At 39.4% G+C, this 1,153,433-nt stretch overlaps 53 protein-coding genes and 4 long non-coding RNA genes across 106 annotated transcripts; 23 read left to right on the top strand and 34 right to left on the bottom strand.

Moving 5' to 3' along the window:
- Nucleotides 1-2,739: 2,739 nt before the first annotated feature.
- rbms1a (RNA binding motif, single stranded interacting protein 1a) lies at nucleotides 2,740-18,643 on the bottom strand. The gene is made up of 14 exons (XM_044352882.1): nucleotides 18,125-18,643; nucleotides 16,257-16,399; nucleotides 13,506-13,564; nucleotides 12,093-12,184; nucleotides 10,780-10,937; nucleotides 10,272-10,351; nucleotides 10,055-10,155; nucleotides 9,843-9,892; nucleotides 9,657-9,747; nucleotides 7,680-7,730; nucleotides 6,722-6,823; nucleotides 6,466-6,534; nucleotides 6,152-6,226; nucleotides 2,740-4,886 (listed from the first exon to the last, which is right to left on the bottom strand). Exons 1-13 carry the CDS (start codon nucleotides 18,173-18,175, stop codon nucleotides 6,158-6,160), a joined length of 1,116 nt encoding a protein of 371 aa, XP_044208817.1. The 5' UTR covers nucleotides 18,176-18,643; the 3' UTR covers nucleotides 2,740-4,886; nucleotides 6,152-6,157.
- Nucleotides 18,644-22,938: 4,295 nt separating this feature from the next.
- On the top strand, nucleotides 22,939-27,960 carry psmd14 (proteasome 26S subunit, non-ATPase 14). Of its 2 annotated transcripts, none has more exons than XM_044352894.1 (11): nucleotides 22,939-23,046; nucleotides 24,498-24,553; nucleotides 25,029-25,100; nucleotides 25,205-25,324; nucleotides 25,492-25,562; nucleotides 25,779-25,929; nucleotides 26,087-26,194; nucleotides 26,498-26,572; nucleotides 26,660-26,785; nucleotides 27,363-27,425; nucleotides 27,786-27,960. In XM_044352894.1, exons 2-11 carry the CDS (start codon nucleotides 24,506-24,508, stop codon nucleotides 27,882-27,884), a joined length of 933 nt encoding a protein of 310 aa, XP_044208829.1. In that variant the 5' UTR covers nucleotides 22,939-23,046; nucleotides 24,498-24,505; the 3' UTR covers nucleotides 27,885-27,960. The 2 variants fall into 2 exon arrangements, with proteins under 2 accessions (XP_044208829.1, XP_044208838.1); XM_044352903.1 differs by having other exon boundaries at nucleotides 22,947-23,046; nucleotides 24,495-24,553.
- Nucleotides 27,961-51,294: 23,334 nt separating this feature from the next.
- Nucleotides 51,295-73,218, top strand: fn1b (fibronectin 1b). Of its 4 annotated transcripts, none has more exons than XM_044352915.1 (46): nucleotides 51,295-51,620; nucleotides 51,897-52,022; nucleotides 52,348-52,485; nucleotides 52,760-52,891; nucleotides 53,329-53,466; nucleotides 53,554-53,700; nucleotides 53,816-54,010; nucleotides 54,204-54,386; nucleotides 54,729-54,905; nucleotides 55,596-55,751; nucleotides 55,917-56,045; nucleotides 56,137-56,280; nucleotides 57,454-57,575; nucleotides 58,334-58,502; nucleotides 58,590-58,766; nucleotides 58,935-59,063; nucleotides 59,163-59,252; nucleotides 59,368-59,562; nucleotides 60,880-61,158; nucleotides 61,273-61,536; nucleotides 61,632-61,726; nucleotides 62,323-62,491; nucleotides 62,731-62,817; nucleotides 63,018-63,209; nucleotides 64,260-64,538; nucleotides 64,811-65,002; nucleotides 65,206-65,295; nucleotides 65,582-65,848; nucleotides 66,017-66,133; nucleotides 66,236-66,397; nucleotides 66,496-66,651; nucleotides 66,784-66,900; nucleotides 67,277-67,546; nucleotides 67,640-67,827; nucleotides 67,908-67,995; nucleotides 68,102-68,281; nucleotides 68,407-68,496; nucleotides 68,985-69,173; nucleotides 69,360-69,449; nucleotides 69,855-70,279; nucleotides 70,395-70,533; nucleotides 71,368-71,529; nucleotides 71,624-71,749; nucleotides 71,847-71,953; nucleotides 72,074-72,169; nucleotides 72,351-73,218. In XM_044352915.1, exons 1-46 carry the CDS (start codon nucleotides 51,488-51,490, stop codon nucleotides 72,426-72,428), a joined length of 7,374 nt encoding a protein of 2,457 aa, XP_044208850.1. In that variant the 5' UTR covers nucleotides 51,295-51,487; the 3' UTR covers nucleotides 72,429-73,218. The 4 variants fall into 4 exon arrangements, with proteins under 4 accessions (XP_044208850.1, XP_044208859.1, XP_044208869.1 ...); XM_044352924.1 differs by having other exon boundaries at nucleotides 53,822-54,010; XM_044352934.1 differs by lacking the exon at nucleotides 64,260-64,538.
- Nucleotides 73,219-73,468: 250 nt separating this feature from the next.
- Nucleotides 73,469-81,229, bottom strand: atic (5-aminoimidazole-4-carboxamide ribonucleotide formyltransferase/IMP cyclohydrolase). The gene is made up of 15 exons (XM_044352953.1): nucleotides 81,057-81,229; nucleotides 80,725-80,851; nucleotides 80,485-80,628; nucleotides 78,390-78,478; nucleotides 78,024-78,175; nucleotides 76,479-76,635; nucleotides 75,920-76,045; nucleotides 75,706-75,813; nucleotides 75,527-75,612; nucleotides 75,327-75,416; nucleotides 75,122-75,247; nucleotides 74,888-74,980; nucleotides 74,601-74,783; nucleotides 74,077-74,232; nucleotides 73,469-73,845 (listed from the first exon to the last, which is right to left on the bottom strand). Exons 1-15 carry the CDS (start codon nucleotides 81,073-81,075, stop codon nucleotides 73,726-73,728), a joined length of 1,776 nt encoding a protein of 591 aa, XP_044208888.1. The 5' UTR covers nucleotides 81,076-81,229; the 3' UTR covers nucleotides 73,469-73,725.
- Nucleotides 81,230-87,196: 5,967 nt separating this feature from the next.
- On the bottom strand, nucleotides 87,197-96,959 carry mnx2b (motor neuron and pancreas homeobox 2b). Its single transcript, XM_044352957.1, has 3 exons — nucleotides 90,813-96,959; nucleotides 89,353-89,513; nucleotides 87,197-87,946 (listed from the first exon to the last, which is right to left on the bottom strand). Exons 1-3 carry the CDS (start codon nucleotides 91,243-91,245, stop codon nucleotides 87,533-87,535), a joined length of 1,008 nt encoding a protein of 335 aa, XP_044208892.1. The 5' UTR covers nucleotides 91,246-96,959; the 3' UTR covers nucleotides 87,197-87,532.
- Nucleotides 96,960-114,013: 17,054 nt separating this feature from the next.
- On the bottom strand, nucleotides 114,014-120,844 carry stk16 (serine/threonine kinase 16). 2 transcript variants are annotated; one of them, XM_044352966.1, is made up of 8 exons: nucleotides 120,774-120,844; nucleotides 119,470-119,594; nucleotides 118,738-118,957; nucleotides 118,518-118,651; nucleotides 118,047-118,134; nucleotides 117,054-117,182; nucleotides 116,785-116,906; nucleotides 114,014-116,315 (listed from the first exon to the last, which is right to left on the bottom strand). In XM_044352966.1, the coding sequence occupies exons 2-8, from the start codon at nucleotides 119,553-119,555 to the stop codon at nucleotides 116,177-116,179; spliced, it is 918 nt and encodes a 305-aa protein (XP_044208901.1). In that variant the 5' UTR covers nucleotides 119,556-119,594; nucleotides 120,774-120,844; the 3' UTR covers nucleotides 114,014-116,176. The 2 variants fall into 2 exon arrangements, with proteins under 2 accessions (XP_044208901.1, XP_044208897.1); XM_044352962.1 differs by lacking the exon at nucleotides 120,774-120,844 and adding an exon at nucleotides 119,932-120,024.
- LOC122983200 (PEST proteolytic signal-containing nuclear protein-like) lies at nucleotides 120,021-124,697 on the top strand. 3 transcript variants are annotated; one of them, XM_044352987.1, is made up of 6 exons: nucleotides 120,021-120,149; nucleotides 120,801-121,027; nucleotides 121,674-121,748; nucleotides 121,837-121,892; nucleotides 123,628-123,735; nucleotides 123,841-124,697. In XM_044352987.1, the coding sequence occupies exons 1-6, from the start codon at nucleotides 120,104-120,106 to the stop codon at nucleotides 123,911-123,913; spliced, it is 585 nt and encodes a 194-aa protein (XP_044208922.1). In that variant the 5' UTR covers nucleotides 120,021-120,103; the 3' UTR covers nucleotides 123,914-124,697. The 3 variants fall into 3 exon arrangements, with proteins under 3 accessions (XP_044208922.1, XP_044208928.1, XP_044208913.1); XM_044352978.1 differs by having other exon boundaries at nucleotides 120,056-120,149; nucleotides 120,798-121,027; XM_044352993.1 differs by having other exon boundaries at nucleotides 123,628-124,697.
- On the bottom strand, nucleotides 124,380-134,865 carry LOC122983166 (interleukin-18 receptor accessory protein-like). Of its 2 annotated transcripts, XM_044352958.1 has the most exons (12): nucleotides 134,392-134,865; nucleotides 134,085-134,262; nucleotides 132,319-132,469; nucleotides 132,074-132,239; nucleotides 130,041-130,112; nucleotides 128,761-128,890; nucleotides 128,429-128,577; nucleotides 127,843-127,980; nucleotides 127,382-127,492; nucleotides 127,147-127,287; nucleotides 126,651-126,766; nucleotides 124,380-125,487 (listed from the first exon to the last, which is right to left on the bottom strand). In XM_044352958.1, the coding sequence occupies exons 1-12, from the start codon at nucleotides 134,471-134,473 to the stop codon at nucleotides 125,248-125,250; spliced, it is 1,674 nt and encodes a 557-aa protein (XP_044208893.1). In that variant the 5' UTR covers nucleotides 134,474-134,865; the 3' UTR covers nucleotides 124,380-125,247. The 2 variants fall into 2 exon arrangements, with proteins under 2 accessions (XP_044208893.1, XP_044208896.1); XM_044352961.1 differs by lacking the exon at nucleotides 134,085-134,262 and having other exon boundaries at nucleotides 134,392-134,477.
- Nucleotides 134,866-138,332: 3,467 nt separating this feature from the next.
- Nucleotides 138,333-161,336, bottom strand: LOC122983218. Its single transcript, XM_044353005.1, has 22 exons — nucleotides 161,155-161,336; nucleotides 158,004-158,256; nucleotides 157,530-157,716; nucleotides 157,089-157,260; nucleotides 156,934-156,993; nucleotides 156,718-156,841; nucleotides 156,442-156,581; nucleotides 153,944-154,196; nucleotides 153,470-153,656; nucleotides 153,029-153,200; nucleotides 152,871-152,933; nucleotides 152,655-152,778; nucleotides 152,376-152,515; nucleotides 141,635-141,887; nucleotides 141,158-141,344; nucleotides 140,717-140,888; nucleotides 140,559-140,621; nucleotides 140,343-140,466; nucleotides 140,067-140,206; nucleotides 139,757-139,900; nucleotides 139,469-139,621; nucleotides 138,333-139,376 (listed from the first exon to the last, which is right to left on the bottom strand). The coding sequence occupies exons 1-22, from the start codon at nucleotides 161,210-161,212 to the stop codon at nucleotides 139,015-139,017; spliced, it is 3,531 nt and encodes a 1,176-aa protein (XP_044208940.1). The 5' UTR covers nucleotides 161,213-161,336; the 3' UTR covers nucleotides 138,333-139,014.
- Nucleotides 161,337-161,884: 548 nt separating this feature from the next.
- On the top strand, nucleotides 161,885-171,784 carry LOC122983227 (coiled-coil domain-containing protein 81-like). 2 transcript variants are annotated; one of them, XM_044353018.1, is made up of 16 exons: nucleotides 161,885-162,131; nucleotides 162,275-162,336; nucleotides 162,431-162,584; nucleotides 163,215-163,399; nucleotides 163,506-163,580; nucleotides 163,678-163,849; nucleotides 164,821-164,935; nucleotides 166,303-166,393; nucleotides 166,700-166,846; nucleotides 168,244-168,342; nucleotides 168,457-168,626; nucleotides 168,759-168,837; nucleotides 169,660-169,770; nucleotides 170,235-170,347; nucleotides 170,511-170,636; nucleotides 171,344-171,784. In XM_044353018.1, exons 1-16 carry the CDS (start codon nucleotides 161,900-161,902, stop codon nucleotides 171,480-171,482), a joined length of 2,070 nt encoding a protein of 689 aa, XP_044208953.1. In that variant the 5' UTR covers nucleotides 161,885-161,899; the 3' UTR covers nucleotides 171,483-171,784. The 2 variants fall into 2 exon arrangements, with proteins under 2 accessions (XP_044208953.1, XP_044208961.1); XM_044353026.1 differs by having other exon boundaries at nucleotides 170,238-170,347.
- A 22,725-nt stretch (nucleotides 171,785-194,509) lies between these two features.
- On the top strand, nucleotides 194,510-197,960 carry LOC122983264 (serine protease 23-like). Its single transcript, XM_044353037.1, has 2 exons — nucleotides 194,510-195,000; nucleotides 195,757-197,960. The coding sequence occupies exons 1-2, from the start codon at nucleotides 194,990-194,992 to the stop codon at nucleotides 196,949-196,951; spliced, it is 1,206 nt and encodes a 401-aa protein (XP_044208972.1). The 5' UTR covers nucleotides 194,510-194,989; the 3' UTR covers nucleotides 196,952-197,960.
- Nucleotides 197,961-198,033: 73 nt separating this feature from the next.
- On the bottom strand, nucleotides 198,034-225,137 carry tmem39a (transmembrane protein 39A). Of its 2 annotated transcripts, none has more exons than XM_044353036.1 (9): nucleotides 224,844-225,137; nucleotides 218,843-219,056; nucleotides 217,534-217,756; nucleotides 216,707-216,790; nucleotides 216,430-216,584; nucleotides 204,055-204,412; nucleotides 201,881-202,068; nucleotides 201,659-201,779; nucleotides 198,034-200,906 (listed from the first exon to the last, which is right to left on the bottom strand). In XM_044353036.1, the coding sequence occupies exons 2-9, from the start codon at nucleotides 218,953-218,955 to the stop codon at nucleotides 200,667-200,669; spliced, it is 1,482 nt and encodes a 493-aa protein (XP_044208971.1). In that variant the 5' UTR covers nucleotides 218,956-219,056; nucleotides 224,844-225,137; the 3' UTR covers nucleotides 198,034-200,666. The 2 variants fall into 2 exon arrangements, with proteins under 2 accessions (XP_044208971.1, XP_044208970.1); XM_044353035.1 differs by having other exon boundaries at nucleotides 224,826-225,137.
- An 853-nt stretch (nucleotides 225,138-225,990) lies between these two features.
- LOC122983280 (immunoglobulin-like domain-containing receptor 1) lies at nucleotides 225,991-234,150 on the bottom strand. Its single transcript, XM_044353038.1, has 10 exons — nucleotides 234,063-234,150; nucleotides 233,891-233,952; nucleotides 232,978-233,148; nucleotides 231,956-232,105; nucleotides 230,952-231,071; nucleotides 230,040-230,186; nucleotides 229,223-229,345; nucleotides 228,907-229,088; nucleotides 227,573-228,250; nucleotides 225,991-227,395 (listed from the first exon to the last, which is right to left on the bottom strand). Exons 2-10 carry the CDS (start codon nucleotides 233,934-233,936, stop codon nucleotides 227,357-227,359), a joined length of 1,656 nt encoding a protein of 551 aa, XP_044208973.1. The 5' UTR covers nucleotides 233,937-233,952; nucleotides 234,063-234,150; the 3' UTR covers nucleotides 225,991-227,356.
- Nucleotides 234,151-240,564: 6,414 nt separating this feature from the next.
- Nucleotides 240,565-260,418, bottom strand: LOC122983296 (immunoglobulin-like domain-containing receptor 2). 2 transcript variants are annotated; one of them, XM_044353040.1, is made up of 10 exons: nucleotides 260,228-260,418; nucleotides 255,931-256,317; nucleotides 252,289-252,408; nucleotides 247,908-247,964; nucleotides 245,543-245,689; nucleotides 245,256-245,423; nucleotides 244,638-244,766; nucleotides 243,923-244,271; nucleotides 243,048-243,786; nucleotides 240,565-241,391 (listed from the first exon to the last, which is right to left on the bottom strand). In XM_044353040.1, the coding sequence occupies exons 1-10, from the start codon at nucleotides 260,343-260,345 to the stop codon at nucleotides 241,356-241,358; spliced, it is 2,250 nt and encodes a 749-aa protein (XP_044208975.1). In that variant the 5' UTR covers nucleotides 260,346-260,418; the 3' UTR covers nucleotides 240,565-241,355. The 2 variants fall into 2 exon arrangements, with proteins under 2 accessions (XP_044208975.1, XP_044208974.1); XM_044353039.1 differs by having other exon boundaries at nucleotides 240,565-241,394.
- LOC122983339 lies at nucleotides 249,851-268,100 on the top strand. Its single transcript, XR_006403659.1, has 4 exons — nucleotides 249,851-249,972; nucleotides 257,823-257,827; nucleotides 266,375-266,381; nucleotides 268,089-268,100. It is a non-coding gene; the product is annotated as an uncharacterized LOC122983339 (long non-coding RNA).
- Nucleotides 263,363-269,400, bottom strand: LOC122983323 (cell surface A33 antigen-like). Its single transcript, XM_044353041.1, has 7 exons — nucleotides 269,190-269,400; nucleotides 268,151-268,320; nucleotides 267,826-268,039; nucleotides 267,069-267,233; nucleotides 266,170-266,286; nucleotides 265,906-266,032; nucleotides 263,363-265,392 (listed from the first exon to the last, which is right to left on the bottom strand). The coding sequence occupies exons 1-7, from the start codon at nucleotides 269,227-269,229 to the stop codon at nucleotides 264,891-264,893; spliced, it is 1,335 nt and encodes a 444-aa protein (XP_044208976.1). The 5' UTR covers nucleotides 269,230-269,400; the 3' UTR covers nucleotides 263,363-264,890.
- A 6,907-nt stretch (nucleotides 269,401-276,307) lies between these two features.
- On the top strand, nucleotides 276,308-286,872 carry grpr (gastrin-releasing peptide receptor). The gene is made up of 4 exons (XM_044361033.1): nucleotides 276,308-276,625; nucleotides 284,114-284,465; nucleotides 285,123-285,236; nucleotides 286,591-286,872. Exons 1-4 carry the CDS (start codon nucleotides 276,318-276,320, stop codon nucleotides 286,870-286,872), a joined length of 1,056 nt encoding a protein of 351 aa, XP_044216968.1. The 5' UTR covers nucleotides 276,308-276,317.
- Nucleotides 286,873-295,542: 8,670 nt separating this feature from the next.
- Nucleotides 295,543-306,120, bottom strand: vegfd (vascular endothelial growth factor D). The gene is made up of 8 exons (XM_044353045.1): nucleotides 305,060-306,120; nucleotides 301,456-301,669; nucleotides 301,230-301,350; nucleotides 299,750-299,819; nucleotides 299,478-299,605; nucleotides 299,259-299,374; nucleotides 297,821-297,986; nucleotides 295,543-297,379 (listed from the first exon to the last, which is right to left on the bottom strand). Exons 1-8 carry the CDS (start codon nucleotides 305,168-305,170, stop codon nucleotides 297,370-297,372), a joined length of 936 nt encoding a protein of 311 aa, XP_044208980.1. The 5' UTR covers nucleotides 305,171-306,120; the 3' UTR covers nucleotides 295,543-297,369.
- Nucleotides 306,121-306,398: 278 nt separating this feature from the next.
- Nucleotides 306,399-330,786, bottom strand: pir (pirin). Of its 3 annotated transcripts, none has more exons than XM_044353060.1 (10): nucleotides 330,630-330,786; nucleotides 328,932-329,038; nucleotides 328,711-328,803; nucleotides 324,763-324,843; nucleotides 320,606-320,812; nucleotides 318,443-318,527; nucleotides 316,184-316,228; nucleotides 308,025-308,107; nucleotides 307,207-307,273; nucleotides 306,399-307,087 (listed from the first exon to the last, which is right to left on the bottom strand). In XM_044353060.1, the coding sequence occupies exons 2-10, from the start codon at nucleotides 329,025-329,027 to the stop codon at nucleotides 306,969-306,971; spliced, it is 876 nt and encodes a 291-aa protein (XP_044208995.1). In that variant the 5' UTR covers nucleotides 329,028-329,038; nucleotides 330,630-330,786; the 3' UTR covers nucleotides 306,399-306,968. The 3 variants fall into 3 exon arrangements, with proteins under 3 accessions (XP_044208995.1, XP_044209003.1, XP_044209011.1); XM_044353068.1 differs by having other exon boundaries at nucleotides 328,932-329,073; nucleotides 330,630-330,776; XM_044353076.1 differs by lacking the exon at nucleotides 316,184-316,228 and having other exon boundaries at nucleotides 330,630-330,776.
- A 236-nt stretch (nucleotides 330,787-331,022) lies between these two features.
- zgc:113276 (uncharacterized protein LOC553748 homolog) lies at nucleotides 331,023-338,065 on the bottom strand. The gene is made up of 10 exons (XM_044353124.1): nucleotides 337,954-338,065; nucleotides 337,091-337,298; nucleotides 335,414-335,607; nucleotides 335,105-335,320; nucleotides 333,324-333,741; nucleotides 332,942-333,063; nucleotides 332,610-332,849; nucleotides 332,273-332,434; nucleotides 331,958-332,047; nucleotides 331,023-331,859 (listed from the first exon to the last, which is right to left on the bottom strand). Exons 2-10 carry the CDS (start codon nucleotides 337,296-337,298, stop codon nucleotides 331,695-331,697), a joined length of 1,815 nt encoding a protein of 604 aa, XP_044209059.1. The 5' UTR covers nucleotides 337,954-338,065; the 3' UTR covers nucleotides 331,023-331,694.
- A 4,744-nt stretch (nucleotides 338,066-342,809) lies between these two features.
- il1fma (interleukin-1 family member A) lies at nucleotides 342,810-349,655 on the top strand. The gene is made up of 7 exons (XM_044353131.1): nucleotides 342,810-342,902; nucleotides 343,044-343,162; nucleotides 345,213-345,306; nucleotides 346,418-346,799; nucleotides 347,241-347,366; nucleotides 347,614-347,747; nucleotides 348,436-349,655. The coding sequence occupies exons 1-7, from the start codon at nucleotides 342,891-342,893 to the stop codon at nucleotides 348,652-348,654; spliced, it is 1,086 nt and encodes a 361-aa protein (XP_044209066.1). The 5' UTR covers nucleotides 342,810-342,890; the 3' UTR covers nucleotides 348,655-349,655.
- A 33-nt stretch (nucleotides 349,656-349,688) lies between these two features.
- ace2 (angiotensin I converting enzyme 2) lies at nucleotides 349,689-361,475 on the bottom strand. The gene is made up of 18 exons (XM_044353113.1): nucleotides 361,255-361,475; nucleotides 360,979-361,137; nucleotides 360,112-360,205; nucleotides 359,026-359,169; nucleotides 358,742-358,857; nucleotides 358,502-358,607; nucleotides 357,651-357,748; nucleotides 357,278-357,450; nucleotides 356,377-356,603; nucleotides 355,114-355,258; nucleotides 354,441-354,539; nucleotides 353,406-353,528; nucleotides 353,011-353,189; nucleotides 352,462-352,520; nucleotides 352,221-352,318; nucleotides 352,016-352,132; nucleotides 350,811-351,005; nucleotides 349,689-350,698 (listed from the first exon to the last, which is right to left on the bottom strand). The coding sequence occupies exons 1-18, from the start codon at nucleotides 361,441-361,443 to the stop codon at nucleotides 350,596-350,598; spliced, it is 2,424 nt and encodes an 807-aa protein (XP_044209048.1). The 5' UTR covers nucleotides 361,444-361,475; the 3' UTR covers nucleotides 349,689-350,595.
- Nucleotides 361,476-365,780: 4,305 nt separating this feature from the next.
- Nucleotides 365,781-422,628, top strand: nhsb (Nance-Horan syndrome b (congenital cataracts and dental anomalies)). 3 transcript variants are annotated; one of them, XM_044353089.1, is made up of 12 exons: nucleotides 365,781-366,359; nucleotides 410,353-410,505; nucleotides 410,609-410,745; nucleotides 411,119-411,166; nucleotides 411,472-411,516; nucleotides 411,640-411,684; nucleotides 412,340-412,532; nucleotides 413,146-413,277; nucleotides 414,106-414,258; nucleotides 414,701-417,877; nucleotides 418,049-418,190; nucleotides 418,319-422,628. In XM_044353089.1, the coding sequence occupies exons 1-12, from the start codon at nucleotides 366,080-366,082 to the stop codon at nucleotides 418,950-418,952; spliced, it is 5,139 nt and encodes a 1,712-aa protein (XP_044209024.1). In that variant the 5' UTR covers nucleotides 365,781-366,079; the 3' UTR covers nucleotides 418,953-422,628. The 3 variants fall into 3 exon arrangements, with proteins under 3 accessions (XP_044209024.1, XP_044209032.1, XP_044209038.1); XM_044353097.1 differs by having other exon boundaries at nucleotides 418,067-418,190; XM_044353103.1 differs by lacking the exon at nucleotides 365,781-366,359 and adding an exon at nucleotides 402,319-402,495.
- A 3,961-nt stretch (nucleotides 422,629-426,589) lies between these two features.
- On the bottom strand, nucleotides 426,590-455,455 carry scml2 (Scm polycomb group protein like 2). 4 transcript variants are annotated; one of them, XM_044353145.1, is made up of 14 exons: nucleotides 454,553-455,455; nucleotides 449,119-449,205; nucleotides 448,844-448,912; nucleotides 448,288-448,358; nucleotides 447,619-447,853; nucleotides 447,195-447,283; nucleotides 446,282-446,525; nucleotides 433,061-433,380; nucleotides 432,594-432,723; nucleotides 432,219-432,425; nucleotides 430,781-430,954; nucleotides 429,947-430,162; nucleotides 429,195-429,346; nucleotides 426,590-428,109 (listed from the first exon to the last, which is right to left on the bottom strand). In XM_044353145.1, exons 2-14 carry the CDS (start codon nucleotides 449,138-449,140, stop codon nucleotides 427,984-427,986), a joined length of 2,055 nt encoding a protein of 684 aa, XP_044209080.1. In that variant the 5' UTR covers nucleotides 449,141-449,205; nucleotides 454,553-455,455; the 3' UTR covers nucleotides 426,590-427,983. The 4 variants fall into 4 exon arrangements, with proteins under 4 accessions (XP_044209080.1, XP_044209073.1, XP_044209087.1 ...); XM_044353138.1 differs by having other exon boundaries at nucleotides 429,195-429,349; nucleotides 454,553-455,454; XM_044353152.1 differs by lacking the exons at nucleotides 449,119-449,205; nucleotides 454,553-455,455 and having other exon boundaries at nucleotides 429,195-429,349; nucleotides 448,788-448,845.
- A 2,522-nt stretch (nucleotides 455,456-457,977) lies between these two features.
- cdkl5 (cyclin-dependent kinase-like 5) lies at nucleotides 457,978-505,532 on the top strand. 3 transcript variants are annotated; one of them, XM_044353163.1, is made up of 21 exons: nucleotides 457,978-458,386; nucleotides 460,888-461,255; nucleotides 467,163-467,197; nucleotides 479,786-479,831; nucleotides 479,924-480,060; nucleotides 480,503-480,623; nucleotides 481,884-481,943; nucleotides 482,888-482,978; nucleotides 486,167-486,269; nucleotides 487,776-487,862; nucleotides 488,310-488,390; nucleotides 488,554-488,729; nucleotides 490,874-491,700; nucleotides 492,691-493,031; nucleotides 493,907-494,008; nucleotides 494,365-494,470; nucleotides 496,006-496,132; nucleotides 497,705-497,810; nucleotides 498,994-499,155; nucleotides 500,811-501,077; nucleotides 502,196-505,532. In XM_044353163.1, exons 2-21 carry the CDS (start codon nucleotides 461,219-461,221, stop codon nucleotides 502,601-502,603), a joined length of 3,420 nt encoding a protein of 1,139 aa, XP_044209098.1. In that variant the 5' UTR covers nucleotides 457,978-458,386; nucleotides 460,888-461,218; the 3' UTR covers nucleotides 502,604-505,532. The 3 variants fall into 3 exon arrangements, with proteins under 3 accessions (XP_044209098.1, XP_044209105.1, XP_044209114.1); XM_044353170.1 differs by having other exon boundaries at nucleotides 498,994-499,116; XM_044353179.1 differs by lacking the exon at nucleotides 498,994-499,155.
- Nucleotides 505,533-505,581: 49 nt separating this feature from the next.
- rs1a (retinoschisin 1a) lies at nucleotides 505,582-515,752 on the bottom strand. Of its 2 annotated transcripts, XM_044353192.1 has the most exons (9): nucleotides 515,667-515,752; nucleotides 514,624-514,770; nucleotides 513,747-513,878; nucleotides 513,584-513,646; nucleotides 513,105-513,130; nucleotides 512,644-512,779; nucleotides 509,998-510,139; nucleotides 508,454-508,649; nucleotides 505,582-507,144 (listed from the first exon to the last, which is right to left on the bottom strand). In XM_044353192.1, the coding sequence occupies exons 3-9, from the start codon at nucleotides 513,754-513,756 to the stop codon at nucleotides 506,992-506,994; spliced, it is 726 nt and encodes a 241-aa protein (XP_044209127.1). In that variant the 5' UTR covers nucleotides 513,757-513,878; nucleotides 514,624-514,770; nucleotides 515,667-515,752; the 3' UTR covers nucleotides 505,582-506,991. The 2 variants fall into 2 exon arrangements, with proteins under 2 accessions (XP_044209127.1, XP_044209130.1); XM_044353195.1 differs by lacking the exon at nucleotides 515,667-515,752 and having other exon boundaries at nucleotides 514,624-515,026.
- Nucleotides 515,753-517,627: 1,875 nt separating this feature from the next.
- On the top strand, nucleotides 517,628-529,558 carry ppef1 (protein phosphatase, EF-hand calcium binding domain 1). Of its 5 annotated transcripts, XM_044353249.1 has the most exons (20): nucleotides 517,634-518,067; nucleotides 518,651-518,798; nucleotides 520,056-520,125; nucleotides 520,422-520,454; nucleotides 520,799-520,926; nucleotides 521,029-521,089; nucleotides 522,852-523,015; nucleotides 523,102-523,213; nucleotides 523,580-523,626; nucleotides 523,783-523,949; nucleotides 524,060-524,096; nucleotides 524,238-524,387; nucleotides 525,201-525,352; nucleotides 525,440-525,683; nucleotides 525,781-525,966; nucleotides 526,060-526,202; nucleotides 527,454-527,560; nucleotides 527,648-527,811; nucleotides 528,431-528,515; nucleotides 528,602-529,558. In XM_044353249.1, the coding sequence occupies exons 5-20, from the start codon at nucleotides 520,801-520,803 to the stop codon at nucleotides 528,826-528,828; spliced, it is 2,172 nt and encodes a 723-aa protein (XP_044209184.1). In that variant the 5' UTR covers nucleotides 517,634-518,067; nucleotides 518,651-518,798; nucleotides 520,056-520,125; nucleotides 520,422-520,454; nucleotides 520,799-520,800; the 3' UTR covers nucleotides 528,829-529,558. The 5 variants fall into 5 exon arrangements, with proteins under 5 accessions (XP_044209192.1, XP_044209165.1, XP_044209174.1 ...); XM_044353230.1 differs by lacking the exon at nucleotides 520,056-520,125 and having other exon boundaries at nucleotides 517,633-518,067; nucleotides 518,654-518,798; XM_044353226.1 differs by lacking the exon at nucleotides 520,056-520,125.
- Nucleotides 529,559-530,192: 634 nt separating this feature from the next.
- On the top strand, nucleotides 530,193-537,718 carry si:dkey-163f14.6 (protein HEG). Its single transcript, XM_044353217.1, has 10 exons — nucleotides 530,193-530,255; nucleotides 530,343-530,516; nucleotides 530,675-530,839; nucleotides 531,562-532,821; nucleotides 533,576-533,728; nucleotides 534,709-534,831; nucleotides 534,929-535,057; nucleotides 535,583-535,795; nucleotides 535,920-536,036; nucleotides 537,148-537,718. The coding sequence occupies exons 1-10, from the start codon at nucleotides 530,207-530,209 to the stop codon at nucleotides 537,300-537,302; spliced, it is 2,538 nt and encodes an 845-aa protein (XP_044209152.1). The 5' UTR covers nucleotides 530,193-530,206; the 3' UTR covers nucleotides 537,303-537,718.
- Nucleotides 537,719-538,554: 836 nt separating this feature from the next.
- Nucleotides 538,555-555,809, bottom strand: phka2 (phosphorylase kinase, alpha 2 (liver)). 5 transcript variants are annotated; one of them, XM_044353278.1, is made up of 32 exons: nucleotides 555,481-555,806; nucleotides 555,298-555,387; nucleotides 553,702-553,860; nucleotides 552,771-552,818; nucleotides 551,035-551,203; nucleotides 550,714-550,796; nucleotides 550,509-550,589; nucleotides 550,276-550,374; nucleotides 550,022-550,168; nucleotides 549,862-549,915; nucleotides 549,451-549,573; nucleotides 549,259-549,354; nucleotides 548,816-548,923; nucleotides 548,489-548,567; nucleotides 547,933-548,067; nucleotides 547,727-547,836; nucleotides 547,391-547,535; nucleotides 546,700-546,778; nucleotides 546,436-546,581; nucleotides 546,173-546,346; nucleotides 545,386-545,495; nucleotides 545,146-545,282; nucleotides 544,873-545,035; nucleotides 544,130-544,209; nucleotides 543,932-544,010; nucleotides 543,700-543,829; nucleotides 543,502-543,603; nucleotides 542,735-542,853; nucleotides 542,015-542,068; nucleotides 540,755-540,988; nucleotides 540,444-540,644; nucleotides 538,555-540,348 (listed from the first exon to the last, which is right to left on the bottom strand). In XM_044353278.1, exons 2-32 carry the CDS (start codon nucleotides 555,373-555,375, stop codon nucleotides 540,175-540,177), a joined length of 3,696 nt encoding a protein of 1,231 aa, XP_044209213.1. In that variant the 5' UTR covers nucleotides 555,376-555,387; nucleotides 555,481-555,806; the 3' UTR covers nucleotides 538,555-540,174. The 5 variants fall into 5 exon arrangements, with proteins under 5 accessions (XP_044209213.1, XP_044209205.1, XP_044209222.1 ...); XM_044353270.1 differs by having other exon boundaries at nucleotides 555,298-555,806; XM_044353287.1 differs by lacking the exon at nucleotides 542,015-542,068 and adding an exon at nucleotides 542,512-542,535 and having other exon boundaries at nucleotides 555,298-555,806.
- Nucleotides 555,810-558,394: 2,585 nt separating this feature from the next.
- LOC122983543 (AP-1 complex subunit sigma-2-like) lies at nucleotides 558,395-562,261 on the top strand. 2 transcript variants are annotated; one of them, XR_006403728.1, is made up of 6 exons: nucleotides 558,395-558,586; nucleotides 559,019-559,197; nucleotides 560,489-560,597; nucleotides 560,752-560,889; nucleotides 561,683-561,808; nucleotides 561,935-562,261. XR_006403728.1 is itself a non-coding variant. In XM_044353330.1 (5 exons), exons 2-5 carry the CDS (start codon nucleotides 559,019-559,021, stop codon nucleotides 561,728-561,730), a joined length of 474 nt encoding a protein of 157 aa, XP_044209265.1. In that variant the 5' UTR covers nucleotides 558,395-558,586; the 3' UTR covers nucleotides 561,731-562,261. The 2 variants fall into 2 exon arrangements, 1 of the variants encoding a protein (XP_044209265.1); XM_044353330.1 differs by having other exon boundaries at nucleotides 561,683-562,261.
- A 640-nt stretch (nucleotides 562,262-562,901) lies between these two features.
- Nucleotides 562,902-570,056, bottom strand: zrsr2 (zinc finger (CCCH type), RNA-binding motif and serine/arginine rich 2). The gene is made up of 11 exons (XM_044353317.1): nucleotides 569,757-570,056; nucleotides 569,109-569,188; nucleotides 568,923-569,007; nucleotides 568,680-568,788; nucleotides 567,643-567,729; nucleotides 567,122-567,160; nucleotides 565,727-565,857; nucleotides 565,378-565,591; nucleotides 565,202-565,257; nucleotides 564,992-565,101; nucleotides 562,902-564,836 (listed from the first exon to the last, which is right to left on the bottom strand). Exons 1-11 carry the CDS (start codon nucleotides 569,795-569,797, stop codon nucleotides 563,932-563,934), a joined length of 1,857 nt encoding a protein of 618 aa, XP_044209252.1. The 5' UTR covers nucleotides 569,798-570,056; the 3' UTR covers nucleotides 562,902-563,931.
- A 906-nt stretch (nucleotides 570,057-570,962) lies between these two features.
- Nucleotides 570,963-578,242, bottom strand: LOC122983548 (transmembrane 6 superfamily member 1-like). 2 transcript variants are annotated; one of them, XM_044353347.1, is made up of 10 exons: nucleotides 577,673-578,242; nucleotides 577,328-577,431; nucleotides 576,887-576,984; nucleotides 576,692-576,795; nucleotides 576,448-576,530; nucleotides 576,101-576,219; nucleotides 575,382-575,486; nucleotides 575,214-575,306; nucleotides 575,011-575,130; nucleotides 570,963-572,898 (listed from the first exon to the last, which is right to left on the bottom strand). In XM_044353347.1, the coding sequence occupies exons 1-10, from the start codon at nucleotides 577,762-577,764 to the stop codon at nucleotides 572,707-572,709; spliced, it is 1,110 nt and encodes a 369-aa protein (XP_044209282.1). In that variant the 5' UTR covers nucleotides 577,765-578,242; the 3' UTR covers nucleotides 570,963-572,706. The 2 variants fall into 2 exon arrangements, with proteins under 2 accessions (XP_044209282.1, XP_044209291.1); XM_044353356.1 differs by having other exon boundaries at nucleotides 576,692-576,791; nucleotides 577,673-577,785.
- A 1,116-nt stretch (nucleotides 578,243-579,358) lies between these two features.
- LOC122983558 (BTB/POZ domain-containing protein 1-like) lies at nucleotides 579,359-588,404 on the top strand. 2 transcript variants are annotated; one of them, XM_044353368.1, is made up of 8 exons: nucleotides 579,359-579,959; nucleotides 582,142-582,298; nucleotides 583,687-583,792; nucleotides 583,962-584,159; nucleotides 584,345-584,537; nucleotides 584,642-584,729; nucleotides 587,359-587,505; nucleotides 587,629-588,404. In XM_044353368.1, the coding sequence occupies exons 1-8, from the start codon at nucleotides 579,523-579,525 to the stop codon at nucleotides 587,785-587,787; spliced, it is 1,485 nt and encodes a 494-aa protein (XP_044209303.1). In that variant the 5' UTR covers nucleotides 579,359-579,522; the 3' UTR covers nucleotides 587,788-588,404. The 2 variants fall into 2 exon arrangements, with proteins under 2 accessions (XP_044209303.1, XP_044209312.1); XM_044353377.1 differs by having other exon boundaries at nucleotides 584,408-584,537.
- Nucleotides 588,405-599,980: 11,576 nt separating this feature from the next.
- LOC122983593 (RNA guanine-N7 methyltransferase activating subunit-like) lies at nucleotides 599,981-602,515 on the bottom strand. 2 transcript variants are annotated; one of them, XM_044353509.1, is made up of 3 exons: nucleotides 602,362-602,515; nucleotides 601,963-602,138; nucleotides 599,981-601,047 (listed from the first exon to the last, which is right to left on the bottom strand). In XM_044353509.1, exons 2-3 carry the CDS (start codon nucleotides 602,130-602,132, stop codon nucleotides 600,825-600,827), a joined length of 393 nt encoding a protein of 130 aa, XP_044209444.1. In that variant the 5' UTR covers nucleotides 602,133-602,138; nucleotides 602,362-602,515; the 3' UTR covers nucleotides 599,981-600,824. The 2 variants fall into 2 exon arrangements, with proteins under 2 accessions (XP_044209444.1, XP_044209433.1); XM_044353498.1 differs by having other exon boundaries at nucleotides 601,963-602,133; nucleotides 602,362-602,513.
- Nucleotides 602,516-602,638: 123 nt separating this feature from the next.
- On the top strand, nucleotides 602,639-635,151 carry homer2 (homer scaffold protein 2). Of its 3 annotated transcripts, XM_044353473.1 has the most exons (10): nucleotides 602,639-602,817; nucleotides 602,921-603,456; nucleotides 615,027-615,183; nucleotides 623,280-623,411; nucleotides 623,740-623,832; nucleotides 624,567-624,706; nucleotides 627,673-627,829; nucleotides 628,429-628,539; nucleotides 631,415-631,495; nucleotides 633,203-635,151. In XM_044353473.1, the coding sequence occupies exons 2-10, from the start codon at nucleotides 603,452-603,454 to the stop codon at nucleotides 633,389-633,391; spliced, it is 1,065 nt and encodes a 354-aa protein (XP_044209408.1). In that variant the 5' UTR covers nucleotides 602,639-602,817; nucleotides 602,921-603,451; the 3' UTR covers nucleotides 633,392-635,151. The 3 variants fall into 3 exon arrangements, with proteins under 3 accessions (XP_044209408.1, XP_044209416.1, XP_044209399.1); XM_044353481.1 differs by lacking the exon at nucleotides 602,921-603,456; XM_044353464.1 differs by lacking the exon at nucleotides 602,639-602,817 and having other exon boundaries at nucleotides 602,831-603,456.
- Nucleotides 635,152-638,880: 3,729 nt separating this feature from the next.
- LOC122983568 (WASP homolog-associated protein with actin, membranes and microtubules) lies at nucleotides 638,881-654,676 on the bottom strand. Its single transcript, XM_044353389.1, has 11 exons — nucleotides 653,887-654,676; nucleotides 651,580-651,753; nucleotides 650,061-650,211; nucleotides 649,585-649,754; nucleotides 647,799-648,006; nucleotides 645,957-646,141; nucleotides 645,190-645,276; nucleotides 644,969-645,064; nucleotides 642,028-642,439; nucleotides 641,214-641,356; nucleotides 638,881-639,891 (listed from the first exon to the last, which is right to left on the bottom strand). The coding sequence occupies exons 1-11, from the start codon at nucleotides 654,460-654,462 to the stop codon at nucleotides 639,733-639,735; spliced, it is 2,361 nt and encodes a 786-aa protein (XP_044209324.1). The 5' UTR covers nucleotides 654,463-654,676; the 3' UTR covers nucleotides 638,881-639,732.
- Nucleotides 654,243-664,405, top strand: LOC122983575 (fibronectin type III and SPRY domain-containing protein 2). 3 transcript variants are annotated; one of them, XM_044353424.1, is made up of 13 exons: nucleotides 654,243-654,322; nucleotides 655,855-656,129; nucleotides 656,578-656,673; nucleotides 657,013-657,246; nucleotides 657,471-657,493; nucleotides 657,744-657,868; nucleotides 658,435-658,599; nucleotides 658,763-658,897; nucleotides 659,041-659,185; nucleotides 660,517-660,650; nucleotides 661,093-661,225; nucleotides 661,356-661,532; nucleotides 662,919-664,405. In XM_044353424.1, the coding sequence occupies exons 2-13, from the start codon at nucleotides 655,866-655,868 to the stop codon at nucleotides 663,166-663,168; spliced, it is 1,881 nt and encodes a 626-aa protein (XP_044209359.1). In that variant the 5' UTR covers nucleotides 654,243-654,322; nucleotides 655,855-655,865; the 3' UTR covers nucleotides 663,169-664,405. The 3 variants fall into 3 exon arrangements, with proteins under 3 accessions (XP_044209359.1, XP_044209338.1, XP_044209348.1); XM_044353403.1 differs by lacking the exon at nucleotides 654,243-654,322 and adding an exon at nucleotides 655,492-655,592; XM_044353413.1 differs by lacking the exon at nucleotides 654,243-654,322 and adding an exon at nucleotides 655,512-655,648.
- LOC122983579 (KH homology domain-containing protein 4-like) lies at nucleotides 663,282-672,608 on the bottom strand. 2 transcript variants are annotated; one of them, XM_044353440.1, is made up of 14 exons: nucleotides 672,435-672,608; nucleotides 671,013-671,310; nucleotides 670,807-670,926; nucleotides 670,562-670,635; nucleotides 670,251-670,303; nucleotides 669,906-670,111; nucleotides 669,298-669,506; nucleotides 668,583-668,643; nucleotides 668,243-668,300; nucleotides 667,784-668,019; nucleotides 667,437-667,541; nucleotides 666,162-666,250; nucleotides 665,962-666,080; nucleotides 663,282-665,501 (listed from the first exon to the last, which is right to left on the bottom strand). In XM_044353440.1, exons 1-14 carry the CDS (start codon nucleotides 672,461-672,463, stop codon nucleotides 665,371-665,373), a joined length of 1,788 nt encoding a protein of 595 aa, XP_044209375.1. In that variant the 5' UTR covers nucleotides 672,464-672,608; the 3' UTR covers nucleotides 663,282-665,370. The 2 variants fall into 2 exon arrangements, with proteins under 2 accessions (XP_044209375.1, XP_044209386.1); XM_044353451.1 differs by lacking the exon at nucleotides 672,435-672,608 and adding an exon at nucleotides 672,275-672,343.
- Nucleotides 672,609-675,545: 2,937 nt separating this feature from the next.
- pde8a (phosphodiesterase 8A) lies at nucleotides 675,546-721,451 on the bottom strand. Its single transcript, XM_044353521.1, has 22 exons — nucleotides 720,003-721,451; nucleotides 698,423-698,479; nucleotides 694,670-694,860; nucleotides 693,045-693,101; nucleotides 692,786-692,840; nucleotides 692,405-692,493; nucleotides 692,086-692,164; nucleotides 691,531-691,671; nucleotides 690,667-690,755; nucleotides 690,480-690,531; nucleotides 690,342-690,384; nucleotides 688,807-688,884; nucleotides 688,506-688,576; nucleotides 686,112-686,276; nucleotides 682,661-682,709; nucleotides 682,363-682,498; nucleotides 682,059-682,257; nucleotides 680,745-680,962; nucleotides 679,768-679,900; nucleotides 678,625-678,789; nucleotides 678,351-678,480; nucleotides 675,546-677,665 (listed from the first exon to the last, which is right to left on the bottom strand). The coding sequence occupies exons 1-22, from the start codon at nucleotides 720,153-720,155 to the stop codon at nucleotides 677,559-677,561; spliced, it is 2,457 nt and encodes an 818-aa protein (XP_044209456.1). The 5' UTR covers nucleotides 720,156-721,451; the 3' UTR covers nucleotides 675,546-677,558.
- Nucleotides 721,452-721,543: 92 nt separating this feature from the next.
- Nucleotides 721,544-753,927, top strand: zgc:158482 (uncharacterized protein LOC100009650 homolog). 2 transcript variants are annotated; one of them, XM_044353546.1, is made up of 10 exons: nucleotides 721,544-721,663; nucleotides 744,189-744,398; nucleotides 744,499-744,657; nucleotides 746,981-747,105; nucleotides 749,812-750,006; nucleotides 750,373-750,463; nucleotides 750,713-750,911; nucleotides 751,998-752,095; nucleotides 752,233-752,363; nucleotides 752,592-753,927. In XM_044353546.1, exons 2-10 carry the CDS (start codon nucleotides 744,254-744,256, stop codon nucleotides 752,766-752,768), a joined length of 1,320 nt encoding a protein of 439 aa, XP_044209481.1. In that variant the 5' UTR covers nucleotides 721,544-721,663; nucleotides 744,189-744,253; the 3' UTR covers nucleotides 752,769-753,927. The 2 variants fall into 2 exon arrangements, with proteins under 2 accessions (XP_044209481.1, XP_044209471.1); XM_044353536.1 differs by lacking the exon at nucleotides 721,544-721,663 and adding an exon at nucleotides 742,088-742,660.
- On the bottom strand, nucleotides 732,495-736,963 carry gatm (glycine amidinotransferase (L-arginine:glycine amidinotransferase)). Its single transcript, XM_044353558.1, has 9 exons — nucleotides 736,808-736,963; nucleotides 735,733-735,951; nucleotides 735,426-735,621; nucleotides 735,052-735,242; nucleotides 734,688-734,825; nucleotides 734,261-734,425; nucleotides 734,065-734,128; nucleotides 733,856-733,972; nucleotides 732,495-733,723 (listed from the first exon to the last, which is right to left on the bottom strand). Exons 1-9 carry the CDS (start codon nucleotides 736,874-736,876, stop codon nucleotides 733,611-733,613), a joined length of 1,272 nt encoding a protein of 423 aa, XP_044209493.1. The 5' UTR covers nucleotides 736,877-736,963; the 3' UTR covers nucleotides 732,495-733,610.
- Nucleotides 738,220-742,524, bottom strand: LOC122983620. Its single transcript, XR_006403745.1, has 2 exons — nucleotides 742,253-742,524; nucleotides 738,220-738,411 (listed from the first exon to the last, which is right to left on the bottom strand). It is a non-coding gene; the product is annotated as an uncharacterized LOC122983620 (long non-coding RNA).
- Nucleotides 753,928-759,714: 5,787 nt separating the features above from the next.
- Nucleotides 759,715-764,392, top strand: LOC122983633 (very long-chain acyl-CoA synthetase-like). The gene is made up of 10 exons (XM_044353590.1): nucleotides 759,715-760,259; nucleotides 760,730-760,939; nucleotides 761,059-761,217; nucleotides 761,427-761,551; nucleotides 762,106-762,300; nucleotides 762,484-762,574; nucleotides 762,661-762,859; nucleotides 763,268-763,365; nucleotides 763,781-763,911; nucleotides 764,016-764,392. Exons 1-10 carry the CDS (start codon nucleotides 759,779-759,781, stop codon nucleotides 764,187-764,189), a joined length of 1,863 nt encoding a protein of 620 aa, XP_044209525.1. The 5' UTR covers nucleotides 759,715-759,778; the 3' UTR covers nucleotides 764,190-764,392.
- On the bottom strand, nucleotides 764,190-768,817 carry hdc (histidine decarboxylase). Its single transcript, XM_044353577.1, has 12 exons — nucleotides 768,722-768,817; nucleotides 768,432-768,604; nucleotides 768,206-768,319; nucleotides 767,793-767,915; nucleotides 767,556-767,693; nucleotides 767,330-767,473; nucleotides 766,601-766,667; nucleotides 766,325-766,487; nucleotides 766,091-766,181; nucleotides 765,901-765,999; nucleotides 765,694-765,795; nucleotides 764,190-765,365 (listed from the first exon to the last, which is right to left on the bottom strand). Exons 1-12 carry the CDS (start codon nucleotides 768,747-768,749, stop codon nucleotides 764,583-764,585), a joined length of 2,025 nt encoding a protein of 674 aa, XP_044209512.1. The 5' UTR covers nucleotides 768,750-768,817; the 3' UTR covers nucleotides 764,190-764,582.
- Nucleotides 768,818-775,905: 7,088 nt separating this feature from the next.
- Nucleotides 775,906-789,632, top strand: usp8 (ubiquitin specific peptidase 8). Of its 3 annotated transcripts, none has more exons than XM_044353601.1 (19): nucleotides 775,906-776,037; nucleotides 776,727-776,902; nucleotides 777,534-777,678; nucleotides 777,836-777,921; nucleotides 778,053-778,194; nucleotides 780,791-780,830; nucleotides 780,978-781,149; nucleotides 781,391-781,553; nucleotides 781,675-781,816; nucleotides 782,287-782,573; nucleotides 782,680-783,183; nucleotides 784,029-784,103; nucleotides 784,283-784,581; nucleotides 784,780-785,001; nucleotides 785,089-785,299; nucleotides 786,499-786,735; nucleotides 786,851-786,993; nucleotides 787,247-787,379; nucleotides 787,983-789,632. In XM_044353601.1, the coding sequence occupies exons 2-19, from the start codon at nucleotides 776,799-776,801 to the stop codon at nucleotides 788,139-788,141; spliced, it is 3,264 nt and encodes a 1,087-aa protein (XP_044209536.1). In that variant the 5' UTR covers nucleotides 775,906-776,037; nucleotides 776,727-776,798; the 3' UTR covers nucleotides 788,142-789,632. The 3 variants fall into 3 exon arrangements, with proteins under 3 accessions (XP_044209536.1, XP_044209553.1, XP_044209543.1); XM_044353618.1 differs by having other exon boundaries at nucleotides 780,981-781,149; XM_044353608.1 differs by lacking the exon at nucleotides 775,906-776,037 and adding an exon at nucleotides 776,194-776,637.
- On the bottom strand, nucleotides 789,241-794,974 carry LOC122983659. Its single transcript, XM_044353630.1, has 7 exons — nucleotides 793,448-794,974; nucleotides 792,478-792,684; nucleotides 792,202-792,397; nucleotides 791,883-792,107; nucleotides 791,651-791,793; nucleotides 790,864-790,999; nucleotides 789,241-790,066 (listed from the first exon to the last, which is right to left on the bottom strand). Exons 1-7 carry the CDS (start codon nucleotides 794,680-794,682, stop codon nucleotides 789,878-789,880), a joined length of 2,331 nt encoding a protein of 776 aa, XP_044209565.1. The 5' UTR covers nucleotides 794,683-794,974; the 3' UTR covers nucleotides 789,241-789,877.
- Nucleotides 794,975-803,495: 8,521 nt separating this feature from the next.
- mapk6 (mitogen-activated protein kinase 6) lies at nucleotides 803,496-819,561 on the bottom strand. The gene is made up of 8 exons (XM_044353643.1): nucleotides 819,339-819,561; nucleotides 813,714-814,601; nucleotides 813,290-813,607; nucleotides 807,410-807,554; nucleotides 806,816-806,980; nucleotides 806,470-806,665; nucleotides 806,180-806,297; nucleotides 803,496-805,968 (listed from the first exon to the last, which is right to left on the bottom strand). Exons 2-8 carry the CDS (start codon nucleotides 813,948-813,950, stop codon nucleotides 804,871-804,873), a joined length of 2,277 nt encoding a protein of 758 aa, XP_044209578.1. The 5' UTR covers nucleotides 813,951-814,601; nucleotides 819,339-819,561; the 3' UTR covers nucleotides 803,496-804,870.
- A 7,744-nt stretch (nucleotides 819,562-827,305) lies between these two features.
- LOC122983674 lies at nucleotides 827,306-835,442 on the top strand. Its single transcript, XR_006403752.1, has 3 exons — nucleotides 827,306-827,415; nucleotides 829,302-829,367; nucleotides 835,355-835,442. It is a non-coding gene; the product is annotated as an uncharacterized LOC122983674 (long non-coding RNA).
- Nucleotides 835,443-841,758: 6,316 nt separating this feature from the next.
- Nucleotides 841,759-850,806, bottom strand: leo1 (LEO1 homolog, Paf1/RNA polymerase II complex component). The gene is made up of 14 exons (XM_044353664.1): nucleotides 850,641-850,806; nucleotides 848,780-848,928; nucleotides 847,945-848,234; nucleotides 846,746-846,954; nucleotides 846,330-846,434; nucleotides 846,127-846,221; nucleotides 845,743-845,891; nucleotides 845,398-845,482; nucleotides 845,168-845,262; nucleotides 844,950-845,084; nucleotides 843,849-843,984; nucleotides 842,633-842,825; nucleotides 842,413-842,510; nucleotides 841,759-842,123 (listed from the first exon to the last, which is right to left on the bottom strand). Exons 1-14 carry the CDS (start codon nucleotides 850,696-850,698, stop codon nucleotides 841,989-841,991), a joined length of 1,932 nt encoding a protein of 643 aa, XP_044209599.1. The 5' UTR covers nucleotides 850,699-850,806; the 3' UTR covers nucleotides 841,759-841,988.
- Nucleotides 843,994-874,204, top strand: tmod2 (tropomodulin 2). Of its 4 annotated transcripts, none has more exons than XM_044353684.1 (11): nucleotides 843,994-844,016; nucleotides 861,220-861,440; nucleotides 864,424-864,580; nucleotides 869,582-869,704; nucleotides 870,004-870,078; nucleotides 870,168-870,298; nucleotides 870,394-870,501; nucleotides 870,613-870,756; nucleotides 871,190-871,334; nucleotides 871,496-871,527; nucleotides 871,909-874,204. In XM_044353684.1, exons 2-11 carry the CDS (start codon nucleotides 861,315-861,317, stop codon nucleotides 872,179-872,181), a joined length of 1,314 nt encoding a protein of 437 aa, XP_044209619.1. In that variant the 5' UTR covers nucleotides 843,994-844,016; nucleotides 861,220-861,314; the 3' UTR covers nucleotides 872,182-874,204. The 4 variants fall into 4 exon arrangements, with proteins under 4 accessions (XP_044209619.1, XP_044209611.1, XP_044209638.1 ...); XM_044353676.1 differs by lacking the exon at nucleotides 843,994-844,016 and adding an exon at nucleotides 855,307-855,433; XM_044353703.1 differs by lacking the exons at nucleotides 843,994-844,016; nucleotides 871,496-871,527 and adding an exon at nucleotides 855,307-855,433.
- A 9,063-nt stretch (nucleotides 874,205-883,267) lies between these two features.
- Nucleotides 883,268-889,774, top strand: lysmd2 (LysM, putative peptidoglycan-binding, domain containing 2). The gene is made up of 3 exons (XM_044353730.1): nucleotides 883,268-883,766; nucleotides 885,554-885,900; nucleotides 889,011-889,774. Exons 1-3 carry the CDS (start codon nucleotides 883,521-883,523, stop codon nucleotides 889,060-889,062), a joined length of 645 nt encoding a protein of 214 aa, XP_044209665.1. The 5' UTR covers nucleotides 883,268-883,520; the 3' UTR covers nucleotides 889,063-889,774.
- A 71-nt stretch (nucleotides 889,775-889,845) lies between these two features.
- Nucleotides 889,846-904,330, bottom strand: scg3 (secretogranin III). Its single transcript, XM_044353717.1, has 12 exons — nucleotides 903,832-904,330; nucleotides 902,921-902,973; nucleotides 902,709-902,751; nucleotides 902,289-902,513; nucleotides 900,303-900,445; nucleotides 899,841-899,996; nucleotides 899,544-899,766; nucleotides 899,070-899,186; nucleotides 895,717-895,800; nucleotides 895,158-895,268; nucleotides 893,102-893,191; nucleotides 889,846-890,733 (listed from the first exon to the last, which is right to left on the bottom strand). Exons 1-12 carry the CDS (start codon nucleotides 903,932-903,934, stop codon nucleotides 890,615-890,617), a joined length of 1,467 nt encoding a protein of 488 aa, XP_044209652.1. The 5' UTR covers nucleotides 903,935-904,330; the 3' UTR covers nucleotides 889,846-890,614.
- Nucleotides 904,331-911,952: 7,622 nt separating this feature from the next.
- Nucleotides 911,953-939,085, bottom strand: tnfaip8l3 (tumor necrosis factor, alpha-induced protein 8-like 3). The gene is made up of 3 exons (XM_044353758.1): nucleotides 938,848-939,085; nucleotides 936,545-936,679; nucleotides 911,953-913,104 (listed from the first exon to the last, which is right to left on the bottom strand). The coding sequence occupies exons 2-3, from the start codon at nucleotides 936,588-936,590 to the stop codon at nucleotides 912,542-912,544; spliced, it is 609 nt and encodes a 202-aa protein (XP_044209693.1). The 5' UTR covers nucleotides 936,591-936,679; nucleotides 938,848-939,085; the 3' UTR covers nucleotides 911,953-912,541.
- Nucleotides 939,086-945,423: 6,338 nt separating this feature from the next.
- Nucleotides 945,424-948,632, bottom strand: LOC122983714 (aromatase). Its single transcript, XM_044353744.1, has 9 exons — nucleotides 948,361-948,632; nucleotides 948,104-948,254; nucleotides 947,858-948,012; nucleotides 947,556-947,750; nucleotides 947,271-947,385; nucleotides 947,053-947,164; nucleotides 946,717-946,879; nucleotides 946,312-946,553; nucleotides 945,424-945,905 (listed from the first exon to the last, which is right to left on the bottom strand). The coding sequence occupies exons 1-9, from the start codon at nucleotides 948,554-948,556 to the stop codon at nucleotides 945,648-945,650; spliced, it is 1,587 nt and encodes a 528-aa protein (XP_044209679.1). The 5' UTR covers nucleotides 948,557-948,632; the 3' UTR covers nucleotides 945,424-945,647.
- A 4,090-nt stretch (nucleotides 948,633-952,722) lies between these two features.
- Nucleotides 952,723-959,474, top strand: gldn (gliomedin). The gene is made up of 10 exons (XM_044353833.1): nucleotides 952,723-953,540; nucleotides 954,408-954,459; nucleotides 954,545-954,562; nucleotides 954,704-954,802; nucleotides 955,381-955,482; nucleotides 955,633-955,749; nucleotides 956,572-956,655; nucleotides 956,750-956,875; nucleotides 957,023-957,173; nucleotides 957,255-959,474. The coding sequence occupies exons 1-10, from the start codon at nucleotides 952,995-952,997 to the stop codon at nucleotides 957,718-957,720; spliced, it is 1,761 nt and encodes a 586-aa protein (XP_044209768.1). The 5' UTR covers nucleotides 952,723-952,994; the 3' UTR covers nucleotides 957,721-959,474.
- dmxl2 (Dmx-like 2) lies at nucleotides 958,287-998,320 on the bottom strand. 6 transcript variants are annotated; one of them, XM_044353780.1, is made up of 56 exons: nucleotides 997,911-998,320; nucleotides 991,275-991,400; nucleotides 990,935-991,006; nucleotides 990,733-990,808; nucleotides 990,376-990,520; nucleotides 989,714-989,780; nucleotides 989,421-989,593; nucleotides 988,086-988,266; nucleotides 987,783-987,963; nucleotides 987,154-987,372; nucleotides 986,791-987,062; nucleotides 985,826-986,095; nucleotides 985,367-985,596; nucleotides 984,961-985,163; nucleotides 984,622-984,743; nucleotides 983,986-984,075; nucleotides 983,756-983,864; nucleotides 983,522-983,641; nucleotides 983,144-983,371; nucleotides 982,690-982,976; nucleotides 981,613-981,779; nucleotides 980,844-981,495; nucleotides 980,242-980,571; nucleotides 980,038-980,157; nucleotides 979,433-979,568; nucleotides 978,411-978,521; nucleotides 977,993-978,162; nucleotides 977,073-977,170; nucleotides 976,784-976,949; nucleotides 975,981-976,245; nucleotides 975,643-975,845; nucleotides 975,111-975,503; nucleotides 974,396-974,578; nucleotides 974,007-974,303; nucleotides 973,691-973,882; nucleotides 973,486-973,562; nucleotides 973,049-973,179; nucleotides 972,313-972,558; nucleotides 971,808-971,990; nucleotides 971,404-971,487; nucleotides 969,980-970,170; nucleotides 969,712-969,842; nucleotides 969,538-969,623; nucleotides 969,172-969,373; nucleotides 967,312-967,429; nucleotides 965,061-965,126; nucleotides 964,128-964,214; nucleotides 963,712-963,833; nucleotides 963,473-963,611; nucleotides 962,074-962,134; nucleotides 961,806-961,933; nucleotides 961,621-961,698; nucleotides 961,391-961,482; nucleotides 961,232-961,284; nucleotides 960,910-961,127; nucleotides 958,287-960,241 (listed from the first exon to the last, which is right to left on the bottom strand). In XM_044353780.1, exons 1-56 carry the CDS (start codon nucleotides 997,995-997,997, stop codon nucleotides 960,035-960,037), a joined length of 9,441 nt encoding a protein of 3,146 aa, XP_044209715.1. In that variant the 5' UTR covers nucleotides 997,998-998,320; the 3' UTR covers nucleotides 958,287-960,034. The 6 variants fall into 6 exon arrangements, with proteins under 6 accessions (XP_044209715.1, XP_044209707.1, XP_044209746.1 ...); XM_044353772.1 differs by having other exon boundaries at nucleotides 990,733-990,811; XM_044353811.1 differs by lacking the exon at nucleotides 971,808-971,990 and having other exon boundaries at nucleotides 990,733-990,811.
- Nucleotides 998,321-1,112,598: 114,278 nt separating this feature from the next.
- LOC122983752 lies at nucleotides 1,112,599-1,116,883 on the bottom strand. Its single transcript, XR_006403758.1, has 3 exons — nucleotides 1,115,246-1,116,883; nucleotides 1,114,991-1,115,061; nucleotides 1,112,599-1,113,225 (listed from the first exon to the last, which is right to left on the bottom strand). It is a non-coding gene; the product is annotated as an uncharacterized LOC122983752 (long non-coding RNA).
- Between the last annotated feature and the right edge of the window lie 36,550 nt (nucleotides 1,116,884-1,153,433).

Genomic DNA, 1,153,433 nt, shown 5'->3' on the forward strand with positions numbered 1-1,153,433 from the left:
AATCCTACAACTACTGCATGGCACTATCAGCAGAATATTTAATTCAAGTTTGCTTTGAGTCTCTTGTCCTTGAAGTTAAATCTTTCTGAAGGCTTTCTTATAAAGAAAACGTGGCTAAACTTTACACTAAATTGGAGATATATTAGTTGGTCGGTAGGATGTATTCACTTTGACACTTTATTAATAAGTCCCCCTATTTAGCATTTATAAACAGAATATAAACACTTAATAAATTGTTTATAACACACTACAATGAAGTAAATAGAAGATATAAGTGTTTATTTATGTATTTATAAACAACTCCTGTGGGCACCCATAAGTGGAGGCTGGTGTATAAACAGATAATGAATGACAATAAAGTATAAGACAGTTGTATTAATATAAAATATGTCCTTAAAGTGTCCTTATATCTGCCTGTAACTTCAATATAGTGCAACATAAACCATTTTTAAATGTTTATATACTCAGCTTTTTAGTCTCTTTACTCCTGCTGGAAACTGAGAGATTACAGAAATGTATCTAAACAACAAAGTTACGATCTACAGTCCAGGTCAAACCACAAGACCTTTTGCAGAGATTCAGTCGACTAGAAATGATGTAAACAATAAAGACGCTGATATGGGTGCAAGGCTTAGGCAGCTCGATGAAGGCAGAGTATGTGTCTGCACCCCAGAATTTTATACACAGCTTCATAAAACATAAAAAAAATGTTTCCATCCATTGTCATTCTTAGTCAGGCCAAGTTCACATCAGAACTTGTGTTATTCAGGTCAGATGTTGTATCTAGTCCAGCAGTGAAGTAACAAAACATGGCGCAGTCTTATAAAAGTAGAATGCAGTTTAGTACAGCATACAGTATAAATGTAAACTTTAAATGAAAGTTTACTATCTATTTGACCCTCTTGGTGTTCTTCCTTTTATCACATCATGAAACACTTTTGAAAGAATAGAATTAAGAGAAACCTGCAGTTTGTGTCTTTAGGAAGCATCCCACGTCTTGAATTGCTGACATGTATCACACTAAATGAATGATATCGGATCCTGAAGCAGGCCTCCCCTCTTGATGTCTGTGCCCTGTGTCTGACCTTGGGCTTTCTCAAGGGATCAGTGCCATGTGTCCCCTCAGCTGTGGAGAATTAAAGGAGAGACAGAGAGGAGAGGAGGACAGGAAAAAGAGAGAGAGAGAGAGAGACTCTACTTGGCATGTTCTTTATGATCAAAGGGTGGATACCCTTAGGCATTTGATTGACGTCTGTGTGTGCATTGGGTGCATGGGACATGCATGTATATTCCTGGAGTTGAAGTTGAGTGATGTGTGTTGGGGGAGGGCGACGACAGAGGGTGTGATGGCTAATCTTGCACCCCGGCAGTTTTGATCCCTTTGACTGGTAAGAGATGGGACATGGTGCCTTTATGTCTCTGAGATCAGCTGCGCTAAGTCTGAGATTAAGAAGGGAGATCCGGTATAAGAGTGAATCTACAAAGGCAGTGTGCCTGAAATAGTGCAGGAAAGAGCTGGAACATGAGCTCACACATGTTGCACTTGTTGCCCATCTGACATGTCATAAATTGCATACATAAAATCAGACATAGTCACAGAGGAAGATAACCAAGCTGGAAAATTAACTGTGGTCCCATATTTAAGTGACAGCTCACAGCGCCCTCTGCTGCCAGACAACACAAAGCTCAGAGGATTTTATACAGAAGATGTTTTTTAAGGTTTTTTCTTTTATGGTCTTTATTTTATGCAGAGAGCATTTCAGGTATTTCAGGGAAGATAAGCTGGTTCTGATTTGAGCTGCAAATTTGTAAAATGCGGTTTGTTCTTTTAAAGTCTTAAAGGGGCAATCCACTGATTTTTTTTCCATTTCACTGGAAAGTTTAACCACATTTTCTCTTTCAAGTTTACTAATCACACGAAGCAATACTCATTACATGAAATAGTGTTTTCTTTAGTTCTAGCAGGAACTTTCCAAAGTCTGAAAAAATAACTTTAAATGATGTAACCATAGTTATCTTCCCTCTGGACTGGAAACTTGTCAATTAAAATGGAAAACCTGCGTTATGGTTGTAAGGAAACATGCTATTGAGTAACATTACGGAAATTGTATCCAACACTTGTGGAGCTGGACCCAAACTAGGGAGTCAGGATATATCTTGGCCTCTGCTAAAGACCTGTGACCAAAAAATATCAAAAATCTTCAAAAAGACCAAAACCAACAATGAATGAATTGATCCTACTAACAAGTATTGCCTGTAGAGTCACACTGTTCCACGGGGTGACATTTTCCTTCATAACCATGAATACAACCACTGTTACTGTGAGTCCATCCCAGATACTGTACACCACCCTGCTGCTGCAAATGCTCACCAGAGCACCAACTGTGCATCAATCTGCGGCTAAAAATAGTCCCCAAAAATGCACTATTTACTATTGTTTGATTAACATTTGTTACAGTAACAGTGCCCAGCTGTTTCAGAAGAATTTAGCCTTTTAAAAAAAATGAAACATATTTGTGTCAGATTGAATGGGCTTGAGGCTGAGAGGAAGTCGGAAAGTAATGTGAGAGACAGATGAACACATTGACGGTTTTGATCCTTTTCATGGCGTTTGATGACAATAAGACAAATATAGAATAACACCAGAGTTAACTTCAAAACTTACCAGAACAAAAATGTGGAATAGCAAGAGTCAGAAACGAGATGATCAAGGCCAATTAAACAGACCAGAGTCTTATCTGAGAAAGAGAAGAGCCTTTTATTCATCACTGTTTCAAATGTTTTCAAAGGAGAGAGCAAGGAGAAGGTTGTTTGAGAATCAGTTGAAGGTGACAGGGGGAAGCAATGAGGATAACATGTACAAGATTTTTTTTTTTTTTTTTTTTTTTTTTTTTGCATTTTTACATTTTTTTCCAGCAATAAATGTTCAGAATGTGAAAGCACCTGCAGTATTTTCACATTGTGAACATTTACTGTGACAGTACTGTTGATCAGGTAAAGCACTGCGACCTTACAGCTTCGACCATTTTTCTTGTCTCAGAGTAGTTTAAAGTTCTTACATCATAAATCTTCAATGTAAGGAAGAAAAAAAGCAAAGCAAACAATAAAAAACTCACTTATTTTTCACTTTTGGCCCTGGATGTATATAATTTACAAATTTAGTTTTTAACCACCCAACCTTTGAATCACATACTGTCAGCCACGGCCCATCCATCAGGCATCTTCTATCCAATTCTAATTGCGGTTTTAAATTGAATACTTCTGTTTAAGTACTTCATATGTAATTGCTGCCTTTATTTTGCAGTAGGCAATATTTGAGAGATACTTTTTCACTCCAAATTGGCATGTGCAGTATTAAGCTGCTGTATAACCATCTGACCAAACACGTAGCTATATCCTAGTCTTATTTTTGGAGAGCTTTACAGTAGCAGTTTAACCCCAGGATAGTGACTTTTAGCCTTTTATTTAAAGGAAAAATAGAAAAGGTAAGGGACAGTGGTGTATCATCTAAGATCTGGCTAGAAAGGCAGAAAAAAAAATCACCAAATAAATGCATGTAGACTGCATTCATTTGTTCAAGCACGTTGTAAACCCAACTATTTTAAGGAGAAGCTAGTCGTTGTCTTACTTTGAATCTCTACAATGGAGCATCAAAACTAAACAACACTCATCATCTTGAGAGAAAAAAAAACAACAAACAAACACACTAGAACAGAAGCAATGACAAATAAAGATGAGGCAAAGCACAATGTTTCTTTGAAAATCAGGAAGAGAAATGCTGCATGTGGGAGACAAACGGTAGAAGTCCTATTTAGCCAGCTCCTGAGCGTGGCTTTTGTTCTGTTACGTCCACTCTGGTGCAAAGGGCTTTACCTGCAAACCCCACAACACCAGCAGACTCAGAACCATGAGGTAGATCACTGGTCAAACTGACCACAAGAGAAAAAAACAAAAAAAACAAAAAAACAACAACAACCCTCCTAAAAGATGCCCATTCTGTGAAAACTTGTAATTTCATAAAAGTACGGCTCTTGTTACATGTCATTTCTGGAGTTTAAAAAAGGAAACGGGGGAGGGGGTGGGGGGGAAGAATTGCCTTGCTCTGAGTTTGTCACCGTTCTTTTTTTCTCAGTATTGCAGTGGGACTCTCATTGTCTTTATTGCCACCAGAAGACTAGATAGCGAAACACTCCATGATTTCACACACACGTTTGATCAATCAGATAGAAATATGACACCTGATCAAGTTCAATGAAGAAATGTTGGAGAAATGTTTGATGTGACGTAAGGAAGGCACCTTTTCCAATAATAAATTCATTAATTCCTAATGAAATGGTCACCTGTATCAGCTGTCAAGTGCAGTTGAACACCAATTGATTTTGTAAGCTACTCTGTGACAGCTGTGGAAACCAAAAATGAAGCTTTTCTGAAACTTTAAACTTCAGTGCAAACAAGGTTTTGCAAGGGTTTTTCATATATCACAAATGAAGTAACTATAAAATCACAGAAACCTTGAAGGGGGGAAAATATCTCAATCTCATGCATTTTAATATCACATCATACTGGGGATGATGGGGAGTGGGGGGCATGGGGGGGGGGGTCTGGAAAGGGGTGGGAGGGTCCTCTGGCTTTTATTTGAGAATCCTTGAAAAAAGAGAAAAAGAAGAGCATGTTGTTTCTTATCAAAATAAATCTTGTTTTTTTTTTCTGTGATTAGCCAACTGCTTGAGTCCATTTACACTGTCCTCATTTTCCCACCACAAACATCGGGGCTGTGCAAAAAAGTTCATGTGTCTGGTCCAATCAAAGAAGGCCGTGACTGTTATCACTGTGATGTCATCAGCAACGCCGCACCTGCCTTCTGGCTCACAGAGTGGTAATCTAGCCTAAAGATAAAAACACAGCAAGCAGAAGCATTGATACAGAGAGCAACATTAGGGTTGTATTATCTCTGACCAACTCAGTGCAGTGCATTTTTTTTTAATGAAAGAGAGTCATATGGTCTTAATAACATTTAGATTATTAAAGTTTTTATTCCACTTCTTTAAGAAATCCCTGGTGTGTCTGATTAATGCACCCTTTATGAAGGTTTATTTAGTTATAACTTATTTCTGTTGCATTTGTGTGTTTCCTTCCATCGGTGTGAATGTGTACATGATGTGCGTCAGGTGTGTGTGTGTGTGTGTGTGCGTGCAAACAGGTGTGTGTCAGGAGAACAAGGAGGTGAGTGGTACCTCGCTGCCGGCTCCTGCAGGTGATTAGCTTTTCTTGGGTTGGCAGCTGGTTATATAAGCTTTAACCTTGTTTTCTTGGTTTTGGTTTCGTTGATTACCTTCCTAGTTAGATTTGTTTTTATTTGTTTTGTTGGCCTTTTCCTGCCCTGAAGTTATGTTTAAGCTCCAGAAGTTGTAAATAAATTCACCTTCATTACAGTCAGCGGTCTGTCTCTGCAGCTGCTTGGGACTTGAGGAATATGGGGCCTTTTTATGTTGTGTCTTGGCTACCCCTAGATGGGGTATTACACTAATTTATATGTATTAATGATTAAAAAATAATTCACTAATGTTTCATACATCAGTTATAATCCATCAATAAGAACAACTTTTGGGTTGCCAGGTTGTAAAAAAAAAAATTCTTTTGGCTGGTGTTTATCCTCCTCCAGCATGATGCATGTTTTGTCTTTGTAGCTTTAGTTCATCAACACCGCTCCAATGGATCATTTCACCACTAAACTGGAGAGCATCTGAACTGAAATCAATTTTTAAAAAACATAACAATATTTACTACAGCAGACCTGACAGAGTATTATAAAAAAAACCCTTTAATTTATACTAGCAGACTCGATGGGTTATTTAAGTAGAAAACCCATGAGCATTTATTTATATTTATAACAACATTATAACCATAATACAGCCAAAAGGATTTTCCATAATGTGGTAACCCCAAAATTGTTCTCATTAATGTCTCATAACTATATCTACAATCTATAAAGCCTTAATAAAGCAATTACTTACAATGTATAAACCCTTAATAACAGATGCCAGATTAGAAAGTGGTACCATGACTTCAATTACGAGTCAATAAAGTTGCTAAAACAAACAACCTGCCCTCATTTAAGTCAGCTGGCCTTCACTCAGAAACTGGAGCGTACCTGTGATTACTTGCTGAGTTGACTGTAAGGAGACGAGTTGTTGGAAGAATCCACTTGCTGCTGTGTGCCATTTTCCTGAAAAGCAAAACGTTATAATGACCACCATCACTTTGTTTGCACTGCAATAATTGATAGTTTTAGAGGATGAAACACACCAGAAGCAACTAAAGGTCCCAAGTTTTTTTGGTGCATTGTAATTAAAAAGAATTACTGTTTTTTTTTACTGTAAGATACATCACAGTTAAATGGACACCAGGTAGAAGCTCAGTGTTTTGGATGAAGAGTTGAATGAGATGATTCTACTATAAACTTACAGCTGCTGCCTGCATGGGAGGATACTGAGGCATGTAAGCTCCTTGGACACCAGGATTGGCGGCAATATACTGTGAAACAGGAAAAAAAACAAACAAAATTCTATAATCACATTGTCTGGCCTTTCCTTACATACATGTTGTGCTAAACATAATCATCACCCTACTACAAATAGCTGAAACTAGTATTCTATCATAATATTCTATATCATATGATTACTGCTGTGCGTGATGTAGGATATCCCAGAATTCAACTCACCGCTCCAGTGTTTCCCAATGACAGCTGGCCCATCTGCTGAGTAATCATGGCTGTGGGGTGCAATGACATGGAGGGATCCACAGAGGGAGACATCACAGGAGCCTGCAATATAAGGCAGCCGGGTTGTTTTTTTGTTGTTTTTTTTTTTTAAAACCACGAATCACATGATAGTTGTACAAATTTAATCAACTAATTCTGATACAACATGAATGTAACATGAAGGCTGCAACCACAGTGGCAAGCAGTTGTGAGTATAAATAGAGCTGTTGTTTAAAACCTTGTATACAAGACAGAACTGAAAGCTTATCTTGGAAAAAGTGTGGTTTTGATGTTTTGCTGCAGTAACTTTGTGATAATATGTTAATCTAGGGTGATATATAAAGTATTTTAAGCGCCTGTGTTACATTAAGTGATGAAAATAAGTAGAAAGTATAACATTGTCGGCTTTAGCCTGTTTTCAGATGCGGTATATTTCTTTTAAACATGACGCCTTTAGGGAATAGACCATTTCCTAGTAACAAGTGGGGGAAGGGGCAGATCAGCAGAGACACTTGTTCCACTGGAAACCATCTGTTGGAAGAGTCAAAGAGTCACAAGACTGTCTCTGCTTCAGGCATTTCCTGCTGGATCCAGAGAGAGGGAGGGAGGTAGGAGGGGGGGGGGTTGTGGTTGAATGTCTTTTTAGTTGTTCCATTTCTCTCTCACACACTCAAACACACATACACACTTGCAATATGTAAATACACCGAGGCACGTTTTTGCAGAACTCATCTCAGCTCCTTCTCCTACATTTGGGGAAGTTTTGGACGTTGTTAGTTTAACTGTGTCAGCAAAAGTAACACTCTGAGCTCAGGGCTTTAGCTGTAGCATTGCCACACGCCCATTTCCTGTACACAGAATAGGAGGTGGCATATAAGTATATGAGAGAAAAAAAAAGGCAGGGCTGTTGCTCTCTTACCGGGTGTTGCATGATATATGGTTGATGCGCCACCCAAGAATGACTCTGTACCTGATGAAAAGTCAGACAGGAAGGGAAAGGCAGACAGGAGACAGATGGAAAGAGAGAAAGAGTCATTTATTTACTTCAATTACACTTTTATGTTACAAACTAACTTCACATCTGCAATAAGCATTTTTTTTTTTACAAGGATGTTTTCAGTCTGGAGTGGATGTTGCAACAACATCCACTCATCCATCCTTCCATCATTTCATCTATCCGTTTTGAAGCCACTTATCCTGGTCAGAGACTCTGGTTAACCATGACAGCCGAAACATATTTAAAGCCCTCAGCATGTCAGATGGTATTTCTGTCTTTTTTAGCAGCACTTTAGAAGTTCTTCTTCTACATCTCAACGATATTCCAAGTGGGTCAATCATTCCCAACCCTTTTGCACAACCTGGGAGGTCGTCTCTCTATCTCCTGAGGTGCTGAATGGTTCTCCAGAACCTCCTTGATGCCGTCAAGAAAGTCAGTCTGGTAGCTTTTAACAAGCATGTTCCAGACTCAGGTTCTTGTTTATGTAACTATACTAGCTGTGGCCATTTTGGCTTGTTTCTCCACTGAGAGTCACACCTAAGCCAACCTGGCCTTCTTCAGCTTGACAGGTTCCCACACCACTGGTGCCCACCAGAGGGCTCTTGGGCTGCCAACCTTCTCAGCACAGTTCTTTTTAGCCACTGCCACAATCCTCAAGGCAAAGGTTGGGCGCAATGCTCATTGGGCAAGTTGCAGAGCTTGGGAAGATGAAAGTGTTGTGGACATTGGCAGCAGAGGCAATGTGTTGGGATGTGGGGGACAGGCTGGTGCAGTTACTTCTACATACAGCATTACCTCTGGAGCCAAACCTCCGTCAGAATCCAGGCAGTTGTGGTAAAAAAACTCACTCCCAGTGGATGAGAAGGCTATTTGGATGTGACTGCTAGACCCAGTCTGATTGCCTAAATTCAGACTATTACACCTTCTTGGAGACAAAGTGAGTCAGGTACTTGAGAGAAAGCATCACCTTCTAACTACATAATCTTACTTGGAGACTTCAGGGCTCATGCTGGCATTGAGTGAGGCACCTGAATGAGAATGGGCTCACCCATCTGATTGAAAAGCTTTATTAGATGTGAACACTATTTATGGATTGGCACAAAAAGCTCCTTATTCAAACACAGGGAAGCTCATAAGAGTTCATAGTGTTCAATTTCTCTTGGAAAATTGCACAAAGAGAACGGCTGAGTTATGACTTTGAACTTATTACCAACTCCCCACATGACGGGAATGTGCCAAACAGGCCTGGTAGACCCAAACATGTAGTGGGTTTATCTGGAGACCATCTGGCAGCAGACTCTGTTCAAAACCTCTATTGTGTGTTGCAACCCTGCTGAACAACAACCCTCAGATCAGAGTCATCCCTCATGGGCAAATTACTTTCAAGCCACGGATTTTGTCAGTGGTCGGAAGTGTTTTGGTGCACATAAACTGATGAATCAAAACTTGTGAATGAAATATTAAGCAACAGTGAGCAAGAGTGCAATTCAGAGAAAGGGTGACTCAGAGAAGATGGCTGTACTTTCTGTAAAAGGGATTTTTTTTTTACAACTACAACCCAATGAACCCATAAACTTACGCTCATATTGCTGATTGACCCAGTCCTTTAAACACTGAAAATTTCAAATTATCTCCCACTGCCACATGGAGCTGCCAATATCTGAGGTGGCCAAGGGCAGTTTCAACACTTATTCTTGCATCTATAGCACCTGTGCAACCCACACATGAGCAAAAATACACCCTAACGCACATATGCATGTACATTTCATAACCTCACACGCAACTTAAAGGGGAAGAGAGAGACAGTGAGTGAGAGAGAGAAAGAGATAGATCATTTAAATTCAGTTCTCGCGTTTGGGCATGTTTATAGCAGCACATTAAAGGGATCTTCCGCAGTACCTGGTAAGCAGAGACTGGAGACATGTAGGGAGACATTGCAGGCTGCACAGTCATTATCCTGTTGGTCACTGGATACGGAGAGGGATAATACCTGGACAACAGAGAGTATTTCAAAATACAGTTCAAGATTTATGAGGCTAGCAAAAATGTAAATGATGTCATGACCAGTTGTTATCTTTGGCCTACCCATTCTGTATAGCTGCTGAGGAGGGGTCATAGGTAAGAGTCATGGCACCCTACGGGGAGGAAATACATAATATGGAATCAAATATTTCGAACATACTGCTATTGAGCACCTACTTGGATAATAATTGAAAATATCGCTGAAAATCATCACTTCTCTCTCATATGAAAAAGAAAATAGTTTACATTATGTGAGATATTAAGTGGATACATACTAGTCTGAGATCCCCTGTCTGTCCATTGGGAAGAAATCCACTGTGAGCATGTTTCTTCCTTTGACTGTCTGCAAACTTACACAGCAAGGGCTGAGAAGGAGCTGGGGGCAAAGCAATAGGAATGGTTAGTAACCGACATATTAATGATTATTTTCATCACCGCCTCCGCAGTTTTTATTGGAAGGAAAGTGTATAGAAAGGTGAAATTCTTTCCTACCCAGAGCTCCAGAGGCAATCTTGATAAATTTCCCATTAAAGTGTGAGATCACTGCGTTACACTGCTCTGTTGTGTCCATCCTAACATGAGAGAGGATAAAACAATAAAACATGACTCATCAACAAGGCGCACAGAGAGACAATCTACAGCACAACTTCTAACTCAAAGTGGTATTGTTAGAGATATTGCAAATTGGAAGAACTCATAGACTCTTTGACTGTCAAGCTCACAGATGCAACTGTGAATGCAGTTTTGGTTGCCGTAAAACTGCTAAAAAAACTCTGCTTTCACTCAACATGTTTTAGTAAAGATGAACACATTTTTGTTCACCAATTACTCTGTTGCAACAGAGGCTACAATGTCATTTCTGAGAACCTGTTTGAGTTGTAATTTGGAGTTACTTTATAATACTTATATTAACAATCACAGATTCGGGATGCTTATTGTTTAAGTGTGATTCAGATGAGAATAAACGAGCGCTCCTTTTTGTCATTTCTCTGCGACTGACCTGGCGAAGCCCACGCCTCGGCTGTTGCCGCTGTAGTCTCGGAGGATCCGCGTAGAGACGACTTGTCCGAAAGGCTGCAGCATGTTTTCCAACTCTTTCTCATCCACAGACAGAGGCAAGTTGGAAATATACAGATTTGTGGGGTCTTGCTCCTGTTGCTGCTCAGATAAAAGAAGATGGAGAGGAAGAAGTCAATTGAATATGATGTGTGTTATTTTAATTTTCATATGTGGCATCTGAACTGAGAGAGAGGCACATCTGTAAATACAAACATCAGGCAAATATGCACTGAACAACAGATAAAGGCAGTATCTCTATTATTTCTCCTGACCAATGAAATGCCTGAAAACAACAAAAACTATTTTTCTCTGTTACAAAACTTGCTAGTCTTTGTGAACCAGAGTTTGAGACTCAGCTTAAGTATGGTTAAGGGTCATAGAAAGACATTTGATTAAACAAACATCAATAAGCTCTCTTGCACAAACACATGACCACACATACACACACACACACACACTGAAACACACTTCATCTGTATTGTGTAGCAGCTCAGCGCCTCTATGGCCTTCCCTAGAAACAGCAGGAGAGCATTGTAGCCTAGCTACCATAACACACAAACTGCACTCTGCCGTGTTTGTTCCAAACAGAGCTGCTACATGTGGGTCTCCAGAGAGCAACCCTGCATCAATGAACTCTAACCCATGAATTTAAGCACAGAAACACTGGCCGGGCCGAGAAAGGGAAGGACCTGAAACTGAAATGTTATGATCTAGAGAATTTCCGCTTCTGATTATGAAACAAATCACACATATGATGCATAGATATCCTGTCTGTCAGCTAAAAGTATTTTAGAAAGATGAAAAACTGGTATATTGTTTGGTATTCACAGAGAGAAGATAAAGGATGCTGCTTTCGTACTACAATGCAGATATGCAAACATCAGTATGCATTCATGGTAATCGTTAACACTCAGTGACATAGTGATAATACTGGTAAGAATCTGTACTATCTATACAGTATAAGATGATGTGTTACTGTGTGAGCTGGTGGTCCTGTGTGTAACGTGTCAGGCTGACTGACAGGTTATTTGGCAGAGCGAGACTTGACATCTGGTTTCTACAGTGAAAGTAAATGGGGTCACGGGAAGAACAGCTTGTCAGCTGAGGTCATGTGACCAGTCTAATGTCATCCTCTAACACACACTGGACATATGCACGCATTACAGAAGCACAACCTCATAGAGATGTTCACACACACACACGCACATGCACGCACACACACACGCACAAAACACATGCCTGCACCAAACTCACCTTGGCCATCTGGGCCTGAATGCCGCTGGTTTTCAGAGCATGTACTGCCTTTAAAGCAGCCGCTGGGCTGTCAAAGTCCACAAAGCCGTAACCTGTGGTTGGTAGAGCAGTATTTACATGAATGGCACTCAATGAGAAGCACAAACACCTATTGTACATTTTGTACCAACAGTATTATTCAGGGATGGCTACAGTAATATGTACTGATATTTATTGTTTATTACTGTAAACATATCAAGATATTTTTTTAAAATGATGAATCATGATACACAATTTAGTTGTTTTAATTCAAACTACAAAACAAACAAACTACAAATTCTAAAAGGAACAAACCAGTGTTTGCGTGTATAAACCCCTTATACTGTATGACAAAAATATGTATACTTGCTGCTTGTTCACTATTTTGGAAAGCATACAATCGTGTAGAGCTGCAACAATTATTCAATTTATCCGTTGGTTGCCAACTATTAAATTAAATTATGTTAATCGATTGATTGTTTGGAGTCATTCTTTAAAATGTCCAAATTCTCTGATTCCAGCCTCTCAAATGGTTTCTATGACAGTAAACCCAATATCTTTGAGTTGTGGACTGTTTGTTGGGACAAAAAAGAAGACATCCTGGGCTTTGAGAAACAGTGATGACATTTTTCACCACTTTAGAAATTTTGTGGACCAAACAAGTAATTGAATAATCGAGAAAACAATCCAACAGATTCATCGATAATGAAAATAATGGTTAGCTGAAGCCTTACAATTGTGTTTCTGTTTTTTGAATGTGTTCTTCCATCATCCAGTCAGTCACTGGTTTCCGTTCATTTCCATAAAACGAATGGTGAGAAAATCCACTTTGAGAGGCTCTAAATCTTCCTGAGTTAGGTTATCCGTCATAATCTGCTTTTGTTTTTGTCAAATTGAAATTATCATTGCATTGTGATGCACTACAGACTTTGCAAATGTTTCCATGCTTTCAGCTGCACTGCAGTACCACGCAACGGCATCACCGCTTTGACAAAATAAAAGCAGACACATTTACTGTTCATGGTCACTGTGATGGATTACCCAACTCCAACAAGTATCAAGTTGCTGCAAATAGATTTTCATATGCTATGGAAATGAATGGAAACCAGTAGCTGCCATTGAAGTTATGGAAAACACGTCCAAACATATAAAACAACATGGTATTCTTTGGAAAATCATTTGAACTCATATAAAGTGCACAAACAAATTGTGGCTAAAACATGGAAAAACACTGGTATGATACAACAACTATAACAGGTGATTCAGCATAGTTTAACTAACAACAGGATAATATGTTCCAGCTAAGTTGCAGCAGTTAAGCTATTGCTAAAATCTACTTTTTTATATTGTCAAGCCCAGATCGGTGACTGCTGGCGAGTGAATGACCTTACTGACCTTTACATTTGTTGGTGGTCTTGTCCAGGATTGCCTTTGCTGACTGAATCTTGCCATACCTGTGCACACAACAACATGTCACTTACTGTCAAAGATCGGTCTTTGAGAATTATGAATCAGCAGCTAAGACTTGTGAAAACGTCTCCTCATTGGCCTGGATTACTCTGTATGTGTTATTAATGCCAGTCAAATATGTATATATATATATATATATATCTCTTTGTAGGAGACATTTGTCGAGAGACTACCTTCACTTATGACAGATTAAAATGAACATACAGGCAGAAAAGATGAATTAATAGAAATAATAACCAACACTGATATTCATGGAGATAACTGGTGATTTTAGAGGCACATACTGTACATCACTACTCTTCCTACGTGTTTCCAAACACTATTAATCCAATTTCAATGTATCAGGCTTTGCTCGATCGCCGACTTTATGCTCAAGTTGAACTGTGTGGTACGAGCTGCGAGCTGCTATCTGAGCACACACACCATACAGACTAAATGCCTAGCTGACATCACCATTCAGACCTTGTTGCTATGAAAAGCGCTTTCATTTCTGCTTTGTGCTGGCAAACACCATTGGGAACATGAACAAAACACAAGCAAACAGGACACAAACAGCTGCTGCTGCCGCTGGTTACATGGGTGAATGCCTCCCTCCATATGCTTGTGATTCAGAGGGAAAGAGAGGAGACAAAACTCCACTAATTATGGCATCTACCACACTAACCACTCAGACTGTAGCCTATAGTATCAAGTATCGAACATGTTCACTGGGCTGCTTAACATGACTGATTTTTTTCTTTTTGGAAAACAATCATTTTTACAGTCTGCTTCACATACCTCAGTTGAGCTATGTCTTTTCCATGTGTGAGTCTGTTTATATGGTGGTTGGAGCATTTTATGAGTCAGTGTACACTATGGCTAAACCAATGTGTGTTTTTGAATGCCAATATTGACATTTTTGCACTGAAAATGCAAATTTCAATTTATTTTTTTTTATCTGTAATCTGTAGCCATTTAAATGCAAAATATTTCCCTTTATTCAGTTGCTTTTTTTCCCCAAAAGCCTCTTATTGTCAAGATGTAAACCCTTAAAGGAAGAGTTTTGGGAAATATGCTTATTCACTTTCTTGCCGAGAGTTAGATAAGAAGATCGATACCACCCTCATACATGAGAGAGGGGTGAAGAGACGAGGTATGGGCAGCGAGCCCAGTATTTTTATTTGTATCTGTATTTGTTGAGGCAGCAAAATAATTTGTATTTGTATTTCAATATAAGTGGAAATAGATGTAACAATCCTGTTTTTGTTTCTATTACACTTCTAATTATAGGATATTAAAGTGTTAAAATAAGTGTTCTTCAATAAACTACTTTGCAAAGGAAGATTCCCACACTGGGTCTCAAACTTCGGTCTCCCAAACCACAGACAACTGCGCTGACCACACAACCAAAGCTCAGCTCTGCCAGACCCACAGACCTGAAGCTACTTATACATTCTTGACACAGAGACAGACAGCAGAGCGGAGCAGAGGAGAGAGACGGGGATGGCAAAGGAAACGAGCCCTGAGCTGCATGCTGTTATTTGACATGTCTTTTTTTTTCTTCCTGAAAACAAATCATTTAAAAAATATTTGTATGAAATAAGTATTCATAAAAACCCATTACTTCTTCTTTTCTGAATACTGTATTCGGATTCGGCTCCACCCCTAGAAGAGACGCTGTGCTGCTGTCTGAAGAGTCGCTGACTGAGATTACTCTGAGCAGCGTGTATGGGAATAAATTACAGTATAATAGATTTGTGTATATTTCTTGCTGCATTACTCGCTGCTGCACAGCGCTGCTGTTGCACCATGCTGCTCTGTCTTGTCTGTCCATGCGTCGGCAGTGTCCTTTTTTCGCGCCACAGCGTTATCAGTTATGAATTTTTCACCACATGAGAAAATGGACATGTAACATGAGAGCGTGTGAAAAGTGTCAATTGCATGAGTCTCACGGTCAATGCGTGAGAGCTGGCAGCTCTGAAATTTCCTAAAAGCAAAACTATTTTTATTAAAGGACCACTGTGTAAGATTTAGTGGTATCTAACAGAACGGACTTGGCAGAAAAGGAATATAATATTCACAAGTATGTTTTAATTGGTGTATAGTCCCATGAAAATAATAATCGTGTTTTCGTTACCTTAGAATGAGCCATTTATATCTACATAGGGAGCAGGTCCCCTTCCATGGAGGCCACCATTTTGCACCGCCATGTTTCTACAGTAACCCAGAACGGACAAACTAAATACTGGCTCTAGAGAGGGCCTTTCGTGAACCACCGCCGTAGGTTCTCCTACACGCTTGGAAGGGGAAGGGGAGGGGAATACAGTTGGTTGTAATCTGCACCCTCACTGCTAGATGCCACTAAATCCTGCACACTCGTCCTTTAAAGCAATATTTACTTTACAAAACTGAATACAACCACTGAAAAATTAGGTTAACTTATATGTGCAACTAAAATTTCATAGGCAGTTTTACAGACTGAATTTGTTGTATTTATGTAATATGTTATGTACAATATGTATGTTTGTATGCATGTACAGTATGTACCTGTGGTCAAGGAGACACCTTCATTAAATCAGAGTGGAATGACATTGCTATGCGATATCTAAAGCCCGCTATTGGCCCTCAACAGCAAACAAGCGTATCAGTCACAAAAAATTGGTGTGCACACACATTAGCATACTCGTGTGTACTCACTGGTGACAGAGTTTGACCAGGTCCAGGTCTGTAGTAGCAGGGGGCAGGCCACGGATGTAGAGGTTGGTTTTGCTGAGCTGCTCCAGGCCTGTGCTGCTGCTGTTGCTGCTGCTGCTGGGACTGGACGGAGTCATGGGGTAGGACTGCACACAGGAAACCCACTGTTAGGAAGCGTATGGGAGCTAGATAATCTAATTTAAACCCAAGTCAACAGTGATCACAAGAGCATTTCATCTGCGCGAACTGAAAATGCAGAAACGCACAGAAAAGGGCACATTAAGATTTTGTTATTTCATGCTACATTAAAAATCAGTATTGTAATTGGATCTTTTCTCCATTGTGACCCCCCTAAGACAACATCAGGATCTTATAGTCAGAGGTAGGTTTGACCTTAAAGCTCCTGCCTGGATCCGTGTCCAGCAATATACCAGACAATATACCACAGACTATATTAAAATCATATATTCTTGAATGTGGGCCTTTGAGAATCACAATGTGATTTAATCTGTGTTCATGTCTTACATCCTGTTTATCACAAACCTACAGTTTTCTTCATACTCGCGAGCCAAACCACGCAGCACTGCCCTGCAAAGCATTTCCTTCCCCTTACTCATTCATTAAAATAGCTCCCAGCCACCCCAAACCCTCTCTAGATCAGATCAAAGACAAAGCATGGCAGAATCACACCATCTGTCCATAACCAAAGGACAATCCACTCCAAGAGCCAAAGAACATGGATACAACTATAGCCATGCCAAAAAAGAAACACTGAGATATTCTTACACAGTCATGTGATGGTTAAACGTTCATAGCAGCTATTTTTCTTTTTCAGATGCGGAATTGATCGCTGTGGCAGGAACATCTGTTAGGCCTGTTATGTCTTCAAGTAGAGGCCTTACATTTTTGTTGGTATGCAATTACCACACTAACTTTTTTTTTTTTTGAGACCATCAAGGGTTCACATAAGGCCTCCGAGACAGTGCGCCATAAGAGGGCAGCTCCAGTGGTACATTTCACAGAGGCATCATCACCTTATAGCTGACTAAATCAGTGTCACACCTACACTCTGAAAACTCAATGACTGCTTCCCTGCAGGATTTCATATGTGGCTGGTTTCATATTCCTGTGCTCAAAGTAATATACAGCACCTCCTGATGATTAAATATCAAAATTTAATCTAAAAAGGTGAATATTTTGGGTCTTATGGGATGCAGGCTCAAAACTGAAGCCACAATTCACTTCATCCGACACTGGGCTCACATTTCCATCATCAGAGGTTATAAAAACAGCCTCCTCTTGCCTCTGTGCCCGCTTCCTATTTCCATCTTCCATCTAAATCAAAAGATATGATGGTAAGCAAAGGGGGATCCGGCCTTCAATTACCTTTTTGTTCACCTGAGAGGTCAAAATGAAGGATGCACTCCAGCACACCGACTTACATTATTACACAGAGCTCTCTGGAGTCACCCAGAATGCATTAACCTATAAAATGGACTACAATAACCGTCGTGCATATTGACCAGAGTGGGTGAGTGACTGGGCAAACAAGGTTATATGGACATAATGATTAAACTCTCCGGTTGTAGAGCTATAGGTCAGCAGCTGGTTTCATCTCTCCATGTAGCCTATCAGAGAATCAGCTTCCCGTTTGACAAGTCGGCTGAAAGCAGTGGGTCTATTTTTTTAATCTAATTTAATTCATTTGGTATTAAACATGCATTATATCCTATTTGAAAGCCCAATGTCATATGTGGCTGCTATTATTCAGCCTATCTTAAAGAAAAGACTGTTTAATCAAATGCTGCCTCAAGTGAGAGCGAAAAGTAGCCAGAAAAAAAAAAAAACAATGTATGTGTATTTTGGCCTACCTGCTTACGATTGGCTGTCTTCAGCGGGTTGCCTGTGTTTGCAAAAATCATCCTGGAGGTTACAGATATTATTTTATTTCCTAATTAGATCCCCCACCAAAAAATAAAAAAATATCGCAACGCAGAGCCACTATAGAGACGGAACCCAAGCGGTGTATGAAGCCTATAAAATAAGCAGTCGGTTTAAAACATCCGCATACTGAACGGGCTGGTTATCAGTAATAAAGTCTGAAATGTAATGTCCTCGGTCCTGCATAGACTGACACATCTATACAGTTAGATGCAAACCAGGCGATGGACCAACCCTCCGGTCCGGTTCATTGATCTACGACGTCCTGGTGCAGACCGCTCGGCAGTCCCACCTACTACAGACCAAACCATCTCCGCCTCTGCAGGGTGTTTGACATCAAATGAACTGCGTGGCCGCCTCGCAAAAACTCACATAGGCCGTTTGTTTTTCGTGACAAAGGCTCGTGGGGACGCGTGTTGTCTGTGGCTCGATTTATAAATGCGTACAAAGTGTTTTGGGGTTTGATTTGCAGGCGCACAATCAGTCGGGCTGAACGCTCGCCGCCTTTCATGTTGTTGTCGTCCGCACATACCAAGCATTCTTCACCCCCACCTCCTCCAACCACACACACACACACACACACACACACTCTCACACACACACACACACACACACACACACACACACACACAAATAGAGTCGTATTTCCATCACTTCAGAGGACATTACATTGACTTACATTCATTTCCTGGAGACTTATCCTAACCTTAACTATAACCACCGCGTGCCTAACCCTAACCTTAAAATAACCCTAAATTAATCTTAACTTTAAACCGTATCTTCACCCTAAAATTAATGATTTGCATTAAGGGGACTTGCTTTTTGTCCCCATAAGGGAGGCGAGTCCCCACAACATGAGGAATACCTGGTACACACACACATGCACACACACACACACACACCCTCTTCCTCTTCCTACCCTTCCCCCCATCCAACACACTACATGTCAGAGAATCAGGATGCAATGAAATATACGCAGGGACTGGCCTGGGCTGGAGGTCACAATCTCCCTATAAACCCAACTATGTGAAAACCAGGATTAATAAACAAGAACAGAATATTTGGAAATAACATTAATCTTTACACGCATTAATCATTTTATTTTGTTAAATGCAGCCTGTGACCTCTATATGGCACCATATGTAGATCATGTGACATAAAGGTTTAATGGCAGAAACAAAATATTGACTCCTTCATAAACTTATAAATCAAGAGACTCATTCTTTTTTTTGCCACCTTTGAGTGCATTCACAGCATTCATATGATTAATCTGCTTATATGCAGTTTGTAAAAGTGTAAACTAAGCATTTTCACATATGGCGCACAAATAACTCACCGCCACTGATGTAGTTGGAGAAAAAAAAAAAAGAGGAACTGTAGATTTCTAGCTTCTGTTCATGGGCTCTCAACTGCTTAAAAGAATTTTTGAGATGCTGTGGTTTGTTATTGATGCTCTAAAATGTCGAGCACGCCTCTTCCAACACTTTTGATCTCTTGTGTTTAACCTCAAGCACCCTTAATGTTTGTCATACAGGGGCCTAAATAAAGCTTTTAATTGTTGCACTCAAAGTGAGGAAACAGCCTGCTTCATTATCAATATAATCAATCAAAAGTCATATGAAACCAGCTCTATTCTTTTCTTATGATTTATATTTTATTAGTATTTTTAACACAATACAGACAAAACCATGAATAACAAATATCAATAACCTCTTTACAAAAGACAAACAAAACAAAATAAAGGTATTCTCTTATTCTCACTCTGACAAAAAAAACACACAAACCTGTATGACGGGTAAAGAATAGACCAAACCCGCTCTATTCTTTACCCGTCGTACAGGTTTGAGTGTTTTTGTCAGAGGTCCCCAACATTTTTGGGGGACTTTGGGAGTTTTAGCGACTTGGAGTTTACACACCACAATTGCAGTTGATATTTGTAGGCTGATTACTGTATTTTTGTATGTTTGGACTTATATTTGACTACTTTTGGGCCAACAAAAAAACCCAAAATGGACAGACATCTGAAGTGGACAAATAGGTAGAGATGCAGCAGGGAAAGCTTCAGTTAAGACAACGCAAAGTACATTTATGGTCCCAGATATGTTGTCTGAGTACACATTTGCCTTTCACTTTTATCTAATTACACTCATTTTATATTCACATACAAAACACTTGAAAGCTCAAAGCGGTGCTTACCACCAGCAGCCGTCCCGCTGCAGGTCATGCTGGAGATTTATAAAGCGAAGCTAAATCCAAATCCCATCAGGGTGTAGGGAAGCTCTTAAAGCATCACATTTCTCTCCCTTATTTCCTCTGCTGCTGGGATTAAGGTTTCATGCTGGTGTCATGTTACAAGCTACTTCTGATGTTCCTTGAAAAGTCCGATCATTCCTATCCGAAGAATCAGCAGCAGTATAGATGATTTCCTGCGCTTGTTACCAAGTTGAGTACTTATTCTTTACTATGAAGTATGTTGCAAAATGGCCATTTAGTGACAGGTGAAGTTTTATACAGGGTTTATATGTAAATAAACTATATTTTACAAAATAAAGCACTCTATATAATACATTTGCATCGTCCTACTTAAACCTGCTCTGCTTCAAATGAGTGAAATATCCAATATGTCAATTGATCTGCAGCCTTTGGTTCATTTATCAATCAATCCATTGTTTGTTCGGGTGATTTATCAAAGAGCTGTTGGAGCAACAACATGAATAGGTTTTGAATTGAGTATCTGGAAAACTGTCAACCAATCACAAGCAGAGCTGAATTTCAATGAGATAACCCAGTCAGCAATAATGATTCAGCAAACAGTAAACTCTGTCTACTTAGAAGGAAAATTAATGGCTGTTTGTTTCTGGTATTGTCTTGAGTCTGATCAAGTTATTGCTTGCATCAGACCCTTTAATGGTGGATGTGAACCTGCTAAAATGTCATTATAGGACATTGTCCAATTGGGAAATGTTGACTTATGCCACTAAATTTAGAAACAACGTTCATTATATATATATGTATATTTACTTATGGGTGTCATTCAGTCTGTATCTCAAGGGTCATAGAAACTATCCTATCATAAGGAAGCACATCCTGGTAAGATTGCTGAGTTTATTGAACTGTGTTGAGGTAGCAGGAGGTCCAGCGGGTGTGGAGAAGGAGGGACTGAGGAATGTGGATGATTATCTGCTCCTTCCTCATCCACTGAGGAATTCTAAGGAATTTGAAAGTCCCGGGGCCGACCTCAGCTCACCAGCAGACCTGTCCAGGGAGGGCAGTTTAGCCAGCGACACTGCTGGGTGGACTGTATGAGTTGTTCTGCTGGATGGCAACTTGCTGGCTAGAATACATGAAACCAAACAGAGAAGCTTTTTCACAAGCCCCGCTGATGGTGTGGTTTGGCTCGGGGTTTGTGGCTCCTCGGGGAATACTGAAATGCTTGCAAGTTGAAATATGAGAAACCGCACAAACATCACAGCAGTTTTTATTCTTTTCACTTTTAGAAGAGAGACGCTGTATACTACTCTCAGTTTTGTCTTTTATCAGTGTGAGTCTGGCATAGTGGAAATAGAGTTGAGGGAGAACCTTTACACGCCAAGCTAAATAAATTGAAACTTAGAGCCAAATATCACAATTAAATGAAATGTTTCACCACCAGTTTCCAAATCTACCTTGACCTAAATATCAATAGAAAAGCACTTTATACATGGCACATGCTGTATATGATGTTGTTTTTATTCAATACATACACACTGTTTACAGTGGGTACAAACATTAAACCATTTATTACCATTTATAGACTCTAAAAATAAACAAATAAGCAACCATAAACCTAAAACATAAACATACAACTATGTGGACATAGGAAACTACATGTTATCTTTCCAAGGAAAAAAATATCAAGACAAAATGTTATCAGAAGACTAAAAAACACAAACTATTATTATTCTAAAAGTTGAAACCTTGGGTTAAATTTCAGTTACAAAGCAAGTTACATTTAACGTAAAAGTATTTTGACTTTGTAGAAGCATATTTTATTTTAAATAGCCTATTCTGCTGTTAAAATTCCAGATGTTACACAGCTCAAAAAACTTTTATGAAGTAGTTAAAGTCGTTATTCCTATAGATTTCAAATAGAATCAGGAAATTGTGAATTAGGAAATTGTTGAGGGGTTTTTTAGGGAGTTTTTCGTTATTCAAATCGAGGGTCTAAGGATAGAGGATGTTGTACTGCTGTACAGATTGTAAAGCCCCCTAAGGAAATTTGTGATTTATGATATTGGGCTATACAAATAAAATCGACTTGACTTGGCCTAGTATAATCTTACTGTAGATAAAATATAGCCTGCTATAGACTTTTTTCAATAGGGTAAAACATAAACTATATAGGCTACTGTATATGCTGCAGTGAGCAGATATATGCCTGTGACATATACATCTACATTGGTACAATAGCAGCCCATCAGGTGAATATCTACAAATGTATTATTATTATTATTATTGTTATTATTATTATTATTATTATTATTATTATTATTATTATTATTATTATTATTATTATTATTATTATTATTATTATTATTATTATTATTATTATTATTATTATTAGTTGTTATAGTAGTAATGGTAGTAGTAGTAGTTAGTGTATCAGCAGTAGTAGTGGTATTTGTGATTCTGACGCCCCCATGTGTCTCGATTTTAGAATTACCAACCGGGCGACGGTAAATGTCGTCATGAGTGCGACGGAAGTAGTTTTTTCTAAAAAGACAATTCTGGCTGATTCATTGCAGGCAGTCGGTCTGTTTCGACTATACACAGAAAAAAAACTCTCCGGAACACCCGAAAGGTTTGACAACAGGTAAATAAAATCAAAGCTTTACAAACAGCTAGTATCCTTCATAAAATACGGCGAGATGGAATCCGTGATAATTAATTTGTTGCTGCTTTTCTGGTACGAGATGATTGAGGCTAAGTTAGCATGATCAAGCTAACAGCATGCTAACGCCTTAAACAAAAAAACTATTTAGTTAATGAACCCAGCGATTTAATGTCACTTAATGTTAAATGTACCTGTCATTATAGCCAACAACACAACAAATGATCATCTGAAGCAAAGATCGATGTGAAGTTATCGGGATGTTTGCTGTGTTTACGTGACTAGGGGAAAAGTAGCTAACTGAAGCTAAATAGCTAACGTTAACTTCATTTTACTATTCGGGTGCTTAAATAGACTTATAACGTTAATGTTCTAAATTAAAATAATATCTGACACATAATTAACATAGCTAATGCTACATGTACTTTATTTCAACTTAGAAGTAGATCAGCATTTACCTAGATCCAGATTTTTACCATTATTGTTGTCATTATTATCGTTATTGTTATTATTATTTTAATGAACCTGTGTATATTTATTGAAAAATAGCTGGTACAGGATATAAATCCTCCACACCAGACTCTTACAACTCTAAACAAACCCTATAACAAAATAATACAATAAACGTAGTTCAAAATAACAATAATTCCACAATGAATCACAAATCAACATTATAATTATATAAAATATCCTTTTTTTGACCAGAATTTATCCAGTCTATTTTTTTAAAAGAGTTTACTGAAGGAGTCCGCACTGCATCCTCTGAAGCTGGTTCCATGTTTTTACTGCACAAAGTGTGAAGAAGTTCGTCCTCTTCTCAGAGGAACACTTTAGTGGGTATAATTTTAGAGTTCCCACTTATTAGAGTTCCAGCTTATTAGACCTCAATCATGTCTCCTGTATACTAGAATTGGTAATTGTAATTTTCTTAACCTCTTCGCATATGACATTTCTTTCAGACGTGGAATTTATTTAGTAGCCCTTCTCTGAACCACCCTCTCAAATTGGAAAAAGGCCAATACACCTGTTAGCTGTTGGCTGGAGAGATGAATTAAAGCAAATCCTCTACAAAAACATAATGTTTAAATCTAACATACCACTTAATGACATAGATATTTTTTTAATGTTTATCTTAAAGGAAATATTTTGACATCTATTGAGCTAAATGGCCTAGCAAATGTATATTTGTAAACCTTTAAGTTGACGTCTCAACAAATGAAATCCTCACTGGAGCTCCATTTAAAAAAAAAAAAAAAAAAAAAAGTAAAAACCTTGATTTACTAGGTTTTATACTGTATGCATTTTGAACTAGATTTGTTAATATCTGATCTTGAAAAGGACATATAAATAATTGTGTTTTTCTTATATCTGATTAATAGTCCTCTTAATTTTAAGGAAATGGTAATGACTTATTTTTGTATAATTGTCAACAGATCCTGAGATGGACCGACTGTTGAGGCTCGGAGGTGGAATGCCGGGGCTTGGTCAGGTAACAACAAGTTTAAATTGTCTATAGATGGTGAACATAAATAATGTTGTTGTTGTTTTTTTAATGGATATGGCCTTAATTTAAACAACCATTTCCAAATTTTTCTCTAAGAAATCATTATCCAAACCTTATGGTTTGGTGGTTCTACCTGAAAGTTTCTACCTGGTGGGATCCTTGATTGCAATATCAACATGTCCACTATTTCACACTTTATGTAAATAAGATCAGTTTCAACCTCCATAATTTTATTCTCAGATGTGAGTGCAGTTTCACATCTTGAGATACAAATCTGAAGTTGCATAAAGTCTAAATGTAAAATACCACATGAATAAAGGATACAAAGTTACAATACAACATACTTTCACATTATGTATATCAAAATACTAATCAGTATTTTGACTGCACTAATTGATCTGAGAAATGACAGTACTTTAAAGACCTGAACAGACAAATAAACTCTGCTTTGACTCCTCAGGGCCCCCCGACAGACGCACCTGCTGTGGACACAGCCGAGCAGGTTTACATCTCTTCCTTGGCACTGCTCAAGGTAACACACACACTCCAGTTGCAATATGAGTCTTTCAAAGTAATTTTTGTGTTTTTCAGTAATGTTTCTGGGACTTCTCACTCATGTATTTGCTCTTGTTTCAGATGTTGAAGCACGGGCGTGCTGGTGTACCGATGGAGGTCATGGGGCTGATGCTCGGAGAATTTGTTGATGACTACACAGTGCGAGTGATTGATGTGTTTGCCATGCCCCAGTCAGGAACAGTACGTACTCTTCAATATCAAGATTGTGCATCATGATGAATCTGCTACAGAAAATACCTAATTTTGATATGTAGTCAGATAATAAATGCCAGGTATCTCTGATGTTGATAGCTTTACAAGAAAGTGTGTGGTGCTAAATTTTGTCTCAACCATTTGTTGTTTCACAGGGTGTGAGTGTTGAAGCAGTGGACCCCGTGTTCCAGGCCAAGATGTTGGACATGCTGAAGCAGACTGGCAGGTAAAACTGTCTAAAAATCACAATATTTAAAATATTCCCTTGCTGAATGTTTACCTACACTGATAAATAAATGATCGGAGCATGATTTAGAAAATGTTTATTCTACTGCATTTCAAGTTAACCAATGACATAAGCATAAACTCAGGGATGAGTAGTTTAAAAAAAAAAAAAAAGACATAAACATGTTTGCTGTCCTCCACCAATGCTGCTGATCAGGCCTGAGATGGTGGTGGGCTGGTACCACAGTCACCCTGGTTTTGGCTGTTGGTTGTCTGGGGTGGACATCAACACACAGCAGAGCTTTGAGGCCCTGTCAGAGAGAGCCGTCGCTGTGGTGGTCGATCCCATTCAGAGTGTCAAAGGAAAGGTAAGGAAGTATGGCTGCTGCATGAAAAACCTTTTTAAATCAGTAACTTTCATTTTAAGTGCATTAAATGTGAATGTTTTATTAAATGTGAATTCCAGGTGAAGTAGAATTAAGTTTTCAGTAATCTGGTTTTATGTGCGGTCTCTGTCTTCTACAGGTTGTTATTGATGCCTTCAGATTGATCAACGCCAACATGATGGTTTTGGGTCATGAGCCAAGACAAACCACATCTAACCTGGGTCATCTGAACAAGCCCTCAATCCAGGTAACACATCATACATGGCACTTGTCATCTCCTTCAGTCTGAATTTGAAATATCCCCCATATTTGAACCACAAATGTGTGCAATATTTATTCATTTTAATGCAACTTAATTTTGTTTTCCCGCCAAAGATCCAAACATGATCACATCACAATAAATTACATCTTTCATTTGGCATGTCTATATGTATAATATGTATGTGTGGTATTACTTCACTCAATCAGACTTTATTTGTATAGCATTTTTCATACAAATACAATGTAACACAAAGTGCTTTACACTTCATGTACTTAACTCATTTTTCAGGCTCTGATTCATGGACTTAATAGGCACTACTACTCCATCACCATCAATTACAGGAAAAACGAGCTGGAGCAAAAGGTTTGAACCTTCCTTCTTTAGAAAATAATTTTTCTAATTATAGTTTTTTAATAGAACATGAGAACCATGACTGTCATTATTCTTTAGATGCTGTTGAACTTACATAAGAAGAGCTGGATGGAGGGCCTGACCCTGCAGGACTACAGTGAGCACTGCAAGCTCAATGAGACCATCGTCAAGGAAATGCTGGAGCTTGCTAAGAACTACAATAAGGTACACCTTCAGACCTCGTCCCTTTTTTTTTTTTTTTTCACCTCAGTGGAAAAATCATTTTATTGATTTTCTTTAAAAACCTGAAATTGCCTTAAAGCAATGACAAATTGAACAAAATTCTTGTGTGCATTACTTCATAATTACAGTTAAGATAAGTGAATTGGATTTAAATATGAATGTTAGCTGGAATAACCTTTTTATAATAAAGTATTTAAGTATTATTATCTTAGTATAGACTTTAAAAACGGTTAACACAGAGATGATGACACAGTTGTTGTCACCTAGAAAATCATTGACAGAAGATCAGTGAGCTACTTCCTGCTGTGTGGGTGTTGAGCACACCACCCTCGAGTTTGTTAATACTCGTTGACTCTCATCATACTAATGCTGGTGCTTGACAGGTGCGCACAAGCCTGCTGTATTCTTGGGGCTTTGCAATTTCTAAAAAGTGAATACAGAATTGGTCTGAACGATGCAAACTGCAAAAAGCGCTACACACGTATAAATATGCACAGAGCGTGGCGCTGTGAGGTGTGTTCCTCCGCAATACTGAGACGCTGTCGTGTTTCCACCTCAGGCTGTTGAAGAAGAGGACAAAATGACACCAGAGCAACTGGCAATCAAGAACGTTGGAAAACAGGTAACGAGTAAAATTTAAAGCTTCAGATAAAAAAATTTTGTGTCCTGATTTTTTTTTTATTTTTATAACAAAATGCTACATCAAGGTCAGTGTCTTTGACTGGTGTTGATTAAAGGTAAAGAAAGAGAATGCCAAGATTTGGAGAGACTGAGCAGATATGTTAATACAAGCAGAGAATTTATAGATCAGGTTACTTTGTCATTAAAGTTTCCTTTTTGCATGACTGACATTTGTTGAAACCAGTTGTCAAAACAGAATTTGTATTTCCTAAAAACATCTTTATCATGAATCACATCTCATTGCTGACATTTCCTTTTTTTTTTCTTCCCTTTTCCTTCTCTGTTCGTCTCTCTCTTGTAGGATCCCAAGAGGCACTTGGAGGAGCATGTAGATGTTTTAATGACATCCAACATTGTTCAGTGCCTAGCTGCCATGTTGGACACTGTAGTTTTCCAGTGATGGCCTTGTGTGTATAACTGTTAATATTGAAACCCCTGTTTTCTTTTATATAAAATAAATGTATGTATGAAATGAAGACATTGACTTGTGTCTGTTTGGAGTTGGACAGCATGGATGATGCCTTATTTTACTATCCAGTGGTGCATTTAAATTTGTTCCTGTTGGTACCAAAGTATTGTTTTTCTATATTTTTGTATTTCATTTCTTTTCTTTTGTCAATATTTCAGACTTATGTGTCATTAACATATCAGTTTTATTACAGAATTTATCCAGTGTCGTACTACAACAAACAAAGTCAGACTACCTTATTTTGTTTTTTCTTCTTCTTAGTTATGATAGAGTCAAAATCTAACGTATGGCAGTTTATTTAAAGGTGGAATACAAAACTGCATCAATGCAGTCTCATGGTATATTTATGTAATACCATTCCTAACCACTGGATGGTGCAAGAGTTGAAAGTTAAATGGACAAATGAAAGTTATGATCAAGATGGAATACATCAAATTGCTGTAAATATTTCCTGCTCAAACAAGGCTTGGCTGTTTCACTTGCAGTTGACGTCACTTTAAGATTTGAAAGCACATTTTTTCTGCCTAGTTATTGTTCCATAGTGCGAGAACCATAGTTTAAGAGACCTTTTGAGATTATTTGCCAGTATTGTGGGGTTTTCGTGATGCAACAGTTGACAAAGCATGCTGCAGTGGTAAATGGCACTAAATTGCGTGCCAAGATGTAGACAAACTTTCATGTCCTATTTATAGTGTATTGCAGAACTATTACTCTTTAAAACCACAATATATTTCCACAGAGCTGTCATCTGTCTCCTACGTCTGTGGTTACAAAAAATTAGGATCCCTTCCCCTTTTATTTGTCATAAATGCTAGCACAAAATCAATTCTGGGGAAGAAGATGACGATCTTTAAAAAAAAAAACAGCTAATCAGCAAAAGTGAACTTAATAAGCAAGAGACATTAATTTCACAAGTGAGCAGTGAGGACATGAAAGAGGAATTTTAAATCCTAAATATTTCCACTGAATCAAACAGTTGCACAGTATTCTGCTCTTTTTGTTTTTGCTCTCGAGGAGAGAGAACAACGGGATGGTGAAGAAGTAAACCCGACTCACTAAAGATAAACACATCTGTTCATCTTCTGAACAGAAGGTGACAAATCACCTGGATGATCATACTTGCATTCAGAAGGACACCTCTAATCTGATGCCAACAGCTGAGGAACACTGCAGATTTTCATAATAGCTTATCCAACCGAGTGTTTTCTTGTAGGTGTAGTCGTGTTCTCATGGTGGGAACCTGGCCTTACAGCCAACATCTCTCTTAGTTTATTACACTTTGCTGAAGGAAAAAAAAAGTCTCCATAATGGGTTCACAGGATTCCAGCCAGAGAAAGCTCGTATTGCAGTAACTTCAGTCAAAGCAGAGAACATGGAGCATATGGTGTTTCAACACCCTGTCCAGTATATACTAACAAGACAGAGAGTTATGACAGACTTGGCCCCCTGCCTTTAAAGACCCTAAGTGTCTTCATGTTACACCATTTTTGTTCCTGACTGAAATCTTTGCAACTCGCACAGGAGGAAATTGGCTTTTCTTTAATGTGCATGCTGACGGCTGTGAAATGAAACGCCTTCCCTCAGGTCATTTGGGAAATATGAAAGTGGGCCCACCGTGGTCCTCATGGGAAATTCAGAACCTTAAAGTGTGATAATTACGAGATAATGGCCGTATACTTTTGCTGACTGTGGAGTAAATACTGCACTGTACTGTTTCTGTTAATGTTTTTGCAATTCTTAATGCTTTAAAAATTGCATTGGGACATTTTTTTTTAAAATTGCAGATGCGAGCAAGGAATTTGGGAAGTTGTCAGTATTTTATATACAGTAGCTTAAATCTTTCTGTGAAATTATCATTGTAAACACATTGCTAATGATCCCTTGTCAAGTCCAGGAACTTTAGCTCCTTCTATAAGCTTCACATAAGATTTTTGTGAAGCAAGTGGTGGAAGAAGTATTCAGATCTTTCACTTACACAAGGAAGAGTTGCAATGCCACAATGTGAAATTAGTCAGTTCTGAATAAAAATCCTGCACAGAAAACTCATCATGCACAAAGGCCTAATTTTTGACTGATTGTTATTAATGATGCATTACTGTGTAAATAACATTTTAATGTTGTAGTTGGTTTAGGTGGAGCTGATTACAGCAGCAGTTATTACATTTTATAAACTGATCATGCTGCTTTCTATAAAATATTAAGCTGCAAAGACACTAGTTATAGCTGGGAAATGAATGTGGTAGAGCAAAAATTGCAATAATGAAGTAGAACTATTAAGTCGTAAGTACCGTAGAAAAGTAAATATTACTTTTCACCACTGTGTGAAGCCAAGTTTTAATTGTAAAACTAATAAAAAGGTTAGTATGAAGCAAAAATGTATGTAAAGCTAATGGAAGCTATAGTGGTTGTGCTTACAGTAGAAGCTACAGTGCTGATATCCATGCAGTGAAGTTAGATGAAAAAGCAACTTATAAATGTTGTGTGAAAATAGTGACTCTCAGTGATTGCATACAGGCTGTTTTAGAGCTTACTTCTAAAAACTAAAAAGTTCAGAGACATAGAAAGCTGTCTGCATGTGTTTGTGTGCTGGTGTGTCACATCCATTGTTTGCTTTAAAGTGCTGAATCATCATACAGTATTTTCATTCTTTCTTTTCAGACATGGCCTATCCTGTTGGAAATGCCAAGAGATGTCTCACAGAGATTACAGACTCGAATGAAACGAGTGTGCGAGTCCGCTTGTGTACTGCATAGAAACAGTAACAACACAATGTTATCTCACTGGGGCTGCGATAAGAGACTTCCCCTCAGAAAAAAACCCTCAGTGTGGCACATAAGTTTGAACCAGCTTTTTTGTGCTCGGGCTGTTTCTGAAAGCAGGATAAGATTAGTCTCAATATGGTGGTCAGCCACCTCTCTACCTGTCTTGATCTACCAGCCTCTCTCCTCCTCATTTGCATGGAAGCCCCAAAGGAGAACTAACTTATCTCCTGCTCTTTCTTAGCTCTCGTTTTCAAAGGGGTGTTTTGCTCCGTGCTCTCCCCTCGTGGCGAACCACTTCCAAACAGATGAGCTAAAAGAGGGAGGCTGTAAACAAGACAAGAGCTTTAATAAATGCTGGTGCTGCTTGGTGTGGCTTAAGAGGACAGATCACTCCCATGAGGCCACAGTCAAGTACACAACACCCTGCCCCGCCTCGGCAGACAGGAGCCAGAGGATGACAGAGTTAGGGCTCTGTAGGGATAAGTGCGTGCTCGCACAGATGAACAGTTAAGAGGGTTATAAAATTTGAACAGTCACATCATGAAAAATAAAGATAAGTTAGTTTTTGTTTGAGTGAACTGCTTAAAATTCTTTGTTGCTGAGTCAGATGTTGTGAAATGAGGCGAAGAGGCAGCCTGCTTTCAAATCCAAAATGATATGCTTGAGACCATAGATCAAGTTGGACTTGACCTTCAAAAAACAATCTCACCTTGACATTCATTTTTGTAGTTTTTCCAGGGCTTTTGATCTTATCACATGATCTTCATGAGCAGATGGAGGTTTTAAACCCATATAGACAAGACGTCCTTAAAGTGCTCTGGAAAAAAAATAAGAAATGTCGAACATCTATAACTTTTTGAAAACCAGGCCAATTCCATCTGCCAATGAATATCATGTGATGTGATTAAGAGCTCCACAACAGCTAATAAATGGACCTTGAGGTGAGATTGATTTGTGACCCTCTCTCTTTGTCCTAAACACTAATTTGTGAGGAGGGAGTGGGCTGTGTTTGTGAGAAAGTGTGAGTATGCTTGTTCATTGTTGCACATGTATGTGAATTTTTGCACGTGTTTATGGTGTACTCTGCACATCTGGAGACGCATCCCACTCAATGACCTACCCAGATCTGCTTTCACACACTCTCAGTGGAGCATTTTCTCCACCCCAACTATATTTCACCTTTCTTCACTGCCAATTAAAGGACCAGTGTGTAGGATTTAGTGGCATCTAGCGGAGAGGTTGCAGATTGCAACCAACTGAATATCCCTCCCCTCACCCTTCCCTTCCATGCATGTAGGAGAACTTATAGTGGCCGAGAAACTCGCAAAACTCATGAAAAACGCAAAAAACGTGAAATGCCCTCTCTAGAGCCAGTGTTTGGTTTGTCTGTTCTGGGCTACTGTAGAAACATGGCGGTGCAACATGGTGGACTCCGTGGAGGAGGACCCACTCCCTATGTAGATATAAATGGGTCATGCTAAGGTAACAAAAACAAAAACACAGTGATTCTTATTTTTATGGGATTATACACCAATGAAAACAATCTTATGAATATTATATTCCATTTCTGCCAATAGATTTCCCTAAAATTTACACACTACTTAACTAAAGCAATTACTAAATATGTTCGGCAAACACCTTTTCCATGACGAGAGGACGGCACTGACTTCATTAAATACTGTAACTATATTAACATGGAATATTGTTGACGAAAAAAGACAAGACTAAAATGTAGTTTAAAAATAAAAAATTTACCAAAATCTCCTATTTTGTCTATTTTCGCTGACAAAAAACAGGAGATGAAATATTATAGACTGTTTGGTTTTTTTGTTTTTTTCTAAATTACAATCCAAATATCCTGGTCATTGGATGGCATGTGCAGCAGTTTCATGTCGTGTGCTTCGCGCGCCATATCGGGACTACACCAGCATAATGAGGACAGTGAGGAGTACATCAACTATTTTACAGAAAACAAGTCAGCGTTAATAATGACAACAACAGGGCTTGAGAGAAAGAAACAACCTGATATTTGAGTCCATTTGTGTTCGATGAGGCTGAGAAAACCCCCCCGAATGCATTGCTTTATCAGAAGGGAAACAATTTGGCCATAAAATAGCTGGTAAGAATACCACAAACCTGAAGAGACACCAAGGCTCACCATAAAGAAACTGAGGTAGGTTAATGTCTTGGTGGTAATGTTACATTGTTTGTTATGTAGGCTATATCTTATAACCAAGCCAAACTCATTAAGCTAAGCTAGCAAATTGTTGTAAAGGAGCTGAGCGGCAAAGTTAACGTAAGGTTGAATATAGTCTCTGGTATAGAGATATCGTTAGATGGGCTAGCATCTCTTAACAACAGGACATTGCTAACATTAGATGGTTTTCATATACAGTATATTTTTCCAATTTACTGAGAAAAAGTAGATGCACAGCCAGCTTAGCTGGCTAACCTTTTGTTTAGAGCCATGTTATGCAGACTGTTTTCAGTGTATGTTTTTGTGAGTGGCTAAAGCTGCATTCTCAATCATTCAACTGGTGTTTTGCATCAGATAATGATAAGATAAAATCTTATGTCAAATAAGTTTGACTAAAATGACAAAAATGATTGGTTTTGGCTAGACTAGATTGATTGGAATGTTCAATATAATCTGATGGCTAAAAAAACTAAAATGTTAACAGTTTTGACTAAACTATACTAAAATAGTTACAGTTATCTTTGACTAAGTGAAGACTTAAATGCCCAGACTTTTAGTCAACTAAAACTTGTCTTAAAAAAACAGGATGAGATTGACTAAATATGATAAAAAATTAACATGAACATTTGACACATGACTAAGACTAAGACTAAATAAGAAAATACTGACAAAATTAATAATAGACAGAGCAAAGTTAATGTGGACCATTTGGGCATTTTAGCGTAATACAATCTGCTGGACAGCTGTGTTATATCAGCTCAGAGTCTGACTCCCTTCCTGTGTACCCTGCTCCATCAGTCAGAGTGCCCTTAACCTGCAAAGATGTTCACTTTCACAAGACATCTGCCAAGCCAAGAAATAAACAGATCTGTGCTCGTGTCTTAGTTCAGCTCAGGGCCGGAGGGCGGTTGGTACCTGCGGTGTTTTCTGGCAGTTGCTAATGTATACACCATGTGAAAAATGGTGCCTGCTACTGTAAGAGGGTGCATGGCATCTGTGGTTGAGATATGGGAAATGTGGACTGTATTTGCATTTAGCTCTGAATCAAACACAGTCAGACACAGACATCTTAGATCATAGTTTGAACAATCAGTAATCGTCTGCAGAGTTAGCCAGCTGCATACAACAAACCCAAATGAAAGCATAAATGAATGGCAAAGTATTCATACTGTGTCTTGGACTTTTCTGGACATTTCACCTCAGGAATACTTGTGGTATGACTGAATTTGCTCCTTAAAAGGGATGAATGAAGGAGAGTGGATTCATTGGAGCTGTGTTACCAGGCAAAGTATTTTATAGGGTAAGTTAGTCAGCAAATGAGGAACAATAAGAGAATGAAATGGAGGCTGTGGTGGTGATTGATATGACGGTTAAAAACACATCAAAGAGTAACATTTGTTTAGTTTGTATCTAGTTCTAAACTTGCAGCACAGAAGTTCTCCCCCATTGTTTCTTTCTCCACACATGCACGTTATGGGACCCTCTGATCTGTATTTAGTACACAAAACTGAAAATGAAAAAGTAACTGTGCAGAGAAAGTCTTTGGTCTCTGTTGTTGTGGCCTTGTAAGAGAGAATAACCTGCTCTGACCTCCACCCATAAGCACAGTAATGACTCATACATCTGATCTTTTATGTTCAGAGCTGGGTCCACCTCCATCCTGCTGAGGAAAGCCTTCTGTCAGACACATACTCACAAAGACAAACATAGTGCTGAGGTTTAAAGCAGCTGTAATCAATATTTTTATATTAACTATACTACCAACGGATCATATGACTATATGTATGTGAAAGGGGTCGCTCATAGCAATGAACCCACAGAGAACTGACTCTGCAGAGTGTTTTATAGCATCTTTTAGCTCATTGTTTTGGTTTTACAGCCACAACTGTAATGTCTCTGCTCACTGTCACAGCTCTCATAGTGTTGTTTTTGGCCACAGAAGGCATTAGTAATCTGCAGTATGCAACCTCCCCAAGCCAGTACAACAGCAGACAGACAATGTTAGCAACTATCCTGTGAACACCGTAGAGCTTTTAGCAGCCAAAGCCAGATATTTCCCTCAGGAGTTGGTGGAGACCAGTCCAGAAGTAGAGTGAATATTGGACTTAGATTTGAAAGGTGGCCAGAACATCAATTCCAAATGAATGCTGCTGTTGCTCTGTGTCTGCTGAATATGTAAACAGACGAGTGTTTGCCAACAAAGTCACCCTATCAGCATTCCATATCATCATATCACTGATAACATGTCAGTGTTGTAATCACAGCTTGTTTCTGCTGCCCCCAAGTGGCTGAAAAATCAGCTATTCAGGTTTAATGTGTAAGATTTAAGGGCTCTATTTGCAGGAATGGAATATAACACCCGCGAGTTCCCACTTGGCCCATAGACTTTACATTGTGATGGCGTCACTGATTTTTAAATCGCTTTTCTTGGCTCAAGGAAAGTTTTACAAATATAAAACCTCCATGGATCAAAAGTTCTTAATAGAAAGAGTCATAATTGATGTTGTTTGCGGTTCTAGGTGTCCTGTCAACAGTTTTACAGACGTCTCTTTTACAATAGTGGTCTATGGGAAAAATGCCTTTTGGGCTGCAGGGGGATTTTTCATTGCAATACCATGAGTGGCCACTGGGAAAAATTGGCTGCAAGGCTGAGTGGCGGTGCCCTATCCAGCTATTATTATACATCCATGATCTACATAGGGAGCGGGTCCTCTTCCATTGCTGCCATGTTGCACCGCCATATTTCTACAGTAGCCCAGAACGGACAAACCAAACACTGGTTCTAGAGAGGGCCTTTTTTCTTTTGTTTCGTGGCCACTGTAGGTTCTCCTACACATTTGGAAGGGGAGGGTGAGGGGAGGGGTATTCAGTTGGTTGCAATCCGCAGCCTCACCACTAGATGCTACTAAATCTTACACACTGGTCCTTTAACTAATAGTTCAATTAGCGGCTATATTATAACAACTATACCAATATTTCTTTATAATAACAATGCATAAAATGACGATGTGTAATGTCAGATACGTCACTCATACCTACAGAGAATTATCACCCGACTCTCCCCTCAGCTTTATGGAGCTTTGTGGTGACTTTTAGCTCATTAGCAATGTTTCCATTAGGACGTTTTTTTGAATTATGGCATTGCCATTAAGTTTTTATAATGCGATACTTCAAAATGGTCATAAAAATAGGTTAATGGAAACATGGCTATTGTTTAGCGGTCCGGCCTACAATTTTACTGTTTTGGTTCACTCTCACTGCTCTCATAGTGTCATTTTTCTGCAGCAGCAGTCAGCTGTTTTCAGAGGAAAAACTCTAAAAGCCCACTGTACTCTACCCGCTCAGCACCAAACGGCAAACAGACACAGTTAGCAACTAGCTTGTGAACATAGTGGAGCATTTAGCATCGAAAGAGCCAGATATTTGGATGTTAATAGAGACCAAAAACAGAGCTAATTGGACGTACATTCACCAGGTGGCCAGAAACAAAACACTAAATGAATCATAATGTTGCTCCGTAACTGCTGGATGTGTCAATAAGCAACTGCTTTCTAACAAGTTCGTCATATTATCTTAAAAGGTTATGATGTGAGATTCGTGTTCAGAGCTTGTTTCTGTCTTAATTGGAGGTATATTGACGACCCAATCCATACTTTTGTGCCATAGGAAAGGTATATTTACACATAATTAAAGAGTTATAGATGGAAAATCGTTATTTAGTGTTTAGTAAATAATCATAGCCTGTCTTTATCTGATGTTGCTGAGATTACTGACATCAATAAACCTTTAATAGCATCTGAAAACATTATCAGCTAAGATTTTATTGTTGTCTGTTGTGAGTGAGGGCTGTCAATCAATACGAGACTGATACTGATTTACTTTGTATTTGCTCTTCCTGTGCAATGCCTGGACAACCTTCTGCTGTAACACAATTTCCAAGTTGGGATCAATAGCAGGTTTAAATGTTTCTGTTTACAATTTTGGGGGTGGGATGAGTATTTTGTGTTTATTTTAGACCAAAACCTTGTACCTTTTAAGATTTGGATAAATAGGGGTTAGCCATGTACTAGTCAAGTTGGGTTAAGTCTTCAGAGATGTCATCAAAAGTGAAATACAGTAAATGTGAATGCATATGTGCCAAACATCTATAGGCACTACACTATATTGATTTCATGAGAATACAGATGTATGTTTTAAAGAGGCTTTCCAGCATCTTTACTAATTCCTAATTACTGGTATCCTAAGAAAACTGTTTACTTCTTCTTTTAAATGTGTTTTAGCTTTTGCATTTGTGTTCTGGTTTTATAGTCCTTAGTCAACCAGACAGGAATCAAATGAATAATTACGGTAAATTCTGAGTAGACTCCCAAAAAGCCAAATGCTGTCATCAATGATCCTGCAGACTCTCCCTGAGTCTATTACTAATGCATTCAAGACGACGGGCAAAAAAAAAAAAAAAAGTTAAAAATCTGTATGTTCACTTTTTGTGAACAGAATTTACTATCATGATGTAACTAAATGAGGATAAAGTAAGTAATTTGAAGTGAGCTGAACGTGATGCTCCACAGATGTTAGTCTGAGACAGCAGTGTGAATGGAGAACTTCTTGTGCTCTGTGCTATGTCAAACTGCTGATTCCTGGCAAAAGGAAACACTGACTAAGACTCCATTTGTTTTCAGGCATTTGCAAAGCGGCACGGGTTTTGCAGGGAAGGCCAGTGGCCGAAATCAAACCTGTAGCCACACAGGGAGTCTGCTGGCTAACCAGATCTTATAATTATGTGAAGTCATTTCCCCCATGTTTGCCCTCTTTGTCTATGTTATGTAATGAAGCCATATGCTTCCAATCCAAGAGGGAGAGTGAGCAAATAAGCACAAGAATTTGCCAGAACCTCTTATCGTCCAAGGCACAGATAAACATATCAGCGAATAGCTCACCCCCCCTAAGAGTGTTTGTAGTGGCTTTTTAAGATATTGGATAGACAAATGATGGAGGGGAAGGATATGATAACGAACAAGTACACAAAGGCCATCCGGGGCTGTCCAGAACATATAATTTAAGAACTAGTCATGATTTTTTCTTGATATCTTTATCATGAAACAAGACTTTTGGGAAACAGATGATTATGGAGAATAAATCAGCCAACTTTGTTCTCTCAGAGAGCTGTTTTTGCTCTTCTGTGTGTGTGTGTGTGTGTGTGTGTGTGTGTGTAACGATATGTCTGGTGTTGTGATGTTACTTGTTGCCCAGGACTACATTTCCACTTTTCTCTGTAATGTTACTCAGTGGTCTCAGATTGATGATGTCACTGTCCGCAGAATTTCCACCACAGCAGAGGGCCCGCAGAGATGAGGTGAGTGGGTGTGTGTGAGTTTGTGACGTGCAGCCAGACGGGCTGCGTTTGCACAGGGAAGAGGGCCACGTTGAACAGAACCACAAAAGAGAGGTGCTGTTTTCATAGGTCTGGTCTTCAGGGACTCACTGTCTGGGTCGGTGTTATTTAAGTCAATAATGAAGTCTGTAACACACTTCTGAACACACACACGAAAGCAAGCAGCTCTCTGTTTCATACTAAGATATTCTTTCTCTTAAAATGGCAGTAAGGAGATGTGAACAGTAGATAGTACAAGGAAATGGCAAAAATGACTTTTTAATTACTGTATGTATTAGGCCTACATGCATGAAATACAGTGTATAATTCCATAATTAAGTTGGAAATATTCACAGCTCTCAAGTTAACTTTGGGGAGGCCTAAACCTTTTGGAAAATGTTGATGGGTTCCAAACAGCCATACTGCTTCGCCTCTGCCTCTTTCCTGTGATGCAGACAGCTGGGAAACAGCACAGAGTGGATCTAACAAGTGTCAGTGCCGGAGAATTTATTATGCTGATATTTCTGCCAAATAATGATGTTGTGGAGTCTGAGTCACTGGCTGAGCTAACAAGTTCGATGGTGACTAAAGCAAGATGTCTGTGCAATTCGATACAACAATATGGAGGTGGTGGGCGGAGAAAAGAAATAGATAACAAAAAGCTGAACAACCTTGAAATTGCATCAATTATGCATGATAAAACATCAAACAGTTACTCATATGTGATGTTAGAATTCTTTTAGATTTATAAACTTCTTGCTCAGTTACCCTTCTTCTGGGTATTGTAGAGGACAATATGGATTATGTAAATGTAAAATAATCTGTATCACGATAGAATGAGTTTAGAAGCACTGTATCTGGAAAATAAACATGGTTTTGTCCCTCAAGCAATCATCATACCTTTCACATACCCCCAAATTAATCTGGTAGTAAAATCATTTGTTATTTTTTCTACACAACTGCAAATTCAGATGAAGTTTTTCAGTAATACTTCCTATATACATTTTCACAGAATTCCTTTAATTATTAGGCAATGTGAAACCTCCAGACTTCCCCTTTAGCTATGAGACACTCCCAACTGACTGAAACATCTCCACAACAAACATTAACTTTCACAATACCTCTCCATGCCATAGTCACATGGGCAACCGCTGCAGAAGTTATAAATAGATTGCACTGTATATGACACTTATGGAAGTTCTGTTTCTCAAGGTTTTTGAATCCACTTCTGTAATGTTTAGGTCAACTATAGTTCAACCTGATATACTGCATCTGTATAAATATCAGGAGAAAAGTTTGTTTTACATACAGGCAGGTGGTTAATCACTGATGCCTGTATGTGCATTTCAAACCTCCTGTTGGGCCACAGTTTCCAGTGGGTCATATGAAGAAGCTTACATCAGATTGCATAAATATCTATAATGTGCGAACATGTTAAGATGTTTCAAATATTCAACTTTAAATAAGTAACTAACTTGTGGTCTGTTGGTTGACATCTGCTGGATTCCCTCAGGGGAGAATGAGCTATGTAATTACAGATGGTTGGAAATGGAAATAGTGACAGCACACAAACATGCACAAACACACACATGCATGCACATACACCCCATGATGATGTCATGCTTGTTTCTTAGAAACTTCTATCATCAACTCTTTAATGGTCTTCAAAGCTGCAGAGCGAGACAGATTACTCTCAGTGGACAGTTTGTATTTTGTCTGACAAATAATTACAAAGTCGGCTAAAGTGGATGTCAGTCAGGGGTCAAATGTTGTTAAGATGGTCTGTCTGAGTTTTGGTGCATGTGCAGGTCCTGTGTGATTTTGGCTTTGTTGCCCTTTTGCTTTTTAACATTTCTTGTAAGCACGGCACAAACCGGAGATTTCAGTTACCGGTACAACTGAGTAATAACATAGTAAGTCATACACCTAACTTATTCTGGCTTCTTTGCAAGATCATTTTGTGTCCAAGAGTGTGAGGGTGTTTTTAATAGGCTTGTAGCTCTGCTTACAGAGAACAGGAAAAGCTTCGGGAAACTCCTTTCAGTTCATTCTTAATGTTTTCTCCATGCGCAAAAGTAATCTACTGGGAAATAATATAATAAGGTCTGTCAGTGTGCCCGTCCACTGACTGTATTCTCCCACAGTTCCGTTATAATTTTTTAAGCTGCATTGCCATACATGTGAGTCACAGCCAACCTTGAGTATTGTTAAAGCCATAGCCAAATGAGCCATGGAGATTTTTATTACAATACATTTGCTTTATTTGCCTGTGAAATCAAAGATGTACTACAGTAAACTGTTAACAGTCACATTCAAGTAGCAAACACACTGTGGGCTTAAAAGTATTGTGATTATAGTGTTTGGCTTTCTGTGGCACAGTCGGTAAAACATTCTGGCATTTCCCTCAGAAAACAGCGCTGTGGCAAATGGTCTGAGGACGGCTGCAGTCAGTCTCACATGGAGGCCAAATGGAGAGATGCATTCAGACTGAGACCAAAAAAGGTAGTGGAGAGGAGTGCGGGGGATGGTGAAACGGTAACAAAAAAAAAAAAAAGGATAATACAAGAGAAGGTGAAATGATCTCATCCACGTGAAATTATTCTTTGATGTTGCTGCTGTGATGTAACTGCCTCTACTTTCCCATTGCCTGAACACAATTTGGATCATTGTCTCAGCTTGAAACACCATACTGGTGGTTTTGGTTGTTTTAGCAAATTAACTATCATTATTATTCTTTGTTAATGTGGACCTTTTCTAAATCCCACTGTAATCTGTTTTTCCCCATTTAACTTCCAGGCAGCTAATAGGTTCAGTTCATTCCAGCGAAGTATGAAAATGTCTGATGTTTCAGTCCTTTTACTACACATTGATGAGGGCATCAGAATAATGTGACATCAACCCATGAAAGTTTAAAATGGGAATTTTAGTGGGAACTCTCCTCCACTCAGTAGAACTGAAACTAAACTAGACTATAAACAGTAAATCCAATTTTTCTTTGACTTTCTATTTCCCGAAATATGAAAATCAACTTGCAGAATGTTTTAGATATACATCAAGTCTGCATAAAAAAACACAGTCAAACAGTTACACATATTTTATATTACAAGTGGTGGATTCAAGTTAGAAAAAACATTTAGCAGATTTAAAGGTTATTTTGCTTAATTTGGCCAAATGGATGCATGTAAATGCTGAATGAATGAATGAATGAATGAATAGAGGACGCCCAAGGATTGTGCCTTGGTGAACTCCCAATTTCATGTTGTTCCACAAGTATTCATAATTGCCCAATAAGACAAAGTAGTTCCTATCCTGGAGAGAGGGACTCCCTCCTGCATTATCAGTGATTGTTGGGCACTCAACATTAATTATGAGGTGCAGAATTGTACAAATATGAACATATTTCCTAAGGATACAGGGCTGGTTGATGGGTGTGTGGTGTGTTGAGTTTCATGCCGCAGACCGGACTTGGTGACCATTTACAGACTGGCAATTACTGTTTACTTTTTTAGAAACTATCTACTGTGTAAATATTATAGAAAGAATTTATTTTTAAAACACTGGCATTGCAGAATTCCAACATTTCATTTACAGAATTCAACACTGTTGTTTGGCAACAGGGTTTTAATATCAGTGATTGTCTGTCTTTGTAGGAGACACTTTACAGCCCCAACATCAACACCAACCTACCAATGCTGAAGAAATGGCATTATACCCCTCCTGTTAGCCACTGGTAGAATCATTGTCTGAGTGTGAACTGTGACCCATACTTCACTCAGCAACTACAACAGACTCACTGCTCATCCATCCATTATATCCCCCCCCTCTGAATCAAGCCTTCCCGCCCCTGCAGTGCTCATACTAGCACGGCTGATATGGAGGACAGTGTATCATTTCTATTGGTGCTGTCAAAACAGAATCCTAACATGAAAATGCGAAATGAGAGCCAAGGCAGAACAAAATCTGCTGTGGTAAGGATTATGCTGAAGTACTTCTTAAATTCTTGTTTAAGTTACAAGATACTTGGGTGACCATATGCGACACACAAATGTGGAGCAGGCTGAGAACAAACAGCATACTTTGCAGACTGTGTTTGCTGAGGTGTCTGTGTATGGGAATGTGTATTTTTGTGCATGTGTATATTTGTGGAGAAGTCTGACTGTGTGTGTGTTGAGGGGGCTGTGGTGGTCTGTATATTGGGGCTCAAGTCATTAAAGCTCCTTTTTTTTTCAAACTAAGCAGACCTTTTCCAGTTCAGGAAGGAACCAGTTTTTTTTTCTTTAATTTCCACCAAGTCCCACCTTATAATGTTAAAAGAATCAGTCGGTCTTGTCATGTAATTCCCAAAACATGCTGACTTCACCTGGGGTTAGGCAGGTGTAGGCCCCCTCCTCCTCCATACCGCCCCAGGTAAGTTGACACGTTCATGTCGTCTAGACGGGAATGAGTGAGTAATGATGATGCTCACAGCAAGGTACACAGTTAATGGTATTTCCCCTCACTGGTTTGCAAAGTGTGTTTGCTCAATTGCAGGGAATATCTGCGGGTAATACTCTGTGAGAGGCAGAGAGGAATCGTATGTTTGTGGCATACAAAGCGGGTTTCAACAATTGACTGTTGCGTTGGCAGGGAAATAGTTTTGTCTCCAGGCCTTAAAAGTACACATTGGCAGAGAGAGAGAGGGGAAGGTGTAGACAATGAGAAAAACACATGGCAAAGAAAGGGCGAGACTCTGAATTCCATTTTTTCTCACTTGCAAGGGTCTCATAAACCTACATTTTGTTCCCCCTGTGGGGCCGACACTGCTAAAGTCTGCTTTACGTCGGTGAAGTCATCAGGAAGTGTTGGTAGGCAGGCAACAGTGCTGGAATGTACCCTGCTCTGATCCACTGTATGCTATGTGCAAGTCAGTCTACTGTGATCAAGAAAAACAACCTATTGTCTAATAAAACACATAGTGAAACAGATTATAATGGAAACTGCTTGCTCATTAAGGCTGAATGTTTTACATGTAAAATGCAGGAAAAAAAATCCCACAAGTAAAACAACCAGGACAAGCATCCAAGTTGGCATGCAGCATTTTGTGCACAAACAACTTTTATTGCAGAGTGGAATAATGTTTTTACTTATCAACAACAGCAACTTTGTGTTTTCCTGTATATGTTTCGTCTGATGGCTGGCCGGCGTATTTGAATCTACCTGTGTATTAGTCTGTTTCACTTTCCTGAAGGCCAGCAAGAGGTCTTGCCCACTCAAAGCCCCTCTTTGTCTCTTAGCTCCTTCCTCCCAGAGCTTTTGAGGACAACCTGCTCTGTGAGAGATGGCGAGGCAGGCAGGTTGTGGTCAGGGGTCTGCACATAAATGCACGTCGCAGACACACACCAACAGTGTGAGTAACAAGGCTGACCAAGGTCAGAACAGCGTGAACCTTTACCTCGCTGCCTTTGGGGCTTACTGTAAGTCCTTCGGAAATGTGCCGTCTGTGTGAATATCATCACCTTTCCACTGGTTGCCTAATTGGGAATGTTAATTACTCATCATTAATGTGATGAATTGTGGCCTCTGTTTTATAAGACAATGAGTCTTAGTTGGTGTGACAAGAGGAAAAAGCACAGACGTTTTCACATGGGTCCCAAATTCTGTGCAAGTCTGTGAAGCTCATTTTGCAATACAAACAAAGTGGCTATTTTTTCATTCTGGTGGGTAAACAAGATGCCAACTTGTTTCCTGTTCTTTTCCCATTGGTCTTATTAAAACCACGGGGACAGTCTGGGGAATTAACCCCACAGGAAAAGGACAGCTCCTCCTTACTGGGTGAATTCACTATGACCAAACTGTGGACAGTGTGTGTCAGGGCACATGTTAAATAAGCACACTAGTAGCACACAGAGTACACTTCCACCAAGACCACATTTCCTTTCTCTTTCTCTCCTTCTTCCTCTGTTGCACAAACACATTGACACACTGCAGAAATGGAAACACACATGTGTTACCCTGTTAGGGTCATGCTTATTTACATGTCATGGTGTGAAAGGTTTCCACGTCCCTGACTGAAGGAGAGGTGTCAGGAAAGGCTGCTGTCCTGGAGATGGCGACGCAGCTAATGTCAAGTTTGACTGGTGGAAGCATAAACTGTGACTGAACTGAAGGCAAACAGCTGTCTGCAGAGGTGGAGGGTGTGGGTCAGCATTCACAAAGCTTTGCAGTGGAAGTGCTGTACCTGGATCAGGATGGGCCCTAAAAGAAGTCTGGAGAATTGGAAGAGGTGGAGAGAACTTCCTCATATTCCACGAGCGAACAGAGTCTTTTAAAGCTAAGATTGCACATCCCGAAGTACCCGAACTGTAGACTTGAGATTTGAGGTCAAACTTAAAGTTGCTATAATCAGTATTTTTTATATTAACTATAGGTCACATTACTATTTGTATGTGAAAGAGGTCACTTGTAGTGACCAACCCACAGAAAATTATCACTGCGGTTTCTTTCAGCTTTACAGAGCGTTTCAGCATCTTGCTCGTTGCTCATTGTTTTTGTTTTTACAGGCCGCAACTTTACTGTTTTGGTTCAGTCTCACCACTCTCATCAAACTCATTTCCAGCAGCAGCAGGAAGCTGCTTTCAGCTAAAAAAAGCTCCGATAAAATCACTGTGTGCTGCCTGCCCAGCACCGAACAACAGACAGACAAAGTTAGTGGTTAGTTTAGCAGCATAAGAGACAGGAATTTCCCTCAAGAGTTAGTGGAGACCAAACCAGAGCCAAAAGGAGAGTAAATATTGGACTTACCTTCATCAGGTGGACAGATGACTCAAAATGAATGCTAATATTGCTTCTCATCTGCTGGATGTGTGAATAAGCTATTTGCTAACAAATCAACCAAATCTACTAAAAAATGGACAAGATGTTGGTGTTGAGTTCACCACTTTTTCCTGCTGACCCTAAGGGGTCAAAAAAATCAGTTAATGCAGCTTTAAGTCACAAAATTACAACTTGAGCTGAGACTTGAAAGTGAAAACATTCTTGTAACCACTCAAGTTCTCAAGATGGTTAAATCTCAGAACTAAGACTGTGAAGGGCAGACCCTGCACATCTGTACACCTTGAATTCTTGGGCCTTTGGATTGAAAGGAATTCGTCTCAACTGTGTTAAAAACACTATTAGAACACATCTTAGTAAAAATATACAAATGAGGTGGTATTAGCATTTTGAGACCTGGAGGACTTGCATCTTGACTTGCAATTTGCTTAAGAAGACTTGTGACCTGACTTGGACTTGCCCTCACAGAGCAGAGCCTTGACTTGAGACATGCTTTGCATATCACTGTAGATTAAAAAGATGATCAAAGGATGAAATGATCTGTAAAATATTTTGTGTGGTTCATTTGCTCCTCCTCTGGACTCCCGACACTAAAGGTACCTCATCTCAAGGGTGTGTGAGTGCCTTGCGTGACTCAACATATAGCTCAGTCGATGAAGCACCGCCATCAGTACCCATCACTTGTCAGGTCAAACCCTCGCTGTCACTCTCTAAATGGCCCAACCCAATCTGGTTTCCATGGCAACTCTGTATTGTAGCACTTTGTTGTGGAATCTTTGGAAAGTGCTTCGTCAGAGCGTTCGTCTGTGCATGGGCTGCTCGCTCTTAGCGACCTCTAGACTTTGTCGTCAGCAGACCAACGGATGCTCTTCACATCCTGTGCAGAAAATTCAGACTGATTCATACTTGAGCGATGACAGGGACTGGTGAGAATGCTGACAACCTCAAATTATGTTGCTCAACCATTTCAATATTCATCCAGTGGTTGTTCTGGAGTGTGAACTTCTGCATAGTGGTATGTTTTCCATGTCACAATTTAAGGCCTACGAATGTGCGATGCATTCTTGTCTTCATATTTGAACCGAAGACCTACAAACGTACCGCTACTTTTACTACTCCAGGTAGGGAGCTGGAGGACAGGAGCTGGAGGACAGCAGCAGAACAGCCAGACATGGGTGTGACAGACAGACGGTCATGGTCTCACTGCTGCTCATCATCAAACTTCTTCTATTTTAAACTCTCTCAACTTTCTTTCCACCTCTCTATCTCTTCACACATGCCCTAGTCCTCCACCCCCTCCCTCCATTATTCCATCCAGCTGTAGCCATCTGGCTCTAAATGTCCAAACTGCCCATCCACAGTTTGGTGAAGCCAGGACACATTAAAAATCAAGCACTCCCTCTGCATGCATGTGCTAAATCTTTATACACTTTACAAAAGCCTTTCATATTTGGAAGCTATGAGAGATCCCACACAAAACAACTGTGTTAGTCACTGAAGCACAAACACACGACTCATAAGGCAAAGTCCTGGCAGCAAACACACCTACACAGATTTTACTGATAATGTGGACCATACCAGTGGGTTTTTTGCATGTTTTCCTCTATTTGCTTAAAGGGGACAAATCATGCACATTTCCATGTCTATATTTTTATTCTGGGGCTCTACTGTGATATCTTTGCATGATTTACAGTTCAAAAAACTCCTTATTTGTCTTATACTTTATGCAGTCTCTCAGTTCAACCTCTGTCTGAAACAGGCTGTTTTAGCTCCTGTCTCTTTAAGCCCCCCTGATGACTCCACTCTGTTCTGATTGGCCAGCTTTTGGAAGTTGCTTCTTGGCAGACTTCCACCAGCTCCATAAGCTACGTAAACAAACAATAGTAGTTGGACTTCACTACTTTTTCCCGTTTCTTTAATCGAAATTTAAACTTCTCAAATACATCCATACATGTTTGAGCCTGAATCTGTTCTGAAACATGCGAGTGGAAAATACGAACAACCCATGGAACAGATGGCCATTTGTCGGCATGTGCGAACAATCTGACGTCACTTCAATGGTGAAGTAGAGGTAGCTTTACAAACAGAGCGTTGAGATGACGGTGGCTTGTTACAGATGTACACCTCAGGTTTTGGAACAATTTTTTAACATAGACATCCGACTTTCACAAAAAAAGCATGTTAATGTCCCCTTTAAAGGAATAGTTTGACAGTATCAGAAACAGAAATACGCTTATTCGCCTTCTTGTTAGACAAGAAGATTGATACCACTTTCATATCTGTCAATTCAACATAAGGCAGCAGCCGGTTAGCTTTACAAGAAATAGTCACACACATAACGACCCGTAAAACCACCAAGTGTCATTTTTACACTTCCCCATTAGTACAAACAACTGAAATATACAGTACGAGCCACTCAGAATTGCTGCCCCCAGCTCGCTGCCAGCTGGATATATCCATTCATTCCATTCAGATAAGCAAGGGCTTGTCATGGACCTGTCGGCAATTGTAGGCAGCTGCATCTGTAAAATGTTAACTTTGGAGGTTCTGGCAAATTTTGTCACCTTTGGACAGAGCCAAGCCAGCTGCTTCCCCTGTTCTAAGTCTTTACGCTAAGCTAAGGTAGCTTTACATTTACCATTCAGTCATGAGAGTAAGTGTGTTTCCAAAAATATTGAACAATTTCTTTGAAAATTACAGTTGATTTACATCACAGTTCACCGTCTGATGCATATGATGGTCTTTTTTCAGACTTTAAAATATGTTTTTTCTTCCTTCAAGGCTTCTACCATTTTGACTTATTATTGATGGTCAACCCGCAGAGAGATGTCAGTGAACATCATTTCTGCTTTTATTTCTGTCAAAGATGCATTGTTTCTCCATAATGCACTGCAACCTTTTCAAATAATCTGCGCTTACGAGTTTATCACTATGCAACTGTATTGCAACTTTGAAAATAATAAATACAGATACAGATAAGGTTTATTTCAGTAGATTATAAACTCCATGAAGTTACAGTGTTATACAGTATTGAAGTTACTGAAAAGTAAGGCACCACATTGTGCCTTAAAAAACTATCTGCAGTAATGGCAGTTCCAGGTCTCAGGGATTATCAGATCAGGTTGTCACTTCACTAAGCTCCCAATACAAATCATTCACAGTGAGGGTCAACAGAAATTCACAGTGAAAACCGCCAGAGTGCAGATAAATCTTTGTTGGAATATGGATGTTATGTATGGAAAACAGACAGAGAGGGAAAGCGATGAGGAGAATCACTTTGATATAAACCAGGCTGCCTTCCAGAGGCTTCGACAGAGACAGCTCATAAATCTGATAGTGAGACATAACAGCCCAGGAAAATAAGTCATACCCCAAATACACCACTCTTGTTGAAACTGAATGTCTCTTTGTTCACAAATATTTACATGCTCTTTTACATCAGTTCCTCCCCTATACCGCATAAGTACATATTTCAGGATAAGTGTGTTGTATAACATCAGTGAATATGGAAGTAACACTTTTTAAAGTTATACTTAAAATCCTGTGGCTTGAAACTGTTCTGTGTTTTGATCCTCCACAGCTTGGCGCTGTTTCACAAGTGGAAAATATGTGGAGGCTCTTTCCGGGAGAGATTGGTGACTCAGTTGCACTTTAAAAATAAGGACAGTGTGTTTGTTGTTTTTCCCTAAAGCCGTCTGCTTGCTGTTTCACTCTCCAGCCTTCTGGCACGACCTCTTGCACGAGCCCTGTGACAGGAATTATTAGACCATAGTCTCACTCATAGTAGCTGCTCTCCAGACCAGACCCATGAGTAAGTTTAATGGAAGCAGCAGCTTGTTGTATGCAGACAGGCTCCTGCACCACGACATGACCAAGCCAGCATGCCGTGGCCGGATTTATAAATTTTTTTTTTTCCATCTTTTGCACATTTTCTTGGTAGAGAAATTAACTTCCCAGAAATTAACTCCACACACTCTTGGGGGGAATGAAACCATGTTGTGTGACTATCAAACCAAAGTTTTTCTTTTTTTAATTTCAATAGTTTAGTTTAATTTCCAAAAAATACAGTATGTTGGTCTTAAAAGGTGTATAAAATATTCTACACAACACAAATCTTCCATTAAAAGTAAAGGTCCAGCCATTAAAGATGTATCTTGAATTTGAATTTTACCCCCTTTATTAGTGATACACCTTTAGTTGAAGTGAAGTACTGGAACAAATTGAGGTCAATTAAGCAGAAATTTAGAGGAATATTGTGAATATTGGGGTTCAAGTGGTTAATTTGGTGCCATAATGTGACAGTTTTTCATTACATAACATTGTAAATTCATTTCACGATGAAGAAATATTTAGCACTAAAAAAGCCTTTCAAAATATTATTGATTGCTTCCTCAAAAAGTTATTAATTCATGAGATTAGAAATAAGCAGAAGAGTGAGAGGAAGTATCTTTTTTTCACGATAGTGGACAGCTGTTTTTAAAGTGTGGCACTGTACTGTCCAACATAAAAACAGAATGTCATGTTTGCTGGAAAAAGGCATTCGGACTGTGATTTATAGATGTAGAAATATAGACTCTTTTTTTCTCTGTCTTGGACACTAAATCTGACAGATGAGAAATGAAGAAAGGGAAAAACACCATGATGGATGTACAGCAGGTGGTGGAGAAAGTTGCAGGGAAACTGTGTGTTTGAGTGTCTGTGTTTGCAGCGGGGGATGAGAAAGATGGATTAATATGAGATTAGCTGACGTGTAGGGATGATTACAGTGGGAATCTTTGCACAACGCCTTAAAGGCATTTGACTGTGTAAAGTACTAGTTAGTGTGGTGTAGACACTTATTTAAACAGTTTTTAGCTGTTTAACAGAGGAAGTGAAACAATGAGTCAACAGAAAGCGAAGAAAAATGATGATTGTGTCTGATTTCTCCATATGGACAGAAGTTCATTATGGTGAACTCCTTTCTGGACGCACAGCTGAGTGGAGTTACACTCTTCCTCATTTATCAACAAGCTGCTGTGTTCAGCACCTGGAAAGTTTTACTCATTTGGCATGCAGCGAAGTACAGGTACTGTAATAGAATCGTCATGAAGCATGAGTAAATTAAACAGCTGCCAGGGGCCCAAATGATTTGAAAACTCATTTTTTGTTCCTTTGTTTAGTTTTAAATCATCATTCACTGTAAAAATGTATAGTTATACTCCCTGATCTTGTTATAGTTCCCAATAATAGCACAAATATCAATCTTAGAGCTGGGGGGAAATATTGGTGTTTGGACGGCTGATTTTTCTTTTCAACTCTTCTCTAATCTTAGTTTTACCTCATCGGACCTCTTAAATGAAACAGTCTGAGAAGGGAAACTTCAACTAAACTGCTTACGACTTGTAGACATGCAGCCTGCGACGTGAGGTTGCAAAGAGATATTGCTTCATATTAAGATGTCACAAGCAAAAACCACTGACATAGACCACTAAAACACAACCCCATAATTTGAGGATTCTAACAAATTTTGGGGGTGCTTCATCACATTTTGAGAGTCTGAATTTATTCATTGTTTTTAAATGTACTATATTTCAATATTCTGTAAGAATGACACAGTATGAGTAGTTTAATTATCATAAAGTCTATTTAATTTAATTACTGTGGTCTGTCACTATGGTATTTTTTATGTTAAACCACCTATGAAAACTTGGTCCATCCACACAGGTGTTGTCACCCATATCGCACTTGATTAGACATCTTCTCAGGACAGTGTTGGCATGTACAGACTGTGCTTGATTGACACCTCCTTCACTTTTTGTTGCTGTTGTTGTACCTGTTAAAGAAGTACATGAAGTTTGGTGACGTTACGTAATTCCCAGCATAGCTCCACCCAGCGTCAACCTGAGTAGAAGTCCAATTAGACAGAATGATTGAAATTGTGCAGGGCCTTTAAATTCTACTTTTGCAGTGACATCTTCTAGGATTAGTATTGATTTATTATTACAGGTTTATATTTATTGTCCTCTCCCTGACCCTGATGAACAGATTTCTTTTGCGCATTCATCTTTATAACTTGAGGTTTTTCTCTTGTCTTGTGAGGTTCTTTCATTCCTTGAAAGTGAAGTGTCGAGTGTCAGCGTTGCTCACCGTCGGGCGGGTCATCCAAGCTCCAAGCCCTCCCCTTGAATAGGCTGCGGTGGTGTGTCCGGGTATAAAACCAGTGCGTTCCCCTCTCCTCAGTCTGGTGCACCAGCTGCAAGGCGGTAGACGGAACCGCCTGGAACAGCACCGAATAAGGGACAGAAACGAGATCTCTCCAAGCTGAACTCACTGCGCTCACTTCTTTTTGTACTTTTTTCTTTTGATTAACTATATCCATTTTCTACTTTACCTTGAAATTCTTCTTTTCCTCAAAATGACTGGTAGCCCACTTACAGGGTTGCTGGTTGCGCTGTGCGTCAGCAGCGCAGTCCACGGCTTGCCAAAGACCAAAAGACAAAGTGGCCAATATCAAGTGTATCCAGTGCTCAGGGACGCCGCTACTCCGGGTTCGTACAATGATTCCCATACATATTATTTAAGTATTAATTTAATATGATATGAATTTAATTGAACTTAACTTAATGCGTAAAAACTCAAAGATGACTTTGTCTCTGCGTTAGAACGTGTCTGTTGCATGTAGTGACTATACAAGAACTTTACCATACTTAATGTTTGTTTTTTTTTTAAAAAAATTGCAATAATTTCTATTCATTTTATCCTTACAATGCATTAATAACACACACTTACATAATAATAAAATATTCCTGTTATATGATTTCTAGTCGGCTGTGAGGAAAACGGTCGCTCATACAGACCGAACGAGCAGTGGGAGAAACCCTACCGTGGAAGTACACTGGTGTGCACCTGCAATGGAGCAGCAGGCATCAAATGCAAATCAAAGCCTGCAGGTCAGTGAGAGAGCAACCATACAGTTTATTCCAGAAATGTCTTAGCGGGTCACTTTTCACGTCTGGAGACGAGTGAAAACTGACTTTGGGTGGGGATAAGAGTTTCACGACTTCTTTAACAATGTGTCAAGTAAAGGTAAACAGAACCATGACAAAAACAGCAGACCTGAATCACTTAAAAAAAATAAAATAAAACAACAACTTGGAAACAGATCAAGATCACTTGTTCAGTCAGCAGTGCGCCTTTACGCACGGAGAGATCCCAGCAGGTTTACAGTTCAACAGCAGTCTCAAAGCTTTGGTGTTTTCTCTGTCTTTTTCTCAGTGGAGGAGTCGTGTTATGATAAGCACAATGACCGGACATACCGGGTCGGTGACACCTACGAGAGACCAAAGGACGGGATGATTTGGGACTGCACCTGTATCGGTTCTGGTCGTGGAAAGATCAGCTGTACCATTGCAAGTGAGTTACCTGAAAACTAAATAGCCTACTAAAGTTTATCAAGAATGCCATTTTCTTGACAAAAGAAATAAAGTTTGTCTTATTTTGCATTTTTCACCCTGCTTCTTTCATGCAGTAGAAACACATATAACTATTTCAGAATATTTTATTTAAGTGTTTAATTGAATTTGAATCATTGAATGTGAATTATGCATGATTGACACATTTCATAGTTTATATTAGGGAAATCTTTTTTAAACTAACTGGAAGAAAATCTACATTTTGTCATTGACAGATCGTTGCCATGAAGGTGGAAGGTCTTATAAAATCGGGGACACTTGGCAGAGGCCTCATGACACTGCTGACTACATGCTGGAGTGTGTTTGTCTTGGAAATGGCAAAGGAGAGTGGACCTGCAAACCTGTGGGTGAGTACCTTTTATTAAATAAATGTACCAATCTGCAGGGAGGACAAGATGTCAACACTTGACATATGAACTCTATGCAAAATATTATAACTTAAACATGCAAGCTTGAATATTCAGCTGCGGCCACACACACACACACACACACACACACACACACACACACATGCATAAACACATAAACTTACCGACAGGGTAAATTCTCAGTAGCATGACTGTGTTTGATATCATTGTAAATATTTGACAACAGTCCAGACAACCAAAGTAAGTGTGCAAAAGAGCATGTATCTCCTCTTTGCCCATCTTACGCCACATTTATTGATTTTCACTTGGTTTATGTGTTGTGGAAAGTTCCTGGTGATTTAGATGCTGGCTCCAAAAGGATCTTGTGATAAACTGCAGATGTAATAAATTAAGGCTCTGCTGTTTTTTCTTCCCAGCTGAGCGTTGCTACGAAAACAATGCAGCAACATCATACGTCGTGGGGGAGACCTGGGAGAAACCGTACCAAGGCTGGATGATGCTCGACTGTACCTGTCTGGGAGAGGGAAATGGACGCATCACATGCACCTCAAGGAGTAAGCAGAACACACACACACACACACACACACACACTTTTACATACTTTCACTGGCGGCTGATGTTTACTGTTGTTCTCCAACCAGACCGTTGCAACGACCAGGACACCAGGAGGTCCTACCGAATTGGAGACACGTGGACAAAGAGTGACACAAGTGGACACGCCCTGCAGTGCCTGTGCTTAGGAAATGGTCGTGGAGAGTGGAAGTGTGAGAGACACAACGCAGGTAGAGGTGAGCCTCAAACTCTTGCTCAAGTTCAGCTGTGATGAAAGTGTTCACTCAATGGTAAACTCAGATGTCAGCATGCACAGCCCGTCATTCTTTCAATCTGTTTGTTTGCATACAACCACAGGTACAGGCACTTCCGTGTTGACCACCGCCCATGCCCAGCCTCAGCCGCAGCCCGAGCCTCCCATCGAGGGAACCTGCCGCACAGACTCCGGAGCCACCTACTACGATGGACAGCGCTGGATCAGAAGCCAGGGCAGCAAGCAGATGCTCTGCACCTGTCTGGGCAACGGAGTCAGCTGTCAGGAGTGGGGTGAGTACAGGATGGGTGGAAAGAAAAGCGTTAGTCTCAGTGATAGAAAGAGGATGTAAATCTGTGGTCCATTATGCATCTAATCAGGTTTCCATGACATGATATAAGCTCAAATAACAATGATAAAGATCCACATTGCTTTGTTTCTCCTATAATTACCATTTCCTCACTCTCCCCTCTCCTGTCTGTGCAGAGGGCAGGAACCAGGTGTATGGTGGCAACTCCGATGGCAAGCCGTGTGAGTTCCCATTCGTCTTCAATGGGAAGACCTACTACTCCTGCACCTCAGACGGACGCACAGACGGGCAGCTCTGGTGCTCTACTTCCTCAGACTATGACAGAGAACAGCAGTACTCTTTCTGTACTGAAAGGAATGGTGAGACTTGGGGATGGTAATGTAAACTTGGACTTGACCAAGTTATTGGTCTTATGGATATATTAGGCCGGACTTGATCATTTCTGTTTTTATGTTATGTTAATGTTTTATGTTATGTTAATTTTACACTTAAGCCTTAATGTATCTCAAAGTCTCCCTTCTTTGATACATGGATACTTGATTGGTGTGATGTAATTTTTGAAAATATTTTAAGATAACAAATTATTGATGCAAATATTGCAAATCTTTCAGAAATCGCAGCCCCCAAACTCTAAAGAAGACATGACATGGTAGTGTGGTAAAATCAGAGATTAACAGTAGATGTTTCCTTCTCAATACCAGCCATTGTGGCGACACGAGGTGGCAACTCCAACGGTGCCCTGTGCCACTTCCCCTTCCTCTATAGTGGCCGCAACTACACTGACTGCACTGCTGACGGGCGCCGTGATGGCATGAGGTGGTGTGGTACCACCTACAACTACGACACAGAGCAGCGCTTTGGATTCTGCCCTATGGCTGGTGAGTGTGTGTGCTGCTATGTTTGTTCCACAACATGCTGTTATTTTGAAGCTTGTCGGTCAAATGTCAAGTATTGTCTTTTTCTTCTACAGAAAGTTTTGGCACAATAGATTTCAAAAGTCTCCAATTTACATGCACAATATATAATAATAATGATAAAGTTAATAATGTTAATGTTTTAAGCCCATTTAACTGCAGAACTACCAGCTAAAGTGGGATTATAGCATCTTTTAAATTGCTCTGAATGCATGTTTTGTTTACAGAAAAATTAGCCTCCGTGAACCTAGGTCATATTGCCAAAGTTAGACATTTTCAAATGCGACACTTTGGGCTTTACCATATATTGATGTCATTCTTTTGAAAGGGATGTAATTACTCTTAATGCTTTTTCTTTATCTCATCTTGTTCTCATTGATGCTAATGGCTGTGTGGTTTCATGGGTCACTTGCAGACGATAAGGGACTTAATAACTGGTGTGTGAAGGAGAGGGGGTTTATGGTCATGGGAGAGTGTTGAGTCTATCAAGGCCATTACACGGTCATGACACTGAGATGAACTGGACCAAAGAGAATTCCCTTTTACGACAGTCAGAGGCATGTCAGTGCACACATGCATGTCCGCTGGCACACAAAAACACACAGCGGAAAAGTACTTTTTGTTCCTATTTCTATGCTTGTCTTTCTTTCTTAGCCCATGAGGAGGTGTGCACCACCAACGATGGAATGATGCACCGTGTAGGCGACAAGTGGGACAAACGCCATGATGTCATGGGTCACATGATGGAGTGCACATGCCTCGGCAATGGACGTGGGGAGTGGAGCTGTATCGCTTACTCACAGCTGCGAGGTCAGGGAGCAACGTCCATTTGGATTTGATACAAAACTGTTCAAGTCTTTTGGAAGATGTCTTGAAATAGTCATAGCAGTATTGTAATCTGACATTGTATTGTAATCTGAAAGCATAAAAAGTGTATGTTGACTGTATGTTTCCCTCTCGCCTTTACATGTTCAGATCAGTGTATTGTTGATGGCTTGAACTATGAAGTGAACCAGGAATTCTCCAAGCGCCATGATGAGGGCTACATGATGAACTGCACCTGCTATGGACAGGGACGTGGACGCTGGAAGTGTGACGCTATCGGTGCGTTCATGGCTCCTCATCTCAGCTGTCAGGGAATTAGAACTTCCACCCCTTTGTCCCATCATCTCACCTGTTTTATTTCTTTCAACAGATCAGTGCCAGGAGCCACAAACAAGAACGTTCTATCAGATTGGAGAGACATGGGACAAAGCCATCCATGGCATCCAATACCGCTGTTATTGCTATGGCAACGGGATTGGAGAGATGAGATGCGAACCCCAGCGGTCCTCCCCAGGCACGAAATGTCCTTTATTCATCACAAATCAGTTTAAAACAATCCATGACTGGTGCACTGTTTGTACAATCCAAAAGTAAATCTGGACCAACATGGCTGGAGCTTTAAGTGTTTATAGACAAAACACTGAAAATGATGCAGTGAGCTAAGACTTGAAAAATCCTAACTGACTGTAAAAAGACACAATATCACATTTTGTATTGAATTTGCAATTTCTCAGTCCTTTCCTGCACAAAGGGAGATAGCAGTTTAGTACTAAATCTGTGTTTGCTATACTTTTTTCAACTCCACTACATTGCTTACCTCCTTCTTCTCACGTACTCTGAACCTCCCATCATCCGTCACTGAAATGAAAAGTTCACTTGGCAGGTTAGTAGAAGAAAGCGGGGGTTTGGGTTTTCTCGACTTTGAAGTCTAGCAAATGGAGACGTGCCGGCCAATCACATCACCCTGGTCTTCCTCTTGGTCTTTGTAGTTAGAGAGGTTTTTCCTCCCCCGCCTAGAGTTGAGTGTTTTTTGTGCTGACCCAGGATGCTGGGCTGGGCAGCCGGGGGAGGGGGGGGGGGTGGGGGGGGGGGGGGGGGGGGGGGGGGGGGGGGGGGAGAGGGGGGGGTATAGCATTATATACACTTCCTGCCTCTCACTATCACCAACATCTGCCACTGGTTACTGGCACTGGCTGGGTAAAAGTTGCTTAATGTGATACTTTGTACTGCGGTGCATTGTGTGTTCTGAATCAAACATTGACCTAAAAAGTTCCAGTTGCAACATTTATCTCATCATCATTTGCAGAGGTCAGTGTGTTTATATGACGCAGTGGACTTCTAGCCTCCACCTGTGAAAGACGGTACAGAGGGTAGATAAATTGTGGTGAATATAGTACTCCAGTGTTATCTCAGACTGAAAAATGTCAAGTGGGTGTTTGAGCTGGTTTAGCACCGTCTGGTGGTTTGGTTTTGTCTCAAAAAGAAGAATCTAGCAGAACAGCCTCAAAGTAGCCAACTCTCACCCACACTCTCTACAGGCAACACTGTTATGTAACTTTATGTCTTTGAGACTGTGTGTTTTTCTCTTTCTCTCATCAAGAGTCTTTTTCTCTTTGCTAATAGCAGATTTGTTCTTGTCTCTCCTACTCTCTCCCCATGTCTTAAACCTGCTGTTCTAACTCATCAGACGGCCACGGACCTATCCAGCTGATCATCACAGAGGCAGGAAAACAGCCAGACTCCCACCCCATACAGTGGAACCCCCCTTCATCTGTTCACATTACCCAGTACATCCTGAAATGGAGAATTGTGAGTCACTCTTTTGGTTCTTAACGCATGAGAAGGTCTTTGTTCCATCTAATTTTAAAAAGAGATTACAAATTGACTTTATAAATTCAAGTGAGCTCTAGTTTTTTTTTTTCCAAAAGGTGACTGGTAGCATTAGTAAAGTTGTGCAAACATCTGTGGGATTATTTGCTGTTTTCACTGAATGAGGTCAAGTGTTTTTGGTAAAGCTGACTGAAAGTTTGAAAGTTTGAGCATGGACAAACAAGGTGATTAGGGGGTCGCATTAACTCCCCCTTTACAGTCTGCATATACAAACACATGGATTTTAGATATTCCAAAGAAAATATTCCCCCTTCCTGTGTTTTTTTTTTTTCACACGTTTTTCTCTTTGAAGACCCCAAAGACTGACATGCTGGTTGGAATGTTTATGAAACTTAATTAAAGTCAAACCGATTTCCTCTTAATGGTGTTTGTATATTTTGGAGAGCAAAGTCACTCTCCCTCATCAGGTCCTCCTGCTGAGAGAATTTGTAGTTTTCCGACAGGGTGCAAAGCCAGTCTAAATACTAAAAGCAGGATGTGGCAGTAAAGTTAGTCAATCAGAGCTGGCGAGCAGTCCAGAAACGTACAGGCTACTATACAAAGTCTTAAATACTCTCGTAAATCCCTTCTAATCTGTTGATATTGTTGCTGAACTTTACCATATTTGTGCTGTCAGAAATGTATTATTCTAAAGATTTATGCCTGCAATCAAACTTTTATCTTTTCACCCCATATAGAAAAATACCCGCGCTCCCTGGAAGGAGGTGACCATCCCCGGCCACCTCAACTCCTACACCATCGGCGGGCTGCGTCCAGGTGTCACCTATGAGGGTCAGCTGATCAGCATCCTACGCTACGGACGCCGTGAGGTCACACGTTTCGATTTCACCACTACCCATGGTTCTTGTGAGTAGACTTGAGCAGTTTCCAAGCATTCTCTTAACACCACAAATCCAATATATTTATATAATTGATATCCTCTCATTTCTCAAGTGGAAACATCGGAGGGAGAGACGACCCCACCTCCTCCAGTGGTGGACACTTCTGAGTCGGTGACAGAAATCACCTCTAACAGCTTTGTTGTGTCCTGGACGTCAGCCTCGGCCACCATCTCCGGCTTCAGAGTGGAGTATGAGCTCAGTGAGGATGGGGCCAAGCCAAAGGTTTTGGGTAAGAGACTTTGACCATCCCTGAAGCCTCCATACTACCTTCCTTATGTCACATGCAAATAAGTAATTGGATTGATGTTCTGACTGATGTATTCCTGATTAAATTACACTCTGTTCCCCCAGTATTATACATAAAATTAACTGACTAACTTTCTGTCTGCTTTTACAGATGTTCCTCGCACAGCCACCTCTGTCACCCTCAGTGACCTCCTGCCAGGACGCAGATACAACGTCAACGTCTACGAGGTCCCAGATCAGGGAGAGCCAAACCTCATCCTGACCACCTCGCAGACAACAGGTAGGAGAATCCCTGTCCATTTCTTTGCGAAATGAACTGCAAAATAAACTGAAAGAAACAGCACAAAATAGGTGATTTCCATTCTCTTCCTTTCCCCAGCTCCTGACACCCCTGGACAGCATGCTGTCGATGACGTGGGAGAGTCATCAATCCGAATCAGCTGGTCCAGACCTCAGGCTCCTATTACTGGTAAGGAACTACCTTTTTGTCTTTGTATGTGTGTGTATATGTGATTTAAATTAGTAATTTGATTTAAAGATCCATTTTATTCTGGCTTGTGTAACTGTATGTTTGTTCCTGTCAGGCTACCGTGTCGTGTACACGCCATCAGTGGAAGGCAGCAGCACTGAGCTAACCCTGCCAGACTCCGAGACCTCAGTGACCCTGGTTGACCTTCGCCCTGGTCTGCTTTACAACATCAGCATCTATGCTGTGGAGGAGGAACAGGAGAGTGAGCCTATTTTTGTGCAGGTCACCACTGCTGGAAACCCTCAACCAGGTACACATTTTTAATACCCTATCTTTCAGTTAAGAAAGAATGAAATTAATGGAAATTGTCCACATAAAAGATAAACCCTCACATTGTATTAATCTTTTCCATTCCAGTAAATGGAAAACATGTAAATCTATCTTTTGTCAGTGAAAGCTGTGTGATTGACAGGGTGCAGATTAAGTTTATACTTGGAGCTAAGATTCCTTATAGGGCCAGGGAGGGTTTTCCCTTTTCAAAGCGTTTCCCAAAAAGGGTTTGGGAAAGACTGAGCTTGTCAAAACACCTCTGTGACAAAGTATGCTTTTACAGCTGTAGCTATAGCATCATTAAATTTATTTCCATTTTGGTTCATCTCAGTTAATCTTATCATGGCCCCTGAATGACCTTTCTTTAGTTAGTGGGTTTACGAACGGACACGTGTACAATGGAAGTTAAACACTTATGAGAGCAAGCATGCACATATAGCCGTCACCCACACAGACACACACACACACACACACACACTTCATAAATCCTCATTATATCTTTAATTGGATTTCCATTACTGACTCTTTCCTCCTTGTGCCTGGCATGGCTGCAAAATTTGTTTTATTATGCTCAAAAAAGCAAAACCAGATGCTGTAGAGAATGGCTCTGAATACTTTAAACTAGTCCAGCTTTTGTATTTCTCTTCTATTTTCTGTTATGTCTAGGCCATTATTGTTGAAATCTGTAAATATCACATCTTAGAAATTTTTAAAGCCTTTTATTATAATGATTTATTGAAAGTTACATAATTTTGGAAAGCTGCCACTGTAAAGATAAACAGATTTTTGGATTGTTTTATTGTACTTAGCTCTTTTAAGTTAGCCTTGTACTTAATCAACTAAGTTAAAGGTGACCTATGGAGTTTTCTTGTAAACAAAGTTATGCGTACATTCAGTATTTCTCACCAAAATGCACTGTGTGTATCCTGAAGGCCTACCTTTAAAAAGCACGTTATATGTGTCCTAAAAAATTTGCAAAGCCATTTTAATTTTTAAAAAAATCATGCATTGTTTATATCTATGATTGCTCGCTTGCAATCATAGATTGCTCTTTTCCCAGCCTTTGCAAACATATTGGTGCGTTTCTTGGTACATTACCGCCACCAAATGTTGAGCATGAAACCATTGGTAGGAATGTTTCACACCACCCGCATTCTTGTGCGCTTATATGTGGTTTGTAGGGATGTGCTCATAAAAACACTGCTCCGTAGTGCTACTACTGGTCAGAAACTCCCACAGGGTACCTTTAAGTCTGTCTATAGTCCTTGTTAATTATTCTACTACTTCCTGTTCACAGAGGAGGTCCAAGCACCCACAGATCTACAGTTCTACGAGGTTTCAGATGTGAAGATCACCATCACCTGGACTGGCCCACCCAGTGAGGTGACCGGTTACAGGGTGAACTTCTCCCCCGTTGGTTCTGATGGCACAGACACGAGGCCCCTGCAGCTGCCTATCTCACCCAACGCATACGCTGAATTAACCCACTTGCAGCCTGGCACACTGTACCGCTTCTACATCTATGCCATTAACGATGGAGTGGAGAGCAAGCCACTTGTGGGAGAGAAGTTAACCAGTAAGTATAACCATGTACAAAGGAGCCTGATTTAGACAAAAATGTGGAAACATCAAAATATAAAACATGAGAGATTCTCTGACTTACATGGATTGCGTTTTCTAACCCCTCCAGAACCTGATGCTCCCACCGATGTGCGTTTTACTGACGTTGGCTCTGACAGCGCAAAAATCACCTGGGAGGCTCCCCGTGCCATTGTATCTGGCTATCGTCTTTTCTTGAGCATCGAGGGCTCCAGCCCCATCGAGAAGAGGATCCCGGGCAGGGTCACCCAGTTCCCCCTGAGGAATTTGCGTCCAGACACCCAGTACACTGCCATCCTGCACTCTGAGCTGGACAATGAGCTCAGTGAGGGTGTCACTACATATTTCACCACAGGTCAGTGTTAAAAAAAACACATCATCAGAGTATAATAAATTATTGCAATGAATATAATTTTATAATTTTCTGTCCCTATTCTTTCCTCTCTCCAGCACCCGAGATTGGAAATGCTCCTCCTTTCAGCACTGAGGTCACTGATACCTCTATCATTGTCACCTGGATACCTGTCCGCAGGTTCAGCTACAAGGTAGAAACCTGCATCAGCCCACAACATAAATAAGAAGTCAGCTTATCATCAAGAGAAACAGCTGTTCATAATCAAACAAAATTAAAGCTGTTCTAATGGATCATTTAAAATGAACAATTGTTCAAATCACTATGTGTCATGTGAAAGAGGTCACTCATAGTGACAAATTTACAGAGCATTATCACCCAACTCTGCAGGTTCCTGCAACCTTGTTTCTAGCCGCAGTAGACTCACTGCTATACTGTCTGACAGTGTACAGTGTGTTAATCTCTAGACTAGACAAAGTTAGTGACTAGACTTAACAGCTAGATCTTTTCCTTAGGAGCTGTTGGAGAGCAAAGCAGAGCGAGATTGGACTTACATTTGTTGGATGTTAAGACATGTAACTCTAAATAAATACTGATGTAGTTTCAAATCTATTGGATCTGTAAATAGGTGACTATTTGCTAACATTTTTGCTAGTGTTTGCAGATTTTTGCGCTGCTCCCAAGTGGCCAAAAAAATCAATTAGTGCAGGCTTAATATCTTTGCTGTAGTGTATTTGAAAAGTATTTTCTGAGTTTCTGATCTCTGTATGTCTATCGCCTTCTTTCCAGCTGTCTGTGCTCCCCAGCCAGGAAGGCGAGTCTCCCAGAGAAGAGACCTCTGACTCTGGACGTGTTTTTGTGTCTGGTCTGATTCCTGGAACTGAGTACACCTACAGTGTCCAGCCCATTTTCAATGGACGCAACCGTGGAAAGCCCATCACCCGCAATGTTGTGACTTGTGCGTATCTGATTCACTTAAGAAAAAAAGAAAGGAAAGACAGTCATGATGATAACTGCTAAACAAAAGCTGCTATAAAGTAAAGAAGTTATATAACTGATCACCAGATTGATTTAGTATTGCCGTGGTCCCACATAGCTCAGTTCAAACCATTTGGCAAGAGTTTGTGTAAGTGGTTACTGTTGCGTCAAATCCATCTTCTCATGCTTGTGTCATGGTCTGCTTTCTTCTCCTTGCAGCTCTGGCTCCTCCCACTGACCTGAGAGTGGAATCCAGTCCCGACACAGGAGATCTCACTGTCCACTGGGTAGCCTCCAGAACACCAGGTAAATATTGACTGTGCTCCCTACGCACTGCCGGCCCATTGGATTACACCAAGTCTAGACCTTGGCCATTGAATTTTTTTTTTTTTCACCAGGACAAATGTCTCTTCCTGGTATTTCCTTTTCATTTCTCACAGTGACTCATAAATTACAAAAAAAACTCTTGTTATAATGTTTTATTTGCCATGTACCCTCCTCTGCAGGCATCACAGGCTACAGAGTGACAAGCACACCAACCAACGGCCAGCGAGGAAACTCCCTGGAAGAGTTTGTCAGGGCTGATCAAACCTCAGTCGTGCTAGAGAACCTAAATCTTGGGGTGGAGTACAATGTCAGTGTGTTCACTACCAAGGGCCATTTGGAAAGTGTGCCGGTGTCCACTATTATCACCCCAGGTAGGAGCCAGCAGGAAGGCAATCACACACGTTAATAGGAATCAAACTCACAACTACATTCTCATAAAAAGACCACTGACTGTCTGTATGTGAGAGAGAAAGAGAATGATAAATTTCCTAGGAAAAGATGTGTCAATATTTTCACCCCGTCATTGTTTTCGAGAGAAAGAAAAAAAAAAGGACACTGGAATGCCTCAAACACAGTCCTCTCTGAAAGCTGCATTAATTGATTTTTGGCCACTAGGGGGCAGAATAACTTCAAAACGAGCTAACAGACACACAACTCTGACCAAATTTTGTTGTTACTGCAACCAGGTTAGTGAAAATTGCCTATTTACACATTCAAGAGACACAGAACAACACTGCCATCACATTGCAGTTTTCACCTAACTAACATAAGTCCAATACTCACCCTTCTCTCAGCTCTGTTTTGGTGTTGTCCTGAGAAAAATATTTAGCTAGCTGTGCGACTTCACCAGCTACTTGCTGACTTCAACTATCAGCTGTTTGGTGCTGAGATTAAGCATGCAGTGGCTTTATTAGCTTGTTTTCTAAAAAGCTGCCTGATTTGGCTGGAAATGAATTTAATGAGAGCGGTAAGACTAAACCAAAACAGCAAATGTGCTATATAACCAAAACGATGATGCCTAGTACAGCCACTGATTTGGGGGCTCGCTCTCTGTTGATATGTTACTATTAGTGACTACTTTAATGCAGCTTTAATTATAGTAGCCTACTACTAACAGGGTGGCTAACCTACCATTTGCATGGAGATCATATCTATTAACTGGGAAAGTGGTTTAATATTTTTGGTGCATGTCCAGAACAGTAGTATTAATCACTGCTTGTTTTTACCTTTAAATATTAACTACATTGTCAATTTTTGACTTAAGTAATTTGTATTTTTTTCTCTCTAGCATGCCTACTGTTACACTAAGTGCTTTATTGGGAATGAAATTATTTTTTGACACAATTAATGTAATTATTATGGCTTTTGAGTCTTGTGTTTCTAATTTTGCTTGCGCTTTGCAACTGGCCTAACCCTTTCAGACATACCCCCACCAAGTCATATTGACTTTGTCGACATTACTGATACCACCATTGGCCTGCGCTGGATCCCTCTGAGCTATCCTACCATTACTGATTACCGGATAATGGTAGTGACATCAGGGGAAAGCTTGCCAATTTTTCAAGATACGGTGGAGGCATCTGCTGGTTATTACACGATTCGTGGTTTGGAGCCGGGTGTGGACTATGACATCAGTATCTTCACTGTTACAGAAGAGGGAGAAAGCAAGCCGACCACACACACAAAGCAAACACAAGCTGGTGATTTAATTCTTTCACTCCATCTGTGGGGAGGGCCGGGGTTTTGATCTAAGAGAATTTATGAGAACACATTAACCGCCCTTTTATTAACACACAATAAACTACAGTAAATTTTAGAAATTTATCACATCAGTATTAACTTTATGCCATTGTAAATCTGACTGTATTTAGTTAACCTTTTTGCAATCAATTAAGTAAGTATTTCAGCATTTTTTTAGGTTAGGTTGTTTTTTTCTGTGTTAGATGAACCTTTTAACTCCTCATTCCTCCAGCGATTCCCGCTCCCACCAACCTGCAGTTTAGGGGGGTGGGTCCTGACCACATCAGGGTGACATGGACAGTCCCCCATGTTGCCACACCAAGTGACATCTCTCGTTTTGTCATCCGCTACCACCCTGTGTCCACTGATGATGACATCAAGGAGGTTAATGTGGGTGGAGCCACCAACACCTTCCTCCTGCAGAGTAAGACGGCACAAAGACTGTGTTTAGATTAGCGAAGTGTTGGACAGAAAACTGATTTAGAAATCTAAGATCTGCGCTGAATAGCTGTAATACACATTTACAAACCAACAGTGCAAAACAAAACTACACCATGGAAAAATTATATTGTTTTGTCTCTGCACTATCCATTCTAACTCGATCTGTGCCCCTCCATTTTCATATAGACCTGCTTCCCAACACTGAGTACCGCATCAGTGTTGTGTGTGTGTACGGTGAACGAGAGAGTGAACCAGCCACAGGAACTCAGAGGACAAGTGAGTAGAGAGATGGTTCCAAAAGTTGTGTTCAATTCCATTTTCTTTTTTACTTTAAATGGTAAATAATGTTTCATCACAAAAACAATGTGACATTTGCAGTAATTTTTACATTTTCAAGCATATCAAAGCGGAAGAAATAAGCAATAAACATTACATAAACAATACATTATATCTAAACAATACATTTCACCAATTAGCATATTTAATTTAGCTACATGTGTGTGTGATTTTTTTGTTATTGCATGCAGTGTATCTTCATCTGTACCAATATCTTTCCCTCCAGCTCTGGATTCTCCTACTGGCTTGGACTTCTCTGAAATTCAGACCAACTCCTTCACCGTTCACTGGCTGGCTCCCACTGCCGTTATCACTGGCTACCGCATCCGCTATCAGAAGACAAGTGGCGGACAGGCCAAGGATGTGAGGCTGTCCCCAACCAGGACCCACTATACTTTGACTGGACTGGCACCAGAGACGGAGTACCTAGTCTCTGTGTACGCTTTCAACAACAACCAGGAGAGTCAGCCTCTGACTGGCACACAGGCCACCAGTGAGTTTCTGTACTGGTTTCTATCATCACGTCTTCTTTTTCCTTCCTCCTAGTGACATTTCTCAGCTGAATCTAGATCATAATTATGATCTCATTTGCTTTGAATATATTTTTTATTATAATGCATCTCTTTCCTCTCCTCTGCTCTCCTCTTCTAATCTTTTCCAGTCTCTGATGCTCCCACTGACCTGGAGGTAACATCATCCAGCCCTACCAGCATCACCATTCGCTGGGACGCTCCCTCTGTCGCAGTGAAGTACTACAAGATCACCTATGGAGGGGCAGGTCTGTACACAGTGTTGTCATTTATAATTCCCAATTCCCAAACAAATAAACCACCACCATATTCCGGGATTAACTCTTGGTCCTTTTTCTCTCTCTTTCTAGGTGGTGAGACTCCCAAAGAGTTCACAGTGCAAGCCCCTCAGACCACTGCCACTATCACTGGTCTGAAGCCTGGTACTGACTACACCATCACCGTCTATGCTGTTACTGGAAGAGGGGACAGTCCCGCCTCCAACACCCCTGTCTACATCACACACAAGACTGGTACGGCAATATGAAAAAAAAACATTCTTGAGACAAAATCTAAACTTTGAGAGGTTGAACACAAACTAAAGCTCACCATGTTTTGAACTCTCCTTTAGATATTGAGCCCCCAACCGACATGAAGGTGACCGATGTGAGTGACAACGCCATCACAGTGCGCTGGTCCCCTGCTCAGGGACCCATCAAAGGGTACAGAATCACCAGTGTCCCCAGGAATGGCCTGGGACCCTCCTACTCTGAGGTGGTGGCACCCGGTAAGACTGGCCGAGAAGAAAAGCTTTTCAGATTCAGGCTTCCATCTTTATTTTATATATAATTTTATATATTTCCAATATAGTATCCTCTGTTTTTGTTCTTACTTCTACCTTTTTGCTCTCCTGTTACAGATCAAAGAGAGATGACGTTCACAGGACTGATGCCCACTGTTGAGTATGTTGTCAGTGTCTACGCCCTGGGCACAGATGATCAACCCTCTTCTGCTGCGGTGGAGAATGTCGTTACCGGTTAGTTTGATTATACTCAGTAAAACCCGATCCAAGAAAGACTTGAGGATTGTTTTGGTACACAGTTACAAACTGCCAGCATTATTCAGTGTGTTTTCATACACTTAAGTACTTTCTTTTACATGCTATGCTTAAATAGTTTTAAGTTCAAGTGTGTTTGTAAAGCAGCTATTCATTATCAAATTCAAATTCTTAACTGTTCATGTTTGCTGTTGTTCATATCGACAAACTGGCTGCTAATGTAAAAGCTTTAATTATCAAAGTAAATGTTCTTAAATCTTAAGATCTATTGATAGCCTTAGAATTGGAAGTTGTTTAATTTAAAGCAGCTGCTCAGAGCTGAAAGGAATACACTCCTCTTCCTCTATTCCTGCAGCTATGGACGGTCCTAAGGACCTGGCCTTCTCTGACATTGACTCCACCTCCATGCGCATCACATGGGACAGTCCAGAAGGCTCTGTGACATCGTACCGTGTCCTGTACTCCAGCTCAGAGGAGGGCGAGAGGGAGCTGCATCCAGCACCCAGAAGCAACCAGGACAGTGTGGTGCTGAGAGGCCTTCGCCCCGGCACAGAGTACACCGTTAAAGTCATTGCTCTCCATGACCGCATACCCAGCAAGCCATTGGTGGGAACACAGGCCACAGGTAGGAACGCACTCATGACTTAATTGATATGTTACCTGATTTAAAGGTGCAGTATAATCAAAATCTAAATGTCTTTGTGTTTCTCCACCTCAGTAATCCCTGCTCCGACCAACCTGGCCATCTCAGAGGTCGGTCCCTCCTCCTTCACTGTGTCATGGAGAGCCCCCACTGCACGCCTGTCAGGATACCGTGTGGTTGTCAGGCCTAAGAACATCAATGCCCCCACCAAGGAGATGAACGTTGCTCCAGACACCACACGCGTCATTGTACCAGGGCTCATGGTAAACAGAATTCTTGTCTCTGTATTTTAATAAAATAATAAATTCTGAGTAAATATTGACTGTACGTCTGTGTATCTTAGGTGGCGACCACATACCATATTGAAGTCTATGCTCTAAAGAACTCTGTGACAAGCAGGCCGGTGGAGGGAGAGGCGACCACACTGGAAGGTAATTGGCTGCTCTATTAACAGACACACACGCTATATTTATTATTTATTTATTTATTATGCACAACTCTTTTTCTTATGTCTGTTTTCTTTTCTCCTCTATATAGATGTAAGTCCTCCGAGGCGTGTGCGCATCTCTGATGTGAAGGATACCTCTTTCACACTAACCTGGCGCAACAAGATAGAAACCATCACTGGTTTCCTCATTGATGCCACGCCACAAGGTGCCTCACGACCCACCATCACCAGGACCGTCCCAGGAGGCGTAAACACCTACACTCTCACAGGTACACCACACCCACTAAAAATGTGGAAATGATTTTCAGATGTGAGATTTGGAAGTCTGTGTGCCTTTGTAAGTGAATTCAGTGTCCCAGTTTGCTTCACCGTGTCTTTAATTTGTTTTTCTAAGGGCTGCAGCCCGGAACCTCATACATCGTTAACCTGTATACACTGAATGGCAACACAAGAAGTGCCCCCGTTACACTCACTCTTAAAACAGGTACTGTATGCAAAACTTAGTCTCTGCTATCTCTTATCATCTCTTATATGCACTCTGTAAATGTATTTTGGTTACATTTGGTTAATAATGTGCTGTAATCTGCAATATAATTGTATTTCCAGTGATTAATTATGTTTATTTGTATTTTTATGTCATTCTAATGCATTTCTTTGCCTTATGTAAAGTTGTTTTATACAAATAAGGCTGCCTTGTCACATAATGTATAAATAATGTGCATATAAGCAGTGTACAGAGACACTGACACAGAGAGAGGGAAAGATGGAAATAAATAATGCACATGTTTTAGATTTATGCAGCCACAGAAAATGCATCCATTTTCCAAATGTGGAAATAGAGCAGTTTAAAAACAAAATTCAAATGACAAATACAGCCGTAGCTTTGGACAAAAATTGCAACTGTGACCCCACAGTGCACACACAGACACAATAAATCAGATGATTTAATGTGATTTAATGTTCTCTCTGTAGCTGAACCAGTGGTCCAGGCTCCCACCAACCTCCAGTTCACATCTCTGACTCCCACCTCCATCTCCTTCACCTGGCAGCCTCCTGCCACACACATCACAGGATACTACATCACCTACGAGCAGTCAGGAGTAGCACCACGAGAGCTCACCCCACGCCCTCACGCTGGTCAAAACTACGCCACCATATCTGGTATGCAATTGGTCCATTACGGCTAAGAGTGCTGCTGCTGTAGATGTTGAAAAGGGAATATTTCTTACTTCTCTAAAAACCCAAAGCATCACTGAGGATCCACCAGTTGTATCATACTCTTACATGTCATCACAAGTCAGGTGCAACCTACCAATTCCACTATGTGATAATCATCCCTCTTTTCAGGCCTGAGACCAGCCACAGAGTACATCATCAAGATCATCGCCATTCAGAACGCACAGAGTAGCGGACCTCTGGTGGGCAAAATCAGGACTCGTGAGTATTTTATGAATCATCATTTACATGATGTAATAAAGTGCAGGAATTCACATGAGCAATGGGTAAACATAATCGAAAATGTCATGGTTGGAATGGCAGCTTTAATGTGCTCAGCTGTGTCAAACGTTTCGTTGCAACAGCTCTGAGGCCTTGAGATGAACTGTGCAGTCAGCATTAGGCTCCTAAAACAATAAAACCCCATTTTTATTTTGAATGCCTTCTGAAATGCCATTCAAAATATATGTGGTATGCTCGTAATACTGCATTGTGACACTTTGTCATGAAGTAGTACCCTAGCAATGCTGTGTCAGCTCCTGTTGGCTGATATATGTTATAACAGCTCTGCTTTAGCCCCCCCTTGTCTAACCTGCTTGCTTCCCTAACCCCATCTCTCCCGCCCAGAACCAGAATCCCTGCTTCCCCTGCCTCTGCCCCCACGCCATGGAAGCGGTGATGGCAGGCTGGATGTGCCTGATATCGACAACACAGTTCAGGTAGTGGGCAACAATGGCCAGGATGGGCATAGTGGTCAGAGCGGGCATGTGGAGTACACAGAGTACAACAACAATGGAGAAAGTGGCAACCCACAGTCACCCTATGGTCAGGTTCGTGAGCCCCTGGTCTTTGTGCCCCTCCCTGATGCAGAGGGCCGCAGGCTGCCCATTGTGAAGCTGAATGTACCCATTGGCGTCCCATTTCATAACGTGACAGGAGTGCCACAGGAGGTTCAAACTCAGACCACCCTTTCCTGGAAGCCATACAGTCAGAGCAGCGCCTACCTGGTCTCCTGCAGTCCAATCACACACACAAATGAGAAGATGTTCCAGGTAAAACAGGATGGTTTCCAGCCCATCATCATGTCTGAACTAAATTATTTATCAGTCATATTTAAAAGCATTGTTATTTTATGTGAACAAACCTCATCTCTCACTGCCTGTCCAGATACGCCTGCCAGGCACAGCCACCACCGCTACCCTGATTGGACTGACCCCTGGAGCAAACTATAATGTGCTTGTGGAGGCTCTGAAGGGGGCACTCAAACACAAGATTCTGGAGCAGATCATCACTGCCGGAAACACAAGTAAGCATCTTACAGCAGCTAAGAAGAAATGATACATGCACTGATGTATGTCAATCAAATTGCAAATATTTTTTGTATCCAGAGGTGTTTGTGGAGCTGTTTGACCAGCATCCAAAATTTGTTTTTATTTTTTTTCAGCTGTGAGCAGCTCCTCCATTTCCTTTGTGCATTGCATTGTGGGACAATAGTGTACACCAACACTATATTAAAAAAATCCGTTTTTTAAAAATATGCCTACTGAAAATCTTCCAGTGTAAACAAACTACATACTCTGCTTAGATTAAGAAGATTATATGAGTGTCTACAACTCATCCCTAGTTCAGTAGACATACTGCACCGCCCAAGGAGCCATTTTCTCGAAATTTCCCAAAAATGTTCCAAAATGTCTCACTGTTGAGGCCATTTAACATGATTGTTAACTATCACTGATGTCACTAGTTCTTACTTTCCCCCCCAGACCCTTTTCATAGCAGAGTACACACTACCTATTGTGTCAGCACTTGCTCATTAGCCTGCCTTAAATCAAACTATTACTAATTATTTTATTTGCTGCAGCTCGTGTCTGCCCTGCTGTGAAAACTCAGTGATAATGACACTTGGTTACTTGATACGTGGTTTAACAAATACTACCGCATTGTTAAACCACTGTTGAAGTTTGACTGTATCTTAGATATACTGATGAAAAATCATTAGCATTATAAATAATTAAACATTCTGGTCCAAGACAAGTTCATTCAAAATGTGGCAGCAGTTCCTCTGGCAGATCAATCATCAGCAAACTAGCAGCTTAGACTTTTTTTTTTTTCATGCTTTTCCTCGTCCATTTTCTTTCAGTCCCTGAGGGAGTGCCATCCGATAAGGACTCATGTTATGATGCCTTTACCTCAACCTACCATGATGTTGGTTCTGAGTGGGAGCGGATGTCTGATACAGGCTTCAAGCTGTGGTGCACATGCCTGGGCTTGGGCAGTGGCCACTTCAGATGTGACTCCTCTAGTAAGTTTTCTGGTTATTTACCGGGAATACATAAACCTAAATTTAAATGGAGTTTATATCACTTGATTTTTCTAACTATTATTTTGTCCATCAGAGTGGTGCCATGACAGCGGCAACAACTATCGCATTGGAGAGAAGTGGGACCGCCAGGCGGAGAATGGTCACTTGATGAGCTGCACTTGCTTGGGAAATGGCAAAGGAGAGTTCAAGTGTGAACCACGTAAGGCTTCTTAATACCCCGCGTGATACTCAATGATGGTCTCTGTAAGTGTGAAGGAGTTGCATATGAATGTTAATGTGTACGTATGCCCACGCAGATGACTCTGTGTGCTACGATGACGGTAAAACATACCAGGTGGGCAACCAGTGGCAGAAGGAGTACCTGGGTGCTATCTGCACCTGCACATGCTTTGGAGGACAGCAGGTAAGGCACATCTGCAGCTTTGGGTCTGTTGTTTAGAGTAAAATGCGGTGCTGATGATGACTTATGGTAACTTAAGTAAAATGAAGCATGTATAAGCGTGTTCATGTTTGATCTTGTCAGGGCTGGCGATGTGAGAACTGCCGCAGACCAGGTACTGATGTAGATGCCAGTCTGCTGCAGCCTGTTAGATATGGAGACAACACACTGCGCAAACTGGTGAGTGGAACTGGTATACATACAAATGTTAATTATTCAAACTTAATTTTGTATATTTACAATTTAATTAAACATCAATACACAAGTCAAATGACCCCACATGGGATCTCCAGCTCCAGGTTGGAAAAAAAAGATGTGAAGTGTGTTATTAAATTAAATGTTTCCACTACTCTTCTTCCAGAATATTCATTGCCCCATTGAGTGTCTGCGCCCCGACCTGCTGGCAGACGCACACGTCCCCCAAATTCCTCGGGAATAAAAGGATCGGCCATCTGACAATCTGCTTTGCTCCCTCACCGTCCAATCGCTGCACTGTCTCACCCTTTAGAAGCCATGCTGTCTGTGACTGAACTGAACTAATTGCCTTATCACTTTCTGACACACCTTCAGCTAAAGATTAGGTTAGGTTAAACTGCCCTGCTGCCTGATGAAAAATGATTTTTCTTTTTAATGTCTTTTCACTGTTGACTGTCAAGTCTCTTGGAAGATGAAGACTCGTGTTATCACGATATTCGCATTCCTAATTCTTTTCTGTGCAACATTCCTTATAGCTTTAAAAGAGTTACAATCCTTTCCACATACTTGTACGTGCGCCTCAATGGGTGATATTTTCGATCTTGTCACCATATAGGTTTACGTATTTGTCAAATTGGCATTTTGTTTTCCATTCAAACAAATTCAGAAACATTTCCTAATGAAAGAGCAGAAACTGTCAGAAAGTAAGCACTGCGTTAAAAGAATGTCAATGTAGTTTTAACATTTAACATAATGTTGTTTAAACTGTCCATGAAAATGTGCTTTTCTTTTCTGTAGCCCTTCTTCTGTTATGGGGAGGGGGGTCGCACTGTGTGTGATTGACACATTCTGAACTCTAATGTCTTTTTACTAATTTATCCCTTCAATCTCAATGTGTGAATGTGTGAGCTGAGATGTGAGAATTTGAACTGTTCTATTTTTGTACTTTGTTGTCTGTGCCAAAGTTGTTTCTACCTTTGACAAAAAAAAAAAGTCCCTTATTTTAATAAAGCTGGAGAGATCCTGAAACATTATCACTGTTATGTTTATTCATTCTTTTGGTAAACCTGAGGTTTAAGGATGTGCACTGGTTTTACAATATATACTGAAATGTTTGCAGAAGACTAAATAGTTAAGGTTAGTGGTCTCAAGAGTGCTGCAATAAGTGAAATTATGGAGATCTGTTAGAATCTGAAGGTGCTGATTGAACAAAATCTCTTAAACTCCATACTGTTTAAACAGTGTCACTATATTAATAAAAAAAAACTGGACACAATACTCATGAACTGTCACAGTAACAGTTTATTTCATACTGAAACATGACTGACCTATGATAAGCATTCACAGTTATCTCTATGTTGGGAGAGTCAGGAATGTATTAGTGTGTTACATAACAGCACATCTGTGAACTCTATGCTAGCATGAAATGAGGGTAGGGAATGTTTTGTATCAGAAAATGTTAGAAAAAAAAAGGTTTTGACTCTAATAATGCAAAACTGTGAGTTGAGTGTTACAGAACACCAGGGATAGTGTTGAGGTGCTCAGTGGTGGAAGAGCCGCAGGTTGGTGTGCACCAGAGTGATGCCCTGCTCGTTACAGGCGTTAATCACAACCTCGTCAGCAGCAGAGCCTGCAGGAGCTGCGATGTACTCAACACCGCTCTACAGACACACACACACACACACAGAGGGAAGAAACGTTAGTAAAGATAGCTGGAAAGCTTGTCAGTGCACTGCTATTTTCAAGGCCAATAGAGTTTCCAAACTACAGTACTAGCGACATTTCAGTATATGAAAACATTACAGCAAGTGCCTTCAGGCCATTCCCATGCAATGTCTTAAAGTGCATATAGTGTGAACCCCATGCTTGGTTGTAAGGCGTGTCATATTTACCCGTTTGGCTCGATCTATGTTATCTCTGAAGGGGAAGAAGGCGTCAGAGCTGACAGCCACTGCCTGCAGGGAGCTGATCCAGTTCTTCTTTTCAGTCTGAGACAGAGGCTCAGGAACCTCTTCATACATGGACTTCCACACTGCCAGGTCGGGGCCCTATCAACACAAAATATATGGATTTTTAAAATCATTTTCAAGGTCTTGACTCGTGAAGTTTAAGGAAGTGAATGGAAATGCACATTAATTCACATTTTCTGTTGTCAATTTTCTGGAAAATTTGGTTAGAATTTGTGCTATATTTGGATGGAAACATGGCTTGTGTGTATATATTTCCTGCAATTTGCAGCGTGCTTCTGTACATATTTAAATTTTCCAGAAAACACTGAAAAAGAGCAGAGGTGTATAGTGGATGAAAATACACTAAATGGCTATTCCTTGAAAAATGCCAATGAGAAAAAGTACAAACTTTGATATTTTTCATATGAATATCTTAAGTTTACTACTAAACTGCTGTTACCACTTACCTCTCCAATAGTATCGCTGACATACTGGTCGATGGCGTTTGCCATCTCCGCTCGCTTCACGCCGCTGCGGAACTTCATGGCCAGGACACGAGGGTGGTGTCTCAGCCACCAGTTATCAGCTTTGTCACCCGCCAGCCGTGTGCAGTGGATACGAGACTGCTGACCCGCACCAATCCCAATAACCTGTTAACCACACAACATTACATTTAAAAAGAAAAATTACTTATGGCTCAATCAGATTCCTCTCTCCTTCTCCTTTTTCTATCAGTTATCCCCCAAAATATTACCTGTCCGTCTTTAGCATAGCAGACAGAGTTGGACTGAGTGTACTTGACAGCGATGGTGGCCACCGTGAGGTCACGCACAGCTTCCTCAGACAGCTTGTGGACACAGAAAGAATCAAAAAAGGGTGGACACGTGTCATTTAGATAAGATTAGGTCAATAATAATTTAAAATGACAAAAGAGGATGACCCTGAACACATTTATACACCGTACGCCTTCATATAAACAGTGACTCACCGAGCCCTTGGACACAACGTTGCTGAAGAATTCCTTATTGATGAGACCTCCGTTCCTCTTTTGTTTGAGATACAGACCGAACAACACTCTCACCTCAATGTCATCAGGCTCATAGCCAGGGTCCATCTGGGGACAAAGACACACTCTGACTCTAATCATCTGTATTTGAATACAAAAATAACAACTGATGAAAAAAATCTCTCACCTGAAGCACGCAGTAGTTGCCATTTTTCTTTTTGGAGAGGATCTTAAGTGCCTCTTCTTCATAACCAGGAGCAATGATACCATCAGACACCTGAGAGCAATAAGTTAAATCTTGATTGAACAAACCATATTTTCAGCCAAAACACTCAGTTCTTCACATCAGTATTTAATCTTTAACAACACTGGGACTCATGATTTTACCTCTCTTGATATAATCTTGGCAGTGGGAACGTCACACACATCTGACACAGCGATGAAGTCTCCAAAAGAAGACATCCTGTCAGAACCTGGGAATGAATAAAAAGGTTAATACAAATAACATGTAAAGCTCAAGGTGTAAAATACTTCAGGTGATCTATCTGTTATTCATTGTTTCTGACCTCTTGCCCTGGCGTAGGCCGTGGCGAGCGGGGTGAGATCCTTCAGCATGTCGTGCACCATGCACACCTTGGCTTCCTCCTCAGTGAGAGGAACTCCAACTGCGGCTCCTTCAGAAAAAAGGTGCCAAGAGTCATTTTCAGATCAAAAAGGCACTTTATTCCAAGTCCACATTGATACTGTGAGAGTGTGTCAGTGTGTCTCCTTTCGTCTTACCGGCAGGGCTGACGTGTTTGAAGGAGGTGGCAGCAGCCATACCGAGAGTGCTCTTAAGCTCCCTGACCAGCTGCCAGGCGTTCAGAGCGTCACACAGGTTGATAAAGCCCGGGGAACCGTTGACCACTGGGAGGGGGCAGAAGCAAAAATACAAAATCCATGACGGATTAGGATGAATCATTTGAGTGTAGTTTTCAAAGCCCTTCTAAGGAAGTTACATCTTTCAAAAAAACATACATCATGTTACAAAATTAAATTCCCTCTCCCTAAAGTACTTGATTTACTATAAAAATAAAAACCTGTCTTAAACACTGACCATTATTATCTTCCTTTAATTATTTTATTATTACTATTATTTTATTTAAGGGTGTTAAGGCACTACCAGCCAAACCCTGGCAGTCTTACTGGTGATATAAACTTCTGTTGCACTCACTGGAAGTTAGTGTAGTTGTTACATAACAGGTTATTTTGCATTTAGCATTTAAATGCAAAATAAACTGTTATGTAACAAATCACTAAAACATTCAGTCAAGACAGTTGTGATGTACTGTGCGTCTACCTTTGAGAGGAAGAGCTGGACGCAGGGTGTAGAGTTGGGCGGGTGCCTGGTGGGGGTTCATGCCGTAACGCAGGGGCAGCTGGGAAACACCTCGGCTGTACTGTCCACGGAAGTAGTCCGATATCGCCTCGTCATACTGCGCTGTGTGTGTGAAAGCCTGAAGAGCAAAGCACATGAAATACATGAGAGAAAACGTCAACTTCTCATGTGTGCCGAAGCAAAAATGATCAGGTTCAAAGCCTTTATGACATATTACAACAATCAGGACTGCTACATTATATAATAATCCAAACTGCACGTATATGGAGGTATCATCAGTGAAGCAAATGAACATAATTTCTGAGTTTTACTGTATTCATTCACCTCAATGTGCAGTTCAGTCTGCATAAAAGGTGAAAGTTCACAGGTCCTCAAATGTTAAACTCAGTAACCTAAACACATATTTCAACACTTGTGATAAAAAGCCTAAACTGGACTTTGTCTTGCACTGACCCTCAGCTCTAAGTAAACAACAAAAACAGAACAAGTGAGCACAGCAGCAACATTTCCTTGGTGATCATCCTCATGACTTTACTTACACTGAGTGATGTGATCAGCCGCTTAATAAGAATAGTAAAAATATATTAACTGACTTGTGCCTCAGAAACCTCCTAGCCTCGTCTGTTTTGTAAGAATCTAACATGTGGTTAATATTATGAAACCATCATTTTAAGATTGAGATCTGCTCACACCTTAAAAAAAATAAAAGCCAACGGCATGATTCACCTCTTTCCCCAAACCGCCAGTCTTTGCTTCTGATTGAGATTAGACCGGTCTTAACAAGTCTGAACAGTGACAGCTGACAGTAACACACTAGCAATTCAAGTCTTTCCCATCTTAAAATAGCTTTGAAGATATATATTTTTTTTATTTTCAGCTTATGACTGAGCAAATCAGAAAAAAAAAAAAAAAAATCTCCCAGCCTCATTTTTCATATCTCATCTAACCTCTTATTCTTGCTGTACTTGAAGAAGGACATCAACAGGTTTCAGAGAGGTAACTGACCAATTAACGATTATTTCCATTATACAATTATATCTGATGATTATTTTCTTGATTAATCACTTGGTCTAAAATGTTAGAAAATGGAGAAAAACTATTAAGTTGAAAGTTGAAATATTAAAAAACAGCTTGTTTGGTCAGGCCAAGAGTCCAAAACCTAAAACACATTCAGTTTATTATCACACAAGAAAACAAGGGGAAATTCTCATTCAAGAAGCTTGAACCAGTATTAAAAAATAAAACATTCATTTTCATTCATGTCTATCAATCGATGAATCACCTTATTGTTTCAAATTATTTTTAAGCTGCTGCTGTTAAACCTATTTATGAGACTAAACAGAGTAATGAAAGGCCTGAAATTTCACAGTACTTCATGCAAAGTAGTGAGTAGTTTTTTTTTTTTAATACCAATCAGAAAAGTCTCCCTCAATCCTCTAATCTAGTCTGAATTCAATTCACATACTTGCAAATTAAAATGGTGAGGGGAAAACAAAGTTAATTTACTTTGAGCGCCAGAGTCCTGCGTGTTTCCATGGCCGTATCTTTGTCTGCTGAACTCTCCATCTCCTTGGCAACCAGCGGATAGTCAGCAGGGTCACACACAATGGTCACTCGAGCATGATTCTTGGCTGCTGCTCTCAGCAGAGTCACGCCACCTGGAGAGAAAGAAAAGACATGTTTTTTTTTTTTTTAAATGCTCATGCCAACAATCAAAGCATTTTTAATATTAGTGGGGTGAAGAATAACAACACATACAGAGTTTAATACCATGTGACACATTAATCTGTGGGAACCCTGCATTACAAGATTATTTTAATTAGTTATTAAGCATTAATGTCCTTTATACACGATCTCTGCTGCACAACGCACCGATATCGATCTGCTCCACAGCATCTTCCACTGTAACATTCGGGTTAGAGACGGTCTTCACAAACGGGTAGAGGTTGCACACCACCACCCTGGAAGAGAGCAAGCAGGGAGATAAACTTCATACTCTTCATCATCAGCATCATCCTCTGTTTGAAAACATACAACCATCATGCTCACACTCACAATCACACTTGCTCTCTTACTTATTGTTAATGCTGCTCTTTTTTTTCTCATATTTCGGGTTTATTACATTTTCCTTCTCATTCACTATTTATGTAAATTTCCACATTATGATATAGAAAGGCTGGTGTGCAGCACAGAGTTAGTGTCAGTCAACTTTATTAAAATATCTTTTTTGGACTGTTGTACATTAGTGCAACTATACTTTCATCTAAAAAAGTAACATCTGTAATTTGGACACAGCTCCAAACATCGGGGGACACTGAAGCTATTTGTTCAGAGCTGCAACTATGATGATGATTGATTAATCATTTTGAGTCATTTAAAAAAAAAACAAACAAACACTAAAATTTTCTTGTTTCAGTTTCTTAGATGAGAATATTTTAATCATCTCTGATAGTAAACTGAATATCTTTGGCTTATGGACTGTTGATCAAGACAAAACAAGACATTTGAGTTTGCAACTTGAGAAAATAACTGACAATGAAAATAATCATAAATTGCAGCCCTAGTTCACACAATGACCATTTGTATCAAGCAATACCAGTATGCAAAAAGTACTATGAACTTTTAGGCCCAACGTTTAAACAGCTCCACATCTTGAGAACAGAAGTAAAAAAAAAAAAAAGAGCTCCAGTAAATGAAAACGTGCCAAAGCACTTCCTGAAATTAAAGCTTTCACGCTGTATGTTCATGTTTATGACCTTTCCAGTGTAAATGTAAAATAGTGGAATGAACAACTTAGAGTTTGTTTCTTGCCTTAAAATAAGGTAAAATTGTAAATCTCTAATAAATTTGTCAAATTTATCACCATTTGCATTCATCTACTTTGAGCCTTTCAGGTGTAATAAACTACAGTCCAATAAATTTAGCTGCTAGGGCTGCAACTAACATTTATTTTCTCTATCAATCAATCTCTTGATTGTTTTATCAATCACAGAAATAATCGTTTGGTGAAAAATGCTCATCACAATTTCCCAGAAACCAAGGTTGCGTCCAACCCACACATTCAATTTATAGTGATATAAAACTGCAAAAAGTAGCAAATTTGAGAAGCTGTAACCAGCTGATATCTTCCTCTTTTATAAAATGACTTCAATAAATTTATAAAATGTCTGTTGATTCATTTTCTGATGATAGCTGATAATTAGTTGATTGTTCATTTTAGCACACGTTACATTGCTACAATTTGCCATATTTGTATTACAGACTTTGTTCCAACTGTCTTTTTTACTAAAGTAACGCAGTGAACAAGAATCTCCTGAACTGCAGACCTTGTTGTCACTGTGTAAATAAAGACTTTGATAAAAATGAGTCTCATACTTATTCTGCCATCCTTATCAGATGATCCATTCAACCTTCCTTCTCATCACATGTACACAAAAGTTGAAAAACAGTCCAAATATGTCAGAATCAATGAAACACAGAGACACTTTTATCAAATGAGCGAGTAAAGCAATCAGTGTCTAATCAATCACATTCTACCTATAAGATTTCAAATCGAGTGTGCAGCTCAATTCTCTAACGTCAGCATTGTAAAATCTGTGATCTAATCACACTCTTCTTGGACTTAAATAAGAGTCACAAGATGAGCTTGCAGGAGCAGCACTTTCCCAATTAACCAGGCTGCTAAAATCAACTACACGTGCTTCCTGATGCCACAGTGCAAGTCTATACTTTAAACCTTGTTAGATTGTGATCTGCATGACAGGACAGGTCATGCACGCTCTTTAAGTCGACTGGGCTTTGTAGTAATCCTTTTAAATTCATCTTTTCCCCTCATTTGTACCCATCGTTGTATTAACAATGCTGAAATAAACAGTTGATTAAGCTTTGTTTTTAAAAATTGTGAATTTCTGTGTGTTTAAATCCACTTGATTCCATCTTTTCCTGTTATTTGTTCTGCTTCTCTCACCTGACCAGACTGTAGCCCAGCTTCTCCATGTCTGCGGTGTCAGAGGGGGTTTTCCTGGCCAGGATGCCTCCATGGACAGCGGGATGCAGGGTCTTCACCCGGCCTCCCAGCATCTCTGGGTGTCCAGTCAGCTCAGACACATCCCTGACACCCAGCAGAGACACTGACAGGTTGGTGCAGGAAAACACACAAAACTGCACTATGTTTTACTTTAATAAGAGGGTCTACTTCAGCACCCACCTGACAGAGAGTCCAGCATCACGCAGGGCTTTGGCTGTACCACCTGAGGCGACCAGAGACAGCCCCACATCCACCAGCCTCTTGGCAAACCCGACCAGTCCAGTTTTGTCCGACACACTCAAAAGTGCTGCAAAGACAGATTCAGGAGAGACTTGGCAAACTTCTTCACTCGTTTTTACAGACACAAAAGAGAAGTTAAGCTATGTTTTAGCGAGATACAGCTAACCACGTTGGCTAATGTTAGCCAGCAAGCTAGCATCCTGCATGTCGCAGGATAAAAAAAAAACTTAATAATGATGACACGGAGTTAATTAAAGAAAATAAACTCTTACCAAGCTCTGAGCAGGCCATGTTCACAGTCACAGTGTCAGTCCGCGGTCTGTCTGGGTGTCAGGAAAGTTTCTGCTGAGTCCTCACTCAGTTTAACATGCAAACGCTGCAGAGCGAGATTGCGGAGGTAGACACAAATGTACAAGCTTTTCATGGCTTCATCATGTGCTTCAAAAGTAAAAAAAATGACCCGCCCAGCTGAGGCCGGCCCGCCCCTCAAAAACGAGCGCACCCGAGAAGGCCATGCGGCGCAGAAAAAGCGCATTTTTACCGTTACGAGAGGAAAGTATGGAGGAGGAGGAGAAGTTTTGATGATGGTGGTGGAGAGTATCGGTACAAAATATAAAGTTTAATTGGGTTGAGATCATTTTCATACTCATCAAACCATTCGTGCCCTATAGATGGGGGCATTGTCATCCTGGAAGAGACCACTCCTATCAGGATAGAAATGCTTTGCATGCTTTGCAGTGACCCTTCCCTCCAAGGAGACAAGTGGACCCAAACCATGCCAGCAAAATGTCCCTCAAAGCATAACAGAACCACCGGACCCCCTCACTGTAGGGGTCAAGCATTCAGGCCTGTATCATTCTCTTGCTGTACATCACACATGTACTCGCTCACTAGTTGAGAGTGTGGTGAAGGATGATTTATCTGACCATATCGCTTTTTCCCACATCTCTGTAGACCAGCTCCTATTGAAACACCAGCCAGTGGAGCCCCAACAATGAACCTTCTTTCAAAGTCACTTAGATCTTTTCCTCTTGATACATAATCAGGATCAACTGGGCCTGCTCAGCATTTTTTATACATGCCACACAGCATGACTGGATGTTAATTGTTTAATTGTACCATGCATTGCACCTGTGTGGAAGCATCCGCATTCATTATGTTTCTCAACTCGTTTAGGTTTTTCCTTTAATATGTCACCAGTCTGTATATACACACTGTTGGTATAGGCTATCTGCAATTAATTTATGACTTGTCAAATTTAAATTCAGGATATCATCAGTGATGATTTAATTTCATTAATTTAGCACATTTCAACATACCTTTTATTTAAAAAAAAAAAAATACTAGTAAGCTATTATGCTATCACTATACTGTAGATATTAAGTCTACTACTTAAAATTCACTTGTAGATTTAAATGAAATTGTGAGTTTCAATTTTTTTTTTTTTTTTTTTTTTTTTACCTATTTTGTCTTCTTTTTTTTGCCAAAAATTGAAAAAAGAAATAAATAAAGTGTGTCCTCCATACAGTGCAAGTCTAATTTTTCAGATTGTGCAGTGGTAAAAGAAGTAGACTACTGAGATATTTTACTTAGATAAGTAGAAGTAACATTACTACAATTAAAAATATATAGAAATAAACCATTACAAGTAAAAGCCCTGCAAATCTTATTGCATATGTATTGGCAGCAAAATGTACTTAAAGTATCAAAAGTAAAAGTACTCACAATGCAAACGGCCCAGTTTAATGTTACATGTATCATACATACAGTATAGACTATTATTGGAATATACTGATTCATTGACTAGTACATGTAAATAACATTTTAATGAGGTGAAGGTAAAGCTCATGTTGAAAATGTGTACTGATTGGTAGTCTAATATATAACAAACTGATCTTATGTGTCATGTATAAAATATTGATATTAAAAGAAGTAATTCTAACTGTAAAATAAATGTAGTGCAGTAAAAAGCACAGTATTTCCTTCTGAAATGTAGTAAAAGTTCAAAGCATGAAATGGAAATACTCAAGTAAAGGGCAAGTATCTCAAAACTGTAAATGAGCTGTAAGTAAGCTTACTGTACTTGTGTAAATGTATTTAGTTACATTCCACTACTGGTATTGTGGCAGTATATCTGAATAATAAAACTGTAATGCAGTATTTGAGAGGAAAAACAGTTAATGTGAGAATGACATATGTACAGCTATAACAAACAGCTTTTTTATTTACCTCTGCAAAGTCATGTAGGCTGTGTTTGAGGACATAAGATAAAATAAAATAAGATAAGATAGAAGATAGTCTTGTGCCAGAGATCATTCAAAAATGACAACATAAGAATAAAAACAACAGAGTAATAAATGTAAAGTGTATAAGGAGTAAATGTTAACACCAGTGTCTAATAGAATAACAATAAAAGTAAGATAAATTAAGTAAAATAGGTACACTAAAATAGAAAAGTAATATTGTGCAGGACATTGAAAAGTGTTGTTGATGATGTTAATATTATTGTTCTCACATACTGCTTAAAACTGCACAAATAGTGTTTGAGGATGCATGTGTGACAGTTCAGACTTACACTGTCATCATACACACACACACACACACACACACACACACACACACACACACACACACACACACACACACACTGCTGTATTAATTCACAAACATCCATGTATGTCTGTCTGTCTATTTGTGTCCATCTCTGCTGCAAACAAGCGTCATCTTTTATTTTGCCACAAGAGGGCAGAAGTGGACCTTGTTTTTTTGTTTTTTTGTTGTTTTTTTTTGCACGTCTGCTCAGTAAAAATGACTGATTCTTCTTCTCTACCAGGATATTTCTGGTGACTTTTGTGCAACACAACAGATAGATTCATATTTTCCCTTCACATATAATCAGCAGATTACAATTCGTGTCCACAGATGAGTCTGAAGGTTTGAGTCACTGCAAAATCTTCATTTTTGCTCTAAAGATGCTGAACTTTTTTCTTTTTTAAAATCATAATTCAGATTTTGAGGACACCTTTTACTATTGTTCTCTGAAAATCTCAGGCTCCCATTCACTACAGACAAAGCTGATTTCAAATAAATAAATAAATAAAAACCTCCCAGACTCCTGTGTTAGTATGTTGCTGATCAGCATTAACTGAAGGGTACACTGGGCCACAAACATCATGTGCACTGTAATTGCTAAAACACCTGTAACATACATTTCCTGCAACAATAAACGACGCCCATGATTACATTCCCGCCCCGGCCACGCCTTTTCAATAAACTTTATTGGCAAAAACGGTGCCTTTTTCATGCTTTAGAACAGCGTTTTGAGTCGGACAGATGTGAATTTATTGGGGCCCGTCACTCACTCCCCACTTGCCCATTAGTTAAGTGACAGGACAGGGTCCGGGGAAACCTGCAATACGTGTGATTACGTTAAAAGATCGGACAATCTGTTCATATTTACGTAATGAGCCCGACATTTCGCTGATTGATTAAACTACAGGGTGTAAATATTTTTAAGGGGTCGCTGATTTATAATCCAGCAAAGCAAAAAGAGGCCGATTTATTTGTCTAACTATGAAAATGGGGGGTTTCTGGTAACCACTCTGTGCTTGAGGGCCGAGCTGACATCTAAGGGGTGACTTGAGTGATTCAAAAGACAGTGAAACATTTTTTATAGAAAGACACAGGCTCACTATGCATTATTGGTTAAAAAAAAAAGAAAGAAAGATCCATAAGGCCGTCAGCACTTTAGTCGAGCTGGCTGTTGAGAAAACTGACAGCATTATCAGCAGCAGCTGTAATTTATGCAGGGATTTTTTAATCAACATGACTGGTGTATTCAGATTAAATTAGAGGAGAAACGGAATCAATGGCCTCCATATATTGCTCCACTGCCTTATCAATTAGCTGTGATTTTTGTACTGTGTCAGAAGGGCCTGTGTCATAAAACAGGCCAAATGGCATTTGTCATACAGCTGACAAGTCACACAACTAAATGAGCTCCTATTGATTCGCATGATTTTTCATCAGCCAAATTAAAAGCTGCAGTTTGATAGAGGTTCAGTCTGCATGCGTGTTGTGTATACTCTATTCGCCCCTATTAAATCAAGTCTGAAAAGTTCAATGAAAACTCCTTTGAAGTACTTTGAGTTAGGACATGCTGGTGGTGTTAATTTAGGGAATTGAGCAGGTTATGTGATGCTGCAGGTTTTGCAACTTCTGGTTAATTATCAGTAAGTGATTGTGAGCCATTGACCAGGTTCCTTAAAGCTGCATGTTTACCTCTACAGCTGCAAAGTATAACTCCCAAGCAATCTTTTGTTGTGTGAATTTTCCATCCCTCTGTTGCTCCTGAGATTTCTTCCCCTTTTCCCTTCTGTTGTAGGTTTGTAGGTGGGAGTACAAGTAAGGCAAAAATGTGATTTTGTATATTACTCTATTATTTCTTTGCATTAAGCTGCTGCTACATTATATTGATAGTATGGAAAAAATGTACACATAATGATAATTTACTTGATTAATTTTGCATTTTCTTGACCAACAGCAACTGCATTTCTTACATCCATGAATGTATGAGCATGATTTTACATATACATTTCATTTCATGCTAAATTCAAATGGCAGCACATAAATGTATTTGCACAAATCTTTGCATAACAGAGCAATAAATCCACTACACTTAATCTAATCCAGTAGAGGTCTCTCATAGATTAGAGATGATGTGTAAAGGAAAGTTTTTTTTGTATGTAATAATGTATTACTTTTGGTTTGATGGCCATTCAGCTGTAAGTGGGACAATATGACCCAATAAAGAAACCTAAATCCGCAGACATTCACAAAAAGCATGTGCAATAAGAATTTTTTTGATCTGCTCTTTCTCTCTCTGTGACTCAGTTAATTTCTCCTTCATATAAACTTGGTGACATTGTGAATAATTTTAGAGATGATTGATGATATTTCTTTAAAACATTTATGGCAAAAAGAACCCTGAGATTCTCATCAGTTTCTTCTTGTTTTTGAGCAACATGAAGCATCTTGAAAGTCTCTGCTAAAAGTCCCATCAGTGTTTAAAGTCACTTCCAATCATTATACAGCTCTGCTTTGTTGTTTTTTTTTTATTTTACAAGAAGAGCCAGTGTCTTTCCAGCCAGTTAAGAATGCATCTAATCACTATATAAATATGTGACTGTGGTCTGAGACACCATACGGCACGTCCTCCAATCTGCTCTTTAATCACAGCCTTTTACATGGGGGCCCAATAAAACGCCCCACCGCAGTTACACACACTCATCATGCTGTTGCTCAGTGGAAATTAAAATGGGCCTGTGTGACATCACCATCAGGCTTTGATTGCTTTACTTCCTCTTCATTAACTTAATTATTTGGCTATCAGTAAACCCCACCGAGTAATTAATATCTGAGAGCTCTTGTAATAAATTAAAACCGTGAACTGAGAATTACTTTGGATGAGCTCTTGCTTTGCTACCAGAGGAAGCACGGTGGCTCCGGAAGACGACGAAGGAGTTGAAGGAGATGTGAACACGGAAAAGGTTTATTTGTCTGAAATATGGAAATGGAAATAACAGAAATGTGGGCACATTTTCCTAAGAGTGAGACATATTCCTATGTTTACAACTCACAAAGTTGTCTTTACTTGTAATTTTTTTGATTTTTCTTTTCTTTTCTTTCTTTCATTTTAGTAGATTATAAAGCCATTGCAAGAAGAGCATAACAAACTTATTCAACGCCAAGTCAATTTAAGCTACAAATGAGTTAATATTTTTGATCTTGGGGCAGTTAGCATCTCGGCCACTTTTGTGTGATGTTCCCATGATAAGTTTTCAGTCTAATTATTCACGACATTCTCAAGAAAACACACAATTTCAATCAAGAACTTTGCTTCTTTTTTTTTCTCTGTTTTTATTTCACAGTTACACCACAAACAAGTTTCAGATAAATACATGTATGATTCATATTTGCAATCATTCAAATAAATTAAATTCATTTACATGTAAGCGACAAGAACAAATTCATTAACAACATCATCGAGAACAAAAACAATATGAGTCCAATATCACATCAATATTCACATAAAATGCACAAAAGTAAATGTAGTGTTTTGGGATCTTCTGCCCCAAAGACATCTGACGCAGCAGATGTTTCTAAGCTTGTCTTGTTTTTTTTCCCCCCTTGTTCAAGTTTTTTGTCTTCATGATGACCTGTACATTCTTACGCTGTCTGTATGCACTACAGTTCACTCGTCTCACTTCACATCCTTCATTCACGTAGTCGTGTGTGTTCACTGGGTGGAGCTCCGGCTGTCAGTAGACGGATCAAAGACAAAGAAGCTGACTGGCAGATTCTCAGGTAAACAGCTAAATCTGAAGAAGATATGAGCACCTTTTTTTCCCCCCCCCCGGGCATGCTATGAAATGTACAGTGCTTAGAGATGATTTTATTCACAGATAGTTTATACAGTATATTTGTGTCGTAATCATGTGTCTGTTTGGACACGGGAGGACAGACTTGCTCTTGTCTGGGAGAGCGTTTGGTAGCTGCGTGAATAATGAGTGATTCCAACAAAAAGTCCTGATTGGAATAGATAATCATTCACAGAGCAGATCAGACAAAAGATATTTTAGGTCTGGAAACTGTCTTCCCACATGACCACAAACTCAAACATGTCCAAGTGTCTCTGTCGTTAACACTCTGGAAATCAAACCAGAGTTTCCTCGGTGTAGAAGTCTTTTCACAGTCCTGCCCCAATCTTCCTGTCGCCTCCTCCCACTTGCACCCCGTCCAGCTCGTCATCAGAGAAAGGGCTGTGGGGATTGTAGCCAACGTCGGTGCCACGCTGCAAGAAGTCCGTGGATCGTGGCATACCGACGCCGTTACCCATAGCAACAGAAAAACCATGCTGGGCTTCCTCCTCTTCCTCCTCCTCCTCGTCCTCCTCTTCCTCCTCTTCACCGTCCTCCAAATCCAGATCTATCCCTCTGTCGTCCGGATTCACAGGTCGTCTGCTCTCATCGGATTTGTTGGTGGCCGTTTTGCCTCCGCTGCGTAGTCGCTCAGCTTCAGACTGGGTCGAGGCAGAGGCCTGCTCCTTCGCCTTCCGACTGCGCTTCCACTTCATCCTCCGATTTTGGAACCAGATCTTGACCTGGAAAGAGATGACAGAGCAAAGAAAATGATGGTCAGATTTAGGAATTATAGTCCAGAGTTTGTGTGAATAAATTAAAAACACATTTTTGTTATTATTGTACATCTGTAAAAATTAAAAATTAAAAAAAAAAAATCAATGTCTGAAGTAGGACCCCTCCTTTGTTGTTCATCCTCAGGTACCCTTTTTCCAGTTTTCTCAAAGCTATTCCCATTGTAAAAACCTTCTGAGACAAATCAATTATTCAGGACAATATAAATAAAATGAACTTGACTTGAATATATGCCGAGTCAAAAAGAATCTGTAGACCTTCAGATTCACTTTTCTTTTCCCGTTGACAGATAACTTGTTTTTTTTTTTTGAGTCAAATATGATTCAAGAGAAAATGCAGAATCTCTAACACAAGTCAAAAATCATTTATAATTAATAAAAAAATAATTATGCTAAAACATTTTTTCTAAAAAATTAAAAAATATGAATTATTTGGTTTGTGCAGTGGACTTGGAAGAAAATATAACTAATTGTAATTGTAACTCAGCAACACCACCAGAAAAATGAAGGAATTTGCAATTAAAATAGAAACAACAGCACAAATAGTGAAATGCAAAGTCACCAGTTCAGATACTTAAAACAGTCACAGGTGATTAATATCCCCACAATAATTAAACAATATAAAGTCGAGACATACAGTAATGTGTCTGCTGCACAACGTGCATCTCTACATGACTTGTTTGCCCTTTATTTCAAATAAGGTGACATTTTTAGTACGTTAGTCACTTTTTTGGGAACAATTAATGACTGTTTTCAAACAGAATGAATACACTATTATTTATGTAATATCTACATTGGCTAAGTGTCGTGTCAACACACACTACAAATGGATTGATCTATTCACGGCCATTTTTATGGTTTTTGGAGCTCTTATGTTGATTTAAGGTGAAATTTTGGTTGTTTTAAGGTTGAAATCTTTTACATGATTGAATTAGGATAGTTACTCATGATTTTATAACCACATCTTTGTTTAATTCTGACCTGATTTGTGGCATATTTTGTGTTTGTCTCATTGTTATCGGTCTCTATCATAGCCAGGACACAGCTGAATTAGGTTTTCCTGGTTAAATAATACAACACAATAAAATAAGATGAATAAATTACAATAAAAATGGCTGCAACTCCTTTTGGGAGTTATCCACAAAAGATCCCTACTCTTAGTGAAGTATAAGTCTGTTAAAATCCAATTATCCTGTACAAATACATTGTGTTGTTGTTGGATGGGTGTGCTGTAGGTGCAGTTTGTATTCACCTTGAGACTATATGAACAAGAATATTGTGTCCTCCTACATCGAAACTCTACACTGTGATGCGCCTCATTCTGTTGGCTTGTGAAGTGGACTGATCTCTCTCACCTGTGTTTCAGTCAGCATGAGTGAGGTGGCCACTTCAAAGCGTTTGGGTCTGGACAGGTACTTGTTGAGTTTGAATTGGTTCTCCAGCTCCAGGAGCTGCTGACTGGTGAAGGCGGTCCGGGGCCTCCGGCACTTCCCCAACAGACCAGACTGAGGGCCCGCTGGAGGAGACAGAGAAAAATGATCAGCCTGTGCATGTGTAGCTTCATAGATGACAATTACTTCCAGTTATTTTGTGAGAGATCCTATAATATTAAGTATAGTATCATGATTAATCTGGTTTCTTGCAGTGTTTCTGTATTACTTTAGAGAACATTCATGTCTTAAAGTCTGAAATATTTGGCTGCCTCGAGTCTTATTTATATAATACCAAGGACATAGGAAGTTCAATATAATTTTGTGGGTTGGGACACGCACACATATGCCCGCACTCACTGGCCATCATTAACAATAATAGCTTTACTCCAGTTTATTGTTGACGGGGGGGACACGGCAGAAGCTGGCGCAGAGGCCATAAAAACACAGGCATGCCATTAACTTAATGAAAATTCAATGAAGGCTTTTGGGATTTTATTGATGAACTACAGAACGTTTTAGGTGTTTGTTTATAGTTTCTTCGTCACACAAAGACAGTTTTCATCGGGTTGGCGTTTATAGAGAAATAAATGGGCTAAAATTAAAATATGACACAGATATAAGCAGTAAACCGAGGCCACAGGAAAATGTATGGCTGTATTAACACAGATCCTCAGCGTAGCCTTTCTTTGAGTAAAACAGCTCACCAAGACTCGGAAGGCTTGCTTTCAAAAATAGGTTGTAAATTATAATCATAATGGCTGTTAAATTAATGAATGCCTCTTCAATATAAATAACGAAATCCAAACGCCTAGTCTGTTTCTGTCGTTATCATCAACGAAACGAAACTTAAAATATTTGCTTCAATATTCAGATTTAAGCATAGAAAGACATATCATCTATAATTCAAATAGTAAATCAATGGTTTTGATTATTCTGAGAATGAAAAAGTAAACACACAAACAGACTTATAAATAATTAACATAGAATGATTAGTTTGACTAGTTATTTTATAATATTTGCAACATTATTCTAAACAAGAACAACAATTATTATTATCGAAACTGAACACAGGCCTCTAAATCGAGTTAAGTCAAAAATAAATTCGGTTTCATTTGACAATAAGTCATTGTGCACGATGAGTTTACAACACCTCAGCGGTAGAGTGTCTAAGAAGTCAGACGATCTGATGAAATCCCCTCCTGCCAATAAAAACTCATAACCTTTCTGTTCGTACAAGTGACACATGTTTGGGTCTGTCTTTGAAGAATTTAAAAAAGCTTTTACACGTGAAACAATTTAAACGTCAATTCTCTCAGTTCACTCGATCTTTGAGTTTTGGGATATTTTTGGCCCATAAAATGATCTTATTTGATCATACTTACAGCTGTAATCTGGAAGTCGTGGCATGATGATCCCAGCGCGGATCCAGTGCTCCAGGGGCAGAGATCCTGCCATGGCAGCCGCCTTCAGGTGCTCTGGGTAGGTCTGTGTTAGATGCGTGAAACCGTTGTATGTGAACGCGGGGTGCTGGGCACCCAAAGCTGATAATGGGTACATGGGTGCAGGATACATGGCGGGAATTGCCCCCTGTGGCAGTGAAGCGAGTCCTTGGTGCGGGAGATTTAGAATATTCGGTTTGGGGATTATTCCGGTCTGAAGTTGTGCGGCCCGCGGAGATGGGGTGTCCGCACGGCGGCAGGAGACCGGGCTGCCCGCGGGGCTGTCGCTGCTCAGACCAGGGGAGAGGTCTCGGCTGCCCCGGTTCGTCTCATCGGCGAGCAGGGCGTCGATTCTGAAGTTTTTCGATTTCTCCATGACCGCTTCACTCGGGCGGACTGCAGAGTCTTAAAGAAACAAACGTGCCAAGTTTGGCGGGTGCGCACCTGTGCCGTGCGTCAGCGCGCCTAGAGCGGAGCCTCTTCCACTCACAAACTCATGTTCTTCCTTGTGTTTTCTCAAAAGTTCGAGCTGGACGGGTCACCACACAAGTTATAGACCTACTACTCAAAAATAAGCATTAATACATTATCAGCTTGTATCTTAACGACTAATGATCTTAGAAAAAAACCTTTCTGACAGACTGAATTACTGACGTTTGCGTTCCTTAATCTATTTCCTTGCGACTATAGTTTACAGATGTTACCTAGCACATGTCACTTTGCAGGATTGCGTCTGTCCTGGTGTTTAATACCAACTTCACAAACTACAGAGGTATGTGTCTCACTCCATCAGCCGTCCTTCTCCACCCCTGCAGGCCGGTGTGAGCTGGGATTGGCTAGAAGCTGAGCCGCTCTGACGGGCCTCTAATCAGCTAATTACTCGCTCGTTTCTCACCCCAGAAAGCATTCTGAGTGAGGTAATGTCCAACCCTTGTCCCGCCTGCAAACACCTTCAACTGCATCAAAGCTCGGAGGTACATTAGAAGATTAGCCAATTGTATTTTCAGTATCTATCTTACTGCCAGCTCCTCGTACTCACCACAGATTGCATCTCCTTTGCCATAAACATAGAAATACATCGCTTTGATTGTGCAAATCAGTGGTGCGAACATCTTCCACACCTTAGCACGAAATACGGTTTTTCAGCAGTCTTAATGTTATTGGGTACCTTCATTTGCGTGATGTTAACCCCCCCCCCCACACACATACATACATTGTGTCCAGTATTTAAATCATTAATATTAATGGCTTGCTTCATTCTCATAAGGCCATACCGTTGCCATTAAAGTTTACGACTAAGAATTGCACACAAACCGTATAAAAGTGTAATGACTTGGCAGGAGAGGCTATAAGTTAATTGGCCTTCTGCTTAATGTGAACTAATGCCATTTTAAGACCTGAAAAAGCTAAGGTGCATCAGTCTGACTTATTCTTTTAAACCAGGTTACATGTATGTTAGACCACATGCAATACACGTGGTCTAACCTATTCATTGTAATTTCACTGACAAAAATCTTATTTATAAAGACTAGTAAAATAATAACACTGTAGCTTATATTAAAGTCTTAAACTGCAGTCTGAAGACAAAATCAATGTGTTAAAACGTGAATTAAGACAATGTCTGCCTCTTATGTGAAATTTTAAATCCAACAATATTACAATGAGAATCTGCATACTGATACAACGCAGACAAGGGTCTATATGATGCTCAACATTTATGAAATCTTGTGCAAAAGAAGATGCTGAATATTTAAATTCCCACACACAGTCTAAATACATTGAAAACCGTTTTCAGCCATTGAGCTCCAGATCTTTATGAAGGAAACCTTGTTTTGCTAAATAACTTTATTTATTTTTAGCGCTGACAGTCAGGGCTGAGCCAGAATTTCAGAGTTGAGTTACATCCCCAAACTGAAATTTAAGAGAGAAAGTTTCAATATTTTTTATACAGTTTTGACAAGATGCTCTGAATGCTGTTTGAGAGTCTTCTTCACACTGCCATGAATATATTGTAATTCTGATGGGGGACGACTGAATCTATTTATTTACTTACTCATTTGTTGGCCTAAACACAGTCAAATTTGACTACTTTACTGACTATTAAAAAATGGGATTCTGGAGGCCTGTATGCCCACCGTGTGTACGTTCATAGTTTTTGCTTTATCAAGGAGATGACCTCAATGTCCTCATGGGCCCTTACTATCTTCTTTTGCATAACTTTATTCTCCTGCCTGTCTATCAGTTGTGCATCAGACAATATTGACTATGATGATTGGATATAATCAAATAATCCCTCTAGAACTGAACATCACAAGTCTAATTTGGTCTTAAAGCCATTCATTCAAGGAGTTTTATCAGTTTATTCGTGGCTTCATCACTTCATTGGTGGTTAACGCCTTCAATAACATACGGTCAGTCTTGTTTTTGTCTTAGATGTCACAAAGTTACAGTCTAATCCAAACGGCAGCTCCGGCCTCCACCCAGGAACCTCTAAATCTCAGGAAATTGAAATCCATTCTGCAGATATGAATAAAACACTACTGCATGGAGGAATCTTTTCAAGGACCCCTGCTCATGATATGTTATGCGTGTGCGCGTGCGTATAGTTGACCTCCAGAAAATTGGAGCGGTCTTGCAGGTCCGCCCACTCCTCTCTCTCTCTCTCTTTCTCCTTCACCACAGCAGCTCTCTCACCCTCAGCTCTCTATCAGGCAGATTACCGCCTGTCTCTGGCGCTGATATAGAGGTAATTTGCTCCAGGGAAATCAGTGCTGCTTTCTGCCTGTTTCTCTCAACCTCTTCCCCCCGAAGCCTCGTTCCCTTGCTTTTATGATTTGAAAGTAATTTAAATAGGCAGGCCAGGGGTAAATCCGTCACCCAGGCCTGTTGACAGAGGCGCACAAATTAAATTGAATCAGTGCCTGAAACTGCGGCCCTGCTTCCAGTGTCAGCTGCCTGCGTCTGAGCAGCGCTTTGCACACTGTTTTCTCCTTGAAGGGATCAAATGGTGGGGTAAGATGTGTGTGCATATAAGCCTGCTGGTCCAATATTGGTGTTTTTAATAATAAAAACAAAAAAAGGCCCCAAAAATGCTATAAATTCTTTTGGAATATCTATTTTCAGATTAGTCCTGTCCTGAAAATGTGCATTTGCACACCTGATTTACAGGGTAGGGTTCAGCTTTAAATGATTTAAACTGATAAAAAGCAAGCAAGCAACTTGGTTAGTAAGTAATAAGCACATAAGTAAATAAATAAATGCTGATTTTAGGATGTTTTGTGAGATGTGGGCTCTCATGCCTGGATTAACCTGTTTGGGAGCTCCAGGGGAAAATTAGTTGTTGAACTTCACTGTTGTAAATTTTAAATGAATCAACTTTTCTGCAACAATTAATATGCAGTTAATCCAGGGATTCTGGTGTCCCTGTGAGTCTGGGTCAGTTGTCCTGTTGTACTTGCATCCTAAGATAAGCATATATCACACCTTCCTGAAGGTGCAGGACGTTTCCTATAGCATTTATACATGTCCTGTTGAGATTTATTGCAAACAAACAAAAGTTATGTTTACATTCAGTGTTACTCAATAAAACTCATTGTATGTATCATTGATGTCTAAAATGTCCTTCCGAGCCAAATTTATCAGCACATTAGTCTCTTGGTGTGTTACTGCTACCTATAGACCAGTGGAATAGTGTGAAACCATTGGCAGGAATGTTTTTTGCATCACCTGAGGGATTGTGCGCATGCATGTGCGTCCCTGTGCGCATATGCAAGAACAAACCAAACTTGCTCATAAAAACATTGAGCCACAACTCTAATATAGTGGTGAAAAACTCCACAGGGTACCTTTAACTTCAGAAGTCATTGCAACTTGCACTTCAAGTAACAGACAAATTGGTACATGTTTGACATTACAGAAACGTATAAACTGAGCATTTTTTTCTTTTGCATCTCAGCTATGAATAGCAGCAATAGTAATGTATTGATCCCCTTAGGGAAAGACCTTTCAGAAGTCAGGGTCAGCCACAGTGCAATGCAACTGGACTAGTAGTATTTACTCTGTTGCTGAGGGACACTTCAGCAGTGTAGATGATGCCTACATTTGAGTCACAAAACAACAGCAACAACAACTACCTCATAATCTGGGAGTAGTGGATGTAGTTCATCAGATGGATTATCTGATTGCAGGTGAAAACTCTTCTGAAAGGGCCTATTAATATTGAATCTGACATAAAACCTACCTACCCACTTCCTTCCCCTTCCTCTGTAACAGATGCCCTCTTGAACCCTTTGTAGAACTCTCAAAATGCAGCGCACACCCTTTACGTGGTGTGGGGACAATTGGTTCAAAGACGCTGCCGGCCCTTGATGTTGCACTACAAAGCCGCAGTTTATCGAGGAGTTATACGTCAGTAAACTTAGCGGCCAACAGGAGTTTACTGAAACATTAAAGAGCTTATCAGCAATTACAGGCATATTTTTCAATCATTACCACAGCTCTGAGACAGCTTGCTCTGTCCTAAAACTAATCCAGGTCTCTCGTGCTCTCTGTGTGCAAGTTGCTGGCCTAGTCAGCACATTATTGACTCCCACTGGGTGACTGGTCCTTGATCCTCATTTTTTTTAACCTATTGATAAGGCTCCATGCTGTTAACAGTAAGGTTAAACTGTACATAGGGCTGAAATAAGCAAGATTTCTAATAGCATGGATGATTTGAAAAGACCTGGTGTGTGTGTTTAGGTGCCCATTCCTATTTCTGCAATTCTTTCATGCTTGTTGTGACACATGTGGCCCTCAGGGACGTTGTCGACCTGCACCTGACTTTTCCCAGCAAGCCTGCAGTACAACTTCCCGACCATGGCTTTGATGAACGATCTGGGTACACAATGGGCTTTCTGTGAAGTGAAAATCAGCTCTCCATACTCCGAGTAATTAGACTAATTCCCACACCGTTAGAGGCAGATGATAAATCAGCTTGCTTTCTGCCAGACCTTGAGACCAAAATTAATGTTGTCTCATTAAGGAGATAAAAGGTAATTTATTAGAGTTTTAGTTCTCTTCTCAGTCTCTGTACCCTGTTCCCATCATTTATTAACCAATATTGAGCTTTGCCATATGACATCTAGCCCACTGGATGTGAATCTCTTTCTGTCTGCCTTTACCATTTTGGCCCCTTCCTGCTCTCTCTTTGCAAATAAAATATGTCTATTTTCCAGGAACCTAAAGAATGGCTAGGCAAATACAGGCCATTCTTTTCACAGAGTTAATGCCTATGATAGCAGTGTCCCCCACTGGGACAGAGGTTTTTCTCTTTTTTCCATTTTGCCAATATTGCGTGAAGGCAGCATTGTGCCAGAAAGGCATAACTTGAACAAATTCTTAACCCAAATTAGTCCAAATCTGCTCCCCCAAATACTAGCAAAAACCCTACACAGCCATATATGGCCTAGAGCCGGCTCACATTTGGTGCTCCAGTGCCACAACACAGGGTACAAGCCTGTGTACAAAAAAACTCTGGCAGAAGAGTTAACTAAAACTCCCAAGATGTATTTTGTCCAGAAACACCCAATCACTGAGCTCAAAATTCTTTGACGTGTCGTTAACAAAGCTAAAGATCACGGAGTTGAGAAAACAAATTTTACAATCTGCTGCTTAAACAACTTTACTTTTGGATTCTGGTTCAATTTTGGATTCATGTGGCAACTACAGTGCTGTGTTTCGTTCACAAATTCAAGTATGTTTGAATTTGCTGCTGCTGATTCGCAACTCTGACTGAATTCTTCTCCATAGCAACAAGGACCACGGCTCATGGGTATTGTGGTACTTAAAGTTGTCCGTGATTCCAAAATCACGGACAAAACAGGATTTCACAGAATCTAAGTTGCAACAATTAGAACTTGTTGGTCATAACATGAACCTGTGTGACTGCTGTTATCCAGGCTATTGTTTACCAAAGAAAATTTTGAAATGGGACTATATAATGGCAACAAACACTTCTCCCACTTCTCATCTCTATTAGCACTAAACACAAAGTACAGCTGAAGGTGATGGAAATGTCATTAGTTAGTCATAAACCAAAGTATAAAATTACAAAAAGTACAAAATACAAAATTTCATGGCAAACCCTCTCATGGTTGTTGAGACATTTCAGTATGGACCAAAGTGGTAGACTGACCGACCAACACTGCCATCAGTGAGAATGTCTAAAAATTAAACTGATTACCATCAATTTATATTTTAAAACAAATACTGTACCTGCGTTCCACAACAGCATACGTGCATGGAGGATTCTTTCCATTATAAGATGGAATCTAATAAATAATCAGATAGCAATGATCAGTCTACAAGATGCTTCAGATTAACAAAATGTCTCAAAAGTGTATTACATGATATGTGTGATTGTGACACTTTATACCTGACCTGACATTTAGGTTACTAAAGTAACAGTGATTTCCACCCTTGGTCAGATTACACAAAATACATTTAGCATGTCTGCAAACAAAACTGTGCTTAGTAAAATCAAACTATCCAGACATATTTGTGCATGTAAAGATATCTAAATAAACGCGTGGTGCTTGAATGAAAAGTGTTACTTTGCTTTGTTAATCTAATGACAGATAATCTGATCTGAATAGCTTCCATGCATTGTTCAAATGTGATCTTAGCTATTGATTAGCTAAGATCACAATTGAGCAATGCAGCTTAATAAGGTGGACACATTTGATAAACAACAATAGAGGCAGAACAAATAAAGCAGCACAAGTTCAGAGTCTGCTTCAGATCTAAATTGTTCTCTTTTGCGGCTCACCTGCTTATTTTTTCCTCACAGGAAACAAAAGCTTCCTTTCAACATAATCCAGCCCAGTGTGAGTTTTATGACCATTTAATGGGTCCTACCATCTAACAGCCCTGTGTTTTACTATCAGCCATACAAGGGCCCCATTGTGCAAAGACATGGGAAATAGGAGATAAATGCACCTTATCAGCCACAACAAGACATCATTACTTTCACTCTGCTATCTCACCGTCCCTCTCCACCACGCATTATCTGGCCACTTACTGTATGAGGATATTCAGAGCAATCAAGTGCTTTGAAAATCTCCGCCAGTTGACTGTTTGCTCTCCCTTTTTCCTCCCTGCAGATCAACTCAGTTTCAGTTCAATATGGTGTTTAAAATAAAATATCTGTCCACTGTGAGCCATACTTTCCCATCTAAAATGACATTTAAATCTTCATTTAATTGCTACTTTGGGGATGAGGCTTGTTATGATAGCATGTCTTCTACCATGCTTTCCGGAAATCGCCCACTGCCATTAGCATTCAGGTAATGTTCTCTTATTGCCCAATTTACCTGTTAACTCTAACCAAAGGTTACTGAGGGGAGAAGGACAGACAAACAGTGTAAGACAGAGCAAGCAAGTCACAGACTGCCTTTTTAGAATAGGCATAAAGAATAAAAAACTTCTGTCACTTGCGGAAAATGTTTAAACCTGCAGTACCTAAATTATTGGCCACTTTGAGACAGCAGAAACAAGCTGCCAACAGTTGCTAACAAATTTACACACCCGGCAGACACAAAGCAACATTTGGAGTTGTGTTTCTGGCCAATATTCTGTAAGTCCAATATTCACTGTCCTTGTAGCTCTTGTTTTGGTCTTAACCAACTCATGAGAAAAAAATGTTAAGCCTCTAAATGCTCCACGATGTTCACCAGCTTTTTGCTAACTTTGTCTGCTGACTATTTGGTGCTAGCGTACAGTGTGGCTGAAACCTACGCTGTGTCAGTGGTGAGAGTGAATCAAAACAGTCAAAGCTGCTGGACAGAAACCCCCAACAATGAATTGAATGAAACGATAAAGCTCCACAGAGCTGAGGGTAACTGCAGAGTGGGGTGATAATTCCCTGAGGGCTCATCACTATGAGTGACCCCTTTGGCATACAAGCAGTCATGTGATCCAGAGTTAATATAAAATATTGATTATAGCCACATTAAATAAATACCGATAAGTTTTAAGCAGCACTGCCTCATTCCAAACATTCAGTACAGTATACTTCAGCTGTTGTTTTCACATCAGTACAAACCAAACTTCAGCATCTTGCCTTGAAGTAAATTAGCCCGCAAATCAAAGAACAACGTGTCTTTTAGAGTTAATTATGTACACACAACACAGACAACTCCACATGCTTACAAAGACAGAGTAAGAGAAGTTTTTTCATTTCTTCCAATTAAATCTTAAGATCTTTCTGTTACTTCCAGTAATTGTTATGAGCAGTGCAAGATGGGCCATGCAGATTAAAAAACAAATTCAATCATGCATGAGGTTAATCTTTTAAGCAAATGAATCTCTTTCTGCGCTCTGAGTAGTGGCACCTCCCATCAGGTAATTTCTGTTAAGACGCAGTCAATATTCCAAAAAATTTATATGAATTGATCAGCCACTTGACTTTGTCAATAGACTAATGGAGCGCTGTTAAGATTTGTCAATCTATGACATTGTGGCAGATGTAAATCACAGCATTGTGGTGTATTTTAATGGCTCTCAATTGATCAAAATGTCGCCAGAGGTGTGACAAAGTGTGGTCAGTCCGACTCCTTCGGCAGCAGAGCTCTGATGAAGTGACAAAAGTCAAAATACCCTCACGTCAACATGAGAGTACCAACAGACAGATCTATACTCATTTTGGTCCACCATAGCAAATTTTGCTGATGAGAAGACGAGAAATACGGGTAACATTAGCTTCTTAGATCTGTATAAAGAGTTAGCTTTTTTTTTCACTTTCAGTAACTCTGCATGTCACATAACAGTGCACATAGAAAAAAATAAGTCTTTGCCTTTGTTTTAGCCTTAAATTTACAGTGTAGCAACAACACATTGTACTATTGACTTTGAGGGAGCAATGAAAGTTTTAGATTTGAGGTGGTTTAAATAAAATCGTCACTGCCTTATTCATTCATTCATCTTTCTTTCACTCTTTGTTCACTATATTTGTTCTATTTACGGCTACAAGGGTGGAGAGGTCAGGGGACTCATCCCTCTCTGTCAGTGTGCTAATTGGTTTGAATAAACTGCCCCTCCTCCTGATAAACTACATGTGCTCGGTCTTTAAGGTAGCCTAAATCATTTTTAGTCGGCCCGTCACAAATAACTAGAGAAGGGCAAATTCTTCATCTTGCTCGGATTAATAATGTGCTTAGAAAATGTCAAAAAATCTGTCAAAATTTGAAGCTAATTCATGCTCATTTAGTAAACAGGGATCCAGAGGTTTTATATGTGGTATTGTAATTTTAAAAAAATCACCATATTCATTTTGAGACATAAAGACAATTTTCATAATTAAACAAGACCTTTGTCACAACTGAAATCTGAGGTTCTTTTTTCTTTCTACACACAATTATTTTTGCCACTTTTTCTTTGTACGAACGAGTGTAACACTATGAATATCTACCAGGAGAGTTTGTGCGCCATTATCTCCATATTTAAACGATTATCACATCTCTCCGGCGGCCAGCTTTTCCCCCTGCCTTTGAGTGTGGCCTTTCCGAACAGGCACAGACACACGTTCAGACAACACAAAATACTTCTTATACCCTGGCCTTTATGGCTATGTTAATCTAAATCTGAGACCTTTGATGAGTCCCCTCTATGCTCCATACTTCATCCACTTACACTGAGGATGCCGTCTGTGATTTGACCAAGCCAATGGTTGAATAACATGCAGTATTTTATCCAACTTACACTACAGTGAAAATTCAGACCTTTTTGACCTTCACTGATCCTGAACTAGTCATACATGCCGCTTCTCATTTTGTCTTTTGCAAGTCAGCCATAAGGGAAACGAATCCCATAAAGTAGATTATGTTAGATGTATTCATGCCTCCTCTGACTGGTTTCCTTCAAGTTTTAGAACATATTTTAAACCTGCATTCATTATTTTTTGGCCATCTGAAGTCTGGGAGTGCAACAACAAGCCATAAACACAACGTTGACTTATTGTTACTTCATAATCATACCTCATCCGGCAGACACAAAGCAACATTAGCATTTATTTGGAGTTGTGTGTTGCCACCTGACAAACTTAAGTACAACATTCAATCTCTTTTTCAGATCAAACTTTTTTGTCCTCACAGCCGCATTACCCCAGGCTCCCTTGCCAAGTCCTAACTAACTTCAGTCTTTGATAGTGTGTGTTTTCCCCTTGTGGTTTTTATTGCATTCCTTTCGTGTGCTGTAAAGCTTTTGTTTAGAAAAGTACTATATAAATAAGGTGGTTACATAAATACTGACATCCTCTTTCAAACAAAAAGAAACTGGGTTCTGGTGTATGTATTCATCATACTGAGAAACCAATCACATTTACATTGCTAAATCTTGTGTTTATTGACATTTGGTTTTGTTCAAATATCCTTATGAGATTAGCGCTGTTTCTGATATTCTATTTATCCAAGAGTTGTTTGCTCTTGGTGCTCTGACGTGTTGAGTTTCAGGAAATGTTCCAGATGTGCCAAGCTGAGACTGGCTCAGAGTGAGCTAACTGAGGAATTAGCAATTCCATAATTGTCGGTTCTGTCAGAGGTTCTGACAAGCGGAGATGATGAAGCTGCCGCTAAGTGATTTGTCTCCTGCTCTGTCTTGTGGCCGACACAAAACTTCAGCCACTAATTAGAACATCCACTGTGTCCTGCTTTGCAGCTTACACAAAACTCTTCCTTTATTCTATTTACATGAAATATTTGTTTCTCTGGAAGGACCACATAGTAATTTAAGCACAAAAGGACAGCTACACCAGGGTTAGTGTTAGGAGTCAAGGACTGACAGTAGTATGATAAAGTGTCCCAGTCTACAGTCTCAGTGCTAAGGCAGTTTCTTCTTATTTAAAAGAATTGTTCAATATTTGGGGAAATATGTTTATTTGCTTCCTTTCCAAGAGTGACGAGAAGATCAATACCACTCTCATGATGTGATAAAAATAGAGCTTTTATCTACGTGATAAAAATAGAGCAGAGGCAGGGAGGTAATTAGTTTAGCTAAGCATAAATACTGGAATACTGGCTCTGTCCAGAGTTCAAAAATAACGAAACCTCCATGGGTTGCCTGTCAACCTCACTGTGACGACAGGACTGTGGGAAGTCACCAAGCTGTTGTTCGGCAAGAAATAGATAGAGCATGTAACACCCTGAAACAATTTGGGTTTTTTTTTACATTTCTGTTTGTATACAAAGTGTTTATTCATGAGTTTTAGAGGTGTGGGTAGATGTATTTTTGAACTTTGGAAAGAGATAGACTAGCTGTTTCCTCTTGATTATAGTCTTTTTGCTACGCTAGGCTAACTGCCTCCTGACTGCAGCTCCACACTTAACGCACAGACTCATCTAATTTTCAGCAAGAAAGCGAGTAAGGTATTACCCAAACTGTATACTATTCTTTTAAAGGAATTTCAGTGCATATACATTACCAGTTCTAACAGGTGTTTTGACCTTTTAATCAGTATATGCCCTCACCTGCAAGAGGTTCAATGATGATTAATATTCAGTGTGTGTCCCATTGCTATAAATCTGGAGTTAAAATATCTCTAAAAGTGGGGCCAAGATGCCATTCAGTATTGTTTAAAGTTAAGATTTGGGCAGATACTTGAATGTGGATACTGTTTGTTTCTCCTACAATTAAAATATCAATATGGATGTACCCACTAATGTTCTCAAAACTAACAGAATTTGCCTATAATGTCCTTCATTGTCCTCTTTGTTTTCTTGCACTGGCTCCCTCTCTTACACTCTCTTCTGCTTCCCCCTCCCAGAGGCTGTGCGCTTGCCCTGACAATGCAGCATTATGGAAATAAATTGTTCCATTAGGTGCATTGTGTTCTGTCATCAGGCCAACCACACTGGGTTATTAATGGACACGGCCTCAGCTTTGATTAAGACTGAAGATTTATGAAAAAACACGCACTACCGGCGTATCACCCAACATACTTTTCTTCATTGTCGTTCACACACAGATACACTCTCAGGAAGTGACCTTATGAATGTCACCAAACACAGACAAATACATGTTCATCAAATTTCTCTGTCGGACGTGCAGTAGACACACCACAAAATATCAGAACTCTGAGATGAAGTCTCTGAGACATTTTCAGATGTATTCAAGAATTCATACATGAACTTTACTTCTATTTAATACTGCTATATGTGTTTGTCTCTTTTACATCACTGTGGTCTTTGCAATGCTAAAGGTAGTCAGCCATCTAGAAGTAAAGCTGGATAAATGAATGGAGGGATGCCATCTACCAATCTTTCAGCAATACTGAATATCCCTAAGAGGAAGATGAGGATGTGAGTGGGAGTTTGCAGTTGTACAGAGCCAGGTACATCACCTTAAATCTTATGTAAGGACAGTTTCAAATTTATAAGCAGCCTTTTAACGCCATGGTGCCAAATGCGTCTGACTTAAACACTTATAGAGTATTCCTTTAGGTTTTCTTTTGATTGACAACTCACAAAAAGGACTTCTGCAAAACTTGATGCAGCTGTTGCTGTGTTTGCATCTGCGTACGGGTCAGTACCAGCTAAATATCTACAGCGCGCAGTGTGTGGGCTACATGCTATTTCAGTATTGTATCTGTATCTTTCAGGCCTTAGCCATACTCTCTCTACAACACAGGTGTGTGCATGTGTCTGTGCGTGTACAAGTGTGACTGATCCCATTTATCAGGCCAGTTAACCCTTGGCAGCAAGTAGTAATACAGAGCAAGGGACCAGAGGGGGATGCAGGCACTTGCTCTAATTAAATCCCCCCCTCCACCTACCCACCCACACCGACACAGACAGCAGCCCCTCCTTGGGCAGGAGAAACACTGACCTTCCAACCCAGCCCCCTCCCATCCCCACCCCCCCCCTCTACATATCCCACCTCAGCTCTCCAAACTGCAAAGTGACACATGGACATAGTTATCTGTTCTAATAGGAGTTTACACCACAAGCTTTAACAGCACTTACTCAGGCTAAAAACAAGGATTCATGCACTGTTTAGATCATAAATTAAAGATTTAAATTGTATTACTAATTTGACACATCAGCATCGAACAGTCTTAATGAAAGACATTTCATTTCACTTGCTTGTCACTGTTAATACATGAACAGAAATTAAGTTTACACATCAATTTAAGTCATTAAGGCCATATTCACTACTGTGAGATTAGAAATAAACCAAATGGGATTTTTCCCCTATATTTATAATCATCTGAAAATTCTGAACGTGTAACACTGAATAAGTGTTCATGGTTTTAGCCATTTCCATTTGTCAAAGACTTTGATATGTGACAAAATACCTTCAAACATTGAATTCAACATGACATTCGCATCAACCTCAGGTGTACTTTGTGTTTAATGCTAATTAGCACATTTTAGCATGCTAACACGCTAATCTAAGATGGTGAACATGGTAAAAAATATACCTGCTAAGCATCAGCACGTTATCATGGTCATAGTAAGCATGTTAGCATGCTAAATTACATCATCACAGGGCTGCTAGGACAGCTTTAGACTCTTTGTCTTCTTTACGTGTGTATGATAAGATTACAATGCCTCACAGTTCATGTCTACATACATCATAAACCACAACAAAGTCATGCCGACTGATAGTCTGATTCTTCCCTGTTTCACTTTGACAGATGAGCGAGCAGCAAACTGTGACCTCAAAGCAGAAAATGAATCCTTGAAATTCTTAGAGAAACAAGAACACTGCTTGTTGAAAATCCTCCTTCCTGCTCAGTCCTGGGTGGGCGGGACTAGCCTCAACCTAACAGGCCACATGTCAACTGATAAGAGGTCTGGATCAGGCCCAGTTATTGCTGTTTCTTTGTTCAACAGTGAATGAGTGCTTTGATTTGATTAAGATTTATTTGAGTACTGTTGTTTACTAATTATTGCTTTCATTTGTCTTTTAGCTGTTAAATCATCTGACAGTCAGTTATTTACGTGGAAATCCTTTCAACAGCGAACAGCTCTCATCTCTGGACTCATACTGCAACTAGTGTGTCAATGCAGAGGCTCTTTAAATAACCCAGCTACCACAAAGTCAACTTTCTACACTGCTGTTAACTCTGTAATACTCTCCCCACATTGATTGATCTGAGTTTTTTGTTGCTATAACTATATTTGCTTTCCCAGGGATGTTGAGCTAATTGACATATGATGATGATGCTTTTCCCCTTTCAACTATGTACGCCTTTACTGAAGTGTTGACCTTTTCTAATCCAGCCTGTTTTGACTGAGTGGCATATGATCTTAATGCTGACTCAAAATAAATGTGTCCTTCCTTCACTTGTGAAGTAATGACAGTGAATAAACTGGCATTAACGTGAATAAGTGTTTGCATCAGTATGAAGGCGTACAGCTGGCTTTTGTGTGGCATGCCAGGTTCAAAAGAGGGTTAAGAGCAGGGTAATCTGTCTAGCTGACAGCATCAAAGCGGCTGGCATCATTAATACAGTCCTGGGCTGAGTCACAGCGGCCCCATCCACTGTTTGTGAAGGTTACACATGCACTTGCATGTCCGCATGTAGGTACAAGTACCTTTATTTGTGTGTGCACAGAGACATATACAAATTCGCCTAACACTTGAATACCGAGTACAGCACTGCTAATAGAGTTTTGCTACATTCCCTCAGTTAAAGTGCAAGATGTTCTCTCTCAGTACATTTCACTGATGTTCAGCAATCACACAGATAATTAATTTGGCATATACTATAGTGCAACTAGCTGAATACCTTCCCCTTCCAAGCATGTAGGAGAAACTATGGTGACTGCGAAACTCACAAAAACACAAAAGGCCCTCTCTAGAGCCAGTGCTTGGTTTGACCATTCCGGGCTTCTGTAGTAACATGGTGATGCAACATGGCGGGCCCCGAGGAAGAGGACCCGCTCCCTATGTAGATATGAAGGGATCATTCTAAGGTAGCAAAAATACAATAATTCTTAGTTTCAGGTGACTATACACTAATGAAAACATAATTATGAATATTAAATTCCATTTCTGCCAATATATCCCCCTAAATCCTACACACTGGTCCTTTAATGCTCTGAGCCGACATAGAGGGTGCATTTGGACATTTGGTTTAGGGCAGCAACTAACAATTATTTTCATTGTTGATTAATCTTCCAACTATTTTCTTTACTAATCAATTAATTGCTTAGTATCATATTAGTGAATGAAGTGTCAAAAAGTGTGAAAAAATGTCTATCAGAATTTCTTTGAGCCCAAGGTGACATCTTAAAATTGCTTGTTTTATCTAATTCATTTAAAGACTCCCTACACTCAAAAATGTTCTTCTTCTTGCTTCTTTGATTGGACATTTTATTTTCACTGTGCAGAGTTTGACACTAGAAAGCTCTTTTCACATTCATTTCTTGAAGAAGGAAAGTTTGTCTGCGCTCACCTAAATCTGAGTTTAAGAAGTGTACCTACAATCATGATTTGTGACATCACAAATAGTGATAGGAGCCAATTGTGGTCCAGTATAAAGTTAGTCAAGTGTGATGTGGAAACTTGAAGCCCGCAGTGTTTACAGTGAAGTAGGAGACATCTTGTATCCAGCAGTTGAATATTTGCATATTCATAGATTCTGGATTTTTTTTTAATGAGGTAGAAGGAGTAGATGTCATTTTAAGAGTTTAATGAGGGAATTGTATTTTTTGTGTAAAAGCCCATATTTGACATAAATTACAATTCAAAGTAAAGTATTTGTATACGTCTCAAAACATGTCTGGAGGGGATCTTTAAATGAGATTTAAGTGAGGAAAAAGCAGCAAATTTTCATATTTTAAAAGCTGGAACCAGCAAATGTTTTGATTGAAATACGAGCTGAAAAAATGAATTGATTATCAAAATAGTTGCAGATTAATTTTCTGTCTGTCAATTTATTGACTTATAGTTTCAACTCTCATTTACTCTTGCTGGCATGGGACATCTTGCAGAGTAGCAAGTGTAGAGAAAACTGCTTTTGGAGAGCTGTCAGCACGGATGTTGAATCACTACCAGCTGATGATCAAACAGCAGCAGGTAAAGTGGTAAAAACTGTGGTATCAACAAGGTGTATTAGAAAAAAAGATGCAACTATAAGGCCCAAATTCTAAAAAATCTTTAGTCAACTTGCATCCACTCTCTGTCTGACTGTCGCTGTCTGCTGAACACACTCATATAACTCATCTACTTGGTCTTCGGGGTTTTTATGTTTAAAGGTAATCTGAGAGAGCAGTTTCAGAGAAAGCAAACACTCAAAAACTTGCACAATATTTACTCAACTAGAGCATATAAATTTATGAATATGGCTTTTTATATTTTTACATTATGCAAAAACAGACAAACTCAATTTATTTCTAAGGCTTTCAGAGCTCTTCAGAGAATCTTCTGGAGGCTCTGAATGTACAAAATGACAAACTTGTAACAGCTGACAGAAGGGATTCAGGTCCTTCGCTGGATTTGTATTCTATTTACATCAAATGAAAGAGATACCAGTGTGTGTGTCTGCATTCATGCATATAAAGGGTCACGTCAACATCTCATTTATGTAATGGCTCCACATTTATCGCATCCCTGACACGACTGACAGGTGGAAATGACATCACTAACATTTAAATCGCTGTCCTTCTCTCTGCAGAGTAACGCGTCCTAAGTGATGCATATTCCACCAACGAGCTATTTCTACACTCGTCTACTTCATCTTTACTCCACCTTCCTCAAACACACACACATGCTTTAATCTCACACTCCTGTTTTTCATTTTACTGTCCCCATAGTGTCACTGCGCTATCCAATTGGCATAATTGAGCCGGGTCAGATGATAAAGGGACCTATAACAATCAATGCAGGTGAAATAAAAAACAGCTCCCAGTTATTACTTTTGTCCTTTTCCAACGTCAATCAATGCCCCTCCCTAACACGCGCACACACACACACACACACACACATCAGATTAACAGACTGCTGCGTTTATTTGAAGAAAAAGGTTTAACATCTCAGACGGAGGAGTGAAGAGACACAGGTGAAGGCAGGAGAAGAAGAGGAGGAGACTCAGCAGTATCAGAGCTGAGATAGATGGGATGTGACAGGCTGCCACTCTTCTCAAAACCTTCTCATCAGCATGACACAGCTGTCACAGCCCTATTTCAGGAAAATTAAACAGCCTTACGGTAAACCGGGCTGCCTGAGGGGAGGAGGGGCTGGAAGAGCGACGAGTGTGTGTGCGTGTGTGTGAAAATGAATAAGCTTGTAGTATGCAGATGGGCTTTCTGCTTCTCTCCTCCCCCAATCTGTTCTCCTCCCTCAAGCACCATCCTCTCCTTTTGACATGGTAATGGCTCCAAATTGATGAAGACACTTCACTCATTCAGTGACAACTCTACTGGAAAGCGACATAAACACTTCCTCCATACCTCCTCATCCATCACTCATGAAGCCCCTCCTTTCTGCCTGCTTGGCGCTGGCTGGGCGGGAAGTTGTTTAATCAGCTAATTTGCTCTTCTTTGGCCACCATTTATGACCATGCCACCTCTGGATTATCTCGTCACCCGCTCCTCTTAATCAGCGCTGATGAACTGCTCATCAAACTATTAGCCTCCTTTTGCCTTTGCCATGCTTAGCAAAGGTTATAGGCCTGCACTTAAAACTAATCTGGTGGGTCACATTTCTCTCTTTAATGGACACACTAGTCGCTGTTTCAAAAGCATTTGGGATACGGTGGCCGAGAGACCTCGACACGCATCACATTCGGAAAACATCTTCATAACTTTAACGCATAGGCGGCAAATATATGAAACACCAGTGGCACATTCCCCATTCTTAATTCGTTTTTGTTTTATTTTTTGCAGTATTTTTTCGTCCATTCTGCTTACGTGATGAAGATGTTTTTTATATTTACTTGTGTTTTCTTAAAGGGGTCATAACATGCTTTTTGTGATATATTTGTGTATATGTGTGTATGTGTACATATATGTTTGTGTATATACTGTTACAATGTCAGATATCTATGTTAAACAAAGTCAAAGGTCCCATTGCAAAGTTACCTCTACTTGCCCCTCATGATGTCAGATTGTTCACACATGCCCACAAATGGCCGTCCATTACGTAGCCTTTGTTGCTAAGTTGTTGCTAAGGTTGTTCCATGGGTTGTTCACATGGTCCACTCACATTTCTGGATGAGATTTTAGCTCGAACATGTTCTAATGTATTTGAGAAGTTGAAATTTTGAGTAAAGAATGAGAAAAAGAAGTGAAATCCAACTATATTGTTTGTTTGTGTAGCTTCTGGAGGTGACAGTAGTTTGCCGAGGGGCAGCTTCTGGAAGCTAACGAATCAGAACAGAGTGGGCTCATTGGGAGGGGGGCCTTAAAGAGACAGAAGCTGAAACAGCCGGTTTCAGACAGAGGCTGAACTGAGGGGCTGTATAAAGGTCCACTATCAGAATCAGAATCATCCTTATTGGACAAGTATGCTTACACATACAAGGAATTTGACTCTGGTTTAGTGGCTCTCAATGTATTCACACACAACAATCTTTAGAAAGATAAACATAGAATGTCTATGAACAGGTGAAACCTTTTCTGTTGTAGTGAAACCGTTTCTGTTGTATTGAAACCGTTTCTATGTAAGTGAAACCGTTTCTGTTGTAGTGAAACCGTTCCTACGTAAATGAAACCATTTTTGTGAAGGTGAAACCGTTTTTCTGTAAGTGAAACTGTTTCTGTATAAGATAAATAAGGAGTCTTTTGAACTGTAAATCACACAAAGATATTCCTGTAGAGCCCCTGAATAAAAATATGTACTCGGCCTGGAAACGTGCACAATACATCCCCTTTAAACTGCAGTGTGTTTAGCTTTGCCAGCCACTGATGAGGCTTTTAAATGTAGGATTAAAACAAATCTATCATACACAGTATGTAAGTTAAACAACATAATGGACATAAATGATTTTTATGTTTATCATATTAAATTCTGATCTGGACGTAAGGGATGAAAAGACAAAAAACTGATTCCTATCCTTGCTTTTTAAAAAAAGTTATTTTAACTGGACCATTGATTTTGATGATAAAACAAGGTAAGATGGTGAACAACCCCCTTTGTTTTCCTTAATGTTGAAACTATGGTTTGAACCATGTATCACTATTTACTGCATCATTAAATATTAGAAAATAGCATATAGGTAGACATATCAGATGTGGTCCACTGTTACTAGACCTCTTGCTGACTAAACTATAGTATCAATTAAACCTACAGTTAAGCATTTTAACAATCAGACAGTGTGGACAGACTGCAAAGATAAGTAGAAAACAGACATTAACAGACATTTTAAGAGTTAAAAGCAGTAACAAAGGAATCTGTCTCAAAGTTCTGTTTCGTGTTATTTAGGTGTTCTAGACCTGTCCAGTGTCTCTTTCTCTCTTATGTGATGAAGATGTCCTAGCTGCCTGTTTAAGCCACTTTCTTGCTGCTTCAGCACAATCATGCAGCTATACTGTGGGTGAAAGAGTTGTGATGCCTTTAAAAGAATTCATAACATCCAACCTGTACTGACCTTATACGGCAAATAAAAACTATCGATCCTCCCTCCCTAACTCCCACTTTAAAAGACTTATTGTGGAGCTCCATTTCATCTAATCACTTGGCAAAAGAGTCCATGGTCTAAATAAAGAAAGAATAAATAAAAAACTCTCTAGGCCAACGTGTTGCTCTCACCTTTGCAGATGAAATTACCCGAAAAGCTGTTACAAATCAATATAATCAATGCAATCAGCTAACTGACACAGGCAATCTCCTGCCAGTAAGTAAAATACCCCCGGCGGAGATCTTTCAATCTCTAGTGCCATAATTGCCCCCAAGGGCGACGTTAGGGTGTAGCATTTTGTACACTTAATTAAATTAGTGAGCTCTGTGGACAGGGTGGGTTGCCGATCTCACAGAGAACGGATAGGTCTGGCCCTGTGCCAGTAATTAAGGCAATACCTTTCCTGATTACGCCAATCCCCCTTAATGAACTCATTATGCATTTTAACCCAAACGCTCCCATGAATTAATGAGCACAAAGAAAGCTCCTGGAAGAAAAGAAAGCCCCGATCACGAACACAAGTCATAACTCATCCACTCAACCGGGTAGACGTAACGTCCATATTTCTCCCTCTTTCAACTTCAGCCAAGGCTAATTTGGACTTGAGTGACAGGAAAAGTTCTGGGTCTGTACACATAAAGCTTTAAAGAAATAGGATCCCTCGTCTGGCGCGTAGCAACAGAAACTTTACTGGGCGTCTTTACGAGGTCTCACTAGAATCATATCTGAATTCACTGCATTAGGAAAACTTTTGTGTGGTCATGTTTCACAGATAGGACTGCATGTTCACACCCCACACGGGATGCAAACATATGTGTGATGATTTAAAGAGACCTAGGAACACTGCAAGGTGGGAGCAGCTATGCACTGACCCATAATGCTTTGCTAATTAAATAATTCACTAATTGATTCATCGCCAAATCAATAAAGCCTGCAGATGTTTTATGGTGTGAGAGCTAAAGTGTGTTTGTGTTTGAGGACTGGGGTTGGGTTATGGATGAAACGCACAAGCATGCGCGCGCACACACACTGACTGACTGAATGACAAGCAAAAGCACATGAAATTGGTGCTAAAATGTAGACGAGCATTGAGTTGACCTTGCGCTTGTATTGTATGACATCATTTCAGCCCCTCACAGGCAAATGATAGTGAATATAAAAAGCAGGGCAGAATGTGGGTGTGCGTGTGGACACATGTTGGACCCATAAACACAGCCTCTCGATCCTGAACCCAGTCCCAGGGGAGTCTGGGGTTTGTAGGTGGGCCTGAGGAAGAAATCAGCTGGAGTATCATTAATTCAAGTGTAATGAATCCTTAGGATGTTTGTGTATAAAAGGGCATATGCACTGTAAATATGTGTGATGTTACAATATGTAGACTTTATGACTGGTCATTTGTGCGTGTTTGTGCCTGGTCAGGTAGAAATTACCTTTGAAAGTAATTGGGACAGCAGTGAAGTGTGACATCTCAGTGATCTGAGTGGACGTGAGGGTTGTAAATCCAGCTACATGAGCAATTTGATATTTGTTTCCAAGCACATAAACACACAGATATAACCATTTCTGTAATATTGTTAGATCAAGGTTATACTAGCCTGCCATGAGACACTATTCATCTAAGGCTGGAGCAACTTAATTAAAAAATGTAGTATTTCTTATTTTATGTGAAACTAGGTACCAAAAACAAAAAACTAATTTGGCTTATTAAAAACTCTGAATGTTGGAGCCAAAAGATTTAGAAATGGCAAAACAAAATCTGTAAATAGATAAATGTCATTTTCTCTTACTGACTCATCACTACTTCAGAATGATTTATTAGTCAATATGTTAAAATACCTCTTTATTTTCAAGGGATGAGTGTCACCTTTGGTAGCACCCTTTGTTACACTACATTGCCAAAATTATGTGGACACCCCAGCATTTCACACATGAGATTGCTCAACACTGTATTACAAACATGGGAATTAATACACTGCTGCAACAGCCTCCGCTCTGCTGGGAGGCTTTCCATGAGATTTTGAGACCGGGCTGCAGGGATTTCCTCCCATTCAGCCCTTTGAACATCAGTGAGGTCAGGCACTGATGTTCGTGATAAGCCTGGCTCTCAGGAAACATTCTAATTCATCCCAAAGGTCTTGGATAGGACTGAGGTCAGAGCTCTGTGCAGAAAAGTCAAGTTCTTGTATATGAAACTGGGAAAGCCATTTCTTTATGGGCCTGGTTTTATGCATGGGGGCACTGTAAACTGGAGAGGGCCTTCCGAATTGCACCCCAAATTGTTGGAGGACTGGAAGCGTACTATTGCCTAAAATATCATTGTAAGCGGCGGCTGCATTACGACTTTCCTTAAGTGAAACTAATGAGTCTAGCCCCCCCCCCAAAAAAACTCCTCCTCCACCAAACTTTATAGTCACCACTATGCATTCAGGAAGGTAGCGTTCTCCTGGCATCTTTCAAACCAAGAGCCATCCATCAAACCGCCAGATAGTAAAGCATGATTCATCACTCCAACACGACAACATGTTTCTACAGCTTCAGCGTCCAATGGCAGTGTGTTTTACACCACTCCATTTGCAACTGCCATTGTGCATGGTGAACTTCATCTTGAGTATTCCTGCTCGGCCATGGAAATCCATTACATGAAGCTCCAGTCCAACAGCTCTGGTGTTGTTTCCCAATGTCAGAGTTCCAAGGCTGTTTGGTAGTTTGGTAGTCAATGTTGAAACAGGACAAATGATTTTTACGTGTCTCCGCTCTCAGCAGTCCTATAAGCATGTGTAGCATACTAGCTGAGCTGTTGTGGCTCCTAGATATTTTCATTCTGTGACCGAGGCAACTGTAGCGGACAGTGGTGAAATTAAACTGAGTACATTTATTCAAGTACCGTATTTAATTATAAATTTTGCTTCAGAGCCTATGCACATAGCCACCATACGTAAGGTGTAGCCCCTTAACGCAGAGGTGTAAATGAAGCTTTATACTAATTACATTACAGATTAAGATTTTGCTTATAAAACATAATTAGATGATAAAATATGATGCTCTGTTATAGATTACACTACCCAACGTACATGAAATAATTAAAACGAGCAACAGTAAAATGCTACTTACATATTAATGCATCAATAATATAATAGTATAACACTCAGGGGCCATTTATGAACACATTCACTTTTTATACTTTAAAAACATTTAGCCAATACTACTTTATAGTACTAGTATGTTCACTTAAGTGACATTTTCAGTGCAGGACTGGAGTATTAATATTAATATTACACTATTACAACCTTTCCTTAAGTAAAAGAAAGACAGAAATTTGATGAACTGACTTGTTAGAAAGATGGCATGTTATGACAGTGCCATGTTAAATTCACTGAGCTCTTCAGTACCACTCATTCAACTGCAAATGTTTGTCAATGGAAACTGCAGAGCTGTAAGCTTGATTTTATGCAGCTGAACCCACTAACTAGAAGCTGTGTCCAAATCATGAAGACTAGTTAGTAATTGCATTTGAGTATTGATTCAAATACTTTTCTTGACTGACGACCTTTAAATGCAGTTTTATTTCACAGACAATTGTATTAAAAACTGTGTACAGAGTGCTACATATTTTATATTTACTTATCCTTTTACTGTGCAGTGAATAAGGGATTTAACATACTTTAAACAGAATTTTCCATAATCAGATGACACACTCTTACTTACTGATATCTGTTAACTTCACCAATACTTAAAAAATGTCTTAGTTTACCAGCGTGACACCAGTATTTAATTTACAATGAACAAAAACACAAAACGTCATTTGACATATCCAAACGTTGCATTAAAATGATTATATACTTTAACTGTATGTCAATTACCATTTCAAGAATTTACTGCACAGGTTAACAGGGAATTGTTTTAGTTCTAATATGGTCCAATATCACAGCATTACAGAGTCACAAAAGCATTGTTCTTAACTTAAATGCCCAAAGTAGTATTTCATTTAACAATGGTTTTAAAAGGTACCATTTAGGTCTACTAGGAAAGACCACGTGACCCTTTGAGATGTGGGTAAACCCTGAGAGAACAAAAGTGTGTACCACATTCACACATGACAGGAAACCCAGGATTAAATACAAGCATGGCTGGAATGGAAAAATACTAGACCGTTTAAAAACAAAAATACAGTGAAAAGTGAAGTAAAAAGGTTAAACTGCAGTGGTAGATATGACGATGACTTTGACTTTCAGTTAATAAAAACATTTCTAAGTAATTCTAAGTAATTCCTTAAACTGATTAAAAGTTAATTTTATTATTGTTTAGGTGTAGCAGTAATACCTGACCCCTTTTCCATGAAGATTTTTCTTTTAGTGTAAGCGGATACTCTGCTGTGTTTTACAAAGAGCCCATTCACACATTATCAGCTGTACAAGACAGAACCATGATCACATTAATAAGTGGACTGTGATGGTGGAGCACCTCTGTGTGTTCAAAAGCAGCATTGCAGGAGAGAAGTGCACTGTCTCTCAACCTTTCCCCAGTAAAGACAAACAGCATGAGTGAAGGTGTGGAGAAAAGCTGAAGGCGACGCCGTACATTAATGATTACAGTACACATGTGTGGCCACAAGATGTTACACAGCCAAAACTCAGGAATCAAGAATAAAATAAAAAGGAAATGGATCATATTCCTTCTTGGTAGGGAATGATGTCTGATATGTATTGAACTCAGGTAGCTTTCAACCACCGGAAAGTTTGGCAAAGCTTTTGTGTTATCCCTTTTCTTGCAAAAAAAATGCAAACTACAACAATAAGACAATTCATTTTTTTAAAGGAATAGTTTGACATTTTGGGGAATTTGGCTTGTTTGCTCTCTTAAGAGATAGATGAGAAGATCGATACCACTCTCATGTTGGTAGGCTAAATATTAGTCCACAGCCAGCAGACAGTTAGCTTAGCTGAACATAAAGACTGGAAACAGAGAAACAGCTAGCCTGGCTCTGACCAAAGGTGACAAATTCACCTTCCAGCACCTCTAAAGTTCACTAATCACCATGTTTGTTTTAATCCGTACAAAAACTGCAGTGTAAAAACTACAATAATCTAATAAACCTGTTTACCATTTTTACACTTTGGTTTTTCTATGGATTTAACAAAGGTGATATAATGTGATAATTGGTGAGCTGTGAAGAGCTGGTAGGCAGATTTTGTTACCTTGGGACAAAGACAGATTAGCGGTTTCCGCATGTTTCCAGTCTTTGTTTAGCTAAGCTTACCAGCTGTTGGCTGTAGCTTTATAATCAGCTGACAGATATGAGAGTGGTTTCATCTATCATCTCACATAACCCTTGGCAAGAAAGCAAATAAGTATTTTGTGTCAAACTTTTCCTTTAAAATTGCAAGGTGAAGCCACTTTATTTTCAGAAGCAACATTTGACCCTTGCCAAAAGCATCATATTGCAGAGTGAAACTACTTTTAAGGCCATTTTTGATCATTTTGTAAGCCTACAAGTCAACTGTGATACATTGGCTACATCAGATTATCCAAACTAAAAGCTGAAATTGTTGCCAAGCTCCCCAAGCTGAATTAAAGTCTGTACCTACCTAAGTTGTTACACAAGAAGTCAATAAATAAAAGAAATATTTTCACGTTAAAAATAAGAGACTTTCATTTAAGTGTGCAAAGGTCTTGTTCCAAGACCTGACATCTTGTGTACCGTGCAAGATCAGACCATGTTGGTCTGGGTGTTGGGGCTGCGACTCTGCAGGTCCTGTACCTGGTCAAGAACCCAGTTGATGTTTGGTCTCTCCTGGGGATTTGACACCATTATGGAGCTCAGCAGCAACTGCAGACCTTCAGAGTAACTGGGCACAAGATGTACAAACAGCAAATTAGTCCAACTAAAGTTAGATCTGTATTTTGTCATACAGAACTTCATAAATGACTTTTAAACTTAACCACAACCAGACATTATTAACACCAATCACAAAATAATGGCTGAGAATCTAAAGCAACAAGAAGTGAGGTTTCCAGGACAGAGCTGAGTTCATACATAATAAAAATAACCAAAACTAAATAATATACCCAATGAAATGTTTTCACATTAAATTTATGTTTAAAATCAAGACAAATAAACTAAATTCAGTTACTTATAGATGTAAGAAGTTACAACTGCTTACGTCCACTGTAATCGGAACTGTAATTTTTTTTCCTTTCCCCAACAGAAAAACCAGTGGGAGTTTTTCCTTCCACTATACACACAGTAACAGAAACCAATACCTCAGAGGGAAACTTAATTCAAGTTACTCTGTGAATGTCTGAATGAAGACTGACCTGCAAGGCTGTGGGATGGACACAGGATTCTGGACAGCCAGGGCAACACTGTCCCCCTTCTGAAACACCAGGTCATAAGGCCCCTCCAACATCATCATACAGTAAAGCACACAGCCAAGTGACTAGAGGAGTATGGGCAGATAGCAAAAAAAAAAGAGAGAAAAAGAAGTGGTGAGTGAATAATCTGCATTTGAGGTTTCAGAATGCTACTGATGTCATTTAAGAAGACAATATACTAGCCAAAGGGGCTGAGGAATACAAGGCTTTACCCAGATGTCAGTGCGCTCGTCTACAATGCAGTGGCTCTCTACATTGAAGAGTTCTGGAGCCCTGTAGGAAATTGTGCATCGCTGGGCTGCCCAGTCCTGTATGGTCATGGCTTCTCTGGTGCCTCTAACCTGTAATTCAGTTACATCAAAATCATCATAGTGTAAGAATCGTTTGGAGGATGTAATGTTTAGAAGATAAGCCTTTACAGACAGCTGGAAAAAACCCCAAACCTACACACTTTCTGGAAATGTAAGTGATGCTTAAAAGTAGCTTAAAAGTATACTATGCAACAGACATTGTTGGAAGCATTTAAGAAACATGATGAGAAACTTTTTCCAGGGAACAAAAAAGCAAAGCAGATAATGAAGAAAACTGTGGGATTTATTTTGCTTTAGGACCAAGCCTGAGTATGTTCACTTGTTCTTCTGCTTGCTACATGCTCTGTTGTATTTCTGGCATTAAATAATTAAATTGTCATTAAAAATGTTATCTAGAGATAGAAATCTGGTTCTTCTTTCTAAAACAATGTGAAGTATGGTGATTTTTTTTTACTCTCAAAATATTATCTGCATAGGGACTTGAAAGTTTCCACGGAATGTTATGTTGTTGGTGGTTGGACATTACTCAATATTGGAAACTATTTCTTGTAGCTTACTTGGGTCTATTTGTCTTCATTTCAAGACCCCTTTCTTGCAACATAAGTTTCTGCCATAAAAGCAGACATATATTCAATTTCATACTAACAACTTATCAATATTAAAGCATAAATATTCAAAATAACTTTCACTAACCCTAACAGACAAAATAACAGAGGTGATGGTGACACTTTACTGTTTCCTCATACAGTAAAAACTGAACTTCACAAACCAAACAAACCAAAAAAGAACAGACTATGGGGATGTGACTGACCTCAGGTGTCAATCAATCGTATTTGGGCTTTGGTGTCTCAATAAAATCTAATCAGTAAAACCTTATAAACTCTGCGCCCTTACCTCAATCCTGGCTCTGTTCATAGAGCCCAGGTCCATCAGCACTGGCTTGTCATCCTCATCCAGAAGCACATTCGTAGGCTTCAGATCTCTGACAAATCATATGTGATTAGATGTTTGCAATTTTGTTCATATAAAAATGCTGCACACAAAATATTTAATGATGGTTTGGCAAATTGTGGTATTTCATGAAGTAGACTAACACTACAGTTCGTAACTGGAATTTCAGATTTGTAAAATGTTGTTGCTAATTTATGGTTTATATTTTAACTGAGGGATAAATAAAAGCTGTGTGTATTTCTGTATATTAAAGTAGTTCATACTTAGATTTTAGGTCCTTTTTAATGATTATGCTGCACTATTAGGCAACTTGTGTGCCAGTAAAGAATGTAGCCAAGCCAGCACAAGAGTCTTTAGGCTAGTCCTAAACATGTAAATGTTTGTTGTTAATGTGTGTATGTGGAGAGAGATTACCTGTGTGCATAGCCTTTCTCATGAATGGTCTTTAGTCCAGAGCAGATGCCACGCAAGATTTGTAAAATCTGTTTTTCAGGCATTGAGCTCCCTTTGTCTCTGAGCTTCTCCAGAACAGACCACAGACTGCCCTTCTGTTCACACGAACAAAACAACATTTCAGAATTAAACCATTTCCCTCAAGGTTATTCTCATCATACAAACTGCGGTGCCAACTTACTCTTATGTAAGGCAGAAGTAACCAGGCTTCACTCTTGCCCCCACGTTCAACAAAGGTGTGCGCTACCAGGCTCAAGATATTGGGGTGATTAAACATTTGATGCATCTCCACCTCTGTCTGAGCCTCCTGACGCCCTTCACGGTCATGGCACAGGATCCTCTTCAGGGCATAGAAGTGACCATCCTTTACCCCCTCTACCAGATCAACATAACTAAAACCACTAAAGAGAGGACACATAGAGATTAAGATTTAGGGAGAAGCAAATGGGACTTTAAAGGCTAGCACCGTTCAAATCATTGTTCTTGTCAATAAAATACCACACAAAGACCAAAACCAACAATGTATTAGTGCTTCTTCAATACTTTATGACTTCCCCAGCCTGTCTGTGGCTCTAAGTCCAATGCTCATTTGTTCCCACTGAATACGAAAATCTTTCAAAAACGGGCCATGTATATATACTTTCATTGTTTTCCAGTAGGCTAAATGAAACAGCTGAGCACTGTAGTTTTCAATAAATGTTTCTTATACAGGAGTAAATAGTGCATTTGTTGGGGACTATTTTCAACCGAGGTTGAGGCTAGAGGGTACTTAAAGCAGCAGGACAGAATATGATATTACCTACAATGCCTTTGTTCATTGTATTGAAAGAAAATGTCACCCAGTGACATTATTGGACAACAAAAATATAAAATATTACCAGACTCAACTTTAAAGGTCAAAACATTATCTTACCCCTCGTCTAATTTCTGGACAAAGTAGTATTTTTTGTTATCAATGGTGATGGAGCCACGGGAGCATATGCACAGGGTCTGTCCCATGTTGACTGGTACATTGTTCACCAACAAGCTTTTAAAGACCTGGGACAAATGGGTTATTTGAGAGACATCAGGAGAAGTACAGTGAGTAATGTTTGAATGTTATTTACAAGTTAAAATACTAATTATTGAAAGAAAATGGAGAGACATTGATCCATTACTGAAAAACATGTGTAACAAAGTGTCAGGCAACAAACGTTTACTGTTAATGTAACGTCACTAAAATCTAACGTAAGCATAGCAACTTTCAAGCTAACGTTACAACAGTCAAAATACACGATGTTAGGGTCTATTTTATCACTTAGTAATCGTAAACAGTAAAAGTAAAAACTGCTATGATCTTAACATAAGAAATCGATGCTAGACTGGATGTCGTTACCTGTTCTTCTCAGCTAGCTTTCTGTTTACCAAGTTAGCTTGCTGCTGTCATATTTCGCCATTTTTCTTCTTCTCTTGTAAACAGTGTGAACGGAAGTAGCTTTACGTGCTCGTTTGGAGCGCAGCGCTTGAAGAGAACTAGCGGCAGGAGCTGATACTACACTGAAGAAATTATGGCGGATAACGAGCATAACAGAAGGGGTTGCACCGACGACGGAGGTGATATTTGTGCTATTTTAACGACTAAAATGTGATTGAGAAAGAAGTTGTATTTAGCGTTAGTCTGATTTGCTGCTTATCTATTACAACTGGCTCCAGAGGATATGTTCGCAAAACGTTACTAAGCTAACTTAATGTTAGCTACGTATCGCTAGCTAATGCTAATGCGAAGTAACTAACACTTTACTTAACATTGTATTACCTATTTAGATATGGGAAAGGGGTTGTCTTTAACTAACGTTACTGGGCTAAAGTAACTGCTAAATTAGCAAGCTAATACAGCAAAGACTTGCTTGCAGCAGATAGTCTATTTGATAGCGTAGCTAGTTTGCAAGTAGCGTTAGTCAACGTTAACTTGAGCTAGTGACGTTAGCTTATGTCAACACCATATGAATGAGCAGCAATTAAACCGTGCGTACAGTGCTTTCAGCTTAACTTAAACACTAATATTTAGGGGGGTTCTGCACGCACAGTTCCTAGGTGGACTTCTAGGTCAGTAACGTTAAATGTTTGAGTGGAACTTGCGTTACATTTGGTTCATTGACGGCTAGAAACGTAGAAACACAGGTAACGTTAAAGGTGATAGCTTTATTATTCCTCAGTTCCCAGAAAACAGTTGTTCACCTTGGTGAGTTGTCTTGCCTCAAGCAGGGCCGCAGGAGGAGGGAGGCAGAGTGAAAACTAAGCCTGTCTCTTGTAGCACTGTGGGAGGAGGAACGACCGCAGTCAAACGCACATCCCAGCATCTCTCGTCTGAAGATGAGGATGAGTCCTCAGCAGACCCTCCAGCACCCTGCAAAGTTTCCAAAATAGGCTTTGGCATGAGCAGTCAGATGGGGAAGAAGGGCAACCCCATATCTATTAAGCTTGGAGCAACAGTGAGTGTGTAGTTAGCCATGCATATTAACTGCTTGAGCAGACTGTTTATGTTTTTAAAAAAGTATTGTATTTGATTTAATATTGGTGACTGTAACAAAGCTGGTGTTGAAACACAGATTGTTGCACCATTGACGCTACTAGAAGTGTAAATGGCGTAATACTCATGACACACTGCTCAGAGCGACCCAGAAAAGGATGTAGGCCAAAACCATTCACAGTATTTTCAGTGTTTGAGTGTTACCCTCATTGCAAGTGATTATTTTTTTAAGTCAGTTGATAGAATTAATTCTTTCGTCATTAATGAAGTAAAATGCCAAACATTTTCTGTTTAATTTTCTCAAATGTGAGGATTTGCAGCTTTTCCCACTATAATGCCTTTTTGTACATTGTGGGTTTTGATCATGCTAAAAAATCTATGTGAAATCGTCACTATGGGCTCCTGGAACATATTATGTTCATTTATATTCAAACAATATAAGTAAAATCATTGAAGAGAGGAACTAAAATGAAAATAGCTGTTAGTTGCATCCCTATAGTGCCTGTTTATAAACACACTAGTAAACAGAGTCAAAGAACTGTGATGCTGGCAGGTTTTGATGGTTTTATTTAAGTTTCCCTAAATCTTGTGTCCATAACCTGCCCTAGAAACCCAAAGAGCCTGTACCAGCACTTCCTCCAAAAAAGCCAGGGCTGGCGTCTGTCTTTAATGAGGATGATGATGTAAGTGCACACACACACACTGTCACGGTTGTACAAATGCATAAACAACAAATATACAGACTGACCGCAATGTTCTTTTGCTGCGCAGAGTGAACCTGAGGAAATGCCTCCAGAGGCAAAGATGAGGATGAAAAACATTGGCAGGTATATACATACATACACAATTTACTTTATAAATGTTTCCTCGCCTTCTAATTTTATCTGACCTTATCATATGACCTGTTTTTACAGTGCTACTTGAAAGTTTGTGAACTCTTTCGAATTTTCTCAATTTCTGCATAAATATGACCTAAAATGTGATCAGATTTCCATTCAAGCCCTAAAACTAGATAATGAGACATCAGTTAAACAAATGAGACAAAAACCTTACACTTGTTTGTTTATTTATTGAGGAAAATGATCCAATGTCATATGTATGTGTGGCGAAGTATGTGAACCTGTAGGATTATCAGTTTATTTGAAGGGGAAATTAGAGTCAGGTGTTTCAATCAATGGGATGACGATCAAGTGTGACTCTGGGAGGCTGTGCCTTATTTAGAGAAGAGAAATATGGGTCTTCACTATCAAAGTCTGAGCTTCACGACACAGGTTTGTGGAAGTGTGTCATGGCTCAAACAAAGGAGATTTCTGAGGACCTTAAAAGAAGAGTTGTTGATGCTTAGCAGGCTGGAAAGGGTTACAAAACCATTTCTAAAGAGCTTGGACTCCACCAGTCGACTGTCAGGCAGATCATATACAAATTGAAGACATCCAACACCATTGTTACCTTCCCCATGAGTGGTCGAACAACAAAAATCACACCAAGAGCAGTCGTGTAATACTCCCAGAGGCCACAAGGGACCCCAGGGTAACATCTAGGAAACCGAAGGTCTCTCTTGTAGTGGCTACAGTCAGTGTAGCCCACCATCACTGTAGAACATTGAACATCAGTGGTGTGCATGGCAGGGTTGCAAGGAAAAAAGCCACTTCTCTCCAAACAGAACATTGCTGCCGTCTATGGTTTGCTCAAGACCATGTGGATAAGCCAGAAGGTGATTGGAATAATGTTTTGTGGTTGTATGAGACTAAAGTTGAACCTTTTGGCTTGAATGAGAAGCATTATGTTTGGTGATGAGCAAACACTGCATTTCAGCATAAGAACCTTAACACATCTGTGAAACATGGTGGTGGTAGTATCATTGTTTGGGCTGCTTTGTTGCCTCTGAACCAGGACAACTTGCAATCATTGAAGGAGCTATTAGTTCTGAGTTGTATCAGCACATTCTATATGAAAATGTATCCATCTGTGAACTGAAACTAAACAAAAAGTAGGTCATGCAGTAAGACAACAACCCTAAACACATGAATCGATCTACCACAGAATGGTTAGAGCAGAAAAAGATAATGTTTTGCAATGGCCAAGTCAAAGCCCTGACCTAAATACTATAGCAATGCTGTGGAAGGACCTGAAGCGGCACTTGATGCAAAGAAGCCCACCAACATCCCCGAGTTGAGAATGTTCTATAAGGAGGAATGGGCTAAAATTCCTCCAAGCTTGATGCGCTGATAAACAGTTACTGGAAACGTTTGGTTGAAGTTATTGCTGCAAGAGGGGGTCACACCAGTAACTGAAAGCAAGGGTTCTCAAGCTTTTGCCTCCCACAAATATGTAAGATTGGATAATTTTCCTCAATAAATAAATGAAAAGGGTTTTTTTTTGTTTGTCTCATTTGTTTAATTGGGTTCACTATATCTAGTTTTAGGACTTGTGTAAATATCTGATTATGTTTTAGGTCATATTTATGCAGAAATACAGAAAATTCTAAAGGATTCACAAACTTTCAAACAGCACTTGAAATTTGTACTTGAGTTTGAAAAAAGTATTCTGACATCTTTTCAGGGAGACGCCAACATCTGCAGGACCTAATTCCTTCAACAAGGGCAAGCAGGGCTTCTCTGATCATCAAAAACTTTGGGAGAGGAAGCTGAAGGCCCAAGCAGACAAATTGTAAATTAATATCACAGTTTTTGTCACTAATGGATAATTTTGTATAGGTTAAACCATGCCAGAGATATCTATGAAGGCTCAAATGATTCCTCTCTGTACCCTTAGTTTTGACAACTTCCCAGCTTTGTGGACATGCAATGAAGAATACTTTAAGCCCTCTGTGATTCTCAGTGACTGAACTCATGTTTACATGTCTAACCACTACCGGCTGAGAGGTACCAGAGTGTCGAACCTCTGTGATGGGAGGTGCAGAGTTGGGTAATGGAGAGATGAGACGAATAAATTAGCCAGAATATTGTTTAAACTGTGTTTGCTACAGGTGGTTTCTGCTGGCTAATCAGAAAATCTTGCATCTTAGAGCTCCCACTTCCCTTTTTTTTGTCATGTTTGTTCTTATCTGAAGCTGGTTAGATGTGGCCATGGGCAAGCTTATCTAATTGTGTAAAAATGTACATAGAAGTGTGATAATATTTTATTTTTAAATTCTCAGATAAGTGTGATGTTATGTTAACTTGTGTGTGATGCTTTTTTTTGTTTCATTTAGTTTCTCAGCATCAGTATGAAACCCTTTGTTTTCACCAGCCGTGCCACCTTATAGACAGTCTTGGTTTGTTTTTATGTTTTTTTTTAGCGTTGTGTCAGTATTTCTGCATTTGCTTACGCAACACTGTATTTCTTTATGCTTCACTGAATCTTGCAAACTTAGAAATGTGGCTGTGTTTATGTTCACAACAGAAAGACTGATATGTTTTAGTGTGAAAACCAGAATCATACATGACATGGCCACCACCTCCACCTCTTTTTGGAAAATCCCTGTACTCAAAAATATACCTATTACCTAACTGTTGCACATGTTTCCCCAAATGAAATATATTAATATTCACTGCAATACCCTGTTTTATTAGACAGAACTCTGTTGAATACATATTTAATATCCAATCAAATAAACATTTTGGATGATATGTATTGTGTCAAATGTTTGCTCCTGACATGTTTCTTGTAACAGAATACATGAACTACACTTCACAATGTGATTTTCTTGCATTTAAACTGATAGACAAACAGCTATATGAAGGGTAAATTTTTCAAGTTTAACTGGAAATAACATTGCATCGTCTTTCCTACATTTTGTTGCTTATCAGTGCACTAGTCTACATGTTATTTTTTCTTTATTTCTTTGTTTTTGTCCAACAATGTACAGCTGAGAAGTCATTGATTATATTGCACTATTTAACACAGTGTATTGGGGACACATAGAAATTAAGAGTCAGACTACACACCGCTACTGGATTGTGAGAACGGCTCAAATGGTGACAATTTTTTTCCTACTTCTGAAAATGAAACATGATTGGGTATCCTTCCTGTCATGGAAATTTCCTTGATACATTTGTGCATTCATAACTTGCACATGGCTGCTAACAGTTTCAGTGAAGAGTGGGATAACACAAACCAAATCTATCAAAATACTGTGCATCATGTTAGTTAAAACATGTTGTTTTTGTAAGAGTCCAATCATTGGTTCTGCATGAGTGAAACCAGCTTTACTCTGTGATTGGGCATGGCCTTTTTCAGTGATCTCCAGAAGTTGCTGGTTGCACTTGCAGGCTTGCCTGAGGTCCAGTCCAGACTGGGTAGCACCTTCAAGGCCCTTTGGACCACTGAAGGCAGCGGCGGGTCTGGCTGGACGAGGGATTTTGAAGTTCTGTTGGTCCATATTAGCAGGAGTTTGAGGGCAGAGTTATGCAGCAAAGCCTGAAGATGTGGACCAAATATAAAATTATTAATGAATTGTGTTTTTTTAGTTAACAAAAGCAGGTTAAATGATTTCACATTTCAAACTGATTATGAAATATCATGAAAGAAAAATGTAACCACTTAAAAGTTGCACTGAATCACTAGTGATTTTGTATCTGGCATGCTTATGTTGAGAGATTTTCCTATCCTTCACACATCTAAGGTTTCAGTTTGAGTCAATAAAGTGATACATTTAAACCAATTTGGTTTGGTTTCTGATAATAAAATGGCTACAGGATATGTTTTAGTCATATTACCTCATTACTAAAAAAAGCTGAAAATAGACTGGATGTAGAAAAAAATAATCAGAAAAGTTTGAGTAATGTAAGTAATGTAAAGTATCAGTTTCAAAGTATATGCAACTGGAAGTTAATGGGCTAAACATGTAAATCCTCTAATGTTGTTTGTGTTACCAAGGAAGTTAAGTAATGACAGGTATGTCTACTTATCCGTTAACTTTTAAGGTATCCACAAAATGTCTAGTTTTTCAGTTGTGCATGCTAGGTCAGTTGGTCCAGAGTGAAATATCTCAACAACTATTTGAATGATTGCCATGACATTTTGTACACACATAGCCCCCTAAGAACAAATTCTTCTGACTTTGGTGATCCTGTGATTTTTCCTTCTAGCGCCACCATCAGGTTGACATTTGTGGTTCAGAGTGAAATACATCTGCAACTATTGGATGGATTGCCACGGAAATTTGCAACAGACAATAAAAGTCTATAGATAAATTCTAATGACTCAACATCTACTTGATGGATTGGCAGCAAATAAGGTACAGATAATCATGGTTCCCAGGGTATGAATTGTGAACATTTGCCCTGACTTTTCATCTTGCATCCAATACTTTTTACAATCATATACCTGCAAAACCTGACATTCCCATCAGCCTCCGCTGTACTTTGTGCTTAGTTCTAATTAGCAAATGCTGGCATGCAAACATGGTAAACTGAGATGGTAAACATTGTACCTGCTAAACATGAACATGCTAGCTTTATCATTAGTGAGCATACTAATGTGCTGATGTGAGCTTCTAGCTCAGAGCATTACCTTACACACCCAGAGGCATGGCTGTGTGTCTTTCACACTACACTACTTTCTGTGAAATGTAGGCCTACCTGAACTCCTGATTCCAGTACAAACACAGCATTGCTGTTGGAGAGGTAGTCATCTGACAGGAGACAAATGAGCATTTTGCTTCTCTGTATTGCGTGGACCACATCATTTGTATATGCTGCAATAAAAAAAGGAAACTATCAGAAATCTTTGCAGTCAACACACACACACACACACACGTTTGTCTTTATATCCTTGTGAGGACACTCATTGACATAATGCATTCCCTAGCCCCTTAGCCTAACCATCACAACTTAATGCCTAAACCTAACCTTTACCCCAAACTGAACCTAAACCCAATTCTAACCTTAACCTTAAAACCAAATCTTAACCCTCAAATTGCTCTTTGAAGTTGTGAGGACCGGCCAAAATGTCCTCACAACACAGAAATGTCCTCACAACGCTGGTTTTCAAATGAAAGAAAGACATACACACACACACGCATGCACGCACACGTGCACACACACATGCGCACATACAAAGAGCTAATCCTCTGACCTCCTCCAGGAAGCACATCCCTCTCCAGCAGACAGAGGCGATACCCCCACCGGTCCTCTAACACTTGGGGGAGTAGCACCTCTAGTGCCCTCTGGGTGTTCCCCTCCTCTGTGTTTAGCGGGTCCAGGCTGGACAGACATTCTGCCAATATAAGGTATAGTTAATTTTCTTTACTAGAGCAGTGACATGAAAATAAAATAGGTAAAGTTATAATACACTGAGCACATTGGCCCACCTTTCACATCACTGTCAGGTCTTGATGGGGAGGAAAGGGTCAAACCTCCCTCCACTTCTGCTGATGGAGGACTCAGCACATATGACAGAAACACATCAAACTCTTTCTCATCTGATTGGTTGTATTAGAGGGGAAAGACAATTTTGACATGAAAACATTATACATTTAAATCTGGGTTCTTAAATGTATTTTGTTTATGCAGTTGTTGAACTAGTGATAAGATTAGTTATGTTATTTGTCACTTTGGTTTTTGAGACTACTACAAGTACAATATTATTTGAAACCAATGCTTAAGTCATTGATACCCTTGTGAAAAAATTCTTCCTGTTGTGGTATAAATTTATCAAGAAATTAAACCACATCCTGTGAAGATGGCTGCAGCCAAGATGCTAGAGTCTCTGTGCCTGCAAGCAAGCTAACTTTGTGTGTTTCTGTGGCCATGTGTGGGTTTGCATTCTGACCTCCATCGAGTTTTCCGCGTTGAAAATGGGATTTGTAGATTACTTGTACTTCCAGCCATTTCACACGCAAAATGATTCCCAACCCAGCTACCAGCAGCAAAGATGCAATAGGATAGCCAACCAGTGATGGCCATTTTACTGAAATTCAGTCCAACATACACTCATTAGATTGTATTATGCCTTTAAAGCAGCAATAATTGATCTTTTGATTATTTTGGAGCAACAGACACAAGCTGTAAACACAAAACTAACAGTATCACCTTATGAAATTTATATGGCAAACTTGATAGCAAACAAATGCCTATTTACACATACTTTAAATTCTACTTTGGTCACTACAAACCCCTTTTAGCTGCTAAACACTCCACCATGTCCACCAGCAGCAGAGGCTTTGATTGCCTCACCTCCTACCTGTACTCCTGTGGTGTATTGTCAGATTTTACTGTAATATTATGCTATAATACATAATTCAATCTGGTATAATCATTTTAACTGTAATATAACAACATTATGACAAAGTACAGTATTTTAAGGCTACAGTTTGGATAAATCAAAGACGTGAAGGTAACAATAGAAATAAAGGTACCTTCAGTTTTGAGCTTGACAGTGGCACTTGTGGTGTTGACAGTATTCCTTGCGATACAGGTATATCTGTGGTTCAAGTGTAGTGGAGTCACCTCATTTATGATGGCTGTCTGTATGACCACATACTCTTCAAATGACACTCTGTTCTGTCTGAATCAGAGAAAAAAATGTCAGCTCCTCTGTATCCTAATGAAAACTTCAAGCAAACCAATCATCACGTTTACATCTCTGATTTTACAAAATCCTAACAAGCAAACACTCGCATTGCATAATGAAAGACAGTTATTTTCTGGAAAAAACAAACATTGACTGCAAGCGACTGTAGTGACTCACTGTTGGCTCTGCATGTGTAGTAGAGTCATATTCTCCATGCTGCCACTGTAATTCACGTACCACTGCACCTCCGGCAAAAACTTTATCTCAAAAGGAAAATATACCTCACATGTCAGATTGTGAGGCTGGCCTGGAATGAGTAAAAAACATGGCCATTAAAATCTAACCCATTATGTTTTTCATACCAGTTTGGAAGATGCACATACAAGCCATTCAAACAAGACCATCATTATCAGGGCTGTTTCAGGTATGCTGGTATAACCTGCAGCAATATGTTGAGCATTAGCACAGGTTCACAATTTTTCATTTGTGTCTTATAACAATAGTCAGGTCTCAAAATGAATATTGGAATATGTTTTTCTTGCCATAATCATTCCTCCTGTGCATACTGACCATTAGAAGATCCTTTCATGATGCACTTACAATGTAAGTGATGGGGGCCAAAACCTACAAGCCTTCATCTGTGCAAAAATGTAGTTAAAAGTTTATTTGAAACTAATATGAGGCCTCAGTCGTTACAGTCCCTTTAGTGCCAAAGTCCCTCTTTTTGTTACTATACTTCCACCGCAGCTCAACAGGGAAACACTGTCTGAGGAAACACAAAGCTTTAATATACTCTATACTCCATACTCAGAGCATCCAATATTTTTACTCTGACGCCATCTATTTATTTACTTATATACTGGTTCTTTCATCTACTGAAAATTCCTTATCTACAGTAGTTTTTTTGTCTTTTGTTTTACCTTATATCTCTATATTCTTTATCTTATTGTTACTGTGTATAATTACTTTTGCCTGCGGTATTGTCCCGAGCCTCATCTTAAGCATTTCATTGTTCCTGTGTTGTTCTGCACAAATAACGAATAATAAAGTTGAATTTTAAAAGTCAACATCTACAACCAGCCAACATTAGAATCATATGTCAGATAGTTTTGAAAGCTGCCCCAGAGCCAAATCGGTTCTGAATTAGTACATACAGTACTATAACTTAAATAACTTTGAATAGGCAAATGACTCTCCAATCACTTGTTAGTTATCAACAAGTGAGTGTCAGCAAACAACCAGAACTCATGAACACTGGAATGTCTGCTGTATGCAATGTTTTCTGGCTGATTACGGCTTTAATTTGACACCATGAATGCTAGACAGCACATTTTCCTTTGGGATAACTACTTGGAAGTCACGAGTAGGATTTTTTTCACTCATATGACTGATATGGATCTGAAAAAGCCGTTAACTCTGATAGCTGTATATATCAGTATACATTTGGATATACTTACCAAGCTGCACTACTTCTGTCATGTTGTCAGCAGGATGCGCAATCCTTGGAGAGTATGTTGCGTTCTCACGTGCTGATAGGACATGGGAAATAAAGTCACATATATTTTTCTTTATTATGTCTAGTTTACGGGGTGTCTGAAAAGACATGATGTATAAATCAGATCTGAACTGTGATTCGACTCTTGGCCTCACCAATATGTAAGTAAAACCATTTTAGATGATGAGAGGAATCAAGGGACTCAATTTGAAATGAAAAAAAGAATGGCTTTATGCTATTTGCAATTGATTAAAAGACTAACCCTGTTATGGACTTGTGACCTGTTCAACTTTAATGAAACAAAAATAAGACATATCTAACACGGTCTATTTAAGGGAATATAAATCCACACTAGATGCCACAATATACACACACATAGGCGCAGTGGAACAGTAACACCTTCTGACACTGGCCTCTCCAGGAAAATACCTAAAACAGCCGTTCATTCAGTGCAAACAGGAAACACTGTGACAGACATGTAATTTATTTTGTTTTTATGGTATGATGACTTGTTGGCTTATTCAATGGTTACCCTACAAGTTACTATTGTATAGAAATGCAGGATTTTCTTGTTTAAAAGTGGTTACCAATTTCAAAAAAATTTGCAATTGCAAGACCACTAAAGAAGAAGTACTCTTGCAATATTCTTTGATAGTTTTTGTTATTTGGCAATCTGCCAGAGCTCTTTAAAAATAGGATTTTCTATCATTTCATCATTCCATTATTTTACAGCAGTCCTTTGGTTTATGAGATATCTAGCTTGAAGGTATTATCAAAATTGATCTTGAACATGCGTTCTTGTATCAGAGCAATAATTGCAGTAACCACATGACTGCCAACCACCAACTGTGAACGAAGCCCGTTGGTTTTTGGGTTTGCAGCAAGATATGAACCAACGTTGTGTCTGAGTGTTCACAGGATCTGAAGATAAAAATTCTCACGGTGGGGAATGACAGTATGTTGTATACTACAATCGCATTTTGTTTCAACTGATTAAAAGGGTATATTTTCTTTAAGGTGTTTGGAATGGCAACATTTTACATGGAGGAAAGAAAGTGGAATGTAGGCATACCCTATTTTATCTATATCTTTACTGCAATCATTGCTCAAATCTACAAAAGTAACTTTGTCTTGAATTCCTGAGAAAATTATGTTTAAAATGTTTAAATACTGGTGAAAGAACAAATATATCTTCTTCTGACCCAGATCAAACCAATATGATCAATATACGGTATATATCTTTTTAAATTCACAATTTTGTTTAACAATGGTTGTTTTGACAAAGATTGCAGACATATTAATGTCTCTGAGTACTTTACAAGAAACGTGTGATAGACAATTTTAAAATCAGGTTAAGTGTAATTCCTGATCCTGAAGTAGTTAGTTTCTTGTATTTTATTTAATTTTATTGAGTGACTTGGGTCCTGTCATCTGTGAAATCATGGCAGAGGAAAATACAGGTTTTTATCAAAATTGAATAACAGGACAAACATCTTAGTTAAGTGTGTTATCATGCTAACATTTGCTAATTAGCACTCAACAACTAAGGCTGATAGGAATATCATTGTAATTTTGCAGGTATTTGGTCATAAACCAAAGTATTGAACAATTAAAAATTTGACCTAATGGTGGGGCTAAACAAAAAGTTCACCAAAGTTATTAAAATCATTCTGTGAGGAATCTGTCTATACAGAATTTCATGCCACTCATCCAATAGTTGTGGAAACTAACAGGATTCATCTTCTGATTACCATAAATGTTTGGTACAGACAAATGGACCAACAACGTGACCATTAGACTGACATTAGGAGCCCTAAAATGGATGGTGGTGCGAACACACTTTCTATTTTTGCCTATGGACTGTATAAGTTGTTATGGTATAAGTATGGAGAAAATACCACAAATCTTTTTCCATTATTTTCATATATCAGGACGCTAAGTCATGTATTATTAATTTCTTTAACCTCAACGAATACAAACACACACAGCACTTACGTATGCTTGTGACATTAACAGCCCTCCTGAAAGTCCACGTGACTCCTTGCTCAGTTATCAGTCTATCACAGAAATATACACCTGTGTCATGGTAACTGACTTTGGCGAAAATTAACTCGCCGTTCTTCATACTGCAGGGTCTACTCCTACACAGAGTGTTGTTACCCTGTAAGAAAACACAGTTGTGATTTCACTGTGATTTAGATCTTCTGAAATGGAAACTCTTGTTCATGTGTATACCTCACCTTGTACCAGCTGACGTCTGTGCTGTAACAGTTGAGACCTGGGCAGGGAATCTTGCCACCTTTACTCGCAACCAGCATTATACTGCTGTCCTCAGGCTCAGGGCATTGCAGACTGGTTTTCTCCAACACCTGCAGATGAAACTTGCTGCCACTGGACAGCAGAGACCTGCAAACTTAATAGAAGTCTATACACATCAAAAAAACTTTACAAATTGGCATTGTTTATACTAAAATAGGTTTTGAAGTTGTTCCACATTAATAATTTATTAAGGCTTTACAGAAAAATAGTTAATTATTTTCAGTTGTTTTTTCTTTTAGGTTTTTTGTTATTAGTTAGTTTGTGCTAATAACCATTTATTAATGAGCTTATTTAAGTAAAAATATGATAATTAAATTTAAACCTCAATATGCAATTGGTGAATTTCCAGTATTAACTTTTCATACAAAAATGTGCTCCAAAGCTCAGCTGAAGTTTAAATGACGTGTCTTCAACAATGTGAGGTAGTTAAATGAAGTGTGCATCTGCAGAAGTTATTCTCTTTTAGCACAAAATGACAGCCACTGTCTTCATGATGATCCTTGCAGAGGAATTATAACACAAAGAGGAAATTCTGGACCAAAAACATGGTAACTTTGGAAGATGCCCACTGTTTTGTTTATGGAATGCATTTTTGCATACATTAACAGTCAAAAGTTTAGACACACTTTCTCATTCAAGTGAATGGGAAGGTGTGTCCAAACTTTTAACTGGTTCTGTAACTGTTGATTTTGTCCCTTATTTCTTGTTAGGGAAGGGATCTCTTCATGCCCAGTATGTTGACATGTTCCGAAGGCAAGGGTTACGGTAATTTGATTAGAAACGGCTCCAAACACTAGCAACAGCTGTCACATTTTCAGTCTCAGGAGAGCAGTTCCTTGTAAGGCATTTGCTAGCTGCGCATTTGTTAGCATGTTGTGCTACATATCACAACCTCTTGACTTTGTGCTACATTGTAAGTTTCACTAAATACAAAATCAAGAGGTTGTGATATATAGCACAGCAAGCTAGCGAAGCACTGTTAAGCTTCATTTATAGCCCCACGCGAACACATGCACGGACAGCTATAGACACCACAGATGGGTAGTTGTTCTGTTTATACTGTCTAATGTTTATACGCGTTCCACACATTTGCAGTAGATCAGGATACAGATACAGGGAGACAACGTTGTGACCATGCGGACTGGGGTGGACAGGTCCGTCTGGACACAACAAATTGTAGGTACACGGATGTCCGCACAGAGCCTACACATACACCCTCTGATGATGAAATTTATGTCAGGTGGACCCTACGGACCCTCGCGGAAAGTATCATTTCAGTTTTACATGGAATTACTCTCCTTGGAGTGAAAATGTCAGAGCCAAGGACCATGTCACCTAGTGCAACAGTGTGGCTTATTGACGTGTTATTAACAGTTTTTGGACAACAATGGAGGTCTATGACACAGAGGAATATATCAGGCTTTGGATTGGATAATACTTGTAAGTAGGATCATTTCATTGTGGGTTTGGCTCCGCACATGAGATTTGTTGACAATAAGAAAAAAATAGAAAATCACCAGCTTTATCCTTAAATGAATATACCATATTATAAAGTGATACTGTTCTACCTCAACAAATTCTGCATTACTTTCTCCACTGCAACATTACAATATAAAATTTACAAATTTAATAAGAAGCATTAAATAGAGCAGAGGTAAAGACAAGGATAAGACACATCATTATTTACCCTGGATGGCATGTATAATTTCCAGAATGCTTTGCTTCAGTTAAGTACTGACTCCCACAGTCATAGGATACACCTTTATTTCCCTCTTCTTCAATCTTGGAGCACATCTTGCACGGCATCATAAAAATTTCCCCCTTCACCACTCTGTAGTGCTGATGTGTAATATTCTGCTGAAGACCTAGAGACAGTTGATGAGTTTTCTGTTTTATTTTAACTGAACAGTCCAAACAGATCTGAGACACCATTAATAATTACATACGTGCTTCCTTTCAAACACATACACACAGTTTGTTTTTAAATCAAATACCTCTTATTTTATGATTTCCAACGCAGCATCCCACCAAGACAGTAGGAATGATTAAAAAAAGCATAACGTATCCAGTTTGCATTCTGTGTCTCTAGATCTGTTAGAATGGCGCGTTCTTTTCAGTCATGATGCTGATGAAATACGTCTTCTTCACATTTCAACATTTCCTCTGATGCGTAAACAGGAGTGGAGTTCTTGGTATTTCCTCTGTGTTCTCCATTTACGTTACTCTTGTGTGGTTACGCTTGAGATGTGACTTTTTCACACATGTATGTATCAAACAGCACATAGCAGTGTACGGCTTCCTGTTTTGAAATATGATTTCACTGGAACCTGCCCAAATATTGCGTTCCGGTTAGTTGTTAGCCACTTCCTATGTTAGTGGCAAGAAGAGCATAGTTGTGTTACATTTATTGTATGTTTTACGTAAGAGGAAGGTAAGTGTAAAAGGAAACATTGACACTAAAGATAATAAAGATCAACACACATTTAGGTTGGGAACATTTGCAAGGCATGCTTTTTTATATAATAAAATTCAGATGATAGTAATGACAGTTTTAAGAGTAGATGTACTGTAGAGCCCGGAAACCCAGCTGCTTCTAGCTGTGGTATGTATAGGGCCTAACCTGCATGTGGTGGTTAAGACCCCCATTTCTGGGACACACCTTTACTTCCACCGACCTGGTTTCTAATCCCACCATACATTCTGGCCAACATCTGCCTTCCACTGTCTCCCCTCTGGTGTGTCTTCTCTTTTTCTACTGTCTAATCCAGTAATATTGTGGGATTATATTTGATATAATATATTAACTACTGCTGATATTTACTATACACAGTGCTATATACTGTGATTGGACTTTTAATTATTTAATTATTTGCCACATGATTTGATTGGAGGGATTATAATTGTCAGCCTTGTAACCATGACAACATCATGTGGGGGACCAGAATTTCATGTCATCACAACACATTTATTACAAAGTGTCTTGAATTGCTCATATAGACACATAAATTGAATATGGTATTTGGTGTTTTAGGCTATAAGGCGCAGACTGTGAACTGTGATACATTACCAGAAATGGCAATACAGTGTGGCCTGTGTTTAAAAGAGGACCTGTTCTTGAAAGCTGCCTTAATCAGGTTTTGGCTACAAGTTGGCAGAAAACCACCAAAACAAGCTGACTACTGTATATCGGCGGCTTGTTAAAGGCATAGCTCAGCCCTCCTCATCAATGTCACTGAACGACTTTTGAGTTACCTTGTAATACATTTTGAGTTAACTTTAACGGATAAAAAATCAATAAAATGTAGAAAATAACATTACATGTACCGCTTATTTTGTACCTTAAAAGAATCTTCATTTTTTAAAATTCAGGGGTTCACATCAAACATGGGGATAATTAATGGATAAACTAAGGTATTAAAATAAATTAAGGTATTATTATTATTATTGTTAATTGATAACTTTTGTGGTTCAAGTTTTTTTTTTTTTATCCTGACCTAAAAAAGTTAAGGCCTTTTAAGGTATAAATTAAGGAGTGGCTTTCATAAATTATGGCAAAGGAAACTCAGTGTGAGAGAAAAAGCCTGGATTAAGGATTTAAACATTTGTAAAAATACTGATTACATCAGTAAGACAGCAATTTTTCAGGGTCAGACCATATCTTGCTCTTCCCGATGCAAAGAAATTCATTCACACATTTTCTTGTCTACACTATTGCAATACTCTTAACTGGCTCACCAAAAAAGTCAGTGAACAGACTTGCTGCCAGTCTTAACCCTCCTGTTATGTTCCGGGTCAAATTGACCCGTTTTAAAGTTTGAAGATCTAGGAAAAATAGTTAAAAGTATTTTTTCAGTATGAAACTTCTTCTGCTTGCCTTAATTAGTGTAATCAACATATAATATGAAAATGGTTCATCTCACATATTTGCAACCACCCCCTGCATGTTTATATCACATAGATACTGTTCGGGTCAATTTGACCCAGCAGTCAAACTGGAGGTAAAAGGGTGTCAGAAATGTCAGACTATTTTTTCTTTGCAACTGTGAGACATATTTCATCCCAATCACTCACACACACATACACACACACACACACACACACACACACACACACACACACACGCACACACAGCACACACACACACACAGAGCACACGCACACACACACACACAGGTGCAGGTGTTATGATATTTGACGAGAACCATTTATGTTCTCGCGGGAAAACTCCACCCACATTCAGTGGACACTCAACAGGGGAGGGGCAAAACATATAAAAGATTCTCTGCATGGGAGTCCTACCAACATTACACTCTGTCAGGCAAACCTTTACCTTTCAGGTCATCATTGATCATGACAGTGAAATGGAGGAGGATGTATCTGAAGATGAAGACCATCTTGAGCTAAATTCTGATTCTAATGATTCTGATTTTGAACCAGATGAGGGAATTGCTATTCCTATTCCTCCAAGTAAGACATTCATGTCAAAAAATGGTGAAATACAGCTGACGATGTCCAGACAAGCATGACCTGTGTGAAATGTGCAAAATTCATTTGCACAAAGCAGTGTGGTGACATGTCACTCGTGTGCTGTGTAGATGTACACACACACACCTAGACAAACACACACACACACACACACATGTTCATATTGCGATTGCTTGTTTGTTGTATTGTTGTATTGCGATTTTGTTCATTTCTGGTTCACGAACAGTGCATGTATGTCAAACAAAATTTAAATGTTATGTTTCAATGTTATGTAAAACTATTGTGTTTCATATGTTGGTCTTTCAAAAGCAATAAAGTGGTGAAACATTTTAAAAAAAGTTTGAACATGCATTTTTTTTAATGAAAAATGAGTGAATTATCCTAACTGAACCATTACCTGTTAGAGGTAAGGAACACCATTGCACTAAATATTGATAGAATAGTTAGTAATAGAGTTAGTAATGAAATATTCACACTACTTGTTAGGATTTTTTTGTTTTTGGACATCTTTTGGATAATTTAACATGCACTGGGTCAAATTGACCCAGGAACACCATTGCTGTTCCTGACAAATGAACATAACAGGAGAGTTAACAAAAACAATTGATATTAGCATCTTCACTTTGCTTCCTGTCTCTTTTAGGATAGATTTGAAAACTATATTACTAGTTTCTATGGCTGTGAATAGTTTAGCACCTCCATATTTAGTCAGCTGTCTCTCCCTCTATAGCCTACTCCTAGCTGCTGCAGTAGGTCATCAAACACTACAGCACTAAATGTACCAACAGTTAAGACAAAGAAATATGGAGAGGCAGCATTTTCTTATTGTGCACCAAAAATGTGGGACAATCTGCCTCTAAATATCTGCCATGCAGCTTTTGTAAATCCTTCACCTTTTTAATGTTGGTTTTAAATAGTCTGTATCTCTGGTGCTTAAAGTTTATTATCTTTAAACATATTTTAAATTTAATTCCTATTATACCCTGCTTTATTGTATTTTAATGCTTGGTTTGCCACTGTCTAATGTTTTTTTTTGACAATTTGATGTAAAACACTTTAAGCTGTGTTGTATGTATGAAAGGTGCTCTACAAATAAAAAGTTATATCTATATATTATTATATATACTGTATATAAATGCTATAAAGTCACTAAAAACTGTCAACATGATGATGGTGCTATATTGAAAATGTCAGCGGAACACCAAAGTCAAGAGGATACAAAATATTGTATTTAATGTTGTGTAAAATGGGTATTATTCACATCAATTTTACTTACATAGCCCAGAACCACAAATCACATTTTAAAGTACATCTAATAAAACCAAATCAACAAGCTAAAATAAATTAAAAAGCTTTAGAGCTGCATAGCTGGGTCATAATTCTGAGTGGGTTTGTCATTATGAGCGACCCATTTCACGTACACATGACTCAATGATACTATACAAATAGATTACTGCAGGTGTAGATCATTTAAATACAGTTCATTTTGAAGTACAGTTCCAAGGTATTTTGCCAGATTGGCACACAGTATCACATTTTACAGTTAATGGAGGAAATGATGAGGACATTCAAAAACAAATTTGGGTAAAGAATGTTTCACACAAGAGGACCTACAGTACATACACACAGTGGTCCGACAGGACATGTATAACACAGTAATCCAGTGAAATATAAAACAACTTAAGTGAACAACAGCACCTCTTGTGTGTTGAAAATACTATACAGTTGGACAATTCTATGTCAGTATTAACAGTGTATAGGCTCATGTGACAACAATTATGTAACAAGCAGAAGTAATTTTACATTTTTACATTATATTAATTCATTTTAAATTACATGTCTTTACAGCTGTGTTAGCCGTCATACTAAAGGAGTTTTTTGACCTCAATAAATTTACAAGAATACAAGATATTAAATATGAAAATGAAGACACTGAAGATAAACGTTAAAAATGATTTAAGTTCAATATTCATTTTCTATAATAAATACAGAATAAAAGCGGTTGATGACCGTCTTTCAGTATGACACTAAAATCTATTTTTCTTATACAGTATGTTGTTGCAATATATGTTTATCAAGTCATATACTGAAAACACTGATAAGATGTGTTAACTCTGACATGGCTAAACATTTCACCGTGAGTTAACATCCTGGATTGTCTGAGGTAAAAGCTGTAGTTTTGGTGCATGCTGTGTGGCAGGAAGGTAGTAACGTAGTTGCTTCCAGAAGGAGGAGGAGGGTGTCATGGAGCTTGTGCCCTTCCAGGTGACACAGTGTCCAGCCTTGCCAAGATGTTGTAAGACTTCTGGTAATGATCCTGATCTTGATACTTCTTTTGCCTCAGTTTTGATGAAAACCAAACGTGACTGCCGCTCCACAAGAGCTTCATGGATGGCACTCAGCAGGCCAGAGTCTGGACCAAGATCTGGAGAAGTGGGGACCAAAACCACCGTCCGGCTCTGTTCTATGCAGTCTAACACTGCATCTGCTACAGCTGCAACAGACCAGTGTTCAGATTATACATTACTTCAATAAGATTTGTAGGTAGATGACCTTCAAAGTATGTCTTAGAAGTAATTACTGTACCTTTCCCTGGTAAGACGTCACGATCGAAGAGACAGAGGCTGTAGCCAAACTTCTCTTCCAAAACATTCTCCAGCCATTTTCTGTCATGTGCATCTAGTCCTGCATCTGTGTTGCTCTTATAACACATCAGAAAGGCATCATAGCTCTTTCCATCTAAGAAAACAACAACAAACAACAGTACTGGATACTTATACGGGTAGACACGACATGGTTGGCTGTTCAAAAACAAGCACAGACATGTATCTCTTAAACATGAGTTGTTAGTTAAGATGACACACATTCTCCCACCTGATGTGATGCTATGGCAGCCAAGAGTTTCTCGCAGGAAAAGAGTGATTTCAATTTTAAATTCCACATATATTACTACTGTTACAACCATCACTACCACAATGCCCACAATACTGACAGTCAAGGGAACGTAGGAAGGGCGTGCTGTGGGGACAGAAAGAAGACAGTCAGATGGATGATTGATCGATTCAAATCAAATTAATGGATTAGTCCATTGACAGAATTTTTTTTTTTTTTTATATTAATTGATAATGAAAACAATTGTTAGTTGCAGCCCAACTAAAAAAGTCCATCCATTCATTTTACATACTTTTTTTGGTCAAAAAGATGGTGACATAACTTGGTGATTGGGAGGCAGATTGCAGTTTACAGGTGTAATTTTTTGATAGATCCTCCTCTGACACTTTTTTGAAGACTAGAGTTGCTGTCATCTCTTGGTTTTCTTTGTCCCTGTAAAGGAAAGAAAAAGAGGCAAAAATTGAGGAGAATTAAGAAAGACAAGCTATTCTATGTATGTGTTGATAGTTTGTGGATATGTATAACATTTGAACTTCCAAACCTCGTCATAACTGTGCAAAGAGTTTACCGTGTTAAATTGTAGAATACTGATGAGCTATTATTGGTTTCCACAAATGAGTCCCCACTGAACCAGAACACATTATCCTGCTCTGAATAAAAATCAGCTATGCAGGGAATCACCACCATTGACCCTAGAAAAAGCAGTTTACAAGTTTCAAAAGCAGTAATTTATAAAGGTAAAGTGTGCATATGTTTGTGTCAAAACGACAAGACTGAAACTCACCCAAATCTACAAGACATACATCATTTTCATGAGGTGATTTGATCACTGCATGTTTCTGATCATCTGTGCAAACAAAAGGAAACCACTTTACATCTTTCTTTTTAAAAATATGAATTTCTACAAAGATAAGCATATCTAAATATAAGTGGTTTTCTTACTCTTTGGTTCGACTGTCAGCACCGTTGTAAAGCTCATGTTGTATATTTGATCAAGATACAGGTAGGACCTGGTGCAGGTGTAGACACCTTGGTCTTTCTCTTCCACGCTGGAGAAGCTGTAAACTCTCCCTTCATTAAAGTAGTAACCGTCTTCTGGCAATGACTCACCCTCCTACAAGATGGAAAATTAAGTTGAATTTTTAAACATGAGGTGAATGAAAACCAGTTTCAGCCTCAAGTGTTGAAAAATCACACCCAAATCCCTAAAAAACTATGATATTCTTTGCAGAAAAATAAAACTTAATGGAGTTTTGTAAACCCAATGGGTTAAAAATTGTTGTCAAAAGACCAAACAAAAAGTAACACCTGACCACACCTCTGCGGTTTCCTATTACACAATCAGATCTTGTTTATACTCAAAAATCTACAGTGTATAAGTACCTTGTGCCATATAATGTTGTTGCTGGTAATATTCGGGGTATTTTCAGCAGGGACATTGACAGCTGGGCAATCCAAACGGCAGGATTCCTGTGTGTAACAGGTCTTACTATACTGGATCCTCTCCTTGTATTCTTTGGACAGCGTTGTGTATACTGTCAGCCCGAACCAGCATTGGCTACTGGCATTCCTGTCATGTCATAAAAGAAGAAGAAGAGTTTTACTTTACATTTGAACCACAACCACTGACTATGCACGAGAAACAGAAACAGTTTTAAGAATCCACATTATTTTTTCATCAAACAAAAGCTGTTCATTTCTACTATACTGGGGAGAGTGGCACCAAATTGCAATAACGTCTGGATTTAGGAGCATATCTGGATGACTGGCAGACAGGATTACAAATGCACATACATAAGATGCCGCGTATTTACACTATTGTACAATGTCAAAGAGAATATAAAACAACAGCTCCTTTACCCCAGAGAGCATGAGTAATTCCCCTGATGGTTTACAGAAGCTCTGAGAATAACAAGGCTCCTCTCATGAACCAACACATCCATCTGTCTCTGCTCAGCTGATGACATGTTGGTCAAATCCATCTTCTGGGTGGTATAACTGGTCCAGGTCAGCTTGGCATCATTATGATTATACCTTCTGTTCTGACGGCACTGTAGCGCCACCATCTCACCTGCCTTGACATAGATCTCCTTGAGTTTCAGGGGATACACACCTGCGAATGAGCGTAACACATTTAGTTCATTTAGTGCATAATGTGGCTGTTTAATTTTGTAACCCTAATGTCCGTTCATGGATAACCTACTGCCGTCAACCAGTAAAAGAATTCCTTCAATTATTGATACAGAAGACACTTAATGTTTTACCATTTTCACCTTCTGCTGCTCATTCATCAATTCGGTTCAATTTAAAACACTTTATTTGTCCCCGAACGACAATTTACAGAGGCACGAGTAGTACAGTCAACAAGCAAAACAATATAGGAAAATTAAAAAATATATGTAAAAAGCAAACATAAGCTGTACACAGTATGATAATAATGATTGTATTGAATATGAATAATAATGATAGTATTGATGGGTAGCGCTATAATATATAGGTGTATAGTAATTCTCTGGGCATAAATGGCAGCATCAGTCCAAGCCATACGATATGCGACTCTCATGACAGCAAAGTGAGTTTCTTTTTAAATTTAAGTCAGCACTACATTAAAGGAGATGAAAAGAGCAGAAATGTAACAAGACATTTCACACTTAAGCATAGATAAGATAAGATAAGATAAGATAAGATGAAACTTTGATGATCACACGAAGGCAAATTTCGGCGTTACAGCAGCAAGCCACAAGAAAGATCAAAAGAACATCCACAACGTCAGCGCACAACATAAGAATGTCTATATAAATAATGTACACATAATGTAGTGTTTGCATCATGTGTAATATTTATGACAATTACAGCTGCTTTTCACGCTGTAGCATAGGCACAGCGGTCCTTGCTGTTATTATTTGAAAGACCACTACGGAAATTAGCAGGTAACTTTCAGTGTTTTTGTCCTGTTTTATGCTTCATTTTACGCATAATGCTGTATTAGGCTACATGTGATGGTTTGTTTTCAATTTTTTATGTTTTGAATTTCCATTTCTTTGTTGTTTTGTTCTTTTTTTTCTTTCCCTTTCCGCTTTTTTTTTTGTGAATATTTAGAGAAGTCCGATTTTATGACAAAATTCAATCAACGTAGAATTCCTACCCTTTTCGCACCGCACATAGAGCATCACTTTACCTGTTAGTGATGCAAGGAGGAAAAGCAGGAGGACCAGATGTACTTTCAGCGTCATGACAGCCTGCAGCACCGCAAAGACCCAGGAGACCCTCTGTAAAGGACGCGCTCTGACAAAGTGCTTGTCAAAGAAGAGAGTGGCGTGAGGATGGGAAGTGAAACTTATGACTTATGATGAGCGTCACGTTGTCAATGCAACGGAAACGCCTCCTGAATTTCCCACCAAGGAAATATATCTTACTCTCTTTGAGTCAACAAACATTGTTATTATTATTATTACTATTATTACTATTATTATTACTACTATTATTATTACTGTTATTATCATTATTATTATTATTATTATTAGTAGTAGTAGTAGTAGTAGTATTAGGCTATAATACCGTTTGGGAAAATCTAAATATTAATCATCAATCATCATCATTAAGCCTTAAGCTACTAGCGCCCCCAATGCTTGTTATTCATTTTCTTCGCATTTTCATCTTTTCCCTCCATGGTGAAAACTATAAAAATGAAAATAGAACTCACTAAAATTTCCTTTGTTGTTGTTTCGAGTCATCAGCCGTGAAAGATGCATTATTTAGACGCACCACCAAAATCGTTGCGTGCCCTTCACCCTATGAAATTGTCAGATGTGTTTATTGTGATCGGGGGTCCAGTTTTTAGACTTTAGACAGCATTTTTGCATTGTTTCCTTTGACGGTTATTTGAATGAAACCATGAGGACTTTAGGCTGAAAATCACTATTTGGTGGAACTCATAGACATCTGAAATGTAACAAGGCGCCCCAACTAGACTCTGCTTTTTTGTAAGAGGTTGCAAGCCAAAAAAGTCGGGAATTTATAAATTTTTAATCTGAAATGCGACTAGTAACTAAGGCTAGTGAAGTAAAAAGTACAATATTTCCCTCTGAAATATAGTGGGGTGGAGGTTTAAAATTGCAGAGAATGGGAATACGTACAAGTACCTATAAATTGTAAACAGTGCTTGAGTAAATGTACGTAGTTACTTTTCACCACTGCCAATATCTGGGTTTAAAGCAGGCCAGGCCTCTGGTTGAAGATGAGCACAACAAGGGTAAACAGGCATACTTATAAAGAAGATAAAAGGTAAAAATGAATAAAATCAGAGGAGGAGGAGGTTATGTGAACTGCCTCAAATAGGAACAAACTCACCAAAATGATTGGCCTCCCCACCCCCAAGTAGACATTGCTTCATTTCAACTTTGTAGAGTTGTACAGCGATATAGTATTAAATTTTTATTAAAGTTAATTTAAAGTTGAGGGAATCACAAGAGAGATAGAGGCTGAAATATCCTGACCTTCACTCCCTAAAGTGGCTCAAACTCCAAAAACACTGGGTCCTATATTTCCCATTGTTGGGCCGTGGCTACAAGTTTGGCTATCAGCAATAATGAATGATTATCAAAGATAATTGTTCATTATTAAAATCAATAAAATTATTAATAAGAATTAATAACGGGGCACCACCCTGGACTCAGGGAAAAAGATAGCCAATTCAGTCTCAAAGTGTACTAATCTATGAATTTGGGACTTTGATTAATAATTAATTTAATAACTATAAACAAAATCACCATATCAATAGCTGGTTCAGGTTGAAGGATTTGGAGTTCTTTACAGAGTAGAGGTTGGCAAAACTCATTCTTGTGCAACATTAAAACAGACAACAGGTATGTCCAAAAGCATTTATTTAACAAAAGGGTAAAAGCAACACACAATACTAATCTAGCTAAGTGTACCTATATACAAGTGTGTGTGTGTGTGTGTGTGTGTGTGTGTGTGTGTGTGTGTGTGTGTGTGTGTGTAGGGAAGACAATAGCAAGATGGCTGCAGTCACCTGGTGACTGAGCACATGGCATGCCGAAAATTTGGCTGATAAAGGGAACTGCAGAGATAAAAGGCCAGACCATGTGGTGTCTTGAACCACATGTGCTGCCTGAACTAAAGTTCGCCAAACTAGGTTTTAACCTCTTAACTGTGTGGTTCTCTATTCAAGGCCAAATGGTGTATGCTAAAGGTGCCAGGTTAAGATGAGGTTAGTTGCATGCAAGGCCTAGTTACTGGATGTAACATGTGTTAAGCATGCTAACATTAACCTAACGGTGTGGCTATGCAGTAACCTGACTATAAGCAACAAGGACATCACAACAACAGTTCAATGTATAACCTTAACCAAATCAATACACGTACAGTACATTGTTTGAGTTAAACATTCTTGCTTAGCCGTACTATGCTTCTCTGTGTTGCTAGGCTATGCCCAGTTGTTACCAGTCCATGAAGGAAGAGATGCTTTGTGGTGTCCTGCTTTGTAGCCGGTGAATCCGTGGGTGAGTCAGGCTGAGAAGGCTTTGGCTCTGAAGCTGAAAGATGCAGGCGTTGCTGGGGAGACAGCACTCCAGTCGTGCAGAGGGCCCAGGTCACTCCTTGGTGTAGAGTTAGCGGCAGGCTAACTCCATTTCTCGGCTCCTGTACTTGTTAAACTGGCCGGCAGACTTGTGTGTTAGCTGCTGGCACAAGGAAACTTAGTTTCTGAGTCTTAGGCAGGCTCTTGTGTCTTCTGCCGTAAAGAAAAAAGTGTGTGTCTGCTGTGAGCAGGCCACACAAGAGAGCAGAGAGCTGCTCCAGCAGCTGCTGGAGGTGTGAAAGACCAAGCAGCTGCACCTGCAGCTGAAGGAGAAAGAGGGCAAGGAGCTGCTCCTGCTGCAGCTCGTGGAGAAAAGAGAAAAATAAGAGAGGAATTGTGGTGTAGTTTCATTAGAAGTCATTGGTGTGCTTAAAGACAATATTAAGCTATGCAGATTGATTTTACAAGTTTATAAGCAATAAGGGCTAGTGGGATACAATTTGTATTGGTGTAGCTATAACCTCATGAACCATATTTAACCACACTGTACGTATAGAGGCACGATAGAAGAATCACAATCATATACTGGAGAAATTTGAGTGTGTTTGTATTACATGTCATGTTGCTTGGGTCTGCATTAAAGTCTTCACCTTTTAGAAAAAATACCCTCTGGAAGAGATCAAGAAATAAGGGTGTAAAATGACTAAGAATAACTAGAATAAAATAAGAGGCCAGAAGACAACTGGACAATAATGGTATAAAGTGATTCCCAATACTTATATATAAAAAATTGGACACAATCAGGAAGAATTATGTGGGCCGGGATATGCCCACAAACAGCTCAAAACATGGTCTGAAGAGTTTTTGCCAGCAACGAGTGACGAGGAAAAAAGTAACATAATAATTGGTCAAAAATTAGGGAGGCTGGATGATAAGGTGTGGCCTAAGCTGACCCAAGGACATAAAAACACTTTGTAAAAAGTGCTACTCGTTCCCCTTTTTTGCCGGCATTAAAGAACACTTTGCTGCTTGGACCTCTGACTCCCTTTTTATTAAGAGAGAGTTTTTTTTTGCTCTGATACATTTTTCTGCAACAATTCGACACAACAGAATCTCTAGTTTTGATAACCTGGATCCATGGGTGGAGCTTCACACTTTGGGTGCGAACCCCCAGGACTCAGGTTTCTTGGAGTCTTGAAACATGTGGTAAACTGTGGTCCACATGTAGTCCCAACACCATAAACTAACTGATCTTGTTATTGGACAGTCCCTATCTGTTAAATGCAGATGTATTTTCAACTCTTTAACTGTTGAGTCACAGGCTTTCTGTTATAGATAATACTATATATAGATAAATTATAGATTAATAACCCCTGATGACTTCAGTTACTTTACTACAGTTACTTTCAGAGACTTGACTAAGCTTCTCCAAAGCTACATGACATGACCTTTATGTATAAAAAAAACCTATGGAAATTTCCTTTACATTCTGATACTCAAACTCCATAACTGCAGTACTGTATGTACTGATTAAATGTGCAAGTAAGTGTCACATGTGCCATGTTCTTCTTTTATAAATACTAGTTTACTGCATTACCCAGAATGACACAAAGCCTTGTGAATGGGTCGATCTACAGGTTGGCCCACCTACAGCTACCCTCCCTGCATTAACTTTTTCCTGCCTATTGCTCACCACAGCAGGACAAACTACTCTGCCTAGTCTGGTGTGGTATTAATAGCTTGAATCAAGTGAGTACGGAGACTGATGCTCAACTTTCTCTTATCTGCATTTAGTCCAATAGTTTGACTAGACTAGACTGTTTTGAGCATGTATCTCAGGTTGAAGTTGTGACTGAATCTGTTGGTAAAAGTTAAAGTATCAATACAGCAATGTAAAAATACTCCATTACAAGTAAAAGTCTGGCATGAAAAATCCTACTTAAGTAAAAGTACATAAGTATTAGCAGTAAACTGTACTTCAAGTATTAGAGGTACTCATTTCGTCCCTCAAAACTGTTCCCAACCTAGGGGTCGGGCCCCTCCAAAGGGTCACCAGATAAATCTGAAGGGTTGCAAGATGATTAATTTTCATTTTCAGTTTTCAGACTGTTTCTCTCATCTTTGGTGAAATATTGGATCATTTGAACATTTATTGAAATTAAACCATGTAAGAAGTTTAGAGGGAAAAATCACTACTTGGTGGAGCTGTTATCAACTCATAGACATCTGAAATGTGACCCTGACTATACACTGCTTTTTGTAAGACACCAAAAGCCAAAATGGTTGGAAACCACTGGTTTCATCTTTAACAACTATGCTGTATTTTAAATGCCTGTTATATTATCAATTGTGTCAAATCTTCACTTGTAACTACAGCTGTAAAAATAAATGTAGTGGTGTAAAAAGTACAGTATTTCTTTCTGAAATGTCAGCTCAAACACACACACACACACACACACACGCACGCACGCACGCACGCACGCACGCACGCACACACACACACACACACACACACACACACACACACACACACACACATACATTTAACAGCTTTTATCATGGGTAGTTGTCTGAGGTAGAAGCTATAGGAGGTAATGATGTAGCTTTTTATGTATTTTTTACTTCTAACATTTTAAAAGAAAAAATAAAATAAAAGAAGCAACAAAATGAAAAATATATAAGCAATAAAACAAAACAAACAAAAATCATCAGCAAACATATTTATCCAAATTCAAGTAAACAATTTAAATAATCCCAGTAAACAATTTAAATAAGGCCTTCCAAACTTTTATGATTAATATGAAAACTCAACTATCCGTCACCAGTGAACATGTTACCCTTCTCAGTCAAATCAAACAAAGACAAAACATTCAAACAAAACAAGAACAAAACAATCTGTTTGGAAACAAACAAAAAAATTACAAATCCATCTCATATCCATTTAATATCTCAATATCAGTAAGAGTCCACATGTTTTCATTTCTTCACTACAGTTGTTCCATACATTAACTCCTTTGATTGTGATACAATGATATTTTGCATTTGTCCTTACTAAATGCTTTTGAACACACAAGTTCCTCTCAGGTCATGTTTACTTTCTCTCATTTGAAACAAAGAAGATTACGAGATTGTAACCCTTCTTTTATAAGCACAGGTGGAGCCCTCTATTGGACTCTATATGTAATAAACCACTAAAATTGCTGTGGTCAACACAAAGAAGCAAACAACTGAGGTAAAATGACAGGGCACACAATTCACTCACTGTTGTAGCTGAGGTCAGTGCAAGCAGCAGAGCTGTCTTGAATGACAGCGCCTTTAGACATCTCTAATTTTATCAACAAAGAAGGAAAGAAAGTTGCTGCAGTCCTTGTTTGACCAGACAGGCACATCCTTAGGTGCTGGAGTGACAATGTTGTTAATTGTATCAAATAGGACTTTTGGGTTGTGCTTACTGGTGGAGATAAGGTTGGAAAAATAAGAAGCCCTTGCATCTTTAATCAAGCTGTTTATCTCGGTTAATAGATCTTTAAAGTGGAGATGGTGAACATTGAGCTTAGTGGATTTCCACAGTCGCTCTGCCCTCCGACATCTGCGCCGGAGACAACGAATGGTGTCATTTAATCAGGGAGTTGAATTTATGGATGGAACAGGTTGCAATATGTAAGGAGCCACTTTGTTTGGGTACCCTGCCTGTTGGGACCAATCCTGTCTCCTTTGAAGAGCGATGCACGATCCCAGAACAGGTTAAAATTGTCAATAAAAAACAAGTTTTGAGCGCTACATGCAGAGTTGAGCCAGGTGTTCAGGCTAAGACTTTCCTTGGTAATGGAGGCTGGGAGTGAGGGCAGCAAGCAGAGGATTTTATCCATAATCACGGGTACTGTGGCACCAGGGAAACAGCGAGTAATAGCATTGATGAAACGGATGTCCCTGGTTATGGAGTCACCGATGATTAATGTGGTGGGAGGAATGAGAGGACGAGGAGGTGAAGTGTGAAAGCTACCTGGACTGGGCAGCGGGCACTCCGTCTGCGATGACAGCTGTTCAGGTGGGAGAGTCTGTGCAAGTGGGCAGGAGCGAGGAAGCTCAGCCCGAGGAGGCATCTCCCGAGCCATTATAGCTGAATTAGCAGCAGAAAACAGGTCCTTAAAACAGCGTAAAATTTGCGTCCAATGATTGGAAATCCGTATCTAGTTAAACGACAGGGTTAAAACGACCAGAAATGTTTCACGAGGGAGAGGGCAAAGACAAATCTGTCGCCAAAGCCTTCATGACAGGAGGGAACAGCTACTGCACACACTTAACAGTGGCGTGAAACAGCCCCATATCCACCTGATAATCCCACTGCACATGTCAAGGGGTCTAATCTACTTCCCTCGCACCAGCGTTAGAATCCCAACCACTTTGCTTTGTAGCAAGCAATGGTGTATCCTGCTCTCACTGCTTGGATGGTCTGCACTACCTGTCTAGAAAGTCCAGCCCACATTAGCCTGTCCCCCAAGGCTGGAGAGGTTGGCCCAGCGTGGGCAGCACGCCTATCGAGCCCGCCTCCTGGACAAAGCCCCTCACACTTGGGGGATGGACCAACATCTGGATCATCTCTGCATACCACAGGGCTGAGCGGTGGTCTGGGGCTATCAGTATGACCAACTGTCTCTGTTGTCTTACTCTCTCCAGCAGAGGGGGAATGAGATGAAGTGGAGGAAAGGAAAGCAGCCTCCTCAGCCATTGGTGCGTGTGCAAATATTTCCAACCCCTAGGGTGATGTCAGGGAGAACCACAGCGGGCAGTGGGTTTTGTTTCAACTGGCCAACAGGTCCACTTCTGCTCTCCTGAACCAGTTCCAAATCTGCTGCACCACCTCGGGGTGTAGTGGGACCCAGAATATGGAGGGCACTCAGAGACAGGAGTTGTTCTGAGGCCCATACCAACACGTGTCTCCCCTAAACCAGAGTCAGGAAGTGTTGGAGAACGAAGAGCACCGTTTGAAGTTTGAGGAGATTGGTGTGTCAGTTTTCCCTTGAAGGCCACACATCACCTATCACACTCCCCAGGCAGGTGCTCCCCCACCCCGTCAGGTATGCCCAGCAGTGTCCCTGTCAACAAATGCTGTGGGGACTCCCAATAATCCAGGTCCTCCTGCACTGATGGGGGAACGTTCACCATGCAGTGCTTGTGCCTCTTGGGATACAAGCACAGGCTGGTGAACCACCTTTGCAGGCGGTGCATGTGCAGGAGCCCCAGTGGATCCACTGTAAGGCCCGCCGCCATGAGCCCCAACACCTGCATGACAGTCAAAGCTGTCACCACTGCTCCCTGCTACAGTCAGAGAATAGCCTGCTGCAGGCTGTCTGACAGAATGGCCAGAGTTGAGCATGTCTCCTAGTCTTCTGTGAAGATGCCAGCAAAGTGCCCACCACACCCAAACTTGCAGCCAGCTGCATGCTCTGCTGGAAAATCTTGTTAAAATATTCCAGCAGCTCCCTGTCACACAGTACTGGTAGAAGCAGCTTCATGCTTGCTAACCAGCCAGCCGCCTGTTGAATCAGGTGGGCGGCGAGGGCTGCGTCGAGGGGGGAATGCCGGGGAAAGTAGCCTCCGTGCCGCCCTTCACCCTGAGAAATCCTGCCAAAACCTGCGACTGGGGCTTTTGTCTTAAAAGGGCTGCTGCTATGACGCCTCCACACACTTCCAGATGTCTGGGAGTCCAATAGAGGGCAGAGCCTGTATGAGATAAAACCCTTGGATACTGTTAGGCAGTTGTTGATTTTTTACTCTGCACATGAGTTGGACAGTTTTGAAGTCAACCAGATCTTTAAATTTAAGTGCTTTTAATTTAATAAAAAGTGGCTTTGTTTACAATTTACAGTTTTGTTTACAATTCTTATGGCTCTTTTTTGAAGGATGAAGATTGGATTAATGTTTGTTTTATATTTCCCCACACTTCCACACAGTAAGTATATATCAAATCAAATCAGGTTTATTTATAAAGCACATTTAAAAATAACCATAATTGACCAAAGTGCTGTACAATAAAAAAAACAAAAATAAAATAAAATAACATAACATTGTAAAAACAAAAAAGGAGTAGAGATAACATGACAATACTATCCCATAAGCATTCACAAATAAATAAATAAGTAATAGTGAAACATAAAGCTTTAAGGACACTCCAAAGCCTGAGAAAACATGTGGGTTTTAAGTTTAGCCTTCAAAGTGTCTACAGAGGGGGAACATTTAATATATGGGAGTATAAAGGAGCAGTACAAGGTGTATAATGAAGCTTGATTCAGAAGATCTTTGGCTTTATATAGTATTGAAATTGATTTGGCTTCCAACATCATTTATTGTCTATTATCACTCAAAAAATTTAATTTCAGACATGATTTCTACATCATTTATCATGAGTTTCTTATTTGAGTTATTTGAATGATTACCAAAGATTATACATTTTGTTTTACTTAAATTCAGTGTTAGTTTATTTGCATCAAACCAACTCTTCAGCTTTTTCAATTCCTTTTCCACTGTATCTAAAAGTGGTTCCAAATTGTCCCCACAACAAAGTAAATTTGTATCATCTGTAAATAGAATAGTTTTCAATATTTTGGACACTTCACATATATTGTTTATCTACAAAATAAACAACAATGGTCCCAACACTGAGCCCTTAGGAACCCAGTTACTTCAAGGAGGAGGAGGAGGGCGGTGTGGTGCTTCAGCCCTTCCAGGTGCAACGATAGCAACCAAGAGTGTCTCTCAGGAAAGGAGCTTTGTCACTTTTCAACTTCACACAAACAACTACTAACGTTACACCTATTGCCACAACAATGCCCACAATGACGAAAGCCAGTGAGATGGGGGAAAGATGGGCTGTAGAGACATGAAGGAGAAGTAACTAAAAATTACAATTCTATTAAAGTAACAGAAGAACTTTGATGTCACTTGAACGTGTGGAACTAGCTGAAAAAGTGCAACTAAATAGTTGAACTGGTTTGAGCTTCAAGGTAGTAAATTGAACATAACACTGCTGGAAACAATAGTAAAACCAAAACTCTTACATACTTTTTCGAGCTAGGGTGATGGTGACATAACTTGGTGATTGGGAGGCAGATTGCAGTTTACAGGTGTAATTTTTTGATAGATCCTCCTCTGACACTTTTTTGAAGACTAGAGTTGCTGTCATCTCTTGGTTTTCTTTGTCCCTGTAAAGGAAAGAAAAAGAGGCAAAAATTGAGGATGATTAAGAAAGACAAGCTATTCTATGTATGTGTTGATAGTTTGTGGATATGTATAACATTTGCACTTCCAAACCTCATCATAACAGCTGTGCAAAGAGTTTACCATGTGAAATTGTAGAATACTGATGAGCTATTATTGGTTTCCACAAATGAGTTCCCACTGAACCAGAACACATTATCCCACTCTGAATAAAAATCAGCTATGCAGGGAATCACCACCATTGACCCTAGAAAAAGCAGTTTACAAGTTTCAAAAGCAGTAATTTATAAAGGTTATGTGTGCATATGTTTGTGTCCAAATGACAAGACTGAAACTCACCCAAATCTACAAGACATACATCATTTTCATGAGGTGATTTGATCACTGCATGTTTCTGATCATCTATTCAAACAGAAAGAAAACACTTTACATATTTTTTTTTAAAAGTATGAATTTCTACAAAGATAAGCATATCTAAATAAAAGTGGTTTTCTTACTCTTTGGTTTGACTTTCAGCACCGTTGTAAAGCTCATGTTGTATATTTGATCAAGATACAGGTAGGACCTGGTGCAGGTGTAGACACCTTGGTCTTTCTCTTCCACGCTGGAGAAGCTGTAAACTCTCCCTTTATTAAAGTAGTAACCGTCTTCTGGCAATGACTCACCCTCCTACAAGATGGAAAATTAAGTTGAATTTTTAAACATGAGGTGAATGAAAACCAGTTTCAGCCTCAAGTGTTGAAAAATCACACCCAAATCCCTAAAAAACTATGATATTCTTTGCAGAAAAATAAAACTTAATGGAGTTTTGTAAACCCAATGGGTTAAAAAATGTTGTCAAAAGACCAAACAAGAAGTAACACCTGACCACACCTCTGCGGTTTCCTATTACACAATCAGATCTTGTTTATACTCAAAAATCTACAGTGTATAAATACCTTGTGCCATATAATGTTGTTGCTGGTAATACTCGGGGTATTTTCAGCAGGGACATTGACAGCTGGGCAATCCAAACGGCAGGATTCCTGTGTGTAACAGGTCTTACTATACTGGATCCTCTCCTTGTACTCTTTGGACAGCGTTGTGTATACTGTCAGCCTGAACCAGCATTGGCTACTGGCATTCCTGTCATGTCATAAAAGAAGAAGAGTTTTACTTTACATTTGAACCACAACCACTGACTATGCACGAGAAACAGAAACAGTTTTAAGAATCCACATTATTTTTTCATCAAACAAAAGCTGTTCATTTCTACTATACTGGGGAGAGTGGCACCAAATTGCAATAACGTCTGGATTTAGGAGCATATCTGGATGACTGGCAGACAGGATTACAAATGCACATACATAAGATGCCGCGTATTTACACTCTTGTACAATGTCAAAGAGAATATAAAACAACAGCTCCTTTACCCCAGAGAGCATGAGTAATTCCCCTGATGGTTTACAGAAGCTCTGAGAATAACAAGGCTCCTCTCATGAACCAACACATCCATCTGTCTCTGCTCAGCTGATGACATGTTGGTCAAATCCATCTTCTGGGTGGTATAACTGGTCCAGGTCAGCTTGGCATCATTATGATTATACCTTCTGTACTGACGGCACTGTAGCGCCACCATCTCACCTGCCTTGACATAGATCTCCTTGAGTTTCAGGGGATACACACCTGCGAATCAGAGTAACACATTTTAGTTCAATTTAGTGTTTAAAACAACAACATTAAAGGGTCTGTGGACAGAAAGAGTCAAATATCAAAAATATCATTGGCTGGTTAATCTCATTCTCCAAATATCTGTTAATGGACAACTTAATTGTCAACCGATTTGAGAATTCCCTATATTATGGATGCGTAAATTCCCAATTTCTTTGAAGTTTCTATGCACAATAAAAAAAAAAAGTTGTTGAGTGTGTCTAAGTGAATAGGATGATCTGAATGGTACTAAAAACCGCTTTAACCCTCCTATTGTGTTCGGGTCAATTTTGACCCGTTTTGAAGTTTAGATGTGTGACACATACTTTTATTTTTTTGTGATCAAAACAAGGCTTCATTACATCCTCTGCAATGGCCTACTGAATACAATAAAACACATTTTGATCATTTTTCTTTTTTTAAAATGCCTATAAAAACAAAAGTTACATCTGTTGTGTTATGGGCCAAATTTGTCGTAGTAGTACTTATGGGTTGCTTCTGCAGTGAAATACATAGTAAATGTTGCCAAACCATCATGAATAACAAAAATCACAACAAAACAAAAATGATAGTAATAAAATTAATAATAATAATAATAATGAAAAAATAACTTAATTAGTAATAATATTAAAATTATGCCCATCTACATCTTGCTGCACACCTGGCACAGCGTACACACACGCACACACACACACCAACAGACACACACACACACACTCTCTCTCTCACACGCACACACACACACACACACACACACACACACACACACACACTCACACACACACACACACACACACACACACTCTCTCACACACACACACACACACACACACACACACACATACACACACACACACACATACACACACACACACAAACACACACCATGCTGGAGATGACGCTGTTGTTTTTGGAAATTAAATTGACTTTTCTCCTTTTTTCAACAGATGTAACAATAATTGCTCATTTTAACATATAAGAAAATACAAACAAGTTATTTTGGGAATTATTTTATCATTCTTTTGGGAATGATTTTGTTCATCATTAGCTTCTCATCATCTTATAATATATTTGCCCGTTCTGTTCATCATAAGCAATAGAATAGATTAATTGTGCCTATTTTTAACTAAAAACAATTTGTACATTGTAAGTTAAATGTGGTCTGAGGTACATAAAATATCAAATTAAGAATAAATATATTATGGTTATGGATGAATAATATGTCACTTAGACTAGCATTTATTTATTTCTAATAAAATCAACATGAAGCCTAAAAGAAAATTCAGAATAAATCCAAAGTCCTGGGTGTTTAAATTTCTCAACTTTAATAAGTGGGGACCCATCAGTGAAATTAATAGCCAATTCAGCAGATGCATTATTAAGATTTTAACTAGTACTAAATAAAATACTACAGGACTTCTGCTTGTTTAATATGAGATTGTTATTTTAAAAAACATTTTTGAACAAAAGAAAATTCTGATTGCAGAGAGCTTTGAATTTTAGTTATACCAGAGTCAGGTGTGTATAACTGTGTCATCTGCATGCAACTGAACAGAACAATTAGAACAAATTTTTGGAAAATCATTAATAAAAACAGAGAAAAGTAAAGGTCCTAAAATAGATCCTTGAGGTACACCCTTTTCAACACTTAATTAATCTGATTGATTGTGATGAAAAGAAACACACTGATGACGGTTATGGGGGTAAGAATTAAACCAAAATAATGCCTGTTGAGAGATACCAATAGCTGCCTCCTACTCATGTATCTTGGAGGATTTTAGTCTTCCAAACCCAGAAAATAACAGAATGGTCACTAAAACAATCAGAAAGAATCCCTGACTTAATAATCCTATCTGGGTGAGAAATAAATATGAAATCTAGCAGAGATGATGATGTTTCAGCAACTCTTATAGGTTTAGTAATAAGTTGAGTTAAATTTATGCTATCAAATAAGATTTGATTAACGTTACACCTATTGCCACAACAATGCCCACAATGACGAAAGCCAGTGAGATGGGGGAAAGATGGGCTGTAGAGACATGAAGGAGAAGTAACTAAAAATTATAATTCTATTAAAGTAACAGAAGAACTTTGATGTCACTTGAACGTGTGGAACTAGCTGAAAAAGTGCAGCTAAATAGTTGAACTGGTTTGAGCTTCAAGGTAGTAAATTGAACATAACACTGCTGGAAACAATAGTAAAACCAAAACTCTTACATACTTTTTCGAGCTAGGGTGATGGTGACATAACTTGGTGATTGGGAGGCAGATTGCAGTTTACAGGTGTAATTTTTTGATAGATCCTCCTCTGACACTTTTTTGAAGACTAGAGTTGCTGTCATCTCTTGGTTTTCTTTGTCCCTGTAAAGGAAAGAAAGAGAGGCAAAAATTGAGGAGAATTAAGAAAGACAAGCTATTTTATGTGTGTGCTGATTGTTTGTGGCCATGTATAATATTTGCACTTCCGAACCTCGTCATAACTGTGCAAAGAGTTTACCGTGTTAAATTGTAGAATACTGATGAGCTATTATTGGTTTCCACAGATGAGTCCCCACTGAACCAGAACACATTATCCCACTCTGAATAAAAATCAGCTATGCAGGGAATCACCACCATTGACCCTAGAAAAAGCAGTTTACAAGTTTCAAAAGCAGTAATTTATAAAGGTAAAGTGTGCATATGTTTGTGTCAAAACGACAAGACTGAAACTCACCCAAATCTACAGGAGCAGGATTTTCATGAGGTGATTTGATCACTGCATGTTTCTGATCATCTGTGCAAACAAAAAGAAACCACTTTACATCTTTCTTTTTAAAAGTATGAATTTCTACAAAGATAAGCATATCTAAATAAAAGTGGTTTTCTTACTCTTTGGTTTGACTTTCAGCACCGTTGTAAAGCTCATGTTGTATATTTGATCAAGATACAGGTAGGACCTGGTGCAGGTGTAGACACCTTGGTCTTTCTCTTCCACACTGGAGAAGCTGTAAACTCTCCCTTTATTAAAGTAGTAACCGTCTTCTGGCAATGACTCACCCTCCTACAAGATGGAAAATTAAGTTGAATTTTTAAACATGAGGTGAATGAAAACCAGTTTCAGCCTCAAGTGTTGAAAAATCACACCCAAATCCCTAAAAAACTATGATATTCTTTGCAGAAAAATAAAACTTAATGGAGTTTTGTAAACCCAATGGGTTAAAAATTGTTGTCAAAAGACCAAACAAAAAGTAACACCTGACCACACCTCTGCAGTTTCCTATTACACAATCAGATCTTGTTTATACTCAAAAATCTACAGTGTATAAATACCTTGTGCCATATAATGTTGTTGCTGGTAATACTCGGGGTATTTTCAGCAGGGACATTGACAGCTGGGCAATCCAAACGGCAGGATTCCTGTGTGTAACAGGTCTTACTATACTGGATCCTCTCCTTGTATTCTTTGGACAGCGTTGTGTATACTGTCAGCCTGAACCAGCATTGGCTACTGGCATTCCTGTCATGTCATAAAAGAAGAAGAGTTTTACTTTACATTTGAACCACAACCACTGACTATGCACGAGAAACAGAAACAGTTTTAAGAATCCACATTATTTTTTCATCAAACAAAAGCTGTTCATTTCTACTATACTGGGGAGAGTGGCACCAAATTGCAATAACGTCTGGATTTAGGAGCATATCTGGATGACTGGCAGACAGGATTACAAATGCACATACATAAGATGCTGCGTATTTACACTCTTGTACAATGTCAAAGAGAATATAAAACAACAGCTCCTTTACCCCAGAGAGCATGAGTAATTCCCCTGATGGTTTACAGAAGCTCTGAGAATAACAAGGCTCCTCTCATGAACCAACACATCCATCTGTCTCTGCTCAGCTGATGACATGTTGGTCAAATCCATCTTCTGGGTGGTATAACTGGTCCAGGTCAGCTTGGCATCATTATGATTATACCTTCTGTACTGACGGCACTGTAGCGCCACCATCTCACCTGCCTTGACATAGATCTCCTTGAGTTTCAGGGGATACACACCTGCGAATCAGAGTAACACATTTTAGTTCAATTTAGTGTTTAAAACAACAACATTAAAGGGTCTGTGGACAGAAAGAGTCAAATATCAAAAATATCATTGGCTGGTTAATCTCATTCTCCAAATATCTGTTAATGGACAACTTAATTGTCAACCGATTTGAGAATTCCCTATATTATGGATGCGTAAATTCCCAATTTCTTTAAAGTTTCTATGCACAATAAAAAAAAAAGTTGTTGAGTGTGTCTAAGTGAATAGGATGATCTGAATGGTACTAAAAACCGCTTTAACCCTCCTATTGTGTTCGGGTCAATTTTGACCCGTTTTGAAGTTTAGATGTGTGACACATACTTTTATTTTTTTGTGATCAAAACAAGGCTTCATTACATCCTCTGCAATGGCCTACTGAATACAATAAAACACATTTTGATCATTTTTCTTTTTTTAAAATGCCTATAAAAACAAAAGTTACATCTGTTGTGTTATGGGCCAAATTTGTCCTAGTAGTAATTATGGGTTGCTTCTGCAGAGAAATACATAGTAAATGTTGCCAAACCATCATGAATAACAAAAATCACAACAAAACAAAAATGATAGTAATAAAATTAATAATAATAATAATAATGAAAAAATAACTTAATTAGTAATAATATTAAAATTATGCCCATCTACATCTTGCTGCACACCGAGAAAAGTAAAGGTCCTAAAATAGATCCTTGAGGTACACCTTTTTCAACACTTAATTAATCTGATTGATTGTGATGAAAAGAAACACACTGATGACGGTTATGGGGGTAAGAAGTAAACCAAAATTTTTTATCATTTGAAGAGGAACAATCAAACCAATTTCCATTAAAATCACCTAAAATAATCAATTTGGACGGCCAATTAAGAGAGCCAATTGTAGACACTATACATTTAGTGGATTCAGAGGGTGCAGATGGAGATGGAGGTCGTGGAGATTTCCAATAACCAAATGTTTATCTAAACAGAAAGATACTCAAAATACTCAGGGTCAATTTGAGGAATTACAAGTTGTGACCTCAATCTAGTAGTGACATATGTTATATATATGTTATATGTTACATATGTATGAACCCTCCCCCTCTACTGCCCCTATCTGTTCCAAACAAAACATAGTACTCAATTTGGATTTCGTTATCAGAAATACTATTGTTTTAACATTAGGTCTTTAGTGAGAAACCCAGGCTCTCAGAAGGTCAATTTTTGGGAGAAGGCTATTAATATTCAGATGGATAACTCATTTATGGTGTTAATGATATCATTTTAGTCACATCTTGAGGGATGTGAGTATTGTGACAAACTGTGAACACTTCCCTATTTCATTGTGGAAGTAGTGATGATGTTTTTCTCCATGCTATTTAGCATGTCTCATAATCAGGCGGATATTCCACAATGTATGATTGTTGATATTGAGTGATACTAGTTTAAATTTAGAGATTCATATTCTATAATAACATTGGTAACAGATTTAACATGTTATACTATCTTGGTATTGTCATATCATATTGATGCTCTTTTTGCATTGAGCACAAAGTCTCCATTGTCACAAGTGGTGAAATATGACTTACAATTATTCCAGCACTGTACTTAATAAGAACAATTTTGAGGCCATTTACTAGTATTTCTATTTTACGCAACTTTGTACTTCTACTTCATTAAAATTTCTATGAAGATTAAGATTTTACAAACAAAACATATGATCAGTCTATAAAATAAGGTGCCATATTACATATTCAACTACCCAACAGTAAATTAAGTTGTTACAGTTAGCTCCATTGCTGCTTACAAATTAATTAATCAGAAAGTATAATTTTGAATGCAGGACTTTTTACTTGAGATATTTTTGTGGTGTGGTCTACTGATGTTAAAGAGCTCAATACTTTTTCCATCAGTGAACTAAAGGAGAATCAATGGCAATCTGTTCTTAAAAATGCTTTAATGTCTGTTGTTTTATTATAGAGCCTTGAGTACAGAAGTATTAACGGGAAAATGTTTCAAAAGTACTCTGCAGAATAATGGCCACTATGAGATATTATTATTACAAGACTGAACTGTTGATACATCAGTGTGCAGGAAGCATTTTACTGTTTTTTTTTTGTTTTGTTTTTTTGTAAAATATGATTTTTTAAATTTATTTATTTATTTATTTATTTTTTACCTCAAATGGTTATTTAAATGAAACCATCTGAGAAGTTTGAGGAAATGCGTCTTTGATGGACTTGCTAATAACTCATAGACTAGTGCAATGCCCATTCAAAACGTGTCTGTTAGAGAACTGTGCCCATCCCCTAAACACCTCTCATGCAGATCAGTAGACGCTACAATTTACCGATGCTCCGTAAACGCCACAAATGCAGCCTTGAATGTACATACAAAGTTCTCACATGTGAGGAAACAGGAATAGAGCTTAACTCTAAACTTTTTCAATTCATTCTCCATGTTGGTTCTTATCACTATGGATGTAATTCCACTCGTTGACTCCACGGGCAGAAGAAGAAGCAAATCAACGTTGCTGTAAAAAATTGATCTCAAAAGCAAAAGTTATATCTGTCATATAAATGTAGGGGTGTCAATATAAAGAGGGAGTAAACCTTTGCCTCTGAAATAAAATATAGTTGAACTTAAAATGGAAATACTCAATTATAACTCAAAATTAAGTTCAGCACTGGAGTAAATCTTTGATACTATCCACCACTGCCTAGAAACTGTTAGTGTATTAAGGTAATAATTTGATAACACTTAATAACTATCCCCACTTTTTTCTGAATATTTAACGCCTCATAGCTACATTTTAAATATGTAGAGTACAGATTCACTTGTTATTCAACCTGCCTGATTGCCATTTACAATTACACAACTGTGTAATGTTCTCTTACCTGTTAATAACGCCAGGAGGGAAATCAGATGAGTCAGGTGTATCTTCATAATCATCATGGCAACACCTCAAATCAAATGTCAACACAGGACAAAGTCACTGCTCCAAAGCGAACTAAGCGCCAATTCGCCTGCGCCTTAAGTCATGTTCACCGAGAGCTGACTCATACTGAAACACTGTCTCCGTCCACAGCGTCTCCTCGTAATCTGTGTGAGTCACAGAGCAGGTTGGCACGGAATAATGCAGAAGTGAAAGTACACAAAGGAATAAAGATGACGGAGATAGAGAGATGAAGCGTGCCAGTGCTAAGTGGAACAGCATTGATTATGAATAATGACTGATACTAGCACATGGTAAGCCCTTTTGACTAGCAGACACTCGCGCAGGCAGACACAGAGTTTAATTATAATCCTAAATATAATTTCGGTTGAAGGAAGCTCCTGGAGGAGAATCTGAAGACTCTTTGCGCCATAACAAGATAATGTAGCTGCGGGTTATAATAAGGCTAGGATTGGGGATGTCAACAACAACAACAACAACAACAACAACAACAACAACAACAACAACAACAACAACAACATGATGAGATGATATGAATACCTATGTGCCCCATAGCTCGTAAATTTGAAAGCAACTTACCATGACTTATATCTATGGCTTTCAAATAATCTAGACTGATTGTTGTAGTTTCGTCGTCCGCAGTAGGTGATGCACTACGCAACTTTGAGCTCGCCTGGGTGCGCGTCATGCGGGGGTGCATCTCTAGGGGCAGCAGTGGCACTCAAGCGTGTGTTTTCTTATCTGGTGCAGCCAAGCAGCGGGTAGAAAGGATCCCACTCAAAAAAAACCCCAACAACAAACAAACCCTTATCCTGGCAGGAATTTCCGCTGGTTTCCCAGAAATGACCGATATATTTCAGCTGGTGTCAGAAGCAGGAAAAAGGACTTTACCTACACTCTGCCAGCTCTCGGAAAACGGTTGGATATATACAACTTTTTAAAAAAAAAATCATTGTGTCATTGTGGTGGACTGCTTATTCAGCTGGTGCATAGGTAGTTTATATACAGCCTTCATTGCACACGAGTCTCCATGTCTCCATAAACCAAAACTGTTTTTCCAGATATCGGCAGTATTTGGGCTAATGTGTCCGTGTACATTGAACGTCAGATGACTTTACAGAAGGTATCTATCTATCTATCTATCTATCTATCTATCTATCTATCTATCTATCTATCTATCTACCTACCTATCTATCTAATGATTTATTGATCCATAGGGGGTCCACCTGGCAGGACTGGGGACCTTCACCTTCTCTCAGCAGAAGTTGGACATAGGGAGCAAGTTCACAATGATCCAACGGCCCATCTTCCTCCTGGCTGGGAAACTTGCCCAATCTCTGGGGTTAAAGCAGCCCAGACCAGTGGCTGCAGGTGAGGATGAATATTGCCATAATAAATGAAACGATATGGATGTATGCAATATAATATAGCTAATATATATAAGGTTTTTAACTTTTTAAATATATGATATCCACAAATTTGTATTGCTGAAGCATAATATTGTCTTCAGATCAACTTTTGAAGACAATCACTTACACTGAAAGCACATTAAGATGGGGTCTCTTAATGGCCAGTATGAGCAGGATTACAGTGATTACAGCGGGAAAAAACCTGTTTTGAATGTCATATGCACATTGTTCTGTACAACTAACAAGGTGTTTTTGACAGTTTTACAGTACAACTTGAGCTTATTGTGTCTAACACTGGGTCAAAAAACATATTGTAGTTTGGGTAAATAACCAACAGTAATATAAAAAAAAACACTAACACTGGGTCAAAACATTAGTTAAACAATTACTGTAATGTGTTGGTACTATACTGACCCAAAATTTTCAACCAAGTGATTTTTGTGTGTGTGATATAGCAGGATATAGCAGGTTGGATCAGAAAGACTTTGGCTTCATGATTGTTTTTGACACTGTCACACCCTGACCTTCAACAAAAGAACAATAAGAAGAAGACCATTTGTTGCATGTGTGTCTGTGTATGTGTCCATGACAGCAACACACCTACCGGTAGTGCAACTGAACTTCACAGCTGTGTCACAAGAGACTCCTTTCAGTCGAGATGTAGTGGAGGGCTGCGTTAGAGAAACTCTCCTGCTCCTTGTCAGAGCTTTGGCCTCTGAGCAAATCGTCACTCTCCCCCTCCAGGGAATTGGAGTTTTGTCCTTTAAGAACAACAAGGTGGCTCATCTGTGCACATTTCTTATACTGCGATTCACATTGTGGAATGTGATATAATATATACTGCTTTTCCATTAAATCTAATCTCATCTAATGTATTTCAAAGGTGCGGATGAAGTTCAACAGAGATTTTATTAATGCCATGGATGGAAGTGGTAGGCTACATTTAGCCTTCAATAATGTGAGTACAGATGAACAAACAGTAAATGTTTGTGTGTTTGCGTCTTTGCAGTATATGCTGTATGTGTAATTATTCATGCGTATCATTGCCCCTCCAGAGACCGGGGAGCAGTGCCTCTTTAATGTCTGGTGGACTGTCCAGGCTGCAAAGGCCACAAACTGCCAACCATATCGCCCTGCCAACAGTCTGCTCTCCTCAGCCAGATAATAAAGCTGGTGACAAAGAAGGCTGGTGCCTGTCACCAGCTCCAGACCAGAGGAATGCACAAGGTGAAAGAGCTTTTTGCACAAGGCTGACAATTAAGGTTGGGGTTTAAAAGCATTTTAATGAATAATTAAGAATTTTGAATCAAATCCAAACCCTTTGAAATTCCCAATCAAATCTATTTATATTTTGTTACTGCTGTGTGGCATTCATTATCCCTTATATGTCTCATTCATGAACTTGTTGCGAGTGAGAAAGACTTAAGTTAATCACTGTGCTTTAGCTGGGATAGTTTGACATTTTGAGAAATATGTTTCTTTGATGCTGAAAACTTAACTTTAGCTTAGCAGAAAAACTGGAAGGAGGGGGAAACAGCTAGCCTGGCTCTGCTCTAAATCTTACACACTGGTCCTTTAAGCTTACTAATTATCAAGTTATATCTCATTTGTTTAATCTATGTGAAACACAAAGTGTAAAAACAATGACTTGTGGTTCTACTGGGAATTATGTGTCAGACTATTTTGACTGGAAGTAGTGACTTGCTGGACTCTCCACTTGCCTTACCTCACAGTGACTACAAGGCTGGAGGGGTTTTTTGTACGGGTAGGATTTTGTTATCATTGGACAGAGTCATGCCAGCTGTTGAGCCTCACACATAGCCTGCTAATGTAACTCTCAGCACAACAGTGAATAAGTCCATTTCCCAGAATGTTGAACTCTTCCTTTAAGCTGCGTTGTTGCACTTGCTTGATGGATTTGTTGCACAAACAGGTTAGAGGGGAAGCACTTGTTTTCAAATTAAATGAAATTACTCAAGCTTTTACTTTCAGTTTTGTGTACTAGACATAAATATTTTATGGCCTAGCTAAAAGATCAGATAAACTATTTGTTAGAGATGGCTTAGACCAAACTCTTAAAGAATGGGTATATAATGGAGTGTGATAGGATCAAAAATGATAGATTTGAAGCTTTCCTATGAAGAGAAAGATGTGTTTAGGAAGAGTTAACCCACTCAGAGTGTTGTGTGTCTCTACAGAAGTTTCCCAACAGCGGGAATCTAAATCCCATCAGACACTGCAGCCTGCCAAGATGAAAGCTGTCAACCTGTCTGAAGAACTGAATCCAAAACCCCCTATGGAGGCCACAGACAAGTACCACACACACAAAGACACAGACAGACAGGCACACACACTCTATGGAGTGGGTCAGTTTGCAGTGCACAGAGCTGTTGTTGCAGGTATATGAGTCAGTGAGAACTGAGAGCTCACTGGTGGTCCTATATTATTACTTCCCCGAGGCAGCTTCCAGCTCCATCAATGATGCACAACTACCTGTGGGACAGATTCCTCTTCTGTCATCAGTTCCCTGCAATGTCAGCATCCACACACACACACACACACACACACACACACACACACACACCTGTAATTAGGGTTAATTGTAAACCTGAAAATTTCCTCATGAAACAAGTTATTGAATCCAACATGGGAAATAGAGTGTTTAGATGACAGAAGATCTTCCCTGTAGTTTTAACAAATTTGGTCCCCTGAGTCTGTTATAATATCCTCAGATGCCATCTTTACACCCTCTGTGAACCCATATCCTCAGTGTGTGAGACACAAGCATGGGATACAGCCAGTCACTATTATTTTACCTTATTGTTTCATTTTGACTTCAGTTTCACTCATTGGACTGACAAACAGCATAACATAACATCCACACCCATCCGCCCCCACACATACCATGGAACCATGATTTGTAATTTTCCAAGGAATAGTTCTGTGTCAGACTATTCCATGACTGGAATTTGACTTGCACCTTTTTTCATCAGAAGGGTACCACATTCTACACTTCATTGTCATTGCCCTTCTAGTGATTTTTTTTTTCACTAGAAGGGCATCCATACAGAACCTCTAGCCTCATTACAACAGCATCATAAATCAAGTCCTTGATTAGGCACTGTATTATATCCTCTTCATTTAAAGGGCACATCATATTTTCTCGTTTTTGGGGGTTCTTTACAGGGCACTATCACATTTTCTTCCACTGAAAGGGCACCATGAGGACACTTCATTCCAGATTGTCACATATAGAGGCCCTCTATACGGCATTTCATCCTGATTTACCGATAACGAGACAGTCATTACAGAACATTTGTATGTTTTCTCCTTTGTATGGGCATCTTTAGAGGGCCTTTCATTATACTGTGGGGGCACCTTAGAGGGCACTTTTGCGGTATTTTTTTTGTCCTTGGGGCAACCCCAGCTAGGAATTTTACCAACTAGGAATTAGACATTTAAAAATCCAATCCAACAAAAAACAGGATTACTTTATTAGGGTGTAAGAGACTGAGATCCAATAGAGAAAGGATAGCTATACAGTTCAAATTCCTCATGCACAAGGAAAACAAATTGGTTAAATAAACCACTTAAAATAAAACCAACCCACCCTCACACATACTATAGAGTCATCATTTATATACAGTTTACAGTAGCAAATAATCTGTTTCCCTTCCCAGGCCCACCACCATCTCCCCACCAGAGGTCACTCCCAAACTTGAGGAACCACATGTGAATGCTGGCTGCTCTGGTCATGCCCGTGCTGGACAGGTGAGCGTGTTGGTGTGGAAATGGTGGTGGTTTTTTAAAAATCAGGGTGAACGTTCAAGATTGGGATTGGGAAGTTTGATTGAAATTAGATGTTATTTATAGGGAACTAGGTTTTGTTGGTATTATTCTTTGAGTATGAAATTGCCATGTGTGTACATCGCCTCTCACAAAATAAAAAAGCATTCTATACAATTGGTTTTATAATCAAAAGCCTGTGGGGAAAATATTAATATTTTTACATTAAAGATTCATCACAGTTTAAGGATTTTACCAGTAATGTCAATTTCTGTGTCCTTGACACTATAGGAGCTGTGCTACCTGTGTATGCAGCGGGCTCAAAGAAATGTTCCAGTGTACCTGAGGGAGCAGCAGCAGACAGAGGAGAAAGCTCAGGAGAGACTCTTACTGTTTAAAGAACTACAGAGAGACAAGCAGTTCATGGAGAAAGAACAGGTGTGTGTGTGTGTGTGTGTGTGTGTGTGGTGTGTGTGTGGGTGTGTGTGTGGTGGGGGTAGGAGGTGGGGGGGGGTATGCTTACGTGCATATATGCATGTATGCAAATGCTAAAAGTGAAAATGTTAGCATGCAGATGTAATTATAACCATGGTCACCAACTTAGTTTAGTATGAAAGCATGCAGCATGTGAAACATTTGCAGAGCTGCAACAATTAGTCGATTACTAAATTAGTCAACTGCAAGAAAATTAATCAGTATCTACTTTGATAATTGATTAATCATTTAGGTAATTTTTTAAGCAACAATGCACAAACATTTGATGGTTCCAGGTTCTTTATTGTGAAAACTTACATGATAGTAAATTGAAAATGTATGAGTTTTGGACTGTTTATTGAACAAAACAAGACATTTAATGACTCCACCTTGTGCTCTAGGATATTGTGGAGGACATTTATCACTCTTTTCCGAAGTTTCATAGATCAAACAAATAATCGGTCAGTTGAGAAAATAATCGACTTTGGTAATTAACGCAAAACAGTACAGCTGAGGAATGTCATTAGTTTTACTTATTTGGTAATAGCATTGGACAAATTTTGGTTGAATAATGGCACTAGATGAAAAGTTAAAGGGTTACATTACACTTCATCCTGAGGGGTCATGATAGTACCAAAATTCATGGCAATCACAACGATAGCTGTTGAGACATTTCACTCAAAACCACAAATGTCAACCTCATGGTGGCGCTACAGGAGAACATGCCCCAATAAATAAACATACGCTTTTGGATTTCATTTTGTCACTGTTTATATACTTAATAAATGTATATAAACATGCTGTCTGCTGTGTTTCACTGAAGGTGGTTTTTGAGTGTTCTGGGAAATTTTTTAGTGGCTTCTAGTTGCCGTCCAAAAATGGGATCAGAAAACAGCAGAACACCCACACTGGGGATGTAGAAAGTATCAGTTCCTTACAGCTAGAAACATAAGATGCAACTCAAACCCATTACAAACTTTTATGTCAAAGTAAAAGGAGCAATAAAAACAGTGGAGGAGTGAAGGGTGGTTACAGTGAGCTCAGAAAACAGTGTTATCCTCTTTCCAGCATTGGGAAACAAATGTGGGACATGTGGGATATTATAATTCAAAGTAAAACAGCTTTAAGTGCCTTGTTGGCTTATATTCCCAATATTATTTCATGGTTCATTAAAAGGGCCCCTGAAACAGATCACAATGTCCCTAAGGATTGATTATTGAGGAGCCAAAGATACTGCCCTCTGAAATTCTGAAATTCATTTATTACCCTAGTGACGATAACATGTCACGCTTTCAATGTCCTTTCTTTCTCTGGTCAATATCATTATGAAAGGGGTTTGTTTGTGTGTGTTCATCTGGCAGGCAAAGCTGCATGAGCACCGTGAGCACGCAAAGCAGGTCGCTGCATTCAATCTGCAAATGTCAGAGAAGAAAGAGAAGACTTACTGTCCTCTGTACCCTGTGAGTAGAACCTAAACATTAAAGATGTTAAATCAAATTTAACAGCACTTGGCATCTCTTTAGTGTAGCAGCGGCTCGTTAGATTCAGTTTCTCTTCCTGCTGCTTGTGTTTAGACGTCATTCATCTTCCCGGCTCGGCCTCTCACTCCTGCCAGGAGGATGAAACAGAATCGTTACATGAACGAGCTTCAGAGTCAGATAGAGAGTCAGCGGCAACACAAGGCTCAAGACCAGCAGAACTGTCTCCTCATGGAGCATCTAGACCAGGTCCAGCTGGTCCAAGAGTGAGTCTGTAGCAGCTTTACTGCTCAGGCATTTCAAATAGTCAATAAGTTTTAATAGCTAATGTGTCATCTGTTTCGTGTGTGTGTGTGTGTGTGTGTGTGTGTGTGTGTGTGTGTGTATGTGTGTTTTAGGATAGCTTTGCAGAAGGCTCAGCAGCTCCAGCAGAAACAGGAGAAAACGAAACATTACAAGAAGGCTCTGGACACTCAGGCAAGAAAAGCAATCATCACCAGTGATCATGTGGATATGATTAATTTCAGATTTATTGTACTTCTCACGAAAAATGTATTGTTTCAAAAGGAACATTTGTCAGGTTATAGATGTTTTTGAGTTTCTACATCTTTCTAACAATTGCAGTGCCAGTGCCAGGGATAATCACATCCCTCTCTGATGCTGCTGATTTCAGCAGAATCCCAACCTCTGTGTGTTGTGTTGTTCTGGTAGAGGAAGATCATAGGTCAAAGGAGGGCAGCAGAATAAGGCTAACACCTATCCTACCAGTCAATGGTACGAGTACCACCGGCTGCGCTGACAAGCCACTTGAAGACAGTTTTCACTTGTTTTTATCTCAAGCCCACTGAATATCCTGTATGGCTTATGAGCTCAGCCACAGAAAATATAAAGTTAAACTTCTGCTTTAAGAAGTCCATACCTTGTTAAGTATCCTGCATTCAGCATCAACTTTTCTCTTTTTTTCTTTTTCTTTCTTATTTTGTTAAGTGCAGAAGGCCTTCATCCATCCTTGTTTGGGTGCATGCACAGACTTTGTGTATGCCTCTACTTCAAAACACAAAATCATATAATTTATTTCAGGGTAGGACCTCTAACAAAACTTCCTCAGTATTTTTTAAGCTTTCAGAACTTTCATTTGGCTTTGGCCTCGTGGGCCAGAAAAGACACCGTCACTGGCCTGCATCTGGCCCACTGGGCCTATTATGCCCAGGTCTATGGTGACCTTAAAACTGAAATGTCTGTCTGTTTGATAGATGGCTGATGTTGCCATCATGACATTTAAACTTCTGTCCTTTACAGGTGGAGGATAAGAAGGTCACAGACCTTCCAGAGTTCCAGCCTGACAAGTCTGGGTTCAGCCGCTGTGAAACACCAGCCGCCAACGCTGAGAGCCGAGAAAGGGCACAAAAGGTCATCTCTGTTTCTTATTGCTGCCATCAGCTGGCCCTGAAACTCAGTTGAAATAACCAGTCATATTTGTTTCATTAGATTGTAAGTCTCTGCATTGTTGCAGTGTTTTGCAGTGATAGAAGAGACTCTGGTACAAATAAAAGTCTGCAAAAAAAGTATGCATTAAAAATTTTGCTTAAGTAAAAGTACAGATGTATTATCAGCAAAATGTACTTAAAGTACTGAATTATTCAATGATGTAGAATCATCCCTTGTTATATACTGTATATATATATATATATGTACATATTATATTATTGGATTACTATTATTGATGCATTAACATGTCAGAAGCAGTTTGATGTTGCAGGTGGTTGAGTTGGAACAAATTTTCAACTACTTTACTTTTAGCACTCACTGTATTTCTTGCATTTAAATTATTGCATAACATATTGAGGTGGATGTGATGTTTTTCTGTGAACCAGCAGCTCTTTCAGGTAAATTTCAGTGTTGCTACTCAGAGGAAGAAAGAAGAACTGCACAACCGCCAAGTCCAGCTGGAGAAAGAGAGGGAAATGCTCAAACACAACCAAATGGAGTAAGTGAAGAAGTTGGGGGCCAGGGAAGAGGAAATGAAAGAAATAACAAACTATGAGGAAGTGGAAAGAAAAGCCTTAGTCCAAAACATGTTTGTTTTTCTCTGTGGAAACAATAGTATTGTTTAGTAGTGTTTGTTTCTCTCTGGTATGTTTTATGTCCAGGTTAATATTGGACCGCATTAATCGCTTTGAGAAGAAGCGGAACATCAGTAAGTCACTGGAGAGCGAATGGAGTTTGAGTGCGACACTCAAACACCAACGAGAGGAAGAGGAGAGGCGCTTCCTAAGGTGTGTGATGTAGGATCATCACACATATTCACAACTTGGTGACAAGTTGTTTTATCATTCACACACTCTCTTAAAAGTTTGGCACTTAGTCTAAAAGTTGCTGCATCCTTCAAACAACTGACTTATACTTAAAGGTTCTATATGTAGGAATCAGAAATTCCTCCTCATTAGTGACATCTGTGGCCGTTAAATGAACTGCAGTGAACACCCTGGTGCTCGCACTCGCATGCTTATGGCATGCTCACGGCATGACACTATTGCAGGTGATGTCTTTTTCCACGCTTACACTTCTCATAATTACAAGATCTCTTGTGTTTTGCACCATGTTTCAGCAAAGCATCTCTCAGTCCCAGTCAGTCAGCGCCCCATACATTATATTATACATTATATTACTACTCATTCACTCATTGGCAACAAAAAATGATTAATACATGTAAATTGCTTCACAATTCTACATATAGAACCTTTAATGTTCCTAATTTCTGATTGAGTGACTTGAGACTAAACTTTCAAAGGCTATAACACACTGAACACATTATTTTGATTTTGAGTAAATGTTCTCCTGATTTTTGGTGTTCAAAGACTTAATTTTCCAAGAGTGCTGTAATTCAATTTCAAAATTTTATCCCTTGAAGATCATGTGGAACGACATGTTTCCTGTTCATTGACTCATTCTTCCATCCATTATTCTGTCTCCCTGTGGTCAGGTCTGCTGGTCAGCTCCTGGTAGATAAGCTAGCACAGTACAGGCGCTGCTGCCAGTGTAAGAGGAGGACCTCCAACTCTGGAGAGACCAACATCTGGAAAGACTCTCATTACCTCTCTGGTTCACAGTTCATGATCTGATGACCACTTCAACATTAATACCTCCAGGCCTTATCAAGACCTCGATTCTTGAAACTCATCGTGTGACATTCAATAAAGATTAAGTTTAAGTTAAGCTATGTGAAGCATATATGGATGTTATGGTTTGGAATAGGTTCTGTGTTAATGTGAGACTTCCTCTTGCTCTTTTTGGTTTCTTTTCAGTTCCTGTTAATTCTAATATTATTTTCTGCACATAATGGTTGTTTTTGTGTTTCTGTGTCACATGATTATGTGTTACAAAAGTCAGACATAATCAGTCAATAAATTATGTGCCTCTTTCAGTCACATGGCTATTTTACTCACACACAATCAAATACAGAGGTCACGTTGATGATCGCACTGGAGGGTTTCATGAATCACATAAACACAGGGCTGTTAGTCAAATCAGCTGACAGGTGTGACAATGAGGAGCTGCATCATTAAACAGGCATGACTATTAGTACTAGATGTTTGTGGGTGGAAAATACAAGTTAGGGTGTAAATGTTAGCTGATGTCAGCTCATTTTCAATCAATTCACATCTTATAAATTACTTTGAACATCCTGGCAGCCACCTATTAATACCCTAGCAACCACACTAAACGCCATAGCAGCCACCTACTCTGTAAAAAACAAGGCTGCTCTGTTGTAAAAAGGAGGTAATGCCAGTGATTATACAATATAAATGCAGTTTTACAAGCTTGTGTCAGTAAAAATACTTCACAAATACAATTTTATAGAAATACTAAAAAGTGAATATTACAAGTAAGTCCTTTAATATCACAAAAGTGACAAGTCTTTCTTTTAAATAATAATAATTAATTTTTACAAGACTGTGTTGGCAAGAAATACACCAAAATTAAATTTTACTGTTACATTCCATATTGACAAAAGTGGCAAGTCTTTCTTTAAAATAATGTGAAATGACAGTGATTCTACAGTTGTATTTTACAAGGTTGTGTATAGCAGCAATCTGTCAGTCTAAGTGCAGACAAACAAACAAATCTCTTCACCTCTGTGACACTCATTTAGTTTGGTTCAGCTGTGAATTATTGGAGACAAGTTGCTAAAAAGACTAAGAACTAAGCAGCTGAAATAGTAAGCATACAGGTAGAAGTTAATGCACTTAAGTTCCTTGTTAACATTGCTTACACTCAGTTAAAAGTCTGCCCTCTCTTTATTGAGTGCTATGGGTCATGGTGCCATATTAAGTTGAAAAACAAAATTTTTTTCATCAGTGCAGCACAGTGCCAAAGGGAGTAAAGAAACTATCTTTTGTGTCTGTTCTTGTCCTTGGACATTAAATACTTTGAAGGGCCACTGTCCCACAGCTGACCCTGATAAATGATGAGGGAATATGTTAATGCCACAATACATTCAGAGAAGTACATTACTTACAGAGAGAAGAAAAGCAAGAGGGCCCCAACAGGACCCCAAGCAGTTCTGTGAATATGAAGGGAGGAAGACAAAAACAGAACACAAATCATCATGATTCATATGGGTGTTGAATCTTAAGTTATTCTATGTTGAAAATTAAGTGGGGCAAAGAGAAGAGTGAGCAAAATATGACATGATAAGGATGAAAGAAAAATGGTGGCTCTCATATGGGAGGATGGGTTCATGCAATGGGGAGTTTATATAGATGATAAATGTTGTTTTGCAAGATCATGACTATATTCTTCTGGCTGAAGTCCCAGATCTCTGTGAAGCCAGAACTCCTTTAATGAGCCCATGGAGGCATTTTCAAGGTCTTTGTACTAAAACAGATGCACAATTAATTGCCCTACACACTCTGGCTGATTAATTTGCGAACTGACTGATAGATTGTGTGTATGGACAAAGAGATGTGTGTGTGTGTGTGTGTACTATCTAGTGGCACAGAAACATATCTGACACATATTTCAGGGAAGAAAAATGTGCTCCAGAAGAGAATCCACCCTGACACACGTGTCTAGAAACAATGACACACACACACGGTTTTGAAATAAATTTACTCAAAGAAAATCCCCCAAAATTGATACCACTGTCCACTGTGTAAAATCAAGTGACTCATTAGTCTCTGTGGTCCAAGTGTCTACGTATGACCCAGCCCTACCCTGGAAAGCCTTTTGGTGTTTTCCACTAACAGTTTTACAAGCCTTTATTGACCAATAACTGAGGGAGTGTATGAACAATGACGGACACTTAACTACTGTGTAAGTAGAAACACCTGTTAAAAGCCTTATTAATGAAGGCAACCTATCTGCAATCTTTCAATCACTTCTCTGAGTAGTTTAATTGCCATTTTTAGTCATTGTAGTGACATGGCTGTTTGTTCGTAGGTCCACCACTGTGGTTAAGACTGAAATATGTCAACAGCTATTAAATAAAGGGCTGTTAAATTTTGCACAGACATTAATGGTTCCCAGACGATTAATTGTAATGTCTTTAGTGATCCCTTCACTTTTCCTCTAGTGCCACCATGAGTTTGTCATTTGTGGTTTTGAGTGAAATTTCAACAAATATGAAACAGATTGGTTAGTCTTCTGAAAAACTAATGACTTCCACATTAGTCTCTGCTATACTCTGTGTTTCATGCTAATTAGCAAATGCTGGCATGCTAAGATGAACATGGTGAACATGTCTGCATAACATCAGCATGTTAACATGCTGACATTATTATTTAGCTCAATAAGTAAAGCCTGGCAGAGCCGCTAGCATGGCTGTAGACTCAAACCAAATCAGGCGGTGTGGTGAAAACGCCAGTCCTCTCATTCATTGAATGGGGGTAGTGCATTAAGGCTGCGGGCATTTTACCGTTACGTTCTAGAGCACAAAAACGTCCACACCCCCACACACCTCCTCTCAACCCTGCAGCGGTGCAACACCTGATTTGATCTAAATACGGCCTTAGTTTTGTTTCATTCTTAATTATAAGGCCTGCTCCACCATGTATCACATGTATTAAGACAACTGGATACTGTGTTCCACGATGCTCCATTCATTCCCATGAAAGTTGCTAACAGGGCACATATGCCAAAAAAGTTTTTTATTGGGCTTCCTCAAACCTTTTTGGGTTTAAAGCTCGCTATGTATCTGCTCAAAGATTGTGGGTCAAATGCTTGAGTCAAGTTTTCAAGCTGTGTCTACTAAAAGAATGTTGTCTCTGGCGACCCCTCCAATATTTTATTTGAAGAATATCAGCTTTTGCTATCAAAAAGAGGATTTAGAGTCCCACAGGCTCGACTGAACAGACTGTTAAACTGTTAAATCAGAGTTTGGGTTTTAGGCCTCAGTGTTCCTGGTGGACTAAGCACTAAATGTTAAAGGGAGTGACTAAACTGATGTACTGCAGGCACTTATTCCTAATGTCTGATGTGATATATGTTGTAGTATTTGTTTTGTTGGTTGCTAAATTGTTATTTATGTGAAACTGTGTGCGTCTTGGGATGCAAGACAAATTTAAGGAGAATATTCTGATAATAAAGTGAAATCAAATCAAATCAAAGTCTAAGATACCTGAACTCTTAGTTGAAATTGAATGAAACCACTTTATGCTCTTTTACTAAGTCTATTTCTAGCATGAGACTCCAAACCTGTCCGTGTGGCTGGTTGTAATGATGAATCCCTCCCCAATGATCTAAACTCCTTCTATGCAAGGTTTGAGAAAGACCACCAATCACAAATGGCAGACACCATCAGCAGCCTGACCCCAGGTGACTCCATCACTATCAAAGTCGCCCACTGTCTTAAATGAAAACAACACTCAAGATGTCCAATGTTTAAATAAAATCTTAAAATATATAAAATATTCAGTACTCAGTTGTTAAATTAAAGTGCAATATGAGGCATGATACCTTCCTCCTTTAAACATGGTAACAAATGAAAAAACAACCTGTGTCCACATCATCAAAACATAATGATAACTTACAAACATGAACACACGTCTTGTCCTGCAGCTTAGCTTGTTGAACAAGCAACCAAACAAACATTCATCAGGGAAAAGTGCACTGCTGATGTCAGTTAGAAGCTAGATAGCTGCTCAGATGCAGAACATTAAACAGCATGTAAACATACCTCCAGATGTCACTTCAGACCCATTAGATGCTGGTTTGGTCATCACTCTTCAAAATCTCTGTTAGCGTCACACTGTGTATCCATGACTCATACTAACAGTGGTTTGTTTATTTTGTCTCCAATGAGACATGAAGTGTTGCAGTTAATCTGTGGGTCACATGTGTGCTGAACTGCAGAGGTTGATCCGTAGGGATCACGGATCAACTACGTTCTGTTACACCACTAAAAATCATAGGCCACCCCCTAGGTCTCTGACCTCACTGTATGATCAGCAAACGCTCCAGAAAGCCCACTCCATCTTACAGGCCTACACAGAGCCTTTGAATGGCTGCCCTCTGGAGGAAGGCAACATTCATATATGAGGCTGTTTGCCTATTAAACTCTAGTCTGCTCCCGGCCCCCTCTTCCTCTCTCACCTGGGACTAATCCTCACCCCTTTTTGGTCTGCCACAGCACCCCTCCCACTTAAGACTCTTATATTATTTTTTTTATCTCTGCTACGTGGTGTACATCTCTTATGAATTGAACTGAAGCGTGGATTACTTGCTCTCTGGGTGGTTTCTTGGACTTGAATGTTAAAGTAAATACTGATATAGAACTTGGAATCAAGGTTTGGTGAGTTAACTACAACATTAGTTCCGTATGGACACGTCATTATTGCCTTTCATTGGGCTCACTGAGATGATGTCGTCTAAGCTGAGTCATTGGAGCACATCATGGTCATATAGGGGTGGAGGGCGCATGTGAGACAGCAGGAGACCAATCACAACATATGCTGTTTGTCATGCACATGATGACTGATAACCATATGGGTTATGTGAGGCTGAGAAAATTCGCACTGTAACAGAACAAATGTGTCCTCGTATATTCGGTTCAAATGTAAACGTGTTTCCTCCGGAAATATGTGAAAATTTATTTCCACATAACTTATTTACTCTGGAAAATATATGAAATGTGTGAAATTAAAAAAAAACTTGTGAAACATGAACACCCTCTTTTTTCCGTCTGTTTCTTCCTCTGTTCCTTCAGCCTTTCTTTTGTGTGTTTGTGTGCGCGTGATTGTGTTCCCAGACTCACAGGCTAGTTGATCTAATGGATATCCATCCTTGTTTTATTAGCGTGCAAGATTGTGGTTGGCTTTTTGACAGCGAGTGTCCAAGCTTCATTTCAGATCCAAATGTTCCCATCCAGACCACAAGACATCAGAATACAATCCTCATAAATAAAACACATCGTGAGAGCAGGCAGGCTGTGTCACTGAATGACAACCAACACATGATCAGTTGTTAACACTGAGAGAAACTAATGGGGAACAACACTGTGTGTATGTCCACTGTAAGAAAACCTGTTATGTATGGAATATGGTTAGAATTAAAATAAAATGAGAAGTACAAAAAGGTCCTTGTATATTCATGCAGTTCAGACACTGTTATCCTGAATACTTTGTCATTCTCTGGGCCAAGATGGTGGAAAATGTAAAAAGTGAGAAAATTCTGATACTTAAAAGCTGCACTAATCATTTTTTTGTATTAACAATTAGTGGATCAAATAACTGCACATAATGTAAAAAGTATTGCTGATAGTGACATAGTTTGGGTTCATTGCTCACATGCAGCAGCAGGCAATAAAAAGTTTTGATGAACCCTCTGTATCCTATATGCAAACGGACAAAGATATCAACTGGTTGGTAAATATGGAGCATACAGCAAGTAAAGACCCATTTAAAGGGCTAAAAGGTAAAAAAAGGCTAAAATTAACATTTGTCGGGTCACTACAACTCCAAATTAATGCTAATGTTGCTCTATATTTGCTTACAACTGGCAAATGTTTGCTAATACGTTCACTAGCATTATAAGGCTGTTATATATCAACGTGTGTATGATATTCAGCTTGTTGTGGAGTTCTGCCCCCAAGATGTGAAAATTGGTGCTGCTTTAAAGGAACATTTTCATCAGGTTGGTTAGTTAATGGCGCCCTTCACAATTTTGCTTTGTTTATTAAGAGTTACATAGCTTTGCTTTTGTCTTTTTAGAGCAACTGATGTTTACATTGACAGAGCAGCAATTTTGAATCATGGTTTAACAACCATAACAAAAAAAAACCAAGAATAAATGTGCAAGAAATTAATTAAAAAGTGTGTTTGTTTGAAAATACAACCTAGTAAGCTAAACAGCCAAAGGGTTATGGGTTAAGGGTTATGTTAGATCAAAACAACAGTCTGATCTTACATTTTTCCTTATCATACTTATAATATTAGGACTGATAAGTTCCACACTGCAAGAACCAATTTCTATGTCTTACATGGATAATCAATTGATGAGGATGCCTGGGACATGCAGCTTTAGCCTCAGTCTTTTTGCACATTGCAAAGTGCATTAAGTGCTGTTTTTCCCACTGAGAAAAATCTTAATGATTTTAAGATAACAGACTGATAGAGGTTTGGAAAAAAATATTTATCTTTAAAAGCAAGATCTGTCATTGATTAAAGTAATTGTCTGAGACCCGAAAGCTGTTTCCTGCAATGAAACTGGTGTTCAGGCCAGAACCCTGAAAAAGCCACGCCTGCTCCCTCAGCCCCTTAACAGCATGTCTTACATATAAACATGAGTGCGCACACAAACATACACACACACACACACACAGCCTGTTTCTCTCGCTTACAGTATACACACGTCCTGAGGGCATGTCATGTCACAGACTCTGCACGTCAAAAAATGTCATTTCCTGACAAAAATATACTTCTACTGTTACATTGAAGCCCCCTCCTATCCTGTTCCTCTTCCGATCATAAAATACATCCTCACAGTTTCACACATGAATAACCTCAACACACACACACACACACACACGTGCAGAAATGATTTATATTAATGCCTAAGGGCAGTGCATAGTTGTGATTTGGACATCCTGTTTTTACACACTTGGACAAAATTTCATACAGTCTTATGCTCCCCTCTCCTCATTTTCCTTCTCATCAATTCTAATCTCCATCTCTTCCTCTTTTATCCATCTTGGTTTTTCTCCGAGCAGCTATAAGATCAGCCTTGCTGTTTTCTTATCCCTCTGCTTCTGGCTCTTATCCTTCTCTTCACTCGGTTTACTTTTGACATTGATTAATTTCCTAATAAATGACTTTCTTTCCTTCGTCAACACTTCTCTACAGATTTATACCATCTTCTTTTCATCCATCCCTCTGTGTTTTCTCATCCCCAGTGTATTATCATTATCACGGGGTTTCTCTCAACCTCAATACTACACATATGTCTTCAGTTATATGCACTAAGACACAGATGCTGCACGGAGAACATCTTGGCACCAACACAGAGAGGTCAGCATGGATGTGCCAAAGCCTGTCTGTGTGTGTGTGTGTTGTGGTTTGTGGTATATTGGGATTAAATTGTTCAAAACAGCACGAGGTGTCATTGGAAACTCTTTCTGAAACTGACAGTTGTTTCACAGCACATAAACTGCTAAGGCAGTGAGCTGCAAATCACATCTCACATAATAAATTCCATATTAAGAAGATAAATTAGCTGCAAAGCCTCCCAAGCGGAGTCTGAGCTGCCTGCATAAAGCAAAAACTCTGTGCATCATGATGTATTTATTGCAACAAGTAGTTGACAGATTTTGTATTTCAATCTTTGCTGAACTCCAATTGGTCTCAGTTCTGTTGTACACATAAAGATGTGCATACCAGTCTGTTTTTTGCTAAGAATTCAGCCTTCTCTCATGCCTGTTTTTGGGCAAACTATGCTATCAGGGTCTTAGAGTACAGCCAGTGGACATGGGAAGAAGGAGAGAGGGAGAGAGAGTGATGGAGCAAAAGGGCAATAGTGAGGAGGAGAAAGAAAGAAAATATGACTTGACAATGAAGGATAATTGCTATATGCGACTTAAGCACAGTGTCTGCCTTTCTCAAAAATTAATTTCACACTTTTTTTTAAAAGATGATTTGTTTGGTGTTTTGCCTTTATTTGACAGTCAGTGGATTGAGACAGGAAATACAGGGAGAGAGCGATGGGGGGGGGGGGGGGTTATGACGTGCAACAAGGGTCCCACAGCTAGGAGTCAAGCCGTGGACATTGTGGTATGCGACTTAACCATTAGGCCACCAGGGTGCCCCATATTTCACATTTATTCTTACTTTTTGTCCTGGAATGAATTCATTTCAGTACTTTATGATGTCACAAGGGAGGTTTGGTTTACAGGCAACATTTTACAACGTGTAAATTTAAGACAGACTTTTTAAAAAAGGAGCCTGTTGAAATCAGTGACATAACATGTCTTTATGGAATATGGTCAAATAGTTACAATAAGGTTCACTAGCAAACACAGAAGGCACACACACGCAAGACCACATACATACACACAAAGGTTTGCGCAACTATCCTTGTTGGGACATTGTATTGACTTCCATTCAATGTGTACAGCCTAACCCTAACCTTAAACTAACCTCAATTCAACCTTTACCAGGACCTCAGAAATGATGTTTTGCCTCATTAGGACCTGGCTTGGGTCCCCATGAGGACTACTGGTCCGGACAAGGTCGACGTTCATACCAGGTCCCAAAGAGGTAACAGAAATGTGCGTGCACACACACACACACATACACACACACACACAAACACACATTACATGCAGGCCAGTCCCCATGTCATCACCTGTTAATCAAGTACAGTTCATTCTCTCTGTTCCCTCTGCACTTGCTCTGTGTCCTTTACTGTAATACTGAGACAAAGGGTGTTTTTTCATACTGTAGTATGAGGGAACAAGTTCCAGGGAGCTGCTGTTTCAGGCCGAGCCTGACAGCACAAAGTGAAAAGAGTTTTTTCGTGCAGCAGTTTGGCTGGCAGATGACACAGGGAGGAGACTCTGGAGGATTAAATGTGATCCAGCTGTAAGCAGATCATGGTAAAGGTAGCAGCATGACTGATTACACTGCTGCTCTGCCTGAGCACCAAGTTCAATATCAGTCAGAGTGTGTGTGTGGGTGTGTGTATGTCTGTGTTTGAATATGATTCTGTGCAAATCCTCGAGTCCAGCCCCTTATTGCCTGCTGTTAATGAGTGGAGTCTTGATAGATGTGAACAGCTGGGAATGGAGGGAAAGAAAAAGAGAGATGGAGACAATGTTGATATGCCAAAACCGAGAAGCAAGTGTGTGTGTGTGTGTGTGTGTGTGTTTGTCTGGGTATACCAATGCTTGCAAAAACTGATTCTTGACATCCAGCTGAAGGCACAAACTTGTGAGAACATTTTAAACGTCTGGGACATTTTTGCCATTTCTCACATCAAGTAAATCTAAGTTCAGGTGTATTAGTCAAGATATAAATTTGAAATTGTATTAGGTTACAATTAAAGCTGCACTAATCAATATTTTCATATCAACAGTGGATCAAATGGCTGTGTAATGTGAAAGGTGTCGTCCAGAGTGAGAAACTCACAGAATTATCACCCAACTCCATGGTATAGTAGGCCTATAGTATAGTATTTAGAATAGTTCATTGTTTTGGTACACACCCACTCTCGCTGCTGTTGGCAGTCCTGCTTCAAGTTGCAGCACACAGCTGTTTTCAGTGAAAAAGTTTAGATAACTCCACTCTACATTACCTGCCCAACGCCAAACAGCAGACAGACAAATTGCTGGTGAACATAGTAGAACATTTTGTAGCTAAAGAGCCAGATATTTCCCTCATAAGTTTTTGGATCACAAAGGGATGAGAATATTGGACTTAAGGTGGGGGTATGCTTGAAACTAACTGACTCATATGACATGTTGTCTAACCATGTTGGAGGGCAAAAATGTTCAGATCAGCCCCTCTCTATGATGGCTAGAAAACCTGCCAGCATACATGCAACAAATCAAACTGGGGTACACGCACACTGTTGCACAATCTTTTCAAAGTGTTGGCCTTGTTTGTACATAAGCAAAGTGACAGAAGTTGTTTAAAAAAATGAAAGAAGAGAGTTCAATTTGATGTTAAGTTTCGGAAAGTTACAGAAAAGTTACAGAAATTGTTGGATGTTATACCCCCAAAAGGTGCGGTTTGGTTGGACAATACTAGCGCTTACTCACCCATCAAATGGCCAGAGGTATAACTCCCAGTGAATGCTGCTGCTCCAGCATCTCTGCTGGATGTGTCCACCATATCAACTTAGTGAGGACATGTCTGTGTTGTGTTATAATTTGTTCTGCTGGCCAAAAAATAGATTTTTGCTACTTAAAGGTAAGAGTTTGGCAAGTAGCCGTTACAAGTCCACACAGAATAAGTGTGAATATACTATGTCCTCACAACTACAGCAAAGCCTGTGTGTGTGTGTGTGTGTGTGTGTGTGGTTTGTGGTTCTCAGCTCACGTCCAAGATAAGCACATAACATAACATAATTACTCACTGACCTGAAGTCAAGCCAAACTGGCTACAGGCCATTTCCTGCCACAGTCCCTGATCGAGGCTGTATGTGTATATATTCAATATTACAACACTTCAACCTTAGTTTGATAAATTACAGTAAAAAAAACCTGCAATCAGCCCTGTTTCAGAAACATTCCAGGCACAGATCCTTGGAGGAAATGTTGGATTACATTTGTGTCCTGAGAGACACAAACTTTAATATGTGCATCCATCTTAGTCAAAAACTGTCTGAAAATTTTACTTTTTAAGTGAATTATTTTGCCAATGGGATACCTATTTTTATTTTTACTGCAGTTAAACTACGTCTGACATTCTCAAGAGGTGTCAAGAACATGAAATAAAGCGGGATAAGAAAGGTCAGTTGAGAAAACATTCTCTCAAATCGGCTGATGTAGTTCATGATTAGATGAAACAAGTGAAATTACTCCACAAGTCAGTATATTTTTCCTATTTTTTCTGGAAAAAAATAGATTTTAAGAGGCAAAATTAAAAACCTTGTTGAGACACACTTTGGTATGTGGAAATATTTTACAGGTATTGCACACAATAGATGGAATAAACTACACAGGGCCCAAACAGGAAAATAGGAAATAGCTTGAACATAAAAATGTCCTGATACTGATACTGTATATAGCTACAGAAGAACACTGGAACAATATTCCCACTGTAATAAAAACACGGAAAACCCCTTTGTCAGAATGACGCAGAGGTCTCCCTCCTACTGTGAGCGCACCCCTTCCCACACGGAAGCTCTCATTAACTCGAAAAGCCCATACTTCCTGCTGGTTAAGGGGTTACTATGGCAACAGTTGTTTTGTGGGAGCAAGGGTTACTGGGTGCAGACAGGGGTCAAATGATGACTACAGAGAAATGCTTGTCTGCAGACTGTAGAGTAAGAAGTCTTCTTTCTGTAGCTCAGCTGTGTTACCTCATGCAAGCATCATGCTGCTCTACTGCTACATGAGCAATATAAAGACTTTTAATGTACCAGTAGCTGTAAAATGTTGCCGTTTTAGCTCATTCACACTGAAATTTTAATTTTTATCACTTATTTAGTATAAGTTAAGTTCTCCTTCCAAAGAGAAGTACTTCACCTGTAAAAAGACAAAAAAACAGGCAACACACAGCTGTGAGGTAAACAATGTTCATGACCACCAAGAAATTTTGGATAGTGAATATATATATATATATATATATATATATATATATATATATATATATATATATATACACTATATAGCCAGGTTTGCAGCTCTGTGAAGCTGTACTTAGTCACCATTGCTGTTTTAAGGACAACTGGATACCACACTCAAAGATGGCACCCCATTCATTCCTATGAAAGTTGCTCAGTGGTGCATGAAGCCAAAATATCAGCTTCCTGCTGTGAGGAAACTACCTGGATGTTCCTCACGCTGCCGCATTTTTGGGCCTATAGAGCATGTGCACTAGAGACTTCCACTGGCCAAGCCGGCTAGCTCCCGGTTGATTACCAGTTGACTGCTCTGACTACTGAGCTAAAACTTTACTCATCGCCTCATTGCAGACAGACCTCTACCTATTTATACACCCATAACACAGAGACAGCACACCGTGTAATGTGTTGGGAAGGACTTCAAAGGCGATTATTGCTTTGCACTTTTCATTTATTGCCTATTTTTTACAACCTAACTTTGTGGAAAGGAGAAGGGGAATATCGCATATGTCAGTAGCTCAACCTTATCTCTGGGGAACACCTCAAACTCTGGGAGTGATGTCCAAATAAGGAAATGTGCGTCATGTAGCAGGTGGATGTGACTCCCCTCATTGAAACCTGCTGATAGACGTAACAGCGGAGCAGAAGAGAGAGACTGAGATAGCGATGTAACTGACCTGTGTGCTGGTATTTGACATGGGTTTTTTTTTTCTTCCCAAAAACAAATTAAAAAAAAAAATGTTTGTATGAAACAAATATTCGTAAAAAACCCACTATTTGTGCTTTGCCGAATAACGTATTTGTATTCGGACACACTCCTATTTTCCATCAAATCACATGAATTGTAGATGTTCAAATTTCCATCTTTTATCAGCTCTTTAAAGACTACACCTCCAAATTCAGGCATGGAAACAGCAGTTGACAAAAATATTTCACACAGTAGTAATTCTGGAGCTTCAATGGACAACTGGGAAACTCCATCTGCTGAGGAATATCGTTGAAAGCTCTTGAACAGCTACTAAAGGGACCTTGTGGTGAGATTGTTTTCTAAACTACTGTTTCCAAGAACAAGTATTAAACTTCAATCTCAATAAAACCAGTTATTTTAGAGCAGTGTTGACAGAAAAATGTAAATTTTGACACTGCTTTGACGAGGGATAAAGGACCATTGAGAGGTAACTAACAAACGGCTACATTGCTGCTTAATGTTCCTTTATCTATTTTTCGACATAGTTTTACAGGTATATACCAGAGAAACAAAATTAAAATCTCAGAGAACAAAGTCTATTTCCATCACGTAATACATGTGAGCATAACAGGAAACCTTCTGCTGAACAACAGTTATTGTACCGTTGATGTTTTGGGTTTTCTGAGTCACACAAATAGTTTCATTAGGACCAACATGTAGTCTCCCTGCAGCTGTTGGTTGAACAGGGGACTTTCAAAGGTCATCTGTAATGCAGATGTTCATGTACACAATCTGCAGCCTGGTGTTTGTCTAAAACTTGGTCACCAATCTGCAAGTCTGAAGATGACTAAGGAGGAAGAGCTTTGATACACAAAAACAGTTTGCTTTAACAGTTTAATGTACACAACAGAAAATCTCCATGATGCTGCCCTCCTGCAAAACACAAGCTGTGTTTACATTATTTGTGATTCATACTGTGAATATGGCTATTACCATGTTCTGATTCATGAGACAAACATCTGAACCCTGCAGGGACACATAATTTCTAGAACAACTACAGCAATTCCTTCCTTCTCATACCAGATCACAGTAAACATATCATGAAAATAACATTATCTTTGGACAGATTGTTAACAGAAGCCTTCTAAAAACTGCGTCTGCTGCCAGCTGCCTGCTGGATGCTTGAAATATTTGAAATGCGAGAATTTAGGCTCATTAAACCGTTACTCTACTGTACTGTTCTTGTACTGGGTGAGACTGAGAGAAACTGCAGAATCCTTATTTCCCCATGACCAATTCAGGGAAATAATCATGTCAATGTCTTGATCTGTGAATTTTATTTACTACTAACAGAAAAACAGTGAACACACTGATTCTTTTCACTTATTTTTTAGCAACACTAGCAGCAAGGCAATGATCAATCTATCTACCTATTTGTTCCAGACTGAAGTAATATCTCAACTATTGGACTGTTTACCATTCATGGCCCCAGAGGATGAATCCTAATGTCTCTGGTGATCACCTGACTTTTACCCTAGCACCACCATGTGGTTGATATTTGTTGTTTTGAGTGAAATATCTCAACAACTGCTATTACTACTGGATGCAAAGCCCCTCAGGATGACTTGTAATAACTTTCATCATCCCATAATGTTTCATTAAGTGCCATCATCAAGCCAAATTTTTTATTTGTCCAATACTTTAGTTGACATTCCCATCATAAGACTGTAGTTTGTGTGTAGAGCTAATTCACAAATGTTAGTTAAACCAAGAAGGTGAGCATTATAAACATTAAAGCTGCCAAACATCAGCATGTTGGGATTCCCGTGCTGGCTGTTTGGGCGTTAATCGTGTGGCTCCTCTGGACTTCCAAATATTATTATATTACTGAATGTATCAAATTCTGATAGCGAAACAAATCATTTTGCGGGGGTTGTGTGATGCTCAAAACAATTTATCCACTGTTTTATAGCAACAACAGCAGGTCACGGTCAGTGGTGTACTGGCCATCAGGCATACTGGAACAAATCCCGGTGAGCCGACAGGCCATCAAAAAATACATCAAAACATATTTGTTTTACCAGCCCTCTCTGTGTGCCTGTCATTCGGGGTGTGCATGAGAGCGTGCTGCATGCCTGTGTCAGGCAATCACAGTCAAGCACCTCCCTTTACTCTCACTGCCAGGAGGGTGAGACAAAAATACCACACTCCAGCTTTATATCTTTTGGGGGGTAAACAAACACATTGCCGTCCCTTTTTTCTTCAGAGCACTGAACTGAAATTTGGTGACGCACACCTATATGAACCCAGATAAATGTAGAAGTATGAATTAAAAAGAACCCACACATATGAGAAAAAGCAATAGACATAAAAGAAGAAACAGGATTTCAGTGCTGGCTGATCCATCAGAGAAAAAGCAAGAGCTGAGCAGTTCCCAGCTCAACGACCTGGAAGTGACTCAAATCCAGACCCCCCATCATTAACATCGCCCACAATCCCACAGTGAGATAATTGGTTCTGGACGAGGGGAATGGAGATCATTTCGTCATCAAAAGTGTAGAGGGGTCTGATTGTGGTCTACTGGGCGTTTAGTGTGGTCAGAAGCAATCTTACTGGTATGCTGATAGACTCCATATTCAAGCTTGTGTTGTGTGGAAGAGATTAACCTCTGAGCTGTCAGATATGCAAAGACGTGGAGAAAGAAAGAGATCATATTCTCTATCAGAAGTGGAAGCACAACAGGTAAACTGCAGCTGAATAAAAGTCTTTGTGCTGGTGATGTTTTGGGTTATCTGAGTCACACAGAAAGGTTCAATGACACTAACATGCACTGTCTCTGCAGCTCTGGATGGAACATTGGTGAGACAATAACACAATGTCTCCTGTAGAGCAGATGCTTATCTTTCTCCTGACATTGTACCACATATTGAACCACTTGTTGCTCCCTAGAAAGTCCCCATGCGCACACACACACAGACACACACACACCTTGAATTGCTGTGGGGCAAGATATAATCTCAAGATGCGTCTGTGAGAAATTAGTCTCTCAATCACACATAATTGATACAGAATCAAAGGTGAATATATTTTGCTCTGAGAATGAGACAATCCCTGGATGATAGCCCTGAAAAATCCTTTGTAAAGACCTGTGAGGTTTAAAGATGGATTTGATTCAGAGGAATTCCTGATATCTGGGGTCTATCCATGCCTGATAGACTGTCACTTTCCTCAGTGTGTGGTTGCTCTCTCAGGGATGGGTGGATGCTCCCAGTGATTCCACTTGGATCAAGATGGGAGCAACCACAAGCAAATGAGGTACTTGTCTGAGTCACACTGTCCTTTGGCAGGCAATGCATTTGGATTATAAAAGCATGTTGATGGTATTTTATGAAAATTCATGTGAAGAGTATGATAATAAAGTCTTATGACTAGATTTTTTGCTGTGTTTTCATGAGAAGCATATTTGGTAACTATCAAGTTTGGTGCTGTTGTAACAACTGTCTTTAACTTTCAGATACAGTTCACTACAGTAAATATCTGGGGAAGAGAGTGAGATGCGAAGATTGATATCTATTTTATGTCTATGTGTTACATTTGGAGCTAGACACCGGATGTGTTTAGCCTAGTTTAGTATGAAGACTGGAGGCAGGAGAAAAGAACTGGCCTGGCTCTGTCCGAAGTTCAAAATTATGAATAATAGCCCCTCACTTTTTAACAAAATGTTTCTTCTTTGTTTAACTCATGAAAAGAAATGTGAAGATTACAACTTGTGGTTTCAGTAGGAGTTAAGTGCTGCAACAATTTCTTGACAAACAGTTCATCCATTCGTCCAGGACTTTTTCTCTGGTCATTCAGGTTTCCAGATGTGGTCAGTGAGCACTGGCTTTGGTTTTGGTCCCTGAGCAGACACAATGGAACCAAATCCGGCAACTGCACTGTGGTGAAGACTGTGATGTGCACATTTGTTCGCCAATAAATACTAACATCATGAAACTAAAGCCACAAATTGCTTACAAATGTTTCTATTTCTGTTTATATACTGATAATATCATTTTTAAAAAATGGGATAAATGTTCATTTGTGAGCTTTAGAGGTTTTGGTAGACAGTGTTGGACAGTCACACATTACTTTCTACCGCATCACAGAAATGTGATTACATTCATCAGGAGTAGTGTAAAGGATTACAATTTGAAATTTAGTAATTACATTACAGTTAATCCCAGAAGTGATCTGTTACTTCTACAGTTTATTAGTTGCTTTGTCAGTCATCTTTTGTCATCTTTCTTGTCAAGCTTTGAAGTTGTGTAATGGGATAAGTAATGTAACTTTTGTTGTTGCGTAACAAGTAAAGCACCAGGATTATTTCTTAAATGAATAATAATTAAGTGATTTCATTTCTCAAGTATCTTGCCCAACACTGAGACAGCAGGCTAGCTAAACTGGACAAACACACACCTATTACACGTATGGTATTAAAAATGTTCTGAAGTGACCAACAGAGAACCCATAAAGGCCTCCGTATGGTTAGTGTGTTGCTAACTTCACACAGAGGGAACTGATAGCTCACCAAAACAAACAAACAACACTTGAATCTGTCTCAAAAGATTGGATCTCTTTTATGATGTTGACGCCTTTATGGATCCTCATTTCATCTGTGCTCTGATGCTACCTGAACTGAAAGTGAACTAGATTTTTCTTGATGAATTGTACCTTTTTTAGGGTTTTTGTGTTGAATTATTGTTATTTTGGGCATCTCTGTAAATGGATCATTTTAATATGCTTCATGACCTTTTTTTTATAAATTGTTTAGCAAGTTGAGCCAATAAATTCAAGAGTCCAATTATGATGTGTTGATCTGAGGTAGAAATTGTGTGTTGAAAAAATTCTGTCACATTAAATTTAACCATACATACTTAAATAGGGCCTTCATACAGAATATTTTTAATGCATAAACTAGGGCCCTTCAACACAATGTTTCAGTTAGGATCAACATGTTAATAAGAGTTGACTCTTCACCTCTAAAATCAACGATACAGCGTCACCACTGTTACTTAGGCATTCTCCCCCTCGGACATTAATATTTTAGTTGGAATCATGTTTTCAATTTATATCAAACACCCTGTTGTCCAATAAATCAAGACTAGTATGAGGCAACCCAAGCATATTACACATTTAAAAATCATGACGTAGTACATAGAAAAACACAACTAAAGCCAGATTATGTATCAGTCACATCATTTTAAATTTATTTGTGCATCAGTGACTTCACAGGCCCACATCAGCCATGGTTCAATCAAAACCCAGTCAAAGCTGTCGACGAGAAATGCCACAAAAAACCTCAGTAAAGGGAGAAAATTGAAGAATTCAAAGAGAGCCAGAGTAAAGGGGAAAAAAAGCTATTACAAAAAAAAAGAAAATGAAATTGAACAAAAATTCTCATAATTTACTCTGCATCTATGTTGTAAGATCACGAGTCAAATTCAAATAAATAACACCCATGACCAGCATTCCTCTTACTCAAGGGAAAATACCAGAGCTTTGTGTAATGAGACTTAATGTTATGATTAAATTACCCTTTGATCCGATTACATACATTGGCCTTGTGAGTGAAAAATGACCTCAGAGGAGGTGAGAAGAGAGAAGAGGAGAGGAGAGAGGTGAATTTAAAAAATCATTACCATCTAAATGGACCTAATTAAGTTTAAAGGTACATCAAATGTCATGAAATTGTAAACAAACAAACTAACAACAGCATACTACAACTCCTCCTGGATGCAAGTGTTCTGACACATCTTTCACATGGATGTGAGTCATTTTCCAATGAATCAGAGTATCACATGCCAAGCCAGTAGGTTAGTCACGGTGCAAAACGTCTTCCCTGAAGGCAACAACTTTTTCGAATAACTCAGTCATTAAAAACATTCATCTGCAAAAAGGCACATGAGGGAGAGAAAGAAAACTGCTGAGACAGGAGAAAGACCTCAGAGTGTGTAGTTTGTATGCAATTTCCGATTGTGTTCCCTTTTTCTTTTGGCTTCCTAATTTGACCATTCGAACGTTATATGACGGTTAAAATAATGAGCACAAAAGAAAATCCTTCTCACACCTTAATAACCACCAATACCAGTCTCAAATCTTTGCATTAAGTATGACGCTACAGCGGGAAATTATTAGCCTAGCTTAGCATAAAGACTGGAGGGAAAGGGAAACAGTTAGCCTACCGTTTCTCATAATTTTTCTCATTATGTGAAAAACAACTCGTTATATCGAGATGCTTAGTCACGTTAAAACTAGAACATTGTCTTGTTATAGTGAGAAAAAATTCTGGTGACAATAAGAAATGTGTGTCTGATAAAAACAGCAGTGTTGTTGGTGCTGAAATGGATGCATGTGAATGTTTGAAAGAATTGATCAAGTCTTACTTTGAATGAAATTCTGCTCTAAGCACCCCAGATGGACACATGGAAGGATATTGTGCACTGTGTTGGAAAAGAACCAGGCCCATAGGATGTGCTTGTGACAATAAAAGCACCTATTATTACGAGAAATCTTAATTATTATAATGGGGAAAGTATTTCATAATAAGGAAATAAATGTTTTTGTTATAATAAGTAACTTTTTTTTTGTTAAAACAAGAAAGTTTTCTTGTTAAAATTAATGTTTTCTTATTATAATTAGATACTATTTTGTTATAACAAGAAAGTTTTCTTGTTAAAATATATGTAAGGAATATTTTTACTATGGGTGCCACCTGTGCCCAACTATGGCAGAACTGTGCCACTGTGGTTTCCCTCCTGAGAACACTGATAAGTTTATTTTTCAACTCAAATTTCCTGCTCAGTACACATCTTGGTCACATTTCTTTAATATCCACATCAGCTGGTAGATCATTATCATATTTTTCAAAACTACCAGAAAACATCAATATTGGTATCAGCCTCAAAAGTCCTGTCTCGGTTTTGCTCTAATAAACATTTCCACAAAGCCACAAAGAAGGTCTTCTTTCTTTATCACTCAAATGGCGAAAAATCCACCACAGACTGCAGCCTCAATAAAACATTATGTAACGCAGTCATAAGACTTAAAGGCCAAATCCATGATCAGGCAGGGCCCCATAAACTGTCACTACATGGTTGATTGCATAATGTGCACATTCCAGTGCACAAGTTTACATTGTTTACATTCAATATGTTCAGTTAACAATCTGCAATCAGATGATTGTTGGGGCGACAGGTTGCAACCAATTTAAGTATAAACTTGCTCTCCTGCTGTCATACAATTATCACTGTTTTTTATTGTGGGACTTCTGAAGGGTATTCTTGGTAAGAATTCACAAAATGACAAAAAGTAAACTAGACTTCATCAAAAAGTAACTTCTATAATGCACTGAGCATCAAGAGTGGAAATTTCCTTTTGCTGCAGCTGAGAAAGACAGTGTTTACCATCTCTTACATGAGGCTTTAAAAGTTATATATCAAATGTGCTTGCCAACTGTTGTGTTATCTTCCTTTTGGCTTTGCCTTGAACTTAAAACTTGGCCTATGCTCCCCAAAAGATTTCACAGCAAATAACTTCTCAAAAGACCTCTGTGATTATCTTGTTTTGCCAAACAGCTGTTTCGTGGCCACAAGGGACAAGTGAGCGAAGAGGTCCAGGATGGGAGAGATGATTCAAACAAGAACGGAGACACTGAGAGGCACACAGATGGGAAAACACAAGGAAGGAAAAGAGCAGACAGAGAGACAGACGGAGGGACATAGAAAGAGAGAGGACTCAAACATGCGAGGCTGTCCACACTTGTTTGATTGTGTCTGTGGCCAGAAGCGAGAGGAGGAGAGTGGGAGGAATAAAACAATTAACATGAACAGTACTCCAGGGAATGCAGGTTTCCTTGACAACAGCGGACATAGCCAAACAAATGGGCCCTTTCATAACAATTCAAAACAAACACAAATGTCTCCCCTATTAGCACCCAGGCATTGGTAGAAAGGGGCATCCCTTCCTGGTGCACTAGAGGGAAAAAAAGATGTAATTTATTCCAAATTCCTTTCTTATATTAAATTTGACCTTTGTGCTCCATATTTCATGTGTGCCAAAACATGCAGGCGACTTATCTGGATGAGAAAATATAATTATCAAAGAAATTAAACTGACCAATAGGAATGGTGAGAAAATATTTACAGAGAGTCTAGTTATGAAACCTCAGGTATACTCCTGGTTTACTGTAAAATTATCCAAACCTGCACTGACTGGCAAGCGGATCAGAGTTAACTGGACAAGAGGAGGATGAGACGCTGGCAGAACCTCCTGCCCCAAATACTGTTCCAGAGAGGTATGTGTGTGTGTGTGTTGTAAATTTCTGTTGTGGGATGGGTGGAGTTTTGTGTTATTCAAAGCAGTGTTTGATGAGCCAGTAGGTCCACCCTGTTTGCTGGCGAAGGTGCTGATATATAATCAGTTGCAGGAGACCTTGAATTGGATTCTTATATTTTTAAAGCAATAGCTCAACATTTTGGGGAATCATGCTTATTTGCTTTCTTGCCGAGAGTTAGATGAGAAGATCAATACCACTCTTATATCTGACCGTTGAACATGAAGCTACAGCTGGAAGCTGGTTAGCTTAGCTTAAGATAAATACTGGAAACAGCTAGCCTAGATCTGTCCAAAGGTACAAAACCCTATGTGCCTACCTGCATCTCCAAAGATCATCAATTAATATGTCATATCTTTATTATTTAATCCATGCTAAAACCAGAGTGTAAGATCAAAAGTGAGCAACAAGTTGCAGTTTTTATGGGGGTTATGTGTGGGACAATTTCTTGGCCGGGTGCAGTGACTTCCTGAAGTCTCTATGATTGCCTAGCAACCTCACGGTGACGACAAGAAATAATCATGTTAACATGTTAATAAGTGAGCTTTAGAGATGCTCTTTTTGTTACTTTTGGACAGAGCCAGGCTCGCTGTTCCTACTTGTTTACAGTCTTTATGCTAAGCTAAGCTTAGCTAACTTAAACAGCTATGGGCTGTAGCCTTAACAGGCAGGTTTCAATCCTCTCTAACTCTCCACCAGAGAGCCAATAAATACATTTCTCCAAATTTCAACAATTCAACAATTGCTTTAATTTTGAAGTAAAAAGAAAATTGTTTAAGCTGCACAGAAACTGTGCACGTGCTTCACATGAATGCAATAACACCATGTTTTTCATTACAAGTCCATCTATGAACACATTGCTGTAGGACAGGGAAGGCTGGAGGTTGGCTAACTGTTCAGCCATGCATGAGTCCCCTCTTACTACCCCCACCCTTCCCTGTCTTTCTTTCTCCCTCCCTGTCTTTCTGGTGGCATCTACCAACAGCTTGCACATTTTCAGCATGGGTGGTTCAAGTGGAAATCAAACTTCCAACACTGGCATGAGACCCACACTCTGCCCACTGAACTAATTCTTCACAACAGTCACGAAAGCAGTGAGGTCGCTTTTGAATGTAGCTGTCATATTTCAGAGAATAATCACAGCTGCATGACGTGAAATGTGAGGTTTTTGTTGTGAAATAAATAACTTTGTCCCAAGTGAACCGTCTTTGTGATTAATGCCAAGGGTCATGAGGGTGCATCAACCCAGTGCACTGACAGTGTGAAAGTGTGCTTGGGCAAAACATTGATGTATGGGTGCTACATAATTATTTAATGAGTAGGCTAGTGTGCGACAGAGGGAGAGACAAAAAGAAAGAAAGGAAAAGAAAGAGAAGGAGGGGGAATCTGGCCCAATCCAAAGAATGGATGTGGGTCAGTGTTTGTGTGACGAGTAGGTCAACGGTATGTGCAACGTCTCAATTTGTCTCTCAGACACAAGCAAAGATGTACACAACCACACACCCTTCCAGTTAATATTCCATCATCTCCACTGCCATCTCACATCCTGATCTTCTAACAGCCTGCGCGTATTTCCCAGAATGTCCAAATAAGTACACCAGACACACTGTAAATACTTGTAGAAACAGTCACATCAGCTTAAGACCACAATAAAATCATGACACAGGATGTGAGAGGTCACTGTGCAAATAAATGAATACCACCAAAAAGTCCCAGGAATAAAGGGATAAAATTATATATAATGTCATAATGGATAAGGCCACTTAATATTCACAACTGAATAGCAAGCATGACTTACAGTAAGAATGTTATTATAGTGAACAAACATTTTACTGATTGTTTTATCATTTTGAGTGAGTAAAAAACATTTGTTTTTTTAAGTAAAAGTAAGCACGCCCATGCATGTTCTCTGTATAATTTCAGAAATTATACATACTAAACAATCAATTAATATAGATTACTCGACAAAAGGTATAATTATGCATCCCTAATTAAACACTGGAGTGATCTGCAATACCCAAAGTGCATTGAAACTTGTCACAAAGTGGAAAGAAATCTTCAACAAATGTATAAAGTTTAACTGCAAAAGACAGACCCGCCTTTCATCTAATCATCATTACGCTTATTGAACCAAAGAGAAAGAGCCTCCTAAGAAGACATAACACAGTGGTTCTCAAACCTTTTCATGTCAAGGACCCCTAAACTGACACAAATTAGACCAGGGTCCTTCGTTTGATAAGATTTTTGCTTTTAGATGTTTTATTACAGAAGGTGTATGAAACCTGTGACCAAAATAGTCATACATTCTGTCCTTGTGTTACTTATGGATGGAGAGAAGATAAGTCATTCTCCTTTTTTCCGAGGACCCCCTGGAGACCACTCAAGGACCCCTGGGGTTCCACACTTTTAGACCCACTGACATAATGAACAGCAATAAGTTGGCAACCAGCAGCGGTGATGCGTCATATGACAGCGTTGGGGTCGGATATCTCAGTGTATCCTCGTAGGCAGATGTGACACTGTGCTCTCAGGCAGACAAACAGGAGACCACCTCCTCCAAGCAGCGCACCATGATTCAACTCCGCTGCTGTCGCCCCGGCTTTTGGACAAACTTTCACGGATTAAATAAAGCCGACAGTTTCTGAGAGAAGAGCTGTGAGGAAGACTGCTTTCTGTTAGTAGCAGGAGTCTTCACTTGTTACGTTACACTCTTATCGTAAGCTCTGCCTGATCTTTCTTAGGGGGTTTCCTCAGTGTTCAGCCACAAGCTCACCTGCAGAAGCCGAACCATGCGCTCCCGGTAAGTCACCGCAGTCGGCGGGTTTGCATGTGCGTAATGGAGGAGTTTGCGGTTACATGACGCAGTGAACTTGCGCAGAACTTGCATAGGACAAAGTTATGAAACGGAGTAAACAGTAACTGCTGATTTAACATTTCAGTGATGCAGTGGTAAACTAAAAACGATGGCTAGACGAGTATTGTAATTTATACCCTCTAAAATAAATATATGTTTACACGGGTAGCAGAATGCGGATTTTAACATTAGACTGTGAAGATTTACCTTATTGTTACATCCCTGCACCATTTTCCCATGAGTCTCCATGCCAGCATTGTAGTCTCATATGAGGAAGGTGTGAGTTTGTCTGTGTGAAACAAACTATGGCTTGATTTACCCTTTACCCATAAAAAAACCCACCCAGGCAACAAAATGTTATTCTACCACTCTTGCAGGCTTAAGCCAATCCCTCAGGCCACTTTAGGAATTTTCCATCAGATCCTAGTAAGGCCTGATCTTTGCCCTGTCTGCCGTATTTGCAGTATTAAAAAACAGTGGAAGTTTACAGCTGCCAAATTCCAGCATAGATAGAAATTCTTCAAAGTGAAATGTTCTGCCTCAACTCCCATTCCTGTAATTATAAATCCATGATGCGGGTTTAAGGAATGTGGATGTTTTTCATGCGGACCCCGAGTTATGTTAAACAGAACCATTTGTGCATAGAATCATGCTCCATCTTTTCAGTACAGTAGTTCACCTGATCTGTCTTCCTGTCCACAGGTTTGCCTCCATCCTTCCCCTCCTGTTTGTCCTCTGCCTTCCCTCTGTTTTCTCCTCCTTCTCATCACGCCCACAGTGGATTCTCCAGCATGTTCCTGTGGTCCTCCCACAGCACACGGAAAGTCGACCGGCCCCTCGCTTCCTGTCCCCGGCCCGCCTGGATGTCAACTCGCCCTGTGATCCAGAATGCCACAAGAGAGCCCCTCGCCCGAGCTACTGGGACCTGCGGGGTCTTCTGGCCTATGAGACACTCCACTCTGATGGTCAACTTACTGAGACCGCCATTGGGATCTATGGCTACAGCCCCAGTTCTAACACTAGTCCAGCATACTCCTTGGGGTCGTCTGGGAAGACTGAGCGGTCACACGTCAGACGAAAGCGACAGATCTTTGGTCATGATGGGCGTTTCAGCATTGCAGGGCAGAACTTCCTGCTTAAATATCCTTTCTCAGTGGCTGTAAAACTGTCCACTGGATGCTCTGGTACCTTGGTGGGGGACCGTCATGTTCTCACAGCTGCTCATTGTGTTCACGATGGTAAAAACTATGTGAAAGGAGCCCAGAGGCTTCGGGTTGGGTTTTTAAAACCCAAGCAACGAGAAACACAGTCGTCTACCCTTTTCCTTCCCTCCAACTTCTCCAATTATGTTGAAGGTGGCCCCGCTCCTTACGCCCCGCCAACCAATGACAAAATGAAGTTCCAGTGGATCAGAGCCAAGCGCACCCATGTTCCCAAAGGATGGATTAAAGGGAATGCCAATGACATTGGGATGGACTATGACTATGCTTTGCTTGAACTCAAGAAACCCCACAAACGCCGCCACATGAAGCTGGGTGTCAGCCCTCCGGCTCAGAGGCTGCCTGGTCATCGAGTCCATTTCTCAGGATTTGACAATGACCGTCCAGGCAAACTGGTGTATCGGTTCTGTCAGGCCGGTGAGGAGACATCAGACCTGCTGTACCAGCACTGTGACGCTCAGCCCGGTGCCAGCGGGTCAGGAGTCTACGCTCGGATGTGGGATGGGCGACGCCGGCGCTGGGAGCGGAAGGTGATAGGTGTGTTTTCTGGGCATCAGTGGGTGGAGCGACAAGGGGCGTCTCAGGAATTTAATGTAGCAGTAAGAATCACACCTCTCAAATACGCTCAGATCTGCTACTGGATAAAAGGCAACTTTGTGGACTGCCGAGAAGGGTGAGGAAAAAGGTGGAGAGTGAGCGTGACACAGGGGTGAAGCTAGGAAATCAAGGCCAGCCTCATACATCCTACTGGAATATTGAGGCTGCAAAAATCAACACTTTTCACCCTGCTACTTATGGCACTGACATGACATAACACAACATAAATGTCTAAATTTTGCGTGTCGCTCCCATTCACAGAAACCCAACAGAAGTAATGTAAATACAGACCTTACAGAAACAAATTCAGTAATGACACCATATTAGGTCAAATGTGTTCATTTATGCAGTTTTGCATCTTCACCTATACATTTCTAAAATATGCAATAAGCTGATAACATTCATGTTAACTGGGGAAACATTTAGGTCAAGTGGTTTTGCAGAACAGAGGCAGGTTTAACTGCTTCTTGGAACATAAAGTTATCTGGAAGTCCCTCAAATCCGGAACAAGGACAGATGTTTAAAGATCTCCTTGGAGCAAGCCCCAAGGAGCAGGACTGGGAGAACAGTTTCATGATGCTTCATAGCCTTTTCTATTGTGCTAATACTGAGGCTTGCACTGTTAAAACTCTTGAAGAACTTTTTTCTACTGAAAATGATGATTATTGTGGGTGAATGTACAAGTCAGCTACCAAAGGTGCCAATTGTTTCTGTCCAAACCATCATGTATCTCCTCTCAGTGGACACACTAGTTATCTATAATGTATTCTGTCAGCTAAGTTAAGACTGTTTTGACAAAATATTCCAACTGTTACACAGATTGGTGTTTAAGGACTGCAGATGAGTCTTGTCAAGGCTGCAGATTACTTCTTAAATGGAACACATTTTGTTGAATGTTTTACTTTGATGCTTAGCGCCCTCTGGTGGGAATGATCAAACATTGCAGGTGTCTGCGATGACCATTTATGCCAACATAGCTTAGGCCTCTATAAGCACTTTCTACCTTCTCCTCGATTAACTTTTGTGACATTGCATTATTTGTTTTTCAAAAGCTGAAGACAAATTTAATGAAATATATGCTTGAAATAAGCAACTGTGTCATTATATTTCTTCTCAGACTGCTCTTACATTATATTCTATGAACATAAATACACCCACTATCTTGGTTTAAACACCATGTTTTATTTCAGATGTCAAAAAGCATTTTCAGAAATGCTGTGGGGAAAATGAATACTGTAAAAAGCCGAAATATGAGGACCAGCTCCTATGTCTTCTCCAGCACTGACACATCCCACCACAGGTTCAACCAGGACACCACAACCGCATCCTGGGATATGGCACATAGAAAACAAATCCTGCAACTCAATATGACTTTTATAATAAATGGGACACAGATTGATATCATCGGCGTCAATTTTACTTTCATTCTGTCTTTCATGTAGGCTAGGGGAGGTTCGAGTACACTTCAGGGAAATGAGGTGAAAAAGAGTTGATGAATCTAAAATCTTCCTAAATTTAATTCCTCACTTCTGTTCTTTAGGGGTGATCTTGTAGGTTTCACCAAACCAACGAAAGCAGGCAGACTGAGTTATTTGAGCAAAGACATTCAAGTAACAACTGACACAGCAGCAGCAAACAATAAAATATTTCCTTCCCATATTAATGAGATTAGGGCAAGTTAAAAGTGATACCCATTGAAATTAATATTTCAGTGATGGTGCTCAACTGAAGGCCAGTGCTACCGATTACAAAAACATGTCAATTCAAGTCACTTGAAAAAAAATGTTGCTACATTCAAGTGGAAAATGACCAACTGTGAGCGAACAGAACATAAGCACCAAAGAGCTGATTTAAGGGCTGGGTTTGCAGACACATCTGAATAAGGATTACAAGAGTTCAAGATTCCTCACATTTCAGCCGAGGCACAGAGCAGCACCGGTGATCCAGATGTACACACTGGTTCATCACAGAAGTAGTTTCCTCCACCTCATCTACACTCCACCTGAAACTTGACTGAAGCATTCAGTGTAAAATTCTGAACAGCACAGGAGACATTGATTTTCAGATTTTCAAATTATATTTCACCTCCTGACAAAAAACCCCCCAAAACTCTTCTATTGAACATGTATTAATTTCTATCTGGGTGCTGGACCATTAATCGGGCCCTGCCACTAATCCTTAATATTGCCCAAAGTTATGCACTGACTGCAGATCAGATAGTGTAGGAGAGGAGGCACAATTCAGAGGAAACCACTAAGAGGATGCGCACCAAATGTGACTAAACAAAAAGGCAACAACATGCGAGGCAACCTGTTTGTAACACCATTCTGGTAATACCTGAACTGGTAATGAGGTGATACATACAGTTTTCCCCTCCACCTGTCTTCACCCTTTGATTTAGCATTCATCACCCATGAGAACAATAATATTAAACATCCTTTGCTGTCACATCCATATGAGGGCATGTTGAAAATAACATATTTGCAATGGGAGAAAGGTTAGGTCCTGGGACGTACCAACAGAAAACTTTATTAGCCACATTCGTTCTGTTATCTGCATCCAGTCCACAAAAAGATGAACCTGATGTGATATGGTCCTCAATTCCCATTATGGTTTAAGCATTCAGGAACCAAAAAGGCAATAAAATAAACACTGACTGGATGACCTTTAGGAACACAAATGAGTCTTACGCTATATCATGGCAAGAAGATTTCAGCATGTCAAAGTATGGTCAGACATCACAACAGCTACAGCAGCAGCCCTTCAAACATTACTTTTTATGTATCCACAGCTGGGGTGGGCAGGGTTGTATGACAAGGTAAAAACACCCAGAGTTGTTTTTTTTGACATTTTTGGGTGTGCTTTGAGTTTATGGATACCAACAGCATCTCTCTGCCTTCCAGCCAACCCCTTCTCACTTGTAAGTTTGTAAAGACTAATGCTGTAACTGTCAACAGAGTAACAAAGAGAATGAGGAAGAATACAGAATTCTCTGCAGAGGCAGGGGATGGGAGTACCTAAGGTGTTTTTCCTACAGACTGACCTCAAATCAGTTTAAAGGAGAGTTTTATTCAATTTTGTGTTGTGCTAACCAGTTGCTGGTTGTAGCTTTATATTTGATGGACAGATATGAGAGTGGTATCTATCTTATCTAACTCTACACCAAATGTGTGCAAAATGTGTTTTGCTTTAAAATCATTGATGAAAACAACATACTGAAGTTGTTAAGAGCAGTGGGAACTGTCTTGCTACAGAAATGCTGAAATGTTCAAATTGCCTTTCTACCTCAAACAGCTGAATCTTTTTCACTGGTTTGTGATTTGAGCTTCAAGAGACTCAGGACTGAAGTAGAACACAGGCCAATCAGGGTTCAGGATCTCAGACACAACTCCTTCCACTGAATCACTTTGTGTTTAACTGACTGTCAGAGGCCAAGTCTGCTCTGTGATTGGCCACATGCACTTATAATATCTTTGGTGAAAGTCACCTCCTGGCATTCCCTAACTTTCCTGTCGCCTAGCAACAACATAACACAACATGCTAATGCCGTCAGCGTGGTAATGCCCGGCGTAACTCGAAATAGTATACAAAATAAAAATATTCTTTTAAATAGGTATATATAAACATTGCATTAAAAATAGAACCGTATCAAAACACGATTATGAGTTCATAGTCTGTCTCTTAACCTCCAAGCGTGAGCGCTAAACAACCTGCTGGTCTTCCACTTTACCAGACCTCCACCCATCTCCCCTTCACATCCAGAGTTCATAGGTGAGGTCTCGTTGTGTAGAACCTTTACTGCGACTTAAGCCCCAAACTATTGGAGGACACGGGGTAGGAGTAGGCTTTGCCCAGCACAATGCGGTCTCGGAGCAGTTTAAAAAGGACATAGTAGTTGCAGAAGAGAATAAGGCCCAGAGAGAGAGTGTGGTTCCAGCGCTCAGAGCGCAGCAGAGAGTATAACTGGTACAGAACCACACTGGACTCGATCCAGATCAGCAGGTTCAGGATCCGCAATGGCTTGTGGAACAGGAACTGGAACACAAAAAGACAGGAAGAGAAGATCAGAAAAGTAGAAAGTATTACAGAGCATATAGAAAGTCAAAGATGAAAACATTTGATATACATGGAGTTGACAATAAAATACAATATAACATAATACAGGTTTATACAGATTTACATTCAGCCAGCCCCTGTCTTCAGGATGTGTGAAACATGGTGGATTCAAGCACAGGTTGTTATGAAGGAGCAGACAGAGAGGCAGAGCTGTGGCTTTGTGCTCTTCTTTAACACAGAAACCTTTATTTGATTTATTTTATTTTTTAGCTATCAGTGCAGTTTGCATATATTTTGTCTTGACTTCTGCCTTCAGTTTGTTTTCTTGATCCAGCACTTGTAAAAGTCTTTGGGATGTGCACACTCTAATCTCTGTCTGTCCTCTTCTGTAATTAAATCTCCGATTAAAGTCACTGATGCCATCAACACAGACATACTCACATGACGACCGACTGGTCAAATCATAAATTTCAACTTCAACTTGATGCTGCCTGTATTGAGTGAAACATGTGTCTGGTGATTATCAAACTATCCTCAGCCTGATGTTTGACTGGCAGTGCTGCTTGATCTCTGCTTTTTTTCCACTATAATATGCTGCAAGAACTTTATGGTTGTGTTGTTTGTGGTTTTGCTGTACTGGATTGTATCATAATATAAAAGGTGTCCAACTATTTTGTTCAACTCTAAATGAATTATTTACTGTCACTATGATATAATGTACAGATACTCACATAAAACCTTGCATGCGAAACATCAGAGGGCAGTGCGACATTATAGGGTCCAACTGCCTTATACAGACATCGACTGTGTCGTACCAACACCCCCTGAGGCCAAATGGTACTTTCTGACCACCTACAAAAAACATCGACACAACAGTTACACATAAAACCATTAAGAGAGTCATTTTTAAACCTCTGCATGTGTATATTGATGTGTGCACAAGGGCCACTCACACATGCTGTGGTGCGTTGCTGTATGACCCGTGCTCCAGTTTCTGCCAGCGGCCCAGGTGAGCTGCAGAGCGATGGAGCAGGTCACAGTAGCTGGGGGGCAGCAGCTGGCTCATCAGCATCACGAACGCATTGATCCACACCATGATCAGATGCTCACATGACCAGCGCATGTCATAGTACTGGGTACTCTGTGAAAATCAAGTGACAAGGAAAGTTAAATTTGCCTTAAAGGCCCTGAAAACCTATTTTCTCAATCGCTTCATACTGTGTGTGATGGAGTCCTGCATGAAAACACAATGTTTTTGCCAAAGTTGGAACAGTTTTTGTTATTTCGTATGAAACGTTTTCTGTAACTTTTGTTTTGTCTGTTCTCTTCTCACAAATGGGCGGCACACTGCTGGAAAAAGATGATGTCACGCATTTCTGTGCAACAATGAGGATATTAGCAACATTTAAATCAAATCTGATGACAGCTGTGGGGTTGTTTGCTTATGTTGCCGGGCTATTATCGAACTAATCAGACCAGATGAACCAGATTAGCGGACTTTTCAGTGTTCTCTAACTAAATAGTACCTAACAATGTTATTTCCCTAAATTTTACTTTGGTGGTTGCATATTTAGTCATGAGTATTTCACATTATGGAGAAATACTTAAACCAGCAATAACTTTGTTGAATAACATTTTTGGCCACTAGGGGGCAGCAAAAACATGCTGTGACCACAACACTGACATTATCACCCCGGGTACATTTCAAGTCTCTCAATTGCATCCACATTTCCCTCACTTGCTTCTTTTCCTTGCGTCTCTCCCACCGTGTATGCATGGAGAGACGCAAGGAAAGAGGAAATGTGTTTTCAGAGAAATGAGACGTAATTTCCTCTGAAGCGTCATGTGAAGTGATGTCCGTTTCTGATGACAGCGGCAGCTGATCACAGCTGGATCAGCTGTCAGTTGGCATTAACAGCTGTAGAGACTTTAGATGGAGTTTGCGTCTGCACACATGTGTGCTGTGCTAATACTAATAAAGGTGCACAGTTATCACTGCCAGAGCAGCTGTGTTTTCTCTCTGTAGCCTGTTACCTGCTTGACAAACATCTGCACATGAATAAAAACCTGTATTCTGTATTTATACTGTGTCCTGCTCAGTCATGACATGAACGATTTCTATCGGCAGGATGTGTTTATATTATTTATTCATTACTTGCATCTATATTTATTGATATTCTGATTGTGAATTCAGCATTTAATAACCCAGAATATGTTTACTTTTACTTTAATGTTATCCATAATAAAAGTTAATGGAGGAAATAACAGATCACAAAAAGAAAAATCTTTCTAATAAATTAAGAAAGCTGTTTATGGTTCTTTTGTTGTTGATCAGACCAACAATTAACAGATTTTTAATTAGATGGTGAATCAGAAAACAAATAAAATATAGGGAGTAATACACTTGAGTTTAATCTGTAATCTGTCTCCACTCAGTGATGTTATGTATCAGATCAGTCCGATCAGCTATGGCACACAATCAATAATTGATTTCCAATAAGGGGGCGTGTCAGCTGGTAAAAGACTTCCGTGAAGGATGCTCTCGTGTATCCTCGTTCACGGCTCCTAAGAGATCATCCTCGCTCCTCAGAGCAGAAATAAAAGCTTTGAGACAGCTTTCAAAATGGCGGACCAGAACGACTTCCGGTTCAAGCAAGGATCAAGGAAATATTAAATAAGAGACTTGAGATGTACCCACTGTTAAGTTGAATGGTAAAGTTTTTAGCGTCTCATCATCGAATACACCTAAATTTTAAGCCATGTTTTCAGGGGTGTTAAGGTGAACAAACAATGTCCTCTGAGTTAATGGTTTTCATGCCGCCCCATCTTGATCTGCACATCAACACTGAAATCACTAAGAAAAAATGCAAATAGAGCTGCAATGATTAGTCGATTAGTTGCCAAACTATTAAATCAATTGCCAACTATTCTGATAATTCCACCTTCTCAAATGTGAATATTTTCTGGTTTGGACTGTTGGTCAGGACAAAACAAAACATTTGGGGATGTCACCTGGGGCTTTGGGGAACATTTATAGACCAAAAGACTGATCAGTTAAAAATTTGTTAAATCAATAATGAAAATAATCATTGCAACCCTAAACGCAAATGGAGAGACCAATACCAACCTTTACGAAGCAGAGAGGCAAGAAGGCTACGTAGTAAGCACTGAACAGTGAGTTAAACAGCACTTCCTTGATGCGTCGATTGAAGTCGCTCTTCAGCTCCTCCACCTCCGCTCGTATCAGCTCTGGTGTGTGAGTGTGTGTGTGAGGTGGGCAGGTGTGGGTGGGCATGTGCGGGGCACTGGAAAACTGCTCTCTGAGATTCTCTCTTAACAGGAAGAGGAAGTCACGTGGTCGAAAGAACGGGGTCTCTGTTAGATCGGTCTGCTGGTGGTCGGCTGGGTAATCACAGTCAGCCGGTGCCGTTTGGCTCTTCCCCCCTTCCTGGTGGAAACAGCAGAGCGGGACGTACACGCCAAATCTAGGATGGAGGGAGGGTGGTGAGTGAGGAGAGAGCATCAAGAGTTTGAGTTTCAAATGATGGCAGGATGAAAATTAGTTGTATGATGTGAAAGCATCATGCGTATTTAAAATGGTGAGACAAATAAAGGGACTGTGGATACAGAACCACTTCCATAAGCACAAAAACGTGCTTACTATAACCACTTTCCAGCTACCTGCATCACTTATTTGAATATCAGGTTAATGTCTAGAGAGATGGTGTGGTGTGTGTGGTGGCCTAAAGGTACAATGCCTTGGTTTGGGTGTGGAGGCAATGCTTTGCATAAGATTCATTCCTTTCATTTCCTTTGTCAGCACATGCAAATAGTAGATACACAAAGAAATTAGACTAAAATACACATTTTATTCATTTTAGTGCCACAGCAGCTAAAAAGCATGTGAGTAAATCATCTACCTTTACTGATCATGTTTTGCTTGCTCCAGTTCTGCTTTAAATTCAACAAAGATGGCCTGGGTAAGGATTTCATCTGACAATTCTAATACTCAGAGTATTGTCTCAATGCGGTTATTGTGCATCAAAATATTGTTTTGCACACAGTGTAAGGTGACAAATTAAATGTAAAGCAGCCACCACTTTGGTTCACACCTTTAAAACCGACAATCCAATATTCACGCCCACTTCACACAGCGATTGGTTGTTAGTATGATTTTTATCTGACCCTATGTATTTTACTGATTTTGGATGTTGGACGTGTGACAGAAACATTCCCTAGTCTGTATGACACCTTGGGTAATATGGTATAGCCCTTCTGGGGGGTCTTTTAGATACAAACAATGGATCCATGGTTAAGTTTGGAACGGTTCCAGATGTGGGCATGTGATGACACATACTATGTTGTGAGATAGCTGTCAATCACTTGATGGATGGCTCCCAACGGAGGTAGTGCCCCTGGAAAACATGTTATTCATATGATAAGATACAGATGTGTAACCCTATATAAGCTGTGCATCGACAGTGGTACATGGCCCAGACCATCTTTGTATATGGAATGGACCCGATGGCCATCGTCTAATAAACGTCTACAAAATAAGAACTTCGACAGCTCTTCCTTTGAACGATATCATCACACATCCTTCCTTTCATTTGGCGTCACGAACAGCCGGTGACGAGATATCAGGTAAGCAGATGTTTGTGATATTTTGAATTTCACTGCTTACCTGACTGCTCACTGCGAAGTACCTGGTTTTTGGATGATGTGGTGTGATGTTGTTCTATTGGCTATGTGGGACTGAATCAAATTATTAATTAAATTGGTACGGTTATTGAAACCACTTCTCATAGTGATTGTTGATTGGTATTGAGCAACTGTTGTCAGGGGCACTTAACATATAATTTATCATTGGGGTCGGACTGTGTGTGCCTTACGAGCGCGCGCCTTGGTGTTCTGACGAAGAGAGGTCAGACACATAGAAAAAAAAAAGAGAAATCTCCGGAGTGGACACACAGTATAAGTCACACTGTCAGAGCGCTTTTCAAAAGAGAGAGAAAGGCGGGTCTGGGCAGGGGTGCAGACGAGAGGCTATAGAGCGCTCCGTCCCGACAGAGACACTGTTAGAGCACTTTGAGAGAGAAAGTGGGTCTGGACGAGTGTCACAGGCAAGGGCTGTCTAGCGCCTTGTGCTGTTTGTAAATAAATGTTATTGTGATTTTGATTATATAGCGGTTGAGTGCGTTCTGACATACAGTTGATCGTTATATCAGCCCGCACAAAAAAAAAAAAAAAAAAAAAAAGAAAAGAGAGTGGAAGAGACATAAGAAAGTTCTTGTTTCAGAGACGCTGCATGCTTTGGTGTATTATATACTAACAATATTTAATCATGGGGTCACAATCCAGTAAAATGAGTAAAGAGGAGATTGAGATAAAACACAAAACAGAACATGATCTACCAAGAAAGGAAAGGAAAGCAATGAAGAAATTGTTAAAGACGAACCCTCACCTTAAAGAAGTTAAAGCTAAAACAATAAATCAGATGACACCTAGAGAGTGGATGCAAACTAAAATAGGATTTTACTACATCGAACCATTCTTAACAGACATCTCCGAGTGGACAGATAATAAATTTCCCAGAGACGGTAGTTTTGACAAGAGTAAGTTAGACTTCATACGAGCATACATAATGGATAATACTGCCGTACCTAATCCGAGTTGGGACAAAGAATATATGATAAAGGTGTTCAAAGCATGGGAAATGATGAGTCGTCAATGGCCAGCAAATATGACAAAAAAGCTAATGAAAAAGAAGAAATTTAACCTTATAATGACACAAGATACAATGAATACGGAACAAGTGCAAGCGGAGAAAACACAAATGATCAAGACAACACCAGAGAATAAGTTATATCCTAATATAGATGACATTATATCTCCGCCCGAATATGAATCTGATAATGAAATTATGGAATGGATGATTTTATGTACAGAAAACAAAACTAAATCTTGCACGCCGAAAAAAGTCACTGCATCTTTGATATTTCCAGTGGAAAGTATATCCAATCAAATCAAGAGCTGGAGAAGACAGTGTACTTTTGAATGGATGCAAAACTGTAGGAAAATGTTTGATATGATATCGAATAAGTATCATGGGCACAGTGACAGAATTCGGGCGCAACAAATCAACTATCTGAAGGAAGCAATGTCCTGTGAATTTAAAAAATGTTTTGCCATACTGAAGAATGGGCAAGAGATAGAGATCAATGAAGTATCTAAATGCATGATTGATAGCTTCAAAAGAGTGTTGAAACGGTATGAGCGCGAACAGGGTTTCACATTAGATGTAGAGAGATTTAAAGACCCTAAATATACTAAAGCGGTAATTAACAGTATTACGGATAAAGATGCGGAAATTCTTCATGACCTTATAATGACATACATACAATATCAAGAGGAGCAAGAGAAACAATCAGCGGACGGAGAAACTTTGAATGTTGCGTTTCCACTAGTCACGTTTGATGATAGAGTTTTAGACAAACCTTTGACGCTGAGTGAAATATCACAAATCACACGGGATGCCCCTAAACCATTGATAAATCCCACAGCCTTTTTGAATTGGTGGACAACTGCTTTAATGCATAGCGCAATGTCAGGGAGAGATGTTCGTTACATATTGACAACTTTAATGCCAAATATTAGTGTAGATAAACTGATAGAAGCATGTGAAACATTAAGTTTTGATAATGATGGTCCTCTTGAACATGAAACTCGACTGGAGAAGAAATATCCATGGTTAGACAAAAGGCATAAAGAAGAACACATTAGAGAAATGGCTGATTTTCTTCAAAAGAATGCTGCGCAAGAGAGAGATATCACGCAAATTTTGAACTGCAAACGTAAATCTAATGAACCAATGTTTGAATATGCAGCGAGATTTCAAAAGTGCTGGAAAGAACAGGCCAAATTAGAAATAAAGGAGGACAAAGATCCCTTTTTCACTGCTATGTTTCTAAATGGACTAGATTCAAATTCTTCTTACACTCTAAAAATCGCCGCACCAGATGTTTATTCTTTAACTCCACAAGATTTGTTAAAGAAAATAAGGGAGTTAGACGCCATTGGATTGTTTGAAAAGAATAAGAATATGACACAGGCTTTGCAACTCAATCACGAAGAGCCAACATACAATTTAACAGGTTTCCAAAACACGAACAGAGGGAGAGAGATGAGAAGAGGCAGGGGCAGAGGAAATGGAGCTTGGGGTGAGGGGCAGAGTTGGGCCCCCACACAGAGAGGAGGTTACAGGCAGATGACAAGAAGGGGGAGAAACTTCAACAGGAATGGGATTGGACGTGGAGCAAGGCGAAATCCAGCTGATGTATGCCATTATTGTCAACAGATGGGACATTGGGCAAGAGATTGTGAACTAAAATGGCAGGAAGAATGTCAAAGACAAACATACACAGGAGCAAATTTTAACAATAATACACGCCCATACACACAGCCTCGAACACAGACACTGAACCAGCAGTCTGAGACAGCTGCTGCAGGAAATGTGATATGGAATGCATGACTCAGACAACAGAGGGACATGGATGATTTAAACTCACAGCATGTTAAAGTGATAATTAATACACCTCAATTACAGATTTCTAGTAAACCATCTGAGATACCACAGTTAACCTTGAGCATTGCAGGTAAAAGGATTCCTTTCTTAGTGGACACTGGAGCTACTATGTCGTGTTTGAGAAGAAAAGATTTGAAATGCCCAGTTAGTAAGGAAATCGTTAAGTCAATTGGCATTTCTGGAGTGACTCAAACTGAACCAATGTCTATACCATTGACAACTTGTGTGGATGAACATAAATTTCAACATTCCTTTATAGTGAGTAATACGACACCAATGTCACTATTAGGAAGAGACATTTTAAGCAAATTAAATGCGGTTATTTCATGCTCTCCAGATGGGTTGGAAATACACATTCCTGCAGATAGAGTGCATCAACTATTGTCTCATAACATTGGAACAGCTTATATAGCTACATCCACATTAACAGATGTTGATTTAATTTACAGGTTGTTTGCCATGGACGAAATCAAGAAATTAGCGGCATGTCAACAAGCAGCTGCAGCTAAAATATTACATATGAAACCAGTTGATCCTCCATTCTCAAATAAGATGATGAGTCAAAAGGAAATGGATGAAAATACACCATGTTTTTACATGTCTCCCAATGGTCTTGTATTATTATGGAAAACAACAACTAAAGAGATTCGATTCTTTGTATGTGCTGTACGCACAGACTTTACAGATATTGATCCATTAGTGAAATCATGTATTGAATACCTTGAAAGAGTACCAGATAATAAAGATCAAAACAAAGACTATGTCATATGGTCTTATAATGTGGAACCAACTCACTTCTTCATTAAACCGTTGCAGCATAATATGAAACCACTGATCGTGGAGAATGCAATGAGAGAAATTCAATTGAAAACGCCATCCATATTAGCGTCAGTTCCAACAGAACTATGGGCACTGCATGCTAATCATGTTGGATTATTAAATATACCACCATATCGAGCTAAAATTAATCCCAATAAATATCCGGTTTACGTTAAGCAATATCCACTTTCTAAAGAAAAGGAAGAAGGAATTAAACCGGTTATTGAAAGTTTATTGCAACAAGGAGTAATTGTTAAGAGAAGATCCCAAAATAATACGCCGATAAATCCAATCTTAAAGCAAGGAACAAATAAATATCGGTTCACACAAGACTTAAGAAAAGTTAATGAAGCCGTTTATCCCATTGCACCAGTAGTACCAGATGTTAATTCCATTTTAGCAGCACTGCCAGCAGACTCTAAATTTTACACAGTAGTAGATTTATGCTCAGCATATTTCTCCATCCCTGTACATCGGGATACACAAGATTTGTTTGCATTTACATTCAAAAATGAGCAGTATGTGTGGAGGCGCTTGCCAATGGGCTTTGTTGATTCAGCAACTGTATACGCCTCAGCGGTTAATATGCATCTGGCTCAATTGACCTTACCCGGACCATCTACGCTATGTGTTTATATTGACGATATCCTCATAGCATCACCAACTGAGTCTCACTGCCTCCAAGACTCTATTGCTCTCCTAAAGCATCTCGCCATGGGTGGACACAAAGCTTCTCTTACAAAGCTACAGTTTTGCCAGCCAGCGGTCAATTATCTGGGCTTTGTTTTAAGAGATGGATGCCGATATTTGTCTCCCGAACGAGTGAAGGCAATAAAAGACATCAAAAGACCAAAGACAAAGACTGAACTTTTATCCTTTCTGGGTCTGGTGAACTATTGTAGAGCATGGTTGGCTGATTATGCCACATATGACTCTGTATTGCGCAAGGCAACCATCAAGGATGCTCCGAACGACATCCAGTGGAATGAGGAAATGAAACAAGCCTTTCGTCACATCAAATACCTTCTCTGCACAGCTCCAGCATTGGGACTGCCGGATTACAAGCTAACTTTTCACCTCTATGTGGCAGAGAATGGTACTGTCGCATCCGCAGTGTTAGCACAGATGCATGGTGACAGGTCAAGACCCGTTGCATATTATTCCAAAACACTTCCATTAATCGTACAAGGCATGGTTCCTTGTTTACGAGCTGTTGCCGCTGCTGCCATCATGGTTGAGAAAGCACAAACGATAGTCTTAGGACATCCACTGGTATTACATACAACACATGTGGTAAACATTATTTTGCTCAACATAACAACACAACATATGACTAGCCAGAGACGTAGTAATTATGAGCACATTTTAACAGGGACTCAAAATCTTACTATTTCAACCACAACACATATTAACCCCGCACTACATTTAAAGGCATTACTACATGGGGAAGACAAAGAACACGAGGAAGTGGAACATGATTGTATGGAATTGATTAACTCCACCTCCAGTGTGAGAGCAGATTTGCAACAAACGCCTTTGGAAATTAATGACCTCATCTTATTTTGTGATGGATCATCAATGAGACCGGATGATAAAACCACATTATCAGGTTACGCAATTGTGGACAATCAAGATAAATGTATTGAAGCATATAGGCTACCTGTTTCATCAGCACAAGCGGCAGAGCTAATAGCCTTAACTAGAGCATGTACTCTAGCACAAAATAAGACTGCAACGATATACACGGATTCAAAATACGCGTTTTCGGTGGCGCATGATTTCAGTAAAATTTGGGAAAATAGAGGATTTATAACAACCTCAGGAAAACCAATTCAACATGCTACTTTAGTGAAAGATCTATTGGCAGCCATGATGTTACCAGAGCAACTTGCCATAGTAAAGTGTGCAGGCCATTCTAAAGGCGAATCAGAGGTGGCAAAAGGAAATAACTTAGCAGATAAATATGCTAGAGAGGCAGCTTTAAATGCAACCTTCCCACCATGGTTGAACACAGCTCTAACAGCAGTACAAACGACTAATCCACCTTATACTGTTAATGATTTAATTGAATTTCAAACACAAGCCTCAGAGGCGGAAAGAAAGTTGTGGCTAAAGAAGAACTGCCATAAAGATGTGGATAATTTGTGGAAATTTAAGGATAAAAGAGTAGCCTTACCTAAACTAGCATATGATCCTCTAATCGCGTACGTACATGGGATAACTCATGTAAATTACAAAGCAGTAACAGATTACATATCTAAATTGTTTTTCACGATAGGTTTGGAGAAGCATGTTAGAAGATATATCAAAAGATGCTTAATTTGTGCACGATGCAATCCACATAATAATCCACCAAGGCATGAACACTTGCCAAGACCGGAAGGACCTTTTCAGTCATTACAAATTGATTTTACGCATATGCCCAAATGTCGTGGCTATGCATATCTACTCGTGATTGTGGATCGATTTTCTAAATGGCCGGAGGCGTTCCCAACAAGAAAAGAAAATGCTCAAACTGTAGTCAAGTGTTTAATGGAACATGTTATTCCACGTTTTGGTATACCTGAGAGCATTGACTCGGATAATGGAACTCCATTCACGTCGAGAGTAACTAAATTACTGGCTAAAGCATTAGGAATCGAATGGAATTTTCATATTCCTTATCATCCACAAAGTTCAGCTCAAGTAGAGAGAACAAATAGAACGATTAAGGAAAAATTGATAAAAGTGCACCAATCCAGACAGCTAAATTGGATAGAGGCATTACCATTGACGCTCTTGTCTATAAGAGCAATGCCGAACAAAACTACTGGATTGTCGCCACATGAAGTGTTAATGGCACGACCTTTTCCTTTAGGAGTCAAGATGAACAAGAGAACACCAGTGGATTTGACACAACTACAGGAATTACAACAAAATTACGTTAAACATCTGTTTTCTTTCGTTTCTCAGTATTCTCAGCAGGTATTTGACGCTCTTCCTTTTCCAGCTGATACGCCTACACATAACTTCCAACCAGGTGACTACGTGCTGATTCGCAGTCTAAAGCCTACAGGAGGAGAACCACGCTACGGACCTCCAACTCAAGTGCTGATGGTGACAAGGACCGCCGTCAAGGTCAAAGGACAACCACAATGGATTCACGCATCCAGAGTGAGGGCGGCACCATCGACCGAAATGGAGGCGACAGATGCGAATACGGCAACGTCACAAGAGGCGGAGACGGCAACGTCGGAAACACAAGAAGGGGAGTGATGAGAGAGCGTGAACGAGGGAGAAACACGCATGACACATCTAACATTTTAAAGTTTACTAAAATAGCTAACCCCAGAGTTATTCTAAGCATTGTAGCATGCGGCATGATATTTACTTGGATAGTTGTACAATGTAATGTAGACGGAATTAATATGAATGATGGAAGTGATGAGAAAGACAAAAGCATGTGGAATAGAAAAGAAGAGAAAAGTGAATGGATGAAGAGGATGACTAAGCGCATGAGAAGAGCGAAGAGGTCAGAGATTGTGAAACCTAGACCGCACATGGAAGTAGGAATGATGGATCACGTACCAGTGACTGATTTGGAAATGCAATGTCTGTACTACCCACTAACAACTGATGCAATCAAACCTTACTACATTAATAAGGTCACATACATCACAATTGAACCACATAAGGTAGATGTACAAGTAGATTACCAATCGGTAGCAAATGAGACAATTGTAACTCGAATATTTGTATTGAGTGCACTGACGTCAAGACCGAGTGTAGACTTTTGTAATGATGTATGGGAGAATATGACACCGAAATTCTACGTGCACATAGATCAAGGCGCATATAAAGAATTTCACTCCATTGTGTTGAGGGCCGTTCAGAGAAAACCACCTCAAGTATGTGTAAATGCGATAACCGGTATCATACGATATGACCTTGGGTTTACTAAAGGATGCAGAAGTAATATATATATTCTCACCAGTTATCCTTTTCCAGCTCTGGATAATGTGATTTGGTCGTGTGGAGAGAATGTGTATACTTTCATACCTCCAAATTGGCAGGGAACTTGCGCACCATATTGGATTCCCAAAACAGCTAAATTTACATCAGAAACAGAAGATGAAAAAGAGAAAATAGGCAGTGAAGACACCCAAAAAATAGAATGGCCGAATACAACAGGGAGAGACCAAAAGGCGAATGAGGTGACTGAGGAGGACGATACACACACTTACAAGGAATTGAACATTAAACCAGGATCAGGCCATCCTTTTGAATCTAATTTGTGGTACCAATCAGTTAAGAGAAGAGTTAGAAGATTGACACAGAAATCTTGCTATGCATGTTCGTTACTCCCGTTGTCAACTAGAGATGTATTTGTTCTAGTAGCAAAACCTCTTAAAGGACCAGAAGGATTACCCGCGTTATGTACACTAGCATATATGTACGTAGTCCAAAACCACCCTAAGACAGGAACACACGTGTTGACAACTTCGTCTCCGAGACCAATAATTAGAACAAATAGAATGTATTTCGGTAAGATACTTAATCTAGTGATGAAAGAGAATAACATCATGTACAAAGTAACACAATATGCAATTTATTCCAACATCTCAATTAGTCAACCAAATGGACAGGATCTCGTGAGCATTCATGTGACTAAATTTCACGCACCAGGAGATCACCCATCTCTTGTGGGATGTACTAGTTTCTATGAGAAACACATTTGTGACGTGCCATACGATTTATCGGCGACACCGACGAAGTCATCAGCAATTGTTAATGACACTGACATTTTTGACCTATGTCTTGAAGGAAGACAAGAAAACGACACAGGAGGAGGTCAAAATATGGGATTTGTGCAGGTGGACAAATGTAGATACATCATTGATAAAGGGAACGATTATGCACAGTTGGCATTTATGGGTGTACCCGTGATGGAAGGATTTTATTGGTGCTGTGGAGAACATGTTTGGAACAGTCTTCCACCGCGATTCAAGGGAAGATGTGGAATTTGCATACTACATGACGTAACTTATGTAGTGGAGCCCGTAGAGTATATCAGAAATAACGTGACTTCGTCTAGAGCCAAAAGAGAAGCCAGAGAAGTAAAAGGATACATACATCTGAGGAACACTGATCCTCAGCGTTTGGCAGAACAATATTATGCATTGGATGATGGGTACCAGATTTACACTCATTCTCAAATGGTGTTCGCATCTATATTTTGGAACACTGAATTGCAGTACAATAATCATTATCTTATAGCATTGACACGACATGATTTAGCATTAATGGCTAATTCTACATCTTTAGCGCTTAAGTCTATCAGTAGTGAATTGGACTTGATTAAGCGATTTGCTAATGACAATCGTGTAGCATTGGACGCTTTAACCGCAGTCAACGGCGGCGTCTGCGCTATCGTTGGTGAAGGATGCTGCACATATTTGCCCTCGGATTCGGAAGGAAGTGGCAATTTGTCAATTGCGATTAAGAATTTGAGAGATATCCAGGAAAGCATTGTTGCAGTTAATAGGAATGCACGAATGGAAATGGGTTACAGAGGAAACAAGATATGGGAGAACATCGCAAGGTATTTTGGGGGAAATTCTGTTTTAGCTTGGCTGGTAGGATTATGTGCCCCTATCATGGGCATTGTGTTGATAGTAGCCATAATAATGGGTTGTTGTTTCCCAATTTTCCGTGCCTTAATCATGAAATCCGTTTCTTCTGTTTCTAAGACTATACTGGTCCAGAATCCAATCAGAAACACCTACATCTACGCTCCACCTGAGATGAATGAAGACGACGACTCAACGTCTGTTTCATCCGAATCGTCTGAAGATCCAATGAACAACGTGGACTAAGGACTAAGAGACATTTTGTAATAGTCAGAAATGTGGAGAAGATGGGGATAATGAGTTACATGGAAACTCTGTGTATGAAGAGACGCACATGGGAGCATTCTCATTTGCTTGCTAGTGATTTGGCGAAGTCTGGTTAAAGGGGGGTCGGAGAACCAATAGGGGCCTCGTCCCTGATGCCAGTGAAGAGTTGTAGCAAGGACACAATGGTAACCAGGTCACTATTAGAGGCAAGGGAGAGTGAAGCAGGTGTAGTCTAACATAACAGAGGATAATAAAGACTGATGTATTCTGCAAACAGCATGGTAACGTGAAGAGTTGAGGACAAGATGGAAGGGAAGATTTTACATGTACTATGTGTATTTTTTTAACATGTGTATGTAAGATGCTACATTTATGGTCATATATGTTGATTTTATAATATCCTTATGCAAAAAAAAAAGGAAAAGAAAAAAAAGGGGGAATTGTTAGTATGATTTTTATCTGACCCTATGTATTTTACTGATTTTGGATGTTGGACGTGTGACAGAAACATTCCCTAGTCTGTATGACACCTTGGGTAATATGGTATAGCCCTTCTGGGGGGTCTTTTAGATACAAACAATGGATCCATGGTTAAGTTTGGAACGGTTCCAGATGTGGGCATGTGATGACACATACTATGTTGTGAGATAGCTGTCAATCACTTGATGGATGGCTCCCAACGGAGGTAGTGCCCCTGGAAAACATGTTATTCATATGATAAGATACAGATGTGTAACCCTATATAAGCTGTGCATCGACAGTGGTACATGGCCCAGACCATCTTTGTATATGGAATGGACCCGATGGCCATCGTCTAATAAACGTCTACAAAATAAGAACTTCGACAGCTCTTCCTTTGAACGATATCATCACACATCCTTCCTTTCATTGGTAAAGTGTGTAGAGGTGAGAAAGGAAACAGAGTTTGAACTTTGGACTCTCTTCACATGCTACTTCACTTTTTTTGTGAGTACAACTAAGTGCAACACTATGAATGCCTTTGAGAGTCTGTGTGAAAGTGTCAGCTGTTATCCCCATTTGTTTGATTCATTGCAGCGTGACCCTCTCTCTTGACAGCAGGCATTTTCCACCATCTTCAACTTTAGCCATTCAGAACAGATAAAGAAGACTTTTGCCTGAAGATGTGGCCAGATGACAATTTGTATGAACTAGTTTGCTTTATTCCTTTAGAGCATGAAGGTGGGGGGTATGAAAGACTCACGGGTATCCCAGGAACAGGAGGTTGAGTACAGAGTGGTTCTTGCAGAGGTTGACCAACGTCCAGCAGAGCACCCAGCCACACATGGTGAGCAGGCTCAGTCTTGCTGCGATTAGAACCACATAGCGGACCAGCGATCTCCCGCTGCTCTGAGACACCTGGACGAGACAGAAGACAGAATAACTCACAGTTGGAATTGATTCTCATTGAGCTAAATGTGCTAAAAACTCTCAGGAAAAAAAAAAAATCCACTATATAACAAATGTTCCGGTCCGTTTACCTCTGAAACTATAGTCCAAACGAGCCTCCTGGCCAACATGACTGTGATAAAGATAGCCAGGTGGTAGTCCATTAGATGAAAGTTCTGCAGGGACACAGTAGATTAACCCACATTAAGAGGAGAAAAAGGGTATCATTAGTTTTCCATGAAGACATTTTAATATTTCAGCACGATATAAAGTGAGAACTGAACATGCCAAATAAAATATCTATCATGTTATGAACTCCAAATAGATAAATGAACATTTGTTTATGCATTGGCTGAATGAATGTCTCTGTTTTCAAATTTCAAGAGATCATCATAAAAACACCAAAAACCTGCACAACCTGTTACTTTTGCCAAAACATATTTCAGGGTAAGGTTTATCCTTTTTGGCATTTTACGTTTTCATTTTAAAAAATACCCAGATTTTAAAAATGGAGGTTGGATTTAACTCAGATTTATTTCACCTAATCTCAGGGCTGTTTGTGTTTCATGTTGCAAAAAAGGTGCTGTTTGATGCAGTTTACGGTAAAAAAAAAAAAAAAGGTGTTCACTTCCAGTAATAGAAAATAAGACAAAAATGAAAGTGAAAAGAGAAACAATCTATAAATTACTCATCAGTAACTCAAAGTGAAACAAACAAACAAATAAGAAACAATAAAGAGTTAAGCTATAGAGTTTTTATACTCCAGATACAATTTTTAGTAAAAAGACGAGCCCTGTTTTCTTATATCAAGTGTACAAATTTAGGGTTGGGAATCAGACTTTTAAAGTTAAGAAAGAAGAAGCGACGATTACCGAGTCTTCACAACAGATCTAGTGGTGTGTGTTAAGTGTGTTCTTACAAGCGAGGTAGAGGCAGCAGGGTGGCTGTATGGGTACCACCAGACCGTCCTGTAGATGTTTATGTACTGGACAAACAAGGCCACCAGCAAATAAAGAAAGAGCAGGAACTCAAACAGCAGGCTGCTGTCCAACGGCAGCTCAGGGATCCTTGAGTGACGGACCGGCTCCGGAGTAATGAGGGCCGAGAGAGGCGGGGCGGACAGACCCACTGAGTTACTGCTCCTGAAAGGCGACACACACACACAAAGATATATACAAACACTCAGACGCATAAACAATGTTTGTGTCTCATCACACCTATTGCAAGTGGTGTGGGACAAGTTATTAGTTAAATTACACTTTATTCATAGTTTAAATATTTTATATCATTTATACAGAACTCAAACCTGATTATAAGAGCGTGTAAAGCATAAGGGAGGAAAAACAACTTACAATTTACCAGTGAAATATCTATGTTGCTCATATCACTTGTATACTGCAAGCTCTAAGAAGATATCAAAGTATCATCATAATATTCTTGTTTGTATTTATTTGTTCAAGGTCTGCTGTCTTATGCAGTGTAAATATACATATAAACAGATATGAAATAATGCTGAACAAGTCTTTAGTTTGTGCCCATATTTGTAATCCATGTTATGTTTTTCATAAGAGGTGTTTTGCAAGGGGAGAGGTTAAAATAAAGGCTGCAACTTGAGATGATTTTCATTTTGTCTGACTCACAGTCCAAAACCTTAAGATATTTAGTTTGCAATGATATAACTGGAAAACAATAAATCCTCACACTTGACAAGTTTTGGCATTTTTGCTTGAAAAATGACTGAAACCATTAATCAATTGTCAAAAATATCGCTGATAAAATTTTCATTTGAAGGCCTTCAACAAGCTCTAGTTAGAATTACTAACCGTTAGTTTAACATCTAAGATAAGTTCAGACTAAGTTAAGGGAAAAAACTCCTACTGGCATGCATAATGCAAAGAAATGATGAGCGAAGGCTGACAATGCTGCAGCATGTTTTTGATGTGTGTCTCAACACTTTTTGAAATAATTTCCATCTGACTAGAGGACAAAGATTCTTACCGTCACATGATAGATAACATCTACAGTGTAAATAGGGGCAGGTCTACACACTGTGAAATTGTGGATTAGTAGGTAAAAACATTTCAAGTCAGGATGATGGGTAAAAAAATGTATTTATGATCAAATTAGCATATGTCATTAAGCTCTAATAGATAGCACTACATCTGTACAGTTTGTCCATGACACTTTGAGTAATAAAATCCAGTGTGTGTGTGTGTTTGTTTGTTTACCTGTTCCTGAGGCCTGTACCATTGCCGAGGTTGCCTCCTACCAGAGTCTGCAGGGACGGCAGAGCAGAGCGACTTAGCTGCTGTCTGCTGGGACCCCTGCGACCCCCTGGCATGGTCGCCAGTTACCGTGGCAACCACGGATGCTGCCCACCAACCAACAGCTGCTGGGACTCCTCCCTTTCTCCTCAATGAGCCACCATATACACCGAGGCCACTGCAAAGGAAACAAACAGACAAGACTGAGACTTAGAAAAAAAAAAAAAAAGAGAAGACGACTACAATTCAGGCTGAAACGAAAAAGCTAAAAAACAACAAACCTGAAGCCTAATCGACATCCACAAACCTACTGCCAAGCAACCTGGAGCTAAATTAAGCATAATTAGAGAACAGATCTGCCCTGAGGTATTTACTTTACACTGTGCATGTAATAAGTGAACAGAAGTGAAAGTAGTTAAGTAAGGATTATTAGAGCACTGCACTGCTGCCCCAGTTTTTCAATGAACCAGTTCTCAATTCTGTTTTGTTTTATTAATTGTACAAGCCGCAACACCTGTGAAATATCTTTACTAGGTCAAACTACTTTGGTGTAAAAATCAGCTTTTTTTCCCCCTCCAGCATGAGAATCTGCTGTGCTTCTGTAACAGAGGCTTACAGAAGCAGAAGGATTCAAAGCTTAATCAATACTCAGTTTAATACTGCTTTGATCATTCCTTATCAATCCCACTTCAGGTGAATGACATGTCATGTTACCGTGACACTAACCGTATCAGTGGTTCAATTCAACCCTTACAAAAGCTGCCAGGGGTTCCCCCAGGAAATTATTTAGCAAAGGTGGTGAGCCAACCATATCCTGGCATATCTCATGTGATTTGGTTAGTAGATGATAACCAAAGAACAACAAATACTGTCATGAAATATGAGTGACACTCTGCTTGTTTTTCCTGAATGTTAATGGGGTTTTTTTTCCCTTCATAAAATTGGATTAATTTGTGATGTTAGTGGAGGTAGTCGTTATGTCAAAAACACACTATAAATGTCTGGCCTTCTTTCCCACATTGTAAATCTGTGAGAGAACGTTTTATTGAGTGTTAGAAATTAGAAATGAAACAGTTAGTTGATTGACTATAAATTATTCTGATTATTGATTCATTGTTAACATCATTTCGGCAAAAATGTCAAATATTCTGTGGTTTCAGCTTCTCAATTGTGAGGATTTGCTGCTTGTTGATATGGCAGTAAATGATTGAATCGTGAATATTTTGTCTTTGTGGTTTTGGAGTTTTTGTCGGATAAGCAAAAGCAATTTGAAAACATCATCTTGGGCTATAGAAAAGTGTGATGGGCATTTTCTGACATTTTATAGTATAAAAGAAAATCAATAAAATATTTTATAATGAAAGAAAGTTTGTTGCAGCCCTAGAAAGATTAAACTGCTTTTGTTATCTGTCAATGTGTCATTCAGGGGAATATTAAAAAGGCAACAGGGATTAAGGGAATCAGTGCTGCAACTAACAGTTATTTTCATTATCAAATAATCTGTTGATTATTTTCTAAATTAATTGATTAGTTGTTTGGTCCATAAAATGTCAGAAAATGGTGAAAAATGTCAATCACTGTTTTCCAAAAGCCTAGGGAGACGTCTGCAGATGTCTTGTTTTGTCCTGAACAACAGTCAACAACCAAAAGATATTTAATTAACTGTCATAGAAGACTAAACAAACAGAAAATGTTTACTTCTGAGAAGCTTGAGTCAGAGAAATTTTTTTTTGCCCTGTGGGTTAATATTATTACTGACAACCAAGATTGAAGAAATGTTATCATTTTTACCATTAAAGCATAAAAAGACCCAACAGATCAGAATCTGAAAATAAAATCTCTTGAAGCTAACAGGTCATTAAACCACTGAGTGCTTACAAATGGACTGTAAAACAATGAGATTGTTGGGAGATTCTTAATCAGTTCACTGGAAGATAAAGTTGAGTTTTATATTATATATATATACACACTGTATTATTCACTCACACCCTGGCACTTAGAAAGCTATAATAGTAAAACACTGTGCAAGGTAGGAAGATAATCTAACAGCAATAATTCATTAAGCTCAGAAAGGTCACAATAAAATGAAAAAAAAAAAAACTTAATTGGATGTGTCAGTTTCTTTGTTTAGTCCTGACATTCTGCAGGGGAACGGATGTTATGAATATTATATCGATATTAGAAAGTTTGTTTATCAGTGGCTGCAGCGTTATCAGACTGTGTGGAAACCCTGATAAGTACACCTTTCAAAAGAAAATGAAAATCAACCAACCTGGCCTGGATACGGCTGCCATCAACACCCAGCAACAGCACAGAGCATGGCAAAATAGACGTTTAAAAAGGAATAGTTTGGCATTTTAGGAAATACCCTTATTCACTTTCTTGCCAAGAGTTGGATGATAAGATTGATGCCACTTTCAGCTGCCCATTCAATATGAAGCTACAGAAAGCAGCTGCTTAGCTTAGCATAAAGACTGGGAACAGAGGGAAACAACAAGCCTGGCTCTATCTGCAGATCTATTTCTTTGCCGGGTGCAGTGACTTCCTGGATCCTCCTCCTGGTTGCCTGGCAACCACACGGCAACGACAGGAAGTGGCTATGACCGGCCAATAAATAGTAAGATGCATAACCAACAAAACCACAAATTGTTGTTTGTACAATTCACTTTCTATACAGATCAAACAAATGAGATATAAAGTATTAATTAGTGAACTTTACAGCTGGTTGGCTGATTTTGTTACTGTTGGACACAACCAGGCGAGCTGTGTTCCCCTGTTTCCAGTCTTTATGGTAAAAATTTGGTTTTTTTATAGACTAAACAATTAAATAAGAAAATAGTTGTTAGATTATTCGACATTGCGGCCCTGGATGAAAGTTATAATGTGCAGGTTTTGTTGATACTGATTTAGAGAGTTGTTGATTCAAGTTTATGGTTATTCTGGAGGCTGCTGAACTGTATGCATTATACCCAGAGGTGTTTGTAATATTTAGTATAATCTCATTGATATAAATGGAAGATAGTTAAGTATTAGAAACACCTTTCATAGCATAATGCAAACAGAGCAGCAACGAGTGGTCGGTTAACTGATTATTCGATCAAAAGAAAATTAATTGGCAACTACTTTGATAATTGTTTAGGTAATTTTTTTAAAATAAAAATGCCAGAGATTTATTGGTTTCAGGTTCTTAAATATGAGAATTTGCTGCTTTTCTTGGTTTTAAATGATAGTAAATTGTATATGTACGTTTTTTGATCGTTTATTGGACAAAACAAGACACTTATTGGCACCAACTTGTGCTCTAAGATACTGTAGTAGCAACTGTAGTAGTAACACCTCTCCACAGCTTCAACAAAAGATTAAAACCTTTATGAGGGATAAACTGATGGCTATCCTATTAAACTAGGTGTCCTAATAAAAGGGTACATAAACTGACTCAAAATAATTAGCTACCCTCTGCTACATGATCAAAGAACCATCCCAAAGTCTTCCTGGTGGCAGCACTCTTGGCTACTGTCAAACCACTGCTCAACAATGTCCAAAGAGCCGTCACCAATCTGCCACCCAGAGTTTCAGGCCTGTTTATACGCAGCCTGTCTTTACGCTCATGTTGGGAGAAAATATCAAGACAATGACAAACTCGGTGTAACGTCTACATGAAGAGACTGACGATCAGTACGTCTTGACTCATTCATTCAACATCTTTGTGACATTTACATCAGTGTCTTCTCAACTTGTAGATTTTAAATATGAATGTATGAGTATTTATATAGTCAATATCTTCTGTTTAAGAGCCGTTTTCACAGCAGACATTTTACCAAGAAAAGCACAGGTGTACCTAAAAGCATTAACGATGGCTCTACTCCATTTTAGAAACAATGCTCTGACACACTTGACTGGAATGCAGCCATTAATTATGTTGTTATTGTTTACACCTGGGCTCCTCCTGCTGTGACATGTCAAATAATCCGATGCAATAATAACAAGTCAGCTCTCTTTATGCTTCACTCTCATAAGGTTTGGGCAGATACAACCTATTTCATACTCATAAAACAACTGAAAACTAATAGTCCAGATATGGAAAATGATAAATAATTTATTGCAAAGATGCTTTGTCCAAACACATCTGTTTTATTTACACTTACGTTATTTTATATCAATTAGGGCTGCAACTTGCAATTATTTATTAAAGATTAACCTGTCTATTATTTTCTCAATTAATTGATTGGTTGTTTGGTCTATAAAATGTCCAACAGTCCATATCCCAAAGATATTCGGTTTAAAAAAAAAACAGAAAATATTCATTTGAGATGCTGGAACCAGATGTTTTAACTTTTTTTCTGAAAAAAAAGAAAAATGACTCAAAGAGATGAATCAATTATCAAAATAGTTGCTGATGAATTTAATAGTTGGCATCTAATTTGTTAATCAACTAATCGCTGTAGCTCTAATATCAATGCACAGTGTAGTCCTGCAACACAACTGTTTGTCTGGGTTAATTAACTAGTTTTAGGCCTATTCAACAATTAATTATCAGATGCACGCAGCCCTATTTTTTGAGTTATTTAATTCATTTTATTTATCATTCATTCTTTATCATTTATTGATGTTAGATCAATTCAATCAAACTATTCTGTAGAAACTTTTAGGTAGAATTTGATATGATGACGAGTTGATGTGTTGCACAGTGAGACATTTTAAAAGCTGCATCACAAGCAGATCCGTGTTGCAGATGGCAGCATCAAAATTAATTTATTTGTAATAACATGGCAGCTCAACAACCTACAGTTGAATGTTTGAGCCTCACTGTGCAGAATGATGTATGTGCAGAGATTGACACTAGAAGGATGTTTTCACATTTATCTGCTGAAAGTGGAAAGTTTCTCTGTGCTCATTGAAAATCCGATTTTAAGAGGTGGGCCTATGAGCATGATTTTTGACATCAAAACTAGTTTGAAATATTAATATAATGAAATATATATTTGAATATTTATAGACTATGGAAGAGAGAAGGAATAGATGTCATTTTAAGGATTTAAACATGGTAGTTATACATCAGACACACATTATTGTTCCATGCAAAGTATTTTTATGTGTTGATAAATGTGTGGAAGTCCCATCTGAGCTGGTGTAGGTGTAACTGAACACCATAATATAGTGTATAATTTATCTTATCGCCATTGTTCAGTGGGTAAAAGAAAAAAGAAAAAGAAAAGAAAAAGAAAAGAAAAAAAGAGTTGTCCCGCCCCACTTCATCAGCCAGTGATAGGCTCCTGAAACGAAACAAAAAAACCAATACCCGATAACATTTAACCCTCTTTCTATATCAACATTTCCTTTTTGCAGATATGGTTTATGAAACATGATGGAGCCAGTGTGTGTAGTGTGTGGCTGCAATATTAAGGCTGAATGTTAAACACAGGAAACACGTTAACACACACGCACACAGCAAGGGAACAAAATTACAGTTGAGTCAAAAGAGAAAAACAGGAACTGAGCTCTAGAGAAATCAACTATACACGAGGGATTGCAGGATTTTGTAAACTTTGTGGAAGTGCAACACGTTTCGGGTTTTCTGCTCACCAGAAGTTATTTGGTTGTTGTTGTTTTTTTTTTTTTTTTTACAACAGCCACTAAAAAGCGGCAGAAAGGTTGTTTTAATTTGCAGCTGCGTTCAGCTAGTTGTGTGTTTGTTGGGCTGTATTACCTTTGGGGAACACTTTAAGAAGTGTCCTTTTTTTTTAGTTGCAGAGACTTGCTATGACATGCTAAACCTGCCTGTCTGAATCATGACATCACGCTAATCGCGGAAACTTCAACCTACACGTCAACAAATACGTTAAAATATAGAGGATGTGAGCTCGTAGCTAGCTAGTAGCTTGCAGGAAGAAACGAGGATTATTTAAACAATTTTAAAAAAGAGCTCTGTAAAGCCTTCGTTACTCACACAACATGGACAACATACGGGGGGGTGAACTGAGCGAGGATGCATCAGTCAGTTGTGTGTCTCCAGACAGCACCGAGCATTTCTCCGCCTTCCAGCTTCAATGTTCCCCGGTTGCATTAAATGTGCTGGCGAGCTAAGACGGCACCGACGATGCTGGAGGGTCGCTTTCACTCCGGCTGAAAACATTAAAAAATAATAATAATTTTTTTTTTTTTTAAACGGCTTTCAAAGTTAGCCCTGGGCTGGAGGAGCAACAGTGTAAATGCGTTGCACAGAGACCGACGTGGCAAACCCGCACCTCCTCTCTGTGTGACGTCATCAGCGCGCGCTGCACAGTCGCAGTTTGACAGAATAAAAAAAAAAAAACAGCTGCTGGTCTGGAGTCAGTGTGAGTGTTTTCTTTAAAGGATACGTTCACTATTTTTTCCAAGTGTGTCTTGAAATATCAAGTCAGGTGCCCATATGAGCAGTGGAAAAGGTTTTCCTCGCTGTAATCATTCCTCCTGTTCATACTGACCCCCTTCAAAATCTACAGTCATTTTGTGTAAAAATGCATTTAAAAGTTTATCTGGAGCTTGCATGAGGCTTCAACAGTCCGAGTTAGTCATATCAAGTGGATATCTGCCACATTTACAGTCTGTTTAGCATAAAATTCCCTCTTTGTGTTTCCTTAGTAAGTAGTAGTATAGTGTTTCCCTGTTGAGCTGTGGTGGAAGTAACAAAAAGAGGGACTGGCACTAAAAACACTGTACCATTGAAAGATATCTACATCATTTGACTAATTTGGATGGCTTCATATTAGCTTCACATAAACTTTTAAATACATTTCTGCACAGAAGGACTGTGGTAGCCTACACTGTAAGTGCATTATCTCCTTCAAGTCTTTGAAACTTGTTCAATATATTTTCTTAGTACATTTTTAGTAGTTCAGTTTGTTTAAATTGTTTATTCTGCAACTGAACTGTTTTGGTTTGGGAGAAACTGAATTTCATTTCAGTGTATGCAAACTGATAACCTCCCCACCCCATGAAATCATGTCAGTAATGTTACAGTCCCACTCCCCATCTTGATCTAAACATAAAGCTGCCAAATAGAATAAGCAAGCAAAAACAGAAAAGAGAAAAAAAATCAAAACTTTTTTTTTTTTTTTTAAATCCATCAAGTATTGTTTATTGTTGTTGGATAAACACATTCACAGCAGTAATATAAATAGTGAAATAGAATTCAGTTTTTTTAAATGAAAAAAATCATTGCTTTATTTTAACATGAGGTCATGGCTTGAAGCCTGTTAAATAATACAAACTTGTACTCTTTTGATAATGACTTGTTTTGGGAGGCTTTAAAACATTAAAAGTTCAAATGGGAATAACAACAGCATAAAGTTGCCATTTCAAAGTTTATTATCAAACACAAACTGAATGTACTGTACAATGTTTTTAAAAAAGAAGGAGAAAATACACAACCATGTCAAAACATGAATGGTAGAGAAGACTTAACTATAACTCCACATAGGAATAGGTAAAATGAGTTTCGGAAAATTACAATGATAAAAGCAAAAGGGATAAAAACAAATAAAAACAACAAATAAAAAAACTTGTGGGTTTTCTGCAATGTACACTGGAAAAGTGGCCTAAAGTTATTGACATTTCTTCAATTCCTAAAAGACAATGTCAACTTTATGTAAATGACTTATTTACACACCGTATTTACTGTTATATGCACGCATTGTGTGTAAATACTTTACAAATGTTTAAAAGTACTTTATCATTATCTGAACACAGAATAGTCGTTGCAATTGTACACAGACGTTCCTTCAAATAATAAGAAAAACAAACACAATATAGTTACTTCAAGACATCCAGGAGGTATTAAAAATAACTATTTACAAAAATGATGAAAAAATCCAAAAGCTAATTTCAGCATTCACAAGCATTTTTTCCATATTTTATGGGCTTAAATAGTTGCAGGCTAATGTAACAACAGTTGTAATTTGTTGGTTTTAGACTTAAAAGGTGCTACTGGCCCTGAGGGAGTCACTTCTTCTACACTAAGTGTTTATAGCTTTATCAAATACAGAACTCAACTGTTACTTCAAAAAGGAGGCTTCTACTTCAAATCTCACCCAGAATATTTCAATTTAAAAAAATAACCAGCAGAGGGCGGTATTATCACAAAAAAAGTAAAGAATATCTAAAAAAAAACAAAGCATTTATAAGCTACCACAGTAGTTTCCTTACTGACATCAAACATTTACTTCACCACCTGCACACTTTGAGAAGAGGGATGATTCCACATTTCTGAATCTTTCAATTTCACATTTCATGAATCCCTCTGTGCTGGGTAAGAGCCGGCTTTTCACTTAATCAAAGGGTAATAAAAGAGTTAGCGCCTGATTTATTTTTATACATAAAATGGTGGTATTTAAAAGTTTACCAGCAGTCAGACAACAAGGAAATTAACAGCTTCCGGTTCTAGTGAGGTGTGTTTGTTCTCTGAAACAGAGGTCACAGGGCGATTCACAGCTGGAGGGTTCAGATGACGACGCTGGTGCCACTGCGAGAACTCTTGTCCTGAGAGAGACACACTAACTTTAGATTCACTTTACTAGCAATCAGCATAACTTTAACCTTTTATTGATGACTCTGTGTGTGTGTGTGATGTGTGTGTGTATGTGTGCGTCTGTCTTGATGTAAGTGCGTTGGTGTAGTTGCAAGACTGTGTGTCAACTAAAGCAGGGAGTGTCTTACAGAGTAGCGTTCATTCCTCCTTGCACCCGGTTTATGTCCAGGCTCGTACTCTGTGTAGCTGGGAGGTTTGTCACCCCAACCTCCACCTCCTCTTCCCCCTCCTCCTCTCCGACTGCTGGCCTCATCATCGGAGCTCCAGGACCCTCTTCTCGATCGCCGTGATGCAGGTGGAGAGTAGTTCGCTCTGGACCTGTTGTCAAACAGATCGTCCCTGGAACGTGATCGGGGGCGATCAATGCCTCCTTGCACCATGCTGCCACTCGGCCTGTCCAGTAACTCCTGGCTGTGGCTCCTGGGAACACCTCTGGAGCGGGTGGGTGACGGGTAACGTCTACCTGCTGCTCCTCGCTCGTTACGACGGCCGAAGCCGCTGCGGCTGCTATCGCTGGAGCTCGGGGGGCGAGTCTTGGGCGCAGGGGGTGGGATTCTGCCCAGCTGTTGCTCTCTTAGTGGTGGAAGTGTGATGACACGGCGCTCTGTTGGGCCATCATCAAGGGCAGAGATCATGCTGGGAGGGCCGGGGGAAAACGGGACTGTGACGGGCATGTGCTGGGGAGGAGGTGGCATCTGCTGCATGTGCTGAGGAGGAGGTGGCATATGCTGCATGTGCTGGGGAGGAGGGGGCATCTGCTGCATGTGCTGGGGAGGAGGCGGCATCTGCTGCATGTGTGGCTGGGACTGATTGGAGGAAGAAAACAGAAGAGGAAACAGAGAAGTAAATATAAATGAGAACCACTTCTTGTCTGTTTCAGTGTGCTGCAGTTATACACAAGAAATGCTACACTATTTCCATTTTCCCAACAGGAAATAATACAACTAGTGCCCTGACAGTTGTCAATCTGGTTGGAGCATTTAGGAAAATTACAAAAAAAGCAAAATGTTTCTCAAAAGATTGGAGGCAGGCCACCTCACCTGAAACAAAAGTGACTTGTTGCATCAAAAAATAGTTTCAGCTATTTTTAAACTTCAAGTCAGGTGTGTATTGCATTGTGACTTGAAAAAATAGGGTTTCATCTTCTTCTGCCCGTGGCAATGATTTTTACCAATAAATCACAAATACCTTAAAATGCACCTTTACTTTTTTTTTGCAAGAACTTACTGTCTGGTAGCTTATGCACAAAAGTCTTTTCTTCTTGATTACAGAATTCAGAGTATTCAGGTCTGTAATTCATTTCACTCCAAATTAAACAGCTGGTAATTTGAACCATCCCCACCTAAAAGCCATTTTATTGATCTCCAAGTAGATACTTAAGTACTACAATTAAATATACTAGAATAGAAAAAGCAATACAGCTGGGAAAGACAAAATGAGGGAATACTGGGCGGTTACATACCTGTAGCAGAGGACTGGTCATGTCCATCCCCCTCACCTGGCTCTCCAGGTAGTCAAGCATCTGATTGGTGTTGGCAGGGGTGTGGTTGCCATGGACGCTGGGAGCGGGCATGCTGTATGCTGAGGACTGAGGAGGAGGGAGGGGCATAGGCTTCATAGGGATGCTCTTCCCTGACATAGATCCTGGAGGGAGAAAAACAATTTATCAAATAAAATGAAATCATAATGTTTCGGAGATTTGTAGATTTTGTTACTGGAGGTATTTATATACAATATGCTCATTAACTGACTTGCTTTCTGATATGTTGTGTGTGTACCTGAGTAAAGTAGTGGGTTCATCTGGGAGGAGGCGTGGCTCATTGGTCCATATACCGGCTGTCCTCCCATCCAGGGAGCCATGGCCCTCTGAGCATCCTTCATCATACGATGCTGCATCACCACTGAAAGATGAAGACAGTATATTCTGTAAAATATATACGGGAAGGTCTTCTCCAAGTATACAAACTCTTTCTCTACACTGACATACGTTAAAAGACTTAGATTTTAGTCCATGAACAACAAATGTTTACTTTACACCAAGAGTTTCAAACCACACACTGAGAATAGATTTTTTGGTAACATATGATACATCCTGTGTCCAGTAGTTATAGTTTTGAAGGAAACACATTTACGTATTGATAGATTCTGAATTTTTCAATGATAGAGAAGGAATAGATGAAATTTTTAATTGTAATTGAATGTTTTTGTGGAAAATCCATATCAGGCACAAATTAGTATTCAAAGCAGAGTACTTTTAGGTCATAAATCAACCCCGAAGACAATCTTTAACATCACAGTTGCATGCAGAAATAGTTTTGAAAAGTCCTTGTTTGTTTTTTCATGTTCTTGTAGGAAATCCTAACATCCAAAACTGGAGAGTCATGTCAGCTGTTGAACAGCAACTATTTCATATGACCAAATTCACATGATCTGTTTCATGACAACCATGTTATCGTTTATCTTCAGTAGAGTATCTCTGACAACAGAGCTTGTGATTTAATTTGCTTTTCAGAAGTCCACTGTCATGTTTTGGATGTCAGAGCTTCCTTAAACACACCAACAAGGAGAGTTTTCCAAACCATCCCTGCTCTCTACCTTTTTCAGGACAGCAGCACTTCTGTGGGCAGCAGGGGCAGCGGACATAGCAGCAGCATGCCTGAGGGCAGCACTGGCAGCAGCAGATACAGAACAGCATGATCAGAAGGAGAGCTCCAATGATGATGAACAACACTGTTAGCCAGTCTGAGAAAGGAGAGAGAGAGACATGCTTACAAATATTCCATTAAGTTATTTCTGTGTATTTTGATGCTAAACATACACTCCTCAATTTTGCCATACTACAGCCCCCAGACATCGATTTATAACAGTGGTTGTGAAACAAATTTGTGCACATTTTAGTTAAAAAAAAAAAAAAAACATTAGGAGTCGGCTGTGTGAGAATTGTGGACTTCAGGAGCAGATTTTGGAAATATATCAAAATCAGTGAGTGTACCTGTGACAGTAAACTAGCATGAAACATTAAGATTTATCATTTATTCACTTTGTATGTGTTTCTATTATTACTATATGCCTTTGTTACTGTGTTGATCCAAAATACTTCAGAAGATATTGTGTTGCCAGGAGATTTTTAGCTCATTCCTGGGAGACTCTTCAAAGGCATGGAGAAGACATCCTCTCTCTGAGTTTAATATTGGTGTTGAACTTTGACCCTTGCTAGAACTCAATCTTTCCTGGTGCATCCAGAGTTTGCTATAGGTTGACTGCTTTTGGATAAACATTCAGACGAATCCCAGAAGGTTTATTTGTTTCTGTGAATACTATAAAAAGCCTGCTGCACATTCTTCCTGACCTCTGTGTTAGAAAGTAATGCCTCCATATACTGTTACAATATATTAATCAACTACATCAGTGTTTTGTGTTTTATTTCATGAGTGTTTGCAGGCAATTTCCGAGACATACCCTGAACAGTGATTACTTTTTTTTTTTTTTTCCTTTTTTGTTTCTTACGGTAGACGATGAGTTTGATTTCTTTGTCAGAATCTCCACTGGTATCTCCAGGAGCATCGACATTACAGAAGTACACCCCGTTGTCCCACCACATCACATCATTGATCACCAAGTCTGCACCTGTACAAACACACACAAACACACAATTCCAGTTAAATGCCCTTGACTGGTTTGCCGTTGTGTTTATTAGATGCTTTCCTCTGAAAGAAAAGAAAAAAGTTATCTGCTGCTACATTTGAGGCACACTGATCCATGTTTTCTGCATCCTATTACAGCAAACACAAGAGCTAAATTCAGCTAAGTCAGGAGTGAATCATGTGCCTGTTTTCTTTATTACCTCACTTCAACCTTTTTAACATTTCACTTGAAAAATATTTCAAATCAGTTTTTTGGTATCCCAAATCTGTGTGGATAGGAATGTTTTATTTCTACTATGATGTAATTTGCAAATTCAAATCAATCAGACCTCACACTGGGACTGGGTCCGTCAGGATGTCTTTATCTATTAACTGCTGAGAGAATGGACCATGTTCTCTTTGCTCTAATGTAATAATTGTTATGAAGCAGGCCTGCAACTAAGGATTATTTTCATAAATCGATAAACCTGCAGGTTTTTGTGATTCAATTATTAATTCATTATTTGGTATAAGAAATGTCAGTAAATTGTGAAAAATGCCTGTCATCATTTCCAAGAGCCCAAAGTGACAACAAGAACATATATTCACTTCACTTTACAGTAATGCAGTACTAAGAAAACAACCACATATTCACAATTAAGAAGCTACAACCAGTATACTTTTTCACAATTTTGCTAAAATTAATTAAACAATTAAATTAAACAAGACTTTCAGCTTTGTTATGAAGTATTAATTGAAGCAAAACAAATTATAATGTGGATGATAAAGTGTTAAAATACTGTATTTCTTAAAACCACATTTAATCTCAAGACCTAACATGCTTTCATGCCACCACAGGGGGTCATATCAGTGTTTGTATGAACTCACTATTTTGGATGGTGATCCTGCGTTCGCGGTATTGTGTTCCCAGTATCGGCTCGCTGCTTCCTCTCTTCTGGATCACAGTGCGTACCGTTCGCTGGCGATCCGGACAATCATTCGCTGGATCCTGACCTAACTGTAGTGCAGACTGGTATGCTGCAGAACCATAGGCAAAGTTTTCATTAACACAATAAATTACAATCTTTCCTATGATTGGCACCCATAAACACCTTTTATACCTGTATGCTTGGGTAGGTATAATGATCAAAACATCTTTCTCATGAAGCATCACAAAAAGCTCTAGCTGTACAAGAGCTAGAGCTTTTTGACAACTTACTATCCTACAAGTGACTTACTTCCAAATCCAGAATATAATCATCCGATACCTGAGAAAAGTCTGATTTGTTGTATTGCTATAAATATATCTGAATGTTGTCCGTAAACAAAAACCAAACCAGCTTAAAAACCTTCATCATCCATGCAAACACATTTTGAGTTTAGCTTCAGCAAGTCCCTTCATCATATTTCAAGGATTTAAGGGTTTTATTTGTCACATAGACAAGCAACATGTGTAGAGAAATACAGTGTAGCGTACTCATCAAAGATGTGCTAAAAGAATTAAAAACAATAAATGAAAAAATTCAAAGATAAATAATATAAATATGTATAAAAATGAAGATGAACATGTGTCGCAATTGTAGGCAAACTATACGGTAAATTTGCACACACTCTTATCAAAAATATGCAGGACAATGTGTTAGAAAAGGCTCCACAGAGGTCAAAGGACAGAGTTCACCTTCCTGACAGCCTGAGGAAACAAGCTTTTTTTTTAAGGCAGGGTTGTGCTTTGCTACAGAGATGTTTGCCTGGACATAGACACTGGAATAGTCTACTGATTTAACAGATAACTTCTTGATATGAACTTTTTAAGAGGCTTACAATACAAAAATACACCAGCCTCTCCAAGAGTTATACCATCACTTATTCTCTGCATTATGTTCTCTTTTGGTGCACAGGTTGTGTCTTACCTGTGGAGTAGTACTCTAGCACAGGGTCTTTGCAGAAGGACTTGTACCTCCACGTGACCAGAACATCTTGGGGGTTTGCAGAGGTGGAATAGTCGCAGCGGAGGATTACTGAGGCAAACAGAGCTGTGCTGCGCTCCTGCTGAGGAACATTCACCTGAATACACACCGACACTGCGGAGGGACAGCAGACAGATGGTTACATATGGTATTTTGTGTATTCTTGCTAATGCCATTGGAAGAAATGAAGCTATGTCATGTGTCAATAAAGACGCAATTTAGAGAAACAGTAGCTTGTGTGTGGCCAAAAGTAAAGGAACAGGAGTGTGGTAATAATGAAACAAACTCTGTGTGTGTGTGTGTGTGTGTGTGTGTGTGTGTGTGTTGCTCAACCAAGGAGTTCATTTCAAAGTGGCAGAACCAGAAAAACTGGTGACACAGACAAAGGCGACACTGGTGACAGGAAATGGCTTACTGTGAAACTACCAACCAAACATTCAAAAGCTGGAATGAAACCTGTTGAGTTCATCAGTCCCTAAATGTGGAGAGGCCACAGTGACTCTTTGAAACAAGCTGGAAGACTAGAAAGAATCTAAAAGCAACACTAAACCACCACCATCCTGCAAGTAGGCAAGGAAAGGAAAATAATAAAATAAAGAAATGGCACGTCAAAACTAAACAAAGGCTCTTTGTTAGCTTCATCACGGCAGGCTTCAACTGTTAGAAGGCCTACTGTAGGACAAGTAATGGAGTAAGATATGCATCTATGTGTCAAATAAACAAGAACTGTCATGTGACCGATACCTCCGGTGCGCTCGTTTCAGTGGACATTTCGGAAAGCTTTAAACTCATAAACAGGTTAACACGTCTTCTTTTAAAACAAAACGAGGCCACTATGTAAATAAATTAAAGTTACCTTTCAGTAGCGACCACAGGAGGGTCGCGGCAGGTAGTCTCATCATGTCAGGACTGCTGCTGCTGTTACAAAAAAAACCAAAACTATTTGGCTCTGGATTTTTAAAAAAAGGTAAAATTCAAATGACAAAAAGAAAAAGAAGACGTTTAAAAATAAAAGGATGTATTCTGACCTGAGCCTAGACACAACTGTTCATTGTTTCGTCCTGGGCAGTATCTCTTTCTGCGGTGAGACTGCAGTCATCTCAGGCCACACCCCGAAACAGGTGAATTCATCTCATCTGTGACGTCACCAGGTAAACGGAAACCCCCAAACTGAGACTTATGACTGATGCAAAAAACAAACTCAGCATTATAAAAACAAACAAACAAAACAAAAATAAACAAATAAATAAAACATTCTTCTCGCTGTTCAAATTCAACACATCATGACGTGTAATTGACTTTATTGGCTTACAAATATTGTAAACATTTATACATGTTGTATTTAAAAATGGATTCATTTAGATAATATTTAGAGCAGAATAAATTGTGTCATCGGTGAGGCTTTATTTTACAGGTCCCTTCATTTTAAACTAATTTCTGAGTAATTTGCAGGTATTTGACAGTTAATTTTTAGCACATTTTACAGTAAGTGTGGTGCAATTTGGTACAAATTATAAGAAAAAAACTGAAAACAAGCATTAAATTGGTAAGTCATATTATATACAGTATATTATATTTAGGTTCATAATGTAGCCGTTAATTTGCAAAAATTCTTGATAAATCAGACTTTTGACAATTCTTTAACTGAAAGAAAATACTAGTATGTAGTTTTATATATCAGCACGCTATGATATTATCAACATATGAACCCAAATATAATGAGTGGGAACTTACCAACTACACTAATTTAACTCTTTCTTTGTTTTTTCTTATAATTTGTGTTGTAGAAATATTGAGCTTACTAATTCAGAAGCTTTGGAAATATGGATGCCTTGAGCGAAGAGATTTATTGACAAACACAAACCTGATAGATCAAGGAAACAACAGTTACAACAGTGTTCACACGTGGGAATGTGTCAGGTCTACAGGAGAGTTGTCTACATGCCTAGTTAAACCTCTCTAGATAAGGATTCCTGCATAGCAGACAGCTGTGGTCCAAGTCACAACACGCAGAACTCTTGCCCTACTTTAACACCCGCTCCCCCTGACAACAGCCTTGTGGAGACAGAGAGGTAGATTACAATTTGACTCAAGAAAGACAACTGTCTGCCTTTTCTCTGTCTGTTTAATTTTCATAATCCGATGTATGAAAATTCCTTCACAGTTTGTACCTAACTGCACCAGCCTGTAAATGTCCTATGAATGAACTGTTATATTACTACTCAGAAAGTTAGTATAAAATTAAAGGAGCTGTAAAATGTCCCTGTCATCCACAACATCATGGTTTTGCTCTTCCAATAATGAGCCCTAGATTCTGTTCCTTGGTAAATCTATTGTGTATTTTATTATATTTCTCAATAACAGACATTGTCTATAGTGTTTTTAAATAGATTTAATAAAATAATGGTTGAAGCAGGATGATTTCTGGATTATGGCAGCCTTCACTTTTAAATCTCCTACTTCATGTTTCTATCAGGCAAACAGCTCATATCTCCAAAATACTAAATTGGAACTCATAAATTTTTTTTTAGAGCTGGCTGGATTGCATTTAGTACCCAAAAGGGTATTAAACTGGTTTTATAAGTGCTGGATGTCACAAAATCTTCTTACCTGGCAGATAAACATGTTCTCATAGTTTATTATAAATTACAGAAACACATGTCCTCTCCATGACAATAGCAGGATGTGAACATGTTTCAAAACGTCACAATATACTGCAGTGACATCTTCAGGGTGCTCAAACTGAATCAGTCCAAGAAGAAGCAACAAAAACATGCTGAGTCACCTGCTGCAGACATAACAGGACGCCCTGAAGCTACGTGCAGTCTATGTGTGCACACATTAATTACATCTGTTTGACGAGTACATGAATCACACCTAAAGGTACTTAAGAAAAGTGATTTGAGACTTTTTTTTTAATGACGTTTGACCTGTTTCAACAGATTATTTTAAGTTTGATATTTAAGTAATATCTCAGGTTGACAGGGTTGGATGTAACTTTTGTTATAACCACATTTTACAAAGTAGTTTTTTTACAAATCTGTACAATTACTATAAATATTCTGTGTCTGCTTGTTCCAACATGTTGATTTCTGTCCTCCCTTTACTTATTTTGAATGCACATTTCAAACTAGAGAAAGCATTTTCTAAATGACTGTAATTTACATTTAGCAGACAACTAGATATCTGCATCCTTTTCCAAACATGTCAGTGTCCTCACATTTATTACGAGCATCCTTTAAAATTAGAATATCTTGGCAAGAATTTGTTCTGTGGGGAATAACAATTCATGGCCTCTCAATGTCAGTAGCTGGGAGTATTTAGAATATTTATCATCAGATGTCCTTTAAAATAGTCTGGGATGTGTTTGTGTCATCAGGCTGAAGGAAATAAGGCTCAGAAATTAAAAATTCAAAAACTTCACATTTAATATTTGAAATACATTGTTATACAAACATATTGTTATTCTTAGGAATTTACACCATTAATTTGGAAATTTTCACTATAACATGTAGTAGCTTCCTGCATTCATTCAATATTTATGTGATTCTGCAGTAGAGCCACTAGATGTCAGCCTAAACTAGTTTTTATCTGAGGTGGAGCCTCATTGTTGTGCATTTTGTGTTTAAGTTTGACTCTTAAATGCTCTGCAGTTCAACCTAAACAATTCAAGAGCTTATTCCATGAAAGACAGATGGTTCTTAATCACGTCCTCCTTCATAAATGTCTGGAACTAGATCTGCATATTGAATGGGAAAATTCTTTTGTATTGTGCTGAAGTACTTTCCGGGTGCTTCAAATTCCCAAGAATTGTTTCCCCTCTATGCACACCCACTCTGCACCTGCAGCTCTTCTGAGCTTTGTCTCTTGGAAACTCCTGCCAACATCCACTCTGTGTTTCCTATTTGTGCTGCGTTGTATCCTGTCCTTCTGCTGAGGCCCTAAAGCACAAACATGCACTCCATGTTCACTCTGAAATTTCTTTACTAGCACCATCCTTTATTCATAAAAATAAACGGTCAGCAAATAAACTGTGTTATTCATTTGTTACAAAATTCAACTAAAACACTAAATGCCAAAATCAAAAAAGCTTTTCTTTTTTGTTTTTTGGTTGTTGGTTTTTTTTTTGTATGTATGTATTTTATTTGTATTGCTTGTCCTTTCTATTGGTATACATATGTATGGTATGTTTATGTATACTTGAATTGGAAGTCAATTAAGTTAAAGAAACAAAACAAACACAAACAAAAAAATCACTCTGAGATGATGTTATTGTGATCGTGCTGCCTTAAACCTCTAATTACACACACTAAACTTATCAATATCATTTACATGGAGGGCAAGAGAATAAAAAAGCTAAATAAGCAAAAAGCTTATTTCCCAAAATGTCAAACAAGTGCTCAGAAAAAGTAGAAATTTGAACATCTACATTTCCATGACAACTTGAAAACTCGTCTGATATGATCAAAATCTCCTGAACTAAACGGACCTTGTGGTGAGATTGTTTTTGTCAATACTTCACTGGTTTCACACGTCCTTTTTTTTTTTCCTGTGGTGTATTGTGATGTCATATTTCCCTGCTGATGCCTCTGTAAAACTCAGGAGGGAGTTGCTCAACGGCATTCCTGGAATAGTCTGGAGCTGTGAGTGGTCACTGACTTGAACCTTCCCTCCCATCACAAACATACAGTACATTAACTCAGATACAAACACACACACACACACACACACACACACACACACAAACCCTCTTTCTCACATACAGATAGGAAAACAAGATCCACAAGAGTGAGTCACCTTCTCCCAGAAAATGTTTCAAAAATAACTCCTTATTGTCTAATCCTGTCCGCCCTGTAGTGGTGGAGGAAGTACTAAAATCATCAACCACAATGTAAAAATACGAATTTAAAAGTCCTGAATTCAAAATCTTTCTCAAGTACCAAAAGAAAAAATTGCTCGTTATGAACAAAAATGCCCCCTGAGAGTAATATATTATATTATAATATACATGGATTATTATCACTTGTGGATTAAAGTGTACGCAGCATTTTACTGTTGTGGAGCTAACATATAGTAACATATAGTAGTATTATACTGTATTATATAACAGTATTGTAGCTTTGTATAGCGTTGGGTAGTTTAATCTGTAACTTATATGTTTTGTATGTGAAATCTTTATCTTCATTAACTGGCGACTATAACCTGAAAATAAATGTTGTGGGGTAAAAAAAGTACAATATTTCCCTCTGAAATAAAGTAACACATAAGTATAAATAACATAAAGTAGACACACTCAAGGAAAGTGCAACTACTTCATAACTGTTGAATAAATGTACTCAGCAGGTGGTCAAAACAAACCATCGAAATATCCTAAAAATGAAGTATAATAAGCTCAAATAAAAGCTGGGTTTCATTATTTCTGCACAGTTTATTTGCTGAGGAGATGTAAAGATAAACACCATTGGTCTTAATGTTTGAGTTGTGCCACACCGCATCTTGCCAGTTTAATAAATAGATACTTAACAGACAGAAAGTGTTGTGACAAATTATATAAGCGGGGGACGAAACATGACGGACATGTGTGGTTGAGCAGGCAGAACTGATGTGTGAGTTTTGACACAGTTGTGTGGTGAAGACAGGCCGTCTGTGATTAAAACAATGAACAAAGACATGAGTCATCTCTCTCTCTCTCTCTCTCACACACACACACACACACACACACACATTTATCAGTACCAAAAAGCAGAACACACAATGGCACAAAAACAAACAAGCGCTAGACTTGTCTCAAGACCAACACTGTATGGCGTAATGTTCGTGTGTGTGTGTGTGTGTGTGTGTTAGATAACAGATGAAGGAGCTGGTTTAGCTGTTGACTCAGCAGTGATAAGAAAAGGCTGAATTATAGTAATCAAATCAAAGACACTTCATCTTATGTACACAGCCACACTGAAGTGCTTAGACAAACAAAATCATTTACAGATTACAACTAATATATCACACCTCACACATAAATAGGTCGAGTTTACATATATATATATATAAAAAAAAAAAGGCTTCATACTGCAGTACAAAAATCTTGAAAAGGCAAGCGGCATTTCAACAGCTTAAATGTTTACAAGAAAATTACAAAACTCCTTCAGGTTAAAATAGTTACTTTGTGTAAACTCTAACATGTTTTAATAGAAGATGCAGCTCCACATACATACAGAGTGGAGACAAAATAATGTTACTGCTTCGTTAATGAGGACTTTAACTTAGAAGTCACAGCTGAAAATGCTGCAGCAAATGTGGGTCATACTGGGTCAGAGAGCAGTCGCACAAGCTGTAAACACAACATTCACATGTTATACATACTATGAAGCTGATACAGTGAACATGTTAGCAAACAATTACCTATCTACACATACAGCAGATATACAGCTACATTAGCATTTATTTGGAGTTGTGTTGATCTGATGAATGTAAGAACTAGTTTCACTCTCAACAAATCTTGAGAGATATTTGGCTTTTTAACCACTAAATGCTTCGCTGTGTTCACCAGCTTGTTGCTAACCTCTGTCTTTGAAACATCTGTCTGCTATTTGGTGCTGGGCAGGTAGTGCACACTGGGTTAATCGCAGCTTTTCTGCTGCGGCTGGACACAACACTGATGTGAAAAACAGGTTCATCAATGCAGCAAAGTTGTGACCATAAAACCAAAACAATGATCCAAAAGATACTAAAACGCTTTGTACATTTCAGGGGAACTGTAGAGTTATGTGATAATTATCTGTGTCAATACGAGCTACCACCTTCACATACACTTAGTCATGTGATTCAGTTTTAATATAAAAATATTTATTAATGCAGCTTTAGAGGATAATACTGACAATTTTCTATATTTTTCCTATTGTCAACAAATCTCATGTACAGAGCCAAACAATGAACAATGAACTCATCCCACTTATAAGTACTGAGCATGTATCCAACACCCGATATATCATATTCATCTGTGCCATAGACCTCCGTCATTCTCCAAAATCTATTAAATACATCAGTGAGCCACACTGCTGCACTGGGTGACATGTTCCTTGGCCACAAAGACGGTACAGTAGTTTCTTTAGAAATGGCTCCAAACAGCAATCGTCTTTTCAGTATCCACAGAGTTGTTTCTTGTAAGGCAGACGCCACCGAGCATGTGCAGGAACGGAGTTCCATTTACAGAGCTTCATTAGCTGTGGTGTAATCTCTTGACTTTGTACTACATTGTACACTGTAAAGAACTTTCGTACGAAGTAAACAAAACTGCATTTCTGGGCATGCATAGTGGTGCCTACCTTTAAAGGAACTACTCTCCAGAGACTGAAAACGTGATCACTGTTTGTACTCTTTGGAGACGTTTAGACACACTACTGCAACCATACTCTTTGTGGCGTAGTTGCTCAGTGCAGTGGTGTGGCTCATTGATGTGTTTTTAATAGTTTTTGGACAACAACCAGGGTCTATGGCACAGAAGAATGTGATATATCGGGCTTTGGATACACACACAATACTAGTAAGTTTTATTGATTCATTGTTGGTTTGGCTCTGCACAAGAGATTTGTTGACAATAAGAAAACATAGAAAATCACCAACTTTATCCTTTAAGGGTTAGTGTCCTTTTCCGTGACATGTTTACATTATTTTGTCCACCCCCCTGTAGATACATATTTACTTTCTACTAGTCACTACTTCCAGCTTTAGTTAACATTTAATTCTCCTTGCAAAGCTTTCTGAATGAGGTGCTTTTAGTTTCTGATCATGGCAAACACTGAACGACAGTGTGCGTACTGTCATATGACTGAAACTGAGTCCTTCACAATAATGCTGTTGTCATATACCTTCTACTCCAACTGTGCCCTTTTAATGTAGTTGTCTCATCAAATGGAAATGAATACGCTCATTGTGCTGGAAGCGTAAAGCAACTCTCTCTGCTTTAGAGCCTTTTCTAAAGGGACTAGGGGAGACGAACAGCCTTCCTGCTTGGAGGGACAGTCCAGGTCATACACCCAGCCCACATTAGTTCACTGTTAGTCCAACTGAGATATATACAGGGCAGCCAGTGATGAGTAGTGATGACTTCATCGTTCAGCAACATCATCGACAGAAAACCCAGTAACAGTCTCGATGGTGAAAGTGTGCGTCATCCGTTTCTTCATTCATCGGTACTGATTCTAATGTTCTCAGTCAATTGTGCTTTGCATATTTTTTGTGATCTAAACTCAATCAGCTGACACGTAGTTCCTGTAGAGTTTCATGGTCTGCTCAAAACACTCTCAGTCTCTGTGGCTTTCAGTCCATCAGACGATGAGGGAGTCTCGGCTGAGAAGAGTGCTCTGCTGAGGATACAAAAGTGTAATTGATCAAAACAACAGCAGAGAGTTTACATGAAAATATGAATCTTTTTCAGTAGAGTGAGACAGTAAAGAGATTGTGGACATTAGCCAAACAGGGTTATTGTGATGAAGAAGAACCTGGGACAAACTGCATTTCAACTTTTTTTCAAATTATTTGAGGCCAGAAATCTAGTCTGATGAAGACAAGAAGCTTTTTATGTTGAAACCATTTTGGCCCAGGTTTGCAAGGGAGGAGACAACCAGTTATGATTGTTATAAAAGGTGATTGGATACAGAACAGAGTATTCTACCTAGTTTTCATTCTGGTAGCATCTGAACCTGACCTGTCAAAGGTACAACAACAACACTTAGGCCTATAAACCTTTTAAATTGTAAGTAAGAGTTTCTCAACCTTAAGACTGGGACACCATGTGGGGAAGATTGATATTCACAGTTCCAAATCCAATTTAGTCAATAACATCACTCTGTAAGTGCAGGAGTCATGTAAACTTTGAGGCCTAAATATGAGGTCATCGACCAGAAAAGGTTGAGAAACACTACTGAAAAGCAGAGGCAAACACACGCTTGTGCTCCAGTGGCCACAAATGTCAACCTCATGGTGGCACTAGAGGAGTCAGGGGATCATCATCTGAGAACTATGAATGTCTGTATGAATTTTTTTGCCAATCAATCCAGTAGATGCTGAGATATAAAAGAGAAAACTTTTGCTCGTGGCACTAGAGAAAAGGTCAAGGGATCACCAAAGTCATTAGGGAACATCATCTGGGAACCATGAATGTCTGTACAAAATTTCACGACAATCTGTCTAATAGTTGTAGAGATATTTAAGTCTGGATCAAAGTGGTGGAAAGATCGACCCATCATTGGCGCCCCCAGAGCCATGGCTGAAAAATATAGTTAATATAAATGTCACCTCTTTTTTTGCAGTGGTGAAAAATTATTCAGAAGTATCTTGCAGCACTCTTGGATTTTCCTTAAAGCACCTGAGGGAGCCATGATACAATGGCATGTACAGTGACTTTGGGAGTCACTGTACAAGAGACTAACAATGACTTTAAAATTTCAGATTTCCTCAATTTTGTTTGTTATTTGAGTGAGCAAATATCCCTCCTCCTAAATAGATATTATATAATATTTGCATTAGCTATAACATCTCTGTATATTTTGTGACATCTCCGATCAAACATATAGTAGATCTACTGTAAATGTTCAGTGATTAATAACACTGACTACACAGATTAAATAAACCCAACTAAATTCCTCATTTATAGCAAATCTTCAAATGTACTTACATCTTAAAGGAATAGTTTGTGTGAATTTTACTATTTTTTTTAATACAGAGTAGATGCTTTTCTTTGATCTCTGCATGCAGTGTGAAGGTATGTTAAATGAGGAAATCTCTGCTGGCTTCCTTCATGGATGTTTACACAATTAAGTAGAGACTCCCTCAAAAGCAGTTAAATACTTTGAAGTAAGCCTAGTGTTTTTCACCATTTTCACCAGTATAGAAAGTCAATTACACACTAAGGGCTTCAAATACTGCATAAGTAGGGCAGTGGTGCATAAGTTCTACTCACTGCTGCTGATCTGACAATTAGCATAATCAATAATTCAACAGCCTTAAAGGTAACTCACCACTTTCCGAGACTTGTCTCTGTTCTCCTCTCTGCGACTGGACAGGGGATGGGCGGGAGGTTGAGAAGGGCGAGGGCATGCTGGGAGCGGCCGTGGAGACGGCCTGTCAGTCCTGCTTCTCTCCGTATCTGAGTAAGGAGGCAGTGAATCTGCGTCAGGCCTGTTACTAGGCGAGCGGCTGCAGTGCCGACTAGATTCTCCGCTGCTCTTTTTTGAGCTGCCCTTTGATGGTGTGTCTGAATCTTCCTCACCCCGAGCCCCACTCTTCCCCTGCCCGACGACCCCTCGCAACTTAGCCTTACGCTCCAACAGGCTGTTCAGGAATGTGCCATCATAGTCCTTCTCTTGAGAAGAAGTCGAAGGCGGACTAACTCTGGGAGGAGGTGGAGCAGGACGATCTGTGTCCCAAGTGCCCCTCCTCTTTCTGGGGGAAGGAAGTGGGCTTATGTTAGGTCCGTTTTTCTTATTTCGTCTGGGATGATCTTCACGGTCACTGGTGTCTCCAAGCTCATCTTCGTCATTGTGATAATGCTGAGGTGGACAATCCCGGTAGGAAGGATATCGACTGAACTCCAGAAGCTCCATCTCATAGTCGTCCCGTTCTTCCTCCCTCTTCTCTACTCCTCTGGCTCCTCTCTGCTTGTAGGAGGCAGCAAACTCCTCCAGCTCATCCAGTGAGCCAGTCCGTCCCGCAGTGCGGTACGTCTTTCTTTGCAGATGTTCTGAACGAGGGTTCCACCTGCAGAAGACAACACAAGGCCAAGAGAGGACAGACAGGGAGATAGAGGAGGAGGGAGACAAGACTGTGAGTGCAGTGTAGGTTTGTATGGGTGTGATGAAACAGAATCTGTGTTTACATTGATGAGCATCTGTACCTGATGTGGTTGTCCTCCTCGTTGTGCTCCTTCTGTTGCCGATGATTACGACCGAGCCTACGTGAGTGAGAGGAGGATGGAGGATCATCGCTGTAACGGCGCGGAGGAAGGTGCTCATCCTGGCAACGGTGAGGCTCTGAGTCCGGGTCATCGCGATAGCGCTGGGGTGAAGACGGGTTGTCACGGTAACGCTGTGGCTCTGGGCTGCGGTTGTCACTGTAGCGCTGGGGTTCAGGCTGAGGGTCGTGGTCAGGGATGGCTGGAAGAGCTTTCTTTTGGAAGTTCCGGTACGTTTGGCGGAAGCCAGTTTCTCCCTCGTGGAGAGAGCTCAGCTCCGACAGGCTGCAGGCTGGATAGGTCAAAATGAATCAACGAATGAATGAATTGTTGCGTTATTAAAATATCAAACAAAAACGTTCACTTCGAAGAAACAATAGGATTTAAGAGAGAAAAATATCAAGTCTGAGCCAGAGCAAGAAAACATATTCTTTCAGGTAAGTAGGCATGCACACATGCTACTATGCACATACGAACTACAGGAAATTCAACGGGCAGAATGCTTGAATGCAGAGAGTCATGCCGAAAAAAGAAAAAAAGAGCCAAAAGACACAACCAGCAGCGTAAATAGTACAGCATGCAGCGTTTAAAGATTGCATCAGCATGGTGTGGAAGATTTTTAGAGAGTAAAGCCACAGGATGGGTTTATGACTCTTACACTGGTGGCTGGTGGACCTGGCAGGGTTGAAGTGAGCCAGTTGTTTCTCTACATACTGTAGCACCCTGAGAGAGTCCTGATCCTGGGATGAGGGCACGCGGTAGGGAACCCCTAGAGTATGCATCGGCACTGGAGATACACACTTGACCCATCAGCATGGAGAACTTCTGTTTGTTTGTTGTTTTTTTTTGTATGTGTGTGTGTTCATTGTGGTTTGGACTATACTGGTTTTATTGCATGTTTTCTATTTCACTGGTCTATTCTAATTGGGGTTTTTTTCTGGCCAAAATGGCAGAATAAAATTGTCACATGAGAACAGACACATCAATTTAAAACATTCACATATAGCAAAATAAAATCGGGAACTGAACGAAACAATTACATTATTCAAGAAACTTTTCTGAATTTCTGAATGCAGCGTTTGAATGCCTGATATGAAGGCAACATTTCTAAATGAAGTATAGATAAGTAAAAACCCAGGGAGTGCAATATCTAAAGGCAGTTTTTACAAGTTTAGAATAAACTCTGGGGATGATTTTAACAAGGTAAAAGATTAAAAAACATCAATATGGTCTTTCAATAATTATTTTATATTAGAGAATAAGAAAATGACTTCACCTGTTGTGAGTAGGCTGCCATCTGAGAGGGGTACAGAAGACATCTTGTCCACCAGTGAAGGGGGAGCGATGGGGACCATGGTCGGGACACCAGAGACAAAGTATGGAGGGTAGGCAGGTGTTTGAGGGGTGGAGGTGCCCGTCTTTATACCCTTACCTGCCTCATACACTACAAAAGCAACAATCCCATTTAGACTTTCCAGAGAAACATACATCCTTCAAACACTAAGTATTCTGACCACAAACATTTACACATCTGTGTGTGTGTGTGTGTGTGTTTATACTCACAGTGTCTGGGGCAGCAACATGTGTCGGGGCAGCACCAGCAGCTGACGTAGCAGCAGCAGGAGTGAGGACAACACTGACACCAACACACCCCAACAAACAGCAGGAATAAGACGCTGCCCAGCGCCACCGCCGCCACAAACACCCACTCTGGAAGAACACACAGCACAGAATCCTGCATATAAATATCACATATTAACGGAGGAACAGTCACTGCGTCGTCATGTTTGGCTTGATAATGGCTGTTCGCTTAAAGAGTACTCCGCCTGTGCCTGGCGCCTATGTTACTCACAATGCAACTTGATCATCGACAGTTCAGTTTGAGATTTTGGTGCGTTATGCTAGTGAGGGCCACTGTAGCCTCGAGCTCTAAGCCTCAAGCAGAGATGAGCAGTGGCCTCCAGCAGCCTGCTGACGTCACTTCTTTTTATCTCCACACGTACAGATTTTTTTCATTTTCAAACTTGTAGTCTTTAAATGACATCACATGAGGCAATCTATTAGACTTTGTGCACCTCCCTATGAAGCTACAAAAGGCTTTATGCAACGCTTTTTCACATACACAGTAGTACTTCCCAACACCTGTAAATAGTGTAAAACTGGTTGGAATTCCCCTTTAAATCTGCATTTGTATTTTAGCAGTATGTTTCCTGCTTTCCCATGACACCATGTTTACAGGTAGACTACAAGCCTCTTGCATACTGTGTACTATTTAAAACTTATTTTGAGAATGTGTCACATTTACATTGGGAAATCATTAAAGCATACTTAAAAAGGACACAATTCATACTAAAATTTATTGTATTGTATTTTTGAGAAAAAGTGACTTGTTGATAGACACAACTGTCCAGAAGTTGTTGAACAGAAACATAGTTTCAAAAACTTTGGAATAAAAGTCGTGGTAGTAAATGTTTAACTGACAGAAAGTTACCTCATTATAGTTTAGATAACAAATAAACAGTTGAAGAGCTGTGAACTTGTAGAATACAAGTGGTAAGTGAAAATATTTCTTTGATTGTCCTTTAATGTTTTATTACGTTATTTATTCTTGTCAATCTGTATGTCATCTCTCAAATTTCACCATTTGACAAGGGATAACCAAGCTAATAACCAAGATCACCCAAATAAAAGTGAATGTAAAGTGTTTTTCTCTAACAAATCAGAACAAATCTGAACCAGAATACGAGTTGGAATCAAAAACTGGATGATTTTACACATAGTGTTGAAGTATTGAGTGCTGAAGTTAAGGATACAGTCAGTACAGCAGATAAACCTCATGTATCTGTCTATGGAGACAAAGCAAAGGAAAGGGAAGGACAAGGCTGATAAGGATATCTTTAACAATGTAAAACCAAGGACGAAATAATCTCTCTGAACACACTCACACACACACACACATACACACCCTGAGACACACACACAGGAAGCCTGATTTTTCTACAGGAAGGAAAAGGACAGTTTGTGCTGCTCTGTGAGATACCGAAGATTTGGCTGTTATAACAAATTAGCTTGTAATGTGATATCATTTGCAACCATTACAACTCCTACACACACACACACACACCCTTACACACACATACACACACCCATACACACTGTGGGAGTAGATGTGAACAACCACAACATATACAAATACAACAGTAACACCAGAGATAAGTTTGCAGTAAGCATTCTGGCTGAATGAATCACATCGAGTCATTTAGGGAGCAACTTCCATACAATCCATCCATTCATTCATTTATCACTTACCACAAACTTTGTGATGATTAAATATGTATTACAGGAATTTGATGTGACATAAACACATCACCCGCCCTCTTAATAACTACATTCTTATAGGGTAGTGTCCAAATGATGTGGGATGACATGTTAACCGCATCCATAAATAACTATAATGACCATAATAGCTGTTTACCATCACAGCTCATCTTAGTGGCCTGCTCATTATCTGACAGGAGAGGATCAGTCTGTTGGGTTAAAAAAGGGCTCTGGACTCAGCTCTGTTAAAGCTTCATTATAGCTGAAACACAAAGCATTGTTTACTGATGTGAGATCAGAATAGACAGTAGAAGAGCCGTTAGTGTAGGAACCATTAAACATGGTGGAAAAAAAACATTTTGACCGCCTCTCTTTCTCAGATTGAATCTCGTGTGACAAATATTAGAGCCCTGTCCAGCTTTTCCCTTTCTTTTCTAAATTTCTTCTCTTTTTTTATTGTGTGTACAAAAATCCATCCCAGGCAACACCTCCCACCTCCCACCACCATGCAAATGGTTCCTACATCCATGGTTAGAGCAAGTGAGCGAGTAAGTGGGGTTAGTATGAGTGGAAGGAACCAGGTGAGGGGGAAGACACATTATGCCCCTACCTGGCATAATCTTCAAATCAAAGTCTGGCAGGAGATCTTCAGGCACACCTGAGAAACCTGGAGAGAGACAGAGCACAAGTGACAAGAGGAGAGGAGAGGAAATAGGGTTGATATAACTCGGAATGACTGATTCAAAGAAAGTGATGTGCTGCAGCAGCATGCATGAAGACAGGAAGAAAATAGCGACATAGATAGAAAGACGGAGCAAGAAAGAGAGACAGACAGATAGTGAGAGATGTTCAACAGCAGCATGCACCTTTCTGGTCAAGAACGTCTCCATATCAGAGCAGCTGATAAGCAGATTGATCGTCTGATATCTGATATTAAAAGCTGTGAAGTTATCTGTCTGGTAAGAAGACTGACTTGAACTTGAATGGCCTTTTTCCCAGCAGACACTTTGAGGTCTGAACTGAACTGAAGCAGTAAAATGGAATTCAGCCATCATTATTTTTACCTTTTACACTTTCCCTTCTATGATCTATCAAAACGTCCTCCGAGAAAAAGGCCTATTGTCAAGAAGATAACTTGAGCGCCACAGACAGGCAGGAGCTGTGAGTGATGTTACATGCAGAGCTGCAAAAATCACAGGTGGGAACATTCCTCGGGTCCAGAGCCAGCAGACAGACTGCAGAGAAACATTTTGTTCCTGAAGCTATTTGTCTGTCTTTGTCTCTCTTTGTTATCTGACCAATGAAGAGATCACTGACTCTTGGATGAGCACCATAAATCCATCACCTCTCTCTCTACTCCTCTCTCCTATTACAAATACTCCCACTTTGTGATTCACGATAAGTCACTGTAGACAGCTGAAGTCTTGAAGATAAAGTAATATCATGACGTTTGCACTCAACAACTACAGCTCCAGTGAGACTAATGGGATATGTTTGTCATGAACTGGTTCTTTCTATTCTAAATAATATTTTTACTTAGATTTTTACTGTTTCTGATTTACATTTATATCTTTCTTCATCATTTTTTTTAGAATTATTGTGACATTCTCGTGATATTCATGCAAAGACATAATCGAGACATTAATGACTGGAAGTCTGAATGAAAATTGTTTTCAATATAATTTTTAAAAAATATCCTGTACGCTGAAGCTGTCTTACCAGGGAAGCAACTTTATGAGCACTGTGGTGGTCCAGGTGTGGTGGAGACACGTGACTTTTATAGTTATTTGGAAATAAAACTGACATTAGAAACTGTATTTATTTTTTTCTTGCCACTGATGTGGCAGTATACATCCTGACATGAGACCCCTGCCCAAGCCCTTTTTATTTACAATTAGATGTTGTTGTTTAGTTTATTTAGTTATATTGGCTTTATATTTATATCATCATATATAGAATATAATTATTTAAGAAAATGTCTAAAAGCTTCATAATAAAAAAATACAAACAAATAAAAATGCTATTAAATATTTCTAAAAATAACAAAAGCTTACATACATTATTTAATCCTTACATTAAATAAATAATAATGACTGAATACTGACACATACTGTATTTATGTGTTTTAGGAACTAGAATAGACATGAAAAGTCCTTGAAAATCATCACCTCCTGTTATCCTCGGTATGTTACGTCTCTCTCCTTTTATTTTTTCTATCAGAACAGCTGTGAAGGACTCCACAGCAGGTCAGCAGGTGTCTGAATGAAACTCTAACATGATAGAGTGGAGCCAGTGTGTTAAGCTGGTGTGAGGTTTTTTTTTTGGGGGGGGGGGGGTGTGCTTATGTCCATGTGAGAATGTAAGTTGAAGCACAGTGGAAAGTAAAAAAGCCAGCAGGTGAAAAGTGACGTGAACAGATGTTGCTGTTTTACTGTTGATAGTGTGATCACTGAGGGCCGGGTATGAGAGAGGAGGACTAGAGAAACAGAGAGCAGGCTGGACTACGGTTTCTTGGCTTGTCCTCAGCTGACAGTGCACATACCTCTCTCAGTATCTTTCTGGAAGGCTAAATGTGTTCTTTGCTGGATTTGAAAACAGAGAGAAACCTATTAAGTCACCACATGAATTCAAAGCACTAGGTGCTGATATTTGTACATTTAAGACACTAAAATTTTGTTGTTGAAGGCGGCTCACTTTGCTGGAATTCCCACCAGCTCCTGAATTTGCCTGCAGGCTGGTGATTCTCCAAGATTTACTTTCAAATATGTTGGGTTTGATTGTTTTACCCTTTATGGTCATCTAGGCAGGTGGTGTTTGTACACTGCCACATGTACTACACCTATAGTAATAAATTATACTTGCACACACACACACACACACACACACACACATAAAGGACCAACCATAATATCTATTTTTAAGTTCCCTCATTTTCCAAATTTTAACATCTACTTATATAAATTATATTTTATTAGCACCAAATTAGTTAAGTCTATAGCCTGACAAATACAGGATTTTTGAAGACGATGCTGATATTGATATTTGAGATTTGTAAAACTTTGATAAAGATATATCAGCTGATATTCATTTTCTTTGTACAACCCATAGAATTTGTTTTCTTTTACAATTGCAACCAACAAATGTGTTGGGCAGGACATTTTACAGTTAAAAAATAAACTTGTCACTACTCTGATGATGGAAAAACTGTAGAATGGAGACTGTGTCCAAACATATCTTTGGCATTTCTATAATTCAATCGCAGTATCGGCTGACATATACACTAATACAATATCTCTGTAATGAGCTATTTATTATTATTTTATATTCTATTCATCTATGGTGTTTAGTTCATTCAACTTATTAATCCATTCATAAATGAAACAAATCACACGATGTCCCTTCATTCATTCATTCATTCATTCATTCATGAGTCACACCATGTGTTTGATAATCTGCTCTTTGTTCATTCATTGTTTATTCACCCATTTGTGTGTTCATTCATTCATAATCACCACTGTGGATTCAATGCAATGACACATCTTACAGTAAATACTTAAAAATGACGTTTGAATATCGGTCCACTGAAGTTGTCATCGTGTATGAAAGGGTTAAATATTGCGCTGGCGCCACAAAATGTTATCAGGGAATATTTTGCACATGGCAAATTACCTTATACACATTTAAACAATATGTCAAAAGTTCTGCATCATCAGCAAGTGGCTTCTCAGCTGTGAAAATGACAAAGAACACCAGAGGAAAGGAGATTTCTACCGTCTCTCTATCGGCCACTGAGCTCACAGTGGTCAACATCAGTCGAGTGTCTCACATGGTGTCACCCTCCATCTATTGTATCACTGTGCTCTGCTGTCCCTCCTCCATGTCATTAAATCTTCCCCGTCTTCTTTTCTGTGAAGCCATTTGCTCAAAAGACAAAGGAACCCCCGAACCATTCGCAACGGCCCCAACCGTTGTTATGGAAACACAACAAGTGCCTCACATGCCGTACACCGGCACCAGGAATATACAGCGTACTTGCACCACGGCAGATTTAGGGCCTCACATCGACTCATGCAGAAAAATCCTGCCATCTTTATTTACCTGTAGCGTAATCCCATCCTGTCATTGTCATATGAAACATATTCTCACGCCGAGACCGAACTCGACATTTCACAGCATCCAGAAAGCGCTCAAGTTTTTGGAAACTGTAAAATCCTTTTGTCCAGTACTTGCTGCGTGTGTATTTGTGTGTGTCTTTTTGTGCATACACATAAGTCTGCGAGTGCCAGCCAAACAAAAGTTCAGCCTCAGAGTGAATTAGAGCACCGAGCCACATAGCCTCTCAGACGTTGCTATAGAAACAATTGTAGCTGCATACAGACAAGTACACTGTCACTGTAAAGATACGACAAACAACAGATACTTTTACAACGTGGGACACACACACACACACACAGACACACACACACAGAGGCTTAAGTGGCATATTAGTCTGAATATCAAACACTCAAGCTATAATTATTCAAAACCTTGTGGTATATAAGTGTAATAACATACAGAAGGAGTGAATACAGTTGCTATAACTACAGATTAAGCCAGACTGCCCTCGTTATAAATCAGGTCATTAATGAGGCTGTATTGTTCTGTCGGGGATGAATAGGTCAGCTTATGAATGCCATGTTATGTAACAGCAGCCCGAATATAAATCCAATTTAAAGGATGTGCATTTTTGTGTTTACGATTAATTATATATACATAAAAGTTTGGTAAGACTTAACTTCAGTCTTGCAGTCAGTGCTCACGTAGAACATGAGAGAAAAAAAGTGTGTGTGGATGTTTATTAAAGTGATATTACAATGAGTAGTATGTCAGTCTAACATTGTACAAACTGGTCCAAGTGTGACTGAGTCCCTTTAACTCGATTTTAAAATTTCACCACTAAAATCCTTTACAATGGGCTAAACCTGGTGTTGGAAAAGTAAGTGTCAGCTTACCCAGAACCAGCAGCTCCACAGAGGCTTCATTCTGTCCCTCTAGATCATCAGCTATAACCACTTTACAGATGTAAACTCCGCTGTCTCCCCACTGGACTTCTCCGATGCGCAGGTCTGCCTCTGCATGAGAAAAATGGAAATGGTAAGAAATTGGGGGGGGGGGGGAAATATCATCTAACACCTCACTGTTTCAAGCTGCCGAAGAGGAAAAGAAAACAAAAAGAGATTCTTTTCTCTTTGAACATACATCTTCCAAATTGTGCAAATGACGCGTTTTTTGAGTTACAAGCCGCTTAAAACTGTTTCACATGCATAATATTTGCATGTCTGCATACTGTATCCATTTTTTTAAACTGATAAAAGATTGACAAAAATATGGCCACCCAAACATTAAACCCATATGTGATTGTTGAACATCATGGACATTAATATGCTCCTTTAACCTCATTAACTCCGCTAGAACACCAGCGTCCACTTGTTGACCTTCTCTCCCTTTCTTGCGGTTTTTGCCATGATGAGGAAGACCTCATGTTTACAAAAATATGGAGTCTCCAAATGTACTTTTTGGAAATACACCTAGACCTTTTCATGAAAAAAACACTGTATAATTGTCATACTGTGTGCTGTCTTCTTCAAATTTGAGGCAGGTTTACATCCCCATACTGTCCTCAAGCCTTATAGACAAAACCACAGGCAGTTATCTTTCATCATCTTGGGTTTTTACACCAGAAACTTTCAAATGTTTCCGTTCTGGCAAGACCTTTTTTTTTTTTTGCATACAGTCACTGTGGTTCAGGAGATACAATCATTTTAATTTGTGTATTTCATTTTTGGTGTTTTTGCTCCAAAACAGGGTCAAAGGTGAAGAGGTCAACAGCCTCCACTCTGCTGGAAAGGCTTTCCAGAAGACTTTAGAACCTGGTTGCAGGGATTTACTCCAATTCAGCCACTAGAGGATAAGTGACGTCGACCACTGATGTTAGGTGTTGGATGGTCAAGTTCTTCCACATCAAACTCACTAACACAATCAATGAAAAACTGCTTAACTACAGACGAAAAGTTCCTTTACATGGTGTATTTGTGATACTTCAGGATAATGCACACACAGCGTCCTTCTCCATTTGTCCTTTTTCAGGTTTTTTTCTAATTACGAAAGCAAGATTCCAACGAAACACCATTTCAAGTGCATGAACGGCCATGAAAACAATTTGAATTGAGTTTGGCTCGAGAATCGAACACACAAAACAATACTAGGCCGCTGACTCCATTGTAAGGGGGTCAGACATGTAAATACAGCACACAGGAAATGTGTTGAATAATTCACTTCCTTTTCCTGCTTGCCAAGGAAAGGGGAGGAGAGAAAAGACAGACCAGATTGCAGCAATGTTCAACAGTGAAACACCTCCATCATTCAGCATTTATTTTATTTTATAGTTTAATACTGCCTGGTTTATCATAAAATTAAAACCATTTCTTGTCTGTTTTCTTTGATTCATGTTATATACAGTATGTAGTGTATAACTGATGAAATTCCTCCACTCCACTCCAAAATCATACAAGTCATTTGGACAGCCGTAAGTGTGAACGAGTGTGTTGGTCTGTCTGTGTTAGCTGTGTGATTAACAGAACACCCCCTGCCCAGTGCATGCTGGGACAGACCCCAGCTTCCCTGTGACCCTGAATAGGATTACATGGGTATGGATGACTGGGCGTCTCTAGAGGCAACATTCACTTTTTTGTCCGATTACAACATCACTGCACTGACCTGTTTCAGGACAGTAGGCGGAGGGGAGCAGAAGAAGAAGAAGAAGAAGAAGAAGAAGAAGAAGACGAAAAAGCCAAAGAAAAACCTTTCACAAAGAAAAAAATACACAGTGGTGGGATGTGGACAGTTCTAGAGAGCGAAAATAAAAGCAGGACATTGAAGTACATCAGAGAGGAGGAGTGAGAGGTCAGGATGAATGAGATGACAGCGTGAAAACCACTTCTTTTGTCTGTGTTCCTGGCTGCTGAAGAGAAGGTTGATTCTTCACCCAGAGTTGGAGCGCCATAAATCTGTCTGCAAACAAGACTACTTCTCTGTCTCCAACGCACACACACACACACACACACACACACACACACGCATACATACACACTAATGTCCCTTAGATGAACCTCAAATCAATGTAATGGTGAGAAAGTAAGGAAATGCAGACTGCACGGAGACATGAGGATAGCATAATCATGAGTTCCTGTTGTAAATTGGTGCAATATTTTGCACCAATTTTGCATTCATGAGCACGACAGATGTCACTTCAAGCTAATAGTCTGATTCTTCTACATGTAGGAACCTTTTCATCAATGCTTAAAACATTCACAACCATTCATAACTTGAGGGAACTCGCTATTACAGCAAACAGATAACATGCAATAGATTTCTGTTATTTCTGATCACTGATCCATCTATTAATATTAATAACTGTATACCTTGATTTGAAAACACACAGTTAGGTTTTCTAAGCAGTCTTGTTTTGTTAATTTATTTAAATGAATCTGTTTTTGCTCTTACACACGCTAGATTATTTATATTTACTTCTAAATTCTCGTGCTCAGTTGTACGTTTGGCAAACGACAGTAACCTCCTCTGTCTCTCATCCTCCGTTACACGTGTGACTCAGATGCAGAATCTCTCCCACTTCACTTGTGTGCAGGGTGGGCAAACGCTCCAGTTTATGTCTTTCAGTTTATGTCAACACTTGCCAGGCTTGGCAGCAGAAGGAATAAGCACATTAGTTTGGATGAATTTGTTTAAAAAGAACCAGGGAAGCTGCTTTTTCTTTGATGAAAAGATGTCCCAAAACTTGAATCTTTTAAAAAAAAACTGAAAAAAAGAAAAAGCTTTTGACTGGGTTTCATAGTGCTGCTCTCCAGGTTTTTATTTAAATTATTTGGTAATTTTCTTGTGTTTCATGCATTTTATTCCAATATCGATGCTTCTGTAAAGCACAGTGTGATGGAATATATGAAATGTGTAATGCTTATAAAATTTAATTAAAATTAAATGAATGAATCAGAAAAAAAAGGAAGATTCATTGGCAATTATCACTATTTGACTATTTATAACTATTTGAGTCATTTTTTGCTGCCTTTCTCTGTTTTATATCATTGTAAACAGATTATTTTAGGTTTTTGACTGTTGGTCAGACAAAAAAAGACTTAAACTTCAGCTCTGGGAAACTGTGATGGGCTTTTTTTTTTGTTATTTTCTGACATTTTATAGACAAAAGAACGACTCAATTAACTGAGAAAATAATCTGCAGATTAATGGATAATAAAAACAATTGTTAGTTGCAGCACTAAATAGATTTATTGTTTAATACTATGATGAATCTGAGTATTGAGCTTGAACCCACACACCCTTGTGTCTAAAAGCGCTCACAAAGCCATAAACGGATCATGTCTGGCTGGCTGCTTCAGCCGTCACGTGTCCACAGTATTTGGCTTCAATAATTCTCCAGTTTCACTTGCCAACTGTGAGCAGGTGAAGTGAAATTCCATCTGAAGCTCCTGAGCTAAAACTCAGCTTCTAACAGTTCAGTGAAGTTGGCAGCTGTGTGTTTTGACATTTAAAAACAAGTCCAGATAAGTGTAAATCCTTACTGTTGATGATGGAAATGTCTCTGTTCTTGTAGTACTCTGACAGTGTGAACGAGGAGCCGGAGATGGAGGCCACGGTTCGAACCGTCCGACTATTGTCGGAGCAGTCGAGGTAACTCGCCGCCATCCCCGTCTCGTACCCTCCTCCAGCTCCTCCGGTCCCCCCCGTCAGCCCGCCTCCTCCCACGCCGCCGCCCAGGCTGTCGGGGAAGTTGAACGCATCCCGTGTGCGGTCGCGACAGTATGACTTGTAGACCCACTGCACCACGGGGACCTGGGTGGACACGCTGTTGTACTGACACGGCAGAACCACCGACTGGAACAGCACAGCGTACCTCTTCTCATCTCTGACGAACACGTTGACTCCCGAACAACGATGAGGGAGGACACCTGGGGGAGGATATGAAGATAATGAGGAGAGAGTGTGAACAAACAGGAAAGTTTAGTTAATGGTTACAGTGATTGTGTTTGAGAAGCTCAATCAGGAGACGCTGCAAGCTGTTTCTGCTTGAACGTACAAGGCACTGGTCTGCAACTGGTTTCAGTAACACCTGGGAAGGTGTAATGAAGGGGATTTAAGGATGACTTCAGCAGACAGCGACACACGATGACTCAGATGCTGAGTCGAGGTCTAAAAAAAAAAAACCCTGATCGTGTGTGCTTACTGTAAAAATATCTGACAAACCCTGTGTTTTTCCAAAAGAGGTTCAGCAAAGTAAAAAAATATTTCATATTTTCATTTGAACCGGAATGAAATGAATCATCGTGCAGTTTGACAAGATAAAAAAACAAAGCTGCGTCAAGGCTGTTTGAGCTGCTTCTGCTCACTAAAAGACTGACTGCGAGCTGAGTTGACCTGACGTTGTTTTGGAGTCTCTGAAGCCGCAGGACTCTGGGTCACATGATGACCGGGAGCTGGAGCTCTGCAGTTCAACAGCAACACTCCCTACAGAGGTGATCATGTGAAAAGAACACGCCCACACACACATACACACACACCCAGAAACATCTGTGTGTGCTGTTGTGTGTTTCCGAGGCTAGGCAGTGGGATGTGCGACTGAACTGGACCAGTGAACATGGATGAGGTGAAAGATGGAAGGAGGGGCTGCTTCACTTAATCCAGACCAGACCTGCTGAAAGAGCTCTGTTTTGTTTCTGGACTCTGAGCACGATGATATGTTTACTATGAGTTTTACTTTGAGGATTGTTTACAGATTTTCACATCTTTAAAAACTTTTTCTATTAAAAAAAACATCACAGACCTGGACATTAGCTAGCACTGACATGATATGTCAATTATTGATAATTGATTCATAATTCAAGTCATCTATCAAGCACAACTATACATTCATACATCCATACATTCGCTGGTCTCAGCCTCATAAATGCTTTCTGCTTTCATCTGCCTTGAGATGACTTCTGTGTGCCTTGAGATGACTTCTGTTGTGATATGGCGCTATATAAATAAAGATTGATTGATTGATCTGTTTGATATCACTTAAACTTGAATATTTTGGGGTTTTCAGATTGTTGGTCGGACAAAAAAATCCATTTCAAGAAGTCATCTATGGCTCTGAGAAATTTTGAAGGGCTTTTTTATCTTTTATTTTAGACTGCACAATTTATTATTTGTTAATATTATTTATTATATTGTATATTAGGGCTGCAACTAATGATTATTTTCATAATTGATTAATCTGTTGATGAAGAGGATGGTGAAAAATGTTGATCACTATTTCCCAGAGCCCAAGGTGACGTCCTCAGATGTCTTTTTTTGTCCACAGCTTAGATACACAAATGGATTAATCGACTACTCGTTGAAAATCTATTGTATATCATAATTTGATAATGAAAATGATCACGAGTTGCAGCCTTTTACAAACAGGGTTTGAAAGAAACTGTCAGGCCACATTACCACAAAAACACATACTTCTCTTTACAGGATAACAGGTAACCAACATGCTCTCATATACAAAGCAATGCCATTTAAAATCCCAGATCGTAATGACTAAACATCGTAAAAGTGTAGTTCTGAAGATGGAAGCACTTCAAAACACGACTGATTAAACTCCAGTCAGACTTTAAAGTGAGTAAAACAGACCAAGAGATGTTGTTTCACTAGCTTGTTTGCTGCCACTGCTGCTGCACTATAAGGTGAGTTACACTACACTGGAACGTATAATATATATGTATGTATGTATTAAATGTATGTGTTTACGTAGACCCACAGTTACAAAAGATAAAGAGATCAGTCCTTAAAAAGAAAAATACATTATTTGAAAAACGATCTACGGATTATACGGCTATTCAGTTACAACTTGCACAGTAGTTTTGTGCTTTAATATTTCTCACCAGTGTTGAATGCTTTTCTATGTATTAAAGGATTAATCTGAAGCCAATTTGGTTATGCAGGAAAAGTCTGAGGTTTGGCTGCAGTGGTGTGGATTTTGGAGAAAAGAAAGGCATAGTTTCAGAGGAATCAAGCGGACTAAAACATAAATTCCTCAGGCAGAACTTTACTCTGACTTCTGAGAACTGGAGCAACCTTCCCGGGATCACAGGCTGTGGGGCGATCCGGGCTTTATTAGTTTTCAAAGGAAGCCACCTCCAGAGGAGAAAATGAAAGCAGGAGGAGGAGGAGGAGGAGGAGGAGGAGGTGGAGGAGGGGAAAGATAGTTACTGTTGTAATATTGGATGGAGGAGCCTTGCTTTGGATGTTTGTAGTGGGTGTAGTATAAATGTTTTTCTGCTTTCATGTGAGGAGAATAATAACATAAAACATATTACAGATAGAAATCCGCAGATTTATAAGCTGGCAGTTGTGCGTGGAGACAGACGTGGTATCTGCCTCTAAGTAAGCAATTAAAAATGGTACAACTGAAAGACCCCTGTACTACTGTAATACACAGCTTACTGTAACTTCCATAGTATTTGTATCTCATATTTAACACATCTTACTAACATTATGCTTGATTATAGTAATAATTCATAAATTTAACTTTATATATAACTATACATTTTAAATACCGTATGTACTACATTATTTTGATCTGCACTATTGGTTTTGCACATTATTTATGCACACTAGGATATCATAATATATAAATATCCAATGAAGTTTGATTTTATCCATAACTAGTTCTTGTAGAATAGGTTTAGGTCTAGCAAATACATCTGTATAGTCCAGTAACTTGGCACTTGGAACATTGGGTGTAAGGATACGAGCTTTAGGTGTGAGTGAGTAAGTTTAGATGTAAATTAGATTGCGCGATTAATCGATTAGTTGATCAACAGAAAATGAATCAGGAACTATTTTTATAAACGACTAATCGTTTAGAGTCATTTTTAAGGAAAATTACTAAAATTCTCTTGTTCCAGCTTTTTAAATGTGGATATTTTCTGGTTTATTTAGTCTTCTGTGACAGTAAACTGCATATCTTTGGGTTGTGGACTCTTGGTCAGTACAAAAGGAGACATCTGAGGTTGTATCTTGGGCTTTAGGGAAAAATTAGTCGTCATTTTTCACCACTTTGTGACATTTTATAGACCAAACACTACACGATTAGAAAATAATGATAATAATCGTTAGTTGCAGCCCTAATGCAAATAAACAGTGATTTATAGTAAACTTCAATCACATGTTCACCACACAAGAACAATGATGATTTATACACTATTAATGAACTTCTTCATCACCCTTTTTTACACTTCTAGATCCAAATATTTTCCTAGTAACGTTTATCTACTGTGTGTTTCTCACTATTTGGAGTGATTTTGGGGGCTATTTTGTCTCTACAAACTAAATAAAGTGGTAAACTGTCATTTCACTAAGGAGACTAAATCTGTCTGAAGTTAGACCTCCTAATCCACAACAGCCCCCAAAGCTTCTGGTCGGATCATTCACACATGACTAAATGCAGAGAAACAGTCGACAGCAGCTCCGCTAACAAACCGGACAAAAACAGCCGTTAAACCGAGTTAACGTTACACTTTCATACGTTTCTGTGCTAATAGTTGCAGATTTCAGCTTCGGTAGTATAGAGAGGTCCTGGATCCACTAGTGGAGGAACCAGACACTTGCTAATAACATGTAATTAAAAGAGGGAAAAATGAATTTAACTAAATGTTAAACTTAATTTGTCCCATCAGGCTAAATCATTAACAAGCCAGTGCATGTTAGTGTATCTATAAAGCAGTAACTTTGGGCTAAATGTTACACAAAAAGTAACCCCGGAGTTTAACAACCTGTTAAGACTTCAGCAGAGTGGAGGTCTTTTTTTTTCTGTTTATCATTTCTTACCTGCCAGACAAACGATAAAAATCCACCACTTCGGCAACAAAAGCATTTTCCAAATACTGAAGGTGAGTTTCATAACAGTTTTCTCATGAAAGTTGTCTTCTTTTCTCTTTCGTTTCATCCCTGAGCGCCGCTTCAGACCGTTTTTAACGGGCGGATAACGGGACCACCGCGGCGCTCCTGCGGCGGGACTAGCATCAAGCTAGCAGCAAGCTAATTAGAAAATACAGCTCACCACTTCCGGCGGTGGCTTTCACAATAAAGGCCTTTAAGGAAAATGAACGTCTGTCATCACAGCTGGAATATATATATATATATATATATATATATATATATATATATATATATATATATATATATATATATATATATATATATATATATACATATTAATAAAATCCCACTAACACCATTTTCTAATTGCTGTTATCTCAAGATCACAAGATAATTATTTCATTACCTCGAGAAAATTAGCTTTGTAATCTCAAGATAACAAGATAATCGACCCGTAGTCATGAGAAAACAAAAGACCTTCCTACTGTTTGGACTATCGGGCTGAGAGCTCATATTTTCTTGGGCGTCTAACACTATGTATTCTTTATTTTCAAGCCATGCCCATATATGGATGTCTACTTGACAACAGAAGTGAGAATTCCTGAATGAGTCACCCATTTCATGTGAACAATAATTCAAAATCTCAAGATATTAAATAAATAAACATAACCATAAAGGACCAAAATGTAAGATTTAGTTGCATCTAGTGGTGAGGTTGCAGATTGCAACCAACAGAATACCCCTCCCGTTCCCCTTTCAAGCGTGTAAGAGAAACTATGGTAGCCGCAAGACTTGTGAAAAATATGAAAGGCCCTCTCTAGAACCAGTGTTTGGTTTGTCCATTCAAGGGCTGCTGTAGAAACATGGCGGTGCGACATGGCAGCCTCTGTATTACTCTCACAGGATTAAACACTAATGAAAACATACTTGAATATTATATTCCATTTCTGCCAAGTCTGTTCTGCTGGATGCCACTAAATTGCTCCTTTAACCACTCCCTGCATGGTGTCCTCCATTGGCTGCAGACACAACAAAACCACATACAATATTTAAATAAAATACTGAAATGTTGAAAATATTGAAACTCCCTTGAAATGCCAATAAGTTCTTTATCATGTGTTGTGAAAGAAAATGTGTTTGTACTGAATATTTCTTTACTAAATTTCAAAAAGGTTATTTAGTGGGAGTTTTGAACAATACTGCTATTACCCCTTAACTAATATTACATTTTGACCGCAGAACCTTTTTTGTTTAATGTTTTAAGCATTTTTGATATTAAAAAGGAGGCTATTTGAGTATTTTTTGACTATGGCACTTTCATTTCAGTAAAATCTGAATAAGTTAATCAATATTTGAAAAGAGTAACAATCATCCCCATCCCTACAAATGATAATACACATCATTATATGTTCTTGAGGACAGATTTTTTTTAAAAGCAATGTTATATTTTATTTTTGAAGCAGATGATCGTATATCCGGTACCGGTTGTCATTGTTGAACTTCACGCAGCAGGGTGGGAGGCGCCGAGACGCTCCTTCAGAGACAATGGATGGTGGCGGTGATGGAGGGAAGCGGGAGGTGAAGTCTCGACATGGTGAAAAAACTCTCAAACTGTTAAATAATAAATTACAATCAGTTTTGGACAGTAGTGGAAGAAGTATTCAGATCCTTTACTTAAGTAAAAGTAGAAATACTGTAGTCTAAAAATACTCCACTACAAGTAAAATTTCTGAATTCAAAATGTAAAGTAAAAGCACAGAAGTATTATCAGCGAAATGTACTCAAAGTATCAAAAGTAAAGGTGCTCACTATGCAGACTGGCTTCTTGTAGGTGTTATATTATTACAGTATATATCACTGTTTGTCTTTATCACTAACAAATACATGTAAGAGATTTCTAATGCTGTAGTTCATCAATGTGGAGCCAGTTTTAAATACTTTGGGTAGTTTACTAGTAATAGTACTGCATCATTTTAATAAGTGTCATAGGTTTTTTTAAAAAAAAAAAAAATTACACTTTTTTATTTATATAGCACCTTTCACACAAAATCCATAACAAATTTAAGAAAAAGAAAAAAATTGACAATTTAAACAATGGTATTAAAATATATTATTTTATGTAAAATCTTTATCTGAAAAGTAACTAAAGCTTGCAAATAAATGTAGTGGAGTAAAAAATACAACGTTTCCCTTTGAAATGAAGTGGAGTGGAATTATAAAGTAGTATAAAACGGAAATACTCAAGTAAAGTACAAGTACCTAAAATTTGTACTTAAGTACAGTACTTGAGTAAATGTACTTAGTTACTTTCCACCACTGGTTTTGGACTATGCAGTCATGTGAATCCCCCAAAGAGTAATTAATATTAATTATCAATATAGCCTATTACTTTTAAGAAGCTAATAGGCCTTTTAAGGATTTATAAGTTAATTTATAGCTTTATTAATGTGCTTTATAGATGACTTGTAATCCATTATTCAGAAAAGCTTTTCGCCACTATGATGTCTTCAATTTGCTTGTTTTGTCTGAGTAACAGTCCAAAACTTTCAGATATTCAGTTCAGTTCAAATATAACCAAGAAAAACAGAAAATCATCACATTTGAGAAGCTGGAACCAGAAAATGTTGAGCAACTTTTATTGAAAAATGATTATTCGATGATCAAAATAGTTTTCGATTTTCTGTTGATCAACTAATCGATTCATCTTTGCAGCTCTAAACAGCTTATTAACATTTATGACTTGATGGACTACTGTAGGAGCCCTTTATTAATGATTTATTAACATGTATAATTGCAGGTAAATTTTGCTGATTGTTTAAACTATTAAAACCTCATGCAGAGAAACCAACAACTATTAATGACTCCTAACATTTATAACTGCAAGTTTATTAGCATTAAAGCATTACAGCTAATAATCTCTTTCCAAAGGGTGCCTTACTAGAAAGTGGTACCTTATAGTCATAATTATTATTAGCATTATTATTTTATCCTCTTCTACATGTTGTCACCATTATCAAGTGATCATGTGAGAACTGAGTTGTTTGAGAGGTGTAGTGTTGCCCTCTAGTGTTCTAGATTCAGAGAAACTGTTTTATTCATTTTATTTCATCAGCCTTATTTTTTTACAGCATATTTCAAATGGAATTCAACTCATAATGTTTCACAATAACAGACAATTTAAAAAATGAAAAACTGATAACGCCATCATTTCTGAGATAAAATAATAGCATATATACAGTGCGACGTTTCATTGCATTTCAACAGAAATCTCTCCAAAAAATACACACACACAAAAAAAACACAATAAAAAACAACTTGAAAGGTGACATGGCAAGTTATATTTTTATAAAAGTTTAGGCATCTGAACAAAATATTGTTTTTCACTACAAAAAAAAAAAAGAAATCTGTGATGATATAAGTAATCCCAACAAAGAGAGAAAGTTCTAGTTTCTACAATATAGTGATGAAAAACCTGAAATTGAAAGCACTAAATAGAGAGGACAGCAAAGAATATACACACTTATTATACCAAATTAATTCTGTAAAGCATACAGAATGACACAAAACTGTAACCAACTTCTTTAGTTTGGAGGTAGCTTCCAAAAACAAAACCCAACAAAGGAAGCCATCTTATCTTAAATCAAGACAAAGAAAAGCAGACATGAGGCCTTGTATTCTGATGTAACAATACCAACATATCAGACATATCAAGTTTAAAAAATACCAGGTACTTTCTGGATTACACAGATCTCTTCCACACAGGCAGTATATGATTCGCTGGCTTTGTCTCATCGGGTTCGTGTCTCCTCTTTAGAATGTGACCAAACCTGACTGAGCTGCAGTAAAATTATATTCACACGCACTTCAAAGTCAAACATGGCCCTTATTCACAAAACGTAACATCCTGAAGGACATATCACTAAAAAAGGATCATGTACATCACAGAAAAGCATGTAACATTTTCATTAAAGTTATAGCATTACATTCAGTTTCACAAGATAAGAAAATTGAAAAAAAGAGGGACATTTTATGACTCAGAATACTATAACTGTACTATAACTATTGCTACAGTGTAAAAATTAAGCCTGGTTGTTATCAAAAGATTGGAAAGAAACAACAATTACAACGACCATCAAGGAAGTAAGTTGGTTCACTTGTTTCTGGGGGATTTGTTTGACCAGTTCCTAATATTTATTATATGAGTTTTGGTTCAAAACAAAGGTACAGAGCTTGCCCTGAGCCATGTTTATACTTGAACTGGAGGGACTGTAACTGTTAACCCCATCCACCCACTTCCTGTCTAGAGTGGATCAGATGAGCTTTGCGGGCGCCACTTTTGGGCTCCCTGCTCTTCCTCAACTGATCCTTTCACAAACAATTTGACCCTTAAAACTATTCCACCGCTCAAACAAAAATTGGAGGATTTTTCTTGCTTTGGTATCTGAGCCAATTATGTCACCACACACCACTATACTCACCATGGAGACAAAAAGGTTGACTGAGTTGATTGAGCCAATTACGTCACACCTTGAGCGTGCCTAATAGAGTGTGAGTAAAGTCCATGGAGACAAAAAACAAGATGGAAGACGGTGGTTGTTACAGGTTGGAGGACTTAGTCATCGTAGTCCCTCCTCGCTGGCTTATTGGCTGGCACAGGTGGTTTGTCATCATAGGGCTCATCATAGCGGTCGTCATCATCATAGCGACGGTCTCTGCGGCGGTCGTCGTCATAGCGGCGGTCATCATCATAGCGCTCATGGCGGTCACGGCGGTCGGAGTACTCGCTGCGGCGATCATTGTAATCGCTGCGACGATCGTCATAATCACTGCGGCGATCATTGTAGTCGCTGCGGCGATCGTCATAGTCGCTGCGGCGATCGTCATAGTCGCTGCGGCGATCATCGTAGTCTTTGCGGCGATCGTCATAGTCACTGCGGCGATCGTTGTAATCGCTGCGCCGATCGTCGTAGTCACGCTCACTCCGTTCCTCGTAGCGGTCACGGCGATCAACAGGGGCTTCGTCATGATCACTCTGTTTGTTCTCTTGTCCATCCGCATAGCGACTCTCACCATTTCCAGCTGGCTCTTTGTCACGGAACTCTTCTTCACGAACTCTGGAAAGCAAACACACAACAGTCAATTGTTTGGATGTGAGGGTTTTTTTTTCTTTGTTTTCATGTGTTTCTTTGGCAATATTCCCATATGGATTTCCATCACTGTTGCCTTGAAATCACCTCGACTGTGTTGTTGTGGTTGGATCTCCAAATATTTTGACGCAATTTTCACAAATTTGGCTAGAAATGTTATCAGGTGATGTTTGTCTAAAGCTGAGGGTTTTTTTTTACGAGCTAGTTTTTATTATCTGATGGACTGAGTTGTGATACTTTTACCATCTGCACTCCGTAGGAACTTACTTAGAAACGGCTCCGAAGATTAATGACAGTGATCATGTTTTCAGTCTCCAAAGAGTAATTCTATGTAAGGCAGATGCCACTATGCAGGCACGGGAATGCTTTACAGAGCTTTGCTAGCTTGTAACCTTAGTGTTTTTAATAGTTTTTGGACAACATTCATTCAATGTGTTTGTGATTATGTTTGCATGAGTCTTTAAGGGAGGAAAATGTTACCCCATGGCGTATTCCTCCTCTTTGTTCTTCTTCCGGCAGCAGCAGCAATAGATGATGATTATAAGTATGATCAAACCAGCAACAACGGCACCAATGATTCCTGCAGTGGCGCCAACGTTCATGGAAGCTGCAGGATTGAAGGAAGAAGAGTAAGGAGAGGAAGAAGAGAAGGATGCATGTTATAATGCATGGTTGTATATATGGGTTTACTGAGAAAGCTCCTAAACTGTTAATGAAAAGCCACCATAGGAAAGATTCTCTCACGTGGCATAACTGAGAGGGTAATGTTGCAGGTAGCAGAGCGGATCTTGTTTCTTGAAGTGCAGGTGTAGTATCCTGATGTATCTTTGCTGATATTGTATAGAGACAGGATGCCTCCCTCTGAAAGAGAAAGTCACATAACCACACATATACATCACTGCTGCCATGAATCTGTTCAATCTGTTAAGTTAATCATAGTTCCTGACAGTTTTATTGTAGATTTTAGAGACAAAATGTAAAAAAAGCTTCATATGTAATAGCGTATATGTCAGCCAATAAGTAACAAAAAAACACAGTAGAAACAGTTTGTCCCCCAAACAGCACTTTTTCAAATGTACAGTATTGCTCGGTTCATAAATTGGTCAAAATTCTTTATTGACGACATTTAAAAGATCCTAATCAAGAATGTTTGTTCATCTGAAGTGTTTATGTAAAAAATAAATGTAGCCTATGTTATTGCTTGAAATACTCAAATATCGACATAAGTATCAGCCTCAAAAATCTACTCTATCATCAGGTTCAACATTAAAGATACACACTGTGATTTAAAAAAATATATATTTTCAATCAATTCTGTGTTGGTTTAGAAACTCAGCTGTAAACTGTGTTAGCCTTCAAAACATCATCAGAGTGCAAAGTGTTGCTATTTGTGAGCGCTACACACAGAAGTAGTATTTGTGGTCTCTTTGAAAAAAATAAATATGCTAGTGAACTGTGGTTGCATGACAGCGATTAAGCACCCAACTTGTGCACAAAGTTCAGCAGAGTGTGACCTGATTATCACTCTGATCATGGTCATGAACGTTACTTTTCAAAGGTAAGCGCATCTTTATACACTGAGAGTTGACCTGCACATCTCCAGGATTGACAGTCCTGTGAGAAACGGTGTCACTGATACTTACTCTCGGTGGTTCTGGGGTCCTTAAGATGAGGCATCATCCTGACATCACGACTTTCCCACTTATAAGTGGGTGGTGGGGAGCCTTCCTCAGACACACAGGTCAGGTTGATGTTCTGGCCGTATTCTGCGTTACCCTGGATCTTACAGATGGGGGTAGATGGAGCCACTACAAACAAATATTAGAAATAAATTGCCTTAAAAATGATGACAAAATGTATCTAATGTCATCCAGTCATTTGTTTTGTTTTGAAAACTTGCAGACAAAAGTTTTTTTGCAAGACGACAACTTATTCAAAAACAAACATGAGTAATAAAATATGTTTAGGGCTAAAGTAGATAATAAAGGAGGAGAAAAAGAATGAACTTACACAGCATATATTCTAGTCAAGATGTTAATAAGTTGTTACATGATTCAGAATAAGTGCTGTAACATAAAGATGCCAATTGAACTGAGTAAAATAGGAAAGTTGGCAAAACTGTTAAAACAGGAAGTGTCTTTTTTAGTGATTTGAGGTACTGCCAAATGTCATGCATGTGGCAGTAGTTATGCTGACTGCACACATTGCAGTCAGCATAACCAGGCACAATAGCCCACAAAATAGAGAACTGGTACAGTAAATTCTAAACATTATACCGGCTGAGTTTTAACATCTCAAATAATTAGAATAGGACACCTTATGCACCAATGTACCACTCTTATCACCCACTTTTAAACACTAAGTAGCAGAATATTTCTTTGAAAACAAATGAAACATTACCTAGAACCACCAAACGTGTAGTGTCGGCTGGCTTGCCCTCATCGTCACCTGGGATCTGGACACGACACTCAAACTTCTTGTTGTCTGCTAGTGTGATGGAGGAGAGTTTCAGGTTGCCCTTTCCAGTAGCAATGTCCACGTCAGCGGACACTCGGCCTTCATATCGCTGTTTGATGTCGGTAGTCCCAGTTGAGTAGTAGCTGAGGATCAGGGTCTGTTAGAGGTTACATCAGAGGAACATTAAAAAGAGGAAGAAAACAAAGTTTCTTGTTGTTATTATTCAGAATACTGATGAATTAGGATTACGTTGATAGACAGATCTGACCTCTGGAACAACACTATCTTGCTTGTCCTGAACAGACCATGAGACGATGACCAGCTTGGGCTTGGCAAGTTTGGATTGAAACGTGCAGGGCAGTGTGATGTTGTCACCTCTGGCATACTCATACTCCGTCTTTGGGATGTCCACAGTGAGGGCACCAACCCCTGACACCACTGTCATAGGTTTCAAAACAGAGTCAATCAATATGGATTATTACTGTTGGACATAATACTTTTCAATTTACAAAAGCAGCAAATTTAGGCAGGTGAATTTATAACATTAATCTGCATTAAAGCCTTTATGTGTGTGAAATGTGTAAAATGTTGCAGTGATTCAGAACTTGAGATCTGCACAAATAACTCATTACCCCACCCTCTTACCCACATACACACAAAGCACAGAGAACACACATAGGTTTAAAGCTGAAACAAGTGACCAATTAATTAATTAATCATGGACAGAAAAGAAATTTGCAACAATTTAGTCTTCAATAATAGACTTTGGATTTTGTCGGAAAAAACAAGACATTTTAATTCACTAGAAACATGTGAAGGGTGTTTTTCACTATTTTCTGGCATTTTATAGGCCACAGGTTTTCTCAATTCACAGGAAATAATTGGTAGATTAATCGATTATGAAAGTAAAAACACTAACATGATTATGTTAGTGTTTAACTCATTATCACCCCTAATTTTAAAACGATTCTCAAGTTCTATTTAGAAACCACAACCAGGCCTTCGTTGCCTGTGTTAGGTCCAGAATATGGGAAAGGAAACAATACCCTACAAGTTGAGTTAAAAGCATTTTAAATATTGATTATGTGGATTTCGAGAGCTTCCATATTTTTAGTTTGTTTGCTTATATTATTAAAAGAAAAACTGCAACTCAAGAACAAACAAATAAGACAGATCACCGTCATAACCAGGCTACGGGCCTGTTCAGTTTTAGAATACCTAAAGGTGCGCAAACAGGTGTGGCACAGGTACAGCTCGGTAAGGAGCAAAGGAAAGAAGTAAATGTTATTTATTACAGGATTACTCACGGAAACACAGCAGGGTCCAAGTAGAAATCCTCCCTTCCATCGCCAAATCTTCTACTTTGTCGATCTAACCGATTTTAACTGATTCTTCTCCGTGTTCTTCCTCCTAAAATGAAACAGGGGACCGCAGAAGTCCGGTACTAATTTACATCGAAACCCGACAGTGTTCCCTGAGTGATGCGCCTGCTGGGTGCGCCCGCTCTCTTCAAGATGATTGACAGCGCTCTCCTCCAATCACCACCTGCTGTTCACGTAACATTCTTGTTCCGCCCACTTGACGTGTTTCTACTTGTCCTCTCATCCAGTACACCTGTAGGTTATCTGGCTCTGCAGAAATATTCCGTCCCTGAGTGAGACAAAGTTTTTTTTTCAGGATTGTTTTGACACAGGAGTTGACCAAAGATATAACCAAAGCTGTCACAATCGCACATTTTTCATCATGAGCACTGCAGCTTTTAGTGTGAACCAATAGTCCTATTACTAGAGAGACTTAGTCTATAGAATGAATTCTTTATTCTTTGTATTTTAACGAGTAGATTTATGTTGTGTGAGAGAGATAAAAAAGGAGGGCATTAAAGGAATGACAAACACTTCACAGTGGGTGGGCGGAGAAGTGAAAAACTGATGTGTGCTGTTTGAACATGAGAAGTGTTTTACCCTGTCAGACTGGTTTGACGAGGGTTTACCACCGAGAGGCACAAACACACACATAATTACACACACACACACACACACACACACACACACACACACACACACACACACACACACACACACACACACACAAGCACACACACACACACACACACACACTCAAGCCAACAAACAACGAAATAAAAAGAGATAGAGAAGGAAGGAGGATGAGTTAACGTGAGTGTAGGCTATTGTGAGTCTGCAGATGGACCCACTTTTAACATTGTGAACCTCAAGGTTTGTCTTTGGCTCTATCTTGAATCTATTTATCTATCTATCGTACTGTATTGCTGTGTTGTACTATAGCACCACACAGTGGATGTGATTACTACATACTGCTGCACACAGATGGAACCAGCTAACTGATATTAAATGCACGTCTCCTAACCCTTGCTCAACTTTCAAACAAATGAATGAATGAATAAACAGGAGGGCTTCTTGTGTTTAAAAAGACTTAGTGTTAGAAAACAAAAAACATGTCCTTTATACCTCGACCCTGAATAAAAAATCTTAAATGTGTGGAGTGAATCAGAGGTCTGGAGCCATGAAAATATCAGTCAGTGCTCTTTCTGACTAAGGTTAATTTGAAATTTGAAAGAAAAAAATTATAAGAAAGGATGTTAAGTGGTTTAGTTGGTAAGTGTCCATTCATATTTGGATTCATATGTAGTTGTTAATGTGCAAAAAGTCTTAATAAATCAGACTCTTGACAATTCTATAACTGACAGAAAATACTCATTGTATATACTTTACAATATATACTGTCATACTTTTCATTGTGTATTTCTGTGTGTCAAACTAGATTTTAGCATATTAGATTGTTTCTTAAAAGATCTGTGATGAGCGCATTTCTCCTGCACTACCAGTTTACATGACCCTCACGAGCAGTTACACACTTTTAGGAAACTGCTGGAAAAATGCCCTGAAAATTAGCAGGAGAGTAAGCGATCTGTAAAATAGTGTTGCCGAAATTGTTCATAGATGCTCACTCATTAAAGCATTTTTAAGAAACAACCATAATATATCGTTTGACGCACAGAACTACACATTGTAAAAAGTAGTCTGTGAAACAATTGTTATGAACCAAATTTACTATGATTTTTTGCAAATTAAGAACAACATATGAACCACTTATCCACATATTTTCCATTTTTTACTACAGATACTATAATGTTTTTCATGTTTTAAACTGTAAGATATGACAGAGTTAGCATTGCTGATCTGTTATCATGGTTCTCTGCCCGTTTCTTTCAGAAAACAAAATGCTCAGTCATCTGTTACAGGAATTAAAATGATGTTCCTGTTTGCAGAATGTAGAAGTAAATGATCATTTATGACACATGAATGCAGCAGGTGTAACTTTCAATAAGTTTCATTCTCTCTGGCCTCATGTCAAGCTGACATTTATGGCCTCAAGCTTTCTTCCTTAAGGTGTCATCAGTCATTGGTGACTGTGGAGCAAAGATGAAACACTGTGCCTTAAATGAAGATACAGTCAAGGTTGGGGGTTGTTATCCAATCACCCACCTTTTTATTTAGTCACTTGGAAGGTTTCCTGTGACTCTGGTAACACCTGCTGCCTCAACACACACGGTTAAATTCATGTAAATTCTGCAGCATTTCATTTAACTCGGTGCAAGTTCACATGAACTTCGATATGGCATTTTGCAACATACCACATATACCACACATAACAGGCAGGAAACTGCAACTAAAGACAAATGAGCTGTGTATTTCCGCTGTAAAATTAGGCAGTTATAGTGACTGAACGTAAGTGCCTCACAACATCTTTTGCTTGATATTTATGTGACATTTTGTGCTTCCACCTTTTCCTGGTGTAAATGATTAATTTCCTTTATTGTATTTTCACAAAACCAGAAGCCTTTTTAAAGGGTGAAAAATAATCATGAGTGTCTGTTTGCACACATTTTTGATTTTTCCACCCATGCACATGTGTATATATGTGTGTATGTATGTGAAAATGTACAGTTTGTGTTTTACTCAGACCACATTCTCCTCTCTCCTCCAGGTTTCTTTTCCTGCCCCTCATCCCCTCCTTCTCCTCTGCTTTACACTGTAACCAATCTCATCTCTTGTGCACTTGCCAGTCTTATCTTGCCTCCACATAATGACTCTGGACCCCACGGCACCTTTCATTTTCTATCTCATACAATTAAACCACGCAAAATTGCCTGGCACCTCTTGACAAACCACAGAGATAAACAGGGATTAAGAGATGTTCTTTCTCTGTGGCATATTACATCCGGCTGGATTACCGGTAATCATTGTTTCTGTGTTTGTATTTGTGATATCTTGTTGAAAAAAAACATTTCAGTGCATCACCTTCTTGAGTGCCTACTGATGGCCTTTTTCATCTCTGGTACCTGTGAAGTTCCATTATCCTGAGGCAGCCATGGGTCCGTCACTTTCGACAGGAACCCCCTGGGTGTGGATGTGGAGCCACCAGGAGATCAGGTTAATGCAACCAGTCAGTCTGTGAAAGAACCACGTCTCATAGCCCTCAGAGGAGCATAACATGACTCACACACTGGTTAATGCATCTGAACCACTTTGGGACTACCTGGGTCACAGTGGTACAGCCTGGCTCTGAGCTGAGCACAGATTCTCAGCATGCAATTTAAAAGTTCACTTTGCACTGGCCAATGGGAAAGGCTGTAATAGATGATTAAAACCATTAAACATGCCGTAATTCAAAACTTTTAGGGAATCTAAGTGATTATATTTAGAGGTTTAACTGTATTTATAGCCATGCTAGCAGTGTGGCTCTGTAGATGGCGATTCCCGTCAGTCCATCCACCACTTTGGCCCAGACTGAAATATCTAAACAACTGCTGGATGGATTGTACAGACATACATGGTCTCCAGAGGATAAATTATAATGGTGATTTCCTGACTTTTCACCTGGCACCACCATGAGGTCAAAATTACAATTTGTCCAAATACCTGCAAAACTATCCGCCTCAGCTGTATTTTTTTAGTGCTAATTGGCAAATGTTAGTATGCTAATATGCTAAATTAAATTGTTGCACATGGTAAACATTATACTTGTTAAACATCAGCACATTAGCATTGTTGGAGTGATATGGTGGTGCAGTGGTTAGCGCAGTTGCCTTGCAGCAAGAGTGTTCTGGGTTCAAACCTACCGGCAAGCTGGTGCCTTTCTGTGTGGAATTTGCAAGTTCTCCCCATGCCTGTATGGTTTCTCTCTGAGTGCCTCCGGCTTCATCCCACAGACAAGAAACATGCAGCGTAGGTTAATTGGTGACTCTAAATTGCCCATAGGTGTGAATGCAAATGGTTGTCTATCTCTATACTATATTTTAGCCCTGTGATTGACTGGCAACCTGTCCAGGGTGCACCCTGCCTCTTGCCTAACGTCAGCTGAGATTGGCTACCCCGCCTGTAGACTCTTCAATCTTGTTCCAAAATGAATTTTGGTGATAGCAGATCATACATTTGATTTGATTTTCTAAACCACTCATCATGTTCAGAGTTTCTGGGGGCTGCAGTCTATTTCAACACACATTGTACGAGAGGCAGGGTACACTGTTGACAAGTTGGCAGTCTATAATAACAATTCAGTTCGCTTCAAGTGAAAAAATCTTCATTTATTCCTATTATGTAGGCTTTGAATGTTTGTCTGTGATAGCCGGTTACTCAGTCATTGATTGTTGTGGAGCATTGGTAAGAAATCATATGGACCTGCCTTCAACTCTACAGATGAATCTTTACTCCAAACAAAATTATCTTGCACTTGGTACACTTGGGACTTGTGTCTGCCTGAGTGTGTGTGTGTGTGTGTGTGTGTGTGTGTGTGTGAGTGTGGTTCTAAATGGAAATGCACATAGAAACAAACCACTTACACTGCATCGTCTATAATGTATAAACTAGGTAAATTACTGTACGTAACATTTATATTCCCACTGATAACAAAATTACTGAAACATAATGATCTTTACAGCATACAGCATTTCACTACTGTGAAATACCAAAGCACTTAACCCGAAAGATGTACTATTACTAAATCATCTTACATGCAATCAACAATATATCAAATCCTGACTTCAAATTTGCATATCTCTTACACAGAATTAGCCCAAAACTCCTTTAAATATTAAAAACAACACTGGACTTAAAATTAGCTTCAGTCACACTTTACACAGGAACGAAATGCTTCCAAAGAACACTTGTGAACCCAAAAACATGTGAAAGAAAATCTCTGTCTCTCTCCAGGCTGCGCAGACAGTTGTGTGCTGCAACTGCACAGACAATTGGTTTTCTACCATGATTGGGATCTCTAGTCTCTGCCTATTCAGAACAATCTCTGTTATAGCAGTTGTTGAGGACATCTTCCAAATACACCACACATAAGGGGAAAAAGCACAAACAAGATAGTTAAAGGGCTATATGAACTTCTGGCTAGTTTGTCAGAAAATAAACAGACAAAACACAAAATATTAAGCATTAAATGAGCTATATATAAATATATAGCATAGGTACTTTAACCCATGTTTATATTGTATAAATAAGCTATACAAATGGATAGTAGAATGAAAGATGACTATTTTAAAAAGCAGGAGAAGTACAAGAGTGTCCTGATGGCAACTGTGAAAAGTGCTTTAATAGTACATTCATCAATTGTCATTGATTTGTTTGGTGTGAAACAAAGAAAAAGAAGTCAAATCTTTCTCGTTCACTCCAACAATAATTCAACAGATCTTTACAGCGCTGCTCATGCTGCCTCTGTCTTCCAGGGATATGCTGTGAATCCAGCGTATAAAAGAAAAGGTCAGAAGACTGAATAGCAGATTGCTATAAATGACGACCAACAGCTGCACTGGCTGAGAAGCAATAAAGTCTAAGAAGAAGGTCCTGTTCATGCTCAACAATCACCTCTGTGTTTACACCCAGAGTTAATTGATTTTCAGACACTGTTTGAATTTACTCTCTATGATATTATCTCTGTCACATCTTGTACAAGGTTTTTAGTTTTAGATACATTAAACTCATGACCCAGTTCTCTACCCTGCAGGAGAGACATTAATGCAGTTTGGGGGAGTCCTGGTGACCTACATGTTTTAGACACTGCTCATGTAATAGTAGCATCCCTTGTTCGAAACCATCAGGGGACCTGTTTTGCATGTTACCCCCTATCACCATTATTTCCTGTGAGCTTCAATGTCAATGTCCATTAGTGGCAAAAATACCCAGTTTTGATAAAAACATCTAATAGGGTACATAATGGCTTTTGCAGTAGTCAGTTAACAGGATGAAAGGTAATTGAGATAAGACAAATATGCTACCTGTGCATCTAGCTATGGTTTTATAAAAACAGCCCATGAAACCTATGTTCTGTCCCAGTTTTTAAAAAACTAACATTGTATTGTAATGTTGTATTTTATTTGAGTCATTTATGCTGTAAATCCATTTTTTTCTCCTTCAAAGCTGATTTTAACAAAAATATTTAACAGTAAACAATTTTCAGTCAATGATAGATAGATTTGACAATATTAAAAGTAAATACAAGGCTGTATCACTGTGTTAACACAAAATGTGTTTCCATTTTGATCCAACATCAGAAAGGAGAAGTGAGATGACAGATTTGGAAGCAAGACAAGACAGGTAAACAAAAAACAACAACAAAAAAAACAAAAACAAAACAAAACATGCAAAACAAAATAAACAATGTAGAGCTGCAAGGACTAGTCGATTAATCGAGTAGTCAATCTACAGAAAAATAATTGCTAACTATTTTTTACAATCATTGTGAGTAATTTTTAAAGAAAAAATAGTAACATTCTCTGGTTCCAGCTTCTTAAATGTGAATATTTTCTCGTTGCTTCAGTCCTCTATGACAGTGAACAGAATGTCTTTGTGTTGTGGATGTTGACATTTTAAGTTGCATCTTGGGCTTCTGGAGACATTTTTCACCATTTTATGATATTTTATAGACCAAACGACTAATCGATTAATCGAGGAAACAGATTAATAATGAGGCCCTAAACAAATACTTATGATTCAATTTTTAACATTACTTTTACCAAGAGCTTTGAACCCCTTTACAACATTCTCTCTTAAGTACAACTGCACAGACACACATATTGATTGATCTTTATTGGTGCATGTTGTGTGCCGTTGAGCGCACTGGGTAGCAGCCCCCATAGCGGACCCCCACGCTCAAACACTTGACATGAACACCACTCAAAAGCAGGACACAAAATTTTCACCACTGAGTTTTTACCTTTTCTCTGGAACCCCAAAGGACCTGCCCGTCTGTCTCTGAGTTTCAACTTTAATTAAAAAAAATATATATATATATTTATATATCTTGGGTTGGTTTGATCGGTGGGAGAGATGGAATATCTGTATCCAAATGCGTCGCGCAGCGTCACTGCTCTCCAAAGCTCGGCACGGACGATGTGGTACACCGGCGTGGCCATCGCTTCAGTTTACGGTGTAATCAGTGTGTTGGGGCTGATCGGCAACATCACCCTCATCAAGACGTTTAGCTCTGCCAAATCTATCCGCAATGTCCCGAATCTCTTCATGTCCAGTCTTGCGCTCGGAGATGTTTTACTGCTGGTGACCTGCGCTCCGGTGGACGCCAGCCGCTACCTGACAGAGGAGTGGCTGTTCGGGAGAGTGGGCTGTAAAGTCATCCCCTTCATTCAGCTTACCTCGGTCGGGGTGTCTGTGTTCACTCTCACAGCCCTCTCTGCTGACAGGTAGGATACGGTTTTGTTGTTATAATCTTTTTCTTTTTTTTTTTTTAACTGACCCTATAAGATGTATAACTTTAAAAATGGCTTTAATGGCAGCCAAATGATCCAAATGCCATGTTGCTTTTGTCGTTATAAAGAGTGGTACAGCTAGAACATATGTCCAAACTTGATGTTTATCATTACAGTGGAAAGCAAATATTTGTCCGTGTATTGATGAGGGGAGTATTACGCATGACAGAGCTGAGTGCTTCTGTTTTGAGGCTGTTGACGCGTAAAACCGATAAAGGTAATCAAATGCTACAGAATCGATTGTAAATTAATAGCTGTCAATTAAAGATTTCCAAGATTTCTTTGTCAAATGGCAAACCCCTTAGTAGGAACTTTGACAGTTCAGGTGGCGAAAAAGTCACATAAGCCACAAGCTTAATGCATAATATCAAAAACATTTAAAAGCCTTTCAGCGTAAATTTGAATGGTGTTGGAAAGTCAAGATGTGCTTCAATGATTCAAACAAGTTTGATGTTTATGCTATATATTTGAAGAAGATGCTTTAATATTAATATCAGAGCTTCCTTTTAAAACCAGAGAAAGAAAAAGCTGGATATCTCTAAATTCACAACAACCTTATGGGAAATATTATTTTAGTCACTTTCGTGTGTGTGATGTGTGCTTGCGAGCGTGCACGAATGAATGTCCAAGCGTGCATACTTTAATTCATCCTCTTATTATCTCTCATCGACTTCCCACGTCGTTATTTTTTCTCGCCCAAAGCGGCAGGAACCCCTTATTAACCTGTGTCACATAAGACTTTTCTACTGTTATAAATGAGCAACCTTGTGAGCACAAGAAACTGGATGAAAAGAATAATTTAAAAAAAACGGCACTTTGGCGAATTTTAATTGACTTCATGGTCCATATCTGTATAAATAATAATATTGTTTAACTCAACTTGATCATCCCTGACGTGTCAGTTTTAATTGAGACCATGGCCATGATGCACGTCCGTTTTGAGCTGAAAAAAAAAAACACATTCAAAGCTTGAATGTATGATAGGCATGTTATCATGCTGTATCATTTTCTTTTACAGCACTGGCTATTTTTCAATTAAGTTACATCTGAATAGAGACTGCATTTTTCTTCTTGTTAAGGTAAGTCAATTTTGCTTCAAGGTTGCATAACAACCTGCAAACTTTACGCAGATGTACATAGCTAGTTATCTGTAGTGTGAAAAACACATTTTTGCAACAAACTATCATCACCACTGACATAATTTGTGACTGGTTTACTAGGCAGACTATAATGCATAATGCAACTATCAAGTTGTATTATGGGAAATGTAGGACCCACTGTTTTTGGAACTTGAAGCATCTTAAAAGTCAGGACTCGGCTTCTTCTGCTTCAGTTTTAACCATTCTATATAAAATCTGTGCATTGTGAGTCCTCTATAGAAGCACATGAATAAAGGCATGTAAATCATTAAGTTTTACATACATGCATACATACAAATACATTCAATTTAATAAATATTCACTGTCAGGGCCCCAAGGCTATAGATGACACACTACTTGTAATGCTGGGCAGCTAAAAGTTATCTAACCTCATTTGTGACCTAAGCGATCTGTATATTAATGTGTGGTTTGGTCACATTGAATTTTCCACACAAACCTCAGGGGAAAAAATAAGAATATAACTTTTTGACCTGTTATCCAGCACAGATTGTATCTTAAAGGAAATGTTTTGTCATCTCACAGGTGTCTACTGTCTGCCTGGAATGGAAAAATGTTTGCCTGTCGTGAAACCAAAGTGTAAATCTAATATTTCCACAGACTGCACCCACCACCGCCCCGTCCTGCCATGGCCAGTAGAGATGGAAATCACAAATCACTTTGCTGATTTGAATCATCTTGTTCAGTTCAGTTCAAATGTACTTTGTTCACTTTTTTCCGTCACTGTTCAAAATGGCCAGACATTCAGCACTAATTCTGGCTGTCTTCAGTTCAGTAGCACGTTCAGATGTTGTTCAAGCTGTCACATTCAGTTCAGTACAGCACTATACAGGCACTGCACATATGTTTAATAGCTCAGCAGCCTATTATTTATGACAGAGTTATCCAATCATGATTGGTTCTGTTGCTTTTTGCAGTCATTTAACACTAGAACTGCCAGGGGTCGCAACAGGTAAAATTTACCTGCGCACCTGGCTACTACATTTCTGATAGGATACTAAAAAATGTACTCTGTCATTGTATTAAGGCATTGTCTTCACAAAGGAATGTCTAAAGTCACAACATGAGTTCTCTTGTTTTATAATCTTAGTCTCTCTAAGAACACTAATTGCTTTGCATGGCCATCAGTATGGCTTAGTCTAAAATGGACAATAATGAGCCATAATAATAAACAACCACGGCACTTAGGGTATTTAAAGGACCAGTGTGTAGGAGTTAGTGGCATCCAGCGGTGAGGTTGCATATTGCAACCAACTGAATACCCCTCCCTTTCCAAGCGTGTAGGAGAACCTACGGTGGCCTTGAAAGTCACAAAAAACATGGAAGGCCCTCTCTAGAGCCATTGTGTGGTTTGTCCGTGCTGGGCTACTGTAGAAACATGGTGATGCAACATGGCGGGCTCCGTGGAAGAGCACCCGCTCCCAATGTAGATATAAAGGACTCATTCTAAGGTAACAAAAACATAATGATTCTTATTTTCAGATGATTAGACACTAATTAAAACATACATGAATATTATATTCCATTTCTGCCAAATCTGTTCCACGAGATGCCACTAAATTTTACACACTGCACCTTTAATGTTGCAACAAAATCGACATGACAAAGTCAGGTGCAAAATTTCACCTAATCAATTATTAATGATGTGTGAATAAGAAAACACCACCAAGAAATTTGAGGTAACCAGTAAAGCTTTTTTTTTTTTAAATTTATAACATCACAACGCAAATATATATTTTTCTTTTGATGTTCCATTCAGGAAAACAGTGTAAGGCAACAGGCAAATTAGGCTAAATCGCTTATAAACAATTAATAGTAATTTTACTTTTTTTTTTTTTTTTTTTTACAATTTTAGCAGACATTCACCTTGACTGTGGATTTTTCACAGACAGCGTTCCTGCACTTCGGGCACTTGGTGAAGGTGTTTTTGCAGGTCATTCTCCTCTGATCTTTTTATTATCTAATTATGACTTGACGTAGTTGTCAGATAACGCACTCCCTACGAGTGAGTCATGAGTCATGACCTAACTGAAGCTGCAAGAATCTTGCGATTCTTCCTGGATTTCTCTCACAGTGGTGAATCTTCTCCTTTTCATGTATATTTGCAGCAAATCCAATAACTACACCTTACTCCTATGCTATTTATGGTGTCCGGGAATTTTGGGGTGCACACTCGTATAACGTACAGAATGCTGAGGTCACAAAAGGGATTAACTTTACCTAACAGCAGCTCTTTTTCTCCTTATGTGAATGAATATTTATCCATCATACAGCTATAGTTACAGATTGGAAGAGAACCACATGAAAAACAAAGTTAAACCTTTGAGTCACGTATTAGCCACTTGCCTACAAGCTTCTAGTTCTAAAAGCATGTTCAAAGAAAGAAACCCTATTAACGTCATAAGTTTGCCACAGTAGGCTATTTTTCTACTAAAGGTCATCACTGCTTACTTCACATTGGGAAATAATTGGAGTGGCGGTAGAGGAAATAAGCTCCAAGGCTTCGAGGTTTACCTTTATTTGGTTGGATAAGCTTTGTTGTGTATTACTGGTAATCAATAATTTTAATTGCATGTCTTCTGCAGCAGGAAGACGTTCAACATGTGGGTGAGAGTTGATGCATCCAAGGTGAAATGACTGCTGGGGAGGTGAGTGCTGATGTGTCCTAATTGTCTGCTGGAGACACATTTCACCAAACCCTTGTGTCTGTCAGTAAGCTCCAAACTTTTCCCACTCGTTTAATTCAGTGTCTTTAATTTGTCATTTGGCAGCATGCCAAGCAGCATCATTGAGGAAGAAGCATTCAGTACTGACAAAAATGAAAGACTCTTGTGGTATGCCTCAGACGAGAACTGAAGCCTGCTGCAGCTGGAAGAGGAGATTTGTTTTTCTGCAAATGATTTTGTATTTTACTTTGTATTTTTATTTTGTATTGCACATGTTTTAATTAATGATAATTAAATATATTTTATAGCGGAAATGTTCAAAGAAAAATGGGAATTTGAAATGAAGATTCTATTTTCAGATGAAATGAAGGGGGAAACATTTGAAACTGGACATAGACAAAAAGCTCAATGTGGAGAGAATTTGAATTTCATGCTGACATAATTAAATATAATAATTAATCTGATTGATGTTAGAGTGGGTGAGGCTTGGTAGGAGACTGTACTGTATATTTGGGGCTGCCCAAAACTCCAATTGAATATTTTGCCAATATGTATTGGAAACATATTCAAATAAAGATTGAGATGATTTTCACTTGGAAAGCAGTGATTTTTATTCTTGTTGCCCTACCTGTGAACAACAAAATGAAGACACAGCAAAAAATAACAACAAAAAAAACAAAAATAAATAAACAAACTGAAACTTGGCTACAATTTTTCATATATGTGGTTATCTTTCAGAGCCTCCATGAATTGCATCTTAGAAATGGGTCTATTGCTGTAATTTAATGGTTCAAGGCCAGATGTTTTTTAAGAGAGAATGAATTAATGAATGATAATGTTGCCCTGTAGCTGCTGGATGTGGAAACAAGCAACTGTCTGCTAACAAGTTCAACATATCAACTTAAAAGGTTATGATTGAAGTGTTGTGTTCTCAGCTTGTTTCTGCTGCCCGAAAGCAGCCAAAAAATCTGTTAATGCAGGTTTAACTAACTCATCCAGTCTACACCAAATTTGGCACAAAGCAGATCTGGAAAAATCCAAAAGAAATGTATACTTTTTTTGTTTTCTGACATGCCATACTATATTGATATCCCTGTAACTGATTGTCAGTTCTTGTAAGTGTGGCCTATTTGACTCTCATGATTCTTTAATGCATCAAAAACTGCAACCAAATTTTAGACAAGTTATTATGTATATTATATGTTATATATATTATATAAATAAGTTATTTTTTCAGAGGGATCCTGCTAATTCAATGGGACTTTTTATGTGACACCAGAGCAATGTTATATAAATTTAAATGACTGCCAGAATGGCTGTCGATAGGTATGTATTTTAATATAGAAATGGATCCACATTATATGTATTACTATGATAAATTGTAAAGCTTTATTGTTTTAGCACTCTATTCCTCTATTTAAAGTATTTATTTTTTAGTTATTATTAGTATTACTTTTACTCTTCACACCTTGTAATATGTGTGAAAAATGTGGGAATTTTTCTGGCTGACCTCACATGCACATAGTGTTTATCAATGAGGAAGAGCTGGACGTGACCCTGAGGTTTCTATGCCCTGAGCAGTGTTGCTAAGATACTGTGGCAATTCTGTTATTCTGTTATTATATGGGTATATAATTGCTATAATTGCCATAGGGGGTCCCCGTTACTTTATATTCAACAATCTGACATCATGCTGACGCTGGAGCCATGGTTAGTTGCCAGTTTCTTAGGCACACCTAGTTAAAACTAATGCAGTCTAATACAACAGCCCTGCAATAAACCCGACCATAATGTTTAGTTTATGCTGAAAAGGTCTCAGAGAGATGTTGATTCAACTTCATGGTCATTTTGGAGGCTTCAGTTTGTGGTGCTATTGAATATTATAGAGGTGTTTCTAATATTTTGCACACCACATTTATATCAATTAGGTAAATAACAGAAAAGCATCCCAGAATAACTCAGTAAATAAATCAGTCCAATTCAACAGCACCACAAACTACAGTCTCCGCAATGACTGTAAAGTTGAATCAATACCTCTGTAACAATTTTAACAAAAACTGGACATTACTGTATATCCATCATGTAGGATTCATTGCAGAGCTGTTGTATCCGACTGCATCACAGTTTTAGCAAGGAGTATTTAATAAACTATTAGCTGATGGTATGTCACTAAATAAATTCAAAAAGCTGTATTGAAAGTGTTCACATACTTTACTTAACATGCTTTACGTAAAAGCAGCAGTATTATGATGCAAAAAACTCCATTACTATTGAAAGTCCAGAGGTATTAATGTAATTTCGAATTGCACAATTTTAACATGTAAGGATTGTCTGGATAATAGGTGATCCTGGGGTTTTGTCTACTTCATATAACTGTTGAGTAGTTATTAATTTATGAGCAATATTTTGTGTGTAATATTTTAAGTAGAAATTTCTGAACTCTGTACTCGATATATGTCAGCTATATTTATGGGAGTAACAGCTACAATATTTCTCTCTGTTCAGAAATGTAGTGCGAACAGGATATTCTAATACACTGTTTTTCAGAGAAATACATGTGCATGTTGTGTGGTTCAGTTATCTGAATCTGGGCTGTTGGATTGCTCAGTGCCACAATGTTATCAGTTCAGTTATGTTTTTCAAGGACTTTAATCAAGCAAAGGACTTTATTTATTGTAAAATATCCTTGAATTGAATGGTGTTTTCAAAATAGCATTTTTCATGTATTTTCTAAGAACTACTTCTCTATAAACTACTGCCCTAGAAAGGTGAAAAAAGGAGAGGATTGAGAACTAGGAGGGTAAATAGAAATGAAATGACGATGAAATGTAATAGATTGTGGAGGTGAATTGGTCAAAGACATTTAAGTACTTGACTTCCAGCTTTTCTTTCACCACCTTTCATGCTCTAAAAATTGGCTCAGAAATCTCTGTTTTTATTAAATTACATGGCTGAACACAAAGCCAGATGTTTCGGCATAGACACCTTCTTCAGTGCGGAAAACCCATATTATACCGCAGATATTTCTGCCTACACAGTGTGACCAGTGCAGGTGGCACTGATGACACTCACTAGGGCTGACTCATCTCAATCAAAGCTCACTCTAAACAAAGACCAAACCAAACAAACAAAAACTACAATAGCCTACTTTAGAACAGCAAACGAATATAATGCAAAAAATACAAATACATAGTCATACATTTAAACACATACGTTAATTAAATCAAATCAGAAACTCCAACATTTGAATTGCAACCATCAAGCTGCAGGCCGTCATGCACAGTTCAAAATATCAGGGGGCTTTATGAAAGGTGTGAGAATCAGTTCTTCATTCATGCCATTGGGAATAAACTATTTAATCTATAAATCCACTTTGCCTCAAGTTTTAACAATGCATTGTTCATGTCACCTCCTGACTTCTTGGCTGTATGGTATCAACACCAATGCACTTAGGATCTTCATTCTGTGTGGTTTTTAACTGCATTATTACCAAATAGAAACACTAAAGTAAAACAGAGCATACTCCTGAAATTGAGTCTTTATTGAAACAATACAATAAGAACTTCCAATCTCTAAGGTATCTATCTCTAATCTATCAGGTACAGAGCTATCGTGAAGCCCCTGGACATCCAAACATCAAGCACCCCTACCAGCATTGTCTCGCGGGCAGCACTCATCTGGCTCTTCTCACTGGTCCTGGCAATCCCTGAGGCGGTATTCTCTGACCTCCACACCTTCAACATCACCTCCACTAATGAGAGCTTCATCACCTGCGCACCTTATCCCCATGCTGGGGAACTGCACCCCAAGATCCACTCCATGGCCTCCTTCCTCATTTTCTACATCATTCCCCTACTGGTCATATCAGTTTATTACACCTTCATCGCCCGCAGCTTGATGAGGAGCGCTTCCAACCTGCCTGTGGAGGGAAATGTGCATGCAAGACGACAGGCCAGTGTTTAAGTCCAGCTGAAATTAAATTGCATGTTTTTTTGTCTGCTACACTATACATAACCACTATGTGAATTACTTTCTTACCTTCATTTAGAAAAAACAAAAAACTAAAAGGTAGAAATTCATACTTATTGTTATCCATCTAGGTATTTGGAGAAGATGTTTCCATATAGCCAAGCAAATCATTTCACTCTAAACCATATTTGCAGTAACATCAGTGTTGTATCATAGGCAGAGCAGATAGTCACACTGAGCCCGATAGCATCCTGCTCCAGTCTTCTTCTTATCTAACTTACAAACATGGACACACGTCTTGTCCTGCACCTTAGCTTGTTAAACGATCCACCAAACAAACATTCACAGGGGAAATGTGCACTTGTAACTTGAGTTAGCAGGTGAAAAAGCTAATTAGCTGGTCAGCTGCAGAATATCAAACATGTAAACATACCTGAAAACATCACTTTGGTCCATTTAGATGTTGGTGTAGTCCTTACTCCTCAGTACCACTGCTAATAACACCCTGTCCGCCCATGACTGGTGGGCTACAGTGCAAGTTTGTTTACTTTGAGTTTTTTTTTTTTTATTAAATAATGATTAATCAATCATCCAACAGAGTTGCTCTTTGGTTTTGAAGTTTTTTTCTACAACCAACAGGTTGAATCAAGAAAGCGACTGGCCAAGACTGTGCTGGTGTTTGTTGGCCTCTTTGCAGTATGCTGGCTACCGAGTCACGCCATCTACTTATACCGCTCCTATCACTACTCCCAGGTAGACAGAAAGCACTTCTCTTTATTTTAGAGTACACTTGTTTCTATCTGTTTGTATACACTAGCTGTTTCACAAAGATACTATCTATATCTGTTTTTTTCACAAAAATGTTTCCATTAGAATCTGTAATCATATTTATACCTGAAGTGGGCAGGGCTTATAAAAATCAATTACTTTTTACTGCCATTTATACTCCTCATTTAGCTGTCCATCAAACATACAAAACATAACAATAACATATACAATATACAATAACACTTGTAGTATAATATTATAGCCATGTACCTAAATTAATTAGTCAGAAATCAGCTATGTAACTGTTAACTGTCAAATAAATAAATATAGTGGAGAGGAAAGTATGAGTCAGAACTGTGTCTGGCCATATATATATATATATATATATATATATATATATATATATATATATATATATATATATATATATATAGTTGATGCATCATCAGGGACAATGGACAGTCATACAGTCATTGACTGTCCCAGAGTTAGCTAGATAGCTAAATTTCATCAGCAGTCCCTGGGCAGGCAAATTAGTTACAGTATCAAATGTTACAATTTCTATAGGAGTATAGTAAATAAACATTATGTCATACAACACTAAAAGCACTATCCATTTAAAGTATTACATCACACAAAAAATAAGATAAAATACTCTCTGTTTACTATCAATGTGATTGTGGGTAATTTTCAAAAAATACTTGGCAGGTGATTGGCTGAACCATTTGTCTTATCATCGTCTACCATCGTTTCACCTTGCGAGGCAGCTGGCTTTGCAAGATCACGCAAGAATCCTCATAGGATGCTGATTGGTCCAAACCAATGGTGGTTCAGACACAAGTGCATAACTTGAAGCATAACAAGATGGATTCCCACATGATCTCATGATGTTGTGATCTTGTGAGTCAAACTGCCTTGTAAGATAATGAGTTTGCAAGGTAGACAAAATTAGCAAAGTTCAAAAGGTTGTACTTTGTCAATGTATGGCAGTGATGATTCCTTGTAGGCTATGACAGCATAGCATGATTTCTCTTCAAAATTGGAGGTTGTTTAGATAACGGGATGAGCCGCAGATGAATAAAAAGTTGGTCTGAAGTGTCTGACAAATAAATGCGAACACTTGACAAAAAATGGGCCATTATAGCTCAGTGAGCAAGATGAAAAGATGAAAGTCAGATGAAAGTTGGTATGAGGTGTCTGGAGGTGTTTTGTATCTGAATAGTGTATTCATATTTGTATACACACATCTCTATTCTGTATCTGCATCTCCATCTTATAATCTTGTAGAAAAAATTTTCTCAACCCTCTTTCTTCGTCCTCTGTCTCTCCCCTGCACTAGGTTGACACTTCGCTGGTTCACTTTGTGTGCAGCGTTGTAGCTCGTATCCTGGCCTTCACCAACTCATGCCTCAACCCATTTGCCCTTTATCTGCTGAGCAAGACCTTCCAGAAGCAGTTCAACCAGCAGCTGTGCTGCTGCTGCCGTATGATCCTCAAGCACTCCTCGCAGAGCCCGACACATTTCAACACACGTGTCACCTCTGTCCGCAGCACACATCACTCCATGGCAAGTCTGAGCATGATAAATGGCAGGCAGGGCTATCAGGAGGATTGTGTGTGAGGGAAGTGTGTGTGTGTGTGTCTGTGTGTGTGTGTGTGTGTGTGTGTGTGTGTGTGTATGTGTCTGTACCAGGTATTCCTCACTTTTTACTTTTTGTCCTTATGTGGACAAAAAGTAAGTCCCCTTAATGTAAATCATTAATTTTAGAGTGAAGACTTGGTTTAAGGTTAAGGTTAATGTAGGGTTATGTTAAGGTTATTGTTAGGCATGTGGTGGTTATGGTTAAGGTTAGGATAAGTCTTCAGGAAATTAATGTAAGTCAATATTATGTCCTCTGAAGTGATGGAAACACGACTGTGTGTGTGTGTGTGTGTGTGTGTGTGTGTGTGTCTGGACATACAATTATGCAAACAAAAGAATATAATCAAAATTATTTTACAAAATATTTTGATCATAAGAACATTACATAATTCATCAAAATATAAAAAAGATACATAGTAGTAGTACTGTAAAAGGCTACTCCAGCGATTAAATATTGCACTTCTATAAAGTTTGGGGACTTGAGAGACAGTGTTCCGAATCCAAGCACCAGAGGCCAGTATATCCCGACTATGACTATGAGTATAGGTCAAACTCAACAACACTGGATCCTACATTTTCCTGTCTCTCCCTAACAAATTACAATTTCATACATAAAACTAATTTTTTTCCCCAATTACATCTTGATGGGAAACACAAATGTTGCCTGGATTATGTTCACGGGCAATCTTTAATCCATCAAAGCAGGTGTTACATTTTTGCACCACGTGGAGGTCATGGTGGCAGTCAGGTGGAGGGTCAGTGTAAAAAGCTCAGTTCTTCAACAGTGCAGACTGGGATTTGCATCGTGAGACCCACATATGTTTAGATTTAGGCAACAACAGCATATATCATGGGACATATCATGGTTTTTGTGATTTTATGTCATTTATATGCTGTTAAGATGCCTTATGTTTATGTTAAACATAGTCAAAGGCCCAAAACTTGAGGTGAACATATGTAAAAATGCTCCCTTCAGGTCAAAAGCTCAGGCTTTAACCTGCTCTCGAGATGATGACAGATTTTTCGCACATGCCCACGAACATCCTTTCATTCCGTAACCTTTGTTGCTAAGGTTGTCCATTGGGTTGTTCGTGTTGGCCACTCGCATATTTTGGATCTGATTCAGGCTTGAATATGTGCGGATGCATTTGAGCGAATGAGAAAGAGAAGTGAAATCCTACTACTGCTGTTGTTTACCCTCCCGAACCGCTGAGGGACAGCTTCCAGAAGCTGTCCAATCAGAACAGAATGGGTTTAAGTGGGTTGAACTGAGGGGCTGCATAAAGGGCCAGTATAAGATAAACAGGGAGATTTTTGAATTGTAAATCATGCAAAGATATTCGAGTAGAAGTTAGAGAAAGATGGTTGTTTTGGTTAAATGTTAATAAACTGTCTGTAAACTGTAAATGTCTCGTGCTTCAAGTCACTGTGGAATTTTTTCCTATTAAACCAAACCCACAATCTTTCCCTAACCTTCACTGTCTGTGTGTGTGCCTGAACATAGCCATAGTTAGAGTAGATATTATGGACAAACAAATGAAATACATTTTCAGGTAATGTTTTGCAGTCTCTACTGAACCTATCTGCATATGCCAGATACGAAAATTAACAAACATTCTTCATTATGTTGCTAAAAATGTCATCCATGTGGCATTGTGTTTCTATTAAAAAGTATTTCCTGTTGCAAATCAGTGATATGTAAATGTAATTTCTAGGGAATGGGGTTGACCCTCGCCATAATGCAACACAATAAAATCTCTGACATACACCCCGTGCCTGTGTTTCAAACTGCACATCTCGCGTTTGTGTTGCAGGCTCTGAGCCCAAACTGAGATAACTGGAATCAGGGGTATTTATTTAGATGTGGCAAACCTCCTCCATGGCGACAGAGGACATTATTCAACTGTTTCCGCAGGCTGTAACTGAACTCCATGTGTAAAACTGGTGGAGTGTCCCTTGATGGGTTTCATCAAGCTTACAACTTCTGACAGAGGTACAGAGTTTGGCAGAAGTTGAGAGAGGAGAGGCATGAAAGGATTGCATTTTGCTTCTGTGAACAAAAATAATCTCTAATGAAGCTACGTGTACAATATATGCTGTATGTAAGTGAAAACATCAACGTCAGTCTTTACAAAAAGCAGAATAAGATCATCAAGATTATGACACCTTAAATGAAGTAAAATAAACTCCCCTAAATCATAAACATTGTACTTTGTTACGATTTTAGCACTAGATGAAAGTTTTTGTGTGATGTCGCCAAAAGACAAAAGTTCAATCATTGTGCTGGAGAGTGTGGTTTCTTTTTATATTAGTGTATTTTCAGCTTAATATTGATATATATTATTCTGCCTGCACCCTGTCACTGTGTATGTACAATATTTCTGGATGTCAGATACTGTGATAACTGTGAAGTTCAGAGATGTATTTAAATGTTGTTCTCTGGTTACAGAATGTTTATTGATCTGTGTATCAGTTGCACACAGTGTGAAAAATAAACAGTGAATGTAAATGTGTGCATTAGAAATCATATTTGTGATTTGGATTACACTAATAATGTGTGTTTATATTTTTGTAGTTGTGTGTGTGTTAACGCAATTTATATGTATTTACAGAAGGTTCAAACTGTTGGTGTTTAGCTTAAACATATTGCACCATGTATTTCTCTCACTGATCAAAAAAAAATAATGTAAAATCAATAAAATCAATAAAAATGGCAGACAGTTTAGTGTGCTCTATATCTCTTTCTACATCATTTTGAGGTTGTACTCCATAGTGAAGGTGGATACTCATAGTCGTCTTTGTACTTTGGTTATATTAAGAGTCTTAGTCCTGTTGACTGTGTATACAACACATAGTCCCTGCACCCCTGGTTTCACTGGGCATAATTATTCTGCACTGTCACATGCTACGTTTACAGTCACCGTATCACATCGTAATGTCCTAATTTGGTGTTTCACAGAGGGTGAGGATTATACCCAGGCTGTGATGAGTGGGTGTATAATTCAGTCTGGATAGTGTTTGTTTAATTATGGTGTGAGCACCATTCCAAATTTCTGTCCTGCATGGTCTCAACCATCTACTTAACATGTCATCTTTATAGTCGCGCTCATTCTGTGGGAAGTCTGGAATGTAAATATGGATTTGTCGTTATCGTTTTAATTTAAGGAATGAAAGGAGCACAAATTAAATGAACAGGGTTTAGTTGAGACTAATAAAAGCATATTAGCACATGTTTGAAATCCCTTTAAAAATGCCCCAAAGGAGAAAAAGGTCACTTCATGGCCTTTTTAAAAGTCCTGCATTTTGAGCTGAAATGATTAGTCAGTTAATTGATTAGTCGATTGACAAAAAAAATCAATCGCAGCTATTGTGATAATCGAAGTATCATTTTAGTCTTTACTAAGCAAAAATGCCAAACAGCTGGTTGCAGCTTCTCACATGTGAGTATTTGAAGCTTTTTTGTGTCATACATGATGGAAACTGAATTTCTTTGTATTTTAAAGTGTTAATCGGACAAAACAAGACATTAGAAGACGTCACCATGAGCTCTAAGAAATTATAACAGACGTTTTTCACAATTTTCTAACATTTTACAGCCTAACTTGTTTAGTTGAGAAAATAATCAGCAGATTAATCGATAATGAAAATAATTGTTAGTTGTAGCTCTAGTTGCGTTTTCATGCAGGACTTTTAAGGTTCAAGAGGGAATTTTTTTAGGAATTTAAAAGGAATCCAACAGAAATTCTAGATACATTTTGCAGGGACTCAAGATGAATCCAGCACAATTCTCCGCTTTATTCAGGAATTCAAGATTTTTTCTGCTTTTATAACTCCAGCATGATACTGTTCACTGAAGGAATTCTGCATTGCCACCTCTCATACTTTATTACAGCAGCAAATATGACATCAAGTTTAAATATGATGATGAATAATGCTAATGATTTTCGTAATCAGTTGGGTTCATTAATTGTTTAAAGATCCCCTCCAGACATGTTTAAAGACATTTAAAGGTACTCTGCTTTGAATAATTTCTGTCTGATATGGGTTTTACACAAAAGATTCAATTACCAAGTTAAAAATCCTTAAAATGGCACCTCCTCCATGTCCCTATATATATCTATAAATATTCAATATTTTTCATTTCAAAAGTTTAACTATTAGGCACAAGATGTCTCCTACTTCACTGAAATGTCAGATCTCAGTCTGTGTGCGCTGGAGGCTTCAAGTTTCCATATCACATATTATCACACAGCAGTAAAACAATAAATCTGTTATTTATGGCGTGTTTCAACATGTGAATGCATTTGTGACAACATACATGACCTCTCCTTCCTCTCTGTTAGTTTTGAAAAACTTGGTGAAGTAATAGATAGAGAGAGGGAAGTGTGTCTCAATGAGTCACGTGAAGTTTGAACTTTGAGTTTCAGCTTCATATCTCTATTGAAAGTTTTCTCTTGTCATATGAACAGGAAGTGAGACTACTCAGAACTCTCTCCATAAGAGGAAAGAAATGAAAAGCAGAAACACCTCCAGCTGTCCTAAAACTGTAATTCAGTCATCTTAAAGGTCAGTGTTGAGTGTAGGTGTTGTAACTGCTCACTGAGCAGTGTATTGATCCATATGTGGTTGGCACCCTTGTTCGCTTATGTGCTAACCAACCATGCATTTCAGAACTGTCAAAGAACATCAGTGGACTGAATGTCTTCATGTCACTTCATAGGAAACGTATCCCCTTCAGATTTAGAATCTGTGACATGGGAGCCTTCTTACATCTGATCTGTAATCGTCCTTCAGTAGAGCAAAGTGAGTCTTCTTTCAGACCTTTATGCCATGTTTCAGTTCTTTCAGTTTGCAGTGAGTTTTACCTTGAGACAAAGTCACACCATGATAGTAAGAATGATATATTAAAGTAAATGTTTTTAGATGTTTTTTTTCTGATTTTCTGTTATTTATATTCTTTTATAATGTCGAATATCTATACTAAACATGGTCACAGTTCCAAAACTTGAGGTGAACATATGTAGAACGTTTTGTTTGTGATTGTTTTTTCTACTTTACTGACAAGCTGACGTCAGCTTGTCACTCATGCCCATAAACAGCAGTACGTTCCATAGGCTTTGGTTAGGGATGCACAATATTATCGGCACGTCATCGGTATCAGCCGATAAAGGCTCTAAAATGAAATATCGGCATCGGCCATTTCTGCCGATTATGAGAGGCTGATTTGTTGCCTTCACCTCCACCACCTGACTGTGCTTCCCTCCACGGACTGTTTCACCCTGACGGTCCCGGTGCTTCCCACGCAGGCTCCACTTCACTTAAGATGCCCGTCAGACCCGCTTAGGTGCATTACCGCCACCAGAGATTAAATCCTACACATTAATCCTGTCTGTCTAATGAACTCAAAGAAAACTCTACTGCTCCACCCACTTGGCAGGTTCATTAAAGTTTTATGGCTGAGCCCCTGAACTCCAGTCTACCTAAATTCTTCCTTCATATATTGTCTTTCTTGATCATACTTAGTTCAATCTATGCTTGCATGCATAATAGTCTCCTCAGCCAGCTGGAAAAAAATATGTGCATATATCGGTATCGGCATTGGCAATTGACCACCGTGAGTTGGAAATATCGACATATCGGATATCGGCAAAAAATCAAATATCGTGTATCCCTAGCTTTGGTGCTAAGATTGTTGCTAAGGTTTCTCCATGTTTTGTGTGCGTCATATTTCAGATCAGATATCGGCTCAAACATGTACAGATGTATTTGAGAAGTTGAAATTTTGAGTAAAGAACAAGAAAAAGTTGTGAAATCATACTACTATAGTTTGTTGCATGGTTTGTTGATGTATATGTCTGATGAGAGGCAGCTTCCAAGAACTTCCGATCAGAGCAGAGTGGGTTTCTTGGGAGGGAGGCCAAAGGAAAGGGCTGTCTGATGGCAAGGTAAAGTGGTGAAAATATTCTAAATATAGCGTACACTTAAACTGATATTGATTTTTTTAGGTGGCTAAAAGTGAGCTGCTGGCCTCGTCACAGCAGTATATTGCTTAGCTTCTGTGCCGGTACTCTTGTCTGCTTCTCCAAACTGCGGGGGTGCTGATTCCTGAAGGAGGACAACCGCTTGTTCTTTAATTCTGTTAACTAATCTTTGATTCTTAAGGAAAATCAGAGACAGACTCCCTGGATTCCTAAGTTTGTAAGAGCAGACCCTCGGCCTGCAGAACTGACCTTTGTAAACCTCCAAGTGGGGGTTTGATCACCTCCTGGAAACGATTTTGATAAGTTGAATTATGACACGAACTAAAAGCATGAAATGACCCTAAAGGCCACTTGGACCGGAGGAAAACAACTCCCACCTTATAGATGGAAGACAGGCCCTTATCACCAAAGCCATAAACTAATCCACACTCCTGAGGACTTTGTGAAACCCCTTTCAAATCTGAGACAAACCTGAAATTCATGTAAATTAAATGTCTAATCATCATGTAACTTATATCATGTTATTTGTCATGTAAATACAAGAAGAACAGTATAACTTTCATAGGTGTATGACTACCTACTAAAGAGATAGAAGACTTAGATTGTATTATCCTTTTATACAGGTAACAATACTGCTCCTCTATTGACAAGAGTTAAATTCCCTTCTGTGAAGAGTTAATGAATGTTTAATAACCATGTATTTGTATTTTAAGTGTTTAACTTGTGATCCATTAACTTCATAAACAATCATATTTTAGTAGTTAAATTAGACAAGTAGTTTGGTTGAAAGAAGAAGAAGAAGGAGAAGGAGAAGGAGAAAGAGAAAGAGAAGAAGAAAAAGAAGAGGAAGAAGAAGAGGAAGAAGAAAAAGAAGAAGAAGAAGAAGAAGAAGAAGAAGAAGAAGAAGAAGAAGAAGAAGAAGAAGAAGAAGAAAAAGAAGAAGAAGAACGCTTGAAACTGCTCTCTGAGAGCAAGACTGCAACCCAGAAGTGAAGCCGGCCTGAAGACTCTTTCAGAGAAGCCTGAAACGTCTTGATTCTTTACCGGCATTCAACGCCTCTGCATCCACTGAGATGCGCCACAGCCCACAGCTGATACAGGCTTTTCCACTGCAACATCGTTGGTGATGCTGCGTCAAACAACCTGGACCTGCCAAGATGACGCCTCGACCACGACGACCTCAACAGTAAGGCATAACGTGGCTTTGTGATCAAGGGTTGATGTCGAGACTATGAGACTGATTCATTGATTAAACTGAACAAGGGTTAGTGCTCCCTCCTGGCACTAACAAATCCTAACCAAAAAGGAGGTGGTGCCCTAATGATGAGGTAATTCATTAATAAAGTATTAATACTCCTACACTCCCATACACTGACTATGGATAACTACCTCATACAAAAACACTCACACAAAAAAAATGAGAACTATCCCTTTAAAGAGACAGGAGCTAAAACAGCCTGTTTCTGATAGAAGTTGAACTCAGAGGCTGTGTAAAGGGTCAGTATGAGTTAGTGTGATTAATGCAAAGATATTCCAGTGGAGATTGTATCATCGTCATCATCATTGTCATCATCATCACCTCTCATTCTTCATTCTTTATTTGGATCCTCCTTCGTTTTGACAAAGTGGTCACTAGTCTTCTTGGGGTTCACACAACAGCAACAATAAAACGAATAGCAATTTAAAATCACATTGATCAAGAAAACAAGCCAAGCATAATTTAAAAAATAAGTGTGAGGCTTGGTAAATGTAAATATAATCATATTATTAGAGTCAATAGACCTTCCACAAATGATATTTCCTCATTACTACAGCATGTAGCTTTTCCTCAGTGCAAACAGTTTGTATTCTAAATATCATCTATATTTATTTATTTTTGTATTTTTTTGAAGTTGATGCTCAGTTGTTCTCAAATTAATGGAAATCATAGTCTCATACCTTTAGATTTATCTCTTAGTTTCATATTTTCAATATATGGCTGTGCTTATTTTTTCCCTTCATGAAAAATAAATGTTATCCAAACAAAACATAAATGGGAATTTTAATCTGTTATTGGGAAAATTATAAACACAGTGATGGATATTCTTCTCATAATTTCTTTTTAACAGTGTAAAAAAAAAAATAATTTTCAATGATGTAACAGTGAGAAAACGGGAGTACATGTTAGGAAACAGCAGTACACAAACAGTACAGCAAGGGGGAGACAAACCTCCTTGTAATTTCAGGCCTCTTTAGTAGTTTATATCATTATATAATCTGCAATGTAAAGTGTTAAAATAATAATTTAAATTTCATTTCATGAAATATATAGAAATTTATATTTTCATTTTGGTTCTATTACCACATGGACAAGGATCAGTCTCGGAGTTACAAGCTTAATCCAATGAGAGGACTAAAAAGGTGACAGCTTCTACTCGGTGTCTGCCTGTCATTTCCAACTGATACATTTTATTGTGACCTTGGTAACAGCCTGTATGGACCTGAAAGACAGAGTGGGGCTGTCATGAAAGAGGAGCAAGAGCACAGATGCTGCTTACTGTAATGTTGCTTTTAGACATCTTTGTTAATGTTATCCTGTCTCAGAGCTCTGAGAAATGATTACATTGACACATTAGGGTCTGGCCATTTTATGATGGGTGTGAAATCACTTGTGATGCAAACAAAATGATGAAGGACATATACTGTACCCTTTAATGTTTACATCTTATAGATCAGCAGCACTGCTGAGGTGGGATAAGGAACACCAGACTGGAAATCAATACATTCACCAAGCAACACCAGTAAAATAAACACATTTACAATGACGGTCCTGTTTTATGAGTCGTATTTACAGTCCACTCTGTCTTCTGCTGTTGCTGCTGCAGGTTTTCAAACACTATTAGAGAAGATGCAGCTTGCCCGGAGACTCAAATACTTTTCAAAACACACACAGGTGTAGACTTCGATCTCCTCTGCCACCATCTGGCTAAAAAAGCTTTCTCGGATACAGAAAGGATAGCAAGGCAGCAGAGACATTTCTTGTTTAGTGCCTATGAAAAATTATTACCCCACCCCTGGAAGTTTCCATGTTTTATTGTTTTACAACGGTGAATAAAAGTAGATTTAATGTAGCTTTTTATCCAAAAAATAATCTTTAATGTCAAAGCAAAAACATATCTCTAATTTATGACAATTATAATACACAAAATACTTGTTATTCACCCCTTGTAAGTCAGTATTTAATAGATGCACCTTTGGCAGCATTGAGTCAGTGAAGAAATGTCTTGTTCAGGTTTTGCATATACTGTATGGACGCTGCAGTTTTCTTCCAGTCTTCTTTGCAAAACTGTTCAAGCTCTGTCAGGCTGCACGAACAGCAAACAGTAAGCAGCCTTTTTCAGTTCCAGCCACATAATCTCCTGACTCTCGGTAAACCACTCCAGGACATGATCATTTATGTTGTTTTTAAACCATTCGTGTGTAGCTTTGACTTTAATCTTGGGCTCATTGTCTTGCTGGAAAACAAATCTTCTTCCAAGTGGAAGGTTTCTTGTAGACTGCATCAGGTTTTCCTGCACTTTGATGCATTCACCTCACCCTCCATGCTCACAGAGTTACTATCAATTGAAACCCATTGATTACTCACAGCTTATCTATATTTAACTAATTATGTGACTTTTTAAAACCAAATAGCTGCATCGGTGGTGATTTAGGTGTGTCTCATTAAGTGGGTGAATACTTACGCAAACGTGCATTTTGTGTATTTGTCATTCATTTCGATCACTTTGCAGAGATCTGTTTTCACTTTGACTTTAAAGGGCATTTTTCTGTTGATCAGAGTCACAAAAGGCACAAGGCTTTGATTAAAAGCTGTAAATTGATAAAACATGAAAACTTCCAAATAGGGTGGATATTTTTATAGACTCTGTTTGAAAATGAAATTTAAAAGAACAAGATCAGCGTTAATGTCCTACTGAAGTAACCAGACTTAACTTACTTGGCATTTCTCAGTTTACAACTTCTTTTTTCATGGCAGAATTTAGCAGCCTTTGTTGCCCTCAAATCATTCAACAAGCTTAAAACTTTTCTGTCTCAAGTTGTGTTTTGCAGCCTCTAAAGGCAAAGTTCTGTACTCAGTGATTTTGAATAACAAGAAGAAATGAAGATTAAAAACAGAGGAATACTGGTGAAAAGTCCGCCAGAGGATGAACAATAATCCATAAATTCATAACAAGTTCAAATTATAAAAAATAATCTTTTAATATAAACTACATGTTCAGTGCACAAAGAACAAATGTACAAATCATAAACTTTACACATTGATTGAAACATAAAGGAAAGCATGTTAAAAAAATTAATTAACATGGTCATGTGAGTTAATATCATCTTAATTAGTTAAAGTGATCGGCATAAATAGGATTGTAAATAAATTATGAGCCTTTTTTTTTCTCTGCCTCCAAACATCCTTGGCGAGCAGGTTGTCGTAATTTATTCCACCAGAGGACTTCTACTTGGGCTACTTGCATCTATGAATAAAAGAGGGATCAATTAAAAAATGTGCATGAATTTACACACAACAGACCTCATAAAGTCTTCTGTCTGGATGAAGTGGAACTCAGCAAGAGGAAATGATGGGAAACAATCACCTTGTTTATTCAGTTTGTCATGTCTGAGAGGCCACTTATGTTTCCAAAACCATTCGAGCATTTTCTGCTGATGGTTCGATAATGATAGGCACACAAATGAAAATAAACTAGCAATATTTAATGAGTGTGGTAAAGTAACCCTTTAATTATACTGGATTCTTTTATCCCCAGCAGATGTTTAATAATTCCTGATAAAAATTTTCCTCTCAGTATTTCCGTTTTTCTTACCACTTACAGTATATGATAATGATGAGGACATGTCTACAGTAAATACGGTCAGACAAGAGCATCATTATATCAAAGTCTCTCTCTGGCACCTACCTGCAGGAGGCTTGATCGAAATGTTGGTGCTTGTGGGCACAGATGGAAGAGTTGAGATGACAACGATGAATCGGCCTTGGCTGGCGAATCGGCTCAGGTCTCGGAAGACAGTCACAGCGCTCTACATCTATCTCACAGTCAGGCATCCATGAACCAAGTGGAAACTCTAAGCAAGAAGTAAAAATGATTATTCAACTCACAAAGACAGTATAAGTACAAGAAATTAATTTTCATCTTGTTAGCTGAATCTCCACTTCTATGAAAACAAATCTCTTAATTTTTTTACCTTAAAATCCCATTAATTTACCCATTAGTAATGATGGAATTAAGATATTTGTTAATGGGTTTTTAAGTTAAGTTAAGGTATTTTTAATGGGTTATTTGAACAGTTTAAGCAAAAGCCTTTTAAAATGGGACAAAAACCATGAAAACCACATCTTAATTTATATCTTAAAATGCCTTAATTTTCTGATAAAGGGGAAAATTCAGTAGTTGGTTCCATGAGTTTTGTTCCATTTTAAGGTTTTGTTGTTGTTTTTTTATCCTTAATTGTACTTAATCAGAAAATTAAGGGCTTTTCAAATTAATGGACAAATTAAAGGATTTCTGGCTACCATACTAAACATACGGCATGTTTTCAGGGGTAAATTAAGGAGTAATTAATGATATTTTAAGGGATTCATGTTCCATAGTGCATACTATAACCATACAACACTGGTCATACTTTGAAACTAGTGTTAAATACCTGATCTAGATATGGGGCTGGACTTTGGATCACAACATGGTTAGTGCTTTTTTAAAACAGACAAGACAGAAGACAGCCATGCTAGCAACTCTGTGAGACTGTACTTGGGCACAGTGATGCTTTGGGCTACATGCTAACATGCTGATGTTTAGTAGGTATAACTTTGTTTACCATTGTAGTTTAGTTAATTAGCACTAAACAGAAAGTATAACTGAGCCTGATGGGAATTCAGTTTTGCAGGTATTTTCTTGTAAAAGTATTGGACACAGTACATTTTTAAACTGATGGTGGCTCTAAATGAAACATCAGTGGATCACCAAAGTTATTTAAACTCATCCTGAGAAGGACACGAATGTCTGTACCAAATTTCATGCCAATCCATTCAATAGTTGTTGAGACATTTCACTCAAAATCAAAAATGTAAACCTCATGGTGGCTCACCAGAGTTATTAGGATACATCCTCTAGGAACCGAGAATGTCTCTACGAAGTTTTGAGCCAATCCCTTTAATAGTTGTTGAGATATTTCAGTCTGGATCAAAGTGTCATTATTTTGAATTCATATTTAAAGTACAATTGTTGAACATAAAATCTGAAAATATGATGTTTCGAGCACTTTTTTAAAAAAAAAACAAAACCAGGGCACACATCCAACAAGCCTTTCTATATACAGTATATATTTCCAAACACACACCTGGTCTGCTGGAGGGGTAAGGTATGCATCTGTCACTTGAACAATCCCAAATCAAGCCACTGGCACAAAGTCTCCTGGAGTCCTCTGCCTCTGACAGCTGTCCGATTGGAGAACAGCTGCGAAAAAACCAGATGGATTAGAACAGAAATTTAAAAAAAAAAAAAAAACATCTCACTAAATTCAGTTGGAAAATAAGACTGACGGAAATTTTGGACTCACCCACTGCTCCTGTGAGGTTGAGCATTACGTCGTATTATGGCAGGCTCCATGCATCTGCATTCAGTATGATTGGCTACTTTTATAAGCACAGGCTCTGGTACAAACTTGAATGGAATCACACTAAGGACCTGAAATGCACAGAATCACACACAGACACACGCACATCCGTGTAAGAGCTTTTGACTGCTGAAAACAAGTGCTGTTTGTACCGTGTAACATCCAATACTCAAAACTCAAAAGGATATCTGGTTGTCTGAGATTTAGTCACTCACAGTTTTATTGACAAATACAGTAGTTGTGTTTCTGCAGGTGACGCCCTCTTGATTGCAGCAGCCACTGCACCTGTCAGTAGGAAAACAAATTCACATCCGGGTAAAGTGACATGCGTGGCATAAAATATAGAAAATAAAGTGGGTTGTTGTAGTTTATTCTGAGGAGAGGTTGTAACTATGGGATTTTTCTATATTTAAAAGATCATGTTTGGTCAGAGGTTAAACTGAATCTACAGCATATGAATACTGATAAAAATAAATCATCCCAATAAATCAATGTACAATGTTCGCTTTCTTGCCAAAAGTTAGATGAGAAAATTGATACCACTCTCATGTCTGTATGATAAATATAAAGCTACAGCCAGCAGACGGTTACTGCACCCAGCCAAGATATATACCGTAGTCCAGCACATAACTCTCCATAAAACCACTACCTGTCATTTTTACACAGTTTTTGTACAGATTAAAAAAACTAGATAGAGCATGTAAATCAGTGAGCTTTAGAGGTGCTCGTAGGGAGAATTGTTCGCTTGACAGAGCAAAGCTAGCTGTTTGCCAGCCTTTATGCTAAGCTATAAGCTAACCAGCAGCTGGCAAAAGCTTCATATTTAGCATAAAGACATGAAAGTGGTATTGATTTTCTAATCTAACTCTTGGCAAGAAAGCAAATAAGAGCATCTCCCAAAGTGCAGAACTATACCTTTAACAATATGATTAATACATCATATGAAAATGGTTTTATAAATTGTTTTGAGCTGAAATAAAAAGAGATTTGCTGTATCATATTAAACACAATATGTTTTTGATGGGCTCTTGTTGTTTGCAGCAATGTTTCAATGCCACCAACAGCCGCTAGATGCTGGCTCCAAAACATCCCTGGCTTCAACTGAATTGAGTCATTATGGTCTCAATCGCTAAATTTGGGCCCTCTAATAAGTGTGCTGGTGGTCATTTTGGAAATTATTGCTCAATTAATGAGATTTGAAGACTTATAGTAGCTCTGATGTCTGCCATTGACAGCTGTGACTCACAGTTATACTGCTGTACACTATTGATTCACAGTTATACTACTGTTGTGATTTTTCAGTAGGTTTTGATTATGATACCTCCCCCGTGGGCACAATTTAGCTAAAGTAGCTAACATTAGCCTAAGTGTGCAAAGTGTTCCCAGTTCTGCATCTGGTTTCATGTTCAACTAGTCTCACATAGCCAGACCTATCTCCACACTTGATTTAAGCACTGTGTCAGCACTGGAGAAAGGTCTGGCTGAAGCCATTATCATGCTATGGGGGGGGGAAAAACACTAGCTTGTCTGTAGTTCTTTTTAACCATTCGAAGTTTGTTGTTGTTTCACAGGCATTTTGAAAACTGTAACACGCAGATAGCGGAAGAGGAGGAGAATTCTGACTGAAATAGTCTGCCAATGGCAGGCTTATACCCACAGTCTACATCCTGTGAGTCAGACTAATGTTCAACAAACCTGTGGACGGACACGCAGGGAGGCTTGAAGAACATTGAGGGGTCAGTGCCCAGTTCCTTGGCTACGTCAACACACGTTTCCCTGGGCATGCACTGAGTCCGCTGCCACTCTTCATCTATGGCTAAATGGGAGACAGACAATGTTCACAACCACATCAAAACACACACACACACACACACACACACGGACTTGAACACTTGAACACGTGCTGTATGTTTTATCCAACCTCTAAGTATCTCCAAGCTGTAGGATTCGGCAGCATAGCGTGTAGAGCGATGTGACCCTGCTGAAGGTGGAGATGATAGGGTCTCTGTCTGGCTCTCTGGCTGCTGAAGCCTCATACGACACTTCCACAACTTCCAGTCAGGAAAGTCCGCAAGCCTCAGCAGCTCATCAAGGCTGGAGGCTGACCGCACCTTCCTTTCCCACTGTTTAATTACCTGCAGGGATCACAGTGAGTCATACATATGAAAAACCTCCTCAATTAATTCATAGTTTCACTTGATGTAATTTTGAATGTCTTTTGGGTCCCTAAAAAAATACACATTTATTTAACTTTTTAAAATCTGACAGAGTTGTGCAACACCAATCACGCATCATGTGCAGCACATAAGGAGGAAAAACTTCACAAATGTTCTCTCTAATCTCAAGGATGCACGCACTGCAAGATTTGAAAATAATTGCACATCACACACTAAAGGATATTATTAAGACGATCGTGCCAGAGGGAGCAATGACCCCTTCATGTGATCTCACGTGATCTCATGGGGAAGCAGACATAAACAAAATGAAGACTGACATGGTGCAACAACTTTCTTTAGTGATACTATGCAGTAAGAAAAAAACTAAAGCAGAAGGCCAAATAAGTCTGGATGAAAAAATGGTTGGGGAGACGCTGTCAGCACACGTTGTCTTCTTCAGCGAGAACTGGAGGTAAGATTTTAACTGTCAGTTTTAATATCTCTCAACAGTAGTATGCTAGCTAATGTTAGCCTCAAGGGCTAGAAGATTTACCGTTGCTTGACAACACTGTCAGCTGCTCCGGGACTAACGTTAGCTTGTAGCACTAATGTTTAGCTAACTGGTTCAAAAGCAGAATTGTAGAATTGTTTTGGTATAATGAAAATAAACCATTGGTGCTATTGTGAAAAAAAACTGTCAACATGTTCCAACATAGAGGCAGGAAATGTAGCCATTTCAAAAATCCTCTCATTCACTCTCATCTCCTTGTAGACTTGTCTCTCTCATTGGCTATTGTGGTCCTGCTCGGAAAGCAGTGACCATCCAGTAATCATCCAGATTTTAGCTTCTAAATATCAAATATGTTTGAAATTATCAGGGCGGCCCCGATAAGTCTGCAAGCATTTCTTGAAGTTTAGGAGTGAAGTTTAACCCCTCACATTACCAGATATCTGATCTATCAGATCTGGGCTGGACATCGGTACCGATCAAGGTCCCAGAATAGATTTCTCTTCCAATTGTCAGGAGGAGTGAATCAGGGATAAATCTTCCCAAAACTCCTGTAGTTTGAGCCCGGTTTTAATCTCTGCCATCGCTGTTGGTTGGTGTGAAATGTATCCTGGGATACTTAGCTTTGGTGGCCTTTGGCCAGCGTGGGAATGTCATACCAGACACCAGATTTAAAAACTCTGTATACTGTGAAATAGAGAGAGATTTATCTGGTGGTCATAGGCTTAATCAGCACTGTGTGCTCATTTGGCAAGGGCTTGAATGTAATGGACATTCATTTATATGTACAAGTCCCACACTCCAGCTTTAAACATGTTAGAGACTATAATGTCTAACAGTCTGTCTATCACTTTGTTCCAGACTGTTCCAGACTATAACTATTGGATGGATTGCCATGCAGTTTGGTACATATACCCATGGGCCCCAGAGGATGAATCCTATTGATTTTGGTGATCTCTGACTTTTCCTCTAGCGCCAACATTAGGTTTGTGGTTCTGAGTGAATACCTTGGTAACTATGGTAACTATGATTTGTAGATACAATCTGTTGTAGATATTCAAGGGCCTTTTTTTGATACCTTGACTTAAATTCTAATGCCACCAGCAGGTTTTTGGATTAAGTTGAACTATCTTGACAACTATCGGATGGATTTCCAATTAATTCTGTTTGTACAGCCTCACAGAACTTCTAGACAGGCTGTAGACCGTTTCAAAAATTATCATGCAAAATCAAGTAAGTAAAACATAATAAAAAAACTGAACTGGGTACAATTAAATGCATTCATAGCTACATTACCACGCATCATTATCTACTAACATGTGTCTTACACTGACGCTGAATTGATACGACTTTCGCTTCAGTGTGGAGTTACTTGAAGCACTTGGCCTGATGTAACACCCATTAGTCAGAGTATGATTATCAACAGCTGCTCTGGTCTGCCCTTAAACCTCTCCGTCTCTAAACACTGCTCACTCTAAAGTCTCATGACGCTGCCACTAAAGAGTTTGGATTTATGTACTAGAAGGATGACATGCATATAATGCCTAAACCACCAGCATGCAGTATCAGATTGTCCTTGGCACCTCTCCCTAGAGTAGAAGAGCTGTGATTCAGGGGTGGGAGAAAACCATAAAAACACCTGTCATGCTACCACAAAGGGCAAAGTTCCCATGATGACATAACCCAGAACAAAATGGAAGCAGAGTAGATGATTTAAACACTAGATGTCTATGGTTTGTGCGGGATGAGTTATGAAATGCAGAGTCAAATGCTTAAGTTTAACTTTTTGTTTAACATGAAATGTAAGGTAATAATGTTTGTGTCCTGGTGAAATAAATCTTTTTTTTTTTTTTTTAACTGTTTTGCTTTTGTTTTAACTTGTTGAAAATTTTTTAGGGGGTTTAGGGGCAAGAGTGTGATTCATCTAAGTGGGACAGGGGTTAAAATTTAGGACTTCCAAGGCTCATTTTTGAGGCGGGAAAGCCAAAGCCTGACACCGGATGGACTACAATGGGGGTGTAGGCACAGCAGAGAGGACAATCATGGAATATTGCACTTGTCTACGCAATGTTTGCTTTATTTCTGCTGGACAACTGTAATTATCTGAGCCCTCTGATGTATTCAGTGTGTTACAGAACAGGGTGGGGCGGGCTGACTGACTGCTTCCACTTAAATCAGAGAAGCAACAACAGAAAATAAGGAGATTTCCCCTGAACAACTTCAACCAGGGGATAGACCCACTAATGAGAAACAGAGAGGGACAGAATCAAAGGGGAGGTAAAGACTAACAAAGTGAATGGGGAGAGAAAAATAGTGAAGATGAATGACAGTTAGATAAAGGCAATCGATTTAAGTAGCAGCGAGAAGAACAGGAGTGAAGTGGCTCAATAATCCCTCTGATGCACATACAATGTCAGTGTGCATTTTACTACCTGACATGCATTTCCTCTTTTACTCATTTACTTTTACAAGAAGTAAGCACACGCATGATTAATATTGATTATGGTTCCAAGGGACAGAACAGAGTTAGCACGTTCGTGTATGGCACTAGTAGCGACTGGTCAAGTGTGAGGTTTATGAGATAGTGAGGGAAAAGAGGGAAGAGGCTACACTTGCAAAGTGTGCACAAACACAAAATCACAAAAAAAAGAGTGAAATCAATTTAAGAGAAATGCAATGGACAGTTTTAGATAATAAATTTAAGTTATCCTTATTGCCAGGGGAAACAAAATCCATCTTTATAGATCAACTACAAAAAGTAATACATTTCAAGGGGTTTCTTGAGTTGCTGCCTTTATAAGTTTTTTTTTTTTTAAGACATAAGCTACACTTGAATGCATAAAGGTTCATGCCACACTTACCCTACTTCCTCCCATGTGCATGCTGTGGCCCACGTTTATCCAGTTCAGCTCCACCAACAGAGTCACCAAGCAGGAGATTCTGCACAGAGTCCGTTTTGTCTTCATCATCATCCCCTTGACTCTGCTTGCTGTCTCTGAGAAGCACTCAACAGTATGAAGTTGTCTTCCTTTTACTGCTGGAAGAAACCACTTAGAGCTGGCTGCCTCTCTGACTCAGTTTCCCAGACCAGCTGAGTCCTTCAGACCACACACACTCAATCCTCTCAGCGCAGGTATGTGCAACACTAACTCTTGATCTTCCAGCTGCGCAGGAGTGTGTGTGTGTGTGTGTGTGTCTGAGCCAGACGTAACCTGTCACAGCAACCCAGACACCCGTAGGCCAAATGGAGAGGGCTAAAGAGGCTTTAAAACATGCACCTCTTACTGCTGACGCTTTGATGCAGAACCTGAGGTGTCCGGTTAAGTAACGAGGCTACTAGGAGTTAGAAACTGAAAATTAGCTCAGAAAAAAAAAATTTAAGTAAAGATTCCTTTGAAGACTTCTTATCAGCACACTCGCTTTTGTCCAAATGGATTGAAGGCCTGTGAGATATTTCAGAGCCTTGAACTAGATGACCTGAAAAACCTTTTTCTTTTATATATTCCCACTTCCTGAAAAGCCTGCAGACTTTTGGCTTCCCCAGACACATAAACTGCTAATTTCAATGGTTACAATATCTGTATGTTAAACTTCCTCTCTGTCATTCCTCGGTTCTCCAGCTCTACTGCGATTTGTCCGTGTTAAAAGGCCCTGAGGTGCAAGAGAAGAGACAAATACTTCCCCTAAGATCTGGGATACTGCTGGGAAAGTTTCTATGAGAAGCTAGTGTGTCTGTCTTGGTGTGTGCCCTTAAGTCTCTCCCGCTGCTGCTGGTCCTCCTGCCTTTTTATTTGCTTGTGTGATCCCGTCTTCTCTTTTCTAATGTCTGCCTGTTTGTCTGTCAAGTGATCAAGTCCCCTGCCTGTTAAATCCCCTATCAATGTCTTTTCCTCTGGAGTTGCCAAACCGCACACAGCCAAAGAGCAGTAACATGTGTTTTAAATGTGATCCAGACCTCTGTAACGCGTGAGGGGGAAATAAGATGCCGGCACCACCCCTGTCCCACCGACACCCCACCCACTTGCCCATCCAGGCCCATTTGACTCTTAATGTAATCTGCTGTGAATATACATAATGGAGGAAATATGAGAACAATATTCATAATTTCTATGTAAATGAGAAATCCCAGCTTGGGCATCTTTTCTGCGAGCTGAGAAACAATGCTTGTAACAATTAAGAACAATTAAACAACACAAAAAAATTTTTAAAACAATGTTTTTATGACGTCTATGGAGGTTTTGGTTATAGAGGTTATCTAGCAGCTGGAAAACTGGTTACTTTTGTTTTACAGCAGCTGGATAAATTACGTGAATGTTTCTTTAACATCAAGACATTTGTAAAACCTTCATACTTACAGTATGTTAAATTATTTTCATAACAACAGTGTGCAACTTGTACAAAACATTGTTTCAGAATTTAATACCAGCTGAACTACAGTGTTATCTTGAACAGCAGAAGGAAAATGTCATAAACCTTAAATTTAACAAGGGGAGTGGAGAGCAGTTAGAAGCACATTTTCCCTAAAATCTATGTTTTACAAGGGAGAAGGGGTAAACTACAAACTCCACTCCCACATGAAGCTCTTCTACATGTAACATGTTAAAACAGAGGTTGGAGAAAACTTAATGACCTATAAGAATGTACAGCACGTATCCTGAAAAATAAATATGCACATTTTCACACATTGGACACGAAGGGAGTATCTCTAGAAATATGTCAAACAAGTAAGGCAAACATCTGTATCAGGGACAGGAGTGCAACATATAGTGTTCAGACAGAATCTCGGATCTTGGATCTCCAGTTAATCGCCCTTTCAAAGCCATTTCTGCCCGTCTGGTAATCTTTGATAGTCTGTCTGATCTCTTCCTCTGTGGTCATTACAAATGGACCTGAAGAACAGACACAACATAGACAAGTTTTACACTGTAGGTATTGATTATGTTCAGTTTGTTTCTTCCTTAACATTTCTTTTGTTCAGTGACTTGAGGGAATAACACGCATGACATACCGTGTTGTACTACGGGCTCTTTGATTGGTTCTCCAGCAATCAGCACAAAATGGGAAACTTCAAAGTCCTGAGGAGAAAATAAGAGGAAATGGTACTCAACTTTGTCTGCATGTGAAGAATTGGCTACAGACTTTCACTTGTGATGTCTAAATCACTGTTTAATTCACGTTTCTTCTGGTGAAATTTTTAATTTGTCCAATACTTTGATTCATGAACAAACAACTGCAAAACTAATGACATCCTCATTGGCCTCAACAGTGTTTAGTGCTAATCGGTCTCACATTGCTGCTAGCATGCCTGTAGACTTGTTGTCTTGTTTTATCTAAGCTCTGATTTGTTTCTTGTGAAATATTTTAACATTTTCTCATAATAATCTTTTATATTGAATAATCTGAGAAGCAAAAATCTCATGTCCACACTAAGACTATAACATGTGAGGACGGGTCACAAGTAGCTTCATTTTAAGGGGTAATGAGCCATAAAGGATGGGGAACACTGGTCTTAATCAGCGGTGTATCAAAACCAGGGGAAAAAAGTGGAGCAGAATACATTTATCTGATTAATTTGGGAAGAATAACCACACAAAAATGATTTGATGCTAGCAAGACAAGTAAGATTCAGGTTAGCAAGTTTTATTCAAATTGAAATATTAAATGTGAAGTACAGGATGGACAGACTTAACAGGGATGGAAATAAAACAGGTAATGCTCATCAAAAAAACACATTAGTCAAATTCAATATGATGAAAGACATCCAAACAGGGGCATGATAGAAACACTTTGGAAACCTCTGGTCTTCATACTGAGAACATCTCTCACCTTGTTTTCAACTTTGACACAGTCTCCATCTCCAAACACCACTGTGTGATGGGGCTCCACCTTCTGCTGCTCCTGATCTGGGCCTTGAAAACAAGAAAGTCCAATGTTTTGTCCTTAAACAATACTGGAACTCATGACCATTTTGAACATCGCCTGTGTCTCTGTGTGAGACGACAACATTTTGTTGTCTAAACTGAAATCTGAACCTACTTTGTTATGATTTTAATTGATCTGGGCCTCACTCAAATACATATGTGAGCCGCTGTGATCTCATGTGTAAGACATTTAGTCTGACATTAGATAAAACCAACCAATTCATTTCTCATGGTTCCTGTTAGTTTCAGAAATACACTAAAAACAGCTCAAACATACCAACTCATGTATAGCATAATCCATCATTTTAAATAATGTTCATTGGGTTTTATGTCCCTCAATGTGACTCAATCATGCAGCTAATTATTAGATTCAAACAAGAGTATTTTCACTTTTTTCCATTATGACAGCAAGAGTCAGTGCAATAATATCTACACATTCAAGTCTGGCAAAATGGGACTCCTTTGTAAGTCACTTAGGAAAGAAACAACACAATAAACATGCTATTTAAGATGATCCATTGGGTTTTTGGTCTGTGAGCTCTCTTTGTTGTACTTTGAAAACAAGAGGGAATCTATGACATCTGGGCAATAATAAAAAAAAAAGCATTGGTAGACTTAAAGCCGTGTTGGTCATTTGGAGCAATAGGGAGGGAAATGAGAAGAAACCTGAAACCTGGGTGAATTCACCCAGAAACCAAATCAAGTTTACTTGCTGTTTATGAGTTGGCACGTGCATCATTAGTAATAATTACATTTGTTTCACAAATAATTTCCACATGCCTGTCTATGTGTCATAGAAAACCCACTGTGAGTAAAATGGAAATATAGGCACCTGCATGTATCAGACATTTTGACCTGGTTTAGCGGTTTCTTTGAACCACTTACTGAAACTAAACACTGAGAAAGCCTGACACTTCCACTTGCGGTTGGACGCATTCAAAACCAGCTGGTCCTGATTTGGCCAGACGACATGCAGAGTTGGAGACTCAAGATTCAAATAACTTCTTTAATGTTAGCAGCCATTTTCATCCTCTCGTGTCATCAAAACATCTGGCAGTAATTACAACCAGTCTTAGAGATCCTGCAGAGTAATGATGGGGAGTAATCAAATCTTAATGAAATTCTACGAAAGAATATTAAAAGGGGGAATTCTGACTGAAAACAACAGGTTTCAACAAACCAACAAAACCTCTGAATATGAGTTCACTGTCTTAAAGGGTTTCTTCTCATGCAAGGGGAATTCCCTGATCACATGATGCTGTCAAATAAGCAGGAAATGCAGTATTTCACAGTATAATGTCAAACAGAAACATCGATACAACACCATACTGCTTTGTTATAACCTGTGAGTATGATTGATATGAAACCAAAATATGAGACGGTCATATTTTATTCAGAGTAGCACAATAAATGTAAAAAATATGATGTGATGATTTAATTTTTTTTCTCCTGTCTGGAGAGATCATAGTTTAGTGATGGTATGAATCGATCAAGATGTAAGGTGGAACACATGGGTGTTTTGGCTGACTGTAGAAGAGAAGTTGCAATTGGACTGAGATCACACACATTTATAGGAAGGGAAGTGAGGGAGCAATCAAATATACAGAAAAAAGTTCACAAATCCAACCAAAGAATATTGGTATTACCTTGGCTATTAGTGTCTTTTCTGTTAAATGATAGGTTCAAGAGTATCTCAACACAAACATACCCATAAATAGTAGATAGATAGATAGATAGATAGATAGATAGATAGATAGATAGATAGATAGATAGATAGACAGATAGACAGATAGATAGATAGACTGATTTTGTATCAAGATGGCAAGAGGAAAAGATCCAAGTGACTTTGAAAGAGGGTTCATTGTTGGGGCACAGATGGCAGAAGCTTCAGTCACAAAGACTGCTCAACTGGCTGGTGTTTCAGTGACGGTGACCAAAGTGACATCTGCTTTTAGATCTATGGGAAAGACATTGGTAAATAGGGTCGGACATTTTATAACCGTGATGCTTGTGCATTAGTGTGATATGTAATATAAACAGAAGAGCAACTCTTCCTCAGGTGACTGAGAATGTCAATGCAGGACGTGATCAGACTGTGTCAGCAAGAACAGCCTGTTGACAATTACATAGAGAGGGATATTATAGTAGAGTTGCAGTGCATAAACCCCTCATTACAAAAATGAATGCATATTTGAGAGTTCAATGGTACAAAATCATAGGCACTGGTAGAGATGTGGAAAAAGTGATATGGTTAGATGAGTCATCCTTCACCATATTCTCAACAAGTGGGCAAGTGCATGTGTGGCATACAGCAAGAGACTGGTACAGGCCTGAATGCTTGACCCCTACAGTGAGGGGATCTGGTGGCTCTGTTATGCTTTGGGGGGCATTTTTCTGGTATGGTTTGGGTCCACTTGTCGCCTTAGAGGGAAGGGTCACTGCAAATCAATACAAATCAATACAAAGTTGTTCTAAGTGATCACCTTTATCCTATGATGAAACATTTCTATCCTAATGGGAGTGGTCTCTTCCAGGATGACAGTGCCCCAATTTATGGGGCATGAGAGGTCACTGAATGGTTTGATGAATATGAAAATGATGTGAATCATATGCTATGAAGAATGGTGTTCCTCAGCCTTGGCATTGATTCTACAAGTCTCTGGAACACTTCCGGAGGGATGAACACCATTCTTCAAAAAGATATTCCCTCATCTGGCATTCTGATGATGGTAATGGAGAGCGCTGTCTTACACATCAGTCCAAAATCTCCCATAGGTGTTCAATTGGGTCGAGATCTGGTGACCGTAAAGGCCACAGCATGTGATTCACATAATTTTTATACTCATCAAACCATTCAGTGACCCCTTGTGCCCTGTGAATTAGGGCATTGTCATCCTGGAAGAGACCACTCCCATCAGGACATAAATGTTTCATCATAGGATAAAGGTGATCACTCAGAACAACTTTGTATTGATTTGCAGTGACTCTTCCCTCTAAGGGGATAAGTGGACCCAAACCATACCAGCAAAATGCCCCCCAAAGCATAACTAGCATTCAGGCCTGTACCGGTTTTTCCTTTAATTTGTCACCCATCTGTATATATCTGTAGAAAAATAAACACAAAAATATATGATATAAACTCATTACAAAGAATATTCTAGATAAATATAATAAAACATAAACATAGGATAACATACTATATACACATTAGATAAGTGTGCAAAACTGCTTAAGTTTTAAAAATGCAAAGAGGTAGAGTAGGAGTATAAAAAAATGAGCAAATTCACCATGAGCAAAGTTATTGAAGGAGCAAAACAGAGTTTGGTTGAGACAGAAACTATAAAGCTGAGAGCTCAGAGAGTTCTCTGTTAGACAGAGGTGAGGTGTTGTAGAGAGTTATTGCTTTGGGCAGAAAGGATTTCCTGTATCGGTGCTTGTGACAGCGAGGTTGAACCAGTCTGTTAGAGAAAGTGCTCCACTGTCTGTCCAGTAGGAGGTGGAGAGAGAGTGGTCAGGATTATCCATAATGGATAACAGTTTGTTCAATGTCCTCCTCTCCACCACAGTTTCAAAGGTGCCTGGTTTGCAGCCAATTGCGTAGCTGGCCTTGTTAATCAGTGTATTAAGTCTGTTGGTTCTGCCAGCTCCAATGCTGCTCTCCAAGCAGACTACAGTGAAATACAGTTCACTGGCCACAACAGACTGGTGGAAGATTTCCAACATCTTTCTGCACGCGTTAAAGGATCCCAACTTCCTCAGGAAATAGAGTCTGCTCATCCTCTTCTTAAACACAGCCTTGGTGTTGGTCTTCCAGCTAAGTCTGCTGTCGATGTGGATGCCCAGGTACCTGTAGTCCTCCACCACGCCAACATCCTCTCCCAGAATACACAGGGGTTGTGTAGCTGTCCTCTTCCTTCTGAAGTTGATCGAGATCTCCCTGGTTTTGGCCACGTTCAGAAGCAGATGATTTCTTCCAAAGCACTCCACTCCACCAGTGCTCTGTAGTCATCCTCCCATCCATCACTTATACACCCAGCCACAGCAGAGTTGTCAGAGAACTTCTGCAAGTAGCATGACCCGGAGTTGTAATGAAAGTTTGAGGTGTACAAGCTGAAAAGGATAGGAGACAACACAGTCCCCTGTGGAGGTCCTGCACTATTCTCCACCACTTCAGACAGAGCACTGCCCAGTCGGACAAACATTAATACACAAAACACACATTTGTAGTAAACATGTCTTCATTCAATGGATGTTAAGAATTATGCCCTCAGACCTTAAATCAGAGGTCTCAGCGACATCTTCAAGGCACTAAGTCTTTCTAAACTGTCAACAAAAATGAGGGTGATACAAGTCTTGACGACAGGCTTTCTAGCAGAAAAACAATACAACCCAGCCAACACTCAACAGCAATCATACAATTCAAAATAATCTAAAATGACAACAAAGCTCACTCAACGCAAAGAAAAAATGAATACTGTTGATGTGAGGTGTGAATGAAGATATACACCAACAACGTGAAAGAAAGAAACATTCTATTATACACAGATGTTATCTGTAATTCCTCCAATAAGATGATTTACCGATTGCCTTGAGTGCACAAAAGGAATATTTTCCAGTGCATAGAAAAGAGGTTTTCAGTGTCCTTTTAGGTGGAACTGCCAGAATGACTGGAGGGATTTAATTATGTTTAATGGGCTCTCGACCAGCCATGACAATATCCTGTAAATACCCAAAAACAATATATGAGAAACATGTGGCCAAATGTGACAAACAATAAAAACAAATTCCAGTTCGATACTAGATTAGCTACAACATTGTCGGCTCAGCAAGTGGCAGAACAGGAGCTACTGCAAAAAGTTGCATCACTGACGATCTATCCATTGACATGGGGGCCCCCTGGGTCAGATGGATGTCGATTGACAAGATCTATCCATTGAGGAGGTGGCCCCTGTACTGTACTGGGTGAGAGCCATTGATTGGCTTTATGTCTCCCAGCAACTTTCTTTATTTAAAAAAAAAAAGGATTCGCGGGGCCCTACGCAATTGTGTATTCAGCATATAGGGCAGGTCAATGCTGGGTCTAAAGTCGGCCAAAACCAGCCTCTCCAGCACCTTCATCACATGAGATGTGAGGGCAACTGGTTGATAGTCATTGAGGCCAGATGGAGTCGTCTTCTTGGGAACAGGAACCAGGCAGGACATCTTTCACAGCTACATTATCTTCTCCTGGTTCAGGATCAGGTTGAAGAGGTGTTGCAGAATAGCCGACAGCTGGCTGGCACAGGTCCTCAGAACCCTGCAGCTGATACTGTCAGGGCCTGCGGCCTTGCCTTGGTGGAGTCTCTCCAGCTGTCTCCTAACCTGGCCAGTAGTCACAGTAAGGCGGGGGAGAGTGCTCGTGGTCTCAGTGGAGGAAAGGCACTTCAAAGGTACAGGGTTGGGGTCCAAGGAGCTCACCAGGAGGGATTGAGGGGGAAGGGGCGAAAGAATTGGGGGCAATCGGGGTGTGTGGAGGTTTGGGTGTGTGGTGGTGGAGGAGACAGCTGAGGGCTGTGAACTAAACCTGTTGAAGAGACAGTGCAGCTCATTTGCCCTCTCGAGGCTGCTCACTGGTTGTCTGTCTCTCACCTTGAACCCAGTGATTTCCTTCATTCCAGTCAACACATCCCTCACATTGTTCTGCTGGAGTTTGGCCTCCAACTTCCTCCTACAGAATCCTTGCACTCCCTCAGCTTCACCTTCAGTCTGTGCTGTACACTCCTCAGTTCTTCCCTGTCTCCAGACCTGAAGGCTTTGTTCTTATTAAGAAGTACTTTCAGGTCACTGGTGATCCAGGACTTGTTGTTGTAGGGAGGCAGCGTACAGTCCGGGCCAGCAAGGTGATGTGTTCACAGAATTTGACGTATTCTGTGATGCAGTCTGTCATGCTGTTGGTGTCCTCCCCTTGTTGCTCACAAAACACATCCCAGTCTGTAGACTCAAAGCAGTCCTGCAGTGCCTCATTAGCCTGAAGTCTTGCAACAGTGAACCTCCGCATCAACTCATGGAGGAATGTAGACAGCAACAAAAATGGTGGACGAGAACTCCCTCAGCAAGTAACTTGGCTAGCAGTTGAATGTCCGGGCCACAGAAACATTCCTTCACATTAACATGTCCAGGATTGCACCACCTGTCACTCACATACAGTGTAATCCCTCCTCCCTTCTTCTTGCTGCTCCATGTGATGTCCTTCTCCACTCAAACAGTCCTGAATCCAGGAACAGCCACACTGTGGTCCGGGAAGGGCCAGTGCAGCCATGTCTTAGTGAAACACAAAATGCTGCACTCACGATATTCCCTCTGGGTCTTGATCAGTGCGCCAAGCTCGTCCATCTTACTTCCCAAGGACATCATGTTTCCCATGATGATCGCTGGAACAGAAGGTTTATATTTCCTCTTCTTCGCTCTCTGGTTAGCTCCAGGATTTCAGGCCTTTCTCCGGGCAGTAGCACTGGTTTACTCAACTCAATCAGCTGGCTGTGTGAGTAAACAATGCCCTCACTCCTCTCTCACATGGTTCCCCGTTACAAAGAGTGTACAAAGTAACAGTGAACCACAAGAAAAACAAAAAGTAGCCATTGCCGCTCAGTCACTGGAACAAAATAGTAAAAAAACAAAACAAAAGAAAACAATACAATACACCAAAAGAGTTATTTGTCACTGTAATCATTCTCCCTGTTCTTACTGGCCATAAAGTGTGATATGAAAGTTCAACAGTTTGCTGAAGCATGAGGGTTCTTCCAGAGTTACAGTCTTTTTTAGTGCAAAATTCCCCCTTCGTGTTACTATCTCTCCATTGTTGCTCAACAAAATTGCTGTCTGGCTATTTGCTGAGCCTGTTGGAAATTACCGCCATGGGTGCAAAGTTTTGCGTCACTACAATTTTTTAACTTACCGAGATATTTAATACAACTACAAAATGAACTGCAGATCATCTGATTTGCATAAAACAGCTAAGTCAGAGCTGATGTCAGTCTGTTTTGATGTGTGTTGAGCATATCTGTAAAGGAAAGGAGTACAAACAAAAGTGTTTTCTGCTGTCGAACTTAGATCGTGATTGAGAAAAATGCACTACTGGACCTGCAAGCGTGTACTCATCCCACATGAGGAATCCAAACGTGCGGAAATATTAGTTAAATATCCTGATATTGTCAGCTCAACAAAAAGATCAGTGAGTTATGAAAAATCAGTGGGAGAGTTTTGGTAAAACTTAGAGGCCTTTCACAAAATAGTTTTTGTACATAGATAGTAAAACGGTTAATAACTGGCTGCCTCAGTCATATCACGCGGGACTGGAGCTGCTGAGCTTCGGTCTTCTTGTTTTTTCAGAAGATAGACGTGAACATCTACACAGAGAAGAGTTTTATGGGTAACCCAAGCTTGCAAAGGCTTACAAGAAGCCAAACCTTTATGTGCTGTGTGAAGCTGAGTGTTATGTAAGGTAATTAGTCAGGAGGTCGGTGTTTCTCTTACATGAGCTTGGAGAGGCATGTTCCAGCCTTAACTCAGACTGCTACAGCCTCAGATTACCTTCAGCTGAACTTTGGAATACATTTCCACACAGTACGAGGATGCTGCATTTTGTTCCCCATCTCTTACACTGGAGTCATATCAAGCGGGATCACTTCAAGGACAATATGAACAGAAAGAATGAATTTACATTTAGGTTTGTGAGTGTTATGATATAAAAGAAGCTATCCTTTAATGTCATTGTTTGTATTATTCTAAAATATTTGCTCTGTGTATTTTATCCGCTCACTGCTGGACTTATCTGTCAACATGACCTGTATCTTTGCAAACTCTGTACATTGTATATTTGAATATTATTGTATCCTGTATTTGCCATTGTTTTACAAGATATTTCTGTTATCTCTCTCTTTCGGGTATCTAATTGTATTTTTCCATCTTATTGCTACTTTATTTCTTCATTTTGCTGTTCTGACACCTGCTCCAAATTAATTTCTTGTAAACATGTACTTGGTTAATTAAGTCTGATTATGATTATAAGAGAACATTAAAACTCACCAACATGAACGGATCCCGATAGGGTGTAGATGAATGTAGTCCATCCTGTCAAAAACAGACTTTTATTTACAGTGTATGTATAATGGTGAATTGGATGAAACACTTTCAAAGAATTCTCTTCTCTTAAAGACAATATATCAATATAAAAAGGAAAAGGAAATTAAAATGACCCCTAAAACTTAATATCCTACGAGAGAATGCATTAATTCACAAATCATAAAACCAAACATACAATTGGACGACTTCTTTTCTGACAGTTTATATTTTTCTAACCAAAACTTCACAGATGAGCACAAAGGTGAGGTGGTGAACTTGAGGGCAGAATAATACAGAAGTAATGATGAATTTAAATGTACAATTGTTTTCCTGTGCTTTGTCATATAAAGCTTTCTTTCTCGCCATGTCTCGCTCTCAAGTCAAGTCAAGTCAATTTTATTTGTAAAGCCCAATATTACAAATCCCAAATTTGCCTCGGGGTCTCTACACTCTGTACAGCAATGCAACATCTTTTGTCCTTAGACCCTTAATTCAAATGAGGAAAAACTCCCTAAAGAACCCTTGAACGGGGAAAAAAATGGGAGAAACCTCAGAGAGAGCAACAGAGGAGAGATCCCTCTTCCAGGACGGACAGACATGCAATAGATGTTGTGTACAGAAAACACCACGCTTTCTCTGTTAATGTTAAATGCTGAGCTGTCCTGTCCTCCAACAGCTTTACAAGCTTTATGAGCCCTGCGGCGCTTCTGTTAGTGTTGTAAATGTCCGCTGATAACACGTTTGTCCCTCTACTCCACAGTAGAAGTGCAGTCTTTGATCAAAAACCGAGTGTGAACCTTGTCTATACTGAACTAGATCCTTCTTGGTGAAGACTGTAAAACAAGACTATTACTATTAATTGTGTGGCAAAATATCAGAGTTCTATTTTATTATTACTGTGGATTGTAAGTAAAATCTTTGAGAACCTCTAAATCTTGTGTTATATTAACAGCATACTGCTTGAATTTTAGATTGTGAAACTACTGTATTTGTTGATATATTATTAATTACAGTTTCACCATTTGTCTATGTAATAGTCAAATCCCAGTAAAATCAGTAAAAAAAAAATGTTTTTGCCACTTGGGGGAAGCGGAAACAAGCTGTGAGCATAACATCATATTTATTATGTTGTTAGCAAACAGTTGTCTATTTACACATCCAGCAGAAAAGCAGCAATATTAGCATTCATTTGGAGCTGTGTTTGTGCCCACCTGGCAAATGTAAATCTAATTAACTCCTTGTTTAGTGTAGTTTTTGGGCTCCACCAACTCCTGAAGGAAATGACTCTTAAGCTGTTAAATACACCACAATGTTTACCTCAGCTACAGCAGGTTCTTCTAGCTTTTTTGCTGAAAGCAGCCGAAAACGACACTGATGAGAACGGAAAGGATGAGCCAAATCAGTAACGTTGTGTAAACCAAAACAATGAGCTGAAAGACGCTATAAACCTCATTGGAGCTGAGGGTAACTGCAGATTCAGGTGATAATTGTCTGTTCATATGCAGATACGTCGTTTGATCCATTGTTCATATAAAAATATGAATTATAGCCACTTTAAAGCAAGACAATGTAACTTTTGCTGAAAACAATAACTGGTCACAAGTGACAATTCCAGGATATTGATTAATGTTAAAACAGAGTGTCATAGTAGCACAAGTAGAGAGGAGCTATGAAGTCAGCAAACAAATTCAGTAACACAAAATATATCTGACGTTTGCTAACATTAGCCACCATAACCTACTGATTATACCAGAACACGCTGTAGCAGCAAAACTTATGAGCGTGTTGAACTGAGCAGCTATGTGTTTTATTTAAGAATTTCCCTTTTCATTTTCAAAAGGATGAGAGTCTTATTCCTTTTTTCAAAAGTTACAAAATCTCACTTTAAGGGCCATGATTTGTGTCAAAGATTTTTCTTTAAAAAAGCAGAGGTTTAAAAACTACTTTTCATTTCAATGTTATGTTCCAAGGTATCACATGTTATTGTATTTCCTGCTACAAGAGGAAGATATTCAATACATTTTTTAGTAAACTGAGTCATCCTTTAGTGAAGATACTTCAGAGTACATGCTTTCAGTGACAGTTAAGAGTAAAATGAGGAGGGATGGCTGAAGGTCAGTCAGAGCACAAAGATACAGTGAGATGCTTTTATGAAAATATCATTAGAGACCACTCTGGAAATATGTGACTAACCAACCATTTACAAATGTTATTTTATAGTACCTGAGGGGACTGGTTGGACGTACTGGGCTCCTGCCTGCAGTCTGAAGTCCAGGTACAGGGTTGGTGTCCTTGTGAAGACCCTGGACTACGGAAAAGAAATGACAGTCATAAAATCTGCATACTCTCTCTCACACAGCCACAAGCTTTATTTTTTTTGTATGAAACAGAAAACCCATTCATGCAAACTTTGAAATAGTGGCGCCAGTGACTGTCATGGTCATTTGCTTACAAATTTAGAAACATCTGCATGGCTGTTAAAGTTGTATTGCTTTACTACCCAACAAAGGAGTGCTGTGGCTTCACACCCTACTGATCACCACAGCGGTTTTCGGAGAAAGTCAGACTCAATTATTCAGAGTTTTGTGGCTTACATTTCTTGCACTAAACAGCTCTTTTTATTATACAATATGTGTGTGTGTGTGTGTTTGTTTTTTTTAACCATGAGTAAGACATTTCACCAGGTGTCCTCAGGCTTATTCCACATCTGCAGTTGTTGCAAATAACCTAAATAAGAAACTCTCAACATTGCGGCTTTGCAAAGAGGAAACATGAGTCAGAAAGTCAGCAAAGTGTGGAAAATTATAGCACCTGTGTTTTCTTAGAGTTCCTTGTCCTCATTTTGTGCAGAATTACTGCTGTCATCTGTTAAAATATAACAAATATAGGGCATTTCTACAGGCTATTTTCAGGGATTCTTCTGCGTAGTGTAGGGCAAGTAATCAATCAGTCCTAACATATTACTCATTAAAAAAGTAATTACATTATTTTACTAATTACTCAACAGCACAAGTCCGGTCCTCGAAGTGAAGCTGTTGGGTTCATATACGCACCAACTCTGAACTAAACCAACTGATTCCTGATTGTTTACCATCTAACATTAGCATAATGACAATTATGGACTTACTGAGAGTTGCATTTCTCCCCTTTTCCCTGTGCCAAGCTAACACATACTGGAAAAGTCCGTCAACCTAACACACAGCGACCAAACTAATATCAACCCTCCATCGAACTCCTGATGACCCTCAAATTGTTGAAATAGCAGAGATTTACTGGGATTACTGTTATCCATTGTGCTGCTCGTTACTGAAAAGAAATAATCACATTACTGTAAAGTGTTACAGACAATATTCCATTGTAAAATGTTCAATAGTTTGACTATCTGCTGATTTCTTGAGGGACTTAATACAAAATCAGTGACTCACTCACTGCATTTCCTCCCAATCTCCTGTTCAGTTTTCATCACCAGATGTTGTGAACTGTCCTTGTTCAAAGAGCACCTCATTAAGTGAGAGGAGTGGGGATTTAAGTCTAAATAATCTGTTAGTTTTTAAAAGATCTGGGTATTATCGTTAAAAACCCAAAATGATAAGCCTCATACGGTATTAATACAACAGAGAAATTGATATTTGACTTGTAGTGGAGGAGGAGGAGGCTACTAGAGTTCAGTGACCTCTGTTAAACCCACAGATTTGAATGCCGGATGACAACTGTGTCTTCTGCCCTGTAGTAACCTTGTTCACTCTACACATACACACACACACACACACACACACACACACACATACACACACACACACACACACACACACACACATACACAGAGAATTGAAACCATTATTGGAATAATTCACTCTCAGATTAATGTTTGCCCTTCATTTCTCTTGAGTCGTCACTTCCTTAAGCAGTCTTCAACTATCAACTTCCAGTAATGTTCACAGGTGTAATAAAACAAGTACATAGACAGACACGGACGTGCACACACACACAAACACACACACGTCAGGACTACAACACTACTAAGTCATCCTCGCAGGCCTGGACAATCTGCTCCTCATTTGCTGTTTCCTCTTCAGACAGACACTCCTTAAACTCACAGTGGTCAAATACTGTGGTTAACTGCCATTTCCTTGCACGCATGCACGCACGCACACACACGCATGCACAAATGAACACACGCACATTTATGTCATTGTTTGTCGGTTTTTCCAGTTTGACTCGAGCGTCCAAGCAAATGACCAATCACCATGAGATCAACAGCTACTTGGGAAGTAAACATCATGTTCAGTTTCAAAGTGCTCCTCTTGTTGTGGTCAATTTGCCGTTATGATGTTACAGTGACATCACAACCCTGTAGGTGAAATATGAGAACACACACACACACACCTTCACTCCTAAAGCTTCTCCAGATATCACAGCAACTGTAACTCCTCCCTGGCTTGGTTTGGGGATCTCTGAGCTTCGGAGCTCCTGGTACGCTGGTTCCACCATCTTGTCTCGTCGCGGCAGGTTCACCCATAGCTGTAAGCCCACCACCGGCTCCTCTGACACAGGCATCTCAGCATGGACCACTCCCCGTCCTGCAGTCATCCACTAGAGGACAAGGAGAGGCATATTACACATATACCAAAGACACAGACACACATGTTGAATTAGTTTTAGATCAGATTTCTGTCAGTGAACCACCTGTTGTTGGTACAGTTATGCATGCAGATATCACTGTTTTAGGACAGGTTCACAATGAAACACATAATTTTGAAACAATAGTCAGATGCCTGTATGAACATTGAAACTGATTTTTCTTGCTGTAATCATTCCTCCTGTTCATACTGACCATTAAAATATCTTTTCATCATGTGTTGATAATGTAAGGGACAAAATCCACAATCCTTATCTTGAGAAAAAAAGTATTTAAAAATTTATCTGAAGATAAAATGAAGCTTCAGTCAGTCTGTGTTAGTCAAACAAGTCAGTATCATTCAAAGTTACTCTTCTCTCTGCCTCAACGGACCGTATTTTCCTGTTCAGCTGCAGCGGCAGGATAGTAACAAAAGGAGGGAATTTGGTAACTTTATAATATATCAACTTGACTTGACTAGTTTGGACGCCTGAAGTTTCATATTATCTTCAAATAAACTTTAAAATATAATTTTGCACAGAAAGAAGGCTGTGGGTTTTGTCCCCTGTGAATTCACAGAGAGCAAGTTGTCTTTCAGAGATTTATTGCAATACTCAGACTACACATTTGCAAATGTGAATCCCTCAGTTTGCTAGGCTGGAAGAGAGCCTGAGTGAAGTTCAAAATCATATTTGGACATTTAAGCGTGTCATCACAGAACATCTCATATTCATCATCCTGACAGGTGTCTTTTAATTAATGTACAATATTCCTTCTATTCATTCATGACCTCATCTATGTTTCTTCCTTAGGGAGTTTTCTTCTCTGCATCTGTTTATGGAGAACTACAAGTTGAAGGCCAAATCTCACAGCTCACACTTTAATTAGCTCATCCACACCTGTTGAGAGCCAGCAGTGAACATGTTCACATGAGAGGAAACTATTTATTGTTCACTTAGCTATATTGTTTGCATACATTGAAAATGCCTTACGAATGGATCTTTTTATGTCCAGTGTGAACAGGAGGGATGATTACAGCAAGGAAAACATCTGTCAGTGTTCATTTGGGCACACGACTGTTGTTTTAAGACAGATTTGAAAAAATATCAACATGTTCTTTAATAATGAGATATAACTACAATGCAATGCAACCAGCTGTCACGTTGGATTTATCTTTTTTTACTGCCAATATTTTCTTATATTGTATCTTCTGGGTTTGATTTTCAGAAAAACAAGCAATGTTCCCCCATTACAAAGCCTTTTAGTCACCAGACCACGTCAACAAGTTAACATATTCATAGTAAAGGATTACCTAGCACAAGACATCAATCTAAAAGTCAATTTTTGAAGCTAGTTCCAGGTAGTGATTCGAAACAGGATGCAATTAAATTTAGTTTAACAGCTCCTTTTGGGCCAGCTGGAAATTTCCACTGTCTAGCTTTGCTTTAATGCAGCCAGTCCTTTATAATTCATCTGTGACTGTTCATCATGCTTCTTGGTTTCTTTTATTGAGGTATGCTCTTTATTTACTCTCAGGGATCTAGTGGATGATAAAACATGCAGAATACAACAAAGGATGACTTGAAACTCAGAGATCAGAGGCAGCATTTGACATGAAGTTAATGAGTGGCTCAAATTAAATTTAAAACATATATAATGATATAATAGAAACACAGTCTAACCTGGGGAGAAGCTGCCAGTTTGGGCACATTAAGTCCTGCTAAAGAAGGTCGTTGTATAAAAATATGAAGACTGTAATTCATTTAAAACTGACACAACTTCAAATAAACATTAGGAATGAATCTTCTGGGATTTTTAAAAGTTGGTGGAAGAAATGTCTGTTCCAAAATGTTGGTGTGATGTCTTCACCACTTCCTTCAATGAAACACTGCTTTAATCTGAGTCAGTGTCTGAGCTTTCCCTAAAGGACAGGCAGGCGTCTGTTTGAGTATCTGCAGCTCCCACGTGACGTCCGAGCCTACAGAGGGTGCACATGGTGGGGTAGAGCAAATTCAGCTGTACTGACTGATCCTCTGTTGCATATTGAAGCTGAGTCAGCAGTCTGTGTACGTGTGTGTGCGTGTGTATGTGTGCTTTACTACTTTAAAAGCACAGGAAACAACCCACAGGGCATGATATCCAATTAGTGTGAGTGCACAACATTGTAATGCATAATATATAATGAGTTTGTGAGGATGTGTGCGCCAATAGGTTTAAGTCTTGTTCTGCTCTTGTAAGTTTAAGTTAACAGTAAGTGGACTGAATGCCTCTGATTAAAAGGTCACGACTTGCTTTAAATCAATCACGTTTACATTTACAATCAGAGGATTAGGCTGATATAGATAATGATCATGTTATATAACATGTATGCAATATCTGAAAGAGCAGGAAATATAACCACTTCATTTGGTAATAGCAAAATTAAAGGAATAATTCATCATTTTGCTAGACACACTTTTTTGCTTTCTTGTCAAGAGTTAGATAAGAAGATTGAAGTCCAGATGAAACAGCATTAAGAGAGGATCCGACTTTCTTATCGTGACATATTTATGAGTGAAGGATAGACAGGCGGGACATAACGTTGGGAGGAATTTGATTTGAACGTTGAAAAGTGGCCATGTCATAATGAATCTTAGCTCTGTGCTGCTAAAAGTTGAAGATTGATTGATAGGTGGATGTCATGATATTATTGGTTGAAATTGGTTGGTTCAAGCCAATGCAAGCACACGTCATATTTTGTTTTACAGGTAGAAAACACGATTGGATTTTGATATAAGAATGCAAAGAAATGGATTGTATTGTATTTTTTTGGCATGTATTGTTAAATAGGTGCACAATATGACTGACTATATGACATATAATGAAGCTACAGCAATCAGCTGGTTAGCTTAGCTTAGCATAAACAATGGAAAGGTAACAACATTTACCTTCCATCTCCTCTAAAGCTCACTAATCAACATGTTATATGTTGTTTGTTTCAGCCACACAAAAAGCAAAGTGTAAAAACAACCAGTTGTGGGGTTTTTTTAGAAGTCATGTCATCAATGTGAGGTTTCCAGACAATCAATGCACGGCCAGAAAATGTTTTGGCACATAACCCCCCGGTGTGTGTTGTTGTGCTGTTTAACACTTAGTTTTCTGTACAAATTAAACAAGTTAAAACATGTTAATTAGTGAATTTTAGAAGTGGAGGTAAGCAGATTTTCTTTTTGAACAACTCGTTGTTTCCACCTGTTTCCAGTCTTTATGCTAAGCTAAGCTAACTGGCTGCTCGTGGTAGCTTTGTATTGACCATATAGACCATTGACTGCATATAAATATGGACGACGTGACTCAACTTCCTGCCACTATGCAAAAGTGAAGCCAAAATATCTCCTTTCCAGGAGCTGCCGTCTTGCATTTGTGATGTCATTTGGAGCCAGAGTCTGCCATCATCCTGCCACCCGCAGTAGAGTTGGGTGGCAGGATGATGGCCCCTCAGCCATCACCACCTGACGGAGGTTTGAGAGTGGCTGTCGCAGCTCTCAATCATGACACTACACCCCTTTTTTATATTGTCAAATAACTGATTAAATACAAACTTATCAGAAAAATGAGCACTTGGACATACATTGGTGTGATAAGAATGACCTAATATGATGAAAACCATCTTTGGTAAAAAAAAAAATAAAAAAATAATTTGATGTGTACTTTGATTTTTTAGTTTGGCTCATGTCCCATCTGCTAACATGGAGGGGGCGGGACTTATGACCTGTACTGCAGCCAGCCACTAGGGGGCAATGAGATTGGTATCAACCTTCTCATCTAACCCTCGGCAAGAAAGTGAATGAGCGTCATTCCCAGAATGTTGAAGTATTCCTTTAAAAAAACATAAAAATATTGTAAAATCATTATAAAACACTATAAACATATAATTTCCCATTACTTGCAGATCTCCAGGTTTCAGTTGTCCTGAATGGCCACAGAAGTCTTCATGGGCTGTCATCCCCTCTAAAACATAAGTTACCTGTTTGAGGAAAGACACAAACACAGATGTAGCATAAACAGCTATGGCAGACACGTGCACAATTGCCTCACAGATGACTTAATAAATGTATTAATGATATCATGTATTTATAAAAATTAAGTGAAATATCATGTTCCAAGCTTCACTCACTTAGGCCACAAGCTTACAAACAAGTGCTGACCTAAAAGCATGTGTGTACTCATTTTCACCGCCCCAGTGGTCAAGCTGGACAGGAATAGTGTGGTGTCAAAGGTTCAAAGGTGAACATCTGTGTAAGGGAAGAGAGCTCTGGCCCCTGCCGCGAGCTGCCTGTGATCCATCTCCACAGCTGTGTAACTTCAACAGTCATGCGAGTGTGAGAAAACACACCTGCTGAAAGGCATGCTGGGAGTGTAGCCGAGTCCTGTCCACCCACACTGGGAGATTTAAGTTGCATCTGCCAAATCAAATAAACTTGGTGGAATGTCTGGCAATCTAAGGATAATATTTGGGGTCTTTAAATTTGCATTTAAAAAGATACAAGTCAGACCTGCCACATTACCTCCATTCGACAATGTGGTAGTTGTATTACTGCTAATACTACACAGACACATACAAATTTAAGAATGACTGTGGAAAAAATATAGTGATATTTAACAGAGTTAAACCAGAATTTGTAGAAACAAAGGACAGGTTTATGGTGAATTTAATGTGCACAATTAAGCTCAAATCCTTTACAAATTCTGTATTTATTAATGAAATCAGTTTTATCACTATGTGGTTCACACAGAGACTAATAGAGTAGGTACCAGAATAAGACCAAATTATTGTATTTTCCATCCTTTGAGTCCTGAAATAAAGAGTTATTCAATCATACCTTTTCCCAGGACAAACCAAACGGCTTCTAAAGTTGTAATCAAATAGTATGCGCTGCATTTATCGTTTTAAGAAATGGGTGCAGCTACTTTCCAAACCATGCTCAAATATAATTTGCTGTCACTAAAAGCAGCATTAATTAATTTGGCCACACGGGGCAGCAGAACAAGCAGTAAAACACTGATGTACAGTATTACCTCATTTTGGTTACTGTATTAGGAAACAGTTTCCTATTTACAAACCCAGCAGACACAGAACCACATAGCTTTTATTTACAGTTGTGTTTCCGTCCACCTGGTGAATGTACATCTAATATTTACTCTCTTTTCAGTTCAGGGAAATATCTGGTTCTTTAGCTGCTAAAAGTTTCACTATGTTCACCAGCTAGTTGCTAATTTTGTGCTGAGCAGGTGTGCAATGAGTTTATCAGACCTTTTTTTTGGGGACTGAAAATGGTTTCCTGCAGCAGCTGGAATCAACACTGAGGAGAGCAGTGAGAGTGAATCAAAACAGTGAAGTTGTGGTCCATAAAACCAAAACACTGAGCTGAAAAAAAATGCTCCAGAGTGATGAGGAGAGCTGCAGAGTCTCTGTGGCCTCGTCATTATATGAGACTTTCACATAACACATTTGATCCAATAAAAATATGAATTAGTGCAGCTTTAAAGTGAAGGTTATTCTAAAAAAAAATCAATCATGAACAGGTTTTTAATATTATGAAGTTTGAAAGGGTGTGAAAAATCTTCATGTCCATACATGCAAGATAATAACTGCATTAATCCTTCTGTTATTTTTTTTATTTATAAATTGATCATTGAATCTGTAAAATGTCAACAGTGATGAGAAATCGCCATCACAATAAGGCCCAAAATTATGTCTTAAAATTGTTTTTAAAAAACCTAAATGTATTGAAATTACAAGTGACAAAAATTACCAGTTGTAACCAGCAAAAATGTCATATTTTTACTTAAATAAAAGCTATTATTCACTTATCAATCTTGGCATATAAGTCAATCAGTCAATTAAATAATAGATTACTGAATTTCATCACAACTCTAAAAGAAAGGCATTAAAACGAGACTGCAAAGAAGGAACTAAATGGGAGTGAAGTTGCGTTCTAAACTGTGTATAATAGGTAGATTTTAAATATGTAATTTCACACTTTCATACTTTATTAAAATGACCATGAACTGGCCATGAAAGGGGCTGGCAATAGAAATAGACCCAGCAAGGACTCAACAGCAGAGCTGTTTTAGATAGATAGTTTTTGATGATTTATGGGGAGAAAAGCAGTGAAATGTATTTAAAAAATGTAAAGTACAGTATTATGTTGAACATGGATGTGTGTGCAAAAAGCTACATCAGTATTGTGTTATCAGTAAGTTTTTTTGAACTCACATAATTATTTGACCTTTCAGTTTCAATAAAACTGGGACAGCCGAAATGTCAGTATGTCAGTGACAACGGTCAAGGAAGATGTCCTTTGGCGGAGAAAGAGTACATCACTTTCAAATGCACAGAAAAAAAAAAAGCAAAGTAAGGATGGCTCAACAAAAGAACAAAAGCACCTCAGAAGTCAGGGGTATTCCTCTCTTTCATAAGAAGGGGATTTTTTTGTGAGCTGTCATGATTAAAAATTTGACCCAAAGCATTCTGAGATAAACTTGAGTTTAGGCAGTAATAACAGTACCAGTGGATGATGAATCTCTGGCTTTCTATATGACTTTTGAAGTCATATATAAATAAATAAACTTATATCATCATGTGTGGGAGGCACTTGAGTGTGCTTTCTTTCTTGACACTGTCCTGCTGTTGCCATCTAGTGATCAAAGTAGGAATCTCAGCCCTCAGTCAAACAAGTTGGTCCCTCTTTTGTGTATTCGGTTGAAGGAATTGTATCAATTCAATACTATTATATTATTTTGAGATGTTAGGGGCATTTTTCTAAATGAAGGAGAGGATCCAACAAAAATATTATTAACACTGGGGAGGGCCTAACTATTTTAATTACCCACAATAATTTCAATACAATCCCTCAGGCTGTGACTCAGGAGGGAGAGCTAGTCCTCCTTTGATTGCGAGGGTGGTGATTCAATCCCTGACGTCTCCTGTCCACGTGTCAAAAAAGTCTTCTTGAGCAAGACACTGAATACCAATTACTCCTGATGGAGGCCAGCATCTTGAATCAGAGTGTGAGTTTGTGTGTGAGTGAGAAGAAACATTTTTAATTGCTTCATCCCTTGGGGTAGAAAAGCCACTACATAAGTGTAGTTCTTTTGCCATTTATATATTTTCATTGTTATGCAAAGCCTTCGCCCCAATGGCTAGGTTCTTTGGTGAGGTTGAAAGCATGCAGGATGTGTTGCTTTGTATTGAAAATGGATATTCAACCTTTTACCACTTGCTGGGTTAATTCAATTCAATTCAATTCAATTCAATTTTATTTATATAGCACCAGATCACAACAAAAGTCATCTCAGGGCACTTTTCACGTGGAGCAGGTCTAGACCATACTCTTTAATTTACAGAGAGAGACACCCAACAATTCCCCCATGAGCAAGCACTTGGCGACAACGGTAAGGAAAAACTCCCCTTTAACCTAGAACCTGGCTCTAGGTGGGCGGCCATCTGCTTTGACCGGTTGGGTTAAGATGAAAGATTGTGAGGAAAGGATGATAGCATTGTTTTGTATGTTTAGTACTTATAGTCATGAAGTCACAGCTTATCAATGGAAAGAGGACGCAAACTTAGGCACCACACTGATGAAGGCACGAAAACGTCTGATGAGGTGAATAAAGCATGATGTAATGTGTGACTTATTTTAATTTTGATAAATATCCTGAACTGAGTCATATAGCAAAGTTTGATATAAGGACACAATATACTTTACATACCTGCAGCGGATTCAGAACTTTTTGTTGGACTCTCTCCAACTTATCGCGATTATCTGAATATTTGCTGCCACACATATGAGTCTGTAATGCCTTAAAAAATACAGTCAAAGAGTCTCACCGTCTCAAATCCTCTGTGAGGGTGGTCTGGGAAACCTGACGGCTTGCTCACTCTAAACTCATCCAACATCAGAAAAGGATCCAGGTTCCTCAGCTAGAAATAAAATATATACCGTATTACATAAATTAAAAAGCCTGTTAATTTGAGTTTACAATTGAGGTATTTTTGTACTAGTAAAATGGATCAACATTTATAATAAATCAACCTGTTGAGGCACTTACCTCCTTTCTACCGATGCTCCTTCGGACATGAGCACCGACTCCCTCAGCTTGTCCCACACTCAAAACTATTCTTGCGACTCTCCTCATGTTCATCATGCTCAGAGTCACTACAAAACATAAAATATGCTTTAATGTTCATTAACTGAGGACAAAAATGACAAATAAAAGTTTTATGGACAAAATAAAATGGTTTGTTTTAAGGCAACAAATGCATCTTTTTTTTATCTTGTGCACAATTTTCTTCTTTCTAAACAACTACTTTGACTCTTATATTCAAGCTGCCAGGAAAACACCAGAGTTAATGTGATCTTTTGATATAACTGCTTTTAATAAGATTTCTCATCATTGATACAGGACAACTGTGATCCACTGTGAGTTCATGTTAAAGATATATTATTGTTACAGTCTTATAATAAGCTTCATACATCACATAAAATGTTCATCTAGCCATCTATTTTCTACACCCACTTCCTCCTTTTCAGAGTGGAGCTTTCTAAGCATGCAGTGGGTGAAAGGTAGGAAAGTACCATGGGCAAAACACAGTTTCCACGTCACCTGTGTCCTTCTATATATATCATAAGAATTTTCTTTTTCCTAGAGGTATTGTGGGAAACATCTCAAATTGATTTGTACAGTAACTTGATGTAAAAGCAAAATCTTATAATCTTTTTTTATATTATGTTTTAGGGCTGGATGATATGTATAAAATCAAATATCACAATATTATTGACAAATATCTCAATATAGATATTGTGTAAATATTGTAGGAATGACCATTGGTGCTTTCATAAAATATTTACATAATGAGATTCTTCATAAATCATCATCAATATGATGAGCAATGAGTGGGTAAAGACAAATAATAGCTAAAACAGTCTGGTGAGTTACATCAGAGTTACATCACTTTACTGTAACGCAGCCTTTAAAACCAGAAAAAGACAACACTTATGAGATATCACTATATTACGATATCCAAATTCTAAGACAATATCTAGTCTGATATCACGATATTGATATAATATCAATATATTTCCCAGCCCTTAAAAATCAGACAAACAAAAACAAAATGAAATATTGCAAAGTATCATGATGTGTCAAAATAACCACAAAGATTCCAAATTCACAGGGGTTTTTCCTAGTTTCAAAATACTCTTCATAGGAATTAGAAACTTCACTGGAGGTTTTCAACTCTAAATATAGACCCTCGGACCTGACAGCAGCTGAACAGTCAGCTGAGCGGCTCAGCTGGTCATCAGCTGATCCCAGCGCCTCCTGCTGCGGACCCCTTTCGCTTTATTTTAGAGAGTTATCAAAATTGTATTACATCATTTCTGTGCTGGATGCTTCCTGCTCTGTCTTGCATGTATCTAAATTTTTTACGAGCTTGAAAGATTGATCCTCAGAGTGACATAAACACCTTGTTGAAGCAGCTTCTGCTAATATTGAGTCCCTGCTGTTTAAAATTAATCATTTTTTCAACACTACACTGTGGTGCCTATTTACCCTATTAACGGCACATTTTAAGATATTCTCATTGTCCATAATGGAGGCTTTACTTTACATCTGATGCAGCAATGATTTAACATTAGTGCCAACGTGAAATTACATAAATATTTCATAAGTTAGATGGTAGCAACTGATGTACCGAATGGCTGCAGACAAACAAACCAAACCAGTTTATCAGGCAAACCCACCTACCAGAAAGTACAAGGCAGCCAGTCCCGATACAGTTCTGATTGTTTTGAGTGTTTTGGGGGGGCAAATTTGAATAAACGCCGGTTTGTTATCGGGACAGCACCCCTCCTCACCTCCACAGGTAGGATTACATTGCGGAAGTCAGGTAGGGGGCGTGGCTAAAGATAATTCCGCAGTGTGACGCCAAAGGTAAGAACCTGGAGATAACAGAGCATCAGTGTAAAGTGTTGTTTTTATCAAACACCAAAAAGAGAATAATCAGTAGACTTATTAAGTCACAGACACAGTAAACCCACCACTGAGCTGAAGCTCTGTCTCAAACCAAACCACACCCAGAAAAACCACAACCACAAAAATTCAGAAAAGGAAAAATTCTTTATATTAAAAGTATCCAAATCTAATTATATACAGACTAATACTGAATACAACCAAATGTTTTAATGTATTCTTATGCCATAAAATACTTTTTGTAAACACTGATGTAAACAATTCAAACAAGTGACACATAAAAAACAGATTTTATATATATAACTGAGATATATAACTGAGATGAATAAATGTTTAAAATTGACTGATTGCAGGATTTGTATAGGGACAAGTATATCACATGAACTAATGCCACATACCACAGCATTTATATTTATAGCTAATTTGTGAGCTAATTTTGTCCCTAGATGGACCTTTAAAATACATAAAACCCAACAATAAAATATGATATGGGACTGCACAATACACAAAACTCAACAATATAGTACACTAAAGCACAAAACACACTGAACAAGAAAATACACACGAAACACAAACAGATACAATAAATGAATCATAATACGACAAGCACCAGATCACTCAGGATTACATGACTGATCCCTCTTTTAAAAATGTTTCAAATTGAGTTTAAAATGATCCTAGTCAGGATTCATTCTGAGTTGAGATTGTTGTTATAGTTCCCCAGATGAGTCAGTTTCACAGCCACATCATCATCAAGTCCCACTAGACCAGGATGATCGGGAACTGATGACAGCGCTCACACACATTATGCATATGAGTTGCTCGGGCTAAATGGCAAAGTTAAAGCCACAATAGGCCTTGCATTTGTTGAATATATTCTTCAGTTTTAGATTTCCCACCACTCAGCTCAGACGCCTCTACGTTCTTCTGTTGCCGCAAAATGTCCTTGGCGATTCTCATACTGGCTGCCTGTCCACCAGCCAGGTTTACTGCATGTGGTCCAACCTGTGTGTGTGGAAAGAGGAAGAAAACAAATTAATGGATGCTTTCTGTAAAGTGATTGTACAGATTGTTGTTGCAACTTCTTTTTTGCAAAACACTACCTGAAGAGCGGTGTACTGCCCCATCAGATAGAGAGGGCATCCTTCTGCCCACTGTAAGCTTTCTGATATACACGGCCAACCATCTATCACCTTCATGGGGACAAACCAGACACATTTTATGAATCTTTCAATGTTGTCTTGTTCAGGTTACATCATGAAAATATAAGTTGATTCTGAAATATCATGACATTGCCCTTATTCTTACATTAATTTGTTGATTTTATCATGCAACCAACTTTTGTTTCCTCTCATGTTCATACTTCTATACATGCTGTAGAAATATAAAAAAAAAAAACATTTTCCAGTTTAACATACCTGAATGGGGAATTCCTTCATCACCTCAGAAAGCAACGGGTCCTGTTTGACATCAAGTTTGCACCCAGTGGCAAGCCAGATCATATCTCCAGTCCAGTGGTGCCCGGTGCTGAGGGAGAGGCTCCAGGCTTGGCTCCTGTAGCACCAGCTGGCTTCACTAACCTGGTCAGTTGGATGAGATTCAGGTAAACTAGTTCACTTACAGTACATTACATTATGTTTCCTCATGTGACCTCACATTATCTCACCTAATCTCATCTCACTTCACCTCATACTATCCCATCTAAATTCCATTTAGCTCACATCACCCTCAACTTTACACCTTGTGGACCTTTACCTGACAGTATGTCTTAACATCCACCTGCCCTTTCAGTATGAATGGCTGTAGGTGGATGTAGGCCTCTGGGGTGACAGCTCCTCCTTTCCTTGCCTGGCGAATCATAGCCAGCCGTTTATGAAGACTCCTTTCATTATAGAACTGTCTTAGGTAGGCTTGGCCATCCATCTTGATGCCATGTTCCACGTGCGAATAACGACCCACCAGGCTCTCCACATCACCCACATCAAACTGCTTCAACTGTAGAAGAAACAATGACGACTGATATGTGTGGTGGAGGCAAACAGGTATATCTACTGTATTTCTTTATAGTTGCAGTTCCACACTGTCACCTGGAGGTGCTTCCTCATGACCCATGTCACATGGCTGGCACCTTGCTGCAGGGCAATTGAGACGACATGAGCGCTGGTCAGACCTCCACCAACTACCATTACTCTCTGCCCTGCCTCACACACTACACACATACGCATACAGTACTTGTAAAGGAAAGTGTTGCAGTGATGATATGTCCACTGATTTCTGGAGAAGCAGTGAAAGATCAGGTAAAAGCAAAGCATTGAATATTCTGGCATACAGTATGTGCAAGATAAAAACACCAGCAATGGGGAGCAAAACTTTAAGTATAACTACATAATATACTAATTATCCTCACAACTCTTGGACTTTTCTGTATTATTGTGATGTAACATAATCCTCAGAAGGAGTCAGACTTACCTTGTGTGGGAAAAGTCTCTTTCTGTCTCTGACAATCAGCTTCTTTAAGTTTTTGCTGAGCAATTGGTAGATGGTGCATGAGGTGCACGGTGTGCTGCAAGCGCTCCTCCGGGTAGCTCTCTCCAATACTTGTTACCCATGAGGGGATGTTTGCCATCTGGGCACGAGTTGGACCTGTTGCCATAACGACCTGGTGGGCTTTTAGGATGACCCCTTCTTGAAGTTGTACTTCAAAATATTTTACCCTCTTTCTTGCCCCATCTCCTTTTCTATCAGTCACTCTCATGGCCACATTCTTTGTTTCGCCCTCTCTCATACAGTCACTCTCCTCTTCACTCCCGTCCTCATCCTCAGTCACAGGGGTGATGTGCGCCACTGTTCCCTTAGCAAGCACTTTGTTCAAGCTGTATCTCTCCACCTGCATGTTCAGATTCATCAACTCAAACAACTCAGTAAATAGCAGTTCTCGGATTACACTTTTCATGCTACTTAAAGCCATTATGTGTATGATTTGAAAATGTCAGACATTGGCAACTCCAGTGGTAGTATAAAAAATGATAACAATGCACACCAACCTTTAGTATCCAAGCATCATGCAGATTTTCATGAGTCTTCAGTCTTTGCGTGTGTTTGTATCCCTCACAGTGTGACTGCGTAGGTAAGTAATGCTAGGTTCAAGAATTTAACTGAGTATCAAATTAATCAAAGTTTCCTTTATGGTTGAATGAACTAATACATTTGTTTTGTTTGAGCAAGCTTTGAATTATATGGTTCAATCTAGAAAGTGTAAAGTTTTAGGTCAAATATATGATTTAAATTCTGGAAAAACTGTTCTTTCTGTATCTTTAAGGGGACATATCATGCTTTTTTGTTATTTTCATACTGTTATGATGTCGGATATCTATGTTAAACATGCTCAAAGTTCCAAAATCTGAGGTGAACGTATGTAAAAATGTTCTTTGAAAGTCAAAAGCCCCAGTTTCAGCCTTCTCTGACTGCTCCCTTTGCAAAGTTTCCTCTACTTCCTCCTCATGATGATGTCAGATTGTTCGTACATGCCCACAAACGGCCGTCAGCCACGTAGTCTTTGTTGCTAAGACTGTTCCACAGGTTGCTCACATTGTCCACTCACATATCTCGGATTGGCTCTAACATATATGGAAGTATTTGAGAAGTTTCCATTTCAAGTAAAGAACAAGAAAAATAAGTGAAATCCTACTACTACTGTTTGTTTACGTAGCCTCTGGGCCACCAGTAGTCTGCCGAGGTGCAGTTTCCAGAAGCTGGCCAATCAGAACAGAGTGGGCTCACTGAGAGGGGGTCCTTAAAGAGGCAGGAGCTAAAACGGCCTGTTTCAGACAGAGGCTGAACTGAGGGGCTGCATAAATGGCCAATATAAGACAAATTAGTTTTTTTTACCAGTAAAATCATGCCAAGATATACCCGTAAAGCCCCAGAATATAAACATGGACCTGGAAATGTGAATGATACGTCCCCTTTAAAATATTCAACTTCAAAATGTGCTTCAGGAAATAAGATAACAAAAGTATAAAACAGAATTAAAACTATGACAAAAGTTATTGGGATACAATGTTGCATGCTTCTTTTATTCAGGATGAAGACATGAATGTGAAGTTAGTCACAGCAATAGTTAATACAAATATGTATGGTTACAAACAATTCAAGCAAAACACAATGCTTCAAAAATGTAATTAACTTCCTCTAAATGCAGTGTAATATTCAACCTATCATGCAGAAGACACACATATATATTGTCCGACCTGATCTTTAAAGAAATCCACACTTAGTTTGGTTCCTGGGAGACTGAAGGACAAACTCTTCTTGAGTGTTGAGTTAATGTTTAGACGTTTCTTCTCCTTCTTGCCGAGCCGCATGTCATTGAAGTAAGCGTTTTCGTCCAGAATGTAAACCTGGTCTGGAAGACTGTGCAGCTCCGCAGATCGATCATGCTTTAAAACAAACTCCTGCAGTGCTTTCTGTCAAAGAACACATACACATGCTTTATTGCATTCATACTGAAAAGCACCTTTCTTGTTTTCACTTCAGGGGGAAGTTGTTTGTGTTCATACCTTGTTGAGAGGGTCTGTGTGCACCAGTGTGTGTGAGCGCAGATGAGGGATGTTTAGAGCTGTGAACTGGCTCTCCCACAAAGTCGTCCACTCTCCGTAAGAATCCACCACACGGAGACTAAGCGGTGGGCAAAGGATTCTCTCTGATATCGTTGACTTTGCTAGTTGTTCCTCCAGCGTCAGCCCTGCAGAGACTAATCACAAACCACACATACCAGAACTGTAAGCATCTTGTTCGATTAGGGTAAGTCAAATGCACATAAAAATACATCACAATGACAGAGGAGCATTATTTTATTTAGAGTTTGTAAGCATATGAAAGCACAGGCAGAAAAATCAACAACTGAAATGTTGTTAACACTGAAAGGAAAGCTAGTTTGAAAGAAAGATATTCTAGTGGTATGTCAGAATTATGAGAAGTTAACACCCTGACTTTATAAACCAAGATTATTTCATACTGGATCAATATTAAGTCAGAATTATGAAAAAAACTATAAGATATGATATAATATGTCAAAATTATGACTTAATAAATCAAACAATTAGAAAGACGTATTCAGTCATGTTTCTTGGGTCTAAATCATAATTTATATTTACATAATTAATTTGGACTTACTAAGTCAAATTTATGAGATACTAATTTGTAATTAGGGCAGCAACTAACAATTATTTTCATTATTGATTAATCTGACAATTATTTTTATTCTATTTTATGTTGATTTTAATCAACTCATAGTTTGGTCGATAAAATAATGAAAAAATTTCTCTGAGCCACAGATGGTGTCCTCAGATTGATTCTTTTGTCCAACCAACAGTTTTAAATCCCCAAATATTCAGTTTACTAATGTATAAGATAGAGAAGAGCAGCAAATCCACACAATGTGGAAGTTGGATCTAAAGAATGTTTGGCATTTTTGTTTAAAGGGCACATAACATAATTTTTGTGATTTTCTGTTATTTTTATACTCTTATAATGTTTAATGTCTATGTTAAACATACTCATGTATGTAAAATGTTCCCTGAAAATCAAAAGCCAGGGTTTCAGCCTGCTATGAATGCCCTGTTTGCAGTGTTACCTCAACTTCCTCTTTGTGATGACCTCAGATTGTTTGTGCATTCTCGCATACGGCCATTTGTCGTTGATGTTGTGGCATGAGTTGTTTGTGTCATCCGCTCACATATTTTGCATCAGATTCAGTCTCAAACATATACAACTGTATTTGGGATGGTTTCAATTTGAGTAAAGAACGAAAAAAAGAAGTGAAATCCTCCTACTACTGTTTGTTTACGTAGCCTCTTGGGCTGCTGAACTCTGCTGAGGGGCAGCTTCTGAGAAGTCGTCAATCAAAAGAAAGTAGATTAATCGGAAGCGGTCCTTAAAGGGACAAGAGTTAAAATGGCCTGTTTCAGACAGAGGATGAACTGAGGAGCTGCATAAAGGGCCAGTATAAGATAAATACGGAGTTTTTTGAACTGTAAATCATGCAAAGATGATATGAAGTAGAGCCCCAGCATATAAATATTTACCTGGAAATGTACATAATATGTCCCCTTTAAAAAAGTTGCTAATTCATTTTCTGTCAATAAACCAACTAATTTCATTTAATCAACTAATTATAGTTACTAACATTTTATACTATAATTATGATTTAGTAAGTAAAGTCAAGCATACTGTACCAGCTGTTACCCTCCTCTTCTTCTTGCCACTGTATCGTTTGTTGTTGGATGTTTTTGGGTTTGGCTGAAGTCTCAGAGGGTCCAAGCAGGAGGGAGAAGGGGATGAGTCCTGCCCAGGATCTGAGTTTGGGTTAGGGTTGGATAGCAAGCTAGCCAGGGTCAAGGCGTGAGGCCCACCCCCTATTATTAACACATCAAGTATCACCATCTGAAACATACACACACACACACAAAGAGGACAGTGTAAAACCTCACGCAGTTAGAAACAAGCATGGAAACATAAGTAGTACTTTCAAAGCCTGTTTTTGTAACCAGTTAGTTCCTTAAATTATAACAGGTCACTCTTACTCAATGGAAAGTTCACTTTGATCAGTAAAGGGTCAAAAAAACCTACAACCCTCCAAAGGGAACAGCAGAATAATCAATAAAAGGCTTAAACTTTTGAAGATTTTTCTTCTTGAAGTTGTTCTATTTTTATTCATGTTGAGCAAGGTAATGTCATCACAAACATCAGACATTCTGTTTCACTTTCATAACATTCTCTGTCATGTGTTTATACTGTGTATATCTGGCCAAAGCTTAAGAGCCTATTGAACTTTGTAGGGATTTTTTCCTCATGTGAAACAGTTAAAAAAACCCTCTAAACTATGGATTTTAATTTCAAACAACAAAATCTGTCCATGCCTCCTCTGATAGGTTGAATAGTGTGTTATTTAATGTGTTACAGTAACTTAATCACACTCACACCATTAGTTAAGGAAGTAAAATGCAATGCAAAGGTCAAAATTACTCAACACCTTCAGCTGCTACAGTGATAAAAAAAAACCTTCCTCAGCAATCAGACACACACAGTCTCACTGTACCTGGTTCTGTTTGAACTGTCAACTTCTGGCAGCTTCTGAATGAAGGGATAGTGAATATTGAAAACGTGGTCTGTATCTCAGCACTGTGTACTGCAGTGTAAGGTGGCAGACCTGAAAGTTTGCGACAGTGGCGTGTGCCTCACATGTAATTCAATCCACCTCAGCATCTAGCTGGACTTCACTGGCTCAAACGGGGGAAAGCTGTAAATAGCTTCCGTGTGTGTGTGTGTGTGTGTGTGTGTGTGTGTGTGTGTTGACTCGTATAAATTTAGTAACACAACTCATCCCAGTATCAAAACAGCAACAGATAATTTTGCAGCAATGTGCACACAGACTACTCCTCTTTCTTGTCTTTTCCTTTGTTTAACCAGAAAAATCTCTTTTCAGAAACACCTGAAAACACCAACAATAAATACAATTCAAACAATATTCAGGCTGTTTCAGGTTAGAAAATAATATTAATGATATTCAGTTAAGATGCATAACACAATTTAAAGCTATCATACAAGCAAAAAAGTTAGAAGCCAAGGAGGTGACCTTTGTTGTTATGGATACAATAATAACCACAGGGTTATGGTTAGCGGACAGTTGTAGTTCAATTTTTTTAAAAACTGATACTTAAGGTTGGAAATGGGGAACGAACCGCGGCCTCCTGTGTCAAAGTCCAAGGTTGGGTTATATATTCCACTCAACCCATCACCTCCACATGGGGAAATTAATCAATTTATATAGACGTCATCTCAACTGTGCCGCTGTTCTGGGTCATAACTACTGTTGCTGCTAGATGGCATCTGTCACTCAAACGTAACTATATGTAATTTTTGAGCAACTGACATTACGATCTATTGTGTTGTTTTCCTTGGGAGGACAATCTTGAAATACAGTATCCAACATTTTTAGACACTCAGCAGATGCAGTCATAAAAAGCAGGTCAATTTTATCTATTAATGGTACAAAAGACACAGTGGACACACATCCTTCAGTGTGTTTCCTTTTTAATTAAATACTATTCATAGTTTCACCCTGACATGAGGTAAAGCCAAAATAACAAACTGACCATTGTAATAAAGTGTAATGTGTCTCTTCTGTTTCTAGTTGGATAATTATTATTGAACCACACAACAGAGTGATTTACTGTTACAGAGGAAGTCAAATTCATCCAGTAGTTCCCATGTATACAGTCGTGTAGTATGCCACAGAGAGTTGTCATTTCCCCTTCTCTCTGGTCAGGATTTTGTATTTTCATGCTTATTTTTACAATGACTCATTATAAAAACAATGACACATTGTAAAAGTGACATAGCCGTTAATGGTAGTACTAAAAATTAAGGAAGAGAACAGCATGTGAAAGAAATTTTTTTTTTTCTGTTTGAATTGTTATTAAAGGTGTGGAAAGAGGAGGATGGTGTGTGTGACAGTGTCAAGCCCCTTTCACACATGCACTGCAACCCTGAAGTTATCTGAACATTACCCGGAGGAGCTGTATGTGAGAACGTAAATGTCCGAATCAGTTGGACCGGACATTAAATGGACTTTACTCTGCCAACTCCCTAGCACAAAGTCCAAGTGGGTCTAACTGCGGACTTGCTGTAACTACACGACAGACCCACTTTACTACATGATGCACCCACTTGGTTAGGTTTAGGCATGAGCAGCGAGATGGTTAAGGTTAAGGTTAGGGGTTAGGGGGGTGTGTCATGTAGCAGGTGTAAAGTGGGTGTGTCACATAGGTCTGCAAGTCTGATAGATCCTTCTCACAAAGTAATGTCCGATTGAGCCCATGTGTTAATACAGCAGGTCATTTTCTAAAGAATTCACAGCGAGCGAGCAGGTGTGTTGATGACGTTTCTATCATGCGACTGGCGCTGGATAAATACAGCAGGCCGCTGTGAAGCTAGCGCTAATGGGAGAGAGGACTTCTTGTGATTTCTCATAAAATAAAAGCCGTTTTATTTCTGGTGAAAAGGTTTAAAATTCGGAATTACAACCACGGTGTACTTTTTGCATCATGTCCTGCCTCCTGCATGCTCTACCCAGGCGCCATTTCTCGCCTAAATCAAACAGAGTATTTCCAGTAGGTGAGAGCACGTCTGACACAGACAATCTCCTGCTGTGTGCTACATGTGTGAAAGTGCAACTCCGGACAATTTTTAGACCTGATTCTCCAGACATTGTTCGAGTTCATATGAGAAAATGACTTTGTTGAGAGTAACATAACTTGTTCAGTTTCTCTCATTAGTCAGACCTCTGCTGCTTTACAGTCGATGATTGTTTAGCAAGATACAGAAAATCTACCTGAATAGTCAAATAAAATAGTTTTAATGTTCATAAAATTCAACTCTCTTGTCCTTCCTCCACAGTGCTGTCACTTTGACAAACATGCGGAACTCCATTAATAATTCTTGATATTTTAAAAGTTTCCTCCCTGAATATCAGCGATGAACGCTGGTTTTCAATGACTTTTAAGTCTTTTTAACTGATCTCCAGTTCAGCATTACTCTTGGACTTGCTGGGCCAGATTCTGGCAGTGTGAGCTGCTGCCAGCCGCCGTGTGGACACCACAACATAGCTAACGGAGCTAACAGGGGGGAGCATTTTCCACCATTGTGGTGTATGGGGTAAAAGAGACTTCTGGAAAACTGTTGACAGGACACCTTGAACTGCCAGCAACGTAAATTATGACTATTTCTATTATGAACTTTTGATCCATGGAGGTTTTATGTTTGTAAAACTTTCCTCGAGCCGAGAAAAGTGATTTAAAAATCCATCATCACAATGTAAAGTCTATGGGCCGAGCAGGAACTCGCGGGTGGGGCCAGTAGTGGAAACACTACTGCGCATATTCAGTGGGCCACATAATGCAGAAGCAAACTTGGAACCTAGAAACTATTTTTGGCGTATTAGCCAGGCGAGCAATTCCTTTAGGACTGAATGGGCGCCATTTTTAGTTCGGTATCCAGCTGTTATAATACATCCATGTGATCACAGCATCCTGTCTGAAAGGCTTAGGCAGTGGGTGGGTATCTCTGGCAGTGCCCTGGACTGGTTCTCCTATCTCTCGGATAGGAGTTTTTTCTTTGTCGCTTGGTCCCTACATGTCTGAAACTACTGCTCTTTCCTGTGGTTCTGTATTGGGCCTTATATTATTTGCTTTGTATATGCTTCCCTCAGGTCATATTATTAGCAAATTTAAAGGTACATGTAAGGTCATATCACTATTACGCTGATGATATGGAGCTCTATGTCTCTTTTAAGCCTGATAAGACTGACAAACTGTCTGTTTGCATAATGGTCTGACTGCCATTAAGGACTGGATGGCTAACAACGTTTTACAGCTGAACTCAGATAAGACTGAGGTTCTTATTAGGGTTGCACAATGTTGGAATTTTTGCCAATATCTGATATGCCAATATTTTCCAACTCATTTTGGGAGATTGCCGATGCCCATATGTTTTTTTCCACCTGGCTGAGGAGACTATTACACATGCAATCATAGATTTTACCAAGTATGATCAAAAAAGACAATATATAAAGGAAGAACTTAGGAAGACTGGAGTTCAGGAGCTCAGCATTAAAATTTTAATGAAATTTTAATGGGGGGTTGAAGGTCGAAGGGGATCGAATGGTAGAGTTTTCTTTGAGATTAGACAGACAGGATTAATAGGTCGGATTTCATCTCTGGTCCACACTCCAAAGTAGAGGGTGGTGGTATTGCACCTAATACGCTGGTTGCCAACCGCCGTTATAAAGCAAGAAGAAGAAGAAATTTTTTCAAACAGACATCCTGTCAGCTGCGGTGTTTCCTATCTGTATAGCCGAACACAGCAGCTCCTCCGCAAACTGCTCCACCCTGATGGTCCCAGTGCTTCCTCCGCAGAATTTCGGGCCAATGCCGATATTTCATTTTAAAGCCTTTATCACCTGTTACTGACGACGTGATCTTTGCTTCAGACAGCATAGCTTCCAAGGTTGCTCAGTGTATTGGGTCCCTTTCTTCAGCTGTACAGTCTAATCTTAGCAATCTCTGTGTTGTATTTGATGAGGTTATGTGCTTTGATCAACCTATCAAATCATTAACCCGTACATGTTGCTTCCATTTAAGAAAGGTTGCCAAACTCAGGTCTGTTGTATCACAACCTGAGCTAGAGATCATCATTCATGCTTTTATATCATCCTGGCTAGACTGCTGCAATTCCCTTTTCACCTGCCTCATCAAGTCGTCCCTGGTCTACAAATGGTCCAGAATGCTGCTGCGAGGCTGTTGACCAGGTCCAACAGGACGACTCACATCACACCCATCTTACCGGCTTTACATTGACTTCTTGTTTTCACACCAGTGCTTTCAGGCCAGTGCTTACTGGTTGCCCCTCACTCTCGACTGAAAACAAAAGGTGATCGTGCCTTTGAAGTGGTGGCTCTGACACTGTGGAACGCTCTTCCTCTAGACATACAAAAGCAACTGAAGAAATTGAAACTGACCTTTGTCACGCCTTGTGCTGTCTAGTGTTTGTAATTTTGAGTGTTTGTATGGTTTGTTGTTACTTATGTTTTATTCTCTGTTTCTTTTTTTTACTGTTTTTCATTGTTTTACTGTTTATGGTCTTATTTTTAATGGTTTTACTCTTGTGAAGCAGTTTGTGACCTTGCTCTGTAAAAAGCGTGATACTAAATAAACCTTACTTTTATTTTACTTCCATATTTGTCACAAGTTCTGTTATATTAATCATACATCATGTCCCCTTCTATTCAAGATTTACTAATCTTCATTCACTTCCTCTTCTGACATCAGTTCCGCATGCATAACTGTTTGGCCCCCTCATTCTTACTTCCCCTTCTTTTCATGCAAAGCAGAAGCATAAACACACTGGAGGCTTTAAAAGACTGCCAGTGATTGGTGTTGACTTCACTCTTTATCAGCAGCGGACACTGTCGGCACCATGGATCAGGAGGTGGGTGATGAAGTCGCACTGTTTTTAACTTTTAACACTGCTGTATGTGAAAAAATTTATGAATTTATGACAATATGAATGTTTATATTAGTTGATGTTTCTTATTAAGAGAAAGTTTGTATATTTATTTCCATATGATAGGATTCTGTGGTAAAAGGAAGCGTACTGATCGTCCACCAGATGGAAGAAGGAAGGCACCAGTATGAAGTGGAAAATGTTGTCAAGTACAAAAAAGCAAGTGGAGGAAAACCGTTTGTAAGGTATAAACGAAAGACACTGGAACACTGTTGGGCAGAAACAAATTAAGTTACTTTTCTCACATGTAACAAAAAAACTAAATAATTATTCAGTGCTTGTTGAAGCAGTTGAACCAGTTTATTGTGTCATACTACGACTATTTAAATAATAATAATAAAAAATATAAAACAGCATACAAAGAGAACAATAAATTATTTATTATGATTTTGGCATAAGACATAGAAATAACATGTTTAAAAAATCTCTAAAAATAAGATTTGAAAACAATCAAATAGACACACAATTCCAAAAAACAAACTAGATATTAAAATACAGCCGCAATATTCAGACAATAAATCAAGTGATCAAACAAGGTGAGTGAAAATGTGATTTAACAGCTGAGAAAGTAGCAGCAGAAAGCAGAAGTGGACGCTGAGATTTACAATGTACTGCTCGTACTGCTTACTGCTGCTCTCTAATAAAACATAACACACAAGAGGGTTTGTAAATAGTGAGTAATAGTTTCATTCATATTAATTAATGCTGGTCTGATGAAACATTTGAAGACATGACCTTGGATGCTGGGAAACTGAGCATTTTCCCACTAATACAATTAATCAGTAATGAAAATAATGCAGCCCTATCATTAATAATTGATTAATGTTTTATAGATCACTTGCCAAACTAAATTCTTTAGAAAAAATATATTAACATTCATAACTGCCGATCTTTTGGCTATTGATTATAGACATATAGACCCTTTATTTATGATTTACTCACTTTCTAACAAGCCATCAGGTCTGCAGTTGTAAAGGTTAAAAACTCTCTCTAGCTGTCCTCCAGAGGAAGTGGTAAAACTAAACCTTGAAGTGCTTTCTTAAGAAATGAGTTAACAGATAAGATAGATAAGAAATCTGCTGTGCCTGCGTTCTGGGTTTTTTTTTGTTTGTTCTTGCATTTCAGATGCTGTGTCCCCTTTGTGTTGCCGTGAGACAGGTTTCATATTTTAAAATGGTAAATAGGACATTGAGGCATACCACATGCCTCCATTTTGTTGATATAAGTAGGTCAACAAAACCATAATTCAGAGGCGTCTCAAATGCAGAAACATAGAGCAGACACAGACAGGTCTGTTGCACTCGAGGGTGATATACAGCAGCCAACTTGGCGACCTGGAGTTTCCCTTACTGATGGTTTATTACTTATTTATGACTGATTTTTAAATGTTTTGATAACATAAAACTATAACTAAAAACCCTTCATTAAAGGGCATGTTCACAATTTGTTGAGACTTTCTTAAAACAATAGTCAGGTGGTGCCCAAATGAACATTGAAATACAGCATCAGTCAAAGGTTTGGACACACTTTCTCAGTCAAGTGAATGAGAAAGTGTGTCCAAACATTTGACTAGTACTGTAGGTTTTTCTTGCTGTAATCATCCCTCCTGTTCATACTGACCATTAGAAGATCCTTTCATAATGCACTTACAATGTAAGTGATAGAGGCCAAAATACACAGTCCTCTGTGCAAAAATGTATTTAAAAGTTTTTTCTGAAGCTAATATGAAGTTTCAGCCGTCCAAATCAGTCAAATCAAGTAGATATCTTTCAACGTTACAGTCTTTTTAGTGCCAAAGTCACTCATTTTGTTACTATACTTCCACCGCAACTCAACAGGGAAACACAGAGGGAATTTGATGCTAAAAAGACTGTAAATGTGGCAGTTATTCGCTTGATATGACTAACTCAAACTGCTGAAGCCTCAGATAAACTTTTAAATGTATTTTTGCACAAAATTACAAACTGTGGATTTTGGCCCCCATCACTAACACTGAAAGCAGATTTGAAGGGGATCTTTCAATAGCCAGTATGACAGGAGGAATGATTGCAGCAAGCAAAACCTCTTTCAGTGTTCATATGGACACCTGACTGTTGTTTTAAGACACACTTGAAAAACTATGAACCTACCCTTGAAGTGTATGCATTATTGGAATGTGGTGTCAACTGAATGACTGGTTCATTCATTCGTTATTCATTCATTAATTTAACCCTTACTGCGGTATCTAAATTTCAGAGGAGACAAACTGATGCAGATAAACGGCATGGACCTGCAGAATCTCACACCTGAGGAATTGGCACAGACGTTAGCTGGGGGAAGTCCAATGCTGGTGAGTTTCTATTTCAATGGGTTGTTTTGACCCAGTTTTAGTGTCATTTTTTTTTATCTTACTGTTGGGTTTTTACCCAAACGAAAGCTTGTTATAATAATTTACTGTTTTTAAATGTAGATGCCATTGTTAATAATTTGTGCACATAATTTTGTACAAGAAAAAATTAATTTGTGACAGTTTTTGGCTAAAGCTTGTTATGTATAACACTGGGTCAAAATATCTGATTACTACTGGGTAAAGTTAACGCAGTGTTGTAGTGGTGCTGTATTGTATAAAGAGGAAGTGGAAAAAACTTAACATTGAAGAGCTAAATAAGGGGAAAAAAGGGAATGTGATCATCATATTTTTTTGTTTGTTTGTTTGCGTTGGAGATGCTCTGTCCCCTCTGGGTTGCTATATGACAGGTTTCATATTTTAAAATAATAAATAGGAATTTAAGACATTTGTTAACATGCTAAAAGTCGAAGTCAGCCAACAAGACCACAATTCAGAGAGGCATCTCAAATCCAGAAACACAGAGCCAACACCGACAGGTCTGTTACACTCGAGGATGATAAACAGCAGCCAACTTGTAGTTGTAAGCAAATACAAGAACATTTTTAGTCTTTATTAATGTACAGTATTTTTCAACAATTATTATTACTCCTCCTATAAAGACATGTTTTATATTATCACAACTGTGCTTTACTATTTTGCCATTCATTATCTGTGTCTGTACTAGCACCTACTTATAGGTGCCCACGGGAGTCGTTATAGTTGTTGACAAATATCTGCTTACAACTACATTATTGTGTTATAATCTAATTTTTAAATGAGTATATACTTTTCATAAATGCTGAATATGGAGACTAAAAGTAAAGTGTTAACCAAAAAGCTCCCAGCTACGCTGTAGTTTTATCATATTACACTGTAATTGCACTGGAAATAGCTCCACATGACATGACTTTGTCTACATTAATGTGTTCACTAAAAAAAGAACATACATAACTTTGAAGGTAGCTTTGTATTTAGGTGTTTTGGGGGAATTTCCACACAGGAAGTGTCAGGTACAAACTGGAAGAGACACAAAGACTATCACCTGTCTCATCCTCAACCTTCCTGTCTTTAGACGGTACACAAGTCGATCAAGATGAAGCAGCCCATTGAGCAGCCCAGCCCGACTGACGACATTTTATATCCAGTATCCAAGGAGGCCATGCTTCTTAGTTTCAGCATGGAAATGAAGAGAGAGGGAGACCAGGAGGAGAGTGAGTGGAGCAAGGAGGGAGAAGGAAGGGAGGACGGAGGAATAGAGGGGAATGTTTGCCAACCTGAGGATGAGGAGAACGGGCAGGAAACGGATCTGCTCATCATTTCCATGACGCAAACCAGCATCGCTGTGGTGAAAGGGAGGGGATGCGAAGATGGTGGCACCTGTCATGGATGTCATGGGGTGGGATGTACCTTTAAAGACGTTGTGATGGTGGCAGAATCCAGCATGGTGACACTTGGTGAGTAAATTGGATTTCATTGGTCTTCTCTTTTCTTGTGTCCTCTTTTCCTTTCTTGTCTTCCTTTTTCTTCTTTACATCTCTTCTCTTCTATTTTCTAGTCTTTTCTCAACACAGCCGATAATAGTAGTTAGTTAGTTAGTTATGTAGTTAGTTAGACTTTGGTCTCTACAGTCTAATGTATTCATAAAAACACAACACATCAGACTTTGTCAAGGATCACTAATGTACAGTGCAACTTCCTTCTGTTGGTAAAAGAGGACCATCCCACCTATTCATAAACAGATAAAATGGTGTGTGAGGTATTAATCACTGTAACCAGTACATGTGCCAAGTATGGAGTGGAAAAATTTTTGTACACAGTAGCAATCCTTGTTCCTTTTTTCTTACTCAGTTGCTATAAATTCTAATCTCTGTTTGATTGTTCTGTTTCACTTTAAGTTCCAAGAGGAGGGGGCAGTTTCAGACAAGAAAAGAAAAAAAATGTTTTAGTCGAATGTGTGGCTTCCCAACAATACCTCAGAGGCATCTGTTCGCAGAAGACCCTCTATGTTTCTCCGAACCCAGGTCTGTCAGTCACACGCGGCAACATGGCACTAGCTAAACACTTGAATAATTTAAATTACAGTAATCACAGAGCAGTGTTTAAGTTCCAATACTCTCTTCATCCATTCATTGTCATGTTTATTTCATTGTTTACTATCCTTCTAAATTTTACAATTAAAGGTTCTCAATAAAAATTTGCTCTATCGGGGAAATTGATTTGAAATATTTCTTGTTTACATGTTTTTTTAAAAATTTCTTTTGTGTTCAGAGAGGATCACCATCTACTCCTACAAGTCGAATATCGTATCTAGCAAAGGAATACCAGTGGTCCTGAACTTAACGGAGTCTGACTGCTTCCTCAAGTGCAGCAAAAATGGATCAACGGTTCTCCTACAAGTGGAGGTATTAATTATGATTTAATGAGCATCAACCACACAGTCTGTCTCACATTTCTAAGTCACAAGTAAACAGGATTTGGCGGCACGGTATGCTCATGGTATTTCCAGTTAAAGCAGGCTATACAGTAGAGGTATAACATGAACTTCATTGAAATATCAACAGGATTGATTGACTACAGTAAACATTTTGCATTACTTTAATTACATATATTAGAGACACACTGCATGGCTAAAACTTCATTGACTTGGTTTTTCCAAAGCTTTCAGGAACATCATGGCCTTCCTCTGTGGGTTTCTCAGTTTTCATGGAGATGGTTTAGTTATCATGTGACTAAAGTTCCATACTTAAGTCCCACCATTAAGTAAAAAACAATTGTACAAATGTAACAAATGTAATAATAAAAAATATGTCTTCATATGATACGTTATAATGGTTGTGTAGCATATATAAAGACATATATAAATGTCTTTATATATGCTTATGATGGTGGCCCGTATAAAATTCACTTAGGTGTATGCTACACAGAATTAAAGCTAATAGTGTGAAAATATTTTTTTAATTTTATCATCAGTGTAACATGTTTATTATTAGGATCCTGATCTTTCCAAGCAACATAATCATCTTTCTGCCAGAGTGTTTAACCAGCCAGCTGTGCTCTCTCTCATGAATATCCACACATTTGTTGTTGTAGACATGTGATAAGCAGAGGCTGAAGCGGATCTCCCTGAGCGACGAGTGCACCCTCTCATTTGTCTTCTACATGAAAGGTGACGCGTCGCAACATCGGAGGTTTGAGTCAGCGCTGCACCACGGCTGGTTCATCCAGACAGCCAGCACAGACTCAGTGGAAATGGCGACTATGGATGGACATCATGAAGATCAATCATTCCTCTTCATCATTCGGACGTGATGGAGAGTCACCATCTTCAGGTGTATTCCCACTTCTCAGTCAAAGCAGTTAAACCTTTAAAATTGAGACATGAAGGTTCAAGATATGAAACTAAAAACATAAAAAACATAAAGAGGAACTCTTGTTTGAGTGTCCAGTGACACAGATTCTGTATCACTGTGTCAAATTCTGCTATTGCAGAAGTGCGTAGATATGTATCATATAACTATATCAAGGATGTTTAATGTCTTTGTGTGTATGTGGTTAAGATATGTGATATAATAACATTGTCACTTAAAGTGGTCTTATAAGCATGGGTGCTTTCTGGTAGCATGAATACCTACAAATTATTTAATATCTTTAAGGGATGTAACTTCCATTATTATTGAAATAATGTATTTCTAAAAAAACAAAAAAACAAAAAACAAGGTGATGTAATAATTTTATTTATTTAATACTTTCTAAAACATGCATTATAATGAGATATTGTGATCAAAATTACATTTTTAATTATATAAACTATAAACATGAGCAGAAACATTTAATGAACTGGCTATGTGATGTTTTATATATAACAGAAAGATGATGCTTAAACTGTAGTTCGGTTATTTTTTAAAACACATTTCAGTCTTAACTTTATGCCTTTGATAATAAAATAACAACATGTATCAATGTCTTTCTACAAGTACTGTGTGATTTTGAGAGAAAAGTATTTTTTGACACCCAAAATGTATACACATATTTAAATTAGTAGTAAAATTAGCAGCATTTATAAACTGTGTGTTTTGCTCAGTATTTTACAGTAAGTGAATGTGTTTTTAAATGCAACATTTCAGTCATAGACCTTTGTCAATAATGCATTTTTAATAAACTTAGTGCTGGCAATGTGCGGTGATTGTGCAGTAATTTCACATGAATTTTTCATTTCACATGATTTCATTTTCCGATACACCTCCAGGTCTGCATTACAACACTTAATTTTTATATTTGAAAACACATAAAAGTATCAAATACTATTTTTTTTAAAAAGTTTGACCATCAAAGCCTTTTACAGAATATTAAATATTAAAAAGTAATATGGACAAACACCGTTCTTGTTGTTTTTTTTTATCAACTATCCTGAATTTGAGCTGCATCAAATTCTGAATTCTGAATGTGCAAATGTAATGTTCTATAAATTACAAAACACAATCTGATAGCAACATTGGAAAAAAAAACACTGCACCTTCTGAAAGGACCTATATTGGAAATAAAGCTTGAATCCAATTAAATCACATTTTCATGTTTGTTAAAACAGTCAATGAATGTAGAAAAAAATGCATTGTGATTGAACTCAAAAGTGTGGTATGATTTCTGTACATAAACTGTGTTACTTTTGAGATACTGATTTTGTACTTGATTTATTAATGATATACTGTGTACATAGTACAACTTGTAATAGACTTGACAGGGATGACATTTTCATTTTTAGTATTTGGGGTGTATTAAATGTATATGAATAGTTGTCTAAAAGACATTAAGTAAAATTGTGTACCATTATAACAAAAAAGTAGATGTAAATACACTTAATTACAACTTAATGGTGTCTCATAATAGCAAAGTACCATGAAGTTAAGTGTAGTTAAATGTAAAGTTGTACTTTGTATAACCTTTGTTGTTACTGCACAAAGTATAATATTTTAACATAAAAATATCACAGTTAAGGCACATTCATCATGAATCCATATGGAAGGATTCTTTGTATACTACAATTAAGTACAATTAAATATATATTTTTATATGTATTAAGAAAATTCACATTACAATAATGTCTGTGGGAGTCAAAATCCTCAACAAACTTTCACACATATACGTATACATTTAGCAGTTATGTACATGTTTGATAAGAGGCCATGAAGCACTTCACTTTCTATTCTTTCATTGCGGACGCCTTCACTCTGTTCTTTGGCAATAACGGTGGATTCAGAGTCCAGTATGAGCATCATCACTGTCGTCATAGGCTTTGTTAGACACTCCATTAATTTCTGCCTCATAGGGATTTCCCATGCCTGTATTTACAGGCTTCCTGCAAAAGCACAATAAACACAGAACATGTCTCACAGTTATGAAAGTAATTGGTAGTGTACTGTACATGTAAGTGTCTAGAAACAGGTCTCAGTCTCGAGACCAAAACTTACTTCTTTCGCTCTCTGATACCAGAGACGACAAGGTAGACGCCCAGTAGCACCACCAATCCCATGACCACCCCAAATACCACCAGCCACACCTGCACCGGCTGCTCCACAGGAGGTGACAGTGTTGCTGGGATACCCTCAAACTCCAGCGTGTCGTCATCCAATTGGAAGGCATCATTGATTCGGCCTCGAGATAATCTGGGATTAATATCAAAATGGGTTTATTATTGCACACATCTATTGAAAATGTCTATGGAAAGGTCAAACAGAGTTGATTATATTAGGCAGGAAGAAATTTAACATGAATCATCATGTTAGAAGAAATATAAAGGCATGCTAGCAGCTCTGTGAGGCTGTAGGCACAGCAGTGCTTTGAGCTGCTAACATGCTAATAATGACTATGCTAACATGATGATGTTTAACAGGTGAAATTCTCAGTCATCCAGGTCATGGTGTATAGACTAAGAACTCACTTGTGGATGAGATATGAAATGTCTTCAAGAATCTAAAGCAAGTCCAGTTGCCCTTCAGTTAACCCTTCTGGGTATAATATTTACTTTGTTCTCCGTCTTAGTTTAGTGTGTTAGCGTGCTAACATTTGCTAATTAGCATTAAAAACACAAAGTACAGCTGAGGCTGATGAGTGTGACACCAATTTTGCAGGTATTTGGTCATAAACCAAAGTATTAGACAAATAAACCTGATGATGACGCTAGATGAAAATTTGAGGGATCAACAAAGTTATTACAATACATCTGCAGGAGAGACATGCATGTCAAATGGTGATCATGGTGGTGCTAGCACTGTCTAGGAACAATGAATGTCTGTACAAAAGTTTGTGCCAATCCATCCAGTAGATGCTGAGATATTTCACTTGATAAATTAAAACTTGGAAACCTGATGGTGGCGCTAAAGGAAAAGTCAGGGGGATTTATTCTTTTGGGACCAAAAACGTCTGAAAATTTTTTTAATGGCAAGTCATCTAATTGTTGTTGAGATCTAACCAACCAACCGACATTGCCTTCCCTACAACTAGCAAGACTAAAAATCACTTAAAATTAAATGAATTAGCGTGGCTATTACAGCTGCTGAGGATATCTGTGAAACATTCAGGCTAAATCAAAAAAGTGTTTTGAACATGTTTTGGAATATATTGCATATAATGTAATCAAAAAACATTTAAATGTTGAATCAAGTTCCTGCCTCACCGTATGGCAGCCTCCACATCTTCTTTGGGGATATATGCGGAGGGACTATTTGGGTTGGTAACCACGATGTAGAAGGAGACTCTGGGAGTCTCCTTATAGGCAAAGATGTTCTCTGATCTGCAGATGCAAACAGAGAAGTTCTCAAACAAATGCTGCACTAAAAGAAATCTAGAAATTTCCACATTTTAGTCCCATTGATACTGACGTGAAAGGAAGGGTCTCGTTCTTTTGGCTGTAGTACTGCCTCAAAGCGTACGCAATGTTGGTCTTGAACAGGTACAGCTCGTTGTTGTTCCAGGAATACTGAAAAACATTTTAGTTGATTAATATTTGCCATGATATCAAACAGATGACAGTTCACTTCAGAGCTGCAAAAGTCCTGTCATGTCATATATGAAATAGTAACCATTATAGTAACTCTTCTAAAGATGATTAATAATACTCACAGCTTTATCGCCCATGGCAGCCTTCAAACTTAGCCTCACTCTAATGCCATGCTTTGAATCTGTAAACAAATCAAATTGTTTACTCAGGTGAATAAATTACTATGGTCTGATCACACAAACAGCAATTTTTTCTCCAGAAGTTACATTTAACATTTGTCTTCTAGTTCAGTTTGTATACCTCTGGGGCAGCTTTTCAAATTTATCAAAAAGTGTTCAATTAACTGTGTTTGACATGGAACTAAACACTATATAAACACAATATGGCCGAATAAACGTTCTCAATCCTGATGAATCTGCTATACAGAAAATAAAGCAGAACAGATAGAAAGTAAAGGAATAGTTCAACATTTTGGGAAATAAGCATATTTGCTTTTTTTGCCAAGAGTAAAATGAGAAGATTGATCCCACTCTCGGGGTATTTATAATCTCATCTAGCTCTCAGCAAGAAAGCAAATATGCAAATTTCCCAAAAATGTTGATCTATTCCTTCAAGAAAATGTTGTATTATAAGAGGAAATAATCTTCAGTATGAGTATCTTTTGTACTCACATGGATCTATTGTTGTTTTCCAGCCAACAGTCCTGTTGTGTTTCTGGTTCTCTACCTTCAGCCAGTCATAAAGTTTTTGGAAATAGTCCAACAGGGGGCTGGCATCCATCTTGGCATGACCGGATATCGTATGCAAAGCCCTGGTCCAGGACTGGGACCTTCCCAGCTCTAACATATTCCTAACAGAAAACACAGATGGTGATGATTATGATAGTGTTAACAGTGATGATGATGAGGAGGATGAGGATGATGATATAGTACTGCTGCATTTATACATGCTGTGTTATGACATTATGTAATTTCTCAGAAAATGTATAGGCCTGTCACAGGGATATCCAAAAAGTGACAGACTACATGTGATTCTGATTCAAAAGGAAACAGGAAGTTGTGCATACCTCAACTTGGTGCCTGCTTCCTTCGAACCAGTAATGTCACAAGTAGACAAAGGTCCTGTATGACCAGCCGCATCACAAAGTGCTTTTTGGAACTGAAACTGGTAGATGGTTCTTGTGAAGTACCTGTATTCACCAACAGCAACAAACACAAACACACACAGGTGATGTAGCAGGAATGGATCCATCATTTTCAACAAATGTGACATGCTGGTTGAAAGATGTGAAGGAAAATGATCTAAAGTCATGCTTTTGAGGTTATAATAGACATTGTTTGGGCATAGACTGGTTTTGGATGCTTGCATGTACATGTGTAATGTTGAGCAAAAGAAACAAAATCAGTGATCAGCGAGATTCAGGTAGCTCCCTAGTGGAGCAGCTGCCAAGCTTTTGGTCACAATTAACTGTTGTGAGAATGATAGTCTGCCCTGTCATTTAAGAACAGTGTGTACCTCCACCAGTAAAGGCCATCGAGGTTATTTTAAAGGAATAGTCTTTGGGAAACACTCATTCACTATTTTTCCAAGAGTTAGATGAGAAGATGGGAGGAAACTAGCTTAGCTTAGCATCAAGACTTGAAGAAGGGGGAAACAGATAGCCTGGTTCCTCAAAAGATCAAAAATATATACACAAATAGTTGTAAAAATGATTATTTGTATTTTCTTGCCAAACAAGAGCCGGAGAGCAGTGATTACCCAGAGTCATGATGTCACAGTGCGGTTGCCAGGCAACCAACAGAAACTCTGCACAGAAGCACTGTGTGCATGGATGAACTGGTGTTCATTGTTCGCTACACTGTGTGTTCATCTATTTGGCTTACATACATAAAATACATAAATACATACAAGGGCGAAACAATCATGGGCTGATTTTTTTTTTTTTTTAATTTAAGTGAGAACATACAGAAAGTGTCAAAAGGTATCCTGTTGTCTATCCCTGTCTTTCCATGCTAAAATATTCCTGGATCTATATCATAAAATGGTGACTTGTTCCTTAACCCACAGCCTCTGAGGTGCAGCTGTGTGAGCTGAATGTTACCTGATGAAAGAGTAGTCTCCAGATACATGGAACAGAGCAGGCGGGTCGCAGTAGGTCTCATCTCTTGGCACTGGCTCCACCACCCCTACCAGCTCTCTCCTGTCATGACATCAGAGAGTCAACACTGATGCAGGATTATGCTGTAACCACAGACGCGCAGTGATGCAGCCGCTGAGGTTACAGACCATGAAACTGCTCTTGTTTTTGCATGTCATGATGAATGTTCCTGTTTTGCTCTGCAAGACTTGCAGCAACAGCAAACATAGCAGCTAAGATTAACAATGGGAGGCTAGTACATGCATTAGAGGAAGTCAGGAGGAAATAAAGGTCAGAGACAGGTCAGAAGGGTGACATCTTGATTTAGGGAGCTGGCCAACCAATTAGAGAACTGAGAAAATGTCATGATGTTATTTGTGGAGCATGTCTGTAAAGAAGAAGAAGTATGAGACGCTCATTTGTAGGTATATAAACCAACTGTGAATATTATGGGACGAGCCTTTTTCTCTGTAACCCTGTTAGTGTGTTGCACTGTGAAACGCTCTCTCTTGTACAAGAAAATGAATTCGACTTAAACTTTGATACTTCGGATCCAGTCTCCATTATTTAAGAAATTAACAGATTTTCACACTATGTGAGTTAAGTGAATAAACTGCTGATGTAAATGTCTGCTTACTTCATCTCCCACCAGCGTTCCATCCATTTATCCTCGGTGATGTTCCCTGCAAAGACCTGCCACCTCCATTCCTCCAGCATGTAGGTGAACGGCAGTGTGGCCACAATGGTGAGTGCCTGCTTCAGCAGGAAGTTTATCTCTGCGTCTGCAAAGGAAGACAAACAGTTTACAGTATAAAGCAATAAGATATTTAGGAGGCTGTCTGTGCGGTCTGAACATTTTAGAAATTAATTTATGTATCCTGTCTAGAAACAATATTTAAACACACTTTTTTACATTTATGATCATATTGGAAGAAAGATGGTGTTCTTGTGAAGTTAAAAGTGTTTAGGTATTTGATAAGCTATTTATAACATATATTTATGATACCTGTTTCAGACTCTGTAAGTAAATGACAGTATGTATAATAGTTAATAGATCTGGTTTTGCTGAAGTAAACAGGTGAATACGGCTGTGATGTTGCCCAGAGGATGCTGAGGCTATATTGATCCTGTATGCCATGCAAACCCAGAGACACCATACCTTCTCTAATTCGTGTAGATTTTCATGCATTTACCACTTCATCTTGTATCTCCAGTTTTAGGTATGTCATGTGTTTATATCAGGTTAATAATTGCATTGCCCTATTATGAATTCTACAAAAGATTAGACCCATAAAACTTTTTCAAGAGCCACTGAAAAATGTCAACAAAGCTCTGTCATGCTGCTATAAAACAAGGCTGGGTTACTCAAAAGTTAAATTGACTTTTTTGGCCACTTGGCGGCAGTTGAAACAAGCTGTAAACACAACACTGATACGTTATCTAAGTTGATATGGCAAATTTGCAAACGATTGCACATTTACACATCCAGCAGACACAGAGCAACGTAAGCATTCATTTGGTGTCATGTTTTTAGCAAAATCCAACATTAACTCTCCTTTTAGCTGTTTTGCTCTCCACCAACTCCTGAGAGAAATATCTGCTAAATGCTACACTTTGTTCACCAGTTAGTCATTAACTTTGTCTGTCTGTTGTTTGGTGGTGAGAAGGTGGTGTACAAGGGGTTTATCAGAGGTTTTTCACTAAAAACAACTGCCTACTGCATGAGAGTAAACCAAAAACAGTAAAGTTGCAGGTCGTTTATGACTGCAGTCAGGTGACATACGTGTTATCAGTTGATCCATTGTTAATATAAAAATGTTCATTGTCGCAGCTTTAATGTTTTGCAGAACCACTATTTCTCTGGTTTTATAACTTTCACGGTTATATACATCAGCAGTACCTTTATCATAAACAAAGTCAGCAGGCAGGAGTTGCAGTTGCTGCAGGTGTTTGGGTGTCGCAGCAGAGAGGGACATGATTTCTCCGACAGCCTCGTGGAAACCCTCGTTGGCTCCGTCCCTCAGGAGGTAGGACAGGTTGCGGTAAGCCATCTGATACTGGTTGTGACCCATCTCGTGGTGCGCCGTCAGGAAGTCATCCATGTTGACTTTGGTGCACATTTTGATCCTGAAGATATCACAGAAGTGTGGATGTCAGCAGTTACATATTATGTGATTCAAGCATGGCATGATACGATATCAGATATACTGTACCAATAAATCAGCCAGTACAACAAACACGTTTCTGATGAGTCAGATATAACATTCACTGAAGCCCAAGTTCAATAAAATTAATTAAGTGCTTATCTAAAGAGACATGAGAAGTAACACTGTGTTTTTTGTTGAGTAATCTGAAACTTGAGGAGCCATAAACTCTGACATTTATAACATATTTGGATAAACTATGTTTCTATAGACACTAAAACCTCCACATGAGTCCGTACTTAGATAACTTTGGATTAATATATTAACTTCTATGGATTAATATTTGACAGCATAAAGACTTTCTTATCTTTATCAGCAAGAAAGAATGACTCAGAGATTAATCAACATCATTGTTCCATCAAGTTCACATTTATGGCTCCAATGTACTGATCTACAGTAAGATAACTGTTCTCCAATCATGGCACAAAAAATCAACAAGAATGTCTGTGTGATATATCATCTTGCAAAGTAATATGTTTTAAAAGTTGCTTGTGAATCTGAAATTGTTTTGGTATTCACTGGCAATCACTGGTATGATTAGTATGAGTTCTTGTTTCTGCATTTGTGAATATGTGCATGTCTGTGGGTTTATTCTACCTAAAGTCCTTTCTGTTTCCCAAGTCCCAGGCTGTGGGATGACAGACCACCTTGCGTCCATCCTCAGGCTTCACGAACATTGAGTCATTCCAGAAGTTATCAAACATCTTATACAGGCCCACAGACATGAAGAACTTCTCTGCTTCTTCGAAAAGCTGAATCTCCTTCCAACCCTAAAATTCAAGTTGACATTTGGTACTCAATTTTAATTCCAACAGAGGATTTCAAAAGTGTATTTCTTTACTGGTATAACCTCTTACAAGAACATCACTGCATGCTCTGTGTTGCCTTATTTCCTCTTTTCTTTTTGCTTCATTTAAAATGTTTAATGTGTAAACAGGATAAATAAAAGATCAACTCTATGGTACTGTACCTTATCCACCATAGCTTTGCTGACATCAATATCCGGCTTGTCTGGGTAGGGGATTGACAGAGGGTACAGGTTGTTCCAGAATCTTCCCCACATGTCACCTGATCAATAAACACAAAAGTTAAAATACTTTTCACTCTGAACTCCATCGAGCTGTTAATCTCACAGGATACATTAACTCAGGTGTGTATAGTTACAATCCTTTCAAATCATAATAGGGGGCAGAATTGTCTTTTATATATATATATATATATATATATATAAACAAACCAATGTATAGCTTCAAAATAGAAATGTAAAACATATTTTAGATGCTGTCACTCAGTTGTGTCAAACATTTTTGAGTGCTTTTTAATCCTGTTTAATCTGAGTGTAAACAAACAGTATTGTTGAGACCTGGACAACAGAGGGAGCCATACAACAGCTCTGGACTGGGCCTTAAAACTTGCATGAACTCTCAAATCTTACTGATCTGAAGCATTAAGCTACATCATATATTAACTTGACTTGTCTTAAATGCACTGTAATGTAGCCTATTTTTTCAACTTTTACATTATTTCTATTCTACAGATGATAATCGGAGAGGACAGCAAGCTCAGAATTTCATTGTACAGTGCAGCGTCTTCTCACTATATGACAGTAAAGCTTTGAATCTACTGAACTGATTATACAGAAGCTCATGCTGCTGTTGATTATGTGATGATTGCTCCTTTACTATGAAAAAATTCAGCCCCAAACTCGAGCGAAGTCTCCCAAACCATTAGCAAGACAAAAAAAGACTCACATGTGGAACAGTGATAGGAGCAGGGTTAAAGTTTGCAATTTGATCTGTGCAAAATCTTCAGTGAACATACCCAGCAGGTGGGCTGGCAGAGGTCCTTCTGAATCAATATGTCCTCCGTAGACCTCCATAAGCCTCGCCCTCACGTAGGCGTGCAGCTCCTTGTATAAGGGCAGGATCTGTGAAAAACAATAAATTACTGTAATTACTTCATACAATCAAACAAACAAATCCGCTCATTTTCACTCCAAGAAGCATGAAACATACATATCACAGAGCCAAATCCACTGACATGAACGGATATTTCACGTACCTGTTTGTATATCGAACGGACATCTTGCATCAACTCATCTCTGGTGTACTTGAACCGAGCATCATTTTCAATGGTCTCATAGTTATATCTCCAGTAAGCTCCATAGTCTTCAAAACCTGTAAATGTGTGTGTCAGAGAGGAAAACTTCAAGAGAAATAGTTTAGGAAAACTACATCTACCAGAGTACATTGTGGCTTATGTATGAAACATTAAATATCCTCATAATAAATGGTACTCTAAAACATTGTTATAACAAGTGGCCTGTTTCCTTTGAGGTGTATCACCGTTTAGTTGGGCAGCTTCATTCTTCAGAACCACGTAGTCTTCGTACAGTGGCCTAATTCTCTTCCCCACCTCTCTCCTCCAGCCTTCCCACACATGCAGACGCTCAAAGTAGTCTTTGCTGTAGGCCATTACATGTTCCAGTCCTGTAAACGGAGGCACACGCAAGTCAGTGGCCAGGTACAAATCTCAAATAAATGCTTGTCTTGGTAATCAAATTTGCAAAAAATCTTCTGGTAGAAAGTTTGCTATAAAACAGTAGTTTAGAAGATAGATGTGCTGCCTTAAGAATGAGCAGAAAAATGTCTCCTGTGACTGATATGTTATATATTACACTATTAGACTGTTAATACTGATGTATGGCTGTGGTGAAACTATTTTATATACACACAATCAAATCTGAGGGGTTGTGAGATGATAATTGGGGTTAGAAAGAAGAAAAAACAAGTTCTGCTACAGAAATGTGCATTCACTATTTTTTGCTTTTTTGTGAAGTATTGGATACCTTTACCTCTTTGGGCCTTGAACAGTTATTAAAACTGAATCATCTGAGAAGTTTTGAGAGGAAATCACTGTTTTATCTTTGGTGGAACATCTGACAAATTACAGGCATCTGGACTACTTTTTTGTAAAGGGTCATAAGCCAAAAAGATTTCAACTTTAATAATTAATTGTATTTTATTTTATTTAAGCCTATTACATAGTTATTTTATATACAATCTTAATCTAAATAGCTGTCAAATAAATTTAGTGGAGTAAAAAGTAGAATATTTCCGTCTAAAATTTAGTGGAGTCAAAGTATAAAGTGGCATAAAATGGAAACACTAAAGTAAGTACCTCAAAATTGTCCTTAAAGAAATCCCTCTAGTTACTTTCCACAACATGATACTGTCTTTAAACTTTTTTTTGTCAGAGTTCAAAATCAAAGAGCATAAGTAATTGTTACAGTATCTTGGTAAAATCTGTTCAAAAATGTAACAAAGCTGCGTCTCTTTCTCTGTGACTGTTAATTATAAACTCCTTATCTGATTGGTTGACAGTAGCAGGCAGTCACATTGCCATAACTGGTCCTTATTATCAGAGTGTACCTGGCTCCAAAGTCTGGCAGTTAAGGGAGTCATCCTTTAGGCACACGGTCGCTGTGCTGTAGATTGTATTCATCTCACTCATGATCTTGTTCAGCTATAAGCAGATTTTAAAAACACATGGATAAAATGTTTAGGTTAATGTGAATTGCTAATAAACCATACTGGTACACTGTAAAAAATGGCTGTGAAATCCACAGTAATTTACTGTGCGGAAACACAGTAAATGTTTTCACAATACAGTACTGTGTATGAGGCCTAAAAACACAGTAATCAAGATGTTACTGTAGAAATCACAGTAGTGAACACACTACTGTAGAAAATCACAGTAACTATTATAGTACTGTAGAAAATTACAGTAACCATTATGTTACTGTAGAAAATCACAGTAACCTTTATGTTACTGTAGAAAATCACAGTAACTATTACAGTACTGTAGAAAATCACCGTAACCATTATGTTACTGTAGAAAATCACAGTAACTATTATAGTACTGTAGAAAATCACAGTAACCATTATGTTACTGTAGAAAATCACAGTAACCATTATGTTACTTAGAAAATCACAGTAATACTGTAGTATCAATATTACTGTGACTTTCTACAGTAATTTACTGTGTTTCTGCAGTTAATTACTGTGATTTTTTTTACAGTAAGTTACTTGTCAATGGCTGCCAGTTAATTACTGTGAATTTCACAGTAAGTTTTTTAAAGTGTAGAATTAACTTTAAAAGCAGCCATGAAGCACAAAGGAACAGTTCAGAGGCAGAAACTTGTGTCTCTGCAGCTTTTATGAACACAAAAAGAACATATTTTAGGACACATCTAAACATAAATTTAACAGAATGATATCTAACAGCAGCTGTCTTACATATGCAGCTTTTTCCGCAGATAGGGCACCAGAGCCTTTGTCTTGTAGGGAGATGAGCTGTAATTTGATTTGATGATCCTTGATCTTGTCAATGGGGAATTTCTGAGACTCCTCTGATGTCTTGGTATAGAACTTGCTCCAAATTTCCCCCTGTTCTGCCTGGATAAAAATAAAAACAGACACATGAATTCATGTAAATCAGTAACTTTGTGAACAGTGGTCTATCTACAGAAGCTGCATGATCTGGCAACATTAGAGAGGTCCCCAAATGCTTACCATTTTGTCTGAGTTCTCCTTTGTGATATTGGTATTGTAGGCCCATGTTGCCAGCGAGCTCTGGTACACAAGCCTGGTGGCATCCTCATCGAACTGCTGAAGGAACTTCCTCGCCTCGGTCTCCACGTCTGACTGAGCAGAAACAGCGCAGGCCAGAGCCAGCAACACTACTAGATAACTAGAAGACATCTTGCTGCTACAGATCCATCCACAAACAAACACACACTGAGGAGGGAGGACACTGTACTCTCTTATAAAGTTTCAATAACCTTCTGTGCTGCCTTGGCCTTTGGACAGAGCCATAATTGAGGGTGTATCTGAGTTTCCATTTACAGATAGGATGTTTCAGCACGCACACTTCACATAGGAAGGAGTTTGTGTTATACTTTGATAGGTTATCAGTCACAAAAACAGACACATAATCTCTTTTGAAAAGTGTACAGTTAGTTATATGGTCTGTATATGTGTGTGAGTGTGTAGTGAGTGAATAAGGTCTTTTGATAAGCCTTCAGTCTTGAGCATCCCTGCTGCCAGCACAATAGCCCATAAATCAAAATCATTTGGCATTAAATTACTAAAACCCTGCTATTATGAACAAGAAAACATGATGATATATGTGTATATCTATGCATAAAGTACAATGAATGTCTGTCTGCATAAGTGAATCAAGTGCAGTGTCAGCTTACATACAAAAAACAAAAAAACATAGCTGGTGAGCAAAAAAAAGGCAGGAGAAATTGTTTTTATTGACTGAGCATTTTGAATTTAAGGAAACAGAAGATCTTACATAAAATCTGAGCACCAGATAGTTTCTTCCGCATGCCAGAAAAGCGGAAAAATAAAAATGTATTTGCTCATGGCAGGTACGGGACTCTGTGATTTCACTATTATATTTTCTCCAAATGTCATTTCTTAAACAAGTGTGATATTTGAGGAGAAAAATATCAAAGGTACAGGAGACAATAGAATTAGATAACCTCCTTATCTGGTTGCAGTGCATTTCCCATCACCAGGTAAACTGCAAGTCATGCAATATGAGGCCCTAAATGCTGATAAGAAATCAGCCAAGGGCAAGGTATTATTGAAATTTATTACCAGCACCAAAAGAATATCTAATAATGTCTTTATGCTTCAAGTCAATGAATAATCTACTAAAATCCTTCAACACAGAAATGAATCAGAATAAAAACAGCCCAAAAAGTCTCTCAATGCTCATCAGTGCTCAGATGAAGGCTTGCTTTGGGATTTTATTACTCTATTTACTTATTTGTGCTTTTGCAGTGCCACTATAGTAACTGATAATGTTTCTAGCAGGGCAGCAGTAAGTGGGACTGCACCTGTTTTACATCCTAATTCTTGGACCGTTAACTTGTTACAACAGTGCTCTCCTGTGGAGATAGTTGGTACTATCATGCTCTTTAAAGGATATGTTCACACTTTTTCAACTCTGTCTTAAAAACATATATACATGTTCCCTTTGTAAATTAAAACATTTTTGGTTTCTGTAATTGTCCATCTTGTCCATACTGAAATCTGTTTCTAATGTGATGCCAATATAAGAGGGGAGGGAACAAAATCCACAGTCATCATTCTGTGTAAAAATATATTTTAAAGTTCAGCCAATGTGAGGCTCCAGCAGTCTGAGATAGGATCTTCCAAAGTTCAAGTCTTTTAAGGATGAAATTCCTGCTTTGTGTTACTATCCTTCCACTGCAGCTCAGCAAGAAAACATAGTTTGTAGAAACACAAAGAGTGAATTTCATACAAAAAAGACTGTAAATTTGGAAGATAGCCATTTGATATTTGTAACTAAAACTGATAAAGTCTCATAGAACAAGGACCGTATAATTTGTCCCCCAACTCTTACACTGGAAAGAAATGTCTTTGCAGCCATTATGAATAAGAGGAATAATCATTAGACACCAAAAACACTTTTATTGTACAGTACCAGTCAAAGGTTTGGACACACTTCCAATGGGAAATATATTTACTGTACATGTAAGCATGCTAATATTCTTTCTTTTTGACTTTTTTACTTAGCAATATCCATACAACATATACAAATACATGTGTACAAAAGGAACAATCAGACCAGAACCAGAACAGTTCACATACTATGTAATTCAATACAATGTTATTTTAACTAACATTATCTTCTGTAGAATATAATAATATTCTAATATTATTATGTTAGACTAAAGTCTCTGACAGGTCAATCTTTTCAACACACAATTCTTTTTTTTTTTTTTTTTTTTGAAGTTTAACCTAGTTTTGTTAGAAATATGATAATGAAGATGATATTTCAACTATATCTTGTGATTACAACATATGCAAGCATATGGATTTTTAGTGATGCTAAAATAATGTAAAATTAATATGATAATTCTTCAGAGTTTTTTTTTTTTCCAATGTTTTAACTGGCAACAGCAGCAGTCACTGAGCTGTCATTTCCATGTAGAGACGTAACTGAACTCTCACACAGCCAGGACACTGAAGAAAATGTCCTCTGGCAACGCATAAATGGCCTCATTAGGTTTAAAATGTCTAATTCATAGAATTTAATGCAATGTCCACTTAACCCAATATTCACAATAAATTGGATAGAGTTTTAAAAAATATGGTTAAAGTTATAGGAAAATGTAAAGTCATGAAGAACTGTTCATTCCCATTACTGTTGCCTCTGTTTTGCTTGTTCTAAATCATCACTGTATGGTTTATTGTTTGCTGGGATGTACACAATAGATGGGATACATTTTACACTTTGTAGTATGTAGTTTGTATATTGTGCTCTTGGCAGCTCTGAGTGAGGCCCGTGATAGGTTACTGTCAATCTGCGGTGCCTCAAATTTGCTGCAACAGCAAGTTTACTGCAGACATGTCTATATACAGACTGAGCCTAGAGGCTATAGGCTAATCACTGTGAATGAAACAGACAACAGGCAGGCTTAGCATCCTGGAACATCGCATTCAGCAAAATCTGTTCACTGGACATTGTTCAACTACAGTATAGGCTCCTGCTGTAGGTTAACTCTGTAGGTTAACTTTTTCTGAGTATCTTCTGAGTTTAGAGTTCAGGAGTTTAGAGCCTCAGGGTTTATACTGTTTATACCGGTTTATACTTTAATGTGTTGCATTACATTTTACTTTTTGTGTCGCACTGCATACTAATCATCTACTAGGACATCTAAAACTGGGAAGGTGTGACGTTAAATTTAGTTTTTATGCTTATCACCCTTTGCAGATTAATCACACCTATCATCATAGAGCCATTGAGTTTACTGGTAAAAATCTATGAGTGGTGTGTGGTGACCATTTTTAAACATTTTGACCCAACATAGATTGAATGGGATATTAAACATCCATTTAAATAAATTTGTGGTTTGGAGTCAGTGTGTAGACGTTACTTAAGGTAACAAAATAAATAAATACATAAGAAATTTGTCTTTACATTATGTTGTTTTGTTGTGCTTTAAAACAAACTGAGTTGTTGTGTTGAAGAATCATCCACAGGATTATTTTACAGGAAGTCCATCAAAGTCTTTTTTTCAGAATTTTTAATTTTTCCATAAACAGAGAGCTTGACAGTCCGGCGACAGCCTTAGTGAGTTTTTTGAAAACACAGCAGTTGTATATATGGCATGCATATATCAAAAATATACCCTTTTTTTTGCTTACTTACCAAGAAAACATTACTTTGGACACAAAATAAGATCATAGACGACAATACGAGAAACACAAAGTATCACTTTGTTATTTTACAATGTTAAGTATGTTTTTGAGCTGTTGAAGAAGGTCTCCAATATTTAATTATCACTACCTGAAATTCTTTTGAAGTGGAGTTTGGCTCTCTGACCCCTATGAAATATACACAGATCAGCTTTTCTGTGCAGTAGTGAAGCCCCCTTAATCCACCATTCTCTGTATGTCATGTGCAAAGTGTTGATATTGAGAATTAATCTATATATCTTATGTATATATTATATTCTCCATGGTGTGACCTCAACACCTACATCAGGGTCAAATATCAAAGTCAGAACAAATGTTTATCCTGTGGTGTTATGCTCCTCTGTCAGGATGTCTTGACATGATGAAAAAACTTTGTGGCTGGAGGTTTACTTTGATGACCATTCCCTGTCAACAGACATCCACAGCTCCGTGTTTTACCTCAGTCTCCTCTCTCATCCTCTCAGGCTGCACACTGCTCAGGCCACAGAGCCAGGCTGCGTCAAAACCTGCAGAAATAACCAAAGTAAGACCGGAAAAGCAAGGACAGACTTAAAAATAAGAGCTTAAGGCGTGCAGACTGGGTCCTGGAGACATAGTAGTATAGTTTTGATTCAATATATAGCCTACTGTGTGTTGTTTCTGTATGTTTTATTGTGATTTATTGTATGTTTTTCTCCCTACGTCATTGTTTTTGATATGAGCCTATTTGACCGTGTTTCTTATTGTGAAAATGTTCAGCGGTGCTTCCTCTTGGTTCAGGCAGCTTTGAACCCTGCACGGAGGCAACCCATGATCGCAGACTCAACACGCATCCTCACACCACTGACCTGGGCTTAGCTGTGTCCTGCATGTGTGTGCATGTGTGTGCGTGTGTGAGAGGGAGTGTGAGTGATCCCCAGAAACCAGCAGCAGGATGGAGGATCTCAAGGAGAATCTGGGAACTTTGGATTGACGCCCGGGGATAACGCGCGGTCGGCCTGAACCTTATCGGGTTTCTCGTGGATTTATATATTTGGATGTTGTCTGTTTCCCTCTTTCCCCTTTTTCTAGGCAGTGGGAATTTACGCTTGGCTTACAACTCTTATTTCTGGCGTGCAAAATGCCATTCGCCAAAAGGATTGTGGAGCCGCAGCTTCTGTGCAGGCACCAGATCCCCAACGATGAAGGTCTGCTTTTCGAGGACCTGTGTGCCATCAGTAACGTGGTTCTGTCCCGGACCTTGCGACAGCTGTCCGACCTGGCCCGGCACGCCTGCTCCTTATTTCAGGAGCTGGAAAACGACATCCTTAACACCAACCAGCGGGTCTGGGTCCTCCAGAACAAAATAGGCCAGATACAGCAGACTGCCAGTGCCCTAGACCCTAAAAAGGAGGCAGTGCGTAAGTAGACCACCACAAGTGTATACCCACCTACCCCCTTTCCCCCTCCACCCCCCAAAAAATCATCTCATAATTTACACCTGAGCAAAATGTGATTTTATTCATTCATATCTTACATGTGTGCGCTCATGCTTCGAAGGGCGCCCACCTCAAAATTATTTTTACCCCGCACGCACGCCCGCCGTAGACGCGGACGCGCTCTCATCCCCCCCTCCCACCCCCCTTCTATTGAAATGTGTCACACGGTTGCTTTTCCACATCTGACCATCCAAGTATCACCGTGAAGCATTTTCACAGCGCAGGGTGTGTTGACTGCTCTTTCATTTGGCGGTCCAGACTCGGATGTGTGTGTCCGTCGACGAGGTGGTGGTGGTGGTGGTGGAGGAGGGTGGGGGGTGGGGGGTCGGTGTGTGTTCGCAGGCAGCGCGGAGCGGAGCGGAGGGGCGTGTGTTGCCGCTGCATTGGCTCAGCATCGCAGTCTCGTTACTGCGGGTAGCGCACACCTGAAGCATCTTCGGCGGTGTTTTCGGGGCCACAAAAGGCCGCCTCGTTCATTCAAGGTGTGAATACATGAAGTTCAGGGTCGAGTATCTGTCAGCTGTAAGGGTTTTGAGATATGTGTGTGTATGTGTGTGTGTGTGTGTGTGTGTGTGTGTGTGTGTGTGTGTGTGTGTGTGTGTGTGTTGGGGTTTTCACAGGCGACTCCCCGTGCGCCAAACCCACCCTTTCCACATGCAGCGGCACCAACACAGCATCAATAATGAATCCAGATGTCCATGTCGCAGGGTAAATATGAACTGATCGTGACTAGATATTCAGGTAGCCTATCGCTGTAATTACAGTGCACGCGGCTGTGGACGGATCACATGAAAAAAAAAATTTTAAAAACCTGATTGGCATCAATGAAAGAGTAACAGCGCGCTCCGTACAGCAGCTACATATAATTTATGTCCTCTGCAGTCTCTTCAGTGAGGCTTTTGATGTTAGACGTCCGTTCAGTGATTTTATTTCAGTTCTGTGCGGTGGGATCCATCACTGCTGTAGGTTATCATAATCTGGGACAATCAAAGAGCATTTTGGGGCCTAAAGCTACTGTAGGATCATGAACTCCCTCTTTAGATTTAACCCCCCCCCCCCCAACCTCAACCACACATACACACACACACACCAAAGCATATGTGTCAGTGAGGCGGACCATGTCTTTATTACATAAAACTGTATTGCCTCTGTTTACACTTGTTTGCTGTGAATCTGGATGATTGAGGCTGTGATAACCAAGACTACAGTGTCCTCTTGGAATTCAATTGTGTGAGAAACATTGTTTGTCACTGCTTGTTGCTGCATATTTCGTACAACAGACAAGGGACAGGCATTTGAATTTCTATGCTGGAGCTCCTGCACAGTAACTTAGATAGAAACACACACACTGAACTAAACCCGTCAGCAACGCTAAACCTAACCAGTCTGTCTGTTACACCTGTTGTGCTCAGAAAACCCTGAAATATTGATTTGTTGACTGGATTGTGCTTCTACAGTACAGTATCCCCGAAGCCAGTCAAGGAATTCAGTAGCTACAAAGTAAGTATCACTTGTTCATGCATTTTCCTCGATGGAGCCCTGTCTGTGAATCTCAAAACCAAGAATGTGAAAGTGAACTCAAGCAATCAATTAAGACGCCTTGCTGTCTGCATTTTTAAGTGAGCTCTTTACTCCAGACCACAGTGGGTCCCGACCACCTTAAACTAGATTCTGAGACGTACATTTTTTCCCTTTTAAAGTTTTTTTGAGGGGTGTTTTTCCTTATTTGAAGTATGAGTCTAATGATGGAGGATGTTGTAAAAAACCCCTACATCAAATATGTGCTTTGTGATATTGTCTATATAATTAAAAAATGACTTGATACTCAAAATTGGTCTATTTTTCAGACTTTTCTCTAATTTATATTTTTTTTGTTGTGAAATGCTTTAGTTTTACCTTTTCAGGCCTATTAAATGTATTCAAATTAAACAATCTCAGAGTGGAAACATTACTTTTCAATTGAACTGCTCACAATTTATAGACATTAAACCTATGAAAGGGGATCATAAGAAGACACTGCCTTATATTAAAAGATAAGATATAATGATGGTGATATTATAATTTTTCTTAGTGCCAACAAATCTCATGGAAAAACCAAAACCAAGCCAGATATATCTTATTCCTCCATGCCATAGACTTCCATTGTTGACCAGAAACTGCTAAAAACTCGTCAACAGGCCATGCAGTTGAACTGGGCAACATGTTCCTTCATTACAATAAACACAGGCAGTGTAGTTTATATTTAGTCAATTCCACATACACCATCCTGTTGCCCAAAAATACTCACCAGGGCGCCAAATGTGTGTTAATCTGCAGCTGAAAGAAGTCCCTAAATGCACTATGAACTCCAGTTTGAGTAGTGTTTGTTAAAATCTACAGTGCCCAGGTGTTTTAGGAAATTATTTACCCTTTCAAACTTGTTTTTAAAGATTTACATTATCAGTAGGAATAAATTAGTTTGGGCCTGTATGCCTTGGACGGGGTAGGGAAGTTACATAAACTGATGCATTATTGGTGGAGTCAAAGTGGTTTTAGTCTTTTCATTGGCTTTGATGTCAATAACAAAAATATACAATATTATAAAATTACACAAAATGAGAAAATGCTCTTCTGATTGTGTGTCTGGGACTTCAATTGAGTTGCAAGGAGAGTTTGAGTCATCTGTAGGTCAATACTCATACTTGGATGCCCACCAAAGTTTTGTTATTTTTATTCAGCTTTCAAAAGAGCTGTTATCTTTCCCTCTTGCCCTCAAATGGCAGCAATAACCCTGAGGAACTAAATATCTGTGTACACACACACAGATTCAATGTCAGTGACAACAGTTTCCTCACTTCACTGTGGAGTGTATCACGATTTAAGGCAGTCAATATGGTGCTAACTTGGATTGATCCTGGACATGGCAGTAGGCAGTGTTCAGATGGCGTTCAGACAGTAACTGTCACATTCAATGTGTTGGGTTGGACATTTCTCAAAACTTGTTGAAGCAGTCTGTACTAGTAGTGGTCTGTTAGCACTACCAGTCAGTGGTGTCTCTCCATTAGAGCTTGACTTTAGTGAGGCACTTCACTGATTGTACACATGAAGATCGGTCTACTCGTCTTGGAGCATATTAATTAGTGGTGCAACGGATCGCAGTTGATCCATGATCTGTACGTATCACCCCCCATGGTTCGGCGCGCATGTGAACCGTGGATTAATTGCAAAATTTAATGTGTCATTTAAGACAAATAAACAAACTGCTGTAAGTACCAGTCATAGACGGACAGTGCGTCACTAACAAGGATTTTGAAGAGCAACGACCAAACCAGCATTTGACGGGTCCACAGTGATATCTGCAGGTATGTTTACACGCTGTGTAAACTGAGCTGCTAATTAGCTATGTAGCTGCTAACTGCTGTTAGCGGTGCACTTTTCCCCAGTGAATGTTTGTTTGGTGGCTCATTCAACAAGCTAAACTGCAGGACAAGACGTGTGTTCATGTTTTGTAAGTTATCAAGTTTTGATGATGTGGACACAGGCTGTTGTTTCATTCACTACCATGTTTAAAAGAAGAAGGTATCAGGCGTCATATTGCAATTTAATTTAACAATTGAGCATTGAATATTTTATATATTTTAAGATTTTATTTAAACATTGGACATCTTGAATATTGTTTTCATTTAAAACCATGGGCAAAAGTTCCTTGCTGTAAGTGTTTAACAGAATATATGGAAAGCAAAGTTTTATTTGTTATCGCCCCCCCCCCCCCTCCGAAAAGTGATCCGATCCGTGACTCAAATCCATGATACGATCCGAACTGTGAGTTTTGTGATCCATTGATTCATTGTACCCCTAGTATTAATTGGCCTCAGAAAACAGTTGTAATGTCTTCTGTGGCGCCCTAGGGAGCTTTTTAAAGTCTGAGAAAATCTGAAGTTATCTAAGATTGAGCTTGAGACTCCAACTGTGTTGCAAACTGGGGTAGTGCAGTTTGAAAGACAAAGGCATGTACCAGTCAGGGATGGTTTAATGATGAAAAGAAGCTATGGAGTTGCATTATGGGAAGTGAAGGATCCAGCATTTTTGGAGCTTGATCCTCCAAAGAGCCTCCAAGACTAAAAGTCTGGATATGTCTTCCTCTGCTGTTTCAATTTGATTTGGACCATTTTTAAAAAGTCTGTATAGAGTCCCCCAACTTTATGGAAGTTCAATCATAAATCATTGGAGTTCCTGTTTACCTGTACTCTGTCAAAAAGTCCACGACAATCAATTTTTAGCTTGTTTGATCTTTAATTCACTCTGCCCTGTTGTTCCATTATTTTGTACTTGAGTATTATTTCTGATCTGGAAATTGAATACATGGTATGTTTTCTGTTTTGAATTACACAAACGCAGATACAAATGCCACCCTAAAGCAAAAAACTAAACAAAAATGAAGCATAAGTAGCTGATCCCAGACATCTTGATGAAGAGCTCTTGGTCATATGAGCCACTGACAGAAGTTTTCCAATGTAATATTTCAGAAAGAAGATTATTTAATTTAATTTCTTAATTATTAAGACTTGACACACCAAGATGGATTCAAAGAACTAGCACTAGTCAGTCACTTTTCTCGATTTGCTTCATATCAATAGATACAGTAAAATGGCAACCATATTCACAAAGCATGCATGGATCAGAAACAGGTTTATTGCCCAGTAGGTTTGCACATACAAGGGATTTGCCTTGATGTTGTGGTGCATTACAATCAAAAAATAGAGGGTAAGAGAAAATACAACTACCACATAAGACAGGTGATGATAAATAATATAAATACGATTTTACAAGACATACAATAATGGTGGGCAAGATGTATCAAAAACATGAGTTGAAATAGACAACAGTGCCCACCAAGAGTTATCAACCACCTCTGCAGCTCTGTGCAGCTTTTTAGCTTCTTTTAGCTCATTGTTTCAATTGCACTATCCACTCATTGACTGTATGTTTCAGTCTTGCTGCTCTAATCAACCCCGTTTCCATCAGCAGCAGCAAAGAGCTCTGTTACACCTTTCAGTCACACCTCACGCAACCTGCCCAGCACCAAACTGAAGACAAAGTTGTTGGTGAAGAGCGAAACATGTAACAGCTCCTAAAAGTGCCGTATAAATTCAGTAAATTTGTTTTGTGTGCACCCTTCAAACAGTGGTCCAAACTTTCACCCTTATTTCTTATCTTTGTATCATGTAAGTGGCACAATTACAGTTTCAAAAAGCCCTTCAGTTATTCAGATGGAACCTGAGGCATATTTTGGCCTCACATCAATCAAGCAAATTTACCACTGGACTGTATTTACAGTTTATTCATCCCAACAGCCAATATACGGACTACACAGACATTAGTCAGCAACTTCGTGAGGACAGGACTTCTGAGATGCTGCAGTCACTGGGCCCGGCTATTGTTGGTCAGCTCTAAAAAGCTAGCTGCTAATTAAATCACAGGTACTTGTTTGCTATTTCAACAGTACACAAGATACAGTATGTATTTATGACAGCTTTAGCATTTTGGAAGCCACCTTTTATGGAGCTAGGCTAGCTTTTTCTACCTGACTCAATTGTTTGTTCTGAGCTGAACTAATTCTGCTTTCATGTCATATTGTACAGATAGTAGTAGAAAAACCTGTTCACATCAACCCCCTAGATGTTGTTTAAAGTTTCTAACAGTTATGCTATTTACTATTTAATTGGAAAAAAGAATTACAGTATGGAAGTATCAATAATTTGGTGGCAAAATGGCTGCAAATATTTAAAATTGAGACAATGCAACTAATTAAAAAGAAGCTAAACATGTAGTTTCACTTCACACACTACAAAAATGTAATACAATTTTAAAAATGGCACATTTAGGCATATTTTTCCTCATTTCTGGTGTGACGACAAGGCAACAATGGGAGTAATCGACTTGGAATATTGAGTGAATGCTCCTAAGTCAGAATTAGAGTATTTAGAGTTGTTATTTATTATTATTATATCATTATATTCTGCTGCGTGAATTAAGCTACAATTAATAACTCGAGTATAAAACTACTGACATTCAGTGTAGGGTGACAGGTTTGGGATCTAGGAGCAGAAAACCACAGTATCACTGACTGTCCAGGCACTGACCACACACATAAGGTGGAAGGAATTTTGATATATTGGTCTCTAGCAAATATATTGTACTGCTCTGGTAACACTGGTTTCTTCCTGGTAAGCCATTAAAGCAAATTTGACTTTGAATCTGAATTTGAGAGAGTATGGCCTGTGGCGGCAGGGGACTGCTCTATCTCACTAGTCTGCATAGTAAAAGTAGAGAGAGGGATGCCTGCTTTAACCTTTCAGCAGAGGTTAAAGCAATCATAGCTTTTTACTTGTTATTTTTTGTGGTACAGCTAGCAACAACTCAGGAGCACACAACATCATGTTGTTGAAACTGTTTCTTATGGGCAAAATGAGATTAGAGAAGGATAGAGAGACGGAGAGTACAGTGTGTGAGCCTCAGTGGTCTGGAGGTAAATGGATTTTTTTTTTGTCTCTCACTTGCAAACACACACACACAAACTGTCCTACTGTAGAAGAAACAGACATATTTACCAACTTCATATTGTGCTACTGGTCAGCAGCCTTAATCTGTTCAGTGTGTTTCTGTGTGTGGTTCAGGGATCTGATTTCAACCACACAAGGCAAGTTAGGATGCGCTCTGTCCAGGCACATCTTGTCTGTCTCACACCTAACCACTGACACACACACACACGCAACACACACCATGAGCATCAATTCAGATGTTTTCAGAATCCAATATGTGAGAAGATTTATGTGCTCTTGTGTCTTTCTTCAGGCCTTCTTCAATGGCCCTCTGTCTTTGCATATCTGTGTCCATTCTCCTCCTCCTCCTCCTCTCCATCTATACCTCGTCCCTCACTGCCCTACTTTCCCCATCATCATCAGCATGGAGAGACTTCTGCCTCTTGACAGCATATTTAATGTTTAATGCACTTTGATTTCCACCCAGACACTTACAAGCCTGAGAGGAGAAGAGAGGAGAAGAGAGGAGAAGAGAGGAGCGGAGCGGAGAGGAGAGGAGAGGAGAGGAGAGGAGAGAGAGATAAGGGAGGGCCCTGTTGTGAGAATTGATGAAAAAATAAAAGAATGAAAAATGGTCAACAATATGAATAAAAATGGCAGTAGAAGAGATTAACCAGAATTTATATATAAAAAAACAACCTAAAGGTCTAATAAAGCCCCACCAGTGGCCCCTATAGGTTTGTGTTCTGGACCAAAGTGAACGCTAGCTTACTGGGAACACTGACTGGTGCGTACCTGGGCTACTTTAGCTAAATTGTGCTAACAGGGCATATATCGTAATCAACTAACATTAATCTCACCAAAATATTGCGCCAATAATCCGACTCACTGTGAGTCCCAGAGCTTGGGGGAAAACAGGTTGGCCAACTGTCAATCCCAGCTGTCAATCAACGTCCACACGGCAGACATCAAAGCTACTACAAGTCTTCAAATCTTAATAATGGAGCAATAACTTCCAAAATGACCACCAGCACACTTATTAGAGGACCCGAATTTAGAGAATGACAGAATGATGAATTGTTGAAAATAATGATTGACTTAGTATTTCTAGAGAGAAGGTGACACTATTTTGAATGAGAGCCAATTGGAGCCAGGGATGTTTTGGGGCCAGCATCTAGAGGCCGTCGGTGGCATTGACCGTTAAGGGACTTTAGCATCAGCCTCAGCCTCAAGCCACGGTAGTCGCCTCTCGGTTTTTCGCCCTACAAGTTTCTGATTCAAGAGATTATTCAGACTGAATACAACATGAAGCAAGTTGAAAAAAGGCTCAGTTATCTTGTCCTCCCCTAACACTCATTTGGCAAAGGCATTGCCGCTGAAAGCCCTCACACTGAATGAAACAACGCAAACACAACAACCAAAACCTGCCCTGCAGGTATCTACAGCGGGGCTCATGTTCACCTCTTGCATCAAGTATAAATCCACATCAACTACGAAGAAAACATCCTGAGCATCACACAAATTCAAGTATTTATCTCTCAGTTTTCATAATCAGCACCACTAGGCCAAATCTACACTTAAAAGGAGACCATTCATTCATGTGGGCAGTCAGCCAATCAGAGCCACAGGAAGACACTAATCCGTGTGTGCAGTGGGTGAGCATCTTTAATTGAAATGCATGGGCCACTTTATTTAATGTTTGATACATACACAGGAGTATCTGAATGAAAATGGCTCATCCTCTGATGAGTCTGAACGTGATTATCTGATTTAATTAATTTATTATATTAACACAGCATATGAGTTTTGATAATTTGTGTACAGAGAGAAATTTTAAGATCCCAGACTGACACTTCCATCATCAGTGTGAAGCCTGCAGGTCAAAATAAAGAAGGAAGTAGTGGAGAGACTCAAGAAAGGAAGGATTTAAAGATTATTTTAATTGCATTTTGAACAAGAATAGAGTTGGAGAAATCTCTCCTTCTATCTCTATCTTTCTTTCTCCTATACTGTGTATCTTTCTGCTGTGGTTATGTGTGTGTATGACAGCAAGAAGACGAGGAAGAAATACACACGAACGGCACAACTAAATCAAAGCATATGGTCAGCATATGTCGATTTGGGTTACCACACGGACATGTGGGCATGACATGTGGGGTGGTCATGAGAGAGGGATGTGATGGCATTGCGTGCGCAGCGATGTAAACTCACTGTCACACGCTGTTATTATATTTACACAAGACAACAGAGTAACATTGCCCAGCTGCAGCCCTGCTTGACTTACACATACAGTTTACTTTATTCAGCTCCTCAGAGTCTCCTATGGAGAGTAAAAATCATCACTGAACATTTTCTGTTTTCATGGCCCAATTACCTCTATGCTAATTTTGGCTGAAGTGATTCCACTGCCTCATATACAGAAACACACACACACACACACGGATAGAGTTGACATGCTTTCAGATCAGCCTTCTCATACCAGCAGGTGAACACTCACACATAGCCTCACACAAATATGAACACACTTGAAAATGCATGCATGCACGCACACACACACACACACACACACACACACACACAGAGGCATTACACACACACACAACCCCGCTGAACTCTGTGAGCCTCTTCTTTCAGTCTCTCATGTTATCATTTGAAATTCCGCTTTAAGTGCCCCTGTCTGTGTTGCTGTTGCAGCTTGCAATAAAACATGCATGCAGAACTTCTTGGTCTGTACTTCACAGCACTCGGCTGGATGGATGGCTGGCATGGAGACGATTCCTCGTCTGTGAAAGCTGGCCTCTGGCTCTTTCATTTTGTTGTAGTTCTAAGGCTGTGCAGTTATGACAAAAATAAACAAACTACCCCAAACTGATTATTTGGCTCATATCATCAAAGAGACAATACTGGTACTAGCAGAGACTAAACAGCACCTCTGTCCAATATATTTTGAGCAAATGGTTGCTGTCAGTGATAAGGTGTGTGGTCAAATACACTGACATATAAAACATATGTAGTAAAAGAAAACCTTGTGAAAAAATTGCAGCATGAGCGTAAGATGTAGGACTATGCATTGAGTACATTTTAAAGAGTTATATAGCTACAATAATGACTGTGGAAGAGAGAAATGTTTTCTCAAATATGCTGGCACTCTGATGTCATAAGAATAAGATATATTTGCATATTTGAATACAGAAGTGTCTGTAAACTTGTGTTTGTTCAGATAAAATGCCTGTAAGTGCTTATCTTCATTTTAAATCAGGGTTTACATGCAGATGTTGCCAGTCCTCCAGCATACATAGAATAAACCATGTTTAACTAAAACTCAGCATCTGTGACTTTCTGCACAGGAATTTTCTTCAACGAGTTATGTTCTTTTGTGTCGCACTTAAAGGGTCAGTTCACCCAAATATTAAAAAAATCATAATGTAGTGCCTGGTGCAAATTCAAACGGTGTGAATGGTTACTGTCTGTTTAATGGAGTACAGGGACTTTCAGGGGAACTGAAAACAAAACACTGCATACATGATTATTTGAGTAATAGCATAAAATGTGCTCATAATCTTGAGGCAGTTATGATAAATGGACTTTAAAATTACAGAACTAGGTTTGGTTAGTTACAGATATTTCTTATAAACAATAGAAACATGCTAAAAAAAATAGATGATGACAATCATGTTGCACTGCAGTTCTGTTTCCTAGTAAAACTTGATACTGTAGCTCAGAGTGTGTTGTTCCTGTGCTTTTTGTGTTAAGTATGTCTGTGTGCATATCCAACATGTCTGTCCCTGCATAAATGTCTCTTTGATGTGTGTGTGTGTGTGTGTGTGTGTGTGTGTGTGTGTGCACGTTTGTGTGTCATCCTCCAGTGACATGCTAAACTGAATTGTCCTGAACTGCTGTCATCTCTGTCTAGAGACCCCATCATCATCACCATTCCCCCAAAATCTTTGACAGATGTCTCGGGACCCAAAAAAAATGCACATACTCAGCGATCTCCCTGGGTCACTGTGTGTGTGTGTGTGTGTCTGTGTGTGTGTAAGTGTCATAAGTGGACATCTTTGTAATCTAGTGACTCCAGCATGTAGCACGATGTACAGTGCTGTAATTCCACAAGCACCAATGAGTAACTTTTCTCCTTGTGTTGTTTTACGTAAAAATAGACCTCAATAGTATCTGAGGTCAGCACGCCCAGTTCTGAGTATGAAGCATGTAAGCTGTCAGGAGGATATACGTAGATGTTGCTGGTTCTTTAGGAAATCTTACTTTAGCAGAGTTAATAGTCATTTGCATCAGGACAAGGTAGATTTTTTGAAAATTCTGGGATTGTTCTTTTAGTCCTTTCAGAGGATCATAATATCCTCCTCAAAACCATAAGACACCTCCTCCTGAACCCAGAAAAACATCGACTGGATGAGACGGTGAATTAGTCAGGATGGACATTATTTGAAATGTCCTGCATCAACTAATGTTTACTGTAATGATGTAAGCATCTATCAAAACCTAATGTGTGGCTTAAGTTTGACCAATACATGTTCTTGCAGTTTTAACAAAGACAGATAATGTTAGTGGAAATACTTTAACTGTAAATACAGCTGAAACACATTAAAGACCACAAGTCAAAGCATCAATTGTGAATTTCACTTGATTTTTTACAGACTTGGCATCTTTTTTTGTGTGTTGCATTGTAGCAGCATGATGAGCGAATCGCAACCCAACCTAAAGCAATACAGCATGTTGTTTTTAAAGACCCTGTAAAACTTTTTTCTTACTCTGAGCAGTTGAGATCTTACATGAATATACATTGTTTTGTTGAAACAGTTTCAGTTATTTGTGTTTCGTGTGGCCTCTTCTCACTGGTTGGAGGAGGTTGTTTCCTGACGTTGTCATGGAGACACCACGATCAATACAATCTGATCAAACCGCACATTTCTGATGATGACGATAAGTTTTTCAGTTTTTGCAATCTAAGTTTTGTGGGACTTTAAAAATAAACTGAAAGGTAGTGATTGTTAAAAACACAGCTGTACACTACACACAGTAAGTTTATTGCAGGTTCAGCTTTATACCAAACTCCACATACGGCAGAAATATGTTCATTTGCATAATGAAAGCTTTCACACTGTAATTCTACTTTTTTTTCTCCAGTTATCTTCAAAACCTTTTTTTGTATAAAACGTACATCATGTTTCATTTGAGGTTTATGTACATTATTTTGGACAGAAAAACAGCGATTGTAGATTGAGAAATAGACACAGACTTATTCTCTTTCATTTTGTTTCTCTATCCCTCCCTCCCTCACTCACTCACTCAGAGATTTCCTCACAGCATCATAAGAAAGTCTCACGCAGCGGCTCTCACAGACGGGTGTTTTTGTACTTCGCAGGGGTGCTGTTGGCAAAGAGTAGTCATGCAAAAAAAATATAGAGATAAAAAGAAAGATGCAAAACAGACTGGAGAAAATAAGAATATGTGGAATAAAAAATGATGAGTGAGAGTCATTCACCTAAACATAAGGCATACTCATTTAAAAAATATATTATAATGAGAACTTTGAATATAAAATGTTTTAACCACTCTTTGATCTTCAGTCTGATTATCTCTGTTTCTTCATGCTAGATCAGTTAAGTATACATTAACTGGAACTTGCACTTTGCACCAACTAAATACCACTCTATAGCTAGAATGACCAGACCTGTCAGTTGCTGTAGCCTGGTATTAGCAGATAACAAAAATAGGATGGGAAGCCAATTATATCAATAAAGTTGTGACCATGTGCTTGAGTGGGTTTCAGAATATAGACAGCAGAGATTATGAGTATCAACTGGGGATTTAGGCACAGAACGTGGACAGTTGAGATGATTTTCAACAGAAGAGCTGCTGGATGGACTTAGTAAACTATCAACATAAGATGGAAACAGATGGAGTCAGACAAAGCTTAGGAGAGGTTGTCTGCTGCTTGTTTTAAGGACTGAGCTGTTCTTAAGGAGTTCCTTAGAAAAGATTGTCTCTGTAAGAACCTTAGCACGCTGTAAAGAAGAGCCAACCTAATTGGACTACTAGCAACCCCTGCCTTGAAGAAGTCAACACACTCGCCATACTGTGCAGACATGTGTGTGTGTATGTGTGAGAGAGCATACTGTACAGTTTCAGTATCATTAAAGTATTTGAACTCACAATGTAGATTACACTACATTTTAAACAGGCTTCTTTCCAAACTAGCAACAAATCTGTGCTCATTAAAGAAACTTTCTATTGGTTGAATTCTGCAGTTGATGCGCTGCATTAAGGCGAGGTAAATTAATCCAATTTCACAGCGGGCTGGTGAGAGGTGAGGACAGCCGAGCTAAGGCTGCACTAATTAGCCATATATCTGTCACTACTGATTGTATCAGAGAGCCTACCAAAGCCTACCACTTTCTTCTGCATCACACACAAACACAAGCATTAATGTACACATACACACGGACACAAACGCTCTTGCATGCACCTACACACATGCACTCCTCATGACTACAAACCGGCATTCCCTTTTTAGGAACCTCTAGAGGCCCAATTAATTTTCATACCTGCCCCACACTAAGGATGCAGTGGAAAGTGACACTGTAAGTGTGATAATACAAGCATGTACTGTGTGTAGGCTTTGCGTGCATAGTGTATGAACTGTGTCCTGCTTGATGAGCGCATTAATGTACCTCTGCATGACAGGCCAGAGATGCATTAGCTAAATGCTGTAGGCAACCACAGCTGTTACGGAGAGGAGAGGAGAGGAGAGGAGAGGAGCGAAAGAGGAAGGTGAGGTGAGGATATTAAGGGGAAAAAAGGACAAACTGGAAGAAATGGCTGAACTGAACGGTAACATGAGTCTATACAGCCATGCTAGCGTTTATGTAGGGTGACTTAGGTACAGTGGTGCTATGAGCTTAATGCTAACATCAACGCGCTTACATGTTCACAATGACGATGATACCATACTGATGTTTAAAGGTAATGTTTACCAGGGTCACCATCTTAGTTTAACAGGTTAGCATTCTAACATTGGTTAGTAGTAGCAGTAAACACTAAGAACATCTGAGGCTGATGGGAACGGCATTAGTTTTGCAGGTATTTCAGTCATAAACCAAGGTATTGGCACTGAAATTTTCACCTGATGATGGCGCTAGATGAAAAGTTAAGGGATCCCCTAAATGTTTATGAATCATCCTGAGTGGGACATGACTGTCTGTACCAAATTACACAGCAGTCCATCCTGTAATTGTTGAGAAATTTCACCCAAAACCACAAATGTACACAATGGTGCTAGAGAAAAAAAATCAGAAAATCACCAGCCATTAGGATTCATCCTCTGGAAACACTAAACATCTGTACAAAATCTTGTGTCAATCTATTGAGGAGATGTTAAGATATTTCACCACATGAGTGAAAACTTTGACCTGCCGTTGGTGCTAGATGAAAACTCAGGATCACCAAAGTCAGTGAGATTCATCCTTTGGACATCATGAATGTCTGCACCCAATTGAAATGCAATCCATCCAATCCATCACCAAAGTCATTAACGTACATCATCTGGGGACCATGAATGTCTACATAATTTCATGGCAATCCATCTATTAGTTGTTGAGATATTTCAGTCTGGACAAAAGTGGAAGACTGACCAAACAACTAACTGACGGACTGCCAGCTTGGCTAAAAAAAGCAATTTGAGGAGAGCGGGAAAGTAGGGGGAAAAAACGTTGTTTATCTAACATTATACAGTACCGATACTCCAGATACAACATGTGTAAAATAATTACAGTATCCTGACAGATTCTGCTCCCATTCTATGATCTAGTAATTATCACCACACAGTTGAATAATTACAGTAGCAAGAAATTACAATTAACCGATTGTGTGACTTACAGGAGACTCCTCAGCACTATTGTGTGTGTGTGTGTGTGTGTGTGTGTGTGTGTGTGTGTGTGTGTGTGTGTGTGTGAGTGTGTCTTACCCAGCAGATTACTCCGCTGAGGCCAAGTCCCTACAGATGACATGTGATAGCAGATTAATAGCCTAACATATTAAAGTCACAATCCCTATTATTTCCCCTTGTATCAGTGCCTAATCAGTTAATATCTACCAGATGAGAACTCCTTCTTCACCACTCAGTGCTCCTCTGCGTCACCTTCAACATCATCTAAAATTAATCACATTGAATGGCAGATGGTTCATTTTTTTATGTACAGTTGTTTTCCAGTTAAAGCCATTATGTAACAAGATGTCCTGTAAAACTATAATTAATGTCAGTTGACACATTTTTCAGTCAGATTGTGTACATTGTGCTTGTAAAGAAAAAAGATCAAAGGATGTTAATTGCACTTGCCAAATATCCAATATAACCACACTATTATAACTGATTGTAATTTAAAAAAAAAAAATTATTATTATTATTTTATCAGGAAAAAACAGACCATCTGTAAATGACTGTCCATAGGACCAGTCATTACAGCAAATACGCAAAAACAAGTGTCAAAGCCGAATTATGACTTGGAACTAGGAATTATGAATTAAGTATGAAAAGAAGAAAACCATGTGACGTTGTTGCAAAGCAACAAAGTATGCAGAGGGAGGAGGTCGTAACAGTTGGATGGGTTAACAAAGCATCTGAGTTTGACACAGAAAATTGTCGTTTACTTCCTGTTTCATGCCAACAGTCAACTTGGTTTCTTTTAACCATGATCATGATCATTCCCTAACCTTAACCAAGTCATTTTTGTGCCATACTAGAAAACCTTTTTAGTTTTCCAATGGTGACATTCAGCATTTTGAAGGCACTGACAAACAAGGGCATCATATCAGAAAATGCTTACGCGTGTCATTCTGTCAGGAAGTTACAAACAGTGTTGGTGCTTTTAATTTGATTGGGAGGGTGAAGATTGTTTTGGGCAGCTTGAGATATTTTAACCTACTTTTTTTATCATTTGTCTGGTGTCGCTGTATTGAAGGCTATATTCCAATTAATTAAACACCTCAAAACCCCTCTCCTAAAATTATCATAGAAATTGACGGAGACACTGTCACTGTGTCCAGTCTGCCACAACTTTTTGAAGAAGAGGAGACTGACAGGGCACTGAGTTGGGTTGACTGCTCGACACACAATAACAGAGCACTTAACCAAATGTCATTTAATTCATTATAAACCGGGCTGAGTTTTTTCTTAAATTATCATATGTTTAATTTAACATTATCCAACAGACTTGAGATACTTTTTCAATAGTTACCATGGTTTGGGGTTTTGTCTAACTAATAACAGCATGATACAAAATAGCCTACTAATAAAACAGAGGACCAGATGCACACGTCTTCTGAACAATTTATTCTTCTTACACTCATATTTGCAGGACTGGGCTGCATATTCTAATTAAAAGCCCAGTTGCCATATTCAGATCAAGTAAAGAGCTGCACATAACATTGACAGATTTAAACCAAGTGTCCATGGCCAGGCTGACTAGACCTTTAATCCATGCATGTTAAAATGAAGCGGAGCCATATGGTTTGCAGTGGATCAGAAGCAGTGATCCTGAGGATGATACGGCCCCAGCTGAACCTTTGTGCAGCGCATTTACACCATCTGATGTTTATCGTTGCACTGTGGTCACAGCCCTGATAGCACTGATCTCACACAATCACATCGCTCATTATCACATATGGTAAACGGCTAATGCATGTTAATGTAGCTCCCTCGTTTTGGTGCCTGAACCATGCACTATTACTGAGGCTCTAAAAGAAATGTGAGAACATTTCAGTGTCTAGAAAACAAGAGTTATGTCTAGACAAGTCAGGTTCTGATTATTTATTTACTTGTTTCCGAGGTTACTTGTTATTTTGTGTCTCTGCCCCTCTCTCTGCTGTCCCTTCTTTCACAAGGTGAGATCTCTCACAAGGGGAGGCCAGATGCTTTCTTCTCTGTACACAGATGCATAAAAGATGTCATACACAGAAGCGCTCAAACATCAACACACATGCACATACACACAAACGCTCATACGACACACTCAGACAAACACACAGATGCACAAACCCATGACCAACACTTGGAAGTCCCACAGAAACTGGCCCTCCTCTCATCCTTGGGATAAAAGGGGAGATATAATGCATTATACATTTTCTCATCTCTTCCACTGCTCATTATAGTACAGTCAGAGCCTCTGCCTAAAAACAGGTCGGTTCTAATGAGACAGAAGCTTGATACATAACCCCATCATTTTTATTCTAGTGTAATTCTGAAATGGTTTTTAACGTGTGGTGTAGCCTGGTTGTCTCATAAGCAACAGATGCCTGTGATGTTCACTCACAATGACCAAATATGTTTTTTTGCAGTTGTTTCAGTGCTAATTTTTCGTGCATTTTGCTTCTGTAATTTGAGATTAATATTTATAACTGCAGCGAACTGTGCGCTCGTTATTTATACCACATTACAGTTGATTGTATAGGCTGTTAGGATCACTTTCTCGTTCCATGAAGTGCACTTATGAGGTGAATGCAGGTAAAAGCCATTAATCCTCACTGATTTATTACAGTAAATCTATACCCATCACAGAGCCAAATAAAGACATTTTGATAAATTAGAGAATGATTTTTAAATTTTAGGTTTTTAGTTAAAATGTACATTATGCAAAATGTGCTGCTGCTCAGTATCAGCAATATATTAATATTAATTTAAGGATTTAAACATCTTGGATTTTATATTTTTTCACTGTGCTCAATACTGAGTTTACTTGATTGACTGATACTAGATTAATAGAATTTCAGTTATATACGTAAATTTCATTGTACTTTATTTTTTGATCAAAGAAGTTGATGAAGTACTGGATGACTCACCAACATGGTCAAGAGGAAGCTAACTCAGGTCATGTCGTGTCTTTTTAATTGGAGACCTGGAATTGAGGTGCGGGGGTGGGGGATGCCATCCGAAACTCAGGGCATGTCTGTCCTGACAGTTATTCAGAATCCTGATTTCAGTTGCAATCCTGCCGTTCCCTTCCTAGTAACACACCACCTCATTTAAGCAAAAACCAGAGATGATTTCCATACTGATCACAGACTGTGGTGAAAGTGGGAATGTTAGAAATGAGGATCGAGAATTCGCTTGGAGCTCTGTCCATTCTCACTCCTGTGCACCCCTTGCTAATCACGGAAAAGTGGAAAGCGGGTGTAACTGTTGTTGTTGGAAAGTTCTGAAGATTGGGTGGCTGAGATCCTCACTGTCTGTCTGAAACCTTCATTGTTATCTGCTATAACAATATTTTTGACATTTTTACCCATTCAAACAAGTCCTCAAGTTAACAATATTTGAAGAAATAAAGTTGAAGATGTCCAAGACATGGTAGAGCTGCTTGGGTGCACATAGTTTAAAGCTGAATTAGGAAGTGGCTTTATGAAATGCATATGACATTTTCTCTGGCAAAATTTGTGTTTAAATGTCCATATAAGTGACCCATGTAATTACATTAAACTGGAAAATGTAAAGCAATTTGTTAAAGCTTTTTTCAAACCTGACCACGTTCAGGAATTCACCTGTGACAGCAGTCTGTTATAAGTGGGTCTATTTTGTGTAGACCTGGGTAGCCGGCATTACCTGTATATTACCTGTAACAAAGACATTTTGTCCATAAAAGTGTTATCAAGGAAAAATTATGGTTTAAGTCACAGCTTGACACATGCATCTCTGACTAATCAAGTTAGATTTTATGCTTCTGCTATTTTGTTTTACCTTCAGTATTATTCAAACCAATTGTGGAACTTAATTTTTGGTGCATGTGAAAATTCCCTGAAGACTGCAACATCGTTATTGGTTATGACCAAAGACTGTACGGTATATAAAGATGACTCTTAGTCACTGTATGACTTACTTTTCTTTACTTTTATGTGATTCCATAGTATGCCTTCCTTTATGCTTAATTTTGTTTATTTCTGTGAATGAAAAAGGTCACAGACCAGCAAAGTTTTCTGTATGTTTTGATGGTTGGACTCCATATGGTGGGAGTATACTGAGAATAAATTCTGAGAATTGTAAAGCCATGATGATACTGTCTGTAACCAGGGCTGTGGTTTCAAAGCCTTTGAACAGATTTAGACTGTAAATACCTTGCTTAACTCCACAGTAAACAGATAGATTGGATAGGAAGGACACTGATCTCATTATGTCGTGTCCTTTTGTAGGAGAAGCAGGATTGAGAGCAGGATTGAGCTTTGAGCTTGTTAATATAGTTGCATGAAAGCCTACTGTCCCGCTGGGAGGTCACACATTTTTTTTCCTTTTCCATTACTTTAGTATGTAATATTTATTTGACATTTCATACTTTTTTTTGTTTTGAGTGATCATTTCCTTTTGATAAAATTTGTGTTTTGTGGTGACTCAGGTCTTGATTTCCAGTTTCATCTGGGCGGTATTGCAGATGTCTGGTTATTATAAACCTATATCCTGCAAAGAATAAAAAATAAATAATAATGTTAGTAAGTTGTGACTATACTTTTGTGAATAGGACACTGCTATGTGCCAGATTTTATTATTAAATTAGTGAATTCTTTTCATTGACTATGGAGCAGATGGGAAGGATTTTATATCCTTCGACATTAGTCGATTAGACTTTTCTCAATGTCTGACACTGTCAAAGAGTTTTACCAATTAACAGCCACTGACTGACCGGTATATCTTATGTTAGTTCTTAAATTAGGTGGCAATCTCCTTTATTTTGAGGTTGTGGCTTAAAATCTAAATATTGGTTTCTAAACCTTTTGACAAGACGGACACAGGGACATCCGGCAAAAAGGTTTAATCTGACTCAACCATTGCAGCAATGTCATCCAGTAAAGAAATGTGCTCGCCAATCAAATACATGCAAGTGTAATTTACTATTTTGAGACTGAGGGTACTGTAAATTTGTAAAATCCTTCCTCATAAAGCATTGTGCAGTGTTTAGGAGTTTGATAAACCTTCAAACTCATGGATCTATTACTCAAACTGGCCTTCCTAGATTTCAGTACTAGAAGCAAGTCCTGTTTACAGTCTCAATGCCTGCTAAGCCCAACAAAGCCTCCCCTCAACTTCCAGACTGTTAAATGCATGACAGGGTGAGTCTGCATGAGTGTATGTCTGCATGAATTTATGAGTCTGTGTACTTATGTGGTTAAAAGTCATCTTAGTAATGAGACTGTGTTTTTAGTGAAAAGGGGCCAATCAGTTCCCATTGTCTTATGAAACTTAGAAGAAGAGGATCACTTTACTCTTCAAAGCCCAGATCACAGCCTGGACTTCATCAAGGAAATAAAGCTAGACAAAAGTAAACAAACAGCTTTGTGGAATGTAATTTTTTCTCTGTGAGAAAACACTGCTCTGCCTTCAAACCAGGTTTGCCAGGTTTGTCTCAGAGCAGATTAAGAGGGTTCCCCTAAACTCCCCCTAACCTCTACATCCCTAAAGCCTGTGCTGACCTCAGCTGCCCTTGTGGCTGATGCTTTCTGGACTCTTGTTAGCTTGATTAAACCGTCTGCCTTTAACATAACAGATGACATGTGACATGAGAGCTGCATTTTAACTTACAACTTTCACAAAACTGAACTTCTGAGTAAGAAAATAACACTTGAATATCTTTCAAAACTTTGTTATTGTTACCCCTCCCAGCAGCCCAGTTTATTCCTCAACATTATGAATACTCAAATGCACACACGCATTTTACCCCACTGAAATCTACTCAAACTCTAAGGGGATTAAAAGCAAGTGAAATCCCCTGGTGGGGTTTAAAATCTGTGTTTGTATCTCCAACTCCTTCAAAGCTGTCAGAATCGTTTAGTAGATTCTGGAGGTGATTATCCATGCAGCCATCCCCTGCCATCTCTTCCCAGACTCAAACTGCTCACTTTGTTTCTATCTGAACTTGGAGGGGCTGCACTGTCATTTTATGAGAAGAAACAAAACATTTCAAAACTTGACATGGAAGGGACATTGATAGTTTCTTTATGAAACAGTTAAAATGTGTTAGATGTAGTCAGTCAGATGTGGTCAGTTTTTCAAATATTGTGTGCTATTTGTTATATGCACCAAACACTGTAGTATCCCACAGTATCTGTGCTCCTTCTGCTCTTTTGCTCTGGACCTCTGATAGTTTATCAGCCAGCTAGCAAACTTTGCTAAAAAGCTAGTTAGCCTTGCAGTTTGCAAAAGTGTCAAAACATATTTACTAATCCTATCACTAGCTCAGTAATCCACTTATCTGGACCTTAATCTTGATTGACAGATTAGTAAACATACATTATAATCACAAGTAGCCAGACGAACCGCTAAAGCAAGCCTTCAAACATTAGGTATTAGGGACAGATATATACATTCAAGTGTTGGGTTATCCAAATCACAAAATGTATTTTCTCACTTAGTTCTCATTTTATATGACCAAGGTTTTGAGATATCCATCTTTGAGATTTCTGCCTCCACCTCAATTTAAATCATTGGAATTACTTTCTATGGAAGAAATTATTTCAATGGACTGCTCATAAGGCAGAAATCTCAATGACAGATACCTCACAACAAATCAAGCCCAAACTATCTGGATGGCTGGATTCTGAGACAAATAAGAAAATATGATATTTTTGAGTTTGAATGAAATGGCCACTTTAGGGGAAGCTATAAGGACTGGAATGTTAATGCTGAACTTTTTTAGTCTACTACAAAAGTTTTAAGATTTATTCAGAATTTTTTCAATATTCAAGAAGTATCTTCATGAAAAAACTTCATGAGGAAAATCGGAGAACAGCATTACGGTTTAAGCATGGAGATTTCACTCATGATGCTAGGGACACATATCTGTGATAAAATACGCTAGAACTGCAACAATTAGTCGAATAATTGATTAGCTGTCAACGATTAAATTAATCACCCACTATTTTGATAATCGATTTATCGCTTGGAGTCATTTTTTAAGAAAAAAATGTCCAAATTCCCTGATTCCAGCTACTTGAATGTGAATATTTTCTGCTTTCTTTAGTCTTCTGTGACAGTAAACGGTATATCTTTGGGTTCTTGACTTATGGTTGAGACAAAACAAGACATTTGAAGACGTCGTCTTGGGCTTTGGGAGACAGTTATCGCCATGTTTGACCATTTTCTGACATGTTATAGACCAAACAACTAATCGATTAATCGAGAAAATAACTGACTGATTAATCAATAATGAAATTGTTAGTTGCAGCCCTAAAATACTCTAAGCTCAAGGTTCACTTACAAGCTTTTTCTGGAGCTTTTGACAGTATCCCATGGCTTTCTACAGCAACAGCTACTTGCTCCGATATCATCACGTGACCTAAATCCTTGAACAGAGATCCCCCCCCCATGCACGACCACCTGTTATCACATGACCAAAGACACTTAAGTAAGTTCCATTTGCTGAAGAAGGCCATAAGCTGCAGTAGAAAGCTCCAGGAAAAGCCAATAAGCTAACCGTGAGTTTAGAATATTTTATCACGTGAGCATTATGGTTGTCATCAACATCTTATGCATTTATGAGATTTGAGATTCCCTACTCTTTGAAGTCTTTGAGTGCAGGTAGTGATGGTTTAGATGCTAATTGGCTAATAGTCATCCATATTTGGTCAGCCGAGGAAGTGAGGTGGAGACAATGTGATCATTACAGTTAGTTGGCCTCCAGGATGCAGCCGCAGCTGAAGTGTAAAGTGGGAAAGAAGAGGGGAAGAAGGAATGAAGGAGTGGTGAAGTGAGCAAGAGACAAAACGATGACGAGGGGAAGATGATGATGGAAGGAAGGAGGGAGGACATAGAAGGGAAGGAAACTGTAACCATTGTACAGCAGTGTGTGTGTGTGTGTGTGTGCATGTGTGTGTGTGTGTGTGTGTGTGTGTGTGTTTGACTCTGAGAGACAGAGTATGTTATGTGTGTGTGGGGGGGCAGTGTGTAAGAGACGAGCAATAAGGCCGGGGTTCTTCGAGGACACTCACTCTCACTGTCACATTGATCAGACTACAGCATCACATACACACTCACGCACCCAACACCCATGCTCTTTCTGCGCTCTCATTAGTGGGAAATATAGCATGGAAGTGAAGCATCGAGGCCATTTTTAATTTAAAGCATTGTTTTGACCTTGACTGAAAGGAATAGTTTGACATTTTGGGAAATATGCTCATTTGCTTTCTTTCCGAGAGTTAGATGAGAAGATCGATACCTCTCTTACATCTGTATGGTAAATATGAAGCTACAGCCAGCAGCCGGTTAGCTTAGCTTAGCATAAACACTGGATACAGGGCAAAACAGCTTGCCTGGCTGAGTTCAAAGGTAACAAAATCTGCCTACCAACACCTCTTAAACCCACTACTTAACATGTTATATCTGATATGCTTAATCCATGCAAAAATAGAGGCGTTCAGTACAGTACATGTACGACGGAATATTTCACACCTAATCTTCAAACTGAATCACCGGCACTGAATGAACCAGCAGCTTTTAGCTTTAGAGCTCTCCCCACATACAGAACTAACTCGTTAATTTTTAAGAAAAGTTGTGATGTAGCTTTCGTTTGTGAGAGCCGTCCAGCAGTCGGTGGTCAGAGCTAGCTTGTCTGCCCTGGTTAGCTTGACTTTTAGCTCATCCTTCTTCTCCTTAAAGTGTTTTCAATGCATTCACTCACAGTATCTCCTTATGGCAGAACATACTCAGGCTCAAAGTACGGAACTAGCCCTTCTAATGCCTGGCCCTCTACCACGCTAATTGGCAGCATATTGGTCTCAATCATTCAGTACACCAACTGGGTGATGGCCTCAGACCAGCACGCATCACACTTTGTCCCCCTGGCTAGCGGCAAAGTGATCTTTGGTTGCGACTGTGAGCCGTCTTCAGACATGGCAGCCGGGTGCTTGCTCTTAATGTGGTACAGCATAGTGCTAGTACTGCATTGGCCCGAACATAAGGTGACCCTGATTATAAGATGACCCCCCCTTTTCCAACAGCTGTTTTTGGAAAAATAACGCTAGTTTTTGAATATGACTTGTATCATAGTATAATTATATACTCACACACTCCTACCAGGCTCTTAGAAGCGCTCAAAAATGATTTTTTCCAGCAGTTAGCATTTATACGACTGCCTGTTTGTCTTTTTGAGCTCCTTATCATCTGTGACAGTGGTAGCAGTAGAAACGTCAGAAGATGCTTTGGACTCTTCATGAATTTATTTCCTCTGTGGCAGAAAAACATGTTACACATGAGCCTTCAGAAACTCCTGCAGGTTAAAGTGAGCTAACCAAACACATTTAAGGCTGACTAACACACACACTACAAACAGACTTTAAGACACTTGCTAGCCTAGTAACATTGAGGCTACAAACAACCCATAATTCAACACCCCATGCAGGAGTCGGTTTTACACCAGTACTTTATCCATTCAAAAAGAATATCTGATGTTGTGAAAAGGTAATTGTTAGCGGAGTGTATATGCAAATTAACCTAGAGACTGACATGCGTAACCGGTCAACAATATTCTTGGCGGTTAACCAATTAATGGTTAACTGCTGACATCCCTTGTTCTGAACTGAACACACCATATTGAACCAGCAACTAATTGAATCTACTACTGAACTGAAGACAGTCAGACTGCAGTGTTCAGTGCTGAACTCTACTAATGTAGAGTAGGGTCCAAAAGTCTGAGACCGCTTTCCCATTCAGTCTCAGACTTTTGGACTGTATCTACTGAATGTGCATTTGAAAGGAGACATGACAGAAAAAAGTGAACAAACTACATAGTGATAATAAATCTTTAAACTGAACTGAAAGAAACAATTCAAATCAGCAAAGTGATTTGTAATTTCAACCTCGATATATGAACACTGAAGTTTAAAGCATATTTCCCAAAAATGTTGAACTATTCCTTTAGGACCAGATCATTTTGTCAACCTTGTTATTCTTCCCACTAAAAGCCCTTAAAGCCAGAATCATCTGCTGCAGCTTGCAACTCTTAAGAATAGACTAGAGGAAATAGAGGAAATTCAAAAATAATAGCATCAAATTTAAAGATTCACACCGGTACACAGGCTTCTGAAAAAAATTGCAGAGGTGCAAGTGTTATTTATAATGCAATGACAATATGGGCACAGAATATATTATAGTTGTTGTCTTTGTTCTGCATCGACTCTTGGGAGGAGATTTAAAAAGGGGGCAGGGTAGATGTAAAATAAGAAAGCCTGGAATTTTTAGTTGAAAGGAAATAGGGAAAACTGTCTTTCAAACATGTGTGCAAAATATATAAATAATCACAAACTTTATCCACACCTTAATTTTATAGGCATTTGAACACACACACACACACACACACACACACACACACACACAGAGCTACAGGGTGTGCCCAGCATCAGCGAGAGTACTCTCTGTGCCTGCTCTCTTCCTCCTGGTGCCCTTATTGGTTCCTGCCCAATCTGGCCATCCAATCACATCAGGCAGAGTGAGTCTGTGCACAGACTTGCAAATAATCTGTGGTTTTACAATAACACCCCACAACCACCACCGCCATCTCTCTGTTTCTTGCTTTGTTCAAATCTCAATCTGTCATCCTCCAAAAAGTGATGTCATGTGGTGAATGTAAATTACCTGCCAATTTAAACTTCTTACAGCTACAAGTAACTCATATATCCTTCTACTTGTCTATTTTTATACTATATACTATACATTCTACCTCAAATATTTGCAGTACATCCTATATTAAGCAGTAAGTGCATATTGTTCCATCTATGTGTCTTTGTAAAAATGCATCTGTTGTGTTGTTGTTTTCCTGAGCCTGTCGTTTAGTAGAGTAGAGGCTTATAAAGCTGTAGTGAATTATTAAGCAGGGTGAATTATGGGGCTGGAGCGAGTGAGAGAGAGAGACAGAAAGAGAGGAGGGGAGAGAGAGAGAGAGAGACAGAAAGAGAGGAGGGGAGAGAGAGAGAGAGAGAGAGAGAGAGAGGTCTGGACAAAAATAGGTCAACCTAGCAGTGGCAACCCAGGGAAGTAGAAATTATTCTCTCTCTGAGGAGGAGCTTTATGTATGTGTGTGTGTGTGTGTGTGTGTGTGTGTGTATGTGTGTGTGTGTGTGTGTGTGTGTGTGTGTGTGTGTGTGTGTGTGTGTGTGTGTGTCAGGGAAGGCTGTGTATTTGTTAGCAGCTCATGTTGTAAAGCTAATTCATATCCTACAACAAAGCAATTTAAGAGGAAAGGTTCCCCCTATAAGCCATGAAAAGGAGTTAAATGTCAACACATAAGTTGATCTTGTCAAAGAAATGAATCTATTCTGGAAACAGCATGTGCAATTAATTTAAGGTGTGACAAAATTTGCATTAATGTACTAATGCATTTATTCCAGAGCTGTACTTAAGTACGCTACTTTATACTTGTACTCCACCACACTTCAGAGGGAAAAATGTAACTTTTTACCCCACTACACTTATCTGACAGCTGTAGTTACTGATCACTTTTCAGATTAAGTTGAGTTGGTAGCAGTCAACATCACAGATCGTTTCATTTGAATAATTGTTCAAGCCCCAAAGAGGAAAAATTATACATGATTTCACAAAAAAACACAAAGATTAGAGAAAAGTCCAAAAAATTAATACAGATTTGTGTCACTAAACTTACGTTTTTTCTTCTTTTCTCCACTATTAATTATCTCACGACTCCTCAAATTTATCTTTTGACACTTTGGAAAGGGTCCAACCCATACTGTAGGTTGGGAACCATGGACAAAACTAATGAACTATATAAAGTAGTCAAAAATAGTTCCACCTTGACCAGCTGCAACAGTAAAATGCTGTTTATGAATTAACAATCTAATAATAGAATATATAATCATAGGTACTTTTACTTTTGATACTTAACATACATTTCGCTGGTCTGTACTTTTACTTAATCAGTATTTTTAATGCTTTTACTTGTAATAGAGTATTTTTATATTGTTATATTTGTAATTTTACTTAAGTAAAAGACCTCTGTATCACAGGATGAGCTCTTGACATAGGAGGTGTGATATATGTGTGTGTGAAGGTTTTATACTATTAGTTAAAAACAAAACAAAATTTGTTCAACCTTTTGTTCCTCTTGCTGGAGGCCCACATTGAAGTAAAAAAAACAGCTCCTCTGATTCTGGATCTGACTAGAAATAGTCAATTTTTCAGTTGTCCCAGCCCCTCTCTCACACATTTTATCTCAACTGTCTCAAATCCTTTTCTGATTTTCCTCTTCCTCTTATTTCCTCGGTGTGATTGATACAGGTTTAATATGAGAAATAAACAGAGTGAAGAAGAGAGAAGCCACCAGAGAAAATTGTCAAGTTTCCATAAGTAAAAGTGCTATCCATTTGTTTCATTTCCAATACTTGAAAGGACCTGAATATATCCAGGTGGAATCATCATTAAGAACAGTGAGAAACTATGGTAAAAAAAATAAATCTCCAGTTCAAAAAGAATTATGGAAAAGACTGCGTACAAAACTTTAGCAGATAATCTAACTATAACCATAAAGAGCACTGCAGAAAGTTATAAATGTCCAGTGTCCAATCACTACTCTGTGATTACACCCTCTACTCTTCTGGGAAGGCTTTCCACAAGATTTTGGAACCTGGCTGCAGGGATTTGCACCCATTCAGCCACAAGAGCATTAGTGAGGTCAAGCACTGAGGTTGGATGGGGTTGAGGTCAAATTCTTTCACTCTAGACTGGGAAAATCATTTCTTTATGGACCTGGCTTTGAAATGGCTTAAAATGGGAAATTGCGTAATTTAAAAAAACATACTCAGAACATTTTTACAGAGTTTGGTTGGTAGCAAATCAAAAATATCTTAAGTAGGTGGGGTTGCACTTGGGAAATATAGACTAATGACCTCAGGATTTCTGACATCCTAGCTATGCCTCACCAGTGTACCAGTACTTCATAAAAAGAATAGGTTTCTCTAATACAACTTGCATCCATTGCATCATTTTCAAATCAAGGCATGCTGCTCAGTGCAGGTCTCTGATTTACCGTCTATATATAATCTGCTGGCTCCTATGGTTGCTATTCGCATCATAATCCTGCTTGTGCTATACTGCAGCACAGACAGTGGCAGTTCAACAAGAGTTCAGGAGAAGGCAGGAGTAGTTTTTGTTTCATAGTGTGATTTTACTCTGTAATAAATTTTTTATCATCAGTAGAAATATTGGCTGAAGAAGAAGAATTCCAACCTCTTGTGAGCCGTCCTGTGGGGAACCGATCCACCAGTTGTTACCAAACAGCAGAGGGTGTTACCACTGAGCACAATGTCACCACACCCTGTATGAGACCGTGTGTGTGTGTGTGTGTGTGTGTGTGCGTGTGTGTGTGTGGAGGGATGACTTGTGTGTGTTTATACGTGAGAGTACACCTTTTTGTGTCTGGCTATGTATGTATACCTATGCGATGAAGATACACACTTCCTTATCTGTTTTCTGTGTATGTGTGTGTGTGTCTCTTGAAGGGGTGAAGAGGTTTATGTGTGTGTATGTGTGTCTGGAAAAGTGAGAGAGAGAGAGAGAGAGAAAGAGAAAGAGAGAGAGAGGGGGAGAGAGAGAGGAGAAGCATGACCTACATTTGGCAAAGCTCATCATATGAGCATGAAACTGCCTAACATCACCCCAGAGCTCCTCAGCACAGAGCCACGCGATTGGCTGCTTTCAGCTCCAGCCTGACAACAGCACTGGCATCACCCAGGGGGAGGGGGAGGGGAGAGCGAGAGAGAGAGAGAGGGAGAAAGAGGGAGAAAGAGGAGGACATGGGGAGGAGGCACATACATTAAATCCAAAAGAGGAAAAGATGCAAATAGATGATTGGATGGAAAGAGAAAAGAGACAAGAGTGAGAGTGAGGAAAAGGCTCCAATTAGCAACAGTGATGCTAATGAAGGTGTGTGAGACTGTGTGTGTGTGTGTGTGTGTCTGTGTGTGAGTGTGTATTTGTGTATTACTCACATTTTGGGGGCAAAAATATGTTTTACACAGTCACATTATAGAGACTTGTCTCCCATTTGGGGACAAATAGCTGGTACTTAGCAGTGTAAACCATTCAATTTTAGTGTTAAGACTTTGGTTAAGGTTAGGCACATATCTCCGACAAAAACAAGTGTCTTTGTATGTGTGTGTGCATTTTTGTGCATGTGAACATACTGTATATTCATGTGTTTGTGTGTGGACACTGAGTTTGGTGTCATATGAGCTGTCATAATAAAAGGGGCTTTGTATTACTCACATTTCGGGGACAAAAATATGTTTCACACGGTCACATTATCCTGTTTTGGGGGAAAATTCTGGTCCCCATAAGGTAAACCATTTCATTTTAGGGGTTTGTTCTTGTTAGACTTACAGTTAGGCTAAGGGTTGGGGTTAGGCATGTAGTGGTTACTAATAAGGTTAGAATAAATCTTCAGGGTATTAATATTAGTCAAAGCCATGTCCTCCTAAGTGACAAAAACAAGTGATCTAGGTGTGCGTGCATTAGCGCATATATTTGCGTCTATGGTCATAAAAGCTGTCACAATAGAACAGGGATTCGTATAACTCACATTCTGGGGAGAAAAATCTGTCCACACAGTCACAATGTGAGGAGACATCACCTGCTTGGGGACAAAAAGCTGGTCATACTCCCTACAAGGTAAGCCTTAAAATTTTAAGGTTAAGTCTAAGATTAGTGTTAAGGTTAAGTAAAGGGTTGGGTTCAAGGATGTAGTGGTTATGGTTAAGGATAAGGGTTAGGTGTAACCTAACTGTTAAAGGTTAGAATAAGTCTGCAGGGAATGAACGTCAGTGCCATGTCTTCGTAGGCGACAAAAACAAGTTTCTGTGTGTGCACGTACATTTGTGTGTGTTTGTTCCGTGGATGCTGAGTTTGGTATCTCTGGTCATGTGAGCTGTCACAATAGAGCAGGGATTTGTAGCACAGCACCTCTAGAGCTGACAAGCACACACACATATTCACACACTGCCTCCTCTGCCAATGTGTCCCACTCTGTCTCTCTCTTTTCTCTCTTTCCCTGAGATCCCCAGGCACAAGGCATTATGGGAATCACTCTGGCACAGCTCTCGCTCTTCGCAGCTTTAATCTTTAAGTTGTTTCCATAGAAACGACTACATTCACTCAGTTGATAACTGTCAGATGGCTTCTAAAGCGAGACGTATAGAAGAATGTCCTCACCGAACATAAACCCTCCCCCAACCCAACAACAGAGGAACGTCTTAGTCACTGTAGACTCATTGATCCATTGATTATAAATAATGAAGAGTCAGTATTGATGATGCCAAGCACGCAGTACCAAAATAAGTGCATTCAGTTGATTTTCTTATTCTCAGAGTCAGAATTATCCACCTTTTCACTACACATTAGATTATAGTGGTATTACGGTTTTGTGAAGAAAACAGAGAAAAGCAGATCAATAATTCACAGTTTATAAAGTGAAGCTTAGTCACAGCTCACCTGCATATTAGAGACCAGGGAAGTGACATTTGGTAGATGATGTGTTTGGTGAACCTGGAGCCCAGCTTGGGTTACTTCAGGTTCAGGTAACAGACCCCCCCCACCCCCACCCCCCACTACCACCCGTGTCGTCAGGTACAGCATGTTGGTGTTTCCTCAGGCCCTCCCTTCGCTGCTCTCTCTCTGTCTCTCACGCTTTCCGATATGACATGGCTACATATACACACAAAGCAGAGAAACTGTAACATAGTAATGTAAAAATATACTCTTTTAATTTGTTCCAAAAACAATTTATAGACTCACACATACACACAAGCACCTGTACACACACACTCAGTGAAGTCACACACACACTCCCATTCACACTATGACCAGGGGTTGGAGTCTTCCTCAACACACACACAGCAGGAGATCACCCCCTCCCTGCATATGTGCCGGTTTCCATGGAGACACGCAGTTAAAAATAACATGGGCGATGGCTTGTCTTGTGCCATTCCACCAACATGGCTGAAGCATTCACAAACACAGACACATACACACACACACACACACACACACACACACAAACAGTGGTAGAAAAATGCTGGCTGAAGTCTGTTTGACAAGCACACACAGAAAACAATATGAAAACACACACACACACACTCACATACTCTCATACACACACACACACTGGCACCATCATTACTGGCATGATCGTGCCATTTATTCCCACCCCCCTGCCGCTGGTCTACACGGAGGTGATATCAAAAGTTATGTTTAGAGGAGATGAAAACAAGAAACCTACTGTTGTGCACTAAATGAAACTACTGTAAAAATATTGACTTGCTATAGTTAGTGTTATTTGTTGGCTTGAAGGAGAAGCCAATAAAAGACCAAAAACAACAATCCATTAGTCTTTTTTTAAAGTCTTTCCGACTTTCCTACCCTTCCTACTGAATACATAAATCTTCAACAACAGCTAACTGATATATAATTTCATTTTTAAAAAGGCTCAGTCATTTCCTACAACACCTGGGCACTGTAGTTATAGCAAATGTTACTCAAATAGCAGTACGTACTACATCTGTTGGGGACTATTTTCAGCTGTGGATTAATACGTGCTAATGAGCATTTACGTCAGCAGGATGGTGTATGTAGGATTGTCTCAAAATAAACTACAAAATGAGTACAGTTCATCACAATGAAGGAACATGTCACGCAGTGAAATGGTGTTGATCATTGGTGTGTTTTTAATATTTTTGGACGGACACAATGTATGTGTTTGGCACAGAAGAATAAGTGTGTGTGAGGTTCTGTATCTGTGATCATGATAATTCTACTGTAGGTGGTCAAGATGTGTGGAATAGAAAAACAAAAGATATTTCTACCATACAAATATCACCATATCTCATTTGTCAGATTTGTTTTATCTGAGAAAAGTTCTCAGCTTCTTAGTCTCCTCAAATGGAATAAAAATTGTGAAAATCCTGTTAATCTGGTTAATTTGTAGGTATTATGATGTTTTAATGGGTTACTGGCCAAAAGGAACCACTGGTTCAGAGTAGGGTCCCTTTATCAAATCAGAAACAATACTATGAGTGTACAACCACACTAGCAGCTATGCGAGGCTGTACTTCATAGTTACAGCAGTGCTTTGAGCCGAATGCTAACATCAGTTTGCTAACATCCTCACTATAGCAATGCTAACATGCTGATGCTATAATGTTTATCATGTTCACCATCTACGTTTAGTGTGGTAGCATGCTAACATCTGCTAATTAGCATTAAATACAAAATAGTTGAAGCTGATGGGAATGTCATTAGTAGTCACTAGTAGTTGCAAGTGTTTCAGTGCTGTACAGATTAAAATTTTGACCTGATTATGGCATCAGAAGAAAATTCAGGGTTATTAGTATTTATCCTATGGAGGACATGAATGTCTGTACCAAAGTTCATGACAATCTGTCCCATAGTTGCTGAGATATTTCAATAAAAAACAAAAATGTCAACCTCATAATGGTGTTAGAGGAAAAGTCAGTGGACCACCAAAGTGTTAACAAAGTTTCAGGGCAATCCATCCAATAGTTGAGATATTTGATATCGATAAATATTGATATTTGTAGAGATATTTCAGTCTGGACAAAAGTGAAAGACTGACCAACCTACCAACATTGCTATTCTTAGAGCTAATTCCACTGGTGTGACTAAAAACAGAAACTAAATGCCACACTAGACACTGCCATACAGAGTCCCAAATCCAAAGAGGATAACGTTATAATAAACCACCTACTGTAGCAAGTAAGCATTCGCCAAAACATAACAGAGCAGCCAGAAAACGTTAATTGGCTGATATGTGATCTGATGCAGTTGTTGTTGAAGCTAGAAAGAATGAGAACCTAAGGATTTGTTTCTTGTTGTTATTCTAGTCATCAGTTATTATTCACCAAAATCCATGCTAAGTAACTTATGCAAGCAAACAAGTGTACAGCATGTTACTTACCAGGCATAACTATTTAATTCAAACCCAAAGATCCCAGATGACCCATTTGGTACCTCATACACTGTGTGTGTGTTTGTGTGTGTATGTGTGTGTGTGTGTGTATTATTAGTGTATGCCTACCTTTGCAAACTAATTGCAAGCTAATTTGTCTGCATGCATTCAAACTAAATACACTGTTCATACAAAAGGTACAAGAATTACTACTGACCAAATAGAATAGTACGGAATAGAATAATTTTCCCTCCAGTTTACACTACTCTATTATTCTCTCCATATTTCCTTCCCTGATTACTGCCTCTTTAGGAACAATGCTGCAATATTGATGAGGACTGGGGAAACACAGAAGCCTCAAAAAGGTTGAGAGAGGAGATGAGGCCCTACAACAATATGAGATGATAAAACATTGATCTCCTGCTGCTGCTTTTCTCAGGAACTGTGTGTCCACTGACACACAAACATATTTGTGGTATTTTGACTTGTTTTGTTAATGTTTATGTGCATTACATTGATGTGTTAAATACAATATAAAGGTTTTAAACACTCCATTTCCAGACAGCTGCCAAGTCTTTTTCTTTTGTCAAATTGTTTCTTGGTTTGGTTTGCTTTTTCCAAATCCAAACATGTTGTTTTCACACTTCTTATTTGTACGGAGTATACAAACAAGATATAATATGTGCCTTAATTAGTTAGCTTAAGATGAGTTGAGAGGCAGATTTTGTTATCTTTGGACAGAGTCAGGCTAGGTGTTTCCCCATTTCCAGTCTTTATGCTTAACTAACCTAACAGTCTGCAGGCAGTAGGTTCATATTTACCATACACACATTAGGGTGGTATCGATCCTCTCACCGAACACTCACTCTAAGCATATTTTCCAAAATGTTGAACTATTTCTATAAATGTGGAGTTAGAGCCAGGTGGGCATTAGACTGGCAGCTAACCTGTCTCTGTCCAAAGTTACAAAGTCTGCCTTCCAGCAACTCTCAAAATAATTATAGCACATGGCAAATTTAACTTCACTGTTTGTATATGGATTAAATAAATGAGATACATCATATTAATTAGTGAGCTTTAGAGATGTTGGCACATGACATAAGGGACACGAGAGTGATATTGATTGCCTCATCTAAATTTAGAAAAGAAAGTGTATTTTCCCAAAATGTCAAAAATATTCCTTTGAAGCAAAATAGTGGATGAGACATGGCACACAGCAATGCCCATAGAGTGGTTCCCAGCCATTAGTTGAGAAAATGTTGTTTTGTTCCACAGAATAGTGACCTTATTTTCTCCATTAAGATGTTTACCATAGTATCAACACTTTGGCTTACTTGTTTTTCAGTTGGATCATCCCTTTGATAAATCTTTCACCCTCAACATATAGAAACTGTATGATAAACATATGGCAGCCCCCACAAATCCACCGAGTATTTCAATGAAACGGCTTTCAGTCCACATATACTGTACATACAGGCATTGTTGCTGAGTTTGTGTAGTGTTAATGCGGTGCCACTAAGGGGCAGTACAGGAGCACTTTTGGTGAGGGAGTAAACATTGTGTGCAGGGCCAGGGAATAATCCCTTGAACATTTAACCTGCTGTTATGTTGTTGATATTTTCTCTGGCTTGTCGTGCTCGCCGTGACGTACTGGATGCTATAAATAAGCTTTCTGGTTGGACTGTTGGCCACTGTGACTCACCTCTCGTAGCCAATACAGACAAGCCGTAGACCCATATAAAAATTACTTTGTTTCAAAGTGCACACAGTCATACACACATGTTACAACATTAATGTTGTGCAGGTCAGAGGGGTTGAGGAGGAGAGAGACTGAACAATAGTGCAGGTGTGCAGCTGGAAATAGGGCTGGGGAAAAGGGAATGGGGATAGTATGATTTATTCATTCTGTGAGGAGGGTGGGTAGAGATAAACATATAGAGACAAATATAGACATCGAGCAAAAAAGAGCAGACAAAAGAGAAACAGAAGGTGACAGAAATAGAAGTATTTATTTATCATCTACACTGTTTCAGACTTCATTCACACACAGAAAAGCATCAGTGTGAAATGTAAAAAGACAATTAAGAATGGTCCTTACATAAAACAAGCCTGTAAAAGTGTGTTTTAAGTGACTTAAAAGATGATACTGATTAATGATTCAGCCTAAGCTCCTCAGGCAGGACAAGCCTTTAAGGCCCTATCCAAGAAGCTCAGGTTACGATGCAGTTCATATGCGGTTAAAAGGTCTGTGATCCTGCCCTGATGTTTCATAGATCACTCAACACCACAACTGGCAAATAACCTAAGGGACAAGAAGCTATTAAAGGCCTCCCAGTAGTCCTGTTTGCAGTAAATAACTAAGGCAAGCCAAAGGAACATCCGTACATTTAATATTCCCGACCATGTTCTCCTCTGTCCTGATGTTGACCACTGCACTGGAGTGCGTGCAGACACGTGGTGGGTTTGCATGCATGTGCAGATATTTTCGGTGTGTCTGTGTCGTTCCCGGCCACGGCGGGGGGCTGAAAGCTGCTCGAGCAGACTGCCAGCTCCACCAGCTCTACTCCAAAGTCAGTGAACTGCCAGAGCTCCAGATTACAGCAGATTACCGGGCAGGGTGCTCATACACTCTCTCTGTCTCCATCTATGTGTGTGTGTGTCATGCTGTTTATTTTTCAACCACATGGGGATGTTGACGCCTAACAATCGGTGTAGACAAAGCCAAAACTTCCTAAATGAAAACTCTGAAGGATATTGAGATTAATTTGCTTTCAGATTTCAAATGATGGTCTTTTCTGCCTCATTGTTGTAATGTTTATCAACTATTTAACGAAAAAAAAAACACATTAGGTGTTCTCTCTCTCTCACACACACAGACACACACAGACACACACACACACACTCACACACTCTTAGATCATTACTCTTTGGTGGCAGCAATAGAAGGATTGAGCATGTGATACATATTCCCAGCATGTGGTGGATTAATACATTAATACTTTGTGACTGAATCCCCCTCCCTTCACATATTACTGCATCATAGAGAGATTACGGTCAGGGACAAGCCATGCCCAGGCGGGATCCTACCATCTGACACTGGCAAATGGGGGTGATTCATAGGGACAACAGAGATGGGACAGTAAAGTTTTTTAGTTTGTGATGAAGCATAGGCGCATCATGTGATGCGATGTAGCTCTCAGCGAGGGCCAAAGTGAATTCTGCTCATATCCTAAAGACAAAGAGGAAATATTTCTTTTCAGTGACGTATTGGGCCAGCTGAAGGGAGGAGAAATCAGGGACAGCAGGTGGGTGGGTGAGGAGGTGGAGGGGGAGGGTCTGTGTCTGCAGATGTTGCTAGTCTGGATGTTGGCCTTGCACAGGAATGCTTTAGAAAGGTTCTGAGTCTGCAGGAGTAAACAAAGTGAAGTTACTGGTAGACCGATGACTAGGAGCCTGCAAGAGACAGGGTGGAGCAACAGACAAAGACAAAAAAGAGGTGAAGAAGAAGAAAGAGTGGACAGCTGCTAACCATGGCTTTGGCTTGTCTAGGTCTAGGCTGTGTCCCTGTGCGGTCCAAAGGTACTGTCTGTAATATCAGTATGTTTCTTAAAATATGTTATTTAATAATCTGTTTAGTGTGTGGCATTTATTAGCATTGTTTATACTGTTTTTTGAACTTTTTATCAGTCAGTATGTGACTATGATATCACTGGGATTAGTTGTTCCGTGGCAATGTTGCGACATCAAATAATCACATGAGGAAACATAGTTACCATTCTGTCTATATTCATGGCTGTGTGGATTACGTTGCACTAGATATCACTAGACATTATACTAGATATCACTAGATAGGCAGGCAATATATTTTTGATAACATACAATTTTGACAAATTTAGGTAAGCTAATTAAGTATTTGCATACTCCAGGATTATGGACATGAAGTTGTTTTATTGAGACTTTGATTATGTGATAAAAAAAACTGTTCACCCCAATTGCAAAGTTAGTAACACTATCAAATATATCAGGCTAAATGTCAAGGAAATTTGCATAAAATGATGCACAGATATCTAGAATTTTCCCATTTGCTAGAATCATGCAGCCATGAAAAAAACATGGAGTCTTAGGTTTGAATATTTCACTCAATATAAACATCATATAGCTTCAAAGAAGCGTTGGAGCAAGCCGATCCAGAAAATATATGTGATTCTGTCAGACAGTGCAGAATAAGGCAATTTTAACAACTTTAAAGCTACTTAAGGGGGGCTGTATGGTAAAGGGTAAAAGTGCAAGTGGATATTAAGCTTGACAGCAGCTTTGCTGAATATGTAACTTTTCAGCGGTTGTATTCCACTATGTGCAGTACGCTCAGCCAGAAGGGATTTCATAAATAACAATTATTTCTCCAAATCATTAAGTGTCATTCCTGCAATGGTTGCTACAGTTTAAACACTGCTATCATTTGAAAAATCGATTTTACTACTGTTGATGAGATGAGGTAATGTGTGCTCTGACTGCTGAGCCACTGGAGGTCCACTAACAGTATACAGTTTTTCCTCTGCAGAAATGGCCAGCTAGTGTTTCTTATATAACAGCTGTCTACTATGACAAGATTCTGCAGCTACTGCCATAGGGAGTGTGCTGCCTGACCCAGATACACCCTAATACATTCTCTACTAATGACTTACATTCACTCACATCTGGACCGGAGAGAGAGAAATCATATAGCTGTAGCAGAAAGAGAGAGCATTATTAAGGCAGTGACATGTGGAGAGTTAGTGTTCTCATTGCAAATGTCATGGATGATTGTGCCTGGTTGTGATGTTTTTATAGGTCGTTGGCACTGCTTTTTTTTACACTATAGTGTATCCTCTGTACATCTGTAAACAAGCTGGAGCTGTTCACTGGTTTGCTGTGGTCTGCTACCGACCTTCATACCATAATTTTGTAAGCACAAAATGATCAAAATCATCTAGTCACTGGTAGGATTTTTTTTCTACAATTTCTTAGTTTCTAAGAAAGAAATTAATTTCTAGTTCATATTCTTGTTCTCCACTGTCTTCTTCTTCCTCTTTCTCTTCCCTAAAAGAGCCCACATCAGCCAAACCTCCCAGATATGAGACTCTCGGTATGAGTTACCATTCCAAAGAGCAACAAGAGCAGCCCAAAGGTCCTTTTCTCAAAAACACCTCTCGGGGGATCCCTAAGTGTTATCACCTCCTGATCCTACAACGGGTCCTTGTGCCAGTTGATCATGTATAGAACACCTGCAGTGTGGTGGGACATCCTTAAAAGATGCAAAAAACACTTCGACAGGCTCATCTCAGCACAAAAAAGCAGCAGTTTGACACAGAGGTCCTTGGAGTTGCTGCTGAGTCAAACTGATTGCAGCTGAGTGTTGCCACACTTCTGAAAGTATCCAAAACTTGGTCTGATTTGACCTGAGAATCAGCTCCAGTATGCAGCACTAAGGCTAGCTTTGGGTCCCGGGGAGGCTGAGTATTGTGACTCCACTATAGTTTGAACACACCCTCAAGCCCTTACACTCAGGGTACAGATAAGAACCCAGAACAGCAGAAGGCGAAACTGTTCATAGCCACTCCAAGCAGCAACATTTGAAGATGGATGAAATCAGGCCATAATAGACAGGGGCAAAATGTGATAATCATTTAAATATGAATATAATGGCAAACACTTTCAGACAGTCTCTCCTGGAAGGGATTCAGGGTGTTGCACTCAGCGGTACACAAAAAATAGTTGTGTAAAGAATGAAGAATGAAAAGAGACACCTCTGCCACACCTGGCCAACTGTTGCATGAAGTGTGTGTAAATGTTGGATTGCCAATTTGGGAAAGTTACAGAAATTTCAAGACACAGTTGCCTAATTTCCGATGTCTGAGAGGTGTGGTGGGAGTTTCAAACACTGTTTGACCTTCCAACAAGCAGTTCTGTTGAAGTTTAGTGGCGCCTTTAGACACCTCACCACAAGTGCCTCCATTGAGATGATTCACAGGGGCACAACATATTCATATATATTCTTATATCCAGCCGTTGATCCCACTTCCCACATAAAATCCAAATTGCATCAAAGTTCATACACAATCAAGATGTTAAGCATTTGCATCACCACTGCGTTTTGTGATTGCTTGAATCCCATGAATTGGCTGCGTTACTCTCTTTTCCATACTGCATTGTATTTCTTTATCACATACCTCCTCCTCTCTCCTCTCCTCTCCTCTCTTGCTGCTGTTGGCATGCAAGTCCTGATGATGACACTGCAAGTTGCTGACACTGCACCTGCAGATTTCAGGATGAGGGGAAACAGAGATGGAGGAATATAGTAAGAAGGAGAGTGCATTAGATGAGTGTATATGTGTGCTCCATATTTTGGCTAGTCCTTGATGTTAGCAATGGGTAACTCCCAGCATAAGCTTCATTACAATCAAAAGCAGATGAGGAAAAAAAGAAGCAGGACAGCAAAAGCAAGGCGGGAGCAGGACAATGCAGGTAGGATAGCTGGAGTCTGTTTTGAGCTACAAAAATTTAGATTTTGTTACATGCTACTGATCACTGGCTTTTAGAACTATTTGGGGAAATTACTTGTATTCCCAGTGGATTCTTGTGAGATATGATTACCATTGAATCCAGCAGTGTATTGGTCATGTTTTGCAGTGTTTTTAGGGCTATAAGAGTTGCCGCCAGAGGGAAGGTCGGCAAAGTATTGGACTGAGTGGTCAAGAGAGGAACATTGATACACCCTGTATGAACCAGTCTAGTGTTTAATACCAATTGCAAATTAATTGTTAATGTATTCTTAAGTATGCACATATTCTGCAATATGTGTTAAGTATGAAATCTTCTGTGTGTGAGTTTGTAGCCATGCATGCTAGTGATGGTGTGGCTCAAGGGATGACAGTGAGGACTGGCAGTCGGTTGGTAGGTAGGTCCACCACTTTGGTCAAGCCTGAATATCCTAAACTCTATTGGATGGATTGCCTTTAAATTTTGTACAGACATTCATTGTCTCCAGTGTACGAACCTTACTGACTCTGTGATCCTCTGAGCGTCACCAGCAGAAGACAGTTTTAGATTTTACCATAATATCTCAACGTCTATTGGATGGATTGACACATTTTGTACAGACATCCATAGTACCTATACCATAAATATAGTTTTTACCTGGATGAAGCTCCAGTTCTTTGAGTATTTTTCTACGTTGTACATGCTCTGCCCTCTAACTAGCTCTGCTATTGGTTAAAATCTGAGTTGAAGGCCGTAGGGATAATATATAACCCCTGCTGGGCCCCAACCAACACTTGTCTGAACTCACCCAAAAAACACCTCAGTCTGTTCCAGACAAGGTCTCCCCAGACAGTGCACCAAGCACTGAGACACTGAACCAGCAGTCACGTCCCTGAGATACGACTGCATAAAGCCCAGCTGCATGATATGCTTGATGACCAGTGCTTTGTGGGCTTCCGTCTCCTGCCTGGACACAGCGAGGATCAGCCAGTCATCTATGTAGGTTGGGATTCTCACACTCCTCTCCTGGAGTGGCACCAGTGGCACTGTTTCCACACCCTTGAGCGTGTGCAGAGCTGGGGAGTATCCAAACGGGAGGCAGCAGTACTCGTAGTGTTGTCTGCGCAAAGCACAGGTACTTCCTGTGGTGCAGCAGGATGGGAACATGGAAGTACGCATTGGTCAGGTCTTTTGAGGTCATCTAGTCGTCCAGCCAGATGCACACCAATAGCTGATTGACCAACAACATGATCAACATGCGAAATGGTCTCTGTACAATGTAGCCGTTCAGAACGCGCAAGTCCAAAATCAGCCTCAGGCCCCCCAACCTCTTGGGCACCAAGAAGTATGGGGAGAAGAAGCCTCTCCATGCCTCCAAGTGGGGAACCTCTGATTGTGAGTGAACCCCTGAGTGCAGCTCCTTCTCTAGAGCCACTCTCTTTGCAAGGATGGAGAGGGAAGTCTGATGTATACCGCTGAGCAGTGACTGTCGTTGAGTGGCGGGGCAACGGGTTTGGCTGGGAGAGTGCCAATCCTTCTGTCCTAGGAGGGAGTGCCTGGGGGACCACTACTGAAATGGCTGGGAAGCGGCTAAAGTCAGCACTGATACTGCTGAATTCCTCACTTCATCCTCCCACAAGCTGATCACGGAGGACAGTGGGGAAAATTTCCTGTATGGGCTAGGTGAGGCCTCTGCCTCTTGTTTAGGTCCCCTGTGCACACTCACAGATGAAAAAACCACCACCATCACCTATAATAATAATTTAAAAAAAACACTCACCTGCGGGGTGTTTTTGCTGGAAAAATGCTCAACTGTCACAGTGTTATGGTTGCCATAAGGGGCCAAAGGGTTAGCTGGGATACCATGACCCCAGTCCTCACTACCACTGACGTCATGTGTGGCCACAGGAGCATGGGATAAACCGCATGCGGGCAAGACTTCCCATGGGGCTGGGCACAGAGGCCTGCGGTGAAACCCTCGTCAGTAGCCCAGGAAGAGGATGGCTGCTGCGGCAGGGGGATTCCCATCCTGCCAGCAGCAGAAGCAAAACAGGCCGGGCATGTCATCCTGTGGGTAGCAATTGGCTACCTGCAGCTTGTCATCCTTAAAGAGAGCCATCGGGTCCTCGAGGTCATAGGCTCGGCGGTCATCTTATTATAGTCCACCCAGGGCCTAGGTGGAGCCTTCGTGCCCTCTGCCACCAGTGCTAGGCTGGGGGAAGGGCAGCTGGGCTTGATAAAATGCAGCACAGATGATCATCCTCCAGATGATGACGACCCCAGCAGAGGAAGCACTTGCTAATTAGGAAACGTAAACAAATATGCTAAACTAAGATGGCGATTATGGGAAAGATTACACATACTTAGCATCAGCCTTAGCATTAGCATTGTCAGTGTAAGCATGTCAACCTCATGGATGTGGTTAGCATGATCATTTTAGCATTTAGCTCAAAGCACTGCTGTGTATAAGTACAGCCTCAAAGAGTGGCTAGCAAAGTCATTGGCTGTAGACTATTACTCTTGTTTGATCACATATAGAGTAAAGCAGCACGGGACATGTTGAGTAATGCTATCTTTTTATCATAATCATGCTATAATGATTATGATAAGAAGACACCTTCATAGCAGCAACCAGAGATAAAGAAAAAATGAGTACAAAAGAGAGGGAAGGGATGATGAGAGGAAAGATGAGGGAAACAAGTGGCAGGGAGTAAAGTCACAGTAGCAAATCCACCAATTTAACTGTATCACAGCAACTAGGTCAGCACTCTATGAAGACTGTTTTCATAGAAACACCTTTGTTCCAGGCTGGTTCCAATATTCTACTTCTCTGTACCTCTTCCTTGGCTCTGTTGATGGTAATTACTACTCACAACCAGGACTAAGAAAGTATAATAGCATGCTTTTTTTGGAGATTTTGCAGGTCAATTCATTGAGCAGACAAGCTATTTTCAGCTAAGACAAGGATCTACCACACTTTCCATATTATTCCCTCATTTCAGCTTTCAGAGAAAGGTAAAATAATGTGACTAACCCCATAGTTGTAAAAATTTCTCTTGAATGTATTTCAGTTTATCTTAACATTTCTAACCCTTTTATGTCTATACTGATATATAAAATCATTGCACTTGCCCAGTGAGTCTTCTGGTCGTATATTTTCCTATGAAGTATTTAATAGTCATTATTTTCATCAATGTTAAACACACAAGATTTGATATGTGCAACATGAAAACAACTTTGAAGGTAACTGTACATGACAGTCTTTGGGGGGAAAAGCTGTGTAATTGTTTATTTAGCGTGAATAAGCTGTGCTTCTTTAACCCAGTAGTTTAAATGGGCTGAATGCTGCAGATGTGAGCTTGCTGATTTAATTGCAGGCAAATACGAGCCTTGATGAGCAACAAAAGGTTGCCTGGCTACTGATGTACAGTGTGGCTTTCAAGGACACAATCGCATTTTGAATTCTGAGTTAAAAGAGGGAAATAGGATTCATAATAAAAGCTAAAGGGGCTCTGAGAGCAGATAAGAGAGATGGATAATCACAGTCCTTCTCTCACGCTCCTCATCTGAAAATCAACCATTTTAATCTCTGGAAATGAAGTTAGAGATTCTCAGTTTTACATGATTCATGTAAAACTGTAGTAGCAGGATTTTTGTGTTTTCTGATCACCCTGTAATAAGAAATTGCAGTGGAAATAAACATGGAGGACTGAGAAATTTATGGTGGTCTGCTGGTGTATGCACAGTTGGTGAGGTGGGTTTAGCTGCCACCTGCTGGCAAGGAACGGCCTTATCTCATGTTTTCATGTACAATAAAGAAATCTAGTTATCTAGTTATTGTTCTCCTTATTTTCCTTTGTTTTGTGTATTTTCATGTGTTGACTGGCTTTAATGTGAGACCTCTGCCTGCTGGTAGAAAATTGTGAAGCCGGGCCTGGATGTGAGCTTTTTGAAGGTTTCTCTCTCTGTTATTGTCTTTCTGGTGTTGGTGGAACAGGCACTGAGAGTTGAGCCTCATTTGTTGGCATGCCAATCAAATGTACTATTTCAAGAACCACTTCTTAAAGTGATGATTATTAGTTTTGTTTTATTTATTTATTTTTTACAAGAATTATATTTTGGCCTAAACAAGGCTGGGTTAGTAACTGGACAATTCGGACAACTGCATCAGAACCCCAGACACCTAGGGGCCCCTTCAGATTAAAAGTACATCAATGGTTTGTAGTAATTTGATTACCTGCAGTTTTGTTTGGGAATATGTACCACTACAGCACAATATCAACTAAGGGCCTCAAGATAGATACAGTATTGTTGCCTAAACTTGATGCCCTTGTAGGGATCCTATGTCAAAATGTAGCTTTAAGATAATCACATGCGTATTCCAAAAGAAATTTGCGTTTAATCCTATTGCCTCAGACTAACTGACATTCAGCCTACCAAGAAGTCATAGTCAGTTATATGATTATTTGGACATGTGTCTATAAGGTTATGTTCTTATGTTTCTTTGATTTGAGTGTGTACACCCCTCCAAAGTCTGGATCAGGTGCCAGAAAAATATCAGCATTTTAGAGTGAACTAGAGGTCTAAATTTTATAAATTCCTCAGTATTTAGTTTACTGATGCAGAATTTTAACCAGCAAGGTCTTCCTCAGACAAAAACAAAAAAGTAGTCCATTTAGACACAGGGAAAAGTTCCACCTTAAGTTTGATGATGCATGATACAAAAAACACCCACTAGTAAAATTTACTTTATACATAATCATACTTGTGTTAAAATAAGTGGGACGCTAAGATACATGCATACACTTTATGTTAGCTCAATAAGATGCGTTAAAATGTATAAAATCATACAGAAACAGTTTTGTTTGTAGAGATTCCCTTTTACATGTTATATGTATCTCTTCTCTCTCATCTTAGCGGTGTCAAATCTGGATATAGAGAGCAAGCTGTCGGTTCACTATCAGGCTCCATGGCACCAGCAACACAACGTGTTTCATCCTTGTACCCGACCACCATGTCTGGAAGAGCTGCACAGAAGCGCTCAGCTCAGTCTCAGAGCCCTGCACCGAGGTAAGAGAGGCTAATACAGTCTGCATAGTTGTATTATGTTGAGTACGTATTTCTGTGCATATGCATGTGTTTTCATGTGCATGCTCATGTTTGTGTTTCACAGACGAACAACAGAGCCAGCGGTCCACAAGTCGGGAGAGGAACAGGGTGACCATCTCTATCTCAGTGGCGCCCCCCATGCCCACATTCCCCTCACCACACACCATCCGCCGGCAACAGAGGAGTCGCCTGGCACGAGCGGTAAGTATCATGCACTTAATGGCAGGGACTAAAATTACATTATGTGGTTGTATTTCTTACAGGTCCATTAATTAGAAAATATGGGCACACATGACAATTTCAGTCTTCAAAAAAAGTTTATCAAATTGCAAAAACCAAAAACATTTACACAAAGTTAACTTGAAACAGTCATTATTTAAAAACTGGACAGTTTGCCTTTTCCATGTTAAGTGAGCTAAGGAATAGAGAGGAAGACACTGCAGTTCATATGAAGTAGAACACATTTGTCTAAATCATATTTTTTTATTTTATATTTTTTGTTTATTTGACACCTTTGATTCTACATGTTTTGCAACAAACTGACATAATATCTCATTTTGATGTTGCCATGCAGCAAGAGAGAGCAGAGAGGGAGCGAGAGTTAGACTATCAACCCAGGAAGGTAAAACAGAAGTTCGTCTGTGTGTTCATGTCTGCTAATGTCTAACTTAGGACACCTGCTGTACGATTTGTATTATAGGTACCTGTTTGTGTGTACAGTCACTGCTTTGTGTCTGGGGTTCATCTAACATCACATGTAGAACCAATGAACGCATTTTTTATTTACATTTTGTTTCTTTTATCATGTGGTACTATTAGTACCTATTACTATATAGAGAAATACATGAAAGGCATGTTCTGTTAAGAATTAATCTTTTTTGTCACACTAACTTTACCTTCATTTCTTTCTCTCTCAACCTTCTGAAGGAGAGGACAGTAAGAGAAACAGAGATCCAGACCATACAGAGAAAAGTAAGAAAATTCGCTGACGGATGTTAAAATATTTTTAAATATCCTCACTAAACTACTTGTTAAGTTTTTCAGTTTGCATACACAGAAATATTTGTTTACATGTGTGCTTTCCGGCTGCAACAGGAGAGACCAGGAAGAGAAGCAGATATTCAGACGATCCAAAGAAAGGTAATAAATGTTTGAATTATGAACTGTCAACTACACACAGTAGTTGACAGTTCATACAGCCTTATACAGCCAAAAAATTAAACTCATATATTTCTTGTGTAGTTGAAAGACAAATTAAATTGGGCTGAATTTTGATAAAAGTATCAACATATGAAAAGAAAACATAGAATATATATATACTTACATAAGTATACTGTATAACATAGATTTTTGGGTCTGTAACTGGAGAAACGAAACATTGTTTCATTCATCCTTCACCTTTTGACTTTCTTTAACCTTTTTATTTACATCTTTTTAATCTTTACTCATGTCATGTCATCTGTTCTGTTTTTCTTTTGTTGTACTTCGTGTTTATAGTTTGAGTGCTTTTACTCACTTTATCCTAATGAAGGTTGCATCTTCATTCCATGGAATAGAAAGGTATTGAACATTTATGTTGTGTTAACTTTCTGTTTGTCCTCAGATTAGTTCAGTCTAATTTAATAGCATCTACTGATGTTAGAGAAATGGTTATATACAGTAGTGGCTACATGTCATCAGTTTAAATATTTCGTTTTTAATCTGTCCAGCTAATTAAATTGTGTATTAATACTATAGGACTCAATCAACACTTAGAGTGTATATAATGTTGCTGCTGTCTATCCCTTTCTTCCAGGCTACCTCGACAGGGGAAGGTGATGGTGGTGAGGTCTTAGGAGGCCACAGAGCCAAGGCCTCAGCTCCCAATGCTCCCTCGACCCAGGATAAACAGACAAACTGGTCCAAGGAAAACCTCCCACCATCAGATAAGAAGACAAATGCTGATTCTCATGCCATCTCCTCCTGTATCATCCCCATCAATGTCACAGGTAAGATAAAGAAGGGAAAAAAGAAAAATTTAACCTGCAGTGCGGAACTTTTACATATAAATGAGCGTCTGTTACATTCAAGCCCTTGCCAAACAAGTTCACACAATGCTGATTAGCCTATCATTGCCAGATAAATCTCTCTGTATCTGGTATCAGGTTTGACATTGCCGCGCTGGATGGATGAATGCATACTGTGCATACTCTATGGGTAGGGCAAGCGCATCAAAGACTTCTGCCAGTCAAGCCTGCTAACTTCCAATTAGCTCTCTACTAACTTGAATGGGGATAAAATAATTTAATCATGTGACTCTACTAGACTTCCCGAATGTTATCAGGCCGAATGGATCAAACTCTGATAGTGAAACAAGTCATTTCATGGGGATTGATGCTCAAAACAATTTAACCACCGTTTTATAGCTGCAACAGTAGCAATGGAATAGGCTACGGCGGAGCCTGATGTAAGCATGTGTCGACAGTATTTTTGTAATAACTCTCACTGCCAAAAGGGGAAGACAAAAGTCCCACACTCCAGTTTTAAGTAAGAGCAAAGTTGGCAAGGATAAAACAGGAACCAGCATTTATATGGCTTATGTCTTCTGTGTTGTTATTTCAGGAGTTGGATTTGACAGGGAAGCAAGTGCCCGTTGCTCTCTAGTCCATTCTCAGTCCGTTCTTCAGAGGAGAAGGAAGCTAAGGAGGAGGAAGACTATTACAGGAATACCAAAACGAGTACAACAAGACATGGGTATGTTATGGTGCACATCTGCTCCATGATGGACAATTTAGGGTTATTTTACTGTCTATATGGGTCTTCATTTTGTAGGTTTGGCAATTGTTGCTGTTTATTCATATTTTACCAACATTTTACAACTTTAATTGCTGAGATCTGGGCCATGACCATGCTAATACATCCATGAGTCAATTATGGGAAGCTGAATGTTTTTCTGTTTTGTTTGCATGTGCAACAATCACATGCAAACAAAAATACTAGGTCTCCCATTAAAACTGTTACCTGGGATGTCTCTGTGACTTAAGGGTTGAAACACAGACGATGAACCAACCTTTTTATTTCTCTCTCACTCGTCTCCTGTCATCAGTCCACTGTCACTGCCTATTAAAGGCAAGAAAATGCCCCAAAAAGACTGTTACCCAAACTGTGCTAGTTAATTCTCTTGGTTCAACTTTGGCCTATTTAATTGTAATTACCATAGACTGTTACACATGCATGCAGTTTTACAAAGCAAGGGACAATTGTAATGTGCATTTCAGATGCTTTCACCTTACATTTGTTTTTGAATCCAAAAAATACAGGTTTAGAAAAATGGCTAACCTGTGAATTTGTGTAGAATCTGATAATCAGTCAGGGAGCTCCTAAATCTCTGCAAGCTAGTGAGTAAAATGTTACCATTACCTGTAGGATTAATGACCAAAACTACAAAAATAAGATTAAGTTGTTCACAGACACAGAAAAAAACTCCAAATGTGGAGACTATGTTTGGTTATCTTTTCCTTACATTGTCTTATGAAAAGATTTTTACATTATGTCCAACATGCTTTGTCACTTTGCATTCAGACTCAGATGAATCACCAGTAGCCCGAGAGCGCACAGTGATCGTCCATGCCAATCCACACCAACTCTCTCTGTGTCAGGAAGACCTCTCAATCAGTGGTCGCCTTCATCACACTCGTGACTCTGGCTGCCAGACAGATGATTTCCTTATAGCATGTAAGTTCCTTAGAATGGACAAGTGTGTCTGCCTCTTTATCCCAGTTCCCTTTAGTCTGTCAGGCTCTTATAATTGTGCTACAGACTAAAAATAAGTTTATTAAATTTAGTCCAGCTATAAATTAAGATGTCTGACTTTGCAGTCTTTGCTATGATGATTTTGTAGGATCATTTTTATGGCTGGATAAACTTACAGTATGTTCAGAGGACTAACTGGTTATTAGCCATTCCTAAGTTTGAACAGGACAACTAACTGTAGGCCTTCAATAATATCAAATCAGCATACTGTCACCCTCAAACTAGATTCATCAAAGTGGGATTAAAATGGTATATAAATGGCACCCTGCTATTAAAATGGGGTAGTCCATATGGCCAACATCAGTGTGAATTAAGATATGTCTCCCTTTGTTTCCCACTCTCTTTTCTGTCATTCCCTCTTCAGGTACAGCTGCTCCCTCCAGACGACGCATTAGAGCTCAACGTGGCCATCAGGGAATCCCTGCCTCTCTGTCCCATTCAACAGGCAACATTTCTTCCCTTGGTGACCAGTCAGACTCCACATACACTAGTGCTGCAGCCCATGGTGGACGCTTGCGATCTCGTAGCCTTCCGCGAGAAGGTGGACGCTTGATGGACAGTGATGACGATGACGATGACAATTATGATGATGACGACGACGATGAGGAGTTGTCACCATATGAAGCAGAGGACTTTATTCCACCTGGTCCTAGTCCAAGGATGAAGATGATGATGATGAAGGATGAAGAAGAGAGCACAGATGACCAGGCAGCTCCTGAGCCACTGCAACTTGGAAGCCTAAAGAGGTTGCAACGATCTGGAGAGAGAGACAGAGGGGGTGGAGGAGGAGGGAGCCCAGAGCATAGCTGGATGGAGAGGGGCCGTTCTCGCTTGCCCCGCAAGGCTGACATGGGCAGCTGTGAGATTTCATCGAGTTCAGATACTTTCAGCAGCCCTATTCACTCTGTGTCTACAACAGGAGTCCTGGGAAGCCATGTTGACCACAAGGAGGACCACCAGTCATCAAGCGGGAACTGGAGTGGTTCCAGCTCCACCTGCCCCTCTCAGACCTCTGAAACCATTCCCCCACCCTCTTCTCCACCACTGACAGGCTCATCCCACTGTGACTCAGAACTATCACTCAACACTGTGCCCAATGCCATTGATGAGGGATTTTCCCTGGATCCTTCATACCACTCTGACCTCAGACCCCAGGGCCAGGGCCACAGGTCAAGTTCATTCACATCCTCAGCCACAGACCAGCTGGATGATGCAGGGGTCAGTACAGCCAGTGAGGGGGAATGGACATATCCTCCAGACCAAGACCAGAATGATCCAGACCAAGACCCTGACCAGACCCACAACCTAAGCCAGAGCCATGGGTTAGCTCAGGAGTACAGCTCCAAACAAGGTCTAGAAGACCAAACCTGTTTCAGTGACAACAAGACCATCAACACTGAAAAAGACCCTGGCTCTCATTACCCATCAGATACAGAGGGTTTCTACTCCTCTTCTGTGCATTTTGGGGAGTGTAATCAGAGTTACAGAGGATACATGTATAACTATGCAGACCCAGGGCCTCATTGTGGCCAATCAAACACTGTGGCAGCACCACTATCCCATGGAGTTTACACCCAGCCTTCAGCTGACTTCAGAGCAGGCACTATGACCTTGGGGAGGTCCAGTCGTCCACTGAGGAAACCAAAAGTCAAACCTCCACCACCCAAACGAACCTCCTCACTTAGGGACACGAGTAGTAGCGTTGATGTCGGAACAGACACGCAGGCAGATCAGGATCAACCAAAGATGGTTAGTGAACAAGAACTTACCTTGTCTTCCACAGATATGAAGCTGGATCTAGAGCTTGGAGGTGCTCCAGAACCATTACAGACATCTTGTCTTGTGGCAGAGCCTATGGGAACATGGGGAATGGGGTTGGGTGAAACTGTGGACATAGTAGAGCCCATGTCCTTCAGCTCTGCAGATACACATTCATTTAAGGATGAAGGTGCTGTGCAATCTGACTATGCAGATCTGTGGCTTCACAACACTGAGCTGAAGTCCAACAATGGTGAGTACGCGTCCATGTCCAACTCAAGCACCGCCACAGGTACGACTGTCATGGAGTGTATCAAGTCACCAGACAGCTCTTCCTCCTCCACAGAAACCCAAACCCAGGCCCTTGCCCAGGCTTCAGAGACTAGGGCAAGTAGTCCACCTCTCCCACCTGGAGACTTCAAACTTGGATCACCTGAGAAGCTGGCTGGCCTGGCCTCACCATCAAGTGGCTACTCCAGTCAATCAGAGACTCCAACATCAACCTTGCCCTCATCTTCGGCAGCATTCTTCCCAGGACCTCTGTCACCCTCAACTGGCAAGAGAAAGCCCAAAGTGCCCGAGAGGAAGTCTTCTCTCTCTTCGCTGCAACACTTCCCCAGAGATGGAGCTTCCATTTCCTCTGGCTATAAAAGAGACCCAGACTTCCCACCTCCACCTTCTCAACTTGATCTCAATGTTCTTCATGGTGGCTATGTCAGACACACACTATCCCACAGGACACACCACATGCACACGCTCCACCACAGCAAACACAGAGTTGCAAACGTTTTAGCCACCGGTACAAAGTTGTTGGCCCCTGAGGCATCAAATACCAACCCTCCGCTGAGTTCAAACTCTGCACCTTTGATTCCCAGCTCAAATCTATTGGCGATAACTCCGTCTGCTCTTCGTTCAGTTCAGCTCCACTCCATCAGTCAATCTACAGACAGTGCTACCACTGCAGACCAGGAATCAACAAGTGGAGCTGAGACTGCTACTAGACCCAAATGTCCTCCTAGTGGTTCTACTCTGGCTCCACCTCCTATTAACACTAGGCCTCTTCCTCCTCGCAGACCACCTCCCAGACCCCCAGCTCAGGACCACACTTCCTCCCCTGAACATTCACAACCACCTCCCCCTGGCCGCCACCCTGATGGGCCTCCATCCTATGAAAGCCTACTACTCAGACAAGACCGCTATGGACCTGGAACCTTCTGGGCTATGACGGCCTTCAGAACCCGGATGGACTCATCATCAGAACACTCTGAGGACAGCTCACCCTTGCATCGGCCCGTGCCACGTGCTCCCCACCCTTCACCAGTGGATCTACACACACATATCCACTCACACACAGAATTCAGAGGGCTCACGCACTCAGCTCATGCACACTCTGAGTTTAGGGTTTTGGGGGAACGCTCGTTCTCCCAGGATGATGATGACGATGAAGATGATGAGGAAGACGAGGAAGAGCAAGTGAAAGAACCGCCGAGGGCTGCATGTTCCAGAGGAGGCATGCGATCAGACCACCCTCCACCCCCAGCATATGAGTTTGCTGGGGGATCCCACTTAGACTCAGGGCCCTGGGCTAGTCCAGTCAAAGTGCCTGGTACCACAGTGGAAACATCGCATCCTTACCTAATCAGCGATGCAAGGAAAGGAGGACAAGAAGAGCCAGAAGAAGAGGAGGAAGTGACATCAGGTGCTACCAGAAGTGCCCATCAGCAGCCACAGGAGAGTAAAGACGACTCCACCACTCCTGACACTGAGGACTACTTCAGTAAAGGTAAGATTTAAAACAGTTACATGCTAATTTCCAAAAATGGAGCTAATAACCTCTTCAACTGCTGGTCAATCATGCATTAACCTTTAATCATAAACAGAGAACAAGGTTTAAAGGATGGTTATTTCACCAATTGTATACTAAATGATCAGACAACCAGATGACATGTGATAGGAATATCGTTTGCTACAGATTCCACTCCCAGTGACAATTCACTTTCCCCTCTGACGGATGACACCAAAGTGGATGATGACATTATTATAACATCACCCAACAAGACCCGTACAACTGAGGATCTGTTTGCCATGATACACAGGTGCTGTAGTCTTTTAGTGGTGATTCAAACTTAATTTATTATGTTTATGTTATTTTGTCAACCATTTATCTATCCACTATCTGTCTAAATCTTAATTATGACTAAACTGTTTCCTCATTTCCTCATAGATCCAAGAGAAAGGTCCTGGGCCGTAAAGATTCGGGAGACTTGAATGTGAAGTCCCGTCTCTGCCCTACAACACCAGTGACCCCTGGCAATGTCTCCACCATCATTATCCCGCCAGCCCCTCCTCTCAACATCCCAGCCACCTTGGCCACTGCTGCTGGGTCACAACGAGCCCCTGTGCCCATCTACCGCAGCGCCAAGAAATCCAGCACGTCCAATGAGGAGTTCAAACTCCTCTTGCTGAAGAAAGGCAGCAGGTCTGATTCCAGCTACCGCATGTCTGCTACAGAGATTCTGAAGAGCCCTATCACCCCCAAGACCCCTGGGGAGTCCCTTCAGGAAGGGCCCATTAGACAGGTGGAGGAGCCACCCTCTGCACTCCAGGAGCCCCCCATTCCTGGTCTGGAACCAATCCAGATAACAGGTCTATTTCCCAGGGCCAACTCTGAGAGTTTCACCCCCAAAACCCTGCCCATGTCAGCTGCATCTCGACAGGGCCGTTCTCGGATCCCCCCTGTAGCCAACAGCAGTCGCTATAGTACACGCAGCCGCCTCTACACAGCCCCCATGCAAGCCATTTCTGAAGGGGAGACAGAGAACTCAGATGGGAGCCCCCATGATGACAGATCCTCCTAAAACCACCCGATGAGAGATGTCCTCTATTCTTGGCTGTGCCCTACATTTGAAATGGCCCCTTCTACTTTTATAATCTTGGATAGGGGTCTCATCAAGGCCAATTGTCAAATGCTTGCAACACATAAAATCTGACTGTTGCTAAAATGCACCCAGTATTTGGATCTACTATTCTATTTAAGGGTGTTAGACAGTGTTGTGAGTTACTGAATCATAAAGGTATGATTTTGAAAACTCTGAGAATATACCTTAATACTGTATTATCAAAAGAATAGCTCCCTCATAGTTAAAAGAGCAAAACTTAAGACCTATTTTGATTGAACTGTCTTTTTTTAAAAATAAAAAAACAGTCCAGAATGTTTGGTAAATTATGATAAGAAAAGAAATTTTGTGGAGAATGGACAACGTGCGCGTGCATGTACAGACACATGCAACATCCACTGATATTTCTACTTCTTGTGTTTTGAGTGGTGTGGGTGTGTGTGTGTCGCTGAGGAACTGCTTTCTCATGAAAATTAAAAATTCTTATGAAATTTAATATACTTTCAATTTTTGGTGCCCAAAGCAGTGGCCAGACTTCCCAGAGTCCATACTCAATATTCCTGCCAACAAGCAAGGGTTGTTTCTTGAGGAAGTTACCAACAACATTATCTCAACACAGCACCAACTTATCTATTATATTTCCATCTGCAGACCTGGCATAGAGAGTATATCACACAGAGCCAATCATATATTTCTTCACATAAATTATATCCAAAAAGATAACATGATGCATGTATTTTTGTAAAACTGCGCCTCAGAACATGATGATAAAGTTTCACCATGTTGCATGACCCTATATGGAAACATCCCCTGGATCCTGGTTTCTGTCGACATTTTTGTGGTTCCTTTGTATTATAAGAATAATTAATCTTTCACTGTGAAAGGTTTTAGTGATATCTGTACCACATTGCCAGTGATCTAAGTTGATTTATCTCAGATTTGAGTGTCTAACAAGAAGGAGCAAGGGCTTGTGCCTAGATGGGGCCCATTTGTCAAAGAAACAGGCTAATTTTGGACAATCGCACAGTGGCCTTTCTCTACTAGAGGTGGTTGTTAGTAGGGCAATTTTAAGTCCCTGCACATATACATGGACTTGGGCCATGTTCCACCAGAATCACATACTTATTTAAACTCAACCTTAAAATCTAGTATGTATAGACTGATTAGAGCTTTTCCAGTTGCTGGCCAGTTGCGCTGTGCTGACTTGAAGTGGAAAAGGTGCATTTCAACGCAGTTTTAAAGATACCATTGAGTGCAGACGGTGAAAATGCTTTAGAAGGTCCTCAATCGGTTTGACTAGAGGTTAATCTGGAAAGGTTTCCAAGAACCAACCTCTCTTTTGCACTTCATGATTCTTCAAGAATATTCCTTGAGAAGAAAATATATCTTATAATGAAATCGCATATGTATATTTGTACTGAATATAAAATCATATCTATATAAAACAATGAGCAGAAATTTTATAGGGAATCAACCTGAGTGTAGCAAAGAAAAACAGGTCTCACTGACATTACACACAAATCTCAACAATATACACTGTTCTCCTCTCCTTGTTGCCTCTCCTTCATTTGCACTGACCCAGTAGCATTAGACAGGTGAAAGCTCAACCCAGTGGCTGGTGTATACCATTTTGTCTTACCCTCCAAGCTTTATATCACAATATCTGCAAGAGAGGAGACAAGAGGAGGAAAGGTCTAGATATCATCAATATTTAAGCGTCAGCAATGCATCCATTGTTGCAGCCTTTTCTACTTAACACCAGAGTTTGGCGTAAAACGTGTTACCGAAGGAAATGATCATCAGTTTAAAGTTTGAACTCTCACCTGCCTACCACAGCAAACACAACACATATACTTCTTACATTGAGAGACCGTACTTCAATAGAAACCATTCACTGTATTCTGTGAATACCTCAGCAAGTATATTACTGTTTTATTGTAAATGCTATAGATAGATAGATAGATAGATAGATAGATAGATAGATAGATAGATAGATAGATAGCAAAACCACAACTGTTTGATACTCAGCGAATCTGAATTGCAGAACTGACACTGTGTAAGACGGAGAGAGTAAAAAGCTGTGAACTGATTATTAGAATTTTACATTCATCATACCCATGCTGAAGCGCACTTGTTCCTGTTCATTGTTTTATTTGTTGTGTTTTCTATCGCATGCAATAAGTAAAGAAAAAAATAGAAGAAGAAAAGAAAAGGATACCACCATATCATTATTTTTATCTGAGGGATGTCTCCATAACACGAGAAAAGATTTTGTATTTTCCGTTCAAATGTCAAGTTCAATAGTGTGTTCTATAGATGTACAAACTGTCTGGCTAATTCTGTTCTGTATAGTCGTGATCACAAACAGGGGTTTATCTTGTACTGTATATCTACTCACTGGACAATCATATGTTTAAGAGACTGTAAAGAAAATTATATAGAATCTGTCAGGAGGAAGAATCTGAACACTTTTGGTGCTGGGTCCTAGTCTTGCTGGAGCTGTGAAAGTTGGAGTGAGAGACATACTTTCCAGGAGAAACTGCTGGTTCACTTTAAAGTGCATATCTGGACTAACTTCTTTGGATAAAATAAATGTACAAATAAAAAAAAACAAAACAAAACATGGAAATGGAAAAGTAACCATTCATAGACCCAAAAGCTGATCAAAAAGTCATTGTTTTTACTTTTGACTCACTTCAGAATTTTCTGATTCCCACAAAACATTTAATATTATTGAATAATTAATATAAATGAATCTGTACGGTTAATACAGTATTACATGAATAATGCAATGTGACTCTGTGAAATACCATTTTAAAAGTTTGATAACAAAAACACTCAGTATTGACAATTTGTTTAGTGGGATTTTTCCATATTGTACCTGGCGTTGATGCTATAGGGGTATTTTTACTGTTTCTTTCATTTCTGAAAGCAGTGGATAGTTGATTGATTGACACAATTTGATTGGAAAGACAAACTGTGAGGTTGCCATACAGACTCTAGTTTAGCACTCATTTAGCCCTCTCAAACCTCAGTCCTCAGCAGCTTGGGAATACAACGAAACAAAAATCTATAACCTTTATAGAGTTTTCGTTCCAGCCTGTTTTCCAATGTCTGCACGCAATTTTGCCCTAAAGGGAAGTGTGACAACAACAACTGGATATTTTTTCAAAGGTGTACAGTATGGAATAACACTAAACAGACTTTAAAATATGTGTTAGAGAACACAAAAAACACAGATGTTGAAGACACAGTGTAACTGTCTATTTAAAAGAAGCTCCATGTTTAAAACTAGCTAGGACTTAACAGATTTGAATCACTTTTGTATTTTTGTATAAACCTGTAAATACGTTTTTAAAGAAGAAAAATGTTGCAAATTCTTTCTTTTGTAAAATAAATAAATAAAAGAATAAAAACAAAGAAGTTTTTTTTTCAAAGTTTACATGATTATTTCCAAGCCTTTGTATCTTTTGGAGCTGTGCAACACCTTCAGTCTTGTATTTATTTTTTTGGGGGGTGGGTACAACATTGTGAAAATTCCATTATTCTATTACTAATTCATTTTAACAGCTCATCAGGCTGCTTAGTAACTGTGCATAGAAAAAAAGCCAATAAATGTGATTGCGTTGAAACGGAAGGCCTTTTGTGTGACACTTCATTTCCTCCCAATCTGAACCAAGTGCATGGAGATAATCTCTCCACTAGATGGCAGTGTTTTAATATTATCTAGTTTTAGCCTTAATTACAGAATTTCTCCTAAAAATGCTGTCTCCAATAGTCCAGTATTAAACAAGATTCAACTTAGACTCATTATGGGTGAACTGAAAAATAGGCTCAACAGGTCAAAAGAAAAACATGTTTGAGTTTTCTCATAATTATAACTTCAAGGCTGTAGACTTAAGACTTGAGTCAAGTCAAACTGAAACTTGACTTAAGAGTAACTGCTCTGAGACCTGACTCTTGAAAGATTTGACTTGAGAGCGAAAACATTCAAGTCTCAAGTTTTGACCTGATGAAATGCAAGAAAAATAAATATATGACAGAAAGTGCACACTAGATGCATTGAATGGATCTTGGTCAATTATGTATGTATGACCACAACTTTGAAAGGAAAATGTTTAAATGCCAGTTAATTATAATGGTAAGCATTCAGAGACCTGACAGATTTGCATTTTGCTTACCTGTGACTTGACTTGAACTTGTCCACAGGGACTTTTAAAACCTGAGACTTGAGATTTGCTTTGACAAGATATAAGACTTTACTTGGACTTGTCTTGACTAACTTGAGACATAACTTGCATTTTACCCCTAAAAACTTACTTAACATTACTTACTTACTTACTCCTAAAAAAAGCTGGTTCTAGCTAGGACTTAGCAGATTAGAATCACTTCTGTATTTACAATGTCTGTATAAAATGTGAATAAACGTGTAAATATGTTTTTAATGAGACATAACTTAAACTTTTGCCCCTAAAAACTTCAAACATCTGGTTCTAGATCTCATCATTTTCACAGAGCACTTCAGAATTGTGAGAAAACTACCTCATACCTCTTCTCATACCTATGATAAAATGTTAACATTATTTGTGGGTTGCCTGTTAAGAAACAGCATTATGATGACATTACCTGAATTAATTTGGTTTTATTTCCTCCCTGGTCTCGATACATTTGAGGAACTGAGTAATGTCACGCAGGTACTTATCTGTTTTTTGATCTGTCTTGACTGCACAACTGTGAGTGAGTTAAAGACGTTCTAAGTTCCATTTTGGGGTCAACCGTCGGCAACAACTAAACGAGCCAAGCTGTCTCCTAGCAACACAAGTCACCTGCAGTTAACGTCTTTCGGGCTAGCTAACTAGCTAGGTAACTAGTTAACTTGTGTCCGTGTCTGAGCGGTTATTGTGTATACACTCACTCTGATGGGAGACTATCCTGAGGACAAGGACAGCTGTCTCTTTGGAACTTGTCACCGCGTTTTGTTTATTTACGTTAACACACCGACATATAGCGTTAACCGTTAGCCTCTAGCTAATAGTCCTGGTGTCCTTTCTTAACTGAACCGACGGTTTGAACAACCTGTGACAGACGTTCCTCTTGATTTATCGATAATTGGCAGATTCATATACTGTAGTGTTAATTACCAAACAGCCTCGATGTTTCTTAAGTGAATGCTACTGTATAAGCCGTCGTAACCACTACTTTTACCCACAATTATATTATTCCAGTTTTTATTATTATTATTATTATTATTATTATCGCTTTATCTTTTATTCATTTAACTTACAGGTACTTGATGCCATATAGGCTGTGTGCTATGGGAATGTCTCTGTCTTCATTTCAGAGACAAGAACTCTCTTTTCAGGAGCCATCACAACTTTGTTTAAAAAGCCACTCAGTATAGCCTTAGTTTGCCTCCCGATTTTAGAGTTTCTTTCAGACAACATTAAACGTTTATCAAATGAAAAAGTAGGTCAGGCTAGGCTATAGTTGTAACTGACTTCAGAGCCAGGAAACAGCATATACCATTCATAAAGAATCTACAAGAGGAGCCATAATGAGCCTGTTTATCCCAAGTGCTGCTGACTAGCTATTTGAACTGCTGATCTTTTGAACAATGATTCCTATAGGCCTGTCACTCTCCTTAAATGAGACATCCATGATCATTTGACCCTCAACCCCCTTACCCACACAAACAGATTCATACACAAAACCCACCAAAACTTTAAGAACATTGAGCTCTGCCAGTGCTCTTGAATGTTTCAGGATACTGAATAGTGGTAGCAAAACTACGGACCCTTGTAGCCCCTCAAAAGCTGAGGAGTTGCAAGAGGATTGACAGAACAGGAAAGCAGAACATTTTTGCTATGCTATTCATTTCAAAACTTAGCTTTTCAGGTCTCTAAAAATAAAACAGAAAAAAAGTGATGATGGGTTACAAGTCATCCTCTTTTTTTGTTTTAAGGGGTCACATTCCAAGAAGGTTGGGAACCACTGGACTGGGCATAAAAAATAAATGTGCTAGTATCTACTATGGTGGCCTTATGCTGGGGTCTCAAACACTAAGATGATGTAAACAAATGTTTAATTGTGTGAATGCATATCAAACATATTTAACAAACATCTTTTTTTTTGAACTTACAGTAAAAAGTTGAATATATACATATGAAATGCTGCGGAGCGATAGATGACAAGGCATAAAAATATACATAGTTGGTTATTGTGCAGTCCCTCTATGTTGTAATCATGAACACAAAATGCTAATGATGTAAAACATCTTCTAGGAAACTACTAAAACCTGAGTTTCACATTAAAGCAAGACGGTTTCAAGTATCAACTTGTTACCACTATGGGAGAGCAACAGTGTGAAATGCAGCTACAACAGACATGATTTGGTTTGAAAATGGTTCTGAAATGTTCAGAAAAATAGTATTTCTGCCATCGAAAACAGACAAATACTTTGAGACTGAAGTGAATAATTACTCTGACACAACATCGTCCTGTAGGTAGTTATTTGATGGTACACACAAAAACGATTTCAGGCAGAATTAAACTTGATTACACTTACGCTTGATACAGGTTGATACACTTTGTTACAGTACAAAATGATATCAAAAAAACAACCTTTTGGCTTTACTTTATACAAAACAGTTTCTCGATCTTGTACTCATTTAGGAGCACTTTTCTGTACAGCATTCAAACTTGACAGTTAATGACCTTGCCTTTACTTTAAAGGGGACCTAATATGCTCATTTCCACCTCTGTACCTTTATTCTTCACTAAAGTAGCTTTGCCTGATACACTGCCGGTGATTTTTGCTCCTTATATATCTTATACTGGCCCTTTATGCAGCCCCTCAGTTCAGCTTCTGCCTCTAACAGGCAGTCTTAGCTCCTGTCTCTTTAAGGTCCCCCTCCCGATGAGCCCACTCTGTTCTGATTGGCCAGCTTTCCGGAAGCCTGCTGAGGAGCAGCCGTATCTGAATTGTTTTAAGTTACCGCTGATGCAAACCCAACAAATCCTGCTTTACTGCTTTAAATTAAAAGCCTTTAAATGACTAAATAATGGGAAACTTTTATTGTGAAGAATTTACAGGAAATGAAATGGGTTCCTAACCGAATAAGCAGAGCTTCATTAGCGGCGCTAAAAACCAGGCGACACAACAACATAGAGATATTTGGAGCCATTTGTTCAGCGGATCAGTTGGAAATAATGCACAGAGGAATAGTACAAGCAGAAACAGCCGCAGTGATGATGGTGTTTGATGAAGAACTGCAGACGACCAGCACACCTCCAACAGATTAACTACTTATTTTAGTTTGCCATGCTGTGTAATGGAAAAACACTCACAGCATGCCAGCTCAACTTGAGTCATGGCTCGGCATGACTACCCCCAAAACAATGGGAATGCCAGCAGTGATCTTGCATGCTGTGCATGAAGCAGATGACCATATGAAGAAATCCGTCACCAGTTGACATCAGCTCCGGCTGAAAGCAGAAAAAACCAAGCATTCAGAGCACTCTGAAGCTGGTGCTTTTTGCTTACAGAGATTATTTCTACATACGTTTACCTCATTATTTGACACTTTGGCCACGTTTAATGTGAACATCTGACATTGTAACATTATATATCTATGACTGAAAATAAGGAAAAGCATAATAGGTCCCCTTTAATGTCAACATTTCTAGTATTCCAGTCATTGTGTGTGTATGTCTTATGTTTGTGTGTGTGTGTTTGATAGTGTGGCTGCCCAAGCATAATACAATCATGTAGCAAAGTCAGTGCTCAAGCTGAGATCGTTCAGCTTGAATGTCTTCCAGCACATGAAACAGACACAAATAAAGAATAAAAAAATAACTCTTCAGTGACTGATTTTCTGCATCTACAGCTCGCGCTGCAAAACAACAACAAATGAAACATTTTCTTTCTTAATAAGATATCCACAAGTTGTGCCTTCTCTGCCAAAGTTAATTTATGAATAGTTAATTTATGAATGATTTTTATGAATAAAATTGTTTTTATTGATTGACTGACTTTAGGGAGCAACACTTCTCATTCAGATAACTGGGGCACTCCAGTTGTTCAGTACCTCTTGGTAATAATGCTCATGACTTCTTACATTCACTGGCTTGCATTTACGACAGTCTATAAAAGAAGCAATCAGTCAGAATTGTTATTGCATTGGTAGAAAGAATGCAGTGAGACATTCACTGCCAGTACCTGAACTAACCTTCCCAAACTTGTATGTAGAGGCTCCGTCCTGAAATTATGACTAGGGAAAAAAAAAAAAAACAGCTAAACATCCAAAGAGATAAAGCTGCAAAACCTACAGTGTATGTCTTGCGTTTGTGTGTAAAAGTGTTAATGTAGAGGTAAATTAAAATGTGGATTTAAATATGGCCTCTAGTTGTTCATAGTAAGGCAAAAAGACACTAATATGAACAAAACTCACACCTATGCTCAGGAATTTGATACTAATCACACTGAGGCAAATTATTAATTGATGTACTGTGTATCTGCTTTAATATAAAAGTAAACTGTGGTCTGTAAATTTTTTAAAAACCAGATCAGGGCCGTAGCAAGGATTTTAGAAATACTGAGGTCACGAGTCATCCAAAGTACAACAAAATAAATATCGATATCAACAGAAACCAAAAAGAAGATCTTGATTTCTTTAATTACTTAGATTTTTCATGTTTTTATTGATTAATTCATCTGTTGGTCTAAAAGAAGACAAATTAAACAGGTTGAGTATAAATATACTGGAATCACTTCATAAAATACCCACTATGTGTACATTTTTATCAGTGAACTCCCTGCAGGTTGTTAAAACCCCCAAACTCACAAAGAAAAAAAAACGGAAGACATGACCTCAGTGTCTTCTTTGTAGCTACGACCCTGGTTCAGGTGGGTTTATACTGCACTAATTCCCTGTAGAATAATGAGTTTTTGTTTGTGTGTTTGTTTGCCAGTGAGAGAAGAGCGCCTCCATCTCTATTGTTTGGTCTGTTTCAGCTTCTCGATGTGATGACAGAGTTTGAGCGCCGGGCCCAGCTTCAGTCCCATGTATTTCATTATGACATCACTGCGCAGCAGCATTAGAGCTGTGCCATCAATCTCCTGTGGAGAGAGGAACACGCTGTCAGCAGGAGGGCAGGTTACAAACATCTCTCAGAACAAGTTGATCAAAATGCTGATGACTTGATAAAGGCATTGAATGATGGAAATTCCAGACTGGTTTGTATTGAGCAAGGTCACTAAAAGCATAAGTATACTTCATCAGAAGTGTTTGTCGTTTGGTCAAATGGCTTCAGGAACCTCCTCCTCCCACATCTTTCCAACGCTGCGTCCGACAATTTCTGTAACTTTCCCAAACAGACAGTGATTGGCCAGCTGTGCAGAGGTGAGAATTTAAGCAGGATTTGAATGTTGCTCTCTTTTTTTATTTGTTCCACAATTATTTCTGTCACTTCTCATGTTTACAACTGAGTGCAACATGACTTCCAGGAGGCACCGTCTGAAAATGTGTGCCGTTATCCCCAGATGTAAACGATTATCTCATCTCCCCCCCATGACTCTATTTCACCCCGCCTTCTATTGTGACCATCCGGGGCAACTATAAACACTTTTGCCTTCCTTCATGGTCGGACAACAAATCATACAAATTAAGTCGTTTTCTTGCATAACCCGGCCATTAGTGAAAAGTTGCCTGTCATAGAGTTCAGGGGAGATGCGATAATTGTTAAATATTTCTGACAGTCTCTGCTAGATGGTATTCATAGTGTTGCACTCCGTTGCAAACATGACAAGTGTCAGAAAAAGTAACAGAAGTGACAGAAGTAGTTGCGCAACAAATTTTTTTTTTTTTTAGAAAAGAGCTTAAAAGGGAAGTTCAGAGAAGTTACTTTTTCTTCTCTGCACAGCTGGCCAATCACTGTGTGAAGTGGGATTGTCAGTCACAGAAAGTTAAAAAAATTATTGGACGCAGGTTGGACAAAGGTATGGGTGAAGGGGGTTTTCAAAGATGTTTGACCATCCAGCAAGCAGTTTCTGTGGAGTATATTGGGGCCCTAAAAAAGTCTGGAACAGTTTATTTAACCAGACGATTGCATGAAACACACAGGGGGTGAACCGGCGGCTTGTAGTATGTTGACAATTAAAGTAAATAGGACAAAGAACACAGTTCGTATAATAGAATTACTCACATGTTTCCTGAACAGTTCAACATGCGGGCCGAGAGTTTGGGGATCAACTTCTTGGACAAACCGTACAACATCACCAACTGACCAGGAGGAGGCGTCGTTCCCTGAACTCTCCTTTTCCTGTGTCACATGGTCTGGGCCTGTTGTTGAGCTTGCTGCTGGAGATTGTAAAGACAAAAGAACAGAGAACCAAATCAGACTCATGTTTGCAAACTATATTTACCAATTATCATGCTATCTGTTCATGATTTTATTTGTTTACTGAGGTCAGATATTGATGATACCTGGGTCATAAATGCCTTTCAAATGCCCGAAAATGTTGCGGAAACATCAACTATTGAGGTGATGGACTGTTAGCGGAAAAGATAACTATCCTTTTTTCTTAAGGTCCAGGAAAAATGCAGCACATACTTTAAAATGGGAAGTCCCACAAAATAAATCCCCTGACAACAGGCAACACAGAACGTACCAGACAATAATTTAAGTTATTCATTAAGGATTTTGCTTCCAATGGGAAAAACGATCACAGTCTCCTGGTTTAGTTGCAACTTCCAATAAGTGAAAAGTGGAGAGAAAAGGTTAAAACAACAGAGATATTTTATGAGAGATAGACCCCGCTTGTACAGGCTATCCCAGAACCATTCTGTGCTTGAGTTGTTCTGTTACGTGTTGAGCTGTTGCAATAAAAATAAAATAAATATCATGTTACTCTGGTGTGTGTATTAGTGACTGTGTGTGTGTGTACTTGACCCTACCCTCCACTCGTCTGTGTGTACGTATTGGGCCGATTTCGGTCGGGTTGGAGCTGACGCGTCGTAAGGGTGGCGGTGTGTGTGTGTGTCCAGGGTAATATGGCCGCTCCTTCTTTGTGGCTCGGTAGTCTGACGCAGTGTGAAGGGATCGGGTGCTGGGAGCAGGATCCTTTGTGGAATCGTCATTAGACAGGCCGTTCTCGGTGTGGGACAGTGGTTCTGTTTCAAGAAAGGATAAAGAGAGATAAAGAAACCACAAACACGAATAGAAAACAGAAAGCTGCTTCACATTACAGGACTATACAAACATTCATAAAATGACTGACTTATAATATGTAGGAAGACTCGAGGAGATTCACTCAGTAGGTCTGATGTATGTCTCATTTCAAGAATGATATAGATAAAAGCTTCTGGTATAAAGCATTTAGAACTCATACCTCCAAAAAGGTCACACAATCCTCTAAACTTATTTTATTAACAGAAAATGTTTCTTTTTATCTGCATTTAGATCAGAGCCTGTATCAAAAACATACAGTATATCATGTAAAATTGTTGTCATGTAAAAAGATTCCCTCTAACAATATTTAAAAATTTGTTAAAACATTTCTGAATCCACAAATCAATCTATATCCACACAAAAATAATTATTACTGCCTACCAAACTGTCTTCAATATAATCTTATATCTTTTTTGCCTTTTACATAAATTGATGAAATGCAGTCATTTTGTTTGTGTGGTGACACTTTTGTTCTTAGGAAGTGAATCAAAAGCTAAATCCTTTTGTCAAATATTTAGTCTCCCTCCCTTCTCAATTCCTGCATCCACACATTTGCCCACCTGACTTTGTCCTGTCGTAGAAGCGTGTGTTTTTGCTGTAGGAGCTGAATGGCTGCGAACTGAACAGACTGTCACTCTCCAGATGTTGACACATGTTCTCCAGGAACCGCAGCACAGACGAAGCACTGGAGGCAGAGGGCAGTTTCACGTAGCGGATACCATGCTCTGACCGCACTGGAGGGCAAAACACAAACAGCTATTATTCTGTGTGCTGTATGGATGTACACACACCCGCTCACACATGCTGTTTGTATTCACAGTTAAAGAAAAACAGCAGATGGTTTTGGGTTAGCTCCCTCCCTTTATAAGCACAAACCCACACTTTTCACCCCATCCCTCACCCTGAACCTCACCCTCCCACCCAAGCCAAGCTTGCACAAATCCACAAATTAACCCCCTCCCCTCCCCCTCCTTCCCACCCAACCTCACCCATACCCTCCCAATCCGGCCCCCCAAGGGAGACCCAATCCCAGCATCGCAAACCAGGTTAGACGCACATGTCACTTCTGATTACAGACACAGTGCTCACATCAGCTGCTGCCACAGGCACTGTCTTTTATTCCTCCTCCCCCTTCTCTCTCTCTCTCTCTCTCTCTCTCTCTCACACACACACACACACACACAGCCAAGTAACATTCATGCCCCACAAGTGTGTGCTTAAACCAATTTCACCTGGCTGATTGCCTATCCGGGCTATATGGCGTTACAGGAATACATTAGAATTTATCTAGAACTGCTTTTTAAGAAGCAGTGACAGTTAAAGTAACAGTTCGACATTTTGGGAAGTACACTTATTTGCTTTCTTGCTAGGACTTGAGAGAGAAGATCTCTCATGTACGGAAAAAATGAGGCTGAAGCCAAAAGATGATTAGCTTAGCTTAGCATAAACACTGGAAGCAAAGGGAAACAGCTAGCCTGACCCTACTTAAGGGTAACAAAATCAGCCTACCAGCACCTCTAAAGCCTCTTAATTAACATGTTATATCCTGTTCGGTTAATATGTACAAAGTAAGTGTAAAAATGCTGAGCTAAGCTAACTGGCTGCAGGCTATAGCTTCATATTTACCGTACAGACATGAATGTTATTGATCTTTTTATGTAACTGTTGGCAAGAGAGCAATGAAGCATATTTCCTAAAATGTTGAACTATTCCTTTCACAGTATGTGGTCTAACATCCACTGGAGTAATGTAAAAATGATTATTAATCAACAATTTTGGTGACCGTTTAACCCTCGAAATAATTCTTCAGGCAAAAATGGCAAATATTTGCTGATTCCAGCTTTTCCAATGAGGATTTCCTCCTTTTCATCTCATTTCACAGTGAATACATTTGGGGTTTGCACTGTTAGTCCAATAAAACAAGCAATTTGAGGACATCATCTTGCTTGCTATCAGTTACTCTCAGAGGGAATAGTTTGTGATGTTCGCTATGTTTACCTCTGATGACCTCTCCTCCTGTGTGGGACTGGCTCTGTAGGAACGACAGCAGCACAGAGGGCTGGTACGTGCAGTCCACGCAGGCCTGAACAGCCTGCTGAAGCACTGCGTTGACTGGAGCTGGGCCAAAGTGGTCTGGGAGCTGCTGCACTAGTTTTCGGTCAAGATGGGGGCCGTAGTTACCATGTTTGTTCACATAGACGCACACTGGGATGACACAATGAGAGAAAAACATCAGCAAGAGCAAAGACAACTTGACATTTTCGTCCTTGACTGTAGAATCGAGCTAGCTCACCATCAGATGCTAAAACCCACCATATATACATGAGTATACATTCAGGAATCAGACTCAGTTGCATCTGTTATCCAATTTACCTGTGCAAACTACATTTGAGCTGTTGCTATGGTTGTTGTCCGCTGAGACATGGCTGGAGCTCAGTCTGGTCTCTGGAGGCGGAGCTGTAACTGACGACGCCCCGAGGGATTGCACCACCCGAGGTTTCCTCTGGAGCAAAAAACAAACAAACCCTATCTCATTAACTCTCTGTAACCTACAAAGGCTGTTAGTTAATGATTTATTGAAGGTGTTTTTAACTATTTAACGACTACCAATGAACAGCACAGCAGTATATACAGCAGATTCTAAAATGAAGCACTTCTCCTCAGTGGGTTTTTTATCATGCCTAAACATCCACAAGAACTCCTCCCTCCTTCTCTCAAAAAGTCCACCTCTGACCTTGTCTACTCTTTATCAAAATCAGCTCTTCCATAATACATAAAATATAACATGGCAGGTTCAGCAGACCGCAGTTTAACAGATTACAATTCTTGTGACATCTCACCTTGCTCCCAGGCTTGGGTCCTCTCTTCCTGTGTGGTCTGGGGGCCAGTTGAGCCCCAGAGCTAGTTCTGGCAGGGCTCTGTGATGCTCCATTTACTGCTGCTGCCGCCGCAGCAGCCTCAGCCGCTGCCTTCAACAAAGCAATAGTCTGGGATTTGGGACGACGACCTCGGACACCCTTGCGCACGGGGAGGGGTGGCAAGGGGTTGGGAAGTCGGTATGAGGTCTGCATGGCGGAGGAGGAGTTGGAAGAGGAGCGACGTGTTGTGAGGGAGGATGAGGTGGAAGAGACGGGGGCGAGGAGCGCACCAGGGAGGGTAACTGGAAAAATGGGATATGAGAAGGAGAAGAAACCGAAAGAAACATGTTATTGTTATTCTACTTGCAATCCACGTGCAAGATTGTATTGCATTAAAGATGATCAAAGAGCATGATGATATGATTTTAATTTGGACATTAAAAATTGGGATACATATGTTGAAGCAAATAAAATAAAAATCCCCAGCACAAAATGTCATTTTGTGAACACAACCTCCCGACATCCTAATTAGATTTGCCCTTCATCAATACACAGAGGCTCCAAACAAAGACATGTTCAGAGAATCAACTTTGCTGTAGGTCCTTGAGCCAAAGAATGGTTTGTATTATTAGAAATGTCAAATTTCAGAACATTTTTCACCACAAATGATGAAAAATTTGGGAAGACAAAGACAGAGGGAAAACTGAGTAACTGAGTAATCCTGCACAAGGGATTTTCTTATTTATTTACCCAGTCCCCTGAGATTGGCAGGTCCTTTGTATTTAGCCCCTCCCTCCACTGAAATCAGAGTCAGAAGTCAGAAACCCCTAGAGACCTGCCCGCTGGATGATTCCTCAAACCTTCTGCTTCAATCAACACAACAAAAATAGCGCTCATAAGATTACTGGACTTTTAAGGCAGACCCCAAAATTAGTATTTGAGAAATTAAAAAATATGATAGCAATATATCAGGCAGTATTTATTTTTAAAGTAAACAAATACAACATCATATTTCAAAAGAATCCCTTAAATTTGGTTTTAAGAGTTGTGACCAAGATGTGTACTGAGAGATACATTTTACTGTTGAAATATGAACAAACACGTATAAATACATTTTAAAGATTAAACTTTACTGAATATTTAGCAAGTAACAATAATACCTACTTGTAAAAACACAATATACAAAAAGATATATTAAAGCTGAGATAAAAAAAAAACAGGACTCAAACTTATAAAAAGACAAAATATTTAAAAATCAAAACTATGATAAATTATACTTAGCTATAATAAACATTAAATGAAGATATGGTGTGGATAAGCCTGTATTATGAATTAATTTTTGGTGGCTAAAATAGTCTGTTACCAATTCATCTCAATGTATTTATTTATCCTTTATTTACCAGTTCTCTATTATTTCTGTCTATGTGATGGAAGCAAATTAAAGCTTTTTCCAACCCGTTTTTATATCAACAGATAGGACTCATTTGAAATTGTACTTCAAGTTATATAAACTCAGCAGCTGAACTACACACTGATACCAATATTCTTGTGTATATTGGCAGACATAGTGTGAATATTGGAAATACCATATTAGCCTTTCCAAATTTTTAAACATCTAACGTATCCCAGCATTTTTTAAATAACCACTACAGCTGAACCAAACCACTCAAAGACATTTTATTAGTCTCAATTTAGTTTTTTTAGAGTCTAATGACAGTTTCACTGTTGATTGTCAGCGACAACATATTTTTGCATGAAAATTGTCAAATTTGAAAACTTCCAAAGGGGCTCAATAGGTTTTATAAGTACTGTCTCTGTGATCAACCAACAACATCAGCCAATGAGGGGTTTGGGACAGTAGTCATGTCATCGCAACATCCCAGGTTCAAATCTAGCTGCAGACCTCAACTGTGTGCCATCCCCCCTCTCACTCACCTAATGTGCTACTACTGCTCACAATCAAACAAGGTAAAAAACACAGCTAACATTACTTGAAAATAAAATCTAGCAGTCTGCTTGAAGATGTTATTTGGATCACAGACAACCTCTAACTGCAAGATATTGCTCAGGACAGAAATGTAAATCCAAAGTGCCAATCAGTTTAGGTGTTAAAATAGAGATTAAGTGACAATAAGTGAGAAAAAAAGCAATAGCCATTGTTAAGAAGAAAGAAGACACAAAGCAGTGGCATCACCACCCCCTTCTGTCTTCATTAGCCTGAGCGTGACTCTGAGATATGATCACAAAATCATCATGTGTGAAAGAAAGAAAGAAAGAAAGAAGAAAGAAAGAAAGAAAGAAAGAAAGAAAGAAAGAAAGAAAGATAACCATCTCCTATTTCAATACAAACGTATTGCTTGGTGAGAGCAGGGGTCTGAGAGTGCATGTGGAGGCTCTCAGGGGGCCAAGGCTTTCATGAGAACCTCCTTGACTGGGGCGATATGGAGAGACTATGGAAGGTTTACAGTATTCTCTGAGGGGCCAGTCGGGGCACCCTGAAAGCTGCTTAATTGGGAAATGAGTGAAAGTGGGCGTAGAATAGAGCAGTGTTTTGTTTCAGAGGGCGAGGGCTCACTCGCTCACCAGGAGCGGTCACACAATGCGTGCTCACAGAGGAACAGCAATACCAACCTGCGTGCACAGTGGCACACTTATTCACCCCGAGCTTGAAGCCGTAAGCCCTACAAAGGCAGATCAAAATTTGTTTGCAGGGTACCAATCAGTATCAGCGGGTTTTAATTCACCACAGGAAATCTGAGTCAGGGGCCTTCTTTGATCTTTCCCTGTTATAAAAAAAAAAAATCTAATCCGTTCACATTGCATGACAGCCACCAAGGCAGGCAACATGTAATGTTTCCACACCAGTGAGTAATATCATATTCTAATATATATTAGTTTATCAACAAATTTATTCTTTAAAAATCTGATCATGTCTGCATTTCAACTACAACTTGCAAAAAAATCTTATAAAATAATTGAATTCCACACTGCCTAACAGTATCAGCTTGTTGAAGCCCTTCATTGAAGCTTTTTACACAGAGTGAAATGTTTAAACCCAAGACTCCATGTTTTCATGGCTACATCGTTCCTCCAAAAGGGTATTTTCTAGACACAACGCCCCCAAACTTAGCCTGATATATCTGGTATCTTTGGAAACTTAGCAATATCCACCAGAATTTGAAATCAAGGTCTTTGACGCTGCACAATGATTGGCTGCAAAAAATGAGCTTATAATGATTGAGGTGGAGGTCCTCTACTTGTTTTTAGAGATTTAAAGGACCACATCACTAAAAATGATGTATTGCTTACATTTTGACCATTTTGTATGCTATTAGTATTGCAACTAACAATAATTTTCATTACTGATTAATGTGCCTATTATTTTTAAAAATTAAAAAAAAAGCCCAATAAAATGCTAGAAAACGCCATCACAATTTCCTAGGGCCCAAAGTGATTTACAAATTGATTGTTTCTTTCATACCAAAAGTCCAAAACCTGAAAATATTCAATTTCACATGATATAAAACAGACAAAAAGCTTTTCACATTTAGGAAGCTGGAACCAGCAAATGTCTACTGTGTTACTTTAAAGCAATGACTTAAAACAATAGTTCGACATTTGGGGAAATACGCTTATTCACTTTCTGGCAGAGAGTTAGATGAGCAAATAAACAACACTCTCATATCTGCACAGTGAACATGAAGGTACAGCCAGCAGCCTGTTAGTGTAGCTTAGCACAAAGACAGGAAACAGGTAGCCTGGCTCTGTCCAAAGGAAACAAAAAACACCTACCAGCACCTCTAAAGTTATATGTTACATTTAGTTTGTTTCATCTAGACAAAAACCAAAGTTCAAAAATGACAGTTTGCAGCACTGGGAGTCGTTGCTAGGAAACCAGTAGGGGTACCAGGAAGTTACCGCTCTGCTTAGATTTTTGTATATTTTAACTCCCATTTCAGGCAATCACTGGTTTCCATCCGTTGTCATACTGTGTGAAAACTATGGCTGCTTGGAATTGTAGAATAAATACAAATAAGTAAACAACTTGCAAAACCCTTGTTATGCTCCTTTAAGACCAACAAGATGAACCAATTGTATAACAGAGTATACATATGTAACATCAAGTTAACTATAAAATTGCATGATTAGTCCTTATAAAAAAAATATAGAACAAAAAAAAAATAGAAAAAAATAGAGACATATGGTACTGATCATGGCTATATAATTCCAACTCGACCTATTGACCTGTGTAAGCCACAGCCCGAGGAAACGTGTGTATGTGCAAGTGTGTGTGTGTGTGTGTGTGTGCGTGCATGCATGAGAACGTGTGTCTGCTGTCTGGGGGGTGGGGGGAGGGGCTCCACAGAGTTGCCTCTCATCTAATTACACCCCCCCCCCAACCCCCACCCCACCAACACACACACACACACACACACACATACATCCTCACATGCCGAGCACTCTCACAGCAAACAGTTCGTTCAGCCACACACACACACACACAGACACAGGTTGTTCTTTTGAGTGAATCTGAAGCTCAGGAATAGAGAGTAAGTATAAACCGCTGATTCAGGTGCATGTAGGTGGCAGAGAGAGAACTTAAATAGTGTAAACACAAAAATGTTTTCCTGCACAAAGTCGTCAGCATGGCACACCGCCCACAAAACCCACATCGAGAAAAGAATAAAATCACAATCATTCAGCCGTGACTGCTGTGGATCGTACAGCTTCACAAAAGAAAAAGGCGAGTGCTTAAAACATCTAAAGAACAGAAAATATTTGATATCCACTAATCCTCGCCTGAGCCTTTTGCAAACTAATTCCTGATGCTTTACAGACAAAAAAAAAAACACATGATCAAAAACACATGGAGCTCCAAACTTAATTACAGTCAAGAAATGCTATTAAAACTTCAAACTTTTAGTCTTTCTGTCTAGCCGTGGCGACTAGTCTCTTTCAATGAACTCACTCGAAAATTCTTTATGCTAAACAAAGAAAACACCTTTAATCATTTACACCCCGAGGGGAGAGACTGCACCAGATTTCACTTCCCTTTTTATGGTTCACCAAAACCGCACAGCTGCTAGTTTAACTTTTTTTTTTTTATAGCTTTCCAGTAACAAAAGGATCAAATCGAAATAAATGATCATTTTCCAAAACATAGCTAGCACTTCCTGAATTAAGCAAATGATTGACTGAAATCTTCTTAACTTGAGTGAGTGCCGTATTCACTGGTGCACATTTTAAGGAAGTTTCAGTGAAAATTAATCTCTCGAATTAGAAAAGCAGGTTAATACGTTTCCACAAGAAGTAAAGTTTAATGAAACATGTTCAGAAACATGTTGCTACATAAATGTGTCTGCACTTCACTTCAGTATACTGCAGAGGATCATCACACTGGTAAACCTAATCATGAGAATTACTCAAAACACAGCAAAGGTAAAACACAGGTAATATAAAAGTAAAAGATCTGCAAAAAAGTTTTATACAAAAGAGCAAAAAGACACCATTTCGTAGACATCAAACTCACCAGGAAATCCTGACCAGAAAAAGCAGAACTTCACTTCTATCGTTTATAGTAGCAGTAGTAGAAGTAGTAGTAGTGGTGAGAGCAGCGGCGGTGGCAGTAGTAGTAGTACTATTAATGTCCGTAACAATAAACACTCAGTACAGTTGCTTCCTGGTTCCCTCTTTGAAACAACTCTTTCTTTCTGATTTGTTTTCTACCCTGTGTTCTTTATTTTTTTCCCTCCTCCAAACTTTTTCCCTAATATGCTCTCATCATCTGCACTTCATTTTCTGTTTTCTGTCTTTCTCAGTTCTCTCCGTGCGTCTCTCCGCTGTCGTCTTTCTTTCGGCAGTAGTCCACAACAAAGCCCACACTGCTGCTGCTGCTGCTGCTGCTGCTGCTTCTGCTGCTTCAAGCCGCTGCAAAGCTTCCCTCCCAATGAATGAGCAGGAGGAGGAGGGTATTTAGATTTGCATAGGGGCTGGGGAGGGGTAGAGTAGAGAGGAGGAAGAGTGAGTGGGTGTGGTGGGGAGAGGATGAGGGGGGGGGGTTGAGTTGAACCCTTTATTCATGTTATCTGTAGGCCATATCGACAGTCTACATCAGTCACCTGCTTCTCAGCAAGGCTCTGGGGGAGGGGGAGATGACTGGGGGAGAAGGGTTAACGGTGGGGCTCCTGTGAGCGGATGGGGGATGGGGAGCGGGGTTGGGGAGGGTGGGGGGGGGAGTAAAAGGTTAAACTGGATCAGAAGACTCTTGATTGAAACGGGTGAAAAGGGGCAAACTCCTGGAGTTGGTGTGCACATAAGCAAGCTTTCCCTCAACATACACACACACACACACACACACAGAGCAGAGAAGGAGGTGCCCCCTCAGTGTAACCCTAGCCTATTCAGACATTCCCTGATGAAAGATGGCCAGGTCCAACGTCAGGAAACAGTGGCATAGTCGGATATCACCCCAGCTCTGGAACAATGTGGAACAGAGCAGCCAGAGAAAGCCTGGGAAAAGTCCCTTCTGTCAGACATCTTAATCTGCCTCAGTAGGGACAAACAGGAGCGTTGACGTCGCTGATTCAAGAAAGAAAAAAACCTCTTTGATAATAGTCTGTGCAGCGTGGTGTTTTTTGGCTTATAGATATATAATTGTTGGACACAATTCTTGCATTCATAATGTATTTTTCAAGTCTATTCTTGCAGGGACCCCCAGGGAGGATTTAATTTGTTGTCTGTATGTGGGCAAAATCTCAAAGATGATTGAAGATTTAAAAAATAAAGGAGCAGCTAGAAAGTTACAACAAAAAAGGCAGTGGTAAATTGATGCATTTGATATTTCAGAAAAATGCGCAATAATATTTAATATTTTAAAAAAACTAATAAATATGCTGTTTCCATCTACATTAATAACCAGATATTTAGAATTTAAATGCATGTGCATGGTAATATTTGTTGAAAATGTAGAATATATAGTTGCAAAAACAGCCAAATGTGACAAAACATAAAAAATGTTTTGTGTTAAATAGACAATAACAACTAGAGTGTGTGTGTCTATGTCTGCTAAAATACAGACACACTGAATTATTCATGCATTATTCAGAATACACCATTCTGCATTCTGACCCAATTTAATACCATCAAGAAAAGATGAAGACGTATCACACAAAAAGTTGAAAAAAAACAAAAAAAAAAACATGAACGCTTACTGTACAACAAAGAAAATAATTATACACCCAAGCTTGCGGTTTTCTGTGGCTTCTTACAAAAGCATGTAGCAAGGTCACAACAGGACAATTTTGATGAAAGCTAATTAGAATTTTTAAATGTAGTAGTAATTACAGAGTCTCTCACTCCCTCTCTCACATGTACAGCTAATTATCAGCTCATTAACACCTCAACCAAGCCCTACTTATTCATTTATCCACATACAAACATGGTAGCTGTCTGGTAATTTACATTATCCGTTCTTCCTATTTTTTTTCTGCTAAACTACACACACACACACACACACACACACACACACACACACACACACACACACACACACACACAAGAGTAAATCTGTGCTACAGTAAGTCTCTTTGCAAGCAGCGACCTGGTAAGCTCTTAGCGAGGTACGTATGTCGGCACCGGGATCAGAAGCAGATGTGAGGACGTCACATCATGACAACTCCGCTCACCCACAAGGATTAAAGTCATCTGTGGGCCGGGGAAGTCTTGTGTGGAACTACATCTGAAGCAGACATTAAGGACTTTCTGTAGACATAAAAACTGCAACGGAGACTGTAAACTCGACTGCCCGAGCACTGAGAACATGCTCTGACAAACATGTAACCGCTGTCATCCATCAACACAGAGGAGAAAAACCCAAACAAACACCAACATGCACACACACACACCTCCCATTAATCAAGCTGGTTGTTGGGTAATTAAAAGCTTCTTGCTTCCTGACCAGTGGAAACCAACAACAGGGCAAAGGGCAGGAAATTGCTGGATGTAATGCAGAGACAGCAAACATGAAGGTGATTGATATTTATTACACCTGCTAAACTTTATCAAAACCCCAAATTTCAGAATGAACAGACTCACTCCAGGGCCATTTGTCAAAGTGATTTTGATGGATGGCAAATGTCAAAATATCTGCCAAAGAAACTAAACAGCTAAACCTTGAACAGTAAGCTTCAGCATTAGTGCAAATGGCGACATATTCTGTAACCGCTGAGTGTAATTACCGTATAATTACACACTGATTGATAATTAATAGTTCAGGACTCCCCTCACACTTTAATAATATCAACCAAAGCTCTAATTTCCGCAGGCGCATACAGGGAATGTTTTGTCTAAGTGGAGTTCAGGACTGCTCAGGGGTCCCTCATGAGGTCCCTGGAAAAATTAAGAGTATATAAACACACAGAGGGAAGTAGTAGAATGTGTTTTGTTATCTAAGAGAGGTGGGTGCAGACAAATCTGCACATTTTGGTTTGAGAAACACTTTAAAATATTTTTAAAGCAGCAGCTTTTCAAGTGTTAAAACTGCTGATAGCTGCCAAATGTCACAGTGAACTGGAATGGCAAATATCAGAGGAAACTCTTGAAAATTAGTAATAGTATTTAGAAAACAAGCATTTTTGTAACAGATCAAACAAATAGTTATTTCATATTTAACATTGTTTGAAAAGCTATGTAAAAATAGATCAACTGAAAATTACTGTTGCAACAATGTTACTTAGATGATTGCAGCAAATATTTTGTTTGTGTCAGTATAAGTGTCTTTTAAGTTACATTTTCTTATCTACTTAAAATATATTTTGCATTGTTAACAGTTTTTACCCTTTGCCTGGTTTTGAAATGCTTTGTCTGCGACATTTTATGCTTCCATCTTGGCCGAGAGGTTTCTAACCTCACAGGGATTTACTTGGTTAAATAAAGATTGAAAAAAATAATAGCCTGTTCTCAAACTTTTTCAAGAAAGGAGTTTTCTACAAAGCCACAAGTAAATAAGATTGTTTCTTTGATGTTGTAAAAATAAAGACCAACTACATAGCAAAGCAACAAGCTCCTCTTTATGAAAATAAGTACTGGATGTGTGGTTAAAAACCTCAAAATAAACCAAACATCACAGAATTTTTAAAATAGGTTCATTTTTTTGAATGACCTAAATGTACATGTGGATTACGCTCAAGCTTATGGATAATTAAATTAAATATGCATTATTAGTCTGAAAAGAATCTGAGATTTCAAACTGTTTCACACTGATTAGGGTTATTACTGTTACAACTTTTTTATGATTAATTAGACTGCAATCCTCTGTAAACAAGACTATTTTAAAATAAACAGAATTAAAAAAAATGTATCAAAATTGGATTACCTATTTGGATTACCAAAATTACCTAATTATCTTTGGTGATATTTTTTCAATTGTTTCTGTCTCTATCTAGATAGGTTCCTTTCCTTTAAGTCAGAGCTACACTTAAAGACAATACTTTTCAATGAAACACCCAATTATATTTCTCTAAATGTACTAAACTATCAAAAACACATTTTATAACAGTACGGAGCTAAAATATTGTATTTCCTCTGCATGAAATACAGTTCTTCTTGGATGCAAAACAAGACAAAAAAGACTCCTTGAAGAGGATTAAGGCAGTTTTTAAATTAGAAGACAAGTACAAACACAACACTATTCAGAGGATAATAACCTGATTTTCTCTGTGTCTGGGCATACATGACTAAATCTGTGTCTCTATGGGAAAAAAATAGTAATTGTTCTCTTTCTCTCTCTCATTGCTGTCATGCTGCTTTCTCTCGTCTTTCAAAAGAGCAAAATGGAGCCAGAAACGATCCAAACTATCACACACATTCAGATATTTCCACAAGTCTGTTTTAAAAAGTATAGCACAAGAAAAACATAACAATTTGTATACATATTTAATATTTTAATAATTGACCTATTTGGTCCCTAATCTTGGAGGAAGAATTTCATGAATTTGAATGAGAAAATTCTGTTCACATTTATCAGTAAATGTGGTTTTAATAGTGAGTGGTTACCACTGTTGCCTCCACTGCTCTCAGACATTCATAATAAGACGTAATTTTATCACACTAACATGTGCCGCTTTCTCTGTTTTATATCATTCTTAGTATCTTTTGTTTTTGTACTGTTGGTCGGATGAAATGATGAATTTGAAAAACATTACCTAGTGTCCACACTACGCCTAGTGTCCACACTACTCTGGTGTTTTCAAACCTCTAAAATAAAGACTTTTGAAAACAATGACTCGGACAGACCCGGTTCTACTAGGGTGCAAAAGCATGCATTGCCCTCTCAGTTTAATATTTTGCACCTTCAGCTGAAATTTGAACAATAAATGCCAAGCAAAGAGGTGCATGGACTGCGGCGTCTCTATGCACACCTGTTATTTTGGTTCATGTATGTGCAGCGACGTGACGTGAAAAAGGGCTGAGTGAAGGTGAATATAGATCAGCAGGTGTGGTGATTATTAAATACTCTCTTAGCCAGTTACATCACTACTCTCATAGCTCTGAAACAGCTGAACCAATCACAGTTAAATGTGATAACAACAGCTCAACGAATGGAAAGCTTTTCTTCAGGAAATGTATTAACGGTTCAGAGAGTCACAACATGAACACATATCACCACAAATCTGTACCCAAAGACAGATGGAGTAGTAGTTAGTTAGTTACTATAATAATGATAGAAATAAAAAAAATAAAGAAATTGATTTGATAAAGCCATTTAAATGATTATATCAGACCTACACTATTTCAGCAATAATTATAATATATCTCACCTCGTACACGGTCACATAGTTTAGTAATTAATGTTACACAACAGCTTTTGCATCACAATGTGTTTCCAGGATAAAACAAGACGCTACTTTTGCTAAAGAGAAAGTTGGAAAAGAGGCTGATGAGCTCTGCTAACCCGACGTCTCCTTCATAAAAAGTCAGAATATCACATTGTAACCGACTAGTCTGATGTGTGTAGAGGTTTGTGTGGTTATTCTGTAGCAGCCTGGTGTCATAAGGTGGTTTAATGAAGGTAAACACAGTGAACGGCCCTGTATAACAGCCCTGTGTGTAACGGCACTGCGCTCTGGTGCAAAACTTCTCAGAGGCTGCAGATTTGTCGACATATCAGTCCTGATGCCTTCGGACGCTGCAGGGATTTAATGAGCTGAAGGAGAAAATTTTCATACAGTATAAAGCAGCTGTGGACAACTACACCAGCACGCGCATGCCAAGTGTATGTGAATGGTCACGTGATATGTGTTTTCAGGCGTGTTAGTAAGGATGGAGATCAATTCTGAAACGGTGCTAAAACGCTCATGTGGACTGAGATCGTTTTCGTTTTAAAATGCTGTTATAAAATGAAAACATATTAGTGTGGATGTAGCCTTAGGCTCAGGAAAGTGTGATTCTCATTTTCTGACATTTTATAGACTAAATGATTAATATATTCATTAAAAAAACATCATTATATTAATCAGTAATTATTAGTTTCAGCCTCAGGCTGCAACTGAACAATTAAAATACAGGTAAGAAAGCAAATATGTCCCTGCCAGCTTTCAAAATCTAATAAACTTTTTATTGTGCGTTTACAGCACAATAAACTTGATAGCTGGATATATGTAGTTAGTGTCCCATTTAACTGACAATTTGGACACAGCAGGCCAAGTGCAAACACACATTTTGTCTGTTCTGCAGCTGTCACAGTTTGCTACAGATGAAGTCAAATGCGTCCTGGGCAGCTAAATCTAAAAGCGTTTGAGACACATTGTGTTGCAAACTGTAACCATATTCAGACCAAATCAAGTGGTGCGGCGAAAGTCCTCCCATTCATTTGAATGGGGGTAGTGCATTTAGGCTGCAGGTTATTTGGCTGCACCGGTGCCACACCTGACTGCAATGAGAAACTTGATCCAGAGTCAACTTTTGAAGAACCGCAACCAAACGTCACAAAGGCGGTGGCAAATCCTAGCCTGCGATCAGACTGATCAGAGCTGTTAAACTCTGCCATGAGGGAGGGGAACAGGGAAGGATATTTCTCTTCGTTTGATATTGTTAAAAGTAAAGTCTGGTTTTGCTGTCGGTTTCGCAACTCATTTTGAAAAATGAGACAAAAAGAGAGTGAGAGAGACTGAGAGAGAGAAAGAGAAAAAGAGAGAGCAGTTGTGGTCGAGTGAGCTAGACAGTGAATGAATAGAGGGAGTGGTGGTAGCGAGAAAGCCAATGAATCAGATCAATAAAGGGTTATTTTCTGATTGTTTCACAGTGGTTACATTCTAGAGCACAAACACCCCCCCACACCTCCGCTCAACCCTCCAGCGGTGCGCCACAACGCCTGACTTGGTCTGAATACAGCCTAAACTGGCTCCAGACACTCTCTGGTTTCAAGACTCTCTGAACAGACCTCCTCTGTCTTGTTTGACGTGCACTGATACTCACAGCTGGGATGAAAGATGACACCCAGTATCAGGGATGATTAAGGTGGGGTGAGGGCCCAGAACAGCTTCTCAGATATTGTTTGACTCTCAAAGTTGACTCCACTCAACTAAGATGTCTGTTACTCTTTGTCACACTTCAGTTCACAGCCTGTAATGATGAATGTGTTGCTTGTGCTGCTCTCTAGTGTTGAAAGATGGGCAATGTCACCTAAACATCACAACACAAGTCTGTGAAATAAATTAGCTTCCTGTTGACTCAAATCTTATACATGAGCATCTTTTGGCTTTACGGATGACCACTGAGAATCCCAGTGCTGTATTGTGATATTACACAACCATATTCTGAATTTTCAGGAGTCAACACAGAAAGATTTGGATGGTAATGTCCTTTTACAATCACTTTGATATATTAATGATATCCAGTAAAGCTAATTAGACCACTAATAAGGTTTTCAAATAACTCCTTGCTAATATTAATATGGGTTTACAATTAAATCCTGAAGCATTACGAAATGCAAATTTATGCAGCAAGGCGATCCAAAATATAATTGCATCATCTACTTTATACTGGAAACCTGTGATATCAGTGCTAGTAGTACCCATCTATTGTTTTTGAGACACAAATTTGCTCAAAACAGTTTTCATGAGATGGTATCTGTCAGAACAGATTGCACCCTCCACACAACACATGACAAAGAAAAAATAACAGTTAAATCAAAGCATCACTTACAGAAGTTTCCAGGTGGCTGTAAACTATGTTTCGTCAGTGTGCACCAGCCAACCGGGAAGATGTCTCTGGAGTCGAAGGGGCACCAGTAGTCAAAGGCCCCTCGCCAGCCGTCAAACATGACAAAGATCTCCTGACCTCTGACCTCTCCGACTGTGGCGGGACAAATCAGATACGGGTTCTTCCTGTCCACAGCCTCCAGCTTCATACCAGGCTGGAAGTAGTTTTTAGCAGGACTGGCTGGTTCCTACACACACACACACACACACACACACACACACACACACACACACACACACACACACACACACACACACACACATATATACAATATGTGTATACAAATAAACAAGCAAATAAATAACAATATCTATGCAAAAATATAATTGAGCACCAAAATAAACATTTCATAGTATGATGCTGCTGTGCCTGAACTTCTGTATGTGACACACAGTAGGAGTGGCTCCCCCTTGTGTCTGTTTACTGCAATAATGACTGCAACTGAAATATAAACTACATTATAACCTTTCATATTTTTAAATTGAGATTTATAGTTGTGTCAGTCATCATCCCGGCCCTTGAGCCAGTATTGGACTTTGCACAGGTTATTAGTTGATTTAAATGTTTTCTTATTTTTTGAAAGCAAGAATTGAGTTAATGGTTTCCTTAACATTGTGTGAATGGATTCTGATACCTTGTTTCCAATTAAATGGTAACTACACACTAAATCAATGACTTCAAATGCTGTTTCTCTCTTTTGCAAAATAAACTATGGAAGTGAAAACAGATTTCTTTGGATTTTTGTGACATGAAAAAGGTCACGTTAAAAGATACTGAATATCAGCACAAATTGGTGACTTCAAAGTTTCGACAGCTTCAGAAATGATATATATATTGTAAGTATATAGTACAATACCTTCTTAAAGGCAGAGGCAGGCGCCATCTCTGCTCCACTCAGCGTCCGTAGGAGGAACATGGGCCACGAGGAGGCATTCATCCTGAAACCTGAACACATGGTCAAAACAAGTTAAAGTCTCCCTTCACTCAAAATTGTGGTTTTATTCTAGTTCCTACAGTTGAATGTTTGAGCTTCACTGTGTGGAATGATGTATGTGCAGAGTTTGACACTAGAAGGCTGTTTTCACATTCATCTCCTGAAAGTGGAAAGTTTCTCTGTGCTCATTGAAAATCCAATTATTAGGGGCAGGGCTTATATTTTCAATTGAGTGCATATGCATCTATCATATTTTGAGTATATTTGTTTGAGCCATTGTCTAAGCACTGTAATTGTTCCAGTATTTCACTTCACAAACAAACTCAAAAGCTTAAGAAACACTCACCCAGCGGCGGCTGGAGCATGTCTCCGTTCCTTTCACAGGTCCCTATTGGTTGGATGTCTGACGAGTCTACCAGTCTCCAGAAGTCATTGGTGTTGTCACTACCATCCAGACGCAGGCGTAGACGTGTACCCATCATGCCCATCACCGTTGCGATGCACACAGAGTTAGAGTTGCGGGGGTCCCGTGCCTCAAGTTTCATACCTGCCTTAAAGTCATTGGATGGGGGGACTCTGGACTGCAGAGGGACACACAAACGGACCTTCCATCACGGTCACGTACTGTGAGGACACCTATGATTGGATGACTCATCAAATCTTCCTCTAGTTACAAACCAGTATGATCAAATATTAAAGGAGACATCTTGGTTAATGTTACACTGGACATGGTCTTCACTGTATCAGATCACCTGACTGGTTTATTCATTTGAAGGTCTAATATTATCTGTCATGAATCAATTCATAGTCTTTGTTGACAGTAAAAAAGATTTTCAATATCACCAAACTTATCAACTAATCAATTCACAATACATCAGAAACAGCCTACTTGTTCTGAGCCATGGCATACTGCATTTAACAATATTAACAAATCAAGAACACATAAATGGAAACAATAATATCAGGAAAAGTAATGATATGGGACCTTAAAAAATCCATCTTAATGATCAGCTACCTGTTTGAAGCAAGTAGGCGAGGCTGCAGTGGAGGAAGTTTTTCTCAGATATTCTTCCCAACTGAACGGTTCTAGTAACAACAGAAACAAACTAGTGATTACTTAAAAGATTGTAACTGTAAAGTGTGACAGAAAACACAGTTAAGTGACAACCATAACCTACAATTACTAACATGAATAAACCTCCTGCAGTGCTATTTTTTGACAAATGAAATATTTGACATCTTGTGAAAATACTTGAATGTTATTGGACTTTAACCACAAAGTAGTAATCAACATCTGAACATTTCAGGTAAATCACATATAACAAACCTACATAATTATCACATATTCTTTGGATGTTTGGATGGAGGGCAATCCCCCTCAGATGACAAAGCTTAACATTTATGATAATATTTTGCAAATACGCCGTAGATGTTACTGAACAGACTAAATAGATGACTGATCACAGTAAAGGCAAGTACTGAAACAGAACTGGCAGAATAAAAAAAGCTTTTAACTCAAAAACTTTTAGATTAATGAAAGGATCGTCAGTGATGAGATCAGAATCATCAACCATTAGATTTGTCGAGGGCAGAGCCAGCTGTGATGCTGCTTCGTCTCTCCTTCTTCTCCTCTTTTTGATCTGAAATCAAAAGATGATTGAACCGCTCATCAGCATTTGAAAGCTGCTAATACACAGATTTTAATCACTGTGGATATGAAGGCATAAAACATTGAACAACAGTTCCACACAAGCTTGTGACAAAAAAAAATCCCAGACTCAAAAAACTCAAATTATCTGGTAGGAATCGTCAGTATAATGACATAACAACCACAGTAAAGGCCTACCTCTGTGCGGTGTTCGTCCCATGATGAAGAGTTAAACGTGTTGCTGCAGAGGAAGTGAAGTCAGGCAGGAAGTAACCCACAAAAACACTGAAGAAGAGAGAAAACAGTCCAAAAACTTCATCCATAGTATTTAGAAAAACAGCAGAATGCACAATAAATGCTGTGGATAAAGAATCTTTGGACGGTGATGAAACAATAAAAACATTGAAAACTTTTTGACCTGACAAAGACCTGACTTGGATCAAAATGTTGTTTATGTGAATAAAAATGACACCTTAGTATGCAGGCGTTTCATTTTTTTCCTATGGATGCAGTTTTTTTTAATAGACTACGTGATGTGCGTATTATTACATCCCTTCAATAGGTGATTGATTAATGACACAAGCAAGATTTGTTGTTTTTACATGTAAAACAGTTAATGAATGTTCAACTTTAGGTTAAATACTGGGATTATTTTGAGTGATTAATTTTAATACACATCCCCATCAAAATAAAGAGATGATAAAGTTCAATAAAACATTAATTCCAGTTTTTGTTTTGTTGGAGAGTGATCATATAATCATGTCCTGCTATCTTTCAAAATTTCTTCATCTTCCCTTTAAAGGACCAGTGTGTAGGATTTAGTGACATCTAGCAGTGAGGTTGCAGATTGCAACCAACTGTTACCCCTCCCCCCTCCCCTTCCAAGTATGTAGGATAACCTACGGTGGCCGCAAAACTTGCAAAAAAACACAAAAGGCCCTCTCTATAGCCAGCGTTTGGTTTGCCCATTCTGGGCTACTGTACAAACATGGCGGTGCAACATGGCGGGCTCCATGGAAGAAGACTCGCTCTCTATGTAGATATAAATAATTAAATAATTCTAAGGTAACAAAAACACAAGATTTCTTATTTTCAGGTGATTATACCCTAATGAAAACATACTTGTTAATATTATATTCCATTTCTGCCAAGTTCGTTCTGCTAGATGCCACTGAATTCTACACACAGGACCTTTAAATACATCACTGTTTTTGTCCTGGTTTCATTTCAGGTTGTAAAAGTCACAGGGAAGCGAGATGATCAACACTTTTGTGACTGCATTACTCTAATCCTGTTAGACTGAATTGATCTCTCACAGCTTGTTCATAAACTGATTATAATTCTCCCTAAACTATTGAAACTTTGCTGATCAAAGTAAAACAGCAGCAATAACAGCCGGATCAGTCCATAATCTTGTCTTTACTGGACTACTTTGACAATTGTTAATCGTTTTTCGTTTTTCGTTTTTTTAAAAAATAATAAACTTCTCTGGTTCCAGCTTCTTAACTGTGAATATTTTTTGGTTTCTTAAGTCTTCGATGACAGTAGACTGAATAAGTTTGGATTGTGGACTGTTGGTCGGGACAAAAGGAGCAGCTTAGGTTGTATCTTGGTCTTGGGGAAATGGTTATTGACATTTTTCACCATTTTCTGACATTTTATAGACCAAACGATCAATCGAGAAAATAATCGACAGATTAATCCATAATGAAAATAATCGTTAGTTGCAACCCTAATTTACAGTTTAGTATGTGCTTTGTGTGCTATGCTTGTCTTTGTTTTTTTGTTTTGTTTTGTTTTTTTGTTGTTGCTGTTTTTTCCCTTTTCCTTTTAACACTTTTCCTTTGATTGTCGTACACACAAAACACAGTGAACTGCTCTCTTTGGATCACACTGTATAAATAAAGATTGAAGGAATGAATACATTGCTTGAATTGTGCATAAAATAAAAATAAAAACTATAATCTATGAAATGTCATACACCAGAAACACCACCAACATGCACACTTGTGAGGCGGTTTAAAATAAAAGTGTCCAACAAATGGTATTTGTTGTTAATATAAACACCTTTAGCCAAAGAGTTTGAGTTTGATCAAGAGGAATTTATTCAGCAACTATTCTGATAACCAGTTCATTGTATAAATCGTTTTATAAGCAGACTTTCTCAGGTTTCATCTTCGTATATTGAGTATATGCTGCTTTGTTTGTTATGTCTGATAGTAAACTGGACTGTGGACTGTTGGTTTAACAAAACAAGATATTTAAAGACGTCGTCTTGGGCTGTGAGAAACTGTGCTGAATAATCAAGACAATAATTCTGAGATAAATCAATAATGACAATAATTGTTAGTTGCAGCCCTACTTTCATGATGCACTGTGAGAATTAATAATAAAGTTGTTACCACACTGTTTATCTTGAAAATCTGGTAGAGATCAGGTTTGAACATAGTCCCACTTCCTGCAAAATCCTTACATAGCGATCGCTCAAAATGAGGCAGAAAAGTAATCCAAGGAGCAAGAGCATCAAAATATGTAAAGAATTCCAAATAAAATCCAGAATTTCGAAGGTTAAAATCTCCCCAGAAGCCAGATAACGTCTCCTTTCCACATCTTTAAGAATTGTAGCATCTGCAATGTATTGTGGCTGCCCCTCCCTCTGAAAACCCTTCTGTCTTAGCAGCGAATCCCATTGAGTCAGAAGGAGCCATAAAGATTCCAAGCTGCCATAAAAAGCCATTAAGATGTGTGGATGTGGGACGTCTGCTGGCCAACATGAAAAGGATTCCAGCTCTGCTACTCGCTCAGCTCCAGACTGGTTCAGTTGTTTGTACTGGTCTGTCTGCCTCGCTCAAGAAGGTCAGACAAAACTGCTCGGCAGACCAGGAAGCACTTAATTTTTACAGCCTCCATTTCCACTAAGGCAGCCACTGATCTGGGATTAGCGTAATGTTCACAAACTCCAACAGGGAGAAGATCTGAAAAATGACCCAAGACCTGGTGTCAGGAGAGGTCGTAACTCTTGCTTGACAGGAGGAGCTGTCGAAGAGTTAGTGACAGTATTTTTTCATGATGGAAAAAAAGGGTAAAAGTTTATAATTTGCACATGTATACTTGTTATAATAGGCTCATTTTTTAAAACATTAATGTAATGCAGATATGAAGACGTCTTGATTTTTTATTCTACTTGATGCTCAAACAAATACTGTTATTTCAGAATACAAAATAAATTTCACATTGAGTTATATGAAAGAACATTATTTAAAGTCGTTCCTTAGAATGTTTTCCATTGACAACATGGCTGCAACCGATGATGAATTGAATAGCCAAATAATCAATCATGATGTTGATTACTTTTACAATTTGCAGTCTTTAAAATGTCTATAAAAGACAGTTGCGAAAAAAGGTTTGTCACAAGGTCCCAGAGCTCAAGGTGACATCTTTGAATTGTTTGTTTTATGCAACCAACAGTCCAAACATCCAAAAATATTCATGATTCAAAACAGAGAAAAGCAACAAGCCAGCAAATGTTTGCTGTTCTTAGTTGAAATACGGCTTAACGCTAATGGATTATCAATTATTAAAAGTGTTTTGTCGACCAGTAATTGAGGAATCTACTTATCTTTTCAGCACTGATAACATTTGCATATCATATAGGTTTCTTTTACATTTTCAACGACATAAAAGTAAGACAAACGTTTTCATTTGCGAAATGTTAAGATACGTAATCGTTTTGATGATGCAGAATAAAAAGTGGATGTTTTTGTACAACTGAAAGAAAAGTTTGTTTAAAATAATTAAAAGATGCCTGACCATGGTAAGATGTCAAAAGAATTGTTAAAATATCAGCATAACAGAAAATAAAGTTTACTGTTTTTGCATCAAAGTTAAAGGCAATCAATTAAAAAAATGTCAAGTATCTTTTTCCAAAAAGCCATTAATTGATCTCTGCCCCTTCTAACTTAGATGAGTTTGATACTAGAGCTGGATGTACAGACCAAATGATTAAACAATGAATCATCTGGCCTGTGAAATATGCAATCATAGTTTTCTAAAGGCCAACATGATGGTTTCCAAATTCTGGTTTTGTCCATCCAACAGTTTATAATCTTCCTGGAAGTATAGCGATAAGTAAAGTTCATCTTACCTCATGTTAAAATGATAACATGTTTTGTGAAAAAATTCTTAATATGTAAAGTAACTTGTAGTGTAATCTAGTGGAGTAAAAAGTACAATATTTCCCTACAAAAAGTAGCATAAAATGGAGATACTAAAGTAAAGTACAAGTACCTCACTTTGTTCTAAAGTAGACTACAGTACTTGAGAAAATGTCCTTAGTTACTTCCAACGCTGCTGATTATTATCTAAAATAAATTAAAATTCCTCTCCAATAATAAACGTGACGTCAAATCCAATGGAGAAAGTTTTTCATTGGCAAGTATGAACCATGTAGTAGTTAACATTTCTCATTTTTGCTTGAAAAATTACTGCAAGCAAAAATAGCACAGTTAATCAATTATCAATCATTTAAAACAAATAAACATTGCTTCCCTAACTTTGTAAAAGAAAAAAGTAACAAATTAATACATCGATATAATTTTACTGAATTGTTATTTGTTAAAATAATCTCGTCCAATGCCTTTGACACCAATCCAGCTATTTGACTCAGTATTGTCAAGCAAATAATCAATTAAGACTAATAATTTCAGTTCTACTTAATGCTATAGACCATTTGCAATGAATTTAAAATGCAAAGACTTATAAAGAGATGTTTAGGTAGGTTCACCCTGCAGTAAACCCCTCTGTGGGACTAAAGAGGAAATGTGCCCCTTTATTTAAACATGACAATATTATGATCGTCCTACAAATCCAGCCTGAAAAGCATCTTCTCAGCCTCAGCCTAGTAGAGTCTCTGCAAGCAGGCCAGTTTGGAGTAAAAGGCTCACATTAGAGCTGAGAGGCTGAGGGGTGTGAGCCGCTGCAGGGCGTCACCTTCAGCATGTTAACTTAGGATATCCAGCAAGTTTCATCACACACTTATTTCTCACCAAAAAAACAGCTGCCAGCATGTGACATCAAACCTCTGTGTTATTATAGGTAGCATGAGTGTCTCATAAATAAGATATTTGACTTTCATTTAAAAGGATTTCGGTTGTGAGAAAGGGGGAAGAATCAGCAGATGAAAAAAATGAAATGTGAAGAAAAGTGTGTGACGCATTTTCATTTATGATCACATTTTGTGGGCGGGACAGTGCTCATTATATACAGGCTAAAACACTGCTAACGTTACATTTTTTCCAACATCAGGCGTGATACTTATAAGACTGCGAGATCAAGCCAGACGTTTTTTTTTCTCGGTTGCAGCAGCCTAATCCTCTGCAGGAATCCGGTAAACAGAAAGCAAAAAAAGAGAGAGAGAGAGGGGGAAAATCTGCAGAGTTGAATGTAGCTACTGTACGCAGCGAAGCTCTCCGCCTGCACAGAAATACAGTAAACACGCTCCTCTTGCCTTTTCACTGCATGGACACACAGCAGGAAAACTGACCGCGTTTCATCGCAGCGCGGAAGACAAACGAGAGACAAACCCGTCATTTGCAGCACACGAGAGAAATAAAGAGACATGAGCCGTACAAACCGTTTGAACAGTGGGGGTGTTTTTTTGATGGGAGATTCCTCACTTTCTATCAGATGCAAGCCGCCATGTTCGCTGCAGCTCCGCGCATGTCCACCGCGCAGTGCTGTAATTCAGATTTTTTCACTAGAGGTGGGAGAAAGAAGAAAAAAAAAAAGAGAGCGAGCGAGAGAGAGAGAGACAGAAAGAGACAGATGGGGAGGAAATAATTCATTTGTCGTTTTATAAACACGGATATTGTCACGTGTTGGGGTTGGATAATAAACTACATGTCGTGTGGAAACGAAAACATGTTGGTTTTTTTGGGTTTGATTTGGTTGCAGCTTCCTGTTTTTCACGCAGGAGAAGAAGACAGAGCTGATGCACCTGGAAGGTCTGGACGGGGAAATGTATGAAAATGGAAAAATGATATATACACTAGATAAAAAATAATTAAATAACAGTCTATTTCTAAATCCCATTAGTGGATTAACCTTAATCATACCGACTGAGGTCCCCGCAGACCTCACAGGTTTACTTTTTGTCATATCTCACAGGTGATTTATCACCAATTATTTATCATTCCAATTGTTCATGACTTTGTCAATCAATTTGTTCCTCATGACGTTTTCTGTTTCTGTTTTAGTTAGTGCTTTTTAAAAATACCAACGTATTGAGGTCCTCGGGGACTCCAGTCAAAAGCACCCAGTTCTGGCTATGTAGTTTTAATAGATGGAACTATTTATTGAGTTCATGTTTGCTATGTGTCCTAATTTAAAGTATCACACACTATCGGGGGCTCCCTGTCAGTTATTTTGAAGACTTTGTGAAAAGATTGTACTTGGGATAAAAACTGCAATTTGTATATAAAGTATAATATGTAAAGTATATATTTTCGTTTTACAAAATATGCAAATTAACTAACTTTCTTGAAATATTATTAACCTGTTTTTTTTCCAGATAATTTATGACATAACTAATAATGTTTTGAAAAGAAATATGTTAACATTTTGCTGTGATGGTTGTTTCTTACAGTAGTTTCTGGGGGTCTTCAGGGACCCCAGTTGGTAGTCCTTGTATATTAAATATGTTGGTGGGATTTGGGCTAAATAGTTGTAATAAACCAGTGCAATTGAGGAAAAATAATGAGAATTGATGCAGGATTGATTGATTGATTGATTGATTGATTGACTAACTGATGTAACACCACACATCTAGTGTTAGTTACAAAAGTACTGCATTCACATATTAGTACACATGTATTATCAGCAAATTGTACTTAAGTATCAAAAGTAAAAGTTCTCATTATGCAGAATTTATTAGATATTGATGCGTTAACATGTAGCTGAAGTTTATATAGTACTTTATAGACAATTGCATAGTTTGATCTTTCTCAGTGTATCGTATAATGTTTCATAATCTTTATTTAATATATATTGTAGCTTACTACCATGTGCTATATATTGTGACATCACTGTATTTACTGGTGAATGTTTTGTTTATGAATTTTATAAGATTATGTCATTTTTCATAATGTCATCAACAACAGTTGAAATGAACCTTTTAGGCTAATTCTGACTACAATGTTTTATCTTTGTAGACTAATGAGCACTGTTCCTGTCAACGGAATACATCAATAATAAAAAATACATACAATTAATTTTCATCTTATCTCATGTTAAAATGATAATATGTTTGTGTGTAAAATCTTAATCTTTAAAGTAACTAGAAGTATAATCTAGTGGAGTGAAAAGTACAATATTTGCCTCTAAAATATAATGGAATACAAGTCTAAAGTAGCATAAAAAGGAAATACTCAAGTACAGTATAAGTACCTCAAATGTTCTAAGTGGACCACAGTACTTGAGAAAATGTATTTAGTTACTTCCCACACTGTTGATTATTATCTAAAAGATAATCATTGAATACTCAATGCTGTAACTGGAAAGTCTATCCATGCCCAATAAGCCCATATATTCCTGACTAAAGACCTCTTCCAAACACATCAGGTTTTCCAGCAGGGAAACTGTTATCTAGTTTCACATCCAACAACAGAATTAATCTCTCAAATCTTTCAAGTTCTTCTCAAACAACAAATATGCCTTCAAATCTAGGTGAGAAAGTTTATCAGTTGGCAAGGACTGTGACCAGATTATCCACATTTTATGAGTACAGCTCAATGACTGTTGTAGAGCTAAATGTAAAATGTTGCATATCTGACAATGCGAGTAAGCAGTACTGTACTTTATTACAGATTTGAGGTACTTGTACTTTAGCAACATGTTGCTTTATACTTTTCCACAACACTCCAGAAGACATTACATACAGCTAAACTGACTTATACAGATAGCTATAAGATTTAAGATACACAATAAATTATCATCTTATAAATTATGAGGCATTTTTATAAATTAAAGTATCCAAAATTAAATAAAATGCTTATATTAGCTCCATCTCAGTTGCTGCTTATGTGTTCAATATGATCCAATTTGATAATACATTCTGAAAAGGGACATTCTGTATAGCATAACATTTACTTTTATATGTGAATGTTGCAGATAATTCTTATGTAATAGTTATTTTTAATACAAGACTTTAACTTTTAATAGTTTTTTGTTGTTTTTCACATTGATGCTTTCACTTCAGAAATAATCATCCACCACTGGTTGTTGCACAGAGAAAACACAAAATTATATTCCAAAAAGATGCACCTTAATGAATATTTCCATTTGATTGTACTTTATATTTCTTCACTGCATTCCAGTGGAATTTACTGATTTATATTTTAAATAAACAATATATCATTTTATGAATTATGATACTTGATGAATTAAACTGTCAAACAAAAGCCTACATAAAGTGTCTATATATATACTGTATATTAGTAGTTATAATAACATTATGAAAAGGGCCATTTTGCATAATAAGTAGTTTCATTTTCTAAAGTACAAACTTGACTTATGTAAAGTATTTTTGCTGATAATATTCCTGTAACTTTATAGTTCAATACATTTTTCACTGCAGGGCTTTTTTTCCCTTTACTCCATTACAAGGTATTGTCACTTTTATTTCACAAATTAGCAAAAACATTCATCTTCTGCATGCATCAGTGAATACAGCAGCTCTAAATCACACCTGCTTAAAAATATCACAAATATAATGTCGTGATGTTGAGTGTTCACAGTTTTCTGTGATAAAATTGTGGCAGTAAAGAGCCAAAAGCATGGTGTGGAGGTCAAACCCAGAACACATGGCCTTTGTAAGAGAGTTGTGTTTTTTGCACAGCTGCCAGTAGAGCTACAGCACATTTAATGCACAAAAATATTCATAACACCTGCTCATTATAAAACAGACCGAGCCGGTGTCTGTGAATCCAGTGAATTCACGCTGATTTCGCCAATTAGTGCAGTCATGAAGGGGGAGGTGTAGGTGGAGGAGAGTGGAGACAAGCTGCAGGAACATTTTTAATCAGTGACACAACATGGATTTGACCAAAACGGGGGGTTGCAACAGCCTCATCAAGAGCAGACGGAGTTAAAATCTTTGTGTTATTGGGACAGTTGTTAATATGAGGCACATTTAGGCTTAAACAAACAGCGTCCTAGATTTCATTTCCATCCCAAAGTTTTATTTTATCACAGCTCATACTGGATGTAAAACCACTGCTGGAACGCGCAGACGTCCGTGTTTCTATTGGCTGTCCGCAGCGTCGCTCACAGGAATGACGATTTTGCTGCTATAACCAGCTGATGCTGAGGCTACGAACACGGAGCCTCTGAAGAACTGTTGACGGTACATGGATACCCAGTCATCGACGTTATGCCCGCGGATTCGGTCTCATCTCCATCCAGAAATTGAGTGAGTAGGATTTTTTCATCGTGTCACGACGCATAGGCCCGGTGTTCCCCCACCTCTCCACCACCCCACCACCACCCACCCCACTCTGTCGCTCCACATGATGTTTCTTCGTCTTCCCACATCATCATTTTCATGGGTATGATGCTCTATGCTTCACAGACTGAGCTTTCTCACCTCACACAGGCGACACATCACATCTGCAGGTAAAAAAAAAAGAAGGGGGGGTTCATTGGTTTAATAATGGATTGGGTGTGATGGGTCATTTTCTATCTTTTATGGGGGGGGGGGGGGGGGGGGGGTTTGTGCGTGCGTGAAAATCTGTCTGATTATGAGTAAACGCTATTTGTGGGTCTTGTTGTGCAACACTGTCGTGAACATGGTCCGTGGACTACGTTATAATGTATGCACTGGTTGCTGTGTAGGCTGAGAAACGCGTGGACAGCGATGGAATGATGGTGGTGGTGCGCTCCGCGACGCAGCGATGAGAGAGACGCAGTTTCGGTGCAGAGAGCAGCATTACTCTCTCTCTCTCTCTCTCTCTCTCTCTCTCTCTCTCTCTCTCTCTCTCTCTCTCTCTCTTATTTCTGTCTCTCACCTCTCTCTCTCTCTCTCTCTCACACACACACACACGAGCACATGCTCTCTCTCTCTCTCGTGCACGCGGACGCACGCACCTGGCTATTAAATCCATACTCCCAAACTCATGCTTCTCCTCGCATGTGTGCACAACAGGCGTTTGTTGCAAGATTTCAGTCTATCCTATCAATATTTTCAGGACTTTCACAGTGATGTTTTCCCCAACCTTATTTCCATTTACCAGCTGTCTGCCTGACGGGTGCCAGGAGAAGCAGCAGCTTATCTATATCCATTTTTTAGGAATATTTTTCCTTCAGAACAGGAAATAATGCATCCCAGGCTGCTCCAGTTGGAGGCTTTTAGGGTATGTTTGCCGTTTTAGACGTGATAGTATGGATCTATAATCACTCCCCAGTGGCAGCCCCATATCCTTAAATGACGAGCCATGGATGGCCCTCAACATCCACCTTATCACTTCCCCTGGAAAGACTTAGCTGTGTGGAGTGTACACTGCATAGGAAAACGCCCACACAGGCACATGAGCCAAATCAACATTAAAGTGTGTTTGCACGGCTGAATAAATCAAATGTTATACAAATTAAGTTGGACTGACACTGCGAGAAGCTTTGATGGTTCCAATCCAACAGCATTCACATTACAAAAGAGGCATTTATTAGTCGTGGTCAACTTTTGGATTTGTGACAGGAGGAGCTGTGAGCCTTTGGAAATAATTATTCTGAGCATTTTTTTTCCTGCCCAAAACAACAAAATAGTTTAGCACAGGCATGTAATAATGTTGATACTGAAGGGGAAAAGAGGAGTGCACATAAACAATTTCAGCACACAGGAACAATTACTATTGTGACAAGCATTTTCTTTTACATTCAGCTCAACATTTTGTGTATGACAGCAACAGAGGGCTGCAGTTAATTGCACCGTGGGTACAATTTAAAATGCAGAGAAACAAGACTCAGTCTACATCCATGCAAGTGGCACCGTGATGCTGTATTTAGGCTTTGAGCTAGATGGTAATTCAAGCATGACATGCTCACACTGCTAATGCTAACATGCTGCTGTTTACCATGTTAACCATCTTAGTTTAGCCCGCTAAAATGTGCTATTTAGCACAAAAAGTACATCACAAAAAGTATATCATTAGTTTTGTGGGTGTTTTGTCATAAACTAAAATATTGGACAAAGAGAAATTTTGACTTGATGATGGTGTACATTAGTAGCTACAATTCGTCCTGGGAGACCAAATTCCACCAGAATTCATACCAATCCATCCAATATTTCTCGAGATATTTCACTTGGATCCACAAAACTTAGTAACCATGGGAACCATGAACATCTATATCAAACTTAATGGCAAACATCCAATATTTATTGAGATATTTTACTGGGTAAGTTTGCTTGTGTCAGTAGATGAAAAGTCAGGGGATCACCAAAGCCATTACAATTTATCCTCCAGGGAGCATGAATGTCTGTACAAAATTTCATGGCAATCCCATCGAATATTTGCTTAGATATTTCAGTCTGGACCAAAGTGCTGGACTGACCGACTGACAGGGATCCCTTGAGCCACGCTGCTGTCTAAGAACTACAAAGCATGCCTTAATAGTGCTGCCAGTCAGTCTAGATTGTCATCTTTGCAGCACGTCCTCAGCTTCACGTTGAATGTGAGACTGATGGGATGGGAATAGATGGGGTAGGATGAGTGTGTGGAAGTCATGCAAGTCATCCATGATTTAAATGTGTCCTCAAGGAAATGCTGCCTCTCTGTACATCTACATGTCCTAGTTAGCCACCATCTGTGCTAGGGATACCACCAGCATGCTACTTACACAAGAAATCATGGTCAGTTGGACCTTGGAAAGACCTTTCAACAGCATATTTTAACACCTTGCTTGCTTTTGGTCTTCCAGGTACGACTGTGTGGACGTTTGGATAAGAGCACAAGAAGGACAACCCCAAGAAATGGAATAAAAAGAGAGTCAACTGAAACAACTTGAGTCTGAGCCATAAATAAAAGAAACTGACATTTAGAAGCGTAAGGCTTGAAGAGGGGTTGTAGCGTGACGAAGAGAGAAGCTGAAGTCGAAGAGGAATGAAGATGGGGTGTGGTCAGACGGTTGCCACATTTCTCCCAGACTCTACAGTTCACTCCGTACGCCGCCGGTCAAAGCAGGAGCCTCCCTTCTAAAACCAGAGCAGCTTGTTTCACCTGCTGGAGGAACCCCCGCCCTCGGTGATGTGATGAATAAGTTTGAAGTTCTTGGCATTGTGGGAGAAGGTGGGTAGTTTTACACACAAGATTTTACTGCGTCTTTTAAGATTGTGAGGACTCCAAGTGCTGTTGTTAACCTAAAACTCTGATTGTGGTGATTGGGGCCACTGAGGACACAGAGGTCATGTCCTTCATATTTTTCATGGGAATTTGGGTGTTTTAGCAGCCTGAGGTGCAGTTTATATTGTCCAGCTGAAACCTGCACATCACTGTTGCCAAAATTAAGTCTTTAACCCTTACATACTGTTCATATTCTGACCCTTCACAGTATGGAGCGGGTCATTTTTGACCCGGCTCAAGTATCCCTTTATAATTAGTCTCTATACCAAATTTTGAACCACAAATGTATTTTGCGTCCATATACAGTATATCATATCAGTCATTAGTAAATGGGTGATTTATCCTTCATTAATGTTTCAGAGAGCAGAGAGTGTTTTCTTTAGGTTTGACACTATTTGTTTATAGAGGAAATACTTTAACAATCATGGTATATTATGATCTTATGTGATCTGAAACAGGAGAACATAATCGTTGTAATTATTTCTATGAATTTTATTTAAAGTGAGGGATGCAACAACATCTTTGAATATTAGGTTCCATTATAAGCATTAAAACCATCAATCATAATAATAAATGATTTTAAAATATTTCAATTTTTGTATATTCTGGGCCACTTAAGGAAAAGTCATGAAATTTCAGACTCAAAGAATGTCATTTAAGGTGTATTTTACTGCTTTCAAATGTCAAAAATGGGTCAGATTTGTTCCGAACAGTATGTAAGGGTTAAATCAATGTTGGCATCACATAGCAGCAGGATTTTTTCAACTCATAGAGAAGTATGTAATCCTTCAAGACTTTCCTCACAAGAAAGACGACAGCATGAGTCATTTGTTTACTGTGAATTCTCAGATTGTGGGAAATAGACAGAGCCTTTATTTTTGCAAATTGAAGACACAACCAAGCCTTCATTCCTAATCAGCCCTGTTTTGTAAGTTATCATATTTCATTAAGAAGCCTCCTTGTTACCTGATCTGCTGCTGTTTTAATCTGCAGGTGATGCAAACTAAAAACATCCTCCATGGTTACCTGTTGTCTTGATAATGTATGTTACACTAATTCCAGCACTACTTCTATCAGCATCTTTCTCTTCTCTTATGGAAAAACTGTTTTTTATTCATTAATTATTTCCAGTTACTTCCATTTTGCTCTTTTGAAAGAACAGTTAAGTTACTGTCAATGAAACTCATTTCATTGACAGTTTTGAGTTTTATTGGCTGTAACTGGTAGTAGCTATTATTTGAATACTGGTTTTTATTTGAAAATGTATGGTAAATGACTCAAACGAGCTATGTTTATGTTTCAACACATGTTCATAATTAAACAAGATTACGCAATTGTTGGTGTGGAATTAATAGGCATGTGCATTGGTATTGATTGCACAAGATCACATGATCAAATTCAAGTTGTTTCAAAATGGAGGAATGGTTTTGGTTGAAATGGTTAGGTTTAGGCACAAAAATGACTTGGTTAGGGTTAGGGAAAGATCATGGTTTGGGTTAAAACAGTAAAATGCAAGAAGAATGTGTCATTTAATAGCACTAAAATGTCCAACATGACGGTAAAGAATGTCATATAATAATAATGGTCTACAAGAGGTCCGGTGTTGTGTTGAGTGCGTACCAATACAACAAACTACCAGTCCAGACCAACAGCCTGTGGACTACTGACATGGAATCCAGTTCCATGTCAGAAGTTGGTAAATTATTGCACCGGTTCTGTAGCCACAGCCGATACCTAAAAAATAATTATGTTTTAATTGCATGCCAACACTGTGGTGAAGGTCTGGTTAGATTTAGGCACAAAAAACACCTGGTTAGGGTTGGGAAATATTACAGTTTGGGTTAATATGATCACTTTAAATGAGGTGTAAACGTTAAAGTTACTACTTCATTAGTTAGGCAACCTTCGTCGTCATGGCAATAGTAAACACCACAACAATTGTAGTTACGGTTTTTTAAAAATTCTCCCGACTCGTGGTTGGAAACATGACACTTGTGATTGGAAGTGGGAAGCGAACAGCAGTCTCCTGCATCCAACCAACCCACCACCTCTGAATGTGGACATTTGTCACCTTATATGGACGTCATCTGGACATAATTACTGGGGCCACTAGATGGCGTCTGTCACTCAAACGTAACTATAGGTCGTTTTTGCCAACTGAATTTCCAACCTATGCTGTTGTGAGGACAGGCTGTTATGTTACCTGACTACGACCTCTAGTGACCATTTGAATTATTAACTCTTGTCTGTCAGGAACAAATATGAAGGTAGTTTCATGGCGGTATTTTACCGCAAAATTTCTTAGCGAAGGGTGGGGTGAATGGTTGGATCACAAAATCATGACATGAGAGAGACTACTGTTCATTTCCCATATCCGTTTTCTTTTAACCATGACCATGATCTTTTCCTAACTTTAACAACGCAGTTTTTGTGCAAACTTTAATCATATTGCAGGGGGCATTTTAGAAAACATATGCTGTCGATAGGGCTGTTAGCGGTTATTTTGAAAGGCAGTCAGACAACGTTATTGGTCATTTTGTTGAAGGCAGATCCTTCAGTAGATTTGAAAAATCACTATATTTGAGGATACAATATTTTCAATGGGTAGCGATGAGCTGTTTGTTTTTAACATCACTTATATAATTTTTTTCAGACTTAGTATCTAAACAAATTTTAAGCCAAGGAAAATTAAAATTTTGGTTTTCCTGACCAAATCATTAGTCCCCTCACAGTGTAACTTTCCCCTTGAACATCTAAAATACTGAAGCCCTTTGTGTATTTGTGAGATCTGAAGAAGAATAAGAGGCTGGCCAGCCCTTGCCTCATGGGAACAGTGACAACATTGATGGCTGGTCAGAAAATGAAATAAATGAGGATCAAATTTTAAGTCTGGTTACAAATGTTCCAAACACAGGTCCCTCACATATCAAACCATCCAGCCATTATTTCTTTCAGTCAGCAGCATCATTTGTGGCTGATTTCAGTGAGCTGGACTGACATGCATCCGTGGCTTCACTCTAATGTGAGAGGACAGAGTAACCAAGTGTTTATTGTACTGTTCATAATTCTCACTAACTGTTCTACATCAGTGCTTGTCATTGTACATTAATCAAAAAGTTAGAAACCAAAAGAACTGAAGTTAGACGATCAAAGTTTTAAAACAACTGCAATGTTTTTTTTTTTACTTACCTTTTAAATGGACTACATTTATATAACACCTCACTAGTTTTATCAACCACTCAAAGCACTTTTCAATACATACCAACATTCACCCATACATTCATACACTGATGGCAGAGGTTGCCACGCAAGGTGCCAACCTGCTCCTCAAGAGCGATAGAGCACTTTCTATCCAAAGCGCCCCACAATGTTTCTATGCTCACCCATTCACACACACAGCGCAGCCATCAGGAGCAATTTGGGGTTCAGTATCTTGCCCAAGGACACTTCGACATGCGTACTGAAGGAGCTGGGGACCGAACCACTGATCTTTCAATTAGTGGATGACCCGTTCTACCTCCTTAGCCACAGCCGTCCTGTATTATCAGGTTTCTACAAAGCGTAATCTTCAGCTTTTACATGTTTTTGTGATTATAGCATCTTGTAAAATTATTCTGGTGGCATAACTTTTTGTTTGTAGAACAATTAGTTATTTATATATCACGTTTGAAAGTTTTCTTTAAATAATATCCTCAGTGTTTTTGGATACATAAACACTCTGGATAACTTAACAGGTTTATGTTATGGTTATTAGTTTGAATTATTTCAGGATTGTTCCTGACATTTCATGTCTTTTCCATCAATTTAATGCATGCCTCTAAATAAAGCAATATCCCTGAACCTCAGCCAACGCTGCTATGGAGAAGAAGCCAGAAGTGCAAATCAGAGCTGTACCAAATTCAGAACATTTTGTTGCTGCAATTAGGAACAAAACAACTTAGAGAACAAAACAACTTCAAAACAACAAAACACGTTGTTGCATTCTTTCAGAATTAACCCAGAATTTGAAAAGAGCTCTGGTTTAAACCTCGACTGTATTATCGGGTTTCTACAAAGCGTAATCTTCAGCTTCAGCCAAGTGTTAGCACACAAAAGAATTATATGCTGAGTTATTGGATTTTACTTACAGAAATGCTCCCTTGGAGTCGTAGTTGACAAATCCTCCTCTAACGTGCATTAATCAAGTTTTTGGTCAGTTGGGGGCGGCAGAAACAAGCTGTGAACACAAAATTGACATATTATCACTTGCTTATACATATCCAACAGATACAGAGCAACAATGTAAGTTCAATATTTACTTTAGCTCTTTGTTGATCTTCAGTAACTCATGAGACAAATGTCTCGTTCTTAAGCATTAAATGCTCCACTTTGTTCACTAGCTAGTGACTAATTTTGTTTCTCTGCTGTTTGGTGCCGGGCAGATAGTGTGCAGTTGGCTTTTAGAGCTATTTTGATGAAAATAGCTGCCTGCTGTGGCTGAAAATGAAGCTGGTGAGAGTGGTGAGAGTAAACTAAAACAGGGCCAAAACAATAACTTAACAGATACTGAAACTCTCTGAAGAGCTGAGGGAAACTGTAGAGTGGGGTGATAATTCTCCGTGGGTTTGTCACTCCGAGCAACACTTTTCATTTGATGAATAGTCATTTGATCCATTGTTAATATAAACAGTTTTATTATAGCAGCTTTAAATTTTATGTACGCATCTTGTACCTTTCATGTTCATCCAAAGCCTTGGGAAGTGCTCCAACCGCCTGTCACCATTGTAAATGTAGAAAATTGTAAAAGCGTTTTTTTTTACCTCTAAAAGCCTTAATGTTAAATATAAGCTCTGAGCCAACTGTGAGATGAGAACTATTACATGATTGACTGTATAAATTCAGTCCTCAAGATTATTTCAATTTTCAAATTTGAGGGAGGGGCTTCACTCATTCCTCACTCCAATCATCTGTCCATCACACACAATATCACTGATTTTGACAAAGCTGAGGGAATAATGCACGCCAACACTCAGTTATAATGTCTATATTGCACTGATTGGCATAAGCAGGGCTATATATTTGTTTGCTTGTTTGTCTGTGTGTTGCAATGTATCAGACATTTAACAAGACTTTGAACAAGATTTTATCTTGCATGTTAAACAGCATGTTGCATGTCACTGTTTTGTCATTGTCAGGTAATATTTGGCACAAGGGAGGTGCATTGGTAAAAGCAAGAGGGTGTATTAGGGAGACGTATTCCTTCATATGGGATGATTTGTTTGTTGTTGTCTTGCTCAGTTGAATTAAACATAGAAACTGAAAGTGGAAATTAAATGGATAATCAGTCCTTACCTAACCTTAAGTTGCACATGTGATTTGAATGGCAGTTAAAACAGTTTACAAAATGTGGAAATCAATTAATATCAAAATGTCCTGTTGTGAAACATGCAAGAAACAGCTTTATAGCTGAAGCCCTGGCATCTTACATATGGAAGATCAACAGAGAACATGACGTGCTAAGACACAGGGACACTGTGTGTGTGTGTTTGCGTGTGTGTGTGTGTGTGTGTGTGTGTGTGTGTGTGTGTGTGTGTGTGTGTGTGTGTGTGTTAGTTGTCAAAGGTAAAGGCATATGTGTGCTGAGTGTGTGGGAGAGTGCGTATGCCTCCGCTCCGCCTCACCTATTAGCTGTTGTTTCTCTGGTTGTTCTCACCTACTGCACTTGCACTTGTTTTTTTGTTTTTTTTATGAACATGTTTGTCCAAGGTTTGGATTGGGAGGCCAAAACATAATTAAGATGTTGAAACCTAAAAGCACATCTCAGTCTCACTTTTTATTGATCTTTTGTGCCCTTCTCTCTGTTTCTCTGTCCAGGAGCATATGGAGTGGTGCTTAAGTGCAGGCATAAGGTAAGACGACATTTCTCATTCCTGTAGGTCTAACATCACAATCACAATCACCTATATTGGACAAATATATTTACGCATACAAAGAATTTGATTTCTGGTGGCTCACAATGTAGTCACACACAATGATCTTAGGAAAGATACACAAGGACAACAAGCCGAACAAAGATGATGAAACATAAACATATCACTATTATGTACAAGCAACTGGGTGAAAAAATAGATACATACATATAGAAACAACAAGTTAACAATGACATACAATATCTATATACAGGTGAACCTGTTTCTGTAAACTGTAAACAGATAGTGCAAAGGTGTGAAGAGTGCAAGGAGTGCTACTGAATAGGTAAAAAAATGATAACTTCATTTACATACAGTAGGCGGTTATGTGCAGTATATACAGCCTGCTCAAATATATATACAGTAATGAATGATATGTATATATGTATATTGCACATTTTGTATTTTAAACTAAAATAAATATATATTATTTGTTGGTATAGTGTTACAAGTGGTGGTGTTATTGCACAGCGACTGAGTTAACTGTTCATAAGTGTGACGGCGAGAGGAAAGAAGCTATTCCTGTGTTTAGTAGTTTTGGTGTACAGTGTTCTGTAGCGCCTACTAGAGGGGAGAAGTTGGAACAGGTCATGTCCAGGTCTGCAGTGATTTTTCCTGCCCATTTCCTGACTCTAGAGGTGTACAAGTCCTGGATGGTGGGCAGGTGATATTTGTTGGCATTAGATAATTTATGGTTTGCATTAGCATGATTTGAGGTTTTTGTGTTCACGTTTATTATCACTGAGAGTCTGAAATCATAGAAAAATGAAACCAACAATCACATCTGCATCAACTAGTGGGAAATATGATGTTACTTTACAATATTGAATAACCTGTTTCCTCATATTCATTGGAAGATTTTAATTGATTATAAATGGCATGAACAATAGTGTTTCTGGGACTTCTAAACTGCAACTAGAGAGATGAATAGTGGGTTAACACAAAACTGTTTGGTGGCTGGATTCCAAAAATATGGCTGATGGGACATTTTAATGTCACCAGTTGCTGGTGATGTGCAAACTCGTAAAATTCAGTCACATGTTACTGACCTACTCTCTTATATGGTTTTATGTCACACTGTATGCATGAATTGCGTTTAATGTCCGTTCTAACAGTGGCGCTTCAGAAAGTATTCATATTCATGCCATTAATGTATTTGGTATGCATGAAAGCAAGGCCTGCTGATATGACTCATCTGACAGAGCCTACCATACCTGACTGCATGGTTCCCAGCTCATGTACTGCTGTAACATCTTTCTTTACTTCACATTTCTCTGCAATGGAAAGCAAAGGCAATGTTTTCAACCTGTGGTGTGCTATGACTTGCAAATCCTAAAGTTGCTTGGTGCATTTTAAAACTTTTAAAACTCTTATGAAAGCTAAGAAAAGTTGATATTCATCAACCTGTCTCTCGTACTGTTTTATTTGTTTCAGTTCTCAGCTAGACTGTAGGAGCTTTACATCCAACTGTTTTTATTCGCATTTTCGTTTTGCAGTTAAAAAAAAAAATGTGTGAAAATGCAGAAAATTCAAGACAATCTCATTGCAAAAAAAAACGTTTTATGCTTGGCTGAGGTTGAAAAGTTGGTGTGTCGATAAAAGTAAAAGTGCAATTGAAACAGATTTAGCACCTGATGATACATCAGATCTGTGTGGAGCAATGAGGAAACTGTTCCTCAAATGAATACATGAAACTAACATGAATACAGTATTTCCATCATGTTGTCTGTATTGTTTTCCACTGTTTGAGATTTGACTAGCGCTCTTTTAATTTTGTCATTATGTCTTGTTGTGCCCTCTTCTTCTGCAATTGTTTAATGGCCCCAACTGGAAAATCAGTGCCATCAGCTGTTTATCTCTACAACCGACCTCCAGATATTTGCATAACAACAGTGGATGGAAACACACATTAATTAGAATTTTCTTTTGACAGTTTTCTGTAAATTTGATTACAATTTGTACTGCATTTACATGGAAACCTTTAACTTTTGCTAAGTGGTGGCCACTGTGGCCACAAGTGACAATTCTTGGATAATGGTAAATCCTAAAAGTATTGCACTAATGGCACAAGTAGAGTCATAAAGTCAGTGAACTGACTCAGTATTGTCAGTTGTGTAGACATATCTGTCTAAAGTTGGCTAACATTAGCTAACTTTAGCTACAATAAGCAGTCGTGTCAGAGCAGAGCTTTCACTTTTTCAAAAAAGTTCAGTTCGGATGATAGAGAACTAATATTTTTCAAATTAATTTGAACGCAACCCATGTAACCTAATCCTAAACTACATTGTTGAATTGATGTTGACTGGCCAGCCTGGTCTCACCAAGTTACGTATGAATAGCCCACCAATTTCTTATGTCATCTCGCATGTTATCACTACGCATTTTTTGCTTTTTCTGTGTCATTTCACACCATTTAGGTGGTAAATTCAATCTCTAAAAGGGACCTATAGTTGTGTTTGACTGACAGGGGAAGTGACGCATTTCAGGTGACTATTCTATTTTATTTCTCTCTTGTTTTATTTGCATTGTAAAGCACCTTGTAACTCTGGTTTTGAAAGGCGCTTTATAAATAAAGTTTACTTACTTACTTACGTCAATATAGTGTGACTTTCTTTTCTTTTATGAGGTGATTTTGGCTTATTGGGAGGAGGCGGTTGGGTGGATGGATAGATAGTTGGCAAAAAGTTGCTAAAGCATTTTTACTGTCACGTCAGGCATTTTACTGCCATTAAACGGGACATTTTTACCATCAAGTTGGAACATTTTTATCACAATTTACTGATTATTTTAACTCAAGCCATGATCTTTCCCTAACCAAGTGGTTTTTGTGCCTAAACCTAACCAATGACATGTTGAAAATGACACGTGAAAAGCTTAAAATGCGTACACATGACACACAAAATGTCCTTTAAGTGGCAAGCTATTTATTTATTGGACTGACTCAAGTGACAAGATAACGTTACTGTGAGGCCATTGGATTTTACGAAGTCAACAGTCTTACCTTCATTCACGATTTTTCCATCTACGGAGTAGATTTCGAAATGCTTCCAAACTTTCTTCTTGGTTTGGTGTCATGATTATCTGTTCAGCACAGCTCACTAGTTTTCTCCATTTTATGTTAGCAAAGAGAGTAATAGTAGCCTTTTTTGTTTATTGTGCATGCAGGTCAGACAGACAGTGCATTATAGAAACATCCCCACTGGAGTGCAAGGCCCGGCAGGTTGTGCTTATACATTGTGAATTTGAATGAAAGCAAATCATTACATATTGAATGTTACATTTTCCCCCACGTTCAAATAGTAGCTCAAATTGAAAATAAAAAGTGTTTTTATTTCTCATGAATTCAACTTATTAATTTCTCAAAAGTTACAGTAACTTTGCTCTTGTCTAAATTATAAAACTAAGTCTAAAACTTTTTATTGCTTAATCATACTTCAAGTGAAAATGTAAACTGCTTTTTACGAACTTACTTCAATATTACCTACTAAATTAATAAATAAATGTAGCAGCCCTAAATAACTGATCCAAATTGTTTTCTATATACTATAAGTGCTACTGGTTGCAGCAAAACAGGAAAATCCCACCTATGACATGAACCTTGTAGCCTTTTAAATAACCTGGTTAAAAATAAAAACCTGCAATTTATCTAGCACTTCATCAATCAATCTTCAAGTCTCACCAATACCATCCAAAGTCCTGTCCAGTCCACAAACTCTCCACTTCTATGAAAATGCTGCAGTACATTCAGCAGCTGACCAGACCACAACCTCCCAAAGTAGACAGTTTGTTTTTAGTGTCCAGTGTTTTCTATTCATCTTTTCATTCAGATTTTTACATAAAATAAGGTTGGTTCATGGATGTTTTTGCCAGACTGACTGTTGGATGTTGGATGGCTGGTAAATCAAAGATATTCCATCTTTGGTTGTAATTGTTAGTCATTTTGTCTTTGTGGTGTTGAGGGGTGATGTTTTAACTGTACATTTAAAGCTACAAAAAAGTGACAGGATTCATGAGTGACTATGTTCACACACTTAGCAAAAAATCTCAAATTAACTAAAACAACATGGAATCAATCAACTTTGTTGTGATTTAAACACTAAACTGATAATCTGCTTTGATGAGACAGGAACGGGGTTAAAGGCAGATTAGAGCAGCTATTATTATCACCTGTATTCAAGGCCTCATTAATAAAATGATGTTAACGACGGATTTAATCTGAGTGAGAGGAACAGTTACTGTAAAGGTGACCCATCGACAATGCGGCTACTACTAAAATGACACGTTGTGCTTGATAAATCTTAATAAAAAACATTAGAAATGAAATCAGAAGTGGAGAATAGTTTTATTATAGAACAAGGTTTCAACTAAACCTCTAAACTTTACCGCCACTACTTCCAAAAACAATATAGTGAATATACTTCACAGGTAGGAAATAGGAGGATAAAAAAAAATCAGCATCCTTTTTTCCTCAAACTCTCAAAATACTCAGTGGTAAAAGTAATCCTAGATATGCAATGCTATTTTAGATCATCACAGTTCTTGTAGATAATGTAGAGTCATGACAGCAGGTGTGGCCAGTTAGACCAGTGAGTCTCATTGTTTTCTTTCTGTCACCACATTTCTGAACATAATATATTGCTCCAAAAAACTCCTGACTCCAAACGTAGAGCGAGACAGGAGCAGGAGGAGTGAGAAGTAGCAGTGGAATCAACAATAGAGGAGACAGAGGAGGCGGAAAGAAATTGTTTAAATGTTTAATGCTGCTGCCGTCCTAATATGTTTCTCAGAGAGCATTTACATTCAGAAAGAGTAACTCTTTTCCATTTTTTGACATCATTATTGTTTCTTGCAGAGCATATGTAGAAATCTCATCAAACATCCTGTGCTTGATAGCAAACAAATCTAGGTTATTATAGGCTTATATATAATAGAGGAAATTCTAATTGAACTGGGGTGAAACCAGTATGAGTTTGTGTCACTGAATTTAAAACTGTGTTATTTAAAATGGTTTAGTGTGAGTGCTTAGTGTTTGCTCCATGGTCCCTTTTCCTATATGTGCCATTTGTGCATGTTTCTTTCATTTTAGACCCTTCGTTTGCCCCTTGAACGCAAGTTCTCTCAACGCTATGCTTCATGAAAATTTTAAAAGAGCCATAAATTATATACAGTACATTGAGTGAAATTTTAAGTATGCAAGTGCTTGCAATCTGGAGCCATGAACAAAATGACATGGTAAGCAGTACATGGCGGGCCGAGAGAGGAAATTGCAACCACAAAGAGGCACATAAGGGCTAAACTAAAGGACAATCTGCATAATAGGATGTGTTAAGATGCAGAATGCAGCTGACTGTGAATGTGGCAATTTGTTGTCACATTTCCCTCGTCTCATCTTCCAAAGATGTCTGTCGTGTGGGGAACGCTACATGTTAAGTGTTTGTGCTCTGATTAAGGTCTTTGTTGGCTAAAGATAAGTGTCATTTGTGAGGCAAATGTGTCTGTAGTTCAGAGAGGAACAAACATATTCATATAAACATCAACATAAACCATGAACTAATCCTGCATTATTCATTTCTTACACATTTTAAATCATTCTGTAATTGTAATTTAATATAATTTTTGATGGAGGAGATTCAGAATCTCTTCATGTCTGCATGTTTGCAGAGTTAGCCGCATCTACCTGCACAGATGACTAATCTGTCTAAACACAAAGGATGGTGGCTGCAAGGTCAGTGGATAGCATGTGTCCAACAGCTGAAACTATACAGTACAGCTTTCTCTTCAGTTGTAGTGTTACAATATGAGTAGCCTATAATTAATACTTGTGGTTTTCTATGGTTTCTATAGTATATAATTATATGATTTACATAAGAAGAAAAAAATACAGAATATATATTCTTTAAGTTTTACCAGTTTAATTTTCTTTGATTTTATTTGCAGTCAGTTGTGCACATCATTTTTAAACAGCAAAGCTCAATTTTTAAAAGAATGGCTGTTTAAAAGTACATTTTTACAACTTTTTGGGGTGGTCAGAGGGGCATTACAATATTGCTTGTTTGCTTTTTCAAATAATATTAATTTTATAACAGAAAGGAAAACTCTTCAGGAAGAGCAAGGAGAGAATTTATATTCAAAATCTTTATTTAGCAGAATGGTTTCGACCTCACAGGATCTTCATCAGGGCAGAAACAGTGAAAAAAAACACTCAGACTCAGGGTTAAAAACCTAGCATTAGGTCAAATGTGTGCTCTTCAAAGTTTTCTTATTTACAGTTTGTAGGTTATACACACAGAAACAGAAAAAAATGAAATTAAAAACCAGTTCACATGTTGTAGGAGCAATTTACTTACTAACAGCAGTTAGGCCAGGTGACCACATGCAGCACATCCAGTCCTGTCTCCGTTGTGAAGTTGCCTGCTGTGAAAAAAGCACAAGTAACTCCTGGATGTATTGTTTGCGAGCTAGTAAGCTAAGATAATTTTTTTTTTTAATTTTTAAAAGTATTTTTCCTCTTTTGGTGAAGGCTGGCTGTTTCCTTCTGCTTCCATATTATATTATCCATATAAGCTAGGCTTCCCACATCCTGGAGCCATCTCTCAACTCATTAAGAGTTAAATTAATCTACAGTCAAACAACCAAAATGTCAAAACATTCTAATACTTCCTTAAAGATACAGCTCTGCAACTCTGTAAGATATTTTAGCTTGTTGTTGTGGTTTTACAGCTTGCATGTTTACAGTATTCTTTAGATTCACAGTTCTCATCAACCCCATATAGGAAGCAGTTTCCAACAAAAAGTTCTGATAAAACTACATTACACTACCTGCCCATTAACGCTGTGACTATAAAAATTAGCCATCACATTTTAAAACTGTGCCCTTGTGTTCAAAAACATCTGACCTCGTTACTCTGTAAACTGTTTTTGTGTGTGTACCACAGCTCAAGTAAACCGAGCCAGTAACATTTTAGGTAATTGAATCAGCACTGCAACAGTAGTTATTGTTTCCTTATTGTTAATTTTTCCCTCTTAATCTCCTTTTGATTCTATGGAGCAATTTCTGCAATTTTTCACATCATAAAAATGTAAATACCTACCATCAAAATGTAGTTACGTTAAACCAGGTATCCTTTCTGTTGCGCAAAGTTACTAAGAAGTGACATGTGACATGTTCTCCACTTGTATAACAGTGTAGGGGATTCATTTTCACATGTAGAGCCAGAGAACCAGACCATGGTAATAAAAGCTTTTTAGCTTTGCTGTAAGAGAGCAGTTATTTTTACTTTTCTCAGCTGGAAGGAGGGCAAAAGAGAGAGAGAAGCAATGTGTGTGTGTGTGTGTGTGTGTGTGTGTGTGTGTGTGATGGAGAGGAGGAGGTGCAGAGGGAGGCATTGAATACGGAGACTATGCTGATGGTAAATGGGTCACCCTGTTATATGGTTGTTATATACCTGTATATGGTTGAAGAAATCATGGGAAGATGGGGTTGGAGACTCTGAGCACTGGGTTAAAACCCAACCAGGTGACTCAGTAGAGACTCTGACTGTACTAACAAGCAATGAAATACATTTAAAATGTGCATGTATAAATTATGTATACTTTACAGTACGGTATGCGTTTGAAGGACCATTTAATTAGCCAAACAAATGTGTGCCAGCGTTTATGCAATGTTCTGCCACTTTATGCAAGTGTTGTATTAGCGTATGTGGGTGTGTGTATGGAGGCTTATGTGTTATCTTGAATTTGTGTTTTGGGAGTGACAATAGCACAACCTACACGCTAGCCAGTATTTCCTGGTTCCTATACAGTATCTCTCACCGCTATGCTGTAATGTAGAGTTGAAACTAGTTAATTAATTAGTTTATCAATAGAAACATAATCAGCTACTCTTTTGATAATTGAATAATTGTTTAAGTAGTTTGGGCAAGTAAAAAAAAAAAAGAAATATTTGCTGGTTGCAGATCCTCACTGTGAGGATTTGCTTGGTTTTCTCTGTTTCACACCTTTGCAAACTGAATGTTAATTTTGACTGTTAAAAACTGGTAAAACAAAATTAGCAGTTGGAAGAGACTCTAGATACAGTTTTGATTACTCAAAAAAAAAGTATTCGCACAGTAGATTAATGCATGATGAAAATAACTGTAACTGTAACTGTTGGCTAATAACACAGGCCTTATATTAAAATGGCACACAGGCACACTATGAACACTTTTTTTCTTGACTATACAGTCAGATTTGGTGGAAAATCAATCAATTAAATAAAATCTTCATTGTCATATGCACAGAGAACAGTCAGTTGGACTGTTCAATGAAATTCTTACTTTACGCTCCCTAAACCAACAGTGCGGAGCTTCTGTTTCCCCCTTCTGGCAGTGAGAGTAAATAGTACTTACCTGGATGTAACTACAGTTCTATGAGTTCATGCGTGAGCCGGTTCCAGTCACTACTGTTGTGGCTGTAAGACAGTGGTAAATTGTTCTGAGCGTCACAGCCCCCCGTGAAATGACTCGTTTCAATATCAGAATTTGATCTATTCACTCCAAACATTTGTAAAGTCTAGAGGAACTGCACGATTAAATTATGTTATCCCTCAAGTTAGCAGCGGGCTAAACTGAAAGTTAGCCAGTTTAGCCAGAGGATGTCTCTGGTGCACATGCTCTATTGGCACCCTTCAGCTCTTTCAGCTCTGGCAAAGCAATCATTGCTGGTTGACGTAAAACTCATCACTACCGGTGCAACAGCGCGGGAATGTCGCCACAGACACCAGATTAAAAACTCTGGTATACTGTGAAAAACCTGGTGGTGATAGGCTTAATCAGCATTGTGTGAACTCGTTTGGCAAGGGCTTGAATGTAACAGACGTTCATTTATATGTAAAAGTACCGCACTCCAGCTTTAAATGTAAGGCACGCACAAAGACGTCTGCCGGGGGGACAAGGGGGTGTGATGAATTAATGAGTCGAACAGATGATGAATTAATGAGTCAATTTATGCTGAGGATGAATGAGTCAGCTGATCAGCCGATCTTTGATGTGATCCACCTGAAGAACTAATGCAAAGCCCCGTTTTCTGTAGTGCTCTTTACTTGATAACTGCTGAGGGTTTTTACTGGTTATTCAATAACACGTCACTGTGTACAACAGAAATTTCAAAAGGATTCATTCTATTGATTGTATTGTAAATTGAATAGCTACGGTATTTTGGGACAGGAAGTAGCAGAACAGGCAAACACACTGGTTGCCAAATGCCGTTAAAACCAAAAAGAAGAAGAACAGACATATTAAAAAATATGTGGTTGACCTTATCTTATCTGGACCTGCTCATTTCATCAGCCCAATATTAGCAAGCCTGAAGCTATTTATAGGTGCGCTGACTCAACAGTGGAGGTCAGTAACACTACACATGAGTAGGGGTGGGGAAATCGATTCTAAGATGCATCCCGATGCAGACGTGGACAATTCTGCATCAATTCAGAAAAATCGATTTTCTGAATGTTACTTCATAACGTGATGTTTATGGAACGAAAAGGCGAAACTCAACTGCAAGGGTAGTACAGCACCTGGACAGTCTACAGCACGCACATGCTAGAGTTCATCTTCACAAAAGGCAGCAGTTGCAAGCATTTTTTGATTTAATGAGTAAATAATTACCTTTGCGAGACGAATTTGAAGTCAGAGACTAATGTTAGCAGAGCAGAGCAGCAAACTTCAGCAATAACAAACAAGACCAGCTGACCAACACACACTGCAGCATTTAACAACTTAAACCAAGTCTGAGGTGAAGAAAATAAGTTGGTGCTTAGTCTGTTTCACCTCAAAAACCCTGCACCCGCTCAGCGTGTTAGACAGCGATGCCTTTCCCCGGAGCTAACGGTGCAGCAGAGAGGCTGCTCTCCACTGCTGGAGACTTGACGTTAATAACAACATAGCAGAGCACTCCGCCTCCCCCTCATTTTGTTATTCTCATACAGGCAGAAGACTGTAAGATGCTTTCACATTAATTCATTAATGCAGTTAATGAATGTGGCTGCGGACCATTTATCTTATCTGCCAGTTATGCCAGTTACCCCCCACCACCCCATTTTCTATTCATTCAATCAAGAATCGATTCTGAATTGAATAATGTGAGATTCTCAAAGATTCCCACCCCTACACATTAGCATGAGATTCATCAGCACACTGCAAGTTGCAAGTTGTTGCCACAGAGCTTGGAGTCACATGCGCTGTATGGGTGTTGGTATGTGTGTTTTTTGTTTTGCTTGGTAAACAACAGTAAATCTCCCCATTTTCTATTCAGATATGCTTCCCTTCACTGGAAAATTTTACTCCACTCTCTGGATCAAGTGCTGTCAGAGCTGTAAACCCATGTTGTTTAATTACATTTCTCTGTCCTGGATAAGATTCATATAAAAATGATCACTTTGTGAAAAGCATGTTCAGTCAAACAATTGGCTTATGTAAGAGATATCACTGCCAGTGGCTTGCAGCCCCTCACTGTGTGACCTTTGTCAACACTGAGGCGTCTCTGTTGTCTGAATCCTCCATACACGAAACGACCAAAGACACGAGAGTAGCAGAGGACAGAGGGAGACTCGTCTGTATGTTGTAATTTAATTGGAAAACAACAGACATTCTCATGTTTGTTTGTACGAGACAGTTTTTATGACACAACACACATTGAGAGACATCTGCCAGCTTTAGTTCAAACATGACAATTGGAATTCCAGTGAAAAATGGCAGCTAGTAGCAGTAACTTTAACTCAGCAAAAAGAAACATTTGCATTTAAGAAAAGAGCAGCACAGAGGATTCACACAATATTATTAGCATGTATAAAATTACTGTTATTTGTCAGAAAAATATGCCAGACATTAGACTCATGCTAGACATCTAAAAACATATGATGTCACATCCCTGCAATATGTATGTATAGACATCTGTTAGCGTGTTTTTTCTTTCTTAACATGATGCATTTTTCATCCCAACCCATTAGCCTTCCTCCTCATATGTCAGGGTTTCTATGTGGCCTCATAAGCTTCTGCACTGTACTGTATATTAACCCAGCCATGCTGTAATCATACCTTAATCCAGATCTTTTTTCCTCACCAATTTCTTGACAAAACCATCCACCCAGTTATAATCCAAAGCTCTGACCAGACTGCTAGATGCAAATCGTTAGTCACTTAAAGTAGCCCTCCAGTTAAAAAATGTGTTTTTCTTCTTGTTACGTCAGTTGGATGTTTGAGTTTCACTGTGCAGAATGATGTATGTGCAGAGTTTGACACTAGAAGGCTGTTTTCACATTAATCTACTGAAAGTGGAAAGTTTCTCTGTGCTCGAAAATCAGAGTTTGAGGGGCTAATGAGCAGGATTTGTGACATCACAATTAGTTTAGAGTCAGTCGTGCTCCAGTATGCAACTTATACAGGTGTGATGTGGAAACTTGGATTTATGGATTTATTACAAGCAGTTAAACTTGTGAAATAAGCAATATTTGCATATAAATAGATCTGGAATTTTTAATGAAGGAGAGGGTGAGGATTAATGAAGATTTTGTGGAAAAAAAACATATTAGACACACATTATTATTCAAAGTAGAGTGTTTTACATACATCTTAAAACATGTCTGGAGTGGATGTTCACATTCACTAAACGTATTCCCATAATTTCTAAACATGCGTAGTTCATTGGCTTCATGATTTCCTTTCTGCTGCAGCTTCTCACTGTGCTTCAACACAGTCCAGTGCAGTAATCATTTAAACCTTCAAAACCCATTCTAAATATAATTTTCAGCAACGAGAAGCTCTGAGTAGTAGTCTCATATCTTTCTATATGAAAAAGAGTGGTGAGACCATGATTTCTCTCAGTCACTAAAATCTCCATAAAGAGTGCCGTTTGTGACTGTTGAACTTATATGCATATGTGTGATCGTCCTGTGACTGCAAAATGATTTTTGATGGTTTTGAAGTCAAAGACAATTCATCAACTTGGACTGTGTTTAAGATCTGTGAGAATGCTGCTGCAGAATCATAAGTTTCACAGTCACAACCTGGGAATTTGCTGTATGCACAAATATACTATATGATTAGGAACAACACAACAGTGAACTTATCCTTTACTGTAACTGTTTTCTCTGAAAACAACAACTAAAAACAGAGCATTTCAGTTGCTGGTGCATCACAGCCTTTGAAACAAAGCTATGGTAAATCTCTGAATCTGCAGTCACACCAGCCTGTAAAATTCAGCAAGGTCAATCAAGCAACCTGCAAAAAGCTGGAGAAGACCTAAGATGCATCTTAGCCAAGGATGTGCTGTTTTTTGTGTGCGAGTGCCCTGTGGTAAAATAACTGACTCTTATGTTGGTGTACTGGAAATGCATTTAAATATTCTTACTGTTTCTCTTATTTCTCCTCTTCATCTTTTGTTCTTATCTATCTATATAGTGGTTTTCTTTAGAAAGCAGCTGGGAGCTTTCTTTAAGTGCATACGTTGGGATCTTTTGTCTTAACACAACTCACGCTCCTCATTTATTCACAGGAAACCAACGAGCTGGTGGCCATTAAGAAGTTCAAAGACAGTGAAGGTGAGTGACGCAGCGACGAGGGAGAAAGGGAGGGAGAGAAAGAGGAAAGACCGAGCAGCAGTATCATTACTGTCTCTTTAATTTCCGCACAGAAAATGAGGAGGTCAAGGAGACGACCCTTCGGGAGCTGAAGATGCTTCGGACGCTGAAGCAGGACAACATCGTCGAGCTGAAGGAAGCCTTTCGCAGGAGGGGGAAACTCTACCTTGTGTTTGAATATGTTGAGAGGGTCAGCAAAAATTTCTATTCTGCTGTATCTAGACTCTAAGTTTCAGGATGTTGAGACTGCTCAGTTAAGCATAAAACAGCATCACCATGGCAACACATGAACTATGCTGTTGGTGAATAATGGTATTCCCCACTGAGTTGCCAGGGTATCCAGCCAAGTGTTTATTTCACGACAGGTGTTATTTTCATACTGATATCTAGTCATTTTAGCCTGGTATCCCCTCGCTGGAGTGTCACTCCCCTGTCAAGGTTAAAAAAAAATCTAAGACCAGGGAGAGGAATCCCCATTTTATAAATTATCTAGGAAATACTTGAAAAAGGCTCAACAGCATTCATATTTTAAAGCACTTCACCATGCCAAGCAGTTTATTTTATGTGTATCCCACAAGGCTACATTTCCAAGCTCTGTCCTCAGTGTAAGTGGTTGTTTGTGGTTTTTACAGAATATGCTGGAGCTGTTAGAGGAACTGCCCAACGGTGCACCGCCTGATAAAGTCCGCAGCTACATCTACCAGCTCATCAAAGCCATCAACTGGTGTCACAAGAATGAGATTGTGCACAGAGGTGAAGAGTTTATCTTTATTTCTATACTGCAGAAATATCCATGCCACTTTGTCTGGTGTTGAGTCTTAAAATGACATTTTTCTTACATAAAAAAGGGAAGAAATCTGCTAATGATTCAAGTGATTTGAAGAGATCATTTCTGTTTCAGATCTTACTTTATTAGTAATTTAAGTTAATTAAGTTTTTAAGTTTAATTAAGTTTTTCTTGAAACAGGAGATATTGGGGACACTGGACTAGGGGACTAACATTCAATAATTATAAAGAAAGAAAACAAAAAAGCAAATGTAGATATTTAAGGTCTCTATTTATATTCTTGGGTTCTACTGGAATATCTTTGCATGATTTACGGTTCAAAAACTCATTTATCTTATACTGGCCCTTTATGCAGCCCCTCAGTTCAGCCTCTGTCTGAAACAGGCCGTTTTAGCTCCTATGTCTTTAAGGCCTCGAAGAGCCCACTCTGTTCTCATTGGTTAGCTTCCAGTAGCTGCCTCTCAGCTGACTTTCAGCAGCTCTGGAGGCTACATATACAAACAGCAGTAGTAGGATTTCACGTCTTTTTTCATTCTTTACTCAAAATGGAAACTTCTCAAATACATCCACTCAAGTCCGAATCTGATCCAAAAAATGTGAGTGCACAAGGCAAACAACCTTAGCAACAACCTTAGCAACAAAGGCTACCAACAGACGACCATTTGTGGACATTCCAAAAAAGCGTGGCATGTCCCCTTTAAAGGTAACCTCGTTCCAGACCTTTGGATCACTGCCCACATTTCAGATTTGTACAAAGATTCAAATCAGTCTGGTGTCGTGCCAGTTTGAACGCTGGTTCAAGAAACAGTCGATCAATCAGAGCTTAGTTGGCAGGATTAAGGGTCAACATCCCATATAGCTAGCCAGCTACTTTGGTCAATACTTCAAATTACTTGTTTTAAGTATGTTTATTCTGTCTTTATATGTACACATAAACACACATTTATACCTGAGAGTCTTTCAGCACTTTAACGTTTCTTGCTGGTGAGCAAATCTACCTTAGTTTCTCAGGACAGGAGAATTTAGTCAAAGGAAGTGAAAAATATTTGTGCCAGTAGCCTTCTGATCACAAACTCACTCTCTAACCACATTCATATACTGTACATTTGACTGATTATCATTAAGAAAGATGGACATCATGTTTAATTACAGTGAACTGGAGTATTGTAGGATAGTGATAAGATTAAAACATCATTAACAGGTTTATGTCTGCATCTCTCCTCCAGATATCAAACCAGAGAACCTCCTCATCAGCTCGGAGGATGTTCTCAAACTCTGTGACTTTGGTGAGTCTTTGGCCTTCTTCTGTTCTTTATAGCAGCCATATTGTCACACTGAGTTGTTGAGACTTACATGCGCAGTGCAGTAAAACCACACAGTCTCTCTGTAAGGTAATTGCTTGTTAAATCAACATAGTTGTTTTACAGACTGAATGGTGACTCATTAAACATCCCTCTTTATGTGCAAATTCATTGGGATGCTGTCCTATTAGTTGTGATTTTTGCTGTTATATCTGTGATTTAATTTTGCCAATTTGATTTCTTGGACTCAGTTTGCTGTGAAAAATCCCACCATTATTTGTCACCTTGTAAGTTGTGTATCAGGAGGATAAATTCTGCCACTGGAAAGCAGCCAACCGGCACCATAAAATGTACTGTCATGGTTGTTATCACAATTGATTTGCCAAAAGCGTATCTCATTAAAGTCAGGTTAATGTTAGGCACCTGTCTCCCCTGTAAAAGTCTAATAACTCGTACTGCTACGACATCGTTTTGTCATTTTGCATTTTCCCAGGTGCGTTTTCTATGTTTGGATGAGTCTTTGCAAAATCACACGGTCAGTTAGCTTTGCATAATTGGTTTTTGCAACCCTACTGAGTCAACTGGGGTGAGATTTGTTTGTTATTCACTGTTGGTTCTGGCATTCTGTTTATTGTGATTTTTCATGCTTAAAATGGACTCTCTGTACACCAGTTATCTAAAACACAGTCTCAGCCCGCCTGCAGTGACATAACCAATTAGAGTCCAGTCACATGGGATGATGGCCATGTTGTTACTGTAGCTGTCCAAACGATTTGAATGTTGATCCTACTTTATTCTTACTAATTATCCACTTTTTTTCCCTCATGTGAAGGATTGTAAATAGTCTGCATGCTGTCTACTGGATGTCTAACATACAAAATCAGGTCTGGTTGATTTATTAATTTATTTGTAATTTCCATGTTTCTCAGGTTTTGCTCGTAACCTGTCTGAAGGAACAGATGCCAACTATACTGAGTATGTGGCCACAAGGTGGTACCGCTCACCTGAGCTGCTGCTGGGGTGAGTCTGTATATGTGTGTGTGTGTGTGTGTGTGTGTGTGTGTGTGTGTGTGTGTGTGTGTGTGTGTGTGTGTGTGTGTGTGTGTGGGAGACACAGTGAGACACAGGGAGAGAAAAAGGGCCGTTGTTCTGTTGGTTGATGCAAATAATTCTCAGTATTTATTTCTTTATCTTCTCAGAGCACCAGATGGGTGGATTATTTAATGGGTGATTATATCAGATGAGGGTGCAATACTGATTCCAGCACCTTAATTCAGGATATCTGCCGATACAGAGCACCAATCCTATACCAGTGCTCTCATTTCCCAAATATAAAATCAAGGTCAAGATCAAGATGTACTTTATTTGTCCCCATGGGGATATTTGACAACTTCCATACTGCATTTCCACAATACGTAGATTAACAAATAAACAACACAGAGTAATAACAAAGGCAATAAGACCACACATGACATAAAACCACCATCATAAAAATATATAACCAGCTGTACGTATTTTTATGTAACATGAGGGATTGCTGCGGCACTAATAACTTCAGTCAGCGGCCCGCCATGACTGAATGAAGGTAGGTGATAGTGAAAACACTGAATTTTAATAATTAAGATTCCAAATGTATCAGGTTGAATTTTGGGGAAATGTTGCAGCTGACATGGAGAATATTTCCATCTGATGGACTGGTGCAGCCATGAAAGACATAAATGTACATCATAGAGCTTCAATTAAGAGCTGCAACAACTTGATACACAATATATGTGATACTAGATGTGATTTAACAACCATAATGCTACTAAAAGGGAAGCAAAAGAGGAAACTGTGTGTTGGATCGGTCACATCTGGCCGATACATGGTAATAAGATTAGTATCGGTGCCAATAAAAATCTGGCATAGCAGATCAGTGCATCCCTAGCACCAGATACTAAATCATATTAACTTAGCCTACATATACTGTAGAGTACCAGAAAAAATATTAGTACTTTAGACCAGTGGTTTCCTAAACTGGAAACTGCTCTTCAGTAGGTTATGATCACTCCATGGAAGTTACTCCAATAAGAAAATGCATGAAAATGTCGACTCTGCTCTTGGTTGTTATTTCCAATAAATCACTGCACCTTCAGTACAGCTTTACTATTGCGTGTCCAGTCATGTCACGTTCTTGTGAAAACCATGTATCTCCAAAACGTCAACTTTTGATCAGCTTTGTAATGATGCATTCTTAGATAATCCAGCGGGTAATTTAATTGTTTATATATTTGAAGAAGAAGGTGCATTTTTTCAAGCCATAAAGGAACAAGTAGTCCTTCAGTTTATCTGAAATAGTCACAATCACAAAATTTAGAGATACATGGTTTTCACAGGACAGCAATAATATGAGAGAAAGCTTCTCAGATTATTTTTAGATTATTTTCTCGAGCTATTGTTAATCATTTGGTCTATAAAACATCAGAATATAGAAAACATTTCCTGGAGTCAAGTCAATTTTATTTATGTAGCCCAATATCACAAATCACAAATTTGCCTGAGGGGGCTTTACAATCTGTAGAGCGATAAAACACCTTCAGGAAACCTCAGGAAGAGCAACAGAGGAAGGATCCCTCTTCCAGGATGGACAGACCTTCAGTAGATGTTGTGTGTACAGAATACAGAGAAATAGCAGAATTACAGAAATACAGCATGGAAAAAAGCACAAGGCAACATCCAGTTAGGCAGTTATGTAAAAGAGAAAAGCAGCAAATATTCATATTGTATAAACTAAAACCAGAGAGTGTTCTGTGTTGGTGGTTTTTGCTTAAAAAATGACTTTGTATTACATTTTATTGAATTTCAGATTGTATTAAATTTAGTCTAAAGTGGATCTACTGTATTTGGTTTCTTATCAACACATATTGTTGTTGATAAGAAAAGGTTCATGAAGTCCTGGTTTAATTGTAGCTTTCTTGTATGTGGAAAAGTCACCCATCTGGTAATATTACATCTCATGTGTGTCCATAAATAAGTTTCCCTGTTCACCTTTTTTATCCTCATTAACATCTTAACATCCACCGGGTCGCCGGCGACCCGCTTAAGCCAGTTGTAAGCAGCTTAGTATCACGCAGTAATGAATAAAAACAATTGGCACAATTTGGTCACTTGGAGACGTTTTGGAGGTTCGGAGACACCAGTGACACCAGAAACTAAAAACTAGCTCCCATAAGGTTAGGCCGAGAGGTCTGGAATTTTATACAGGTGTGGTTGACAAGATGTAGAAGGTATGTGGTGATATGTCTGCATAGTTCTGGCATAAAGCATGTCCTAGTCATTGTTATTCATGTATGACTCACTATAGACAAGGACCAAAAAACACTTTTTTGAGCCACATTTGAAAAGATGTAGTTTTGGTTGTGTTTTAGCCACATGCTAAACAAGCACATTTCCAGAAACTAGAAGATATTACCATTCAAATGAAGCCTAATACATGCATCTTGGCCTTTATAGTTCTTCTGTTATAAGCTTTTCCATTTGGGTATGCCAATAGGTGAAAATTAAAAAAAAAAAAAAAGGATGGATGTTAAGAGGCTACCATTATTCAGATCATGTGCAATCAGATGTTACTGTTTCCCGAAGCAGATGCAATGATTCACCTTTTACAGCATGACGACATGAACCGCTGTGTACACAATGTATCCTGAGATCAAATTTTCGGTTTCGCAGTTGTTTTTGATGCTTTTGCTGCATTGAATGTCCATTCTAGCTTGGAGACAGCTGAACGTCATCCAGCCTCACTGCTGTAGCCTGATTTAGTAAATGCCCTGGAACATTTATTGAGACAGCGTTTGAATGCCGCCCACTCAAATACTCTCTCCCTCCAACACCACCGCTCCTCTGCTTCTCTGCTGCCAGATCCCTTGCCATTTCTCACCAGACTCCTCAGCTCCATTCCTTCAGAAATGACCATCTTCTTTATGAGCGTCTCCTTCAGTAACACAGCGCCCGCCGTTATACTTTCCGGTGCCGCCACCGACAATATTGTCACACCCATCATCATTATCACTGTCATTCTCACAATCATTTGCGGGACTTCATTTTCGCCCCTGTTATTCTCATTTTCACCCTCATCACCCCTGCCATCTAACAGGCAAGGTCGTCATGTGCTGTCATAGGTTTGACGCACATAAATCATCTATTTGTCTCTTTTTTTCTCTTCATCTCAGGGCTCCATATGGGAAAGCGGTGGACATGTGGTCGGTGGGGTGTATCCTCGGGGAGCTGAGTGACGGACAGCCTTTGTTTCCAGGGGAAAGTGAGATTGATCAGGTTGGTGAGCCCATAGTAGTGGTGAAAAAAAGTAAGAAAATACAGACAGAAAATAAGTTTTAATAATTGATTGATTCACTTTAATCAATTTATCAAATAATACTGCCAAACATTTGGGGGTCCAAGCTTCTCACGTGTGGGAATTTGTAGCCTTTCTTCTAGTAATTAATTAAAAATGATTAAATAATGACAATAATCATTAGTTGCAGCTTTAATCCCAAACCACCATGAGACTTTTTATATTTATTGTATGTATCCCCTTTTCCATCCCAGTGTATCTCAATCTTATCATTGTATCTCCACAATAACAGGTCTTAAAAGGAATATTGTTTCTTGTGATGGGGTCTATAAAGCTTAGTATAACAGTATTTTCACTGCTGGGTGAAAATATTATGAGTTAAAATCAGATGAATCATAAAGTGTGATCTGCTCAAATGCAGTTAAAACATAAAGAAAGGTCAACACGATTACAGTTAATCCAAAAATATCAACAGGGACAACAGTGCTATTCATACAATTCATAAAGCTGTCTCACCTCAAGGTCCGTTTGCTGTTCTGGAGCTTTCTATCACCTCACATGATCTTCAATAGCAGATAGCGCTTGCCCAGTTGTCATGGAAATGTAGATGTTCACTTATCAGTTTTTCTTTCTGAGTATGTCTGAGGACTTAAAAGTTTAGTGTTGAGGTGAGATTGTTTTGGCAGCTGCTGTATCCAAAGTCAAGAATAAACTCAATATCCCTGTAATTTTTACAGCCTTTGTTAAAGCCGCTATGATAAATATGTTTAAAAATAAGAATGTATAAAATGATGATAGGTAATGTCAGAGGCATCGCTTGTAGTGATGAACCTACAGAGAATTATCACCCGAATCTGCAGCTCCCCTTCGCTTTACGGAGCTTTATATTTTCAGCTCATTGTTTAGCTGTCTGACTGCAATTTAACTGTTTTGGTTCACTGTCACCTCTCTCATAGTGCCGTTTTCAGCCGGAGCAGGCAGCTGTTTTCAGAGAAAAAACTCTAACAATCCACTGTACGCTACCTGCTCAGCACCAAACAGCAAACAGACACAGTTAGCTGTAGCTAGTGCTGGTGAAAATAGTGGAGCATTTATCAGCTAAAGAGCCAGATATTTCCCTCTGGAGTTGGTAGAGAGCAAAAACAGAGCTAAAAGAGAGTGAATATTGGACTTACATTCACCAGGTGGACAGAAACTCGGCTGCAAATAAATGACAATGTTGCTCTGTAACAGCTGGATGTGTAAAGAAGCAACTGTTTGCTAACAAGTTCAACATATTAGCTTAAAAACTGATTCTTTCTGCCAAAAAAAATCAGTTAACGCAGGTTTCAAATTTCATAAATATAACAAAAAATATTCAAGTAAGGTATAGTTACAACTGATTGTCACTGATTATATGTGATTAAGTCCATATTTAAACATAATTATTGGTTTCACACACTATATATCATACTATTAATTATAATGCTATTTAATTTCCTCTCCAGCTCTTCACCATCCAGAAGGTCCTGGGGCCACTTCCTGCTGAACAGATGAAACTCTTCTACAACAACCCTCGCTTTCATGGAATCAGGGTAGGAAACATTCATCCTTTGTCTTTCCTGTAGTCGCCTCTGTTCCTCTTCTCTGCTCCTTCTTTCTCCCCCTCCTCCTCTTCCTCCTCTCTGTTTTTACCTCCTTTCCTTCTCTCTCTCTCTCTCTCTCTCTTTCTCTCTCTCTCTTGTGGCAGCGTTCCCAGCACCATGACTGAGTGGATTGCTATGACTCATGAGATAAGTGGTTGGTGTTCAGTTTAGCAGCGAGAGAAAATGTCCCAGAAGGCCGAGCAAAGACTTTGTGTGTGAGTGTGTGTTAATGCGAGTGTGTGTTTGGTAGTTTGTTTAGTGTGATCCAGTGATTTCAATTGATCGTTTCTTCTTATGGGCTGGAACGTCTACTGTATCAAAAGAGTAATTTTCTATGCACAAAAAAGTTAAGTTTTGATATTAAATTGATTGAATGTTTTTTTTTGTGTGTGTCAGTTTCCCTCAGTTACTCATCCTCAGACTTTGGAGAGAAGGTACCAAGGCATCTTAAGCGGTTTGATGTTGGATCTGATGAAGGTAAAATACCAAGAATACACATACATGTGTGTATGTTACAGTATATAGCTTATCCTCGTATAGTATATAGCTTATCCTCATATCTTCTTGTTATACCTTATATTTGCACAACCAGTAGTAAATGTTCCTTCTTTGCATCATATGTGTGTCTTTCCCCCATCAGAACCTGCTGTTGCTAAACCCTACGGAGCGTTATCTGACGGAGCAGAGTTTGAACCATCCAGCCTTCCAGCCTCTGAGGCAGATAGAGAGAGAGAGGCCTCCTCCTGCCTCTCCCAACCCGCCGCGCTCCTCCAAGAGGAAAACACACCATCACGGAGAAAACACAGTTCCTACAAGGTCAAACTACGTTCTCTAATTTTCATCTTCTGTCACAGCGTACACTGTACCTGAGGTCATTTTACAGAGACATCTTGGATACATATTAATAGACATTATGCAATATTGATTTTGTCATGATATTGTTTTTTTAAATTGCTTAACCTTTTATAGATAAAGTAACCATACCATACCACAATCATACAACCAGAGATATTAAAAGGGATAACAGTGTCACTATAGCAAAATCGACAACATCAGACAAATCTGAGGGCAGCTGTGAACTACAGGGTAAATTTAGGAATTAGAAATACTGAAAGTTAATCTGTTACAGGATGACCAGGAAATCTCAGGGGATACATACATACCTACATAGGGGATCTTTATCATCATTTATATCATCCAATTTTTATGATTATAGAACTATAAATGATCAACAGAATAACTTTTAGAGGATATGTCATTTGGAGCTCGCTGAAAAAAACACAACCATTACAATTATACAACATGATTGCAGGTACGGACACAATCATGTTCCTTTTTTGTACAAAATAATATGACTTTCAGATAAAACATTAGACATGTTAATAAATCCTAAATTTCTAATTATGGCTGCTGAGGTCAAAACTCCAGCAACACTTGTAGTATATAGAACAACTTTATTATTAGACTTTATTATTAATAGTTTCGGCTTGTGGCTTCCATCAGGGTCATCGTAAAACAAACAACATTTAAATAAAGTAGGTTAAGTATGAAGCAAAAAGGCAAAAAAAATATAAAAGACAACCAATCATGTACATCCAGACACATATTGGCCAATGAGGCATGTACAAAGATGGGTTGGGTATATGGTCATGTGGCTTCAGGCCAATCATTGTCCCAGACTGGCAGAGAGGTAAGGGAAGTGTCTAAGAAGAGACATGGGTGACACCATGTTTGGTAATAATGGCTGCTATCATTGCTGCCAGAGATGAGAAGGTGTCCACTCCAAGGATACATTTATTCCATCTTTTAAGGTATAGAATTTTTTCAAGTATTATTTGAACTGGTTCTCAGTCAGTCAGTTGTAGGATGTTTGGACGAAAGGCTGAGCTGGTCTAACTTGATTTTTTGGGAATATTTTTAGGTTAATAGTGTTCTTTTGGGTATACAACAACTTGATGAGCATAAAAGAAAACAAAGTTTCCATCCATGAAGATCACGTTCTTGTGAGAACTTAAAGCTACTATAAACAATTTTTGTATACACAATGGTTTAAATGACTAGATGTAATGGGAAAGATGTCGCTCGTAGTGACGAACCCACAAAGAAGGCTGCAGGCAACTGTTTTCAGTAAAGGAGCTAAAGAGCCAGCGTTCCCTTCGGAGTTGGTGGATACCAACCATAGACTGTATAAAAATAATGGACATAGTCACTGTGACATCACTCATTGGTGTGTGGACTCCTGTTTTGAAGCCTGGAGATTGGCATTTTGATCATCGCCATCTTGGTTTTTTGGAGCCAGAAGTGATGAGAAGTGACCATATTTGGACGAGAGCGTGGAGCTGGGGAGGAGCTCCCTAGGGTCCAACCACAGCACCTCACACACCGCCGTGATAGCAACTTGTCAATCACAAGGTAGCCACACCCTAAAGCATACCCTGCTTTATGGTCTATTTTACTCTAAATGGGACCATAATTTACTAAAATGCTGTATTGAAGAAGACTTGAAACTAGCAATTGAGACCATAAACGTATTAGGAAAGTGTTTACTGAGATAATAAATCGAAGTGAGAAATAGACTTCTCATAGACTTCTATACAAACAGACTTCTTTTTGGAGGTAGTGGCGTTGCCCCCTGCTGGCCATTAGAAAGAATGCAGGTTTACGTCACTTCTGCATTGGCCTTCCCTTCCCCTTGGCTACCCGCTTGATACCAACAATGAGCTAAAAGCAGAGCGAATTTTGGACTTACATTCACCAAGTGGACACAAACACAACTGCAAATGAATATTAATGTTGCTCCGTGTCTGGTGGATGTGTAAACAGGGTGATAAAAAGTCAATGCTGTGTTTACAGAGTGTTTAGCTGTCGTCAAGTGGACAAAGTCAAATAAGGCTGTTTTAAATATGAAGTCTAATACAATGTAAGCATACTGACAAACATCCCCTTATCTGCCCTTCCAGGAGTCACAGTAAAAGCACGAGCCACCGTCGCTCCAACAGCAAAGAATGTTCAAGCCTCCCTCGCCATGGAGACCTCCATCACCTTGGCAACGAGAGTTTCCTCAATGGTAACAAACCAGCCCCGTCCAGTTTAAGTCCTACGCTCCACCCCAAGAGCCAGTACATGTCCCAGACTCTGAATCGTTCTGCCTCATCCAGCAAAGATCTGGCTAATAACAACCTGCCACACCTCCTCAGTCCTAAAGAAGTCAAAGGCAAGACAGAGTTTGATTTCAGCTTAGGACCCTCACCAAAGCTGTCAGACCAGGGACACGGGGCGAAATACGGCCACAGCAAGCCCAGTTCCTCCCGCTCTCAGCAGCAGCAGGCCGGCCGCCACACCTTCCTGGAAGGCAAGACCAACACGCTGCAGTCTGGAGGAGAGAAACAACATGGCCGACATGCCCACAGTATGGCCGACTCTGCTCATGGATCCATGTCCTCCTCTTCTAAAAGTTCAGCGTCTTATCTCAGCCTGTCCAAGAGCCACAGCGCGCTGAGTGACGCCAAATCTGTAGGGAACCTCAGCGATGGCCGACTCCACCCAGATGACCCAAACTCCAACACAACAGCTGGCGTGGGACCTGGCGCTCGCTTCTTCCCTGCTAGCTGTTTAGACCTCAACACCCCTTCAGGTCCTCCAGGGCCACCCGGCAGCCCCTCTGCACGGCACAGTGATCGCTCCGGGCATAGCCCCGCCTCTCGTAGCAGCGGCAACGTCCGTATGGAGAGCAGCACACTTGACTCTTCCTCCAGACACAAATCGAGACATAAATCCATGGCACCAGGTAGGCTTGTATTTTAGATTCAACTTAATCGTCCACTGAATCAAGAATGGAGACTTGGCTTTGGCCTCAAATGTCTTTAATGCACAAGACATAAATAAATGTGCCAATATCATAATGTAGGTCAATGTCGAGTTTGCTTTTATTGGCTCCCCAGATAGAAAATTGTCTCGGATTGAAGGAATTGCTGCACATAATACTAATGTCATGTTCATGTTATGTCAGATGTATGGCAGTAATGAAAGACTCCCATTTGTACAACTTGCGAGTGTTCAAAGCAGTTGTATGATTGCATAATTGGTCATGTTAGTGTTAAAAAATACAGTGCATGGCCAATATAACATTTTATCCATTCAATGTACATTAAACTACCTTGAACATGGACTTAATAGACATCCGTTTGTCTGCTTTTACAGGGACATCTGTATTATTTAGGGTCAGTTTTATAAGGTTGGCTTCATCAGAGCTTTTAGAGCTTTCAGGAAAATGAGAATGAGTTTCCCAGTCATAATACCGACTTGGATGTTGATGTGAACAGTATTTACAGAGTGGAAACTGGTAATTATGGTAATAAAGACAACTTGACAGGAATGCAGCATAATGTACCTTTTATAACAACTTCCCAGTAAATCACCGGTTTGTATTGTTGGTACAGCAAATACAGTAGCTGATGAGGAACAAAAATAGAAACTGGGTGACATGTACAGTCATTATGAATTGATTAATTAATTAATCAATAAACAGGACATTAATTGACAATTGTTTATATAATTTATGAAGCAAAAGTGGCAAACACTCACTGGTCCTGACTTTGCAAATGTGAGGATTTTTTTTGCTTTTTTCTGTTTTATATCATTTTAAATTAAATACCTTTGATCTTGGACATTTGGTTGGACAAATTTCACATTTTTATAATAAATTACTGATATGACTGACACCAATACTGAAAATAAACATTACTTGAGACTAATACATCTTTCCTCTCCTCTCCAGAGGAGGCCAATGCTCCGGAGCTCTTAGACCCAGGAGGACCAGGGATGCCCTCCACTCACACCCTGCCTTCCCCACATGAATCTTACCATTACGGACTGGGTTATACCTCCCCATTCTCCTCTCAGCAAAGGCCTCAGCGCCACTCCATGTACGTAAGAAGAGAGCGCCACAGACCTCATGGAGTTGAAAGTGGGATGGCAGGCTTGCCTCCACCGGGACAGGCGATACCGACACGTGCCAGCAGCTTGCAGCTCCTCTCCCCCCAACTCCAGCACCGGACCACCCTGACTGGGCACTCAGTGAGCTCTTCAAGAGAGGACTGCACTGATGACATGACAAGGGTTAGTGGCAGACAGTCCTATGAGTCTGGTTGTGGTTAAAGGAAAAGTTCACCCTAAAATACCCATTTTACAGAAAGTTGGAAATGAATATACTCGCCGTTTTCAGCATCCATTCTATCAGCTGTCAATTTACTGTTTTTATTCCCAGAGCTAGAGGGCCAAATGTAGATAATAGTGTTCCAGTGTTGATGATAGTGTTCTCTAAAAAAGAGCATCTTATCCAACAAAGAGTTGTAGCTGCAATACCTTGAAAACAGAGGTCATATCATCAGTAATATTTCTGGGAATCTGTGGGTTTAGTGACACAGAACACAGAAAGTAGGAATCTCATTTCCACATACATATTGGCAGTATTGTATTAAGACAGACTTGAAAAAACCCAAATCTATCCTTTAATTTTACTGGAACCTGACATTTTAGCTCGATTTCTCTGCTAACGGTAGCTTCAATAGACCATAATGCATAATGCAATCCACAAGATGATGAGGTTTGAGGAGGTTTTGGAAAACCCTCTCTCTCATGTTCCATCAGCACAGATGCTCTCCCTCTGCAATTAAAACCCACTTCTGAATGCAGCAAGTTCATGCCCTTTTCTGGGAAATGTAGGAAATTACTAAAGCAGTAGAGGATGAGGCAGGTTGGTATAGAAACAATCTGAAATGCATTGTAGCTCAAATATTCAAGATATTGCTAACAGGTGGATATTTTCTTTTGTGTGTGTGTGTGTGTGTGTCTGCGTATATGCGTGTGAGTATGGGTATTTTACAAGTTGATGTGTGTGGGCAGGAAATGTCAGTGTCTCACATTATCATTGCCACTGCTTCATGCTGCTTCTCCAGTCTGCTTTGACCTGCACCTGTCCGTCTTCTCAACAGAGTGAGCAGTCCCCTAAAGACATGAGCCATCCTTGTGGCCCCATCAAAGACTCTACGAGGGACAACACTGCTGCTTTTCATACACAGCGCTCTAAAAATGAGGTCCGACCCCCTAACTCCTCCCTACCTCCAGCCAGTTCACCGAACACAGACAGTAGCTCTTCTGACCGCTGGTTCCCATAGCTTTTTCTGTTTCTTACTCAGGTCAACAGCCTCACCGCACGTTGTCGCTGGTATAAATGTAACCTCACTGAAAAGCTCTAAGATTGTCTCGAATGTCTTGTGATGTGAGCCAGTAGAGAATGTGATAGCTAATGAAAAAAAGGGTGAAATGAGATCATATGAGATTATTTCTCACAAAAATGATGATATTGAGACACTTTGTATCGTCCTGTGTCCATGTGTGCATTTGTGTATGTGTGCGTCTGTATTGTCGGCATGATGTGTGTGTTTCCCAGGTTGGTATGTATCACGACCCTCACGGTGAGGATGGAGGGTCCTCCAAGGAGAACCGGATGATCTTCACTGAGTCCATGCCTCGAAGAGTTGGCAGCTTCTACAGAGGTAAAGAACAGGAAACACCAAAAAAAACTGCATGTAATGTGCCTTCACATATTGCATCAGAAAAGTGAATTGTTTTAGCTCGGCGAGGTAAGGCAAGTTTATTTGTATAGCACCTTTCAACAACAAGGGAATTCAAACTGCTGTACATAAAACATTAAAAGGGAGTAAAACAAGATATGAAACAACAAAATGTAGTATGAAAAGGCATACTCTAAAGGAATTTAAAAGAATAAAATAAAATACAAGATAAAAAGAGTCTAGAGCCGTGCTATTGAAGCTGTACTTGTTTCAGCTTTCAACATGCTCTGACAATGATAACAATCTGATGTAAAGCCGGTACAAATGTGTCGGTTAAGACCCACTGGAAGCAAACAAATCACGTATCGCCTCCGCCACTTCTTACTCATTACTATGGGCATGTCGACACCAGCTGACAAGGACACACAATGGCACAGTGTCAAGAAGTTGTTTAGTCTGTTTGCATTGCTTAACAAACATTGTATAAATAAACAACTCACTGTTTTCTCTGACAATTTGTGCTTCTTTGTGCCAAGTTTCATTTCTTTTGACCTTGTCCTTGTAATCTGGTAGGGAAGGGTTGTACAGAAGTGGAGCTTCCTGATGCACCATCAAGCCACCTCATGTATCATTCCTCCTTATTACATCCATCTCCACCTCTCCCTTTTTTTCGCACCGATGTTCAGTGCTACGTCAATTGGAATCCCACAATGCCTTGCGAAACAATTTGCTCGTGTCCCATAGAAAATGAATGGGGGTGAACTTTGTGTTCTGAGGATGTTCATCATCTTAGTTGAGTTTATTAGGATGCTAACATTTGCTAATTACCACCAAACACAAAGTACAGCTGAGGTTGATGGGAACATTATTAGTTTTGCAAATGTGTGCAAATTTGGTCATAAAGCAAAGTATTGGACAAATTAAAATTTTGACCTTATGGTGCTAGAGGAAAAATTAAGGGATCACCAAAGAGATTACAATTCATCCTGTGGGGGGCATGAATGCATCTTCGTAATTTCGTGGCAATCCATCCAGTAGTAGCTGAGATGTTTCAGTCTGAACCAAAGTTGTGGTCAGACAGACCAGTGTTGCCTTGCCTAGAGCTATGCTGCTAGCTTGGAAAAAAAATACAGTGCAGTTACAGTGCGGTTGACTGGTCAAATGTTAACAAGAAGAAGTCACATTTAGATTTCCAAAGAGGCTATAATTGAATTTGATTGCAGAATGCTTTGGGCTGTCTGAGAAATTAGTGATAAATGTCAGGTTTTAGACTCAAAGAATAAGTGTTTCTGTGTAGACTCACTAATTATACAATTATACAGGAAGGAATCTGTTATGAAAGAGGCAGAGATACACATTTCTTTATCAACTGCAGCTCATAGACGAGGCAGACAGTGGAGGTTTTGAGAAATGTGAGCGCACCAAAAATCATTTCAGCCGTCCTCTCAGAGTATACAAGCAAGTATTTGTCAATGAATGTTTCTTAATCATTTTCTCTCCTCCTTGTTTCTCCTCAGTTCCCTCCCCCAGACCGGATAACTCCTCTTCTTTCCATGATGGTGTTGGGCAGGGTCGAGGGCCGGTCGTACCCGGTGACCCTGTTGCCATGGCCAATCACTCCAAACGCCAGACTGCTTTTGACTGGTAAGAATTCATTTTTTTTGAAAGACAGAAACTTTAACTGAAATATTCAGATACATTTCCATACTGTTAGCCACTGAGCTCCAACAATACAAAGTACTGTGACCATGGAGACATTAAGAGTAGATGTAGAGTAGACCCATCAGCTATTTGTCTGACGACGATTTAGCTTCTGGGGGCAACAGCCAGTATTTCGGGGCTGGCTGTAGCCAGCGGATATCTGGATAACAGATATCTGGGCCAAGACTCCCTCTTCCATGCGCCAGTCATTGTTTACAGTCCGATTAGCAACTTGAAACAGTCCAAACGACTTTTCAGCTAATCTTTATAAATATAAATATATGCATCTGAATACAGATACATTTTTGAAAAGCTAATAAAAAGCTAAATCATCGTCAGACAATAGCCGATGGGTTCCGAGGTTGCATTTCAGTCAATGTGTTCCGCCTCTTTTGCTCTCCACACATACTGTTTACCTGCATGCAACCAAAGCCTGCTCAAACGTGATTGGTCTATACTACTTGGACTACAAACAAACTACAAGCAGACTACAAACGGAAACCAGAAGGCTTCCGGTACCAAAATCTTACCCTGTTGCCTACAGATATCTGTATTCATAAGCAGATACCTGTTTATAGAGATTAAAGAAGAGAAAAAATGTATGTCTGCTTTTACATTATATCCTCTTCAGATCAGATTCTGTGACCTGATGAGAAATTTCAGCCATGTTGCCACTTCAAACATTTTTATCATACCTTATTGCATGCTTTATTTTGATAGCTTTTACCAAATGACACCATAGTATTTAGAAATGGTCACTAATTTTGATAGCTTCGAGGCATTTCAGATATGTGACTTTGTGTCCATGAAGAATCCGGTACTCCTGAACCAACAGAACGATTTCTGGAGTTTCAGAGTGCTTTTCACCTGAACAAGGACACATCAACTTCCTGTACATAACGGCAGGACATCTGATTGGTTATTCACTCAGGTCAAAGAATATCCATACTAATAAATATCATCCACATTATTCAGTGACATTAGTATTTCCTAGTGTCTCAAACCAAGGAGGAAATGAAAGCAAATTAAATTAAGTAGCATCATCATGCCTCTGTCTTCTCAGAGAGCGATAACTACCATAACCTTTTAATGTAATTATGAGATCCAGATCTCATAATTATAAGAAAACAATGTCATAATTATATGATAAGGTCTCTAGTCACATGAAGGTTTGTCACAACACAAATTAAGTTGCATTCAATTTTTAAAGATTAGTTGGTGATGTTGCTGTGACATTAAGTATCACAGTCTCTAAATGTGCCATTGTATGTCATTTAGTTGAAAAAAATATTTTCTTTCTTGCGTTTATTGTGTTGACAGTTGTATAGAGACAGTCTGTTTATTCATGATAAACCACAAGAGGAGTGCACCATGCTAATGGTATTATTTCAGGACTCATGTCTTTTCATATTGAATATATTCTATTTAGGGTTCGTGACTTCAATTAACTTTTTATGCCTGAGCTTAAAATTACAAACATGACTTATATGAATCCTTTCCTCATTTGCCACGTAGGTCTGCCGCAGAAGCAATGGTCATGAATCCTCCAGAGCCCACCAAAGAGAAGGAGAAACAAGGCTTCTTCAGAGCCATTAAAAAGAAAAAGAAGAAGACACAAATAGTAAGACCATTTAAGTTACCTGTCATTTTATCCAGCACACAAAAATATCTTCTTTGGCTCTGTGTGTTGTTCCCTTTGTGCAAAAGTCTATTTTACTGTGCAGTAAATGCTGATCAGAGGGCCTTTTCAAAACAGTGCTTTGGAAAACAATTATTTTCGGTGTTGTTGGTGTTATGCTGTTCTGTGAACTTAGTGTTTGAATGAGCGCTAATATTAGCCACCACGAGTGTTAAAGGGTAACAATTTGGGCCTTATATATCTTGTTTTGGGTATTATTTCTGTCAGTAATAATAACATTGGAGTCACCAAGTTAATTGCTGAAATGTGGTAACACTGCGACATTGCTACGATGAAGTCAGACGGGGCAACAAACACTAACAGTCAGATAACCCGGTGTAACCTGCAGGTTAGTCAAACATATTTGGAGGTTAAAACTAAGACAAACAAAAAAAGATTATCCAAACTGTTTGTTGTACAGATCCATCACAGTTTTTAGACTGACTCCCATCTCTCGTCCACTCATTCACTATTCCCTATATAATAAACACTCAGTAGTTTACTCTGTAGGGAGCCGTAAATTAAGATTTCTTTTCACTGCCATCGCTGACAAGCACAGAGAGTCATTGTTGCATATATCAATGCAATGCATTGCATTATGGGATTGTTAGCAAAAAGTAACGTTCATGTCACATATGGACACTAGCTTTTTTCTTTTAGAGATTTAAAGAGCCGTAAATTTCACACTTAGACAAAAAAGAAAATAAGTAAATACAGTGCGCTACATACGGGGAGTGATTTCAAACAAACATTTTCTGTACACAAAGAGATTATCACTATTTTGTGTGCTTACTGTATGATTTTGCCTGCAAATAAAGTGGTTTAGATACTGTGGCTGATCGTCTGACCACTCGATTCTTGCCCTGTCAGACTTCTTATCTCAGCATCTACTTTAGTACTTTATTAGTAATAATTAGTTGGTTATCATACCTGATAAAAACTATGGTCAAAACTACTACAATAACAAGAACTAAACTGAATAACAATCAAATCTGCTTGTCATTGATTTTTTTTCTCTATATCTATCACAAGATGGTATTTCTATAGATGGTTGAGGATCAGGGGGAGCAGTTGTTTTTTGAGATTTGTGTTGAGAGTTTTTGGCTGTGCGTCTTCTGCTCCACAGACGGACATGGAGGACGGGAGGAACCCCAGCATCAAGAAAAGCCTTTTCCCCCTCTTTAGCTCTAAGAATAGCTTAAAGCACAACTCAGCTGTCAAAGTCCTACCTGTAGTCGCCTCGCCTATGGTACAACACCAGCCTACTGCACCCTACCCTGCCTCACCAGTAATCTAACCTCAACACTATGGCTGCATGTTAACTCTCACACTGCACTCACCAGGATCGTCACCTGGTTTGAAATCCTCTCAAGCGCTTGATGATTGATTGACTTGAGAAATATTCCAAATTGAAAGGATTTCAAATATGCCTTGAGTCTAAAACTGCACGGTGTATGTGCATCCATACTGTCTTGCTATAATGCATGTCCAGTGCAGTCACTTTGCATTCACATTGCGCTGTAAGAGATTGATTTCATGCTGTTTGTGAACATTTCTGCACATCGAATCTCATCCTTTTCAGATAAAAATATCATCATTTCATGTGAGGGTCATGAACATTTCCAATATATAAAGCCACACATGTATCCAAACGTATACTGGAGACATTTATACACTGTGCACTGTGCTGTATAAAAGTGCTGAAATAATAGTTGATTAAAGAAATAGTTTCATTTGCTTTCTTACAGAGAGTTAGATGGGGAAACAGTTAACCTGGCTCTGTGTGAAGGTAACAAAATCCGCCTACCAGCACCTCTGAAGCTCACAAATAAACATGCTGTTAGTAACTTTCTGGAGGCACCACTGGTTGCCTGGCAACCTCAATGACAACAAGACCTGAGGAAGTTACTGTGTAGTCTGGTACATAACCGTGCATAAAACCTCAAATGTGTTGTTTTTACACTTAAGTTTTTGTATACATTAACAAACAAGATATAATGTGTTCATTAGTGATCTTTAGAGGCGTTGGTATGCAGATTTTGTTTTGTTGTACCAGCCAGGCTAGCTGTTTCCCCCTGTTTCCACTCTTTATGTTAAGCTAAACTAACTCACTGCTGGTGGAAACTTCATATTTACTGTCCAGATATGAGAGTTGTATCAATCTTGTTATCGAACTCATTGATAATTGAATAATTGTCCATTTAAAGTCAATTAACAGCTGGTTCCAGCTTTTTTATTGAAAAAATAGAATTTTCCTGTTTTATATCATAAAATTGAACCTCGTTTGTTTTTTGGTCAGACAAAACAATATGAAGACATCACCTTGACCTCTGGAAAATTGTGATTTTTGGAGATTTTTTCAGTATTTTCTGATGTTTTATAGATTTGATTAATCATTAACTGATTAATTGAGACAATAAATTTTGAATACAGTTCTATGTAACCTTTATTTATACAGGGTAGTCCAATAAGGTATCTTTGCACGGGTGCCCTTTGTATACAGGAATAAAAGCAAAAGCTAAATTTAAACAAACACTGAAACATACAAAACTGCAAATAAAAGATCAACAACTCTATAACTAAAGATCTGAAACTGCAGATTAAATATCTATACTTCACTCACCATTACAGATAGATTAATTTATGGAAAATTGTTAGTTGCAGCAATACTGTACATTAACGTTGTTAATACACACTTACAAAACTTGTGGAGAACTTGTGCATTTTTTCTGTGTGAAGTCATCACTAATCACCATCACCACCTCCTGGTGTTTTGGCTGGTGCTGCCAGAGGGATGCATGAAGAACGTCACCAGGATTTGAGTGAGATGTGTTGTGTGCCGATGCCGTGTGTGTGGTATTCTCACCGTCGAGAGGACATTCACATAAAGTAGATATGAAATATAACTAATAATATCACTGTATTTTGTTTCTGAAATGGTAGGTACCTGGTAACGGACAAGAACACCTGTCCCTGCAGAGGAGCTCCAAGTCGTCCTCTCACCACGGCAGCCGTCGGAAAAACCGTGAGCGATCCCGAGACAGAGACCGGGAGCGGGAACAGAGCCGGGACAGAGATCGAGACAGAGAGAGGGAGAGAGAACGGGAGAGAGAAAGAGAGAGGGAAAGGGAGAGAGAGAGGGAAAGAGGGAGGGAGAGAGAGAGAGTGAATGACTGGCCACCAGAGAAACCAGTGGACTCACACTCTCAGGTACATATGCAAATACTGAATAATTAACTAATCAAAACACAGCCCCTTATCATCTGTCACACATGTTATTTAAGCCACAGGGACTACATGACTGAGACCTCTTCAAAAAAACTGCTTCAGTTTAAAATGTTCCCCTGTCATGACCCATTTTGAGTTCTGTAGGTAAGGAGTTGATCCTGAAGTGTATCTTACAACTCCCAGTAGACGCACTTCATGATACTGAGCCAAAAACCCTGAGAGGACCCACCAGGTCACTGAGCACCTTAGGAGCCTGGTTATTCAGGCATTTATAGATGAGTTTAAGATTAGCAAATTTAATTAAATAATCAAACATAACATATTTAATTTAGGAAGTGGCAGTGTTGTTTACCACTGAAATTGGATAGAAACTCACTCAACATTCACACACACATTCATTCACTGATGGCAGAGGCTGCCATGCAGGGTGCCAACCTATTGATCAGGATCTAATCTAATGCACAGTCACACACACACTCAAACACGGCTGGCACAGCCATCGGGAGCAATTAGGGGTTCAGTATCTTTCCCAAGGACACTTCAACACGTGGACTGGAGGGACTGGAAATTGAACCGCCTATCTTCCGATTAGTGGGCGACCTGCTCTACCTCCTGAGCCACAGTCGCCCCAAAGAAAAGTTTTTTCTCTTGTCCTTTATACTGGGAACTATGCAATATTACATTTAGTTAGATAAAACAGATTTTTTTTATATGGAGGATGCACAAACACTGAGTTGGCTATTCACAAACAAAACATTTAGTTTAGCCTGTTAATAGGACAAAGCCTGGGAGATGAGGGAAAAAAGGCCTTGATCACAATTAACTTTAGGCTTGTAGCATCTCTCTGTCTTCTGCTATTCAGTGCAAAATTCATTTGAAATTTTGCACATAAGCACATGTTACTTGAAAGTATGTAAAAGTACATATAATGTTATGATTGATGCTTTTCTTTTTGCTTTGTATATGTGTTACTGTGTGTTATTTTTTATGTTTGGTGTACAGCAGGATATGAAATCCCAGGTGGGGTGAGCCAAATATTTGACATGACAAAGAAACCTGAACTATATAAGCTCATCTCTGTATCTCTCTCTTTCTGCCAGAGCCAACCACTCAAGTCACTTCGCAGGCTCCTTCACCTCTCCCCTTCTTCCTCAAACCAAGGACAGCCTCCTCCTCCTCCTCCTCCAGACCTGCGCTTCCAACCCCCCCTCCCCAACCCGCCTCAGCCCTCCTCCAAAACGGGCTACCCTGAGAGCCGAGGGCACGCAGAGAGCAGGGGGCACTCCGGGGTGAGCAGCTCATCCCAGGCTAAGAGCCGCAAGGCCAGCTACCCCCTCCCTGGGCAGATCGAGTCCAGCTGGCACGTGTCCGCTTTACAGCGGGCGGAGGGCGCACAGTTCACCCCCGAGCAGCTGGGCATCAAACCGGGGCAGAACGGACCCACCTTTACCCGCGCCTCTCGCACCAGGATGCCAAACCTCAACGACCTGAAGGAGACCGCGCTGTAAACCCCCCTCCCCCTCCCAACCATACCACCTCCAATACGGCTCCATCCTGGAAGCATCTGCCGGATGCAGACATCGCGGTACTGTAGTTAAAGTTTACATGAAAGCCTATTTCACTGGATCAAGTCCTCATTCAGAAACGCAGTTATCTGTTGATGCTCATGTCTCTGAAACCTACATAGACTAGACGCTGACAGGCCAGACGCAAACACCAGGAACAGTGTCATTTAGGGAATCAAAGACAGGTATCAGTTGTATGTTATTCTCTCTCTACTTAACAAGGTTAGAACATCAGAACAAGCTGATCTTTCCTGTCGAGGAGACACTGCCCATGTGGCCTCTCTCCTGCCATCTTCTGCTCACAAGACACTACTGCAACACATCAGACCACCGTTGTCACACCGGTGGCCAATAAACTCAAAATGTTTTTCAAGCTCTGATATTTGATAAGAACAAAAAAAAAAAAAAAAGATTTATATCAACATTATTTATTAAATATTTATTTGTTTTAAATTCAAGGATATAAGCTATAAATGACACAGTATGTAGGCTATATGGGAATATTATAAGGTAATATAGAATTAAATGTGTAATTGCAAGAGCTTTAGTTTCGACACAAAGAAATGCATAGATATTTATGTGTTGATAATACAATATGTCACAAGGAATATTTAATGGTGAATGTTCTTTTTGTTCAATTTGATATTTTATTAACAGATTTTCATGTTATAACATGTTATTTCCCCCCTTTTTCCTGTTTGTTTCATCGAGATGTGAAGAAATATTTAAAAATACTCATCGCCCGAAGTGGAAAAAAAAACTCTGACATTACATCTAGTTCAGATATGCTCCTATCCCACACCTTCATGACATCAGTTTTGAACATTTTTGGGCTATTTGTCAACAGGGTTTGGTAGCAGAACAGCCAGAGTGAGACTGTTAGGCTCTGTGCTTTACATAATTGTCACTTCACTATATGTCCCACTCTGATTTTTAAAATAAGCCCCATTTTCAGTCTCTCGGTTCTTTTATCAGTGACAACAGCTTTCCAGCTCCTTGCTGCCATGTTTTGTCGACAGCCTTAACAGCAAGTGACGGGCATCAAGAGTTTGGTGCCCGTTGGTGGTGAAAAGTTAGCCTCTTGAAATGGGGTTTGACTAACTCAGATACAACATCAAAGTCTTCAAGATAGTAGGAGAGCCCTTTGCAAAAAGGCATACCTCACCTACAACCTTTAAGATCTTAAAGGATAGGTCTGGTCATGTTCTGTGTTTTTATTGTCAACAAATCCCATGAAAAGACAAAAGTGAATGATTAATTGATTCTTCTAACTACTAACTACTAATGAATTATTTCCTGTCTAGCCAAGGCCTGATATTTTCCTGTCCTGTGTGCCAAAGAGTTCATTTGTTGTCCAAAAACTATTAAAAAACACATCACTTAGTCTTTATTATGATTAGCATGGGCACTGTAGTTTATTTTGAATCTTTCTGCTGTCACCAATTGTGTATCAATCCACTACTGAAAATAATCCCCAACAAATGCAATATTTACTCCTGTTTATGTAACTTTTGCAAAAAATGACAGTGCCCAGCTGTTTCAGGAAATTAATTATTCATTTTTAAAAAATGAAAGTCTATATTGTGACCTGTTTTTAAAGATTTACATCTTCAGTAAGAATAAATGGGCTGAGAGCCACGAGCATGGTAGGGAAGTTTGATGTTTGGTCTTTTCAAGGGATTTGTTGACTATAAGTAAGATATGGAATAACACCAGACTCATCCTTTAATGCGTGTTTACATTTTTCTGTGTGTATTTTAAAAGCTTGTGTTATCAAAAGTTTTTGTAAATGCATTTTGTAAATCTGAATTTGGTTTTCCTAATTGCATTACAACTTTCCTTTGTAACATCAATAGCCATAATCAGGGATGATTTTAATTAACTAGGTTGTTCATAAAAGCATTTACTTGTCGTCTACTGACCTGTGATGAAAAAAAAAACTGAGTTGTATAGAACAAAACACTATTTGTGGCCTAGGCAAAATATAGCATAGTTTTCCTTCCAATCTTACCCTTTATCCTTCGTTCCTTCCTCCTATGTTGTTTGAAAGCTTAGAACGATGGAGAAAAGCATCGCAGGAGGAGAGAATGAAGGAAAGAAGGATGGGTACATTTGTGCTAAATTCAAGACATCTGGACTAAAAAAAGAGAATTTGGTTTGGAGAATGTCATGTTTTGTTCCTCATTTGTCGAAAAGGTGAAAAGATACGCAAAAAAAAGAGAAAAAACAACTGAACCAATTGACTACTTGGCTGATTGAAAGCAATAACATTCAGAAAGAGACTCAGACGGATGCAGATTGTGCTAGCCAGATCAGTGGCTAGTGAAATTTGAGCCAAATATAGCACAGAGAAGGATTTCCAGCAGGAAACTGTGATTAAAGCAAGAGAAATGTCCACATTTAATATCAAGACATCGCTCTGCAATACATTTTTTTATTTCAATTTGTCCTTGAACACGACCCAGGACAGGCAAAACTGCCCCATGTTGTGTATTATGGAAAATCCTTATTGCTAATGATTGTAAATGACTGCTGACGTGGGTTTGTTTATATCATTAACGGGACAGAGTGATGACAAAGCTTGCCTTGCCAGTGACCCGAAGCCTTACATTAGCTTACTGACTCAACACTTCAGATGGAAATGGAGGCTTCAACCCCCAGCAAGTCACACACAAGAACTGAAATGGGAAGAAGAAGAAGAAGAATTTTTGTTCACAAATATGAATGTGTTTCCTAAAACATCAGTTCTTTTTTTCATTAAGCTGTTTCCCACTTCTTACAGGGTGTAAATAGAAATAATAGAGTGTATCTATACTGACCATTCTACTTTAAAATGATAGGGTCTCATAATAAAAGCCAACTGTACATTTTTGAACGGCTCATGTGTTTGTTTTGTAGCACAGACAGACACGACACGAGAATAAGCATGATACAAGTGTTTCTTTAATCAAGGAAATAGTTTGAAAATACAATAAATAATGCATCTCCAGAATAAAAAGAAGAACATGCATCCCCAAAGCACCATGGGAAATTGAATTGAAATGTTACAGAAAAAAAAAAACAGGAGTTCACCACAATACAAAACCACATCTGAATATTAGTGAATTTTCCATCCCTCACTCTTTATATGGCACCATGACTGATATTAAAAAAAAATGTGCCTGAGGTAAAAAATGCTGATTATTTAACAACAACAAAAAAGAATAAATGGAAAAAATGGGAAGTAAGTTCATAGACATATTTAGAGAAAAAGTCTGCTGTTATTCTATATCTTTCTTATTATCAACAAATCTAATGAAAAGACCAAAACCAACAATACGTTCTGCTGGACTCCCCAAAACCCAATAGTTCCTTCCTGAAGACATTTTAAAGAAAACAGGCTTCAGATATATAGATAGATATACTTTCACTTTTAAAAAGACTTAATAACTTAACATGTGGTCACTGTAGTTTTAAGCAAATATTAATCAAACAGGAGTAAATGATGCATTTGTTGAGGACTACTTTCAGCTGTGGATTAATACACAAGCTATAGTGAGTATTTTACAGCAGCAGGACATGTATGTGGGATTTGTTTTTTTGTAATGAAGGAACATCCAGTGCAACAGCGTGGCTCACTGGTGTGTTTTTAACGGTTTGGAGAATAAAGGAATAAGCTAAATCGGGCAATATGTGTTAGTATTAATTAGTAGGATCAATTCATTGTTCATTTTGGTCTTTTTATGGGATTTGCTGACAGTAAGGAAAATATAGAATACAACCTTTCCTTCCTTTGAGGGAAGTAAGGTTCAGAGACTGACTGACAGGTGCAAAACTGTAAATTCCTTGTTGACTACTGTAAATATCAGAAGAAGCAGTGAGCATTTCATCAACCTGTCACAGAATGAAACAGATGTTCTGGAGGAGCTTTTCTCCAGACCTGTGGATACGACCTCCATAGCAACGCTGCCTCTCCCTCTCCATGACTAATTATTGCTTTGAATTTATGCCATTTCATTGCAAATGGAACAATCTATTGAGAACTCACCGAATTAAAGCCTCCAGCGTGAGACTGCTTTAACACAGACAATGGAGAGTGGAGCGAATGCAAGCTCATTGTGCATATCAAACAAACCTATTTTAATGCAATCACATAAGTCAATTTGTTTTGAAAAAAAAAAAAAAAAAAAAGGTTTCAAACAGAATATTTTGGTTTCAACTTGTGGTTCAATACATGTAGCTAGAAGGGGCCAAATCTGTGGATATAATCACGGACCACACACTCTGACGATGAGGCTTTAGGTACAGATGAACTTTTAGGGCAAGGCCTCGAGGAGAGCGGGAGGAGAGGTTCAGATGCATTTGCTCATGCAGAGCAGCAGCTCCATGCGCAGAGCGATGCGTGTGTGCCATCCGAGGGGGAGGATGCGAATGTAGCGCGCCACGATGGGCGGCCTCAGGAGGTTCTGCACAGACGAGGAGCGGTCAGAGTTTCCGTAAAACACCTGAGGAGAGAAAGGAGTGAAAGCTCAGGAGATCATTTGGTTTAGAGTGACGTCAAGCAACTGAAACTGACTCAATATGTTGCTTTTTAAAACTACAAGTGTTACTACTACTAATACAATCAAAAATACTAATAATGTTGGAACGAAAAGATTATTTTCATTATCAGGTGATCTGTCAATTATTTTTTCAAATAACCAATTAAATGTAAAATCTATTCTGAAATAGAAATTTCTAATCTGAAATCCCCAAAACAATCTTCCAGAGGTCTCAAAATTGCTTGTTTTGTTTGACCTACAGTCCAAAATGATAAAAAGGTTCAATTTAAACTTAAATAAAGCAAAAAAAGCAGCAAAACATCAATTTTGAGACACAAATGTTTGGCATTTTTGCTTTCAAAATTATGTCACAAATTATTCGATTAGCAAAATTCCAATCAAAATTATTGGCCGTTAATTTTCTGTCAATCAACTAATTAATCGTGCAGTAAACTCAAACACACAAGAGAGCTTTGTAGGTAAAACATCATAAACTAGAAAAAGAAATTATGATGTGAATGCTGGCTGATGCTAAACTGGATTTCTGGCTTTAATTTGGATGAAAAAGCAGCTGAATGAATATGAATGAGTTGGAAAAGTGGGAGATGGGTCTGTCAAATTAGGAAATCTCAACCAGCTGTGTTCAGTATTTTCAAAAAGTATTAATGGGATTTAAAAGATGAATAAAACTGCTAATGTATGAAAGACGTGGAACGTTTTAGGGTTTGAATGAGGTATGAATCAGTAGATAAGAGTTGAAAATAAATGAAAAAGCAGTTAAAGTAGTATGAATAGTTGGAGAAGTGGGAAAGGGATGAAGCATGCAAGTAAGCAATGAAAGAAGTTCAAATGGGTGTTTAAGAGCAAGGATTTAAATGAGCTGAAAGAGGACCTATTATGCTCATTTTCAGCTCTATATTTTTATTCTGGGACTCTGCTTGACTAGCTTTGCATGATTTACAGTTCAAAAAACTCCTCATTTATCTTATACTGACCCTTTATGCAGCCCCTCAGTTCAGCCTCTATCTCTTAACATGCAGTCTTAGCTCCCATCTCTTTAAGGACCCCCATCGTGATGAGCCCACTCTGCTCTGATTGGCCAGTTTTACGCATCAGAGTTGTGTAAAGTTACCGCTGATGCATTCTGAATCTATGTTATCATGTTTTTGATGCCTTCACTGTTTGGACCATTATTAAAAGAATGATTACATATACATACTGTATACATGTATACTGTATAGTGTTTCTTCTGTTATTTTTGAGTTTGACTGACCCTGTTGTTTCCAGTCTGGTCTTTGTAGTAGATCCAGTTGAGTTGTGAGTCTGTGCGGTACTGAACGCTGTACTTGGTGATCCATTCATCAGCGTCACAGCGGCCCTGAGTGAGGATCCCTGAAACCACCATCACCTCCGTCAGGTCAATCTGCAGCCACTGACTGTTATCCTGGAATTTCGACAGCCAAGCACACCTGCAGGACAAAAACACTGGATGTAAATGCTGCAGTTAGGCTGGTTTACAACACACGCACACATGGGCAGTGGTTCAGTTTGATTTTCTGATACTTTCTCAGGGTGGATATAACAAAAATGTTTAAATTAGGGCCCATTAAAAGAGAAAAATGCATATAACTAGAGCTGGGTAGAGATCTTTTTCACAGGAGACATTTTGACTTGTCATAGTTAAAAAAGAACAGGTGTTACTAACAACATTAATGATGGTTCGTCTCTGTTCAAGTGTCTCAGTGAGACAATGAGCCAGCATACACAAATCCAGGACTCTGAAACTGAAGCCGTTACATGTTGAGCCATCATTAATTACATAACCTGTGCTGTCCAACTGTGGAAAGTCAAAATTGCTTCAGTGAAAAAACTCTATTGTATGAAATTTTTTCCATATTCGTGCCAATATGATGAGTTTCAGTACTGATACCAAAATGGTACCTTTCAGGAAATATCTTATCTGACGAATTAATAAACAAGTTTAAGAATATGACTGAGCCTTTTATACCTGTTTTGGCTTGTGTTTTTTTTAACAGTTCTTGATTCTTTCTTTATTCTTAGCCAGCTTTCACCATGAAGCTTGATATTGGCGGATTAAAGTATTTTCTTAAAGAAATAAATTGGACTTAAAAAGTATAGTTTATTATAGTTATTTATTGATTTTATGTATTCACTCTTTTTATTTATGCTTTGTGGGCTCTTTAAGTTTTTACAATTATTCCTCTCTTTTTTTGGTAATATACAGGGCTGACGATTCTCTTTTTGGGGGATATATTCAAAATTTTTCCCCGTATATTGAGAGAATAAAAAGTAAAGGACACCACAAGAACAAGGAAAAAAAAGACTAAAAGCAAAAACAGATACTGAGAAAACAGCTCTTCCGTGTCGGCAGTTTCATTTAGCACTTCCTATCTTATTTATATATTAATCTTTTAAGAAGGAGCTTACTGTCAGCTTTATCAAATATATCTTACATAATGAGAGATGGGTTAAAGTTTCATTGAGTGTGTTTTTCTTTTCTAATGCCACTCCAGACATTTGTTTATTGGGGTCTTTCTCCTGTGGCCAAATAGGTCAATCATGTGCGGCAACAGCAACAATTTGCAAATTAAAAATATGCTGCAAGAGTTTAAAAAGGATTTTAAAAAAAGAACATGTTGCTGTATGACTGGACTTATTTAAATCCATTGCAGGTTTGAATTATTTAGAAAAATCTCCAGACATAAAGCGAAACAGAGTTTTTATGTGGACATCGGTTCAAGTTGCACAAGCGTTACATCTTTTGTCAAATCTTAATCTACGTTAACCTGTACCTACCCAAAGCCCTGACTGTTGAGCCGGGCCTTGCTTGGGAGCCATGAGGAGAACCAGCCGCTGTACTGTTCCTGGTTGGAGCAGGAGATCTGCTCTGGACTCACTGATCCGGCCTCGAAGCCCAGAGGTTTGTGGTACGGACACTCTGCAAGGGGGATCAGAGACAAAGTTCAGACAGATTTCCCTTTGAAAGAGATCGTTTAAATCTCTTTTGCTGTTTGAGCTAATGCAATTGTTTTCATTTAAAGACGTCCTGGCTATACTGATGTCAAGGTCACAACCCTGATAGAGGAAAACACAAACAAGTCTGCCTGGCGAAGCGCTGAAATGTGACCAGAAAATGATCATCACTAAGCCTCTCTGGATACTTAACTCCCCATCTCTGTATCCATCTTTTCCTCTCCTCACTCCCACTGACTCCCATCCTCACACCCTCCCGCTCCCAAAAACCCCCGCCGTCAGCAGCCCCGGTGTGACCCATATCCCGTCCTAAAAGCCTGCAGTTTAATTCTCCACAGTGAGAGATCAGTGATGTCCATTAGGGCAGCAGGCAGACAGATGGCCGTGTTCTACTCTCCACAGCTTTGATCTGTCAATCTGCCCTCTCACTTCCATGAAAAAACACATGAAAACAAGTCCTCTGTTGACTTAATAAAATGCACGCTATAAATATATTAACAGGGGAGAGAGAAAAGCTGCACGAGTGAGATTTTTACTCTAATGTCCCAGATAGATGGAGCAGAAACATGTACTGTAGCAGAAGTAGCTTGCTGCACTTTTGTTTACAACTGGCTTAAGCCTATCTGGCACAGGGTCACATCCTGTCTAATCCCAGTATTACAACGCATACAGCAGCAGCGCCTGTGTGAGTCAGGAGATAAGTGTTTACATAACAGTAAGGCAAGTGAATTTGTATTCCTCCCTAATATATTCCCCCGACTAAAATAAAATGTAGTCAGATTGCTGAATTAATGGGAAAAACTAAGAGGTGAGAAACACAATGAATTAAGGTGATGTAAAATCAGAAGCCGTGCAGGAAAGTCTGTCTCGCTCATCATTTATCATCAACGGGTCCATGTCATGGTAATTACTGGTTTCTATGATTGTACGATAGGCACAGTCTATTACAAGCCCCGTAATCTGAGCTTCATGTTCTGAGATAATGATTATCTTCTGAACTTCTTTCTCCTCTCCGTAACCGGTTGCCATGTGATTTGTGGCTCAGTTGACACACACTGATTCACTGAGGAAAACCCTTTCGCTGTCTGTCCATAAACTCTTCCTCCTTCTTCTTCGCTTCGCTTCTTTTGCAAGTCTGACGTGCTGATCTTTGCATCCAACGCCCGACGGGGTTGTCCTCGGTGCTTTTTGTTTGTTTCTTAGCGAGAGAGAGAGATCTCAGAAATCGGTTTACAGATTTCCTGGAGATTTAGTGGAAAGTTAAGCCACGGGCCAAACACGGGGCGAGAAGTCCTTGAAGCATAACATTTTAATTTAAACATCTACAATTCAACTGGGCCAATCCTATCTGCAAGTGAAAACAGTATGATATCTGATATGATCAAAAGCTCTATTTTTGGGTGTGTATCCGAATCCATGAGCATTTTGGGGTATTTTTTTAAGCATGAACTGCTCATTATTATTATATTATCCAGCTGTAGATTACATTTTCTGTCATTAAAATAGTAAATTTAGAGGACTGTGCAGCCTTGGTGGGGGCATTTCTAGCTGGTAAATATAAATGACTGTTTATGGCTCCATCTGCATCCATCAGCCTTCTCCGAGGATGTCCACTGGAGCATGTCCTCCCTGCAGTGTCAAATCTGGACTCTAATGCACTCATGCATGTGCATCTACATAAAGACATCCCCTTTATCTATTTTCTCTCTCTCACACACACACACACACAGTAAAACAGACTCTTCCTTCATCAGCATTGTAGAGCTTCGATTAGGTGGTGATGAAAACACGCTGGTTATCTATTAATAAATAACCAGCAACCATTTGGATTATTTTTCAAGCAAAATGCCCCAAAAATGGCTGGTTTCAGCTTCTCAAATATGCCTTATATTTTGCCTTTTATTAATTTAAATTGGCTTTCTTTGGGGTTTTTCTATAGTTTTGCCCAAAACCAGCAACTTCAAATGTCACTTTTGGGTCTGAAAAACTGTAACAGGCATTTTTCACTATTTTGTGACATTTCATAAACCAAACGATTATTCAACGAATCGAGAAAATAATGATCAGATTTATCAATAGTGAAAATAATTGTTAGTTGTACATTTCCAGTAGGTTATACAGGTTCTCATACAGGCTGCTCATTATTTGGATCATCTGGTACATTCCTATCACGATATACTCTGCATTAAAAGTACCATTATTGGTTTAATCATACAATTTGATCATCTGGTCAACCAAATCCACTTAACACATTGTGTTGTAAATTGCACGTGTGATGTGAAATGTGTCATTTCTTATACTTAAGGAAAAAGAAAAATGTTATTTTGGAGTTCAAGTGCAGTAACTCAAAAGCTTTTGTTGTGCACCAGTGAATGGACTTTTTTTAATAATGTCAAATGTCTGTCAGATTTTCACAGCCACAAAAACAGAATGTTTGTTTTGGCGAGGACAGTATTTGATGGCTCTTACCTGGCATGCAGTCCACTCCGCGCACCATGGGAGAACCAGCTGGAGACACGATGGAGGAAAACTCAGTCGGGGATTCTCCTCCATCACAATCACATTTGCAAGACCTGCTGGTCCACGCCTCTGTCACCTCCGCCTCCTATAAACATACACAAACAACATTTAAATTGACTCAATCAAAAAATTGTAGCAACAGAAACACCAAAATACATATATACACATGTACATTATTTCATTAATGACTAAAAAAAGCAATGATGCGGTGAAGAGAAGAAAATGTTATTTTAAGTTGATCAATGTTAATCAATGTTAAACAGTTGAAATGTCTCTGGTGTAGCTCATCAAAAAGTGTTAAAAATTAACTCTAATCTGTGCACTTTTATACAGATAGTTTGATTGTTTTAACCCTCTCAGACTTAAACTAATCCTGACATTTTTACTGTGTTGCTGAGGTTTCTTCGTACCTCTTGAGCATGAACGTTGATGAACACTGTTCAGGCAGATGGACAGAGAGGAAAAAGGGCCAAGCAGCCGGGGAAGCACAGAGGAGAGGAAAAAAAGACTGTCAGGACACAGTATTCACTCATTCTAGCAAACAAAATCTGTGCATCAATCTGTCAGTGTAACCATATTCAAAAATAGGTAAAATAAACACAGACATAGATAATACAGAATGATGTTGCTAAACAAAAACATGCATGATAATCAAAAGGATTACTGGGAGAAACCTAAAAAAAAGTCAAATTCTCAGTTAACAACTAGTTTGACATTTGATACCAGAGTTTCAGATGTTTTCTTCAAAATATCATCCAATCTGAGATGGTTTTAAATACTTCTGACTTTACAAATTTCAATCCAAGCAGGTAAATTAACTATAATCCAGATTATGTCTTCACAACTCAACAGCAGTGTAAAGACCAGGAAGTAAAGACTGAAATCGTACCGTTAGCTCCCAGAAGAAGCAGAGCCAACAGGAAACGCCGCACGATGAGAGCCATCTTCCAACCTGCTCCAAACCAGACGGGACCGACTGTAGACTGAGCAACCAAGCCAGCAGTGATAGAGAGGCTGGATTATAATAATCCACAGGACACTAATGGCCTTACCTAATGCCATCCTTATCTGATAAAGCCCCTCCTACAGCTGTAAACCCACCAGTAGCACCAGTAACACCAGCAGGCTTTCTGCTGAAGGTTTGTTGAAATCACTGCACAGTCGCAAGGGTCAAGTGAAAAATCCTGCAGAAAAAAACAAAAATATTAACCAAGTGCTTGAGCGTGGTAGAGAGAGAGGGAGGGAGAGAGAGAGAGAGAAACAGGGGGGGGCTGACGGCTTATGCTGGGCCTAGCGGACCGTATGATTGACCAGAAGGTGCACATTTATTGTGATATAGGTATATAGCAGTTATAATAATAATAAATTAATAAAATATAGGAGCAAATTTTTAAAGAATGTAGTTATCTGACTGCCAGTGGAGATTAAAAGCAATTTAAACAGAAACATGAGGATGTACTGGTGCTGCTGGTTCCCATTTTGCGTCTAGCCTAGGACCTTTATTGCATGACATGCCCCATCTCTCTCTGGCCTCATTTTCTGTCATAAAGGAATAAAATAACACCCCCGCAGTTCAACATCTCCTCTACATTTAAGCAAATCTACAAATCCTCACAACTGAAAACTTCTAAATATGACAGAAACCCACAAATGTTGCTTCTCTAAAGTTAATTTCTCTTGTAATTTTGTGATAAAGTCAAGTCAGTTATATTTATATAGCTCAATATACTCTACCAGTCAAAGGTTTTAGAACACCACCCATTTTTCCAGTTTTTATTGAAATCAAAGCTTTTTCAAGTCCAGTGAATAACCTTAAATGGTACAAAGGTAAGCAGTAAACTACCAGAGGTAAAGAAACAGAAATAATGTAAAATTTCAGAGTTATAAAAAAAAGGCCTTCAGGAATCAAATAATGGGTTAACAACTCACAGCTATTCTGCAGCAATAGAAGTAAATGAAGCCTTGAAAGTTGATGCAAACAATCCCGTCAGGTGTCCCGACGTCTCCGTCTGTATAAAAGCTTGGAGAAGGAAGTGTGATGGTCTGGGGCTCTTTTGCTGGATCCAGAGCTGGCGACTTGAACAAAGTGACCAAAAGGGTTACCACAGCATTTTGCAGAGCTATGCAAAACCCTCTGGTATACATCTTGTTGGTCAGGGATTCATCCCACAGCAAGATAATCATCCAAAAGAACAACACAGTAGGCCATAAATCATGGAATGACAAGAGTCAGAGTCATCGAGCTGGTTTGGGATAAACTGGACAGAAAGGTGGAAGCAAAACAACCTGCAAGTGCAACACATATTTGTGGCAACTTTCCAATATCTGCAAAAAGTGGCCACTTTGATTGACTTTTTTTCCATCTCTAGTTGTTCATTTGTTCAATGCTTTCATTTCAGAGTACATTGAGACATTGAGGAACAATTGAGGTGTGCTAAAACTTTTGACTGGTAGTATATATCACAAACTACACATATGTCCCATGGTGCTTTACAATCTGTACAGCATGCCGTCTATACTTAGACCCTCAATTCAGACAAGTACAAACATCCCAAATGTTCCTCTAATGGCTCAAGGAAAAGCTGAAGTGTAGGAGGATAAGATAATAAAGTACATTTCTTTGCAAAGTATGTAATCATGCAACATCATGTGTTGGGCTAAATTTAACCTGTAATCTGTGACACTGATTTGAACAAATAGATTTCCAAAAGCCACATAATTTTATACCAAAAAAGATACATTAATGTTCCTTTTTCATTTTTATAACTAGGACAATTAGGGAATGATAACAACATCTTATGCATCCAAAAGTTGAGTAAATGTTAATATAACAAGATGAGAGTAAAGCAGGGAGATTAAGAGTTGAAATTCTGTCTTTTTGTATCCATTCCCTCTGAATCATGGCAAATTTTCAGTCATCTAAGTGATTAAATTTGTGTTTGTGGTGAATGTGAATTAAAAAATGGCATCACCTTTGATGTTTAAAACAAAATAATGTGACAGTAATCTTCCTGTTTGTACTCGATCACAACTTTTCTCTCTAGAAATCTCATGAAAAAGACGCCTGAGCTCACACTGGCAGTTTCAAAGCCTGGTGGCTGAGAGTAATTAAGCCTAATTAAGTGAAGCTGTTTTCAATTTGTGTTCATTAAAACATCCTTTTCACCCCTCGCACACTCCTTCCTCCTTCTGCTTTCATTCCTGGTGTTCTTAAGCTGAAAAAGCTGCTGTAAATTTCTTCAGCTGATTTCTTTCTGTGAGTGTTTTTTTGACAAAACTGAAACAAAATAATGAAAGCTCCTGTTCGAGCAGCGCACAGGATTCCCCAACAAACAAAGAGGAGGGTTCGAGTTTACTCCACTCACATCTACAGAGCTCATAAAGAGGTCAGAACAGCAGCAGAAGTGGTGATTTATAAGGACATGTAGTGGGATTTTAATATCTGGTTTTAATACAGTGACTGTGTACGTGACTGTGACAAGAGTCTTCTGGTTTTTAAATGTTTAAGTGTGATTTTTCATCTCCCCCTGCAGGTAAATCCAGCTGTGATGAAGAGTCCAGATATCCTGTCCAGCCGGCTCGGTTATCCCAGACCAGTCCTGCTCAGACTGGTGAGCCTGGAGGCTTCCCGGCTGTCAAAAACCAACAGATTGAAAGTCATCACTCCACAGGAGATCCATGCTGCTGTCACTCGTGTACGACAGAGGATTTGTACAAGAGCTGCTGCATGAAGTGTTGGATTTGAGCTACAAAAAGTTTTATCTGTTTTATTAAAGAGTTTATTTTAATTTACAATATGTTGCCTTTTTTTCCAAACTGATGCTAAGTCAGTCAAGTTAAACACAGTTGATTTATGGATTGATTTTTTTTTTTTTTTTTTTTTTTGTTTTTTTTGTTTTTGATGACATACTGGATTAGCACAAGTTGCAAAATCTAAGTTTCAAAGGTTAAGAAGGCTTAGGGGCAGGTTTTGTTGAAAGTTTTGGATGCAAATTCCTTGATTTTGTTTGAGCCGATTTTACAACTGTTTTCTCTGGTTGCATTTCTCAGATTTGGTGTGTTTTTTTTTTTTTAAATGGTCAGTCAGTTTAACTTTTTTTTTTTTTTTTTTTTTTTTTTTTTTTTTTTTTTTTTTTGGATAACATGCCTCAGGAGGACACACATTATCTGGCTGTTGTTTGCAGTCTCTTAGACAAATTAAAAATAGTTAGAAAGTGAGCTCACTTCCAGTTTAAATCCAGTGAAGTCTGCTCTGCTTCCTGCAAACAGGAGTTTTTCACATGAACCTGTCTGTTAATAGTATTTACCTCTCAAATCTCAATTTATAGTTTGTCTGGTGCTCCAATTTTGTTCAAGATTAAAATCTATGGTTCTGCAACTACTAGTCGACTGACAGAAAAGTAATGGACAAATACTTTGATTATCAACTAATTGTTTGTCATTGTCATAATTTGCTTGTTGCAGCTTCTCGAGTTGGAGGATTTGAAACCTTTTGTCATACATGACAGTAAACTGAATATATCTGAATCTTTGACTGTTGATTGGACAAAAGATATTTGAAGACGTCACCATGAGCTCTAAACAAATTATAACAGACTTTTTTTTCACTATTGTCTGACATTTTATAGACAAAACGATTCATCGTGAAAACAATCGTTAGTTGCAGCCATATTAAAATCCATAAGTATTTAAACACTGTGCCCACACACGTGTGGACGTTGCCTTTCAAATGCAGATTTGAACTGCATGTATTAAACAAGACAAGGTGTAATAATCTCCAAGGAGCCATTTAAAATGCTTATTTACACACGAGGACATAAATGTTGCCTGAGGAAAGATCATTGCAATTCATTCTCTGAGGACCTCAGATTACCCACAAAAAAAATCATCTCACCATAACATCTGGTCAAAAAACAAAGGGCTGACCCAACATATCTGTGCAAAAGTCATATATTTCTCAGGGATCCGTTGGTGCACAAAAGTTTAAAACATGGCTCGGAATTAAGGATTTAACATGAATTATCCGACTGCATCCAGTCATCATTACCTGGGAGCATTAAAGGTGTCACCAGCAGCAGCAAGAAAGGTGGAACAGCGGCCCCCCCTCCACACTATGCTGGGGTTTCTGTAAATCCACCTGATGCCCCCGCCTCCTCTGCGCGCATCATCTCATCCTGAAGCTGCAGCGTCCGCAGCTTGTGTGGAGACACTTCACCGTTTTACCCTGCTACCATTTTTACCATGAAAGCTTCTCCAGACGGTCATTTTATAGAGAACATGTAGCGCAAAACCTCTCCCGCAGCTTCGATGCAAGTTTTCCTTGGATCGTGTGTCCCATTCATGATTTCCGGATCGCTCGGATTCAAGCTGCAGGTGGGCACCATCACACACACACAGACACTGATGTTTGGTTTGCATTGACTGTGATGTCGTTTGGATGTTATTCTGTTGGGAAGTGAAGCTCAATAAGCAGCCTTTTCCTTGTAGTTGATGTGTGTGTGATTAGCAACCATTTACAATGCTTAATTGAAGGGCTTCGACAGTGGTTTAAGGTTTGTAAACTGAAGCCTAATTTTCATGGCACCAGAACCACCAAAGGGTTTAAATAAGCTGGGAAATGGATGGAAGTAGATAATAGCACCATAACCTAAAATGTTGGCTCAAATCTGAGTAATTGCATGTTCTCAATTGGGGGTCAACCATATGTTCACTCAGCATCAGAGGGTTAGGGTTAGGATTAGAGGGTTGGGGTCAGACAGACAGACAGACAAACAAACAAACACGCTCCCCTTGATTACACCACTGTGTACGAAAAAAAGTGAAATCCTGCAACTGAAAAAAAGGTGCTCAAAGAGAAGACAGTTTTCCAGGAGAGCTGTTTCATACAGTGATGATAGACTGGATAAAGGGTTTCTAGGAACTCCGTTTGTATCACAGTGCTGTATTTGTATCACAGAAGAAGTCACATGCCACCAGCCAGATGTGACCCATTGCTACCATCTCTGGAAAAACTGACTGATGTGACCCCTGGACCTCCTCGTCGGTCATCATGGGATGCGGCACCTCAGTTGCCACGGAGACACAAGGGAAAAGAGTGGAGACAGGTACAGAAGTGTGGCTGTATTCTCCTCCTCTTTGTCTGTCCGAGCTGGAAAGTTTTGACATTGGGACTCGTGGCCCCTGAGGAGAGAGGTGTGAAAAAAGCTTAGGCATCAAATAATAGGTGCTACACCTGCTGGTCTGAGGACTGACAAGCTCAGCAGAAACAGCCCACAGGTGTTAGATTCTAATTAAATCTCCAAAGTCATTTGACTTGGACTTTTAGCAACGAGTACAAATATAAATTTCTAGTTGTTTTTACTCTAAAGGATAGCTTCACAATTTTTCATGTCATATAAACAGTAAAACAGGTTTTCCTCGCTGTAATCATTTCTCCTGTTCATACTGGCTCTTATAAGATCTCTGTGCTTACAATGTACAGTAATTGATGGCCGACCAAATTCACAGCCCTCGTTTTGAGAAAAACTATGTTTAAAAGTTTAGCTGAAGATAACATGAGGCTTCAGCCGTCTGTGTTAGTCAAATAAAGCAGATTTCTTCCACAATTTAACTCTGTTTAGTAAAAAAAAATCCCTCCGTCTATTGACTGACAGTGTCTCCCTGTTCAGCTGCAGTGGAAGTACACTAAAAATGTTGTAACTGTGAAAGATATTGACTTGATTTGAATAATTTGGACGACTGAAGCTTCATATTGGCTTCAGATAAAAACTTTAAAATGCATTATTACGCAGTAGGCGGGCTGTGGAATTTGTCCCCATCATTTACAAATGACATGAGGAATGATTATGGCAAGAAAAATGTGTGAACGTTTCATTTGGGCATCTGACTGTTGTTTTAGGACAAGCTTGAACCCATTTCACAAATCACATGTAAACGCTATATAATAATATCTTGTATATCTTTTTGTTATAATGCTGTATAGATCTTCATGTTCCTGCACTTTTCAAGCAAGGACAAATTGCCTCCAATGCAGGGTGACAAAAACAGCATTAAAAGACAGTCACATCTATAAAAACCATTGATTAAAAAAATGAAATTGCTATAGTCACGATAGATGACTGTGAGGCTGCAATCCAGGCGTGTAAAATGGCTTACCTCTTTACCAGAAGAAATCTCTCTGTGTGCTTTTTTAAGCAACTAAAACTTAACATATTCACATCCTAATTGTGCTTTGCACCATTTATATTGTTTATATTGTCTGGCTATGTTGTTATCTTGCTGATAGTATTTGGAAAATGCTCCATAAATAATTGTTCGTTATTAGCAGGAGTCTTTTTTTTGTTTTGTTTTTGTTCATTTAGATTCCCATTAGCAGTTCCCAGCACAACAGCTTCTCCTCCTCGCGTCCCTAGACACGGCAGTAGCATCATGGTTTAGTATTGTACATTGTTACATTTATCTCAGACTTGTTACACACACAAATACACACACCAGATGTTTGACAGATGGTGCGTTTCTTTCTTCTCTGTCTGTCTTCTCTCTTTAATGAGCGCCGTTTCTTCCGAAAGCTCTTTTAATTTGCTTAGTTTTTCCAGCCCCACTGTTGCTCATGTCATCCCCTGTGTCTTGTTAACTCTGTGCGTGTGTGTGTGTGTGGTGTGTTGCCTTGCTAATGATTTCACTCAATTACCGGTTTCTTCTGCTGAATTGTAGTTTTCTTCACACAGATGAAGCAGCTAAGACTCCCACCCCGGCTCTGAGTAAGGCCTTGTTCATCTCTTAAGATCAGTGTGTGACATACTGTAGATGATGTGTGCATCCATCCGTGTGGTGTTTGTGTCTGTGTACATTTTGACGTTATAGCCTACATCACACCAGCTGATCTTTCTCAGTGCTCATTCACAGAGGGTGCAGTAGCCTCAGATCAGAAACCATTCCTGAATTATAGATACAGATGTAAGAAATTATTCCTGTGGCTGTGATATTTTTGCAGAATTGAGAAGTGCCCTCCTGTGCTCAGCTTCATTCATGCATGTATATGACTCCAGATTTTTCGACTTATCTTCCCTGTAAATAAATTACAATGGCTGGTATTTTGTCGCAGCTATGAAGGCAGCTATTCTGATCCAGGGATGGTACCGGCGCTACATGGCCCGTCTTGAGATGAGGCGCAGGTACACCTGGAACATCTTCCAGTCCATTGAATATGCCGGCGAGCAAGACCAGCTACAGGTGACTCTCTATTTATTCTATATGTATGTGAGTTTCAGAAACATCCCAGAGCTTTATCAAATTAATTATATTTGCTTTTTAAAAACTTTTTTTTCCCCTCAGCTCTCTAGTTTCTTCAGTTTCATGCTCGACAACTTCACTCAGCTGAATGGAAACGGGCCAGGTGAGGAGCCAGAATATTCTTATCCATACAAAATTGAGTGATATGACTTTTATTTAATCATTCACATTTGCAAATGCTGAAGGTAAAGTTAGTTTTATTTTAGAAATATAATAAGTTATTGCAATCAGTGCTGCTGTAAATGCAGAAACTACAAATCTTGTCACACTGCATTATCTTGCTCTGTGAATGTCATAACTGCACCTTCAAAGGCTGCCAGTGTGCCATTTATTCATTTTTTATAAAGCTTTAATGCTAATTTGCTGTTTTTTTTAAATGCTAGTGTGCCATTATGTGTAGTTGAATGACTAAAGAAGGATGTTTTCAACTATTTTTTTGATGAAAACAAATAGTGAGACATGAAAATTTGATCATCATTTGGTTGTTGAATCATTAATTAGTGTTATAGTGGTTGTTTTTCTGTGCGTGTGTGTTTTTTTGTACATATTCTAACATAGGAAGACATTTCTTTTACTTCCATCAAATTAACACCAGGTTTTTAGTCATGGTTTTGTATTTTGGTCTTGAAAACCCATTGCGTATACCCTGTTGCTTAGCAACTAATATGAATGTGGAGAACAGTGTGTTGGTGCATTGCACCGACACAGCTGTGGCTTAAGTGTGTATGACCCACTCATTCAGCTAAAAAAACATAATGCTCCATTGACAAGCTAATCCTTAGGTCGGCCCTGTTACTAAACATCCACAGTTCATCCTCTTCACGGGTTTTACAACGACTCAACATAAGTGATGCGAAGAGGCCAGATTCTGTTGTTTAATATATACATCATCTATATGTGTGTGTGTGTGTGTGTGTGTGTGTGTGAGGGAAAGAAGAATTACGGAGAGGCAAATACACAAAAGAAACGGGCCTATACTGTAGGTAGACGTCTGTTCATGTCTTGTTTGTTGGCATAAATTAGAGGCCATCCATTCTCATTAGCATATTGGAGTGGTCTTTTAATACTAGCCAGTGGGGTCACACAGAGCTGGACATGATGTTTGTCAACCACAAATTAAAATATGTGCAAGAAAAAGTGGGATAATACCTTTTTAGTTCAGTGGTTCTCTCCTAATTTTTCCCCCAAAACGTTTTAGTTCACCCATGTTAGCTAAAGCTCTTTTAGTAGAAGAGGAAGGATGCACACATCCAAACAACTTTTCCAATAGGTGCCAAGATGGACAAAACAAGAAACATTAACAACAAAAAGACAAAACACAGTTTTGGGCTCCGTATATATACATTTGTCCACCATCATAGATTTTGCTGTTCTGTTGAGTATGATAGCTCTATTTGTATCTCTGGTTTTAGCCCATTGGGCACAGATCAAAGAGAAGGATGGCACTGTGGCAAAATTGGATTTTTTTAGAATTTTTGAACAAATGTGATAAAATAACCTTGATTTGTCAGGTATTAAATTTGCTGTATCAGCCTACTGTGATCCAGACATTCATATGTGGCTATTTTATCCAACAATTTCTCAATTGATATTCCAGAAAATGTAGTGAAATTGAAATCTTGATATATTGTTAAAGAGGATTTTACCAATATCGCCTCCTTCTAACATTTTAGTTGTGGATTCTACAGTGATTCGACATTAAGAGCAGACAGGATGCTGTACACCAGTCACAGATTGTGCCTCTAACAAAATTAAATGGCACATTTATTTTTATGGATCTGTAGTTTTCATTTCATCCAAATCACATCACTGAGAATGAGGCTTGAGCTCTGTATGTTCACGGCTTCTCACACTGTGCCTCTCAGACTTGATCTCCCAGCTGCTGGACCCTGTTGTCGACCCCTGGTTAGACAGAGAGACCTGCTACGACATGATCCCCATTCCAGAGTCGTACACTGGGCCCCGGCTGTCGTTCCCTCTCTCCGTCTCTGACACGAATGCCCTCCTCAATGCATTTAAAGAGCAGCAGGTACGTAATATGGGGTTTTAACTGTTTTTGATTGTCTGGTTTAGATTTTTGCTATCTTTTAGGGACTCATTACTTTTCTTCAACAGTCTCTACATGCCAGATATGTGCTGCAGCTGCTGTATGAGACCAAGAAGCTCCTCAAACAGATGCCCAACATCATCCACTTGTCTACATCCTACACAGAGATCACTATATGCGGTAGGCAGCCATCACCTCAGTAGGGAAACACAATGGGGCACTGAATAAATTAATGACCTGCCTGCTGGTTAAATGGTCGCAGATGTCTGTAAACGTATTTTAAGTACAGTGACTGAATCTTATTGGCAGCGTTCCAAGACAGGAGGTTTATTTGCACACTGATCAGGCACTTGACTCCTCTTCCACGGCTGCCTCCTCCTGTAAACTTACATCTCATTAAACTCAAGAATACTTGTGAATAACACAAAAAACATGCCATTCAGCGGTTGAGGTGGAGAAATTCACTGTCCTGTTTTCATATTATTAAAGAATTCCAAACACCCTCTGTCAGCGTTAGGATTAATGAGATTTTTCTTTTTTGTACAGGTGATCTGCATGGGAGGCTTGATGACTTACTTCTCATATTTTATAAGGTAAAATTTTTTAGGTTTTTTTGGGGCAATATAACATCACTTTAGCATCGGTCACTACTTATTTTACTATATAATATGTTTCATGAGGCTACATCTGATTTTTTACAATACACACAACATTTAACCTTGATTTTACGTTGCATCAATGTTGTTCAGAATGGTCTTCCTTCTGCCGAGACGCCGTATGTGTTTAACGGGGACTTCGTGGACCGGGGGAAAAAATCGATAGAAGTGGTCATCCTCCTGTTCGCCTACCTTCTGCTTTACCCCGACTACATGCACCTGAACCGAGGAAACCATGAAGACCACATAATGAACCTCAGGTTGATACAAGGAAGAGTAGAAATTAGATTTATCTCTGTAGGTTTACCACAAACACGAGGGCAGTAAAATCAGAATAACAATATCTCAGTGTGATGTTTTTACATTTCAGATATGGGTTCACAAAAGAAGTCATGCAGAAGTACAAGGTAAAAGTAAAGTCCAGAAACATGTCTTACGTTCTGTAGGTTGTAGTATGTAACTGCTGGTTGTTGTTGGTTTCATTAATCTGGCTGAATGTCCCAAAGCTTTGAAATAAATTCCTTTGTTTCCTGTGTGTCTGTGTGCAGACTCATGGCCGTGAGATCCTCCAGCTGTTTCAGGACGTCTTCAGCCTCCTGCCTGTCGCCACGGTGATAGACGGAAAGATCCTGATCGTTCACGGAGGGATATCGGACCAGACTGATCTGGACTTCCTCAGTTCCATAGAGAGGCAGAAGGTCAGAGGGTGGCAATCTTCGTCCAGTTTTTTTTTTTTTTTACTGCATTCATCTCTTTTGATCAGCAGGGGGCAGAAAAACATAAAAAGTAAAATGTTTTTCATTTTTAAACTTTCTTTAACAGCCTGTTTGTAACTTTGCTGCAAGGCTGAATTAACCAAAGAATTCAATAGTGGCAATACAACAGAGGCTTACTGTGTGTTAACCTGTTTGTGCTAATTTAATCACAAATTATTTTGGAAACATGAACCACTAAAGCACAACATAAACTGGTACGATAATGGCCATGATATAGATCTGATCTTGAGGCCCTGCCTTGAAGAGGATCTTTGTGTCATCATCTAGCTTCAAGAACTTCGTTAATTCAATTTTGCATTACATGTTGCATACTCCTAACTTCACTTCTATTTAATCAAATTAAATTTTAAAAAAACAACAACAAGGAATTACAAAATATTCCATCTTTCTGTCTGACTGACTGACTAGATCACCACATAGCAAACATGGGGCCAGATTTTCCATCATAGACAAGATGTGCACAATACACAGAGACAAAAAACAATTAAAATTATTATTCATTATTATTAATTATTGAATTAATTATTGAAAGTAATTCTGGGGAATTCAGCAAATTATTGCTTCAAGTAGAACCATCACAGAATCATGTATATCAAACTAGTCCAGACAAGGTTTTAAAGATTCATACAAGGGTTTTGTGTACTAATTTGTCAATAAAAGTTAGTCGGAGCCTCAATTATGAGGTTAATACCATTGTTCTCAGTTTATTTGTCTCCAATTCTCTTGCTCTTCCAGGTTAAATCTGCTCTGAGGTTTCCGAGACGTAGTCTGGAGCAGCTGGACATCGGTCAGTCTTGCAGACAGGCAAAGAGAATGAGATCAACAGACAGCTCTCGTCCCAGCAGCAGTCACAGCCGCAACAAGAACCAAAGAACACACAACCAAAGGTCTGACAACAGCCCCATAACCCTTACAGATATTTTCTCTTCATGTCAGTGAAAAATTAATCTGTCTGTGACTGTGTTTCATTGTAGAAAGAGGCACTGTGGGCTGAGCCGACAAGACAGCGCCGCCTCCTCTTCTTCCACCTCATCCTCCTCGTCCTCGTCTTCCTCTTCTCTCTGCTCTCCTCGAACTCCTTCCTGCCTCTCTCCTCGGCCATCCCCGTCTTCTCCCAGAATGCCTTACGCTATTAATGTCCTCCAAGTGCCTTTTCTGGACTCTCTATCCTCTGTGCCCCCTCCTTCACCTCCACAACATGAACGGGAATGGAAACAGGTCAGAGGAGTGGATACAATGAATATTGTTAAATTTCACATCAGTGTTATTTCATATTTTCTCTTGTATGTCCTCTTTCTTCTCTTCTCTCCTGCAGATTGTGGATATATTGTGGAGTGACCCTAAAACCCAAGAAGGCTGCAGTCCCAACACATTCAGAGGAGGAGGCTGCTACTTCGGCCCTGACGTCACCCAGAGACTGCTGCTCCAGCACGGACTGCAGCTGCTCATCAGGTCCCATGAGTGCAAACAGGAGGGCTACGAGCTCTGTCATGGCGGACAGGTAGACTAAGCTGAAGTAAATTCATCCAAATTGTCCAAAAGTCTCACATTTTTAAGTCTGGAGAAATAAATCTGTGCCTCGTTTGTTCTTTAGGTGATCACTATCTTCTCTGCATCAAACTATTATGAGGAGGGAAGCAACCGTGGTGCCTACATCAAAGTGGGCAGAGAACTGGTTCCCCGCTTCTACCAGTACCAAGTCAGCCGCACAACACGCAAACTTACCCTGACACAGAGGTACAAATGTCTGATGTGTATGTGTGCAAGACGGGGCAGATCAGCTGAAACAGTTAATCCATTCATTGATTGGTTGATTGAAAGAAAATGAATCACCAACAATATTGATAACTGATGAATGCTGTTGGTCGTTTATCGAGCACAAATGTCAAACAATTGCTTTCACTACTTTGTCATTTCACTGTAAATTGAAAATCTTGTGCAGACAGAACAAGCAAGACAACATCGGCCCTTTGTAACTGTAGTGAGCATTTTTTCTACAATTTTATGACATTTTACAGACTAAATAATCAATTAATAAGGAATATAATTGTGCTCTGGGGGGCCAAATGTGAAAGCATGAATTGAATTTCAGGAAGAGCTCTGGCCAAAATAAATCAGACTGAAATAGAAACAAAACCACAGTACAGAATACACAACACCCAAAAGAAAAGGTTACCATACTAGACCTAACTCCCTATCAACACAAGAAACAGGAGAAAAGAGAATGAAAGAAATTAAAGGTAGGAGGTAAGATACAAAAAACAAGAACTGAAGATAATGGATTTACTTCATAACTTGGCAACAACATGTGGAAGAGCAAAGCTACGGGTGTAAACAGGCACCAAAAGTGTTTGATACACGTTGCAATCCTGAGTAGCAGCTGATCCAAACCTTTTCTGTGTTCTTCATGCTATTTAGTGCCTGTGTTCATGCTCACGTTGAGAAGATTAAATTGTCTCACTTTCGACGCCTCCCTTACTGTTTTCTGAGTATTAAAGATGATATAACATATTTTAAATGCAAAGACCCTAAGATTTATTTTATTGTGAATGTAATGGTTATAATGAGAATTATTTTATTTATTTATCAATGTCATTTTTCGAAAAGATTATCAATTTTTTTTCTATTTTCCTTCATGATTTTACATATTTTACAAAACGTCCTCAAAACAAAATGAGTCTATGCACAGTTATATAACTACACTTTTGAAAATATTTAGAACATAATCTTTTATTTTAATGTATTATTTTATTTATTGTGAGGGTTTTTCCTTCCTCTTATTACCATTGTCTTTGTCCTTTCTATTTGTTTTGATTGTAATTTCAATTTACATGGTCTTACTTAGACATCTGATCCTTCCCGGTTTATAAAATACAATAACTGGAACCAGCCACTTTAACCCTTTGAGCTCCAATAGTTTTAGGGTATAGGAAGCTCCAGGTTACAGGTCATTAAGTTCCTGACCCGTGCTTGTATGTGTCTCTGCAGAGTGCGAGCGGCTGAAGGCTCTGCTCTCAGGGCCCTGAAAGAGAAACTGTTCGCCCATCGCTCTGAGCTGATGGCAGGCTTCCAGCAGTATGACCAGAATAACACCGGTGAGCTTTACCTGTTTGTTTTCCTTTTCAACATGTTTTCATACATTTGACTTGTATAATTTTTATATTGAAGCATATCTTTTCCAGGTAGTGTGTCAGTCAGTGAATGGGCTCTGGTGTTAGAGTCTGTGCTGAGGTTGGACCTGCCCTGGAGGACACTTCGCCCACACTTAGCTCACCTGGCAGCAGATGGCAGTGTGGAGTATCAGACCTGCTTTGAGGACATGGGACCAGGGACACAGATGCCTCAGGTTAGAAATGTAGGAGTTGTCTTATCAAAGGTGGAAAATAACCAAGTACATTTACTCAAGCAGTGTCCTTAAAGGATGTTTTGAGATCCTGGTCTTTTACTTGAAAATGTCTATTTTTGGAGACTGTATACCTCAACTTTACTTCATTTCAGAAGAAAATAGTGTATATATGACCACATTACATATAGAATATCTGATGGCTGCAGTTAGTTGTTTAAAAATTAAGTTTTTTGGGGAAAAAAACTGTCTATTTGGCAGTTTATATGTAGGATCCAAACTTAGTGAAGAGTGTAACCTTTTATTCAACATGTGATCCACACAGCTCTCAGTGACTTGTTGATGAAAGCAAAAAAGTTTATGAATCCACTTTCCTTTGTACAAACAATAAACTTGATGGAAACAAAAAAGTAGAAACTGAAAATGCAGCCATTTATCCCTGCATATTCCTAAAGTCCAAACGATATCCACAAATTCCACAACAGATTAATTTTCTGTCAATCAACTAATAGATTAATTAACTAATTGACGCAGCTCTATTTTCTATTGTAGATTTTTGAGTATTGGAGTTTTAGTTGTCTACTGTCTTTGCTCTTTCTTTCATTTCTTCTTGTCCTTTTAGGTCACTCCAAACTTGGCTGAAACTCTGTTCAGATACAGGACAGACATTGAGATCATATTCAACATTATAGACAAAGACCACTCAGGTAAAGAAGTCTTGTATCTCTTTGAAGTGGTTAATAATTCAAAATCAATTCAATCATGTGGGCGACATGTGTGTTGTCATGTTCAGGTCTCATCTCCATCGAGGAGTTCCGTCATACCTGGCGTCTTTTCAGCGCCCACCTGGGGGTCGACATCAACGACAGAGCCATCGATGACCTGGCCCGCAGCATTGACTTCAACAAGGACGGCAGTATAGACTTCACTGAGTTCCTGGAGGCCTTTAGAGTGGTACACAAACTAGACAACAAGGATCAGCAACTCAATGGGAAGATTGATGGAGAGAAGTATTCGTAAAGGGGAGAATCTGAGAATGAAACTCTGGTAGTGTTGCAGATGATGAGTAGAGAAGCTAATTAGGAAGGAAAGTATTAAAGCAAAGCTAAGATTAGATGCTTTCTTAATGTTTTAAAGGAAACATCCACCCTCAGACACTATTATAAAAGCAGTCATTTGTTGGATTCGCATTGAATTACTGGTGCATTTTGTTGTTTATTGGTGTATGTTTTTAGCCGCCAGTCCAGAGTAAAATATCTCAACTACTGAGTCAAAATTTTGTGCAGACATTCATGGTCCACACAGGAGGAATCCTACTGACTTTGGTGATCACCTGACTTTTCATCTCACACCATCAGCAGGTTGACATGCTGATGTTCACAGAGTGAAACATCTATTGAAATATCAAATATTGGATGGATTTCTGGGCATAAAGATGCACCAAACTTTGACCAAACAACCCACATAAACCTTTACCAAGTAAAAATAAAATGCTAGAAAAGGTAAAATACAGACATCTGAGGCAGGTTCTGGGGTTATTATATTTTAGATAGTTTGATTTAGTGCAGATGTGCCTCTGTGCCTCTCACAGCAGTGGAAGAACTGTTACCTATAAGTCAGTAAGTTATAAGTATTGAAGGCTTCAGCATTAGAGAAAATAGAAACACACTCCTGCTAATATTAGTGCAGCAGCTGGTGTGTGTTCAACTGTTTACTAAAAGAAGGAATAAAACAGCTTTTTAAAAAATGATCTCTTGTGATCCTTGATTTGTGCATTTTTAGAGAGTGAATGTGTGTGTGTCTGTGTGTGTGTGTGTGTTCACTCTGGCATCCTACCCACTGTAATTACCAAACAGTGAAAGTACTTAAACAGGCCCAGGCATCCTGTCAGCTGGAGTAAATAATGGGTTTAGATTTTACTGAAGGCACCTCTTGTGCAGCACACACACACACTCAAAAAACACGTGCACACACACTTGCAAGTGGCCACAGAAGTGAAGTGTGAGACAAACGGAGGTGTGGACAGCATTTTTAACTGATTGTTTTACTGCTGGGGTTCTCATATGTTGCCCTCTTTTTTGTTGAGGATTGCCTCTTATGAGTGTATGATGTCACTCTCTATGAAAACATCAATTACAATTTGAGCTACTCACTATGAATTCGGAAAGCAGGTAAAAAACAGCGGCTCCTTCGATACTTCCTACCCATCTGTCAGACTGTTTTGGTATTCTCCTGTGCATATGCGCCATCTACTCTTCCTTCCTCCCATCTGCCCACCCTGTAGTAATCCCAGACCACATCTCCCCTCCCCTTAGTCTTCAGCCTCTCATATATCTCCCACTTTCACTCTCCAAGTACTTTTCCTCCCATCCTGCACACACACTTCATCGGAGCTCAGATGAGGCTACTGGTAACACTGGTCGCTCTCCTCTGCACCTACACAACAGGTATGGTATTTTCTTCAAGTTCATTTTCAAACAGAGAAGCAGTTTTTTTCAGACAACAGGAAGCATTCATTGTGAAACTGTCTCCAGTGTGTGGAGCCGAGGGATGCAGTGGTTTTAAACACCTGGAGAATGGGAGGACGTTTTTCCGTTACGGTGGACTGTTGGTGATCTTCAGCTGTCACCCTGGCTACAAGCTCCATGGATACAAAACCAACAGTTGTGTGTCTGGGCAATGGTCCCGGGACCCCCCAGTCTGTGTCGGTGAGGAGTTTGAGTCATGAGCATACTGTAAAACCTTTTTATTTTAGATTTAAATTTCTGTTTTTGTCTGTAGATGCATTTAGATGACAGATGACATCAGACGTCCCTTTTTGTATCAACTTTTAACCAGTGTCCATGTTTTCTCCCCTCTCCTTCAGGCTCTGGATGCCCCAGCCCGGGTCCGCTCACCCACGGGACAAGCAGCATGAATGATGAAGGCTCCTGGGCAGTCTTCAGCTGTAATAGTGGCTTTTGGCTCCATGGGCCCTCAATGTTGTACTGTAAGGGCCGCATCTGGAATAGCACAAAGCCAGTATGCAAAGGTGAGCATAAAAAAACTCTTCAGCTATTAAATTTTAACTTGTGTTGAGCAATTGTGTTTGTATCATGCTTTTATTTATTTATTTCTCCCCAAGTCACTGATTCCAATGATGTTTTACTGCTCTGTAACTGCACTGAATCTCTATTATTGTCTATAATTTTGGTCTATTTTATTTTATTCATGTATAATTGATTTTATTTTCCTCTTCGTTGTGTTTTTAAATATTTTCCCTGCTGCCTTATGTTAAACCTGCTTGTTAGTAAACAGCTGCCTATTTTACACATCTGGCAGATACGGAGCAACATTAGCATTCATTTGGACTTTTAAGGTATTTCTGACCACTTAGGGGATGTAAGTCCTCTATTCACTCTCATTTTAGCTCTAGTTTTGGTCTCCACTAACTTTAAATATCTGGCTGTTTAGCTGCTAAATGCTCTACTGTGTTCACCTACTAGCCGCTAACATTGTCAGACTGTGGTTTTGATGCTGAGCCAGGAGTGCACAGTGGGTTTTTTGAGCTTTTTTGGTGAAAACAACTGCCTACAGCATCTGAAATGAGAGTGGTAAGAGCTTGAACAAAAACTGTGGATTTATCACTATTAGCAACCCCTTTGGCATTACACATGGTCATTTTCTATGTTGCTATTAATAAAACATTGATAATAGCTGCTTTAAGGAGTCTGAAGAGCCTGTTTGTTTTTTCCTCTCTTTTCTCTCCCTTAGAGTCCGACATGATGAGCTCTGTTTCAGGTGTCCACATCCAAAAGGCAAACATACACCTGAACCACCAAGCTGCCGTAGTTCTGAAGACCCAGCAACAATCCCACTACGACACCATCACTAATACCGCCTCCAAAGAAGTGAACTTCAAATTCGGCTTGTTGTCTCACACACCATCCCAAACGTCAAACAGCGAGAGGGTTAAAGTGATAGACCCCAAAGTCCACCTGCAGCAGCATAATCAGTACCCTGATTCTAAAATCAAAGACGGGGGCCAGACAACTCATTTCAAAGCTCAGGATGCAGATGAGGCTCAACGTGGGACCAGTACAGGACCAGAAACGGGAACTGGGAGACATGGCTCAGAGGAAAAAGCTTCACGTGAGGAAGCAGAAAAGGTTACACAGGTGACTGTCACACCTGTTACACAAACTGCCTCTAAGTCACACCTATCTGCTTCTGGCTCATCTACCTTATCATTAGTGTTAAGAACAACATCAACATCTTCACTGTCATCACTTTCAACAGCTCATAAATCAGCTACAGTTGCTGTCAAGCAGATTCCCCCAACAGAAACTGTGATGTTTACACCTACATCACCACTACACCACACCAAATCTGCTCTGACTGTGGGAGAATCTGTCACATCTCAGGATTATGTGACTCCCACTGGCTCTTCAAAGAGTGCAGATGAAGACCAACAGGCTACAACTGACCTCCCATATCCTCTTTCATCTCCCTCTGGCTCTGAAGGTGAAGAGGAGCCCACAGAGACTTCATCTACTTCATCTACATCTGGTTATTCAGTTTCTACCAGTTCTTCTTTCTTCACTTCATCTCCTCCTCTTACTGCCTCTTCTCTTCAATCCTCATCAATCACCCTTCCGTTGTTTTCTGCATCCACTTCCTCAAGTATCAACTTCACCTTTTCTAATATGAAAGAAATACTTCCCTCCTTCAACCCTCCTTCACACACCTCCACCCCCACTGAGCAAAAAACTCACTGGACTGAATACCACAACGTCACCATGAACTCCTCTGCAAAACCACCTCTGAGCCTCAGCAGACGACCTGTGTGCCCGTACCCTCCCGTGCCTGCTCATGGGACCTTCTACTTTCGTAATGTAGAGAATCCAGGTCCCAGAGAGTACAGGCATTACATCCAGTACGCCTGCTATCCTGGTTATACTCTGGCTCATGGAGACATACACAGCTACTGCCAGCAGGGCGGCACCTGGAGCGGAGTCACACCTGTTTGTCTGGGTAAGTGATGCTGCTGCTTCATGACTTAGATTGTTTGATTGACTTGAATATGCTGCAGTAATGCTCACTGACAAGAGGAGGAAAGATCAAGCCCAAGATATTTATTTGTCTCAATACTACTTAATACTGGCCTTTTATAGGAGACATTAACAACATTGTTCACTGCTGATATGAGTTTTTACCTTCTTTAATTTTGTTTTGTTGATCATTTTTAATATCATCAATATTGTCACTGGATCCAGGAGCTTACAAGTCACTTAGAACAATTTTTGATGCTTAAAAAGTTGCTTGAAGGCTTTTGTAACTGTATTTTTTGCAAGGAAAGGTGGATATACACAAAAAATAGTAATTTCTGGATAAAGTCAGAACACAAAAACTATTTGAAACTTTGGATTCCTGGAAGGTAATAGGTTTATTACAGCAGTAGAAAGTAATCAAAATAATTTTATGTATTGCAGCATTATAGGGTAGCAGTGCACTGCAATGCATTTGCGCTTATTAAATTAAACAAATTAAATTTGTTTCAGATTCAGACTCTGGTCTCTTGTTAAGTGTACATGTCTTGTTGCTCTAAAATGAGGGCAGCACTGTCCAAGTTGTCTGTTTTAAAGATTAGTTACATCAGTGACATCAATGCATCTGTTATACAAATCATTTTACCCTGATATGAGTTCATTTCTTGGAGTCTTTGCTCAGTTTGGGTCGTCTATCTCTTTCTGGTAACACCTCCATCCTTACAACTGTCTGTCTCCAGAGCTGACACCATGCTCAGTTAACAACGGAGGCTGTTCCCAGCTGTGCTCTAACTCCCAGCACTACAACCAGACTTCTAATCAGACTCAGACCAGGACTCAGTGCCACTGCAGACCTGGATTCACTCTGGTGGATGACGGGCGAACATGTCGAGGTGAGCATGTTTTTATTTTTTTATTTTTTGTTTTTCTCAGAGCTGTCAAAGCTTTCACTGGGACTATAACATTCTTTATGGATCCTCTGTGGATGCCCCGGGCTCTTCCTAATAACAACACAGTGTGCATCGAGGCATGTCACAGCACAACAGGGAATCTCCTTCACATGTTATGTGTTTCATGTTTCACAGCTCACCAGACAAGCATAAGTGAACTGTGAAATTTATGGCAGAATGATCACCTTGTAGCACTTTAGGAGGCTGACATTTACTAGGTTCAAAATATATTGTCTCAAGTTACATGTGCCTGCTCACAGAAAACCTATCATTTGTGAGAGCCATCAGTGAGATGGTGTTGATATTATTTTTGAACAGTGTTATCAGTGTGTCCTTTGACAGATAGCCCTGTCCTCATAGGTAATAGTTTAGTTTTAGCCTGAAAGTTTCACTGCGATGAAAAAAGGCTTGTAAACATTCCTATCTGACAGCCAGTTGAGGGAAAAAGAGCATTTACATTGTCCACGTCATCGTCAATATGTAAAGAGGTGTCAGGAATTGGAAGGATGTTGAACCATGAATAAATAAAGAAGACAGGTATATCAAGTATCACAATTGGGGAAACCAGGGAAACAAGGGCAGAGCTGATACACAAGCTGACTGAGTCCTTTGTTTCCTGTCTGTGAAACACAGGAAGTCAGAAAACATCTGCGTTATGATTTGCTCATTACCGGCTAAAGCAGCAGGCGAACATGCAGACACATCAGTGAGGTCTCAGATTCAGAGCAACCTTTCATCTGCTGCTCTGTTCTTTCATCTCAGTGCAGCCTGGAGTGCAAATTTGTCCAATTTACTGCACACAAGTGTGTAGGTTTCATTAAGTCTATGTCCATCCTGCCATCCAAACTATTGCACGATATCTGTTTATGTAATGCTTGCACTCACCTTAAATTGTTCTTGCTGTGGTTTGTGTTTGAGTGTAGATTTAGATGAGTGTGTGGAGGGGCAGCATCAGTGTCAGCAGAGATGCATCAACACATTTGGTTCCTTTAAGTGCAGCTGTGATGACGGCTATCAGCCAGCTCACGACCGGACCTCCTGCACAGGTGTGTTTGGCTGTGTGTATTTATACGTGTGTCTGTTTGTGTCATTTCCTTCTATGAACAAAATGTTTTTCTACGTTGCCACTCTCCATCTTTCCAGATGTGGATGAGTGTCTGCTGCCTGCAGCTGTAACAGGTTGTGTGTTCGGCTGTGTTAACACTCCTGGGAGCTTCCACTGCCAGTGTCCTACTGGCTACAGCCTTCAGACTGCAGATGGCCACTGCCAAGGTTAGTAAACACTCATTAAATATAACTGTGAAATCACACCTGACATTTTTTTTGTGGTTTCCTTGACAGATAACTCAAAACTCCAGATACTTAACCCAAAATATATGAAAAGTTGTATTGTAAAGCAGGTATTCAAAGAAAATTCAATGTGCAGCAGGAAAAATATTAAGTGAATCATTCAAAATTCAATTTTTAAACTAAATTATTAGTAAAGTATTCGTAATTGTATTAGTACAGCAAAACTGGTTGTATTAATTTAATACAAAAGTGTTCATATCCATACATGACTCCATTCAGGGTTATTTTACATGAAAAAATCAAATTATTGTAGTATTATCTACATCAAATAGATTTTGATCTATTTAACACTAAAGAATTACATTTTTCTATTAGTGCAACTTGCTCCCAGTGCCTCTGCACATTTGATAACATTATTGCAATAAGATAGAATATGTAAATAAAATGGAAAAGGTGTAGATTCTGGCTTAGTTGTCATCTTCTCCTAAACTTCCTTTTTTAATCCAGATATAGATGAGTGTGCTGTTAATCAGGGGCTTGGGCCATGTATGGAGCAGTGCCACAACTCACCAGGATCCTACCGATGCTCCTGCACATACGGGAACATCTTAGCTGGAGACGGACACAGCTGCATCGCCGAGTGTCCACCTGGGTACAGGAAGCAACCAACAACAACACCTGAGAATTCAACATCACAAGCTCTCAGGGAGGAGTGTGTAGGTAGGACAAAAATGTAATTTAGGTGTACTATTTACAGTATGTTCCTATATTTCTACAAAGAAATCATTAATATATTTTCCAACTTCTGTTAAAAGTCAGGGAATGTCTGGTCGTGTCCACACAGATATAAATGAGTGCCTAGAGGAAAAGTGTGAGTGGCAGTGTGTCAACCTGCCAGGCTCTCACCGCTGCATCTGTCCCAGAGGATACACGCTGCAAAAAGACGGTCGACGTTGCAAGGGTAGGTGGGGTCGTGCATACAGTGTGGTGTATGGTATGGGGGACATTTGTATTGCATGAGAGCATGTCTGTGTGATGCATCAAAGCAGAAACGTCATACTGGTTATTATTTTTCAAAAATTGTAGATGATGTGATTAAAATTTGGCGCACCTTTGCTGCACAAAATTTACATCTATGTAAAAAAAATAGTATTACAGTAACGTCTTGATTTAAGACATTTATATTGATACGACGTATGTGTCACTGTGTCTAAAGACAAGTGAAGATGAGTGTTTTGCAAATAATTATGGTTATTTATTAGTGGCCTAATTGATATAAACTCATGTAAAGGAATAGTCTGTGTTCTTGCTGAAAGTTAGGGGAGAAAATTTATACCAACCCTCAGCTCTGTCCATTCAATATTAAGCTACAGAGCAGCCAATTAGCTGAGCTAAGCACAAAGACTTGAAGCAGGGGGAAAGAGCTTAGAGTCCAGTTGCCGCTGTGAGGTCACCAGGTGACCAGCGGAGACAGCTAAGAAATAGTGCAGCATATAACCTACTGTAAAGCTACCTTAAGATTCCCTCCATTAGTTTCATAGTGATTTATTAAGTTGTTGTTTTAAGCATCATGCTTTGGATTGTAAATATTATGCAGTCAAATTTTGCCACCCTTGTGTGCACATGGCTTTGTGGTGAGATAGTAACGCTTATTAGTATGAGTTAACTCATAGGTGAAGTGCACACATATTTTTAATTCAGTTAAAAATAAGAACTTTTCTTGCATTGCTGGCTGATAGAGTCAGATGTTTACAGTCCCAGCACTCCCACCACATAATACAGCAAGTGCAGCTTTTCTTTAATGAGAAAAATTTAATTAATGAGTAGAAAAGTTAAAGAAACCTATTCAAAAATAAATTCAATGTTATTTTAAACATTTTTTTTAATCCGGTGAGGCTGGAACTGGATGCTTTTATCCACTGCAGTCTTTACAGTCCAGTGAAGTTTTTTCACTGTCCTTTACAGCTGCCCACAGGGAAGTTCAAATGAGTGAAATTTTAGTTTATGCGTTTCACTTTAATTATGTATTGTGCATGAGAAACCCGTCATCATTTCCATCATTTCTCCTCCAGACATTAACGAGTGCAGTCGGAAGAACGGAGGGTGTTCCCATCTGTGTTTGAACCAAAAAGGTGGATATAAATGCGCCTGCCCAGCCTCCCATCGCCTCTCCCCCTACAGCTGGAAGAAATGTCTACTAAGGACAACAGTGAACACTACTGGTTAAGCTGGAAAGCACTTCAGTCTGGCCTGAGATAGACTCCCTGCTGGAGTACGACAATCTGTCCCTCTAGTCGTCTCCATGTGTAAAGAGACAAGAAATCACACATTAATACTGTATCACTGTTTTGTGACATCATCCTCTGAGTGCGGGCTGCAAACATCGAAGAGCCAGTTGACCCATGAAACTCGCTGCCAACACATGGCTGTTTATAAGTGAAGTAGTGAACCATCTGTCACACTTGTTAAACAGATTTAAGAATTCATCAATTTCCCCTTTTAAAACTTTATTTTCCAGTTGACTTAGAAATCACATTATTTATTAGTTATTAATTGATCAATTAATAATGATTGTATTTATAAATATATTGGTTTTTTCATGTTTGCCTGCTTATTGATGGTCTAATACATTTGCAAATTATAATCCCAGTTTTATCGGCATTTTTATAATTAATTAAATGCTTTATTATGTATTGATTGATTAATTTGATCACATGTGAAGTATATTATTAATTCCTGTTGTCATTGTTCAATTAAATATTAAGGAATGAAATATTTCATAACAATTTCTAAGCCTCTTGAGCTTCTCAATGATTTTGCTTACATTAAATATCTTGTTTCCACTGAGTGCAACTCAAAATAGTTTGCTCCAACTTTAAGAAGCACTGTTATCAGGGGAAACCATGCAAACTCCACACTGTGTCACCTGCAACAAACATTTATTTAACCTTCATGCATAAATATCATGAGCTGAGAGGGTTTCCACAGTAGTATGTTGCTGTTTTCTTGAAGAAAAAATGTCTTCAGCTGACAGTCAGAGAGCATCAGGGACAGTAGCGTATACACTTAACCTAATGCAAGTGTAAGCTAATATAATACTGCATCCCAGAAAATTTACCAAATATATTTATTCTGTCTTTAAATTATAAAATGTGAAATTTAACTGTTTATTCCATTTACTAAGTGTGTCTGCTTTCCTGTTTAACCTTTACATTTTCCAATTTGCAATACATTTTAATTTAAAGATTCTGTTCTCTTTCAAATAATAAATAAATTGACTCCATAGAGTAACATCTGGAGCTCTGATTGACCAGCTGCTGTATGTTGGCAGGAGTCTGACCAGTCAAGAGTTGTATTTCATTTATTTTCTGGAGGCAGACTAGCAAATTAGACAACGAGAGAGATTGGATTCAAAATGATACGTGTCAGTAAAATAACAATAAAGTAACAGTAAATAGATGACTCATATAGTTACCATGATTGGTCAAATGATTTTATTGTATTAACTTATACATTGTGTTAATAAACAGATTATTGTTATGGAAATAAAGGGCAACTGCTTCCTTGAAATAACAGAGCACATCTTTAAATGTTTAATGAGTAAAGTGCACAATGTATTAGTAAAATAATTATTTCTTTTAATTAAGCACATTACTTATTTTTAAGTACATAAAAATATCCAAGTTTGGGTTAGCATTAAAATATATCACAGTTTATTATGTCTCCTTCTGTTTTGCATTCAAAAACAATTAAAGCACTTGAATGAAAATAGTTTTAAACTATTTCCTCTCTGTGTTCTCTGCACAGAACTACCACAGTGTGGTAAAAATACTCCTGACAGACGTACAGAGACCCTCTTCAACTTTCACTGGACCTTCAAGGTGCTTCACCAGTATCTGCTGCCATTTAATTCTCTGCATATAAATCATGCATATAAGTTATATATACACTGTATAAGCGCTAGTATATACTGGTATATTAAAGCTCACCTCTACCCTGATGTACTGTAAATAAACGTATCTTCACTGTACACAGATGGTCAGACCCTTGTCATGTTGAGGTACATGCAAACTATTGACTCGTCTCTCAGTAGTATAACCTTCAGATTTTGACATTCATATGCAGGCAGATGGATGAATTTTCATTTCTTGTACTAAACACACAACACTTACACAAAGACAAAAACAGTATCACCAGCTTCTTGGCATTCAAAGGAAACTATGATTCTTGTTCCCGTACACAGATTAAGGTTAACACAAGACAACAAGTATATCTCAGTATCACCAACACTCAACTATACAGAGCCTGGAAGATATCAGATATCTTCAGAAAGATATCTTGTGAATTTATGTACACAAATTAGTCATTTGTGAAGAAAAATCAAGTAATTAGAGGGTAAACATTGTTTAGTGGTTTATATTATATTATATTATATTATTATATATCATAATTTTTCCAACATATTTAAGTAAGATAATGTAGAACAATAAATGTTTTAATTAATACAATTTAAAAGAACAACAAAAAAGAAAAAAAATTTACAAATTACTGATTTTAGGGAGGTAATTCATCATTTGTGAGACAAAATTATTAGTTTTGAGGGTCAAATTACTAATTTGTGCACACAAATTATCTACATATTTACTCTGATAACTGCCAGGCTAAGTAGAATTATAACATATATGACATATCCAATTATTAAGAGAGATAACTGTTGATATAATATTATTACACACAACACCAAGAGCACACAGATGTGCTTATATCTTAGTAAATATCAGTTCACATGAAATGGATGTTAGTTAATCCTGTAAACATACTTTTGAGCAGCATGTTTAAGTAATAAATAAGTTCACAGTCCTTGCTCACAAACAAAAACTAAATTCTTATATACTGAAGTGGTTTGCAATCAGCTGCCGAGGCTATGATGTTATATCAGATTATGAGAGCTACAGAGTTCATTGATAATCTGATAATTAAGAGCACCGCATGAATTGTATGAGATGATAATAAGAGGCTTTGCTGCTTTTGGACAGTTGAGCTTTCACTTGTAAAACATGCCTCTTCAGGTGTTTAAGAGAAGTGAACAACTCTAGTTTTCACTGCATCAGGCAGCTGGTACTTGGCAGGAAGTCCTGGACATAAGTGATCGTAGCTTTAGACAAGTAGGTCATGGTGCCATAGCTGCCACTGGGGGCGCTATCGTAGAAAAAGTTGCAGATGCCAGTCGCTGGTTCCTTCTCAAGGAAATAATCACTGACACTGTGGGATTTCTAGGGGAGTAGAGACAGAACAAAGTAAACCTGATGAACAAATACATGTACATCTTGTTGACTGATCTGGTCTTTTGCCAGTGGCAGTACAGTACCTGGTCGTTGAGGAAGAGGTCGTTGGCCAAATGTAGGATGCGGTCTACGTGGATGATGCCACCAATGCTTTCGACGTCCACATCGGCTACCAGGCCCAGAACCATCACAGTCTCCACCAGCAGCTGCCGGTATTCTGGTTGAGGGACGTGGTTCAGGACTGACTCCACCTGCACCGCAAACTTGATCTCTCCCTCTGTCATCTACACAGAAAGCAGAGAGCTAAACCGACATCCACATCCATGCAGAAAGTCCTAAATCCAGTTAGCAACAAGTCTAAGTTTAATTTTTTATCAAAAACAGAGGCAGATACCTCTCTTGTGGTAGAGGAGGGCAACACATATCCATCAATGGACAGGCCATGGCACTTCTGCAGGATCTTCCAGACCTTCTGGTAGAAACCCATTGGTACTCTATTGATAGCTCCATCCAGCCGGCGTCTCCTCAGCCACTGGCCTTGCTTCTCCTCCCAGTGCAGCTGTCCATCACCAGGACCAGGGCCCACTGGGGACAAGATCCCACTGGGGGTGGAGGGGCTGCTGCAACGCTGTGGTGAGACGATGGAAAGATACTGTTAGAAGTATCTTATTTATTTAACGGACCACTTCACCGATTCTCAACCTTATCTCAATTTAAATGTATTAACAATGGTGTCTGTACCTCACACATCTGACAAATTAATGTAATGTCCTAGTTTGTAAGTTTCAAGAGAAACGTCATCAGGTTTACAAGCTACAGTATGTATACAGGTGTGTCATTCTATTTCAAATAAATGTAAATAAGGTTGATATGTTCAATGTAGTGGTCGTCTCTCTTTTCTCACATAGAAAATTAGTTTAGATTCTAATTTATAGCTGCACAATCCATGCAATCATTTAATCATGCTGTATCATATTTGACAATACAAGAAACCTCAGCAGACACATTAAAGGACAAGGCTGGTTTTATTTCATGTTTTCATGTCATTACTCTAAAATTACAACTTCTCTACACTTAAGATGTTAAAACCACCAATTTATCCTCCTAACAAGTGATGTCTGTGTAGCCACAGTCTGATATATGCTAATATAATTTGCCTCAAAGAGCTTTAAGGAAAAACTGTTAAAAAAAAAAGGGAGAACCATCAAAAGGAGCAGCAAGGGAGTGAGGTCCCTCCTCAGGAAGGACTTGAAAATGCAGTTAGAGAGTTAGAGGCTCAGAATAAACTACACCAGCCATGTTTATTACAATGAAGAAATATGAGGCCCAGTGCTACTGTACAGCTTTTACTAGTTTAGATCAGGCTTTGGCTACACAGATAATATGTGTTACAAGGATAAACTCATTGTTGGTTTAAGTCACTGTAGGAGAATTGTTGACAATTATGTAAAGATAAAGTAACGCAGCCTTATTCTTTAAGTAAGGTAATAAAGCAAGACACATGGTGCCTATTTTAGTCAACATGAAACATGAAATCTGAGTGGAAAAATGCTTTTAGGAAGACTTTGCTCTGTATATACATACATTCTAACTATGGCAACCTTCAGGCGGACAAACCAAGTTCATTTGAAGCAGATGAGGTGAAATGGTTTACCGTGGAGCGAGGAGAAGTGACATTACTACTCATGGAATGGCCGCCGCTGAAGATCTACACATGGATATGTATGACAGATGACAGAGAACAGTTTGAGATGCCACATGGTTCTCATATTTCAGTTATGATGATACTGCAGCCAAATGAGAGTAAAATGTAACTAGAGATGTTTGATCTGTACAATGCAAAGTGTAATTAAACTCTAACTAGTGTGAAAGATGACTAATCACAAGAAAGACCATTCGACAAACACATGGTGCCACTCCATGCTAAAATGCTAATGCTAAATCTCTTGACGGAGACGGTAGCAAAGCATGTTCTCCAACTGCCATGAGGACGGTGATAAAGTGAGAGTCCTTCCAGCTATGGAGGGCGCTATGGCACAAAAAATGTTAAGAGCCGACAAGTGGTTTATGAGCACGATTTATCCGGCGGTTTTGTTGATTAGACTGACGTTAGAAACAGCCACATGCTTGAAGTTATCAAACCCAACCCACACTGAGAGGCCGAGACTCATCCAGCTGCAACCAGAAGCAAGAGCACAGTTATTCAGGGAAGATAGATAGATAGATCAATCGATCGATCGATAGATAGATAGATAGATAGATAGATAGATAGATAGATAGATAGATAGATAGATAGATAGATAGATAGATAGATAGATCAAAGGAGATGAAGCACATGCCACAACATATAACATTATACATATTTATTTCCCACCTGTTTGATCTCACTCTTGAGTTTGTGTATTCCTGTGCGTTCAGTCTTGGTGGCTCCGGTGTGGCCCAGTTCATGGATGGAGATTGCAGGACTAGTGGCTGTTGACTGGATAGGACGCACTGATGCACAAAGAAAAAAAACATAACATTGTGGCACTTGTTGTTTTAGTTTTTCAGCTGATCACATACAGCTGGAAAGACAACCAGGCCTATCAGACGTAAGCGGAATTATAAATGGTAAATATAATAATATCACCGGAGGTTGTTATTTAAATGTATTATTGTGTATCACCTAATCTCATGTGGGATCAACCATTTTAATAGTATGACATAAAAATAAAGTCATTCATTCATTCCTCAATAAAACACGAGTGAAACGTAATGACCACACAATAACCTCGTAATATTATGGGCCTGTCTCTACCTGCCCGTCATTGTGTGAGCTCTTGAGATAATATAAATAATCACATAAGATTAAGTAAAGTGCTACATGGGCTGCTGCCAGTCTCTGAAATTTGATTTCATCATATGAGTCCATGTAGCAGATGATGCGAGATGAAAAACAACAAACCTGTCCAATGAATGAGTTACCCATCAGTCCATATGACTTCATATTTACAGCTGTCAATTTGTTTGTAAAAAGAAGAAGAAAAAAACTAAAATGCAACAATGAAACATTTTGTTACTTGGTGTAAACGTGATCTAAACACACACACTCACATATATGCATAAAAACAGGGAAAGACACAGAAAAAGGGAGAAACTCACTGCTCCGCTCCACCCCAAACTCCTTGCCACTGAGGATGTGATGCAGCAGGTTCTTCATGTCGAACGGACTCAGGCTCATCAAGCTCTCAGATGCCTCCTCCCCTGCAAAAGTATTACACCGTTTTTCATTTTTACTGTGCAGGATAGTTTGTTTGTGTTCACTGCACAAGTGTGTGTAAGCGCGCTTAGTTTTCCTACCGGAGCAGTGCAGGCTGCGAGCGAGCTCAGTGGCCATCACTTGCATGATGAGTCCTATTCTGAGTCGGAGCATTTCTCCGAACAGAGCAGGCTGAGAGCGCATGTACATGGCTAGATAGACCATGATTTCCTATATAACCAACACACATAAACACACACACACACACAGTTCACAGTTGTAAGCTTGGTGTCATAAAAACTCCTGTAGTAGTTGAAATTGTTAAAGATGTACCTGAGTGAGTACAGCTATACTGATGTCGTGACCACTGGCTTCATAGATGAGAGTGTTCAGCTCCTCCGGAGGAAGTGGACTGGAAAAGAGCCACAGAGGAGTTAAGAGTTGGTTTATTTACTGGTAATTAATTCAACTCAGCCTAAAAGTGAGCACAAATTCTCTACAGCCGCACCAGTTCTTGTGACAATAACTTACACTGTGATGACTCTTTCTCTTGGTTCAGGAGGAAGACCCACTGTCAGCTGCTTGTGATGGGAAATAAGATCTGTGCAGGCCTGTGGAGTAAACACATACAGGTGCAATGAAATTGCCATATTTTACTGTTTCTCCCTTAGCCATCTACAAAGGTTATTTGACAGGTGTTAAGCATGTTGCACAGAGACAATGCACCTGAATATTGAAGCCAATGTGCTAAGATACAGTTTTTCTAATGACCACTAGCTGATGCAAAAAACATTGTTAATTCTAACGTAACATTTTATCCATGAATTGAACATAAAAATGTAATGGTTAAGTGTTTTATTTAGCTACTTTTGTAAATAGCTGGAAAAGCCTTTTATTTCACTTTGTATAACATTATCAATTTTGAGCTTCCCCTGACATCACCATCATCACAACGGGCAGCTGTCAAAAATAATTCAACAATGAGTAACTCAGCAAATGTTGAACATGCTTAGCGTCTATAAATGTGGAATTTGCTGCTACAGATAGAATCTCTAAGAAAACTTCCAAAAGAATTAAGGTATCAATAGTGACCTTGCCAGAGTTTTAAAATACCATTCAGCAAGAATAAGGCCTAAAAAACTCCAGGCTTTAAAACATCCTTTCAAAACCCTGTGGGTGAAGACTCTCCAGTAATAAAATTGTCTCTAATAAACTGTTAAGCCACCTGTTGGTTTGACTGCTATTATAAAATATTACTAACACTTCTCACTAACCTCGGCCAGGACCTCCACTCTCTTGCGTAGTATTCCAGAGATGTATCTGATGAGACCCCACTCCTTGCAGGCTCCAGCTTGTATATACAGCTCCTCCAACAGGGAATGCACACTGACCCCACCCTGCCCAGGACCTGACAACTCCACCAGCCAATCAGCTCCCCTGGTCAGCAGCAGACAGCACAGGACAGGGAATTACAAAAAGTTGTGTAAATCACACATGCAAAGACATGCCAATAAGCTGTGTATGCATGGTTGCCTCTGTGTCCGTACTTCATTACGTAAAGGACGTGGAGGATGTCAGCCTGGTCCTGCAGAGTTGGACATTCTTTCAGCTGCTTCACCAGCGCTGCAAAGTCTGTGTTGCCATGGGAGTCTCGAGGCAGGTGCAGATCAGTAGCACTGTGGGGCTTGTGAGGAATGCCAAAGTAAGACAAACGCACTTCAGAGCCAGAGTGAAGTCACAAGAGAAAACAAAGCTACTTGTGTGAGGATCTGCAGCGCCTACTGTACCTTCTGTTGCTTTGCATGTGAGCCCTGCTGAGGGTGAGGAACTTCAAGTAGGTTGAGAGATTTGCGGTGTTTGGTCATGACCGGGGCCACAGGTAGATACATAGAAGACTCTGAAACACACACAAATTAAAACAATGTATTACTAAACAACAGGAGTAATTTTGAGTTACTGCCAATTAATTTACATTTCTTGTATACGCACTTCAGCTGATTTGTCTTCGTTTCCTAGTAACCTTTTTGACAACCCCTAGACAACGTTTTTTTTGCTCAATTTGTTGCTTTCAGGTGTAGGTTAAATTCACAACTGAAAGGAGTGAAAGCAAAAAGTTTTCCATATGGCGAAAAAGTGGCTGCATCACATTGTGGAGTATTATGGCTGCTGTCGGTAGAAAAACTTGTATACCTATCTGTTATAATATTTATTTCTCATTGTATGTGTTTTGAATGGTAAATAAGGTCTAGATAAAGGTTCTATTTCAATCTATTATTAATCTAATATGTCTTTAATCTATGTGAGACCACCAGTGACTGAAGATAATACAATAAAGCTGTAAAACAAACTTTAACTTACTACCTACTACTAGGGTTGGGTATCAAATCTCAATACTTTTTTTGTATCAGAAACTGTCAAGTAATGTCTGGTCAAATTTCTGAATATTACTTATTCTTAGTTCAGATGGCTCCTGATTTTTCCATTTGACAACTTTATTAGGGAAAAGTGCCTCTCAGGTATTGTACCAGCTCCACCTGCGACCTAAGCTGAATCATTAGATTCCTAATAACTCACTGGGCATGTTGAGGCCCTGAACCTGGGCCATAAGAGACAGGATATCTCTGGTGCTGTGTTCAGCACTGAAGACATGGTGCTGCCCCCTCTGGATGGGAGGAAGATGGCACTTAGTAGTGGTGGTGCTGCGGAGGAGCTGGGTGAGGTACTGGTCAAACGAGTCCTTTGAGCTCACTGGAGTTAAACACATAACACTTCATTACTTACAGTTCAACTGAATGAATCAAATATTACTGAAAGATGCACACACACACACACAGTACCTGAGGGCCCAGAAGTGTACTCTTCTCCATAATCTTCATCATCATCGTCATCCTCAAGTAAGCCGTCTTTGTTGTCTTCATCCAGGAAGCTGAGGCTAGTGTGAGAGGAAGTGGTCTGGAAGCTGGAGAGGTCTGACATCTGCACCCTGCAGAAACATACACACAAAATATCCACATCTGCATGTGAAATTGGCGTCTGTTATCCTCAACATTTCAGTACGCTAATAGTTTGATGTCGTGTGTGTGTTACAGATGGAAACAGACCTCGCTCCAGCAAAATAGCCATCCTGTAGTTTCCTGAGGGTTGCTAGGATACACGGATCAATCGTATCTCCATCTTCAACTGGACATAAAACACAATTACACTGAACCACAGTGATATAATTTATCAAAATAACAATCTGGATGTATAAATTCAAGATCAAAGGCTACATGAGAATAAATTACATATTACAGTAATGTAACTTTGTGTCCCAAATCCATACTACATGATAAATCTATGCAGGTATGTAAGGTTGTGTGTTCACAATGGAAAAGTGAATTTAAAAATCTTTAAATTTTTGAGTGTTCTGTTGATTGACATTACAGTCCCACAATGAAATACACAAGGAAAAGGAGGATTTGTTGTTGTTCACAGGTTCAAAAAGTTAGAACTAAAGCGCATTGTGCTGAAACACCTCCAGCAAGAACACAGAAAACAAAAACTAATTTTTTTGGGAATTCATTTTGCTTTCTCTTTGGTAAGTTTAATTGGCATAGTCATTCTAACATTACAGTTTAATTCAAGTCAGACAGCAAAAGTTTTGTATCATTTCCTGTTAGTTGAAAACATTTAAGTGTGCTTATTTCTTATTAACTGATTGAATGATTAGTACATAATACGTACAGTATACAGTTAGTATTTAGTATGGATTTGGGATGGAGTTAAAAGTTGGATGAGCTCTGAGCTTCTTACCCAGCATGCTGTGGGTGATGGGGAATGTGAGCGTGGGCCGTCCTGTCATCCTCCAGCAAGAGGAGAGATATGCCAGCTCTGTGCGTAACATCTCCACAATCATCTGGTTGTCCAGTGCCAAGTAGAAATGGTGCTGATCCAGAAACTACACAGCGAGCACAGAGGACAGGAAAGAAAGCAACAAGCAGAAAGAAAGAAAAACACAGAAACCAAAGTATTAATCAGTATCTTTTCATTTTCAGAGCCAGCGCCGTCTGCTTAGCTTCTTCACGGTGATTGTGAACGTCACAGTTCAGAGTGATATGAATGAACGAATTACCAAAAAAATAGTTTTACCTGAGGAGTGAATATATAAGTCCGGTTTCTGATCTCATAGAATTTGGATGTTCCCAGAACTCCAATGTGTCTGTAAGGCCTCCCGCTCAAGTTTAATTTCTTGCAGTTCCCTGCGGCAACGACACAAGAAGATGTAACTCTTATTATTCCACTCACACACACACACACACACACACTGAGGAAAGCAGTGCTTGGTGTTTGTTTACCCAGTCTGACATAGACATGGCTCAGGATGCGAGCAGGTATGACCCTGATAGGCAGAACTTCTGATATCAGTTGGACCTTAATCCCATGATCGCTCAACAACTCCTGGATCTCCTCTGTCTCCGCTAGAACACAAACTGACACGAAAGAAAGAAAAGAAATACATTACATGCTTATATTATGTCTTCTCTATGTCAATTCTTGTATAAAACACTGCTGACATCACTGTTATTGTCTGAGGAAATTCTTGTTTTGTAACATTTTTTAAGTTACAAAACAAGTGCTAGTGATGATTGGTCGGTCAATATAAAAAAAGCTAAGTTCTCTAATTTTTTAAAATCCATCCAACAATTTGGTTTTCTAGAGTGAAATGAGCACAACAGTCTCATAAGTCTGTCAAGAATTAGTAGGTGGTATGATCATGAGTTTCCAAACTCAGGACTGTTCAGGACTGTTGCTTTCTTCTTCTTTATTTCCTGTACTAGATTTCCACAGTTTTTCTGGATAGAAAACTATTTATAATCCAACCACTGGGCTGATATTTCCCCTTAAACCAACCTTGTACCACAACATCTGGTTTAAAGTTTGTAGAGAATCTCCTGTTGAGAGGATCTATCTCTCCTGGTGCCAAAAAGCCCTTTTAACAGAAAGAAAAAGAGATACAGAGACAAAGAGAGTGAATTATCACAAAAGGAAGCCATAGCAGTGGATTTAATGTATATTTATGAGAGAGATGTGGTCTGTATGCTCCACAATATAAAATCTTTATTATTCCTGATTTCTGACACTGTCTATTGCAGTGACATACTGTAGTAATATCAAGTTGCTGCCAAGTGTTGCAAGCTAACATTAGAGGTGTTGTGCAAACATCCTGTGATCAGATACCTCAGCCAGAAGACAACTCAAGATGTAGAGTGATTGTCCCCACATGTGCGGAAGCTGCCCCAAGGCCACTCTATCCACAGAGTGGGGGTTACTGTACTCCTCCTCCACCTGCAAGACACGAAATATGCTCTCATTCTTACATGGTTGCCATGTTTATAAGATAAATGTAGGTACAGTGGCTAAGACACAATATAAAAGCAATTGAATACAATGCAGTACAATTTAGCTTCTAGTGGCCCCATGACAAACATGGATATGCTGTCGAAAATCAAAACATACATTTTAAAAGATGAGGACCAGTCTTTATCATCATCTTGATAAAACATTTAATCTAATATCTTTCATGAAATTGCTTCAGATTGGTTTGTAGGTTTTGTCAGATCATGCAACTAGAAGATGGCTGGAACAGAAGGTCTATGTACAATATTTTTCTTATGGGATACCTTTTCACTCGGCACAGCATAAAGTTCAGGCACCAGTTTGATGCCGTTCTTCCCTCTTATCAAAATGCCCTCCAGCGCCTCACGGTACTCCTGCACCTGTGCAGAGCACACAGTAATTTGTTCAGTATTACAACTGCAGCACTGCGACAAATCATTTAGGGTCAAGTTTTCTCCATGACTTCATTTAATTACCTGCACATGGTCTCCATTAAAGATACCGTCAAGGATGAGGTAAGTCCAGAACACAGGCCACTCACATTCAATATTCTCAAACAGCTTGAGCTCTGCAGGATCATAGTGCAGCCGAGACGGGTCCTGTAAGAGAAAAATCAGATTAGATATCAAGAATCCAACTAGATAATAAATCAGAAGAATTATGATTTATGTGGCAATACACATTTCTCTTACATAAAAGAGTTTTAAAAATTCATACTAAACCACCGAAGACATCCACTCAAAATGTGTGTTTCTTCTCTCATGTCATACTTTAGGTGATGAGTGTCCATTTGTATCATCAACTGCTAAATGTTCTCTACAGCAACTAACGTGAATATTAAAAACAGCATTTAGATTTCTAAATAAATCTATTGCAGTATATCTGACCTCCTTAGGACAACGATATCCATCCCTGATGAAGCGGCAGCAACCGTAGCGTCCCTGAAATTACACCAAAAGGCAGAAATTTTTATAATTTTATAACAGACTTACATGTGGTTCTGTGCAGAGTTGGCCAAAACAAATGGTTCCTGTGCTTAGACTGTACCTGCAGTTTGTTTATAATCTCCGACTTGGTGATGGCCACCAGGTCAGCATCTTCAACAGCAAAGGAAGGGAAGGAAATAACAGACAGAAGACCAGCATCTATCTCCTTTGAAGTTGAAGCTCTTGGCAGCATGGAGCACAGGATGGACTGAGGGAAAACAGTAAGACGTACTGAGCGGCAGAAATATGACAGTGACGAGGCAGGCTCTCAAATGTTCACTATGCTGAGATGGCTGGAGGCAGAGCCAGCGGTACCTGACAGTGTTCCACTTCATCAGGAAGAACATGGATGACTGACTTCGGGCCTCCATGGGCACCAAAAAGATCCAGCTCGTCTAGGGCCTCTAGAGCTGCCTGAACCCCCCCCCCATATACACACACAAATCAACACACACATCTATGCAGCAATATGCACATTTTCAAAAACACTTTGGTCTTTAATGTATAGTATCTTACAAATGTTGAAAATAACTGACTGATTGCAGTACCTTAGCAATTCCTACAGAGCTGGTATTGAGCTCAGGGATGCCCTGGTTGGTTTTGTCACCTCGCTCCCACATCCCATAATCCTTCAGGAGGGGAAAAAAAAGGCCATGACATCATTTCTAACCAAATTCTCCAATCTCTAAACTCATCACCTTTAAGTATTTTTCTCTCATCATTTACCCCCAAACCTCTGAAAATGCTACTCACCGCCACTTTGTAGGCAGCCTCTATGTAGAAGACCAAGTTTTGGATAAAAGCTACCTCATCCAGGTTTGAGATGATACGAAGACCTGCATGATAACATGACACGCTCAGTCACCAACTTTTGTTCAATGTCAAATTTGTGTTTTTTTTGAACACATACTTGACTTTCAGTGTGTATATGGGGCTTCAAGCAAATCTTTTAAATTTAATTGAAGTCTCTGTTCAGCTATATTTCAGTTTTAAGTACACATTCACTGAGAGAACACAAAAACACACAGGAAAAGACACAAACGTAAGCACCACTCCGCGTCACTCGGAGCCTACCTGAGGCCGTCATCTGTGCCAGCATCAGCAGGTAAATGGAGGTGGCGTCCACTTGTAGGTGGCCCCACTGATCGTCCCCGACCACCGTGGCGCAGGTGGGAGTATCGTATTTGGCATGCAAGCAATCCTTTGTACTCTGGGTGTGTTTGAACTTCTCCACCTTGTCCACCTGAAGACACATGAATATGCAAAAGCTCAGTGGTTTTCATTTAGGCAAGAAGAGAACAACAAAGGATATGGCAGGACTAAATTGCTGCTGGTTTTCTTGCTTGTTGGGTATTTTGGGGGCATTTTAGCCATTATTATGTAAGAGACATGCAACAAAAAGGTTCCTGGCTGGATTTAAAGTAGGGATGTTACAGCGTCTTAAACCCCAGATCCAGGATCCAAGGTTTTCAAAGTGCACAGTATCAGATTCATGTAATATTATTGGATATTTTATTCTTATTAAGCCATTGAAGATGTGTTTACATGCACATTTTTGATCACATGCAGGACATAACATTAACATGGTTGTTCATAGACATAACATAATAAAGGTTTTTGACTCATCTACATCCCAGTGAGTCTGCAGAGTCATAATTTTGGGTCTACTGATGTTGATATTTCAGCAGCTGATGACGAAGCCTCTTTTTTTAACACTATGCTGTCAATTTGGCATTGTCATCTTATTATTACTGCAGCCAGGCTTTCACTATGACTTTCACTTCAACATATTCACCACATTGAAGTGAAAGTCCTAGTCATATGATCACTATCATACGTTTCAACAGTAGCTTGTTTGTTTTTCTGACTAACTTCTATGTCACTTGGGTTGAAAACATGCCTGTGCAGATAATAGCAGAAACCTGGATAAGCTGTGTGAGAGAGAGCTTTAAAGAGTGGTTATCATTTGATGTATTTCATGTATATATATTTTACAAATGTTTTCAAACTAAGGGGTCAATGTTAGTCTGTCATTAGATGAATGCTCTACATATCAACCTGCTGTGTCTATCTTTAAGCTGACTAGGAAGGCTACTCTTAACAGTGAGTTTATATGGTTGTGCTTTTGTCTGACACAGTAGTAAAACAAATCATAGTTATGTAGATATCTATGTCTCTTTAATGTGTTGATCTGACAAACCTTTAGAGGAGTGTTGTTTGGTTTCAACTCAATGTGATACTAATGTCACTGTGTCTCTTCTGGCATACAGTAATATGCCTGTGAAGAAATCCTACTCCGAAACTATTGAACATGCTTCTATCTATGGGTTGTTTACTGACCTTTGGGGTCAACTGCAAATCTGTGAAGACACCCTACCCCTACATAGACCAGCCATGAGGTCTCTTTGAGATCATTGTATGACCATATCTGTTTGTAAGTGTAACAGTTTGCGTCCATTTAGGGACCTGACTGTTTATAACCTGGCTTCTGTAGCGGTATAAAGCTGTCTGGTTTGTGTTCACAATCTTCAGAGAAAGGGCCGGCTGAACAACATACTTTCTCTCCAAAAATACACGATAATTGTATTTTTGTATTTGGCTTACATGATCTAATTATTACTGATTGTATAACGTATTGTACAGTGTTTACAACTGCTTAAACAGTTAACAATGTTTAATGCTCTCTCTTGTGTCTTTGTGTGTTCTTGATCGAGCAATACGAAAAAGACTCCATGGCAGTGGAAAGTGTGTTTATATGTGCAACACAGGTGAACATGTAAACACTTACTGCGAACACAGGTGTGTCTTACCTGTCTCATCATACACTGCAGAAGTCCCTGCATCAGTTTCACCACACTCTGCCAAGACACAATCAGTTACATCACTTAACTATATATAATCCAAAGCATCTTATATTTTTTAGTGCAGTAAACTATGCTGTGATTCTGTGAAAGGGGAAGAACAGGAAACAACTACTGATAGTCTCTCGTGGCTGTATTTACATTTCCACACATTTCACCTTCTTATCTGTGCTTTTCATGTATGACAAATATGTGCTGTGGCTTGTTTTTGTGTCCTAAAGATTGAGTACTATTCCATATGATCAACTGTTGTCCTTTTGTACATCAATAACCATGATAATATAATGATATTATAGTAAAACATAATATTATAGTCATATACAAATTCTGAGCGACTTGATCAATTATCATTAAATTGAAAAAAGTGACTTGAATAATAACAAATCACAAGTCACAAGAATTAAAAGTGATGTCTTCAATTTGCTGACTTACTCCGACAGCTGCAAACTCAAAGTGATGCAACTAGAAATATAAAATATACGAATAAAATGCTTTTTTTTTGTCTTAGTTAGGTTACAGCCACCAAATGCTACTTTTACCTAATTTAAACAACTAAATTGTTATCAAATAGTTTTGTCAATCAACAAATCCTTCACTAAAACATAAAAAAATTAGGAAGAATTAAAACTGCAGAACTGTATCCTACTCTCTATTGATTATTTCTCATATACACATCATTACACCTGTTAACAGACATTAATATTGAGAGCAAAATGTTTAGTTTTACATAGTTTATATAGATTCTACTGACTCTGACTGAAGCTCAGTGGGGCCTCACATGAAAATATTTAACCCAAAATAACAGGTAGAACAAACAGGCCCTGGTGTACACATTAACCCTCCTCCTCCTCCTCTCTCGCTCTCTCTGTCACAAACATACCTGCTCCAGTTCGTAGGCCTTGGCTTTGTCTTCATCTCGGTCTGCGTTCTTGCGGTAGGCCATACCCAGCCCCCACACGGCCAGCACACTGTACACATTATCTCTCACCCAGGCATCCTTCTTCTGGGCACTGGCAGGAAGTAGACCTGTGACTGGGTTCTGAAACACAGAAACAGACACACAAGGGTGTAATTTCCACCAGGGACTTTTCAAACTCCTATTTTTGTCCCCACCACCAACACTTTGAAGTGTTTCCAGATGATCCAGATAAGGAGAAGGTGTGACTGTGAGAGTTAATAAAATGTTTATAAGCTCATCTACTGTAGACCACTTCCACCTGTCACTGTATGCGCACAGCAATAAACATTTTGTGTCTCACGTAGGCTGTTCTAACCTTCTGGTTGGAGGTCAATACAAGCTATCGTCTTGTGGAACCCTTTATGTTCATCTGCCAACTGACCAAATGCTTCCAAATAATATTTAGTCTCTGTAAGAATATAACTTTGACAGAAGATTAAAGATGGCATTTGGTAGAGGCAGAAATTTTCAGGTCATTTACTTAAATAAAAGTAGAAATACCAAACTACATAAATACTCCATTACATGTGAAGGGACTGCACTCAAAATTTACATGAATGCACTACTTGGGGCTAGAAAAACCACCTCTGCATGTTTTCCAAGAAAACTTTCAGAAAATTAAATTGCACATTTCCAGAGGCTGAAGCATCACGTTCAAATTGCTTGTTTTGTCAGACCAAACAGTCCAAAACTCGATGATATTCAGATAAACCTCACATCTGAGAAGCTGGAACCAGCAAATGTTTGGCATTTTTTCTTGGAAAATGATTCAGCAATTAAATAGTTGCAGATTATTTTTTCGTCAATTGACTAAACAATTAATCGACTAATAGTTTCAGGTCTAAATCATCTAATCTGTATTATAATTTATAATTATTATTTTCTCCTAAAAAAAAATACTAGCATCAAACATAAATCAAAGACAAGGCAGGAAGGACAGTGTTTGTTTTAGTGAAGATGCAAATATCAAAGTATCAGGTGTCTATCAATGAAACTAAATGTGATTTCAAGTAGAGTAGTGACATTAATAATTTTTATTTTTATATATTTTGTGGGTTAAAGATCTCATTGTGTCCCCTTCCTCCTGAAACCAAATCTATAACCTTGCACAGACATACTATATTAAGGAAAGCTGACACTGGTTTCTGTCAGCTGCATCTGGGTCACAGTTCTAAACTTCGACAGCTGGTGACTCAATGAGCTCAAGTGCTGATAGATAAAGGTGCATAGTTTCCTGGTCCTCAGCCTATTCCAGGACCTGAACTTTGCTCACGCCTTGTTTATTTCTATGCAGCTCACACCGGTTGAATCTATACCTGCATGGTCTCCATAACACCTGCATATTTAATATGGTTCTACAGTAGAAAATGGTGGATTTTAATAAAAAATAAAGCACAATCATACAAAAGTTGACACAACTAGAGCTGCCATGCTGGCATATGTGCTTGCAAATGCGCCATGAGTTGCCAGAGCTGAGTGCTCGCCTGTATATCCAGCTGTTTATATGTGTGGACTCACCTGATGACACAGGATAGTCTCTTGGACCAGCCTGGCGTATCCATCCAGCCTCACTCCTGAGTTACTGCGGCTCCTCATCCTCACTGATCACTGCGCACACAACAAGTTAATGTCTGAACGCAGCAGCACTGCTGTTTGTCTATTAAAAGTACAGCTGGTAGATTTTTGCTTAATCATCGTAACCTTCCATGCACTGATCCATCCTTTCAGCAGCTGCAGCACGGACTGAATCTGACACCTTCACCGCTCTGCAGACACTAAGCTGCTAAGCTTGCTAACCGAGTAGCATCCAGCTGTTTTAACGACAACAACGTTAAAGTCACAGCCGGTATTCACACTCATATACACACACACACGCAGAGGCACAGACACACACACACAGTCCGAGTTTCCGGTTAAAGTCAAGTCAGGCCTTGCAGATGGCGACACGCGAGGTCTCACGGAGAGCGATCTGCTGGCGGAGTGAGCCTGTGATCAACTGTACATCCATCCTGAAAAATACATTATGTTCCTGTTGTTTCGATATTTGTCCACAGAGGGCGCCAAATGACCTCTATTTCTCCCCTGTTAAAGGTTAAAGGTACAAACGTGAAAAGGACAGAGCCCCTTTCTCAAAAAGTTCAAGTTTGTTTGAATGTTTTTAAAAGCTTTTCATACAAAAGCACTTCAAAGTGCTTTAAGGAAGCTGTTCTCAAAGTGGGGTCCGGGGGCCCCCAGGGGTCCTTAAGTGGGTCCCCAGCAAAAAGGGGAACCATTTATTTTCACTATAATTTCATCTATAAGTAACACAATTACAGAATGTATGACTATTTTGGTCATGGGTTTCATACATTTTCTGTAATAAAGCATCTAAAAGCCATAATCTTATCAAATGGCGGTCTGTGGTTTAATTTGCGTCAGTTTAGGGGTCATTCATGTGAAAAAGTTTGAGAATCGCTGCTTTAAGGGAAACAAAACACAATACGATATATGTCAATAGAACAGAAGGAAAACACGGAGAAGAGAAGAGGTAAATGAAGACAAAAATACATTTATATGAATGGTAGAGGTGGAAGATGTGCCCAGATTCTTTATTAAAATAAATCAAAACCAGTTGCTTTTCTCACTTCTGTGGTGGAAATTTAAAGATGAATTCACAGAGAGCAACTTGTCTTTCAGAGTTTTATTGCAATAAACAGAGTCCATATTTGTAAATGTGGATCTCCCAGTTTGCTGGGCTGAAAAATACTGTATGAAGTTCAGTGTCCTTATTTGTTCATATAGCTGTGTGCGTCACAATCATCCCATATTAGTCACCCTGATAAGTTTCTTTTAATTAATTCACCATCTCTCTAAGGAGTTTCTTTCGGCCTTCTGAGAATTAAGAGTTGAAAGCTAAATCCTTATCTGTCTTTCCTCCCTAAGAACTTTCCCTCCCTGCCTCTGTCTGATGAGCAGTAAAAGTTACGGTGACCAAGTGCCACAGTTCACCTTTGATGGTGCCTGTTGGAAACATTTTCACACAAGAAGCAGAGAGACAAAGTCTTACAATGTGCTTTTGGCTATAAAGGCCGTATAACATGGGAATAAGTTTCCATTTCACTTCATATAGCAATACATCATATTTTATAAACTCCTCTTATGTTTTGTAATTGTATAGTATGTATAGTAGCCTCTAGTACCTATAGCTGTCACATAAATGTAAAGAAGTAAAAAGTACATTTCCCTCTGAAATGTAGTAAGTAAGTTGTACAAAACTGAAATACAAGTACTTCAACCGTCCACTTGAATAAATGTTAAGTGTTGTTGTTAGTAAATATAGCTTTTCACTTCTCACAGTCACAGGCATGTTGGTTATTATTATTATTTTATAAGGCTATTATTAGAAGATTAAAAGTATTATCATCAAAATGTACTTAAAATATCAAAAGTAAAGGTGTTCATTATGCAGACTGGTCTCTGTCAGTGTTGTATTAATATATTATTGATGCAATAACATGTAAGCAGCACTTTAATGTTGTAGCAGGTTGAGGTGGAGTTAATTTGAACTACTTAACTACTACCACTGATAATCACAGTATGATGAATTTATCAGTGGTGGGAGAAGTATTCAGATCCTTTACTTAAGTAAAAGTACATACGTATCATCAGCTTGATGTAGTTAAAGTATTGCAGTAAAAGTAGTGGTTTGGTCCCTCTGACTGATATATTATTATATACGACATCATTAGATTATTAATACTGAAGCATCAGTGTGTAAGCAGCATGTTACTGTTGTAGCTGCTGGACGTGGAGCTAGTTTCAACTACTTTATATACAGTTAGCTAGTTTAGTCCAGTGGTTCCCAACCTAGGGGTCGGGCCCCTCCAATAGGTCACCAGATAAATCTGAGGGGTCATGGGATGATTAATGGGAGAGGACAGAAGAAAAAAAACAAAGTTCTGAAGAAGAAAGACCAAATCTGTTTTCAGTTTTTGGACTTTTTCTCTAATCTTTGGATCATTTGAACATTTATTGAAATGAAACCATGTGAGAAGCTTAGGGGGAAAAAACATTATTTGGTGGAGCTGTTAACAACTCATAGATATCTGAAATGTGACCCCGACTACACACTGCTTTTTATAAGATGTCAAAAGACAAAAAGGTTGGAAACCACTGGTTTCATCTTTAACAATTTGTTGTATTTTAAAAGCTTGTTATATTATCCATTGTGTCAAATCTTCATTTGAAAGATAACTAAAGCTGCCAAATAAATGTAGTGGAGTAGAAAGTACAATATTTCCCTCTGAAATGTAGTGGAGTGGGAGTATAAAGTAGCATGACATGGAAATACTCAAAAAATACAAAATTGTACTCATACAGTAGCCACTTGAGTAAATGTACTTAGTTACTTTGCATCACTGGGATTTATAGTATACATGCGGCTTTCTGTAGGAATATCACGCTGACAGACAGATAAAATGTCATTTTTTAGGGTAAACTGTAATTTTTCAGGATATCATTAGAGAAATGAAACTTTCACAAGAAGCCACGGTTGCGTGCGTGCTGGGAGCAACGTCACGAATAACGGAATCTTTAAGCCAATAAAATTCCATAGATGCGGTTTTTTCAGCCAATCACAGCGCCGCTGGCTTTAATCGATGCCTCGCCGTCAACCACCATCCGCTAGCTGCTTTAGCATTTAGCTGGACAGGAGGCTAACGTACAACAACAACACAGGAGTGTCTGTTCACACTCTGGTTATGCGTTCTGCTTGAATTTACTGAAGTTATCTGTCGTCCAAGTGACTACACCGAAGGCCCGGTGGAAGGTATAACGTCTGTTATCGACTGTAGCTAGCTAAGCGTTGCGGGAGGGGGCGCAAATGACACATAATAACGTGTTGATAATGTTAAAATGTGTCCATTTAGCAAGGATAGCTAACATAAGCTAATGAAACTTTGTACTAAAGCCTCCGGGCTGTTTGGACGTGCAATTCACTAGATCTAAAATAAATTTTAACAGGTGGCTAGGTCGTATTATCCTCGAAAATAATGCATGTAATTCCTGCTCGGGCGTTTCTGACTTACTACAGCATTTCTCTTTCTCGTTGCTGACCTCTCCACTCCCCTTTCTCCATCCCTCTTCTCTTCACTTTCCACTCATTTCATCCTAATTCATAACTCTCTCCAAATATTGTTAATTAATGTTTATCTCTCGTCTGTCACTACGATTAACTTGCAACTGAACTTTCTTCCCTCAGATGCAGTTCATGCTGTTGTTCAGCCGGCAGGGAAAGCTGCGGTTACAGAAATGGTATGTGCCTCTGTCTGACAAGGAGAGGAAGAAAATCTCCAGAGATCTGGTCCAGACCATACTGGCCAGAAAGCCCAAGATGTGCAGCTTCTTGGAGTGGAGGGACCTGAAGATTGTGTACAAGAGGTGAGTGAATAAAGGAAGTGGATATTGGCTGTGATGCCTCTACAGTCCCTCACTTCCTCTTTCTCAGGAGGCATGTTCAGTATAAGTTGCTGTTTATGCACACACACTTCTTGCATATAAAAATAGTAAACTGCTGCTGATTAGCTGCTTATTGTGAGATATTGCAGCTGCCTTTTATCTGCTGGTGAAGACAGTGAGATGTGGTTAAAAGCCCTGGAAAAAGCTAGCAAGTGGATCTTGAGTTAAGATTACTTTGCTGAAAAATGTAGATCATGTTCCCCAATGAACAGTGACTCAAAACGAAGAATCTATTATCAAAATAGTTTGCGGCTAGTCGATTATTCTATAAATCGTTGCAGCTCTACTGTGATTTTTTTGGTAAAGATTCTTATACCAGGTATTTCAAAGGATGATACTAGTAAAGGGATGTGTCAGTTTTTGGCGTTTTACATCACTTGTGTCTCTGTGGTGGGTTCTTTGTGAACACCACTGATGATTCAGTGATTATTTTGTCAGTCACTGAAATTTCTGGCATTTAGATCTCACCTTCTGGTGTGTTGTGAACGCCAGTTACACCCCCTCTTTCATAACAACTGCAGAAGAATGGAGAACAATTACACAAATGTGGAAGGAGTGCCTGATTTGTCCTGGACATACTGTATGATTGCTGGTCCATAAATATACAAACTGATACATCTTCATGTGTTCACTGTAATAAACAAAAAAAACTAATAAACAAAAACAAACAACAAAACAGCCAGGAGACGGTACAGTGCTGCAGTACTGGAGGAGGGGTTTTCTTGCATCTCGATGATATAAACTGAGTTAGGTACAATCAAATGCAGTCCACTTTAATATCTCTGCAATAATCTAATCTTTGTAAAGGTTATAATGTTCATTTTTTGTTGACACAGTCAGAAAAGAGACATTTTTAAAGCTTTTTTGGCATTTATAGGAGTCTTTCATAAAAAAAACTTAGTCAAAAATGTATTTTTTGATTCATCGTAACTTAAATGCAATAAAAAAACACAAAAGAGCATGAAATACTTGCATACACTTAAAGTTTTATCTTCAAAGACCAGTTGTCGCCTGCCTGTGTTCAGTTTCTGTGATTTCTTTTATTATATATTTGCAGACCTGAATTTGGACAATAATGACATCACCTTTTTTTGCCACCCATGTTACTAATACATCTCTCTTGCTGTTCTAAGTGGGCAAAGGCTCTTATATTTGTACACATCACTGCCTTGTTAAACTTTGCTGCCTTTTATTCCCTCTCTTTGCATCCTAGATATGCTAGCCTGTATTTCTGCTGTGCAGTGGAGGATCAGGACAACGAGCTGATCACCCTGGAGATCATCCATAGATATGTGGAGCTGCTGGACAAGTACTTTGGCAGCGTGAGTCTCTTAATCGTCATACACATGTAATATTCTGATTGATGGTGTGGAAGGGAGGGAAAAAAAGAAAATTTACAGCAGAAAATCCAAGATTACCAGTCAGGACAGGATCTCCTTTGATCTGCTGCTGATTTATGGTGTTGTGGCCTCACAGGTGTGCGAGCTGGATATTATCTTCAACTTTGAGAAGGCGTACTTTATCCTGGATGAATTCCTGCTGGGTGGAGAAGCGCAGGAGACATCCAAGAAGAATGTGCTGAAGGCAATCGAGCAGGCCGACCTGCTGCAGGAGGTACGCACAGTGTTTCATCAACAGATCAGAACAGCTCAGTAGCAGCTAGTAGCACTGTTTATTCATCTTCAAATGATTTTTCTCAGTTAATTAATGTATGATTTGTTTAATCTATAAAATGCCCATCACTATTTCCTGTTGTCCGACCACAAATATTTTACTTTACGATCATGAGAAGCAGGAATTATTCATTACATTTGAGAAGCAAAAACAAGCTAATTTTTTGGCATATTTGCTTGAAATTTTTTTAAAACTATTTATTAATTTAAAAAAAAAAAAAATTCGCTTAGTCATTTCCTGTCAATCATCGCCTAATCATTGCAGCTTTAACTTGTGTTACAGACAGAAGGATAGATCTAAGATGTTGATGCATCGCCTTTTTCACCTCGCAGCCATCTACACGTGTCGTCACCTGTTTATTTTTAAACCTGTGGTGTTTGATTAATACCTCTCTCCCTCTTGCTAGCACACCAGAGCAAGTGCTGTCTTGTGTGTCTGCGTTGCTGTCCAGCTGTGGTCATTTACAGTAGACAGAATCAGTGCTCAGTGATTTATTTTTAGCAAAGCATGCAGCACTGTTGTTATTACAACATGGCTGACTCTGTAGGCCTGTCAAAGCTTTATAACGCTAGAGAGGCCTCCCGTCTCCATCATAGATTTAATAACTAGCAATTATGACTCACATGTTCTTCATTTGGATGCGGAGGGGTACTTTGCTATATAAACATATGAACACAGTGACAACACCACATAGTCAAACGTCCATTTTGTTGTTTCTCTTCCTCATCTGCAGGAGGCCGAGGCACCGCGGAGTGTTTTAGAGGAAATTGGGCTGACATAGATCATCACGCTACCTCGCAGTTCTTTCTCCCAGATGCAGATCTGGCAACCTTTCGTGTCTCTTTCTTGTCTTCTCCTGGTCAGTGTGTCAGTGTTGTATGTATATAATCACCATCTATGTACTGTATTATTCTGTACTGTACTATCCCGTAATGTCCTTTGAATGTGGTGCCAACCGTGGTTTAATGTGTCTCCCATGTAAAAGCTCCCTCACTGTATTCTGCAGTACGATTAGTCCACTACTTCTTGAAACGCCTCACTTGAAACTTCTTGAAACGCTCACTTCTTGAAACGCCACAGAGAACAATGTAGCAACGACATCAACATGACGACTCCAGCATCTCGTTAAGATCATCCATCGTCCACCAACTGCAGAGATGTATGTGCTGTTTGGCTTTAAGGACTTTTTAAAGGTGCTGAAGTAGCTCCAGTTTGTGTATCTCATGTGTCACCAATACATTTGAGTCACAGAGCAGAGCGTCTAATTCTCAAATTCTCTGAGAAATAAATTCCTGGGGATCATTTAAAAACACTTACCACAGTTCTGAAGTGTCTTCTATCTGGATGAAAACATATTTCAACTGCTTTATGCCAAATTCTTTTTTTTTTTGTTTACCTAATCAATGCAGCCAGAATGACATACAGTATGTCTTTGCTGGTTTTTTGTAAAACACAAGCAAAATGTTAACACAAATGTTTATGAAAATATTTAATATTTGGAAAGGAGTCAGCTATATTTGTCTAAATTTACATAACAAAATGAAAATTTTTGGTTTTACAAATCTAGTAATTCAGACTCAGGTGTTTGTGCTTTGTTTCAATCAGGCAAAAGCCGCACAACTTGAGAAAAATCAATTTTTTTAGAAGTCAGGATTCTGGAGAGTTTTTAAAAACAGTCTTCTGGGTTTTTCAAAGATTATCTGGTATTAATTTTTCATAAAACTGAATGCTTACCTGTGTGACTCAAATGTGAACGTATTACATGAGGCAGAAAGTGGTGCTTGGGTTTTATGGGAATCACTGACACTGTTAAAATCAATTCTACACGGGTAAATTCAACCCACCAGATCAGTGAAATTAAACAATGACCTGTAATCAATACATTTGTATAAGTTTGTGTTTAGTGATTCCCCACCAGAAGTTAAATCATTCCATATTTCCTTTTTCCAAGACTGATTGTTTACCTTTGCTTCAAAAAATGATTAGCTGTTTCTGTGTATTGTTCTGTTTGTGACATCTTAAGTTGTCTTTTATTTTTCTGCACTTTCTTTCCTGACTAGAAAATTTGTTAAAACATTTCATTTTGTGTTATGACCTCTGGTGATATATCTTAGGTCAGTCCCTCTCTTAGTCTCTTAGGTCAGGATAGGATAGTGACCCAAATAAAAGTAACACTATTGTATGTATTATGATAGTTTGGCTTAACTCTTAAAGACTAACATATATGACCAAAGAACACTGTGTTTTACCTTCGTAATGGTGTCTAAGGAAGGCTGACATGGCAGAAAAGGGATGTAGTGCTGCAGGGTGTTATTGATAAATGTATTTTGAGGGTTATTTGGCCACAATATACCAGTATTATGTAATTATTTCAATCCATCTGAAGACAGGTGTTTCTTTCTGGAGCTGAAACTTGAGTTATTTGTGAGTCAAAGAGAACAGTAACCGCACATATCAGGGTACATCATTACTACTCATTACTGTCAGCTTGTTCGCTTGCCAGTAAGAAGCAAGAAAACAAACCCACAACTTCTGAATTAATGCTCATTCCAAACTGTATGGCAGTCACATTTTTTTTTTATCAGAAAAATTATTTTTTTTTGTTTAACGATCAAACAAATATCATGTTCATCTTTAATTTGTGCAAAAAGAAAACACTTACTTTTGTATTTAACACTGCCAACACATTTGCCAACATTTTTTTCTTAAATATTTGAAAGGTATTAACAATAAATGTATTAAAAAAGAAAAACCACTTGTTGATCTTTTTTTTTTTTAATATAGTTTTTACTTAACGACCATGTGGTGCCACGAATCCAGCTGGTGAAGTATTCAGTAATTAAAGCGACATCGACCATTTACTAACAGCAAAATATTCACATATGTACATGTTGGTGATGGGTAGTGATGTATCTCTGCTCAAAAGGATGTACGCTATTTCCTTAACATTCACATAGTTAATGTACATATTTTCAAATACTACTAAGAAGCACAGATGTCATCATTTCCTATCGGCTCATGTGAGATTTCTGTGTTAGATTCTTCACTTGTCACTTCTGGACTACAGTTCTTCTCTCTGTCGACACTTTCATCTAAGTCTGTCTGAAGCAGCTCTGTTTCTTTTATCTCTTGACTCGGACTTGTCGCAGAATGTCTCTCCGCTGTCTCTTCATCTGATTCTTTCTCTTTTTCTGACTCTCCGGATGATGTCATCCCTTCAGGCAAATGGCTTTTCTTCTTATGCTTCTTCTTGCTCTTTTTCTTACTTTTTTTGGAGTGTTTTTTGGAGCGGTGACGTGTTTTAGTATCGTCGTTGGTGGGTTTCTCGTTCTTATCTGGTTTCTCTGGGCTCCGATTTTTGCTCCTTTCTCTACTTTGCTTGTTTCTTTCTCTGCTTGTGCTTCTAGACTTGTCTCTATCTCTCTCTTCACTTTTACTCCGATTCTTTTGCTCTCTGTCTTTATCTCTACTCCTTTTTCTCAGTCTGTCTCTCTCTCTGTCTCTACTTCTACTCCTCGACCTGTCTCTACTTCTGCTCCGATATCTGTCTCTCCTCCTGTCACTGTATCTGGATCTGACCGACCATCTGTCCTCTCTCGTGTGCTGGGAGGTCCTCCTCTCCCTGCTCCTGCTCCTCCGCCTGTCGTCTTCTCGTCTGCCGTGGGATCTCTCCGACCTCGGCGGGCTTCTGCTGCAGTGACGCTGCCTCCGCGATCGGTCTCCGTATCGCTCCGAGTGCCACCCGTCTCTGTGACTCCCCCTGACGCTGCGGTCGGGTGACATGTGCAGGTCCCTGTCAGCCTCCCAGAATTCATTGCCGGGGTTTCGAAATACATGCAGGAAGTTGCAGTGTTTCCCTTTGGGGCACTTCTGTCTGTCAAACAATCCTGAGAAAAGAGAAAATGACAGATCCAGGATATATGAATCATACATAAAGTGAACTGCTTGTCAGCCTCTCTCTGCAGTGACGCCACCATGTGCAATTGTTGTATTGCTGTTGGAAAAAAGGTCTTTCTTATATCAGTATGAATGAGTAACTCACCACATATAGCATTCTTCCACCGTGTAACAGGACATATCTCACAATGAAGCTGCCGGCCTGCGTACCACCTCCCATTGAACTTGATGAAGGCTTCTTTACACTGCTCCTCTCTAGACACATAAGAGGACAAAGAATGAAGAGTTTTATCCTCTCAGAAACAAAATTAAAGTACAGTTAATTTGTTTGTGTAGCAGTTTTACGATGGCTTACGTGTCAAACTGAATGTAAACATTTCCTCTTAAGTGTGGTTCGTAATTGCAGCTGACCTAAAAAGGAAAAAAACATTTCAGTTTAGATATTTTGGTAATATTTAGTTGTAATAATTTAATCACGACACAGGGATTGAACATTCTCCTGAACAGTGACTCGTCCTGGTCCCGTCTTACCTTGAATTGCAACACCTTGCCAACGCTCTTGAACTCAGGCAGGACATCGTGGTAAAACTCGATGAAAGACTCCTGAAGCTCCTCCTCGCTGTGTTCCAAACAAGCATCTATGTCGTAATCGTCGCGCCGAGACTGCTCCATGCCGAACGTTACGAACATACCGCGGATCATCAGAGTAGGGCTGGCTGTTGGATAAGCGTGTTTCCGAGAACATCTGGACTCACGAGATGAAAAAAGGGAAGGGAAGATTTATTGAATGCACCTGTACATCTGTTCAGTTGTCACACACAGAAGCAGATGTATGAATTTAACTCAGCGAGTCAGTCAAATAGAGAAAGAAATAAAGCACCTGTCTCCAAATCGACATGCTCCGGTCTTAAGGAAGAACGGACAGTTGGCTACGTCCTGTTCTGTGCCGTAATTCTCAGAGCTCTCCTTCACTGGAGCCTCAGGATTCATCCACGGCCCTCCGTTATCGAGCTGGAAGTGACAACATGGGGAAAAAAAGTATATTTATGGTTTGACTTCACACTAGAATGAGATTTAAGTTCCATGTACCTCTTACATGGTCACTCTATGGTCACAAGGCTTGTCAGGGAATAATAGTCTTGACCCTGAGACTATAATGATATTTATTAGCCACGCTAGCGGTGTGACTCTAGGGATGGCAACGTCTGTCCGTCCAGGCTGAAATATCTCAACAACTATTGGATGGACTGCCATGAAAATTGATTCGGCATGCCTTATTTCCATGTTGACCATGTAGACTGCCTTGCTCCCTATATAACAGACACTCTGTGTTTGACTCTATAGTGAGCAGTAAACTGAGATTTTGGACACTTACATTTTAATGTCATTTTGCCACTGACAGGCTTTGCATTGTGGGGTTTGTTAGCAGAAAGTAGTGTACATGCTATGAAAGCTAATATGTTCATTCTATTGTGGATTTTTTAAGGACACTATTGCATAAATTTTACACTCAGAAACATTAAAAAAAATAGTAGCCAGTAACTATAGTACACAATATAGTAAATTGGGAGTGACTGTGGACATAGCCTTTGTCTTATTTCTTCTGTACTTCTGATGATCTGGAGGTTTGGCAATACTCTAGTGCTGCAGTCACTGTAAATCGCTCTTGATTGGTATTAGCTGAATTCATCGAATCAACATAATGACCTAGTCTTGCACTATTCTTAACGTACGCTTGCTTGAATTTTGACTGAACTGATTTCCATTTTCCATATAAATACTATGGAATAACCCCAAGAATTTGGGAAACACAGGTTGGTTTCTATTAGATTTTCCATAAATTTATATTTAAGCTAAATATGTCTTTGCAACACAAGAAACATTTCCTAACAGTTTTTTTACCTGCGTATTAAATACATGTGCAAGTTTAGTAAGTTCACCTTGCTCAAACTAATGCAGACTAATACAACAGCTCTGCAACAAATCCCATCATGATGAAGGTTAAACTGATTTTGAATTTCAATTTGTTGAATGTTTTAGAGAGGTGTTGAGAGGCTGTACTTTCTATGATTTTAAATTTCATTGCAACTTACTAAGAGGTCATATTTTGTCCACCCCATCTACATAATGAGGGCACAATATATTGCAGAGATGTTGTATTAAACTGCAATAGTTTTAACTACTGTCAGTGTACCTAATATAAAAAAACAACTAAAAAAAAAAAACATGTCAACATAAAACAATCTGTATAATGTGACATTCATGTGTGTTATACCTGATTTTCAGCTTCATCCAACATTTTCTGAACAGCATCCTACAAATGGTGTAAAAACACGGCTGGTGAACATGTGTGGAAGTCAACATACTGCAGCATATCTGTTACTGCGGGTTAAGACCACATTCACAAGGGCTGATATGCACAAAAATATATCAACATTTTAGGAGGATAATTTCAAGATTTATGAACTTTTGGAGAGCAATTTCACAGACTTGTTTTCAAACAAAGTAAAAGATACATCCTTGTTGTGAGAGCTGAAGGTGCTGGTAAGGGATTTTCTCTTTGTGTGTATCTTTGTTAAGGAGTGTGATGGCTGCTTGTGTCACGCAGTCAAGGAAACATTTAAAAACAATCGGGTATAAGGCAAAAACACACTTTTAAAAGCAAAATAATGAATCATGAGATATGTTTAACTGTATGATTATCTGAATCTTCACTTTTGGATGGACAGTATAAATACTTATTAAGTAGAAGAGGATATATTTCTCTTTGTTTTATCCTCCTAGGGCCCGTTTCACCTCTCTGTCTCGCTTCTCCTGCTGCTTCTGCTCTTTTTCTTCTTTTTCTCTCCTCTGCTGGGCCTCCCATTCCTCCTTTATCATCCGCTGTGGACATAACAGGACATTGGGCAGGTTAATAAACATTTTATTTAAAATCTGTCTCTGTCAAACAGGCTCAGGTACACTCAGCAATTAGCCAATTATTCACCATAGCAACCAGCCCCAACTAATAATTCCCTGTGTGATGCAGCAATTATTGATTTAATTTGGTAGTAAATCATAAATTGTCACTGTCATCATCTGTAACATGATGGTCAATTAGGCTAATGTTAAAAAGCCTTGTTAAGTGTTGACGTAGCAGTTTGATTTTTTAGATGTTAGTTCTTAAAGTTCAAGCTCAAATTATCTTTGGACCACACACACACACATACACACACACAGCCTTAATGGATGAAACTGGTGTTATTGTATTTCTTTTTTTTAATTGTCAGAAAAGACCACAACCAACAATTTGTTAGTTTCCTCCCCTGCCTGCTGTACTCAAATCCAAACCCTTTTGTTTATACTCAAAATATGTAGTTTAATTTTATAAAAGTATCTGTAATTTCCTAAAAGAGCTGGGCACTGTAGTTTTTAGCAAATGTTAGTCCAACAGGAGGAAATGGTGCATTTGTTTGGGACAATTTTCAGCAATGAATTAATAGAAATTTGGTCCTCTACTGAGAATTTATAGCAGCATAGTTGTGTATGTGGGATTGACTCAAAATAAACTACAGTGCCTATGTTTGTGGTAAAGAAGGAACAATTCACACAGTGCAACAGTATGGCTCGTTCATGTGTAAGTAGAGCTAAAGCTTTATGAAACAACATCGAGTGTTTGTGTTCTTACCTGACGTTCGCTATTAGTGATTAACTCTGGAATCAGCTAACATCTTCAGTACATCATTAGTGTGAACATATACAAATCTTATGCAACTAGCTCTATAACCTGCAACATGAACAAGCTGCAAATATTTTTCAATTTTTGATGATGTATGCAAAGAAACAGCAATTACCTCCTCATCTTCTTTTCTTTTCCGTGCAGCTTCTTCCCTCTCAGACTGCAGCCTGAATTCCTCCTGAGCGAGCCTCTCTCTTTCCAACCACTGGTCATGTAGCCGCTGCCTGAGAAAACAAGGGAGACATGAATCGAACACGATGCGGATGACTGATTGAACTGTAGAGTCAAGGTGTCTGTGCCGTCTATTAGTGAATATGTTGTGCAGGACAGCAGAGTAACATTAGTATTTGTATCCTACCTTTCCTCCTCAGCAATATCGTTATTTGCGTCATCTTCATCATTTGCTTCTTCTTCTTCTTCTTGGCTTGCTCCATTTTTTAAATCTATGACAGTGCAAATGTTGAGGGTATCAGTAACAGGAAACTGTAGAAAGTGTAAATGATCTCATTTGACAGAAAGGCCAATATGGCAGCTGTCTTCATACCACATTCTCTGGCTTGAGCTAAAGCTTGTCGTTTCCGTTTTCTCCTTTCTTTCCTCAGAGCAGCCTTGCGTTGCTTTTGACTGAAGTGAAAGAGATGACAGTTGAAATTAGGGTTATCATCAGACTAGTAGAAGAGTACAGCTGTACCCTGCGCTGCTTTTAGAGTGTATCCAGCAGATAATTTCACACACAACATCGAGACAAAACACATTTACATTTATACAGAAGAATGTAGTGGTTGGGGGTGGGGGGTGGGGTGGGGTGGGGGTGGGGTGGGGTGGGGGTGGGGGTGGGGGGGGGGGGGGGGGGGGGGGGCGGGGGGGGGGCATTGTTAATGTTTGTAGGCTTGTGGATATTGTCCCCCATCACTAACATTGTTAAGTGCATTATGAAGGGATCTTGTAATGGTCACGTTGAACAGGAGGAATGATTATGGCAAGAAAAACATATTTAAATGTTCATTTGGGCTCCTGACTGTTGTTTTTAAGACAGACTTCAAAAATTGTGAACTCGTCCTTTTAGCTGTTGCAGAACTGACGTTTATATGTTGAATTTTACGGCACGATAATGGCATTTATGCTATTTCTTATGTTGTTGTAGTTCATCCCATTATAACAAGCATGATGAGATTATCACAATGACACGCACCTTAACGCAGGAGAGATCAGTGGAGGAGTGCAGGCTGCCATCCCAGCTAAAGAGGGCTAACGTTAGCCAGGTTAGCTATTATTTCTCATCAGTGTTTCATTAAAAAAGTAAACCATATATCCTCTATGATTGGACAAGTTGTTTCTGAATTGTAGTTAGTTGGTCCGTGAAGCTCCTTCTTTCACTGTATAATTTCTGTTAGCTGTAAACTTGAGTTGGCTGCATGCGGGTTTGTTTTCGTTATAACCGACGGAGGAAACGTTTCAGCGAACATTAAGTACTTCCGTCTTCTTCTTCGTTAGTGTTTATTGGCGGTTGGCAAATTAGCTTAAAGGCGCATTACCGCCACCAACTGGACTGGAGTGTGAGACAAACGATTATGCAGGAAATAAAAAAAACCGTATGTTGCGTTTGTGGGAGCAAACGCTTGCATATTTGGCCTATAAAACAGATTCTGATTCTGATTTTGATCTTACTCCAGTTATCCAAACTGAGTAAAAACAGTTTCTCCGAATGCTCCCGGGTCTTTATACAACTTCCTCCTTTGGTGGGAGTAATTCTTGCACTGGATGAGGATGTGTCTTACTGTCTCTGAGCCTCCACACTCACATTTGCCACCTGGGTGTTTTCCAATCAGAGCCAGCCCATTTTTCAACTGTGATTGCTTTTCCTACTATATATTAACAAGTAAAGATTACCCAAACATTTACTATGTAAACTTTAAAGCATTTCTTATGTGTAATATTGTAATATTGTCTTAATATAGCATATTCCTAATATGAATATATCAGATAAATATGCTTGTATAGAGCTAGCAATATTAGTCTCAATAAAATGAAAGATACAGAAACCGCATCAACAATAATTGCATTTTCCATCAGTGTGAGTGGCACCTTAAACTGAATTCTGAAAATCACAGTAACCACCACTTTTGTTTATCAAACACATACAATCATTTGAATGATTCCTTTATTGCCAACCCATTAGCAGAAAGGCACTGCACAGAAACTTTATTGTCAACAAGAAAGGAAAAATATTGTCAGGTAGTCTGAATCTCATACACAGGTCTTAAAGTAGTATCTGTACATACTGTGACACTGTGTGTGCCTTCCTGTACTTGCTGTTGCTTTTACACACACAAACACACACTCTACAGTTTTTCTGTTGCTTTGGCTCAATTCTTGAATGACAACTGAAATCAATATGTGAATTTCTTCACAACATTTTATTGCTTGTGCACAACAGAAAGAGCATTTCTCATTTTTTTGTTACTATTTACAAATGTTTTAGCACATTTAGGCAAATGACTGTACAATTGTCAACAATTTGAACAATTATTGGTTGTATTTGTCTTTGTGATCAAAATAGATTATGTTTCTTCTCAGCTGTTTTACTCTCAAAAATTGTGTAAGTCATCACATGCAGAATAGTCCATCTAATTGTCATAAAGGAGTGGTCATAAAGTCTGCTTAATTGATAAATTTGTTGTCAGATGAAACTTGAACTTCATTTACGAATGGGGAATTTCACACATCTTTGTTCAACCAATGGCAGTTGCTTGTCCAGTTAGCTTACAGGTGTAAGTCATGAGTGTAAAACACATGAGGGCAGCAGAGTTACAACAGTTTGTGAACATGGAGGAGCCTGATGAGATGAACATTGGACAAGGGCATCAGAGGTGTAAAGTGTACAATCAATGACCACAAAATTAAATGTCTTTGCTTGCTGTAATGGATGCTGCTTGTGAAGACATAACAGCAGAAGCGTGCAGAGGATGGTTACAAGACGATTCTTCCCCTGCTGCATTACAAGGGAGAACATTAGGCATGAGGTCAACAGGATGTCCCATGATTCCCAGCACTGCAACTTTATTTTGTTACTATACTACTGCATATAGTAGGCCTATGTGTTGTTTCAGCGTTCAGTTATTTTTCAGTTTACTGTATTGTACTGTGTTGTGAGACCACTGCAGGAAAATAAAAAAGTTTTTTCCTCACATTACATGCAAATCTTAGTGCTCTTCTGCTTTAAAAAGTGGAATGTGAAACCTTTTACTGGTGAAATCAGCGTCTGAAGAGTGTTCACTTTGATACACAATAGCAGTCAGTTAGTGTCAGTCTGGTAGAGTAGGCATTCAGTGTCAGTGAAAACATGATGGACGAGACTGTTAGTAAATGAGGAGATGAGGAACACACTTCCAGAGTCCACTGTCCTTCTGACAAAACATCTAAACATTTTGGCCACATTGATTTTACAGAACGTGTCATTTTAGTGGCAATTATTTATTCATTGCCACAATAGCTTAATTTGGAAACATGAATTAATGGTTTGGGTGAGTTACAGCCTTTAGCAGGTTAATTATAGTGTTTTGCTGCACGTATGAGCTGTTTTGGGAAATACATCTTCAGTGCTGACAACTTTAAAGAGAGAAATGTGCCAAAGCAATTGAGAAAAACTGTAATATTGTAATTATTGCTGCAACAACTCGATTAATCAGTTAGACAGAAAATTAATTGCCAGCCATTTTTATACTTGGTGAATTGTTTTAGTCATGTACTGTTCAAAAATGTCAAACATTCCCCAGTTCCAGCCTCTGAGATGTGAGGATTTTCTGCTTTTGTGTTTTCTGTTATTGTAAATTAAAATATCTTTGGGTTTTGGACTGTTGAGTGTATGATTAATCAATTAATCAATTATGAAAATAATTATCAGTTGCAGCCCTAATTTTAATTCATGTGCATATTTTCAAACTAAACAGCAGAATAAAAATACCAGTTGACATAAACTCTGTTTGACACTGGAATATTTTGTATTTTAGGCCCACACAAGGTTGCAGGTGGCAGCTCCTTCTCCAAATATAGCAGCTGCTAACAACTGCAAACACAGAGTGGTCCTTAGCAAGTATTTCAGCCTTTTATCCAGGCATCCTTGACATCCCAGACACTCTTTGTCATTCACTTTTCTTGTCTGGCTTGGGCCTGAGGAAGAAGGCGGGTGTGGTGGAGCAGCGGTAGCACAGAGCCTGAGGCAGCAGAGCGTACAGCAGGTTGACCAACAAGAAGACAGGTTGGCTGTCAGCAGGCACTCTGTAGGAGAACGGCGTCCGTGTGTGAAGAGATGCACCGATGTGAGAGAACTGGGCCTGTCAAATGAAGAACAGAAAGAAAATGATAAAAGATGACACAACGTACTGTTCATTGTATCACTTGCTCATAAGATTTCATTTATTTTTAAAGGTGCCTTGTGCTCCTTATGTGACAACTTCATGACACAATGCGCAAGGCAACAGATGAATCACTGATATCTGAAAGAAAGAAACCAGAAAACTGTTTTCTTATATGCAAAACTTTAAATACATTGTTTTGTTTTCCAAGTATTACATTACCATTGATTTATTATTTTTAATAAAGTCTTATTGGAATTGAATGAGAATCCCTCATAAAGAAAAAACTCAACCTCTGTTATACTAACCATCATCACTCTGTAATGTTTGCAGTTAAAGGATTAAGAAAGTTAAAGAATTATTTCTCCCCTTATCTAAAATGAATCATATCATATACATAAACTCATTGCTTTCTGGTCAGTAGCTTTTGTGGAGAAATTGGTTTCTTTGCCTCCTCTACAACAGATTTCTCTCTTCTCTCTGTTTTATTGTTTTAAACATCAGAGCCAATTCATGGATTTAAAATGAACACCTCTGAAACCAAAGAAAGAACCAAAGAAAACACAAGTAAAACAACAAAATAAGCTCAGATAGCTGTTGTTTTAGGGTGGATTACTCCTCTAATTAAATCATAAACCATAAAACTTGGTCAAATTCTAGTTTTGCCACTCTTTTTTCTTCAATATTTTTCCGTCTCAACAGACTTCTGCCAGTTGCCTTTTCATAGAAAGTCACTGAGACACATGACATGTCTCATAGCAACCACGGCTGCCGGGGCACCAGCTGTCATATTTATAGCTCGGCGGAACAGCTGACGTATAAGTGAATACCACCAATACCACCATTCCTCTCCGTCTGAAGTCAGCCTCTGCCCTTATCCCATCGGTGAGTGATGTGTCAGCCTGCAGCTCCGACACAATAGCTGATTTATATTGTCGAGATGTGATTGGTGCACTAGTTGCTCCCGCCACTCTTTAGAGTTTCCATGTTTAGATTTGAACAGATAGTGTATATGCTTCATACCATATCTGTTCATACAGAGACACTCGTGTTTGAAAGTACTGAAGATGAACCTGAACAGAAACCAATGTTTATATGAGATAATTAGGGAAATGAACAGCCTAGATTTGGGCTGGTGCCCACTCTCAGTGTAGCATTACCTAATCCTCCTGGTATGATGATGTCATGAGGGAAAATAAATCTTGCTGAAATCCTTCATGTGGGAAACTGACTGTACATGTGAACAATGAAAGCCACTACAGTATCTGAATAACTGACCCTGACAGTGGTACAGGTTAGAGAATCAATGTGTGTGAGTATGCTGACATGCACACTAGTATCACTGTTTAAAACCTGGTTATTCATACTCCTATATACATTATTGTAATATTTTTCAGGTTTCTGATCATCTGTGTAGGTGCAAGTTGATGAAACTGACTCCTCCACAGTTGAGGACAGACTGTTTGGTTTCTAAGTGCTTGGATTCTTCTTTTTTTTTAACCACTCTGTTGGATTTAGCTTCTCAGTACAATTTTCAATAATGAAAAACGAGAGCAACAGTAAAATGAATCCTCCAGAGTCAGACTTTCACTTTAATTGTCACATGTAGACCTTCATTATAATTGTATAGCATCATATTTTTGTTTTACTAACTACTACATAACTCGATCTGCCACTGGACAGAAAGCGGTGAGAAATCTGTATAAGTTGTTTACATGCTACAGTATCCCACTTTCTATCAAACTGCTCCAGCTGGCATATCCAGGTTTCTCAAAACCAGTGTAAGGGCCTATCAAGGTTCATTAAACCAGCATAAAATGTTTACATGCGTAAAACCCAACCAAAATGCTTCAATCACAACTAGAATACTAGTGTACATGCAAAGACACTCACTGTTTCAGTATTTCATCTGTATCTCACGAATATATTGTAATATTTAAAGACATTGTCTACAGATTTGGTTTCCTAATTTAAATTTAAAGAAATATTGGACACAGAGGTCATTTTATACTTGACAATATTCACAAAAAAATAGATGTTTTAACTATTTTTGTCTGCCCAAATGACCTCTAGTCTTACTACAGTACCTACCTGTGCCAGTGCCCCTGAGTGTATAAGAGTCAGGTCCAGCATCCACTCACATCCTGGGACCAACAGCCCATAGAGAGTAATGACATAGTACGGTCCAGAGTACAGCATGCTCACCAGCATCTGACAAACATAGATACAACTTACTTCACAGATTAGTGTAATGACAGTGTTATGATTTATAACTTCAGTGGCCACTAACTTACCTGTATTTTAGGGTAGGCTGAAGGGTCTTTCAGGTAAGGTTCATACTGCTGTGTGTAGCCCTGACACCATATACCGGGACAGTCCAGGACAACCTAAAACACAAACTGTTTGAAATGGAGAGGCACTCTACATGAAGATAATGAGTTGATTGTCTCGGTGCGTATTACCAGTCCTCTGAAGACGCAGAAAGCCAGAGCAGGGATGAGGTAGATAATAAACATTAAGTCCAAAGGTCTGTTGAGCAAACTTGTCCTCTGAGCCTCCTGGATGCTCTGATAGAGAAGAAGCAATGACACAGTGTGCACTTTACAGCTCTGTCACACATTGGCAAGGTACCAATCAAACATTTTAGGCTGTTACTCTTTAAGACATGATGTGACGAAGACATCGTACCAGAGGCTGAGCTTGCATTGTTTTTGGGTTTTTTTTTTTTGGCTGTTCAGAATCTACATTGCATCTACAACCATACACTGATGCTCAGATTGATCACAGCCGAGAGACTAGACTTACGGTAATGGACTGAAAATTCTTGCATGTTTTCAAAGGTGGATGACTGAAACAGGCTCGATCGTAGAGACAGGAAATTGTGGTTTATGAGAACCGGTTCCCTGAAAAAAATTCTCAAGTATTTGGGGACTTACACAACATCAAGGTGAACTTGGCCTGTTTAGACACACTGTAAATTACTTTTACTACTGCATGTGCATGTGTGCATCTGTTGTATAGTATAATTTCATTATGTCTTTTGCTTTGTTTTAATGTTTGATAATTGAACATTTGAAACTGCTCTGCGTACTTTGTATTTCCCTACAATCCATTAAAAGCTTCATTCATGTGTGGGAGCAGTCTCCTTTATAAAAGAACTGCCTGTTTGATCTTGACTTACTGACAACTGAATGTCCTGTGTGGAGGGTTGGCTGAAGATACGGAAACAAGCCCAGACAGACACTAAGATATACAGCATGTGGAGGAAGAAGAAAGGACTGATTTGGGTGCCATACTTCCCTGGAAAAACACAGAATAAGATAACAAACATCTCATCATGGGAAAGAAACAAGCCAAAATGCTAAAAGCAGCATGTAAAATGTGCATCTTTTTCAATTCCAGGCTACAAAGAACAAGAATATTCAGACCATTTTAGTATTCTCAGGGAAAATATGTATGAGGAGGGGTTTATATTGGCTACCCTACACTAGCCAACTAAAAGCATGCCATTATTTTTAGTGTACTTACCCACAGCGTTCCCAAGAATGTAGACTATGGCACGCATGAGAAAAGATCCTACCCAGTAGAGTCCAATGGCTCGGTAACTGTCCCTGTGCAAGATAGATGAAGATTAGATTAGATAGATAGATAGATAGATAGATAGATAGATAGATAGATAGATAGATAGATAGATAGATAGATAGAACACACTCCCTCTTAATATAGACTTCACGCTTTCTTAAAACAGCCTTGAAGACAATGCAGCACTTACCCCCACGTAATCGCAGCGATCATGAGCAAATACATGAGATAGTGCACACAGCCGTCCCAATAGGAGATCATGTGCCCATGTGCGGTATTAATATGCGGATCTGCCTGAAACACAGGGGAGATTTATCAGTTATATTTATCAGCCAATAATACTGTATAGACATTTCACAAGCAGGACACGCAGCACAATGCTTGCCTCTTTGAGGTAAAACGTCACAAATCCATCAATGATGTTGTCCTGCTCCAGCCCGATGATCAGATTCACCACACTGAGGAATGCATAGACTGCATACACTGCACAGATGAAGACATTTTATTTATTTCAGCTGATAAAAGCTGCAGCAAGCACTTAATGTCTACTGTCAGCTGAAGTTGGCATTGTACATTTTATCTGGGATGGACACCAGACAAACTTAATGTGCTGTCTATCACTTTTCTAATATTTAACCCCACATGATTTCTTACAATTAAACACTACAAAAGCATAAAATAACTTCCAAAAACTGTTAATATGCAGATATAATTCACACAAAACTTTGGATTGCTAGCTCATTACTTGCTTGAAAAATTATTAGTTCTTTTCTCAAATTAAACCAAATTGAATCCAACATGAAACAGACATTAAGTAACTTCATACCATAGAAAAGAGGATCTGCTGGAGTCTTCTTCTTGAGCATAAAACGTGCTGAAATGGCCAGGATGATGACTGCGGCACACCCAGCGAAGAAGAAAGCTTCAGCACTACAGGCAATGTAAAAAAACAAACAAACAAGAAGTTTTTTTTTCAAAAATCAGACATTCTTTCAAATGCAAGCTAGTAATTGACCTTTTTTTTACATTGTGTGTCCACAGTGTGTGTACATACAGATGTCTAATGTTTGTCTGTGTGGCTCTCTAATGAAGTCTGCTTTCCTCTAATGCTCATATGGTGGCAGAAAAAAATAGAGGTAACATCCATAAATTGTAAGATTTTGTTACTCACCTGTTGCTGTAAATGAGGGAGTTGAAGATATAGCAGATGGGGATGGACATCAAGGAGAGCACAAACACCCCCGTCCCTGCAGACGCGTTCATTGCGGACCAGGTTTTTTCCCCCCCTTGTCTGAAAATTAAGAATTTCAAATAATGGCTCGTAATTTAGCTGTAAACTCTCATATTTTGTCTACGACTCATATTTCACGGAATGGGGGGGAAAAGTCACGGTGTGTCTAACATTGTAAACAAAGCGCCACAAAGTTGCAGACTAGCTCCAGCAGGTATGCTCTGTCTCGTTATTCTGGTCTGTCTCGCTGTAACTCCCTCCCTCTATCTCTGACACACACACACACACACACACACACACACACACACACCTGTTCCATCATTGTCATTACTGAGGATTCATGTTCTCATATCACAGGTTTAATTACTGGTAATCCTGTTTAGCGGAATCGATAATCCTCATCATTGTTTACTTTTCATTATCACTATAAATAAAAAGGTTTGTGTTCTTTTAATGACGCTGCGGACACTGACATCTGGCGGTTGGTTGGATAACTTCAAGCTTTTATAATAATAATAATAATAATAATAACAATGTGTCTTTATATCACAATACAGGCAACATGGATCACAAGATAAATTCATTAGGTTATTCCATATTCAAACGTCTATTTCAATAGAATGACATTAAGTGCGTATAAAAAAGGAAGGATGTAAATGAATCATCATAATACATGTACATAAAATATATAATAAACATAAAATGTGAACCAATGAATAAAATACAGAGTGCAGTTTCTATGGTTGTCACCAAAATTTAATTCCTGATTTTCAACAATTTAACATTATTTATTTATGGATTGGTTTATTAATAGTAACAGGAGCAGTGCACATTAATTAAAGTGCTGGAGTTAGACAAAGGCTATGCTAAATTATTAAACTGAATCCTTTTTTTTTTTTTTTTTTTTTTTTTACATACTTAAGTAACAAAATTGTGATAACAGATAAAATGATTTGAATGATTTGAAAAAATGTTTTAACTAACCTGAAGTTGAAAATTGTCTTATTTTGTGTAGCACTCCCTTTTTCTTTTCCTTTCTTAATACATCTTTATTTTATTTGTATTTTATTGTGTTCATTTTATCTGCTGCTTTATTTATTTGTTAGTATTCCGTTTATAGGCCACTGCTATTTTAATTATTTCTTGTATGTTTTATACAGATATAGTGCCTGTATTATTATAATTATTATTGTTGTTATTATTATTTTTAAGTTGTTTTTTTTAACTTACTACCTATTACTTTTTCTTCCCCCTTTCTTTTTTCTTCTTTCTCTATAATTTTTTAATTTATTTTGCTTTTTGCTTTGTTTTATTATTTCTCCTTCAACATGGAGAGTTTGTTAAGATGTGCAAGGGACGCATACAGTTATCAGCAATGTTCCAGCTGTGGTGAGGATGGGGGGGTGAAGTGTTGATGGGGGGCTGTGGGGGGGGGGGGGGGGATTGGAGTAAACAAATAAGGGGGAGTATTGAAATTACATTTTTCCTGTAATATGTTGAACCAAATCTTCACAACAGAATGTCAAAAACAGGGAAATGTGAGGAATAGACCTTGAGGATGTCTGTTAAACCTGTACTCATCAATAAAGAAATGAATACAAAAGAAGAAAAAAATTGTTTTGGAGGAAGTGTGCGCATGCGTCATTTCTGGAGAGACGCAACCGAAGCTAAAGAAGCTAAAGCTAAAACATCAAAGAGCGATGGCGTCCGCTGCAGGCACGTAGCGGTCGGTGTATGTCGGTGTGTTATGAACGGCTCCTTATAGAAGTAGAGGAGAAAACAGAAAACAGATGGCGACCGGGAGCAGTGTCGGCGGAGGCTTAGCGTCAAACCATGACGGTCAGGAGGCAGCAGCATCCAACGCAGCGGCGCTGGCTGCGGCGTCGCTCTCCACGGTGCCCGCCGTCGCCGTCGCCGCCGCCACCGGTGCTGCCCCGTCCGCCTCCCCGCATGTCCTCGGCCTTCACAGGGAGCCCATGTACAACTGGCAGGCTACGAAGAGCTCCCTGAAGGAGCGCTTCGCCTTCCTCTTCAACAACGAACTGCTCAGCGACGTCAGGTTCATAGTGGGAAAGGGCAGGCAGGCCCAGAGGATACCGGCCCATAAATTCGTCCTGGCCGCTGGCAGCGCCGTGTTTGATGCCATGTTCAACGGAGGGATGGCCACAACTTCAGCTGAAATAGAGCTGCCCGACGTGGAACCGGCAGCCTTTCTCGCTCTGCTCAGGTAGGACAGGTGACTATGGGGATATCTTTATTCATGTCTTTCCATTTGAGAGCATGATTTATTGATTTTCCCTTTGACTCAAATAGCCTCTGCTTGCGCTAAAGATTTGTTCTGCTTCTGCAAACTGTGTGTTTGCACTCAGATGTGTTGTTGCTTGCACAGATGATTTCCTGCTCTCTAGCTTCAGCCCTTCTCGCACGAAAACATCTGCTCTCGGATTGTTTGTGCAATAAACCTGTCAAAATCCCCCAACCAGTAGACGGCCAGGTGTAGTGTTAACCAATGAAATGATCCTTGCCTCTGAATATCTGTTGAAATAATAATAGTAATAGTAACAATAATAGTATAATCAAAGTGTGCATCTCAATTGATCAAAAGAAGAACAAGCTGTACTTTTTGCTCTTTTTAACACAAAGTTATATTTGAGGTAACTGAGATATGGTGTCACCATTACATAGTTTGTCCATCAGAGAGCACAAGTTGATTTTTCAGCTGCAAAATGTGTCTCGATCAATATGTATCCTGGTCATACTTAAAGGACAGGTTCACAGTTTTTCAAGTCTGTCTTAAAACAACAGTCAGGAGCCCAAATGAACATTTAAATATGTTTTTCGTGCCATAATCATTCCTCCTGTTCATACTGACCATTAGAAGATCTCTTCATAATGCACTTACAATACAAGTGATGAGGGACAAAATCCACACGTCTCCTTCTGTGCAAAAATGTATTTAAAAGTTTATCTGAAGCTAATATGAAGCGTCAGTCAAATCAAGTAGATATCTTTCAATGGTACACAGCGTTTTTAGTGCCAAAGTTCCTCTATTTGTTACTACATTTCCACCGCAGCTCAACAGGAAAACACTAAGTGGGAATTTTATGCTAAAAAGAATGTAAATGTGGCAGATATCCACTTGATATGACTAACTCAAACTGCTGAAGCCTCATATAAGCTTCAGATAAACTCACATTTGAAGGGGATTTTTTAATAGCCAGTATGAACAGGAATGATTACAGCAAGAAGAAACTATTTCAGTGTTCATGTGGTCACCTGACTGTTGTTTTAAGACAGACTTGAAAAGTTGTGAACCTATTCTTTAAAAAAAAAATAGTCTAAGGGATCTGTATCAAGATTGATTATGTTGATGATGTCATACGTTCATGTTAAAAATATATATTATTGGCTGATACATTGTTATCAGAGGTTTTTAACTTTCAAATATCAGTGTTAGTGTTGACCCAGTATCAGTGGGGACAGAAACGGAACTTCCAGAAACATTCAGCTTCAGTCCCATTTGGTAATTGGACTTTACACTGACAACAACCAAATGGGAACCTCATGACGTAGGTAAATTTGCTATTTACAGTAGCAGGAAAAGCGCAGATGTAACTAATGAATGATGGCTCTGTTCCATTTAGGTTCCCAGTGAGCCAATATGCAGATTAGGGGCCCTGAAACCTGCATACGTAAATGGCATGCGGCCATGATTTGTACCAATTACACCTTAACTTTTCCTGGTATGACATCTTTAAAATATCTGCAGTGACGACTTAACTCTAGTGTGAGATCAAATGTGTGATCGTTACCGACAAATTCTCAGATTCAGAAGCATCATTTATATACAGTAAGCTGTATTTTCAGAATAGCATTCACACAACTCTTTCTACTAAATCAATTGTTTTCTATTTCTCTAAAGAAGCAAAACATATTAAATGTTAAATGTTTAAAGCTGCAAGTAAAGATTATTTTCATTAGCGTTTCATTTACTGATAATTTCTTTTGATCAATCAATTTTTTTGGTTGGTTAATTAAATGCCACAAAATATGGAAAATGCCCACGACAATTCGCTCAGAGTGCAAGGTGACATCATCAGATGTTTTTGTTTTGTCTGATCAACACTTCAAAACCCAAAGATGTGGAATTTACAATGATATAAAACTAAGAAAAGCAGCAAATCATCATATTGCAGAAGCAGTAAACGGAGCATATTTAGAGTTTTTGCTTGAAAAATGACTGGTTGCCAACAGTTCAATTCACTAATTAATCAATCAACTAATTGTCGTAGCTCCTATAAATGTTCTGAACACAAGCAGCTGTACAATAACTTAATAATATCCTGCAAGTAACAACATGAATATCTGACTTTAAACACTGTTCTGTTGCATCTGTTTCCTCTGCCCAGGTTCCTGTATTCTGACGAGGTCCACATTGGTCCAGAGACTGTGATGACGACTCTGTACACAGCTAAGAAGTACGCTGTCCCTGCGCTGGAGGGTCACTGTGTGGAGTTCCTTACCAAGCACCTCAGAGCCGACAACGCGTTCATGCTCCTCACTCAGGTTAATGTCGTTCACTCGCCCAGAAAATACTTAAACACTTAAACTGAGCTTTGTTAAATCTACATTTGTGTCAGTTTTTATCCAAAATACATTTATCAGATACAGATCCTGAAACCTCAGCACATTAAAAACAAAAACATGTGTACACATCTATATAAATATATATAAGATTTCTGCTTCCACCTCAATACAAGGGAACAGTATTTAATATGTGGTGTGTCACAGCATTGAGAAATGACATTTGAAGAAATAATGCACCGGTTTTCAGTGGAACTACTTTCTACCAAAGAAATGGTTCTTATGAAAACTGCAAGGTCTGTATAACTGGGACCCTCTGTCTATATAATGTATAACTAGGACTCTCTGTCTATGTAATGTATAACTGGAATCTTTCTAGAGACACAGTTCTGTTTAGTTTTTCATGTTTTTTATTTCTATGCTTTGAGCAGTATTCACCTCCTTGTATTGCTGGTATCTCCAAATGTCAACATAGAAAACCAAAACTCTCTGCTTGGCCAGACACATCACTTGAAAAATTGAGAAAATATATTTTTTGTAATTAAACTGACTCTTTTTTTTTTTTTTTTTTACATAAGGCACCAAAATAAAATACGTTAAAGTCAGGGCAGGGATGCAAGTTTAAATGCCATCTTGGTCTAATTTCGGGGAAGCGTTTTCTGCGTCACAGTGTAATAACAATCTCTCAGTGTAGTTTGTGCCATTAACAGTGGCTTCATAATTTCACACACATCCTACTCGTCTTTCCAACTGTTGGAAACTGTCTGGCTTCGGCCCTTACAGAGGAGGATGAAGCCACGTTTCTCTCTTTACGTCCACACCAGACCATCTACCACCCACCAATTGGTGGGTTTTAATGACATTAGTTGTTCTATTTTTGGTTTATGCTGCCATTTGTTCGGGTTCTGCTGCTGGCTGTGCCACATTTTCTGAGCCTTCAGGCTGCATGCTCAGTAGTTTTCTGATCAAAGTCACTGCTTTTTTTTTTTTTGTCCAGCATTGCAATGGTAAAAATAGACTTCAACTAATACGACTCACATAAAGCAGCAGGGTGCTCTAACTTATCAGTGTCATTGCTTGTCTTCTCATTTTATAAAATCTGAAATCCATTTTTGCTTCAAACTCAGACAGTTTTTGACACTCGCATGCAGAATGATCTAAATCAGGTCATGTTTGTTGCTCTTTTAAATGTTTTCGTAATCATCATTTCTCCTAACATCTTTTGCGTTCATCTGAAAAGATGTTTTGAAACTCCCAGATAGTAAAAAAAATGCTATTGCTTCTGTTATTCTCTTTTGGTGCTTGCAAAGTAAATGATCTGTATCTATCATAAGAAGCTCATGTTTTTCTCTGTTGTGCTTTTGTTACAGGCAAGGTTATTCGATGAGCCTCAGCTTGCCAGCCTCTGCCTAGACACCATAGACAAAAGCACTGCGGACGCAATAAACGCAGAGGGCTTTACAGATATTGACCTTGGTATGTGAGTCTTCTTAAAGTGACATTTCATATTCTGTTGCTTGTCTGGATCTGAATTCATCAGTGTCTGTGTGTGTGTGTGTGTGTCTGTGTCTGTGTGTGTATGTGTGTCTGTGTCTGTGTGTGTGTGTGTGTGTGTGTCTGTGTCTGTGTGTGTGTGTGTGTGTAGACACTTTATGTGCAGTGCTAGAACGAGACACACTAAGCATCAGGGAGAACCGTCTGTTCGGGGCGGTGGTACGCTGGGCAGAGGCCGAGTGTTACAGACAACAGCTTCCCCTGACCTCGGAGAACAAACAGAAGGTTCTGGGGAAAGCCCTCCCGCTCATCCGCTTCCCACTCATGACTGTTGAGGAGTTTGCTGCAGGTAAGCGCATCCCAAACATAAAACACGTTTTTCATGCTGCAGCGATACTCTGCACAGTTTTTCTTTTATTATTGTAACACTGTACTGACCAGTGAAGCCATTACTAAACATATTCAGCATGTTCCTCATGTGTCCATACAGCTCAAACCACAGAAACCAGTTTGATATTCTTTCTTGTGCAACAGGGCCTGCCCAGTCTGGAATATTGTTCGATCGGGAGGTGGTAAATCTGTTTTTACACTTTACAGTAAACCCCAAACCACGGGTCGACTACATTGACAGGCCCCGCTGCTGCCTCAGGGGAGAGGAGTGCAGTATTAATAGATTCCAGCAGGTTGAGAGTCGATGGGGGTACAGTGGTACCAGCGACAGAATCAGGTGAGGGGACCGAGATGGTCAGTTGGATTGACAGACAGCTAAAGTTGCAATTTTTTTTTCTTCTAATTTTCTCTCTTCTTCCATCTTCATGTCTCCCTCTGTAGATTCAATGTTAACAGAAGAATATCCATAGTGGGTTTTGGCTTGTATGGTTCAATACATGGACCCACTGACTATCAGGTCAACATACAGGTAACTACTGGCATTAAGGCATAATGTATGATGTCCAAGGAAAACCTCTACAGTGTGTTTGTGATGGAAATTTGTAATTTACACATTTTAGTATGGCTGGGAATCATTTAAAATGTTTCAAAACCAGTGCTGAAAGGTTGTCTGAATTTAGGAACCAATTCCAAAGCCAAACTTCTCAAATGTTCCAGGGCTCGACATTAACGCTGGTTATGTGCCACTTATTACTCAGCTATGTATTTGAATGAATACATTCAGCCGAGAGAAAGAGAGGGAGCGAGAGTGTGTGTGTGAAGGTGAGACTAATGACCGGAGCAGAGAGTATGAAGTCAGCAGTACAGCTGTGAACGTAGCAGAGCACTGTGTGTACAGTTCAGGCTATTTGTCAGTGAATAAACGCTACAACTCCTCAAGACCTGAGCCAAGTTCCCATGTCTTGCTTGCCAGCTGCTGATTGAAGTGAAGAGGGTTAGCCCCGAAGTCAGTCTAACCTGACCAGGTTCACTGAAGGTGGACTGACCTTTTAAAGTGGACCAGTTATTCTCATTTTAGTGACAATCACAGCCGCTCCTAAACAGAGAAAGGAGAAATGAATGGCTGCTGAGTCTCTCCTGAGTTTTGCTCAGCACCCCTACGCTGCATTTATCCCACCAGGCACTGTAACTGTATGTGAGTCTAGCACAATAGAACCTGTCATGCAACCAGACAAACCATTCCCTTTCAAAACCTGACAGTCAGTAAGTACTGTAGACGCACATTTTACAGAATTTGCTTTGACCAATAAATAATAATTACATTTACATTTTTTTTTTCGGGACTAGGACATAAGAAACCTCAGTAATATTATCATATTTATATTTCATTTTTAACCTTAATCAATGTAAATGTGAATGACTAACAGTAATATAATATAATAATAAAATAGCAAAGTCGGCTAAACTACGTTTGAACCAGACGCTGGTGCAGCCTCCTCTACCACCCAGTGTGCTTCACTCTTCGGCTGACAGCGCTGTCAGCAGCCAGGCGGGAGAAACACTGCGTGGTGCACTTAGATTTTATAACTCAACTAATACCAAGACGCACACTTTTTATTTCTCTAACTGTGTGGAAATCTGATGTTTTCACATCACAGATGATGAACAGCAGCATTGAAGTTCCAGTGAAATGGAATTTAGAGCGTCTAGTTTCTGTACTGTGTCATTTTTACCCAGACAAGTGAAAAGTATATTTACTTGTCCAAAGGACAGGTGCCTCAAAAAGTTAATGTCAAGCCCTGTGTTGAGTGTTGTCTAAGTACAAGCAGCTGTACAAGAACCGTGCCTGAATAAAATACAGTATAAAATTTAAATCACAAACTGTCTGATCAAATCATTAAAAAAAAGAGTACAAGTCTGAACCAGCTCTGGCACTTGATAGTGTTAGATACCAACAAACTATTGAGGTGCAACCCAACTCTTCTTTTGGGTGAACCCTCAATCTGTGGTGTGTAATTCCTAACTTTAGGGGACAAGTATGAACTTGTTGCATTTAGCTGAAAGTGATGTGAAGATGAAGAGAATGACTGTAGACAAAACTGTAGACAGAGCAAAGCAGCCAGAGGCATTCCAGTTGTTTTTACAGATTAGAAAAGCAAAAGCAAAAGCAAGAGTTGTACTCAGTCCTACTCATCTACTCATCCTACCCCGACTCTTGTGTCAACATCGCATTATGGTCTATAAAGGCGACTGCTGGGAAAGAAATTTGTCTCTCTGCCTTTTTCTACATTGGATTTAGGATCGTTGAACCTCTTTGATGTCTCTCTGAGTTACAGATACCAAAACCTGATATTTATTGTATTGTATTATATATTTATTTATCCTGTTGAAAGCTTTCGGGGGGAAAAAGCTAGCAAGTTATGATTGTTTTTGTCAAACTAGTGCTTCAGAGGTCAAGAAGGTTCAACTGTGTAGGGTGTTATTGTCAGTTATTAAAAACCTGTAGCACAGTTCTACTTGAATAAGGCCCAGTGCATGATGGTAATTGGTGCTTGGTCAACGACCTGAGCCACATCTGAAATCTCTCCCTATTTGCCACCTCCTGCACTAGATTTAATATACATCATTTCATTTGAGTGTCAGAATATTCATTACAAAATTTATGCCCTCAATAATTCCAATATGGGCCATCCAAAATCCCACAATGCAGTGCTTCTTTGCCATTGATTGATTTGAATATTCCAATCATACAACACCACACCTGTCACTGATGATGCAAAATACTGATGATAAATGCTAACTTTGAGAATGCACATACAGTCGAGGTGCAGACCAGTGTGAGCTTCAAAGGAAGTCACTCAAAATTAAACACGTCACATAATTCTTCTCCTACAAACCATCTGTATACATGTATGCCTTCTAAACAACATCAAAAGCATCTTTTTACAGTCTTAAGTACAATATTTTCTCCAAATAGATAAATATATTTACAAGAATATGTAAGATATGCTCCTTTACAACTGACTTTTCAAAATATTTAAACATACAAAATTTCATCTTAGCCCAACAGCAAACAGGTTAATGCCCCATTTTTCAATACAAAATGGCAAATTTGCACATTTTTGTTCATTCAGTTAACACATTATTCTGTTTTGTAGATCATCGAGAGCGACAAACGCATCACACTCGGGCAGAACGACACAGGCTTCAGTTGTGACGGCACAGCAAACACATTCAGAGTGATGTTCAAAGAGCCTGTGGAAATCCTACCTAATGTCAGCTACACTGCATGTGCCACCTTAAAGGTTAGTCTGAACCCGCTGTATTTCAGATAAATCTTAAATTGCACAAATTGATATTATCTGTTATACCTCTAATGAGGATTAATGATGTTTTTGTTTTGTTTTGTTTTTAATTTCACAACTCAGGGCCCAGACTCCCATTACGGCACGAAAGGGTTGAAGAAAGTGACCCAGGAATTGGCAACAGGGACCAAGATGACGTTTTTCTTTTTTAGCTCACCTGGAAATAACAATGGTACATCAGTGGAGGATGGGCAGATACCAGAGATCATCTACTACACCTAGACTTAACACGGTGTCATGCAGGTGCACTGAACCAGGGAGACCTCAGACTGCTGGGAAGACTGGACTGCTGGAGATATAGTGCCTCGTGATTCCTTGGAATTTTTTTTTTTTTTTTTTTTTTTTTTTTTTGTCACAGTTTTTGCTGATGCATTTACCGAAAGTATATTTGCATATTTTTTATTGTGCACTGTTATCATTTATTCTGCAGGTATCTTCAAGTACTTCGTTTTTGCATTGTAATAAGGATCAATGTGTGTAATGTAACGTTGTCAGTGGTACATGCTGTAATTTATGATTTTATGTTTGCTTAGCACTACATTAAAGTAAAAAAAACAAAACAAAAACAAGTTTCAGGATTTTTATGGTTTAAATAAATGATCGTTTTTTGGCAATAAAATGTCAAAACACAGGATTGTTTCCTTCTATAAACTCCTGGTGATGTTAATGTGGAGTTTATACGTTTCCTCTTTCTGTCACTAGGTGATGCCAGATACTCCACACAGCCAGCTATCACACCACTAGAATAACTGGGGAGCAGGAAGGATAGCTCAGTGGTTCCTGGCTTGAGGATTGTGGAATGATCTAGATGAACTCATAAAACCCTCCTTTGACACCAACTTGTTATCTTGTGTGTGTATTTGACTAGATTTTATTCAACTCAATTATAAGAAAAAAGTGGATATTGTTTCAATAATTGGTACATGCAAGATAGTAATCGTGGAATTGTAGCTGCATAGTCTTGGTCCTTTTTTTTCCCAGAAGGTTTTTACCAAGTTTGCATCAGTGGCAGAAGCTGGACATTTCAATTATTCATTACCGTTACCAGTTTAATTTCCCTGCTCACTTGCTAACATGTTTTCACAAACCCTCAGTCACAGCAAATGTTCAGCTGTTACAACTGATTCAGATTTGTCCTATCATGGTGGTTTATTGGTTAGTAGAAAAAGATTTACTAAACATAAAGATCAGTATCACACCAATTTATAAGCTTCTTTGTGTAAATATTCCACACATTTTTTTTTCTAAATTCAATCATAATTTGTTTTCTTTTTTTCAAATTAGTTGAACTACTCCAAAATCTTTCCACACACCATTTGGCAACTGTAAGGGATCACTGATCCATCAATCCAGCATTTCTGCTGAAAAATCATTTTGAAACTTTCCTTCCCTGGGTTGTTTTAGCTCGTCTGGCCTTTAAAGGGTCACTTCAGCGATTTAGTACTTCACCTCAATAAAGTTGGGGGACTTTCTAGTCACATATCTTTAAAAAGAACGGTAAAAATCGATGCAGCAGAGCCCAAGATATCCTGACTTTAAGTTCTTATAGGCTGAGTCAAGCTTCAAAACCACTGAATCCTATAAGTTTGATAATGTAATTCCTCTTCAGACTCTCCCTGTCTGGTAAACGCACAGTCCTTTCAAGCTCTATACCCCCAGAGGTTTTCTTTTGTAAATGTGGATTCTCCATACCTAAACCGAGGTAACTCAGATGATATCATTAGGGATTATTTCCCCAGACATTATAAAACTCCTCTAGAGCAACAGGGGACATTATACAGAGAAAACTGATAGAAACATGATGATTAGTGGTTGCAGGTAGAAATAGCCTCAATTCAAGAGGTCAAACATGTTGGGAATCACTGATAGAGGATCAACCTTTGGCAATATTTGAATCATTTTGCTCAGGTGACTGTTGCAGTATCTCAAAAATGATGTCTGATTTAAAAAAAAAAATCCTTTTATTAGAATGTTACAAATGAAGATCACCTGACACCTGACTTGCAGCAAAACACAGTGTTCTTCAAATCATAGTACTGCAAAAAAAGCAGCAGAATTGTCATTTAAGCCTCAGTTGGATCCTCCTAAATCCCAGATCAGTAGCCTAATGCCAGATTATTTCTTGAATGTGTTCAGTTCTTATTGGCAGCACAATGCCAGTGAAAAGAAAAGAAAGCTGCATCTACAGCACAGAGATGAAGTGCTCTTAAAATTGCATAATCTGCACATTCATATGAGAAAGGCGGTGGAAACAAGACCACTTTAGATGGCAGTGAGTGGGCTTTGACGAAGAGAGTGATCCGCAGAGGCTGAGTCACCGGGACCTGAGAGCTTATTCTGCTGACTGCCCACTTAGATAGCCTTTAATACACAAAGAACCAAGAAAATCAGTTTGAGACAGGTTTTTTCCACCCACCAGGTACAAAACGCTCAAATGCAAGGAGGACAAATAGACTATAGCACTAACACAGTCTCCTGCTCTCACCTGTGTTGTGTAAAACAAAAAAAGTATTCAGTACTGTAATGTATTCATAGGGTTGATGGAGGGAAGTTTCTTCTGATACTGAAGCATTAAATAGGCAAATATGAAGCTTTGGAGGAGTAAATACCTCAAGCTCAGCTATTAGATTACAAATCCACATTAGTCATTTGCGATTTTCTGGTATGTGTTTGTATTTCTGACTGTGTTTGTGTGGGAGGATGTAGATAGCAGCAGTATGGGCTGTCTTTCTCTGTCCATCTACTTGAGCACTGACATCATGGGAGAGGATTTATGCCTCTGCTGTTTTTGACAACCTATGTCATGTGACTGTACAGGACTGAAGTGTTGCTGTTTGGTTCTGTGGCAGACTTGCATTGCCATAAGCAAACCAGACAAAATAGACAAAGGTATTGAGTGAAATGTCTTGACTAGTAAATAGATGAAATTTGGTACAAACATTCACGTCATTTTTTTGGTTTATGACTAAAAACTGGTAAAATAAAACAATTTCCCATCAGCCTCAGCTGTACTTTTACCACTAACTTTGCAAATGTTAGCATGCTAAAACACTAAACTAAGATGATGAGCATCCTCCTGAACCTGCTCACATTTTTTTGATCATATTAGCATGTTGACTTTAGCATTTTACTCAAAGTATCCGCGTCACAGAGCTGCTGTAATTTGTCTGTAAAGTACTCAGATCCTTTACTTAAGTAAAAGTACTAATACAGCAATGTAAAAATACTCCATTACAAGTAAAAGTCCTGCATGAAAAATCCTACTTAAGTAAAAGTACATAAGTATTAACAGCAAAATGTAAATGTAAATGTATCAAAGTAAAAGTAGTGGTTTGGTCCCTCTGACTGATATATTATTATATATAACATCATTATATTATCAATACTGAAGCATCAATGTTTAAGCAGCATGTTACTGTTGTAGCTGCTGGAGGTGGAGCTAGTTTGAACTACTTTATATACAGTTAGCTAGTAGTGGTTCCCAACCTAGGGATCTGGCCCCTCTGAAGGGTCACCAGATAAATCTGAGAGGTCGTGAGATGATTAATGGGAGAGGAAAGAAGAAAAACAAAGTTCTGGTACACAAATCTGTTTTCAGTTTTGTTTTGTTTTTTACTTTTTCTCTAATCTTTGATTTTTGGTGAAATATAGGATCATTTGAACATTTATTGAAATGAAACCATATGAGAAGTTTAGAAGGAAAAATCACTATTTGGTGGAGCTGTTGACAACTCATAGATATCTGAAATGTGACCCGACCACACACTGCTTTTTGTAATACGCCAAAAACTAGAAAGTTTGGAAACCACTGGTTTCATCTTTAACAATGTGTTGTATTTTAAAAGCTTGTTATATTATCCTTTGTGTCAAAACTTCATCTGAAAAGTAACTAAAGCTGTCAAATAAATGTAGTGAAGTATAAAGTACAATATTTCCCTCTGAAATGTACTGGAGTGGAAGTATAAAGTAGCATCAAATGGAAATACTAAAGTAAAGTCTAAATGCCTCAAAATTGTACTTAAGAACAGTACTTGAGTAAATGTACTTAGTTACTTTCCACCACTGAGGCCAGCTGAGTATAAACTAGATATAGAGGAGGTCTTACAAGCCATGGGCCCCATTTCACCAAAGTTGCAACATATAAGCTGTGGTTTGCAACAAGATTTCTACTCCTATTGATTTTGACATGTTAAACTAATCAGAAAGCATCCGTTACTTGCTGTCCATGCATGAGCATGCAAGAGCTCTTTAGCACTCAGAAATGTATCTGCAATTTGCATCTAACTTTCATTTGTAAAATATGTCTTTGCTGAAAAAAAACAGGCCCCTGATTTTTAGCCCAACCATTAAATGAGGTGCCTCTGGTATATGTAACCCACAACTTAACAAAAGCATTCAGATTCACTCAGATATGAAGCAAACATCACTGCAGCAGAGATTTAAATTACATTCACATTATTTACATAAATTGAGAAAAATCAAAAATGGGGCCATGGCTTGTCTAATATTCATTTACAGCCTAAAGACATTTAGTTAATTAAGGCTTCAATCAGTCCTGCCTTATCTCCAATCTTCCTTTGTGCAGTCTGATTAATTTAAACCAACCACATTAGGTCATTTGTAAAATCTTTTTTAGGAGATTTTCCTGAAAACTGAATAAAGTTATTCCAGGACCACGCTCAATCAGTCATCCTGAAATTGGACTTTGGTGAGGAACCTTTCCTGCAATTCACCACTGTGATTAATCTGAGCTGTTACATGGTTGCTTATTCAAATATTCTGTTCACACACAAAAAAACATATATTCATAATTTTCTGGTGTGAGATCCAGCTCTGAGTGCGTGTCCAGACCACTTCACACATCAACCTGCAGGGATGTGTGTGTCCCTACTTGTCCAGCTGGTGGAGTTATGTAATCTGTATTCTCATGATGTAAGACTTTTGGGTAATTAATCACCACGCACATATATAGGACTGTGTGGTAAGTGTCACTAACAACCCCAGATGCCGGTGAATCACTTGGTGTTGAGTGTGTGCTTTGTTCATGTCAACTGAAACTGCAAATTTGTGACTCTTCTCTTCTGAACTTTATTGTTCAGAAGAGAAGAGGAGGGTCATTACCTGCTGTTTACCTGTCTCACTATCTAAAACATAAACTTTACAGAAATATACTTTTATACTATCATGATGATAGTGACAGTGGAGACGGCAGTAAAATGAAATGTCAGTGCACATCTGGTAGACAGGTGTGTAGGAAAGTCTGAATTCCCGCTCACTGAAACAACTTATCAGGCCAATATGTTGTGTAATATAAGACTATTTACTTATTTTCACAGTAATTCACTTAACAATTTGTTTTTCTTTAAGTTTATAACGATTATTACCAATTTGGATATGAGACTCAGACTGGTTGTGGTCTGATCTTCATACCCCTCCCATCCTTTATTTGGAAATACTTATTTTGCATTGGCCATTTCCAAATTCTCTTCTTTTATATGGAAGCCAATTTCTGCCAGAAAAAGAAAAAATAGATATAATGTTGTGCATGATAAAAACTAAAATACTCATATTTTAATTATTAAGTATCTGATGAATGATCAGACACTTAATTATGACACAATAAGATAATCAATTAATTAAACTTTCATGGTATAGTTGTTATGTAAATTGTTTGTATTTTGTGCTGCTTTGTATGTACTTTTTTATTGAGACTTGTGTTTTGGGCTTAAATGTATGTGTATGTATGGTTGAGTCTTGTGCAGTTTCATATGTATTTTACTGTTGAGTTATATGTATTTTAAAGGCCCATCTAGGAATGCACGTTGCAAACTAGCTTAGGCTATAAATGCTGTGGTATGTGGCATTAGTTCATGCTATAAACTTGTCCCTATACAAATAAACATTAAATAAATAAACAAGTTTTTAATTAATTTTAATCATATAATTTTATTTAGTATGTGAAATTTTGACTTAAACAGAAGTATTTTTATTTTTCATTTTTATTATGCTTATTTTTACATTTTTATTTCTTTTTTTGTTGGCGGTAATGGGCTTCCATACCCTTTCCACAGTTCTTCAGCAACATTGTCTAGTTTTATGGATTTTTAAAAAATCAATTTAGGCCTTTTTCACAGCACTTTGACTTATCATTGTAGGAAAAACACTGGTGTTACTGATAACATTAACAATGTCTCCGTTCTTATCAAGTTTCCCAGAAAGCCATGAGAGTGTGACAGTGAGTCAGCATGAACAATATACCTGTACTTCTTCTACTGTGACGTGTGAAAATGTCTTTTGTCAAAAAGACCTTTTACTTATAGCGTAATTGCCTCAGGTGTAAATTGACTCCTTAATTGGTTGTTGCAGCTTGTGGCTCTGGTATAAAAATAATCATTCAGAAATTTCATATAGTGAGTTTTATTTCTGACAAAGGTCTGTTACTGAACCGTTGCATTTTCGATCATGTTCCTTCAGAAAGTGCGTGGTAATTCAGACTTTCTTTACTCTAATAAAATCAGATCAGCTAGTTTAGTCATCATGCCTGGGGTCACAATGGCAAATAAAATAAACCAAATTTCTTGAGTTTACTTCTATTGGTCCACTGGTTTCAAGAAAATGAACATTTGTTTTACACAGAGGAAATCTATGCCTGTGCCCTTTGAGTGCAAGTTGTATTAATATTCAACAATGTAAATTTTGAGCAGTGGATCGATGAAATGCTCTGCAGGGTGCTGATGCTTGTCATCCTGAAGTCTAATTGCAGACTTGTAGGCATTATGCACAGAACACGCTGAAGACTGGAAACATTTCCATGTAATACACTGCTGAATTTAAGTATGCCCCTCCTCCTAATGAGATGGGTTTTTGTACAATCAAACATCACTCACAAACCGGCATCATTTCTGCACTGAAAAGATTCTGGGAGTTTTGTGTGTATACAGATGACATGTCAGCCTGTCCTTGGGGCAAAGCATTGGTTTGGATGATAGAGGTAGCTGGACTGAACAAGAGATGTAATGTCTCAGCTGATGGGAGCTTGGTACTGGATAAAGTCTCGGTTGTGGTGATTTAAAAGGATGTTTTGATAATAAGTGACAGACTACTTCTAACCTTACTGTGTGTGGCAGTATTCCTGAAGCCTGCCTGCACGTTCCTGTGGAGACACCACCAGATATAATCAGACTAACAAGCTCCCCTTAGCAGCACAGTCCGCTGTCTTTACATGGATGACCTGAGCGGCTGCATGATTAACTTATAGAGCGTGCAGTTGAATGAGCAAGGGACAAGATGTCATCAAATCTGATCTACAACAGCAATTATTAAGAGACTATTCTTAAGTCTAAGTGCACGTATTAGTGTTTGCTTATCTGCACGTGTGCATCCATGTGACAGGGTGCAATCGTGTACATATTTGTATGTACCCTATGAAGCTGGGGGCATTCATTTCAAGAGAAAGAACAGAGCAGGAGTACTCAGCCATTCAGACACGTCACACATTACATGAACCCTCTCCACTGTCTGCTTAGGGCTGGCTGGCCTGGGCCAACCTTAGCCCCTGCACTCTCCAACACCAGATGTAGGTCGCTGAGTGCTGCAGGGGCTGGGGGATGTGGTGTCTATGTGTGTGTGGTGTGTGTGGTGGTTGTGTAGGGGGGGTGGGGGGTCATCAACAAGGACATGGCCCCCAGCACACTGTCTCCATTGCTGTCACATTGCATCGTCACAAACAGGCCACATGAAGCCTGACAGCACGGCAGACCAGAATCAGGGGACTCTCACTGGTCTCTTACTGTGGCTCTCTCTATTGTTTTCCTTCTGTTATGCTCTCCGTGCCTCACTTTGCATTAACAGCTTATTAATTAAAATGTGATAGGCGATGGATTTGATTATAGGGGGCACTGAAAGGGTTCATAAGCACCTCTCCATTAAGTAATAAACCAAAATAATGTTTTTTTTTTCTCAATGCTGTAATGAAAAACTGTTCTCTCCCTGAAATCCTAATGTTTATTGCTGCACTAACAAGATGAGTACAAATGGATGAGTAAGGCATTCTCAGTGCTCTGTGGAAGCTGAATTAACATTTTGACCCCTGGATTAGTAGCTGTGTTTAATTGATTAGACTCTTTGTGAAGACGCCTACTGCTGCTGCTATTATTATTAGTCATTTTTGCCCACTGCTACCGCTATTGTTATTAGTCATATTTCTATTATTATTGTTACTATTGTTGTTTTTATGCTTTTCTGTGTCTCTCTCCCCCATCTCCCCCTCTCTCTTTCTCCTTCAACCCAACCGGTCAAGGCAGATGGCTGCCCACCCAGAGCCCGGTTCTGCCAGAGGTTTCTTCTCGTTAAAGGGGAGTTTTTCCTTGCCTCTGTCGCCAAGTGCTTGCTCATGAGGGAACGTTGAACATCTATGAATTAAAAAGTACGGTCTAGACCTGCTCTATGTAAAAAGTGCCCTGAATTTACTTCTGTTGTGATTTGATGCTAATATAAATAAAACTGACTTAACTTAAAGGCTGTAAGGAGAAATCTTTTCATCTGAAACTCTAATAATTAGCTGCATCCCAACTCCATACCACATATGAATTATAAGACAGATTTGAGTATGTAGTGTTCACACTTAAAAGTCAAACATACTCAAACAAGGACAGTATGCTAGCAGCTCTAGAGGCTGTACTCTACAGCTGTACTTCGAACTAACTGCTGACGTTAACATGTTAACATGCTCACAATGACAATTCTAACATGCTGATGTTTAGCAGGTATAATGTTTACCATGTTCACCATCTTAATTTAGTGTTTTAGCAATTGCTAATTAGCAAAGTACGGCTCAGTAGTATTTGGTAATGAGCTAAAGAGGAACTTTTTTTTATTTTGACCCAGTGGTGAGGCTGGATGAACGGTTAAGAGATGATGATTTATTTTTATTTATTTATTTATTTTGGTGACTAACTTTTTTTATTGCTTTTTTTCTCCCATGTTGTTTGGTAAAGACACAGGATACACAACACAAAAGGAATTGTCATGCAAAGAACATACACTCCATGTGAATCGAACCAAAACAACTTGACAAACAAAAGCAGCCTGTACCTTCCCAGCCCTTACACCCTATACCCCATGGCTGCAAAGAGAAAAAAAAGAAAAGAAAAACAAACAAATAAAAAAAAACTGAAAACAAACAACAACAACAAAAAAAGCAGACTACAGCTGCCAAGTTTACAAAACTATATGATCTATTTGTACGCACAGATTTAAATGTAAATAGCATATGTCTACCTTTGCAGAGTACAGGATCTTGAAATCCACAGTGGTCAGCCAGAAGGAAAAACAGGATGTTTTTTTGCCCTCCAAATCTGTTTACCCCCCTCCAAAAAAAAAAAAAAAAAATTAAAGGAGCATTTTGAGCTCTTGAGCAGCCTTCATCATTTCGTGAATAGATTCTATTTTTATTCTGTTTGTACCAGGGAACAAGAAGCTTCAAATGATAATACTTTGTAAAATAACAGTTTCCACTTAAATACGTTTGTGGGGTGGTTTCCATCTCATAACCAGGATTTGTTTTGTTGCTGTTAAGCCTGCAAACAAAACTTTCTTCTTATGTAAAGGTAGGGTTATGGCTGAATCATCATTCAATAGCATGATTTATGGAAAACAACGAACACTCACATCATATGGATGTAACTGATTTTTGGGGGGCATATAGTGCCTAAAGGGTTTTGAGTAATTCTTAATTGGCATCTTTTTCTTTGTGCTAAGTAAAATCTGTGAATTAACTTATAGTGCAGTAATTGGGTATTATAATTGAGAGGAGAAAGAGTCATGTTGTTCCATACTCTCTGCCAATATACACTGAAATCACACTCTTTTAGATTAACACTCTACAGCTACACAGCCTGCAAGTCTGTTCAATTTGTTTTGTAATTTTTTATACAGGTAAGACACAAAACCAAGTTTTGGGTTTACCACGGTCATTAAATGCAACAAAGGATGAAGTGCCAAGGGCTGATGCCAGGGGACACCATAGTTACACATCGCTGTACATGATTGTAGGTACATGAAGCGAAATGATGAAAGTTGTTACAGTTTACTCTGAGGGGGACATGAATGTGGGTACTATTTCAGGGCAATCAGTCCAATAGTTGTTGAGAAATTTCACTCAAAACCACAAATGTCAACCTCATGGTGGCACTATTTGAATAATAAGGAGATCTCTGAGGTCATTTAGGATTCATCCTCTGGAAACCATTAATGTCTCTGCTAAATTTCATGTCAATCCATCCAATAATTGTTGAGATATTTCAGTCTGGACCAAAGTGGCAGATGATAATGCCATCCATAGAGTTAAGCCACTAGCATGACTAAAAATTAAGATTGAGTAGTTAAAAAAACAACAACGATTGATTCTTTTGTGTGCTTGTGATGGATACTATTGTCCCACAATGCAATGCAAACAAGAAATGTGGGAAGCACTCATGCCTGCAAAAAATTTAAAAGAAATTGCAACAGGTGTTAAGACAAACAAAAAAAGAATATGTGTTCACACTGGACAGTAAAGTATAGGCTACTCAAAACAGTCAGATTGCGAACTAATAAAAAACATTTGAGCACGCAGATGGATACAGAAGAAATGAGGGAACACCTCACAGCTGGAAAAAAATCAAAACCAGTTGTAGATGGTGGTAAAACAGCTCCAGGAAAACCTCAGAAAACAATATATATATATATATATATATATATATATATTTGAAAACACTGTCTAATTTGATTAATGTTTGTATCACTTACTGTTAGCATAAAACAGTGTGTTGATTTCTTGTATACTAATTGCTAAACAGTCTACTATGAAGTATATAGTATGCACTTTATACAATTAATATGTAGTAGGACTTGCCACACACCTCATACTGAAGTCTTGTCTAATAACTGCAAAAACAGTATACTATGACAATTAGTATACAGTACATACTATAATCTCCTTTATTTCTGTTCAGCTCTTAAAAAAAAAAAAAAAGAAGAAAAAAAGAAATGTGACTTGTGCTGACCCTTAACTGTAATGTCATGTTCAATTCCTAGACAGTGACCTAATTCCTTTCTATACCATCACAACAGTTACATTTTGTTATTTCTTTGCCGATAAATCCCTGTTTTACTTTCTCTGTCTCCATCTCTGTCCGGCACATCCCCTCTCTGTGAAGACGCAGCAATCTAGGGTGAAGTTTCTCTAATCTAAACTGATTACAGAGATGGCAGCCTTCCCTGCTGTGTGCCAGTTTCAGCACATCCCCCCCACACACACACACACGTTCTCCCTAACCTCCTCTCCTCCCTCCCTTATCATCACAGCTGATTGCACTGTTGAAGTCCAAATGAACTGTTAACCCCATCTTCATCACAGCCTTAAATAGAAACCAGAGAATGGTATTCAGGCAGTGATAGAAACAATGCTGAGTGTTTCTGCGTTTGAAATGGATCAGTGGAGTGGGTCAATGTGTCCGAAGTCACCATTTCTCACTTAATTAAGATCCACTTTCAATGGTTAGAGAGACACAAGGCCTGACATCTTTAGGCAATGAGCTACATATGCCATAGCCAATGATGCGTGTAGTGATAATGTATTAATGATGGACATAAATATTTCAGTTGTTTTTCCACAATGTGAACTATTGGTCTTAGGCTCCTTTTGAGCTGAATTTCCCTCCACACACTCGGTGCAGACTGACATTAAATGCTGAAACTATGAAGCCGCTGAAATCTGGCTCCAATAAATTCTTGATTTCTGAGCCTGTGATAAGAGTTTTGATACAAGCATCATTACATCTATTAGGTAAAAAACAAATTGTTGATCTGTACTTTTAACATAAGGTTTGGCAATGCTGCAGATTTAATATTAGTCACTATTGAAAATATTTCTAAATGTGCTATATGAAGCGCCTTGACTTAAATGTGGTTTGGAATCAATCATATGCAATATGTCTAGCCAGTGGAGCCTGACCTTTTTGGCCCGTGTTGCCTTAAAAAACAAAAATAAAAAAATCAATGTCAATTTGTGTCCTCCTGTCACAAGTTATGGCCCTACTGTGAACATAAGTTGTGATTAGTTCAAACAAAGTGACTTTTATTGCTCAGATTATTATTTAAAAGGATTTTTTTTAGGCCTGAGGAGGGGTACATATACAATATTTTACAAGAAAAAAAAAAGCTACATTTAGAGAGAAGTCAGAAATAAAATCAACCTAATTTTAAGTGCTAGAAACATACCCTTATTTCTTATACTTTTAATCATCTCGTGACACCTGGGTTGGTAACCGCTGCTATAAACAATCTATAACATCAAAAAGCAGAGAATACTTCATGCCATTGTGCTGGTTTTGTTGACTGTTGAGTCTAATAACCTCACAAAAAAAGAAACCAATTAGGAAAATACACATTTATTGACAACAGTTCAGTTTGTATCGTCATATATCATTGTGACACAGAAAAATAAAGCTGCATTACAAATAGATTTTCTCTGGTAATTCAGATCCACTTCCCCAAACAATACTGTACTGTAGAATTCATTAACAGTCTGATATCTAAGCCTGTAAAGACAGAGGCAAAACTACCGTAACACAAAACAAACCCTCAGTTATAAAGTGATGATGAAATGTGGTTAAAAACAGCCAGCTTATCTGAAATATTAAAATGGAAATTTTCAGTAAGAGTTCCAGTATTGCTGAAACTAATGAGCGTTTTTGAGCCAGAGTTTTTCATTAGAGGATGAAAATTGGAAAACAAATATGCAACAGACAATTTAATACTATGATAGGACTGAGCAATTTGGGACAAAATAATTGTTCTGATAAAAAGAAGATTTTCTTCAGCTAGCAATATTTATCATGCTCCCTGTTTATGTTCGGAAAAATAACCTTTTAAGTTTTTTGTTTATAGTCATCAAAATGGACTACTGTATAAGGAGTCAAACAGGAACTGCCTTTATGAAATACTTATAAAAGTCTGGGAAAATCTGACTGACTATGTGCTTTGGAATAAAACTGTCACAGTATTAAAAACTGTTGACACAATTACAATGATGTATACTAAATTTCTACTGTTTATATTTTGCTCAGCCCTCAGAATATTGAGAGACTGTTACCATGAGTCATAAAAAAAAAAAAAAAAAAAAAATCAACTGTTGCACACTGCCACATATGGTATTGCAATGCAAGTTATAAAGATACTATAAATACTGTAAAACACCTGAGAGATTGCAGCAGAGATCAGTAACGGTCATAATGTGGTCTCTGATGATGGGAGTTGTATCCCTGGTTGGAGCCTGACTGATGCCCACTTCCATGACCCCAATGCCTGTCTCTGTCTTGCCAATGTTGCTGCCCATGATGCTCCCCTCTCCATCCCCGGTCTCCTCCCCAACCCCGGTCTCCTCCCCAACCTCGACCTCCTCCCCACCCACGACCTCCATGTCCACGACGGTCCTGGTACCTACAGGGAGACACATAAATCAACAAATGATCTTCAACAATAGCTACCATCATGATTACTGGACAATAAACTGGTTACCACTTAACAGTGGTGGAGGTAGTACTCAGATCCTTTACTTACTAAGTAAAAGTACCAATACAGCAATGTAAAAATACATCATTATAAGTAAAAGTCCAGCATGAAAAATCCTTCTTAAGTGAAAGTATTAAAGTATTAGCAGCAAAATGTACTTAAAGTATAAAGTAGCATAAAATGGAAATAGTCAAGTAAAATACCTTAAAATTGCACTTAAGTACAGTACTTTAGTAAATGTAGGCTACTTAGTTACTTTCCACCACTGCTACTTAAGTGCATTAAAAATCAGTTAATTAACTACAGATTAATCTTCAGGAATAAAGTTTTGTTGTTCTCTTTTTTGCTTTTACATAGTGTCTTTTTTAAGACTGTAGCTTTTTAGTTATTTTTTTTTATCATGAAGTACTTTGATACTTTGTTGTGATGTGATGATATAGAGAGGTACAATACAAAAACTTTACTTTGTTACTTACTGACCTGGATAAATGGAAAACAATACACCTCACCTCAAATTTGTATAGAGTATAGCCTGTTAAATATTTTGGAAAAAGGTCAAGAGACAAACAATGGTCACCTGATGCCTCACAAGGTAAAGGGGTAAATCAAGTCAAAAGATCTCTATGTGCATAGTTACATTCATGGTATACTACCTTTAGCTATAGAAACAGCTAATTTTGATGGTTTCCTTTAAGATAAAAGGCTTTGTTTCTTATGTGATGATATAGCAGTGTAAAATAATGTTCTTGTTTGATAAATGTTTCACCAGTACAACGGTATTTTTGGTGTTTTACAAGTCCCCTGTGGGCTGCACGACACAATAACACAACTAACACAACTGACCTGTTGTCCCTGCCTCGCTGGTTTCCACCTCCACGACCCCTCCAGTCCTCGACGATGGGAGGGGGGTCTGCTGGCCGGTTCACATACTGCTGGTATTCATGGTCCTCCGAGGAAAACCTGTGGGCAAACATCTCCTCGTAGGTCTGCTGTTTCTCCGTGGTCTCGGTCATTCTGCACTACAAGAAAAGCAGTTGTTGAAACACTGGATATCCTATCGATGTTTTCTGTGGTGTAGTGATGAATGACTGTTTTTACCGCCTGTATATAATGCGTGTGGTGTGCTGCAAGTCAAAACACTCTAAACCTGTACTGATCTGGAGGCAGTTAGCATTAGCAAAAGCTACAAACACAAATACCCTGATAAAAGCAGTTTCCTCAATGCTAGCGTTGTAAACACACCTTCTACGACGCGAAGACTTATCGTCTCCTCCTTCCTCTGGATTTTCAGAGTTGTTAGTTTTAGCTACTCATTAAATTAATACCCGATGTTTTGAAAAGAAGCATGGATGTATCCATGAAACGAACTCCTTTCCCGGTACTGCGCTGAAATGCTTCCCCCGGAACAGATGAACGTCTTTTCATGGTTCCGGGAGCGCGCGCACCTGCCACTGATTGATGGCTGTTACCTGTCCGTTAAAAAAACAAGACCAACGGTCAGTATCGGAGCGTTGAAACTCTGTCGTTATTTGATACCAACGGTTGACTTTAAACACAACTTAAAGCGACATATTTTTAACAAAACATGCCAGTAAGAAGCGCAGCTAACCGCTTAAATTTGCTGCCGTTATACCGTTATATCGCTTAATTAAGGAGAAAGTGCCAACTACTGGAATCCAACACAGTCGCTTAAAACATGTAAGTCCTGCTGAATTGACTGTTGTCGCTGTTGGTCGTTTTTAAACGCGTATCTTTTTTTAATATAAATTTACTTTCGGTTTGAATTGTGTCGTGCTTTCAGACCACAGTTTGGGTTTAACGCCACCACAGACACCACAGTTTTTTTTAAGTGTGGGTGGCTCTGGCAGAGGCGTGAGCAGGTGGAAGCCGCTCCGTGTCGCTGCTGCTGCCCTTCATATGAAACACAATCCCGGTGGGGAGGAAGAAACTCTGCCCAGCAAGCAAGCAAGCAAGCAAGCAGGGAAATTAACTTAATTCATCAGCGCCGGTTGTTGTAAGACAAGCGAGGAAGAAGCTAGTCCACAGTGGGAATTTACACTGCTGCACATCTGAAGAGGAAAAACAAACAAGCAGAGAGAAAAAAACTTCGTGAAATGACCAGAGCTCTGTGAGACTGAGCTTTAACAACCCGGTGAATCGAGTTTTCCGAAGAAGTGCTCTCATATTTCAGCTGTCGCTCTCAGCACCATAGAGGACCCGGCTCACGGGAAATGAACTCTTAGGACCGCTTATCATCTGCGGACTTTGACTGCGATTTAACACACATTTTTTTTCCACTATAAAAAAGGAGTTGTTCCTCAAGTCCGCGGCAATGGGGTGAGTAATCCAGAGAGCGCTGCCCTTCAGAGCGCCTCTCATGACACCTGCACTGACTGAAATGTTATGCGTGTGTGTGCGGTGAAAATACGGCAAAAAAAATACCTCTACAGTCTGTGTACCATTGCCTACTGCTTGTCTGTGTGTGTTACGAGCTGTGGAAGACCCCAGTTTACTCTTTTATAGGCAGATTATTTGGCAATGTGGGAAAATCTGAAGGTATAATTTTCGCTGTCTGTGAGATATTCTGATTTCATGTGTGAAAAGGCGAGATGCTTTATATATATATATATATATATATTTATGCTTTATATATATTTTTTTTAAAGATGGATTTATTTTTCTGGGTCAAAATTTTATGGGAATGTGGGTACTTCTGTTCCTCCTTATCTGCCTATAGGAATATGGCTTTGAGAGGGTTATGATATGGAGGTGTCAGAGTCAACACTGCCCACTAACAAGGAGAGATGGTACTTCTGGGAGTGTGTGTGTGTGTGTGTGTGTGTGTGTGTGTGTGTGTGTGTGTGTGGTGTGTGTGTGTGTGTGTGTGTGTGTGTGTGTACTCCCACAGCTGTTTACAGGGTACAGAACATTATTTTGCCTCCATAGTCTACTGTGGTGTGAATATTGACTCTGTGGCTTCAGTGCCATAGTTATGCAATCATCAGCTGTCTTCAAATGAACATACATTATTAAGTTGTTGGTGTTTTGTCTCTTTCTGGAGTACCTGCTCCCGTTTATGTGGCTTTTATTTCACTTAGAAATCACAACAGATGAGTTTAAGTATTTTTTTTGCGTAGATCAAACCTGTACCTGAATGATTTATGACAGCGTTATGAATATTTCCATTCATGACATTAAGGAACCTTTAATTTCTGTAAAAGTATGAGGTCAGGTGTGAATAATTAACATCATTAATGTTCAGTAATTCAGTTTAAAGTGCCACAGCGCTTCTGTTTCCCTGAGCATTGTTTTTTTTTTGCAATGTGTAACAAACCAGTTCAACAGTCCTGACTCCTTCTCAAAAGTTTGGCATGCTCACCCAGCAGGTTTGAAATGGAGTCGGTGACGTTGTGTCATGAAACTGGCCCAGTGGACCAGCAGCAGACAGCCAGTCACACCTCCTGACAAGAGACAGGAGGCAACAAGTTTCCTTTTTCCAGTTCCCCGGTTTCAGTCAGTGCCAACCTGTAGTATCACTTGACAGCTGAATAGTTTCTGGAAGGTCGAAACAAACGGCTTCCCAGGATCCAGCCGTTCATTCTTTAAAGCCACTGTTCATTGTCACATGCTCGCAGGAATTTGTTTACGGCTGCAACTAGTGATTGTTTTCATTATTGAATAATCTGCTGAATATTTTCACAGTTAACCAGTTAATCATTTAGTTTGTAACAAGTAAGAAAATAGTGAAAAATGCCTATCACAAGTTCTCAGGGCTCAATGTAATGTATCCAAATTGCTTGTTTTGACTCACCAGCAGCCCAAAACCAAAAGCTATTCAATTGACAATCATACATTTTTGCCTAAGAAATTACTTAAATGATTAATTATCAAAAATATTGACAGTTTGTTGTTGTTGCTTGAATAATCATTTCAACTCTTCACTAATTTTGTTTTTATTTATTTGTTTCTTTATTGCATCTATAAAAAAAAAGTGAAAATTAAGATTGAGTTCTCATACATGCTTAATTGTGCAATATACTACTTCCTGATTACACTTGGTAATTATGCAATGTGTCCCGCCCTAACTGACAAGTCAATATAGATAAGAATGAGTGTGTGTGCGTGTTTGGCGTAGGAAACTATGGATCGTTTGTCGTGTTTTGGCAGGATTTAGGCGTCCCTTTGGCCCTGAAGCTCTTGGCTCCTAAGTGGAGTTATAGATTAACTATAAGTCACCTAACACACATTAACAGCTCCAGTGTCTATCTTCCTGTCATAAGCCTTTGATCATGTCAACTACTATCACTACCCTTTTTGACCTTGACTCATTTGTTATTGATCATGTAATTTCTGCATGATTTATAAAGCACAACGCTGGATATATAAATCCAAATTATAACATTGTATTTTAAAAGCATGCCCAATTAATACATATGTAAATCAAGATTGCTGAATTTAAGAGAGGTTGATGAGATTCTGATAAGAAAGTGATGCTAATTGTGTTTTTAAGTAGAGTTTCACAGCTTAAGCGCTGCATCTCTTTCCCTACTGGAATTATCACAAAATAAAGCTTAGATTGCCAGAAAGCCCTTTCTTACTGAATAAGCACTCACACAGACAGCAATGCAATCAGCATATTGCTATTTAAAGTAAGCCATGCTGGGAGCAGCCCTAACACAGGGATAGATGATAATCTCCTGGCTGGCCAGAGAATGACAGCTAAAGGCTTAACACTCATTGATTAGGCTCTGTGACATGTGACATGGCAGTAGGTCTCTTGGCTGCCCAGACAGGAGAATGGATCGTAATCCTAATCGGAGTGTGTGTCCTCTGTCTGTGCCTGGAGGCTCGAGGTGAACGTGGAAGAGGTGTGGTTGGGGATTGGATGCAGGTCTTACTGTTAAAGAAACATGAGTAAATGAAAGGGGACAGACTGATGGCGGATTGGACGTCTCCTCACCAGATGGTTGAGGCCTAGGAGGCCATCTGCTGCCATGCTGTGCTCCTGTGGAGGCTTCCTCACTTCCTTTTCCTCCGAGCTCTCAGATTAAGTCGGGCTCTGCAGCCCGCTGCCTTAGTGTGGTGGAGGAGAACCCGCTGTGGTTCTGCTTTGAATCTGGCCTGTTGCCCTTGTTGCATGGGGATTCTGTCTCTGTCTCCCCATTTAATGAGCTGGCATGAAGTACTGTTCAATATACTATATGATGCCAAAACAATGAAGGTCACCTTAATAATATATAACCTAAATAATAATGGCATAAAAAATAAATAAAATATTGTTACTATTTCAAACAGACAACCGTGAGATTGAATTTGTCATTAAAATGCATATGTATGATGCAAATATAGTAAAAAAAAAGTGACATGACATGAAATTAGGCAGCAGCTAATGATTTTAATCTAGCTAATATTTTTCAAAGCATCCTCAGATGATTAAAGGGATAAAATAAGATAAATATATTTGTTACACAAAATAATGTTTATTTTCTCATAAAATCTTTCAAATGAAACAATCTGATAAGGAAAAAAAAAAGATCACTTTCAGTTGAACTGCTCACAACTCGTGCTATGAGGGCTCACAAATGGACGTTTTCATTTTAAGGGACCACAAGCTACAAGGTCTAGAACCACTGGTCTATACTGGTTTAATATCCCATCAGGAGTTCTGTGAGCCCAATGTGACAACTTCAGATTGCTTGTTTTGTCTGACCTACAATCCCAAACCTAAAGAAAAAAGTTATATAAAAACAGAGAAAAGGAGCAAATGTTTGACTTTTTTGCTTTAAGAATTAAGTGACTAATCGATGGTGAAAATAGTTGATTAATTTTCTGCTGGTGAACAAATGGTTTGACTAAGCGCTTCAGCATTAAAAGGAAATGTGATAAAAGTCATTAAATATGTGAAGTATTTTAATATTTAATGAAGATTAACCAAAAAAAAGTTTTTAAATAACTTGTACTCACTTTTTCGTCTTCAGACCTTCATCATGACCATCATTTATTTTACCTGATGAACTTCTGACTGAGGACTGAAATGTTCACCAAGTGAAGACAATGATCTTTTTTTCTTTTCAGTCTTGAGTTTTTAATCCAATGCACCTCTTCATTTAGACTTTCTGTCGTGCAGAAACTTTCCAGTAATAGCGAACAATCTAATGAAGTCAAAACGCCTTAAAACAACACTTTAATGATCAAGAATACCGTTAATCAAATGAGATATTTGCAACAGTGATATCAAGTCACTGGTAGTCTTGGAATATAGGCCACATTTAAGTAAAATGCAGTGATGTTGTATACTTGCTTATCCTGTTCTTATCCTGTCAGCCTGTGCAGCACATAATCTAATAAAGAAGAAAAGCCTTAAACTAACCTTTTTAACTGATGAATAACGCTGACAATAAGAACATTCTCATTAAGTCACAGTTAAGCTGAGACAGTAAGCGACTTTTTGTAAATATCAGGAGAAGAGGATGAAGGCATAATGCATGCTGCGGTATCTGAGGGCAAACCTGCCCTTCTTTGACCCCCCCACCATCATTAGTAGAACAGCGTGTTTATTGCAGTGAAAGCCCAGGTGGTGTTGTAGTGATGATCCCATAGAGCTTTGCTCTCCTGCGCACTTTGATCATTCAGTCAGACAAAACGCTGCTCTCCCTAATAAGGCAGCTCTGCTCTCCAGCGGGCCTCGCAGGTAAAAAAATGAGAGAGAGATAACCCCAACTCTGTTCATCTGCCATATGAACAGGATTATACCAGCTAATGAGAATTCAAGCTATTAAATTCAGGTGTTTTTTTATATTCACAAATAAATGTTGCTTGCTAGTCACAATACATTTGTTTCCTAATTTGCCATTTTTTTGTATTTCACCAAACCTGTGCACTTGTGTTCTAGGTATGTGTTTTTTATTTTCCCTGTCTGACAAATTTGGGAGATGTTCTTTTGTTACTCGAGCCCACAGAAAAGCCAAATGTAGCTTAGTGTCTTATTGTCAGCGCTGGCAGAGAAAGTGAGGAAGGATAAGTGCTCTCACTGAACTTTACTCCTTCCTACTGTACTGCAGCTATTTGACAAGTGAGTAATGCGGCTTTTGTCACTAAAGTTCTTTGAACAGGCCAAAATGCAAATTCCTTGCATTTGTCAGACCACTTAGGTTCAAGGACGGCATTTATACACATAATATTCTTCTGTAATATAATGATCTGAGGTAATTGCTGCAGCCTGGTGATTGTCTCGGTTTAGCATCCGTCTGATCAGGACAACTTGGCAGTTGTGAATTTCTTACACAACAGCACTTGAGGAAGTGGAGTAATATAATGTGTCCACTGCTCGTTATGCACACTAGCATGCCAAAAAAATAAAAATAAAAATCTAAAGCTCCCAAAATTGTATCCCTGAGACCATTGCGCACATTGAGTTTTCATCAGGTCACTGACAGTAATGTGCCTCATTTCACTGAAAATGTCTGTTCAGGTTTCTTATTCCTCTGGAGGATTCAAAGGGGAAAACATACTAAACAGCCCAATGACCTGATGGATCCCACAGGCAGAGAGATGATGTCTCACTAATGAGGAGATGCTATTAGGTTGTTGCAGACTCATTCATGTCATTATGCCTTCGGGTCTGCACCCAATAGGACCTTGATATACAGTTGATTAGTTTATTTGTCCTCAGTTCATTTTACACTCCAAACATGGTGTAAAACCCAGACATTGTTTTGCTAGTGTTGATGTTTTTTTCTCTGCTGACCCCTTCAGGAGACTTGACACCTCCATACCAGTAAGGAAAAAACACAGACTCATGAACGAGTTTCACTGTGGGTCATCAACTCCTCATATAAAAGGAGCAAAAATAACTAAATATACAACAAACATAAGCATATGTTTGCCTCTCTTTATTAGATTATGAGCACTAATACATTGTCAGCTTCAGCCCATATACACACACACGACTATGTGTGCTGCCTCACATGTGTGTGACTCCTGGAGCCGGTAAAGTAACATTATGTTCACTCTGTGTTGGTACGTGAGGAATGTTGTAGCGTGCATATCTGAAGCAGCTGAGACTGCTGATTTCTGTCTAAAAGGCTACAAACCCCGTTCAAGTTTTGACTTTTAACAGGTCAACATTTGACCTCGGATTCTTCGATCACGTAGTCGTTATTCAAGCCGCTGACGTGTGTCCCTTGCATTTGGACAGAGAGGCAGATATCTGTGATTGATGAGGAAAGATTGTTGGAGGGAATGAGCTTAGAGTAGATTCTCAATTTCAGGAATCTGGACAATGCGGTTCTCCCACTCGTCGGCCTCTCTTGAAGAACATACCTGAATTTCGCAGGTGTCGCTACACAAATGCAACGTGACTGCAACCCCTCGTTTGAAATTATCATCCAAACACTTAGTCAAAGATAGAGGCGCCTGCTGTTATTCATACTTCCTCTCAGGACTCGGTGTCATCCTGCATCATCTTAAATTGTCTTCTTTAAGCAGCAGGATTATCCTTCTTTTAGCAAACTTCACTTAAACTCTGAAGAATAAGTTGTGTACGTAAATCACGGGTAGAGATCAAGCTAACATTTTAAAGGATTTAGTAGAACAAGAGGCCAGGCAGGCTTAGTCATGCATCACTCACAGTATTGCTGCTCCATATTCCTCAGAGGTAACGTGGTGCAATTATTTTAGAAAGGCACGCGAACATGGCAGCCTATCGCTGATGACAAAACACCCCTCCTGTGCAAAGTTGACTTCATTGTTGTTGGGTGTCTGACTTGTGTTTGTGAAACAGATTTATGAAATGTAACAAAAACATTCACAGGTACAATACTGTCCCAGTGGTTTGACATAGTCCTCAGGTATCTGGCTGTCAGCACATTCCTTCATTTTTAATTTAGCCTTTTGCCGGTAAACACAACACGATTGCTGCATCATCAGTGTGGATGGGCCCGAGGTGGGTGTGTAGGTGTATGTAGGCAGAAAGTGTGGACTTACTCAAACCTGCTCCCCACAACAGAGCGCACACACACACACACACACACACACACACAAAAACACACACCTGTAAATTATTGAAAGCGCCAGTTGGGGACAGAGAGCATCCGACAGTCAGCAGGACAACGAATTTAGCGGCCATAAAGTCCCAAATGTCATCTTCCTTTTTTTATCCAGTAAAATCAATCAGCCTAATGCTTTTTATCTCAGAAAAGCAGATCACTGGATTCCACCAACAGTTGTGTGAGTGCATCCATGTGTTCAGCAGTGGCCTTTCACTTCTCTTCCCCTGCCAGTGTGAGCTGGCTCCAGACACTGCCACTGCAAAGGTCAGCATGTGTGTGTGCGTGTGTATGTAAAGTGACAGCAGTGATCTGTATAATGGGTTTTGTTGTTCCCAAAGCAGATGAAGACTGAGATTAGGCTTAAAGCGGACAGTAAATTTATTAGGCTTTCATTTCTGTGAGAACCATAATCCCGATGGAAGTGAAAGCTTTATTAGCTCATGAATTTTGCCTGCCTGCCTGTCTGACATTGTCGTTGTCGGGACCTCACGCTAGTGCATTAAATTAATACTGCACAGAATGTCCTCTTAACAACACACTTTCGCCAGCAACGGAACGTCTTGCCATCTAGTAGGAGATATGTTTGTATTTCTGTAAGAATCAACGCCAGTTTGTTTGGATTAATTTTCATCACTTTTTAAGAATATGCTCCTAGATGATTTGGGTTTAGGCTTTTTTTCCTAAGCACATCCCTGTGCCCTAAAACCCAATATGTCTAATGGTTTTTGCTGTGCATGAATGAGTTTTTGTTGCACCAGGTAGAGTGTGGTTATGGCACTATGTGCAGCCCCACACCCTTGTGCCCACTTTACAATATTTTTTCGAAAGCTTTCATGTCAGGAGAGTAAGTGTGTAGGGGGGGAAAGCAAATACAGAGAGAGTGGATTCTAGAAAGTATCAGGATTTCAAGGTTTACAACACTTAAGTGACGCTGCAGAAACCTTGCTAGAGAAGCTCTCTCCTCAGCTTGCCTGTAACCAAGTGGGAAGACCATGTGTAGTGGAGTTTAGTGATCTGTGAACATGTCAAATTTGTTGCAGTCACCCCTAACTAAAGGGACTTTACTGAGAATGAGCCTACCATAATCAAATGAATCTAATAACTAATCATCAATTAGAAGACAAAATGATTCATACAGACAAAGCACAACAAAACAAAATAAACACAGAACAACGAGCAAGTTGAGACAACAAACAAACCCACCTAGAGTAAGAGTGAAAATGTTATGTAAACTTAATAATAATTAAATTTTAATAATAAAATAATTAAATCGTTATCTTGTTTACACATGTTTAGTGTGATGGTGAAATTTTAAACCTAGAGCGGATTCACTTACGAGGTGAGAAGTAAATACACAGTTTTTGCAGTTTTTGAGTTCTACTTTGGTGCACTTTGACATACAAATTTGCACTGTTAACCAAATGCAAACCATCTTTACACCGCTGACAGTTGAAAGAACAGAGAGGTCTTTCACCTTCAAATTTAATTTAACCTTTCTCTGGTGGAGTATAAAGTGTTCCATAAAAGTGGAGCGACATAGATTTACAGTCAGTCATTTGTACTATCTACTCCTGTCAAAATGTCCCCTTGAATTCAAGGTGTCCTGTAGAGTTCTCTTGTAAACAAAAGTTTCTGTTTCTATTCAGCGTTACTCACACTGTGCGTGTCCTCCTATGTTTAATGTGTCGTGTGCATTTTCTGCCTCATAAAAACATCTGCAAATACTTTTCCTAAGAGTTTGAAACCTGCATTGTTTACATCCATGTTTACTTGCTAGCAGTTTTCCCTGCCTTTAGCTGGTGCATTGCTACATTTCATACCACCAGCTGTAGATCAATAGAATAGCGTAAAACATTAGCAGGAATGTGAATGTGTCACCTGCGTGCATGTGAGTCCCTTTTGCGAGTGCATGAGAACAAACAAAACGGGGATCCACACGTAAAAATATCCTTCCATAGCACTACTAATGGTCAAAAACTACACAGGGAACCTTTTTAATTTCAACGACTTATTGCCTAGTAAGCTTGTCTTGTCTTGAAATCCCTCGCTTATTCTCTCATTCAGCAGTTTATTCTACGGTGAGCAGTAGACAGTAAATTGAGATTGTAGACACTTAGGAATCATCATCATTTAGCGTCTTCACTAACAGGTGTAATGTGGCACTGAGATCCTCAGAGAAGATGAGAAAGAACATCTTGTTGAGGGGGAAAAAAGATAAGTGTGGTCAGATATGGCAGTAGTTGGTAGGACAAACCAATAAAATGTACAATTATATAGACATTAAGATAAGAATCTAAAGATAGCAGGACAAAGGAAATACCTAAACTTTTCCAAGTAGGCTATCAAATCAAGTGTACTAAGCAGTTGAGTGCCAAGTAAACTTCAACCTGTCTGAAAGATGCATTCACTTCACATTTTGATTTCCAGCACGATAAGTACTCCCATCTGTCTCCTGCACGGCCTTTATCTGCATCCATTATTAAGTTCTCGAGCTGTCCTATGATTCCTCTCATCCACCACTCCACTTAATTATTCCTTGCTCTTGGGACTTAATAGCGGAGCATCTCAACCACCTGCACTCACCTTTTTGAAATGAGAACTTCCATTGGATAATTTAAAACTGCTGGTTCCAGTCCCCCGTACAGCACTACCATTAAAAGGAAAGTGCAACTGGTTTTTAACTCCAGCAGTGGTGTCGAGTACCTTTTTACAGTTTGTATGGAACTGAGAATATGAGTCTATTGCATGCAGGTGTGGTTATTTTTACCACATGCTGCACTTGAGCAATGTCCTAGAAACATTCTCAGATGTTTTTTCAGCTTGTGGCCTTTCTCAAGGTTGGATGAAACCATCAGTCCTGTCACCATTACTACTCAAAAGATGTGTAAATTATACATTTTTCTGTGCACTTAGGTAATTTTACACTACACAATGGCAATCCTAGGTAAATGTAAGTGTATATTTTCAAGCTTCGGTTTTTGTTTATATGTTTGTGTGTGTGGCAGAGAGAGGGGATAATCTCAGTGTTTAGGAAGAGAGAGGGAGAGAGAGAGAGAGATGTGTCTGTGTTTGTGAGGATGTCATAATGAGGAAGAGCATTTCCACTGCAATTTTTTTTCAGTCTGCAGTCATTCAAGTTCAACAGACAGTCTGATCCTGCTCCTTCATCCCTGTGCTGATGCTCCTCTGACTCACACAGGCAGCGAGCTGCTCATTGCTGGGAGGCTGATTACTTTACCCTCTCAACAATAAAATGACATGAATTTGAGCTTTTACCCATCACAGTCGTCGGTGAGTTGGGTTCTGATAGCGGGTTTTATTTTGGATCAGGCTCCAAGTTGATAAAATCCCCAAATTTTCTATTGAATCTTTTATCCCCTCTTTAGAAAAGAGTAAATATGAATCTGTCGTGTGTAAATATTTATGCATCTGACAGAACTTAGTGTTTGAATGTTTTTCATTTCTTGAATATTTAGTTATTTGTTGCTTTTTTTTTCTTCCATACTGTGTAATTTAAACCTAAATAGGTTCAATAAGGATTCAAAAGGATTCAGATTCAACAAAATGTTATTGAACCGAAAAAAAATAACAACCATCAGTTACAGACTGCTGAAGGCTTAAGAGAGGAAATGATCATTTCTAATAGGTCGGCGATATGCCTATTAATAATATAATTTCCCGTTATCAATATAGCTCACATGGCTCCCTGGTAGCCTACTGACTCAAACCACATAACCACAATGTCCACGGTTCAATTCCAGCCTCAGTTCTTTGTTGCTTGTCATACTCCCTCTGTCTACCCATGTTTCCTGTCTCTCTGCACTTCTGTCAATCAAATAAAGGCAGGAAATGCCAAAAATTATCTTTTTAAAAATGATGTAGAACACAATATGCTAAATGTATATATTTTTTAATTACCATTTGCTTGGAAGATTTCACAATATGGAGGCATTTTCATGATAAGATTAAACCACAATTTGATATGATAGTATTTATTAATGTTCCAGCTCTAGCTACTATGGCGATGTGTAACATTATTAAGTAAGCACAGTTTTCTCAATGAACTATGTAATGAAATCACTTTTAAAAACTTATCCATAAAATAGGACATCAGGCAAGTTTATACACCTTCAAGCTGTGTTTACAATAATGTTACATCCAGCAACATATATGTGCTTAAAAATGTCAAAATGTTCCATCTGACCCCAGTTTACAACCACACATCACTACAAATCCGCTACAAATTGCGATTATTGTTGATGCCGACACTGTGTACTTCAAAATATTTGTCGCCCCCTTTGCATTACAGATCTCCCCATTCAGGACAACCACCTGTGGTGAAAGTGATGTGAAGTGTTTTTTTTTTATTTGTTTCATTTTGTTTGTTTGTTTGTTTTTGTTTTTCTTTATACAACACATCAGTGAATCTTCTCTTGTTTGACTGTGTTGCCACAAGTAGATAATTGTCTTGTCTATGTGGTGCATAGGGGAAATATTCCATTAGACAATAGATGCGAATACACGCATACATGAGTACAGTGTCACACAAACACCTACATATGTGTCAGTGTCACCTAAGAGAAGGGAGGAGGTGTTGATGTGCTAATAGCTGTGGGTTGCCATGAGGATTTAAGGTCTGTGTTACATTATCACCGACCCGTCCATGCCGAGACTCTCAGGACTCTTCATCATGCATATGATGGAGAGATGTGAAGAGCTCAGTACTTACACTGCAACTTAACTGTAGGTGGATAATCTCTGCGAGATGTGGCTTGTTGATTGGTGGATATTATCTTGATCTGTCTTTTAGTTATCCTCCTCTCATATTGTTCCTCTCCTCTGTTCTCTGCTCTCTAGGGAGCAGCCGATCTACACCACCAGGGCTCATGTCTTCCAAATCGACCCAACCACCAAGAAGAACTGGGTTCCTGCCAGCAAGCAGGCTGTCACTGTCTCCTATTTTTATGACAGCACACGCAACAGCTACCGCATCATCAGCGTGGATGGATCCAAGGTATGTGTGTGTGTGTGTGTGTGTGTGTGTGTGTGTGTGTGTGTGTGTGTGTGAGTGTGCATAGTCTGTGTGTGTGTGTGTGTGTAACAGTATCAATGAGATGACAGGAAACATTTAACTGCTCTCAGGAGAGGGAGAGCACTCAGTGTAAGAATTGAACAAAAGGATTACATTTGCTGCTTCTATTGATCGGCAGCAACCTAACATTGGACCATTTTATATTTCTGAAGTGATGAAGGTCCTTTCAGCTTCCCCCTCAATCACGATATGTCCCAATATTAATATGTATCAGGATATGGCAAACGTCTGCAAATCACAAATGAAATAATCAGACTGTTGTTTAAAGCAATGATCTGTGTTCTACTGTTTTGTATTACATAAGACCAACTCTTCATTTGTGTTAAACAAAAACCAAACCACCAAGTTTTTTTAGTTTTTAATTATAACTTGCTCAGAATTATTGCTATGGAGGTGACCTGAACTACCAACTATTTGATAATTGTTAATTGTTTTTTTTATTATTGTAGATTGATAAATCAATCGTTCAGGCTACTCCATAAAATGTCAGCAAGTAAAATATGCCCATAACTCATTTTATGTGAGATACTATATATATATCTATATATCTATATATCTATATCTATCAGAACAGTAAAAATTCTCATATAGTTTAAAACCAGAAACTGAACATCAGTAGACATCCCCTCTAACAAATTACCGACAGCAGCCGAGAGCTGCATACCCGTGGAGTCGCAATTAAACTTAATTATCTGTAATTTAGTGTCATCAACAAACAGCCGACAGTAGTCATACTTGAAGGACTGAAGAGTCTTTAAATAGTGAAACAGCTTTTTTCTTCTTCATCAGACTCCCTCTGCACTGTTTTTTGACCTGATTTCATGTTTTATTTTTGAATTGCTTTTCATCCATGTGCATTGTTGGACGGGGAATCGCTTGGCTATAAAACATGGACTGTATGACAACATTCTCACTGGCCTATATGTAAAAATAACAGACTCATTTTCCAGGAAAAGGAGTTTGACTTGTCATCACATGAGCTTGACGTTGAGATTTAATCTCACATGTGATAACAGACACCATACGGACATGCTTATATATCATATTCACACCTTCTTCCTCCACCAACTGAAAGAGTAGATTATGTGTTTCCATGGCAATCAGAGTCTTCTCTCTGTGTGAAAACTGGAGGAGTGGTATCCCTCTGCTGACAGTGTCAGGCAATCACCTTTGGCACAATCTTAAATCACACAGATTACCTGCAGAGCGACTTCAGAGACTGAGCAGTTGACAGTTGTTGGGATCTCTGTATGGCCTCACAGTTACTCTTTTTGCCACACACACTTCTCTGATTGGGTAGAGGGCCTGTGGAGTTCAGTGTCAGGATTACCAACCCAGCAGCTGAAGGGTGGTGGGGTCTCACGGGAACTCAACATAGATATGTCTGAATGTAGAGTATTTGCACGACAAGCATTTTGCACTATCACTAATGAGAAGCTCATCCGAACAGCTCAAAAAAAAAAAAAAAAGTTGTGTGTGTTTGTGTGGATTTGAAAATCTACCTGGTAGGATTGAATAAATTCCCTTCAAATATATATTAAGAGTTTCTGTCATTATTTTAGATCAGAACACATTTGTCTTGTGCAAATTTAGGCTTTTCAGTACAATTTTAAGTAAAAATCCATCTTTTAAAGTAAATGAAAATGTATAAATAAAATGCATTATTCTTCTATTCTAGCAAAGCATTGTTTAGTCAAGCTTTCTTACCTTCAAAACGACTCTCTCCCACAGCTAGAAACCAGACAGGCAAGAATCTAATCTGTTATGTCATCATGCAGCACTTAAACAGCATGGTGATAGATGACTCAAGATAACTGCTCACTTGCATGTTTTATCTTTCAAGTCCCTTATCAAAAAAATCAGTTTTCTCTCGTAAGACAAAGATAGGATTTCTAGTTTATTTCTGGCTACGTTCATCTATACTTGTGTATGTTCTATATGGTCATCTATACCCCCAAGGCCAGAAGTCTTCTCTCTGCATCCCCACTTACGTCGTCCTCTCTATTGTCTCTCCACTCTCCTGTAACCTTGAGTTGCAGAGCAGTATGCCTTTATAACATGTCTGCAGGCAACAGCTATATGTGAGGTATGACAATTAAAAATTTTCGAAAGAAAATGTTATTCTTTTATTTAAATAGAAATGACTCCCACTGATTTGAGCTCTATCCCGGTTTCCATTTGAATTTAAGTAAGTCAAAGTGATGTCTGTATGAGCAGGAAATGTTGAGTCATATCATATAAATGTTAAATATAGTTTCTAGTTTGTACACTAGCTGCAAGCGAGACAGGTCTGTCTAGCAGAATAGTCTGTGCCGCTGTACACACTAACTGTGACAGACCGTCAGCTTATATTCGTCCATCCGTGATGGTTGGGCAACTCGCTGCTGATGATATGGCAAGTAGAGGAGCATATCAGCACTTTTGACTCTCGCTCATCCTGAATCATACTTCTCATACAGGGATGTACCAAACAAAATGACAACACAGTGAAGAGTTTACTCGCTGTACTTTATGAATTATTCCAAGAACTTCAGGAGCTAACGTAAAGCTTTTTCTCTGGTGCTTGAGTATTTCCTGTACTTCTTTTGCCTCATATTTTTCTCTCTTAAAGTCTACTGGTACTTAAACTACCCAGTCTTTCTTTCTTTATTTCTCACTACTTCTCTCACAGCCAGTGTCCAAAATTAACATTTTGGTTCTTGTGCTGAGGGCTTGTGAGCTAAAATAGAAGTATCCTCTGAGCTTCCTTCATGTGTTTTTTTTGGCCGTTGAAGGTTTGCCAGATGTTCAGTCTTTAACTATTGAAGATATGCTTTTAAGAACTTTCAACCAGTAGATACAATTATAATAATAATATAATAATAATAATAATAATAAAAGCTGATTATTATTTCTGCTGTTCTAACATGTCCTGAAGGGATCATTAGGTCGGCTGACGAACAGAAGCCTTTTCATTGGAGGAGATTAAAAAAAAGTATACAATATGCTTTTGACAAACATTTTAATATTGTTATAATCATACAATAACTGTTTTCAGGGTTTGTTTTTCTGATAAGATACCCTCTGAATATGCAACGATGTTTACAGCACTGACATCCCTGATGTTGGAGCTTCATACAAGCTCATACTGTACCAGCTTTGGTTTGAGTGCACAATAATACTAATGGATCAGGGTTTTTGGGCTTCTATCAACCCAATCAGGTTGTAATTTTTGTGTCACCATTTACTTCTTCTCCCTCATTGAAAAATCCAGACTAGGAATATGCAAATATGTTTAGTTTCCAAACGTTTAACTGTTGGACACAAGATGTCTGCTACTTCACTGAAAAGTCCATTTTCTGTGTATGTTTGCTGTAGGTTTTAAGCTTCCACATCACACCGGTGTATGTTGCATATCAGACCTCATTCGGTTTGCAAACTAGTCGCTCTTACACGTGAGTGGAAAAGAAAAAACACATTCACAATACACTACGTGCATGCATGTTTAGTTGCGTGCAGCCTTAAGAAGCATGTTCCAGACCTCCATTCTATAGTCATAAAGCTTTATTAAATGGTTTAGAGGTTAAAGCCTTGATAATACACAAATGAACACATCATTTATTTATTTGTTTTATTAAGCTGCCACTATTATAATTATGTATGACTTCACTTAAGTTTTTGAAGCGGAGGAAGCCTGCGTCATTGCCACCAGGGAACACTGTGTTTTTTTTTTGTTTTTTTTTAAAGTCCATAATATATGGTGTGATGAAATGCATCAGGCCATTAAAGCAGTTGGCAGACAAACAAAAAATATCTAACATTTCTTCATCCGCATCACACCTCTGCCTGATGAGAAATCATAATTTTTCATTTTGCCGTGCGATTTGATGAGAGGACACAGCAACCATCATCTCGTCTTTCTTTGGCCGCATTTCAGTTTTAACGCCACTGCCAATTCTTCCTGTTCATCATCATCACTGTCCTTGCTGCACATTTGCCACCGTTATTTTGATATGTTCCCTTCAAAACCCTAGGTGTTTGTGATATTCAGCTGAAACTCACAGAATTTTGCAGTTGTTGACTGTTAAATAGTGAGATGCTAAAATGTTGTGAGTAGGTATGCTAGTATTGGGCTTTTTACATTTATAACATGAACACAATATTTAAGTATTATACTTCACTTTTAAGAGAAAAAATAACTTAATATGTGGAATAGAATCAAAAGTGAGCCTAGGACTTTGGCTCTCTAGATAATCAAGACATTTACATTTTTATCAACTTTAAACGTTACCCCTCTGTGTAGCTGGTGTCCTTTCTTTACAGCTATAACAAGATTTTCTGGCATTTGGTGCTTGACAAGTGATCAGTCATTTTCCCTACCAACATGGGAGCTGACTCTACTTACTGACTCTGCAGATTCTGTGCACTCTGCAGACACATAATCAGCCGCAGAAGACATCTCTTATAACCTCCCTGGCTGTCTTACAGTTTCAAACTGACCCTCTGAGTTTCACTCCGCGCCTCCTGTGCCACTTGATACGCAGCTCGGCTCACCACCCGCACAGCTGCCAGCGTCACTCCACTCTCCCTCCCTCTGTCACACTCCTCCCACTCGCTCGGTCGCTAGCTGAGTCGCACACTCAGTACATGCCAGCATACTATTACAGGGCCCATGATGATGGGGGCAACCTGGTACTTTCAACTTGTAGATAATGCAATAGAGCTTCCTACATGTTGTGATCCTGCATCATCTCATGTTTCTTTCATTACACAGCTACAATACATGATCAATAACCTGTTGAATGATTTGTTGGTTAAGTGGGTGATCCGGTTGAATTAACTTCAATATACTATATCACCATTTAACTGTGTTCCACTGTTGTTCATCACAGTTTAACACCCATCACAGTTTCCCCAAAACCAAATTGAAGTCTTAAAATTGTTTGTTTTGCCCAACAAAAAGTCCAAAATTCAATCACAAAAGACAACGGAAATCGGCAAATCCTCACAATAGTGAAGCTTGAACTAGGGGATGTTTGTTATTTTTGCTTGTAAAATTACTTCAGATTCAATGAGTCTTCACATGTATAAAACAAACTTGTTGCTGAAAAATCTTTTTGTTTGCTTCTTATTGCAGTAGGCTTGAAATCATTCATTTAGAATAGCAGAACTCTGTAAACTGATAACCTGATATGATCAGATCATCACAATATCATGCCTCTGAATGACAAAAAAGGATTATATTGAATTATCCCCCAGCCGTAGTTGTGACTGATATAATTTGAGTTTGGAGTAATCTTCAGATGATCAGAGCAGGAAACTGTTGCAGACTTTAGATATGTGATGTGTAGTTTCAGGGGTGTAAATTTGATCATGTTCCTTCTGCTCATTATCCTATTACACACCACAGACACGGTGGCAGGATCAGAAACACTATTACTGTGGCTTTAATTTGTTCCTTTCCACCTATTGTTTATCAAAAAACTGGCTTATCTAGTCAGATCTGACTGATTTAACTTATTTACAGGCCTGTCATAACATCTAGCATCAGTATATAATATGAGTCCAACACAGCTACAGTCTATCAGTCTAACAAGATTCAGGTTAAATGACCAAGTTTAATGTTAAGTTTAACTTGACAAGTTAGTTGTCGATTTGAAGAGGACAAACTCAGCTCATGCAGAAGTTGAGCATGAGATGTAGGGATGAAGAATTTTAGCAAACAAAGAAGATGAAATGGAGAAGAAATCATTGGACTCCCATTGGCTGATCGACAACATGTGATTGTTAAACGTGAATGTAATCTGCAGCAGTTTGTCAAAAAGGAAACATTTGATTAATATATTTCTATTAGTCATGATCTGTTCTAGTGTTGATTGGTGCTTGTTTACTGTTTACTAATTTTTTACTCTACTTTTTTGCTTTATCTGGTAGTAACGGCCCAGTTTTCCCACAATAGTCATTAAAGTTTCATCTTATCTTCACACTTCCCTTTGAATCAGCACGACAAGCTTTGTTAAATATTTACTCGGCTGCATGAGATGAGACAAATGTTGTTCAGGCTTTGCCCAGGTTCTTCTTCAGGGGAAATTAGGTCATCTTTGTTTTGATGAAGCCTCTGAAAGAGTTATGATTTTAAAATCAGATTACCGTACGTTAGTAAATTGCCACTCCTTATAAACCTGTGATGAATGCAGCCTGAATCACTGGTGGCAACTATAATATTTTCAACATGCGAGACTGACAAAGGTCTGAGGGGCTTTTTAGTGTATGTGCAGTGATCTCTCTCTCTCTCTCTCTCTGTTTAGGATCCATTAGCATTGTTCTGAATGGGACACAATTGTCTAAGAGGCTATTGATTGTGTGTGTGTGTAATGTTGCTCATTGTGTTAACTCAGTCTCTGCTTTCTGGGTCTCTGTGTCCAGTAATGATGCAGTGTAAACTGTTTTAACACCTCAGCACTGAAAAGATGAAGAGGGAGACGATGGGGGCGTAGAAAAAGACACGAGTCTGTCAGCGATTTTAAATTCTCAAATCCTGTGTTCATGTTGCTATGAAACAAGGGCTGCATTGTGATTAAACTGTCTTCTATTGTTTCTTAATCGTCGGGGTAATTTGCATGTGCTGTTTCTAAGTTCTCTTATATCTTGGTAGTGAGGTTTGGTCTGTGTGCATGCACTGGAGTTACTTGGTGCTGCTTGTGTTTAATGGCACATCTAGCAGCCTGTTCATATACTACAGGATTAGACATGCCTGTATTTACAGCGATGCAGAACACACACAAATCAGTGCCGTCTGGTCAGGCTTAAAGTGCGTTTTAAGCATCTATTGGTTGCTACTGTTGCTGCCTCGTGTACCGGTTTACAATTTTAGACAGCAGCAGATGTTTTCTGGCAGCTGATTTACTGTGTAGCTACAACAGGTGAGCACTGTAGCAAATATGGAGATTGTAATTTGACTACTTAGAGGTTAGTGGGTCAGCAGTCGCCACTGTGAAGTGTGTGTCTTTGTGTGTGTGCCAGTGTTGAAATCGAAGATGGATTCTCCTTCAGTCCTCAGGACACTGTGGAGACACTTACCCCCAAAAATGTCATCAAGTTTAGATTTATTTCTGACCCATAAGTCTCAATTTGCCATCCAACATCATTCTCGGTAGATTTATTTTAATTTCTTTGCTTTTTATGTATAAACATTTGTCAAAGAATGACCAATAAGACAATATAACTTTGTCAACCGTCAGAGATTTTTTCACACTGTTTATAGGGAGGTAGCTAATATCTCTGGTTATATTGGTCAGTTTTTGGCAGTGTTGCACATCAGTTAACAGGACAGCTTTCTGGCAGTATTGGATTTGTATATGATTTTGGGATGGGATGGGGAAAGTGTACTTTGATTTGTCAAGAACTTAATTTGCTGGACTTGTCTAAAATAGCTATTCCCTTCTGGCTTTCTGTAATCTAATAAATACAAAATTCATACAAAATTACAAATATGGTGAGAGAGTTGATATGGGTAAAATCATCTAATAGTAAGGACAAGTAGAAGATGTATGTAAGTAGTAAGTAGGTTTTTGTGTATGACAATGTGGAAGTTTTAATCACTGTGGATTGTAGGACTGTACGAATCTTCATTATTATATGAAGTGGACCTTCCTGAGAAAAATAAATATGCTAATTGTAATCAAACATGTCAGTGTGGGAATGGTGAAAGATATGAGCAGGGTATTACAGATTTACTTTTGTATGATTGGAGATACAATAGCGGTTTTGTCCTTTTGATAAATCAATAAGACTATTCATCATGTGAATGCAGCTGCAGGAAATCCTCTAATATCTCTTGGTTGGATGAGACATGTAACATTCAAAACCCAGCATCAGGCATCGTCCTGCTGGAGAGAGCATGTGTCAGATAAACCTTAGGGCCGTGCTAGACGTGTATATATCTTTATTGATTACAATTATGATCCTCAGCAGAGCTAAATGGTTGTGTCATCAATGGGAAATTCATGATAGATTGCTTTGTTGATTTTTCCTGACAGGTCATCATCAACAGCACCATCACACCCAACATGACGTTTACCAAGACGTCGCAGAAGTTTGGCCAGTGGGCAGACAGCAGGGCCAACACTGTGTTTGGTCTAGGCTTCTCCTCAGAGCAGCAGCTCACCAAGGTGAGACGAAACACCTGAAGTCACATAAGCCTTCAAATATTTAGGATTATGTATTAATAATAGGACTCAAAAGTGACAAAGTACAATTTGGCTTTATTTCATTTTTATTGTAAAATATATAAATAAAGAATAAGCTCCTTCCTTTGAACATCAGTTGGGGAAAAACAATCAGAGGATTTAATGCATCAGATTCATCAGTCCTCATTATCAGACAGTTGGCTCCATAAACTCCCACATATTTTAAAATGAGCCACACTGCGGATGACATTTCATCTTGTATTGCAGCTGATCACAACTCTTTTACATCTTTCATTTCTTCCATTTTCAGTTTGCTGAAAAGTTCCAGGAGGTAAAAGAAGCAGCCAAGCTAGCAAGGGACAAATCTCAAGAGAAGGTGGAGACGATGAGTAATCACTCCCAGGTAAATTATATCTCACTGCTGTCTGAAATTCTGATTCAATACAACACCTCTGCTGTCCAACTGTTTCCCTCTACAGTCGCTTTGACCCTCTAGAGCCAGAAAAGTTTAAGGCACAGATTCTGCATTTTAGAAATTGCTTTTGGCATTATCAAGTATTTAAATAGTTCGGTTAAATATTTATACACAGTCATAAGAAGCCTTTTCTGAATAATACAAGTCAACACAACAGAAATCATTCATGTGAAAGTGTGATTCATCATGAATGAGAGATGTTGAAAGGCCAAAGGTCACTAAGCCACTTACTACCTGGTAGGCACAACAACTTTGGTTAATCACAGGCAGAAAGTTCTCTCAGCTCTACACAAATTAACCCAAATAGTCATTTTTTTTGTTAGTATGTAAAAAGCTTTGGGAGAGTTTGATTTGAGGTACATTCAGCAGACAGTGCCTGCTCTCTGCCTGCACTGACTCCAGATGGCAGGAATCAGACTCAACTGTGAGACACAGAAAGCTTCTGGCCCACATGACACGATAAATACTGGCAACAGTAATTCTCATGACATAGCTGACGTGTTGAGAGCGTTGAGTGTTTCACCGATACAAACCCAGAACCCTTTCTCACCCACAGAGCGGTATTTATGAGACACATTTAAAGACTTTAGAAAGCTGCAGGTAAGAAGAATCTATACTCACAAACTGCCCCGAAACACAAAAATTCCTCCATCACCTTCCAGGAGTCTGGACGTGAGACACCGTCAACCAACCAGGCGTCCAGCATTAATGGGACAGATGATGAGAAAATCTCTCATGTCGGTCCGGAGGCTGCCCTGCTGAAGAACGAGAACGAACTCCTCAAGAGTGCAGTAGAGCAGAGGTAAGGATCCGTTTCATGAAAATATCAGAAGAACTTGTTTTAATGTGACACACATCTTATTTGTTCTTAAATGTTTATATGTTATATTTACACTTCTGTGAAAAAGGCATTCAACTAAACAATGTCTACGTGTATTATTTCATTTTCATATGTCTTTTGGTGTTCATCCAACTCCTAATTTGATATGGTTTGGTGTAACATTATCACTGTTTTAACTTTGGGCACAAACTCCATAGTTAAAATGGTGTGTTAACATACTATACCACAGTTTTCGGGTGATCCTCTTCGGTAAGATTTTTCCCTTCATTTACTCAACAGGGCCAAATAAATTGAAAGTCAGAAACAAATTTTGCCTGCAGCTGGTGATGTTGTATAAGCCGTATAATCCGATGATACACAGGTGTGAATTTGGTTATTTGAATGTGAACAAAGTAGAGTGGAAACTGTTCGAAGAAGAAGTCAGTACTACACTGTGATTAAGCACTCACTTGTGAAGCAGTGTCAGAATAAAATATTTTACACAAAATGCTTATTTACCACCTTTCATCCTGCGTCATCACAATCCTTCAAGGATCTTCTTGTAGTAAAATAAAAATGTGTTTTGTGGAGTTTTTACCAAGACAGGTGGACAATCTTATGCAATTACTTATGCATATCAGTAATTTCACTCAGTCATACAAAAGGTTTGGTAAACCTGACTGCACCATATAATCTCACCATAGTCCAGGAGAACTCTCTTCAAGGGGCATCATACTGAATTATTTTAAACTCCAAACACAGCAGCTCCTGTTATCTTCCACACTATTGTTTCTTGTGTTAAATGTCTCTGCACCAAACTGTGCTCAGATGTACTCTCTCTCTCTTCATTTTATTGCTGCTGGGATGAGATCATGTCCCCAAAGGGCTCAGAAATCACCTGATCTAATCTATAGAGTGATGCTGCTCCACTCTTTACGTGGACGACTCCCAGATCTACTTCTCGTTTCACTCCAACATCACAACTGGTTAAAATACAATCCTGTCTTACAGATGTTAAAAACTGGCTCTCTCAAAACTTTCTTCAGTCAAACTCAGATAAATCAGAAGCCATTATCATAGGTCCAGACACCTCCAGTGAGCACTTCTCCTCTCACTTAGGTTGTATCAAAACCCAGTGCAGAAATCTGGGTGTTAGAATTGATTTTAAAATTTGGTGATTACTTTTAAAGCATGTTTGGGGTTGGTCCGTGATTATATCACTGACTTACTAACACCTTATGAGCCTGAATGCAGCCTGAGATCCTCCGACAGAGGTCTATTAGTAATTCTTAGGTCAAGGCTAAAAACCAGAGGAGACCGAGCCTTGGAGTCAGGGCCCCACAACTCTGGAACGACCTGCCGGATGAGATCAGGCAGGCTAGCTCTGCGTCTTCTTTTAAATCTCTCTTAAAAACGCACTTTTTCAGAATTGCTTTCTCTTGAATCAGTTATTCTTGTTTTTACTATATTTGTTTTTACTGTGTTTTAGTAATTCATACCTTGCTTGATATTATTACTGTATCAATTCTACTTTTATTTATTTATCTGGTAATTTCTCGTTTTTGTCTATTTGCACTTTGCAATTAGTTTTTGAAAAGTGCTATATAAATAAAATTATTATTATTATTATTATTATTACTCTGCTATTTGGTTATATGGCTTTTATAATCCAGATGCTGAGTGTATAAATCGGTAATTGCACGAAACACCAGATGTAGTTCCAGATGGGACTGAAATGACCCCAGGGCATCAGAGTCGACTAAAACTACAGCGATTAATTTTAGCCAGAATTAGTACTGGGTAGCAGCAAAAACATCACTGACATATTTGATCCAGATGGAAAAAGGTCCTGAGGTAAAAAAAACCCTTCAGACCCTCCCTCACAAGATCTAAGTGACTTTAGTAAATGAACATCTGCATCAGTAGTGTGAGTAATGCTTTATTTTACAGATCCCATAGTTCTTGATACTTCTTTACAAAGGAACTGATATGTAATCATATGTCATTTGGTACTAATTATATGTAAAATTATAAGTGTAACCTGGAGAATCTTTTAGTGAGGTCAGTGAACATGTAAAATGTATTTAGTCTCCATATTTGTTGAATCGTGTGCTTCGTAGTGGACAAAAGTTTCCAATGATAAATGACTGATGAATTCATAATTACTTTAGTTTAAATTGACCAGTTCAGTTAATGAAATTCCTCTGGACAACCAACTAAACTCAAACACACCTGTCTCAGAATATCGTTTCTTATTATTAGAACCTAATTGAAAGGTTATTTTCCGGAAACTTCATATGAAATTACAGATCTGTAAAATAAAGGTTAAGAATAAAGAAAGTAAACTTTTTTTTTTTTCACCACAGCAAGATGTATCAAGTTTACATGTATTGTTAAACGTCTCCAGGTTGTCGTGGTTATAAAACACAGTTGAGCTCTGTGTTTATTGGCCCTTTTACTCGTGTTTACAAGGCTTTGGGATTTTGTTTTGTGGAAATGTGTCACAGCAGTGAAACAGTCGAGGACTGCAGAATGCTGCAGTACAAGTCTGTCCACATTTGATGGAGAGCAGCACGCTTCAACCCAGCCATGCATAAGGAAGGGAACAGTGATGCATACTAAATATACTGTACATCACAACCTGTCCAACCTCATTGATAAGACAAAAATCACACACTGTGGTATGAAAGGATTTATCAGGGGTACAGCTCATTAGACCTTCAAGATTTCTCTCACCACTTCTTTCTTATTTCTCGTCTAAATAGCTCCTGACAGTGTGATGCACGTCCACGCTAATTAAATAGTTATGACTGGAAGGATTTTGTAGCATCATGTGTCATGTCAGTGGGCACAAGCCCCTGGCAATTCAACGTTAACCTGTCTAAATTTTCTTTCCATTAATAACTCTCCTCCTGGATCTCTCTCTCTCTCTCTCTCCTGTCTGGCAGCAACACCAACGCCAAGAAGTGGGAAACAGAGCTGCAGACTTTAAGAGAAAATAATGCCAGGCTGGTGGACGCACTGCAGGAGTCCTCAGCTAATGTAGAAAGCTGGAAGAAACAACTTAGTGCCTGCAAGGAGGAGAGTGACACGCTCAGGGAAAAGGTAATACAGTCATGCACTCTTACAGGGAAGTTAAATAAAGTACACAATGTTCATTGATCCTGCGGACAAAAAAAAAAGTGACTTTAGTAAAGAAACATTACTGCACCACAAACTGTCAAAAAAATAATAGATTCTCACTGCCAGTTAGGTGACTTAATTACTTAAAATCTGTTCAATGTAATGTGTAAGTCACTCACTTAGTTCGGTCAGTTTTATGCAAGTTTCCTCTAAGGAGGAGGAAACTGTGCATTTTATTAGGTTTCATATTCCCTGCACCAGAGTCTTGCCTCTATGTCCACTAAAAATAGAATCATTTTAGTTTCATAATCAATGTGGGCTGTTACTGCAGCTGGGCTGGTGTGGCAATGATACTGTTCATTCTGTAACACGCTGTTTTATTTTTAATTGCTAGATTTAGTTTTCAAGATGCCACTACTTACAATATCCATAATGTCCAGTATTCCACAAATTGTGTACAATGTAATAGATGTATCATGGATAAACAAAAATGGGAACTTCCGCTGTCGCACTTTAAAATGTATATTTAAACTTGACGTTTTTAAATAAAGCAGCTCTCACCCTCTTTCGCTGTGTTTTAGATTGCAGAACTAGAAGCCCAGTGTAATGAAGCCAATCAGGAGAAGCAGAGAAACGCCCAACTGAGTGCACGAGTGCAGGAGCTGGAGACCGAGCTACACGAGAAAGAGCAGGTGAGACGTCCGCATCGCATTCGTCATGAAACAACAGGACTGTGGCCACGCACCAGACTGACAGCAGGGGGTTTATTACAAAAAGCTTGTTTCACAGAGGAGGTTGTATCTTACCCTGAAAGTTTTATGATCCGCTCATCCTTCCTCACCCTTTCTTCTTTTAAAGAAATTATAATTTTCAGGTTTGCACTCCACCGCTTCATCTTCTGAAGTTACAGATCTACTTTCTCATTCCTACATTTCAGTGAGTTTCTTCACTGTGCTCTTTGCCTCTTGTTCTTACTCAGTACCCCTCCTCTCCCTCAGGAGGTGATTATTCCTCAGTAGGAAATGATGGGTGCTGTTGAGGGGATCTTGGGTTCTTTTATGGATCGCCTACCCAGCTAAACCCAGACCTTTATACTGCTCACTGTTGTTTTTTTCTCCTCCAATTTCTTTTTTTTTTTAATCTCACTTGCTGTGCTGCTTATAATTTCATAAGCTTTTTATATTTTTTAGCTGACATCCTGTTTTTGTTTCAGTTGAACTCCACCGTGAAAACAGTCAGACTGGGGTAAATGTAAATTCATCCACTGACTTTGTCTCTAATCAGAGCAGCAGGGAATTTTGGCACAAATACCATTAGTGGAGTTGCCTTATGTCTACTACATCAGTCATCCGTAATCTAAACTAGCTGACTGTCAGCTCAGCGGAGCCTAATGGTGCTGTTATTTCTAATGAGGACGAGCCCTGCGCGGCCACACAGTCTTTTGACCTTTGCTCATTGCTGGTAAAATGTTGCTTCAGTGTGCAGACAAATGATTAGGACTGACTTCTGGCAATCTCTTATTCTTCCTGCTTTTTTCTGCACTGACTGGGTTTCCCTTTCATGAAGTTGACGGGGTGTACGTTCAGCCATGTGTGAAACATAAGAAAAAAAACAGCAAAAAAAGAAAAGAAAATCGGTTTATATTTCTGTTTAATCAGAAAAACACATTTTTTTTCAGTACTTTTTTGCCATTTGTTATGGCTTTACAAGTTTGGAGTAGCCACATAATTTTAGATATTTTATACAGTTTGATATGTCATGTGCCACTGCTTTCTGTCTGTTTTTAGAGCGGATTACAAACCTGACACTACAAATCAAGCTTTACTTTCTCTCCAACACATGTATGACGGTTGCAACAAACCACTTTTTACTGATTTATTGTCTAGTCTGTCAAATATTAGAAGAATAGTCTGTCAGAGTTTCCCAGAGTTGATGTCTTCATGTTGCAACAACAAACAGAAAAGAAACAAATCCTCACATTTCAGAGGGGAAGTGACTTTTGCTTTATAAATGATCATTGATCATCAAAAATTGTTGATTGATTGTCTGTCAAATGTCTAATCAATGAATCAACTCATTGTGTAGCTTGAATTTAATAATAAATTCAGTGGCTATGCTGCATAAAGACCCAGTCAGATTCCCAGAGGTGAACAGTGTGTCTGGGATATTCTAGTTTACCACCTGGCAGCCTGAGTATTAATAGAACGTATAAATATTTCCTTCGAGAGCAGTATTTCTTATAGAATAAAAGGGAAGTAATTCAAAGAGTCTGAGCTGATTTTGAAAGATTATAATCAAAGAATCGTGCCCTTCGGGGGGCTGCACGTTTCCACAATTCTGTGCATCTGCCAAAATGCCCCGAAACTGACCGAGTGGCCAGCGAAAAGAAATCTTGTTGTTTGCAGAGCACTGATACAGCAGACAGCCCCACAGAGGCTCATCTGCCGAGTGACTCACCCTCTTGTAGAAATGCACACGCTCAACTCTTCCAATTAAAAACGTGCCAATGAATTATTAATCATTCACTGTGGTGCTGAACCCAGCGCTGGCCAGCTGTGAACTGACAGAACAAAGCTGCTGCAGGTGACTACAAAGACTCAGCCAATTATTACTTTGTGTGGAAGCACCTGAAGCAGTGACGGAAGCTATGAAATTATATGTAGTGTTTGTCTTAAAACCAGGGAAGGGATGAGTTTTTCAGAACAATAATAGAAAACAAACATGAGCACGAGGCGGAAAAACAGAGACAAGGCTGAATCTTCAGTATTCAGTCTGGGATGATTTTTTTCTTTTTTCTTTTTTCCTTACCTGCTTTGCATTGCTGCCACTTTTGTATATAGTTTGTTTCAGGGGGCAGTGTACGTAAATCAACATTGTCAACTTAATATAAATGTATCTGTGTTAGGGCTGGGTATTGAACCTCAATATTTATTTGGTACTGACCAAAAAGGGGGAAACAGCTAGTCTGGCTCTGTCCAAAGGTAACAAAATCACCTACCAGCATGTCTAAAGCTCAATAATGAACATGTTATATCTCATGTGTTTAATCCAGGATGTCACTGCTCCTGACCAAGAAATAGTCTGGCACATAAGCACCCGAAAACAACCACAACTTGTCAGTTTTACACTTCAGTAATTGTGATTGTACAGATTAATCAAATTAGATATGACCTGTAAATTGGAAAGCTTTAGAGATGCTGGTTGGCAGATTTAGTTATGCTAAACTAAGCTAAGTAGCTGCTAACTGACTCTCAAGCAAGAATGCGAATAAGTGTATTTCCCAAAATGTCACATTATCCTCTAACATTTGAAAATGTGACTTCTTTTGTTAAATGGGGGAAAAGGATTTGTAGAGAAACATGTTGATAATCCTCAAAGTAAGGTATCTGAAAAATGTTTAACAGTTGAAACTCAGCTATCATATCAGCAGTATAGAAAGAAGAAAAGAGGGGCGCTATAGTCCACCCGTGCCCTGGTGTCCTTAAGAAAACAATCTCCAAAGCATCAACCTGATAAGATGTCTTGACTTTTGATGAACAGACAGCTGAACTTATTTTTTTTTCCCAGGAACTGGAGAACCTGAGGAAGCAGGCAGAGATAATCCCTCAGCTCATGGCAGAGTGCGAGACCATCACCGCCAAACTGCAGGTACGTTCAAAGCACCCAGAAAATCCCACAAACCCCTCTCTCTCTCTCTCTCAGGTGCGTTTTTTTACTACAGAGCATAAAGAGAGCTGCACAGACCTCGAGCTTTCCAGCACACGTGAGGACACGATGGCTGTCACACCGAGGTAACACACAGGCTCTGAGGCGTAAGCAGCGCTTTCAGACGGAGACGGAGAATGAGAGTCCCTATTCATCATTTTGCCCGAAGGCTGGTGACACAACATTGCTGTCACGTGTCTCACTAAGGCACATTCTGGTTACTGTATCTACTAATGAAGCTTCATCCCCAGTACAACGTTGAGTGGATTATTGCCTTTTGAAAAGGTATTTCTCTCCGTGACTATAGCAGCGTGAAACAGAGATACTACATCTCTGTCACGGCTTATTAGTTTCCTAGCGGCGCAGATTTGATCTACAAACACAGCTGAAGTTGTTTGAGAGCTCTGGTGTAATGACTGAGGCTCATTCGTCACATTTCCGTAGGTGTGTGGTTTGCGTCTGTGAGGTTAAGTTGGGTGTTTAGATTCTTCTGTTGCCAGAAGCCCCGAAACAATACAGATTCACACCCATCACCTCCCATTTTCCTCATAACAAAGAGCACTTGTTCTTCAAGACGGGTTTGTTTCATTGAGTAATATCAGACTTTCTGTGAAACCAGAAGTGCCAGGCTCGGTGAATGACTGCGCTGTTATTGCCAAGTCTGACATGAGCTGCATTGATAGTGACGCTCATCTCTCGCCCTGTTCTGACTGACTCAGAGCACGATTTTATCATCCAAGCTGTCATGCATGTGCTGCCTTTCAAGCCGGGGCAGGGAGGAGAATAAAACCAACAGTGGCATGCCTGAAGTTCCTGCGCTCTACAAAGCTCGACTGCCTGGTTTGTTTCTGCAACAGCCAGCTGGATGAATGACAGTGACAACAGAACTGGCTGAAGCAGGAGTTTATCTAACCGGCTATCCACACGGAGGAGAAGCAGAGACAATGGGATTTCTCGAATACCTCCGTCTATTCACGAGGCCCGAAACAAAAACTGAACCAGAGTCCATTCAGAGAGAAATGAGTCGATAAAATAAAACTATTTTCGTGCCGCCAAATTAAAGTTAATCCACTGACATTAACGTGTTTTTTTTTTTTTTTTTTCTACCTACTCCACTTCTGTGTTTGTGGTCATGTCTCGCCTCTATTTAAAGACGACACCCCACATGGAGATCAGGTTTCAGGAGTCAGCTGGAGGATACAGTCATGCAGGCGCAACACCCATTTAGCACTCCTATTTTAAACCCCTCCCAGCAATGGTATCTTTGGCATTAATGTGTCACTCGTGTCGCCTGCTAGTCTGAAAGATTCACTTCACCCTCCCAGCCCCACACATACAAAAATGTTTCCTAAATATGAGATTGGTTTTCAGTTTAGATAATTGTATTTTTGATATTTGATATTTGTTTTTTTATTGCATATATGGAGATAAAATGCTTGAAAGGCCAGTTGAACTGCTTTTATCTTTTGCTAAAAGTAGCTGTGAGTCAAAAAAGGTCTTCTTTAGTTTGACATCTCTGCTAACATTAAAAAAAGTCAAATATTGACGTCCATTTCAGGAGATCAACTTGATTTCCTGGTATATCTGTCATTTGACTTCTTTGCCGCATTGAAAGTAAATTTTATTTTCCGATTATCTATCTGTTCACAGGCCGCAGAGACGACGAACAAGGAACTGGAAGGGAGGATAGAGGGTCTTCAGATGGACATGGAGGAAAGCCAACAAAAGCAGGGCAACATGAAGGGCGAGCTGAAGAAGTTCATGGATATTCTGGATGGAAAGATAGACGAGCTGCATGAGTTCAGGCAGGGGCTCTCCAAGCTAGGTGTTGATAACTGAGAAAAAAGTGGCACTGAGCTGAGAGGGTCAGAGGTCAGGTACGAAGGATTCACTACAGTATGTCTTCAGGGCAGAAACTATGTGGCACCTACTCCCCCAAAGTGATGTCCACTCATAAACAATCAGCTTTGGCTACTAATAAACACTACCATGTGAGAAAGAAATGTTTTGGAGAGGGAGAGCGACACTGGCAGACTTACTAAAAGGAAGGGCCAGCATGCTTTTCCGTTTCTGTGGGGGGAAACGGCTTTAAAAAGCTGGTGGTGGGTTCTTAGATTCTGTCCATCTGTCTTCTTTCTGAAGGCTGCAGCAGAGTAGAGGAGGGGACTTAAAAGGGCTAAAACGAACAACACACAAAGACAATGCTGTTCAGCATCACTCAAGTAATAATTGGTGTTAATCCTTGTGGCCCCCTCAGAGAATTAGAGATGAAATCTTTCTATGACTGTCCTCGCTGTTGCCTCTTGTCTATCTCAGGTGTGTTAGGAGACAGTTTGTACTCATTCAATTATATGCACATATATGACACACGGCCGTGACACAAAGTGCCTCCAGGTGAGTCTAAAATTCTACCTGGCAAGGAGAACCGGCCAAGTGATGACCGTCACCATAATAATAACTTGAAGCTTTTTTTTTTTTTGTGAGAAAACCTGAAGAAAAATGATCATGTTGGGGGGAAAAACAAAAAAAAACATCCTTTTTAATGAATTAAGATGGAAAAGAAAACACAGGCAGGCGAGCCCGTCTTGAGAATGTTGTTAATGGATGTTAATGTGGTGAGAAACACAAAGGACAAAAACAGGTGTTTGCACAAAAACGACTGAGGAAGGACTGGAGCGGGAATCATCAGCTGTCTTGTGGATGTTTTCAGTAAACAATCTGTTTGATAATATTTGCATAAAGAAGGAAAACTTTTCTCATCTCAGGAGCTTTCCTGCAGAAACGTAGTCATCCAAAAATAATAATAATAATAATAATAACAATAGGAACCCCATTTTGCCATGAGTGTAGTGTAGTGTTTAAAGGACTTTGTGTGTGCAATAGTATTTTGTCCATTTGTAGAACAAAGATGTTACGTCTCTCCAAGGCTGTTGATGTGCTTCCTACACACTTGTTTTTGTTATGGTGGTGGTTATTTTTGGGTGAGGGGGTGGGGGGACTTGGTGCTGTCCGACGGGTGACTAAATGTGAAAGTGTACTTCACTGAAAATGTTTAGATGGCATGGACCTTTTCACCACAATCCTGTCATATTCTTGGTTTTTGGTTTTACATATTTATTTATTTTTGGTGCCTCTCTGCAACTAGCGTTTCTAGAACATACCAAGTAAATCAACATAAAGCCTCCACAGATGTACAATAATATATTAAATATACCAAATTGTCTGGCTTCAGAAGTTTTATCGTGGAGGACATTTTTACAGGATGGTGTTCAAAGCTGCTTTTTACAGCAGTCTGCTGTTTTTGAAACATTTGAAATCAAAGGAACATGTTGTAGTGGCATATTTACTAGGTAATACTATGATGTTATGAGTCAACATTTTTCACCACTGTTTTGATCTTGTCATAAGATTGAGCTAAATATGAAGGGATTTTTGCTTATTATCTCTCTGTTGAGCCCTACTGTTCATAAGTCACCTGAACCTGCATAACACAAAGTATGATCCTTCCTTTTGAACCAATGCCTCTTGTAAACTTTTGTGACTCCTGTTCAATATTGTACAATAGAACTGACAATTGCTAAAATTTAGTTTAATTACAACTCTGAGTTAAGAGTCTTTTTTTTTCTCCCCCCCTTCAAGTTCAAGTAGTGACTTTGCAGCGCCGGGCCACAAGTTGGCAAGAGCTCTGCAGTGAGGAGAGGAGAGGAGAGGAGAGGAGAGGAGAGGGGAAGTTCTTCTAATCCCCACTTAGTTGCAAATTAGTATTGTGGGTGCTGTGTCGAAAACTGACATACTCTTAAAAAAGCTTACAAATATGATGCCTGACACTGTGAAAGTCTTGAGGCATTTTTTTTTTTCCTGGATGAAAAGCTCAGAGGAGGAGGAAGCTGCATCCTGTCGAGTCTCCGCCACCGCACGTCTTTTCTCCGATGTTGATTTACATAGCACTAAATATAGCTGTAATCCTAACGGAGACACATAACCAAAGCAAATGAGTTTGAATTTAATCACAGTCGTTTACACGTATCATTTTCTCTGAGATCAGAACAAATAAAGCAAACACATTTGAGCTTGTTTGAAGGATGGAAAAAAAAAACCCCTTAAACTCCCAATGTCCTCACAGTACTGAGAAAACAACTGCAGTGGTGGATCAGAGGACACGTTGCCTTGGCAACTTAATCCCACTCACTCCTTTTTTGTGTGATAAATAACAGTGTGAATGATGGACTATGAGAAGTATAGATCCAGTGCTACCTTCCAACAATTAATTTTTTAATTACACAACAGTCAATCATCTTTCTCAGCCAATCAGACTCTTGGATGTTTGTCTCACTGGGACTCTTTAATTTACCTTTTCACCTTCAGAGATGAGCTGGTTGGCACAGGTACATCTGGGTAGAAAATATCAATTTAGTTCAGAGATGATCAGTTGATTAACTAATTAATTTGGTTTATAGAAAATTATCTGCTTTAATGCTGCCACTAATGATTATTTTAATTTCTATAAAATGTTACAGAAATGCCTATGATGAGAATAATCCTCTGAGCCTCATGTGATGCACTGAAATGGCTGCTTTTGTCCGACCGACAGTGCAGAACCCAGTATGACACACACTCACCGGCCACTTCATCAGGAACACCTGGGCAATCTAATGCGATCCATAACAACAGCTCTGCCATAAATTCTACTTTTATGAAGTTTATAACATTTTCAGTTTTTGTTGACATTGTCAGAAAGGTGATAATTCTACTTTATGATTATTGAGGTCGTAGTGGGTGGTGGTGTACTGGAGTGCATTATATTGAATGGTGTCTCTAATATTTTGTCCACATTAACATACAGGACCCTTACCATACCCACTACGACCTAAAGTAGAATTTATGGCAGAGCTGTTGTATTGGATTGTATTAGATTACACTGGTTTACCTGATGAAGTGGCCGATGAGTGTATTTACATTTACAATCATATAAATTATAGAAAAGCAGCAAACACGTTGACATTTGAGAAGCTGAAACCAGGAAATGTTTGGCAATTCTTTGAAATAAAGGAGAACAATGTATCACCTATCAAACATGTCAATTAATTTGTTGATTAATCATTTCAGTACTTGATAATCACTAAATTTCATAAGTAAAAGATTGCAAAAAAAAGTTCCAGCTCCTGTTTAACCAATATCATGAGCTTTTTCTGTCTAGTTTATATTGTATTAACTGTATAAACTAGAGAAGTAACAATTACTGAATGAATCCATTAATTAACCAAAAATGAATCTGCAACTAGTTTGATAATCGATTAATTATTTACTCTTTTAATGACTTTTCAAGCCAAAATGCTGAACATTTGCTGGTTCCATCTTCACATATATGAAATGTGCTTTTCTTTATCACTTTTAAACTTAATATCTTTGTGTTTTGGACAGTTGAACATAAACAATATGAAGACATCACTTTGAGCTCTGAGATGTTGTCATCAGCATTTTTTACTTTTTCCCAAAATTTTAATTGAAAAAAAAAAAAAAAAGAATTTGCCAGGATAATCCATAGTGAAATAGTTACTACTAAACCTTTTGAGTTCTAAGCTATCCAATCGCCATGGCGACTGTTGGACATTCATGGTGCCCACAGGATGAATCCTCTGACTTTTCCTCCAGCGCCACCAGGAGGTTGATTTTAGTGAAACGCCTCAACAACAAAGCGATGACACGAAAGTTGGTGCAGGTGTCCACACGGTGCTCAGAGGATGAATCCTGACTTCCTCTGATCCTCTGAGTTAAACTAGAGCACCACCAGCAGGTCAAAATCATAATTTATCCGATACTTTGGTTTATGACTAAATACCTGCAAAACTAATGACATTGCTAATTCCAATTCGCAGATGCTAGCATGCTAACACGCTAAACTAAGATGTAGAACATAGTAAACCTTAAACATCACCATGTTAACATTGTCATTATGAGCATTTTAGTGTGCGTAAGTTAGGCAGACATTTAGATTTGTTTGACTGTTTGGACAAAACAAAAGTTAAGGTGTTATAGTTGGCTCTGGATTCTGTCACTTTTAGGACTTTTTATAAAATAATAAATTAAACAATAGGTGATAGGTTGATCGGTAATTTAAGGTTTAGTTTCTGTGTGTGTGTCCTCGCTGCTGTTCATCGCTGTCTCTTTAACTCTCTAGGCAAGACTCATTGTGTGACTGGTGATGAGTGGGCGAGTTGGTGAAACATCATTAAGAGACTATGCTGCTCTGTACATGTGTCAGAGAGAGAGAGAGAAAGAGAGAGAGAGCTGGCACTGCAGGCCACTACCACTGAGACTTCCTGTTACTATGGTAACAGGCTGCAGAATTTCATGTTGACGCTCAATCGGTGGGTTCGCCTAAATACCCGTCATGTGTGTCTTCTCCAAGGTGCATGACCCATCTCCCACCTGAATTACCTGGATGTTACCAAACACACATGCACACACACATACACACACACACACACACACACACACAGAAACCTGACAAATGCAGAGAGACGGCAGCCCTGCAAACAAGATGATGTTCAAGAGCAGCCAGCGGCAGCTCTCTAAGTACACAGAGCTGAATAAACCAATCACAGCTGGCTGGGGTTGTCTGAGCTGTCACTGCAAGAGAAATATTTGAGAGCGACGGCTGCCAGGATGGATATTACAATATGACTCATCATCATGTGGGCTACAAATCCAGCAAAGCGCACTCACACCGGGATACACCGGCATAAGTTGATAAGACATCTCTTTAAATGATGTGTCTCATTTAACAAACAGAGGCTTGGTTACAGCCGGGTACGGATAACTCGTGGAGATCAGGGGGCCAGCGAGAGCGACCCACAAGTTCACATGTCAAATAAAAAGATTTGAAATCAAAAAGAAAATGATCAATAATGCACATGTTTGATCTAATGTGTTTTGCATTTATTTGTTTTAAACACAGCAGTGTAACCGTGTTCCAGCCGTCATCAGCTCACTTGTAACACACACAGTCTGGACACATGAATCTTTGCAGAATCAAAAGGTTTTAAAACAAAGTGCAGCAGTTAATAATTTCATCTGCAAACCATTTAAGTGTTTCTTGCCATACAGTATTATATTTTTTTTATCATTTGTACATAATACATTAGACCTTCACCTTTTTGAGGGCTTCAGGTAAGTCAAGTGCTCTGTGTCACAGGTTCAAAGGTCATAAGTACAAAGTTTGCCCAAAATAACCTGTCAGCTTTTCTGAGGATTCAACAATGAACAGATAAACCGAGTTGTGTACATTTATGCAATAAAGTGAAGTATTGGTTGTTTTTTTTAAAAAAAAAAAAAAAAATTAGCATTCACTTGTCATTTCATTGGTTATGGCATCATAGAGGAAGAAATATCAGAACACATAAATTGCACCTAAACTGAGACTAAAACATTCACAAGTTTCTGACGCAACAAGAAAAACGAGGACAGAACGAGTGAAAAACCTGTAACACAAACAATAATGTAGACTTTAGACATATAGCCTGTAAATAATTAACACTGCACTTCAGGACATCACTCTTCCTCTTGTAAGTAATAAAATGCAAAAAAAAAACTACAAAACTCCGTTTTTTCTGTAGCCCTTGTTGGATCAAATCCAAAATATAATTGTTGAGATTTTATTACATTCAAAATAACAGATGTCAGCTGAGTTTAGAATAAGCAGTGTAGGAAACATGAGTATTTGTGCCAGTGGAGTTGTGTAGTGTAGTCGTCTCTTCCCCCTGCTGTGTGACAGTCTCACAACAGGCCAATTCAATCATTTACTTGCTGGACTACAGTACGAATGTTTGGCTTTTCTTCTAAATAACTGATGAAGCTGAAAACCTCATTCCTTCAGTTTGGGATTTCTGCAGATTAAAGATTAAAATCCTGATTTTTTTTTTTTTTTGCCACTTTCTGTTAAGTTGAATTTCAGCAGTTTGGGATGTGTTACAACATCTCGGAGCTATTTATGAAAAGACAAAGATGATTACGACTTCAGCAAACAGCGATATCGAATTCAGAGGCGGCGTGATCCCGTCCTTGTCAAAGAAGCTTTTGAGGACGATAACGTGGCAGCATCTTTAAACTGTAGCCGAGAACAGCAGGGTGATGTAAGAATAGCTTCATCATTGTATGTGTGCATGTGTGCATGTGTGTTCTCAGCTGTCCCAGTCTCCACTCTGTGTCTCATCGTCTCCTCGTTCCTCCTCCTCGTCAGAGTCGGCCGACACCTTCTTCATCCTCATCATGGCGGCTTTGATGCTGCGCTCCAGCTCGTTGTCTCCGCTGCTCTGGACTTCTGAGCGCGCTGGAACCACCTAAAACACGACAACATTCAACTTCGTGTCAGTTTTTCTTCGGGGTTCGTCTTTGGTGGCTATTTAAAAAAAAACACACTTTGACTTGTCATAGCAGGAACTAATAACAGTAATGACGTCGGTGTCAGTAAGCCAGCGTGCACAACACACGGGGGGCCACACATGAATGGAAAGCAGCCATGATTAATGATACTAATCACGCTGGTGTCTGATGAGTCAAAACGTCTGCAGAAAAGGTCCATTAAGATCAGCCGTCACACTATGTAAGTGGTTTCATGAGACGATAACATCTGAGTGCTTCAGTCAGTAATATTCATATAAGTGCGTTTTGTTCTCGCTTTTTCTATCATCTCAAACTCTTTATGATCAAATCTTTGGATCGTAACAGGAAGCTGACTGGCCGAAACATTTGAACAAAGGCAGAGTCAATCAACACTTGTAGCTTATTCTACACACATACGAGCAAAGGAAACTGATTTTACGTAATATTTCTACGATGAATTGGTGTCTAAAACTTCATTTTAGTAGCGGTGTAGTTCTAGAGATGGCAGTGTTGGTCATTCATGGTCCCCGCAGGATGAATCCTACCAACGCTTTATTTTTCCTCTAATATCACCAGCAGGTAAAACTTTCTTTTTGTAAAACACCCTGACAACGTCACAGAGCTGCTAGCTCGGCTGTCGACTCTCATCTAGTTGAGTCTTGTTCATTGTCCGAACTGTCGTCAGGTGAGCCAAAGTGTCAGTCACCAACTGTCACCTTGGGAAACCTGGTTTGCAGCCGTTTTCAGTTTTCAACACACTATAAACAAAACTAGGTCAAAACTAGTATATAGCTGGACTGTGTATGATCAATGTGAGAAAAGGCTGGTAATATTCTACATTTCTGTTATTATCAATAAATCCCATGAACAGACCAGAACCAATACATTAGTCCGTCTTTCAATACTTTCCAACATCCCGACTGTGTCTAAACCCTGAGGCTACTTCCTCACTTCCTACTTAAGATATAAATCTTTAAAACCGGGTTATATACTATTATATTTTTAAAAGGCTCAGTAGTTTCCTCAAACAGCTGGCCACTTTTAGCAAATGTTACGCACACAGGAGTAAAGAATCCATTTGTCAGGCACTATTTTCAGTTTTGGATAAATAGACATTTGGTGCTCTAGTGAGCTGGACGGTGTATGTGAGACAAAATAAACTGACGTGTCCATGTTGATGGTAACAGTGAGGCTCATTTACATTTTTTGATATTACAATATTACCAGATGTATGATTTAAACAAGGCTGAAGCACGGTCTCCATCATAGAACACCTCACCTTCTTCAGTGTGACTCCCTGTCGGATGGCAGACATCAGGCTGCTCCTCGGGTCCTCAGCCAGGGTCGCTGTCCTGGGAGCTGGGACCTTTCGAAGCTGGATCTGTCCACGCTGCAGTGAGGCCAACACTTCATCCATTGTCCCTAAAGTGATGCAACAGTGAAGGAAAACAGCAAGTTTTACAACCATCTAAGAATCTGCGCTGGAAGTAAATGAGACAAACTGTCAAGAATTCATTCTGAAGTTAACCTCTCGTCAACTTAAACATCAAATGTGCTGATTATACGCTCTCTCGGGTGTGCAATAATGTTTTCATTTCACTGCTGATTAAGCAGCTAAAACATTTTTTACAGAGCTTTCCCAGGTTCTCACTGCTGCATAACAAAAACATCCTCCTCTGGAATGACCTCCATTTCACAAAAGCTCATAAAAATGAAATCGTGTTGGACGTCACTGTCTCCCTGCAGCTGAGTGTGTGCATCAGCAGGACCACAACTGAGGTAAATGCCTCCTCTGGCCTCATGGGGGAAATTGGAAATTTAGGACAGAACACCATGTACAAGTAGGCACACACACACACACACTCCAAGTACACTTTACTCTGGAACAAACAAACACAACCTTCCCTGCAGTCAGACAAATTCACACATCCTTCTCCATGTCTGTTACGGTTCTCCTCATCATGTGAAGAAGTGGAGACACTTTAGCTCCATTCACAATTTTAATAGATCTGGGAGCTCAAAATGAGACTCACCGATTAATCATTTACAGATCAATACTACAGAAAGCAGAATTAGATGTGTCTCTCTCTCACCTATGTTTTGTTTGAGCATGTTCTTGGCTGGGAAAGGAGGGTCCTCTTTTTCACTGAGAGGCATCGGTGTGTCCCCTGAAGAAGGCGAGGCATTGCCGGGTGGAGGAGGTAAGGCAGGGGGCGGCAGTGGGGGAGGCAGAGGAGGTGGTGGTGGAGGAGGTGGTGGAGGAGGTACAGTGGGGATGTTTGTCGTCGGAGGTGGCGGTGCAGAGTATATTTGGACAGGGATGTCTTGAGGCTGCTTTTTCTTGGGTGTTTTTTTGCGTCTGGGTGCAGGACGGATGGAGGGCTGTCCGTCGGAGGAGGGAGAGGGGCCGAGGCTGATGATGGACAGCGGCTGGGAGGGACACGGCAGCTCTGAGGAAGACATCCTGGACTGAGGAGTCTTCAGGATGTACTGACCCTGTCGCTTCTTGAAAGACAGAAGGGGAAGTGAAAGAAGACATTTAGAAATAACGACGTTATCTGGTATCATGTTCAGAGAGAGACGGCGTAGACGCACGACGACGCCCACACGTCAAAATGTTCTTTTGTTTCAAAAAGGTCTCACAGTGACTTGAGATTAAACTGAAGTGATGCATGATGGTGACACAAAGAGAAAATAAATCCCTTTCACAAACTACTCGAGTCGGTCTATTTGTTAGGACCGTCAAGAAAGAAACAACAATCCATAGAATTGATTGGTTAACAAAACAATCTAACCAGCGGGTGCACTTAGCAGCAGTACTGGAGCGTTCAATCACATCACACAAACTTCTTCAGTCTTAAGAATAATAATAATAGTTTAGAAAGGCTCTATATGAATAAAGTTACTAAGCATTTAACAATAAAACAGACTTAAAATAAAATAATTTGACTACCAGAAAAATTTTGAAGAAGAAATCAAAATAAAAGGTTAAAACCATAGTAAAATTTAAGATAAGGCTTTATAATAAAAGTCATTTAAAAAGTGTTTGGCTAGCCTGGGACGCTCAGACAGGGACTTCCAAGGCCGGGTGGCCTGGACACCTTGGTGACCCCTTCCTGAAGATCTCTGCACCGAGGCTCATGAGGGAGTAACAGATCAACAACGTAACTAGGAGCCTGCCAACGCAAAGCCTTAAAAGATACAAAATCTTAAAATTAATTCTCAATCTCAGAAGGAGACGGTTCAAAGATGCAAGAAAGCAGGTGATGTGATCAGATTACCTGGAGTTTATTAAAAGCGACAGACTTTGGGGTTATTCAGGTGAGCTGTTGACTTTTGGCGAAGGCTGGAGTGAAGAGATTTACAGCAGCAAGGAAAGACATGGAGTACTTTCTCAAGATCTGCAACTGTTAAAAATGACGAAGGATGATTTTAGTTATTTTCCTCTGCTGTAGGAAGCATGATTGTACCACCCTGAATACTTGGCTTCATATTAGATGATTAACCATCAAGTTTGTACTTCAGAGGAGCTTTCGTGGAAGTGGGGGCCAAATAAAAGAGCTTGATTCATTTAGTTGCAGAGAAGTCTTTGCCTTCCAGCTCTTAATATTGGAAGGACAGCTGAGGAGTCTGGATTCATTTAAAGTGTTGTGTGATGATCAGTTGCTGTTTTCAGGGTCAAGAATGAACTCAGTCTCAATTTTTTAAGCCAACATAGATGAGAAGTCCTTAAAAAGAGGAATGAATAGTTTAATCTTACAATTACATGTTAACTGGGCAAACTATCTACTGAGGAAGATGATGTAATGCAGTTGAAAACTCCAGAACAGCTACTGAGTGGACGTCGTGGTGAGATTGTTCGTGCTATTTTCGGTGTCAAGGTTGAACTTTCAGTCTCATCATCTATACATTTTCCACATATTAGAGCTTCATATATGGAAAATGTATAGATGAGACTACAAAATCCTCCAAAAACCTACGGTCACCAGCTTTGGGTAGTGACTGAAAGAATGAGATCGTGGATACAAGCATCCGCAATCAGTTTCCTCTGGAGAGGGTTTGGTCACAGCTTTACAGATAGGGTTTAGGAGCTCTGACATCCCGGGGGGGGGGGGGGGGGGGGCTCAGACTAGAGCCGCTGCTCCTTCACGTTGAAAGGAGCCAGCTGACGTGGGCTGGGCGCCTGGTTAGGATGCCTCCTGGACGCCTCCCTCTGGAGGTGTTCTGGGCACGTCCAACTGTTAGGAGACCCTGGGGCAGAACACACTGGAGGAATTAAATAACTCTCCTGGCTTAGGAACACTTTGAGATGGTGGAGGGTGTTGCCAGGGAGAAGGATGTCTGGGTTTCCTACTGATGCCACCACGACCCGGTCTCTGATAAGTGTCGGGAAAATGGATGGATGGATGGATGGATAGAGCTTAACAGAGGAATATCAGTATTGGTTTATATGTTGGCTGATATGCAAAAAGATAAAAAACAGTATATGCTGCAGAAGAAAGCACATCATTTAGAGATATTACAAAGGATGTTCAGCAGACTCCACTGTTTACAACCTTGCAACACACAAGCTGGCAGACGAGCCGGATATAATGGAGCAAAGGGAGCTATGGAGTCTGTGAAGAACAATACGTTTATTGTTCAATTATATTATTGTAGTATTCAATTGTAATATTTTGCCACCAGAACATTTTTGTCACAATTCTTTGATATCAGAATTTTTTCCTTGCCAGAAATATTTGTGTTTATGGAGTCATTTTCAGCCAAATAGCGTGAACACCGCATCACAATAGTTTTGTTTCCTTGTCTTTTACCTTCCTCTCTGGCAGTGCTCCTGCACCTTTAACTTTGTAGCAGCTCGTTTACAACCACTTACAGCACTTTTGTCATCAGAACTTTGTCTGGTGTGGGAGCTGTGTAGTTGATAGCTGCATTTTAATTTTGATATGAACTACTGAATTAAGAAGGTATGAAGCAGGAGCCTGTGGGGCTTTATTAAAGGGGGAGGCGGAGCAGAGACAATAAGAGCCTGACCTCTCTGAAGGATCGTAATCTGCTCAGAGTCTTCTCTCGCTCCTGGTCAACCCACTCCTTCCTCTTCTGCTCCTCCTCTTTCTTCTTCTCTCGTTTCTGCAGACAACGGAGGGAGACAGTGAGGGCAATATTACAGAGAGAGAATTGGATCCAGCTTCATTTGCGGCTTGTGCCGCTGTGGGAGCGTCTCTATGGGTTGTCTCGTTGCTGTGGTGACGTACCAGGTGGACTTGATGATGCTGGGTGAAGACTATGGAGCTCTGCTTGGCTGTGATATGCTTCTGCTCATGGGCCTCCATGCACTGATCCTAAAGTAAGAGAAAACATAAATACATGTTGCACCTTTTACATTTACACACCATGCTCAGAAATTAGAAGGTGCTCAGGCAAACATGTCCTTCACACTTCAGAATACGCAGGTGAAATTGATGATGAAGGTCAAATAACACCTCAGTTAATTAGTAGTGTGTTTTTGAAAATTTCACTAGGTCCCCTCTTTTTCATTTTCATTGCATTGTGAAATATTTATACATGTTACTCTTGTTCCCTGTGGGTTACTTTCATGTGAGCCTACAATCAGGGGATTGTCTCTAGTTTGATCTGAGCAATAAAATCTTTTTAATCAGACAAATGAGCGTGTATCCAGCAGCAGCAGGAGAAAATGCCGACTGCACCAAGTGTGTTTAAATCACCGTGTCAGCTACAAATAAAACATTATAATAAAAATAAAGTTAAAAAAAAACAGCAGTTCAGAATGTGAGTGGGGGCAGACAGAGAAGCTACAACATCCTCTTTCATTATTGTTTACAACTGTAAAAAAAGAAGCACTGGACATGAGCTATACTATGATTTATATCAAATTCTACTGTGATGGAGTGAGTGTTGTAAATATGAATTAGCTTTTATGTCACAGATCATAAGTTTGCCCTCCAAACAAACCAAAACGCCGTTAAAACTTTATCGGTCAGAAAATTCATGTCAATGGCACCTTTTTGTTGCGGAGGTATGCTCGCCGGGCACAGATGTTGCCTCTCTTGGTCTCCAAGGTCTGCAGACGTCTTTTGAGCTGGTTGACGGCCGGGGAGTTTGCTTGTTGAATACCCGTGTGGACCATGCTCTGCAGCTCCTCGGGATCCTCGCACACGTCATAGTAGACCACCTCCTCCTTCAGTTCTAAAAAAACACAAACTCTGTTCATCGGGTACTGACGCAAATCAAAACAAGTGTAATTCTTAAACCAGCACTTCTTTCATTTCCATTAGGAGCAGATTCCATCTTCAACATGTGATGACAGGATGCTTTATGCATTATTTTGGGAACTTACTCCTCCGTTGTTCCCACAGTGTCTCAACTACATTAACACACCACCTTTGTACACTCACGGGCCAGTTAAACTAGCAGAGGAGGGATAGCATGACAATATGCAAAGTTCACATCAAGTAGAGCGGAGTCTGACCCGCGTCTCACCCCGAGCTCAACTACAGCTCTGCAGGTTTGACCTTCTCCTATTCACTGGTAAACGTACTCCTGAAACTACATGTTAAAAGGAAACCTGGTTTCCTTTATCAGGTTAAGGGGTTAGAAGAAAGGTAGACTTCAGCACAAAAACAGTTTGTGGGGCAAAGATCAAGGTTTTTAAGGGTTTTTTGCACAACAAAGAACTACAGTAGAAAATGTATTGAAGCAGCATAATGACAGGAATTAAAGGAGAAAGGTAGTTTTGTCTAAATAGTCCAGCACATCTTATTTCAGTCTAATTTAATGTCTTATTGATTTATCACACTACTTTGCTTTCTTTTTGCATACTGACTATAATTACAGGTGATCTGCATATTATGTTGTGTCACTAGTGAGTTAGAAAGGCTTCTGGTGTCAACTTAACATAACATAACATAACATATAATAAGTAGATTTCTTAAAAAATCTTCCAACGAGGGCATCAGAGAGTCTTGCTCATTGATGGGCATCTTAAGTTGGAAAATAAACCTGAAACCAGCCAAGGTAAGGAAACACACAAAGTCATCACACACACAGATGTCACTGCATGTACAAACACACAACCTAGAAGCAAACATCCCGTTTCCCAGGAGGGGCAATTAGGGAAATATTTAATATTTCCCCAAAGTAAACTCTTTGCACAGTATGTGGATTGACCAGAAAAACAGAAGTATTTCAAACTATTACTTTAAAATATTAAACTACTAGCAAGTGTTTTAAAGGGACAGTTCAAAAAATAAGAAAGATATTTCCCCCCTCTTACCTCTAGTGGTGTTTACCCATAGCTTCAGTTTTATGTACCATAGTTTTGATAAATCCATCTCTAAGACCTCACTGTTGACAGTGTTTTGTTGTTTTTGTTTTGTTTGTTGCTTGAGTGACTCGACCCTTTAAGTAAGCTTGTACTTATTGCAGCTTTTATAATACAAAGCATTACCTTGTTCAAGTGTTTCTATTTTTGTGGTCACTCAGCGTATTATTTCATGATTTGGAATATATTGTTCTACCAAAGATGGTGATTTGTAAAAGGAACTTTAGACTCCAGTTGAAGTTTCACAGCATGTGGAAACGTTGTGCCTTTTCTCTCAACTGAGCCATTTTGTACAACTGGTGTTATGATTTCTTAAAAATCAAGTGTTCCTAACTGTATAGTGTTTTATAGATCTATACATTTATGTTGCATGAGTGTTTTAAGGTGCACTGTAGTTCAGTGATTGGATTTTGCTAAAAAGGTTTTATGTTTAACGCCTCTTCTCTCTCCCCATCTGCTGATAGTAACAGTAGATGGGGAGATGACAGTAACAGTGCTGCTTATTGATTACAGTAAGTATACCTTTAATCTGTCTTCGCACGGTGTCTATCTGAGCCACCAGTAGCTGCTCCTCATTCTTCAGGATTTCAAACTTGGCGTCATACAGTTCTAGTTGGGTTTCATAGAACTGCAGCTCCAGCTGATCCACTGTGTCCTGCTGCTGGCCGTCCTTGGACACACACGCAGAATCAGCTCTCTGGCTCTGGACGCTGCCAGACAAGCCGCCCAACTGTACCGCAACAAAGAAAAACGTCAAGTCAGCCACATAAAGGATCATACCTGTAGCTTTGTATATTACAGCCTATTGAATACATACAGTGCAGTTTTACAGGATCGAGCTGCTGGTTAACAGAGACTTGAAACTTGTTCTCACATGAATATTTTGTCATTTTTTTGTCAGAGCTGTGTTAGCACTGTATGATGATGTATTTACAAGCAGGAATTATTTAAAAAAAAACAAACAAACTAATTCTTCTTGATGTTTAAAGACGCCTTGAATGAAATACATTTCAAACAGAAACCTATTCGGTGCAAGAAGATTCTCCACATCAACACTTCTCATTGCCTTCTGGGTTTTCATTTTGTGGCACCACTGCTTGTGTGAATGCGATGTCTTTTGACAGCTGCCTCAAATTTGAGATGCTTGAGTGTCCCTGAATTTGAAAACAAGGAGTTTTCAAAAATAGTCCCTGCTTTAAACTGCATCACCAGGTGAAAATAACCAAAATTCAATACAAAAAAATAAAGCTAATGGTCCGTGATGGATAACCCAGTTTCACTCTCTGCGAGCTGATTCTGATGCTACTATCTGGGAAGTAGATATGTTCGGTAGTACAACTGAATATGCTTGATTTGTAGTTAATGAGCTTACACATTCAAAGCATATGTATGCTCTTTAATACTTTGAGTTATGTCATCCATAAATACACCGAATGACTGGATATGACACTAGAGAGCCAACTGATTCCAGATAATACGCTGCTCGCTCCAAACATACATATACACACAGTAAATGTAAAGGCATCACGCTGTGACATCTGCAGGCGCAGTCAACAGAGCCGCCGAGCTCTGCTGCCACCAGAGCAACGTTCTGCGTAGGTGTAGCTCACTGATCTCATTATAAACACTCACACACAGCTGTTTCACTCTGTAAAGGCTCATGTTGATTTCACAGTGGTAGATACCGCCAGCATCCTGGAAACTGATTTTTAAAGAGCTTAATGGATGAATAATGCAGCCGCATGAAGGTGTTAAATGTGTTTTCTGCTCTCTTCTAAATCTCAAAATGCACAGCACGACACTCTACAGCAGCAGGTAATTCATTACTGTTTTCCCCAAAATACTTTGATTCTGACATTAGATGTATACTCTCTCTATTTACAGAGAGTCATGTGGCTGGCACATTTTAGAGTATGTATATACACACACACACACACACACACACAGACAGACTCACTCACTTATTCATGCATGCAGGTTTTGGGGGTGTATTGAGGGAATTCTCTGTGTTTTTAGAGAGGCTTTATAAATAGATCAAAGGATTACAGCAGCCAGAGATTCAGATCAGACTGGAATACCAAGTGAAAGATACACTAGAGCGAGTAGGCACTGTGGCAAATCTCTAGAGACTTCACTACAAAAGCGGTGTCACCCTTGGTACTAGAAATAAAGATCTGAATAACAACGAAAGCCTTACAACTGTGTCAAGAGTAAATATGCCAACACGGAGTGTGCCAAGCAATTACGGAACAACTAGGAAAGGAGTGGTTTATGTTAATCAAATAAATAGTATGACACACACACACACCCGTTCTCTGATGCCGTCTTTCTTGCGGTTGAGGCACATCTCTGCAGCTCTCATATGCTGCAGGGTTTCTTTGGCCAATAGGAAGCGTAGTTTCTCTAGTCTAGGAGCGGCAGACGCCCAGGCAGCAGCTCCGAAACGACGCTTATCCTCCTCCATCTGCTTTAACATACCTGAACACGTACACAAGAGAGTGTTTATACATGTCTGCGTCCTACAAAAGTACATGAACATGAGAGCAAAACACAATAACACGTTTTAAAAGGAAACCACCCAATTAATAGGTTTACAATGTTAGATATAATTAGTTTGTGGGTTTTAATTATTTGATTATTACATAATATATATAATAAACATGTTGTGTGTAGCTGCTGTGTGGCTCTAATGCTCCTTTTCATGTGTGCTGAGGAATGACACATAAAAGTCATTAATGAAGTCATTAACAGACAATTAAGAGAAATAAACACAGCAACTCATACCAGCTAGAGCCTTTGAAGTCTGTGCAAAGTAGGTGACAGTGATGTCCTGGATTGAAGCGACTGCGTCTTCTGCTTTCGTTCTCCATTCCTCCGCCTCCTTCTCCAGAGCTGCAATTCTCTTAGGACCCAAGTCCTCAAACTCCAAAGATTTCTGTAGCCAACCAGGGTCAGAAAAACAGTGGACAGTTTTACACTCAGTGACATAAAGCGGACTTCTTACAGTTACTTAACCCACATGTAAATTCGACTTTTTTTTCTTTCAGTTCAGAGAGAAAGGAAAACGCTATGGAGATGAATCACTCCATTAGTGCCATGTTTTGCGAGGGTCAGCTCAGCCCAGAATGAAAGGGCACCTGCAGGGATCACCGACTGCATTGAAATATTGTGTTTTTCAGAAATACAAAAGGCTGCATGTTGGTGGTTGGACAGTCATAGTGATGGCAGGAAAAAGTGTGTAGGATGTCACCTCTAACTCTGGAGAATACATTTGAGTTTCTATTGAGATTTACTATTTGAGCATATAATACAATAACTGGCATCGTGTATCACACATGAACTTGATAAAAACCTGTAGAAGGTATATTACTGTATATCCAATATTTCAATGTTAACTTGTACCTAAACATAGATGTGTATGACATCTCAAAAGAGCCAACAATTTTAATTTAACTGATTCAATTCCTTTAATTGAAATTTATTCAAATTAGCATTCCACTACTCACACAAAAAAAGAAGTCGCCTACATTACCCACAATCCATCTTGACTCAATTCATTTGACTTTACCATGGATGTATAAAGAGAAGTGGATACAGTGTTGGAGGCGGGGCTCCGTTCATTCCTATGAAAGCTGTTCAGTTGCGCATAAAGCCAAAAAAGCCGCTTCCCGCTGTAAAGAAACTACCTGGATGAAAACATGCTGCCTACACTCTATGAGCCCGATGCGCCTGTGGAGCGTGCTCATTAGAGTCTTTCAATGGTCGAGGCAGTTAACTTCCGGTTTAGCCATGCGGCTAACTTGAATGGGGATAAAACAATTCAATCGTGTAGCTCCTCAAGACTTTCAAAATGTGATCAAAATGTATCAAATTCTGAAAAAAAGAAACTATCCACCATTTTACAGCCGTTCCTGTTCCGTTTCCCATGATTGTGTGCAGGAAAAATGCTTTTTGAGCCCCTGTAAGACCCAGAAGTTGTAATTCCACCGTTTGGCCACGACATCAAATTGTCCTCAAAGCCAGGTGCTGTTCCTGGGGGCTTGGACTGCACAGATTTGGGTGTGTTATGCTAGTAGCAGCTAATGTAGCCTCGAATTGCTAGCCTGAAACAGAGATGAGGAGCGGGCTACAAAGGTCCGGTAACCTCACTTCTTTCTTTCAGTCTTCAGCCTGAACTGACGTCTTTAACCAACGCTTTACACGCCTTTTTTCACACATGCTGCTGTACCACCCAAGACCTGTAAACAAACACTGATGTGTAAAGATGGCGGTGTTCCCCTTTAAGTAATGTGCTCATATTTACCAGGATCTCCAACTTGTAGAGGCAGGCCAGCTCTCTCATGTCCCTGAAAGGTTGCAGCAGGTACTGGAAGAAGGTGGTGGCCACAGTGGCCAGGTCCTGGTAGGCCTCATCCTCATCCTCATAGATGCTGAGCAGCGCAACCATTCGGTCAGCACTGCCATGACTCTGCAGCAGCTGTGAGTAGAGAAGACATAACCATCATTACTTGGGTTTATTCTCCGAGCCCACAGCCCAGTCTTTGTTCTGTATGACTTTTCTTATTGTAGATGATTTGGAATAACTGTTCTCCATACCGATCAAATCTAAGCACAACAATAAAACAAACAAATCTAAGCTCTGTTATGTGTCAAGAAACTTTCTGATGAAGACTATAATTAGTAGAGCTGCAAGGACTAGTCGGTGAATCGCTTTGTCAATCATTAATTTGTCTGCAACTATTTTGAGAACTGATTGGTGGTTTAAGACATTTTTCAAACAAAAACTACCAAATATTCTTTGATTTTAGTTTCTCCAGTCAGAGAATTTTCTGTTTCATATCATTGTAAACTGAATATCTGTGGGTTTCGGACTATTGGTCAGACAAAATAAGCAACTTGAAGACGTCACCTTGGACTCGGTGAAACTGTGATTTTCACTTTTTTTCAGATATTTTATAGACTAAGCAATTAATCAATGAGAGCTTTGTTTATTTGTTAGGATCCCCAAACAAACATTAAACATTACAGTCAACACGAATGGCAAACATAAGACATAAATATTAGAGAATAACATTAATATGTACGAATAAAACTTACACTGATGACTCTCCCAACAGAGTTACCAGCAAAAACTACAAATCCGTATATGCATAGCACCCTACGAATATAGGGTGTTTCCTTATTTGCTATGGGCTTGTGATCTTGAACAGCCTTTGACAAGTCTCAGCTTTTTATTTATATTTTATGTTATTTGAAACGGATGATGCAATTTAACACAGAGCATGAAACTGATGTGCTTCACAGAGAGTTTATAGCTATTGCTAATTGTCAACTCTTGACCCTAGTTGGGCTTTACATATACAGTGTAATTAAAATATACAGCTCTGTTAGCTAGTCCCTTTCTTAGGGACTAAGAAATAAGACAAAAACAAGACATTTGATATGTGATTTCATCATAAGTAAAAGGGAGATACATGGGGGGGGCACAAAAACGTTCACCTGCACAACTTAATTCCCTCACCTGCCCTGTTAAATTATATATAAGGGACAAAACATTGGGTTAAACTGTAAGATATAATGCTAATTAAAGAAATAAAACCACAAACTATGGCCTAGCTTGAAACTGAACATTATAGGATCATTACAAATGTGGTATTTACTGCAGGACTACTATACTGAACTGCATTAGATGGTATAGATGTTAATGTGTACACCAGCTGCGTTCTTTCCTTTGTCTCAAGTCTTTGGGTTTGTGGAATTGTTGTACTGGATTTCACTATCACTCAGTAAACAGATGGTCACATTATATTTTTGTGTTTAAATTGTGTCAAAGTGCAGGTAAAACTCACAGACTGACAACCAAATATGAAGTAGTCAGTGTATGTGGTGTTGCACAATACTTCAGCTGATAAGAAGAAATAAACACCAAAGGGTTGCTGCGTCATTAGAAGTCTGCTTTCGGTTTCACACCACCACTGTGTGGTGCTAGACCTGCAGGGTAACATGAGGTAAATACAGAGCATACAGAGATTTTACTATCCAACTTGACAATTTAAAAAGAGCAGAAATAAAATCCAAAAGGTGAATTTGTTGCCAATTCAAAAGACTTTACTGTTCAGTGAAATACTGTAGTTTTTTCTATTTAATTCATTTTTATTTCCTTGTGTTTGTTTCTTTCAGGCAGTGGTTCTCAAACTTTTTCACATTAAGGATCCCTACACTGGCACAAATTCGCCCACAGACCCCCATTTAATAAGATTTTGTCCCAGGGTCCCCATCTGATAAGATTTTTGTTTTACAGAAAAGATATTTTACTACAGAAAGTGTATGAAACCCATGACCAGAATAGTCATACATTCTGCCATTGTGTTACTTATAGATGGAATTACAGTATACTGAGAATAAATTATTTTTATGGGGACCCCCCGGAACCACCTGAAGGAGCCCTGGGGGTCCCTGGACCCCACTTTGAGAACCACTGGTTTGAGGACAGATAACTCTGGTTCACACTCCAACATAGCAGGTGGCGGTAATGCACCTTAACGCTGGTTGCCATAAAACAGAAAAAAGAGAAAGGGGAGCCCACTCGCCCCTTTTACAACCCCCTCACCTGTCGCAGGTGACCCTTGGCCCTCGACATCTCCTCCTGCATGGTTTTCCTTTTGAACTCCTGCAGGTTTTCAAAGTACTCCTCGACGTCTCGCTCATCCTGGGTGAACAACGTGTCGAGAACAATCTTCCGTCCGCAGATGTCAATCGCCGCGCTGAAATACTTCTCGAGCCTCCGACACGGTGTGTCAAAGTCACGCTCGTCGTCATCTTCCTGACCTGACCTCCGACTCAGGAAGAGCAGGTCCCAAATGTTGCCCTCCTCAAACTCCGACAAGTCCGGGAAGCAGGCAGCCAGGACATCGGCGACGCATGTGAACTGCTGATGGATATGTTTCAAATCACTTACGGAGAAGAGTCCAGCCCAGCTCATCTGAGCGTCGCCAACGGCAACTTCGGCTTTTCGTTTTTGCCGTTGTAACGTCCGGTTGTGGCAGGTGACAGCGAACTTACACTCGATGACGTTCCACTGTACGATAAACCCTAGCTTAAACGTCTCTGTTTCCTCAAATATGTTGCTTTTAACGGCCACCCAGCCATCCAGGCTGTCTAATCGCTCGTATTCTATGCTATTCATCTTTTAAAAAAGAGCTGTTTCACTTCGGCAGTCCTCGAAGCTGCTGGCTCTGTTTACAACGTCCGCCATTTGCGTGACGTAAGCTGCCTTCAGGCACCTAAGAGATATCGGAAATGTTGGGAAAACAAACGTTAACGGTTTCACAAAGCGACAAATATATCGTTAAAGTACGTTATTATCACATTTACTGAAAACAATATTGAAGTAGAGGATGAAATAGAATCAGTCAAGTTTTGTACACATTACGTGGATAATTTATTATCAATTATTTGATGCATCTCAACTCTTATTATTTTCTTTATGTTATGTTTGTTTGTTTTTTTGTTTTTTAAAAAAAAGCTGTAGCACTTTGAGATTCACCACGAATGAAAAGTGCAGTACAAATTAAATATATTACTATTATTACTATTGTTATTATTGTTGTTCCTCTTATTATTATTATCATTATTGTTGTTGTTGTTGTTGCCGTTGTTGTTATTGTTGTTGTTATTATTATTATTATTATTATTATTATTGTTATTGTAAGAAGCTAAGTAAAACATCGCTTCTATTGCTTATACCCAGTTTCTCCCCATTAATCTTCCTCCAAGTGTATGAAAACTTAGTGCTGCTTGATTTATATATCAAAAATAATACGCATGGAAAAAATATCAGCCACTAATTTGTAAGACTGGAGCACTAAAAAAAAGACAGACGTTGTTTACATTCACATAATCACCGATCAGAAATGTTTAAATGGCCTCATGTGGGATTTTACGAGGAGCCGTGAAGGCACCATAATGGTCGCGTATTATGTTGCACTTTGACCTTTGAATCACATGTTTGGGGAATTCCACCTCTTAATATCAAAGCAATGAATAGATATGCCGAAACTGACACTAATTACAAGTGTTTTACACTGTTACCTAAAAAGCTCAGGTCACCAATTAATCACAAGAATATGTTTTACTCAGTAAATAACATCTAACATGGAAGTCTAACATGCCTGTGACATTTGAGCAGCCTGACTCCCATCTATTTTTATCACAGCTTCTGGGTGTAGTCTGAACTGCTTACAGAGTTGGCTTGTCGGGCACCACTGTTGGCCTGAAATGGTTGTTTAGAACAGACTGATTTCCTGAATAATCCAGGTAAATTTACCACCAGCTGCTCATTCATTATGAAAACTTTTGATTGTTCTGCACAGGCAAGTCACTTATTTCTAGTATGAAGAGTGTAGTTTTCAGATTTCATGTTGTTGTGTTCATTCTGCTGAGTTATTATTTGATACAGGATTTTTAGAATATTATTTTAAATTGCTGTTGATGTAGAGATAGACATACTTAGGAATTCAAGGGAAAAATTGAAGAAATTTGAATCTTAAATGAGTTGTAAACCTTTGTCCTCCCGCAGTCACTCTCTTCATGGATCTGTATGATATCAGAGGAGGTAGACTGGATGTGATTGCAGAGGAAGCCGAGCACCAGGAGTTGAGCAGAGAGTCGACCACCATGGAGCCCTCCAGAGACGAAGGAGGGAGGGCGACCCGAGACATGTACACCTTACAGCGGTTCTCTATGGATACCAACGAGTCCCTTCGTTTTGAGCCCTATGAGGGCAGCACCCCATCTTCCACCGAGGCAGAAGATGGACATGATGATGATGTATTTAAGGAGGAAGAAACTGAGGTGGGGAGGTTAACGCAGTTTTTGCCCATGGTGTATGAATTTTGTTTTATTGTATTTGACCCCTTTTTTCTTGGAGTTTATTTCACATTTACTGCCGTTTTCACAGGGTCTTTGTGAAAATGGCAGCATAAACACTGAACCAACATTCCCAGAAGATCTCTGTAAAAGCAAGGCATAAAACTCCCTATTTCTTGACAAATATAAATTAAAATTATCAATTTGTTCCCCCTACAAATGGCCATGACTTTGTATTAAAACTGTTGCTAGTGACAGATATCTTTGTAGCTAATTCCCAGAAGATGGAGCTGTCCACATGAAAGTTGTTTTATACCAAGCTACAGACATGAGCAGAATGTCGTGAAAGCACAGGCCAGGCTGAAAAATGGTCTCTAGCTGTGTTATTGGTTTGAATTAAACAGAGAAATTATGACTTTCAATGTTTTTTTAGAATGAGATCAATACGACCAGAAATCACTTGCAAGGGAAGGTTGCAGAGATGGAGAACTTTGCAGGTCATCTGGAGGAAATCTTCCTCACTGTGGAGGTAAATGTCAGTCTTTTAAGTTTAATGAAACAGATTGCTACAATCTGTTTTGACATTGATGTATTATGTTGCGGCTGTGTGAGCACATGGGAACACTTTTGTTTTCAGGTTTTTGTCATTATTTTATTGAACCCTAAAGCCTGAAAAAAAGATCAAGATGTCAGATTTCAGTTTGTACCAGAGAAAGTTTGGTAACTGGAAAGTATGTGTGTGTGTCCCCAGGAGGGCCTGAGCTGAAGAGACAAACACATCCATGTCATTCATTTTTCTCATCTTTCCATATTTTGTTTAATGTAAAACAAATGTGGAACTCACTAAATGATATAAACGTATGCACAGGAGAATTTTGGCCGTCAGGAGCAGCACTTGGAGCAGCACTATAACGATGTGCTACAGACGTTGTCTCAGCGGTATGACGAGAGGGCGGCTGGACTGGAGGAGGAGAAGAAGAGTAAGCTGGAAGCTTTGTACAATCAGCTGCTGGCTTGTGGTCAGGCGCTGGATGCCTCTAAGGAGCTCATTGAGGCGGCCCAGGAGATCTACCGCGGCCAGGACAAAAGGCTTTTCCTGAAGGTGTCCTTGCTTTTGTCTTTGTACTGTGTTTTCCTCAAACAGACAAATAGCAATATGCAGATTACAGTTGGATTTGTGCTGATAAACAGCTCCAAGTTTTTTGCTCTCATGGTCTTAACGTGGAATAAAACACAGACTAAATGATTGTGGTACAATATATTTATTAGTATCTCTGTATTTATTTACTGTGTGCTTGAATTGCTCTCTTTGGCATTTATTGACAGACAGTTATTCCCGCCATTAAAAGGTAAATACGATGCGGATCAACAAGTACGCCTAACATGGTGTGACACAGTACTGCTGGTGACTGAAGTGTGATTTTGAAAGACTAACCATTAATGGCACATGACTAATAACATGTTTCCAAGTCATTTTGCATGTAGTTTCATCTAATATTGTATAACTACATATATTATATATACTGATCCAGATGAATGGCATGATGACACAAAATGCCTTGAGTTTTGTTTTGTTTTGTTTTTTTTGTATCTCACCAGAATTGAAGAATTTGCCAAAGAGGAGGTTGACCTCACGTTGTCTACAGCTCTTGACTTTAACCCACCACTTGCCTCCGACCTGTCAGACGTCAAAACCATGATGGACTCCATCAATGTTGTTCCAGGTCTGATTTCCAAATTGCACCTCCGGTTCATCTATCACCTATCAGTGACTGTGTCAATAAAGTGTAGATGATACAGTTAGATACTTGAATGAATAAATTAATCAGTAAAAAAGTGTTTGTGAACTTGCTGAACACTCAGTTTGCTGAGCAGCAACTTACTAGCTTTGTAGTTTTACACACAGTGTAATAATAATCAAGTGGTGAACACATGCAGAGCACTGTGCTCCTCATTCTCTGCTGGAAATGATCTCACTATGATACTTGTCCCACATTCACTTTCACATTTGAATGTTTTTCATCACACGTCCTGTTGATGCATGTGTGTTTTCTAGACCATTTGCTTGATTTTAAAAATCTACACTTCAGGGGGTGTTGCCATATATTTAGGATAAAGATATAAATCCTAATGAATGAAAACCAAGCGTCAGTGTTGAGCCTAAATACAAAACTATATCATAACGTATTGTTCTTTATGCAAAATTGCAACTGCACAGTTGTCTTAGTGCTTCTGATTGTATAACTTGTACAAAATATTGGATTCATAATGTTTGTCCTATGACCTCCAGCTCCATCTGCCCCAGTTATCAACCCCCAGATGCCCAACTCTGCCACACAGACATCCCTGCATGTGTGCTGGAGCTTGTTCTCCGACGACACTGTGGAGTACTACGAGCTGTACTACAGACCTGTGCTGGAGGACACACCAGCAGACAGCACCTGTGCACCACATGGTATAACGCACAGGGAAACTGACTGCACATTCATATTGCATGATAACACCATCTACTGTTGAAATAGTATTTATTGATGTGGGACTCACTCTGGTTTCTTGGAGGGATCCATTTAAAAGAAAACAAAAAAAACCCAACAATTAAATCTGTGCTCGCTTTTCAGAAAGCAAGGTAAAAGTGAAGGAGACCCACTGCACTGTGACAGATCTGCTGCCCAATGCTCAGTACGAGCTCTGGGTGACGGCTACCAACACTACAGGCATCAGCCCATCGAGTGAGAAGGCCTTATACATGACAGGTAATAAAGGATACTCCTACAACTACATGAGGAGTCATTAAACTTGTGACAGGTGAAATAATCGTTCTCAGGTTGTCCTCCAAAATCTGTTTTCAGATGTACTTCTGTCTGTCAGAGAAAATTGTTGATTCCTCTCTCCGTAGTGCCGTCGCCTCCAGTGATCAAGCAGAGGGAGTGCACTAGCTGTCCAGAGGCTGCTCTGATCCGCTGGGAGTCAGGAAACACCAACCCTGTTGACTCCTACACTGTGGAGCTCAGTGAGATGGGTACTGAGAGCGGTATTACCGAGTAAGAGCTGTGTTGTTAATACCACACACCTGCAGTATATCATATCAGACAGACAAGCTCAAAATTTAGAAGACATGGCTGGTGATTTTCTGTATTTTTCTTATTGTCAACATGTGCAAAGCCAAACCAACAATGAACTCATCCTACTAACAAGTATTGTGTGTGAATCCTGATATATCTTATTCCTCTGTGCCGTAGACCTCCATTGTTGTCCAAAAACTATTAAAAACAACATCAATGAGCCACATCGTTGCACTGGGTGACAAGTTCCTTCATCACAAAGACTACAGTCATGGTAGTTGGTTTAGAAACATCTCTAAAGACTAATAACAGCCATCACATTTTCATTCTCCAGAGCAGTGTTACTCATTGCGCAGCTCACAAGCCTCATGCGGCTTGCCAAGCTTTAATTGGGGGCTTGCATTGCAGATAATAATTATGATAATGCCCCCAATACACATAATTCACAAGGATTGAGACAACAAACTACAAATATAACATTAGGAAAGTCAAGGAAATTCATGCCTGCTTCTGCTCAAAACTATCATGTTTTCAGTCTCTGTTTTTAACAGCTTTTGGACAACAATGGAGGTCTACGGCACAGAGGAATAAGATATATCAGGCTTTGGATACACACACAATACTTGTAAGTAGCATCAATTCATTGTTGGTTTGGCTCTGCACATCAGATTTGTTGACAATAAGAAAAATATAGCAAATAACCAGCCTTATCCTTTAAGTTCACACGCAAAGTAAAAATATCTCAGTATAAACAAAAGTGGCCCAGTGAAAGTACAGAGCTTCAAAGATGCAGCACCCCATGATATTTGTCTTCACTGGCCGATCCTTTTAATAAGGCTTTTGCTTCAATACATCCATAAACAAGCCTGTGTTAGTGCTTGCCTGGGATTTTTGAGGTCCCATGGATATAGAGCTGCTGAATCAAGACACACTCTGTCCTAGAAAATCTATTCTTAGCTGCAGCTCCTGCAGCACTGTTAGCCTCAGCTAGAATACTGTCCTCACATTTGGGGTCATTTTCATTTTTCATCTGGTCACTTCAGAGAATAGTTAAAGCCCATCATTTAATGGAAATTCCCTTGACTAAAATGGGGCCCATGTTCCAGATATGACAAAGTTCCTTTTTTAACCACCTCATTTATCCACCTGGTATTTCAAAAGCCGTTAGAAAAGATGTTATTTTAAAGGCTTTACACAGCGGTAGGGTAATGGAAATAATAAAACCAACCCAAAGAATTGTCATTATTGTGCATTTGATATATTTAAGAGGAAGTGATATCAGCCTGTTGTCCCATGGGTTAATCGCTCAGGTCTATAGTTGCCGTGCCCACCTGTCAGTGTCTGATCCAGCTGCAGACAGGACGACGTTACCTCATCTCTGTGAGAGCAGTCAACATCGGTGGGCCCAGTGACAGGAGTGAAGTTTTAACTGTTTCCACAACAGGTGAGAAGCACCACGGGTCAGTCTGCTCATGGTACTAAAATACACAAGTCCTGCATTCAAAATTTGGATTAATGTACTTTAAATGTACTTGGGTGTTAAGGTATCAGTGGTAAAAGTACTCATGCAGAATGTCCCTGTCACTGTTTATATTACTGAATGATTATTTTTGATGCATTAACATGTAATATTTAAAATTGGAGCTAATTTGAACTAATTCATATAGTTATTTAGTTTAATCTAGAACAATGCATCATATTTTATTAACTGATCATGTTTTGTATGTAAAATCTTAATCCGAGAAGTAACTTGTAACTCAAATAAATCCTCAAGTAAAGTATAAATACCTCAAAAACAGTACTTGAATAAATCAACTTACTTATTGTCCACCACTGCTTTTTGGCACATTCATGTGATGATCAACAATGTTTGTTTACGTGTGCAGGTACGTTCTTCTATCTCCTGGAAGATACTGCCCATCCCTGCCTGTCCATCTCTGAGGATGGCTTCACTATGTTTTATGGAGACGAGGAGCTGCCAATAAGTGCAATGGCCATAGATGGTGACACATTTACCAGGTAAAGAAAGAAATAATCTGAAGTTTTCTTATGTCTACTTTATTTATGTATAGACATACCTTAAATGTAAATGTGTTACATACCCCTTTTTAAACGTTCATATGTGAAATGTGTGTGTGTGTGTGTGTAGTTGTGTAGCTGTCCTGGGGGATCTGATTCCAGTGCGAGGCAGGCATTACTGGGAAGTTGAGGTGGATGACTTGACGGAGTTTAGAATTGGAGTAGCGTATGAAGACACAGAGAGGAACTCCTACCTCGGAGCCAACATTACTTCCTGGTGTATGAGGCACATTCTCACTCCAACCAGGTACCCGTACACCATCACTGTGGTGATTATTAACCCTCATGTACTGTTTGGTGTCCCGGAGACACTGGGTCCTCTTTAACAGCTCAAAAATATATCATTTGACTTTAATGAGAATTGCTCATAAACCTTCATTTGAAGTAATGACATGTTGAATGACATGAGGTGTCCGCTACAGAAAATTACAATTTACTTGTTTGGGGTCTCAATGACCTCAGATTTTGTTTGTAGAGGAGACATACAGGGTTTTATTAACAATCAGAAGAAAAATAAACATTTAAAGTAGGGCATGGCAATATATCTTTATTATATAGATATTGTGATATGAGACTAGATATCTTCTTAGAGTTTGGATATCATTATATGGCACAAGTGTTGTCTTTTCCTGGTTTTCAAGGCTGCATTACAGTAAAGTGATGTCCTTTTTCTGAATTTACCAGACTGTTCCAGCTATTCTATTATTTGCCTTTACCTACTTGGTCATTATATCCACATTGCTGATGATTATCAATAATCTCATTGTGTTAATATTTTGTGAAAGCACCAATAGTCAATATTGTCACAATATTGATAAGTATTTGGTCAAAAATATCCTGATATTGGATTTTGTCCGTATTACCCAGCCCTAATTTAAAGCAAAAACATTGATTTTACAATTATATTCTTTTTACAAACAGCAGTGGGGTCTGTTGGACCCCAGATGATAAAATAAACAAGATTTCAACAAAACAGAGGTTTAAGTAACCTTGGTTGCTGCTTATTTGTTCAAATATACTTGATATTCCCATGTGTTGTGCGGGCTGGGAAGGAAAAACTGACTTATTTTCACAGGATTACACAGACCAAGGAGATGCAGACTTCTCAGCCTATCTGATACCAGAATTAGCATGCTGATCCTCTGAGAGACTATGATTGCAGTTCATGGAAACTGGGCCAAGACTGTATTTTTAGCCACTAGAAATTTTCCTTTCCTAAGCAAAAATTGTGCTTCAGCTCTATGCAAAAAACTAAGCCCACAGTTGAATATCTGTTACTTTAAAAGTGTTGCTATGGCAACTCTTCTTAGAACAAAGCAGGACAGTTGAATTGTCACATTTAGCAAATCATAGTGAGGCGTATCACACAAGCCCTGAATGTGGTTTTCATTGTGGGCATCATCCTGCTGATTCTGCCTACGCACAACTTAACGAACACGTTTCTCATTTTATTTAATCCATGGCCATATGAAATCCTGCTGCCACCGCTGCTGCTGCTTATGATTCAACATCTGCTTTACTAATGGCTGACAGAGTTGGACCATTGTTGCAACAGGATGAGAGAAAAAGTTTTATATTTAGAACATGTTTGCGGTACACGATCATAATGTTGCTCTCTTTCTTTCTTTCTTAGGCATAAGTACGAGTTTCTGCACAGCGGTTGGAGCCCCGACCTGAGGCTCACAGTGAATCCAGTGCGGATAGGAGTGGCACTGGACTACGACAGGGGGACTCTATCCTTTTTTAATGTGGATCTGGAGCAACACCTACACACCTTCCACTGTCACTTCCGAAATTATGTCCAGCCCTGCTTTGGCCTGGACAACCCGGGAGCTCTCACTGTGCACAATGGCATAGAGGCTCCTGAATACGCATTCATCTGACATCAGTAACCGCATCTATTCAGAGTATTTATATGACATAAAATAAAATACCTACCAAAGTTCTGGATCACAACTGCAGCTGTATAAAATATGTGGGATCCAAAGACAATGAGGGAATTTCAGGTGTTTTTATTATAGTATTCCATGGGAACAGGCATACACCATTTTCCAAGATAAGAAAAAAGTTTCACTGAATTTTACAATATGTATTTATACCATCAGTAACTGCAGCAGACCAAGTGATGAAAGTCAAAAAAGGAAATGAGGGGCTGGTTTTTGATTAACAAAAGATGCGTTGAAAAATGAAAATTAAAATGTTTTAAGAAAGAAGAATCCATCTGGAGTTATTACACAATTGTATCCACATTAAAAAGGAAAAATCCACCCATAATACTTTAACACTGTTAAAACTGGCTACTGGTGATGTGATTTGCTTTACTAGACATTTTTTTGTTTGTTTTCATAACTGAAAGTTCCACAGCCATCTAAAAAGAATAGTAAGTGCAAGTTTTAGAGTCAAAAAGAAAGGCTTAATATAGACTCACCATTTTCAATTAATATTTAGCAATAACACAGGGAAGAAAACATTGCAGAAAAGATTTGTAATTTCTAAAAACATAGCCTCAAAATTCCTTAATGGCACGTAGCCACAGTGATGTGGCTAACAGAAAATACACAGTGCACAATGTTCATGAAATACTAGGCAGGCTGTCTATATTTACATTTGTATTAGGTGAACATAAATTGAAATATGCCCACCTTTGAGTTCATACCCACTGTCTGGGGAGTTAAGGAAAGGCAGTACCGGGGCGCCATGATGGCCTAATGGTTAAGGCTCATACCATGTAACCGCAACGTCCATGGTTGTTGCATGTCACATCCCTCTCCCTTCCCTTGTTTCCCGTCTCACTACACTGACTCTCAAAAGGCAAAATGCCCAAAAAATAATCTTAAAAAAAAAAAGCATTACCTACACATACATACTTACACTAGAAGAGAAAACAACAACAACCCTTCTTTCTTAAAACTCCAGGAAAGCACTCAACATCAGAAACCGGTGATATTTCAAAGACCATACCAGTGTTGTTCTGCATCTTTAGTCTGTTCACACTGTATTAAGACAACCTGATGGTGTGTCCTAAAGTCCTGAATGGCAATAGAAGACTTGCTACCAGAAATCTGAAGTGACATACAGGGATGAATAAAAAACCAATGTCTGTTTGGAAGCAAGAAAAATGAAAAAAAAAAAATCTACAAAAACCCAAAACATTTAAAAAATTCAAAAGATTGTCAGCAATAGTGTATATGCCAGGGCACAAAATTAGCACCAGCCACATGCTGGTAAAATATGTAAGTGGCTGATAGATTTACTTCACTCACTAGCCAAAAAAAACCAATGGTGATCTATTGAGTGGCTGGTGAAATTTGAACATTCACTGGACAAAAAAAAGTTAATTTTGCACCCTGAGCATGTTCTTTGTAGTAAATGGGTTACCTTGCGAGGCAGCTGGATTTGCATGATCACACAAGAAACATTCTTGTCAGGCTTCAAGTTTTGTGCTGGTGTCCGAACCACCAATCAGTGTTCTACGAGGATTCTCACGTGATCTCGCGAATCCAGCTGCCTTACAAGATAAGACGGCGGTAGACAGATGGTTCATCCAACCACCTACAAAAACCCAAAACATTTAAAAATTGGAAGATTGTCAGCATTAATGTATATGTTCTTTGTAGTAAATGGGTTACCCTGCGAGGCAGCTTGATTTGTGAGATCACAACACCGTGCAAGAATCTTTTTTGTCAGGCTTTAATTTGTGTGCTAGTGTCTGAACAACCAATCGGTGTTCTACGAGGATTCTTGTGTGATCTGTGTGTGAATCCAGCTGCCTCACAAGACAAGACGGTGGTAGACAGATGGTTCATCCAATCACCGGCCAAGTATTTTTGGAAAAAGTCTGCCCTTTTCCAAACAGTTTCCAAGGACAACTTCTCAGATGGTTCTGTGTAACAAACCATCTGGTGCATCAGGTTAGTAAATGTGTTGAAATGTGAAGAAACACTGATATGGTCTTGATACAGTGTATAATAACACGAGGGTGGATTTTTCCTTTTATGAGGTTTGAGAACTGTGATGTCGACTGAGTGTCGACTTTGGGTCTGTGGGTATCCTGGACAGTGGGAAGGGGCAGGGCAGGGCAGGGGTTATGAGTTATCTGTCTTACTGCTGCGTGTCCTCTCCTCCTCTTCATCGGAGGAGTCTCCTCCGTAGGGCACTAGCCCTGATGCATCTTCATCCACTTTAGACTTCTTCTCACACACCTCCTCTTGAACACCTGTAAGGGCACAATAAAAATGGAGAGACAGAGAAAAGCAGAAAGAAGGTGGGAGATATGAGAGAGAGAGATGGGAAACAGAGAGAAGGAGGGGAGACAAAGCGAGAGAACAAAACAAAAAAGAAACCCATTGAGGAGCCCCATGTTAGCGGTGGTTTTGAGTTCGTTTGATCCACAGCCAGGGGGAGGGAAGATATCAAATGAAACGGCAGCAGAGCACACATCCATAACAGGCAGGTCCGGGGACACATGTTGAGAGAGAAAACAAGGGAAAGACAAAAAACATATACAAGAAGAGCGTGTTAGTGGGTTCTACCAGTGGAGGGATTCACACAGGTCTCCACTCCTCCTCCATTCCTCCATGGGGGGAGATGCCATTTCATGCAACAGACAACTCCACAGAAGAAATATCTGAGTACTCTTAGGCTCTCAGAATATCAGGAAACAGAAAACTGCATACCAATTGACGCGGCGCTGCTGGGCAGACAGGCTGGATCTTCTGTCACCGCGTCTCTCGGCCTTTTGCGTGTAACAGGGGCGGGAGCCACGAAGGGAGGTGGCGGCGGAGGCATCAGAATCCTGAAGGGAGAGAAACATTAATATCTTCGCCACACGTGATTCATGAAGAATGACGTTCAAAAAGGAAATTTAAAGACAGACCTTTCTACTACTTTCTCCTCTCCAGCACTGGAGGCAGGAAGTGCAGACTCCTCCTGATGAGCAGGACCCTCCGGAGAGCTGCTAGAAGGCTAAACAGAAAAAGCACAAAACATTCAAGATTCAAAACATCACAACTTATTAACAGACAGAAAAAAGGTTTGATATATAGGAGAGGTTGACAAAAAACTGCTGCAGCCGTTTGACCTCAACCACATGTTTTTACAGATATTGAGGTTTTGGTTTTTGGGGTTGTTTTTTTTTTTTTTTGCATTTTTGCCTTTGACAGTTTTGAGAGAGAAGAAGCGCTATGATCCTCAGCCAAACTTGAACTGGGAATGTTGCAGTTAGAAATGCATTAGCCTGATTAAGTTACTTGATAGTTCATAAAAAATATAAAAAAGGGTGAAAGTCACAAAAAATAAATCAGTAATTGAAAAATCCTGGTGACACTTTTGGCATAAAAGTACCATCTGGTGTGCAAAACCTCTGTGGCTAAACAACAGCATCATCAGCTGCCTCATTTACACTCTCCTCACTTTCTCACAACTTTCTGTGATCAAAGCATATTCTCAGTTGTGCTTACCACAAGAGGCCCTTGTTCATTTGTAAACAGTGTCCTTTTGCATGCGCGAGGACTTTTAAATTAGGTATTAAGTAGTTAGAATGTATTTACTGCTTTAAAAGAAAGAAATAAATGAATAAATAAATAAATTTTTTTGATGAAAATCCCCCAAACCACAAGCTTTACAAATGCCCCACTAGAAAGCTACATCCATCTGGTAGTTATTTAATGCATTCAAATCTGTTAAATATAAAATCCTGAGTAAAGCAACATTAAAAACATCCATTTAATTTATACCTTTCAAGACTCATGTCTCATGACAGACCAAGTTATGAATGTAAAAGTGCCTGAGGTGCTTTCAGCGTCAATTGTTGATGTCGGGAATTTCCAAATGGTCAACACAACATATCCATTTTCAGACAAACACAAGGACGTAGCTTAAACCCATGTATGTCATCAAAAAAAAAACACTGCTCAGCTTTGTTTAATGGCCACTTGTAGTATTAGGGATGGTAATTTGTTGTTTCAACAATATTCACCTAACTCACTACTCAACTAGTTTGGAAAATAGGCGAGAGACAGAAGGAGAGAGTGCACGAATTAAAGAGAAAGAAAACAGTAATTCTGTGATTATCTGTGGTTGAACAGTGAGATGTTCAAACCGCCAGAATCATCCTTCAGTGGTATGTACACGTGTTTACTCTTCAGCTAACCTGTTCTTCTTTAGCCCCCTCCTGGAAATGATGTTTGGGACTTCCTGAGTCAGGGGGGGTGTTTAAAGATCCTTCAGCCTCCACTGTATCTCTGCAGCCAGGATCCTTAAGCAGAACAAAACCCAAAATACACACACTGATGCTGTGGCAGGATTTTTAAAACCTACAAAAAAAACTTTGATTGATCTGAAAACAGATTTGATGTGTCTTGACAAAGTTTAACACGGATAAAACCTTGTTGACATTAACTTTTATAAAGCTAATAATAGTAATTGTAATAATAATAATATTATATATAAAAAGATGAATGCTGAAAACAAGCAGAGACTTTGGTCTTTGGTGTTTACCTGGACGAGATAGGGATGCGGTTTCCTTGGACACACCGGATACTGAACCATTGCCTGAGAAGATGGAGGGTTTGTCGACATGTTAGAATGACTTGGGGGACCATTTGCATTACTCCAATAACCACCGGCTCCTGGGTACGCTGAATAGCCGCCAGCATACCCATTTGCTGGGTAGTTATACCAGGACCCCTGGCTAGAGTAATTGCTATTAGGTGGAAATCCATGTGCTGCGTATGCTGAAATGAAAGTATAGAACGTGGAGTTAATAGCTTATATCACATGGATCAATAACAAGGGTGTTTGACAACTGTGACCTACTATTTCAACCTATTGTTGAGCCACTAAAGACGTCAGGAGAGGATTAATTACCACAAGAAGAATGCAGTCAGCTAGTGCCTGATATTTGTTCACCCTGTTGGAATTTGCCAGTTAAGTTATGAGACGTAAAAGCATACTCACGTTGTGTTGAGCCGGTGGCTGTGTACATCGACACCATGCGGGCATGTTCTGCTCTCACCTGGAGAATGGAGAGTAAAACAAAGCTGTGTAAAGATTACATTTCACAAAGGCTGAGCTGTTATATTTTTAACAGTTGAATTGCATTGTGGGTAGGTGCAGAGCACTCAAAACCTATATCTGGAGATCAGGTGGTTCACACTACCACTTTCACTTTTGGAGGTGGGTATCAGTGACAACTATATGCTTTGATAGTTTCACCTTCTTATACCTCCCATTAGGCTCTCGTTCAATTTACAGCAACTCCACAACTTAATATGTGGCAACGATACCATGAACTTACAGTTTCCAGCAGACTCTCTGTGAGTTTCTTTGCTGCCTCCAATCCAGCTGCATTTGGGTGGCTGAAACACACAAAGGGCCATTGTTAAATAGGATGAAACAGTCTCAGGAAAGGACTACCAGAGAGCAAAAAGAAAGTGGTTTTATATACAAGTGGGACTCTTGGGTGGCTGGTTCCGTCACAAATTAACCTAAAACTGAAACCAGGCAGCCTGTCTAAATTTGGGTAGACTTCATTTATTGAAACAAATAACTTCCTTATACTTATAGCGTCAAGTTATGTTCCATTCTGTTGTATTTTAAAAGACCTTTTAAAGCTAAAATCAAATCCCCTTTGCGTGGTTTCCTTTTACCAACTTCAACAGCACCAGGTCCTAATGGAAACTTCTGTGTCTTTGCTTCAAATCATGGATATATTAATGTGTAGACTTGACCATTTCAGTTAACAGCATTGTACAGCAAACCCACAGTCAAACACTCAGATACTATATTATGGGCAAAATCAGTGAAATGCTTATATACAGAATAACCATACTGGCCAGTTACAGGCAACTTTTAGGTAGATGTAAGGTATATTTATTATTATTATTATTGCATTTTGAGGTTTATTAATGCAGTTGGAGGTGCGACAAGCACAACAATGTTAAAGTAAAATTATAACCTTGGTATGGATCTTGACAGCATTTACAGGCATGAGCAATAACAATGAGTATTACCTGATATAGACATAAAGAGGCTCGAAAGACTCTCGTTTTGATGCTTGTTCAATGTAGCCAGAACCTTTTCCCCTGAGGAAGACTCGAGCCCCCGTCTCTGTCTGGATGTGACTCAGGTACGAACCTCCGGGACCCTCAACCTTTTCATTCACGTTGAACGAGGGCAACGCCTGGTCCAGACCGACAAAAATCTTTGTGTGCACAAAACTCTGAGGATCAGAGAAAAATGCGATTTATTAATATGGGCTGAACGTTTAGGTTGTTTATTGACATCTAAAATAAGTTTGACTAGAATTAGAAAAGCTTTGTAAGCAGACGCAGTATCCCAAGTATTCCCTTTACACCAAGGACGTTCTCTCTGCGATTTAATCTGGGAGGTGGGTATCAGTGAAGGCAACATGGTCTTCATTTGCCTCACTTTCTTGACCTCCATTTTAAAAGTCCTGATTTTAACACAATGAGGCACCAAGTACAAAAAAGATTTAAAAAAAAAACTGAACTCCGTAATTAAAACATATACAGTTGTGCACGCTAACATTTTGATATTGAATCCCCCTACACAGATTTCACCACTTGCTTGCAGCGGGGTGAAAGTCGTGTCTACCTACTCCTGAATGAGGAGCTGCAGGCCGATGTCCCTGTCCTGGCACTGGGTTAGCGTTGGGCATCCGTGGCACGGGTGTGGGAATAACAGGCCGAGGAGGCTGAGGGTAGATTGTGAGCGGAGGCATTACTGGCATCTGTTGTCCCCCTGATGCTGCTGAGGCCCTCAATACGTCCTCAGAGATGATCTCCTTTATTCTCAATACAGCTTCTACGTTCACAGAGAAGTCAACAATTTATGGACATTAGCTTTATTGACATATTCAATCCCATGCCTAAGCTTAAGATATTTGTGAATTATATTAGATAAAGACAATGACTCCAGACTCGGTATATTAAGTACTACTTACTATTGACCTGCTCTTGGCTCTTTCCCTGGACATGCAAATACAAAGGTCTTTGTCTAAAAGAAAGCAAATCAGAAATGTCATGGACAACACAGAATTTTTGCACCCTGAAAACATTTGTTTTTCTCATCACCATTAAAACACTCAAGAATTCATTTTATATGTGAAGGAAGGTCGGCTGATGAAGGTTGCCCCATACAGATGGACCCTGACAGAGGTCACTGTATCAGGCTGAATGGAATTTTATGGTCTGATCCATTAAAGGGACAACTGTTGATAACTTTGCAGAAACAAAATAATGTCTGAATACATACCCTACTTTTCCCTTTTCGGTGTCAGTCATGTAATGACCTTTTGTTGAGACCACTGCCCCACTAAACTGTCGAATCTGGAAAAGATGATAGACAATTTAATTAAGACTTTAAATGCATTTCACTCATATAATGAGAAAATATTTATCTAAAACATAACATTTAAAGTTTCTTCTAAACTGTTTCCCCATTTTTGTAACTAATGTAGCGTTTCAAATGTTACACTGCCATGACTACTTTCCACTCACCTCCTCCTGTGTTTTGCCTTTAGTAAGAAGGTCCCTGCAATTTAGTGGAACATCATTTATGTCGACCTCTGTGACAACCATCTCTTCTGTAGAGGTTGGCACCGGCACACTTGGAGGAGTCTGAAAGATGTGAAATAACAGAGGTCACTATAAGCACTCTAGAGACACAAGACTTTGCTACAGTTTTTTTTTTAAACTATGCACACCTTTGCCAATAACGGTGGAGGAGTCAACAGTTTGCCTTTTGCCATTAACATGGCATTTATTTTGGCAGCCATGGCTGCGGCCATTTCAACTCCTCCCTGAGGTGCGGGCCTTTCTGTTCCAGGTATTGAGGACTCTGCTCCTTTTTGTAGTGGCTGTGAAACTGTACTGTTGGAGCCAGCAGAGCTGACAACCCCTGATAAGGAGACATGATGGGCTGCGTTTTCACTACTCCTCTGCTGCCTTACGTCTACACTCTGTTTGGGTTGGGCTGGCTGATCCCATCGGCTGGTTAGGCACCTGAAACAAACAAACAAACAACACAACAGTAAATAATCCTACATATAATAACATTTCACATTTACAATAAGCCATACAAGTCTACTTCAAAAAATAATTTACAAGCAAAAACCTATATAAAAAGAAATACTGACTCAAAATGAAATTAACTTTCCTAATGCCTTTGACTGAGAACTTGAAATATTTCTAGTTGTACTTTTATGAACTAATGATTGAGAATCATCAGAGACAGGTAAGGCTTGTCACAGATGTATCACAAAAAGCCAAGGCATTGAGAAGGTAATAAGCCAAACTTCTCAAACGTCTCTCTTCTCGTCTACAGAATCTTTCCAGTTAATTATAGACAAAAGGCGAAATATTTTAGCAGCCTACAGTTTTGACCGGGCCAAAACTTTTGAGTTTTACTCTCACACAAGCCCACGCCATATTATTATTGACCAAATGGTGGGAAATGGAGGGGTTCATGGGGACATATTGTAACACTCTGCATTCTTTGTCTGTCCTTTTATTTAGATATTTTTTAAAAGGGGGAACATAGTTAAAAGAAAATATGTTCAATATGAAAAACGACGGTGGTAACTTCAGTGGAGGGCGGTTTACTGTAATCAAACCTTACTGTACTCAGTCCTAAATTATACGAGCTAAATAATATGTTAGCTAAGTTAGTTACGTATCATACGGTTTTTAAAATGCTTTCGTTCATCAACCATCTTCGTCATTTTGTCGAGGCCAACAATAACTGTTTGTATTTTATGTTAAATTATAGCTGGCGTTACGGATTGTTAGCCTGTTTACGCTCGGCTAAGCTAACAACAGCTTAAGTTAGCTAGCGATAACAGACGCAGAGTTAGTCGACTTCGAAAGTTACGTTCCTGTTTTGGGGACATTCAAATTACTAATATATATATTTAAGACTACTAGGAATAACTTATAATGCTCGAGTACTTTGATACGACATACTCACAACAGCCTATTCGTCGCGACTTTAAAGCGCACACATTATAACGCTACCTCGCAAGCTAACATCTACTAGCAGGCCACGACCATGTTAGCTTGCTGTTCGATACAAATATGTATAACATCACTCAGGTTTATTTACGACTAACACACTAAACGGAACTTACGGTGTTTGTCCAGTCATTCCTGAAGACATAGCACCAATCCACTAAATCTGCAGTAAAAATTAAAACAGTTTCTAATGTAGTTGCTGTTGGACGACGGCAGCCATCGATCTGCTCTGTGCGGCGACTTCTTCTGACGACGGGTCGCAGAGTCTGACCTGACGGAAGCTGAGCTGTTCCCATGTTATGTAACACTATCTGGAAGAGTTTAATGGGTGTTTATTTATCAACATTATTACTGCAGACATTATCAAATATTAGAAAATAAACGATCCTGATTTATACAAGATAAAATGCAGAATAGGAATATTAAAATCCAAATTGACAGGATTTTTGAAGATTGTATGATAAGCAGTGGAAAGTAACTAAGTAATTTACTCAAGTAAGTTACTGTGCTTGAGTACAATGTTGAGGTACTTGTACTTTACTTTAAATTTGATGCTACTTTATACTTACTATTGTACTTTCTACTTCACTACATTTATTTGACAGCTTTAGTTACTTTTCAGATGAAGATTTGACACAATGGATAACATAACAAGCTTTTAAAATACAACACATTGTTAAAGATAAAACCAGTGGTTTCCAACCTTTTTGGCTTTTGATGTCTTACAAAAAGCAGTGTGTAGTCAGGGTCACATTTCAGATGTCTATGAGTTGTTAACAGCTCCACCAAATAGTGATTTTTCCCTCTAAACTTCTCACATGGTTTCATTTAAAAAAAATGTTCAAATGATCCAATAATTCACCAAAAATCAAAGATTAGAGAAAAACTTAAAACAGATTTGTGTATCAGAACTTTGTTTTTTCTTCTTTTTTCTCCCATTAATCATCTCACGACCCCTCAGATTTATCTGGTATCCCTTTGGAGTGGCCCAACCCCTTGGTTGGGAACCACTGGACTACACTAGTTGACTGTATATAAAGCAGTTGAAACTAGCTCCACCTCCAGCAGCTACAACAGTAACATGCTGCTTACACACTGATGCTTCAGTATAAGTAATCTAATGATGTCATATATAATAATATATCAGTCAGAGGGACCAAACCACTATTTTCACTTTAAAAGTTAAAGTACATTTTGCTGCTTATACTTATGTACTTTTACTTGAATAGGATTTTTCATGGAGGACTTTTACTTGTAATGGAGTATTTTTACATTGCTGTATTGGTACTTTAACTTAGGTAAAAGGTCTGAGTATTTCTTCCACCACTGATGATAAGCATAGAAAAATCCCAAAAACTATTCATGACCATTGCTGGATCAATCTGTTAGGGGCCCTGCATGGGGGAAAAAATGAGCTGATGGGCCCCCATTAAAGGTCTACTATTTGCTCTGTCTATTCACTTCAATTGAAGACCACATAACAGACTGTTCTGGTGAAATCTCCAGCTGGCTCTGGCAGACTTGCATTTTAGAGTTTCCATTGTTAAATTTTGGTTTTGATTTGGTACATACATACATGCATACATATATACAGCATATATTTATAAAACACATTGTCAGAGATGGAACGATAATGGATTTATTTCCAATGTTGTCTGTAGTGTTTTACTAGTCCACCAACAGTGTCTGACAGGGAGATATATTAGAAAATAGGAACTTTGTTGACAAGGAGCTCTAGTAGCAGTGTGAATTATTTACTCATCTGTCAGGAACCAATACATCCATGTCAGGAACAAAGGTAGAAGTTGCATGATGTTGTCTTTAGCACTGCAAAACCTTGTAGAGAGGAGATTGCGGTGGATGGATTAACATGATTTAAACATGGTGAACCACTGTTTGTTTTCCATTTCCTACCAACAGTCAATCTTCTTGCAACCATGACCACACAATTGTTTCCTAACTAAATAGGTTCTTAACCTAAAACCAAGATCTTCCCTACAAGTAGTTTCTGTGCCTAAACCTAACTATAGCCTTAAAGATAGCAGATCGGAAAATGATCATATGACTTATTTATGCAGCTGTCATTTGTAATGGTTTGAGGGCACCGACAAACGTCATGCTGCCGTTGGGGGTGTCAGATCAGAAAACAAAACGCTCATATGGGTCGCTTTGGGAGGGAATGAGCAGAAGTTTTTATTCTTTGCTGTGCTCTTTCAAAAGAAAATAAAAAATACATTTTATACCAAATATTTTTAACCATGCTCCAGGGGTGACAATATTGGTCTTTCAGCCTTTGGTCCTGACTGAAATATCTCAACAAGTATCGGATGGATTGCTGTGACATTTTGTAGAAACATTCACAGTCCCCAGAGGATACATCCTAATGACTGATGACTTTTCATCTAGCACCACCTCACTTATCCTGTGAAATATCTCAACATCTACCAGATGGAGTGGCACAACATTTGGTACAGATATCCATGGTGCGCAGAGCATTTATTTTAATGACTTTGGTGATAATCTGACTTTTCCTCTAGCGCCACCAGCAGGTAAAAATTTTATTTTGGCCAATACCTTGGCTTGTGACCAAATTCCTGTAAAATGAATGACTCCCATCAGCCACAGCTGTACTTTATGTTAAGGGCTGAAATAAGATGGTAAACATGGTGAACATTACCTGCAAAACATCAGCATTTAATATTTTCTTTGTGAGCATGTTAGTATCCTGATGTTAGCATTTGGCTAAAAGCATCGCTGTGCCCAAGTACAGTCTCACAGAGCTGCTAGGGTGACCGTAGACTCTTTGTCTTGTTTAATAATACATGAGAAGTGACTAGGAGGAGATAAGTACGGCTGTTCCCTGTTGAGATCTGGTGTTCTACCACTCAGATGTGTTCAATGTGCCATCTCAGTGATACAGAAAATGAGTTTCATTTTGCTACAGTCCTTTTTAGGGTCTCACCCAGCAAACATGTAGTTTGAGATGTAGTTTCCTCTCTGTAAAAATATGAAAAACCATCCAAACTTGGTCTTTCTTATCTCTCCAAAAAAAGATTACAGATCAAAGTAAAACATGTAACCTAAAGGTATAGTTAGAAACAGACACATTTTCAATACATACAAGTCATATTGTGCGCTAATAAATAATAGGTGAAAGAAGATAGAGAAAGACAAAAAAAAAGTAAGAGGAAAGACTTTGAATCGTTTCAGGAAATAAACTGCAAATGTATAATTGACATTATTTTATTTTTCATTGAATAGTTTCTAATTTTTTTCCGTGCCTTCAGACCAAGATGTGAATCAGAAGGAAAAAACAAATCCCCTGATTGAGTGTACAATTCTGTCATAAGAGAGAAACAAAGATAACCATGGTCAATACATCTTATTAACCATCATTTGCTTAGCTGTTATGGCATTTATATACTGTTTAAAGAGGAAATATTCTTAATAAGCAACAATCTTTGACATATATTAGTATCCTAATCTGAAACCAACCTTGAACAAAACGCTGTTCCCTGGGTCTGTGCATAAGGATGTTGGACAAGTGGCCAAAATAGAATGATGTTTGATCAAAATCAATGCAAGCCGGCCTCTAGGAGACTGCTTAAAGACAGTGATAGACAACTCTGCGATCCACATCCTTCTTAACCATTTAGTTCTCTGTATACATGCTCTGTGTGACCATCCAATTCACAGGTATTCAGATAGCTATAATGGTTGATCTCATTTGCTGCAAATCCAGTGTAAAATTCATTGTCTATAAAAATATTGAGATTTACTTGAACATAACCTTCTGACTATGTTATAATAAAAACTCCAGATGTCCGTTGCAGTTGCACAGTGGGATGTACTGTATAAATATTGTATAAAATAAGGCAGTCTTTTCAGTAGGATAAACCAGATACAAAAATTTCTGGGAGAAAAAATTTTCAAGTCCAAAATGTTTTCACATATTTCTGCTGTTGTCAAATGTCAAGCGGTTTACAGCATTAAACCAAGAGTAAGGGATTGTTGCAACAATGAATACACCCACGCACCCACACCTACAGCCCAAACACACCCACACATACACACACACAAACTCCTGATGATCGACAATAACAGCTTATTCTCCAATGCAACATCCCATCCCTGGACAAATCACTGAGACGTAGACATTTCTAATATTGTTTACAGTGCAATACAAAAGTGTTCATTCAAACTGGTACTGTACTTTTGATAAGAAAATAAAAATGTTTAATATGGTAATGCTTCATATGAATAATAATTGTGAATTTTTGAGAGTTATAGTAGTATTTGTCTTCATCAGCTTTGGCTTTTCTCTCTCTTTTAAAATTCATTTTGTTCTTATTTATTAACTAATTCATTTATGAATTTTAATATAGAAAATATGGAACATCTAAGAAAAAAATAACATACCAAATCATCTGTAATTAGTTACCTATGATCATGATGTTGAGGTTTTTGTCTCTCAGCAGTGGCCTAAAATAAAGACCCACTCCCTGACCCAAAAGAAAAGCATCCCGTCCCACATGTCTGTTATGACAGCTACGTGTCAACTTGGATGTGTTTCTGAAGGACACATGAAAATATTGCCAAAAAAAAAAAAAAAAAAAAAAAAAAAAAGCAGTGGAGTGTTCTTTTATGGTGTGGCCTCCAGGGGCAAAAAGAGCAGTCCTGCCTTGCTGCGAGCACAGGGATGGAGGTCAAAGGTTATTATATGGCCTGATGTGGATTGAACACCTTCATATCCAGACCACACTTCCGTCCACTCCTGCAGTGTTGCTCGCTCCTTCAGTAAACAAGCAGTTTTTACTCAAACAGCAACGTCAGCTTCACAGGCAGACAGGAGGGCCCACATGGTAAATAGAGGACGGATGCTTGGCCAGGAGGCCTGTAAGGACCCTCTCTCAGTCATGTCACTTGACCAGCTACACTGCGAATGCCTGAGAGGCACGAGAAGTTCATAAGGGTGCTGTGTGTCCATGTCTGTTTGTCACAGTTCTCATCGGACAGGGTTTTTAAAGCCAGCAACGTTGCTGCTGCAACTGCCTGTCAGAAAGTCAACTTCTGTGTTTTCTGTATGGACGGACATGTGGACGCTCAGCGTGCTACAGAAGCAGGAGAGTGAAGGCGAGGAGGCCCTTTGGCTGGCTGGGCTGGCAGGGAGAGAGACGCCCCAGCAGGAGAGAGGAGGGCTGCCCCGGACCGCAGAGTCCCAGGGCCGAACACTGCAGCGCCTACTCTGGAGGCGGTCGCAGGCTGTGCAGCTTCCTTTCATCCAGGCCTTTCCAGTACTTGAAGTTGTTGTCCAAGTGCTGCATAAGATTGGGGAGGTCTGCAAAAGCTGGGAATGGGACAAAGGAGTTGGGAGGCTCGATATTAGATTTAACAGAACAGTTTTTAACAACAGCGTTTGCTAGGGATGCACTGATGCATTTTTTAAACGAGCACTGCTATCTTTGAAAGTCTGTCTGTAAAAGACAGATGCAAGAACCCAACTTTTTCCCTCCTTTCTGCTCATATGTCTAACCTATCTGATACCGGTTCTCTCTTTTTAAAGATCCCCTCCAGACATGTTTTGTCTGATATGGTTTTCCAAAAAAAGGTTATTAAGGTCATTATTGATCTGCTGTTTGAATCAATGCATCCCTAAGAGTAGAACAAATGTAATTAAAAAAATGTTAATGGAAAAAGTATATATTTTTAAGATGATGATCCTATTTTCAGTTTCTAATTTGACTTCTGTATTAAAGGACATATTCTCATCTCTCATATTTGAGGATTTCAAAACGCTATACTGTACAAATGCCACATGTAATTGTCTTCTTTAGTGTTGAATTCATTGTCTGTTGTGTATGTTAATTGTGTATTTTAATTGTGTTTGTCTATGCTTTCATACTTTCATGTTTTCTTCAAAAAATAGCTCTTGATCTCAATGGAGCAACTTGTTTAAATAAGGGATTAACTACCTGACTACAGATAGTATACAGATTTGTCTCTAGTGTTTGTGTCATGTTGTGCAATCTTACCATCCCATGCATCAAACATGTCAGTAATGAAGTAGTCTATGAAGGAAATCTGGGACTTTGGGATGCTACACGTGTTTCTGTCAAACACAGGCATAACCACCGGTAGACCTTGTCTCTTCTCCTCGTCCGTCTGTACCAAAGACGACAGCACAAGTGAAGTCATCGCACACACAATAAAAAAAAAAAACATAAAATGCAAAGAAACACAGTGCAGCTGCTGCCAGCTAGACCCATCTCTCCAAACCATCAGCATCATGTTAGTTTTACTAATCACCTGTGCAAAATACTCCTCTGAGATGCGTCCGGCCCATTCTATACAGAGCTCCTGAGGCCTGCATGGATTGGAGATGTCTGCACACTTAATCAGCATCCGCTTGACAAGGATGCGATTCTCGGGAGAAGTCAAAACACTTTTGACAGATTCCTCATCACTGTTTCCCTGAAAACAGAAGCAGACCATTAGCACAAAGGAAGCTGAAGTACTAAAGCTCGCTACAACACACAGCCGCTTAACAACTTTAAAAATAACTTACTGTGTCTGTACATGAAACCGACTGGAAAGATTAAGTATAGAACTAGCTGATGATAAAGGTTTTAGTTGTCTTTATGGAGGAGGAGAGCATGTTTTCAGGTTGAGTTCATTATGAGCTCTTGTAACACTTAGATGTAAAAAGAGTACAGCATGGTTCAGAAAGTCACATGATTTGCAGCCATCTGTATGTTTCAAGATTGAATTCACTGACAATTATGTTAAGCAGAAGTACAGAAGGTCTATTTTGCTGAGCCGAGAAGAGAGAAGTCCCTGTTTTATTCTTGAGCTTCAGGTCTCAAGGTTTACAATGAAACGGCAGAGTACGAGACATAAAGACTAAGAGGCAAAAGAGTCCTTTTATTAACTAAACTTACCTTTAATTACCGTTTAAACCAAACTATTAAATGCATAATCTGTCTAAACTAAAAGTGGCCATATTCAATATAAAAAGGTCAGGGAAAGATTAAGCACTCATATCATTTATTCATATCATTCCTGCCCTTAAAAAGGCAAGACAACTTTTAAATGTCTGTGTTGGGCATTCCACACAGAGACGAGAAAGATGGTACCAAGTTGTAAAATTCTCTCCCCACAAAGATATCTGTGCCCAGGCAACAACAGGCTGCAAGCCCCCTGAACCAGTATCATCATCTCTCAAGCCCTTAAACTATTGTTGTTCGCATACTGTCGGACTGAGTTTGATTCTGCACCCATGTGCGGCAGAAAGAGATGACAATGGTTATGTTTACCTGGTATCTGAACGCTCCCGTCTGTCATCACACGTAATCTATTTAAAATGTTAAAATGAAACCTACCATTTCTACACATGTATTAATATTAAAGCTTTTTTAAAAAGGTGCTAAAACATTTCCTTGTTAATCTCACCCCGTTCTCCTCCAGTGCAGCCAGCGGTTTGTTGATGCTGTTGACAAATTTATTGACGTGTTCAAAGTGTTTGGTCATCTCAGTCGCGAGCACCATGTCAATGATGGCCTGTCGTAGTGTTCGATATTCATTCCTAGAGAGAGAGAGAGAGAGAAAAAGAGAGAGAGAGAGAGAGAGAGAGACAGAGAGAGAGAGAGAGAGGTGGGCAGAAATCAGAAGGAGGGGAAGGCAGAGAGAGGAGAAAAAGGGAGAAGAGAGCGAGATGACAGTGTGGTAAATAGCATGGAAACCCGTGTGAACAGTTTTCCCCCTCTGACTGCAGTGACAGTGGCAATGAATGGATGCTTTGTTCACCTTCCCCCTCTGAGGGGACCAGCACATGTGAGCTATTCTGCTTTAGGACTCAAATCACATTACTACCCCACCGCTGTCAACACACACACACACACACACAGTATTGCTTTCATTGGCACATACGCGGTCTTAGCTTATCCCCATGATACTCCAGGTATCAAAATCTATTTTTGTAAAGAAATTAAACACTCAGCACTTCAAACATAATAGAGTTTTTCTCAAACTTGGGCATTACAGAATATTTGTTTATCTAATAAAGCAGAGTTTGCAAGAAATGGTCATACAACTTGGGTTTTTACTGTCATCACTCATATTGCTCATAAGCACACAGTCAGGAGTGTAACTTAATTTTGCTTTTTGAATAAAAATAAATAATAGTTCAGCCAAAATTTTAAATTCAGTCATTATCTTCTCAACATCATGTCAGTCAAAAATATTAGCTTAGTTTTCTTTTAGAGAAACCAAGGTAAATAGGATTTTTTTCAGACATGTAAATACATATTAAAGACTACATCTACTTGACTTGATCCTATGAACTTCAGATGAGTTATGATCACACAAGACGTGAAAAGATACTTTCGTTTTTTCGAGATGACCTGGTCCTTGCGTAGAGAATGACCTACCGTTCAATGTTCTTGAAGATGTTGCACTTATCATCTCTGGTGGTGATCTGGAAGGCCAGTGCTGCGTGGTGGCTCTCTAGCACAGCTGTGTCGTTGTAGAGGATGGCCAGCTCGCTTCCTGCGTTGCACAGGAAGCTGTTGGTGCGGCCTGGGTGGTCCACATCATGCACAGTAGCGGCTATCAGGGCAGCCACCTCGTCAATGGGATCCAAACTTTGCTGTTAGGACAAACGACATGAAAACTGTGGTTATAGGAAACTGGAAAGGTTGCTATATATGAAAAATCAACCATGATCTTCTTGTTTTCAGGGGTGCAGTTTGGCAAGGCAGGATATAACATGCATAGCATAACCTTCTGCTCTGTTCGCTACACATGTCACATCCCACTGGAGATAAAACTATGACGCATGTCGAGTTTAGCCTGCAGGTTGAACCGCAAAGTAGTTCTACATCGTGAAAGACAGTTGTGATTTATTATTACGATGTTTAAAGTTCACCTTAATGGAGCTGCATTTAGAGAGGATCCTAAGCTTTCCAGGATACAGAAATATTTGTGCATTCCAGACGTCACACAATATACTGTTTAATTTATTTTGAATTTAATCTAATTTCAAAGCTACTGTTGAAGCTAAATAATAATTTCAGTTCATCATAAAAGTGAGCACATAGAAAAAACAGCTGTTCACAGCTATATGTTATTTTAGGCCTCATATTTATGAAGTCATTCCTCGCTTGCTGGGTAGTTTTCTACAGGACTACAGGAAGCACCTCTGACCATTTACAATAAATAAAGAACAAACAAGGTGTAAAACACACAACAGTGTATAGATCATCAAAATAATTCCACATTTTTAAATTAATTTTGTGACATAACAGACCGTCTAACCTGTCTGTACATTTCCAGGGACTCATTAACCTTGGGTGATGTAACTTCACAGTTCACTGGCTAAGCCAATGAAAGATCACTCCACTGAGGTCAGAAATAGACAGTCTGGTAATCAGCTTAGCCGGTGCATGCCCTTGACCAGTTTTACTGAGCCACTGACACACTTGGGCAAAACCACAACTTTGTAAGATAGCATGAGCTCAGGTGGAACACCTTTCACTCAAGACTGGGCAGAGAGCGGCGCTTAATATCACAAACACTATAAGATCAGTAAAAGAGGGTTCCTCGCCACTTTTTTTTTTATCTAGTTCATGATGTAGGGACACAAAGGCTGAAAAAGGTTGCATTCTGAAAAGCAAAATGCCACGTCTTGAAAACTTGGCATAGATTTCTTTAATAGTATCAATTCTTACTAATTGGTCATTTACCTTGACCCTTTCCTTGCAGAGAAAATATGCAGTTGCGTGCAGGACATCAGCTGCATGTGAAGAGTTGTGGTAGGAGTTACTGGAGTGGTAGTTGGCTTCAATTACTTGCAGCCAGGAGCGCAAAGTGGCCTCGGGGCAGTTGAGGAACTCGCAGACCCCAAAGCGAGAGAAGATCTTCATGCCCAAGTAGGTCAAAGGTCTGCAGGAGGATTCAAGCATGGTAGTTTAACACAAGCTCTCCTTCCACACTCAGAAAAAAATTAATTAGATCCAGTCTGTCTGTGTAAATGTGCTGTTGCCTCACCGTTTCATGGTTGCAGCCTCCAAGTTGAAGATGTCAAAGTCCCAAGAGTCCTCGTTCTCCATGGTCTGGGCGATACGAGGGGGGATGTCATTTAATGACAGAGGAGTTGTCAGGTGACTGGGAATATGATGGGGCTCTGTAAGCAAGGGAGGAGACAAGAAAGCAGGCACTCAGATGAACAAGGGGAGATTAGAAATTTGTAGTTCAGTACTTCTCCATGCTCAGGAAAGAATACATTGAACTCTAAAACAGATCATATCACTTTATATTGTCCCTCTTGAATGCTTTGAATACTCACGTTTTGTTGAAAAGATGTATTCATTTCCTGACAATCTGCGCAAACCATCCTGTGAACGAGAAAGAACAAGATCCTGTGAGCATTACTGCATTAATTGAGTGTCAAAGTTCAAAACATCTGCAATTCCATGATAGTCTTGCGATACCAGACATCAGAAATCTCTGCCTACCGACCGTCTGGGGATTTCTAAACACACGGTAGTTGCTTGAATGGCCGTGAGATCAGCTGTTAACAAACCTACACCCCTTACATTTTGTCAAGGACACGCCTTACTGAAAATGCCTCCCCCCCCCTTCCCCCCATTCTCCTCCGTAGTGAACACCACCCCAATATGAAGGGCCACCTTAAAGACTTTGGATTGGTTGTGCCATGCAGGGTTTGTTGGGAGAAATTAGCATTAGAAAGCCTGGGAGATTGTCCTCAGTCTCTATGAGGCGAAGCGACCTGCAAGTCTAATTCCATGACCACTGAACAAACTCCATCTACTGAAGAAGACCATGTAATATGATAAAAAGAGCTACTAATTGGACTTTGAGGTGAGATTGTTTGGTCAAATGCATTAAATAGCTATAACTCTCTTTAACAGCCACATTATGAGCAGCACCTCACATCTGTTGGACTGTGACAGCTTTTGGATGTTTCTCCTACTGAAGATCTAATGCAAATATCCCGTGTTTATAGCTTCTATGTAAGAGGAGAGAAAGCTGAGTGAGACCTGTCATGTTCCTGTGACTTGCATGTATGTATCAACCATCACAGATGTTTTATTGACCCACAAAATATAACAAATGATTCTCAGGTTTAGCCGCAAGTCAGGAGGTCATCAAAAAAAGGTCATCAGCTCACAGCACCAGAAATATCTGGACTGCTTTGATGATTAAAATTAAAATCATGTCCAACTAAATGGTCATTTTATCGGTTTATTTTAACAATTTCTCAGGAACTAATGTCCCCCTAAATTCACCCAGTTCTAAAAAGCTAATTTTCAAGTGCTTTTCCCGACCAAGGCTTTTGGGTGAGTTGTTTCTCATGATTTAAATGAAAAACAAGAGTCACATTTTGGATCTTCGCCTTGTTGCTACATTTTCATGTAACTCCAGAAGAAAATGCATCCTGATTGAGGCAAGAGCGTAACAAATCACAACAGTATAAATAAGAGGAAACAAAGACAGATTTTCCGTATTAACACTTTTATGAGTGTTCTTTCATCTGTGCTGTGACACAATATTTTGGAGACTACGTTATGTTGACACCTCGTATCGTTTCCACACTAGCATACGGAGGGAGGGGAGGTATGAGGCAGTCGAGCTGAGCTAATTAATGAGAGCAATATGCGGTTTAGAAAATAATTACCATATTTATGAACTGTAATAGTTGTGTCAGAAATGACACCATGCAAATTTATGTACATATGTCACATAATCTACAGTGAATGATTCCATTATGACATTTATCTTCTTCTGGGCATTGCTGCATGCTGAGATAGTAAATGGGGCTTTGCAATGGGGTAACACTTCATCACCCAAATAATCAAACATGGCTTCTCAGTGGTTACAACTCTATTGTCCCTGCTCTTCTAGGACTGTGATTTGCATCAGCTGTTTATAATAGGAGACATGCTAAGAAGTGGGAAAGTAAAAGTTTATCACCCTGTGTGGTTTTTATGTCAGCTGCGAATGTGTAAACAACCATTGTGAGAGTTTTGCATTCATATAGTAAAAAAAAAAAAAAAAAGGAAATATTGTTTAAATTTGTCTCTCACTGTGACGCCTGACTTTAAAAGATATTGTTATGAGGTATAAAATGATATCCTCAGGCTATTGTATGTCATGAAAACATGAAAATTGTGAACCTTCATTTCTCTTAAAAAAAAAAACATGTTTGCCACTTGTCAGCTATGCTAATGAAAGGCTCATATCTTCCAGTCATACTGTCACAAGATATATATTTTGGGCGTCAGAGAGTTCATGGGTGTGTGTCGCAGAGTGAAATGTTTACTTCACAAGTGAAAAAGGAAGAGGAGACTGGCTCATCTTTGACCCGAGCATTGTCTCATGGTGGCGCTGCCTCTGTACACACTAGCTATTTTAAGACTTTCTCCCCAGAAAGATGACAACTCTTCTCTTTATGTTCTCTGGGTCTTCTGAGTTCAGGCCCAGCACACCTCACCACAACAAACTGCAAAGCCAAGGAAATATATATGCAACCAGGCACCTCATAAAACAATATGATCATCTCATTACCGACTTGATGAGACGTGTAGTCACATCTCAATCCTAAAGTCTTGTTTTGCTAATCCTTCGTGTCTCTTCCTAAGGTTCTCTTGATTCAGATGAATCAATAGAAAGAATGTGCGAGTGCCCCAGTCGGGTGTCATAAATTTCGTTTCATGACACAGCGGGGTGCCAGAGGTTATTTGAGCCTCAGTGATAGTTCTGTAAAGTGTCAAACTGACACCTTGCTATGGAGGGGTGAGAAAGGTCAGTTTATCCTGAGAAAAGTTTAAAAAAAAAAAAAAACAAACCAAAGTTTTCAATCTCTGTAACGTTCCACAGAAAAGAAAGCAGGACTCCTACAACAACACAGGAACCTCATAAACCAACATGATCATACATAAATGATCGTCTAAAACTAGACAACACCCCCGCTCACATCTCATGGCTCTCTGGTTTCATCAGCCTTTATCACTTATGCAGAACAAATCTTTTCTGAGGAAGGTCTATAATACGTGTAACACCTCTCTGCCTCTGTGTATCCAGAGTGTACATGTATAAGTAAAGCCATGCTTATTCATCTGATCCAAAGAACAGGATGTTTCCAGGCCTGTGGAGTCGAGAGGAAGAGGTTCATGTGAGTGTGACTGTGTGACTGTGTGCATGTGTGCGGAGAGGGAGGGAGAGAGAGAGAGAGAGAGAGAGAGAGAGAGAGAGAGAGAGAGAGAGAGAGAGAGAGAGAGAGCAAGAGAGAGAGAGAGAGAGAGAGATAGGGAGGGAGGGAGAGCGGGAGGGAGAGGGGGAGGGAGAGGGGGGAGAAAGAGAGGGTGGGGTGGGCTTTCCTCTCCAGCCTACAGGAGCACAAAGGACAATCTAACACTTCCTCTGGGGTTGTTGCCAAGACTGCCAACTTGGCACTCTTTCTACTTCTGTACTTCACCATTGCTGTCTGTTAATCTCTCTCGCTGTCTTTCTCTCTTGCTCCCCCAGATATGAACAGAAATGCTCACAAAAAGTCCACACACACACACACTCACGGACATCTCCTGACTCTCACACATGATATCATTGGCCTTCATAGTGAATGTTTCATGGACATTCACGTGGACATGCGTGTTATCACCGTGGAATCCTGCAAACGTTCTGACACGCGTCCTCATATGGGAGTTGATTCATTCGTAGCAGAAAGAAGAAGTCTGGGTGTTTCAGACCTCTCGAAGGCCCCTCTTGCTCCTTACCGTCATCAGCCCCCCAACAAGATCATTCGTGTGGGGGTCTTCATCCTTGGTGCCCAGCTGTGGTGAGTAGAGCTCAGTGGTCCTCAGGATCTCCAGTACCCGATCCAAGGCCTCTGCCACGGGCATAGGACTGCTTTCCTGCGCTGCATTGATGATGTTGATCACCTGGATGATGAAATAAGAATATTTTTTTTGTAGATGCTTTTCGAAAACCAGGATAAGTATTTATCTTTCAAGGAAAATCCTCTAAACAGACAACTTGGAAGTTGAAAAATTCTTCACTGAAGGGGAAGAATGATATACAGTATTTATCACGTGACTTACTTCTAATACAGCGAGATGTGAGTAACCTTTAGGAGCAGCTCTCAATGATCACATGACAACTCACATGTAACCTACATCTGTCATAGTGTTCGTGCTTAAAATATCCTTACATTTTATTGAATAATACAATATAGTAGATAGTTGAAAACATACTGTATGCGTGCAAGCAATTAACAAGCGCAATCTAACATATTGATGTACATATATAGGAATTAATAAATAGGGATTAACTGAAAGGAAATTGGCTGAAATAGGAACAAAAAGAGAAAAAATCTGCTGCTGGTTGATGAGGAACATCAGAGAAAACATTTTGAGGAGAATTTAGTACCACACTGACAAGTGCAGACAAAAGTGGCAGTGATTTTGTTTGCAATCAGCTTTATTATTGTTGTTTACAGCCCCGACAAAAGAGAAGAGTAACAAAGTGCTTAACACAAGGCGACAGGTTAAAAACCAACAATAACAAAAGTGAATTCAAAATTATTGGTAACAGGGACAACTCAGGCAAAATCAAATAAATTCAGGATAAACTCTCCAATAAAAAAATAGATTATACTGATTCAGCCAGCCCTGTTTTATTCAGACAAGTTGTTCCTGAGTCCTCAGGGTCCTTCATGCAATGGCTGTGTCCCCTGTCGCTTTAGACCAGGACAGTGTGGCCTGTACGGTCTTTAGTCAGTCGATACATTTGTTATTAAAGGAATAGTCGGACATTTTGGGAAATACGCTTATTCGCTTTCTTGCTAAGAGTTAGATGAGAACATTATACTACTGTCATATGTAAGTTAAATATGAGGTTACAGCTGGGGCATGGTTAGCCTAGCTTAGCATAAAGACTGGAAACAGATGGAGGCAGCTAGCTTGGCACTCTCTATTTGTAAAAAAAAATCCACCTACCAGCACATCTAAAGCTCACTAATTAATATGTTATGTCAAGTTTGTTTAGGTTGTGTTTGTGGTTTTATAAAGGGTTATGTGCTGGACTTTATCTTGTCTGGTAAAAATGTCTTCCTGGGGTCTCAGCTGGTTGCCGGGCAACCATACAGTGACAAACCAGAAAAAGTTTTACACTCTAGTTTTTATATGGATCAAACAAACAAGATATAACATGCTAGTTAATAAGCTTTAGAGGTGCTGCTAGGCAGATTTTGTTACATTTGGACGGAGCCAGGCTAGCTGTTTCCAATTAATTTTAGTCTAAATCCAAATCAATTCCAGTCTAAGCTAAACTAATCTAAGCTAACTGGCTGCTGGCTGTAGCTTCATATTGAACAGACAAACATGAGAGTGATATCGACATTCTCATCTAACTCTAGGCACAAAAGTGAATAAGTGTACTTCCCAAAATGTAAAACTGTTCCTTTAATTAAAGAGGAAGTTGCAATAATTTAGACATGAGATCAAAGCCGGTAAAATGGCATTAGTGCCGTAAAAATGTAAAATGTATTTCATTTTAAAATATTTCTAAGTCATATAATACGATTGGACAAGGTTTGTGGTATGGAGCTCAAAAAAGAAGTAGAGAAATTTACATTTTGACCTCCAGAGAAGAAGTCAGAGGTTCTGGAGGTTCTAACAATGAGCACCTACGGTGAGGTCAGCAGGCATATAACACACACACACACACACACATACACACATACATGCAGCAGCAGCAGTTCTATCAGTGCTTTATTCTGGAGAGGATGACGCCTACAGGGACTGACTACACAGTCAAATGATACAGCAGAGGAACTGCAGTGTGTCATATGACCCATCCCTGGGGACTTTCTCTGTTTCCGACTATCCGGGCTGCAGACTACATAAACCACTGAAACAGCAGGTCATTCTGGTCCAACATGCTTTCCTGTCTTGTGCATGAAATGTGGCATTTTATCAGCCTATCTCCTCTTGACATGGTATGCGTGGCCTCTAGACTCTGCTAGTGCTAGTCGCTGTACAAGAAGCGCTCATGGCGGTTGTGGCAGTTTTATAACCCAAGAGTTCAGTCATGAGATACAAAACATCAGTACAAACTGCTAATCATATGATGGAGGCTGGGAGGGATGATGGGGAGGGAGATTAACCCACCTTGGTGATGGGAGCTTCTATAGTCATGGAGTGGATTCGGGCCATTGAGGAGTGCCTTCGCTGTGAGCTCCCTGGCAGGATGAAAAAGAAAAAGATAATCAACACATTATCAACTTGAACTCTGATTCAACCGACCTTTAAAAAGAGGGAGATTCAATGACAAATTAAACTGCAGTTTCCTACTCATATCTAATGAGTGTGTTTGTGTGTGTGTGTGTGTGTGTGTGTGTCCAATCAACAATTGATCCAAACAGACAACTGGGGAGGTTTCATAAGCAGAGTTTCCATCATTCACTCTCACCATCACTCCCCCGAGACGTTGTGGATCTGACGTCCAGAGAGCCTTTCCTCCGGTCTTTGTGCTTACTGGATTGGATGTCTGGGAAGAAGAGAAAACCTTACATTAACACACACACAAACACATAATCACACATTTATTTAAGTGACAAGGCTGACTTTGGCCCCCATCACTATGTCCTTGGCAATTTAGTAAATACTGTTTTTGATCAGTAAAACTCTACTTCTTGATTTTGTGGCTTCTCAAAGTTTTGTTTTGAGGTTTTTATCTAGTGAAATTGTAGTAACTGGTTGGGAACAAGTCGGAAACATAAATCTATGCATTTGTTTCAAGTTGCAGACTTTATTTAGACTTCAGATCGCGCACGACTCCAGTCGAAACATGATTTGATTCAAAGAAATCTTTATGGTGATCACAGAAATTTTTCTTTGTTTCTGCCTAAGAAGGCAGAGAGCTCCGCTATTGACATATTGTATATTTCAGTTAAAAATAATGAAAACAAGGACATTTCCGTTTTGGTTTTTTCCATTTATAAGCGCGCGTTAGGTGTAATAACAGCAATTAGACACAGTGAAAGGCCAGAGAGAAGATGAAGAAAGCTTTTAATACATTTTTCACTACACTGGGGTTGTAGCACAACACATAATAACCTTTAGACCCCTTAATCAGAAGACTGTTGTATAAGAGTTACTGTGAAATATACTGTGTTGTAAGACCATGCAAAGCTTCATAAACCAACAGCAAGATTTCAAAGTCAATTCTTTTCAGTGAGCTGGTGAAAGGACGCCAACACAGGAGAGATATGATCCCTGTTTTGTTCGCCTGTCAGGAGCCTAGATGCTGCATTTTGAAATCAGTTGCAGCTGTGAATTGGCTTTATGGTTGATACCACAATACAGCAAAGGAACAATAGTCTAGTTCAGGAGAAATAAAAGTGTGGATAAATTTTGTTTTTTGTTCGACAAAAAGAATTTATTTCATTTGAGATATTTCTCAACTAGATAAAGCAGGACTGGACACTGGTTAATCTGCTCTTTAAAATATAGGTCGTGATTAAAGACAAAATCACTGTTTCTGGCTTGGTGCACTACATTTACTGACATATTTCTAGAGTTTCTAAATTTATAAAGCTAAGGTTCCTAGATGTGACTATTTTCAATTTACTCTCATTCAGTTCCAAGACGTTTTGAGCCAACTTCTATTTGGTGTCTGCAAATAACTCACTTTAAATTAGCACTGTGTACCGTCTGTGTAACACTGGAACTAAATATTGTGTTTCCTGCTGACAAACACAATGCTGGCCCTCAAATCCTCCAACCTCATGGCAGATCACAAGTGACTCTGTCATGGAAAGAACATCCATCGCTAATGCTGATAAATACCCAGCAGAGAGAACCTGAACTACTCAAATCTGTGTGACTCCACAGTCCTTGGAGTTGTTTTGCATAATAAATCACATGATGAGGGTTAAGGCTGAGCAGACTGGCATCTACAGAGGCCATTTGTATGTAGCAGAGAGAATTGGAAAATGATCTTACCTGTTTGAGACTCTGCCTGCACACGTTCACTGGATTTATCACTCTGCATGGACAGATGGAAAAAGCAAATTGACACATGCAGACCAGAGCGCTTCTTTTATTCATCTACAACTCAGCAGAACTGGTAACTCATCTCACCTTATTATTATCATTTAAAGGCCTGTTGATAGACACATAGTGTCTGATTTTTCTGTGAACGACAAAAGCTTATTAATACATGTTGAAAAGAAAGGGATCAAATCATTATTCATTCATATATCATCCAGTGCAATTATTCAGTTGCTAGAAAGACAATTTACATTTAGCAAGACATTCTGTCACTCACCCTCCCTGTCCAATTACAGGTGTGATCTTCACATTTTGCTGAATGCTGTCTCCATTTTTCTTTTTGGCATAATAAATCCCCTGCCACTCCTGGAACATAACAAGCCAGAACTGAGAGAGAGGCAATGCGACATACAGACACAGACTGTGCAGACAGAAGATCATACTTAAGATCCAGCATAGAAACACAATGTATGGTCATCATAAAAATACAGAAATCATAAGATTTTAACATTTCAAAAGGCCCTAAAGATGGGTGTGGACTGGGTGTAGCATGGTGGTGTTTGTGGTGCAGGTGAGGTAGTGGTGGGGTGGAGCGGGTCAGAGTATTTCAGAGAGCAGAAAGTTGCTTTAATGGGTAGGAGGAGCGCTCCTGGAGTCCTGTGAGTTTGTTTCATGTCCCCCCACCTACAGACTGCGGTGGCAGCTTAAAAAGGCCTTTCCTGCTGTTAGCCTGTCTGGGACTGACCTTCGCTCTCTGTGTAGTTAGATTACAGCACAGCCATCAACCGCAGTTCTTATGCACATGAAACAGAGCTGCAGGATGGCCAGTGGTGCAGACTTACAGCACACATGGATGCACATGCACGCATGCATGCACAGACACAAAGGCAGGAGCAGATAGCTACAGCGCTCACAAGAGTGATCTGATTGTGAAGCGATAAAGTCTAGAGTGACAATTACATTATATGTCAAAACTATCTAAGTGAGAGTAACAGCAATCACATTATGAACCATGTATGTGACCATTCACTTCACGATGAGATTACTGTTAGCACAAGGCGCAAGCAAACAACACTAAAAATTAAGTCTGGCCTGAAACGTAAAATATAGATAATAAGATAAGTTTGTGAATGCTTATTACCTTTCCTTTCCGTATGCAGGAGTTTATTGTTTCAAGGAGATCAGGCTTATTCTTCTCACTTTTAGGCACTTCTATTATTTCCTTCCCTATTAGCTCGCCTTGTTGGTAGCCCATAATGGACTCGTAGGCAGGGTTCACGTACTGTGAAGGAGAAGTGAGAGAGTGTTCAGGCTTGATCTGCCGTTTACAAAATCCATGAGCTCAGACACAGTAATGACGATGGGCCTCGACCGACCAAAATGATACGTTTTCTGAGAAGCTGACACATCTGCTTCTTATTTCATGGAGCTCAAAAACATATATTTCATGTGAAAACATAGTGTGATAACACAGGCTACAGTTCTTTTGAAGTTAACAAAAGGAACCATTCAGAGTGACAGAGACCGCAACTATCACTACTGAGATCTGGGATCATAAGACATCAACATGCACTAAAACAGAAGAGGAGAGAGAAAATAAGAGAGAGAAGGAGGGGGGAGGACAAAAAAGGAAAGAGAGAGAGGGGAATAAACAGTTCATCACAACAATGCAAGAAGACGTTTATTTGAAACCCACCTGAATTATTTGATCTTCAGAAGTGATCTCTATGGCCTCTTGGCTTTGTTCTAGAGCTGTGAAAATAGCATTTCCAGCCCTTGTACAGGTGGAGAGAGAACACAACCAGACTCATTGTTACTATATGCAACAAGCAGACTGTCTGGCATCTCAGTGAACACTCATTCATGTCCGAGAAAGTGTTAAAATTGGCATAAAATGGAGAATTTTCTTCTTTTGATATCTTGCTCTCATTGCAACAGGTCTACATTAAGCGCCATGTACTGTAACTGGTGTACAATTGAACTACACCACAGTGCAACAATACTGCACAACTCACCTCAGTTTGAACTGCGCCCGCACCTCTCCATGCTCCAGCTGTAGCAGCTCATTATAGCAGGCCATCATATTGGCATTCTCCACATATCTCTGAGGGTCAGAGGGCAACACCAAGCGACACGGATCAATCAAACACAACTAAAATCCCATTTTCAAATCAATGCCATTACAGGATATGTTATAGTGCAGCTAATGCAATGAGTAGCAATGATTCGGGTATGGGGAACTCAATGCATCTGTCTCCTGAGCAAACAAAAAGGATTTACAATCTGGATCCCTGCCTTATATTGAGTGTTGACAGAAGGGATATAAAAAAACATATCAAAAGAATAATACAAATACAAGCAGCAGAAGACACACATTCACACAGAATGTCTCTCACCCTATTAAAGCCGGCATTGATCAGGGGCATCACAGAGGCTTCCTCTCTGTCTGGCCTTAAAAAGAGGACACATGTTAGCACATAACCATCGCCACGACAAATGCCTGTTTGGAGAACATCAATATTTGCTTCATATGACAGACTGCAGGCCTCTAGGCCTCCACTGAGTCAGGCACTTTAATTCTGACAGTGCTCCTGATCATTAGCTACCTAAAAAGACAAGAAGAACAAGAAGAGGGGGTCAGCGAGTTGTACGTACCTCTTCACAACGGCGACTATCACAGTGTTTTCTGAAGAGTTGACCGCTCTAATTGACCTGAATGTAAACAGAGGGAGCCTTTTAGCCAGTGAGCAAGCTGGTGGAAAAGCCCATGGCATCAAATAAATGTATTTTTCAGTTTTTCACGCTCCGATTCTCCCAGGCAGGCAGAGCCCAGTGGTGGAGCTCTGTGAGCAGGCCTAGGCCTCTGAAAGAATGCAGTGTACAGGGCCACTCATCCGCCTGTGGTTTTCCCCAGCCAGTGGTCATAAAGGCCCTTTAGTTCCCCATCGGAGCCTGTGCGTGTACACTGAACATATGGATTGGCCAAAATGAATAGGGTTAACATACACGCTGGGCAGGGCAAATGAATGTTTGTAAATGTGTTTTTGGTTTGGGCAGAGGCTAAAGATAGAGAGTGGTATGGGCAGGCACTGCTCATTTCTCATTGACATGACTCCACTAGGTAGCATGTGATGGAAGCTGATTAAAACCAAAGTCAGTCGGCCATTCACCCCACCAGCAGAGTCACAATCACACGTGTTACCAAATGTACCGTAACACGAAAAGTCAAGATCATCTGGTCTGGATTAGATGACACACATTCAATTCAACTGTGTCTCCTATATTTGTAATTCACAACCAGGGGCACTTCTGCAGCTGCCATGGGGTACGTGGAAAAACTGTGGAGCAGCTCAACTGATAAAATTGAAATTACATTATGATTAAAAATATATAACCATGTATTGAGTCAGCTGTAACATCTGAACATTAGGTGCGACTGATAGTGCTTGAAAACTAGTTACCAAGCAAGCAGAAAGGTCTGCTTCAAGTTCCCGTTATTCAGCATTTATAAGTAGCATATGAACAATTAATAAATGGTTTAATGACAAATATAATGTAGTTGTAAGTACATATAAGTGTTTATTTGTCAACAACTATAACTCCTCCCATGGTATATTATCAGATAATGAATGACACTATAGTAAAACACAGTTGCAAATACAGCTGCAATTTAACGATTATATTCATTATCTATTCATTTTCTTGATTAATCAATTAGTCAATTGGTCTATAAAAATAAAAATGATGAAAAGCGTCAATCGCTGTTTTCCAAAGCCTAATGTGATGTTCCTAAAATGTCTTTTCATTGGTGAAGACTAATGAAACCAGAAAATATTCATATTTACGAATATAATTTGTATTATATTATATTCATTTGAGAGGCCGGGACCAGAGAAGTTTGACATTTCTTTCTTAAAAAAAAATACTAAAAACAATGAATCAATTATTAAAATAGTTGGCGATTGATTTTCTGATGATCGACTAATCGCTTAATCAACTAATAGTTGCAAATAATATAAAATATGTCTTCATATAATAAGTTATAATTGTTGACAAATATGGTACATTATCAAACACATAAAAATGTCCTTATATCTGTATAGTTTAGTATGATAAGTCGTTTAAAATCAGTTCAAATTGACACATTTGGAACATGATGACAGGTATTGGTGAAGTGGTACCTGAATTCATCTACATCAGACAACACAGGTTGGAAACCACTTCCAGAAATACAACATTAAGTAGTTACAAGTACATCGATGATGAGAGAACAGGCCTACCGGCATAGTGCTTCAGCGTCAAAGTGTCTGGAATGTCTGTGGTCAATGATGACGAGGTCGTGATGCTTCTCCAAGAAGCATTCAAGAGCCGACTCGGGTGTTCGCGCCATGCTGCACCTGAAGTTGGCCTTCTCACATGCCCAGCAGAAGCCATTACTCTGACTGTCCTCTTTGGCAAAAACTAAAAGTACCTGCAAAAGGAGAGATGACTAAGCACATGTAACCAACTGAGTCATTTGTATTTTCTAAATGACCTCTTGCAGTGTCACGCTACTACTACTTCTAGTGATAACAAACATAAAGTCTGTATTTCACCATTTATATGATTTACAAAAAGGTATAATACAAACTTAACATTCAAAGATGGCAATATGGTAATGACGAGTAAACATACTACATAAAATAAAAAGACTAAAGAAGAAGGCAGACTAAAAATCTGAAATCTACATGTAAACAGGTCTATACAGGTTTTAAGAAGTGCTTTTGAATTTGCTTTCATGAGCTCCACAGACTAGTGGCTCTCTGTGGATTATTTTCTCAATTAATCAATTAGTCATTTGGTTGAAAAAATTTTAGAAAATGGCGAAAAGTGTCAACCACCATATCCCAAAGCCCGAGATGCAACCTAAGCAGGAACCTTAGAACCTCAGTCTTGTTTTGTCCCGACCAACAGTTGTACTATCATAGAAGTCTAAAGAAACCAGAAAATATTCACATTTCAGGACCTGGAACCACTGAATTTGAGCATTTTTTCTTAAGAAAATGGCTGAAAGTACTGGTGGGTGATTAATGTTGTGTCAATCAACTAATCGATTAAAGAACATCGTTTTCATTGTTGATTATTTTTACATCTAATCGATGATTCATTTTTATAAAACATCTTGAAAAATCATCCAATATATAATCAGTTTAAATGATATAAAACACACTTGAGAAAATAGAAACCCACTTATTTTTCACATTTTTACTTGATAAACCACTTAAACGATAAATCAGTTATCAACATTGTTGTTGATTCGTTTTCTTTTTGTTGATTGATCGATTACTCCACAAATCCTTCCTTTCAGCACACTTTGATGATAATGATGATGATAATTTTTCTTTAAGTAGCTGAAAAGTAGCATTGTAAAATCAACTGTACATCTATCTTTCAGCTGATGAAGACAAACTGTACATATGAAAATATGGTCTCTTCATTTGATTTGTCACACGGCAGCTATTGTATTAAATATCAGCTGGAAATATTATTTATCATAGAACATATGAGAGCTAGAGGGCTAATTGATATGTAGCTGTGATCTGATTAGAGAAACGGACATAACACATCAGAAATGACCAGCCTCCGCCCTGTGATACAGAATTAGTCCAGTAAAAATGCCACAATGTATGAACAGCTCTGAGTTGTCAAGTCATCATTGTTGCATTCATGCTCATTTGCACCTGTCGTCCTAATCCGCCTGCAGTGTGGGCTTGACTGTGACCTCAGGCCTCCAGCGGACAGGCCCTGATTGATCAGGCTCGGCTCGTACTCGGGTGCGTCAGAGATTTTATTGTCCACTGCCATGATCTATGACACAATTAGTCGAGGTGGCCTTGACTGGCTGCGGCCCCTCCCACCGGTCTGCCAAGGCTGTGGCAGAAAGTGCTGCTGCTACCGTCAAACCAGCCATTGAGAGTGTGCTCTCTCTCTCTGCCAGCATACTTTCATATAACCCCTCACTTGCGTAAATACTGGACCAGAGATTTAGGCCCGCCTCCGAGAGCAGTGCTGCACTAAGAGTAGATTCATGAGTCACTCTCTCAAACAGACGTCATCTCCAACTGTTGGCAGGTAGCAGAATGAATGTAAAGAAGGGAAAGTTTGTTCTGCAGTTTTAAGTTTGCATCACACCTGTAAAATTGAGTTAGGGCACAAAGACCTGACTTTGTTGAGAAAACTAGAGCTACTGTCCTCCGCACAATGAGGGGATAGAGGTTGTTTTGACAGTTGTCCTTTTGATTCATTCTGATGATCGGTGAGGCTTTATTTAAGTACCAAAACGCAGCCTGCAGGCCAGAAGCAGGGAGCCCGTATGCCTGAGAGGGGTGTTGCTAATGCAAACCATATTCCACATTTGAACATTTTCCTTACAAGCGGCAATAAGTGTCCGGGTCATAAATACATCACCACCGAGTCCTGCAGCTATGTTCGGTACGCACAGGGAATTAGATCAGAATTCCACATTGGGATGTTGGTAGAAAAGTCAACATTCCGGCTGCGGTGGAGGAACAGGGGTAATATAGGCTGAGATAAGGTCATTTTTCCTGATGCCTGTGCTGGGACTAGACAGATACGCCTCGCTCAGTAGTAACACACCCAGTCACAACGGACAAAAAACTCCAACAACCTCACAGAACATTCAAGCTAAAGTGTTTTTTAAGTCAGAATATGCTGAAAAGAAACAGGAGGAAAAGGCAGATGTAGTAGCAGAGAAACAGCAAAAGGGGAAGAACTAGTTCGAAGGGGGTAGCCAGCATTTTGGCAGGGTCTGATCGCTCTGTCGAGAAAACATCATTGTTGAAAACACAGGGCCAGATCCTGTGAGCCGCGAGAAAAAAGGAGGAGTAGAGAGGAGGAGGGCATGACAGGATCAGCTGTGAGTGACAAAAACAGGAAGGGGATATCTCTCTACCTCGTTTTCCTACTGTGGTCACACTGGAGCGCATCAGACAATAAAGCAGAGTCTGTGCACTTATACATGGCGTTAAATTACAGGACGTCTAATGTATTGCTTTTCTTTTTTACTTCTTTTCCAGTCGCAGTGACTTCATAACACGCTGCTGTTCAGTGGAAACATGTTTCACAAAGTTTGGTAGATGTTGCAGTTTTATTTTAATCAAAATCTGGAAGCGCTAATAAGACTGTCAAATGATAAAAAGGTTGTGGAGAAAAAACAAGAGCCCAAGGTGATGTCTTCAAATGTCTTGTTTTGTCTCCCCAAGAGTCCAAAACCCAAAAATGTTCAGTTAACTATATGACAAAGAACATCAGCACATACATTTGAGAGGCTGTAACCAGCCAATGTTTGGCATTTCTGCTACAGAAACAACTGAAGTCAATTAATCAACTCATTGTTCCTGCTGTATCATGCACCCTTGAAACCAAGACAAAACCAAATTTCTTATACTGTTAAGAGAAATGACTTTTGAAAGACTTTTCATGCAGCAGCAACACATGCCAGAGGAACTGTATAATGAACCATTGAACGTCAGAGAATGTCCTATTTGCAGTGACGAAACTGGTCCATGGATCCTCTGTGCAGTTCTTCCATAACGTGCATTGTTCATTATGGTATGTTCTTGGTTGTAAATGTTTGGCCTTGTTGCCTTGACTACCCAAGGCTGCATAGCATACAATACGTCCATTAACAGTCCCCCCCCCCCCCCCCCCCATCCGTCTCTCTCTCTTCTTTGAATGTTTGCATGGGGACTTTTTTTTCTTTAATCTCATAGCGAGGTGTGGTATCTTGTGAAATTCAAGATTAGTTCTGACTGCAAACAAAAGTTGGCGACGTTTTGAAATACTAATCCAAAAGAAATGCTACCAAATATTGACAGTCGCACCAAGTTTAGCTTGATGGCTCGACTAAAAGCCCCTGAATGATACGGACATAAACATTTCACTGAGGCACTTCTGTTGTTCCGTGGAAAGCCTAATGCATTCAACCACATAAGCATCAATCATTCAGATGTTTGGCATTGTTTTTACGATACCTGAAGTGGGTCTTTAAATAACTTCATTGGTCCAAATTGCACCTCTGTTAATGTGGTCTGAAAGATAACAAGAAGAATACAAAGATTAGAAAAAACATCATTTCACACATGTGATACTTCTTTTGTTATTCACACATTCATATTTTAAACCCTGTGTTTTATTGACATTGGCTTCACTTCCACGATAATTATATAAAATTGCAAAATCAACCTATTTTTCCCCTTTAAACATTGTTTAAAATCTTTTCTTCTGACCTTATTAAACCCCAATATGCAGAAAATGGCCCTTCCCTTTGCGACACACTGAGCTTACACATTTTATGAAGGTGACAAAATACAGAAATAACCATAAAGCATTGTTATCACATATAAATAAGGAAATATATCATGTTTTTTTGTCAGATGGACTATTTATTAATAAAAATACCCAAAGAGGTTATAGAAGCTTATAATTGCCATAATAATTTGAATGATATCAACAACTGAATACCAAAATTTGAGATTTAATCACAACTGAAGACTGAATGTTGAAATTCTCGATAGTCACTTTCAAGTTGTGCAATTTCAAAAATTTTGTGTGTATGTTTCTTTTTCTAAAATTCAGGTAGAAAATTCACTGACCTAATATTCAAAAGCTACATTCTTGCTCTATTTCAGATATAAAAATTAAGGTCAAGTCAAAAATTGGTTGCTCAAATACGGTTGGTCAAATGTAGACACTAACAGACGCTAAGATTCAGACCTGAACATAACGGACGCAAAGGAAAAGCAATCGAGCCAGAATGGAATCAACAAGACCTTGCAGCAACTTGAATATAATATTTGAATATTAGGCCCATGAATTTTCTATCTGAATTTGAGAACCCTAAACCAAATATATACTGGAAGTAAAGTTTTTCAAATTGCACAACTAGAAAGTCAAATATTTCGGTGTAATAAATTCTGTGACCTTTAAATTTCAATATTAAGCATTCAGTAATGATTAAATTTCAACTTTTGGTATTCAGTTTCTAATATAACTCAAATTATTATGGCAATGGTTTGCTGCCATAAGAGGTCTAATTCCTTATTAGACTTTTTATGAACAAACTGTTATAAAACTTGAGTTGTGCTGTATAAAAAGTACTCTTGACACCAATCACACATATAAATCCATTGTCGCCACTTTAAAATAATTTTTTATGCAATTTTCATAAAGTTGGTAAAAGCTGTGATATATGAAGGTGATAAAACAATATGAAGTATGTTTTTAGAACTGTTCAAGAGGACCCGGGTTCTCCAGGGCTCAAAACAGAACATTAGTTATATATTAATATCTACTAGCGCCTCTCGTATTGAATGCCTGTAATTTATTCTTCTAATCTCTAAATCTCTAAAATTGTGAAAATAATTTTTTTTTAAAAAAAAGACTGATTCCAAACAGACAGGTTCTCAACTCATTACACTTTCCCTACATGAGCATACTCTTTTCTGTCTGCAAATAATTTAGCTTCCTTCCTGCTAAATGGAACCCAGCTCAGGGGTTAGTAACCATAGCAACCAAGCCCCTTGCGGACCGCCATCCCTCTAGAATTCCTCTTCTCCGTAAACAATCTACACATGTGAGGAGGAATACAGAGAGGAATTTTAGAGCGTGCCAGGCCGCAGTAAATCACTTCTTGCTAAATTGTAAGCCTTCTGAAAGCTCCATGAAACAACAAAGGGGGAAAAAAAGCTGATTAGCCCTCGGTTGTAGCCAAATTGACGTCATCATGACACTAGGCTGTTTGTTGTAGCGTCCACAAACAAGGAGTATGGTATCAGGATGGCTACAAGCTGATGCTCTGTGATCATCTGATCTTTCACAGACACGAGGACCTGGTCGCATGATAGGCTCATGTGCGCTGGAGAGACAGTATGCATGTGTATTTTTGTGTGTGTGTGTGTATTTGTGTGTGTGTGTGTGAGAGAGAGAGTGTGTGTGTGTGGCTTTACAATAAAGACCAACATATGGAAATGCCACAAACTCATGTTCTTCCACAAGGGTTTGACCAAACAAGACCCAGTTTTCCCGTTGTCAGATATGATTTGAATGACTCTGACCACGTGTGTCAGAACAAATAACTCAGCGCCCAGATTTATTAACTTTGATTAGAGATTCAACCCACCCATTCATTTTCCTGTGGAGGTGAAACAGAGCTCTTCTAAAGACTACTGCTGGGTAAATGTCTTACACACACTCACACACAAATCATGTTTCCACTGTGATGGCGTTTGTTAGCGAAGTAGCTGAGGTCAGGGCCTTGACGTATGGAGTTTGGCCACAGGGCCTCCAGCTAGCTGAGGCCTAGCAGAGCGGTACGCAGCGCTCTGTGTCTCCATCCAGGGAGACTTCCCTCTCTAACTGACACTGACACAACCAATGCAACTGCAGCTGAGGTTGTGTAACTCGAATACCCAGCCTGCCACACACACACACACACACACACACACACACACACACACACACACACATACACACATACACACACACACACACACACAGCTGAACCAGTCTGCCATCCTCTTGGGGCAACATACTCCTCTTGTACAGTACACACACGCACACACTGCAATGAATCACTCAGCCAAGCATTTGCATCCCGCAAACATCATGCTGGCATTCAACCAGAGGCAAACAAAGCAGGGGAAGTGAGTGAGCATGTAGGCCAGGCAGGCGGGCAGTACGGACATGGTGTGTGACGTAATCCATGTCCCGCCCTCTTGCTATATGCTGTGCTGTACCAGTCACACTGGGATCTCTCTCGCTGTCTCTCTGTGCACTTGTTAATCAGGCAAGTTTGTTGGGTTGGGCATAGCGCAGATGCAGCTGTGCACAGTACAGCTGAATAGAAGTGTGTGTTGAATGCGATGCATTCTGGTCCTCATAGTTTTTTTTGACTTCTACATTTCTATCGTTTATCATTATTATCATTTACTGACTTTCAGAGCAATCATTTTGCGCTGTAATTAAAAACTAACATTATTAGTTATTGAAGTTTTTCTGACACTTTATGGAACAAATGTGAAAATAATCCACTGATTAATTGATAATGACAATAACAGTTAACTGAGGCCCTACCTTGCACTACCTCTTGTATCTAAAATTCCAACTATCTGGGTCCAGATTAACCTACCAAGGGACCTTTAAGACAAAAATGAGCTGTGGCCTCCTATCAACCATCCTGTTTCTCCCAACCTCCGTGCATTGTGTATGCATTTTTAATTAGTTTGTGATCATTTAACTGAGCAAAAATGTTTATAGGAATATGCAACATGTATACACAATATAAACCATCCTAAAACAACACTCACATCTGTATATACATCAAAAGAGTTATTTGTCACAAAACTGTAACTGTTCCTCCTGTACATTCTGGCTGTGGTGTGAGACTAATTGCCACACAATGACCCAGGAACTTTTGGGCCCTCTAAGGTCATGGCGGCTTGGGGCAGTTACCCGCTTTGGTTGGTTAATCCACTGCTGCTTGTATCAAAAACCAGGGAGAAATTAATAAGACTAGCCATGCTAGTGGCTCTGTGAGGCTGCAATTAGGCACAGTAGTGCTTTGAGCTAAATGCTAATGTTAGCATGCTAATGTACTCACACTGACAATGTTAACATTCTGATGTGTAGTATAATGTTTATCATGCTCACTATCTCAGTTTAGCCTGTTAGCATGCTAACATTAGCTAATTAGTACTGAAAACAAACTACAGCTGAGGCTGATGGGTCACTGGTCATACAACAAGGTATTGGACAGGTAAAAATTGACCTGATGATTGTGCCACAGGTCTTTCAATAGGCACTATAATCTAATGCTTGATTGTCTAGCCTTGCTTGTAAGTTGCTTTGGCTAAAAGCGTCTGGCAAATGACAAAATGTAAATGTAAAATGTAGAGGAAATTCATGAGATCACCAGAGTCATTATGATTCATTTTACGGGAAGCATGAGTGTCCGTACAAAATGTCATGGCAATCAACCGGTGTTGAGATATTTTTGTCTGGACCAGAGTGGTAGAAAGGCTGACCTGCAGACTGACATCTCCTTCCCCAGAGCTTTCTCACTAGTGTGGCTAAAAATCAAATGCTAGAGCGTGATTTAATAAAATAACTCCAAAAATCAATCTCATCTTCCAGGCTGACCGCTTCGAACTGTCATATGTCATGTGATAGCACACCTTTCCTCTTTGTTCGAGCTGTTTTGACCACATCAGAGCTGCGAGGTGTCTACAGTCATCTCAGGCTGCATTCAGGACAGTCTGCAGTCCCCTGCTACTCTCATTCAATACACCTAATGTATTTACATAGCAGAGTTGCCTCTGACCCTATATCCTGCTCCCAGTGTATCCGGCCCTATAGATCTCCTCCTCCTCCTCCTCCTCCTTCTGCTCTCCTCCAGCCCACCAGCTTTTCTGTCTCACACTCATAGACAGACACGCACATACACACTGGGAGAGTGGCTTTCCACTAAAGTGAAAAACAGGAAATTGGATGACATTGTTCGGTGCGCCGACGTCAGCAGTGAGAGATAGAAAGAGTAAACAGCTTCCTCCAACCCAGAGCTGGGACCAGGATGCAGGGAATCTTGGGATGCCTGCCCTGCTCGTGCTTCTTAGGAAAACGTGCATGGCTGCCCCGTTCACTAACAATCTCCAGATCCTGGCTCTCTCTCTCTCCCCCCTCCCACTCTCTTCTGGTACCACTTCTTCTTCAGCTCTTCAGCGTCACTTTGTCCCTCTTCTTAAAACTTCTCCACATGTGGTTAAGTAGAATATTACATGCAGAGCTAATAATACTACAGCAACGTAAGTAGATATCCGTAATTCTTCCTCTGTTTGAAGTGTTGGGTTGATATTGGTCTCTCAACTAGTGGTGGGGTGCATTTGTGTGTGTGTGTGTGTGTGTTTGTGCGCTTGTGTGTGCTCTTGTCTAAAAGTGTGAATCAAATGGAGATGAATCAATGTTCTTCATTATGTCTGATTAAGGGGAGCAGTCCCAGCCACAGATGTGGGACGCACACTATGTACCAGACAGACAGACGGACCGACAGACACACTAACTCTCACACACAGAGCTAAGTGAGGGACTAAATGGCACTGAGTGACACATCAACCTCACCGCACGCTGAGCCACTCAGATAGTAGTGCTAGCTGCCCATGCTGTGTGTGTTGCCTCAAAGAGAATAATTCACTTTCATGTGTGGCCACTTACATTTGCCGCCCATAGATCTGTACCGAAGCCATCGATAACAATGGGGTTTCAAACCTGCAACCAGATCTAACTCTGACAAATCAATGACCTGCAGACACGATAACCAGCCTGGCAAACACCTCAGTAAATTCAGTTTGTATTCATATTTGAAAGCAAAATTGCACAGTGTGAATAAAATATGAAAAATGTTTATCTGTATATGATATGGCTGCAACTAATGGTTATTTTCATCACTGATTAATCGTTTTGTCTATAAAATGTTAAAAAATGGTTAAAAAAATGCCTGTTAGAATTTCTTAGAGACCATGATGGCGTCTTTAAATGCCGTTTTGTCTTATCAACAGTCACAAATCCAAAGATATTTAGTTCACTTTCATGTATGGCACAGAAAAACTTCACATCTGAGAAGCTGCAACCAGCAAAAGTTTGGCAGTTTTCTTGAAAAACAACGATTATAGAAATACAGTAGTTGCTGATTAATTTCCTGTCGGTCGACTAATTGATTAGTCGACTAAATGTTGCAGCTCTAATATCCACATCTATGTGGAGGAGGAAAATTAACATGCTAATAGGATCTTTAGTATATTTAGTGTCACAGGAACTAATAAACTACAAGCTACAATACGTCGATCGCACAGAGCAGCAAGTCAAAAACAATAACCAAGAGTATGTAAGTAAGTTAAGGATAAATAGTTGAAGGTGGTAAAAGTACAAATGTAAACTTGACCAAACCTACTGAAAAGAAAAGGAAGCAGACATAAACCTGGAACTAAGACCCCCACATAGACTAGTCTTCTTTTGAACGTCCATTATCATATAAGAGTGTTGCATAACACTGACATTCAGTTTAAAATCAGTTCAAATAAACATGACAGTTGGTGTTGATGTAAGTGTACAGTATGTATACACTCTGTACGCTAGTTAAATACACATGCACGGTATATGGAGTGTATACATATAGCATAATGTTATATGATATGCGTGTAAAAGTAGCCTCGATATGTATATGACAGACAGTACATATCGTATACAAAACACATTTTTGTATGAGGTGTAAAATTTGTATGAAAATGTCCAGTACTCTTGTATAGCAAAACACACAAGTATTGCTTGAATATATGCAACTATTACAAACAGTAAACTTTACAAATACACACAGTATGACTTCTAAAAGGCCTGTGATAAATCTACGACCTCTCTGCACTGTTTTCATGCTTTTCCCCCCAGTGCATGTTGGGAAAGCATCTAGCCCTCTTCCAACAACTACAGCTGTCATTCGCTCACTATATAGGGAGTTTATGTAGGCGACTATGTAGTGTGTTAGTTGGCAAATAAAACACTTACTGACACTACTTGAGTCATTCCTTTCATCGGAAATGATGGCAGTAAGCTTTATGTTAATAATCTTACAATGTACACTACATTTTTCAGTGTATTGTGGGATATTTTGAGTCCACTATTGAGAGTTTAATAATTCTCACTACACATTTGTGACAGTACAAAATGTCAAACACACTCATCTACTCAAAATGAATATGCGCAGAGTGCAGAGGTGCTGTAGAAACGACACACATTGCCACTGTTTATGCCCTACCTGTGCTCTCACCTCACCCGTACTTCCTTTCTTTCCATGTCCTCCCTTTATGTATTTTTTTTTTTTCATATTTGAACCCTCTCTTTCATTACTTTTTGTTTCCTGATGCACAATATATGCATCTTTGTCTTTCTTTAAAGCACTGTCTTTTAAATCAGTCTACCTCAACCTGGCATGACTTGACTACACTGACTAAAAATGGAGGCAAATGATACAAAACATGAAATACAGAGGGTCTAATATTTCTATCTATCCTTATTGTTCTGGATTGCTTTGCGACTGTAGCCGAAGAGCAGTAAAAAAAAAAAAAAAAAAAAAAAAGACTCCTGAGTGAAAAAACACTACCCTCCCCCACCCAAATAAAAATTACACACTTGTCTAATGTGTTAATGTTATTGCAGTTCATCCATTTAGAAAAATAACAGCAACCGTGTGTATTCTGGCTCTGTCCACATGTCTTATCCATGGTGACCAAGCCCACAGTCAGCCAGGCAGAAGACTTTAGTTGAGTCACTGGCATGGCTGAGGGAAACTAGGCCACTGTGGATTGGTTTGTCCCAGAACATCCTTGCTTTCTCTGTATTTCTATCTCTGCCTCTCTCTCTCTCTCTCTCTTTCCCGCTCTCCCCCTGTCTGGTGGAACGCACAAAAGAGGAAAGACCAACCTCACTGAGCAAAAACTACAACGTCCTGCGAGCTAAACAACACGCTGTAAAAGAAATATTCTGTTGTTGTGTTGAATGTGTAAAAAAAAAAAAAAAAAAACTCCAACTAGATGTTTTTATTCATCTGATATCTCCCAGGGTTCTTCTCTCTTGTCCTCTGTCAGATACAATGTCATGAGATGAACAATGTGTCTTCTTTTACTTTCTATGACAAGTATTCAGCTGTGTGCACATGATGGGAATAAAATAACTGGCTACAGTAAATGAATAAACATTTCATGTGATCTCATCTATATTTTATCTACTTTTACTTTCCTCATTTAGTCATTTCTAATCTTTACTTTTCCCATTGTTACACTCTTATGTAAAGAGCATATGTTGTTTTGTACATGAGGTTTTCTTTACAAAACATAAAACAAGTTGTCTGCGTCCTTTTGAAAGTAGTAAGTAAGTAAGTAACGCACTCTGAGTTGTACTTCATGTAAAAAGGTGTCATATCAATAAAATCATTCACTATCATTATCTTTTCCAACACGATGCATCACTTTGCTTTGTCAAATTTAATCTTCACAATGTTTTATTATTTCATTTAACATTACCTAAATAATGTAGAATTAGTACATTTTTAATAGGGCTACCACTAATGATTATTTTCTCCATTATTTGAAATCAACAAATTAATCTACTGATTAATTTCTCAATCAATCAATTAATATTTTTAAAATATTTTTAAAAATATTATCAATATTTATCCTATTTAACTGAAGGCACCTACAGTAGCTACTGTGGTCAATAGCTGCAGCCTTGTATTTGGAAATAAACCACAAAAATCTTTTAACAGGGATTAAATCGAATAAATCTTGGGATAAATCAAACAAGATGAGACCATTTTTCAGGGCTGGAAGATTTCTAGTGGGCAGATTACATTAAATTTATTTGGCAGATGCTTTCATCCAAAACTTACAAACAAGACTTACATTAGGGGGAGTAAATTAGGGTTTAGTGTCTTGCTAAAGGATACTCGGACATGTGAAACCAACCCCACCCGCTGTAGAACAGTAATGTTATCATCAAGCCCTGCCCAGGTACATGTGTACACTATGTCAGGCTGACATGATGACATGACATGTTTAGTTATTTATGTCACCTTTTTCTCAACAATTTCTGACATTTGCTAGGATTTCTCCACCAAGCCTGAAATGAAACACACCAACGCTCTTCAGCTTTTTGCCCGACAGCGACTTGATCTCCTGTCACAAACTTGACGCCCGTCATGTTATGTACTGTGAACCTAAACACAGTCATTATACAATCTGTCGTGACACCTGGTATCATCAGGTGGCAATATGGGCTGCAATGTGAAAAATGTGCCCTTATTCTGAGTCTCAAATTCCTCCAGTTTTTTTTTCCTCATTCCACTTTGCTTGCTGGAGAGAATCATTATGACTTTGTTGTGATTTCACAGAAAATATACAGACTAGAGGAAAGTGACAGTGACATGTTGGTCCTGGTTTTCAGTGTTAACTGAAGAGGCCAGTAGACTTAGGCTCTGGTAAGTTAAGTAACAGTAAGTTAATCATTTATGTAATGCTAGCTTGCTATGCCATATGCAAGCTATACATACAGAGACTTATTGTAGATAGCTCTGTAGAGCAAAGTATAATTCATGATGAAACAAATGGAACTGAAAGGAAAAGGTAGTTCTACAAAACTGAAGCGATAAACTGTCAAAAATGCAGACCTTGTAAAGAATAAAACACTGTAAACTAAAGTACTTTTACTACAGTATTGTTAAGGCACTGATGCACACTTCTCTCATATTTTTACTGTCCCAAATACAGCAACTTCTAATCAGTTGTGCAAAAGAGCGCAGATACATGCACACATACACATTCATTGTTTTTCGGGCAGTGCTTCCAGAGTACGCCCTGACCTTTATTCTGTCTGCAGTGACATCTCTCCTACCTCACCAGATAGTGCGGAAACTCAAGCATACGGGAATGCACATACACACACAGAGGGAAGACACCAAGTAACTCACAGGAGAGTGAACTTGTCCTGGAATTCAGTCCCAAACGCCCTTGAATGACGTCCGTGGTTTAAAAATACAGAGTTTGCAGAAAATGGATAGGTTACTTCATCCTTGGTGACCTGTCCCTGTTTCTCACTGGTGTTCCACACCTTGCAAGCATCGCCTCAGATATCACACAAAACTGTCAGATTATGTGAACAGATGGTCCGGCACAATCGCTGTTTTTATACAGTTCAACAAAAGACTGAAGAAAAGGGAAAGGAAGGAATAGATATCAAACACATGCATGCCTGTACACACATATTGTACACAAAGACACTCAGAGAAGCAGACCACAGCAAAGCAGTGCTGTTTTTTCCTTCCGTAGAGCTAATCTGAACATTGTGTACTTCTATTTTTTGAATGAAATAAAATGTTTATTTACTGGATATTGTATATGTGTGTGACATCAGAGTGCACGCAGCCTTCCCTGAGCTCGTGACGCTGTCTACGCCTGCCTGCATACCGTGTGTCCATAGTGGCGCGAGTGTGTATGTGATCCGTGCGTCACTGTGCCAAGGAGAGTAACTGAGGCCTGGCAGCGGAGCAGCTCCTGCCGACAGGCCAAGTGACGAGGGTTAGAGACTGCGCTCAGAGCCCTCACACACTGGCCTACGGGAACATGAGAGTAAGAGCGGGAGCCGGAGAGAGACGCGCTCATTAAACATGGACAGAAACACACAAGGCTGCTCGCTACATCGCTGCATGTAAGCTAACTGCCAAACTGCAACGGAGCTGAGGCTGGGATTTCTGAGAGTTCAATTCAAAAGACAGATGAGGTTTTAATGAGATCACATCTCCATATGTCCAGGACTGTTATGCATCTCCTGTGGCTGTATTTGTCTAAATTAGTGTCTTACTTTTCCCAATTTCCCTCTCCATCTTTTTTCGGAGTGTGTCCAAACTGTGATCTCAATATGACCCTGACCTCTTTTAATATCCAATTTTGAGTATCCGATAGCAACTTGAGCTTTATCCAACTCTCAAGTCTTAGTCTGTGATCTCCTGAGCCTGATGGTGAAAGGCAGTGTGTATAAATTATACAGCAGTAAGCGTGCATGGTTAAAGGGGTAATCCAGCCATTTATTAATGCACTTCCATGAGGTTGGGAGAAACGAAAGGTCAAAATCAAAGCAGCCGAGGCCAAGATATCCTGACTTTTAGTCCCTAGTTAAAGGTCAAGCTCCATAACCACTGGATCCTACATTTCCCATAATGCAACTCATTATACTTCCCAAATGCTTACTTCTTTCAAACCCCACATCTCCAGTTTGTAATGCAGGTTAATTTTTAAGCTGACATCATCAGGGTTGCTTTTTAGAACTAATGAAGAAATTACACAACTGTTTTCAGAGGCCGAGTAGTGCTCCTCATCTTCATGTGAAAAAAAAAAAAAAAAAAAAAAATCGATGGGAGTGCCCCTTTAAAGGAAAGATGTGGCTAATTTCCTCTGTATCTACCACCAGTGTGCATGAATTAATTAAATGAATGAGTCAGAGGACAGATCCATGAGAAGCTGAGCACTTTCTCCAATGTTCACCTTCAAGGTATTTCTGTCCTTATCCAGATTACCCTGAAATCCCTATAAGACCTGGACAATCCTAAGCCATCCAGGGCTCTGGGGCAGCCCCTTACTAAAACCTCCTCCTCTTTCTCTGCCCCCTGCAGCCGTCTTCAACACAACTGTTACTGTAGCCCTGCTTCACTTTCCCCTTTCATTCTATTCATCACAAATTACCCCAATTTTACTGCACATAAACACCCCAAAGAATATTTCTAATCATGTCTCCCCTCTTTGTTTTCACCGTGTCTGCTTGCATTTATCAGCTATAAATCCTAACACTTTTTCTACTCTGTCTGCCATCAGACTGTCATTTGCACTGTGAAACATGGGCAGCTGTTGATCAGGCGCATGCAGTCCGCATTCTCCGTCCTCTCTTAACTCAGTCCAGGTAGGGTCAAAGGCCAATAAAGCAAAAGGACAAGCTAAAGGAGCTTGGGAAGTCTAAGTGGGACACTGCCTGGTCCAGTGACACTACAGTTTACTGTAATCTTACCGGGAACCTTTCCATTGCAGTCAACCCCTCCTCCTTTTCAGTCCAGCCAAATACATGACAACAAGACAAGCAGAGTACAAACAACAAGCTACACAAGAAAACCGTCTGGCCTGAATGAGAGACCATTAGTCTACAGTAACTTTGATTATGTTGCCAGAGCCATACCCAACTGTACAATCTTAATTATCTTGCCAACCTTATGGCCTAAAGAGAGGATTAGAATTATCAATACGCCCACTGCAGCCACACCACCCCCTTCTCTATCTGCAACTCTCTGTGGCTCCACCTCTCCACGGCACGGCTTAGATGTTTTTGAAAATATCAGAAGCGGTTCTCCGGGGCTCTTCAGATGGCTGTGAGAGCATTAGATAATCACTGTACTCCCCCTCCTCTTCACCTGCTAAAACAGGAGCACTGATGTCACCATTGCATGAGGGATCAGTGAGTGACACGAGCTGGAGCGCCGGGCTGGGGCTTGGCACAGAAACTATACTTGACTTACACACACTGAGGCACATACAGACACACACACACACACAAGTGCTGACTGAGGAATGGGGAGGAAGTTTGTAAACACACACACACGCATAAAACCCAGATGGGTAGAAAATGAATGACAATACAATGAATGATTAAAGAGGAAAAAAAAATCTATGGATATGTCGTGATAAAATAAAACAAAACAGAACAAAAAAAAAACATAATACAGGTAAAAAGCTCCTGTCTGGATAAATCTAATATTGCTGTTACATAAAATTCTGTTTTAAATGAGATATGGCAGCAACTGTTATTTTTGTTATGAATTAATCTGTTGATTATTTTTACAATTTTGTCTATAAAAGGTTGGATCAGAAGCTTATGATTTCCCCGTAGGTCTCAGATGATTGACAGTAAGTAGAGAGTGATGTGATGCTGCACCAATATGAAAACACTCAACATGGATACAATGAAAAAAACAATAACATGCATTTAAGGCTTCTTGTTTACTCCAATGGATTATTTAACTCTGGCAAGATGATGTACAAATTGTGCATTTTGTGCAAAAATGAATGAGTGAAAATGCCTCTGCTCATTGTGCTCTCTGCTGATTGTGTGGAGATATTAGTAGGAATAATATAATAGAGAAAATATGCTAAATAAAAAAAAGTAAATACATTATTTTCTACGATATATAATAAAGAATAATATTTCATATAGATACAAGCAGAAATTCTGGTTGCACTGCATGCAGCTACAACAGACGACCTGTGAGGCATGTAATCTGACAGGTGCAGCAGGTATAATAGACACAGGTGCTTTCGACAGACATAAAGGAATGTTTCAACTATTGATTTATTAGAAACTGATAAGTGTGCGCCTCATTGTTTCATGTGCGGATGTACATTACTTTTAACCGGGCATGTACTCTTTTGTTTCCATTGAACATTTCCTGCTCTCCTATGGCTGCCAACACGCAATCTATATATAATAAGTCTGCTACTCGACACACATCATGCAATGTCTGGATGTTCTACTGTCTTTGGTAAAATAGACTTAAATATAATAGACGTACATATTTTTTTAACCAGCTGTTTTAAAAACTTTTGAATACATGCCAGCATTTTCACACCAATAGGGTGAACTTTGACTGAACTATTGTAATAGTGAAGATTTTTTTTTTTTTCTTTTTTGTTGAAAAAACCTAAAAAGTTACAAGCCAATATACACACATACATTTAGGACTTGAATGTCTACAGAGAGGTTTTGATCATGAATAGACTAAGCACTGCAGACAGATTCACTTCCCGTTTGCTGCAAAATTCATTTGCATGTCACAGTCAAATGGTTTTAAGTATTATAATTCTGTTGATAAGTCACAGTAAAGTATCCTTTTGTATGTGGTAAAGACTAAATCATCTTTTCTAGAGCAAAGGTCAAAAATCTAATTTGAAAAGACTAAAAAAAAAAAAAAAAGATGACAAAGAGAGGAACTAATAAGATTATATTTGAACTGAATTGATCCCAAAATGTGTCCTTGCAACCACACATTAGAAAAACAACACACACCATCTGTGCTCTGCTCACTAAAAAAAGTGAGGGTTATATCAAATAGGGGATACAGTATATCTTCAGAGCAAAAAGGCAGGACACACTCCAGAACGTTTTGCGTCATAGCTGTGTCCATTAAAACAAGGAAGGAGACAAGCACTGCTGGCTTAATGCAGCGTTGAGCTGCTGAATGAGTGTCTTTGCGTGTTTACTACAGCCAATAAGCTGCAGGCCTGTTCATTTAAATCTGGTGAGGCTCTTGTCTGCTCAGCGCTTCTTACCTGAGGAGCGGCAGTAAAATGAAGTCAAGGCCTCAGGAGCATTTTGATACCAAAATTGTTTCAGATCAACTGCCAAATTTTGCAGTGAAATTCCCATTAGATTTATAATTTAATACAAAATCTACAAAATTGGAGCTTTGTAAATCTTGCCGCAGGAACAGTCTTTCAACATACTGTGCTGTACACAACCTTTCCTAAGTTTATTCTGGCTGCAAGGACAGTGGTGTGACGGAGCGTGAAAATGGCCAAAGTACTCCAGTAACCAGATGCTGTTAACATGGCTGTTAGCACTGTTAACAAGGCGTGTTGTGCATGGTTACAGCAGTCCACAATCGCTGAATAAGGCTCTCTTCAAGGGGAGATTAAAAACACGCCTATGGACACTGACACTGTGACACTATGCAAGTGAGATGACTCTCAGATGAACTCCACCTTTGAAGGAACAATGATGGTGTGTTCTGTACATGATGTACTTTTCAAAACCACTCTAAAGTGTGGGATTAAGACCTTGAGAGATCTTAGTATAGAGGGTATACACCTGACATCACTGTAGGAGCTGTGGGGTGCATTCACATGAAAAAAAAAAAGTTTGAAAATAAAAAAGTAAATAGCTGTGGTGCTGCCGACTACACAAATAGACTGAGATGTTTTACACATTGCCAAAGGTTAAGGAGAGGAGAAGATAATGGATCAACATACAACTAGAAACCTGGTGCGGAAACTTGGATATACTGTATAGAAAGTTTTTGAAAATAGTAATATTGTGGGAAAGAACACTCGGCTTTCTTGCTGAGATGAGAAGATTGATACTGTTATAGATACTAGCTAAATACAAGCTAAAGTCAGGAGATGTTAGCTTAGCTTAGCATAAAGGCTGGAAACGGGGGAAACGCCTACCCTGGGTCTGTCCAAAAGTAACAAAACCCCCCTACTAGCACATATTGAGCTCTTAACTGAACATGTTATGTTATATCTTCTTTGTTTGATGTGTACAAAAAGCAAAGTGTAAAAACCACAAGCTGTAGTTTTACGGAGGCAACTGTCACAGTGACGACAGGATTCCAGGAAGTCACTGCACCCAGCCAGGAATTAACCCGGCACACAGCCCCGGTAAAACCACAACTTGTCATTTTTACATTTCAGTGTATTAAATGGATTAAACAAATGAGATATAACCTTAATTATCTTTAGAGGTAGCGGTAAGTGTTCCCAAAACGTCAGTCTATTCCATTAATCACTTTTTGACGGTTCTCTGTATGACTACTTGATAGAGATAGTAAAATATAGTATACAGTGTGTCAGGAAATTCAATTTCCGGTCAAAGTTCAATGTCCACTGACCACTGACGAGTACAGTATGATGATGATTTTTGATTCTGTAGTTCTTCAAGATATTTGTTTGTTTTCCACACAGGTCGCATCCCTTCCCATTCACTGCAGCTATCGTAACTTAGTTGGACACTTATGACGGTGAGGGGAGCTGTATCAGTAACAGATGTAAAATCTCTTTCATACTGTTTGCTATCCCTCAGCTAAACTCACGAGCACGTGACATGAGCACATACATGCATTCAGGATACAAATTCTACATTTTTTTAATTTCTATTCATAATTAACGTACGTTTAAATCATTTAAAACTGTGCACTGTTTTCTTTTTTGACCCATTTCTATTTTGTATTTGTTTTAATATCATGTGTTCTTGTGTGCTTTTTAAGGTTATTAAAAGTGTTTAATTGATTGATTGATCAATGAACGACTTCAATAGTGGCAGTAGACATGGTTGCAAGACACTCCATCAGTCAACAAACTAAAGAAAATTCAGAAGATCTGCACGCCTAACAGGGCTTCAACACAGGACTGTTTTCTATGAACATCTCACCACTCTTTCTCACTCTGGTAGTCTCCAGTCCGGTCTAGAACATACTAGATCTGAAAGCCACATTCAAAAACACACACCGCTAGCATGGCACCACAACCCCTGCAAATGCTCACAGCTTAGAAAGCCCAGAAATTGGGAGAGACACAGTCAAGGAGGAGCTTAAAAAAGGCCACCAGTGAACCTGGGCCCACTCACATCTACAGTACATTCCTGTGAGCTTCTGAAACAGAACAGAGAGCGCAGCTACAAAGTAAACACTTGTAGTGCCTTGTTTTGGAAGAATACCATTTCCATAATCTCATGAAACTATCACATGCTGGCCTTATGATACAAAATTCTTAACCTGGAGGGGGAGCAGAACAAGCTTTGAATGTGGCCTTATTTGTTAAGACTATTTAAAAAACAATGGAAGGTTCTGTTTCATAAGTACATGCACCCAATTGACACCTCATAAGAGAGCAAACTCCTGGAAATGAAGAGACCCACTGTATCTACACAAAGGGATTTATTATATTATCCTAATTTTATTTCTACACAAGATCACCCTGCATACAGGGGGACTTAGTTGTCCTTACATCAAGTACTGAAGCTGCTCAATGCTCAAAAACAGATGAATATTACGTTAAATATATAAATACTGTAGCTTGGAGACGTTTGAGACATCTGCTGCTGCTTATAGAAACATCTTTATATGGCGATAAGCTCCAGAGCTGCCAATACATCAATCAGAAGACTGTGGGTGCTCTATGGGCCCCATCTCGCTTCCTCTCAACTCCTTCAGCTCATGTGCCAGTGGAGATAAATGACATGGCAAAAAAAAAAAAAAAAAAAACCAACCCTCACTGCCCCTGCATACACACTGACAGGAAGGGAAAGACAGGGTCACAGTGCAGCTGACGTTTTGTTTAAATAAACCACAACGAGTGGCTTAAGTCGTATTTAAAGCAATAGTTTGACATTTTGGGAAAGAGGAGAGGTAGATCGATACCACTCTCATGTCTGTACGTTAAATATGAAGCTACAGCCAGCAGATTGTTAACTTAGCTTAGCATATAGACTGGAGATGGGGGGGGACAGCTAGCCTGGCTCTGTCCAAAGGTTAAAAAAAAAAAAAAAAAATCAGCCTACCTGCACTTGTTTGTTTAATTAGTACAAAGACCAAAGTGTAAAAATAATATTTTGTGGTTTTACATTTGTTTTACAGGATGTAACGTGTCAATTAGAGAGCTTTAGAGATGCTACTAGGAGCATTTTGCTACATTTGGACTGACCCAGGCTAGCTGTTTCCCCTGATTCCAGTCTTTGTGCTAAGCTAAGCTAACTGGCAGCTGGCTGTATAAATATATTTAACGGACAGATATAAGAGTGGTAACTATTTTCACATTTAAATCATCGCCAAAAAGTGAATAAGCATATTTCCTAAAATGTCAAATTGTTCCTTTGATCAAATCCTTAAAAAATGTTATCAGTTTTTACATATGTGTGTGTCATCTGGGTGGATGGAACTTTTGCTCCAGTGGGAATCAAACCACTAACCGTGGCAGAGTGCCAGGGGTTTGTGCCATGCTCTGGGCTATAAAGGACCATTGTGCATATACACATGACATCCTTGATAGACATAGATAAGCACAGTCCATCACTAGATCCAATCACCAGCTGTAAAGACACAGACGACAGCAGGGCCATTGAAGTGAACTGAATGTTAGCATTTCTAAGGGCGCACAGAAGGAGACTACTCCCATTGTGTATTAAATCATATATGTGATTGTGGCGATTAAAACAGTTGTAAATTCAAAGCAGAAAAATGCATTAACTTTGGACATTCAGAGAAAAATATCCAAGAGTTTTTATAGATCAAGATGATCTTGATATGATCTTGATAAACTAATGAAAGAAAGTAAAAGAGAGAAAGAAAAAGAGCCAATATCAGTCTCCCTCCTCTCAGCCAGCAGAAAAAGCACAGTGGATTAATTCATCACCATGCTAAGCCTTTGCCCTCCTCTGGAATAAATTACCCAATGACTCTCAACTTAGACTAAACACACACACACACACACACACACTACTGACCAGAGAGCACACACAAAAACAGCGGGAGAGAAAACTGACAAATGGAGAGGAGCTGTGCAGGTCAGAGGTGTGTCATATCTTACTACACACTCTTTTAAAAAAGGATACAAAGTAAGATGTATCACACCCTGGTGTTTGGTTCAGAAACTTTTTAAAGTTCTGTGCTGCGCGCTAGCAACAGTTAAGTGTTTCCCAGCTGAGGCTTTAGTTCAGAAAAGCAACCTTGTGTACCTTGTCACTTCTGGAGATGGGAGGGTTTAATGGGGGGAAGTCTGAGGTATATGGGTGAGTGATTCCACCACTTATGTTAATGCATGCAGAGACTGGAATCAGGCAGCAAGCAAGATGGTATTACTCTCCAGATACTTATAAGCTTAGCACCTTTTATTGCCCTTTTCCATTTATAGTAAGAGGTAATGGTAAAACTGATTCTAGTCTTGCCGTTCAGGGGGAGAGCTACTTGATTTCCTTGAGTGGGGGCAATCAGACTGAAAAAGTCAAGGCCAGATAAATGGTGTTGTGTTTGGCTGAGGTCTTTCTCTGTCTGTTTGGCCCTATACACACACAGAAAAAAATGCCCACTATCACAGGACCTTGTACTTGAGCCTTATCATCACCAGAGCAGCCCAGATGGTAACGTACCCTTGACAAAGACTCACATCACACTCCCAAACTTCCATTGAATCTTTCTCACATTGTAGACGCCTGCACATGTTCTCTCCCCATCGCTCTCTCTCTCTCTCTCTCTCTCTCCAAGTATAAAAATGTAAGCAAAGATACAGCACAGTTTTAACATTTGTTTTAATTTCAGTTTCGCAATAGGCTAAACGTGTGCTTCGCTGTATTGCTAGACTGCCAGCTGTGTGTAGATGTGGATGAGGATTATTATCCTTCAGGGGATGAATGTTTGTTCTCTCTCTCTCCAGAATCACAACGACACAAGCTGAGGCACCGACATGCACACGGAGAATGGAAACAGAATAATTAGACGCACCGACCATTCAGTGTAATGTGGATCTCATTTCCCTCTACCTGGGCTGCAACTTCCGATTATTTTCATTGTCAATTAATCTGCCACTTATTTCCTCGATTCATTTATCGGTCTCCAAAAGAAAATAGTTGATCAGTTTCCTGAAGTCCAATGTGACATCTTCAAACTGCTTTTTTGTCTGACCAACAGTCTAAAACCAAAATTTACAATCACATTAAACAAAAAAAAGCTGCAAATCCTTACATTTAAGAAGACGGAACAACATCATGTTTGGCGTTATTGCTTGAAAAATGACAGAAACAACAAAATTGATTATTAAAATAGTTGCAGATTCATTTTCTGTCGATCAATTAATTCATCTCTACTTTCTACTGACACCTACTGGGATCTGATACAGCTGTGATGTTGCAAAGAAAGCGGTGACATTTCTGAAAAGCTCTGTTCCAAAAAAGTCCAAGATGCAACCTAAAATGTCGTTTTGTTCTCACCAACAGTCCACAACCCAAAGATATTCAGTTTACTATCATATAAGACTAAAGAAACCAGAAAATATTCTGCTGGAACCAGAGAATTTTCAGCATTTTTTTCTCAAAACATGAATCCAAAATGATCAATTGATTATCAATATTGTTGGCAATTAATCCATCTGTCGATCAACTAATTGATTAATCGACCAATTGTTGCAGCTCTAAATATATCCCAAAAGAAATGCACAAAATTAGTGCTTTCCACAATGACGTTGTGTTGCGAAGGGCTGATTAACTCTAGGTATTGCACGCACACAAATCCAGAACAATCAATAGCCGTTATTGATCTCTTATAGGCAGAAGAAATCAAAAGAGCTACGACAAGCGGCAGCGACATGTATCACTGAGCCTCAAACGCATCACGGCAAGTTGATGTACAAATTACTCTTAATGGCAGCGAATGGTTAACAAAGATAATACAGTCGAACTCTACGTCTCTATACATTATGGTACGATTAAACCCGGCTGCTTTCTGGAACCGGCTACAGAGGATGTTAAAGATGACACCTTACAGAACGGTACAGGATTAACCATTTCCAGCTGAAGGAGATTTGTATACCATTAGTCTAACTCAATCAGGAGACTAATTCAATCAAAGGCACAGTGGGCGTCTTGACGTGGGGGCATCTGTCACACCGACTTCTCACTGCATCCTGTGGTGACATTTGGCCACAAAATTCAGCTTGACAGAGGCCCTCAAATAGCCTGCGGTCTGTCAGACAAAATGCACACATACTCATGAAAACATACACCAACACACAGACGCACTCATGCACAAAATTCACAAGATCACACTTCTTTTTCTTTCTTTTCTTTCTTTCTTTCTTTTTTTTTTTTTTTACAGACGTTTTGTGTTTGCGGACGCCTGCAGACATACGCAAACATTACAGTACGAGCTGTGTTGATTTTATTATCAATTTGCCACTCCTTGAGGCTTCAACGCCATTATTCTTCATTTGCAGATAGAATAACTGTTCTCAACTCAATATTGCTTCATTATGGAGTTTTCTACAAATGGGATGAGGCCTTTTGCCAGCACACATGGAAACCAGGATCTTAAGATGACATCTCTCTCACTTCCAAAAACATATCCACCTGCTGTTTAACAAAGACACTGATATGTTCTTCTTTCTGTGCATGTGTAACCTCTTACACAACACATAAATGCCAAACACTAATAATGAAATTGATCATCCTCTCTTATGAGAAATAAAATCTTTTTTATCCCCTGCATGCGTACAAGCAGCACATTTCATTATGCCACGGTTAGTGTAATTATTTCTGGCCCAATACACAAATGGGACTGTTATTTTTTGGGATGATGTAACATACTGGTAGCAAACTTTTGTCACTCAATCCTTTCCGATGCCAACTCTCATTTCCATTCAGATATTCCCGTTTAACACTAACAATTCCTGTGCGTTAGTTCTCCGATTTTATAACCTGAAACACAAAGTTTAAGCCTTGATAAGACCTGCAAGAGGAGACATACTATTGAAAAGCAAAACTGGTGGAAAGGTGAAGCAGAGGCCAAAGCTGTGTCAACTGAAAAGAACTGCGTTTGGCAACAGATATCAATGCTTTGATTCGGGTTCTAAAGAGATTATTCTTATTGTGTACATATGAAGCGTCTGAAAACTGGGGGAAAAAAAAAAAAAAAAAAGGAAAAAGCTTTATGCTGCTTTATCTTTGCAGGTCTAAAACACTCCTGCAACCTACAAAAGAGAACAATACCTGAGGTTAGATTGGAGGCCTGTGACCTTACGACCTTCCACTGAGTGTGTATCATGGCCTAGTTCCTCTATATTTAAAAAAAGCAGCAGAGCAGTAATGTTAAGCAGGGTAATTTAGAGTTTAAAGGCGTTAAAATGAAAAAAAGAAAAATAAACTGCAATACAGGGGTTGTGCTTACTGTACTGAACACTGACTTTACTTCCCTCCCTTTACTTTAGTCTACTAGAATTTCTACTGTATATCTTTTTTTTTATAAAACATTTGTATTAACTATGACATATAACTTACAGTAGTGTCCTAAAATTCATTCTTACAGGGATTATATAGATCTGTTCTGTTATGGATTAGAGGTTTCTCCTGAGAAAAAAAAAACTTGAACATTCAAACATACACCCTCTCTCTCTCTCTCTTCACACAGACATCAAGTGTAATGAATGTAGGTTCCCTCACCTTGCAGCTCGGGGGTTTTAGGGGTAGTCCCGAGGCAGGATTTCCTTGATGCTGAGTGGTATTAGTCTGCTGGGGTGAGTGGGAATCCTCGGACTCTTTTCCACTGTGGTAGACCACCCTATCAGAGATATGAATACTTGAAGCACAGCCCATGCTTCAACCCACTTCAGCCTTTTTCTTTTTGCGCAAGTGCTTTACTTTGAGGGCTACCCGAGTGTCATTCGCTCTCTTTTTGTGGGTTTTTTTTTTTTTTTTTTTTTAAAAAGGTCCACTCTCTCTTCTAAGCTTTCATTTTTTTTCTTAAATATATAAATACATATATATCATCTAGGCCACAGCAAAGCCGGTTCTCCAATTGCTCTAACACAAGGCATGAATAATATATCTTTCTATCCCCACCCCCCGACCAGGAAGCTGATTTCCTCCCTCTGTTTTTCACATGAAGTTAATTGGAGATCTTTAATCAAAGCAGCTATTATCCTCGAAAACTTGGATTCCGTTATTCTTCAGCTGGGCTGCTCAGATCCCCATGGACGATTTATCCCTCACTCCGGCTCCTCTTCTCGCCTTCTTCGTACCACATCACCATTTTTTCATTTTTCCTCAACTTCACTGTTATCAAGTAGGCCTAAAGAGAAACACACACACACCATGCAGTCCCCAGCTTCATGCAATAGTTTTATCCATTTTTTGTGTCCAAGCTTTCATGTGTAGTCGTCCTCCCCCACCCCGGAGCCATCAAAAATGATGCTTTTTTTTCTCTCTCTTTAACAATCTGGTTACCCACTTCAGCTCAAGACACGGGCCATAAACCGGTTCTCACGACACTTTGCTCCAGTCCTGAGCGGTTCATCATCAACAGGCTGAAATATTCACACTGCAGAGTATTATTCTGGCCAGTCGCTCCGATGTCAAACACCCCCCGTGGAACATAATGCCATGTAGTCCGACACAACACTCCATTTATCTGCCCAAATTCACCAATTTAGGAAACGGAGAAATCTTGGTGGATGGCTTGCAATCTCCATTCAGGCATCCGCTGCCCGGTTGAGGATGATCCGCCTGATATAAGAGGTCCAAACCCGGGTGCAATTGGCTACAGTGTTACCAGGCTCCACGATATTCTCTCATTCTGGAGGAAAAAAAGGATGTAGAGGCTGTCACATTGTAATATGTGGAGGTACCACCTCTGGAGAATGCAATCGCTTGAGAGAGACAGAGAGAAAAAAAACGAAAAGAAAAAAAAAACAGAAGACCGCTCCGTGTACACAAGTTTCGGATCTGAAATCGGGGACGGCAGGATTATTTAAGGTTGAGAGAGCGGAGATAAGGCAGAATCGAGCTACATATTGCTGATTTTGTGTTTGTCTTTTCTCTGCCTTTTCTGGCGTTTGCCCTTCCAATTCTTCAGCACTGCTTGACAGCGGCACATCCAATAAAAGCACCCGCAAGGATTGACCTACAGCCTTTACTGACGTTAATGCAAATGAGCTCCGCGCAGCTAATCGGCGTCGTGCTCGGCGCCGCTGGGTGGTCCTCCGCTTTCCGTGGGAACTTTGAAAGCAGGAAAAGAGCTCACAGAGAGAAACACAGAACTGGCTGCAGGTATGCTGAACGTTTTCCGCAGATGGCACATGTAAACCGGCTGAAAGGTCTCTAAGGTAGGGTTTTACGGTTTTATTTAGCGCAAAATCAACATTATTTAAAGAGGCAGTCAAACGTTTTTGAACACGAAATAAGTGAATGTTTTTCATTAATTCTAGACTGTATGGAGTACCATGTGGGCCAAAATTAATTCAATTAAAGGTGCAGTGTGTAGAATTTAGTGGCATCTAGCGGAACAGACTTGGCAGAAATGAAATATATATTTAATATAATAAGTATGTTTAATTAATGTATAATCACCTGAAAATAAGAATCGTGTTTTTATTACCTTAGAATGAGCCCTTCATATCTACACAGGGAGCGGGTCTTCTTCTACGGAGCCCGCCGTATTGCACTGCCATGTTTCTACAGTAGCCCAGAACACACAAACCAAACATGGCTCCAGAGAGGGCATTTTTGCATTGTTTGCGAGTTTTGCGGCCACCGTAGGTTTTCCTAGACGCTTGGAAGGGAAGGGTGAGGGGTATTCAGTTGTTTGCAATCTGCAACCTCACCACTAGATGCCGCTAAATCCCACACAAGTGGTCCTTTAAGTAGCACATCATAAAATAAATAATAATATAGCTTAAAAAGATGCAGAAAAATATAAAAGTTTTACCAGTGATACCTGGTGTTTGGACATACTCCGATTACATTACTTGCCCACCACCCCCACTGTCATTTTGCTTTTAAATAAATAAATAAATAAATAAAACCCATTTAGTTCATTTTCGCGTATCAGCTCCCACGTTCATCAAATAAAAAATCTCTAATTTGTAAAATACTTAGTGTGTTGTCAATGCTTAGTCGGCTGACAGACACTACAATTATAAACTGAAAGTTTCTGCTCTGTGACCGTCGGCGTCAGCAGCAGAGTCGCAGCACAGAGTAGCGGAGTGAGACGTCTGTCGTCCCTCCTGCTCTCTGCTGTAAACACACGTAGCTGTTAGCGAGCAGCTGCTCTCATGTTTCCCCGGGTCTCGGTGCTTGTTTTCCGCAGAAACTCTCCCGCTCTCTGCCTGCTCAGCCTGCTCTCTGTGTGTCTCTCTCCAGATGGCAGGCGGGTTGCTCCGGTTCTCGTTCTAAGCGGCGGTCGTCCTCTGGCTCGTCCCTGTATCTGTGTGCACTGCAGCCCGGTGTCGCTGCAGCCACACACATGCTCTCTCTTTCTCTCGGTCTAGACCGCACACTCGCTACGCACTGAGCTATTCCTTAAAGGAGATATGCTACTTGTATAACACATTTAAACATCTTAAAATACATTATTTTTTTAAAAAATCCCTGATGCTTAGGCCCAGCTGGGGGGTCAACTCAGGCCCTGCAGGCCAACGTACTTGTAATACACAGGTGGAAACCCTGTTTCATGACAGTGATGTTGTCCCACCCCTCTCACCCCAGCTTCTCCGCAGGATCAGAAAATGCTACTTGTAAATGATACCTGTAACTCTTTACAAGACAATCATTTCTTGGACTTGGACGAACCTAACAATACAGGGATTGACTAAGGAGGGGCAATACAAATAAAATGTTCTATTGTGGTATATATAATTTTATATTATGATATAAAATATTATATAATATTGTGATATGATGATATAGTAAACTTTTTTAGAAACTTAAATGAGACACTGTTCATAGACAAAACAAACAGATGGAATAATGTTTTGGTTAATCTGTCACTTTCAATTTTTCATCATGTTAATGCAACAATCCTTTAAATCCAATGTTGCCATAAAAAAAACAGTCTGTCTCACTGATTTACAACACTGATCACAATGGACTAACCATATCTAAAAAAAAAGATGTGGATAGATCAGTTGTTTTATGGTCTATACCATCATAATGCTCAACCTTGATTCAGTCAGGTAATACAGTATAATACAATATCTTTGCATAAAATACATGAATATTATGATGTGGTTTTTTAGATTGTATGAGAAAGGTATTGTTTGTAGTCTACAGTTAATTATGAAGAAGTAGTTTATGTTTTTGTTGTATTGGACCGGATTATATTCAGGTTTTATACATCCGGTGTTCCTTCAGGGGAGATATTATCATTGTACAGTAGAGTTGAATTAGCACAGTCTCAGTCTTCAACCCCAAACATTTACCTCTCATGACTGCAGGGTCTTACAGCTCACAGTGAACCTCCCTTTTAAGCCCTCATAACTATATTTTAATCTCAGAGATATGTGAACATGATTGAACAGTGTAAATTGTTGTATTTGCTTTTCATGATGTGGTTAAATAAAGACGAAAAAAACTGTAAACTTACATCATTCTGTTCCCATTTTATTCAATCTCATTCAATCTCCAGTGACACTGCAGGGAAAACAATTCATGAACTGAAGGCTGACTCTGTTTTTATAATTTTGTATATTTTAAAAATCTGTTTCCCTGTTACCAATCAGTTTTTCTGAGTTTTCCTATTTTCTTGATCTTAGTACATTTATTTACTATTTACTCTGTGCAAAAATTCAAATTTTGTCATATTTTCCTTCTCATTGAACATTGTTTTTATTATTTATGCTGCTTATCGTTTTGTTTTGACTAATAAGAGTCTTCATGTGACATTTGTCACTTCAGAGGTCACATTTCTCAGCCAGGTGCTGAGATTTCCTGCTTTAAAACTCACTTTTCAGTTTCCAACACAAATTCTCTACACTTCCATTTTCAGCTGCAGTTTCTCAAGTTAACAAAACACAAACCAACGAATCAGGCTGTATGTTCGGTTTCACACAAATATCAGCCATTATATGGTTTTGTCAGTGTAGCAACAAGCGATATCCACTCAGATACTGTATGTAACATGCTTAGCCAGCAAAATACACATTCAGCAACATAATTCACACTACAGAAACAGTTAAGGTTGCGTGACGACACAGTATATATACAAATCATCTTGCTGTTGATAATGTTGACCTTGACCACTAACTGAAAATGCTAAAAATCAAAGATGAGGCTACTTAAAATGCCCCTTGCGAACACTTTCTGTCTTACCTTACTCAGATACATCTTACAAATTCTTTACATGTAAAGACTGACATCAATTTCACCTCTGCACATCCAGCACATAGATACGTCCGGGATGTTTAGCTTAGCTTAGCAGAAGGACTGGAGGCTGGGAGTTAACAGTTAATTTAGCCTAGTACGGTAGAAAGTGACACATAAAGAATACACCTGTCAGCAACTCGGAAACTATGTTGTATCTTGTACATCTTGTGTTTTTTTTTTCTTGTGTGTACCAAAACAACGAGTTAAAAGAGGATAAAAGCTGTGTACATCTGCGGAATTGTTAATTCTCAGTGGGATCTGCTGTAATATCAACCCAGATTACGCGGCCTGTTGAGTCAAATGTTAGTAGATCATTGTTTAATGAAGCTTTAAGCAACAAATCATATGAGATTGTGGTTAGTTGTTTTAGGCAGGGCATGACAAAAGAGCTCAAACTTTAAAATCCCTGTAAATCACAGCTTCAAATGATTTATTGCTGACATAAAACAAAAAAAACACTCCAATTTAATAAAAATATTGTAAGTTATAAATAAATACTCTAGAGATATGACAGATGACAGCACATAAATGACTCCACTGACAGATCAGTATCAGATTTTAGAAACACAGGCTGCATTATTCATGAGGAAATGACATGTTTACTGCTGCTGTATTTGCACTTTCGTCATTTATGTGTGTTTGGTCATCACTTACCATCATTGTACTTTGTGCTGCTACATTCTTTAGCTGAGCCATCATAGGAAAGTAAACTTGTAATGTACTTGTATTTGGTTTACTATCATATAGGCTGTCTTTTCTACACTGTAAATTGAGTTATGTTATGTCCTGTGCCTTAAGTGTCAGTCAGTGTGTTTTTTTAACTATATTATAATGTGTCTTTATTAACTGATTGGATCAATGTCCCTCTGCACTAATTATATCTGGCGTTAAAGGTATTATGTCAAGTTTAAGGAGTGTTCTTGGACGCTGTAGTAATATATAAACTTGTATATATATCCAAATAAAGACAGCAATGAATCATTATGTGGAAATTAGCCAAAGTTTGGATATTTGGAACAAGAACACTAAATAGTGTTTTAGGCAGGTGCCAATGCCTGCATTTCTGATATTAGATTTCTTTTTTTCAGTTTCAGCATTAATATATCAAATTCCAACAAGAAAAAAGGTATTTTTATGACCTCCTTTTACCAATAGATAAACATTCAAATTAAACTACCCATTAAGTGTGATTATTCCCACAACTTTCATCAGAGTTAGTTGTCATTCTGGTTGAAATTTGCTGGTTTCTGTATTATTTGCAGGGGCCTTGAGACATTTTTTAAGACTCCTCAATTCTCAAAGCATTGAAAAACTTCAACTTCCATTGGGTCAGAGTTTGTAAAGTTTAAGTGTCCCATCACTGAAAGGAATTGAGCCATAGTTAATCTTCCTCTCCTATTTCACCTTCCTCTTTTGATACCTCATCCTGTCTATCTGTGGCTGTACCAGGAAATCAAGAGATCCGGGAGGGGAAATCTTGAAAGGAGCTGCACAACAAACATATAGCAGTTGTGAATTTTACGGTTTGTGTGTACCCCTGTGACCCCGGTCTATTAGTAAAGTACTTGCTGAAAACTGATATAATGTTATTATGGTCAGAAAAAATATGACCATGCAGATGGTGACAGACAAACTAATTTTACACATGCTTCAAAACTCTGTGCCTGTAAACTACAAAGAATCCAGGTTCAGATGTTACAGGAAGCAATGCTGAGTTGAGTCGAGAGGGGAAATCTTGTTTGTTATCAAGTGAACACTTTTATCTCTGAATTAATCCCACATACTTCCTGATATGTCATCAGTAAATTGTGATGTCTCATATCTACACTGCTCTGTACCCATTCCTATTAACTCTCACTGGTCAGAGTCACACTCAGCGGCACAACACTTGCACAATGTTACCACTACAACAATAAAAGGTTTCCACTTTTGGTGCATTGGTTGTTTAAAACTGAATTTAATCAAAATAATGCTCTTTATCAATATTTGCAATTGTTTGAAAACTGTTAAAGCGGTGTGCATTAGTTATCTAACACCACTAGAGGGCACCAAAAGTGGTGATTTTCTACTATTACATATATTAGCATTAAACTTATTTATGTTTTCTTGAAAAGTCTAGACAATTCATGACAAAGCTTTGAGAGTTTATTACAAATATTGAAATAAGATATCTCTGTTGGCCTGCTTAATTCCAAACACAAAAAGTTAGGCACACCCTGGTGATTCAGTGCTATGTGATGTGCACCATGTTTCCTGTCTCTCTTTATTATCAACTACTACTAAATGTCATAAAAAACTGTATCTAAACAGGAAGTCAAAGTTGTTAGTTTGAAGACAGTAAATTATTAATTTATGTTCGATTTACTTCAAGTGTTACAAGCAAGAAATACACATTTGTGCTTAAGAACATTTAGACTGACGTAGTTTGAAATTGCAGTGCTGCTCAAACTATAAACTGTTTAACCTGCAACAGTACAGTAGACAACTGTGCAAATTGGACAATATAGCAATAACCAGCTACTGTATTTAATGTCACTATTGTCTACTAGATTTTAAACAAGCCAATGGCTGTGTCTCACAGGACGTCCAGACACAACACAGAAAATCTAAACTGTTCTTCTTATTGCACTGCAACCATGCTGCTGCATCATGTATTGTCTGCACATGATGTGCTTGCAGTATCTTTGTTCAACATGTGGTCCCTGGCCATGATCCAGCGCAAAACTGTCATTCGGATTACAATAGACAAGTTAAAGGATACCTTGTTCAAAGCAAATTAAAGTTTGCACATTAAACCTCAGTGTTGTAGATGAACTCCTGTCTCTGGGTCAATGACACATTGTTGAATGACTGTTGTGTTTTATAGTCCACAATCAAATGTTTTAAATAACTCTAGCTAGCATATCAAACATTAATCCTACTTCCTGTAATCCTAAAAAAGATGCCATTTAAAGGAAAACTTAAGACGTAACAACACACACACACACACACACACACATTAAAAACTACTTCTATATTTTCATCAACAAAGCAAGTCATTTTATCTTTTTGATTTAATATTTTACTGTTAAAGTTTAAATCCATAAATCACATTGTGTTGTTTGGATGGAAAACAGAGGAGTTCTAATGATATAAACGCCATTTTCACAAAAATAAATCGCTTTAAAGTGTGATCTGCAATGAACAAAGTTTCCCATTCAGTCAGCCTCATTCAATAACACTTATACAATTACAGTGAGTGAGTTACTGTATACTACTTTAACACACTGTTTTGACTCCTTTTAAAGGTTACCTTGAGCCTATATTTAGACTAGGAAACCAAGGACCTTTATTGAATGTTTGTCTCACAATATTGTACCTTTTTTTGCATTCCCTCATCTTACCGTTATAATTATACATATATCTAATAATAATAGTGTTTATTTATATAGCACCTTTCAAGAGCAGATATCACAAAGTGCTTCACAGTAAAAACAAACAAAAACAATACAGACATTCAGCTAAACACACAAGTCAAAAACAGAAACAAACTAAACAAATTAAAACAAAAGCAAGTCTGAACAAATGGGTCTTTAGCTGTTTTTTAAGTGCCCACAGTGTCCATAGATCTTAAGTCCAATGGGAGAGAGTTCCAAAGTTTAGGAGTTACAACCTCAAAAGCACAGTCTCCTTTTGTCTTGAGCCTGGAGCGAGGGACAACCAACAAACCCTGATCCGAGGACCTCAGATTCCTACTGGTGTTATATGGCTGCAGGAGCTCTTTAATGTTGGAAGGTGCTTGACCATGCAAGGCTTTGAATGTGATTACAAGGATCTTGAACTGTATTCTGAAATTGATGGGAAGCCAGTGTAAAAACATCAAGATTGGTGTTACATGAGACCTTTTGGGGGACTTGGTCAGGAGCTTGGCAGCAGCATTTTGGACCACTTATAACTGTTCAGGGATGTCTTGCTAAGACAGGTGAAAAGAGAATTGCAGTAATCAAGACGGGAGGGAATAAACACATGTATAATCATTTCCATCTCAGCTATAGACACAATGGGCTTGAGTTTAGCAATGTTTCTCAGCTGGTGGAAACAGGAGCGATCCAAACAATTTGCATGCTGGTCAAGATTCAAAGCCTGACCCACAGAAACGCCCAGATTATGAAGGGTAGGTTTAACAGAAGAAGATAAAGAGCCAAGACTTTCCATCACCTTGAGGACAATGTCATCAGGGGCAGATATGAGAACTTATGTTCCATCGAATATTTAGCAGTAGAAAATTATCTGCCATCCAATCTTTTATAGAGTTGAGGCAGTTCAGCAGAACAAACAGTTTTGAGACATTTTGACGTTAAAATGAAATGTATAATTGAATATCATCCGCATAACAATGGAAGGAGATACCTTTAAAATGATTCATTATCTGCCTGAGTGGAAGCAAGTACAATGCAAACAGCAACAGGCCCAGAACAGAACCTTGGGGAACACCACAAAACAAAGACTCAGTTGACGAGGTATAATTATGAACTGTAACCAAAAAGGTCCTGTCTGACAGGTACGAGGAGAACCAATCCAAAGCTGATCCAGAGATACCCACCCACCGCCCGATCCTCTCAATCAATGTCAAAAGCAGCACTGAGATCTAACAGTACCAATACAGAACATTCTCCTGCATCATCCTGTGTTAACAGATCATTTGAGATTCTGAGAAAAGCTGTTTCTGATGAATGCAGCCGACAGAAACCAGATTGAAACTTGTTGAAGTCTATGACAGCTGTAAGCTGCTTGGCAACCACTTTTTCTAAGACCTTAGCTATAAAAGGTAACTTATAAATAGGCCTGTAGTTCTGGGGCAGAGAAGGTTCCAGATTAGTTATATATACAATATATTATATTTATAATAATATATTATCACATATGTCACTAAACAAGTAACTAGACATAAACCAACACATTAATATGTGTAATTTTTCTTTTTCATTACATAGGCATCCAGGTACAGGAGTACGATCTTCAGTATGACCACTGTCACATCATTTTGAAAGGCGCTCTATACAGGAACATTTTTTATTACATAATGACATCAACGGACACTGGAAGAGTAAACACAGGAGTTACAAACGACTGAAAAGGTGAACAGGAGAATATGCAGCCACTTCTTGGGTGATTACATCAAACATTTAAAGGATAGGTTCACATTTTGTACTAAAAAGACTAACTTAAAATACCACTTAATTTGTCTGTCTGTTAAAGTCTCATATGAGCTTCAACTTACATGTGGACATGTAAGTGTTGTTTAAGGATAGGTTTTTAAAAAAATATGAACCTATCCTTTAAGGAGGTTACCCTGTGAGTCAAAACCATGTTAAGTACACCAGACACTTATGGAAAAGATGGTTTTCCTGAGCTCAAAACTCAATAGACTGCTTGTGTGTTCTCTGTAATTCCAACCAAGTAACTTGTAACCATTTTTATAGGAAAATCTTTCTGTGCTAGAGTAAAACAGATAAAACATCACAATATGATTTCAAATAACTACTTTGTTTATCTGTCATGTACTGCATTACCACCATTGTTTGGCACATATTATGTTGTATTGTGCTTATTTTGTATTGTTAGTTTATGTGTGACAGATATTGTTCTTTCTTCCTACATGGATAAAAAAATCGACATTCCAGGACATTCTCTGAGGCACTTTTAATCATACATTATATACGTATAACCTCTGAAGGTCCAGTTACCAGAGACTGGCTGACTGGACTGGAATTCAGCCTGTAAAGTTACCCATAGCCACGAGGAGCTGCAGACGTTGACTGCTGTTTTCCTGCCGACTTTGAAGCCTAATCATTAGGTCTACCGGATCCTAATCAATTCTTCTGTTTGAAGACAGTTGTTGAGGCGGCTGCAGTATTGCACAATTAGGCAGCTGTACAAACAAGCAATCCATCTGCAGAAGACTACATAGAAGCAGAGAGGGAAAAAAAAGAAGTACGGCTCAACAGCTGTGAAGAGGAGCTCAGTGACTTGGCTTCAAGAGTAACTATCCTGACGCACGGTCACCTTCAATGGAGAGTGTGATTCTGACGTTTGATTTATCAGTAGGCCTACGGGACGCACAGCCCTTGTCACAGGCCACAGTTGTAGCCTGATAGCGTTCACCCTGCAGTGCTTGATCCAAACCACATTGTGACAAAGGTGAAGCAGTTAAATAGGCAGCATGCTTGTGCCGAATGTCAGAGAGCCATGCATAGTCAGGATGTGTCCACTGGTAGAGAACTGTTTTGGTCCCATTGAAGTCATATGCTGTCACAGAGGGGTCTGAAAAAGGTTAATTAGATTGAGGAAATTGTGAATTCAGGCTCTGTCACTTACAGCACAATTGGATCAATCCTCAAGCGGTTTGTCCCAAATCAAAGCTGTTTAGTTGTTAAAGATGAATGTCCCTCAAAGGTCTTGAGAGTCCATTTTGGGTCACACCTCGTAAGACACTATATGGCTTTAAAGTGATGCTCTCATCTTAAGTGAGAAGAGTGGTGGCTGATTTATGTGTGACAATAAAAAGACTTTGTAAGTTCAGTGCTGTGAAAATAAATCAAATAACAACTTGCGATAAAGATGGCAGCTTTTAAAAGTTCAAGAGAGTGTAAAGAAGAAATTCACTGGCTAAATTTAATGTGAAGGAGTTTAGTATTTAATCACCAACAGGTTATGGAGAGCAAGTCTTCATAATAAGCAGATTGTTTTTTCATATACAGCTGAATCCACTGTTATGTTCTAAAATTTATCTGCACAAATTTATCTACTCATCTTGAAACTAATGCTATTTATTATTCAATAAACTTCAGCATGTAGTGTGTATTTTTCACCACTAGATGGCAGCAGAATGCAGCTATCAAAAGGTTGTTGCACTCGCAGCCTTTTTGTTTCTTAATTCAAAGAAATACACATCCATTTCAACATTTTAACATTTCTAATTCCACTCATGTCACATTATCATGGAGGTTTATCTTAAATATTAAAATACTCAGTAAACTAATTCTCATAAAGTAGATAGATAAGTAGTCACTATATAAGACTCTCCTATAAGCTGCACAGTGTGAGTGGTTATTTATTGGAGATAAAACTGTTAGTGATGTAACAGCACTTCTGGCCTAAAAACATTTCCATACTGTAAATCTTAGTCTGCTAATTTGTCTTTTGCTGTTCACTTAATAACTTGGGATCAAAACCTTTCACCCCCACCAGAACAAGAAAACAGAAGTAAATTAATTATAATGTTTATACAGTATTTTTAAAAAAAAGGTGTTTGCGCTTTAGTTAAGTAAAAAGAAAACACCACTGTCCATGAAATAGCTATACAGGTTACCAAACGCATATCTTAATTTTACAGATATTCACTGAAGAACACAAAAGTTACAAAAAATGTGCCCTCAACATAACGAAAAGAGATAACTAAATAAAGCAGTTTAAAAAACCTCTTTTATTATTATTTACAGTACAGTCACCATTTTTATTTGCAGCATGCCAGTTTACATAACAAAATATGGTGCAATATTCCTCCCATTGACACATCAGCCTGGTTAATGTTTACATAAAGGTGTTGCAGTAAAGGTGGAGCCATGGTCAGTGCAAACTGTGCCATTTATCAACCAGGTGATTCCACGTTTGCAGGGTTTGTATAAACTGTGATGGCCTCCTCCATTCAACTAGATCTGTGATGTGTATAAAGGGCTGCAATATTTTTCACACCACAAACAGGTTAAATTTAACAGAAAACGCAACGACAAACAAATTCACGATGACACACTATTCTTTTTAATTGTATTTAATATCATTGCATCATACACAACTTCACTCGCATTCCCCTGCTGAGCCATAACTCCCCTTGATTTTATTGCTTGAAAATAAACATCAAGGCAGACTTCAGGAGGTAAGCATCTACACACTTATATCCTACTGTATATGTGGCACAGGAATCATAAAACTTCACAACAAAACATCTTTCATTCTTTAGGCATTTTTGCTTTGCAAACAAAAGCAGCTAAGCAGTTCAGTGAGAATGACTAGCAGCATATAACTGGCCTAGATTTGCAACAGGAGAAAACAGCAGAGGCAAAAGGTATACAATATTTGATATGGACAGCATACTTTTTAAGTAAATATATAAAAACACTAATTTTCGGGACATCCAATAAAGAGTATGAAAAATATAAATATAACTTTGTCTGTTCAATCAATTCAAATCTTTACAAAATAATAAACTAGAAATAAGAAATGAATATTGTTTAATGACCCATGTAACAACTTTTATGCATGTCTTTAAACAAAAAAAAAAAAAAACTTTGGAAAGAGACAGAATTATGGTTTCGGAGTTTTCAAGAGGAGGGAGTTTCTTGCCTCCTGTGCCCTATAGTTTGATGACATTCACATACCAAACTGTACCTTGTCCTCAAAGTTATGGCTTTTAGATGTATTAGCCATAAACAATTCAGCTTCACAATAGCCAGGCCAGAAATGCAGTTAATATTGAGATTACTGGTTGAAGGAAAGTGGTGTTCATTTGTTGCCATTGAGCATATATATCTCTGAACAAAACTGTTTGCAAAAAGGCACTGTGATGCACAGCGATGTCAAACCAAAAACAATTCATGCATGTTCATTTAGGACATAAAGACCCGATCTGAAAAAGGGCTTTAGTGCCATTATTGGCTTTATATTTGTTTCACACAGGTTTGAAGAGTTGCAGCAGGGGACACACCTACACCTATTTAAGACCCGAACCATAACCCTTCATTAACCTGTGTGAACATAGTTACATACTTGATTGACTGACAATAAAAATCAAACAAATTACAGTGGAATTAAAATTCCGGGTTGAGGCTTTAATCTTCAAAGCTCAATAAAAACTGCCTATTTCTGGCAAGGCTAGTAGAAGTAGGACTGCAGGGTACCGCGGCGGCGGACATCAGTTGTCCAGCAGTGGAAGCCGCCACCCAGGGAGTTGGCATGGCGAATGTTCACCTTTATGGTCTTGATACCTGCATCAAAAACACATTCACACATCATTACACAGCTTTTATTTTCAGGCACCTGCCTCACAGATGAATAGGATCACCACAATATCAATGAAATTAATCTTAAATAATAAAAAAATAAGCTGGAATACTCACCGAGGCTCTCAAACATTTTCTGAATAGTGACTTCATTGGCATCAACCATAACACGCTTCTCATCCAACATCAGGACATTCATAGACAGCCATTTGGAGGACATCCACAGTGGGTGGTCTGCACAGAAAGCAAGGGAGTGTCTTTTTTGCTGTTAGAATTCAAAATGCTCTGCTTGTGTAAGAGAAGATAAATTTAGTTTCGATACCCACCCTCAGGAATCAGAGGTGTCGGAGGTTTCACAATAGTCCAGCCGGCCTTCTTGAACATGTCGATCTGAGATAAAGGACATAAAGCAGCTGTGAAAATGGGGCACTTTGTGGTGTATGTATCCGTCCACAAGAGGACAGCACAGGACACTCTGAGACATGATCACCGAAGAGGAAAATTCAGCTTTTACTGACTTACCTGCTTACATGGGCGGTCAGGGTTTGACAGCACCAGTCCCGGCCCGATGATGTTAAAAGTGGCATCAATGTGCATGGGGTTAGGGTCCTTGAATGAGATGATGTGGATCTTGTAGTCGGGTGCCAGATGACGACGCATCCACTCAATTCCCATGTAATTTGTAACCTGCAAAATAAGTAAATAAATAGATAAAACGCAGTAGTTTTAGAGGGTATGGATGGAATATTAATGCTCACAGACTTCTATATGTTATCCACAATTCATGGCGATCTTTTGCTATATCTAATCTTTTATTCTGCACCTTGCATGTCACTTTGCACGCAGCTGAAATACATACACTGTTATAAAGGAATGCAACATTTGTCCCTGTGGTAGTTGGAGAAAAATCAGATTCAAAACATGCTTGCAAGTGACTTCAGCAGCCTACCTGACTCCTTTGGACAAAAAGGTCCCTTCCTGCTCGAATGAAATCTGCCGCATCGAAGCAGGGCTCGTGCTCTGTGGTCACAAACTTACCCAGGGCAGCCAGCTTGTGTCTGTCCTCCACTGTGCGGATGGGGTATTCCTGAATGGTGTCACACAATAGTGGTTTACACTCCAGCAGTTAAGCAGTAACATGCAGTCGATTTACATTTACAATACAATAAAAAGCACGGTGCAAAGAGATCAGTTGTAATTTAAATAAACTGAATGTTTAAAAGCAACAACACAGTCCACAGTTGAAACATTTAATGTATACTTGATTTGAGCATTTATTACCAGCAGGAGAGATAGCGGAGATAAGGCCTCACCTGATCATACAGCTCATCAGCCATAGTGGGTTTAGGAGCAGTGGTCCATTTGGCACCTTTTCTGAAGTACTCCTTGATCAAAGGTCTGTATGCTCGGTACTCAAAGAAGCGAGCCCTCCAGGCCATAGGAGCCTCAATAATCTCATTTCCCACAACCATAAGGATGTCTCTGGGCATGGCAGCATACATGCCTACGATAAAATATACAATTAGCTCACATAGAACATTTTATAAAACAGGATAGTATGCATTATAACAGATAAATGTGCAACTTCTATTGTCATGGATTACTGGATTTTAGCCGTGGAGGATTTAAAAGGTACTGAAAATATGAAACAGGTTACAGTTTTACATGTGGAAGTCTATCTCTTAACCTGATGAGGTGAAGTCTGGAGTTTTGTACTCCAGGGACCAGTCGATGGGTTCTGGCCTCCTCACAGTGACGCCCTCATGATGCAGAATATTGCACATTTCTTCAATCTCAGCAACAGCTTTTTTCAAGTGTTCAGCAGGAAAAGATTGGCCCCCATGCTGCTGGTAGAAGGACCAATACTTCTCATATGTGTTAGCCTGTTGAGAGAGGGTCACAATTCAATAACATGGAGTTAATATCATTTTGGTATCATTTCACAGGTTTGAGAGAGGAACTTGTAATGCATTTGCTAAAATATTAAAGCTTACTTTCACTTCCACAGTGAAAGGAGGCACTTGGGCATTTTCAGCACGGCCCACGATCACCTCCTCAAGAGGGTCCCATTCATTGTAACTGCAGACAGGACACTCCTGCTGCATGGGTTCAGTAACATGCTCGTCCACAACTGCACGTTGCGGCTCTGCAGCTGCAGCGCTGGAGGTGCTCTGGAAGGCCTTCTGCACCCATCCAGTCACCGTCCGGCCAAGCTGAGGAAAAAAAAAAAGATCATAATATTTTTTTAAATTCTGGAGCAACAAAAAAAATGCTTTTAGCTTCCAAAAGAAGTGTCCAGATAAAATTATTGAACAAACATAAAAGAAATTTTAAAAAATAGTATGCACATGATGAAAAAAAATGTGTATTGGTTGTCACCAAAACTAGCTGTGTGTAACTGCTAAATATTTGTTTTAATCCACTTTAGTGCAAGAAATGGAGTGAAATTAGAAGTGATAGAGTCAAATAAATGACTTGGCAGGCAGATCACACACAAAGTAAACATTGAAATTCACAATAACAGAAACACAGTGACCTCAGATAGGCATATCACTAAGAACTATTTTCAGTAAGATTGGCTTGGTGCCAAAGTACAGTACACGTGTATTTAAAAGGCGTTATCTCCACAGATACGCGTTACAGTGAGGCCCCGTTACAATGAGGCCCTTGCAGGCGCAGGAGCAGCTCCAATATCGCTGAGTTTGGGAGGCATCTGCGCCAAACAGCTGCTCACTGTCACTCAGGGACCAACTATTAGAAAGAAACAGTTTTTTTTTTGACTTAATCAATGTTTTAAACGGTTTTTTTTCCCAAAGCGTCGATTTGTACTGTTTTCAAGATTTTTTTATTTTCGTAAAATGCGTAATCAGTGCAACAAAATATCAATAAACAAATTAGATTGATCTCAAGTGAAACCTTTATTCGCGTTGACTGACGTGTGCTTTCTTTAAATTTTAAACTATTTAAATGCTTTTTAAAAAATCTTTTATTTATTTTCTTCTTCTTCTTCTTCTTCTCATTTTTAATGTGCACATAAAAAACAAGACATGAAACCACCATAATACCAACCATGGCTCCGATCAGATGGGCAGCTTCGGCCCCCCTGCTACCTCCTCTCAGACACCTTACTCGCAGCATCGTCCAACGTTATACTGAGTGTGTCAGTGAAATCAAACGGCAGCGCAGGTTTCACCTCTCCCTTTGCTCATAAATGAAGACGCCTTCTGCTCGCCGCCAAATTTATAGGCGTGGGTCAGTGGTGTCCGAGGGTAACGTGACTTGTGGAAAAAGCATTTCTGAAACACAATCCCTTACGCCAGCAGATTCTTATCTACAGGGCTGCTAGCCTGAAACGTTACCAAGGAGGGAACAGCTGAAAAAGTCTCAAGAATCACTTCAACTGTGCAGAAAGTTTCACCTTCAAATCAGCAACTTGAGAACTATAATGTTTCCTTTAAAAATACATAAAAGTGACAGTTTAAACCTTTTAAAGACATTTTGGCATTGCACACAAATTACTGGACTACATATTATTTGCTGCTGCATAATTGGCTAAAAAAAACTGGATTAATTTTAAGATTTAATTAGTTTATTCATTTATTCAAAATGAAGTCTAAAGTATAAAAAGTAAGGATTTCTTTCCCAAATCATGATTTGTTAATATATTCTGTTGTGATCACAGCAAAGACTGCTGTTAAAGTTTATTTAAAGAACTATCTTAATCTACTAAAAAAAACAGGCAGCTCTGTATCTAATCTGTGTGTGTTTGGCATGATTCAGTTTATCCTGCTGTTTGGAAGTCAGCATAATATATCATTAACAGCATAATATTGACATAATTTTGTCAGGGAACGCTACCAAATGACTTTGGAAGGTGTGGCTAAATGTGAAAAAGTAGGTGACATAATGAAAGAGATAGGCTGTCACCACATGCTGCACTGGACTGTGCTCACATGAGTTTCACAACCCAAAGACCCAGCTGATACTACCTCGACCTCTGGCTCAAACCCAAAGTTCAGAGGATAAGCACCGAGGATGCCTTCAGCTCCTGACAGCATCATTCACTGGTCCCGCAGAGACAGGGATGTTGTTTTTAAAGGTATTTTCTCATGTTTATGATGTTGAACCTCACACTGGAATTTAGTGAAATCAACCAATCTTTTATCGTCAAAGCTGCATTAATCAATTTATGGTCACCAGGGGTCAGAAAAACGCCCACCACCACCATATCAACAACTCATACAGTTATTGTGACTAATGTGTTTCGCAAACTATTTCCTATTTACACATCCTGCAGACACACAGCAACATTATTGTGTATTTGAAGTTGCATTCACTCTCCTTTTAGCTCTGGCTTGGTCTTCATCAGCTCTTGAGAAAAATATTCTACACTTGTAGTCCCTTTGTCTGTCTGCTGCTTGGCAACCTCACGATGATTGTTGTCTGTTGTTTTATATAGTCTCTGATTAAACAAACAGATATAGTGTGTGAAGAGAGGCTGTTTATTACTTTTGGACACAACCAGTCTAGCTGTTTCCCTTTGTCAAGAGGATCTCATTTATTGTAGCTGCAGACAGGACACTCCTGCTGCAAAGGCTCAGTAACATGCACCTCTTCAACTCCAGGGTGCAGTTGTGCAGCTGCTGCACCCATCCAGTCACGGACTGGCCAGGCTGTGGAGAAAAAAAATTATCATGACATTTTTTATGCTCTGCAGCGCGAAAGAAGAGTTCATGTGGGAGTTGAAATTACAGATAGACAGGTAATGACAGCAAGACTTCAGGAAGTAATGGCTCCCAGACACAAAATAGTCCCTGTAAACCTGCAATCTCTTGTTTTTGCACTCTCCAATTAAAAAAATGAGATATAGCGTGTTAATGAGTGAGCTTTAGAGGTGCTGTAGGTTGATTTTGTTACTTTTGGACAGAGCTAGGCTAGCTATTTCGGCTTGGTTTAACCCAAACAGCCCTGCATTAACACAACACAAGGTTCTACATGGGACGAGGCGTGTTGCAGGTAGCAATGAGATGATAAAAGGAATTTGTCTCATTGAGTTTGAAGGCTTATCAGACACTGAAACACTGCACAACACTATAAGAGGATTTTACAAGTCAGGAAAGTTATCACAGCAACAATCAATCTTTATCTTTGTTTGAGAAAATTGACATGTGAACAGCAGAAATATGCTGTTAATATTACAAAGTAATCTACCAGGAATATGTGCTTGCAGAGTGTAAAAAAAAAGTTGAGCTAAAAGATTTGCAGAGTTGAGGGCAACATTTTCATATTACACAAAATATCCATCAATGCAGGTTTAACTCATGTAAATCTGGTCAAATCTTTGACATAAATATCTCTAGTTGCTATTTTCAGGTTTCAGAACTTGAAGTGTTAAATGATCATTTGAATGAACGTCCTGTTAACTGTGACTAATCTCCTTAATAAACATGGTTAGTACATATCAGCATATTTCCCAACATGCATTGTGTTTGTGTTAAAATCTGCACAAAGCCTTCTTTCCTCTGTGAGAGATGAGTTGCTTGTCTTTTCTTTTTTATATAAATGTTTTACAAATGTAACCAGCCTTGTCTGTGTTCTGGTCCTGGTATTAAAATGGCTACAACAGGACTTTACAGGAGCTTTGCCACAAAGTCTTAAAGCTTCTGCTGCGCAGACTATGTGACAAATTACGAAATGAGCCATGAAATCAATCAAACTGAGAGAGGGGGAAAACAAACCTGACGTCAGCGTCTTTCTATGTGACTAAATATTGACTGAATGTCTGAGACTTGTTTTCTTAAAATCAATAAACTTAACTTTGGATTTTACATCACAACGACTGATATGCATGTATAACTAATGTTTTTAAGTGGGAGGGGTAAATGATGTTTTCAAGTTAAAATAGCTCAAATGTTTTACAGTGTAATGCACATGTTATCTACAGTACAGACATGTTTGTGCTGATACTGAAACTGATATACTGACACTCAGACACTGATACAGAAAATGCATAGTAAGATGTTTTAATTTTCTTGCCCTGACAGCTACAAGTTGGAATATTTTTAATTGAACCTGAAAATCATCATCTTGTGTCATAAAATAACATGTATTGTCTTTCCAGGGAAATATTTTCTTGCAAACAGGAAAGTGATGTGCTTTACAATAGCAACAATTGTTTGCAATGAAGGAAAGTGAAGAGCAAACAAAGAACAGAGTGACACTGACAAGGAATTTAAAACTGCTTTAAAAAGAAAATTCAGAGAAAAAGACACATCACTTCCTGGGAGATTGCCAATTTTTTAATTCTGATGTCACCAAAATTAATGAAACACAGACAGACAGACAGCTTCTGAGGAATAAATTGCTTAATTGTTGTCACTGTGTGAGTGTCTGACTGTGTGTGAGCCAGTGTGTGTGTGTGTGTGTGTAAGTAACTAAGTGCATTTACCCAAGTACTGTACAATTTTGAGATATTTGTGATTTACTTGAGTAATCTCCATTTTATGTTACTTTATACTTTGACGGCACTACATTTTAGAAAAAAATATTGTACTTTTTACTCCACTACATTTATTATTTATTTAGAGCTGGAGTTACAGGCTACTTTTCAGATAAGCTCCCCTCTACTCAAAAATATGTTTTCCTTCCTGTCCCTTCAGTTGAATGTTTGAGCTTCACTGTGCAGAATGATGTATGTGCAGTTTGACACTAGAAGGCTGTTTTCACACTCATCTGCTGAAAATGGAAAGTTCCTCTGTGTCCTCGTTAAAATCTGAGTTTAAGGCGTGTACCTACGAGCATGATTTGTGACATCACAACTGCAGAATGAGCACTTTTTCTTGTTAATACATTTACAGGACCAGTGTGTAGGATTTAGTGGCATCTAGCAGTCAGGTTACAGATTGCAACCAACTGGATACCCCTCCCCTCACTCTCCCCTTCAAAGCATGTAGGAGAACCTACAGTGGCCACGAAAAACACGAAAGGCCCTCTCTAGAGCCAGCATTTGGTTTGTCCATTCTGGGCTACTGTAGAAACATGACGGTACAATATGGCGGGGTCCCTGAAAGAGGACCTGCTCCTTATGTAGATATAACAGGCTCCTTCTAAGGCAACAAAACCACAACAATTCTTATTTTCAGGTGATTATACACTAATTAAAACATACTTGTGAATATTATGTCCCATTAGATGCCACTAAATTCAACACACTGCACCTTTAATATTTGGCTGAAAATATTTATGTATACTTTTACTAAAGTGGAAGTTTTAATTCTGGATTTTTACTTGTATTTACATTGTTATAAAATATCTTAATACTTCTTCCACTACTAAAACTCAAAAAGACCTCAAGGACAAACACTACAGAATATATTTATATCATTATCATTTGCAAGTTTTGCAAACACAACACTAATGCAGGCCTATGTTCAGTGGTGGAAGAAGTAGTCAGATCCTTCACTTAAGTAAAAGTACCAATACAGCGATGTAAAAATACTCCAATACAAATAAAAGTCTGCTACAAAATGTATTTAAAGTACTAAAGTAAAAGTACTTGTTTCGTAGAGGGAAAAATCACTATTTGGTGGAGCTGTTAACAACTCATAAACATCTGAAATGTGACCCCGACTACACACTGCTTTTTGTGAGACACTAAATGTCAAAAAGGTTGGAAACCACTGGTTTCATCTTTAACAATGTGTTGTATTTTAAAAGCTTGTTATATTATCCATTGTGTCAAATCCTAATCTGAAAAGTAACTAAAGCTGTCAAATAAATGCAGTGGAGTAGAAAGTACAACATTTCCATCTGAGATGTAGTGGAGTGAAAGTTAAAGTAGCATAAAATGGAAATACTCAAGTAAAGTACAAGTATCTCATAATTGTACTTAAGTAGCCTACTTTAGTAAATGTATTTAGTTACTTTCCACCACTGCCTGTGTTACTAATAACCCACAATGCTGATTTTCATCAGATTAAATGGTCAAACTCTTGATTGTCTTCTCATTTGCTGTCCTGCTTGTTGCACCAGCTGACCTACAGGCAGCATAGCGTTTACATATCACTGCAGCCTATTTAACTGACCCTGACACTGACCCTCAGTGAGACTGATGAAAACTCTTTCACTCTTTATGTTTGTCATTCTCTAAATGTCTAATGAGCTCTGTTGGCCAAGGTTTTTTTTTTTTGGAGGGTGCTTTTTTTTCTGGAAAAGCAGAATAGTTTAATCCTTGCAATAAAACATGTCGTTGCTTCTGTGCAATCTGTACTTCTCTTCAATCCTCAAATACTTCTAATTATTCAGATATTCAACCCTCTCCATGAACTTAATTTGAGACAATGCCCCGCCCCACTGAACAAAATCCTTATTTGCCACATTCCCCATTTTCCTGCAGGGGCTGCACACTTTTTACAGGACTTGTAGCTTTTAAAGAAGAAAACAGGATGGAAACGTGTGTTTCAATCATTTTAGCAAGTATCCTCATCATACCATTCGCCCTCAAAACTTTCACACCTTATCTCTGGGCGGATATCTTGTATATCGGAGATCTGCTGCGGATTTTAGTGAAGTTTGTTTCGAGGCGAATGAGAAGACCTTTCTTCTTTGTTTTGGACCGTTTCTTGGAGCAGACTGCTGCGCATCCAGACAAGCCGTTCATTGTGTTTGAGGATGAAAGCTTCACGTACACAGACACCGACAAGAGGAGTAATAAAGTTGCCAACGCGCTTCAGTCTCACCCCCGATATAAAGCCGGAGACACCGTCGCTGTCTTCATGGGGAATGAACCCGCCTTCATGTTTACCTGGCTGGCTTTGGCTAAATTGGGCTCCCCTGTAGCTCTTCTCAATTACAACATCCGCACCAAGTGTTTGCTGCACTGCTTCAACTGCTGCAAGGCCAAAGTGTTGATAGCAGCTCCAGGTAAGGGCCTGTATGTTTAGTTTAGTCAGACAGGCCTGCTGTTTACAAGAAGTTGGGCTTGAAAACAAATGATTTATGGTCTCTGGTTTCACTTTTGTGTCATACCTACAGGTTCAAATAGCTTTTTTCTCCTCAGAATGAGATTTTTCTTAGTGGAACAGACTATGAAATAGCTCTTGGTCCACCATGGGGCACAGATTAAGCAAATAAATGGTATTCATGGTATTCTGTACAGATTTTCACTTGAAACTTTAGCTTTAGAGAAGTATTTTCCTCTCAGTGTTTTCATCAAACATGTAAAGGGACTTAAAGAATTATCCAGTCTGGACTCCTGCCAGACTGATCCAGCAGTCATGTGAAGAGGAGGGGGCTTAACCTGAATATAGTGAAAATATTTACCATTTGAATTTGAATATGTGTTTGATTTTCATCTGTACTGTAATTAATTAATAATAATCTGAAATTATTTAATATGAAATGGAGGTTTTCAAGCTTATCTGAGCTGAAAGGGGATTTAAGCATACTTATTATGGGTCTTGTGGTTTTACTTTTCTATCCTTGCAGTTTGACATTCGTCTCTGGTTTTAACTTGATTTGTAATTTCCTGTATTTATGATCTAATGATCTTATTTGTTTCAGTTTGCATTGTCCTTGCTTTTATTGTTTGCTTTTTTTCTTTTCCCTGTGAAGCTCTTTGTAACTTTTTTAAGAAAAGTGGTATACAAATAGAGTTTATTACAATTATACTTTAGTTTGTTTTCTAATGTATTCAAGTACTGTATGGGTGCAATATTGCAGGAATCTGGGGCTGCAACTATCAATTATTTTCATTATCGATTCACCTGTTGATTATTTTCTCGATTAATCAGTTGGTCGTTGGTGGTCTATAAGAAGTCAGAAAATGGTGAAAAATGTCGATGACCGTTTCCCAAAACCCAAGATGTAACCTTAAACGTCTTGTTTTGTCCCGACCAACAGTCCACCTCAAAGATATTCAGTTTACCATCATAGAAGACCAAAGAAACCAGAAATATTCACATTTGAGAAGCTGGAACAAGAGAATTTGAATCAACTAACAACTATTGATTAAATTGTTGCAATCATATTTCTACTGGTTTTGAACATATTTTTACAACACCCAGCCACACCAAGGGAAACCACAGCAATACCAAATATTTAATATGAGTAAAGAACAACAAATCTGCTTTTGTCATTCGGATATAACAGACCTCAGAATATATTCATGAGCCAATCAGAGTGGTCTTGTAAAGCCAGCCTACAAGTGAGTATTACTCATAGTTCACTCACTGGCGTCTAGTTTCTAGTCTCCAGCGACTCTCAGCATCTGTTTTCCAGACTAAGAAGTCAGTGAAAGTTGCAGCTTGCTGGGTTTTTGCTGATTCCTGTTAGGTTGTAGTCTTAACCTCATTTTTTGTAAAACTGTATGATTTACTTGCAATATCTTGGCAGGACAATATATTAATCTAATCTCAGTATTCAGTGGTTATAATCGTGTGTCCTGCTCCAGAGCTGAAGGAAGCAGTGGAGGATGTGCTGCCCTCACTGAGAGAGCAAGGCGTCACCGTCCTCCTGATGACCAAACACTGTGACACACCTGGAATCGAGAGCTTCTCCGATAAAGTGGACCATGCGGCAGACACACCGCTCCCTCGATCCCTCAGATCACACATCACATTCAAAAGTCCTGCAGTTTATATTTACACCTCTGGAACTACAGGTATCAGGAGTGATTGCCTCTTTTTTTTTTGACTGTTTTTCAGTTTTGTGTCATAATCTGCAACAACAGCCTTCTTGAGTTTTCAGTGTTTGTGTTTCAGGTCTCCCTAAGGCAGCCGTGGTCAATCAGAACCGCCTCCTAACAGCTCTGGCTGTTTTATCCTCAAATGGTGTGTCGTCTAGTGATGTCATCTACCTCAACTTACCTCTGTACCACACAGCTGGATTCATTATAGGCTTTATTGGCTCCATGGAGACAGGTGAGACAATGAGAAGTAGCTGAAACTGCCTCAGACCACAGTGTTAAACAAATAAGACTTTGAGAAGGCTGTGTGAGATTCCTTGGTGATGAATGAATTATTTACTGTGCAAACAAGGACTTGTTACATTTTTTCTTACATTTCAGGCTTTTTAAAATAACTTTCCAGTTTCCTGGGTACAGCAGTCTTTTTTCCCTGCTAACGCCACTGTTGACCTTGGTAGGGACTTGACTGTGTGTTGGAAACACTTTTGCCAAAAACCAAAGACTTTAAAATGATTATATTTCAGGCCAAACTATCAGATTCAATTCATTTAAATCCAGACTTTTGGAACAAAAAGTGAATCTGTGCCAAAAGCTGCCGTAGTTTACAACACATTAATTACATTATATTAAAGGATAGATTCACAATTTTTCAAGTCTGTCTTAAAACATCAATCAGGTACCCAAATGAACATTGAAACAGGTTTTGCTCACTGTAATCATTCCTCCCGTTCATACTGGACATTAAGAGATCCACAACTGACAATTATTTTCATCATCGATTAACAATTATTTTCTCAATTAATAGATTAACTTCTTTGTCTATAAAATGTCAGAAAAATAATGAAAAAGACTCATTATAAATTCCCACAGTCCAATGTGAAGTCTTCAAATGTCTTATTTTATCTGACCAACAGTCCAAAACTGAAAGATATTCAGTTTTAGATCATGTATGTAAGAAAAGCAACAAATCCTCACATTTGAGTAGCTGTAACTATCAAATGTTTTTACTGAAAAAAAGACTAAAATGATTATTTGATAGTTGAAATAGTTGCCTAGTAATTTTTTTGTCTAATTTTCTGTTGTGTAATCGACTAATCATTGCAGCTCTACTGCCAATGTAAGAGACGGGGGGACAAAATCCACAGTCCTTGTTTTGAGCAAAGATGTGTTTAAAAGTGTATCTGAGGCTTAAGCTGTCTGAGTTACATAAAACAAGTGAATATCTTCCAAAGTGAGTCTTTTAAACTAAAGCAAAAAGAGGGAATTTGACACTAAAAATGAATAAAATCAATATAAAGGCACATTATGAAAGGCTCTTAATGTCCGGTATGAACAGGAGGAATGATTACAGCAATCAAAAACCTGTTTCAATGCTGAAATGGGCACCTGACTGTTGTTTTAAGACAGACTTGAAACATTGTGAACTTATCCTTTAATATACATCCATGTTTTTTTTAGTGCAGGTGAGGACACACTATTAATCCCATTGCATGTAAGCAAACAGGTCACATGTAGATCACTTTCATAGCATAAATCAAACAAAACTTACAGGTAACAGAACCAAAACAACCAAACAAAAAAAGCTTATAAGAAGTTGTTGTTGCTGTTGGACAAATTCTCAACAGAGTAGTAATGGATGATTTATGGCAGATCCAGGATCAATTTATGGGAATACATTACTGACCTAGTTACACCTGCGATCACTGACAATTAATTGTATTTTTTGGAACACACGACCCAGCTAGAGGTGTCACTTGAATATCACAACTGTGTTGGGGTGGAATTTTCTCATGCATCAGCTGTGCGTCTGCCCACTCCAGATTGTGCAGGTTCATGAAAGTGGTTCTCCAACTCAACTCAACAGAACTGAACCTGTTTGCACTGCACACTACCAGAAAGTGACACAGCTGCTCCTCCGTCTCCCTCTGGGTTTCCTGTCCCTGGACAACCAAATGAAAGAGTCTTTTGTCACTGTGAATCAGTAATCTGAACAGAGCTGGGTCAACCAAGACCAGATTACCTCCACTTTCTAACAGCCTTTTTCTAAATAGGCTAAAGTTCACGCTCCTGTTAAATGTCTGGTGAGGCCTGAGTTGCACACATATTAGGAGATGTCCACATATCACAGTCATGTTGTGCAGTTTTTGATTGTGACCAAATACATGAGTTTTTAGACATATTTAATCCTTACATAAGGTATAGTAATTCATTTTTAATTCAGCTAATTGAAAATAGAAATGGTATGTAGAAATAAGTATAGTGTAAACTACAGTATGTGCCTGTTAATACATGTTGGTGTTTTCAAGTTTCAAAACACTACACCTGCAATGAATCTGTCTGTTATTTTAAAAAATACAAATCCAATCCAATATCCATTAATATCATAATATCTAAATGGACACTAGCTGTGCATGAACTCTTACAGCTGAATATTTTGTTTTCAAAGTTTTGAAAAGCAAATGTACTATATTGAAAGCCATGAAAATGTCACTTTCGCATTTTGGCGTTGTGTATGTGGAAATCAAATTTTCTTTCATCTTTTCTGTCTGACTTTGAAGGGTCAACCATCATACTGAAGAGAAAGTTTTCCGCCTCGCAGTTCTGGGATGACTGCCGGAAGTACAGCGTGACCGTCGTTCAGTACATAGGAGAAGTGATGCGTTACCTCTGCAGTACACCAAAGGTAGGTAGGTAGATAGATAGATAGATAGATAGATAGATAGATAGATAGATAGATAGATAGATAGATAGATAGATAGATAGATAGATAGAGGAAGGGAGGGAGAGAGATAGTACCAGTCAAAAGTTTGGACACTTTCTCATTCAAGTGAATGGGAAGGTGTGTCCAATCTTTTGACTGATACTATTCTTCATTGATCTCCAAGGGTGAAAATACAATAGTCACCACATGTCAACACTTATGACTAGAGGAAAAAACAAATAAAAACAAACAAAAGACAATAAAACATGGATAAAACAGTCTAAAAGACAACACCAGACACATGGATAAATTGACAAAACACAAGGCAATAAAAACTCCTTGAAGTGCTGACACAGAGCAAATTAAGGATAAAGAATACAAAAGATCTAACAGCCAGCAGTAATAAATAATCATAAAGCCTTTTAATACTCAAGCATGTCATTGAAAAGCTTAACGACAGCAGGCACAAAGGACCTTCTCAGTCTTTCTGTTGAGCAGCCGTGCACTAAAAGAACTGTTCAGTCCGCTGAAGACACAGATGCAATGATGATGTATTTTTACTTTTTTATTCTGTAAAACAGAGATAAAACTAAGCAGTAACATAATATTTCAGCAGGAATAATATTTGTTTTTGCAGGATTTTTAAAGAATGATAGCAAGTGAGTGATCATGCTAATATATAGTAACCTTTAATTTGGATCATTTTCTTGCCAATAAATAGCAGTTCTACAGGATTTACTTTGTTTTCTTTGTGGTAAGGCCTCTGCAGCAGAGCTTTGATCATGTGACAGTTAAAACTCTCAGCTGAAACCCAAACCAGTGGCATTCCTTTAGGGGAGATTTTTTTTGACAGAATGTAATTACACAATCACAAATGAGTTCAAAGAAAACATATTTAATTGCAGTTTTAGTCATTTGTGGTTGTAAAGGAGTTGCCATCATAAATAAACAATTGTACCAAATGCAATATCAGTCTCATACTGTATTGACAAACTGATACAACCACTATTATTACCCTTTATTTATTCATTAAATGCCAGTTTTTTTAATTACCAGAGTGATTGCTATTTAAACAAGCTCACACAGTATTTTTGGCAGGGCGCTGTGGGCACCATGCCTCCTCTTTGCTATCTTAACTACTGTAAAACCCCTTTACTCGAGACAGCTGCAGAAGCAGAATACTGCAAACAGGCTGCAGCAAGCTGCTTTTTACACATATCTAGTCAGAGATAACTTTCCAAATCTGTACATTCCCACAGTGCAGCACAGCTGGCTTACAAAAATAGAAATCGTTAAATCTCAACTATCAGTTTCCAGCCTTCTGCGTCATAATCTGTAGGGGTTCAATGGCATGAAACGTTACGGATAGATATGTTGATATGATAACTAGACATTGTTCAAAATCATGCCATCATTTCTCATAAAGATGTATTAACTGTATTTAGGAGTACTGTAAACATTCTGCTTATGTGTGTGGTCATTCAGAGTATCTACTTGCATCACATGAAACACAGTCTCAATTTACCGTGTGACTCTGTACCGAGGAGGTCAGAGGAGGTGGTTTGTCTGTATCTGGTCAACTCTAGGAATAGATGTTGGCCTTAACTCAGGAAGACCATATCATGTGACTTGGCAACCAAATATCTCCCTTGAATGCACGGGTATATCACTTTAGGGTCACATTTATTAAGTGAATGGCATTTCTTATACAGAATTTGTATGTTTTTGTTTATGTTTATGTCTGACGTATGAGATATTCATGTGAGAGCATTTTTGCTGGTGCAAACTGGTTTCTGATGTCAGATTGTTACATACACACAGGTATTATGCAGGTATTTGATCAGAGAGATGCCTTCTCTTAATTAAGGGCCTAATTGGGGAACTTGTTTATTATAAAGCCTATGAGTTCACATAGGTGTATGTGTGTGTGTGTGTGTTTAAAAGCAGCAATACACAGACTCCAAATTGTACAGAATGCAGCAGCCAGACTACTAACAAAAACCAAGAAAAGAGATCATATCACTCCCCTCTTAATGTCTCTACGTTGGCAGAAGCAGAATTGATTTTAAGATTTTACTTATGACTTTTAAAGCATTTTTAATGACCTAGTTTTGAGTTACACACCAACCTGCATGCAGTCAGAGGACCTCAGACAGGAACTTGTTGGCAGTTCCCATGTCAGGGTGTAAGACTAAAGGAGACAGAGCCTAAGCTGTTAGGACACCTCCACTATGGAACAACCTGCCCGACAAACAGACAAAATCATTGCAAAATCCATATCTTCTTTTAAATCGCTTCTGTGAGCACATTTCAAATAGCTTTTGAATAACTTATTTTGAATAGCTTTTTCCTTTTTTACATGTTTTGAATGTTTATTTTTACTTTATTCCCTTATTTAATTAATTATTTTGTCTGCATATGTATTTTCCCATTTCTTTTTCGTTTTGTCCCTGTAAAGCACTTTGTAATCTCTGGTTTTGATAAATTCTATATACCCAAACTTTATTATCAATATTTAAACACACATACACTTTCCATCCTTATAAGAGGTGACATTTTTGGCCTCATCACCATCAATTCTTCTTTCTTTGATAAACTATATCCTGTTCTGATTCTAGTATGTATTCAATAATTCTTTTATGTAAAACTTTCAAAATGCTTTACCTGTTTTTCTTTTTGAAAATGCAGAGAGAAAATGACAGAGACCACAAAGTAAGACTGGCCATTGGCAATGGCATCAGAGCAGAGATATGGAAGGAGTTTCTCAATCGCTTTGGGAACATTCAGGTCCGAGAGTTTTACGCCTCCACTGAGGGAAATGTGGGATTTGTCAACTACGCGGGGAAAATAGGAGCTATTGGACGGGTTAACTTTTTGCATCAGGTAAGGAAAGAAAAAAACCTGTTTATGTTTCTGTTAATAGTGTGGAATTTTCTTTAGAGCTTATTAGTGTGTGTGACAAAATAATCACAACTCATGGTCCACTTAGTAGCACTTTCAAATCTCTCAACCACCCAAGAGACTGTGAGCTGTAGTTGAAAGCTAGTAAGTAGACCTTGAGTTCATTCTAAAACATTCTGCATTGTGGTTATATATACTATATACTATACCAATGCATGCAGAAATGTTGGAATCACAAATATGTCATATGTGTCTTTAGATAAATAATATGGGAATTGTATGTTTTATTCTGCTGTTGGTATAAAGATAATATAATGCAGTTTTGATGTCCTTTACTTCCTCCTGTAGAAGCTGTTTCCCTACACTCTTATCAAGTATGACACAGAGAGAGATGAGCCGATTCGAGATGCTAACGGCCTCTGCATAGAGTCAGCCAAAGGTGAAGAAACTTCTACTGCTGTCAATATAAATTAGACCTCTGAATCACCAATTTTAAACCTTATCTCTATGTACTTTCCGTAGATTTGCTTTCTTACTCTTTGCACCATGACACATATTACATCTGCATCTCATAGGCAGGGTCTATTTACCAACCAAATCAGGACCCTGATGATGATAAATCAATGTTTGGCTGAAGTAGTCTGTCGATAGAAAATGGCAGTAACCATCTTTTGGCTTCGTCTTGAAGGTGAAACGGGACTCCTGGTATCAAAGATCACAGACATCGCCCCTTTTGTCGGCTACGCTCAGAATGAAGAGCAAACGGAAAGGAAAAGACTTCGTAACGTTCTCAAGAAGGGAGATCTTTACTTCAACAACGGAGACCTAATGAGGATCGACAAAGACAACTTCATCTACTTTCAGGATCGTGTTGGTGACACATTCAGGTACAGAACTCCTGTGCATTATTTGTTTTATGATTTTTAAGTATGCTGTTTTTAACATAACTATGTATGTAGATGTGTATACATCATTATCAGGCAGATCATTAAACCACAAATGTCAGGCTAAAAGATTAGTGAATGAAATATTTTGAGGTCTCTGACCTTTTACTGTAAAAGGTGAAAAGCCTGTCAAAGAAAATAGTCAGTTGAAGGACCAGTGTGTAGGATTTAGTGTCATCTAGTGGGGAGGATGCAGATTGCAACCAACTGAATACCCCTTGCTTTCACCTGTCCCTTTCAAGCATGTAGGAAAACCTATGGAAACTAGTGAAAAATGCAAAAGGCCCTCTTTAGAGCCAGTTTTTGGTTTGTCTGTTCTGAGCTACTGTAAAAACATGGCGGTGCAACATGGCGGGTTCCATGGAAGAGGACCTGCTCCTTATGTAGATATAAAGGGCTCATTCACAGGTAATGAAAACACAATTTTTAGTTTTAGGTGATTATACACTAATGAAACCATACTTATGAATATTATATTCAATTTTTACCAATTGATCCCCTAAATCTTACACACTGGTCCTTATTTATTACATTTTTAAGAGACGTTCTCCCACTTTTCCATAAAAATTTGAAAGGCAAAATTCTTTATACTGATTGAATAAAAGCTTTAACAAATGGTTTTATGTTTTTTCTCCAAATTAAGCTTTAGTTTTCTTTTTTTCTTTATATGTTCATGAAGAGCCGCCTGCTGTTTGAGATTTTAAGGCACAATCCATGACTGTTGTACAACACTCTTTCTACCAAAACTGTCAAAACTGAAGAAGTTTACTAGTAAACTAAACAGGAACATTTTTCAAACTCACAATAACAACAATTCTGACTAATGCATAATTAATACATTTTCTTTTGAGTATTTTGTGCAATTTTAAGCAGTTCTGCACCACTGAATATGCACCATGCTCATTTAGAGGAACTTTGAGGTTCAGGGCAAACTCCTATTCATTGCTTAAACATGAGATTTCAGTGGGCAAAACAAAGACATGTTTTTGTTTCCCAAATGCATTTTGAACATTTTGTTTGAGCCTACAGGTGGAAAGGTGAGAATGTGGCCACAACCGAGGTGTCTGACATCCTGACTATCAGTGATTGTCTCAAAGAAGCCAACGTTTATGGAGTCCAAATACCAGGTGATGGTCATCTCCTCTATTTTACTTCAGAGTATGTTTAATAAAAATCTGAATTCTAAATGGCAGAACAACAAAGATACACTTTAATTAGGTTATAAATAGCTACATTTCTGATGTTCTTTGGCTTTCTTTTTTAGGGCATGAGGGGCGGATAGGGATGGCAGCTGTCACTGAGAAGGAAGGCGCCCAGTTTGATGGAATAAAAATATATAAACATGTGGTTAGCTACCTACCATCGTATGCCAGACCGCGCTTTATAAGGATACAGGTAATTTAATTTCAGAAAACTTGACTGCATATGAATTTTGGAGAAAAAAAAAAATCTCATGCAATATCTGTAAAACAAAGAAAACACAAAGTTAATGGTCAACTTTTGTGCTCTAAAATCTTATTTTAGAGTAAAACATTGATTTATTATTATCAGTCTACATTTTGAGATAATGAGATATCTTGATGTTGTACCTGAGTGTGTATTTTGTACTTTTCTTCTGTCCAGAATGCTGTGGAGGTGACAGGGACTTTCAAGCAGATGAAGGTGAAGTTAGTGGAGGAGAATTTTGATCCAGGACGTATCCAGGACCCCCTCTACATCCTTGATGATAATAAGAAGAGTTATGTGCCGCTGACGGCCCAGGTCTACAGCTCCATCATATCAGGAAATATCAAGCTATGAGTAGGCTTTTAGTGTCTGCTAGGTGTACTACATAGATAGTTTTAATAACTTCAGCTCAGGGACTGAACAGATCTTTTTTAATAATACTCATATCAGTTATGTGTAGTAAAACAACATGGAGACATAAATGCTCTTTACTAAAGTAGTAGAGGGGAATAACAAGTGCAGGGTTTATTTGTAAGGATCCAAGTTGGAGGCTGAATTCAGCCTACAGGAGGAAGAGGGACTTTGATAATGTAAATAGCATATTTACTAGCAAGCATGATGACTGCTTTCCACTCTGACACTTTTACTTTATTCAGTTTAATAAGGGTGTTGAGGAGTGTTGCTGTTGGGATGGTGGGACATGTGAAGGACATGTGCAGCACTGATCAACAGATACTATTAGTGTAATGAGATGCTTCTGACAGTCTTCATGGAGAACAAACTAGAAGACAGCTGCTATTTGACTTTCTAGTAATGCTTTATTTTACAGGTCCTTTAATTTTATACTAATTTCATGGAAATTTTCTGGGTAATTTGCAGGTATTTAACTGTTAATTTTCAGGACATTTTACAGTGACATTGGTGCAATTTGGTACAAATTATAAGAAAAAACAGAAAAGTGTTAAGTTGGTTTAGATGGTAAAGGCCTACTCGTTATATTTTGGTTCATACATAGTTTTTAATTTGCAAAAATTATTCTTCAGTTTGTAGTTTTGTGTATCAAATGATGTATTAGCATATTAGTTTCTTTCAATAATTTCCTAAAAGTAGCTGCTGTAGGTAACTGATGATTCTTTGAAAGGGTTATGTAATTTGGTAGTATTTGGGTAATGTGCTGATTATGGAGTTTATTTATAAGTTGTACTAAATTGCACCACCGTCTCTGTAAAATATCTTAAAATTAACTGTTAAATTCCTGCAAATTACTGAGAAATTTTCCAGGAAATTAGTATAAAATTAAAGGACCTGTGAAACAAAGTGTTACCAACTTTCTTTTGCAGCTGGTGTCGATGTACTAAACAATATTTTGACTTAAGTAAAGTTAGGCGCAGTATATAATGGTAAGAAAATATGTAGAACAGGGCCAAATATGATTTTTTTCATTTATGTGCCAATATCTGTAAATATAAAGGACTTTCCTAAAAATTAAAGTGATTATTACTGTAAAACAAGAGCTACTTTTCATGTCTATTTCTGCTCTGCTTAGTAATAAAAATACAGACAAATTTTGGATGTGCTAGATGTGAAAACCACAAGGTGGAGACAAACGCATATGCTTACTGCGTGACCCTGTACCCAGTTGGAGTCCTTGATGTAGTTGGGATATACCACAAACATTAGACAAGGGTGTCCATGTACTTTTTGCGTCTGTGGTTATTATGTAATGACATGGACAGTCCTCCAGAGTTCTAACGATTAAAAACATGAAGGTGTGTTTTTATTTTAGAGAGCAAAGTCCTTGTAAACTGCTGCAGGTACAAATAATACTGTCCAGATCAGTCTGTTCTAATCACTTATATGCAAATATTAACTCAGTAAATAATGACAAAATCATCTATTCACAGGAAAATAATGATATAAAGAGAGACAAGACATAACAAAATTAACAGTAATAACACTGTGAGTAATTTTCCCCTCTATTTGAAACCTTTAAAGTGCTCTATAGTGATGTAATTATTCTGTAATACACACTGTGCCTCAACCACCCAGATGGAGAAAAAGATAGAAATTTTAATCTTTTATGATCCGTTTGCTGCTTTGGATGAAAAACAGGAAGTTCATCACATGTGAACTGTTACTGCATCAGTGACACAAAGCAGTAGTTTTAGGTTGTAGGTTTCATTAAAGTTTATCAAATCATAATTTTCTGTCTGTCACAGTCTGCCATTGACAGTTGGCAGATACAGTGATGACAAATGTGATGCAATGAGTGTACAACAGACCAATGCTTTGCGAGGTCAGTTAAATTTAGGATGCACATGTCTTTCCTAACCTTTGAGTGTGAGTTCATCTGAGAATTTCGAAAACATGTTAAATATTAAATGTTTTCTCAGTTAGTGAGTCGGTTTCTAAATTTTACTCATTTATCTGCCTCCATGTTATTTGGACAGAGCAATGTAATTAACTTGTGTGTGCTAGACAAAGTTTTGTGTAATTCTCAGTAGTGTGAGAAACAATTAAGATGTTTCACTTCACTTTTTAAAAAAAATCTCCCAACAGTAATTGTTTTTCATGGGCTGTATTTTTGTCATACTTTGGTGACCTTTTGTATGAATTAATCAAAACTTACTTAGTTTGAATCATTGTTTTGTTGACTTCTGAGTGTTGTGATTAGTAGGGGTGCGCAAATCCATCACAAATTGATTCACATAAGAATCACGATTCTATCTCTGCCGATTCAGGATCGATTCAGAAATTCCAAGAATCGAGTCACATTTTTCAGTCTTGCCACAACGTTGTTTTCCATTTTTTCCTGACATGAGTTAGCTCGCTAAATCCCACAACTCAGATGGTGCAATGACACTGCGCCGGACCCAACTCCGAGGCAAGAAGGAAGTGAAGTGTGTGTCATGGAGACAGAGACTGCGAGCAATGTAGTACTTGACAGAAAAACAAATACAACCTGGTCCAAAGGCTATGAAGGCAATCATTTGGACATATTTTGGATTTTCTTATCTCGAAGGGAAGACAGAGCTTGACAAGACTAATGCCATTATCAGGCGCTGCGACGCACCTCCGCAGGTTTGTGCCATTGTGGGCTTATTTATTTGTAACCGCTGTGAAACAGTCAGGAAATAACATTTAATTGATCTTATTCACCAGCTTCCTCACTAGCGTTACCAGCGCTCCCTCTCTTCATTCACTCTGTAGCTCGCTCGACCACTGCTTCTCTCTCTCGTCTTTTTGAAATTAGTCAGGAAGCCGTCAGCAAAGCCCAACTTTACTTTTAACGTTATCAAACGAAGAGAAATGTCCTCCCCTCGTCCTAGTAATGTTTTTGTCATATGGCAGGGTTGTACAGCGTTACAGGTTGCGTTTCTCCAAAAGTTGATTCTGGTTCAACTTTCTCGCTGTGGCCCCTGCAGCCCTCCTCCCCCACAGCCTAAACAAACAACACACAACAGGTCTGCTGCTAGCTGGTTATCTGAGGACGGGAATGAGAAATTAATTTTTAAATCTCAATGAAAAACGTAGTCTCCTTGAAGCTAATGACAAACTGCCAAAAACGAGCCAACTAGATGCAGCAGCGAAACAAGCGTTTAAATAGCTGTTCTGTATTTTGAAACAGTCAATAAAATTCAGTAAACAGCTAAGCTGCCCGTTTCATTACTTTACATTCATGTAGTAAATATACAAATATCAATTAGATGGTAATCTGCACGAGAAATTAAGAAAAAGAAACAAAATTGGTTATAATAATCACTCGCTAATAGTGATCAATTTTCTTGTATGCACTTTGCAGCTAAATGTAGCAGGCAGCTATTGTTTGATTTTGTTAATTGAAGTAGGAATTTAAGTTATTTGAGGTTTTATACTTAGCAGTTTATCATTCCAATCATTTTTATTTTTGTATTAAGTATTCATTTTACCCTTTGTCTCAAGGCTGCTTCAGTTTCCTATTGACTAAGTGGACTAAAGGAAAATAAATTTTATTCAGGTTGACATTGAGTAGCAAATGTTTACATTTGATTCAGTGTGATCTTTTTTATTTGAGACCTATAAAAGTGTCTACTGCAGGCAAATGGAAAGAGTAACTCAAAACATCAATCTAGAATCAAATCTATAAATAATTGAGAACTGATTTTGAATCGCAAATCGAATCGATTTTGAATCGCAAATCATTTTGAATCGGGAGTCGATTGTGAATCGAATCGTGACCCCAAGAATCGGAATCGTATCGTGAGATTTCCTGAATCGTGCACCCCCAGTGATTAGCATGTGTCAAACGAAAGCTAAGAGCCATATTGAAACAGTCCACATAAAGGCATTGTGGGGTACATAAAATGATACTTCACTTTTTCACCTAAATACAATTTTTTTTTTTTGTATTTCTTTTTTTAAAATCATACAATAACGCGATCATTTCATCATTTCGTATTAACGTTATCTTAGTATTGTAATGGTTTGGTTCATTAGCAAATAGTAAGCCATTATTGGTTGTCATATAGTGAATACATCATCTAAAAGTAGAAATTGCATTCTATTCGTTTTTCATTATGCCAAAAGTGAGGAAGAGGGTTACTAACAGAGGAGTTCCCCTCAATATTTTGGAACGAGCATCAGATATAATCAGAGATGAGGGCAGGACAGTCAGCGCAGTGGCCAAGGATTTCGCCATCTGTCACACCATCTTATTCCGATTCCAAAAAAAAAGAGAGAAAGTTGCAGGTGAGTGATCGTATAAGTTACCGAGTGCAGGTCATTGGACCATCAGAAAGAGCTCTCAGGGGACCAAGAGAGGAGCCTATGAGAGCATTTTAAAAGGGACAGCTGACTTAACTACGGGTTAAATCAGTTTTTAAAACAGTTGCAGTTTTGTACCATTGACTTTACATAAATATTGACGTCATGACAGCTCCCCAAAAGTGAAGCCAAAACATCTCGATCGCCCCCTGGTGGCTGGCTGCAGTATAGGTCATAAGTCCTGCCCCCTCCATATTAGCAGATGTAACATGAACCAAACTGAAAAACCAAAGTACACGTCAAATAAATTTTTCACAAAGATGGTTTCTGTCATTTTACGTAGTTCTTATGACGCTAATGTATGTCCAAGTGTTTTTCTGGTAAGTTTGTTTTTAATGAGTTATTTGACGATATAAAAAGGGGATGTGTCGACATGATTGACAGCTGTGGCAGCCGCTCTCAAACCTCCGTCAGGTGCACGACTCTACTGTGCAGACTCTGGCTCCAAATGATGTCACACAAGCAAGATGGCAGCTCCCAGAAAGGAGATAGGAAGGAAGTAGGAATTGGAGATGCGTCGTTCATATTAGATACAATCAATGTTTTGTACAATAAAAACATGCTTAATAAAATTTTGTTGCATTGCAAATTGCTCCTTTCTTCCTGTCTAACACTGAAATATAGAGAGATTGAATAGCATCTGTAACATCTGCACATTGACTCAAGGTAGGCCTATGTTCTAAACATAAACAAAACTCAATAATAACTGTAATAACTGTTATTTGATAAATATTACAAAATAAATAAATAATGCTATTATATTGTATAGATAAATAATAGAATATTGTAACTATATAGTACATATATACATATATACATATTTTAGAATACCATGCTCATTGAGACAAAAAGCAAAATTTAATTAGTGAAATTTAATGTTTTTTTTAACATGTTGTGACCATCATGTTGCAACTGTTTCAAGGGTAAGAGTCAGTTGCAACATCTGACTTCATCCATTCAAATAAATATTGTGAATGATATGTCATATGTAACCATCTTTAAACAGCATGGGTAATTAGCAGACAGAATTAAGTTTAAAATATTAAAAATTGGTCTAGTCCAAATAGACTCTGAGTAACTTGAGAGAAATGCAAAAAGTGTTGCAACCCCTACAATTCCTGGTTTTTGCACATAGTCTTGGCAGCATTCACTGTAGTGCTTGCAGGGCTTGTTCTAACAATATAACACTCAGATAGAACAAACATTGTGAATGATATGTCATATGTTACCATCTTTAAATGGTATGGGTAATAATTAGCAAACAGAATTAAGTTATATATATAAAAGTTTGGTTGGTCTAGTCCAAATAGTCTTTGAATAACTTCAGAGAAATACAAAAAGTGTTGCAACTGTCCCCAGTCTCCCCTACAAGTCCTGGTTTTGGCAGCATTCACTGTAGTGCATGCATAACATACATAACATTCAGATAACAGACTTGCAAGAGGACGAGCGGTAAAGGCATAAAAAACTGTCTTAGTAGTGACAGAAAGGTGTTACTTTTCACCATTGGCAGCAGTTTGAGAACTTCTTTCCTCCCAGGAACACATATTGTCACATTGTTTGATCACACGGAGAAAGTGTTCAAGAGGCAGAAACTGAACTGGCCTGAACTCAGCCCAGGCGCGCAGCCAGACCGTTTACCGATATACTGTATTGTAGACTGGACCAGAGGGGCCAAAAAGTTTCTGTGTGCGTGTGTGTTTTGCGGACACAGATGTACTCCACATGTGCGCACTAATAAACATGGTTGCAGCTTGATAACTTTCAAGAGTTGTGAATATTACCGCTGTGCAGTGTTTTTCTGATCAGCCTTTAAATGCAACAATCTTACTCCAACCGGACTGCTGGTTCATATTTGTTTTACACAGGATTGCTTTTTCACCATAAAGGGCTTCTTACAAACAATTCCACCATATAAACCTGGAATCTGTGTGTAACAGCTGACCTTTTTATATTAAGTCAATGGTGTCAATGGTCTTTTAATGAAATTACCGCTGCTGTGCTACGTGCGTAAATGCGCGCATCACTCTCTTAATTTTAAGACGCACTCATCGTTTCTGTTGCTGTGTAATGCTGCAGTTGCTTAATAAAGTCAAAGGAAAGAATTTGACTCACAGCATCTGTGAGCAACAAACAGAACATCAGTACTGATGTTTCTGCGAAATCCCGGATACGTTCAGTGACACCTGAACAACATTAATGTCAAATTCAGACATTAATCTTACACGTTTCAGACCTGCCTGAGTCACATTAATAGCTGTATTTTGACATTTGGCATTTCAGTAGATTATGTTACAGATACGAAATACTAGAGAAGTAAAAGAAACAGTGACAGTGATTTGCTTTTATTGCATTTTTTATGCGTAACGTAAACTGACCGCTCTCTTTCCAGGTTATTCTAACTTTCGATAAATCTTTCTTTTTTCTGCGAAAAGATGTCCCACCCACTTTTCTATTGGCCTAACCAAAATGCAATATAAGCCCGCGCCGCTCAGCTGCTGAAGTTTGTTAAAGCTGCAGAACTCTTCTAGTTGCACACTGGGACCTGTCTATTGATTATCATGATTGCATATATTTTATATACCGCGCTTATAGGTTTGGCAATTTTGCCATTATTGCTTTACTTAAGAAACCCTTATATTCTGAAAGATATAAGTTATGCAATTACTGCAATTCAGATCGGCATGCGAGTGAGCAAATTCAAGAACCACAAACCGTTTTACAGCATTTTGGATTGTTTTCTGGACAAAGTAGCCAAGCAGCCGCACAAGAAGTTTCTACTTTTCGAGGAGAGCTCCTTCACCTACAGCCAAGCCGACAAAGAGAGCAACAGAGTGGCCAGAGCTCTGTCGCTTCATGCCAACTTGAAGGAAGGGGACACAGCGGCCGTCTTTCTGGGCAACGAGCCTCTCTTTATATGGATCTGGCTCGGCTTAGCCAAGCTTGGCTGCACAGCTGCCCTGCTCAACTACAACATCAGGTCCAAATCCTTGCTGCACTGCTTCTCCTGCTGTGAAGCCAAGGTCCTGGTCGCCGGTGCTGGTAAGCTGTTGTCCTCCATGTAATTATGAAAGATTTTAATAATTTTGCCGCTTTGATTGGTTAGTGTTAGAATATTAGGTGACAAAGATTACAATTTACATATTTTAAGACAACTGTCAGATGCCAGTTCATTTTACAGTTGTGCCACATAGAGACAAGTTAAATTGTCTCCCTAAGTTAAATTGATAACTTTTTAATAATTTAATAAGTTACCAGTGATGTTAAATGTATATCCTACTGTAAATTTGTTACAAGTATATTGAGAGCTACTGGGAGCTAGAGTTGAATTCCTTTCATGTGGCAACACATGGCCAGTAAAGTATTGTGACACTGGTGTAGTTTCATTTGTTAAACTTTCAGAGAGGGTTCCTTCGCTTCCCATGTCCCTCCACATTTGTTTTCCCTGTTTTTAGTGTTGCTATATTAATATCCTTGAAGCCTTCACCAGCTCTCTTTTGGCCATTTGTCAGATTTGCGAGGTGCTGTAGAGGAGGTGTTGCCCACCTTGAAGCAGCAGGGCGTCCGTGTGTTCATCCTCAATGAGGACTGTGACTTGGAGGGCGTTGAAAGCCTCTCTGACAAGATTCAGCAGGCCTCGGACCAACCTCTGTCACCTCACCTGAGGGCCAGCATTAACATTAAGAGCCCTGCGCTGTACATCTACACATCAGGAACCACAGGTAACCTGACTGCTTTATCTGACCTTCACTTTAATCTGCACACTTATTTTTACTGTGCAGGCCTTGAGCGACGGAACTACTATAGGACAATAAAAAATGGTTTAATGGTTATCTCGTAGGGCTTCCCAAGGCAGCTGTAATTAATCACGAGAGGCTATGGATGGCATCTTTTCTTCAGTCTGTCGCTGGCGTACGCTCAGATGATATCATCTACGTGTACCTGCCTCTTTACCACAGCGCTGCCTTTCTGATGGGTCTTTGTGGAGCCATAGATAAGGGTAATACATGAGTATTTCTTGCAAAAATATCCAACTGCACTGACACTGAGTTTATTACAGGTTAAACCAACAGGTATATGACCTCAAATAGCACGCAGTTTGGCTCTGATTTTCACTATTTGTATTTCAAAGTTCATAAGTTAATTACCGTACTTGACCTCTCAGTACGAGATTATATGTTGCTGCAATCTGCGCCTTCTCATTTCTAGGCATCACTGTTGTTTTAAGACGTAAATTCTCTGCCTCCCACTTCTGGAATGACTGTAGAAAGTACAATGTGACGGTCATTCAGTACATAGGAGAGATTATGCGCTACCTCTGCAACACACCAAAGGTAAACCTCAGTATGATGTCACATATAAAAAGTTAGTAAAGTTAGTACTGTTTAAGATAGTATAACTAAAAATATGTTGTTAAAAGAGGAGTTCACAATTTTCAAGTCTGTCTTAGAACAATAGTCAGGTGCCCAAATGAACAATGACACATGTTCTTCTTCCTCCTGTTCATATGAGATCCATTAATAATGTACTTTTCAATGTAAGTGATGGAAGACAAAATCCACAGTCCTTGTTTTGTGCAAAAATGTATTTGAAAGTTTGCTCAAAATGAGGACTGTGGATTTCATCCCTTTAACTTACATTGTAAGAGAATTTTGAGAAGATCAAATGTTCAGTATGAACAAGATGAATGATTACAGTCAGCAGCGAGTTTCAATGTTTATATTGGCACCTGACTATTGTTTGAAGACACACTTGAAAAATTGTGAACCTATCCTTTAAATATATTAGTAGTTCAAATACTCGCAGCAGTTAGACACTCTGTACACATAATGTGATGTTTGTTATCATTGTCATATCCAGCTTTCATTTCTCCTTCCCTCCTGTTTAGAGAGACAATGATAAGGATCATAAAGTCCGACTGGCTTTGGGGAACGGGATAAGAACAGATACTTGGGCTGATTTCCTGCAACGTTTTGGGGACATTCACATCTGTGAATGCTATGGAGCGACAGAAGGAAATATTGGCTTTGTCAACTACGTTGGGAAAATTGGAGCCATTGGCAAAGAGCATTTCCTTCATAAAGTAAGAGGCGATAAAAATACAGTTTATTTGTCCCATACGTACAGAATTTCAGTATTTAGTTGTACAGTAACATTTGCCACTTCAAGTGATGAACATGCAGTGTTGGCTGGTCTGGTTTGTCCAACTAAATGTAAATGTTTATGGATAATTTGTTAATTTTTTTATTCTTGAACTGCTTTTCAGATGGGATGTCCATACGCCCTCATAAGGTACGACACAGAGAAAGAGGAGCCAGTCAAAAACTCTAAAGGATTTTGTATTGAAGTCCCCAGAGGTGAGCCAGTCTTCCCCCAAAAAACAACTTACACAACCTTCATCTCTGTCTAATTCATGTCAACTCATTGTTGCTTTCAACCACAGGAGAGACTGGTTTGTTGGTGGCGAAGATTGGAGAGAGAACACCTTTCAGCGGCTATGCCAAAAACAATCTGCAGACAGAGAGGAAGAAGCTGAGAGATGTGTTTGTTAAGGGAGACCTCTACTTTAACAGCGGCGACCTTTTAAAGATAGATGACGAGGGGTTTGTCTTCTTTCAAGATCGCATTGGAGACACTTTCAGGTCTGTATATAAAACAATCACATCTGGAAACAATGAATAATGATGCCTAAACTAGAAAAATGGTTGACCTTTAGAGAAGAATGTTGAATGAATTTAAGATGTAAGACAAAACATTGTATTTGATTGTATTTCAAGACCATTAAAGGCCTTGAATTTTGTTAACATCATTTCAGTTTTTCAACAGTTCTCCAGAAATTGCGGGCACTCTGGTTAATCTACTATACTTATTTCCAATGTTTGATTTCTTTAGATTAGTTAAGATTAAGAATATTCATTAATCATTATTTCAACATTTTCTGCAAATGGAATGCAGGTAGGTTTATTCTGACCATGCTGTTATCTTAATTATAACAACATTGCTTTAAATGCTAAAAGACTAAAATGTCTTTGTACTGTGATCTAATACAGGTGGAAAGGAGAAAATGTGGCAACCACAGAGGTGGCTGATCATTTGCTCATGGTAGACTGTGTTGAGGAGGTTAATGTCTATGGTGTGAAGGTGCCAGGTAATAACTGCATTATTATCACTTATTTCACAGCCATATAAGACATGCTTATTAGATAAAAATTGATAGCTTTGATAGGTCTCAGGTATTATGTTTCCTAAGTCTTATACCTTTTTTTCACCTGAACACCATGTCTGTTTGAGTTGGGTTGTTGTTTTTTTTAGTTTTATAGTTTAATAAACTATACAAGCTGTTACCAGCCTATTCATCATCAATCATCAATCAAACCACACTGCAATAATCAATTTAAAAACACAAAATTAAAAAGTTTTAAGTCAGAGTTTTAACATGACAACAACAAAGTGTATTTGAAACAGGTCTTCATTTATTCTGCCATAGTATGAAATACATAACCAGACATTTGAACTCATGTCCTGAGATAAGTCCTCTTTTTGCTTTGACCTTGACTGATTAGGACACGAGGGAAGAATCGGAATGGCAGCAATGACGCTGAAAGAAAACATGGACTTTGACGGCAAAGCTGCATATCAACATGTCAAAAGATACCTCCCCAGCTATGCAAGACCCCGCTTCATTCGCATACAGGTGAACTGAGTCCTAACAATATTATAACACAGTAAAAATCATACATTTGCCTGAAAATATCTTGCAACCATTACAGTTTATAAACATTTATTTTTCTATGGCAGGATGCACTGGCAGTGACTGGGACGTTTAAGCAAATGAAGGTGAAGCTGGGTGAGGAAGGCTTCAACCCCGCTCTCATCAAGGACCATTTGTTCTACCTGGAGGATCATAATGGCTACGTACCCATGACTCAGGAGATTTTCAACTCCATCGCAGAGGGAAGAATCAGGCTGTGAATGAGTTTAGTCTTTATTATTGCAATAGCAGTGAACCTCAAGTAGTGCATTTGATTTACAGGATGCCAAATGATGGTAGATGACCTGTGCATTGAGTGTTTAATGTACAGCACATTTCATGAGCTATTTTACTGTGTACTGAAGTATGTCAAGTGGAATCATTTTGTTTTAAATACTTTTTAATAAAAAAGATCTTAAAAACATGGTTGTAAATGAGCAAAGCAAATCATCTATTGTTTGTTACTTTACACGGTTAGATAGTGATCTTTAATTTCCCAAGAGCTGATTGTGCTAGCTCAGCACCAACACATCTAGTAGATTAATAAATAGCTTAATTATCAATAGCTAAATCATTGTGTGTATATGAGCTATTGTACGCTGCTTTCAGGGTCATTACAGGAGCTGAGGTGCAGTGGCAGTTTCCAGTGGAGTAGGAGAGGGTGCTGTGTTATCTATGGGAGAGGAAGACATACAGTTCATTCTTATGCAGGTGGAGGACAAGTGTTTTTGAGCTGTCTGTGAAACCCTCAGAGGGCAGCACAGCTGGTGCCGACCACACTGCACCCACTGGTTGCAGAAACTGGGCACGCTGTAGAACTTTGTCAGCTTTTTCAGCACCTGTTTACCCAGAAGGTTTGAAGGCATCTCTGTAATCTTGAACAAGGGGCCGGACCCTGTCGTTGGTGGCGTAGAAAGGTCAACTGCAGCATCTTTAGGACAAGGCCTTCTTTCAAAGTCGTAGCCAGACAGGGGACCAATGCAAGTATAAGGCAGAGGCTCACTGCTGCAGCTAAGAGAGCGCATTGGTCTCCGAGGTCGGTTCCAAGCCTTGTCAATCCACAGCTCCACTTGGGCCTTGTCCAGCCTGGAGGCAGCATCTTCCATGTCCTCAGACCTGGTGTCAGAGTCAGGGTTGTGGTTTTCTTCAGGTCCTATTACCTCGTCTTCCCCTAATCTTGACTGGACTGCATTATCAAGCAGCTGCGTCTCAGCCACAAGATTGGAAGCCATTTTGGAGACAATTCTCCAGTCTCTAAGGATATCATCTGCAGTGGTGTACTGTGAGGTCACCGTAAATCGGATGATGCGTTTAGTGTGAATGTCTGCAGGGATGAGGTACATGGTGCCAGATCGGGTCAGTCTCCTCAACAACTCATCGGTTAAAGCATTTCCTGCCTAGGATGAGAAAACAATCACTATACATGATATATTCATAACAAAACACTGAAAAAAAACAAAACATAAAAGAATTTGTCCTTGATCCATTCAAAATTTCATCTCATTCTGATCATCACTGGTATAGCTCTGTCCTTCACCTGTGTTTGATAAAACTACATTACGCAATTCATTGGCACACCTTTGAACTAGGCGTGACCGGCCAATCCGCACATTTCAACAATCATTAGCCAGTGAAGCACATGTTGCATAACAAAGAGAAAACCAGATTTAACAGGAAGATTTTTGTAGTTGTACAAAAACTGTGATGTACTATAAACATTCATACTTTCAGACAGAAAACAACTAGGCCGAGGTGCCTCTCAGCAGGAACCTCAAAATTTGGGTCACTCTTTATCTGAGATTCCAAGAGCTTTGCCATCTCAATACCCTGAAAACCACAGAAAAAAAGACACAAAGATACACTTTTCATTTGCTAATATTTGATATTCATTCCTAAAAATAATTTGCATGAAAACAACTGGCTGTAACTTACATGTCTGATATGAGCCTGGAGGTTTTTCAGTCCAAAGGAGCGCATGACAAACCAGAGCTTGAGAGAACGGAAGCGACGGCTGAGAGGAATTTGCCAATGCTGAACAAAAGAAGAAAGTAGTGTTATCAGATGTAATTATTCCCTCTGATAGTTGAATCTTTAATTAGATGGAGATATGATGGGATCATACCATGAAATCAGTGGCTGCTTGTGAGTTTTCATGTCTCAGATAAACGGGATCAACACTGAATGTCTGCTGGAGCTTATATTTATCCTTTACCCTGAGGCAACAAAATTAAACCATATTACCAACCAGCAAGCACAGTTTACATTGAGTTTGGTTTTAAATTTCATTTGAGACCCACTCTTATACATCATTTTAATTTCTGTAGAGGTGAGAAAAGGCTGTGATGTTGTCTCTCACCAAAAAGCAGTGCAGTCAAAATGGACCATCATCCACTTGGAGGGGTTAAAGACAAAAGACTGTGCAAAGTCAATGCCCTCCAGGGACCAGCGCAGCTCAGGACAGAAGTAGGCTGAGCCAGCGTATGCAGCATCCACATGGAGCCAGAGTCCCTCCTCTGCACCTGTAAAATGTTTAAATCAAGTATCTCCCAATACATCCAAATAGGATAATATGACGTTTGACTGTAAAAACAAAGTTACTGAAGACACTGTGGGAGTAAATATGAAGACATACACACTGGTCCCAGTTCAGATAGCTTGTCAAAGGCACACACTCCTGTAGTTCCTAAACTGGCACACAGCTGAACAGGAGAGAAACAAAATGTCAGATAAAATTCAACATTTAATTGTGTATTTAAATTATTTAAAAAAAACAACACACGTTTTTCATGTTTTAACCCATGAAATACAAATTGTGTATACTCGACATTACCACTATATTTATATAGCTTGCTGTTTTTATCTGTTTGAATGTGTTTTTCTACATTCAAGGCAGCTCTTTCATTTCAATAAATTATGAAAGTGAATATTTAGCTATTTGTCTGATAAAGTCTAATGCAAGGACAATGGAAAGCTCCTCAGGTTTGAGACTCTACTGGTGAAAGCCATTGCACAAGTTTGATTACTGGGGAAGCAAACATCCAGAGGACAAATGATTAGCAAACATCGTGATGTAATGGACACCAGGCACCAGATAAAAAAAAAGGACAATGTGGATTTGTTAGACTCTTACAGTGATGTGCTTGTTGTTTAGCAGCTGACTCTCAAATATCAAGTTTTGAATTTTCCTTGTATGCACCAACAAGGGATAGCTTATAGAACAGTTCCTGCTTGCATCTGCCTTACCACACAATAATACAACTTAAAATATAATCTGTTATTAATGGCATAAACCATGCAAAATTAACTAGTATGGTAAACACCCTCCTACTCCCATGACACCCACCCATCCTTCAGTACCTACCATGAAAGGGACCAGTCCCATCATCCTGTCTTCTTGTATGGCTTGTTTCAAAGTGTCTCCTCTCAGAGACAGCTGCTCATCAGTTGGCAGAAATCTGATCTTCACCAGAGAGATCAGCCCTGCCTTCTCAACTGAGGAATGGGCCTATGAATACAGCAGCACACCACATCAGTTTTATTTCATCCAACTGATAGGAAGTTATTGTACAAAAAGTGGTAACATTGACCTGATCTGAAGCATAAGCCACCAGTCTTGAATTAAGGACCGAGTCGTCCACATCCTGGTCGAGCTCAGCCCGCAGCTGCAGAATTTTGTCTTTCCTGGCTGCCAGCAGAGCCACCAGTGTACTCTCACTGACTGTGCTCTAACAGGAGAGTAGATGTAGAGGGCAAAGATGGTGAGCTGATTGCTGTGTAAAGGGTTTTGTGCATACAAAAAAAAAACAGATCAAGGTGTAGCAAACCTGAAGTATGCCTCCACCTCTGCTGTCAGAATGGTGATGCAGGAAGAAGGAGGGTAGCCCCAGGGCTTTACACAGCCAGTCCATCACATTCATTTCCAACTCTGTACAAGCAGGGCTGGAGGCCTGTATAAAAACATCACAGACAATATAGTTTCTCAGGATGGCGTGACTTTGTTGTTCTAACAAGCAAGCTGCACAAGGTTTTTTTCCCAGGCCAGCCCCTTTTTTTTTTTTTTTTTTACAAATGTGCTCAAGCTGTAAAGACTGATAATTACACCTTGAGGTGGACGGGCAGTCCACGCCTTTACTTGAAGAGTTTACCAACTTTTATGTAAACTTTGTCACGGCTCTTGTCAATCAGATGTAATTGTCTTTTTTAATTGTGGGGAAAAGAGTGTAGGCTGTTCCCTTACCCATGTGAATCCAACACAATTGATGGCATCAGCCAACATGTCCCCGAGCATAGAGGGCCATGAAGTCAGACTGGGGTAGTAGGCGTGCATATGAGGACTCTGCCAGTGAACAACCTTGGAAAAAGATGAGAAAACACTTGATTTCTTTCCATACTTCCATAATGTCATAATGATTTCAGTGTGTTTCAAATTGCTCATATGATGACAGATAACAGTAGGAACTTACTCCTGGCATGATGACTTTCTCTATGTCATTGAAGATACTCTCCCAGTCCTCTGGTTCTGCAGGTGCAGTGTCAGGGAGAAGCTCCCTCATGTAGCCTGGTTTCACATCTGGAATCACCCTCCTCTCCCTGATAGAGCTCAGGTACTGCGTGATGTAGTCCACCAACTCCTTACCTGGTCAGTAAAAGGCACTGTAACAACTGGAGTGATATTTCTAATAAAATATATAATTCATGTTTATTTTACTTATTGTAAAATACTATTAACACAGACAATGGAAACCATGATTACCTCTGCGATTGTATTCCTCAGCCTGCATTTTCTTTTCAGATGCGAGGTCTTCGAGTTAATTCGCTGTGTGTAACAGGTGGCTGCAATGATGCTGTCCGTACTCAGAAGCAGAGATCACAGAACTATATAGACGCTGTTGTGAAGTACACGCCTTAAATTGGTGACGCATTTCAACCACCAAACAAATACCCTCCAATGTCCATCTTTGGAATCTATGGTAGCATCACCCACTGACTCCACATTTGCACTAAATATTTACCCTCCTATGTTGGTAATGATTTATTTATTTGTATCTCAGTGAAATTATACTGTTTTTAACAAGAATATATCAATAGTGAATGTGATGCAAATTCTTTGTGCAACAGGCCTACGTCAATCACCCTGCACTCACATCAAATATTTTTTAGCTGCATATCATCCCCTATGCAGCTGAAATATAGCCTATTTTCCATGTATGGTAAAATATATTCAGAATATTGTTGAATAATCAAATAGCATATTTGCAGTATGTTGCAGCAGTCACATCTTATTGTCTGTTTTTACTTATTTGAAAATATACTTTAATTGATTTTTACCCAATTGAATATGTTGTAATTTACGGTCATATTTTGTAAATTACACAAAAATGATTTTGCTGTTTTTTTTGCAAAGTATAGCCTGTATGGATTCCTTCCACATATGTAAATAAATTCTTAAGATATTAGATGATGTTTTTCATAGGACTGAGCACTAGGAAACAGATTCTGAGATTAAAGGCATAAAAATTGTAATATTTCAAGGCCATAGCACTATACTATGACTATAACTGAATCCCTTATTTTTTTTCATTTTTTCCAAATTACATTAATTTACCCATTAATAATGATAAAATTAAGGTATTTTTTAATGGTATTTCAAGGAATTCTTATCTCATAGCACAATATTTTGAGAATAAAATGTTAGTATGTCAAGACAAAAGTCATGATATCATATGTCACGGTAATTACATGAAACATATTTATATAAGAAAAAGCTTTAAAGATGAGGTCTTAGTGGTTAGATGAGAGCTAAAGTTAACAGATGAGAAAACTGATGGGCCTACCATTTATCCTGGTAGCTTAATTTGCTTAGCTTAGCATAAAAAGTGGAAACAAGGGACAATATCTTTCCTGGCTTTGTCAGAGGTAAAAAAATCCACCAGCACCTCTACATCACATTATATCTCGCTTATTCAATTTGTACAAAAACACTACATCCATAAGGGTAGTATCAATTTTCTCACGCTCGAGGAAAGAAAGTAAATTTCCAAAAATATTAATTAATTTTAATATATTCACAGTTTGGCCAAAATATTTGACTCTTGATGATGTAATGACCACATAATATGACTATTCTTGCATCATAAACCCATAAAACAAATGTGACATATCAGCTGGCAGACAAAACAGAAATGCTGTCCTCATAAGTTGATACAATTGCCATTCTCTGCCATTTCCACCTCTCATTTAGCCTGAACGCATTACAGAGGATGACTGTTAGAGCAAAGTGATATTTGTACAGGATGATGACTCTTCACAAACAAAGTATAGGGGACATTACAAAAAATAAACAATGAATGAACATACAGTAAAAGGTAATAGGATGATGAAGGCAAACCCATCCATGTCACAGCTTATCGCTGCCTTTTAAAGATGAACAAAAGCGTGAGCAGCACCTGGACTGTTCACACATGGTGCTGTTTACTGTTCATTGTGCTCGACATGTGTTAGCTCTCATCCAGCTCACTGGGGAAGCCAAATGTCGGAGTAGATTTCACTGTAATTCAAACATGCTGAGCACACATCAGTGTTTTAGTAAGCAGATTATGACGAGAGGCAGTCAATTAATTCCACTGACTCAGTTAAACTAATAAAGCACCAGAGGATGTTTATCTAAACCATCTCAAACCTGTAGTCCAACTCATTCATATTTAAACTGCAGGTTTAATACACTTAGATGTTATGTTCATTTGGTGGAAGTAAGAGTCTGCACAGTTTTTTTCTGTCCAACAACTGTAAAAGAAATTGGGCTTTTTCACTCATATTCAAAATTTAGTGTCATTTTTATTGTTGTATAAACACATCTGTATTTGAGTTTAATTTAGAGACACAAGGATTAGTCAATTAATTGATTATTTTAACTATTTTGATAATAGATTGTTGCTTTTCTAGGAAAGACAAAACCCCCCCCAAAAAACAAACATTCTTTGGTTTTAGCTCCATAAAAGTGAGGATTTGCTGATTTTCTTTGTCATATCTGTGTCATATAGGATATTAATATAAATATTGTTGGGTTTTGAACTGTTGGTTGGAAAAAACAAGGGATTTGAAGACATCTTCTTGGACTCTGGTAAATTATAATGAGCATTTTTTGATATATATAGACTAAACAATAAGTATTAATCGATCAATTAAGCAATCAACAGATTAATTGATAATGAAAATAATCCTCAATCAGTTTCATTTTTAGTGTTTCATCCATTTAGGTGCATTTCTTGATCCAGATTAAAACACCGGAGTGTTTCAGTGTCAGAGAGAAAGTTGACTTTTTGTAGCATGTTGTACACAGTCAGCAGATATGATTCACCATATTACAAAATGTTCCTTTCATTAAGTCCAGACTGTTACACAGTTTAAGCCCAAATTTGCGATCAAACTGGTCATAATTAAACACATGGACAGTATGTTGGTTTAGTTTAGTCACATTCAACCTTAAACCCACAAGTTCTTCAAATCTAAGCAATAAATGCTCCACAGACTTTTGATCCCACTGAAGGCAGAGAGTCCGGTAGAAGGCAATGACTAGAGTAATGGCAAGTGTATATGTGTATATGTGTGGCACACAATACACAGGAATAAGTATTATGTGATACAGAGCAGAGCACAGTGTGACTATTGTGCTCCGTGTGTGCCTTTACATCTGTGGGTCAGAGCCTGATGAAAGCAGGTTTAACCATAATTGTGCAATTGAAGTGCAAGTGCTGCCTTGTGACATCAAAGTCAAAGTGCTCCGTGCGGTATCTTATTTTGCTGCTTTTATTCAAATAAGCTCAACTTGAATGTCAAATTTCAACGTGACATCCTACTATCACAAAGAAAACCTCAGGCTTGATCATTCAAACCAAAAGTCTGAGACATTTCATAGAAAGAGGGTTTGACCACTTAGTTTGACTGACCTGTCTGTGAATGAAGGTGAAAAAAGGAAAAAGGAACTACAACATGATTTGTTATTGCTTTTATACTGTTTTTCAGGCTTGTGACTGTAAGGTCCATGGTGTGATCCCCAGATTTGTAAGATAAATCTAAGAGGCAAAAATGAGAGCTTGCCTTGCCTTCCCTCATGACCAATACCGAGGTTCCCTTGAGCAAAGCCGTTAATCCCTAACTACTTTAGTGGAGCCTCTCAGTGGCCCACAGATCAGACTGGTTGTACTGTGTCTCCACAAAAGCAACATTACTCTCAGTGAAACATCGCTTGGTAATTGGTTGAGAAAATTATGTCACTTTTAATGTTTATCTTGTGGATTTTAATTTAACCCTATGAATGTCTTTGTTAACCTTGTGTTTTTAAAAGCACTGTACAAATAAAACTGTTCTCACTACTAAATTGATTCCTCCCACTTCTCTCTCTCACGATTATTTAAGATGTAATTGAATTTTCTTCAGCACTTAAGAGTCGCACAAAGCAAAATACTTACTTCTAAACATAAAAAATGATTGGATATGTTTAATCCCCACAATCAAAAATTGAAATATGACAGACTGTGAAACCTGTATGATGTATAGGTTCAATTCAAAGCCACTTGGCAAAGTGGCATTTTAGTAAACATATGCTGATTTTTTTTTAGACCACATTGCTTCACAGATGCAATTATGAATTTATCTGAACTTTCCCTCATAGAAATAACACATGGGTATCTTCACTTTGGTTGATATGTTTCGCTGTTCTGTTGGCTCACTTTACAAGTAGACCAAAGGTCATCACCAGCCACAGAACAACAGCAATGCAGCTGGTATTGCTCAAAGAAACTTGAGCTTAGTAATGTAGAGGGTGAAGGGTTGTAGGCAGGGGATGAAACAGAGAGGATTAAGTTAGAGCCTCAAAAGATTCATTTTGGATGATTTACGTTCTACCTTAGATCACTTACACTAAAATCATTTCTGTCTGATTTGGAGACCATCATACTTCTCATGTTGACTATTCTCTGTAGTCAGTCAGCTTTATCGCTCCTGCAGATGGCTCATAATGCAGCAGTGCAACTTCTCACTGGCACCAAAAACAGAGACCACATCACTTCTGTACTGGCCTCTCTTCACTGGTTACCAGTCAAATACAGAATTCATTTTAGGATTCTTTTATGTGATTTAAAGAACAGCATGGACTGACACCAGCTTATTTTTCTGAACTCCTCATCCCCTGTTCTACTGCCAGACCCCTCAGATCTGCTGACCAATCACTGCCGTCATGCTACACTCCCAGTTCAAACTGAGAGGTGATTGGGTGTTTTCCACTGTTGGCTCCCATTGTTAGATCCGCCCCCTCAACTGATATTTTTAACACCCACCTTTAGGACCCATGACTTTTCTTTAGCCTTTTACTAATCATCATGAAGACTTATGATGATGGTCACACTTTATTGATATTTTTCTCTCTATTATTTATTTGTTGCCTGTGCAATGCTGTTATGTTTTTAGGATTTAATCCCATTTCTTAATTTTATTCTACGCTTTTATTAATTTCCCCTTTGATCTTCATAACTATGTCTGTGTTTTTATTTGATTGTATTTATCAGTCTCTGTAAAGCATTTTTGTTGTTTTTAAATATGATCTATAAATAAATTGACTAGACCTGAATACCTCATATTATCTTAAAAACAAGAATCATCCTTATTGGCCGATGAAGTTGACACTAGAGCCTGACAAATAAATTAGCCAGGTCAATATATCTTGTTGAATTTAGATAATCAAAGATATACCATATTGGGTATACAGGAAATTGCAGTAGAGATATGCCATAAATATGTTTGGGGTAATATAGAAATAGTGTGATCATTACATAGTTTGTCCACCAGAGAGCACTAATGAGGTTTATCTTTCAAAAATGACCCACACATATCTTGGTCACAATTCTTTAATAGCTAAATTTGAGGGATCCTCATTGAAAATGTTAAGTTAATATATGTGTTTTCTTAAAAAAAAAAAAAAAAAGAAAGAAAAGAAAAAAGAAAAAAGGCCAATATATTGTTAGATAAAAACAAACAAAAAAAACAAAACCCCTCCCATATATCTATGTTGGTATTAGCCTAAGGGCTTCAGTACTGGTTGGGCGTTAGTTGGACCATGCAAAGAATTTGACTCCAGTAGCTCTCAATATACTTCTACATGGTACAGAGAACAAATTCACAGGAAGATACAAATTTGTTTCCAGTATGTCTGGAGATAAATGTTCTGCATTACATAACATTCCCTTGAGGGGATAAATTATATGTTATTTGATATAGACACATAGCTAAACCAAGACAACAAACAAACAAACAAACAAACACAAACATAGGAGTCAACTGGACAATTCGGTGATGCCAGAGAGCATAACAGCAGTGCAAACTCATGACTAGAATAACAGACATAACAATGTGAACAATGTGTGACTGTTATATGAACAATGTCAAGAATCTGAAATATTCTACAGCTACAAGATGTGATGATAGCATGCAGGAAATACAGCAGTGCAATTGTTTTAGGCACTTTAGATGTATAGATTATTATCCATAATGAAATACCATCAGGGAGGCATCTGATCGGTCCCAGATTGATTCTGCAGCTTGATGACACCAAACATACAGCCAGAGTCATAAATAACCATCTTCAGCAACAAGACAAACAAGGAGTCCTGCAACAGATGCAAATGGCTATAGATTTACTATGATGTTTAGATATGAAAAATATTGAATTATGTTACTATTCTAACTCATGGAACCCTGAAATAACTTACAAGAGGACCCCAAAGCACAAAAAAGCTTTAAAAAAAATGCAACTCTATACTTCTGTGTTTACCTCAGAGGAAAATATTGTACTATTACATTTACCTGACAGATAAATGTTACTGGTTACGTTGCAGATTCAGATTTTACTCACATCACGCGTTGAGGTACATTCAGGTACATTGTGCTAATAATACCTCTCTTTCACTCTTCACTTTTAAGTGAAAATTTGAATGCAGGACTTTTACTTTTACAGTATTCTTACTGTGCAGTCTTAATAGTTTTACTCAGGTAAGAAGTTTTGAGTACTTCTTCTACCACTGCCAGTACCAACATTTAGTTAGAGAAAAGATGAAAATAAAGCAAGACAGTGTAAGAGGCAAAGTAGCTTACACCTGCCCTGCTGTAGTCTTAAATTATCCTCACCAGTGCTTGTATGATGAAGCAATACACACCTTTACTGTAATGTCTGGTAAGTTTGCAATAAGGAAATAAATTCCATAGGGCATGGTAAGGAACCTGTTCCTCCACAGTTACACCATGCATGAACTCTTTAAATGAAACTAACTGCCTACAGGTGTTGCACAGGGTATGCTCTCTTAAAGGGGCAGCCACTTATTTGCCATGGTGCAAGAAATTATTCACTTAATGCTTAATTCTTACATTCAAACATAGAAAAAACATATATTTTAACCATAGCTTATTAACCGCTACACAAAGATGAATAAGAACAACAAAAACAAATTAATTCCAAAGTTTGGCTCATACACAGAGTTTAGCTGGGGCCCCCAAATCACTAATTCGGCCCCTGAACAGGACAGAGAAAGTGGTCAGTGAAGCAAAAAGTGATCTCCATGGAAAACACCCAACTGGCCTTTGTAAACAGTGTAGGGAGACAATGGAGCATGTCATGATTTAATGCGGGAAATATGAGGAAGAGAGAAGAATGATGACAGGTCTACGTAGGCTGGGGAGGGTGGATGAAGAATTTGACTGAATGTGTGGATTCTGTGAGGGGTAGGAAGTTGGTGTTTGGTTTCTCGAGAGAAACTGGATTAATCACAAGACTCTAAAGACATCAGACTATAGTCACGGATAAACCCAGTAGGAGGCAGTAATGCAACTCAAAGGATGCCAAATGCTGAAAAACACCAAAGAAGAAGAACGCGAACTCCAGAAGGTGGTAGTAATGTGACGTTAAAGGTGCCAGCTGCCGCAAAACATCAACGAAGAAGAAGTAGAGGAAGAAGAGGAACAAGGAATCAGGGATCAGCTGTCAAAAAAGTAGCTAAAGTGTAAGCAACGAACCAGAAAGAGGTAAATCTTCAAATCGACGTGAGCTTATCAAACTATCAGCCAGTAAATATGAGTGCGCATTATTACTAGAAGATATCAGAACATGGATGATTGCGGTTATAGCCGTGACTACCTGTGTTGTAGTTAAAATAGCTCACAGTAGCTATACTCAAACTGCGTGAGCTCACAGCGCAGCTTGCTAACTAGTAGCTAGCTGGCTAACTGGAACGGTTACGAAGCTAAGTTATTGTTTAATTAGCTACGTGATGTTTATGTTAAACTGGTGGTTGGTTTGTGATTCGCTTTAAATAACTTCGGTTTATTTGTCCTTTAACTGACCAGCAGGCATCCTGTCAATGCAGATATAGTCGCTGCTAACGTTAGCCAGGAAACTATTTCATGTTGTTGTCGTCAGTGTTGTTGATGTCCTGCGGCAGCAACAGTCTCTGGTAGCTAAGATGTGACTTCTTATCGATATGTCATTATATATATCTCATAGATATATCGATATGTCCTAATTCTGGCCATATTCAATGCTTAATGACAGCTAACGGTTAACTTAGTTTAAAAACTCAATTCGATTATTTCACCTCGCCGACGCGTTAAAGCTAATAATAAATGGTAAGTTAGCTGGCGTTACTCTTCAACCGATAGCTTGATGTTTTGGAAGCAGCGTGTGTTTACTTTGTTTTGCTGTCACATTTTTCCAGAGATGTCCATACACTGTGTACATCACTGAATGGTTGCCTGCCTGTGAGCTGTGATTTAACACACCCGCGAAGATGCCTGCAGTTTCCACCGAGGTGAAGGAGCTGTATCTGTCCACATCTCTGGGTGACCTGAATAAGAAGGCTGAAATTAAGCCAGACAAGATAAGCACCAGAAAGTATGTTTGAAGGATGGATTCACAATGTTTCAAGTCTGTCTTAAAATAACAGAGGTGCACATATGAACACTGAAAGAGGTTTTCCTCGCTGTAATCATTCCGCCTGTTCATACAGGTTATTAAGATCCCCTTCAAATGTGCTTTCAATGTAAGTGATGGGGGCCAAAATCCACAGTGTGTCCACACAGTCATTTTGTGCAAAAATGCATTAAAAAGTTTATCTAGAGCTTATATGAGTCTTCAGCAGCCAGAGTTAGTCATATCAAGTGGATATCTGCCACCTTTACAGTCTTTTTAGCATCAAATGACCTCTTTTTGTTTCCTTGGACAGCGTTTCCTTGTTGAACTGAGGTGGAAATATAGTAACAAAAAGAGGGACATCTACTCGATTTGACTAATTTTGATGGCTGTAGCCTCATATTAGCTCATGGATTTTGGCCTCCATCACTTACATTGTAAGTGCATTATAAAGGGATCATCTAATGACCAGTATAAACACAAGGAATGGTAACAGTCCAGTTTAACATGCACTTGTTATATGACACCAAAAGATCTATGAAAATGGTTTTCTTTTCTATCACTAAAGGTAGAGAATTAAGTTGAGTTTTTTTTCTCATTTACTGTGTTGCAGCTATGTTCAGAGTGCCTGTAAAATCTTCAAGGCGGCAGAGGAGTGCCGTCTGGACAGAGATGAGGAGAAAGCTTATGTACTTTACATGAAGTATTTAACAGTATATGACCTCATCAAGAAAAGACCAGACTTCAGGCAGCAACCGGTATAGTGACTTGTTTATCATTAAATGTTGTATTGTGTGTGTATGTTTGTTACCAAAGAAGGTGCAGTGTTTCTTATGTAAAGACTTGTTTACCAGTGGAAATGCATCAAGAATTGATATCTGTTATTTCTGATTAAATTTCTTCCAATGTTCACAGGAGTATTACATGACCATGCTCGGGACAACTAGCTTTAAAAGAGCCATTGAAGAAGCAGAGAAGCTCTCCGAAAGCCTTAAACTCAGGTTAGACTCTTTGCACAATTTATTAATGCATAATCTGTATAGAAAAAAAAGACATTAGAACACGAGTATGTAATCAATTTTTTTCTTTTTTATTCAGCTAATCTTTTAATATTTATCATATAATTTAACAGGTATGAGGAAGTCGAGGTTCGAAAAAAGCTGGAGGAGAAGGAGAGACAAGAGGAGAAGAAAAGGAGGGAGGAAATAACTGAGAAAGATGGTGGTCGAGGCTCTCCCAAGGTATCATCAGCAAACAAGAAGGACAGCAAAAAGGTAGAGATGTCAAATTATAAATATACTCTCATTTTATTTGTATGTTAAACTTAAAAACCGTGGCATACACTTAATCCCAAAGAGACTTACTTTAATCTTTACTTTTGTTTACTGTATTTTGTCATGAATCAGCTCAAAGTCCAGACAAAACAAGAGAGACCACACAAGTAATCATGGATTAAAGTAAAACAAATTTAGTTAAGCAATGGTAAACTATACACAGTTTACTGTGGGATATGTAGATCAGTAGTATCAGTATTGTGGTGAGAGCATGGATGAGACACTGTAATTTATGCAAGAGGTAAGGTGAAAAGCAAACCTAATAGAAACCAAAACAAAACCCTGCTAGAGAGAGGAGGCTCCTGGAGGAGCTTAGAGTGAGGAACCACAGGTGTATCCTGTGTGATTGCTCAGCTGATAACACTGATCTGACAGTAAACAGTCGTGCTGTTGTTGTAATGCAGCAGATCAGGAAAACGACCTGTAGAACAGGAATGACGGCACCAACAGCAGGTGTTCATATTTATTCATAAAATAAATATTACTGAATCATGAATCAATCATAAAAAAACACTCTTGTAACTTTTTTATTATTTTCTTCACTCCTTTCTTATTTTCTATTTCAAGTACGTCTCACCTCCTTCAGGAAAATATGATGTCGTACAGCTGCGTGTCTCCTATAATATCATCCTGAGCCTGTAAAGGACGTCAGACTTTCACAAACTAAATAAGCAATATTTTATTTAAATGTAGCCTCTTCTGTAGGCTATGTAGCTGTTTTTATTGCTCCTTTACGTTGGTTTTGTTTTTTCAGTAACAAAATACAGCCCAACACTGCTATAGATCTATAATCAAACAATAAAAAAAATGGAGCAGTTATCAGGTGTTTTCCTTCTAGCTATCAGTATGGAGAAATTATAAAGTAATAGGTTAACGTGTACATGAATTTTAAGTTTAAATGTATACTATGCAGGCTTTCCTGAAAAAAACAAAACAAAACAAAAAAAACAATGTATAGACTCATACAAAAATAATTCCTCTCAATCATCACTTATGATTCTGCAGAGACTCTGCCTCTGCCTGTATTTTTTATATTATTTTGCTGTGTTCAAGATGTTTCTGGGTGTCAACCTTTATGCAGTGGGTGTGTAGTCCCCAGTCAAGAACAGCGTACAGGGTGTGAGGTCAGGACTCGTAGCGTAGCAACCAGGTTACATCGCTGTCTCCGTCTCTCTCTTCTGCTCAGCTCTGCTCTCCGTCTCTTCGTCTATAAAGAGCTGCAGGTCTGTGTGTCTGTTTGACAGAGGGCGGGTCTGAGCTACACTAATGCAGAGCAGAGAGGAACACAACAGACAGGATGAAGCTGCATTCACACAAAATCCGGCAATATGGCACCTTCCCGCAGGGTTGTGCGGAGGTGTGGGTGTGATTATTTGTTCTTTAGAAAGTAACCGCTGTGAAACAATCAGAGAATAACGTTGAATTTATCTGATTCACCACTTTGTTCTTGCCAGTGCCACTTGCTCGTTGCTCGTTGATGAAAACGACTAAATACGTTCGTCAATGACCTTTGGTGTGTGTACAGTACTCTTTTCAATTTTATTAGACTAACTACTTTTATTTCCGTCGTTCAGAACAGAAAAATAAGTTTGTCATGTACTTTAGGCAACCAAAAAATTGGTTTCAAAACGTTTTATTGGCCGTACAGCTCTCATTGTTTAATAGTTTTAAAGAGAGTATTGAGCCGTGTTGGTTCAAAATAAATATGCAAATCAGAACATGTGTGGATGTATTCCTTAACTTGATACCATCAGACCAGACACTTTCTGCAAAGCTACATTCTTAATCATTCAATCTGTGTTTTTAATCAGATAATGATGATATAAAATCTGAAGTGAAATAAGTAAAAATATTGGTTTCCAGTCTAGATAGACTGAAATGTTCAATATAGTCTGATGGCTACAAAAGACTAAAATGCCAACGGTCTTTATTGACTTAAACTATGCTAAAATAGTTTGTTTTCTTTGACTAAGATAAGACTAAAATGCTCAGACTTTTAGTCAACTAAACTTGACTAAAAAAAGCAGGATGAGGTTGACTAAATATGATAAAAACTAATTAGGACATTTGACACAGGACTAAGACTAAATAAAAAAAAATAGCTGACAAAATTAGCACTAGTCTCAAAATGACGTTGGAGTCAGTGAGGACATCCTGTTTTGATGAATCCTTGCGTCTCTTCCTTCGCATCTCCATCTCGCATCCTTGCTGGGAGGAGCTGAGACGTGAGGAAGAGACATGAGTGAGGGAAGCGAGGAGCCATGTTAGCTTAATGAAAAACACCCGTAGTAACACTAGCAGCTTAACTATGGGGGTTGGTTTCTACATTTAATAATAGTGATGTCAGCTGATCCAAATCTCATGTCTGAATACCTCACCCAATAGACTTGCAAGTAGAATCTGAGGAAAATATACAAATGTCATTGATTAATGTAATGGTCTCATCATTTGAGGTTACTTAATGTAAGAGGGAATTAAGTTCATTAGAACTAGTCAAATCAACATTTTTGATACGATTTTTGTTTCTGTCTGTCAGGTAAAAGGAGAGCAGAATGAGTTGAAAAATACTTCAAAAGGTAAGCAGAAAATGTGTAGTTCTTCCTGAGATATTGTCGATCAAGAAACCCAGAAATTTTCTGCTATTAAGTGTGAAGCGGCTAGTTGTAATTCCCAATTTTATACATTTTTTTTCAATGTGCTGATTGAATGACTTCATCTGACAGCAGCGGTACCGCCCGGTGGCATCACAGCTGAGAAACTTTTCCATATGATGAAGGACCAGACGATTACAATGATTGTAATGGATGCGCGAAGCCACAGGGACTTCGAGGAGTCTCACATTCATGTCCCAGCTCAGACCTGCATCAGCGTGCCTGAGGAGGCCATCAGCCCAGGGTAAGGAAGAAGAGAAAGCAGTTTTGAGGACAAGGCTTCACAGATGGATGAAATGTTGGCTGAAATTGGTTATATTGTTCATCATCATTTACCTACCTGGCTTTGGCAGTGTGCTAATATTAGTAGTTGTGTCCTCCTCTCCTTTTGTTAACTAGTTTTTCTGTTTCCTACATTTGCGTCATTAACACAAACAGGGAATATTTTTCGAGCCCTCCTGAACTGGATTGTCATGACTTTTCAGAATCACTGTGAATCAAATTGAGGCAAAGCTGCCAGAGGTGTCCAAAGAGCAGTGGAGGCGGCGGGGCTTTGTGGATTATATAGTCCTGCTAGACTGGTTTAGTTCTGTTACAGACCTTACAATGGGCACCACCTTGCAGAGCCTCAAAGATGCCCTCTATAAGGTAACTGTGTGTGTGTGTGTGTGTGTGTGTGTGTGTGTGTTGCCATTTGCGCACTTGCCGCATGTGTATAAATAACAGCTGATTTTTTTCTCGTGAGTCATTGTGTTTTCACACTCCATAGTGGGACAGCATCACCATCCTGCGTAGTGAGCCAATGGTGCTGGAGGGGGGCTACGAGAACTGGCTACTGTTTTACCCCATGTACACAACCAACGCTAAAGTTCGGCCCCCTAGACAGAACATTACCAGCACCCTCCCTCAGTGTGAGTATAATCAGTGCAGCATACGCCTCCAGCTTTGGCACTCTGTCTTCACCAAGCACTGGGATGTTAGTTTTTGCAACTGCAAAGCCAGTGGAAGTGTTAATACAGCTGCTGTTATTTTATTTTAGGAAATTATAAAAACTTATGAATAAGTGGGTTAAATTTTGCCTACTCAGATGTCATATTCTCCACAAAAAGATGTCTTAAAATAAATGTTCTTACGTCGGCTATGTAATGCACATCATAACCATTGTGTTCCAGCTCAGAGTCAGCATTCATTTCCTGTATTTGCAGTGTAAAGGCTTACATAGTACAGTGAGATATAATCAAAAATAAATAAGAATATAGTTTTAAAAATGTGTGTTAATCTTGTGTTACTCATCTAGTGTACCTGGGCTTTTTAGTTTCTTCTGTATAAGAAGGTGATTCTCTCTTAGATTGTTTTTTTTTTCCTCTAATGTTTTCAACAGTAAACTTCAGTTACCCATCTCTTGAGGAACCAAAGCCTCCGACCCCGCCTCCACCAGAGCCTGAGGTTAAACCTGAGCCGCAGGAGCTCTCAGCTCCTCTGTTGGTGAACGGAGTTGCTCCAACAGAAGTCCCCACACCTACAATGTCTGTGGTTGCCGACAGATTACCGGACACTGTCGATTCCTCTGTCTCAGGCTCCACAAATTCTGGGCAGGACCTAAATAAAAGGGGACCTGCGGCAGGTACATCTAGCCAGCCAGCTGCCACAGCCAAGGCCTTCCCACAGGTACTATACTTTAAAACAATAGGAGAATACAAAAAATTAAGGCCTCAAAGTGTCTTTAAGCATCACTTATACTATCATCTTTTCCCCCCTTGTTGTCCTGTTCCAGTTTGACCGTACCAAGAAACCCTCTGTGCGGGTGTCAGATGAGCCGAAACCCAGCCAGAACGGGTCAGACAAGGACAGCACCCAGAACGGCCCAGTTATCCCCAACCGCTCCGTCAAACCATCCTTCAACCCCAGCACCTCTCTGTCTAAAGAAGAACAGAGTCGGATACACTCCGAGGCGGTGGCAGTGATGGAGAAGGCACGACAAGAACAGGAAAAACGCACCCAAGAGCGGCGTCTAGAGGAGGAGAGGCGGGAGAGGGAACAGAAGGAGAGGGATTTGAAGGACAGGGAAGAAAGTGAGAAGAGGAAGAAGGAAGAGGAGGAGAAAAGACATCAGGAGAAAAAGAGGCTGGAGAGGCAGAAGGCAGAAGAAGAGGAGGACAAAGAGAACAGGGTGTGGGATGAGAAAGAGAGGAAGGGAAAAGAGCAGAGCTCTGACACACCCTCAAAGAGTATGTCGTTGGACTCGCCTGCTCCCAACCATACTGTCAGTGAAATAAAAGTGAGTCCTGTCATCTGTCAATGGTGATCACTACTACAGGTTGATGTTTCATTTCACCCCTGTGTGCATAGGTAGGAAAGTGTATCAAAATAATAGGTTTAAAAATTGTCTTTATGCAAGTTACAACACAATCATATGATGTTATTGGAGACGTCTGTCCTAAATTACACAATAAGGAATAACGGTTATTGCAGGGACTTAAGTCTAGGGTCCCCAAATTGTGGATAAAAGGAAACTTGTGAAAACCTCACCTTTTCAAATGGTATTCTAACCAGCAAGACCACAATTGCACATTTCCGTAAAATCTCAACATATAGCCCAGCGATCAGATCTGATCAATTGCAGGATTTTAATCTTGGTTATGCTCCCAATTTCAGACCAAAAGACAATTATCTTTAACCTAAAACTAATATCTAATATACCCCTTTCATACAGCTGATCATGCATATTGTCATAGGTCATCAGTATGTGTGTTTAACCCACTTTTAACCCAGAGACTGCTGTTAATGACTGGTTATCTGCAGCTGTACTTCCACACAACTTTGCTAAACAAGATAATTACACAGAATTACATTACAAATGGTAATTAGATAAATGCAATAACTACATATGCAACAGAGGTCCATGCTTTGCAAAATATACAGAAACATTGGAGACACTTGTGTGGTGGTGTATGAATCATACAGTTTTATGGGAGCTGATGAAGGCCAGACATGTCAATGACATTGGGATTCAGAAGTACTCGTTTTATGCTATTCTATTTCTTTTGCTCTTACCTTAAAACATCCCTTATAATTATTTTTGCTGTAAACCTTTTAAGTGCAGTGTGCATGTTTATTCCACAGAGGGAGCCCCTGACCAGAGCAAGAAGTGAGGAGATGGGTAGGAGTGTACCAGGCCTGCCAGACGGTTGGATGAAGGTAACAGACATGTTTGAATATGAGCCGCTCTAAAATTGTAACAAAGTTGAGTTAGTTGGAGTCATTGAAAATAGACTGAGAAAAGAGAAATGTTCATTTAAATTATAATTATTTCTGTGTGTCTGATTCATGTCTGTCACTAGTAGCCTAATGCTTTATTGCTCCCTCGTTTCGGCTAGTTCCTCGACACCGTGACAGGGACCTACAGATACTACCATTCCCCAACCAACCGCGTCCACCTGTACCCTCCTGAGGTCACTGTTCCTCAGACCCCACCCTCCACACCGCCAACAGTCAAACAGAAGCAGCCACGACCAGCCGAGCCAGACCCCAACCGCGAACGAGAGCGGGAACAGTCCAAATTAAAACGCTCCTACTCCTCCCCTGATATCAGCCAGGACCTGAGAGAGGAGGCCCAGAAGAAGGCCACCGCCCCAACCACTGCTGCTACCATACCAACCATCAACAGAGAGACCAAGTAAGGCACACAGAGATGTTTTATGACACTCTGATACCTTCTAAAGCATATATTGTATTTTACATTAGTCCTGTAACACATAATACCTTTGTAACTTGTGACACTATATCAGAGGGCTGTTAACTCTATTGTCATATTTAGGGTTATAATTGCTGGTATCTATAATCAGTGTTCTCTCTGTACCTTTTATGTCTCCAGACCTCCCAGTACTAAAGTCTATTCTAAAGTGGAGATTGCACGACCTTCGGCTGCTAAAATCCGCAACCTGAATCCTACATTCGGAGGCCTGGGTGCATCCTTCACTGGCCTCCGTAACCTCGGCAACACATGCTACATGAACTCCATCTTACAGTGTCTGTGTAACACTCCTGCCATGGCTGATTACTTCAACAACAATTATTACCTGGACGACATCAACAGGTCAGGGCCCAGATAACAACTGTCAAGAGATGTGTGGAGATGAGGAAGATATTTAACATTTCTGCTCCCGTTCTCACCCTCTGACAGGTCCAACATCCTCGGCCATAAAGGGGAAGTGGCGGAAGAATTTGGTGTGATCATGAAGGCGCTTTGGGCCGGTCTGTACAAGTGCATCAGTCCGCGGGACTTCAAAATCACCATAGGGAAGATCAATGAGCAGTTTGCTGGTTATGATCAGCAAGACTCTCAGGAGCTGCTGCTGTTCTTGATGGATGGGCTCCATGAGGACCTCAACAAGGTAGTACTCACACTGGATGCCAAGAGAAAGAATTAGGACGCTAGCACCAGCATGGCATAAATTATTTTAATTTTTAAAAAGTTTAATCCACATAAGCTCACGCTGACTGAAATATTAAGTGAATAAATATTAATTAATTTATTCCTTTCAACCATGGCTTGCTAAGGCCTTCTGCTACCCCTGTATGTTGTTGCACGTTTGCCTTTTGATCATAAAAACTTAGTCTTTTATAATTTTCCTTCTTTCTGTTTTTTTTTCACTGGGTTTCATTTTGATGGCATATTAGAGAGTAAGTAAATAGCTGTGTGTCGTTGGTCCTCCTGCAGCAGTGTGAGTGTGGTATGTCTGCATCTGTCTGGTCTGATGCTTCATCAGAACCTCTGCATGTAGACCCAAGACATGCCTCCATTGCCTGTATCGACTGACTTTACTGGCTTCATTTTTATTTGAATGGAGGAAAGGACTAGAGAAATCAGGAAAAAAGGAGAAAATCAGACCATTTCATAGCTTGATATTTTACCTTTTTTCCATTTTTATCACGCTAAAACATCAAAAAGACATTTTTCTTAGCTAAGACCACTGTTCAGCTGTCACTGAAGATTGCAGCTGGGAGATAAAACCATGATGAATGTCTCCACCTGGGGGTCGACTGAAAGTAGTACATCCACCCCTTTTTACTTTTCAAACTGTTTACTCTCTCAAATGTAAAAAAATATGGTGCCATCTAACAACTGAGGACATGCATTTCTCATGACACACTCTTCCATCTCATCACATCTCTTTTGTGTGAAGTTCAGACCTGTCTGCCATCAGGCTGGCCCAGTCCCAGTCCACTTTGTCTCTCCAGGCTAATTGGTAATTCAGTCAGACTAATTAATGAGATAGTAATTAGCATTAAGTGTTAACTTGCCTCTCATATCTCCCTGCCCTTCATTCCGAGAGTGAACTGGATATGGCTGAACTGCATGCAAATGAACCTGAAAGAGATGAAATAGGTGATGAATATAAAGTCTGTCACTGAGGAATTCAGCCTGTAGCAGTTATACTCAATGGTAATTGCAGTATTTTGTGAGATATTTAACTACGACTGGAATAATCTGTATCTGTCACCAGCTTTGGTGGAGTCATGAAATCATGTTTTGCCTAAGCTGCAGTTGTTCCCGTGTGCGATCATGTTGTTTTTCCATCTCTGGTGTCAGGCGGACAACAGGAAGCGGTACAAGGAGGAGGAAAATGACCATCTGGACGATCAGACGGCAGCAGACGTCGCTTGGAGCAAACACAAGCTGCTGAACGAGTCCATCATCGTAGCGCTGTTTCAGGGGCAGTTCAAGTCCACCGTGCAGTGTATGACCTGCCACCGTAAGTCCCGGACCTTTGAGACCTTCATGTATCTGTCACTGCCTCTGGCCTCCACCAGCAAGTGCTCCCTGCAGGTCAGTCAAATGAATCAAAGCGTGTGTCCGGAGTTTATGTTACGCTTTAAGCTTGTCAGACAGACTGAGGTGTCACTGTACTCGACTGAAATGAATGTTTTGTTCTGTATCACAGGATTGTCTGAGGCTGTTCTCCAAGGAGGAGAAGCTGACGGACAACAACAAGGTGTTCTGCAGACACTGCAAAGCTCACAGAGATTCCACCAAGAAACTGGAGATCTGGAAGGTCCCTCCCATTGTCCTTGTGCATCTGAAACGGTCTGTAGTGATGCTTATACCTGTGTATATTTAATCATGTAGACTAAGAACAAATGCTGCCTACTTCAGTCTTTTTCAGTAGAGATATTTTGCTTGCTTTTTATAATACTCATTTCCACTGTTTGGAAAAGATGAAGAAACTTTGAATTATAAGAATTTGGAATAAATCCTAATCTGTTATATGTTTTTTGGGGGGAGAATTTCTTTCAGTGTTAATAGGTTGACAATATTATTCTCACATCGTTTCCTGCAGATTCTCCTATGAGGGCCGATGGAAGCAGAAGCTGCAGACGTATGTGGACTTCCCTCTAGACAGTCTGGATCTGGCCCAGTATGTCATCGGACCCAAGCAGAACCTGAAGAGATACAACCTTTATGGAGTTTCTGTAAGTAGAAGTGAAGTGAACTCTGTAGTAAATGAATTGTAGATAGAATTGTAAGCAATGTTAACATCTGCCAGCACTTTGCTTTTACAGTAAATTATCCATGAAACAATTGTTTTTTAAACAAACGAAAATTTACTCATGAAAACAAACAAGAAAGGAGGATAAGAGATGCAAAAAATACACAGCACACAGCAATGTAGTATTATTACCATCACTGTGTAGTAATATATTGTACATATTCTTTAATGCTGCCAATCATTTGGTTGGGAAAGTCCATAAAAAGATGATAAAGGGATGTAAAACTTTTTTCTTGCCACTCAAATAAGCCAATATCAAATTATTTCTTGTACTAAACACAGTGTAGATGAATCCTCCTCTTGGTTAATGTTTTTAGCCACTTCAAAGCAAGATGAAAAGGCAAAAGCAAGGGTACAAAAAAGAAAATAACCTGTTTTCATAGATGAGAATAAGTTTGCAGACAGCTTGATGAGTGCGCAGATCAGAACTGCAGCCCTGATGATTCAATAAGTAACCCATTAAATGATTATGATATGATTATATAGCCGTTGAGATGGCTTTAACTGTCGTCTTCTCCTCTGCCAGAACCACTATGGGGGCTTAGATGGCGGCCATTACACAGCCTACTGTAAGAACAGCATCAAACAGCGCTGGTACAAGTTCGATGACCACGAGGTGTCCGAAATCTCCACCTCTTCCGTCAAGTCCTCCGCGGCCTACATCTTGTTTTACTCCTCCCTGTGACGGAGCTGCAGGACACAAAAGAGAGAGAAAACACTACAACAGAGCAGTGACGCTCAAGCCTAGAGGTTGTTTTTTTTTTTTTTTTCTTTTTAAGATCACAGCTCTGAGGACCTGGTGCACGGAGTTGCGGGTTGACTAGAGGGTGCACGCGAGGAACGCACTCGAGCAGGTGGCTGTGAAAATCCTGTCTGTCCTAGATGGGAGAGAGGAGAGGTGCAGGCACACTGTGCAATGCTTCAGCTACTAGAGGACCCTATAGCTGTTAAAACATGCCGTCTGTTCATATTACTGATCATCTAGAGACTAAACAGATGCTCCTTTCACTCTGACACTACCTTCGATGGCTGTGTTGTAGGGCTGACAGCTGGTTCAGATGCTCTTCACCCTCATTTCTGTTGTGCTCAGCGTGGATGGCCGTATAGCAGAAGTGATCCTCAGCTTTCTCGTACTGTGTATACACCGGGGTTAACAGTTAGACGGCATGTACATACTTACAGATGCTGATGTTGCACATTCAAAATGTAAATATTCAAGGGCAAAGTGTTTATCTGTTAAGTGACCAAATTTTTTTTTTTTTTTTCCTTGAAAGTAGCAGCCATTATAGTATCACCACATTCATGAAGACAAACCATGTGTTTTAAGGGTTAAATTCTATAGCCTTCTAATGTTTAATATGATCTTTAATCACATGGAAAAGGCTGTGAGCGTTGAATTTTGCGTATTTCCTAAAGGGAAGTGGGAACTGATTGTTGCTTGTTCATATTAGCCACATTCTTGCACTTACACAATATGCAATCAGTTTAAGTTTTTTTTTTTGTAATGTAGAACGCATCATTTAACTGCATACATTAATACTCGACTCAGAATGCTTTAAAAACGATATCGATGCTGAGATCTTGTTCGTCTTTCTCGGTCCAGCCAGTGCGGATGCTACCTGCTTCTATAAAGTAGGTTGTAAGATTTATTCTCTGTTAAAACACACTTAATTATTGACTTTATATCTCCAGTGCAAACAAAAAAAAAACTATTTAGAGGACAAATAACTGGCATCTTTTCTTGGCTTTTAACAACGATGTTGGTTTTTTTTTTGAAAAAGTAGGTCTCAAGGAGGCTGAAATTTAGATTTATCTGATTAATTTTACTTCTGTGTTCAGTACTGACCCAGGATGATATGAATATGTGAGAAATTGACCTTATTCTCTTTCACAAGTGTGTTAGTGTCAACACTTACTGCCTGCCTGACTGACCGACTGACCAACGAGAGCAAGCACAAAGTATACTCACATTTTTCCTGAACGGACCAGAGATCTGAGGTGGCAGGATTTGACTCTACTTCCTGAGTACAGTTTTCTTGCCCAGCATGAGATTAGGAACTTTTATTTTCTTGTACATGTTGATTTTATTTCTTAACGCTCTAAAAATTGTTTCAGATATAACAAATATATTAACCTTATCAACTCATGACTATTTATTAAAACTGCTTCAAATTAGCGTTTGTGTGTGGATGATTGTTTTATGGTATTTTTAGCATAACATATTCAGTGGTGCAAACATTTGGCTGTAATGATAACACACAAGGCATTGCTAGTTCATTTCATTTATTTAAGAACATAATTATAAAGCCACCAAGAAAACAAACATCAGAGATGTTGCCTGTGCTGAGGAGCAGATTCAAACTCAGGGGAAATGGGCAGAAAGCCAGTCCCGTCATGGATTAAGCCTTGTGGTTAGAGAGCTCAGAGTCCATGGATCTTTGGCTTTTGGAAGGGTTTGCGGCTGTAGAGCAGCATGTAGGCATTTGCAGATTGCACAAGGCTGTCCTGTACCTCTCTGACCGCTGAGTCGTCAAAACAGTGCCAGGTGCGCAACAGGGCGTTGCGGCACAGAGCTGTGTAGTGACCCATGTTCAGATGACCTGTATGGTTCTAGAGAGGGAAGAGTTACTTTATATGGACAGCCCCCAGCAAATATAGAGGACAGAAATAGTAAGAAAAATGCTCATTTAATGCAAATATCTTTTAAATTCTGACATATTTTATTCAAACTTAAGCACTAAAAGGTGTTCCTGCTCTTTTATATGTAGCCATTTTAGAATAAAATACAGTCTTGACATGATCTTTTGTTTAAAAGCACATTTGAAACAGTTTTTGCAGTTTTCATTTACTGCAAAATGCATTGTAAAGAGGATATAATGTAGCTGCAGCACTTGATTGCCATACTAAAATATGTATGATGTCATACACAAAATACAAAAATCAAAGAAAAACTGTCACATGATGTAAAAAAATCAAAACCCTGAACAATTAATTGACACTTATAACCAATAGATGACAGATTTTATGTAAAATGTCTAATTAACAATTCCATCTATCCATGTTACAACTGCCCAGTGTAAAACAATGAACAAACGCTCCACTCACTCCACTGTTTTTATTGTCCCTTTAGTTTGATGTTTGGAGAAGAGAGAAGGAGGACGAACAGATTTTTAATAAGGTAGCTGAACATTTCTTGTGGAAAAACATGTTGGACACAATTTATTATTCCAAGTAGAAGTCTTTTATATGTTCTAAAACCTGTCTGGAGGGGATCTTTAACCACACCGTCCGGATCTAAATCATCAGCCAGGACTGCGTTTGCTGCTTTGAAACTCGCAGCCAAAAGATATTAAAATGATCTTAGCAAGGAGGGCTTCTAATCTATTTGTCTGTGTGTGTTCACTCACCACAACAGCGTACAGACGGTACGAGGAACATGAGGTGTTCTGTGCTGAGCTGGATAGAAACGGGCTGAGATCAAGCTTCATGGAGAACACAACGTTTGTCCTCAGTTTCACCTGGTTTTTCCCCTTACAACCAAACCTGCAGAGGATATAAAGATGGCATTGATTTAAGAGGATATTACTGGTTTACAGCCTCTTGAATCTAACTAATACCATCAACATTCACTCTCCAGACTCTCCAGGGTATCTGCAGTATTTAGACTTCCTCATAATGGAATACACAACTAATGTTGGTGCATGTAGAATATTGAATTATTATGTGAATATATGGACGATTTATAGTCAATCATCCATAATTATATTTATTATTTACCATTCATCTTCTTTTTCTGAGCTTTCACATGTTTGGCCATTCGTCTCTCTCATTAACAAGATGGTTTCTGCCCACAGAACTGCTGCTTAATGTTGTCATGAGGGTATCTCAGACTCGTAAAGTTATTTATGAAAGCATAAATGAAGACCAAATGCAGACTATCTGAGGCATGTTGAAGTATACTGATGATTGGAGCAAAAGGTCTCTCATACTTGCAAAAATCGACGTACTGTTTATTTATGAGACTCTGTTGTCTAATTAACATATGACTTAACTGTGAGTCGACAGCCATGAATTGTATCATGATCAAAATTTAAAGTAACTATCTCAAGCACTGGATCATAATGACCTCTTCAATTAAACATTCACCCTCACTATGAAGTTATACCTAACCGGTGCAGTTACATTTCTACCCACCGTTTCAGGTGCAGCATTAGTATTTCAGGGGGTTTGTCCAAAGTAGTTATGACGGCTGTTTCTCTCCTCAGCCCACACGCTGAACACAGCATCTGCTCTCCTCCAGTCAGCATAGTCTGCTCAAAGAACAGAGACAAGCAGTCCTGTACAAGATAGAGACACAGTGAGGGTGAGAAAATGCAAAACAATAACCGCAATGTCTAGAATATGATATGCATATGTTAAAATATACCTGAATGGAGCACTTGATGGTGTCTGTAGGAATTGGTAAGGACAGCACAGTGAAGGTCTGTGCGCTGTGTGCCTGGTGATCGCAGTGCATGCAGAGGGTCATGTAGCCCAGCTGGCCCTCAAACAGATTTGAGACGATGGTGGACTCTGTCACCGCCATGGCACAGTTTCTGTTCTGGTCTTTTCTCGGCTGTTTTATTGAGGAGCGCATCTGATGCCTCCCAACCTTGTTAACATAAACAAACAGATTCACTCTGAATTTTTTAGCTTAAGTGATTTGCCACAGAGAGGCACAGCTTGAGTGGTAATGGTTACCACACCTTTTTAAGGTCATCATGGAGTGCATTGAGGAGGAAGAGCAGCAGTTCTTGGGCGTCCTGCTGGGAGTGGTTGTTGAACTGGGGGAAGATGGAGCACAGCACAGTCCTGGCCTCCACAGGGGCACAGCTGGAGCTTTTTCCCAGCCACATCTCCTCCAGCAGGCGGACAAACACCAAGGCCACCCGGCACTTAGACCTGCATGAACAGAGGTTAGACCACTGGGAAAAATGACTGAAAAACAGCCAGTCAGAGAAACACAGAGACAGTGGTCTCACCGTGCCAGCTCTGTGCGAGTGTCCTGATTGAGGAGGTTCTCCACTAGGGGCACGGTGGAACACAGACACTGAAACACAGCATTTAAGTAGCACGAGTTTCCAGAGTTGTCCAAACCGCACACGCCTGGAGTGTTCCACACCTGCAGACTCATTGCAGAGCTGCAGCCTTGTTTCTCATTCTCCATCACCGGACCACTGCTATCTTTCCTGCAATAGCAACGACACCACAGGAAAAACAACTACTTTTTCCTCTGCAATGTTGCACAATGTATTTTAACCTAATACATTATCAATATCAAAAAGTTAAATATGTGTGTCAGCTAATAGATAGTTGGTTGATAGAAAATTCAAGCAAAAAAGTTAAGTTGCTATTTTTTCTGCTTTATAACATTGTAAATTAAATATCTGCAGCTGTTATACTTTGGCTGAAACTAGGCAATGGGAAATTGTCCCTTTTTTAATTAGGCTTTTTCACTATTTTCTGAAATTTTATAGACTAAACAATTAATTCATCAAAAACATAATCAACAGATAATTGGATAATTAAAATAAACAATTCTTAGCCACAGCCCTAATATTGAAAATAATAAATATCTTTTTACTCTCCTTTTGTACTATGCACACAATTAACCATACCATTAAAACATTATTAAAGAAGTGTATATTAATTAATTAATCATGCTATTTAATTCATAGAGCATAAATATGTAGTGCACAACTGTCCCTTAATGACATCACCGAAAATATGTGCAATCCTTAGATCATGTACAATAATTCCACATCTAATTGTTTGTTGTACTTGATTAATGACAGTCCTCACTGCTCTCCACACACAGCTTTGATTATAAAGTATTTTAGTTCAAACACTTTCAAGAATTGAAAAACTAAGTATAACTCTTTTGTTTGCATTGTTTTTGTGAAGGGTACTATTAGTTTGAACTGAAACACTGTAACAAACAGTCAGACTAACCTTTGCTTAGGAAGGTTTGTTACACTTGTCTCTGGGTATGAGCTGCTGTTTAGCCGGGGCAGGACGGGCACAGTCACACTGTTGTCCACGGCCAGCTGAGAGGCCAGAGTTCTGGTAAACTCCGTCAGGTGGACCTGCCTACCTGAGCTCTGCAGAGTGTGCAGCACAAATGTGTTGATGCAGATCGCGTGTAGCGTCACCCAGAGACCAGGGAGAAACATGTCTACTGCTGATCCTTTTAGGTCTGACAGAAGGAACAGAGCAGGTCCAGTCCAGCCCTGCAGATGAGCTACAAGTTGGGACAGTGAGTCTTCAGATGTCCGTTGGTGCTTTGACTTGACTGGTGGAGATGAAGAAGATGTTGACTCTGTGACTGTCTCTTTAACAGATGGAACAAAATGAATATTGACCCCTACGTTAGAGAAGATGTCTGTGAGTTTTCCCTCCATCCAAGCAGAACTGTCCAGCTGAATCAGGTGCCTGTGGCTGCAGAAAGGTGTCAGCAGGTGGTCCACTACCTGCTCAACAACAGGTTTCCTACTGCGCCTCAGGAGCTGCTCTGGACAGTACAGGTACATGTTACAGATGAAGCCTGAGCTCATGTCACAGAGAACGGCAAGATAGAGAGAGCAAGGAGTCTGTTGGTAGGAAAGTCTGTATTTCTTCACAGCCAAGTTCTGACCAGGTGTGTATAAGGTCTGGTAGCGCCTGGTCAAGTAGCCACAGAAAGCAGAGATGGTCTCCAACTTTTCTGCATCCTCCAGCCTGGTCAGAGACAGGAGGCTGGTCTGGAAGCTGTTTCTTTTCAGGACACCCTGCCATCCCTCCAGCTTCAGGGTCAACTCAGAGCCAAAGCTGCAGTTCTCGCCCACAGACAGACCGCTCTGTAGAACAATAGAGAACCATGTTAACGCCTCGGCATACTCCTCCTCAGAGAGATCTGTGCTCTGCTCCTTGCTCTGATGCTTAGCTCTTGTCTTCACACCAGCAGCTCTCCTGACCAGCTCCCGGACGGCTCCTCTGTCCAGCACTTCCAGCAGGAGCTCTCTGGCTGTGTAGTAAACCTGGTAGGTGGGACCAGTCTGAATCCGGGTGAATGGCTTCACTTTTTTGGACCTGAAGATGTTGGGCAGACACAAACCGTCCGTCTGGGAGTCCCCATGCAGCTCGTCCACTAGGTGGCACTCCTCTGACATCCAGGTGCACTCTTTCACTGACAAAGCCTTGGCCTTCATCTCTGCTTGGTCTAAGAAAATGCCATCTCAAGATAGTGATAGCTTCTCCCACAACAAAGACCTCTGATCTGAAACCAGCATGACACGGCAACAGATAAGCCACAAAAACCCCCCCTCAACTTCTGTGCGCTGAGGTGGATCTCTTATCCTATAGGGTGTCTGATAAACTATGTGCGCTGGGTGTGTTGGTCTGCTCTCAGGTGAAACACATTCTCTAACACTCATGAGGATCTGCTGTTGAGGTAGATCACCAGGGATCCTCTGCACCTACACAACTGTGTCTTGGCAACCTATAAACATAACACTTTGACCGCAGTGCAGCTCTCATGACATGCTTTTGTCCTTTTGTGTGTGTTCTCAAGGTTAAGCTTGACATTTAGCAAACCTTTTAAAGCTAAGGGCAACCATGCATGATATCCATTTCTTTCAAACGTCACAGTGTTTGTGAACCTGAGCAGCTCTCCCTCACATAGAAACAATCTTTTCTACACTCCTCCGGATGGCCCCTGTCATTAAGAACCTATTTAAACTTATTTTAGAGGCTATTTTTTTAAGCTTATGTTACAAAGACAGTTGCAGTAGTACCAGTGACAAAATATAGTAACATAAAATATTCATGTGACTATATTTTGTCACTCGTACTGGTAAAACTCTTGTTAATATTTTTCCTACTTTCCCTCCAAATCTGGAAAAGCCACTTCTCTTTTGCTGCAGTCCATCTTACTGCTAATGCCTCTGCCATGCGGAGGTTCATACTACACCCCTCAGATCCCACCCAACTCTGTTCAGTTTCCTTGACCAGCCAGTGGGAGCTGCTAGTGCAGCATCAAAGACATGATCCCTCACTGGCTTCCCACAAAGAAACACCGCCAAATGTTTTTTAAGAATGCACAACCACGCTGGAGGGTTGTGGGTGTTTTTGCCCTTTTATGCCTAAATGTATTTTTATTTTGCTTACAGACTGTACTGCTTGCCCTTGTCTTTGGTGCTGCTTATGTCTTGTTATTTAAGTGGCCCCCTACTCTTGAGTTTATTCTTAAAAGGTACAATCTGATCCTAATGTAAATAAAATTTGAGCTCCATCACCAACACAATACAGCATCTGAACTTATCACTCCCAAATCTATCTTGCACACATCTTTTGTTACACACACAACAGTAAAATCTAGAAAACATTTTTTTTTACATCAGTATTGCAAGTAAATACAACAGTAATGCTTACTTATACTAATACTTAGTAATACTAATAATACTTGCATATATTATCAATTATGATCAGTTGAAAGTCGAACAAAATGCTTTTTTAATGCATAAGACAAACTATTCAATTATATGAGTGAAATATATCTAATTAAACTTACTTGTGGGCTCTCACAGTATAAGCTTCAATGTGGACAACAAGGCTGAGTGTTGTAGCTGTTATATTTGTCATCAAATCTTTTTAACAAGCTAGTAAATCATGTGCTGTGTGAACAAATAAATTCTAGTTTCGGACCTCCTCCTTTCCTCTCCAAACCGACAATCTTGATGAGGATGATAACACAAAACATTTTGCAGCTATAAAATGAAACATAAAAAACCTCAAACATGCACATAGCAGGCAGCATCTGCGCATACAATACCTACACCTGTAAATCTAAACTGCCTCTTGCCACCTGGTGGCCCAGATTGGACGAGAACTGCTGATCCAGGGCTGCGTATCTGAAACTGTGGGTGGTGCAGCTGGATGTTATCACCTGGTTTCAGGTGCATTAACATCAGTGACCCTGTATGTTGTTGTTTCACAGGGCTCCTCCTATCAACTCAAGATCAGTTCAACAAAAAGATTCTGGTCAATTATTCAGCCAACATTGCTGCAATTTTGGCAAAACACATTTTTGCCTCCACAGATTTTTATCCAACATGCACCACGTGGGAACAAAAATATCTGCTGGGAGCCTTTATCATAGTTTCAGCCAAATAGTAATATTCTAAGCTGTTTGGCTGTGACATCCAAACATATTTAGCAATTAAGACACCAAAAAAAAAGGTATTTCTCTCTGCATTGTTTTGCCAGATCATTATCAAAAGTCCCCAAAGTACACATGTTCGTTTCACAATAATCCATCCATTGCCATCATTAGGCAAAAGTTCACCTTGTGTACTGTCTGTGATCTTAAGAAGAAAGTATCTGCAAACAAGGTAGACAACAGGCCCATCGAACGATGTAGATAATGTTTGAAAAAAAATTGTAAGCAAAAGGTGTAATTTAAGGTCTTAAGCCTCAGTGAAGGATGAACTGACACCAACAGATTCTCAAACAATAACAGTGATTTGGTAAGTGTTTTTTCTACAGTGAATCTACTGTATATATGCAGCAGCACCGGGGCGTCGTGACAATAACTTGCCGTCTGTCATCGGGGGTGGAAGAATCACACAATTAGCTTGAGGGCTCTGGAAGCTCTCTTGCATAAATCAAATCTACTTTCAAGCTCAAAATATGTTAATCCCCTAATATCAAAGGGCATCTTCTCTCCCTCAGTACGCCCTTTGAGCTTTCTGCAATTTCTAATGTAAGACCTATTCATTTACCCACAGAGAGCATAATCCAGTATCCACTGTTACAGGATGTGCTTTAGTGTGAAGTGGCCAGCGCATCATGTCACCCACACAACGAATAAGAAAATATGAAGGTGATGATTTTATTTCATGTAGGAGTCTCAAGTAATACACATGTCGACAATATTTCACAGTATAACACCACTCAAATTATGTTAGGAGAATGCTTTTTAACAGCATCCTGCTGTTTTTCCTTGTGAAACTATGGTTGAAAGTGCAATCCCAATGGATAAAACTGTCAGAGCTTTGGTGTTTTTTGACTTCTTAGGCGGATGCATCACCACTAGAGAACTGTTGTGTTATGTCCCCTATCCTGCAGGCTCCACAGCTGGCGGACAGCTGTAGCAAGTTGCAGTCTTGCAGTCTGCGTGTGGAAAAAACACACACAAATGCAAGGCCAATACACACACATTTCTCTGTTCATACATGCAGATCTGTTAATGATTGATTTAATATCAGTTTAAACTCTCAACATATTGTATATGAGAAGCATGCAAAGGTTTTACACATTTGAAACATGAAATCAAAATGCTCAGTCATAAATATGGCAGCAGGGGTTGTAGCATTTAATATAACTTTCTTTTTACCCACTTTGGTCACATATTATTTATAAACAATGACACCAATTGTACCTCATATTCTGTGGTTGGCTTTTTGGCTTTGGTATGTTTTATGGGAAAGGAGTCACATGTGGTGGTAAAGTTTTGTTTTTTTTTAATACTTTTTCTTCCTGTTATTCATATAAATCAATTAATGACCAACTGCATATAATAATGTTTTTCCCCATATCATAATTTCTATCCAATTTTACAGCTGTGGGCATGTTTTGCAGACATATTTAAGTAACTAAGTAACTCCTAAATAAGTTACTCTTAATATTCTTTGATAGAGACAGATACTTACCTCTTTTGTTCACAAATACTCTGCATTTTCCCCAGAAAGTACAAAATCATTATTAATACAAAACAAAACAAAAAAAGAATGATATGATCCTTTTCTTAGTATATGTCTTCTTCTCTGGGCAAGACCAGATGAGAGTTCCTGATGAGTCTTTCATTTACGGGGTTTGTGTGATGAAATAATGCATCTGAATTTTATTCCATTCATTTTGTAGATGATTCCTATATAACCTAAACACATCGTATGTTATAAACTGATCATATGTTCTGTATGAAAAATCTTGATGTGCAAAGTAAGTAGCAACTTTGGCTGCAGTGGAATAAAAATTACAGTCATTTCAAATATTTTCATTTGAAAAGTCTCATCAAAATGGAAATACTCAAGTAAAGAGAACTTCAAACTTGTATTTAAGTACAGTACTTGAGCACATATACTTAGTATATATCACCACTGAAGAAAATCTAACAAAGCCACAAAGTAAAAAAAACACCAAGATGTCATTAGAGGTGAAACATCTTTGCTGACACTCCCTCATTTTCCTCTGCTAATAACCTGTGAAAGGTCACCGCAGGGACTTCTCATAATGACATCTTGTCTGGCTCACATTAGCCACACACTGACTGGGAGAACCATTCATTTATATGAATTAAGCACACAAGCAGTTATTTGCCTCCTTGGTAAATTCAAATGTCATTTTGAGGAATCAGCACATCAACATTTAGTGACTGAGTTTTTGCTTTGCGCCATAAGTGCTGATGCTGATAACATTTCTGCTTTCTAGTGGTAAAACACACAAACACAGACAACACACACACACTTCTTTGAGGAACAAATTGTCTTCACCTCTTCACCGCTGTGTCCTGCAGCCAGAGTATTCACTAATTCATGAGCAATGCAATGTATGTGAATAAAAAGCCAGTGTGAATATAAATCATGTTGTGTGAAACAGCATTTCTAATTATAGCCGTGGTGTCTCCTGGGAGGTCTGTGGAAAAATACATTATGTTATGCCTCTGCTAGAAAATACACAGACCATAAGTGGTTGTGAAATAGTTGCATCAGTTGTGTTTCTGTACTTTTGTCTGGAACTGAAATGTCTGTGTGTTTGTGAGTGAGAGTGAGTGAGTGGAAATATCCGCGTACTAAGGTCAACTCTGTTTTGGAAAACATGAGGAATTGTTATTGTGGTGGGAATGTATGCAGGTTTTCTTGTCAGCAGTGTTTGGAAAACTGGCCATAATGTGGAAAATGAGAACAACTGATAAGTCTATCTTTCTTTTTTTTTCAGGCTGGCTCAGCCAAACACCTGCAGAAATGTACTGAGGCCTTATAACTATATGTAGTGAGCTATGTAGTGATCAGAGATGTGTTTGTACATCTGAAATGTTTATACAGAAGCCCAGAAGTCCTCAAAGATGGTATTTTCTTAATTATGAAGGAACAATTAGACTCAATTTACTTAATTTTACCAGGATAATCTGCTTCAGTCACATCAACATTGCTCTCTAGGGAATACTGGGTACACATATTAAAAAATAAGCATTATAACAATAAGTTAATTATCTTGTGGAAACAAGTTATTCACCTTTCATAAAGCTGACTCCAGTAACTTTTTGGTCACTGCTTCTTTTGTAGATTTCCAGCTGAATGATTTTCTTTGAGAAGCTGTCATTATACTCATAAATTGTCATATGAACATATGAGATATATATCATCTTTTGGACTCTGTTTTTTTTTTTTTAATTTTCTTAGCACTTCATAAACATTCATGTAAACTAGAGCTGCTGCGATTAGTCGATTAATCCGTTAATCAAGAAAAAACACTCAACTGATTAAACAATTATGACAATAATTGTTAGTTGCAGCCCTAATGTAAACCAGTGAATCTTCCATGGACTATGTAAGTGATGATGGTCTAAATCTGTTGTCCTTAGAGCAGAAAATAATCTCCATTTGAGGTGTCAGTGTGCACCTGCATGGTAGAGAAGCATCTTAACTCATAGTAAATCAACTTGTTCCTACAATATTTTATTTGCACAAAATAATAAATAAATGAACAAATTAAATAAAACATTTTTTTGGGTCTTCCTGTTTGTTTGCACATAAAATAAGAGATGTTTCATTATGGAGACTCTCCAGCTAAATTGCATGTGTGTGTAATAAATGTGCTTTAGCAGGAACAGCTGTCGCTGCTGTGCGAGCGGAGGGAACAGTGTGTTTTGAGGACATTGTGAATATTAATAAGCTTTTAGAATGATTTTGTTTAAATGAGGGCACGAATTAGCACGTTATCCTTCATTGTTTATCACGTCAGCTTCAGGGTACTACAGTCCAACTGAGGACTAACACATTCTTCTCTAGCTGATCACTCTTCTACTCTCCTTCACAAAGTTACACACAACTTTTAAATATTGACTCATCTTAAACCCTCTCGTAGAAAGATACCCTGCAGTCACAGTGAACTTCAAAGTTTTCCGAGGTTGCGTCACTTGAATACAGACAGTAAAACTCTTGCTCTTATCAAGGTGAGTGCACAGGCAATTTGAGATTTTTTTTTATGAGCCTGACAAGGGAAACCAGCAGCTTGTTGTGTTTGCTCTCCTGTGTCCCGCAAAATGGCACATTGCTCAGAAGTCACATAAAATGCTACACTGATCTGATGTCACTGAACAGGACGCTTTGTAACTTTGGCAGTGGTTTGAGCTTTTCAAAGTGCAGGTCCCTGAGAGCCGACGTCTATTTATAAAGTCACTTTGTGTTCTAACTTTAGTATCCAGCTCTCTGACCAACTCTGGTCTGAATATGGACACACATTCTGACAGTGAGCAGCCATAATGAACAGCGTTAAGTTTTAGCAGATGGCTGTGGGGAAGCTTGAGCTTTGTCTCCACATTTCTTCAACCACACCGCCAAGCAGGTCATCGCAGTCATCACAAATAACTCCTACGGAAGTTATTTCAGTACTTTCCACTGGAGGAAATTCGGTAGAAGCTTAGGCCGTTCTTGCTGAATCCCAAACACTAAGTTTTAATTGGCCTTCCAGGAAAGAGAATAGCATTCATGACCTTGAATTAGGAGCGAATGCTGTCAGCTGATGGGTGGTGAGTTGAGCTGCTTATCTGTGTGTTCCTGGGTTTTATTTTTAACCTGACAACACCTGACAGGCCCTGAAACTGGGGGAGACCATGCCAAAGCATGAGAAAGCATGAGGAAGCATGAGAAATGAGGTATGTAGGTGCAAGACTGAGGAGAACCACACGTTTCATAGCTGTAATTTGCAGAAAAATGTGTTGATGAAGAAGCAGCAGAGAGGAAGGATGGAGGAGTCGTGTCTCATGATGGCGGTAATGAGGCCTAAGTGGTGTTGATGTGAGCGGAGATGTAGACAATTAAACTGAAACCATAACATCTTTTTGTAGAAAGGAAAACAGGAAGACAGAGGGAAAGAGGAAGCTGCAGAGAAGTTTTGAGAAGGCAGGTGGACAGAGGACATGTGACGTAGTGGAAGTGAAGACAGTGGAAAGTGCAGATGACATTTTGGTAAAGTCTTTGGCCTACATTTAGTCTCTTGGCACAAATCAGGCACCTTTACTTACATCAGAGTATTCCAGCAGGGTTTAATCACTGTGGCGGAGGATTGTATTGTTACCAAGAGAGCAGAAAAACAACACATAGCTGCCCTAATTTCTCCCAGCAGGAAGTGGCAGTAGTGAAAAACTGAAGCCCAGCTGTAGCCGATTATTGTGACACAACCAACTCCAACCTTTGTACTACGTTTCCCTTCCTTTGAGGTCAGGGTTGTATAAATGAATCTCATATTTATGCTTATTATGAACCAGTTTTCAACCAGTTTTCAACCTCATCTGGCCAAATATTTATCTATTCAGAAGGATGCAGGCTATTACAGGCAACCGTATGCACTTTTTGGTTCAGATACAATTCACTTGCTATCTTAGAGAATAAGAATCCATTGCAAGAAACACAGGGGTTATAAAGCGCGCTTTATAGAGCACATAAGCAGTGGTGGAAAATTACGAAGTACATTTACTGTTGCTCAAGCTTGTTTACATGTTACTCAAGCACAATTTGAGGTTCTTGTACTTTAGTGCTACTTTATATGTGTACTATACATATAAACGTACTACATTAGGGATGGTACTATGGAAAAATTATATTTTACATATTTGACAGCTATAGTTGCAGATTCAGATCATACAAAAGCAGGTAATTAGTATCTTTATTATAAACTATAATGCATTGTTACAGATCTAACTACCCAACTGTTTATGAAGTAGTTAAAACTGGCTCCAACTCAACCAGCCACATTAAAATTAAGACTTTTACTTATGTAGCATTTTGAAAGCAGCACCTTTTACTTAAATGTAATGTAATGGAATATTTTTGCAGCTTGGAATTACTGCTTTCACTTCAAGTGTAAGTGACAGCAGTCTCAGATAATTATGTGCAATATGATCCAGTATTTTTGGCTCATATACCCAAACATTTATCCATCAAGATATCTAAGGTATCTGACACAAATCATTTAATATACCCCTTTACAAATTTTGGTACAGAAAGCAATTTATCTTGACATTAAAAGATCTTGCTACCTCAGCACTGAAGAAATATAATTTACAGGAACCCCAGAGATCATATGCTTTATTGAGCAAATAATACCCTTTACTTATCAAAAAAGCCTTTTCTTGTGGTGATAATGCGACACCACACTACACTGTGTGATTAAACCAAAAATGGGCTGTCAGAGGGACTTTCAAAAGGCCACTATGACGTGGGGAAACCCATAGTTTCCACACAATTGGATGTCATCAGGTTCTCACTAATGCAATTAGAGAAGTTGGTAAATACACTGGGCTGCTTGTATTGGGACATGAAATGGCATCACAAGCTTGTTGACAGGGCAAGAAGTGTGACTATTGCAAGACAGGCAAAGCCAAGTGTGAAACTTTAGACGTCTGTTATGTAATCCTGCTTGTTTCTCTCTGTACTGTTTTATACCTAAAAAGCAGGTGGGAATCTGCGCACCAAGAGGACAGCCCTAATATATCCTAATATATGGTAGCCAGAGCTACATTTAGCTGGTGGCTCAAAGCCCGTATCCCCGGCACTCGCAGTGTAATTCAGTCTGCCTACGTGCACATTAAAAAAGGTGGAGGTGGCAGCTCCGTGGTCAGCACTTCTCCACCGACAAGGATCTCATGGCTGCGCCGTCATACAAAATTCAAGTTACAAAAACACCACTTAACTGAGGCAGAGAGCCATCCCTGACCACGAAGAAAGAAGAGAAGGAGACCAAACTCTTTGCCAGTAATTTTATTTTGAGATATTTTGTAGAACAGGGGAACCAATGATTACAAAAAAAAAAAGTTCATATGTGTTCTACATGCTACACCTTAACCTAATTCATCATGCTTGCCTGGAAAAAGTACATAGAAATTTAACAAAAAACGTACAATTAAAACTGACGTACATTATACTCACCATTAACTTTACTTTTAATGTACCTTTCTCTTACCTCCATGCACGCAATTTTTTTTACATTACATTTAGATAAAAAATTAAGACTTTTAGGTGCTTCTTTAAACCATAAAGCAGTTTTTCCACTAAAGACAGAATGCACCTATAAATAAAAAAAAAAAAAAAAAAAAAGAACAAAAAGAATGATATCCATTAGGACGATATTGATGGAAAATGGAAAGCCTCAACTTCTTTTAGAACATAACAGATGAATTTTGCATCCTACCATAAAAACAAAAAAGGAACACTTACACGCCCATATAGTGCCGAAATGAAAAATGGAAGTCTGTCCAACTCCTCAATCTTCAACAATCACATTGAAATAACACATTTTGATAAAATAAATATCGCACATCTGCTAGAAATAAATAATGATTACTGAAACACCTTACTATGTTAAATGCTAAAGTGAGACAGATTTCATCTACGCGACCACTTCATTTCATGGTATGAGGATGGTCATGTGTGTAAAGCACTAGTGCGGCTTCGAGTGTCTCTCGCGGCTGTTACCTTGAGGTAGATAACACATTTACATTAACGCCTACGATAATGGTTGCTGCTGGCATCATGTGTCAGATTTACAGTATGAAAGGGTTATAAAGGAAGCTTTCTTTTGGGGAAAATGTTATAAAGTCATAATTGAGAAATAATAATAAAAAAAAACAAAAAAAAACAAGACAACCCATCCCCATTTTTTTTCTCGTGTATCCCGTCCCAGGAAAGGCTGTTTGAAAGCACTTTAAAAGCCTACAGCAATGTTATCGTCTACCATCCTTCCTCATGTCGCACCCTACAGCCAAACGTCTCTTAAATCCTTTCCCGCCTGTCCATCTTTCTTCTAGCAACTTCTCTCCTGCTCTCTGTTCGTCTACAGTACTTAAGTGTGTGAGTGACATGCCAGTTTAGCAATGAGGGCGTAGACATTAACCCATGAAGGCCTGGTGATCAAGGCTCAGAGTGATGACCAAAACTCCTTAAATATAATAAATCACCCATCTCAACTCTTAAAAAAAACAAAACAAAAAAAATTAAAAGTAACTGTAATAAAAAAAGGTATGAAATGATTCAAGTACAATAATATACCATATTATTAAAAAAACAACATAAAAACAAATCTGCCTAGATTTTGCACTGTGAGGGAGGATATATATTTCTTTAATTAAGATGCTTGAAGATGCTGCTGTATGTTTTGTGGGCGATCTGTGGGGAGCATTTGACAGCGCAGGGGGTGAGGGACGCCTGGATGGATTTTAGAGGCAAGTCATCGGTGCTGTCAAAGCCAGGCAGGGCCAGAGAGTCCAGCTGCATATTGAGCACAATCTCTGTGTTCCTGCCGAGGAAGCTCTCGTCCAACTCTCTCTCCCTCCCCTCCGAGGGCTCCGTTTCCGGGCTGGCCACGGTCTCTCCGACCCCTTCTTCCTTCCGGCTGAACAGGCGGTCCAGGTAGCTGGTGTAAGTGCTCTCCTTCTGGAAGTGGTCCTCTTTGCGAATGTCCCAGCACGCTTCGTCTATCAAACAGCCGTTCTCGCCGAGAGTCTCCCCGGAGCCGAAGCTCTCCCAGGGGTGAGCGGGCCAGGCGCTGTCGCCGCCGACTCCCAGCACTCCTCCGCCACCTAACTGGGCGAGGTTAACCAGGCACTTCTCCTCTTTCTCCTGACTTATGGACTTGGACATGGAGCCTGAGCGGGAAGCCTCCAGCTGGGAGACGGAAGAGTTGAGCTCGTTCAGGAGGCCCACCTCGTTTAGCAGGGCCACCTCCTGACAGGGCTCCGGCTGCAGGCTCAGTTTAATGGTACTCGCGATGAAGGAGTCAAAGTCAAAGCCTTGGTTCTGCTGGCTCTGGGGCTGTGTCTGATGTTTCTCCTGCTCTCGGTCCTTCTCCACCGGACTCTGGGTCATCTCGGCCTCCTTCAGCGCGATCTGGGCCTTCACCAGCCCGTTCTTCTCGCACTTGCTCTTGGCCTTACGGTCAGCCTTTTCCTTGCTCTGCTGCTCCTTCCAGTTGGAGAGATCGATGATGAGCTTGGGTTCGTAGTAGTGGTTGACCTCACTGTCCCTCCAGATCAGGTTATCCAGGTAGGAGGGGGACACGGCCTTGTAGTTACAGGTGTGGCTACACTGCAAGTCACAGTATTTGTTCTCGTGATGGTCGTCCTGCCAGGATCGCTCTGGCGGGAACAGAGTGGAGTAGTCGAAGGACGGCTCATCCAGGAACTTTTCCCGGTCTCCATCAGCATATTTACGAGGATCCACCTGGAAACAGACGACAGACACCTTTAGCTCTTGTTATCTCATTAGCTTTTAACAAGCATGTTTCTGTTTACATCCAGTGCAAGATGTGTATTTAATAACACTAAAAACTATTTTCTGTACTTGTGATTTCTTTTTAGAGCACTGTATTTATTTAACTGTGAATCTTCACATTTGGGCTGTATGCGGATGTGTAAAGAATGTGTAAACACACCTGGACCTCCTCCTCATCTGTTACATCGGAGAGGGCCCTCGGGTCCACCTGAACTTCATCTGGGTCATGGGTGCTGTGTAAGTGCCAGTCAGCCTCTGACAGCTGGCTCTCATGATACCTGACAGAGAATGAAAGAGACTTTAGTATACAAACATTATAACTGTTTAGACAGCAAACTATTCTCCACTGAAACTCACAAGAAAAATGTCTGAGTAGGAAAAAATAATCTGTCCACCTCCGAGTTTGTTCAGAGAGCAGGTGTGGGAGAGGGAATGAGAGAGCGAGCATACCTGTCCCAGGTGTGACTGTGGCTCTGGTCCATGAGCAGGATATCATCTACTTCGTCCTCGATATGGAAGGGGTGCAGAGAGACAGGTTCGTCTAGGGGGAAGGAGTAGTCAGCCATATAGGGGTGGGCCAGGGCTTCCTCCGCAGTCAAACGATCTATGGGGTTGAAGGTCAGAATCTTCTCCAGGAAATCCAGAGCTGCAGAGAGAAAAGAGAGCAGGGAGGGATGACGATGAGTTTATCATGCAGGAAACACGAGATGTGATGCGTGACAGATGTGACCCTGACCCCTGTCTTTTGTCTGAATGAATGAGTGAATGAATAACCGACTGAATAAGTGGCACCCACCCTGTGGACTGACGTCAGGCAGCAGCTTGGCCAGCGGTGTGTGAGGCTTGGACATGTCGTTGCGGATGAAGACGGGGATGACGCTGTTGAGCTCCTGTCGGTCTTCCTCTCTTAGCACAGGGATGGACTCCAGGATCAGCTGCATCTGCTCCAGTTCGTGGGCCCCTGGAACACCAGAAATACAACATCAGGCGCTTTCTTAGAAGAGTTACACAACACTAAACATTTGCATAAGTGAGTTTGTTTTGAGCGTGGCAGCAGATCATGAGAACAGCAATGTTATTTGCCTTGTGTTCGGCTCAAGGCAGTTTCAACAGGAAAAAAAAAAACCCAGTCTACAAACGTAGAAACAACCATCTCTCCCAGATCCAACTGGATTTGCAAATGAAAGTCATAAAAGGACAGTACAAGCAGGACTCACTCTGGGCATATCTCCTGTCTGTTTTGAATAAACACATTTTTACTAGGAGGATGGACCATATGCTTCATCAGACCTACACTCACTGTCACCAGGCCTGCTTCAAACACTACTTGCCAGTATGTTTCTACATGGAGGTGTAACAGTGAGTCAGACATAAAAGAGTCAACATTTACCTGCAAAGAGGGTTTTCCCTGTGAGCATCTCAGCGAAGATGCAGCCGGCGGCCCACATGTCGATGGCTTTGGTGTAGTTATTTGGAGAGAGCAGCAGGCGAGGAGATCTGTACCACTTGGTGACCAGACCTTCAGAGAGATGGCCCTGTAACAGAGGAGACCAGACATGTATAAAAGGGACCCGAGTCAAAAACGGTACAAGGAAGTATGACTCTGAGCTGGAGCTGCTGCAATTAATCGATTGATAAAATTAATCTCTAACTATTTTGATAATTCATTAATTGTTTTGAGTCATTTTTAAAGAAAGTTTCTCTGTGATAGTAAACTCTCTGGGTAATGGACTGTTACTTTGGGAAACAGTGAACATTTTTAAGATAATCAATGATTAATCAGTAATTAAACTTTCAGTTTCAGCCTTACTCTCAACCATATTTGTCCAAAGTCTGCTCGTAACCAAACTAAAAAGTTCACCTTTATTTTATATGCCTCAACATTTTGCTGCACAGCACTGCTGTTGACAAGAGTTCCCAGAACAAACCATGCTTTCTGGTGCATGCTAAAACTTCATAACCCCCGTGCAGTCTCCTTGACGGACCTGCTCTGTGCTGGTCACGTACGCAGCACACCAAGGAGACAAAGACCCGAGAGAGAAAAGACAGATGAAAAGGGAGAGATCAGACACGTGCGGGCCCTGTCAGCACTCTGAGAGAGCCGGATAATCCCCCGCTGCCACACACACACACACACACACACCGGCACACCAGTGACACCAATCTGCACTCCACTCTCACACAGTGCCTGGCTAGGAGGACACCGAACACAAAGGAAACTGACCTGTGTGTGTGTACACTGGGACACTGGGGGAGGGGAGGTGGTAAAACAACACCCTCACTGCCCTTCTCTCTCTCTCTCTACCCCACACCTCATACAGTTTTAGTTTGTGGCGAGACCAAAATGGTCGGCTCACCACTCAGCCAGGCTCCTGTTTCTGCCCTAATTTAGCTGCAAATACTTGATGTCACGCGATCCCGGAGTGCATCGCTGCTCTACACGCCCTTGTTTTGATGGGCCTATAAATGACACGCCATGCCAAGTGTAGCTATAACCCCTGCCATCAGGTAACCGACTAATCTGTTTGAGTCTGAGCGCAGTGGCTTTCACCAAGGAGCTTGTAAAGAGGTCGAGGGGGAATTACAAAGCAGTGACATACACACAAACAGATCACACCCACTGACTGAAACTTGCTACGGTGGGTCTACACCCATTCTGAGAAACTACTACTAAATCGTCTGAACTGATATTATTGTGGTTTTCGTAGAGAAAAAAACATGCAACCAGCTTAGCTGAGTATTGCAACAGATGTAGATTAGCTTGAAAGAGAGTCGGGTCATTGCGTAAGGACAATTCCGTGTGCGATGGACTCTGAACTAAAGAGGAGCAGATTAGAGTTTGACTACCAGCTGAGGGCATAAAGTGCATTAGGTGAACATTTTCAGCTCAAATCTATTTTCACTCGTTTCTAAGTGAGAGCCACAAAGACAGACACATAACCGATTCAATAACCACTGACAGCAGTCAGTGAATAACTTAACCACCTGATCTAGATCAGAACAGGCTGACATTTAGTGACTCATAACAGGCTCTTTCAGTGTGTCAGGCTGTGGTTAGTCACAGCAACCTTTAGCAGGTCTGACCAGATGTCACTAAAAGGTGGTTGTTGCAGAGCTCATCCCCCGACCCGGCCTCCTTTTTTTTCCAGGATGAAGCTGCGCTGCTTCACAGAAACCGGTGACTGAAGAATATAATGATAAAGATTTCCTTGTTGGCACCGACTGCATTTCAGTTTTTAACCCAAACACCCACACACACACACCGATCATTTCACCGGCAAACCACGGGACTAAAAATAGAGAATAAGTGGAGCTTCACTGCAGTCTCACAACATGACAAGACACACGGACCTAATCAATACATTATTTAAAATCAATACACTATTTCAATTACATGCCATAATTCATTTGACACATGGTAAACTAGTGTAAGTTACAAAAAAAAAAAACTGCAGGATTATTTAGATGTGGGAACATAAGCAAAACCACCTCTATGACTTCAATTAAGCCTTAAGTTGACTCCACAGTATTTCTCTTCTTGGATCTGGTGAAATCCATTGCCAGACGGGCCTGTTCCTGGCTCAATAATTGGGTCAAATGTGTGTGTATGTGTGTGTTCTTGCAGTTGTGGCTTGGAGTTGTGTGTTGAGCAGGATGCTTGCGCGGCAGAAAGGACCTCGGTGAACCCATCAAACCCCCCCCACCCTTATAACATTCCTGAAAACGTCTCGGTTGTTATCTTTAGAGCATCTCAAATTACTGAATTTTATACAGAGCCAATGGCAGACACAAGATCCTACATCCAAGGCTTTTCCAAGTTTACATTAGTACAACTACTATGACTTATACTAACATGCAAACAGACATTTTCGACATCCAGAAGTTTTGTCTTGCACTTTTAGTCCTCTTTAAAAAGAAAACTTCTAGACCTGGTAAATGGTTTATTAACTTTGTGAGCTCTAGAAGCTCTAAAAACATGTGAACAGAAGTGATATCACTTCGCTAAGGCAAACATTAAATACATTACGCTATCTTACAGCCAAAGTGAGCTTTGTTTACAACCAAAATGGCTTCCTCAAGCTATTCTAAACCTTAAGTGTTATATCCTCAGTATTCTTTCTTTCTCTTGTTAAAAGGGTGGACTACTTCTGGAAATAACACAGGCTTCAGACCGAGCTTCAAATAAGGCCTTGAGCGAGGCTCCCACAACAAGACAAAGAGCTGGCTGGGAAAAGGAGGGGAGTCAGGCCTCTGGAAGCTGGATGACTGCACGTGAATTCTTGTCATTCTTGATCCTGGGCCACCACGAGGGCCGACCGTAAAGTTCACACGGGTGAATCGGCTTACTTTCTCAGAACAAAGGAAAGATAGCGCAGAAAAACAGGTACTCCTGACAAGCTTTGTTCAGCATACTCAAGTCAAAGCCAAGCAGGATTAATTAAAGCCTGAAGGGAATCACAAGCCTTTGTTTTTTTTTTTAAATTAAAAACCAAGCAGAAAAGGAGGAATGTGGTAGGGAAAAGGTGAAACAAATGCCTGTTGCCTCCACGACTCATACACTGAATCTAGATACCACGTTCATCAAACTACGCCAGAATATGACGTTCACTGGCAAGGAGCGCTTCTTTATTTAGAAACAACGTTATTCAAATAACATGCACCCAGCTGCTGTGCCTCACCCGGCCAGCGATGAGCTGAGGGTGGTTGTGAAAGCAGATTTGCCTCCATTGATCGTTCCCTAATGTCTGGCCAACACTGAAACTGATTGTTTTTTTTACGCCTCCACACTCCGCTGGACACTTAAGTGCTGTTTGGGAGTGATGGGTTCATTCTAAACAAGCCTCATTTGGTCAGAGACACCAGACACACGTTCTGTCAGATGGTGCCATTAAAAAGTGACTTGTGGAGATATCAGCGTTCTTCCCTCCCCCCACCACACCGCTATTGTTATCATAGTAGAGACAGACAAAACACAGCAACGCTATATGGACATGAGAGCGGGGGTCACAGCCTGACTACAGCATTTTGTATCCTTGACAAAAACTCAGCAGCAGTAGTCTGCTGCAGCACTAGAGCAGACAATAGTCTAACACAAGAGAGCTGACCCCAGCCAAGCAGCTTTTCAATACCCACTTGCCTACATGTTTCCCATCAGGAAAAACTGCTTATATAGAGGGAAAAAAGCCCACATGGCAAACCCTGATGCAAGGGAGGAGTGCAGTAATGTTGGGTGGGTGGCTACAGTGACTGTGAGAAACTCTCACTTCTTCCCCTCGCCTTCCTCTTCCTATTGTAGACAAGACTTATTGTCTCAACCCAAGATATGACTCATGTGAGAATACAGAAGTCAGAGCTGAAAATGACTAGACTTCTTAAAACATAGTAGTGGTGTGCTGGAAATGAGCGGTTCTGGTAAACAAGTGTGTGCACGTCAGTGTCAGCGTGGTGTGTGAGATGTGGCAGGATATGGGCTGTGTAAGGGATATGAATGAGGCTGTGCCAGCCAGAGGATCACATCACGTGAGCCCACTTCAGACCCGCCAATGACTAATCTGAGACACGTGTAAGCATCTGACTGCCTCAGTGCTCTAAGGAGATCCAGCAGCTACAGAAAGAGAGAGAGAGAGAGAGAGGGACAGACTTTCCAACCTAGATTTTCAACACATCACGACACCATATGGCCTTCAAACGAATTTCCTCATCCCTTTATAAGGTGACAGAAACACACCGGGGCAATGCAGACCTTCCACCTGGCTACAATTACACAGGGTGATCCATACTCTTCTCATACTAAAAAGACAAAAAGCAACCTACTTTATTGCCACCATTACACTGCTTCACAACAACAAAGTGCAAGTTTATAGCAAGTGTTAAAAATGTGCATGTTCAACATTTGGTGTGTTAACATCTGGTTTTTTAATGCCTGAGTTTGAATTATACTGGCGTCCGATGAGAAAAACACAGAGAAAAGAAAGCTGTAACGCAAAGAAAAAAAGCCTTTTCTAAGACCTAATTTTCTTGACGATAATTCCTGAGCGTGAAAATGGAGTGATGACCTCCTGCAAATGGAGCTGAAGGAAAACACATACTCTCAGATATTAGTCTTTATGCGTTTTAATGAAGCATGTCCAAAACAAATTCGCTGTAGCCTCAGGCCTTCGTGATTATGAAGCCAATGAAGGATAAAGGCTGAACTGCCAACATTCAAATATTTGCAGTTTTTAAAAAACAGTAATCCATTGATTTGTATATTAAGTAGGGGTGGGAAACAAACAAACAAACAAACAAATTCACTTAAGTATCGCGTTTTTTTTTTTTACTCGCCACATTGATTCCTGAGCTATAAAAACATAATAATGGGTAACAGTTAGCCTGGGAGCTAGACAGTTAGCCTCTTAGCATCGGCATACAAACTAAAGAGCTGCGGCTAATCATCACGATTAATGGCACTGCTGACCGGTAACGGTTTAACTTTCTGTTAACTGTTGTTGTCTGACCTGTTGACTAGAAGCTTCAAGTTCACAGCAACTACATCAACACCTCTGGATAAAAGCACCAGTGGTTCCACTTTGATTTATTTCATTATAACAGTAACTTACAGGGAGAAGACTTCTGTATTGGTCTATGGCCTACTGACCTCTTAAGTGATATTCCTAATGACAGATAAGTCTCAAGAGGTGTATGATTCAACTATTTCGTCTAGAGTTAAAAAAGTAAACAAAAAAATCAAAATAAACGTAATATCAAATATAAATCGAATAATATCGAAAGAATCGCAATACATATTGAATTGGCACCCAAGTATCGTGATAGTATCGAATTGGGTGACAAGTATGTTGTCCCGGGCCTAATATTAAGACTATAAATTGACCTTGTTTTCTCTTGTAATTGTATATACTCCTTCCTGCAAATGGAAAAAGAAAATAGTTCCCAGGGTTGTGTTTTCCACAGCCTCGCTTCTCCTGAGAAGGGAAACAGAGGCGTTACCTCACGGAACCACATCCCGTCTTGTTTACTTCCTGCTGCAAAACTGCGTCACCCTGGGGAGCGCCGCATTACTGAGCAACAACGTAAACATCACGTGTCAGAGCACCAAAGCACTCATCCTTTGGCGGAAAAGTGTGCAAACATTGTTATGTTTGCTCTTCTTAGAACTCTGGTCAATGCAGCGTTTCTCATGTTACAGAACCCCATTGAAAAAAAAAATCATATTCCAAATTTTCCACAAATACAAGACTGACTTGAACAGCTATTTGGGTGCGGGTCCTACCTTGTGAGAGTAGTGGGGGTCCATGATGCGGGCTAGACCAAAGTCCCCGATCTTCAGTACCAGGTCCTCTGTGTTGACAAAGAGGTTGGCCGGCTTGAGGTCCCGGTGCAGCACATTGGCGGAGTGGATGTACTTGAGGCCCCTGAGGAGCTGGTACATAAAGAGCCTGGCATGGCCCTCAGACAGAAGGCCCCTCTCCAGCAGTTGACACAGGTCGGTCTCCATGTACTCTTGCACGATGTAGACCGAGTTGACCTCTGTCAGGGACACCACGTCTTCTGTTAGCCTACGACCGTTGGGTCCCAATGTCTCAAACACCTGGATGACGAGAAGAAACGGTCAATTCTGAAAGTGTGTTGGACACTAGCTCACTTAAACTCCTTCCCATTTTCTTCCATAATCCTGTAAGAGGATAAATACAAACCTTGACTATGTTGTCGTGGTCGAGGCGTCTGATAATCTTGATTTCCCGGAGGGCGTGCTTCACACTCTGGGGATCGGTCAAGATAATTTTCTTCACGGCTACACGTTTGTCACAGTCGGTGTCAACTGCAGAGAACACCAGTCCGTTCCCTCCGTAGCCCAGAGGCTTCAAGTCCATGTAGCGAGAACCCAGGTCGAAGCCATGGATGTTCATCAGTGACTCAAACTTCTCTGCCATGATGACTATTTTGGCTTTTACACCAAGCTCCTGTCTCTAATATTTGGTCTCTCGCCTATTAAAGTCCAATGCTAACACAAGCAGGAGGATTAACGTGATAGATAAGCTATCAGCCACTGCTTCAACGGCTGAGCTAACTGACCCCTGTACAGATGACTACCAAGTCCCCCCTGACCCCTGTCTAGACGTCACTGTCAGATGCGGGACACTATTGTGTAGTCAAACTTTCTTTCCATCTTGGATTAAGGAGAGAAAATTTCAAAAAAAAAGTTGTTGGTAGACTAGTGTTTATAAACTTCAATGGAATGGATGTTGAGGCCAATTAAAAAGCACTTGAACTATGTTAAACTCTAAAAGCACGTAGTTGCATCCTCACAGTGCAGGTACATTCAGTGTATGACTGGTCCTGAGCAGCTTCATATGAAATGTGCCAAAATGCACTGTTGTGTGTGTATGTGTGTGTATGTATATATTTGTTTTTTTTTTTTGTATTTATTTATCTATCTGTATAAATTTTCCTGTCACCTGATTAAAACAAAACTGAAATGAGTCTGGCCTTAAGTCTTCAAGGTAATTTTTCACCCTCAATGATCAGGTGGCTCAAGCTCGCCACAGTCGCAATCGAAATCCTCCATTTTAGTTGGGTATAACCTGAAAGACAAGAAAAAACAGAACAAACAGGGTAAGAAAACAAACTATACAGGATACAAACGTGACTAAATTCCCTCTGGCTATTCTACACCGGTTTTTTTTTTTTTTTTAATTGTTTCAACCTGACATTTCAAAACTAATCTGGTCATACCTCACCCTTATGGTGAGTTTCGGAATTCATAAAAACAATAACAGACAAAAAAAACAACCCGTCTCATTCACCGGCTTCTGTTTAAACGTGGTGTCATCAATGGAAACTAACCCCTCCCCCGCCCGTTTAAGCGCTTGCTGTCCGGTTTCTGGGTATCGATAAAATTGTGAGAAATCCCATAGACGTTTAGCCACGATTAACACCGGCGAGGATACTTGGAAACCGTTACAGACAAAAAACGAAGCGTTTAATCCGAGTTTTACACGCTCATGCCGCCTATTTTTTTGGCCTTTGGTGTCTGTGACCGGCTGGCGGAAAGGAACCAGGAATGGAAGCTAAACTGTAAAGCTGACAAGCTACTGACAGACGTCGAGTTGCTTTTAATTTATCACATAAACATGGCCACCCGCTAACACACACATACACCAAGTGATACGTAGGAAACAAAGATCTTAACACACGGCCTGTTTCATAAACAGCAAGCACATCGTTATAATGAAAACCCACCGATACCGCGAACAAAGGAGTCGTTGTTGGCGGAGGCTCCTGACTACGTGGTACAGCTCTCCTGGCGCTAAGCAGCACAAAGCCGACGTCGGTTAAACCGCTAAAGACGACCGCTAATCTACGCTAGAACGACATATAATGTAAATAATAGTGACAAGAATCGACATAAGAGACGGTACTTACAGTCCTTATTTGTCGCATTGGTGTGTTTTTATTTTTAATCAAACCCAGCTAAGGTTTGAGTGCGCTCCGCTCCCCGAGCTTTGCGGATCTGTTGCAATCGCCATTTAGGCTGGGCAGAGCTATAAAAGGCGGTGCAGACGTCACGATGCCGCCTTCAGGAACTGTAGGAAATATGTCACTTTCTAAAAAAAATAACTTTTAAGATGTATTTTGAAATACGTTTGGTGTAATGCTATATTTTAGTCATGATAAGATTAAATAATAAAAATAATAATAATATTTAATAATATTTTTTGTTTTTTTGTTTTCTATTGTCTATGTATCTGTTTGTTCCTCTGTATATGAACATGTGTACAATTAAGAAAGTGAAAACAGAAAAAAGGAAATCCCCACCACGTGAGACCACCACTATGAACACAGATAATGTATCTATTAAATGGTATTGTCTGTAATGCTAATGTACTTATTGTCATGTAATGTAATGTTTATTAGCCTATTACAAGTTCCTCAGTTCTTAATTATTCTTAACTAATTGTTACTGTTGATTATTATTTTTTATGTTTTTTTACTATCATTCCCAGTTATATAGATAATACTCTGTAATCATTCTCAGGTTCACCGAGTTCATCAGGGACGCACTAAGTACAATAGTACTATCTTAGATGCAGTAAATTAACTTGATGTGGTTATTAACCTGAGTTTACATCTTAATCACCAATTTAATTCAAGCTATATTATTTACATTAATTTACATATATATTCTTTTGTATTTTATAAGTATTTTCCACATCCCAAGAGACATTACTCCTCTTATTCTCTCTCATATTTTGTGTAATAACCTTGTTAGTTTTTTGAATATTCTCAACACTAATAAAAATATAATACAAATAAACAGTAGAGTACATGAATTGCATAGATTTTAACCTCATGTAATGTCACCAACTGATGGTTGAAGAGATACTTTTTATTTTGTTTTAATTTAGCTAATTAATCTGGTGGTTAACTTTTATTTATTGTTTGATTATTGTGTGTTTTTGCTTTTGATAAGTTAAATAAAACCTTGATCAGCTTATACATAATGCCAGATTGTTTTGCCACAGCAACATGAACCAGTCTGACTGATTTGTAAAATAAAACAAAAGACACAACTGAAGCTACTTTAAGCAGTGCAGTGCATATTTTTGGCATTCTCACGTTATATATTATAATAGACTGTGTTATGTAAGAAAGCTATATCATTAACAGAGAACACCGGAATACGCGACTGGTCGTTTTTTTTAATACAACGTTTGGATTTCCGAGTGGCATTTTAAAGCAACAGGAGTCATTCAAAACGTTAGTTTGCAGTCGGAGATCACGTGACAGCGGTAGATTCAAAATCCAGCTCATTATTTGTAGGTGTATGGCTTGAATTATGATAACAGGCTACAAATGCCACTAATACTAGCAGCAAACAACACCAAAACTATAATCTTCTTCATCTATACAGCACTCTCAAAGTTCAGCAGCAGCTGACTGCTATTAGGCCTACTAATAATGGGCATAGCCTAGTGTAGGTTAGAAAGAAATGGAGGAAAGATGTTTGTTTTAACTGTTTTTGCTGTCACTGATTGTAAGATATTTTGCAGCCTCCTTAAAATATTAACTGAATGCTCCATGCTTGGGGAAAACAACACTTTATATCCTATAAGGAGTGCTAAAATAATCGCAGGATACACAAAAATGTTGCAGACCAGGCACCTTACCTGAACTGTTCGCATATCTAATTTTTTTTTCTTTTCTATTTGCAGCTGTTTATTTTTTTGTCTTCTTCAAATAATCATTCGAGCGCAATAGAAAATCTGGAGCTATCTAGGCCTGACCATGCTACAGTCTGCTCATTTTCTTTCTTCTGTTTTTCCATACAGCAGCTGTTGTTTGTCTCCTCTCTGCAAATAGGCTGTTGTTTTCCGTATTGGCCCACGATTTGTTTTCCACTAGTTGTTTTTGCCCCTCGCTGGCATTAAATGTTGTTGTCAGATTATTTCACACTATTGCATTAGTCGTGTCAGTGACAAAAATCCCCCGGACAGGTCACTCACTGCGTCTTGCGGATTTAGAAAGTCCATCTGGCACCGAGATGCGCAGGGTGTTTTCTCTTTTAGCGGCCCGCCCTCACATCACACATCCACACGAGGCTTTATTTATCCCGCAACAAAACAAAGTCGTGATATCAATGGATGCCCTATTTTCCTCTGTTCACATCCCTCATTCAGACTGCGACTGGTGTCCTGCACAGCGCCTGGTCCTCCCTCAGTGTGGATGCTGTGAATGGACGGACGGATGGGGCGGGTAGGCAGCAGCATCACAGTCGCAGCGGTCTACATCAGCATCCGCAGGCAGACCATGTGAGAGCCCATGTGCCCGAGAATGCAGATGCCTCTCACAGGCCGGGATGGGCTCTGCGATGGAGACCATAACTGCATGCGGACTGTTACGGGATGCGACAGACTTGGAGAGTTATTGTCTCGTGTTGTCGGTCAAAGAGAAAACACATGATATTCTGTGTCTCTCATATGCTACTCTTTTAGGGATTCAGGTGATAGTGACAGTTTGAGATGATATTTGTCTCATGTATACAGTATGTTTATGGGGAAGTTATGTAATAATAATGGCTTACTATACTTATAATATTATAGGATTAGAGAATAAAGAAGTTATGAATACAGTAGAACCTTTCTTTATTTTTTAGTTTGCTGAGATATACTATACTGTATTTAAGGTCTGCAGTTTTATTGTTTGTTTGAATAAAACCAACGTATGAAGATTGTCTATTTTCCATTTATTCATTGATTTTGCGTTCACATGATGTTAAATCCTACAAATGACATGTTACTTTACTAAGTTTTGATTCCTTTCCACTATTTGAAGGTCAGAGGTCACATGCAAAGACTTCTTTTGGTGAAATCTTTTGCACGTGTTTTCTGATTGGGGTTTGAAGCCCATGTCATCTTTTTGACATGGGCCCCGCTGACAGACTCAACATCTCCCACAACTCAGAAACTAAATGTTTTTAAGAAATTAAAAAAAAAAAAAACTCTTTTCATGAGTGTCTTAAACATTATTGCTCATTTATTATCTCCCATAAAACCTCATAAAAAAATCCTTTCACAGGAGTCGCTGATTGATTCTAAAGCTACACAAATAATTAAGAATCAGATCTATAAGATGAGGTGTGTATTGGGACTGCATTTTGCCCTCTGCTGTTGATGAATGAATGGGGGTCAGAATGGAAAGCTGCGCACTGTATCTCGACCTACCTGTTGATCTGAAAAGATAATTCCCTCACATTTAACTGCTTTTATCATTTGAATTTGCCCTCTTATCACCTAACAATGTTTCTCCACCGGGGTTACAACAGTCCTTGCTGCAGGCCTCCATTAAGATACAGACAGTTGACATCATGTCTTAACCCAACACATTTGACTATGTAATTTAGCTGATTACAGTGGCGTCTTTAACTGTCACTCACAGTTACTGTTAGTGCTGTATTACGTCAATGTTCTATAGGTCAAAAAGAAAACAAACACTGAATTGTTGCAATCCAGGGGTCGTGTTTGTTTAGCACAGTGTCCCTTGTGTGACGCCGTTTACCTGTGTTCATCTGTTGGTGATAGTGGTATGACTCTTTCTCTGTCTCTCTCTCTCACACACACACACACACACATACATTGACACTTCACCTACAGAGCATCTGAGTGCGTCGCCCCATTCCTGCATTGCTATGACAAGACATATAATACCTGTTCTTTTATGTTTCACCTGGTCTCTTTTTTCAAATATTTGCTTGTGAGTTCTCTGCAAAAAACACACGCTTTTTATAAAAAAATGACATCTCACCAGTTATTGCCACTTACCCAGCTTGAAATTCTGCTGAGCCGACATGAAGCAACATGGTACAGAAGTTAGTCCATCCAGGAGAATGTATATGTTGTATATCCAACACTGCTGGTCCGACAGGGCAGACAGACAGGTGGAGAAGTTCCAGTGCAGTCCAGTGAATGCGTGTATCTGTAGGTGTGTGAATGTGTTCTCAGAGCTTTGGCAGTGTGTTATCCTACTCCATGTGCCTCTGGTTGTGAGGTGGAGCTCCATGGAGAGTTAATATAGGCCAGGCCAGAGAGGGGAGGAGACTGCTCTGTGTATGGCTTGGCCTGTCAGTGTGTCAGACCTAACTACTATTAGAGTCCACTGCCACCACCAGTCTCTCTCTCTTTCACTGCTTTGTTTTTTTTTTCTCTTATCCTCTCTTTTTTTTCTTCATGTTTTGGTCTAGTCTGTTGTAAGCAGAAACATAACCAATCCTTTGTATCCTGGACTGAAATACATTCTTGTTTCTGGGTGAGAACTTTGCAAATCCAATTTGGTGATTCATGGGTTTTTTTGTTTTTTTTTATATGTCATCTTAAATCAAAGGAATACACAGTCCTAATGGGTTGTGAATGTTCTACATTTCTTTGGAATAGGAAAAACCCCTAAAACGCATTGGAATAAAGTGAAAAATGCATGCTAATCAACATATTACAGAGCATGCACATACAATATTGTTAGTCATATATTCTCACAAGTTAGAAATCCAGAGGTTCACAATATACGTCTCTGCAAGAAGACACTTTTATGTGTGTGCAATACATCCTCTGAAAGGGGGAGTCTTGGTGTTTTATTGACCGCCGTAATGTTCAGTATCAGCGGGGGGTTCATGAAGTTGTGATTATACAAATGCCAGAGAAGAGTCGGTGCTGATTCCTCTGCTTTTCATTCTGCCTCTCAAATCTAACTTTTCCTTCTTGAAACTTGTGTCTGTCTGTTCTCTCATACTCACAATATCACACTGGGTCTGCCACTCTGCCTGTGAGACACGACTCCCTCCTCCATCTTGATCTGTCTGTCATATGGCAGGTTGCTGCTGGCATCTCGACAGACTGGCACTGTAAGGAAATGTGTGCGTGTACATTTGTTTGATATTTAAACCAGACTGCTGCAGGGTCTAGACCAGCTGTGTGTTATCAAAATACCCAAATGGACGTATGAGGAAATGAGGGCAAAGCTGTGGGTATTGTGTTTGCCAATATTTTGCTTTTCCTCTGACTGCGTTCTTATTATTGTATTATTGCTCCCATTCAAGAGATTGATTGATGAGCTGTGATGCCTGCAGCATGAACCTGTGTGTTCCTGTGGGCTCGCTGCCATGCGAACTCTGTAACATACATTTGAAGGATACTCTGTATTGGCAATGCTGGATTCAGCTAATAAACACCATTAATTAATGAATCATGAGCACAGTGAGAGATCGTTATATAACATAAATTACACACACAATATGGCCTTCCCTCTGTCATTGGCGGCCAGTATGACCAATACTGATCTCTGCTGCCTCTGCTGTGTGACCATACAGCGACTGGTCTTATGTAACAGTCCGTCTCACCGGACCTGAAGGCAAGGTGCAGAATGGATCAAGACAGAGCATGAATTCAGGCACTGCCCTTAACTTCAGCCACTACTTGAGCTTTACAGGAGCTGTGTTATCCATGTACACCCCGTTCATGTCACAGATGACCACACAGCTCAGGTATTTCACAGCGTTGTGAAAGAGGCCCGCTCAGAGAAAGTGTTCACTCCCCGCTGTGATTGTGTCTGAAGTGCAAGAGAGAGCAAACATATGCATAATGACATCCTTTTGTGGTTTCACAGAGGTTTGCATTACAGTATAGGTGATAACTCACTGGACTATCTTTAAATGCTCAGATAGTCAGTGCTATCCTACTGATGTGTGATGTGGACACTTCTTTTCTAAATCTCTCTGGTCCCTGCCAGATATTGTGGAGAAAGCCTCCTCAGCAGTACCCATTAACTCGGAGTGAACTGGGTGTTTCATCTCACTCTCTTCCTACGTCAGCACAGAGGATGTCCACACACTGCCGTTCAAAGGTAAAGCAAGCTTTAGTGTCTCAAGAAATCTGCACACACTCCCGCAGTACAGTTATGTCCACGTCCAGAACAGATGGGATCTCATTCAGCTGTTTAAATGATTTACTCTTAGGGTAGAGTGTTAGTGGGACGTGACAGTATTATTATGTAACACACAATAGTGCCACCAACACTGGCCTGGAATTAGCTTGTTCTTTTTTTCCTTTATAGGGTGACGTGCAGTTGGTGATTTAGTTTCAGATTTGGGATGTGGCCAGCACGCCTGGAGGGTCTGAAGTGTTAACAGGCTCATCAATTGTACATATTAAAGGGGACCTAACATGCACATTTCCAGGTCTATATTTATATTCTGGGGTTTTACCAGTATATCTTTGCATGATTTACAGTCCAAAACTCCTTCTTTATCTTATACAGGCCCATTATGTAGCCCTTCAGTTTAGGCTCTGCCTCAAACAGGCTATTTTAGCTCCTGTCACTTTAAGGGCCCCCTGTCGATGAGCCCACTCTGTTTTGATTGTTTGGCTCCCAGAAACTACCCCTCGGCAGACTTCCAGCAGGTCTGGAGGCTACATAAACAAACAATAGTAGTCAGATTTCGATTCTTTTTCTCGTTCTTTACTCAAAATGGAAACTTCTAAGATGCATCCGTACATGTTTGAGCCTGAGTCTGATCTGAATTACATAAGTGGACAACATGAACAATCCATAGAACAACCGCAGCCACAAGGGCTATCTGACGTCATCATGAGGAGGAAGTAGAGGTAACGTTGCAAATGGACTGTTCAGAGCAGGCTGAAGGTCTGGCTTTTGACTTGCAGGGAGCATTTTACACACGTTCACCTCAAGTTTTGGAAATTTGACCATGTTTAACAGAAGATATCCAACATCATAACAATATATAAATGACAGAACAGACATTAGAGCATCAACAAGTCTTCCTCTATGCATGCATCAATCACTTTCCACATCTTCTCAATTAATTTTCCTGTTTGCTGTTTTGGATTCTGAGCTAAAGTGAAGTGAAGGTTACTGTGCTGTACATAAAGCATTCATTCACATCACAACATTTATATGGGCAAACAGTATGCCCCAAATGAAATGCCTGCTTTGCAATTAAATGCAGATTGTGAAGAACAACAAGAATCTAGTTACCAGTTTGGCTGCAGAGCTTGAATCTTTCACCTGTTTTACCAGCGTACCTGCTTTACATCACAAAATCAAGAGGAGAAGAGAGGAGAGGAGAGGAGAGGAGAGGAGAGGAGAGGAGAGGAGAGGAAAGGACCATCTGCCTTTGCTTTGCTGTCCTCTCACCATCTGTGAGTGGAGCATCCCAAGACCTACAGGGCTCGGTTTGTATATCCGTGTGTGTGTGTGTTGGGGAGGATTGTGCCATCCTTTCTATGAAGTGATGTAACCTGTTTGCCTCCTCCTCGTCCTCATACAGATAATAAAAAAATACAATTCTCTGGATATTCTGCAGAGAAATTATTAAATGATCTGGCAGGGACATTGTGTGTGTTGTGCGCTCTGTGTGTTTGATGTGACTGAATTTGTTTGTATGAGGTCAGAGATAAAACTGGGTATTTGGTGATGTAAGAGGATCAGACGCTTTGGAATCTGGAGGTTTCTTAACAGGACTTATGCAGAAACCTTTCACCCGTACATTGGTGCTTGTGTGTTTACCCGTACTCAGTAGGTTCTGATAACAAACATGTAATTAAAGTCACTGTCCTGGCCAAATTTCCTACATCTTGACAGGTCGTTTAGACAGTTTTGGATGGCATGGCCGTGAATTAATCTGGTGTAAATTTAGATGGAGCTTTAATTAGCTTGGTGAAGCATGCCCGCACTTATTTAGACAACTGGGGTGATAATCTTACAGTATGTTGTGCTTCTAGCTCACTTTTCTCTAAGTATTATCTACTAATATGCATTACAGTATGTTAAACCTGATTCCATAGACTGTATAAAAATAATGGACACGGTCACTGTGACGTCACCCGTTGGTTTGTGAACTCCCGTTTTGAAGCCTCGAGTTTGGCATTTGAACATTGCCATCTTGGTTTTTTAGTGCCAGAAGTGATGAGAAGTGACCATATTTGGAGCGTGGAACTGCGGAGGAGCTCCCTAGGGTCAAACTACAGCACATGTATGTATTAAAGAGAACTGGATACAGCGTCGGAGGCGGGGCCCTGTTCATTCCTATGAAAGTTGGTCAGTGGTGCATGAAGCCAAAAAAGCCACTTCCTGAAAACATACACTGCCTGCTCTATGGACCCAACGTGCGCAGCATGCTCACTGGAGATGGCAAATTACCATTTTAGACCTCTGGTTAGGGGCTGGCTGGAGATAAAACGATTCAATCGTGCGGCTCTTGTAGACGTTCGAAATATGATCGGACCGAATGGATCAAATTCTGACGAGTCATTTCGCATGGGTTGAGAGCCCAATAGCATCACGTGACGCTGTAATTACACGGTTTGGCCACTATGTCAAATTGGCTTCAAAGCCCAGCACTCTTCCTATATCCAATTCTCTTTATACATCCATGCTGCAACATCTCACACACTGCTGTGGAAACAACTTGTCAATCACAAGGTAGCCACACCCTAAAGCATATCCTGCTTTATCGTCTATTTACTCTTAATGGGGCAATAATTTACAAAATGAACATTATGCTGTATTGATGAAGACTTGAAACTAGCGATTGAGACCATAAACTCATTAGGAAACTGTTTACTGAGGTGATAAATCAAGCGAGAATTGTCTCATTTTTCCATCCTTTTCGGAGCCAGTGGAGTCGCCCCCTGATGGCCATCGAGAGAATGCAGGTTTAAGGCACTTCTGCATTGGCTTCACTTCTCAGACCCGGAGCTACCAACTTGGATGATTCGCTTGATCCATATCTTTTGGGGGCTACAGAGATAAGAAGAAACAACAGAAATTTATTTTATTTCGAGCAAAGATTTGCCCTCTTGCAAAAGATTGAAATATATCCTCAAGACCTAAATGTAGATTTGGTTAACAAATCAGAACCAAAGTTAATTTCAACAAAAAAAATCTCAAACACAATCTCACTAGGTAAATTACTTCCAAACAATTTGATGACACACTTCAGTGGAAACTTTTTTTTTTCTTTTTATGGTGGTAAAACCATAAAGATTAGAAAACAAGGTCATAGTTACAGGCTGCCTGTGATTTCTCCCCACAGTTGTGACGGCACAAATCCCAGCACAGCCCACTGTTCAATGTCTGAAAGAGATCATAAAAGTAATTGCAACAAGAACGCGCTGTTCACAGTATTACAATGGAAAAAGACAGACAGACAGAGATTGAGAGATAGTGAGGCAGCTGCAATTTAAAATATTGTGTATAATAACTGTTATCTAGATGTGTGTAATATCAGCGCAGCACCTCTCATGCTCTTTTTACTGCATACAAGGTCTTATTACTCATAATATTTGGGTTTCAAATAAGATCAAGGACATCTTGTGTCATTATCAGCACTCTGCTGTCTGAGTATATTTCATAACTCTTACTTTTGTCTCTGTCTGCCTGTTTTGTGCGTGTTGTTGGTCCCGTATCAGAGGTTTTCCCTGTTAATTATCTACATGTGTGTTGTGTCAGTGGCTGACTAATTGTATGCTTGCATGTAAACACTGGTGTTTTTTTGTCAAAGAGAGAGAGTGTGCATAGCTGTCTGTGCTTCTGTGTATTTGTGTGAGTCGAGGTCATGATGCTGTTCCCATCAAGTGGACCTGTGACTTAGTTTTCAACAATTACATAACATTCCTGTTATCTTTCCTCTCAGACTTTCCTTTGCAGAGGCACATTTCCATTCGCTGACTATTAGCAGCTCTCTCCGATCCCCGACAGCCGCAGCATCAAGCCTCTTATCTCACCTTGGGTAACACCAGCGATATGTATAGGATTGATTGGCCTCTTCTCTGAGAGTGTGTGTCACAAGTGCTGAACAGCAGCCCTCTCCATTAATCATAGACTGATTCCAGCTGAACCTGAAACTCACACAGATTGCTCAGCATGTTGGCTTCCATCCTTTTTCAGGTTCCCATCAGCTAAACTCTACAGAGAGGATGGTGCAATGATTTGTAGCAACAACAGGCTTGCGTAGAACACAGCCCGGCATGAGGCCTGTCTTTCAGATGTGGCAGCAGTCAGTTAATAGCACTGCAGCTGCACTTATTGCCCTGCTTCCTTAGCCTCCCTGATTTGGCTCTGTGTGTCTGTCCCTGTGGGTCGATGCAGCACTAGAGCTGGGGGAAAGCACACAATGTTCAGTTATATTGGCAGAGTGGCAGTTCTAATGGGGGGCCTGTCTGGCCAATCTTGGCCTGACCTATCCAAGCTGTCACTGCGATCTGCCCACCCCTTGCATACAAATTATTTGATAAAAGGGTTTCACAAGGCTCTGCCTGGATTGGCTATCTGCACATCTCTGGGCTGACATCAGTGGCCACCTGCCTCAAAAATGCTGAGGGTCCTTATCTGAGATGAATTCTTCAAAGACATGCCATGGTTTGAAAGTCAATACGCCTTCCTCACCAGTGACCAGCTCTGAAAATGTGATTTTCCAGTCACATGACAAGCAGGTCTGTGGCAGTGTATTGATTGGTCTGTGTAAAGCATCACTCATTAATCTCTACTACTATGGAGTGGTGTCATAAGAAGAGACGTGGAAAAACACCTTGCAGTTGCATCCTTCCTCTATCAGGGGACACTGAACCCAGGTTTGTTTTGCAATAACATGTAATCCTGTACCACGGAATGCTACAGCCCTCTGACCAACTGAGGTGTGTGTTCATTGGGTAGCCTGGACACTTGTGTGTCTGTGTGTGTGTGTGTGTGTTTACGTGCGTATGTGTTTTCCCAGCTGCACTACATGCTCCACAGTACACCCTAGAGTGGGCTGATAGGTTGAAGCAGAGTTTTTTGGTGGATGGGTCATTGTAGTTCAGCTGCAGTGGCGTCTCTGCTCCTCTGCACTGCTGAGGAATATATTGCATAATAAAAAATGGAAGAGGATTAAGGTTCTTCTTTGCATCGGTTGATCACATCCTTGCAGCCTGCATAACTCTTATCACTAAGGATTTGATAGGGAGATCGGTTGGTGCAGAGATCACCCAAAAATCCTTTTAGGAGCTTGTCAGAATTTGGGATAGAGGGACTGTATCATACTCCTGTGGTTACATAAGGGGCCTTTGCCTCTGCTATACCCCCCATATCCTGTTGAACTATTTCTCTTTTTTGTCTAAATGAAAACATCTCCTGTGATGTCACAATGTAAATGCTCCAGTAACGATGAGACAGATCAATACACAGGGTTTGCTATGAGTGTGTGGTGTGTGTGTACATGTGAATATGTGTGCACGGATGTGTCCTATTTATAGCTGGTAATGAATGGATGACCGTGTGCTTTCAGATAAATCCAGTGTCACAGATACAGGCTAAGGCGACGAGCCAGGTCTGATTTTATCACTGGTAATTCCCCCGTCAGACACTTGGGAATGTAATGAAAGACTAAATCCGAATGAGAGGGGTTACAAATATTTTGCCTCTTCTAATCTGCATTTAAGAATTTATATTTTTAATCACAGCTCTCCCTTTGCATATCTAAATTAAGAGTGTTGATTTCCATAAAAATGAAACCCAACACTGGTGGGTGTATTATTTTTGAAGCCACCAAAAAACAAATTCCTACAACGGAAAAATATAACCTTGATTAGATAATCAGAATCCAAATTTTAGCTTCTGTGCATGAGGACAGATAAGAGAGAAATCAATGGCTGTTTTTGTTTAATTGCATAACTCGTCTTAGTCATGCATGAGCAGTTGAACTCCGTAGGCTGTGTTCCTTTTCAAACTGCAGAGGAGAGAAGAGCAACAGAAGTGTCTGATGTGGAGTGGCAGCTGAGATCAGTGTCGAAAGCACAAATAGACGGAGGCGAGGCCCAAGTCCAGAATGATGATCACTTGCAAGACATTCAGGTACACGTGCAAATTTTGTACCTGAATTGTGAATCGTACTGAACCGTGTCTTCAATCTTCAGTCTCAAATTACAATGATCCCCTTTTGTTTCTGAGATATTTATATATTTATATACGGTATATACTGAATTTTTCAGTTGCTTAGGGCGTTGTCATAGTCTTTAGGAGGAAATAACTGTCCTATATTGGTATGCTATCAAATCTGAAAGGTGAACAAGCACAAACGAACTACATTTTGCTATTTCTAGGCGAGGGCCCGAGGCTTTGTCAGCAAGTCTTTCGCTTCTGTGTATGTACTGTTCTCTGAGACTTTGAACAAATATTGCCTTGCACTAATCCCTTTCCTGAGACAGGAGAGCGTCTGTGGCCTAGAGACAGGCTTAATGAATAAATTTTACGCAGAATAGAAATGGAAAATGTAAGAGGGGAGGAAGATGCAAATCTAAGATTCACAAAAACAGAGCAAACTACAGTAATAGGAGTAAGTGGGAGAAATATAGCAGATAATTTAGATTATTGCATCGATCCTATCCAATTTTGTGTGTATTTATTTTGCATTGCATTTAATAAGAAATATGTAGAATTTGATTATGTCCTAATGTCCACAGAGATTTTGTAACATTTAGATAAAGGCAGGAAAGCATCTCTGCAAAACAGTAACCATATTGAGAATATTAGTTATTGGTAGTGCAGTAAACAGCACACAAACTGTAATAAAACATTATCTTTATAATACACACACAGAGGCCACCCAGTTATTGCCAGTCACAAGACCACTAGCTATATTGATATTAATGTTTATATTTAGTTTGCTGAATACAAGTCAGCATTCACACGTCTCTCTATTTATATTCTTAAGAGAAGACACACCTTTATGCACTACTTCATATTTAGATATGGTTCACTAGCAGCCTAAAAATATGGTTCAACAATCAACATTGTCAATCTACAAGCAGGGGTGTGTGTAGCATGCTGCCACATGTCCACATCTGCTTATCTACATTTTTTTCTGTGTGTGATTGCTAAAATCATATAGTTTGATGTTTTAGTAAGTGAGTTTCGACCAATAAACACATGGAAGAGGTCATGGTAGGGCCCTCACAAAACATTCTTTCTTCAAAGTGGACATAACATGCTTTTTGTGATTTTCTGTCATGGTCAAAGTTCCAAAATTTGAGGTGAATGTATGTAAAAATGCTCCCTGAAAGTCAAAAGCCAGGGGTTCAGCTTGCTCTGAATGCTTCATTTGCAAAGGTAACTCTATTTCCTCCTTGTGATGACGTCAGATTGTTTGTGCCTGCCCATAAATATATGTCCGTTCTATAGTCTTTGTTGCTGAGGTTGTTCTATGGATTGTTCAAATTGTCCACATATTTCAGATCAGATTCTAGCTTGAACATCTATGGATATATTTCAGAAGTTTCTGTTTTGAGTGAAGAATGACAAAGAGAAGTGAAATCCTACTACTATTGTTTGTTTATTCAGCCTCCGCAAGCTAACCAGTCAGAACAGAGTGGGCTCATGCGGAGGGGGGCCTTAAAAAGACTGGAGCTAAAACAGCCTGTTTCAGACAAAAGCTGGACTGAGGGGCTGCATAAAGGACCAGTATAAGATGAATAAGGAGTATTTTGAACTGTAAATTGTGCAAAGATATTCCAGTAGAACCCCAAAATAAAAATATAGACCTTGAAATGTGAATGATACGTCCCCTTTAAGATCACACATACTGTTAGTCACACGTACAGCATAACCCTAAAACTTGACACTGATGAAGCATTTAGTAATAAATCTGATGTAAGGGTACCTTAAATATATTCAACTCAAATGATGCAAAGTAACAACCAGTGATGATTGTTATCTTATGTGTTGTGGGAATTTGTCCTCAGGAGTAAGTTACAAATGAGGACCTGAGGGCTCAACAGAGGAAACAGTAGGAAACAACAGAGACCGCGGTGAGAACAGCCTGTCCGAGAGCTGCTGTTTGCTTCTTCTTCTTCTGCATAGATGCAGACAAACAGCTTTCTCCCTCCAGACTGGCCTATGTGTTGATTTGCTTGCTGCTTTGAGATTTGGAGCTTAGGGCTTTATAGGTAGACACTCTAGGAGTGAGTTAGTGAATGTGCCCTACTTACTGATAAGAAAGCAGGGCTGCTAAAGCTGCAGCAATGTCCTAGCATTGGCCTCTAAGCCCTCACCATCTTCTCTGCCTATCAGCTTGGTGTGTGCAACCAAGCAGCAACATGTCCCACATGCTACTCACATATAGTTAAACGTGGTGCACACATGACAGACTGTACAGTATGTACCGTCTATACATGCCTACATACTGACCTCAAAAGACATGACCGAAGAAGCTCACAGAACACCATCAGACACAGTAAACACGGATTCAAGTACACACTCTGCCCTTAATGTGATGCAGACAAACCTATGGTGATCCCCTGAAGCTGCACTGAAGGCTTCAGTGGTCAGTTATACACTCACCGGCCACTTTATTGTTTTATTGCTCGCTACTACCATGTTGGACCACCTTTTGCCTTCAGAATTGCCTTAATTCTTTGTAGCATAGATTCAACAAGGTGCTGGAAACATTCCTCAGAGATTTTGGTTTGAAAGTTGACATGATAGCATCATGCAGTTGCTGCAGATTTGTCAGCTGTGTATCCATGATGTAAATCTCCTGTTCCAACACATCCCAGAGGTGCTCTATTGGATGGAGCTCTGGTAACTGTGGAGGCCATTTGAGTACAGTGAAGTCATTGTCATGTTCAAGAAACCAGTTTGAGATGATTTGAGCTTTGTGACATGCTGTGTTATACTGCTGGAAGTGGCCATTAGAAGATGGGTACACTGCAGTCAGAAAGGGATGGACATGGGCAGCAACAATATTCAGGTTGGCTGTGGCGTTTAAACGATGCTCAATTGGTGCTGAGGGGCCCTAAGTGTGCCAAGTGTTCTTAGCTGACAGGAGTGGCACCTTGTGTGGTCTTCAGCTGCTGTAGTCCATCTGCTTCAAGGTTCGATGTGTTGTGTGTTCAGAGATGCTCTTCTGCATTCCTCAGTTATAACAAATGAGTTACTGTTGCCTTTCTATTAGCTCAAACCAGTCTGGCCATTCTCCTCTGATCTCTGCCATCAACAAGGCATTTTCGTCCAGAGAACTGCCGCTCAGTGGATTTTTTTTCTGTTTTTTTGACCATTCTCCGTAAACCCTAGAGATGGCTGTGCAGGAAAATCCCAGTACATCAGCAGTTTCTGAAATACTCAAACCAGCCTGTCTGGCACCAACAACTAAGCCACGTGCAAAGTCACTTAAATCACATTTCTTCCCCGTTCTGATGCTTGGTTTGAACTTCAGCAGAACGTCTTGACCTACATGCCTAAACGCATTGAGTTGGCTGATTACATATTTGCGTTAACAAGCATTTGTATCTAACAAAGTGGCTGGTGAGTGTACAATGTAACAAAATCAGAACAGACAGCACAGCAACTCATCTCTCCAAGCATAGTGTCTTACTATGTTTATACTGTGTTGGTTTATGCATTTTGAGAGCAGTGAAATAGAAAAATAACAGTTTGGGTTTTAAGATATATGTCAAACCAGTAAACTTTCAAACTCTCACATTAATGTATCCGTCAATACATTATCAGGTGCTTTGATGGCTTTTCAGAAAAAAGGATGTTGTATCTCTGGTGAACATGTTTGGTCATGTCTGCTAATATTAGCCTTCATCCAAAGGTCGGTCCCTAACGTTAGTCATGACGACACCCCTAAGTCGCCTCTCTCTGCATTGCTTTCTTATGGCCTATCAAATGTCTGACACCAAACATTTTTCTGTTTAACAAGTCATTAATTGATAAAAAAAAAAAAGCCTTCCTAAGTAGTTGAATGTACTATTTTAAGATCAGTTTTGAATAATTATTATTTTGCCTTGTTGAAGATACAGTCATGCTACATCACTAACATATCTGACTTTGGTAAAACAAACACTTGTTTCCCATAAAATGTGACTTAATATGGCACTCGACTTTGTTTGACAAGTCAGTTTCACAGTGTTTGTGACTGAGCTCACTGACGCAAGAACTTACTGCAGGAAAGACCATGCAGCTCTGTGTGGTGACAGATTTTCCTGGAAACCCACCAAGGTTCACTGAAGTCACATGGTATTCTGATGAAATGATAAAAATTCCCATTAATCTTTCCCGGCGTGTCCACAGTAGAGTGTACTATAAAAGTAATAAGTTATTTTTTAAGACTGGACAGTTGATCCACACACACAAGTAGGTCTTTGACAGTTTTTCCTGTCCCTTTCAATGGAACCATTCTTGTTCCGTTGGCGCAACACTTTATTTGATGTCTTTTGCAGTCTCACCAAACTGAGCAAAATCTTCAAAAAGCTACAACAGTGTGGTGCTGTTGAGCAAGGCAAACGTGTACACCTGATATTCCGCACAAAGTAGCTCACAGCTGCAAATTTTTACCGGCATTGCTAAAAAAAAAAAATGCATGGAGACCTCGAACTTCCTCAGACAAATAAACAGCACATATTGATTTTTTTTTGAGTATCAATGTGTGTTTTTCTCATTGCCTGATTGCAGTCATCCTCTCTTCATTTCTTTTCCTCCAGCACGAACTTGTCATGCCAAAGCAATGACGCACAGAGACAGTGTGGTCTGGATCTTGTTCAAGTCGTAGTTGTAGTTTTACGAACAAAACTGTCAGATTAGTTAATCACAACCTAAAACAATCTTTGAGCTCTTACAATCTTGTAAAAATTAAATGAGACGGAAGTACTTGAAACTATTTCATCACTGTAAGAATACATTTTATTATATACAGCGCTTAAAACTGAATAAGAATCAGTGTGAATTAAAATCAAAGCTAAAGATATCTAAGAGTGAATGAATTCTACCCAAAGGAAGAACAAATATAGTTTGTGAGTGGAGGTCAGGAAAAGGCACATATGTAAAATCTGCTATCATGTAAGTATCACAGATAAAATAAATGTGTGAGACTCTGACTGACACTCCTCAGAGAGAAGAGTGCATATATTCCCACATGTGCTGATACAGCAGACACTTTCGTCCTCTTGCTCCCTCGGCTATGTGGACCCCCGGCTCCTATAGCTTTGTCTACTACACTTTACTCTCTTGGCAGTACTTGAGAACCTTTAGCCTACATACCATGAGAACAAGGAGAGGAGAGTTATTCTGAGAAATAAAGTGAAGCAGAATTACCAACAGGCTGTCAGACAGATTGACACAAAAGAAATCCAGACAGTAAGGCGGTGAAACGGCAAAGAAAGAAAAGCTTGGGGGAACTAATGAGGGTATTTTGATGGGGGAGGAGGAGTCTTAGCCAAGGAGACATGTCATGGCCAACAAGAATGCGGTCTATCTGATTAATCTGGTAACGGGCCAAGGAGAGGAGGTGTTGAGTTAGGAGTTAAAAAGGAAAGAAAAACAAAATTTTCAAAGAGATGAGCAATGATTTGTCATTTCTCAAGCAGAAAAACAAAAATAAAAATGAAAAAAAGAGGCTTTGTGGGGCCTGGATGGGAATGGGATGAATGGTGGCACTGTCTACTTCATAACATCTTTTCTAAGAAACAGAACCACCTATATGGTGCTGACTATTTTTAACTACTTTCCATTTGCATTATGCTGTCAGCGTATTTGAGAGGGTTGAAGCTGCATGGGGCGTGACCCGCAGCACATTATGTTGCCTGCATCGTCATGAGGGTATAATAACTGCAAAGTAAATGTAAGGGACATATGAGGAGAAATTAAGAAACTGAAAAGAAGCAGACATACATGAATTAAGAAACTGAATTAAGAAACTGAAAAGAAACAGACATACATGATCACAGATACCTCCTACATAATTCAACAGAAGAGTCAACGGTCCCAGTCCAGTGTTTTGTCTGTTCACTTTGCTTGTCATTGCTCCTAATAGCTAATGAACCAAAACATTTTTGAGTGAGCTATTTTCTGAAGTGCCGGCTCACACAGAGATGATTGTGCAGAGTGAGTGAGCTAGAGGCAGTAGGTTTAGTTCAGCGGGTTTATTTCAGGGACAGAGAGAGAGAGAGAGAGAGAGGAAGTCTTCAGCTCTGGGGAGTCCTCAATGGAATATGCTGCTCTTCACATTCAGGCTTGCTGTGGGCATTCCTCACTAAGACAGAGACTATACTTCCCAGCATGCAACAGAGCCTCCTGGCATTTATCAGTCAGTCAGTCAGTCAGTCAGTCAGCCATTCCCAAGTAAATGTCCTACATTCAACAGTGCATAAAAAGAGCAAAGGTAAACAAGTAGTAGTTAAATGAACTCAAGTGTGAAACTCACTCATGGTGATAAATCCTTCCTTTGGGTTTTAAATGATTAACTTGACATGTAAGCAGTATTCAAATGTTGCACTGTAGCTGGTGTATGGTGCGTGGTGTTATTTTTTTCTAATTTGGGAGATTTTGTGCTTTTAGATCAGTTTGATTTCATACTTCTCTACAGCTGCAGAAATATAATTGAAGAAATAGTTCAGCATTTTGGAAAAGTCCCTTTTTTTCAGGAGGTTAGATGAGAATATCAGTATGAGTTATGTTTGTGTGTTAAGCACTCAGCTGCAACCAAGTTATTAGCCTAAAAAAATATGCCTACACTTTTGAAGCTTGTTAATTATTATGCTGTGTCATGTTTGTTTGTGTAAAAAATAAAACTTGTGGCTTTAGGGGGAGTTTTGTGATGTAACTTTGGACAGAGGCTAGCTGTTTTCTCCTGTTTCCAGTCTTATGCTAAGCTAGGTTAAACTAATTGCCTCCTGGCTCCAGCATCATACATGAGAGTGGTATCAACTCTTGGAAAGAAATTGAAAGAAAGTCACAGTAACTGCATTAAGAAACATCACATTTAGGCAAATAAGCCAATTCATCCATAATTCATCACACTGTTGCCGGTGCTTTGTTGCAATAGTCAGGAATCATATGAAGCAATACCACAAAAATTGTACTTTAGTAAATTCACTTTATTTCCCACCTCTCTTCCTGTTGGTGTTAAACATACTGTAAATTATGATGAGTTGAAAACATCTGCATTTCCCAAAGACATGAAGATATTTTAAAAATGAAATGTCCTTTATAGAGTGTGGATTTGAGGGTATGTTTTTCCAAATATTGGAAAGCATGTCTCTAAATGTGTCATATCCCACACAAGTTGTTCAATTCCAACCTATGTATTTGTCTGCTGTCAGAATTTTTTTTCTTTCTTTTAGCTCTGTTAGTTTTCTGATTTTGCTTTCTAAACTCAGTATAGACCTCTTTTTCCCCCCTCCTTTCTTTCCAACATACATTGTGTTCCAGTGAAATGTCCACAGCATGTGTGTGTGTGTGTGTGTTCTTACTGTAATGTGCTGAGCTGTGATTGTTAATATGATGTTGAAAGAGAAAATCCCTCCACAAAGGTATGTAACCTCACAGATCAATCCTCTTAACTGATTAAAGCTTTACCAGAGGTTGCACTCCCTGCAGCCATCTGCAGGTCAGCTGCCTGCCGTTATGGAACAAACTGGGTTCAGCGCTGATTAGGATGATTACAGCTGTTGTTGTCTTTGCAGAAATAAATGAACATCAACCACAGCAAATTTAACATTAAGCTTTGTGTAAAAACTGTAGATAGTCTCGGCTGTGTTTAAGGTGTATTCTCAAAGAAATGAAACAGATTCTTTGCATTTGGGAATATCTGAATGACAGTGCATCACGCTGAGAAACAGCAATCTGACGTGATCGGTTCATTCATTTCCCAGGTCCATTCACTTTCTAACAGGAAATGTGCACTTTGAACAACTTTATTGCTTTCTCCAATTTCTACTTCCTTCTTGACCCAGTTTGAACACTTGAATCATCTGACTATTTTCCTCTGTGTCTGCACTTCTCTGCTATGTCACAGTTAAGGAGACTGGAAGTGGGTCAGACCAAGCATATGAGGGGCCCTGAAAAGAGGCTACCCAGCAGGCTAGACCATTGTCCCCTCACTCCAGGTATGAAATCGGTGTGTGTTTTGTGTGTGTGTGTGAATGTATGTGTGTGTGTGTGTGTGTGTGTTTGTGCCTTTAGCGTCTCTCTAATGCACTGGGTGTTCTCATTCAACTGATGCTCTATTTGTGGAAGTATCCATGGTGATAATGATTTGCAGTCATGGAAAAGGGTAGATGGACAAGTGGAAGCGTCTATTTGGCACACATGGGTGAGATCTCTGCTTCCCTGCCAGTTTTATATCCTATATAAAGAAGTGGGGTAGTGGGCTGAACAGGGATAAGAGTTGTGAGGGTAAGGATGGGTAAAAAGTTTCAGAATGGAAGAAAAAAAAAAGGAAGTACAGAGCGTTTAGAGCTCCAGTCAGGCCCCGAGGGTAAGTTGGATTTGCGAGGAGACACGTAGCTGTACATTCCCAACATGACTAAAGCTGCTGCGTTCTGCTTTCCTTGCTTTTCGACAGTATAGACCATTACATAACCAACAGCCTGTGGCATTAATGACGTTGTTAACTAAACATTTAAGTGAAAAGTACATGCACACCACAAACACACTGTACAAATCCAAAGACTGCATAGTCTCATAGGAAAACCATATGGAAGTCCTAAAAGTCAGCAAACATAATGTGAAAACAGAAGAAAACGACTGACTGCTGAGAAATATTCTGTTTACTATTGACTGTGCACTTCTGCAGAAGACATAGAGGGACTTCAGAGAATGAGAGCGGGAGGGAGAAATGGGCACAGGGTGAGAAAACATGTAATTAGCCAAAAACAACTGTTACCTGGAGACTACAGATAGGAATGGGTGGGAAAAAAGATAGCTCTGTTAAACAAGTCCTGATGATATGAGCTGCGTGTCACTTGCATTTTGCATTTAATTCTTGATTGTTGGTGGTGTTGTTGTGGAGCACTTTGTTGTTAAATGTCTTTAATTTTTTAAGTAATGTCTTTCCTTTTGTGGTTGTATTTGTCTGACAGTTGAGACAGACACGAAGAGAATTTCCAAAAGGATAATAAATTAAACTAACTAGGTATACACACACACACACACACACACACACACACACAATCATAACCAGATTTTATAATTCCCTCTCCGTCAGGGGCCTGTTTTGAGCAGACAAAGGCGTGTTAGCTTCAGTAGAAACCAGTTCCTCTCCCTCCGCAGCAGCGCTCTCAGCAGTTCGCTATGGAGTGATTTCATAACTAAAGACAACAGAGACCAGGCCATCAATCATCAACCAATCAAAGCAGACATCTAAGTGAAAGTGTCCCAAAGGGGATATAAATGTTACCCGTGGTGCCGTGTGACCGAGGATGAAGAAACAACCCCTCACTGTTTCCTCTGATACTTCATAGCTGCAAATTTGTTCCGCAGGGTCGAGGACATTATGCCAATGTAGCATCAAATGTAGCATCAAATGTAGCATCAAATCGAAGCTATCAAATCTAATTTCGGTGACTTCTCCTCAGTGTGTAAGCCTTTTTTGCTTTACACACTATGTAACCGAGGAACTATTTTAAGTTGTGCACAGATTTGTTTCAGCCTTTCTCTGACATCAAGGACTCTAAATATCTGTGTTACTAAGACAGTTATGAAAACTGGTGGGAGACCAGTTCAACTGCACCAGAGAAAAAAGTGACGCTGGTTTCCAGGCAATCAGGACTCAATTAAACTAAACTGGTCACTCAACCAAAGTCTGTACATACACACAAAATCAGTACATTAGTGATCTGTTATTATGCTCTAAATGCTCTGGCTTATCTAACCGAGGTGGTGAGACATTAGGGGGTAGGCGACAGACAAATTGAGATGGAAAAAGAGAGAAAGACAGAAAGAGAGAAGGATTGCTTGGCTTGGTGTTGGCAGGGCAGTTAGATAACTGAAGGTCAGAGGCAGAGTGTACTGTGCTGTGAGTCACAGCGGGCTCTGAAATACCGCAGGCTGGGGAGACTGGGCGAGCTCTCAGCCCACACCTGACCTCAGCACCTTTTCCCCTTCCTCAACACTCCACTCCTCACTCATGGTCCCCCCCCCCCTTCTCTTTCTTCCGTCCAAGACATGCATCTCTTGGACAGTGTGTTCTACTTTCTTATTTTACTCAGTACTGGTAATCAGGAACTTTCTGACCTTTAGAGAAAGGCTTTATAGGAATCCATAACCCATGTCTTCCCAACATTTCACCTGATCCGTTTGGGACTTTTTTATACAAAAGCAGATGTCTTGTGATATCCTCCATGTCAAGCTGTTTACATATACTGCTGGCATGAATGGTATGGGTCAGGAATTGTGTCACATTATTGACTATTTGCGAGCAACCCATGTTAGGTATGTGTGCCCATCTGAGCCTGGTCTTGAGATTTATCATTTATATGGTCCTCTGGACACAGGTCAACCTTTTTAAAAGGACACAAAGCCACCAAGTCTGTAATTAACATCCTTCACTTACATGTGAGCTCACAACGAGGCAACTAAAACTGTTTTTTTTTAATTTAAGCATTCAAATTGGTTTTGTAACAGGATGCAAGAAACAGATAGTGATGGTGCATTTGGGAGACAAACAACTTTTTGTATTTAATGAGGTAGAAGAGTGTCCCTTGCTCTGGAGGAGCTGTGCCACAGAGGGTCACCTTGCTTGTTTTTTTTTTTTTTTTGTCTGTTTTCAGAAAAGCTCTAGTGTAATCTGTGTGCAGAGCAGCTCACAGCTGAAGGTAACCCGTTGTTTACAGATTAAGCTCTGTTCCTTCAACGGAACAGGCTGACCCAAATCGTTAAGGTCAGGAAGGAAAAAACAGATGATACTGAATTGTTACAGTTGTGTTTGTGCATGTGTGTGTGAATAATGCACACCTGCTTGTGTGTAAGGGAAAATGTTCTCGCTAAGACCCTCGCTGCAGTCTTTGGACCAGTGTCATGTGTGAGTGTTTGAGGATCCCGTGGTGAGAGTAGAGTATTGTGTTTCTATTTTATTTATTAGCCTCTTATATAAGCACCAGCAGGGGGAAAGGACATACTGAGACAGGGGTAAAGGGCACCAAGCTATCAAATATAGTCAGGGTACACAGAGTCTGTTATTGAAGTAGTATAGAAAATTACTAGAATGAGATTATGGGAACAAAAGATAAAGCACAAAGAAAAAGGACTTCTCATATATTTATAAAATCTTTATCTTCTGAAAATATTTTGACAACTCCTGGGAAACTAAATGGGAACTACAGATAAGAAACTCGATTACATAGTAAACTGGATTGAGAGTTTTGTGCAAAACTGTGTTTTTTCCTGTTTACAGCAACAAAATGTACTGTATGCAGCACTTTTTGAATCCATTTGTGGACATTTTATGGTCGCAAATATATTCAACTGACCATCAGAGCTCGACAAGAACTCATCTTACAGTATTTAGTTTCAGTTACTACCACTTCCTCTCTGATAAAGGTCTGCAGGGACTGAAAGGTTACTTAGAACACTATTTTTATTGCATGTTGAACAAGTAGAAAACATTGCTCTATAAAAGTGAGACCACACAAAATAGGAAAATATAAAAAAAAAATATACATGAAACAATACAATTATTTTAACCACAAAGAAGCCAACAAAGAAAGGACATGATTAAGCAAATATCTTTCATCAGCTTTCATCTACAGAGAACAGAAAGAAGAAAGGGAATGAAAAATAAAGTGGGTGTTGCTCATTTATAAATGTCTTGAATCGACGTGTGGGAATCTCTTTTTTTTTAACATACTAACATCACCTTAGCACAAAACGTGACTACAAAACAATGTTATAATTATGATGAATCCAGGAATGAAACCAAGGTATCAATCAAGTAATGTGAGTGTGCAGAATATTATCTGACAAAAAATGTAGCCAATCAAAACAGACGTACAGTATCTGTGGTATCTGGACACACACACACACAAACACACACTAAGGGCAAACAAAGAGGCGGCCGAGACTAATGGAAACACATCTTTGTTTACTTCAAGAATCACCTGGCCTGATACTGACCCAGCCGTTGCCTCCCCGAGGGCCTAATTGGCAGAACGGTGGCCAAGTTACCCCTGAATGACACCGGAGTTGCTCCAAATGACTGAGCCATGTTTCACTGTGTCTGCCTGCAAGGCTCTAGGATTAGAAAACATACTCCCTCTGCTCTGCTCTGCCCCTGTCTGTGCTTTCTTTACAGAAAAATGTGAATATACATCGCGAGTCCAGGTTCAGGCTGGACAGCGGGACGATGGAGGGCACAAGGAGAAACAGCCGGAAGTGATACAGAGCAAGAGATGAGGTGAAGTGAGGGGAGAAAACAAAAAAAAGAGGGTAAAATGCTGCAGCCCTCCCTCCTGTCTCATCCTCTTTCAGTGCTGACTGTGTATAGCAGTGCCTCCCCCTCTCCTCTCCTCTCCTCTCCTGTCCCCTCCCTTCCCCATTCCTTACTGTGTGGAACTGGGTTTACATAACCTACTGCAGTCTGAGATAGCGCAGCACACAACAACTGACGACACCTTCGCTTTCAAGGCAACAAAGACACACAACATTTGCATGAAGCAGCATTAAACATTCATGCTATGCACTATATATAGCTTAGAATGTGCTAAACAGGACACGGTTTCTACTCACTGCTGTCACATGCATGTACAAGCACACATACACACACAGGCCTGTCATGAGTAGACGACAGGAGAGCTGCTGGGTACAACTCGCCCTCAGCAATAAGTGGTGTAATCGGATGAAGAACTCATCCTCACCCTGCACCTTTATTATCAATTTTCAGGGAACTGATCTTGTCAGAAAACACAGGATCTTTTAAACACTACTGTCCTAACAGAATTACCTCTCGTACACAAATCTGCCTGTACCGTGTGAACGGTACTCAAGAGGACTTCTAAAACTTTTCCCACACGTCAGAGCAGTGTGTGTGTATGTGTGTGTGTGTGTGTGTGTGTGTGTGTGTGTGTGTGTGTGTGTGTGTGTGGCACAGAGAAGCCGTTGTCAAGAGAGAGAATGCAGCCATTTTATGTAACTGAGTTAGTGTTTTACCAGTTTTGTATTGTGGGTGGCTACAGCCAGTTCTGTCTGGACGGGGCTCGGGGAGAGGTCTGATTTGAGGGTTATCTATCTCTGGGAAGCTAGTTGTGTGTGTGTGTGTATGTGTGTGTGTGTGTGTGAGTAAGGGGGAGTGTGTGCGTCATTCAGGCTGATGAACTTGAATCAGTAACCGGGGCTGTTGTTCTCTACATTCCCCTCTCACTCTGTGGCTCAATGGGGATCAAGGCACAATACCTCATTCGACCTCGTTCGCTGTCTTACAACTGACGCACTGACGTTACTGGCCGGCCCGAAATGTTCTTTGAGGGTCCTTCAATTTCTATTTTTAAATATTTCATAATAACATCATGTATTAGCCAATATATTTTGACATAGATTTCCACAAAAGGGCAAACTGCTGACTTTATCTCGAAAATATGATGCTCAACTGTGGCTACGTTATCAGTTACATCAGATTCAAGAAATAAATAAATGATTCCACCAAGACTACTGTGGTATTTTAAAAAGTTGAAGCATGTAAAACAGACATTAAAGGCAAGATACAGATAGATGCTCAATTTGTAGCAACACTAGCAGCGTGACCACCTTGGCCCAGACTAAAATATCCCCTAAACTATTGGACGGCATGAAATTTTGCAGAGATTTATGGTTCCCAGATGACCATAACGTACTTCTTAATGCTAATTGGTCAACGTAAGCACACTGAAATGCTAAGCTAAGATTGTAAAACATTATACCTGCTTAGCACCAGCATGTTAGCATTGTGATTATGTTAGCATGCTCATGTTAGCATTTAGCTCATTCCTGTGCCTGAGTGTTGCCTCACAAAGCCAATCTTATCTGACTTGTGACTTCTCAGTGTCAAATATACTCTATTACTATTTTATATTACTATTTTGGTTTACTTAAGGCAATTAATTAGTGTTAATTAGTAATTAGATAGATTTATTTGACAATGATAAAGGTTAAAACAACGTGTCCAGGTATAAAAACTAAAATGGTTGATGATTAATAGAGGTAAAAGCTTATTTTCATAATGGTCCTGATGGGAAAACGAACAGGGAAAATGCTGGGGGGCTAATTTGATAAATTAATTTGTAAAATGTAAACTGAGGTAGGTGTTGCTTTTACCTCCTTTAACCTCTCAACATTTATCCCATTAACATCCTTTTTGTTTGGAAACTGGACTAAACAGTATGTTTCATAATCTCATGGCAGTGTGATTCATGCATATGAATCATATTGTTAAAAAAGATAAAAAGGGGCTTTGGGAAGCTTTGGTTACATAAGACAACCATTTCTTTATTTCTCTCCTCAGCTGTACATAACATAAACAAGCAAACACACAGTCTCACACACACACACTCACACATACACACACAAACACACACACACAGGCCTTAAGAAAATATACAAAACAAATTATGGCTGTTTATACGCCATGTGGGCTGAGCACTGATAATACAGTGGAATGGTAAAAAAAAAAAAAAAGTGAATTATTCATCATCATCTTCCTCTTCTTCCTCCTCCTCCTCCTCTTCCTCCTCGTCGCTGATGACATACTTCTTAGCCTTCTTGGTGGCCATCTCATCATCGTCCTCTGCCTTTCGTTTGCCCGATCCTTCACCCTCCTGCACAAAACAAAGAACAGGAGAGATGAAGCGATAATACGCTGAGTGCAGAGGACATTCTGTACAGCTCGTCAGTACTTTCAGTTTGTCATGTTCCAGTTGAAACTTAACATGACTTTTTGTTTGCAGAAACAGTCAGTGCTGAGTTAAGTGCATATATTAGTCCAGACTAGTATTTCCTGTCTCGTTACATTCACATGAAAGTAATGCATGAAAAGTTGGCTTTTTAATCCCACCAGTGCCCTGCATCACACTGCCCCCTGTCTGTCCTGCAGGATACTACACCTACCTCGTCACTGTCTAGCTTCTTGGCCTTCATCAGCCTCTGGGCTTTGTCATCATCAGAGCCTTCATCGCTGTCTGATGAGTAGATCCTTGCTCGCTCCTCTGGATTGGGTGCAGAGAAAAAAAATATGTTGTTGACTAGATCTGAGTGATTTCATGAGAATAAAAAACTCTTCTGGCTCTTGTGAGACAAAACAAAAAGTGATTGTGCCAGATGTCCTCACCTCTCAGGCCTCCTCCTCCCTTGTATTTGCTCTTGATGGCTGCCAGGCTGATGGCCTCCTCGCCCTCCTCCTCGTCATCGTAGCGGTCGGGCTCCAGGTAGCTGCTGCTCAGGCCTCTCTGGTGCTGCTTCTCCCTCATCCTCCTCTGCTGGGACTCTCTGCGGATAGACGCGCGCAGACGCTCTTCCTCTTTCTGCAGGGAGAGACACCATTTTTACATTGACAAAGTGCACAATTCCTGTGATAAGCACACCTGTACAATGTATGATAGTGCAATGGTGCTTTAGTAATGGGTGAAGGAAATATTTTATTAGGAAAGAAATGATAAATGATGAGGTGTTATAGGTGCTATATTTTAAATATCAGTGCTAGGTATACCATAAGCAAAATGAATTAAGAAATGTCTCGTCAAAGTCTTCACAAATGTCTGTAACACAAACATCTTCTTACAGCTGCATGAACTGCATGAACTCTTTTCTTGATCAGTATTTGCTGACCGCCACCTTTACATTCTGGCTGCTCATCAGCTCCAGTCTCGTTAGCCAAAACCCTTTCTAGGCATTCTTCATCTGAATAAGCTGTACTTTTGAAGAAAAAGCTGCTTTGTTGGTTCTATCCAATTGTAATTAGGATGTTCATTGGAAAACAAACAAAAAAAAACAACAACCTTCTGTTACAGCTCAGTGCCAGCACAAATACAACTAGCAAGTACGACTGCTAATGAAGAGCAAAGCCACGCGCGACGGTAATTATATAGATTCTCTATGTGCTCCACCAGCTTCTACACATCATGCCAAACTCAGACATTCTACACTGATACATACAGTGATGATTATAAAGCATTTAGCATGACCTGCAGTAGCACCACACTGCCTTTTTTTTTTTTTTTTTTTTACCAGGTCCTGTCACTCCGTCTCAGCCGAGCAGAGTGAAATTATACACGATGCCATCGGCGGTGTTTGTTTGGGTTGACAGTTGATATACAACCAGCCCCCGAGACTTGCTGACACTGTTTCCACTTCACTGACCACTGCGTGACCTCATTATGTAAGCACGTCAGGTTATGTCTTTATGTAACCGCGGACGATTGCTTGTCAACAAGTGGGCCTCATGTGATCTTTTTTTGGTCCCCGTGGTGACAAAAGCATTCTCAGACAGAGCTGAGGAAAGACAAACAGAACAGAGCAGAGGACATAAGAGAGTGTGAGCGTGTTACCTTGATCATTTCGTTACGATGCGACTCCGGATCACGTCCGGCCATGGGAAGGATCCTGATCTTCTGTGTCTTGGAGCAGCGGTCAGCCAGAGACAGGGTCATCTTCCTGTGGGTGGCGCTGTCTGTGGAGTGGGGCCTGACGAGACACAGGAAACACAAAGAATAAAGGTGACTGTGCTTATTTCCCCAGAGCTTTTCTGCTCATTCTTTAAAAACAGAAACTTTTGAGGTCACTTTTAGCCAGTTTATTTCATTTTCAGGTATACTTTGGTCATTTTTTTGGTACCACAGTGATTTGAGGGGAATCAGTTTTTTACTCTGTGGCTGCATAAATATCAACATACTTACTGCCTCAGCTTTCCCTCCTAAAAATGGCTCAATGTTACTGGAACAGAAAGGACAGTAAAGCTTCTCCTAGTGATCAGCTATTATGTAACAGAGGTATTTGCAACTTTGTTGTTGTTGTTTTTTTTTTTTTTTAAAGGAATCAATATGTTGCAATAAATGAGGGAGACTTTTTGTTCGCAGACCAATCTCTCACTTCAAAAGTCCCCTCCTCTCTCTCTTTCTTCTCTGTTCCATTCATTTGTCATGTTGCATAACTCTCCTTTCAAAAAAAACATTGCGTCCTAACCATCTGTACCCTGAGCTGCTTCAGCCCTAGTCCTAATCAAAACTCTGTGCTGATGAGAATACTCAATCAGAACGAATGTCAATATCCTGTCCGGGAGCGTGGAGGGCCGTTGTGCGATAAAGCAGCTTTGGCCAGTGTCCTACTAGTCCCATGTGGTCTGAGAAGACAGAACATCCAGGTGGACTTGGGGGCGCTAAGAGGCTTACACAGTTCTTATTGTGAGAAACCTGGGCAGCTTGTACAAGGTGATCCAAGGACTTACAGCATAGAGTACATTTCAGAATGGAGCTTGAATGAAGGCTGCTATTGTTGTTGTTTGGAAATAGAGGGGCTTATGTGGTGCATATGCAGACAGAGGAGGAGTATCCCAAACAACTCCACATTTTGCACCTAGCGAGCGTTTGTGTGTGACGTTGCCCTTAATAGCAGCCTGTCCCCGATACAACGACGGTATGTGACTGCATTACCTGAATGTGAGTTTGGTTTTGAACACAGCCTGTCCCTGTAGTCCAGTACCCTGCCGGATGAACAGGTGGTTGTGGTCTCCCTGGAGAGGAGCTTTGTAAACATCAAACACTTCGTTTCCCAGGTGGAGGGACATGCTGTGGCGAGAAGAGCGAGTTTTAAAGCACGGAAAGTACAGAGAGTAACAACCTCCAACATCTGTCTTGACTGTAATACACACCTGCCGTCAGACCATTTGACGATACGCGCGTTGCTCTCTCGTGTTTCGTTTCCCTCCTCGTCTTTCTTGGCCCGCCACCGAATAGTGTTCTCCACCTGCGGGAGAAGCAAAAGAAAAAGACTCTGGTCACTCTTTGATGACAAAATAACTTTCACTTTTAAATATACCGACAGGCATCTGATAGAAAATGAAACACACGTTCACGTATACACAAAAGGAGGACTACATACCTTCAGTTTGAGCCTGGTGCGTCCCTCTTCATCCAGCATTTCTTCATCCTCAAACTCATCCTCATAGTACTGAGGATCAAAGGGTCTATAAAGGGCAATCCAATGAAAATCAAATTAAACACACCTCTAAGTTACACAGAGGATTTGAGGGTCATCAGGACCAGACGTATTTAGCTGAACACTATGAACAAAAGTACATTATAAGCTTAAGTCATTTTCTTCCTCGCTAGAAATGTCTTTAAAAGTATCAAAAACTCTGTGTTTTCTCATCCCTTTCTATCTTCACTTTGCTCTATTACAGTGTGTGTTTAAACTGTAGTTTATTGGCAGTGTCAAGGATCTGACCTGGGCTCCACAGACAGGAAGTTAGGCAGCTTAACAAAGTACAGGTCAGATCCCAGGTCAGTGCTGACTTTGGGGATCTCTACTTCGATACGAGTCTCAGGCGCAGGTTCTTCTTCTGCCTGCTCCCCCTCCATCCCATCCTCTGTATCCTGAACACACACACACACACACACACACACACACAGAAAAGGAAAGAGAACATTTAAAAACAACACTGTATGATTCATTGAGCCATGATAATAGGGATCAGCTCAGAGAGGCTTAGTGAGAGGCTCTGAGAAAAAGAGATTTGGGAAAAAAAAAAAAAGGACTCGACACGATTTAAGGCTGGATGATCAGCAGAGGAAAGAGAGACAGAGAGCGAGAGGACAGGCAGATAGATACCAGGGGCTGTCCTGGGGTCGGGGGCTTTTCTGCATCGCTGTCTGAAGAGATGTCGTCGGCCTCTCCGAACAGGTCGTCTGCTGCTGATTTATTTCCTGTGGGACAGTATAGAAGAGGGACTTTAAACTTTAAACTACATAAGTGCAATAAAAATGCCAACATGAGTTCCAAAACATATATTTTTGCTCAGACGGTCTACTTGCCTTTCTTTCCTCCAATATCACTGTCAGAATCGGAGTCAGAGGCAGCTTTTGCTTTGGTTTTCTGTCTGAGGAAATCGTCTTCGCTGTCGCTACCCTTTGCAGACTCTGAAAAGTAAAAAAACAGCATCATATATAACAGCATGACAAATTAACCTGTTATGGTATGAACTTGTGCCGCAGGACATGAACACATCCTGCAGGAAAGTAGGAAGGATCACTACCACATGCAAAAAGTCTAGGAGATAAAGTTAGTCTCATATTAATCTCAGAGACCTGAGATTAACTCCAGAGCTCAGGATAAAATATTTTACATACGGCTCTAACTCTCTTCCAAAAAATCTAATGTGTTAGGATTAACACGGAGAGTTGGCTCATGATCCATGGCCTCAAATTATGACACCAGACCCTGGGAGTACCTGACTTTCTGTTCCTTGGTCCTTCGTCATCAGAGTTCTCTCTTTCTTCATCTGAGTAATGTCGTTTCTCCTCCTCATCCTCCGACTGGTCGCTCTTAGCGCCCCTTCCCCATTTCTCATCATCTGACTGGTTCTCCCTGCCGGAAACTTCTCCGTCAGAGTGAGGGGTGCCAGGTCCCGACTGTGGAGTCCCAGGATCACTGTGCACACTGGTTTGAAACAGACGCGTTAGAGAAAAATAGTATCAGCGAATAAAAATCTGCTAGTCTGAAACATGAATGATGATTTGACTTCATTGACGCACAGTCACAGAGCCAGTAGAGCGACCTCCTAATGTCAACACAGGTTAGGCTAAAATAGTTCATGGTCGGAAAGTCACCCAAGATGGAGGAGTAGCTATTACATTTGTTGATTTGTTAAGTTATTTAAACAATTAGTCAAGCAGAACACAAGTCAATAATGATTAGAATTGATTCATTATTTTTGCCTTTATTAGTCAGCTGACGGACGGGACATGAAGGGGAGAGATAGAGGGGTATGACATGCAACAGCTGGAGTCAAACGGGGCACATACAATTTTAATTGATGGCTTATTTATTTAAACAGATGCACATTCACAGTTTTCAGCTTTTCTATTTTGTGTTTTTTAATGTAAAATGAATATTTTTGGTCTTTGGACTGTTGATTTAAAAAGAAAAACTACTGAATATGTCACTTTGGGGTCTCAAACTAGTGATTTGGCGTTAGACATTTTATGATCTAAATGTTTATTTAGAAGAAAATAATCAGTGTTGTCAACAAACCCCATGAAAAACAAAACCAACAATGTGTTAGTCTGTCTTTCTATACTTTCTGATTTCCCCAGCCTGTCAGCCCCAAACCCATTTATTGCTACTTAAGATGTAGATCTTTAAAAAAAAAACAGGTGGTTCATTTGTAAAAAAGAGATAAGAAATTTCCTTTAACAGCTGGGCACAGTTGTTTTTAGCAAACAAGAGGAAATAGTGTATTTCTGTGGCCTCTTTGCTAGCAGCAGATTAATATACATTTGGTCTGTTAGTATTTACAGCAGCTGGACGTTGTGTGTGGGATTGACTATGTGTAATTTTCTGAATCAGCACCAATATCATGTCCCCTTCCAGCATCATCTCATGTTACCTCAATTAAACAATGAGTCACATCAGCGTGTGTCATCTTACCTTCTGTCTGAGCGGACGCTGCCCCTCTCAGAGTGAGGGCTCCCTGCTCCAGACATTCCACTGCCAGCCGGGCTTCCACCATCAGACCGGTGGCCCCCGTCTTCCTCATCTTCATCGTCATCTCGATGGCCGCGCTCTGAGCCGCTGTGCTGCTCCGCGTCAGAGTGATCGTTGTCCCCCTGGTCCGAGTGCATGCTGGCGTCCGACTGATTCCCTGACCGCTCCGACTGGTTGTCGCTGCCGCTGTGTTGACTGTGTTGCTCATCCTCGCTGTCGTCTCCAAACAGCTCCTGATAGGTAGAAGGGAAGGACAGTAAGTTTAGCTGGTTTTTAGATCTATCGTCTAATATAGCTGATGCTTGAAAATAAGCATGAAAGGAGGGCTGTGGATTTTGTCCCCTATCACTTCCATTGTAAGCACAGTATGAAGGGATCTCTTAATGGTCCGTATGAACAGGAGGGATAATAACAGTATGAAAAACATGTCAACATTCATTTGGGCATCTGACTATTGTTTTAGGTCAGACTTGAAACCATCCTTAAAGCTCAAAATGTTCCATTGTCCTTGAAAACAATGACTTCTTGAATGGGAAGACATAGATGGGAGCCAATATGTTCTAGAGAGATTATTTCCTGGTGGAGACTTCCATTCTCTTTAATGTCACTGATATGAAAATGCAGGCACATTAAAGTAAGAATGTAAGACATGTACATTTATTTCTTGCCTTTACACCTTATATCAGGGTGATTGATGGACAGAGCTCAAGCTAGCTGGCAGAGTGTGTTCGAACACTGCATTTCTGCTAAGTCTCATTAGTAAGAAAAAGGCCCACACCTTATTCATACTGGGCTTTCCCGCCTCCTGGCCTTCATCTTCATCATCATCATCTCGTTCCCGGTCACTGTCGCTACCACTGCCGGAGGCGTTGCTGGCAGACCGGGGTCTCTCCTGCTCCGAGTCCGAACCGGAGCCAGAGCCGGACTCTGAAAAACAAACCGTACTGTTATTCTTCTGGCACATACAGGAGCACAGTTCCTCACTTCACGGTGGCTGGACGTTGTGGTTGCTAAGTGACACGTTTAAGCGTGTTACAATTTGTCTCACTAACTTTATTACCAATCGTTATTCCTAAAACACTGCGTGACACACTCTATATGGATAGCTCATTTTCTCACAACACACACTGTGAGCCTTGGTGATCAGAATAGATTACATTGCTTTTTCTAATAAACTATATATAAACTATATTACCTCCAGTTGCATTGATTAATGTGCTAATTCTGTAAATTCTCACATTGAAAATATTCCTTTGATCAGTAGCTTTCAAACATAAATGTTTCATCAATTTAAGTATTTGGGTATTGTCATAATGCCACCATTTCCCCACTATGTATCGCAGAAAGGGCAATAATCAGATGAAATGCTGTGGCCAGTGACTTGGTGGAGGAAGTTTATATTTTATTTTACATACAATTTCTACAGTAGATCATAGTTTACCTGAATGTGTTGTTTTGAGATATTTGTCTTAACTGCTCAACATTCATGTTTTACAGTTCTGTTGCTGACACTGCAAGTGAATACTAAGGTTGCGCAATATATTATATAAATTCGTTAACTGTCAGAAATTGTGCCATACTGTTTATGCTGTGGAAGTTATCCCTTCATAATCTCTGGGTGTTGTGGGATATATTGTGAGCAATGTTTGTCAGGTATTCAATATACTTAACCAAAAGTTAGTTATTTATTCTGTAAACTATCAGAAAATGCTGAAAAATGTTCCAAAAGCCCAAGAAGAAACCTAAAATGTCTTGTTTTGTCCTGACCAACCGTCCACCATCCAGATATTCAGTTTACTATCATAGAGGACTAAAGAAAACAGAAAATATTTACATTTTAGAAGTTCAAGTTCAGTTTTTTTTGTTTTGTTTTTCAGAAATGTACTCAAAACTATTAATCAGTTAATATCAACATATTTAGAAATCAATTTAATAGTTGGCAACTAGCTAATCAATTAAATCAACAAATCCTTGCAGCATTTAGCTGTGATTAGTCTGTTTAGCAGTGAGTTTGGTAGAGGTGGTTTAGATTTAGTCTTACATATCATTTTCTACAATAAATCCTGGTTTACATGGATTTGAATTGAGATATTTGCCTTAACTGCATATTTTATATCTGTGAATATGTTATATATCAGATATAGGGACATGTTAAAATGCTTTAGGTTAAATGCTTTTTTGTTGAAACTGCTGCTTGCATTAGTTATTTATCTGTGTAAAAGGAAAATAAATGTGATGACAGTGATGCAATGGCTGGTTAATTGATTAAATCTTGGAATATAAGTTAATAGCTGATCAGGAAATGTGCTTGAGTTATAAAAAAAAAAAAAAAAGGTCTGTTACTGCATTCACAAGCGAGACGATTTAAGGAGGAGTTTAATCCGTTTCATGAAGATGCAATTTTAGCCAGCTAGCTGGTTACCACTAGCTAAAATAAAAGGTTAAAAGATCGGATATCACAAAATTATGCTGGTTCGTAACAAAGCAAGTGTTTAGAAAGCACACTGGAGTTCATGCAGGCGAGACATGACTGTGTAACGACGTTACAATTTCCCTGATCACCGTTTAGCCAACGCTAAAGCTAAAAACACGTAACAAACAAACAATAGCTTTCAAGCTGATATCTAGCCACAAGTTACCTCTCTGATCATTGTCGCTGTCTCCATCACTCCCGAACAATTCATCCATGTCCGCCATTTCTTCCAAACTGTAGTAATAATGTGACCTACAGGAAATGAAAGCAGAGCTTCGAGAAAACGTTTTTGTTTCCGAGGTCAATCGATTGACCAAGAGGGAGCTGCTGGCGAATTCTCGCGATGTTAGGGTTAAGGTTAGGGTTAGGATTAAAATCTCACGAGAGTTTCGCAAACCGTCCCTGTGGTTGATGGGCTGCTCTTATAATACATCCATGATCCACAATCTAGCACCAACCCTGCTGTAGTGAGCTTTAACTGCCACACGGAGGCGGTCATTTTACATGTTTGACATATTTCTCCAACTGAAATATTTTCATATTTATAGAAAATAACGGTTTGTGTAGGAATTATGGCTACTATTGACTATTGAATAAACAATGATATTTATACTGTACTATATTTCTTATTTACACTGTTCTTGCATTTTAACACATTTATATATCCCATTTATCAGCATTATTATTTACACCGTTGTTATATATTGTAGTATGATGCACATATTTTTTACATATTTCTTATTTTTCTTATAAATTCTTGAGTATCACAAACTTATAACTCCAACTGGAATACATTAGTATTATAGTTATTGAGGCTTTAATGCACATTTGTGCCCACACTGAAAGAGTTATTGATCGCTGTAATTGTTCCTTCCGGCTTATTGACCATAGAGAGATATCTTCCTAACACAATGTCATGGGGTTGTTTTATTTGATTACAGATTATCAGTTATTTCTTTGGTAACGCTTTATTTTACAGGTCCCTTAATTTTATACTAACTTCCTGGAAATTTTCTGAGTAATTTGCAGATATTTAACAGATTTTATAGAAAGGGTACCAACTAAACCAACCTCACACTTTTCATCTTTTTTTATTTTTTTCTCGTAATTTGTCAAGTCAAGTCAAGTCAATTTTTATTTGTATAGTCCAATATCACAAATCACAAATTTGCCTTAGGGGGTTTTACAGTCTTTACAGTGGGAACAAATGGAAGAAACCTCAGGAAGAACAACAGAAGAGGGATACCTCTCCCAGGATGGACAGACATACATTAGGACAAACAAGATGACAAAATTATAGATGGATTGATAACATATTGGTACCTAATTGCACCACCCTTTCTGTAAAATATCCTAAAAATGTACCATTACCTGCAAATTACTCTGAAAATCAGTATTTCAGAACATTTTGAATGACTGTGGTTGGTAATTGATGTATTGGCACTTGCAGGTTGTATTTCAGTGTGTGTATTTGTAGTGTAAGCGTGATAGTGGTGCTACAGAGGTCCCTTTAATTAAATTTAGTCCAATGTTTCAGTTAAATCTGTTAATTTATCAGTCACACAAATAACAGAATACAATGAGTACGTTGTGTTTCTCAAAGTTGTGTTTTGTTGAAGGATTTCACTTCTGCTGTGATGTTGTTTTTTATATCTGTGTTATGCTCCATGATGTGATGTGCAGATCATCTGCTTAATCAAAGATTGTGTGTGCATCATTAGGTGCCCTAGTGACAGGCATTGTCAAGTCGAGGGAGGATGGGTAAAGATGTTCTGTAGTAAATTATATGTTGTAAAATTTTGTGCATTTATGGCTGTGTGTGATAAACTGTCATTGTCAGCAGAAACAGTAATCTTATATTAATGTTTATTTGTTATTATTTATTTTTTGAAAGCTTTGTATCACTGTAGCTCGCCCTATAGTAACCTGAGCAGATGGTAGGTTGCAGATAGGTGAAGCTGCTGAGAATGTAAAAGGCCAGTCACTGTTGTTGTTTTTCCCGGGGGTCATTTGTGTCTCTGTTTCATTAATATTCTTGTAAATAAATGCTTCTTTAACATCCCATTTAAAGTTTTCCAGTGCCAAGCAGCATCTGCCCTTTATATGGCCTGGTGGCACTACAAGTGGATTATAAAAAAAACATAATATGTGACTGCTTTAAAACACTCATTATTGAGTATATCAGACTTCAAGTCCCAATTGGAGTACATTAGTATTGTAGTTATTGAGTCAACTGCAGGTTTATTAAAATCATCTGATTTCCTTGGTATATACTTTAAGGATGGGTTCACATTTTTTCAAGTCTGTGTCAAAACAACATTGAAAGACGTGATCGCTTTAATTGCTCCTTCTGGCCAAACTAGCCATAGAGACATTCCTTCCTGACACAATTCAAATGTAAGTAACGAGGGAAAAAATCCACAGTCCTCGCTCTGTGCTTAAATGCACTCTAAAGTTCAGCTGAAGTTAATATGAGGCTTCAACAGTCAAGTTATAGTCTTTTTAGTAAAAAATCCCCTTTTTGTTTTTCCTTGCTCAGCTGCAGTGGAGAGATAGTAATGTTAAGAGAGTTTTAAAAATATAAATACTGCAACTTTTGCAAACAATGATTTGTCAAAGCACAAAAGTTTCATATTATATACAGTTTAACTTTGGAATATATTTTGTCATGGAACAAGGTCAGTGATTTTGACCCCCATCTCTTACATAGGAAGGGATATCTTCACAGCCAGTAATAACAGGAGAAATTACTGCATGGATCAATAATTCTTTCAATATATGGGCACATAGGTATTGTTTTAAGACAAACGTGTAAAAATGTGAACCTATCCTTTATTTATGTCCATATGTCAGAAGCCTTCTGACCACTGCTATACACTCAGCAGTTAGTGGTGTTTTAGTTGGCAGATGCTGAGACAGTGAGTCTCATCTTTCCTACACCCACGCTAGGCTAAACTGTAAATGCCTATAATGTCTGTCCTATGTTCCAAGTTCTCTGGACAGCCCCCAGAATCGGCCATTTCCAACCAACATCTGAGTGACAGAATGAACAACTGACATCTCTCAGTAAAAGTCTGCAAAACATATTTGTAGTAAACTGTGTCTTTGCCTTTAATCATTATGTATTAATGCATGGACAGGTATCTATCTGTATCTGTGGTGTAAAACTGGTTTAAAATAGCAATAAGGAAGTCTTCCTCTCTGTACATTTCAACTGCTTAAGCTGATTACTATCGTCCATCTAATTCAGCAATATAGGCTATTGATGTATGTTTCAGCACCCACATCTGTTCCCAGAGTTTTTCTGTTACATGCAAAGCATCGTGTTACAGTGCACATATTATGTGAACCCGAGAGGGTACATGAAATTCTATCTTCACTATTGTGTAACAAAGTGTAGTGAAAAGAAGATGAGCTGGCCTTGATCTTTACAATCAGGGGTTATGTCAGGTTTTTAGTGTAAACAATGAATGTTGTGTGTGTGTTTGTGTGAGAGAGGGACAGAAATATGGAAAGAGAGAGAGATTTTAGTTTAACGTGTGAAAAAGAGATCTGGTGAAAAGGAGTGGTAAAGTCTGCACTCTAGGTGTAGACAGAGATGCAAGACAGAATAATCTGTGTATATGTATGAGTTTTGGCTTTTGTGTGTATGTGTGTATTTGTCTGTCCTCCCAGGTCTCTGTGGTGTTTTGTAGTCCAGTACTTGGTGGCCTCAGGAAGCTCCTTGATGTCTTCTCTGATTAACAGACTTTACTAAAAACATTTTTACACGGAAAGACCTCTGAAACCCCTAAACCTATTACACTTAATTTACTTAATATTATGTGTGTGTACTTAATTACTTCATTTGAATTACTATCCTTCTGTTTCTTCATATTGTACTGTAATTCTACTACTGCCACTTCAGCCTACTCTATATACAACACCTACCTGTTAGCCTTATTTATACAGCCCTTATCACAAATCACAAATTTACCTCAAGGGGCTATTTAATCTGTGCAACATATGACACCCTCCATCCTTAGATCCTCAATTCGAATGAGGAAAAACTCCCCTTTTCCTGGGAAAAAATGGAGGAAACCTCAGGTCAACTTGATCATCCTCACTGATGATCAACGATGACCTACAATGATTCATATTACGATGATCATTATCATTATAGGTGTGTGTCTTGGGTTTTTCCTTATCCGTATCTAGAGTTTAAGAGCGTTACTTTATGTTGCACACTTTACAAAGGCCTCTCAGACAAATTCATGATTTTAGGGTACGTATGTTAATTGCCCTGATTCGACGTATTACTCTATTAAGTGTGATCTGTGGCTTTCTTCATTAATTTGATCAAAACTAAACTATCTATTTATCCATCTCAGCTCACAATAGTGTAGTTGTGAGTAGTTTGACAAAATAAACGAAAACCTTACTAGCCTTTTTCTGGGGCTTTCAACTGTACCTTCTGGTCTTCATGGGCGGATTATCATTAATGTGTCACATAATATGACGTGCCGCTGTGTGTCAAAGTTGCCATAATGAGTTATAGTTAAGCTATCATTCAGGTCTGAATAAATGGTTTCAAATAATTATAGTAATAAAATTGTTTGTATTGGCAATCAGGCCTACTTTAAATGATACAGATAAGGCTTTTCTTAGACTGTAAGAATGTGTTAAAGTAGTCATGTTGCCAGCAAATCATTTTACTTTGTCTTATTTTACTTACCTACCTTTGCTGCTACCTGATTGGTTCTTCTAGATAAAAAAGGCGGGCTCATGTACGCCATTGGTTTACGCAGGGAAGACTCTCCGTCTATTGGTTCGATCAGACGTCAGTCAGAATGCTCTCGTTCTCTTTTCCCCGTGTTACCGCCCTTCGCCTGAGTGAGAAGTCAAGCACTGAAGACATCGCTTTCACTGGGAACACTGGTATTATTTGGAGATTCCTTAGCCCGGCCCCAGTAGCCTCAGGTAAGGAAATAGATAGCTTCGGATGTGTTTTAAAATATGTATGTCAATCTAGGGAACAGACCAGCCGCACAGTTTTACACACTGTCACTCTCTAGCTGGGTGGTTTAGCTTAACGGTTAGCAACTTGAGTCAACTGCAAAGGTTAGCGTGTTAGCCGCTAGATCTCATCGGGCTGTTTCGCATGGTGTACTGCATCCGACAAATGTAGCTAAGTTTCTAAAGTAACCGCTTGGTTTTGCTTTCATTGTGTCTCAGCTAACGAGGGTTGCCTTCCGGTAGACGATGAATAATCATGAACAACATGTTTACTGTCAGCGTGTTAATTTAGCTAACGTCGTTCCGTAGCCCGCTGTGTCTAACGTTACATAGGAGATGGATGAAAGTATTTCATTCAGGGCAGCTAAGTTTCCACGAAATGAACGTAACTTAACTCTTACACGTTGTGTGTAATGTTGGTGTTTCATTGAGTAACGTACTGCATTTATGACCGCGATATAGGTTAATTCTCATGACAGAACTAACGGTAACGTTAACTATTTTCTTATTATTCAGGTATCTGTCATAGTCATGGTCCTTGTTATTTTGTCGTAAATCGTATGAAGAATGTCGCACCAATTTCATCTCAGCAGCCCATCCCTGTCAGCGCATCAATTTAGCCAGTGTTTGTTTGTCAAAGACAAGGGTTTCAGTGTTTTTAAGGACATATTTTAGCTGGGATGACTCACACTGGTGGTGAGAGCTGGGGAAGATTGTGGATGGAGCAGTGCTACTTCATAGTTAGGTGCAAAGGCCTTTATACCTGTGTCAAAGAGTTTACTGACACACTCCTTGTTCAAGAGGTAATATAAGGGTTTATGTGTGTGTGTTGACGTTAACAAAGGTAGTTTGACCAGCAGTGCTCAATGGTGAATGAAGGGTGTGGTCCCTGTCTTAAGGAGGACGTCTGCATGGGGAAGTGTGGTTTTCCTTTTAAAGCCTGAAGGCAGGTTGCCCCCTTAAAGCTGTGAAGCAGGTATTGTAACTGAGTTGTATGCACTGGTGACTGCTGACAAAGCATTTTTTGGTGATACTGCCCTGCTCACCATGCCACCTCCTGCGGCACAGTATTGCAGAGAAACAGGCTCAACAGATATGATTTGTTTAACCTGCATACCTCAAAGGGGAGAGTGAAACCTAACTGCGAGTGCTCAGTTTCATTCTAGCTTTTAATAGCCACTGCAGTGAGTAGTGATTGTCATTAGATTTTTAAAAGGGGTGTGGAAGTGACAGTCTTCCTTGAACGTGTATTATTTATATACTAGTCCTTGCCGAGCTGGAAAGCAGGGCACTCCTTGAAATCTGCTCTCATTATATAATAATGTGGTGTGTGTCTGGAGTGTGTGGCAAGAACAGGAGAATATACAAATCATGTGTGTTTGTTTGAGAAACACCCTACTTCCTGCCTGCCGGGTCCTTGCCAGGTCTGTGAAGACTTGCAAGGACAGAAATGTTGATTGTTTTTTTTCCTAAGAGATAGTTTCTGGTAAATTGGAAAAAAACTAAAAGTCTGGATGAGATGTGCCAATACATGTTTAAACATCTGCACTATAACCATTTCCTTAAACAAATTTTATTCTTCCGTCATCCCCATGCTGCGTGTATGTCTTAGTGTCAACATGATCAAACCCTCTGTTGCTATCTCTGTCTCCTTCCTGTCTGTTTTCTATCATTTTCTGACACTTACAGCCATCATAAGAGTGCTGCGCACCAATGAAGCATAAAGGAGAGCAGAATAACAACAGGGTGGAAAGAGTAGAGAATAAAATAGAGGAGAGTAGGTGGGAGGAGGAAGTGCAGACTCCAGTCCCTCGGGTGGCAGAGCTGGGTCATTCTAACTATAGTCTTTTTGTGTGTTGTTGGGGCGGTGTGCTATAATAATGTAATAACCAGTCAATGCTTCCTGTTCATCTCTTCGCCGCATATTAACTATTCCTCCTTTCGGCCTCTGAGATGTAAAGTAGCACAAACAACCTGGATATTGATTGTAAGAACCTTTACTTGAAGGACATAAATTTAAGATTTTTTTAACTGCTGAGGATTATATAAGTCAGTGATATCTAGGATGATGTTTGGTTTGCCACATGCTTAATATGGTCCAAATAATCTTCCAATTTGTCTGTCATCATTACTTTTTTGAAAGAAGACAATTTGACCTGAAACAGGCTCAGACATGTCTCTTAAAAAATGGGTAAACTTCAGTGAATGTAGTGATGACAAAGATGGAAACAGATGTTTTACATTTCATTTTCCCCTTTTCTATTATGTGATTTCTAAAAGAAAGTGATCAGTATTCTATAGTGTAACTTAGTTTGATGTTGTTCCTATGACCTACAGGTCATTTGTTTTGTTGGACATCTAGACAAGCAAGCATTAATTATGCACATTCCCAAGAATAAAAGTGCAAATTTTTATTCATGTGTTCACACATAAATACACGTTTTAATTGAAAGCTTGGTTTAACTTTGTAAATGTGATCGTACATCTTACAGCCTTGTTTAAATCAGCCAGATTTGTCCTTTCACACTGTTTATTGAAAAAAATTTTTTAACATCCTGCCTGTCAGCTGAACTTAAATCATGATATTTGTGTCTCTGTCCTTGTGCAATCTTCACAACTATGCATAAGTGTCCAACAGTAGCCAAAGTGTTAAGGTCAGTGTAGGGAAGTCCAAGGTGAGTGTAGAGTTCAGACAGGTTTGCAGTATTATTGGCTTGGAGCCATCTGTTGTTGTCTTGAAGGATTAGCAGAGAAGAGAAGGAGAAAGGAATCAATCAGATTGGACTAATGGATCCTCTCAGTGTCTCCACCTCGTCCCGAGTCCACCCATTATCTCTGTCTGCATGCTCCGTTACTCTCCTGTCTGGACTCTCAAAACTACTGGGCCTCACTCTTAACAGTGGCTGTTTGCTTAGACGTGTTGAATTGCTTGTCAGTGAAGTGGAGAGTGTTTTTGAGAAAATAGGATAATATGATAAATGGTGTTATTTTGGGCTGATCTTGTCATAAGAGCATTATATGTGTGGGTCTGTGTGTACACGTGTGTGACTTATGTTTATCCCAGTCTGGCCTCTCGACTTCCTCCAGACCCCCGCCAGAAATGTCATCACATCATTGCGCTCTACCCATCAAAGAATTTTTATGGGTAATTTAAGCCAAATTAGACCTTACAATCATGAATCATACTTGAAATAATGCCCAAAGACCCATCTTTACATGCTCATATTGGCTAGTAAATGTTTGACAAGTGTAGAAGTAACTAAAAAAAGATTTGGGCCTAGATCTGAGACTTTTTGGCAGAATACATCAAAATTAGTCTTTCTATGAAACCTAAATTATGGAAACTGGGCACGCTGTGCAGGGATACAGTCATAATCACACTAAAGCCTCCATGTGTTTCATGTCTCTGGGCATGTCAAGGTTTATTCCAAAAGAGGAACAAAACTATCCTCTTTCCAGAGAAACGCGTACACATGTGAACACAGCACGCAACAACGGTGTTGTGGATGCAGGACAATTTTCATATGATTTGGATATATTGGATATTTTTAATCTGTCAGGTGAAGCGTTAAAGTGAAAGCTTATTTGAATGTGAAGATGTGAGTGTTGTTTAGTGCTGTGTTCATAGTTTTCCTCTGTAAGCATATATATATACATATATATTGCAGTGTTACATTTTATTTACATTATTTTACAGCCTGACATTTTCATTCGGGCCAGATTTTAATGTCTATTTATATCATTTCAATACCTAAAGGCGACTGACTGCACTGAGGTGGAGCGGTGCGGTGCCAGTCTGGATCAGCAGGTGTTGACAGTCGGCAGATAAAATGTGTAAAGATTCTAATCCTAAGTCTTCAGACGCAGTCACTCGAACGTCAACACAAGGGAGACGTACTGGTTAATAAACAGAATAAGGAGAGAGAGGTTTGTGGTGTGAGAGTGCACCGGACAACTGAAATGGAAGAAAAGCTGATTGAGCTGTAAAGACAATCAATGTCAACATAAAATCGAAGAGCCGACCAGGACCTGAATTTAGCTTCGTTTTACAGACTTCACTCATCTCCAGTTCCCTCTTGCCCACACCTCTCCATCCAGGATCTCACCCAAACTCTTTTCTTTCCTCTTCTTTTTTTTGTCTTGTTTTGGTACAAGAACACACGATAATTGGTGTTCTTGGAGGGATTTACAAGGTGGTGTACCGCCAGAACTCCAGTCATTACTGACCAGTTGTTTAATGTGCTGTCTGTGTGATTACTCACTCGGAAGGTTTGTGCTCCGTCCTGACTGTCAAAGACTAAAAATCAGCACCAGTTGGGGTGGAAACAATCTTTATGTGTTGTCTGTCCAGACTTTGTAGGTTCAGCTAGTCTTCAGCTTTGTCCCTACTATCTTTACCTGTCTGGCACCATTAGTTTCATTTCATTGCAGCTTGAATAGCTGATCGCCTTCCTCCCAGTTAGCTGTGTTAATATCCTGAAGTAGCAACGTACAAGACCTCATTGCACTTCTGAGTCTGTTCTCCATGATCTGATTGAACCACTGTACAGTAGAACATTAGGGTGACATTATCATTGTAGATCATTATATTCATTCTTTGATTAAAGCCATCAGCGCTGACATTTTAGCGCAGCTTCCTTTGCTGGCACACAGGCTTGTGAATGCCCCTGCTACAACTCTGAAAATCATTTCAGATTAAACGTGGTTGTTGTAGAGGTCTAATGGAGAAGGTGAGGGGAAGAATTAGGCCAGGACAGAGCTTGGATTGTGGTGATGAAGAACTGAACAGCGTGAGAGATGCAGACAGAGACACAGACTGTTCAGGGAACTCCTCTGAACTGGAGAAATCACTCAGGCAGCTCCGGGGAAATGGCTTTAAATGTTTAAAGAATCCTTGGCTAAGCCACAGAGTTGAAACAGAGACTATTCACAGTTTTCTGCTGTCACAGAGTTTAGAAACGGTGTTGTATTTCAACATTGACATGAATCAGTTGGACTGATGGGATATGCTTGTGTAATCTAAAGCATTTACAGGTACCCACTCGCACAGTAAGGTTCTTCAGCTCAATAACTAGCAATTAAGTGCTTAGGCCTACACACATAGATGTGGTTGACTATAGCGTGAGCAGACCATTTGGGGAAAGTACAAGTTTAGGTTTAAATGTCTGTACAGTAAGTGTATGTGAGTGATTAGGACTAAGACCATCTGTGGAGTCCTGCAGGGAATCTGGAAATCATGAGGTCATATTTTGTTCGGACTGTGGCGTGGGAGAGGCAACTGAAGGCTGAGGCCTCTTCATTTACTTTGAGAGGATATACACTCACTCCCTAACTCATTCTCTTATTTTTGTTTAAAGCTTTATTTAATCTTAATTGAATCTTCTTTCATTTTTCTCTGAAGTTGATAACGGTGTCTAAAGTTTGCTTACAGGAAGAGTTGTCAGTGACCATCCTGGGAGTGGTCAGATGTTTTTGTTTTTTTCTGAGTCTGAGAAAGTTCTTCCTTTGTTCCAGCTGTGTGTGTGTGTGTGTGTGTGTGTGTGTTACATCATTGCAAAGCCTTATTATGCAGCCCAGCTGTGCTTCACTATGGTTTCACAGAGATAAACAATGCTTATCTCATTTTACAAGATATAATTGAATTTGATTGTTTTAGTCAGCAAAATGAAAAGGTAATTGTATGCCTCATCTCTCATCATGAATGTTTATTTGTCTGTGTGTGTGCCATCGTTTTTTTTTTTTTTTTTTAGGTAGTGTCTCCCTGATTTGAAGCAGCGAGCCTGAGAAGCAACAGTGTGACTGTGGTCTGCTGTCCAGTGTTGTTTAGCAAGCTATAGCCGGCACCATGGCACTGTCGTACAAGAAGGACCTGGACAAGTACAAGGATCTCGACGAAGATGAAATCCTCAACAAACTGTCGGCGGATGAACTGAAACAGCTGGAGACAGCCCTCGAGGAGATGGACCCTGAGGTCAGGGCTCGGTGAGGGTTGGAGGAGCTCCAGGGCTCTTTAGTGGGAAGGAGTTTCTGTGGGCAAAGGAGCATGTTGGGAAATGGCCAGTGTCACAATAGCCTCAGTATAATAAAAATCTTTTCAATCGTTTAAAGTAGGGGGCACATCTACAGTTTTAGATAAGCCCCTGTTTTCAAAAACCAGATTGCTTTCCTGGTGTAGTTAGTTTCTAGTGTCATATAATATAAATGATAGAGAATGACATACACCAGAATGTATAGGATATGTGTCATCACTATTGAACTTCCTGAAATGCATTGACCGTCACAAATTAAAATCCAAGGGAGGAATTTTCCATTGTAACTTCTAACTGCAACCCCCCAGCTCCCAGCCTCCATGGTTGGGAAAATAATTTAAAGGGTCTGAGCTACAACAGCTCTGTCAGCAGGCTGCTAAGTGTTTGTATGTTTATTTGTAAATAGAGATAGAGAGTACACCACAGCCCCTGCTTGTTTTATTTATTTTCTATCTAAACTGAGTGAGACGAATCACCCCACTCAAGGCCCACAGGAAACGGTCAGCAGCAGTGGGAAAATATTAACTTTTAGATACGCAGTCCTTTGGTTTTCAGTTCAATTTGTTGAATAAAAGTTGAATTTGATGTGTTCACTCTGGCAAAATAGTAGCTTTGTGACCAAAAAGAAGTGGAACATTTGGCTTTAATAGCTGCAGTGCGCCCATGCTGGTCAGATGAACTATTTTAACACATCCTTGTTCACCGCCCCCAACTTTTCCCTCACCTTCAAATGGTCAACAATTGGTTGTGTTTTTATGTTAGGTCTTTTAAGCCATATGTTTTTGGTTGACATGCATCAGGTTTAACTAGTTCATAGTGTGTTTACCTTATGAGGAATTAGTAATTCATGTCAATTCACCATGTGAATTTCGCGTTTCTATGTCTAGAATTGATGCCAACTAAAACACAGACCTGAAGATTCAAGGAATGACATGTATCTGACAGACGTTTGAGAACATGCCAAATTGTGTTTTGTAGGGCTGTCCCCAACATCAGGATTTTCACAGTCAACTCAGTTGGCATTTCAGACCGATGCATCGACTCAGAAAAGCGGGGTGGGGTTGGGGTATTCTCATCTAAAGTATATTAGTATTAATCTTGTTACATATATTTTGTTTTTATAGGCGGCAGTTACAATCAAGCGCACCTGCAGAGCAGCCACCCCACACTAAATTGATAATAAGAACCTACATGAGTCTTATATTTTACCTGTAAGACTGATGTGAAAATGTCAGATTTCCACACAGTCAGAGAAATAAAAAGTTTGCGTCAGTTCTCTCCTTATGGCTGCTGACAGCACTGTCAGCTGGACAGTTGATCACACTGGATGATAGAGAGGCAATGGTCGAGATGCTGGTACGCATCTATTTAAATAGTAGTTTAGCTGACTTTGCTACATTTAACACCAGGGCTGAGTGCTTGGAGCAGGAAACACACTTGCTCTGCGTTGCACTGTCCTCTCTTTCCATCATCCCTCTCTGTTTCCATCAGTTATGTATTTAGGTCATTCAGAGACAAGAATCTGTCAAAGTTTACAGCCTTTCACACTATCATGCTGTGATACTCTATGTATAATGATTTATCGACTGATGCATCGACTCAGCGACTTCAAGGGAGTAGCCCTAGTATTTTGTTTGGAGTAGACAGGCAATTTTTTTCAACCTTTTTCCACCTTCTACACTATTCTGAAAAATGCTTTCAGAGCAGAACAGTCAACAAATAAAAAAGAAAATTATTAATGTAACAAAAATGATAGGTAGAAGACGAAGTAGTGAGTAAAAAGTGACAAGACCAGGAATGTGCAGACACATAAAAACTCAAAAATGTATGCTGGAATTAGACCATGGAAGTGCTTTAAAAGTAATGAATAAAACCTTAAAGGGGACCTATTATGCTTTTCCTTATTTTCTGTCATATTTATAATGGTACAATGTCGGATGTTCATATTAAACGTGGTTGAAGTTTCAAATAGTGAGGTAAACATATGTAGAAGCAATCCCTGTTAGCAAAAAGCACTGGCTTCAGACTGCTCTAAATGCTTGGTTTCCAACAGTGTTTTGTACTTTCAGCGCAGGCCGACGTCAACTTGTGACAGATTTCTTTATATGGTCATCTGCTCCACGCACAGCGTGCGGGTTAACTGTTCCGCTCTGCTATCATTATAGCGTTTACATTGTTTGGGGGGCAGTCACACTGAGCCATGACTTGAGTCTAACTGATCCGCTGAACAAGGAGCTCCAAATATCTCCATATGTTGTTGTGTCACCCGGTTTTTAGCGCTACTATCAAAGCTCTGCTAATTTGGTGAGGAGCACAATTATTCACAATTAAAGTCTCCCGTTATTTAGTCATTTAAAAGCCTTCAATTTGAAGCAGCAAGGGCAGGAAATGTTGGGTTTGCATCAGCAGTAACTTAACACAACTCCAATACGTGCTGAGAGCAATCAGCAAACAGTAAAATAAGACATATCTTATCGCACTGAGCTGAGGGGATAAGGAGTTTTTCAAACTGTAAATCATGCAAAGCTACTCCAGTAGAGTCCAAAAATGAAAATATAGAACTGAAAATTAGCATAATAGTTCCCCTTTAAAATGATATGGAAACAGATTCAAAGAACCTTGTTAGTTCCCTTTAGGTATCTGACTTCAGCATTCTGTATAAAAACTTCATATCAACATACATGTACCTTCAGAGAGATATTGACATGCCATGGGACAGAGCCTGACTATTTTACCTGTATTTTAGCTGCCTGATATAGAAATGTTCTAATAATTTGTTTTACAAATAGCATACAGACTTGCATTATTTACCAATATACTAAGTGTGTCTACCCTTTTTATAGACAGAAGACAGCAAATCTATGGTGAGTGTATTGAAGTCAGTTATCAGCTGACTCATCTAATGTGTCTCCTTGTCACCTACAGAATGCTCTTCTCCCGGCGGGTATGCGTCAGAAGGACCAGACGGTGAAAAAAGACACGGGACCATTCAACAGGGATAGCCTCCTCAGATACCTGGAGAAGGAAGCCATCGAGTACAAGGACAGGGAGGATATTGTGCCCTTCACAGGGGAGAAAAAAGGTGTGTGTTTGTTGACATTTGTCCATAAAATAGCTCCAAACAACACTTAAAGTTATATAAAATAAAATAAAAGTTTTTGAATTATTGTTAATGCTTGTTTTAAATGTTGTGTGGCATTTTGACTTGCAGTGAACCTCAATTCTTATAGTTTTGACACAGATAAATGCAAAAATGAGCTTTACAATTGATAAAAGCCACAAAAGTCAAGTATTGTTGTTGAAATCATCACTGGAAACTCGCCAAGTTCCAGGAGGGGTGTTAGTGCATGCACAGGCAGTAACAAGGTGCTATCTCATGTTAGCATCGTATTTCTCAGGGGATGGAGAACCGAGGTGTGTTTGTGTCTGTATCAGCAGTACAGACACATAGCAGTAATTACTGTTCTGCTGTCTTTGCAGGCGTTATTAATGCATGTCTGCTCTTATGCAACATGCAGTGTGGGGGAGGTGTGTTTGTATCAGGGGATAGGAGATACTGCAGGGAGTGTCAAAAGAGTAGGCAAGGTTAAGATGAAATCTTTTAGAAATGTTCAGGCGTTTTGTGTCTGGAATCGCTCTTTTTATTGATGTTAGTTGGTGTATTTATTTTATTTCAGGTTTTAGTGATTGGTAAATCTTAACTTAATGTGGTTCAGGCTTTATCTTTCAGAAGAGGCTATGCAAATATTAGCTTAAAGCTTTATTTGAATGGGAGTGATTTCTCAAGTTGACATAGATTTTTTTGTTGTCTGGCTTTTGCTCATTGATTGAAATGCCAATGAACAAAGTATCCTGGTGGCTCACTGGTCGAGGAGCTGTACTGTGACTCCAGCTGTGGAGTTTTGTCTCATAGTAAATATACAATAAACTCCAAATTCCATAAAAATTATCTTAAAGGACACATTCACAATTTTTCAAGTCTGTCTTGAAACAATAGTTGGTGCTCATATGAACATTGAAATAGGTTTTACTTGCTGTAATCATTCCTCCTGTTCATACTGACCACTAGAGGATCCACTTCAAATGTGCTTACTGATGTAAGTGATGGGGGGGGGGTCAAAATCCACATTCCTCATATTGAGCAAAAACATATTTAAAAGTTTATCTCAACATAATATGAGGCTTCAACCATCTGAGTTAGTCAAATAACGTGGATATCTTCCCCAGTTCGGCTGCAGTGAAAGGATAGTAACAAAAAGAGGGAATTTTGCACTAAAAACACTTGAAAATATATTCAATTTATTTCACTAATTTGGATGGCTGAAGCCTCATATAAGCTTCAAATAAACCTTTAAATACACTTTTTCTCACAGGGAGGTTCCCCATCACTTACATTGAAAGTGTATTATGAAGGCCAGTATGAACAGGAGAAATGATTACAGCAAGAAAAACATATGTCAATGTTCGTTTAGGCACCTGACTAGGGCAGACTTGAAAAATTATGAACCTATCTTTTAATTTTCACAGTCGTTGAGTTCGGCCATATGTGACACTCCTGTTACATAATCATGCACCTGAGCCTGTGGCATGAGTGAAAACACACCATGAATTGAATGTGGGATGCATCATCACATGTGATATCATAGAGCTGTTGGTGCAATAAACACTCACTGGTTTAACCTTGCTGTATAAACTGAGATTACCAGACCTTCTCGAGAGAAACCAGTTCTGGTTCAAACTGGTTTTTACACATACTTGTGGTAATCTTTTTTGTAGAGAAAATGAGGAAATACTTTATATGACACTATGACAAAAAAAATGAATAGAGTAGAAACATTACCAGGAACCAGGAAGACATTCTTGTCCAGAGGAATTCCTCTCGTTGGGATCCCTGGAGATCTGAAAGCTACTCCCTCAATGGAGAGGAAATATGGAACTGACATCTTCCCCCTGACCCAATGCTGGTCTGTTAGAAATCATACTCCCTCTGAGTGATTGAGGGTGTGTGTGTGTGTGTGTGTGAGTCAGTCAGTCAGTGTGTGTGTGTGTGTGTGTGTGTGTGTGCGTGTGTGCGTGTGTGCGCCCTATGACAACATGGAAAACTGAAATCACTGTGGTGGTTCTGTGGAATTTAGCTGATTCTCTTCCCCTTGTTATACTCACCCCCTGCTGATAAGTGGTGTGTGTGTGTGTGTGTGTGTGTGTCTCCTTTTGAATAACGCACATGATATTAGAGCAAAACAACCTGCTTAAATGCCATGGCAACCATTTCAGCCTTTCAACCACTTACATGTTACTATATTGGGTCAGTCCTTTTTATTACTTTTCTCTAATCCGTCTTTTTTTATTGTCCCGTCCTTCTTTCCAGCCTTGAGTTCCCTCCAGGTTTGACAACATTATTTAAAGGGGATATAATATGCTTTTTATGATTTTCTGTTATTTATATACTGTTATGATGTTGGATGTCTGTTAAACATGATCAGAGTTCCAAAAACTTGAGGTGAACATATGTAAAAATGCTTGCTGCAAGTCAGAAACCAGGACTTCAGCCTTCTCTGAATTCTTCATTCGTAAAGTTACTTCTGCTTCCTCCTTGTGATGATTGCACATTTTGGATTCGTGCTCAAACATACACAGATGCATTTGAAAGGTTGATCTTTCAAGTAAAGAATGAGGAAAAAGAAGTTAAATCCGACTAACGTTGTTTGTTTACGTAGCCTCTGGAGCCGATGGAAGTCTGTCGAGGGGCAACTTCTGGGGGGGCTAACCAATCAGAACAGAGTGGGCTCACCAGGATGGGGGTCTTAAAGAGACAGCAGTGTTTTGAACTGTAAATCATGCAAAGATATTCCAGTAAAGCTGCAGAATAAAAATACAGACATGGAAATGTGCATCATAGGTCCCTTTAACCAAGAAATTGTGGCTAAATGGTGGTTGAAGTTGAACCTATATGCTGAGCCTCTATGGAAGAGGAAGATGTCTAATATCACAGGATTTTGGTGGCCTGCTCAGTACTACTATCAGCATGCACAACACCAGATGACAAATTGATGCAATGTCATGAATGACATTGCTTTAAAATATGCTTATGGTGCATTGCTTGCATGACTCCACTTTCTTGATGTATCTATTTTCCCTTCAGCATTGTTACAATTTTGTCTCCCCATATGTTTTCCTCATTTAACCCATGATATACACTCTGTTGGGATTACATGGACTGTCAGATCATGCAGCTGTCAGTTTCTTGGCCATGTCTTTCCTCACTTCTGACAGGCTAAATGTTGCTCCAGAGGGACTGGCACAGGATGCTGCCTGATGACTGTATTTACTGTTTGCTGGCTCTCAGGAAGTGCCAGAGACCCCACTTGGGACCAGTTTGAGCAATTTGACTGGCTTGACCGACTTAGACGGAGGGAAAGAGTGAGTGAGGGCCAGTTCTCGGGGAGTTTTTGTCTGAGTAGACAGGCATAAAGAAAGGCAGTGAATGTTACCCACTGTATGGTCTCTACATCCAGTGCAAATGTTTGTTGCCTGAGCAGTGCAGTCAAGATTAGAGTTCAGTCATTGTTCCATGACTTCCTTTGCTCTTCCTGTTTCTTCCCTCAGATAGGTTACCATGGTAATACCATGCTTGTCAGACAGTTGTGGCTGGACTAAGTTCAGCTTGTCTGAACTGATGATTGGGGAAAGTTGTGTAAAATTAGTTCCAGCGGGGAGGTCCAGCACATTTCTGCTCAGACTTTACCGCCTTCTGAGGAACATCACAATTATTCTAAGATAACCTCTACAACAATTTTATATCCCAGTTTACTGTTTGTCATCCTAAGTATTGATCAGGCTATTATATGAACAGAAAAATACTTCAATGTCCAATCTTCAGTTTGATCTGTGTTGTTCCCCCATGCAATGCAGTAAAGCATAATGCGTTTAAGTAAACAAGTCAAACACACAGATTGGCTTTGGTATTAATTTCAAACCTATTTCATGTAATTACACAGTAGCTGTATCTGGAAATGTGTCTATTTTCTTTTCGTGCAGTCACACACACACACACAAAGAGTCACACAGCAATTGGTAGTCATGCAGTCTCATGACTGTGGCACAAGGCAAGAGTATAGGAATGATGGTGAGAGAATAAAGGTCTTTTCAAATGGTAAGCAACACTCCGCCTGCGTACCCGCTTGGATCTGCAGGGTCTCACTGCGCTCCTCATGCAAATAGACAGGAATAAACAGCAGGCGCTCTGTGCTGCCAGCAATGGCGCTAAAAGCTGTTGTAATTTTCGACTGAGGACCATTATTATGTCACATTATCAAGTTTTAATATTTTGTCAGGTGATAAAGTATCCATTTAGATTCTCAATATGCGGTCAGTTTATCCAAATAACGCCTTTTGAGACCGGCCAAGCAGTTTGACTACTGAGATGATTGGCTGGTCAACGTTCGTCATCATCCCGGGGAGAAAATGATCTGATGATAATTCACCACTGCCTCTAATGTCTCTGTAGCACGTTGATATCTTAATGACGTCATTGCACAGATTCACTGTAAACAGTAGGTTTCTTCATCCTCGCATAACTGTTTAGAAAACAGTTGTATATCTCAGGGAACTCAGAAATGGCAAAGATCAGTCTCTCATCCATCGACGAACACTGCACGTTGCGTAGAAAAAAGTTCAAGACAGTTCAACTCTGGCGTGTGTGAGACGAGCACGGCTGCAACAGTTTAGCGGTATTGCGCCTGCTTGTCGCTCCAACTGTCAGATTGCCCGCACTTCCCTACCTGCCCCCAATGAATTCCTTATGTGCGTCAATTGCTCCCTGTCTGAAAAGACCATAACAAGTCACATTAACCAACATCTACCAGTTTGACAGTTTTTATAGAAATGGAAGGTTGCGTAACATCTCGTAAAACCTTTACTCGGCCTGCTTGTACCTGTTTCTTATGTCTGCGTTAAAGTTAAAGTGCTTTATTGCCTGCACATTTTTTATGAGGGCTAAATCATCTCCTTTGAGGTAGAATATGAATGACATCGTCTCATCCTTTCCTCATTTCCTCTTTCCTATTTCCCTCTTTCTTCATAGGTAAAGTATTTGTTCCTAAGCAGAAACCAATAGAAACATGCCAGCAGGAAGTCACAACCCTCGACCCGGAATTGGAGGAAGCCCTGTCCAGCGCCACAGATACAGAACTATGTGATCTTGCAGGTAAGAGAGAATGGAAAAAAAAAATGCTGAGAAAGCAAAACACAGTGTTGGATTTGTGAGAAACTGTGACTCTGCCTGAGCCCAGTCTCTGCTGGGACAGTAAAACACAAGCTCCTTTCATTCTCACTGTCTTTCTCATGGCTCTGTCCTTTTACTCTGTGTGTGTGTGTGTTGATAGGAGAATAAAAGGGCTCATTGAGCAAAACAACACCACTTGCTATGACCTCTAGATTTTGTTACCCTTATTGCCCTACTGATGCATTTTTTAATTCTGGAGAACATGTGTGTTTTGTTTGCAGCAATTCTGGGTGTTCACACGCTGGTCACCAGTACTCAGACGTATGACGGGACTGGAACTAAAGAGGGCTACAACAGTAAGTACAATTGTAGAATCAAACTCTAAACTTTTGTATTGAATTCAAAAGTACAAAAGAATATTAAATCCTGTGTTTGGTTTTCCCAGATGTGATTAAAGGAGAGAAGATGAACCCAGTGTTTGATGAGCCTCCCAACCCCACTAATGTAGAAGAAACCCTGCAGAGGATAAAGAGCAATGACAGCTCCTTAACAGAGGTTAACCTGAACAACATTAAGGTACAACATGCAAACAGAAACACAAGCTCAGAGAATCTATACGCTGTATGCTTGTCTATCTTTGGACCAACGGCTGTGTTTCTTGGTTTTTTCAGAACATCCCAATTCCCACGCTTAAGGACTTGGCCAAAGCCATGGAGAAGAACACGCACGTCAAGAAGTTCAGCCTGGCAGCAACACGGAGTAACGACCCCATCGCTGTGGTGAGAGGGAATGCTTTGCAGACTTGAAATGGCTTTGTTTAGACCTAACAGCTCCACGTTTACGTCTTTTAACTTTATTTCCTCCTTCCTCCTACTCCATGTCCCTTCCAGGCGTTCAGTGAAATGCTGAGGGAGAACAAGACGTTGCGAAGTTTGAACTTGGAGTCCAACTTCATCACCGGGGCGGGGGTGCAGTCTCTGGTTGATGCGTTGCGAGACAACGACACACTCACAGAGATCAAGATAGACAACCAGGTACCATATGCTTTGTGACACCAGCACACCAGAATCATGAATGAATAGGGAATTAACTAGTTAAAATCTCAAAATAAAAGCTCACAAAATTAAAGATTAAAGTGATAAGAGAATTGTTTTTTCATGTCTCTTTGGTGATTAATGGGAATTTATGACTGAGGGACAATTTATGACAGTTAAAGTGGTTTCATGTAGCCTGAAGTAGTAAAAAATATTTGTGCTATGCAGCGTGCAGCTGAAGAAAATGCCAACCAATACAAACCACTGACCTAACAAAAAAAATTAAAGAACAGTTGAGAGTTTCCAGTAGTGGGGAAGAACATAAATCACATTTTAGTGGTCGGAAATGAGTCCTACTTCTATAAACCAAAGTGAATTTCTTACTCTCATGTACAGATGTTGACCTCTTGTATGTTATGTGTGTGTGTTTCAGAGGCAGCAGCTGGGCACTACCATAGAGATGGAGATAGCTAAAATGTTGGAGGAGAACAACAGCATAGTGAAGTTCGGTTACCACTTCACCCAGCAAGGACCTCGCTCCAGAGCTGCAGCAGCGATCACCAAGAACAATGACCTGGGTATGTTACACACACACACACATTCTCAAGAACTGGAGACTTGTCTAAACTTGTCCACCTTTGGGAGACCGCATCATGACAAAGTGTTGCGACATACCCAACGGAATCCAGATGTTTACAAGACATCATTCCACAGTGACGACCTCTGTTCTCTCTTTTAGCTCCTCATCCTGTAAGAGCTGCGGTAGCACAGGTCTGATGCATGGGTGTGGTCGCAAGTGTATAAACGCATCAATGATAACAATGATTTCTTTCACAGTGTTTGAATGGAACATTCACTGCTCTAACTGTATGGAGATTGACACGTTTTGATCTTAGAGCTTTGAGAGTGACGACATCTCACTTCCTCTTTTCTCGCTCACACACACTGTTGAAATAGGTGTAAACTTTGACCGCGTAGCACATGATGACTCACTTAGTTGTCATGATAACTAACAGGCCTGTGTAGGTTTGAAGGTTGTGTAGCATGTTTGCAGTTCATCGTTCTTTATTTCACTTATCTGTCCAAAAAAAAAAAAAAAAAAAAAAAAAAATCATATATTTGACTGTCTTTTATTCTGCTTGTCCTCTCCAGTCCGCAGGAAGAGAGTGGAAGGGGACCTGTAGGGGCGGGGTCCAACCTGTCTCCCAGCCAATCCTGTCGTTTCATCTCACCATGTGGAATAATTTCAGCCACTGCCCTGGTCTCATCTCACTGTGTGGAAACTTAAGTCTTGTGCCAAACTGCGGGGCAAGGCGTGCTCAACCAGAACATACATCTGAGAAGAAGGGAAATAACTGGAATTGCCCTCTCCCATATACATGTTTATACTTATGTTTATTATTATTATTATGTTGTTGTAATTGAAGGTGTAAATCTGAATTAGTTTTTAGTCGTTTCATTTCAGCTGCTCCTTTTTTTGAGCCTTTAAATGACTTGTCCAGACTTTTTACTTTTTTTCTTTTATACTGTGCTATAATCATTTTCATTTTAATTTCATTTTTCGTTTATTTCACATTACCAAGTAACAGAAAGAACAATAACAACTTTGTATAAACAGTAACTAACATTCAGAAACCCCTGTCTTCTCTACTAAGATAGTTTGCTGTTGAGGCCTGAGCCTCCAGTAAAAATTCCTATATTGAACCAGTGGAGTTAGTCCTGAAATCAATCTGTTTGATGGAAAGCAGTCTGTTAGCAGCCCAGCTTACTGCCATCTCATACAGAACAGTAATAGTTTAGCCATGACTACTAGCCCTGCAAACTTTGTCTGACTGTACAGCTGTAGAAAAGACAAGTTGCTGTCTGTCAGCATGTAGTAACCAGCAGCACAGTGCAGGTATGATCCTTTGCTCTGATGTCACTGAGCACATCACTTTTGTACATTTCACGTGTAGGGTGGTTTGCAGGTGTTGTTCATTGGTGTTGCCTTGTAATTCCAGCTATAACTGCTGGGCTGGTGTACGTAACGGTTGATGTGTGCACGGTGTTTTAGTTAGTGCTGGCCTCACGCTGTAGTCAGCCTAAGAAATGATGCTGACTCACCCCCCTTATATGGAATCTATACTGAAAGTACCAGTGCATATGTTTTCTATTTCTTTTATTCTATCTGAAGATCTTGATTTTCATACGGTTCAAATTCTGATGTCGGTTATCCCAATCATTTATATTTCTTAACAGGACATTATAACTGTATTTTGATATTTTGGATCAAGTAAAAGTGGGATTGTACTGTAAAACAAAAAGGATATTAAACCTAGTTTAGACTGAAGAGGTGTAACAAATGACGCTGTAAATGTCTGCTCGATGCACTGAGCTTCTCTGATGCTTAACCATGCCAAAGACTAACAGGTGCAGTGCTTAACGTATCAATATTGGAGTGATTGATTATTGGATTAGCTTTTGGCTAATAAGCTACAGTCACATCCTCACAGTACACATCTGAGAAAGGAGGCAATGATCTAAAAAAAATTTTTTTTTAGATGGCCCCATGCTCTGCTACATTTTGTCTTTCATTTTTGTCGACCATTTATAGCAAAATGTTCATCAAGTAGCTCAGTGAGATGTGAGGAAGAGTTGGCAAACAGCTTGTGTGAAACCTCTCAGTTCAGCTCCTCAGGTTGCAGCTACTTTTTGAAAGTTTTTTTTTTTTTTTAAGTGAAATACATCTCCCAGATAGAAAAAGAATTTTACAGACCTTAAATTTTACTATTCACACACACTTGGCACTCAGCAGGATCTTAGCAGTAGCATGTCATTCATTATGTAAGAGATGACAACATGCTGTGTGTGCCTCTAACTGAACTTAGGTACACTAACCTGCTTGAGATGGGATGGGTGTAACAGGACTAATTCAGGAGTTACTTGAAACTTGTATATACTGTTCATGTGTAATAGGAACAATATGCTGGCATGAAGTCATCACTTGTGAACATCATGTTTCTATCGACCAAAAATGTTCTTTCATCTTAACAGCCTCACATTCCTTGGACAAGAGTTGTATGGCTGAGCTCAGTACTTTGGGTTTTATAACTGTGTGCTTCTTCCATGATCATATCCGCTAGTGTTTCTTTTTTGACATTATTGTGCTTTGCTGATGGACAGTCAGCTAAAGTGGAAAACTGCTTCTTTGCTTGGGCTTGTTAATACTATTCTGTGATTCATAAAATGTATATTAATTGTAAAATGCCATCTCAAGTTTAAAGTGCACACACACCCTTTTATGTGTGTACCACATACAGTAAATCTACACAACTCACTGCTGAGATTTTTTTTTTATACCTTAATTCAAAATCCAGGTGTAGAGTCAACATAAGGAATATGTACTATTATAAAACGCACTGCTGAATATAAGACATCCTCAACAATAAATGTTTTTACATACAGTAAAGTCTGTGTGCCATTTTTTTCATTTTTACTTTTTGTTTTAACAAGCATATTAAACCACAATAAATAATGAATTGATTCTGCTTAGTATGATCAAGTATTGTGGGTGTGTGTGTGTGTGTATCCAAAGACTGATATATTTTATTCCTCTTTGCTGTAGACCTCCACTGTTGTCCAAAAACTATTAAAAACACGAGTCTTTGTACTACTTTATACATTGTAAATAACTTTGGTATGAAGTCAAGAGGTTGTAATATGTAGCACAACAAGCTAGCAAATCACTGTAAATGGCAAATGTGCAGTGGTGTCTGCCTTACACAGAACCACTCTCCGAAGACTAAAAATGTGATTGTTGTCGTAACTCTTTGGAGCTGTTTCTAAACAAACTAATCTTCTCGTACTCTTCTGGGCAAAGGAACATGTCACCCAGTGCAGCTGTGTGGCTCATTGACATGTTTTTAATAGTTTTTGGACAACAACAGAGGTCTGCGGCACAGAGAAATAAGACATATCAGGCTTTGGATACAAACTCAATACTTCTAAGTACGATCGATTCGTTGTTGGTTTGGCTCTGCACATGAGATTTGTTGACAATGAGAAAAATATAGAACATTGCCAGCCATACCCTTTAATATGTACTAATAAGGCATTGATTACTGACCCAATGTCCTCTTAAATTTCCATAAACAACTTCAAATATACAGAATTTTTTTTTTCTTTCTGTCTCACATAGTTTAAGCAAAAACAGGATGCCTTCGTCTTCCTGTCTGCTCTATTGGTTCAAATGAAAATATACATGTACTTTGCATTATCATAAAATCTTGACATGTTGACTACAGTTTAAAATGAAGATATGTGTATTTGAACACTGTCTGCCCAGTAAGACGTCATAATGATGACCCAACACAGCCAGAGTTAAAAACAAACAATGTGTGAAGTTGAAGTGCAGATTTTAAGAGTACTGGCCAAATCCAAAGCACAGTATTTGTTAATGACTGATAGTTGGGCCTTTTGGTTTGGCCAGTACTAGATGGTAACTGTCTGCATACACCCTTTAATTAGATCCAGTTTTCTGAAATTGTTTGCACATGCCTGAGAGATGATGTAATGCATATGACTCCATCCCTCTCTGGGCTTCCTGTGCCAGAGTTCTGCGGTGAACTGCTGTTAGAGAAAACTGGGTGGTGGTGGTGGGGGGACTCAATGACTCAAGTGTTTCCACTCTATGAGAGCCGAGAGAACGAGAACAGCAGGTTTATGTCATGTCTGTTAATCGCACCAGAAGGCATCATTTCAAAGGAAAAAATCCAAACTAGAATCAGAATCTGACAGTAAAATATACAGTAGTGTGGCTTATATAAGTACAGTACATCTGGTCCCTCAGACTGTGACTATTAATAAACACTGCTCCTCCGCACAAGGAAAAAAATAGACTATAACTAACAGCTTCTAGTCTCATGTCTTTATTTGAGGTTGATGTTCAAAGCACTCATAATTAGTGTGTTTAGTACTAAGTGAAAGAGGGGACAGTCTATTAAAGCAGAAGAAGCTTTATAGCAGATATTCATGGCTCATATACATAGATAGCAGCTTGCATGCTTATTGAACCTATATTACAGAAGTGAAAATAGTAGTGCTTTCCATCAAACAGCAATGCCTGCTAAAGTAATGAAGTAGGGAAGGCAAGGCAAGTTTAGCTTCTCCATATTTTGTTTTTACTCTGGGGACAGAAAGCAGACCTGTTCCAGAAGACGTAAGAGGTCTAGATGGTTCATAACATAGCAGCAGATCAGAAATGTATTTTGGCCCTAAACCATTCAGTGCTTTATAAACCAACAGCAGTATTTTAAAATCAATTCTTTGACAGGCAGGAAGCCAGTCTAAAGATTTGAGAACTGGAGTGATATGATACACTTTCTTAGTCTTAGTGAGGACTCGAGCAGCAGCGTTTTGAATAAGCTACAGCTGTCTGATCGATTTTTTTAGGGAGACCTGTGAAGACACCATTACAGTAGTCAAGTCTATTGAAGATAAAGGCATGGACAAGTTTTTCCAAATGCTGCTGAGACATAAGTCCTTTAATTCGTGATATATAGTCTTTTGGTGATAGTAGGCTGACTTTGTAACTGTCTTAATGTAGCTGTTGAAATTCAGGTCTGAGTCCATGGCTACACCAAGATTTCTTGTTTGGTTTGTAGTTTTTACCATCACTGATTGAAGCTGAGTGCTGACTTTTGATCATTCTTCCATGGATCCAAAAACAATTACTTCAGTTTTATCTTTGTTTAATTGAAGAAGATTCTGGCACATCCAATCGTTGATTTCTTCAATGCACATAATCAGTGCTATTTTAGTATTGGACCATAGTCCCCTGGTGATATGGTTATGTAAATTTGTGTATCATCTGCATAACTGTGGTAACATATTTTGTTGTTTTCCATAATCTGAGCCAGTGGGAGCATATAGATGTTGAACAGAAGAGGCCCCAGAATGGAGCCTTGGGGAACTCCGCATGTCATTTTTGTCCGCTAGTAATGATAAATCATGATAATCTCTTTAGCACTTTGATATGGGCAGTCTGATTAGATGTGATATTAATGCAGCTGCTGATCAGGAGTTGGGATTAGGTGAAGCCCAGGCAGTGATGCTGGCAAAGAATAGCCTGACTTGTCTCCATGTGAATTGGGGAGATGCTACAAGGCAGCAGTGACACATTTATATATTTGAACTTGTGTCTTCACACCCGCTCTTAAAATTTTTTGCTGACATGTTTATGTTGGAACCCTTTACATCACCATGGCGTCATATCAGTGCTTTCCCTCCAAACATCACTCACCAAACTCTGCCTTTCCCCTCCTCTCCCTCACCTCGCCTTCACACAGGGGCTTTGTTATTGAACAGGTATGTTCACCTGCAGTCCCAGTTCATTTCCCTTCAGAATGTGCGAGAATGTAGTGAGTCAGCCCTGCAAACCCCAAACAAAGCAGCAGTCCATATCTATCATGACCTCAGCTCTTGGTAAATAAAAGCTCACAGATTACAAGGGCGAGGAGAGAATGGGAAGGACATTTGTACTGTGCTGCATTCACAATCTGCCAAGCAAAAGGTGTGAGTCAATCAGTAAACCAATAGAAATATGTTTATGTTAGAGGGAGGCAGGTGAAACACTGATTTTACCCTGTAATTTTTAAGTATGGAAGAAATTAAAAACAAAAGATGTATTCAACTGACTTCTTTTCATTACTAAAGCCCTTCAGAGTGAGAGCTGACGTGTTACTAGAACCAGGAAAACCAATGCTGGGGTGCTCCAAACACTATCTCATACTTGGCGGGTTTATGTAATTGTCCTAAATGAAAACAGTGAAATCTAAGAAAGAAGTATAGAAGAAGAATAAGCAACATCTGTGAATATGTGTTTGATCTGATCTAATCTACACCTGTGCAAGTTTGGTCAATCTTTGGTGTAGTTAGCAGACTGATCACCGTTTACATAAGAGATGATGATGAAGATACTGTTACTTCTTTAACATTTGAGTCCAGGGAAGATGTATGACAAGCCATGAATAGCCCTAATGACTAAAAAGTGCTTGTAGCCTTTAACTTGAATAACAGCTGTGTTTATTACAAGGCAGTCAAAATAATGTGTATATATATATATATATATATATATATATATATATATATATATATATATATATATTTGTATATATGTAATATTCCTTCCTTGTGTATTAAAAATAGTAAGTAATCTTTCCCTCATAATGTCAAACACAATCTGCCAAGTGAAACAGTCAGTGCAGTCCCTGTTTGGAGTGGAAAAGTAATCATTAGCAATGCTTTAGAACGGCGACTGGCTCTTGAAATCTTTTCTGTGGGCTTGATTGTAATAAAAACTGTTTAAACCCCTAAAGCGTTACTTTCCGTTATATGTAGAGGCTGTTCACTCCAGCATCTTGTCGCTCAGTAAAATGAAAACATGCTGTTCTGTGATTGTTTGAAACCTGGTACGTTGTTCTTTCATAATGGCTCTGGTTGTGAAATATGTATGGATAAACAGTCTGTCTGTATAAACCGAATCAAACCAAACCAACAAGTTCCTTTAAACAGAGAAAACGCATTCTTCTAAAATGTGGTGGGAACTTTTACAAAATATCACAAAATAGGCATGCTGAACTGCCCTGCAAATGCATGGAGTTCCTCAAAACTGAACTGACAGACTGAAATTCAATTCAATCCTTGTTTATTTTGATGAAATTCCACACCAAATCAGAACTCAGATAAATTAAAAATAAGAATACATATAACCACTACTTATTTTGCAAATGTGTTGGAAAGACAAGACTGCTCCATCTTTTAATTTATTTCTTGATCAAACATCTTCTTCCTCTAGAGAAGCTTCATTGGAAACAAAATGTGGACAGACCTTCTGTGATTTTTGGTCACCATTTATCTTGTATTTGGAAAATGCAAAATGCAAAGAAGAGAAGATGTTTCATGATAAGAAATAGTGTTTAATGGACTTTTTATAAAGATATAATTTTGGCTTACTGTATACAACTGAAGCACTGTTTTTCTTTTCTCTCTTTTTGTTTTTCTGTTTTTTTTTTTGTGGGCTGGGGTGGGAGTAATGATGAAAAGTATGGACTGCATTGTTTGTATTATCTACTATTTTGAACGTTGTAGGATTGACTGATGACTCACTGGCACCATCTGGTGCTTGAAAATATTATGAGAGCTGACAAAGTCGCAACACCCCAGTTCTCCTGTAGGGGTCAGAAGAAGATTGCTGTTCAGGGGAAAATAAAAAACATCACTGTAATAGACAGTAGGTGTCTCATGATGATCAAGTTATCTAGGGCAGACTGATTACTTAAACCTCATAAGGATAGACATTTCAGTGTGTTGTAATCATTAGACAACAGTGTAACACTGCATGATTTGACAATTGTGAACTAATAAACCACTTGTGTATACTTGGAACAAAAATGCTCCCATATGATTTATTTCATCAACCCATTTTTTTCTCCTTCAACAATCAGACTGAAGTTAACTGAAGCCCCTCTCATCACAATAAAACTTATATTCCTGCAGGCTAAATGAGATGTGCCCTGCTGCCTCCTCAGCAAGGATGAAGAAGTGATGGTGAGAGTGATATGGCACTGATTATAATTTCTTCTCTCCTGACCTGTGGGTGCTATTGGATCAGGAAGCAGCTCAAGAGATTGTTGTCATGGTTACGTCGTGGCAGATGAATCACGGAGCTGCTGCTTATCCTCCCTCTTTTCCTCTTGTCTTTGTGTCCTTTGTTTATATTTGCCTATAAGAGAAAGAGAGGGTGGGGCAATGCAAGTGAAGTAATCCGATTCCTATTGTGGGTCAGTCTTCCGGAGCAGTCTCCTATTGTTGTTTTTACTGCTTTTATCCTAGGAGCTCACTGAAGGAAAAAAAAAACAAACTTTTGTTGGAAAAGAATTGGATGACAACAGATTTTTCCTCCACAAAAAATCAGTGATTTATGCCTCAGGAACTGACATGTACCTACTTGAATTGGGTAAGTTTAGATCAAAGATGTGGAGCAAGTATGACATAAATAATGAACTGATTTGCAGTTCAATCTAAAAAGTGTCATCTCACATTGAGAACATCATGTATAATTAATGAGTTGAGCTCCCTCCTCCTGGTCCCTCTTTGTACTCTTAATGATCTGATTTCCATTAGAAAATGCCAGTGACAGTGAGATTACCACATGACCATCTTTAGCCAAGAGAGACTCATTTAATAAATTAATCATTCAGAGATCATGAATCCACTTGTTGCTTTACAATATTTGTTCCTCAGTGAAGTAGATTTCATGGAGGTACATTCTGTGTATCCCAAAGTGGCACCTGCAGTCTTTGTGTTCCCGTCAAACAACACATTACTACATCTCACCACCACTACATTGAAATTACCTAGTATGTTAATAATTTTTGTGCCATTATTGCTTCCCTCTTCTACCACTTTGTTTGCAGAAGTAATCACACGGCACACAGTAAATCAAAAAGGAGAAAACAAATTTCAGTGCCATTCTGGATCCTGAATAAACATGGACCATCCCAGGTGCACAGACGATGGAGACAGGAGGCACAGAAAATTTCCACCAGCTACTATCCAGTAATGAATACATGATGAGAAGAGTGCTGTCCTTCATGAGTTCACGGCTATCACATAATTTATTTAACCAGGATTTATCTTGTTGTTCATTTATGGTCTTTTATATGCAGCTCTGCAATGATTAACTGGCCTGTTGCTTCTCATTTTACAGTATCCTCAAAGAATTGAGTCCTCACACTCAGACTGCATGGTTGATATCTGATAATAATAAAAGATACACAGGTTTCCCTTGCATCACATTTAAAGTAAAAGATTAGTTAATAGAGACTTTATTGCATCTCAACCTGTTCAATGTAGTCGTTTATTTAGCTATCATCTGTGTCATATATGAAAAACATGTATTTACTGAGGAATGGGAATTGACAATGTAATTACTGTAACCAAACAGCAACTTAAAATTAGTTTACATTCAAAATCCCTTCATATGGTTCAAAATGTGATTTTGATAGAGGCAATATGGACTTTAAATAAACTGCGATTAAAATTTTACATTAAAACAGAAGTCTTCCACATCGTGGCTCAACACCAAGGAAGCATATCTAAAACCTTATTCAATACCAGTGGAAGAAGAAGTCAGATCATTTAAGTACCAATACAGCACTGTAAAAATACTCCATTACAAGTAAAAGTCCTGCATGAAAAATCCTACTTAACTAAAAGTACATCAGTATCAGCAGCAAAATGTATTTCAAAGTATTAAAGTGAAGGTAGTGATTCGGTCCCTCTGACTGATATATTATTATATATGACATCATTATATTATTAATACTGAAGCATCAGTGTGTAAGCAGCATGTTACTGTTGTAGCTGTTGGAGGCGGAGCTAGTTTGAGCTACTTTATATACAGTTAGCTAGTTTAGTCCGGTGGTTCCCAACCTAAGTGGTTTCAAATGCTTGAATGGTGAATGAACCTTTTGTTATTCTTCAATTCTAAAAACAAAGGTGAATGGTTTGTTTGTATGACTGATGTATTTCAGGGAATACAGAATATTTTCAGTTTGGTGAATCAACAGTCAGTTCCTCATTTGACAGACTTCTGACACCAATGTCCCGGCTTGGGAAAATCCCATATGTATTTTTTTTTATGTAGTGATAATGGAAAACATGTTGTTTTCATGCACAGCAGGTCATGAGACTGTTCATCTCACAGATCCAAAAGTCAGCCAGCATTTAGCAGCATTGGCTCCAGATGCCACATGCAATGGTTAGTGATCACAGTGACCTGCTGAATGTTTCTACCCAATGTGAAAGGATCTCTCCACTCCTTCATTATCACAACAAAAGTGAGTTAACAAGATGCTCAATCTCAGGCCGAAAGACCTGGAGCCCTTTCAGTGTAGCCATGTAATGAGGAACTTTTTTACAAATATTATTATTATTTATTTATTTTACAGCTGTTTTACAAGGCCAGTGCAATTAAGAGCAAGTAGTTTATCTACGAGAAGGGATAATGAGCATAAATTTGACTCCACATTATTGGGCCAGCTTTGTATTAGTTATCAGTAATTGGTTTGTGGTAATTTCATTATGTGCAGTTTTATTTAGTAAAATGTACCATGTAAACACAATGTATAGACCTACTAAAACAATAAAGGCCTTAAAAGTAAATAAATCAAGGTGGACCCTCGAGACTGATGCAGGTGTTGCCTTAAGCCTTGTTGTTAACAAACAAAATTTGCATTTAATCAAATCACTAACTGGTCATTTGTCTGCTTTGACAATCATGACAATCCTGCTGTGATTGTCTTTTGGAAATTGTCTCAAAGTGTAAGTAGAATTTAGGTACAAGATGTTGGCCCCACATTTGAATTTTTATAACTATGCTACATACAAAGGTAACAACAACAGCAACTCCCTTTCCATTCTTTCTTTGCCATATCTTCATAGTGTCATGAATATGGTTTCACTGGAATATCAGATTAATAGGTCATAGTTTTAGTAATATCACTGCTTGAATTAGCTACACTTGCACTCATAAATACCTGAATTCTGAATATCTAAATTCTTAAAGTGGTACTCCCTGATGATTGGAAACAGACAGACAACCAAGGTTCAAATAAGGCTACTGGGGCAGTTGGTTGAATAAAACTAGTCTATTTAAAGATCCCCTCCAGGACATGTTTTAAAATGTATATAAAATACTGTCAATAGGGGCAAGTTTATGCATGTGTGTGTACTCTGTCACACAAACAGAGGACAAATTTGAGTTTTAGACCTGTTTGTCAGTGTATGTGTGAGGGTGTCTATCTTATTGACGATACGCACCAAACAGGATGTTCGTGTTGTCATTCTCATTATAAATAGCTGTGATTCAGCAACATATATATGGATGAGGTTGTGTATGAACATTAGTGTTGTAGTATGAGAGGTAAGTAAAATAGTTACCCACTGAAAAGAGATGGTAACCCTAAAATAAAAACGATCATTATCAGACTGGAAAAAATGTGTTTATAGACAAACTATATAGTTACAATAGCTTTTTGCAGCCAGAGCATGATGTGCTTGGTCTTATTCCATAGAGCTGATTGTATCCGCCCCATAACTGAGTTTAATCCCAACAACTCACCAGTATCATGTTCACTTTCTCACGTCTATAAAAAACTAAATTTCATGAAAATCGGTTCAGAGTTAAACGAGTTGCAGTCGATTTTGTAGTGAAGTCTGCAGCTCTCAATACACGTTGCATTTGTTTACTAGCAGAGATTTACCGCCCCAATATGGCGACCGCGCAGACGCATAGCGGCGACGTACGTCTATATTGCGAAGAACCGCCCCGCTCTGCCTCTGATTGGCTAGTACTCATTGCCTTCGTTGGTTAGATTGGTTAGATTTAGACATGAGGCGTAACAATATCAGGGTCAGAGCCAATCAGAAGCCGAGAAGGACGGGTCTTCATAGAACACTTCCTGACCGGACCAACATTCATGGACTGGACGCGCGGACGTTCTTTACGTCTTTACGTCTACGTAACAGATCTATGACAAAAGCGAACTGTGAGGTAGTGGTCCCCGAAACATGTCTCTTACTCCCTCAGCTGACAGGCACAATATGACCGGGGATGGGAATCTCCCTGCGGCGTAAATCACCGGGTTTTTTTTATTACAGCGAGTCAAGTGGGGCGTTAAAACACACAGAGGCAATCGGGCTCTTTATTTATTCACGAGAAGATGGCGGAGTTCTCGCCCGTCCTGCCGATGCGGGATGGAGGAGGACGATTCGGCCAACCCATCTTCCCTCGGTCCAGGTCCGGTTCCGAGTCAGAGAGCGAACTGTCCCAGAGCCTGGCCCGGACCAAGATCCGCTCCTACGGAAGCACAGCCAGCGTCACGGCCTCTCTGGGGGAGAAATACATAGAGCATCGGGTTACAGACAGTGATACTCTGCAAGGGATTGCTCTCAAATACGGTGTCACGGTAAGGTTGCCAAACAGCCACTGCGATGTTAGTTTACACTTTGATGTTCACCTTGACAAGAAGAAAGGATGGGATATGAAATCAGAGTCATGCACTCTACCACTTTTAACAGATAAAATCACGCCTGTTGACTATCAATCATGTGAGCATCCTCTGTTGATCTGTCAACACACCATGGTCTGATTCCCCTTTAAAGTCAATTCATACACCAAAATAAACTTGAGCTCTGAAGAAATGCTGTTGTAGCGTCTTGTAGGATGAAGCTGTGAGCAAACACATTAAAGGATATGTTTGCATTTTTCCCCAAGTGTGTCTTAAAGCAAAAGTCAGGTACTCAAATGAACACTGGCAATGTAAGTGATTCCATCTTTTTGTTACAATCCTTCCACTGCAGCTGGACAGGAAAACACAGTCATGTTATTTGACTAACTCAGACAGCTGAGGCTTCATGTTATTGTCAGATAAACTTTCAAATACATATTTTCTCAAAGTGAGGACTGTTGATTTTGGCCCCCATCACTTACATTGTAAACACATTCGGAGAGGATCTTCTAATAGCCAGTATGAGCAGGAGGAATGATTACCGTGAGCAAAACTTGTTTAAATTTTCATTCGAGCACCTGATGATGTTTTAAGACAGACTTGAAAAGTGTTGAACCCATCCTCTAAGTCTTTTTTCCGTTCTTCTTTTCATCATGTGCTTCTTGATTGAACTTTCATTTCAGATTTTCCAGTCATGCATACCATTTCATGCAGCTTTCAAAGTCAAAGCAGTTCAGACAGTTGAATGAAACTGAAAAGTTTATCAAGTCTGCTTGTTTACTCAACTTTCAACAGCTGGATTACCAACCAGGCAAAGTGGCAACTGCACCAAGGGACCCAAGACCATCAGACCTCTTGGGCCCCCACGTGCTCTGTGTTTCAATTGTACCTAAGTAATTTGATTAATTGCACCACTAAAGTACAATATCTACTTACTTTATTAAATATTGGATATTGGCTCGCCTTCCACTGCTTCTATCCTGAGTACCTCCACATAAATATTGTATACAACATATAATGAAATATTACCTCTTTACGCATTTCAAAAATGGAAACAGCTGCCAACAAACCGAACAGAATCTCAAAGTATTGATTCAGTGAGTTTCAGTGGAGAGTTATGATGGTCTAAATGCAGTTTCAGCTGCATTTGTCTCCAGTTAAGAAAGCATTTTTAAAGTAAAACTCTATTAAAGCACTGACTGTCAGGTGGACAAAATAACAGAGACACCTTATATTTGTTGCTTAAAGTCAAGATGAAATGATTTTTTTTAAAACCCTTTTAGATTACATTCCCAGTCATATTGTGCACCTATTTAACAATATATCCCAAAAAACTACAATTCAGTCCATTTCTTTGTATTATATCAAAATTCAATCATGTGTTCTTCCTGTAAAACAAAATATGACGTGTGCTTACGTAGGCTTGAACCAAACAATTTCAACCAATAATATCATGACATCCATCCATCAATCAACTTTTAGCAGCACAGAGCTAAGATTCATTATGATACACCCACTTTTCAACATTCAAATCAAATCCCTCACAACATTACGTCCCACCTGTCTGTCCTTTTTCACTCGGAAATATGTCACAATGCGGGAGTTAGATAGTCTCAAAATGCTGTTTCATCTGGACTTTAAGGTCGTAGATGGCGGACACAGAACCAGAACAATAATGATAGTAATCATGGTGGAGAGAAGCTGCTATTAACACTGTCCTTCTTGCTGTCACCCCAAAATGCCAGATGGAGCAAATCAAGAGAGCCAACAAGCTGTTCAGCAACGACTGCATCTTTCTAAAGAACAGCCTCAACATCCCCGTGGTGTCGGAGAAGCGCTCCATATTTAACGGACTGTCTCTGGAGTCTCCCGATGGGGACGGCGAAGCAGCGTGCCAGGAGACAGATACACCTTGTGTTATGTTGCAGGATATCGAGGGACCTTCACCACCCCCTTCCCCGCCCCCTGAGGACTCCAAACCCCCCCAGCCCCAACCAGAGGAGCTCTCAGCCAAAGACTTCTTACACAGATTGGACTTGCAAATCAAACAGTCAAAGCAGGCAGCGCGTAGGCTGAAAGAAGAGGAAGTAAGGTGAGGTATTAAACAAGCCCCTGCCAAACCGCTGCTTGTTTCCTGCATGTGAGCGCCATGCACTCTTTTATACCAGGCTTGTGAAAGCTCAGGCACAGTCATTTTCTTTATGAATTTCTCTAAGTTGAAATAAGTCAACAAGCTCAGTTCTTCCCTCATGGTCCAATCAGCCTTGTGCTTGTCATAAATGCTGAGTCATTTTTTTCTAGCCTGCCAAACTGGGAGTTAGTGTGATTATATGTGTTAATGTGCACGCTTGCTTACAACACTCCTTTTCCCAAAAGCAGATGATCTTATCGCACAGACGTACATAATCTCAGCCTTGAAATGCTTCTAGGAAATTGGGCACAGTAGGTGAGTGTCTAAAGCTCAATCCAGAGGCACACAGACACAAAATGCAGGGGAGTGAAAATCTTCTCACAGAAGTAGGATGGACTGAAGACAGGAATCGGGGGGTTTTTTGCAGATCGGCTTCACTAGTCGGATGCCAGAGTTGTGCAACAGTCAAGTATTTAGCAGGAGATCAGGCTTGCTGAATCAGGCCTGAACATATTTTCCTGAGACTGCATGTTGAGACAGAGAATGCTCAGTAGCAGGGTAGTAATGGATGCCTGGCATGCACCCAGTCACGAAGAAACTCTCTCTGGTACTATCAGTTAAGTCAGGACTGAGTCACACTGCAGCAGTCTTAAGACATTTCAGGCTCTCTCAAGGTTTTTTTTTTGCGCAAACTATTATGTTTTCACAACAGACTCTGCTGTAGCAGCTGTTACGTTAGTTTCCTCGCTGTGGTCCTCAGGGTCAAGCAAAGTAACACAGGGTTACATTACTGGACCTCTTTGGCAGCTGCACTGGCATCAGCTGCCCATTGTATCTGATTTCTATTTTTACTGGTATGGGTGGGACCATGCAAAATTAAGACTTCCAATTTCTCCTGAAAGAATAAAGAGGGTCACATCGGTCATCTAGTATACCATTACCATAGTATATATCCCTACAATTCAGCTATTTGAATTTTTAAATTTTGACTTCAAATCCTGTTAGATAGGCTCTGTCAGTGTGTCAGGACATCACACTATTATTTTTTTCTAGTTTTAATTATTTATTTTTTTTAGCTTAATTGTGATGTTCCAGTAACCCAAGACCTCTGTTTCATTTTTCGAAGGCACAAGCCTCGAGTAAAAGGTGCCAGACAAGGTTTTCAATTCATCTTTAAATGTTTACCTATCGGCTGAAGCAAAGCTTTGCTTTGTGTTAAGCCGCCCTGTCTCTGACTCCAGCCACATCAAACGTTGGCCTGTGGAGCTGCAGTGTGTTTAGACAAACAGAGGCTTGCTCCGTTGTTTCTGCACAGAGCAAACACAGACCACATGCCTGTTTGGCTTCCTCCCAAGTATGAAACAAACCACAAATCTCTTAAGCTAACTGAAGGGAATAAACTGATTGATGCATTTCCTTTAGACCATATATCTTCATATAACCTATAAATACAGTAGTTTGATGTTAGTTACTATGATATTACCATAAATTTACATTATTTACATTCAACATGACAAATGTACCACAAACTAAATCAATACTGTTTATGTCTTTAACTTGCTTTTCGATACAAAGACCTCACTTACATTTATAATAATCATATAATAACTGTCGGCTATTTGTATGGTAGTACAGGAATTATAAAGTGCTTCAACAAACACAAAAACACTTGTAACTGTAGTTATGACAACTTCAATGCAATTTCTACCAGTCATAGAGATAGATTATAGAAAAGCCTTGCGATTAAAAATGCACTTCCAAAAGCAGCTTAGAACAAGAGTCCATCAGTCTGATCTCATCGAGCAAACCGTCCCAACATCTGGAGGTCATCACAGCAAACACCCAGTCTCTTGTTGACCCTGTAAACACACCCGTAGAATGTGGACTACTATTTTTTATATGATTATGATCATTTGTGTCTGATATAGTTTTTCCCTTAAAAAACATTTCTTAAAAGCTACTAATGTACTTACAAAATCAATGAATATGCAGATATGTTTCATTTGAAAAGTTGAACAGCTAGAAACAAGATGCCACCTACAATACTTCACTGAAAAATAGACGCTCAGTGTATTTGTACTGTACTTGTATAAGTTGCGTACAGGACCACGACTGACTCCCAACCTTATTTGTGATGTCACTAAATCATGCTTCTGCGTGCATGTTTTTAAACTCAGATTTCTGGTGAACACAAAGAAACTTTCCCTCTTCAGCAGATGAATGATGAAAACAGCCACATGCATCATTCTGCACAGTGAAGCTCAAACATCCAACAAGTGAAGTTACAATAAGTGAAACTCATTTTTGAGTAGAGGGGGACTTCCATCCGTACAACTTGTTTAGCTGTGATTAAAAAGAGCCGAGTAAACTGGGTTAAGTTTATCTTCCACTACATCCTTGCGAGAAATTAGTAAGTTTGGCATCTATTGTACTTCTATTCTGTTTCCATGAGAGGTCTGTAGAACTGTGCTGAGCGCTTGACATTGAGTTCTTCTTAGTTTAAAAGATTGATCCCTCTGACTGTATTATTGACAGAAGTCTAACGTGTAAGACGGTCAAAGAAAATCCACCAGCCTGTAGCAACTTTTTTTACAGCTTCTCCTGGAAAACTTTTTTTCAGTCGCTATTGATTTCAATCCTGCTGTATTTCATCGCCTAATTAACCGTATTACTGACTATCCCAATTTACGAATACTGAATATTTTACACATGTACACCAATAATTTTTAAGAAAAAAAACTTCTCAGTGAAGGAAGTGCCTTTTCTAAAATCGTGGCTGGCTAAAAAGTAAAACTTCATGATGGAGCTGTGTGATACTGGGAGGCCATTTCCTCGCCAGATGAGCCCTCGGCTGCAGCTGAGAACAATACGGCTGTTTGATTAACCTCATCCATTATTCACACACACACCACACTCACCTAGACACTGTGGTGACCAGTTACGCAGAGAGAGAAAGGGATGGGAGGAGTTCAAATCAAGTGTGTGTGTGTGTGCAGTCATGATAAAATGTGTTTCCACTGTGGAAAATGTCCAACAACGTAAAAGTTGTTTTGTCTTTTCCTCATTTCCAGGAGCAGCGAGGAGAACTACACGGCCCCCACGACGTCATACCAGGAGATCTAAAAGGACGAGTCTGTTTACCTGGAGCTCTGTCTCTGATGCACACACACACACACATACACACACAAAACACTTTTCACACCATGACCTCATGCTTTATTCTTTACCTTTTTTGCTTTTACCAAACAATGTTGAACAAATGTGTCATGTTTGCCTTTTTATTTATTGATATGCAATTATTATGATGTATATGATTGTTATTGTTTTGTAAAGTTTTACTGGGAGACTTACAGTGCAGAGGAGCATCTTATATCCTAGCACATGTGCCCATCCATTCATCATATGCTTGTGAAGCTGCTGTATAGAAACCACCTGCTGCATACATACACACACACACACACACACACACTCACTCACTCACAGAGCGCTAAGCAATTCCAGAAGGATTAGCTTGTTAGCCTTGCTAACCGCTTCTGATTTTCTAAATCCCCTCTTAGAATAGCATCATTGGAAAGTATATTCAGGCCTTCCTCATCAGTGTTTACCCTGTATGAGCAAACCCCAAACAGAAGCGGTGGATGGACTCAAGCCTTTCAACACGTTCCGTTTGCCTCATTGAAGCGTTTTCTTTAGGAACAGAAGGGACTGCTCTATTTTTTTGAAGTGTGAATGCATTATTTATGTGTGTGGAGAACTGTCTGTTACAGCTGTTTTAATGTGCTTCTAAATTATGTTGGTTTTATTTGGGGAGAATAAATAAGTATTTAAACCAAGACATGAGTGTTTTCATGACAGGTTCTTGTGAGCATGTGGGGATGTGAGTTTTAAGTGAGTTAAGTACACAGGTAAAGAAAAGGCAATGTTTTAATTGCTTTTACACTTTAGGAAAAAAAATCACAGATATTTACATTTAAAAATACTTCATCTTGTGTCTCTAAAGAGATGGAAATGTTGAACTCACAGAGATGTGCAGAGAAAAACGATTCATTCGTCGCCCCCTAGTGGGCCCCAGAAGAATTACAGCAGAACGGAACAAAGGAATACAGAGGGCACTGACATGATGATACACAACAAATATATTTTTGGTAAAATGAAAAGCAGGAATACATTAAGATCTTACATATACACCGGAAAAAGAAATATAATAGGCTAAGACAGGTTACACATAATGAGTACAATTTGATATATATGTAATTTGTTGCAAAAAACTTATTGGAAACAGTAGTTGATGACGAAGCTACAGCATCATACTCTCATAACATTAATTTCCCACGAGGGTCAAGATGGAGTAAATGCTATTATTTAGTTGGATGCGTCAGTCAGTTACATAAAATTCTCTCTCAATAATATTCTATTACTCTGCAATCTTGGCGTGCAAATATTATCAGTTAGGAATGATTTTTACTGTTTTGTTGATAGTGTTGTTAAATCCCTTCTCTTGATATGTTTAGGGGATGTATGGGAGAGTAAAGGGGTTCCTCTAAGCAGGTAGTTTTGAATACATAGTATATACTTTACCATGCCATGGGAAATAACTGTAAGAAATTAGGGTTCTGTTGCAGATCTTAGTGTCAGATTCAGTCCTGTGTTTTAGGCTGGATGATGGATGATGGCGTTACAGGCTGCTGTAGATCCTCTTGATGGTGTCACCTTCGCCCTTGGCGATGATGCCCTTCTCGATGTAGGAGTCAACCTGCTGGTCCATGAAATCCTTCAGCTTGGACAGGTCATAATCTAGAAAGGAAGACAAGAGCAAATGACGGGTTTATAATCTGGGACACAGAGAGGAAGATCATAAGACAGATCAGACATCAAAATCCTATCCTGAAGTAGTGTCTTCTTAAGACAAGACACTCAAACAAGCCATAATCTGGTTCGGTAGTTCATTATCAAGGAGGATTGAGGTCAGGGTTAGTATGTCTGTGGTAGAAGATAACATGTACAAGCATTAAATAAGGAGGTCAAAAGATCACTGACTGAGACATAATAAGTTACACTTCTTACAGTGATATCATAATTATACCTTCTATTAAGCACAGTTTGTATCCACCCTGTTCTGGACAAGTCATTGCCTTTTAAAATAGTACCATAAGGCCGCAGTATGATGTGGCTATATTTAGATATGAACCAACTCTGTATTATAAATCATGGCAACAAATGAGTTTCAGAGTGAGCAAACAGCTGCTGCACCACTTCCCCCTGTGCTGAATGACTGAATAAAGAGGGAACAGAAGGACAGAGGACAGCCCAGAAGTCATGCTAACATTTCCAGCTACGGCAATTTATTGAGTTGCTTCAAGATACAGTTGCTGCAACACACAGTTTACCGATGACAAACATGACATGTGTGAGGGATTAACTGAATGTGATTAGACACAGCACTGATTCTCTCAGTCTTGGCTGTGAGGAGCCCCAGAGCCAAAACCAGGATGACGACTCTACGTCCATCTGCTCCTCTGGCTAATCTGTGTAGCGTGTAGGCGTAAACACACAAACACACACACACACACACACACACACAAACATACACACAGGTACGCGCACATTTACACACAAACAGTCCACTGAGATTGTCCTAATGGGTGTTTCTGGTAGAGTAAACACAATAAATGGCTTGTTGCCCACGCTGTTTCTATGACACTGTTTTTTTGGTTGAAAAGGCTTTTGTACTCCACCTGCTGTTCTTTCACTGGAGAGAGACTAAAATACAGAGAGAGCATGCAGAGGGAGAAATTTAATGTGATACAAGGTGTGATGGATAAGTAGGAACAGACGGTGTATCATTTTAGTCACTGAGAGTACCACCCTGGGAAAATTGGGCGAGGGCACATTTTGACTCTCTGAGTGCGTGTTCACTCTGAGCTTGTCTGTCTCCTCTGCCCAGATCACTGACAGGCAGGCGGGGAGGCCTCTGTTGTCCCAGACAACCGCTAAGCGCACTAGAATGCTAATGAAGTGTCCCATATGGAGCCAGGTTGGAGATGAGCACAGAACAAAACTTCCCTGCTGCTCCGGCCCCTCTGCTCTGGACACTCCAGCTCTGTAAGCTCAGCGTCAGGCTTTGAAGGCATTCTTTCTTTCTTTGGTTTTTAAGATGCACACAGGAATCTGGGTCAAACTTTGTTTTTTATCTGTAATTCCTCTGTCCTCAGCGGCTGAAGCACATATTGATCGACTCAGATTAGATCAGGTCAGTGAACATTAACTGTACGTATAAGTATCACTGAGCTAGAACTTTTTTTTTTCTAGTCCGAGAAGAACTAATGTGATGATCACCAGTGCACGGATGGCCTGAATAGTGAGAACTCATTAACATTTCATTCTCTGCTGCTTAATTAAGCACCACTGGGCATTGATTTTACACTGCGGAGAGCCGAACAGCAGACTTTTGTGTGTCAGGCTATCACAGTTTTCACAGCTCTGCAGACTGGTGCAGTTTCTGGGTCGCATGCTGCTTCTTTATGAACAGTGACAGTTAACAGTGTTGGTACGGTTGTATCACAGAGATGCACTCACAAACATGTGCTATACATCTTGAGAAATGAGCAGAGATTGACGGTCTGTTTGTGGCGTTTTTGTGATGTTGTGATAGAAGTGCTAATTATGTACTAGGTTCAATATTTGCAATAACATCTCCTTTTTACACATTTGCACGTGTGCTAAACTGGACAGACACACGCCATAAATGTTGAGGAACAGGTAGGAGGGAATAAATGAATAGACTTTTGTCTCTGAACAAAGCAGCTGCATCATGAGTAATTAGGACAGGCTCATCAAGATTTATCCATATTCATGAGATCTGGAGTGAAGCATCTATCCAGTATCCCACACTCATTTTAATTGCAAATTCAAGATAACAAAAGAGGCTTCAATTTTTTTGTTCTTCAGTGTGTCGCCTTAGACCTGTCTGTGACCCCCCACAGTTTACTGAGGACACGAGGTTTGCAAATGAAGATGTTTTCTTGTTCTAGCTCTTACAACTAAAGCCAAGATCGGACAGGGGAGAACATATTAATTAGACTTATAAAATGGAAACGTTAGTGAATTTTTGTCTGCAGTTGGTTTCTTTAGTTGGTTACTAAGCAAAATGAGTGTCTCTCACCATCTTTGCCTTCTTCTTTGCTGTGTTTCTTCAGCCACTCGATGTTCTTTCTGATGGCCTCCAGATAGGTCTCTGATTTGCCAGGCTGATCTGAAGTTTAGAGAAGGAGCAAATAAAAAAAGGAGACATGAGAACGCTCCCATTTTATGTTTAAGAAAACAGAAAATCATTTCTCTTTACTTCTTATGTAGCACATTAATACTCCAGAAGAGCATAGTTTCTACCAAACAGTAAGACAGTGCTGCCTTACACTTATTAATAATTTACACCACAACATTTTCCTAAAGCAAGAGTTTTGCTTCAGTTTTTAAATTTCTGTAGCAATGGGAACACGCTGGCGGCCAGGATTGTACTTTCATATTGAACTAGCAGCACAATAAGACATGCACATGCAGCAAACGTGGGAGATATGTATATGAAATCTACAGTTTGAGATTAAAGTTGTGGTGATAAAGTAAAAGAGAAATGGAAAAAAGAATTAGAAATGAACATATCAGCAGAAGACTGGAAACTGTGGAAACTTTCAGACATCACAATCAAAATTGTGGAAGGAATTTGCTTGGAGAGTGAGCATGAGATATTTTATTATGCATTATAACTATCCCAAATGTTACTCATTAGGAGGGACTAGTTGGTGGGGAGGATGTGGGGAACAAGTAGCAAATTATACACACACATTCTTTTCGTGTATTACTTTTCGGGGAAGAGGTTGAGAAAACCTTAAAGTATAATTTTGATTAATTTATTGACCTTTTAAACTAGAAAATATTTTTGGCATTAATTTACTAGGAAAGATAAAATCAGCTGACATGTATCTCGTTAACATATTGCAGCCATGAAGCAGGTGACAAGGACATGGAAACAGCCAAATCCACCAAAACTAAATTCACGGCTATCAACAATAGAACAAATTTTGGACATGAAAAGATTAACCTTTACAATCAGACATTGTAAAAACAATGGAATAAGATTTACCCCAAAGACAGACTCCATAAAATAACATATTATAATAACAGATTTGCAACGAACAGGTAACCCCAATCCCAATCCCCACTCTCCTACCCCACCCCATCCCTCCCTCTTTTTTTTTTGGTTTGGTTGTGTTCGCGTCTCTTTGTTATTTTCTGTTATTTATATGTTGGTTAACAGAACTCATATAAATAGTTAATTTGAAGTAATCTGAAGTAAACAGTTGTCTAGAAGACAATGAGGAAAATTAAGAGATTATAGATGAAGAGATTAAAATTGAAGCTAGCTACCAATCAAGATTAGATTATTGCTTAACCACAGATTAATTGTAAGAATTTTGCTTGATTAATGACATATGACCCTCATATGTCCATAAATATTATGATGTAACTCAGTGCAGCCTGTCAACATATACATAACACAGATTTTAGTTGACATTACTCAGGATTTACTTCATTTCCTGCTGGAATAAATGTCCTGAGGGTAATCCTGCTCTATGTTTCATTTTGTTTTTCCTTTTTCATGTGTGTTTGTGTGTGTGTCTGTGTGAGTGTGGATTAGGCTGTTGCGTGGGTACAGGACAGTGTACAGGGACAGAAAATAATGGCAGCTGTGATAGGCTGTCCTGTGAGTGTTATTGGACTGGCCTAGTTCAGGGACACTCAGGAACTTAGCTATGATTGGCCTGGACTGCACAGTGTTGTTTATTTCCTGTTGGCCCCGCTGAGTCAAAACAAAAGGTCTGCCGTCACAGCTGTGACTGTCGCATTCAGACAGCCGTCGCATTCAGACAAATTTAGAAGACTGTTTACTGAAGTAGAGTGAATATGAACATTTTTGCTTCATGAAATTGATGTAAATTTGCATATTTGAGAATAATAATATTTGAAAATTGTGCATTTATTTGAAATGTGACACAAAACAAAACAATGAAATCATATTGCAAAGGAAAAAAAAGGAAAAAAGAGGCACATAGTTCATCATTTTTCGGGGGCTAAATGGAAAATTTGTATAAAAGTATTTAGCACATAATCAAATTTCTAAACACATGTTTCCTCTGGTCATCAGGATTAGATTGTGGACTGACTGGTCTCAGTTGACGGCTGCTCCTCCTTGGTTGAGTCTTTCAGGTTTTCATACTCCTTCTGCATCTTGGCAGCCTCGGCCTTGGTGTTGTCATCCTCATCCAAGTATTTTCCTACAGCGAGGAAACAGTACAGGGAATGATAAAAATGTAAAGCTATTTTCAGAGGGTGAATCAATAATATGTGAGAAAATAGATCTCAGTTGTTGGTGGAGATATGTAAAAGGTAAATTTAACCCAACTAAACCACATGTTTCTGCCCTTGGAAATGTATCCCCATAACTGGTGGGTGAGGTTATGAAGAGCATTCTGGCAACAAACTAATCCTCATGAAGACTAAAATGAGAAAAATAAACATCTTTTGTACAACTTAAAAAGTTTTAAAAGACCTCAGGATGTGCTGTTGGTCACCAAGTTTTTTTTAAAGATTAAGTTATTCCCATAGGTAAAACCATATTTTGTAGGGGAAACGTACTTGCACAGTCAAGCTTATGTACCTCCACATATTCTAATAAACAAGTTTGTGTTTTTCTGAACATATTTGACTTGTGAGGTTGTTTACCGTTGGATCCGGTGAAATCAGGAGCCCCGAGAGACTTGCCCAGCTTGTTCTTGGTCTGCATGGCGATCATAGCATCCAGGTTCTCTACAGGTGGGTGAGACAGGCCAAATATTCATGTTAGATTTAATCAGCGTTGTGTAGTCAGTTCACTGTACAGACGATGAATGAAAAGCCTCTTAACCGCTTGAAAGCCCCTCGCTTTTCCAGTGTGACTCAGAGGGTAATTATCATTAGAAAAGGGTTTCATCCAATTAACGAAAAGGACATGCGAGTGTATGATGATCGTAATAAACAAAATCTTATTTTTCTCCATTTTCATTTTCAATAATTTATTTATGAATCATCAACTGAATATTGCCAAAAACAGCCTTTGTAGGGATAATGAATCCACTTATTTAATAAACAAAGACACAGTTTTGTAATTTTTTACCTCTAGATTCACGTGTAAACCTCAAAGTTATATAGTGTCACCTTTTGAACACAGCACAAAAGAGTTAGATTTCATTATAAAAAGGTAAAACTGGGGGCCAAACATATAACAAAAATAATCACATTTATTTGAGGAGTTGAGAACATGAATAAACAAGTGTAAAAATGATCTAATAACTGTATGTAATCCTCTATATCAAGTTCACTTAACGCTATTAGAGGGCTCAAATTTAGCAGTTGAGACCATAATGAAAAAATATAGTGACTTAGTATTTCTAGAGAGAAGGTGACACTTTTTGAATAGAAGTCAATGGGAGCAAGGGATTTTTGGAGGCTAGTATCTGGTGGCCATTGGCGCACTTTAAGGTAATTCCGCATTGGTTTAAGTCTGACTGACTCATAAAAATATAAATGTTTTCTGCTTCGGGTCCAGATCCTGCAGGAGTTTTGTACTGTGACAAAAGATAAGATATCTGAAACAGGAAGGCTTAACTTCACCTCCATAACTGCGCATTGAGGAACCTTATGATTTCCATACTCATCTATGTTCACTACAGCCTCCTTTTATTTCTTATTATCTAACCATCTCTCTTTCCCTTGTGCTTTCTCTGTGTATTCATGCCGCCCCCTCCCACCTGTAGCACAGTGGAAGCCCATTATTTCATCCTCTCCCTCTGCCCACACAAACACACACACACACAAACACACCGCCTTTACCTCCCCCGCTCTCTTCCTCTGCATCTCTCTCTCTATCTTTGGGCTTGTATCACCCTCAGGCAGATTATCTTTGACTGATAGCTGTGTGTATTCAGTTGTGTACCTGTCTGACTCATCGGAGCATTATGGGCAGCTGGGGGGCAGAGGTGGGGAGGGGGGACATTGATGTGTTGCTAGGCGATGGTGAAATTCTGTCCTGTTAACCCTGCGCAACCTATACTACATAAAGCTAAGGGGTTGCCTAGGAAACTCACATCTTGTGTAATGGTATATGCCTGTTATGTTGTGGTGTGTAACATCAGCAGTGGTCATTTGCTCCGCTGTGTGAGCATAATGGCCAGCAGCTGCTACAGGGGTCATCTGAGGGAGTATTGATTAGGCCAGCCTTACTTTTACTAATACTCCATCACTGTTCTTATAATAGGTTATACACATTTTAAACTCGTTATAATTAGCAACATATTTATATTTCTGCTCTTTGTTAAGTTGATTAGCTGGTCAACAGAAAATTAATCTGTTACAAAATTAATAATTAAAGTGATTGTTTACGTCATTTATTAAGATGCTCTGTTTCCAGCTTCTAAAATGTGATGATTTGCTGTTTTTCACTGTTTAATCTCATTTTAATTAGAATTTCTTTTGGTTTTGGACTGTTGGTGCAGCAAATCAAGCAATTTGAATATGTCACTTTGAGCTCTGGAAACTTGTGATGGGCATTTTTTACAATTTTCTGATGATTTATTGACTGAATGATGATTTATTGACTGAATGATGAAAATTATTCTTATTATTAAATTAATAGATAATGAAAATAATCTTACAACCCTAGTTAAGAACGCAATCGTCTGCCGAGCTGATTTTAAAACACACACACACACACAAAAATCTTCTTCCTTATATAGCATTTCTGTTTTTCTGTGTGGCATTGCGTGTCATTTGAAACAGAGAGAGAGAGGAGAGAGATGTTGTGTCTGGGGCTCTCTGAGGTTCGCAAAGAGAGATGACAGCTGTCCCTTACAGGTGGCTGACCTTTCCAATGGCTACTAACATGATGGCCAGCCATGAAAACTGGCCTGGTTATAGGACGCCCCTGACACTAATCTGTCTGTGCAGGCTTCACACTCCACTGCACCAGCTGATGGGGAACATTAACTCGGCTGAACACACACAGAAAACAAGGAAAAAGCACTCATAACACACAGAGACGCAGAAATTCACACACATTAGCCAGCTAATGCAACTAAGGGATTTAAACTTAAAATGTGAATCTTTCATCCTTCTGTTAGAAACACATACTGTATGTAGGGCTGTGCAATATAGTTGGAATTACAATATTAATAAGAATATTTCATGATATTAAATATACTGTGATATGGTGAATGTATGCAAAATCACACAAAACAAGAAATTAGACTTCAAAGAAATCAACTATGTTCCACTGTAAAGCATTACATCAGCAACTCCTCACATGTGTAAAATAAAACCCTAAATAACTCTTTGTTAGTTTTTAATTACAATTTAATTGGAATGACATGATGCCACTCAAAGTAGACACACAATAATTTGATAAAATGATGACAATGAATAATATTGAATAATGGTTTCCACTTTCTAATAAGCTACCATTTATAAAGAGTTTTTAAGCTGTAACTAATGGCTTAATTGATGGCAAATAAATAATTTACAGATCAGTTATAAGCTATTAATAGAAGTTCAAGAAAGGCATTCACTTTTAACCTGTTTAACCCTTCTATTTAATAGGTTTCTCCCTTCCTAATAATTCATCAGGTCCAAACTTTATAAATCCTATTAGGTCATTAATAAAAAGTTTTTAATCCATCGAGTTTGCAAGTATAAATGTTAACAAGTTGTTAATAAATGAATTTTGGTTCAAGTAAATGGCCAAACTATCAAAAAAATCCTTAAAACCTGGCAACAAAACAAAAAGTTTTTCTTATTACTTGCTTATAACTGATCTATTTGATTAGTTAAACATTAATAAAGCCATTCATTACAACTTATGAAGTGGTACCATATTATTGACTCATCACCCACTATGACAACATGACATCATGTTATTCACCTTTGATGCAATGAGGTCTTCAAGGACTTTGGAACCTAAGATACCTTTTAGATGAAGCCTTAGCTTCAGGCACTTGATGTTCCCGTCTATAAATAAACACATCTGCCGTTCTGTCATGTCTTACCCAAATAGGACACTCCCTCCTCAGGTGTGATGGTGCCGTACTTCACCATCATCTTCACAAAGTCAATCAGCGTCTTCATGATAGTGATCAGTGTCTCTCTCTCCTGCGCGTCCTCATCTGCAACAGCAAACCAGAAGACTCACTCAAAACCAACGTCTAGTATCGATGTTTTGGCACCAGTAATTGGTTGCCATGGTGTTAATGTTACCACATGTTGTTTGACCGCAGGGGTCATGACGATGGGTTTATGAATAATTAGTGTGCACATTTCATCCGCACTTCCTAGGAAGATATGTCAGGGGAAACAAAGGCGGACAAAACAGGCACTGACTCATCTTTGAGAACAATATTGCCATGACAACAACAGCTCTCTAGTCTTGTTCTTGATCTGAAGAACTGCTATCTTTGGAGAGAAGCAATGATAATATGTGATTTAAGATGTCACAGTGACCTCTGGTACATTTGTGTTTTTACCTGAGTTAAGGCTTCTGAGCAGGCGGTAGAAGTTTGGGAAGTACTGCAGGTCCTGGAGCCCGTCCTCTGGGCTCACTTCATTGCCCTCCTCAGTATCTCTGTCCCAGGTGTTGTCCGCTGTGTCATCCCTATCTTCTTCTGCATCCCTGTCCACCTCGTCCTCAACGTCATCGGTGTATCCTTCCTCGTCCTCCTCGTCTTCGCTGGGCTGCTCCCACGCATCCTGGAGAGAAGTTTTTGTCATTATTGTTGTTATAACATCAATATCATAACTATTGCTTCTTTTAAGGTTTTTACCACGTTTGCATCCGAGCCCTGGTCATCCTGCTCTCCTCTGGTTTCTTGGTTGTTGTCGCCGTCCTCGATCTCATTGTTCTTCGCGTTTTTGGTGATGAGATCCTGGAGAGCCTCGGCCACCTGGTACTCCAGAGTGTCTGCCTGACTATCTGTTATCTACAGAAAGACAAACAGAAAGACTGAGAACAATGATAACAATGTAAAATGTGGTAGACAGAACAGCATTCATCACTGCCACTGAGTGATCCATCTCACAACCAAACAACTTATTGAATGTCAAAAAAGTAATTCACAACTTGAACTATTTTTTCCTCAAGGAGTGAAGTACGTTTCACACATCTTTCCCTCTCCTAGTGAAGGAAATGAGGAGTATACCGAGAGAGCAATCTCCTGTTGAGGAAATGTCATGCCACATGCTGTGTCTTATCGAACACCATATGAGGTTACAAGCTCACGACCTACCAGCCCCAGTTTGAGCAGCTTGGAAACAATCCTGTCAAACACCCCTCTGTCGTCCTCCTCGTAAATTTTGTTAGCAATCTTCTGGACAATATCCTCTGCTGTCAGCGGAGTGCCGTCCACCTGACGGAAGCTCTCTGGGTCATCTGGGAGGAGAAGACACATATGTTATCCAACTTCAGCTTTCTAAAGATGCTTATTAGCTGTGTACTGGTATAAAGCAGGTGTTTCTGCTTTAATTCAAGGTCCCCCTCCAGTCAGAAATCTGTTTTCTTCGTCTTCCCACAGTTGGATGTTTGAGCTTTTTACTGGGCAGAATGATGTGTGTGCAGAGTTTGACACTAGAAGGCTGTTTTTGCATAAATCAGCTGAAGAAGAAAAGTTTCTTTGTACCTACAAGCATGATTTGTGACATCACAACTATTTGGAGCCAATCCAGAGCCAGTGCACGACTCACATAAGTGTAATATGGAAACTTGAAGCCTCTAGTGCACAAACACTGAGAATGGACTTCTCCGACATCTTGTATCCAGCAGTTTAAACATTTGAAATGAAAAATATTTGCATATTCATAGATTCTGAATTTTTCAATGAGTGCGAAGGAGTTGATGTAATTTGATGTTATTTTATTTTTAACAATGTAGCTGAACATTATTGTGGAAAAAAACATATCAGACATAATTTATTATTCTAAAACATGTCTGGAGGGGGTCTTTAATTTGTTTGACTGACAATGTTCTTCAATATTTCAGGAAATATTTCAATGTATCTGTATTATTTAATAAACAAATGACACAACATTTGTAGGCACTTGCACGGTTTGTCTTCTCCTTTCTCTACTGTCTCCTTATCAGTCTTTCCTAATTCTTCTTTGTCTCTCTATTGTGTCATATCTTGGATAAAAGGTTAAAACTAGACATCTCTCCTCTCCTCTCCTCTCCTCTCCTCTCCTCTCCTCTCCTCTCCTCATACTCAATAAATCCATATCCGCATTACTGAGTAAGAAATGTGCAATTGTTACAGTCTGACTCTTACTTAACGGTCCCTGCTGCTTTCCAAGGTCCACATGAGAAATAAATAAACCACACCAGAATACTTTTGCCCATATTAGCAGGTTGAATCATCAGCGATGTACCTTCAAGTACTGGGTCTATTTCTGTCACACTCCAGGAAATAAGAAATGAAATCCAGACTGCGCTTGCCAAATTTAGATGTAGCGTAACCTGACGAGGTGCTTGTCATTGCCGGGCCGACCACATCAATCAATGAAGTGTAGCACTCAGCGCTTTGTGTCTGAGTCACCTCACCTCACAGACTCTGCTTTATGCTGATGACTGGAAAGGATATCAAATTATATGTATATACAGTGAAATGTGTACTGAACTGATTCATTCTGTAATGAATGAAAATCAACATCAGCAAAAAATTCAATTTTAAAACAACAGAATTGTCAATTCGGAGAGTTGGAGACAAATGCTTTTCATGCTTTTCATTTTTCATTAGAGACTAGAGTTGAGTGATTCTGCATCTTTATCACTGTAATTTTAAGAGGAATGTCAAATAAAGGCAGAGGAAAATCCATGACATGTATCTTCTGTGAATAGTTAAAAGAAGGTGTATTGCTGCTTCAGTAGCCTAGCGTTAGCTTTCACAACTGTGTCTCAGAGGGAGGGAGGATAATCTTTCTCTCTTGCATGCACGTGTTCTCTCTTTGACTCTTTCTATCTGTCTCTGCTTATCCCCATCACGCTGCACACGTGTTTTCTCTGTCTACTCTTCTTTAAAATGTCTGCCCGGTGGCTGGCCAGAGACAGACAGGGGCATGCGGCATGAGACCTGCCCTTCGCGGAGAGGGCAAAGGTCACACAAGCAGACTTACTCATAGCCAACAGCCTCACCTTTCCACCAGCCGTCAGCAGCTCACCCACTGCACCCTTACAAGCAATAGGACCTGTTAGTATACGGTGTTTTGGTGACAGGGGTGCCTACCCTGGTACTTGCCGTAGTCCATCCCATTCTTGGTGGAGTCGTAGTCCTCAGCCAGACGGCGGCTCTTGGTGGAATCTGATTCATCTGGGATGTACTGATCCGCCTTGACTGGCACCTCAGTGGTCTCCTTTGATTTCTGGCTGTCAGCCAGCGACTTCAGCACGGTAGAGTCATCACGGTCCTGCTCCGACTCTGTGTCCTTGGAGCCAGTGGGACGCTTGCTCTCTGAACGGCAGCAGAAACAAAATGATCAAACCGGAGAAATACAAATTGTGCGGATGAACTCTCACAACAATGTGGTTTTAATAAGTGTTATTACAGTGCAGATGAAGCCTGTTTTACTGGAAATACTGCAACAAGAACCCACTCAGCAGTCGGAAATAAAGTCATCAATTGATTGGCAATAAGGTTTCCACTTACCAGCTGACTGTACTGCAGCCTTTACACTGTCCACTTCAGCAATCTGGGGAAATGACGAACATGGAACAAATAATTTCCACTCTGGATATAAGCTCATTAATAATGTTTGCTGAGATAATACTTAGATTGTTTGACAAGTGACCATAAAGCTTAATGTGGCCGGATATTGGATGGGAAATTTAGCAATAAGACGTGGAGACAGAGGAGTTTACCTGCTCTTGTAGTGGTCTTTCTTCTGTCAACTGTCTATTGTACACAGTTTTATCTGCAACAGAAAAAAAGCATGCAATTATGAAAATGGAAAGTGAAAGAAGACTTTATTGATAAACCCAGATTTTGTAGGCTACAGATGTAAATTACACATAGAGAAAACAAATCTTAATCTTAATCTATTTAATTTTATAGGAAAATATCATGAATTTACACTTTTAAATTTTGTTTTATTGAATTGTTTTTTCTTATCATTAGTTCAAATTCTCTCTCTCTTTTTTTTTTGCTTTTAGACTTTATGTGATCGTTCCTGCTCTCCCATCCCACCACCGCAGAGGCAGAGCTTAATCGGATTATCAAACAAAAGATTAAACTGCGGCGAAAATAGACCACAAGCGGCCTTAACGGACGTCCAGGCGTCGTTAAAAAACAGTCACTGCTTAACTGGAGCTGAACTTTAAAGGCGTTTGCTTTTTTGCTTTATTTTCAACAAGTTTGCAGCTGAATTTAAAGGAGAGCTTTAATGTAACAGCTACAGTAAATTATAAATCACTTAAAAAAGCTGAACAGAAACCGCCAAGAAATTCCAACAATATCCTTTTATGTTTTACACATGTAGACTACAGCTCAACGTGGCCTATTTTTATTTACATTTCTTCAGCTATTCCTACGTTTTTAATGTAAGGATTAGGTAAAATGATCGGTAATGAGTTTATAATGATCCTGTGGTGTTTATCTCATTTTAAAAAATGTGAGGCATCAGCCATGTGTGCTGAAAGTTTTATGACCTTATTGCACTTTATGGCTTTTTACAAATCTCCTTTCTAATCACCAAATGTCTCCACTAACTGTTTTAGAAGTAATAGACTGACCTATTGCCTCTTGAAAAAAATGTATTATAAAGACTACTCACCATCCGATGAGGCTGTAGGTGTGGGGAAGGCAGATATCTGGCTCACTACATTCAGGGCTAGAAGATGGAAAAGGATGAAGAGGCCAACGTATTTTGACGCCATCCTGAAATAAGTTGTCTCGGAGCGTCCAGGAGGAAGATATTTCCTGGCTGTCTTCTTCCTGCGGAAGGTCTTGTCCCCCCCTCCAGGAGCAAAGTGCTGAATGTGTGGACAGCTCCGCTCCGGCCGCTGGTGCTGAAACTGCCGCGGAGGCTGCGCCCTGGGTACCCGCTCTGTCTGAAGCACCCGGCGGGGAGGGGCTGACCAAATCTCCGCTTTTGCACTGGAGCTGTTGACGAGACGCGGTGCTGAAACCAGGTCACCTCTCTGTAATTATAACCAGATAAGCAGGGAGGCTCTTCAAGCCCCGTGTGAGCTACAGCATCACCTGCCAGGTAAGTAATAGAGCCTACTACAACAGGACCTGCCCCCTCTGTCTTTACAGAGGAGGAGAAGGAGGAGTAATGGGAGGAGGAAGAAGAGGAGGAGGAGGAGAACACTGTAAAAAGTGTCCATCTGATCTTACCAAGACATGTCAGCTAGTAGCCTATCGAGTCCCTAAAGGTTATGTTATTTTGTTATTTTTCATGATTAAAGCAATACACGAATAGGATGAGATTAATCTACGTATGTCTAGTGACATTAGACTTAAAAATAATTTCAGAAATTTCTTAGTAAGTTAATGTCATGCCTCAAAATCCTTGTTTAGAGAAAATAATTCTGGAAAAAAATGGGACTACATTTGCTGGAAGAAAGCTGCTGTTGTTATAACAATTGTGTGATTTAAAACTTCTATCATTGCTATGTGAATTTTTGAGGTTTTTTTGAAGTATTTTTTGCAGCGTACTAGCAGGACACCCGCCCATGACGTGCGTCACACACAATTTGCGTCATGGTTGTAGATCTTCCACTGTCCAGTCAATAGCAACCGTTATTAAAACGGCAAACAATTAGACACATAAGCACAAGGGAGACATATAAGGCCGGTTTTATGACCACTTTCCTTTCATAAACTCGGTGTACTGCTAATTAGATATAAAGCCACGTCTCTTACAGCTGTTTCTGCAGGTGTTATTGGGTTCAGTTTCCAGTGTCAGTCCCCAAAGTGAAGCTCACTACAAAAATGATGTGGTTTAAATGCCCAGTTTTCGTTATTAGACTTCAGCAAAGGGAGGAAGAATTATTGCTTTGATCAAAGATGTCCTTTTATTTTCAAAAAAGATTCCCTTGATTCCATGAAAAAGAAACTCATTGTGAGAAAGTGTGTGAGTTGCAGTACCTTATGATACCCTCTACTATCTCACAGTTTGAAAAGGAGAGGTGGAGAGAAGGACTCCTTCACAGCAGGCTGTCAGGATGCAACAAGCAAGTCATTAGTAGCATTAAGGCATATGATTTAGATGATGTGACATGTCACTGCTAATCCTCTGGTTCATGAAAGCCTTATGTCTGAGATTAAAATGCATCCTGGTCAGTGATTGGATAATTCCTGTCTCAGAAGAGTCATTTCACAACCCATATTTGTTGTTATTATGACAAGCAACTGAAATAAACATGTTGTTTCAATACTTTTCCCTCTGTTATTAAAGCAAATGTAGCTATGATTTAATGCTTTCCACCACACAGTAGGAGCAGGATTTGTTTGCTTTGACCCTGTTAGGATTCAGTTTCATTGTTGGATGTCAGTCCATACAAGAGAATACAATACAATATAATGATGTCATGCTGTACCATGTGATATGATGCAATACCCCTTTCTTGACTTGTCATGGTAGAAAAAGCATTGGCGTTACTAATGTAATTAATGTTGATTCTGCTCTATTCAAGCAGGATGCACAATACAGGACCAACATGGTGAAGCAGATAAATGGACTAAATGTCTTGAGGGAAAAAGGCCAATACAATATAAATGTTAAAGGCCACGCAGACCCACACAGGTGTTTTCAATTAGTCTCGCTGATTAGACTTCTAGTCAGGGAGAAGCTTGATGCAGCTCTGCTTAGAATGAAGTCACAAAACTCTATGAACCCATGAGAATGCTACTGTGCAGCAAAACTAACAGGAAAATGAAGTAAATGTATATGAATCTCAGTTTGTACATGCCCACACAGTCCTGAGAAGAGGTCTGATAAAGCAACATGTGAAAACAGCTGTGTGAACTGCAACGATTGGTGGATTGGTAGAAAATAAATCAACAAATATTGTCATAATTGATTAATTGTTTTATCAATGTTTTATGTAATTTTTTAAAGCAAAAATGGTAAAAATGCATGGGTTTCAGCTTCTTAAACGTGTATATTTTCTGGTTTTCTTATTTTCCATGATGGTAAACTAAATATCTTTGGGTTTTGTACTGATAGTCGGACAAAACAAAACATCTGAAGACGTCATCTTAGACTCTGGGAAATAGTGACATGCATTTTCCAACAATTTTTGAAAAATTGTGAACTTATCCTTTAAGGAACATTTCAGTTAGTGAGGACCGGCACAGGTGACATAATACACAATAGTGTATGTGCAGAATATACTGCATCAACCAATAAGCACTACATTCACTTCAGGTCTAGAGAAGAACATGAAACGTAAATTGTACTTATAGTTTAGCAACATTGAGAGAACAGATTTCAGTCTTATCAGGGTGTTTTCATGGAGAATTTGGCACACGAAATGCAACATTATAGTATAGTATAGTATTCACAAGCATGTAGAGGGCAAACTAAATAGGACAGGACAATATGCTCAAATGAATGACACTATTAATTTAAGTATTTGTGTATTTATCAAGCCATATGTTGAGAAAACGTCTGTTTCTAATGTGCTGTAAATAGACAATCACTGTCTTTGAATATTATATTCACTCTTACAAACTGTGAGTGTTTTGTACCAACACAGTTAGTATCATGCCCTTTGCAGTGCAGGATGGGATGTTTGCCACCCTCTGTGGGATGGCTGTACTTCCTGTCCTCTGCCTGCCTCAGCAGTCTGAGAGCAGGAGTGCTGCCAAGGTCCGGCTGATCAGATACTCAGTCTATAGGAAGGCCAAAGGACACTGCCAAGGATCATCCAAAGCAGTGATAATCACCAAACAGATCAGCAGACAGGAGGTTCTGAGGATATGCAGCACAAGTGCTATATGTATACCAGTCAAAAGTTTTAGAATACCCCAATTTTTCCAGTTTTTAATGAAATTAAAGCAGTTCTAGTCCAGTGAATAACCTCAAGTGGTACAAAGGTAAGTGGTAAACTGCCAGAGGTGAAAAAAAATTTAGATTGCCAAAAACTGAAAAACTTGGGTTAACAAAAAACAGAACAAAACAGCTTTTGTGCAGCAATGGATGTAAATTAAGTCTTGAAAGTTGATGCAACAAATTCCTACAGATGTCCCTTTGTTTGTATAAAAGCTTGGAGGAGGAAGCATGATCGTCTGGGGCTCTTTTGCTGGATCCAGAGTGACTGGCACCCTGGACCAAAAGGGCTATCGTAGCATTTTGCAGAACCACGCAGTACCCTCTGGTCTATGCCTAGTTGCTCAGAGGTTCATCCTACAAGCAAGATAATGATCCAAAACACACATCCAGGCGGTCAGAATTATCTCAGAAGAAAAGAGCAAGATGGTAGGCTTCAAATCGTGGAATAGCCAGCACTGTCTCCAGAGCTAAAACCCATTGAGCTGGTTTGGGATGAACTGGACTGCCTGTCATATCTGCAAAAGGTGGCTACTTTGATGTGTCAGAAAATTTAGATTGAATTTAGATTTGTCAAACAAAGAGATTCCATGATATCTTCAATAAAAACTGGAAAAATTGAGGTGTTCTAAAACTTTTGACCGGTAGTGTATATTCACTATCAATCTCTTGTATTGGATTTCTCTTTGTAATCTTTTGTGTCTGTGTCTTACTCAGCACAATGTCTGCCATGTGCAAACTATGCTACACTACTGACATCTTGTGTGTAGTAGCTGTAAGTACATGATACTCCAGAAATAAGAGTTTATTGGTCAGTGTCTGGCCCTGAGAGAAACTATATTCTCAAGGACTTCCTGACCTCAGAAAAAACAACCTCATGAATATCTTGTTTACTTGAGGTTTCTAATGGAATGCTTGGGCTTATTGCCATTCTTTTTCCTGTAAGTGCTCCTTCATTTCCCTCCTCTTTCACAAGACTATTAGATGCTATAGATGATTTCTTGGTACCTTTTTACTGCAAGATGATTTCTTTCATCAATCCCTCTAAAGAGATGAAACATTACACTGAGGGTTTCTTTTCAAATTCTAAGATAAATCAATGTTAACTACTGTACTGGCTGTTAAAATTGTATTCAGCAGGAACTTATCCCCTCAGTCTCTAGCAATGCTGTCAAAGCCTCATGTGGGAGCTGCTTACAAAATAAGTGGTCCTCTATCTTTTTTTAAAATGAAGAGATGGTCAGAGATACCAATATAACTTTTTTTCATGTATCAGTTTTTTATTTAGAGTGAAACTACTTCCAGCCATGGAACAGAACTCAGAAAAGGGGCAAACCTTTGCTTTTAATCTCTGTGAAGAGGGGAGGTTATTATGCATCATTTTGGTTTTATAAACAAAATTCATCTTATTTTCATCATGGCTAAGTTATATAAAGTATTGCTTTTGATGAATAGCTTCATCGACAAATGTATCATTTTGTTTGCAACTGTTAAAAACATAGGAGACTAATCTAATATCAGGTATGTGGTATATGAAGTGAATACACTGCCACCATGTGTTTACCTGATATACTGCTGCTTCTGCTGAGATGAGACTTTTTTTTAAGTGTACATGATATAAATGCACACATTAGAAGTAGTGGTGACCACAATTTAGATCACCTCCGATATTCAAATGAAAACTCTAAAAATGGAACACCGATTGTTGTTAAATTAATAATAATAACTGGAAATTATTAGGTGATAACCAAGTAAGTCCATACTGGAAATGATAATAAATAACTAAAACATAATAATGAAGTGTAATTGATGTAGTTGCAAGTTGTTTGTTGGAATGATTTATAATTACATGATTATAACTATGTAAAATCATAGAATAATAAGGAAGTTCCACTAGTATTTATATTGTAATCAATAGTTATCTGGTAAAATAACCCAAACAGGTGCAAAGTTAAGACAGGCAGTGTGTATAAGATGTACAATAGAGACTAGATGCTCCATTACTTGTATAAAATCATAAACATACTCCAGATACTTTTGTGCACTTTTTATTAGGGGTTGTTTTTTATGCTTCACAGTGAGTGATTCATAGTTCCTTAGTTACAGTAGAGGAAAATCTTAATGTTACAGCATACAATGATATTTTAGTAAGTTGTGTACTTCCATCTTTATGGCAACTTTATAGGAAGGAATCGCCTTTCCTGTTCCAACATGACGATGAGTCAGAGAACAAAGCCGGGTCCATAGGGAAATGCTTTTCCCAGATTGTTGAACTTGCACAGAGGTCTGATCTCAACCTCATCCAACTCCTTTGGAATAAACTTCCGACCACTAACAAGACCTTATCACCCAACATCAGTGAGAGACCTCACGAATGCTCTTGTATCTAAATAACAGCAAGTCCAAAACTTTGTGTAGTTCTTACTGGGAAAATTATATCCTTGAGTACTTCCAGTATTAGACATTTAAATACATGATTTAGTATTAAAATATTTTATCACCACAATTCTGAAATGATTTCAAACATAGATGTTTGCTGTCAACATCAGACACAACAGATGCAGACAAAGACGACATTTCCTGGTGCATAGAAGGTCTAGTTTCGGTTTATGACATGCAACTGACCTGACATGACCTGACATGTAATTGGATGTAATTTGAGGAAAACAAACAAAACAAAAAATATGAAACTCATTATTGTTTGTGGTTTTGTGTGTACAGTGAGTAGTGTGTGTTTGGGTGGAGAGGTGGTGGGATGCACTGTTGACACTGTATTTGTTTGTCTTTTTCTGTTGTTTCTAAACAGTCTCTGACGTTCTTTCCTTTGGGAAGGTCTAAACGCGGTCCGTCTCCAGAGAGCAAGGCAGAGATGGGAGGACATGAATTTTCTCTTTATATCAGACCCAAGGGCAAACTGTTTATAGGACTTCAAAGACTGCTACAATGACTTCAGGATTCATTTTCGAGGAAATTTGGGGGGGTGGAGGGTGGGGGGGCTTTTGATATGTCATCTATTTACAGGCCTTTTCAAACACTATGCAGAGGACACGGTCATTTGTTCAATGTTTTTGCAGGAAACCCTTTGATTATTTAGGACAAACAACCCTTTGAGTGGACATGTTGATTCATTTTTATTGAGATTGCTATCTGTGGTCAACAGGCCTGAGTAAATAGGTCCCATTGAAAGTGCTTCCTGTGTTCTATGTGAACAGCAAATCAAACTTCTGTGAATGAAATCTTTGAATAAACCTTGACATGAGCAACTAATTTTTAATTTCGTACAATGTGTTTAGTGACTGACTGCTGTCAGCTTGAACAGCACGCACTTTACTGAAATATTAATCTGTGTGTGAAGGGTCTCTTCACCACTAGAGGTCAATATTTGCTTCTTATTCACATAACTCCACAGTTTAAGGACAAAGAGTAGATAGAGAAGTTATGAGGAATCAGAGAGGAGGAATGAGACTAAAAATTGTAAACATTTTAGCTATAGTGTTATTTGTTTTCAGCAAACTGGTTTAATAAAACTTAATCATTCATAAAACGCCACTGCACATCAATCACACTGCCAAACCCTGGTTTATAATTACATAACATTTTCTTTTTCAGTTTACCAGATTTACTACATTTCACCAGTGTCAGGCTGTTGCAGTGAATGTGTCCAGTAGTTCCCCCATGTTCCTCAAGGACATTTTTAAAGGTCACACGTTGTGCGGCGGGGATCAAACATGTGACCTCCCAGCGGTGTTATCAGCGGTTGGGCCTCTCTTTCAGCTGTTGACATTAAGTGATGCTACTGACTCCTTCCTCATCCTCTGATCTTTGGGGCGGCGGCTTCGCGAGTTCATTGAGCCACAGGCCAGTTCAGTCCACCAACCCTCCTCGATGTTGAGAACATACTGTAGTTTGTTTGCTTGTTCTTGTACAGCTGTGCTTGTGAGAATGAGTTTGGTTTAACACATTGTAGTAAGAATATGATTTTATGTTAGTTATGCTAAGCTAAGCTAACCCTCCCCTAGCTCCAGTGTGTGTGTGTGTGTGTGTGTGTGTGTGTGTGGTGTTCTCTCTCTCCTTACAACAGAATTTATTGACTATGAATTTATTATGAATTATGTGTTTGGCACACTCTATCTCTCTATCTTGTCTGATTCAAGATGCTGCAAGCAAACAGAACAAAGGGCAATAGAAGTAAATTAAATATATGTTTTATGAAATGAATGCTACTTTTATTTCATTTTCCTATTACATTTTAATAGACTGCAACCACGTGACTAACTTGATGTGTATGTGTGTGCCTGACAGTGAATGAATTCAAGTGGATGCTTAATGGGTGGGCGGTCTGTCTGTCTTGTGTTTCTATGAGGAGACAGAGACATAAAACTGGACGTCTTCTCCACTGGCTGCCAAAATAAGTCAGCTGGAGTCACACCAAGCCACCAGTATATTTTCCTGGACTGGGGAGCAGAATAGACTAGAGGGCATCTAATGAACCAGAAATGACAAATCACTGATTCTCCTGCTCATTTGAAAATGTGCGTTGGTAAATTTATGCCTGGTGTGCATGTGTGTCAAATGGACAGGAAACTAGTAGCTTAATGGACCATTTGTGGCTTATTTTCCAGATCCGATCCATCCATGCATTTTCTGTAATGGCTGCCTTCAGAAAATAAGCAGTGATATCTTTAATTATTTCAATCTCTCAGTGAATTTAAGGTATTATTCTAAGTGTTGGCAGCTGTTTGACCTTGTGAGAGAAAATTGTCGTAATGACAGTCAACAGGGAGGAACAAGCCCATATTTCCTAAAACTTTTCCCAGTTCACATGGAGATATTGTTGTCAGAAGAACTGCAAAATAATGTTTACAAGAAATCTTTAATAAAAGACAAGTGTTACACCCTTGTAGAGAAGGTTAACAAAAGATACATAATACACACAACATGTCAAAGTTGGTCTTATGTACAAACACACGAATCAAGCAAATCCCATACATAGACATACACGCATGCACGCATGCACACACACACACACACACACACACACACACACACACACACACACACACACACACACACGCACAAAGAAAGAGACTGATTACTACTACTGATTATCTTCCATATCCAAATATACTTAATGCATGTTTTTTGGCCATTGGTACAGTACACTTTTGCACACAAAGGGAATGACTTGGAATGCTATAATGCATACAACATGATACAGGCTGTCCCAGTGTGCAGCAATGATCCACTGAGTCGAAAGACAGTCTAAAAAAAAATTCCCTCATTGAACCACAGCAGCAGGATGTTACAACTAGCTCCATGGAAATGGATGCAGAAGAAACAAGAAGACAAGGGGGAAAAGGGAAGAGGGGATGCGAGCGGTCAGGGTTGAGCAGGTGAAAAGGAAACAGGAGGAGGCAGGAGAGACCAGCAAGAGAAGGAGCAAGAGGAGAAAGAGCTAGAGGTGGAAGAGGTCAGATGTAAAAGGTTAAAGCGTTCCTTCATCCAGCAGTTTGTTGATGCCATTGCAGATCTTTCTCAGAGAGAGTCTGTACTCCTCTCCGTCCCCGTACAGCTCGGCCAGGAACTCCCCATGGGCAAAATGGTTGAAAACGTGATCGATGCGTGCATGTGAGCGCGCGGTCAGGTGTTGCTCGACCAGGGTGTGAAGCAGGTCCCTGCACTCCAGCAGGAGCTCTGACAGAATATTCCTGTCAAAGGTGTACTCCACCTCGTAGAACGACACCGCTGTCATGGCCGCCTGGTTCATCTTCTTCTTGAAGCGCTCCACCGTGTCCAGCTCGTCTGGGCTGAACTGGTGATTGCGGTAGAGGATGCCAATCTTCAGGGCGATCTTGATGACGTCCTTGATGATCTTGTGGGCCTCCTTCTTGCTCTTGGTGAACTCCCGGCTCGCTTTGTAGAGCTCGTCCAAGATCTCGCTGCTGGTGTCGTCTGTCAGCATGTTGGCCACCACCATGGTCGCCATCTTACTCAGGATCTTCTTCTGGGCCTGCATGGCCAGGGAGCGTGAGTTAAAGCTCTCCTGACCTGAAAGGAGAGAAAAGAGAGAGACAGAGAAAAGCAAGGGCTTAGTCTTAAAGGTCAGAAATCTTCAGTGTATGGTGACAGTTGGATGATAATCCTACTAAAGTAACACCTGATGCACTGATAATTTAAAGCAGTGTTAATTGACATTTTTGGCTGCTTGGGGGCACTGGAAAAAGTTGTAAACACAACCATGACAAATTATCACATAACATAGTTGTTATAGTGAACATGTTAGCAAACAGCCTATTTACACATCAAACAACAGAGCAACATTAGCATTATTTTGGAGTCACCAATATAAGTCCAATATTCACTCTCTTTTAGCTCTGTTTTGGTGTCCACCAACTCCTGACAGTAATATCTGGCTCTTTAGTTGCTAAATGCTCTACTACTGTACAGTATGCTCAGTCACTAGTCACTAAATTTGTCTGTCTGTCGTTTGGTACAGTGGGTTTATCCCAAATTTTTCACTGAAAACAAGGTTCATGAAAGTGGTGGGGGTGAACAAAAACAATAAAGCTACGACCCAAAAAAACAGAACAATGACTTGAAAGTCACTAAAACACTAGAGTTGAGGGGAAACTGAGTCAAATGACAATTCTCTGTGGGTTTATTACTATTTAAAAACAGGTGAAAATAGATGTTCTCCATTTGTACAATGAATCTGTTGTGTGTTGAGTACATAATAAGATGAATGTTATATATTCAACATCTGCTTACAGGAAAAAATACCATCACTGCCAACAGCAGAATGCAAGTTGTTTATTATAAGAAGTTCTTTGTCCAGAGAAAGCTAAAGTCACGGTAATGTTCTTTTATGTTGCTCTCATATTCTCTGGCACCAAGCATCTCTGTACCTCTCTGTACCTTTTGGATGAATCATTATGCAAAGTTGCCCAGTTTAACATCAGCAGGAGTAGCTTTTCTTCAAATTTGACATTATACTTTTAGGTAATTTAACAGACTGTCTATAAAAATATTTATGAAATACTGAATGTTAAGGGTTTTTTTTTATAAACACAGCTGAAAACAGTAGGAAATTGATTGATCTCTTTACCCATTGTAATAAAACTATGGGTGTTTCCTTTCTCCAGTGTTCACTGACATTACTTTGTCCTTGCATAGAGATCTGTGTGCTAAAAACGGGCTGATCTTAAATTTATATTTCCTACTTATTCAAAGGAATAACAGTGACTTTTTTCATTTTTCTTATTACACAACTATCTTTTGTGTAACAAGACAGCAGGCTTTTTAATAGGATTTTAGTAAACATGAAAGCACAGTGTTGATACAAACTGCTCTTGATGATTCTGTGTTAGTGATCTGAATGAAAGCTAAATCCATCAACTCCAAACTTACACAGAGGTGACGCTGATGAAAAGCTTATTTGCCATAAAAAATATAATTGTTTTGCTATGAGAGGACTTGTAGATTTAACAAATTACAAAAGTGACTCACTATAGAGTCTAAAAGAGTGCAGGCTGAGGAAAACCTTTTTTGAGCAGATGAAGCGCGGTGCAGCCACATTCTACAGCAGGGCGGCGTCCTTCCTGGAGCTGGCAGTGGTGTGGTGGGCTGACTATGGGAGGAATGACTATCTGCTTAGGATAACATCAAACAGCTGTACGATAAGAACCCCTCCGCACACTGTCTCTCTACAAGTTCAGATTGATCACAGTTTTATGCCGTGTCCCACTGCTGCCACAATTTATCATAGAGGAGAACATCAAAGGCTGAGTGTGTCCTCATACAGCGATGCCAACAGCCTAGCATGTGTCTGTGTGAATGTGAGGAGTGGGAGGACGGAGAGGGGTTTTATTTAGGTGCCACCCAGCTACAAATTACACACCAGATAACTCCTATTATGATTAAAGCCGAGGAAAGAGGCTTCACTTTTTCCTCCTGTTCCCTGTGCACATTGTCAGAGAGACAGAGAGAGAGGGGATGGGGGTGTCATTGCCCAGTGGGCTCAGCACAGAGCAGCAGATGAGCCCAAATTCAAAGCGGAACACCTGCTTTGTTGTCATTATAATTTTATTAAAACAGACAGCTATGTGACCATGCAGTTATCTGTGTGTGTGTGTGTGTATGTGTATGATTTACATGCACGCACGCACATTCACAAGAGATTGAATGCTGCAAAACAATTGGGACAAACACTATCCGTGGCATTTCATGTGAATGTACAGAAGTGACATTTCATGTGTTGGTCTGAAGCAAAATGACATTTCATGCACATATAATTAGGCCAGCATGACATTTAACTGCTAATAAAGCAAATGTCTTTGTCTACAGTCATTTCCCAATACATGTGATCTGATGAACCCTCCTACTGCTCTTTTGTACAGCTTCGTGAGGGTGTAGGTGAGACCTATTGTATGTTGAACAAAAGTCTGGTGGGTGAGTTTGAGGATGTCAAACCTGCAGAGTGAAATTGCGAGTATTGGATAGCTACTACTCATATTTAGTCATTTTTGTGTCAATAAATGAGCAAATACTATACTGTTTGGTGTCTATAAAAGACAGCCAGGTTGGCATCCTGACTGTCATCCATAACACACCCACCAACCAATTACTTTCCAAACCAATCATACTAAGTAATCAGCATGTTTTTTTTTAAAGGGGACATATCATATGCATTTCCAGGTCTATTTTTTATTGTGGGGCTAGAATATCTTTGCATGATTTACAGTTCAAAAAACTAATTTATCTTATACTGGCCCTTTATGTAGCCCCTCAGTTCAGCCTCTGTCTTAAACAGGCCATTTTAGCTCCTGTCTCTTTAAGGCCCCCCTCCCACTGAGGACGCTCTGTTCTAATTGGTCAGCTCCAGGAAACAGTGGAACAAGCTGTAAGCACGACATGTGTAAATAACAGCCTTTAATAAGTTGTTGTGATGAACATTTAGAAAGCAAAAACCTTTCTGTTCATCTAACATCTGACATCTAACATACATTGAGCAACATTGGCGTTGATTTGGAGTCCTGTTTCTGTCCAATAATCACTCTCCTTTTAGCTGTGTTTTGGTCTCCACCAGCTCCTAGGGAATGCAACAAATAGTAAATTTGCAGGCTGTACAACCAAACAATTTGTTGAAATATGCTAAAATGCTTAGTTAGGTGATAATAATTTGTGTATTCGTCACTACGGGCAACTCCCCTTGCATTACACATAGTCATTTGATCCTTTTTTTAAAAAAACGGACTAGTGCAGCTTTAAGCAATTTTGAATGACTGATAAAAGAAAGTCATCAAAAAGTACAAGTACAATAAAAAAACATCTGTGTGTTTTTTTCAGTGGACAGAAAGTTACTGTCCTAATTTCACCTACAACGTACTGTGGCCACAACTTATATACAGTACTGGAGTATACTACAGCAACTCTAAACAAATCTTAGACTTTCTACAGTCAACATCGGTCTGAGACAGATGAATCTTTGTCTCCTTCCTGCAGGCTGCCGTTCAAAAACAGATCTTGAAGATATCAAATGTAAAATATGGCCTGAGCTGATGAATAGACATGTATTTAGGCTTCGCAACAGCAATGCGTCAGTTTCAATGATATTTGAATAGCAACACCAGGATATATAACTGTGGTTTTCATTAGGCAGATCTGTGCCTCTCATCAACAGGCTCTCTTTGTCACTGTCATTTCCTGTTTCTCTGAAGCAGCTCTTTGTTCTAGTGAGCCTCTGATATTCAGAAACCCAACTGGATAGATTTCTGAAACCCTGGCACACTGATAAAGGTGACAGCTTGCTCCATAAAGCCGGCCTTGTCAGACCAATGGCTGAGCTGGCTATTTGGATTTCTATCTCTTTGCTGTGTGCGATTAGTCGCTTTCTAAATTAATTTCTCTTCAGTGCAATTAAGTGACAAAGGTATCTCATACCTGATTGGTTCTGTCCTGTTTTTAATGCAGGGCTAAAAGTAGACTAATTATTTTTCTGCCACCTCCCACTGCACAGCCTGGAGCTGTTTCTGAAGGCCAGCAGGTGGCTATCAACTTGCCTTGACCCCTGTCTCAAGTCTGTTTTCACATCCAAGAGCGGTGAAGAATGTAAGCAAAATTGAAGGAGTGTGGAGGGAAAAAAAATACTGTGAAGAATGGACATGAGGCTATTTGACGTGTGAGTCACAGTACTGGGGAAGGAGGTGGGTGATTCAGAGTCTGGCGAGAGATTTTAGCACATACAGTAAGTGAGGGTAGATGATTATAAAGTGCACATGGAGACACTGAGAAGTCCAAGCTCTCTCCCTCACTCACATACAGCCTGTCACCCAGCGGCTGAGATGAGTGACATGCATGAGCCAGAGTGTCAGAATGAGTTAGAGAAAAGTCCAAGCTGTCATGGGAGAAATGGCCAGAAACCGTCTTTCCTGTTACTTATCTCTTTCCTGCCTGCTCATTATTTCCTCTGCATCACTTGTGCTCTAATGTTTTAACAAATTAAAGTGAGTATTTCATATGGCATGTTTGACTAAGTTGCTGAAAACAAACTGGGACCAGAGATCTCTGCCGATGTAGCGCCAGACGCAGATGCCATCGGCCCATCAAAGTGGTTACATAAGAGTGTTTTGGGAGTTGGTGAAGTTTACTTTTAACATCAGGATTAGTAAGGTGCTCGCTGCTCTCGCTGTTGACTAGACAGTCTCTCTTTGTTCCGCCTGATGTTTTTAGAGCGCTGAGTCAACAGTTTCTGCTGCGTTGCATCAGAACATACATCCAGTGTGGAACATGGAGAACAGCCAAACCTGCTCTGCTAAAGGTGGTGCGCTGCAAAAAATGTCCCTCTGTACTGATTTATTTCCATTTCAGTCACCGACAATTATGTCAAGGAATTAGCTATTTATAGGAAATGACTGTCCAAAGTAAAATAAGTAAAACCCCTACTCCTTGCTAACAAGCTGATGTCATTGTGCATGCCCATAAATGGCCGTCTGTACCATAGCCTTTGTTGCTAAGGTGTTGTTTGTGTTGAAGTTGACATTTTGAGTAAAGAATGAGAAAAAGAAGTGAAATCATACTACTACTGTCCATTTACATTGCATAGGCTAACTAAACAGGACAGAGTAGGGTTATCGGACTGGGGGCCTTAAAGAGACAGGGGCTAAAACGGCCTGTTTCAGACAGAGGCTGAACTAAGGGGCTGCGTAAAGGGTCAGGAGGAATTAAATAAGGAGTTTTTTGAAGTGTAAATCATGCAAAGATATTCCAGTAGAGCCCCAGAAAATAAATATAGACTTGTAAATGTGCATAATATGCCCCCTTTAAATGTTAGTTAAATCAACAAACAGCCCATAGAGTTATAGTGTAAGGTCATAATGGCCACACTGTACACCTGCATTATGTAATATGACTGGAAGTAACTAATCAGCCGGTAGTCAAACAGCTAATTAGTAAGCCAGTGATAGTGAAGCATGAATGAATGTGCTGATGACAATCAGTTAATGCAAGCGTGACTTCGGTGCTCCACTTGAACTAATGCTGTGTTCCAAAAATCAATGATTTGACATACGATCCGGTACAAAAAATGAGTAGGCTGTCTTTGGATGTTAATTGAGCTGATTTTGTCCCATTAGAAGATTTCTCATCATTTAAAAACGTCACACATGATGAAATAGATGAAATGACTTGTTAATCTGGACATTTTTTGCAGTGTGCCGGGCAGCTGGGCTGTGAGAAGGGATCCTGAGGCTTGTGTTGGTCTCATTCCAGAGTAATAAGAGGAATGAGCCATTAGCAGGACCAGCAGCTAACACTGACAAGGGCCGACTGGCCTTCACTGAGTCAACGCTGGAGGCACTTGTGGGCTTATCAACCGGAACACCGCAGAACACACACGTCTGACTGGGGCAACTGTGTGAGTGCATGTATATGTGTGAGTTTATGAGTGTGCGTGTGTGTGGGGGTCTTTCAGTGGCTGTTTTTCGTCAGTTGCTTGTCTACATGTCTCGACAGCAGAAAAAACAACTTCAAGATGAATGGAATACAGTCAGTCATCGTCACAACTTACTGTAAAGACTGATCACTGACAGATTTACAGTGATGGTTTCTATTCATTTTAAGATGCACATATTAATAGTCATCACATATTATATCATGTATCACATGCAAATATCGTTAAATAAAACTAAGATGAAGTTAAGATGATAAGAAAAATCCTATAAATATGAATTCAATAAATAAAGTAAGTGGTGTTCATCAGCAGAAATGTCCCCACGTGTCAGGCTGTAAAGAGGAAGTTTGATCTGTGTATATGGGTGTGTTTATGCCCAGATATGTAAAATAGAGAACAGCATGTCTGCCAGACTGTTTAATGGTACCAAAACCTGCGCTTAATACATCTGAGATATGTCAAATCTGCAGGAGTTCATTTGACCATTTTAAGAGGGAGTAACAATGCTAGCAGTTTGATATGATATGGATAATTTAAAAAAAAAATTTTTTATTGCCATTATTTTATTATTTGGGTCTGGAATAAACATTAGATGTAAAAAAAACAACAACCCAAAAACAAGTCTAAAACCGCAGCATGTATTTATCTAAATTAACTGATATAAATATATGAATAATGAAATACATGTACAGTGATATGTAACATGTTATATGATTTAACATGATAATATATAACAACAAAAACATATTCATTTTCACGTATATTTGTTGAAAAATGTAAATTAAACTTAAACCACAATGATATTTAAATAACACTAAAAGCTGAAACGAACATAAAATAAATAAAATTACGGTATCTAAATATAAACAGTAATGAAAATGCAAAACAACAGTAACCCAGAAATAAAAAAAATAACCCTGCAGCTGGCTGTAATTGTCCTTTTGTACAGTTATTCAAAATTATTTCCTATTCTGGGTTCCTTTGCCGGCAGAGCTGTGAGTCATTTACTTCTGCGGTATAACATAATGTTTTTGCTTCAACACGGCTCAAGATCCTGACTGTATCAGGTATCAGGAACACACACACACACACACACACACACACACACAGGCACACACACGCTAGAGGTTGCTAATGACAACATGCTCATGTTTTGGACTAAACCAGGTGGCACAGGTGCACAGGTTGATACTCAATGAGGTCGGATATATATGATGAGTGTATGACAGTCACAAAGAGACAAGAAGAAGAAGAAGAAAATGGAAAAACAATCTGTTTACCATTCTCTTGACTGTTTAGCACCTGTCACTTCTCTTCCCTCTAAACATTATCAGTGCAAACAGACAAAGCGTAAAGGCCACTGACCTGTCTCGGAGATGCAGAAAAGTGGGTGCGGTTAGGAGTGTTATTGCTGAGAGACAAACAAAAAAGCTATTGATCTTCTATTGAAGCTTCCTCCCTTGCAACACAGTGGTAGCCGTCACTAAATTCCCTCGTTGTACATTCACTTTCCATCTGCAAACTATTTTACATTCACAGCCAGTGATGTATTGTATAAGTGAATAGCCAATACATGTTTCTCTGGAGTGGTTACCATGCCATTCATTGCACCCTGTAAATGCTATAATGGCAATAATTTTCCAGACGTTTTCCTTTTAAAACGTCTTTTTATAAGGGAAACAGTGCAGCGCTAATCCCATTTTGCCTCATGTGAAGAGCATTCAGTAAAAAAGTTAGGCTTCTGCAGTAGCTGTATGTATCCATATTTCATATGTTACAGTAGAAACATCCTGTATTGTAAAATCTGCCAGCTTGTGGGCTCACACTGTGGCAAGAAATCCTGGAAAAGCCTTCAGTTATAAAGTCTGTCATCCATCAGCTCTGCCATTTCACAGCAGAGAACAACCAAAACAACATCAACAATGTATCAATACCAAGAAAATGTCAGAGAAAATGCTCTTCACCTAGGAGAACTAAACAAAGGTGACAGCTTGACTTCCATTACTTTCTCTTTGGCCTTTTTTGTTGCTTTTAGTTTCCAATAAGAGGCTTTCTCTGGCTGCATTTACAAGGCTTGAGGAAAACAATGGAGTGGGTCATTCAGCCGTGGTAAAGGGGTTTTTAATAGCCTGCAGGGTTAGTGTTAAGCAAGCCTGAGAGGCCAGTGGACTGGAGTAGGGAGCAGAGGATGGTGTGTTGTGCCAGCTGGTACCAGAGCTCGACTAGTGGGGCTGGAGGCGACGGGTATTTATTTTCCAGCGTCACTCTCTGGGCTGAGGGCTTCCGACTTGTTGATCGAGTGTGTTTGTCAGCTCACTTCTGCGATTCCACCTCCGCAAACAAACAGACACACACGCACATTGATATACAATACAGTGTTTAAAGAGTCTGTAAAGATTCATCTAGATGCAGGCCCAGTGTCGAAGAAATATCCATAAAGGCTTTTTTGTCATTTCATGTCTCTCATCCACTCTCTCTGTATATAGCAAAGGCTCCATACTGGTGTATTTTTGACTCCCACTGCTTTAATCAGATGACTCAAACATACCGCCCCTGCTCACTCTCTGTCTGTTGCAATGCATGCGTGTGAGTGTGAGTTTATATCTGAAAAGATAGATTAAAGACCGAGAAAGATGAGGCTTCAACAGAGAGAAAGACACCACGATACAGTGCAGTACGTTGAACTGCATTATTCATGACATGCAAAATCTGACTCTGAGCCAGTTTCCAAAGGGCACTTTGGTGCTGAAAGAGGTCATTCACCGTGCAATCAACAGCTGCTCAGGATGTAGAGGGGCATTCAGACCTTTAGGGTTAATAAATAACTTTGAATACTTTAATAGCTTTCATTTGAGTGAAGTTGGGTTGCAGAGTTTAAAGTTCATAGATGTGGATCATTTAGTATCACTGGCTGAAACTGGAATGTACAGGTTAGAGCTTACTCATGCTTTACTGGAGTGAAATGGCAGAGAACACAGATACATCCTCCTCACAGCTCCCCAAGACTTGTAAAAGGCAAACTGCTAACTTTGTGTAAAACAACTTTATGACAAGACAAATGGATGTTATGTTTTTTTGTGCTGTTAATGGATTCTGCAGGTGTCAACTGGGGAATGTGGAGCACAAAACTACATAGTCGCAAAAAAACATGAGAGAAATAAAGAGAGAGAATAAAAATATGCATCAAATGATCGTCACAAATCACAGAAATGACTTGCAAAGCAGACAGATGGGGAGTGAGGTTGTGTACAATGTTGCTAAAGTGCTTCATTAATTTTGCTCTTAAAAATGCAGTAAATGGTCAGATTAAGACCTGATCCTATGAGTCACTATCTTTGTCAGAAGACTGTGAGAATTTTCTCCAGACAAGAAGATGATGAAGAGCAAATGGTTGTATTTGTTTACCCAGAAAGTGTCACTGCCAGTGCAGAAATTCAAAAATAATTATTCTTAAAAGTAGAGCTTGACCAATAAATAAGCCATATATTGGAAGGGTTATTAACTTATTGCATTTATATTGGTATCTGTGTATATATTCAATTAATAGTATGTATGTATGATTGGGTTAATTTAGAAACACTGTGTTTATCCACAACAGAGAACCAACAAGTTTCATCTGTAAAATGTCCCACATAATAATGAGATCCTTATAAAAAAATGTTTTATTTTTATGTTGATTGATTTTTTTGATTTTCTTTTATTTTCCTGTCATGCACACAAAGTGCCTAACCCTCATGAGTTTACAAGACACCAAAAGTACAGTTGCAGTGGTCAAACATTTCATTTCATTACAAAATTACAGATTATTATACAGCTCGGTCCTCTGCCTTCTCCTCCAAGTTTGGCAAATAAAATCTGCTGCAAAAAAGACTCCCTTCCCAGAGCACACTCAAGTTTTTTCATAATCATCCAGCCCAAAGAAATCAACATAACTGGAGGACATTTTACTAAAAAGTACATTCCTTACGTCCTTGTAGACAGGGTAGTAAAACCTGCTGGTCTCAAGGGCTAATGGTAAGGTTCCTGAATATAACTGTGCACATTGGGATCTTAGTTGTTTGTTTAAATTATACTTTACATAAGCTTCCACACCATAGCTATTTTTATACCATATATCAACAGACCATTTTTCTTCATATATGAGAAACATTTAACTCCTAATCTCCTGAAGTAACCTCTTCTGGAAAATGAATAACAAATAGTTCAAATAAAATAAAGATTTCAACTCATTTGGCCAGGGATGACCATGAGAAATGTCCCAATTAAATATCTTTTTATTGAGTCTCTGATCAGACATCTTCACAAGTCTATTCCACACCAAAGCATTTTACATTTATGTCTGATGTTTGGATGTTCCCATCATATCTCCACTAATGCCCAAAACCTGAATTAAATGTATGGACTCCCGATGCAACTTTTATGTTCATGGAAACCACAAACACTAGAAGCATATTCAGACACAGGACACACACATGAATTATAGAGTTGTGTATAAAGATGGAATCCCAAATTACCACATTGTTTAACTTTGTTCCATACAGATCCCAGTGCTCTCCCCGCTGACTGAGCTAGAACACTGACAGCTTCGTTAAATGTCATGTGCTCGTCCAGCATCAAGCCAAGATATTTATACTGATTAGTATATTACAGCACTAAAAACAAGTGAACTTCTCTCCAATGATTTTTGTCTAAATCATGTTATGCGTTTATGTTACCAAATCAGCTGAAATAATGTTTTTAGATTTTTTAAACTCTCAGATATTGACATTTAATTGATTATGTGTATCTCATATATTATACTGTATGTGTTCTAATTACATTACACAGCATAATATGATTCAATAGTTTTATGTATGTATATTTTTGGATTATTAGTGAATTGTGTTAAAATTATGATTATATTTAGGAGCCTGCTTTCTTTTGTGCTAAAAAACAAGCCCATAATATTCCATGTATTTAGGTCAATGCTGTAAAATTGTTGAGTGTGCCTGTGTAAATCAGTAATAGGAGATAGTCTGCTCGTTGTGGAACAAAACAAAGCTGTCATATAATACTGAATACAACATTAACTCAGTAATTGACTTGTTTAGATAAGTTTCACATATTTGTATGGCTCTGACAATGATTTACAAATCTTAAAATAAGCTCTTCATTAATATTTTCCTGACTGATGGACTTTATTTGAGATACAAGAAAGCTGGATTTAAGTAGATGAAACTTAAATCCAAACAAGAAGAGTGCAGTCAGTAGAGTGCAGATCTCTGCCAGGTTGGTACAATCAAGATATTGGCAAAGAAACTATGCTACGTCGTACATACACAGCCAGATACTGGCCCCTCCAGGCTTATGCCTGGCAGAGATATTTATGTTTTTCCCTATTGGTCAGAAAAGTGACACATGTCGAGACAAGAGTCGGGAAAGACCTGGTCAAAATGGCAGCGTAGGGCATAAATAATGGATGACAATAATAGAGGAAGAGTTGTGAGGAGTGTTTCTCACTAACAGCACACTGATGTATGTTAATGTAGCTGTAATAAAGAAGCTTGATATACAGTAGGAGACAGTGTTTGGAACTACAAGTGTGTTTATCCTGCTGGGACTGGACTAAGTGTCTCTTCTGTGACTAACAGTCCAGAGAAAAGCACTTAGGAGCCTCTCTGACTCAGAGGGGACACAGGAACAGATTGCCTTTTGCCGATGTGCAGCCTTATTTAATGCTCCATCCCTCATCTCTGTCTTTGTCTCTCTGTCTATTAGTTTTAATGGCCATGTCCCTGTAGAGCTGAAGTAGAGAAATGAGGCCGTGGCGGGAGATGTCTGATTGATTAATGTGCCGCTGGCCTGATCGCCTGTCATAAGGAGAGGGAGAGGGAGAGAGAAAGAGAGGGAATCAGCGATTTGACCTCCACCTTTAGCTGTGCCCTTGGCTCTCATCACAGTCACTCCTTGTTATGAAGACAAGAACGAGCTGGTCCACAGAGCATGAGAAGTGGTATCCAGGACATCCTGTTGGGACACTGTGTGGACTGCAGGACCCTGTGAGATCCCTGCCCTTTGACCTCTCCTCTGCTGTAAACCTAATGCCTTCACCAGCTGTGGGTCGCTGACGTCTGGCATTGTTTAGCTAGTAAAAAGCCAGGCCACGGTTAGTTGGTTAGCCGGGCATGGGAACTGTCCGGAGGCTGTCTCCCCTCTCTGTTTCCCTCCTCTGGGACATTCTTTGGTAAACTACTCTGCTACAATCATCATCTGACAAATTCTTTTAGGTGGGTGTTGTTGGCGGCAAAATACTGAACTTTTTTATTAGCATGAATGACAGATGATTTCTACAACATGCAAATGATTCAAACTATAGCTAGGTCTTGTGTTTACTGTTCGAAACAGCCAGCGTCAGGTAGGTCTCGGCACACAGGAAGTGGTGCTCTTTACATTTTTGTCAGTTTTGAATATGCTAATTGGAAACCAGGAACCAGAAACCACTGCGACTGGACAAACAAAGACAAGAGCGCCAACCACAGTCAAACGTCAAAGATTGAAAATCTAAGCTAATGTAAGACAATATAGGACAGGAGGTTTGATTGCGTGATTACAGGAAAATTAAGCTTAGAAAGATAAAAGATAAACCACCTCAAGGAATTATTTGATTCATAAAACAGTGGCACTCTATTTATGGAAAGTTGGTGCAAATGCGTGGGTGTGCGTTTGTGTGTGGACTATAATGATAGGCTGTGAGACTGGGCCTAATAAAAAACAGAGGAGGATAACATATTGGGGTTTTCCTTACTTTATCTGGCCTGAAACCAGACAGAAAGTCCCCTTAACTTTTTCCATAATGAATCAAAGCTTTTACAGAGAGAGAAAAAGGGGCGAAAGCAGGGAAAGTGGGTGTTGGGGACAGGCAAAGCTGGCAAAATGTACATTTTCATTTCACACCATTCAGTCATACTTAATAGAATAGAAGTAAAGAGGACTATGTGGGGGAAATTGGGAATGTGTTTGCTTGAAAAATGCTCTAAATGAGCACAGATGAAAAAAAACATGTGTCACTTCATTCAAAATGTGTGGATGAGTGATGCAAAGAAAGATGGAGGAGATGGGGGTGGTAGGAAGGAGAGGTGAACTCATATGTCCATATCTTGATTGAGTGTCTAGCTCCTGTCAAAGTCCCTTTACGTCAGACACAGACCCACACACACACACACCAGAAACATCTTCTCACTCTCATTCCCATTTGTATCATCTGCAGCTTTATTAAAAACTGGCTGCAGCGTGTCTTTGTCTTATATTCATGATACTCTCGTCTCTTTTCGTCTATCTCTTCCTCTCTGTCCATTTCTCACCAAATCCGCAGTGAGCTGAGCGTGAGTGGCAAGGAAGTAAATGTTTTCCGGCCTTGGGTGAGTGGCTTCTCTCATAGACCTCAGCCAAGTCTCAGCATGCCGTGGCATCGCTTACAAAGATACACACACGTGCATGCAAAGACACACACGCACACACACAAACACACACACACACACACACAAAAACCACTCACACACACAATCATCCAGGCGGTGCCAGCTTTCCCATAACTTTGGCCTTCTGGTTTGTTGTTCACTCACTCTAACTGAGTTTACATAAAAGTGAGGCTCTGGGAAGCTTAAGAGATCACTTACAGAGAAGCTCAGACTATTTTTGTTCATTATTATCATTATAAGAACATAAACATGTTCCTGTGGTTCTTTGTCTATAATCTAATTTAAATGTACTGTATTGGACTGTGTTGGGCAAATAACTTGAAAAATGTAATTAATTGACCATTTACTAAACCGCTCCTCCAAATAGTAATTGTCCAATCATAGCTTAGCAGACTTTTCTCTTTAGGCCTGTGATGTGTGCATGTAATAAGAGTGATACTTTTCATCTGAAGAGTTTAGGGGGTTTGTGTCTTTTTATTTAGCCTTTCCAAAACCAAAAACATAAAGCAAAAGTGTAAGGAATGGTGTTTATCTGCTAACTAAGCTGTAGTTGTTAGCTAACTAGCTTATCACCTAAAATAGTAACCATGCCTTACTTCCAAGGCCAAAGAAAATAATAATACTTTTGTTTGTGCCGCACTTTTCATTCATAGTAAAACTCAAAGTGTGCAGCAATAAATACATAGACTATATACAACATAAAGAAAATAGTAATAACTCTGTTGCAGTAGTTTGTTGGGTTACGGGTTAGGAAAAGCCCCGTTCACGCCTGTAGTATTTCCCTACTGTGTGAAAGCTGGTCCTAGATACTATCTGAGATAGGCTCACATTAGCACCTCTGTCATGGATTTCATTGGATTTGAGGTTCATACTTAGCAACCCCAGCCAACATTACATTAGAGTTATGTTTACCAAACACATTGTTCTTGTAACGTTTAAATTGAAACATTCAGTTTAAAAATATATGTAAAAATGCAAAAAAGTATGTAAGCTATGGAGACCAGTTACTCAAAAGCATAGCATAGCATAGCAAGTTTGTTACTCAGACCACTGAAAAGTGCCTTTAGACAACCCCAAAACCTTCAAACACACTCATATCTTCTGCAGCGAACAAGTAGAGACAGAAAATTAGACTTTGCTGTCCTGACCATCAACAGCTAGCTTAGCCCCGGCATCTAATGTAGGCAATTGAATATAGGCAAAGCTACATTTAGCTTGCTAGCAGACAAGCTAGCATGCCGAAACATGTAAATAAAACCACTTTGGATGGAGATAACATGCATTCCTTTACTTTTGGTAGAGAAAATGCCTCCTCCTTTTGCCACCTTTAGTGATGTGAACTCTTCATCCAACCAACGGTAAGACAGCAAACAACCAAAATGTTTAGGCAACAGATCCCAAACTATTCCACAATTGTAAGAATTAATCAAAGAAATGCAAGCTTATCTTTGTGACAAAGATTAAACAATGATTTTTTGAGGTTTTCATAGCATGTCCATGGCTGATGAGATGCACATAGGTTGCCACTTTGGTTTACCTTTATAAAATGAAGTTTTCAAATTTTGCTATACAAAAAATAGTACTTAGCAGTCATTATCATGAGGCAAACTCTGCAGGCCAATGTCTGGCCTCATATGCCGTTTTTCTTTTTTTTTGGCAAGGTGATCACATTTTATGAGCCAGATGTCTCAGCTTTTCAGGAAGTAAAATACATGTTGAAATATTACCATGGGGGTTCAACTGTGTACGCCACCTCAATTAAAAGGTTGCTCCTGCTTATATACTTTGAGCTTTGGCCTTGAAGGCTCTAACTGTGCATGACATGCTTAAGCCAAACTGCTGCTGCTCTCTTGGCTGCCAGCCCACCAGTAACTAATGACCAGGAAATAACTGTGGTTCACACACTCACACTCACATAAATAAACACATATCAGTAGATTTGTTTCTGACTTAGTGACTACCTTAACTTTAACCCTCTCAAGACCTAATCCTCCCATAGTTAATTCAAATCCCAGCCTTCAAGGAAAACAGAGTGTGGAATTTTTGTTTCTCTCTGTTGCCATTATTGCCCATGAAATGTCTAAACCCACAAGTATAATTGCCGCATTTGCTGCTTCAGACTGTTCTGCTGCTGGTTTGCTTTCTATCTCCGAGAGGGAAATAGTTTATGAAGGTATGCTAAAAGCAGCTTTTAGTGACATACTGCTACGCTACACACATATATCACAATATATGCTGAACATGGGTATTCAACTTTTTCCTTCCACAACTTTATAATGCTAAAAACAGCACAGTTTGTTCTGTTGTGTCAGTGTGAAAAGCTTTTCCTGTGTAATTGCCTCCCACTCTATCTCACTTTTGTTTTGCCTTTTCTCTGCCATTAGAAGAGATAAGGTTAAGTCACAGTTTAACTTGATAATAAATTGCATTTTGAGATCATATTAGAAACTTCTTGTTGACTGATATCCCAGATAGCAAAGTGACATTGGTTCAATGTTGAAATTCCATCAGAATCATCATTTTGGTTGAGGTTGAGTCTTTGCATGATTTACAGTAAAAAAAATCTCCCTATTTATCTTATAGTGACCCTTTATGCAGCTCCTCAGTTCAGCCTCTGTCTGAAACAGGCCCCCTCCTGATGAGCCCACTCTGCTCTGTTTGGTTAGCTCCTGGAGGCTTCCCCCCGCAGACTTCAGCCAGCTCCGGTAGCTACTTAAATGAACAATATTAGTCGGATATGCTCCTTTTTTACATTCTTTACTCAAAATATAAACATGTCAAATACATCCATACATCTTCGAGATGTGAGTGCACAACGTGAACAACCTGTGGAACAACCTTAGCGACAAAGGCTACCAATGGATGGCCAAATTTAAGTATGCATGAACAATCTGACATCATTACATAGAGGAAGTAGAGGTAACTTTGCAAACAAAGCTTTCAGAAGCAACATTTTTACATATGCTCACCTCAAGTTTTGGAACTTTGACTATGTTTAAAGGTAAAGTGATTCTAATCCAATACACTGTCAAATTCAGTAAATGTCTCCTCACAGTCCGCTAGCTGTCCGTTCTGTGTGTGTGCTGAAAAAAAAATCTGGTGTTCATACACATCACTGGTTCTGTAAATGAGCATGTAAATACAGTGGCTTGGAGTGAGCCACACAACATTATTCCAGCCAATGAGCAGCGGGCATTCGTACCCGTGCACAGAACGGAGGAAGTCATCAGAGCAGCTGTCTGTGTGAGGACATGAGAGTCTTCTGTGTCCACACTGAATACAAGATTTTTTTAGGCTCTGTTGTGTTTAATGAAGCATAATGTGAGCAAGCAGCTGTTTAAATCACACAAATATTCCACTGTATACGTGTTTTGAACTTATTAACTGTATCAATAAATACAAACATTGTTGATCTCTCTGCATGGAACCAACATGTAAACTATTTCAGTTCGGTAAATTTCTGCTCTCAGTCAGCCTGGTGAGGGCAGTTTGCCCAGCCACTGTCCTCTCAACTCCCCAGGAGCTGCAGCTGACAAACGGCTGCCTCTGTGGACAGAGATGCTGAACGCAGGTTGAGTGAGAAGTGGGGAGCCTGCAGAGAGGCGGAGAGTGTGGATGTACTGTTGTGCTCATATGAGACGAATATTTTGTTCCGCTCGTGATAATTTGTGAGAGGAACAGAAGTGACTCTACAGCTGACGCATCGCTCTGGATTTCTCCATATTTCTCTTTTGGTCATTACCTTGGCACTTGGGTGTCCATGAATTTTGGTAGTGGAGCTTCTGAAGGAGCACGAAGGGAGGGGTGTATTTGTTTGGGTGTTTAGTTCAAATATCAACATTCTTTCTCCAGAATGACTGACTCTACCTTTAAAATTGACATCCGATATAGTGGTCGTTTTACCATCTTCCAAGTTCCTAGTCCACTTAATCTGCAAAGTATCTTAGTTTTGATGTGTCAAAACCACTTTTCTTGTGAAACCCAATGTAGTCACAAGTCCACAGGAGGCAGCGAAAACATGGAATGAAAATGTATTTGAAGTCACACACAGCCTGGTCCATTACCAATTTGATGTTTTATTCCAAATTGTAACACACACGTAATTACCTGCTATCTTGATGTAAATGTTAATCATGTTATAGTTACACCTTGTACACATGTTATACATGGCTATACCAAGTCAAAAACATATTTCGATCTGAACTTATTTGCAGAGGCACGTTTTTGTGTCTTTGTTTATTGCACATGTGCAATAAAACTATCTTATGTCACAATCCACTGTTGCAAACAACAAAAATATATGTTATTGCATTTAAGCACCAAAGAACACAAAAATAGCAAGTATTTACCCCTACAATCCTCTTCAAAATATAGCTGACCTGTGCTGTACATATACTGTGGATTAACTGCATGAATTTAAATAATGTTAGAACATATATAGCATGTGATTACAACAGAGACAATTTGCCAAATATCAATGTGCACCCAAGTGGCTCTTACATCTGACATCATAACAGTATATAAATGACAGAAAACTGCAAAAAGCATATTATAACCCCTTTAAAGCAGTATGTCTCCTGTGTGTTGTTAAGTAGCCTGTAATTTCTGGAGGTTCCACAAACACATCAGGCTTTTAATTGGCACTAATGATGAAAACATCTGTGTGAGCCATCAAGTCCATGTAAAAACCAGAAATGGACACTGTAAAGAAACAAAACACAAAAACTTTCCTTAAAATGTACGACTGTACTGTAGATATAAGTCAACGAAAGGGAAGAAATATAACAGCACATATACGCATACCTGCATCACAGCCCCTGTAGATCTACAGTAGATACCTGTGCAGGCACAACGCACCACTGATGCCAGCCTTCCCTCAATACACACTGCCCTCCCTCAAACAGCTTGCCTCTCACACCAGATGCCTCTAGTGACTGTTTGCTTTGCTTCGCCTGGCCCTCCAGTGAAACCACAGCCATCTCCTCCTCCCGAGTGTGTCTATGAGGCCTTGTCAAAATGCCTCCGCGGTCTAATTCCATGTTTCAGTAATGGCTCAGCCGTGGGGAAACAATTCTCTCTCCAAATGTCTCACACACATTATGAAATGCCACAGTGTCAGCATATGTATGTGCATAGTACAAGAGAAAACGCACCCACACACAGGTCAGGGACCTGGGAGTTATAGGATTTGTCTTTTGCTGCAGCTAGAGGAAAAAACACACTTTATCCTGAGTCGTCTTTTCCACTTATGGCTTCACTCCTGTTTTCTTTTTTTTTCTCAGTTCATTTTACAATTTTCCAGAACCAGCTCCTGGTAACTCGAGTGTGTGTATGTGTGTGTGTGTGTGTATGTGTGTGTATGGAGAGGGCTGGGACACAGTGAGCACTCTCCATCTGTGGACCAGATTAAAGGCGGAGAAAAAAAAAAAAATCAAGGATGCATGTGCTTGGAGTGCACACGAGACCAAGGGAATGAGCAAGAATGCAGGCATTTTAACAGTGTGTGTGTGTGTGTGTGTGTGTGTGTGTGTGTGTGTGTGTGTATGGGAGTGTTAGAGTATATGCAGGGCTGGCCCATTCTGCCTGTGTCATATGTAAAGCATGTGGCCAGTCTGCCAACATGGCAATCATGGGTGCTCCTGGCCCAGTGTAATACAGCAGTGAGCGGTAGAGATTTTTTTCATCTGTGATGCCATCTTTGAAGTGTTTGTGGAAGTGTGGATCAGTAGCGATCAGCGAGAGCAATGGTAGAGTTTTAGAGTTAGTTTGTGAATGTGTGATTACTGAAGACGATCACCTGGATGAAGATTAAATTTCAGTTGTGTCATCAAACAACATCTGCAGTTTTTTTGTTTATAGAACCACAGCAACCGCCTTCATGCTCTCATGAATCCCACAGATGTTATTGCAACAGCCACACAGCTTCTCAAGTCTGCTTTCCATAGAGAATCTGAAATAAAGTCAAATGGCTGGAAATAGCTCTGCAGATGGCAGATCGAGTTATGGTGTTATACTGATTCGCATCACCATGATTAGTCAGCCAAGAAGAGACCGTGGGCTGATTATTCATTGTCCCCTAAAAATAATATCAGAGGACTGTAACAATTCAAACTAGAATGAAGGAGAACGCTTTTGTAAAATGCAAATATAATAATATGTGTTGTGCGCCGTCTGTGTGATGTAGACTCCACCAGTCCTGCAGCAGAACAGGTGTGTTGACAGTCAGCCTCCCTCTGACTCATAATCAGGTGTGGTCATCTCCAATCCACCGCAGGAAGGACAGGGCTGCTGTATGAATCAGCTTGTGGCTATTGGTATGGTCAACGGCATGCTTGTTGCATGACTGGCTGACGGGGTGATTATGGGAAAAAATGTAAGCCATTTTTACAGGGTAGTTACAGTACGGCTGAGCTCTGTGTATTGTGGCCAGCCTTTGAGCTTTAACACAACAAAAGGCACAGGGGAAAAAAACAGACGAGATTGACAGGAAATTCATCGCTCCCTGGAGTGATTGTCTAACTCCATAGTCCAAATCCTGACTCTCACGTGATGACCTGTTGTAAAAAAAATCAGCTATAATGCAAAACTATTCCCTTTCTTTGATGTTTTTGAAGAAATGTCTTGCATTCTTTGGGCAAGACAAGCATAGATTATGTGATGTCATGCTGAAAAATGTCCATTGCAGCTTAAAGGTTTATGTAGGAGAAAAGCTTCCATCTGTATAAAACAGCAGCAGTAAGGGCCAGGTTTTGGCACCACCCCTTAGAACTGAAGAGACCTATTTGTAAACTCAACATTTTATACAGGAACAGTCACCTGAGCGGAGGAGATATCATCTCCAACAACATTAACCACATGATGTGAATGCATTGCAGCTATGTGAAATGTTTTCTTTGTGTTATTGCCATCTCTATCTCAAGCTGTAGAGAGCCAGCGCCTTTAAGTGAGGTCTTGTTTAACAACTGCTGTGGTTTTGCTCTAAATTTGTAAGTTTTGACATGCACAAACATTTGCACCTTAATAAATTGCTAAAGAGTATTGTGTACTCCAGTATGTTCTTTTGGTGCAGTCTTTGAGAAGTGGCCCATTGAACTGTCTGTTACAATTTGTCCTATCCTGAGAGCACTGAGCTCCTCCAGTGGAGGGCCTGAAGTGCAAGAGATTCCTTCAACTCTGCTATAAGTTTTGACAAAAAAATTGAGCTCCCTAAAAATACTTATTAGACTTTATTGTTTCTTTTTTCCTTATTCCTAGTGTAGATTTACTAATGTTTATTGGGATGATTCACATATTTCAATCATGGTAATTATATTAATATTTTACAGTTTAAAATGTTTTTATGTCTGTGTCGACAATGAACTACATTAAGCTGTGTACATTACCGGTACTGTTAATAATTTAGTTTGGTGGAGTGATATGCTGCAAGTAAGATGATTATGAGTTTTGTTGTCCAAAAGTTAAAGTAGACAAGCTATCCTGAAGAAGCTGCCACTGTGCTTTTGCTTTCAGCCAAAATCTGATAGTACCTATCTAACTAACAGTTATACTAGTAGACCATGAAATGAAAACAAAACAAAAAAAACCTCACAAAATCATTCTACGTTTTCTTTTAGGGAGAAAGCAACAGTCATTATTTAATTTTTTCCTGTGCGTGCATGAGCAACTAAACCAGTTTTCCCTCCGGGGATCTATCGATTATCAGTCACCTAGCAACAATTTCCTCATGACTTAAACCATCTGAATGCAAACATTATTATGTCTTGACTTCCCATGCTGAAAATACAACGTCACAAGTTCCACTTGAAGGCCCCATAACCTGCAGCTGACTGGACCAAGGTCAGGCATGTTCTCTGGAGCTTGTCAGAAGTCATTGTGAGGTAAGTAGAAGTGAAGAAATATACAAGACAAGCTGAGGGAAAGCTGCTACAGCTACAAGGCAATATCCCAGATACAGAGCATAAAAATAGCTGATATAAACAGTATCTACCACTGAATTTATGGCAATGGAAAATGCTAAAATGGCAGTCTCACTCACTAACAACAACCATAAACAGCTCAAGGGCAGAACAGAAGGATGAAGGGTCAAAACCACCTGAAACAAAATACCTCAATATTTACACTGCTTAAGTTTTGTGCCACAATACATGTTAAAAGCTAAGATCAATCACACGGCCCTCATTCACACACGCAGGTATAAGGGTCATGTTTGTGTACAGCAGCTCTTTCAAAATACGCCTGTTTTCAAAATACTTTTACTCAGATTTTGTTAAGACATTTGACCTTATAAAGTCAGACATACCAGTTTTTTTCACCGACAGTAGACTGAATGGTAGAAACTGCAGCACAGCCACAAAGCACGGTGCAATTTCAGTATGAGTCAGGCTCTTGCTCTCTATGGACAGGGAAAAATGTCACTCTGCCTTTGCCCCGATGTCACCCTTCCTTTCAACATGTGTAGCACTGATTTTATGCCAAAACACAAGCTTATAAGAGTTAATTCATCTTAAATTACAAAGGCTTGGCCACATTACACTGCTGGAAGCTTTAGCAAATCACAACGTCTGTAGAAAATTGAAAAATGTTTCCATGATTTACCTCTGGCCCAGTCTCTGGAAAACAGTGTACATCACTTCACATGAAAGTGAAATGGATAAAGCCTCTGTCTCTACATAATGGCTTTGCCGTGGCGCACCAGTCGTGGCCTCATATAAGAATCAAGGTAGATGTTTCAACCCTGAACTGAAATCGGTAGATGATACGGATCACAGATAATAAGGTTCCTCTCCTTCCAAATTGAGTAAAAGACAGACAGACAGACAGATTAGGGGCCAGCTGGGCAGACAGATGGTCAGAGTTCAACAGAGCATCATTAACACACAAAGCTCTAAACTGTCAAATAAACAGGCAAACAGCCACATTATTACACGATCGCTAACATGTGCCAGGCAATTACATGTCCGTCTTTTGACATCTGTAGTAGATCTGACCACACACCCTGAGAGAGTATATATATGTACCTGATGGAAAATAATTTTAGGGGGACCCACATTACTCAAATAAAGGATAAAGTCATTTAAAGCATTAATCTGATTCTTCACGGGGAATTAGTGAAAACAGCAAAGAGGAAAGCTTCCAGTTTCTGCATGATATAGCGCGGGTATTTGACTGTTTCAGCATGCTGTACTATGTTACACTATAAAAGCCTCCTGGAGACACATTTGATTCATTGATCTTTGAGCTCAAACTTATCTCCAGGAGGCTGTTTCATCTCCTGGCTTGAACTTTCCAGGAAATTACAGTTCAATAAATCGTCCACGCACTTGGAATGCTGGTAAGACACACAAAACTTCAAGGAGTGTTTATGTAAGCGTTTGAGTCCAAATGTTTACTCTCCTCATTGAAATAAATCTTTGCCCTGTATTATGACGCCATAAAACCTCTTCCACGCATAACTTCCAGTAAACATTTTCATGCTCTGCGGGTGTGAGATGCACCATAGAAAAGATGATTTTAGCGTTCTGGGAGGCTGTGTTCTCTATGTGGTTGGATGTGTTGATGAACAAAACTGGCTGCACGTGTTGGAGCTTGCCTGTTCCTGAGGGCGACTGAGCAGGCTTTCATCCGCACACTCAACGAAGGTCGGCCAGTTTCACCAGCATCTGAGTGTACGTGCATCAGGGCTCACAGCAGCACCTTTGACATATCTCTGAGCTAAGGAATGAGCTATCAGATACTGGATGAAGTGTGAAAGAATCTTAAAGACATGGTTTATAACGTACTTTATGGGCTTAAAGAAATATTCAGATGTGTAGACAAACTGGTAATTAGTGCAAGGAGTCTGTTTTGTGAGATGAAGAGGTACAAAGTGGATGAGGGTGACAAAAAAATGTGGATATTTTAAGGGTCCAAATGCTGGAAAATTTTCAAAATGTGCTAAAAAAAAAAGCACCAAGAAACCACTGATCTTGTTCATAAACTAATAAACTACAAAGCGGAGAGTATTTGCTTGTATTGTAGTTATCTCAAGATGTCAGAAACTGATGTTGTAGTCACAGTAATGGGCTTGAGGCTTAATGAGACTTACCTGGAGAGAGGTCTCCGTCACTCTGCTCTCCGGAGTCTGAATCCATCTTCCTCTGCAGGACACACGGAGGCTGCAGAAGCTCTCTGATTCCTCTTTCTTCTTGTTCCCTTTCCTCTCCAGGGAGCCTTCTGATTTCTTTTCCCAGAAAAAAAAGACCACAATTTCTTGTTTTTTTTTTTCTCTTTCTCCTGGTGAGCTAAACTTCCCCTCCCAGCCTGGATCACTGCAGCTGTGAGAGGAATGCTACTGGGCTGATTTGCTGAGCTGTCCTCTTTTTCTTTTTTTTTTCTTTTTTTTTTGCTCTCTTTTCCTTTTGCTCCCTCCTCTCTTCTCCTGACTCCCTCAGTTTTCCTCTTGCCTTTTCCCTCTCGTCTACTTTCCCTGTCTCTGATGCTCCCTCCCCTCTCTCACTCTCAGTCCGTCCCCCTTTTGGTTTCTCCCTCCCTTGTCCCTGCCACTCGGTCCCTCCTCCTCCTCCTCCTCCTCCTCCTCCTCTCATTCGGTACTGTCACACTCAGCCTCTTCACGCTCTCTCCACTCAAACTCTTTCTCTACCTCTTTCTGTATGCTGTAAGTGCAGTCTCTTCCTCTCTCTCTCTTCCTCTCTCCCTCCCTCTCCCTGTCTCTGGGTAAGAGTGCTGCCTGTGTTTTAGCAGAGCAATTGGAGAGACTCATTCATGGCAACTTGAAATTCATCTCCAGCAGTAAAAAATCCCATGAACCCTTGTTACTGGCTGTCATAAAATCACTTACTATAAAGTCACTTACTATCTGTGGTGGTCATGTGATGTCAGGTCAAGTTACTGTTTTATTATTTACAATAATCATTGTAATGGATCTGAAATGTTGTGGATCATTTAAGTGTGATAGGTAAGTAGTTAGCCATGTTTTTGTTGTATTTGATGCATCTGAAGATTCACATTTGGAAAAAAAACCCATGCTAAATCACACAAACGACTATACAGTCCTTTTTTACTCGTCATCAACAACCACTTCCATCCAGAACATACATACAATAGATGTTTGTTCCCATGATTTCTTTTTGATAGATGTTTGCAGATGCTTGGATATGTCATTAATCAGAAACAGCTGCCAAACAGCTATTATTCCCACCATTATTTTCACAGTCTCCATATTTGTCATGTGTTTTGTGCTCTGGGTGTGATTTTCTGACCACATACTGTAACTCATAAACACCAACTCTGAAATTTTGAAAGTCAGGGTGTTTTTGAATTCACCACAGAAGAGAATTTTCAGCTCTAAACTGCATTAACATTCAACAAATATAACTTCAAAAACAACAAAAGTAATAAAAGGAGTGGGAGTCAATGGCTGACTGGAAGGTCAGAATGCGAGATAGAAACTAAGTTTTTCTTTCGATCAGGAGGTATTTACAATAAACATGCAAAACTGGTTTTCTATTTATAGCTGGACAAAATAAGTATGTGTAATGCCAAAGTGGTGACTTGTAATGACAAACCTAAAGACAAATATAACCCAACTCTGCAGCTCCCCTCAGCTCGGAGCATTATAGCTTCTTTCAGCTCATTGTTTCGGTTTTGCGGCTTTACTTCACCGCTTTTGTTCACTCTCACAGCTCTCAACAGTGTTTAAGCAACAGGAAGGATTTTTTATCAAGGAAGAAACTTTATCACTCACACTGTGAGATAATTATCTTTGGTTTCACCACGCAGCACCAAAAAAACAACACAAAGCAGGACAATACAGGACACTACATCAACAAACGACATCAATTAAAAGACATAAATACAGCTGAAAATAGTTGCAGTACAGTAGAAAACAGAGTACAATAAAATAAAACGGGAGAAGGTTTTTGTGAAATTCAGGATAGACTGCTTTTGGCAACAGCAAGAATTAATGGCTTGATGGTGAACATAGTGAAGCATTTAAAAGCTAAAGAGACAGATATTTCATCTAGGGGTTGGTGCAAAAACACAACTCTAAATCTAAAGCTGTTCCATGTCTGCTGTACGTGTAAAAAGGCTGTTTGCTATCACGTTTGCCATATAAACTTTACAAGGTGATTATATATCAACGTGGTATTTAAAGGTTGTTTAGCTGCCCCCGAGTGGCCAAAAAAAATAAATTAACCCTGCTTTAAATGCTGTTACAAGGCAGCTATTGGAGACATTCTCTGTAATATTGGGTTAAATTGCTCCCATGAACAAAACCAATGTGTTGTCATCTGTAGGTATCTTCCAGCACAGCTGCAAGAGATTTTCAGCGATTAAAATCAGGTTTGGTATCAGAATCAAACAACAACAGCTTCGTTCCTGACTCACCATTTTACATATTCAATGTTCATGTGGAGAAGCAGTTTGTTTTAGAGGATGAAATCTCACTTTCTGCCTCCTATTTTGCTATGCTGTAACTGTTTCAATTTACAAGTAACCCACAGCTGAAAACAAGAAGTTACCCTTTGTCAGAGGTGTGTAGTGTCGTAGTAGGCATTCTGGTAAATATGAAGGGAATCACTAACTGAATAATAATCACAAAATACACAAGGAACACGATAGACTGGTGAACTATAAAATGAGTAAAAGACCCTTCTCATAGCAGATATTTTGACTTGTCAAAGCAGGAAATGCACAGGTGTAAATAATAACATTAACGATGGCTGGATTGCATTTAGGTGAGCCATTTCCAGGGCTGTGGTATCGTGCGTGCTCACTCACAGACATGGTTTACTGGGACACTTAATGGAATGGAGCCATCGTTAGTGTTATTATTTACAGCTGTGCATTTCCTGCTATGAGGAGTCAAAATGTCTGCTGTGAAAAGGGTCTATTACTTTTTGTCCGTTGGTCTGCTGGAGTAACATAAAGCACAGATTCAGAAGCATGGGGGCAGGTGGGCGTGCAGTTGGTGGTCCGACAACAGTTGCAGGCGATACTGTCTCCCAGGTGTGGAGCTGACTGTTGCTCAGCATGAACACTGGGCACCAGATGGCATTAGCCTGCCTGCCCACTGCCCAAGGCTCACTTATCTTCAACACTGTGTGCATTTGTATGTGTGTGTACATGTGTGTGTGTGTGCTATGTCTCCTCTGCAATATTGCAGCGACAAAAAAGATATGGCAGTTATCACAGCAAGCTGAGCTACTTTGATCCTACCAATAAAGATGTGTACTTTGACCTGTTGCGAGATGGTGTGTATAGACTACATAAGCATGAATAGAGGCAGTGAGTCTATACAGGTTGTCTTGGAAGAATGCTTTGACCTTTTTTTTATATAAAAAGTTACAGAACCAAAATATTATATTTAAAGATAATATATTCTAGAGCACAGTACAGTCCCTCTGGCCTTTGCATGTGAGCTCAAGAGTTTTGGCAAAGCTTCAGTATTTCAGTTTCTGATCTAATCTCTTTCATTGGCATCTTCATAAATGTGCCCTCAGTAAAAGCGGGGCCATTCTTTGCTTGTATAACTACTAAGTGAAAGCTACTGTCAAATCTACTGTGTCTCTACAGGATAGAACAAACAACCACAATACACTAATAGGAGATAATGACCAGTGGTGAAAGTATTCTTATCCAATACCACAAAGTAAAAATATTCCCTTTTCAAGTGAAAGTCCTGCACGCAAATTGTTACTGAAGTAAAAGTAAGATGTATAATCAGCAAAATGTGATTGAATTAAGGAGCATTTGTTGTTATAATATACATTATATTATAGGAATATTAACATTTTAACGTTATAGCTGGCTAAGGGATGAACTACTACTAAGTACATTATATACTGTTGGGTAGTTTAATTCATCTATTCATTATCTATATCCTCTTATCCTTTGCAGGAGGACAGAGGGGCAGGACCCTATCCCAGCTCACAATGGGCGAGAGAGATAGATCACCAATGTATCACAAGGCTAACACATGTAGATATAAAACTATTTAAACTCACATCTTTGGGCAATATAGAGTCACCAGTGTACCTAACCTGCATATTTTTAGATTGTGGGAGAATACTGAAGCACTGTTTAGTATTGAGTATATGTTTAGTATAGTGTCACCCTTGGTGATGTAGAAGCATACAGTATAAAAGTTGTATAATATTAAAATACTGTACTTTAAAATTGTACTTTAACTGCATTAACTGAGTTTTTACCACTTGGGGGAGCACAACAAGCCATAAACTCATTGACGAACACTATTATCACCCTCCAGACATGTTTTGACACATAAAAATACTCTACTACTCTAAATATTCTAATAAAAAAAGTTCAATGACCTTTTTAAAAACTCTGAAAATTACTCCTCCTTGAAAAATCCGCAATCTATGAATACACAATTTGTTTTACTTCCAAAGTTTAACTACTTGACAAAAGAGCCCATTCTCAGCGTAAGTGCACTGGAGGCTTCAATTTTCCACATCACACTTGTGTAAGTTGCATATTGGACCACATTTGGCTCCAAACTAGTCGTGATGTCACAAATCATGCTCGCAGGTCCACACCTTCAACTCAGAAAAACATTTCCTCCTCAGCAGATGAATATGAAAACAATCTCTGCACAGCCTAAACATCCAACTGAAGGAATAACACATTTTTGAATGGAGGGGGACTTGGCAAACTCGTAAGGAAACAGTTGCTTATTCACATATTGAGCAGATACAGAGCAACATTAACATTTATTTACTCATATAACTTGTCAACTGATGAATATAACTCCAGCATTAAAGGTGCAGTGCGTAGAATTTAGTGTCATTTAGCAGAAAGGACTTGACAGAAATGGAATATAATATTCATAAGTATGTTTCAATTGGTGTATAATCTCTTGAAAATAAGAATTTTTGTGTTTTCGTTACCTTAGAATGAGCCCTTCATATCAACATAGGGAGTGGGTCCTCTTCCATGGAGTTTGTTATGTTGCACTGCCATGTTTCTATAGTAGCCCAGAATTGGGGTATTCAGTGGGTTGCAATCTGCAACCTCACAGCTAGATGCCACTAAATTCTATACACTGGTCCTTTGACTCTACTTTTATATCTTGTTGGTAAAACCTGTCTCTTTAGCAGCTTAGTACAGTACTTGGGAAAAAAGTATTTACTTAGTTAATTACTTTCCACCACTGATAATGACCCAATACTCAGTGAACTGGCTGGATTTTTTGATAATGGAAATGTTTGGGTGTGTTTTAATTCCATTACTTACCCAGTCCGGTCTCCAAACTGGTGCTAACAGACAAATGAATGGACGGAAAGAGAAGAGAAAAAACTGCACTGATGTACAGACTAGCTGCCACACCAACTTTACAGCCTCAAACTGAAACCTCCTGGCTGACTTACTCCTGGCTAAAAGAAGGGGACTAAAAGAAGAAGATGAGCTTCCTGTAATGATGAGCTCCACCACTCCCCTCTGATGTTCAATGAGAAACAAATGAACTGACTTTGAAAAGCGGGCCACATGAAATGGCCATGAAGTGAGAGTTTGCCTTTGATCCAGTGCCTTTACTGGCGGAGAGCCTCCCATTTTGGGGTTCTTCGTTCGAGAGATACACTCCTGTTTCAAGAGGAGTCAGGCTTTTCATTTTATTACTTTTTTATTCTGGTTATCAAAAAGCACTGAAATACACATTTCATATGAGCACACACTGTCTGTGAAGCCACTCAAACAGGCAAATGTCTCACAGCATGGAAAACAGTGTCATTGCTGACTGTAGGAGGTACAATTTGCACTGACGATGTACTGACAATGTAGACAGTACATTTCCAGTTTACCCTTTTTGGTAGATGTTTCCATGGTAACTGAGGTTCTCCTTTAATGAAGCAGTAATCCAGCAGGGGACTGAAACAGGGACAATATGGCCAGTGGCATTTGAGAATTTTATCACATTATGTGTGTATACGTATGTGTTTGTGTGAAGTAAACAGCATGAAGTCAATCAGATTGTCAATCACAAGCACAAGATCGGACAGTCTAAACTTTTTGCTGCAAGGCTCTTACGTCGGAGTTATTTTAGAAGCTGTCTGGCATCTTGCCTTGATAAATCTGTCATGCAGCAATAGAAATAAATGGAACGAGACGGAAAATATATATCGTGGCCAACAAAGAACCACAAATGAAGAACCATGGACTTACTTAAAAGGAAAAATACATTGAATATTTCAAAGAAGTACATCAGATGGTGCAAGGCGAGCTGTTATAATACCTTTAAACTGTAAAGTACTGCCTAAAATAAGTCTTTGCTGTTTCAAGGAAAATGCAGTTTTGTGTTGTAGATTTGTACCCCGCCTTAAAATATTTAAGAGCGTCAAAGTGTGAAAACTTTCATTTTAAAAGATGTTAGCATGATAATACTGCAATGACAGACACACAGGCAAGCTTTTCTGCCAAAATAAGCAGACATGGCTGACACAGTTTGAAACCACAGGTATTATTCAATTCCCTTTTAGAAATATTTCCTAAACTGAGACACACACACACCACAGTCCCAAGTAGTAGACTTGAAGTGAAAGTTACCACAGATCTATTTAGCAGATGCCTGATATCCCACAGTTTGGAGCCAGAGGAATCACATAAGCTCAGTGTGTACTCTGTATACTGGAGCCCTCCACATGTTCTCCTCTCCGCTACACTGCTTCGCTTTATTTTAAACTGCTGATGCTTTTCAGGTAAAAGAGTATAATTACTCAGTAAAATTTTCAGTGTCAGAACATATTGATTTTTTTCGTCGCCCTTGACATGACCAATAGATGATCTATTGGTCAGTCTGTCAGTCCACCGCTTTGTTCCAGACTGAGATATCTCACTATACTTGCCATTAAATATGTGGTCTTCTGAGGGTGAATCCCAATAACTTTTCTGGTCCTCAGACTTTTCACTTAATTTGTCCAATATTTGTTTTATGAGCAAATACTGCAAAACTACATTCTGTCATTCCCATCAGCCTCGGCTATACTGTACTGTTTAGTGTTAATTAACAAATGTTAGATGGTGAATATGGTAAACATTATACCTGCTAAATATCACTGTGAGTATGTTAGTATGCTGACTTTAGCATTTAGCTGCAGCCTCACAAGAGCATGGCTGTAGACTTCTTGTTCTTTTACATAAACAGTCACTTGGAGCTGAAATGTTAGATTAAGTGGAGAGTTGTTTATTTACTCAGACATGTCTCTGAGGCAGTTGATAGGTGATAGGACAAGACAGTATTAGGCCTTCATGTGAGGAAGTGATAATTAAGGCATCCTTTCACCCCGAAGCTTGTAAGTGCTAACAAATATGACAGATGTTGTTTGAAGTAGTAGCTAACTTTAAAACTAAAACTGATACAGATAATAAATTGCTCTTATATTGGATTACACCTTTAAGTGTCACTTCTCTTGAACCACCTGCTTAGCGTAATCATTGGTTATTCAGACTGTATTCATCCACTACAGAAGACTGATTATTGATTTAACTTTATTAGCCGAAATAAATTGACAAACTGTCGCCTAAAGGATTTCTGGGTTGTGGAAACACAAATTGACAGAAGCAGCAGGCGACATATAAGTGGAACTCCACAGCAACAGATTCATTTAATATTCAGTTTGATATTTCCTAGTGTTCCTCTGTTTACACCCCTTTTTAATGACTTAATTGCCTCTTAACTGTCATTAGTGACACCAAGCTTTACAGAAATTATGGAAATTATTGTGAGATTATTGTTTTTGTCTGGCACATTTATACGATAGATCTAATAAAGTGCAGTCAGGGCTACGTGAGATGATTTCCATCCAGATGGAGGACAGGAGTGAGATGAGGGTTAATGAGAATACAGTGATTCATTCGCTATATCCCAGGACACCTGCAAGAAACAGCCTGTTATACACACATATGGGAGATAACACATACACAGTTAACACTTTGTAAACCTGAAAACCCCTTAAAAGGAATAATTTTAGAGCATGAATTAAATATGACCAAGCCTCAATCGCAATATGGATTAAAACAGTTCACACACACACTGCTACAGTACACACACAGCTGCTGGGGTGGTGAAGTGGTCTGCTGCAGATAATGATTAGCCTACCAACCACTTGTGTTTTCTTTTTCCTGAAAAACTCTTCTCATGTTACTGTAATCAGCACAACCAGCTCCCAGGTGGTGGAGTTCCTTTATTTTAGGCGTTTCACAGTCTTGCATCATCAATGACGGACAGCTGATGGCTGACATGTCTGGAGGAGCTGCACTACGCAGCTGACAACCTTATCTACATGTGTGTTTTCTCTTAGTTTTCATTCAGTACCTCTATCTCTGTTTCTCTCCTGTATCAAATGTGCACATGTTCAAACAAACATGCTTGTGAGTAGAGCTCCTGTGGTCTTTCAGTTTAATCCTTTGAGTGGTTTTAGTGTGTCGAGAGTGGAGGCAAAACAAATTGAAGCATCTGTGTGTGAAATGTATTGTTTGCCCAGGGGCGGCTGTAATAGAACATTATGAACAGATTGGTTGCTTAATTTAGTCTGTGCTGAGGATAAAGACACATCACTGTGTTATGTGTTGTAGTGCCCTCTCCTGACTGCTATTTGCAAACACAAAAAGTAAGAGTGATATTATACATTAATAATGATAATGATAATAACACCAAGAAGCAACTTTACTTATATTGTACCTCTCCTACACAAAATGCAGCTTCACAAGACAAAAAAAGCAAGATGATTTAAAGAACAGTGAAAAAAGGAATACATTTAAAAAGAGGAAGGAGGTAAAGTAGTTAAATAATATAAAATTATTAGGTGGATCCATGTTAAAAAAAAACATGTTTAAAAAGATTTTTTTATCTTCTAGACTACTGGGAGGTTAAATCATGCAAAACTGTCAGTTTTGCATGGTCGTTAATATTTCCTGGTGAAAAGAAAAGACGACATCACCACATAATGTTGGCACAATAATTTATTTACATGTCTAAACGTAACTTACATTTCACATCATGCATAAAAGTTAAGTAGAAATACAGTTTTGAAATATATACTTTAATATAAAACGTATAGCTATGTACAGTCATGAGATAATATAAATGTAGTTAAGGAGATCATATATATGTATTTACATGTATGTGTATATTCTGTATAAATGTTTGGTAAGAAAACAAAGAAAAAGTCTCAGAGTGTTTGCCAGCTGCCTCTCTTTCTAGATAAGAATCTCATGGTGAGATGTTCGGCCTCCTGCTCATGCTCCACAGGCTTCTGGGAGAGGTTGTTGGTTTGTAGGAGGCAGTCCAGGGTCAAGCCCTTATGCGGGCAAACAGAGTACTGGGAGAGCAACGTCACCAGGATGGATTTCATCATGACTATGGCGATGTGTTTGCCAACGCAGGCGCGAGGGCCTGAACCGAACGGCTGGAAGTAACGGCGAGGAGCCTGAAGGACAATGGAGGGGTGGGAAGAAGGATGATAGAGGTAGTTAAAGCCTCTGACGACTTCGTTTAAAATCATAAGTATTTTTCTATAACATTAAATATCAATTAATGTTAAAGTTAAAAAAACAGTCAAAACTCACAACTGTAAAAATCTGCCCTCAGATTTTGATTTAAATGTTGCTAAATCCTGGTTTGTCCACAAAAGTACATGAAAAACAACTTTTTAAGCAGATTCCTGCCCAAAACTGTGTGATCACATAGGACCACACTGCTCATAGTAAGAAACTAGTTAAGAAAATAGGTTTTAAGGACTTTAGGAGTTTCTTTATTCACTTTAAGCTTTAAAAAAAATCAATCTTAAGCTTTTGAGCCTCAGACTTGCAGATAAAACAACTTTGCCCACTTACATTTTTCTCAAAGTTTTCCAGACTGAATTCATTGGGTTTACAGAAAAACTCTGTCCGATGCATGCGGCCGGTGTTCAGAATGATATTTGTGCCCTTTGGGACCCTGTAGCCATCAATGATGTCATCAGACAGGGCACGACGCATGGTGAAGTCCACCACAGGGTGGAAGCGCAAGCATTCGTCAATGAAGCTCTCCATCACTTGCAACTTCTGGAGATCCCCGTTCTGAAGCTGTCTGTCACCTACAGCAAGAAAAAGAATCTTTATTTTCATTTTGCTTACATTATTCATTAGAGTATTTTGTTTAACTTATTCTGAAAAGAAAATTGACAGACAGCACTTAATCTCTTTTATATTTCATCAGTGTGTGTGTGTGCCTTTAAGTCTTCATTCTCAGGTCCTTACCTACAACGGTGTCTATCTCCTGTAGCATCCGCAGCTCCACATCTGGATTCTGTTTGAGGAGCAGCAGCATGAAGAAGAGGCTGACAGACATAGTGTCTGGTGCAGCAATCACCATCTCCAACACACATTGCCTCACATTCTCAGCAGACAGTTCGCCGTGGTTCTGAAAACACATACACACACTAAGGTGAATGTGTTGACTTGGCAGGAAAACAAGACAACAATTCCACCATCATAAGAGTTTCAGCTTATGGGGTAGAGGAAGGAGATAAGTTGAAGAGTGAAGAAGGGAGAGTTGAGATAAAAAAAAAAAAAAGATTCAACTGTCAGACTGACCTGTGCGAATATGAGCTCTGCAGTGAAGTTGATGTTGTCTAGTTTATCTGCCTGCTCCATTTCTCTCCTCTTCTGTTCTACAAGGATCTCTATGGCATCTTGCAACTCCTGGCTGCAAAATAACCAACAACACTCGATAAAAAATCGAGAAACCTAAAGGTGGGTTTCTATATGTTGAAGCATGATATTATAAATATCATAATAATAAAATGACTCACGCTGCTGTCTTGTGCCTCTGGTAAATCCAGTCGAACTTAAAGTAGATGTCTGGTTTGATCAGCACAGTCTGCCAGGTGTCAAAATACTTTTGAATCTTCAGCAGCAGCTCTTCCTCTGGACACAGAATTAACACAAATTAATGCAAAAATTATTGTAAAGATTAAAATCTTAATTTATCCAAACTAATGAATATGAGTATTTGATCTCCTATGTGTGTCTGTTCCATCTTTCTAGACAGACAGATTTAAAAAATACAACTTGCATGATAACACATGCCTACTCACCATTGACAGGTACACCCAGGAAGAGTCTGTTGGAGATGTCAACCACGGTGCCGCGCAGCAGACTGAGAACATCCACATGACCCAAGCTGTCACTTGCTGTTGTCTTTGTGTGAACTCCCCTCAGGCCGTCCAGGTGTGTCTGTGTGGAAGAGATGCAAACATCCACCGTCTGCTGCAACCCTGGACCTGTCAGGGCTGACACAGAAAGTTTCTCCTGGTTAAGTTCAGTCAGATATTTTGTGTCTGAAATCATTAACTGGATACATCAGTGATCTGCAAAGCTGAATGTATGAAAGTGTTACCTTTGCTGAAATAGGTGCGCATCTTTTTCCACAGAGTTATGTTGTTGTTAAATATGATGCCTCTCTCATTCATGCCAAGGCAGCTGAGACCCAGCTTGCTCCCAAAACGTGAAATGTAATGCCCACGCCTTAGTACATGGTGCACCGCTGATGCCCTAAAGATAAAAAAAACACTGCAGATGATCATTTTACCCTTTCATTGAGTTTTTGGTAAATTTAAATCTTCAGGATTAAGAGATAACAAACCTGCTGATTATGAGAGTCTCCTCTCCCCTGATCCAGACTCTGACTATGTCGCCATATTTGTTGTTGTAGTAGTTGCTGGCTGTGCCTATACCAGTCCAAATAAACCTCAAATATGACAGAAGTGGTCCCACACCCAGACAGAAAGAAGGACCTGTTGGTAAAAGATAAAAAGGTATGTCAGCTGACACCAGTTTCTGTATTTCATACTTGATATATGACCGCTGAAGATAGTGATCCAGCTGTGTGACATGACCTACCTGGTGCAGTTTTCTTGTCTGTGTGGCTCCAGGCAACCAGCAGCAGACAGAAAAGCAGAATCAGGGTTCTGGTTGATACAGAAATGCCCATTGATCCTGCTACAGTGGCATTCTGGGACACAGAGACCAGGTCTGACACTATGGTGTCCAGACCGACAGGAGCCAAGGCCCCTTCACAAGCAGAGATCAGATCCATAAGAAGACAGATTCAGAACAACCTGCACACGTCTGCACTAAACAATCGACCAGCCCAAGTGATGAAAGCTGCCTCAACAAGCAGGGCATCCTCTTTATAGGCAGTCTGAGCTGGTTATGTGCCAGGTCAGGGTAGTCCAAAAGCCAAAACATGGGATGGAAAAGGTAAACAATACACTTGTGACCTTGGGGGTTGGGTTTGTGCCAGCGACCTTGAGGGTACAGGGCTGTATTTGACATTTTGGTGATGAGAAGCATGTGCTGCTCCTTTGAACATCAAAATAATCTGGAATCTCAATCTAGTTGGAAAAACAAAAAAAAAAAAAAAAAAAATAGCCCAGGGGCAATCTGTGTTATTATTGCTATTATTATTATTACAGATTTATCTGTCTTGCAAAATTAAATGCTCTGTTTTATTAAACATCCAGTCTTCTTTCATTTCAATTATTCTGTTATAAGGAGAAAGACAAGAGACAGTTAAGATTGAATTACTGTAAAATATGTCAAATACAGTTAGTTTTTCAGTCTCCGTAATAAATATACTGTAGGTTTCATTATAATGTTTCAAAAGTTCCCTTTGCATTTGAATTACTTTTTGAATGGATTCTTGAGAATGTACTTTATTTGTGTCCATCAGCCCACCAGTAGATGGAGATCAGAGCAGTGAGGCATTTAACCTTTAGATTTACTGCAGCATACATGCATGAGTTTGAATCACATGCACTGACTATGATGACTATGATCAAACCATAAGTTCAGTAGCAGCTCCTGTGTTTAACTACTCATTGAGGACGAGGATGTCATATCCTCTGTACTTTTTTCAGAGAATTTGGGGAGTGCAGTTTATATTTAAAGTTACACATAATGACAGATCCCATATTTTTCAAATGAGGGCCATTACATTCAGTCAATCTTTTTTTTTCAGGCCAAAAAAAATAAAGAAATACATGAATGAATATACATCAATGCAACCATTTTCTTCACTGGAATTGAAAGAAAGAAATGAAAGAAAGCAGCTTTTAGATCATCATGGAAACATGAAAACTATCAAAATTAATAGATTGTACAGAATCTTTCAAGTCTCTTGAAAATGATTTTGACCTTTTTTAAAAATCCTGTCTTGTCACCACTGCATCTTTTCCATGTCTGTGTTCATATCTGTGTAATCTGTCAACACAACATGCACTGTGTCAGTTTTGTCTCATAGTTTATCCCCATATTTATAAAAAAAAAACATACTTAGTGTACTTTTAATGGTCTCATTACTCAACTTGTTTCCTGTTTATATATTTTTTATGCACCCTTTTATTGCTTTCAATGAAATATGAACTCTTTGAACCGTGTTTCTATCTTCTACCTATCTACTAAGTCCCAGTTGCTTCATGTTATTTGTTTGGTTTTATTTCATTAGTGACAAAGCCCATGCTGTTTGGAGCGAAAACTGCCTTTGTTCCATCTAATCTGTATAAACGACGCCATGAATTCACTCACCGCCTACACTCAAGCCCAAGAATGTGCGCCGTTCAAATGGCCGACTGTGTGGTGAGATGATGGCTGAGACCTAGATTGTTCTGCATGATTAAGCAGAGACATCCCCCCCTGTTCTTCCTGAAAACAGATGTTAATGTAACCTTGTCTCCAGGCTCTGTGTTGTGGTCAACCGCATCTTTGTCTCCAACACAAATGTAGGAAATTGTTAATAGAGAGTTGTTGAAAAGTGGTTAAATGTCTGGATGACATTTATTAACTTGTTTACTTTTGACTTATGCTACCCTGCTCTTATAAAAAGGGGAATATTACACATGTATCCTGATAACTGTAGGAGTATGTTGGGATATTCATAGTAAATATATAGTAAAAGAGACAGTTAATATATGGAAAAATGAGAAAAAGAGGGATATGACATGTATCAACAGTGAGTGGATGTGAGTTTAAAATATATGCGAACTGCTTAAACAAACTCGAGGATTGATCTCATTGCAGAGTTGGAGACAACGAGGATGAGATGCATTAAATTCCCCTCCACCTCTCACTTCATTTCACATTTTTGAAGAATATTATTGAGTGTCTAGAAATTTACAGCTCATGGCTGACTCATTTGACTCATTTTTCTGTCATCAATTTACAATCAAATTCTATAGTTCTCAATGACTGTCAATCTTTCTTTTAAAAAATAAGGTCAACACCCATTATTCTACAGCATGACTGTATTTTGACAAGGTTTTGTTCGTAAAAAACACACCAAGAAATTAATTTTACCTTCAAATTTCATAGTGACAATAAAAACATGAGGCTTTCTGTTACAAATAGGGCCAATACTCTAAGTTTTGTTAGTAAAAATACTTGTAATGCCACAAAAGTGACAGGTCTTTCTTTCAAAAAAAAAAAAAAAAATAGAGTAAAATGATGGTAATGCTATATTGTGTTAGCAGGAAATACACTAAATTTTACTGTTAAATTCCATAATGACAAAAATGTGATATGATGGTGACTCTACAACATAGCTGTATTTTTACAAGGTTGTTAATATACTATTTATGACTTTACGTATTGGCTTGTTTCCCTTGTCTTTCTTTACTGTGCCATTTTATTGATTTTGTGTAATTTATTCAGTTCTATTTTCAATGTCATAAGTAACAAACATTGAATGACCCTGTGTATGAATTGTGTTATCCAAATACAGTTGACTTGACAAAATGTGTTTTTTTTTTACTGTCATTTCTTGTTTTGAAGCCTTTTGAATTTCACTGACAACAGCTTGCATTAAAAAAAAAAAATCTTGGGAAGAGAGGCTGTGGCAAGATGAAGTTTGCAGAAGACTTGCCAGGTCTCTTGGGTGCTCTTGGCCAGGAGTAGTAAGACAGCCATGAACCTCTCAGCTCTGTGGTAGGACGACAGATAACGCTGCTGCTTTGCCAAAAAAATCCAAAAAGAAACAGAAAATGTAAGATAAGAAACCAGAGGTGGAGAAGATCATGTCAATCAATTTCCACCACATACTTTAGTATAATGAATCCTCATTTTGTCTGAATCTTGTAGCTTTGTGCTTTTTTTTTATCCTCAATCTCAAGCACAGTGAAGGAGAGACTACAAAGGGAAAGACCACAGTGCTCTTAAGACTGTATGTATCAGATGTACACATCTGCTGAAGCAATTCAAGCTGTCCAACAACTGTCTGTCGGTGACCTACAGCTTCAGGCGGGAATCCACACACCAGCTCCGGTCAACAGAGCTCAGGACCTGAGTCTAACAGTAATGTTACATGACTATTTTCCCTCTCGCTCTCCTTTCTCCTTTTGTGTGTGCGTGTGTGTGTGTGTGCAAGTTATATGGGGCTTGACATGCCTCCAGGAGTGCTGTAGGTGAGCTACATTCATCCAGCACTGCTCTGTGTCATAACAGAGGCCAATTAGCTGTCTCACTGTATTGTTATTAAAGAAATCACTGGGTGATTACTGAAAATGAGATGAGCCACCCACACTGAGGTTAAAGAGGCAGCACCAACTCCCGTAACAGTCAAGGATGCTTCAAATGCCTGGAGCGACTTTTTTTTCTTCTTCTGCTGACTTGTCATTTTTCTGTTTAAATGTCACTTTTCTGTTCCAAATCAAAGCAATGGAAATGGGTCATAGTTACAGATAGTTGGTGGATGGAAGCTGCGAGGATGTGACAAGGAGCAGCGCCCAGGAGAGAAATGAGAAATGAAGGGGAAATACTGGAGCTTGGGAAGAGAGGGCATGAACTAACTCCATGAAAAGTCTCTAGCTAGTGGATAATGATGATACTTATTGTTGTAATATATTTCCTTTTAACTCAAGACTTGTTTCATCGTAATAATATCTAAACGTATATGTAAGCATGAATGACCAGTTAGTTTGTCTGGTGCAATGCCTGCTTTCGTACGTATGACATTATTATGTATGTGAACGCTTTCATGCGTACATCATACTTACATGTGTGTGTGTGTGTGTGTGTGTGTGTGTGTGTGTGTGTCTGTGTGTGCGCGTATCTACGTGTGTATGTGATGTCAGTCTGCCCACGGCGGTGCAGTAGAATGGGTTGTGCTGAATATAAATCAGGTGACTGAACAGGCGGGGGTTTCTTCCCAGACAAGCCCAGAAGATTGTGTAATGCCCACTCCTACATTACTGGTTTGCATGTACACACACACACACACACATACACACACATATACACACACAAAACCCCTTCTCCACTTGGCAAACAACACAACAAGCACTGTATTTACCAGTCTGCCTTCAGATAGACCACCCGGGTGGAGCACAGACGCTGACAGCAAAGGACTTCCATCCTATTGGATTTGTTTGGCTTTAGTTGATTTGATTTTTGGTGGCACCATCTTGGTTTTCTGCGTCCTGTGTGACATTTTTTTTTTACTTTGGTATTCATTGCTGTGCTGGAACATCATTCCGCTGTGAATGCTGAGGACTGTGTGTGACCCTCAGAAACGAGGAGGTGAAGTGGTAACCATGTGGATCCCGACCCCCAGCATGACTCTCCCTCAGCGGATGGTGCTGTATGGGACGTGTTTTGTGGCGCTGGTAAACTCTGTGGGCCTTCTGGTGCTCCTGGTCCAGCAGAATCAGCAGCAGGTCCGGCTGGAGCAGACGGAGGCAAGACTGACAGAGGTGGAGCAGAGCTCGGTGGTGGAGTTCCTACAGGAGGTGCCCAGAGGAGGAGCGGGGATGCGGGCGAGCAAAGTGGAGCAGCAGCAGTACCAATACCAGTACTCCAGGAACAAGAGGAGTGAGGGGCTAGAGAAGGAGCTAGAGCAGGAGCTGAGGGAGCCTCAGCAAGGGGAAGGACTGGAGCTCAATCAGCAGGAGGTCAGCCAGGAGGTGGGAGAGGAAACAGAGAAGAAGATGAAGGATGAGGTGAAACACAAGCATCGGCACAGCCAGAGTTACCACAAGGCACATGTGCAGGACGACATGATGATGATGATGACTTACTCCATGGTTCCGGTGAGATGAGATCCCTGCTGGTAGACAGTATGTAGACTGAGAGAGAGAGAGAGGAGGATGAGGGAGTGCAGGAAAACAGATGTTTAAATACTGCACACAGTCTATCATATCTTATTTACTCTGTTGTTGCTGACCAAGGCTGGATTAACTTCTGGGTAAACTGAGTTGGCACCTGCCTGCTGCAGGGCCTCTGATAATCAGGGGCCCAGAGGGATCCAGGTTTACTATGGCAATTACTATGTGGTAATTTGATTAACTGGCAATTTAAATTAAAATAATAGAGCCCTTTAGATCAGTGGTTCTCAAACTTTTTTCACATCAAGGACCCCTAAACTGACACAAATTAGACCATGGACCCCTATTTGATAAGATTTTGTCCCAGGGTCCCCTCATAAGATTTTTGCTTTTAGATATTTTATTACAGAAAGTGTATGAAACCCATGATCAAAATAGACATACATTATGTCATTGTTTTAATTATGGATGGTATTAGAGTGAAAATAAATGATTCCCTTTTTGCTGGGAACCCTCTGGAATCCCATCCAGGACCCCTGGGGGTCCCTGGACCCTAAGTTGAGAACCACTGCTTTAAATGACTTGTAATATCTTCCTAAACTTGTAGAGGATAAAATCTAGTTTTAAGGACTTTATTATTTTTATTTTACTGTATATTGTGCTGACATGGTACATATACTTAATTTAATATTCTAAATTTGTGATTGATCAGATTACCATAGACAAATTATTAATTACAAACTAACACATAAATAATGCAGACTGAAATGAGAGGTCAATCAGGGCCACAGTTAGCTGTTGCAGACATCACAATATTTTGATTCCACTGTGAAATCTTCTCTTTTTCTGCAGATCAAACTGCTGATCGACATTTGCAACAGCACCAAGGGAGTCTGCATAGCCGGTATGTCTTACAAATACACTTTTTGTGATCTCATTAAAAAAATATCACTTTATATAGTCTAACATCCTCAAACTTTCTGTTGCAGGACCCCCAGGGCCGCCTGGTAAGTGAACCATTAATTCCGTTTTAATTCAAATTAAAAGTGTAGACACACTGTATGTCTCCTTTGTGGTTAAGTGACCCATATACTTTCTGAATGTGTTTTCCATTCGGCCCATGGTGATGATTTTTTGTGTTACCGTAGGTTTGCCTGGTATGGACGGTATGCCTGGCCACAATGGGACTGATGGCATCCCAGGACTGAATGGACAGCCCGGGGCCGACGGAAAACGAGGAAAAAGAGGTAAGCCTAACAAGAGTGAGGCTCTATCCTGTTTTGACTCATCATCCATTTTCATCAATGCCTCAGGCAATAGTGGCCATTTCAGTAAAGAACAACTGGTACAATGTAACAGTCAAAGGGTTGAGTATAACCTGAGGGTAAAAATACCAAAATACCAAGTAGCACACACAGTCACTTAAAATCAAAATCATGCACACAAACACACAGACAAAGACACAAACTTAGAGCATAAGAACGCACCAGGTTTCCTGATATAACCCTGTATCATAATGACATCAGATTTTATTTACAGTGGATTCTACATGTAATTCATAAATGTCTGGAGAGGATGAAACGACTCTTCTTCTCTCACATTCTCAGCTAATATTATTCATGTCTGTGGTTTCTGGACTTCAGCTGAATCAGCCGGAAAACTCTCTCAGTGTTCTCCCACTTTACTCGATTATCCTCCCCAGTACATGTGCATGATTCACACTCACAAGTCAATGGAATAATGACTCACACTTTTCACAATAGGCCAGAGTGCGCTGAGGTTAAGAATTCAATTGGGAGCTATTTTGCACAATGTCTTCCTAAAGGGCCCCCTGGTGAGAAAGGAGAACCGGGCGAGAAAGGAGAGCGAGGCGAGCCTGGTCCCCCTGGAGAGAAGGGTCAACCATCCAATGATGTCATTATTGAGGGCAAGTAGAGCTGTGCACTCATGACTTGCTGTCACTCGAACAATTTTTCATCTACAGCTTTAAAGTATAATGATGGGAATTGCAAAATTTCTTTCAAAATGCCATCTTTCGTTTCAGCGGTTTAGATGTTGTCCTCATTTGTTTGTACAGGTCCTCCTGGTCCTCCAGGACCTCCTGGGCTCATGGGCCCTCCTGGACCTCCGGGCCCTCAGGGGCCTCCCAGAATAAGACACCACAGAGCCCACCTACAAGCTGCTCAGACCCTGGGTAAGAGGTCTTAATTGACCTATATCAAACATATACACAGCTGGTGATATTGAAAATAGAGATGCAACAATTAGTCAATTAGTTGATCAAAGGAAGATTAATTGGCAACTATTTTAATAATGAAAAAAAAATGTTAAAAGTCAATTTTTAAGCAAAAATGCCAAAAATGTGATGGCTCCAGGTTTTTAAATGTGAGAAATTGCTTACAGGTTATGTCATGCAGTAACACGTGCATGGTATGTTGTACATTATAGTAAATGTAATGTTTTTAGGTTGTAGACTGTTAGTCAAACCAGGATATGTGATGATGTCACATTGTGCTCAAAGGTAATGTGTAATGGGCTTTTTTTTTTTTTTTTTTTTTTTTTTTTTACAGTTTTCTGATGATTTATAGACTGAACAATTAATCGAAAATAATTGTTACTTGTAGCTCTGGTTGAAAGTTCATTCTTGGAAACAAAACTTCACAAGAAGATCTATATAGTCGCTCTTCTGGAGCTTTCGATCACATCACACAATCCTCCTCAGCAGATGGACTTGCCCAGTTGTCATGGAGCTGTAGATGTTCAATTTTGTATTTTTTGGATGAGGTCCTTTGAGTGGATATTTGAGCATCTTGCCATAATGCCATAACAACCGGGAAGAGTGCGTGCTACGATTGAAATTTCCAGAACAACTAAACATGGACCTTGTAGTGAGACTGGTTTGTTTAAGTATTTGCTGCAGTTCTGTGTGCAATAGCAACATAAAATCATTACACTTCAATGACGTCCTATTCATTCTAACACCGTGAATCACTGGAGATGAAATTCTTTGTAACAGGGCCATTACAAGCTATTCCAAACGATGAAACGTCATCTGTGAAGGAGACTGGGATTCTACATGAGAAGCCAGTTAAGAAGAATGGTGCGTTTTCAGATTAGTGTGTCCACATGTACAATATGTGCTGGGTGGTAGAGAAATAAGCCTCTATTTGAGTTTTTATTTTGTTTCCCCTCAGAGTGCCTGATTAAGTCTTTGATCAACCCCAGGAATGTGACAAAGATGGAAAGCACATTTGGCATGTGGATGAAAGACACCGCTCAGCTGAATGATGAGCGTATATGGGTGGCAGAACACTTTTCTGGTAGGTTGGGTCCAGAGGATCATCAGCATCAATACTGATCCCTCATTTTTGTGAAGATTTTAATTTTTGTGTTTCAAATCAAAGTCTAAATGTTTGTTTTAGTATTTCATTCAGATAACAGTGAACATTTTGCTCGTTGCTCCCCAGGTCGTGTGGTGAAGGAGTATAAAAGCATCGCCTATTTCCAGAACAATAGCAGTGAAATTGTGGACGTCAGAAAGTTCTACCAGGGCTGCGGCCACACTGTTCACAATGGTTCCTTCTACTATCATATTGCTGGCACTTCCAGCATTGCCAGGTAGCAAACTTAAATGTTATGCCACTGTTTCCATTTATTCAATTCTCTCTGGGTTACAATATGCTGCTTGTTTGTTCACAGATTTCACTTTCAAAGCAAGAGGCTTCACACTCTCACTATAGACAACGCTTTGTACCACAACCTCGCCTACCTGCTGCAAAACTCCAAGACCTACTTCAAACTGGCAGCAGATGAGAACGGCCTGTGGCTGATTTTTGCCTCTAGTGTGGATGAGAACATCATGGTGGCCCAGCTGGACCAGAAGACCTTCTCCATCACCTCCTACATTAATACCACCTACCCCCGCACCAAGGCCGGCAACGCCTTCATTGCATGTGGAGTTCTGTATGTCACCGACACCAAAGACACCAGAGTCACCTTTGCTTTTGACCTGCTGAAGGGCAAACCAGTCAATGTAACCTTTGACCTGAGGTCTCCAGGAGGAGTGTTGGCCATGCTGTCCTACAGCCCAAAGGACAGACACCTGTATGTGTGGGACCACGGCTACGTCAGGCTCTATGTGGTCCACTTCATCTCTGACGAGTGAGAACCAACATGCAGTACTGGCAGAATATAGGCAGACTGTTACATAGTCAGAGCAAAAAAGCCTGCTGACTACCAACTATTCACTCAATCTTTGTATCCGAGACAGATGAACATGTCAACATCTCAACTTTATCATCCTGTAGAGCATTCCTATCAGCTGATCATATAACCAGTTATTATAAATCATGGTACCAGCCAATAATTATTGTGATGTGTAAAAAAATAAAAACAGTGCTGTATTTGTATCCTATTCCCAATGTACATGTGAGATTTTACTAACAGTGTGATTTTTTTTTTTTTGCATTTTCTATCAAACAGTTGTACAATTTATACAAACTCGACTTTAGAGACCGTTTTGTGTTGTAAGTCATATTATTTTGTGTCTTTGCATGATTTAGTGAATGTTATCTTACATGTGTTTTTTTTTTTTATAGAATTACATATTATCCACCCACTATTTTGTACATATACACAGTACACCTGCATTTGTAATGAAGCAGCATGGTCGCTTATTTCTATTGACAGAAAATTAAAAAAAAAAAAAAAAAGGATGCCAAATCACCCTGATGAAATAAAAAGAATTTATTCACTTTACAAAGGTAAAACTCTGACCATGACCTGTTCTCTCACACCCCCCTCCAGGCTCCAAGTGCCCTACTGTAGTAAGCGTCTATACCCATGATATTGGCTTCTTTTGCAGTACATGCACACACATACACACCAGACACCAGTAGGACCATTGGTAACACACTTAGGATACATACAGTACACATAGTGGGCAGAAAGAGGGAGAGAAACACAAATCTCTTTAATAAATACCATACATACACTTAACAAAAGTTACAACTAATCCAGCTGGTATGATACAAACCAAAAAATAAAGAAATGCTTTCATGTTTGTACAAGCTGTTGTGATATTTCATATATATATATATATATTTATATAATTTATATATTAAAACTATTTCAAACGTTTTACTACTAGGCCAAATGAAGCCAGACATTCATTTGTATATAACAGTTTCTTCTTCAATAACCCATTTGTTTGAAATAAACTTTTAGTGTCTCCATAATTTGAGTGCAAATATCTATTCCTTATGGATGAAACAGTAAAAACAACTAGTGAGGTAACACACACTTACATACAGTAGACTGTTGCACATCTCCCAGTGAGATACAGTAAAACCCCTTACATTCCTAAAATAAAAAGGCAATAAGTTAAATAGTTTTACAAAGGAATGGTAAACCAAACAAACACAAACATATAAATAATTTAAATAATAAAATAAAATTAATTAAAAAAAAAAACAAAAACAAAAATAAAACAAATTCAAGAATATCTTGTGCAAAACCAGAAGTGAACCTTTGTGTTTCTGCTCTGGGTGGGTGGGCATTTATGTTTGGACCAGACAGATGGAAACATTGAAATCACAGTCACGAGAGTAAAACACATCATCTTCCAAACAGGAATGTTCTAGCAGTGAGTCTGCCGCACAAACAGGCATTTGAGGGCAGGTGGGTGGGCAGGCGTACAGATGGCAGACACAGCAGAGTGAACGCACACTGGAGGACCGAACCGGGCCGGGTTGAGCCCAAACCAGGACAGACCAGAGTGTGTGACCGGGCAGCCAGTGAATTAGGGGGAGGGGGGTGGGGGGGGGGGTGTCACTATAGGAGCAATGCACCATCAAGTCTTCCATAAGGGCTGAGAAAAGCCGGGCAAAAAGGCAGGGGGGGGGGGGGGGCAAAACCATTGAAACAAAATGCAGATTCCAACAACTCGATTCACACTGGAAACCACTGACTTAATAACAAACCACAGTGCTGGTTACAGTAGATGCTAAGAGATTTCAGCTGTGGGCACAAAATGACGACAGTTACACACTTTTAAAATTTTTGCTTGAGCACTTTTACAGAGCACTATCAATAGACCTGTGATTGCACCGCGTAACGAGAACAGGACATGCATAGCTTCCCTATGGACACACTCTAAGAGTAGAGATTCTTCAATAAAAATTACAATAAATCTAGCTTTAAAATCAAGTATGTTACCTTTTGCTTGTAACTTTGCTTTCAGCCTTTGGGAAAAAAAAAATATTTGCAGCTCCGTTTGTCATTCTGGATATGATTTACATCAATCATCAGTAAACCTGTGAACACTGCACACTCTGAAAGATGCCAAAAGCGTGGTGATCTTTTGACCAAGTCTTCCACCATCAATTATACTATTAATGCCTAGCAAGTGTTACATAAGCTTTTGTGTTTTTTTCTTTCTGTCTCTTTCCTCTTTGGACCCTCAGAAGTGGAAGTAGGCATTACAGGACGTCAACCAAGCTGGGGATATTGTAGCGGTCGGGGAGGACCCTCATCTTCAGGGTGCCGTCTGCTCCGCAGGTGAAGATGCGGTTACCGGGCCGCGTCTCCACCTGCATGACACCGGCACCGATGTTGCGGAAGATGGACTGCTTAGCGTGCTCAGTGCTAAAAGAGTGCATGAGCCCGTGGCCGGCTAACTTCCACACCTGGAGAGCAGGAATCAAGGGGACAGAACAGGTGATTAGTGTCTTTTCTTTTTAAAACCAGTGTCACCAGACAACTGTTCATCATTATTTTTATTATGTGGAGCCTGTCACTGTGATCTTCATGAGCCAACCTGAGCAACCAGGAGTGCATTTGAGTGCTGAAAGTGGTGTGAAATTTTTGTAATTTTGTTGAAAACAGGTTGAAAACATGTTTTATTTGGATAACTATCAAAATGTCATTTTTTTTAAACACAATTTTGTCCTTTTAAGCTTCTTAAATGTGAGGATTTCCTGGTTTTCATAGCCTTCTATGATAGAAACTACATATTTTTGTCTTTTAGTCTGTTCTTTGTACACACCAAAAAATATGGAAAAATATCAATTTAAGCTTTAGGAAATTGTGATGGTTATTTTTCACCAATTACTCACATTTTCAATATGATAAATTAGCCTAAAAAATATCTGGCACATTTATTCATGGTCTGTTTTTTCTATACTGAAACAGCAGAAAGGGAAAATTCCAACAAGATGATAGCTTAACTGCTAGAGAATATGAGGGGGTGGATTTTCTGAGTCAAGTAGGTTCCTTCCTATCTAGAAGGGGACATTTATCATCAAATGTGCTCTGGCGAGCGGATGAGTGAGTGAGTGGAGTATGTGTCTGTCACCTTCATGTTGCCCTCTGCAGATCCAGTGACGAAGAAGTCCTCGAAGGCATCCAGTGCGAGGGCCTTGATGGCTGAGTCATGGGCCTGGAAAGTGTGGAGCAGCTGTCTCTGGCGGATGTCAAACACGCACACAAAGCCCTTTCTGCCTCCAGTGATCAGCAGCTGCTGTTTGGGAGCATACTGCAGCACAGTGGCCCCGTTCTCATGGCAGGGGAACGCTGAGAGTGTGGGAGGGAGGAAATGTGAAATGGATCATAAAACAACTTGACATACAGGAAAGATCACTGGAATAATCTTGTTTGAAGTGTTTTGGATGTCTTACCATGGACCATAGTATTGCTAGGTGAAATCAGAGTGTCCCACAGGCATACGTTTCTGTGGACAAAGTAAATAGAAGATAATATTAGTCAGTACTGACAGACAAAGAGCAGCGTTGGTTAAATAGTGGCGTTCCTCAAGTTAGTTCAGTGCTGATGCTGACCTGTTATCATTGGACTGTCCGGCTGTGGCGATGAGGCTGGAGGACGTGATGAAGGCAAAATCTCCGCAGGTCTTAGTGTGGCACTGCCAACTCTGTCAGCAAGAACAGGGACGTGAAAAACACAGACTACGTATTAAATGTTAATTATCAATATTTTGTTTTCTAAGGATGTGTTTTGTGTGTGCTGGGGAGGTGTTAAAGGAGGCGGGGCAGGTGGGAGGTGAGCTCACCAGGTAGGGTTTAGGGTTGGAGGATGTCTGGTTGACCTGCCAGAGACTGAGGAAGCCCTCTCCATCAGCAACTCCACACTACAAGCAGAATACAGAGCAATTAGAGACACCACATTAAATAGACAAAACACAGGCGGTGCAGTGTGTGTGTGTCTGTGTGTGTGTGTGTGTGTGTGTGTGTGTACCTTATTGCCCTGGGAATTGAAATAGAGTCGGGTGACTCGAGCGTTGCCTGCTTGTCTGAAGCAGATGAGCTGCTGAGGTCTGTTCCATTCAAACATTCTCACACTGCCGTCCTGAGCCCCTGTCATGTCTGACGTGTGTGCAGACGCAGACACAAACACAAACACACACACGTGAGTAGTAAGAAGGTGAAACAGGGACAAAGACAGAAAGACTCAACCGTATATTGGTGATGACCTGCTATGCACAGACTTAAATGCAGACACTTACAATACTGATATATGGGGTGGGATGTCATTCTCTTCACATTGTTTAGATTTCTCTTCATTATCTGAAAAACATAAAAAAAAAAAACATCCAGATGACCAACAATTATTATGTAAAAACCTTCAACAGTGTTCTGCTGGAAAACTCATCAGTTTAATGATAAACTTACTAATAAGGCTGTTAAATGGTTAGTAAAATTATTTAGATTTTTGTCCTGTTTTAATTTAAAAATAAATGTTCTGTGTTTTGTGGTGCAAAACAAAACTACAGGATGTGACCGTAAACATTTAAATATGTTAAATTAAATGTTTACTCCACTAGATTTAACTCTTAACTGACACTTCAGTAACACTTCAACTTATTTCAGGTGATTCAAGCACTTTCACTTAATGAAACTTAAACTCATTTCTGTGCTTAGACTTAAACTGACACTTCAACTCCTTCCAGTTATTTTTAATGTCATCTCCAATATTTTAAATACAAAAAATAATTGCTTACAGTTTACAGTGTTTACACCTGCATATTTCAGCATACCACTTTTCTTCAGAAAATGATTAATCAATTCCTCAAAATTTGTGGTTCCAGTCCTACTAAATGTGTTATTACAATTAATTTATAAGGTGCATTGGAGGACGTCTCGTGTGGTGGTTCTTTATTGCCGAATAATGCAACACTAGCCATAAAACAAGCCTTAAACAGTCAGCAAACACATCTATTGTTCTCAAAAACTACAGGAAAGTTTTGACAAAGCTCTCCGCTTTAGCTCAGACATGAGAGCAAAACACTCTGCTTACTTTAGAAACTCCCTTTTGTAATCCACTGAAGCTGTATGAAACCCTCTGTCCTGTCTTGCTCAGTGTATCACACATAACATTTATCAAAATGGCTGGGACATGGAGAACCCTGGCTGTGTGACAGTGTGACGCAAATCTGTACCTTGGGTAGCCGGCTGTGAGAGCTGGTGCTATCTGTGTTTATATACGTACATCTCTGTCGTGCAAACCCACCCCCCTCTCTGTATCAGCCTCCATAGACTCAGCAGGCCAGCTGTTTAGTCGTCATGGCTCAGTTTTGCTCGACATTGATAAGAATTAGAAATATAAACTTCTCATGAATATGTGCAAGGGCCACAAACTGCAGAATAAAAATCCAAGTAGTCAATTGCCTTTTTAAATTCTGAATCCCTCGTGTAAATGTAAAACTTTCCTGCAGCTTTACTGCATCTATCGTGGAGCACGAAATGTTATGAAATGAAAAGACTGCAGAGTCACATGCAGTCTGTAGGAGCCAAAACAGTGCTTAGGTTCCCCCTACTGGCAACTTCTAACAACTGCACATATATTGCTGCCTGGTTTAACTGTGTGTTTGTATATATCTGTGTTTGTAGTGCATAAACTCATACCACACTGGCTCCCATGCTGGTCTGCCCGCTGCCAAGCCATGGCATGGATGCAGAGACCGGCATCTGTGGTGGTGCAAAGGGGACAGAGCTAGCCTGGGCAATGTTGGTGTGAGAGGAACGGTGGTCTATGTCGTCAGAGCTGTAAAACAAAAACACAACCGTATTCTCTCACTGTTTTCTTTGGAGATGCCGAGTTTGTGCAGTGTGGAATTAAATTATCTTGTAGAAGATGATCTGACCTGCGAGACTCCTTATCAAAGTCCTCCCCTATCCAGGTGTAGGGCTGGACGGCCACCAGAGTAGACACGTCCACCTCCTGGACATCATGAGTGGAGGCCAGCACTATCTCATTGGAGTTAGCCTGGGAGAGGAGGGGAGCAGGGAGGAGAGAAAAGGGTAACATTAAGGGTGAAGTTGACCACAGTTTCTTATAATTTCCAAGAAAGAAACGGATATGCTGTATGTTGCATATTCAGAGAGAGGTTGCTTTGAAAAGGACTTATTTGGTAGCATCTGTCTTACAACTTTGTCTGTGTTTTGTGTATACTTACTATCAAATTACACAGTTCTTTCCAGGAAATGCCCTCGAAAATCATTAGGAAATAACAGACTCATAAAATTATGAGTTACCCAGTATTTTTATAACTCAACTCACCTTATTGATTGCGAATGCCATGATTATGTCAGACTCCTTGTGAATGATTTTTGCCTTGCCTCCTGGATAGCCCAGATCTGCCTCCACCTGGAAAAGCCAAGAAAGCAGATACATCAGGGTTAAAGAACATTAAACTAGGGTACTCCACTGAGAAAAAAAAAAAGATATTCAGAAGTCTATTTTCAGAAATAATGTTAGTATTAAGTTAATTTCATCCAATAAGGAGAAAAGTGGAAGAAATGTACTTCCAAAAAGCACCAGCTGTTGCTTTGAGCCATCAAATGATATCTCCACTTAATGTGAAGGTAGCATCAGGTATAGCCACATTCACAAGGGTAGTTACAGGAGAATTTGACATGTAGAGATACACAAGTAAATGTCGACAACTTTGACTGCTGATTTGGTTTCCCCAGTGAAAACACTCTGCAGGATTAGCAAGCCTCACACAGCCCTGACATTGAGCATGCAAGTTAGTAGGTCCGATTTTCTTAAAGGGACGATTTTTTTTTTTGCTTTTGGGTCCAGCAGAATCAGTCCAGCTAGATAGGAGAAAGGAGTGAGAAACACAAGGAGATGTGTTATAGGCAGGGATTGGATATGAGGTTATATGAGTGGTGTCCCGGTGAGAGGGAAAGATTAGACGTTAGATCTAAGCCTTATAGCCTTGAGTAGATTTTATGCCAGAATAACTGAAGGACCAGTCACTATCAGGCCAAGCTGGAGAGGAGATATCAAAATCTTTTCCCACAGGTACTCATTTGTTGAAATTTCTGACCACAACCTTTAAACTTAAACCCTGTGCGAGTGGTGCACAATCGTTCTTTTAAGGTTTAATGCACTTGCTCCTCCAAGCTTGGCTTTGCAGTGACTCTCCTTGATAGACAGACGGACAGACAGAGCCAGGGCCTGGGCTGGTACAGTAAATGATACTACCTTATTTGGACTGCTAGCTCCTGCTATGCAGTTTGGGGTTACATGGTCCATATGGTTGTCTAAAAGCTACACAACACACACAAAGGCAATATAGACACAAAACACACCAACACGGCACGACACAAAACACATGCACAAACAGAAAAATAAAACATGGGATGAAAAGAAAATGAAAAATGTTGATCTTGTTGATAAAATGCACTCTGAGCTCTGAGCTCAGTCCACCTCATTAACATGTAGCTACAGTCATGCCTCAGGACTAATGGATATATGAACTGTAGATCTGACTGCTGCTGTTATCTGAAGATCTGTCCACTACAGTTAGCAAAGACTGACATTAATGTTGTAATAATAAGAAACAAAGCACTTGGGACCATTTTGGTCTTGCAGCTACAGTAGCAGACTGTCATGAAAGTGATTACATAATAATAACAACTAGACCCAGACATCATAGAAGGCACTGTCCTGTACTTAAATAAAGATGTCTGAGAGTCAAAGCAAGAATAACAATAATTACAATAATATCAACAATAGAGATAAATGCTCAGTTTATCACAATAGATTGATAGATTTGGATACATGGGTAAGACCGGGGTTTCAAAATACCCCACAAGCATGTAAATTTATGTGTCAAACAGTCAATTATTAAGACAAATTACCAAAGCCTTAAGGTCTCTGATGGAAAATCTCAATACATTTTAATCTCTAAGTGTCTTGCGATGCAGAAAACTATGAGGATGGTGTGTACATTCAGTTTAACGTTAATGTGGGCAACCTATACATGCTGTGCAATGTGGAATGAAGTGACATGAAGAAAACAAATACTGAATTGGCCCAAATTTATAATGTCCCTGTTTTGAAGAAGAGAAACAGAGAGGCAGATGTATTGTATCTTTTAAACATATTGTCACGTTAAAAATGAGTAGAGCAACAAAAATAAAATGATAAAAATAAAGTATGGTAATTACTTTATTTAGTTATTTGTTTTTAAAATAGCATGTTAAGTAATACTTATTAATTCATTCTGTTTTTAGCAGTACTTACACACTCTCCTGTCATGTTCTTTGAATCAGATTTTCAAGGCTTTTCATTTTCTAACATCCTGTGACATCACATATCTTGGCAGCCTGATAATTGTTTGATGACTGTTTAGAGCCCTGCGTGGGACTGTTTTCTTAATTCTGCTCCTGCTGGATTTCTAACCATTACTGCCCGCTTCCACAACGTGTGTGTCCACTCCCACCTGCACCCGCAAACATTCTGACCATTCACGCCCGCACAATAGAGTTGCATTGATTTGGTGTCGTAGGGAAGACGTGTTATTTTATTGTGTGGTGTTATTAAAGAGATGCGTACCTGTTGGTAATGACGTAGCGAAATGATGTTCTAGAGAATATGCCTGTTCTTGGGCAAAATTACAGTGTATTTATTCATTTTAGCATTCTTATTTTAGAACATGTGTCGGCTGTGGTTGTTTTATTTTGTTATGATTCCTTGATCAGGAGTAGTGCTGCTAATGATCACGGCATGAAACAAGTCCGTTATCTCCTAAATGAGCACGAAAGTAGTAAAAAACTGCGGTATCGCATAATGTTCACATTGTTTGGTGTTTCTGTTCTTTGGTTTAGGTTGCAGCAGCTGGTGGTGCGCACTCATAAGTGTGTGTGTGTGTATGTGTGTGACAAGGAGCGGCAGCAGGTAGTGGTATCAGGGAGGAGCGCTGACTGAGCACTCCGCCTGGCTCTGTGAGTCAGCCTGCAGTGTTGGCTAAATCCTGAGACCCGCAGTTTATTTTTTGACCGCCAGCTCCCGCCCGCAGCAAAGTTAAAACCACCCGCTCCTGAAAGAGTTGCATTGTCCGTGGGACCCATTCCCAATGCAGTCCTCTAGACTGTATCTAATCAATCACCATGATTTTAAAATTGGTGTCACATGGTTATTATAGCCTTCTTTCAAGCCACATTTTTTCACTACCTCTCTTCATCCTAGGTCGACAAGTTTCTAATTTTTAAATGTGAGACAAACACATTTTAAAAAATGAAATTTCCAAGATTATCTAGATTTATATTTGGGCCAATAAAGTATTAGGGGAAGTGAACAAGGAAGGGAAAATGCAAACATTCTGGTGTAGATTTGAACTACATGACCATTAATACATAATTAAACATAGCTGGTTTCACCCTCACTGGTAATAAACACTGAATCGGGAAAAAACAAAACCTAAATATTTTCACATATGTGGGATGCTGACCTCACTCTGCTTCCTTTTCTTAGTGAAGATGTAACGGATTAAAGTCTCCTGAAGAGCTTCCTGTTTGACCAGGAAATGCCACAGACGTCTCGCTGGAAAGGACTGATGGTTCTTTGTCCTGAAAGTAAAAACATGAACAAAAATACATTTATAAGACATGAATGCATCCAGTAAGAGGGCTTACGTCATGGTTTATTTTCAGTGCCACAGAACAGCAGATGATCTGATACTTCACACATAAATACACAGGATATGTAACTGAAATTTACAATGTATTTGGTTTATGTTATGATAAATGCATATATACATTATTAAAATGGATTAAGAGTCAAATTAGAGCAAAATAATTTTATTATCAGTTTCCCTTCCTCTGTTTTGTTTAAACTAAATATGAACTATGTGGACATAACTGACATAACTTGTGAAAACAGGTAAAACTATAAGCAGTAAAACCACGTTTTGCTTTAGTGATTGCAACTTGTGGTAAAATGTAAATACACAATATACAGTACATACAAGTGTCAACATTTCCATCACATTTAACCAATGACTTGGCTGTTCAATTACGCTAAGTGTGCACATGTGTAACCAAAGTATTTAAAATTTTATCATATCATTAGATAAACTCATTTTACTTCATGGCAGAGCTTTATATGTGCAGTATACGCTAATAATTTGCTACTGAGCTTGTATCCCTGAATACAAAATGCCTTGAGAGCTTCTGTGGTTGGCTCAAGGACACTTGCTGTTAACACTCAAGAGATGTGGTTTGGTCAGGGGATACTGCTTCTCAAACCCAAGGCAACATTGTGGTTGCCCTGACAAATTGTTGGGTTTGTGCCCTTCAGAAAAGCTAAAAAGCTTAAAGGTGCCCGGTGGAATGAATATGAGTGGGTCTCCATTTTTTCTTTGTCTCAGGATAGACAGACCTGCCGATGGTTTCACACTATTCCAATGATCTACAAGTGGCTGTAATGTGCCATAAAATGCAGAAATGCACCAATAAAAGCTGGAAAGAGGACGACAGCAAGCTAGTAAACATGGATGTGAACAATGCAAGATTTACATACATGAGGTCTAAAATATCAATGAGGTCTAAATAGGTTTGTTAGACCTCAAGGATAAACACAGTGTCTTCTGATGAGTAACTCTGAATTTAAAGATGTTTGTTTGCAAGAAAACTCATGACTTAGATTTTTTGGGGGCTCCAGCTGTGAGACTTTGCACATTTTCTGACATTGGATGTATTTCAGACATGATTTTTAGGGATGGCAATGTCAGTCTATTGGTCGGTCCACCACTTCAGTCCAGACTGAAATATCTCAACAACTATTAGATGGATAACCAGATCCCCCTCAGGGTGAATCATAATAACTGACTTAAATACCATCATGTTTTATGCTAAATAGCATGCCAGCATGTTAGCATGCTAAACATGCAAAACTGAGATGGTGAACATGGTGAGCATTTCATTTCCATGTCATTAGTAGCATGTTAGCATGCTGATGTTAGTGTTTAGCTCAAAGCACCACTGTGCAAGTACAGCCTCCTAGAGCTGCTACTGTGGCTGTAGACTCATTGTCTTGTTAAGGTTTTGTTTAATATTTATTGCCTATTTAATCGTCCTGATTGATTAATCAATTACATTTATGTTTTACTTTTAAACTTAGTGGCTAGTTGGGCTCCTGAACTACACTAATGCCCTCTAGCAATATGTCTTACTTGGGGTGTTAGTATTGCAGTGGTAGTACATAATATGCAAGTAAAATAATTAGATTTGTGGCGTAGTGTTTTTAATCACCCAGCCCTGGTGAGTGAATGTGTGTCTATGTATTTCTAAATATATCATTTAATTCTCACTTGAAGGGTGTGTTGTCTGGCTCCAGCATGGCCTTGTGTCGCAGTATGGCGGGGCCACCTCCTGCGCTGAGGTCAGTAGGGTAAGTGTTGATGTAGTTGGGAGGCGGGCCATCAAACTTGTTCATTCGCTCCAGCAGAAGCTGTTCCCAATTCTCTAAAGTCTTCAACACAGCATTGCTGAGAGGGGATATGACTGGCAGATCTGTGACACAAACACATATAAATATACATATACAAGCAACTAAAACACCAATAAATAGTTTATTTATATATATTTCTACAGATTATTCTCAAAATACTTCTGTGTAGTTTCATGAAGAATAGATTTAAGCTTTTTAGGGTCAACATGATGGGGTGGGTGTGTACCTGTAAAGTCAAGGCCAGTGAGAGGGAGGAAGTTCTTGACGCTGTGATGAGCCAGTTTCACCATGACCAGGCGGATCAGAGCCCAGCTACGTACCAGACAGACATGCAGAGAATTAAAATTGGAAGCAAAGCTTCACATTAGGCTGCAGGGAAACAAAAGAAGCCAAACCGTACCTGTAGGAGTTGGGGTCAGAGTGCTCTGTTATCTGTGTATCAGAAAGGAAGGCGTCATCATCTTCATCATCCTCTGCGCCGCTTTCATCTGAATCACACAGAGCATTGCTGTCTGACAGCGGCAGGAAGGGCTGAGAGGGAGGAAATAATGATAGAAAAATAAAGGCAGAGAGGGCGAGAGAACAGGATAACTTTTTAATAACCTGAAGACTATGAATCACAGATTTCATAAGCTGCCTTCACATATATGGTCATTCAAATGCCTTGCCTTGGCCACAAAATAGTCCCACATGCTCAGCTCTGGGGGAATGAACTTCTCCCTGTAGGCGGGTCTCTCAGTGGGCACAGGAGGTGGTGTGGCTGGTGGCTCCTTTACAGGGCGTCCAGGGACCAGCATCCTCATGTTGAACCTTCGTCTGTATCGGTCAACGTCCTCTGCTGGGGGCTGAGGGGGAGCGACTGGGGGGAGGACAGAATGAAGACATGGCATTGTTCAAATGGTGAACTTCGCATTAGTCTCATTGTAAAGTTAAAAGAAGGTCAAGAATCAGGAGGAAGTAAACTGCATCGACACTCTACACAGAACACGGTATACATCCACAATAGAGCAGAATGATAAATTATCGATATTAACTGTATAAAAATGCCTAAATTGTGGTTCTTAGTGACTGAGTTCTGAGTCACTGAGTTCTATGACTTTTATGAGTCATAGCACACAAAAGAAAAATCAATACATTTGAAAAAGAGAGACACAAATGCACAACAGACAAACGTTTAGGATGGAGGCACAGGGCAAGACTCACTAGCTTGTGCACAAACCTGCACCATTATCCTGGGTGACTACCTCTGGCATCGCACCAGACAAAACAAGATAAGACACAAACCAGAGTAGACAGTGTGGTTAGAAACATAAATACTACACAGCCCATTACATAATTGAATAAGTAAATATTTGATGTAGTGCACTGCGCAAAATACACACAGAAAACACAACAATGATGGTGAATTTGTTGTGCAATCATGTGCTAAGCGTTTTCTTGTATCCGCAGCGCTTAAGGGAGACAAACACAAGATGAGATTGGTGACTGTAAGATGTTTATTTTCTCTAAGAATGAGAGTTATTTAGAGTGTGATGGAGGAAATATCAGTGTGTAACATTTGTGTCTGGCTGTGTGTTTGTGGCATGTAAGTGTGCAGTTGCCCTCAAAAGAGCAGACTTTTTAACATTTGGTAAAGTGATTCTTATCAACAGGCTGGCATTTAAGATCCTCTCTCCTCTTACTCAGTTCTTCAAAAGGTTCCACTTCACTGAGAACTATCTCTGACCCTACAGTGGTACAGAGTCTAAATGCCATCCTGTATCTTTCTCCCCCACAAATACAATGTGAGCACAGGCTACTTTGGCCTCATGAATATGGATGAACAGTGTCAAGTTCAGTCAACAGACTTTTAGCACAGAGCTACTCAGAAAACGGTATAATTTCTACAAATCTAAAAATCTAATGCAGACAAACAGTTCACTTAACTCACAGGAGAGCTACGGTGAAGTCATTACTTCTACTACAAACTACTGTTAGACAGTTTCCATTCACATAGTTTTTAAACATTTAATACTACAAACTGGACGAAAAGAACTACTTACAGAGTTTCAGATCTACTGTTTTAATAGTCTAATAACCTCTCAAGGTGTACCTGGTTTAGTCTCAGATTCAGATTTAGTCTGAGGGGGCTGCTCAGCCTTGGCTTCTGAACACTCCTTGCTAGGCCCAGCTGTTGCTTCAGTGGCACAACAGGAATGACACAATGAGATGAGCATAGAGGACGTTACAACATGTACAATACATGCAATGCAGTACGCACACACACACACACACACTCGCACAGACACACAGAGCTGTTGGCTTATCATAACAATGAACACAGATGACTGTCTTCATAGCACTAGTAGGCTTTGCTGTTTGTGATGGACATTCAAGTAGTAGCTTCACAAGAGAGAGAGGGGTCAGTCAAGCATCTGCAACAATGCAAACCAGTACAATTACCATGCACTGCAATCCTGCAAACCAGCACTGCAATCCACCAGCCTAGTTACTCACAGCTGGCCTTAGTTGCTGGTGCCACAGTGCCCAACCCCTCTCCCCTTGAAATGGAAGGAAGGGGTCGTTTGGGGGGCTGGGTTTCTGTGGGGATGGGTTGGGGGTTTAGGGTGAGGCTGCTCTGCTCAGGTCTTCCTGTCTCTTGAGACTCCTCTGGCCTGGCTGCCTCAAAGTCAGCTGGCACTGGGACACAGGGCAGAGGGCACACTCACACAAGACACTACACAGCAGCAGCAGCAGCAGTAGCAGCATCTTAGGAGCATCAACAGGACAGGACTATTGGATGTCTATGTAACTATGTAAACAGACCCAGAGAGATGGAAGCTTTGCCTCAGATCAGAGATAAGTCATGATGTAGAAAGCCAACAGATTGAGGTGAAGAGGACAACGGGGAGGAGAATAGTACAGGGATAGGGACAAGTTGTGAAGACCAGGGAGAAGACTAGAGACAAAGACATGACATGATGGAAATAAAGGTCTAATTAACATCAAAATAATTAATTACCTGGTGGGGTCTCAGGCCTCTTTGGCTTAATTATGACTTTGGCTCCTCCTCCAAAGACGGCGGCCCACATGCGGTTGTTGAGGGGATGTGCTGCCAGGCGGAAAAGTTCATTGCTGCTATGAGTGCCCAGGCCATGGATGAGCAATGCGAGATAAACCGCCACGACCGCTTCGCACAGCAGCACGTTGAGCCTTGGCTGGTCCTCCTCCCTGGCAGACGTCAACAGAGAAATCAGGGACGACACACCTGGAGAAAGAGGACAAACACACACATGACATTGCATTTGCGTAATAGATCGACACGTAATTTATAAAAATAGCCTCCACAGCAGAACAAAAACACTGTCTCTGCACAATACAGGAACACATTTATGAAACATTCGCATGATGGCGTGATCAGTCTCTGCCTTTCCGTTTCCTTCCCAGAGGCCATGAAGCTCCTATTATAGAACACCATCTGCCTCTCTGCATAAACACAGACAGCCTGCTTTGCTTTGCTCTGCTCATCCTCTCCCTCTGCTTCTCATATTCTCTCTCAATCTTGTCTTTGATGCTCACACATTTTTAAGTTTCTATGCATTCAGTGAGGATTCTGGAAAAAAGATCTAACTTAGCTTCAGTCTCTAAAACTAAAAATAAAACTATTTGTATTATGACCAGCATGTTAAATGCCAAGTGAATGAAAAGCCAGTCCCCAATAGTAAAGATGTCTTTTTCAAAATAATAAAAAAAAATACCTGGCCACTGTGCAGGAGCGGAGTTTGGGGTTATATGTTCCTCAATGCTTTCTGTGCGGAGTCGTTTTCTCTCACTGAGCAGGAGGCCCTGGTACACCATCCCTGTAAACTGGTTGGCCTCTGTCTGGCTGCTGCAAAGTCAATAACAGTAATGTGCACTGTGAGTCCCAGCCATACAATGCATCATAATACACTTGAAGGGGATAAATCAACATTTTGGTAGGTACATTTGCTTTCTTTTCTAGAGGGAAATGAATTGAATAACATCAATCTTTTGTCTCTGTCTCTTGTCTAAGGTGGAGTCATATTTTTGTTTTAAGGAGGGCACATAAAATTTTGCAGACTGTTGGACATGTGGCTCTGCACTGCAGAGGCACACAAAATATGCCTGTATGAATTAAAATGTATGAGAGAGGAGAGAGAGAGAGAGAGGTTACCTGTAACTGTGGCTGTCACACAGTGCTTGATAGACGCAAGCAGACAGAGATGCTGCTAGAGTGTGCAGCGCATTCACCTGAGGGTGAAGAGACAGACACTTAGTCAACATCAAAATGAACCATGTCACAGATGACTGTGTCAAAGGCTACAGTCCGGCTCTACACTTTGTCTCTATAAACTAGAGATTCTTATTTGAGTTCTGACCCGGTCATCCATGATGTCGGGATGTGGCGGAGTCTCCATGAGGGTGATGGTGTGGAGGATGTCGTGAATGTGGTTGCTGAGGTGGAGAACAGGATTGGCTATGACCGTCTTGGTGGGGGCAATGCAAGCTGATAGCAGAGGCAGTGTAGTGGGCAGAGGCAGGGGAGACTGCAGCTGCTTCACTGTGGTCTCCTACAGAGAGAGTGTGAGACACAAAGATGTTTATTTGCTTTTGCTGAGGAAAGACAATTAGAAAATTACTTCAGATACATGTCTGTATGAGTGTGTGTGTGTGTGTGTGTGTGTGTGTGTGTACCTGCTGGCTCTCCTGCAGAAGGAACAGAAGCTCCATGCGTACAGAGGTGACTCCTCCTCCCTTAGCTCCATGAAGGCTACAGTAGGAAAGAAAGACCCTCAGCAGGGCCTGGTTCTTCCTCAGCCATGCCTTGCGTCTCTCAGAGTGCTGCTGCTTGGCCTGAAGACGTCTGCGCTCCATCTGGTGACGCTCGTAGGCCCCCGCCTCAATACGCTCCAGGGCCTCGTCTGATATGTCCAGTGATGCTGCTCGTTCTCCCCAGCGCTCCACCTCTGAATCATCCTCCTTCCCTTCCACCTGCATGTTCATAAAAACACGTTTGCTAATAGTTTTCATGCATTAGTGAATATTAAGTTGTATAGATTACATCAAATATTACTAGAGTTTACCTTGTAGTTACAGATCTTATGCATGGCTGCAATTTCTTTCTCCAGCCAGCTGTAGAGCTGAAAGCGGAGCTTCCCTCCATCCACCTCGAAGCCTGTGGCCAGCGTACGCAGCTCTGTCATCAGGATTTTTAGACAGGCACGGAACTTCAGCTGCTCTGCTATCACATCCACCTCTGACTCACCCTGAAAAATGTGAAAGTGAGTTAAAGGAAAATTAGAATTAGCATTTTATTGTCGGAGGTTCAATACTTGGATAGATGACGTCATCAGGTGACATTCTGACGTTAGTTCTTTGACAGTGGATAAGAGACTTAACCCGTGAGCTCAATGACTGGCTGAATCTAAATGTGTGGACTTCCCTGCACTTGCAGAGTCATGGACTTTACAGGAGTGTATCAGTGAAGTCCAGAGATCTTAGGGCTGTCAAAATCCACAATTCAAGTCCTTAACGGGCCTCAAGCTCACTTTCTACATACTTTGTGTGTCACCTGTTTTTTGTTTTGTTTGTTTTTTTTTTTTAAGTGGTGAGGCTTTACATTGCAAATTGACAGTGTCAATTCCATTCAGACCCTTTCAGGAAAATATCTTGAGATGAGCTAAATAACTTATATGTAATATTTATTTTTGGGGGTAGATGTATGATTTTGAACATTTCAAATATGTATTATTATCATTGATTCAATATTTTTCCAATATTCCAATATTTTTGTCCAACCTGTGAGTCCTCTCTCTGCAGTTTGGGACCACCACTTTCTGAGCCTCCGTCTGCTTTGGTCTCAGCCTCTGGTTTCTTCATAGTCAGACCATCATCATCTTCGTCTTCATCCTCTTCCTTGTCCTCTCCCCAGTCCAGCTTCAGCTCGTCTTCCTCCACCTTGACCATAGGTTGGCTCCAATCCAATCCACCCATGCTGTCGTTTCCTCCCCAGGCAATGGTAGGTGCTGCTGGTGAAACCCAGTCCATACCTCCCTGGGTTCCATTTTCCAGGGGTTGGGTGGAGTTTAAGTTGGCCTTGGATGAAGCTTTGCTGAGGGGTGAGGAGCCAGATTTCTTGGTAACTTTGGGAATCTTGGACAGCACTTCTAGGGCCAGAACCGGGCAGCCCACCTACAGAAGATCAGGATGTGATTAAAACCATATCTTAAGACTTGCTTATATATCCTTCACCTGTTTGCTTTTGTAATTTACATTCACCGGACTGTGAAACAACCGGGCCAGGCCCACTGCCATTGATAAGTGAGCCCACCTTGAAATGTGCGTTGGCAGTGGTGAAGAACAGTTTGCGCTCTATGAGGTTGATCTCATCTGCGCAGCTCTTCTCAGCAGTGAGGCCCACAGTTGTTGCTGTGCCCTCTGGATTTGCAAAGTGGCGACGGATGATCAGAGGGTGTGTCCTCAAATAGTTATAGAAACTGAACACCACAGGGTTGCAAGATTTCACCATCACATCTAAGACAGAGGGATAGGGGAAAGGGAAAAAACAAAACTTTAAGTATAGAACACAATGCGAATAATGGGCAGAGCAAATGGCTAGTAGAGGATTTTGCTGTGTACTACTGATTGAAATGTCTCAAACCAACTGACCGGGGTTCTCGTCATCCTCTTTGGGGATACGCTCCAACAGTGTATCCAGGGCTCGGGTGTAATCCTTCATGATCCAGTAGGCTATGCTGCGGAGGAACGGGTCAGGGTGCAGTCTGGAACAGTGGTAACCACTCCCATCCCTGTTACAGCCGAGGACCTTTTCATAAAGCAGACCTTGGCAGGTGGATGAGTTTTCAAAGTCAGCCTCATACAGCCTTGCCACTATCATGGCTAACTGGAGATCATCCATCTTCTCCATCAACACCTGCACATCATGGAACAGCAGAGGAGAGGAGATGCTGGGTTAAAACTGCAGTTTAAGTAAGATAAGTAAGTAAGATCTAAAAATTTAGACATTTAAGTATATATACAGTACGTAAAAAAATGTGAGGTAGTGATTTTCAATACAATAAGGCATGGAGCTGAAGCATCCAAAGCTCATGCTTGTTTAATTTTTTTGGCTATCTGTATGTTTTGACTGTGTGGTATGGTAAACCCAGGCCAAGGAAAACTAAGCAGGCTTTTTATGTATCTTATCAGTGGAATTTAGACTTCTAATATGTGATTTAAAAGGCTTAGAGCTGCAGAGCTGCCCAAGACTCTCAGCAACAGCTATCTACCCAATTAGTGATGCAGTGATATAACGCTTTTCATTTCAAGACACCTTACATTGTATTTCCATAAAACAAGGATATGCCGAGCTCCAACTGTGAGGGAAATGGAGATGGAGTGCTAAAGCAGACTAGGCTATGACAGTATCTTATATGTTGCTGAGGTTAAAAGTGTGTGTGTGTTGTTCACACCTCTATGGCATCTTTGAGCGATCCAGCCAGTAGGAAGAAGGCAGCGGATTGTTCAAAGCGTTGCTTTCCCAGTAGGGAGAAGGCATTTTTCAGAGCTGCCTTTCGCCAGCGGTCTTCAGTGAAGTTGTTCTTGAAGAACTGAGTCATCTTCTCATCATGCTGAGATCTAAGAGAAAAGAAACATTCAGCCTGATATTAAATGAAAGTTCTGTGAGGAACTTTGTTGAAAGTAAAGTTTAGTACAAGTTAGTAATAAGTTAAGTACTCAGTACAGAATAATGTGTCTCACCTGAAAAGCCCCCACAGGACAGCCTTTTTCTTCATGGCCAAGTAGAACAGAGCAGCATCTAAAGGATCGTTGTTTCTCTGGAATGCAGCTTTACCTAACTGATAACATACAAACATTACAGTTACTAAATAATAGTACCAGATTTTACTTTTGAGTGGACTGGCTAAAGTGAAAGAGAACATAAAAATCAAAATATCAAAACACTAACAACAAATCATCACCAACACCAGTATGAATGTTTCCCTTAACCAATGTATCATTAATCTACTGTTTAAGACATTTATATATTACTGGGCTCAAGAATAACATTTAATAACTACTATATTTGTTGTGCTTTGAATTGATTTTTATAATTGTCTTAGCTCCTTAACAGTTATTGTAACTATAATATACTTCTCTTGGGGAACAAAGTTCAGCTGGTTGGTACAGACAAAAAGCACATTTCAAGACACATTGCCTTTGAAATTTGCATGCAGCACAGGTTTGATGGCTGTACTACAGGGGGGGTGTGCAATGACAGAAACACCTGACAATATGATGCAACTGAATACAATAGCCCTGCAATAAATGCGCCATTGTAAAATCTTACAATTGTCTGTTGGAACTACCACCTTTCAAACACAGGAAACATTATAAGCTTTACAAAGCTGGAATTAATTGCAGGGCTGTTTTTTAATTGTTTTATATTGTCAGGTATATCTGTTGTCTTGTATACCAACTGTGGAAGAGTCCAAATTTCCTTTTCTACTTCATTACCTCTGTTTACATCTCAGTCCCAATACTCAAAGTTAGAGAGTGTCAATCAATCAACAAAATACACTAAATGAAATGATACAGAACTTCCAACAGCAGGTCCTAATTTATTTTTACAGTTCTTCACAGTGAATCTTGGTGTTATTAGTCTTTATTTATCCTGGTACCTTCTCCACCATTTTCCGCAGGGTGTTGATGTTACGTATCCACCAACCCACTCCCACAGCTCTGAGTTCAGACCATTGTGGGTCACCTCTCTGCATTGCTGGGATCATGTTCAGCAGCTCTTCTTCTGCCTCTGAGTGGAAGGCCCATGCAAAGTGACATGTTGATAGACCTGATGCAGACATAGATAGAGGAAGAAGAGGAGGGAGACGGGAAGAGAGAGAGAGAGAGAGAAAGTGAGCAAGATGTTTACAGTTTATTGTCAAGATTAAACGCACTGGACATCTCTGTCTCATAACCACAAAATCGGATAATATAGTGACAGTCACATAAAGCAATGCAGGTCTCTAAAATAGCTTTTTATGTCACAGTTCATTATGGTAGCCAACAGCAGTATAGTAAGCAGTGTTTTTTTTTTACCCTGGTGGAGCAGCTGCATGCGGTAGAGGGGGGGAAGAGAGGTGAGCAGGCAGGTATGAAGACGCATGGCCAGCAGGTACCTCAGTCCACACTCATCGAGAGCCTCACCACCTACACAAACACAACACCACGAAGTTGTTATTCCACAGAGCAGAGGATCACTTTATTAAAATGGTAGCCAGGAAGCAATGCCCTTTACAACTCCAGTATCACTAGAGTTCATGTGGTCCTGTCAGACTGTGTCCCTGAACATTATTACCCTCTCTGTGCTTACTTAGCACTGGAACAACTTGCTAACATCTTCTTCTCAAAAGACTAAATAAATAGGATGGAAAATTGTAGGAAAAAGACAAGATAATGAAAAATAGCTGTGTCTGATTAAGTACAGTTAAAGAGGAACAGTATAAGCAATGTTGTTTATGTTAATAAAGATTTGATGGCTGGAGATTAGCTATATGCAGGAACACACAATCAAGAAAAATTATGCTTTCTTTACCCTTAGTCAACTTTAATACGATATGATTTCTTACCAAGGGTAACGGTTAATGGACACTGAGGCGGGCCAACACGCCAATTTACAATACAAGACCATTCTGCAGGTATGTGTGCGTCTTGTATCTTACATGTAAAGAACATAATACAAAATAAGGTGAAACTTTATTCATCCCCAAAGGGGAAATGCTCTTATTAGGGACAGCAACAGAATAAAGACCCTGGAGTCCTGGTCAGTGTATTGCTCAAGGACACTTGAATGGCGAGGATTCTTGTTCATGTAAAAAGAATCAATCAAGGTCACTATAATGACTCTAAATATAAAAACCTGTGAGTATAAAAATCAACACCTAAAAATACTAAAAAAAATGAAATTTTTGCAAACAACCAGTTCTGTGAACATCAGAAAAAGGAGACATTGTCAGAAAAATCTGATATTAGCTGTAGTCGCCAAATGAAATACTTTGAAACTGAAATATTTTGCTAAAAATGTATGATACAGAGATAAATGGAGGGATTAATATACTGACCTGTGTACTGTTGATCAGTGGAGCTGGTGACCTCAGCACTGGTGGTTGCAACCGTATCAGCCAGGGCCACCAAGAACATCTGCTCTAGTCTGGTCAGTCCTGGGAGGCTGGAGTGCATGAGATGACTGGACAACACCTGGACAGACGAGGGAAGAGAGCAGGTGAAGGACAACAATGATGATGTCTTAGTGATGGAATTTACTATATAAGAGCCTGTTGATGTTGTTAAATATTACCCAGCTTCAATATTACCCTATACTTTCAATCTGCATACATTTTGCAATAATAAACACATCCTAATTGAGAGAATATTACCCTGATATAACAATATCATGTGCAGCTCAGCCTGTTATTACTATGTTATTACTGACATGTTGCTCCCCATTGAACAATACAATTACCAAGATATTGTCATTGTTGTTAACAAGATATTGCATGATTACTGTTGTACTGTAGTTTCTATGGTATCACACCATCATTAGCCTGTTATTACTAAGCCATTACCTCTTTATTAACCACTTAATTCTTACAACTTGTAATACAAATTCTAATTCAAATTTCATTGTGTTGTAAATGGGATCACCTTCTAAAATATACAGTGATACCTGAGCATGCTCTGGTCCGAAGTAGGTAGGTCCATACTGAGAGAGATTGATAACTCGAGACTTCTTCTCTGGTTTGTCAGTGGCAAAGTTCACAAAGTCATCTGTGGTAACTGTCGGCACCTGGTAACACAGAGAGGAAAGTGTTAAAGCAACATTGGACCACACCTTTAACGACAGAATAAGAACTCTTTGAATTGTACCTACCTGAAAGAGGTCCGCATACTGGTCTTCTGTGGACTTCTGGCCCCCTTCGCCGTCAGCCACTTTAGTTCCCTTAGCAGCTTCTTCTGCTCCCTTGTAGGACGTATCTAGGTCAGCCAACATGAGAGAGTAGAGAGGCAGGGGAGGAATGGAGTTGATTTCTGTGTAGTCCCTGCCCCCGTCGCGGCCAGCTACGATAGTGTCTTTTGCTGTGCTGCCGGTCACACTGATGGTTCGGGACAGATGTCTCCTTGCTCCGCCCTCACCTGCCTCCACATCCCTCACCACAGCAACTTCCCCAGCAATACACTTCACCAGGTGGGCGAGGATGGCCTGATATAAAGAGGGTAAATTGATTATACAGGGTATACAACATTGTTGATCAGATGAGCTAGATCAGCACATATCACCATTTATATTTTACTGTAGACAGTACCAGAGGCATCTTTATGGTAAGTCTAATCCAGTAAAGATGGTCCTCATTGTACGCTCAATAGAAGCCACCCATAGATTTTAATGATTTATTACTTTTAATAAAGACCTGAGAGGTTTAAATAATCCTTTTGCATATTTTGGAGTCACTGAATGAGGAAGAATACACTCACCTTGGCACGGCGAACCTTGCCCAGGTCCATGAGTTCCAACAGCTGGGTGGGATGATACTGGGGCAGAGTTGGGGATAGGGAGTGAGCTGCCTCAAAAAGTCCTCCTTCCTGAAGTCCTGCTGGGGCACGAAGGGCTTCATCCACTGCAGCACTCCCTTCAAACACACTCTTAGACCTGGCTCTCCCCTCAAAGACTGAAGAGGAACCTGCGGTTTGACCTCCAACAATGTCTGCAGATGAGAGGCTGCCCTCCTCTCCCTCACCAGGCTTTTTGTCCTGATGCCACTGGGCATACACGTGCATTTCACAGTCCATGCCCACCACCAGGATGCCGTCCCTCACCCAGGACAGCGAAACCGGCAGAGATGGGGTGCCGTCCACAGAGGACAGGAGGTCCACGGCCCTAAGCAGGATCCAGCGAGAGCGGATCCCCTGTTTGATACTGCCCCCTAGAGGAAGGGTGATGACAGCCACCCCCTCCTTGCTGCTAGTCTGCTCGTTGACCATGCCTGAGATACGGCCGTACATAAGAATGTTAGATCCAACCCCCACAGTGAGGATATGAGATCCATCCTCTTTTGACAGCCAGTCTAGGTGAACGTAGTGCTTGATGTTGGGCGAGCTATGGTCTCTGGTCATGTACAGGTCAGACCTGGCATGGGGGGAAAAAAAAAATTTAAAAAAAAATTAACTTTTGAGACACTCGTATCGGTAAAAACACAGTGGCTGACAGAATATGATGTAAACACACAAGCAGTGACCTCCTGACCTGCTATAGACAAAGAGGTTGGAGTCCACACTGACTCTTGGATCCAGTGTTGATGAGGGTCTGGTAAAGTCGTCCAGGTGGAGAGTTTGCTCCAACACCCACTCTGAGCCACCAGTAGACTCACACTCATAGATGGACACATGCATGGAGAAGTCCTCTCCAGAAAACTGCAGCAGAGGTCAAGAGAAGCACTTTCTTAAAGCGTGTTTCAATCAAATTTCTTACAATATTAAAAATCTGTACTGTGAATCAGTCGATGAATAAATGGATGACAAAGAAATGTGAGCTCATTAAAATGCCTCACGAGGGCCTGCTCAGACTTCTATCCTGTATTACATCCTGAAGTGCCCTGAAAATCCTGATTCATAAGCCAGGCTGTTGTTCATAAACGTCAACTCAGTTTCATTTCAATGTCATCTAACTCTACTTATTTCACATACAGAGTAGCTACAGGAAATGGAATTAGATTCTTACACAGTCAGCTTTTGTTTTTCTTTTTTTAAAAGATTATTTTTTGTGCATTATGCCTTCATTGGACAGTTCATGGTAAAAAGGTAGAGAGGAAACAAGGGGAAAGAGAAAGGGTGGTTTGTTACATAGAGCCGTCTGAGAAATCATCCTTGCACACTGTTTGGAAAAGGGCGAGCACTTTCAAAAAAGTATTTGGCAGGTGATTGGATAAACCTCCCTCTATCACTGTCTTACCTTGCGAGGCAGCTGGATTTACGAGATCGCAAGATCACAAGCTCACGCAAGAATCCTCATGGATGCCGATTGGTCCAAACCACCGGTGGTTCGGACACAAGCACATAACTTGAAGGCTGACAAGATGGATTCTCTCCTGGCCTTGTGATGTTGTGATCTCGCGAATCCAGCTCCCTCGCAAGGTAAAGTATTCATATGTTGATATATCTCTTATGGGATGGTCCAGGCTATATAGCCAAATGATGTTTATTCATTGCATTTACATTTTTATTGGAACTGCAACTCATGGTTTAAATGAATTCTAAAGCCTCTATGAATTCTTGGTACAATACACTGAAAACACCATTACAAAGCCAAATTCTCATTTCTCACCTGTCCTTGTCGTGGCTGTTTGAAGGCCACAGCAAGCCTGCCGATGTAGGAGCAGGACACAGCTACAGGCCGCCCTGACACACCCACAGCACTGTTGTTGTCTTCCTCCTCATTCATAAGGGCCCAGGGCTCCCAGCGGTACACCCGGTTGTCCCGGTCATCCTCATCACACCCATCGTCACCCTCCACAGCACAGTGCCAGAACCGCACGCGAGAGTCAGAGCAGGTAGTAACAATCAGGTAGGGAGCCAGGCACACCGGGTAGATGGAGGAGGAACTCAGATGACCTATAGTGGGAAGAGGGAGATGGTGATAGGAAAATAGAGAAAGTTCAAATAAGAAAATGTGCTGTCAGTTTCCTCTCAATAACCTGGCATGTAAACAATCCTTCTTTTCCATTTTGCAAAAGCAAGATGCTGTGGGTCATATGTGTGAAGAATGTGCCCATCCTAACCTGCGGAGGGGGTGGCTCTGGTAACCTCCACCCCGTGGGGCAGGTCGAGCCGCTTGCTGTACACCAGTTTGGAGCTGAGGATGAGTTTGCTGGCTGATTGCAAGTTGGCCGTAGAGGCTGAACGTGGCAGGGGTCTGACAGGAGAGGTCTCCGGAGATGAGTCGGCATTCACAACTTGATTGGGAACCATTAGCTGGCTCTGGAAGCTATAATCAGGACTCGGCTCATCTGGACACATAGACACAGCAACATTATTGTTGGCCTGAACCTACACCTCAGTTGGCATGTGATGTGACATGAATTCATACAATTCATACTTTCAAGACATGGGAAAACAATATGCCAATAACAGGTCAGATGTGTGTACCCCACACTTACCAACACAGGCCTGGACAGACTTGAGGTGCAGGTGCCACATCTGCAGAACAGAGTTCCTGTTGAGATCTTTTTCTATCACCACCAGGAAGAACTTCTCAGAAAATGGGGCAGGTTGGAAATCTGGTTAAGGGAAAATGATATTATCATCTTCTGATGACAATCAGGTTCTGCAAAAATTCAAAAATTATTCAGAGACTAATCTATTCAGGGTTTTAATCCAACATTGTGCTGTACCTTCACCAGGTGGAAAGGCAGGTGTGTGTGCTTCTGGTTCTTTCTGAGGCTTGTAACCTAGAATGAAGTCCTCTTGGAAGACATGCAGCAGTTGGGTGTTGGCACCACACTGGATACACATGGAAATAGCATCAAACAGAGCACTAAGTCTATTGATCAGAAGGTTTCTCTCTGATATCTGTCCACCACAGATCTGAGGTAGGTGTGAAAAACACAGAGAAGCTGCTAACCTGGTTTGTAATGACATCCAACTCTATGATACATCCAGGTCTGGCAGTGGACTGCTGGCTGACGATGTTGAACACTTCGCCCACCAGTTTCTAAACAGAGACACACATGAAAAAATGGTAAACTATCCATTTAGCACACTGCATTTGAAACCAGTAGTGTGGTGGAAAGGTATTGCATATTATGATGCGAAGTGCAGGTGCAGGGTATTCTAGGCAGGTAGTTGTTGGAGAACAAGAGAGAATAATCAGTTTTATGAGGAACATAGCCATCTTTACAATAATTGCTTAAATTTGAGATCTGTGTTTTGTGTTGTAACATTTGCAAATAAAGGCAGCAACAAAAGGAAATTAATGACAAACTCAGATGTTGAAAAGCTAGCCTATAACAATAATTTAATATCTGTGAATGACGTGGTTATATCAGATCTGTGATGTTTCATGCTTGATACGCGTACACTCGTCATCCCCCCTCCCCAACATATCCGTTCACAAGCTTTGGACTGGATTTCCTGTCCTTTATGACCCACGGTGTGAGACACAAAGAAAATTCAGTGAACAGAGACTCACATCCCAACATCACATCCCAGTGAGCAGTATGTTTTTCATATGCAGTCACGTGTATGTGAATCCACTCACAGAAGTTTCAGGATCTGACAGTTCATCCAGCAGTTTTCTGGCATCCACAACAGCTTGATAGAGACGCAGGTTTTTACCATCTGAAGCCACAAAGCAGGCACTGGCACTGTTACAGTACGTTCCTGAGAAACAAAACACAAAGATCATAGAAAAGTCATGCAGTGCCAAAAATGGATTAATTGCTATTTGATCTAGAATTGATTAATTACTCTAAGTCTTCTCTTAAATGGGCACAATTAATGATTACATTCCTTCCTACAGCAGCAGAGAACCAAAATCTTCAGGATTCATCACCAAGGTTTAAATTAATGTCCATGTTAAACTTTTTTTTGTGTTTACCGAGTACAGAGCTGGGTACTAGTGTAGGTAGCCAAGCGACATTGCTGAAGGCAGAGGTGTGGAGAGAGTTGATACGAGCCAGTTCAGAGACCCCTCCAGTGCAGGACAGGGGTCCAATATGGTCCACCCTCCACAGAATCAGCTCACTGTAGATAGCGTTGGGGTCATGGAAGGTCCTTGTAGCTGCATTACGAAGCTGCTTCCTGGTAATGCAAAATAAATGCTTGGTCAGAACTCATGCAGAAGACAGCAAGTCCATCACTATAAAAGCATGTTGCTTGTATTACAATATGGAGTATGTCCTATCCTCTCTTCTCGCTCATCTCTTTCTTATTCACTGCCTCACTTTTCTTTATCTGCTTTTTCGCTGAGTGCCTCCTTATTCTGCCTTCCCTCGGTTCCATACCTGGGAAGTCCCTTTGGTAGGGGAAAGGAAGAAGGCTGCTCTCCTTCCAGGCTGCAAGGGGCTGAGGGAGGTGTAAGCAGGGCATTATGGTGAGAGGAGGTGAGCAGCAGTGGCAGCACCGTGTGGCAGGATTGGTCATTCAGATGGAAGCGGTGGCCGCAGTATCGGAACTTGTGAGATACAGTCAATACGTTGGAGAAGGCAGAACGCTCAGCGAATGTCACTGCCCACTAGACACAGAAGGAGCCAAATATAAATTTAGTGAGGGCTGTGAAGCCTGAATAAACAAACATACAATGTAAATGTGTTAACATTGTTATGACATTGAAATTATGCTGTTAGTGTGACATTATGGCTTTGGGAGCAGCTTGGTTAACAATAGTAATTTATAAAAACATGCATGCATTGGCAGAAAAAAATGTTGGAGCCCAAGATTTTTTTTTTTTAACAATAAACCACCTGGTTGAGAGATCCATCAACATGCTTGGAGACCATCATGACAGCAGGACTGATGCCAGGACGGGGGCTGGAAGAAGGGGTTATGGCAGGTGAACCCAGCCCAGCAAAAGCTGAGGCGGAGTGAGAGACACGTTGGACCATCCTCTCCTGCTCCCCTGCCCCAGCACTCCCCCCCTCTGTCAAAGTGCAGGCATACATCAGGATGTTTTTACTCAGTGAGTTGGCATCACCTGTAGGAAATGCCACAGGAATACGGGAGGAGAAGGACACCTGGTGGGAGAGTTGAAAGGGAAAGAAAAACCATGAGGCACATGTTCTCTATAGTCCCGATATACTCCTTGGCTTGCTAGTTTATGTTTAGTTTAGTTAATGTTCACAGCTATAAGCCTACATATTTTATTGTATATCACATGCTTACACTACCATTTACTCCAGTATATATGGACTTCAAAGAAGCACCTATAATCATAAAGCTATTATTGTACAATGCCAAAGTGTGCTGTCTCATTACGGTCATAAAGACAGATAACCATGTATCTACTTACAGCACTACATTGTGGATTTATTTACATGCAAGAATTTGATTTTTATATATATACATAGTTTGTGTAAAGATTCATACGATTATCACAACATAAGATCTATTAAAAATAGTTTTATGAACCATGACATGACAAAGTTTTAGTAGCCTACGTGCACAAAGAGCGTAGTGTCTGTCCATCTTTCAGAGAAAAATAAGAAATATTAGGAGTCTTACATAAGGCTGGGGGAGAGCTGAGACATTACAGTTTAGGCAAAGTTTAACTACAGCTACACTGCTGTCACTGTGTGTGTATGAGTGAGCGAGTGAAGTAATTAAGTAATTCACTACTGGATTTAAAGCAGAAGAGATAATAATTAGGAAAAATGTTTCTCACTTGCATGTGGAAATTAGAGCAGGACACGAAAACATTTTCTCCGCTCACCTGAACCTGTCTGAAGATACCCTGGTTGAATTCATCCAAATACTTCACATGCCAAACCAGGAAAGAGCCGTCGGCAGGGTGGATGGTGAACAGCATGTCAGGGCTCTTGTTCCACTCTGTGGTCAGAGTCTCCATCTTCCTCTCCAGCAGCATCGAGGGCAGAGGCATGCTGGAGCTGGATCCTGGGGAGGACGCCTTAGTGCTTCCCTGCTCCCCTGGCTCACCCTCTTCGCCATGCTCTGAGGAGGCTTTGTCAGACATCTCGTCCAGATCTAGAAAGACATAGAGCAACTTTATCACCATGATGCTGCATTAAATTTAAGGTGTTTTGGGAATGTGTATCGGCCTGGTTGTGAATCATACCAAAGTCGAATTTCATAGGGGATCCTTCGGGGTCGAGAGGATCCTCAGCGGTCTGGTCCAGCTGCTGTTCAGAGAATTTACGGAGCTGCAGCATAAAGAGATCCATGGAGGAAGTGAAGCTGAGGTCCTTATTGTTGAGCCAGTGAACAACAAAGCCTCCTCCGCCGGCGCCATCATCTGGGTTGAACACTGCAGAGTCAGCCAGCATTGATGGGATATCTAACAGAGGGGAGAGGGAGGTAGGAGGAGGCAGAGACAGATGGATGATAGTGGGGGGAAAAAGGGTAAATAAAGATCAGAGGTGCACTGAATGTTTCGCTCACTTGAATGAGTTCATTTATTTCCAGTCACAGAAGCCATTTCTGCTGTATCACTATGATGTTTTGGATAGCTGTCCATTATATTTAACAATGAAGCCATTTCATTAGTGAATTACATTTTTCAACAAAGATTTACACTGTAAGATGTCAAACAACAATAAGCTATAATCATGCGAATCTCACACAGTTTGCAGCAACATCAATACATTGTGGTTTCAGAATGATGTCACTATTAGGGCGACTATGAATGGATCTATGGTGAAGAAATATAGAAAAGCTTCTGAGCTTGTTCCAACAAAGACACTCTACCTGTGTTGGGGTTAATACTGGCTGAGATGTGGAAGTGACACAGGGCATTGGCATGATGAGCGATGTGGCGGTGAGTGTGTGCATCCTGTGTGCCGAGCTGAGAGGGCAGCAGCTCACTGTGTGCCACCAGAGCAGAGGACCGTCGCCGGCCCCGACGCAGATGCTTCAGGTGGTGGATTGACTGTTCAAGCAAAGCACAGTAATAAAACATAGACAATAGGATTATGTTATTCCTTTATCAAAATATATATATTCTTTTATGAATTCTTTCTGGTCTGGTTTCATAGCCTGGAGTTAGTGTACCTCCAAAGCATGTTGGATCTTGTCCTTACTGCCTGCCAGGCCTGGCAGGCTGGAGCTGAAGGAGTGTGTGTTCTCAGAGATCTGTCCCCCAAGCAGGCTGTCTTCTGGAAGCAGGGTCTCTGACCACAACCTACACACACCATCTTCACAGGATGTCAGCAACACATTGCACACTGAACCCCTAGAAAGACAACAGAAGAATGCAACTGTCTTACACGACCAGTAATCGCTTTATTTTTGATCAATCACATGATTGAAAAATTACAATGAATCTAACAAACCTCAATATGGACATGATTTATTACATTGTAAAAACAAAGATGATAATAAAGTGGGAGTGCAGGAGGGAGAACTCAAAATGAACATCTCTAAACTCCCACTGAATGGGGAGAAATAACCAGTCAGTGGTCCTTATTCACAATCCAATGAAACACTGGAGATTCACAAACTGTTTAAGTGTTCTTGTTGTATGTTTTGAATACAAATTGGTAATATGTCTAATGAAAAAATGCAAGTAACACTGTAAGGCTGTGCTTTGCATTACTTTTTAACTGGTGATGTCAGCCCGTGATAATCTGCTAGAGCAAAGAGGAAAAGCGGAAGTGAAATATATAGAGGGCAGTCTCTGAATGAGACAGCATTAAAGTGATTTCATCACTTTAATGCTGTCTCATTCAGCTGAACAGCAAAATAGAGAACTCCCTCTCACTGCTGCTTCCACCACCGAATAATTCTAAATTTGCCAAATAGCCACCAATAACAGCAACTGGAGCCAACTGGACCAGACACACAGTAACTAGTGGTAATGATCAGCTACATGCATTCACACCTGGCAGCCTGGTGTGTCGGGGTGCTATGGGAAATTATTTTCAAGACAGTGACACCAGTATTTACTGGTTTTCTGAAAATATATATAGGTGTGTAAAATATTTCCTACAGTGACAAGCCGAACACAAAAACAGTGTGTACTTAATGTCACAGGATGCAGGAAACTGACTAAAAGTGGGAACCAAGAGTGAATGGCATCGAAGTTCGCAATTCTGGAAAATTCCCATTTTGTGTTGGTACAGCTTTTTCAATGTTGCAACAGAGAACAGTGATTGTGACATCAGCAGAAATCCCTGTAAACTTGCCACAAAATTATAACCCACTCTATTTAATAGGAAACGGGGAGAAAGTTTTTTGTTTTTTTTTTAATTTTCCACATTGCAGCTACAAACCCTTCTCATTTACCCTAAAATGGAGAAATGTTTAATCTACACATCAGACTCAGGGTGTAAAAGGAGATGCCCACCCTGTGTGTGTGTGTGTGTGTGATTTTGTGTACTTTCTTACTTGGGCATGTACTTGCTAGTCTTCCTCCAGGACATACCGGTGACCGAGCGGGGATGGGCCAAGTAAACAAAGGAGAAGTGAACAGGAAGAGGTTTTTTGTCAGAAAGGTCCTGGACCACCACTGCAGAACGCCAGCCCGTGGTGGGATACCACACCTTGAGTAAACAGTCATCCTTTGTACACAAAAACATACATAAAAATATATTACATATAAACATCAACGTGGATCTTAAAATTAGAAAAACTGTTCAATATTGTTTAGTTTTTGCAACATGTTTACATGAATCATATACCTTGCCAACAGTTGCAAAGTACTCCCCATCAGGAGACCACTTGGCAATGTGAACAGATGCAGCAGTTCTGAGAGAAAAACAAGCATAGACAATGACATTAGCTATATTCACTTCTCCATGGGAAACTCTCCATGGAAATAAAAACACTGTCCTGGTTCTCCTGTCAGCTGTCAATGTGTATGTGTGGTTCCTTTGTGCTTGAGTTATTGCAAGTCATTTCCCTGTTCTAGTGGCTTTCCTGGCCATGCACTGGTGTCATCAGATGACAATTACATATCTATGTCTGTTTGCACAGGCTGGCTTACTACAGTAAACATACACCATTCACTTGAAGCAGCGTACAGATGAGTTTAGATCATCAGTTAAAAAAGGTCAAGAGTTGAGAGAGGAAGGAATGAGGAAATGAAGACCCACGCGTCTGTTTGACACCCTGGAAAATCAATTTGCTGATAAGCTAAGCTGTCAGGAATCTATTTAATTCATCAACAGAAAGCACCAAGAGACCATTTACCTCATAAGCAATGGATTCTTTGCAAATTATCTTAGGGTTCTGATCCTGCTGCTGACCTAATAAACACCCTGAGACGGAAAAGTTTTTTCCCCATGTAAATCATGCCAGATGCTCATATTTACATGAGCAAAAATATCTTTGTTAAACGTACTTGCACTGCCAGACACAGTTCCAGTCATTAAGGACAGGGTGGGGCTTATCGTCAGTCAGCTGCCCATCCTCCTCCTCTATCAGGGCATCTGTCAGTGGCGGAGCCCACAGCTGGAGCCGCTCAGTTGCTGCTAGGATACGGTTCCCTGAGGACACAAAAGCGATGTGTTACACACCTCACGTCCCACGTTGGCTACTACAGTACACAGAGCCACATGCACGCTGTGGCTCTTACATAATGCACATGTCGTTCCAGACAAACCAAAAGGGGGCTGTGAGTAGGAGCTGTGTGTGTGGAGTGGATTAATTTAGTCAGACAAGTCAGTGAATCAGTTGAACACAGAAAGCACAGGCATACCTTGTGGGTCCCAGGCCAGGTTGTAGGTGATGGCATCGAGGAAGAACTGTCCTGTCTTTTGCCACTGATAGTTAAGCTGCTGTTAGTGACAGGAGAGCGACACACACACCATGCAATGTTATTGGCAAACTAGTGTGATTAACCTCACCAGATATTAACTTGAACAAGTATTCATGTATGAAACTGTCGCATTTATGCTCACCTTGTGGCGTTTGTTTGGGTTGGTAGAAAGAGGTTCAAAGATGCAGACTGTGTTACCGTAGGATGCAGCAATCTAAAAATAAAGAGCTGTGTTCATCATCACAACATTACTCACCCCATCAGTGCTTCTGCACAGTCATTCCCACAGGAGAGGGGTAGGTGGGGAGTGGTGCAGGAGAACGGAGGAGCGGAAGGAGAGCGTCGGCAGTACGTGACAAGAGCAAACGCAGGGCTGACTGTACTTCTTTATGCTAAGTGTAATTGATAATGTCTACTGGCTACACTAAAAAAAAATGAAAACTGCGTGTGGGAGTGTGTCTGAGTGTGCAGCTAACACTTACCCTGCCAAGCTGGTGGGAACACTCCACACAGCCCACCTGTATGTTCCCATTCTGAGCTCCTGGGATAATCTGCACACACTCAAAGTCGCTAGCCAAGATCACTACATCACAACCTGAGCCGTAGGCCTGAAAAAAGAAAGAGGTATCACATCAGATTAAGCTACAATAAACAGATAAAACCACTGGAACTGAAAATGATAATTATCACTGTAAAAATGCATTTAAAAGCTCCAGTTCAGATTTCTGGAACAAATCCCCAATCCCAGATTTATTTGAAGTAATAACACTGACTTCCGTTCATTAATAAGCTTCATATTTCATGTACAGTTTTATACTGCCTTGAATTTCTATATGAATACATTTGATATAGATATACCACATAATGTCATAAAAATGACTAAAAGCAGGCCATCAAAGATTCAATGGCAGTAATATAAATATATCATTGGTTGAGTGGAACATTACAACATGATTAACATAGTAGAGATAGAGCTGCAACAATTAGTCGATTCATCAATCGAAAGAAAATGAATCTGCAACTATTTTGATCATCAATTCATTTATCAAGCAAAAATTTCAAACATTTGATGGTTGCAGCTTCTAAAGTTTGAGAATTTGCTGCTTTTATTTCTCTTACAGTGACATATATTGAATATCTTTGGATTTTGGACTGTTGAGCTGACAAAACTAGCATCAGCCTGATGTCACCTTGTAAAATTCACAAATGTTTTATAAATGATTCATTGTGAAAGTACTCTAAAGCACCATTACACTAGCATTACACCTTCTCATGTATGAACATCAGTCCAAGACATACACAGCACACGCTAACTGCTCATGCATAATGCTTAACCTGTATTAAAATTTGGATTACGGGCAGCAAAGTAAGTTGATACGACGGTGGCTGCTAGCGGTTGGCAACCATGTGTGGAATGGCAGCAGCACCTGGGAGACAGGCAAGCTGGCCTCAAAGCAACGGTACAGTCAGAATGACGGCTTGTGTCGTTCATTATTCAGGAGAACAGGAGGAGAGGCTGGGAACCACTGGGTCACACAACAGGACAACATTACAGCTAGTGTGGTATAATATAAAGTGACAAGCCGGGGATGAAGTTATAGTAATGACTGTTACAGCAGGATTAGAGACAAGTAGAAAGAGAAATAAGGGCGGTCCTGTGTGTGCTTTACTATTACTGCGGCATTTGCTCCTTACAGCTGGAATTAAAGGCGGTCACCGTCACGCACTGTCTAGGACTGCTCTGCACCTCTCTCTCGTTCACACACACACACACACACACACACACACACACAGTCTACTGTCTTTGTCAGCAAGGTAATTTGGACCTGGTGGGACCTTGAGCCAGGCTGGCAAGCATGAGTCTATCTGCCTTAAACAGGATGACCTATCATCATCCCTTTGTTCTTTTTGTTTGGGCTTGTGTGTGTCCTGTATTTCTTTCATCATCCAAATCCACATGCACGCTCACAACACAGACACACACACACACACACGCACACAGAGAAAAACAAGGTGCTGATGGATGGTGATACAAAGTGGGATGATTCATTAGTTGTAGCAGCATGATACTGATATGTGACTTTGTGGAAAACATTGACACAGTTTATACAGATGGAAGCTTTAACACTTTTTCAATCATTAGTTACTTTATCAAAAAATCAGTTTATAGATCAGTTGTTTTTATGTTCTCGTCATCTCTTGTCATCTCAGGCATCACAAGAACATTCACAAAGACTGTATACTGTGTTTTTCTGCTTGACTGAATTCATCTACTGAGAGACAATAATACTTGAGGAAATCTGACATCATAAATTAAATAAACTAACAGATTAGAAATTTATGACAATTAGTAAAAGACATGAAGACACGCCATCTGCTTGCCACCAGTTCTAATGTTCTAATGATATTTATTTGATTCAACATCAGACAGCGTTAACGAGCCAACGGTTCTGGCTATGAATGTATCCGCATCAACACCCGAGTATCTGTGGCTTTTAAATTTGCTGACTTGATGAGTGTAACCCTGAAGCAGCGAGGTTTCCTCATGACTGACAGGGAAGCAGCAAGGTTTCCTTTTCTGTCAGTCATGTAAGCTGCTTACATGGAGAATGTTGCTGCCTTTGGATAAATATTACCTCTCTGTAACACATTAACATCGGCGAAGCAGTTGCTTCTAAAGTGAGCGGAGAAACAATTGCAAAATAATGGTATTGTTTCGTAAAAAAAGGGAACTACAATTATTCAAGTCAATGCTGGAGACATGTGACCTTTCACTTGAATTACTTCTTTATCTGGCACTTTGTTGGGAAAATACTATTATTTCATGTAAAGCTCTTCAAGTGTTTACAGATGTCCCGATAGTGTATTTTTCTGTTAGTCAAACATACAGTATGTCAGAAAGTTGATATGAATTTCTGATGTTTCAGAAACAGCTCTCACTGAATGACCACTCTGGGCTGATTTCTTTAGTCCAAATCTGGAAAACCCCTGTATCATGCTTTAAAAGAGCTCAACACACTCCATTTCTAGTGTGTTGGAAGACAGTTCAGTCATCCACAAGGCATGTCTATATTACTGATGACATATAAATCTATTCACATCTTTGCTTGTTAAGAGGAACTTAAATTCTATTAGAATAATGGTAAACACTATAAGGCTGGGTTGCAGTTGGGTTTTCGAAGAAAAGTGTGAATACAGTCATGTGCTGTGTTAATGAAAGTAGATAAGAGGAAGAGAGAGAGATCACTTCTGCCTTCATTCCATCAAATGCTGCTTATTCCCCGTGCCTAACGCAATCATGCGAGCATGTTCCGCAGACACAGCTGCTACCGTGTGAAACATTTTCACGTCGGGGTTAGCTCGCTGACTCTGAGCTGCAGTTCAAAAAAGCCTTGGCTGCAAATATTTAAAAATATGAATTCATTAATTCTGAACTGTAGTAAAATGGCCCCTTTGTCAATCTGCATTAAGACATTATCCCTGAGCTCAACCTGAAGCTCAGGCCTGTACTTTGCCCCCACAGTCTATAGTCATGCCATATGGGCCTTGTTATTCTCTCTGCAGTATGACAGCAGTTAAACAGGTCCAGCTCAGATCAGTCTCCATTCTGTCTGTTGGCCATAACATTTCCAACTTAATCGATGTAGCCTGCAAGAATGGGTGCATTTGTAGCACCGTAGTGGATCTCAAAACAGAGACAAATGAGGAAATATGCTCTGTTTATCTATTCACAGTTAGCAGGATATCACAAATATAGAGGCAGATTTCTATGAAATTGTGTCGCTGCGCTAAGGAACAAGTCAACAGTTTTTGCCATGCATCAAGAGGAAATAACTCCACCATATGATACTTTATAAAGAACCAATTTCTTTCTCTTAGTTCCTTAGTTTAGTATAGGCTGGACCTATTTCTGCTAAATTTGATGTACTTTTGAATATTGGATTGATGAACTGATGAGTTTGGAAAAGGTTAGTCATTTGTATTTTGATATATCATACTTCTCTGTAATAGGTTGCCAATTTCTTGTATGAGTGGCTTATGTGACATAAAACATAACATAACTCCATAACTGAATGTAAAAGTCCATCCTCACACAGAAACTCTTCCCAGACCTGGAACCTTAGAAAATCATGGCTACCTCCAAACAACCAGCATCATTATCTTACATTATCTGGCAATAACTATATTCTGATGTAGATCAAGATCCAGATAGAGAACAAAACACTATAAATATTTTCTATTATTAAATACACAGTTTAGAGAATTATGAAGCCTTGATGATGGTAGGTGCTCTCTGTCTGTACTTTGAACAGTAGTTGGAACATGTATTCTATTTTTAGTTGATCACACATCCGTAGCTCTGCATATTAAACCCACCGAGCTGTTTGTATGCACGTTTACATCAACCACAGGTCAGAAAACAACATCATAGATGAGAAAATGAACTTTCTAAGCATGGTTTTCACAACCTCTCAAGAGGACATTATCATGTAGTCTCAGTGTTAACAGACATGAACCACACCAAATAGCTAAAAAAAAAAAAAAAACAGGAAACAATTGCAATTTCTGTCATTCAACTGAATACAGAAACAAAACATTAACAGCTTTGTTGTGGTTCTCTATTTCTTTTATCATTACTGCTGTGCAACATAGCAAAATTTGACATTTGGGTCTGCTTCTGTGTGATGATAATTATAGTGACAATCAACTAACACTGAGTTTTCAATGTGAGAAGAACACTATTTCCTTTTTTGTCTAAATAAAGAACAGATCTCATCTTTTTGCTATCTAGTTCCTTCATACTAGTACAACGGGTTCTCAACACAAAATCTACATCCACCACCATCTGTTGGCCCGCTGGACTGGCAATGGCTAGGCACCTGTCTGTTACTGTCCATCATTCAAACTCAATTCAAATATATATGGCTCCTAAGTCTCTCAATGCATAATAGGTACAGTATGGAGAAAGAATGGTTTCTATCCAGTGTAGTTGTAGCCTCATACTTGCTCATTTGAAATTATACACTCATGGCTGTTGTAGGTAGTGTGTGTGTGTGTGTGTGTGTGTGTGTGTGTGTGTGTGTGTGTGTGTGTGTGCGTGCGTGTCAGGGTCTGGCCTAGGAGCCCTAGGGGTCAATGTGAGTGTAAATGCATTGGACATGATGTCTAGTGTTCTTCAAATACCCTCCCAGACTCAGAAAGAAAACACCAGGCACAGAAACTGAGGCCTCAAGGCAATGTGCAAGGCTTTAGCTTCCCAGCTAGCCCTGTCCCATGTTGTTGAGCAGATATGACCCTAGGTACAAAGCCCGCCTGTTTATATTCAAATAGCCTTGATCTGGGGACAGTGTAAGGAGAAAGTGGGACAACTCAACTCTATAATTAAACAGAAATGAATAAAGCAATAATCACTGACAGACTGAAAGAATCAGACAGAAGAGGGTGTCTGTGTTCCTGAAATATAAAAATAAAGGTAGCATGAACAGACCAAGCCCAGATTTGGCAGCGATTAGGCAGGCTCATAGTGTTCTCAGCATGAGGGAATGGTAGCGTGCAAAATATCTGCTCAAGAATTTACTGTGAGCCTGCATTGGCAGAACTTAATTAATGCAGTCACACTGCTTTTGCCATGAACTGGGGTCATACAGAAAACAACAACACTGACTAATATTGTCTGTCCGTTCTTGGTTTTCACCATGTAATGACTGTTTACCTGTCAATCTCTGTGAACAACAAACAGATACTAATCTAGAGAATGTATCTCTGTTGTTTCATGCAGGAAATCAAATTGTATGAAAGCATGCTTGTAGTATTAAAAGATTATGCTAAACAAAGGCCACAAAAAACTGTCACGTACAAGAGAACATTGTAGTGTCTTTTCAAGGATTTTCCTTACAGGATGTTATAAAAGATCATCCGGCTATCAATAAAATCATCATGTGCTCTCAATAAAAAAAAAAAGTTGACTCAGGATGCTACCATTTTGCTTTCTACAACACTCTACTCTCTACATTAACTTCAACGGATCCATTTGTAGCAAAAGAGCCACCACATTCGTTAGGGTTATAATCTATTGTGCACTTTTTCCTATTTGCCATCACAAAGGAGGCTGTAATATTATAGGCTCTTCCCACGTCTCGCTTCACTAAATGGAATATTGACTGGGCTTCGACTTGAGGCGCAACAAGAAATGCTGGGAAGTTGCCAGACCTCAGACAGACAAAGAATATTTATAGCCCGGAGGTCAATGTATAGAATTTGGTTTAAGGCATATTGTTTGATCAGCATGTGTGCAGATATATAAAGTCTAAATAACTGATGTCAAGCTGTCCTATATACACCGATAAACACACTGGAACACTGAAAGTTTATTTATTCTGTATCACAAAGATCACATCAACTGAAATGACACAATATTAGTTTCATCAGCAACACACTGCCGTCCAGCCCTCTAGCTCATGTATCCATATATGGCTCTCTACGTCATGGCTGGCGCGGCTGATGCTGGGATGACAGGGAGCTAATCATCCGTGAGGAGGATTTAACGCCAAATGGTAGCAAGCTTAGCCAGTTCTGCAACCAGACAAAACACAGCTTTTTTTTTCATCCTGGCTTTGTGCGCAGTTCTGCAAAGCCGCTACACTGTCACCTGTAATGTGCACTGCAAAATTTCGGCGGAGCATGTCCTATAGGAAATATTTGCCGATAATGTTATGGTTGCGCAAAGGGATTCCCTTGCAGTAATTCTAACGTGACGAGATGCAGCTAAAGGTCATTTGAGTGGCTAGCAGCGATAAATAATATAACGTTACCGTAAAAGAATAGGTGTAACGTTATATATTACCGTTACGCATCTACTCGAGGGTGTTAGCTTGTCTGTCTGACTGACTGTCAAGACGAATGAAAGAGGGGCTTGTAATAAGGATGCCCCGAGTAGTCTCGACTCAGTGTTTGTGAATCTCTCGGTGCGGCAGTTTTGGCTAGCATACCGGCTAGCGGGTGCTTTAGCTCGCACAGCCAATATAAAGCTAGCTAGCTAACTATCCAGCTAGCTTGTCAGTCGTTAGCTTTAGTGGGTGTCATCTTGAGCAAATAATAATATGAAAATAAAACCTCACCGTAAACGGAATGTCATTCACGCTTCCCACCGAGTAGCAGCAATCTCCAGGGTTTACAGCTCCCGTCAGCACCTGATGCAGATGCATTTTCCTTATATTTTAGCAGCAGATGGATTTTTTTTAATTATTTATAACGAGTCCACCCTTTCGGTTTCTCCATCTAGCAACGACTGGGAATTCCATCAGTAACGTTCACGTTGTCCTCGGCCTCGCAGCTCTGTCTTCCTCCACAAACAGCAGGGGCTGCGGTGAATTAGTGTTTCGACCCGTATGAATGTAATTTCACCAGGCCCTGTCATCTAGTTAAGCATGTAAAACTGGCCGTCGACCGTCGCCTCTCGCTGTCAACACCATCCCTGCGATTAATCGTGAGAGCCGAGGCAGCAGGATCTCTGCAGCGAACCTGACATGCGCGTTCACGACGTTGTTCAAGCACGACTGAATGGCCATAGATATATAAGACCTAGATCAGAAAATATCTACTCCTCAATTTTACCTCATGGGGCTTGCTCCTGGATTTAAAAAGTCACCTACCGTACATAGTAATTACTATTGTTTAAAATGACCTGTATTTTAATTTTAATGATTAACTGTTCTTCCTTCTGAGGGACTCTGTACAGCTGTTCTATTACTACTTATCTATGTTCACGGCGCGCCAGTTTTGTAGAGATGGCACCCCTCTGTATGTTTGAGTTCATTGGTCATTAATGTAGGGTCTGGGGTAAAATCAAAAGAGATAGTGTAATAATTTTGTCAGTTACCGAAAATATAAAAATGTAGTCATGAAACAGTGCAGCATGCAGCAAAGAGCAGCCATATTCTGACAGAAACACATTTATGGAGCTGTATGTAGACAGTTTTCTTACTGTAAGGCGATGGTAGTGGACACCTTCTCTCCCTATTCGAGTCTAATAAGGACACATGAAATTACTCTTTTTATTAAGCATATGACAAACTCACTCAGTTAGAGTATAAGTAAAAAATTATATCTGTCTTCAGCCTACACAGAGTTGAAATTGAATTAATCAATTAATTAAATTGAATCGATTGGTAGATCAACAGAAAATTAACCGCCTACTAACAATTGATAATCAGTCAAGTCATTTTTCTGCCAACCATTTTATGGTTCCAGCTTCTCAAATGTGAGGCTTTGCATTGTCTTATATTATAGTAAATTGAATATCTTTGAGTTTTGGACTTTTTGTTAGACAAGCATTTTGAGGGTGTGGCATTTTTCACTGTTTTCTGATGTTTTCTACGCTAAACTATTTTTCATTTAACAGACAAAATAATCTGCAAATTAATAGATCATGAAAATAATCATTAGCTGCAGCCCTAATGTCATGGGCAGCATCTGCTATAAGCATTACAACATAAGATGGGAAATACTGTCACAATGATGTCCACGATTGTTTTACATTTGACCAAGTACAGATGAGAGAGCTAGACTGGCTGAGGTTCATTGTAGCTGTAACTGTCCCTCATCTCCTTATCTACTCTCCCTCATCTCACTGATGAGATTTAATGAAGCAAATCACCATAATACTGTTTATCCCTTTCCCCTTTTGTACCCCCTCTTACAAATCTACTGTCACACCCTCTCCTTCATTGTTTCAAGATGAACAACGAGAGCACTGACACTGATCCACGGAGGTACACACCCAACCATCATAGCACTGGCCTAGTTAGTTAAACCACACTGACATCATCGGACAGGGCCTGCCTGCCAGCCACCATGACACACAGGACAACAGAAGAGAAAATTGCAAGGCAGTGGCCCAGAGAGAACGTGACAGATACACATAAACAGTGTCAACAACAATGGCGTGGCACACTCATCATGTGGCATATGTAATACTGTGTCTGTCCATTTAGCATTTGGTGACTAGCATTTTTTTGAACTGTGGGTGTCAAACTTTACAGCTGTTCTGCAATCATAAACTGGCAACAATGACTGATGAAGCATAGGAAAGTACTATCTGTGCTAATAGAAGAAAACAATTGAAAAATATGGATTGGCTCTTTCCTTAGTAATTAATATCACAAAATGTACAACCAGGATGTGACTGCCCTTTATAAGCCATTATAAATCAGCAGTGGGATTGATGACTATGAAGCATTATGTAACCCAGATAACCATCCAGTGATTTCAAAGGCAGGCAAATCTTGCTAGAAATCTGCCCCTTTCAACTCCTTTGTCTTTGGATAATTTTAAAGGGCACACTCCTGTGAGGACATGTGACTAAGCCTGTGAGTGCATCTGTCCTGACTGAAGTCTTTACCTTGAAGCAGCTCTCTGTGACTGAAAAAAAGGAATCTAGCTAATATATTGTATGTTTATAAGGTATTTTTTACTCCTGACCCCTTTCATCAACCCAGAATAAAAAATACATGGGCAGGTTCGTGCAGATTCCCAGCAAGTTTCTTCATTTGTGCCTGTTCAGACTGATTATTCTTGAGATGATGGAAAGATGACGTGCACTTTAGATTATTAGGAAGCAGAGATTTCATCTCTTAAGTACCACCGGTACTGTGCAGTTGGCCAAGACTGCTTAGATAATTTCAGAAAGAAGAGAGCCAACAACAAAGAAGTGTGTAAGGATATTAGGTTGCGACAGTATAGCTAATCTGTGAAGAGAAGAATGTATTTAGAGCAGGAAACAAGGTGCATGCAAGTGTCTGTGTGTGTGTGAAAGAGAAACAGAGATATGGTGGACACTGTGAGTAATAGCTACTGTATGTCTGGATATTGCAGTAAGGTTGGAAGAAGGTTGATGCAGTGTTTGTAGTCCCTGCGGTGCCATTGGAAGACAGAGCCTTGATCTACAGAGAACAGAATTAAATGCATTATAGATTTTCTCATTTCATGGATGGCTGCTAGCTGGAGGGAGCTCCAGGCTGGCCCTGAGGTGCAAAACATTCTGCTCCCCAGGACAAGAGTGTAATGGAGCTTCTTCACAGCCCCAAATGAATAAATCAGTGCATACTGTTAAAATGTAATTTTCATACAGTATCAATATTTAAAATGTGAATGTCTTAGTTTTCTGTCAAAACAGAACACATAAACAGAGACGAACAAAAGCTTGAGCACAACGGTGTTGTTGTGTCTTCGCATTTAATGAGAAGAAGTGAAACTGACATTTCAATCAGATTCTAAGTAAAACAGAATAATCGGTTTGAATTTCTGTGGAATCTTTTTTGTCTAATTTCATGATTAACAGAAACAGCATTCTGTGTGTTTTGGTAAATAGTGATTACTGACGTGAATTTTCTAACTTGTCACAGCTTCAAAAGAAATAGGCCTTGACCAGCAGGGATAGAATAAGCAATGTGGTTGTTCACTGGTTCTCTGGAAAGGTGGAAGTCTTAAATAGACTTAGAAATGAGCAGATAAAAGTATTGTGATATTTGCAAATAATGCTAATGGGGCCCAGGAGAACAACCAAGGGTATCTATTATGTTGATTGTTGCTTTGAAATTTTAGAGTAATGTGGAGAGAGCAAGGGGGAAGGGAAGATTCAAGGTAGTTTTAAAAACTGCTATGAACTTATACAATGTAACTGTTGCACAAATATGTAATGTGTATGTAAATATGTAATGTCGCACAAAAAGAACCGTTGATGGCAGCTATGAGTTAGAATAACGAGGTCAAAGTGTCTGTCCTTTCAGGTCAGATGTATAATCAGGTGATCTGATCAGGTTTCCTTTTGTTCATTTAAACAGTTCTTAACTCTCAGAGGCCAGTATACCATGACTGGATGTAAATATGATGCACAAGCAAAATTAAGTCAGGACTAAACTTTATTTTTATAAGATTATGCATCATAATTTTGTTTGTCTTTTTATTTTACAGTCATCCACTTACAGAGGAGAGGAAATGTTTGATGGTCATGGTGAAGAAGTAACACTGTATTACAAAGACTCTTGTATGTGATTGGGCATGATCCACTTGTGTGGAGTTATCAAGGGCTCTGAAGGAGAGAGAACAAGGGAGGGATTTGGAGGCAGGCTTAGAACAGGCCACTCAAGTGTTCATCCATCCACCCTATTCATGAACAGATGTGTTGTACATGCCTCCGGTCTCGTGCTGCATGTAGTCTTTGTGTCTCTATCTTTATCTGCCTCCCCCTAACATTTTGCAAAGCTGAATGTGTTCAGCTGTAACAGCTGTATCAAAAAGATACTGATTAAAATTACTACTTTTCCTTTTCCTGACAGGATATTGTGAGCCATTCAAATTGACTGCACAAATAAATAAAATAAAAAAATGTAAACACAGGATTGGTGGAAGCTGTCATCAACAAAATTGACTGACTCTAGAAACTAACCCTCAAACTAGTGAATTATTAATGTTTTGTGATAATCTTAGATGTTTGCTTACATCTCTAAAATGTGTGAACACAGAAGAAAAACAGTGTACTTTAATTCTTTCAATTAAGATAAATCTTAAACTAGTCATTTAATACCGTGCTTTGCCTTGAAAATAGCATACTTAAACAAGTACAGGGAGTTAAAACATTGCATAACAGCCTCCATAAAACCTCTGTACAGTTTCACTGAGGTGCAGAGATTGCCTGATGTAAAGTCAGACCTTTTTTAAAGCCTATAATGACACTTTACCACATTGTAGTTTGTGTAATCCAGCCTGAAAGCTATGGTCAGGGGCAAGGTCAACTCCAGATGAAGTGGAGGCCTTCACTGGAATTTTTTTTAACCTTGTTATCTTTGTGTATGTATGAAAGAGTACTGAAGCGTCAGAATTACTGCAAAAGATCAGTGTAGCCTGCACACTTGGAAGTGTAGACAGTCAGACTAATGCATAGACAGTCTACTTCAGTAGTCTCAAAAATCTATATTTTAAAGTGCATTTCAGGCAAACCTGAATTTTTAATTGTATGAAAAAGGTAGCTTGAGTTTTTTTAAAACAAAAAATGACAAAATAATAACAGATTTACCCTTATAAATGTTAATGTGTCATCTTTACTGTGCTATAAAGCTTTTCTAACATGTATCTGTCTGTCCACTTCCTCCTACAGAATGACCCTTGGGAAAATTTGAACTCAGACATATTATACAATACACAATGTTCCAGTGTTTGCCACCCTTCATAGCCTCCACTCTCCACTGAGAGTAGAATTTGGTTTAAAATTCTTTTGTCCTTGTCTAAAGCACTGCAGAGTGTTTATTTGTGTCCCAGAGCTAAACTGTCCCATTTCCTTTGCCAGGTCCTGTGACCAATGCTTAGGTCTAAAGGACACTACATGTTTTGCTACTGTCATCACCCACTTGAAATTAAAAACACGGAGATTATATTTTTATGAGGCTATTACCTTACCTCTGTCCAACAATTCCTTATAATTATGGTACATAGGTCATTTTAAGAACAGTGCTTTTCTTCTAACGAGGGCATGTACATTATAATATTTGATTTAATGTATATCTGTCTGCAGATAAATAAACAAGAGCTACCCTATAGTGTAATATGCTTTAATTTCTATATTTTTGTTTTTAACTTCTACTTTGTGAAATGTGTAGTTCTGCTCTGTATTGCACCTTGTAGCTGTTGTTTTGCAGAAAGTTTACATCATTTACTAATGTTTTTGTGTAGTAAAGATTTCTTGAAGCTGCTAATTGAACTGGTTGTAAAAGCTCATAATTTTCAATACAAATTTAACTTAAAATCTCAAAGATGGATGTGATGATTCAATAAAAAAAAGAATGAAAAAAGTTATTTAGCTGCAGCCCATGTGGTAAGAGGTGATATATTTATCACAAGCCATTTAAAGAGAGGTATGTGAATTTTTTTAAAGATGTGATGAAAAACAAATCAATCAGTTTTTTTCAAATCTGTTTGTGTGAATGGTCTAAAATCTTGTCTGTCCTCTTCAGCTGCAGTATTGAGTATCTAGTACCAATGCCACTTAATAAGACAAAAACTGCTCCAACCTAATGGCAGCAGGGATTCTGGACAGATGGAAACTAATGTTTTTTCTTTCCCAGGAAAAATTATAGCAGCTCATAATTTACAATTTATGATTTACTATTATAGGAAATGAGGAAATTGCAGAAGCTGTTTGGCTGAACTCAAATAAGCATCTCTCAGAAATAGTTATAAGAAAGAGAGGGAAGTGACACTGGATAAAGATCAGATTCAAACCAAGAAAATGCAGCAGCATGATGTGCACCGTAGACCTTTTGGCTAATAAGGTGTTCCGTGCAGGACACATAAGATAGTAAGTAAGTCAGCTGAACCAGGCTTGTCTTCAGTGCACAAATATAGTTTCTTTCTTAAAAGAGGTCGTAGTCACAATAGTTATACAATAAACTTTTTGTAATATATTTCCCCTGGTATGCCAAAATATTACATCATTAGTATATCTTGTCATGAACATCAATGCACAAAGGACAACTGTAAACATAATCCTGGTTCAATAACACCAGCTCCTGTGTCAAAGTAGCTTGCTGGCAGGTAGCCAGCCTATTCTGCAGTGGCTTCACCCTTTGACCTCACTGTGCAAACTCCAACTGAATATCAGTGGGTGATCTCACAGTTTCATATTGTCCATGGTTTATACTGTAGGTGTGTGTCTACTTTTAAAACACAATGACACTTACAAGTTATGTATGACCTAACCAACTAGTCAGGGATTTACCCAAACTAAGATACTGATAATATGACCAGCAGACTTCACTACATAGAGACTATGGTTTAAGATAACACATTAAGCTGCTGCAGAGACCTTGTCATACATATATGAATACCAGATGTGAACTTCTTTCTATGCAAATGTCATAAATCTTAGAGAAATCAATAGACATGTAAATTTGCAGATTTGTGTACACAGGTTAATGCAAAACTAAAGTCAGCTCAAGTGCATGCAAATACTGTATATTAAGCCAGTGCATAATATAACAAACTGACCATACAGTTATGCTCTTTCTAAGTCTTCCTCTCTCCTCCACTCTGTCAGAAACTCATCACTTTCTGGCACAGTGATTCAGTAACCTGTTAGCAACTCAACTGGGATTATAAGCTTGGGTAGGGTCGATTCTCATAACAGGTCTATTTGTTCTTTTATCAGTAGGTGTTCTCTTGTCGTGATTGAGTATAATTACCTCTCCTCATCCCTTCGGCCTCTGTAATTTCTTCCTCCACATTATTTAATTTTGGTGTGATTTTTTTTAACCTCACACACCTGCTTCACTGTTACACAGTGAGTCTCATCTGTTCCTCCTCTATCTCTCCCTCACACACACCGCAATTCTGCTCAGACTCTGAGATTTCTGTATCTGCAGAGATACTGAAGATTGATGACAGCTATTCCAGAGCATCGTCTCTGTCTTTGACACCTTCCCATCTTTTCCTTCTTATTCTCTCTACACCTCCTCTTACCCTCCTCTTCCCTCTTTGAAGAAGGTCAGCCTCTCTTACTGTGGTTAAACTAGTCCATCCGTCTCTCCTCCTTTCCAGTCCTGCCAGCCTTGGGCTAACTGATGAATCTCTCACACCTGCAGTTGTTTCAGGGATGATTCACTGCCACTGCTGATGTGTGTGTTTGTGTGTGTGAGTGATTTCCTTTCCTATTCAGGGGTTCAAAATCCTATTCAGGTCTGTTCCTGTGCTCAATAATGCAATTAATTGTGTGTGTGTGTGTGTGTGCGCGCGCGCGCGTGTGTGTGTGTGTGGGCAGACCGGTGTGTTTTTGCTCATATTAGTGCATTTGCATTTGCGTAGTGAAGTTTCTTCCTTTCCTTTTCGGGCTGTAACAGGATTACCTGTTTTTTCATCTCCACATTATTGAGTTTTGTTGCATTTCTCTGTCTCATTCATATTTGGTCTGCCTGCTAACCCGTTCTATTTTTGGCAGGTGCCTGTGCTCACAGTGTGTGTGTGTGTGAACATGTGTCAAAGTACCTGTGAGTGATGTAGTGTATAATTTGTCAGACACAAGAATGAGTTCTTCTATGCACAGTACAGTATATGATGGAGGACCAGATGGCAGGTGTGAGCAGAATTCTGAGGTGACTCTGAAGTGTGAAGAGAAGATCAAGGGCTTGGCACGCAAACACTCACGCACACGCACACACACACACACACACACACACACACACACACACACACAAAGGAAGACCCTACCAAAGTTTATAATCCCGTTGAGTTGCTAACAGGTTACTGAATCACTGTGCCAGAAAGTGATGAGTGTCTGACAGAGTGGAGGAGAGAGGAAGACTTAGAGAGAGCATAGATGTATGGTCAGTTTGTTATATTATGCACTGGCTTAATATATAGTATTTGCATGCACTTGAGCTGACTTTAGTTTTGCATTAACCTGTGTACACAAATCTGCAAATTTACATGTCTATTAATTTCTCTACAATTTATGCCATTTGCATAGAAAGAAGTTCACATCTGGTATTCATATATGTATGACAAGGTCTCTGCAGCAGCTTAATGTGTTATCTTAAACCATAGTTTCTACATAGTGAAGTCTGCTGGTCATATTATCAGTGTCTTAATTTGGGTAAATCCCTGAGTAATTGGTTAGGTCATACATAACTTGTGTCATTGTGTTTTGAAAGTAGACACACTCCTACAGTGTAAACTGTGGACAATATGAAACTGTGAGATCACCCACTGATATTCAGTTGGAGTTTGCACAGTGGGGTCAAAGGGTGAAGCCACTGCAGAATAGGCTGGCTATCTGCCAGCAAGCACACTCTGACACAGGAGCTGGTGTTATTGAACCAGGATTATGTTTACAGTTGCTCTTTGTGCACTGATGTTCATGACAAGATATACTACTGATGTAATATTTTGGCATACCAGGGGAGAGATATTACAAAAAGTAAATTGTATAACTATTGTGACTACAACCCCTTGTAAAAAAGACACTATATTTGTGCAGTGAAGACAAGCCTGGTTCATCTGACTTAAACTACAGTATCCCAAAGCAAAGGAGGCAAGGAAGTTTTATGCAGTCAACCATAGAGGTCAATAGACGGACCATCACTCCCAATACTTCAGTTTTGGCTTCAGAGAAAGCACTCAGCTTGTGTACATAAAAAGGGATTGCTCTCACTTCTAACTACCTCTGTATATACTGAAAATACTATAAGGCCTATCTTACATGTCCCGAATGGAACACCTTATCAGCCAAGAGGTCTATGGTGCATATCATGCTGCTGCACTTTCTTGGTTTGAATCTGACCTTTATCCAGTGTAACTCCCCTCTCTGTCTTATAACTATTTCTGAGAGATGCTTGTTTGAGTTCAGCAAAGCAGCATTATTCATGCTGGACCCATACAGTCTGGTTTCCTGCTGTTGCCAACAAGTGGAAAGGACACTCTGCGTCCTGCATTATACTGAATCTTTTAGTTGACAATCTTCCTGGAATAGAATCTGCATTTTGGTAAGGTACAAGTAAGGTTCCCAACATTTCATGACCAGTGCATCTCTTCCATAAAAAAAAGGTTTTTCTGCCATTTCCTCACTTCCTATAATAGTAAATCACAAGCTTTATTTGGTTTGGACTTCAAACTCTAACTTCTGTATCTCCTATTCAAATATACTTTAAAATATCTTTAAATATCTGCCTCACAGGCTGTAAGGCTGTTATTGTGAATAATTGCTATGTTTAATCACGTTTAGACTCTCTAGTCACCGTGGACAACAGGTCATGGTAGTGACTCGGCAGTTCTTTCCAGAAAATGTGTTGACTGTGGTACACTTTTCCTCCTAATGTGCAGACGTTAAAAGTGGGGGAAACAAATCATGCACTGTTGGGTTCTCTATCAGCAATGACGTTTTATGGTAAAATATGCTATATGTATTATAAAGCCTCCTGTTTTAGGTCACAATTATACTCTAAATCACCGTAAATAGTGCATTTCCCGATTTGGTATTTTTGGTGAGCTACCGTAGTTTCTCAGCCTATATAAAGTGGTATTTTATATATAGTGTAACATTTAGGAAATATATTAGTCAGATGTAACTACATTTTAACATGTGGATGCAATTTGTACCTAAAATGGTTTGGTGATAGTGTAATATAACAGATCAGCCAGAAGAGGTCACTGTTGACCAGTGACAACTCACCTAAACGACTCCAGCACTTTCATATGCCAATAAATAAGATGCAAATGCAGCTGATGGGGGCCTGCTCTGTGTGGTTGTGGTGGAGTGTCACATCAAATGTATATACACAGGATGTGAGTTATTTGCTTACCTTGGTTTGTGGCTCCTGCCAAAAATTAATACCAGCAGTATTTGTAGCAGTAGATGTCTGTATGTGCACTAGTGTGTATATCTATGTTTTTGAAATGTATTCTTGCTGACATGTGCCAAATTTCATATTGCTGTCTGTGTTTTGAGAGTCTGTGTGCATCTACTTGCCTGCATGTTTTAGGGTGCACATGTGCAGCATGCATTTACACGTGTGTCTGGCATAGGCAGACGGGTGAACCCCAGGAATGTAGTAGCCTATAGGGCAGGAGGAAATGATTGTACCACATGGTGTCACTGCTACTGCTGGGCAGCTCTCACTTTACACACAGCTCTGTTGGCTCAACAACCCACAGAGAGATTACCAGGCTTATACCATGATACACCATACCAATATGGTAAATAAAAAAGAAAAGACAACACATAGTAAGATTAGGAAAGCAACCCCTCAAAGAGAAGAGTTTACTCAGAAGAAGAATGCAGGATCAAGAAAGACAAAAAATATACTTGGATTTACAATGTTGTCATCATAAAGTATAGGAAAATATTTTGTCAAAATTTTGTAAAAATTTGGCCAGCTTCAAAGTTACACAAAATGAAAGACATTTAACAGAAATTACTTAAGGTTTGGCAATCGTGCTCAGGTTTGAAAGGGTGTTTTTTTTCTTTCTAATGGAGATTAGATATGAGAGAAAGGGGCTGCAATAGTGAATGGTGTTTTTGAATAGTGCCTGTTTTAAAAGTGGACTGTTGTAAATGGTTCTGTCGGTGTGTGTGTCTTTGTGCTCTGGCTGATCATTAATCTGAACTATCAGTACTGATAAGATGTTTCTAAAGAGAGAAGCAACTAAAAGATCACTCTCAGACTGATGTGTGTGTGTGCAAGAGAGAGAAAGAGTGTGCAAAGCCTTAGCACTTTAAAAGACCTTGAGTTTGATGATGGTCATAACTGCAGCCCTTGTAAATTTTAAAGGAGGCTCATAATAGACTTCTTATCTGAACTGAGGAAACAATGAAGCCTGTGAAGAGGGGGAACCAAATAAAGGGAACAGGTCCATGAGGTTGAGAAATGGTGAAGACTATTCTGTACCTGTTCAAACAAGAGACATTAGGCAATGTCAGGGGGGAAGAAAAGTCTGGGAAGAATCAGGCCCCCGGCTAATGCAGAGATGGTGATACAAAGATCACTCTTACGTTTTACTTTTTTTCATTTCCCTGCTATTCTGCCCGAAATTATGAAAACTGCTGACAGACAATGACAACAGAGATATACACTAATGATGTCTTACTTGCAAGTTTGCGATTCCAGGAAAATCCCAATCAGCAAACATCTTTTTGAACACACAAATGCTCACTCTAAAAAGGCATGCCTTATTAAATTTAAATTTATTTTACATGTATACACACACAGCTAAAACTGGTTGGCAAATAAGTTGATGTGTAATTTAATCTTCATCTTCATTTTACTGGTATATGTCAATGTCATTAAAACTGTTGAAAAAGATATGCTTAGGTGCTGCAGGGGATGATTTCCCCTACAGCACCTGGGTTGTACTTTGAAGGATTATACATCATGGCACACGAAACCTAAGCAGTTAATACTCTGGTCAGCCCGGATCAGAATGACGGAAAGGGGAAAATAGGTTTAAAGGTGACATCATTACATTTTTACACCATGTCTGGTAAAAACAACAACAACAACAAAAGAACAATCCTGTGTTAACCCTCCTTCATTATCGCCTTATTCATTTCGCATGACACTTAGTGATTGGTGTGACTGATAAGCTGAAAACACCAAGCTTGGTCAGATAATTTCCCCTGACAGTGGGTGATGATGACATGAGGGCACTCAACAAGCACAGTGTGGCAGATCCTGCCGTTAAGCTGACTCAAATATGTCAGATTTAAGTGTGAAGAAGCATTTCTTCCCTTCTCTACTATCTTCTTTACTGATCTTATGCCGGCACTGCATTTGGCAACACATGAGGGGTTTCATTTAAAAAAGTGATAGGATGATTTGGGAAGAATAATGGGCCTGATTACCTTAATTACTATTTCTAAATGACCTATGATGACATCCTCCTTATGTGACTGTTTTAAATAGCTACTGATTTTAGTAAATTTTCCATTTTAGGTTAACCTTCTCTACTACAATCATTGCACTGAGAATGTGTCTCTTTACAATCATTAGGGGGCAGTAGACACCAAGGAAAAAGATAAGCAACAGCAACCTCAGAGGGCCATTTTAGGGTTGACTAATAATTCTTATACTTTAGATTTCTCTAAAACCCTTTATGTCATCATCAATAGAGATAATAACAGTTTTTGGTGCTTTAGCCAATCTTTGATTGTTTACCACTTCAGTCACGCACATTAACTCATGCCAGTACAAGGATTTAGATTTGTAAATCAACCAAAGATGGAGACAATAAAACAGTGACCACAAACAGAAACACACAGAGGCAGACAGACTGTGTGTGAGAGAGCAAGTTGGCAGCCCATTCAGCTTTGTATTTTTTGTCCTCCTCGTGTGCATTGAATGACACTCTTATGATTGTCTATAATGATTTCTGCCAGTGATATATGAGGGAGGGATTCAGCTGCCCCAGACTATTCTCCGCTCGGCTAAATATCACTCTTGTCCTCTAAATGGCTGCTGTCAGAGATGTTCTTGAGTGTGTACACATGAAAAAAAGAGTGAGGGTCTGCATGTGTGTTTGACGATGTGTGTGACTTGATCCAGATGGGCATGTTAACAAGAGGCGGCATTGCCCTCTCAGAGCCTGGCAGTCATTTGTTTCTCTGATTAGATTGTGCTGTTATGTGATTCCTTCCATAATCACCTCATAAACTCCTTCCGCCCTCACCAGTAACCCTTCCTCTGTCTCTCCCTCCTCCTCTCTCCTACCTGCGTCTCTTCTTACATATCAAGACACCCACTATAGCCTCTTGTTTCTTAATGTAGTGCATCCTCTCAACCTCCCGCCCCCCAGTAAGGAACGTGGCTGCACCTGGCCTATAAGAATGAGCAATGAGTGAGAGGAAACTGTGAAGCATGTAGTGGCTCAGGGCACACGTTAGCCATTATGGGGCTAAAGCACTGCCAGCGTGCTTGATGAGGGGGAACAACGGAGCCTCGCCCTGGGACACTCCATTAAACTCCCCCTCTTTGTCTTTCTGTCTCCAGCTTATAAGAACACACACAGGAGCACACACACATACAACTCCATATGGGTCTCTGGTGTGTTCCTGTACATGACCAAAAGCCATGTCTTTCATCTCCTCTTATAGGATAACCCATCACCTGGATGATGGTATTAGTTGCATCAGCTTCTTACCTTCCCTCGTCATTGTTGCTGTTTCCTTAGCCCTCTTTGCCTTCTCATAAGCACCTCTCAAGAAGAAATACATTTAAAACCTTTCTAATATGCAGTAAGGGAAGAAACAGCCTTCAGCTATTTGAGGTTATTGCAGATCAAATCAAACAAAACAGTGAAGGAAGTATTTCAAAGACCGAGCTAAATACTAAAAAACATTTAAAAAAGATGGCAGTGTAGGGTACTAAACTATACTCATAAACCTCAGACAAAAGACAAAATAAAAATCAATTGAGCTTCTGAGAAAGATCACCTCTCATAGTTGTGGATATTGATCATGAATGATGCTTGTTTGCAAACAGTAAAGCCGCGACTGCTTAATGCGTCTCCCTCATTACACTGACAATATCATTTTTCAGCAGCGAGTTGGACATGTTTCCCACAATTTGTCTGAATGAGTAATGAGCCATGAAAATATGTCTCAACTTTTTGAAACACATACTTGCAACTAAAGTAACCTGGTGGGGTTGAACACCCTCCTCTCCATGTATGGTTATTTGTCTGTAATTAGCATGCTAATGGGTTAATAAAAGTCTCTTGGTCTTATGTTGCCTTTGGAGTTGAAATATGACAAAGCACTTTTTAATGAGGATGTGCTAGTGTTATTGCTTTTTATTGGACTCATCCTTCATCGTAAAACTTTTATTGAAAAACTTTTGCAGAGGATTTCTATATATCTCTCTGAGTGAAATAATTGAGTTCGACCAAAGAGTAATCATAGATTTAAATTATAGTCTGAGGGAAAACCTTAACAAAGATAGCGAGTAAAGCATCTTTAGCACAGGTTCCCAACAGGAATTGGAGGGTGGGTGTTTGGCTGTACAGAACTGCAGTGTAGTTAATAATTCATTTTTTAACCCCTTAAACTCAATCGTATACCATGGTGAAATATACCATGGTTGTTATGGCCAACACACTCATGCAAATAACTATCTATATGCTCATGTATAGTTTAACCCTTTCAAGTTATTTAATTCAATGTTACTATCAGAAACATTTCCCAATGTAACTGCCATCAAAATGTTTAGTAAACTGCTGAACATTCTGGTGGCAAAATAGTTAGGGTAGGGTGCCATGGTGGTACAGTGATCAGCACTGTTGCCTCACAGCGAGACGGAGATAGCATGTCCTGTGTCTGCATGGATTTCAAGTCCAAAGGCATGCGGGTTAGCTTTAGGGATGATTTATTTTTGCCCATAGGTCCAGGGTGTGCCCCATCTCTCACCCAACGTGAGCTGAGACATGCTACAGACCCCTGTGACCCTGTGAAAAATAAGCTGGTATATAGACTGAAATACAGAAGTCCCAGATAGTATATGAATGGTAACATGCTTACAAGGTTCAAAACTAGGTGGTTTGACTAGTTTACTGTTGCCTAGCAAAATGACAGAAGAGGAAATATTCAAGTCCTTCAATAAATATATTTATGATAAACTGAGCTGGGCTGTCCAGGGGAAAGATCCTTACTAGGGTGTTTAGCTAAGCCAGCCACTAAAAGCATTTCTATCTGAGAAAAAGTCTAAGTCCCCACTGGCCAAGTAGGCTACATTACAGATGAGGAAGATGAAGAATCCAAACACCTGTCAACTCTCAGGAGGAATCACCTGCATGCACTGTAAGCAGAGTTTGCACACTATTTCCTTTCTGCATAGGACTTCAAGGACATGAAAATAATGAATATCTAATCAGTTTGTCTCCAATTCACCATCTCTCACAGTGGCACAAGAAGACAAACTACTAGAGCTAAAAATCATGGAGGATTAAAGATATATTTCACATCCCAGGGACTGCTGATGAAATTGAGTTATCTAGGTAACTTTGGGACAGTCAATGACTGTCAATTGTCCCTGTTAAATAAACAAATAAAATAAAAAGAATAAATAAATAAATCATGTTCTGTGCCATCCGTCTGGAAAAAATGAGTGCAGAATACCACAAACTTACCACAGTGGCAATGAGGGATGTGCCAGTATCAAATTTTCAAGTTATGATTATCAAAGGTAAAAACATCACGGCAGGCAGTATGATCATGATAATTATCAATGTTTCTTGCATTCCTACTATTAGTGCTAAAATAAAATAGAATTACTTCATATTATAATTGCCTTGGATTTTATTCACTGAACAATGGTCTGTATATTTGTTGGACTCTGCATAAGAATTAACATCAAAAACTTTTTAACACTGTAAACATAAGAAGGTTGTTCAAACATTAGGACAGTCAACTGGAAATGACTTTAGATGCAGCTCAGTGTCTCATAGATTCCACACACCCATGCATGCTTTGAAAATTCATGATTTTTTTGCGTATAAAATTAATCAGTTGATTTCTGGAGTGCAAGAACAGGTCACTAGTACCGGCTGCCTATCTACACACCTTCCCCACATTACTGCTAACAAACACCAGCAGAGCTGAAGCTGATCTGTGAGGTGTGAGATCTTGATGCAGGGAGTTTGGACTCTCACTGAACACCCGTAAACTAGCCACACTTCAGTGTGTTTACAATTAATGTTAATAGTTACAGCCAGAGTAGCTAGAGCTCGACAGACAGGAGCCTGGTTTTCCGTGCTGTGGTTACTCTGGCTCTGTGTGACCAGTAGAAAGTTCCTTCCTTGTGGCTAAACAAATTCAAACTGCTAGTGAAGGCAGAAACCCCGCTCTGTGTTCATGATGTCCTCTGAAAACAACAGTAATCATGAGAGTAACGGAAATGGTTGGCGGTGTTGATACCATCAGCATGTGTCACCACGGTATATAGTAAAAAAGGTGTACCATCACATTTGTATTGGCAATAAGGACAGCAGAAACAGAAAATAATGTACCTCACAAGGGAGATGGACAGAGGGATTGTGATTGTTGACATGCCAAATCAGAACTTTGGGTTTAGGCACAAGATTTTTCTAAGTTTATCTTTAGAGCTGAAAATGTTGTTTATGTTCAGGTAAGATCTTTAGAGATGGGAACAGTCAAAGTCAAAATCTGGGAGTATATTTGTCTGTGAGCGGATTCCTTAATGACATGCCAAAACAAGGCACCAGATCTGACAAAAATACTACGTTTGTAACTCACAAACATCCTACCAAGCACCCGCAGACCATCATAAAACAACTTCACACAGGGATTTTATGTTTGCTTTCATCAGTCATGTCAAGCACACAATGTATTTCCACATTCTGTGCCTACTTGTGCTCAGGCTTTGATGTAAAAAAAAAAAAAAAAAGAAGAAGAAATTATGATGTTACAGCATAGGGTATCAGAGGTTCCAGTCAGACAAAAAAAAAAAAAAAAAAGAAAAGATTATGATCTCCTCCTTGTCAGCCCAGAAAGGCATCTAAAATGCAAATGGCATGGAATCATATTCAAATGCATTTCTGTAAACCACAAAACAGATGAGACGTTAAAGCTGAAACAAATTCTCGATTCAATATGCTGGACAGCTTACATTTCTCCTGAGGTGACATCCTCAATATGATACTCATACATCTGTGATCCTAACGGCATTTGGCATGCAGAAATGACTTGTCATGAAAATTCATTGAGGTCTGTGTGGACTAGAAGGTAACACATCCTGAACAGAAATAGCCGACCAGGCGTAAAAATGGGCTTTCTTTGTGTTGTTAATCATCACTGGATGGGTTTATTGATTTGATGTTGGAACAATGTTTGTTGTGTGTATCTGTATGTTTGTGTGTTGGGTGTGTGTGTATGAGCGTATGTTATTGTGCCTACTTTGGGACTGCTCACTAATTGTGTGAGATAAGATGTACGTGTGTTCTGGGAGAGCTGGGAGAGCGTAGAGGACATCAGAGGACATCAGTGTGTTCTTGCAGGTCTTATCATCATGCTATGCTTCCTTCTAAGGTAACATCACTGTTGCAAAATTGCCACCATCTAGCAACACAAGCTGTTTCTCTCATCATAAATAATAAAAAAGCAAGCTGATTGTCAATAAATCTTCCTAGTTTAATTACTCAGTATGAACTGGTTTCTACACCACATGAGAAATATGGGGACCGAAATAGGCCAAAAGCTAAATTTTCTTCCTTTGACACTTGCTGAACTTTATGTAAAATTATTAAAACACATGATGCAATATCTGACCATAGCTCGGCAATAAAACCACAAGAAAGCGCAGAGGTGTTATCTCAGTTCTTCCTCCCTCCACATGCTCACTGAAACCCCTTTCTATTCACATCTAAATAATTCTCTATCATGAGTCCACCTGAGAGAGGATGGGTTGCTTTGGGAGCATCCAGCTTGACTTAGAGTTTCTCCACTTATGAAATATTAACCCCAGGTTAAGATCGGCAGAACCATTGATCCTGACCATGGCTTTGAGAGTGCAGCATTTAAAGCAGCCCTGCTGGAAAGCATGACATGACAGGCATGTTAGCAAGGTTCCACATAAAAGGACACAGTGGAATTTGCATCGTAAAGCACCGCTAGTAGCTCTCTTCCAAATAAAGGGGAGTGAATCTGTGTTTGGCATATCAAACTGACAGCTCTAGGTGAGACAGGCGAATTCCTATGTGTATGTGTGTATGTGTGTGTGTTGAGGAGAGGATAAAGAGGAGCGATGCCCTATCAGCATCTGCTGGCTCAACCATCACTCTGGCCTCTAATGAGGGTCTCCACCACAGAGCTCCCTTCACAACCGTGTTAAACACATAACAAATATGGTGGATTGGCTTTTTTTCTGTATTGTCTCTGCCATGACATTGTCTTTGATTTAGTTTCTGTGGGAGACAAATAGGAAAATAATCCATTGTTAAAGCTGTGATTACAACAGACAGCTTGTAGGTACTCTCTGATGTAAGACTGGACAAACAATTAGGATTTGTGGATTGCCAGGCTAATTGGGATCATGTAACATGACAACCTATAGGGCTTATTATACCACCTCAAAATTCTTGTAGTATTTTACAGAAAAACCTGAGATCGACCTAAATTTCCGTTTGCTTGAGGAACTGTTTGGATGTTCATATTCTTTTAACTATGACCTGTAAATTCCCGTGACAAAATACTAAAAGAGTGGGTAGAAGAAAGTGTGGAACATTTGTGTGGGAAGACGAGGAGTCCGATGCAAATCTGAAATCATTTGCATTTTTCTGCTGCTCTTTGGATTTTTCATAAATGTTTGCTTTTATCAAAAGTAATCAAAACCATCAATTACATGTTGTTTGCTGCATTGCTCCATTTCAGACATCTCTCCCTACCATTTATATACACCCAGACACAGCTTTTAAATTATACATGAAATTCAGAGTTAAAATTCGATATCAAGCATATTAAGCCCTCAGGTTTTATGAGTTATTGTAGAGAAAATACTGTTAGACGTTTAGTCATTTTTTTGGCCAGTGGTGAGTATCACTTGCATGATGGCCACAAGCATCACATTCCTCAGTTGGGATAAAAGTCACCATAGCATGTTCCTCATTTATCTTCTTGCATCATTAGCCAAGCATCGACAGCAGGTTAATTAGTGCGTGGGTCTGTTTATCTGTTCTCAGGACTGCTTTACTTTATATTCTAAAGACTTAAACCGTGTCTGTTGCCTGCTATTGGCCATGGTTGGAACAGGTTCTTATCTGTGACTGACAAGCTATCTTAAACCCTCTTTCCAGTCTCAGAGGTTTTATGAACATGTATGCCCCCAAGGACAAAACACATCTAGGAGCAAAAACACAAACATTAAGAAAATGTGTTAAACATACTGCAAATATTAAAATACATACATTAAAAGAGTGAAATAATCAATCCTTAAGAAATCGTTTCCAGCTCCAGAAATTCAGCAAATATCAAAATACATAAAAACAAGAAGTGTACAATCCACATTAATGAATTCTGCAGGAAAATAAACATATACACTATTGATTATACATGAACATATTTACATTTGAATGCTAAAATAGTTACTCAGTGCACATAAACCAGTGGATTAAAGTATGTTCTGTAATTATGCCTGAAAGGACATAATGTATTTTTCTGTCACTGCAGTGGTGACTGAAATAAACTTTTGAATAGTACCGTAATCTTTGCACTGTTGCAATCCAGATTATGTTTGGGGTTAGGTCACTTAATCTGATTTTGTTGCCAGCAACCTGAAATGAGAGCACAACTTTGTGGTCAGGAGAAGATATTTCTATTCTGCAAAGAAAGTTGTGTCTAGTGATTTAATTGCAGCTCTTATAGCAACGACCTTATGTTGTTAATGAGGTCAAATGAGGCTAGTCATTCTAACTTTAATAAAAGTATATGTCACTCTGAATGTCACTGTTACTTTCACATAGAATTATGGGTAAAAACTGGTCCAATAAGTTTGAATTTAAATCTAGTGATTGCAAATGTAATAAGTATAAGCTCCTTTTTATTATGTCTGAGTGTGTCTGTGACATTTTCTCTCCTATTTGTTCTTCTCTACTCTGTCTCTTTATCTTTGTTCCTGTCCCTCTTTGTCTTTATATCACAGAACACAATCACACTCAGCAGTGTATACACATATGCATGAGTGTTTTAGACTATTTACACACACACACACACACACACACACACACACACACACCCTACAGAAGGCTATCAGCCAAATGTGGCCAAAAGTGTTTTATTGTGTTTTTCTACCTAATCTAAACCATCTGGCAATTTAAAGACTATTGCCGGCACCAGAGCAGAGTGGCTTGTAGAGAATTTACAACTTTGTGCATTAGACATGGTTAAACACATCAGGGTTTATATGTGAGCTGCAGCCTGATGGATAAATGATGACTGCAGGCTATTCTTAGATGGTTTAGGAAACAGTCATTTTTGTGGCAGTTGATGTCTTAGCTGCAGAAACAGAGTAGGTCAGGGTCACAGGGTACCAATTTCACCCTTTGAGTCGAACTGTAGGAATCAGAATTTCCAAACCTAGATGGAAAATATTATGTCAAGAGAAGAATCTATCTTAAGAGTCAGAGGTGAAATAGTTTCAAGACCTTTAATAGAATCAGCAGATGTAGTCCAGACATTTTAATATAGAAATTTCCTATTAAGGTTATAATTTGCTCTGCTTTCATTTTCCTCAACCATTTCTATTACATTTTGAACCTTATCTTATGGTAGCATTTAATAGACTGGAAAATTAACTCAACGTGTGAGTGAGCATTTGAATGTATATGGGTAGTATAGCATCTACCAATTAAATGAATAATATTTTATTTTATTATTTCATGATTATTATTAGTAATACTAGTTGTGTTTTTGCTGTTATTACCATTGCAGTATGGTATTGGGTGCTGAAGCCTTTTGAAAAATAAATGAATAAATTTCACCTTTTAATATAGGGTTTATTCTTTTTAGTCTGAATTTTAAAAAATGTAAATCAATATACTTATTTTAAATTTTAAAAAAACCTCTGTGAAAATATTTTAAAAACATGGGTGGGTGGTTTGGGTTACGAACTAACTAACTTTCCACAATTATGTCAACATCAACTGATTTTTTGAGTAGATTAAATCATAAATTGGAAGAGGGCACTACCCTTTAATCTTTTCAGGTCAATGGTCATATCATTGATTACCAATCGTCTTAAGTGGAGCTGGGTCAAGGGGTGTTACGCAGTGGTTTATTATGATGAAACAGCATTTGGTTTAAATGAATGACCTGTTCAGTGACAAAACACAGAACGGCTTTTGTCCCCAATTTACTAGTGTTTGGTCTGAAATGTGTCCCTGAAAGTAGGCTAAACCAGACCAGACACACACACACACACACACACACACACTCACACACACACACACTCCAATTAGCTCCTTCAACACATTTCCTATTGCCCCTTGACCCTGTTCCCTCTTTGCTAATAAAACACATGGCCCAGCAGAAGTATAAAATCTGATGTAATCAGACGTTAGAGTCCAATGTGTGAGGAATTTTACGACGTGCAGCAAGAATGATTTAATCAGCAAAACTAAAATTAGTCTGTGAGAATACAGAATGAAATATCAACAGAGCCTCTTTCCATTTCTCATGACATGGTGGACGCACTTTGGAGAAGATAAGCTTTGAATGTTACTTTATCTTGTACTCACACTCGGGCAACTAATTTCAAAATAATTAAATGAGAAATATCATACTGCGTTTGCAGTTTTTCCCAGATGTAAGACATTTCACAAGTTTCATCACAATAAGACCTGTTTCACTCTTCCCTAAATGCTTGGGCACATATAAATGTTTAGAAACAGCTGCGCAGGTGCTGGGCTTTTTTTTTTTTGTTTGGCTTCACTGTTTTCTGTTACAGTTACCTGGCTCTCCTGCCCAGATCATCCTCAGTTCTGCTGAGATTCACTCCCAGCTGGCAGGCCAAGTGCACAGTCAAATGGCTAAAAGGTGTTTTCCCTCCAGATGCACCGTGTGAGGAGGTCCGGATGAAACTAGCAAATTACACCCTTTCATTCTTTGCCTCTGTCTCTACACAGCTGCCCAAGTGGAAAATAGGAGTCATCCTTCTGAAATATTCATATACTGTATAACCCTCATACACACACTGCCGGGGTCAGCCCCTTCTGAGCATACAAAGATGGTACAGAAACAGATCAGAGGTCCCTATATGTCTTCCTCACTTAGATGCACGCAAACATGTTTTGTTGGTATGTTTACACTGTAAAACATACTAATGAAGGCACAGGTGGAGCATGTAATATGGAGTGGCCAGTAATAGAACACTATTAAGGCCTTCATTTTATATCATAAATAACAGATGTCATGGCGTTAGCAGGACACTCAATTATTTATCATCCTGAATGTCTTGAAAATGGGGCTGACAAGGCAGAGGTTTAATTTTAGCTCTCTATAATTTGCAGTGTAAATGGGAGGTTTCCAAACAGCCAAACCTCATTAGGAAACACCATCATGACTCACTGTGGAAAGAGAGAGCAATGTAGAGAGAGAGAGAGAAAGCGAGAAATAAAACGATGTTATCCTATACTTTTACTGTTGTACCTGCTGCTGCATAGGGACAATCAATAGTGCCCGTGGAGAGTGAATTAAATTTTTATTTCAGCAGCTTTCCTTAACAATGTGCTCCTGTGAGCTATCACACTTTGATGGTGATCAAGACATACCTCCAGGTGCTGGTACATTGTCAACTGCAGCATAGAAGTGTAATAGCACTAATAAGAGTACTGTCATCATGTAATACAGTTCATAGGAAATCTATTTAACAGTACAGTAACTACTTCATCCAATTAAAGCTAATTGCTCAATAGCTTCAACACTTCAGTGAGCTAAAAGCTAAAAAATGGGTAAGTATAGCTAGCATCAGTAGCACTCTGAAGGGGTGTAGATTGAAAATGAGCTTTGCATATGCAGTCAGTGGGCCTCTTCCTCCTAAAGGCCCTATAAGTCTGTGGTGTGCAGGACATTTTATTAAACCATTCCAAGCATTTCATTAGCAATGACTGCCTTGACTGTAATTGTTGAAGATCTCGAACCACTCTAAAACACAATCAAGTTGTGCTCGCTCACATTGCTTTTTAAAGATTTTTGTTGACAGTAGTTTTTTACTCAGATTGCTTTCTTTCTCATTCCTGTCTTTCTCTTTTGGTTGCCTGACTTCATTTTACTTTGCTGAGCTTCAGCAATAAGACCCACATGCTACTTTCTGTTATTGCTATATTGATGTATGAGTTATGATTATAGTTGGCATATAGAGCACATTGGGAACTTGCTTACTGTGAAGATTTCTCCACAATTTGAACCAAACCCTTAGAACAGCATTGGACTGTGCGGTGGCCACAGTAGAAATGTGATCATGTGATATGCCATACAAATTCATTACAAAAGGAACAGCTGTAAAAATATGAATACAACTTACTGAGCACGACATACACACTAAGAAATCACAACAATTTTGTCAAATACATAGAGTTTTTAAAAGCAACCAAAGGCTTTGTTAACATATAAGTTTTATGTCATTAATGCCTGTGGGCAGTTGGCCAGGCTCAGCCAGAGAAACACGCTAATGTAAATGCATTATGGACCAAGACAGCAATATCCATTGATATGAATGGGGCACCATCTTGGAACACCTTATCCAAATCTCATTACATCCATTATTCGGCCAGCAGTTAAATATTGTAGACAGTTGGCTACAGTGCTTCCTGGGGGATATTTAAATGATGGAGTAACTGTCTCCCTGTTGTCATTGGCTGGTGCTTCATCATGCCATTATAGCTTGGAAAAAGTTGCGGACAGCTTGAGGTTTTAATGTTGCATCTCCCAGAACAACTGTGTTTTGTGTGTATGCATGCGATACTGGTACACACCCAAGAATAATTAATCTTAGCCTCCAAGACAATAGAATGTGTTTTCTGTTCAGGGGAACTCAAATATTACATTAATGTCTTGCAGCCAACAATTCATCTTACTATAACAAAATGACAAAATAGGTTGTTTATTAGTGACTTCTAAAACAAATCAAATGACTAATCTAGAAAAGCAATGAATTACTACCAAGTTAAGGTTAGGGAAAGCAACCACAGTCTCCGGTTTGTACACCCAGTCATTGACCCAGACCTCCTCCCTAAGACTATTTGTGGTGTAACAATATCATGATACTTCCCCATTGCTACTTAGAGAAGACGGTCATAGTTTGCACCGCATGAGATCCTTCGTCCAGGAAACATAAACAAGTCATTTTAAAGTTTGAACAAACTACCGACGCTGGCTGTTTTCCTCATAGCCTCGGCTATATTTGTTGTGTTGTTTCATCACAAAACAGCAACAATTAACAAGAAGAATGGGACTTGGCTCGGTGAGAGTTTCCCATGAGGTTGACATTATGACCATCGTGACTCATTGGAGACCATGAGTGATCGCTTTCGAGGCTCTGCTCTGCTCAAAAGGAGAGAAACAAATACATTTCATATTCCCAATGGTGCACACCACCACGCTCACATCCATTGTGCCCACACATGTGTGAAATTAAAGCTATCACGACCTTACATCTGACTGAGAATGCTATATCTCTTGATAAAACATTTCGGCTGAAGAAGTATCAGTGAGGACACATTTTCTTGCTTTGATGGCCTGCAAGTCACAAGGGTAATAGCAACAAGATGCATCTACATGTACTGTAGGTGGTGTCAACAGATAGAAACGAAGGGTGAGCCAATGTGAGTGTATGTGTGTGTGTGTGTGTGTGCGTGCTTGTGTACGCACATGTACACAAGCTCGTTTATGTGTGTATGTGTATCCATATTCATTAGAAATGTGGAAGAGAATCCAATAACGATTGTGTCAGTTGAGATTAAAGAGATTGACCTTTGGTGACTTCAAGTGGAGCAGTGGTGTGTATGTGTGCGTGTGTGTGAGAGGGTGGGAAGGGTTGTGGGGGTTTGATGGTGAAGTAGAGGAGGAAAGAAAAAGGAAGGGACAGAGCAATGTCACTGGCAGAGATAAACATTGCCTCTCTTCCAGTATGACTCATCCCAGGTAACACTGCTTTGTTTTTTTAACAGATGCAATGCAAGCTGTTCTGTTGGCATCTGAGGAAAATACGGATAACTGACTGTAGTTCCTCACATTTATTCTGAGGTTCAGTTTCAAAGCAAGAGAAAAAGCAAACAAAAGAAACTCAAAAAGGGCAAAATGTCTACACGTACTCTAGGTAATGTGCTTATGCAGCAGGATATATTCAAAACTGCATAGATTTTTGTGGCCACTTGGTGGCAGTAGAAAAATGTTTAAACACCACATCAATTTATTATCGCCTTATAAAGTGGACTAGTTGAAAGTGTTAGCAAAACAGTTGCTTATTTACACATCAAACAGTCACAGTGCAACACAGAATTGATTTTGAGTTGTGCTTCTGTCCTCTGGATGAGTGTAAGTGTCCAATATTCATTTTTCCTTTTACCACTGCTTTAATCATGCTCTGGCTCTTAAGCTGCTAAATGCTCCACTGTGTTCACTAGCCAGCCGCTAGCTTTGTTTGTCTGATGCTTTGGTGCTGGGAAAATAGTGTACAGTTGGTTCATTAAGGCTTGTTCACTAAACACAGCTGCCTGCTGTGGCTGTAAACTGGGTTGATTGATGCTCCATCGAGGCACAGATTTGGGTGATAATTCTCTGTGTGTTTGATAATACAGGCGATCACTTTCACATTACACATAGTCATTTGATCTGTTGTTAAGATAAAATCTTGATTAGTGCTGCTTTAAACAAATACTAATGGAATCATTTATATTATGTACAGAAATCAATTTTATGTCACAGAGTTAGCCTCTTTTAGAAGTATTATTTAAAGTACTGTATGTGTGTACTCATTCTGTTTATACTCGTCATCACTATTGCTATTATTCATTTGTTTATCATTCCATGTATCTATAGTTTATAAAATACTCATTTTATAAATGCCAATTTTTCAACCTTTTCCAGTCTACTCCAAAAAACACTGTTGGATATGGTGAAAGTGAGTCTATTCTGAGAACAGTTAATGGAGTTTCAGCTCGGATCACACACAGGGAATGTCAGAATGACATTTCTCTTTCATCAGAGAGAAAGTACTTTTGAACACTGTGTATAGGCCAGAATTGGCACTCAGGTAATCAAGGAGTCGGTATATGTGTCTGATGCAGTCCAGTGTGTGGAACTGGCTGGTGATTATTTGTGGTTGTGAAGATAGACAGGCCAGAGGGAAAGAAAGGCACAAAAGGGAAACCTGTTTCTCTACAGGGGGGTTTTAGTAAAGTGCAGTAACTGTGCTGTAAATACTCCCCTTGGTGCTCATACGAGCGCTAGCACATATACTCACAAACACCTCTCCACACACACACACACACACATTCAGAGACACATTGAAAGTGCAATAAGACTCAAAGTCTGCTTGTGAGATGATCTGTAGTTTTTTTCATTGTATTGATGCCACGAATGGCCTTTGTTGCCATACATAAACACAATATCTTTGCGGTATGCATTGTGCTGGAGCTGACTCTCCTGTGACCTTTACCTGCCCTGCTCCTCTGTTGCTCAGTGAAAGTGACTGGTGAGAATCAATGGTCTCCTCTCATCAGACACACACATACGGAGAAACCTACATGCACACTCACTGCCACGACAATCATGCTGATGTTGTGGGGACATGAAGTCAGCGCTTGTCCCCTGGCATCCCTCCAGCAGCCGGTGTGTCCTCTGTCAGACAGCCTGACATTCAGCACAGCAGTAACTGATCGATCCACATGCGTACAACAGGAGAGAGAGAGACCATGATAGAGAAGGGTGGAGGGTGGGGGTGGTTGAGGAGGTTGTGGAGGAGGGAGAAGATGCGCTGCAGGGCTGATGGAATGATAGCTAGCTGGAGCAATAGATAGCATCAGAGAGTTGATAGAGAGCTATCAAGGAGAGAGTGGGGGTGAAGAGGCGCTGGAAAGCTGACTGACTGATAGACTGGTGAAAGCAGGATTGCCTGCCACTGGGCTGACAGGAACTCTGCCAGATCTGAGTAAAGTGCTTTGCAGGTTTGCTCAGAACTACTGGGTATACTCTGGGATGGTTTAGGCTTTTTTTAAACCTCTGTGACGCCTTTTGTCTGTGGTCTGTATGTAGACATGCCAGGCATCTAGATCTCTGAGGTACTGTGTATGTTACATTAGATAAGACTTGAAACTTAAAGATACCCTGTGGCATTTTCTTGTAAACAAACACAGTTATGTTTGCAGTCTGTGTTTTGCACAAAAAGGCACTTTCTGTATCCTTCAGGCCTAAATGCGTCGAATGCATTTCTTTTCTCATGAAACATTTGCAAAGCTCAAGGTCTACTTACTAGCCTTTTATTGAGTCCCATAGTCTTCCTCACTGGATGGAGTTTTTTCAGCTGTCATGTGACATCAGTCATGTGATGACAGGTGGACATATGGTGGGGATATTGTAACCAGCTGTCTCTGTTGAAAGATGGTCTGATTTTGCAAAGCAAATTTTTGAATATTTTGAACCATGTTTACATGCTGTACACATGCTGTACTTTGCTGACACATTTTTTTGATGTTTTACTGCCACCAACGTTGCTGCTGCTTCACCTTCTCCAGTCAACATAGCTCTCCTTCACATCTTTCACCTATTCTTTCTTTTCATGTTTTATGCTGCATACATTACACATTTGTAGTTGTCAGGAATGTGTCACCCACATTCTCGTGCGTGTGCATGTGTGCTCTGGTGCACATGCTAATGGACCTGCTCATGAAAACAGTGATACATAGTACTGCTAGAGGTCAAAAACAAATATTTCAACACTGACATAATGCATCGTGCATAATGCACTTTATTATTCAGAGTCTCTCAGTATGTGACCCTATGTGTGCATGCTTAACTTTGTCTGAAATAGACTTTTCAGTGATAGTTGGGACGTGTTAGAGTGAATACCCGAGGGTGCAGCCAGCTGTGAGTTATAGCAATGACAAAAGTTGTGGGAAAACAATCAGAACAAAAACATCAAGGAATCTAATTGTGCATCTAGTGAACTTGAATCTGTATTTCAGTGGAAATCACTTATCAATCAGTCATTCAGATATGCAGCTGCTGGCATGCAGTTTCACTTTGAGGGAGGAAACCAAAAGAGAGGTATACAAAATAAATCTTATTGAATTAATCTACAGTAAGTATTGTCTTTATACCATAAATATTTGTCACCTTCACCATTCACTCTCATGGAGACTAACTCTATCTGTCTCTCTCATGCACACTCACACATAAACACACATCTTCCACTGCATGACTACACTTACATTTCCTATGGTTATGCTTTCCATATCAGGGCTATTTATTTTATTTCCCTTGATATTTTATAAATCTTATTGTTGTTATAGTTTTTTTTCATCATGCTCAGATTCTGTTATCCACACTGCTGTGTCTGAGCTTGTCACCTTGTCACCTTTTTTTTATTATTCTTTTGTCTGTTTGTTTTTTGCAGTGAGATGTTTTGGATTTTTTTTTTGTCTTTCACACACATATTATTGATTACATCTTTCCCATCAATGTTTTTTACCATCATGATTTAGCTCTATTTTTGTCATTTCACACTGTAAATACGCTAAACTACACCCATTTTATTATTTTTTACATCATCTTCTATTTTCCCTTCCTTCCTTTTCTAACTAATTGTTAAAAAAGGGTATTTAAACCTTCAGCATAATACGTGTTTAGAATGTCTTGCTAATTATGAAAATACATCAAATTAGTCTTCCTGAATCTTGCTTGTTCATCACACTGCCTAGCTGTCTGTCCATTTGATCTGGAGCAAAAACTATGTTCTTGTCATCCTTTTTAGGTTCAGGTCCAGACAGAGTGCTGCTAATGACTGCTGCTGGTTCCATTCACAATCATCCGAGATGATTAGGACTGTGACCTTTAGCAGAGCCAGATAATTCAGAGCTTAGTGATTTTTATCCCCCTATAAATTCTGTGACAGAGTGAGAGTGTGAGGCAGATAGGGCCTTATCAAATAAGAAGGGGGAGCAGATCAGAGAAACAAGGTGAAGAGGAGAGGATGAGGAGAGAAATGAAGGGGAAGAGGGCGTGGAGGCAAAGATGAAGGGGGGAGGATCACGCTGTGCTGCTCACCCTGGAGGCACTGACATTATCTAGGAGAGACAGGCATCAGGGAAAGGGAAGGCGATGAAAGGAGAGGGAGGAGGAAAAAAGTGGAATAAAGAGGAGTGAAATGTAGCTTCTGACGTTCTTCAAAAACACCTGACATTTGTTTTCATGTGTGTGGGCTAGACAATTGGAGTCCGGAAAAGGCCACCAGTCCTCTTTTTGCAGTAGGAATGTCGCCTGTCTGCCGGGTTCACTCCATTTTCATTAGGGCTGAAAACAGCCTTTACAATATACTGAGCAGATCAATCAGCGAGCAGGATAAAAAAAACATGTTGTTTGTCAGGTACAGAGGAATCAATCTCGACCGAAACAAATTCTGTTAATATACAAGTGTTGTGTGATTGAGATTAGCTCCGTACCAGAGGGGTATTTCAAGAAAGACGCTAAGAATAGTGAGATGTATTGATGAAAGTCTTGCTTCATTAAGTGTGACATGGTACTCTGTCTTGGATTGGTTTCTCTAAACTGACTTGTGACTTCTCCTGGTAAGGTCTAATGAAGTCGAGCTTGTGCTGTCAGATAACATGTGCATTTCCAAAATCTACGAGCAGGCTGAATGGAGAATGCTCAATTCAAGTAATCAATGGCAGAAAACATCAGAAAACACTAGGAGGGAAAACATACCACAGGGAAGGGGGAAAGCCTGGACTGAGGCCAGCTAGTATTTTATGTTGTGAAGGTTTAAACTCAGTTATTATCATTGTAAATGTAATGAACATCCTAGTCTGTAAGGTTTGAAAATTGCAACAGAAACAAAATTTAAAAAATAATAAAAAGGATTTTATAAAATGAAGAAAAGTCTGTATTGTGTAGCATCCTCTCAGATGTGGATTAAGGTTAAGTGCCTAGACTTGCTTAGTGAAATACCGCCCAGGTCGTTATCATGTTTCCAACCAATGATGTTCTCAAGCCTTTGCTCATCCAGCTGCTCATGTGGAAAACTGATTTGCTTTGCAGCACTTTTAATAAACTGCATCATTACAAACCAAACGCAGGCTGGAAAGTTATTACAATTTATGTGATTTATTGGATGGTTAAGTTGAGAGACAGCCACCCGCTGACCTCTAAATCAGTGGCAATACAGCTCAAACTCAAATAACCCTTTATTACAAACAGCCGCAGTCCATCCCCCAATTAACCATCGCCCAGGTCTGCTAAATCAGCATTATGCATGGATCTGTGGAGGAAAGCAGCTTTACCTCGACTTGCTGGGGCAAACATCATTTCATCATGATTAAAACTCAGTGGTTTGAGACCTTGTCAGATGCTACACAATTAGCCTACATGGCAAACTGACAACCCTGCTGCACATGCACGCGTCTGGGTGTGCACATGTACAACTGTGCGTGAATGTGTGTCTCCCATAAGGAGAATTTGCGCTCTGCAGATAAATGTTGATTATCAATCTCAGCTGTCACCAAGAGGAGCAGAACAGAGAAAAGAGGGCAAACGGTGGAAGGCAAACAAGAAATAAGAGGCGTTTCAACTCTCTTTGGTACATGGAAAGCTACCTGTCACTTTTATTCTATCTAAATTTAAAAATTGTTGTGTAAGTTATTGTTGTGAAGTCATGAAGGTTATTCCAATCACCAAACTGCTACATAGTCTGACAAATTAAGGCAAAAGTAAACACAGTTATCGTCTATTTTCTTCTCTGGTGTGCACTGAAATGGCTTTTTTACATTCGTCACTGTCTTTTCAATAGAATGATTCAGCAGCACACACATGGGGATTGCAAGATGTCTAGCAGGTAAAGCAGTGAAGCTGTTCTCTGCAGAAGACTAACATTAATTGATGAAGACTTGAATGCAGTTCAGTTCCCTTGTACCAGTGACATCTTGACAAGGAGACATATGGGAAGAGTAATTTTGCTTTAACCACAAGGGAAATTTGTCATACGGGCAATGTACTGTATATGCGCATTTTGTCAGAAAATAAGAGAAAATGATAAATATGGATAATGGAGGTGCGTTGTGGATACAACATACTCGCGATTGAAGATAGGACTGACTCTTGTCAGTGAAAAGAAACCTGAAATGTCAAAGGCAGCTGGATCAAGAATTGTGCCAACAACAATTTGTAACTCTTCTGTGAACATGTGAACTCTTATCTTCTCTTTAGACCTCAGTAGAGAGTTTATTCCTGAATTCTTTCCAGATCTGTTTATGCAGTCGCTTGTACAACGGGTCTCAACCGTTGTTGACACTTTGCTCTAGGGATGGCAATGTTTCCATTCTGCAAAATACATGTTGTATAGAAAACACTCACATCTTTGAGACCATTGTGAGACTGTTGAGTTACTTTTACACACAAATAAGGGCCACACTTTACACTTAGCCAATTAAAGCTTATTCAGTGAAGTTTCAGAAGCAGGACCACACCTCAACTACGCCACTTCTCGCATTCCTATAAATAGATACCCCCCCGCCCCCAACCTATTTCTCTCTTCCTGTTTCTTCCTCTTCTTTGTATGGTCCTGAGGGGGTACAATGTTGCTGGTGCTATGGCGGATTCCCCATAAACTTCCCCACAATAAATCAAGTCTTTCCATACCCCAATAAGCACGGTTTTGTAAACTATACAACTGTTGCATAGTGGTTTCAACGAAGAAAAGTTTTCTTTTTGTGTAAACATGACCTCAATAGCAAGTTCATTGCGCTCTGGTGAGGTATATTTCAGACGAGAAGCCAGACAAGAGCAGAGTCAAATATCTGTGTTGACCTGTATATGTGTGGGATGTGTCTGTGGTCTCTGAGCATTGGCCCTCTGCCAGGTGTAGCAGCCCACACAGTGAAATCCTATGAATGCTGTTGGTCCCCGCGTGGATATCGCCATTTCAATGATGCATGGATTATACAGTCAAAATCAATCCCTATTGACCTGCCAGGTGCAGCAATGCGAACTCGGGGCAGAGAGAAATGATGTAATGTAACTCTGAAAACTACAATGTGACACAACTTTTAGTTTGTGTCTTTCTTTGTGAAAATACTACCCTTTAACTTCTGTCATCTTTCGAATTTTGATGGAACATTAAATGGTCGGTTCACCCAAATTGCAAAATATTTTCTTATTTACCCCTATCTAGCCATGCAGATATTTTTGATTTTACATGGGTTGGTTTTGAAATATCTGTCTCTGAGATTTTGCCTCCATGCAAATACAGTACAATGGGGGTGGCTGGCATTTTGTTTGTGGTGTGAACAGAATTGAAACACAACAGTACATATAGAAAAATCAGCAGGAATGTGTCTTTCTTTGGGTGATCTGACCCTTTCATTTAACACTGGATCTGAGATTCAGTGTTAACAAATGCCCCATAGAACCATCATTTTAGTTCCAAAACAAGGTCTTGGATATCATTTTATAGTTTTAGTTTTATTTCTGTGTCATTTCAAACATCTGGCCCATCCCACATGGGATTACAAGACTACTATCTTACAAAACATGTGTCTTCTATTAATGCATATACAAATGCATATACATAAGCATGTGGGAAAAGAAAAGATATACTGTAAATATCTATCTTCATCCAGGCTTTCTCCAAGTAACTGGCTTGTTTATGTTTCATATATGAACAGCCAACTCAGTCTTTGTGTATCATCAATACTTACAACATCAATATTTGTGTTTATCTTACTAAATCTTACTAAAGAAGTTCCCAATAAAAAGGAGAGTAGAAAACAAAATTGAACTCGTTTTCTATATGATTCAGACAGCACATTTAACAAATCTGCTTCTCCTCTTCTAGATAAACACACCATCCAATTTCAACAGTAAGTGGTAAAATACCAGATTACATTTTTGCTTTTTGAACAAATTATACACAACATAATTCTCAGTGCCATATTATTATTATTTTTTTTATCATCATTAATATACACAGTTTTGGATTAGTCCATACATCATCAGCCCACTGCCCTTTACTCTAAGCAAACACTGATTCTCTAAACAAACAAATGTTGAGCTCTTCATTGTTAAAAAAAAGCCTCACCAAACCCAGAGTTATAGAATAATGTGCACACGTCTTTTCCACGTCTTGACCAATCATTTGTTTATCCCAAATACATATTTGTCTTGTCTGCCTGCTTTCTTCAATATCAAGTAACCAATTCCATAACCGAGCAACACATGCTTCTCATCCCAGATATAAAGACAGCTCAACACACAATGTACAAAATGTTTTGGTACTACCTTTTTGACATTGATAGCACCATCATACCCAAGAAATCTGGGGTAAAGCCTCTTAAATCACTACTTATATTTGAAATACGAGAAATCATATGTATGCATGCGATTGTACTGTATGTTTCTATGCAATATTGTTAAACGCATTTTCATGTTATTGATGGATGTTTGAATGAACACTTACATAGATGCAGGGAAATAACAATACTAGCAGCATTATAGTGTGTGTGTGTGTGTGTGTGTGTGTGTGTCTGAGAAAGAGAGAGTGGAGAGATGAATGCAACATTGGCTTCATCTTGGATCCAGTGACATGTGGTTCATTAACCTCTGACACATGATTGGTTAAAGATGCCTGTTTGCCGGTTCGTTACAACCAATTCTCCCCCCAGTCAGAAGCTGTTAGCCTCCCTTGCAACACTAAGCTAGCTATCATGGTGAGATTTCACTGGTTTTCCTGTTTGATTCCAAAACTTCCCCATTACTGATAATTTGGACTATTAGTTAGGGAGTGCCATCTGGGCACTCTAATTATCCTCTTATGTTTCCCGGCTTCTCTTTGCCGTGCACTCTCATAACCTTTCCTGGACCTTGTGTCTCTCAGTCTGTGACATCGTTTTAAGGCAGAGGAGTGGATCTGAGGAAAGATAAAAGTAAAGGAGTGCTGAAGATGAGAGACAGTGAGGCATATTAAAAGAAGTGTAGAGTGGTGGAAGAAATCAAATGTGAGGAATTCCAAATGAGAAGATGAAACTGATCTTTTTATTTTTACTTTATGGTCTTTTTTCAATTGTGAAACAAATAATTAGCAGTAATGATTTCAACAAACATTTTTAGGCTAATGTCAGAGGTGCCATACTACCAGCCAACAGTTATTAGCACCTTGCTTTCAGTTTACAGTGGGCGATAGACAGTGACTCTTTTTGTCGAGCACTTTTGGCTCAGTTTTCTAAAAGATATTTCTCTGGTTCCTATTTGGTTCTTAAGTAAAACTTTCATTTAATTGAATGTAATATTTAGGCATCTGCTGGAGCAATGTGTAGCAACACTGCATCAATGTTACAGAGATGATCTACTTTAAGCCTGAATACAATTGCCTTACTTAATCCTAAATTTATGGTATACTAATGTGAGTATCAAAACAACCAAACTCCTCAAACCACTCCTGTACCTCTCTGCCCTTCTCTTTCCTTTCCTTCTGTCCCTCCTTCCTCCTGCCCTTTATCCCCGGTCTTTTCACTTCCACTTGTCGTTAAGCACGGGGCAGAAATTAAACAGCTCTGTGGAAACTGCCCATAAGGTTATCAGTGTGAGTTTCTTCCTCAATGTCTTTATAAATGCGAGACAACCCAAAAAAACAGTTATACTTGCACAAGCAGCCTGTCTTTTCTCTTTGGGCCCAATTGTCTGCTTTACAACTAAATTGATTGGGAAGAAAGTCATACTGCTGGATCAATGTACTGTCTAGGAGAAGGAGTTGGGAATGAAAGTGATAATGGTAAGAAATGTATAGGACAGACACTACTCCCCCTACTCTGGAGCCTGCCCCCCATGGCCCCATGTAGATGGTGTTGTGTGTATCTTGTATGCTTCTTTCAGTTATCACTTTCGTTCCCCACTCCAGTTTTCCAGCTCCTAGAACTGTAGGGAGAAAATCCGTAATTGCTTAGGTCCTTGAAAAATGCAGGTATGGCATTGCATCAAACTGCACAGACACATTCACAGAGTGACTCAGAGCTTCTGCCACATCTGGAGGTGAAGTCAGAGCTTCTCTGGGTAAAATTTGACTTAAACCAAGTTAGATATGAATGCAACTGTATCTTGAAGTAAATTCAGTAACAGAACACATTCATTAACAGACTGCTAGCCAAAAGTTCAATTGCTTGCAGAGCTGGAGCATTCACACCTTTTTTTCCCCAAGTAAATTCAGTCAATCACAAGATGTGAATTTAAACAGCCTGTGCAGTTTATTGAGTCTTGATCTTAATTAAGATTAAAAATAAAAAGCTGCAGGTGTGCCGTGGCAGTGTTAAACAAACAGTGTTATGCTACATTTGAATTAATAACATTTTTTTAACCTTATTAATATAAATGGCCTCGCTCTAACATCCATCTGTAAACTGAATACATAAGTCTGCACACAAATACGCTGCATCCAAGACTGGAATTATTTTTGCCATGATGGGATTGAGAGGAAATTTCCATTGCTCTTTATTGATTTGATTATTTGATTGTAGCTTACTGTATTAACCGCATGCTCCCACAATCTAAATCACAGATTTTCACCATCCTTTACTACTTTAGGAGTATCTGTATTGGACTGCTGATAGAAAAAAACAGTAAGAAAATGAAATAAACAAGAGGAACAGAAGCACTGAATATGATGGATGAAGTACAGTACAGTAAATGTTATTGGTTTTTGTCTTCATCTACCTGCAGAAGTAATAAATATTTTCATGTGGAGACCCCTGCCCACTGCTCTCTCATGCCACCCTGCCAAATCCTTGTGCCACTACTTTACCACCCCATGCAAAATTTTCTAGATCTGCCACTGCACAACACACACATTTACTCTCTCAGACCACAGTATCAGCATGCCTTACCGCCAGACTCGCTGTTCTTTTCAATCACACACACACACACACTGACAGCTTGTCATACCTACTCACACAGAGACACACACACAAACACACACACACACAGAGGAGGGGTTTCAGTCTTGATTTGAGCCATTCTGTCAGTCTCTCAGTAGTGATTTTTATTCAGTTTTATGCTGCCAAGAAGACGACAACAGTTTTTCTACCATGCTTTTCATTCTCTTAAACAGCTGTCTCTCAGACACACACATGCATGCGCAAACACACGCAGACATCAGAATACACTGATGAAATCCCTTGGTTGAATTATTGCATCTGCCAATCAAATTCCCTATTATTCTTGGGAGTTTTGCATTTTGTCACTAGAGGATTTGTTTTGTGTGGGTGGACGAAGCAATAACGTTGCCATTCCTTCTTTTTCTTCTCTGTTTATGTTCCTAATTTACTATAACTTCATCCGTTCCAATCTATACTTCCTCTCATCGCCTTCCTCTCTCTTTCTTTAGCCTGCAAACCCTGCAGGCATTGACTTGACTAGGGAATGTTTACCTGTCTGCCCAGTGTGAGAGGGTCATGTACGCTTATGAATTCTGTTGTGCCTGAATGTCTCTTTTCCCAATCCACACTGTCAACACATCACACCCCTCAGTACTTTTACTTTTCTACATGGTGACACTGGTGACAGCCCCACAAGACCTTCCATGTCAGAGCTGTTACTATCTCAGCAGATCAGCACATTATTGGGCGTTTTTTATTTTCAAAGGAGCAGGCCATAACAGTTTCAGCTCGCCCTTGGATCCTGGAAGCATGACTGACAGTCACACAGTCCTGCTTGTTCTTTATCTCTCACACACATGCCCTCAGTGGCTTTGCTATATTATACAGGCAAAGAAGTGAGGTGAAGGGAGCAAAGAACAGGTAAAGAAGAGCACAGCAGTGAGTGAAAAGACAGCTCTGAGAGCAAGAGAGTGACCTTGTCCTCTCATCCACAAAGCAGGGGGCGCACAGAAATAGGGGAATGTCATCAGCAAATAAAAGTATGTGTATGTGCCTGTTTTTTATGTTCTGATGGCTTTAGAAGATCTCCAGGACTCATCTACTCCCTCCTCTGGGCTTATTGTCATACAGTGTGACCACATAGCTCTTCCCTGGGGGGTTGGCTGTACCTGTTTATTTACACTGAGATGCATCGGGGAGTGGGCTCGGTGAGTAGCTGATACTGGGGTCTGGGATCAGAGAGGGAATGCTAGTTTTTTTTAAGGATAACCATCCGTAAGAACTTGAGGTCAGGGCCTATTTCTACTGCATCAAGAGCCCTGGTAAGCTGCTGGGATAAGAAGCTGAGGATTGGAGAGTAGGGGAGATGAGGGAAGAGAGTTAAGACAAAAGAGCTTTGAATGAAGCAAAGATCAGGCTCTCTGGATGACTAGTGTGGGGATGATGTGAGGTGGTTGGGGGTGTTGCTCAGTGAAGCTGTGTTTGTGGCTCTGATATGGTTTATTAAAATTGGGGTTGTGAGTGAAGTGTGGCTGTGCAGACCAGCAGATAGAGCCATATCTCAGGCTTCCAGCTTAAACGGGCATGTTTCAATCATTGCCACTGGCTTGGTCACCCTGCCAAAATGCACAACTGTTGGCATGTAACTGTGTGGGAGATTTATGTGCATACAATGCATGTGTATGTTTTTTGTGTAAGTGTAACTGCCTGTATTCCTGGCAGCATGTGTATTTGGGTCTGGCAGAAAGATGCAGCTAGCCATACCATTATTGAGATATAAAGCATCTCTTGAGCAGGGTCATGGAAACAAACCTGCTAATCCGAGGGTAGCGCTGAGACTGATTCTGTTTGTTTCCTGCAGTTCCGTGGTTATACAGTATCCGTAGCAGAAATGTAATCAGGGTTATGCGTGTCCTCTGGGGCACTTAGTGAGGGATGTTGTCATTCTGCACAGAGCAGAGAGAGCTAGTTTTGCCTGAGATGGTCTGATCATTTACATTGACACTGATGACGCCATTAGCCAGCTGCCAGGAAGCCTGTCAGACATGTTTCACTAGCTGCAGACACCAAACAGCAAGTCTCGTGCTCTGAAACTCAGCACTCTCTTTTTGCCGTGTCTAAGTTTATTCAATGATTTAAAGGTCAGGAATCAATGAAAGTAGCTCAGAATTGCCATAAGAAAGGCATGGCATTATTAGCTACACTGGTAGATTTAAGAACTCAAATGAACACTGATGTGTCATTTGCAAAATGCCAGCAGAAATTGGAGATGCTCATCACTGCTGGAGGCGTCTTCCACTGACTGTTAAATCAGGGAAAGGCAATTTATCTATTTACCTATTACTGACAAACAAAAGCTTGGGTAATTGTTTTGATTTGAAGGGGCAATAAAATACGAAACACTGCCCTTATAATAATAGCTTTTCCAAAACATCTGCAAGCTCATAATGTGTGACTGAAAAACTGCTGAAGAGTTCTTTGACTGCGTATGTCTGACATCTTTTCAAAAAGATGTCAAACCTACACACCACATCAAATTCAAACACAGACACATGAGAAGCGAACATCACAGCATCTTTTTCCGGCTTAAATGATAATTATCGTTTTAGGTTGTCTAACCTGATCTTCACATCATTTACTGTATGTCAGCTTTCATGTCAAAGAGCAAACACGTAGAAATAAGGACTAAACTCCTTAAAACCTCCACCATCTTTCAGAGGACATGGATGCACACATATATCAACACACTGACACCACATATTTCAACAATAGCTTAGGGGTAATGCTCTATGGTGCTGTTTGATATGGATAAATGCTGTGCTGTAGGCCTATGCTACCTCCACTCAGTTAATATGTCTGACCACATTACAGGTATGTAGTAGCATAACAAAGCAGCCCAGCATTTGACAGGCAGTGAGATGACTGGGTGGTATGTGTGTACAGCTAGGTGTGTGTGTGTAGGTTCAGGGGAGGTGAGCTAAAGATGAGATGAGATGAAAAACTTTAGTCTGTGCCGTTTCAGAAACACATGACAAAGCTCATTTTGATTAGCTTCCTTTGATATATCTGACAAGGTGGTGAGAAATTGTCAGAAGTGGTGAAGCAGCCAGGTGGCTGAAGGTAGGAGGGTTCGGCTCCTTCTTTGTATTACACTTTTCTTGATTAAATCATCTGCAGAGGCATAGGAAGGAGGGTAAGTGAATGAGTGAAATAGGAAGGCTGGCAGCATGCTTGAAACAAAATGTAATTAAATGTGTTTGCACAGACAAAATTGAAGATTAGTGACCTTGATTTGCCTTGATTGCTCCAGTGAGTGTATAGATGGGCAGCAATTGATCAACAGTATGGTCACTTCCTCTATGTCTTTGTGTATCTATGTACGGTATATCAAGCATGTCTTATGGGCTGCCTGTTCCTGGTTAACTTCATGCTATGAAGAGCATTAATTTTCATATCTTCACCCACTGTAACTCATAAGCACCCCGTCTGGTGTGGACATCATTATACGGACAAAGATTTTGTGATGACATGAGCGCACTGGCAGTGGCTCACAGAGTCATATGTTCTGTAACAGCTGTTTGTCAGCCTTTGTGTCAAATGTGATTTTGTTTGGAGTTAACTGAAGCCTTCAGCAAATTAATGAATACAAAATGTGGGGATGAGCGAGGAACAGACAACCGACAACCACTTAAGAGTTGACAGATTGCATGCTTCATGCGACAGAAAAAGTAAATGTACGGTTCAAGTTGTTATCTTCTGTTAGTCTTCTGCCCATATTTGGTGACAGTTTTTTTAATAGAGACAGAGAGCAGTCAGCACGTTATTTCAATATCTTGGCTCCTTTGAACAGTATATACAAAACATATATAATTATCTGGGGTCACTAAAAATGTACATACAATTAAAACTTGCTTTAATGATAAAAACTTTTGGTTTTAGCACTGTTTAAAGTTATATAGTAATACTTAAAGGAATAGTTAGACATTTTGATGAATACACAATCATTTTAGACTTAGATGAGAAATTGATACCACTTTCATATCTGTCTATTACATATAAGGCTGCAGCCACCAGCTGGTTAGTTTATCTCAGCACAAAGACTGGAAACAGCTAGCCTGCCTCTGCCCAAAGGTAACACAATCCGCCTGCCAGCACTTCTAAAGCTCACTAAATAATAAGCTTTATCTTCTTTGTTTAATCAACAATTCTCCTTTTTAGGGGGTGTATGTGCGGGACTATTTCTTAGGATAAATGCTTGGATGGATCTGCCAGAGGAACAAACTCTCGCGAGTGTGGTTAGGGTTAGGTCAAGATTATGGTTAGGGTTGTACAAATCTCACGAGAGTTTCGCAAATTGTGCCTCCGGCTGATTCAATCTAGCACCAACCATTTCTGTGGATCTCCTGGAGATTCTGCCGGTTGCCTGGCAACTGTTTGCAGTCTTTATGCTAAACTAAGCTAACCAGTTGCTAGCTGTAGCCTTATACTTAACAGACAGATGAGGGTGGTATCAATCTTCCCATCTAACTCAGAAAACATCACGCTTTGTATTAAAGTGAAACCCAAGTACTGTCAACTCTGATTTACTTAACTTAACTTAATATATATTTCTAGTTAGTAAAATTTATATTGCATTTAACATGACTGTTGAAATGTACAACTCATTTAAGTTATCCACTTTATTTATTTATTTACTAGGATCCGGATTAGGTACCTGAAGTGCTTTTTCTCAGTGCATGTGCTTAGCAAGTAATTTCCATCACCTTTATGTAATTTACTTCTTTTGTTAATTTAATGTCAGTTGCTTCCCCGACACTGCAAATAACCACTCTTTTAATTGCAAACACTGCAACCTTTGTGGGAGGATTTGTGTGTGTGGGGGGTTTAATTTTAAAGGGGTGAGTCATACACCATGTAGGCCTATAAAAAACTGGATGACATGAATAACTATGAGCATGAAGATGACTTAGGCTGGATTTAAAAGTAATGGTTTGTCATATAGCTCAGCGACGGAGCGTAATGCATCATAAATCCATCAGCTTCAAAAGGGATTGATATAAGTCTGAGGTTTATCAGTGAGTCAAAAAATAACTTTGGAAGAAACAGTCTCTAATAACAATCAAATCTGAGAGCTTAAATTCATACTAAGACTGGCTTAATGAATGAGAAAGTGTGTTAAGTTATTTGTAGCTGCTTTATAGCCTCATCTTTTTAACCATTTGTCAACATTAGCATTAAATTTGTTGCGTGACTGCACTGTGGTCATTTAAATTGTCATTGGATCTGATAAACACATCAGCTAACGTGTGAGGTTAAGTCTCCACAAACAAATGGACAATTGGGATATAGAGTATATTCCTATATATATAATGCATCCTGGTTGACCTCATATTACCAGAGGTCTTCTTCCTATGGGAACTCCACCTCCTATTCTCATCTGCTCTAGCATTTTCAGTGTATGTAAATGGAGACACAGCCAAACACTGTCCATAAGGGCAACAGGGAGCTTGTTCTGCTCCCTTTCCCATTAAAGAGGACTCCATTATCTGCACACTGAGCTACACACACACCCATACACACACACAACAACAGTGATGCACACTATATGCACATAAAGTAGTCCACCTTAAGTAGATCCCCTCCACGCCACTCCATGCATATTTTATAACAACCAGCATTAAAAGCCAAAGGAATAAGGAATGCCTGGCTAGGCAGCTGGGTTAGCTCTACGCCCTACTTCTTTTCTAGTTCAGCCGCTTTTGTTTTTATTGCAAACATGCAGAGAACTGGACAGAGGAAGACTTGTGAGAGTGAAAGCAAGACTGGAAAGTGTGGGATGATCAAAGACGGAAAGGACAAATACCAGAAGATTGTATTGCTGACCAGGCTAAATGAACGAAAGGAAGTTCTGCAAAGTGAACTTGAATGTGTGTCAAATTGGGTAGAAAATAATAAGCTTGTGCTACATGTATCTAAAACAAAGTGTATCATCTTTGGTTCAAATCATGCATTGAGGAGTGAGTTACTTCTCTCTCTTTTGGGTGTCACTCTGGATGAACAGCTTACCTGGTTTGGTCATATTGATAACACTGTAGCCATAATGGCAAGATCAGTGTCAGTCATCAGGAAGTGTGCTTATTTCCTGACTGACAGGTTATACAATCGCTGGTTTTGTCTCATCTTGACTATTGCTGGGTAGTTTGGTCAAGTGCAACGAAAAAAGATTTGCACAATTTGCACTTGTGCATTACAAAATTGCACGTCTAGCTCTTCACTGTTCGGGTGAAAAGGGCGAGTGTCGAGAGCATCCAGGATGCTCTCTCCTGGCTAAAAGTTGAGGACAGATTTTTAAGTAATCTCCTAGTTTTCTCTTGTAACATCTGTACATTGTCCAAGCCTAAAAGCTTACACTCTAAAATGTCATATATCAATAACAGACACGGTCATACTACCGGACAGGTAACACAAGGTCATGTAGTAGTACCTACACCTAGAACCTGTGCTATGCAGAGAACAATTTTCTACAGAGCTACCTCTTACTGGAATATACTAACATTTTCCCTAAAAAACACCTACAAGCAAAATTTGTCTAAAGAAGCACATAAAAAAGTGGATTCTTTAAAGATAAACCTATCAACTGTTGTCTGGTGTTTGACTGTTTGTCTTTTGGTCTAGTTTTCCGGTGTGAACATTCATAGTGATCTTGCTTTGTTTTGTTTGAGTCTGTTCTGTTTGTTTCAATTTTGCACCTGAGTGCTTTCCTTGGTGGAAACGGTGTTTTATTTTGTTCTATATTATTTTCTCTGTTTATTGTTAGTATTAGTATTATTATCATTGTTGTTGTTATTGGAGTGATTTTCTTTTACAGTTAAGAGTGTTCTGTGAGGGTATGAGGTGATCTGGGGGGCGTTGGGTGGATTGAGAGCGATCAGGTTTTGGGATGAGTGGTATAATGGTTGTATTGTCTGACTTTTTCTTGTATGTAGTTTGTTTATGTGTATTGTGTTTTTCATGTGTGGACCTCAGGAAGAATAGCTGCTACCCTGGTAAAAACTAATAGGGATCCTAATAAACAAATAAAATAAACCAGTGACACTTTTTCGAATGTCTCTTTTCTCTTTATTTCTGCCTCGTTTACGACCTTTTCCCTATGTGGGCCGGGCTGATTGGTCCTCCAGCTGAGAGATGGCCTGCTGCAGGGCCTGAGAACCATGAGGACACCAAGACTGTCCTTTAGCTAAAGCACAGTGGACCGAGACCAACAAGAAGAAAACACACATCCATCACTGTATGTGGCTGATAACAGCATCTGGATGGCACCTTCGGGGTTGGGTGGTTTTTGTTTGAGCGTGCATATGTTCATGTTTGCAGGGCCGGCTCCAGGCATAGGCAGAATAGACAAATACAAGGGGGTGCAGGGTATGAAACACAGTGATACATACAACATGTGAAGGCAAATGTGCCTATAATGTTGTCTATAGACTATGTTTACTTGTTTTTTCATTTGCTTGCACCTAGCTTGTTGGCTGAGGCACACACTCAGACCTCTCCAAATTCATAAAAAATTGCTTTCGAGGTGAGTTATGCTGTTTGATAAGCAAAATAAAGACACTCACATCTGTTGAATGAAGTTATTTTTCAGTTAAGACAGCAGCAGCAAAAATATGTGTGTTTCATATGCGGTCTTTAATAGTTTTTATGTACAGTGCATAAATTTATGTGCAGCTACCTTTATTAATTATTTAAATCTTCTAACACAACAGCATGTAATGGTATCTGACCTTCTGTACATATTTCAAGTGTATATAGTGAGATTTCTTGTAAAACAGTGACTACGTTTATATTACACAAATATCCAAACCCTGTTTCCTCTGGATAATCCAAATCTGTCCTGTCAGAAGGAGGGAGTTCTGTTTATGTAAGCTGGTTGCTTTTCTCCGAGTACTTACAGCAGTGGCATTGTTGTACACATGTATAACCACATATGAATAATGCAACGTAATCAAGTTATTTAAAAACATCTAATCCACAGACAGTAAAAATGGAAAGAGGGTTTTAGATGTAGCCGTCACTGTTTCTGCACATCACATACACACTGACAGTTTCAGCCTGCTGAGATGTTAATTCAGTATCATTTGGGAAGATATATGACGTGAAGTTCAGTAGATAAACATTATAAATATTCATATATTGTTAATATATTGTAAGTTACTACCATATATTGATCTCTGGGATACTGTATATGTTTTTCTCCCAGAGTTTTCTCCAGAAAAGAGAGCAGCTTGGACTCCCCTCTCAGGTCAGTAAACCATGAAACTGTGTGCAGATTTTAAAGGGTTAAAGAGGAGCTGATATGATGTCATTGGCTATAAGGCTATGATTGGAGGTCAAAGGTTCAATCAAGGTTTTTGTTTGTCTTTTATTGTTGTCATCATGTGCCAAGGTTAGAGCTGGCACTACATGTTTGTCAGTGTTTGATTGGGTGATTACAGCACAAGCTACAGTATATTTAACTATGTTTACTTGTTTGCATGTGCACATCAGGCAAGGTGTAACACCCTGGTAAGTCAACATCCCCCATCTGTCATCACTGGCAATGTTCTGCATTTTGCCTCACATTGGGTCACACTGGTTGTTCTCCAACACTTTGGAGTACTGCAGTCGTTTTTTTGTCCCACCTCTCTTGCTCCTGATGGCAGTATGGGGAGGATTCTGAGGTCAGGTAAGAGTCAGTTCTGTCACACACACCTTAAGGACTCAGGACTTTCCCTCTCCGTCGAGTTTTTTCCCTGCGCTGTTCTCCCCTCCAACTCACCTCTGAGTATAAATCTTTCATTTTGACCCATGCTTCTCTTACCAAGTACTTATTAAAAGTGGTCTATGTGTTTGTAATATACTGTATGATTGCGTGGAAGAGCCTGTATGTCCATGAATGTGTGTTGTGTGTAATGACGGGTGTGTTGAGCAGTGAGCTGCTGAAAAAGCAAGTATTTTTGGAAGGGAGGCTGACAGTTCACTTTAAATATTTCAGGCAACATCTAACAACTTTTAAATCCCCTGAGTTCATTGTGAATTTTGCATTTCAGAATTTCCTCATAAATTTGTTGATGATTTCTCAGTAAAATTGACTGATTTGGCCAATATTCAACTTTCAGCAACATCTCAGTGACTTGACAAATAGATTTAATAAGCACTGCAGTCATGAAGGAATAGTTTCACGTTTTGGGAAATAACCTTATTTGCTTTCTGGCAGAGAGTTAAGGGGTCAGAATACGGTATACTGTAACTTTCCAAAACCAACGATCTGACATTCACACCCACTTCATGCCATGATTTCCCTGCTGTGCGAAGGTGAGAAAAGAGCCAGTTTTTAACATCTCTCTAGCCAATTGGGTGCAACACTATGACTGACTTGGAGGAAAATCTGAAAATGTGCACCATTATCCCTGTAATTAAATGATATCTCACTTTCCCTCTCTCTATGACAGCCAACTTTTCACACTTCACTTTAAATTAAGTTACTCAGAGCACCTATAAACACTTTTAAACACTAGTTCTGATTGAGCATAAACTGACCCTTATACAGATATGAGATTAGTATTGATTGTTAAATGTGAAGCTATTGCCAGAGGCTTAGCTTAGCTTAGCATAAAGGTTAGAAACAAGGTATGAAAAGTAACAAAATCCATGTACACGCAACTTTAAAAGCTCACTACTTATGTCTTGTTTGTTTAATCCATAAAAAGAAGTGTTAAAATGACAATGTGCTGTTTTAAGTGGGGTTATGTGTTAGACTATTTATTGGCTGTGAGCTGTAACTTTTCTGGTCTCTGGTGCTCAGGGCCAAGAAATACGTACTCTGTAAAACAGTAAATAGTTTTTTTTTATCCATAGTCTTTTTTGTATGGATTAAACAAACAAGATCAGCGCTGCCAGATGTATGATAATTATCGTAGTTGTATGATAATTTTGCCATCTGTACGATGTACGATCAATAATGCCAAAAGTCTCATAATGTACAATAATTTGATCATTTTGTGACAATTAGCATTAGTAGTTGTAATCAGTTTAGGCTATCTCATTTTAATTCATTTCCCAACACGATCAGGATGATCCTACTATATTTATGCATCTCTTCTCACTTGATGTATTTCCAGCCAATCATGCTTGTTGTGATGATGAATGTGACTCTCGAACACGGCTGTCATTCTCCCGCAAAAGTTTTCACAAGAGATACCTTACTGCTGCATCCATGTGAAAAAAGTAAAGAAAATGAGAGCGAAGAGGAGGGCAGAGTCGTTGGAACAGCGAAAAAGTAGGCATCACCAACAAACATTAAGGAATGAGTGGGAAAGCAACCTCAATGTTGGGACATTTTTATTGGAGTGAGTCCCGGAAGACTTCATATAACAACATGAGCAATTTTTTATTATTTTTTTAAACAATGTGGCTAGATTTGTAGATGGTGTCAAAAAGTTGCTCATCTATGTGTTTTCTGAAATTACACATTTACACCTGTTTGTTCGCTTGGTTATGACTTGCGTATGATAACTTTCCTCAAAATATGATAATATTAAGCCTCTGGTACAATACTTTTAACATTTCCCATCTGGCAATGTTGAACAAGATATATTGTCTTAATCAGTGAACTTCAGAGGTGCTGATAGGTAGATTTTGTTACCATTGGAAAGAACCAGCCGCTAGCTATAGCTTCACAGATATGAATCTTACTAACTCTGCATCTGACTATCTGCCAGAAAGCAACAGAGGAAAAACAATAGAAAGCTTCGATATAGATTTAGAAAAATTCATATCTGTTCCTGACAAGGGTTTAAGAGCTGCTTAGTTTTGATTTCTATTAACCTATATGAATCCAAGTTCCTTTTAGAGACCACTAAAAATCTTACTGCTAATCCTCCTCCTCTGCAGATGTTTTTAGTCAACAAAACTACTATTCTGTATTATAATGTAGACATCACTTGTGGTCCTGTTGGCTTTGTGTCTCGTTGGTCACTGTGGAGAAGAAAAAGCTGTATCCCAGTTTGAGAAGGTTCTGTAGGGATCATAGAGGCAGCTGGGGGTCTTGGAATACCACACTGTCCAAGAGAGCTGTAACCTGGCAGCAAGCACCTCCAGGATACAAGGCCCTGACTCCAGGTTGGCTCTCAAGGTGTGTGTGTATGTGTGTGTGGCTGGCATGTTTGCTTGCCATCTGCTGGCCCCAGGGATTCTGGCTAAGGTGGGCACTCAGGCACACACACAGAATCACACAGGGAGTCACACACTTGAACACATACAAACATATGTACACATTCTCCTACATCTACACACTCAACACCCTCGATGCTGCGGCTTGTCAAAGTTTGGGTGCCAGCATGTGTGAATGAACTATAATCACTCTCAATGCAAAAGATCAAAATCCTATTTCCAGAAAAAGCAGGCAGTGCTAAGCTGAACAAAGCCCTCAGCAAAATCTCTCTCTCTCTCAAGCTCACAGACCCATATATGTACACACACACAAACATGTCCTATGATATTAAGGAATGTGAGTAATATCACTGTGGGCAAATCAATTATATTGCCCAGCACAGATCTAAGATGTTGTATTATTCACATCCTCTAAGAAATATATAAATCATGAAATATAAATCACTGAGATGTAAATGTGAACAGTTGATGTTGCCAAGGGGACATAAAAGTTCATTACGAACGATCAAGTAGTTTCGCAGAATTCATTGCCGATGCAGTCCCTTAAAGGACCAGTGTGTAAGATTTAGTGGCATCTAGCAGTGAGGTTGCAGATTGCAACCAACTGAATACCCCTCCCCCTCTCTTTCAAAGCATATTGGAGATCCTACGGCAGTCGCAAAACTCGCGAAAAACATGAAAGGCCCTATCTAGAGCCAGTGTTTGGTTTGTCCGCTCTAGGCTACTGTAGAAACATGGTGGTGCAACATGGCGGCCTCCGTGGAAGAGGACCCGCTCCCTATGTAGATAAAAAGGGCTCATTCTGAGGTAACAAAAACACAATGATTCTTATTTTCAGAGGATTATACACTAATGAAAACATACTTATAAATATTATATCCTATTTCCGCCAATAGATCCCCCTAAATCCTACTCACTGGTCCTTTAATTCCAGAGTAGCTCTTTAATACTGCAGATCTATTGATTGTGATTATGAGCTTAACTGAACAAAGAGACTGGTGATCATACAAACTTAGGTGATGAAAATGATGCCAAAAACAAGACAGTCAATCAAAGCCATGTCACACAGCTTATTTATGTTTATCTACTCTGACTGGTGCACTGGTGACGAACTGGGAAACTGGGAATCAGAACGCAATACCACTGAAAAAGCCAACATTCCTATCCAATCTGCACTCTTGGTTTGTAAGAGTGTCTGTCGCAGATGCAACGTGAAAGAGCAGTTATAGATCATATTCGCTGAATACACTGAAGCTGATTAGAAAGAACGAGTTGAAGGCCCAAAGCTGCTTTTCCTAATCCAGAGATTAGTAAAATAATAAGAGGCCTGTCTTCCTGCCCACAAACACAGACAAAGACAAAACTGTGATTTTGGCTGAGTTCTGAAACCAGAGCTGGTATCTCCACTTTCTCAGAACAGTCCCTTGGCCACGGTAGTGACAGCCCTAAATGGGAGAGCCACAGCAAACCAGTAAGGCTCATTGCCAGACCAGTGTTTCCAGTGTGAGCAGTGCCTAGGAACCTGCTAGCGTGTTGGATAGTGTGGCCCAGTGCTGGATTGAAGATTAACCTACTAGCACAATTGAAAAAGTTCCAGGCCTTTTCTTTCAGACACTGCCGCATTTATTGTGCTGCAGGCCCTTCTTTGTCTACCGCGGTTCACTTGTTCAAATTTGCCCAGAAACATGCACACAGAAAGACACAGCGGTACACACACACATAAACTTGCACACAACTCAAGGCCTAATTGGTAACCTCAGGGGGCACTGTTCAGTTATATCATGAAAACAAAAGCTACATGAATTTACAAAGGTTACATTTTTGTCTGTGAAGCAACTACATTTCTCCCCAAGAGTTCTAAAAATACCTCACTTAGATGAGAAATGAAATTCGACAAGAACTACTCTAACATATTTTACTGTGAGAAATAAGATCAAAAGTTTATTCATTCTACCATTCCTGGTTATGAGACAACAAAGATTAAGATGATCAACACAAATATCACACCGATACACATACACAAGCAAAGAGAGAAGCAAAGCGGAGAAAATAGAAAATACAATTATCTGTGTCTGTTTGACCCCAGGGAATTCACAGTATAATGCCACTGGATCTAATTCACTTGCAAAAGAGTTGAGCAGGATGTAAAGCTTGATTCACAGTGGACTCAGACCATGAGAAAGCCTCTTTTCCTCCAACCTTTCACACAGACAAAAAGCTGCTGCATCTCCACTCCATGTGAGAATCACAGCTTTGAATCCGCATGTGGGACAGAGGCACCCTGGCTAAAAAACAAACACTCACCATGAATGAATATATACATTTGCTTTATACTGAATGTCTTTTCATAAAAACACTGTGAAAGACGGCAGGACAACATAAGGTTGTGAGGACCGGCTACTCGCCTGAAATTAGAGGGAGATCAGGGAGTTCGTCTATGAATGTATTCTTTTTAAAAAACTGCTACTCGGTGGACCGTGAATTGAGCCTTTTCATAGGATCCCATCTCATACTGGTGTGAAATGAGGTGAAAATAAGCAGACTTAAAAGAGACGGCTTTGCGGGAAGTTTTCCCTGATTGTCTGTGGAGGTTTGCTGAGGTGACTAAAAACAAATCAGCTTTTGAAGGGAGTCAAGGGTGAATTCAGCGCACTGGGAAACAAACACACATGCAGGCTTCGCTCCCTGTCAGCGGATATGCATGTCAGAGCTAGTGCTGTCATTTTCTCATTGCGGAGCTTTCATCACGTGGTTCCCTGCCTTCTGGGCCCTGCGCTTGTAGCACTAGGCTAGTCCCTGGACTGCCAACTGTAACCATAACGTACTACAGCCTGTCAGACTGATCACCATGCACACACACAAGGAACACAAGTAAACACTGTCACACTTTTCAGTTTGATTCTAAATTCAAAAATACACAAAAACACAATTAATACGTTCTGAGGAACATAATAAACTAAATGGCACCACTTTATGCAGCAGAGAGCTGTTTCATAGGAGGGCATCTGTGTGCTGCATATTTATCAAAGTGACAGCAGGCGTCAGGGATACAGGGGCTCCAACATAACCACTTACTCACTAATGGCTTACACAGCCACGGATCATTATCCCTCACAGCATAGCACAGCACAACACAACACTGCGCTGCACAGCACCATGCTGCATGGCAACCCCCTCAGTCCCAGCATTACATTGGCTTGACTGCAGTGTGAAGTGTGTAGGAGGTTGATTCGATCTTTTCCCAGAATGTTTCCCAAGTTTCATCCTCTAAATACTGACATGGCTTACTTGTTCGTTGTTAGTTTCATCGTTTGAAGTTACTAGTCCCTTTCTTGTAGCCTGATGGGAAAATACTATAGTTCTCCTTTGCACCACAAGATGGTACCCCTGTAAGCGAAAGGGATACTAGGGAACGGCCTCAAGAGAGAGAGACCGGGAAACAGGAAGCCATCTTGTTAACCGCAGTATTAGCTCATTTTGTTTTTTGGAGGAACATTAGGACGAAAAAGAGAAATGCCTAAGTCTTAATCCTGTGAGGACCCTGTTGTAATGAGCCCACAATAAAGCCTAGTTTCAGTGTATAATATGTCAGAGTCTTAATTTTATAGTTTTGGTAATCAAAAATAATAGTAACCATCATTGGTTTAAAGTGCATTACTCACCGATGTAATTACTGAGATTCTGGAAAACAGCAATGTGGTTACGACAAAGTCAGACAGGTCAAGAAACACAAGCAGTGAGACAGTAACACAGGTTGTAAACAAGACAACAGTTTAATCAGATTATCTAAACCACTCCATTTGGAGGGAGAATTGAAAGAGGACACCCAATAATCCCTCACTGAACAGGAAAACTATGTTGAAGGCTTTCTGTACACTGTTATTGCTGTTTACAACAGACAGTTGGAGTAATAATCTAACATATGCTTTTGTTTTCTCCTCTGAATGAATATAGCTGCTCTGAGGGTTTATTTAAAACCAGCATCTTGTCTGTTCATGTTTCTGGCCCGTCAAAGCTCTTTTGAGCAATTTCAGTAATTACAGTACCTTGATGTACTTAAAAGAAGACTAAACTACAAAATTTCCCTGCCATACTGATGTTGATGTATAAAAGGTGTGAATTAATGACTAATATCATTCTTCGGGGATTTAAGCTTTAGATCTAAAACTGTGACAAATCTGCTGTTTTGTCATGTAACAAAGAAATGAACAGATGTAAGTCTTTCACGTCAAATTTGTAAACGCAACAGCTCCTATATATATTCACATTACATGCCTTGTATGTTTTTTTTTTTTGTGCTGTCTCAGATTTAACAATGCACCTCTCCAGGCTGTCTCTCACTTTAACACAAACAGCTCACACTTGGCAATACCAACAACAACACACACACACATGCCCATCTGCACACACAAAGATGTCAAAGTAGGCACTTAGTCACGGTTCTAAGTCTAAATATGATTTTCACTGAGGGCTACAGTAACTGTCATGCATTTTTGTTGAATTTCCTCCTGTTTTTTGAAGCCGAAGCATTCAGTTATAACAGCAATAACACTTAATACATTCCAATGGGAAAAAACTGTGTTTTTCATACTGTAAGAAACAAGATATTAGTCAGCAATAAAGGTGATTAAAACTCCCTTTATAGCTGCCGAGGCAACCATTTAGTCAGTTAATAGTTTCTCTTGGTGGACATTAAAATGCTAAATCTGTTACCCATACTGTATTTTATCCAAAACATCATAAGAACTGTTTCCGTAGATTGGTGCCATCTCAAACTAATATTTAGAGTCCAATTTAAAATGTAATATTTAGCTTTAGTGGGGAAGGGAAGCTTGTGAGTAAAGAGAGGTAAAAGAGAGAATGGGATGAACCCAGTAAAACCATTTTGATTTGTGGGCTGTTGAGACAGGTGATAGAGGGACAAGGTGTGCCTCACAGGTAGATAGATTGATGATGCAGCAGTACTGACAGGGTTAGATGTATCGGGACAATGAAAATGGAGAGAGTGGCAGTGCCCCATCTGTTTGCTACAGGCGAGAGAAATAGTGATGGATTCATTGTTCGGTCAATTAGAATTCAGAGAGACGAAAGAGGGAGAGCAGGAAGAGATAGAGAGAGAGAGAGAGAGAGAGAGAGAGAGAGAGAGTGGCGTGTTGAAGAGCCCCTGTGAAGAGAGTGTGATTTCACAAGCCAAGTGTGAATGGCTAACATGGCTGAGTGAGGGAGGTGAGAGCAGACCTTGAGGTGAGAGAGGGATGTTCTGGTGGAGGAAAAAGCTGTGGGTTAGGAGATTCAGGGTGAGGAGACAAGCACGGCTGGAGGTTGAAGCTGAGATTGCATCCAACATCTTTTTTTTTTTTTTTTTTTTTTTTATCAACCTCCGCTTTGGCCTTCTATTCACACTAAACTGTAGTGTTACATTCTCTAAAAACTGAGATCTTCAAAAACGCTTACCCAAGCTGATGAATTTGAAAAAAAAAAAAAAAAGTCATGTTGTAGTATGGATGGGAAAAAACAGAGATATCGCTGAACACTTCAGTGTAGCTGCAACAGTGATAAGTGTGTCAGATTTCTGTTGCCTTTGACTATAAGAGTGTTTCTCATTTACCTTTTTTCAACAACAACAAGATGAATCTGTGTTGTTGTCTCATCACATGTAAAATTACCAGGCTAATTTGCCTAATCGTCATGATTTGGTGCAGTGCAAATGCAAACAAAAATGCTGTTAAGTGAATTTTAGTGTCTGATTAATTTTGGGCTCCTCTGGCTTCTTAGTTTCTAGGAGGATTTTGGTCACAAAGGCCTGATAGTAGCTGGACGGAAAGAGGAACTACTCGAGGGAACGGGGACAAGGGGTGAACAAAAGGGTGTTAGAAGACGATGAGTGTTTCTGCAGGAAAGGTACTTGTAAAGAGCGATAATGGCAATGGGACGTTGAAACAGAGCGAAGTCCCAGCCCAGCCTTATTCTGACAGCTCTGCCCTCCCAAACGACCACAGGAGGAACATAACGACATATATGCCTCCCTGCGGGGTGACTCTTTACTTGTACTGCTGCCCTGCTCTGCAACGGTGGAACCTTATTGCTGGCGCAGCACTTTTCCGCTGAGACTGTCAGTGCTAATTCAATTAACCAGGCACTTTGTTAGGGCTCTGCATTACACATCTGTATGCAAATGTTCACCTAACTTATGAATTCTAAATGATTACATTTGCATGCTGTAGCACCACAGATGGGTTTCCCTGCTATAAACGTAATCTGATTGTGTGCTGATTGTAATGCTGATTAATATTTTATAGCCCAAACTACACAGCAGGAAGGGAACCCATTTAGAAAAAAATTAAACAAATAATACATTGAGTTCAGTCAGGTCAGTAAAGACAGGCAGGTCCATGAGTCTTAAGCCTAGTTCTGATCAATGATTTGCAATGAGACAGAATGGTTTTAGAATGTTGCAGAGAAAATTGCAGCGGTGTGAACTGGTTAGTTGCAGAGCATCTGAAACAGTTGCCTGGGGTCTCAAATCGCCAAGTGCAGTTTTAGAACTTAAGGACATAGCTATTTCTCTTCAGCTAATCAGTAAACAGCACAGGTCAGTATGAAAATGTGACATATTTCTGGACAGAGGAGAGGGAGGACCAGCTCATCCAACTTTTTGGAGAACAGCATTCACTTTACGATTGCAGCTCAAAAACATACTTCAATAAAATAAACAAAAACGATGTCCTTTGCTTGATTGAAAGCGTCCTGGGTGCGTCTGGTAAGTCAAGTTTTGTTCTTTTTCATTTATGTTAAGCTAATGTTGTGAGTTAAGTTAGCTAACGTTAACAAATAAAACACCGGTCAACAGCCAAATGATGGTCACGTTTATTCTGTTCATAGATAGTAACGTAGCTTGTAGGCTAAAAACAAACTCCAGCTAATCCACTTAATGCAATGTATCAACGCAGAAGTAATGGGGTGTATCGGTGCATTGTTGCCATGGAAATGGTCATCTGTATGCGTTGCTTTGATGTGAACGGCCCACTTTTAGAGCGTTTACGATCAGACGTCTTGGGATTCTTTTGCAAGTTTCATCCAGTCTCGTTGCGAATCATTGATCTGAACTGGCCTTTACCCTCCCTGTCCTTCATTCCTCCTATCAAAGAGGGAATAAAGTTACAATTGCAGTCTGTCCTTACAGGTTGTCAAGGTCCCAGACTGGTGGGCAGTGAGAACAGATCCCTTTCTGTGACCAACGAGCCTTGAAGAATAGAGAAAATGACCTCTGAGAGCTGTTGAGACATAGATGGGGGTTATGGAGAGAAATGAAGTAGGAGAGAGGGGAAATTAAAGTTGCAGAGGGAGGAACTTGAAATTATCTGGACTGCGTGAAAGCCAGCACCCAGGGGAAGAGATATGACACACACTGAGTCACTAATGAGACTTGCCATGCTGATGATGGCTGAAGAAGATGGGGAAAAGATATTCCAATATATCCTTAAACATTTGAAATAGCTGAGATGCATCTTGTAAAGAAAAATCTTTGCATATTTTCAACATTTTCCCCATGAATTAGTCATAAGCGTGGCACGCTTATAATATGCACTATTCATCAGTTTCAGCTGTTGCTCTACTGCTACCTTCCACAGGTGGTGATGCGACGTGCACCACCAGGTAATTATATACCTGTCCTCCTGGAAGTATCCACCTGGTGGCGCACATCAAACCACCACCTGATAGTCTTCTGAGGAAGGTGGCAGAGGAACAGCTGGAAGTGTCAAGACAAACAAACAAGTACGCATGTTTGTTAGTTTCAGATAAGAAATAGTTCACAAACTGTAGAATTAAGATGAACATTTGTTCAATTTGTTCAGCAGAAAAAGCTTGTATTCAGCAGGTGGATGTGATGCAGAGTTTATGCTCACAGCCTGCCAACTTTCCATGCTGACATAAGCATCTCAGTTTTAATTGGCATGATGATTTTCTTCCATTAGTTTTTCAAATACTACAATTTAAAGGTACAGAATTGAATGAATCACTTTATAAATATGAAAATATTTTTCATATCGCACCACCGAAATTGTGTATAATTGTCCAGTTGCACACTCTATAAGAAATCCTAAATAATTTGTCTTGTTTATCTTGTATTGATCAGGTACAAGAATAATGAAAGGCAGAGAAAATCAAAATAAATCACATGTGTATCAGTCACAGGCTGCCTTATCTCCATAGCAAGAGTGTTGTGGTTCCCTGGCTATACTTAGACATGAAAGGAAAAAGACAGACAGACAAAGACAAACAAGGACAGTGACAACAATAGACAGAGACACTGGAGAAGGAAAGATGGAGCCACAGTGGGGAGGTTGTCACTCTTCCCTGCCGTCCTTGCATGAGCCTGAAAGATCATCCGTATCCAGTAGCAACAGATGAGGAGAAGCTCTGAAATTCTTCATCATTTGCACCCATTCTATCATCTTCCCTCACTCACATACACTCATACTTTATCATTATCCCAAAAACACAAAAAATGCACAGTTGATCAATTTGACGTCCACTGGATCATCTGCTGATGTGCAACACACACACACATATAGGCCAGATCTGATCTGTCACTATCCCCACGGTGACCGCTATGGCAACCAAGGTCGATGTGGATGTGCTGGATGGCAATGGATTTAATTACTGCAAGGCTAATCAACACACACACACCCACACACACACACACAGAGGTTTACTTAAGTCACATTTGGGGTATTTACATTGACTTACATTCATTTCCTGGAGACTTACCCTAACTCCAACCATAAGCACCACTTGCCTAGCCCTAGCCCTTACCCTGACCTGAACCACTGATCCAAAAATCTGTGTTTTACCAACTGGGGACACAGCTTTTGTATGCAATTGCACAAGCCAATCCCCAATCAACTGGTCTTAAGTCTGGTGTGTGTCCCTGAAAGTGACTTGTCATACCCACACATACACACACACCTATGCACGCACGCATGCACTAAAAAACCCTTTGACACACATCTGTATGAATGCTCCCAAATGCATGCATGGGCTCTTGTAAACACTAACAAAACAACGTAAACAGATACAGATGCATGAATACATATATGCAATACTCACAAACACATACTTGTATTGTGGAAACTTTCTCTGACTAAACTCACACACTACTGATCACACAGACACGCATGCACACACACAGAAACACACACAGGGCATCTGTTTATCTACTGACCAATCTTAATTGGAGCTGCTATTCCTGTCCGATGGGTCCCCCTCCTGTCTCATCCCTCCCCTCGCCCTCTTCCTTCTCCTCAGTCTTCCAAACACTTCAGCCTCATCTTTTGTCCTCTAGCCACCTCCTTCGTGTTTCTATTTTGGCTGAGTTGAGCCGACCTTTCTCCCTTTGTCTATCTGTAGGAGATCCAGAGTTCTCATCAAACATGACCTCTCAGCATGGCCTCTCCCTGTTCTCTCCCTCTCCAGTCTCGCTTTCTTCTCTCTCCTCCTCTCCTCTGTCTGTCCTTCTCCAGCTCGCCTTTGTTCTTCTCTACATCAAGTGAGAGGGACAGAGGGTTGGGACCTGCAGCAGCGGGTGCTGCTGAGTGGAGGCTTTGATCAGACAGAAAGCCAAGAAAGGTCGCTGACAAACTGTTAGAGCTCATCCTCGGCAGCCATAAGACGTGAACTGTAGCTCAATCCATTAAGCACACACAGAAGACAGTGTGCATTATAAAGAAAACAAGGTGATTGTGCTGTTAGCTCTGCTACTCATACTGTAGTTTTGATAATGATACACACAGTGGCTTTTTCTTTGATTATGCCTAACTCCCCCTTCAATACTTCCTCCATTTCTGGTGAAAAATTGTCTTATTTTTCAGATCGGCATTCCTGCTATGTTGAAATTACGTCTAAATAATTTCCAGGAAAAATTGTAAAAAATGATAAAATTGGCTCATTCCACAGAGACTGTTATCCCAACAGAACAAACTTATTTTTATTAAATTTAGCAATGTGAGGTAACAATGGAGGAGTGGACGATTGGTGAGATCTAAACAAACTTTACTTCTCAGATGAAGGTTTTCAGAGAAAAACTTAACTTCTCTCAAAGACATACAGTAGCAGTCAAAAGTTTGGACACACCTTCTCATTCAAGGTGTGTCCACACCTTGCTACTGTATGTTCATTGATTTTTCTATAAAAGTCAGGAACTACTGCATTTTTCACTCTGTACTGTTTGATTTTATACTACTACGTACTTTCCTTCAACTTATAAATCTTCTGCATAGATTATTTAAGTTTGTATTTTATATTATTGCATAAATGTCAAGTGTCATTTTAACTTACTGTTTGATATATCGTGTGAACATCAACGGCAGTTGTAGCAAGAGGCAAATCTTCAAAGTGATGCAAACTTTATGAACTTTGGAGGTATCCTTAAGCATGCTGTTACAGTCCACCCAACTTAATTACTGCAGTAACTTAATAAAGATGAGTGGCCATGAACTGGGATCACTGCCTCCCCAAATGAAGCTGCAGAAGTAACAGGTGTACTTTTTGATGCTTATGTAAGCTTTTAGGAGTAGAGGATGTTCCGTCTCATTACTTAGGGAATATTTCCTGAATTAGGCTGTTTTTACTCCCCTGTGATTTGGAAGAGACCACTGATGCTTTTATATTTTCTCCTTAGAGTCTCTGAATTCCTGCCTCAGGTACAAGTGTCTGTTTGTGTCCAAAATTCAACAGTTTACTGATTTAGGCATGGCTGGTTTTGCACCAAATCTTATCACACATGTAGTGTCAATTAGGTTGAGGCTTGTAGTTGCAGACTGTTCCAAAATATAGATTACAAAGAAGAGGCAGTTGAAGCTTTGCTTTTGGTGCTCCTAGACTTTGCAACTACCAGGTGCTGTGTTTAGGCAGTTGTGTATTTTTTTAAATTGTAAATCACTTTTCAAAGGAGCATTAAATAACACCTTTGTTGTTCCCACTGCACAAATGACCATAATGCTTTACATCTGTGGTATATGAATGAGGTTCTTAATCAATACCAAAGACTTTAAGAGCTTTAAAAACTCATGTTTCATCTCTGACTTGAAAACTTGTGAAATGTGTTGTGCCTCTGCAAGTCAAAACCAAAGATTAATCTGCCTGTTGTTTTTATATCATTAGTAACTACCATTTCATTTGCCTTTAATTGTAGAATGTAAAGTCCCTCAGGTTGCTAAAAGCTCCCAAATGCCCAGAAAAAAAAAAATCGCGAGAGATGTTTATGGCTTCTATAAAGCAACATAGAGTATTTATTTTGGTTTTGGAATTAATCTTGTTTCTGCTTTGCAGACTGGATATGAAGGTCCAACTGAATGTCTGTCTTACATCCAAGGAGAGGCAGAATTTGGCATTATTCTGCTCTCATACACAGAGGCACAGACTCCACATAGCTCCAAGGTTATCTATATATCAAATCCAGAAATATCTGAATGCTGTGAGTGTGGCATTTTGTGTGTTTGTACCAACAAAATAAGTGCTGACAACAACAAAGGAGGCCTGTTGAGACCTGCAGAAGTTTGTTAAAATGTGGGAAAAATTAGGATGCTAAGAAAGGCATCAAGATGAGGAGAGAAAAGGTGAAAAGGGAACACATAGAAAGTGAGAGGAGAGAGGAGAGGAGAGAGGAGAGGAGCTTGTGTGAGAACTGTTGTAGAGGGTTTCTCACCCGCAGGGCAGCAGGGGCTGAGTCAGGCTGGAGCACAGGTGAATGCTGGCCCAGGTGAAGCTGTAATTTCCTGTCCATAGTATGTGTGGGCTTTGCACCTGCAGAGAGACATCCTGAAACACAGCTGCTCACCCTCAGTAAGGACCAGGCCAGTTAGGTAATAATAATAATAGATGTTAACAGTATGACTAACTCACACACTCACATATTTAGCTTCAATCTGTGCTTTGCATCTGAACTGCAAAACGACCCTGTGTGTGCTCTGCTCTACATATATTGCTAGTGGGCTGTTCAGTTCAGCAGGCTGGGTAGGAGCAAGAGAAAGAGTTGCCAGACCAACTGTTACATTTGTACTAAATAGCACAGACACATTGGCCTTTTCATGAACATTAAGCAAATGCTTTGAACAGGCAGTGTAAAAGAAACCAATCACAGTTGGTGGTCTGGAGAGAAGACTGGGCTTAACCATTTGAACATCAGAGAATGATCTGGCGATGCCTTTAGAAATCAAATGAAAGAGTACTTGAAGCCGAATAGCAGAAGAGTGCACTTTCAATGCTGTTGGGCAATTACAATGTGCTGGGTAACTTATATCATTAAAATGTTTAAGATTTTCTGCGTGTCTCAATTACTTTTTGCATATGTCAATGGAACATATGTTTAGCCAGTAGCTGTATCTTTTAATGTGCAGTAATACTGAAGCGCTGATGTATTAGCTTCATAAAATGATTATTACATTTAGTTCCATCCAGAGAATGCTAATCACCCCGCAATGTTTTACAACATCTGGGGGAGAATATCAAATTATATCAGTGCACACCCAACTTTGATGTGCTTTCACTGGTATGAATATTAAAACAGACACATCCACATGATAAAATAGTGATGATTGAGGGGGGGGCTGTTAAATGTGGCTAGTGTCAGGATTGTCAGTTGTGCATTGGGGAAGTCTGTAGGAACATCAATAGACAATGGCCCGAGGTGGGACTGAATAATTCACAGTGAGGAAGCGGCGTGTGCTGTTTAGGGAGACATACAATGCGGCAAGAGCTGGGCTGCATTAACTTTGATCATTTCCTGTTTCAAAAAGGAAAACAAGTAAAACAATTAATTAACATGAAGTCATTCCACTGTGTAATATGCTCTTTAATCCTGTTGTAGATTTGTGACAGATGGGGTTACACCACCGTGCACATCTTACCCCAAAGATGGACATTTCTAGATTTACTGACAGTGCCACATTCAACACACAGAGATGTATGAACACATCTGTTCTATTCAGTGTCACACCCTAAGGGGTAAGAAATACATTTATTTTGTTCTATTTAGACAGTATTTTTGACATCTACAATACAAGATTTGTTGTACCCCCTTTGAAAATCATTTTAACTCTCTCAACCTACATTTCTTTCCCACTGCTGGAAACAGGCCTAAGAGAAGAGGATGATGCTGTTTTCCTCACACTGTGTTCCCAACATTTTGCTCCCCTCAAACAGATTTTTTATTATTCTTATTTTTTGCAACACTGGTTGTTCTATTTTTGATGACAGCAGTTTGTGTTTGCATAGGGTCAGCATTTTGTTCTACTGCTGGCTGCGTGAAGCCAACGTTTTCTACTGCTTCAGGCAGAGTACTCCATTGTTTGATCTGTTTCAAAACGGCTCAATTTTCCTCACCCAGAACACTGGAAACAATCCCCAGCCTTTGGCTCCCACAGAAAGTGGTCTATGAAGAATGGTAGACGCATAAGCCTGAATATTTGACAAAAAAACTTGACAAAACATGGTTAAAATGCAGAAAGTTCTCCTCTTGATGCATTTTCTGACCCCCATTTTTTAATTCACTGTCCTTTTTTAGACCTTTCAAGGGCAGTTGTGCTTTGAATTCCTGTTCATTTCAGACCCTAAATTACACAAACATGCAAACACATGCACAAAAACCTACTTAAACTCACAAGTGCCCTCAACACACATAAGAAAAAAAAAAGCAAATGAATGAAGACAGACTGGAGGTAGGAGGGGCTAGTATTGGCAGAGGTGACAGACTGAGGATAAAGGAAAAAGGGGGAGGAGGAGGCTTCACAGTAAGTGGTGCTCTTGCACAGAGGAAGTGGGGAAGAGGTCAGCAGAGGGTTAAGTGAGGTAATTGGCATAGGATGCAGGTGCAGGTGTTTTCTCAGCTTCTCAACTTGAAAGCTCAGACATGCACGCACACACACACATGCACACATACTTGACTACAGCCTTGTAAAAGCAAGAGCCTGCCTATGCCAATTAGCTGGTGGTGAAGGTCAGTGAAGGTCAGCGTGTGTTAGAGAGAGATAACTTTCCCATTAATGGGTGAGTACCTGTACTTGACTGCATAGGGTCTGAGTCACTTTTAGTCACACATACACACATACTCGCAGACAGACTAAGCACACTCACCTTAGCTATTCATCTTAAAATAGACCTTCCCATATTCAGCCAGAGCATTGTTTTTGTTTTGTTTGTCGGCTTGCCCACAGCCCAACGGGAAAGTCACAAATAGAGAAACCTTTAAGACAGAGGAAGTTATAACCCTCACCTGTTTTATGGCTGTTATCACATTTTTCAGTATGTTTTCTTTAGTCTCAACCATGATGGAAAGGTTTATTGTACATTTCTGCACATTACCTTCACACCATACTAGGGAACCAGAACTTCTAAACACCTTTAAGATGGGAGGAGTTGAAAAGAAAACATACTAAATCTGACCAAACATGATGGACTTTTATGTGCTCTTTGCAATGTTCATAGCTTTAAATAATAAAAAGGATTTTCTAAATCTGAACATTATTCTGGACTTGGGCTTGGTTGTATTAACATTTACCAAAGATTTATGATGTTTTGTGTATATACATCATCATATCCATGATAACCACAGCAAATCTATATTACTTACCCCACTTTCTTTCCTTGTTTGGAAATACTAGAGAGGGATATGACAAAAGTAATCTCTTTATTTGTTTGCTTTTGCTTTTTTAAAAAAATGATTTTCTGCAGCCATGGGGTTTAGGTATAAAGAGTGAATTGGGTAGGTGGGTGCTGGCATTGGGAGGTATCTGATTTATAAAAAATCTATGACAGAGATGTTTGCACATTTGGTGTCCAATTTTTGATTGTACGATATTTTGATATCTGATTAGAGAGTGTGTGTGTTCTCTTTATTTCATGTCCTTGTGTCTTGTGAAAATGAAAGAAAAATTGGTAACAAAAAAAAGCCAGAAACATAAATGAATGCCACATCAGGCATCTAATCATTAGTAAAACCATTTCAGACTGACAGTGACTGCAAATCTTTATACCCATACAAAGATTTATACCCATATTGCATAGTCATATATTAACGTCTTTTCCTGAAGGTGGTTTGTTTTATGCTCTAACTCCACTGCAGGTTACATGAAAGATGAGACACAAATATTTCAGGCAGGTAGGTGCAGGTGTCAAATTTCTGTGGTGTCAAAATTAGAGAAATTGCATAATACGGATCACCTGCCCAAATAAACACTCATGGTAATCACATGGTGCCTGTAAGCTTCTCAGACAATTTGGTGTAGCTCTCTGTCACAGAGGTAGAAATGTAACTATTTTCTCCCATCAAATACAGACATGCACAGATACACACACACATACACAATCACATCTCTGGCTCACAACCCTCTAGTTTTCCCACTCCTACACAAACGTCCTCTCTCATCCACGGCCATATTTCCCACCTAATCACACTCATTTCCCACTGCTACAGCTGCCCCCTCCCTAGTTACAACCTTCCATATCTCCCTTCATCTCTTTCTCCCACCCTCTAACACAACACAGGTTTGAATCAGCTGGTCAGAGAGGAGGGTGAAAGAAGGAGCGAGAGTGTGAATCAATACACTCTTTACACTGCCTTGTGGCAGGGCTAGAAATCAATGGCAATGGGAAATTAAGCCATAGTCTTTGAATAAATTGAAGACACTGAGCACACAACAAAACAGCTTGGTGCAAAATGAGTAAACCTGGTCAGATTAGAATGTAAAGGATGTTTGTTAGGATGCACTCTGGAAATACTTTGAGTCCCAGGAACTCTAATTGTTTCTGTATGCTGTCTGAAGAGAGATACTAAGGTGTTTGTAATGCTGGTGTCCTGAAATATAATGATAACCAGTGCATTCACTCTCCAAAGAGGAAAGAGCTGAAAGGATCTAATGTTCGTTAAAGGAGCGTAAGGCCAAATTTGACAATATATATGCCTTCAGTAGCTGCCAAGAGAGGGATTTTTGCAGAGAGGGAGCTTAATAAAGAAGACAGTGTTTTGTTATTGCCGGCTTGGACTGGCTTGTTTCTCACCTGTGTCACTTTGTAAAAAACAGAAAAAGCGTGTTTATAATAGACAAAATAAGCCCTCTGGGGTGTGTATTAGTATGATGGAGGTGTAAGCAGCTTGACATCTCTTCAAGAGCAGAGCACAATACTGAAAATAAAAGAGAAGCTCTTGTTTGGTAAATATTGACATGGTATGTGTGAAGATACAGGTCAAAGATCTATTCAGACAAGCAGGGGAGCACGGATGTGATTTAAAAGTGTGAAATAAAATAATAAAAAGCATAATGATTTGAGTTGGTCTTTTCCCTTGTTAATTAAAAGATTACTGTAACCTACTGCAAGGCGTGATTAACAGGACTTTACCCACCCTCTAAAAGTCTGCACCATAATCAATAATTCATTTCAACCCTGGCAGTTTATTCAAATTAGTTAGCTTGAAAAACAACATAAACAAAACATGGGGAAGCCAGGAAGAGAGACAGAGGGGGAGAGGACAAGGGAGAGATGATTGAACGACCAGAATAGGAAAGAGGACAACAGAGAGACAGAAGAAGAAGAAAATTGAGAGAAAGAGAGAAAGAAAGTGAAAGTTAAAAGGCTGACAGCATGTTGAGTGAGACAGAAAGAGTTAGAGAGAGGTAAGCTCTGTTATTTCTCTGTGGACCTGTGTGAAGTAGCTCATACTAAGGCCTCTGGCACCACATCACTCCAACCAGCCTAATAGCAGTCCAAAGGGAGTGGAAAAGCCTTGTACAGACCCAAAGGATTTCTGCATAAAAACAGCACCAGAAACCACCAACCTTGTATTGCATAACTAAGTCAAACTTCTGTATTTTTTCAGGATTTTGATAGGGGTAAACGTCCCTATAAAGCCCACCAAATCAGCTTTTCACACATTTTTAATGTGTGCTGCCCCAATTTAAGTGAAAACAATTTAGTTAAAATGAAAGTCTAACTCTCATTTAAAGTGTCAATAATGAATTTATGTTTTTATTGTCCAATTTGTCAAACGATGTCAAAAGTGTGGCATGGACTTAATGAGTACCTAACGTACCCTTTAAGCCCATGGGTGTTCCAAATAAGCCCACTTCATAATTTGTTGATGAATAAATATATGTATTTAAAATATACAACAATACAAACTTGTTCTATTCAAATTGGTAATCTCTTAGCTCTCACTACCAATTTTCATTTTGTCTCCACTTCAGTCCTATGGCCTGTGTGACCAGACTTTTTGCTGTGTTGTCAATGCAGAAAAAGCTAAACTTACAACATGTCTTCTTTGGAATGTAGCCAAAAAACTTTTTACGAACAAAATCAAAACTATAGTGTAAATTACTCTTCGATACCTCATCTTTCAATTTGTGTTGTCATTTTGTCTGTATCTCTATCCTATGATGTGCTGTTGGCATTTGAAATTGGCCAAAATTTCTGGTCCAGCCAGCTGGTTGAAAGTGCAGATGTTTTTATGAAGGTTTCTGAAGACTGAATTTTGAAGAATTTTGATTTAAATTTTGATTTTTTGAAGATTGACAGAAAAACAGTTTGCAGGTTCAATACTAATGTTCTAAGGATAGTGAATGAGTCAATTTCAGGTTTTACACTTAAACAATAACTATAATTGATTTTCAAATGAAAAATGCATGAAACCAATGTCGATCCTTGGAAAGGGGTTTAAAGTTCCTCTGCTATCACAAATGCTTGAATGAGGCAGCTGTGGCTCAGGAGGTAGTGCGGGTCGTCCACTAATCGGAAGATCGGTGGTTGATTCCCTGCTCCTCCAGTCCGCATGTGGAAGTGTCCTTGGGCAAGATACTGAACCCCAAATTGCTCCTGATGGCTATGCCATCAGTGTGTGAATGTGTGTGAATGGTTAGATTCTTCTGATGAGCAGGTTGGGACCTTGCACGGTAGCCCCTGTACCCATTCAGCTTTTGAATGTGTGTGAATGGATGAATGTGACATGTAGTGTAAAAAGCGCTTTGAGTGGTCAGGAAGACTAGAAAGGTGCTCTACAAGTACAGTCCATTTACCAACGAGATTGAGAAGAACCGTCTGGGTAAGGCCTCAATCCCACTGGCAAAGGACTGAAGGGATGGAGAATGACAAAGCATTAGTCCTGGATGCACGTGTCACACACGTGATACACACGCGTATGTATGCACACACACACACACACACACACACACACACACACACACACACACACACACTGCACATGCAAGTCACTTTTGGGGTATTTACGTAGACTTACATTAATTTCCTGGAGACTTAACCTAACCACTACTTGCCTAACCCTAACATGTCCCTGTTGTGCATCAATACTCCTGCTCCTGCTGCTCCTCTACTCTCTGCCTCAATGACTTCCTGTTGAATCCATAACTTTTTGCCAGAAATGAGAGATTTCGCATTGTTCCCTCCCTGCATGGACAGCATGCTTCTACCATGCGTGTAGTTCTTTTTGGTTTTTGCCATCTAAAACAAAAGCTCATCTGAAAAGTAAAGATTACAAAAATATTGCTAATGTTAGGATAAAATATAGGCCTATCCAGAATGAATTGACCTATGCAATATCACTGATATTTAATTTAATTTATAATGGAATTATGAATTGTGGAGCTGATTCATCAGATGAGGTCAAAATCAAGAAGGAAAATGGTTCAAAGGTCAAAAGGGAGATAATCCCTATTGAAACACAGTGGGCTTAAAGGGAACATCAATGAATGCATGGTTAAAAGACAGAATATTTTATTCTATGCACATTAAAAAAAAACAACTATATAAAATAAATCTATATATGGTGCACTAACATAACATGAAAAGCATAAATTAATCATGCAGAGAAGTAATTAGCTATATTCATTTATCTCCACCCCAGACAGTGTGATTGTTTTGCTAGCCCCCCCTTTAAGCCCACCAGGGAAAAATGTTAATTAACAATAAATAAGATAAACATTCACATTTATTGTCTATTTGACAGTATAATAATATAAACTGCATACAAAAATGTAAACTACACATGCTGATCATGTTTTACGTCATTGCAATGAACCATACTATGCAGCTATTGTATTGATGCAGCATGTGGTCTGTTTGCTAGCATGCTAAAATTCATATTTTGATTTCAAAAGACACAATATTTCTAATTCAAGTAATATTCTAACATATGTCTTATTCAAAATTCTAATCACTTAAATTCTGATAACAAAACTATCAAAAACTGGAGTAGAAATATACAAAAAATGTTATCTTCTGAGGGTACCAATCAAGTTTTTTTCAGTTTTATTCTGGGATCAGCAGGCACATGTCACACATGTGCTTTGACAACTCAATATCAACAAATCTGATTGACTTACAATAAAAAAAAGTGTCATTTATATAACAAGCAGCTTCTTTGGAAGAAACATCACACAGTAAAAAATGATGATGTAGGTTTTTTTTTTATTTGACTCAGAAGTTGCAAGTGGGCTTTAATGGCAAGTGGGATGTTTTCCCATTTTTTTCTGCCCTCTAGTTTTCAAAGTGATATAGACATTATTTACAACAGATGGCTGACATTATTGCAGGGCATAAATAACAGAGTGGAAAAATGAGCTGTGCATGTCCAATGACTGCAAATCTTTGGATGGAGGTTAGAGTGCATGGAGGACATTGGTCTTATGGAGGTGGTGAACTGAGAAAAGGTTAGTGCATGCAGATAGCATTTGTAGGATTTATTATTTTTTGAATACGGTTTGCTGCAGTCAGTTCAAGGGCTTTTGAGTATATCACCCTGCTTATATCAAATGTTTAAAATTTATAAGAAAGTAAGGCAATTGCAAATTCACTGTGACATTATCTTACAGTACAATTATTATCAGTCTTTGTAATTACTTGGTGACAGGAACCACAAGTTCTGCAAAAGTAACAGAGACATCTGATGTTTTCAGTCTTGCGTTTTTGCTGGAATTAACAGCAAAAGCCATCTTCTCAATAGTGATTCTAGTAATTGGGAAATCCTTCCTGCCTGATGACTGGTATGCCAGAGGGACCAAAGGTTGCCATCTGGAGGAAAAGGATGGGGTTGGCTTTGAGACAGAAGTAAAGGGCTGGGGGGCAAGAGTGGGAGGAAATATGGCAAAGATATAACTCTAGTTACTCAATATTCATTACTGTCATCCCCCCACATACAGACATCTGTGACCTGGGGGCTACTGGTCGCAAGCCAAGGTCTGTGGGTGTATGTATGCATGTGTGGCAGAGTTCATGTGGTTTGATGAATAGCTGGGGTTGGGGATGTGTGTCTGGATGAGCGAGGGTGTCTAAGAGGAGGAGTGGAGGCGCCAGTACACGTACATGTGCACGGATGTAATCATGTGTGCTGTAAGCTCATTTACAGAATGATAAGCCATCACAGCTTCATCACAACAGTGTTGCATTACAGAGGTCAGCATGTTGACCAATCAACATGAAGAACGGAAGAGAGGAGGGGTCTGAGACTGGGCCAGGTTGAAGAGAGAAGAAAGTGAAAATTATGGAGCATTTACACATGCTGATTGTACACAGTGAATGGGTTTCAGCTGGGCACAGAGCCACATCATCAGAAATGTAGTGGCGGAGGTCAAATTTGTCTTCCTGGATCTTGAATCTACTTGCTCTTTTAGGCAAACGGAAGTAGGCAGAGTAAAAATAAATTAAATCTGATGTCTGCTAAGTTAAAATGTTAGATTTAATTTTTTTATATGTAAAGTACTCTCTTGATTCTGCCACTGACACAGACAGTTGAAGTTAACTGTTAATATTTAAGAAACCTAAAACGTTTTTCCCCAGTGCTAAATGTATGAAGTGTCTGAACTTTTAAACAGTTTTCAGGAAGTTAAAAAAAATCTGACTATACTTTAGAATATTTAAAAGTTTGGGATTGTGATACTTGATTGATATAGGCATTGTGTAATGAGTGTTTGTAATACATGCCCTGTACATCTCAGGGTCAGCTGAGGTCATCAATATAGCAGAGAGAGGACTCATGCTCTGTGTTTTATTGATCCCATTGAAAGTTCTGCAACTTCTGCCTCTCTCAGTATCTCATTATATTTCTATATAGTCAGCAAGGAAGCTGATTCCTCACCTGTGTGGAATACACACACACACACACACACACACACACACACACACACACACACACACACAGAGAAGTGTAGTTTGGGAGCTGCTGAGCTCATTAGGCAGTGTGCTTTAGAGTATACACATACACAGAGTATGTTCTTTTCAGTAAAAAGGGGATTTATTTTTTTTTACATCTGATATGATACAGAATTGAAATACCGAAATATCTCAAGCAGTGGAGGCTGGTCCATAGAGGCAGAGGAGGTTGATCCTCCTCTATTTTTTGAGAGGCAAAAAAAATTCTGAAATTCTGTTTAAAATGCTTCAACAGCAACACCTGCAGGGCGGGAGGAGAAAGAGCAGTGTGTGTGAAGTGGTGGGGGTGGGGGGCAATTGGTGGAGGTGGAGTGGGGGACAGAGGAGGACGGGTGCCTGCTGTCCTCCACAGGGCGGAATCTCTTACATTGGACTTAATATATTTCATTTTTTTCATGCTAATCTGTGATTGGCCATGACACGTAAAATGAAGCTCCAAGGGAGGCCGTCCTCCCTTACCAATCAACAACCAGAAGGCAATATTGACATTGAGTTGGTCCAATGATAGTTTCCAGATTTCATCTTCAATTCTCTCCACTGTAAAGCAGAGTAGCAGCAGTAGATAGCTCCTTGCGTTAGCCAATGCAACAGCTGGCTTGTTGTGGCAGCCTGAAGGACTCTTAATACATCCATGGAAGGACTGTTAAGGACTGTTGTTAAGCTAACGGGAGAAATTATCTGGACTGGGCAGCGCAGCAGCAGCAGGACGCTGCCGGGGAGGCTGGAGAGAGAAGCAACCTGGAGAGAAACTACCAGGAGAGTTAGCTTGTTTGTCATTGTTGCTAATGATATCAGACTGGTTAAGCAGCAGCCATAAAGTTCTGTTAACTAATATACAAGATGACAAACAGCTACAAATGGACGTTATGAGATGAATACTTCATCTCATAACGTGAGTCAGATACAGCTTCTTTCTCTCTGTCTCTTTGGTCGTCAATTTCATCTCTGATGGTTAAATGTCTCTGTGTGGCTTTTTTGTGTTTTTTATCTCCTTAACAAGAATGCAGCGGAGATCATATAATGTGTTGTGGGTAAGGTTAGTTGGCTTGTTGAAGTTACAGTGAGCTGTCTGGACTCACTCATTCATTCGTTTTTAATTGAGTGGTTGTTCAGTCACCTGTTGATGTGTGATTAGTGAATGAGTGTGCAGGAGGCCTGGCTGCTTGCTTCTGACAGTTTCTTAAGTTCGTTTTTAAGCCGACCTGTATATTGAGTAATATTTTTAATTTTCATGTTTTAGGCATTTGAGTTTGCTTGTACGCAGCCCCCAAGTTTGCTTGTATCCACACCAAGTTTTGGCTTGTTCCTACCAGCAAGACAAATAAAAGTACGGAATACGACCTCCCTTAGAGGGATAAATAAAGTTGTGTTGAATTGAACTGAATTACTGGTGTTTCATAACAGGCAGGGCTACAGTGTATTATCATACACCCAGCATATCCAGAGAGACAGAAGTGATTAATATTTGTTTATTTGAACTTCAATGGACTGTTTACAATATTTAAAGAAGCAAAGGGCAATTCGGAGTTCCCATTGCATTTGTCCTGCACATCTTTGGACTGGGAGGAATCCCATGGGGAACACTTGGAGAATATGTAAACTCCACACTGAAAGAAATCAGCTGGCCGGGTTGGAGGATACGTTCCTTCTCTGAGGCCATGGTGGTGACTACTGTGCAACTGTGCCACAAATCATCCTGTCTTTAAAAGAGTGGAAGATAGGCTGATGTTAAAAAGATAGGAAGGATGAACTGTTGCTAAACCAAGCAAGCAACAACAAGTTGTTCTTCCAAGACTTGCACTCCCCTTTTCTACTTTTTTTATTGTCTTCTTCCTTTGCTTCTGCTAAAAGGTGAATTCCTGACAAGAGAAAGGCAACATGCAATAAGGTCGTAGTTGTCCTCTAAAGGCTAATCCTGATGCAATCACAAATACGCTGTTAGCATCCAAAGAGCTAGTATTTCAAACCAAAATGATCAGATGAAGCATTTCATTGTCTTCCAAGTTCTTCTTTTCTTGCATCTAATCTATTCTCTTTTCTCACATGGTTCTCACTTATAGTGAACCTCTCATCCAGAGTAGTGACCACTCAGTTTCTCTTTAGTTCAGTTTAGTCTGCTTCTGACACCTTTTGGCCAAAGTCACTTTGTTTTATTCTTTCTGAAGCTTTATTTCATGCCTGCTGCTTGTGATCAAATTGCCCTTTTCCATGGGCTGCTCTCCCAGCCGGCTCACTTTCAGCCCCACAGTGTCTTAACCTTTTTCAGCTCAGATCCTGTCTTTGTCCTACAAACAGGTGTGACCCTGACAGCGTCTTCCTTCATGGATTGAACTTCCTTTTCATTTTCTCTGATCTTTTCAGCCCTTTCCTGGTCTTGATTCCAAACTGCTCTTATTCGGCTCTTGGGGTCTTAAACAGTCTCTCTAACATCCTGTTTATCTGCAGCTGTCTGCTCAACAAGATCTTTTTATTCAATATAGTTTCTTATTTATATATTTCTAACTCCAGATCAGCCCCCCTTAGGGAAGTATTGTCTGAATATCTGAGGCTTACATTTTAATTTTATTTGTTTTCTTGACATCTCAAAAAGCAAACAAACCTCAATGCTCTCATTACTAGCAGATAGGTCTTGTTAGTTATTGATATATCAAATTCATGTAAATCATGGATCATCCTTACAGAATTGTGTACACTAATTATTTTCAAATCTAATGCATAGTATTATGGAGAAACAAGTTAGAGACAGGAAATGAGATATGCCCTGTTTTCGAAACCAAACTAGGGAAGTACCAAATAAAGTAGTGCAAACATTAACATGAATTCCTATTAAATAAAATGTGTTTTCAGACAGAATTTTCAACATCTCATCACACAGTAAAATGAAAGAAATAATCAGTAAGCACTGCTATAAGACACTAATACATCTGTGTAAATATTGCTCATCTACAAGATTGTGTTTGTAAATCAGTGCAAGCTGGGAATGGTGGAACAATAATGGACTGCTGTTATCTATAATCAGTGTTTTGCCCCATATGCGCACATGTATACACATACATTTTCTTCAGGTTCTGTGTGTGCATGCGGGCGGGCGCATACATGCGTGTGCGTGTGCGCGTGTGTGCGTGTGTGTGTCAGGGAGGGTGCACATTAGAAATGTCTTTCTCTGCAAATGAAGGGGGAGGAAGTTAATTTAGTTAGAAGCTAATTAGTATGAATAAAAGATAGCTTGGAGTCCCTCAGGGTACCACACACTGTCAGACTTTCCTTCAGCCTCTCTGCATCCCTCCTCAGCCCCCCTCCCTACTTTTCTCTCAATTCAAATTCAGTTTTGACTACACAGAGTTATTATTGGCAAAGCAAACTCAGCATATTGGATCTTACTGAAACTTATTGCAACAGCGATATAGTGCCACCAATGCTATTGTTAGTCAATTAGTCAAAATACAAAGTAAATGTAATGAGCTAAATATCCTAATGTTTTAAATTAACTAAGCAGATATTCAAAGTAGTGTACTGTACTGTATTTACATAATCACATACACTCATTCTAACAATTTTATCTTAGAATCTTAGAATAAAAGGTTGTTTTTTTTTTGCAGTTTTCCATGAAAGAGCTGAGTTTGTGTAAAAGATCAAACACTTAAGCAGAAGATAGTTTTATTGCTTTATATTTATTTAATTCAATCCTTTAATATATGACTTAAAAGCCAATATCAATAAATCCCAAATGAAGGTGTTTAGAGGAAGTTAAGAGTCATTGCAATTAAAGAGATGCTATCCTCAATTCCTGTGCTACAACAAAATGATACCAGGCTGTGATTTAACTGGAAAGCCCAAATACACTATGCTGTGGGGAAGGATTTCACTGTCACGCTAATCAATAGATTTACTTTCAAGATAAGTCAAAGTGTGTTTAAGTATTTTGGCAATATTAAGTGTTGCCACTACAAACACTTACTGAAAAATCACCAAGTTAAAACATAAATCTATTAAACATTTCATCCCTTGAACATAAAATCATTGCTCTCCAATCCAAGGCAACGATTTCATGTGAATGTTATGACTAAACAGACTAGGTAAATAGATAAAGTTTCCGTTCAGTTTTGCAGCTTGTGTTAAATTAGGAGGCTTCTTAAATCTCTCTGTCAAGTGGGTTCTTTCATCCAAAGGATCTGATGAAATCTCACCGAGCCTCCCGTCTTTGCTTTAATACCAAGCAGGCCTCACAGTTTAGCCTTCCCAACTCCACCAACGCCAATCATGCTCACATAAAAGAGGGCAGAAGTCAATGTTGGATTCCCTGTCTAACTTATGTGATCACAGTTATAATATTTTAACTTTTTAGGTGGATTTTCTTCTCATCGATGTTAGTAGATACTCCCCAGTTGTGGAATGAAGCTGTACCAATTGATGATAAATTGATAACAATGATAAATTCAACCAGCTGCTCAATTTGCTCTTTTCTGTGTGTGCAGGTCTGTATACTGCTGATGATGCAGAATACAGTAGCAACTGATTGTGTGACCTGTCAGTCCACGTGACTTCATGTTTACAGCAACTGGTTCATTTATCATAATTTAGAGTGAGGACTAAATTAACTACAAGTGAAAGGCAACAATGAGTCTTTTTAGCCCTTTTGTTTGACCCAAGGGAAACAAACTACAGGTGTGAACACAGCCCAGTGTGTGTGCGTGTTACAAAGTGATGAGCTGTTCTCAGCAATGAGCCCTTTATTGTCAGCAGTCAGCAGGAATCCACCACCACCTCCTCTCTCACTCAGTTTCTCCCCTCTTACGCATACAGTCTCTGTATGTAAGGACAACATCCACAGCGTATTGTACAAACTAAACAGAGACATTACTGCCCTCCTGTAGTCATTTAACTCAGAACTACACTGACAATAAAACAGAAAACAAAAGGTTAGTGTGTTTAAGGGACATTAAAGACAGCATGTTTTGTTAACAGAGTATCTGAAGTATATCCATGTATTTCAGGTAAAAATATTCATTCAAGTAAGGTCAATTTTTACTTATTTATCCCAATATCACAAATCACAAATTTTACTCAGGGTGCTTTTGAATCTGTACAGCATACAACATCCTCAAAGAAAAAACTCCCCGAAAAAAGAGAAAAAAAATGGAAGAAACTTTAGGAAGAGCAACAGATGAGGGATCCCTCTTCCAGCTTGGACAGACATACAATAGATGTTGTGTGTACAGAACTGACCAAGACCACAAAATTACCAAAAACTTATAGATTATAATGATATCATAGAAGAATATATCAGGAGGACATCAAGCAACTTCCAGGTGTCGCCAAACAGCGACACAACTGTTTCTCACCATGGAAACCTGGTAAGGAGACAGACTGAACATACATACAGTGAAAAACTCATGTCACACCATTCACACGCACAGAGGAAGGTGAGACAAGGAAGAGACAAGAGGTCAGGCTGAATCCCCTGAAGGATGAAGGTCCAGGTGCAAAAACTCTGGAAAGGGCATCATCTGTATTATATCATTGTCAGTATGATACAATGTTATCTGTGTAGAATCACTGTCACCATCATTAAACACATCCTGTCCATTTAGATTGTCTCAGACTACTGACAACTTTTACTGTTTTTTTCATCCACAGTGAAATGTGTTCACCTATCTGGAAACATACTCAATATAACATCAAAGTTAATGAATTAAGTCGTTTGAAGGCATGATTTAGTAGTTCAAGGGCACAATTATTAATTCAAAGGAACAGATTAAGTAATTGGATATGAATTATTAATTCAATTGACTGATTTGTGGGTGCAAATTATTCATTAGAGGGCAACAAAAATTTGTGCATAAGGAATTATTTTTAAAAAATCACTTTTGATACTTGGGCTCTATAATATAACAGAAAAAAACTATAAGTAAAATGTTCACTCTGCAGCCTTCTCTGGCCTTACCCCAATTTGGCATCAAACAATTCAAAATAAGTTACAAAAGTTGCATTGAAATGACACAAAACTAGTAAATCAGTTTCATGCAGTTATAATAATGCAACACTTGTTTTATGGCTATGTGAAGTCTTGCTGTCACACTTTGAGTTTCACTATATAGAACAAACTTTATTTCATTATTTGCCAACAGTCATATAATCAGGCACATAAAGTCAGAAATATAAATGCTGATTACAGATCTGTATCACCAGGGGGGTCATGCCAACGGACTTGGAGTTTTATGATCCTAATTATAGCCATATAGCTCCAGGAGCGTAATGTTCCCTAGCGTAGGGAAGTAACAGCAGATGTGTGGTGTTTCTCCATCGTATCTCATGTCTTATACGGTGATCTGCGTGATAGATGTGATTTATCTGTAGCATGGGGGGAAGAACACTTCTCCCCTCTGACATTCACACCCACCACACTCGTACTAAACATGCACACCACCACGTATGAGCTCCGCCGTCTGTTCACAATTCCCAGCTCTGACATCCTGCTTCCACTGTTTCGCATTTTCTGAACTCTGTGGAGATAATTCTCGCTCTCTCTCCCTCCTGCCTTCCCTCCAACCCAGCAGGGACACCACAAGGTGACAGCATCCATCACCCATCAACTATCACATATCATCTGCTGACTGGTGTCTCAGAACAAAGAGTCTTAAATAAAAGTCACATTCGTTTCCAGGAATTGGATTTTCAAACTTTTCTGTGTGTGTGTCTGTGTGTGTGTTGGCCTATCACACCAATCAGTGTGTCTTTAATGCATGCAACCATACGTGCACACACATATACATACACAAATACACACATATGCATAAACACACACTCACAACGGCAATCCTTACTGTCCTTGTCACCTAGCTGTCAATTGTGTCAATGCTTGACCTCCACGTCTGTTTGCATACGTTGCTCTTTTGCTTCATTAGCATGATCAATACAGCCACATAATGGCTTTCTGCATATAGAGGATGGGTGTGTATTCAAAGTGTGTGGTCAAAGAGTGCATGAGGGTAAGGAAAAGAAGCAACAGGAGAGGAGATCAGTCCAAATGCTACTATGCTTTCGGCCTCACAAACATAAATATATACTTGACACATTGATATAATCACTTTTTTGTCTTTTGTCATGAAAATTAGTATGATTATACCTTTAAAATGTCACCAAATTACTGTCTTTCAGTGCTGCTGACAAGGAGGGAAGAGGACAACTGGCCTGTCCAAATGCCTTTGGCAAGGAGTCCACTTTCTGTGAGAATTATTGTGTTTTGTCTGTCTTAGGCGAGCTGCCCAGTCTAGACAACAACCCTGTGACAGGCAGAATGTGGTGGAGAAAGACGAATTCCTGCTTTCAGTCAGGAGCAGATAAACAACTGGACACTATAGTCAGAAACTGTATGTGAAAGAGGAGGAGAGGAGAGGAGAATAAGCACCAAATACAAACATCATGGAGTGAAGCAAAAGACAGAGAGCAGAGACACATGAAGGCTTAATTGGCCCCCTCAGAGGCAGAGACAGACCATCTCTAACGTGCCATCTCTGAGGCAGAAGAGAAATACACAATGTGTATGGTAGGGAAAGTGATATAGAAGCATGCATAGACGTACCACTTTGCACATCCACTAAGCCACCCGCAAAGATGACTTGAAAGAATTCCCAGAAAAAATGTCCCACTGTTACACTTATTATATTTACTCAGAATATATATATGATAAATACACATTTAAACCACTATCAGCTGGCTCTGGGCTGATCTTACCTCTATTTACCTTTAGTGGTATCTATCCATTAAACTGATTGTCCCTCAAATAATTGTTTCTTTGATCTAAAGTATTTTCAGTGATAACTATTTCCAGCTCTTCTGTGGATTATCCAGAGTGGACATCTAGGACATGCTTTCTGGAAAGAGATATTGCTGCTGAATATTTAAATGTAATTTTTCAATGCTGTGAGCACCACAAAAAAGTTTCATTGGCCTCAATTGTACTGGGGTGGAGGCAGAAATCTCAGAGACATATAGTCTCTCAAAACCTGGGCGAATAAAACCAAAACTATCTGCACAGTTAAATACTACTAGGGGTAGAAAAAATGCTGAACATATATTTTAAAAGTACATATATAAGTTTGATAGAAATAGCACCTGTTCACTTTCAGGCTGCATGCTGGTTCTAATGCATATATAATTGGTTGTTCAGTTGTTTTATTTCTGACAAAATATATCCTTGGTACATGCCCTCCAGAATGACACATTTGAGAATTTTCTGATCTGACTGCACTGATCTATCGCCAGCGTAACATCACTTTTTCAAAAATAAAAGCATTTTCTGATCTTAAACAACTTTAGGTTTTAGGTTTGGTTAAATTTAGGCACAAAAACAACTCGGTTAGTTTAAGGAAAAGATGATGGTTTGGGTTAAAATGTACTTTGTTATGGTTACAGAAACCTTATTGCCATGGTCACAATAATAGCCACTTGGTTAAGGATAAAGCTGTTCCTTGGCAGACTTCCGCCGGCTCCAGACTCTACGTGAACAAACCGTAGTAGCAGCATTTCACTTCTTTTTCTTGTTCTTTACTCAAAATGTCAACTTCTCAAATACATTTGTACATGCTCGAGCTGAAATTCCAATCTAAAATATGCGAGCGGACAACGCAAACAACCCACCTTAGCAACAATTTTAGCAACAAAGACTACGGAACAGACAACAGTTTGTGGGCAGGGTTAGACTTTAGAGGGTTGACTTTCAGGGAGTCATGTTTTGAACTTTGACATATAACAGTACAAAAATGACAGAAATGACAGAAAGTCGTAAGCATGTTATGTCCTCTTTAAAGTCCCATGTTTTGTGAATCCATCCATCTACACCGAATCCCTCTAAGGACTTTGTAGCTCTATAATAATGCCACACTCCTTCTTTCTTTACTCCCAACAGACAAGAGTCACAATTACTACAGCCGCTAGAGGGCTTTGTCACTTGAAAGTAAACAAATGTCGTTTGTCGGCATTTGCTGAAATGACTGATGCTCTTGTTTTGTTTTGGATGACAGTCTCTTTATGTCTTTATGTTATCTTCTGCATGTGTATTCTTTATGTGTGTGTGTGTGTATGTTTGTGAGTATTAATAATAACATAAACACATGTGAGGTCCAGTATGAATAAGAAAAAAAAAAAACTCCTATTCACCATTTAATATCATGCACTGTTACTATGCTTCATTCAAACTGTGTGTACAGTACTGGGGTATGTATCTCTCAAATTCTTTGTATGTGCATGTCCTGTATGTGTGCATGTGTTTATGTAGCTGTGTTGTTTATGAGTGCAGGTGACCTTTACTGTGTGTCTTGTGTGTGTTTGTGAGAGATCCACTGTATCAGCTGGAAGGCCACGGCTGCCTCATCTCCAGACTTGGAGACAGGGAGCTACCCAGAGGGATCACCTGCTCTTTAAAAACCCTCAGCCACAAAATCTCTGCCAGCAGAACAAAAACATACAATTTCTGATTAGAGAACAAGGCAAACTGAATATGGTATGAAACTGAGAGAGGAAGCCAGAGATGTGATGGCAAGGAGGAGAGCTCTGCACTGGTATTCCCAGGTGCATTCAGATGTGGAGATGGAGAGAAGATTAAAATACAAATTTGACATTTCACTGTCCCCTTTTCTACTTGAACGCCTACTGAGGGAAACAACATCACATAGCTATTTAAAAACATACCAAATGCTTTTACATTGAAATAATCAGAGAGAGTACACAGTATTTTTCTTTATTTCATACTAAATCAATTGCAGTGTTGTTGGCAGCCCCGGGAGATTTTAAAAATCTGCTTTGCTATCTCTTCTGTTTGATGTGTTGTATTTTAGACCTTCTCACTGCAGGGAGTTGCCTAACTAATAATGAATAATTATTGTCTGTCAGTCTCTACCTGTTCCTCTTATCCCATACTGGCATTGCTACAGCCCGTTAGCCATCAGAGGCTGTGGAGACTCTGCTGAGTTAGACATGAATAGCCTTCACCTCCTGTCCTATATTATGGCTCTCCTCAAATTCACTGGAGAATGATGTGAATATCCTCAACAGCAGGCTAAATATAACTATCATTGTTCTTCTTATAAGTACTCAGATAGCAAGAATAAGCGGGTTGAGAAGTGGGGATGGTGATGGTGGTGGTGGGTGGGTGGAGTTTTTTGAAGGGGAAATAAGAATGATACTGGGGAGTGATTTTTAAGTTTTTATATCACTTTTAAAGTAACTTGTTTTTAAGTGTTCATTATACGTAAAAAAAATTCAAGAGCTCTCATTTTCAGATTTGTGCTGCAGGTTTTGAACACTAATTGCCATTCGAAATGCCTTTTTTTTGCTAAACAAAAGCTGAAAACAGATCTAAATGAAATACCATTTATGTTCAGAGTCTAGGATAAAAATAAAAAAAAATAAATAAATGAGCAAAGTGCAGAGAATATCGGATAAAAGTTATCATGCTCTCATTGCGATTTCAAAACTGCCTAGGGAGCACTTTCACCTGAGCTTATTTTTATTTAGACATACATGTAATTTCAGTTTCTTATTATTTATTTTACAAGCTCCATTTGACAGTTCTAAACGCAGCTACAGACAGATATAGATGGTACAGATGGTTAAACTTGCTGCTTGCTTGATGTAACCGGTGGTACAGTCAGGTACTGTCAGAATACACATATAGCATCTCTCCACCCCCACTTCACCTGTCAGTCAGTGACACAGTCCCTCAAAGCTCCGAGATCACGGTGGCTTCCAGTCGGCTCTTGAAGCCACAGCTGTGAATCCCCGGTGGCTTTCGTCAAAGCAACCAGCTGCCGACATCCAGCCAATAATCTGCATACATTAATATCCTCATTATGGTTATACTGTACTCCCCCTGCTAGAGAAGACCTGTGATTAAATTACACATCCAGACATAGATCACTGTCATCCATCTTAGTGAAACCCTGTCAGAGAAGAGCTAGCCTTGCTGTGCAGTTTCTCACAGTCTCTTGTCCCAGCATGATGGAAACCATCCAATCAAATCATCTCACATAGCAACACAAATTAGCATTCATTTAAAAAAAAAAAAAAATCCACCCAGCTCTGGTGCTTGCCTCAAGCTTCCAAACATGACATATTCCACTATTTAGCAGTAGCTCCTTGGTAAAGAACAAGTACAATTGCTCACTGCACACAAGAGTTAAACTCAGAAATAATTACCCAAGTCAATGGGTGCCACTATCTCTGTGATTGGTTGAGTGCTCAGGCGAAAGCTATTATGTTTTTCTTTCTATTTTTTTCACAGGATTTCAATTAAAAACTGTATGAAATGGTGGGCCTATCTTTAAACGATAGACCCCCAGAAATCCCTTCTCGAGGGAGGACCTATTGTAGTGTCCTCATCAACACTCCAATTAGAGCTCGCCTATTATCTTTTATGATAAAAAAGGGTATTACCACAAAAGCACCTTATCCTTCTCTCCCTAAAATAACTCTTTAGCTTTTCACCCCATAATTTCATTTCAGGAAGATAGTCATTCATCAATTAGAATGGTAATTTTCATTAATGACGCTTGGTCTCACTGAATATTGAATAAATTGTCCATTCATTTGGATCTTGTGCTTTTGGTTCAGTAATATCTCATGAATATAGTGTGAGATATGAATACAAACAGTGAAATATCTGTGTGGAAATGCAAAGGCAATTGAGAGAGGGAGAATCACAGACAGAGAAAAAGAGAGACCAATGGCAACATACTCTTAACAGATCATCCATATTGCAGCTAATATAGTCATACTATGATTAGCTTAGCAAAACTAAGTCTAACAAATCATCCTTGTTATGCCCAATGTTTTCATGAATACATTTTGGCCTTAAATGGGCTTCCTCTAATATAGTTAAACTCAGAAAGTGTATTAAAAAATATTACAGTTCAACAGTTATTTCATTAATTAAAACTCACCTCTTGTATGTTTTTCCTAATCACAGAAGTTGATAAAGAAGGCAGCTGTTACTCAAAAACCTCCCGGCATTTATGTCATAAATCATTTGTGATAAGGACTAATTTAATTACATACTGATGCAAAACACTGGGCAGAATCCAATGTCAAAAACTGTTGAGAGATAATAGAGCACACCACAAGCATATTCTTCAGCTCATACAATGTTGTTGTGCCAGTGGGATCAAGTAATGCCCGATCTTTTTGCGGCAAAGTAAATATATGAAATAATTCAGTGTGTTGCAGTTAAATAAAAAAGAGTAATAGAGTGTTAGAAACAAGATAAACTGTGGGCATGCCTCTGGAAATGCCTTCAGAAATGATAAAATGGAATATAAAGCATTTGGTCTGACGCCTTGAGGAAGCAGAGTCATCCTGACGTCAGGTGTGGCTTTTTTTTTTTTGTATTTATTGAGTCTATGTGATTCAGAACACAGCAGGTAGACATTTATAAGATATGTAGATATTTGAGACTACACAGTTTAAAAAATATGCTGTCATTTTTCTATGTTTTGGTGGAGGCAATTCTATACAGAGTGCCACATCACGGTGAAAGAAGCCAAACAATTTGAGGAGACAATGTCACAGAGGCAGCATGAGTCATATTGCTGGTGACTCTTTAAATAAACTGAAATACTTTGGGATTAATGAAAGACAGTTGCCACCTCATACACTCATACACAGAAGATGTCCTTACTCACATACACACCACACCAAGGGATGTGTGTTATCAGTTGTGACACATGCTGCTTATTTGTTTGTCTCCAGTAATGTGCTGCACAACACTCTATTCATCAGTCCTGATTTTCCCCGTGGCAAGCGGGTTTGTGTGCGTGTGTGAGTTGTGCATGTTTATGTGTGTCCTGCTGAGGCAACAGCCTGGGTGTTTATTGGTCCCTCAGAGCAAAGGTTCCCAGCTTCATTTGAAGCAGTTTCACTGCACTTTCTGGGCTGACTTTACTACAGCCTGTGATTTCCTGAACCAGACTCACATGCTGCCCATAAAGCAAAGTTATTCTCCTCACACAAAGCCGCTGGCGGGTAATGACAGGCTTATCATTTTCTGACTCACTTGGACAGTCTGTGGTTTTTATTTTGACATGGTGTTTGATATCTGATTTTACACATTGTTGTTTATTGATGCATTTATTTTTTAAAAGTGTTAGTTCAGCATCAGTTTTTCTTGATAGCGCTCTTCTTCTTTAGGATGCTCACAAGCTGCATTCGACTTGCATCCAGATGACAAAATTTGAAATAAAAGTCCAAAACAGCACAGTGTTTTTTTGAAAGCCTGACAGAAATATGAGCAAAATTCAATTTTCACACCTGTCACTTAATCCACCCTGGTGTGATCAGATGATAAATGTTGCATTAAGACAAGTGCTGCCACAGCCCCTGACCTCTGTGACACATCACAAACCCAACCACACATCTATCCATCACCTTTAAAGGGAAAAAACCTTCCCCGCCCTGTTTCTATTTCCCTCTGGTTGTGATGGAAGCAGGACAGCGAGGAGAGCCAGGAGTGGAGGCGGCTTTGGGCTGAAGATGTGCTAATGGGGAGATAGTACATTCTCCCACACATCCATTCCCTGTGCTGTCAAGGAGCATTATAGTGGAACGCTGACGATGGGAACCTCGGTTTCTCCCCACCCCGACACCTGCTGCTCCTCCATCTGCTGTAGCCAAACAGCCTCCTGCTTCTCCTGTTTACCCCATTTCCAACACATCCATACATACATTCATTCATTTGTCTATCCTTTCATTTCCATAGGGGGAAAAAAAGAAGTTGTGTTCTACAAAGAACTTTTCTTCTGGAGAGTGGCAGCCAGGTTGCCAGAAAGCTGATATTGTTAGCATAAAACCCTTCACCCACTGCTGCAAACTTTTAAAGGCTCTGCTGTAGCTGGATGAGGGAACTCATACTAAAAGAATGACAGTCTGAATATACAAGCAGGGAGTCGCAGAGTCCAGCTCAGTCAGGCTACACATTTATGCTGAGGAACAGTTGATGAGCGCACGATTTGGCCCTCAGGTAAAAAAAAACAAAACAAAAACAAAAAAACATGAAATGTCACCAAGTCAGATACTTGTCAGCTAGAACATTTGCATCACTGCTTCCATCTGAGGCAAATGAGGAGGAGAGGGAGACTAGGTCAGCAGATAGAAGTTTGTGTGTCAGCAGAGAGGAGGTTACTACCTAATTCAGATAACAATATGGAAATGATGTCTTTAAGGAACTGAAGAAATGCGCGTCTAACACAGAGGAAATAACAAGAATAGCATTTGCACTGTTGAAACACAAAAATATGCACACTTGACAAAAGAACCACTTTTATGGTACCCGCAGTTTGTGAAGTGAGTAGCCTGAAGGACTGAAGAGAACAAATAGCATTGTATATGTGTTTGCCTGTAGCATCTGCTCTAAAAACAGTCTTGCTCTTTCAGTATCACAAAACATCAGGTGTTCAGTCTTTGCTTTTTAGTATGTTTTGGTAGATCAATGTGAAACTACATCTTGTCCAAGTGCAATGACTTAGTGAAAAATGTTCTGTATCAGCTCAATGGGACAGAGAATCTTGAGGTTTCTTACAATCTTTCTATTGTGCTTGTAAGAGGCTGCATGGCTTCCAACAGGTCGTCCAAATTAAACCACAAAATGCTATGTTGGTCCATGCACTCCAGAACGATACATAGCAGAGTTTTTTGATCGAATGCCCCCTGGCAGTTAGTTACAAATTGCTGTTGAAATGATGTGACAACGTTGTGGTTATGGTTTGGTTAGGTTTAGGGAAAAATCCTGGTTTGGGTTATAATAAGTACCTTGTTAAGGTTAGGGAAACATTGTGGTTTGGATGAAAAATATTACCTCATTAATGTTAAGGGACAATTATATTCATGATAAAAAAAAAAACAAACAAACTATGTAGACCTGTGGAGTGGGAAATGGAAAACAAACATCAGTCTCTTGATATAATTAAGTTGACCCATTCATCTACACAAAACTCCTCCCTACCTGGACTTTGTTGCTATAACGTTACATGATTTCATCCTTTGCTCTCGTTATAAGTACTACGGCCACTAGAGGGCTTCTGTCACTTGAACGTAAACATGTCATAGCGGGGCCCTTGTCGAAACGACTGATTCTGTTGTTTTTCTTGGGAGGACAGCCTCATGGCTTCAGTTATGTTTGGTAATTCCGGGATTCAAGGATCTTGATGGACCACAGAGAAGAGAGAGGCTATCAAAGAGCATCATTACAATCAATTGGACTGTGTGTGGCTCTGACTGGCACTCTCCTGTTCTGTGTTTCTCTGAGTTGAATATAATGCACTCATAATATCAGGTCTAATGAGTATGATGGGAAGATTTTTTTATTATGGCTTCAGGTGGTCATTTTGTACAAAGACAAGCCAACAGCATGATACAGGGTTACTCCTTTCACCTCAGAGCGAGCTTTAATTTCTTCATTAATAATTTGCACTGATACAACACTTGTTTCAAACGCACCATTTTATGATCAAAACAGCCCCAATTCATTATTAAAAAACTTCCATCTAAGCGTGATTAATGATTTATATCAACCCATAGAAGAAAAATGCTGTTGTTGTTAATTCTGCATGTCACATTCATCGTCTCGGGCGTAATACTACATAATGTTATATGCTAGCTTCAGTAATTCAGTTTAATCATAGTCTAACAGTTAACACAACTGATATATTTCGTATTCTCACAAAGAGAAGCGCTTATGGTTATAAAAGTGTTGGCAGATTTTTGAGTTTTTTTGTTTAGCCTTTGTGTCATTTTGTCTGGTAGAAGAAAATAAGTCTGGTTTGTTGGCATAAGGTCTGGCTGAGGTCACCTCTCCTGACTGCATCTGTCTTAACTCCTGCTTTGTGGTTTTTGAAGGAGAAACAGTTGAGCTGATACTGTAAGTCTCAGTGGTTCATGGATAGAGCTACCTTGGGTTACACATCGCTGAAACACACACACACACATGCACAAGCCTCACAGCAGTGACAGGCAGAGATGCCCTCGGTTTGACCTGGGAGCATTGCCGCCATGCAAAGGGTGTCTGACAGCCTCACTGAGCTCCCTTGTATCACGGCTGGATCACTTAGTGACACACATCCAACTGCATGCACAGATATACAAAGGCACATGCTGTCATTTTCAATTCTCATACAGAGAAGAGTCAGGCCATGCTTGTAACTCTGTGAGGCTGCAGGCACAGCGGTACTTTGAGCTAAACGTTAACGTCAACCTGCTAAGAGGCTCATAATAATAATTTTAACATGCTGATGTGTATCATTCACCATGTGCACCATCTTAGTTTATCTTGCTATTATTTTATAATTAACACCAATTAAAGTTGAAGCTCATGGCAATGTCATGGTCATAAACTAATTGAACAAATTGAAATTTTGACCTTTTGATGGCACTTTTGATGTTACTGGATCACTAAGACAATTCTCCCTGTGGTGACCACAAATGTCTGCACCTAATTTCATGGCAATCCATCCAGTAGTTGTCAAAGACACATTGTGACCAAAAAAATGTCAACCTGTTTGTAGTGCTGGACAGAAAAACGGGATCATATAATGGATAGGTTCACAATTTTTCAAGTCTGTCTTAAAACAGCAGTCAGGTGACCAAATGAACACTGAAACAGGTTTTGCTTGCTCCTGTTCATACTGACCATTAGACAATCCCCTCCAAATGCACTTACAATGTAAGTGATAGGGGACAAAATCCACAGTCCTCATTTTAAACAGGAACATATTTAGAAGTTCATCTGAAGATAATATGAGGCTTCAGCTAAAGTGGATATCTTCAACAGTTTCAGTGTTTTTAGTAAAAGATTCCATCTTTGTGTCTCAACGGACAGTGTTTTCCTGTTCAACTGCAGTGAAAGGATCATAAAAAAGAGGAAATTTGGCACTAAAAGGACACAAACTTTTAAAGAGATGGGGGGGTCCGCTGAGCAAAACTCAGGAGAGACTCAGCAGCCAGACATTTCACCATTCTTTGTTCAAGAGCAGCTGAGATTGACAAATGAGAATAGCTGGTCAATCTTAAAGGTCAGTCCACCTTAAATAATCCTGGTGAGGTTACGCTAACCCATTGTAGCTAACTTCGGGGCTATGCCCCTTCCAGCAGTTGGGGAAACAACAGACGAGACTTTTCATTGTCTTGAGAAGCTGCAGCATTTATTAACTGACACACTGTAGTCTGTACTGCACATTTACTACCAGACAACTTACTGTTAACCTTTTCCTCTGCTCCACTCGCATTCACCATCACATCTCTGCCACTCGCTCAGCCACACACTCACCACGCACAAACATTACGCACTGCCTTATTCCTTAAAGGAGCTACACTACCAAGAGTTAATTCCCAGGCATCGACACATAGGCTGACTCACGTTTTGGAAAAGCACTGCACAGAGGCTCCAAACGCTATTGATTTCCGAATGAATGGATATTTGGCATTATTTTTGACATTTAAAAAAAAAGAGATTTTTTTGGCCTGGCAGGGGTTCTTGTTGGCCTGGCAGCCCGTCAGGCCTGTACAATTATACGGGAAACACTGCAGTATCTAAGTCCATAGGAGGGGTTGAAAGAGACAATGACAGACACAACAAGCAACTGGAGCAAGAGCTTATTTTCAACTTAAAATATATCAAAGACTTCTGTAGAAAAATAAATTAATAAAAGTTTCATCTCTAAACTGACATTCTAGTGATAATTAACCAGTGCATACCATAATTAAGGCATTCAGTGCAACAATTAACTGTTTTAACAGTGCTTTGCAGTTTGAACACATAACATAAATCCCATGAAACTGGTTACTTAACACATTTCACTTGCAAAGGAAGAGAATGTCTCTGAAGTGTAACAGAGTTCTGGACTCCTCTGGTCTGTTCATTTAAGTTCATCTTTGTTCCTTTGTTGTGGTCAGTTCAGCTAGCTTCAGTCAGATAGGGCAGTGCCGAGTCAATTTCAGTTCCAAAGTGCTCTTAGGTTTATCAAAAGTCAAGTAGTGAAATGGGGGGCTTTAACAGTTCTACCACACTGGTGTATTCAAGTGATGGGAATGAAGGAATGAGTGGGTTCCTCTTCGAGGCAAAAGGTGACCTCGGTCAAACTCTTTGGGGTTGAGTGGTGGTTCGCCACCTCCTTCGTCAAGGAGAATCCAAAATCCAAAATCTAAGGGTATTTCCAGGGAATCTCAAAACCTAGCCTGTGTAAAAACAAGGCTATTACTTTATTATATATAATATGCTATATTAAATCAACCCCTACTGAAAAAAAATCTAACCTTGATACCTACAATCTTAATAATTTTAGACTCATATCCAAATTACCCTTTCTTGCCAAAGTCCTGGACAAAGTGATATATTTTCAGATCTTATACTTTATGAATAGCCACTCACTTTTTGAAAAGTTCATCACAGTACAGAAACTGCACTTCTAAAAGTATTAAATGACATTAGGATGAATTCAGATGCTGGCTGTTGTACTGTTTTGGTGTTGTTAGACCTCTCTGCTGAGTTTCAAGCAGTTGATCATGGCATATTAATTGATCGACTAGAAAACTAGGTAGGTATGACTGGGACTCTCTAGACTGGTTTAAGTCTTACCTAAGTGACAGAACCTTCTCTGTACTAGTGAGGAGTGTCTTCTCTAGCTATGCAAATGTTCCTCAAGGGTCTATTCATGGCCCTTTACTGTTCTCCATCTACATGTTGCAACTAGGTCAAGTTATCTGCTACTCGATTATTTCTTTCCATTTTTATGCAGGCAATACACAAATCTATTTATCCATAAATCCATCAGAACTCACATCATTTATCTCACTCACAGTCTGTCTTGCAGACATAAGGTCCTGGGTGTCCAGTAACTTCTGCTGAATAATGAAAAAACTGAAGTGATGGTATTTGGACCCAAAGCACACAGGGATTGTGTAAGCCAGACTTTAGTTTCCCAATTTTTGCAATGCACCCATGAGGCCAGAAAGCTGGGCGTAATCTTGAATCAGATCTGAACTTTTCTTAACATTTTGGCAATATCACTAAATCAGCTATCAATCAAATCAGGAGTATTGCAAAGATTAGATCATTCCTTTCATTCAGTGAAGCACAAACTTTCATTCATGCTTTTGTCTCCAGCCATCTAGATTAGTGTCACTCATTATTTGACAGACTGCCCCAGAAATCCATCGACCGTCTCCAACATGTACAAATACCGCAGCTAGGGTGCTTACAAGAACTCGAAAATATGAGCACATTTCCCCTATCCTCGCTCCACTGCACTGGTTACCAGTTGTGTTCAGAATTGATTTTAAAATTTTATTGCTTGTTTTTAAATCACTGAGTGGACTTGCCCCATCTTACATTATCGAATTTCTTACCCCTTACAGTCCTGCTCCTACTCTCAGATCTGCAGAACAGCTGTTGCTCTTGGCCCCCAGGGCAAGGCTTGAGACAAAGGGTAGTAGCGCATTTGCCATAAGGGCTCAACAACTGTAGAGTAATTTTCTATTGAGAACCAGACAAACAACCTCAGAGTCCTCTTTTAAAACTCTTTTAACTCATTTTTCTAATATGGCTTTTAATAAGAGTTTTTCTTTTGGATTTGCTTTTAGTCATTTAGGCTGTTTATTCTTAAGATTGTTATTTCATTGTCTTTTATCTATGTTTTCTATTTCTGATTGCATTGAACTTATTCTAATTTGTAATTGCACTGTGCATTTTCTGTTTTTATGTCTGAAGCTCTTTGTAAACTTGTTTTTGAAAAGTGCGATACAAAGGAAGTTTCTTCTTCTTCTTCTTCTTATTATTATTATTATTATTATTATTTATTAATTCATGAAATTCCAGTCCTCTATGGTCATAATGAATATCACATCAAAATTCTCAAAATACTACTGTAATACTGTGATTAAACTCATGAATTATTTTTAACTGTACAGCATTTTCTCGTATGGTATATTTTACCCCTTTTAACTCCAATCATGAATTATTTTTAGCTTTTTAACCATGAAATTGACATGTATTTTTCTCTTTAAATCATGAACTGAACTGAATAACTGAACTGAACTACAGTGGTACATCATATATCATACCACCTTTTTATATTCAAGGTTATATCTTAAGTGCACACATTCAGTTCTCTTCTTAAACATACTAACTATTATTATTAGCACTGGCCCTGCATAACAGGACAGCCATACTGCAAGTGTACATAGTATAACACTAACAAAAGTACAAAAGTAAACGAATCCAGCATCAAAGTAAAGAAATTAGCTACGACTCATATTTCATATTTTCTATCAGGTCATCAATACAGAAATACGCTACTTTAACTAGAGCTGTAACACTTTTAATATCATAGCATTAAATATAACATCAAGCTCACATATCAGCAAAGAAATCACAAGCTTCCTGTGGCGTCTCCTGTCGACAGACAACACTGGGGCTAATAGCTCAGCTAAACTCACCAAGAGGCTGCCAGAAGCAGTTAACTCCCGGTGCACAGGTCTTTGGATCACCTCTTTCACTTCACATAAGTGTCGTCTCAAAGTATGCTCAGCATTCATAACAGAGTTATCCACTACCACTTGTTTTAGTTGAACTAATTTCTAACTCGACTACCATTAGCACCTACTCTTATTATTTCCTTTACTCTGTACTATCGAACTTCTATGTGGAGGGAGTGAGATTTATTTCCCCTCCTTAAGTCTGCATTGCCTGATATAACCAATAAGAACCAAGTATGAGCGAAATAATTCCGACTGACATATTGTTTTAGCAAACAGATAATAATATTGGAAATAAAATAATCTTAGAGCCCAATTCTCTACTGGATTGCATTAAGTAAACCTTCAAACTTGAATGGCTAAGGTTCTTTCGGAGAGCCTCTGCTAACCGAACAACCTGTGCAGACAGTGCAAAGCTAATTTCTTCTTTCAAAAGACCTATTCTTTGATACTTTTAAGAAATAGTGGGTCACTTATTCCCTTGTGATTCCAAGGACTAAATTTGTTGTCATTGACACGCATACTCTGCACCTCCCAGGCTCAGTTTTTTTTCAAACAGTCCAGATGCTGAGCGTGATGAGCAGAAATCTAATGACTGTGCTGGTTATTGCAGTGCTGATGGCTGCGGGGGTCAGAGGCAGCAGGTGTGTTGAGAAGCTGAAGCCATGCAGAGCAAATGTTTGGTCTCCGTTTCACACAAGGATGAGTCAACATGACCAGAGAAACCCACCGGACCATCCTCAAACATTGCTGGTCTCCGTTTGAGCATGTGTGTGTGTGTTGCAGGAAGTGGGATATAGAGGGGAAGGGGGTTGTGCATAAGTTAGGACATTGAAATATTGAAATGCGACACATCTCCTTCTCTGCATGATTCTTCCATCCCCGTTTTTAAAACCTAATATCAGGCTCTGTCGGCTAAATTTACAGAGAACACCACAATTCTGTATGAAAATAAATGCATGACTTCAGAATTTAATCCAAGTAATGTTTTGCATCTGTCTGGAAACACAACAAATATGGTGTTTATGAAATGATGACGTGACCTTGTCTGGGTCTGTGTGTGCGCGCATATGAGTGTGTAGTTAATAGTTGCAGCTTGACATGTGACACACAGCTTTGTCTTCATTAGAGCAACATCAGGCCGTGCACCATCCAGCACAATGGCTTCATTTAGCCCAGTGATCTGCTGAGAGCTGCTCTGTAATAACACAGGTCAGGACCTGAGTGGGAGCGAACCGTCACACTGCCACCGCCTTCTTCTGTGATGAAAGACGCTGTCAACAATCCTCTTTGCTGCAGTGCTAATCTACGTTGCTAATACACCCCTCTCCATTTCTCCATTCCATGCTTTCTCTCTGTGCTTTACTCTGAGCTTCCTCTCTATTTGCCTCTCTGCTTTCTACTCTCCCGTCTCTTTTCCTGATCTGCTGTGCTTAATCGTTCTTTTATTCTGCAATCTCCCCTCACACACTTTCTCATCCTGTTCTCTATTCCTCCTTCAAGCTTTTTACTTATTTCCTTTGCTCTACTGTTTTATTTATCCTTTTTAGTTTGCTTTCTCTATCTGTTTCCTCAACTCCTGTAACATTTCCTTACAGTTCCTCTGGTACTGTAGTTGCTTGACAGAAACACTGATGCAGAGTTAGAAAGTACAGTAACAGTAAGTGCATTTACATGTATTGTATTTAAGTACAACTTTGAGCTCTGTTGAAGTTTGCTTGAGTCTTTTCGATTTGTGCAGCATTCTGCTTGCTTCAATGTTTCATTCAATGACATATTTTGCTCATCTCCAACACATTTAGCTTTAGTTTCTGGGTGCTTTACAGAAAAAACTAAGTTACATATTCAATATGGAAAAAGTAAGAGCTTAAGCCAAGTTCATGTTAAGTCACAAGTCTTCATATTGCAAGTCAAGATGCAAGTATTTCAGGTCTATGAATGCTGACCATAAGCTTATAGTGTGAATTAAATATCCAAGCTATACTATGCCAGACCTGCCTGACAGTGCCTTGTTTCTCTTTTTTTGTCCGGGAATTTTACCAAGTCAATAGGATAATGAAATTGATACAATGCTATAGTTTAAACTAACAGTAATCCGATTTAGCAACACCTGGGTGAACTGCATCATTAAAATATTCTTTTCACGCTGTCTTACCAAGTTTCTCTGAAATAAGCTGTGAACCTTTTTACTGGTGAAAATTTTGAATACAAGATCTGTACTTGTGGTTTTGCTACTGTTACTTAATAATAAAGGATCTGAATATGTCCTCCACTACTGTAAGTATTTGCTACTATACGTCACATTCTATCAACATCAGTTAAACAAATCCTTGTTTTATTCTGTAAGAATATATGTCCTCGCTGGATCTGTTTCTGACTGGGATGGTGTCCAATATACAGAATTAGACTGACAGAGTGAGTGGAGCATACAGACATGATTTATGACTTCCCTCTCTGCTGCTCCGATATGATGTCCGGTCTGAAAATATCAGTCCTTTTGTCTACATTAATTACCCTGACTGTCTATCAAATAATTTTGTGCTGTGTGTGAGGCATCTATCGTGGTGTATCTTTTTGCATTTATGTGTATGTGCGCATCCATTGCTGTACACACATACATCAAGCTGGATTGTTTCTACTCCCTGATGGATAAAATGGTTTTACTTCAGATGGTAGCTTTCATAGAGATTTATGAGCATGCACACATGGACACACACACACACACACACACACACACACACACACACACACACAAAGACACCCACTGACAGCTGGAGCGATGGGTGAGCTTGAAAGGAAGCCTGGGAATGGAGGAAGGACGAAAGGCAGAGGAGATTGGAGCAGAAGGCAACCTGTGAGCTACTAAGATATAAACAGGTGAATGATTTTCTGTTCCTCCTTAGATTGTTTCCTCATCTCTCAGGATGGCCTGGTCCTCAGAGGGACAGGCTGGAACTGCTGCCCTTACTAAGCAGCCCTGGTAGACTATCTGGCACAGACATATAGCTTGACTACTCTTGCTTCATCGTGCACTGCTGGTTGCCGTGCACCGCTGGCCAAGCTGTTAAAATGCACAGCCTTATTCTCTGCTCTGAATGGCATTAGCTCTGGGGCTGTCGTAAACTGATACAAGCAGCAACCCTTAAAGATAAACACAGTCTTGAAGAACACCCTTTGTGTGCACACATACTCCTTCACTTATACACAAACACATAAATGCACAATTGCTCACACACACACATACACATGATTTGGCCACAGACAACTGCATGCAAGACCGTGAACAATATCCTGGAGGACCACACGCTCTGACCTTTGTAAAGATTCATCTTTTTTCCTTGAAGCACTTTTGCTTCCTCTCTATTTTCCATTCCATTTGGCAAGGTGAAAAGATACAGTAAAGGGAAATTCGAAGTGAAATCCAAGAGTTGCTTTCCATATGGCTTGTATATTGAATCAGAGAGTTACTATATGCACAATGAGATTGACAGGCAAATGCTGAACCTGCACAGACCAGACAATATCTTTTTCTTCTTCTGAATGATTGAGAGAGTGTTGAACAGAGGACACATGCTGCACAAACCAGTTGGAGTGTATGTTTAGGTGACAGATTTGAAGTCATGTTAAATAAAAGTTGGGTGATACAGCTGCAAGTACAGCTGCTTGTACGTGTGTCTAAGCACTCTTAACAGCATGTGTGCGAGCGTATGCTTACTTGCATATAGTTAGTAAATCATTTAAGCTTGTCAGTGTTTAATCTTTTATGTGTTTCACAATTAGAACTCCACCAAGCAGATTACATCTGCTAAGAGAAAAATAGATGTTTGTTTCCAGGTAAAATCAGAAACTACCAAATACAAGATGTTTAAACAGGATTTGTGTTGGGGAATGAGGCTTACGTCTGTCCTGTCTACAGGAAGTCACCGTGAAAAGACCAAGTGAACCAACAAGGCGAGACAACAGCAAGCCTTTCAGACAGAGTGGCAGTGACACCTCTCTCAGCTAGTCTCTGAGCTGTCAGTCCCAACCAGGCTGTCACCTCCCCCCTCTCCATATCATTGACTTGCTACTGACTTAAAAGCACTAATGCCAAGCCCCTCTGAAATGATGCATTGTGCTGGAGGAGTTATCATAGAGGACAATATTCTCCTGAAACACGGTCTTAAAGTGGACCTGAGAGAAAGGAGCTGGCTGCTTCACTTTCTCTCTGTGGTTGCTAGGTTAGCTCTCTACACAGAATCACTGGGGCCTTTATGGGCGGCTGGCACCATCGCAGCCCCCTGCCTCTGACTGCTCCATGACTGTGTGAGAGAAAGAGAGGGCGGAAAAATCATTCCTCTCACTCAGGGTGGCGTGCTAGGACTTCCAATGTTCCTGCCACCCCTTGTGCCCCCTTCTCTCCACTGGCGTTCCCATAAGTGTGTCTGATGGCTGGTTCCTGCGGCCCCGCTCTCTGGCTCTGACCTCAATCCGTCTCGTTAAACCATAATTGGGAATGAGCTAGACATTTACCTCTCTGGATATATATCTGTGAACTCGCCCTCCTCCGGGAAATCTGTACCTGCATGCCCCCTTGCTAAATCAAAGGCTGGGATTTCTCACCTTCAGCTAAAATAATTTAGGCAGATCTGAGCCGAGGTGAAGGTTTGCACTGTCACAAAGAGATATTTCAAAGAGTTTTCCCCAGGGCACTACTTTGCAGCTCTGGAGACAGAGGGGAAAAAATGACACTCACTACAGCACTATATTCTTTTATATGACAAATTGAGGTGGGATGCCACACTCTGCACTGCAGCTGTTAGCCGTCATAAATCATTGGTAGAAATTATGTGTAATCAATGCTTACTGGTTTACTGTTCATTCCACGACAGTAGTCATAGATGCTGTTCAATATTCTGCTCTACTGCATATTACATGAGGAAATGTCCCATTGCTAGAACAAAGGGGGATTCTCAATGCCCTGAAGGCAACACTAATACCAAAAAGCAGAATACTGCAGTATCAGACTTCTGCATTTTAATGTTCATTAGGCAATTTATGCTGAAGTGTGTTTCACAAGCATGTGTCACAAATACAATACGCTCACAATGTCTCTCCTCTGTAATGGAGACAAAGACATATGCAGGAATAAATAAGCACTTACTGTGCACACACACTCTCTGATGCTGTCTTCCCCATCCCTTTCAGACTAATCCAGTATACACCTGCAGACTGACTGCCTCCACCAGAAGATCAATGGCAGTGTCCTTGGAACTAAAACCACAAGGTCAGCTTTCCCTATCTCTGCCTCTGGGATGTGTGTACATGTGCGCCATATGAAGCATGTGCAGTCATGTGCATAAAAATGGTACATGCCATCTATACATGACTCAGTGCATGTGTGCAGACTAATAAATTAACAGTAAATTAACCTCTGCACTTTTCCAACTCTCTGACATGCAGTTCTCTCCTTTGCTTTGTTGTATGCAAGCACTTTGGAAGGACACACTACTCTTTAATGTACACATGTACACATATTTATCAATTATCATATATTTAAACTGGTCATATCATGCTGACTTCAATTTTATAGGAAACATACTCATCAAGAGTGCTGCAAGTCTCTTAGACTTGAAAACAGAGAGGAAAACACAGAGTGACTGAAATTGATTTACCTTGTAACGATGAGAAGAGAACTAAAAATATAGCTCATGAAAATGAAAAACATAACCAGAAATAGTCAGGAAATTATACTGTGTCTGGAAGACACGTTGGAAAAGGCTACAGAATTTTACTGTATTGCTTAACTCAAATTGTGGAAAGAGCCAAGTGGTGTCTGGATATAAGAATTTCTTAGAGCTAACTCCCTATTCTAGCATTCAACAAAAGAAAACAAAGATTCAACTGGCCGCCGCTTTTTTCTGCTCCACATACTTTCATTGCATGTGCTGAGAAAGCTTTTAAACATCCACCTTTAGAGTGAAAAAACTATGCATAATTGGCACACAGAGAATTACAGATATTTTTTCATGGGCACAAACATAAAACAATGACTCTTTTATCTTGACTCTGAACATCAAAGAACACTGCTTTCTATCAGGGTGAAGCACCCTGAGATGAATCTCATGCTTGAATAATAATAAGCACATTTTTCTAAATATACAGACCTGTTTATCCCCATGGCTGAGGAGAATACATATTTATACGCACATTTCCGTACACTCATTCACAGTGTATGATTAATTTATATCTAATCCATATTTTGTCTCTATTATTGTCTTGGCCATAAAGAATCCTATTCAGCCCAGAAAATCACAATATAAGCCACAGTGTGAGCATTATCAAACAGGTGGAGTCAAATAAAGCTATGATTGGTGTGTGAAATGAAATTTATGTTTGCTCCCTCAGCACCTTTACTGTCTCAGAGAGCATAGCGTATCCCGGGCTGTTTTGCCAGAGGGGAATAGTTTGTATGTGTATGCGATGGTGGTTGCATATAAATGGACTTTTATCGTATCTTGGCTCTCTTACAGTCCTTTGTCTTCTCAGCGAGCGAGCAGTAATACACAAACACCGGAGCCAGAGCTTCTATACAGTATTATTAATTTGGTTTTAATAACCATGAATGTAAAAGTATGAGTCCAGTTATTAAACTGATCAAAGTTTAATTGACAAAAACACTTTTAATGAATAATCATAGACCATGGACAGTAAGTGCCACAAAGATCACATATACCACGTCCTCCAGAAACAAGAGCCTCTTCACCCTCCTGAAGTTAGTGGCTGACCTATTTAAGCCTCATAATGATGATGAAGCTGCCAAACTAATGACCATTTCCCTATTGCATTAGAAAGTACTTCCCCTCATTGTGGTGCAACGGCGTTAGCTAAATGCATAAGCCAGCATCAGTTGTCTGACACACTCAGAGTCATCCACCCACACAGCCCGGCAGGACGTAGTAAGAGGGCCACTAGGAATGACTCACTCAAGATCATTTTAAATGTAATGAATGCGGATTAGCCATTCTCCTCTCTTACAGTGTATCCTGCTCAGCAGACATCTTGTCTTGGGCTTAAAACACAGTCTGTTTCTGATACAGAGTGGACACAAAGACGAGATGGAGAGGATTAGAGGATAGATAGCTGAGGAAAGGAGATGTTTTTGTCGTTTTTCTTTGCTATGTACAGTAGATTGCTGACTTAAAAGAAAGATTTCACCAGCACCCATTGCTAAAGTTAACATACACTATTTGTTTTGTTTGTTTATATGATGAAGGACAAGTGTTCCTGCACAAAACACACTGGCAAGCCAAAGAAGGCAGATACTAACATGTCGTATGCAGTGTGATACATGTGCGTCACTGTGTATACAAACAAGATTCAGTTTCAGCATTAGTGCTGTCTGTGATTCATGGATTTTATCTGATCTGCCCATGAGACACTGTCACTGTCAATCTGTTGCTGGTCTTTCAGTTTCCTTGCCATATTGACAGCTGATCTGAAGCCCTCTTTCAGAGGCCTTCAGCAGAGCTGAGTACTACAGACGTGGACAGTTAGATGACATGCAACTGAGGCGACACATATTGTCAGAGCTACTGGAGCAGACAAAAGGAGCCGGAACCAGATTAATCCATTCTTATCTGTTTAGCTGCTACTCTGGGGAATACAGTGGGCCCACATGGGTAGAGGACGTTCACTCACATTTCGAATATAAGAAAGGGTTGACAGAAGCTGCCACTTACAACTGCTCATCAGATGACACTATGAGGACACTGGAGAAGGATGGACAGCAAGACAAGGCAAGGCAAGGCAATTTTATTTCTATAGCACCATTCAGACACAAGACAATTCAAAGTGCTTTACAAGGGCATAGAAATATGTTGAAAATAGGACAAAAGACATTAAAAACAAGAAAAAAACACATTTAAATGTATTTAAAAGACAATAAAAATGAAAACAAGTGAATAAATAGTTAAAGATTAAAAAGAAGTTACACATTTAATTTATTGGAAAGCTGCGGCAAACAATAATGTTTTAAGCCCTGATTTAAATGAGCTGACAGTTTTAGCAGACCTCAGGTATTCAGGAAGCTTGTTCCACAGGTGGGGAGCATAGAAACTAAAAGCTGCCTCACCTTACTTGTTGTGATCCTGGGAACACTGAGTAAACCTGTCACAGAGGACCAGAGTGGTCTGGGGGCTTCATAATGTACAAGCAAATCAGAAATGTATTTGGGCCAAAGACCATTTAGTGCTTTATAGACTTGTAGTAAGTGCAGTGATTTAAGGACCGGTGTAATGTCCTCCATTTTCTAGGTGTTAGTAAGTACTCTGGCAGCAGCATTCTGGATGAGCTGCAGCTGTCTGACTGATTTTTTGCTGAGACCTGTGAAGACATCGTCACAGTAGTCTAGCCTGCTGAAAATAAATGCATGAACTAGTTTTTCTGTATCTTGTTTAGATAACAATCCTTTAATTCTTGCTATGTTTTTTAAGGTGGTAGTAGGCTGATTTGGCTGTTGTAATTTAGGTCAGAATCCATAACTACACCAAGATTTCTAGCTTGATTTGTAGGTTTTAATATCATGGAGTTGAGGTGAGCACTGACTTTTAATCTGTCTTGATTGCAGCCAAAAACAATTATTTCAGTTTTTTCTGAGTTCGGTTGTAGAAAATTCTGGCACATCCACCCATTGACTTGTTAAATGCACTTATTCAGCAAATGTAAGGGACATGACTGCAGGTGACGCTGTTATGTAGAGTTGTGTTTCATCTGCATAGGAATAGTAGAAGATGTTATAATGATTTATAATCTGAGCATGGGGGAGCGTGTAGATATTGAATAGAAGAGAATGGACTCTTTAGGAACTTTGCATGTGATTGTTGTTCGCTCAGATTCATAATTGACAATCGATTACAAAGTGGTCCCTATCTTGTAAATTTCATTTGAACCAATTTAGCCCAGTGCCCATCCCATCCACATCTCCAGTCTGTTGAGCAGCATCTTATGGTCAACCGTGTTGAATGCTGCATTGAGATCAAGTAACACTAAAACTGAGATTTTTCATGCATCACTGCTCAGATGAATTTCATTTAGGACTTTCACAAGTGCAGTCTCGGTGCTGTGGTGTGGTTGAAATCCAGACTGAAAAACAATGAAGAAATTGTTTTGCACCAAGAAAGTGTTGAGTTGCTGAAAACAACCTTCTCAATGATCTTTCCTAAAAAAGGTAGCTTTGATATGGGCCTGTAGTTATTTATCAATGAGGTAACCAGATTAGGTTTTTTTAAAGGTGGTTTAATAACTGCAGTCATCAGGGCACTTGACAGCACGCCTGAGTGAAGAGAGCTATCGACTATTTGTGGTATCTCTGGTGCTATGCAGTTAAAAACATTTTTAAAAAGCTTGTAGGCAGAGTGTCAAGTCAGCAGGTAGTAGGTCAGTGTTGGACAATTTCTGTCAGGGTTACATAACTAGGGGGGCTAAATGTGCCAAATTAAGTAGAGTGGTTTTATGCTGAAGTACAGGCAACATAGCCATTTTGCCCGAGATGGAGTTACAGACTGTTTGCTTTATCCTCAGAATTTTGTAGAAAAAGATGTAAAGTCATTGCATGAGTTGGTGCAGTTCAGGAGGGACTGATGCTGAGGGGTTGGTCAGTTTGTCAACAACAGTAAATAAGGTGTGTGTATTATTGTTATCTTCAATACTAATCTCTGAGAAAAAGGACTGCCTTGCACTTTTTAGTTCCAGGTTATAGTTGCGAAGTGTCTCTTTATAGATGTTATAATGAATCTGGAGTTTGGATTTTTGCCACTTGCTTTCTGCCTGTCTACGCTGTCTTTTTTGAGCTTTTACCAGTGTTGTATTCCTCCATGGTACTTTTTTCTTACCAGAGACAACTTTGATCTTCATGGGAGTAATAGTATCAATAACATTTATAACTTTAGAACTTAAGCCAACCGGGGACCAGGGCTTGTGGTGGGATGGAGTAGAGGTGACCGGGGCTGTAGGTCTAGCCGGACCCAGGATTAATCAGGGGCAATGACTGGAGGAGGGACAGCATCAGCGGTGGGACAGGGAGCAGTGGTAACAGGCTCTCGGGCACAGGTTGTGTCAGTTTTTGCTGGACCGAAAGTGATGGTGTCCATGAACTTCAAAGCTGCCTGGATCTGGTACAGTGTGGAGATTCCTCCTTCCAACTCTGCAATCTTATCAGCAAGATGGGCACAGCTGACACAGCTGGATGGGGAGGTGAGTGGAGCCATGGATTATAAATGGGGTAGCTTGGGAACAAAAATAAAAAGGAAGCCAGTACAAGGGCTAAAAGAGTATAATAATAGTTTAGTGACCAGTTATGGAGGGTATCAGCCGCTAGCAGGGAGGGCTAAGGCATTTAAATGCAGGGGCTCCAACACAGAGCCCACCGTGTTGATATGGTATTAGTACAGGTGACCCACAGAAAGGACACCAAATATCCAAACTTATCAATACGGGCCCAACAGGTGGATCCACTGTGGAAATTAGGCTTCAGTTGGCAGTTGGTAGGGTCTTGACACTTGGTATCTGCAGTCCCTGTTGTCTCATGTTAGCTCCCATGCTAAAAACAAGCCGGGGTGTACTAGCCTCGGCAGGCTGTCTCAACCAGGAAACATATAGCTTAAAATCCAAGTCTCCAATGAGTAAAATCTTATGCCTTAATAAAACATATAGCTAAAACAACTTGGATCAAAGAGTGTAGCATAAAATGTGACTTAAAAACTGGATAAAAATGTGGATTTATGACAAAACTTCTGACAAGCACACACAACTCTGATGCATACCCATAGCAATGCAAAGAGGACAAACATTATGGACTGGGAAGAGAGCAAGAGAGAGAGAACCCTCTGCATACCGGTGTTGGTCATAATGTGATTACAATTAAAATTTCAACCTTTACATTACAGCCACTTATTCCAGTAATACTTTGTTTCTCCAACATTTTGGGGGGTGCCACTGGTACATCGGGGAATCACCTGGGTATGTTATTGAAGCTGCAATCTCACTGTGGGCGTTGGATTTCTGTGATGACTTGATTTGACAGAACTGGGTTGAGTAGGAGGAAGTAAAGTTTAATGATCAGTAATTAGTAAAGTAATGGGATTAGCTTCAATGAGTAATGTGTAATTAATTACATTTTCCAAGTACAGTTTATCCCATATCTGTGTCTCACTAATATGCACACATACAAACAACAATTAACATTATACACTCACAGATTCCCCTTTCTTCCTTTGAAGCAGGAGGTCTAGCAGAGGACAGTCTGTCTCCACCTTCCCTGATCAGTTTCTCTCTATATACTAACCATTACTTATTACCTTCAATCCCAAATGTTCACGCAGACTCGGTCCAGACCACTGGGACGATACTGCACGCATATTTCCCTGACGGGAGCCATCTGCCTGCTTCTCCCCTCCTGTCATTAGCCCATCTCTGAGATGATTCCCAACACATATCATTGGCTGCAATCTGTCTGTCTGACTTTACCGCCAACCAAACATCTGAACAGCCGAACTCTCTGATGGGTGGAGGGCTGGAAACTTCTCCTGCCCGTCTGCCTGCTCTGATATACCTCCTCCCTCTTCTCCTCATTCCACCTCTTCATCTTTCCCTGTCTCCAGTCAAAATAAACTTTCTTTTTGCTTTGTTTCATCTTCTAAAACATCATCTCTGATCCTGTTTATTTCTTTATTTTTTTGTCTTTGTGTGGCCTTCCCTGCCTCTGTTTCCTCATTCTGCCCTCCATCCCCCTCCTTCCCATTTTCGTTCCCGCTGGCAGGGTGCAGCCATATATTCGCCTGTTCCTGCGAGGGAGTGAGCGATGTGCGTGTCGCCCATGGTGGCAGAGGGAGCAACAGAGCCTGACGTGAACATACGCTGTGAGAGCTCCCATTTATAACTCCTTCTCCTAATGAACAACACGCTGAATGCAACACGGATGCAATTACCTTCAGGAACTCATTTTAATAAGGAGAAACAAAAGTGCTTGCTCTAACCACAAAGTGGAAAAGTCAAAATAGATGCTAATGGGCCTTTGGCAAAATATTATAGTAAATTGAACTCCAATGCTAAACAGGGTAGCACTTTGACTGTGGTACATTTTCTCCTCTTTGGCTTCAAGCCTCGCAACCTTAAGCCAGAGGAGTCACAGCCAGTTTTGCCATCTGCATCTCTAACCTCACGGTGTGTTTCAGCAGGAAGGTTTGCACCTCCCTCCCTTGCTGCACCACCATTGCCATGTTACCTCCATCTTGCTTGGTCACATGTGATTGGATCAAGTACTCATGGTTTTAGCTGAAGGTTTGAAAATTAGCTGAATCACTTTGCTCGCTGTGATAGTTTCTCAAGCTCTCCTATGTTCCCTTTGTTGGTGCTGGACTGAGAGAAAAGCCACCTGTTGTAAAATGTAATCTGACAGACAGCACAGACGGGCTACAAATGTGTGAAAATGTTAAATGGTAAAAAAAAAAAAAAGATACCCTGCACAGCCAAACAAATAGGTGTGTGTGCATACATTTGGTCAGAAAATTAGAAAGCACAGCTAATCCTCAATCTTCAGAGCTCAAATCACATGTTCTCAGCTGTCCTTTCTTCCCCACCTGCTGCACACTCTCCTTCCACCTCCCCCCAAAATGTACACAGTAAGGAGGCGTCAGCAGGTTAATTAGCAGGAAGAATATGGTTGGGGGCTTAGAGACAAACAGGAGGCACTCTCTCTCCTTGGCCCTCTCCTCGCTGGCAGATGCTGCCACTGCCAATGCCACGACCCCACTCAGCACACTTCTGGAGAAGAAAAACAGACATTTGGAGGGACAGGGAGACAGTTGGAGCAAAAGTAGTTTTGGCTATATAGTAAATGGATGACTAGAGAGATTTTATCCGTCCCCGAAAAGGAATTTGTCTTGCTGTCGTTTATGCCTATAAAGCTCCTCAGTGTTGGAGTGCTGCTCCATGGAGCTAGGTCCATATGGTTCTTAGTGTGGTACAGTAAGTGATAGAGAGGAGGGGTCCTCAGAGGATCCCTCATTGTGACTGAGCAGTAAGGCTGAAGGATCTCAAGGTCATTCTGTGGAGAACAATACAACATGAGTGAAGACAATAGAATATAAAGTGGCAGAGTATCAGTGTAAGTCCACAGTGACAGGTAATGAGTGTATTTTTTGCAGTGCTGTTTATGAGCAACTGTAAACAACAAGTTCAAGATGAAGGATACAGAAAGATTGAATGTTGTCCTTAAGCTGTGCAGTGTAGCTCGACCACAACAGTGTTCTATTGTCCTATCAAGGAGGCACTGGGAGGTGGGCGGCAAGCGGGTGGAGGTACAGGTCTTTGATAGAGTGGCTTCATTACCCCAACTGAAGGGCAATCTGGCTTCATGTAGAGCGAGAGAGTGGAAGAAAATGAAAGAAAGAGAATGAAAGAACAATATCAATATAGTTCACAATTGTGTGCGATCTGTATGACTTCAAACAGCCAACTAACCAGCAGACACCAACACTTGCTGTCTTTCTTGTAAACCCATGCAGATGCAAAGAAAATAAATAAGTGAAATAATACCTTTTTTTGGAAATGTAGATGTTGTCCACACACTGAAATTTGCAAGCTCCCAAACATTTGATTGCCTGATGAAGATTTTGTCGGTCGAAACATGAATAAAATATTTGTTGGGGGTGTGCAGACATTTCCTAACCCTATCACTGCATTCATATTACTGATTAAAACAGCACAGTATTGATTATTTTCACATTGGACAACTGCACCATTTACATCCAATGTCAACATTATGTGCTAACAATTAATGTCGGCTTTTTTTCTTTTACAATAAACACAATTCTTCCCTAAACAACGTGTTTTAGCTTAACCATACAATAACTATACTTAAACTACATCTTAACCATAAACCATACTTTACTGTAGTTGCCGTGAATTAATGCAGTAGAAAGAAACTACCATAAAAAAAATCTGGCGTTTTGCAGAATGGTCCAATATCAATGTTCTGTCTGACGATAGGGCTGGATTGAAAGGCCTACAAGTAAAACAACAATTACTCTACCATGATAGATGAACATTTTATCTTGACACTGATACTATCTAACTGTCTTGAGCTTCCTTTACGGCAAACAAGAACTGATGCTGTTACAGGCATTACCCTTCACAATTGCAAAGGTTCTGGTTACATTATCATGGGCACACGCAGACAGAGTGAAAAGTAAAGCTATACCTCCATGGATAAAGCTTTGTCGATGCAGTAATGGTCTTTCCTGATGGCAAGGGACCATAATATCCTCTAAAGAGGTTAGAGGTGCAGACTGGAGAATAAAGAATATAGTGCAGTGTGTGGGGGATGGGAAATACCGAGACAGCCTGTGAAACACTTAGAGGCTAGCTTCATTTGACATTTATGATAAATTTCTTTGTCTTTCTGCTCTCTCTCCTTCTATTTGTCTCCTTCTCCGCTTTCTCTGCCCTCGCCTGTAAAAAGGCAGCTCATTTGGCATACCCAGTGCAGAGTAATGATCTGTCTATCATTGCTCGGCCACTGGCCACAACTCATTCAACTGAAGAAGCACTAGGACGTACGAGGAAAGCAGGGGGCGAGGGAGGAAGGAAGAAATCTAATGGGAATAATCAATGCTACTATATCTGATGACTTCATCCACTCTGCCTGTTTGCTTTGATTTAACACTCAAGCAGTGAATACAGTAAATACAACGGTGTATTAATAAGACCGTAAACCATGCTGAGGGAGGGGCTGTGGTCGTTTGAAGGGTTTCACTTGGGCAGAGCGTACACTTGAAGGATACAAGTACAGGCAGCCAGGAGAAAGCGATATATGAAGGCTCACTCATCTTGGCTGGTCTCATGCTCTGCTGAACATCATCAATGTAGAATTACACCTCAAACTGAATCAACACACAGCATACTTTTCAGGTCCTCCTTCCACCTGCCCACTATGTAGTGCAATATTTGTCATTATCACAGAGCAGAGTGAAACACATCTGCGGTAGATGACTTACACCATCCAAATGAAAACTCATTGGCCTGTTAAAACAACATTTTTTGTCTGGAAATGAAGCAGAATCACAATGCGGGCCAGATACTCTGTCTTCTTTTAAGCTAATTTCACAACGAATCAAAACAAAATGAGTAAACTCAGACAGTATAAAATCCACATCTTTTTGGAAGGGTTTTTCCAGCACACTCCGCGTGAAGCAGGATGTCCCTAACAAGGCATGGCATTTAGAAAGAATAATAGTAACCTAGTGTGTTCTCCTTGTGAATCTCGGGGCTGATGCAGTACAATTCCATTAGCCATCCTCCTCCAGCTGAGAGCTCTCTGTCATTCATCACCAGCTGCAGCACAACACCGTAAGAACAGCGATGAAAATTAACTTTCCCCGCGACACTTCCCAATTCGTCTATTTCTCTCTTTCCCCTCCCTTACTTTCTCTATCATAATTAACCTCTAATTCCAGCCGTTTCTATTCCATGTGTGAATAACAAATGGGAAATAGTGTCTGCCCATGACATCTGGCCACAAGCTGCTCCCTCTTGATACTACAATTACAAGGGGAAGGACTGAATTTCAATACTAGCAGCACCAACTCCAGTCCAATCCACTAACACAGAAACAACTAAACATTTATAATTTCAAATGGCTATTTTATGGAAGAGTGACTCATTTTGCTTTTCATAATGCTCACACAGGATACCTCTGTCTGTGAGAGCTGCATGTAAAACGCCTTTTCAGTTATGCACCATGTGGAGCTGCCTTGTTTCTCCATGCAAAAGAAACACGCAACACAGTGTAACTCAGTGATGGAGCATCAACAAAAACAACTTCTGTAAAATACTACTTTGCATACTTGCAGTGGATGTCAAAGCCACTTGCTCATTTTGTATTACTGTCCTCTCTAAAATTCACATTCGTTTACTGTCTCTGTGTCTTCTCTCTGCGTTGCTCCCCATCTCTCACCCTTTTTTTTCCCACTATCCTGGTGTCACTCTCTTTCCCCCTCTCTCTCCTTACCTCTCTGTGGTCTCTGTTTGCCGTTTGAGTGACAGATTTGGTTCTTGTTTCAGACGGAGAGAGGCTGGTTCTATTTCACGGGTTTCAGTCTATTCCAGTTGGGTCATGACTCTGACAGTTGCAGTGTGATCCCTGCACTTCAGAAATGTTGTTTTAGACTATCATAAGATTCTGTCTGGATGCCTGAAGGCCATATATACCAGTGTCACTACAGGCTGTAGAAATGTCACAGTGTATGCAAAGAGAGAGGTTATGCAGACACATGGTGTATCTCCTGTTATAGTAAACAGTGAGGAAAAAGAGCACTATGCCAACTTCTTTTTCATTTTACACAATAACACACCTGTATGTGCACAGCAACACACACATATCTGAATGTACTTTTTCATCCCACACCGTGGTGAAATTAGACTTTTATTCCCCTCAGACATGTTCTTTGTTTGACTTTTTTATTGTTAGCTTTTTTCTTTTTACTATCACTGAAATTAATCTGTTTTATCCACTGTACGCCTGTTAAGTGTGTATAAACTGCTTTGTATGAGCACACCAACGTGTGTGAATATTTGTGTGTTTACACAACCACAGATCTCGCTGACTCCCTTGTGGGCTGCTGGATGGCCATAAACACAAGGACACGTTAATTAACAGTTCGAATTTGTGTGAGGGGGAGCATCATCCCAGAGTGACCATGCATCCATGTGTGCACGATGGGGAGGAGAGCCACTGTCTCTGAAGGGCAAGAGGCAGAGCAGTCCCTGGCATCTCAGGAGTGGAACCGGTCCAAACAGTCCTTTGGCCCATTGTTATGCAGGATAATCCGAAATCTGGCAACCAGCAGCAGCACCAGGTGGTCCTGTCAACACACAGAAGAAGAAGATGGACTGGAAACTGGAATGGAACATGCTGGGCCAGCCCTGGAGGACTGAGGATTTCTGAGCAACACCAACTGACACAAGGGAACATAAGACTGATGTGTAGTGGTTAACTGTAAAATTAGATGGCACATGTTTTCTTTTTTTAAATCAGTGAAAACCACCTGGTTATATTTGTGTGTAAGAAGAATGGAGCAACATTTGTTAGCTGCATCACCTTCCCAAGAAAAACATGAGATTTTGTGAGTGTGTGTGTATGTGTGTGTGTGTGTGCGTGTGTGTGTGTGTGAGTCTGCATGTGACTGTGCAGGGTAGTATTCCTGTAAATAAAGACTGCTGTGTAAAATTGCTCTGACAAGCACTGACTGAATCCGACTCTAAGTGGGTGTGAAGGACAGAGCGATCTCCGATCCGAGACTGCACCACATTTCTGCAACCTCAGGGAATGTCCGCTGCTACAGCTAGTAAACACAACAAAAAAAAACAACACATGACCTATGTACATAAAAACCCTAAATCCACCGATTCATGCTGCTGATGTGAGCTGACACTGGCTGAATGGGCAGCAGAAAAACAATAGGGGATAACAAGAAAACAGAGCTTTAAAGCAGCTGACTTTTCACTCATTTTTAGGTCACATGTTACTAGCTTGTCCTCCACATGACAACAAAGAGAAGAAAGGTGAGTTTTGCCCTTCAGGAGGTCAAAGCATGCACTTGACACATAGGCCTAGCATGTCCTAAAGTTAGCTTGCAGTTTACCTTCATGCATGTATGTGCTTGTGCCCAAACCAGGCTTTGAGTGTCTCTGATGGCTTTGAGATACATATGTTTGTTCTCTGCGAGGCGTGGTATAAATGATCCAGCCAAGCGGAGCTCACATCGCTCACCAGCTGCGCTCCTATACCATTACTCAGCCCTGATCGGCTGGATCTCCACCTACCTCCCTATGAGAGAGGCAGGAGGAGAAATGAGCAGAGATAAACAACCAAACAGCCAAATTCAAAGTGTAGAGGGAGAGAGGGAGACACACAGAAGGGAGGAATGGGGGCTTGGAAGAAAACAGATAGATAAAGATACAAGAAGGATGAGAGAGATGAAAGCGGTGAAATGCAAATCATTTACCTGAGGAACAGTGGTGTTTTTCCTCTGTTCATCTCCTGAGAAAATAACTAATTGATCTGTCCACTGTGCGATTACCTCTCATCACGGACTGATTGACTGTCTGTCACACACACTCACTCTCTGAATGCTCAAATGCACAGGGCATCCATCTCTATCAACCGAACACAGGGTGCGTGTGTATATGCGAGTGCACACACATGCAATGGCCTTGACAGGACCTATCACACCTCGACATCCCATTCTGCTCCCCCTGCAAATGCAGGGAGAAGAGACAGATAGAGCAGTTTGACAAATGACAACAGGATTGTTTCGATGGGAGATGTTGAGATTGTGACCAAGTGAGTGTCCCAGGCATGCTGACACATTGTGTGGGGTATGGGACATCACTGGTGGTAAGGGGTGGGGGTGAGGGGGGCGGAACCAGAGACACGCACTGAGAGGCTACATAGCAGATACATTTTCAAACTGGATTACCAGTCAAGAAAATGAAAAACTGACAGATAGCGAAGGCTGCTACTGCAAGCTTTTCAAGATTAACGTGGCTCCTTCTCGAAGGTCATCAGTTCAGTTCAGCACTAGTGGCGCGGGTTTTTACAACTGTAAAAGAAACAAATTAAGTGGAATTGCTTTGGTTCATGAGCGCAGCATTAGGCAGACTGCAGTGCTCAGGTTGAAAAGGGTTGACCCCGAAGCTGGCCTGCGGTGAAACGTGCTCTTTCGGGATCAACTGAGCTGTGGTTGTATGCTGGAGGAGTGGTCAGCCTAGCCTGAGTGGAGAAAGGAACATAACAGAGGAAGGAAAAAAAAAGTAATTCATCCTCGTAACAGCTGAATGTGACCCATGGAGCAGAGACACAAGCAGCATATTTCATAGCCCAGGCTTGGTATAGACACGCAGAGAAATTGAAGTCACACACTCTGAAGATTTATTTCTGCTTTTCTTTGCCAGAATCAAAATCTGTATTATTCAGCACTTCTATACTTCAAATAATATATATTTGTTCTAATATAAATTCACAAAGATATATGATCAAAGTTTCTGTTTGTTGTTAATGACAGAAGACAGCTGAGTCTACTGTAAAAGAAAGCCCGGAGTACATTTCAAACAATCCAAGCCAGTCAGTGTAATGTAATTAAGGCTTAGTTGGGTTTGATGTGTGTTGACATTGAGACTCTCAGCATCTCAGTTGTGACGTATTGCATGCTTCATGCTCCAGTGTTCATGGAAGCAAAATGAGTTCAGGCGATAGGCTGTCAGAGCCTCCGCCTGTCAGGATGACTGTAGGGTCAGAGGTCATGTTGGGATATGTATTGTGAAAGGAGAGCAGCTGCAGGCAGCAGTGTACAGTGCTGCTGCATAGCTCAGAACTGTGTTTGTGGGCAGAGGACGGGCATACTGACTGTCTTTTTGTTTTTTTTATTGCTCCCCAGTGCCCAGAACACTGTTATCATCCTGGCTTATCCAGTCTGAAGGGGCCCCAGTGGAAAGAGTGGATGTAAATCATTCAACCGTGTATGGATGGAGGCCTACCCCTTAAGGAGAGGCAGAAGATGTAAACTGAAACTGACCCGATCTGAATAGTCGATCTTACTCTTCATGATCTTGTTTTGTATCTCAGAAGTTCCAACCACTGATGTATTGCTTTACTTTTCTGCAGTGTAAAATCAAACCAGTGTTTTATTAATATGAGTTTGTGAAATCTTGGGTATTTTGCTTTGAACAAGAATGGGTGTTGGCGGAGTTAAAACTAAAACTAATTACATAATTTATAAATGCATATTTTTTCTTCACTTCCAATTGAAAATATATATTCTATTAACTGAAATTACATTAAAATTCCTTTCTAATATTGAAAATAATTATTGTAACATAGTTTATATAGAAATTTACAAGCCTTTTCACAAGAGTATTTTCACACAATACTAAAACAAAGAAAGAGCAGAGAAAAGAGTTTAGTTAACTAAACATACGGTGCACACATCTGGCATCTGTTTCCTTTTGCAACTTTTCCAAAGATAGTGAGGAGAGTGGAACTTTGGAGGGATGTGCTCGAGTTCCACTGGTCTGAAACAGGAAGGAAGAGAAAAACAGATCGTGAATGTGAATCCGCAGAAACACAAAGCCGCTCAATGGCAATTACCACGCACTGCCTGGCACAGCTGACAGTTTGAGTGAAGCGCTCTCAACGTGTTTTATTCTTGCAAACAAAAGACAGACTTAAGCAGATGTACAAGAACTCAACTGCCAAAGCAGCCCACTAGTTGTAGCCTATTCATGCAACAACAGCAACAACAAAAAACAAGCTGCTGGCCCTGTACATGACCCTTAACTTCCTCATATATGTCAGTACTATACACAAACACTGGCACGTATCTGTCTTAACAGCCACTCCTGAAGGTCACTTTCACCTCAATCCAGAAACACAACATGCTGCCAGTTGTCATGACATACATTCTCTCACATGTTTCCTACCAGCCCAGTAACTTTCCTTTCAGATCAATGCCATTCCATTCCCCCAAATTACTTCCTCACATGTTCATCAGCAGCTGACAAACTGTGAACAAGCATCTCGCTGCTGTCTTTGTCTTCCTTCCAACCCCCTAACCTTCATAACCACCACCTCCACCATTTTTGTCACTGTGGCACGCCGCTCCAGAATCACAGGAAACAATGTGGGAATCAGAGGGGAGGCATGGTGTGGGCTGTCTCTCTGCCGCTTCTACTAATGAGCTGTAATCTGGAGCAGCAGGAGGCAATGCCTGCTCAAGGAAATTGCTGTTGTTCGGTACATTCGTTCACTAACAGAGGAGGAGGCAGCAGATCTTAGGTGCTCATTTCCTGAGAACAAAGGGAACAGAGGGAAACAGTGTTCGAAATAACCTTCTAGAGGATCATGAGCCTCCTGGGATGTGTGTATGTAAGACTGGAAGGTGAGCAAGCTGGGAAGGCAGGTGAAGGCTAGAAAAAGTTCAGAAGTGACTGTTTTCTGTTAAATGTGCAGGTCCAGGGAGCTGTTAGGGTGCCCCCATCTCTTTTTAAGTTCTTGTGCTGCATTTCCTCCCAGCCACCACTCTCCTGTCTCCATCCTGTCTCAATAAACCCACTTTTACCTGCTCTGTCAGACTACAGCTCGCCAGACCCCACGCTGTCCCAACTCCCCACCTCCCCACCGTGTGTGTCCTTGTGTTTCATCACCCGCTGAGTCGGTCTCCGATGTTTGCCATCCGGCTTAGATCTGCTCGCAGGGGGAAACAATGGAAATGGTAAACAAAGCTGATAAGTTCTCAAAAAAAAGAGAAAGATGTCAACATGAAATGATCCCTGTTATTCATCTATAGCCTTGAAAATACGACACCACCTGTGTGAGGAGCAGGAAACAGAGGTAATATGTTTCAATGACAGCGCTGACTGCTCTGGATAGAAAAGGTTTATGTCCACAGCAGCAGCAGCATGTGGAGGGAGAAGAAATAAATTTATTTCAATTCAAACCTGCCTCGGAAAAAAAAGAAGTGTCACAGGGGTACCAAAGGAAAACAAAATGCTTCGAAGGAGAAAGATGAAAAGATGAGAGAGCATGAAAGAGGAAGAAACAGGGAGAGGGAGAGAGAGATGGAGCAGTCTTTTCCACCTCAGGGTAGCCTGCTAAAAGCTATCTGTTCCCCTGGTGATGGAGCACAGCACAAGTTCTGAGGTTGGCGAACAGAAGCTTAAGATAGGCTTGTGCACGCACACACACACACACATACTCACAAACACACACGCACGCACACGCACACACACACACACAGACACACACATACACTCTCCTCCCTTGCCTCCATCAGTCTTTTCATTTTTTCCCCTCCTCTTTCCATCATTTCCCATACAGTAGCTTTGCATGGCCCTTCACCTGGCCTGTCAACACTTCATTAGCAGGCATCTGTTAGTCAGTAATCTCATCAATCTGCAGTAGAAATACTTAGCATCTCTCTCTCCGTTTTGCTACCCGAAAGCAGGAAACTAGCCGGGCTTCAGCAGCAGCCACTGCCAGCCTTAGCCCCAAACAGAATCAGTCCTGCTTTATTACATGTCAGCATCTCTTCCTTTCATTTTTTTGTCTGGGGAAGAGATTATGCCCCAGGCCAGAAAGGGATGCAGCAGCAGGGGGGGGAAGTGAAATGGAGGATGAGGGAGTCGATGGTGGGAGGAAGAGGAGGACGAGGAGGGAGGGAAAGCTCTGGATCTCTCATTGCTCAAACCACAGGTGTTTCTTTAATACCTTGCTTTGTTGGAGGTGATGAGGAAATGAGGGGGAGGCTTTTGCTCCTCTTCTTCTTCTTCTTCCTCCTTTTCCCTCCAGGGCTCCGGCACATTATCTAGATTTCTCTCTGTTTTAGACAAAGCCAATTTCATCTCCACTTTGCAACATATGGTGCCGCCCTCCCTCCAACACGCCCGTCGCCCTGCACACAAAGGCCACTTCCGCAATATATTCTGCTCTAGCTATTACAAGATTCATCAAAAATTAAAGCAGCAGTCAAGGAAGGCTGTAGGGGAACACGAAACTCCTGAAGCGGGATCACGCTGCAGATACAAGGCGGAGGAGATGGAAATCTGGTCTGTTTTACCATATTCATGCAGAACCACACTTCCACATATGGTGGGAAGAAGCTAGGTTGCCCTGTTTGTAGCTGACAGGCTGTTATGTGTGACTCACTATGTTCATATTCAACACGCCAAGCTGCTGCCACCCGCCCTTCTTTTCCTTCTCATCTCACTTGGTGATAAATACGCGTAATAACAGAGATACATTAGCAGAAGATTGTCTTTTTTTCATTTAACTGGGAGACAGAGATAGATATTGATCATGTGGTGAGACATTGTCTCACCAGGCCAATCTATCTTGCACTGAAACTGGTAACACATCAGCAATAATGTACAGTGCTACCGGGGGAGAATCACTCTTCTGCATATGGAGATATTTATTCTTCATATTTTGCATAATGTCAGATATAACCCCGTTTTATGACCCTCATGCAGACAACCAGCCAAGCAAGTAATCTGTTTATCCTCAGAAATCTTTAGATTACTTCTAGTACTTAGATCATGAGAAAAACATCTTGACCTCCTCTGTCTATATGTGATTCAGTTATCTGCATACAGATTTACTAACGTCCTGTTTTATATTCTCTCTGAAACTTGGAATCACGCAAACTCACTTTGGTCAAGGGATTGTTATGCTAATAAATAATGGAGACAGGTTTTGGTAACTCATTCCTCCTGTGACGCAGGTGAGACCCAGAGCTGCATGCATTCTTTCTGTTCCAATCTCATTTGCATCATTGCAACAGTGTCTGTTCATTCATGATTTTATAGTGATTTTAGCGGTAACATAATACTGGGGGTATATGAGACTGTGCATTGATGATCTGTGAATACAGTATGAACACACAAATTTGACAGGTAATCTGGACACAGAGGGCACTCTGTCAGAGAAAGAGAGGCGATTATGTGGGAACATGTAAGATTTTTACAACTTCAGCAGCAGGAAGCACCTGCGCCACAAGTGACCTACCAGATGTGTCTGTCAAATCTGCTTCCCAGGTGGCAAACAACTGCATGTATACATGTGTGTGAGTATGTGTAGGCATGCGCATGTGTGCATGAAGGAGCTGTGTTAAAATCTTGTTGACTGAGTCTGCACACCTGTCTGCATTTGCAAGACAGGCAGATCTGTTTGTGTACACTTGTGTGTGTCCAGAGGTGTGCAGTTCAGACTGTGAGGGATAGACAGAGCTCATACACAGGTCAAGCCTGAAGGCAGCTAGGGGGATGTGTGCATTGGGCTGTGACCACCAACAGTTGTGCAGGCCTTTACCGTCTCCATCCCTTCATCTCTCTTTCCTCAACATCATCCCCCTTTTCAGAGTGAGCAGGGACACAGATGGTCTCACTCTATCAGCCATGACTGTCCGACAGCAGAAACATTTCCTTATTTACTGTTCTTGGCTCAACAGATACACAGAGACAAAATGTCATAAAAACAAATACTACACCCTAACCACACTTCCCACATTTTATGTTTTGGATAAATACTCAAATAAAAAACTCAATTCAAAATTCAATTTACATAGAAAATTACACGTTCATGTTCTTTATGTATCATAGTGAGATTCACTTCACTGTGTTTCTCAGCAGAGGCTGCAAGTTTTTATTCGAGAAACATTTGTTCTTTTTGCAGCAGAAATGCGTCACAGAAAACACATTACTAATTATATTTTATCTACAAATGTTTAAGTGCAAAGACTACGGCGAAACTTAAGCTGTGTGTTGCTTTTTGTAAAGTTTATATAGTTTCAATAGCAAATGTCCTGAGTATCAAAGCTATAATCCATAACCTTCTGCTTGTGGTCACCCTGTACAATACCAAGAGGTATCAGAGATGCTGTTTGAAGTTCAACTACATCAAATATGGAAGAGTATCCGGATTTGCTTGGGACATCATCTTGTTGTTGATTTGTATACACAGCTATCTACGGTGGCCCTGAGATCTCAACGCACTGCAGCTTAAGAAAACAAATGCAAATAGACAAAACACAAGCAAATTAAGAAAAGATCTTCATCAATTTGACAACACATGCAGAGTATTTAGAAAATGTGCTGCATAATTCAGACAACACAACACATTACAGAAACGTGCTGCAAATTCAGACAACATAACACATTAAAGAAACACACTATAATTACACCAAAATGACAATGGAAGTGTTTCCAGAGGACACTTAAGAGTGATGAATACATCTGGACACGCTTGTTGCGACAGTTTGTGACTCATGATGTTATTGAAGTTGGCTATCCGTCAGCGGTGTTGGAAAATGTAAGTGTTTTTGGTTTATTTTAAGATTGTGATTACATGATTCAGATATTATTGCAGAAATCTGCTGTTAACCTAGCATTTGCCTTTTGCTTATTATTAGCCTGTCAATTCAAATAACCTGATGAAATACACACAATTAATTGTGAAACACGCTATGTTAGCTGGCTATAGTTACTTTCAGAATTTTCACCAAGTAACATTCAAGGATGAAAATACATTTCAAATTCTTTAAAGGTGCAATATGTAAGAATTGTGTAAGAATTATAGTTTAAAACATTCAAAAATTAACTAAAAATTATCAACAGAAAGTGGAGAAATGATAAGATGAGACCTTCCCTGACTTTCTCGGTTGCCTATAACACCCTTTTGACTGATTTGTATGTATAATACTTAAGACGGTTTTGCTGGAAAATCCAAAGGATGTGACATTTATGTTTACTCCCGAGTGGCTTGCCTCTATCCCATCCCTTAGAAATGGAGTCTGCTAACGTCCGATCGGCATCTTTAATCTCTCTCTGTGCATGTGTGTGTGTGTGTTAGTGTCTCAGTGACTGATTCATAGGCCATCCCGGCAAAGTCAGCTATTCATCAGTTCATGAAATACAGAAAACTAAAAGAAATGGAGAGGAGTACATTTTCAAAAAGAAATAAAAGAAAACAGTCAAGGTTAATATTGATGTTTTGGCATTGTAAAGTAACATTGTCAGACACAACAGCGTCCTTCACTTTTCTTCTCATTCAAGCCGACAGCTGATGCTGTGTAGTTAACTGTTATTAAAATTGAAAAGAAATGTGCAGAATCATCACTGCAACAAACAGTGAGATATAAAGTAACAGAAAGTTACACATCAGTACAAGGAACCTTTAATGAAGAACATGTAAATCCACAATCACATACAGTCAATAAGAATTTAAACAGGTTTATGGGTTCCATTGTTGTGCCTCATGTGGTTTATCAGAATTAACAAACCACCTCCACTGATTTGAAAGTAGCCACAAGAAAAAAAGTTTCAACACATAAAAATGCAGCAATTGCTTTCTGCCCCAATCTATTCTTAAATACCTAATATCTTTTTCTTCTTAAAAGCAGTTCTTAAAGGACATTCACAGGACCCCTAAAGTCAATGCCTTCCTGGGAGCATGAATGTGCCTCACAAATAGCAAATCAAACCACCCAGTAGTTTTTGAGAAAACTTAACTTTCATGGCAGAGGTTACAAAGGCATGTCTACCAGACAAATATCTAATGTTACAGAATTAGGAACCGAAGATGCTAAAGTATTTTTCGGTGATATGTAATTCTCAACAGTAGTTGTTCAGTTGACTGGTGGAGCCAGCCCACTCTGTCTCTCCAAGTCCACAAAATGAATTTGGAGATTATCATCAACACACAGACTGCTCTGAGCTGGCAGAATGTCATCAAACTGGTGTAGAGCTTCCTGGGACACTGGGAACCCACATTCCCTTCCGTCAAACCTAAAGCCAGTCAGAAATTCAAACGCTATGAGTCAAGTCATTACAAATGGATCATTTAATCTTCCAGGTAGGCAAAAAATGCTAAATAAGTATAATAACTAAAACTACTAAAACAATAAGTTAGTTTTCTAGCTGTGATAAATCGCAAAGACCTTGAATTTCTGATGACAGAAATCAGCCACAGGGTGACTGACAGGTTGACAGCAGCTCTTTCAGTCAAAAATGGTCCTTATATTTGCTTCCACCTTTTTGCTTTGTACATTCTGAATGTAGGTTTGGTGGGGAATGTTTTTTTTTTTTGTTTTTTTACCTTTTTGAAATAATGATCTAGTTTTCAGACTTAATTGAATGGGATTATCATCAAGTGAGGAACTTATCATATTGGGCCTCTATACCATTGGCTAAACTTTTGTGGCTTCAATGGCGACCAATTTCTAAACCACTAGAAATCGCTGACTCATCCCACTATAAATTTTGATCTGTTTAGACAATCACACACATTGTCTTTAAACTTAAATAAGTGAAAATGCAATCTGATATTTACTGAACTTGGTCACATATTGCATGGGTTAATCACAAACCTGTGAGGCAGGTGGTACATGGCATTCTTAAGTGTACTCTGGAAACACTTCCGTTGTCGTTTGGTGTGATTGCAGTGCTTTTCTGTCATGTGTTGTGTTGTCTGTATTTGCAGAGTGTTTTCTAAATGCTGAATGTGTTGTCAAATTGATGAAGATGCGTTCTTACTTTGCTTGTGTTTTGTCTATTTGCATATGTTTTCTTAAGTTACAGTGGGTTGAGCTCCCAGGGCCACCATAGCTATCTGCTAAATGAAAATGTCGGCCAGGCAATTACACCTGCCTCATTTTTTTCTGACCCACATTCTGCGAGGACCCACCCTACTCTGCTTCTAGTACTCATTGCCTTCATTGGTTAGGTTAGTTAGGTTTAGGCATGAGGAGTGAGATGGTTAGGGTTAGGGTAAGAATATCACGGTCAGAGCCAGTCAGAGGCAGTGTAGGGGGCGGGTCTTCACAGAATAACAGAAAGATAAAAGATAAATGCTAGTGTAATGTAACAATATTTACACTGGGTGGAATCTTTCATTGGATTAGGCTAAGTGGCCACCAACATTATCCAACAATATACTATACAATATATATAATCGCATGGCTATTGCAAGTTTATTACATGTACTGTCTTATTATCAGCTTGACAGTCATCTGTAAAGAACTTTGAATTGCACCAACCTGTACCAAAGGTGCTATACAAGTACAGTTTGATTGATTGATTGATTGACATTCTTAGTTACAGCAGGTCATGACAGAGTATATTGTCTACCAGTCTTTGTGTTATGCTATTGATCTCAAAGCATAATACTATAAAATAGTGAAATATCCATCAACACCACTGGATGTTTCTGTATACAGAGAGCCAGACAAGTTAGAGACAGATTAAGATGTCTATTTCACAAAAATATCCACAACTAAATATCCGGGAGATGTGGTTCTAACCAGGGTGTGAAAAATGAGGGGTTTCGGGGGTCCAAGACCTCTTGATTGACCCTTGATACCCCCTGAAAACCTCAAAAGCAAAATTTTGGGAGGGGTCTCTGGAAAAATCTTTTAAAAATTATATTTCACTCCTGATTGTTAAAAGCTTACTATGTCCAGTATTCATTACTTAAATTGCAAAACATTTATTCACACATATGAATACAGAAAAATATTGTTGTGGTGTTCCCTCCATTACCTCCATTGAATACCTGGTTGTTTCTGGTAAGACCTTCTTCTGTGGGTGGCACTGTTGCTGTTAGAAAACATTACCCCATACAACCTGAAAAGCAGTGGAGTTTTTTTTCTGTTTTGACATCATGGTTACACTTGTTTAAAAATACGGACTCAGTATGCATCAAATCAGAAAAATATGTCAAAGAGAAAGCAAAGTTCATTACTTGCTAACTTTGGATTCATTTCTGAAAAGCTGAATCAGAATAACAATGAAAACATAGTGGATATACCTGGAGCTAATGCTGGTGCCTCTGCAGCCACTAGCACATGCACAGGTGAGTTGGGGTTCCTCTCCTGCCCAGTCAATCCCCAGAACCATGTCAAGTTGAAGTTGACAGGGACACAGAGGTCAGGAGGCTGCTAACATAAGTGACCTGCTGGCTGGTTAGACAATGAAGCAGGTGGGCAAATGGAAAGACCACAATGCTTGGCTTGATGTCAACGCTGGGAAGTTAGGGTGTTTAGTGTGTAGGAGAGCAAAGAGCTTGCTGCTCTCCGAAAAGGAATCGGGTGTACACCCCGCAGAAGAATGGATCAATGGTGAAGTTAGTGGTCGTGATGCAAGGAGGCTACGAAATAAGATAAATAAAAGAAAGCCTCCCAAACAGCTCCATTGATTTACAAGCTGACTTACTCCAGAAAACAACAATTTCATTCAGAACTGCGTACACCTTGGCAAAAGAAAGGCTATCAGCAATATCCACAAATCTAACCACATCCATCACAACTGATGAAAGTACTGTTCATGGGCATCCCTATCTAATCATTTATGCAAGATGTGATGTCCGTGGTAAGGGTCATGACAATAATCTTTTCCTGGATAAAGTGGAACTTACAGATGGGGTTGATGCTAAATCCATTTATAACTCTATGATGGTGAGTCTACATAAAGCAGGAATGGATGATGAGTTCTTGAAGACGCTTCTCATAAGCATAGCCACGGATGGGGCTGCAGTGCTCACAGGGAAAGCCAGTGGACTAATTGCCAGCCTCAAAAACAACTTTCCAAACGTGCAGTCTGTACACTGCCTGGCGCACAGATTAGAAGTGGCAGTCAAAAATGCTCTTAAAGAAGTGGCTGGCTGTAATTACTTTGAGTTCTTATTTCAAAGTTATACTCACTCTATCACCAGTCAACCATGAATGCCAGATTGCTTCAAGAAGCAGCGGCTGAGCTCAAAATGCAAATATTGAAAATTGGTCAAATTTTCACCATCAGATGGGTTTTCAGTTGCTATAATACAGTAAAAGCTGTATGGAAAGATTTCCCCGCCCTAGCACTCCATTTTAAAACATCGAGTGAGGACACATCACGCACTGATGTTGAGAGGCAAAAATACAAAGGGCTTCACAAGCTCCTAACCAACTCAGGATTTGTGGAAGATTTGGCTGTCATGAAAGACATCCTGTACGAACTTAAGAGTCCATCTCTCAAGCTGCAGAGAAGAGAAACGACACTTGTGGATTCAAGTCTCCACATCCAACAAACCATTGATGTTTTGACAGCCATGAAGACATCTGGTGGGAAATCAATGAAGAAGGCTGAACAGTGTGTCTTATCAGGCCTTTTAAAAGATGTGGAGCTGACAGAAGGCAGGGGGAAAATAAACAAGCCTCGTTGTTATGAGTCGGTGTTTCCCAGTCTAACCAAGCGCTTACCAGAGTCAACCTTAGTCCAGAAGCTCCATGAGGGCTTTTGGCCAGGACAGCAGGAGGCCTTGACTTTGTATGGCGAACAAAAAGTACACAGTCTGGCTAAATGGCTGGGGGAACCAGCCAGGGAGGCTGTGGAGTGTGGAGCAGTTTAGAGAATGGAAACTGCAGGGCACACTACAGGGCGAAACACTGGAGAGACTATGCATAGCAAGTCGCACTTACCTCCCCACGTCTGCTGGGCGCGAGAGAGGATTTTCCACTGTAAATGACACAGCAAGCCAGAGTTGCAACAGGTTGCATGAAGAGAGCCTGTTTTCACTTTTGTTTGTGGACCTAAATGGACCCTCTTTGGATAAATTTGATCCAGTGCCATTCGTGAGAACCTGGATTTAAGCAGGACATCGTCTCTCCTCTTCTTGGATACCAGGAATGTTTTTCGATCTCTAGCCTATGTTTGCTGTGACTGAATTGTGATGGACCTGCTGTGCATAAGGTCAAAAGTTGTACAGCGACACACAAAAATGCATGCGCTGGGTTTGAGTGTGTGTGTGTGTGTGTGTGTGTGTGTGTGTGTGTGTGTGTGTGTGTTGGGTTAGAGAGAGATAGACGAGTGTGCTCTGTGGATTCTGTTGAAGGGCATAGTTGTTACGTGGTTGTGTAGTTGTGTGAGTGGCCTTAGTGTTAACGATATTAGCCTTGGTAATGTTTGTAGTGTTGGCAAAGTGTGTATAACCTAGTTGATTGCTTTGGCTTACATCCATGAAATCTTGTATATTTCCTATTGAGTCTGTGAGACTTTGGCATAACATTGGAGCACTAGGTAGGGGGGACCCCCGATTGCCACTGGGTATTTCGCACACTGGCTCTAATGCCTAAAAAAGTCAGACCAAATTCTGCCTGTCCTCCGGAGAAATATAATGGATTTTTTTAATGTACAAAATCCATCACACTTTTGCCTCTTTAACTGCTGTGCTCTCACCCGAAGCACATTGTTTGAACTTTGCAAACTCTCCCTTTTTACTACTCAGCATGGTGGGAGATACCATATTTTTGGATGAGATCCATTTTTGCTGTCAGGCAAAGGAAGAAATGTTCTACCCTGATCATTGTGAGGGAGGCAGTAGCCATCATAGAATTCAACATTTATGGCAGTACAAATGTGTTTATGTGTGTTTACATGATTGCATGTATAAAGTATCTGTCAATGCAATAATAAGGAGCTCTTCAATACACACCGTTTTTACTGATAAATGTTTTGAAATATGCTGTAATATTATACAGTGATATTGTTATGCTACATTGCATTTTATAGAAAGTGTGTTAAGCTAGATTTGATTTCTTGAATCCAACTAGACCAACAGACATGTGGAGTGACCTTAACAAAAGACCACCTGGCAAATATTTAGATATATATACACACATGCACAGAAGTCAAATTTTATTTATGCAACAAGATGTCCTCCTGCACATGCAGAGATATATACACCAAGCCATCTTTCTTCTGCCTGAACATAAAGGGAGTTGATTTAAATGGATTCTTAAATGATATATATAAAGCAGTAAATCCTCATGCATGGAGAGCTGCAGAAAGCACGCTATGACTGCCAGGTGAAAGTGGGGAGGGGGGGTTGTTATTTATGGTGACGATGACATTTCTTTTTCCAGTTGAGGAGACTGTGGGAGAGCTCAAAGTACACACAGCAGGTAATGAGGAGACGTCTTCAGGGAGAAGTTTCCATTCACCAGTTAATTGTGGAGCAGTGACACACATTTGTACGCATACAAAAATAAACATATGATAGCCATACACCTAGAAATACGCACCAAACACTTCAACTCACTTTGCCTGTCCATTCATTGTCAGGGAAACAAGAAATGATCTGAAAAGAAAATCTTTGTCATAATGACAAATGTCATAAACATTTGAGATATTTACACTGTGCATGAAGACTTTTTTTTTTTTTTTTTTACCTCAGAGGCTCCTCCTGCCTTGAATAAGCTCCTACTGCTCCTCACTTAAAACTACCCGTCTAGTGTTTCAGTGCACCAGCTATAAGTTTCCTTAAAATAAATACTCCACACGCAGTTCCACCAATAATTCTGCAGCTATATGTAGAACAGCTGCAAAGCAAGGCAGATAGGTGTCAGAGATCATATTCATGCCCCACATCTTAAAAGCCATATCAATATTCCATGTCCATCGAAGTGTCTGGCCTTGAGAGATGATTGATGTGTTTCTGTGGCAGTGGTTAGAAACAGAGCCTAGGGAGACGCAGGAGCAGCAGTGAGTGAGCACGCCTGCCTGAACAACACAGAACTCCATTTACCCACAACACAAACACATGACAGATCACTCAACTGGTCTCAGCATTAACTACTGTGTACGCGTACTGTATATGTGTGTCATTGTTGATGGATGCATAGAGAACGTACAGATGGGGAATATGCTAACGCTTGGATGATTCTGTGGACAACATTTGAAATGTTGAGTAATTATATATTCATTTGGCTGTGCTACAGATACTATTGGTTCCTAATAGCACTTCAGATGACTCTTAATATTTAGTATTCTAGGGACAGCGCAGCAAAGCGGATTAATTATTCACAAAAACCATTACATGCATGTGATCCATGTCAGGGTGCCTATGCAAAATGGACAACCCACGCTCTGGCTTTATAATTACAATCATTTGTTATTGATGTTGGCAACATGTCAGCACATGGAGTATACAATATAAATAGGAACAATTCAATCATGTCTACAGTGTTGAAGGTAGTATATTGCAAAACTATTATTTATATTTGGAAGAATATTAGCCAAACTAATGAAAGCATTTCCTCAGAATTATTCACCACGGACTTCTTTTTTCCACTCAGATAGCGCCTGCATGGGCAGCTCTCCAGTTGATGTAAGCTTGTTTTGCACATATTGGGATCCATTTGCCTGGCTGTACCTGAGGCCATCCTGTCTTGGTTAAAATAGAGGCAACATGTCACTTGAAATTGTTTTTATAAATATTAAAGTACAGCAGAGCCCAAAGGGCTCAGAGTGAGCCAAGGCAACACATGGTAAAATGAGGGAGAAAGAGAGGCAGTAATCTTAGAGATGAGCCTACAGTAGCCAACATTTATAGAGCTGCCTCTGTGAAGACAAGTGACAGGTTGTTTAAATGGCAGCACAAATCATTCTTAGTGTGTATAAACAAAAGATCATACCTAATTGATATATTTTACAGAGGCATTACCTTTGTATTGCATCTTGTACAGATTTCTAAGGAAAATATAGAGGAACCGAGAAAACTTCTGCATTCGGATCATGTGTGGATGTGTATTCCACATAAGTTTTATTTTTCCCAATGTTTAGATGCCAAAAAGCTCAGTTCCTTTGGTCCTCAGCAGTGAGGTCTTTCGAGTACTGTACATTCTCTCTGTATCAGAGCCAAAAGCAGCCTCTAAGTCACAGTCTAAACCTGGCTGTGTCTCTGTGTCAGAAAGACTTCCCATGTCTCGCATCCAGTCTATTCCTGTTTGTCTGTCTGGGCACGAGCACGAATCTTTCTCTCTATCTGAGCTTTAACCTGTCCCTCTGCCTGAGCATGAGCCTGTTTCTGCTTCTCTTTTTTGGCTCTGAACCTCAGCCTGAAACTGTTTAAGTTTAAGCAACATGAGCCTCCGTCTGCTTCTGCCTCTCTGTCTGAGCATGAATCTTTTTCTTCACCTCAACCTCAACCTGAAAGTTGATGCCCATACCTGCTTCGCAGCTGTTACAGAGCCTGTCTGTTCTGTCCATCAGTATGATTCTATATCTATCTATCATTCTTTCAGAGTCTGCTCCAGTCTCTCTACCAGACACATTTCATGTTTCCTCTACGAAGCGTTTCCTCTTATAGAGCCCTACATCTGTTGAGCTACAGTTTCAGTTTGTCTTGACCTATCCTCCACATAAGTCATTACCTGTAGTTAAAACCTTTGGCAAGAGGAGTGGTTATCCACTTGCAGTACAACCTGCCTCTCTGGATTGAGACCTACCGGCCTTACATCTGCATTAGTGCATGCACACTCTTCCTATACGTCATGCCTTGTGAGTCAAGCCTGTCTTGGATTGTCCTTGGGTCCCCATGTGATGGTTAGCCTGTCCTGTCTGTGTAGCCTTGATTGTCCATGCCCTTGAACCTCCATCTTTCTCTTCCTACTCCTTGTGTGTCTGCTCTGGAATTTTACATATCCTGTCCTGCTTCAGCTGCCCTCTATTTGCCCTCACTGACTTTCCCTCCTCTAGAGATTGCATGATCTGATATTGCCGTTTTGGTGTTGTTCCTATGACATCATAACTAATGTTGCTCCAGGACCATCATTGCAACTGACTAATCGCGTTGTTGTGATGTCATAGCTTTGCTACTTCGGGGGGAAAAAGACCAAAAAATACAAAAGAGTGGCTCCTTTCCTGCTCACACATATGCAGTGGGGAACAGAAGGTAAGCATTCAAATACTTTCTTTAATAATAAGATAGGACATTTTAATCCCGAAATACATTTTTTAATATATGCCTTTTCCCATGGATACGTGAAGCTCTAACCTCGTTAGTTTCGCATGGCCAGCCTTTGGTAAGACTCTGGTGACCAGATGTCTCAGTTTGTCCGAGATCGTCGTGGTTTCAAGCTGGGTGTTCCAAGTCCCGACATATCCACTGCCATATTGTCCTGGTTTTCACCACAATTGAAATAATAATTATAATATTATACTTGTTTTCAGCACTTACATAAACATTTGTCACATTCTGTCCCACTCATGATTACCTAAACCAATATTAAAAAAATAAACAATGCACCGCGTATCTGAATTCAACACTGATTTCTCTGTATGTGTGTCAATCAATCAATGTCACATTGTCAAGGCTGTTGCTAGCCTATGAAGCTTGTGGCTCTCTCTGACAGAACCTGTCAGTATGCTAACAGTTAGCTATCATGCCAAAGAGAGAGTCAGTCTTTTCTAAAGAGCTCCAGGAGGCTTACTTCTTCCTTTGTAAAGTACCCGGCAACAAAAATGCTACGTTCTGCATACACTGCAAGAGTATATTTTCGGTTGTGCACAATGGAAATGCTGATATAAAAGATAATATTAAGATGGCCAAACATAAGCGGTGGTTTCCCTGAGAGCTGAGAGCTTCAGAGAAGAAACTGTAACTAAGAAGAAAGAGTGATCCTTGATTAACTTTCACACAGTTCTGTAGATGCAGCTTTGCAAGCTGTTTTATGCATTGTCCTAAGTAACATTGGCGGTAGCAGGTGCTAACAGGCTAAGTTCAAAGTGTGTCAGTGGCATTGCATTAGCAGTAGTCTAGATGGAGGAGCTGCTAACCAGCCTGAGAAAACTACAAGTGTGGTCCCAAAAAGAAGTAAAACTACATCTGTGGGTCAGTGTAACGCTTATTAGTTCAATTTTACAAATAAAAAATGAAGTTCATGTGACCATCTTGCCATTTTTACACAGGCTTTACTTAACAGCTTCCCACCCTGAAGAGTTAGCCGTTTTGATTGGTTCTCCACACGGCACCTGCTTTCATGAAGGTAACAGGATTAAAGAAGTACACAAAACAGTACAGTGATGATGCTAAGCTAAAGACAGTTAGCCAGGGGGTTTCAGAGAAGACACAAAGTCCTCTGTTATTTCTGATAGTTGCTAGAATCTGGATAACAATGTTTTTAGTGTGGAGCTGCAACAGTCAATATGCGACATGTAGGAGAGGAATGGACTTTTAATTTGGTGACCATTTAGCCGGTGTTTACAGATTTAATCATTAATCGTTAAAGGGTCAGTGTGTAGAATTTAGTGGCATTTAGCGGAACAGACTTGGCAGACATTGAATACAATATTCATAAGTATGTTTTAATTAGTGAATAATCCCATGAAAATAAGAATTGTTGTGTTTTTGTTACCTTAGAATGAGCCCTTTATATCTACATAGGCAGCGGGTCCCTTTCCACGGAGGCCACCATGTTGTATCAACATGTTTCTACAGTAGCCCAAAACGGACAAACTAAACACAGGCTCTAGAGAGGGCCATGAGTTTCGTGGCCACCATAGGTTCTCCGACATGCTTTGAAGGAGAGAGTGAGGGGGAGGTTATTCATTTGGTTGCAATCTGCAACCTCACTCCTAGATGCCACTAAATCCTACACACTGGACCTTTAAAGTGGATGAAGGTCAATAAACTGTAACGTGTATGTGTCTTAATGTGGAGAATTTACTATAGCCTACTCTGTGAGTGTGAGAACGAGCAGAACAGCCTAATTGTTTTACATGATGTTGTTAAAATTAATAATTCCACACGAACTGTAACTAAAATTTAAATTTTAAATTAAAATGCTTTTTTTTAACACAAGAGTCTTGTCTAAAAAGCGTAAAGCGTGGGACACAGTTCATCACATTTGCCATTAATTTGATTACTTTATAAGATTTTACACATGATCGTTAAATGGAAATGCAAAAATATCCTGAAAAATATCCCTATTAATATTGTCAAGTTGATTTCAAACATAAAGCTCAGCCCTAATGTGCATTTGTTTTGCTGTGAAAAAGGTATTAAATGTTCTCTGTTGAGGTCTTAAAAAACATTAAATTTATCTCAAAAAGTGTACAGCAACCCTGATGCAATGCATTTGCAGTAAGTACACAAATAATTTAATGTAATTTAGAATTTTCACATTAAGGCATTTTGAAACTGTCTTGTAAAGGAACTGTAGGTTATCAGTTGAGTTTGAGGTGAGTCCTCTGAACACAGTACAAAAAAACAAAAACATTCAAATTGTCTGATTTATTTATTTATTGAATGAGACTGTGTGCAGTTTGAAACATTAAAGATGCACTGCACCAGAGTTAGCTTGAAGCTAATTTGCATCTGTAGTCCCCGACAAAAAGCATACAACAGCACAACAACAAACAGCAAAAAACAAAAAAAAACAACAACAACTAAAAAACACTCAGAACACACCATACAAAATACAAAATACAAAGCTAAACACAGCACATCACATACACCCACAATGTCAATTAGAAATAATGTAAACTAAACTCAGCTGTGTGACTTGCAATAATTCACTTGACAGTATATATGGGTCTGGTGAAGCCCAGATAGGGTTAAGAAAGTCTGAATTTGGGCTCTTTAGCCACATTTTACTTCCAGTAAATTAAATATTGCCAGCCTACCAGAATATCTTACCATAATGAATCTTGAAGATCGGAGTACAATTGCCAGTATTAGTTGGTCACTTCATAACATACTGACATTATCAAATAAACATCATTCACCTAAATGAGTAATCCTGTAAGTATGCAGTAAGTGATCACACTTAGTGATGTTGCATTCACGAATATGCAAAACAAAGCAGAGTTTTGAAAACAACATTAAGCCTTACATCCAATCAAAGGGTGAAGATTATATTCACTGTTTAAAATTCCTCAAATTTCATAAAATTATATCAGAGCATTCCCTTTGTCACTATCTACAGGATGGTGAAGTCACAAAACACTGTTTGTGACTGTTATGGGAGCTATTGCAGTACTTACCTTGTTAGCAGGAAAAAGTGAATGAAAATTTCAGCAAGAGGGTTTACCTTTATTTATTCTGAAGAAGACATATGAGGGGGGTCATATGAGAAAAAAAGATGAAGAATTAATACATTTGTACATCAACTGTACAAAGATTAACTATCTCTTCTAATCATCTAGTAAAATAAAAGAAGTGCTTAAATTCATTTTTTGTTTTTGTTGACATTGTCAGAAAGTTGATAATTCTGCTTTTTTTATTATTAAGGTTGTAGTGGGTGGTGGTGGTGGTGTGCTGGAGTGCATTATATTGAAAAGAGTTGCTAGTATTTTGTCTACCCCCTTAGGGTGAACAAAATGTGTATAAGCTTCAAAAAGGTAGAATTTATTGCAGAGCCGTTGTATAGGATTACATTAGATTGTTCAGGTGTGGACGGTGAGTGTACCATTTCGCTGTGAAAGCAAGTCTTGGTAGGTACAGTTAAGGACTCAGAAAGCAGACATGTGAAACCCAAGCAAAACCATCCGAGGTGAGCGACACTCCATCCACAGCCGTCTTCCCTGGTGTCTCACAAGCTCTCTACTCTGGTCCTCTGGAAAATCTGTAATAAAAGAAAATGTTTTGTTAAGTTTAAAACAGATGTCTTAAATAAATATGAAAACTTTCATATGATGGCATAGGAGAAACATTCATATGATGGCCCAGGACCAACTATAATATGATGGCCCTGGACAAACACACAAGTTAATCCTGGGAAAAGGCATTTATTAAAAGATCGAGCTCAGGATTAAAATGTCCTATCGTATTATTAAAGAAAGTATTTTTAATGCTTACCTTCTGTTCCCCACTGCATACAGTATGTGTGTGAGCAGGCAAGGAGCCACACTTTTGTATTTTCCAGTGTTTTTACCCCGAGTCGCAAAGCTATGACATCACAACGTGATTGGCCATTTGCAGTGATGGTCCTGGAGCAACGTTAATAATGACATTGTAGGAACAACAAGGTGATATCAGAACGTGCCTAGAGATCACCTGACCCAGTCACCTGCCTACCCAGCTGCTTCTCATCAAACCCAGTGTATCTATAGGTACGTTTTCAGACAGTCTTTGTCAGACTGTCTAAAGGTGCCTTTACACTATGCAATTTTGAGCTGTCTAAGACAAAAATTGGCAATAATGAGAGAAACAGTAAAACAGTGGTACTAGATTGCACTATGAAACGTGCCCACCAATGTCTGATTTGGAGCTTTGCTGACCAAAGACAGGCAAAATTCTGACAATGTCAGAAATTTATGACCAAATTCCCACAATGAGATTGCTGCTACCACCCACATGACATTAAATTACGCAGACTACACCATCCCGCATAACATTTCATAAGCTCCATTTTTTAATAAAGTTAAGGAAAAAAACACATGCACACACACAAACCTACAGAGCCCCGGAGGGGCCATAGAGATAAAAATATATATACATCGAGATCATGTTTTACTACATCTAGCGCTCAAAATGCTATTGCATGCGGACAAGATAAGTGTATATACAGAGAGCCAGCACAACAGACCAGCCTTTCTCCATGCATGAAATGCAGTGCACCTACTTCAAGTATCGGGTGTCAGACTGTGGCTGCCCACTGCTCCTAAATAGTTACGATGGGTATATAGGCTAGTATAACATATAATAGGATGGTTAAGAATAGGATGCAGAGTATAAATTCCTAGTATATAAAATGCACTTGGAAAATAAAGAGATTCTGATTCTAACAGGATGATGAATGAATTGACGCAGGCACATTGCACTTCATACTTCGGGGAGAAAGGCTGGCTCTCTGTATATAAACCTCGTGCACACAAATCATGTGCACACAAATTAACCAAAATGTGGGAATAAATTATATCTCCTGCCCACGCAATAACATTTCGAACACTTGATGTAGTAAAACACGGCCTTGATATATGTATTTTTTCACTCTGTGGCCCCTCCGGGGCCCTGCACAAACCAATCTGTCCATGCATCAAAAACCCTCAATAGGTTGTGGATATGGATAGAAGTGACAGTACTATGGCCAAAGCTTGCTTGTTATTTTGCTGCATTTTCAAAACATAAAAGCGACACAGATATAACACGAGCTGATGATGTGCCTCTGCCCTCATATACTTTTTCTATTTACATTGTAGCACTAAGATTCACCACATTCACTGCACAATCTGTCATGCTTCAAATTGATACAGTCTGACACAGATTGCGACCAAGATTTTATTAGAACCATCTCGCACAGTGTGACATGCAATGAACTTACACGATCGTGGTTTTTGTACAATCTAAAGGCACTTTAAGTAACCAAGTTGTCTGTCTAGCTGCTACCTGGGCCTGTTTGCCTATTACCTGCTTGTAATCAGTTTCTCCTTGATCACCTGTTGCCAATGTCTTATTGCCAATTACAAACAACCTGCCTCAGCCTGTTTGGGTTTGTTTAACTAATTTCACTGCCTGTCTGTCATCACATTAACCATGTTTTTTTTCACATTTGGATTTAGTAATTGCCTTTCACCTTATTCATTTTGTCAGCTGAATTTTGGTCCAGTTAATAAAGAATTCACTAGCCCTCTAATTAGCAGGAGACAAATATGTAGATTAATGATAGTATGAGGAATGAGCTTTCTTTTGAGCTCCCTTGTCTAAAAATGAGGAAAATCTTTCCCTGCAACATCTGCAAATGCAACCAAGCTATCAATGTTTTAAAATCATCAACAGAAAGAGATTCTTCATGAAAGAAAGATGGATTAAATAAATAAAGTGTCGTGTGCATAGTGGCCTGTCATGGACTGTCTGTTTAGATTTGTGTGTTGTGTTTTTTTTCTTTCTTTTTAGTAGTTTGCACTTTCTAGGGTCAGACGGCATTGTGAGCCTTATGAACCATTCTCACCCATATATGGGCTACCTTGTAGCACTGGCTCCCACATGAACACTGTACACAAACATTGCGAGGTCATAGGAACAGTGAAAGGTGTGGAGATATGTTTGTGTGTGTGTGTGTGTGTATATGTGTATGTGAATGTATGTATGGGTATATGTGAGAAAGATGTAGGGAAAAGACAGCTTTTCAATAAGTCAGAGAGAAAAGAAAAAGCTATGCTTCCATTTCTAAGCCTAAAAAGCAAGGCATTCATCTCAGTCTATTAGCTCATGCTTTTCATTTCTGACCAGTGTTTCTGTGCAACCAAATTTAAATTTGTGTCCTCAATGCCAGACAAAGAAGCGCTGATGGAGCTACAGTTGGACAGTCGATTGAAACAGAGTTTAGAGTTTCCTCTCCTGCTGTGCAGAGTCCTTGGTGCAACTTGCTACGATATGACAATCTCCAACTGTGAGAGAGAAAGAAACAAGGATAAGAATGTATCTGCACGGGGTGTCCAGGTGGGTTTGTTGGATTATGTGCATATAATAAAGTGGCAACATGCAGGGTTGATACATTCTATACATGTCACACATCCTCACTCCCCATTTTTAAAAAGGCCACGACATGTACACTCTCTCTCTCACACACACACACACACAAATACAGATACACACATTGAAATTTGGAAGCTTTAAGATTTAAATTAGTTTGCCAAAAAAAACCAACAGCAACATATATTCATTAACGTTGGGTTATCTGTAATTCAAAATGTCACAACATGCTTACACACTTGGCCTACATATCCAAGGAGAACACACACAAATACAAATACAACACACGGAATTTAAAGAGGCAGAAACACTCATACGCATGTAAGCCTGAGTGTCAGTGACACACATGCAATTCATGTTTGGGTCAATACTTTGGTAGACGTAGCTCGGGGCAGTTTTCATATACTATGCGCTGCTGATTTGCACCATTGTCGGGTAATGGCACAGTTTGACATGGCCTGTGGCACTAAGATAACCCAATATCACCCAGCAACCTAGCTGCGATTGTTTCATTTATAAGATAACATTGCACTCGAATATCACATCACATCTCTCTCTGCTCTCTCCTAGGGAATACTTTTGTGCAGCTTGTGTATGTATCTGTGTGTGTATGTGTGAGTGTGTGTGTGTGTGTGTTTGCGCCTGTATGTACTGAATGTTGTACAATACAACTGTAAAGAACATAGATCACAGGATTCCCTCCCTGCAGCTCTAAACCCTGCCATCCAATCAGAAGAATCAATACACCTCTGGCCTGTTGGACAATGGTGTATAGGACAATACCAGTGGATCCCCTTTTAAAGGTAAAGAATATTATACAGGCAATTCCATGAAGCCATTACCAGTTCAAGGGCAGGTGTACTAGGATCAATAAGAGCTGAGTACATAGTGTTACCCCATAAAGAAAGGGATTCAGGAAAACTACCTTACCTCCATCTGTTGTGATTGTCACATAATAGCAGAATTTGAAACTCAATCTGGATTGATTTTTTTTGGTCCCTCTGCAAATATGTAACAGCCTCAGGATTCTGATGCAATTTCTCTCTGATATTTTTGACTATTATGAGTAAAGGATTTCTTGGATTGTAGCACTGAAGGAAGTGCTTTGATTACCAACAGGACCGTTTCTTCTCTGGCTAATACGAATCCCCGTTGAACTAAGCAGCAGTGTTAGTGTCAGATCTCCAAACATGGATCAAAGCAGCTAGACCCTGCTCCTCCTCCTCCTCCTCTTCCTCCTCCTCCTCCTCCTCCCATTCGCTCCCACTCTCATGGTAGCCTAATGCTGCTTGGCCCTGCATATTAACATTGCTGTAATTGGACTTGTTGTTTGTTTGTAGCTTCCCTGTTTGTTTAGATTGTGTTTGAAGCCTTGCTTAATTAAATTGCATCCTTGGTGTCAGAGTCTCTAAGCATATGGAAAGCACACTGCCTGGGTAAAATGTTGCTCACTGATTTCAGAGAACATTGGTTTTTGGGGGGGGGAGGAAGTGAAGATGATACAGTATAAAACTTGAAAAAGGTCGACTTTTAGGCCTATCACGGCACTTTGTGGGAGGTGTCAGTTGTGCTCATTTTGGAATAGAGTATGGACAAGACAGGTTACGTAATCTGATGAAATTTCACTTACAAATCTGAGAAATGAAGTAATGCAATTAAGTTTTAGCAAATAGGTTTCAAACTTTTATCTCTTATGATGAATTAAACCCTCCCAAACTAATTTGGTTAGTTTGGGGTTTGCTGAGATATTTCAGGATTTTTGAGCAAATTGAACCATAATGGTCCACGTTTCAATTCCACCAACTATTGTGGGACTCAGAAGTGTGTTTATGATTGAGTCTGGGGAACATAAAAGAAGTTACCAGACCATGGAGACTAAATATAACCTTTAAAGGTTGGCTTTTCCTTGCACGTTAAGTACTACACTTAGCTTCTCTGAGGGGTGTAATGACTTCCCTGTGCAGTTTGGATATGCATGCAGGAAATGTGTTGATAGGTGAGAGTTCAGCAGATACAAGGCTATCCTATGAGATAGAGAAAAGTCTGATGACTTGTTTAGAAATATATCCCACATGGCTCCCAGACCTAATCACTGGTCTTGTTTAATGGCCATTGATGTTATTATAGTGGATGACTATTTGATCTTGCTGTGCCACTTGAGAGGAATTAGAGAAGAGTAATTCACCAACAAACAGCAAAGGCGTGGCGACCCATCTTAAACACAGACCCCTTCATCCCTTTGCAGTAACAGGCACAGCCTTTGAGTCTCTTCGCCTTTATTTTGTTTTCATGCATGCACACTGGAGTTTTGATCTGTCTGCTGCACACTTCAATGAGGCAAACCAGGCCACATCTTTGCTCCATGCCAGTGCTTGCAAGTCTCTATCCACTGCCCCTCACCCTAGCCAGGCACTCCCTAATGTAGGTAGTCTGTCTATGATAGATTACATACTGGCAGCCTGGGTGCTGCCAAACATCAAACCTGGAGCTGGAGTGTGATTTCTAGCCTGAGCTCACTGACTGAGGCAGTCCTGTGTCTTGTCATGCGTTATCTGTCTAAAGACTGTCTGAAAAAGTTATCCTGAAGAGTATGAATGAATAACAGAATGAATGAATAACAGTGCCAAGTATAAGGGCCAAATGTATCTGTTAGCCACACCTTTTCCTAATAGGTTAAGACAGTTGACTGGCTGTTTAAGGCCAGCTGTCTAGGAAATTGTTTTGGCATGTATTTTTCCACTGCTGTGTCCTCCCTCTGTCCTGCAGCCCAATCAATAAAAGCTTCCACAAGGCCATCTGTGTTTGTGTGTTTGTGTGTTTGTGTGTGTGTGTGTGTGTGTGTGTGACAGAGAGAGAGAGAGAGACAGAGAGAGAGAGAGAGAGAGAGAGAGAGAGAGAGAGAGAGAGAGAGAGAGAGAGAGAGAGTATGTACACAATGTTTCCATGTGAATGCATATGCACTGTATACATGTGTATGTGTATGGTTGCATGATGCATCTGTCTATCACTATTCTCAGTGGAAAAAAAAGAGAATCTGTTTAGGCTTTGTGGCTTCTACAGAGGAGATTGGGCCTCTTTCCTCTGAGGCACACATCATGGAAACATGAGTAAAGTTTAGACTGAGATCAGAGTCAAACACAGGGTGGAACATAGCATCTGTGTACCATCCTCAGGTTAATAAACTGAAACTTCTACTAGCCTAAACACTGTGTTGTCCAGTACATGTGATATGTAATATTTCAGATTAATGAGGCAGATGCTCTAAAATGTTACCAATGTTTTTGGAATAGTTTTTGTTTTTCATTTGTTAATATACCCATTTTTTCATGTTTTATGATTTCAGTTGACTGTTCATGAAATGTAATTGTTTCAATTTTTCTTTCTTGTCTCTAGAGTAAGTAAGTCTGTGGATCTGTTCTCCTGCTATTATGTGTTTAGCTGACTCTTACTGGCTGCTCTCCCATAATCTTTGCAAGTTATTGTCATTTATTTTTCGTATCTGAAGTGGTTGCTTAAGGGTATTTACAGAAAATCAATTTTATTTATTTATGAATTGTACTCCTGCTGGTGTTGTTTATGTACAGTACCAGTCAACACTTTCTCATTCAAGGGAATGGGAAGTCCAAACTTTCAACCTGTACTATAAGTCAGCTCCTTAATGACCTAAAAAGCTAAACAATCCCATAATTAGAGGACAGAAAATCACTTTGGTACTCATAGATCGTGACATTCCTAAAGAATGAAATTGCATCTATGTATATTTTTTCTAAACATTTTGCTAACAGTATGAGATTACCAAAAGTTTATGCCCTAAAGTATTTGAATTTTGCCTTGTGTTAAGGTTAGCAATTACTAAATAATCAATACAGATAGAATGTATCTCTGATCAATCAGATTTCCTGATTGAACTTGCTTATTATTTTTATTGTATTGTAACAACTGTTAAATTGTAAATAAATTATCATTGCAGCCATGTCACCTCTCTTCATGCAGATGAGGCTGCTTATATACTTCATGTTGGCACAGCTTCTGCCATGTTTAATACCCATTTCCTGTTCATAGTTGTACGGTTTCCAGATCTTGAGGCAGAAGTATGAGAAAAGCAGGTTGTTGCGGCATCAGTCCTTGTAAAGCTTTGTAATTTTAGCACTGGCTGCTTTCGAGATATTTTGTGCTTCTGCATCAACGGATCTCCATGCATGTTGTTGAACTGGTGCTCCTCTTCCCACTTTACGTGACCGAAGACTCCACTAATTGTAGGTTGGATCTGAGAGAAATTTGGGATTGAAATTCCCTATATTGTGAAGTATGCGCACAGTTCCTCCTCTGTAGAAACTTAAATCCCAGTGCGGTTTTAAAGAGCATGTAAAGAAATCCAGCCATTTTAACAGGAAGAGAGGGCCCCTAAAAAGCTAAAACTGTAGACTATAGGAGACAAAAACATGAAGCCGTCAAAATACTTCAACCACAACATTAAGATTGGTTGCTGATATTGTTGTGTATCTTTTATTTTTTAACTGAATTTACCCTTATTTGTAATTTGCAGCTGATCCTCATGACAAATCCAGACATCAAATTAAGTGAGGTCCTTGATTTTACCTCAAGTTTTCGAGAGCATCCTAGTTCAGACAATTAGAGTTCATGACATCTTACTGGCATGAGAGTGACTCACAAATGCCACACATGGTGCCATACTGTATCTATTTCTTTGTCTCTAATTTAGCCATGTTAAAGCTTCTAGGTTATATAGGATATTACGGATTACAATTATTTCACCCTGTAAAATAGCCTCTAGGATTCAGAGCATGGTAGACACACAATACTACAAATAATTCTGTCATAACATATATTGCAAACTGTACCTAAGCAAATCTTGAAAAATCTCCTAAAGACATCAGGAAAATCACAACAACTATGTGAAAATGATTGTAGCTGCATCCAATTTCAGCAGGTGTTAAGAGCTATTATAAATTGCCAGAGGCATCTGGTCTTTTCCTTTGACTGTTAATTGCACTATGACAAGAAATGAGTGCCTGATTTCAATGGGTTTCTAATAATCAAAGATTGAAGTGTTTTGGCACTAGATATGCAGTCTAAAATTGAAAGTAAATGTTTAAAATTGCATACAATTATTTAGGAAATTAAAAAAGTATTCTTTTTATGGAACTACTGGTTAATTTGTGCTACCAGACAATTTTCTGAGTTGGATGAAATGCATAGAGGTGTTCAAATCAGACTAACCTACCAGGTGTCCAGGGAAAGAGAGAGATTATGATTTTATTCCACTAGAATGTTAATGAAAACTGTTACTGTAATGAAGTCAATACAGTAGATTCACAGAGTGATAGTATATCCTATAAGCCTTCACACCTCAAACCGCATGCTTCCTCTGTCTGCTCATCCCTGATTTCTGAGCCAAGGTCATCTCATTGTACTATACCTCAAGGTCGTCTGATCACCTCACTCCCCAAGGCTTTTCTCACCATCTGACCAAGGGAGAAATCGAAAGTCCTGTTCAGCAAGAACAAAAAAAATGTCAATTTCTCTGTTGATTCAATTAGGGAAAAGGAGTGTGTGAGATAAAGCTAGTGTTATTTATCATGGCTAAGGTAACACTCAATATCGAGCTATGTTAATTAGAGCTCTGTAGCTAAAACCAATGACTGTGGGAAGCAGCGCTTCCACAAATAGTTTCTACCTTCCCAGATCAATTGATCTGAAGGCAAGTATTCTTGGGATTTCTTAATGTCGGATTTTGGGAGAATAAATCCCCAAAAAGGCAACATCTCCATCGTTATCATTGTAAAACAATATTTTTTTGTACAGAAAAAACTGGAGACATCCATTGTAAACTGTAAAAATTACAAATCTATCTTCTCTCTTCTGCCAGTACAACACATGAAGAGGCTTTGTTACAGTGTCTATATAGTAACAACCATGTATCCACATGTATTGCTTTATAATAAGAGTCAGAGCTTGTTCTTTTGATAAATGGGAATTCAAGCTTCTAGTTTTTTATGTTGATGCAAAGGGATTCTCTTTCTTATTTTCCAACTACAAATATCACCTGTTTATATGCACTAGTTTGTGTGTGTGTGTGTGTGTGTGTGTGTGTGTTATCTTTGGCCTCATTAACAGTGAGTTGATGGGTTGGCAAGGTTAATAGAGATTCATAATCTAAGCACAGCTGCAGCCTCCAATCTTTTATATGGTGGTTTTGCACTGGTGTGTATGTGTGTATTTAATCTTTGTGTGTGCTTATAGACATAATTTCTATGTGTGCTTGTCTCTCATATTTGTGTGGCTCCGCATGTGCTCTGTAATCTGGTTTACAGGAAACACACCACAGCCAAACACATGGTCAATTTCCCCTCCTGGTCCTATCATTAGCCTGGGGCCTAATCCTTAGTTATAATTCAGATGATGGGCCCTGCCAGTCGGGGCCCGCTAATAAGTCACATAAATCACAGTGTGAAGCTGAGGCTGGGTCGAGGCCCAGTGAAGTCAGCCATTTTCCTCTTCTGACTTCTGCAGGCAGAGATTTCCATGTCGCTTGATTACCAATAAGGGCAGATGAAAAGGGCAGTTACACATACACACACATGCAACCCCACACACTCACATGCAGAAAGAGTGGTAATCTAAAGCTGTTCATGCTTTGAATACTGAGCGTGGTGAAATACCAAAAGACTGCAGCTGAGCAGTGGGGGTGATTTGATGTTAGTGCGTGTTGAAAGCTGTGGATTACTTTACCCTCGCAGAACCATTTACATTTCTCACAGTTCAAAACATTTGAGCAAATTAAGGATCAAAGGAAATCATTCAAAATGGAAAATAAAATCTTCCTCTCTTAATCATTTCTGTTATTTTTTTTAGGGTCAATCTGCTCCAGCTAATCCATTTTCAAATCATTTTCGCATCATGACACTGAGAGTCACCTTGAAGTAGGTTCAGGCTTTTGTATCGTATGAGATCACATAGTGGAAAAAGGACATGTGTTAGAAACAAGATTAACAGCCTTGGTTTGATATGGGATTATAACAGCTCTCTTGCAGTCAAGCGATGCTCATGGATTAGATCTCACACCAGAGATTAATCTAAAACAATCTGCTATGACTTGATTTTGTACAACAGGATTATTTCTTTGACATATGTTTTAAAGATCTAAAACTACATTTTTAAAGATTAACATAGAGAGACAAAATCTTCCCATGTCTTTCTGATTAGTCTATTGGGATTCAGAGTAAGACTTTCTCCTAAAGGCAAGAGGATCACATTCCTACTCACCTCTTTTCAGTGATGAAAGTTTTAGGTCCTTTAAGTGTAAAGTTGGTCTGAGGTGTGTGTGTGAGAGAGTTGGCCTTGATTTACAATGACGCTATTGCTTTACAAATGAGTCTCCAGTCCTGCCGGATGAGAAAGGGGGAAGAGAAAGAATAGAAATGTCAAATTCATCTGCTTTTCAGTCTGGTCTGAGGGCTTTAAAGGAATATAATCGCACATCAGGAGCTCCCTCTTAAAAAAAAAAAAAAGAAAGAAAAAAAGAAGTCACTTTTTATAAGACTAGCGAGGTGGGAAAGCTGCTTAAGGGGAATATCTCTAAATTTGAGAATGTACCACCTATTATTCGAGTTAGGGACAGTTTAATCAATATTTGTGAATAGCAACGGTAACAATTATTACTTGCCCACTGCCCATACCATCGTTTTGCTTTTTTTTATAGAAATAAAACCCATTTAGTTCATTTTCAGGTATCAGTGCATTGTCATCAAATAAAAGTCTCAAATTTGTAAAATACTAAGCATGTTATCAATACTTAGTCGGACGAAGAACACCACAATTATAAACTGAAAGGGACTGCTCTGTGAACGTCTGCAGCAGCAGCAGAGTCACAGCACAAACGTCTGTCCTCCCTCCTGCTCTCTGCTGTAAACACACGTAGCTGTTTGCGAGCAGCTGCTCTCATGTCTCCCCGGGTGTCAGTGCTTGTTTTCACCAGAAACCAGTTTCTCCTGCTTTTTGCCCGCTCAGCCTGCTCTCGGTGTGTCTATCTCCAGATGGCAGGAGGGTTGCTCCGGTTCTGGTTCTAAGTGGCGGTCGTCCTCTGGTTCGGATGACGCCCTGGTAGCAGCCTGAAGCCCACCATCACTAACTCTTAAGTAAGGGGAAGACCTAAACTAAAAATCTAACGTTAAAGCGATATTGAGCGTGATCAACAAATATCTTGTAAAATGTCTGCTGTACCTGATAATACTGGTGTTGTCAGAAGTTTATTAAATTTTCACTGTGGCATCGTATCCCAAAGTTCTCAAAAACATGAGAGGCATAAATCACTGATTTAATAAGGATGTCAAAATTCTGAGTTAGCTGCATGACATTTAGGCTATTTGGAATTGTAATGGTCACTATGAGCAACCGAGGCAATTGTCGAAAAATAGTGTAAAGATTGGCCATGTTATTATCCTGTGTCTTCCTAACTTGCTGCCAACCTCCCAGTGACTCTTTCCCTCTTTCTCCCTGCGTGTGTGTGCGCTTGTGTGAGTGGAGACAGGTGTGCTGGAGTCGGAGCAGAGCCACCCCAGCTGCACCTCATCATTGATATCAAGCCCTCTACAAATACCCAGCCCTGCCAGATCGTAGCCTCTCCTTCAGTCAGTGTTACTACACTTAGAGCCCTTTAGCTGCATTTATCCAGTTTTCTTGTTGTTGCCTGTTTTCCTGTGCCTAACCCAGTTTCCTGACTCCTCAAGTTCTGCCTGCTCTGTCTCCAGCCCCTGTCTCCAGACCCTAGTCTTAACTCATCAGCCCTGCTTGCCTGCCCTAGATCCCTGCTCTTCCCAGCTTACAGCCCAAGCTCCAGCCCCAGTTTTCCAGCTACATGCCTAAGTCTCAAGTCCTGGTTCCCAGCTTCCTACCCAAGCCCCAACCCTAGTTTCCCAGCCACCTGCCCAAGCTCCTGTCCCAGTTCCCAGTTACCTGCCCAAGCTTCCCCAAGCCTGAATTCCCTTTTCCCAGCCTTTACAATAAACACCTTCTTTCTATCATTTCCCTGTCTCCTTCTAATCTTCTAATATTCACAAAATAAGCGTACCATGCCATACTGTCCCAGGCCATCAGAATCTCAAACCCTAATGAAAGGCAGGATACTCAGTCATGCTGCCGCTGTGGCTATCAGCAGATCCCTAATATGAACAAATAAGGCACAGGCGGTAGGTCCAAGTTCAAGTTGGAGATGATAAGGACAATCTATATAATCTGACAAGCTACACATTTGTCCCTATTGCACATTCATGCAGCTGCTCAAGCTTAATGTGGCTGAAACGGGCCTCAACTGCTCTGTGCTTTGTACATGTTGGCTCATATATATTGTTATTAATGCTGCATTTACTGTACTTTTCATTTCTCATGGCTAATCTATTTGACACAAATTATTTCTTCCATACATTAGCCTGCTGAGGCTTTTGATGCCATGGTTTGTGAGGTTTGTTGCTCTTGCCAATGTAGCCTTCAAATATTCAGGCTCTAGTGCCTCACAGACAACATGTTTGTGAACAGAAATTCTCATAAGTATTTGTGTAATTGTGTTTAAGCAAACTGAATACAGACTAAGGGGCAATTACCACGGCTTGAGGCAGAAGCCAATGAGAAAGTACCTTAAGATGCGATGCCACCAATGGCTGCTAGATGTTGGCTCCAAAAAATCCCTGGCACCAACTGACTCACATTCAAAATGCATCCACCTCTCTCTAGAAATACTGAGTCATATTTTTTTTCAACATTATGGTCTCAATCGCTTAATTCAGGCCCTCTAATACATGTGTTAGTGGTCATTTTGGAAATTATTGCTCAGGTAATAAGATTTGAAGACTTATAGTAGCTTTGATGTCTGCCATGTGGGCGTTGATTGACAATTGGCTCACCTGCTGCTCTCCCAAGCTCCAGGACTGGCACTCAGTCAAACTATGGTTGCAATATTTCAGCAAGTTTTAGAAAACATAGCAAACATTGGCCCAAGTGTGCACAGCTTGGTGTTCCCAGTAAGCTATCGTTTGCTTCAGTCTGAGTTAGTGGGTTGTGTTTCCAGAGCATGAAAGGCAACACCCCTACCTGGTGACTTCACATCTCCTACAGTTCAATATTATACTAGTATAATATAGATTATCGAGTGTTTTGTTTCTAGGAAATCACAGTGTCTTGTATATTGTAAAATTCAGTGATTTGATTATTTTAACTTGTAGTGAATTTAAGAAATTACATCAGTATATATATATTTTTTGCAGGGATTTGTTTAACTGTGGCTACAGGTTTAAACAAGCTTTTAACATATTAGATTTTTAATGTTGTCTTTGTAACATTTGCTGATGTTTGTAATATGTACATTTAAAAACTTGTTGAACTTGTGAGTTACAGAAGGATTTTTAGAGGACAGAAAGTTGCACATGGTCCCTGCTACTTTTATGGCTAGAGGGGAGATGGTAGAATGTTTTCAGGAATTATAACAACTGGAAACACTGAAAATAAAACATTCTTATTTACTATGTTAAGTTGATGCACGTGAAGTCTAAACATTTCCTGCTGCTACCACATCACATTAAAAAATTCCCACTGGTGCACCTCTTTGTGGCTTTTATTATGAAAAATGTACAGGAAATGCAAAACTGACTGCACTGTTAGTAAGTAAATATTGGTCTACACAGCAAAATGTTTTGTGCTGTTTGGTCAGCAGATCAGTGAGCTAGTAGTCAAAGAGCAGCAAGCAACAAGCACACATGTAATAAGTCATTAAGGGTAAACAACTTATTTTGTTTTGCTGTCCTGTCTGAGGGCAAACCATTTGCACTGTGCACCACAGATATAATTGCAGCAGTTAAGATATAATTCAGCGTGGGTATTGCTTCCATATGGAAGACGGTAATTAGATTTCTGTAAATATGGTATGCACAATCCATGCGCACAGTGAAAATAAGTAAATATGCTTGTTCCTGTTGTACTCATTTATTGAAATTTAAAAGTTTAAAGCCTTGCATTAATAACCGTAATCTAATTTACTGCAAAATGTCTGGTGCTGAAATCCAATTGACAGTAACATTAAATTACTGTATTTTATTTTACAGTTATGTACAGCTAATGTAACAGTCAACACAGTATCATTATATTACCATGTTTCATTTTACAGTTACAATTTCCTTACTGTGATTTTAAGTACCGTTTCATTAAATTACTGTGTTTCATTTTACAGTCACAATATTGTTACTGTAAATAGAAACACATTAAACTTACTGTAATTCCTGTTTACAGTGGGTTACTTGTCAATTGCTGCCAGTTAGTTATTGTTAATATAAACAGTTTAAAAAAAAGCAGTAAAATAAATTACAATAAGTTTACTGTGTTGGTATTTTACAGTAACTAACTGGCAGCAATTGACATGTAACTTACTGTTATCTAAATTATAGTAAGTTACTTGTCAATTGCTGCCAGTTAATTATTGTAAAAGTCAGGGTATGTCTCTTTTAGTGTTCCTCTACAGTATATCTGAAGATTTATATTTTCAAAGGACCTTTCTTCAAAAAGGCAGGTCTTTCTCTTTTCCCCCCTCTGTCTCTCTTTTCCATATTTCATCATTTGCTTTTCTCTATTGCACAGATCATGCTTGCACTCAACCCCTGACTGTATACAGACAGTGTGTGGGAGTTGGACAATGAAATATGAGCTTGCACTGGTACATAGAAATGTGGGCAATTTTATTTCTAAACAAATCCATTTGACATGATTCCATAAAATGGAATGGAAAGTGTGTCCTGGCCATCTGAATCACTGTGGACTGAACTGATCTGCCTTCGTTGGGGAAAAGACTTATGTTATGCTTCATGCTACAATAATATATAAACTTCCCCATTGTACTCTCCTCAACACTGCTTTGACTGTGTCCTTAACTGCTCTGACACAACAGTGACTGCTTCCTCAGAATCAGATGCTGTCACCTTCAACTGTTAGACTATTATAACGTACTGAGAACATCTCTCACATAAAAACAAACACACATACAGAGACAGATTTTCATTTTTTATTTTTTTCAGAAAGCTAGACTTGTACTGGAAAGTATATAGTTGACAAAAGTAGACAAAAAAAGCAACGTAGCAAAATAGTATAATTAAAGTTACAGACTTAAATTGCCAGGTGTGCCAATTAATTATGGAAAAAGATGGGACTGTATGTCAGACACTGACTGTAAGAACATGCTGGAGAATACTGGAAGCTATAAGTGACTGTGGAAGCCTTTTAATATTGGGGGGTTAGAGAAATAACACTATAATGAGTGAGTTATCCGACACCTGCAGCTGACTCTAGAGATGTCATTTAGTAATTATTTCGTGGTGTTTAAAAATTTTAAGAGTCCTTTACACGTGGCACACAAACGACACATCTTTAGGTTTACTTCTCTGGAGTTTCACTCACAAGTTTGCGGATTAAACCCCAGCAACAGCGACCTCATCCATGGCAGAGAAAATGATAAGCACCAAATTAGCACACCATTAATGCAGGTCATTATTATAGCTGTTGAATTTTCACAAGTGTCCGCTGCTCAGCTCTCTGCCTTGTGAGAAGGTATTTACAGTATAATGCTAACTGACATATAGAGGTCTCCGGAGCAGTAGTTGCACAGACAGAGGGGGATTAACTGGCTGCCTCAACTCTCTGCCTCACGCAAATATCCTTCTCTCTTTCATTAAGTGAATAAACCATCCCTTCACTCACTGGTATGGAGAGAAAAAGGAGTGGCTCAGTCTTGGAGGGCAGTGTGCCATGACAATAAAGAGGCAGAAACTTGTTTCAGGGGCGACACAGAGGAAGATTCCAACTTTAATTTTCATAACGGTGGGATTAGGTTAATCCTAAACATGGAGAGAGGATCTGACAAATGCTTTATGTGACTCAACAAGAATTAGGGTGTTAAACATTTTAAATGGTTACTGTTGCTCAGAGAAAAACACAGTGACAGAAGAAACCTATAGTGTGAATTTACTGACACATTAATACAAACTTTTTGACCATGTACACACACACACATAGTAGAATACTAAAGTATACTTGCTGATGTTTGGACAGGGGCTTCTTTGTAATTTAGAAAGGTATGATGGCAATGACTATCTTTTGTCACTTAGAGGTGGCACTGTATGCTTTCATAGAAGAGACAAAAGAGGTGCATCCAAAATCAAGTTATAAACAACAACCAGTACATATATGTGCCCGTATATGGACTCACACTGCATCTCAAGTTTGTTTTTGAGTCAAGTTCTCACCACTGGAATTGAACACACAACAATGTCCGTACCTGTGTGCAACCTGAAGATGCAATTTTATATTCTCTACTGATTATTTCTCTCTCTACCAATGATGACTTCCACTTTAAAATCCTCCGCTCTCACTATGATGACCAGCTTCTCGCCCCACTTATGATGGTAAAAGATGGTGGAAAAGATGTTCAGCCTTGTTCAGTTTAGGTGTATATCCATGTTAAGTTAATAACTTATCTCCATCTTTAAATATTTCACAGTCAGTGGAAATTACTTCAGAAGCAGGGACAAAAGGAAGGACGAATTATCTATTATAATCACAGCTTAGGCAGCACACAATAAGGTGCTAATTAAAATGCAACAAGAAGACAAAAGCATGTGTGTATGCAAACACAGATGCATACACAAACACAGGCCACTGTGAGACAGTGGATAATTTGCCAGTCTATCATTAAATACCTACTCATAAGGAAATCCAGTTTACAACAGAGAATAATGTCTTCCTGCAGACACACTGTGGGTCAGGCTTGGTAAATCTGTTTGTGAACGCACCTCTGCTGTGGTCATTTTGTCACTATTTGTTATGACTCCACACAGCTGTAAACACATATGGTGTGAGAGTGCTATTACCATTCATGAAAACTGAATGAAAACTTCTCACTTCTAATTCTGCCCACAGCTTATAAAAAGAAAACCCTGAGATACTTTCACACTCCCATATCATCTATCATGTGTAGTGTTTTACTGTGGGAGTTTTAAGATTTATTGTATGGGCATGAGAATGTCAGTGTTAGCTGTTGGTCCAACATGAAGGAGAAAGTATCAGCAACAGTTTTAGTTTGTCTTATCCCAGACTGCAATCTGGGTTATTGAGACTACATTCTGCCTCTTCAGTGATGGATTTCTACTTGTCGCCTTGAGGCTCAGAATAAAGAAAGCTGCCATTGTTCTTTTATTGGCAGAACTGGCATTAAAACCTGACATTTAATTGATGTTATTAGATACTGTAGCTTACCTCACTGCAGCTGCAGCTAGACATCACATCATATCTACAGATGGGTGACAAATAAAAGGAAAAACCGGTACAGGCCTGAATGCTTGACCCCTACTGGTTCTGTTATGCTGTGGGGGGCATTTTGCTGGTATGGTTTGGGTCCACTTGTCCCCTTAGAGGGAAGGGTCACTGCAAATCAATACAAAGTTGTTCTGAGTCATCACCTTTATCCTATGATGAAACATTTCTATCCTAATGGGAGTGGTCTCTTCCAGGATGACAATGCCCCAATTAAAAGAGCACAAGGGGTCACTGAATGGTTTGATGAGTATGAAAATGATGTGAATCATATGCTTTCGCCTTCACAGTCACCAGATCTCAACTAAATTGAACACCTATGGGAGATTTTGGACTGATGTGTTAGACAGCACTCTCCACCACCATCATCAAAACACCACATGAGGGAATATCTTTTTGAAGAATGGTGTTCATCCCTCCAGAAGTGCTCCAGAGACTTGGAATCAAAGCCAAGGCTGAGATCTGGTGACTGTGAAGGCAAAAGCATATGATTCATATCATTTTCATACTCATCAAACCATTCAGTGACCCCTTGTGCCCTTTTAATTGGGGGATTGTCATCTTGGAAGAGACCACTCCCATTAGGATAGAAATGTTTCATCATAGGATAAGGGTGATGACTCTTTGTATTGATTTGTATTGATTTGCAGTGACTCTTCCCTCTAAGGGGACAAGTGGACCCCAAACCATGCCAGCAAAATGCCCCCCACAGCATAACAGAACCACCGGATCCCCTCACTGTAGGGTTCAAGCATTCAGACCTGTACCAGGTTTTCCTTTAATTTGTCACCCATCTATATGCAGTTATCCACAGGAATAAGAGACAATGCAATAATGTACACCAAAATGACCACAGGAATGAACATAGCTCTAACATTTTCCTCTGATGACAATTAATCATCAGTTATCCATAGATCTAGTAGACGTATGCATTCACTCAGGATGTAACATTCATGACTAATGTGGTTGCCAGAAAGAGAAAAATGTTGATGAGCTGATGTTCATCTGCTGGATTTGGAACTGACAGCCTGTGAGGGGGTTGACTTCCTTCTCTGTGTGAGATGAGCATTTCTGAAATTGGAGCTAAGGAACCTCACCAGCCCACAGTCATGCTAACAATTCATCCTCATTTAGTTAATGAACATCCTCCTACACTTCCCATCCCTTTTGTCTTGCCTTCCCCCCCACCACACTCACTTTCACCATTGCTTTTTTTCTTCACTCTCCATCTCCCTCTGACTTTACTCACTGTCTCTCCTTCCTCGCTGTCTTTGTCTGTTTTTCTCAGACTCTCTTACTTGCATCTACCTCTCTCTTCTCCTCCCTCAATTTCCCATCCCCTCACCCCCGCTCCACCAATCCTCCCCTTAAAGCTAATTACGGTAACATGAAATCATTAGGATAGCCATCACAATCTCTGCCATGGTAATTCCATAATCATTACTGTCTCTGCCTGCAGCCCTTGCAGCTACACAGAACTCATCGCAAGAGCTGGACTACCTGACTCCATCTCCACGCAGCAGCAATTAGTAAAGGCTTATTGCCCAGGATCTATAGCACCGGTAAACAATGGAACTAATGCCTCTGTGTATGTCCACATCACCCTAAGGAAAGTGTCTCAACTGCTGGTCATCAATCTTAGGGCTATAGCAAGCTGCATGGTGTGCAGATACTCATTCAAGCCAGGCAAATACTTCTTAGTGGCTACCAGATTACTGAAAGAAAAAAAAATTGCTTGAAAACAAAACTCGTAATCAGAGGTCTGATCATTACTTAGGACATGAGCAACCAGGTGAATCAAGGACACGGTACTCTTTGAAGACTTGGAGCTTGTCTGTGGGTTTTGTGGATACAGAGGATTTTTAATGCTCCACAACTACAGGTGTCATTTCATCGCAGCACTAATAGGTGTAAACTAGAAATTCCTATGTAATCCCCCGGGCCATTTATTGTCAGTGGCACAGCCTCAGAAAGTGTTTCTATATCTTCATAGATTAGTCTTGGCACTCTTTCATTCACTCATTTATTTTTTTATTGAGAGGAGCCTTTTGCTTATTCAAAAATGAAAGCGGAGCCAGCAAAAAGATTACACTGGGAATTCTGTTTTGTGTGGATTTCTTTGGATTTTATGATATGTAATTGCCTAATTAATACATGCAAAGTCTTGATTACTTGATTAGTGGTGATTAGCTGATTGCTAGGATGAGACGCCGGGAACAAAGGATGAATACACTTAGTGAATAATACTGCTTCTGTCTGACAAAGAACAGCCTAATGTGCTGTTGGATATGCTGCCATAGAGATGACCCCTCTCTCTGCATGTGTCCAGGCTGGCCATGATTCTGCATACATTACCCTTGAGTCGAGGCAGCCAGAACACCGGAATTTAAAAGAGGCTCCCTCCTACTGACATCTACTTGTATTCTCTACCAACCGTGGCTCTATGAAATTTCTTACAATCCAATTTACGTTTCATGAGGTGTCAGAGCCAAACACAACACAGAAATAATACTGTCAGCAGGGACACAAAGGTCACCTGTTGTGTGGACACTGTGTGCAAACTCGCTCAGCCACACTCACACATACACATAAATAAATGAGCACAATCATGTGGGAGGATTGTGGCTTGATTATGATTGGCAGGTGTCTGATGTGTTGACAGGTATGATGGAGCTGACTATTAGGCATTAAAGCAGTAAGTCTTCGCTAACACTACCTGACACACTGCTAGCTCACCATCATTTTTACCATATGCTGACCTGTTATGGCTCAAGTTAATGCATGCTTGTCACATCACGTTTGGGTTGCTGATCCAAGGTCTGACATTGCGCTTCTCCTTCAGTTTCTCAGGTAATAATTGGTCTTGAGCTGTAATCCTGGTGTAAACCTAAGCTCAGTCCCTGACAAGGGATTAAGATGACAATGTTGCTAAAAGTCATGAATGCACACACCTTCCCTCTCTCTTACACATTTGCTTCTTTCTATCCTCTACTCTGCATTTTCTGTCCTCTACCCCTCACTCTCTCCCTCCACAAAGACTCATACAGACACAAACACACTCTCACCAAGGAGCAATACTGCACATCAGTATTTATGACCCAAGAACTCCTGTTGACCATTTGTGTATTTGTGTGCTCATCCCCAGCCCAGTGCTTACACCAGGTAGGAGATTAAAGGATGAAAGGGAAATAATGAAATGTGTTTGTTGACCTCCACAGGACAGAGAAGAGGGCAGCAGACGTCACATGCTTGATTCTAATGTGGTTTATTTAATGCTAACTTTCACAAGGGAAGCTACTGATCCTCTATTATTACCTAGGAGCTCTGAGCTTGTATAGGCGCATTGATAGGCTCAGAGGCCGTTTCCATTAGCTTGATGAGATATGGCACTTTAATGATCTGAGTGGGGAGATTTGTCACAATGAATAATAAGAGAATAGAGTGGGGTGAAGATATGGTATCAAAATAGCATATTAAAAAAAATAAAAAATGTAAATAATCTACCACACATGAGTCACTGTATTATGCAAATATATGCTAATGACAAGTCAATATTTCAAAATATTATTTAATACAGTAGTTATAAATTAGATGTTTGAAAGACATTGATCATAGCTGTACATCTTGAAAAAAAAGAAGAGTCATTAGTGTAATGCTCTTATTTTATTATTAATCAATTATTAATAATTAACATTTAGATTTAGAAAGATTTAGAGGAATATTTAGGTGATATATGATACAGTATGCACATTAGTAAGAAAGACTTTGTTGCCTGCTTTAAATGTAATCCTCCTATTCCAAAAGATATGATTAATTTGATTATAGTGCTGGGAAAATCCCATACATATAAATTCTAATTTAAAATAAATATACATTTTTTGATGTAATATTCCAATTCAAGGATTCCTTGAAAGCAGTAATAAAAAGGGTCAAAAGTGTTTGAAACACATAGAAGATGTATTGCCAAATGTTATGTTAAGTCTGTATAACCTTTTGATATAATAGGTGCTGTATTTTGTCATGTTGTATGCTATTTTGATGTAGATGGAATTTTCTTGTATCTTTTTTTGGTTTTGGACTTTTTTTGGTTTGGACTGCTACTTTTTGTTTAAGCTTTAGTTGAAGCTAAACCTATTTATACTGCGTATAATTACCACTGAGGTCACTGGTTAGGCATTATTTATATTATTGATATTCTTATCATTTTTATAATTCAGTTGTACTGCATTATTTATGTTTATATTTTCATAATATTCACAATAATGGTTACACTGCCCATAGTGTTGACTGCTAAAAACTCCTACACTGTGAGATAATCTCACTGTTTTTATTCTGCTCCATTATCTATTTCATCCAGTCAATCATTTTTTGTTTTGTAATGTTTTCTTCTCTCATAATTATACTTGTTCCTGTGTGGTATAATGTTTCGTGGCTATGTTGTATTTTTGTGTTGGCACCTTGGGCTGTGAGCAACGACGATTCATTCCTGTATACTTTGTATGTGGATGAATGACAAATAAACAAACTTGAACATGCTCACAAACAGCTCCATAGTCTTTGTCTGCTAAGATTGTTCATGTTGTTCACCCTCATATTTCGGATTGGATTTCGGCTCAGACATGCATGGATGTATTTGGGAATTTGACATTTTGAGTAAAGAACAAGAAAAAGAAGTGAAATCCCCTTAGTATTGTTTCTTTACGTAGCCTCCAGAGCTGGCATAAGTCTGTTGAGGGAGCTTCTGAAGGCTAACCAATCAGAACAGAGTGGGCTCATCGGGAGGGGAGCCTTAAAGAGACACGAGCTAAAACGGCCTGTTTCAGACAGAGGGGCCACATAAAGGGCCAGTATAAGATAAATAAGGAGGTTTTCTGAACAGTAAATTATGCAAAGATGTACCAGCAGAGCCCCAGAATAAAAATACACACACCTGGAAATGTGCATGATACCACCCCTTTACTTGTTTGTTTGTTTTTTAAAAGAAGTTTAAAGAAGAAAACATATTGATTACAGTCTACTACTTTAAAGGTCTGCACAAAGTCAAGCACTGGCTGGACAGGCTGATCAATAGATTATAACTGGGAGGACAGAGAGTTTTCTAAGGTAGTGGTTCCCAAAGTTTTTTAGACCACAGCACCCCTTCATAGGAGATTTTTTGTCATGGTACCCTGAGCCACCCAAACCCCAATATAACGTGCATAGACTGTATCTGCACAGAAGCTAATCAATTTTAACAATTTCATATTATATTATATTAGGCAATATTATATCAATATTAAGTTAAATAACATAGGCTCATTCTCAGTCACCCAATGATAATAATAATAATAATAATAATAAAAGCCAACAGGGGCTATGCTAATTTACAGATGAATAATTTTACTTAAATTAAACAATCAATACAATTAAATACTTAATATGTTAAATATGTTTCTTACTTTTTCTTCATTTAGAATGAGCTTATATTTAAGATGAAAAACAAACAAACAAGCAACCCAAAGAAAGGCTGCAGGCATTTTAATGGGACATGTCAGCTGCTGTTAATGTGGAGAGAGAACAACCTGCAGGTCTGACTTCACTGACAGGACGTCTGTTATATGTAATATGAAATTTGGGAATGTGTAATGCTACAGTGAATGTGCACGGACAATGATGGATATCTGTCTTCCACAAGAAGCCAAAACCTGTCCGTGAAGCCGTTAGCCGAGTCGTTTCGTCGGTCAGCTCAGATTCAGTCGTCTCTGTGTTGAGAGATGAAATGCTTCAGCATTTCTTAGAGCTGTTTCTTCTCTCAAATCATTCCATCGCTGCTCTGATGCTCATTTTTTTCTGACTGCTGAGCTCCTGCAAAACTCCTGAGCCGGAAAGTGTATTATGACAACAGCATTTTGTCACATCAGCTGTGATTACCTGCATATTAAACAGAGTTTTTAATATGCTGATTTGATATTTATTGCTTATTTATTCTCTTTTGATATGTAAACATAGTTGAATTGTGGTGAAATGTTATTAAAAACACAAAACAGATGAACAATGCTATGTTTAACCCACTTTGGGAACCACTGTTCTAAAGTGCAGCAAACCACCACACCGACAGACCTAGAAGGGATGTCTGAAAACCATGACCAGACATAGTGGTCACCAAGACGAATTGAGAGACAATGTAGCCATGGTAGTGATAAGAACAGCACAGAATGGTCCTGACTTGACCTCTCATTTTAATCCTGCACACTGGGACTCTATATGGATGTGGTGTGTGCGGTGTGTAAATAACAAAATGAGAAAAAATCTAAACCAAATGCTTCATTCTCGTCTTGGGCCATCAAAAGGACTTGTGGTGAGGTATGCCCTGTTACTGATGCCGTGCCAATGTTTCACTCAAAGACGCACAGCCAAGGGCAGCACAGGAGTGGGAAGGCAGGCGCAAGGCAAAGGGAAGGGAGTGGTTTTGGCATGAGGATCATAAGGCTTTCAAGTTCTCCCTCCACATCTGAGGAGAAGACAAAAACAGAGAAACCCCAACCACATATCCCTTTGAAAGGCACTAGGAAATGTCAAAGTCTCCATATAATTTCTTCTCTGAATTTTCATAATATAACAAAACCAAAGAGAGAGGCAGCTTATCAGAAAAGCAATTTCCAAGCAACAGTCGTGTTTAATAAATGACTGCCAGGATTTGCCATTTGTAAAATACCCACATACATGGAGACACGGGGAAACACACTGCTCTCATGCACACACACACACACATACAGAGGTATCTATAACATGCCACAGAGAGATCCACCATTATTGGATGAAAGCATCAGAGGCGAGCACTCCTTTCTCTCCTCCCCTCCTCTTGCCTTGAATTCCAGGGGGAGGAGAGTCATTGATGCCTACTTGACCTGTCTGGTTTACATATTCATAAGGAGATGGAGAAGATGGATATGGCCTGATGTTCCATTCGCCCTAACTTAATTCTCCCTCTCCGTCTGTCTGCTCCACTCCCCCACACACCCCCCCCCAGGGTGCACACACAGGCCTCCCCAGTAGGAGGTGAGGGTGACAGACAGCAGGGCTCCTGAAGTCAGACTTTTGCCAGTCACTGCATGTCAGCATTCTGCACCAGAAGGCAGCAACACAATGAATGTCACATGAGCAATGATCCCTCTCTGCCACTCACATATGGTAACTCTGTTATATATGGTAATGGGCTTATTGTTTTATATTATAGAGCGGGGTGTATTATTTGTGAGGAGCCTTGTCCTGAGTTTGTCTCAAACTGCTATTTTGATGCAGGATTTTTTCCTATCTCCCTTTTTTTTTTTGCATTTTGCCTTTTCCAACACAAGGAGACACTACAGGGATACAATGCATGTCTGTCAATGATATTGTCATCAGTCCAAAATTTCCTCCAAATTAAATGACAAAATATGTAATTTGTCCATGCACTCCAGATTGACAGACCCATTACAAATCACTGTTGAAAAATAAATATGTTCTCTGATGTAACACTATGGCTAGGTTAGGTTTAGGCACAACAATGACTTGATTAAGTTTAGGAAAACATTAAGGTATGGGTTAAAATTACTTATTCCTTAAGGTTAGGAGATGTTCATTGTCATGGTTGCAACCACGTTCAGGTCAGGTTAGGTTCATGATTTTAAAGGGGACATACGCTTTTTGTGATTTTCTGGTATTTTTATACTGTTATGATGTCAGATATCTATGTTAAACATGGTACCAAGTTCCAAAACCTGAGGTGAACTCATGTAAAAATGCTCCCTGTGAGTCAAAAGCCCAGGCTTCAGTCTGCTCTGAACACTCTGTTGGCAAAGTTACCTCTACTTCCTGACATCAGATGACATCAGATTGATCATGCATACCCACAAACAGCCATCCGTTCTGTAGACTTTGGCTTTTGCTAAGGTTATCATGTTGTCTGCTCACATTTTTTAGATTCAGGTTTGAACACGTATGGATGTATTTGAGAAGTTTCCATTTCGTGCAAAGAATGAGAAAAAGAAGTGAAATCCTACTACTACTGTTTTTTTTAAGGTAGAACAGAGTAATGAGCAATGGGCCAGTATAAGATTAATAAGGAGTTTTTTGAACTGTAAAGATATACCAGTACAGCTCCAGAATATAAATATAGGTCTGAAAACGTGCATGATACATCCCCTTTAATTTTTTCATGAAATCAAACCCTGATAGTAAAAAAAAAACAACCAACCAACCAAACAGGCTGACTGACAGCAGACATTTACTGAACCAAAATAGTTTTCATCCATGCTCTAGGGGAAGAAATCGACAGTGTTTGTTTTTATTGATTCATTGATTTTATTTCCCCGCCCACTGTAGCAAGCGAGGGGCATCAGCCTACAGTGAAACAGGCAAACCTATAACCACACTGAGGCCTTGATCAGTCACTATAGATACTGTTAATGAGTTCAGAAGATATACTTGCGTGACAATCATAATATTTGTGCCAAATCCTCCTCCAACACATACACTGTTAAAAATTACATCACATCTTCCAACTCATTAGATTTCTTGTCTTTCCATACGTGGAGAGTGGGTGCAGAAATGAACTAAAGAGGCCGGAAGAGACTGAAATTCAGAAAACAAGAGAGAGAGAGAGAGAGAGAGAGAGAACGAGCATGGGTAGAACCAAGAGGTTGAGCATAAGGAAAGATTGCGTGTTGTGGCTTGGCATTGTAATGTGTGCAGATTGGTGGAGGAGGCGGAGGCCTATAACTCAGCATGATAATAACCGAGGCCAGAGACCATAGCTCACCTTGCTGCAGCTTTGCCACAGCCTTTGCAGGCTAAACACCTCTCATCTGCTCTCTAGACTCGTGCGCTCCTCACACCAATCATCACAATTATAGTTCTCACCATCCATCAATGGGCAGATGAGAGGGGAGATGCTGTTGATGTACCATCGCCCTCACAGGCTTAATAGGGATTCAGCCTCTGCCAGCTTCCTCTTGGCTGATGCACTTGCAACTATCAATATTGCAAGATCCTAAAATATTGTTTTAAACAGCAGTGGTAAATAAGTAGATTCACTCAAGTCAACAATTTTGAGATACTTTGCTTGATTATTTAGATTTCATGTTATTTTATATATGATCTATATACTGTAAAATATGATGCTCTGAAAAGGGCCATTCTGCATACTGAGTACTTTTAATCTTAATACATTTTGCTGATAATACTTTTACACAGATACTGTTGTACGTCTTCTGTGGCTCTGAAGGATCTTTGTCAAATCTGAGAAAGCAACCCTTGACGATGTCATCGGGGTTATCTCTCTACACAAATTTATAACAAAAAAGGGTGGACTAAAACTCATGATATCTCTGCCTCTGCAGCTTTGATTTTGAGCATTCTTTTTTAAATCTTTCTCTTTACACTTTACAGAGGTGCAGTGCAAAATTTTTGGAGCACTGTACTCCTTTTAAGTAAAGTTTTGAATACAGGATTTTTATTTATATTGTAGTATTTTTACTTTGTAGTATTGCTACTTCTATTTCTATAGTACCTTTACTTGCTCCATCCATCCATCCATCCATCTATTCATCCACTATCTATTGTGTGTGTGCCCCAACTAAGTGCTTCTTAGATGGTAAAACAGCTTCTAAAATCTCCTTCCCCTACACTTTTCCAACACTGGAATTTGGGGGCGCTGCAACCATTTCTGTAATTTCAACAATCGATTCACACAGCAATTGGCCAAGTGTGTGAGGTGAGAAAGCCAACAGGGTTTGAACTTCTCTCTTTAGCTGTTTATTTTTTTCATTCTTATAACTATTTCTGTCACTTTTCGTTTGTACAAACAAGTGCAACACAATAAATACCAGGAAGGATTGTCCAAAAATGGGCACTGTTATTTCCATTTGTATGATTCATCGAGTCTCACCTCCTCTCTATGACGGATGGGTTTTCACCTCTCCTTGTGTGTGGCTGTTAAAACAGCTTTAAACACTTTTGCTTGGCAAGTTGTTCTTTTCAATCCCTGCCTTTACACTTTGCAGGCTCATGTATCAGTATATCCACTGGATGAGAGGCAAGGTACACTTTGGACAGGTCGCTGGTCTATCACAGAGCTCTTTACTTTTTCCTGAATACTGAGTACTTTATCCATCACTGGTAGTAGCTAACTGCATATCCATGTGTACACATAACATGGGTAGTTGGGGTTTTTTCTCCTTCATTTAAAGTCCATAGGGGTTTTTATAACATACTCATGGATCCCCATGTTCATAATCACATGCAGTCACACACAGGTATCTTCAGAGAGACACACATGCACACAGACACGTGCCCTGCTAAAAGTAATGTTTTGGCATACCTCAGCTGTTCATAATGACCCTACAGAGTGTTGCATCAGGCCATTATAGTCCTAATGGGTCTCTGTCACCCTACTCTGTCTGTTGATGTGTATGCAAACAGTCCTTGTGTGTTTGAGTCTAAGGTTCCTGTGGGAGCTCCCTGTACGTGCCTGCTCAATGCCATAGCCAGGATGGATGGCAGCTCAATTGAATAAAGGGGCTCACCGCTGCACAATACAGCCAACGTGCTGAATTCACAATGAGGACTGGATTTACACCCCCCGTCTGTGTGTCTGAATTAGCATTTCTAACCCCCTTTCCTCTGCGTGCGTATGTGTGTTTGTGTGTGCATATGCTTTCATCTCCAACTGGGACCTCTCCATAAATGCTTCAGGCAATAAATCCTCAAACCCCAGGGGGAAATATTGCTCTTGTTACAGGACACTGTCCATGCTTTGGTGGACCGCAGCCCAGACTAAGAGTTTGTGAATATAAAAAAGGGAAAGATGCCATTGTCAGAGCTATCAGATTGACCGTGCTGCTATAAAACTGGGTTGCTGTGGGTGTGGCTGGATGGAGTTACCTACAAAGAAGCTTAGTGGAAAATAGAGGGAGAGGGGGAAAACACAAGCAAGAAGAGGGGAGGGATGAAGAGCTAATTTAAGGCATTGACATGTAAGGTTACAGTCAGCATTTCTTCAGGAGCTACAAAAAAAGACAAGTGGATTCTGACAATCTGTCATGGACCATGCAGGAGAACACAAAGGCTAGCATCCATCCAGTCTGCAAACTTCATTCATGCTTGCTTAATATTCATTACATCGGTGTTCATGCCAATCAGCAGTCACAGCTGACATCTTTATTTGAAAGTTTTTGTCATTGGGATGCTAAAATTTGCTCCAAACTTGAGACAAGATTGTTCTGAAAGAGCTTCCACAGCAGCAGCGTGGAAACAACAAGACAACACTAATTCCACACCTGCCACCATTATGCTCCTGATTTCTATGGCTTCCTCACATTCTCTACAACAATAACTTCACAAAAGGCTAATTGCATGCTGCAAAAGCGTCCGCTCCTCT

The sequence above is a fragment of the Thunnus albacares genome, chromosome 1 (assembly GCF_914725855.1).
Source record: "Thunnus albacares chromosome 1, fThuAlb1.1, whole genome shotgun sequence".
NCBI classification, from domain to species: domain Eukaryota; kingdom Metazoa; phylum Chordata; class Actinopteri; order Scombriformes; family Scombridae; genus Thunnus; species Thunnus albacares.

What these genes read in the sequence shown, in the direction of transcription:
- rbms1a (XM_044352882.1), bottom strand. Translation starts at nt 18,175, where the DNA reads ATGATTTTTGCAAACACAGGCAACCCGCTGAAGACAGCCAATCGTAAG. An exon ending in TTCAGGCCCAGATGGCCAAG is followed by an intron (nt 10,938 to 12,092) that starts GTGAGTTTGGTG and finishes TTATCTGAGCAG; the next exon opens with CAACAGGAGCAAGACCCCAC. An exon ending in TCAGCAGCTATACAGAATGG is followed by an intron (nt 9,748 to 9,842) that starts GTAGGCCAAAGA and finishes TCTGTTGTCCAG; the next exon opens with GTATTATCCCTCTCCGTATC.
- psmd14 (XM_044352894.1), top strand. Translation starts at nt 24,506, where the DNA reads ATGGACCGACTGTTGAGGCTCGGAGGTGGAATGCCGGGGCTTGGTCAG. An exon ending in TTCAGAGTGTCAAAGGAAAG is followed by an intron (nt 25,930 to 26,086) that starts GTAAGGAAGTAT and finishes TGTCTTCTACAG; the next exon opens with GTTGTTATTGATGCCTTCAG. An exon ending in TCAAGAACGTTGGAAAACAG is followed by an intron (nt 27,426 to 27,785) that starts GTAACGAGTAAA and finishes TCTCTCTTGTAG; the next exon opens with GATCCCAAGAGGCACTTGGA.
- fn1b (XM_044352915.1), top strand. Translation starts at nt 51,488, where the DNA reads ATGACTGGTAGCCCACTTACAGGGTTGCTGGTTGCGCTGTGCGTCAGC. An exon ending in GGCCAAGCCAAAGGTTTTGG is followed by an intron (nt 58,767 to 58,934) that starts GTAAGAGACTTT and finishes CTGCTTTTACAG; the next exon opens with ATGTTCCTCGCACAGCCACC. An exon ending in CATCACTGCCGGAAACACAA is followed by an intron (nt 70,534 to 71,367) that starts GTAAGCATCTTA and finishes ATTTTCTTTCAG; the next exon opens with TCCCTGAGGGAGTGCCATCC.
- atic (XM_044352953.1), bottom strand. An exon ending in GCAACTACTGCGTGCTTCAG is followed by an intron (nt 75,248 to 75,326) that starts GTGAGAGATTTT and finishes CTTTGTCCCCAG; the next exon opens with ATGGACCCTGGCTATGAGCC. An exon ending in GCTATGCTAAAGACGGACAG is followed by an intron (nt 74,784 to 74,887) that starts GTAATATTTTGG and finishes TGTGGTTAACAG; the next exon opens with GTTATTGGGATTGGTGCGGG.
- mnx2b (XM_044352957.1), bottom strand. Translation starts at nt 91,245, where the DNA reads ATGGAGAAATCGAAAAACTTCAGAATCGACGCCCTGCTCGCCGATGAG. An exon ending in ACGACTTCCAGATTACAGCT is followed by an intron (nt 89,514 to 90,812) that starts GTAAGTATGATC and finishes TGTCTCCTCCAG; the next exon opens with CGGGCCCTCAGTCTGGTCTG. An exon ending in TCATGCTGACTGAAACACAG is followed by an intron (nt 87,947 to 89,352) that starts GTGAGAGAGATC and finishes ATCTCTTTCCAG; the next exon opens with GTCAAGATCTGGTTCCAAAA.
- stk16 (XM_044352966.1), bottom strand. Translation starts at nt 119,555, where the DNA reads ATGGGACAGACCCTGTGCATATGCTCCCGTGGCTCCATCACCATTGAT. An exon ending in ACGAGCGCACTGACATCTGG is followed by an intron (nt 116,907 to 117,053) that starts GTAAAGCCTTGT and finishes ATACTCCTCTAG; the next exon opens with TCACTTGGCTGTGTGCTTTA. An exon ending in TCCATCCCACAGCCTTGCAG is followed by an intron (nt 116,316 to 116,784) that starts GTCAGTCTTCAT and finishes TCTTGTGCCCAG; the next exon opens with TTACTCTGAAGGTCTGCAGT.
- LOC122983200 (XM_044352978.1), top strand. Translation starts at nt 120,104, where the DNA reads ATGGCGGATAACGAGCATAACAGAAGGGGTTGCACCGACGACGGAG. An exon ending in GGGTTGCACCGACGACGGAG is followed by an intron (nt 120,150 to 120,797) that starts GTGATATTTGTG and finishes TCTTGCCTCAAG; the next exon opens with CAGGGCCGCAGGAGGAGGGA. An exon ending in TCTTTAATGAGGATGATGAT is followed by an intron (nt 121,749 to 121,836) that starts GTAAGTGCACAC and finishes TTTGCTGCGCAG; the next exon opens with AGTGAACCTGAGGAAATGCC.
- LOC122983166 (XM_044352958.1), bottom strand. Translation starts at nt 134,473, where the DNA reads ATGCAAACTGGATACGTTATGCTTTTTTTAATCATTCCTACTGTCTTG. An exon ending in TGTTAATGTCACAAGCATAC is followed by an intron (nt 130,113 to 132,073) that starts GTAAGTGCTGTG and finishes ATGTCCTATCAG; the next exon opens with CACGTGAGAACGCAACATAC. An exon ending in TACTGGAATCAGGAGTTCAG is followed by an intron (nt 125,488 to 126,650) that starts GTAGGCCTACAT and finishes CCACATCTTCAG; the next exon opens with GCTTTGCTGCATAACTCTGC.
- LOC122983218 (XM_044353005.1), bottom strand. Translation starts at nt 161,212, where the DNA reads ATGATGATTATGAAGATACACCTGACTCATCTGATTTCCCTCCTGGCG. An exon ending in GTATTCTACAATTTAACACG is followed by an intron (nt 156,582 to 156,717) that starts GTAAACTCTTTG and finishes TTTCCTTTACAG; the next exon opens with GGACAAAGAAAACCAAGAGA. An exon ending in TGTATGTCTTGTAGATTTGG is followed by an intron (nt 140,467 to 140,558) that starts GTGAGTTTCAGT and finishes TGCTTTTTCTAG; the next exon opens with GGTCAATGGTGGTGATTCCC.
- LOC122983227 (XM_044353018.1), top strand. Translation starts at nt 161,900, where the DNA reads ATGCGGGGGTGCATCTCTAGGGGCAGCAGTGGCACTCAAGCGTGTGTT. An exon ending in TACATTTAGCCTTCAATAAT is followed by an intron (nt 163,581 to 163,677) that starts GTGAGTACAGAT and finishes TTGCCCCTCCAG; the next exon opens with AGACCGGGGAGCAGTGCCTC. An exon ending in GTCATGCCCGTGCTGGACAG is followed by an intron (nt 166,394 to 166,699) that starts GTGAGCGTGTTG and finishes TTGACACTATAG; the next exon opens with GAGCTGTGCTACCTGTGTAT.
- tmem39a (XM_044353036.1), bottom strand. Translation starts at nt 218,955, where the DNA reads ATGCCAGGGGGTCGCAGGGGTCCCAGCAGACAGCAGCTAAGTCGCTCT. An exon ending in CTGCTGCCTCTACCTCGCTT is followed by an intron (nt 216,791 to 217,533) that starts GTAAGAACACAC and finishes GTGTCCCTGCAG; the next exon opens with AACTTTCATCTAATGGACTA. An exon ending in TTTCGCATGCAAGGTTTTAT is followed by an intron (nt 200,907 to 201,658) that starts GTGAGTATCTGT and finishes TTTGTGTTCCAG; the next exon opens with TTCCTGTTCCACAAGCCATT.
- LOC122983280 (XM_044353038.1), bottom strand. Translation starts at nt 233,936, where the DNA reads ATGATGAGACTACCTGCCGCGACCCTCCTGTGGTCGCTACTGAAAG. An exon ending in GTGCTGCTGTCCTGAAAAAG is followed by an intron (nt 229,346 to 230,039) that starts GTAGAGAGCAGG and finishes TTCATCTTTCAG; the next exon opens with TGGTGATGCAGCATCGTATG. An exon ending in GAACCCACTACTTTACTCAG is followed by an intron (nt 229,089 to 229,222) that starts GTACACACACAA and finishes TTCTCCCTCCAG; the next exon opens with GATCTATGTCAGGGAAGAGC.
- LOC122983296 (XM_044353039.1), bottom strand. Translation starts at nt 260,345, where the DNA reads ATGAAACGAAAGAGAAAAGAAGACAACTTTCATGAGAAAACTGTTATG. An exon ending in AGACATTTCCATCATCAACA is followed by an intron (nt 252,409 to 255,930) that starts GTAAGGATTTAC and finishes TTTCTCATGCAG; the next exon opens with AGGCAGACCTGCGCATCGGA. An exon ending in CAGGTCCACCAGCCACCAGT is followed by an intron (nt 244,272 to 244,637) that starts GTAAGAGTCATA and finishes TGACCTATCCAG; the next exon opens with CCTGCAGCCTGTCGGAGCTG.
- LOC122983323 (XM_044353041.1), bottom strand. Translation starts at nt 269,229, where the DNA reads ATGGAAGGGAGGATTTCTACTTGGACCCTGCTGTGTTTCC. An exon ending in TTGGACCCTGCTGTGTTTCC is followed by an intron (nt 268,321 to 269,189) that starts GTGAGTAATCCT and finishes AACCTATGACAG; the next exon opens with TGGTGTCAGGGGTTGGTGCC. An exon ending in AAGATAGTGTTGTTCCAGAG is followed by an intron (nt 268,040 to 268,150) that starts GTCAGATCTGTC and finishes AACCTCTAACAG; the next exon opens with ACCCTGATCCTCAGCTACTA.
- grpr (XM_044361033.1), top strand. Translation starts at nt 276,318, where the DNA reads ATGTGGTACACCGGCGTGGCCATCGCTTCAGTTTACGGTGTAATCAGT. An exon ending in ATGTGCATGCAAGACGACAG is followed by an intron (nt 284,466 to 285,122) that starts GCCAGTGTTTAA and finishes TACAACCAACAG; the next exon opens with GTTGAATCAAGAAAGCGACT. An exon ending in GCTCCTATCACTACTCCCAG is followed by an intron (nt 285,237 to 286,590) that starts GTAGACAGAAAG and finishes CCCCTGCACTAG; the next exon opens with GTTGACACTTCGCTGGTTCA.
- vegfd (XM_044353045.1), bottom strand. Translation starts at nt 305,170, where the DNA reads ATGATGATGAAGACAAAACGGACTCTGTGCAGAATCTCCTGCTTGGTG. An exon ending in CAGCTTGGAGATACTTAGAG is followed by an intron (nt 301,351 to 301,455) that starts GTTGGATAAAAC and finishes TCTCCCATTTAG; the next exon opens with CCATAGATGAAGAGTGGCAG. An exon ending in CCCTGCGTGTCCGTCCACAG is followed by an intron (nt 299,820 to 301,229) that starts GTTTGTTGAACA and finishes TCCTACTGACAG; the next exon opens with GTGCAGTGGCTGCTGCAATC.
- pir (XM_044353060.1), bottom strand. Translation starts at nt 329,027, where the DNA reads ATGATGAACATGAGGAGAGTCGCAAGAATAGTTTTGAGTGTGGGACAA. An exon ending in CTCACAGAGGATTTGAGACG is followed by an intron (nt 324,844 to 328,710) that starts GTGAGACTCTTT and finishes TTCCTCAAACAG; the next exon opens with GTAACTTATGTTTTAGAGGG. An exon ending in GAGAAGCTTTAGGAGTGAAG is followed by an intron (nt 318,528 to 320,605) that starts GTGTGTGTGTGT and finishes TCTTTTCCGTAG; the next exon opens with TCCAGGGTCTTCACAAGGAC.
- zgc:113276 (XM_044353124.1), bottom strand. Translation starts at nt 337,298, where the DNA reads ATGGTGATACTTGATGTGTTAATAATAGGGGGTGGGCCTCACGCCTTG. An exon ending in ATGTTAAGACATACTGTCAG is followed by an intron (nt 332,435 to 332,609) that starts GTAAAGGTCCAC and finishes CCAACTGACCAG; the next exon opens with GTTAGTGAAGCCAGCTGGTG. An exon ending in TGAAGGAATTCCCCATTCAG is followed by an intron (nt 332,048 to 332,272) that starts GTATGTTAAACT and finishes GTCCCCATGAAG; the next exon opens with GTGATAGATGGTTGGCCGTG.
- il1fma (XM_044353131.1), top strand. An exon ending in CTATGTTTCTCCGAACCCAG is followed by an intron (nt 347,367 to 347,613) that starts GTCTGTCAGTCA and finishes TTTTGTGTTCAG; the next exon opens with AGAGGATCACCATCTACTCC. An exon ending in CGGTTCTCCTACAAGTGGAG is followed by an intron (nt 347,748 to 348,435) that starts GTATTAATTATG and finishes TTGTTGTTGTAG; the next exon opens with ACATGTGATAAGCAGAGGCT.
- ace2 (XM_044353113.1), bottom strand. Translation starts at nt 361,443, where the DNA reads ATGTCTTCTAGTTATCTAGTAGTGTTGCTGGCTCTGGCCTGCGCTGTT. An exon ending in GGAAACAGAAAGGACTTTAG is followed by an intron (nt 356,604 to 357,277) that starts GTAGAATAAACC and finishes TGATATCTTCAG; the next exon opens with GATCAAAATGTGCACCAAAG. An exon ending in AACGAGACCCTTCCTTTCAC is followed by an intron (nt 352,133 to 352,220) that starts GTCAGTATCAAT and finishes TTGCATCTGCAG; the next exon opens with ATCAGAGAACATCTTTGCCT.
- nhsb (XM_044353089.1), top strand. Translation starts at nt 366,080, where the DNA reads ATGCCATTCGCCAAAAGGATTGTGGAGCCGCAGCTTCTGTGCAGGCAC. An exon ending in CCCTAAAAAGGAGGCAGTGC is followed by an intron (nt 366,360 to 410,352) that starts GTAAGTAGACCA and finishes CTCTCATCTTAG; the next exon opens with CGGTGTCAAATCTGGATATA. An exon ending in ACGAGTACAACAAGACATGG is followed by an intron (nt 413,278 to 414,105) that starts GTATGTTATGGT and finishes CTTTGCATTCAG; the next exon opens with ACTCAGATGAATCACCAGTA.
- scml2 (XM_044353138.1), bottom strand. Translation starts at nt 449,140, where the DNA reads ATGGGACGAACACCGCACAGAG. An exon ending in CGCCTACTTGCTTCAAACAG is followed by an intron (nt 447,854 to 448,287) that starts GTAGCTGATCAT and finishes GTCCCTCTGCAG; the next exon opens with TCCAGAGTCCCCCCATCCAA. An exon ending in CTCAAATGTAGTTTGCACAG is followed by an intron (nt 432,426 to 432,593) that starts GTAAATTGGATA and finishes GTGTCATCCCAG; the next exon opens with TGTGCGTCTATGTGAACAAA.
- cdkl5 (XM_044353163.1), top strand. Translation starts at nt 461,219, where the DNA reads ATGAATAAGTTTGAAGTTCTTGGCATTGTGGGAGAAG. An exon ending in GAAAACACAGTTCCTACAAG is followed by an intron (nt 488,730 to 490,873) that starts GTCAAACTACGT and finishes CTGCCCTTCCAG; the next exon opens with GAGTCACAGTAAAAGCACGA. An exon ending in GCACTGATGACATGACAAGG is followed by an intron (nt 493,032 to 493,906) that starts GTTAGTGGCAGA and finishes TCTTCTCAACAG; the next exon opens with AGTGAGCAGTCCCCTAAAGA.
- rs1a (XM_044353192.1), bottom strand. An exon ending in TCAACGTTCATGCTCAAGAG is followed by an intron (nt 512,780 to 513,104) that starts GTACGAAGAAAC and finishes GTATGTTTATAG; the next exon opens with GAGGCGGAGGTGACAGAGGC. An exon ending in ACCAGACTGGAAACAACAGG is followed by an intron (nt 507,145 to 508,453) that starts GTCAGTCAAACT and finishes TTCTCTCCTCAG; the next exon opens with GTGTTTTACGGAAACTCTGA.
- ppef1 (XM_044353230.1), top strand. Translation starts at nt 518,744, where the DNA reads ATGGGATGCGGCACCTCAGTTGCCACGGAGACACAAGGGAAAAGAGTG. An exon ending in GCTGAATGGAAACGGGCCAG is followed by an intron (nt 521,090 to 522,851) that starts GTGAGGAGCCAG and finishes TGTGCCTCTCAG; the next exon opens with ACTTGATCTCCCAGCTGCTG. An exon ending in GTATGACCAGAATAACACCG is followed by an intron (nt 527,561 to 527,647) that starts GTGAGCTTTACC and finishes TATCTTTTCCAG; the next exon opens with GTAGTGTGTCAGTCAGTGAA.
- si:dkey-163f14.6 (XM_044353217.1), top strand. Translation starts at nt 530,207, where the DNA reads ATGAGGCTACTGGTAACACTGGTCGCTCTCCTCTGCACCTACACAACA. An exon ending in CGACCGGACCTCCTGCACAG is followed by an intron (nt 534,832 to 534,928) that starts GTGTGTTTGGCT and finishes CCATCTTTCCAG; the next exon opens with ATGTGGATGAGTGTCTGCTG. An exon ending in AGACGGTCGACGTTGCAAGG is followed by an intron (nt 536,037 to 537,147) that starts GTAGGTGGGGTC and finishes TTTCTCCTCCAG; the next exon opens with ACATTAACGAGTGCAGTCGG.
- phka2 (XM_044353278.1), bottom strand. Translation starts at nt 555,375, where the DNA reads ATGAGGAGCCGCAGTAACTCAGGAGTGAGGCTGGATGGATACGCCAGG. An exon ending in AGGCTGCCTACAAAGTGGCG is followed by an intron (nt 550,590 to 550,713) that starts GTGAGTAGCATT and finishes CCCCTCCTGAAG; the next exon opens with GATTATGGGATGTGGGAGCG. An exon ending in TCAAGAGTGAGATCAAACAG is followed by an intron (nt 542,069 to 542,734) that starts GTGGGAAATAAA and finishes ATCCATGTGTAG; the next exon opens with ATCTTCAGCGGCGGCCATTC.
- LOC122983543 (XM_044353330.1), top strand. Translation starts at nt 559,019, where the DNA reads ATGCAGTTCATGCTGTTGTTCAGCCGGCAGGGAAAGCTGCGGTTACAG. An exon ending in TGGACAAGTACTTTGGCAGC is followed by an intron (nt 560,598 to 560,751) that starts GTGAGTCTCTTA and finishes GTGGCCTCACAG; the next exon opens with GTGTGCGAGCTGGATATTAT. An exon ending in AGGCCGACCTGCTGCAGGAG is followed by an intron (nt 560,890 to 561,682) that starts GTACGCACAGTG and finishes CCTCATCTGCAG; the next exon opens with GAGGCCGAGGCACCGCGGAG.
- zrsr2 (XM_044353317.1), bottom strand. Translation starts at nt 569,797, where the DNA reads ATGGCAGCCTGCACTCCTCCACTGATCTCTCCTGCGTTAAG. An exon ending in AGCTCAAGCCAGAGAATGTG is followed by an intron (nt 569,008 to 569,108) that starts GTATGAAGACAG and finishes GCACTGTCATAG; the next exon opens with ATTTAAAAAATGGAGCAAGC. An exon ending in GTGGAAGAATGCTATATGTG is followed by an intron (nt 564,837 to 564,991) that starts GTGAGTTACTCA and finishes CTCTTTTCTCAG; the next exon opens with GATTGTTTGACAGACAGAAG.
- LOC122983548 (XM_044353347.1), bottom strand. Translation starts at nt 577,764, where the DNA reads ATGAACGCGTCTGCAGGGACGGGGGTGTTTGTGCTCTCCTTGATGTCC. An exon ending in AGCAGATCCTCTTTTCTATG is followed by an intron (nt 576,985 to 577,327) that starts GTATGAAGTTAC and finishes TCATCTGTGCAG; the next exon opens with TGTATGCAGTCTATGCATTC. An exon ending in ACTCAGGGGCACTGGCACAG is followed by an intron (nt 572,899 to 575,010) that starts GTAGGTACTGTA and finishes TTCATTTGACAG; the next exon opens with GCCCAGTTCTCTCACATCGG.
- LOC122983558 (XM_044353368.1), top strand. Translation starts at nt 579,523, where the DNA reads ATGGCGACCGGGAGCAGTGTCGGCGGAGGCTTAGCGTCAAACCATGAC. An exon ending in CTTTACAGATATTGACCTTG is followed by an intron (nt 583,793 to 583,961) that starts GTATGTGAGTCT and finishes GTGTGTGTGTAG; the next exon opens with ACACTTTATGTGCAGTGCTA. An exon ending in TGTTGAGGAGTTTGCTGCAG is followed by an intron (nt 584,160 to 584,344) that starts GTAAGCGCATCC and finishes CTTGTGCAACAG; the next exon opens with GGCCTGCCCAGTCTGGAATA.
- LOC122983593 (XM_044353509.1), bottom strand. Translation starts at nt 602,132, where the DNA reads ATGACCGAGACCACGGAGAAACAGCAGACCTACGAGGAGATGTTTGCC. An exon ending in CAGCGAGGCAGGGACAACAG is followed by an intron (nt 601,048 to 601,962) that starts GTCAGTTGTGTT and finishes GTCTCCCTGTAG; the next exon opens with GTACCAGGACCGTCGTGGAC.
- homer2 (XM_044353473.1), top strand. An exon ending in AAGAGTGCAGTAGAGCAGAG is followed by an intron (nt 624,707 to 627,672) that starts GTAAGGATCCGT and finishes CCTGTCTGGCAG; the next exon opens with CAACACCAACGCCAAGAAGT. An exon ending in AGCTACACGAGAAAGAGCAG is followed by an intron (nt 628,540 to 631,414) that starts GTGAGACGTCCG and finishes TTTTTTTCCCAG; the next exon opens with GAACTGGAGAACCTGAGGAA.
- LOC122983568 (XM_044353389.1), bottom strand. Translation starts at nt 654,462, where the DNA reads ATGAATAGCATAGAATACGAGCGATTAGACAGCCTGGATGGCTGGGTG. An exon ending in CCAAGGGTCACCTGCGACAG is followed by an intron (nt 651,754 to 653,886) that starts GTGAGGGGGTTG and finishes CTCTACTCACAG; the next exon opens with CTGCTGCAGAGTCATGGCAG. An exon ending in CATGCTCAAACAAAACATAG is followed by an intron (nt 641,357 to 642,027) that starts GTGAGAGAGAGA and finishes GCATCACTTTAG; the next exon opens with GGACAATGGATGAAGTGTTG.
- LOC122983575 (XM_044353424.1), top strand. Translation starts at nt 655,866, where the DNA reads ATGGATCTGTATGATATCAGAGGAGGTAGACTGGATGTGATTGCAGAG. An exon ending in TTAAGGAGGAAGAAACTGAG is followed by an intron (nt 656,130 to 656,577) that starts GTGGGGAGGTTA and finishes ATGTTTTTTTAG; the next exon opens with AATGAGATCAATACGACCAG. An exon ending in GATGGTGACACATTTACCAG is followed by an intron (nt 661,226 to 661,355) that starts GTAAAGAAAGAA and finishes GTGTGTGTGTAG; the next exon opens with TTGTGTAGCTGTCCTGGGGG.
- LOC122983579 (XM_044353440.1), bottom strand. Translation starts at nt 672,463, where the DNA reads ATGTCTTCAGGAATGACTGGACAAACACC. An exon ending in ACCGAAAAGGGAAAAGTAGG is followed by an intron (nt 670,304 to 670,561) that starts GTATGTATTCAG and finishes GCTTTCTTTTAG; the next exon opens with ACAAAGACCTTTGTATTTGC. An exon ending in GAGGAGAAAGTAGTAGAAAG is followed by an intron (nt 666,081 to 666,161) that starts GTCTGTCTTTAA and finishes CTCTCCCTTCAG; the next exon opens with GATTCTGATGCCTCCGCCGC.
- pde8a (XM_044353521.1), bottom strand. Translation starts at nt 720,155, where the DNA reads ATGGGCTGTGCTTCAAGTATTCATATCTCTGATAGGGTGGTCTACCAC. An exon ending in AACGTCTCGGGGGAGTGATG is followed by an intron (nt 688,577 to 688,806) that starts GTGAGAGTGAAT and finishes TCATCCTGCCAG; the next exon opens with GGAGCTCACAGCGAAGGCAC. An exon ending in CTGCACTGGAGGAGAACGGG is followed by an intron (nt 678,790 to 679,767) that starts GTGAGATTAACA and finishes TTCTGTTTTCAG; the next exon opens with GGAAACAGTGATGAGGAATC.
- gatm (XM_044353558.1), bottom strand. Translation starts at nt 736,876, where the DNA reads ATGCTGCGAGTAAGGTGTCTGAGAGGAGGTAGCAGGGGGGCCGAAGCT. An exon ending in TCCAGACTTCACCTCATCAG is followed by an intron (nt 735,243 to 735,425) that starts GTTAAGAGATAG and finishes ATTTTATCGTAG; the next exon opens with GCATGTATGCTGCCATGCCC. An exon ending in GAAAATGTTTGAGAGCCTCG is followed by an intron (nt 733,724 to 733,855) that starts GTGAGTATTCCA and finishes TTTTTGATGCAG; the next exon opens with GTATCAAGACCATAAAGGTG.
- zgc:158482 (XM_044353536.1), top strand. Translation starts at nt 742,183, where the DNA reads ATGGAAACGTGTGTTTCAATCATTTTAGCAAGTATCCTCATCATACCA. An exon ending in TTACACCTCTGGAACTACAG is followed by an intron (nt 744,399 to 744,498) that starts GTATCAGGAGTG and finishes TTTGTGTTTCAG; the next exon opens with GTCTCCCTAAGGCAGCCGTG. An exon ending in TTATGGAGTCCAAATACCAG is followed by an intron (nt 752,096 to 752,232) that starts GTGATGGTCATC and finishes TTTCTTTTTTAG; the next exon opens with GGCATGAGGGGCGGATAGGG.
- LOC122983633 (XM_044353590.1), top strand. Translation starts at nt 759,779, where the DNA reads ATGATTGCATATATTTTATATACCGCGCTTATAGGTTTGGCAATTTTG. An exon ending in CTACACATCAGGAACCACAG is followed by an intron (nt 760,940 to 761,058) that starts GTAACCTGACTG and finishes GTTATCTCGTAG; the next exon opens with GGCTTCCCAAGGCAGCTGTA. An exon ending in TTGTATTGAAGTCCCCAGAG is followed by an intron (nt 762,575 to 762,660) that starts GTGAGCCAGTCT and finishes TTTCAACCACAG; the next exon opens with GAGAGACTGGTTTGTTGGTG.
- hdc (XM_044353577.1), bottom strand. Translation starts at nt 768,749, where the DNA reads ATGCAGGCTGAGGAATACAATCGCAGAG. An exon ending in ATTGTGTTGGATTCACATGG is followed by an intron (nt 767,916 to 768,205) that starts GTAAGGGAACAG and finishes GTTTTTATACAG; the next exon opens with GCCTCCAGCCCTGCTTGTAC. An exon ending in ATCTGAACTGGGACCAGTGT is followed by an intron (nt 766,488 to 766,600) that starts GTATGTCTTCAT and finishes AACATTTTACAG; the next exon opens with GTGCAGAGGAGGGACTCTGG.
- usp8 (XM_044353601.1), top strand. Translation starts at nt 776,799, where the DNA reads ATGCCTGCAGTTTCCACCGAGGTGAAGGAGCTGTATCTGTCCACATCT. An exon ending in TCCGAAAGCCTTAAACTCAG is followed by an intron (nt 777,922 to 778,052) that starts GTTAGACTCTTT and finishes ATAATTTAACAG; the next exon opens with GTATGAGGAAGTCGAGGTTC. An exon ending in GTTGAAAAATACTTCAAAAG is followed by an intron (nt 780,831 to 780,977) that starts GTAAGCAGAAAA and finishes TTCATCTGACAG; the next exon opens with CAGCGGTACCGCCCGGTGGC.
- LOC122983659 (XM_044353630.1), bottom strand. Translation starts at nt 794,682, where the DNA reads ATGAAGGCCAAGGCTTTGTCAGTGAAAGAGTGCACCTGGATGTCAGAG. An exon ending in ACTCGCACAGAGCTGGCACG is followed by an intron (nt 792,398 to 792,477) that starts GTGAGACCACTG and finishes CTGTTCATGCAG; the next exon opens with GTCTAAGTGCCGGGTGGCCT. An exon ending in ACCGTCTGTACGCTGTTGTG is followed by an intron (nt 790,067 to 790,863) that starts GTGAGTGAACAC and finishes TTCCCTCTCTAG; the next exon opens with AACCATACAGGTCATCTGAA.
- mapk6 (XM_044353643.1), bottom strand. Translation starts at nt 813,950, where the DNA reads ATGGCAGAGAAGTTTGAGTCACTGATGAACATCCATGGCTTCGACCTG. An exon ending in AGGGAAAACCCTCTTTGCAG is followed by an intron (nt 806,981 to 807,409) that starts GTAAATGTTGAC and finishes CTGGTGTTCCAG; the next exon opens with GGGCCCACGAACTGGAGCAG. An exon ending in GCCTGACGTCAGTCCACAGG is followed by an intron (nt 806,666 to 806,815) that starts GTGGGTGCCACT and finishes TTCTCTCTGCAG; the next exon opens with CTCTGGATTTCCTGGAGAAG.
- leo1 (XM_044353664.1), bottom strand. Translation starts at nt 850,698, where the DNA reads ATGGCGGACATGGATGAATTGTTCGGGAGTGATGGAGACAGCGACAAT. An exon ending in GAAAGCCCAGTATGAATAAG is followed by an intron (nt 848,235 to 848,779) that starts GTGTGGGCCTTT and finishes TCTACCTATCAG; the next exon opens with GAGCTGTTTGGAGACGACAG. An exon ending in ATCGTAACGAAATGATCAAG is followed by an intron (nt 842,826 to 843,848) that starts GTAACACGCTCA and finishes CTCTCCCTGCAG; the next exon opens with AAAGAGGAAGAGCGTCTGCG.
- tmod2 (XM_044353684.1), top strand. Translation starts at nt 861,315, where the DNA reads ATGGCACTGTCGTACAAGAAGGACCTGGACAAGTACAAGGATCTCGAC. An exon ending in AACTAAAGAGGGCTACAACA is followed by an intron (nt 870,079 to 870,167) that starts GTAAGTACAATT and finishes TGGTTTTCCCAG; the next exon opens with ATGTGATTAAAGGAGAGAAG. An exon ending in AGATCAAGATAGACAACCAG is followed by an intron (nt 870,757 to 871,189) that starts GTACCATATGCT and finishes TGTGTGTTTCAG; the next exon opens with AGGCAGCAGCTGGGCACTAC.
- lysmd2 (XM_044353730.1), top strand. Translation starts at nt 883,521, where the DNA reads ATGGCGGAGTTCTCGCCCGTCCTGCCGATGCGGGATGGAGGAGGACGA. An exon ending in CTCTCAAATACGGTGTCACG is followed by an intron (nt 883,767 to 885,553) that starts GTAAGGTTGCCA and finishes CCAAAATGCCAG; the next exon opens with ATGGAGCAAATCAAGAGAGC. An exon ending in CTGAAAGAAGAGGAAGTAAG is followed by an intron (nt 885,901 to 889,010) that starts GTGAGGTATTAA and finishes CCTCATTTCCAG; the next exon opens with GAGCAGCGAGGAGAACTACA.
- scg3 (XM_044353717.1), bottom strand. Translation starts at nt 903,934, where the DNA reads ATGGCGTCAAAATACGTTGGCCTCTTCATCCTTTTCCATCTTCTAGCC. An exon ending in GCTCAGAAGCCTTAACTCAG is followed by an intron (nt 899,187 to 899,543) that starts GTAAAAACACAA and finishes TTGCTGTTGCAG; the next exon opens with ATGAGGACGCGCAGGAGAGA. An exon ending in GCAGCCGTCAACTGAGACCA is followed by an intron (nt 893,192 to 895,157) that starts GTCAGTCCACAA and finishes TCTAAACTTCAG; the next exon opens with ATCAGCCTGGCAAATCAGAG.
- tnfaip8l3 (XM_044353758.1), bottom strand. Translation starts at nt 936,590, where the DNA reads ATGGATTCAGACTCCGGAGAGCAGAGTGACGGAGACCTCTCTCCAG. An exon ending in TGACGGAGACCTCTCTCCAG is followed by an intron (nt 913,105 to 936,544) that starts GTAAGTCTCATT and finishes CTCTCCTTTCAG; the next exon opens with GTCAGGAGAGCTTTAACTCA.
- LOC122983714 (XM_044353744.1), bottom strand. Translation starts at nt 948,556, where the DNA reads ATGGATCTGATCTCTGCTTGTGAAGGGGCCTTGGCTCCTGTCGGTCTG. An exon ending in CCTGGGTGTACCTGTCAATG is followed by an intron (nt 947,386 to 947,555) that starts GTGAGTAGGCAT and finishes TTCTGTGTCCAG; the next exon opens with AGGAAGAGCTGCTGCTGAAG. An exon ending in TGGAAAACTTTGAGAAAAAT is followed by an intron (nt 945,906 to 946,311) that starts GTAAGTGGGCAA and finishes ATTGTCCTTCAG; the next exon opens with GCTCCTCGCCGTTACTTCCA.
- gldn (XM_044353833.1), top strand. Translation starts at nt 952,995, where the DNA reads ATGCTGAGGACTGTGTGTGACCCTCAGAAACGAGGAGGTGAAGTGGTA. An exon ending in TGACTTACTCCATGGTTCCG is followed by an intron (nt 953,541 to 954,407) that starts GTGAGATGAGAT and finishes CTTTTTCTGCAG; the next exon opens with ATCAAACTGCTGATCGACAT. An exon ending in CAATGATGTCATTATTGAGG is followed by an intron (nt 955,483 to 955,632) that starts GCAAGTAGAGCT and finishes TTGTTTGTACAG; the next exon opens with GTCCTCCTGGTCCTCCAGGA.
- dmxl2 (XM_044353772.1), bottom strand. Translation starts at nt 997,997, where the DNA reads ATGCATCTGCATCAGGTGCTGACGGGAGCTGTAAACCCTGGAGATTGC. An exon ending in ACTTTGCAACTGTTGGCAAG is followed by an intron (nt 989,594 to 989,713) that starts GTATATGATTCA and finishes TTGTGTACAAAG; the next exon opens with GATGACTGTTTACTCAAGGT. An exon ending in CCGACATCATGGATGACCGG is followed by an intron (nt 973,563 to 973,690) that starts GTCAGAACTCAA and finishes CTTCACCCTCAG; the next exon opens with GTGAATGCGCTGCACACTCT.